The 1,153,433-nt window shown below is 43.7% G+C and overlaps 5 protein-coding genes and 1 long non-coding RNA gene across 19 annotated transcripts; 3 read left to right on the forward strand and 3 right to left on the reverse strand.

The window, feature by feature from the left end:
• The first annotated feature begins 780 nt into the window (after positions 1 to 780).
• On the forward strand, positions 781 to 129,097 carry LOC143809685 (uncharacterized). The gene is made up of 2 exons (XM_077292729.1): positions 781 to 906; positions 128,107 to 129,097. Exons 1-2 carry the CDS (start codon positions 831 to 833, stop codon positions 128,640 to 128,642), a joined length of 612 nt encoding a protein of 203 aa, XP_077148844.1. The 5' UTR covers positions 781 to 830; the 3' UTR covers positions 128,643 to 129,097.
• A 108,052-nt stretch (positions 129,098 to 237,149) lies between these two features.
• DNAJC24 (DnaJ heat shock protein family (Hsp40) member C24) lies at positions 237,150 to 329,469 on the forward strand. The gene is made up of 5 exons (XM_077288068.1): positions 237,150 to 237,298; positions 242,464 to 242,602; positions 281,562 to 281,697; positions 324,612 to 324,680; positions 327,484 to 329,469. Exons 2-5 carry the CDS (start codon positions 242,510 to 242,512, stop codon positions 327,618 to 327,620), a joined length of 435 nt encoding a protein of 144 aa, XP_077144183.1. The 5' UTR covers positions 237,150 to 237,298; positions 242,464 to 242,509; the 3' UTR covers positions 327,621 to 329,469.
• An 842-nt stretch (positions 329,470 to 330,311) lies between these two features.
• IMMP1L (inner mitochondrial membrane peptidase subunit 1) lies at positions 330,312 to 420,878 on the reverse strand. Of its 5 annotated transcripts, none has more exons than XM_077288064.1 (7): positions 420,750 to 420,820; positions 400,444 to 400,502; positions 362,765 to 362,904; positions 360,714 to 360,802; positions 357,673 to 357,799; positions 332,839 to 332,949; positions 330,312 to 330,477 (listed from the first exon to the last, which is right to left on the reverse strand). In XM_077288064.1, the coding sequence occupies exons 3-7, from the start codon at positions 362,867 to 362,869 to the stop codon at positions 330,412 to 330,414; spliced, it is 498 nt and encodes a 165-aa protein (XP_077144179.1). In that variant the 5' UTR covers positions 362,870 to 362,904; positions 400,444 to 400,502; positions 420,750 to 420,820; the 3' UTR covers positions 330,312 to 330,411. The 5 variants fall into 5 exon arrangements, with proteins under 5 accessions (XP_077144179.1, XP_077144180.1, XP_077144181.1 ...); XM_077288065.1 differs by lacking the exon at positions 420,750 to 420,820 and adding an exon at positions 420,647 to 420,700; XM_077288066.1 differs by lacking the exon at positions 420,750 to 420,820 and adding an exon at positions 394,563 to 394,676 and having other exon boundaries at positions 400,444 to 400,490.
• Positions 420,838 to 973,701, forward strand: ELP4 (elongator acetyltransferase complex subunit 4). Of its 2 annotated transcripts, none has more exons than XM_077288061.1 (10): positions 420,838 to 421,084; positions 444,661 to 444,696; positions 523,407 to 523,528; positions 565,977 to 566,102; positions 626,062 to 626,195; positions 646,341 to 646,434; positions 674,315 to 674,506; positions 733,341 to 733,449; positions 746,636 to 746,742; positions 973,460 to 973,701. In XM_077288061.1, exons 1-10 carry the CDS (start codon positions 420,919 to 420,921, stop codon positions 973,589 to 973,591), a joined length of 1,218 nt encoding a protein of 405 aa, XP_077144176.1. In that variant the 5' UTR covers positions 420,838 to 420,918; the 3' UTR covers positions 973,592 to 973,701. The 2 variants fall into 2 exon arrangements, with proteins under 2 accessions (XP_077144176.1, XP_077144177.1); XM_077288062.1 differs by having other exon boundaries at positions 674,318 to 674,506.
• On the reverse strand, positions 624,595 to 632,837 carry LOC143806973 (uncharacterized). Its single transcript, XR_013221603.1, has 3 exons — positions 632,767 to 632,837; positions 629,260 to 629,399; positions 624,595 to 625,212 (listed from the first exon to the last, which is right to left on the reverse strand). It is a non-coding gene; the product is annotated as an uncharacterized LOC143806973 (long non-coding RNA).
• Positions 973,702 to 1,016,735: 43,034 nt separating the features above from the next.
• Positions 1,016,736 to 1,049,319, reverse strand: PAX6 (paired box 6). 9 transcript variants are annotated; one of them, XM_077288071.1, is made up of 14 exons: positions 1,041,440 to 1,041,608; positions 1,041,126 to 1,041,290; positions 1,038,842 to 1,038,907; positions 1,038,094 to 1,038,154; positions 1,035,261 to 1,035,391; positions 1,034,766 to 1,034,807; positions 1,034,458 to 1,034,673; positions 1,033,891 to 1,034,056; positions 1,025,060 to 1,025,218; positions 1,024,684 to 1,024,766; positions 1,024,200 to 1,024,350; positions 1,021,843 to 1,021,958; positions 1,018,237 to 1,018,387; positions 1,016,736 to 1,017,918 (listed from the first exon to the last, which is right to left on the reverse strand). In XM_077288071.1, exons 4-14 carry the CDS (start codon positions 1,038,101 to 1,038,103, stop codon positions 1,017,833 to 1,017,835), a joined length of 1,311 nt encoding a protein of 436 aa, XP_077144186.1. In that variant the 5' UTR covers positions 1,038,104 to 1,038,154; positions 1,038,842 to 1,038,907; positions 1,041,126 to 1,041,290; positions 1,041,440 to 1,041,608; the 3' UTR covers positions 1,016,736 to 1,017,832. The 9 variants fall into 9 exon arrangements, with proteins under 9 accessions (XP_077144186.1, XP_077144191.1, XP_077144188.1 ...); XM_077288076.1 differs by lacking the exons at positions 1,018,237 to 1,018,387; positions 1,041,440 to 1,041,608 and adding an exon at positions 1,049,158 to 1,049,319; XM_077288073.1 differs by lacking the exon at positions 1,034,766 to 1,034,807 and having other exon boundaries at positions 1,041,440 to 1,041,604.
• Positions 1,049,320 to 1,153,433: the final 104,114 nt, after the last annotated feature.

Consider the following 1,153,433-nt stretch of genomic DNA (forward strand, 5'->3'; position numbering starts at 1 on the left):
ACACATTGTGCAGCCACAAATCATTTAAAAGTTGCATTAGCTTCTTGCAAAATTACTTAATTTTGCATATAAACTGAATGGCTGATCATAACACAGTCTAAGAAGTAGAAATACAGTATAAGGGTATGTTTCCATGCGCCAGAATGGCTGCGCTTTGGATGCAGTGGAAACCCCGCTCCGCCCAAAGCGCGGCCCCCTGTTGTACGCACAGTGATTCTGTATGTGTTCATTGAACACATGCGGAATCACCGCATCGTATTCATAGACCAGGTTATTTATCTTGCGGGGACAGAGCGTCTTCGCAAGTTAAATAGACATGCTGCTGTCGGTAAAGACGCACCGCATGTCCTGATACACAGGGCCGCCGGATGCAGCCCTGCACACATAGTGGAGACAGGATTTCATAAAATCCCCTCCACTATGCTGTAACATCTGCACCTGTATGCAGCGTCAAAACCGCAGCAAATCCTGATGTAATCCGGAACGTGGAAACATACCCTAAGGCATTAAAATCTCATGCTGTGCTCTATATAAAATAAGGTGCATGAACTTGAAATTAAAAGAAATCATAAACATAAAAATATTAAAAAAAATCTAAAAATATATAAAAGAAAATGACTATAGATGTGTATACAATCATGCACACTTTCATTTATAACCTGGGAAGCACTCATGCAATGCCCATTAGTGGGGAGTCGCTACAACATGGAAGTATTGGTACTGTAAGGGTTACACTTTTTCTTGCTGAAAAGTTAATCATACGAACATTTTTTTTCATACAGACTTTGAAACAGTGAATGAACAATTTCACAAATTAGGATTGATGAAGTATGTCAACCACTGGAAAAATTGCACCTCTTAGATTTAACATTTACCTAACTAAGCAGAAAAGAACATCTGCAAAAGGTATGTTCCTGATCTTTGCTGTTCTACATTTTGTCCTCACAATTTCTATAATTACACACTGATGTACTGTATGGGGAAAAGCATAAAGAACAGGAGGTAATTAGCATCTACTCTTCGTCTTGTTTTAATTAAGTGTACACGGAAGGACAGTTATCTTACTAATAGATAATTTTCTAATGCTGTAGAATGGTTCTTCCACATGGGACAGTATCTGAAAAAAATGTCTTAAGCTAATATTCTAAATATCAATTCATAATAGGGTATCCCTAAATCTACAAAATCCAGGTGGCCGTAAATCCACAAAAAGACCAGTAGCAAATTTGATGGCAGTTTGTAATGGTTCAGAATCTTGAGGAACAAAGATGAAAGTTCAAACATCTTCCAATATGAGATAAAAATGGAAAGCCATTAAAGACCCATTCCACCAAACAGAATGTGTGTTCTTGTGAAAGTACAATGTAGTACTATATGGCAGGTCCAAGTGGTACCATTAGACTTAAGAAGATCAATCCACGAAGGATTAAGTTCAAGTGGAATTTCCTTAAATTCACAGTTCCATACAAATTCGAACAGTCTATAATTTGATTCACAAGGATAGTTAAAAAAAAATTCACACACTGCTGAAGACTTAGGCCGGGTTCACATTATCGTTCCGGGGCTCTGCGGAGAGCTGCATACTTCCTTTATTAAGCCCCGTCTACTTTCTCATACTTCTGCATGCGTCCTGCATACCTATCTTTAACATTGGGTATGCAGAACATGCACCATAGCATGTGGAATTTCAGTTTCATCAGTGATACTTCATTCAGTTCTGCACTAACCAACAGCATTTTGGGGATAAGGAACATGCTACACCAGAAAAACTTTTTTTCAGCTTGTTTTTTGCTAAATATGAACAGTCAACCTTTGTTCTCAGAAGACATGGGGCTGGAGGAAATGGAAATAAAACTATTCTAATGCCAAGCTGTGTTGCTGGCTCTGGATTGATACTTAGATATTGAGTCAGGGCAAATCTCGAGGAAAGAATCAGTCAGGGAGGGCAAAGAGCACTCTCCATTTTCCACACATGGGCAAGTGTCAGACGCAGTAGGAATGACAATGAAACAGACGAAAAATATTTAGAATTGAGAGTCCTCAGTGGTTGATACCTTTTAATGATACCATGTAATGAAACAGACGATGATTCTGTGGTGGACAAAACCTAGGAACCAGATAGGAGTATGAGCAGTGAGGTTATCAGAGGAGGAGGTTATTTGCATCAACAATACACAGTGCACGTTCTGTTTGTAGAGGAGGGTCTCAAGGTCTGAAAGCTCGGTTTATGGTGATGTTGAATCATACAAGTGCAGCGCCCCAGAGTCCTGGTCATTGCAGTACTGTCGCTCCGCCACTAAGGGGAGTGATGGTACGTCTGATGGCACTAAAGGAGTTCACCTGACCAGGTATCACAGTCACACATTACACTTCACACTCTGGCCACCAGGGGGAGCAAAGGGTTCTATGTATTAGGCCACTCCTCACATTTTGGTAAAACTGGGGGTTGGATAGGAAGTTAGAGAGCTGGTTTTGCCCAGGTAACATCTAGTGAGAGGAGAGCGTTGCTTGGGAAGATCCAGGGGGGTCCCTGTCAGGGGTGGGATCCTGACAGAGGCCTAGCACAAGGACAGATCGTTACGGAGCCGCGCCTGCATTTCATTGCGGCGGCGGCATCTTAAGAAAGGACACGAAGCGAAGTATATTGTGGAGAAGTGAGAAACGAGATCACAGCACAAAGGCGATAGAACCAGTAGGAGTCGTGCCCCGAGATCGGCAACATCGTACTGAGGCGCGTAGCCGGTGGCCGGAACGCCGAGGAAGTATTGGGCTTTATGCATTACTTCAGACCAATGGCAGGGCAGTTAATTTTAGGTTGGCTGCCTCACCTTAATCACCTAACGAAGACAACGGAGGCAATTGTGGGAGAGGGTTGTCTCTAGGGTCCCTATAAAATAACTCCAGGCCTACCCCGTCATACGGGTGCGTCCTATCCATATCATCTGGGGGACAGAGAGAAAGAACAGAAACATACACGACAGTTGTGAGGACTATCCCGTGGTGCTCAGCAGGGAAGTACTAAAACACCCAGGCGCTAGTAGGTAGGCAACTGATTTCCACCTGCAAAGGGAACTCTGGATGTGCCTTCGGACCGGCCAGTCTCAGCCAGCCCTGTTAGCAGTGCTCTGGACTGCGGATGCTGAAGCCTTCAGTAAAGAGGTAAAGAGACTGCAACCTTGTGTCCTCGTCATTTACTGCGACCTACACCACCACCTACACCTTTTATTGGGCGCCCCTTAGCAGGGCCTCGGACCGGGTCTGGCCACCGTGACATCCCCAGCACCGAGAGATAGACCCGGTACCGAGTACCCCGCTGCCCTGCGTTTGGGGGCCGCTCCACATGCAAGCGTTTCATTTGTGGGGGTTCTTTTGCATATCACTACTAGATAATTCTTGGCATTATGTAGGCTCTACAAGAGAAAAATAATCCCTGGACATCGCTGTTCATATAGAGTAGCAACTGCATACTGTATCTACATCAGCATATGAACTGACATCACCAGCTTATTTGTCAAAGTCAAGCCATTCAACAATCAGACCATACATCAAGTTTTCCTTTTCCCCTTCTCATCACACTTGTCTTTTTCTAAGCAAAGTAGCACCCTCAAGTAGAACCTAGTTGATGTCATTACCACCACCACCATCATCATTGTCATCCAACGCTACTGCTTGTGTAAGTCTCCTCTTTTTCCATCACAATGTCAAACATTCATCCCTGATTGTCTCTTGAAGAAACAAGTGTACGTTCCCAGTCATCCACTGGTTTGTTGTCTGAACTGTTACCTGGTAAAGTTGCTAGTGGTGCAGTTTCTGCCTTACAGCCTTGTAGATTCTGTTGCATTTTAAGAAATGATGTATTCGCATAGCCTCACTGAAAGATATCCAACCAACACTATTTCTTGCAAAAAGGGTTCACCGATCTGTATTCTCGCGAGTAGGAAAGCTCCAAAGTGCACCGCACTGTAGATATTTGGGGTAACAACTATTGGCAGTGATAATACATGTGTTTCATGATTCACTGGGTGAATGTTTTTAGTAGAACAATGTTTTTAGCACCATAACTGGGACAGAGGGTGAGTCCTCCATGAGTGGCAGCTACATATTTTCCACTGCTAGCAACCGACAGCGGTTATCTGTTTACTCCTATACAAAGTGCATGCAAAGTTCTTGAGGGCATTATAAGAGACTAGATAGAGGCCCAATGCTATCGCATCGGGAGGTGGGTAATGTCACGATGGGGGCAGGCATGCTGCCCTGTTGTTGCCTAATGGCATCCTGTGATAATCTAATGACTTTTGCATCAGGGGACTCATGTGCTTTACGCCTACGCTTATATGCATTGTTTTTGTCCCAGCGATGCTGTTGCTCTTCAAGAGTCTCATTTGCCCTTTGTTGTCTTCGATGTTGTGCCTTTGCTGCTTTCCTTTCGTCGTCATTGGCGTAATTTTTATGAGGAGCCATGTTGGTGTTGATATTTGCTTTTTAAAAGGGTTTTCCCATGAACAAAAGTTAATTTTAAATATTGTCTGTGTCTGACCGTGTACCGAACATACCACAGCTCCTGGGCAGGGGAGGAAGCAAAGAAAATAGTGACATTACAGCAGGAGATCGCAGAGGATACATTTTGTGAGGTAAAATATTTTTTAAAAACAGTCAGTGAAATATTTTACCTCACAAAATGAATCCACTGTGATCCCCTGCTGTAATGTCAGTATTGTCTTATGCTTCCTCCCCTGCCCAAGAGATGTGGTATGCTCCGTACACGGTCAGACACACTCACCCCTGTGAGTAGTTCAAAAGGAGACAACTAGATTATTACAGGGGATGGAAGGCCCCTGTAAGGATTCCGGACTTTCCTGGTGTCTGTTCGCCCTAATCCAAGATGGAGTCTTGGATCTTGCCCTGTCATGGAACTTCCTGGCTGTCCCGATTATTTAAGTCCGGGTCTTGTGTTCACCTGTGCCTGAGTATTTTGTGCTGCTGGCTCCTGAGCATCTGCCTGTTTGCTGGTTAACTCCCTGCTTCTGCTGCTTACTACTCGGTGGTCTGCCTCACCTCATTCAGCTACCTCTTGCCTCTGGAACTGCTGTGACGGGCAGCACACCAGTGGAAGGATCTCCTTTGATTACAAAACTTTTCCCAGTGTTGTGCCTCTTTGCACAACCACACCAGGTGAGCAAGATCTACTATGCTTAGATAGCGCTCTCCCTCTTTCTCCCCTCGTCCTCTCTTTCCCAGGACGTCATTCACTCGACACACCATCTGAGAAATATTGGACTCCTACTAACAAGTACTGTGCACACGTGTGAGCAAGTTTTGCTGGACTTCATCATTTAAGAACTGTGTGCATTCGCACTAATAACCTTATTGGACCTCCTCGTTTAAGTGTCTTGTTTGCTCCACATCATTTCCTTGCTGGACTGATTCACATTAGCGGTCGCACCCCGCCACTCAGTTTGCTGTGATTTTCTATATAGAGCTGAGGACCTCGTTACTATTGCAGGAATATCTGTACTATGTTTTGTTCGCTATCCTGTTGGCTATTTTCTATATAGAGTTGAGGACCTCGTTACAATTGCATAAATATCTGTGTTAGTTCTGTTTACATTTCTGTTTTTGAGTAAATACATCTTTTGCTGCTACTTTGTTCTCAGACTGGCTTTATCCCATGCTATCAGATTCCGTAGTCCCCTGTAATTATTATATGGGTACTACGGAATCTGATAGCATCTCATCTCCCTCCGCCTTCTTCAGACTGTGCGACGTCACGGCCGTGGTATGCGATTAGGGATCAGCTGACGCCGCACAGTCTGAAGAAGGCGGAAGGAGATGAGTGAGAGGCGAAGATATGCACTACGCATGCCCTGGAATCCCAGCCCCGCAGTGTGAATAAATCAGAAGACACTGCGGGGCAGGATCCCGAGCAGCGCGGCCGCACAGGCGCAGTCAGCCTGACATCAAATGATGTCAGAAGACGGGCAGCACTAACTGCACATGCCCAAAAGATAACATAACAGCGCAGGCTCTGGGACAGATTCAAACAACGCTGAGGAGGCGGCGCCCGTCGCCAAGGGGGAATGAATGACGGCTGTGCTGCGTCTGATTGGGAAGGAAAGTCCCGCCTCCCTGGCGATTTCACGGTATGAGGGGGCACATTTTATAAGTGTTTATTTCAGCGTGTGCAAGGAGCATAACTAAAAGAGCCACCTTGTCCAAATGCAGCATTAGTGCTGCACAAGGTGGCTCCTTTAGTTACAAACGCCTGGGGGGGGTGACAGTTTCCCTTTAAATAATCAGGACAGACAGGAAGTTCCATGACAGGGCGAGATCCAAGACTCCATCTTGGATTAGGGCGAACAGACACCAGGAAAGTCCAGAATCCTTACAGCCCCTCATATGATGAAAGGTTTGATATCTTGGGCTTGTTTAGTTTAGAAAAAAAGACACCTCAGGGGGGAATCTCATTTACATGTATAAGTATATGTGTGTGGTCAGTACAGAGGGCTGGCACATGAGTTATTTCTCCCAAAGAACATACTAAGGACTAGTGGGCACTCATTATGGGTGGAAGAACGGCGATTCCAGCTGCTAAATAGGATAGGGTTCTTTAAAGTTAGAGCAGTCAGACTGTGGAATGCCGACCACAGGATATATTAAATGGCAGACACTATAACAGCTTTTATAAAAGGGCTGGATGATTTCCTTGATACACATAACATTGTGCATTATAGGTAAATTAGTGACAAAATGTACAATTGGTGGAGAAAGGTTGAACTTTGATAGACCAAGGTGTTTCTTTTTCAACCTTTGTAACTATGTAACTATACCTTCTCCAGATCCTAATTAACTGATATGACCCCATTTGTAACAGCCACAGGTCATATCGTTGATTCCACACATCAACCTCTTGCTTTTCACATGTGAAAAGTAAAGCTCTGCCAAGCAATATTGCAGCAATGAAATCTGGGAGAGAAGAGCATATGGCAGATGAGTTGCTGCTGTACATCAGGAGGCTACTCACTCACTGGCTGGCTTCCTTTGAACTGAAAGTCGGAATTGTTAGTGAGAATGACCGGGCTACATCCTGAAACATGGTCGTGCTAGCGAGCATGGCAAGCTGTATGCTGCAATGCTTGTGGGAGTACAGGTGTATTGATAGCATGGAATAAATACATAACTGCATGTTAGCCACGCGTTTAGACCCTTGCTATAAAAGCAAAATGGGGGATTTTTTCCAGCTTCTTAAAGGGAGTCCAAATTGGCTTACTACCAGGATAATCTGTGCAATGTGAAGCTTTCACCAAGCTAACACCTGCCACCCACACATCTGATCTGCTCACCCATGCTTGATCCATGCAGATTCAATGCTTCTTAACAGTGCCAGCGTTATGGCTACAGCAAGTAGCCGAGGCAGCAACAGCAATACCAACGGTATATTGGATACCATGGACCAAATGTTTTATCTTACATTGCGACAATATTATGCACTTCAGCAAACACACCATCTGAACAGCCTAAATCAGTTGTACCTAGACTATTTCCATTCTATGGAATATTATGTACAGCCCTCAGTGTAATATCATAAAGGGTGTAAAGCGTGGCTAGTGGTTTTGTCACACCCAATTGGACCATGCTATCCACCACAAGTGTGAAAAACTTGCAGACAGTGCAGCTGCTCCAGATCCTGGTGGTGGAGGGGGCCCTTGCAGGCAGGCAGGGCCGACATAACCACGCGGTGCACCCAGCAAGTGCCCACTCGCCGTCGGGGACACAGACACGCTCTGGGGTAAGTGAGTCGGGGGGTCTCGGTGCCACCGCTGGCACCAGACCCCTACCATGCTTTAAACTGTTTGAAATACTTACCTCTTCCTGTTCATCCACAGGTCCTGTCTCTTTCACATCTTGTGACTTAGTGACATCTCAGTGCAGAGGGCGCTATGATGTCACTACAGTGCGCCCTCTGTGCTGAGCACTGTGAGAAGTGCAGAGAGTCAAAAGTCACTGAGGAGATCAGACTTGCGTGGAAAGAGGGAGAGGTAAGCATTTGATTTTTTTATGTATGGAGCTCATTCTGCATGGAGCAATATATGGGGCCCATTCTGTATGGAGCATTATATGAGGCCCATTCTGTGTGGAGGAATATATGGGGCCCATTATATATTGAGCATTATATGGGGCCCATTCTGCATGGAGCATTATCTGGTGGTCATTTTGTATGGAGCAATATATGAGGCTATTATTCTGTATGGAGCATTATATGGGGCAAATTCTGTATGGAACATTGTATGGGGCCCATTCTGTATAGAGTATTATATGAGGCATTGGAGCCTGTTATGATCCTTAGCGGCTGAGGATCATGAATAGACCAGCAAGTGAATAAACTAAGGACAAGCTCTAGGGAGATGGTAACTGGACTGATCGCAAATCTGAACCTATGCAACACAACTAGAGGTAGCCGGTGAACGTGCCTAAAAATTTCCTAGACGTCTCGAGCCAGCCTGAGGAACTGGCTACCCCTAAAGAGAAAGAGAGACCTCGCTTGCCTCCAGAGAAATAATCCCCAAAGATATAGAAGCCCCCAACAAATATTAACGGTGAAGTAAGAAGAAGGCACATACGTAGGGATGAAATCAGATTCAGCAAAAGAGGCCCACTAGTACTAGAAAGCAGAAAATAGAGCAGGGGTCTATGCGATCAATAAAAAACCCTTACAAAATATCCATCCTGAGATTTCAAGAACCCACGCACCAACTAATGGTTTGTGGGGAGAAACTCAGTCCACTAGAGCATCCAGCAAACGAGGGAATCACATTTTAGCAAGCTGGACAAGACAACATGATAAACACTGCTGATCAAAAAAATGAGCAAACAAAACTTAGCTTGTCCTGGATGGACTGGGAGCAAGGTAGTCAGAAGGAATCTGAGCAGCACTGATTACATCGACAGCCGGCAACAAGTGGACGTAAAACAGAGCTATATAGGAACCTCCCAGAGGATAACGAACCAGCTGATAGCCAGAGACCAGCAGGATAACAAACAAAGCCACCAGGGGGAGCCCAAAGCAAAAGTCACACCATACCACCAGTGACCACAAGAGGGAGCCCGAAAACAGAGTTCACAACAGTACCCCCCCCTTAAGGAGGGGTCACCGAACCCTCATGAAAACCCCCAGGGCGATCAGAATGAGCCACATGGAGGGCACGAACCAAATCGGCCGCATGAACATCAGAGGCGACAACCCAAGAATTATCCTCCTGACCATAGCCCTTCCACTTGACCAAATACTGGAGCCTCCGTCTAGAAACACGAGAATCCAAGATCTTCTCCACCACGTATTCCAATTCTCCCTCAACCAGCACCGGGGCAGGAGGCTCAACCGGAGGAACCACAGGTACCACATACCTCCGCAACAACGAGCGATGGAACACATTATGAATAGCAAATGATGCCGGGAGGTCCAGACAGAATGACACAGGGCCAAGGACTTCCAGAATCTTATAAGGACCGATAAACCGAGGCTTGAACTTAGGAGAGGAGACCTTCATAGGAACGAAGCGAGAAGACAACCACACCAAGTCCCCAACGCGAAGTCGGGGATCCACACAGCGACGGCGGTTGGCAAAGAGCTGAGCCTTCTCTTGTGACAACTTCAAATTGTCCACCACATGATTCCAAATCTGATGCAACCTATCCACCACAACATCCACTCCAGGACAGTCAGAAGGCTCCACCTGACCTGAGGAAAAACGAGGATGAAACCCCGAATTACAAAAAAAGGAGAAACCAAAGTAGCAGAACTAGCCCGATTATTAAGGGCAAACTCGGCCAGCGGTAAAAAAGTAACCCAGTCGTCCTGGTCAGCAGAAACAAAACATCTTAAATAAGTCTCCAAGGTCTGATTAGTTCGCTCGGTTTGGCCATTTGTCTGAGGATGGAAGGCCGACGAAAAAGACAATTCAATGCCCAACTTAGCACAAAAGGTCCGCCAAAATGTAGACACAAACTGGGATCCTCTGTCAGAAACAATGTTCTCAGGAATCCCGTGCAAACGAACCACATTTTGAAAAAACAGTGGAACCAACTCGGAGGAGGAAGGCAACTTAGGCAAGGGCACCAAATGGACCATCTTAGAAAAACGATCACACACCACCCAGATGACAGACATTCTCTGAGAGACAGGGAGATCTGAAATAAAATCCATGGAAATGTGCGTCCAAGGCCTCTTCGGGACAGGCAAAGGTAACAGCAAACCACTGGCACGAGAACAGCAAGGCTTCGCCCGAGCACAAATTCCACAAGACTGCACAAAGGAACGCACATCCCGCGACAAGGAAGGCCACCGAAAAGACCTGGCCACCAAGTCTCTGGTACCAAATATTCCAGGATGGCCCGCCAACACCGAAGAATGAACCTCGGAGATGACTCTGTTGGTCCATCTATCCAGGACAAACAGTCTCTCCGGTGGACAGCGGTCAGGTCTATCCGCCTGAAACTCTTGCAGCATACGTCGCAAATCTGGGGAGATGGCAGACAAAATCACCCCTTCTCTAAGGATACCAGCCGGCTCTGAATCTCCAGGAGAGTCAGGCACAAAACTCCTAGAAAGAGCATCAGCCTTCACGTTCTTCGAACCCGGCAGGTACGAGACCATGAAATCAAAACGAGAGAAAAACAACGACCAACGAGCCTGTCTGGGATTCAGCCGCTTGGCCGACTCGAGATAAATCAAATTCTTGTGGTCGGTCAAGACCACCACACGATGTTTAGCTCCCTCGAGCCAATATCGCCACTCCTCAAATGCCCACTTCATAGCCAACAGCTCCCGATTACCGACATCATAATTCCGCTCGGCAGGCGAAAACTTTCTTGAAAAGAAAGCACATGGCTTCATCACAGAGCCATCGGGGCTTCTCTGCGACAAAACAGCCCCCGCTCCAATCTCGGAAGCATCAACCTCCACCTGGAAGGGAAGTGAGACATCTGGCTGACACAAGACCGGAGCCGAAGAAAACCGACGCTTCAGCTCCCGAAAGGCCTCCACAGCCGCAGAAGACCAATTAGTCACATCAGAACCCTTCTTGGTCAAATCCGTCAAAGGCTTAACAACGCCAGAAAAATTAGCTATGAAGCGACGGTAAAAATTAGCAAAACCCAAAAACTTCTGAAGGCTCTTAACAGATGTAGGCTGCGTCCAGTCATGAATAGCCTGAACCTTGACTGGGTCCATCTCAGTAGTAGAAGGAGAAAAAATGAAACCCAAAAAAGAAATCTTCTGGACTCCAAAAAGACATTTTGAGCCCTTCACAAATAAAGCATTGTCACGTAGGACCTGAAAGACCATCCTGACCTGCTTAACATGAGACTCCCAATCATCCGAAAAAAACAGAATATCATCCAGATACACAATCATAAACTTATCCAGATATTCACGGAAGATGTCATGCATAAAGGACTGAAAGACTGAAGGAGCATTAGAAAGTCCAAAAGGCATCACCAAGTACTCAAAATGGCCTTCAGGTGTATTAAATGCAGTTTTCCATTCATCACCCTGTTTTATACGCACAAGGTTATACGCACCACGAAGATCTATCTTGGTGAACCAACTAGACCCCCTAATGCGAGCAAACAAATCAGTTAACAATGGCAAAGGATACTGAAATTTGACCGTGATTTTATTCAAAAGGCGATAATCAATACAGGGTCTCAGGGAACCATCCGTTTTAGCCACAAAAAAGAATCCTGCACCAAGAGGGGATGAGGACGGACGAATATGTCCCTTCTCTAAAGACTCCTTTATATAACTCCGCATGGCAGCATGCTCCGGCACAGATAAATTGAAAAGTCGTCCCTTAGGAAACTTACTACCAGGAATCAAATTTATAGCACAATCACAGTCCCTATGAGGAGGTAGAGAATTGAGTTTGGGCTCCTCAAATACATCCTGGTAGTCTGACAAAAACGTAGGGACTTCAGAAGGAGTGGACGAAGCAATTGACACCACAGGAGCGTCACCATGAATTCCCTGACAACCCCAACTTGACACCGACATAGCTTTCCAATCCAGGACTGGATTATGAGTCTGCAACCATGGTAGACCCAACACGACGACATCATGCAAATTATGCAGTACAAGAAAGCGAATCACCTCCTGATGAACAGGAGTCATGCACATGGTCACTTGTGTCCAGTACTGAGGTCTATTCGTAGCCAATGGTGTAGAATCAATACCCCTTAGTGGAATAGGGAATTTTAAAGGCTCCAAATCAAAACCACAGCGCCTGGCAAATGACCAATCCATCAGACTCAGGGCGGCACCTGAATCTACAAAAGCATTAACCGGATAAGATGACAGGGAACAAATCAGGGTAACAGACAAAATGAACTTAGGCTGTAAAGTACCAATGGTGACAGATTTATCAACCTTTTTTTTTGCGCTTAGAGCATGCTGAGATAACATGAGCTGAGTCACCACAGTAAAAGCACAACCCATTTTGCCGTCTATAATTTTGCCGTTCACTTCTGGTCAGAATTCTGTCACATTGCATAGATTCAGGTGTCTGTTCAGAAGACACCACCAAATGGTGCACAGGTTTGCGCTCCCGCAAACGCCGATCAATCTGAATGGCCAGAGTCATTGACTCATTCAGACCTGCAGGCGTAGGGAACCCCACCATGACATTCTTAATGGCTTCAGAAAGACCTTCTCTGAAATTTGCAGCCAGGGCACACTCATTCCACTGAGTAAGCACCGACCATTTCCGAAATTTCTGGCAGTACACCTCTGCTTCATCTTGCCCCTGCGAGAGGGCCAATAACGTTTTTTCAGCCTGGTTCTCAAGATTAGGTTCCTCATAGAGCAATCCAAGGGCTAGAAAAAACGCATCTACACTAAGCAATGCAGGATCCCCTGGCGCCAATGCGAAGGCCCAATCTTGGGGGTCACCACGCAAAAAGGAAATGATAATCTTAACTTGCTGAACGGCATCACCAGAGGAACGAGTTTTCAAAGAAAGAAACAACTTACAATTGTTCATAAAATTCAGGAACCTAGATCTATCTCCAGAAAACAACTCCGGAATAGGTATTCTAGGCTCTGACATAGGACTGTGAACAACAAAATCCTGAATACTTTGAACCCTAGCAGCAAGATGATCCAGACTGGAAGCCAAGCTCTGGACATCCATGTCAGCAGCTGAACTCAGAGCCACACCAAGATTAAGAGGAGGAGAGAAGCTAGCCACAGCAGCTAGACACACGGCAACAACAACAAAAACAAAAAAAAATTCTCAAGGCTTCTTTTCTCCTGCTTCTGCCATGCAATTAACACTTTACTGGCCGGCTGTACTGTTATGATCCTTAGTGGCTGAGGATCACGAATAGACCAGCAAGTGAATAAACTAAGGACAAGCTCTAGGGAGATGGTAACTGGACTGATCGCAAATCTGAACCTATGCAACACAACTAGAGGTAGCCGGTGAACGTGCCTAAAAATTTCCTAGGTGTCTCGAGCCAGCCTGAGGGACTAGCTACCCCTAAAGAGAAAGAGAGACCTCGCTTGCCTCCAGAGAAATAATTCCCAAAGATATAGAAGCCCCCAACAAATATTAACGGTGAAGTAAGAAGAAGGCACATACGTAGGGATGAAATCAGATTCAGCAAAAGAGGCCCACTAGTACTAGAAAGCAGAAAATAGAGCAGGGGTCTATGCGATCAATAAAAAACCCTTACAAAATATCCATCCTGAGATTTCAAGAACCCACGCACCAACTAATGGTGTGTGGGGAGAAACTCAGTCCACTAGAGCATCCAGCAAACGAGGGAATCACATTTTAGCAAGCTGGACAAGACAACATGATAAACACTGCTAATCAAAAAAATGAGCAAACAAAACTTAGCTTGTCCTGGATGGACTGGGAGCAAGGTAGTCAGAAGGAATCTGAGTAGCACTGATTACATCGACAGCCGGCAACAAGTGGACATAAAACAGAGCTATATAGGAACCTCCCAGAGGATAACGAACCAGCTGATAGCCAGAGACCAGCAGGATAACAAACAAAGCCACCAGGGGGAGCCCAAAGCAAAAGTCACACCATACCACCAGTGACCACAAGAGGGAGCCCGAAAACAGAGTTCACAACAGGAGCCCATAATACTGTATGAACCATTATTTGGGGCCCACTATTCTTTCTGTAGCATGTGATGGGGCCCATTATTCTATATGGACCATTAAATGAGGCCCATTATTCTGTATGGAGCATTATATGGGGCCCATTATACTGAACGGAGCATTATATGGGGCCCATTATTCTGTACGGAGAATTATATTGGGTCAATTATTCTGTATGGAGCATTATATGGGGCTATTATTTTGTATGGAGCATTATATGAAGCCAATTATTCTGTATGAAGCATTATATGGGGCTCATTATTGTGTATGGAGCATTATATAAGGCCCATTATTCTGTATGGAAGATTATATGGGGCTCATTATACTGTATGGAGCAATATGTATGGGACACATTATACTGTATGGAGTACTATAGAAGAGGAAATTGACTTTTGTAAATGGCACACTGCTGAGGACAGATTCTACTGGTGAGGTACATTTATCAATATCACATTTACCGCTAATATTACAAGTACTAAAACCTGTGGACCCTCGATCACCTGAATCCCCTCAATTGTACAATGGTATTGTAGAATTTACAATAGATTTCCCTCTTATAATGTAAGAGGTGAGAGAAATCTTGGGCATTGTACTATACCTATATTTCTTTGCCATGTCTGTACACCATGAATTGTGGTATGTGTTAAAGGAGCCCACTGAGACAGTTTCACCTGGGGCCCACGAAAACCTGGAGCCGGCCCTGTGTGTCTGTCTGTGCATGTGTGTGTATGTATTTGTGGGTGTATGTAAGTCCATGTGTGTATGTGTTTATGTAAGTGTGTGTGAGTATGTGTTTATGAATGTGTGTGTATGTGTTTTTGCATGTGCGTCTGCGTGTATGTATGTGTGTTTATGCATATGTGTGTCTATGTGTTTATGCTTGTTTGTATGTGTGCGTCTGTGTGTATAAGTGTTTATAAATGTATGTGTGTATGTATGTGTAAATGTGTGTGTGTGTATATCTATGTGTATATGAGCGTATGCTGTATATGTGTGGATGTATTTGTGTGTGTGTGTGAATATATTGGTTTTTGCTTGATGTATGATATTGTAATTGTAAAGAATAGGAAAATCAACCAGGCTCTTTAAAGAGTTATTCACCAAATAATCAAGTTGTCTCCAATCAATAGGATCCAACCACTACATACAAAGCCATCCACAACCTGTCTCCTCCATACATCTGTGACCTCATCTACCGGTACTTTCCTGCATGCAACCTCCGATCCTCACAAGATCTCCTTCTCTACTCCGCTCTTATCTCCTCTTCCCACAATCACATACAAGATGTCAAGGGGGAACTGGGTAGACTAAGATTGGTTACCCGGGCCCCTGCGATATCCCTCAGGCTAGGGAAACTGTTGTGAAATTGGATTCTGGGCTCCCCCGGTGGCCACTTGTGGAATTGAACTTGTGTGCATCATCCCCTCTGTTCACCTGCTCCTATCAGGATGTGGGAGTCGCTATATAACCTTGCTCCTCTGTCAGTTTCTTGCCGGTCAACAATGTAATCAGAAGCCTTCTGTGCTTGTTCCTGCTACTAGACAACTCCCAGCTAAGTTGGACTTTTGTCCTTATGTGTTTTTGCATTTTGTTCCTGTTCACAGCTGCTGTTTCGTTACTGTGTCTGGAAAGCTCTTGTGATCGGAAATTGCCACTCTGGTGTTATGAGTTAATGCTAGAGTCTTAAAGGAATTTCTGGATGGTGTTTTGATAGGGTTTTCTGCTGACCATGAAAGTGTCCTTTCTGTCTTCCTGCTATCTAGAAAGCGGACCTCGATTTTGCTAAACCTATTTTCATACTACGTTTGTCATTTCATCTAAAATCACCGCCAATATATGTGGGGGCCTCTGTCTGCCTTTTGGGAAAATTTCTCTAGAGGTGAGCCAGGACTGTCTTTTCCTCTGCTAGGATTAGGTAGTTCTCCGGCTGGCGCTGGGCATCTAGGGTTAAAAAACGTAGGCATGCTACCCGGCCACTTCTAGTTGTGCGGCAGGTTTAGTTCATGGTCAGTATAGTTTCCATCTTCCAAGAGCTAGTTCTCATATATGCTGGGCTATGTTCTCTCGCCATTGAGAATCATGACAGTTTGACCGGACCAAAAAAGGGTTAAATTACTGGCTGAGAAAGGAGAGAAAAAAGAAGTCTGCTACAATTTTTTTTTTTTTTTCCTCTAGTTCTGAGTGTGCTCTTAATTGAATCACTTGCTAGTCTGCCTATACTGCAGCCTTCCTCTCTTTCTCTCCTTCTAATCCTTGAATGGCTCTGTGTTCACCTGTTTCAAATGGATCTTCAGAGTGTAGCTACAGGTTTGAATAATCTCGCCACAAAGGTACAAAATTTGCAAGATTTTGTTGTTCATGCACCTATGTCTGAGCCTAGAATTCCTTTGCCTGAATTCTTCTCGGGGAATAGATCTCACTTTCAAAATTTTAAAAATAATTGCAAATTGTTTTTGTCCCTGAAGTCTCGCTCTGCCGGAGACCCTGCACAGCAGGTCAGGATTGTAATTTCCTTGCTCCGGGGCGACCCTCAAGACTGGGCTTTTGCATTGGCACCAGGGGATCCTGCGTTGCTCAATGTGGATGCGTTTTTTCTGGCCTTGGGGTTGCTTTATGAGGAACCTCATTTAGAGCTTCAGGCGGAAAAGGCCTTGATGTCCTTGTCTCAGGGGCAAGATGAAGCTGAAATATACTGCCAAAAATTCCGCAAATGGTCTGTGCTTACTCAGTGGAATGAGTGCGCCCTGGCGGCGATTTTCAGAGAAGGTCTCTCTGATGCCATTAAGGATGTTATGGTGGGGTTCCCTGTGCCTGCGAGTCTGAATGAGTCCATGACGATGGCTATTCAGATCGATAGGCGTCTGCGGGAGCGCAAACCTGTGCACCATTTGGCGGTGTCTACTGAGAAAACGCCAGAAAATATGCAATGTGATAGAATTCTGTCCAGAAGCGAGCGGCAGAATTTTAGACGAAAAAATGGGTTGTGCTTCTATTGTGGTGATTCAACTCATGTTATATCAGCATGATTTAAGCGTACTAAGAAGCCTGACAAGTCTGTTTCAATTAGCACTTTACAGTCTAAGTTTATTCTATCTGTGACCCTGATTTGTTCTTTGTCATCTATTACCGCGGACGCCTATGTCGACTCTGGCGCTGCTTTGAGTCTTATGGATTGGTCCTTTGCCAAACGCTGTGGGTATGATTTGGAGCCACTGGAGGCTCCGATACCTCTGAAAGGGATTGACTCCACCCCATTGGCTAGTAATAAACCACAATACTGGACACAAGTGACTATGCGTGTTAATCCGGATCACCAGGAGGTTATTCGCTTTCTGGTGCTGTATAATCTACATGATGTTTTGGTGCTGGGATTGCCATGGCTGCAATCTCATAACCCAGTCCTCGACTGGAGAGCTATGTCTGTGTTAAGCTGGGGATGTAAAGGAACTCATGGGGACGTACCTTTGGTTTCCATTTCATCATCTATTCCCTCTGAGATTCCTGAATTCTTGTCTGACTTTCGTGACGTTTTTGAAGAACCCAAGGTTGGTTCACTACCTCCGCACCGGGAGTGCGATTGTGCCATAGACTTGATTCCGGGTAGTAAATACCCTAAGGGTCGTTTATTTAATCTGTCTGTGCCTGAACACGCTGCTATGCGAGAATATATAAAGGAGTCCTTGGAAAAGGGACATATTCGTCCTTCGTCATCTCCCTTAGGAGCCGGTTTTTTCTTTGTGTCTAAGAAAGACGGCTCTTTGAGGCCGTGTATTGATTATCGACTTTTGAATAAAATCACGGTTAAATATCAATATCCGTTACCACTGCTTACTGATTTGTTTGCTCGTATAAAGGGGGCCAAGTGGTTCTCTAAGATTGATCTCCGTGGGGCGTATAATTTGGTGCGAATCAAGCAGGGGGATGAGTGGAAAACCGCATTTAATACGCCCGAGGGCCATTTTGAGTATTTGGTGATGCCTTTTGGTCTTTCAAATGCCCCTTCAGTCTTCCAGTCCTTTATGCATGACATTTTCCACGATTATTTGGATAAATTTATGATTGTTTATCTGGATGATATTCTGATTTTTTCGGATGACTGGGACTCTCATGTCCAGCAGGTCAGGAGGGTTTTTCAGGTTTTGCGGTCTAATTCCTTGTGTGTGAAGGGTTCTAAGTGTGTTTTTGGGGTTCAAAAGATTTCTTTCTTGGGATACATTTTTTCCCCCTCTTCCATCGAGATGGATCCTGTCAAGGTTCAGGCTATTGGTGATTGGACGCAACCCTCTTCTCTTAAGAGTCTTCAGAAATTTTTGGGCTTTGCTAACTTTTATCGTCGATTTATTGCTGGTTTTTCTGATGTTGTAAAACCATTGACTGATTTGACTAAGAAGGGTGCTGATGTTGCTGATTGGTCCCCTGATGCTGTGGAGGCCTTTCGGGAGCTCAAGCGCCGCTTTTCTTCCGCCCCAGTGTTGCGTCAGCCTGATGTTGCTCTTCCTTTTCAGGTTGAGGTCGACGCTTCTGAAATCGGAGCTGGGGCGGTGTTGTCGCAGAGAAGTTCCGACTGCTCCGTGATGAGACCTTGTGCTTTTTTTTCCCGTAAATTTTCGCCCGCCGAGCGGAATTATGATATTGGGAATCGGGAGCTTTTGGCCATGAAGTGGGCTTTTGAGGAGTGGCGTCACTGGCTTGAGGGGGCCAGACATCAGGTGGTGGTATTGACTGACCACAAAAATTTAATTTACCTTGAGTCTGCCAGGCGCCTGAATCCTAGACAGGCGCGCTGGTCGTTGTTTTTCTCTCGGTTTAATTTTGTGGTGTCGTACCTACCGGGTTCTAAGAATGTTAAGGCGGATGCCCTTTCTAGGAGTTTTGAGCCTGACTCTCCTGGTAATTCTGAGCCCACAGGTATCCTTAAAGATGGAGTGATATTGTCTGCCGTTTCTCCAGACCTGCGGCGGGCCTTGCAGGAGTTTCAGGCGGATAGACCTGATCGTTGCCCACCTGGTAGACTGTTTGTTCCTGATGATTGGACCAGTAGAGTCATCTCTGAGGTTCATTCTTCTGCATTGGCAGGTCATCCTGGAATCTTTGGTACCAGGGATTTGGTGGCAAGGTCCTTCTGGTGGCCTTCCCTGTCACGAGATGTGCGAGGCTTTGTGCAGTCTTGTGACGTTTGTGCTCGGGCCAAGCCTTGTTGTTCTCGGGCTAGTGGATTGTTGTTGCCCTTGCCTATCCCGAAGAGGCCTTGGACGCACATCTCGATGGATTTTATTTCGGATCTGCCTGTTTCTCAGAAGATGTCTGTCATCTGGGTGGTGTGTGACCGTTTCTCTAAGATGGTCCATCTGGTTCCCTTGCCTAAGTTGCCTTCTTCTTCCGAGTTGGTTCCTCTGTTTTTTCAAAATGTTGTTCGTTTGCATGGTATTCCTGAGAATATCGTTTCTGACAGAGGGACCCAATTCGTGTCTAGATTTTGGCGGGCATTCTGTGCTAGGATGGGCATAGATTTGTCTTTTTCGTCTGCTTTCCATCCTCAGACTAATGGCCAGACCGAGCGGACTAATCAGACCTTGGAGACATATTTGAGGTGTTTTGTGTCTGCGGATCAGGATGATTGGGTTGCTTTTTTGCCTTTGGCGGAGTTCGCCCTCAATAATCGGGCCAGCTCTGCCACCTTGGTGTCCCCGTTTTTCTGTAATTTGGGGTTTCATCCTCGATTTTCCTCCGGTCAAGTGGAATCTTCGGATTGTCCTGGAGTGGATGCTGTGGTGGAGAGGTTGCATCAGATTTGGGGGCAGGTGGTGGACAATTTGAAGTTGTCCCAGGAGAAGACTCAGCTTTTTGCCAACCGCCGTCGTCGTGTTGGTCCTCGGCTTTGTGTTGGGGACTTGGTGTGGTTGTCTTCTCGTTTTGTCCCTATGAGGGTTTCTTCTCCTAAGTTTAAGCCTCGGTTCATCGGCCCGTACAAGATATTGGAGATTCTTAACCCTGTGTCCTTCCGTTTGGACCTCCCTGCATCCTTTTCGATTCATAATGTTTTTCATCGGTCATTGTTGCGCAGGTATGAGGTACCGGTTGTGCCTTCCGTTGAGCCTCCTGCTCCGGTGTTGGTTGAGGGTGAGTTGGAGTACGTTGTGGAAAAGATCTTAGACTCTCGTGTTTCCAGACGGAGACTCCAGTATCTGGTCAAATGGAAGGGATACGGTCAGGAGGATAATTCTTGGGTCACTGCCTCTGATGTTCATGCCTCCGATCTTGTCCGTGCCTTTCATAGGGCTCATCCTGATCGCCCTGGTGGTTCTGGTGAGGGTTCGGTGCCCCCTCCTTGAGGGGGGGGTACTGTTGTGAAATTGGATTCTGGGCTCCCCCGGTGGCCACTTGTGGAATTGAACTTGTGTGCATCATCCCCTCTGTTCACCTGCTCCTATCAGGATGTGGGATTCGCTATATAACCTTGCTCCTCTGTCAGTTTCTTGCCGGTCAACAATGTAATCAGAAGCCTTCTGTGCTTGTTCCTGCTACTAGACAACTCCCAGCTAAGTTGGACTTTTGTCCTTGTGCGTTTTTGCATTTTGTTCCTGTTCACAGCTGCTGTTTCGTTACTGTGTCTGGAAAGCTCTTGTGATCGGAAATTGCCACTCTGGTGTTATGAGTTAATGCTAGAGTCTTAAAGGAATTTCTGGATGGTGTTTTGATAGGGTTTTCTGCTGACCATGAAAGTGTCCTTTCTGTCTTCCTGCTATCTAGAAAGCGGACCTCGATTTTGCTAAACCTATTTTCATACTACGTTTGTCATTTCATCTAAAATCACCGCCAATATATGTGGGGGCCTCTGTCTGCCTTTTGGGAAAATTTCTCTAGAGGTGAGCCAGGACTGTCTTTTCCTCTGCTAGGATTAGGTAGTTCTCCGGCTGGCGTTGGGCATCTAGGGTTAAAAAACGTAGGCATGCTACCCGGCCACTTCTAGTTGTGCGGCAGGTTTAGTTCATGGTCAGTATAGTTTCCATCTTCCAAGAGCTAGTTCTCATATATGCTGGGCTATGTTCTCTCGCCATTGAGAATCATGACAGGAAACCCTGTCTGTCCCTTTCCCAGAAGTTACACTAAAGGTGTGCATGTCTGGGCCGCCAGGCCTGACCCTGACTCCTGTTTCAGCCCTAAGCTGAAACCACCACCCGCCACCCCGTGAAGAGACCACACACCAATCCCCACAGAAAGCACAGACAGGGAAAACTGAAAAACGCACCACGCCGCAGACACACAGGAATACACTATAATGTGCACAGGGCAAAAAAAATACAAATAGGATGGAGGAATATGACAAAGGATTATACACCACCAGATACGATATTCCAACAGCAAGACCACCACTCCAGACAAGAATCACTAGGCATAAAGCACAAGCTATAATTGGCGACGCCCAAAGTCCAGCGCGACTATTTAAAGGCCGTGGGTGTGACCCAGCCTCCAACCTGATTACCAGCTAGATTAACCCCGAGCAAGCTGGATAAAATCTAGCCAACGCCACTGAGGGTGTAGTGGACGTAAGTGGAATTAATGCTGTCTGTTGGACGCCCTAGTGTGAACAGCGTCCGACATGACACAAGATTTCTCTTGCGCATCACCCCTAGTCTGGATATCTCTACCACAACATATCAGACTCTCGCCTACCATCGAAACCTTCAAAAAGAACCTGAAGACCCACCTCTTCTGACAAGCCTACAACCTGCAGTAACCACCAATCGACCAAACCGCTGCATGACCAGCTCTACCCTCGCCTACTGTATCCTCACCCATCCCTTGTAGATTGTAAGCCCTCGCAGGCAGGGTCCTCTCTCCTCCTGTACCAGTCGTGACCCGTATTGTTTAAGATTATTGTACTTGTTTTAATTATGTATACCCCTCCTCACATGTAAAACGCCATGGAATAAATGGCGCTATAATAATAAATAATAATAATAATAACCACTGCCCCCCCATGCCTTTATTTGTAAAAGTGGCAATGATTACATAGTAATAAAAAAATATATAAAAATATATGTATACAAAAGTGCGCAAAAGCAGGAGTTTTTTAAATAAGACAATAATTATGATTATTCTCAGCAAAAAAAAAACAAATATTAAAATAAAATAATTTTTGTTTCAGCTGTAAAACAGAAAGTGCCAGAAAATATTTTATATATAAAAAAATAGGTGTAAGTTTGTGCAAAAGAGTCTAAAAAAATATAATGATACCAAAAATATAATGATGGTTTGGCTATTGATGCACATTAGCACTTTATCCTTGTTGCTGGTATCATTATATTTTTTAGACTTTTGCACAAACTTACACCTATTTTTTTATATATAAAATATTTTCTGGCACTTTCTGATATGCACAGCTGAAACAAAAATCCTTTTATTTTAATATTTGGGGGGGTTTGCTGAGAATAATCATAATTATTGTCTTATTTAAAAAAAACTCCTGCTTTTGCGCACTTTTGTATACATATATTTTTATATTTTTTTTTATTATTATGTAATCATTGCCACTTTTACAAATAAAAGCATATTTTAATTATTCTCGTGCTTACATACTATCTGGTGGTCCTGTGTTCCGTATTGCTTTGGTTTTGGTTTCCTCTTTACAGTGGCTCCCACTGTTGGTCTTCACAGCGCACCCTGAGTGTTAGTCTATTCTCTACAGTATTGGTATATGATATTTATTGTGATTTGCGCATATTCTGGGGTGTGCTGTGTTTCTAATTTTGTCCTGACTGGAGCAGAGTTGTGCATGTTTGGCCTCTGCTGTCTTAATTATGATCCCATGGCAAGATTTTCCTTATCATAATTGGCAGGCCAGGCAGGGAGTGAGGCCCAGACATATTTCTTGCACAGGGGCGCCAAGCTATTAGTGTCCACCCCTGACTGTAGTACTGCTGTTGCCGGGGCTACTATTTCTGGCCCTAAACTGCCACACATCTCCTTGACTGCCCCAGCGTGATTCCAAACTGTGCTGCTCCTGACGCCGCACAGCCATGCCAGCAACACATCTCCTGGCTTCGCACTGTGTGTTATAGTGCTAGACTGTACAGCCGAGGCTGGCCTTGAAGGCTCTAAACTGCCACGCATTCCTTTTTTGCTCCGCCCTAATTCTCTAACATGCAGCTTCTGATGTTGCCACTGCCATTGGCGAGCCACACCAGCAACACGTCTCCTGGTTGCCCACTGTTAGGGCTAGCGGAACGCACCTAAAGAATGTATATATTTTATTAGGATAGATGCGTTCGCAGCCCGGGGTCCACCGTGCAGGAGAACCTGCTGCTAGCAAATAGCGGAACTAAATGGTGGTGTTAGCTAACTCTGTTACTTCACAGAGCAGCCGTGAACTCAAAGCACTGCGCCCTGTTAGACACCACAGAGGCACAGGCTAACTGTCTAAACAAGAACAGTCAGTGGTCTTGCATGCACCCGAAACTCCTCGCCGGAGGTGCCAGCATTCTAGGGGCTTATTTCGGCCAGGTCCCTGAACACACAAGCATACAAACTCCTCGCCGGAGGTGCCAGCATTCTAGGGGCTTATTTCAGCTGGGTCCCTGAACACACTCATAAAAGACCACACTGGCGCAAAGTACATAAATGAAAGCAATACTAGCGCATGGCTGTGCGGCCATGCGAGCCTTAAATAGTTGCAGCACGTACAGGACCTACCAAGAAGGACCAGTGAGAGGCTGCCACAGAGCGTGACCACCTACAGGACCTTAGCTGCAGTGTCTGATCATGTGACCCTCGATCTCCACTGAGAGATCTTACTCTGGGCATGCTCAGAACGAGAAAAGCAGGACTTAGTCCCAGAAGCGTCTGCTCGCTGCTGCCCAGCACTGACTTCAATGGCAGAAGCAGGAAAAGCAGCAGCAACTCTCTGTACAGAGTCAGACTGAGCAAGACGCTGGGACCGACGTCTCCGCTGAGCAGACTCCACTGCGGCAGGAGAAGAATGGGAGACCGCAGCGGAGATGGCCCGAGATTCCCCCTGTGCAGAGATGGGAACTCGACCCCTAACACCCACTGTGTTTTATATTGCTAGCCTGAGCTACTGATTTTGTTAAACACTCTCTTTGGGGATACATTTCAGGGTACATAAACATGAAGCAACTCCCAAAATAGGGATCATTTTTGGAAAGGTTTGATGACAAATCAATGCTTCTTTCCTTTGAAAACAGTACGACTGTTTTGGCTCCTTAAAATAAGGGGATAATTTTTGGACACATTGATAAAAAGCTTTTGTAATTGTTTAATCATTTTGTGATTATTAAACCTGTTGCAGATGTCCAAGAAGGGTTAATTTTTATACTCTTAGTTGAGAAGCCGTTGCTTCTTTATGTTCAAAACAGTTTAGCGGTTTTGTTTCCTTAATTAAACAGATAAGTTTTAGATGTCTAGTGAAAAATCTATTGCTTCTTCATTTGGCAAAGCTTTTGATATTCCCTAACAAGGAATAACTTTGGCACCCCAATTTGTGAAAATTTTAAAGCTTCTGTCATTTGCACCTCCTGTGTATAAACATTAGCAAGGCAGGCATCTGCCCTGAAAACAATTTATTTTTAGGCCGTTCATACAAATTAAGTAGCCTACAAAGTCTGAAACTGCAATGTGTGGTTAAGCAGTCTGCTAGTTATCACTGTTTAACATTCGTATACACCTAGTCAGATAGGTTGAAGTTGCTTGGAAATAAAAAAAGGCTGTGTTTGCATTACAGAGCTCAAAACAGATTCAATACACTCCAAGAAGAACCAAGAATGCTATACATGTGTTTCCAGGGCAATTAGAGGCTTTTATGTTTCGCAATTTACAGCTAATTTATTCACTGCAGATCAAAAATTCTGTATATACAGGTCCTTCTCAAAAAATTAGCATATAGTGTTAAATTTCATTATTTACCATAATGTAATGATTACAATTAAACTTTCATATATTATAGATTCATTATCCACCAACTGAAATTTGTCAGGTCTTTTATTGTTTTAATACTGATGATTTTGGCATACAACTCCTGATAACCCTAAAAACCTGTCTCAATAAATTAGCATATCAAGAAAAGGTTCTCTAAATGACCTATTACCCTAATCTTCTGAATCAACTAATTAACTCTAAACACAAGCAAAAGATACCTGAGGCTTTTAAAAACTCCCTGCCTGGTTCATTACTCAAAACCCCCATCATGGGTAAGACTAGCGACCTGACAGATGTCAAGAAGGCCATCATTGACACCCTCAAGCAAGAGGGTAAGACCCAGAAAGAAATTTCTCAACAAATAGGCTGTTCCCAGAGTGCTGTATCAAGGCACCTCAATGGTAAGTCTGTTGGAAGGAAACAATGTGGCAGAAAACGCTGTACAACGAGAAGAGGTGACCGGAACCTGAGGAAGCAGTGGACTGAGTCTGGTGTGGAAACATCCAGAGCCACCGTGCACAGGCGTGTGCAGGAAATGGGCTACAGATGCCGCATTCCCCAGGTAAAGCCACTTTTGAACCATAAACAGCGGCAGAAGCGCCTGACCTGGGCTACAGAGAAGCAGCACTGGACTGTTGCTAAGTGGTCCCAAGTACTTTTTTCTGATGAAAGCAAATTTTGCATGTCATTCGGAAATCAAGGTGCCAGAGTCTGGAGGAAGACTGGGGAGAAGGAAATGCCAAAATGCCTGAAGTCCAGTGTCAAGTACCCACAGTCAGTGATGGTGTGGGGTGCCATGTCAGCTGCTGGTGTTGGTCCACTGTGTTTCATCAAGGGCAGGGTCAATGCAGCTAGCTATCAGGAGATTTTGGAGCACTTCATGCTTCCATCGGCTGAAATGCTTTATGGAGATGAAGATTTCATTTTTCAGCACGACCTGGCACCTGCTCACAGTGCCAAAACCACTGGTAAATGGTTTACTGACCATGGTATTACTGTGCTCAATTGGCCTGCCAACTCTCCTGACCTGAACCCCATAGAGAATCTGTGGGATATTGTGAAGAGAAAGTTGAGAGACGCAAGACCCAACACTCTGGATGAGCTTAAGGCCGCTATTGAAGCATCCTGGGCCTCCATAACATCTCAGCAGTGTCACAGGCTGATTGCCTCCATGCCACGACGCATTGAAGCAGTCATTTCTGCCAAAGGATTCCCGACCTAGTATTGAGTGCATAACTGAACATTATTATTTGATGGTTTTTTTGTTTGTTATTAAAAAACACTTTTATTTGATTGGTCGGGTGAAATATGCTAATTTATTGAGACAGGTTTTTTGGGTTATCAGGAGTTGTAGGCCAAAATCATCAGTATTAAAACAATAAAAGACCTGACAAATTTCAGTTGGTGGATAATGAATCTATAATATATGAAAGTTTAATTGTAATCATTACATTATGGTAAATAATGAAATTTAACACTATATGCAAATTTTTTGAGAAGGACCTGTATATATATATATATATATATATATATACATATATATATATATATATATATATATATATATATACACACATACAGTGGGGAAAGAAAGTATTTGGTCAGCCACCAATTGTGCAAGTTCCCCCACTTAAAAAGATGAGAGAGGCCTGTAATTGACATCATAGCTAGACCACAACTATGAGAGTAAAAATGAGAAGACAAATCCAGAAAATCACCTGGTCTGATTTGGCAAGATTTATTTTGCAATTTATGGTGGAAAATAAATATTTGTTCACCTAAAAACATGCAAGATTTCTGGCTCTCACAGACAAATAGCTTCTTCTTTAAGAGGCTCCTCTGTCCTCCTCTCATTACCTGTAGTAATGGCACCTGTTTGAACTTGTTATCAGTATAAAAAACACCTGTCCACAACCTCAAACAGTCACATTACAAACTCCACTATGGTGAAGACCAAAGAGCTGTCGAAGGACACCAAAAACAAAATTGTACCCCTGCACCAGGCTGGGAAGACTGAATATGCAATTGGCAAGCAGCTTGGTGTGATGAATTCAACTGTGGGAGCAATAATAAGAAAATGGAAGTCATACAAGAGCACTGATAATCTCCCTCGATCTGGGGCACCACGCAACATCTAACAATATGGGGTCAAAATGATCACAAGAACAGTGAGCAAAAATCCCAGAACCACATGGGGGACCTAGTAAATGACTTACATAGAGCTAGGACCACTGTAACAAAGGCTACCATCAGTAATACACTACGTCGCCAGGCACTCAGATCCTGCAGTGCCAGACGTGTCCCCCCTGTTTAAGCGAGTACATGTGTGGCCCCTTCTGAAGTTTGCTAGAGAGCATTTGGATTATCCAGAAGAGTATTGGGAGAATGTCATATGGTCTGATGAAACCAAAGTAGAACTGTTTGGTAGAAACAAAATTTGTCATGTTTGGAGAAGACATTGCTGAGTTGCATCCAAAGAACACCATACCTACTGTGTAGCATGGGGGTGGCAACATGAGCTTTGGGGCTGTTTCTCTGCAAATGAACCAGGACGACTGATCCGTGTACATGAAAGAATGAATGGGGCCATGTATCGTGAGATTTGGAGTGCAAACCTCCTTCCATCAGCAAGGGCATTGAAGATGAAACGTAGATGGGTCTTTCAGCATGATAATGATCCCAAGCACACTGCCAGGGCAATGAAGGAGTAGCTTTGTAAGAAGCATATGAAGGTCCTGGAGTGGCCCAGTTAGTCTCCAGATCTCAACCCCATAGAAAACCTTTGGAGGGAGTTGAAAGTCCATGTTGCCCAGCGACAGGCCGAAAACATCACTGCTCTAGAGGAGATCTGCATGGAGGAATGGGTCAACATACCACCAACAGCGTGTGCCAACCTTGTGAAGACTTACAGAAAATGTTTGACCTCTATCATTGCCAACAAAGGATATGTAACAAAATATTGAGATGAACTTTTGTTAATGACCAAATACTTATTTTCCACCATAATTTGCAAAATAAATCTTTTCAAATCAGACAAGGTGATTTTCTGGAATTGTTTTCTCATTTTGACTCTCATAGTTGTGGTCTACCTATGATGTCAATTACAGGCGTCTCTCATCTTTTTAAGTGGGAGAACTTGCACAATTGGTAGCTGACTAAATAGTAACATAGTAACATAGTATGTAAAGAATCTAATAACTGTAAGATACAATATTGTTACGTTCCAGGAAGACATCCAGGCCTCTCTTGAACCCCTCTACTGAGTTCGCCATCACCACCTCCTCAGGCAAGGAATTCCAGATTCTCACTGCCCTAACAGTAAAGAATCCTCTTCTATGTTGGTGGAAAACCCTTACACGTTTTCCCCCAGACCCAGCATTCTCATTTTGTGTACCAACCTCTTGTGTGGCACGGTATCAAACACTTTGGAAAAATCAAGATATACCAAGAACACTGTCTCACCTTGGTCCAGTCTATAGCTTACCTCTTCATAATAAAAATAATGGTTTGTCTATTACATTACTTAGTTCTCTTAGTACTCGTGGGTGTGTGCCATCCAGACCTGGAGATTTATCTATTTTAATCTTATTTAGCCGGTTTCGCACCTCTTCTTGGTTTAGATTGGTGACCCTTAATATAGAGTTTTCTATGTCTCTCGGCATTTCACCTAGCATTTTATTTTCCACCGTGAATACCGTGGAAAAGAAGGTGTTTAATATATTAGCTTTTTCCTCGTCATCTACAACCATTCTTTCCTCTCAATTTTTTAAGGGGCCTACACTTTTACTTTTGATTCTTTTACTATTGATATAGTTGAAAAACAGTTTGGGATTAGTTTTACTCTCTTTAGCAATGTGCTTCTCTGTTTCCTTTTTGGCAGCTTTAATTAGTTTTTTAGATAAAGTATTTTTCTCCCTGTAGTTTTTTAGAGCTTCAACGGTGCCATCCTGCTTTAGTAGCTTAAAAGCTTTATTTTTACTGTTAATTGCCCCTCTTACTTCTTTGTTTAGCCACATTGGGTTTTTCCTATTTCCTTGTCCTTTTATTCCCACAAGGTATAAACTGCTTACAGTGCCTATTTAGGATGTTCTTAAACATTTCCCATTTATTATCTGTATTCTTATTTCAGAGTACATTGTCCCAGTCAACCAGATTAAGGGCATCTCTAAGCTGGTCAAACTTTGCCTTCCTGAAGTTCAGTGTTTTTGTGACTCCCTGACAAGTCCCCCTAGCGAAAGACACGTGAAACTGTACAATATTGTGGTCGCTATTTCCTATATGCCCCATGACCTGCAGATTTGTTATTCTGTCAGGTCTATTAGATAGCATTAGATCTAAAACTGCTGCTCCCCTGGTTGGATTCTGCACCAATTGTGAAAGATAATTTTTCTTGGTTATTAGCAGAAACCTGTTGCCTTTATGGGTTTTGCAGGTCTCTATTTCCCAGTTAATATCGGGGAAGTTAAAGTCCCCCATAACAATGACCTCATTATGGGTTGCAGCTTCATCTATCTGCCTTAGTAGTAGACTTTCCATGATTTCTGTTATATTTGGGGGTTTGTAACAGACCCCAGTGAGAATTTTGTTACTATTTTTACCTACATGTATCTCGACCCATATGGACTCGACATCCTCATTCCCTTCTCCTATATCCTCCCTTAAAGTGAACTATAGACAAGACTTTGCATAAAGACAAACCCCCTCCTCCTCTCCGATTTTTACGATCCTTTCTAAACAGACTGTAACCCTGTAAGTTAACTACCCAGTCATAGCTTTCATCTAACCATGTCTCGGTTATTCCCACTATGTCAAAGTTACCTGTAGATATTTCTGCTTCTAGTTCTTCCATCTTGTTTGCCAGGCTTCTGGCGTTTGCGAGCATGCAGTTGAGAGGATTTTCTTACCTCCTTTCCAAGTATTTTGTCTTGGGTCTTCTTTGCCGCACCTCATATTCTTCATCAGTATATTTTCTGGCTTCATGTTCGTGTCTAATGTTTTTCTTCCCATCCCCTCTTCTTCTAGTTTAACGCCCTCCTGATGAGTGTAGCAAGTCTTCTGGCGAATATGTGTTTCCCAGGTTTGTTGAGGTGTAGTCCGTCTCCGGCGAGGAGTCCGTCGTACAGAGAAATACTCTTTTTACCCACTGTATGCATAAACATATGTATATATGTATATATACATACATACACATATATACATATTATATATATATATATATAGATATATATATATATATATATATATATATATATATATATTGTAGCGTGGCTAAAGGGTGTCTAATCGACAGGAGATATGTGTCGCATAGATGGCTTGCCGCTGTGATGTAACCATAGCTACCTATATGTCTGTCAGGACCTGTGGTGATGTCAGACCACATGGCTAATCATGTGATGGGTTACTGGGTGTGGTTAGCTCTATATAAGACAGGCTAATGTTTAACACAGTGGTATATGTGTGGAGGTGCTAGCCTCCAGTGTGTTAAGGCTCCAGCACTGAGCCTGAAGGAATGGACACTTGTTTTTCCCTTTTGCCTGAGTTAAAGGCTATTTGTTTTCCTGTTGATGCTAAACTGGTTTATGAAGCAATAAACCTTTGAACTTTTGTTGGAACCTGCCTCCTAAGCGTCAGCCGTCGCACCTGAGTGAGTGAAATCCCTACAATTGGTGGTAGATGTGCGGGCAGCGTTCCCAGCGGAGACGAAGAGTCTGTTATTGGATGTCCTGGGTCAAGTCTGTTGTAAGCCAGCAAGCTTTGCCGGGGAAAATGGAGGATCTGCTGAAACACGTGCTCCAGTCGCAGCAAGAGACCAACAGGCTGTTGATGCAGCAGATACAACAGAGCCAGCAGCAGATACAACAGAGCCAGCAGGAGCAACGGCAGCAGATTCAACAGAACCAGCAGGAGCAACGGCAGCAGATGCAGCTTCTGGCGACCGCCATCCAGGGCAAGACGAGCGTCCCAACCCCAGGTCTGGCTGATGACACCCACGTCCGGAAGACGGTAAGATGCGCATTGCAAAAAATGACTCCCGGGGATGATGTTGAGGCCTTCCTGACTGGTACTGGCGCCATATCTGACGGGAGAACCCCAGAAGGCGTACTATGATTTGACCTTGCAGGATGCCAAAGAGTATCACAAGTTGAAAGTCAAGATTCTCGCACGTTTGGGGGTGACACTGACTGTCAGGGCACAGCGAGTTCACAGCTGGGCCTATCACCGGGACAAACCGCCTCGCTCTCAAATGTTTGATCTGTTGCACCTGGTCCAGAAATGGCTGCAGCCAGAGTCATATACACCTGCACAGATGGTGGAACGAGTAATGATGGATCGGTTTGTGCATTCCCTCCCGAGGTCCATACAGACTTGGGTTGCCCAGGGTGATCCCCAGATTGCTGACGAACTGATCGGACTGGTCGAGAGATACCAAGGAATGGAAGGCTCCTTTGGGAGGCAGCCCATGCCATACTGGGGGTCCCAGAAAGCTGCTGAGTCCCAAAAAGGGGTGGCGCGTCCAAGGTCACAAAGGGCGGGGGAGGTGGTGCCCAAGGTCCCTACGGGTGATATTATTTGCTGGAAGTGCCACGGGCCAGGACATATAGCTGCCCGTTGTTCCCAGACCACTGAGCAGATGGACTGCAGCATGGGACGCCGTTGTTCATACTATGCGTATCCAGCCTGCAGTGTGAACTCTCCGCCCAACGAGGGACCTCAAGCGTGTCCCGTAAGGGTGAACGGTCGAGCAGCAATGGCGCTGTTAGACTCAGGGAGCTTAGTGACCCTGGTGAGGGCCACTTTCCCTCTCCACCTGCTCCCGGGAAAGAAGGTCGGCGTGCGGTGCATACAAGGTGATGCCAAGGACTACCCTTTGGCCAGGGTGGACATTGAAATGGCATGTGGCACTGAGTCCCACATAGTCGGCGTCGTGCAGGACTTGTTGCACCCTATAATTATTGGCCGGGATTTCTGTCTGTTTTGGGAATTGTGGGGAAAAGGTTCTGAGCTCCCTAGCAAGAGTAGGGAACCAGTGAACCCTGGAAGGGTGTCACCACACCCAGAGACAGACAGGTTTCCTTTTTGTGTGCTGGTTGGGGATGAGGAGGAAGTGTCCCCTGCATCTGACACTATGGAGTTAGAGGTAACCGTTGAAAATTTTGGGACTGCCCAACATAGGGACCCCACTCTGAGGGAAGCCTTTAATAATGTCACAGTTATTGACGGGGTGGTACAGGAGCCGGGGGCAGACACAAGGTTTCCCCATTTTCTGATGAGTGGGGAGTTGTTGTACTGGGTCACGAAAATAAGGGAGGAGTTGGTAGAGCAGTTGGTAGTGCCGGGTCCATATAGACGGAAGGTGTTGGACATGGCCCATTCACACATCTTGGGTGGACACCTAGGGGTGGAAAAAATGCAGGAACGTGTTGTGCAGAGATTCTATTGGCCTGGGTGTCACCGAGAAATAGTGAACTATTGCAGGTCCTGCCCTACATGTCAGCTAACTGCTCCCACTCCTCATTTCCGGAACCCCCTTGTGCCACTGCCCATTATTGAGGTACCGTTCGAGAGAATTGCCATGGACTTGGTTGGTCCCTTAGTTAAATCAGCCCGGGGCCATCAGTATATATTAGTCATCCTGGACTATGCCACACGCTATCCTGAGGCAATTCCCTTGAGAAATTCTTCCTCGAAGAGTATAGCCCGCGAGTTGGTCCATGTCTTTTCCCGGACAGGTCTGCCGAAGGAGATCCTGACTGACCAGGGGACACCTTTCATGAGCAAAGTGATGAGGGAGTTATGCAAAGCCCTGAAAATCTCCCAGTTGAGGACCTCGGTGTACCATCCCCAGTCAGATGGTCTTGTTGAGAGATTTAACAAGACACTGAAGAGCATGCTGAGAAAAGCTATAAAGAAAGATGGTAGAGACTGGGATTGCCTCTTACTCTATCTGATGTTTTCCATTCGTGAAGTTCCACAGGCCTCCACAGGGTTCTCACCGTTTGAGCTTCTATATGGCCGACATCCGCGAGGACTCCTGGGTGTAGCCAAGGAAGCCTGGGAAGCCGAAGCCACGCCCCACAGAAGCGTCATTGAGCTTGTGGCCCTGATGCAGCAGAGGATTGCAAAGGTGATGCCTATCGTGAAAGAACACCTCCTCCAGGCACAAGAAGCTCAGGCCAGAATCTACAACCGGTCTGCAAGAGTGAGGCAGTTCAATCCGGGAGACCGAGTTCTTGTGTTAGTTCCGACGGTGGAAAGCAAGTTCTTGGCCAAATGGCAAGGGCCATATGAGGTTGTCGAGAAACTTGGTGAAGTAAATTATAAAATTCACCAACCAGGAAGACGGAAACCATTCCAAGTGTACCATGTCAACCTCATCAAGCCGTGGCAAGATAGAGAGCCGACAGTAACTCCTTCGTTGTTAAGCAACCCAGAAGGTGAGGTTGGAGCGGTTACTATAGCGGAGACGCTATCGAAGACCCAGAAACAACAGTGCCGGGAGTTACTCCAGAAAAACAGGGACCTGTTTTCAGAGTTGCCAGGACACACGAAGGTCATAGCGCACGAGGTCCTAACAGAGCCACATGTCCGGGTGAACGTGAAGCCCTATCGTATTCCTGAGGCTCGTCGAGAAGTTATCTCCAAGGAAGTGGAGCGTATGTTGAAGCTTGGAGTCATTGAGGAATCCAAGAGCGGTTGGTCGAGCCCAATTGTCCTGGTCCCAAAACCTGATGGAGAGTGGAGGTTTTGCAACGACTATCGGAAGTTGAATGAGGTCTCCAAGTTTGACGCTTATCCCATGCCCCGCGTTGATGAGCTCATCGAAAGGCTTGGGCCCGCCAGGTACATAACCACCTTGGATTTGACGAAGGGGTATTGGCAGATCCCCATGGCACAGGAAGCCAAGGAGAAGACGGCGTTTTCTACACCAGATGGATGTTTCCAGTATGTCCGGATGCCGTTTGGCCTACAGGGAGCTCCGGCGACCTTCCAGAGGGCTATGGATAGAATCCTTGCACCCCATAAGGCATACGCTGCTGCGTACCTGGATGATATCGTCATCTTTAGCCCGGACTGGGAGAGTCATCTGGAAAAGGTCCAAGCAGTGTTTGATGCTATAAGAGAGGCCGGATTTACAATAAACCCGAGGAAGTGTGCCTTGGGTAAAGAAGAAGCTAAGTACCTTGGATACATAGTGGGTCGTGGAGAAATAAAACCCCAAATCAGTAAAGTGGAGGCAATTCAAACATGGCCAAAACCAGTTTCCAAGAAGCAAGTTAAAGCCTTCCTGGGAATCGTGGGATATTACAGGAGGTTCATCCCAAACTTCGCCACGATGGCTGCGCCTCTGACTGACCTGCTAAAAGGGACAAAATCAGTAATGGTTAAGTGGTCCGAAGAAACAGAGTCAGCCTTCCAAGAAATGAAAGAGGCTTTGTGTAAGCAACCCATTCTGATGGCCCCAAACTTCAAAAAAGAGTTTATGCTTCAGACAGATGCCTCAGATGTCGGGGTGGGAGCAATCCTTTCCCAAGAGCTACATGGGGAGGAGCATCCTGTCCTCTATCTGAGTAGGAAGTTGTCCTCGTCTGAAAAGAACTACTCAGTCGTTGAGAAGGAGTGCTTGGCCATAAAATGGGCGGTGGATACATTACGGTACTATCTGCTGGGACGTAAATTTAGATTGATATCCGACCATGCCCCACTTAGGTGGATGAGGGAAACGAAGGGTAGAAATGCTAGGGTCACCCGTTGGTTCTTAGCCCTGCAAGACTTCTGTTTCCATGTGGAACATAGGGCCGGAAAGCTGCACGGTAATGCTGATGCCCTGTCAAGAATCCCTTGTCTAGTGGGGGAAAGTGCCAAGCCCCACGGCTTTAGGCAGAGGGGGGAGGTATGTAGCGTGGCTAAAGGGTGTCTAATCGACGGGAGATATGTGTTGTATAGATGGCTTGCCGCTGTGATGTAACCATAGCTACCTATATGTCTGTCAGGACCTGTGGTGATGTCAGACCACATGGCTAATCATGTGATGGGTTACTGGGTGTGGTTAGCTCTATATAAGACAGGCTAATGTTTAACACAGTGGGATATGTGTGGAGGTGCTAGCCTCCAGTGTGTTAAGGCTCCAGCACTGAGCCTGAAGGAATGGACACTTGTTTTTTCCCTTTTGCCTGAGTTAAAGGCTATTTGTTTTCCTGTTGATGCTAAACTGGTTTATGAAGCAATAAACCTTTGAACTTTTGTTGGAACCTGCCTCCTAAGCGTCAGCCGTCGCACCTGAGTGAGTGAAATCCCTACAATATATATAGTATGTCATAGCCTTTAAGTGTTGGCACCCTTGAAATGGCTCCACAAAGTGAAGCATTTGTTCGTGAAATCACACGTTTTGTTATACACATGTTTATTTGTGTTTATTGGAACACAAAAAAGGCAAATTTGACATCATTTCATACAAATCCCCAAAAATGGTCCGGACAACATTGTTGGCACCCTCAATTTAATATTTGGTGCACACCCTTTGGAATAAGTAATTGCAATTAATCGTTTCCTATTACCATTAACAAGCTTCTTACACCTCTCAACTGGAATTTTGGACCACTTTTCTTTTGAAAACCGCTTCAGGTCTCTCATACTTGAAGGGTGCATTTTACCAACAGCAATTTTAAAATATCTGTACAGGTGTTCAATGGGATTTAGATCCGGACTCTTTGCTGTCATTGAACTCTCCAGCGCTTTGTTTTCGTCCATTTATGGGTGATTCTGGAAGTAAGTTTTGGGATCGTTGTCCTACTGGAAGAACCATGACTTAGGACAAAAACCCAGTTTTTGCACACTGGGCACTACATTGCAACACACAATCCTTTGATAGTCTTCAGATTTCATGATGCCTTGCACACAGTCAAGGCACTCAGTGCTAGAGGCAGCAAAGTAACCCCAAAACATCTCTGAAGCTCCAGCATATTTTACTGCAGGTACTGTGTTCTTTTCTTTGTAGACCTCAGTCCATTTTCAGTAAATAGTAGAATGATGTCCTTTACCGAAAAACTCTATCTTGGTCTCCTCTGTCCATTAGATGCTTTGCTTGAAGGATTTTGGCTTATTCACGTACATTTTGGCAAACTACAGTCTGAACTTTTTATGTCCGTGTCAGCAGTGGGATCCTCCTGGGTCTCCAGCCATTTCATTCAAATGTTGACAAATAGTTCACACTGACAGTGATGCACCCTGAGCCTGCAGGACATTTTGAATTTCTTTTGAGCTTTATTGGGGCTGCTATCCACCACTCATACTATCCAAGCTTTCAGAATTTTTTCTTTATCATCCACATCCAGGGAGATTAGCTACAGTGCCATGGGTTGTAAACTTCTTCATTATGTTGTGCACTGTGGACAAAAGAACATCAAGATCTCTGGAGATGGATTTGTAACCTTGATATTGTAGATATTTATCAACAATTTTGGTTCTCAAGTCCTAGAACAGTTCTCTTCTCTTTCTGTTCTCCATGTTTAGTGATACACACACACAGACACATAATGCTAAGATTGAGTCAACTTCTCCCCTTTTAATCTGATTTCAGGCATGATTTTCATATTGCTCAAACTTGTTACTTGCCACAGATCGATCTGAACAAGCATCACTTGCTTGAAATAAAGTTGTTTAACCACAATTTTGGAAGGGTGGCAACAATTTTGTGAGTCCCATTTTTCGGGTTTTGTGTGAAATGTTCAGTTTTCCTTTTTTTCCCCTTGGTTTTTGTTTTTGTGTTCTTCCAATACACACAAAGGAAATAAATGTGTATAATAAAACATGTTTGATTGCAATCAATTTCTGCAAGAGGTACTTCATTTTCTGGAACAATTTCAAGGGTGTCAAAACTTTCAGCCATGACTGTACATATCGTTTTTTTACTTCAATTAAGTTGTTCTGTTTATAAGAATCTCTTTTCTCCACTGACACACCGGTTATATTAGTATTCTCATTTTATATATCTGTATCAGAACGCTAAGTTCCTTATTCCTTTAGAAATAATATGCAACAAAGATCAGGTCTTCACAGGTGAATTAAATAAAAGGAAAATTTATTTGGACTAAAAGTTATAAGATATGTAAGAAATATACGTGTACAGGAGTGTGAAGATCTGAGGTTGTGGATTGTAATAATCAACTAGGTAGGTTAGCAATGCCTTAATTCCATAATTTTACAGCTATTCCAGGAAGATAGTCACAATGCAATGTCCCCAGTCCACAAGATTCCATCCTGGGGCAGATAGTTCCACTTCCCCATCCCGGGCGATACGTACTGTCTGCCAAGGTTTGGTTGGCCCACAGCTTTTGTATCTCCTGCCAGTATAGTCTGCAGTCACAGTCCATGTCTGTGATAATGTCTGTAAAGCGCTGCAGAATATGTTAGCGCTATATAAAAATAAAGATTATTATTATGCTACATATCACGACCGTAGCACATGTCTCCAGCTCCATCTGGCAACAACAGTCCTTAAGATAGTTCCTCACATCCAGTTGATAGATATCATTACCATAGCATATGTATCTCTCTCCAGCCGGCAACAACAGTCCTTAAAGGGAACCTGTCAACCCCCCAGGCATTTGTAACTAAAAGAGCCACCTTGTGCTACACTAATGCTGCATTCTGACAAGGTGGTTGTTTTAGTTCTGGTCCCCGGCGCCTGCACTGTAAGTTCGAAGGGCAGCGCAACTGCGCATGCCAGAAAAAGAAAATAACAGTGCAGGCGCCGGGGATGCTAATGAAGGAAGAGGAGGCAGTGCCCGGCGCGCAGAGGCCATGAGTGATGGCTGTGAGACGTCTGGATTAGGGGGGAAAGACCTGCCTCCCTGGCGATTTCATGGTATGAGGGTCAAATTTCAAAAGCGATTATTGCAGCAGTGCCAGGGACCCGAACTAAAAGAGCCACCTTGTCAGAATGCAGGATTAGTGTAGCACAAGGTGGTTCTTTTAGTTACAAACATCTGGGGGGTGACAGGTTCCGTTTAAAATAGTTCTTCACATCCAGGCAATAGATATCACGATCATAGAACATATATCAAGCTCTAGCCAGCTACAACATATAGTACAGTCCAAGCCAGGGTTCTCCAAACATCTTTGTGGGTTCAGTGATGGGCAGAGGAGCAGACCTGTATTCCATCAGATCGGGCCATGGTTCATTGGGCTGTCACTGAAGAGGGTCTCTTTGCAGAGGGAGCCAGAGACTTTTTTTTATCCTCAGCTCCCATTCAGGACATTTTTCCAGAGGATTGGAGGAATGTGGACTGAGGTGATCCTTCATTGTTCGATTGTTCAACTAATCTGCATATTTATCCTAAGTTGTGTAGGTCAGTAAACTGCAGTGGGTTGATGCAATACGCAATCAGCATGCATTTGTAACAAGGTTGCACAGGGTGGTAGTTGTGGGCAAGTCTATTGAGTCATAGTCAGTGAACACCCCGGCCCCTTGCACATGAAACTGTCCAAATCCCAGCCCTAGGGCATAGTTGGTTACCTCTGTCACACGGTTGCCTTCCATGTGGGAACGGAGTCCTCCGGATGTAGCACACGTTACACTTTGGTTCCAACAGTGGTAAAACTTTAATAACTATGGGAAGGAAAATGTAATAATTCCTGAGCTGTCCCTAGACAAAGATTTGGCTACATCAGCAACGGCTGCAGCAGCAGAAGCAGTAGCTCCCAATACATTCCTGGAAGCTAACAGTCTCTTAGCAGCACTTTCTCCCCTCCAGGGGTGTATTTTGCTCCCAGGAGGGAAGCACATCTTGCCACTGGCAATCCTGCCCGGGCTCTGCACTGCAGACAGGGACTTCCTGTCCCTTTGGAAGCTCCTGACCCAGCCCCCTTAATTAACCCCTTCTGTCCCTAATCTGCACATAGGCAACAGATAACATATTGAAAGACATAGAATTAAAAGGAACTTCAAACAGTAAACAGTATAGGAGTAAACATATCAAACACAGCTCACAAACAAAAGTAATACATCAATGCATAACCCATTGTCAAAGTACCGCATGGGGGACCACATACAGGCAAGGAGACAGGAAGCAACCGAGGGTCCCCACCACCTCCTTACACATTCATAAATTTACATGCAGCAAGAGTCAATATACAGTCTCATATGAAACAATGGCTTAATTAAGACCTCTCAGACATTATTAAGTGTAATGGAATGATTACTTTTACCTTTACCTTTATTTTATATATACATAATATCCAGACCCCATGTGTTAGGAGTCGAGTTTCCTCTGCTGCACAGGGGGAATCTCGATCCGTGTCTGCTGCGATCTACCCTTCACCATAGGCCGCAGTGGAGCCTGCTCAGCGGAGACGTCGGTCCCAGCGTCTCACTGAGTCTGATTCAGTGCAAAGGGTTATTGCTGCCTCTCCAGGCTCTGCTATTGTACCCTGCGCTGATCTACGGCGAACAGGCTTTTCTGGGACTAAGTCCTGCTTTGCACACACTGAGCATGCCCAGGGTAAGATCTCTCAGTGGAGATCAGGGGTCACATGTTCAGGTACTGCAGCCAAGTCTATTGGTCTTTCTAGGAAGGAATAGAAACATTGATTCCAGAGGCTGAACACTTTCCAGAGGAAATTAGTGCATTTAAACTGACGAGCAAGCAAGTCTCTAATAAATCACAGCAAGAAGTTCCACGTAACTGCTTTTGCGTGCGCTGGAAAAAGTCCCCATCCTTTAGAGCCATGGATTCCGCTGTACGTCCATTGTTCCAGTAATCCTTTGAACAAGGCCAGCTCCTCACAAGGACCCCTATGAATATGAGAGCGATCTGGCCTGTTGCAAAATGACGCAATATTTAAATCAAAACAATTATTTTTCAATGATAATTCTGGCACAGGAGACTTCCAGGAGCTTTGTTTCTGTGAGAATATCTTATCTATGGAACAGTGTCTCACGGAACATTCTAACAATCTTCTTTTTTTCCATATGGCAGCAAAAAGACCGTATATTAGAATATCTCCACTGTTGGTGTGCAAAATGCCATGGCCCCGTACTGGGATCCATACCATGCAGTCATGTGCATGAGAACAAAGTACGCCAAACAGTTAACAGACACTGCAAATACTTTTTTTTTTCTTTTCACACTTTTAACAAACTACCCAGTATATGCCAGTATGAGAACACGCTGTTCCAGACGTTCTCTTTATTAAACATATGCATTTTTCTGTATTTTTATTTATCGTTGTCCCTATGCTGCATTTTTTATTGTCCTCACAGCCTGCAGAATTGTCATTTCTACATGTTTACCAATCTGTCATTCCTTACTCCTCATTGTAGGTACATCACTGTGTGATATTGTCATGTCAACATTCGCATGGTCCACTGCGTTCTTATAATAACTGTTAGTTATTATGGAAAGTGTTACTGCGTGAAGCAATCACGTTTAATATTTTTACCTTTTTGCTGTGATTGCATGCTGCTCACTTTTAAATGAGTATTGTTTTTTTTAATCTAAATATGTAATATTCATTCCTTTGTAACAAAAATTAGAAAAAACATACTCTTTTGCTCCAGTTCATATTCATTCTTTTTGGTGATACTATAAATATAATATGTGATAGCATATAGATGACTAAATGTAGCTATTTCACTAGTAGTTGCCACATGTTGCAGTTCTTCTTTTGTCCCCCACCCCCTAAAAAAAAACAACTTAAAAATACTACTCGACAACACCTTGATGCAAGTTTAAGCCCTGTTTTAAGTGGCTTTATTCTGGTCCATTGCGCCAGACCCCTACCCCGAGAAACTTTCCAGAGAACTTTAAAAAGCAAGTAACTTTGCAATTCTCTTGGTATTAAAAATACCTCTGTTCTCAAGAACTAAGCGACTATTAAATCTATTGTTTAGCGTTTATTGCCAAGTTTAGGCTAGTTTCACATTTGCGTTTAAAAACGTAGCATTTGAAACGCAAATGCAGGTGTTGAAAAAACGCATGTAAACGCGTGCAAACGCTGCGTTTTTTAGACGCATGCGTTTTTCTCATGCGGTAAAAAAACGCGGCGTTTTGACGCGTTTACATGCGTTTTTTCCTGTGTTTGCGTTTTTGAAATGCATGCTGAGAAGTGTGTGACAGCTGCCAATCATCAAAATCATCTAGAAAACCCAACATAAATAGAAAAAGCTATATTTACTTCAGCGCGATATATCACAAAAGCCGGTAATTCAATTGCCGGCTTCTCATTTCTCCTGCCTAAACCTGACATGATATGACACATGGTTTACATACAGTAAACCATGTCATATCCCCCTTTTTTTTGCATAGTCCACACTACTAATGTTAGTAGTGTGTATGTGCAAAATTTCGGCGCTGTAGCTATTAAATTTAAGGGTTAAATCGCGGAAAAAAATGTCTCCGCCAGAGTGGTAAAGCCAGTGACTGAGGGCAGATATTAATAGCCTAGAGAGGGTCCATGGTTATTGGCCCCCCCTGGCTACAAACATCTGCCCCCAGCCACCCCATAAGTCTATGGGAAACCCGAGCATTTTTAACGTGATTCCACCCGGGGGTCCTTTTAAGATCTAAAAACATCTGAAAATGATGGAAACACTGCTCAAGTGGCATGGAAACATCATGGGGATCACCCTTGGAAGCATTTATGACTCCTAGGTCACAGCTGTAAGCATTGTTGTCAGAGTTTCATGCCATTTTTACAGGCACACCAAAAAACATAAAAAAACGAAAGCAAAATGGATTTTCCTGGGAAATATGTTAAGGAACGTCTTTTCCAGGGTAATGAATTACAATATTTAAAGCAATATAATTAACCCCAACCAAAAATGTACCTCCACCACTTGGGCTATGTTCACACGCAGCGTTTTTGATGCGTTTTTCAACTTTAGCATTGCTTTCAACCAATACAAATGCATTCACTGGGTAATGTCATTGTAACATTTAACAACCCTAGCTGGCCATGTGTTGTGTGACACAAAAGCAGACACATCTTGTTTCATTTATGAAGGAGGGACCCGTAAAGTCACAGAGCCTATTTTTCGAGGGGCATCAGATGGCATTAATGTTCTTAAAGGGCCATTAAACAGTGGGTCTCCTATGCTGTTATTACCTATGCAGTGAGTGGCTGGGCTGCCAAAAATTATGACGCACACCAATACCCCGTTCACGAGACATACAGGAGGGCCTTCTGAAAAAATCTTGCATTGAATGCAAGGCTTGCCCTGCCCCAAAGTTACATGCACCCCAATAACCATTTCTGCAGACGTACTTGAGGGCCTCATGTCAAAATTGTTCCCATTAGAAGAAAGTGTGTCTCCCATACTGTTTTCTTATACATTGAATGCAAGGCCTGACCTGCAACAATGTTACATGCACCACAATAACCATTTCAGCAGACGTACCTTACGGCCTCATGACAAAATTTTTCCCGTTAGAAGAAAGTGTGTCTCCCATACTGTTACATGCACTCCAATAACCCTTTAAAACCACATACTGTATGGCCACATGAAACAAAAGTTCACATTATTGTTTTTTTTTTATTACCATAAATTTTGTCCATGAAGTGAATGCAAGGCCTGGCCGTAATATGCATGCACCACAATCTCCCTTGGAAGAAATGTGGAGGGGGGTCTCATAAAAAAATTGTCACACTGAAAAGGAGGGTTTCACCTATACTTGGAATGCCCATACATCAAGTATATGGGCTAACAAACGTTTCCCCCTGGGGGGTACACCTTTTTTTTTAAATTATTTATGGGCATCATAAACACCCTTTCCAAAATTTTTATTTTTGGTAAGTATTTGTGAGCATCATAACAACACCCTTGCCCAAATATTCAGTGACTGTTGCATCACGGAATACCTTCACCCTCGTGTTCTAGTGGTGGTGCTTGAAGAGATGAGGAGGATGTCCTCATGTGTCTCTATTCCCAATTTAAAGGAGCGGGTCTCCTACATTTTGAATGCCCATACACTAAGTGTATGGGCTGACAAACATTTCCCCCTGGGGGGTACAAAATTTTTATTTTTGGTAAGTATTTACGGGCATCATAACAACACCTTTCCCAAAAATTCAGTGACTGTTGCATCACGGAATACCTTCACCTTCATGTTCTAGTGGTGGTGGATGATGAGATGTGGAGGAAGGCCTCATTAAAAAATAGGCCCCATTTAAAGGAGCGGGTCTCCAAGACTTGTAATGCCCGTATGGGCTGACAAACATTTTCCCCTTGGGGAGTAAATTTTTTTTTGGTTTCAAATTAGTAACGGGCATCATAAAAACACCCTTTCACAAAAATGGAGTGACTTTTGCATAAAGAAATACTTTCACCCTGGTGTTATAGTGGTTGTGGATGATGAGGATGAGGATAAGGAGGAGGATAACACCAAATAGACAAAATCTGGAAGCGTATACCCATGTGTGGTTGTGAAGAGGTGCATGAGAACGCACATCCCCAAAAAAGACAATGTATTTGAGGTTATGTTTCCCTGTTTTCTTCGGTGGTGTACAGAAGTCTTGCCCAATCCAGCCCTTGTTCATTTTTATAAGAGTCAGCGTGTCAGCATTTTCATTTGACAGGCGGATGCGCTTACTTGTTATAATTCCACCAGCGGCACTAAAGTCCCGCTCTGACACAACGCTAGCAGCAGGGCAGGCCAGGACCTCCAAGGCATAGAGAGGCAGTTCATGCCACGTGTCCAGCTTGGATACCCAATAATTAAAAGGCACAGAGGAATCACGGAGGATGTTTGTACAATCAGCATGGTACTCCCTCAGTATCATACCAAACATTGAACTTCTTGTGACAGCACCCCTTGCCTCTGTGCTGGCGCGATGGGAGGGTCTGCGTAAACTGTCCCAGAACTTTGCCATTGTTCCCCTGCCTGTGCTGGATTGTACTTCTGTCTCTCTCACCTGAACTCCTTGGTTGTACAACAAACTCTGACGTCTGCTGCCAGAGTTGTCAGATGGGAATTTTTTTAGTGATTCCGCTACAAGGGCCTTCTGGTACTGCACCATTTTAGTACATCTGTCTGCCTCTGGAAGAAGAGATAGAAAGATTTCCTTGTAGCATGGGTCTAGAAGTGTCACCAACCAGTAATGAGTGTCACCAAAAATTTTAATAATGTGAGGGTCACGGGAAACGCAGCACAACATAAAGTCAGCCATGCATGCCAGACTGCTAACAGGCAAGACTTCCATGTCCTCATCAACCAGATGACTGACCATGTTGTCCTCCTCCTCCTCATCCTCCTCAGTGTTCTCATTCCATCCACGCTGAACTGACGGTATGACAGCTGTACTTGTAGTACCGTCCTCCTCTTCCTCATTGTCTACCAAGCCAAGTTGGGACGACATGAGGCTGGGCTGTGTGTAATCACCCTGTATGGTTCCTTGCTCCATGTCCTAGTGCTTCGCCTGCAATGCTTCCTCTTTAATTGTGAGCAGAGAGGATTTCAGAATGCAGAGAAGCGGAATGATGAAGCTAAATATGGCGTCATCACCGTTCACCATCTTCGTGCAGTACTCAAAGTTTTAGAGGATGGTACATATGTCTAACATCCATGTCCAGTCCTGAAGCAAACACAAATTCTTTGGTATTATTATCTTCATTTAATTTGTCTTAAATAAAAAAACACAAAAGAGAATGAAGCAAAAAGCAAAACATTGATCATTTCACACAAAACTCCAAAAATGGGCCAGACAAAAGTATTGGCACCCTCAGCCTAATACTTGGTTGCACAACCTTTAGCCAAAATAACTGCGACCAACCGCTTCCGGTAACCATCAATGAGTTTCTTACAATGCTCTGCTGGAATTTTAGACCATTCTTCTTTGGCAAACTGCTCCAGGTCCCTGATATTTGAAGGGTGCCTTCTCCGAACTGCCATTTTTAGATCTCTCCACAGGTGTTCTATGGGATTCAAGTCTGGACTCATTGCTGGCCACCTTAGTCTCCAGTCTCCAGTGCTTTCTCTCAAACCATTTTCTAGTGCTTTTCGAAGTGTGTTTTGGGTCATTGTCCTGCTGGAAGACCCATGACCTCTGAGGGAGACCCAGCTTTCTCACACTGGGCCCTACATTATGCTGCAAAATTTGTTGGTAGTCTTCAGACTTCATATTGCCATGCACACGGTCAAGCAGTCCAGTGCCAGAGGCAGCAAAGCAACCCCAAAACATCAGGGAACCTCCGCCATGTTTGACTGTAGGGACCGTGTTCTTTTCTCTGAATGCCTCTTTTTTTCTCCTGTAAACTCTATGTTGATGTCTTTGCCCAAAAAGCTCTACTTTTGTCTCATCTGACCAGAAAACATTCTTCCAAAACGTGTTAGGCTTTTTCAAGTAAGTTTTGGCAAACTCCAGCCTGGCTTTTTTATGTCTCGGGGTAAGAAGTGGGGTCTTCCTGGGTCTCCTACCATACAGTCCCTTTTCATTCAGATGCCAACGGATAGTACGGGTTGACACTGTTGTACACTTGGACTGCAGGGCAGCTTGAACTTGTTTGAATGTTAGTCGAGGTTCTTTATCCAACATCCGCACAATCTTGCGCTGAAATCTCTTGTCAATTTTTATTTTCCATCCACATCTAGGGAGGTTAGCCACCGTGCCATGGGCTTTAAACTTCTTGATGACACTGCGCACGGTAGACACAGGAATATTCAGGTCTATGGAGATGGACTTGTAGCCTTGAGATTGCTCATGCTTCCTCACAATTTGGTTTCTCAAGTCCTCAGACAGTTCTTTGGTCTTCTTTCTTTTCTCCATGCTCAAGGTGGTACACACAAGGACACAGGACAGAGGTTGAGTCAACTTTAATCCATGTCAACTGGCTGCAAGTGTGCTTTAGTTATTGCCAACACCTGTTAGGTGCCACAGGTAAGTTACAGGTGCTGGTAATTACACAAATTAGAGAAGCATCACGTGATTTTTCGAACAGTGCCAATACTTTTGTCCACCCCCCTTTTTATGTTTGGTGTGGAATTATATCCAATTTGGCTTTAGGACAATTATTTTTGTGTTTTTTCATTTAAGACAAATTAAATGAAGATAATACCAAAGAATTTGTGTTTGCAATCATTTTCAGGAAAAAACTGAGTATTATCTGACAGAATTGCAGGGGTGTCAATACTTTTGGCCACAACTGTATGTGTTTAGTCTGAACTGAATATCAATGGCATTGTTGATGTTGGTAGTCAACAACTGCCCTCTTCTGCTCACAAATCCTTTCCAACATATGCAGTGTAGAGTTCCAATGCGTGTGGACATCACACACTAGTCGGTGAGCTGGAAGCTGCAAACGCTGCTGAAGCACGGTAAGGGCGGCTGAAGTTGTAACTGACTTTCTAAAATGGGCAGACAGGTGGCGTACTTTTACTAGCAGATCCAGCAGCTCCGGATAGCTTTTGAAAAAATGTTGAACGACGAGTTTAAGCACATGGGCCAGGCAAGGTACGTGTGTGAGCTCATCTTGCCTCAGAGCCGCCACCAGGTTCCGGCCATTGTCACACATGACCATGCCTGGCTGTAGGTTCAGCGGTGTCAGCCAAAAATCTGACTGCTCTTTCAACGCTGTCCACAACTCTTCAGCATTGTGCGGTTTGTCACCTAAGCAGATTAGCTTCAGCACAGCCTGTTGATGCTTGGCTGAGGCAGTGCTGCAGTGCTTCCAGCTTCTGAATGATGTGCTCATTTGAGAGATCGAGGCTGAAGAGGAGGAGGAGGAGGGGGTGCAGGAGCTGTAGACTGTGGGGGCAACCCTGATTGACATAGGGCCCGCAATCCTCGGCGTCAGGAGGATGTGTTCCATCCCACGGTCCAACTGGGTCCTGCCTTCCACTTTGTTAATCCAGTGTGCCATCAGTGAGATGTACCGTCCCTGCCCACAAGCACCTGTCTGTCATGGTTCTCAAAACACAGAGAACATAGTTGAGCATACAAAAAGGACTAGCTCTTGGAAGATGGGAACTCGAGCTGACCGTGAGCTAAACCTATCACAACAACTGAAAGTGGCCGGGTAGCGTGCCTACGTTTTATCCCTAGACGCCCAGCGCCAGCCGGAGAACTGACTGACCCTAGCAGAGGAAAATACAGACCTGGCTCACCTCTAGAGAAATTTACCCCAAAGGGCGGACAGTAGCCCCCACAAATATTGTCGGTGATTTTAGAGGAAATTGACATACGAAGTATGAAAATAGGTTTAGCAAAATTGAGGTCCGCTTACTAGATAGAAGGAAGACAGAAAAGGGGACTTCACGGCCAGCTGAAAACCCTATTCAAAATTCCATCCTGAAATTACTTTAGAACTCTAATATCAACTCATGACACCAGAGTGGCAATTTCAGTTCACAAGAGCTTTCCAGTCTCAGAAATATTCAAACACAGAGAACTGGAACAAAAATGCAAACAAACTTAGGACAAAAATCCAACTTAGCTGAAAGTAGTCTAGGAGCAGGAACATGCAACAGAAATGCTTCTGGTAACATTGTTGGCCGGCATAGAAATGACTGAGGAGCAAGGCTAAATAGAAACTCCCACATCCTGATGGAAACAGGTGAACAGAGGAGATGACAAACCCACGTTCAGTACCACCAGTGACCACCGGGGGAGCCCAGAAACCAAATTCACAACAGTACCCCCCCCTCAAGGAGGGGGCACCGAACCCTCACCAGAACCACCAGGGCGATCAGGATGAGCCCTATGAAAGGCACGGACCAAATCGGAGGCATGAACATCAGAGGCTGTCACCCAAGAATTATCCTCCTGACCGTAGCCCTTCCACTTGACCAAATACTGAAGTCTCCGTCTGGAAACACGGGAGTCCAAGATCTTCTCCACAACGTACTCCAACTCACCCTCAACCAACACCGGAGCAGGAGGCTCAACGGAAGGCACAACAGGTGCCTCATACCTGCGCAACAATGACCGATGGAAGACATTATGAATAGAAAAAGATGCAGGGAGGTCCAAACGAAAGGACACAGGGTTAAGAATCTCCAATATCTTGTACGGGCCGATGAACCGAGGCTTAAACTTAGGAGAAGAAACCTTCATAGGGACAAACCGAGAAGATAACCACACCAAATCCCCAACACAAAGACGAGGACCAACACGACGACGGCGGTTGGCAAAATGCTGAGTCTTCTCCTGGGACAACTTCAAATTGTCCACCACCTGCCCCCAAATCTGATGCAACCTCTCCACCACAGCATCCACTCCAGGACAATCCGAAGGCTCCACCTGACCAGAAGAGAAACGAGGATGAAACCCCGAATTACAGAAGAAAGGAGAAACCAAAGTGGCAGAACTAGCCCGATTATTGAGGGCAAACTCCGCCAAGGGCAAGAAGGCAACCCAATCATCCTGATCCGCAGAGACAAAACACCTCAAATAAGTCTCCAAGGTCTGATTAGTTCGCTCGGTCTGGCCATTAGTCTGAGGATGGAAAGCAGACGAAAAAGACAAATCAATGCCCATCCTAGCGCAGAACGCTCGCCAAAATCTAGACACGAACTGGGTCCCCCTGTCAGAAACGATATTCTCCGGAATACCATGCAAGCGAACCGCATTTTGAAACAACAGAGGAACCAACTCGGATGAGGAAGGCAACTTAGGCAAGGGAACCAAATGGACCATCTTAGAGAAACGGTCACACACCACCCAGATGACAGACATCTTCTGAGAAACAGGGAGATCAGAAATAAAATCCATCGAGATGTGAGTCCAAGGCCTCTTCGGAATAGGCAAGGGCAACAACAATCCACTAGCCCGAGAACAACAAGGCTTGGCCCGAGCACAAACATCACAAGACTGCACAAAACCTCGCACATCTCGTGACAGGGAAGGCCACCAGAAGGACCTAGCCACCAACTCCCTGGTACCAAAGATTCCAGGATGCCCTGCCAATGCAGAAGAATGGACCTCCGAGATGACTCTACTGGTCCAATCATCAGGAACAAACATTCTACCAGGCGGGCAACGATCAGGTCTATCCGCCTGAAACTCCTGCAAGGCCCGTCGCAGGTCTGGGGAAACAGCAGATAAAATCACTCCCTCCTTAAGGATACCCGTAGGTTCAGAATTACCAGGAGAATCAGGCTCAAAACTCCTAGAAAGGGCATCCGCCTTCACATTTTTAGAACCTGGTAGGTATGAAACCACAAAATTAAACCGAGAGAAAAATAACGACCAGCGCGCCTGTCTAGGATTCAGGCGCCTGGCAGACTCAAGATAAATCAAATTCTTGTGGTCGGTCGATACCACCACCTGATGTCTAGCCCCCTCAAGCCAATGACGCCATTCCTCAAAAGCCCACTTCATAGCTAAGAGTTCACGATTACCAATATCATAATTTCGCTCCGCGGGCGAAAATTTACGAGAAAAGAACGCGCAAGGTCTCATCACGGAGCAGTCGGAACTTTTCTGCGACAAAACCGCCCCAGCTCCAATTTCTGAAGCGTCGACCTCAATCTGAAAAGGAAGAGTAACATCAGGCTGACGCAATACAGGGGCGGAAGAAAAACGGCGCTTAAGCTCCCGAAAGGCCTCCACAGCAGCAGGGGACCAATCAGCAACATCAGCACCCTTCTTAGTCAAATCAGTCAGTGGTTTAGCAACATCAGAAAACCCAGTTATAAATCGACGGTAGAAATTAGCAAAGCCCAAGAATTTCTGAAGGCTCTTAAGAGAAGAGGGTTGCGTCCAATCACAAATAGCCTGAACCTTGACAGGATCCATCTCAATGGAAGAGGGGGAAAAAATATACCCCAAAAAAGAAATCTTTTGAACCCCAAAAATGCACTTAGAACCCTTTACACACAAGGAATTAGAGCGCAAAACCTGAAAAACCTTCCTGACCTGCTGGACATGAGAGTCCCAGTCATCCGAAAAAATCAAAATATCATCCAAATACACAATCATAAATTTATCCAAATATTCACGGAAAATGTCATGCATAAAGGACTGAAAGACTGAAGGGGCATTTGAAAGACCAAAAGGCATTACTAAGTACTCAAAATGACCCTCAGGCGTATTAAATGCGGTTTTCCACTCGTCCCCCTGCTTAATTCGCACTAAATTATACGCCCCACGAAGATCAATCTTAGAGAACCACTTGGCCCCCTTTATGCGAGCAAACAAATCAGTAAGCAATGGCAAAGGGTACTGATATTTAATCGTGATTTTATTCAAAAGCCGATAATCAATACACGGCCTCAAAGAGCCATCCTTTTTAGATACAAAGAAAAAGCCGGCTCCTAAAGGAGATGACGAAGGACGAATATGTCCCTTTTCCAGGGACTCCTTAATATATTCACGCATAGCAGCATGTTCAGGCACAGACAGATTAAATAAACGACCTTTTGGAAACTTACTGCCCGGAATCAGATCTATTGTACAATCGCAATCTCTGTGCGGAGGCAGTGAACCAAGTTTAGGTTCCTCAAAAACATCACGATAATCAGATAAGAATTCCGGAATCTCAGAGGGAACAGATGACGAAATGGCAACCAAAGGTACGTCCCCATGAGTCCCCTGACATCCCCAGCTTAATACAGACATTGCTTTCCAGTCGAGGACTGGGTTATGAGATTGCAGCCATGGCAATCCAAGCACCAAAACATCATGTAGATTATACAATACAAGAAAGCGAATAATCTCCTGGTGATCCGGATTAATACGCATAGTCACTTGTGTCCAGTATTGTGGTTTATTACTAGCCAATGGCGTGGAGTCAATACCCTTCAGAGGTATAGGAACTTCCAAAGGCTCTAAATCATAACCACAGCATTTGGCAAAGGACCAATCCATAAGACTCAAAGCGGCGCCAGAGTCGACATAAGCGTTCGCGGTAATTGACGATAAAGAGCAAATCAGGGTCACAGATAGAATAAACGTAGACTGTAAAGTGCTGATTGAAACAGACTTATCAACCTTCTTTGTACGTTTAGAGCATGCTGATATAACATGAGTTGCATCACCACAATAGAAGCATAACCCATTTTTTCGCCTAAAGTTCTGCCGTTCGCTTCTAGACAGAATTCTATCACATTGCATATTCTCTGGCGCCTTCTCAGTAGACACCGCCAAATGGTGCACAGGTTTGCGCTCCCGCAAACGCCGATCAATCTGAACAGCCATTGTCATGGACTCATTCAGACCTGCAGGCACAGGGAACCCCACCATAACATCCTTAATGGCATCAAAGATACCCTCTCTGAAAATCGCCGCCAGGGCGCACTCATTCCACTGAGTAAGCACAGACCACTTACGAAATTTTTGGCAGTATATTTCCGCCTCATCTGTACCCTGGGACAGGGCCATCAAGGCTTTTTCAGCCTGAGTCTCTAAATGGGGTTCCTCATAAAGCAACCCCAAAGCTAGAAAAAACGCATCCACATTGAGCAACGCAGGATCCCCTGGTGCCAAAGCAAATGCCCAATCCTGAGGGTCGCCCCGGAGTAAGGAAATTACAATCCTGACCTGCTGTGCAGGATCTCCAGCGGAGCGAGATCTCAGAGACAAAAACAATTTACAATTATGTTTGAAATTCTGAAAGCGAGATCTATCCCCGGAGAAAAATTCAGGTAAAGGGATTCTAGGTTCAGATATTGGAGCATGAATAACAAAATCCTGTAAACTTTGAACCTTATTAGCGAGATTACTCAAACCAGTAGCTAAACTCTGAGGATCCATTTTAATCAGGTGAGATCAGAGCCATTCAAGGATTAGAAGGAGAGAGAGAGACGAAGGCTGCAGTATAAGCAGAAAAGCAAACTCAGAGAAAAAAAAAAAAAAAAAATTCTCTGCAGACTTCTAATTCTCTCCTTTCTTCAGCCAATTATTTTAACCCTCGGCCGGCCAAACTGTCATGGTTCTCAACACACAGAGAACATAGTTGAGCATACAAAAAGGACTAGCTCTTGGAAGATGGGAACTCGAGCTGACCGTGAGCTAAACCTATCACAACAACTGAAAGTGGCCGGGTAGCGTGCCTACGTTTTATCCCTAGACGCCCAGCGCCAGCCGGAGAACTGACTGACCCTAGCAGAGGAAAATACAGACCTGGCTCACCTCTAGAGAAATTTACCCCAAAGGGCGGACAGTAGCCCCCACAAATATTGTCGGTGATTTTAGAGGAAATTGACATACGAAGTATGAAAATAGGTTTAGCAAAATTGAGGTCCGCTTACTAGATAGAAGGAAGACAGAAAAGGGGACTTCACGGCCAGCTGAAAACCCTATTCAAAATTCCATCCTGAAATTACTTTAGAACTCTAATATCAACTCATGACACCAGAGTGGCAATTTCAGTTCACAAGAGCTTTCCAGTCTCAGAAATATTCAAACACAGAGAACTGGAACAAAAATGCAAACAAACTTAGGACAAAAATCCAACTTAGCTGAAAGTAGTCTAGGAGCAGGAACATGCAACAGAAATGCTTCTGGTAACATTGTTGGCCGGCATAGAAATGACTGAGGAGCAAGGCTAAATAGAAACTCCCACATCCTGATGGAAACAGGTGAACAGAGGAGATGACAAACCCACGTTCAGTACCACCAGTGACCACCGGGGGAGCCCAGAAACCAAATTCACAACACCTGTCCACGTGTCCGTAGTTAGGTGGACTGTTATGGTTCTCAATGGCAAGAGAACATAGCCCAGCAAACATACGAACTAGCTCTTGGAAGGATGGAAACTAAACTGACCATGAACTAAACCTGCCGCACAACTAACAGTAGCCGGGTAGCGTAGCCTGCGTTTTATCCCTAGACGCCCAGCGCCGGCCGGAGGACTAACTAATCCTGGCAGAGGAAAATATAGTCCTTGCTCACCTCTAGAGAAATTTCCCCGAAAGGCAGACAGAGGCCCCCACAAATATTGGCGGTGATTTTAGATGAAATGACAAACGTAGTATGAAAATAGGTTTAGCAAAATTGAGGTCCGCTTACTAGATAGCAGGAAGACAGAAAGGGCACTTTCATGGTCAGCTGAAAACCCTATCAAAATACCATCCTGAAATTACTTTAAGACTCTAGTATTAACTCATAACATCAGAGTGGCAATTTCAGATCACAAGAGCTTTCCAGACACAGAAACGAAACTACAGCTGTGAACTGGAACAAAATGCAAAAACAAACAAGGACTAAGTCCAACTTAGCTGGGAGTTGTCTAGCAGCAGGAACATGCACAGAAAGGCTTCTGATTACAATGTTGACCGGCATGGAAGTGACAGAGGAGCAAGGCTAAATAGCGACTCCCACATCCTGATGGAAACAGGTGAACAGAGAGGATGATGCACACCAGTTCAATTCCACCAGTGGCCACCGGGGGAGCCCAAAATCCAATTTCACAACAGTACCCCCCCCTCAAGGAGGGGGCACCGAACCCTCACCAGAACCACCAGGGCGATCAGGATGAGCCCTATGAAAGGCACGGACCAAATCGGAGGCATGAACATCAGAGGCAGTCACCCAAGAATTATCCTCCTGACCGTATCCCTTCCATTTGACCAGATACTGGAGTTTCCGTCTCGAAACACGGGAGTCCAAGATTTTTTCCACAATGTACTCCAACTCGCCCTCAACCAACACCGGAGCAGGAGGCTCAACGGAAGGCACAACCGGTACCTCATACCTGTGCAATAATGACCGATGAAAAACATTATGAATAGAAAAAGATGCAGGGAGGTCCAAACGGAAGGACACAGGGTTAAGAATCTCCAATATCTTGTACGGGCCGATGAACCGAGGCTTAAACTTGGGAGAAGAAACCCTCATAGGGACAAAACGAGAAGACAACCACACCAAGTCCCCAACACAAAGCCGAGGACCAACCCGACGCCGGCGGTTGGCAAAAAGCTGAGTCTTCTCCTGGGACAACTTCAAATTGTCCACTACCTGCCCCCAAATCTGATGCAACCTCTCCACCACAGCATCCACTCCAGGACAATCCGAAGATTCCACCTGACCAGAAGAAAATCGAGGATGAAACCCCGAATTACAGAAAAAGGGAGACACCAAGGTGGCAGAACTGGCCCGATTATTGAGGGCAAACTCCGCTAAAGGCAAAAAAGCAACCCAATCATCCTGATCTGCAGACACAAAACACCTCAAATATGTCTCCAAGGTCTGATTCGTCCGCTCGGTCTGGCCATTAGTCTGAGGATGGAAAGCAGACGAGAAAGACAAATCTATGCCCATCCTAGCACAGAATGCTCGCCAAAATCTAGACACGAATTGGGTACCTCTGTCAGAAACGATATTCTCCGGAATACCATGCAAACGGACCACATTTTGAAAAAACAGAGGAACCAACTCGGAAGAAGAAGGCAACTTAGGCAGGGGAACCAAATGGACCATCTTAGAGAAACGATCACACACCACCCAGATGACAGACATCTTCTGAGAAACAGGAAGATCCGAAATAAAATCCATCGAGATGTGCGTCCAGGGCCTCTTCGGGATAGGCAAGGGCAACAACAATCCACTAGCCCGAGAACAACAAGGCTTGGCCCGAGCACAAACGTCACAAGACTGCACGAAGCCTCGCACATCTCGAGACAGGGAAGGCCACCAGAAGGACCTTGCCACCAAATCCCTGGTACCAAAGATTCCAGGATGACCTGCCAACGCAGAAGAATGAACCTCAGAAATGACTTTACTGGTCCAATCATCAGGAACAAACAGTCTACCAGGTGGGCAACGATCAGGTCTATCCGCCTGAAACTCCTGCAAGGCCCGCCGCAGGTCTGGAGAAACGGCAGACAATATCACTCCATCCTTAAGGATACCTGTAGGTTCAGAATTACCAGGGGAGTCAGGCTCAAAACTCCTAGAAAGGGCATCCGCCTTAACATTCTTAGAACCCGGCAGGTAGGACACCACAAAATTAAACCGAGAGAAAAACAACGACCAGCGCGCCTGTCTAGGATTCAGGCGTCTGGCGGACTCAAGATAAATTAGATTTTTGTGGTCAGTCAATACCACCACCTGATGTCTAGCCCCCTCAAGCCAATGACCGTGAGCTAAACCTATCACAACAACTGAAAGTGGCCGGGTAGCGTGCCTACGTTTTATCCCTAGACGCCCAGCGCCAGCCGGAGAACTGACTGACCCTAGCAGAGGAAAATACAGACCTGGCTCACCTCTAGAGAAATTTACCCCAAAGGGCGGACAGTAGCCCCCACAAATATTGTCGGTGATTTTAGAGGAAATTGACATACGAAGTATGAAAATAGGTTTAGCAAAATTGAGGTCCGCTTACTAGATAGAAGGAAGACAGAAAAGGGGACTTCACGGCCAGCTGAAAACCCTATTCAAAATTCCATCCTGAAATTACTTTAGAACTCTAATATCAACTCATGACACCAGAGTGGCAATTTCAGTTCACAAGAGCTTTCCAGTCTCAGAAATATTCAAACACAGAGAACTGGAACAAAAATGCAAACAAACTTAGGACAAAAATCCAACTTAGCTGAAAGTAGTCTAGGAGCAGGAACATGCAACAGAAATGCTTCTGGTAACATTGTTGGCCGGCATAGAAATGACTGAGGAGCAAGGCTAAATAGAAACTCCCACATCCTGATGGAAACAGGTGAACAGAGGAGATGACAAACCCACGTTCAGTACCACCAGTGACCACCGGGGGAGCCCAGAAACCAAATTCACAACACCTGTCCACGTGTCCGTAGTTAGGTGGACTGTTATGGTTCTCAATGGCAAGAGAACATAGCCCAGCAAACATACGAACTAGCTCTTGGAAGGATGGAAACTAAACTGACCATGAACTAAACCTGCCGCACAACTAACAGTAGCCGGGTAGCGTAGCCTGCGTTTTATCCCTAGACGCCCAGCGCCGGCCGGAGGACTAACTAATCCTGGCAGAGGAAAATATAGTCCTTGCTCACCTCTAGAGAAATTTCCCCGAAAGGCAGACAGAGGCCCCCACAAATATTGGCGGTGATTTTAGATGAAATGACAAACGTAGTATGAAAATAGGTTTAGCAAAATTGAGGTCCGCTTACTAGATAGCAGGAAGACAGAAAGGGCACTTTCATGGTCAGCTGAAAACCCTATCAAAATACCATCCTGAAATTACTTTAAGACTCTAGTATTAACTCATAACATCAGAGTGGCAATTTCAGATCACAAGAGCTTTCCAGACACAGAAACGAAACTACAGCTGTGAACTGGAACAAAATGCAAAAACAAACAAGGACTAAGTCCAACTTAGCTGGGAGTTGTCTAGCAGCAGGAACATGCACAGAAAGGCTTCTGATTACAATGTTGACCGGCATGGAAGTGACAGAGGAGCAAGGCTAAATAGCGACTCCCACATCCTGATGGAAACAGGTGAACAGAGAGGATGATGCACACCAGTTCAATTCCACCAGTGGCCACCGGGGGAGCCCAAAATCCAATTTCACAACAGTACCCCCCCCTCAAGGAGGGGGCACCGAACCCTCACCAGAACCACCAGGGCGATCAGGATGAGCCCTATGAAAGGCACGGACCAAATCGGAGGCATGAACATCAGAGGCAGTCACCCAAGAATTATCCTCCTGACCGTATCCCTTCCATTTGACCAGATACTGGAGTTTCCGTCTCGAAACACGGGAGTCCAAGATTTTTTCCACAATGTACTCCAACTCGCCCTCAACCAACACCGGAGCAGGAGGCTCAACGGAAGGCACAACCGGTACCTCATACCTGTGCAATAATGACCGATGAAAAACATTATGAATAGAAAAAGATGCAGGGAGGTCCAAACGGAAGGACACAGGGTTAAGAATCTCCAATATCTTGTACGGGCCGATGAACCGAGGCTTAAACTTGGGAGAAGAAACCCTCATAGGGACAAAACGAGAAGACAACCACACCAAGTCCCCAACACAAAGCCGAGGACCAACCCGACGCCGGCGGTTGGCAAAAAGCTGAGTCTTCTCCTGGGACAACTTCAAATTGTCCACTACCTGCCCCCAAATCTGATGCAACCTCTCCACCACAGCATCCACTCCAGGACAATCCGAAGATTCCACCTGACCAGAAGAAAATCGAGGATGAAACCCCGAATTACAGAAAAAGGGAGACACCAAGGTGGCAGAACTGGCCCGATTATTGAGGGCAAACTCCGCTAAAGGCAAAAAAGCAACCCAATCATCCTGATCTGCAGACACAAAACACCTCAAATATGTCTCCAAGGTCTGATTCGTCCGCTCGGTCTGGCCATTAGTCTGAGGATGGAAAGCAGACGAGAAAGACAAATCTATGCCCATCCTAGCACAGAATGCTCGCCAAAATCTAGACACGAATTGGGTACCTCTGTCAGAAACGATATTCTCCGGAATACCATGCAAACGGACCACATTTTGAAAAAACAGAGGAACCAACTCGGAAGAAGAAGGCAACTTAGGCAGGGGAACCAAATGGACCATCTTAGAGAAACGATCACACACCACCCAGATGACAGACATCTTCTGAGAAACAGGAAGATCCGAAATAAAATCCATCGAGATGTGCGTCCAGGGCCTCTTCGGGATAGGCAAGGGCAACAACAATCCACTAGCCCGAGAACAACAAGGCTTGGCCCGAGCACAAACGTCACAAGACTGCACGAAGCCTCGCACATCTCGAGACAGGGAAGGCCACCAGAAGGACCTTGCCACCAAATCCCTGGTACCAAAGATTCCAGGATGACCTGCCAACGCAGAAGAATGAACCTCAGAAATGACTTTACTGGTCCAATCATCAGGAACAAACAGTCTACCAGGTGGGCAACGATCAGGTCTATCCGCCTGAAACTCCTGCAAGGCCCGCCGCAGGTCTGGAGAAACGGCAGACAATATCACTCCATCCTTAAGGATACCTGTAGGTTCAGAATTACCAGGGGAGTCAGGCTCAAAACTCCTAGAAAGGGCATCCGCCTTAACATTCTTAGAACCCGGCAGGTAGGACACCACAAAATTAAACCGAGAGAAAAACAACGACCAGCGCGCCTGTCTAGGATTCAGGCGTCTGGCGGACTCAAGATAAATTAGATTTTTGTGGTCAGTCAATACCACCACCTGATGTCTAGCCCCCTCAAGCCAATGACGCCACTCCTCAAAAGCCCACTTCATGGCCAAAAGCTCCCGATTCCCAACATCATAATTCCGCTTGGCGGGCGAAAATTTACGTGAGAAAAAAGCACAAGGTCTCATCACGGAGCAATCGGAACTTCTCTGCGACAAAACCGCCCCAGCTCCGATTTCAGAAGCGTCGACCTCAACCTGAAAAGGAAGAGCAACATCAGGCTGACGCAACACAGGGGCGGAAGAAAAGCGGCGCTTAAGCTCCCGAAAGGCCTCCACAGCAGCAGGGGACCAATCAGCAACATCAGCACCCTTCTTAGTCAAATCAGTCAATGGTTTAACAACATCAGAAAAACCAGCAATAAATCGACGATAAAAGTTAGCAAAGCCCAAAAATTTCTGAAGACTCTTAAGAGAAGAGAGTTGCGTCCAATCACAAATAGCCTGAACCTTGACAGGATCCATCTCGATGGAAGAGGGGGAAAAAATATATCCCAAAAAGGAAATCTTTTGAACCCCAAAAACGCACTTAGAACCCTTCACACACAAGGAATTAGACCGCAAAACCTGAAAAACCCTCCTGACCTGCTGGACATGAGAGTCCCAGTCATCCGAAAAAATCAAAATATCATCCAGATACACAATCATAAATTTATCCAAATAATCACGGAAAATGTCATGCATAAAGGACTGAAAGACTGAAGGGGCATTTGAAAGACCAAAAGGCATCACCAAATACTCAAAGTGGCCCTCGGGCGTATTAAATGCGGTTTTCCACTCATCCCCCTGCTTAATTCGCACCAAATTATACGCCCCACGAAGATCTATCTTAGAGAACCACTTGGCCCCCTTTATGCGAGCAAACAAATCAGTCAGCAGTGGCAACGGATATTGATATTTAACCGTGATTTTATTCAAAAGCCGATAATCAATGCACGGCCTCAAAGAGCCATCTTTCTTAGCCACAAAGAAAAAACCGGCTCCTAAGGGAGATGACGAAGGACGAATATGTCCCTTTTCCAAGGACTCCTTTATATATTCTCGCATAGCAGCATGTTCAGGCACAGACAGATTAAATAAACGACCCTTAGGGTATTTACTACCCGGAATCAAATCTATGGCACAATCGCACTCCCGGTGCGGAGGTAATGAACCAAGCTTAGGTTCTTCAAAAACGTCACGATATTCAGTCAAGAATTCAGGAATCTCAGAGGGAATGGATGATGAAATGGAAACCACAGGTACGTCCCCATGCGTCCCCTTACATCCCCAGCTTAACACAGACATAGCTTTCCAGTCAAGGACTGGGTTATGAGATTGCAGCCATGGCAATCCAAGCACCAACACATCATGTAGGTTATACAGCACAAGAAAGCGAATAATCTCCTGGTGATCCGGATTAATCCGCATAGTTACTTGTGTCCAGTATTGTGGTTTATTGCTAGCAAATGGGGTGGAGTCAATCCCCTTCAGGGGTATAGGAGTTTCAAGAGGCTCCAAATCATACCCACAGCGTTTGGCAAAGGACCAATCCATAAGACTCAAAGCGGCGCCAGAGTCGACATAGGCATCCGCGGTAATAGATGATAAAGAACAAATCAGGGTCACAGATAGAATAAACTTAGACTGTAAAGTGCCAATTGAAACAGACTTATCAAGCTTCTTAGTACGCTTAGAGCATGCTGATATAACATGAGTTGAATCACCGCAATAGAAGCACAACCCATTTTTTCGTCTAAAATTCTGCCGTTCACTTCTGGACAGAATTCTATCACATTGCATATTCTCTGGCGTCTTCTCAGTAGACACCGCCAAATGGTGCACAGGTTTGCGCTCCCGCAGACGCCTATCGATCTGGATAGCCATTGTCATGGACTCATTCAGACCCGCAGGCACAGGGAACCCCACCATAACATCCTTAATGGCATCAGAGAGACCCTCTCTGAAATTCGCCGCCAGGGCGCACTCATTCCACTGAGTAAGCACAGCCCATTTACGGAATTTCTGGCAGTATATTTCAGCTTCGTCTTGCCCCTGAGATAGGGACATCAAGGCCTTTTCCGCCTGAAGTTCTAACTGAGGTTCCTCATAAAGCAACCCCAAGGCCAGAAAAAACGCATCCACATTGAGCAACGCAGGATCCCCTGGAGCCAATGCAAAAGCCCAATCCTGAGGGTCGCCCCGGAGCAAAGAAATCACAATCCTGACCTGCTGAGCAGGATCTCCAGCAGAGCGAGATTTCAGGGACAAAAACAACTTGCAATTATTTTTGAAATTTTGAAAGCAAGATCTATTCCCCGAGAAAAATTCAGGCAAAGGAATTCTAGGTTCAGATATAGGAACATGAACAACAAAATCTTGTAAGTTTTGAACTTTCGTGGTGAGATTATTCAAACCTGCAGCTAAACTCTGAATATCCATTTTAAACAGGTGAACACAGAGCCATTCCAGGATTAGAAGGAGAGAGAGAGAGAAAGGCTGCAATATAGGCAGACTTGCAAGAGATTCAATTACAAGCACACTCAGAACTGAGAAAAAAAAAAAAAAAATCTTTAGCAGACTTCTCTTTTCTCTCCTTTCTCTGTCAATTAATTTAACCCTTTTAGGCCGGTCAAACTGTTATGGTTCTCAATGGCAAGAGAACATAGCCCAGCAAACATACGAACTAGCTCTTGGAAGGATGGAAACTAAACTGACCATGAACTAAACCTGCCGCACAACTAACAGTAGCCGGGTAGCGTAGCCTGCGTTTTATCCCTAGACGCCCAGCGCCGGCCGGAGGACTAACTAATCCTGGCAGAGGAAAATATAGTCCTGGCTCACCTCTAGAGAAATTTCCCCGAAAGGCAGACAGAGGCCCCCACAAATATTGGCGGTGATTTTAGATGAAATGACAAACGTAGTATGAAAATAGGTTTAGCAAAATTGAGGTCCGCTTACTAGATAGCAGGAAGACAGAAAGGGCACTTTCATGGTCAGCTGAAAACCCTATCAAAATACCATCCTGAAATTACTTTAAGACTCTAGTATTAACTCATAACATCAGAGTGGCAATTTCAGATCACAAGAGCTTTCCAGACACAGAAACGAAACTACAGCTGTGAACTGGAACAAAATGCAAAAACAAACAAGGACTAAGTCCAACTTAGCTGGGAGTTGTCTAGCAGCAGGAACATGCACAGAAAGGCTTCTGATTACAATGTTGACCGGCATGGAAGTGACAGAGGAGCAAGGCTAAATAGCGACTCCCACATCCTGATGGAAACAGGTGAACAGAGAGGATGATGCACACCAGTTCAATTCCACCAGTGGCCACCGGGGGAGCCCAAAATCCAATTTCACAACAGTGGACTTTCCCAGTCACAGGATTGTTGAGGGCACGGGTAATGTTGTGGGACACATGCTGATGTAATGCCGGTACGGCACACCAGGAGAAATAGTGCGCGACTGGGAACCGAGTACCTTGGGACGGCTGCCACCATTAGGTTGTGGAAAGCTTCCATCTCAACAAGCCTAAAAGGCAACATTTTGAGCGCAAGCAGATGAGGAATGTGAGAATTTAGTACTGTGGCCTGTAGTGCTTTGGCTGCGTATTTCCGCTTGTGTTCCAATGAATGGGGTATAGACAACTGAAAGCTGCGCTGGGACAAGGACGTGGACGGGCTTGATGATGGTGCTAGTTGACTGTGGGCAACAGGTGCAGGGCACAAGGCATCTTCGCATGCACCGTGGACTGGGGATTGGCTTGTACGCAAAACAGTGGAAGATGAAGGTGTCACCTTCAGACAGTGTTCCTGGAGCCTGGAGTTCAGTCCACAAAGTTGGGTGCTTTGCTGCCATGTGCCTGATCATGCTGGTGGTGGTCAGGCTGGTAGTTTTGCTAGACCTGCTGAGGCGGGCATGGCAGGAGCTGCAAATGGCCTGTTTGGGGTTATCGTCAGAGTCTTTAGAAAATAACCAGACTCGGGAGGATCTAACAGTTGGAATGGCAACTTCCATCATGTTGGTGGTACGGGGAACAGATGTACGCCTTCTGTCTGCAGCCACCACACTGCTTCTTCCTGCCTGTTGGGGTGCTATGCCTCCTTTCCCATGTGTGCTGCTGTCCTTGCTCTGCATGTCCTCCTGCCAGTTTGGGTCTGTTACTATGTCATCCACCACCTCGTCTTCCACATCTGCACCCTGCTCATCCTCCTGATTTTCTGGCAATTGTGTCATCATCATCCACCTCTTGTGACACTTTCCCACCATCGCCTGTGACTGTGGCTGCTGAAATCTTTGTGATCTCATCTTGCCCCACTTCAAGTTGACCAGCCGAGTGTCTGGAATCTTTAAATGGAACAGTGAACAGCTCTTTGGAGTGTCCAAGTGTGGGATGAGTTGTCTCAGGGCACTCGGCATAGTGGGAGGAAGGAGGAGCAGGGTGAGGAATATGCGGTCCAGACTCACAGCTACTCAGCGGGTGATCAAGCGACGAAAGAAAGTTCCATACGATCTGCTACGACGTACGATTCTCAGCAGGATCCCTGATCGCTGCTGCGTGTCAGACACTGCGATATCGTAACGATATCGCTAGAACGTCACGAATCGTACCGTCGTAGCGATCAAAATGGTACTGTGTGACAGTACCCTTAAAAACTCCCTGCCTGGTTCATTACTCAAAACCCCCATCATGGGTAAGACTAGCGACCTGACAGATGTCAAGAAGGCCATCATTGACACCCTCAAGCAAGAGGGTAAGACCCAGAAAATATGAAATATGCTAATTTATTGAGACAGGTTTTTTGGGTTATCAGGAGTTGTAGGCCAAAATCATCAGTATTAAAACAATAAAAGACCTGACAAATTTCAGTTGGTGGATAATGAATCTATAATATATGAAAGTTTAATTGTAATCATTACATTATGGTAAATAATGAAATTTAACACTATATGCTAATTTTTTGAGAAGGACCTGTATAAAATATGCAGCAGGAGACAGTAATGGGGCCTTTTGATGTATGCAGTGAGATCTATATACTCAGATACAGTGCCTGCATGCCTTGCACTGATGTGGATATGTGCACATAGACTCCCCTGCCTACCTAGCACTGCAATCTATGTACCCCTGAATTAGCCCTAAAAAGGACTGTTGGTTTATCAGGATTTGTGGATTGAACAATAGTAGACCCACACTAACTAACAAAAGAACGAATCTGACCCTATCTCAGCAGCAGCTCTCCCTACACTAGCTGAGTCCGGAGCAGAATGCGCCGAGCAGGGTGGCATCAGGTCTCTTATAGACCTGATGACGCTATTCGGCCAGCCAATCACTGTAATACCACAACAAAGATGGCTGCGGTATTACAGTGCATGGCAGACAATCTCTGCATGTTAATTGGCGCTCTAATAAGCACCAAAATTTAAAGGCAGAGACCCGAGCTCCCGCTGAATAATCCCGGAAATGCTCGGTGGTCGCTGAGTACACCGAGTACCGTGACACTCGGGTGAGTAGTGGCGAGCATGCTCGCTTATCACTACTTCTAACCAAAAGCCTAAAAACCCCGGGTTCAATGCAGAAAAAAAATATAGGAAACTGTAGAGCAGGGGTTCCCCACCTTTCTTACCTTGAGAGCCACATTCTACTATGAAAGTTGGTCGAGAGCCACATTGCAGTACAGTAGTGTCAGTGTACAGGTAACACACTGAGTCACCAGTGACGTCTGTACGTGAAGTCCTACATCTTTGCTTTTCATCTTCATCCAGCACAGACAACCGTTACTTCTTCCAGCCAGGGCTTGTCTCTGTAGGAAATAACACAGTTATCTAGAGCTCGGCTTGCAGAACACATTACTTTCTTTTCCCCAAAATTCTAAACTACACCAGATGAAGAAAAAAAGGCCACAGTGTTGCTCTGCACAGTAACAGGACCGCCTCCCCCATTTAAAACACTATCCTCAAAAATAAAATAAATACCTCACTGCAGTAATAATATCCCCCATCCTGGCCCCCGTGTGTCTCATTCCTTGCTCCAGCCATATGTTCTCCCATCCTGCCTCCATGTGATATCCCATCCTGCCCCATCTGTCCCATGATCTTGCCCCACCTGTCCCCTATCTGCCCCATGATCCTGCCTCATGATCCTGCCCCATGATCCTGTCCCATCTGTCTCCATTATATCCATCCTGCCCCATGATCCTGCACCATGTGTCTCCATCCTGCCCCATCTGTCTCCATCCTGCCCCATCTGCCTCCATCCTGCCCCATGATCCTGCACCATCTGTCTCCATCCTGCCCCATATTACTGCACCATGTGTCTCCATCCTGCCCCATGATCCTGCCCCATCTGTCTCCATCCTGCCCCATGATCCTGCACCATCTGTCTCCATCCTGCCCCATGTTCCTGCACCATCTGTCTCCATCCTGCCCCATCTATCTTAATCCTGCACCATGTCTCCCTCCTGCCCCGTGTCTCCAATCCTGCCTCCTGTGTCCATTCTACCCGTTTCTCCCATCCTGCCGCCGTGTCTCCATTCTGCCCCTTGTCTCCATTCTGCCCCTTGTCTCCATTCTGTCCCCTTATCTCCATTCTGCCCCTTATCTCCATTCTGCCCCCTTGTCTCAATTCTGCCCCGTGTCTCCATTCTGCCCCTTGTTTCCATTCTGCCCCCTTGCCTCAATTCTGCCCCGTGTCTCCATTCTGCCCCTTTTCTCCATTCTGCCCTTCGTGTCTCCATTCTGCCCCGGTATCTCCATTCTGCCCCATGTCTACAATCCTGCCCCGTGTCTCCCATCCTGCCCTGTGTCTCCCATCCTGCCTTCGTGTCTCCATTCTCACCCATGTCTCCAATCCTGCCCCTTGTCTCCATTCTTCCCCGTGTCTCCATTCTAACCCCGTGTCTCCATCCTGCCTCTGTGTCTCCGTTCTGCCACTTGTCTCCATTCTGCCCCCGTGTCTCCCATGCTGCCCCTGTGTCTCCCATCCTGCCCCCTTGTCTCCATTCTGCCCCCTTGTCTCCCATCCTGCCCCTGTGTCTCTATTCTGCCCCGGGCAGGATGGAGACACATGGATGGAGATACATGGTCCATGTGTCTCCATCCTGCCAGTGAAACATATTGCTTTAAAAGAAATAAAAAAGCAGAAAACAACTTTCTTTGTACCTTGCTGCGCTCCTGCGGCGATGATAATCCCTCCAGACGTCTCAAGCGCGTACTTGCCGGAGAATGACAATAACGTCATACGCCGGTGAAGTGCGCTCTGATGTCAGCGGCCAGCCTCCGATTGGCTGGCGGCTTTAACTATTGCCGTGCGGGCCTGGGCCCACACTGCAATAGAGTAACTGAACCTGCATCTCAGACGCAGGTTCAGTTACTGCATGGAGCAGAAGCCTGCCGCTGGGGCTCAATCAGCAGAAGAGACGGGGCCCGATGTGGGCCTCCTCTGCTGATCAGGCCCCATACGCCAGTCAGGGCAGTAATGCCCTGATGGCAGCCCTGGTGGCGCGGGTCACTGTGCTCTATTGAAGCCGCAGTAATCAAAGTTTTGCGAGATTTGTGAAGTCTCGCAAGACTTTGTGCGGCTTCAATAGAGCACAGTAACTACTGCGCAAGAGTGAATGCAGTCAGTGATTGACACAGGAGGGGCAGCATATTACCATCGGCGGGGCGGGTATTACAGGCGGTGAGGCAGCTCCCTGGGGACTGAACACAGTCTTCTTTCCGGTGACCGTCGGCGAGCCACATTTCAGGAGCAGGCGAGCCAGATGTGGCTCGCGAGCTACAGGTTGGGGACCCCTGCTGTAAAGCATCATACTATACTGTATATACATAGGGGCAGTGGGGACATCATATTATATATAGGGGCTATGTAGTCATTTTACTACTGTATGTATAGGGAGTTCTGGGGTCCTCAATGTATAATAAAGGGCTTTGGGGATCATCATATTGTGTATTGGGGGCTGTAGGGCCATCATTCTGTATATACAGAGCTGTGTGGGCACTCAGAGGACATTATTTGATATAAATGGGGACATTATTACTTTTGATAGGGGCACTAAGGTTCCATTATTTTTTGGGTGGGCAATGTTAACTTTAAGTGGACACTCAAGGGTATTTGCTGCTGGAAGAGGGCAACTTGGGATGTTATATCCTTAAAAGGAGCATATAGGGCCTTTGCACAGTAGGGGCATTAATGCTTTCTATGGGACACTTTAATTTTTGGGTGGATGGAGGGTCTTTGTGAGTCGCCCACCAGGGCAGCGGGGTACTCGGTACTAAGTCCGGTCTTAAATCGGATGTCATGGTGGCTGCGACCCGGTCCGTGGCCCTGTGACTCAATTAAAGGGCAAGGTCTTTTAAGGGGAATTGTGAAATAAAGGGGTTCTCTGGGGTGATGGTATGGCGGCTGGATGGCGACGCTTCCCACAGGTGAAGCGGGGTCCCCAGGGCTCCTAAGGTGTATGGTGATGATGGTGTATGCCGGTGAATGAGTAAAGGACACAGCGTTGCAGTCTTTACCTGGTTTACTGAAGTTGTAACAGGCCTCAGTCCAGGGTACCAGCAACAGGTACATAAGGAGTCCAGGCAGCCTGGAAACAAGTGAAATCACCTTGTAAATTCAGGTTGGAAACCTTCAACTTTGCGCTCGCTATAAGTTCCTTGCTGCCTGAGGTGTCATAACAAGGTCCTGGTCCTTTTTCTGTCCTGGGATAGTGCCTGTACGATAGGCAGCTTGAGCCGTTGTTTCTGAGGTCTCTGCATGGTGACTCCAGGCTCCAGAATGCTGCTGTACCACAGGCTTAATACGGGCAGTATACGTATGGTTCTATGTAGTGATGAGCGAGTGTACTCGGTGCTCGGGTTTTCCCGAGCACGCTCAGGTGACCTCCGAGTATTTATGACTGCTCGGAGATTAAGTTTTCATCGCCTGAGCAGCATGATTGACAGCTATTAGCCAGCTTGATGACATGTGGGGATTACCTAGCAACCAGGCAACCCCCACATGTACTCAGCCTGGCTAATAGCTGTATATCATTCAGCTGCCATGATGAAAACTAAATCTCTGAACACTAACAAATACTCAGAAGTCACCCAAAAGTGCTCGGGAAAACCCGAGCAACAAGTACACTCGCTCATCACTAGTCTTATGCCCTCCGGTTCTGCTATGGGGCTTGCAGCTCCCCACAGCCTCGGGCTCCCGGTACCCGGTCTCCGTCCTCTGGCTCACAGGAGGCCCACTCGCAGCCTCCCTTAGCCCTAAATCTCTCCTCTGCTCCTTTCCTGTCTATACTCGACGTCTGCTCTCTCTGGACCAACTGTTTGACTCCTCCTCCAGACCAGGATGTTTATTCAGGGAAGCTGCCCTAAAACCGGGTTTTGAGCTCCCCTCCTGGTCTGGATTCAGAAGGTGTTGTGTGTGAGATTTACCTGCCAAAGAGATCCCTCTTGTTTCCAGGCCTAGCACTATCCTCCCCGAGAGGAAGGCAGCACTACTGTGGTACCCGAACTCCTGGGGTGCCACATTTGCATCGTGTGTTTTTGGATAGCAACAGTGGTATGAAGTAATTATATATGTATAGATGCTATTTTAAATGGCTATATGGGGGTCATATGGGGAGACATGCACTTTGGGGCTTGGGCCCCTGATCTTTTAGGACCCAAGCAACGTCCCTGCCGTACTGTGTATTTTACATGTCCATGTTTCTTAAGTTGTATATACTGTATGTTTGCAAGATGTGTGTATGTAATAGTGTATAGTCGTGTATGTGTAAAACATTTATAAATTTAAGGCACAATACTAAATCTGTAAGGGCTTGTTCACATACAGTACAGACCGAAAGTTTGGACACACCTTCTCATTTATAGATTTTTCTGTATTTTCATGACTATGAAAATTGTAGGTTATAATGGGTACATGTGGTATCTGTGAAAAAAACGGATCCGACACGTACCGGAAACAGGAAAATGGGAAGGAGGCCTTATGGTAACATAGGTAAGTCATGTTGCAAGAAGGGGTAATTTCACCTTTCTTTTCCTAAACATGGAAAGACAAATGGAATTCTCTAACATATACAATACAGACCAAAAGTTTGGACAAACCTTCTCATTTAAAGATTTTTCTGTATTTTCTTGACTATGAAAATTGTACATTCACACTGAAGGCATCAAAACTATGAATTAACACATGTGAAATTATATACTTAACAAAAAAGTGTGAAACAACTGAAATTATGTCTTATATTCTAGGTTCTTAAAAGTAGCCATCTTTTGCTTTGATGACTGCTTTGCACATTCTTGGCATTCTCTTGAAGAGCTTCAAGAGGTAGTCACCGGGAATAGTCTTCCAACAATCTTGAAGGAGTTCCCAGAGATGCTTAGCACTTGTTGGCCCTTTTGCCTTCACTCTGCGGTCCAGCTCACCCCAAACCATCTCGATTGGGTTCAGGTCTGGTGACTGTGGAGACCAGGTCATCTGGCGTAGCACCCCATCACTCTCCCTCTTGGTCAAATAGCCCTTACACAGCCTGGAGGTGAGTTTGGGGTCATTGTCCTGTTGAAAAATAAATGATGGTCCAACTAAACGCAAACCCGATGGAATAGCATACCGCTGCAAGATGCTGTGGTAGCCATGTTGGTTCAGTATGCCTTCAATTTTGAATAAATCCCCAACAGTGTCACCAGCAAAGCACCCCATCACACCTCCTCCAATTTTTCGGACTGACTGACCTTCATTTCTTAAAGTAATGATGGCCACTTGTTTTTCTTTACTTAGCTGCTTTTTTATTGCCATAATACAAATTCTAACAGTCTATTCAGTAGGACTATCAGCTGTGTATCCACCAGACTTCTGCACAACACAACTGATGGTCCCAACACCATTTATAGGGCAAGAAATCCCACTTATTAAACCTGACAGGGTGCACCTGTGAAGTGAAATCCATTCCCGGTGACTACCTCTTGAAGCTTATCAAGAGAATGCCAAGAGTGTGCAAAGCAGTCATCAAAGCAAAAGGTGGCTACTTTGAAGAACCGAGAATATAAGACATAATTTCAGTTGTCTCACACTTTTTTGTTAAGTATATAATTCCACATGTGTTAATTCATAGTTTTGATACCTTCAGTGTGAATGTGCAATTTTCATAGTCATGAAAATACAGAAAAATCTTTAAATGAGAAGGTGTGTCCAAACTTTTGGTCTGTACTGTATATGTTAGAGAATTCCATTTGTCTTTCCATGTTTAGAAAAAGAAAGATGAAATTACCCCTTCTTGCAACGTGACTTACCTATGTCACCATAAGGCCTCCTTCCCATTTCCCTGTTTCCGGTACATGTTGGATCCGTTTTTTTCACAGATAGCACATGTACCCATTATAACCAATGGGGCTGCTCACATGTCTGTCTATTTACAGGGACCGTGTACAGTATATACAGGAAAAACACGGATGACACGTTTTTAAAAACGCACACATGAATGGATGCTAAAAAATATAAACAGATGGTCAAAATGGACTCTGCCACATGTACGTGCTTTTAGAAGGATGTGTTAAAGGGGCCTTATTGTATGTAGCGGGTTCGTACTGAGCAGATGTTGGCTGTTATACATAGCCGTCATCTGCCTGTAACAGCAGTGATCAGAGCTCACCTCAGTTGCAGCTGTTTTAAAGCAGATATACGGGACCTTGTTAAAAAAAGGAAAAAAATATGCCTAAGCACTAACAGGCAGGTAATTGCTACCTAGCTGCCTGTTGTGTGGCTCAGAGGCTCCTGCCTGCAATTCATCGGCTCCTGTCACATCCACAGAGCAGCGACTTCTTTTCCTCTCTGCTCTATAGAAAGGATGGGATTGCCATTGTCATTCTGATTGGCAGCCAGCTCTTCACTGCCTAACTGGGGGTGCCGGCTGTCAATCAGCATGTCAGCAGTCCCTCACTTTCAACAGAGCAGAGAGGAAAAGACGCCGCCGCTGTGCTTGATGTAACGGATGCCACTGAATCTCAAGCAGGACCTCTCTGAGTTGGCGAAGAGAGCCGCTGGGCACAACAGGCAAGTAGGTAGCAACTACCTAACCTGTTAGTGCTTTAGGCATATTTTTTTCTTTTTTTTAACAGTCCCGGATATCCCCTTTAAATTTTGAAAAGCCCTTGTCAGTCTCTAACAGCAAAAAATCTAAAATCTATATTCCCATTCATTAAATACCCTTTATAAAAGCAAAGATAGTACGATAGCCGGTGCAGGTATTCATGCGCTTCCGTTAATCCCCCTATGACACAGTTGCGGGTTGCTGCCACGTTGGCAGTCTCATTAAGCCCAGCAGAAGGCTGGAGCTCCAAGGAAGATGTCACAATCAAAGTGCTGGGAAGTTATTACTGCACGTTAACTTTGTAGTGAGAGTTGACTGGAACAGCCCATAAACTGCCACTATGACAGTAAGCGAGTGCTGGCAGGGAGAATAAAATGTAATTTTCTCTCTGTAGCAAATATTTTTCCAGTAAGCCTACTAACCAGGCTTTAAACACTATTTGCCTGCAGATTGACCCTATATCTGCAGATAAATAGCATTTCTCAAGGTGAAAAGTTAACTTTAAAGAGGTGTCTAGAATATTTGTAGAATTTCACTGACTTAACATTGTGCAACGTACTATTAGGATTCATTTGTTTTTACTCTCTCTGCGCCCGACACATCACTGCTCCATATTGTCACATCTCAAATGTAGTTTTTATAGCATCAACACTTTCTCTTCTGCTTCTCTCATTCTTTCAGTTGGGTTTATCAGAAAAGAAAGCAGTTGGCATATGACTGTCTCTATGCAAACTGCATGCAGAGCAGTGATGTGATGAGCCCAGAGGGTATGTAAACACCCATAAACTTGGTTTTTCTCCCGTATGGTACCATATCTAAGCAGAAAGCTTGGTTCTGGCGCCATATCTATATGGTAATCTGGATCCTGGTACCATATTTATACAGTAACCTTGGTTCTGTTCCTGTATCTATATAGGAGGCTTGGTTCTGTTGCTGTATCTATATAGTAGACTTAGTAAGCTTGGCTCTGGTCCCTTATCTCTGTAGTAAGCTCGGAACTGCTTCCATGTCTCTGTACTAGGCTCAGTTCTGCTCCCATATCTCTGTAGTAAGCTTGGTTCTGCTCCCTTATCTATGAAGTAAGCTTGGTTCTGCCCCCACATCTCTGAAGTAAGCTCGATTCTGCTCCCATATCTCTGTAGTAAGCTCTGTTCTGCTCCCTTATCTATGTAGTAAGCTCAGTTCTGCTACCATAGCTCTGTAGATAACTTGGCCCTTATCTCTTATCTCTGTAGTAAGCTCTGTGCTGCTCCGTTATCTTTGTAGTAAGCTTGGTTCTGCTCCCATAAAGGTACCGTCACACTAAACGATATCGCTAGCGATCCGTGACGTTGCAGCGTCCTGGATAGCGATATCGTTGTGTTTGACACGCAGCAGCGATCAGGATCCTGCTGTGATATCGCTGGTCGTTGATTAAAGTTCAGAACTTTATTTGGTCATCAGATCGCCGTGTATCGTTGTGTTTGACAGCAAAAGCAATGATACCAGCGATGTTTTACAATGGTAACCAGGGTAAATATCGGGTTACTAAGTGCAGGGCCGCGCTTAGTAACCCGATATTTACCCTGGTTACCAGTGTAAAATGTAAAAAAACAAACAGTACATACTCACCTTCGCGTCCCCTACCGTCCGCTTCCTGCACTGACTGAGCGCCGGCCGTAAAGTGAAAGCACAGCACAGCGGTGACGTCACCGCTCTGCTGTTAGGGCCGGCACTCAGTCAGTGCAGGAAGCGGACGCCGGGGGACGCGAAGGTGAGTATGTACTGTTTGTTTTTTTACATTTTACACTGGTAACCAGGGTAAACATCGGGTTACTAAGCGCGGCCCTGCGCTTAGCAACCTGATGTTTACCCTGGTTACCCAGGGACCTCGGCATCGTTGGTCGCTGGAGAGCGGTCTGTGTGACAGCTCTCCAGCAACCAAACAGCGACGCTGCAGTGATCGGCATCGTTGTCTGTATCGCTGCAGCGTCGCTTAGTGTGACGGTACCTTAACTCTGTAGTAAGCTCAGTTCTGCTCCCATATCTCTTTAGTAAGCTCCTTTCTGTTTCCATATCTATGTAGTAATTTTGGTTCCGTTCTTGTGTCCATGTAGTCATCTTGTCTTGCTTCTGTTGAAGTACCACCAACCAGGTGACGAAAGATGTCATTTACAAAGTACTGAAAGACGGCGGGTGTATTCATCAACCCAAAAGGCATTACCAGATTCTCATAATGTCCCTCAGGTGTATTGAATGCTGTTTTTCACTCATTCCCTTCTTTAATGTGAATGAGATTATTTGCCCACTGAGATACAGTTTTGAAAACTATTTTGCTCCTACAATCTGATTAAAGAGGTCTGGGATAAGAGTGAGTGGATATGGATCCCAGACCGTGATCTGATTGAGTTTGCGGAAATCTTGGCATGGACATAACCCCCCATCTTTTTTCTTTACAAAAAAGAACCCCACAGCAATGGCGGATGAGGATTGTCTGATATGACCCTTTGTCAAACTTTCCTCGATGTAGTCCTTAATGACCTGCCTTTCTGGACCAGAGATATTATACAGTCTGCTCTTAGGGTACTGTCACACAGTGGCACTTTTGTCGCTACGACGGTACGATCCGTGACGTTCCAGCGATATCCATACGATATCGCTGTGTCTGACACGCAGCAGCGATCAGGGACCCTGCTGAGAATCGTACGTCGTAGCAGATCGTTTGGAACTTTCTTTCGTCGCTGGATCTCCCGCTGTCATCGTTGGATCGGTGTGTGTGACACCGATCCAACGATGCGTTCGCTTGTAACCAGGGTAAACATCGGGTTACTAAGCGCAGGGCTGCGCTTAGTAACCCGATGTTTACCCTGGTTACCATCGTAAAAGTAAAAAAAAACAAACAGTACATACTCACATTCCGGTGTCCGTCAGGTCCCTTGCAGTCTGCTTCCCGCTCTGACTGACTGCCGGACGGAAAGTGAAAGCAGATCACAGCGGTGACGTCACCGCTGTGATCTGCTTTCACTTTACGGCGGCACTCAGTCAGAGCGGGAAGCAGACGGCAAGGGACCTGACGGACACCGGAATGTGAGTATGTACTGTTTGTTTTTTTTTACTTTTACGATGGTAACCAGGGTAAACATCGGGTTACTAAGCGCGGCCCTGCGCTTAGTAACCCGATGTTTACCCTGGTTACCCGGGGCCTTCGGCATAGTTGGTCGCTGGAGAGCGGTCTGTGTGACAGCTCTCCAGCGACCACACAATGACTTTCCAATGATCACGGCCAGGTCGTATTGCTGGTCGTGATCGTTGGAAAGTTGCAGAGTGTGACAGTACCCTAAGGCAGCTTGGCACCAGGAACAAGATTAATGGCGCAGTCATAACACATCCCCAAAATCAGACAGGTATTTCGGCACAGACTGGGTATCCACCCTAGCAAGCCGGGTACCCAAGCAGTGTCCTTGACAATACTCACTCCACTTTACCACTTCCTGAGTCTGCCAATCTACTACAGGATTGTGCAGAGCGAGCCAAGGAAGTCCAAGAACCACAAGTGAGGGCAGACTCTCTAGCACATAACAGTCAATCTCCTCAGAGTGCATGGCCCCTACTTAAAGATGTAAACCTCGGACGACTTGAGTAAACTACCCCTGTCTCAAGGGGGCGGTGTTGATGGCGATTATGGGTATGGCTCTAGACAGTGTATGGGGATTGAGGCCTCGGACATGGTTTTACAACACCTGGCCTATGATTTCATTGGGGTCTCCTCTTCTCTCTACCCCTATATGCATTGTTCCTGGTAACTGTGGATCCACAGTGTAAATACACACTGTTGTGTTATTCTATTGCTCAGGCTCTCCTTAACTACTATGCTCCTATATAGTACCCCATATGAGCCTAACGCTACTGACCACAAGTGCCCTATACTGTATTGTATGCTACAAGAGCATTCCTTCAATATTTCCTGTACTTACACTGGGCACAAAAATATTTTTGTATATATTTAGTTTTTTTGTCCATATTATACTGTATATATTCTTGATGTATAAGTGGTACTCATGTTGTGTTTTCCTTTTTCCCCATCGACACTGTGAACAAGACCCAGGAAGGGTCTAAACGCTTTGTATATTCTGTTGCATTTCTCCCCGCACCCCAAGTGTGTCCATTTCAAGCCTATCAATAAGGGTGTGTGCACACGTTGCGGGTTCCATTGCGGATTTTTCCGAGCGGATTCTGCGTTTTACCTGTGGATTCACCACGGATTACAGTGCCTTGCGAAAGTATTCTGCTCCCTGGAACTTTTCAACTTTATCCCACATATCATGCTTCAAACATAAAAATACCAAATGTATATTTTGGTAAAGAATCAACAACAAGTGGAACATAATTGTGAAGTTGAACAAACTTTATTGCTTATTTTAAATTTTTGTGGAAGTTCAAAAAACTGAAAAGTGGGGCGAGAAGTATTATTCGTCCCCTTTACTTTCACTGCAGCAAACTCACTCCAGAAGTTCATTGTGGATCTCTGAATGATCCAATGTTGTCCTAAAAGCCTAATGATGATAAATATAATCCACTTGTGTGTAATCAAGTCTCCGTATAAATGCACCTGCTCTGTGATAGTCTCAGGGCTCATGAAGACCAAAGAACAAAACAGGCAGGTCCGTGATACTGTTGTGGAGAAGTTTAAAGTTGGATTTGGATACAAAATGATTTCCAAAACTTTAAACATCCCAAGGATCACTGTGCAAGCGATCATATTGAATTGAAAGAAGTATCATACCACTGCAAATCTACCAAGACCCGGCCGTCCCTCTAAACTTTCATCTCAAACAAGGAGAAGACTGATCAGAGATGCAGCCAACAGGCCCTTGATCACTCTGGATGAACTGCAGAGATTTACAGCGGAGGTGGGACAGTTTGTCCATAGGACAACAATCAGTCGTACACTGCACAAATCTGGCCTTTATGGAAGAGTGGCAAGAAGAAAGACATTTCTCAAAGATATCCATAAAAAGTGTTGTTTAAAGTTTGCAACAAGCCACCTGGCAGACACACCAAACATGTAAAAGAAGGTGCTCTGGTCATATGAAACCAAAATCAAACTTTTTGGCAACAATGCCAAACGATATGTTTGGCGTAAAGGCAACACAGCTCATCACCCTGAACACACCATCCCCACTGTCAAACGTGGTTGTGTCAGTATCATGGTTTGGGCCTGCTTTTCTTCAGCAGGGACAGGGAAGATGGTTAAAATTGATGGGAAGATGGATGGAGCCAAATACAGGACCATTCTTGAAGAAAACCTGTTGGAGTCTGCAAAAGACCTGAGACTGGGACGGAGATTTGTCTTCCAACAAGACAATAATCCCAAACAAAGTAAAATCTACAATGGAATAGTTCACAAATAAACGTATCCAGATGCTAGAATGGTCAAGTCAAAGTCCAGACCTCAATCCAATCGAGAATCTGTGGAAAGAGCTGAAAACTGCTGTTCACAAACGATCTCCATCAAACCTCACTGAGCTTGAGCTGTTTGCCAAGGAAGAATGGTCAAGAATTTCAGTCTCTCGATGTACAAAACTGATAGAGACATACCCCAAGTGACTTGCAGCTGTAATCGCAGCAAAAGGTGGTGCAACAAAGTATTAAGTTAAAGGGGCCGAATAATATTGCACGCCCCACTTTTCAGTTTTTAAATTTCCACAAAAATTTTAAATAACCAATAAATTTCGTTCAACTTCACAATTGTGTTACACTTGTTGTTGATTCTTCACCAAAAATTTACATTTGGTATCTTTATGTTTGAAGCATGATATGTGGGAAAAGGTTGAAAAGTTCCAGGGAGCCGAATACTTTCGCAAGGCACTGTACCTGCGGATTTTCTGCATTTTTATGTGGATTTCTCTTGCGTTTTTACACCACACCGTTTTTTACAGTAGGAGGTCAGACAAGCCAAATCAGCAACAGCCAGGAATGCAGTACCAGAGGAGAAGACAGAAGTAAGGTCTGAACTAAGCCAGAGGTCAGAAGCCAGTCGGGAGCGCGGTACCAAGAGGACGAGACGAAAACACAGCCAGAAACACACCAAAGATCAGAGCCAGAAGGACAATCCAAAAGAGGAACGCAAGATGGGAGGGCAGGTCAGAAATCAAGCCAGGTCATACACAACGGGGAACAGACACACAGGACGCACTAAGTCAGAGGTCAGGTATGGGGCAAATATGAACAAGGGCAGACGGGTTGCAAAGGAAACAATCGGGGTATGCTAGGTCAGCTGCTCTAGCCGAAGACATGAGCTATCACTGACATCAGCTGCCAGCAACAGAGCAGGGAAATAGCCACCCATACACCAGACAGAGGCAGGAAAGGTTAACCCGTGCATGACCAGGCCAGGAAAGAGATAGCCTGAAGTAAAAACTGACCTGGATCATGACAGTAACCTCCTCTCAACGGGGGGGGGGGGCATAGGACCCCCAGGTTTCCCTGGATATCTGGCATGAAAGGCCTGTACCAACCGGTCCGCATGGACTAATCGCGCTGGAACCCACGACCGGTCCTCAGTACCATAACCCCTCCAATGAACAAGATATTGCAGGGAGCTGTGGACCATCTGAGAGTCCACAATCCGTTCCACATCATACTCATCTTGGCCATCCATCGAGACTGGTGGCGGGGAAGATAAAGACCCCTCAAAGGAAGACCCCAACAGTTTCAAAAGGGCTTTATGGAATACGTTGGGGATCCATTGAGATGGTGGAAGACGCAAACGGAAAGCCACAGGATTGACCACTTCCATAATCTCATAAGGACCAATGAACATAGTCCTCATTTTAGCAGAAGGAACCTTAAGTCTAATATTCCTGGTAGATAACCAAACCTTATCCCCTACTCGGAATACAGGCCCCACAGACCATTTTTTCTCAGCAAAAAATTTACATTTGTACTGAGCCTCCCCAATGTTCTTCTGGACCTCCTTCCACACCTCCCCCATCCGCTGGATAGCCATATCTGCCCCAGGATACCCCGAATCTAATCGAGAAAATTCCCCAAAATGAAGGTGGAAACAATAATTGCAGAAAAACGGGGAGGTGCCTGTGGACTGATTAATGCAGCTATTAAAAGCAAATTCTGCCAAAGGTAAAGAAGAACACCAATCATCCTGCTGGGCAGCGGTCAGACATCGCAAAATTTGCTCCAGAGACTGATTGGTCTTCTCAGTTTGACCATTAGTCTCCAGATAATAAGGGGACGAAAACTCAAACAAATACCCAACCTCCTACAAAACGCTCTCCAAAACATGGAGACAAACTGTACCCCCCTATCTGAGACCACACTCGAAGGCACACCATGCAACTGTACCACATGTTCCACAAACAATCTGGATAGAGTTTGAGCATTGGACAAGGCTGTCAAAGGCACAAAATGCACCTGCTTACTAAATCTGTCCACAACCACCCAGATGACAGTATTACCAGTAGAAGTAGGAAGATCGGTGATAAAATCTATGGACAGATGAGTCCATGGTCTATCTGGAATGGGCAAAGGCACCAATTCCCCAGTCGGCCGGTTATGGGAGTTTTTGGCACGAGCACATACAGTACTTCACAGGCAGACACAAACTTCACAACATCCGAGGACAACAACGACCTCCAAAACAATCTAACAATGGCTTTACAGGTGGCTGAGATCCCAAGGTGTCCACTAAGGGCCGAGTCGTGGAACTCCCAGTGTAATAATTATAGGGGATTACTCAGGAGACTCTTTGCGTGGAACAAGACAACTACAGGACACAGTTTTATAAGTGGTAAAGTCTATATTATCACACGGTGATTCAAACAGGTGCAGAGAGAAACTCAAGTCCACAACACTTGGTGTAAATATTAAATGCAGCTTAGCAGTCTATAGGAAACTTCAGAGGAAAATGCAATCACGCAGAAAGTCTATGAAGCATAATTATTCTTGAGGATACTTGACACGAATAAGTCCTTGCTTAGTCCAAAACACAGATAGATATGCTTATAAGGCAGTTCAAATAATATCTTAGCCCAACCAGGGAGGCCTGGGTAATAGTCTCAGGTTCTTGCAGAACAGCAACAGCTAGTGCAGCGCCCCAGAGTCCTGGTCGTTGCAGTACTGACGCTCCGCCACTAAGGGGAGTGATGGTACGTCTGATGGCACTTAAGGAGTTCACCTGACCAGGTATCACAGTCACACACTACACTTCACACTCTGGCCACCAGGGGGAGCAAAGGGTTCTATGTATTAGGCCACTCCTCACACTCTGGTAAAACTGGGAGCTGGATAGGAAGTTAGAGAGAAGCTGACTGGGTTTTGCCCAGGCAACACCTAGTGAGAGAAGAGGTTGCTTGGGAAGATTCAGGGGGGTCCCTGTCAGGGGTGGGATCCTGACAGAGGCCTAGCAAAAGAACAGATCGTTACGGAGCCGCGCCTGCACTTCATTGCGGCGGCATCTTAAGAAAGGACACGAAGCGAGGTATATTGTGGAGAAGTGAGAAACGAGATCACAGCACAAAGGTGATAGAACCAGTAGGAGTCGTGCCCCGAGATCGGCAACATCCTACAGAGGCGCGTAGCCGGTGGCCGGAATGCCGAGGAAGTATTGGGCTCCACGCATTACTTCAAACCAACGGCAGGGCAGTTAATTTTAGGTTGGCTGCCTCACCTAAATCACCTAATGAAGACAATGGAGGCAATTGTGGGAGAGGGGCGTCTCTAGGGTCCCTATAAAATAAATCCAGGCCTACCCTGTCATACGGGTGCGTCCTATCCATATCATCTGGGGGACGGAGAGAAAAAACAAAAACATACACGACAGTTGTGAGGACTATCTCGTGGTGCTCAGCAGGGAAGTACTACAACACCCAGGCGCTAGTAGGTAGGCACTGATTTCCACCTGCAAAGGGAACTCTGGATGTGCCTTCGGACCGGCCGGTCTCAGCCAGCCCAGTTAACAGTGCTCTGGATTGCAGATGCCGAAGCCTTCAGTAAAGAGGTAAAGAGACTGCAACCCTGTGTCCTCGTTATTTACTGCGACCTACACCACCACCTTCACCTTTTATTGGGCGCCCCTTAGCAGGACCACGGACCGGGTCAGGCCACCGTGACATCCTCAGAACCGATGGACCCGGTACCGAGTACCACGCCGTCCTGCGTCTGGGGGCCGCTCCACTTACAGCAAATGCAGATGGAAGTAAACACGAGCAGCAGATGAAGGAGGATTACTGGAACTGGTGTATGCAGCAGGAACTCAGAGCAGAGTAGCAGGATAACCCCACAGGTTCACAGGAGCAGGTATATAGCCTGGGAGTAACCAGAGGTCAGGAGCTGGATGCAAGGCAGAATACTCTAGCACGGACTGAAGGCTGGGGTGGAGTTTTGTAGCAAGAAGACACAGTGCACATGAGACCAAAGATGCCATCTTGGAAAAGGGCAGTAATGCACAAAAGGTAATAAAAAATGTTCAGAGTCCTGACATTACTCCCTCCTTAGAAGCGGCCTCAGGACGATCCAGGACCTGGTTTCGCAGGGAATCTCTGATGAAAACGAGAAATCTTCTGTTGGGCATTGATGTTTTCCACAGGTTCCCAAGAGTCTTCCTCAGGGGGATATCCCTGCCATCTTATCAGATATTGGAGCCGATTCCTGCGAAATCTGGAATCAACAATTTCCTCCACCACAAATTGTTCTTGCCCATCAATCACCACAGGCTGTGGAGGTGGCACAACATGTCCCTGGAAGATGTTAGGAGATACAGGCTTTAGTAAAGATACATGAAAAACTGGGTGTACCTTCATAGTCCTAGGCAGCTTCAGCCGGCAGGCCACAGAGCTCACAATACCGTTGATCTTGAAAGGGCCAATGAATTTCTGTCCAAGTTTTTGTGAAGGAACATTTAACTTCAGATTCTTAGTTGCTAACCACACGGAATCTCCTGCCTTGAACATGGGTGCAGGTTTACGGAATCTATCAGCCGATCTCTTATAACGTTCTTGAGCTGTGGTGAGGGATTCCTTCAGAACCTCCAGATTTTGCCTCATTGCAGTCAGCCTTTCCTCCACTGCCGGAACCAGAGAATTAATTGGAGACCTAGGTAAGATACACGGATGATAACCCAGATTGGCAAAGAAAGGTGTAAATTTAGTGGAGGCGCTCTGAGAATTGTTATATGAAAATTCGGCTAACGGCAGCAACTCCAACCAATCATCCTGGAGATGGCTGACATAGCATCTTAGATATTATTCCAGCGTCTGGTTGGTACGCTCAGTCTGAACATTTGTCTGGAGATGGTAAGCGGAAGAGAGACAGACATTAATATTGAGTGCAGAGCAAAACCCCTTCCAGAATCTTGAAGTGAACTGCACTCCACGGTCAGAGATGATCTCATCCGGAACCCCATGCAACCGAAAGACATTCTGTATAACCAAGTTCACAGTATCTTTAGCTGAGGGGAGGCCGGTGCACAGAACAAAATGAGCAGCTTTAGTCAGGCGATCAACTGTTGTGAATTCTGCTCTGGGGCTCCCTCCGGTGGTTGTTGGTGGTAGTGCAGTTGTCTTGGGGTTGTAATCTGGGCAGGTGTTTCTGCTGAATGCAGCTCTATTAGGTATTTAGGTGTGCAGGCTCCATGAGTCAGTGCCAGTTGTCCATTGTACTTGGAGAGATTGCATCTCTCTCTGGCTCCTCATGCCTTGCTGCCAAATTCAGCTAAGATAAGTGTTTGTTTTTTGTCTCTGTGCACACATGCAGTGGGCTTGCAATTCAGTGCAATTTATTGTGTTTTTGTCCAGCTTAGACTTTGGATTTTTCAGTCATGCTGGATTCTCAGGAGATGCAGATATACTTTCTATGTCTTTAGTTACACGTGGAATATTTGTATTATCTGCTGTGGATATTTTTAGGATTTTAATACTGACCGCTTAGAATTCTGTCCTATCCTTTTCTATTTAGCTAGAAGTGCCTCTTTTGCTAAACCCTGTTTTTCTGCCTGCGTGTGTCTTTCCTCTTATACTCACAGTCAATATTTGTGGGGGGCTGCCTATCCTTTGGGGTTCTGCTCTGAGGCAAGATAGAATTCCCATTTCTATCTATAGGAGTATTTAGTTCTCTGGCTGTGTCGAGGTGTCTAGGACATGTTAGGCACATCCCACGGCTACTTCTAGTTGCGGTGTTAGTTTAGGGTTTGCGGTCAGTACAGGTACCACCTACTCCTGAGAAAGTCTTTCATGCGGCTCCAAGGTTTCCAGATCATAACAGTACAACTGGCCAACAATGAGTTAAATGCATCTCAGAAGAAGGGAAGAAAGAGCCATTTTTTTTTCTGTAGTCTGCTTTGGCTTTTCTTCCCTCTTTTCCTCTGGGTGACTGAGGAGTCTTGTGCTAGCATGGATGTTCAGGGATTAGTTTCTCGTGTAGACCAGCTTGCTGCTAGGGTACAGGGTATTTTTGATTATATTACTCAGACTCCGCTTTTAGAGCCTAGGATTCCTACTCCTGATTTGTTTTTTGGGGACAGATCCAAATTTTTGAGTTTTAAAAACAACTGTAAACAGTTTTTTGCTCTGAAGCCTCGTTCCTCTGGTGATCCCTTTCAGCAGGTTAAAATTGTCATATCCCTGCTGCCTGGCGATCCTCAGGATTGGGCATTTTCCCTGGAATCTGGGAATCCGGCCTTGCTTAATGTAGATGCCTTTTTCCAGGCTCTAGGATTATTATATGATGAGCCAAATTCTGTGGATCAAGCGGAGAAGACCTTGTTGGCCCTGTCTCCGGGTCAAGAAGCGGCAGAATTGTATTGTCAGAAATTTAGAAAATGGTCTGTGCTGACTAAATGGAATGAGGATGCTTTGGCGGCAATTTTCAGGAAGGGTCTTTCTGAATCTGTCAAAGATGTTATGGTGGGGTTTCCCACGCCTGTTGGTCTGAGTGATTCTATGTCTCTGGCCATTCAGATCGATCGGCGCTTGCGGGAGCGCAGAACTGTGCGCGCTGTGGCGTTGTCCTCAGAGCAGATGCCTGAGCCTGTGCAGTGTGATAGGATTCTGTCTAGAACGGAACAACAAGGATTCAGACGTCAGAATAGGTTGTGTTTTTGTTGTGGCGATGCTTCTCATGTCGTTTCAGTCTGCCCGAGGCGTACAAAGAGAATCGCTAGTTCAGTTACCATCGGAACTGTACAACCTAAATTTCTGTTATCTGTGACCTTGATCTGCTCATTGTCGTCATTTTCTGTCATGGCGTTTGTGGATTCAGGCGCCGCTTTGAACTTAATGGACTTTGAATTTGCCAGGCGTTGTGGTTTCCCCTTGCAGTCTTTGCAGAACCTTATTCCTTTAAGGGGCATTGATGCTACACCTTTGGCAAAAAATAAACCCCAGTTTTGGACACAGGTGACCATGTGCATGGCGCCAGCCCATCAGGAAGATTGTCGTTTTCTGGTGTTGCATAATTTGCATGATGCTATTGTGCTGGGTTTTCCATGGTTGCAGATACATAATCCTGTGTTGGATTGGAAGTCTATGTCTGTGACTAGTTGGGGTTGTCAGGGGGTTCATAATGACGTTCCTGTGATTTCAATCTCCTCTTCCTCCTCTTCTGAAGTTCCAGAGTTTTTGTCTGATTTTCAGGATGTATTCGATGAGCCCAAGTCCAGTTCCCTTCCACCGCATAGGGACTGTGATTGTGCTATTGACTTGATTCCAGGCTGTAAGTTTCCTAAGGGCCGACTTTTCAATCTGTCTGTGCCGGAACATACCGCCATGCGGAGTTATGTAAAGGAGTCTTTGGAGAAAGGGCATATTCGGCCATCTTCTTCACCGTTGGGAGCGGGATTTTTTTTTGTTGCTAAGAAGGATGGCTCCTTGACACCCTGTATTGATTATCGCCTCTTGAATAAGATCACTGTCAAGTTTCAATACCCTTTACCTTTGCTTTCCGATTTGTTTGCCAGGATTAAGGGGGCTAGTTGGTTTACTAAAATTGACCTTCGGGGGGGCATATAATCTTGTTCCTATTAAGCAGGGTGACGAATGGAAAACTGCGTTTAATACGCCCGAAGGCCATTTTGAATATCTTGTGATGCCATTCGGGCTCTCTAATGCTCCATCTGTTTTTCAGTCCTTCATGCATGATATCTTCCGGAATTATCTTGATAAATTCATGATTGTATATTTGGATGACATCTTAATTTTTTCCAATGATTGGGAGTCTCATGTGAAACAGGTCAGGATGGTATTTCAGATCCTTCGTGATAATGCTTTGTTTGTGAAGGGGTCTAAGTGTCTCTTTGGAGTGCAGAAGGTTTCTTTTTTGGGCTTCATTTTTTCCCCCTCATCTATAGAGATGGATCCGGTTAAGGTTCAGGCCATTCATGATTGGATTCAGCCCACATCCGTGAAGAGCCTTCAGAAATTTTTGGGCTTTGCTAATTTTTATCGCCGTTTCATTGCTAACTTCTCCAGTGTGGTTAAGCCCCTGACCGATTTGACGAAGAAGGGAGCTGATGTGACGAATTGGTCCTCTGAGGCTGTCTCTGCCTTTCAGGAGCTTAAACGCCGATTTACTTCTGCCCCAGTATTGCGTCAGCCAGATGTTTCTCTTCCGTTTCAGGTTGAGGTTGACGCTTCTGAGATTGGGGCAGGGGCCGTTTTGTCTCAGAGGAATTCTGATAGTTCCTTGATGAAACCGTGTGCCTTCTTTTCCCGTAAGTTTTCGCCTGCTGAACGCAATTATGATGTCGGCAATCGGGAGTTGTTGGCTATGAAGTGGGCATTTGAGGAATGGCGACATTGGCTTGAGGGAGCCAAGCACCGTATTGTGGTCTTGACCGATCATAAAAATCTGATTTACCTCGAATCTGCCAAACGGTTGAATCCTAGACAGGCTCGATGGTCCCTGTTTTTCTCCCGTTTTGATTTCGTGGTTTCGTATCTTCCGGGTTCTAAGAATATTAAGGCTGATGCCCTCTCTAGGAGTTTTTTGCCTGATTCTCCTGAGGTACTTGAGCCGGTCGGCATTCTGAAGGAAGGGGTGGTCCTTTCTACCATTTCCCCTGATTTGCGACGGGTTCTGCAGGAATTTCAGGCTGACAATCCTGACCGCTGTCCAGTAAGGAAACTGTTTGTTCCTGATAGATGGACTAGTAGAGTGATTTCTGAGGTTCATTGTTCTGTGTTGGCTGGCCATCCTGGTATTTTTGGTACCAGAGATTTGGTTGGTAGGTCCTTTTGGTGGCCTTCCTTGTCGCGTGATGTGCGTTCTTTTGTGCAGTCCTGTGGGACTTGTGCGCGGGCCAAGCCTTGTTGTTCCCGTGCTAGTGGGTTGCTTTTGCCTTTGCCGGTCCCTGAGAGGCCCTGGATGCATATTTCTATGGATTATATTTCAGATCTTCTGGTTTCCCAGAGGATGTCGGTTATCTGGGTGGTTTGTGACCGGTTTTCTAAGATGGTTCATTTGGTGCCTTTGCCTAAATTGCCTTCTTCTTCTGATTTGGTTCCGTTGTTTTTTCAGCATGTGGTTCGTTTGCATGGTATTCCGGAGAATATTGTGTCTGACAGAGGTTCCCAGTTTGTTTCTAGGTTTTGGCGGGCCTTTTGTGCTTGGCTGGGCATTGATTTGTCTTTTTCTTCCGCATTTCATCCTCAGACAAATGGCCAGACCAAGCGAACTAATCAGACTTTGGAAACTTATTTGAGATGCTTTGTGTCTGCAGATCAGGATGATTGGGTGGCTTTCTTGCCATTGGCCGAGTTTGCCCTTAAAGGGCCACTGTCACCCCCCTCCAGCCGTTATAAACTAAAAGAGCCACCTTGTGCAGCAGTAATGCTGCATTCTAACAAGGTGGCTCTTTTAGTTTTAGGTTCAAGTATACCCCCAAAAAAAGCGATTTGATACTTAGCCATAATTGGTGTCTCTAGCCACGTAGGCTGGTCCTCCCTCCCCAGCTTGGCCAGATCCTCTGCCGTCACTCACATCTTCTTGGTCTTTCTGCGCCGCCCCCTCAGCGCTGTTTACGTTTTTAAACCGGCGCCTGCGCTGTGTAGTACTGTCCTGCGCAGACGCAGTAAGCTCTGGCTGTCTGCCGTCCAAGCCAGGCTTTCACACTGCGCCTGCGTGGGCAGTGCGGCCCCCACCTTTGGAATCCCAGCCCCGCACTGTGCATAATGCATAACACAGTGCGGGGCTGGGACGGCAGACGGCCAGAGCTTACTGCGCCTGTGCAGAACAGTACTACACATCGCAGGCGCCGGTTTGAAAACATAAACAGCGCTGAGGGGGCGGCGCAGAAAGACCAAGAAGATGTGAGTGACGGCAAAGGATCTGGCCAAGCTGGGGAGGGAGGACCAGCCTACGTGGCTAGAGACACCAATTATGGCTAAGTATCAAATCGCTTTTTTAAACTTGAACCTAAAACTAAAAGAGCCACCTTGTTAGAATGCAGCATTACTGCTGCACAAGGTGGCTCTTTTAGTTTATAATGGCTGGAGGGGGGTGACAGTGGCCCTTTAATAATCAGGCTAGTTCTGCTACCTTGGTTTCGCCCTTCTTTTGTAATTTTGGTTTTCATCCTCGTTTTTCTTCGGGGCAAGTTGAACCTTCTGATTGTCCTGGTGTGGATTCTGTGGTTGACAGGTTGAAGCAGATTTGGGCTTATGTGGTGGACAATTTGGTGTTGTCTCAGGAGGAGGCTCAGCATTTTGCTAACCGTCGTCGGTGTGTTGGTTCCCGGCTTCGGGTTGGGGATTTGGTCTGGTTGTCTTCCCGTCATGTTCCTATGAAGGTTTCTTCCCCTAAGTTTAAGCCTCGGTTTATTGGTCCTTATAGGATTTCTGAGATTATCAATCCGGTGTCTTTTCGTTTGGCCCTTCCGGCCTCTTTTGCCATCCATAATGTTTTCCATAGATCTTTATTGTGGAAATATGAGGTGCCCGTTGTTCCCTCTGTTGATCCTCCTGCTCCTGTGTTGGTTGATGGGGAGTTGGAGTATGTGGTTGAGAAGATTTTGGATTCTCGCTTTTCGAGGCGGAGGCTTCAGTACCTTGTCAAATTGAAGGGTTATGGCCAGGAGGATGATTCTTGGGTTTTTGCCTCTGATGTCCATGCTGCTGATTTGGTCCGTGCCTTTCATCTGGCTCGTCCTGATCGGCCTGGGGGCTCTGGTGAGGGTTCGGTGACCCCTCTTCAAGGGGGGGGTACTGTTGTGAATTCTGCTCTTGGGCTCCCTCCGGTGGTTGTTGGTGGTAGTGCAGTTGTCTTGGGGTTGTAATCTGGGCAGGTGTTTCTGCTGATTGCAGCTCTATTAGGTATTTAGGTGTGCAGGCTCCATGAGTCAGTGCCAGTTGTCCATTGTACTTGGAGGGATTGCATCTCTCTCTGGCTCCTCATGCCTTGCTGCCAAATTCAGCTAAGATAAGTGTTTGTTTTTTGTCTCTGCACACATGCAGTGGGCTTGCAATTCAGTGCAATTTATTGTGTTTTTGTCCAGCTTAGACTTTGTTTGGATTTTTCAGTCATGCTGGATTCTCAGGAGATGCAGATATACTTTCTATGTCTTTAGTTAGACGTGGAATATTTGTATTATCTGCTGTGGATATTTTTAGGATTTTAATACTGACCGCTTAGAATTCTGTCCTATCCTTTTCTATTTAGCTAGAAGTGCCTCTTTTGCTAAATCCTGTTTTTCCGCCTGCGTGTGTCTTTCCTCTTATACTCACAGTCAATATTTGTGGGGGGCTGCCTATCCTTTGGGGTTCTGCTCTGAGGCAAGATAGAATTCCCATTTCTATCTATAGGGGTATTTAGTTCTCCGGCTGTGTCGAGGTGTCTAGGACATGTTAGGTACATCCCACGGCTACTTCTAGTTGCGGTGTTAGTTTAGGGTTTGCGGTCAGTACAGGTACCACCTACTCCTGAGAAAGTCTTTCATGCGGCTCCAAGGTTACCAGATCATAACAATCAACTACCACTATGATTGTATTCATGCCCCTTGATGTAGGCAGCTCCACAATAAAGTCCATTGATATAGACCCCCGTAGGTGCCACATGAGGAGTCTTGTAACGAGCACATACCTCATACCTCGCAAGAGAGAACATAGTTCTTGGTATCCTTCAGACAAGTTGGCCACCAGAAGAATCGGCTCAGGAAATCTTGTGTCTTCTGTACCCTCCTGTGACCAGCCAACTTGGAGTCATGTACCAACTTGAGGATCGGCAGACGGATGACCTCAGGGACGTAGATACGTCGATCTGTGAACCACATGTCACCCTTAAAGACAAGATTAATATCCACAGGTGGGTTGGCCAGAAATACATCACCGTCATAGGCCTCCCTGCACTCCTTCCACAAGTCCTGATTGTGGATAACTCCGATAAAATTGGCATCAGATAGAATGGTCTTGGGCCGGGGCTCCAGGTACGGAATCCGCAGCATGGATTCGGGATAAAGCATCAGCCTTCCCATTATGAGAACCTGGACGGTACGAGATAACAAAGTTAAATTGATTTAAAAATAAGTTCCAACGAGCCTGAGGAGGAGAAAGACATCTAGCGGATATAAGGAACTCTAAATTGCGATGGTCAGTTAGCACTATGATCTGTTGTGCAGCTCCTTGCAGATGATGCCTCCATTCTTTGAAAGCCACAATAATAGCCAGCAATTCCTTGTCTCCCACGTCATAATTCTTCTCTGCTGAGGTTAGTCTATGGGAAAAGAGAGCACAAGGATGTAGCAGACCCTTCTCTCCAGTTCTTTGGGAGAGAATAGCCCCCAAAGTATGATCAGAAGCGTCCACCTCCACAATTAAAGAAAGTGTTGGATCTGGGTGTATCAACAGCGGTGCTGATGTGAAACAGATCTTAAGCTGATCAAAAGCTTCTTGAGCCTGTGATGACCACTTAAAGGGCTTTTCCTTCTTCGTCAAGGGAGTAATGGGACGGACAATATCAGAAAAATTTCGAATGAAGCGTCTGTAGAAATTTGCAAAACCAATAAAACATTGGACCTCCTTAACGTTCTTGGGTACTGTTATCGCAGGTCTCGACCTACTTTCTGATGAGTCCACCGCAGAGATGACGTCACGGCACCGGAGAGATAAGACACAATACTCCAGGGCTGTATTTGAAATATCTCTAGTTTATTTAAGCTTACACACACTTTTTATGCATTCTTGTGTTGGAGGCGGATTCTCCATATATTGGCTAAGCGTCGGAGTGTATCACTCCCTTGACTCCCTACGGTTTCCCAACATATTTTACACAGTACATTATTCGTTATTTTACCAAGGACATTCCCTGCTACAATTAGTTCTTCTGAATCAACGATAACAGCACAATGAAGAATAGTGAATTATGTCTTACTTTTCTGACCTCTAATAACACTTATACAAAATGGAGGCAAAAGCAAGATAAAATGGATCCTGCTCTAACAGTACCGGCCAGTCAAGGATAGCCTGAATCTTACCAGATTCCATGTTCAGCCCCTGGGGAGAGATGATATAACCTAAGAACTGTATCTCAGAATGATGGAACTCGCATTTCTCCGTCTTAATATACAGATGGTTCTCTTTCAGATGTCTTAAAACAGTTTTGACATGTTCTTCATGTTCCTGTAGAGAGTCAGAAAAGATTAGTATATCGTCCAAATAGATCACTACAAACTGGTCCAACAAATCTCTGAAAATGTCATTACCAAGGTGTTGAAACGTTGCAGGAGTGTTACAAAGCCCGAAGGGCATCATAAGAGATTCAAATGCTTGCCATGCCGGCAAGCATTAGGTAGCATGGCCGAGCGGTCTAAGGCGCTGGATTAAGGCTCCAGTCTCTTCAGAGGTGTGGTTTCAAATCCCACTGCTGCCAGTATTATGAGGTTTAGCATTATGTAGCATGGCCGAGCGGTCTAATGCGCTGGATTAAGGATCCAGTCTCTTCAGAGGTGTGGGTTCAAATCCCACTGCTGCCAGTATTATTAGGTAGCATGGCCGAGCGGTCTAAGGCGCTGGATTAAGGCTCCAGTCTCTTCAGAGGTGTGGGTTCAAATCCTACTGCTGCCAGTATTATGAGACTGTCTTCCAATCATCCCCTGGATGAATACGCACCAAATTATAAGCCCCACGAAGATCCAGTTTAGAGAACACCTTAGCATGGCGGACTCTTTCCAGTAATTCGGGAATCAGAGGCAAAGGGTAACGGTTACCTTATTGAGTTCCCGATAGTCAACACAGGGTCTCAGGGTCCCATCCAGGGTCTTTACAAAAAAGATAGGTGCCCCTGCTGGTGAGGAAGAAGGACGTATGAAGCCTTTGGCCAGATTTTCATCAATATACTCCTTTAAGGCTTGAAGCTCAGGTGCCGCCAAAGGGTATACGTTACCAAAAGGAATAGCTGCCCCAGGAAGCAACTCAATGGGACAGTCATAATGCCTGTGTGGAGGAAGCTGATCTGCATTCTTCTTGTCACAGATGTCAGAGAACTCTTTATATGCTGGAGGTAAAGAAAATACCTGTACATGTGGTTCCGTAGCCGTGGACTCAGGGACAGCTTCTGTTAACGCTGAGTTGCTCCTTGTTGGAAAGATAATCTCCTTGGTCTCCCAGTTGATTATTGGGTTCTGAAAACGCAACCAAGGAATGCCTAAAATCACAGGAAAATGAGGAGAAGAAATTAGCAAGAAAGAAAGTTGCTCCTGATGATTAGGCTCCCACAAAATTTCAAGGGGTATGGTCTCCTGATCCACAGGCCCAGAGATTAAAGGTGACCCATCCACTGTTTCCATGGTAATTGGAGAGGCTCTTTGCTGAATTTCAGTACCATGTTCCTTGGCAAATGCGATATCCATGAAATTGCCACCTGCACCAGAGTCAATCATAGCTGCACTGGAAATCCACTGTCCTGAACACAGGATCTTAATAGGGAGAGAACAGTGGGAGTTCTTTCCCTTAAGCTCCTTGTGGGGTGAAGTCATAGAAAGTGAATGGAATACCGCGTTTAAAGGCAGGCTACATTCAGAGATGTCAGATTCATCATCACAGTTGTCATACTCCCCTACTGCTGCTAGCACCTTGTTAGGCCGTCTAGGACACTTAGGACAATTGATCAAGAAGTGGTCAGACTGGCCGCAGTAGAAACATAGACTTTCACGAAGGTGATGCTCCCGGCGCTCATTGATCTCGCGCCTCTGAACGGAATCAATTTGCATGGGCACCTCCTCCACCTCCCGAGATGTTTTACCTGCAGGCTCTTTGGAAGGAAGGGAAAACTTAGAAATACGGTTATATGCAGCAAACTTCTCCTGCCTACGCTCAGTAAGGCGAATGTCAATGCGCACACAATGCTGTATAAATGTCTCTAGCTCTTGTGGTGACTCAGAGCGAGCTAGTTCATCTTTTACAATACTAGACAGACCCCTTTTAAAAATAGGTAATTGTGCATAACTGTCCCAATTGGTATCTACCGCTAATCTCCTGAATTCAGTAGCATACTCAATAACAGAACGTTTTGCCTGGCGTAAAGACAATAAAGCAGATTCAGCTGTTGCACGGCGATTAGGATCATCATTAGTGTTGAGCGATACCTCCCGATATCGGAAAGTATCGGTATCGGAAAGTATCGGCCGATACCGGCAAAATATCGGATCTCGCCGATACCGATACCCGATACCAATGCAAGTCAATGCGACGAAAATATCGGAATTAAAATAAACCCTTTCTTTCCTTGTAGGTTCATTCTACATGAAGGAAAACAACTAAGAATAATGTAGGTTGTATTGGGGGAGGTGGCGGAGACATTAAAGGCATAGAGGTTTAGCCCAATCAAATAGAATAGCAGGAATTTAAAAAAAAATTTAAGACGTTCGGAGTTACAAAGATATTGACTATGTTAAGATTTTTTTTATTTTGCCAGATATTGATGTTTCACTACTTCCACGCCCTTCACCCTCTTTTTTACTTCTCCCACACTTTCTTCTTCATCATCATCAGCATCTTTGACATCAAGTTCTTCTTCACCTTATTCATCTTCTTCTTCATCTTCTACCTATAATTTTTTTTGTTACATTGTTCATATTCTTTTTATTTAACTATTATTCTTCTTCATATTCAACTTCTTCATCATATTCTTATTTGTGACAGGCATTCCCGTAGTTGTTATCTATAAAAGTTTGAAGATTACACCTTCCGTTCTGCCTGTCACAAAACAGTTAGATTTGTCCGCGTTCAGTTTGGCCTGCAGCATCAGGCTTTATCCAGGGGCACCACGAGGAGGAACGGACTCACCCCCATACACTGCTTAGTCTTCTTCTGCTTATAATTTAGATAATATCTTTTGCTCTGATATTTAGTGTTATGCTTAATGTTCTTCTGCTCTTTGTTCTGCAACCTCTTGTTCTTCTGCTTCTCGGTCTCCCATGTTGTCGTCGTCTCCAGGGTCGTCGTCTCTGGGGTCCTCGTCATCGGGGTGGTCTTGAGGGTCATCGTCTCCAGGGTCGTCATCATCTCAGTGGTTGTCGTCTCTGGTGTCGTCGTCATCTTAGGGGTGGTATTCCGGGTCATCGTCTTTAGGGTCTTGAACTTGGAAATGTAGCAGAAGGTACAAGAAGGCTGAGAAAATGCCGAGAAACAGCTGATGGAACTGGAACTCGGATGGCTAACCAAAGGTCCAAGAGCCAATGGAACTACCGAGGACCAGCTGATGTTACTGGAACCCGGTTACTAAGCAGGAGGTACCCGTGCCTGAAAGCACTACCAAGGACCACCTGACGTTGGTGGAGCTCGGATACCCAGAGGGAGGCACCTAAGCCAAAGGCTCTGCCCGGAACCAGCTGACGGTACTGGAACCAGGATGGGGAGCAGAAGGTACAAGAGCAAAAGACACTGCCGAGAACCAGCTGACGGTACTGGAACCCGGATGGGTAGCCGAAGGTCCAAGAGCCAATGGAACTACCGAGGACCAGCTGACGTTACTGGAACCCGGTTACTAAGCAGTAGGTACCCGTGCCTGAAAGCACTACCAAGGACCACCTGACATTGGTGGAACTTGGATACCCAGAGGGAGGCACCTAAGCCAAAGGCTCTGCCCGGAACCAGCTGATGGTACTGGAACCAGGATGGAGAGCAGAAGGTACAAGAGCAAAAGACACTGCCGAGAACCAGCTGATGGTACTGGAACCCAGATGGGTAGCCGAAGGTCCAAGAGCCAATGGAACTACCGAGGACCAGCTGACGTTACTGGAACCCGGTTACTAAGCAGGAGGTACCCGTGCCTGAAAGCACTACCAAGGACCACCTGATGTTGGTGGAACTCGGATACCCAGAGGGAGGCACCTAAGCCAAAGGCTCTGCCCGGAACCAGCTGACGGTACTGGAACCAGTATGGGGACCTATTCAAGTTGTCTTCTTACAGCCCCAACTAGTGGGGTTGGAGCAAAGGGTCAGCAGGGGGAGCAGAGTGTAGGCTGAAGCCTGCACTGGAGCCATTTGGAGGTCTGTTGTGTCTGCGTGGCATTTGCAGGACACGATGCCGGCTACACAGCAGGGGAACAGCTGGCGTTGCTGAACCCCACTGACACATTGGCGGGTGTTTTTCTCTGTGCAGCCAGCACTTCCGGGCACCAACTGGCGGTGTTAGAGCCCAGGGTCAGCAGGAGGAGAGGGAGCAGAGTGTAGGCCGAAGCCTGCACTGGCGGCAGCTTTGTGTCTGCGTGGCTTTTGCAGGACACGTTGCCAGCTACACAGCAGGGGAACAGCTGGCAGCTAAAGACCACTGCTAAAGACCGTTGCCAGCTACACAGCAGGGGAACAGCTGGCGGTGCTGAACCCCACTGACAGAGTGGCGGGTGTTTTGCTCTGTGCAGCCAGCACTTCCGGGCACCAACTGGCAGTGTTAGAGCCCAGGGTCAGCAGGAGGAGAGGTAGCAGAGTGTAGGCCGAAGCCTAATTGAACCAATTTTAAAGGTAATTTTTAACCACCCCCTCAGATTATTATTATTATTATTATTATTATTCATTTTTATAGCGCCATTTATTCCATGGCGCTTTACATGTGAAATACGGGGCAAATATAGACAAATACATTAAACATGAGCAAAAAAACAAGGCACACGGGTACATAAGGAGGGAGGAACCTGCCCGCGAGGGCTCACATTCTGCAGGGGATGGGTGATGATACACTAGGAGGGGCAGAGCTGGTTGTGCGGCGGTTCAGTAGGTTCAGGATCACTGCAGGCTGTAGGCTTGTTGGAAGAGGTGAGTCTTCAGGTTCTTTTTGAAAGTTTCTATGGTAGGCGAGAGTCTGATGTGCTGGGGTAGAGAGTTCCAGAGTATGGGTGAAGCACGGGAGAAGTCTTGGATGCGGTTGTGGGAAGAAGAGATGAGAGGGGAGTAGAGAAGGAGGTCTTGAGAGGATCGGAGGTTGCGTGTTGGTAGGTACCGGTTGATCATGTCACAGATGTATGGAGGAGATAGGTTGTGGATGGCTTTGTAGGTCATTGTGAGGGTTTTGAACTGGAGTCTCTGGGCAATAGGAAGCCAGTGAAGGGCTTGGCATAGGGGAGAGGCTGGGAAATAGCGGGGAGACAGGTAGATTAGTCGAGCAGCAGAGTGTAGGATGGATTGGAGTGGTGCCAGAGTGCTAGAGGGGAGTCCAGAGAGTAGGAGGTTGCAGTAGTCGAGGCGGGAGATGATAAGGGCATGCACTAGTGTTTTTGTGGTGTCACGGTCAAGGAATGCGCGGATCCGGGAAATGTTTTTGAGTTTGAGGCGGCAGGAGGAGGCAAGGGCTTGGATATGTGGCTTGAAAGAGAGGGCAGAGTCGAGGATCACCCCGAGGCACCAGGCGTGTGGGACTGGGGAAAGTGAGCAGCCGTTGATGTTACAAACTAGAAGAGCCACACCTTGGGCAGCAGTAATGCTGCCCAAGTCAAAGGTTGCTCTTTTAATTTTGTTCCTTGCACACGCTGAATGAAACACGTACCACATTTAGGCCCTTATACAGTCAAAACTGTCTTGGAGGAGGGAGTTCCCTTCTTAATGAGATGCAGCACAGCTGGCAAAAATACCACCTTGGTGCTTGGCGTGGCCTCCTGAGCATCGCATTTTGCTGTACAGGAGTCTGCGCTGTCGTGTTATCCCTTGGCCTTGCGCTGTTACCGCTGCCCGTCTTCTGACTTCATTTAATGTCGGCCGGTGCGGTTCGCGATGCCCATGAATCCCAGCCCCGCGGTGTCTTCTCATTTATTCACACTGCGGGGCAGGTATTCATGGCCTTGCGCAGTCAATATGTTCGCCTCTCACACTCGTGTCCTTACACCTGCTTCAGACTGTGCGGCATCAGCTGATCCCTTATCGCATGCCACGGCCATGAAGCCGTATAGTCTGAAGAAGGCGGAAGGAGATGAGTGACAACAGGCGAAGATATGAACTACTCATGCCCGTCAATCACACCCTCGCAGTCAAAATAAATAAGACATCGAGGGGCGTTGTGTCGGGCAGGGCAGCCGCAGAGGCGCAGCCAGCCAAACAATGATGGCAGAAGAAGGGCTGCGCTACCAAGGGGGTCGCTGCGTGTCATTACAAAGGAAAGTCACACCTCAGGGACGGTTTAATGGTCTCAGGGGACACATTTTAGACGTGTTGCGTTCGGCAAGTGCAAGGAGAGTAACTTAATGAGCCACCTTGTACAAATGCAGCATTACTGCTGTACAAGGTGGCTGTTATACATACAAACACCTGGGGGGGGACATGTTCCCTTCAATTTCAGTTCTTGTGTCTGCGTGGTGCTTGCAGGACACGATGCCGGCTACACAGCAGGGGAACAGCTGGCGTTACTGAACCCCACTGACACATTGGCTGGTGTTTTTCTCTGTGCAGCTAGCACTTCCGGGCGCCAACTAGCGGTGTTAGAGCCCAGGGTCAGCAGGAGGAGCAGATAGGAGGTATTGCAGCACACACAGCAGGGGAGCAGCTGACGTTACTGAACCCCAATAACAGAGGAGCGACTGTTGACTGTGCGGACAGCACTTCCAGGCACCAACTAGCGGTGTTAGAGCCCAGGGACAGCAGGAGGAGCAGATAGAGGTATTGCAGCACACACAGCAGGGGAGCAGCTGACGTTACTGAACCCCAATAACAGAGGAGCGACTGTTGACTGTGCGGACAGCACTTCCAGGCACCAACTAGCGGTGTTAGAGCCCAGGGACAGCAGGAGGATCAGATAGGAGGTATTGCAGCACACACAGCAGGGGAGCAGCTGACGTTACTGAACCCCAATAACAGAGGAGCGACTGTTGACTGTGCGGACAGCACTTCCAGGCACCAACTAGCAGTGTTGGAGCCCAGGGACAGCAGGAGGAGCAGATAGAGGTATTGCAGCACACACAGCAGGGGAGCAGCTGACGTTACTGAACCCCAATAACAGAGGAGCTACTGTTGACTGTGTGGACAGCACTTCCAGGCACCAACTAGCGGTGATGGAGCCCAGGGACAGCAGGAGGTGCAGAGGAACACCGTTTAGGCCGAAGCCTGGTTGGAGCAAGTCAAAAGGGAACCTTTAACCCCCACCCCAAAAGCCGTTTGTAGCTGAAAGAGCCAGCTTTTGCATCACAAAGGATGCCAAAGAAAAAGGTGGCTCTTTTCATTATGCTCCTTGCAAACACAGAACTAAACACTTAAAGTGTGTCCACTGATACCCTAAAACCATCCCGGAGGTGGGACTTTCCTTTGTAATGTGACCCAGCCCAGCCGTCATTCCTACCCCCTTGGTGCCATGCGCCGCCTCCTCAGTGTTGCTTGATTCCGTCCCGGAGCCTGTGCTGTTACATTATTTCTTGGCCAGGTGCAATTTGCGGTGCCCGTCTTCTGACATCATTTTGTGTCAGGCTGGCTGCGCCTGTGCGGCCGCGCTGGCCGAGATCCCGCCTCGCAGTGTCGTCTAATGTAATCCCACCGTGGGCCTGGGATCCATGGCCATGCGCAGTGCATATCCTCGCCTCTCACTCCCCTCCCTCCCGCTTCTTCAGACCGTGCGGTGTCACGGCCGTGGCATGCTATTAGGGATCAGCTGACGGCGCACAGTCTGAAGAAGGTGGAGGGAGATGAGTGAGAGGTGGAGGTGAAGATATGTACTGTGCATGCCCATGGATCCCAGGCCCGCAGTGTGATAAAATCAGAAGACACTGTGAGGCGGGATCTCGGCCAGCGCGGCCGCACAGGCGCAGCCAGCCTGACACCAAATGATGTCAGAAGACGGGCACGGCAAAGTGTGCCTGGCCAAGGGATAACATAACAGCGCTGGCTCCGGGACAGAATTAAACAACGCGGAGGAGGCGGCGCACGTCGCCAAGGGGGTAGGAATGACGGGTGTGCTGGGTCACATTACAAAGGAAAGTCCCACCTCTGGGATGGTTTTACGGTATCAGTGGACACACTTTAAAAGTGTTAAGTTCTGCGTGTGCAAGGAACTAAACAAAAATAGTTACCTTTTCCTTGTGCAGCATAACTGCTGCACAAGGTGGCTATTTCAGTAACAAACGCCTGGGGGGGGGACAGGTTCCCTTACATTTCAGTTGTTGTGTCAGCGTGGCGGTCGCAGGACACATTGCCGGCTACACAGCTGGGGATCAGCTGACGTTACTGACACCCAATAACACTGGGTCGTATGTTTTGACTGTGCAGACGGCACTTCTGAGCCTCAACTGGCAGTGTTGGAGCCCAGGAATTACAGTTCAGGTGGTAGAAAGATGAACACAACAGGAGACCTGGATACTGTAGACAGTCACCCAATTATTTAATCAGGAAGAGGAGTGGCAAATTCCTGCGAGATCCAGGCCTGGTTCATTTTCAGGAAAGTAAGCCGGTCAACGTTATCGGAGGATAGTCGCATGCGACGGTCAGTTAGTACACCACCTGCAGCACTAAAGACGCGTTCCGATAATACACTAGCCGCAGGGCAAGCCAGCACCTCCAATGCATACTGGCTTAGCTCTGGCCATGTATCCAGCTTAGAGACCCAAAACTTGAAAGGGGAAGAGCCGTCTGGGAGTACAGCAAGAGGGCAAGACATGTAGTCTGTCACCATCTGACGGAACCGTTGCTTCCTGCTGACTGGAGCCGTCTGTGATGGTGTAGACATTTGTGGCGGGCACACAAAACTGTGCCACAGTTGGGCCATACTGGTCTTGCCTTGGGCAGAGGCACTGCTTCTGCTCCCTCTTTGTGCAGAGCCTCCTCCACTGCCTGGACGCACTGAGCTGCTTTGTAAAGCACTAGCAGCACTTCTCTCAGTTGGACTGGAGAAGATGATGGAATTCACCAGTGTGTCTTGGTACTCCCGCATTTTACGCTCCCGGTTCAACGGTGTGATGAGGCTTTGTACGTTGTCCCGGTAGCGAGGATCGAGGAGGGTGAACACCCAATAATCAGACATGTTGAGAATGTGGGCGATGCGGCAGTCGTTTCTCAGGCACTGCAGCATGTAATCAATCATGTGCTGCAGACTGCCAACTGGCCAAGAAACGCTGTCCCCTGCTTGCGGCGTGATCTCTGCCCGCTCGTCATCACCCCACCCTCGCTGTACACACTGACTACTGGACAATTGTGTAACTCCCTCCTCTGGACGGATGTCTTCCTCTTCCACTGACTCCTCCTCATCCTCCTCACAAAGTGTCCCCTGCCTACGCGTTTGTGAGGAACCACGTGGCGCTGACTGTCCAGAAGATGATGGAAATGGTGACTCCTCATCCTCCACCTCTTCCACAACATCATCCCTTAGCGCTTGCAGTGATTTTTCAAGCAGGCAGATAAGGGGGACAGTCATGCTGACTAGTGCATCATCTGCACTCGCCATCCGCGTGGAATAATCGAAGGGAAGCAAAACCTGGCAGACGTCCTTCATAGTGGCCCACTCTGTGGTTGTGAAGTCTGAACGGCGCAGAGTGCGACTTCTTTGCGCCTGATGCAGCTGGTACTCCATTACTGCTTGCTGCTGCTCACAGAACCGCTCCAACATATGCAAAGTGGAATTCCACCTGGTAGGTAGGTCACATATGATGCGATGTTCCGGAAGGCGGAATCGGCGCTGCAGAGCCGCAATGCGCGATTTTGCCGTGCTGGAACGAGGCAAGTGAGCACACTCTAGGCGGACCTTGTGCAGCAGTGCATCAAGATCCGGATAGTCCCTCAAAAAACTCTGCACGACCAAGTTGAGCACATGTGCCAGACATGGGATGTGAGTGAGGTTGCCGAGGCCCAGAGCTGCCACCAGATTTCGGCCATTATCACACACTACCATGCCTGGCTGGAGATTCGCTGCCGCAAACCACACATCGCTCTCCTGCTTGATGGCATTCCAGAGCTCCTGCGCTGTGTGGCTTCGATTCCCCAAAGAAATTAATTTCAAGACGGCCTGTTGACGTTTGGCCACGGCTGTGCTCATGTCGGTCGTAACAGGTTAACGTTCACGGGTCCATGTGGAGGTGGACTGTGATGGCTCCTGCAGCGATGATTCTGAGGAACTTGTGTAAGAAGAGTAGTCAATGCATACAGACTGGATTCCTGCAATCCTTGGAGTGGGCAGGACACGTCCTGCGCCACTCGCACGATCTGTACCTGGCTCAACAACATTAACCCAATGGGCAGTGAGGGAAAGGTATCGCCCCTGTCCATGTTGACTGGTCCACGCATCGGTGGTGAGGTGGACCTTGCTACTGATGGCGTTCAGTAGCGCGTGTTTTATGTGTCCCTCCACATGCTTGTGCAGGGCAGGGACGGCTTGCCTGCTGAAATAAAAGCGGCTGGGCACATTGTACTGTGGGACTGCCAATGACATCAAGTAACGGAAGCTGTCAGTCTCCACCAGCCTGAATGACAGCATTTCCAGTGACAGAAGTTTGGCAATGCCTGCAGTCAGAGCCTGTGCTTGTGGGTGGTTTGCCGAGAAAGGCCGCCTTTTCTCCCATGCCTGTACTACCGATGGCTGTAGACTGGGCTGGGAGTGTGAGGATGACTGGGAACGTGGTGCTGCGGGTGGAATTACAGTGGGTCTCTGGACAACAGTGCCAGAGGTTCTTCCATGGCGATCCTGGGAGGAAGCCGAACCAGCTGTGTGTGAGCTGGAGGAAGAGGCAACACGAGCTGAAGAGGTGGTAGCTGCCGCTGTTGGTTGGCCTAGCTCTTCAGTGTGTTTCTGTAACTCCACCGCGTGCCTGGTCCGCACATGTTTCCACATGTTGGAGGTATTGAGGTTGCTGACATTTCGACCTCTTTTGACTTTGTGATGACACACCTTGTATTTGACATAGCAAATGTCATCTGCAACTGTTTCAAAAAAGGACCAGGCACTGCAAGTCTTGGGAGCGCCCTTTTTGGCTTTTGGAAGAGACACGCTCCTAACGGGTGCCAAAGTGGAGGCTACAGGATCCACAGTCTTCCCCCTCCATCTCCCTTTTTGGCCCATTCGGGGAATCTCTTCCTCAGCTGCTCCCACCACCTTCCTGTCCCTCACGCCACGATGGGTCAAGGACCTCATCATCTACACTACCCTCTGCCACCAACTGCTCCTCCTGGGTAGTCTCAGCAGCAGAGCACGCACCGGAAAGTGGCACCTGAGTGTCATCAGCAGATGCGTTCTGCGGTGTGGTGACCGGAGGCACTGGCCCACCCGCCTCTTCACACTCAGAGAGAAAAGCTGTTGGGCATCACTGCACACTGCCTCTTCTTCCATTTCTCCAATGCTGCTTGGCTGGCCCCCTGTTTCCAAGCCAAGAGATTCAGAGAACAGAAGTAGAGACGGCTCCTGTCCTGGGCTCTCTGTCTGCCTGGGCAATTTGGCAGGTGGCGAAGAGACAGATGGGTGCTCTCCAGTGCTCTGTGTCTGAGAGGATGTGGCACTTATTGAAGTCGATGCGTTAGCTGCCATCCATCCGACAACGGCTTCAATTTGGTCTTCACGCAGCAGTGGTGTACGGCGCTCTCCGACAAAGCTGCGCATGAAGGACTGTTCCCTGCTGAAACTGGGTGATGATGAGTCACCGGTGCCCGCAGCAGGCACAGAATCCCCACGTCCTCTCCCTGCTCCGCGCCCACGCCCTTGTGCCTTACTCCCTGCCTTCTTCATCTTGGTTGACTGATAAAGATAAGCAGAAAAGTACTAACGGCTTAGTATGCTTATTCCTGAACAGCTCCTAACTGGTATAAGAAACACTAATTTTCTAAAGTGTGGACTAGACTTTAATATGAGCTAATGTGGCCTACACAACTGTAAAGTGGTGTGTTTGGTGAACTTTATTATTTATTTATTTTTTGGGGGCTGAACTGACAACAGGGCGAGCTGCACTCACACGGAGACCATGCAGACAGCCGTAAACGGCGCTGCAAGGCCCCAAAAACCTCCTCTACGTTATCCTATGTAGTGTTTTTCCACAATTTAGCTGGATACGGGTGGAAAGCCACTAATAAGAATTATTTGAAAAAATGTGCAGCGGGCTGCACTATTTGCAAAAAAGGACAATGGAATGGATAGAACTGTATGAGTCAGTGAACCACTCTGAGCTGGATACAACCGGCTGTGGCTGCACACAGACTACAGGGCGAGCTGCACTCACACGGAGACCGTGCAGACAGCTGTAAACGGCGCTGCAAGGGCCCAAAAACTTCCTCTACGTTATCCTATGTAGTGTTTTTCCACAATTTAGCTGGATACGGGTGGAAAGCCACTAATAGGAATTATTTAGAAAAATATGCAGCGGGCTGCACTATTTGCAAAAAAGGACAATGGAATGGATAGAACTGTATGAGTCAGTGAACCACCCTGAGCTGGATACAACCGGCTGTGGCTGCACACAGACTACAGGGCGAGCTGCACTCACACGGAGACCGTGCAGACAGCCGTAAACGGCGCTGCAAGGCCCCAAAAACCTCCTCTACGTTATCCTATGTAGTGTTTTTCCACAATTTAGCTGGATACGGGTGGAAAGCCACTAATAGGAATTATTTGAAAAAATGTGCAGCGGGCTGCACTATTTGCAAAAAAGGACAATGGAATGGATAGAACTGTATGAGTCAGTGAACCACCCTGAGCTGGATACAACCGGCTGTGGCTGTACGCAGACTACAGGGCGAGCTGCACTCACACGGAGACCGTGCAGACAGCCGTAAACGGCGCTGCAAGGCCCAAAAAAACTACTCAAGGTTATCCTATGTAGTGTTTTTCCACAATTTTGCTGGAAACGGGTGGAAAGTCACTAATAGGAATTATTTGAAAAAAATGTGCAGCAGCCTGCACTACTTGCAAAAAAGGACAATGGAAAGAACAGTATGAGGCAGTGAACCACCCTGACCTGAATACAACCAGCTATGGCTGCACACGGACTAGAGAGTGGGCTGCACTCACACACACACACAGACCTTGCAGATCGCTGTGAAAACAGCGCTGCAAGGCAAAAGCAAGGTGAACACACAGCGGTTGCTAAATTAGCCTGGGAAAAGCACAAAGAAGCAAATCGCTATCTCAACTGGCCCTCAGTCAGAACACAGCGTCCTGTCACTAACTGAATTCACAGCAGAGTGAGCCAGAAAGGGCGGCAGCGTTTTTTATAGTGCATCATGACATCATTTCAGCAGCCAATCACAGCCTTGCCAGTAGTTACATGCCCACCATGCTGAACAGGATGTGCCCACACTTGGAATCATTCCTCATTGGCTGAATTCGTGCAGTTTGAATCCTGGGAACTTCCGATTCCGGTATCCGATATGCGGCAAGTATCAGATCTCGGTATCGGAATTCCGATACCGCAAATATCGGCCGATACCCGATACTTGCGGTATCGGAATGCTCAACACTAATCATCATACATTAATGCCATAGCTGCCAAGAAATCATCCAAGTTATTTAACCGTGGGTCACGAGACTCAATCTTCGGATTCGCCCAGGCGAGCGCTCGTGCGGTCAGCAGCATTATTACACACAATACTTTGGATCTATCATTAGGAAAACAGTCAGCATGCACATCAAAATCTAGCATACATTGATTCACAAAGCCATGAAATTTGTCACAATCACCATTAAATCTGAATGGGGGCAACTTAGGTGGGCTAGCTGGTGGCGGTTGCCCAGAGGGAAAAGTCGCTTGTGCAGCTATTTGCGTGCTTATGTCCTGAAAAGCCCGTCCATACTGGGACTCTATGCCAGCAAGCTTGTTTTCCTGGGCTGCCATACGGGTGCTTAAGTCCTGCAAAGTCTGTCCAAACACTTGTTGATTGTGTTGAAAGCTTCCAAGCTTCTTTTGCAGACCTTCCACATCTTTCTGCAGTGATCTAATTATGGAAAACACCTGCTCTAGTCTGCTTTCTGCAGTCCTTGTTCCAGCAGTCTCCTTTTTTTTATGCTATGCTAGAGTATCCTGTAATAATTATAGGGGATAACTCAGGAGAATCTTTGCGTGGAACAAGACAACTACAGGACACAGTTTTAGAAGTGGTAAAGTCTATATTATCACACGGTGATTCAAACAGGTGCAGAGAGAAACTCAAGTCCACAACACTTGGTGTAAATATTAAATGCAGCTTAGCAGTCTATAGGAAACTTCAGAGGAAAATGCAATCACGCAGAAAGTCTAATAAGCACAATTATTCTTGAGGGTACTTGACACAAATAAGTCCATGTTTAGTCCAAAACACAGATAGATATGCTTATAAGGCAGTTCAAATAATATCTTAGCTCAACCAGGGAGGCCTGGGTAATAGTCTCAGGTTCTTGCAGAACAGCAACAGCTTACATGTCCAGCAAATGCAGATGGAAGTAAACACGAGCAGCAGATGAAGGAGGTTTACTGGAACTGGTGTATGCAGCAGGAACTCAGAGCAGAGTAGCAGGATAACCCCACAGGTTCACAGGAGCAGGTATATAGCCAGGGAGTAACCAGAGGTCAGGAGCTGGATGCAAGGCAGAATACTCTAGCACAGACTGAAGGCTGGGGTGGAGTTTTATAGCAGGAAGACACAGTGCACATGAGACCAAAGACGCCATCTTGGAAAAGGGCAGTAATGCACAAAAGGTAATAAAAAATGTTCAGAGTCCTGACACCCAGAGCACTCTGAGATGAAACTGAACAGGCACAAAAAGCTTATTAATGGGCCTAGATGGAGGCGCCAGAGACTGAGCTTCATGAATCTCCTGCTCCAACCCAGTGGAAATGCCAACCACAACTACCCCATGTTGAAGAATGGAGGAAGGAGGTTCGGGAGGAGATATTGGGTCTAGACTACGAGATAAAGCATCCGCCTTAATATTTTTCGGCTGTAAGGTGATAGAGAATTGGAATCGTGAAAAAAAAAGTGACCATCTAGCCTGCATAGGGGTCAACCTCTTAGCAGACTCAATGTAGGCCAAATTTTTGTGGTCCATAATTATAGTGATTCGGTGAATCGCTCCCTCCAAAAAATGCCTCCTTTCTTCAAATGCCAATTTAATGGCCAGAAGCTCCCGGTTTCCCACATTATAATTTCTTTCTGCAGGTGAGAACTTCTTAGAAAAGAAAGCACAAGGTCTTAAATTGGTTAAAGTGGCGGGTCCCTGGGACAACACCGCCCCCACCTCCACCTCCGAGTCGTCCACCTCAACAATAAACGGTTCAGATGGATCTGGCTGAATCAACACAGGGGCGGACATAAAACTTTTTTTTAACAAAGAGAACGCCACAATGGCTGAGGCTTACCAATTCTTGATATCATCCACTTTCTTAATTAAATCCGTGAGAGGCTTGACCACCTGGGAGAACCCCGTTGTGAACTTCCAATAATAATTGGCAAACCCCAGGAAGCATTGCAGGCCTTTCAGATCTCTGGGTTAAACCCAATCAACAATGGCCTGAATCTTCCTAGGATCCATATGGAACCCCTCGGTGGACAGAATGAACCCCAGAAAGGATAGTTCCTGAGCAAACAATGAAAATATTTATAATTCAGCAAATAGGGAGTTCAGTTCTCCCGGAGCCTCTGGAGAACAGCACGGAGGTGACCCATGTGAGTCTTTTTATCTGGAGAATAGATTAAAATATCGTCCAGATAAACCACCAAAAAATACCCAATAAAGTCAGCAAAAACATGGTTAATGAAGTTCTGGAAAACTGCCGGGGCAATTGTCAGACCGAAAGTCATAACTAAATTCTCAAAAAGCCCCTCCGATGTGAGAAACGCAGTTTTCCACTCATCCACCTCCCGTATCTGGATAAGGTTATATGCCCCCCGGAGATCCAACTTGGAAAACCATTTGACCCCAGACAATTAGTTGTATGAATCAGGAATAAGTGGGAGAGGGTACGTATTTCTCACAGTTATCTTATTTAACTCTCGAAAATCGAGGCATGGGTGCAAACCACCATCCTTTTTCTTTATGAAAAAGAACCCCGCCATGGGAGAAACTGAAGGACGAATGAGTCCTTTACGAAGACTCTCGGAGATATATTCTTTTATGGCAACTTGCTCTGGACCAGAGAGTTTGTATAAACGGGCCTTGGGCAATTTAATATTGGTGACAAGATCAATACTACAAACAAAGGGGTGATGTGGTAAAACCTCAGCCTCTTTTTCAATGAAAACATCCTCGAAGTCCTTCAGGTACTCCGGAATAGCCTCCAGACTGACGGATGTCACAGATACAGAAAGAAAACAATTACAAAAACAATTTGGTCCCCATTTCACAATATCCCGGGACTCCCAATCAATAACCGGGTTGTGTAATTGCAACCAGAGAGACCCCAACACCACCCCTGCAGGAAGGTTGTCCAAATTAAAACATGAAGTGCGCTCCTGATGTGCAGCCCCCACCTTGAGAATAAATTCTTCAGGGACAAAATGGATACCATCCTTAGTGAGGGGTGTAGAATTAATGGCCACAACATTCATGGGTGTTTCCAACTTAACTGTCCCTAACTTGCAATTGGCCACCAATTTAGCGTCAATCAAGTTCACCGACGACCCACAGTCCACGAAAGCCGAAGTGAGTGTAAAACGGTTCCTAACACCAAGTTCCACTTTAAGCAGTACTGTAGAAAGTGAGGAAAAATGTACCTTAGAGTCTGGGTAACTTACTTGACAGTAACCCAGACTTGGACATTTCCCGATACCTTGGAGAGGCGAAGGACAAGAGGGACAGTCCTTTTTCCAATGTCCAGGGCACCACAGTAAAAGCAAAGCTTACCTTCCCATCGCCGTCTCATCTCCTTCTCCTTGAGAGTGGTGGCCCCCACCTCTATGCGTTCAGCTTTCGACACCAACTCTGGCTTGACCAGAAGCAACGGGGCCTCCCGCTGCATGACTCCTCTCTCCCGTAGTCTCCGATCCATATGGACAGCTTGCGTCATTGCCTCCTCCAGGGAACTGGGGGGTGGATGCAGGGCCAGAGCATCCTTTAGATCATCAGATAGTCCCCTCCGAAATTGACACCTGAGTGTGGAGTTGTTCCAGGACACGTCGAGGGACCATCGCCTAAATTCAGAGCAGTACCACTCAGCAGAGAGCTTTCCCCGAGAGACCCATGATAGTTCCTCCGCCAACCTAACCCGGTCAGGTTCATCATAAATGAGTCCTAGGGCATCAAAAAACCTATCCACAGACACTCTCTCCCCGGCGGTCGGGGGTAAGGAAAAGACCCAAGACTGCAGACCTTCCCTGAGTAAGGATATGATAATCCCACCCGCTGACTCTCATCCCCCGAAGATCGGGGTCTTAGGGAAAACAGCTTACAACCTTCCCTGAATGCACTGAACTTTTTCTTCTCCTCAGAGAGAGCCAGAGAGTTTAACAGAGGGTTCAGGGAAATGTAAAGAAAGGTCAAACATCACCATCCTTACTAACAGACACCGAGACAGCACCTCGGGCAGTCTTGACTGTCTCAACCAGCTCTCTCTGTACTTGCTGGTGAGACGTAACCAACGCCTTATGCTCTGCAGAAAAGCCCTGCATCATTTGTGTGAGACTAGCTACTTGATCCGTCAAAGTGTTGAGCGGATCCATACCCACAAAAAAAAATAGACCTCCACTAGGTTAAATATATGGTCAGTGATAATGTCATGCAATACGGGAACAACCACCAGGGGGAGCGCAAGGGAGGTAACAGGAGCTCACCTGAAGCGAAGATCTGAAGAGCTGGGCAAAACTCCGCTAGGGGCCAGTAGGAGGTCAGACAAGCCAAATCAGCAACAACTGGGAATGCAGTATCAGAGGAGAAGACAGAAGCAAGGTCTGAACTAATCCAGGGGTCAGAAGCCAGTCGGGAGCGTGGTACCAAGAGGACGAGACGAAAACACAGCCAGAAACACGCCAAAGATCAGAGCCAGAAGGACAATCCAAAACAGTAACGCAAGACGGAAGGGCAGGTCAGAAATCAAGCCAGGTCATACACAGCGTTGAGCAGACACACAGGACTCACTAAGTCAGAGGTCTGGTACGGGGCAAATACGAACAAGGGCAGACGGGTAGCAAAGGACACACTCAGGGTATGCTAGGTCAGCTGCTCTAGCTGAAGTCATGAACTATCACTGTCATCAGCTGCCAGCAACAGAGCAGGGAAATAGCCACCCATACACCAGAGAGTCAGGAAAGGTTAAACTGTGCATGACCAGGTCAGGAAAGAGATAGCCTAAAAAAAAACCTGACCTGGATCATGACACTCTGGTCTTGAAAGAGAAGTTGTTGATTCTCAGGAGTACGCCCCTGCTGCCTGCCCACTAGGTAAACTGTTTGTTCCTGTTAATCTTCATCTAAGAGTCCTTATTTATTGAACATCATGATTCGGTCTTGACTGGACATCCTAGTAATAAAGCCACCACAGATCTTCTTACTCTGCCTTTTTGGTGGCCAGTTGTTCATCAGGATTTCCGGAAGTATGTAGCCGCCTGCAGTGTCTGTGTGCATTCTAAGACCTCTCATACTCGTCCATCGGGGGCTCTCCAATCATTGGAGATTCCAAACAGACCTTTGACTCACTTGTCGGTCGAATTTATTACGGATCTACCTGTGTCGGTGGGGAATACTGTAATACTGGTGGTGGTAGATAAATTCAGTAAGATGTCTCATTTTACCGCTTTACCAAACACCAAGTCCTTGTCGTAAATTTTCGGCAGGGAAATTGCAAAATTACATGGGATCCCAACCAATATTGTTTCTGACCGGGTGTACAGTTTGTTTCCAAGTTTTGGAGGGCATTTTGTCCCCATTTAGGGATCCATCTGTCATTTTCTTCTGCATTTCACTTGCAGTATAATGGGCAGACTGAATGGGTTAACCAAAATCTAGAGACTTATCTTAGGTGTTTTGTGTTGGAGAATCAGGAGGATTGAGTTACTTTTTTAAATTTAGCCGAATTTGAAGTAAATAACACTATGTAACAAATTTTTATTTATTTTTTATTTCTGGGTACAAAGTGTGCTTTCCTAACCCGTTATGCCTAAAACAAATAGAAAATAGTTGTTGTTCCACAAAAACTTTGCTTCTGTGATCAGGACAATGAAATTTTGAAATTTGTCTGTTTTCGGGAAAATTCTCGATTCGTATTCAATACTGAGTAGTCTTCTACAATATTGTTGAACTGCTAGAATTGTGCAGAAGTTTCAACAATTTTCCAGAATTATCTAGAAGTTTCTAGAAACTTTTAGAACTTTCTAGAACGTTCTCGGACTGTTCAATAGTAGCCATGCAAGTATAAAAGCACAGGTGACTCGAACCAACATTACGGTTTATGTTATTGCTGAGTAAGAGAATAACGCATCTTAGTTAAAGAGCAATTATTTGTTTTAGATGGCATCAAGAGGTTATTTGCGCCCAGCAGATGCATTTTGCTACATATGTGGACAATTTATAAAGACAAGAGTGAGAAAGTATCCAAGAAAAAAGAAACTACTTGAAAAAATAATTCCTCAAATTGTATATTAATATTCAATAAATCTTTTATTTAAACACCAAAAAACAATACACAAAAAAAGAAGTTAAAAAACAAGAGGGGCAGGTCAATATATATAATTTCAGGTCAACAATAGAATTTCAATTGAGTGACTCCCTGACGAAGCAACGTGTGAAACGCGCGTTGGAGTGTGAGGCGGCGGGACTACCATACCAAACATGACCACTGGTTAGTATGCACTATGCACTTTTTGAAATTGTGTTTGTGGAGGAGTTTTTGAGGATAAACGCCATTTATGCAATTTTTAGTAACATAGCGTCATGTATTTTCCTCTTCCCCATTTATTGAATCTTACATTTTTCCAGTGATCAGTGTTTTGGAATTGAAATTCTATTGTTGAGACTTGTTGTACCAATATTATTGACCTGCCCCTCTTGTTTTTTAACTTCTTTTTTTGTGTATTGTTTTTTGGTGTTTAAATAAAAGATTTATTGAATTTTAATATACAATTTGAGGAATTATTTTTTCAAGTAGTTTCTTTTTTCTTGGATATTCATATGTATCTACTTGAAATTTGCTTACAAATATTTAGGGTATAGATTTTCTCCTAATTTGTTGGATTAAAGAGTGATAAAGTATTCTGTGAAAGCATGTCGTATGATGTGCGAGGCCTACAACGCATATTTCGGCATGCCTGTTGGGGATCAAGACAAGTCCTGGGCACCTTATTTCACATACGAAAATATTGCAAGAAAACTCTTGAAGGTAAGGTGAACAATTGCTGCTCGATTAGATGGCATTGCTTTATTTCGTAGAATTTCTTTCAAAGATTTTATTGAGTTTTTAATTAAACAGGATAATCAAAGGGTGGGAAGGGGAAGTAAGGAGGGGAAGGATAAGGAAGGCGAGCGAAAATAAAATAATAAAAACAATCAAACATTTTGTTGACAACATAAGTAGTGCAAGAAAACACTAAACATCAGGGTGCTTTAACCTAAGGTAGGTAATATGAGCAAATAGGTAACGTACATTTTGTTTATGTCATTGTATTAATGGAATGGAGCATTAACTTATCCAGAGGTTTAAGTGATTGGTGTGGGAAATATTTGATCCCATCTTGACCATTTTTTTGCAAATTTGGCAAATTGATTATTTGATATTGCAAATTGATACTCATGTGACCTGTGTTGAGAAATTCGTAATATTATATCATTTATTGATGGAATGTGTTGACTTTTTCAATGGTAAGCAATACTGTTTTTTACAACTAAACAAATATGAATTATGGTGAGTTTCAGTGTATGATCCAATTGATCAAGCCCTAATGACAGTAGGGCAGTTTGAGGCAGGAGAGTGAAAGGAGCGTTAATGAGTTTGCTAAATATGTCTTTGGAAATTTGTACCCAGAGGGAATTTACAGTTGGGCAGTTCCAGAAAACATGCAACATATCACCCTTTTGTCCACAACCTCTGCAGCAGAGGGAGGAGCCTATAGATCTCATGTGAGCTAGTCTGTTTGGGGTATAATACCAGCGTGATAAGACTTTAAAATGAGTCTCTTGGAGAGACATTGAGAGAGTAGATTGGCAAGAAATGGATATGGCCTCTTCCCAGTCTTCAATATTGTGAGTATCCTTTAGGTCTTGTTCCCATTTTATTATTGGTGGGCTTTTGGAGAAGTTATGGTCTAAATTGAAGCTGTTGTAAACAAATTTGTGGCTCCAGAATATGCGGTGTCTAGTGTTATTTAGTAATTTATTCGATGTTTCTGAGAGTTTTGGGTTTTTTTCAAGGAATAACCCAATATTCTTTTTAAGAATCAGGAATTCCATGAAGGAAGATGAATGAATATCAAATTTGTTCTTTAGTGTTTGGAAATCCACAAATTTTTTTTATTTTTGAATCTGACCAGAGTTTGGGAAGAGTCTCATTAATTACGGAATATACAAGTGATATGGGCATTTCTTTTATTACATCTGATTGGTTTGAGCCTTTTTTTAGTTGTGATAATTTATGCCACGCCTTGGCCACCGCCTGAGGGCTGACCCACACGTCCAGATAATTCCGGTACCGGAATAAATCGGTACCGGAGTTATCCGTGTCCGTGTGCCTGGGAACTCACGGAGGCCATACCTGCGGCACACGTGTGCCACCCGTATGGCGAGTGGGTACCACACAGAAAATATGAATGATAGTGTTTAAAATAAAGATCCATGTGTCCGCCGCCCCCCCACCCCCTGTGCGCCCCCCCCGCTGGTCAGAAAATACTCACCCGGATCCCCCGTCGGCAGTCGCTCCTTCCTGGTCTGGCCGCGGCTTACTGTATGCGGTCACGTGGGGCCGCTCATTTACACTCATGAATAGGCGGCTCCGCCCCTATTGGAGGTGGAGCCACATATTCATGAGTGTAATCGGCCGCATACAGTAGAGAAGCCGCGGCCAGACCAGGAAGGAGCGACTGCCGACGGGGGATCCGGGTGAGTATTTTCTGACCAGCGGGGGGGCGCACAGGGGGTGGGAGGGCGGCGGACACATGGATCTTTATTTTAAACACTATCATTCATATTTTCTCTGTAGCAAACGGTGCTACAGGGAAGATATGAATGGCGGCTTCAGCACCATGTGGGGGGGACAGCGCTTACTGTAGCGCTGTCTCCGGCACGCACACGGACCCCAGACGGAGAATGTCCGTGTGAGGTCCGTGTTTTACGCGGACCCATTGACTCTATTGGGTCCGTGTAAAACGTGCGCTCCCACGAACACTGACATGTCTCCGTGTTTGGCACACGGAGACACGGTCCGCACACGGTCCGCACAAAATCAATGACATCTGAACAGATGCATTGATTTTTATGGGTCTACGTGTGTCAGTGTCTCCGGTACCTGAGGAAACTGTCACCTCACGTACCGGAGCCACTGACGTGTGAAACCGGCCTGAAACAAAGGATGTGCAACAGAATCAGGAAGAGTGTCAAGTAAAGTTTTGTAAATGATTAGCTTAGGGTGGGAATTGTGGTTTATTGCCATCTCTAGATCAAACCATACTGGGGGGTCTGAATCCTTAAGCCAATGTATACTTTGTTTTATAAGTAGGGAGTAGTAGTTTGCTTTGAGATTGGGAATATTAATCCCTCCATTGAGTCTCTTTTTATAGAGGGTTTGTGTGGCCGTTCTTGGTTTCTTGGAGTTCCAAATGAAAGAGTTGATCTGGGCTTGTAGGTGGGTAATACGGATGTCAGGGATTGGCAAGGGAATACATCTGAGAATGTATAAAAGCTTTGGAATTATGAACATCCCCATTGAGAGGGTTTTACCCCACCACGATAAGGATTTATCTCTGTGTGCCATACATTCTTTATTTACTATCTCACATAGAAGTTTAAGATTGGATTTTATTGTCCCTTGCCAAGTCTTATTTATTAAAATTCCTAGATAGGGGAATTCTCTCTCACACCAATTAAATGACGTTGAGTTTTTGATGTCTCGAATTTGATCTTTATTTAGGTCTATTGGTAGGATGTTAGACTTGGTTTCATTAATTCTAAAATTTGAAAGTGAAGAAATTTTTTTTATGTCGAGAAGGGTTTCAGGGATTGAGTTTTCTGGGTTAGTTAAGGTTAAAATTATATCGTCGGCAAAAAGGGTTATCTTGTGATGGCGCGTCTTGGTAGTGATTCCTGTAATTTTACTGTTAGTTCTAATCAATTCAGCCAAGGGTTCTATAACAAGGTTGAACAAAATGGGTGACAGGGGGCAACCTTGTCTGGTGCCATTTTTGATACTGAAAGGGTCAGATATCTGATTATTACAGCAAACACTAGCCTTAGGCTCTGAGTATAGCGCCTGTTGTGAATTTGGATTCTGGGCTCCCCCGGTGGCTACTGGTGGAATTGAACTGGTGTTGTCATCTTCTCTGTTCACCTGTTCCCATCAAGATGTGGGAGTCGCTATATAACCTTGCTGCTCTGTTAGTTGCTTGCCGGTCAACAATGTTATCAGAAGCCTCTCTGTGCTTGTTCCTGCTCCTAGACAACTACTAGATAAGTTGGACTCTTGTCCATGTTTGTTTTTGCATTTTTGTTCCAGTTCACAGCTGAAGTTTCGTTACTGTGTCTGGAAGGCTCTTGTGAACAGGAATTGCCACTCTGGTGTTATGAGTTAATGCCAGAGTTTTAAAGTAATTTCTGGATGGTGTTTTGATAGGGTTTTCAGCTGACCATGAAAGTGTCCTTTCTGTCTTCTGCTATGTAGTAAGTGGACCTCAAATTTGCTAAACCTATTTTCATACTACGTTTGTTATTTCATCTTAATTCACCGCCAATACATGTGGGGGGCCTCTGTCTCCTTTCGGGGTATTTCTCTAGAGGTGAGCTAGGACTAATATTTTCCTCTGCTAGCATTATTTAGTCCTCCGGCTGGTGCTGGGCATCTAGAATCAACGTAGGCATGCTACCCGGCCACTGCTAGTTGTGTGTTAGGTTTAGTTCATGGTCAGCTTAGTTCCCATCTTCCAAGAGCTAGTTCCTATATATGCTTATGCTATGTTCTCTTGCCATTGAGAACATGACAGTTTGACCGGCCCACTAAAGGGTTAAAATCCTTGGCTGAGAAAGGAGAGAAATAAGAAGTCTGCTGAGAATTTTTTTTTTTTTTTTTTTTTTCTCCTTCTAATCTTTGAATGGCTCTGTGTCCACCTGTTTGTAATGGATCTTCAGAGTGTAACTGCAGGTTTGAATAATCTCGCCACGAAGGTACAAAATTTGCAAGACTTTGTTTGTCATGCACCTGTATCTGAGCCGAGAATTCCTTTGCCGGAATTTTTCTCGGGGAATAGATCTGGGTTTCAGAATTTTCGAAATAATTGCAAATTATTTTTGTCCCTGAAATTTCGCTCTGCCGGAGACCCTGCACAGCAGGTCAGGATTGTGATTTCCTTGCTCCGGGGCGAACCTCAAGACTGGGCTTTTTCATTGACACCAGGGGATCCTGCGTTGCTCAATGTGGATGCGTTTTTTCTGGCCTTGGGGTTGCTTTATGACGAACCTCATTTGGAGCTTCAGGCAGAAAAAACTTTGATGTCCCTATCTCAGGGGCAAGATGAAGCGGAAATTTACTGTCAAAGATTCCGTAAATGGTCTGTGCTTACTCAGTGGAATGAGTGCGCCCTGGCGGCGACTTTCAGAGAGGGTCTCTCTGATGCCATTAAGGATGTTATGGTGGGGTTCCCTGTGCCTGCGGGTCTGAATGAGTCCATGACAATGGCTATTCAGATCGATAGGCGTTTGCGGGAGCGCAAACCAGTGCACCATCTGGCGGTGTCCACTGAGAAGTCGCCAGAGAGTATGCAGTGTGATAGAATTCTGTCCCGAAGCGAGCGGCAGAATTTTAGACGGAAAAATGGGTTGTGTTTCTATTGTGGTGATTCTACTCATGTTATATCAGCATGCTCTAAGCGCACTAAAAAACTTGATAAATCTGTTTCCATTTGCACCTTACCGTCTAAGTTTATTCTATCTGTGACCCTGATTTGCTCTTTGTCATCTATTACCACGGACGCCTATGTCGACTCTGGCGCCGCTTTGAGTCTTATGGATTGGTCCTTTGCCAAACGCTGTGGGTATGATTTAGAGCCTTTGGAGACTCTTATTCCTCTGAAGGGGATTGACTCCACCCCATTGGCTAATAATAAACCACAATACTGGACACAAGTAACTATGCGTATTAATCCGAATCACCAGGAGATTATTCGCTTTCTGGTGCTGCATAATCTACATGATGATTTGGTGCTAGGATTGCCTTGGCTGCAATCTCACAACCCAGTCCTCGACTGGAAAGCTATGTCTGTGTTGAGCTGGGGATGTAAGGGGGCTCATGGGGATGTACCTGTGGTTTCCATTTCATCATCTATTCCCTCAGAAATTCCTGAGTTCCTGTCTGACTATCGTGACGTCTTTGAAGAATCCAAGCTTGGTTCATTACCTCCGCACCGAGAGTGCGATTGTGCCATAGATTTAATCCCGGGTAGTAAATACCCAAAGGGTCGTTTATTTAATCTGTCTGTGCCTGAACATGCTGCTATGCGAGAATATATAAAGGAGTCCTTGGAAAAGGGACATATTCGTCCATCATCATCTCCCTTAGGAGCCGGTTTTTTCTTTGTGTCAAAAAAAGACGGCTCTTTGAGACCATGTATCGATTATCGGCTTTTGAATAAAATCACTATAAAATATCAATACCCATTGCCGTTGCTGACTGATTTGTTTGCTCGCATAAAGGGGGCCAAGTGGTTCTCTAAGATTGACCTTCGTGGGGCGTATAATTTGGTGCGTATCAGGCAGGGGGATGAGTGGAAAACCGCATTTAATACGCCCGAGGGCCACTTTGAGTATTTAGTGATGCCTTTCGGTCTTTCAAATGCTCCGTCAGTTTTCCAGTCCTTTATGCATGATATTTTTCGCGATTATTTGGATAAATTTATGATTGTGTATCTGGATGATATTCTGATTTTTTCGGATGACTGGGACTCTCATGTCCAGCAAGTCAGGAGGGTTTTCCAGGTTTTGCGGTCTAATTCTTTGTGTGTGAAGGGTTCTAAGTGTGTTTTTGGGGTACAGAGGATTTCCTTTTTGGGATATATTTTTTCTCCCTCTTCCATTGAAATGGATCCTGTCAAGGTTCAAGCTATTTGTGATTGGACGCAGCCCTCTTCTCTTAAGAGTCTTCAGAAATTTTTGGGCTTTGCTAACTTTTATCGTCGATTTATTGCTGGTTTTTCGGATATTGCTAAGCCATTGACCGATTTGACTAAGAAGGGTGCTGATGTTGCTGATTGGTCCCCTGACGCTGTGGAGGCCTTTCGGGAGCTTAAGCGCCGTTTTTCCTCTGCCCCTGTGTTGCGTCAGCCTGATGTTGCTCTACCTTTTCAGGTTGAGGTCGACGCTTCTGAGATCGGAGCTGGGGCAGTGTTGTCGCAGAAAAGTTCTGACTGCTCCGTGATGAGGCCTTGTGCCTTCTTTTCCCGTAAATTTTCGCCCGCTGAGCGGAATTATGATGTTGGGAATCGGGAGCTTTTGGCCATGAAGTGGGCTTTTGAGGAGTGGCGCCATTGGCTTGAGGGGGCCAGACATCAGGTGGTGGTATTGACTGACCACAAAAACTTGATTTATCTTGAGACCGCCAGGCGCCTGAATCCTAGACAGGCGCGCTGGTCATTATTTTTCTCTCGGTTTAATTTTGTGGTGTCATACCTACCGGGTTCTAAGAATGTTAAGGCGGATGCCCTTTCTAGGAGTTTTGAGCCTGACTCGCCTGGTAACTCTGAGCCCACAGGTATCCTTAAGGATGGAGTGGTATTGTCAGCCGTTTCTCCAGACCTGCGGCGGGCCTTGCAGGAGTTTCAGGCGGATAGACCGGATCGTTGCCCACCTGATAAACTGTTTGTTCCTGATGATTGGACCAGTAGAGTCATCTCTGAGGTTCATTCTTCTGCGTTGGCAGGTCATCCTGGCATTTTTGGTACCAGGGATTTGGTGGCAAGGTCCTTCTGGTGGCCTTCCCTGTCACGAGATGTGCGAGGCTTTGTGCAGTCTTGTGACGTTTGTGCTCGGGCCAAGCCTTGTTGTTCTCGGGCTAGTGGATTATTGTTGCCCTTGCCTATTCCTAAGAGGCCTTGGACGCACATCTCGATGGATTTTATTTCAGATCTGCCTGTTTCTCAGAAGATGTCTGTCATCTGGGTGGTGTGTGACCGTTTCTCTAAGATGGTCCATTTGGTTCCTCTGCCCAAGTTGCCTTCTTCTTCCGAGTTGGTTCCTCTGTTTTTTCAAAATGTTGTTCGTTTGCATGGTATTCCTGAGAATATCATTTCTGACAGAGGGACCCAATTCGTGTCTAGATTTTGGCGGGCATTCTGTGCTAGGATGGGCATAGATTTATCTTTTTCGTCCGCTTTCCATCCTCAGACGAATGGCCAGACCGAGCGGACTAATCAGACCCTGGAGACATATCTGAGGTGTTTTGTGTCTGCTGACCAGGATGATTGGGTTGCTTTTTTGCCATTGGCGGAGTTCGCTCTCAATAATCGGGCCAGCTCTGCCACTTTGGTGTCCCCGTTTTTCTGTAATTCGGGGTTTCATCCTCGATTTTCCTCTGGTCAGGTGGAAACTTCGGATTGTCCTGGAGTGGATGCTGTGGTGGAGAGATTGCATCAGATCTGGGGGCAGGTGGTGGACAATTTGAGGTTGTCCCAGGAGAAGACTCAGCTTTTTGCCAACCGCCACCGTCGTGTTGGTCCTCGGCTTTGTGTTGGGGATTTGGTGTGGTTGTCTTCTCGTTTTGTCCCTATGAGGGTCTCTTCTCCTAAGTTTAAGCCTCGGTTCATCGGCCCGTATAAGATATTGGAGATTCTTAACCCTGTTTCCTTCCGTTTGGACCTCCCTGCATCCTTTTCTATTCATAACGTTTTTCATCGGTCATTATTGCGCAGGTATGAGGTACCGGTTGTGCCTTCCGTTGAGCCTCCTGCTCCGGTGTTGGTTGAGGGTGAGTTGGAGTACGTTGTGGAGAAAATCTTAGACTCTCGTGTTTCCAGACGGAGACTCCAGTATCTGGTCAAGTGGAAGGGATACGGCCAGGAGGATAATTCTTGGGTGAATGCATCTGATGTTCATGCCTCTGATCTGGTTCGTGCCTTTCATAGGGCCCATCCTGATCGCCCTGGTGGTTCTGGTGAGGGTTCGGTGCCCCCTCCTTGAGGGGGGGGTACTGTTGTGAATTTGGATTCTGGGCTCCCCCGGTGGCTACTGGTGGAATTGAACTGGTGTTGTCATCTTCTCTGTTCACCTGTTCCCATCAAGATGTGGGAGTCGCTATATAACCTTGCTGCTCTGTTAGTTGCTTGCCGGTCAACAATGTTATCAGAAGCCTCTCTGTGCTTGTTCCTGCTCCTAGACAACTACTAGATAAGTTGGACTCTTGTCCATGTTTGTTTTTGCATTTTTGTTCCAGTTCACAGCTGAAGTTTCGTTACTGTGTCTGGAAGGCTCTTGTGAACAGGAATTGCCACTCTGGTGTTATGAGTTAATGCCAGAGTTTTAAAGTAATTTCTGGATGGTGTTTTGATAGGGTTTTCAGCTGACCATGAAAGTGTCCTTTCTGTCTTCTGCTATGTATTAAGTGGACCTCAAATTTGCTAAACCTATTTTCATACTACGTTTGTTATTTCATCTTAATTCACCGCCAATACATGTGGGGGGCCTCTGTCTCCTTTCGGGGTATTTCTCTAGAGGTGAGCTAGGACTAATATTTTCCTCTGCTAGCATTATTTAGTCCTCCGGCTGGTGCTGGGCATCTAGAATCAACGTAGGCATGCTACCCGGCCACTGCTAGTTGTGTGTTAGGTTTAGTTCATGGTCAGCTTAGTTCCCATCTTCCAAGAGCTAGTTCCTATATATGCTTATGCTATGTTCTCTTGCCATTGAGAACATGACAAGCGCCATGATATGAGCCACCAGGGTATCATCGAAACCAAACTTTCCTAGAGTTGTTCTTAGAAAGTCCCAGTCAATTCTATCAAATGCCTTTTCGGCGTCTAATGATAGTAAAGCTAATGGGGTTTTGTTTTGATTTGCCCATTTCATGATATCGATGATCCTCCTGGTTGCATCGGCTGGCTGTCTTCCTTTTATGAAACCCATCTGGTCGTTTGTGATAAGCCTTGGTAGAATTAGGCTAATCCTATCTGCCAAGATTTTGGAATAAATTTTTATGTCAACATTTATGAGAGATATTGGTCTGAAGTTTTTCATGGCTTCTGGGTCACCTTTTGATTTAGGTATTACCGAGACTGAAGCCATCAACATCTCTGGGAGAAAAGAGCCTCCTTGGAAGATGTAGTTAAAAACTTCAGCTAGGTGTGGAGAGAGAATGTTCGAATAAGATTTGAAATATGCATTCGTGAACCCATCTGGGCCTGGGGATTTATGGAGATTAAGTTCTTTGATAACATTTTCTATTTCAGTTGGTGTAAATGGGGATTTAAGGGATGTGAGTTCGTCAGGTGTCAATGAGGGTAAATTGATTTGTGACAAAAAATTTTCGATTTTATCGATTTTTTCCTTTTTATTTATGGGGTCGTTCTGTTTGGGATTTAGGTTATAGAGTTTTGAATAATATTTAGCAAATTAATTCGCTATTTCTTGTGGATGTGAAGTTTTTCCCTTCCCATCCATCATGTTAATTCTGCTGATCCTGTTATTGATCCTCCTCTTTTTGATTTTGTTGGCCATAAATTTAGTTGGTCTGTTGTGAGATGTGTAAAATTTGTAGTTAGACATTTTTACGATAGCGTCGTAAGGTGAGAACAGTAGGTCTCTAAGCTCAGATCTCAATTTATCTAGTTCTGCTTGTGTATCATGAGGTGGCGAAGCGAGGTTAAGTAATTTGTTTTCTAATTTGCGGATTTTGTGTGATAATTCTTGGATTTTTTTTTGGATTCTTTTTTTTCTGTGGAGGCAATGCCCATCATCACTCCCCTGATTACCGCCTTATGTGCACACCAGTTATTGCAGGGATTTGTCATGGTTGACTTATTGTCATTAAAGTAGTTATTGATGGCTTTGTGGATTATTTGTTTGTTTACTGGGTTGTGTAAGATTTTTGCGCTACATCTCCATAGTTTGGCATTTAGTAAGGGGGGACCTATTATAATTTTTCCAATGACTGGGGCATGGTCAGAAATCGTTCTGTCGCCAATTGAAATTTCTTTACATTTAGTTAGGGAAAATATATCTGTTAAAATCAAATCGATTCGTGAGGCAGTATGGTGTACCCCTGAGAAGTGTGTGAATTCTCTAGTATTTGAGTTGAGGCATCTGAAGGTGTCAAATAGTTCATTTTTGTCCAACCATAAATTAAGGTTGTCCGTGTTAGGTCTAACTTTTGAAGAGGAGTCCAGTTTGTTATCTGGGGTGATATTAAAATCACCTATCAGAAACATATTCCCTCTTTTGACCTCATCTACCTTTTTCATTACGTTGTTCAAAAATGAAACTTGTCTTAGGTTTGGGGTGTATATATTAACCAATACAAAACAAAGAAACGGAGTATAAAAGTCCCAATACACATTTTTTAAAAAATATATATATAATTTTATTGATCTCATATAATAAATCTCAATACAAATAATCCATAATCAATACAATACATCTATAACAGAAAGTGAAAAGGAGGAAAACAAAAAGTAGTGGCGGAGCAGGTAGGAGACCTATCACATCACCTCACAGGTGCTGCTGTATGGGGATCATAATGTAAGAATGCTCTATGGCAGTTGCCCAAATCTCCATACATCAATTACTGAACAAAAGTGCGGTAGTGCAATTTAACATAGTTACCTAAGGTGCCGTAGTGCTACCCCGGTCAAACAGTTCAGATCATATGCAGCAGCTTACCCATTGAATCTGGATGTCCCACCGTGCTCCACACGCTACCCCCTGATGCACGTTTCGCGGTCGCTTTCTCAAAAGGGGTATATTAACCAATGTGCATTCCTGATCATTTATTTTGCAGGTGAAAATATGGTATCGACCTCTTTTGTCTTTATATTCTCCTAGGGCCTCAAATGGGGTAGAACTCCCCACTAATGTTATTACTCCTGCTTTCTTTTTCGTATTACATGCCTCGAATATATGTTGGAATTTATGATGGGTGAAGTATGGGTGATTCCCGTTAAGGAATTCTGATTCTTGAATGCATGCAATATTAGCTTTAGAGTCAATCAATTCTTTCCAAAGGGCATGTTGTTTTCTTGGGCTGTTTAAACCTCTGACATTGTAAGAAACTATTTTCAGCTCCATTATTTTATGTGAACGGCTGTCTTTTATCTCAGTAGCAATGAATGCTCAAGAAAGTTGAGTGTTATTAACAAATACAACTATAACAATAATCAACAATACAACCAATTTTTCTGCAAAGAAAGGGTTAGTAAACGTAAATATAATTGCTCAGGTAGATCAGAAGAGATACTACCACCTCTCAACGGGATACACCTGTGGAAGGAAAAAGAGAAAACATCCTACAAAGCGGATAATCGGGACCAATCCTCCCCTTTTAGTAATATTGATCATTTTGAGTACAGTTTGTCTCACTCTTTTGTGCTGGGAAGAGCTTCTTTTATTGATTGGATGAAGTCCATGCCTTCTCCAGGAGAGTGTATAGGGATGGTTCGTCCTCTGAAGAGCACCAGCAATTTCAAAGGAAAGCCCCATTTATATAGGATTTTTTTCTCTCGGAGGATAGAGGTGACCTTATTAAACTCTCTACGGCCTTCTAGTGTCTCTTTAGAGAGGTCTGGGAATACTTTCAATTCTTTGTGGGGTTCAGGAAAGGTTTTGTTTGTTCTCAAGTAGTTTAAAAATTTTTCCTTCGTTTGGTAGAAGTGAATTCTTAGAATTGTGTCTCATCCGGAGCAAGTCTGGGTGGTTGGGGGAGTCTATGTGCCCTGTCTATAATGAGGTCAGAGGGTGCAGGTCAGGGAGAGCCGATTTGGAGATACCTTGTATGTGGTCTGAGAGTTCTTCTTGAGTTATTGTTTCCTGTATCCCTCTGATTTTTATGTTATTGCGGCGTCCCCTGTCTTCGATGTCTGCCATTTTTACTCTAAGTTTATGGACTTCAGGTGAGATGTATTCGAGATCAATTGATGATTCAGCAGCACCTCTGTTATGATCCTTAGTGGCTGAGGATCACAGAACTGACGAGCTAAGTAACTGAACATAGAACGAGCTCTAGGGAGGTGGTAACTGGACTGACCGCAATCCTGATTCTAACCAAACACACTAAAGGTAGCCGGTGAACGTGCCTGAATTCCTAGACATCACGACGCAGCCTGAGAAACTAGCTACCCCTAGAGATAGAAAGTAAGACCTCACTTGCCTCAGAGAAATAACCCCAAAGATATAGAAAGCCCCCAACAAATAATAACGGTGAGGAAGGGGAAAATACAAACGAAGAAATGAAAACAGATTCAGCAAATGAGGCCCGCTAGTACTAGATAGCAGAAGACAGATAGGAAACTGTGCGGTCAGTAGAAAACCCTATATAAAATATCCACGCTGAGAATTCAAGAACCCCCACACCAACTAACGGTGTGAGGGGAGAAACTCAGCCCTCTAGAGCTACCAGCAAGCAAGGAAATCACATATTAGCAAGCTGGACAAAGACAGATAATAAACCAAGAAACATATTGAACACTGATGATCAAAAAATGAGCAAACAGAAACTTAGCTTCTCTTGGAGAGACTGATAACGAAGGTAGTCAGGAGAGATCAAAATAGCACTGAATACATCGACAGCAGGCAACAACTGAAAGTCCAGGTGAGCTAAATAGGAAACCAACCAGCATATAACGAGACAGCTGATCCCAGCCACAGACCTGCAGAATGACAAAAAGAGCCACCAGAGGGAGCCCAAAGATAGCACTCACACAGTACCACTTGTGACCACAAGAGGGAGCCCAAAAACAGAGTTCACAACACACCTCTTTCTAGTTTCTGAATCCTGTTTTCATGATTTGTCAGTTGTTTGTCAACCTTCTTGCAGAATTTCAGAAATTGTTGATGGGCGCTGTCAATTTTTTGGTTCTGCAGTTCAAATCTTTTATCCAATAATAAGCTTATTTTGTTGAGTGTATCATCTGAGTCACCGTGGTTCTGTGGGTTTGTAGGAGATTGTGAAGGAAAGTGAGTTTGGTTTTGCTCACAAATTTTTTCAGGACTCTCCGTTCTTGCTTTCTGCTTGGCTGGACTTGGATTTGGGCTAAAATCACTTGAGGAATCTTCTGATTCAAAAACATTCTTTAAGTCATCATATTTTTCTCCGGAAGCTCCTGGCATACTTCTTTTGGAGGAGAATGTTGAGTCCATCTTGTCCGTTGAGTGAAGATTTTCGGCAAATCTCACCTTCCTATTCAATTCCGGACAATGGTTTATGTCTCTTGGTGGAGATCTTGATTTGGTAGGACTAATAAGATTTACTTGGTCTTTATGTGGTTTGTAACTGCTATAGTGCTTGCTCTGCCTTAAGATACTGTGAGATTTAGGCAAGTTTTGGTGTAGAGCTCTTCCTTTTGATTTTGAATTGCTCATAATGGCTGAACTTTGATAGTAGTGTTGTCTCACTACGGTGACAAGATAGTCCTTGAGCTTTAATAGAGTAATATTATACTTGAGCAAACTTTGATTGCTGTAGTGTAAAGACTGTTGTCTCTTTGACAATTGGAATATTCAGGTCTTCTCAGGGAGGTGACACAGGAAGATGCAGATGGAAGGTTGCTTTATCAAGGCAATTATAATAGTGTTTTCTATTTTAAGACTGTAACCACACTATGTTCCTGAGTTAATTAGAGTGACATTTACTAATATGTGATGGAGTAGCTCTTTGTGTAGGGTCATCAATTGGGGAGAAACTTCTCTTTATGTTAAGAGAAGCTCCTGGTGTCTTCCTTGCAGCAACTGGTGTAGTTCTTCTGCTGCAGGTGCTGCTGTGTAGTAGTGAAGTGTGTGATAGGTGAAGCTTATTGACAAGACTTACAGAGAGTCAGTGATTTCTATGTTCCTGTAGCTGTAGTTAGCCTCCTAGAGCGGTGCTCTCTGAGATCAGAGCAGGAGCAGCTCATCAGATTAAGCTTATTCTTTTGGAGCGTCTATTTCTCGCTTCACATACAGCTTTTTAAGCTTAGAGGCATTGAAACAGTTAACTTGGTTTCAGATCTCTCCAAGCAGTCGCGCAGTGTGAGGTGGGCGTGGTTTATCGGTGAGTCATGTATGGGGGCCGTCGCGCCAATGTAAATAAGGCTAGAGTGGCGCTTGTGAGGGAGACTGGAGACCTCGGCGGTATGACTCTCAGGGCAGGAGTCAGACCTGTGGAGCGTCTGCTCCACACGCAGCTCCCAGATTCTTGAAGACACAAAAAAGTACAGTAAGGTCAAAAATACTCTGTTGTAAAAAAATCACAGTAATAAGCAAGTGCTAGTCAAAAGATGTAAAGAAAACAGGGTATTTAGTTGATACGTTTTTTTGCAAAAAAATGTATACTAAGCTGCTCCACCAAATCGCCAAGGTATACCCTTATAGAGCAGTCCTAACTAATGTATGCAATCCCTATCTGATGTATTTAAAACCTGATTATCTGTATAGTACCTGTATAAGCAGGGTTCAGAGAGAAAAAAATATACATGTGGACATGCAGGATGGAACAGCTTAAATGCAAATGACCCACAGAGGAGTGGTGGACTCCCCAGTCTTGTAGAAACAAGAGAACAATTATAGAACCAGAAACACATGGGCTACTTGCACACTGAACAAGTCTGTAGGAACCTGTTCACACCACCAGAAAACTTGAAGACACAAAAAAGCACAGTAAGGTCAAAAATACTCTGTTGTAAAAAAATCACAGTAATAAGCAAGTGCTAGTCAAAAGATGTAAAGAAAACAGGGTATTTAGTTGATACGTTTTTTTGCAAAAAAATGTATACTAAGCTGCTCCACCAAATCGCCAAGGTATACCCTTATAGAGCAGTCCTAACTAATGTATGCAATCCCTATCTGATGTATTTAAAACCTGATTATCTGTATAGTACCTGTATAAGCAGGGTTCAGAGAGAAAAAAATATACATGTGGACATGCAGGATGGAACAGCTTAAATGCAAATGACCCACAGAGGAGTGGTGGACTCCCCAGTCTTGTAGAAGCAAGAGAACAATTAGAGAACCAGAAACACATGGGCCACTTGCACACTGAACAAGTCTGTAGGAACCTGTTCACACCACCAGAAAACTTGAAGACACAAAAAAGCACAGTAAGGTCAAAAATACTCTGTTTGCTTATACAGGTACTATACAGATAATCAGGCTTTAAATACATCAGATAGGGATTGCATACATTAGTTAGGACTGCTCTATAAGGGTATACCTTGGCGATTTGGTGGAGCAGCTTAGTATACATTTTTTTGCAAAAAAACGTATCAACTAAATACCCTGTTTTCTTTACATCTTTTGACTAGCACTTGCTTATTACTGTGATTTTTTTACAACAGAGTATTTTTGACCTTACTGTGCTTTTTTGTGTCTTCAAGTTTTCTGGTGGTGTGAACAGGTTCCTACAGACTTGTTCAGTGTGCAAGTAGCCCATGTGTTTCTGGTTCTATAATTGTTCTCTTGTTTCTACAAGACTGGGGAGTCCACCACTCCTCTGTGGGTCATTTGCATTTAAGCTGTTCCATCCTGCATGTCCACATGTATATTTTTTTCTCTCTGAACCCTGCTTATACAGGTACTATACAGATAATCAGGTTTTAAATACATCAGATAGGGATTGCATACATTAGTTAGGACTGCTCTATAAGGGTATACCTTGGCGATTTGGTGGAGCAGCTTAGTATACATTTTTTTGCAAAAAAACGTATCAACTAAATACCCTGTTTTCTTTACATCTTTTGACTAGCACTTGCTTATTACTGTGATTTTTTTACAACAGAGTATTTTTGACCTTAAATACATCAGATAGGGATTGCATACATTAGTTAGGACTGCTCTATAAGGGTATACCTTGGCGATTTGGTGGAGCAGCTTAGTATACATTTTTTTGCAAAAAAACGTATCAACTAAATACCCTGTTTTCTTTACATCTTTTGACTAGCACTTGCTTATTACTGTGATTTTTTTTACAACAGAGTATTTTTGACCTTACTGTGCTTTTTTGTGTCTTCAAGTTTTCTGGTGGTGTGAACAGGTTCCTACAGACTTGTTCAGTGTGCAAGTAGCCCATGTGTTTCTGGTTCTATAATTGTTCTCTTGTTTCTACAAGACTGGGGAGTCCACCACTCCTCTGTGGGTCATTTGCATTTAAGCTGTTCCATCCTGCATGTCCACATGTATATTTTTTTCTCTCTGAACCCTGCTTATACAGGTACTATACAGATAATCAGGTTTTAAATACATCAGATAGGGATTGCATACATTAGTTAGGACTGCTCTATAAGGGTATACCTTGGCAATTTGGTGGAGCAGCTTAGTATACATTTTTTTGCAAAAAAACGTATCAACTAAATACCCTGTTTTCTTTACATCTTTTGACTAGCACTTGCTTATTACTGTGATTTTTTTACAACAGAGTATTTTTGACCTTACTGTGCTTTTTTGTGTCTTCAAGTTTTCTGGTGGTGTGAACAGGTTCCTACAGACTTGTTCAGTGTGCAAGTAGCCCATGTGTTTCTGGTTCTATAATTGTTCTCTTGTTTCTACAAGACTGGGGAGTCCACCACTCCTCTGTGGGTCATTTGCATTTAAGCTGTTCCATCCTGCATGTCCACATGTATATTTTTTTCTCTCTGAACCCTGCTTATACAGGTACTATACAGATAATCAGGTTTTAAATACATCAGATAGGGATTGCATACATTAGTTAGGACTGCTCTATAAGGGTATACCTTGGCGATTTGGTGGAGCAGCTTAGTATACATTTTTTTGCAAAAAAACGTATCAACTAAATACCCTGTTTTCTTTACATCTTTTGACTAGCACTTGCTTATTACTGTGATTTTTTTACAACAGAGTATTTTTGACCTTACTGTGCTTTTTTGTGTCTTCAAGTTTTCTGGTGGTGTGAACAGGTTCCTACAGACTTGTTCAGTGTGCAAGTAGCCCATGTGTTTCTGGTTCTATAATTGTTCTCTTGTTTCTACAAGACTGGGGAGTCCACCACTCCTCTGTGGGTCATTTGCATTTAAGCTGTTCCATCCTGCATGTCCACATGTATATTTTTTTCTCTCTGAACCCTGCTTATACAGGTACTATACAGATAATCAGGTTTTAAATACATCAGATAGGGATTGCATACATTAGTTAGGACTGCTCTATAAGGGTATACCTTGGCGATTTGGTGGAGCAGCTTAGTATACATTTTTTTGCAAACAAACGTATCAACTAAATACCCTGTTTTCTTTACATCTTTTGACTAGCACTTGCTTATTACTGTGATTTTTTTACAACAGAGTATTTTTGACCTTACTGTGCTTTTTTGTGTCTTCAAGTTTTCTGGTGGTGTGAACAGGTTCCTACAGACTTGTTCAGTGTGCAAGTAGCCCATGTGTTTCTGGTTCTATAATTGTTCTCTTGTTTCTACAAGACTGGGGAGTCCACCACTCCTCTGTGGGTCATTTGCATTTAAGCTGTTCCATCCTGCATGTCCACATGTATATTTTTTTCTCTCTGAACCCTGCTTATACAGGTACTATACAGATAATCAGGTTTTAAATACATCAGATAGGGATTGCATACATTAGTTAGGACTGCTCTATAAGGGTATACCTTGGCGATTTGGTGGAGCAGCTTAGTATACATTTTTTTGCAAAAAAACGTATCAACTAAATACCCTGTTTTCTTTACATCTTTTGACTAGCACTTGCTTATTACTGTGATTTTTTTACAACAGAGTATTTTTGACCTTACTGTGCTTTTTTGTGTCTTCAAGTTTTCTGGTGGTGTGAACAGGTTCCTACAGACTTGTTCAGTGTGCAAGTAGCCCATGTGTTTCTGGTTCTATAATTGTTCTCTTGTTTCTACAAGACTGGGGAGTCCACCACTCCTCTGTGGGTCATTTGCATTTAAGCTGTTCCATCCTGCATGTCCACATGTATATTTTTTTCTCTCTGAACCCTGCTTATACAGGTACTATACAGATAATCAGGTTTTAAATACATCAGATAGGGATTGCATACATTAGTTAGGACTGCTCTATAAGGGTATACCTTGGCGATTTGGTGGAGCAGCTTAGTATACATTTTTTTGCAAAAAAACGTATCAACTAAATACCCTGTTTTCTTTACATCTTTTGACTAGCACTTGCTTATTACTGTGATTTTTTTACAACAGAGTATTTTTGACCTTACTGTGCTTTTTTGTGTCTTCAAGTTTTCTGGTGGTGTGAACAGGTTCCTACAGACTTGTTCAGTGTGCAAGTAGCCCATGTGTTTCTAGCTCCCAGATTCTGCAGCAGCTGGCAGATCGCTTTGGCCGCAGACACCTCTGTACAGCAGCGAGGACTTTTGGGGGCGTGGTTAAGCGGTGAGTCAGACAGAGGGCTGTCTCGCAAGTGTCTAAGAGGTAACGCCCACTCTCCTGTGCCTGCAATTATTGTGCGTTCCCCGTACGGCACTCACTTTTATGTGTCCGAAGTCTCTGGAGGTGCAGCTCCCTGGAGGATCTTAGTAAGGGGGCATCTTCCTCTCACATCGTAGGTGGCCCCAGAATTCCACTCTGTAGTTGCCGGTGATTTGTCTCGGCCGGGAGCTTCACCCAGCGGCAGCGTAGTATATAGGGGCGTGGTTTCGCTTTGATTGTCACCTGGAAGTCCGGTCAGGCTGACTTCAGGGATTCTTGTCCCGGTTGTTGCGGCTCTTCAGTAGCCCCGGTTCTTGTCTCTTCGGGTCTCAGTTGATTGGATAGCTCTTTCTGCAGCAGCTGGTGATTTGCTTTAGCCGAAGGTGCCTCCTTGTAGGGTTGCAATGTGCAAAGGGGGCGTGGTTTCTCGGCGGCGGGGCTGGCTGCAGAAATTTATGTCCCGGCTTCTGTGGTTCACCCGCAGTTTAGGCCTCAGTTTAGTTCAAGCCTCAGTATGTCTCCAATGTTATCGATATCCCTCCAGAAAGGGATTATTTCAGATCCTGGGCCTTTCCCATGTAATATAGGGGCAGGATGGCTCGATTTGAGTCGTTTTGTAGGTAGGATTAGGATGTTAATCTCTAGAGCTCCAGAACCTACGTCTTCATGCTCCAAGGCATAGGCCTATTTTGTAGAATTTCAGTGATTTAGATCTAGTACAGTTTGAGTTGCAATTGACAAAATTTTCACATATGTCAATGCACTATTGTAAAATATGCATTAAGTAATGTGTACAATTTCCTGCTTTTAAATTTATATAATTAATTAAATCTGCTATGTTACAGGTTGGTACAGGGGAGAAAAGAGAGCCATGAAGTTTGCTATCCCGCGAATTTGGCGGCAACCGATCGACCACTCAAGCAACTGCTACTTCTGCATGGTGGATCCTGCCAAATGTCGCACAGGCAAGAATGTGCCTCAAATCATTTATCCAGACATTCCTTCTTCCATTGCCCCAGCACCACACTGCCCTGAGATGCCTGTTCCAACTCCCTCGAAGAGGGATCAGCCATCTTCAGGAAAAAGCTGCAAGTCAGACAGCGAGGAAGATATTGGAGATCAAGATTACGTTTTCACAGATGCGGTTGAGGAGAGAAGTCCATACTTTCCTAACCAGAAAGACGTCAACGATCTGATCAGAGACCTTGGTCTTACCAAGTCCAATGCTGAGTTTCTGACATCCAGGCTCAAGCAGTGGAACTTGTTGGATGAAAGCATGCAAGTCACAGATCAGAGAAAGCCTCACCAAACATTTTGCAACTTCTTCAGGAAGATGGGTTGTGCTTCTACAACAATGTGGCCGGTCTTTTTGAGGCTATAGGTATCACCTGTAACACGAGTGAATGGCGCCTATTCATAGACCCTTCATCACGGACATGCCGTGAGTTGGGATAGTCAAGGTGTCCGATTTCAAAAGCCAGGAAAGTCATAAACATAGGGAATAGACAAAGGCCTAGTTAGGTTACAGCCTAAGGTCAAAATACCAGGAAGATAGTGGATCAGAACAAAGGGTTTAAGCAGACGGATGGTCAGAACGAGGTCCAAGGTCAGATAATGAAAGATCAACAAGCAGAAAACAAGGCACTGAGTGACAAAAAACACTTAGCTGAATGTATATATCTCACTAAAGTATGACCTTATATGGGACAATTGGAATGCAAATGCAATTGTGAACTTTCTATTGATTATTTATAATTTTTCATGGTGCCTTATGCATAATTACTTATAGCATAATCCTCTACTAGTTTTCTTTGTGCAAGTGTGCCTTGAATTGTGATTCCCAGCTATACTCTGGTTTATCATTCTCTAATTTTCCTGCTTTGTTAGTGCTACTCTGAATTGATACAATTTTATGTGTTTGAATTAGTAAACTGGATATTTTTGTTTAAATATATCCTCTGACCTCTTCCTGTGTTTTACACTCAGTGAGGTTTTTTGTGTTATTTGATTACTTTAGAGTTTTCCCCCCAAAAAAAACGTTTTTGACATCTATTTTGGGAAATATTTGTGCTTAGCTGAATGTATGTTTGGCAGGGGTCTGGCACTAACTGTCCAGCTAAGCAGCAAAGCAATTACCTGGGACAATGAACACCTGGAGACAGCGAGCACCTCCCAATCTCAGATTGGACGGCCGAGCTGTCAATCAAAACACTGACTGCTCAGTACACCCCTGCACCATACTGGACACTAAGCCATTAGTAGCTGCATCTCAGACACACTGAGGGTGTAGAATCATGACAGTTCCCCAAAATAACATGTGTGGGGAGGCCGCCCATGAGCCCCACTTTGATCTCTCCCTGTTCAGTCTCCCAGTCCAATTGCTCACATGCTAGAGGGATGTCTGATCACTGACCCCCAGCCAAGAAGATTGTCACTTGGCGGCCAGGTAAATGGTGTTCATGAGGATGGTAAATACCAGTCCTGACTGGGTGATGTAACACCCAGTTTTGTGAAGTCCCTGGTCCTGGATATCACCTACCTTGACTGGCTGGATGTGGGGACAGAGGTTGGCTAAAATAGGGTGGTTAACCTGCCATAGGGTGATGACAGGATATATCACTTCCTCTGCTGCTGGTGTGAACAAGGTATATCACTTCCTCTGCTCTAGGTGTGTCCATGAGGTAGCATCCCTCAGACCCTGATGGTTCATTTCAGCATGACAGTACTCTGACAACACAGAGTGAGGGTACCATACTCTGGCAAGACTTTATTCGGTCACCAACAGTCAACATCATGTATTGCATTCCCAGCAGATATATACAAGCTGGTCAGTTGCACTGAGTGTCAACCTTCTGTTCACCAGGGATTTGAACCTCCGTGACTTCGGAGCATCCAGGTCAAACTACCCAAGCCAGTAGCACCCTGCTTTTGGTGTGCACTGAGAGGAGATAGCAGCAACCTTAGGAAGCTGACCAAGCACAGCAAGGTATGTGGCCAGGTGTTCCAACCTGGGTCTCCATACAAATTTGTAGGCTCAGTGTTGGGCAGGGGAGCAGTTCTGTAATCCACCAGCTGGAACCATGGTCCCTAAGCAGCAGTCCTGTACAATCAGACCAGTGACAGGAACAGGAACTCTTACATATCCTACAGCTCCGATTGCAGGGCATTGTGCCACACAGGATTGAGGGGAATTTAATTATGACTGTTTCCTCATTGTTCACTAGTTCAATTAGACTGCATAATTGTCCTCGAAATGATGCAGACTAGAACACCACCATTGGGCTGATGAAATCCGTAATAAGTAGACATTTCACACATTACCATGCAAAAAGGGGCACCAGACAGTCTCACATGAAACAATGGCACATGTTCCTTGACTTCCTGAACAAAGGAATAATATGTCTGGCATAACTAAGACTAGTTCATTACCGCACAAGTGGTCAGATTGACGTTGAGTCATCACAGGTTGTTCTACAAAGTATTAGTTTAAGAGTGTGTGTGTGTATATGTATGCAAGCACATTGTTTTATTTTTTTTATTTTTCCACCCAAAAAGAGTTCAGTTTGTTTTCCAATTGAATTGTACAGATTATTGGTGACATAAAAGGTGGAAAAAGTTCTGAAATGATTGTTCATAGTATGATATTTTTACAAAAACGTGGCATCTTAACAGGAATATACAGGTTTTGGCAAAATATAGCCATGCTTAAATGTTCTCTTTGTAAGAAAAGACTACTATCTTGCTCTCCTACCCGACAGACCAGACATATAAATAATATTGGAGACTGCTGTCAAATGCAGTACTTGCCAGAAATCCATGCCACTCCTTTAATGTTGCTATAGGCCTCTTGGAAGCCTCCCAAACCAAATTGTCTTCTTATATTTTCATCAATTTATGAGGGATGTCTAGTTCTAGGTAATGTCACTGTTGTGCCAAATGTAAAGGGAACCTGTCAGGTCCCCCATTCACTGTAACCAAGCAGCATTCACTTATTCATACCTCCCAACCATCCTGGATCCAGCGGGACTGTCCCGATTTTGACAGTCAGCCCCACAATCCCGGGTGGGACATTAGTTGTCCCGCACTGGTTGGGAGGTGTGTAATATCACCCGGTCAGCTCACTGAGTCCCTGCACCCGCAGAGCAGCACACCACATATTCGCTGCTCTGTGCGCAAAGGACCTGTGATGAAGTCACAGGATCGGAGGAGTCAGGGGTCACATGATTGGGAGGACCTCCATGTACAGGACTCTGCTGGTTGTCATGGCGCTGGACGAGGGTAAGCGTATGTGTGAGGTCAGGAGGTGTTTACAGTGTAGATGTAGCATAGCCGTGTGTGTACGAGATGTATGGATCGGAGCAGCATGTGAAAGGTGTATGGAGCGGAGTCGTGTGTGTAAGAGGTGTACGGAGCCATGTGTACAAGGTGTACAGAGCACAGCTGCGTGTGTACGAGGTGTACGGAGCGGAGCAGCGTGTGAAAGGTGTATGGAACAGAGCCGTGTGTACGAGGTGTACGGAGTGGAGCCACGTATGTACGAGGTGTACAGAGCAGAGCCACGTGTGTATGAGGTGTGCGGAGCAGAGCCATGTGTATACAAGATATATGGAGTGGAGCAGCGTGTGCAATGTGTAAGAGCGGAGCCGTGTGTGTACAAGGTGTATGGAGTGGTGCCGTGTGTGTACGAGACGTATGGAGAGGAGCCGTGTGTGTATGAGGTGTACAGAGCGGAGCCGTGTGTGTGCAAGGCATGCAGAGCGGAGCAGCATGTGCAATGTGTATGGAGCGGAGCAGTGTGTGTACGAGGTGTACGGAGTGGAGCCGTGTGTGTATGAGGTGTACGGAGCGGAGCCGCATGTGCAAGGTGTATGGAGCGCAGTCGTGTGTGTACGAGGTGTATGGAGCGGAGCCGTGTGTGTACGAGGTGTACGGAGTGGAGCTGTGTGTGTACGAGATGTATGGAGAGGAGCCGTGTGTGTATGAGGTGTACAGAGCGGAGCCATGTGTGTGCAAGGCATGCAGAGCGGAGCAGCATGTGCAATGTGTATGGAGCGGAGCCATGTGTGTACAAGGTGTACGGAGTGGAGCCGTGTGTGTATGAGGTGTACGGAGTGGAGCCGTGTGTATGAGGTGTATGGACCGGAGTCGTGTGTGTACGAGGTGTACAGAGCGGAGCCGCATGTGCAAGGTGTATGGAGCGCAGTCGTGTGTGTATGAGGTGTATGGAGCGGAGCCGTGTGTGTACGAGGTGTACGGAGTGGAGCCGTGTGTGTACGAGATGTATGGAGAGGAGCCCTGTGTGTATGAGGTGTACGGAGCGGAGCCATGTGTGTGCAAGGTATACGGAGCAGCGTGTGCAATGTGTATGGAGCGGAGCCATGTGTGTACGCGGTGTACAGAGTGGAGCCGTGTGTGTATGAGGTGTACGGAGCGGAGCCATGTGTATACAAGATATATGGAGTGGAGCAGCGTGTGCAATGTGTAAGAGCGGAGCCGTGTGTGTACGAGGTGTATGGTGTGGTGCCGTGTGTGTACGAGACGTATGGAGAGGAGCCGTGTGTGTATGAGGTGTACAGAGCGGAGCCGTGTGTGTGCAAGGCATGCAGAGCGGAGCAGCATGTGCAATGTGTATGGAGCGGAGCCGTGTGTGTACGAGGTGTACGGAGTGGAGCCGTGTGTGTATGAGGTGTACGGAGTGGAGCCGTGTGTATGAGGTGTATGGAGCGGAGTCGTGTGTGTACAAGGTGTACGGAGCGGAGCCGCATGTGCAAGGTGTATGGAGCGCAGTCGTGTGTGTATGAGGTGTATGGAGCAGAGCCGTGTGTGTACGAGGTGTACGGAGTGGAGCCGTGTGTGTACGAGATGTATGGAGAGGAGCCCTGTGTGTGCAAGGTATACGGAGCGGAGCAGCGTGTGCAATGTGTATGGAGCAGAGCCATGTGTGTACGCGGTGTACAGAGTGGAGCCGTGTGTGTATGAGGTGTACGGAGCGGAGCCGTGTGTGTACGAGGTGTACGGAGTGGAGCCGCATGTGCAAGGTGTATGGAGCGGAGTCGTGTGTGTACGAGGTGTATGGAGTGGAGTCGCATGTGTACGAGGTGTACGGAGCGGACGCTGGCTCTGTCGGATCGGAGCAGATATTGCTCCTCGCTCTGACACTGACTGGCACAGGAGACACGGAGAGGTCTTTATCAGTGGCGTATCACAGCTGCAGCGACGTGAGCAGTCAGTGGCGCAGCTGGATGACACCATTCAGCGCCGTGGGAGTGGAAGCTGCCGGCTGCTGTGAGGGTGCGCGGTGAAAGGTGTGTGTGTGTAGTGATGGAGAAGGCAATGATGGGGGAGGGGTAACCATGTGTGGCCATTATACTGTACCCATCATTGTGTGGGGCCATTATAGTGTATGGAGCATCATGTGGGGCTATTTTACTGTACCCAGAATTATGTGTGGCCATTATACTGTACCCAGCATCGTGTGGGGCCATTATACTGTACAAAGCATCATGTGGGGCCATTATACTGTATGGACCATCACGTGGGGCAAGTATACTGTACGCAGCATCATGTGGGGCCATTATACAGTATGGAGCATAATGTGGCCATTATACAGTATGGAGCATTATGTGTGGCCATTATACAGTATGGGGCACTGTGTGGCCATTATACAGTATGGAGCATCATGTGGAGCCATAATACAGTAAGGAGCATCATGTGTGGCCATTATACAGTATGAAGCATCATGTGTGGCCATTATACAGTACAAAGCATCATGTGGGGCTATTATACAGTATGGAGCATCATGTGGCCATTATACAGTATGGAGCATCATGTGTGGCCATTATACAGTATGGAGCATCATGTGTAGCCATTATACAGTATGGAGCATCATGTGGCCATTATACAGTATGGAGCATCATGTGTGGCCATTATACAGTATGGAGCACTGTGTGGCCATTATACAGTATGGAGCACTGTGTGGCCATTATACAGTATGGAGCGTCATGTGTGGCCATTATACAGTATGGAGCATCACATGGGGCCAGTACACTGTATGCAGCATCATTTGGGGCCATTATACAGTATGGAGCATCATGTGGGGCCATTATACAGTATGGAGCATTACGTGTGGCCATTATATAGTATGGAGCATCACGTGGGGCCAGTACACTGTACGCAGCATCATTTGGGGCCATTATACAGTATGGAGCATCATGTGGGGCCATTATACAGTATTGAGCATCATGTGTGGCCATTATACAGTATGGAGCAACATGTGTGGCCATTATACAGTATGGAACGTCATGTGTTGCCATTATACAGTATGGAGCGTCATGTGTGGCCATTATACAGTATGAAGCATCACATGGAGCCAGTACACTGTACGCAGCATCATTTGGGGCCATTATACAGTATGGAGCATCATGTGGGGCCATTATACAGTAAGGAGCATTATGTGTGGCCATTATACAGTATGGAGCATCATGTGTGGCCATTATACAGTATGGAGCATCATGTGGGGCCATTATACAGTATGGAGCATCATGTGTGGCCATTATACAGTATGGAGCACTGTGTGGCTATATTTTTTTTTGTTTATAATTATTGTTTATGAAACATTGTGATCAGAAGTGCTAAATGGGTGTGGTTGGGGCGTGACTAGTTGTGAAATGGGTGTGGTCAGAGGTGTGGCCTAAAATTTGCTAACTTTGTCCCTCTTTCCCTTCCTCGAAAGTTGGGAGGTATGCTTATTTATGAGTAAATTTCCTGCCTAACCATCTCTGCATAACATTTTTCTTTAAAAATGAGGTTTAAAAAAGCATTTATATTGTCCCCTACCCACAGTTTTGGGTAGGACTGGGACACAGGCAGTTATGAGTGGGATATAGGGACGGGTAAGACCCAGTTCAGACTAGGAATAGTTTCAGGAAGGACTGGGACACAGACAAATATAACACAAATACGGGAACAGATAGGACCCAGAAGCAGAACTGCAGGAGCAGAGAAGAAGCAGGGCCGTAGGTCCAGAGCAGAAGCAGGAAAACTGTAGACGGGGTCAAGCAGGAAGCCGCAGACACTGTCAAGCAGGAAGCCACAGATGCGGTCAAGCAGGAGGCCGCAAACGTGGTCAAGAATAGGAAACCGCAGATGCAGTCTAGCATAGGAAACCGCAGACGCCATCAAGCATATGACATTAACAAGTACAAGTACATACTGGACAGACAGGATTGAGTTCACACAAGATCGATACAAGGACAGGTATAGGCAGGACAGACAGGACCAGATTCACACAAGCTACTTACAAAGAAGTAGGAAGTGTACACAAGGATCACTAACATTGTACACGGGAACTGGCAAGATCAGAGACAGGACCTGGCAACTCAGTAGATGCAAACAGACTGAAAGAGAGTGTTGCTCAGGCATCTTCCCATTGGTGGAGCCTTAAGTACCAAGTGCCTATTAACAATAGGCTGGGGACACATTAGGTATGTGCACTCTGTTTCTTTTGGAATCAGCCCTAAGCATACAGCCAGGAAGTATGCACACAGCAAGAGGACACATGGTTTACAGCATACAGCAAGCAGAGGAAAGAACTCACTGCATGGCCAGGAATGGTGAGTAAGTCAGTGTATCTGCCTGGTGGAGGATGGGAAGCCATGCAGTGATGTCGGCAGAGATGTTACAGTATGCCCACTATAAAAGGAGAGTGGGCAATTAGTGGGATGAGTCATGGTCCATGCGGTCTCGGGACACCGGACGAGAGCACCCACTGACCCCCTCCTTCTACCTTTTCTCCACAGCTACTATGTAACATCCCCAATTATAAAAAGGTGTGAGGCAATGAGGGGGATCATATGCGAGGGTCGATATGTGTCCCCCAGGATGCGGATGGAGTCCTATTAAACCCGCTGGAGGGCCTTGTTTTAACAGCAGGATGCCTGTGAGTCACAAGACAAAATATAAGAAAGTATGGATTGGGTCCTTGTAGTCACTCAGTCAGATTTCTAAAAAAAACCCTTAAGGGATTTGTAGGTTTGGTAGTGGGGCAAATCCTTCTCTAAACTCTGGGTTTTGCAAATGCTCTATGGCCACAATTCCATTTAAATCTGTCAATTTTGTCTTGGTTGTGTCAGTTTGGAGTTTGCAAGCTGCAGAGCAGCAGGCTCTGTGCAGCCCAGGACTGTGTGGACCTAATACAGAGCCTTGAGCTTCAAGGTGACTGATGCACCCAAGATTCATGGCTGTGTCATTGTCCATGGCAACGTGTTGTGAACGCGGACTGTGTATGGAAACCTGTCTTAGATCCAGAGGATACCATGCCTGTATGTGAGTCTGCAAATAAAGACACTGTTTACATTGAACTTTATGTGGTCCCTGCCTGTCTGTCGCACAGCACCAAACCCGCTGCACTACATAAGGTGGTTGATTGGCTAGTAAGAACTCTGTAAGACGCTATTCAGCGCTGGCTGGGCCAAGGGGATCCCGACAACCTAGACTGGGTGGTTAGCATGATTGAGCAGTATGCATCCACTCAGGACTTTATATGGGACTCCGCTCCACTATGGTTATCACGTCAGACCCCAGCAGCCCAGGAGGCTAGGAAAGGTCCACAACCCTCTTCTGGGGCCAATCAGGACCAAACCCATACTGAGTGGGTACCCTGAAATGAGAGTGACAAGAGACCCATTTCCCCTAAACGGGCCCTAAGGTCCAGTCGTGCCACAGCTATTAGGTGTTGGCGATGCCAAGGACCAGGACATGTGTCTGCCAACTGCTCCCTGACAGCTGATCCCATGGACTGCGGGTATACTCGCCGTATGTTGATATATGCCCAGGCCTTTTTTACCATGGATTCGTTCGCCCAGTGGGTGAACCACATTTGTGCCATGTGCGTGTCAACGGACACCAGGCCAAGGCTCTCCTGGACTCAGAGAGCCTAGTGACACTTATACATGGGTCATTAATCTTGGGCTTAGAACCCACTGGAAAAAATGTGGGTGTTATATGTATACATGGTGAACTCCACGAGTATCCGACTGTAGAGGTTTAACTTGTTAGGCCATGCAGGGAAATTAAAACATGTGGTGGGGGTGGTGAATATGCTTCTGTATGAAGCTGTCCTGGGAAGGGATTTTCCCCTGTTCTGGTCTTTGTGGAAAAATAAAATTAACCCTCCCTGGGCAAATGTTTTTCCGGGCGCAGAGCCCGAGGATCCCAACACAGGGGCTCCTGACATAGGGGTCACCCCATAAGGAAAGAGTGTGAACCCTATAGGTTTCCCCTAAAGGTGGTGGCAGGAGAGGTCGAGGAAATCCCGACAATTCCTGAGCTGGAACTGACCCGAGGAACCTTTAAAACCGCCCAGCTACAGGATCCTACACAGACCAAGGCACAGGAAAGAGTAGTCGAGGTAAATGAGGTTGCTCAGCAACCGGATAACCATGAGTTACTCTACAGGGTTGATAAAATCCGGGACAAGGTGTTAGAACAACTGGTAGTGCCCAAATCCTACCGTTGGGCGGTGCTCAAAATGCCAGAATCCATTGGTACCTCTACCCATTATAGAGGTACCATTTGAGCAGATTGTGATGGATCTGGTAGGACCGATAGTAAAATCCGCCTAGGACCACCAACACATATTAGTGGTCGTAGCCTATGCCACCCGGTACCCGGAGGCCATTTCACTTCGGCACACCTCAGCGGGAGCTGTTTGCCATGTTCTGTCACCTTGGGCTAATTTAGGAGATCCTTACTGTCCAGTAGAGTTGAGCAACTTTTACTTTTTTCGGATCGAGTCAGGTTTCGCAAAACCCGACTTTGTCAAAAGTCGGGTTGGGTGAAAGCGGACGATTATTGCGAAAAGTCGGGGGCCGACTGAAACACGAAACCCAATGCAAGTCAATGGGGGAATCAAAGTCGGCAGTGAGTGGAGGACAGGAAAACACCTACAGTGCCCATTTTAATGCCAAAACATCAATTCTTATTACTGAAGCTTGTCTATCTTAATTTACTTTATAATAATAGTTAGGCATTGAAAACTGGGGGTCATTTGGCTAAAGTTGTGGGGGGGTAGGGCTGGCTCAAGATTTTTGTGGGCCCAGGAAACGCGGAATACGTCACGGCGGTGGAGCAGGGAGAGGAAAGTATTCCAACTTTGCAAGTGCTGTGATCCTGAGCAAGCAGGGGGGCCCACTCGTTGGCATTGGCACTGGCACAGGGTAGGCCATGCGGTAGTACGGCGGTGTGTTTGATGGCGGGTGGCACCTCCCACCGGCAGAGACACTTTTGCGTACTATGAGGGGCCCTGTGCTAGTGACGTCGCCAACGAGTATGCCCCCCACCTGATAAAGGAACCTGCACTTTCATCTGCACCTTCCTCTTTGTCCCCGTGTAAGGTGGTATAGTATGCAGGAAGGGGAACCTGACTTTCAGCAAGGTCAGATTCTGGCTGGGTAGAGTGCAAGGGGAATGTAGTGGTCTGGGTCAATGTACCAGCAGACTCATCTAGCAGTGGCTGGGCAATGGGCAGGATGAGGAGGAAAAACAGATATAGGCCCAAATAATAAAGTGGGCTAAATGCAGTTCAAATGTGGTAAAAGGACTAAACAGGCGGCATTGCTTTGTTCAGTGGAGGACAACTGTAATGAGTGGCAGACACTGTTAGTAGGCCCAAATAATAAAGTAGGCTAAATGCAGTTAAAAAAATTGGTAACAGGACTAAACAGCGGCATTGCCTTGTTCAGCGGAGGACAACTATAATGAGTGGCAGACATTTAGTAGGCCCAAATAATAAAGTAGCCTAAATGCAGTTCAAAATTGGTAACAGGACTAAACAGGCGGCATTGCTTTGTTCAGCGGAGGACAACTGTAATGAGTGGCAAACACAGTTAGTAGGCCCAAATAATAAAGTAGCCTTAATGCAGTTCAAAATTGGTAACATGACTAAACAGGCGGCATTGCTTTGTTCAGTGGAGGACAACTGTAATGATTGGCAGACACAGTTAGTAGGCCCAAATAATAAAGTAGGCTAAATGCAGTTCAAAATTGGTAACAGGACTAAACAGGCGGCATTGCTTTGTTCAGCGGAGGACAACTGTAATAAGTGGCAGACACAGTTAGTAGACCCAAATAATAAAGTAGGCTAAATGCAGTTAAAAATTGGTAACAGGACTAAACAGGCGGCATTGCCTTGTTCAGGGGAGGACAAATATAATGAGTGGCAGACACAGTTAGTAGGCCCAAATAATAACGTAGCCTAAATGCAGTTCAAAATTGGTAACAGGACTAAACAGGCGGCATTGCTTTGTTCAGCGGAGGACAACTGTAATGAGTGGCAAACACAGTTAGTAGGCTCAAATAATAAAGTAGCCTAAATGCAGTTCAAAATTGGTAACAGGACTAAACAGGCGGCATTGCTTTGTTCAGTGGAGGACAACTGTAATGATTGGCAGACACAGTTAGTAGGTCCAAATAATAAAGTAGGCTAAATGCAGTTCAAAATTGGTAACAGGACTAAACAGGCGGCATTGCTTTGTTCAGTGGAGGACAAATGTAATGAGTGGCAGACACAGTTAGTAGGCCCAAATAATAAAGTAGGCTAAAATGCAGTTCAAAATTGGAAACAGGACTAAACAGGCGGCATTGCTTTGTTCAGTGGAGGACAACTGTAATGAGTGGCAGACAGTTAGTAGGCCCAAATAATAAAGTAGGCTAAATGCAGTTCAAAATTGGTAACAGGACCGAACAGCTGGCATTGCTTTGTTCAGCGGAGGACAACTGTAATGAGTGGCAGACACAGTTAGTAGGCCCAAATAATAAAGTACGCTAAATGCAGTTCAAAATTGGCAACAGGACTAAACGGACAGCATTGCTTTGTTCAGCGGAGGACAACTGTAATGAGTGGCAGACACAGTTAGTAGGCCCAAATAATAAAGTAGCCTAAATGCAGTTCAAAATTGGTAACAGGACTAAACAGGCGGCATTGCTTTGTTCAGTGGAGGACAACTGTAATGAGTGGCAGACAGTTAGTAGGCCCAAATAATAAAGTAGGCTAAATGCAGTTCAAAATTGGTAACAGGACCAAACAGCTGGCATTGCTTTGTTCAGCGGAGGACAACTATAATGAGTGGCAGACACAGTTAGTAGGCCCAAATACTAAAGTAGGCTAAATGCAGTTCAAAATTGGCAACAGGACTAAACGGACAGCATTGCTTTGTTCAGCGGAGGACAACTGTAATGAGTTGCAAACACAGTTAGTAGGCCCAAATAAGTCTATGTTCACATTAGCGTTCGGCGCCGCAGCGTCGCCGCATGCGTCATGCGCCCCTATATTTAACATGGGGGCGCATGGACATGCGTTGTGCTGCGTTTTGCGACACATGTCCGCAAGCGTTGGGCGCAGAGAACGCAACAAGTTGCATTTTTTTTGCGTCCAACTTTCGGCCAAAAAGGACGCATGCGGCGCAAAATGCAGCGTTTTAGCGTGCGTTTTGTTGCTGTTTTCTTTGCGTTGTGCGTTGCGTCGCCGACGCTGCGGCGCACAACGCAAATGTGAACGTAGCCTAATAAAATAGCCTAAATGCAGTTCAAAATTGGTAACAGGACTAAACAGGCGGCATTGCTTTGTTCAGTGGAGGACAACTGTAATGAGTGGCAGACACAGTTAGTAGGCCCAAATAATAAAGTAGGCTAAATGCAGTTCAAAATTGGTAACAGGACCGAACAGCTGGCATTGCTTTGTTCAGCGGAGGACAACTGTAATGAATTGCAGACACAGTTAGTAGGCCCAAATAATAAAGTAGCCTAAATGCAGTTCAAAATTGGTAAAAGGACTAAACAGGCGGCATTGCTTTGTTCAGCGGAGGACAACTGTAATGAGTGGCAGACACAGTTAGTAGGTCCAAATAATAAAGTAGCCTAAATGCTGTTCAAAATTGGCAACAGGACTAAACAGACGGCATTGCTTTGTTCAGTGGAAAATAACTGTAATGAGTGGCAGACATAGTTAGTAGGCCCAAATAATAAAGTAGCCTAAATTCAGTTCAAAATTGGTCACAGGACTAAACAGGCGGCATTGCTTTGTTCAGCGGAGGACAACTGTAATGAGTGGCAGACACAGTTAGTAGGCCCAAATAATAAAGTAGGCTAAATGCAGTTCAAAATTGGTAACATGACTAAACAGGCGGCATTGCTTTGTTCAGCGGATGACAACTGTAATGAGTTGCAAACACAGTTAGTAGGCCCAAATAAGTCTATGTTCACATTAGCGTTCGGCGCCGCAGCGTCGCCGCATGCGTCATGCGCCCCTATATTTAACATGGGGGCGCATGGACATGCGTTGTGCTGCGTTTTGCGACGCATGTCCGCAAGTGTTGGGCGCAGAGAACGCAACAAGTTGCATTTTTTTTGCGTCCAACTTTCGGCCAAAAAGGACGCATGCGGCGCAAAATGCAGCGTTTTAGCGTGCGTTTTGTTGCTGTTTTCTTTGCGTTGTGCGTTGCGTCGCCGACGCTGCGGCGCACAACGCAAATGTGAACGTAGCCTAATAAAATAGCCTAAATGCAGTTCAAAATTGGTAACAGGACTAAACAGGCGGCATTGCTTTGTTCAGTGGAGGACAACTGTAATGAGTGGCAGACACAGTTAGTAGGCCCAAATAATAAAGTAGGCTAAATGCAGTTCAAAATTGGTAACAGGACCGAACAGCTGGCATTGCTTTGTTCAGCGGAGGACAACTGTAATGAATTGCAGACACAGTTAGTAGGCCCAAATAATAAAGTAGCCTAAATGCAGTTCAAAATTGGTAAAAGGACTAAACAGGCGGCATTGCTTTGTTCAGCGGAGGACAACTGTAATGAGTGGCAGACACAGTTAGTAGGCCCAAATAATAAAGTAGACTAAATGCAGTTCAAAATTGGTAACAGGACTAAACAGCCGGCATTGCTTTGTTCAGTGGAGGACAACTGTAATGAGTGGCAGACACAGTTAGTAGGCCCAAATAATAAAGTAGGCTAAATGCAGTTCAAAATTGATAACAGGACTAAACAGGCGGCATTGCTTTGTTCAGCGGAGGACAACTGTAAGGAGTGGCAGACACAGTTAGTAGGCCCAAATAATAAAGTAGCCTAAATGCAGTTCAAAATTGGCAACAGGACTAAACAGACGGCATTGCTTTGTTCAGCGGAGGACAACTGTAGTGAGTGGCAGACACAGTTAGTAGGCCCAAATAATAAAGTAGCCTAAATGCAGTTCAAAATTGGTAACAGGACTAAACAGGTGGCATTGCTTTGTTCAGCGGAGGACAACTGTAATGAGTGGCAGACACAGTTAGTAGGCCCAAATAATAAAGTAGGCTAAATGCAGTTCAAAATTGGTAACATGACTAAACAGGTGGCATTGCTTTGTTCAGTGGAGGACAACTGTAATGAGTGGCAGACACAGTTAGTAGGCCCAAATAATAAAGTAGGCTAAATGCAGTTCAAAATTGGTAACAGGACTAAACAGGTGGCATTGCTTTGCTCAGCGGAGGACAACTGTAATGAGTGGCAGACACAGTTAGTAGGCCCAAATAATAAAGTAGGCTAAATGCAGTTCAAAATTGGTAACAGGACTAAACAGGTGGCATTGCTTTGTTCAGCGGAGGACAACTGTAATGAGTGGCAGACACAGTTAGTAGGCCCAAATAATAAAGTAGGCTAAATGCAGTTCAAAATTGGTAACATGACTAAACAGGTGGCATTGCTTTGTTCAGTGGAGGACAACTGTAATGAGTGGCAGACACAGTTAGTAGGCCCAAATAATAAAGTAGGCTAAATGCAGTTCAAAATTGGTAACTGGACTAAACAGGTGGCATTGCTTTGCTCAGCGGAGGACAACTGTAATGTGTGGCAGACACAGTTAGTATGCCCAAATAATAAAGTAGGCTAAATGCAGTTCAAAATTGGTAACAGGACTAAACAGGTGGCATTGCTTTGTTCAGCGGAGGACAGCTGTAATGAGTGGCAGACACAGTTAGTAGGCCCAAATAATAAAGTAGCCTAAATGCAGTTTAAAATTGGTAACATGACTAAACAGGTGGCATTGCTTTGTTCAGTGGAGGACAACTGTAATGAGTGGAAGACACAGTTAGTAGGCCCAAATAATAAAGTAGGCTAACTGCAGTTCAAAATTGGTAACAGGACTAAACAGGAGGCATTGCTTTGTTCAGTGGAGGACAACTGTAATGAGTGGCAGACACAGTTAGTAGGCCCAAATAATAAAGTGGGCTAAATGTCTGCCAAAAAATTGTTCATAAATAAACAGGTGGCATAGCTAGGTACAGGGGTGGGCTCCTCTGCTGAGTAGCAGACAGTGGTAGTAGGCGCAAAGTATTAACTGGTCTAAATGGAGGCCAGGGCCCCTGTATACTTTAACTATCATCTATCATTTCAACAAATTTTTATTGGCAGTGCCATTGAAGGATTTAACAGCCCAGACTACACAGTGGTGGAGCAGGGAGAGGTAAGTATTGCATGTGGTAGAGCACTGTTCGAGCTGGGGGGGAACACTCTCTTGTGGGTGGCGGTACTGGCACAGGGCCTCTCATATTACGACGGTGTGTCTGACGTTGGTTGTGCACCACCACCGTCAGAGACACTTCATTGTACTATGAGGGACCCTGTGCCAGTGCCGTCGCCCAAGAGTGGGCACACCCACCTGTCCAGGCAAACGGCACTATAAAGGGTGCTTGCGCTAGGTGGTGACCACGGCCCTGTGGGGGTGTCAGCCCATTTAGGAAGGTATAAAAATGGCCTATGGTGGACATTCAGCAGCTGTAAATGGAGGAATTGAAGCAGTCATTAAGAGGAGGCCAAAAGCAAGACATTTTTCAGGCAAGCTACGTGTCAGCAGGGGAAGGTGGGGCAAAATAATTTGAAATCCATGATTGGTTCATTTTAATGAAGGTTAGATCATCAACATTTTGGGTAGCCAGATGTGTCCTTTATTCGGTCAGTATTGAACCAGCAGCACTGAAGACTCTTTCTGATAGCACACTAGCAGCAGGGCAAGCGAGCTCCTGTAATGCATATTCTGCTAATTCAGGCCAGGTGTCTATTTTAGATGCCCAGTAGTGTTGAGCGATACCGTCCGATACTTGAAAGTATCGGTATCGGAAAGTATCGGCCGATACCGGCAAAGTATCGGATCCAATCCGATACCGATACCCGATACCAATACAAGTCAATGGGACTCAAGTATCGGACGGTATTCCTGATGGTTCCCAGGGTCTGAAGGAGAGGAAACTCTCCTTCAGACCCTGGGATCCATATAAATGTGTAAAATAAAGAATTAAAATAAAAAATATTGCTATACTCACCTGTCCGACGCAGCCTGGACCTCAGCGAGGGAACCGGCAGCGTTGTTTGTTTAAAATTCGCGCTTTTACTTGGTTACGTGAAGTCCCGGCTTGTGATTGGTCAGGGCGGCCATGTTGCCGGGACGCGGACCAATCACAGCAAGCCGTGACGAAATTACGTCACGGCTTGCTGTGATTGGTCCGCGTCCCGGCAACATGGCCGCCATTAACCAATCACAAGCCGTGACGTCACGGGAGGCTGGACACGCGCGCTTTTTAAAATACGCGCATGTCCAGCCTCCCGTGACGTCACGGCTTGTGATTGGTTAATGGCGGCCATGTTGCCGGGACGCGGACCAATCACAGCAAGCCGTGACGTAATTTAGTCACGGCTTGCTGTGATTGGTCCGCGTCCCGGCAACATGGCGCCGTGACCAATCATAAGCCGGGACGTCACTGGAGGCTGGACACGCGCGCTTTTTAAAATACGCGCATGTCCAGCCTCCCGTGACGTCATGGCTTGTGATTGGTTAATGGCGGCCATGTTGCCGGGACGCGGACCAATCACAGCAAGCCGTGACGTAATTTTGTCACGGCTTGCTGTGATTGGTCCGCGTCCCGGCAACATGGCGCCGTGACCAATCATAAGCCGGGACGTCACTGGAGGCTGGACACGCGCGCTTTTTAAAATACGCGCATGTCCAGCCTCCCGTGACGTCACGGCTTGTGATTGGTTAATGGCGGCCATGTTGCCGGGACGCGGACCAATCTCAGCAAGCCGTGACGTAATTTCGTCACGGCTTGCTGTGATTGGTCCGCGTCCCGGCAACATGGCCGCCCTGACCAATCACAAGCCGGGACTTCACGTAACCAAGTAAAAGCGCGAAATTTAAACAAACAACGCTGCCGGTTCCCTCGCTGAGGTCCAGGCTGCGTCGGAGAGGTGAGTATAGCAATATTTTTTATTTTAATTCTCTCTTTTACACATTATTACATTAATGTTGTTGCGATACCCGATACCCGATACCACAAAAGTATCGGATCTCGGTATCGGAAATTCCGATACAGCAAATATCGGCCGATACCCGATACTTGCAGTATCGGAATGCTCAACACTAATGCCCAGTAATCAAAGGCGAATGACCTGTGAGGGAGAACATCGATAAGGGAGGAAAAGTAGTTCGTAACCATACTGGACAAATGCTGTCTCCTGTCACTTTGAATCGATGCAGCAGTGCCTGTCGTGTCAGCGGTCATTGCGAAATCACTCCACAAACTGGTCATAAAAACCCTCTGTCCAACGCCACTTCGGATTTGTGCACCTCTAACACCTCTGCCATGTTGCCCCCTACAGCTCGTGTGAGAACCATCACCGCCGCTGCGTGCTGGGAATGCCTGAATCAAATGGTCTACAACAGTTGCTTGTTTGGTAGCAAATATTTGCTCAAGGTTCTCATGTGGCATGATATTTTGTAATTTTCCTTTATATCGTGGATCCAGGAGGAAGGCCAACCAGTAATCATCATCGGTCATCATTTTCATAATGCGGGGGTCCCTTTTTAGGATATGCAGGGCATACTCAGCCATGTGGGCCAATGATCCAGGCGTCAATTCACTGCTTGTGCTGGGTTGAGGAGCACTTTCTTGCAAATCAACATCACTTGTGTCCCGCAAAAACCCAGTACCTGACCTTGCAACGCCACCAGTTTCTATTGCCCCCTGAGAAGCATCTTCCTCCCATAAATATTCATCCCCATCATCCTCTTCCTCTTCGTCCGTCACCTCGTCCAGGACAGTTCCCTGAGCAGACAATGGCTGACTGTCATCAAGGCTTCCCTCCTCCTCGGCTGCAGACGCCTGCTCCTTAATGTGCGTCAAACTTTGCATCAGCATACGCATTAGTGGGATGCTCATGCTTATGATGGCGTCGTCTGCACTTACCAGCCGTGTGCATTCCTCAAAACACTGAAGGACTTGTCAGAGGTCTTGTAGCTTCGACCACTGCACACCAGACAACTCAATGTCTGCCATCCAAGTGCCTGCCCGTGTATGTGTATCCTCCCACAAATAAATTACAGCACGCCTCTGTTCGCACAGCCTCTGAACCATGTGCAGTGTGGAGTTCCACCTTGTTGCAACGTCGATTATTAGGCGGTGCTGGGGAAGATTCAGAGATCGCTGATGGTTCAGCATACGGCTGGAGTGTACGGGTGACCAGCGGATGTGCGAGCAAAGTCTTCGCACCTTCAGGAGCAGGGCTGGTAACCCCGGATAATTTTTCATGAAGCACTGCACCACCAGGTTCAAGGTGTGAGCCAGGCAAGGTATGTGTTTCAGTTCCCAAAGGGCTATGGCAGCCATAAAATTCCATCCGTTATCACTGACTACTTTGCCTGCCTCAAGATGTACACTGCCCAGCCATGACTGAGTTTCTTGCTGCAAGTACTCGGCCAGTACTTCCGCGGTGTGTCTGTTGTCGCCCAAACACTTCATTTGTAACACAGCCTGCTGACGCTTACCACTAGCTGTTCGATTATGGGACACCTCATGTGCAACACTGGCAGCTGCGGATGGAGTGGTCGTGCGACTGCGCTCTGTGGACGAGCTTTCGCTTCTGGAGGAGGAGGAGGTGGAGGGGTGGCGAACGCCTACAGCCAACTGTTTCCTAGACGGTGGGCTAGGCAGAACTGTCCCACTATGGCTGTCCCATGTGGACCCTGCATCCACCACATTAACCCAGTGAGCCGTGATGGACACATAACGTCCCTGGCCATGCCTACTGGTCCATGCATCTGTTGTGAGGTGCACCTTTCCACTGACTGATTGCCTCAGTGCATGGACAATGCGGTCTTTGACATGCTGGTGGAGGGCTGGGATGGCTTTTCTCGCAAAGAAGTGCCGACTGGATAGGTCATAGCGTGGTACTGCGTAGGCCATCAAATCTTTGAAAGCTTCGCTTTCAACCAACCGGTAGGGCATCATCTCTAACGAGATTAGTATAGCAATGTGGGCGTTCAAACCCTGTGTACGCGGATGAGAGGATGAGTACGTTCTTTTCCTAACGAGAGTCTCTTGTAGGGTGAGCTGGACTGGAGAGCTGCATATGGTGGAACTAGCACTGGTGGTGGTGGACATGGCGGATTGAAAGAGGGTTGGTGATGGTATTCTTGATGTTGGCCTACATACAGTGTTGCCTACCAATAACCTTGTGATTCCCTGACTGTTTTGGCCTTGCGACGATACCTCCACATTTGCTGCTGGTGATGTCCTAAACGGTAGGCTTACAGTGAGGGAAGCAATGCAGCGTTGGTGACTACCTTCATTCTGAGCAGGTGCACCAACGGTACGTGACGTTTGGTAGTTAGGCCAGGCTTGCAAGTGCATGCTGGTTAAATGTCTATGCATGCACGTTGTATTTTGAAGATTCTTCCCTCTGCTAAAGGTCTTTGAGCATTTCTTACAGATAACTTTTGACTGATCATTTGGATCTTGGTTAAAAAATTGCCACACTGCACTCTTCCTACTATCGAATACCTTTTCAGGCATTGCACGCTGTGCTACTTTCACCGGATTGCCACACTGTCCTAAAACTGTTTTTGTTTTTGACACATGTTTTTGGCCTGATACGGGCCTGCCGGATGACAGCTGTTGCGATGTAGATGGCTGCTGCGGATCATCCTCCTCCGCTTCTGAGCTACTGGCAGTGGCACCCTCTTCCCCCAATGGCTGCCAATCTGGGTCAACAACTGGGTCATCTATCACCTCCTCTTCAATGTCATATTTACCTTCCTCTGTGTCACCGAGTAAGGTGCTATAGCGTTCGGGACGGGGCACCATAGTCTCATCAGGGTCAGATTCTGGCTCAGTACACTGCGAGGGCAATGTAGTGATCTGAGTCAATGGAACAGCATAATAATCTAGCTGTGGCTGTGCATCAGTGCACTCCATGTCCGATTCATCTTGTAATGGGCAGTTAACAATTTCCCTTTCTAACCCAGGCATGGTATGTGTAAAGAGCTCCATGGAGTAACCTGTAGTGTCGCCTGACGCATCCTTCACTTTTGGTTTGGGTGAAGGACACAAGGAAACGTCTTGTTCCTGACCGGGAGCATCCACTGACGACTCGCTGCTTTTATATTTGGAACTTTCTGAAGAGGAGGCAAAAGAGCTAGAGGCTGAGTCAGCAAGAAAAGCCAAAACTTTTTCCTGCTGCTCCGGCTTTAAAAGCTGTTTTCCTACTACCAAATAAGGGAGCCTTTGAGGCCTTGTGTAGCCTGACGATGACACTGGTTCAACACCTGCAGCCTTAGGTGCTATTATGCTTTTGCCAATACCACGAGATGCAACACCACCATCAGTACCAGCTGGCAACGACCGCCCATGGGCTCTTCCACCAGACTTCCTCATTTTTTGGAAAATCTAACCAAAATAACAACCGTTATATGGTACTGTAAAACAAGGTAGAAGGTGTATATAAACTTGTTGAGAATTTGAATCTCCCTTTTTTGTTGGGGAGACTGAACCAAAACTCAGGCCCAGTGTATAAAACAACACAATGTAAGTGGCAGAGAGTGGCTGGCTGATATACGACAAACTGACAGGACTATAGTATATCCTCTTTGTGAGCATTTGAATCTCCCTTTTTTAGGGGGGAGACTGAACCAAAACTCAGGCCCAGTGTATAAAACAACACAATGTAAGTGTCATGTCGGACGCTGTTCAGACCAGGTCGTTCGACAGACAGCGGTAATTCCGCTTTTGACCACTATTTGCTCATTGGCGTCGGCCAGATTTTATCTAGCTGTTCCGGGGTTAATTTACCTGATCCTTGGATTGGAAGCTGGGCCATGCCCATTGCCTTTAAATAGTTCTCCTGATCATTGGGCGTCGCCGATTATAGCTTCTGTCTTGTGCGTTGTTATCTCGGTCTGGAGTGGAGAGCTGGTTGTTGGAGATTCGTTGCTGGTGGTGTATTTTCCTTAGTCTTATTTACTCCTTCCTATATGTGTATTTATTTTGCCCTGCACATTTATAGTGTATTCCTGAGTGACTGCGGCGTGGTGCATATTTTCCTTTATCCTTGTCTGTGCTAACTGTGGGTATTGGTGTATTACCTCTTCACTGGGTGGTGGGCGGAGGTTTCAGCCTAGGGTTGAAAGAGGAGACAGGGTGAGGTTCGAGGCCTGGACATGCACACCATCAGTGTAAACTTCAGGTAGAGGGTCAGTCAGGATTTCCCTAGTCTGAGGGAAATTGCAGGGGCCCGGGTTATTAGCTCTCGCTCACCTAGTTCCCCCGTGACATTATAATCGGCCCAACAACAAAAAAGAAGGGAAAAAAAAAGGAGTTTCTTTTTTTTTTCTTTTGTCATGGATCCCATGACTTCCTTAACCCGCCAGTTGGAGGCGCTGTTCCTACAGGTCACTGAGTTGAGGGGGGCAGTTCAGCAACAGGGACTAGCAGTATCTAATGTGCAAGCTGGAGCGACAGGAAGAGTTGCTGCGCCTAAATTCCCTTTGCCTGAAAAATTTGCTGGGGAACGCAGTAAATTTGTTTCTTTTTGTGAAGCTTGCAAACTATATTTCCGTATGCGCCCGATCTCCTCGGGTAATTAGGCTCAGCGTGTGGGCCTGGTGTTGTCTTTGTTAAGTGGGGATCCCTAAGCATGGGCGTTTTCTTTGCCATCTGATTCTGCTGCATTTGACTCTGTGGAGAGTTTTTTTCCCTCTCTTGGAAAAATCTACGATGAACCTGACAGAATGGCTCTAGCAGAATCTAACATACGCACTATTCGCCAGGGGGAGCGAGTTGCAGAGGATTACTGTTCTGAATTTCGTCGCTTGGCGATCGATACACAATGGAATGATCCAGCATTGCGGAGTCAGTTTATTCATGGGGTTTCTAGAAGGGTTAAAAAAGCTCTTCTGATGTACGAGACTCCTGCTTCTCTAGATTCCGCTATGAGTCTGGTTGTCCGCATTGATCGCCGTTTGCGTCAGGGGGAGCATGAGACACCGCTTATGGGAGAGGGATTAGGTTCATGTGAGGTTGCTGCAGGTGAGCCCACGGAGCATTTGCAAATCGCAGGGGTGTCACATGTGATGCGTCGAGCCCCTGAGCTCAGGAAGCAGAGAGCCTGTTTTTACTGTGGTAAAACTGGTCATTTTATTAACATCTGTCCTCTGCTGTCTAAAAAAAATGCAATGACGGAAAACTTCTAAGCTCAGAGGGTGTGGAGGAGACCAATCTGAGCTTATGTATATCCTCCATGGCGGTTTCTCAATGCATGCTCCCTGCTAAGGTTTTTATCGCTGGCAGTGAGCTGCCAATTACTGTTTTTGTGGATAGTGGTTCAGCCACAAATCTCATTGATGAGGAGTTTGCGCGCACAGCAGGTTTTAGGATTGAAAAACTGTCTCATCCTATCCACGTGGTCACCATCAATGCTGCTCCTCTCTCTCAGGGGGAGATTATTGAATTTGTGGCTGAGGTGAAACTCCACATTGGGGTTCTACATTCCGAGCGGGTTACATGTAAGGTGCTCAGGAATCTTCCTGCTCAGGTGGTTTTGGGTTTTCCTTGGTTGTCCATGCACAACCCGGTATTTGACTGGAAAACTCAGGACATGATTCAGTGGAGCGAGTTCTGCCAGGAGAATTGCCTGGCCACATGTGTGGCTGCGGTGACTTCAAGCGTTCCGGAGTCACTTCTGGATTTTGTGGATGTGTTCTCTGAAAAGGGTTGTTCAGAGTTGCCGCCACATCATCCCTATGACTGTTCTATCAGGTTTAAACCAGGGGCCAAGTTGCCTAAGGCAAGGATGTTTAACATCTCCGGTCCAGAGAGACAAGCGTTAAAAGATTATATTGCTGAAAGCTTGAGCAAAGGGCACATCAGGATGTCATCCTCGCCGGTGGCAGCAGGGTTCTTCTTTGTGAAGAAGAAAGATGGCGGATTATGTCCGTGTTTGGATTTCAGGGAGTTGAACCAGATTACGGTTCGTGATCCATACTCGATGCCACTGATACCAGATTTGTTCAACCAGGTGGCGGGTGCTAAGTGGTTTACCATGCTTGACCTCAAGGGGGCGTACAACCTCATAAGAGTCCGTCAAGGTGATGAGTGGAAGACGGCTTTTAATACCCCTGAGGGTCATTTTGAAAATTTGGTGATGCCTTTTGGGTTACATTGTGTCTGCTTCTGGTTTTAAAATGGACGCCGCTAAGGTGCAAGCGGTGCTGCATTGGGAACGTCCTGATAACCTGAAAGCACTTCAGCAGTTCCTGGGGTTTTCTAACTACTATAGGAAATTTATCAAGGATTTTTCCATCATTGCTAAACCGCTAACTGACATGACTAAAAAGGGTACCAATTTCTCCTTTTGGCCTGAGGCTGCTGTGTGCGCATATGAATTTCTTAAGAACAGTTTTGTTTCAGCCCTCATTCTTGTGCAGCCAGACATATCAAAACCCTTTGTTGTGGAAGTCAATGCGTCTGAGGTTGGTGTGGGGGCGGTACTATCTCAAGGTTCGAGGCCTGGACATGCACACCATTAGTGTAAACTTCAGGTAGGGGGTCAGTCAGGATTTCCCTAGTCTGAGGGAAATTGCAGGGGCCCGGGTTATTAGCTCTCGCTCACCTAGTTCCCCCATGACAGTAAGTGGCAGAAAGTGGCTGGCTGATATACGACAAACTAACAGGACTGTAGTATATCCTCTTTGTGAGAATTTGAATCTTCCTTTTTTGGGGGGGAGACTGAACCAAAACTCAGGCCCAGTGTATAATACAACACAATGTAAGTGGCAGAAAGTGGCTGGCTGATATACGACAAACTAACAGGACTGTAGTATATCCACTTTGTGTGAATTTGAATCTCCCATTTTTTGGGGGGAGACTGAACCAAACTGAGGCCCAGTGTATAAAACAACACAATGTAAGTGACAGAAAGTGGCTGGCTGATATACGACAAACTAACATGACTGAAGTATATCCACTTTGTGAGGATTTGAATCTCACTTTTTTGTTGGGGAGACTGAACCAAAACTCAGGCCCAGTGTATAAAACAACACAATGTAAGTGGCAGAAAGTGGCTGGAAGATATATGAAAAAATACAAGGACTGTAGTACAATTTCAATCTCCCTACAATGATCTCAGGACAAGTATGGCAACAATAAAAAGGACTGCTGCACACAAAAGTGCACTGTGGACAAATAAACAAGATAACTGTGCAGAAAGGAGCAACAGGATTTTTGCTTTTAAAAAAGCAGTTGGTTTGCACAGCACCGTGCAAGCAGCAATGCAGCTATCAGGGAGCCTTATAAGGCAGCCTAATAAGCTACAGAGCTGATGCACAAAAATATAGCCTCCACTGTCCCTGCAAAAAAAGGTGGTGTTGGACAGTGGAAATCGCTACAGCACAAGCGGTTTGGGGGTTAATCTTCCCTTCCTAACTATATCCCTTCTTCTGATGAAGCTGCAGCAACCTCTCCCTATGCTAAGATCGGCAGAAGTAAGATGGCGGTCGGCGTGCACGCCCCTTTATACCCCCTGTGACGCCGCAGAAAGCAAGTCAATCACTGTCATGCCCTTCTCTAAGATGGTGGGGACCGAGACCTATGTCATCACGCTGCCCACACTCTGCGTCCTCCTTCATTGGCTGAAAAATGGCGGTGAAAGCGTCATATGAAACGCGACTTTGGCGCAGAGATCGCCGACCGCATGGCCGATCCCACACTAGGATCGGGTCGGGTTTCATGAAACCCGACTTTGCCGAAAGTCGGCGATTTTTTAATTTGCCCGATCCGTTTCGCTCAACCCTACTGTTCAGGGGACTCCTTTTACGTCCAAGGTGACGAAGGAACTGTGCAAGCTCCTCAAGATAAAGCAGTTGTTCACGTCGGTGTACCACCCCCAGACCAACGGATTAGTCGAGCGCTTTAACAAAACCCTCAACTCCATGTTGAAGAAGGCAGTTTCCAAGGATGGAAGGAATTGGGACATGTTTTTGCCCTACTTGATGTTAGGGTTTGCGGAACGCACCGAATATATTTATTGATGTGATTGGTGCGTTCGCAACCCGGGGTCCACCGTGCAGGAAATATCCTGCCGCTAAGTGAATGGCGGCTCAATATGGCGGTATAAACCAGCTCTGTTAGCTTCACAGAGCGGACGAGAAAGCAAAGCTCTGTGCCCTGTTAACTCTCACAGAGACACAGGCTAACTACCCAAAAGAGAGCAGTCAGTGGTCATGCATGCACACAACACTCCTTGCCGGAGGTGCCAGCATTCTAGGGGCTTATTTCAGCCGGGTCCCTGAATACTCTCATACACAATCTCCTCGCCGGAGGTGCCAGCATTCTAGGGGCTTATTTCAGCCGGGTCCCTGAACACATTCACGCATATGACCACAGTGGCGCAAAGCATGTAACTTTAGAAGATACTAGCGCATGGCCGTGCAGCCATGCGAGCCTTAAATAGCAGCAGCACGTACAGGACCTTCCAAAAGAGAACCAATGAGAAACTGCTACAGAGCCTGCGTACCTACAGGACCTTCCAAGAAAGACCAATAGATTTGGCTGCAGTACCTGAACATGTTACCCTTGATCTCCAGTGAGAGATCTTACCCTGGGCATGCTCAGTGTGTGCAAAGCAGGACTTAGTCCCAGAAAAGCCTGTTCGCCGTAGATCAATGCAGGGTACAATAGCAGAGCCTGGAGAGGCAGCAATAACCCTTTGCACTGAATCAGACTCAGTGAGACACTGGGACCGACGTCTCCGCTGAGCAGGCTCCACTGCGGCCGATGGAGAATGGGAGACCGCAGCAGACACGGATCGAGATTCCCCCTGTGCAGCAGAGAAAACTCGACTCCTAACATTACCCCCCCTCCTAGGGCCCCCCCCTCCTTGAGCCTCACTACCCTCAAAAGCTGCAATGAGCAGCGGAGCCCGAATGTGCTCCACAGGCTCCCAGGTTCTATCCTCTGGACCGTGACCCTTCCAATCCACCAGATAAAATTTCTTGCCACGTACCACCTTGCACCCCACGATAGCATTCACCTCAAACTCATCCGTGGATGAACCCGATGTCCCGGCAGATGACTCAGAAAACCGGGACAAAAGAACGGGCTTTAAGAGGGAAACGTGAAAGGTATCGGTGATACCAAGGCGTGGAGGGATAGCCAAACAGTAAACCACAGGGTTCACCTGTTCCAGAACCTTGAACGGGCCAATGTAGCGAGGCGCAAACTTAGTGGACTCAACTCGCAGCCTGATGTTACGGGCGGAGAGCCACACTAAGTCGCCAGGAGCAAAGGTCGGAGCGGGGCGCCCGTGTGTATCAGCCGAGACCCTCATTCTCTCCTTGGAGGCCCGGATGGCATCCTGTGTGTGGTCCCAGATGTCACGTGCCTCTGCCACCCTAGAATCGGTGGATGACACGGGCATGGGCACAGGGACACGCGGATGCTGGCCGTAATTAAGGAGAAAAGGAGTCTGACCAGTGGAATCGGCTACGGCGTTGTTCAAGGCAAATTCCGCCCAAGGTAGCAAAGATGCCCAGTCATCCTGCCTAGCAGAGACAAAATGACGTAAGTATGTCACCAGAGTCTGATTGGTTCTCTCTACCAACCCATTCGTCTCGGGATGATATGCAGAGGAGAGATTCAGCTCTATGCTGAGTAAACGGCAGAGCTCTCTCCAAAACCGAGACGCAAACTGGGGGCCCCGGTCGCTGACAACTTTATCAGGCATTCCATGCAAGCGGAAGATATGTTTAATGAACAACGCCGCCAAGGCCCGTGCCGAAGGTAACCGTGGTAGCGGCACCAAATGCACCATTTTCAAGAAATGATCGGTGATGACCCAAATGATGGTACAGCCGCGAGACTTGGGCAAACCCACCACAAAGTCCATCCTGACCATCTCCCAGGGCCTGTCTGCCACCGGCATGGGGTAAAGTAACCCAGCAGGCCGTTGTCGTGAAGACCGATTCTGGGCGCAGGAGACACACGCCCGAATATAGTCCCCGACGTCACGGGCCATATGCGGCCACCAGTATGTCCTCGCCAAAAGCTCAGATGTCCTCTTGGTTCCAAAATGTCCACCCACTCTGGACGAGTGAGCCCAAGAGAGAACCTCCGGTCGCAAATTCGCTGGTACGAAAGTCTTGCCCGGGGGCACGGACTCTAGCGAAACCGGGGCCACAGTTCTCAGGCTCTCAGAGGGGACAATAAGCCGAGGCTCCTCATCCTCCTCCTCAGATGACACTAAGGAGCGGGAGAGAGCGTCGGCATGAATGTTCTTCTCCCCAGAGAGAAAATGGAGAGTAAAATGGAACCGGGAGAAGAACAGGGACTATCTGGCCTGGCGAGAATTCAGCCGCTGGGCCGTCTGTATGTACACCAAGTTTTTGTGGTCGGTGAATACTTGGAAGGGAAAGCGAGCTCCCTCCAAGAGGTGTCTCCACTCAGAAAAAGCCAACTTCATTGCTAGCAACTCCCTGTCCCCGATGGAATAATTCCTCTCCGCTGGTGTGAAGGTCTTGGAGAAGAAGAAGCAAGGATGCTTCCGACCTTGAGCATCCTTTTGGAAAAGGACTGCTCCAGCACCAAAGGTTGAGGCATCCACCTCCATAATAAATGGTTTATCTACATCGGGGCGATGTAGAATAGGAGCGCTAGCGAAGTGTGACTTAATCGAAAGGAATGCCTTGGAGACATCCTCCGACCACAACTTGGGATTTGCTCCCTTCTTGGTGAGAGCAACCAAGGGAGCTACCAAAGTTGAAAAGTGTGGAATGAACTGGCGATAGTAATTGATGAACCCCATAAAGCGCTGCACCGCTTTAAGTGAATGGGGTTCCTGCCAGTCCATCACAGCCTGAAGTTTGGCAGGATCCATAGACAAACCCTGGACAGAGATGATATAACCAAGGAATGGCAAGGACTCCTGCTCAAACACACACTTCTCCAACTTGGCGTAGAGGGAGTTTGTGCGTAAGAGGTCGAAGACTTTGCGAACATCTCTCCGGTGGGAGTCAATATCTGGAGAGTAGATGAGAATATCATCCAGATAGACTACGACCTAGGTGGTGAGCATCTCCCGGAAGATGTCGTTCACAAAGTCTTGGAAAACGGCTGGGGCATGACAGAGCCCGAAGGGCATCACCAGATATTCATAGTGCCCATCCCTGGTGTTAAAAGCCGTCTTCCACTCGTCCCCCTCACGGATGCGAATCAGGTTATAAGCACCCCGCAGATCTAATTTAGAAAATACCCTTGCTCCCCGTAGCCTATCAAAGAGCTCTGATATCAGGGGTAGTGGGTACTTGCTTTTAACGGTGATGGCGTTAAGACCCCTGTAGTCAATGCATGGACGTAATTCTCCACTCTTCTTCTGCACGAAGAAGAACCTAGCCCCTGCAGGTGACACTGACTTCCTAATAAAACCCCTTGCCAGATTTTCTTGGATATACTGAGACATTGCCTCCGTCTCTGGGAGAGATAACGGATAAACTCGACCCTTGGGAGGCTCAGCACCAGGCAAGAGATCGATAGGACAGTCATAGGGGCGGTGAGGCGGAAGGGTCTCCGCAGCCCTTTTGGAGAACACGTCTGCATAAGGCCAATAGTGCTTGGGGAGAGAGGAAAGATCTGCGGGTACCTCTGTTGTAGCAACCTGAACGCACTCCCTCTGACATCTACCCTCACAGGATTTACTCCATCCCAAAATTTTCCCTGTGGACCACTCTATATGAGGAGAATGAAAACAAAGCCAGGGTATCCCCAACAGGACCTCATCAACTCCCTCAGGAAGGACCAAAAGATAAATAATCTCCTGATGTGATGGAGATACAGAAAGAGTGAAAGGGATGGTTTGGTGTGTAATCTGTGAAGGTAGTGTCGACCCATTTACCACTCGAATGGTTATTGGCTTGGCGAGCATCACCAGGGGTATTGCGTGTCGCTGAGCGAAAGCGGAAGACATAAAATTACCCTCCTCCCCAGAGTCCACGCAAAGCTCTACCATAAGAGTGGATGGGCCTATGGTAATTGTCCCCTTGAAGGACAATTTTGAGGTAAACGTCGCCGTGTCTAATGTACCTCCTCCAACTGCCACTAGATGCTGACATTTCCTCGACCGCTGCGGACACTTGGAGGCAAGATGTCCGGACTGCCGGCAAACAAGACAGACCTTAAGGGCACGAGCGGCCTGGGACTTAGACCCCGCTCGCTACTCCCCTATGGCCTCATGTGACTCGAGCGCCTGGACCGGAGATTCCAAAGGTCTGGCGAAGGTGGGAGCCAGCCGAAACCTCTGCTTACACTGGGCTCACTCCAACCCTCGCTCGTGAAAATGAAGGTCTATGCGAGTTGATATAGATATGAGCTCCTCCAGTGTAGCGGGAATCTCCCTAGTGGCCAAAGCGTAATTCACATGGTCAGCAAGCCCCCTCCAAAATACTGGGATGAGGGTTTTATCTGACCACTCCAACTCAGACGCTAAAGTCCGGAAGAGAATGGCAAATTGGCTGACCATGGTCGAACCCTGAGTCAATGCCAGCAGTTGGAGCGCCATATCATGGGTGACTTGAGGTCCTACGAAGACCTGCTTCAGAGTGCCCAGAAACCGAGGAACACTCTGCACCACATGATCGTTGCGCTCCCACAGAGGCGTAGCCCACTCCAAAGCTCTGTCCGATAGGAGAGAAATTACAAATCCAACCTTTGCCCGCTCTGTGGGAAAACGTGCAGCCAGGAGCTCGAGATGTATACCGCACTGGCTCACGAATCCCCTACAGGACTTACTGTCCCCAGAGAATTTTTCAGGCAACAGAAGGTGGGATAAGGTCGGAACAGAGGTGGCAGTGGGTAAAGCTGCTGCAGCCACGCTAGCAGCCTGAACAGCAATTGCGGTAACATCCACCGCCGAGGTTGCACGCTCGAGAGGCGCCAACCGGCTCTCCAGCAGCTGGATATACCCCTGCAATCGCTGTTCGTCCGCCATTACTTAGCCAGACCCTGGCGCTAGTATACTGTTAGGGTTTGTGGAATGCACCGAATATATTTATTGATGTGATTGGTGCGTTCGCAACCCGGGGTCCACCGTGCAGGAAATATCCTGCCGCTAAGTGAATGGCGGCTCAATATGGCGGTATAAACCAGCTCTGTTAGCTTCACAGAGCGGATGAGAAAGCAAAGCTCTGTGCCCTGTTAACTCTCACAGAGACACAGGCTAACTACCCAGAAGAGATCAGTCAGTGGTCAGGCATGCACACAACACTCCTCGCCGGAGGTGCCAGCATTCTAGGGGCTTATTTCAGCCGGGTCCCTGAACACATTCACGCATATGACCACAGTGGCGCAAAGCATGTAACTTTAGAAGATACTAGCGCATGGCCGTGCGGCCATGCGAGCCTTAAATAGCAGCAGCACGTACAGGACCTTCCAAAAGAGGACCAATGAGAAACTGCTACAGAGCCTGCGTACCTACAGGACCTTCCAAGAAAGACCAATAGATTTGGCTGCAGTACCTGAACATGTGACCCTTGATCTCCACTGAGAGATCTTACCCTGGGCATGCTCAGTGTGTGCAAAGCAGGACTTAGTCCCAGAAAAGCCTGTTCGCCGTAGATCAATGCAGGGTACAATAGCAGAGCCTGGAGAGGCAGCAATAACCCTTTGCACTGAATCAGACTCAGTGAGACACTGGGACCGACGTCTCCGCTGAGCAGGCTCCACTGCCGCCGATGGAGAATGGGAGACCGCTGCATACACGGATCGAGATTCCCCCTGTGCAGCAGAGGAAACTCGACTCCTAACACTTGATGTTTGCCATTTAGGAGGTACCACAGACTTCCACGGGGTACTCACCCTTTGAGCTACTGTATGGCAGGCATCTTAGGGGTCTGCTGGCTGTAGCTAAAGAGACATGGGAGCAGGAATCTATGCTACATAAAAGTATAATAGAGCACATGGCCAATATGCAGAACCAGATTGCAGCGGTCATGCCTATCGTAAAAGAGCATTTGGTGGATGCACAGGTGGCACAGAGCTGAGCAAATAACAAAAAGGCCACGGTATGCCCCTTTAAAGCAGGAGATCGGGTTTTAATCTTGGTACCCACCGCCGAAAGTAAGCTTATGGCCTAGTAGTGCAGTGCCCCAGAGTCCTGGTTGTTGCAGTACTGTCGCTCCGCCACTAAGGGGAGTGATGGTACTGATGGCACTTAAGGAGTTCACCTGACCAGGTATCACAGTCACACATTACACTTCACACTCTGGCCACCAGGGGGAGCAAAGGGTTCTATGATTAGGCCACTCCTCACAATCTGGTAAAACTGGGGGCTGGATAGGAAGTTAGAGAGAAGCTGACTGGGTTTTGCCCAGGCAACACCTAGTGAGAGAAGAGGTTGCTTGGGAAGATTCAGGGGGGTCCCTGTCAGGGGTGGGATCCTGACAGAGGCCTAGCGAAAAGGACAGGTCGTTACGGAGCCGCGCCTGCACTTCATTGCGGCGGTATCTTAAGAAAGGATAAGAAGCGAGGTTTATTGTGGAGAAGTGAGAAACGAGATCACAGCACAAAGGCGAAAGAACCAGTAGGAGTCGTGCCCCGCGATTGGCAACATCCTACTGAGGCGCGTAGCCGGTGGCCGGAACGCCGAGGAAGTATTGGGCTCCACGAATTACTTCAAACCAACGGCAGGGCAGTTAATTATAGGTTGGCTGCCTCACCTAAATCACCTAATGAAGACAACGGAGGCAATTGTGGGAGAGGGGCATCTCTAGGGTCCCTATAAAATAACTCCAGGCCTACCCCGTCATACAGTTGCGTCCTATCCATATCATCTGGGGGACAGAGAGAAAGAACAGAAACATACACGACAGTTGTGAGGACTATCCCGTGGTGCTCAGCAGGGAAGTACTACAACACCCAGGCGCTAGTAGGTAGGCAACTGATTTCCACCTGCAAAGGGAACTCTAGATGTGCCTTCGGACCGGCTGGTCTCAGCCAGCCCAGTTAACAGTGCTCTGGATTGCGGATGCCGAAGCCTTCAGTAAAGAGGTAAAGAGACTGCAACCCTGTGTCCTCATTATTTACTGCGACCTACACCACCACCTACACCTTTTATTGGGCGCCCCTTAGCAGGACCACAGACCGGGTCGAGCCACCGTGACATCCTCAGAACCGATAGACCCGGTACCGAGTACCCCACCGTCCTGCGTCTGGGGGCCGCTCCAGTAGCATGGGCCATATGAAGTTTGGGAAAAGGTTGGGGAGGTGAACTACAGAGTATACCATCCTGGGAAAAGGAAGCCTGAACAGTTGTACCACATAAATCTGTTAAATGTGTGGAAGGACCGGAAGTGTATGGTTACGGATGAGACTCCAGAAGTATCATCTGGGGTCCCTCCGATAGCGACCCGAACGTAGGCCGAGAGAGTGGTAAGGATAGACAATATTTTCTCAAAACTGCAGCATCGAAGTTCAGAAACTAGTAGAAGAGAACACGGATGTATTCTCGGAACTACCAAGCTGCACCTCTGTCATCCAGTATGACATTGTCACCTAGCCTCATGTAAAGGTGTGAATGAAGCCGTACCATGTGCCCGAGACCTGGTGACAGGCTATCGCAATAGAGGAGAGACAAATTCTCCAGCTAGGAGTAATTGAGGAGTCCCAGAGTGAGAGGGCTAGCCCCATTGTGCTAATCCCTAAGCCGGTGTCACGGGAAGACTAGGTGAGCGAGAGCTAATAACCCGGGCCCCTGTAATTTCCCTCAGACTAGGGAAATCCTGACTGACCCTCTACCTGGAGTTTACACTGATGGTGTGCATGTCCAGGCCTCGAACCTCACCCTGTCTCCTGTTTCAACCCTAGGCTGAAACCTCCGCCCACCACCCAGTGAAGAGGTAATACACCAATACCCACAGTTAGCACAGACAAGGATAAAGGAAAATATGCACCACGCCGCAGTCACTCAGGAATACACTATAAATGTGCAGGGCAAAATAAATACAAATATAGGAAGGAGTAAATAAGACTAAGGAAAATACACCACCAGCAACGAATCTCCAACAACCAGCTCTCCACTCCAGACCGAGATAACAACGCACAATACAGAAGCTATAATCGGTGACGCCCAATGATCAGGAGAACTATTTAAAGGCAATGGGCATGGCCCAGCTTCCAATCCGAGGATCAGGTAAATTAACCCCGGAACAGCTAGATAAAATCTAGCCGACGCCAATGAGCAAACATTGGTCAAAAGCGGAATTACTGCTGTCTGTCGAACGACCTGGTCTGAACAGCGTCCGACATGACAGTACCCCGCCTTCTACGAGGGACCCCAGGGCCCTCACGGCTTATAGGACTCGGCTTGTCTGGATGGCGATGATGAAAAAACCTGACCAGCCGATCCGCATGAATATCCGAGGCTGGTACCCAGGACCTCTCCTCAGGCCCATAACCACGCCAGTGTACCAAGTACTGTAAAGTGCGATGCACTACACGAGAGTCAACCACCTTGGAGACTTCAAACTCCAAATTACCATCCACCAAGACTGGAGGTGGCATAGGCGCCGCGTCCACAGAACCCACCACCTTCTTTAGAAGAGACCTGTGGAACACGTGTATCTTATACACCGTAGGGAGCTCCAATCGGTACGCTACTGGGTTAATGACGGCGGTGACTCTAAATGGACCAATAAACCGTGGACCCAATTTAAGGGACGGTATTTTGAGTCTTATGTTTTTTGTGGATAACCACACCCAGTCATCCACACTCAGGTCCGGACCTGGCACACGCCTACTGTCAGCCACACGTTTGTACCTAGCACCCACACTCAACAGGCGCTGTTTAACTCTCCTCCAGACTGATGACAATTGTGCTCCTAACTGATCCTCCTCTGGAACGCCAGAAGAGCCCCTCTGACTTAAGGTACAAAATTGAGGATGTAGCCCGTAAACACAAAAAAACGGAGACTCCCCAGACGACTCCTGGCGGTGATTATTGATGGCATACTCAGCCAAAGGAAGAAAGGTAGACCTCTCATCCTGGTTATCAGAGACAAAGCAGCGTAGGTACTGTTCCAAATTTTGGTTCATACGCTCAGTCTGACCATTTGAGTGAGGATGGAACGCCGAAGAATGAGACAACTTGATCCCCAGCCGTGAGCAAAATGCTTTCCAAAATTTTGCCACAAACTGAGACCCCCTATCAGACACGATGTCAGACGGAACCCCATGAAGTCTGACCACTTCTTGCACAAATACCTGAGCCAGAGTCTTAGCGTTAGGCAACGAAGGCAAAGACACAAAGTGCGACATTTTAGAAAACCGATCAACAATCACCAAGACGACCGTGTTCCCAGCTGATGAGGGCAAATCAGTGATGAAATCCATGGAGATTTCCGTCCATGGCTTACTAGGTACTTCAAGAGGAAGTAGTGTGCCAACAGGACGGGAGCGGGGCGTCTTAGCCCTAGCGCACGTGGTACAAGCTGACACGTATGAGACCACGTCCTGTCGGATCTTGGGCCACCAAAACCAACGTGACACCAACTCCAAGGTACCTCTAACCCCTGGGTGGCCAGCCAGGACAGCATCATGATGCTCCGCCAAAATCTTTAAGTGGAGATGAAGCGGTACAAAAGATTTGTTGATAGGAAGCTCAGATGGTACCTCCTCCTGAACCTCGGCAATCTCAGCCTCAACCTCGGTAGTGAGAGCCGAAACCACAACACCATTTTGGAGGATGGGTACTGGATCTTCCCGAGGTTCACCCCCCGGAAAACACCTGGACAGAGCATCCGCCGTAGTGTTTTTAGACCCCGGTCTGTAAGTGACAACAAAATTGAACCGCGTGAAAAACAATGCCCAGCGAGCCTGCCTGGGGGACAGACGCTTGGCTGACTCCAAATACAGCAGATTCTTATGATCGGTAATAACAGTAACCTGATGTACCGACCCCTCCAAGAAGTGTCGCCATTCCTCAAAGGCCAACTTGATTGCGAACAACTCCCTGTTGCCGATATCGTAGTTACGTTCGGCGGACGACAGTTTCTTGGAGAAATAGGCGCACAGACGCAAACCACTCAAAGATGAGCCTTGAGATAGTACCGCCCCCACACCAACCTCAGACGCATCGACTTCCACAACAAAGGGTTTTGATACGTCTGGCTGCACAAGAATGGGGGCTGAAACAAAACTGTTCTTAAGAAATTCAAATGCGCGCACAGCAGCCTCAGGCCAAACTGAGAAATTGGTACCCTTTTTAGTCATGTCAGTTAGCGGTTTAGCAATGATGGAAAAATCCTTGATAAATTTCCTATAGTAGTTAGAAAACCCAAGGAACCGCTGAAGTGCTTTCAGGTTATCAGGATGTTCCCAATGCAGCACCGCTTGCACCTTAGCGGCGTCCATTTTAAAACCAGAAGCAGACACAATATAACCCAAGAAAGGCAACTCTTGAACAGAAAATACACATTTCTCAAGTTTAGCATACAGCTTATTCTCTCTGAGAAGCTGTAACACCTGCCTGACATGATTTAAATGAGCATCACGGTCGCAAGAATATATGAGGATGTCATCTAGGTACACGATAACGAATTTCCCCAAAACATGCGAGAACACATCATTGATGAAATGTTGGAACACTGCAGGTGCGTTAGTCAACCCAAAAGGCATCACCAAATTTTCAAAATGACCCTCAGGGGTATTAAAAGCCGTCTTCCACTCATCACCTTGACGGACTCTTATGAGGTTGTACGCCCCCCTGAGGTCAAGCTTGGTAAGCCTCTTAGCACCTGCCACCTGATTGAACAAATCCGGTATCAGTGGCATAGGGTATGGATCACGAACCGTAATCTGGTTCAACTCCCTGAAATCCAGACACGGGCGTAATCCGCCATCTTTATTCTTCACGAAGAAGAACCCTGCAGCCACCGGCGAGGATGACGGCCTGATGTGCCCTTTGCTCAAGCTTTCAGCAATATAATCTTTTAACGCTTGTCTCTCCGGACCGGAGATGTTAAACATCCTTGCTTTCGGCAACTTGGCCCCTGGTTTAAACCTGATAGAACAGTCATAGGGACGATGTGGCGGCAACTCTGAACAACCCTTTTCAGAGAACACATCCACAAAATCCAGAAGTGACTCTGGAACGCGTGAAGTCACCGCAGCCACACATGTGGCCAGGCAATTCTCCTGGCAGAACTCGCTCCACTGAATTATGTCCTGAGTTTTCCAGTCAATTACTGGGTTGTGCATGGACAACCAAGGAAAACCCAAAACCACCTGAGCAGGAAGATTCCTGAGCACCTTACATGTAACCCGCTCGGAATGTAGAACCCCAATGTGGAGTTTCACCTCAGCCACAAATTCAGTAATCTCCCCCTGAGAGAGAAGAGCAGCATTGATGGTGACCACGCGGATAGGATGAGACAGTTTTTCAATCCTAAAACCTGCTGTGCGCGCAAACTCCTCATCAATGAGATTTGTGGCTGAACCACTATCCACAAAAACAGTAATTGGCAGCTCACTGCCAGCGATAAAAACCTTAGCAGGGAGCATGCATTGAGAAACCACCATGGAGGATATACATAAGCTCAGATTGGTCTCCTCCACACCCTCTGAGCTTAGAAGTTTTCCGCCGATGCGTTTTTCTTAGACAGCAGAGGACAGATGTTAATAAAATGACCAGTTTTACCACAGTAAAAACAGGCTCCCTGCTTCCTGAGCTCAGGGGCTCGACGCTTCACATGTGACACCCCTGCGATTTGCATAGGCTCCGTGGGCTCACCTGCAGCAACCTCACGTGAACCTAAACCCTCTCCCATACGCGGTATCTCATGCTCCCCCTGACGCAAACGGCGATCAATGCGGACAACCAGACTCATAGCGGAATCTAGAGAAACAGGAGTCTCGTACATCAGAAGGGCTTTTTTAACCCTTCCAGAAACCCCATGAATAAACTGACTCCGCAATGCTGGATCATTCCATTGTGTATCGATCGCCCAGTGACGAAATTCAGAACAGTAATCCTCTGCAACTCGCTCCCCCTGGCGAATAGTGCGTATCTGAGATTCTGCTAGAGCCATTCTGTCAGGTTCATCGTAGATGAAAAAAAACTCTCCACAGAGTCAAATGCAGCAGAATCAGATGGCAAAGAAAACGCCCATGCTTGGGGATCCCCGCTTAACAATGACAACACCAGGCCCACACGCTGAGCCTCATTACCCGAGGAGATCGGGCGCATATGGAAATATAGTTTGCAAGCTTCACGAAAAGAAACAAATTTACTGCGTTCCCCAGCAAATTTTTCAGGCAAAGGGAATTTAGGCTCAGCAACTCTTCCTATCGCTCCAGCTTGCACATTAGATACTGCTAGTCCCTGTTGCTGAACTGCCCCCCTCAACTCAGTGACCTGTAGGGACAGCGCCTCCAACTGGCGGGTTATGGAAGTCTTAGGATCCATGACAAAAGAAAAAAAAAAGAAACCCTTTTTTTTTTTCTTTTTTGTTGTTGGGCCGATTATAATGTCACGGGAAGACTAGGTGAGCGAGAGCTAATAACCCGGGCCCCTGTAATTTCCCTCAGACTAGGGAAATCCTGACTGACCCTCTACCTGGAGTTTACACTGATGGTGTGCATGTCCAGGCCTCGAACCTCACCCTGTCTCCTGTTTCAACCCTAGGCTGAAACCTCCGCCCACCACCCAGTGAAGAGGTAATACACCAATACCCACAGTTAGCACAGACAAGGATAAAGGAAAATATACACCACGCCGCAGTCACTCAGGAATACACTATAAATGTGCAGGGCAAAATAAATACAAATATAGGAAGGAGTAAATAAGACTAAGGAAAATACACCACCAGCAACGAATCTCCAACAACCAGCTCTCCACTCCAGACCGAGATAACAACGCACAAGACAGAAGCTATAATCGGCGACGCCCAATGATCAGGAGAACTATTTAAAGGCAATGGGCATGGCCCAGCTTCCAATCCGAGGATCAGGTAAATTAACCCCGAAACAGCTAGATAAAATCTAGCCGACGCCAATGAGCAAATAGTGGTCAAAAGCGGAATTACCGCTGTCTGTCGAACGACCTGGTCTGAACAGCGTCCGACATGACAACCGGACAGATCATTATGGCTCTGTAATGACTTCTGTAAATTGAAGGACCTTGAAGTTCGACCTTTATCCAATGCCCCTGTGGACAAGCTGATCGAGCAACTAGGGTAGGCCCAGTACTTTATCACACTCGATCTGACCAAGGGTTACTGGTAGGTACTTCTCATGGAGTCAGCAAAAGAGAAGACTGCCTTCGTAACACCGGAGGATCTGTACCACTATGTCGTCTTACACTTTGAACTACATGGGGCATCAGCTACGTTCCAGAGGCTGATAGACATAGTGCTAGAACCCTATCGGGAGTATGCGTCAGCGTACTTGGATGACATCATCATCTTTAGTACTGACTAGCATACTTGTCCCGAGTACAAGCAGTAGTGAATTAGCTCAGAGCCGCGGGCTTGACAGTGAATCCCAAGAAATGTGCGATAGGACTCGAGGAAGCCCAGTACTTAGGGTACTTATCACACCCTGAATAAATAAAATCGAGGCCATACAGAACTGGCCCCGACCTGTTACCACCAAACAGGTGAGAACATTTCATGGCATCATTGGACATTAACAGAGGTTTATACCTAATTTTCTCTGGGAGAACAACAACCCTAACTGATCTCCTAAAAGTAAAGAAGTCGGTCATAGTGCAGTGGAATCCTCAAGCGGAAGCATACCAGTCTATGAAGGTGGCGCTATGCGGACAGCCCATCCTCATCAGCCCCAACTACAAGAGAGACTTTGTCGTACAGATGGACGCTTCTACCGTCGGCCTAGGAGCGGTCCTGTCTCAGGAGGTGAAGGGGGAGGAACATCCAGTCACCTACCTGAGTAGGAAACTAACCCCGGCAAGAATGATAGCATAGTGTAGAAGGAGTGCCTGGCTATTAAGTGGGCCTTAGAGTCCCTATGCTATTATATGCTCGGTTGACCATTTCGCTTGGTGACGGATCATTCACCCTTTGTCTGGATGAGAAATGCCAAGGAGAGAAATGCTCAGGTCTCCCGATGGTTCCTATCTCTGCAAAATTTAAATTTCACCATGGAACATTGTGCAGGGAAGGTGCAAGGAAATGAGGATGCCCTGTCGCGGGCACCCTGTATGGTGACAAGTGTTCAACCCCACAAATTTGAACAGAGGGGGATATGTGAGGCAGTGAGGGGGATCATATGCTTGCGAGCATCGATATGTGTGCCCCAGGATGTGGACGGAGTCCTATTAAACCCTCTGGAGTGCCTTGTGTTCACAGCAGGATGCCTGTTAGTCACATGGCAAAATAAAAGAAAGTACGGATTGGGTCCAAGTAGTAACTCAGTCAGATTTTTAGGGCTTTAAGTTTTAGAGGGATTTGCAGGTTTGGTAGTGGGGCAAATCCCTCTCTACACTCCGGGTTTTGGAAGTGGCTCTTTGGCCACGATTCCATTTAAATCTGTCAGTTTAGCCTTGGGCGTGTCAGTTTCGAGTTTATCAGCTGCAAAGCATCAGGCTCTTTGGAACCGAGGTCTGTGTGGAGCTAACACAGAGCTGGGGGCTTCAAAGCTGCTGACACACCTAAGAGACACAGCTGTGTCATTGTCCACGGCAACGGGTTGTGAACACAGATTGTGTATATGGAAACCCGGTTGCGATCCGGAGGATACCACGCCTGTATGTGAGTCTGCAAATGAAGACATTGTTTACGTTGAACTTTCTGTGGTCCCTGCCTGTCTGCTGCACTGCACCAACCCCGCTGCACTACAGAGGGTGTTAACACTTATGCAACCACATTATTTTAGTTATTTTTATCTTTCCCCTCAAAATGATTTTAGTCTGTTTCTCAATGAAGTTGCACAGATTCTGGGTTACATTAAAAGGTGGAAAAAGTTCTAAAACAATTCTCATTGGTAAGATTTTTTACATGACATTATCTAGCATTTTAACAGGGTTGTGTAGATTTTTTTATCCACTGTATATATCTTTTAAAAGTAGGATACAGAGCTGAAAATAACAATTTGATACACTGCCAATTTTGTGAGTTTTCCCACCTACAATGGAGAGGCCTGTAATATTTATTGTAGGTACTGTTAGGCACTGGGATTCTCCCTCTGCATAGGATGGATCCCAAGCCTTATCTTCCTCTGCGGTTTCCCATCCAGTTCCAACAACAGTGGATGCTGCTCAGCAAAGACACCGGTCTCAGCATCTTGCTCAGACTTAGTCTGTGAGCATGGTTACCACTGCCTTGCCAGCTTCTGCTTTAGTAATGAATAATAGACTGCAGTGAGCGATCACTCCTGAATCTAAGTCCTGGTTTCGCTCTACTGAGCATGCTCGTGGGATAACTTCTCGTTGGTGCTCGCCCGTCACATGCTCAGGTCCTGGTCTTGCTCCGGATTGGCCAGTGAGCAAGGTCCTGTCAGATTGACAGAAACTATAAAAGGATCTTTGGCGCACCTGTCGGTGCGCTAAGATCATTTATGTTTGGTGTGTGTGAGGAACCTAACGGTAGTGTGGACTCTGCTGTATGTGCTCAGGGCAGGCTCAGTGCCTTTAAAATTCAGATTTCTCTGAAGAGGAGATTGTGTGGTTGAATTCAGGGCAGGAGCTAGTGCCTTTAGAATTCTGGCCTCTCCAGAGAGGTGTTCTGTGAGTGATTGGAGTCCAATATCGGTTCCCTTGCCCCAGTGGGGCTTGCGAACTCCTGTGGAGTTAACAGGGTGCGCGTTTACCACCATATTTCTCTATGGCTGTGTGCCGATAATCACAGTGCTAAAGTAAAGTTCCTTTTCCATTGCTGTGTGCAGTTGGCACAACCACGTGCTTCTCCACTGAGTGACGCCAACTCAGTGCAAGTCACTTTCGCTCACTGCTTGTATTCACCATTGTCTCCTAGCTGCAGTTTGCCATCTCTGCAAGGTGGACTCCGAGTGGCGAACGCACTTTATTTTCATATTTATTTAGTGCGTTCCGCCAACCTTAACAGGTACACTTCAACTGTAAGAGACAGAATCTAAAAATAAAAACAGGAAATCACATTGTATGATTTTTAAATAATTAAATAGCATTTTATTGCATGAAATAAGTATTTGATCACGTACCAAGCAACAAGAATTCTGGCTCTCACAGACCTGTTAGCTTTTAAGAAGGCCTCCTACTCTGCACTCATTACCTTTATTAATTGTTCCTGTTTGAACTCATTACCTGTATAAAGGACACCTGTCCACACAATCAATCAATCAATCACAATCTAACCTCTCCACCATGGCCAAAGCCATGTCTAAGGACACCAGGGACAAAATTGTAGACCAGCACAAGGCTGGGATGGGCTACAGGGCAATAGTCAAGCAGCTTGATGAGAAGGTAACAACTGTTGGAGCAATAAATAGAAAATGGGAGAAACACAAGATGACTGTCAATCTTCCTCAGTCTGGAGCTCCATGCAAGATCTTGCTTCGTGGGGTAAGGATGATTGTGAAAAAGATCCACAATCAGCCCAGAACTACATGGAAGGTCGTGGTCAATGACCTGAAGAGAGCTGGAACCACAGTCTCAAACATTACCATTAGTACCACACTACGCCGTCATGGATTAAAATTGTGCAGTGCACGCAAGTTTCCCTGCTCATGCCAGCACATGTCCAGGGTCCAGGCTCATTTGAAGTTTGTCAATGACCATCTGGATGATCCAGAGGAGGCATGGGAGAAGGTCATGTGGATGAGACAAAACTAGAACTTTTTGTTATCAATTTTACTTGCTGTGTTTGGAAGAAGAAGAAGGATGAGTTCAACCCCAAGAATTCTCTCCCAGCCGTGGAGCTTGGTGTGGAAAACATCATGCTTTGGGGGTGCTTTTCTGCAAAGGGGACAGGACGACTGCACCAATGGGAGGATGGATGGGGTCATGCATTGCGAGATTTTGGCCAGCAACCTCCTTCCTTCAGTAAGAGCATTGAAGATGGGTCGTGTCGGAGTCTTCCAGAATGACTGTGATCCGAAATAGCCAGAGCATCTAAGGAGCGGCTCAGTAAGAATCATTTCAAGGTCCTGGAGTGGCCTAGCCAGTCTCCAGATTTGAACCCAATAGAAAATATTTGGAGGGAGCTGAAACTCAGTGTTTCCCAGTGACAGTCCCGAAATCTGAAAGATCTGGAGAAGATCTGTATGGAGGAGTGGAGCAAAATCTCTACTGCAGTGTTTGCAAACTTGGTCAAGAACTACAGGAAATGTTTGACTTCTGTAATTGCAAACAAAAATGTCTGTACCAAATATTAAGTTCTGTTTTTCTATTGAATCAAATACTTATTTCATGCAAATTAATTATGTAACTATCATACAATGTGATTTTCTAGATTTTTTTTAAGATTATGTCTCTTACAGTTTAAGTGTACCAACAATAAAAATTACAGAACTCTCCATTCTTCGTAGGTGAGAAGCTTGCAAACTTGTCAGTGTATCAAATACTTATTTTCCCCACTGTATATACAATTGGCTAGTTATTTTCTTAGTGTCTTAAAAATGTGTTACCTTTCACTTCCCTACGATTCCCTGCAGTATGTTGGTTGATCAAATGCAGGTCAGACACATCCTGAAAAATGCTTGCTAAACACTTAGAAAACAGTAGATGTGTGTTAAATAAAACTCTATTATATTTTTAATGCTTGACAGCATGAGTGTGGGGGTCCATTTTCTCTCACGTTATTTTACAATCAGCGTCACGGCGTGTCTAATGTGCTCCAAGAAGCGATTAACAATAGCATCACATCCCAGGCATCATTTTACCTCCATTAATAAAATTAGCCTTTATATTCCCAATTACTTGTGTATTTATTCCAGTTTTAAATCTCAAAACACGTCAGAACGTCATTTTTTTTTTGTTTAACAGACAGACCGAAAAAATACAAATCCTCATACTACAGGGTAAAAACGCATTCTTGTAAAGTCTCAAATTAACATATCTGACTGCGTTTTACTCCTTTGCTCTTGTGTTCACCTGCATCACATTAGACAAGGTAATAATTTATGATAATCATATGAAAATATACAATTAATATTCATCACCTCTCATTTCTCATCACTTGAGATGATCAGCAATGCAGAGTGAAACCGCTGTCAGATTTCTAATTGCTTTGTAATGGGTCTGAAACAAGAAAATCATTAAAGACAAACAATCTGTCACTTGTCTGCTACTTTAACTATCTATCACTAAGAAAACTAATTAAAGAAATTGCTAATAAGATACAAAACGGCACTGGGAGGTTATTCTATTGCACACTTTTCAGGCATGTTCGCATTCGCCAGGCTGCTCCTAAAAAGAGCATTTCTGGAGCTTTTCATGAAGCATCTTGGGTGCAAAACTGGTGAAATGCTCATACATACACCTAGTATACGGGGGGAAGGAAACCTGTTAGCGACAGAATCATATTCAGACTTTACATCATATCCTACATTCCACAAACATAACATTTCAGTCGCTATTACTAGAGTTTAGTGAAATAAAATTAATCAGTCAATAAAAAAAAAAGTTTCTAAAGTTGTCACTAATTGTTAAATTCAGGCATCTACTTTATCATGGAAAATTAATACTAATTCAGAAATATTGTCACAGTATACAGTCATGGCCTAACGTTTTGAGAATAACACAGAGTTTAGTTTTCACAAAGCTCAAAATTTCTATGATTACTGAAGTACATCAGCATTTCATACAATTTTCACAACTTTTACTGACCAATGCATTAAACTTGTGTAAAGACTATGGACCCGACTCACCAAAGCATTTTTGCCTGAATTCTGGCATAAATTGCTTTGCAAAATCCTAAAATTTTGGTTCAACTCCAAGTTGCATTACAATTTTGCAACTTTTGATGTTTCCACGTTAGCTTTTACCATCTCCAAAATAGGCTGAGTTGGGGAGGGACATGAGCTTGACACCAGAACTGGTCTAATTTATAATGAGCTGTGGCATTCCCTATAGCAAAAATATTTTACACAGTCAGGGCCTGGAGTAAGATTTCTGACGTGGTGCATGCCACTCAGACACTCCAGATTCCTGAAGAAATCTGCAGCTCTTCATGAATCAAGAGCATCTAATGCCACCACACCAATCCATCAAAACCATTAAGAAAATGGCCAGTCTTGATTATATCTACAGTAGTGTTGAGCGATACCGTCCGATACTTGAAAGTATCGGTATCAGAAAGTATCGGCCGATACCGGCAAAGTATCGGATCTAATCCGATACCGATACCCGATACCAATACAAGTCAATGGGACTCAAGTATCGGACGGTATCCCTGATGGTTCCCAGGGTCTGAAGGAGAGGAAACTCTCCTTCAGGCCCTGGGATCCATATTAATGTGTAAAATAAAGAATTAAAATAAAAAATATTGCTATACTCACCTCTCCGATGCAGCCTGGACCTCACCGAGGGAACCGGCAGCGTTCTTTGCTTAAAATGCGCGCTTTTACTTCCTTCCGTGACGTCACGGCTTGTGATTGGTCGCGTGCCGCCCATGTGGCCGCGACGTGACCAATCACAGCAAGCCGTGACGTAATTTCAGGTCCTGATGCCTATTTCTGCATTGAGGACCTGAAATTACGTCACGGCTTGCTGTGATTGGTCGCGTCGCGGTCACATGGGCGGCACGCAACCAATCACAAGCCGTGACGTAATTTTAAAAATGCGCGCGTCTCCTGCCTCCCGTGACGTCACGGCTTGTGATTGGTCGCATCGCCCATGAAACCGCGACGCGACCAATCACAAGCCGCAACGTAATTTTAAATTCCTGAATGCCTAGAATTAGGCATTGAGGACCTGAAAATTACGTCACGGCTTGCTGTGATTGGTCGCGTCGCGGCCACATGGGCGGCACGCGACCAATCACAAGCCGTGACGTCACGGAAGGAAGTAAACGCGCGCATTTTAAGCAAAGAACGCTGTCGGTTCCCTCGGTGAGGTCCAGGCTGCGTCGGAGAGGTGAGTATAGCAATATTTTTTATTTTAATTCTTAATTTTACACACTAATGTTGTTTCGATACCGATACCCGATACCACAAAAGTATCGGATCTCGGTATCGGAATTCCGATACCCGCAAGTATCGGCCGATACCCGATACTTGCAGTATCGGAATGCTCAACACTAATCTACAGTGTTATATAAATATCAGCTTCTTTGTCAAATCCTGACTGATGACAACCCATTCTTGTCTAATCAGTGCTTGGCCTTTATCACAATTTTTGTGTTTTTGTTTGTCCACCTGCTTGTTCAACACTGACCACAGATTCCCAATAGGACTGAACTCTGGGGAGTTTCCTGGCAATGGATTCAAAATGTCATTATTTTGTTTTCCAAGTGATTTAGTTATCACTTTTGTCTTGCTACATGGTCTCTATCATGCTGGAAAAAACATTGGTCACCACAATATTGCTCCTGGATGGTTGAAGCAGTTGCTTTTGGAGGATTACATTGTTTATCCATGGCAGTGTTCTTAAAAAAAAAATGTGAGTGACTCCACTCTCTTGAATATAAAGCAAACCCACACATAAATTTTATTTACTGTTGGAATGACACAAGACTCATGGTAGCACTAACCTTTTATTTTCCAATCAGTCTTCTAGATGTCCTAAACCAGTGGTGGTGAATCTATGGCACGTGTGCCAGAGGGGGCACACAGAACCCTCCCGCATCAGTGGACTGGGACCACATGAAGGACTCCCAGACTATGAGAAATAAGATTTCCTGGTCTGATGAGATGAAGATAGACCTTTTTGGTGATAGTTCTAAGGGATATGTGTGGAGAAAACCAGGCACTGCTCATCATCTGCCCAATACAATCTCAACAGTGAAACATGGTGGTGGTAGCAATGTAGCATCATGCTATGGGGGTGTTTTTCAGCTGCAGGGACAGGACCACTGGTTGCCATTGAAGGAAACATACCAAGTGGCTGCAATGAAACAAAGAGTGAAACATTTAAAGGGGTATGAATACTTTCCGTACCCACTTTATTTATTTAAATATAATTAATTTTCATCAGAAAAAAAATTCAACTACTACATCATATAGTGTATTTTAAGGCTACATCACCACACCTAAATGGGTATTCCCAAAATCAAAATGTGCTTTTATAATAATGTCCACATATATTTATTAATTTTTGCCTATGTAACTGTTTAAAATCTGCCCCATTTTGCACATATCTTTCCCCTAAAGATAACTCTCCAGGCTCTATGCACCCTTCAGTTGCCATTAGAACTATCCTGTAGATCCAGCAGTCCAGACAGGCTTTTTTCAGCTGGCATCCTGTCATCATAGTTGTGCTGTGTTTGGAATAAACCATAAACTGTGAGGGATGATGTCACTGAAAGGTGCAAAACCTTCTACATTACTATGCAGAGTCCATAACAAAACACAGAGTTGGTGTCTGTGCGGGTACCGAAGAGCAATGTACTGCAAGATTGGCGGTATATACGGGGGACAGAAAAAAGAGAAATACTGCAAAAGGCCTGTAAATAGAGGATAGAAAGAAGAGCTATACTGCATGATGTGCTGTATATAGAGGGGACTGAAAGTAGAGAAATGCTACAAAATGGGCTGTATGTTTTATATGTTTTATGGCCAATGTGAACATGCGTTTATGTGCTGCATGTGTACCAACTCAAGTCAAGCTCAAATTTTGTGTTTTTTCTTTGTATTATTGCATTCAGTGCAAACCGGGATGTGGCCTCCCGCTCCTGATCTGGAAACTATATAAGGCTTCCCCAGACTGGTGTTCCCACTGGTTGGGCCCAGTCCTTTTGTCTGCCCTTATTCACACACTGAGGTCAACTCTGAAACATGCTAAGGTTTTTAATATTAGACAGTGTAGGACTGTCCCGATCAGAGTTACCTTGCCGTGGTGGGATGACTTTTATGCTATTTTTTATTAAAAACTCTGCGTTATTTAAATGCACTTTTTGCTTTTTACTTAGTTACAGCAGGGTTTTTGTTCATTTTTTCTCTTGTAGGTTTTATATGTTTTATGGCCAATGTGAACATGCGTTTATGTGCTGCATGTGTACCAACTCAAGTCAAGCTCAAATTTTGTGTTTTTTCCCTGTATTACTGCATTCTGTGCAAGCCGGGGTATGTCCTCCCTTTTCTGGCTATATAAGGCTTCCCAAGACTGGTGTTTGACTGGTTGGGCCCAGTCCTTTTGTCTGCCCTTATTCACACACTGAGGTCAACTCTGAAACATGCTAAGGTTTTTAATATTAGACAGTGTAGGACTGTCCCGATCAGAGTTACCTTGCCGTGGTGGGATGACTTTGATGCTATTTTTTATTAAAAACTCTGCGTTATTTAAATGCACTTTTTGCTTTTTACTTAGTTACAGCAGGGTTTTTGTTCATTTTTTCTCTTGTAGGTTTTATATGTTTTATGGCCAATGTGAACATGCGTTTATGTGCTGCATGTGTACCAACTCAAGTCAAGCTCAAATTTTGTGTTTTTTCCCTGTATTACTGCATTCTGTGCAAGCCGGGGTATGTCCTCCCTTTTCTGGCTATATAAGGCTTCCCAAGACTGGTGTTTGACTGGTTGGGCCCAGTCCTTTTGTCTGCCCTTATTCATACACTGAGAACAACATTGACACATGGTAAGGGTTTTGATATGCTGCCTCTTTTTGTAACACCACAATAACAGCAACACTTGACTCGGCTGCCCCCTCACGAATAGCACAACTCGTACAATCAACAGGCAGCCCTGGCTGACCAGCCTGATCAAAGAACTGAGAAGGGCTTCCAGGGTCGCTGAGCGGAGATGGAAGTGATACTGCTCTACCGAGCACTTTATCACATACAAGCAGTCCCTCGCCAGCTTCAAGTCCACACTCACTGCCGCAAAACAAACTTACTTCTCATCTCTCATATCCTCTGTCTCACAACCCTAAATAGCTTTTCAACACTTTCAATTCTCTACTTCGCCTCCCAGCACCTCCCCCTCTCCTCTCATTTCTGCTGAAGACTTTGCCTCTTTCTTTAAGCAGAAGATTTATATGATCAGAGAAAGCTTTGGCTTTGCCCCTCTTAGCTGCTCAACCCTGTTCCTCCAAAACCAACTTCTCCACCATGACAGAAGATTAGCTCTCCACTGTCCTGTCAAAATCACATCTCACCACTTTAATGCTTGACCCGCTCCCGTCCAACCTCATCCATAACCTCGCCACAGTCTTCATCTCAACCCTAACACACCTCTTCAACCTCTCACCCACAACTGGTGTCTTCCCCTCATCCTTCAAGCATGTCAAGATCACACCTATCCTCAAAAAGCCCTCCCTTGACCCATCCTCTGTGTTTAGCTATCGCCCAATATCTCTTCTCCTTTATGCCTCAAAACTACTGGAACAGCACGTCCATCATGAACTGTCCTCCTACCTCTCCTCCTTCTCCCTCTTTGACCAGTTAAAATTTGGCTTCTGACCGCATCACTCAACTGAAACTGCCTAACTAAAGTCACCAATGACCTACTAACCGCCAAGAGCAAGCGAAACTACTCTGTCCTCCTTCTCCTCGGCCTGTCCTCTGCCTTCGACACTGTTGACCATTCCTTCCTGCTACAGATTCTCTCATCTCTTGGCATCACAGACTTGGCCCTATCCTGGATCTAATCATATCTAACAGACCGAACATTCAGTGTCTCCCTCTCCCACACCAATTCCTCACTTCACCCCCTGTCTGTCGGTGTTCCCCAGGGCTCAGTCCTTGGGCCCCTGCTCTTCTCCATCTACACCTTCGGCCTGGGACAGTTCATAGAATCCCACGGTTTTCAGTATCATCTCAACGCCGATGACACGCAGATCTACCTATCTGGACCCGACCTCATCTCCTTGCTCACCAAAATCCCACAATGTCTGTCTGCTATTTCAGCTTTCTTTTCTGCTCGCTTTCTAAAACTGAACATGGACAAAACAGAATTCATCATCTTTCCCCCTTGTCACTCTACCCCTCCACCAAACCTATCCATCAATGTCAATGGCTGCTCACTTTCCCCAGTACCGCATGCTCAGTGCCTCGGGGTGATCCTCGACTCTGCCTTCTCTTTCAAGCCTCATATCCAAACCCTTGCCTCCTCCTGCCGACTCAAGCTCAAAAATATTTCCCGGATCCATGCATTCCTTGACCATGAAACCACAAAAATGCTAGTGCACGCCCTTATCATCACCAGCCTCGATTACTGCAACCTCCTACTCTTTGGCCTCCCCTCTAGCACTCTGGCACTACTCCAATCCATCCTACACTCTGCTGCCCAACTAATCCACCTGCCTCCCCATTATCCCCAGCCTCTCCTCTCTGCCAAGCCCTTCACTGGCTTCCTATTGCCCAGAAGCTCCAGTTCAAAACCCTAACTATGACATACAAAGCCATCCACAACCTGTCTCCTCCATAAATCTGTGGCATGGTCTCCCGGTACTTACCCACACTCAACCTTCGATCCTCTCAAGATCTCCTTCTCTACTCCCCTCTTATCTCTTCATCCCACAACCGCATACAAGACTTCTCCCGTGCTTCCCTCATACTCTAGAACTCTCTACCCCAACATATCAGGCTCTCGCCTACCACGGAAACCTTCAAAAAGAACCTGAAGATCCACCTCTTCTGACAAGCCTACAATCTGCAGTGATCCTTAGTCTGATGAACTGCCGCAGAACTAGCTCAATCCTCTCCTAGTGTATCCTCACCCATCCCCTGTAGACTGTGAGCCCTCACGGGCAGGGTCCTCTCTCGTTCTGTACTTGTGTGTGCCTTGTATTGCTCATGTTTATTGTGCTTGTCTATATTTGCCCCTTCTCACATGTAAAGCGCCATGGAATAAATGGCACTATATAAATGTATATTAATAATAATAATAATAATAATAATATTAGACTGTGTAGAACTGTCCCAATCAGAGTTACCATGTCGTGGTGGGATGGCTTTTATGCTATTTTTGATCAAAAACAGTATTAAGGTACCGTCACACTCAGCAACTTTGCAAAGAGAATGACAACAATCCGTGACGTTGCAGCGTCCTGGATAGCGATCTCGTTGTGTTTGACACGCAGCAGCGATCTGGATCCCGCTGTGCCATCGCTGGTCGGAGCTAGAAGTCCAGAACTTTATTTCGTCGCCAGGTCGGCGTGTATCGTCATGTTTGACATCAAAAGCAACGACGCTTACAATGGATGTAATGGAGCTAACAACCAGCGAGAACGAGAAGTGAGTCGCCGTTACGTCACTGGATCGCTCCTGCATCGTTCTGGAGTTGCTGTATTTGACGTCTCTACAGCGACCTAAACAGCGACGCTCCAGCGATCTAGTTTAGGTCGGCTCATTGTCTATATCGCCGCAGTGTCGCTGAGTGTGACGGTACCTTTACTAAGAACCTTGTGTTATTTAAATACACTTTTTTGCTTTTTACTTCGTTACAGCAGGGTTTTCTTCATTTTTTCTCTTGTAGGTTTTAAAATGGACTGTACATAGAGGGGACATAAATGAGAGCTGCAGTTAGATCAAGAAATATTTCAACAGTGACAGAATTTTTGTGATTTGGGATCTGCATGCAACTATTTTAGATTTAAATTTAAACAACTGAGATGCAATTGAAGTGGAGTCTAGCAGGTTTAATTAAAGGGTCAAACAAAAATATCCTATGAAATTGCAACAATTTTTCTACAAAGCTTCCTCATTTCAGGGACTAAAAAGTAATTGGACTAATTCATTTTTTCATAAATAAAATGTTAATTTTTAATATGCAAAAAGAAAAGGCTATAAGAAGCCACAGCCAGCTCACCAATCCAGGCAGGTGCACGGAACATCATCTTGGACTAAGATGGATATACATAACTAAGTAAGGAAGGCGTTCCAGCTCCATAAAATTCAAATGCTTTATTTCTCCATTAAAAATTGGTGTAGTACAAACAGTCCTTGCCTTAGCGCAAAAGTCCAAGTACAGAGTACATGCGACGCGTTTCGATCGTACCCGATCTTAGTCAATGCATTGACTAAGATCGGGTACGATCTAAACGCGTCGCATGTACTCTGTACTTGGACTTTTGCGCTAAGGCAAGGACTGTTTGTACTACACCAATTTTTAATGGAGAAATAAAGCATTTGAATTTTATGGAGCTGGAACGCCTTCCTTACTTCGTTAATTTTTAATACTTTGTAAAGAATCTCTTGTAGGCAATAACTGCTTGAAGTCTAAAAGCCATGGACGTCACGAAACAATGGGTTTCCTGGGTGATGTTTTGTCAGCAATTTAGCATCTTTAGTTATTGCTTCCTTGTGGGTATTTTTGCCTTAAGTTTTGTCTTAAACAAGTGAAATGCATGCGTATAGCCCATACCAGAAAGCAGCGGGGTCATCTGTGTTAGTAACCAGGATCACTGTAGTGCATGATTAGCTGTATACAATGGGTACGGAAAGTATTCATCCCTCTTTCAAATTTTCACTCTTTGTTTCATTGCAGCCACTTGGTAAATTCAAAAAAGTTAATTTTTTTCACCTTAATGTACACTCTGCACCCTATCTTGACTGAAAAAAAAACAAATGTAGAAATGTTTTGCAAATTTATTTAAAAAGAAGAACTGAAATATCACATGGTCATAAGTATTCGGACCCTTTGCTCAGTACTGAGTAGAAGCAGCCTTTTGAGCTAATACAGCCATGAGTCTTTTGGGAATGATGCAACAAGTTTTTCACACCTGGATTTGGGGATCCTCTGCCATTCTTCCTTGCAGATCCTCTCCAGTTCCTCCCGGTTGGATGGTGAATGTTGGTGGACAGTCATTTTAAGGTCTTTCCAGAGATGCCCTTGCTTGGCCAGTCAAGAATGGTCACAGAGTTGTTCTGAAGCCACTCCTTTTTTATTTTAGCTGTGTGCTTAGGGTCATTGTCTTATTAGAAGGTGAATCTTCGGCCAAGTCTAAGGTCCAGAGCACTCTGGAAGAGATTTTTATCAAGGATATCTCTTTACTTGGCCGCATTCATGTTTCCTTCAATGACAACCAGTCGTCCTGTCCCTGCAGCTGAAAAACACCCCATAGCATGATACTGCCACCACCATGTTTCACTCTTGGGATTGTATTGGGCAGGTGATGAGCAGTGCCTGGTTTTCTCCACACATACCACTTAGAATTATGACCAAAAAGGTCTATCTTCATCTCATCAGACCAGAGAATCTTATTTCTCATAGTCCTTCATGTGTTTTTTAGCAAACTCTATGTGGGATTTCATATGTTTCGCACTGAGGAGAGGCTTCCGTCTGGCCATACTGCCATAAAGGCCTGACTGCTGGAGGGCTGCAGTGATAGTTGACCTTGTAGAACTTTCTCCCATCTCCCTACTGCATCTCTGGAGCTCAGCCACAGTGATCTTGGGGTTCTTCTTTACCTCTCTCACCAAGGCTCTTCTCCCACGATTGCTCCGTTTGGCTAGATGGCCAGGTCTAAGAAGACTTCTTGTGGTCCCAAACTTCTTCCATTTAAGGGTTATGAAGGCCACTGTGCTCTTAGGAACCTTGAGTACTGCAGAAATTCTGTTGTAACCTTGGCCCAGATCTGTGCCTTGCCACAATTCTGTCTCTGAGCTCCTTGGCCAGTTCCTTTGACCTCATGATTCTCATTTGGTCTGACATGCACTGTGAGCTGTGAGGCCTTATATAGATAGGTATGTGCCTTTCCAAGTCAAGTCCTATCAGTTTAAATAAACAGAGCTGGACTCCAATGGAGTTTATCCATCTCAAGGAGGATCACAAGGAAATGGACAGCATGTGATGTAAATATGAGTGCATGAGCAAAGGGTCTGAATACTTATGATCATGTGATATTGCAATTTTTCTTTTTTATTAAATTTGCAAAAATTTATATATTTGGTTTTTTTTTGTCAAGATAGGGGGCAGACTGTAAATTATTGAGAAAAAAATGAACTTTTTTGAATTTACCAAATGACTGCAATGAAACAGTGAAAAATTTAAAGGGGTCTGTATACTTTGCATACCCACTGTATGTAAGGGACAGAACAAAAAGAGAAATACTGCTAAAAGGACTGTATATAGAGGACAGAAAGAAGAGATATACTGCAGGATGTGCTGTATATAGAGGGGAGAGAAAGAAGAGAAATTCTTCTAAATGGGCTGTTTATAGAGGGGACAGAAATGAGAGATATAGTTAGGTGCAGAAATCTTTGGAAAGTGAAAGAATCTACATATTTTGAGCTCTGCCTGCCACTATTTTGGATTTAAATTGAAAGAACTGAGATGCAATTGAAGTGTAGACTATCAAGTTTAATTAGAGTTGAACAAAAATATATCGTAGAACCTTTAGGAATTGCAACCAATTTTCAACAAAGCCCCCTCATTTCAGGGGCTGAAAGTACCTGGACAAATTAACTTTCTCATAAATGAAATGTTCATTTTTAATACTTTGTAGAGGATGCTTTTCTATAAATGACTGCGTGAAGTCTGGATGCCATGGACATCACCAAACAATGGGTTTCCTCCTTTACTGTCGCTGACTTTAGTTGTGAACCCTCTGCATTTGTTCTCATGAAGTCATATCTTTATGGTAGACTTAAACACTGAAACACCTACTTATTGGAGAGGATACTTCTCTTGGGTGGATGTTGAGAAGGGGTTTTTTCTTCCCCATGGAAAAGAGTCTGTGATCATTTACCACTGTAAATATAATACTGTGGATGTCCAGGCCTTTTTGAGTTCCCAAACTCAACAGTGCACTCTTTTTTTGGCACATTGAACCAAACTGTTGATTTGGCGACTCCTATAATTTCTTCTATCTCCCTGATAAATTTCTTCTTTTTTTTAGCCTAATGATGGTCTGTTTCACTTCCATTTAGAGCTCCTTTGACCGCATGTTGTGGGTTCACAGCAACAGCTTACAAATGCAAGTGGCACTCCTGAAATCAGCTGCAGAACTTTTACCTGCTTAATTGATGATGGATCAATGAGGGAAAAGTCCATGCAGCCCATTTAAGAGCTTCTGAGATAATTGTCTAATTACTTTTGGTCCCTTGAAAAAGAGGCAGCTACATATTAAAGAGCTGTAATTTGGAAAACCTTACTTCTATTAGGATGTAAAAACCTTAAAGTTAAAGCTTAGAGTCTGCACTTTAAGTCCAAATTGATTATATAACGGTTTCTCGAATATGTTTTGATAAACAGCTAAAATGCCCAAACTTGCGTCACTGTCCAAATATTTCTGGACCTAACTGTATATTACAGGATGAGCTGGGCTATAAACAGGAGGCTGGAATGAGAGATATACTACACTATGGGCCTCGGTGTACAGGGACTGAACTTAACTGAGCTGTGTTTGTTGCTTGTGGTAGAGGTTCAGTGATGTGAAACTACAAATGCAGCTCTATTGAAGTATACTGATGAGTATTACCTTCTGCTATTTGCATCAATAGAGCAGAATTTACATTTTCAAATTATTGATTTTTTAACCAGCTAATGATGTAATACTACATGGGCAGCTATACTGATGTAGATGGCAGAAGATAAAATTGGTCAGACAGGGTATAATACATGGGGTAGACAGTGATCAAAAGCAGAAAGTGAATTCTGAATGAGGAGAATTATGGCTAGTCACCAGCACACAGAAGAGGGGAGGGGTCTGCAGCACTGAGGAGAAGCAAGTGCTGCTGGGATATGCAGCTTTAGCAGATAATAATAGGACCACCAATTCAGCTATGTGAAATGAAATGCACAGATGGGCAGGTAGAGAGGAAGAAAGACAAAAAAGGTACAAGAAAAATACTTTATGGTGGGTTATGTTAGTCTGTATATTAACAACAAGTATGCATTTATTGTACTTTGAGGGGAAAAAAAGCAATTCTCGGAATAACCTTTTAACCTCCAGCAGGGTCCAGCTCGTGCTCAGTGAAGAAAGATGTTTTGGGACAGACTATATCTTTGCAATGTTCATGCCCTAAATGAAACTGAAGGCTGTGTGTTCATTTTAGCCCAGGACAGGAACTGACCAGCTTGAGGGAAAGCAGTTCCACCCCTGTGATGTCAACTACTGTTTCAGTACAACAGTCCAACATATTTTTTTCTTTTATTGTGTAGAGACAAATATGCCAAAAAAAAATATTTCCGTGAACCTGCCACCATCCTAGATGACAAGTTGGTGGCCTATATCTTAGGAGAGATGTCGATAATGCTACATTATTAGCCATAAAGCCTTAATCATGATATTTGTCTGATATCAGTGAATTCATTTCCATTGGTTTGAGATTGTTTTTGCTCAATGTCTTTAGATATGTACAGAAACTATCTATAGCTAGCTTTCATAGTATATACTGAAGTGATACAATTTAAAGAAAAGTTTTTAAAATATTGTTGTATAAACTTTCTTTTATTTTAAATGGTACCAATGCCAAAAGGCCAAAAAGAAGAAATCATTTCTGTTTCTCCTGTGGATGCCATTTTTTCCTCAATATGTGAGAATAAATACCATGTGATTTGCAGTCCTTTGTATGGCCACAACATCTCACCTATGTCCTGACACCTTATCTCCACATAACAACTTCATACCCTTTCTTGGTGGCAATTAAATGGTAACAAAGTCAATTAACAGTTCGATAGCAGGTCATAATTGCTGTCTAGTTGCTAATATGTATTTATATCTTTTGTTTTCCACCCGTATCTGCTATTCCTAGCCACAGAGATGCAGCTTTTCGTACGAGAAAGAAATGAACTGCCTGTACACATGATATTTTTCTATGATGTGCCGTTTGTTAATTAAATGACAGGGGAATGCAATACGTTTACTATTCTATTACCTCATTTTTGTTATAAAACAATGGTATAAATCTAGACCTAAATGCAAGGGTACAGTTGGTGGCTCTGGACAGAAGGGGTATAATACCTATGAAACGGACCCCAAATTTAACTTGTAGAGGTGCATCCCAATCAGAGGCCAGCAGAGGAAAATGCTGAATAAAGACACTATACAAAGGCTAAGGTCCATTTACATTAACCATACCTCCAAACTTTTGAAGATCAGAAAGAGGGACAGATTATCCAGCATGCGTAGCGTTCTGCTGCAAATTTTGCCAACACCCCAGGCCACACCCCAATGCACGCCCATTTACCATTTCTTTCTACCCTGACAGGAGGAGATGTCAGAGGAGTGCTGGCAGTGAGCGACATTCAGTGGATTCCCAAGACTGCAGGTCGCAGACCCAAATCCGGAACTGTCCGCTGTATCAATGACAGTTGAGACTGACTGGAGACACTGGTGGACACAGACAGAAAAGGACCCCTGTGCAAGAACAACATATGGGGTCTTTGCAGCCCAAGAGCTCTTAAAAATGCAAAATTGCATCTACTTTTGAGGTAGAAATGGGCCCCTTAACTCTTGGGCACCAGTGTGGCCACACAGGTTGCATCAATGATATATAAATAACAAAAAACTGACTGGCACTTCTAAATCAGAAAACTGGTGTGTACAGGTGCAAACTAAGAGCAGCCATCTCTAGATATAACAAATAATGTTGCACTTTGTAGTGATAAAGCATGAAAATATGAAATATGAATGGCATTACTGCTCTAGATAATAAGAAAAAATGGAGATACTGGCACAATTTGTCCATTTCATGAATGCCCAGCAGCCAACGACAAGGCGTTCTCCGGTTTGCTGTGGACCTAAGTGTCTAGTGTGAACACCTCTCTTAGGCTAAAGCCTTAATTTCTGGGTAGGTAGGATCCTGCTGCAATTAAAACTGCCACATGCTGGAGGGCAGAGCGCTCGGTCAGAGGGCTGATATACAAATGACAAAAGACTGGCACTTCCGAATGAGAAAACTGGCGTGTACAGGTGCGAACTAGGAGTAGCCATCTCTCTATTTTTTTTTTGCACCAATGATACGTCAGCCCCTGACTAGAAACGAGCAGATTCATTGACAGGACTTTGGTCAAGAGTCCAAGATAGTGGTACCTGGTGGCTGGACAGGAGGCTAAAAATCTCTTACATTCCGGCGTCCCCACAGCGACTTATGATGAGCCAGGGCTGGCATGACGTCATCTGTGCATCCTGCTCATCTCTAGTTGGGATATTTGAATAAAATCACATCCACTTTGCTCGGACAGTTAAACACAGTATAATTTCTGTGCAAAAAAAAAGCAGCAACACAAGCAACATTTATGCTACATGTGAACACAATCTAAATGTCTACACAAAGTGGATGTGATTCTATGAAATCTACGCCCTCTGTGATCTGACGACACTGCTGAACTCTATGGTTTTGATGCTTTTTCCTCTATAGGCTTCTTATAAAAAAAACCAAGGAAAAAAAACGCTGTCGCATTTTTAAGCGTAGAGTCAAAACTCTTCTGTAGTATTAAAAAAGCATTAAAAACGCGGATTCAAATCTGCACCAGAACAAATTAAATATGGGAGAACATGCACAAAAGCAACACAGCAAACACACAGTAATCAGAGAAGATTGTTACTGCGTTGTGTTGTGGTGACATCTGCAGAAAAATAGCAGTAGAAAAAAATGCAGCCTTTACGCTACATGTGAACACGGCCTCAGCATTAGATTTTTATTATTTTGTCTCTATTGGACCCATAAAAAGTATCAACCATGGCTTTTTTATGCCATTTACCGATCCCCGTATATAACTTAATCACTGATGTGTGGGGTCGTTACGATTACAGGGACACCAAACATGTATGTTATTTGCGGATTTGTGATGTTCATTATTTAAAAAAAAAAAAAAACGCATTAAAAATGACAATATTTTAAGTGTTTATCGTTAGTTTTTAGTAATTTTATAGGATAAAAAATATTTTTTTATTCACCCTCTAGGTAGAAATACACTGCTGTGTGCAATAAATCAATCTGTCTGTGGAGACAGAGCCTGCAATACAGATCAAGTACACAAAATTCTCCTCATTACATCACTAGAGACTGTGGCTCAGCAGCTTTAGCTCCTGCCTGTAATGTTGACGGTTTGGGGTTCAATTACAGGGGAGACTCACTTCAGAAGTTTTATAAGAACAAAAAAATATGACTTTTTCTTCACCTTAGTATCAAGGGACCATAGAAATTCATTGAACTATACAATATATCTCTATGTACATGCATAATCTGCTGCTAGGTTCACTGCCTGCAATACAGGTCAAGAATACCAAATTCTCCTATGTTTATCATTACGAGCTGGGGCTTGTAGATAAAGCTGCTGCCTACAAACATGATGATGCGAGTTCCAGTTCCGATCACAGGAGAAGACAGTGAATATTATAGTTTATTTTTTTAATTTATGCAATGAGCAGAGAAAAGCTGCTCTGCCCCTTGAGGAGGAGCTACGGAGCGATGAAGATGTCGGAGAGAGGTATTTAGAAGCTGGGACAACGCTCTGACATAGCGGGAATGATGCGCTGTCATGAATGATGATCTTTTGTGCAGTAAAAAGATAATTTACTCCAATAAACAAGTGTTTTGCTCATTTGTTGGGTGATTGGCAGCCTGTTTACACAGCGAAGCTAATGTGACTGAAGCTTTTCCCAGGAAAGCTCATTCAAGATAATCTTTCAATGTAAATGTAACTTAAGACTAATATTACCACCATAGTGATCTTCTAGTGACCACCATAGTGGTAATGCTTCTGCAGATCATAAAAGTAAGTGCAGACCTATCAAACACCATGACTCACAGGTGTCGTTCTCACTGATTGGCGTTGTTCACTTTTCCCTTCCTATCAGGACCAGTCTGCCATGACAAATTTTTCTAGCCCCGAGTTTGCACTACAGACATATTTGACTTCTCATATTTCCATCTTTCTACCTTCTAACCTATACAAACTCTTCATCTTGCTGTCACTCCCCATGCAGAGCCTGTTGCAGGCCCATTTTCCCCTAATATTGCATTTGCTTTATGGCTAAACACTGCTCCTCCCATCAATGTTTTTATCCTCTTAATATATTGCAGTCATCACATTATACAGCAGTGTGCACTTACAATTGCTCTTTTTGAATTTCTACCCAGCTAATTCTTTTCTTTACCCTGCTGTATGTAGAAACAGGCAATCTCTTTAATCTGAAAAATCATTCCCCTCTTCAACTCATGACTCATCTTCTCCCTCCTCCGCTGCCAGGGACTTTTGCAGAGACTCATGAGTCATGCAGGAAAAAGTGACCTCTTGTTTCTACACAGAGCTTAGAAGGATTCATCTAGTCAGTTTTTAATCATGTGATGTCATTATCCCTATGGAAAAGAGAAGAATTAGCTGGGTAGAAAGGCAAAGTGAGCAATTGTAAGTGCTTAGTGCTTTGTAAATATATTAAGAAAATAAAAATTTTGATGAGAGGCTGAAGAGGGCTTTCTTAAAAATTTGATTGTGAAATCTAGTTATGGCTTAGATAAAGTAATAATGCCTACTCAGTAATAGTGATATTTGTTTGCTTCTTAATGTCTCTCTTTGAAGTTTTTAATGCCGCTTCAAAAGTAACGATGTTCCTTAGAAAGTAAAAGCACCCACTGAAAGCTATAATGTTACTTAAAAATTAATAATCCTTCCTGATTGTACCTTTAAAATGTATAGTACCCCCAAGTGCCTGGTAGAAGGTAATAATATCCCTGAGTGCCCCTCTAAAAAAGTAATTATGCCCACTAAATGTCCCCTTAAAACATAATCATACCCCCTGAATATTTCTTTAACCCTTGATATCTGCAGTATACAGCTCTGGCAAAAATTAAGAGACCACTGCAAAATGTTGTTAGTCTGATTTTTCTCTTTATAGGTATATTTTTGAGTAAAATGTAAATTGTTCTTTTATTCTATAACTACTGACAACTTATCTCTGGATTTCCAAGCAATACATTTTGTATTTTTTTCTTACAAAGAAAAATGGTCAAAACAAAAAAAAAAAAAAACCCCAGTGCTTTCAGACCTCAAATAATGCAAAGAAAACAAGTCATTTAGAAACAACAATACTAATGTTTTAACTCAGGAAGAGTTCGGAAATCAATATTTTGTGGAATAACCATGATTTTTAATCACAGCTTTCATGTGTCTTGGCATGCTTTCCACCAGTCTTTCACACTGCTTCTGGTTCAAAAATATAAGCAGTTCTTCTTTGTTTGATGGCTTGTTACTATCTATCATCCTCTTGATTACATTCCAGAGGTTTTCAATGGGGTTCAGGTCTGGGGATTGGGCTGCCCCTGACAGGGTTTTGATGTGGTGGTCTCTTAATTTTTGCATGAGCTGTATGTATGGTGCTGCGGGAGCTGCATTCCCGCGAACCGCAGTACATATACTTCTTCTTGATCAAGTGTGGCTGTCAGCTCTATACGAGAGCTGACACCTGCAGTAATGCCCACGATCGGTGCTAGCACCAATCGCGGACGTTTAACCCCTCTGATCCAGCTGTCATTAGTGACAGCGACATTTAAGGATAGTGAGGGAGTGAACTTCCTGTCTGCTCCCATCAGCACAATGCAATGTGATCGCGTTGTGCTGATGGTCTCATTGATGACCCCAGGCCGCAAGATGGCCGCAAGGTCCTTCTGGGAAGGTGGCTTGTGAATACCTGCTAAGAGCAGGAGCTGAGATGCCCACCGCATGCCAAGACCGCCACCTCAAGACCCGACAGGCAAGCCACACAGTGCAACATCTCATCCACCACGCATTCGTCCCTTGGTGAGTTCACAGCCAGATTGACCGGTATATGTAACTATAGACGCCGTGCATGGTAACACATACGCCACACATTTACACCTCCCAGTGTGCAGGGTTTGCTATATGAGACACACTCTGGGCACAAAATAGTAAAGGACCAGCGCTCCATCCAGGTGTAGTAATCCAAGAACAAATTTAGTCAGCCATGTCAGAGCAACGTTTCGACTAAAAAGGTCTTTTTCATGCTTGAAAAAGACCTTTTTGGTCGAAACGTTGCTCTGACATGGCTGAATAAATTTGTTCTTGGATTACTACACCTGGATGGAGCGCTGGTCCTTTACTATTTTTTGATTACTTGGAGTATCCAGTAAGGTTCTCTGGATTTGGATCGGGCGCCCCAATAAGTGAGTGCTGTCAGTCTTTTTCTTTTCTCTTGGACACTCTGGGCACAAATCCGTGGACATAGTGGGTGGATTTTTCTCTTGTATGTCTTTTCATGGTTCTTATATCCTCAAGCGCGGCATCAGCTCCACTTGAAACCATTGTTTATACTATTTAACAGGTTTGGCATCTATCTGTCTCGATTCCAGCTGCTGAGGATATTTTTTCAGAGTGAGTGCTTGTGTGTTTTTTCCTCCAAATAAAAATTGTACTGATAAAAATGTCATCTTGTCCCACAAAAACAAGCCACCATACTGCTGTCAGTGGAAAAATAAATACGTTACAGCTCTCAGAATAAAGCGATGCAAAAATAATTATTTTTTTCTATTAGTTTTTATTGTGCAAAAGTGGCAAAACATAAAAAAAATATATAAATGGGGTATTGTTGCAATTGTATTGACCCAAAGTATAAAGCTGTCTTATCAATTTTACCACAGGAACGGCTTAAAAAAAAAAATTCCTGAATTGCTGGTTTTTGTTCATTCTGCCTCTCAAAAATCATAATAGAAAGCGATCAAAAAATGTTATGTGCCCAAAAATGGTAGCAATAAAAACGTCAACTTGTCCCACAAAAAAGAACCTGTCAGATAACTCTGTCTTCCACAATATAGAAAAATTATAGCTGTCTATATAGGGGGATGCAAAACTAGTTTTGAGTCAAAACTAGTTTTGCATCCCCCTATATAGACAGCTGTCGCACACTAAAAGATACTTTTTAATGTCAAAACTTTTGACATTAAAAAGTATCTTTTAGTGTGTGACAGCAGCCAAACATAAAAACTCGATATAAATCTGTTATCGCTGTAATCGCACCGATCCGAAGAACAAAGTTGTCTAATTACTTATACTGCACAAGAAACGGCATAAAAAATAAATAAAACTAATGCTTCACCTTCTTTTGATTTGTTCATTCTGCCTCCCAAAGATTGCAGTAAGGCTCGACTTACATTTCACGTGCACTCTGGGCGGAGTGCTTACACAAGTGTTTCTGTGTAAATCTCTGAAATATATGATTCAGACAGAATCCCCGGTGGAAGATCCCCTATAGTGAGGCAGATGGAGGCACTGTGGATGCCGTAGGACCTGTGATCCGGCAGTGATGTCTTTTTAGGCGTGCATAAAAGTGCCGTCGGCTGCAGTTTTGTGCACTTCTGAAAAGGACACCGCTGAACAGAGGCCAGATGGTGTCCAGAGCAACTCTGCTGCCTCATTATAATGTATAGATCCATTGGTGGTTTCATCTGTCACATCACTCAGAGATTTAGATGGAAATCCTAAAGTAAGTGCTCAGTGTAGAGCGCAGGATAAATGTGATCCTAAATGTTATGTAAAATGTTCCCAATAAAAGCTTCAACTCAATCCACAAAAAAAGCAAATCCCCACTCAGGTCCTTCATCTGTTAACGGAAATATACGGGCGTCCATATCACTGGTAGGTCACTACAACATACTGGTCACTACAATGACAATTTGCAATTTTCACTCATCAACATCCACTATTGCTTGCTTCTGGATAACTTCCATGAAGTCAAAATCATCAATGCACCTGTAGATAAATTCTCAGATAAGTATAATTTCCAAAATGGGGTCACTTGAGGGGGATTCTGCTTTTCTACTACTTAGATGGAATCTATTCTAGGAAAAACTGTGCTCCAGGAGGCAAATAGCGCTCCGTTCTTCCCGAGTCTCTCCGTAGGGCTTAGTAGTACTGTACAGCCACATATGGAGTATTGCCAAGTTCAGTAGAAATTGTGGGACAAATTATGGTGCCATTTTTACCCATTACCTTGTTTGAAAATGTAAAATCTGGGGCTAAAACTAAATTTAGGTGCTAAGCATGTAGTTATTTTTTCTTCACTGCCCAATGGTATAAAATTCTGTGACCCACCGGTGATGTCAATATGATCACTGGACCCCTAGATGAATTAATTGAGATGTCATGTTTGCAAAATGGGGTCACTTATGGGGGGTTCTGCTGGTCTGGCACCTCAGAGGCTCTACCAATGTGACATGGCACCTGCAAACTAATCCAGTTAAATCTGAACTTCAATATGACGTTGCTTCCCTTCTGAGCTTTGCACTGTGCCTCAAAAGTACTTTTCAGTATCTGTGTACTCGGGAAAAATTGCACAACTAATTTTGGGTTCATTTTCTCCTGTTACCCTTGTTAAAATGCTTAATTTGGGGCTAAAAAAAATGTTTGTAGGAAAAATGTGATTTTATTTTTTCATGGCTGAATCCCTTATGAGCCGTGCTGTGTGCCCAAGCAAAGCTTTTTCCCTACATATGGGGTATGGGGTATTATTGTGCTCAGGAGAAATTGCAAAACAAATTATGGGGTCCAATTTCTCCTATTACACTTGTGAAAGTAAAAATGGATCTAAAGGACATTTTTTGTGAAAAAAAGTTAAATGTTAATATTTTCCTGCCACATTCCATTAATTGCTGTGAAGCACCTGAAGGGTTAATAAACTTCTTGAATGTGGTTTTCAGCACCTTGAGGGGTGCAGTCTTTAGAATGGTGTCACTTTTGCTTGTTTTCTGTCATATAGACCCCTGAAAGTCACTTCAAATGTGATGTGGTCCTTTTAAAAATATTGTTTTGTAAATTGTTGTAGAAATGAGAAATCGCTGGTCAACTTTTAACCCTTATAACGTCCTAACGTTTCCAAAATTGTGCTGATGTAAAGTAGACATGTGGGAAATGTTATTTATGAACTATGTTGTGCGATATGAAATAAATAAACGCAAGTCAAATCAAAGAAATTTTGCCACTATCCTGGGGTACCATACGTAATGAGTAGAGTTGAGCGACTTTTACTTTTTTCAGATCGAGTCGGGTTTCTCAAAACCCGACTTTGTCAAAAGTCGGGTCGGGTGAAATCGGCCGATTATTGCGTAAAGTCGGGGGCCAGGACAGGAAAACACCTACAGTGCCCATTTTAATGCCAAAAACATAAATTCTTATTACTGAAGCTTGCCAATCTTAATTTACTTTATAATAATTGTTAGGCATTGAAAACTGGGGGTCATTTGGCTAAAGTTGTGGGGGGGTAGGGCTGGCTCAAGATTTTCGTGGGCCCAGGAAACACGGAATACGTCACGGCGGTGGAGCAGGGAGAGGTAAGCATTTCAACTTTGCAAGTGCTGTGATCCTGAGCAAGCAGGGGGCCCACTCATTGGCATTGGCACTGGCACAGGGCCCCTCATAGTACGGCGGTGTGTTTGACGGCAGGTGGCGGCTCCCACCGGAAGAGACACTTTTGTGTACTATGAGGGGCCCTGTGCCAGTGACGTCGCCAACGAGTATGCCCCCCCACCTGATGAAGGAACCTGCACCTTCCTCTTTGTCCCTGTGTAAGGTGGTACAGTATGCGGGAAGGGGAACCTGACTTTCAGCAGGGTCAGATTCTGGCTGTGTAGAGTGCAAGGGGAATGTAGTGGTCTGAGTCAATGTACCAGCAGACTCATCTAGCAGTGGCTGGGCAATGGGCAGGATGAGGAGGAAACACAGATATAGGCCCAAATAATAAAGCAGGCTAAATGCAGTTCAAAATTGGTAACAGGACAAAACAGGCTACATTGCTTTGTTCAGCGGAGGACAACTGTAAGGAGTGGCAGACACAGTTAGTAGGCCCAAATAATAAAGTGCGCTAAATGCCGTTCAAAATTGGTAACAGGACTAAACAGGCGGCATTGCTTTTGTTCAGTGGAGGACAACTGTAAGGAGTGGCAGACACAGTTAGTAGGCCCAATTAATAAAGTGCGCTAAATGCAGTTCAAAATTGGTAACAGGACTAAACAGGCGGCATTGCTTTTGTTCAGCGGAGGACAACTGTAAGGAGTGGCAGACACAGTTAGTAGGCCCAATTAATTAAGTAGGCTAAATGCAGTTCAAAATTGGTAACAGGACTAAACAAGCGGCATTGCTTTGTTCAGTGGAGGACAACTGTAATGAGTGGCAGACACAGTTAGTAGGCCCAAATAATTAGGCTAAATGCAGTTAAAAATTGGTAACAGGACTAAACTGGCGGCATTGCTTTCTTCAGCGGAGGACAACTGTAAAGAGTGGCAGACACAGTTAGTAGGCCCAAATAATAAAGTGAGCTAAATGCAGTTCAAAATTGGTAACAGGACTAAACAGGCGGCATTGCTTTGTTCAGTAGAGGACAACTGTAAGGAGTCGCAGACACAGTTAGTAGGCCCAATTAATTAAGTAGGCTAAATGCAGTTCGATATTGGTAACAGGACTAAACAGGCGGCATTGCCTTGTTCAGTGGAGGACAACTGTAATGAGTGGCTGACACAGTTAGTAGGCCCAAATAATTAAGTAGGCTAAATGCAGTTCAAAATTGGTAACAGGACTAAACTGGCGGCATTGCTTTGGTCAGTGGAGGACAACTGTAATGAGGAGCAGACACAGTAGGCCCAAATAATTAAGTAGGCTAAATGCAGTTCAAAATTGGTAACAGGACTAAACAGGCGGCATTGCTTTGTTCAGTGGAAGACAACTGTAATAAGTGGCTGACACAGTTAGTAGGCCCAAATAATTAAGTAGGCTAAATGCAGTTCAAAATTGGTAACAGGACTAAACTGGCTGCATTGCTTTGTTCAGTGGAGGACAACTGTAATGAGGGGCAGACACAGTTAGTAGGCCCAAATAATTAAGTAGGCTAAATGCAGTTCCAAATTGGTAACAGGACTAAGCAGGCGGCATTGCTTTGTTCAGCGGAGGACAACTGTAAGGAGTGGCAGACACAGTTAGTAGGCCCAAATAATTAAGTAGGCTAAATGCAGTTCAAAATTGGTAACAAGACTAAACAGGCAGCATTGCTTTGTTCAGTGGAGGACAACTGTAATGAGTGGCAGACACAGTTAGTAGGCCCAAATAATAAAGTAGGCTAAATGCAGTTCAAAATTGGTAACAGGACTAAACAGGCGGCATTGCTTTGTTCAGTGGAGGGCAACTGTAATGAGTGGCAGACACAGTTAGTAGGCCCAATTAATTAGGCTAAATGCAGTTAAAAATTGGTAACAGGACTAAACTGGCGGCATTGCTTTCTTCAGCGGAGGACAACTGTAAAGAGTGGCAGACACAGTTAGTAGGCCCAAATAATAAAGTGAGCTAAATGCAGTTCAAAATTGGTAACAGGACTAAACAGGCGGCATTGCTTTGTTCAGTAGAGGACAACTGTAAGGAGTCGCAGACACAGTTAGTAGGCCCAATTAATTAAGTAGGCTAAATGCAGTTCGATATTGGTAACAGGACTAAACAGGCGGCATTGCCTTGTTCAGTGGAGGACAACTGTAATGAGTGGCTGACACAGTTAGTAGGCCCAAATAATTAAGTAGGCTAAATGCAGTTCAAATGTGGTAACAGGACTAAACAGGCGGCATTGCTTTGTTCAGTGGAGGACAACTGTAATGAGCGGCAGACACAGTTAGCAGGCCCAAATAATAAAGTGGTCTAAATGCAGTTAAAAATTGGCAACAGGACTAAACAGGCGGCATTGCTTTGTTCAGTGGAGGACAACTGTAATGAGCGGCAGACACAGTTAGTAGGCCCAAATAATTAATTAGGCTAAATGCAGTAAAAAATTGGTAACAGGACTAAACTGGCGGCATTGCTTTGTTCAGTGGAGGACAACTGTAATGAGCGGCAGACACAGTTAGTAGGCCCAAATAATAAAGTGAGCTAAATGCAGTTCAAAATTGGTAACAGGACTAAACAGGCAGCATTGCTTTGTTCAGTGGAGGACAACTGTAATGAGCGGCAGACACAGTTAGTAGGCCCAAATAATAAAGTGGGCTAAATGTCTGCCAAAAAATTGTTCATAAATAAACAGGTGGCATAGCTAGGTACAGGGTTGGGCTCCTCTGCTGAGTACCAGACAGTGGTAGTAGGCGCAAAGTATTAACTGGTCTAAATGGAGGCCAGGGCCCCTGTATATTTTAACTATCATCTATCATTTCAACAAATTTGTATTGGCAGTGCCATTGAAGGATTTAACAGCACAGACTACACAGTGGTGGAGCAGGGAGAGGTAAGTATTGCAAGTGGTAGAGCACTGTTCGAGCTGGGGGGAACACTCTTTTGGGTGGCGGTACTGGCACAGGGCCCCTCATATTACGACGGTGTGTCTGACGTTGGTTGTGCACCACCACCATCAGAGACACTTCATTGTACTCTGAGGGACCCTGTGCCAGTGCCGTCGCCCAAGAGTGGGCACATCGAACTGTCCAGGCAAACGGCACTCGCATTGGGTGCTTGCGCCAGGTGGTGACCACGGCCCTGTGGGGAGAGTCAGCCCATTTAGGGAGGTATAAAAATGGCCTATGGTGGACATTCAGCAGCTGCAAATGGAGGAATTGGAGCAGTGAGTAAGAGGAGGCCAAAAGCAAGACATTTTTGTCAGGCAAGCTACGTGTCAGCAGGGGAAGGTGGGGCCAAATAATTTGAAATCCATGATTGGTTCATTTTAATGAAGGTTAGATCATCAACATTTCAGGTAGCCAGACGTGTCCTTTTTTCGGTCAGTATTGAACCAGCAGCACTGAAGACTCTTTCTGATAGCACACTAGCAGCAGGGAAAGCGAGCTCCTGTAATGCATATTCTGGCAATTCAGGCCAGGTGTCTATTTTAGATGCCCAGTAATCAAAGGGGAATGACCTGTGAGGGAGAACATCGATAAGGGAGGAAAAGTAGTCCGTAACCATACTGGAGAATTGCTGTCTCCCGTCACTTTGAATCGATGCAGCAGTACCTGTCGTGTCAGCGGTCTTTGCGAAATCACTCCACAACCTGGCCATAAAACCCCTCTGTCCAACGCCACTTTGGATTTGTGCACCTCTAACACCTCTGCCATGTTGCCCCCTATGGCTCGTGTGAGAACTATCACCGCCGCTGTCTGCTGGGAATGCCTGAACCAAACGGTCTACAAGAGTTGCTTTTTTGGTAGCCAATATTTGCTCAAGGTTCTCATGTGGCATGATATTTTGTAATTTTCCTATATATCGTGGATCCAGGAGACAGGCCAACCATTAATCGTCATCGGTCAACATTTTGATAATGCGTAGGTCCCTTTTTAGGATATGCAAGGCATACTCAGCCATGTGGGCCAATGTTCCAGGTGTCAATTCACTGCTTGTGCTGGGTTGAGGAGCACTTTCTTGCAAATCAACATCACTTGTGTCCCACAAAAACCCTGTACCTGACCTTGCAACGCCACCAGTTTCTATTGCCCCCTGAGAAGCATCCTCCTCCCATAAATATTCATCCCCATCATCCTCCTCCTCTTCGTTCGCCACCTCGTCCAGGACAGCTCCCTGAGCAGACAATGGCTGACTGTCATCAAGGCTTCCCTCCTCCTTAGCTGCAGACGCCTGCTCCTTAATGTGCGTCAAACTTTGCATCAGCAGACGCATTAGTGGGATGCTCATGCTTATGATGGCGTCGTCTGCACTTACCAGCCATGTGTATTCCTCAAAACACTGAAGGACTTGACAGAGGTCTTGTAGCTTCAACCACTGCACACCAGACAACTCCATGTCTGCCATCCGAGTGCCTGCCCGTGTATGTGTATCCTCCCACAAATAAATTACAGCACGCCTCTGTTCGCACAGCCTCTGAACCATGTGCAGTGTGGAGTTCCACCTTCGATTATTAGGCAGTGCTGGGGAAGATTCAGCAATCGCTGATGGTTCAGCATATGGCTGGAGTGTAAGGGTAACTGGCGGATGTGAGAGCAAAGTCTTCGCACCTTCAGGGCTGGTAACCCCGGATAATTTTTCAGGAAGCACTGCACCACCAGGTTCAAGGCGTGAGCCAGGCAAGGTATGTGTTTCAGTTCTGAAAGGGCTATGGCAGCCATAAAATTCCTTCCATTATCACTGACTACCTTGCCTGCCTCAAGATGTACACTGCCCAGCAATGACTGAGTTTCTTGCTGCAAGTACTCGGCCAGTACTTCCACGGTGTGTCTGTTGTCGCCCAAACACTTCATTTGTAACACAGCCTGCTGACGCTTACCACTAGCTGTTCCATAATGGGACACCTCGTGTGCAACACTGGCAGCTGAGGATGGAGTGGTCGTGCGACTGCGCTCTGTGGACGAGCTTTCGCTTCTGGAGGAGGAGGGGTGGCGAACGCCTACAGCCAACTGTTTCCAAGACCGTGGGTTAGGCAGAACTGTCCCACTATGGCTGTCCCCTGTGGACCCTGCATCCACCACATTAACCCAGTGCGCCGTGATGGCCATGCCTACTGGTCCATGCATCTGTTGTGAGGTGCACCTTTCCACTGACTGATTGCCTCAGTGCATGGACAATGAGGTCTTTGATATGCTGGTGGAGGGCTGGGATGGCTTTTCTCGCAAAGAAGTGCTGACTTGGTAGGTCATAGCGTGGTACTGCGTAGGCCATCAGATCTTTGAAAGCTTTGCTTTCAACCAACCGGTAGGGCCTCATCTCTCACGAGATTAGTATAGCAATGTGGGCATTCAAACCCTGTGTAAGCGGATGAGAGGATGAGTACTTTCTTTTTCTAACAAGAGTCTCTTGTAGGGTGAGCTGGACTGGAGAGCTGCATATGGTAGAACTAGCAGTGGCGGTGGTGGTGGACATGGCGGATTGAGAGGGTTGGTGATGGTATTCTTGATGTTGGCCTACATACAGTGTTTCCTACCAATAACCTTGTGATTCCCTGACTGCTTTGGCCTTGCGACGATACCTCCACATTTGCTGCTGGTGGTGTCCTAACCGGTGGGCTTACAGTGAGGGAAGCAATGAAGCGTTGCTGACTACCTTCATTCTGAGCAGGTGCACCAATGGTACGTGACGTTTGGTAGTTAGTCCAGGCTTGCAAGTGCATGCTGCTTAAATGTCTATACATGCACGTTGTATTTAAATTTTGAAGATTCTTCCCTCTGCTAAAGGTCTTTGAGCATTTCTTACAGATAACTTTTGACTGATCATTCGGACCTTGGTTAAAAAATTGCCACACTGCACTCTTCCTACTATCGAATACCTTTTCAGGCATTGCACGCTGTGCTACTTTCACCGGATGGCTACGCTGTCCTAAAACTGTTTTTGTTTTTGACACACGTACAGCTGTTGCGATGTAGATGGCTGCTGCGGATCACCGTCCTCCGCTTCTGAGCTACTGGCAGCGGCACCCTCTTCCCCCAATGGCTGCCAATCTGGGTCAACAACTGGGTCATCTATCACCTCCTCTTCAATGTCATGTGCACCTTCCTCTGTGTCACCACCACCACCATTAGTACCAGCTGGCAACGACCGCCCACGACCTCTTCCACCAGACTTCCTCATTTTTGGGAAAATCTAACCAAAATAACAACCGTTATATGGTACTGTAAAACAAGGTAGGTGTATATAAACTTGTTGAGAATTTAAATCTCCCTTTTTTGGGGGGGAGACTGCACCAAAACTCAGGCCCAGTGTATAACACAACACAATGTAAGTGGCAGAACGTGGCTGGCTGATATACGACAAACTAACAGAACTGACGTATATCCAGTTTGTGACAATTTGAATCTCCCTTTTTTGGGGGGAGACTGCACCAAAACTCAGGCCCAGTGTATAACACAACACAATGTAAGTGGCAGAATGTGGCTGGCTGATATATGACAAACTAACAGAACTGATGTATATCCACTTTGTGACAATTTGAATCTCCCTTTTTTTGGGGGGAGACTGCACTAAAACTCAGGCCCAGTGTATAACACAACACAATGTAAGTGGCAGAACGTGGCTGGCTGATATACGACAAACTAACAGAACTGACGTATATCCACTTTGTGAGAATCTGAATTTCCCTTTTTTGGGGGGAGACTGCACCAAAACTCAGGCCCAGTGTATAACACAACACAATGTAAGTGGCAGAACATGGCTGGCTGATATACGACAAACCAACAGAACTGACGTATATCCAGTTTGTGACAATTTGAATCTCCCTTTTTTGGGGGGAGACTGCACCAAAACTCAGGCCCAGTGTATAACACAACACAATGTAAGTGGCAGAACGTGGCTGGCTGATATACGACAAACTAACAGAACTGACGTATATCCACTTTGTGACAGTTTGAATCTCCCTTTTTTTGGGGGGGGGAGACTGCACCGCAACTCAGGCCCAGTGTATAAAACAACACAATGTAAGTGGCAGAAAGTGGCTGGAAGATATATGAAAAAATACAAGGACTGTAGTACAATTTCAATCTCCCTACAATGATCTCAGGACAAGTATGGCAGCAATACAAAGGACTGCTGCACACAAAAGTGTGGACAAATAAACAAGATAACTGTGCAGAAAGGAGCAACAGGTTTTTTGCTTTTAAAAAAGCAGTTGGTTTGCACAGCACCGTGCAAACAGCAATGCAGCTATCAGGGAGCTGGAGCTATAAGGCAGCCTAATAAGTGACAGAGCTGATGCACAAAAATAAACCCTCCACTGTCCCTGCAAAAAAAAGGTGGTGTTGGACAGTGGAAATCGCTACAGCACAAGCGGTTTGGGGGTTAATCTTCCCTCCCTAACTATATCTTCTTCTGATGAAGCTGCAGCAACCTCTCCCTATGCTAAGATCGGCAGAAGTAAGATGGCGGTCGGCGTGCACACCCCTTTATACCCCCTGTGATGCCACAGAAAGCAAGCCAATCACTGTCATGCCCTTCTCTAAGATGGTGGGGACCAAGACCTATGTCATCACGCTGCCCACACTCTGTGTCCTCCTTCATTGGCTGAAAAATGGTGCTGAACGCGTCATATGAAACGCGAATTTGGCGCGAAGATCGCCGACCTCATGGCCGATCCCACACTAGGATCGGGTCGGGTTTCATGAAACCCGACTTTGCCGAAAGTCAGCGATTTTTGAATTTGTCCGATCCGTTTCGCTCAACCCTAGTAATGAGAAAGCAATCTCAGAATCAGTAGGATCCATGGAAGTGTTCCAGATTTATTACCTCATAAAGGTACAGTGGTCAGAATTGCAAAAAATTGGCCTGGTCTGGAAGGTGAAAACAGGGTGAAAGGGTTAAAAAATAATGCCTCCTTTAAAAATAATGGTACTCAACACACAATAAAAATAACCATTTTTATGCCCCAGAAAAAAAAGTATACTCATCTGATACCATAACTAATGGTTCAAGAGTGTCTGATAAATTAAAAGTTGTCCCACCTGCTCTGATTGGCTGTTGAATGTGAAACAGCCAATCAGAGCAATTTGTAATATTTCACCTATGAAAACTGGTGAAATATTACAATCCAGCCATGGCCGATGCTGCAATATCATCGGCCATGGCTGGAAACCCTGATCTGCCCCCGCCACCGATCTCCTCCCCAGTCCTCTGTCCTGTGCTCCGCTCCCCTCCGTCCTCCTGTCCACTCCCCCGTCCTCCTGTCCGCTCCCCCGTGCTCCGATCCCACCCCTCGTGCTCCGATCCCCCTCTCATACTTACCGAGCCTCCCAGTGTCCGTCTGTCTTCTCCATGGGTGCCGCCATCTTCCAAAATGGCGGGCGCATGCACAGTGCGCTCGCCGAATTGGCAGGCGGATTCGTTCCAGGTACATTTTGATCACTGTGATAAAACTTATCACAGTGATCAAAATAAAAAAATAGTAAATGAACCCTCCCTTTATCACCCCCATAAGTAGGGACAATAATAAAATAAAGAAAATATATTTACTTTCATTTTTCCACTAGGGTTAGAAATTAGAACTAGGGTTAGGGTTAGGGCTAGCGTTAGGGTTAGGGCTAGGGTTAGAATTAGGGTTAGAAGTAGGCTATGTGCACATGGTGCAGATTTGGCTGCGGATCCGTGGCGGATTGGCTGCTGCGGATTCGTAGCAGTTTTCCATCAGGTTTACAGTACCATGTAAACCTATGGAAAACCAAATCCGCTGTGCTCATGGTGCGGAAAATACCGCGTGGAAACGTTGCATTGTATTTTCCGCAGCATGTCAATTCTTTGTGCGGATTCCGCAACGTTTTACACCTGTTCCTCAATAGGATTCCGCAAGTGAAATCCGCACAAAAAACACTGGAAATCCGCGGTAAATCCACAGGTAAAACGCAGTGCCTTTTACCTGCGGATTTTTCAAAAATGGTGCGGAAAAATCTCACACAAATCCGCAATGTGGGCACATAACCTTAGGGTTAGGGTTGGAATTAGAGTTAGGGTTAAAATTAGGGCTAGGGTTGGAAATAGGGTTAAGATTAGGCTTGTGGTTAGGGTTATGGTTAGGGGTGTGTTGGGGTTAGAGTTGTGGTTAGGGTTGGGCTTAGGGTTAGGGCTGGGATTAGGGTTAGTGTTGGGATTAGGGTTAGGGGTGTGTCGGGGTTAGGTGTTGTGAATTTGGTTTCTGGGCTCCCCCGGTGGTTTCTGGTGGTACTGCACTTATGTGCTTCATCTCCTCTGTTCACCTGTTTCCATCAGGATGTGGGAGTTGTCTATTTAGCCTTGCTCCTCAGTCATTTCTATGCCGGCCAACAATGTTACCAGAAGCCTTTCTGTTGCATGTTCCTGCTCCTAGACTACTATCAGCTAAGTTGGACTTTGAGTCCTAAGTTTGTTTTGCATTTTTGTTCCAGTTCTCTGTGTTTGAATTTTTCTGAGGCTGGAAGCTCTTGTGAGCTGAAATTGCCACTCTGGTGTCATGAGTTGATATTAGAGTCTTAAAGTAATTTCAGGATGGTGTTTTGAAAGGGTTTTTCAGCTGACTGTGTAGTTCCCTTTTCTGTCTTCCTACTATCTAGTAAGCGGACCTCAATTTGCTAAACCTATCTTCATACTTCGTATGTCAATTTCCTCTAAAATCACCGACATTATATGTGGGGGCTACTGTCTGCCTTTTGGGGAAAATTTCTCTAGAGGTAAGCCAGGTCTGTATTTTCCTCTGCTAGGGTCAGTCAGTTCTCCGGCTGGCGCTGGGCGTCTAGGGATAAAACGTAGGCACGCTACCCGGCCACTGTTAGTTGTGCGGTAGGTTTAGCTCACAGTCAGCTCGAGTTCCCATCTTCCAAGAGCTAGTCCTTTGTATGCTTTACTACGGTCTCTTGCCATTGAGAACCATGACAGTTTGGCCGGCCAAGAGTTAAAATAATTGGCAGAAGAAAGGAGAGAAAAGAAGTCTGCAGAGAATTTTTTTTTTTTTTTCCTGAGTTTGCTCATTAGTTGATTCACTAGCATCTCTGCTTACTGCAGCCTTCGTCTCTCTCTCCTTCTAATCCTTGAATGGTTCTGATTTCACCTGATTAATATGGATCCTCAGAGTTTAGCTACAGGTTTGGATAATCTCGCTGGGAAGGTTCAAAGTTTACAGGATTTTGTTATTCATGCTCCTATATCTGAACCTAGAATTCCTTTACCTGAATTTTTCTCCGGGGATAGATCTCGCTTCCAGAATTTCAAACATAATTGTAAATTATTTTTGTCTCTGAGATCTCGCTCCGCTGGAGATCCTGCACAGCAGGTCAGGATTGTAATTTCCTTGCTCCGGGGCGACCCTCAGGACTGGGCATTTGCTTTGACACCAGGGGATCCTGCGTTGCTCAATGTGGATGCGTTTTTCCTGGCTTTGGGGCTGCTTTATGAGGAACCTCATTTAGAGATTCAGGCTGAAAAAGCCTTAATGGCCCTGTCTCAAGGGCAAGATGAGGCTGAAATATACTGCCAAAAATTTCGTAAGTGGTCTGTGCTTACTCAGTGGAATGAGTGCGCTCTGGCGGCGAATTTCAGAGAGGGTCTCTCTGATGCCATTAAGGATGTTATGGTGGGGTTCCCTGTGCCTACAGGTCTGAATGAGTCCATGACAATGGCTATTCAGATTGATCGGCGTTTGCGGGAGCGCAAACCTGTGCACCATTTGGCGGTGTCTACTGAGAAGGCGCCAGAGATTATGCAATGTGATAGAATTCTGTCCAGAAGCGAACGACAGAATTTTAGGCGAAAAAATGGGTTATGCTTCTATTGTGGTGATTCAACTCATGTTATATCAGCATGCTCTAAACGTACTAAGAAGGTTGATAAGTCTGTTTCAATTGGCACTTTACAGTCTAAGTTTATTCTATCTGTGACCCTGATTTGCTCTTTATCGTCTATTACCGCGGACGCCTATGTCGACTCTGGCGCCGCTTTGAGTCTTATGGATTGGTCCTTTGCCAAACGCTGTGGGTTTGATTTAGAGCCTCTGGAAGTTTCTATACCTCTGAAGGGTATTGACTCCACGCCATTGGCTAGTAATAAACCACAATACTGGACACAAGTAACTATGCGTATTAATCCGGATCACCAGGAGATTATTCGCTTCCTTGTGTTGTATAATCTACATGATGTGTTGGTGCTTGGATTGCCATGGCTGCAATCTCATAACCCAGTCCTCGACTGGAAAGCAATGTCTGTGTTAAGCTGGGGATGTCAGGGGACTCATGGGGACGTACCTTTGGTTTCCATTTCGTCATCTATTCCCTCTGAGATTCCGGAATTTTTATCTGATTATCGTGACGTTTTTGAGGAGCCTAAAATTGGTTCACTACCTCTGCACAGAGAGTGCGATTGTACTATAGATCTGATTCCGGGCAGTAAGTTTCCAAAGGGTCGTTTATTTAATCTATCTGTGCCTGAACATGCTGCTATGCGGGAATATATTAAGGAGTCCTTGGAAAAGGGACATATTCGTCCTTCGTCATCTCCCTTAGGAGCCGGTTTTTTCTTTGTATCTAAAAAAGATGGCTCTTTGAGGCCGTGTATTGATTATCGGCTTTTGAATAAAATCACGGTTAAATATCAGTATCCTTTGCCACTGCTTACTGATTTGTTTGCTCGAATAAAGGGGGCCAAGTGGTTCTCTAAGATTGATCTTCGTGGGGCGTATAATTTAGTGCGAATTAAGCAGGGGGATGAGTGGAAAACCGCATTTAATACGCCTGAGGGCCATTTTGAGTATTTAGTAATGCCTTTTGGTCTTTCAAATGCCCCTTCAGTCTTTCAGTCCTTTATGCATGACATTTTCCGTGAATATTTGGATAAATTTTTGATTGTGTATCTGGATGATATTTTGATTTTTTCGGATGACTGGGACTCTCATGTCCAACAGGTCAGGAGGGTTTTTCAGGTTTTGCGCTCTAATTCCTTGTGTGTAAAGGGTTCTAAGTGCGTTTTTGGGGTTCAAAAGATTTCGTTTTTGGGGTACATTTTTTCCCCCTCTTCCATTGAGATGGACCCTGTCAAGGTTCAGGCTATTTGTGATTGGACGCAACCCTCTTCTCTTAAGAGCCTTCAGAAGTTTTTGGGCTTTGCTAATTTTTATCGTCGATTTATAACTGGTTTTTCTGATGTCGCTAAACCGTTGACTGATTTGACTAAGAAGGGTGCTGATGTTGCTGAATGGTGACCCTGCGGCTGTGGAGGCCTTTCGGGAGCTTAAGCGCCGCTTTTCTTCCGCCCCTGTATTGCGTCAGCCTGATGTTACTCTTCCTTTTCAGGTTGAGGTCGACGCTTCAGAAATCGGAGCTGGGGCGGTTTTGTCGCAGAAAAGTTCCGACTGCTCCGTGATGAGGCCTTGTGCATTCTTTTCTCGTAAGTTTTCGCCCGCTGAGCGAAATTATGATATTGGTAATCGGGAGCTCTTGGCTATGAAGTGGGCTTTTGAGGAGTGGCGTCATTGGCTTGAGGGGGCTAGACATCAGGTGGTGGTATTGACCGACCACAAGAATTTGATTTATCTTGAGTCCGCCAGGCGCCTGAATCCTAGACAGGCGCGCTGGTCGTTATTTTTCTCTCGGTTTAATTTTGTGGTTTCTTACCTACCGGGTTCTAAAAATGTGAAGGCGGATGCCCTTTCTAGGAGTTTTGAGCCTGATTCCCCTGGTAATTCTGAACCTACAGGTATCCTTAAGGATGGAGTGATATTATCTGCTGTTTCCCCAGATTTGCGACGGGTCTTGCAGGAGTTTCAGGCGGATAGACCTGATCGTTGCCCGCCTGGTAGATTGTTTGTTCCTGATGATTGGACCAGTAGAGTCATCTCGGAGGTCCATTCTTCTGCGTTAGCAGGTCATCCTGGAATCTTTGGTACCAGGGATTTGGTGGCTAGGTCCTTCTGGTGGCCTTCCCTGTCGCGAGATGTGCGAGGTTTTGTGCAGTCTTGTGATGTTTGTGCTCGGGCCAAGCCTTGTTGTTCTCGGGCTAGTGGATTGTTGTTATCCTTGCCTATTCCGAAGAGGCCTTGGACTCACATCTCCATGGATTTTATTTCTGATCTCCCTGTTTCTCAGAAGATGTCTGTCATCTGGGTGGTGTGTGACCGTTTTTCTAAGATGGTCCATTTGGTTCCCTTGCCTAAATTGCCTTCCTCATCCGAGCTGGTTCCTCTGTTTTTTCAAAATGTGGTGCGCTTGCATGGTATTCCGGAGAATATCGTTTCTGACAGGGGAACCCAATTCGTGTCTAGATTTTCGCGAGCGTTCTGTGCTAGGATGGGCATTGATTTGTCTTTTTCGTCTGCTTTCCACCCTCAGACTAATGGCCAGACCGAGCGAACTAATCAGACCTTGGAGACTTATTTGAGGTGTTTTGTGTCTGCGGATCAGGATGATTGGGTTGCCTTTTTGCCCTTGGCGGAGTTTGCCCTCAATAATCGGGCTAGTTCTGCCACCTTGGTTTCTCCTTTCTTCTGTAATTCGGGGTTTCATCCTCGTTTCTCTTCCGGTCAGGTGGAGTCTTCGGATTGTCCTGGAGTGGATGCTGTGGTGGAGAGGTTGCATCAGATTTGGGGGCATGTGGTGGACAATTTGAAGTTGTCCCAGGAGAAGACTCAGCATTTTGCCAACCGCCGTCGTCGTGTTGGTCCTCGTCTTTGTGTTGGGGACTTGGTGTGGTTATCTTCTCGTTTTGTCCCTATGAAGGTTTCTTCTCCTAAGTTTAAGCCTCGGTTCATCGGCCCGTACAAGATATTGGAGATTCTTAACCCTGTGTCCTTTCGTTTGGACCTCCCTGCATCTTTTTCTATTCATAATGTCTTCCATCGGTCATTGTTGCGCAGGTATGAGGTACCGGTTGTGCCTTCCGTTGAGCCTCCTGCTCCGGTGTTGGTTGAGGGTGAGTTGGAGTACGTTGTCGAGAAGATCTTGGACTCCCGTGTTTCCAGACGGAGACTTCAGTATCTGGTCAAGTGGAAGGGCTACGGTCAGGAGGATAACTCTTGGGTGACAGCCTCTGATGTTCATGCCTCCGATTTGGTCCGTGCCTTTCATAGGGCTCATCCTGATCGCCCTGGTGGTTCTGGTGAGGGTTCGGTGCCCCCTCCTTGAGGGGGGGGTACTGTTGTGAATTTGGTTTCTGGGCTCCCCCGGTGGTTTCTGGTGGTACTGCACTTATGTGCTTCATCTCCTCTGTTCACCTGTTTCCATCAGGATGTGGGAGTTGTCTATTTAGCCTTGCTCCTCAGTCATTTCTATGCCGGCCAACAATGTTACCAGAAGCCTTTCTGTTGCATGTTCCTGCTCCTAGACTACTATCAGCTAAGTTGGACTTTGAGTCCTAAGTTTGTTTTGCATTTTTGTTCCAGTTCTCTGTGTTTGAATTTTTCTGAGGCTGGAAGCTCTTGTGAGCTGAAATTGCCACTCTGGTGTCATGAGTTGATATTAGAGTCTTAAAGTAATTTCAGGATGGTGTTTTGAAAGGGTTTTTCAGCTGACTGTGTAGTTCCCTTTTCTGTCTTCCTACTATCTAGTAAGCGGACCTCAATTTGCTAAACCTATCTTCATACTTCGTATGTCAATTTCCTCTAAAATCACCGACATTATATGTGGGGGCTACTGTCTGCCTTTTGGGGAAAATTTCTCTAGAGGTAAGCCAGGTCTGTATTTTCCTCTGCTAGGGTCAGTCAGTTCTCCGGCTGGCGCTGGGCGTCTAGGGATAAAACGTAGGCACGCTACCCGGCCACTGTTAGTTGTGCGGTAGGTTTAGCTCACAGTCAGCTCGAGTTCCCATCTTCCAAGAGCTAGTCCTTTGTATGCTTTACTACGGTCTCTTGCCATTGAGAACCATGACAGTTAGGGTTGTGGTTAGGGGTGTGTTGGGGTTAGGGTTGTGATTAGGGTTATGGCTAAAAGTTGGGATTAGGGTTAGGGGTGTGTTGGGGTTAGTGTTGAAGTTAGAATTGAGGGGTTTCCACTGTTTAGGCACATCAGGGGTCTCCAAACGCAACATGGCACCACCATTGATTCCAGCCAATCTTGCATTCAAAAAGTCAAATGGTGCTCCCTCCCTTCTGAGCCTGGACGTGCATCCAAACAGTGGTTTACTCTCACATATAGGGTACCAGCATACTCAAGACAAACTGGGCAACAAATATTGGGGTCCAATTTCTCCTGTTACCTTTGCGAAAATAAAAAATTGCTTGCTAAAACATAATTTTTGAGGAAAGAAAAATTATTTTTTATTTTCACGGCTCTGCGTTATAAACTTCTGTGAAGCACTTGGGGGTTCAAAGTGTTCACCACACATCTAGATAAGTTCCTTGGGGGGTCTAGTTTCCAAAATGGGGTCACGTGTGGGGGGGCTCTACTGTTTAGGCACATCAGGGGCTCTGCAAATGCAACGTGACGCCGGCAGACCATTCCATCAAAGTCTGCATATCAAAACGTCACTACTTCCCTTCCGAGCCCCGACGTGTGCCCAAGCAGTGGTTTACCCCCACATATGGGGTATCAGCATGCTCAGGAAAAACTTGGCAACAAATATTGGGGTCCAATTCTCCTGTTACCCTTGTGAAAATAAAAAAATGCTTACTAAAGCATTATTTTTGAGGAAAGAAAAATTATTTTTTATGTTCACGGCTCTGCGTTATAAACTTCTGTGAAGCACTTGGGGGTTTAAAGTGGTCACCGCACATCTAGATTAGTTCCATGGGAGGTCTTGTTTCCAAAATGGGGTCACATGTGGGGGAACTCCAATGTTTAGGCACACAGGGCCTCTCCAAATGCGACATGGTGTCCGCTAACGATTGGAGCTAATTTTTCATTCAAAAAGTCAAATGGCGCTCCTTCCCTTCCGAGCCCTGCCGTGTGCCCAAACAGTGGTTTACCCCCACATTTGAGGTATCATTGAACTCAGGAGAAATTGCCCAATACATTTTAGGATCCATTTTATCCTGTTGCCCATGTGGAAATGAACAAATTGAGGCTAAAAGAAATTTTGTGTGAAAAAAAAAGTACTATTTCATTTTTATGGATCAATTTGTGAAGCACCTGGGGGTTCAAAGTGCTCACTATGCATCTAGATAAGTTCCTTGGGGGGTCTAGTTTCCAAAATGGGGTCACTTGTGGGGGAGCTCCAATGTTTAGGCACACAGGGGCTCTCCAAACATGACATGGTGTCCGCTAAAGAGTGGAGCCAATTTTTCATTGAAAAAGTCAAATGGCGCTCCTTCCCTTCCGAGCCCTGTCGTGCGCCCAAACAGTGGTTCCCCCCACATATGGGGTATTGGCGTACTCAGGACAAATTTTACAATAACTTTTGGTGTCCAGTTTCTCTTTTTACCCTTGGAAAAATAAAAAAATTGTTGCTAAAAGATCATTTTTGTGACTAAAAAGTTAAATGTTCATTTTTTCCTTCCATGTTGCTTCTGCTTCTGTGAAGCACCTGAAGGGTTAATAAACTTTTTGAATGTGGTTTTGAGCACCTTGAGGGGTGCAGTTTTTAGAATGGTGTCACTTTTGGGTATTTTCAGCCATATAGAGCCCTCAAACTGACTTCAAATGTGTGGTGGTCCCTAAAAAAAATGGTTTTGTTAATTTCGTTGTAAAAATGAGAAATCGCTGGTCAAATTTTAACCCTTATAACTTCCTAGCAAAAAAAATGTTGTTTCCAAAATTGTGCTGATGTAAAGTAGTCATGTGGGTAATGTTATTTATTAACTATTTTGTGTCACATAACTCTCTAGTTTAACAGAATAAAAATTCAAAATTTGAAAATTGCGAAATTTTCAAAATTTTCGCCAAATTTCTTTTTTTTCACAAATGAACGCAAAAATTATCGACCTAAATTTACCACTAACATGAAGCCCAATATGTCACGAAAAAACTTTCTCAGAACCGCTAGGATCCATTGAAGCGTTCCTTAGTTATTACCTCATAAAGGGACACTGATCAGAATTGCAAAAAACGGCCAGGTCATTAAGGTCAACATAGGCTGGGTCATGAAGGGGTTAAATACTTCCCTCACTGTACATAGCTCTGTAGGGTTTTAATGCTCTGGTTTTACACTTTTTGTTGACTGTATAGTAAAAATGCAGCATTGCATTGCTTCAATGGCATATCGTAAGCTGCTATTGATGGCAGTATAACATGACCCTAAGGTCATGTTCACAATTTACCTTATGGCAATAATCTGCACCAAAACCAACCTGTCTTGGGTTTACCGAGACAGAGGAGCCAGGAGACCGCAGCATCTGATTTCTCCTATTTCTTCACTGAATAGAAGCACTTAACCTTCATATTAAACGGTGCAGGTTTTGTTTAGCAGTGCAGCTGTTAACCTGCTCAGTTGAGAGCCCTTGGAAGCTTTCCTGCATTAAGGCTCTCAGCTGTTCATTGTTAGTCACTCCCCTCTCCTATATATTCTGTGCTCTGGCTAGCACTCATTGCCAGAGGATAGCTTCATGCTGCATGATTAAGAGATGGTGGTTTGTTGTTTGAGAAGGCCTTTTGTGGATTTATCTGAGACTGTTGCTAGCTTTTCTTTGTGTGTCAATTCCTTTCCTTCTCCTACATTGGTTTTATCTCATCCTCTAATCCCCGGTGTTCACCTCTGTTGTTTGTGTGAGTATATTTGTATGATTGGTATTTTCCTTTATTACCTTGTTAGTCTGGTTGGTGGATTACTATACGATACTACTCCCCTACTCCCTGAGTGGGGGGAAGATTACAGACTGAGGGTGGATTTAGGAGCTAAAGGCCCCGTCACACACAGCGACGCTGCAGCGATACAGACAACGATGATGATCGCTGCAGCGTCGCTATTTAGTCGCTGTGTGGTCGCTGGGGAGCTGTCACACAGACCGCTCTCCAGTGACCAACGATGCCGAGGTCCCCGGGTAACCAGGGTAAACATCGGGTTGCTAAGCGCAGGGCCGCGCTTAGTAACCCGATGTTTACATTTTACACTGGTAACCAGGGTAAAGTAACAAACACTACATACTCACCTTCGCGTCCCCCGGCGTCCGCTTCCTGCACTGACTGAGCGCCGGCCCTAACAGCAGAGCGGTGACGTCAGCGCTGTGCTGTACTTTCACTTTCCGTCCGGCAGTCAGTCAGTGCGGGAAGCGGACGGCAAGGGACCTGACGGACACCGGAATGTGAGTATGTACTGTTTTTTTTTTTTTTACATTTACGATGGTAACCAGGGTAAACATCGGGTTACTAAGCGTGGCCCTGCGCTTAGTAACCCGATGTTTACCCTGGTTACCAGTGAAGACATCGCTGAATCCGTGTCACACACACCGATTCAGCGATGTCAGCGGGACCTCAACGACCAAAAAAGGTCCAGGCCATTCCGACACGACCAGCGATCTCGCAGCAGGGGCCTGGTCGCTGGTACGTGTCAAACATAGCGAGATCGCTACTGAGGTCGCTGTTGCGTCACAAAACTTGTGACTCAGCAGCGATCTCGCTAGCGATCTCGCTATGTGAGACGGGGCCTTAAGGCAATGTACATGGCCCCAGCATCTTCACCATCCGAAGTAATCTAGGGAACAGGGAAAGCTAGGGCACCCCTAGTGGTACAGACAGGGAAGGAGCATATAGTCCCAGAATATCCTACAACAGAGCCATGACACAACCACAGAATAAAAGTTGTGGCAAACAGATACGGTTTGACAGACGTTGTGGCTGCAGATTTTCTTATTTTCAACACTGGATTACTGTATGTCCATTTAAGTAAACTAAAAAAAATATAAAACAAAATAAAATGTGGTACAAATACAAATTTGACAAATCTTATTCACATTCATATAACATCTGGACGCTGCAGTTTTTCCACATAACTGAAATTCTTTTGAATAAAGTAAAAAAAATCCAAAAGTATGAACACATGGCATTATCAGGAGGCAAGCGACTTCCATATCATTCGCTGAATCTTCAATTGTCTCTAAGTATTGACCTATGGTTTCCCTTTCACATCCTTAAAACAAATGTTCAGAGCAAAAGGTGACTTCAGCCTAATCACCAAAGAGACATTTTCATTAGATAGCTTAATTAAGTTAAATAGACTGAATTTCAACTACTTAACACATTTTAACCTACAAATTATCACCTTTTGCTCATTCAGATTATACATTGGAGTGTGAGGCAATTAATGGTCTGCAATGAATGTCCTTTTATCATGCCAGTTTAACGGGAACAGCCAGATCAGGAATTTTAACTGAAATAATTATATTACTTAAAAGAAAACATTGAGGTTATTCATCAGAAATGTCCCAGCTGCACCTTAAGTATCATTAGACACTAGACGGCTTGTCAAATGCTATAACCCAACATAACAAGGTTGGGGATTGAGAATTGGCAGAGTATTATTGATTTACCCAGAGAAAAAGACGGTATAAAGGGTTTGTAAAGGCAAAACTACACATATGATGGTAAAAATACTAAGTCAAGATTATCTGACTGCAATAAAATGGGGCAAATTTAATAAACTTCGAAAAAAAGGAAATACGGATTAAATTGCCAATAGAAGCTAATCATGTCACTGATCTATTTTTTTTTTTTTTAATTCTCTGATAAATATGAGTTGGCATACAATAGGGTTGCTATGAGCCATCTCATCCATTTTTTACATAGAAATTGACTATAACCTTAAGGGAAACCTCTCAGCTGTTTAAGGTCACCTGAACCTTGGTAGCATTAGGACAAAATAGTAAATCAAACCCCCCTTTATCAACCCCTTAGTTGGGTAAAAATAATAAAATAAAAAAATGTATTTTTTTCTATTCTTTGCAGTTAGGGTTAGGGTTGGGGCTAGGATTAGAGCTAGGGTTAGGGTTGGGGCTATGGTTAGAGCTAGGGTTAGGGTTGTGTTGGGGTTATGACTGTGGTGTTGGGGTTATGGTTGGGGTGGGGTTGTGGTTAGGGTTGGCATTAGGGTTAGGATTAGGGTCAGGGGTAGGGCTGTGTTAGGGCTGGAGTTAGAATTGGGGATTTCCACTGTTTAGGTACATCAGGGGGTCTCCAAACGCGACATTGCGCCTGCCATTGATACCAGCCCATTTTGAGTTCAAAAAGTCAAACGGTGCTCTCTCCCTTTTGAGCCCTGCCATGCACCCAAACAGTGGCTTTCCCCCACATACAAAGTACCAGTGTACTCTGGAGAAATTTCACAACATATTTTTCTCTAGATACACTTGTGAAAATAAAAAAAAATTGGGTCTAAAGTAAGTTTTTTGCGAAAAAGTAAAATGTTCATTTTTTCCTTCCACATTAGTTCTCATGAAGCACCTGGAAGGTAAATAAACTTCTTGAATGTACTTTTGAGCACCTTGATGGTGCAGTTTTCAAAATGGTGTCACTTTGGGGTATTTTCTGTCATATTGACCCCCCAAACTCACTTAAAATGTGAGGTGGTCCCTAAAAAACTGATTTTGTAAATTTTGTTGGCAAAATGAGAAATTGCTGGTCAACTTTTAATTCTTATAACGTCCTAACAAAAAAATTATGTTCCCAAAATTGTGCTGATGTAAAGCAGGCATATGGGAAATGTTATTTATTAACTATTTTATGTGATAGGACTCTGATTTACGAGCAAAAAAATTTAAAGTTTGAAAATTGCTAAATTTTCAATTTTTTTGCCAAATTTTTTTTTTTCATAAATAAACGAAAGTCACATAGAAGAAATTTAACCACTGTCATAAAGTACAATGTGTCACAAAAAACATTCTCAGAATCAGTGGGATCCGTTGAATCGTTCTAGAACTATAACCTCAAAAAGAAACAGTGGTCAGAATTGTACAAATTGGCTTGGTCATTAACCCCTTAATCCCATATGACGTACTATCCCGTCGAGGTGACCTGGGACTTAATTTCCAGTGACGGGATAGTACGTCATATGCGATCGGCCGTGCTTACGGGGGGAGCGTGGCCGATCGCGACCGGGTATGAGCTGACTATCCGCACTATGTGCCAGGAGCGGTCATGGACCGCCCCTGGCACATTAACCCCCGGCACACTGCGATCAAACATGATCGCAGTGTTCTGGCGGCAAAGGGAAGCATCGCGCAGGGATGTGATCGCGTTGCTCTGAGGGTCTCCTACCTTCTTCTCCCTGCAGGTCCCAGATCCAAAATGGCCGCGGGGCTGCATCTGGGTCCTGCAGGGAGGTGGCTTACCAGCGCCAGTGCTGTGCAAAGTGTCAAATCAGCGATCTGACCCTATAACATGATGCCCCCCCCCGGGGCAATGTTGAAAAGTAAGAAAAATAATATTCACATGTGTAAAAAATATATATATTGTTCCCATAAATACATTTCTTTATCTAAATAAAAAAAAACAATAAAAGTACACATATTTAGTATCGCCGCGTCCGTAACGACCCCACCTATAAAACTGTCCAGCTAGTTAACCCTTTCAGTGAACACCGCAAAAAAAAAAAAAAAACGAGGCAAAAAACAACGCTTTATTATCATACCGCCAAACAAAAAGTGGAATAACACGCGATCAAACAGACGGATATAAATAACCATGGTACCGCTGAAAACGTCATCTTGTCCCGCGAAAAAAGAGCTGCCACACAGTATCATTAGCAAAAAAATAAAAAAGTTATAGTCCTCAGAATAAAGCGATGCAAAAATAATTATTTTTTCTATAAAATAGTTTTATCGTATAAAAGCGCCAAAACATAAAAAAATGATATAAATGAGGTATCGCTGTAATCGTACTGACCCGAACAATAAAGCTGCTTTATCAATTTTACCAAACGTGGAATGGTATAAACGCCCCCCCAAAAAGAAATTCATGAATAGCTGGTTTTTGGTCATTCTGCCTCACAAACATCGGAATAAAAAGCGATCAAAAAATGTCACGTGCACGAAAATTTTACCAATAAAAACGTCAACTCATCCCGCAAAAAACAAGACCTAACATGATTCTGGATCAAAATATGGAAAAATTATAGCTCTCACAATGTGGAGACGCAAAAACTATTTTTTGCAATAAAAAGCGTCTTTTAGTCTGTGACGGCTGCCAATCATAAAAATCCGCTAAAAAAACGCTATAAAAGTAAATCAAACCCCCTTCATCACCCCCTTAGTTAGGGAAAAATAATAAAATAAAAAAAAAATATTTCCATTTTCCCATTAGGGTTAGGATTAGGGTTTCAGTTAGAATTGGGGGTTTCCACTGTTTAGGCACATCAGGGGCTCTCCAAACGCAACATGACGTCCGATCTCAATTCCAGCCAATTCTGCGTTGAAAAAGTAAAACAGTGCTCCTTCCCTTCCAAGCTCTCCCGTGCGCCCAAACAGGGGTTTACCCCAACATATAGGGTATCAGCGTACTCAGGACAAATTGGACAACTTTTGGGGTCCAATTTCTCTTGTTACCTTTGGGAAAATAAAAATTTTGGGGGGCTAGAAAAACATTTTTGTGGGAAAAAATGATAGATAAGTTCCTTGGGGGGTCTAGTTACTAACATGGGGTCACTTGTGGGGGGTTTCTACTGTTTAGGTACATTAGGGGCTCTGCAAACGCAATGTGACTCCTGCAGAACAATCCATCTAAGTCTGCATTCCAAATGGCACTCCTTCCATTCCAAGCTTTGCCATGCGCCCAAACGGTGGTTCCCCCCCACATATGGGGTATCAGCGTACTCAGGACAAATTGGAAAACAAGTTTTGGGGTCCAATTTCTCCTGTTACCCTTGGGAAAATACAAAACGGGGGGCGAAAAGATCATTTTTGTGAAAAAATATGATTTTTTATTTTTACGGCTCTGCATTATAAACTTCTGTGAAGCACTTGGTGGGTCAAAGTGCTCACCATACATCTAGGTAAGTTCCTTAGGAGGTCTATTTTCCAAAATGGTGTCACTTGTGGGGGGTTTCAATGATTAGGCGCATCAGTGGCTCTCCAAACCCAACATTGCGTCCCATCTCAATTCCTGTCAATTTTGCATTGAAAAGTCAAACGGCGCTCCTTCCCTTCCGAGCTCTGCCATGCGCCCAAACAGTGGTTTACCCCCACATATGGGGTATCAGCATACTCAGGACAAATTGCACAACAACTTTTGGGGTCCAATTTCTTCTCTTACCCTTGGGAAAATGAAAAATTGGGGGCGAAAAGATAATTTTTGTGAAAAAATATGATTTTTAATTTTTATAGCTCTGCATTATAAACTTCTGTGGAGCACTTGGTGGGTCAAAGTGCTCACCACACATCTAGATAAGTTCCTTAGCGGGTCTACTTTCCAAAATGGTGTCACCTGTGGGGGTTTCAATGTTTAGGCACATCAGGGGTTCTCCAAATGCAACATGGTGTCCCATCTCAATTCCAGTCAATTTTGCATTGAAAAGTCAAATAGCGCTCCTTCCCATCCGAGCTCTGCCATGCGCCCAAACAGTGGTTTACCCCCACACATATGGGGTATCGGAGTACTCAGGACAAATTGTACAATAACTTTTGGGGTCCATTTTCTCCTGTTACCCTTGGTAAAATAAATCAAATAGGAGCTGAAATAAATTTTGTGTGAAAAAAAAGTTAAATGTTCATTTTTATTTAGAATTGAGAGTCCTCAGTGGTTGATACCTTTTAATGGCTAACTGAAAAGATGGTAACAAATTCCAAGATTTCGAGACTACATACGTCTCTTCATCAGGCAAAGACTAAAACAAATTCTGAAGAATCACATATTTATGCACAACATAGTATAGAGAAAAAAAAAAAAAAAACCTTCAGGTGTGAAACACCTGAAGGGTTAATAGACTTCTTGAATGTGGTTTTGAGCACCTTGAGGGGTGCAGTTCTTAGAATGGTGTCACACTTGGTTATTTTCCCCTCAAAATGACTTCAAATGAGATGTGGTCCCTAAAAAAAATGGTGTTGTAAACATGAGAAATTGCTGGTCAAATTTTAATCCTTATAGCTCCCTAACAAAAAAAAATGTTGGTTCCAAAATTGTGCTGATGTAAAGTAGACATGTGAGAAATGTTATTTATTAAGTATTTTGTGTGAAATATCTCTGTGATTTAAGGGCATAAAAATTAAAAAGTTGGAAAATTGCAAAATTTTCGCCAAATTTCCATTTTTTCACAAATAAACGCAAGTCTTATCAAATAAATTTTACCACTATCATGAAGTACAATATATCACGAGAAAACAATGTCAGAATCATCAGGATCCGTTGAAGCATTCCAGAGTTATAACCTCATAAAGGGACAGTGGTCAGAATTGTAAAAATTGGCCCGGTCATTAACGTGAAAACCACCCTTGGTGCTTAAGGGGTTAAGGACAAAATTGTCTCTGTCACTAAAAAAGGGACTTTGTCATAACAAAATGACTGTTCAAACCAATACAGGTGCTCGGTGGATCGTGGTGAGCAATCATTTTTATACACATTGCCACATGCTTGGTTTCCATTTATCCCCATCCTTCTATGTCTCTATGAAGTGAAGCCGAAGCTGTTAATCAAAGAGAAGTGTGAGGATAGATAACAAGCAGGTGGGAAGGTGCATTTAATGATTAGCCTCGCCATAATGCACCGAGTTCTTGTACTTGGTTTGAAAAGTTATTCCATGCTGAAAGTTCCTTTAAATTGTTGAGGGATGGGCTTAAAGAGCTTGGCCACTTTCTCTTATTAGAACAGCTTTAGTGAGTGACTGACCAGCATTTCTGCATGGCGACTGGTGGAGGGTCATGTAACCAGACCTGACAATCAGCTGCATCCAATAGAAAAACAGTTTTCCCATGAAAGGTGCTTATCTATTGGAGGAGGCTGATAAACAGGTCTGGTCACATGACCCTCCACCAACAGTGCTGATCAGTAGTGTTGAGCATTCCGATACCGCAAGTATCAGGTATCGGACGATATTTGCGGTATCGGAATTCTGATACTGAGTTCCGATACTTTCAGTATATCGGATACCGGAATCGGAAGTTCCCATAATTCAAAGAGCCAGAATTCAGCCAATGAGGAATGATTAGAAGTGTGGGCACATCCTGTTCTGCATGGTAGGCATGTAAGTACTGGCATGGCTGTGATTGGCTGCTGAAATGATGTCATGATGCAGTATAAGTCGCCGCCGCCATTTTGGGTTCACTCTGCTGTGAATTCAGTTACGGACAGGCCACTGTGTTCTGACTGAGGGCCAGTTTAGAGATAACGATTTGCTTCACTGTGATTTACCCAGGCTAATTTAGCAACCGCTGTGTGAGAACCTTGTTTTTGCCTTGCAGCGCTGTTCACGGCTGTCTGCAAGGTGTCTGTGTGAGTGCAGCTCATTCTGTAGTCTGGTCTGCAGCCACCGCTGGTTGTAGTCAGCTCAGGGTGCGTCACTGCCTCATACCATTCCATTGTCCGTTTTTGTATTAGTGCAGCCTGCTGCACATTTTTTCAAATTTATCCTATTAGTGGCTTTCCATCCGTATCCTGCTAGATTGTGGAAAAACACTATATAGGATTAGAGGAGCTTTTTTTGGCCTTGCAGCGCCATTTACGGCTGTCTGCACGGTCTGTGTGAGTGCAGCTCACTCTGTAGTCTGTTCTGCCACCACAGCCGGTTGTAGTCAGCTCAGGGTGCGTCACTGCCTCATACCGTTCCATTGTCCGTTTCTCAATTAATGCAGGCTGCTGCACATTTTTTAAAATTTATCCTATTGGTGGCTTTCCATCCGTATCCTGCTAGATTGTGGAAAAACACTATATAGGATTACATAGAGGAGCTTTTTTTGGCCTTGCAGCGCCATTTACGGCTGTCTGCACGGTCTCTGTGTGAGTGCAGCTCACTCTGTAGTCTGTTCTGCGTAAAAAACAAAAAGTTTATAAAGTTCACCAAACACTCCACTTTACAGTTGTGTAGGCCACATTAGCTCATATTAAAGTCTAGTCCACACTTGATAAAATGAGTGTTCCTTATACCTGTTAGCAGCTGTTCAGGAATAAGCACACTAAGGCCTTAGTACTTTTCTGCCTATCTTTATCAGTCTACCAAGATGAAGAAGGCAGGGAGGAAGGCACGTGGGCGTGGAGGTGGAGCAGGGAGAGTACGTGGGGATTCTGTGCCTGCTGCGGGCACCGGTGACTCATCATTCCCCAGTTTTAGCAGGGAAGAGTCCTTCATGCGCAGCTTTGTAGGAGCACGCCGTGCCCCGCTGCTGCAGGACGAACAAATTGAAGCTGTTGTCGGATGGATGTCAGCTAACGCATCGACTTCAGAGCACTGAAGAGCACCCATCTGTCTCTTCACCACCTGCCAAATTGCCCAGGCAGAGAGCCCAGGACATGAGCCATCTCTACTTCTGTTCTCTGAATCTCTTGGCTTGGAAAGAGGGGGCCAGCAAAGCAGCATTGGAGAAATGGAAGAGGCTGTATGCAGTGATGCCCAACAGCTTTGTCTCTCTGACTCTGAAGAGACGGGTGGGCCAGTGCCTCCGGTTAGCACACCTCAGTACGCATCTGATGATGACACTCAGGTGCCACTTTCTGGTGCGTACTGTGCTGCCGAGACTACCCAGGAGAAGCAGTTGGTGGAAGAGGGTAGTGTAGATGATGAGGTCCTTGACCCATCATGGCGTGAGGTACAGGAAGGTGGTGGGAGCAGCTCTGAGGAAGATTCTCCGAACGGCCCAAAGAGGGAGAGGGAGGGGGAAGACTGCGGTGCCTGTAGCCTCCACTTCGGCACCCGTTAGGAGCATGCCTCTTCCAAAAGCCAAAACGGGCTTGCAGACTTGCAGTGCCTGGTCCTTTTTTGACACAATTGCAGATGACATTTGCTTAGTCAAATGCAAGGTGTGTCATCAGAAAGTCAAAAGAGGGAAAAGTGTCAGCAACCTCAATACCACAAATATGTGGAAACATGTGCAGACCAAGCACGTGGTGGAGTTACAAAGACACACTGAAGATCTAGGCCAACCTACTGCGCCACCTACCACCTCTTCAGCTCATGTTGTAGCCTCTTCCTCCAGCTCACACACAGCTGGTTCGGCTTCCTCACAGGATCGCCATGGAAGAACCTCTGGCACTGTTGTACAGAGACACAGTGTAATTCCACCCACAGCACCAAGTTCCCTGTCATCCTCACACTCCCAGGCCAGTCTACAGCCATCGGTAGCACAGGCATTGGAGAAAAGGCGCCCATACTCGGCAAACCACCCTCGAGCACAGGCTCTGAATGCTGGCATTACAAAACTACTGTCCCTTGAAATGCTCTGATTCAGGCTGGTGGAGATTGACACCTTCCATAACTTCATGGCATTGGCAGTCCCACAATATAAATGCCCAGCCACTTTTAATTCAGCAGGCAAGCCGTCCCTGCCCTGCAAAAGCATGTGGAGGGAAACATTAAACATGCACTACTAAACCCCGTCAGTAGCAAGCTCCCCCTGACCACCGATGCGTGGACCAGTAACCATGGACAGGGACAATATCTTTCCCTCACTGCCCATTGGGTAAATGTTGTGGAGCCGGGTACAGATCTTGAGAGTGGCGCTGTATGTGTTCTGTCAACTCCAAGGAATGCAGGAATCCAGTCTGTACACATTAACTCCTCCTCATACTCCAGTTCCTCTGAATCAGCACTGCAGACGCTGTCACAGTCTACCTCCACATGGACCCGTAAACGCTTACCTGTTACGACCGATATGAGCACAGCCATGGCCAAACGTCAACAGGCCATATTGAAATTAATTTCTTTGGGGAATCGAAGCCACACAGCGCAAGAGCTCTGGAATGCCATCAAGCAGGAGAGCGATGTGTGGTTTGTGCCAGCGAATCTCCAGCCAGGCATGGTAGTGTGTGACAATGGCCGAAATCTGGTGGCAGCTCTGGTGCTAGGTAACCTCACTCACATCCCATGTCTGGCACATGTGCTCAACTTGGTCGTGCAGAGTTTTTTGAGGGACTATCCGGATCTTGATGCACTGCTGCACAAGGTCCGCCTAGAGAGTGCTCACTTGCGGCGTTCCAGCATGGCAAGATCACGCATTGCAGCTCTGCAGCGCCGATTCCGCCTTCCGGAACATCGCATCATATGTGACCTACCCACCAGGTGGAATTCCACGTTACATATGTTGGAGCGGTTGTGTGAGCAGCAGCAAGCAGTAATGGAGTACCAGCTGCATCAGGCTCAAAGAAGTCGCACTGAGCGCCGTTCAGACTTCACAACCACTGAGTGGGCCACTATTAAGGACGTCTGCCAGGTTTTGCATGCCTTCGATGATTCCACGCGGATGGCGAGTGCAGATGATGCACTAGTCAGCATGACTGTCTCCCTTATCTGCCTGCTTGAAAGAAAACTGCAAGCGCTAAGGAATGATGTTGTGGAAGAGGTGGAGGATGAGTCACCAATTCCATCTGCTTCTGGACAGTCAGCGCAACGTGGTTCCTCACAAAGGCCTAGGCAGGGGACACTTTGTGAGGAGGATGAAGAGTCAATGGAGGAAGACATCGGTCCAGAGGAGGGAGTTACACAATTCTCCAGTAGTCAGTGCGTAGAGCGAGGGTGGGGTGATGCAGAGCAGGCAGAGATCACGCCTCAAGCAGAGGAAAGCGTTTCTTGGCCAGTTGGCTGTCTGCAGCACATGGTTGATTTCATGCTGCAGTGCCTGAGAGACGACCGCAGCATCACCCACATTCTCCACACGGCTGATTATTGGGTGTGCACCCTCCTAGATCCTCCCTACCGGGACAACTTACAAACCCTCATAACACCGTTGTATCGGGAATGTAAAATGCGGGAGTACCAACACACACTGGTGAATTCCATCATCTTGTCCAGTCCAACTGAGAGCAGTGCTGCTAGTGCTTTACAAAGCAGCTCAGTGCGTCGAGGCAGTGGAGGAAGCTCTGCACAAAGAGGGAGAAGAAACAGTGCCTCAGCACAAGGCAAGACCAGTATGGCCCAACTGTAGCACAGTTTTGTGTGCCCGCCACAAATGTCTACACCATCACAGACGGCTCCAGTCAGCAGGAGGCAACGTTTCCATCAGATGGTGACAGACTACGTCTTGCCCTCTCAGTGTACTCCCAGATGGCTCTTCCCCCTTCAAGTTTTGGGTCTCTAAGCTAGATACACGGCCAGAGCTTAGCCAGTATGCACTGGAGGTGCTGGCTTGCCCTGCTGCTAGTGTATTATCGGAACGCGTCTTTAGTGCCGCAGGTGGTGTAGTAACAGACCGTCGCATGCGACTACCCTCCGATATCGTTGACCGGCTTACTTTTCTGAAAATGAACAAAGCCTGGATCTCGCAGGAATTTGCCACTCCTCTTCCAGATGAAATAATTGGTTGGCAACAGTATCCAGGTCTCCTGTTGTGTTCATGTTTCTACCACCTGAACTGCAATCCCTGGGCTCCAACACCGCCAGTTGCTGCTGCGAAGTGCCGTCTGCACAGTCAACACATGACCCAGTGTTATTGGGTTTCAGTAAAGTCAGCTGATCCCCTGCTGTGTATCTGGCAATGTGTCCTGCTACCTCCACGCTGACACTACAACAGAAACTTAAGGGAACCTGTCCCCCCAGGCATTTGTTACTGAAAGAGCCACCTTGTGCAGCAGTAATGCTGCACAAGGAAAAGGTGGCTCTTTTAGTTATGCTCCTTGCACACGCTGAACTTAACACTTATAAAATGTGTCCCCTCATACCGTGAAACCGTCCCGGAGGTGGGACTTTCCTTCGTAATGAGACAACACAGCCGTCATTCCTACCCCCTTGGCGCCGCCTCGTCAGCGTTGTTTGAATCTGTCCCGGAGCCTGACCAAAAGATAACATAACAGCACAGACTCTGGTACACAAACAAGCAATGCTCAGGAGGCTGCACCCGACGCCAAGGGGGTATGAATGACAGCTGTGCTGCGTATCATTAAGAAGGAAAGTCCCGCCTCTGTGATGGTTTCACGTTATGAGGGGCCAAATTTTATAAGTGTTTCGTTCAGCGTGTGAAGGAGCATAATTAAAAGAGCCACCTTTTCCTTGTGCAGCATTACTGCTGCACAAGGTGGCTCTTCTAGTTGCTAATGCCTGGGGGGGGGGGGTTAAAGGTTCCCTTTTAACTTGCTCCAATTAGGCCTTAGCCTACACTCTGTTTGTCATGTAATCCCTGGGCTCCAACACCGCCAGTTGCTGCTCTGAAGTGTCTTTGGCATGGGTACTCCCTCCTGCCCAGCCTGGTTCCAGCACGCCAGCTGTTTCCGGGTAGTGTCAAGGTCACTTTGCCTCCAATACATTGTCCTGTCGTGTTGCGGTCGGGTTAGCTGACTCTATGGTGCCTGCAGTTTTGGTGCTTCCTATGTGGGCTGCAGGAACTGGCAATCAAGGCTGGTTCCGCAGTGCCAATAGGACAAACTCCCCCTGTAGGACTGTGGATTTTCGATAACTACGGCCGGCTCACGGTCTATCAACTTTTGTTTTTCCTGTGGACCTTCTGCTGCCTATATGAGTTCCAGCACCATTAGCTGGTTTTTAGGAAGACAATCTTGAATAGGTCCCCCTGGTTCCAGTTCCGTCAGCTGGTTCCGGGCAGAGCCTTTGGCTTAGCTGCCTCCTTCTGGGTATCCGAGTTCCACCAAAGTGGTGGTCCTTGGTAGTGCTTTCTGGCATGGGTACCTCCTGCTTAGTAACCGGGTTCCAGTAACGTCAGCTGGTCCTCGGTAGTTCCATTGGCTCTTGTACCTTCGGCTAGCCATGCGGGTTCCAGTACCGTCAGCTGGTTCTCGGCAGTGTCTTTTGCTCTTGTACCTTCTGCTCCCCATCCTGGTGCCAGTACCATCAGCTGGTTCCGGGCAGAGCCTTTCGCTTAGTTGCCTCTTTCTGGGTATCCGAGTTCCACCGTCAGGTGGTCCTTGGTAGTGCTTTCTGGCACGGGTACCTCCTGCTTAGTAACCGGGTTCCAGTACCGTCAGCTGGTCCTCGGTATTTCCATTGGCTCTTGGACCTTCGGGTAGCCATCCGGGTTTCAGTACTGTCAGCTGGTTCTCGGCATTTCCTCAGCCTTCTTGTACCTTCTGCTACATTTTTAAGTTCAAGACCATGAAGACGACAAGCCTGAAGACCACCCCTAAGATGACGAGGACCCCAGAGACGACGACCCTGAAGACCATCCCGAAGACGACGACGACCCCGGAGACGACGACCCTGAAGACCGAGAAGCAGAAGAACAAGAAGCTGCAGAACAAAGAGCAGAAGAACATTAAGCATAAGACTAAACATCAGAGCAAAAGATATCAAAATTATAAGCAGAAGACTAAGCAGTGTATGGGGGTGAGTCCGTTCCTCCTCGTGGTGCCCCTGGAAAAATCCTGCTGTTGCAGGCCAAACTGAACGCAGACAAATCCTGTTGTAACTCTTTTGTGACAGGCAGAACGGAAGTTATTATCTATAAAAGTTTGAAGATTACAACTACAGGTATGCCTGTCACAAATAAAAATATGATGAAGAAGTAGAATATGAAGAAGAATAATAGTTTAATAAAATGAATATGAAGAATGTAACAAAAAAGAATAATAGGAAGAAGGTGAAGATGAATAAGGCTACTTTCACATTAGCGTCATGCACTGCACTATGCGCTATGCGTCGTTCTGTAGAAAACTCTTTCTCCATAGACTTGAATTAGCGACGCAGTGCGACGCATTGCCACACGTCGCAACCGTCGCACGACATGTACATGTAACTTTTTTTGTGCGTCGATAGCGTCTTTTCCGACCGCGCATGCGCGGCAGGAACTCCGCCCCCCCGCACATCACAATGGGGCTTCGGATGCGATGTAAAACAGCATCCGCTGCCCCCGTTGTGCGGCGCTTCCACACTATGCGTCGCTGCGCTGCAACGTCGCATAGCGACGTGCAGTGCACGACGCTAGTGTGAAAGTAGCTTTAGGTGAAGACGAAGTAGATGTAAAAGATGCTGCTGCTGAGGATGATGAAGAAGAAAGAGTTGGAGAAGTAAAAAAGGTGAAGAGCCTGGAATTAGTGAAACATCAATATCTGACAAAATATAAAAAAGCTTAACAGTCAATATTAGGGTTGAGCGAAACGGGTCGTTCATTTTCATAAGTCGCCGACTTTTGGCAAAGTCGGCGTCTCATGAAACCCGACCCGATCCCTGTGTGGGGTCAGCCATGCGGTACGCGATCTTGGCGCCAAAGTCGCGTTTCGTATGACGCGATTAGCGCCATTTTTTCAGCCAATGAATGAGCGTGGGCAGAGTGATGACATAGGTGTTAGGGGAGTGAACGCCTATCGTCATGTTATCGCTTGTGCGCAGTAGCGATTTGGAATGTGGAAATCGAAATTTTCTGTTCTGGGACGAGGGAGAGGGAGAGGGAGAGGGAGAGGGAGAGGGAGGAGAGGGGAGAGAGGAGAGATAAAAAAAAAAAAAAAAATTATCTTCACTGGGTTTCGTGTTTCGGCCGAAACCTGACTTTTCACTGTGGTCGGCCGATTTCACTCGACTCGACTTTTAAGACAGTCGGGTTTCACAAAACCCGACTCGACCCTAAGAAACTAAAAGGTCGCTCAACCCTAGTCAATATCTTTGTAACTCCGAACGTCTTTAAAAAAAAAAATTAATTCCTGCTATTCCATTTGATTGGGCTAAACCTCTATGCCTTTAATGTCTCCTCCACCTCCCCCAATACATCCTACATTATTCTTAGTTGTTTTCCTTCATGTAGAGTGAACCTACAAGGAAAGAAAGGGTTTATTTTAATTCCGATATTTTGGTCCCATTGACTTGCATTGGTATCGGGTATCGGTATCGGCGATATCTGATATTTTTCGAATATTGGCCAATCCAATCCGATACCGATACTTTTGAATATCGGAAGGTATCGCTCAACACTACTGATCAGTGAATGAAGAAATCTGCACTAATAAGAGACAGTGGCCAACACCTTTAAGTTTAGAAAGATTATTGTATTGTTTGACAGCTATGTTATATCCAACAAGTTTGAGTATACAGCAGTCAAGAGCATACATAAAAATCATGGGGCCCCCACCCCTTTGTAAGGGCTGCATATCTCAAAACTTTGCAGCCCTTACAAACTAATTTTCCTCCTATTGAGACCCCATAAAGTATGATTCCAACAAAGTGCTCCCCAACACATTAGGAATTCACTGCGGAAATATCATACACAGCACCCTCAAGACATAGTTTGATGACCCTACATTATCACCAGGTAGCGAAGTATGATACCCCCACAGTGTGATGGCCCCAACACAGCCCTTCATACAGTTTAATAGTCCTTACACCCCTCCACACAGTATGATGTCCCCTAAACAACCTTATACACAATATGATGGCCCCAACGCAACCCTCCACATTGTATAATGGCCTGCATACAGCATAATGGACCCCACTATCCTTCCAAACAGCGTAATGGCCACGCGCATAGCCCTCCAAACAGTACAATGGCCCCCACATACACTGACAAGCAAAAAGGCAGCAATGGTTTGAACTTTTGACGTTCAGGCTCCATATCTCACATCCACTACTACTTCAAAAGTGAGGATACCATCATTTTAAAGACAATCACCTTGACTATCTCATACATAAATTTGACTTGCAACTATTTAGCATATGATTAGTTATGCAGATTCTTGTCATGTCACTGCATTGTTACTGTTTTGTTACTGGTAGTGAAAAAGTATTTTTCTCACTGTATTCTACAAATTACAACCTGTTCTCACATTCCGTAATAGCTCAGTGTGTTATTAGGTTGATTCCCAAAAGAAATTTGCCAAACTGTATCATGTGATTGCCATAACCATTGGAAGAATACGACATGAAGTCCATCTCTCCATTCAAAAGCCAAGAGGTGAACGTCCAGGCAAAATATTGGAGTCAACAAGTCGGCTCATCACAAGGTCCATCAGTTCTGGCGCAACAAACACAGCAGTGGAGTTGGCTCACATGCTTCATAATAGTGAGATCACAGATGTCTATGCAAGTACTATGCAATGCACATTACACAAGTATGGAATGGTGGCCCGAAAAAAGGTCAAAAGGTCTCAATTTCAATATCGTCATGAGAAACATTGGCTTGGGTTTGCAAAAAAAAAAAAAAAAAAAAAAAGAAGAAAAGTTGTTTCAAACTGAATTGGATCAATGAGATGAAAAGTCAATATACTAGGTTCTAAAGGGTGCAGGTGGGTCTGGAAGAGACAAGGGAAAAAGGTGCAAAAGATTGACATTGAAGGAACTGTCACGTTCGGTGGAGGAAGCCTGATGACATGGGGTTATTTCACAGCCAAACGCATTGGATGCTTGATGGGGATCTACGGTGGTTTCAATGCGGAGATATATTTGAGTATACTACAACACAAGGTACTTCATACACTCGAGTACTATGGGTGTGAAAAAGATGACAGTGTTCCAGAAGAACGACCAGAATCATACATCGAGACTGGCAAAGAAACGGTTCAATGACAATGAAGTAGAGGTGCTGGATTGGCCCCCACAGTCCTCAGACCTCAACCCAATCAAACACTTGTGGGCAGAGTTGAAGAAAAAAAAAACTTTATATTTCCCAAGTGAGTCGAGCACTATGCACCAACTTTGGGAACGTGTAGAATCATCTGCGATCCAATTTTGGTTGAAACATGCTTGAATCTGGTAGAAAGCATGCCCAGAAGGATTCATGCAGTGTTGAATGCCAAAGGTGGATTTACCTAATAATATAATAAATAAATAAAATAATAAAAATCTAAATTTAGATTTTTAGGAGCAAAACAGTAAAAAGTCAAATTTATATCTGAGAAAGTCAAGATGATTATCTATAAAATGATGGTAGTCTCACATTCGAAGCAGTAATGAGATATAGAGCCTGAAAGTCAAGAGGTTAAAACATTGAAACCCTTTTGCTCTTGTGTAGCCCTCCAAATAATAATAGTATCATTTCTCCCACATAGCCCTCCAAATAATAAAAGTAGTATAATGGCTCCCACATATTCCTGTAAACTGCATAATGGCCCCCACATAGCCCTCCAAATTGTATAATGGCCATCACAGTCCTATAAATAGTAAATATAAGAAAACTGACTGAACAGCAATATAGTCTGAACTGGTGCATAACCAGAAAAGTCATATAGCAAATAGATCAATGGCTGCACTCAAAATTTACTGTGCTAAGGCCTTAGCACAGTAAATTTTGAGTGCAGCCATTGATCTATTTGCTATATGACTTTTCTGGTTATGCACCAGTTCAGACTATATTGCTGTTCAGTCAGTTTTCTTATATTTACTATGTACTAATTTTTCTGACTTGAACGCCCCGCCCTTCACCATGCTGTGATTTTAATTACATCCAGACACAGTTGGTTCTGAGCTTCCTATAAAACCAGTCCTATAAATAGTATCTTGGCCCCATATAGCCCTGCAAACTGTGTCATCGCCTAATATAGCCCTGAAAAATGTGTCATGGCCCCCACACAGCCCAGCAAACTGTATCATGGCCCCATATAGCTCTCCAATCAGTATCATGGCCCCCACATAGCCCTGCAAACTATATCACGGCCCCAACATAGCCCTGCAAATTGTATCATGGTCCCAATATAGCCCTGTAAGCTGTATCATGTCCCCAATATAGCCCAGCAAAATGTATCATGGGCCCCACATAGCCCTGAAAACTGTATCATGGGCCCCATATAGCCCTACAAACTTTTTTAGGGCTCCCGCACAGCCCTGAAAACGTTATAATGCCCCAACACTAGCCCGCAAACTCATTTATGACCCCCCGGTCTCCAAACAGTAGAATGGCACCCATTGAATTACAAAAAAAATTCTCACCTCTCCTCATCTCCCCACCTCCGACTCCCAGGCCCCAAAGCGAAAAGTGGTCTGCCGCTATTAACGGTATGCCATTGACAGCAGTGAAACTGCCTTGATGTAAACCGAAGCAGTTTACCTCAAAAGCATGTGTCAGAATATACTACCCCTTAATCATAAACCACCCAGAACTAAAAACAAATATGTGATTTTATTAATATCTATTAAAACACACCCACAATTGCTTGAAGAGGAAGTCAAAGAGGATCATGTGAAGAACTAAATGAAGAATGATGAAATAACTAAAATAATGTGGATACATAAATAGGCACACCCTTAAACTAATACTTTGTTGAAGTATTGTTTGAAATGTATCCATTTGAAAACTAGCAACAAAGCATGATTTTTGCATCTATCATGTTTCACTATGGGTATGATGTTCTACTCGTGTTGCACATTATCGACAGCAATTCCTTCAGCTCCTGTAATGTTGCTGCAGTTCTTTTGGTAGCCTTTAGGCCAAATTTTCTTCTTGTCTTTTTATTAATCAATTTTTTTGAGACGTTCAGTATCAAGTAATGTCACTGCTGTGACAAATATAAGCCACATCTTGATGACGTCTTCACAGTGTTCCATGGAATATCAAAAAACCTTGGAATTTTTTGTACCCTTCTCTTGACGGATCCCTTTGCTGTTTTGTAAGCAGGTAACAGACAATGGATTTTGCATTAAAATGCAACTAAGAAAATGATGGAAAAATTGTACTAGACCAGGTAAACTTTATAAGGAGGAAAGCAGAATCACTGTAAATTATGGCAGCTGTGAACTGAATACTAATGGCCCATTTGTCAAGACGCTATTCACCAGAGGAGGCTTTTTTCGCCCCCAAAATGGATTCAGCCAGTGAGAAAGATTGCACATTCTCTCCTCATCTAGTGAGGAAGGACCTCCAGCAAGGCGCCCTAGGAATCTGGAAACTCCTGCAGCAATTGATCCTGTATGGATTTCACTCCATGAAAATTATCAGCCCGTCATACCAGATTTCTCCAGCAGCTCAAGATTCCAGTTTGACACCACTTGGCTCACTGAAGTTGACCTCTTCAAATTATTTTCAGCAAGGAAATAATAAATGTTATGATGGCCCAGACAAATTTGTATGCCCATCAATTTTTCACCCAAAATCCCACGTCATCATAAGCCAGATGAAATGCAGCAGAGGTGATGATATATTGGGGCATTGTGAGGCATATGGCCTGTAGAGCAGCGGAAGCACACTTATGCAGTGAAGAGGCAGTGACCCAACAGAGTTCTAAATTTATTATTATTATTCAAGTTTCTTTAATGCGTTTACTTCAAAGCATTAATGTCCAATTCACACAAGTATACACCATTAATGTCCAATTCACTGCACTACATAGTACCCGGTATCCTCCGGATTGCAGCCGGTAACCATACCCTCCAGTTTGCAGCCGATAAAAACGCTAGTCCACCTTCTTCGGGCACAGGACAGTCTACCTCTGGTTCGCCACCAGGCACAGGACAGTCCACCTCCGAGACCAGTTGCCGTGGGAGACTGCACTGCTGTGTATGCTGTGGGTGCCAGGCCCCTGAGCTGCCTTGGCTCCGCTTGTCTGTGCTGACTCACACTAATGGATCACTGCAGAGCCGACTGCTCTACCCTCTAGCACACACCAGACTGACACTCAACCTGACACACCCAAACCCTTTACTGCAGGGATTTTAACAGGGATCTATTGATGCTGCATAGGCAGCATCAATAGTAAAAAGTTGGTCACACAGGGTTAATAGCAGCATTAACGGAGTGCGTTACACCGTGGCATAACGTGGTCCGTTAACACTGCCATTAACCCTGTGTGAGCGCTGACTGGAGGAGAGTAAGGAACGGCCATTTTGCCACCGAACTGTGCCCGTCGCTGATTGGTCACGGCAAAACAGCCACGACCAATCAGCGACTTGGGATTTCCGTGACAGACAGAAGGACAGACAGACAGAAAGACGGAAGTGACCCTTAGACAATTATATAGTAGATGTACTCTGCACATCGTACACGTAACAATTAAAATTAGATTTTTTTAATTTCATGGCCCTACTTTATAAACTTCTGTGAAGCACTTGGGGGTTCAAAGTGCTCACCACACATCTAGATAAGTTTCCTGAAGGGTCTAGTTTCCAAAATGTGGTCACTTGTGGGGGGTTTCCACTGTTTAGGCACATCAGGGGCTCTCCAAACGCAACATGACGTCCGATCTCAATTAAAACCAATTTTGCGTTCAAAAAGTCAAACGTTGCTCCTTCCCTTCTGAGCTTTGCCATGTGCCCAAACAATGGTTTTGCCCCACATATGGGATATTGGCGTACTCCGGAGATATTGCACAACAACTTTTGTGGTCCTTTTCCTCATGTTACCCTTGTAAAAATAAAAAAATGGGGGCTAAAAGATCATTTTTGTGACTAAAAAGTTAAATATTCATTTTTTCCTTCCACGTTGCTTCATTTCCTGTAAAGCACGTGAAGGGTTAATAAACTTCTTGAATGTGGTTTTGCGCACCTTGAGGGGTGCAGTTTTTAGAATGGTGTCAATTTTGGATATTTTCTATCATATAGACCCCTCAAAGTGACTTCATATGTTAGGTGGTCCGTAAAAAATGGTTTTGTAAACTTTGTTGTAAAAATGAGAAATTGCTGGTCAACTTTTAACCCTCATAACGTCCTAACGTTTCCAAAATTGTGCTGATGTAAAGTAGAAACGTGGGAAATGTTATTTATTAACTATTTTGTGAGATATGACTCTCTGATTTAAGGGCATAGGAATTCAAAGTTAAAAAATTGCAAAATTTTCACCATTATTTTTTTTTTTTTTTCACAAATAAACAACAGTTATATTGAACAAATGTTACCACTATCACAAAGTACAATATGTCACGAGAAAACAGTCTCAGAATCACCGGGATCCAATGAAGCGTTCCAGAGTTATGACCTCATAAAGTGACAGTGGTCAGAATTGTAAAAATTGGCCTGGTCAGGAAGATGAAAACAGGCTTCAGCGGGAAGGGGTTAAAAGGAAAAAAGTACAATATTTGTTTTTGGCTAAATACAAAGGAAATGTGTTATCTTTAACTTTAGGCCTTTTAGAAATAATTTCATCTTGCCTAACTGTTCACAATAACAGTCATTTTGACCAGGGGTGCCCAAAGGTTTACATGCCACTGTAAATACTGCAATACTGTGGTATTACACTATATAGTGTAGTGTAAGGGACCAAACAATCTACTGGGGAGACTTTAGAAATAAATAGAACACCATTTCACAGTTTTAAAATAAAGAAATAAACATAATTGCTATTGCAATAACACCGTAACAGTCTGGTATATCAAAATATATAAGGGAATTTAAATATACTGTGACAGGATCACTGGCGGGAGATATGTATCACTGCACATACTGGCATCAGTGATGTGAAGCCAGGCTATTTTTCCTAAGGGTATGTGCACACGTTGCAGAATTGCCACGGAATTTCCGATGTGGAAAAAAACGCAGCATGTGCACCAAAAATGCAGAATGCATTAAAAATTATGGGATGCTTATGTAAGCTTTTTTTGGCGGAGACAAGGCTGAAAAAACGCTAAAAATCCTGAACGTGTGCACATAGCCTTGGTATTGAAAGTGTTAAAGTTGCATACATGGACTGGTTTTATGTGAGCACTCATAGAGCGGGTGGGAGGGTGCTCACCATATCTCCACCTGCAGAGCCAACACTGGCATGTGTTCTGACAGGACCTGGGATGATGTCACAGTCAGGTGATCATCACAAGGTCTGGCTTAACCCCTTAACGACCAGAGGTATTTTTTGTTTTTTATTTTGCATTTTATCTTTTGCTCTCCTTCCCAGAGCCAAAACGGTTTTATTTTTCTGTCAATATGACCATGTGTGGGCTTATTTTTTGCGGGACAAGTTGTACTTTTGAACGACACCATTTGTTTTACCATATCATGTACTGGAAAACGGAAAAAAATTCCGAGTGCAGTGAAATTGCAAAAGTAAGTGCAATTCCACAATTGTTTTGTTTTGCTTGTTTACCATGTTCATTACATGCTAAAACTGATTGGCCATTATGATTCTTCAGGTCATTACGAGTTCATAGACATCAAACATGTCTAGGTTTTTTTTTTTTTTATCTAAAGGTGAAAAAAAATTCCAAACTTTGTTAAATAAAAAAACAATTTGCGCTATTTCCCGATATCTGTAGTGTCTCCATTTTTTGTGATCTACGGTTGTTTGGGCTTATTTTTTGCGTGCCAGGCTGACGTTTTTATTGATAACATGATGGTGCAGATACGTTCTTTTGATCTCCCGTTATTGCATTTTATTGCAATGTTGCAGCGACAAAAAAAAAAACATAATTGTGGCATTTTTACTTTTTTCACGCTACGCCGTTTAGCGATCGGGTTAATCCTTTTTTTTTAATTGAGAGATCGGACGATTCTGAACACAGCGATACCAAACGTGTAGGTTTAATTTTTTTTTCTATTTTATTTTGAATGAGCCGAAAGGGGGGTGATTGGAAATTTGTTTTTTCTAAATATTTATGGGAGACTAGAAGCTGCAATAACCTGATCGGCTCTGCTACATACAGGCGATGATCAGTTCCCCTCTATGTAGCTGAATTACTCACTTGCTATGAGCGTCGAACCACTTGGTGGCATCCACAGCAAGCCGGCAGTGACAACCATAGAGGCCTCCAGGAGACTTCTGGTTGTCATGCCACCACATCGTTGACCCACAATATCATGACGGGTGTCACTGATGGGCGGATTTCCAGCACGATTGCCAGAAGCGCATGTTAAATGCTGCGGTGTTTGACAGCGGCATTTAACTGGTTAATAGCTGCGGGAGGATCGGGATTCCACCCGCGGCTGCTCCGGGCACATGTCAACTGTTAAAAACAACGGACATGTGCCAGCAGATGTGGGCTCACTTCTGAAGCCCACATCAAAGGGAGGGTGTCCGAAGTCGGCGTACTATTACGCTCGATGTCGGAAAGGAGTTAAATAGCTTGTCTAGAGACTCAGTGTTGTTGTGAATTGGGAGAGTAGGATCTCTTACGTGGCTCCAGGAGGAGCTGAAGGCACAGAGACCACTGCGGCAGACCACATACAGCCATAGAGAGCACTGGGCACACACGTACACAGCCACACAGAGCACTGGGCACACACGTACACAGCCACACAGAGCACTGGGCACACACGTACACAGCCACACAGAGCACTGGGCACACACGTACACAGCCACACAGAGCACTGGGCACACACGTACACAGCCACACAGAGCACTGGGCACACACGTACACGGCCACACAAAGCACTGGGCACACACGTACACGGCCACACAGAGCACTGGGCACACACGTACACGGCCACACAGAGCACTGGGCACACACGTACACGGCCACACAGAGAACTGGGCACACACGTACACAGCCACACAGAGCACTGGGCACACACGTACACAGCCACACAGAGCACTGGGCACACACGTACACAGCCACACAGAGCACTGGGCCCACACGTACACAGCCACACAGAGCACTGGGCACACACGTACACGGCCACACAGAGCACTGGGCACACACGTACACGGCCACACAAAGCACTGGGCACACACGTACACGGCCACACAGAGCACTGGGCACACACGTACACGGCCACACAGAGCACTGGGCACACACGTACACGGCCACACAGAGCACTGGGCACACACGTACACGGCCACACAGAGCACTGGGCACACACGTACACAGAGCACTGGGCACACACGTACACAGCCACACAGAGCACTGGGCACACACGTACACAGCCACACAGAGCACTGGGCACACACGTACACAGCCACACAGAGCACTGGGCACACACGTACACAGCCACACAGAGCACTGGGCACACACGTACACAGCCACACAGAGCACTGGGCACACACGTACACAGCCACACAGAGCACTGGGCACACACGTACACAGCCACACAGAGCACTGGGCACACACGTACACAGCCACACAGAGCACTGGGCACACACGTACACAGCCATACAGAGCACTGGGCACACACGTATACAGCCACACAGAGCACTGGGCACACACGTACACAGCCACACAGAGCACTGGGCACACACGTACACAGCCACACAGAGCACTGGGCACACACGTACACAGCCACACAGAGCACTGGGCACACACGTACACAGCCACACAGAGCACTGGGCACACACGTACACAGCCACACAGAGCACTGGGCACACACGTACACAGCCATACAGAGCACTGGGCACACACGTACACAGCCATACAGAGCACTGGGCACACACGTACACAGCCATACAGAGCACTGGGCACACACGTACACAGCCATACAGAGCACTGGGCACACACGTACACAGCCATACAGAGCACTGGGCACACACGTATACAGCCACACAGAGCACTGGGCACACACGTACACGGCCACACAGAGCACTGGGCACACACGTACACAGCCACACAGAGCACTGGGCACACACGTACACAGCCACACAGAGCACTGGGCACACACGTATACAGCCACACAGAGCACTGGGCACACACGTACACAGCCATACAGAGCACTGGGCACACACGTACACAGCCACACAGAGCACTGGGCACACACGTACACAGCCACACAGAGCACTGGGCACACACGTACACAGCCACACAGAGCACTGGGCACACACGTACACAGCCATACAGAGCACTGGGCACACACGTACACAGCCATACAGAGCACTGGGCACACACGTACACAGCCATACAGAGCACTGGGCACACACGTACACAGCCATACAGAGCACTGGGCACACACGTACACAGCCATACAGAGCACTGGGCACACACGTACACAGCCACACAGAGCACTGGGCACACACGTACACAGCCACACAGAGCACTGGGCACACACGTACACAGCCACACAGAGCACTGGGCACACACGTACACAGCCACACAGAGCACTGGGCACACACGTACACAGCCACACAGAGCACTGGGCACACACGTACACAGCCACACAGAGCACTGGGCACACACGTACACAGCCATACAGAGCACTGGGCACACACGTACACAGCCATACAGAGCACTGGGCACACACGTACACAGCCATACAGAGCACTGGGCACACACGTACACAGCCATACAGAGCACTGGGCACACACGTACCACACAGAGCACTGGGCACACACGTACACAGCCATACAGAGCACTGGGCACACACGTACACAGCCATACAGAGCACTGGGCACACACGTACACAGCCATACAGAGCACTGGGCACACACGTACACAGCCACACAGAGCACTGGGCACACACGTACACAGCCACACAGAGCACTGGGCACACACGTACACAGCCATACAGAGCACTGGGCACACACGTACACAGCCATACAGAGCACTGGGCACACACGTACACAGCCATACAGAGCACTGGGCACACACGTATACAGCCACACAGAGCACTGGGCACACACGTACACAGCCACACAGAGCACTGGGCACACACGTACACAGCCATACAGAGCACTGGGCACACACGTATACAGCCACACAGAGCACTGGGCACACACGTACACAGCCACACAGAGCACTGGGCACACACGTACACAGCCACACAGAGCACTGGGCACACACGTACACAGCCACACAGAGCACTGGGCACACACGTACACGGCCACACAAAGCACTGGGCACACACGTACACAGCCACACAGAGCACTGGGCACACACGTACACAGCCACACAGAGCACTGGGCACACACGTACACAGCCACACAGAGCACTGGGCACACACGTACACAGCCACACAGAGCACTGGGCACACACGTACACGGCCATACAGAGCACTGGGCACACACGTACACAGCCATACAGAGCACTGGGCACACACGTACACAGCCACACAGAGCACTGGGCACACACGTACACAGCCACACAGAGCACTGGGCACACACGTACACAGCCACACAGAGCACTGGGCACACACGTACACAGCCATACAGAGCACTGGGCACACACGTACACAGCCACACAGAGCACTGGGCACACACGTACACAGCCACACAGAGCACTGGGCACACACGTACACGGCCATACAGAGCACTGGGCACACACGTACACGGCCACACAGAGCACTGGGCACACACGTACACGGCCACACAAAGCACTGGGCACACACGTACATACATATCCACACACAGCACTTCCGAACACCTGCCTACACACACATCCCGGCCACGCAGACACACACGTCTCTCTCCGCTGACTGCTCACATCCGCAGTGCACAGTGACTACAGCTCAGCCTTCTCGCGCTCCTCACGTCACGTGGTCACCTCAGGAAAGGTCCTTTAAGCTTAACTGTAGATCACATGGTCATTGACGTCATCTCAGGTCCTCTCGCACAGTCAGCAGTGGCCGCTTCTCCCCGTCTTGCTCCGGTGAGTGATGCCCGCACTGTCCGCTATGGCGGAGCCTGGGCTCTAGTGTCGGTCGCGCTCACGTTTGGTGGATCCTTCCCACGTCTTGACCCTGACCGTACATTATCCGTGGGCGATATGACAAAACTAGTGCAAAGAAAAAACCGAGTTGTTCCCCTGGCAGCCGGTCAGGTTTCAACTCAAATTAAACCTTTAGAAATGAAGAGTGGAAGCTTCATCGGTTGCCATGGAGAACAGCCCCATACAGCTGGGAGCCTCAGGATGAAGTGACATGGGACGTCCGACAGGAAGACTCAGAGCATGTTTATCCATGGAGTGATTAACCATAAAAAATGTAGGCAAACTGAGCTCCCCCACAGGTCTAGTGCTCCCCTGCAGGTCCAGAGGTCCCCGTATGTCCAATGCCCCCCCCCAGGTCCAGAGCTCCCCGTATGTCCAATGCCCCCCCCCAGGTCCAGAGCTCCCCTGCAGGTCCAGAGCCCCCCCCCAGGTCCAGAGCTCCCCCGCAGGTCCTGAGCTCCCCCACTGGTCCTGAGCTCCCCTGCAGGTCCAGATCCCCCCACAGGTCCAGAGCTCCACGCAGGTTCAGTGCTCCCTGCAGGTCCAGTGCTCCCCACAGGTACTGTGTGGGTGTGATAGCCGTGCTTAACTGTTCAGTCCCAGCAAGAAGTGACATACGATGACGGTCTCTACAAGTCACCAGACCCCTGCAGCCAGTCACATGCTGCAGCGGTCTTGGTGATTTCCGAACAGGATAGATGCCTCCTTCAGGGCTGCCACACACCTCCGATGCAGCCGGTACTATTCTGCGGGGACTCTGGAAGGTGAGAATATCTCCGTTAATTATTTTTAATCAATCCATACTTTAAAATAGTTCCTAGGTCCCAGTGTCTATCCTGGCAGCTGCTCTTGTGCATGCCATGTGACCAATTCAATGAGTGTGAGGAAACCATCAGACCACATTCAGATGACGTCCAATTTCCATCGATTTCCAACCAGAGAGAATGAGAGCAATCAATGGCCACACTATGGTCACTCTCTGCTCACACTGTGGTAACTCTCTGCTCACACTGTGCTCACGCTCTGCTCACGCTCTGCTCACACTGTGCTCACGCTCTGCTCACACTGTGCTCACGCTCTGCTCACACTGTGCTCACGCTCTGCTCACGCTCTGCTGACACTGTGCTCCCTCTCTGCTGACACTGTGCTCACGCTCTGCTCACACTGTGCTCACTCTCTGCTCACACTGTGCTCACTCTCTGCTCACACTGTGCTCACTCTCTGCTCACACTGTGCTCACACTATGCTCTCTGCTCACACTGCTCAATGTGCTCACTCTCTGCTCACTCCCTGCTCACTCTCTGCGCACACTGTGCTCACTCTCTGCTCACAGTGTGCTCACTCTCTGCTCACATTGTCCTCACACTGCTCACTCTCTGCTCACACTGTGGTCACTCTCCGCTCACTGTGCTCTCTGCTCACAGTGTGCTCACTTTCTGTTACTCTGCTCACTTTCTGCTCACTTTCTGCTCACACTGTGCTCACTCTCTGCTCAGACTGCTCACTCTCTGCTCACACTGCTCACACTGTGCTCAATGTCTGTTCACACTGTGCTCACTCTCTGCTCACACTGTGCTCACTCTCTGCTCACGCTGTGCTCACACTGTGCTCACACTACGCTCTCTGCTCACACTGCTCACTGTGCTCACTCTCTGCTCACTCCCTGCTCACTCCCTGCTCACACTGTGCTCACTCTCTGCTAACACTGTGCTCACACTGTGCTCACACTACGCTCTCTGCTCACACTGCTCACTGTGCTCACTCTCTGCTCACTCCCTGCTCACTCCCTGCTCACACTGTGCTCACTCTCTGCTAACACTGTGCTCGCACTGCTCACTCTCTGCGCACACTGTGCTCACTCTCTGCGCACGCTGTGCTCACTCCCTGCTCACACTGTGCTCACTCTGCGCACACTGTGCTCACTCTGCTCACACTGTGCTCACACTACGCTCTCTGCTCACACTGCTCACTCCCTGCTCACTCTGTGCTCACTCTCTGCTAACACTGTGCTCGCACTGCTCACTCTCTGCGCACACTGTGCTCACTCTCTGCTCACAGTGTGCTCACTCTCTGCTCACATTGTCCTCACACTGCTCACTCTCTGCTCACACTGTGGTCACTCTCCGCTCACTGTGCTCTCTGCTCACAGTGTGCTCACTTTCTGTTACTCTGCTCACTTTCTGCTCACTTTCTGCTCACACTGTGCTCACTCTCTGCTCACACTGCTCACTCTCTGCTCACACTGCTCACACTGTGCTCAATATCTGTTCACACTGTGCTCACTCTCTGCTCACACTGTGCTCACTCTCTGCTCACGCTGTGCTCACACTACGCTCTCTGCTCACACTGCTCACTGTGCTCACTCTCTGCTCACTCCCTGCTCACACTGTGCTCACTCTCTGCGCACACTGTGCTCACTCTCTGCGCACACTGTGCTCACTCTCTGCGCACACTGTGCTCACTCTCTGCGCACACTGTGCTCACTCTCTGCGCACACTGTGCTCACTCTCTGCGCACACTGTGCTCACTCTCTGCGCACACTGTGCTCACTCTGCGCACACTGTGCTCACTCTGCTCACACTGTGCCCACACTGTGCTCACACTACGCTCTCTGCTCACACTGCTCACTGTGCTCACTCTGCTCACACTGCTCACTCCCTGCTCACTCTCTGCTAACACTGCTCGCACTGCTCACTCTCTGCGCACACTGTGCTCACTCTCTGCTCACAGTGTGCTCACTCTCTGCTCACATTGTCCTCACACTGCTCACTCTCTGCTCACACTGTGGTCACTCTCCGCTCACTGTGCTCTCTGCTCACAGTGTGCTCACTTTCTGTTACTCTGCTCACTTTCTGCTCACTCTCTGCTCACACTGTGCTCACTCTCTGCTCACACTGCTCACTCTCTGCTCACACTGCTCACACTGTGCTCAATGTCTGTTCACACTGTGCTCACTCTCTGCTCACACTGTGCTCACTCTCTGCTCACGCTGTGCTCACTCTCTGCTCACACTGTTCTCGCTCTCTGCTCACACTGTTATCCTAGATTCTGGGGTCTACTGTTCCAGAGATATTGGCATTTGTATTTTATGATAATTTTTAGGGTCTTTACGAGTGGGCGTGGCTCAGTGATAATCTGGGGGCATGTCTTCAGGCTGTTTAGCATAATTACACTGAGCCACGCCCCCTTGTAAAGGCCATACAAATGAGCACTAAATAAAAAGCCCCATTTTTCTGGGACCACATAGCAGATTTAAAAACCTCCAGAACACAACGTACTCCGCGTAGCAGCGGGAATAAAATAAGAGCAAAAGCTGCCCTCGTATGACCGGCTGGCAGTACAGGTCCTCACTAAGGCATTATTGCATCTTGTTTAACAAGCCCTTTAAGGCTGGGGCTACACCGTGGCTGCGGCCATTGAACACTATGCTGCTTCTACATCGCAGTGTGATGCAAGTCACAATCACTTTGATTTTTTGTGACTTGGTTGTGTCACGGTTGCGGCACCTTGTGGGTCGTGTTGTGTCCCCAATCACCTGAATTTTGATGTACCGTAATTCAGCACTAAGTCGCCTTGTAGCCCCAGCCGTAAGAGGACCTGTGGTCACTCCTGACAGGTTTAGTAGGTTCCTGTATATCTGGTGATTCTTCTCCCTACTTGGCATTGAGAGATACCTCTGTTATTTCTCCTAGAAATGTATAAATCAATGGACAACTGAGGTGGAATTAGCTGGAAGTGAGACCATGTACAATCGCTTGTCTGAGCGTTGTCTATAGTGTCACACTGTGCAGGGACACCGCCATCTCGCAGGGGGAAGGGTAACACCCAGTTGCCAGCCTGTTTCTAAATATTTGGTAAGGTTAAATGGCTATGACAGGAGGGTGACAAGTCCACTTTAAGGCTATGTGCACACGTCAGGATTTCTGGCAGAAATTTTCCTGACAAAAACCGGACATTTCTGCCAGAAATCCGCATGCGTTTTTACCGCGTTTTTACCGTGATTTTACAGCGTTTTTTGTGCGTTTTTTCCCAAATGCATAGAATAGCAGGAAAAACGCGAAAAAAACGCAAAATTAATGAACATGCTGCTTTTTTTTACCGCGATGCGTTTTTTTTCGCGGAAAAAACCGCACCATGTGCACAAAACATGCAGAATGCATTCTAAATGATAGGATGCATAATGTATGCGTTTTTAATGAGTTTTTATAGCGTTTTTATCGCGAAAAAAACGCGAAAAAACCTGAACGTGTGCACATACCCTAAGGAGGCTCCGGGGCTGCATCTGTGCATTGTTGGTGCTTAGTAATCTCTTCCGCCGTCTGTATGTCCTGCTAGACAAATAGATGATAGATGGCGACCCGCAATATCTGGACCTTTCTGTATGGGCCATGGTGCGGTGCCATTGATTGTCCACAGCCCTCTGGTCGGGCCCATACAGGACAGTCCAGAGTGTGGACACACCAGCTATACATGTAAAATATACATGACCGTGTCACAGAATGGCCCTCGTAACGCTGCGTCACCCCTATAGTGGGTATGCATAGCCGGCTGAAGATTCAGGGTATGTGCACACGTTCAGGATTTCTTGCAGAAATTTCCTGACAAAAACCGGACATTTCTGCCAGAAATCCGCATGCGTTTTTTCCCAATGCATTAAATAGCGGGAGAAACGTGAAAAATCCGCAAAATTAATGAACATGCTGCTTTTTTACCGCGATGCGTTTTTTTCGCGGAAAAAACACATCATGTTCACAAAAATTGCAGAATGCATTCTAAATGATAGGATGCATATGTATGCGTTTTTTATGCATTTTTATCGCGTTTTTATTGCGTTTTTATCGCGAAAAAACCTGAACATGTGCACATAGCCTCAATGGTAAAAATTAGTTAATTATTGGCGGTACCGGGAGCCCGACCTGCATCGATCACTGTGACAGCTCACGGTTTAAAGTGGGGTCTATGAATTGTAACTACATTAACAGTGTGCGAGCATGTGGCCACATCATGTGTATCCTGGGCACGCTCCCAGGTACATACATAGTCCCTACTGTTGGAGCAGGAACCCTGATATATCAACATCTCTATTTTCTGAACTATTCATACAGGTCCTGAGCAGTATGAGGGGTGCGATTAACCTTAACCTCGAAAAGCATGGCTGAGAAGGACTGGTACAATATCCTGGGGGCACATCCATCAGACAGCCAGGCAGAGCTGAAACAGAAGTATCAGAAGCTGGCGTTATTAGTGAGTATATATCACACTTGTATAGTGCCGCCATACTACAACCATGCCACAGACTAATGGAAGACTGATGAAAGGTGCACACTTCTAGAACATGGAAGTGCAGCTACCACAGATTCCTCACCCACCAGCCAGGCTTTTCTTTGTTATAGCGCAATATAGTGTTAGATCTCTGCCCTAGTACTTGGGGCATTGGGTAAGAAAGGACCTTCTGCCTCATCATCCTACGTGACGGCATGCTGGAGATCACCCTTCATAATAGGTAGAGGATACACAGGACAGCTTGTAAGCCCGTCTTTGTTATCAGTACGATGTCTGTCCAATGTCCTACTCCCCTCATACCCAAGAGCATTCTGCTCATCTGAGCGTTAGGCCTGTTTCACACGTCAGTGCCTCTGATACGTGTAGTGACAGTTTTCTCACGTAGCGGAGACACTGACACTCATAGACCTATTCAAATGAATGTGCCATTTGCACATGTCCGTTTTCACCCAGACCCACGGGCCGCAAAACGTGCCACCCACGTGCACACAGAGAACAGTGCACACTGTCTTCCTTGTGCACAGACGGTCGCCGGGGAAGAAGTGCTACTGTAAGCACTGTTCCCCTGCGTGTGGTGCTGAAGCTGGCTGTCATCCCTTCTCCCCTGCTTGCGAGTAGGGGAGAATGAATGAAAGAAAAACCTGACGTGGGGTCCCCCTATGTTTTTAAACCAACCCAGCAAAACTCACAGGTGTGGGCTGCTATTCTCAGGCTGGTAAGGGGCCATGGATATGGGCCCCCCCAGCCTAAAAACAGCAGCCCGCAGCTGCCCAGAAAAGGTGCATCTATTAAATGTGCCAATTCTGGAGCTTTGCCCGATTCTTCCCACTTGGCCTGTAGTGGTGTCAAGTGGGGTAATGAGGGGTTAATGTCACCTTCCTATTGTAAGGTGACATTAAGCCGGCTTAGTAATGGAGAGGTGAGGTGTCTATAAGACACCTATCCATAACTAATCCTATAGTTGTTAAAGGGTTAATAAAACACCACACAGTAAGAATAAAGTCTTTTAATGAAATCATACACCACACAGTTTTGCCATCTTTATTACTCTGCCATTCCAAGCGACGCTCTCAATCTCCTGTAAAAAAAGTCAAAATAATAAACCAACTGTATGTGAATACCTGTCCGGCATTCAGTCAGTCCCACGCCATAATCCATGTCTGGGGAATGTACAGTTTACAAAAGGAGCGGAGCTAATGCGACCGCCACCGGCTGTAATCTACTGGGGAATGAATGAGATGCTGCGGGCGCAGGCTCAGTAACTAGCGGTGACGTCACTGAGTCTGTGCTCGCTCACCGGCATGAACTCCTGTGAGTTCTCGCCGTGGGAGAATGCAAGTGATAAGGTCACTGTGACAGAGCTTGAACTGCCGTGACCTCATCACTTGCATTCTTCCACAGTCCTGAGGTCACAGGAGTTAATGCCGGCAGTGAGCACAGACTCAGTGACGTCACCGCTTGTTACTGAGCCTGTGCCCCCTGCTTCTCATTCATTCTCCCCTGCTCACCGGCCGAGCAAGAGAGAACAGATGACAGCCGGTTTCAGCACCAAACGCAGGGGAACAGCGCTTACAGTAGCGCTACTACCCCGGCGACCGTCCATGTGGTACTGATGCGGCACACGGTTACCACACGTGTGCCACATGTAGTATAAAGACAGACACATGGACACTGATATCTCCGGTACCGGAAAAATCAGGACGTGTGAAACTGGCCTTCAGGTGTTTTTAGTGGGGAGAGCAGAAATAATCAGTGCCAGGCCACTAGGGTGATGGCTTACCACCATTGAAAACAGAAGGATTGGGTGTCGAAATTTCCATTGCTAAAGCTTTTTCCATAGCACACATGTCCATTGAAACCAAGCACCTGGTGGTTTCGTGGCTGCTCGGGCTGAAGTAGCGGACTGCAATGTTGTCACAATTCATATGAGACTTTTTTGTGCATGTTGGATGAGTTTTGGATTTCTTTGATTCCTTATGTGACGTGTGCACAAGATGAAGGCAGAGATGTCGGGCAGCAGCTTCTTCCCTCCGTCCATGCGGAGTACTTGGATGTGGGGGCATATCACATGCCTTGTCTACAGGACCCTCACACCCAGGCAATGTCTTCCTAACAGTGATATTGTGGGTGATCTCCAGTGATGGTGATGAGCGTAGCTTCAGACATGGCAGCTCTCATTCCTGATCCTGTCCCTGCCTGACTTATCAGTAGATGGCTCAGATCCTTGTTGGAGACTTTGAGAAGGGAAGAAGATACACTGTCCGCTCGTCTTCCATTTGACATGTGTGGAGAATTGCTGAAGAATGGCCAGACTCCGGGATGTCTGATGTGCATATGCAAATTAGCGCCTCTGTTTAGTTTCCCACTGGCAATTAGATGAGAACCCAGCGGACGCCTGGTTCCTGTCAAATGTCTCCTCCAAATGGCGTTTGTTGTCAGGGCTGGCACATGTGTGCTTACCCGTCTCCTCAGCTGTGCCAGTCGGGGCATGGATAAAAGGAAAGAAGCTGCCATAGTCCGTGGCAACATCAAGTCGTCTTCAGTAGATGACAAGTTACCAAACGTTGCCAGACCAAATGCAGAAAGAAGATCAAGCACACCGATTTCCTGTAAAATGGCAAGGCTTTTATTGTGTAACTCTTTTAAATCTGATCAGTAACTAGATGAAACTATAGAAACCGCAACCATTAGATCTCTCAGGGCTTTGCCTGCTTGTGAACCGCCAAGACTAGCCATGGACTCCTAAAATACTGATTCTCATAAAGGATTATACAGCTTTTCACATTTATTTTGCAGTAAGTACACCAGCCTCATCACGTGTAAGAGATCTATTTAATATATTCTGAAAGCTGAAGAAGACCCTGGTCATACTCGCAGGATTATGGTGTATGGTGGCATAATGTATGGTATCCAGACCTTTCGAGCATTCTAGCCTGTACACACGTTGCAGATTTGTTGCATAGATTTGTAGCAAACCCTGAACGGTTTCCTGATGCCAGCAAAGTGAGAATCCTGAAGTCTCATGCATGTATTGCCTAATTTTGGCTTGCAGATTCATTGCTTCCAGCGTTTTTGCATCAGATTCCACTCATACTAACGTGTGGGGAAAAATCTGCACAGAAAGCATCAAAATCGCACCTATTTCATGTAGTATTTTTCCAGATGCAGAAATTTCTGCACCAAATACCTAACGTGCACATACCCTAACAGCTCAGCACTGCATGGATTTGGTTGTGTAACCAGTTCTACAGTCATTTCTCCTTCGCCTCATTGGGGGACACAGACCATGGGTGTATGCTGCTGCCAATAGGAGGCTAACACTAAGTGATGCAAAAAAAGTTAGCTCCTCCCCAGCAGTATACACCTTCCTGCTGGCTCTCAGCTAACCAGTTCATGCTTAGTGTCTTAGGAGGCACAGGTCTGGCTTCCAGACCTCACGTTTTTTCTTTTCTTTTTCACTATGGAAGACGAGACAGGGGCGACGGACCCTTTTCAAGGGGTCCAATCTCCCCAAACCAACAACAGGAGAGCACGTGGAGTGTCGCCTCCACGTATCCTCTCCCTCAACGTGGGAGAATATGCCGGACTCAGCCCTTACCACCCTAAGGTAACGAAACCCTAGGCTGTACAGGCACATATGGACAGTCCGTGCTTCTCCCAATGCATCACCAATGCTCAGACAACGGTGATGGAAGGAGGCGGACGGTCCCTCTCCTCATCCCCTGAAGGGAAGATGGAGCTAGGGTGCCTGCACCTTCCTTTATACAGCCCCCTCTAACCTTAATCTCTGGAGCCATGCGAGGTGGGGGGCTGGGAGGGCTCCTGCTGCCACGCAGTTTTCCCCTGCCGTTCAAGATGGGAAGCCTCGCTCCAGCCCCGTGCCCATGTTCTCGGGCGGGTGCTGGGAGTTCCTTGCTGCTGGCGGCGCCTGGCCGCAGGCCGAGATCCCATTCGGCCTCCCGCTTCCGGGTCCGCCCCCTCCATACTCGGGCGGGCCTCAGATAATTTAGTCCCCGGCTTCTGGCGCAGTTAGGCCGCAGGCGGAAGTCCCGCCCCTTTTAGCCGCGTCATCTTCTGGTGGCTCTGCCCCCTCATCCTCGGGCGGATGCCGGGGAAAAATTTAGCCCCAGCTTTGACCTTCGATAGGCCGCGAGTCGAAACTCCGCCATTTCCAGCGGGACCGTCCACCAATTGGACGCATCTATATATATAATTGTCTAAGGGTTTTTCCGTCTGTCTGTCTGTCCTGGAAATCCCGCGTCTGATTGGTCGAGGCCGCCAGGCCTCGACCAATCAGCGACGGGCACAGCATGGCGACGATGATGTCATAAAGGTTGCCTCGACCAATCAGCGACGGGCACAGTCTGCCGCGAATTCTGGAATCATCATTGTCCATATACTACGGGGACATGCATATTCTAGAATACCCGATGCGTTAGAATCGGGCCACAATCTAGTTTTTTATATGGGACATCACTGATGCTTCCTCCTGTGATGGGTTCCACAGGACAGCCGGAGACAAAGGACTGGAGTAAGTGCTACTCCCCCCAGCCTGGCAGCTGCAATATATATTCCTGCAGCTTATCCAAATTCTGATTATAACAGAAGAAGGTCCAACATGTCTAGAAGGACCAAATCTCATACGGTTTTCATATATGCCGCATGTGTGGCCTGTCGGTCCGCTTTTCCGCTTGCCCAGAGTAATCGTCTCTGTGAGGCCTGCGGTTCCCAGCGCACTCAGGAGCCCTCCCCTGCGACTCAGCCCAGTGTGTCAGGAGCCCGGAATGGGCTTTGTCTTTGTCGCAATCTATGGCGTCCATAACAAAGGCAATCGAGTTCCTTCAGACCCCATCTTGTTCCAGGGGCAGCAGTTCGCCTGTCCTGGAGAGGTCCTCCGACTCCCAGGAGCTTCCGGCCTGCAGGGGCCGCTCTCTCACTAAGCAGACGCGGGGGAAATGAACCTACACCGCGTCTCCCGGTCCGTCGGGTGCATCTGCATCCTTGAGTGCTGTCTCTCGTTCACCCTCACCAGCGGAGATTAGTGAACATGGTTCGGAAAACGATTCTGAAGGGTCCCTCAATTTAGAGGCGCCTGATTACTAGGAGTCAGTAGACAAGCCTCATTGAAGCCGTCAACCAAAACCTGGGGGTAGAGGACGTATCTACCTTGGCTTCCGGTCATAAGGTGTCTTTTAAGCAGCCCCATAGAGGTTTTTTTTGTTGTTTTTTTGTTCTCATCCTGAGTTTGAGGATTTAGTACAGCGTCTCTGGGAGTGGCCGGATAGGCGTTCTTGGGGCAGAGGGCTCTAAATTCAGATATCCTTTCGCCCAGGAGTTCCGTGGGAAGTGGGCGGAATCCCCTTCAGTAGACCCTCCCGTATCTCGTTTGACTTCTAAAGACGTTATTATCCATTCCTAATGGTTCTTCTATTAGGGATCCAACCGATTGACTTATAGAAGGCCTGGCCCATTCAGTATTTGAGGCTTCAGGCTCAACCCTCTCGCCTTCTTTTGCGGCGTCTTGGCTGGCCAAGGCCATATCCTGATCAGAGTCTTTGAGGAGAGCTCAACAGGATAAAGATCTGCCATCAGAGGTGACCGAGATTTCGAATCAGGTCGCCCTAGCAGGTAACTATCTGATTAATGCGTTCTTGGATGAAGTCTCTTACTGCTCTGCTCTATCAGAGCGGCCGCTTATTCGGCGAAGAATTGGATGAGCTCATTTCTGACACCACAGGAGGAGAAAGCAATTTTCTCCCACAGCAAAGGTTTAGGCAGCATTTCGTGCCAGTTTCAGGCACGTTTTAAGTCTTTTCGGGTGGACCACAGCGGCAAACCCCGCTGGCCCAGGTTGACCTAATCAAGACATAGATCGTCAGATCTCTTACAGAGCAACCCATTGGGAAAAACGCAGTTTCAACAGCCTAAATCAGGAGCATCTAAGTCCCACAGATTTTCGGCCAAATATCTGGAGGCAGGCTCAGGTCGACACCAACATATCCTTTTTTTCAGATATGCAAACACGTGGGGTATCCCCTCCACATATACCTCCCTACGACGTGAGAAGCCATGCCTGGTCTCATTCTTAGGGGCGACGGGTCCTTTTAAAGGGCACCGATCTCCCCACACCATCAATAGACGAGCACATGGAGTGTCTCCTCCATGTATACTTTTCTGCAGCCAGACCTAACACCGGAACCAGCCCTGTCCACCCGGAGACCTGAACTCTGTGGATGTACTATGGCACCCCTTTTTTGGCATCCAAGAGAGCGGAGGTTGCAAGAGATTTTTTTTTTTCCTGACATTCTGGATGCAGCCGGTCATTCTGTCACTTGGCAGATTAACCGGGGAAAATCTCCTGTGGCATACCTACCAGTATTCCTGCCCGAGGGGTTATCAATTAAAATGACTACTTACTATCAGATAGCAGATCTGACTAGTTCCGTCTTGCAGCCTCGGGTTTAGTGCTCTCGTTAACCACCCCTTGGGTTGCTAGAGCAATGGTCTCCTGGTCGAAGACCTTTACTACTTTGATTCACAACAGTAACCTTTTCCCGAAGACAGTACAGCTGGTCAATCAAATTTCTTGAGCAGGACACTAGCCGGTTCATGCCTCTCGGATGCGGCTAGTTGCGCGGCGCTGTCAGCAGCTAATACCATTACATCCAGAAGGGCATTATAGCTCAGAGAATGCAAGTGTACTCTGCATTCAAAAAGCCTCTGACATCACTCCCTAGGATCACATGTTTCCTATAGACCCAACCAGCAGTGGAAGAGTTTTCTGGGACGGTCTAGATCTAAGGGATCTTGGTTCCAAAAAGAGGGACTGAAAAGTAAGACTAATCTTGGACCTCAAACTTCTTCCTAGCTTGACAAGGTCCTCCTTCTTCAGATGGAGTTTCTCTGCTCAACTGTTTCTTCAACGGAAAAGGGGGCAGTTTCTGGCATCCACCGACATTCGGGATGCTTACTTTCACGTTCCTATTTTCCCCTCTTTAAAATAAAAAAAAATAAATTTGCTTTTCCGTTCGCAAACAGCATTTTCAAGTCACAACCTAGTCCTTCGGCCTTGCTACCGCACCCTGAGTGTTCGCAAGGGTCATGATGGCTGTCATGTTCCTCTTGCACCCTAGAGGCGCGGTCATCCTGCCCTGTCCGGTCGACTTTCTAGCCGCTCTTCCAGGACTACGCTGGGTCGTCTATATCAATTGCTATACCCTCTCACCTGGATTGGCATCTTCATCTAGACAAGTTTTTCCTAATTTCCAGCCCAGCAGATACCCTTTCTAAGGATGATCCTGGACACTTCCAGGGGGTTGGTAATTCTCCCTTGAGACAAGGCCGTGGCTCTTCAACTTAGAACTCTCTTACTTGACCTCTCATTCCCTCATTCCGTTCGATTGCTGAGAGGGTCATGAGGAAAAATGGTGACAGCAATGGAAGCTGTTTTCCTTCACTTTGCTCGTTTTCTGTAGGTCAAACAGGCTTTTAGAGGGAAGTCTCTGAGCTCCTTCCTCATCCTGGAGAGTTCCTTCCGGTTCAATGATTATTAGTAACTGCCGTTGACAGCCTTCTTCTCCCGATCGTTGTTCTGGGGATCCGAACGATACGGCTAGTCCTACAGCAGGTCCTCTGCTTTCTGGTGGGTCTCCCATCTGAATTCAATCTGATAATGCCACGGCTGTCCCATATGTCAATCTTCTAACAGGTACCCACGTTAAGGCATCATGGACGAGGTGCCTCACATTCTCTGATGGGCCGAAATATGTCATTCGGTGATCTCGGCAGTACACATCCCAGGAGTAGACCTCTGCACATCAGACTTCTTCAGCTGCCAGGGTCACACCTTAAGTGAGTGGGAACCTCTCTCGGAAGTCTTCTATCATATCTGCCTTCTCTGAGGCACTCCAGATGTAGCTGGGATGATGCCCAGAATGAATGCCAATGTACTCGAGTTCATAGTTCGGCCTCGAGATCCAAAAACCATTGCAGTGAATGCTCTGGTTCTTCCATGGTACCAGTTTCCGTAGCCCCCATTCCACTACCTCCGAGAGTCGTTTGGAAGCAGGAAGGGCCCCAGGAGTCCTGGGAGATCCGCACGGATCACGTTAGGTTTTTTGGTTTGCTGAGCTAGGACTTTTCCATCTTATTCCAACGAAACTGCGAGTAGGGTCTTTGTCAAAGGGAGTTTTCACAGGTGGTCCTTCTCTTTCGCATGCCATTAGATCTTTGGGTCCTTAATGCTCCTGGGAGTCTTACAGTAGACTCTTCTTGATCCGGACAGACTTTGCTATCAGGGAAGGTCTCCTCTTTTTTCTCTGCGATCTCGGCATCCTGACGAGTCTTCGGTGCTAGCCGCTCTGTTCTTCAGACTTTTTTTCTTATTACCGTCAAGGCAAGGTTGTACTCAGGTCATCCCCGTCCCTTGTTAACAGCCCACAAACAGGGGGATGGGTTCTCCATATTCTGGACGAAATAAGTGCTCTGAGTAGGTACGTATCGAGCTCGGCGTCCTTCTGAAGGATGGACACCTTATTTGGAAGGGTTTAGCCATTTCAGCGGTCATGTTAGCCTGGTGGATTCGTTACACCATCCAGGAGTCCTTCTGTGTTAGACATCAGCCTAACTCCACTCCACTCGGTCGATCAAGGTTTCTTGGGCTCTAGGCACCAGGCGTCAATAAAGCATGCCTGCAAGCTTGCGGGTTCGTCCAATCCGCGTGCAGCCATGAAGCACTATAATTCTCAGACTTCTACTGTTATGAGTCTGGGCAGGCGGACTCTGCAAACCGCTGTGGCGCTATTGTAAGTAGCAGTTACACAGGGCCTGATCTGATGTTGTCCCCACCCAGGGACTGCTTTGGGACGTCCCACGGTCTGTGTCCCTCAATGAGGTGAAGCAGAAATAGGGATTTTTGTGTACTCACCGTAAAATCCTTTTCTCCGAGCCATTCATTGGGGGACACAGCTCCCACCCTGTTATTAGCTTCTGCTTGTTTTATAATTTGACATGCTATACTCTCATATATAATTTGACATGCTATACTCTCATATGTTGTTGTTGATTTCCTACTGCTTTTGCACTGAACTGGTTAGCTGAGAGCGAGCAGGAAGGTGTATACTGCTGGGGAGGAGCTAATTTTTACTTAATGTCAGCCTCCTATTGGCAGCAGCATACACCCACGGTCTGTGTCCCCCAATGAATGGCTCGGAGAAAAGGATTTTACGGTGAGTACAAAAAAATCCCTATTTTTCCAAAGTGACCCAGGACACATATGACAACATGACAGCGCCAGGCCACATGTTGCTGATGGTACTGTGAGAAGCCTATATGTCCTAAATGTGCTACCATGGCTTGCAGCATCTCCGGACTTGTCTCCTATTAAGCACATCTAGAACATCATTGGTCAGCAATTACACAAGGATCTGCAGGCAGAGGATCTTGATGATTTGCCCAACCACAATCAGTGCTGCAGAACATTCCTCAGATAACCATTAATTACAATTAACACCTTCACAACCTATGAAGTGTCCCTGCCTTCCATGCGGGCATCGGCACTGAGCTCGTGTGCTGAAGCCCTGCTACTTCTACAGCGGCGATCGGAGTAACCCAGCTTCAAGTCTCCTAAGGGGACTATTGAAGCAAGTAAAAAGTAGAAATGAATGTTTTTAAAAAAGCTTCAAATCACCCCCCTTTTGCCTCATTCAAAATAAAAATAAAAAATACACATACCGTATATACTCAAGTATAAGCCGACCCGAGTATAAGCCGAGGCATATAATTTAAACGAAAAACTGGGAAAACTTATTGGCTCGGGTATAAACCTGGTATGCATTTTCCCCTCATCCACATCCTGGTATGTATGGCCCCCCCATCCACATCCTGGTGTGCATGGCCCCCTCATCCCCATCCTGGTGTGCATGGTTCCCCTCATCCCCATCCTGGTGTGCATGGTTCCCCTCATCCCCATCCTGGTGTGCATGGTCCCCCTCATCCGTATCCTGCTATGCATGGTCCCCCTCATCCCTATCCTGGTACACATGGCCCCCTCATCCCTATCCTGGTACACATGGCTCTCTCATCCCTATCCTGGTACACATGGCCGCCTCATCCCTATCCTGGTACACATGGCCCTCTCATCCCTATCCTGGTACACATGGCCCCCTCATCCCTGTCCTGGTAAGCATGGCCCCCACATCCCTATCCTGATACTCATGGCCCCCTCATTCCTATCCTGGTACACTTGGCCCCCTCATTCCTATCCTGGTACACATGGCCCCCTCATCCCTATCCTGGTATGCATGACCCCCACATCCCTATCCTGGTACACATGGCCCCCTCATCCCTTTCCTGGTACACATGGCCCCCTCATTCCTATCCTGGTACACATGGCCCCCTCATCCCTATCCTGGTACACATGGCCCCCTCATCCCTATCCTGGTACACATGGCCCCCTTATCCCCATCCTGGTACACATGGCCCCCTCATTCCTATCCTGGTATATATGGCCCCCTCATTCCTACTCTGGTATGTATGGCCCTCTCAGCCCTATCCTGGTCTGCATAGCTCCTGATCCCTATCCTGTTATACATTGCCGCAGCAGAAAAACGTAAAAAAATTAAACCATCCTACTTACCATCCCCGTGCTCTCTCGCAGCGTCTTGTTTTGATGCCAGCAGCTGCCGGGCGATCATGTGTGCCCGCTAATAAAGGTAATGAATATTCACTGCACTCCACGCCCATGAGAAGCCAGTGACTGTGACTACTGTGCCCTCTTTTAAAGAGAAAATAATATTCACTGCAAGTGCAGTGAATATTCATTTCTCTTTAGCAGCTGGCACAGGCTTTAGCCGCAGCAGCCAGCTTCTGCCTCCTGTGACCCTCTGCTCTGCCGATGCCTCTCCCTCTCTGTCTTCTGGGACCATCGATCGAGTTTAAGCCGAAGGGAGCTTTTTCTGCAAAAAAAAAAAAAAAGGGCTGAAAAACTCGGTTTATACTCGAGTATATACAGTATTTGGTATTGCTGTTTTCAGAAATGCCTGATCTATCAAATATAGAGATAATTAATCCGATCGGTAAACGGCGTAATGAGAAAAAAATCAAACGTCAGAATTACATTTTTGGTCGCTTCCCCAAAATGGTATCAATAAAAACGTCAGCTCGGCATGCAAAAAATAAGCCCTCACCCAACCCCAGATGCTGAAAAATGGAGACTCTACGGGTATCGGAAAGTGGCAATATTTTTTTTTTCCACAAACTTTGTATTTTTTCTTCTCCACATACATAAAAAAGACCCTAGACGTGTTTGGTGTCTATGAACTCGTAATGACCCGGAGAATCATAATGGCCGGTCAGTTTTAGCATTTAGAAAAAAAACAGTTGTGGAATTGCACTTTCTTTTACAATTTTACCACACTTAATTTTTTTTTTCCTTGCTTTCCAGTATGTTTTCCTAAATGGTAAAATCACTGATGTTGTTCAAAAGTACAACTCGTCTTGCAAAGAGCCATCAATCACATGGCCATATTGATCAAAAAATAAGAAAAGTTATGGCCGTGGGATGAAGGGGAGCAAAAAACAGAAATATGAAAAATCCCAAGGTCATCAAGGGGTTAATTGATAGCAGCCAAGGTGTCGGTGCAGGGATTTCTTGTTGCTCATATTCCATGCTAAGTAAATCCAGATGTTTCTAAAATGTCATCATTTGCATATCAGTAACGTGTATCCGTCCTGTGCTTTCCATATTGAGGAGCACACACGTGTATATATACTATCTTTGGCCCACTATGTGAGAGCTAATCACTAATATAACGCTCTGTAATATGTATTGTAGTACATCACATCAGCGGTAACACTGAGAGGCATCCTGCTGCACCAAATCACTGTACAAAAATGGCACTTGTGGTTTGAAAAAAAAAACAATAAAAAGTGATCACATTTTTTTTTTTTTTTCACCGCAGTGTGGTACTAATAAAAAAAAAAAAAAATCAGCTCTCCTCCCAAAAATCATGCTGTCACAAAGCACCATCGACCAAAAATGAGCCGAAAAAGAGGTGATTATTACATTTTTCTTTGTTTGATTTTTTCAGGTTGTTTTCCTCTAGTAAATTGACATTATGCCTGATCTATTCCCCACCTATATAGAAATAGACGTGAGGAACAATATGGAGCGTCACTATTTAGTCTTGGTGGACACGTGAATTAGGAGTAAATAGGCACATGGGTAGCAGTGGCAGCGAGCCAAGGCTCTATGGAAATGAGGTGCCTGGCTTGTTAGAAAGTGGATATGAATTTACATTATTCCAAGTGATGAATGCACAAACAATTGTTGCAGAGACAATAACTCCATGAAACTAATTCAAAGCCATTGTCTGACCCCATCACTATGAATTTTTCTTCGCCCATTTTAGATCTGCTTGAATTTTTGGGTCAGTGCAGATCGGTTTTGGAACGCGCCTGCAGCTGTTGTGTGTATGGAAATTACTGTTTACAGACACAAGACCTGCAAAATAGGGGGGAAAAAGTGCTTTTGTGTGTGCGATTTGTTTTGTTTTTTTCTTCTCTATCATTTTTTTTGCCTTTCTTTGCTTTTATATTAATATTCTTATTTTCCAAATGCATCAGAATAATTACACTGAAAATAATGCAGATGTTGAGGTCTGCGTTCCCATATAGTGTGCAGAGGGCTAAACTTGCTGCGAAGCTTTCTGCAGATCTGCAAATTCAACGTTTTGCAAGTTAATGTTTTCATAAGAGGAACCTGATCTTAATGTATTACTTATTTTACAGATTGATTTTTATCCTTACTGATTTTCTTTCTAAGTGATGGCTAATGAAACCATGATCTTTGGGGTTGTTGCCCCTTTGGCCTTATCAAGGTGGCGTCATCTCTGCTAAATTTTTAACTCCATAGTCTGTCCGATATAAGCAAAAAATGACCCAATCATTTGATCATCAGGTTCATAGTTACTATAAATGTTTTAGACCTGTCAGAACCAACAAGAGGGCATCTTAATTGAGGCAACTTGTAGCATCCTTAAAAGTGTACATGTCATTTTACCTAAAACTGTAGTGAAAGCTTGGTCTTTCTACCCCATCCCCCACAATGAAAGAAAACTACTTTTGGTGTATATGCCAGTCTAATATGTTCAAAGCACATCTAGGTTCTCATGCCTTTAATTTGTGATCCACTTTTTTAGTGAGTTGTTCCTGTTCATAAGCTTTCTGCCCTCACTTTGTGTCCTGGAACTTAATTTCTAGAGATGAGCGAGCTCTAAAATTCCTCATTCCTCAAACCGAGCAATTTCTAATGCCCAAGTTGAGTAGCAAGTATAATAAGAGTCAATGGGAAATCCCAGAATTTTTCCGGTAGACACTACAAAAAGGTCTGGGGACCAGTGAAAATGTTCGAATTGATGGAAAAAGTGCTGAATGGAAGGACAACAGCATGGGGAAGACCCCTGAAGCATGTCTGACTTCCAGATTGCTGCTGAGAATAATGGTGTCACACTTTTACTCCACTTTAAGGACTGACAATAAAATATTGAAAATCGAAAGAAATTGGAGTTTACAGTAAAAAAAAATGTAAAACTTTTTCCTGTGTAATTATTTGTTTTCAAAGCAAAATTTATAAAGGATTTTTAAAAATATATATAATTTAAATAAACCAAAATTTTTTTTTTTTTTATTAAAAAATTGGAAATTTCAGAGTAATTTATGAAGGAAGCAAGAAGTGCCAACAATTAGGGACTCGCATACACCCTGTATTAGGCTGCTTTCACACTAGTGTTGGTACAGGGCCGTCGCGCTGCGTCGGCCCGACGTACCGACGCATACTGTGAAAAAAATGCTTCCGCTGCCCCATTGCAAGGTCCGGGGAGGAGGGGGTGGAGTTTCGGTCGCGCATGCGCGGTCAGAAATGACGGACTTGACGCACAAAAAAAGTTACATGTAACGTTTTTTTGTGGCGGCGGTCCGCCAAAACACGACGCAACCGTCGCACGACGGTTGCGATGTGTGGCAATACGTCGCAATGCGTCACTAATGTTAGTCTATGGGGAAAAAACGCATCCTGCAGACAACTTTGCAGGATGCGTTTTTTCTCCTAAACGACGCATTGCGACGTGCAGCCAAAAACGCAAGTGTGAAAGTAGCCTTAGACATAAAGGAGGGCCTCATACACATTCTGTACGAATTGTCATGTAGAGGTACTCCTAAACTCATAAAGGCCATGCAATAAGTGTAAAGCCTTCCAAAAATTACAAGCAGGGTCATCCATACACCCATTAAGGCACTAACTGGAGTGCATCGTAAAAAATTAAGAAAGTGTAGTTGTGGTACTTTACACTGTTCAAAAGTCGAGTCTAATCCAGACTTTGTTATCAGAGTGAGCCTGTCAGCACTTTCTGTTGATAGGTGAAAGCACCTGTCTGTTATGACCTCCCCGGTGGCACTAAACACCCGCTCAGACAAGATGCTAGCTGCAGGGCATAGAGTGACAGCTCATTCCAGGTTTCCAGATTTGAGACCCAATAGCTGAAGGCAAGTAGGGAGTACGCTGGTTTCGATGGCCAGATATTGCTTGACCATCTTTAAAAGCATTTCCCCCCTTGTTAAAAATAACTGGTCATCAAGGCATGGATGCTGGCAGGGTGTCATGAAATAGGCCTTTGACAGTGTACCCCTGCCTCTGCTTTGTGTCTCCTTTGCATTCCTCGCATCTCCTCCTTGGTTGGCTGCTCTCCATCTCCTCGTCTTCCTCATCAGCCCATCCATATAGGAGAGATGGGACGAAGCATGTGTAGGTACTAACCTCTTTTGCGCTATTTGCCAGCTCCTGTTCCTCCTTGTCTTCTTCAGTCTCCACCTCCTCATTGGGTAACAATCTGCGATGAGCAGATTAGATGAGGTTGGGCTTGGAATTATCTCCCTGTCTCATGTCTTCCTCCTTTTCCACCTGGTTTGCATGTAAGATTCATGTTTAATTGTCAACAGTGACTGTTTAAGTAGGCACAGAAATGGGATTGTTGCTCTGATGATGGCATATTCGCCGCCCACAATCTTTGTGGAGTCCTTAAAGTCTTGTAGAGCTACACACGTGAGACATCCATGGCCACTCTTCAGTTGTTATGTGTGGAGGCTGACTAGAATAAGGATAGACGTGTTGGAGCTGGTATTCAACAACTGGCCTCTGCTGCTCACAAAGCTTTGCCAACATGTGCAGTGTGGAGTTTCAGCATGTGGACACGTCGCACACCTGTCTGTCAGCTGGCACTTGCATGTGTCGCCGCAGGACTGCCAGAGTGGCGGCAGTTGAAGCCAACTTGCAGAAATGGGCGTACCTTGACCAGAAGCTCTAGCAAATCTGGGAAGGTTTTCAGAAATTACCAAGTTGAGCACATGTGCCAAGCATGGTACATGTGTTAGTTTGCCAAGTTTCATAGCCGCCACCAGTTTACGTCCATTATGACACACGACCTACCTGGTCGGAGGTTCAGAAGCAAGAGTCTGTCTGGTCTGTTATTAATTTCAACAACTCTGCCTCAGTGTGCAGTTTGTCTCCTAGAAAAATTAGCTTCAGCAGAGCCTGTTGCCGCTTCACTGATACAATGCTGCAGAGCTTCCAGCTTCCTGCTGATGTGGACAATTTGCGCAAAGATAGCACAACGGACATGGAGGATGAGGAGCAGCAGGAGGGGGTGCAGGGACTGGTGTAGGAGATGGAGCAAGCCCTGATAGAAGTAGGGCCAGCAATGCTTGTCGTCGGTAGCACATGTGACGTGCCAGGGTGGGACTCTGCCCCGGCCTTCACAATATTCACCCAGGGTGCTGTCAGGGAAATGTAACATCCCTGGCCACAAGCGCGTGTCCACATGTCGGTCGTTAAGTGGATAATCCCACTAACTGCATTGGTAAGGGCATGGGTGACATTCCTGGACACGTGCTGGTACAAGACGGAGACGCCACAATGGGAGAGATTGTGGCAGCTGGGAACCGAGTAGCAAATATGTACACATGTAGCAGGACAATTCGTGTTTTTATTTCAAACCAGCGAAATTTCACACAAACCAAGTTCTAGAGTATACAGTTAGGTCCATATATATTTGGACAGAGACAACATTTTTCTAATTTTGGTTATAGACATTACCACAATGAATTTTAAACAAAACAATTCAGATGCAGTTGAAGTTCAGACTTTCAGCTTTCATTTGAGGGTATCCACATTAAAATTGGATGAAGGGTTTAGGAGTTTCAGCTCCTTAACATGTGCCACCCTGTTTTTAAAGGGACCAAAAGTAATTGGACAGTTTCAATAATTTTAAATAAAATGTTCATTTTTAGTACTTGGTTGAAAACCCTTTGTTGGCAATGGCTGCCTGAAGTCTTGAACTCATGGACATCACCAGACGCTGTGTTTCCTCCTTTTTGATACTCTGCCAGGCCTTCACTGCTGTGGTTTTCAGTTGCTGTTTGTTTGTGGGCCTTTCTGTCTGAAGTTTAGTCTTTATCAAGTGAAATGCATGCTCAATTTGGTTGAGATCAGGTGACTGACTTGGCCATTCAAGAATATTCCACTTCTTTGCTTTAATAAACTCCTGGGTTGCTTTGGCTTTATGTTTTGGGTCATTGTCCATCTGTAGTATGAAACGACGACCAATCAGTTTGGCTGCATCTGGCTGGATCTGAGCACACAGTATGGCTCTGAGTACCTCAGAATTCATTCGGCTGCTTCTGTCCTGTGTCACATCATCAATAAACACTAGTGACCCAGTGCCACTGGCAGCCATGCATGCCCAAGCCATCACACTGCCTCCGCCGTGTTTTACAGATGATGTGGTTTACTTTGAGTCATGAGCTGTACCACGCCTTCGCCATACTTTTCTCTTTCCATCATTCTGGTAGAGGTTGATGTTAGTTTCATCTGTCCAAAAAATGTTCTTCCAGAACTGTGCTGGCTTTTTTAGATGGTTTTTAGCAAAGTCCAGTATAGCCTTTTTATTCTTGATGCTTATGAGCGGCTTGCACCGTGCAGTGAACCCTCTGTAGTTACTTTCATGCAGTCTTCTCTTTATGGTAGATTTGGATATTGATATGCCGACCTCCTGGGGAGTGTTGGTCACTTGGTTGGCTGTTGTGAAGGGGTTTCTCTTCACCATGGAGATTATTCTGCGATCATCCACCACTGTTGTCTTCCGTGGGCGCCCAGGTCTTTTTGCATTGATGAGTTCACCAGCGCTTTCTTTCTTTCTCAGGATGTACCAAACTGTAGATTTTGCCACTCCTAATATTGTAGCAATTTCTCGGATGGATTTTTTCTGCTTTCGCAGCTTAAGGATGGCTTGTTTCACCTGCATGGAGAGCTCATTTGACCGCATGTTTACTTAACAGCAAAACCTTCCAAATGCAAGCACCACACCTCAAATCAACTCCAGGCCTTTTATCTGCTTAATTGAGAATTACATAATGAAGGGATTGCCCACACCTGTCCACACCTGCCTTGGAGTCAATTGTCCAAATACTTTTGGTCCCTTTAAAAATAGGGTGGCACAGGTTAAGGAGCTGAAACTCCTAAACCCTTCATCCAATTTTCATGTGGATACCCTCAAATGAAAGCTGAAAGTCTGAACTTCAACTGCATCTGAATTATTTTGTTTAAAAATCATTGTGGTAATGTCTATAACCAAAAGTAGAAAAATGTTGTCTTTGTCCAAATATATATGGACCTAACTGTATGTGCCCGTAGTCAATTTTTGAACAACAAAATTTGTACACCTGTAGGAGTCCAATATTTTCTTTTATTTTAAACCAACAAAATTTCACGCAAAGCAGATTCTACAGTATATATGACAATAGTCAATTTTTGGAACAAAAATATTTTGTGAACGGCACCAGGCCAAGCAGTTATTAAAAATATTAACCCACCGTAATTTTACACAAAGCACGTAAAACTGTATGGATGAATAATTAAATCCATGAACAATTTTTTTATTTTTATTTTTTTTATTTTTAGATACCACCGTAATGTAACACAAATCATTTATTACTCTATGGATGATAAATTCAATCCAGAAAAATTTGGAATGTAAATATTTTGAAAGTGTAGTTGATGTACTCCTACACTCAGAAATGCTTGGCACAGCCAGGAAAAAATTATACTACAGTAATCCTCTTTAGATGTCCGCTTCTTCTTATCCTTCCTCGGGAGGCTGGGAGGGACTGCTTCCACCTGCTTCCTGAAGCCCAATTTGCATGTGCTTGATCTGTAGGTGATCTGGCTTCAGATAGTGCAGGATCCCCTGACATGTAAAAACGGGTGACTGCTTCCTGTGTCCCCTGCACCATTGTCTGCCCCTGCATTGGAGGTGGGGAACCCCAAGGACAATCTGATCTCTTGGGGGTGGTAGCCCCATCTCAAGCCGCCTTTGGGAGCATCTCCCTGGCACGTTAATTTTGCAAGAAGGGTTCATCCTGTTCCCTTCTCGGATCACACCCACCACATACCAGTGATGTTGCCCATCCATTTGCCCATCCATTTTGATGAACATAGTTCCAGACATCAGGTCTTGCAGCCTTTGAGGCAAGTGTTCCATTTCTACTGGTTGAGCGAGATGTGATGACGAGTGCCATACTCTTCTATGGACCCCCATCTCTCCTGCCGGTCGTACTTAGCGATCTGCCCCCGGGATGACAACCTGTACCTTTGGCTAATGGGCCCACTAGCATTTCTCCTGCCCTGGACTTGGCTCGCCTCCTTGTCTCTTCTGACCAGTCTAGGTCCTGCAGTTCCTGGATCCTGGCTCTGCCATCCGCAGTGTGCAAGAACTACAGGGGTGAAGGCTGCAGCATGCGGATGCCTCCGCATGCGTCGTCTTGATGCTGCGCTGACCTGCATCAAATGCAACATGTTAGGATTTTGTTGCGGTCGGCGCAGCTTCAAAACGACGCATGCGGAGGCATCCGCATACATCCACAAGGCCTGCGTACCCACTGTTAAAGATAGGGTATGCAGGACGCATGCAGCCGTAGGCGGAGCTGAAGGAAGAGGTGCTGCAGTGGGAGGGCTTCATGGAGGAAGTCCGCAGCCCTGCCGAACGCTAGTGTGAAACTAGCCTTACACTGTATGGATGACTAACTGAATCCAGAAACATTTTTATGTACTCTTTTGTGGTGTTATATGCCACATAAATGTACCCCAGAGCAAGTAATACTCTATGGATGAGCTATTGAATACAGAAAAATGTTTCAAGGCTATTTTTGAGTGTTATATACTCAGAAATGTCCCACAGACCACAGTTCCAATAACAACTGTCACAGAGCTTTGCAATGGCGTCAGTGTACCAAGCTTGGCGACGTCTGTTCTTTATAACTCCTGATGATGTCACACTCAAAGCCAATCATAATAATGCCAGCCAATCACAGTAATGCCATTACCAAGATGGCTATGACATTACAGTGACGCGTAGGATTCAAGTTTGAAATCAAGCACCGCCAATGCTCACCTAGTAACGAGCACATCCGAGCATCTAGATACTCGAGTGATATCCTATTATCACTGAGAACGTGAGCTCATCCTTATTAATTTCCCTTTCTTCCCATTGCTCCTGCTATTGGCTTTTTAGCCCAATCTGACTGTTATGCTTGGCAGATATGAGTACAGGAGCAGAGAGACCAAAACCTACCCCACTTCTTGTAATTTATCTTTGCTGCTAGAGATGGCTCATACCTGACAGCAAGCTATGGACAGCAAGTTTGATCGAAGGAAGATACCTAGTAGCTGGATACATTGACAAGATTTTTTTTGGGGGGGATGGGTTAGTGAGAGGAGACTAAAATTTCAAACCAACAATTGATTGAACTTTAAATAATTCACCTGGAAAACCTTTTTTTTTTTTTTTTAAATAGAATCTAGTTTTATATGGGGTTAAACTACTAGGAAATCCCTGTGAGCCAGAATACATTGAGCTGCTCAGGTGGACTTGTTGTGTCTGATCCTGGTATGGATGGTGGGCTTGCTGTGTTCATTCCTGGTATGGATGGTGGAAATGTTGTGTCCATTCCTGGTATGGATGGTGGACCCTGGTGTGTCCATTCCTGGTATGGATGGTGGACCCTGGTGTTTCCATTCCTGGTATGGATGGTGGACCCTGGTGTGTCCATTCCCTGGTATGGATGGTGGACCCTGGTGTGTCCATTCCTGGTATGGATGGGGGAGACCCAGTGTGTCCGTTCCTGGTACAGTGCCTTGTGAAAGTATTCGGCCCACTGGAACTTTTCAACCTTTTCCCACATATCATGCTTCAAACGTAAAGATACCAAATGTAAATTTTTGGTGAAGAATCAACAAACTAAGTGGAACACAATTGTGAAGTTGAATTAAATTTATTGGTTAACCCCTTCCCGACCCATGACGCCACGTAGGCATCATGAAAGTCGGTGCCAATCCGACCTGTGACGCCTATGTAGCGTCATGGAATGATCGCGTCCCTGCAGATCGGGTGAAAGGGTTAACTCCAATTTCACCCGATCTGCAGGGACAGGGGGAGTGGTGCTTCAGCCCAGGGGGGGTGGCTTCACCCCCTCGTGGCTACGATCGCTCTGATTGGCTGTTGAAAGTGAAACAGCCAATCAGAGCGATTTGTAATATTTCACTATGAAAACTGGTGAAATATTACAATCCAGCCATGGCCGATGCTGTAATATCATCAGCCATGGCTGGAAAACCTAATCTGCCCCCCCTCCCACCACCACCGATCGCCTCCCCAGTCCTCCGTTCTGTGGTCCGCTCCCCTCCGTCCTCCTGTCCGCTCCCCAGTCCTCCTGTCCGCTCCCCCGTGCTCCGATCCCACCCCCGTGCTCCGATCACCCCCCCGTGCTCCGATTCCCCCCCCCCTCATACTTACCGAGCCTCCCGGTGTCCGTCCGTCTTCTCCACGGGCGCCGCCATCTTCCAAAATGGCGGGCGCATGCGCAGTGCGCCTGCCGAATCTGCCGGCCGGCAGATTCGTTCCAGCTACATTTTGATCACTGTGATAAAACCTATCACAGTGATCAAAATAAAAAAAATAGTAAATGAACTCCCCCCCCCTTTATCATCCCCATAGGTAGGAACAATAATAAAATAAAGAAAATATTTTTTTTTCCACTAGGGTTAGAACTAGGGTTAGGGGTAGGGTTAGGGGTAGGGGTAGGGTTAGAACTAGGGTTAGTGTTAGAATTAGGCTATGTGCACACGGTGTGGATTTGGCTGCGGATCCGCAGCGGATTGGCCGCTGCGGATTCGTAGCAGTGTTCCATCAGGTTTACAGTACCATGTAAACCTATGGAAAACCAAATCCGCTGTGCCCATGGTGCGAAAAATACAGCGCGGAAATGCTGCGTTGTATTTTCCGCAGCATGTCAATTCTTTGTGCGGATTTCGCAGCGTTTTACACCTGTTCCTCAATAGGAATCCGCAGGTGAAATCCGCATAAAAAACACTGGAAATCCGTGGTAAATCCGCAGGTAAAACGCAGTGCCTTTTACCTGCGGATTTTTCAAAAATGGTGCGGAAAAATCTCACACGAATCCGCAACGTGGGCACATAGCCTTAGGGTTGGAATTAGAGTTAGGGTTGGAATTAGGGCTAGGGTTGGAAATAGGGTTAAGAATAGGCTTGTGGTTAGGGTTATGGTTAGCGTTAGGGGTGTGTTGGGGTTAAAGTTGTGGTTAGGGTTGGGGTTAGGGTTAGGGTTGGGATTAGGGTTAGGGTTGTGGTTAGGGGTGTGTTGGGATTAGGGTTGTGATTAGGGTTATGGCTAGAGTTGGGATTAGGGTTAGGGGTGTGTTGGGGTTAGTGTTGGAGTTAGAATTGAGGGGTTTCCACTGTTTAGGCACATCAGGGGTCTCCAAACGCAACATGGCGCCACCATTGATTCCAGACAATCTTGCATTCAAAAAGTCAAATGGTGCTCCCTCCCTTCCGAGCCCCGACGTGCGCCCAAACAGTGGTTTACCCCCACATATGGGGTACCAGCATACTCAGGACAAACTGGGCAACAATTATTGGGGTCCAATTTCTCCTGTTACCCTTGCGAAAATGAAAAATTGCTTCCTAAAACATAATTTTAGAGGAATGAAAAATTATTTTTTATTTTCACAGCTCTGCGTTATAAACTTCTGTGAAGCACTTGGGGGTTCAAAGTGCTCACCACACATCTAGATAAGTTCCTTGGGGGGTCTAGTTCCAAAATGGGGTCACTTGTGGGGAGTTTCTACTGTTTAGGCACATCAGGGGCTCTGCAAACGCAACGTAACGCCCGCAGAGCATTCCATCAAAGTCTGCATTTCAAAACGTCACTACTTCCCTTCCGAACCCTGACGTGTGCCCAAACAGTGGTTTACCCCCACATATGGGGTATCGGCGTACTCAGGAGAAACTGGACAACAACTTTTGTGGTCCAGTTTCTCCAGTTACCCTTGGGAAAATAAAAAATTGTGGGCTAAAATATCATTTTTGAGAAAAGAAAAATTATTTTTTATTTTCATGGCTCTGCGTTATAAACTTCTGTGAAGCACTTGGGTGTTCAAAGTGCTCACCACACATCTAGATTAGTTCCTTGGGGGGTCTAGTTTCCAAAATGGGGTCACTTGTAGGGAAGCTCCAATGTTTAGGCACACAGGGGCTCTCCAAACGCGACATGGTGTCCGCTAACGATTGGAGCTAATTTTCCACTCAAAAAGTCAAATGGCGTGCCTTCCCTTCCGAGCCCTGCCGTGTGCCCAAACAGTGGTTTACCCTCACATATGAGGTATCGGCGTACTCAGGAGAAATTGCCCAACAAATGTTAGGATCCATTTTATCCTGTTGCCCATGTGAAAATGAAAAAATTGAGGCTAAAAGAAATTTTGTGTGGAAAAAAAAGTACTTTTTCATTTTTACGGATCAATTTGTGAAGCACCTGAGGGTTTAAAGTGCTCACTATGCTTCTAGATAAGTTCCTTGGGGGGTCTAGTTTCCAAAATGGGCTCACTTGTGGGGGAGCCCCAATGTTTAGGCACACAGGGGCTCTCCAAACGCGACATGGTGTCCGCTAAAGATTGGAGCCAATTTTTCATTCAAAAAGTCACTTTTGGGTATTTTCAGCCATATAGAACCCTCAAACTGACTTCAAATGTGAGGTGGTCCCTAAAAAAAATGGTTTTGTAAATTTTGTTGTAAAAATGAGAAATCACTGGTCAAATTTTAACCCTTATAACTTCCTAGCAAAAAAAAATTTTGTTTCCAAAATTGTGCTGATGTAAAGTAGACATGTGGGAAATGTTATTTATTAACTATTTTGTGTCACATAACTCTCTGGTTTAACAGAATAAAAATTCAAAATGTGAAAATTGCGAAATGTTCAAAATTTTCGCCAAATTTCCGTTTTTTTCACAAATAAACTCAGAAATTATCGACCTAAATTTACCACTAACATGAAGCCCAATATGTCACGAAAAAACAGTCTCAGAACCGCTAGGATCCGTTGAAGCGTTCCTGAGTTATTACCTCATGAAGGGACACTGGTCAGAATTGCAAAAAACGGCCAGGTCATTAAGGTCAAAATAGGCTGGGTCATGAAGGGGTTAATTTAAATTTTTGTGGAAATTCAAAAACTGAAAAGTGGGGCGGGCAATATTATTCAGCCCCTTTAAGTTAATACTTTGTTGCGCCACCTTTTGCTGTGATTACAGCTGCAAGTCGCTTTGGGTATGTCTCTATCAGTTTTGTACATCGAGAGACTGAAATTCTTGCCCATTCTTCCTTGGCAAACAGCTCGAGCTCAGTGAGGTGTGATGGAGATCGTTTGTGAACAGCAGTTTTCAGCTCTTTCCACAGATTCTCGATTGGATTGAGGTCTGGACTTTGACTTGGACATTCTAACACCTAGATATGTTTATTTGTGAACCATTCCATTGTAGGTTTTGCTTTGTTTGGGATCACTGTCTTGTTGGAAGACAAATCTCCATCCCAGTCTCAGGTCTTTTGCAGACTCCAACAGGTTTTCTTCAAGAATGGTCCTGTATTTGGCTCCATCCATCTTCCCATCAATTATAGCCATCTTCCCTGTCCCTGCTGAAGAAAAGCAGGCCCAAACCATGATGCTGCCACGACCTTGTTTGACAGTGGGGATGGTTTGTTCAGGGTGAAGTGTTGCCTTTACACCAAACATATCATTTGGCATTGTTGCCAAAAAGTTCAATTTTGGTTTCATCTGACCAGAGCACCTTCTTCCACATGTTTGGTGTGTCTCCCAGGTTGCTTGTTGCAAACTTGAAACAACACTTTTTATGGATATCTTTGAGAAATGGCTTTCTTCTTGCCACTCTTCCATAAAGGCCAGATTTGTGCAGTGTGCGACTGATTGTTGTCCTATGGACAGACTGTCCCACCTCAGCTGTAGATCTCTGCAGTTCATCCATGATCACATGGGCCTCTTGGCTGCATCTCTGATCAGTCTTCTCCTTGTTTGAGATGAAAGTTTAGAGAAACAGCTGGGTCTTGGTAGATTTGCAGTGGTGTGATACTCCTTCCATTTCAATATGATCACTTGCACAGTGCTCCTTGGGATGTTTAAAGTTTTGGAAATCATTTTGTATCCAAATCTGGCTTTAAACTTCTCCACAACAGTATGACGGACCTGCCTGTTGTGTTCCTTGGTCTTCATGATGCTCTCTGTGCTTCAAACAGAACCCTGAGGCTATCACAGAACAGGTGCATTTATACGGAGACTTGAATACACACAAGTGGATTATATTTATCATCATTAGGCATTTAGGACAACATTGGATCATTCAGAGATCCACAATGAACTTCTGGAGTGAGTTTGCTGCACTGAAAGTAAAGGGGCCGAATAATATTGCACGCCCCACTTTTCAGTTTTTGAATTTCCACAAAAATGTAAAATAACCAATACATTTCGTTCAACTTCACAATTGTGTTCCACTTGTTTATTCTTCACCAAAAATTTACATTTGGTATCTTTGTTTGAAGCACGATATGTGGGAAAAGGTTGAAAAGTTCCAGGGGGCCGAATACTTTCGCGAGGCACTGTAGGGATGGGAGACCCGGTGTGTCCATTCCTGGTATGGATGGCGGACCCGGTTTGTCTATTCCTGGTATGGATAGCGGACTCAGTTTGTCCATTCCTGGTATGGATGGCTGACTCGGTTTGTCCATTCCTGGTATGGATGGCTGACTCGGTTTGTCCATTCCTGGTATGGATGGCGGACCCGGTTTGTCCATTCCTGGTATGGATGGCGGACCCGGTGTGTCCATTCATGATATTGATGGTGGAATCAGAGTGTTCATTCCTGGTATCGATGGCGTTCTGTGTTAATGGTTAATGGCTGGCATGTAATGCCACGTTGCTGCTGCAGGGGAAATGTATGTACATATTACCGTATATACTCGAGTATAAGCTGACCCGAGTATAGGCCGAATGGAATGTGACTGTTTGTGGTTGTGGACAGGTGTCTTTTATACTGATAACAAGTTTAAACAGGTGCCATTACTACAGGAAATGAGTGGAGGACAGAGGAGCCTCTTAAAGAAGAAGTTACAGGTCTTTGAGAACCAGAAATTTAGCATGTTTTAGGTGACCAAATACGGTACTTCCATCACAATTACAGCAGACCACAGGGATTATAAAGGATGAGCCCGCAGTGCTCCACTCGGTCATTCAGTTTACATACAAAAAGGAGTTGGCATAATGGTGCAAAACCTATTAATGACTTTGTCCGGTGACTGTTAAATTAAGGTTTAAAGAAGTCAGTGAGGGTCTCCACCATCTCCAATGAAATAGTGGTGGCATGTCTACTGTCAGACGTGCTTGGATCTGCTTCCATAGCTGGCCTGCTTGGTACGATCCTGAGAAATGGATGTACAACATAGCAAAACGTTTCTTTTTCTTTTCCCTTGATGTACTGTAATTCTACATTTAAGAAAGAAACCAAAAATAAATTCCACTAAAAGGCTAAATGTTTTCTGTGAGAACAGCTTGTCTCGTAGCTGAACACAAGCCACTTTGTGAGGTAATGTGCTGTTCTCGAGGGCCACTCTCACAGCCTGCATTAGGTGGCAGCAGTGTGTTGTCCTTTACCAGCAGGCGCACAGTCTCTGCCATCCTCCGGAATATCCAACACCACGCACTCCAGAGACTGACATAAACACAAAACTCAGTGATTTCCTTTAGAAATATTTTTATTTTTTGTGGGATTTCTGGCATTAAATCTGGCATCTAATGAAGCCTAGTGTTTATCCAGACTGTGGTAGTGGCGGTCTGATTTAAGTTGACTTTCCACCGGCCCGAGGCTCAAATGCTAAATTCCCTCTTGTAAAAGGAGACTCCACTACAGAGTTTTTCAAGGAGGTGACAGTATACCGCTAATTGCAAATGTCGCTCACTGGGTTAATTTCCTTTACAATTACACAAATGATAATTAGAAAGCCACAACTATTCTGTTTTCTGCAAGAGGGAATGCAGTACAGTAATTTCTATATTGATTGTATTGTGTCTTGCAGGTTGGTGCCAGACATACTTGAGCTGACAGTGTGTTCTGTAAATTGGGTTGGGGCTGACAGGGCGGGAATAGGTGCAGAATGGAATACACGTAGTGTAGGATGTGACAGGTAATGGGGATAGTAAAGGATAACCTAGTTTTCTAAAAATATTGGTGCTTGTGGTTCTGTGAGTTTTCGACTTCCTATAATGATACCGCTGAGCCCCTCTTATGTCACTTTCTACCCTGCTGTAAACATGCCAGCAATTAGCCAACAAACAAGGTGATTGGATCGTTTATGCCGGCATTAAAATTGCTGTTCTCGGCAGCACATTTTCTTGTGTAAACAGATGTGCCGGCGATATGCACAAAATAATCGTATTAGCAATCCTCATCTGTGCATAGGTATCTGGTCTGCTTATCTAAATAAGCCATTAGATTACGCCATGATTGAAGGCTGCAGTCTGGTTGCCTAAACAGGCCCTTTAAATGACCTTTGACTCAACTGGCAGTTATGCCTAACTCTCTTTATTGTGCTTATTTCCACAGTAGGTAAATGGCAGTAAAGGCATATTTTCTTTGAGAACAAAGGGTTGGTCATGTTACAGGGAATCTGTCAGCAGGCTTTTACTATGTAATCTGAGAGCTGCATAATACAGGGTAAGAAACCCTGATTCCAGCGATGTACAGTTGTGCTCAAAAGTTTACATACCTCGGCAGAATTTTTGCTTTCTTGGCCTTTTTTTTCAGAGAATATGAATGATAACACCAAAACTTTTTCTCCACTCATGGTTAGTAGTTGGGTGAAGCAATTTATTGTCACACTACTGTGTTTTCTCTTGTTAAATATTAATGACAATCCAAAACATCCAAATGACGCTGATCAAAAGTTCACATACCCTGGTGATTTTGGCTTAATAACATGCACAGAAGTTGACAGAAATGGGTTTGAATGGCTACTAAAGGTAACATCCCCACCTGTGACCTGTTTTCTTGTAATCAGTGTGTGTGCATAAAAGCTGAGTGAGTTTCTGGGATCCTGACAGACTTTTGCATCTTTCATCCAGCCACTGATGTTTCTGGATTGTGAGTCATGGGGAAAGCAAAAGAATTCTCAATGGATCTATGGGAAAAGGTAGTTGAACTGTATAAAACAGGAAAAGGATACAAAAAAGATATCCAAGGAATTGATAATGCCAGTCAGCAGCATTCATACTGTGATTAACAAATGGAAAATCAGGGGCTCTGTAAAAACAAAGCCACAGTCAGGTAGACCAACAAAAATTTCATCCACAACTGCCAGGAAAATTATTTTGATGCAAAGAAAAAACCACAAATAACATCAGCTTTAATTCTGGACTCTCTGAAAACTAGCGGTGTGGCTGTTTCAAGATGCACAATAAGGAGGCACTTGAAGAAAAATGGGTTGCATGGCCGAGTCACCAGAAGAAAGCCATTACTGCACAAATGCCAATGAGACAGGCCTCAAAACCTCTGGAACAATTGAACTTTTTGGCCACAACCATAAACATTATATTTGGAGAAAGGTCAACAAGGCCTATGATGAAATGAACACCATTCCTACTGTAAAGCACGGAGGTGGATCGCTGATGTTTTGGGGATGTGTGAGCTACAAAGGCACAGGAAACTTGTTCAAAGTTGAAGGAAAGATGAATGCAGCATGTTATCAAATATTGAAGGCAAATTTGCACTCATCAGCCCAGAAGCTGTGCATGGGACGTACTTGGACGTTCCAACATGAGAACGATCCAAAACAAAAGGCCAAGTCGACCTGTCATTGGCTACAGCAGACACAAGTGAAGGTTCTGGAGTGACCATCTCAGTCTCCTGACCTCAATATCATTGAGCGACTCTGGGGAGATCTCAAGCACGCAGTTCATGCTAGACAGCCCAGGAATTTACAGGAACTGGAGGCTTTTCCCCAAGAAGAGTAGGCAGCTTTACCATCTGAGAAAATAAAGAACCTCATCCACAACTACCACAAAAGACTTCAAGCTGTCATTGATGTTCGAGGGAGAAATACACAGTATTAAGAAATGGGGTATGTAAACTTTTGATCAGTGTCATTTGGATGTTTTGGCTTGTCATTATGATTTAAAAAGAGGAACCACAGTTGTTTGACAATAAATGGCTTCACCCAACCACTAACCATGAATGGAGAAAAAATGTTGGTGTTATCATTCATATTCTCTGAAAAAAGGCCAAGAAAGCAAAAATTCTGCCGGGGTATGTAAACTTTTGAGCACAACTGTATCACATACTGTACTGCTTGGTACAGTTTTGATAGAATATCTGTTTTATGTGTTGCAGATGTAGCAGCACTCAGAATGCTGAGCTGTGTATAACTCCGCCCGCACCTGATCGACAGATTTCTGTGTACAGTGTCAGCAAGTTTACGCAGATTACCCTGACTGCTGTGCATGTGAGATGTAGTCTGGCAGTGATAATCTCCTCATGATAAAACACCGATTGTGCTGAAACTACAACACACAGCCTAATAAGTGACACATCACTGAAATCAGGCTCTTATGCTCTCTTTTATTTCTCCCCCTCCCTCTCTCCTGTGAGAAATTCATATTCGGCGTTTAGCACTGGACCGTAACTGTACGAACCCCCAAGTTTTAAGTTTGGGTTCTCTCATCTCTCTTAATTTTAGAATGGTTTCCACCTTTTAAAGTTGTCTATATTCTGTACAAGTCACGTGAAAAATAACCTGAAATCTTTTCAGATAGAATAAGAAAAAAATAAGAAATTAAAATAGTGAGGTAACGTACATGTGCACACCCTTAAACTAATACTTTATTGAAGGACTCTTTGGATTTATTACATAATTCAGACTTTCGTGTATTAGTCTTTCAGCATGGCGCATCTAGAAATGGCAATCTTTGACTGCTCTTACTTGCAGTGACAGCAAGTCAGATTATGAGAGCATCTCTTATGTACAGCACCCTCTTCAGGTCACAGATTTACAATTGGGTTGGCGCAGCCATTATTTTGTTGCATTGGAGGTATGCTTAGTGTCGTTGTTGTGCTGAACTCTGAAATTCCTCTTCAGCTTTTTACCAGAGGCCTGAAAGTTTTTTATGCAAAATTGAAACTGTTCAGAATTGTTTACCTTAACTAAAGCCCCATTTCCAGCTGCCGAAAAAACAGCCCCAAAGCATAATGCTGACTCCACCATGTTTCATTGTGAGTATGGTGTGCTTTTAGTGATGCATAGGGCTGGCTTTCCACCAGACATCAGACATTTTCGCACATGCTTTTGGCTGATTTGATATAAGTTGTGTCAAAATATAGTTGGGCTCGGATGTTTTGCCAAATTCAAGTCACTTCATGACCATCTTCACAGTATTTCATGGTATATCTAATGCTTTGAAGAAAAAAAATATTCAATAATTTCAGACTTTCAATAATGAAATCATGTGACCCAAGTTTTATTCTTTTTATTTCTCCCATCGAAATGATTTCAGTTTTTCTCAGTGGATTTTGTACTATATTTTAGGAGGGGAATGTTGCTCGGGCACCCCTCTGCGCTGTGCCCGCCGTGCAGCTCCTATGTGCTGGTTGTTGTCTGCTATAATAGATGGTTTGAAGGCATACCACAGTACACACAACGGGTGCGGACCACCACATGCTTCCAAAATGGTGAACGTACATCCTACCAGTTGTTTTTCCTCTGGTTGGCAACTGTCAGTCTCAATGTGCTTTCTTTACCTATGACATGGCTCCTTTGTCCTGTCTGCACCATATTATTACACCTCTTTTACATTTCTTACGTAAAAAGGAAAATTAATTAATTTGTTGCACATACTATTAAAAGGACAAAAAGAATTATTCCGGTTGGCGATGGAGACTGGTGTGGTCTCACGTAAACCACTGTTCTTGTGTTATATTGGTTGCATGAGTAAATTACGGTACATATCCATCACTGTGAGAGGGTCCTACTGTTTATAACGCATTGGAATATTCCTTTATTGCAGTTATTGTAACTTTAATTACATAGCAACAACATATTACATAAGAGCCGGAAGGGTTATTCTGAAGCACATATACAGTATATACTACAATTAGTCATACTCACAATATAGCCACACATTAAAGGCAACTTGATATATGATGGGATATTGAGGAAGCAGTGTTGTAAGGGCAGTGAATCTGTGATTGAGAAGTTGGACCCTAGTACAATAGAGAGAACACTTCTCATTTTTTATAGTAGTTTTAATTTTTTTTACTGTCTTGTCTTATTACAACAATTCCAAATTTTCATGTTAACTAGAAAGATCTATATTTTTTTTACATTTATATTTATTTTTTCTCTGTGACCATTACATAGTGAGCATTAAAATGTCTGGCCATCCATGTAATGCATTGACAAGCACAGATCACCCAATTAGGACCATTCTGGCACATGGAAAGGGGGATCTAGATGAGACACCTGTCCCTTTTATAAAGTCAATATGCCCAAATAGGTAGAAAAACACATATAAAGTGAATCTATTACCAGAATATGACCTATTGTTTAAATCAAATTTTTTTTTTTTGTGTGTGTTTCAAATACACTGACGAGCAAAAGGGTAACAATGTTTTGATCTTTTGACTTTCAGGCTCCATATCTCACCATCCATTACTGCTTTGAACTTGAGACTGCTATCATTTTATAAACAATCATCTTGGCAATCTTATACATAAATTTGACTTGCAACTATTTAGTATATGATTAGTTTTACAGATTCTTATCACGTCAATGAATTGTTACTGTTTTGCTTCTAAAAATCTCAATTTAAATTTTTATTATTTTGTTCGTATTTTTGAAATCCACCTTTGACTTCCTACACTGCCTGCATCCTTCTGGGCTGCTCTCGATCAGATTCAAGGATGTCTCGACCAAAATCTGATCCCAGATCTCTTGGACACGTTCCCAAAGTTTGTGCATTCTGGTCGACTCACTTAGGTATGTATACAGCATTTTTTTTTTCATCTTTACCCACACGTGTTCAATTTGGTTGAGGTCTGGGGACTGTGGGGGCCAATCCGGCATCTCTACGTCATTGTTGTTATTATCGTTGTTATTGAATTATTTCTTCACTAATGTTAACATATGCTTCTGGTCGTTGTTCCTGCTGGAACACTTTGTCGTCCTTTTCATACCCACAGTACTCCAGTTTACAAAGCAACTAGTCTTGTAGGATAATTACATATTACCTGGTCAAGTATCTAATGCCTTTGACTGTGAAACAACCCCATATCATCAGGCTTCCTCCACCGAACTTGACAGTTCCTTCAATTTTTCCCTTGTTTCTTCAAGACCCATTTGCACCCATCAGAGCCTAGTCTATTGACTTTCATCTCACCTCTCCCAATCTAATACTGTCCACTTTTCGCACTTGTTTGCAAACTGGAACCAATGCTTCTCATGATTATATTGAAGTTGAGGCTTCTTCACCTTTTTTTCGAGCCACCATTCCAGACTTGTGTAATGTGTGTCGCATGGTGCCATGCAGCGGCGTCTGTGATCTCACTATTTAAAAAAAAAAAAAAAAAAAACACAAAAATTGAGCTTGGTTTAAGTTGGTATACATGCAGCACATAAACGCATGTTCACTTTGGCCATAAAGCATAAAAAACCTACAAGAAGCAAAACAAGCATAAACCCTGCTGTAACTAAATAAGTAAAAAAAGCAAAAGTGCATCTAAATAACTCAGGGTTCTTAGTAATACTGTTTTTGATCAAAAATAGCATAAAAGCCATCCAATCGTCGACAAGGTGCCCTGATCGGGACGGTCCTACACTGTCTAATATTAAAAACCTTACCATGTGTCAGAGTTGACCGCAGTCTGTGAATAAGGGGAAACAAAAGGACACTGCCTTTCAGGCCTTATCTACAGCATTCTACGACTCTGTAGATAAGCCCCCAATCCGACCTGCAAGATAACAAAAATAAGTTTTATTATACTTACCCAGGGGGCAGTCTGGTCCGATGGGTGTCACAGATCTGGGTCCGGCACCTCCCATCTTCTTATTATCGCCACCCTCCTGTTTGCATCATGGCTCCCCAGCATCGCGCTCCTGCGCAGGCATATTTATCTGCCCTGTTGAGGGCTGAGGAATGTACTGCCGTGTGCAGGCGTCGGGAAAGGTCAGAGAGGTCCAGCGCCTGCATACTGCAGTACTTTACTCTGTCCTCAACAGGGAAGAGAAGTACATCTGTGCAGGAATGTGATGTCGGGGAGCCATGAAGCAAGCAGGAGGGTGGCAATCATAAGAAGATGGGAGGCACCGGACCTGGACCTGCGACGCCCATCGGACCCGACCGCCCCCTGAGTGAGTATAATAAAACTTATTTTTCTTGTCTTTCAGGTTGGATTCGGGCTTATCTGCAGCATTATGGTGGCCGTATCTTATATCAGCCAAACCTGGTGACAGGTGCGCTTTAAATGTAGTTTCCAGCTGAAGGGAGGGAGGCCACACCCCGGCTTGCACAGAATGCAAAAATACAAAGAAAAAACACAAAAATTGAGTTTGGGTCACCTTGTCGACGGTAGGATGGCTTTTATGCTATTTTTGATGAAAAAAAAACAGTATTAGGCTACTTTCACACATTAGGTTTTTTGTTTTAGGCACAATGCGGCAATTTTTGAAAAAAACGGATCCATTTTTTTCCCATAGAGTTGTATTAACGCCGGATTGTGCCTGATGGCCAGACGTTTCATCTGTTTTTTTCCGGATCCGTCCAAATAGTCGTTTCTGGCGGACAGAGAAAACGTCCACTGCAACGTTTTTTTGTCCGGCGTAAAAAATCGCACATTGATAGAATTGGCCAAAAACACATGAAACGGACGTGTGAAGCAATGAATACGGTGCCCGGATCCGGTTTTCAATGCAATTTCCATACAAATCATGCAGATTTTCTTTTTCGATGCAATTTCCATACAAATCATGCAGATTTTCTTTCTCTCTCTCTCTCTTTCTCTCTCTCTCTCATCAGTTTTTCACAATTTTGGTCGGATCCGTTTAAACATTAGCTGGATTTAGCCTGAAAACAAAAACCTGATGTGTGAAAGTAGCCTTGCTAAGAACCCTGTGTTATATACATGCACTTTTGCTTTTTACTTATTTAGTTACAGCACGGTTTATGCTTATTTTGCTTCTTGTAGGTTTTTTATGCTTTATGGCTAAAACGAACATGCGTTTATGTGCTGCATGACGGGCGCCGCCTCCTCTTGCTGCATTATCATGACAAGAATCTGTATAATTAATCATATGCTAAATAGTTGCAAGTCAAATTTAAGTATGAGATATCCAAGATGATTGTCTATAAAATGATGGTAGACTCACTTTCGAAGTAATGGTGGATGGTGAGATATGGAGCCTGAAAGTCAAAAGTTCAAAACATCGTTACAGTTCACACTGGTCACTGGGGCTTTTTTGCTTCCTGTCTTTGCCCCTGGATAAGTTTTCAACACTCCCATCATCAGAGACAGGAAGTAAGACAGGATCCACCAACCACAAGAGGCAATGTCTCAGCTCCTCTGCTTCCCCCTCCCTCTAGGCTATGTGCACAGGTTCCGGATTTTTTGAGGTTTTTTTGCGTTTTTTCGCTGTAAAACCACAATAAAACCGCGAAAAAAACCCTCACATTAAGCATCCTATTAATAGAATGTAATCCACATTTTGTATGCACATGCTGCGTTTTTCTCTGGAGCAGAAACACATTCCGGAAAAAAATGCAGCATGTTTATTAATTTGCGGAATCGCGGGGATTCTGCACACATAGGAATGCATTGATCCGCTTACTTTCCGCATGTGGCTATGCCCACCATGCGGGAAGTAAGCGGATCGTGTGTGGATGGTACCCAGGGTGGAGGAGAGGAGACTCTCCTCCTGGCCCTGGGAACCATATAATTGTTAAAAAAAAAAGAATTAAAATGAAAAATCGTGATATTCTCACCTTTCGATGGCGCCCGGAGTCCTCCCGCTTCTCAGCAGTGACGTCATCCCAGGTCCTTCGCACAAAGCATCCCTGGAAATGGAAGCCGCCGCGTGCACCACCACTGAGGATATCGGGGGCCGTCGGAAGGTGAGAATAACCATTTTTTTATTTTTTTAATCATTTTTAAGATTAGATCTTTTTACTATTGATGCTGCATAGGCTATGTTTGGCAAGTGTGACCAACCTGTCAATCAGTTTTCCAAGCGATGCTACAGATCGCTTGGAAAACGCTAGCATTCTGCAAGCTAATTACGCTTGCAAAACACTAGTGTTTAGCGCGAATACGCATGCCAATTCCGCATGCGATATACCCACGGCAGGAAATTTCCGCGGCAATTCTGCAACTTGTGCACTTAGCCTTACAGTGACCTTTACACACGCTCATTATAGTCTTCAATACATAAAATAGGGTCTGACCATTGTGGCTATGTACATGTCTTGTTTCCTGAAACAACAGGAAGTTGGAGTCTAAAAAAGCCCCAGTGACCAGCATAAAAATTGCAAGATTTCTAATTTATAGATTCTGCAATGGGAAGAAATGTAAAAAATAAAAATACATACATTTAATATAAAAACCAGATTTTAAAAAATAGGTTCTGATTATACACTCACCGGCCACTTTATTAGGTACACCATGCTAGTAACGGGTTGGACCCCCTTTTGCCTTCAGAACTGCCTCAATTCTTCGTGGCATAGATTCAACAAGGTGCTGGAAGCATTCCTCAGAGATTTTGGTCCATATTGACATGATGGCATCACACAGTTGCCGCAGATTTGTCGGCTGCACATCCCAAAGATGCTCCATACAAGGCAGGATGGATCCATGCTTTCATGTTGTTTACGCCAAATTCTGACCCTACCATCCGAATGTCGCAGCAGAAATCGAGACTCATCAGACCAAGCAACGTTTTTCCAATCTTCTACTGTCCAATTTCGATGAGCTTGTACAAATTGTAGCCTCAGTTTCCTGTTCTTAGCTGAAAGGAGTGGTACCCGGTGTGGTCTTCTGCTGCTGTAGCCCATCTGCCTCAAAGTTCGACGCACTGTGCGTTCAGAGATGCTCTTAGGCCTACCTTGGTTGTAACGGGTGGCGATTTGAGTCACTGTTGCCTTTCTATCAGCTCGAACCAGTCTGCCCATTCTCCTCTGACCTCTGGCATCAACAAGGCATTTCCGCCCACAGAACTGCCGCTCACTGGATTTTTTTTCTTTTTCGGACCATTCTCTGTAAACCCTAGAGATGGTTGTGCGTGAAAATCCCAGTAGATCAGCAGTTTCTGAAATACTCAGACCAGCCCTTCTGGCACCAACAACCATGCCACGTTCAAAGGCACTCAAATCACCTTTCTTCCCCATACTGATGCTCGGTTTGAACTGCAGGAGATTGTCTTGACCATGTCTACATGCCTAAATGCACTGAGTTGCCGCCATGTGATTGGCTGATTAGAAATTAAGTGTTAACAAGAAGTTAAACAGGTGTACCTAATAAAGTGGCCGGTGAGTGTATATGTCCTTTGTAACCATTTTTTGAAAGGACATGTTACCAAAGATGTAGCCCTTTCATCTGAGCAGGATATTCTGGAAAAGTGCTCAATGCGAGGTCAACGTGCAGTGCAGTTCTATACATAAATATGTGTGTTCATGATTTATGTACTTTTCTCTTTTTGTTTGGTCCCATGGAAGATGAGAAATCTGGTAGGGTGTCCTTATTTCATTTTGTGATTAGTAATCTTATACCATAATATAAGTAAGGGCTTTAATGTCCTTTGGTTCTGCTGAGGTGCTAATCTCCAAGTACAAGGCCAGGACAGTAGAGAGACATGAAGATCAATTAATAGACAAGAAACCTTGAAAGCGGTGACAGAACATGCTACCTAATTAGCAGCCGATGAACCATGTCGGCCACAAAGGAAAGCTGCGTAGCTCCAGGCTATCCGCTCCAACAAGGCCTCTTTACAGAGCAGTGGGATGTAAATCGCTCCATCAGAAGACTGAGTAATATGTGGAGGAACTGGAACAGGAGCCTGGAGAGCAACAAGTGCTTCTGATGGCAGAAAGTTGTAGGGGCCCATACAGTCCCTTTCCCTTTTTGTCCTTTAGTACTCATCATTTTTTTTGCCAAATTCTTTAAAATTACGCCTAATATGAATTTGGAGCGTCAAAAATGGCCTTTATTTTAGCCTTTTTTGCAACTCTTTACCGTAACAAAATGTGACATTACGCAAAATGACACAAAAAACGTGCAAAATATCTGTAGTACATAAAGTCAGAGCAGGGGAGGACGGGACTTCATGAAAAGTCGCAAATGATGATATCAAGAGAAAACAGCTGAAAACGCTAATCCTGTCCCACAATGGCAAACATAATAATTAAAAACACAGGCAAACACATTTTAAAGTACACTTTAAAAAAGTGCTAAGTAAAATAAGTATTAGACACAAGTGAAAGGCTAAAAACATGGAAAATTAGGCAAAAAACAGGCGCATATGCTGACGTAATAATGCCGCGATGAAGCGTTTAATCCATGGATCCTGATTCTGGTACATTTCTAATGGTTCTCTAGGAACACTTGGAGATTGCAATGCACTAATTAAAGGGGTGGTATAAAAAAAGCCAAGGCTGAATTGAAATAATACACCGTTTTGTTGACTTAGGTGTACAAAAGGTATTTACCCCCTTGGACTTTTATGTTGATGTTATAGGGAGTCTGTCACCCCCTGGGACCTGACCTATTAATATGGCCATACAGGAAATGTTACACTAGTCCTACCTGAATGCCTCATATTAGTGGTCTTGTTGTTGAGAAATGTTATATTCTTTCTGTATGCTAATGATTTCTTCCAGGCTCTGAGGCGTGTGGTGCCTGGAAGAAATCTCTGCCTCCTGTTCCATTCTGTTTCAGTTATGGGTCCGGAATCCCATGCCTGCGCCCTGCACCCCCTCAAATATCCATACCTCGTCCCCCTTCTCTGGGCGCTGCATTCAGTGATCTGCGAAGGCAGCAGCGACTTCTGCTCCAGTGACCCCCGGCGTGTGCTCTCCCCACTTTCTCCCTGCACAGTTATCATTATGTACACATGGTTCCTAGCGATGACTATGCACTGCTGCGCACGCCGGAGGTCACAGTGACCCGCCAGTGCCTTCGCAGTAGATGCCAGGATGCAGTGCCCATAGAAGGGAGGAAGAGGTACGTATTGTGGAGGGAGTGCAGGGCGCAGGCGCGGGATTCTGGTGACACAACTGATGTGCATGTTAGGAGGGAAGTATTACAATGAAGACAGGAGGCAGGGACTTCTACCAAGCGCTGCACACCCCAGAGCCTGGAAGAAATCATTAGCATACGGAAAGAATATAACAATAAGACCATTAATATGAGGCATACAGGTAGGACTAGTGTAACATCTCTATTACCTATATGCCATTATTAATAGGTCATACACGTTCCAGGGGGTGACAGATTCCCTTTAAAGAGCCTTTTTCTGTTGTAATAGCTTTAAAAAGCCTATTTAATTCCATCGTGGTTGATGTGGTTCTGTAATATACCAGGAAAAGTCCAAGGGGTGTATAGTTCCCTTATATTCTGTAGACACAAACACATACAGATAGTTCAGTTATAAATCTGAAGACCTTCGTGTAGATTTTTTTAAGCATAGAAATGCAGCTCAGAATGAAATAATACAAAAAGATGTTCCATGCATGCAGATGTCTTAGTGGCCAATAGATATTAAATCTTCTCCATTATCTAGGTAAGAATGGATGTTGAGAATAATACCAAAACTTCAGGGAGTTGTCTGGGTTTAAAGACAATTTGAAAACTTCCTATCATGATATTCTGCAGGGATAATAAGCACTTTTTTTATAGGTTCCTCCATAGATTACAGCTGATTACTTGGGGTGATCATCCTATCATTGTACCCTTCTTAAAAAACAGAGTGGGTGACCCCTTTCAGTACATAGGGCTCACTGGGTGACCCTATATGGCATGTGCATATAGTAGTGACATTCTAGATAACATTTTTCGTTACAATAAGTGGTTGCTATCATTTCTGAAATATTATAATGTATGTAGTAATGTGAATGTGAATTGTGCCCACCCTACACAGGCCTCTGGCCGGAGACCATGCCGGTAGAGGGAAGCTAGTTATGTTCTGTGGCCGGTATCCGCCTGTCCTGTGTTTACACATGTATTCGGCTGGCCCTGACCTGGGGCTTGGCTCGGATGATGAGGGGGCACTGTCAGCTCAGCAGTAGTATCAGCTGATTGCGGAGTTGGGGGTTGCACTGGGTAAGATGTAGGAGCCCCGAACCCCACTGGGCGGCATGGATGTGCAGTAAAAGTTTTGTACAGAGATAATATTTCTCTATCCCTTTTTTTCATTTCACATGGACAGCACCATCCAGATAAGCAACACCGGGATATTTCCGAACAAGACAAAGAGGGTGCACGAAAGTTCATTGAAATCAGTGAGGCATGGAAGATGCTGGGAAACGAGGAGACGAGGCGAGCCTATGACCTGCAGCGGCGTGGTGAGTTCCCGCAGACCGCTCCTCCTCTGGATCTTTTTTGGCTCGGCAGCAGGGAGATTACACCTCCTGTTTGTTAATAAGCTCGGCCCTTTCTATTTTCAGCCATTTGCTCTTTTCCTTATAAATAATAGACGGCAGTTGAGAGCCACAGTGCGGCTGCGTTTTTTTCTCTTATTGCTCTTGCTGTACACGACAGAGAATTGGGCTATTTTAGACCGGTATGTTTAAAATTACATAGTGGAGGGTATGTTTTCTGTGGGCCTAGGGGAAATTGCTAGCATTGAATGACTCATCTGTGCTTACTGCATCTCCGCAATCTCCACTGACAAGTTGGGTTCATAAGTTACGCCCCAAAGCAACAGCGCACCGTGCAACCTTAGGTTTCCACTGCTGTCATTTAAGCACAGTGTTTAGGACCTTGGATTTAACAAGCATTTAAAAAAAAAAAAAAAAAAAACCTATCTTGCCAACCGCCAGAAACAATATCAGAAGAGGCATCGACATGTGTGCAATGACAAGACCAATGTAATACTGGCACTAGGGGGCTGCTCGCTAGGTGGGCTATACTTGTTCTATAATATGCTATTCTAGCTATCTGTCCAGGCCCCTTTTTTGTGGGATTAATTTAAGTTCTAAATGTCAGTGTTATATTTGTTGGAAGAGTTACAAAACCTTTGTATGTATTATTTACATTTAAGTTCCCTTTTAATTACAATCAGATCAGTGGGGGTCCAGGACCTGGGACCCTTACCAATGAGCTTAGGTAACCGGAGTGCACAGCTCCAACCTGAGCATGCGCACAGAGCAGAGTGGAGGAAGGATGCCCTAGAAAGCATATGCTAGAAGGCTATGAAGCCTATACTTTATATTAAATCCGTACCCTGCTCTGTGTGTGCGCTAGGGAAGGATTGTGGGGGTTCAGGTCCTGAGACCCTTACCATATAGTTTAGGTAACTGGAGTGCACAGCTGCAACCTGAGCAAGCGCACAGAGCAGAGTGGAGGAAGGGTGTAGTAGGAAACATAAGGGTGTAGTAGGAAACATATCGTGGAAGGCTACGAAGCCTATACTTTCTATTACATCTGTATCCTGCCCTGTGTGTGTTTGCCAGGGCAGGATTGTGAGGGTCCAGCTCCTGGGACCCTTACCAATGAGCTTAGGTAACCGGAGTGCACAGCTGCAACATGAGCATGCGCACAGAGTGAAGGAAGGATGCAGTAGAAAACATGCTAGAAGGCTATGAAGCCTATACTTTCTATTATATCTGTATCCTGCTCTGTGTGTGTTTGCTGGAGCAGGATTGTGAGGGTCCACCTCCTGGGACCCTTACCAATGAGCTTAGGTAACCGGAGTGCACAGCTGCAACCTGAGCATGTGCGCAGAGTGGAGGAAGGATGCAGTAGAAAAAATATGCTAGAAGGCTACGAAGCCTATACTTTCTGTTACATCCGTATCCTGCTGTATGTGTGCGCTGGGGCAGGATCGTGGGGGTTCAGGTCCTGGGACCCTTACCAATGAGCTTAGGAGACTGGAGTGCACAGCTCCAACCTGAGCATGCGCACAGAGCAGAGTGGAGGAAGGGTGCAGTAGAAAACACATCCTGGAAGGCTATGAAGCCTATACTTTCTATTACATCCGTATCATGCTCTGTGTGTGTGCGCTGGGGCAGGATTGTGAGGGTCCAGGTACTGAGACCCTTACCATATAGATTAGGTAACCGCAGTGCACAACTCCAACCTGAGCATGCGCACAGAGCAGAGTGGAGGAAGGATGCCCTAGAAAGCATATGCTAGAAGGCTATGAAGCCTATACTTTCTATTACATCCATATCCCGCTCTTTGTGTGCGCTGGGGCAGGATTGTGGGGGTCCAGGTACTGAGACCCTTACCATATAGATTAGGTAACCGCAGTGCACAACTCCAACCTGAGCATGCGCACAGAGCAGAGTGGAGGAAGGATGCCCTAGAAAGCATATGCTTGAAGGCTATGAAGCCTATACTTTCTATTACATCCGTATCCCGCTCTGTGTGTGTTCTGGGGCAGGATTGTGGGGGTTCAGGTCTTGAGACCCTTACCATATAGGTTAGGTAATCAGAGTGCACAGCTCCAACCTGAGCATGCGCACAGAGTGGAGTAAGGGTGCAGTAGAAAACATATCCTGGAAGGCTACGAAGCCTATACTTTCTATTACATCCGTATCCCGCTCTGTGTGTGCGCTGGGGCAGGATTATGGGGGTTCAGGTCCGGACACCCTAACCATTTAGCTAAAGCACACCCCCAATATGAGGTTTTTTGTTTTTAGCCCTGGCAACATCTTTAAGTTTGCACTGATCTAGCTCACACACTTCCATAAATATTGTATACACACAGTACGAGGGGCACAGTATGAGGGGCACACAAAGCACTCGCCAGAAGCGGTCTCAGCCTTATTAACTCTCAGCAGTGCAAGATGTGGATGAATGGCTAATATGATGCACAGTCCGCTAGCACTGGACAAGGCGAAAAAGAACCAAACAGCAGACATCTACAACAACATGTCAGAAGATGAGGAGCTTTGTTTTTGGTTACACGTTGGCAATTCCGTAGAGATGAACATTTTCAGTAGCTTGCTGTGACTTTACTAAAGCATTGGTACTGGAAGAGTTAATTTAATATAAAAATTTCTATATAAATCAGCATCTCTCGCCTGCAAATTTTTTTTGCGCTTCTGAGAAAATAGCTTCTTAAAGCAGCGACAGGCTGTTGGGAGCAAGGAAGGGGGAAATGTAGGTCAGATCTGTCACACACAGGCTCCTGTTACATGATGTGATAGCCTGTCTTTCTGCTTCGGCCTGGGGGTAGGAGTCCCTCAGCCTTCCATTAGAGCCTTCAATAAATGTATGCCCACCCTTCTTGCTAATGGGAGGGGGACTCAATAATAGTGTATTGCCTATGGGGAAAACACTCAGTGGCACATTGCAGTAACACACTCTGGCTTCTCTTTCATGCATAGCCACCATCGGCCTGAAAGGAGAGAGCTGCCGCTGTAGATTGTTTGCAAGGTTCACTCCATCACATCTTCCTCTTCTGTTAGCATTTTATGGGGGTGGCTAGACATCGGAAAAACAAACTTGCTCCCAGCTCTATCAGCTTTCTTGGGCCAGATGCTATTTTTCTCTATTTTTTTGGCGTCTTGCATGTAAATTTGGTGGTAGTAGCCATCTTGTAAAATTCATGGCCTATACACTGTACAGGATCCCAGGATGAAGAGCACCTTTTTCCTGTTTGTGTTAGTTTATGGTATGTCTCTTGTCATTATTTAGCATGGTGTTTCTCATTTACATTGGCCATTTTTGTATTTAGGGGTCTCTGTCCCTTGTACCGCCATCTGACCCCCCTATCACAAACACGTGACCCTCTTTACTGAAGTCTCTGACCTGTGACTTTATTAGCTTTCCATTGAGAAAGCCACCTCCTCTTGTCTGGATAGAGTTGCCGAGCTGCCGCCACGCTGGGGTCGGGAACCTACAATGGAGGTTCCATTTTGGGTAGACAGCCTTTTTCAGAAAGTGATGATTACATATTTAGAACTTGTATGTTTAAAAGGGTAGGAAACCTAAAAATCAAGAGTGCCAATAAAAACACTTTTTTTTCCATTCTGTGAGAATGTATGCAAACTCCCTAAACAAATCGTCTTTCAGAAACCTGGATACAGAAGTCTGTCTACTCTCTATTTATTCTCTGCAGTTTTATTTTGTCTGATTTCCGAGAGATCAATGGGAAAAGCAATACATGGCAGCCGTCTTCTCCTAGCCAGAGACAGATCTGATCGTGAAGCCAATCTGTGGAAAGGAAGGAGAACTTTGTGATTTAACAGGAGTGGAAATACTAGAATATTCGTTGTTTTTTATGACCATTTTTTACGTTAAAACAAATAATCATCAGGTTAACTGGCTAGTTTTTCCCCTTATTTTATTAGCGCTGCTCCCCTGAATAATCTGTGTTTTGTTTTTTTTAATCCGCCGTACAGTTTCAGAGACATAGGCCTTTTTATTGAACTTTTATTATTATTATTATTTATTTTTATTATTATTATTTTATTATTATATTATTTTATTATTATTATTTATTATTATTATTTATGATTAACCTTTTATTGATCTTTATGGTCTTTACCAGTGGGTGTGGCTCACAGAGTAATTATGCAGAGCAGCCTACAGACACGTCCCTAAAAACGTGAGCCACGCCTCCTTAGAAAATACCTTAAAAATTTGCACTTAATAAAAGCCCATAGCTTGGGAACTGTATGACGGATTTTAAGAAAACAAAAACCGTAATGTTCAGAGGGACAGCAGGAATAAGGCTAGGTTCACATTGCGTTAATGGATTAACGCTAACGGACTGCGTTGCACGGCGAAAATGTCGCAATTAACGCCGTGCAACGGGTCCGTTAGCGCACCCATTGACAGCAATGTGATTTGTGCCTGTAGCGCATCGCTAGCGCATGCCATTTTCGGCATGCGCTAGTGATGTGCCGTTCTTTTGTGACGGAGGTCCAGTCATCGCTAGCGCATGCCATTTTCGGCACGCGCTAGTGATGTGCCGTTCTTTTGTGACGGAGGTCCGGTCCTCGCTAGCGCAGATCGGGGATCTGCGCTAGCGGGGACGGTGAACGCGGACCCTAGAAAAACATTGCGTTAGCGCAATCCGCTAGCGCTATGCGCTTAACGGATTGCCCTAACGCAATGTGAACCTAGCCTAAAATAGGAGCAAAAACTGGCCACTTTTGACTTGGGGACATGTCCCCTTTAACCCCTTCCCAACATGCACCATATGTATACTGTGTATCAAGACTCTGAACATTTTGATCACCTTTTGTGCATTACTGCCCTTTTCCAAGATGGCGTCTTTGGTCTCATGTGCACTGTGTCTTCCTGCTATAAAACTCCACCCCAGCCTTCAGTCTGTGCTAGAGTATTCTGCCTTGCATCCAGCTGCTCCTGTGAACCTGTGGGGTTATCCTGCTACTCTGCTCTGAGTTCCTGCTGCATACACCAGTTTCCAGTAATCCTCCTTCATCTGCTGCTCGTGTTTGTTTCCATCTGCATTTGCTGGACATGTAAGCTGTTGCTGCTCTGCGAGAACCTGAGACTATTACCCAGGCCTCCCTGGTTGTGCTAAGATATTATTTGAACTGCCTTATAAGCTTATCTATCTGTGTTTAGACTACCAAGGACTTATTCGTGTCAAGTATCCTCATGAATAATTGTGCTTCATAGACTTTCTGCTTGATTGCATTTTCCTCTGAAGTTTCCTATAGACTGTTAAGCTGCGTTTGATATTTGCACCAAGTGTTGTGGACTTGAGTTTCTCTCTGCACCTGTTTGAATCACCGTGTGATAATATAGACTTTACCACTTATAAAACTGTGTCCTGTAGTTGTCTTGTTCCATGCAAAGAGTCTCCTGAGTTATCCCTTATAATCATTACACTGTGTTGCCGGATCTGCATTCTTGCAAAGCTAAGTACATATACAGTGACCTTTTTTCGGTCACCACGATGCATTGTGCAGTGACTGAGTAAAGTTGGCTGCTGTGTCTGACAACAGGCCATCCCTGCACGTCGCCCCTGGGTGACTGTACACTCCCCCCTATTGGCGATTGCTGTGTTTGACTGATTAGTTCTGACCAGCCAATCACAGCGATGTCACAATCAAGTTGGGGAAAAAAAAATCAATATTTCATGCTGTGATCGGCGCTGTTTCAGACAGCACCAATCACAGCAGTCACAATGGATGGGGTGATCACGACGTCACCTTGTCTGATTAACCCCAAAGGTGTTAATCAAAAATAGCGATTCCCCTCTCTGCACTCCATCTTTCCCTCAGAGTTGGTGTGCAGGGTGGTTGTATATGCCCTGTGTTACATGAGTGAAAGAAATTAATTGGTGGCCAGTGCGATCTGTCTCATGTTGTGCTGTCTGTGCGCTGGCTGTTGTGTGACCAGTCTGTGATCCCAGCAGCAGCAGTTCCCCAATCCCTGTTCCAGTCCCAGCCCCACCCCTCATCTCCCACCCCCAATCTCCCCCACTCTCAGTTGTATTTTTGTGCACTTTTTGCTCCTTTTCCATGTGCATGGTGTCCTGCGCTGTGCATTCGTGGTCTGATTTGTATCGCTGCTGATCAGAGTCTGCTCCAAGGGACTTTTTTATTTTTAGATATACACTGTGTTCCAAATTATTATGCAAATAACATTTCCTCATATTTTCTCTAAATTACCTATCTGAATTGCAGTCATTGTTATTTTCCAGTCATCTACTATTCTAGTATAATTGCAATGTTTTGGAACAAACTGCCTATGAAAACAGAATCTTTAAAAAAAAAAATAAACACTCAAAATGCATGTTCCAAATTATTATGCACAGCAGAGTTTTCAACCTTTTTTATTTTATTTTGAACAAAAAAATGGTCAATTGTGAAGTTATAAGCATTATCAGCTTATTGAAAAAGGTAATCAAACAGTTTTCAAGTGAAAACTTTATTCTAGGTGATGTTACATTTGCACGTAGGACCCCTTGTTCGAAAGAAGCTTCTGAACTCTCTCGTCCATTGAATTTGTCAGTTTTTGGATGGTTTCTGCTTCAATTGTTTTGCATGTGGACAGAATACCCTCCCAGAGCTGTTGCTTAGATGTGAACTGCCTTCCCCCATCATAGATACTCCTTTTGATGATGCTTCAGAGGTTCTCAATGGGGTTGAGGTCAGGGGAAGATGGTGGCCACACCATAAGTTTGTCCTCTTTTATGCCCATAGCAGCCAGAGATGCAGATGTGTTTTTTTGCAGCATGAGACGGTGCATTATCATGCATGAAAATGATCTTGCTGCGGAAAGCATGGTTCTTCCTCTTAAACCATGGCAGGAAGTGTTGTTTTAGAAACTCCACGTAGATTATGGCGTTCATCTTTACCCCTTCATGGATCATAAAGGGGCCGACAATCTCTCTCCCCATGATTCCAGCCCAAATCATTACTCCACCTCCTCCTTGTTGGCGCCTTAGCCGTGTTTTCATGGGGTGTCCATCAACCAGCCATTTTCCACTCCATCCATCTGGACCATCGAGCGTTGCACGGCACTCATCTTGGAAGTCAGTCTTCATGTATCGTTTGGCCTATTGCAGCCTTTTCTGCTTGTGTGCAGTGGATAGAGGTGGTCAACAGGATGTCTTACGCACCTCTGAAGGACCTTGCATCTTGTTGTTCTGAGGACGTTGGAGGCACCAGGAGCTTCAAAAACTTGTCTGCTGCTATGACAAGGCATTTTTGCAGCTGCTCTTTTAACCTTACGCAATTGCCTGTTGGAAAGAGTCCTCAATTTTTCCTTATCAGCACGCACACGTGTGTGCTGGGAATCAGCTACATACTTCTTGATTGTGCGATGATAACGATGAAGTGTCTTGGCAATGTTGATTGTAGTCATGCTTTGACCTAAATACTCCACAATTTGTTGCTTCTCAGCAGCCGACACATCCTTTTTCTTTCCCATTTTGGCAAAAAATGTAGGCTGCTTAATAATGTGGAACAGCCTTCTTAAGTAGTCTTGCCTTTATTTGGACACACCTGCCAAACTAATTTGCACAGGTATCTGCAATTGTTTCAGTGATATAAAGAGCCCTGACACACATCACCATCAATGAGTTTAAATGACAAACAAAAAAATTCTAACATTATCACTCCTAAACTCTTTGTGCATAATAATTTGGAACACAGTGTAGTTTGAGTGGTGGACGTCGCAGTGTAAGTCACGTCCAATTTTCTTTTAGGAAAAAAAATAATAGCAGTTAGTACAGAGTAGCTTTATAGGTAGGGAGGTAGCGCATTGGAGTAGCGGACGTAGTGGAAGTGATGTCCGATTTTATTTTAGGAGAAAATAATAGTAGTTCTTACAAAGTAGCTTCATAGGTAGGTAGTAGCGTTTTTCTTTTGAAAAAGAAGCAAAAAAGAATTGTTGTTGCCGGGTAACTTCCTAGCTAGTGCATTAGGCTAGTGTATGTTGCAGTGTTAATGACGTCCGTTTCTCTTTTGCAAAAAAAAAAGAGTAGTTAGCGCCGGCAAATTTATAGCTAGTGCATTAAAGAGCGTCTGTCGCAATGTCACTGCCTCCGACACGGATTCAGGCAGTGAGCAAGATCCCACATTCCTCTATTCCTCCTCATCTAGTGAGGAGGGACCCCCGGAAAGGCGCCCTATGATCCAGGCAACCCCTACAGTAATCGGTCCCGTATGGACTCCACCTCCCGAAAATTCTCAGCCTGTTATTCCAGATTTCATGGGCAGCAGCTCAAGAATCCAATTTGATGTTACAGGCCTCACTGAAATTGACTTTTTCAAATTATTCTCAGCGATGAAATAATAAAGAAATAATGACATTCCGGGGCATTGTGCTGCATATGGGCAGAGTCAGAAAACCAGATCTCCAGCAATACTGGAGCACTGATATTCTCTACAGCAGAGGTGCCAAACTGCATTCCTCGAGGGCCACCAACAGGTCATGTTTTTAGGATTTCCTTGTATTGCACAGGTGATAATTTAATCACCTGCACAGAATGATTCCAGCACCTTGTGGAATGCTAAGGAAATCCTGAAAACATGACCTGTTGGCGGCCCTCGAGGAATGCAGTTTGACACCTCTGCTCTACAGCACATCGGTATACCGCATGGCCATGACAAGGACACGATTTGAAGCAATCCAAATTTTTTTTCATTATATGGATAATGCCCAGTATCCTCTCTCCGAGATGATCCTAACTTTGATTGTCTATATAAAATTCAGCCAGTAGTTGACCACTTCAGCAGAAAATTTCCTGAGGCGTACAACCCCCATAGGGACATCTGTATTGATGAATCTCTGGCTAACATTCCGACAATACCTGCCCAGTAAGAGAATCAGGTTCAGAATTAAACTGTACAAGAGTACCTGCGGGTACACCCACAGATTTGGGGTCTACGAAGGGGAGGACACCCTGACTGACCCCCCGTCCTGGGGATGAGTGGGCAAATTGTGTAGGAATTGCAGCACCCACTGGTGGATAAGGGTTTCCACCTGTACGTAGATAACTTTTACACCAGCATCCCACTCTTCAAGACCCTGTCAGAGGTACAGTTGCATGCGGCACTGTATGAAAAAATCAGAGAGGCCTCTTTAAGCCGCTAATTGGGCAACTGCTGAGAAAGGGCGACAGCAGAGCTCAATGCAGTGACAACATGCTGGTGGTCAAGTATAAGGACAAGTGGGTTGTCCTTATCCTGACCACCATACACCATGACAACAGCTCTCTTGTCACTGTCCTAGTTACCACAACAAAAGTCCCAAATTGGATTATAATAAGTATATGGGGGGTATAGATCTTTCAGATCAGGTTCTCAAACTATACAACTATACAGTGCCATACAAAAAGACACAATTTACTATTGTGAAACCTGCCCTGAGAAACCTGGCCTTTGCGTTAAGGATTGTGTTGTGAATTCTGCTCTTGGGTTCCCTCCGGTGGTTGTTGGTAGTAATGCAGTTGTCCCTGGGTTGCAATCCTGGGCAGGTGTCCCTGCTGATTGCAGCTCTGAATGGGATATTTAGGTGTGCAGGATTCATTAGCCCTTGCCAGTTGTCCATTGTTCTTGGAGGTTTTGCATCTCTGTCTGGTTCCTCCAGCCCTGCTGCCAAATCAGCAAAGATAAGTGTCTGGTTTTGTTTCTACAGCACACATGCTGTGTGCTTTACAATTCAGTACTATTCAATGTTTTTTCTTGTCCAGCTTAGACTGTGTTTGGATATTTCAGTCAAGTTGGATTCTCAGGAGATGCAGATATACATTCCATGTCTTTAGTTAGATGGTGGAATTTTTGTATTATCTGCTGTGGATATTTTTAGGGTTTTAATACTGACCGCTTAGTATTCTGTCCTATCCTTTCCTATTTAGCTAGCGTGACCTCTTTTGCTAAATCCTGATTTCTGCCTGCGTGTGTCTTTCCTCTAATACTCAGTCAATATTTGTGGGGGGCTGCCTATCCTTTGGGGTTCTGCTCTGAGGCAAGATAGAATTCCCATTTCCATCTATAGGGGTATTTAGTCCTCCGGCTGTGTCGAGGTGTCTAGGATGTGTTAGGTACACCCCACGGCTACTTCTAGTTGCGGTGACAGTTTAGGGTTTGCGGTCAGTACAGGTTCCACCTTCTCCTGAGAAAGTCTCATGCGGCTCCAAGGTCACCGGATCATAACAGTACAACTGGCCGACAATGAGTTAAATGCATCTCAGAAGAAGGGAAGAAAGAGCCATTTTTTTTCTGTAGCCTGCTTTGTCTTTTCTTCCCTCTTTTTCTCTGGGTGGCTGAGGAGTCTTGTGCTAGCATGGATGTTCAGGGATTAGCTTCTCGTGTAGACCAGCTTGCTGCTAGGGTACAGGGTATTTCTGATTATATTGTTCAGACTCCAGTTTTAGAGCCTAAGATTCCTACTCCTGATTTGTTTTTTGGGGACAGGTCCAAATTTTTGAGTTTTAAAAACAACTGTAAACTGTTTTTTGTTCTGAGACCTCGATCCTCTGGTGATTCCATTCAGCAGGTTAAAATTGTCATCTCCCTGCTGTGTGGTGATCCTCAGGATTGGGCATTTTCCCTGGAATCTGGGAATCCGGCCTTGCTTAGTGTAGACGCCTTTTTTCAGGCTTTAGGTTTATTATATGATGAACCAAATTCTGTGGATCAAGCGGAGAAGACCTTGTTGGTCCTGTCTCAGGGTCAAGAAGCGGCAGAATTGTATTGTCAGAAATTTAGAAAATGGTCTGTGTTGACTAAATGGAATGATGATGCTTTGGCGGCAATTTTTTAGAAAGGGTCTTTCTGAATCCGTTAAAGATGTTATGGTGGGGTTTCCCACGCCTTTCGGTCTGAGTGATTCTATGTCTCTGGCCATTCAGATTGATCGGCGTTTGCGGGAGCGCAGAACTGTGCGCGCTGTGGCGTTGTCCTCAGAGCAGATGCCTGAGTCAATGCAGTATGATAGGATTCTGTCTAGAACGGAACAACAGGGATTCAGACGTCAGAATAGGTTGTGTTTTTATTGTGGCGATGCTTCTCATGTCATTTCAGTCTGCCCTAGGCGTACAAAGAGGATCGCTAGTTCATTTACCATCAGTACTGTACAACCTAAATTTTTATTATCTGTGTCCTTGATCTGCTCATTATCATCATTTTCTGTCATGGCGTTTGTGGATTCAGGCGCCGCCTTGAACTTAATGGACTTTGAGTTTGCCAGGCGTTGTGGTTTTCCCTTGCAGTCTTTGCAGAACCCTATTCCTTTAAGGGGCATTGATGCTACACCTTTGGCTAAAAATAAGCCCCAGTTCTGGACACAGGTGACCATGTGCATGGCGCCAGCCCATCAGGAAGATTGTCGATTTCTGGTGTTGCATAATTTACATGATGCTATCGTGCTGGGTTTTCCGTGGTTGCAGGCACATAATCCTGTGTTGGATTGGAAGTCTATGTTTGTGACTAGTTGGGGATGTCAGGGGGTTCATAATGATGTTCCTTTGATGTCAATCTCCTCTTCTTCCACTTCTGAAATTCCAGAGTTTTTGTCTGATTTTCAGGATGTATTCGATGAGCCCAAGTCCAGTTCCCTTCCACCGCATAGGGACTGTGATTGTGCGATTGACTTGATTCCAGGCTGTAAGTTTCCTAAGGGCCGACTTTTCAACCTGTCTGTGCCTGAACATACCGCCATGCGGAGTTATGTTAAGGAGTCTTTGGAGAAAGGACATATTCGGCCATCTTCTTCACCGTTGGGAGCAGGATTTTTTTTTGTTGCTAAGAAGGATGGCTGCTTGAGACCCTGTATTGATTATCGCCTCTTGAATAAGATCACGGTCAAGTTTCAATACCCTTTACCTCTGCTTTCCGATTTGTTTGCTAGGATTAAGGGGGCTAGTTGGTTTACTAAGATTGACCTTCGGGGGGCATATAATCTTGTTCGTATTAAGCAGGATGATGAATGGAAAACTGCGTTTAATACGCCCGAAGGCCAGTTTGAATACCTTGTGATGCCATTCGGGCTCTCTAATGCTCCATCTGTTTTTCAGTCCTTCATGCACGATATCTTCCGGACTTATCTTGATAAATTCATGATTGTATATTTGGATGACATTTTAATTTTTTCCGATGATTGGGAGTCTCATGTGAAACAGGTCAGGATGGTATTTCAGATCCTTCGTGATAATGCTTTGTTTGTGAAGGGGTCTAAGTGTCTCTTTGGAGTGCAGAAGGTTTCTTTTTTGGGCTTTATTTTTTCTCCCTCATCTATAGAGATGGATCCGGTTAAGGTTCAGGCCATTCATGATTGGATTCAACCCACATCTGTGAAGAGCCTTCAGAAATTTTTGGGCTTTGCTAATTTTTATCGCCGTTTCATTGCTAACTTCTCCAGTGTGGTTAAACCCTTGACCGATCTGACGAAGAAAGGCGCTGATGTGACAAATTGGTCCTCTGCGGCTGTCTTTGCCTTTCAGGAGCTTAAACGCCGATTTACTTCTGCCCCGGTGTTGCGTCAACCAGATGTTTCTCTTCCGTTTCAGGTTGAGGTTGACGCTTCTGAGATTGGGGCAGGGGCCGTTTTGTCTCAGAGGGATCCTGTTGGTTCCTTGATGAAACCGTGTGCCTTCTTTTCCCGTAAGTTTTCGCCCGCTGAACGCAATTATGATGTCGGCAATCGGGAGTTGTTGGCTATGAAGTGGGCGTTTGAGGAGTGGCGACATTGGCTCGAGGGAGCTAAGCACCGTATTGTGGTCTTGACCGATCATAAAAATCTGATTTACCTCGAGTCTGCCAGGCGGCTGAATCCTAGACAGGCTCGATGGTCCTTGTTTTTTTCCCGTTTTGATTTTGTGGTCTCGTATCTTCCGGGTTCTAAGAATATTAAGGCTGATGCCCTCTCTAGGAGTTTTTTGCCTGATTCTCCTGAGGTCCTTGAACCGGTCGGCATTCTGAAAGAAGGGGTGGTCCTTTCTGCCATTTCCCCTGATTTACGACGGGTTCTTCAGGAATTTCAGGCTGACAAACCTGACCGCTGTCCAGTGGGGAAACTGTTTGTTCCTGATAGATGGACTAGTAGAGTGATTTCTGAGGTTCATTGTTCTGTGTTGGCTGGCCATCCTGGTATTTTTGGTACCAGAGATTTGGTTGGTAGGTCCTTTTGGTGGCCTTCTTTGTCACGTGATGTGCGTTCTTTTGTGCAGTCCTGTGGGACTTGTGCGCGGGCCAGGCCTTGTTGTTCCCGTGCTAGTGGGTTGCTTTTGCCTTGGCCGGTCCCTGAGAGGCCCTGGACGCATATTTCTATGGATTTTATTTCTGATCTTCCGGTTTCCCAGAAGATGTCGGTCATCTGGGTTGTTTGTGACCGGTTCTCTAGGATGGTCCATTTGGTGCCTTTGCCTAAATTGCCTTCCTCTTCTGATTTGGTTCCGTTGTTTTTTCAGCATGTGGTTCGTTTGCATGGTATTCCGGAGAATATTGTGTCCGACAGAGGGTCCCAGTTTGTTTCTCGGTTTTGGCGGGCCTTTTGTGCTAAGCTGGGCATTGATTTGTCTTTTTCTTCCGCATTTCATCCTCAGACAAATGGCCAGACCGAGCGAACTAGTCAGACTTTAAGGTACCTTCACACGAAACGACATCGCTAGCGATCCGTGACGTTGCAGCGTCCTCGCTAGCGATATCGTTTCGTTTGACACGCAGCAGCGATCAGGATCCTGCTGTGATGTCGCTGGTCGCTGAATAAAGTCCAGAACTTTATTTGGTCGTCCGATCGCTGTGTATCGTTGTGTTTGAAAGCAAAAGCAACGATACCAGCGATGTTTTACACTGGTAACCAGGGTAAACATCGGGTTACCAAGCGCAGGGCCGCGCTTAGTAACCCGATGTTTACCCTGGTTACCAGCGTAAAAGTAAAAAAAACAAACAGTACATGCTGACCTGCGCGTCCCCCAGCCTCTGCTTCCTGACACTTACTGAGCGCCGGCCCTAAACTGAAAGTGAAAGCACAGCGGTGACGTCACCGCTCTGCTGTTAGGGCCGGAGCTCAGTCAGTGTCAGGAAGCGGAGGCTGGGGGACGCGCAGGTGAGCATGTACTGTTTGTTTTTTTTACTTTTACGCTGGTAACCAGGGTAAACATCGGGTTACTAAGCGCGGCCCTGCGCTTAGCAACCCGATGTTTACCCTGGTTACCCGGGGGCCTCGGCATCGTTGGTCGCTGGAGAGCGGTCTGTGTGACAGCTCCCCAGCGATCAAACAGCGACGCTGCAGCGATCAGCATCGTTGTCGCTATCGCTGCAGCGTCGCTTCGTGTGAAGGTACCTTTAGAAACTTATCTGAGATGCTTTGTGTCTGCTGATCAGGATGATTGGGTGGCTTTCTTGCCATTGGCCGAGTTTGCCCTTAATAATCGGGCTAGTTCGGCTACCTTGGTTTCGCCCTTCTTTTGTAATTTTGGTTTTCATCCTCGTTTTTCTTCGGGGCAGGTTGAGCCTTCTGACTGTCCTGGTGTGGATTCTGTGGTTGACAGGTTGCAGCAGGTTTGGGCTCATGTGGTGGACAATTTGGTCTTGTCTCAGGAGGAGGCTCAACGTTTTGCTAACCGTCGTCGGTGTGTTGGTTCCCGGCTTCGGGTTGGGGATCTGGTCTGGTTGTCTTCCCGTCATGTTCCTATGAAGGTTTCTTCCCCTAAGTTTAAGCCTCACTTTATTGGTCCTTATAGGATTTCTGAGATTATTAATCCGGTATCTTTTCAATTGGCCCTTCCGGCTTCTTTTGCTATCCATAATGTCTTTCATAGATCTTTATTGTGGAAATATGTGGTGCCCGTTGTTCCCTCTGTTGATTCTCCGGCCCATGTGTTGGTTGATGGGGAGTTGGAGTATGTGGTTGAGAAGATTTTGGATTCTCGCTTTTCGAGGCGGAGGCTTCAGTACCTTGTTAAGTGGAAGGGTTATGGCCAGGAGGATAATTCTTGGGTTTTTGCCTCTGATGTCCATGCTGCTGATTTGGTCCGTGCCTTTCATCTGGCTCGTCCTGATCGGCCTGGGGGCTCTGGTGAGGGTTCGGTGACCCCTCTTCAAGGGGGGGAGCTGTTGTGAATTCTGCTCTTGGGTTCCCTCCGGTGGTTGTTGGTAGTAATGCAGTTGTCCCTGGGTTGCAATCCTGGGCAGGTGTCCCTGCTGATTGCAGCTCTGACTGGGATATTTAGGTGTGCAGGATTCATTAGCCCTTGCCAGTTGTCCATTGTTCTTGGAGGTTTTGCATCTCTGTCTGGTTCCACCAGCCCTGCTGCCAAATCAGCAAAGATAAGTGTCTGGTTTTGTTTCTACAGCACACATGCTGTGTGCTTTACAATTCAGTACTATTCAATGTTTTTTCTTGTCCAGATTAGACTGTATTTGGATATTTCAGTCAAGTTGGATTCTCAGGAGATGCAGATATACATTCCATGTCTTTAGTTAGATGGTGGAATTTTTGTATTATCTGCTGTGGATATTTTTAGGGTTTTAATACTGACCGCTTAGTATTCTGTCCTATCCTTTCCTATTTAGCTAGCGTGACCTCTTTTGCTAAATCCTGATTTCTGCCTGCGTGTGTCTTTGCTCTAATACTCACAGTCAATATTTGTGGGGGGCTGCCTATCCTTTGGGGTTCTGCTCTGAGGCAAGATAGAATTCCCATTTCCATCTATAGGGGTATTTAGTCCTCCGGCTGTGTCGAGGTGTCTAGGATGTGTTAGGTACACCCCACGGCTACTTCAAGTTGCGGTGACAGTTTATGGTTTGCGGTCAGTACAGGTTCCACCTACTCCTGAGAAAGTCTCATGCGGCTCCAAGGTCACCGGATCATAACAGGATTGCTTCAAAGCATACCACACGTCCACAAGTTAATACAATTTGGTTTTACCCTGTTGACACAACTTACTTTTATACTCTTATGTACTCCTCACAATTTACTTGTGCCATCACATTATAAATTAATACATCAGTAAAACCAAAAGCCTTATAATCATTACTATAAAACTATGCCTGCAGATACATTTATTAAAGTGTGTAGTTTCCAAAATGGGGCCACTTGTGGGGGATTTCCACTATTTAGGCACATCAGGGGCTCTGCAAACGCAGCATGGCGCACGCAGACCATTCCGTCAAACACTGCTCTCTAAACAGTAATTCCTTCCCTTCTGAGCCCTGCTGTGCACCCAAACAGTAGTTTTCCACCAAATACATACTGTGTACTCGGGAAATTGCAGTACAATTTTTGGGGTCCATTTTCTCCTGTTACCCTTGTGAAGAAAATGAAAATAATTGAAGCTAAAAGAACATTTTGTGGAAAAAAAATTAGAATTTTTTTATTTTCACGGTTCAACGTTATAAATTTATGTGAAGCATCTGGGGGTTCAAGGCACTCACCTCACATCTAGATAAATTCCTTGAAGGGTCTATTTTCCAAAATAGTATCACTTGTGGGGGGTTTACACTGTTTAGGCACATCAGGAGCTCTCCAAATGAAACATGGCATGGCCTCTGGATTCCCTCTGATTTTCCATTTAAAAAGTCAAACGGTGCTCTTTTCCTTCCGAGCTCTGCCATGTGCCTAAACAGTAGATTTCCCCCACATCTGGGGTATCTCGGTGCTCAGGAGAAATTGTACAACAAATTTTGTGGTCCATTTTCTCCTGCTACCTTTGTGAAAATAAAAAAAAAATGGTTCTAAGTATAATTTTTGTGGAAAAAAAGTTCAATGTTCATTTTTTCTTTCCACATTGCTTCAGTTCCTGTGACACACTTGAAGGGTAAAGAAACTTCTTGAATGTGGTTTTGACCACCTTGAGGGGTGTAGTGTTTTGAATGATGTCACTTTATCATATAGACTCCTCAAAATCCCTTCAAATGTGACGTGGTCCGTAAAAAAAAATGGTTTTGTAAATTTTGATGGAAAAATTAGAAATCACTGGTCAACGTTTAACCCTTTTTTATGTTTCAAAAATTGTGCTGACATCAAGTAGATGTGAGAAATGTTACTTATTAACCATTTTGTGTGACATAACTCTGGTTTAAGGGCATGAAAATGAAAAAAAATGAAAATTGTGAAATTTTCAAAATTTTCTCCAAATGTCCAATATTTTGACAGATAAACACAAGTCATAACATATGTTACCACTGTCATGAGGTACAATATGTCCTAAGAAAACAGTCTCAGAATCAGTGGGATCCGTTGAAGCGTTTCATAGTTATTACCTCATAAAGTGACACTGGCCAGAATAAAAAAAAAAATAGCCTGGTTAGGAAGGTGAAAACAGGCTTCGGAGAGAAGGGGTAAATTTGACTGAACTTATTTTTTAAAACTTCCCTGGGGGTGGCCATATGTGAGGCATAAGTCTAATGTCTTACCGTATATACTCGAGTATAAGCCGAGATTTTCAGCCCACTTTTTTGGGCTGAAATTGCCCCTCTTGGCTTATACTCGAGTCATACCCGGGGGTCGGCAGGGGAGGGGGAGCGGGGGCTGTCTAAAAATACTCACCTAGTCCAGGTGCGGTCCCTGCAGGTCCCTGTCTTCCCCGGCGCCGGCAGCAGCAGCTTCAGCGTCTTCCTGCACTGAGCGGTCACATGGTCCCGCTCATTACAGTAAATGAATATTCGGCTCCACCTCCCATAGGGGTGGAGCCGCATAGTCATTACTGTAATCAGTGGTACCATGTGACCGCTGAGTACAGGATGAAGCGCTGCGGCGTCGGGGAAGCGGGATCTACACAGCGGCAGGACCAGGTGAGTATACGGGGAGGGGAGCGCTGCGCTGCGCGATAGTCACCTGCTCCTCGTTCCGGGCGCCGATCTGTCTCCAGCACTGACGCTGAGGTCAGAGGGCGCGGTGACGTGGTCAGTGCGCGCCCTCTGCTGAACGTCAGTGCTGGAGACAGATCGGCGCCCGGAACGAGGAGCAGGTGACTATTGAAAGTGCGGGGGCCTGAGCGACGGAGAGGTGAGTATGTGATTTTTTTTTATCGCAGCAAATGGGGCAAGTGTCTGTATGGAGCATCTATGGGTCCATAACGTTCCTGCAGCAATATATGGGGCCATAACATTCCTGGAGCACTATATGGGGCCATAACATTCCTGCAGCACTATATGGGGCCATAACATTCCTGGAGCACTATATGGGGCCATAACATTCCTGCAGCACTATATGGGGCCATAACATTCCTGCAGCACTATATGGGGGCCATAACATTCCTGCAGCACTATATGGGACCATAACATTCCTGCAGCACTATATGGGGCCATAACATTCCTGCAGCACTATATGGGGCCATAACATTCCTGCAGCACTATATGGGGCCATAATGTTTCTGCAGCACTATATGGGGCCATAACGTTTTTGCAGCACTATATGGGGCCATAACGTTTCTGCAGCACTATATGGGGCCATAACGTTTCTGCAGCACTATATAGGGGCATAATGTTTGTGCAGCACTATATGGGGCAAGTGTCTGTATGGGGCCATAAATAACGTTTGTAGGGCACTATGGCATATGGGGCAAGTGTCTGTATGGAGCATCTTATAAGGCCATAACGTTTGTGCAGCACTATAAGGGGCAAATATCTTTATAGAGCATCTTATGGGGCCATAATCAGCATTTGTGCAGCATTATATTGGGCAAATGTGTCTATGGAGCATCTTATGGGGCCTTTATTAACCTTTATGCAGGATTATATGGGGCATATTTTAATATGGAACATCTTATGGGGCCATAATGAACAGTATGGAGCATTATATGGGGCTCCTGATTCAATATGGATATTCAAAGACACTTAACCTACTGATGTCTCAATTAATTTTACTTTTATTGGTATCTATTATTACTTTTGACATTTACCGGTAGCTGCTGCATTTTCCCCCCTAGGCTTATACTCGAGTCAATAAGTTTCCCCAGTTTTTTGTGGCAAAATTAGGGGGGTCGGCTTATACTCGAGTATATACGGTAATTTAAGTTTAATGGGATGCATTAAAAGAGGCATAGATGCTCATGAGGAGAACATAATTTTACCTCTATACAAGTCACTAGTGCGACCACACTTAGAATACTGTGCACAGTTCTGGTCTCCGGTGTATAAGAAAGACATAGCTGAACTGGAGCGGGTGCAGAGAAGAGCGACCAAGGTTATTAGAGGACTGGGAGGTCTGTAATACCAAAATAGATTATTACACTTGGGGCTATTTAGTTTGGAAAAACGAAGGCTAAGGGGTGATCTTATGTTAATGTATGAATATATGAGGGGACAGTACAAAGACCTTTCTGATGATCTTTTTAATCATAGACCTGAGACAGGGACAAGGTGGCATCCTCTACGTCTGGAGGAAAACAGGTTTACGCGGATTCTTTACTGTAAGAGCAGTGAGACTATGGAACTCTCTGCCGTATGATGTTGTAATGAGTGATTCATTACTTAAATTTAAGAGGGGACTGGATGGATACCTTTCTGGAAAAGTATAATGTTACAGGGTATATACACTAGATTCCTTGATAAGGTGTTGATCCAGGGAATTAGTCCGATTGCCGTATGTGGAGTCGGGAAGGAATTTTTTCCCCAATGTGGAGCTTACTCTTTGCCACATGGTTTTTTTTTTGCCTTCCTCTGGATCAACATGTTAGGGCATGTTAGGTTAGGCTATGGGTTGAACTAGATGGACTTAGTCTTTCGTCAACCTTAATAACTATGTTACTATGACTCTATAGACACAGCTGCAGCTTCATGGAATCAATTGTCAAAAAAAGTAATAGATTATATTTCCCAGAAAAGTACATATTTGGAGATAAAGGAGATTGCATCATGTGCAGAGCCATTTAGACTAGTCATATAGATGATGGTTAGATTTCAGTGTGAGGTATCAAAGGTAACCTCTAAGGTTGTGATGGAGGCAACACTGTTGTGTAAGCTTGGGGGTAGCTGCCATGTGCACAGTTCAGGTTTGTTAGAAGAGTGGAGCATACATTTTCTTAGGGCTGTCCCACACGTCCAGATAATTCCGGTACCGGAATAAATCGGTACCGGAGTTATCCGTGTCCGTGTGCCTGGGAACTCACGGAGGCCATACCTGCGGCACACGTGTGCCGCCCGTATGGCGAGTGGGTACCACACGGAGCGTGTGGTACCCACTCTGCATGGTGCTGAAGCTGCGATTCATATCCTCTCTGCAGTAACGTTTGCTGCAGAGAAAATATGAAGAATAGTGTTAAAAATAAAGATTTAGGTGTCCGCCGCCCCCCCACCCCCTGTGCGCCCCCCCGCTGGTCAGAAAATACTTACCCGGGTCCCCCGTCGGCTGTCGCTCCTTCTTGGTCTTGCCGCGGCTTCTCCTGCATGCGGTCACGTGGGCCCGATCATTTACAGTCATGAATATGTGGCTCCACCTCCCATAGGGGCGGAGCCGACTATTCATGATTGTAATTGATCGGCCCCACGTGACCGCATACAGTAGGAGGCGCGGCCAGACCAGGAAGGAGCGACAGCCGACGGGGGACCCGGATAAGTATTTTCTGACCAGCGGGGGGGCGCACAGGGGGTGGGAGGGCGGCGGACACCTAAATCTTTATTTTTAACACTATTCTTCATATTTTCTCTATAGCAAACGCTGCTACAGGGAACATATGAATACCGGCTTCAGCACCATGTGGGGGGGACAGCGCTTACTGTAGCGCTGTCTCCTGCACGCCACACGGACCCCAGACGGAGAATGTCCGTGTGAGGTGCGTGTTTTACGCGGACCCATTGACTCTATTGGGTCCGTGTAAAACGTGCGCTCCCACGAACACTGACATGTCTCCGTGTTTGGCACACGGAGACACGGTCCGCACACGGTCCGCAAAAAATCAATGACATCTGAACAGATGCATTGATTTTTATGGGTCTACGTGTGTCAGTGTCTCCGGTACGTGAGGAAACTGTCACCTCACGTACCGGAGCCACTGACGTGTGAAACCGGCCTTAGGCATTGGACATGCTTACCTGCTGATGTCGCTGTAGTTCCCATGAAAACTTCTTCCATCCTGCCATACATTGATGGAATGTAGCCATTTAGCTCAGAGAACATGGAGAGGAGAGCTGAAAACGCCATTTTATATTGATAATAATAAGATGGCTTTATCTGTATTAAAGGGGATATTTGGGACTTAAAAAAAAGTCATGTAGTTGCTTACAGAGGCAATTACCGATCATTGACTGCTTCTGTCAGAGATTCAGCTACTTTTTCAACAGAGCAGCAGTTTCTCTTCTTGTTGACAGGGTGGGACTACTGGTGTCCTTCTGATTGACAACCTGCTCTCCGCTGCCTAATTGGAGGAAGCTTGCTGTCAATCAGTATGACACCAGTAGTCCCGCCATGTCAACAAGAAGAGAAACTACTGCTCTGTTGACAGGGAGCAGCTGAATCTCTGGCAGGAGCGGTCAATGACCGGCGCCGGGTACAATAGACAGGTAGTTGTCTCTGTTAGCAGCTACATGCCTGTTCCTTTAAAGTTCTGGATGTCCCTTTTAATCTATATAATAAAACTGGCAAGTGACCTACAAAAGGTGGAAAGTATCAGTCTGTTGTGTGACCTCTAGTTGCCAGCGTAAAAACTACAATGCTTCAGTATTTTTATATGGATAGTTAAACATAGAAAATTGGAACAGCACTTTACCAACAGGTTGGTGGACGCCTCCCAGACAAAATATCCAAGACTTGCCTCAATCCAGACATAGGAAAAAATGCAGGCAGCACTCCATATAAAATAAATGATAAATAAATTTTATTTTTATGAGTCTTTGGCACTATGGTTGATTTGTCTTAGCCAAACTACTAATCACCGTAATGTTACTCAGCCTGGAAGAATCTCTGTGGATTTTAGACCTCTTGAACCTGTGGCTTGTAAACCTTGTGGATGAGCGGTCTCTGTTAGCGTTTGAGAAAATGAAGTCACATAATTGCTTCCTTATTACTGTATAAACCCAACAGACTTACCGGATTGTGTGGTTTACTCTTCCGTGTCTCTCTTGTGTAGAAAGAGTTTATAGGAAACCACAGTCAATAAAGCTCTCATCATTTTTATCATGTTTGAATAGATGTTAATAATGCCTGATTTGCTAGGACAAAGTCAAATGTGTATTTCCATATATATACATAGTACTGTGCCAAAGTTTTAGGCAGATGTGGAATTATACTGAAAAGTAAGAATGTTTTAAAAAATACAGGTGATAATTTATGTTTGTCAGTTAACAAAATGCAAAGTGAAAGAGAAATCTAAATCACATCTACAGGGTGGGCCATTTATATGGATATACCTGGGTGGGTCATGTATATGTATACACCTAAATAAAATGGGAATGGTTGATGATACCAACTTCCTGTTTGTGGCACATTAGTATATGGGAGGGGGAAACTTTTCAAGATGGGTGGTGACCATGGCGGCCATTTTGAAGTCGGCCATTTTTGAATGCAACTTTATAAATGGCCCACCCAGGTGTATCCATATAAATGACCCACCCTGTATATTTGGTGTGACCAGTGTTTACCATTTAAACTGACTTTAAAGGGAACCTGTCACCAGGTTTGTCTCAAAAAGTATAATGCAGCACCATAAGTATAAGTCAGCCCCCCATAGAGTGTAACACCTCCCCAATAGAGTATAACTCCTCCCTCATAGAGTATAATTGAGCCCCTATATAGTATAACTCGGCCCCGATAGACTAGAATACAGCCCCAATAAAGTATAACGCAGTCCCCATAGAGTATAACGCAACCCCTATATTGTATAATGCATCCCCGTATGAGTATAATGCATTCTCAAATAGTATAATGCACACCTCATAGAGTCAGAGAAAAGAGGGAGACACAAAAATGCAAATAGGGTCTTATCAAACGTTACACAGAGTTGCCCACCAAGAGAACTACTCACCTGGTGAGAGTGAAGGAAGGACATACAGTAGAAGGAAGGATCAGAATCTTGTCATGTGAACTTTCTGATGAGCCTGAACTTTGACACTGGGTGTCATCTGATCCATTGGGCGTCGCTTCCAAATGCTGACGTGCATTTAAACCCTGTATACCTATGACTCTTGTAAAGTATTTGTGGTATGTCCTGATGAAGGGGTCACCTGAATCCTGAAACACGTAGAATAAACCACGTTGAAACCTCTACAATTTTTGGAATTCTTCTTGCGGCAGCGTGGGGATGATCCTTTTTTCCTTCCTAAGTGTACACCTCATAGAGTGTAATACAGCCTCAAATAGTTTAGTGCCACCACCACAGAATATAACGCAGCCCCCAATAGCATAATGCAGACCCTGTAGAGTAAAATGAAGCCTCAAATAGTATAATGTACACCCCATATTCCCCATATTCCTCCTTTACTATGGCTGCAATGTACTCCCTGTTTTAAAAATAAATAAATACAATATTCACCTCTCCCACTTCCCCTACTGTTCCGGTCTTGGCAGCGCATCTACTCAGCCAGTCCACTGCTCGACATATGACAAAATGACGTAATTGCACCCGCAACATTGGAAGCAGAGGGGGAATGATGGGAGAGGTAGCGTCACCTGACTTGCTCTCCTTCATCATTGATTTCAACTGTATCAGCATCTATGATGCTGATAGAGTTGAATGTGCGATGGGGAGGATGGAGCCGGCGCTGGCAACGAGGCCCCCTGACTCACGGGACCCATAGCGGCCGTGTGGTGTGCCACCATTAGTGGCACGCCATTGGCTGGGGCCTCCTGGGGGAGTGCCTATAGCACCAAGATAAAACTCTGCCTACAGTCCCACCCCGGAGCACGGGCATCTCATTAACTGAAAACTTCTAGCATTGATTACACAAGAACTACAAGACAGATTTCTTCACCACAAATATCACTTTAATCGGTGTAGTGGCGCCTACTTGACATTGCCTGTAGTTTACTTTGCAAAATCCTGCTAACAGGTTCACTTTAAGGGTATGTGCAGACGATCCAGAACTAGCAGCGCTTTGGACGCAGTGCATGTTTGCCGGTTTCCAAAGCTCTGCCGTCTATTGCACACAGGTGAATCCGCTTGTGTGCACTGACCTGTGTAGACTCACTGCATTCAACACATTGTATGGGTGAAATTGATATGCTGCGGTCTGGAGAGATGTGCTGCATGTTCGTCTCTGTGGTTGAGCTGCGGTCGTCTTTGGATGCGTAGTGGACATGGGATTTCTTAAAATCCCATCCGCTATGCTGTAACATCTAGACGCTGCGGGTTTGACGCTGTGGAAGAACGTAGCGTCCAACCTGCAGCATTTCCTGATCATGTGCACATACCCTAAGATAACACAGAGGCTCTCAGCTGAGCCATGGGTTTCTTTGTATGGAGGAATTGGGAGAGAGAGCTGCTGGCCGAATGGTCATTTGCCCCACAGCTATCTGTTTATGGGGCTTTTAGTCTTCCATGTGAATGGTGGAATCCTATATGAAGTATGAGATGTGTGATGTCCTGGTGCACTCCAGCTATCCTGATCTTCTATAAAGGTTCCAGATACAAATTACAATAGTTAGTGGAGTCTTCTGAGCTTTTCTTCTTTATCCAGCAGTGGTATGAAGATAAGATGTCTTCATTGTTAAGTCTTCTTGGGGCAGTTTGTCGCTCTCCTGAGTAAACCTCTCACCAGTCTTCTGCTGCATTATGTTCATTAACACGGTGAGATCTGCAAAGCACAATAGCAGGTAAAGTGCCATAAGGAAATAAAGCTGATGAAATCATCGCTTACAAAAATACATCTGCCCTAAGATCTCTGAAATGTTATCATTCCAGACCGATGCACCCAGAGTAAAACATGGCAGTAATTATTTTATGAATATTTTCAGCATGGAGATCCTTCTCCTTCCTCCAGATATTGCCGTGCTGACTAGAATGTAAATTGTAGAAAAAAGAAGTTATCTGTGAGATATTTCCGTATCCTGGGGATTATATAGGAATCTGTCAGTGGTTAGGCTGTGCACATGGCGGCTGTATATATGATGTGCCTGCTGTCTTTCCCGGCAGATGGCATTATATAGACTCTATATTATAGACCCCATACAATGTACACATGCATGATGATGACTTTTTACCCTGAGATTATAAGGGGTTTTACCAAGTTTTTCCATTTATTGGGTCCCCCACCACTCTCAAGTGTCTAAATCGAGCAGGGGGTCACACAACCACCTCCTCTCATTCATAATGGGAGTCCCCTAGCCCAGCCGGGCACAGCGCTTGGCTCTCTACTGTGGAGATGGATCATTTCCAAGCTTGGTTCAGCTACTTAGCAGATATTTTGAAGTGTTTTTTTTCACAGAGTAGTTATGGATCAGCATAGCAGTCCAGCAGCCCATCCATATGTAATGGGAACTTATGTGAAAAAGCGCTATGAACCTGCAGATATGGGGTTAATATGTTAATAGATTTCAGAACCTGCACGGTACCAGCATGGAGACCCCCACTGCAGGGAGAAAATTAACGTTATTCCTCCCGGCAGTGTTCGGGTTTTAATAAAGGGGGTGGTGCAGGTTCAGTCACCCCTCTGTATAGAGAATGGCGGCTGTACCGCGTTACTGACCGCTCGCTCAGCCGGCTGACAATCAATGCCTGGGGTATGGTCACAGCCACCTCTCTATATACACTGAGCGGTGACTGAACCTGTGCCGCCGCCCTGGTGACTAAAATCCTAGCGCCGCTGGGGAGGAATAAAGTTAATTTCCTCCCGATAGTGGGGGGGCGGACAGGTTCAGAATGCTATTAGCCTGCAGATCCCCCCATATCTGCAGGTTAATAGCGTTGTTTCACGTGACAGGTTCCCTTTATACGGGGGATGCAGGACTTTACATTTTCTCTGGGTAGATCATCAGCGTATGATCAGCGTTTTCGCTCTACATATTGATGTGGGTCTGCAGTTTGGACGACCACAAATCCTACATTTGTAGACTATCCTAAGGATCAAGGGTTTGGCCACTTCATCTTATCAGATGTGTTTGGTGACCTGGCTTTGTGGTACGGTTCCACGCTCCTGTACTGGCCGCCATTTTGTTACCAGGATGTCTTTGCAGTCTATTTGGGGGCGAACCTGTAATACTGATATATTGCCTATGCCCCAGTGTGGGAGAGCAGCTGTTCTGCACATAGACACATGGTTTTGGTGCAGCAGAGTGATCCAATTGGAACAATGGGTGCAGTGATGGCAGGACAGTAACGGGAGTAGCAGCATTGTAATCCACAAAGGAGCGGTGTAGACTCCGCAGTGAGGAATTGGTGAAGTAGAGTGGAGATTCACAAGAGATTCAAAGGCAGAACTAGTCCAATGATATAGCAAAGTTGACTCCGCCATGCATCGGAGCTGAGATTGCCGCAAATTCAGTATTGCAAAGCTGACTAATTGATGTAGCAGAGTCAATGCAATGATGTAGCAGAGTCCAATTGTGCAGATCCGGTACACCAAATTATCAGAGTTGACCTAGCAATGTAATAACAGGGGGAGCAGAGCTGGATTTGCCACATAGTGCAATGACAGAGCAGAGAAGTCCACATTGTGGACATCAAGTACCTGATATCTAGGGCAGGGTCCTGCACCAAAGCCGGGTTGAAATGGTCACAGGAGCAGAAAAAAACTAAAATATTTCAGTCCTTCAGAGAGGAGAGAGAAGCTTACACCATGTTTGTGGATACGATGTAAGGATGATTTTACACATTTTCTATTAGAACCACTAGTTGTCACTCACATTTCCCAAACTTCCTGGTAGGTAATTTGACATTCTATAAATGTCCTCCCTCTTCAAGTACTTTCTTCATGTTGTACTATAGCTGCTCCCAGACACAGCCTTGCTATATTGCCATGTGCCCCATGGCGGAGATGAGAGGAAGATTTTGGCGATGAGCTATCGGGTTGTCTCTTCAGAGGAAGAGGACTAGAACTCTAGTGCCACCTGTAGGAAGTAGCAATCCTAACAGTCAATGTCAACCCTTTAACGAGCCTTGTCACATGACTCAGGATAAAAGCCAAACCAGAATCTCAATGTGACACTTTGTTTTGGGGTACTGCCCCTTGTCAGTGCAAAGTGTGCAGTACGGTTTGAGTCCGCTGGTAATTATGAGAACATTGCCCCAGCGTTGTGGAGTTTTGGCTAGCAGGAGGGCGGCGCTTCGGCTGCATTTGCTGCCCTTCCTTTAGGCTATCTGCAGACTGGAGCAAGGCCACACAGTATAGCCCTTTATATAGAAGAATTGCCCCTACTGCCCTGACTGCAGAAAGTCATCTCCATTCCTATTATTTCCGCCCTTTCCACCCCATGTCCCACAGGAAGATAACATTGGTTTCCCGCATGGTAATGACGTACTGCTGGCCAATCCACAGGTGAGAGGCGGCCTGTGCCATGTACCGGGGCATCAGAAGGATGTGTATTCTTCATTTCTAGAATCCTCTGGAGTCGTATAAACTCGATAGTTTTCGCATGTAGAACCATGGATAGATATTTCACCTCTCATTTGTGAAGTTAGTCAGCTGTTACAGTCTCCCAGCCGGTAAGATGGGGCTGAATCGCTCCATAGTTAATGCACTGTAGGTGTTTAGGGCCTATTAGGAACGCCTTTATTGATCCTGCCGGCTCACAGATTTGTGATAACCTTTAATTATATTAATCAGATCTGGGCTGGATACTGTGCTCCCCTGAGATCCAGAGTTTAGGCCTCGAGTCAGAAAATAAGATAGAAAATAGTGTCCCATTTCATGGAATGTCTGTTGCTAATTAATGACTAGCATGCCTGAAATGGTCTCTTAAAGTGTTAATTACATATTTTCTCCACTCCTTTAGGGCAGATAATTGAGGTGTTTCATTTGCCCATAGACATTATTCATAGTGAAGAGCCATATGTGACTTGTTACGGCCACTGCCGCCGTGGAGCATTGATGGCGAGTTAGGGTGTGTTCACATGTTAAGTATTTGCTGCAGAAATGTCTGCACCTAGTCGCTGCAGGTTACTGAAGCAGCAGAGTGAATTCCTGCAGACTCGAGCACATGTTGCTTGTTTTTCCTTGCAGATTGGAGCAGTTTCTCCTGAGTCCCGTTCTATCAGCTTTTGTGCAGAGTTTTTTCATCCAAATGAATAGAAAAAAGAACGCACCTAACCTGCAGGTATATGATACTGGCAATATACGCGGTGTTGGTGCCTGCCCCTACCCTTGTAGAGCATCTATAGGACACCCGAGTAGCCTGGCTGTGGTGGCATTGTGGTGCGCAGCACGTCATCTATTACTCTCTGCTGTCAGCCATTTCCGGCAAGGGCTAGGATGAATTCGGGACCGTGACCTTAGAAATACCTGTATGTGAAGAATATGTGCAGTCCTTTTTAATAATGTATATTTTTGTAAGATTAGTACTTCTGATTTAAGGCACCAAACTTTAGTGGGGCTTTCCAGGATTAATACCGTATTTCTTTTATAGGCATCCTCTGATTACAAAAATAAAATCTGCCAAATGTGTCTATAGTGTCACCAATCTGCCCTGCGCCCCAGGCTGTGCTCACAGGCTGCAGTGGACACGTCATGCCTACACAGCGTGACTGCTGCTGCCAATCACTGGGCCCAGTGGTAACATGGATGTAGACTTCAGAAAATATAGCCATGTTATTTAAAAAACAAAAATGCCTATAAAGGAAAAAAAACTTCTGGAAAACCTCTTTAACCCCCTCCTAATATATGACATGCCTGCTCTGTCTCCGCCAGGACCTCGGCTTAGCTGATAGCCCAGAACCTGAAGTAACAGCCAGGGCTAGTGCCAATACTGATCCACTCTAGGTGCAGAGCTCAATAGTGACTGTGGTGTTTAGATGGTTATAAGGGAAGGGTCTCCCTGTTTAACCACCTCATCCAAGCCCCTACATGAGCCACAATCGCAGACTTCCAATGGTTCTCATGGCAGCCATAAGCATGGTCTAACAGGCCTTTTGTCGGTGTAACATGGCCAGGATTAATACCCTGCAATGCATAGGTATTACAAGGTATTAGACAGGTGTATAATGTTGAGGGACTATGTCACCACAGGAACAGAGGCCAGACATTGTACAAAGTGACTGTCTGCCTCATTATAGTGAATGGTTCTGTCAAGGGTTCAGCTCCAATCAGGTTTTTTGCGGATCTAAGGCTACGTTCACATTAGCGTTAAGCTAATGTGCGTCGGGTTTGCGCCGGCGACGCAGCGGCGACGCATGCGTCATGCGCCCCTATACTTAACATGGGGGACGCATGCGTTTTTTTTTGTTGCGTTGTGCGACACATGCGTCTTTTTTGCCGCAAGCGTCGGACCAAGAAAACGCAACAAGTTGCATTTTTCTTGCGTCCGATTTTCGGCAAAAACCGACGCATGCGTCGCAAAACGCAGCCGTGCGTTTTGACGCGTTTTTGCGTGCGTTGTGCGTTGCGTCGCCGACGCAGCGGCGCACAACGCTAGTGTGAACGTAGCCTAAATAGTAATCCCAATGTAAGTGCTCAGCACATAGAACAGAATAAATGTCAACTTAGCCTTAAATGCAATCCAAAATGTGTTACCCCACAATGATACTAATAAAGCATCCATTTTATCCAATTACCCATGTGGGCTCTGCAAATGAGACATGTTGTCTGCGACTATTCCATCCAAATGTGATCTCCAAGAGACAGAAAGTGCTCCTTCGATTATGAGCACTGCCAACTCCGACTCCTCAATTTCCATGACACCGACTCCCAACTCCACAACTCCGACTCCCTCATACATGGCTCATGTTTAAGTGATAAATTTACTGTTGTAGAATGGTAACATCAGGCTTTTAATCTTTATTATGATACAATAATCAAGCCATTTAGATAGAACGTAAAATATATTTATTGGAATACAACTTTAGAACAAAAAAACTTTGCATATTTACAATGTATTATTCACTCTGCAGTAAGTGGAAAAAACAGTTTTCAACAAAAACGTACTGAATAGCATTTGTGCAGTTTATGAAGTTGTTCTGAGAAGTAGTATCACCTCCATCAGATCCTCCTTTATAGATGACTTCAAATCTGACCTAATTATTTTAAGGCTAGAGAACAACCTCTCTACACTAACTTGGGTTGGTGGCAAAGCAGTAACCACATGGGCAACATCTCTAACAATTTCAGGGTATAAAGGAATTGCCTCGTGCACAGTCAGTTTTGATGAACGATTGAACTCTTCTACTTCTTTGAGATAAAGTGAAAAATTTTGCTGAAATATGGCCAGTCTGTTTTCTATGGGAGTGGAATCTGTTTCCCTGCAGTAACGCTTTGCCTGCTCCATGTCATCCAAATACTTGTCGAAATCAAACTCCTCATCTGATGAGGATGAAGGAACGCCAACAGCAGCACTGGCCTTTTGCTCTTGGCCATCCTGTACCCCATCTCGGGGCCAGAGGTGGCAATTATAAAAAAGTATTGGCACAGCGAGAGGCTGCTTGGATTGTGCGCCTCAACACTCTGACCCCGAGTGGACTCAATGAATCATTGAGCTTTTCCTCATTTTTGGGATAAACTGTTGACTTTCTTATCCCCCTTCCATCTGCTATTCTTAACCCTTATCTTCTTTGACCCTTGTTCTCTATTTTAATTGAATCGATTACATTATTGTGTGAACTATGTACCTGTGTATCCTCCTGGCCCTCTATCCGAGTGGGTCCCCTGGTGGGATTGTTGTCCATTTTTATTGTGTTTTATTTATTATTCTCTTTCTTTTTAGTTCGTATAATATGCATTTGATGTCCCCTGACCCCTTTTGGACTCCTCATTGGACCACCTTCTGCTGCAGCTCTGAACTTCGTCTTTTGGCTATTTTTCGCCGAATATTATACATACAATGTATTTTTACTTATGGCAATTATGTGCCTAATTTGTATACTTTTTGGATAGAGAATCTTATTCATCTGGCATACATGTGTGTATATATATCCATTGTATGTTTCTTTTGTTTATAGGCTTTCAGACATATGTGATACAGCGCAGCTTTCCCTGTACCTTTCTTGTTGTTGTTATCATCAATCCGCCTCTAACATTGTATTATCTTGCTTATGCTAATTACCTGGTTGTATCTGGGGTATTCATGTCTACGGGCATATATTTACATATATGTACATCTGTCAGGGTTCTTCTCTGATATATTAAATGCATTTGGCGGCTCACAACCTGATATTTATCTTAGATTCACGCCTGGTACATTGGCCCGGGTGCGCATGCGCGGCCTTCGGTTGTCTTGGTTCCCGGTCCGTGCGGCGTCTATTTGCCTCGCGCAGGCGCGGTGGGACTTTCTCCCACCGCGTCTGCGCGATGCTTGAGGCCGTTCCGGACCTGGGGCTGAGGGCCACGACCGCGCATGCGCCGCAACTACGGCCATGACTGGCGGAATCCTTACACGTGATTTATCACGTGGTACAGACCCGGAACTATTTGAGGGGTCCTGCAAGGGTCTGGGATATTCCCCTTGAAAAAGCTGAAGCACCCGCGCTAGCGAAACGCACGTCGGGGGTCCTGTTGGACTGAATCCCACCCGGTACACGCCACCTCCGCATCTTGTCGGTAAGCACCTGTTTGTTTGCCAATATTTTTGGTGTGGGGGATGAATTTATGTCCCCCAGGGCTAACCTTATGTATATGGGCGGCTGCCTTCCTATTATTGGTAAATAAATTATATTTCCTAGGTGGTGGACTATACTGGTGGGGACTCACTCTATTCTTACCATCCGTTTTATATTGCTATTATACTTGTATGTATTAACTTTTGTATGATTAAGTAAAATTATTTGTAGTATTTGCTTTCTCCGTTTTACTCCTTTTTTCTATCATTCTTATGGAGTTTCTTTGTCCTTGGGACTTTGGGTTTTTCTGGCACGATTCAGTGTTTTAGATTTCCCAGATAAATATGTTGCCTAGTTCTGTTCTTCTTTGAGAAAAAGTGAAAAATTTTGCTGAAATATGGTCAGTCTGTTTTCTATGGGAGTGGAATCTGTTTCCCTGCAGTAACGCTTTGCCTGCTCCATGTCATCCAAATACTTGTCGAAATCAAACTCCTCATCTGATGAGGATGAAGGAACGCCAACAGCAGCACTGCCCTTTTGCTCTTGGCCATCCTGTAGCCCACTCATCCTAACTGCTACCTCAATCAAAGCTTCTTTTCCTTTAGTAAGCTGTTGATCATCCAGCTATATACGATAACTCTGGTCCACATTAACAGCTGCTAGAAGAATTTTATTTTCTAATAGCAGTGTCTCTCTCCATTTCATTGAAGCAGCAATGCCATCTGCAATTAAACCTCCTCTTTGGGACAGGCAAAACAACAAGTTCTTCCACTCCTTTATAAAAATGCCAGGAGTTAAAAATCCTCAGCTTGTAACATTTTAGTCACTGTAAATGGGTGATGAAGCAATGCCTTCAGTTCAGCCACCTGTGTCCATTAACCTTCTTCATGTAGGGTTACCTGAGGGTTGGCCATATCTACAAGGAAGGGTTTCAGCTCAAGCAATCACTCAATCATTAAACCAAGTGGCTTGATCCACAATTGCCCCTTTTCCAGCACGTCTCTTCAAGATGGAATCGATGTTAGCGGTTCTGGCAGCAATAGCCAATTTCCTCACTTTGCTGATCAAAGTTCCAGCATGTCCCTCTTGCAGACATTCTCTTATTTCCAGCTGCAGTGTGTGCACAACACAGGGCATATGATGAATCGGAAAGAGGTGTGAAGCAGCTCCAACAAGATCATCTAATTGTAAAGAATTATTTTGCTGTTCTTCTGTTGTAATATCTGTCTGTTCCTCCATTATGGGAACAGGACTGTGGCCTTCCATCGCCAACATACTGAATGTGAAATGTTCTTCTAGCTGCTGTTCACCTTCATTATTCTCATTCATCAGTTTAATTGTACTTACAATGTTTGCAGCATGATCAGTTACAATAGCAAGAACCTGTTCTTTTTTGAGTTCATAATCTTGCAGAACTTTTACCACTAAGGTCTGGAGAAACTGTCTGCTGTGATGAGCTTTAGTATCTTTTACTGCCAGTGTCTTGGTAACAATTTTTTTGTTGTCACAAACATATCGAATGTTGATAGCAAAATAGTTCACTCTTGAAATAAAAAGCGTCTCTTGAGAGTCTTTTTAAGATATTCCTTTTGGTTAAGGGCTTTTTTAATCACTAATTTTCGAATGCTTTCTCTTTCCAGAGAAACACCTAGTTTGCGATCCATTTCTCCATTAAGAGCTGTTAAAGCTGTTTGTGCAAATAATGATAATGGTACACAGTCCTTCATAACAAGCTCAATGAGCTGTCTTTTAAACACATCTGCTGTCATTGTTACAGTAACTTTGTCACTTACAAAATATCTTGTAACTTACGTTTGAGATGCCCTTTCCTCCTCCTTTGCCTGGCGGGAAGTGCTGGTCTCTGGATTCTTGGTGCTGCTGTGATCTTTTTCAGTCACATCTTTGTAAACTTCTGGGTGGCAGCATTGTAAATGTCTTTTTAGATTGGAAGCTCTTGAAGGAGCATTTTACCACTGCCTGAGTATGCACTGATTTTGGCATCACAGCATTTGTTTTCATCAGGGTCACTTATACACTGACACCCAAAATGTTTATTATCTTGAGTCACTGTGAAATGCTCAAATACAGCTGACTTCATAAGATGCTCCTTAGACATTTTGTAATTATGTAAGTTCGCTCTCAAAATAATTTTGTCCTGTAAAAAAATAAAGTATATTGTCATTCTTGCAAGAATAGGGAATCATGTACTGTATAATTTGGGATATAAATAAAACAATCTTTGCATAAATCAATAGGACAGATGAGAAGTATAAAGTTTGTAAAATGTGTTGTTAAATAGCTTTACTCTGAACTTTCAATGTCAAGGCTTGTCTCAGGGTACAGCTCACTAAATGCTTCACATCATATTTCTTCACAGTCACAACTAAAACATCAAGCAAACAGAGACAACATATACTGGACTATTGATTTATGCACAGTTTATTGAAAGTTTACATATGCTTTAGGAAGTACTTACTGTCATGATCTCCATGGCCAGAGAACTAGCATAAGCCTATATAGGAACAAGCTCTAGGAAGATGGTAACTGTACTGACCATGAACTAAACCTACCGCACAACTAGAAGTAGCCAGGTAGCATGTCCTACTTTTTATCCCTATATGCCCAGCGCCGGCCGGAGAACTAAATAATGCTAGCAGAGGGAAATATAAGACCTGACTCACCTCTAGAGAAATGCCCAAAAAGGAGACAGAGGCCCCCCACATATATTGGCGGTGATTTTAGATGAAATAACAAACGCAGCAGGAAAATAGTTTTAGCAAATTTGAGGTCCGCTTTCTAGATAGCAGAAGACAGAAAGCACACTTTCATGGTCAGTAGAAAACCCTAACAAAACACCATCCAGAAATTACTTTAGGACTCTGGCATTAACTCATAATACCAGAGTGGCAATTCCTGATCAACAAGAGCTTTCCAGACACAGTAACGAAACTGCAGCTGTGAACTGGAACCAAAAAACAAAAACAAACAAGGACGAAAGTCCAACTTATCTAGTAGATGTCTGGGAGCAGGAACAAGCACAGAGAGGCTTCTGATAACATTGTTGACCGGCAAGCAACTAACAGAGAAGCCAGGTTATATAGCGACACCCAGATCTGATGAGAACAGGTGAACAGGGAAGATGATGACACAAGTTCAATTCCACCAGTAGCCACCGGGGGAGCCCAGAATCCAAATTCACAACAGTACCCCCCCCTCAAGGAGGGGGCACCGAACCCTCACCAGAACCACCAGGGCGATCAGGATGGGCCCTATGAAAGGCACGAACCAGATCGGAGGCATGAACATCAGATGCAGTGACCCAAGAATTATCCTCCTGGCCGTATCCCTTCCACTTGACCAGATACTGGAGTCTCCGTCTGGAAACACGGGAGTCTAGGATTTTCTCCACAACGTACTCCAACTCACCCTCAACCAACACCGGAGCAGGAGGCTCAACGGAAGGCACAACCGGTGCCTCATACCTGCGCAACAACGACCGATGAAAAACGTTATGAATAGAAAAGGATGCAGGGAGGTCTAAACGGAAGGAAACAGGGTTAAGAATCTCCAATATTTTATACGGACCGATGAACCGAGGCTTAAACTTAGGAGATGAGACCCTCATAGGGACAAAACGAGAAGACAACCACACCAAATCTCCAACACAAAGCCGAGGACCAACACGACGGTGACGGTTGGCAAAAAGCTGAGTCTTCTCCTGGGACAACTTCAAATTGTCCATCACCTGCCCCCAGATATGATGCAATCTCTCCACCACCGCATCCACTCCAGGACAATCCGAGGATTCCACCTGACCGGAGGAAAATCGAGGATGGAACCCCGAATTACAGAAAAACGGGGACACCAAGGTGGCAGAGCTGGCCCGATTATTGAGGGCGAACTCCGCCAATGGCAAAAAAGCAACCCAATCATCCTGGTCAGCAGACACAAAACACCTCAGATATGTCTCCAGGGTCTGATTAGTCCGCTCGGTCTGGCCATTAGTCTGAGGGTGAAAAGCAGACGAAAAAGACAAATCTATGCCCATCCTAGCACAGAATGCCCGCCAAAATCTAGACACAAATTGGGTTCCTCTGTCAGAAACGATATTCTCAGGAATACCATGCAAACGAACAACATTTTGAAAAAACAGGGGAACCAACTCGGAAGAAGAAGGCAATTTGGGCAGGGGAACCAAATGGACCATCTTAGAAAAACGGTCACACACCACCCAGATGACAGACATCTTCTGGGAAACAGGCAGATCTGAAATAAAATCCATCGAGATGTGCGTCCAAGGCCTCTTAGGAATAGGCAAGGGCAACAATAATCCACTAGCCCGAGAACAACAAGGCTTGGCCCGAGCACAAACGTCACAAGACTGCACAAAGCCTCGCACATCTCGTGACAGGGAAGGCCACCAGAAGGATCTTGCCACCAAATCCCTGGTACCAAAAATTCCAGGATGACCTGCCAATGCAGAAGAATGCACCTCAGAGATGACTCTACTGGTCCAATCATCAGGAACAAACAGCCTATCAGGCGGACAACGATCCGGTCTATCCGCCTGAAACTCCTGCAAGGCCCGCCGCAGGTCTGGAGAAACGGCTGACAAAATAACTCCATCCTTAAGGATACCTGTGGGCTCAGAGTTGCCGGGTGAATCAGGCTCAAAACTCCTAGAAAGGGCATCCGCCTTAACATTCTTAGAACCCGGTAGGTATGACACCACAAAATTAAACCGAGAAAAAAATAATGACCAGCGCGCCTGTCTAGGATTCAGGCGCCTGGCGGTCTCAAGATAAATCAAATTTTTGTGGTCAGTCAATACCACCACCTGATGTCTGGCCCCCTCAAGCCAATGGCGCCACTCCTCAAACGCCCACTTCATGGCCAAAAGCTCCCGATTCCCAACATCATAATTCCGCTCAGCGGGCGAAAATTTACGGGAAAAGAAGGCACAAGGCCTCATCACGGAGCAGTCAGAACTTTTCTGCGACAACACTGCCCCAGCTCCGATCTCAGAAGCGTCGACCTCAACCTGAAAAGGAAGAGCCACATCAGGCTGACGCAACACAGGGGCAGAAGAAAAACGGCGCTTAAGCTCCTGAAAGGCCTCCACAGCATCAGGGGACCAATTAGCAACATCAGCACCCTGTCTAGTCAAATCGGTCAATGGCTTAACGACATCCGAAAAACCAGAAATAAATCGACGATAAAAGTTGGCAAAGCCCAAAAATTTCTGAAGACTTTTAAGAGAAGAGGGCTGCGTCCAATCACAAATAGCTTGAACCTTGACAGGATCCATCTCAATGGAAGAGGGAGAAAAAATATATCCCAAAAAGGAAATTCTCTGAACCCCAAATACGCACTTAGAACCCTTGACACACAGAGAATTAGACCGCAAAACCTGAAAAACCCTCTTAACTTGCTGGACATGAGAGTCCCAGTCATCCGAAAAAATCAGAATATCATCCAGATACACTATCATAAATTTATCCAAAAAATCGCGGAAAATATCATGCATAAAGGACTGGAAGACTGAAGGGGCATTATAGAAAGACCAAAAGGCATCACCAAATACTCAAAGTGGCCCTCGGGCGTATTAAATGCGGTTTTCCACTCATCCCCCTGCCTGATCCGCACCAAATTATACGCCCCACGGAGATCAATCTTAGAGAACCACTTGGCCCCCTTTATGCGAGCAAACAAATCAGTCAGCAACGGCAATGGGTATTGATATTTAACCGTGATTTTATTCAAAAGCCGATAATCAATACATGGTCTCAAAGAGCCGTCTTTTTTTGACACAAAGAAAAAACCGGCTCCTAAGGGAGATGACGATGGACGAATATGTCCCTTTTCCAAGGACTCCTTTATATATTCTCGCATAGCAGCATGTTCAGGCACAGACAGATTAAATAAACGACCCTTTGGGTATTTACTACCCGGAATTAAATCTATAGCACAATCGCACTCACGGTGCGGAGGTAGTGAACCCAGCTTGGGTTCTTCAAAGACGTCACGATAATCAGACAGGAACTCAGGGATTTCAGAGGGAATAGATGATGAAATGGAAACCAAAGGTACGTCCCCATGAGTCCCCCTACATCCCCAGCTCAACACAGACATAGCTCTCCAGTCAAGGACTGGGTTGTGAGACTGCAGCCATGGCAATCCTAGCACCAAATCATCATGTAGATTATACAGCACCAGAAAACGAATAGTCTCCTGGTGATCCGGATTAATACGCATAGTTACTTGTGTCCAGTATTGTGGTTTATTATTAGCCAATGGGGTGGAGTCAATCCCCTTCAGAGGAATAAGAGTCTCCAAAGGCTCTAAATCATACCCACAACGATTGGCAAAGGACCAATCCATAAGACTCAAAGCGGCGCCAGAGTCGATATAGGCGTCCGTGGTAATAGATGACAAAGAGCAAATCAGGGTCACAGACAAAATAAATTTAGACTGTAAAGTGCCAATGGAAACGGATTTATCAAGCTTTTTAGTACGCTTAGAGCATGCTGATATAACATGAGTAGAATCCCCACAATAGAAACACAACCCATTTTTCCGTCTAAAATTCTGCCGCTCGCTTCTGGACAGAATTCTATCACACTGCATGCTTTCTGGCGTCTTCTCAGTGGACACCGCCAGATGGTGCACTGGTTTGCGCTCCCGCAGACGCCTATCGATCTGAATGGCCATTGTCATGGACTCATTCAGACCCGCAGGCACAGGGAACCCCACCATAACATCCTTAATGGCATCAGAGAGACCCTCTCTGAAAGTAGCCGCCAAGGCACACTCATTCCACTGAGTAAGCACAGACCATTTACGGAATCTTTGGCAGTAAATTTCAGCTTCATCTTGCCCCTGCGATAGGGACATCAAAGTTTTTTCTGCCTGAAGTTCCAAATGAGGTTCCTCATAGAGCAACCCCAAGGCCAGAAAAAACGCATCCACATTGCGCAACGCAGGATCCCCTGGTGCCAATGAAAAAGCCCAGTCTTGAGGGTCGCCCCGGAGCAGAGAAATCACAATCCGAACCTGCTGTGCAGGGTCCCCGGCAGAACGAGATTTCAGGGACAAAAATAACTTGCAATTATTTCTAAAATTCTGAAAGCCAGATCTATTCCCTGAGAAGAATTCCGGCAAAGGAATTCTCGGCTCTGATACCGGAGCATGAACAACAAAATCTTGCAAACTTTGTACTTTCGTGGCGAGATTATTCAAACCTGCAGTTACACTCTGAAGATCCATTATAGACAGGTGCACACAGAGCCATTCAAAGATTAGAAGGAGAGAGAAAAAAAAAAAAGACTGCAGCATAGACAGACTGGCAAGTGATCCCATTAAGAGCACAAAAAAAAAAAAAAAAAAAAAAAACTCTCAGCAGACTTCTTATTTCTCTCCTTTCTCAGCCAAGGATTTTAACCCTTTAGTGGGCCGGTCAAACTGTCATGATCTCCATGGCCAGAGAACTAGCATAAGCCTATATAGGAACAAGCTCTAGGAAGATGGTAACTGTACTGACCATGAACTAAACCTACCGCACAACTAGAAGTAGCCAGGTAGCATGTCCTACTTTTTATCCCTATATGCCCAGCGCCGGCCGGAGAACTAAATAATGCTAGCAGAGGGAAATATAAGACCTGACTCACCTCTAGAGAAATGCCCAAAAAGGAGACAGAGGCCCCCCACATATATTGGCGGTGATTTTAGATGAAATAACAAACGCAGCAGGAAAATAGTTTTAGCAAATTTGAGGTCCGCTTTCTAGATAGCAGAAGACAGAAAGCACACTTTCATGGTCAGTAGAAAACCCTAACAAAACACCATCCAGAAATTACTTTAGGACTCTGGCATTAACTCATAATACCAGAGTGGCAATTCCTGATCAACAAGAGCTTTCCAGACACAGTAACGAAACTGCAGCTGTGAACTGGAACCAAAAAACAAAAACAAACAAGGACGAAAGTCCAACTTATCTAGTAGATGTCTGGGAGCAGGAACAAGCACAGAGAGGCTTCTGATAACATTGTTGACCGGCAAGCAACTAACAGAGAAGCCAGGTTATATAGCGACACCCAGATCTGATGAGAACAGGTGAACAGGGAAGATGATGACACAAGTTCAATTCCACCAGTAGCCACCGGGGGAGCCCAGAATCCAAATTCACAACAACTTACCTTCTTTAATCCTGCTTTCCTGTTCACTCCATAAATTCTGAGATGAATGTAGGCTTTCCTACATGATGAGCTTCACTACTTATCATGAACATGAACTGCAGCACAGATTCATCTCGGCTAAAAGTCTAGACCTTAGATCAGGAATAGGACAGACATTTATAGGACATTTCATAACTTTCCCAAATTCTTATGACAAAAATACTCCCCCCAAACTGCATTGAACTTCTGTGCCCAATTTATTACATATTTTAGGAGTTGGTCCATTTTATACCGACTCCAACTCCGACTCCACCAAAATGGGCTCCGACTCCACAGCCCTGCCTACACAGAAGCTGCAGTTTCTCACCAGATATGGGGCATTGGCGTGCGTAAATGAAATTGATCTGAAGTTGTAGAGTCCATTTTCTCCTATTACCTATTGTGAAAATGAAAAAATTAAGGCTAAAGCAACAGTTTAGTGGGGAAAAAAATGAAATTTTCCATTTCACATTGCATAATTCCTGTGAAGTACTTGAAGGGCTAACAATGTTCCCCAATGCAGTTCTGCATTCCTTGAGGGGTGCAGTTAAAAGAGAACCTGTCAAGTCCAGAAATTCTAACCAGCAGGTACAGGGTTATTCTGCAGGTAAATGTCACTTAGAGAAGCCGTCCTGCTAACTTTCTGCAGTAAATGTGTATATATGCATGTAATGTAGTGTGAGTGTATTCGTATACTCGCCTACCGCTGCTCTCTCCGGTGTCCAGTGCCGTTATTCTCTGCTTCTCACTGATGTCACCATAATTCTGACTAGCCGGCTCGTTCTATGGGTTATGCGTCAGCTGGAAGTCTCGTTTACAGTGAAAGTCTATGGGGCCTCGTTCTAACTCTCCATAGGCTTTCATTGTAAAAGACACTTTAGGGCGTAGTGTGATCCGGAGAGTCTGCAGAGTGGTGACGTCAATGACAAGCAGAGAAGAGCGGTGCTGGACACCGGACAGAACAGCAGGAGCTGAGAACCTTACACACGGCGCTACATCAATATACACACATTTATGCATAAAAAAGTTAGTGGGAGGGCTTCTTAAATCCTGTTCAAGGGATTGTCAGCACAGAATGACTGGTCAAACCAAGTACAGGCGTGCAGTACATCATTTCAATGCACCATCCCGCCTGCTTGGTTTCCATCTATCTCTGCCATTCTCTGGCTCTATGAAACCACAGCTGTAAATCAAAGAGGGGGGATTGAGAGACAACAAGAGGTGGGAAGAGGATTGGCCTCGCCATGATGTCCCTTGTCAACACAGAATGACTGTTCAAACCAAGGACAGGCGCTCGGTGCTTATATGTCCTCCTGCTTGTTTCTAGCACCTCCTTTCTCTGGCTGAGACTGAGGGAAGACAAGCAGATGGGACTTGGTTTGAACAGTCGTGCTGTGCCGATAGACTCCCTTTAACACAGGCGGAAAAAACTGACCTTTTGTTCTATGCTGGCCAAAACACTTTATTTGCTAAATGCAATAACCTAGTTATTTTGTATGAATGTCGAGCGATCAGCTATTATTATCTTTGCTTATATAGCGCCATAACATTCTGCAGCGCTTTATATACATCAGCATCATTGTTCCCATTGCAGCTCGCAATCTAAATTCCCTATCAGTATGTCTTTGGAGTGTGGGAGGAAACCCTGCAAACACGGGGAGAACATGCAAACTCCTTGCAGATGTTGTCCAAGGTGGGGTTTTTGCCCAGGACCCCAGCACTGCAGTGCTAACCACTGAGCCAGCTATGATATCCTAATGCAATCAACGCATATGGGCTACCGCAGTCTCTCATCGAAATTAGGTCCTAAAGAGTAACCATCATTTGAATACATATGCAAATTGTTAGGTATTTGATCCCATAAATTTAATTTATGCCTATATATTTCTCACTTCACCAACTTAGTGCTGATGCATCACACACAAATCGGATTACAAAAATATTTAAACACAGGTTGTAATGTAACAAAATAGGTAAGGCTGGTTTCACATTTGCGTTTTTTGCCGCTGCGTTTTAGCGCAAAAAAAGCATGCGTTTTTTTCCCTATATTTAACATTAAAAACGCATGCGTTTTTTTGTATGCATTTTGCCGCGTTTGACGATGCATGCGTCGTTTCTATGCTTGCGTTTTGTTGCAGAAATGCAACATGTAGTAATTTCTAGAGGCGTTTTTTTGCCGCAAAAAAACGTATTGCTGTCTATGTAAACGCATGTGTTTTTAAGCACATGCGTTTGGTTGCGTTTTTAAACGCATGCGTTTCCATAGAAAAAAACAAGAATACACACTGATAAGCCACCCCCCACCATCAAGGTGATAAAGGGATCCAAACCCTAACTCTACCCCTAACCCTAGGGATACTAACCCTACCCCTAGGGATCCTACCCCTAGGGATCCTAACCCTACCCCTAACCCCAACCCTAGCTATTTCTATTTATAGTGGGTTTTCTTGTTGATTTTGATGATTGGCAGCTGTCACACACTTCTCAGCATGCGTTTCAAAAACGCAAACGCAGGAAAAAACGCATGTAAACGCGGCAAAACGCTGCTTTTTTTTACTGCATGCGAAAACGCATGCGTCTAAAAAAACGTAGCGTTTGCACGCGTTTACATGCGTTTTTTTCACCACCTGCGTTTGCATTTTAAACGCTGCGTTTTTAAACGCAAATGTGAAACTAACCCAAAAGGCCAAGGGGGTGGGGGTGAATACTTTTGCAAGCCACTGTACCATCACCTATCTCAGTAATAGGAGTCAGTCTTTACTGAATACAGATTTTACATGAGAATTAAGAATTTTGATAATGACTGATCAATTCTGTTAAAGAAAGAAGCGGATTTCTCTGATAAGATACATTACAAAGGTATGTATTTTCATGTGTATTATTGATTTGTTAAATACAAATTAACACAACAATTACTTTTTAAGAGATCCTTCTGTTATAGGCTCTAAACGAAGAGTAGACTTTCTGGGACAGCTGCCGGGGGTCTCAGAGGTATTATTCTGTTTAGTGAAACAGCTTTTACCTGTCTAATTGTGTCCTTTTATACTAGATGGAGAAATGACCCACTCATTCCCTGTGGACAGTCAGATTCATTTGGAGGAAATGATATGGAATGAAGGTATGTAGGGTGGTATATCTATGTAGTATAGCTTTACCATGTACACCATAAAAGTAAGGCTGTGTTCACATCTGCATTGTTGTTTATATTTGAATGGAAACCACAGCCCAGTGCTGATGTCACCGCAATCACACTAAAGTGCTTGTCTGATCACAGTATATGTATTAGTGAGATCTGACACCCAGCACCCCACCAATCAGCTCTATAGCGTACCAGCAGCGGCTTTATGTAAATACACTGAACGCAGCGGCACATATCTGTTCAATGTGTAGTGGGCGCTGCCAGTCACTGCAGATCACCTCAAGAGAGGCTGCTACACATTCAACAGAGTTCTGTATTGATCCATTTGAAACTTAAAACAGCTGATTGGCGAGATACCGGCTGTCAGACCCCTCCAATGATCTGATATTGATGACCAATCCCAAGGACAGGCCATTAATATCTTGTGACCATGCAATGCATTTTTAATATCATGTTTTTTTAACGAGGATCTGTAACAAGTCCAAAAAAAGTTACCTTTACCAAAATCCCCATGCTCTCCTGTATCTGACGCATTTTCCGATTTTCTCTGGGGGTGTGTAGTCCTCTCCCCTCCTATGATGATGCACAATCACCGCTTATCAGCATCTCAAACTGGTCGGACAGCTGGGTCTTGCGAGATCTTACAGCGTGGTCTTGCAAGAACAGGAGGAAGACTTTACTGCGTGCACACAGCAGGCAAACCACAATGAGAGCATGGAGCTCGGGTGAAACCATGTTGTGCGACCAGTTTCAGATGCAGTCCAGCAGTGACTGGGCAGCATCACACCCGCTTTAGAAAAAAAAATCTTGGACCAGAAGTCAGAAATGATCTGCTATGGAGGGACGAAAACAGAAAATAGAGACAGATTCAGGAGAGCACTGGGACGTGGCAAGGTAACAAACTCCTTTTTATGGACATACGACAGGTCCTTTAAAGTTCAGCATCAACTTTTTTATATGCATTTACATACAGTGGGGCAAAAAAGTATTTAGTCAGTCAGCAATAGTGCAAGTTCCACCACTTAAAAAGATAAGAGGCGTCTGTAATTTACATCATAGGTAGACCTCAACTATGGGAGACAAACTGAGAAAAAAAAATCCAGAAAATCACATTGTCTGTTTTTTTTATCATTTTATTTGCATTTTATGGTGGAAAATAAGTATTTGGTCAGAAACAAACAATCAAGATTTCTGGCTCTCACAGACCTGTAACTTCTTCTATAAGAGTCTCCTCTTTCCTCCACTCATTACCTGTAGTAATGGCACCTGTTTAAACTTGTTATCAGTATAAAAAGACACCTGTGCACACCCTCAAACAGTCTGACTCCAAACTCCACTATGGTGAAGACCAAAGAGCTGTCAAAGGACACCAGAAACAAAATTGTAGCCCTGCACCAGGCTGGGAAGACTGAATCTGCAATAGCCAACCAGCTTGGAGTGAAGAAATCAACAGTGGGAGCAATAATTAGAAAATGGAAGACATACAAGACCACTGATAATCTCCCTCGATCTGGGGCTCCACGCAAAATCCCACCCCGTGGGGTCAGAATGATCACAAGAACGGTGAGCAAAAATCCCAGAACCACGCGGGGGGACCTAGTGAATGAACTGCAGAGAGCTGGGACCAATGTAACAAGGCCTACCATAAGTAACACACTACGCCACCATGGACTCAGATCCTGCAGTCCCAGACGTGTCCCACTGCTTAAGCCAGTACATGTCCGGGCCCCTCTGAAGTTTGCTAGAGAGCATTTGGATGATCCAGAGGAGTTTTGGGAGAATGTCCTATGGTCTGATGAAACCAAACTGGAACTGTTTGGTAGAAACACAACTTGTCGTGTTTGGAGGAAAAAGAATACTGAGTTGCATCCATCAAACACCATACCTACTGTAAAGCATGGTGGTGGAAACATCATGCTTTGGGGCTGTTTCTCTGCAAAGGGGCCAGGACGACTGATCCGGGTACATGAAAGAATGAATGGGGCCATGTATCGTGAGATTTTGAGTGCAAACCTCCTTCCATCAGCAAGGGCATTGAAGTTGAAACGTGGCTGGGTCTTTCAACATGACAATGATCCAAAGCACACCGCCAGGGCAACGAAGGAGTGGCTTCGTAAGAAGCATTTCAAGGTCCTGGAGTGGCCTAGCCAGTCTCCAGATCTCAACCCTATAGAAAACCTTTGGAGAGAGTTGAAAGTCTGTGTTGCCAAGCGAAAAGCCAAAAACATCACTGCTCTAGAGGAGATCTACATGGAGGAATGGGCCAAAATACCAACAACAGTGTGTGGCAACCTTGTGAAGACTTACAGAAAACGTTTGACCTCTGTCATTGCCAACAAAGGATTTATTACAAAGTATTGAGATGAAATTTTTTTTCTGACCAAATACTTATTTTCCACCATAAAATGCAAATAAAATGATAAAAAAATTACAGACGCCTCTCATCTTTTTAAGTGGTGGAACTTGCACTATTGCTGACTGACTAAATACTTTTTTGCCACACTGTACATAGTATATACCAAGCTCCTTCTAGTGGTGGCTAGACATCATCTAACCCTTGGTGCTCCGATTAGTACACAGTTATGCTAATAAAATGAGCATATTTATTCAAATGATCTTTCTTGTGCCACAATGTATCCGGGTAGTCCATTGTCGCTGATCTCTAAACTGCAAGTCTTCCCGGGCATGACTACTCCAGGCAGACCTGGACAGTTAGAGGGTCCTGTGACAATATGTCCTGGGAGGTCCACCACTTATAACACCGCTATTTCTTCTTTAACAGATGAAGAACATTTCTCCTTCTCCTGTCGATGTGGGGGACAATATATTGCAGCCGAGATTGACTTACAACAAACGTCTTTTATAAATTGTGACTCGTGTTCGCTGGTTATAGAAATCTTGCAAGGATCACAAACTTGAGAGAATCCTGGGATGGACGTCTGGGATCTTCAGAATATTTATAGACTATAATCCAATATACATGGAAAATCAGTGTCTTTTTACAAATTCCACTTTATCTTTGAAGTCTGACCTGCATTGTACATAATAACCACAAAGAAAACAAAATATTGGACATGTCCAAGGCAAAAAATCTTATTTATAAAGGGTTGGATCCCATCAAGGACAGTCTTCATCTCATACATGTGAAAAGAGTTTCCACAACACTGTTCACATTCAATGTAGGACGAGTAGATTTTGGCACCACTGTGGAAAAAAAAAAATAATTAGGATGCTGTATTCTGCAGAGGATTATACCAAGGAATGACCACAGGGTTCATCCCCATGTGGATCTGTTGCACATCTGAAGGCACAATCCAGCAGAAAACCAAGTCCTAGGAAATTCTAATTTTATCAGAACATAAATGAGATCCGATTGCTGTCAGGGAATGGAAAAGGTTCTCATCTATAGCTGAAATCTGTTCTGACCTAGTCCTGTAGCTACATGGCACTGCAGGTCCTCCCCAGATCACACAGGATGAAGGTTGGGACTGCTATTCTAGTCTGATCGCCTTTGTGTGCACAAAAGGAATATTGGATTTACTCAACTTTCTAATAGAAATGATTGTAGGGGTTTTCAGATAGGACTCTTGGCTGATCCAGGGGATTGAGGCTTCCTCAATCAGTCACGCACCTCACCTACCTTCATCTTTGGCTGTAGATTTATTTTCTCCTATGCTTTATATTGCTGCTTGGCACAAGCCGATATGAAGAAGTCAGTGCATAGACAGCAGATTACAATTTTCCCAGCTTCACATATTTATGTTTTGTGGTCTTTAAGTGACTATCAGCAGAGAAAGACTTTTCAAACTAAGTTTTGCGGCTCGGTGCTTCATGGCCGGCCAATCATTTATCACACCTTTTCACCTGCTTGATGTTCCTCCATATCCACCCTCCCCCGTATCTGATTGACCACTCTGGCTTAATAGACCCAGAGAAGGATGGAGATAGATGCAAAACAAGCAGATGGTAAGATGTAATTACGGAAGCCCTCCTCCTCCCATCAACGTTTTTATTCTCTCAATATATTGCAATCACCATATTATTCAGCACTGTGTACTTACAATTCCTCATTTTGCCTTTCTACCCAGATAATTCTCGTTTCCATTAGGGGTATGAGATCACGTGATTAAAAACTGAATAGCTAAATCGGTCTAATCTCTGTGTGGAAACAGGGGGACAATTTTCCTGCACGAGTCATCACTGCAAATGTCCATTGCATGAGGGAGGAGGCAGCAAGTGGGTCAGGAGTTTAAGAAGGGAATGCAGGGACAAGAATTCTACATAGAACAGAGGAAAGAGAAGAATTATCTGGGTAGAAAGGTAAAATGAGCAATTGTAAGTGCACAGTGCTGGGTAATATGATGATTGCAATATATTAATAGGATACAACTATGATGGAAGTGCTGCTTTAAAGGATTGGCCCCACCATGAAGCACTGAGAGTGTTATAGAACTCCTAATCTTATATTTGTCCTTTATAGCTTAACGTAATATAAGAATCTTCTATAAAGTCTATATTCATTATTTTTGCTGACATGTAAGATTTCTATGTGGTGATGTATTCTTCCAGAACGTTTTGTGTGGGATACTCAAGGCCAGGGTGTGATTCCTACTCCCAAGACATGTGGATGGTTATTAAAAACAATGTACTCATTAAAAATACAGTCAACCTGTGAGAAAAGGTTTCTCTTATCTTGTAGTAATGGAAATGTATGTAACTCGTATATCGACATCCTTCAATGTTGATTATAAAACTAGATGTAACCCCAGATGAGTCAGACACTCTGCCCTATCATTTCTAAGGTGATTTTTGAGCTGTCTCCTCATATATGAGAAATAAACCTGCATGTTGATTCGATCTCAGTCGTGGCCTGATAGTGCGCCTGTACTTGGTTTGAACACTAATTTTGTGCTGACAGAGACACTAAGGGAAGACTGTTCAAACCAAGTACAGGCGCTCCGTGCACCATGGGTGCACGCTCGGGTGACCTCCGAGTATTTATGACTGCTCGGAGATTTGGTTTTCATCGTGACAGCTGAATGATTTACAGCTACTACCCAGGCTGAGTACATGTGAGGTTGCCTGGTTGCTAGGGTATCCCCACATGTAATCAAGCTGTCTAGTAGCTGTGAATCATTCAGCTGCCGCGATAAAAACTAAATCTCCAAGCAGTCAAAAATACTCAGAGGACCCCCGAGCATGCTCGGGAAAACCCGAGCAATGAGTATACTCGCTCATCACTAGTGACAATCGCTAGTGAGGCTGTCTAGTTTGGGTCAGGAGATTAGAGGACAGTCCATGCATCGTGGTCCGTACTTGAACAGCAAAATATGGATGTGTGAAACTGGCCTTACGGCAAGAAAACTACAAGTAACTAAACCTTCAGGAGAAACAGAGGATTATTGGTACTGGAAACTAACCATTGAAAATAAAGCAAACCACCAACTGGAAGGTACTATATGAAAAAAGGCTCTAAAAACCATGAACCTCCATGTAACACTTGTAAACATACAGTACTGTATGCAGAAAACTTTGATTTGACATTTAACACTAAGAATGTCATGTTAAAGTTGGCTATGTCTATATGACGGTAATAAGGACACAAACAACTTAAAAGTACAGAAACTGTTTATTAGAAAATCATCCTATATCAATAAATTATATTCTGCTTTACAATGTAATTAAAAACAAAAAAGACAGCCATCCATAGTCAATCTTTCATTATACGTCCATTAGGATTATCCTGTAGAGGCCCAAAGGAGTTAAAAGGCCACAACTGCAAGACAAAAAAACAAACATGAGCCAAGATGTCATTTTATGCGATATTACCCCTGTACAGTTGTGCGTGTGGTGCTGCTGGGTCTGCAGATAGGCCTGTCCCTTTGGTGAGGGTCTGGAGCTCATGGACCATGGCCTGGAGTGTCCATGTGAGCTGCCAGCAGTGGATCTTGATGATTTGCCCAAGTACATTCATAACAGCAGAACGTTGCTCAGACAAACATTAATAACCTCAGTGATCGCAGCCAAGCTAAGTACACAATACTGAATTGATCGAGATGTTTTGAAAACTTTGTTCTCATATCTGTATCATTTATATATTTATCCATCCTGTGATTTCTATAATTTTAAAAAATTTCCTTCTTGGTGATTTAAGTGCAATGCTCAAGAGTGTATAATGAAGAGGTATAAAGTCACCATTTTTAATGACTTTAGAAAAGGAATGTGAGTGTGTGGCGCTGCTGGTGAAGAATGATCAGGATTCCCATGTATAAGGATTAGTGATGAGTGAATGTGCTCCGATAAGGCATCATCGCATAATTATATATATATATATATATATATATATATATATATATATTGAAAATATTGGAACAGCATCAAATTACTACCTTACAAGGCATGCAGAGCTCTTCCGACCAGCAATCCAATGGTCAAAAAGTAATAAACTCAAAAAAAAGGAAAAGCAGCACAAAATAATTGAAAAAAAGTGGACTTTAATGCCTGAACGGCGTGGCAACGTTTCGGATGTGTTATCCTTTGTCAAGCAATGAATACAAGGGTGAGACCACATTTTATATCCAACACATACATATCTCATTAGAAAATCATTAAATATAATAAAGTCAATAGTATTAAACAGTGTTATTGTGCATCATCAGTGTAACAGTGCAATTGTGCAAGTTACTCAGCCCATCAAACCACAGCTATTGACGGGTATTATGAATACCATACTGCGTGAAAGTAATTAAAAATAGCTTAATAGCCAATTGTTATTAAAAACAAATCAGGTGTCCTTACTAACGATATTATAATCCAAGTACACTTACATACACAGCTCAGTAATGGCAGCCATGATCACAGCGTTCCCACGTGCTTACTGCACATGTCCGTGACATCACAGTCAGGGACCCACAATGCTCTGCCCTGCAGCTGCTCAGAGCCTTCCGAGGACCATGGCGCCATGTTAGCTAGGGGCGGCTTTGCCCACACGGAGGACAGGACCACATAACTATTGCAATAGCAATATAAAAAATACAATAGTGATCCTAATAACTCCGAACTCTGCATTACTCATGAATTATTATACAGAATATGAAAAACATAAAAAATATATATATAAAAAAAAAATCATGTACAAAATTAAACTACTCCATACACGGTCCTATATATAAGAATAGTCTTCTCTACTCGGGAACATACTCGATGTGCCGCCGTATTTAAAGGGACCCAGACATAAGTCTGTAATACGTCAGCAAGGTCCAGGAAGCCCCCCTTATTAAAGTGGGGCATCCTGACCCTGAGTAGGGAAATGGAGACCTTTGGGGTGGGTACCCCCCGTGTTTCTCCAAACCCCTACAATATGACGCACATGACCCAATCTTTGGCTACATTTTCAACATCCCTAGAGAGACATAAAAGACCAAATGACCAAAGCAGGGGAGTTTCCTATGTTTATAAATTCAAGCTTTTATTCTCTGTAATTATATATCCAAAAGAATCAAAATATCAAGAGAGATGCAGAGATCAAGGAAAAAGGAAAGCAAAAAAATCCACATTATAGAGTAATCAGTATGGGTCCATCGTCCATTGTTCAAAGTCGTAGCCACAATATAGTATCTCGATATGTAAGATAGGACACCTGAATTGAGAATGTTGGACTTTTCCACCTGCAGCAGCTGAATCGTTTGAGCTCTCACAGCACCACAAGGAGAGCGCAGAAAGTGCTTAAAAATAATGTTACCTGGTTAATCCCCTATATGTGCTTTTGTTAATTTTTAGTTCATCAATATTTTTAAAGAAACACTCCAGGCAAATATCCACGAGGCTATGCCAGAGCAGTGTCTGAAGGTTTCCATCACTTGTAAAATTGGTGATGTACAGACCCTAGTCTGCTGAACTACAGCCAGCAAATTCACTGTGTAATGTCTAAAATATGGAAATCTACTCCCCCACCCTCAATGTTTCAGAGGTCTTCTTTGCTCCTGCGATTACATACTGTATATTTACATAGTTTCTGTGCCAATCACTGGTACACTGTGAGCCAGTGCTTGGGTGCTGTCGTCATGTGGATGTACAGCATGTCACTGACGCACTACACCGAGCCTGGTAGGGGCTACCTGGACAAAGCTGAACTTACCCTCAGACAAACTCTTCCCCGGATGAGGGCATAAGGGACAGGTCCATAGCTTCTAGAGTCCGTAGAGTTGTCTAGATTGTCTCCTTCTAACCACACGTGGCCTTTGGGTACCTGTGAAAACCGGGAAACCATTTGGAATATTGAAAACCATCTTAAAAGGACAGAATAACGACCATGGTCCCAATTCACAGGAAAATCATAACGGGTAAGGAAAATCTGTCACAATTTTATCCTATCTTGACACTGCATGTCAATGAATAGACAGAGTACCTGGGCTTTGTTACCACCCTGTGCCAAGGATCCAATTACGGTAAGTTTTGCCAATAAAATCAGATCTTTTGTGTTTGAACAATGTTAATAACTGACAGGAGGGCTTCATGCTACCGGAGCACAAAATGATGAGCTGTGTGGGAAAATATGGCGAAAACTGGACAGCTTAGATTCTGGGCTCTACTGAAACATTTTCTAGAGACTTTCATTACAGTTCCAGGTAGCACCAATATGGGGTGTCAGGGTAACCTCCATGAGGAAGTATTGGCGAACAACCACTGGATTCTCCAGCTACTAAGGAAGATGCGAGGGACACCAATATAACCATACTGCCTTCTACTGGCGGGAGACCACACCAGATATCTTCACAAAGCAGTTGTGATATTCACACATTTCATAGTGTTAAATGGCCTAGAGTAAGCATGGGCTAACTATAAAACATGTATTAATATCTTCTAAGCAAGAAAATGGGAGAACTACAATTATCTGAAAGCTGGATGGTTGGGTCATTAATTTAATAGACTTCAAAGAGGTCATTAGGATGCGGACTGAAATTCTGCTCTTCTGTCGCAGTAACAGCATGAAGAGGGCAGACACTCGTCAACATCCTGAGGCCACAACCAAGGCCAGACCTGTTAGTGGGCCCGTGATTAGCTAAATGGTAATTGATTGTGACACCAATTACACATAATCTCATCATTTTATCGGAGTGGGCTTGTCAAACTTCTAATTAAGATCACAGTTCAGTCTATGTGCACACGGGATCCACAACACATTGCCATCATGTCCATCAAGAAGTCTAAGGAAAGACTCTCTACATTTGCTAAATTAATGAGTGTTATCTGGGAAGGCCGTCCGGGATTTCTATAGGTTCAAAACAGTTAAACCTCCCATTTTGTGGTGCTCACAGTCTAACGAGTCCAAACTGTTCTTAAGGCAATCAATTATTAAGTGACTAGTAGAAAAATGTGAGCTAGTGTACCACCCATGGCGTGAGTGCAATGTATGGCAAGGTTTCCTCCGATGACACTCCACCAAGTCCCAGAGTCACTCTTGTCAATATTCTTATTTCTTGGTTGTTTAGAATTATGTTTGAATGCATATTGTATATAATTACATAGTTAAATTAATTAAATAAAAATAATAATTATTAGAGTATAGATACTAGGGTGTAGAAAAGTAGTTTAAAAATTAATTCAACAATTATTAACTGAAAAGAACCTTTAAAGGAAAACTGTCACCAGGTTTGGCCGATATAAGATACGGCCACCACCTTTCTGGGCTGACATGCAGAATTCTATAATGCTGTATATCTGCCCCCAACCAGACCTGTAAGAAGTGAAAAATAACTTATTATACTCACCTGTGGGGCAGTCTGGTCCGAGGGGTGTCACTCTTCTTGGTCGGCGCCTCCCATCTTCTTGCGATGCCGTCCTCCTTTTTGGTTCATGTAGATGATGCGTCGCTGCATCATCTGCACAGTCTCCCCGGCATCGCGCTCCTGCGCAGGCGTACTTCTCTGCCCTGTTTATGGAAGATCCAAGTACTGTAGTGCGCAGGCGCCGGGAAAGGTCAGAGAGGCCCAGCGCCTGTGCACTACTTTGCTCTGCTCTCAACAGGGCAAAGAAGCACGCCTGTGCAGGAGCGCGATGCCAGGGAGACTGTGCGGATGATGCAGTGACGCGACATCCACATGAACCAAGGAGGAGAAAATGGCATTGGAAGAACATGGGGGGCGCCGGACCAAGAAGAGCTGTGATGTAGAAATACTTGGCAGTCGTATAAGTGTGTTCAAGAACTTATTTATTGAGTGAAGAAATTCCAGAAAAAATTAGATATTTTTGTCAATACCTGGCCTTCATCAGTCATCTGGATAAACATGACTGCTTTCTCCCAGAAACAGCCCCACTCTTGGCCACAGGTTGTGTCTAGTATTGCAGCTTGGCTCCACAAACATAATTGTAGCTAAGGTACAAAACCAGGCATATCTTTGAACATGAGTGGAGTGGTTTGTGAGAGATGGCAAACATTTTATAAGTCATTCAATGTTAAATAAAAAATAAAATAAAAACCTTTGCAGAATTTATTAAAATAACTGAATAAGTGTCCCATGCATATAACTGACTATAGCCATTGTCATTTGGCAAACATTTTTACCACGCAGTATGTAAGAGTAATCTCTATACTCTCTAATGATCTATATGGATTCCCACAGCTCAGTGACCATTTACAGTAAACCTGATAATAGTCCCAATTTCCTCAAACTGAAGGACAAATTAAAGATTTCAAAGCCTCCTGTAACAATGCCTTTTCACCCCAGTTTGCAAAAACCATCAAGCATCCCATAAAATCTGTAATTTCCTGGTGTTTAATGAGAAAACCACAACATTGATCTAGAAGAATCACAAACTTAATATCCCCATTTGTAATAAACACCCTGCAGCCCTTTAGTAATGGCTAGGACAGGGGTGGGGAACCTCAGGCCCCAGGGCCATTTACGGCCCTCGATGACCTTTTATCAGACCCCCGGGCAGATTCTCAGGGACCGCATTCTTGGGCAAGGAGCTGTATTTTGATTGTCACAAGCTCATTATTTTCTTCTTGCTCTGTTAGCACACACACACAGTGTTCACTACTGAACACTGAAGGGCAGGCAATGAAAGATTACGTCCTGAAACCAGTGCCACAGTCAGGATGCACTTTGTGGGCGGAGTTTGTACGGCCCCCGAAGGATGGTATAAATATACAAATGGCCCTTCGCAGAAAAAAGATTCCCCACCCCTGAGCTAGGGGCTCATTCAGACATCTGTGCAAATCAATTTGAGATTGGAGCTGTTATGTTCAAGTCAGAAGTCGCGCAGCCATTCTGTGCATTGTGGTCCATGCTTGGATCGATTTACATGGACGTCTGATTGAGTCTTAACTTTGGAACTCATCCCTGATTTATTCCAGTTTCTGTTCCCAAATGTACATGTTCACGTGCACAGTTGGAAAAAAGACCTTGGGTGACAAATGTAGGATATCAAAAAGAATCCATCAGCAGAAAATTACCTATTATTTAAATCAGGTTTTGGTGTTTTTATTTTTATTTTTTAACAAATATTTTGCAATTTTTTTCCCATATCACTATATGTATTAAAAATAACAAATAGAAATCTTTAAATACTGGCCACTGGGGCTTTTTAAGATTTGTAATTTCCAGTTTCAGGAAACGACACATGTACATAGCCACAATGGTCAGATTCCAACCCTACCCTTTATACTGAAATATCTATTGCATCGTGTCAGTCAGGGCTAGGGGTGCGGTTACAGCCACATCTCTGTGTTCTCAGAGCGGTAACTGAAACCAAACTCTCCCAGGGAGAATAAAGTTAAGCAAAACCTGCAGGGAGAAAATTATGTGCATGTGCAGGGCAGGTTAATGCTATTAACCGGCAGATTTACCCCATATCTACAGGCGAATAGTATTTTTGCTGGTGCCAGATTCCCTTTAAACTTAGGACACCTCTTTACAGTTCTTAGGGTACCGTCACACATTGAAATTTCCATCGCTACGACGTTACGATTCGTGACGTTCTAGCGATATCGTTACGATATCGCTGTGTCTGACACGCTACAGCGATCAGACACCCTGCTGAGAATCGTACGTCGTAGCAGATCGTTTGGAACTTTCTTTCGTCGCTTGATCACCCGCTGACATCGCTGGATCGTTGTGTGTGACAGCGATCCAGCGATGTCTTCGCTTGTAACCAGGGTAAACATCGGGTAACTAAGCGCAGGGCCGCGCTTAGTAACCCGATGTTTACCCTGGTTACAAGCGTAAACGTAAAAAAACAAACCGTACATACTCACCCGTCGGTGTCCTTCAGGTCCCTTGCCGTCTGCTTCCTGCTCTGAGTGCCGGCTGGAAAGTGAGAGCAGAGCGCAGCGGTGCTGTGATCTGCTCTCACTGTACGGCTGCACTCAGAGCAGGAAGCAGACGGCAAGGGACCTGAAGGACACCGACGGGTGAGTATGTACTGTTTGTTTTTTTACGTTTACGCTGGTAACCAGGGTAAACATCGGGTTACTAAGCGCGGCCCTGCGCTTAGTTACCCGATGTTTACCCTGGTTACCCGGGGACTTCGGCATCGCTCCAGCGCCGTGATTGCAATGTGTGACCGCAGTCTACGACGCTGGAGCGATGATTATACGACGCTGCGACGTCACGAATCGTGCCGTCGCAGCGATGAAAATTTCAATGTGTGACGGTACCCTTAAACCTGTGATTGTCCAATTGCTTGTACTCAGTATTTCAGTATAGAGTATAAATCAGTCATGACAGGTAAGGGGGCATTCAGCAGACCCTCCCATAGCAATCCATTGTCACTTTGTGATTACAGTGGAGGATAAGCATTTGAGAAGTGGCCGCCCCTTGATCAAGTATTTACATTTCACTGTCAGTCAACCATGGCATTTAAGTGGTTAACAGCATAGGACGGAGATCAACTCCACTTGCTGCTGTTAAGTTCCCACGATGATTTTTTAACACTGTATTTTTGCTACCCAAAAAACACTGCGTTACAGTTCCAGCAAAGTTGATGGGATTTGCAGAAATCTCACGCCCACTGTGTTTTCTTTTACGCTGCGTATACTGACCTGCAGTGCGTTTTTGAAATTCGTTAAATGTCAAATTTCTTTTGCATGTATGGTGAGAAAAACACTAAATATGCATGTAAACTGCACCTGACAGGATAAATAAAGTTTCATCAAAGACAAATACCAACAAAAACAAAGCAGCTTTATTTAAATCAAGACATACCAAAAAGAGACAAAAACTACAGGGTCCAAAACAGGATCAAAACGAATGTAAAAAAACTCAACATCAAAACCTTGCCAAATCCTCATGATAGGACATAGGCTTAAGGTACCGTCACACTCAGCGACGCTGCAGTGATATAGACAACGAGCCGATCGCTGCAGCGTCGCTGTTTAGGTCGCTGTAGAGACGTCAAACACAGCAGCTCCAGAATGATGCAGGAGCGATCCAGTGACGTAGCGGTGACGCACTTATCGTTCTCACAGGTCGTTAGCTCCATGCAAAACATCCCTGGCATCGTTGCTTTTGCTGTCAAACAAGACGATACACGCCGACCTGACGACCAAATAAAGTTCTGGACTTCTAGCTCCGACCAGCGATATCACAGCGGGATCCAGATCGCTGCTGCGTGTCAAACACAACGAGATCGCTAACCAGGACGCTGCAACGTCACGGATCGTTGTCGTTCTCGTTGTAAAGTTGCTGAGTGTGAAGGTACCTTTAGAGACAGATACCAGCTGTGTATCACAGCCAGCATCTTAAAAATGCAAGCTCACTTCCGGATGCCACATCAAAGACGGGGACCCGACATATGATGTAATAGTACATCATATGATGGGGAAAGGTTAAAGGCCAGGGACTAGGAGTCTAAAATGGCCTCAGTGACCAGTATGAAAATTGCAAGATTAACAATTTTCTTTACTTAATAAAAATTGTGATCTGAATAAAAAAAGCCATTTTTTTTTTTTTAAATACATGCAACACTAAACCCAAACTTAAACAATAGATAATTTTCTGATGATAGAGATGAGCTGATTTGTGCTTAGAGTGTATTTTAGTCCAAAGTTTGATTCGGGTACCAAAACTCTACCGTTGTAACATGGTCGTGCGGGTTAGGGGGCTGCAAAACTCTCTCTTTCTCTTCCCTTTACATGACCATAACATCAGGCTTACTAAAGAATTATTGCATGTCTGGCATGTGGTGGTTCCATATATTTCACCTATTGTGATGTAGAATACATGTAGTGAAGTTCCAGTGTTACATCATTAAGTGTCAGTCTGATCCATTAACGGGATAACCCTATCCCCATAAAGCCTTCCACAAGGACAAGGGACAGCAAGGCTTAGAGGAAAATATTTCTTGGATTTCTCTTAAAATTTTTCCTGGCACATAGAAATGAGCAGTGTATAGTAATCTTGCATCCTCCTCTTCTCTTGGGACCACCTACAACAATTATTAAGAAGTATTGGTCACTTCCCGACCTCTATCATTCAGAAAACCCTAAACTGTGACACATAAAACATTAGTCACATGTGGAAGATGTAAGTGCCAGAGAAACATTGCCCATCTCCCACAATCTTTTGGCATCTTCTGGCATAAAACCTCAGAAGAACTTTAGTGGCTTCTGTCTTCACAACCTAAACCCCCTTGCCATGTGTAGCCAGTGACTTGGGGACATGGGCGGGGAATGGCACAGAAGTTAAAGAAGAATAAGGCTTATGAGAGAACTTAATCTCGGTGGCAGATAATACAAGAAAATCTTTTCTTCTCCACTATCCCTACCGGAGCCTATTTAAGTGCTTCCCACATTGGAGCAAGCATCAAATGTAATTGCCTCGTCGCCTGCGGGTGTTCATTTCACTAAAGCAGCTTTTGTGGCTAAACCACAGGTGTTACCTTTCTTGATTAAAATGAAATATGATGAAAGGCGACAGTAGCAAATGACATCTACAAGCTTGTAATGAATTGTATTTATTTGATTGGGATCCCAGCGGGTTATTTATACAGTCACATGACCGATCCATGGCCATTCTTCATTTCCAATGCACAAAGGATCAATGTACAAAGTTCGATATCTCTGTCCATCTCTCTGGGGGCACACTATTTAATTAGCTGGGCGTTTGCTAGAGAACACAGAGAATATTTAGTTATAACAGAAACTTTCTTAAGAAAGCGTTGTAAGTAGGGAAGAAAACCCAACAGAGAGACCTTTTATCAACATAGAATACAGGTTCTTAACTACATGTTTGGAGACCTTTAAGACTGTTTCCAAGGGTCAAAAATACAGCCGGTTTTCAGCTGCGGATATCGGCTGCATCTTACAATGCCGGTGAGTTTTGGGAAAACTCCTGCACAATCTGTGAAATACATCCACAGCATCAACTGACAGGAGCTGTGGGTTTGGGATCACCTGTACTGTGGCTTTCCAGCACTTTTTTCCACAGTGTCATCTGCAGCAGGTCCACAGAAAATCAGGTGAATGAGAAGGTGGTCTAAGGTACAGATAAGCAGAGGCTTTTCTGAAAGGAAGGTATGCGAGTGTCACAGTTCTAGCTGTTTGGATGGGATTTTATGAGATTGTGGTTTTGGTTGAGCACACATTACCAGATCAGGCCTTAATCCAGTAATGATGCCAAAAGCTGCTCCTGTAGAAGCAGTGACCACTGTTATTAGCACCTAGATGGTGGCCTGATTCTAACGCATCGGGTATTCTAGAATATGTATGCGTAGTGTATAGCACAGCCCACACACTACATTGCGCAGCCCACACACTACATTGCGCAGCCAACGCACTACATTGCGCAGCCAACGCAGTACATTGCGCAGCCCACGTAGTACATTGCGCAGCCCACGTAGTACATTGTGCAGCCTACGTAGTATATTGCACAGCCCACGCAGTATATTGCGCAGCCCACGTTGTATATTGCGCAGCCCACTTTGAATATTGCGCAGCCCACGTTGTATATTGCGCAGCCCACGTATATAGCAATGTGGGCATGATATCCCTGTTAAAAAAAATAAAAAAATAAATAAAATAAAAAATAGTTATATACTCACCTTCCGTTGGCGCCTGGATCCGGGAAGCGGTTACCGACGCCTGGGATCCACCGAAGCTCCGCCGAGCCGCTCGCCATCTTCCGTTCCCAGGATGCATTGCGAAATTACCCAGATGACTTAGCGGTCTCGCGAGCGCAAGCGGCTCGGCGGACTATGGAGTGTGAGTATAGCAGCTTTTTTGTTTTTTATTATTTTTAACATTACATTTTTTTTACTATTGATGCCGCATAGGCTGCATCAATAGTAAAAAATTGTGGACACACAGGGTTAATAGCAGCAGTTACGGAGTGCGTTACCCGCGGCATAACGTGGTCCGTTACCGCCGGCATTAACCCTGTATGAGCGGTGACCAGAGGGGAGTATGCGGGCGCCGGGCAGGGAGTAAGTAGCGGCCATTCTCTTCCGGACTGTGCGCGTCGCTGATTGGTCGTGGCAATGGTCGTGGGCGTTTTGCCACGACCAATCAGCGACTTGGATTCCATAACAGACAGAGGCCGCGATTAATGAATATCCGTGACAGACAGAAGGACAGACAGAAGTGACCCTTAGACAATTATATAGTAGATGGGAGTGGGCCGGCAAAACACAAGTGTAAGCTGGAGTGCCAATCAGACATCCAGAGATATCGGGCCAAAGGAGGGAAAGAGCATGCATTATTGATGGCCTGCACTGGATAGAGATTTATTACAGTGATTATACGTAGAATAAGGCAAATCCACTAACATTTAAAAAACCCCACAAAAATGGCCAGTCCATGTCCAAAATATTGGACAGCGGGAACAACCAACCACATGTTCAAAAAAAGAGCCCTAAAGTCTTTGTAGCATAGCGACTGGGATATGGACTCTAATGTCTGATTGTTTAACAGACCCTGGAACCAGAGCTGCCACAACTCTTCAGATGATTGGTGAGAAAACACTGTTGCTTTAGTTAAAATTCTTTAAAATATCAGAAAAATGTATTTAGAAAAATGCATGGTGCTTCAGTGAAACCTGGTGCTGGCAGTGTCCTTATGTGGGGCTGCATGAGAGTCGCTGGTGTCAGGGAGCTACATTTCATTGATGGTATCATGTATTCACAGAAGTACTGCTCTATAGTGAAAGAGAAGTTGCCGCCATCACTCTGCGCCCTCATACACAAGCACTTTTCCAACATGGCAATCATTGATACAAAACACATCTGTTGCATTTCCAAAGAAGGGTGAAAGAGTCAGTGGCAAAGTGTCTCCTGATCTGCACCCAACTGAACCCCTATGGGGAATTCTGGAGAGACAAGTTGTCGTCACTCTCCGTCCAGGCTCTAAAAAGAGCTCCTTCTTGTGGAATGTAAAAAGATGTCGCAATATGTCGCTGTCTTGTTCATTCCATGCATAGAAGACTTGGTGGTGTCCTTAAAGGTAAGGTACCGCGTTTGTAGATCATTAATAAATCACTGTAATGTAGCATAACATGCTGCTATAACCATACCTCCCAACTTTTGAAGATGGGAAAGAGGGACAAAGTTTGCGGCGCGCTTCGCGCGCCGCGGCAAATTTTAGGCCACGCCTCTGACCACACCCATTCATAATTAGTCACACCCATATCCACGTCCCAAGCACACCCATTTAGCACTGCTGATCACACTGTTTCATATACAATAGTTATAAACAAAAAAATATGGCCACACAGTGCTCCATACTGTATAATGACCACACATGATGCTCCATACTGTATAATGACCACACATGATGCCCCATACTGTATAATGGCCACACATGAGGCTCCATACTGTATAATGAACACACATGATGCTCCATACTGTATAATGACCGCACATGATGCTCCATACTGTATAATGGCCGCACATGATGCTCCATACTGTATAATGACCGCACATGATGCTCCATACTGTATAATGACCGCATGCATACTGTATAATGGCCGCACATGATGCTCCATACTGTATAATGAACGCACATGATGCTCCATACTGTATAATGACCGCACATGATGCTCCATATTGTATAATGACCGCACATGATGCTCCATACTGTATACTGGCTGCACATGATGCTCCATATTGTATAATGACCACACATGATGCTCCATACTGTATACTGGCTGCACATGATGCTCCATATTGTATAATGACCACACATGATGCTCCATACTGTATACTGGCTGCACATGATGCTCCATATTGTATAATGACCGCACATGATGCTCCATACTGTATAATGACTGCACATGATGCTCCATACTGTATAATGACCCCACATGATGCTCCATACTGTATTATGGCCACAGTTCTCCATACTGTATAATGACATACAGGCACGCAGCTCACACACATGCAGCATCACACACACAGTATCACACATACACACGCAGCATCACAAACGCAGCTCACAAACACATGCAGCTTTGACACAAATGCATCACACATGCAGCCATCACACACACACACAGCCATCACACACACACACGCAGCCATCACACACACACACGCAGCCACACACACACGCAGTCATCACACACACGCAGTCATCACACACACACGCAGTCATCACACACACGCAGTCATCACACACACGCAGCCATCACACACACACACGCAGCCATCACACACACACGCAGCCATCACACACACACACGCAGCCATCACACACACACACACACACACGCAGCCATCACACACACACACACGCAGCCATCACACACACACACACGCAGCCATCACACACATGCAGCCATCACACACACACGCAGCCATCACACACACACACACGCAGCCATCACACACATGCAGCCATCACACACACACACGCAGCCATCACACACACCCAGCCATCACACACACCCAGCCATCACACACACCCAGCCATCACACACACCCAGCCATCACACACACACACTCAGCCATCACGCACACACACCCATCACACACACACACCCATCACACACACACACCCATCACACACACACACCCATCACACACACACACCCATCACACACACACACCCATCACACACACACACCCATCACACACACACACCCATCACACACACACACCCAGCCATCACACACACCCAGCCATCACACACACCCAGCCATCACACACACTCAGCCATCACACACACACTCAGCCATCACGCACACACACTCAGCCATCACGCACACACACCCATCACACACACACACCCATCACACACACACACCCAGCCATCACACACACACACCCATCACACACACACACCCATCACACACACACACACACCCATCACACACACACACACCCATCACACACACACACACCCATCACACACACACACACACACATCACACACACACACACACACCCATCACACACACACACCCAGCCATCACACACACACACCCAGCCATCACACACACCAGATACCTCATACACACATGACACACACAAATGCAGCATCACACATCTCACACACACACACACATCACACACACACAATCTCCTCTGTGGTGCAGGGGCGGCTGATCTGTCCATGTGCACTGCAGCTCTTCAGTTTCTCCGGCTGCTCACAGCTCTGCACTGTCCCGGCACCTCCCCCGTCTCTCCTTCTCTGCCGGGATAGCAGCTAAGAGCAGGAGAAGCCAGAGCTCCGTGCACACACAGGAGGAAGTGAGTCGCTGACCTCTCATCTTGATCGCTGCTGGCTCTCTTCCTCAGCGTGGCAGCGCCGCACACACAGGGGGCGGGGGAGGGATCGGTCGGGAGGAGACCCAGCATGTATAAGAAAAAAAAAAACAGCCACAAACCTCAGCTACTCAGGTGCCGCCCCCTGCATTGTCCCTGCCCTAGGCACGGGACATTAGTGTCCCGCCCGGGATCCCGGGGCTGGCTGTCAAAATCAGGACAGTCCCGCGGGATCCGGGACGGTTGGGAGGTATGCTATAACCAAGTTTTAAATGCATGTGAAACAGGTTTCGTGTGTTATATGTGTTTAAAGAAGGAACTGGGGGCTGACATCTTGGTTTTGCAGCAGTAGCAGGGCACTAACAGTGTCATTTTACAGCACCCCATGGACATAGGAGATAATAGACCGGCGCTGACCCTATCTTTAACATTGGAGAGGTGTTAGCAGTGAGCTGGGCACGCCTCTGTGGGCTGCACAACTCACTGCTGTAGGTGTGACTAGCAGCCATTTTATTATAGCCCAGTGCTCTCTGCCCAGCTCCACTTACTCTCTATCACAGGAGCTCCATTCACTCCATTAAGCTGCATTCCCAGCCTGCAGAGAGGTGACATCTGACACCTCTCTCAGCCATACAATGTATCTCTCCCCTCCCTCCACAATGCCTGGCCATTCACTGCAGACCTGGAGCTCCTTCTTATCTTACTGAGGGATGAGTCACAGACAGCTCTGCACAGACAATGCTGCTCCATACACACCACAAACTATAAACTGCTGGTGATAGCAGATCACAGGGCAGTCACACACAAAATGGCTCTGCCCTGTGATGCTGCTCTTCATTCTGCCCCAGGGATGTTAGACCACCCAAAAGGGGAGGGAAATGCTGATGTCAGCAGTTACTGCCCAGATTTTCCAGCTAACAGTAAAGCTGGTAAGTCTTACTATAGCTGCTTGAGGTCTAGAACGGAAAATGCTCCCCCTAGTGGTCAATATATATATTTGTAAGAAAATATATAATATTTTTCATATAGAAATGTTTGCAAACAGTGCAAACATTGCATTAGTACATTTTATTTACTATTTTAAGCTTAATTTCACAAAAAAACAAACTACAAGAAAACTGGTGGCACCTTCCCTTTAAAAATCATGGAGGTCGTACAAAATACTAGATGTAGTAGGTTTTGATATGGGTGTATTCGTTTTTGCATCAACTAATTTGATTACAATTGAAGATTTATGTAATGAAATTTATATTAACCAGACTTTCATGTTAAGGGTTAAAAATATGTTCTATGAAAATCAGTCTTTTAAAAATGTTGGAAATTGTTCTTGAGTTCAGTGAGATATGGATTAAAATCTTACTTTTCAAAGGGGGTGTACTCATTTATGCTGACCACTGTACATCCAAGTTGTTTGGATCAGCTTGCTTTCTACATATGGACAGAAAAGGTCTATACGGATTGCGGTGTACTACACTCAGGGCTCAAGCAGAATGAAAATGCGTGTAATAGTCTTCTCAGTCTGTGGATTATTATTCAGAGTCAAGTGAGTGTAAATTGATTGATACATTGCTCTAATAGCATCTTAACAGTATTTTTTTCATTCGTCACAAAAAGAAATCAAGGTGGGCAGTATTAAACCCCTCCGTGCTAATTTGGCTGGTCTCCCTCTCTCGTTTTCAGTACCGCGATTTGCAACAAAGATTCACTCATCTCTATTTAGTGTCCCTTTAGGCTATGTGCACACTTTGCGGGGTCCTCTGCGGATTCTCCCACAGCGGATTTGATAAATCTGCAGGGCAAAACCGCTGCGGTTATCCCTGCAGATTTATCGCAGTTTGTTTTGCGGTTGCGGGTTTACTCCTATACTATTGATGCTGCGTATGCAGCATCAATAGTAATGTTAAAAATAATAAAAAATGGTTATATACTCACCCTCTGACGTCCCGATCTCCTCAGCGCTCCACGCGTCGGTCCGGTTCCAAAGATGCTGTGCGAGAAGGACCTTCGTGACGTCACGGCCATGTGACTATGATGTCATCTCAGGTCCTGCTCGCACAGCAACTGAGACCGGACGGCCGCATGCAGCGCTGAGGAGTGAGTATATCATTATTTTTTATTTTAATTCTTTTTTTTTTTTACACAAATATGGTTCCCAGGGCCTGGAGGAGAGTCTCCTCTCCTCCACCCCGGGTACCATCTGCACATTATCCGCTTACTTCCCGCATCGTGGGCACAGCCCCATGCGGGAAGTAAGCAGATCAATGCATTCCTATGGGTGCAGAATCGCAGCGATTCTGCACAAAGAAGTGACATGCTGCGGAATGTAAACCGCTGCGTTTCTGCGTGGTTTTTCCCGCAGCATGTGCACAGCGGATTGCGGTTTCCATAGGGTTTACATGTAACTGTAAACGCTATGGAAACTGCTGCGGACCCGCGGTAAAAACCGCAAAGTGTGCACATGGCCTTAAGGTAATAAAACAGATTATGGGACAGAGGAAAGGTGATTTAGACGTACACAATTGTTATAAAGAATAATTTTACAAACAAAACCAATTGTAAATGGCTAACACTAATGTGAATATGATATTATCAAAATGAATTGATGTCCACAGTGAATGGATCACAGCTCCGAGGTAATTCCATTTAGCAGTGCCTCACACCAGACAACGCATTTACACTATGCAGCTATTGATTGTCAGGGGCGCGTCACTGAGAAATGCAGACGTATCCCAGTTCTTTATCACACACAAATTGACAAAAAGTTCCCTATCTATGGCTCAGGGCTGTATTAGGGTCATTAATAAGTACTCATTCCTCCTAAGTGACAAGTTAGCTGCACTGTTCTCTGTAACCCTCTCAAAGCAGTGGGATTACAGACGCGGATACAATAGAAAGAGAATGAATTGGATATTAAAAATCTGAATTCCGTCTTATCTTCAGGTTTTTCTACAGCAGGTTTTAGCATTGATCGTTTACAGTTCTGATATTCTTGGTGAAGGAGGAAGTGCGTGAAACAGAAAAAATAACAGGTGTTGCTATGGTATAGTTAAAGAAAAAGGTATTTGCACATCAAAAGAATTCCATTATCATTATTTTTTAAGACCCTACAAAATGCTAGTTCCCCAATAAATATTTATTTATATGTAAACTAGATGGAGGCCGGATGCTATCGCATCGGGAGGGCAGTAATGTCACGATGGGGGCAGGCTTTGCAGCGTTGAGAATCCCCCCCCCCCATGTGCTCACCCACCTATCCACTCTCTCTTTCCCCATGTGCTGACTTCTCCCGTCTGTGCTCTCTTCTTTGACCTCTCTACCCCATGTGCTATCCCCCTTGTCTGCTGTTTCTCTCCTTCCTGTGCTATGTTCTCCCCTCAAAGACAATACTGACATTACAGGAGATCGCAGAGGATACATTTTGTGAGGTAAAATATTTAAATATTAAAAACAGTCAGTGTAATATTTTACCTCACAAAATGAATCCTCTGTGATCCCCTGCTGTGATGTCAGTATTGTCTTTTGCTTCCTCCCCTGCCCAGGAGATGTGGTATTCTCCATACACAGTCAGACACAATTTTTAAGTTCGTGGGAAAACCCCTTTAATGTGACTGGCTTCCTCTGCCTGTAGACACGTCACGCATCTGCCGCCGGGATCAGCCAAATGATTCAATGCGCCTGCGCGAATTACGCACAGGCGCAGTAAATCAGACCGCCGCCATCTTTGTGCAGACACATAACTGCAATCACATTAAAACTGCGCAAGCGCTCCTCCTGTGCAAAGATGGTGGCAGTCAGTGAATCATTCGGCTGATCCTGGCGGCGGCGTGTTCGTGATGGTGTTACCGCGCAAGAGGCTGCATACGGTGTATACAGTATATGTGCGTGTGTGGTGCGTACGGTGTGTGTGGGTGTGTGTGTGTGTGTGTGTGTGTGTGTGTGTGTGTGTGTGGTGCGACGGTGCAAGAGGCTGGTACCACCAGCAGTTTCCATATGGAGACACCCATCACTTGAGTGTCCCAATATGGAGGTCGATGACCTCCGCCACTTGGAATTCTGGGATCTGGACACATCTGGATGGAACAGGATGTGAAGACATTACAAGTATATATTAAGAAGATGGTATGGTTACCTGGGAATTTACTGCTGTTGTGGGTTTGACAAAATGTGACAGGCTGATGTATCCCACTGCTCCAACGCGCGTTTCGCCTCACTTGCTTCTTCTTGGGGGCTTTTATTGGGGTCATGACTATCTCGAGACCTTAGCAAACCTTTAGCTTATTGTGAAGGATGGATGTTTTATATATGCACTAGCGTTATACTACCTGCTACATTTGTAAAGATTTAGCCTTATTTATCTATACCATACACAGGTTTATGGTTTACCTTTAGAGGTATTCCTTGTTTTATATGTTTCTATCTAGGATTTTATATTTAAAGGGAATCTGTCACCTACTTTTTCGTATATAAGCTGTGGCCACCGCCATCAGGGGCTACAGCATTCTGTAATGCTGTAGATAAGCCCCTGATGTAACCTGAAAGATAAGAAAAACAAGTTAGATTATACTCACCCAGGGGCGGTCCCGGTTCGATGAGTGTCGCGGTCCGGCACCTCCCATCTTCATGCGATAACGTCCTCTTCTTTGCTTCCTGACGCGGCTCCGGCGCAGGTGTACTTTGTCTGCCCTGTTGAGGGCAGCATAAAGTACTGCAGTGCGCAGGTGCCGGGAAAGGTCAGAGAGGCCCGGCGCCTGCGCTCTGCAGTACTTTGCTCTGCCCTCAACAGGACAGACAAAGTAAGCCTGCGCAGGAGCCACAGCAGGAAGCAAAGAAGAGGACGTCATCGTATGAAGATGGGAGGCGCTGAACCCGGACCGCGGCTCCCATCGGACCGGACCGGAACCGCCCCTGGGTGAGTATAATCTAACTAGTTTTTCTTATCTTTCAGGATACATCGGGGGATTATCTACAGCATTAAACTGATGTACAATAACAAATTGTATTGTGGTACCGTGTTAGCCAGAAAAATCGATGTGAATACTTTTCTGCCCAATGATGACAGAAGTATTCTAGGAGTGATAGTCTAGGAGTCTAGGAGCTAACCAGGAAATAATATGTTTGCAAGCTTTCAGAGCACAGTGGCTCCTTCTAAAGGCAGGATTACAAATAGATTAATAAGAAAAGAGCACAACATTTAAAGAATATTACAGGAGGACATTTGTTAGGGGGTGGGAAGTGTGATGAGTCCATAGATAAGCCAAGGTAATCAAATTAGGCATTTTCTTACAAATGGAGAGGCAGTGGGAAAAATGTTCTTAGTTATCTGGAGTCCTTCTGGTGGAGATGTGAATTGTATCCATGTAGTGATTCATAAACTATGCAAAGACTACAAACTAGGATGAATCTACACAGACACACAATCAGGAATGAAATGGACACACCTGTGGGAAAACATTTCTCTGGACCTGGACACAGTATGACAGACTTTAAAGTCTTAATACTAAAAGGTAATTTTAAGGACCACAGGGAAAGAAAAATTTGGGAATACAAACTAATGAATATGTTTAATTTGTTGACACTAGGACTCAATTTAACACCTGGATTTATGAGTCACTACGTGGATACAATTCACACCTCCACCAGATGGACTCCAGATAACTAAGAACATTTTTCCCACTGCCTCTCCATTTGTAAGAAAATGCCTAATTTGATTACCTTGGCTTATCTATGGACTCATCACACTTCCCACCCCCTAACAAATGTCCTCCTGTAATATTCTTTAAATGTTGTGCTCTTTTCTTATTAATCTATTTGTAATCCTGCCTGAAGAAGGAGCCACTGTGCTCTGAAAGCTTGCAAACATATTATTTTCTGGTTAGCCAATAAAGGTATCACTTCTAGAATACTTCTGTCATCATTGGGCAGAAAAGTATTCACGTCTACAGCATTAAAGAATGCTGTAGCCCCTGCTGGCGGTGGCTCAGTTTATATACGAAATATGAGGTGACAGATTCCCTTTAATTCTTTTGAATTTTGTACTATCGCATAGATCTGGGGTAATATAGCATCACAGAATTTTGGTTTATTAGTATTACAGTGCCTCAGACCAGTGATCAGAGTAGGGACTAGGTACATAAAAAGAATGGATTAAAAAAAATGATAATAAAAACAATTAAACTGCAGTTTAATGTGCTGCTCCGGTCGTCTTCTACGAATTGTGACCTGTAGGATTGCTTCAGTGTTTATTAGGTGAACTAGAAGTCACTTCTCCTTGTAAGTCTATGAGAACCAGAACGAGGCCAGAACCAGGCTCCCATGGACGTACACTTAGCTTGTGACCGTTACCTCTGACTTCAAGTCAGTCAGACGCTGCGGGACCAGAGTGGCGTGGAGAACAGCTGAAGAGGGAGGCTAGTGAGGGAACTTACATTAGTGGCACCACTCCAGAGGTGAAGTGAAAAGAAAACTAGAGTGGTGCTTTAAGTTAGGGTTTCTATCTAAATCTCCACAAAAAAGTTTCAGTCAAAATAGCTGATGGAACCAATCACTATAATGAGGAAGATGGAGTCCCTTTAGACCAGTGTTTCCCAAACTCCAGTCCTCACGGACCCCACGGGTCATGTTTTCAGGATTTCCTTAGTATTGCTCAAGTAGTGGAAGTATCATCAAGGCATCAGGAATTCTCTCACCTGTGCAACACTATGGAAATCCTGAAAACATGATCCGTGGGGTCCGTGAGGACTGGAGTTTGGGAAACACTGCTTTAGACTCTGCTTAGTTTCTGTTCCATTCTTGTTTTGACATTTTTGGCATACACAAAAACGTTGGTGACCATGATTTTGCACACCTCTAAAAAGATGGATCCCATCGAAATAGAGGTCAGACTGAGTCTGTCATCCTCATGCATAGTTCTGAAAGGTTCTGTCTAAATTACGCTTTTTGCTGCATTTGACGGACACCCAATGCAAGTGCTCAGCGTAGAGAACAAGATAACTGTGAATTCAGCTTTAACCCCTTCCCGACCCATGACGCCTATGCGGCGTCATGGAATGATCGCATCCCTGCAGATCGGGTGAAAGGGTTAATTCCTATTTTACCCGATCTGCAGGGAGAGGGGGAGTTGTACTTCAGCCTAGGGGGGGTGGCTTTGCCCCCACGTGGCTACGATCGCTCTGATTGGCTGTTGAAAGTGCAACAGCCAATCAGAGCAATTTGCAATATTTCACCTATGAAAATGGTGAAATATTGCAATCCAGCCATGGCCGATGCTGCAATAGCATCTGCCATGGCTGGAAATCATGTACTGGCCCCCCCCACCGCCCCCGATCTCCTCCCCAGTCGTCCGTTCTGTCAGGTACACCCCTCCGTCCCCCTGTTCGCTCCCCCGTGCTCCTGTCCGCTCCCCCGTGCTCCTGTCCGCTCCCCCCGTCCTCCGATCCCCCCCCCCTGTGCTCCGATCCACCCCCCCACCACCCCCTCATACTTACCAATCCTCCCGGTTTCCGGCCGTCTCCTCGCTGGGCGCCGCCATCTTGGAAAATGGCGGGCGCATGCTCAGTACGCCCGCCGAATCTGCAGGCTGGCAGATTCGTTACAGGTACATTTTGATCGCTGTGGTAGGTTCTACCACAGCGATCAAAATAAAAAAATAATAAACCCCCCCCCCCTTTATCACCCCCATAGGTAGGGACAATAATAAAATAAAGAAAATATTTTTTTTTCTTTTACCACTAGGGTTAGGGTTAGAACTAGGGGTAGGGTTAGGGGTAGGGTTAGGGTTACGGGTAGGGTTAGGGTTATGGCATGTGCACACAGAGCGGATCGGCCGCGGATCCGCAGCGGATTGGCCGCGGATCCGCAGCAGATCGGCAGCGGATCCGCAGCGGATCGGCCGCGGATCCGCAGCGGATCGGCCGCGGATCCGCAGCGGATCGGCAGCGGATCCGCAGCGGATTGGCCGCGGATCTGCAGCGGATTGGCCGCGGATCCGCAGCGGATCGGCCGTGGATCTGCAGCAGATTGGCAGCGGATCGGCCGCGGATCCGCAGCGGATTGGCAGCGGATTGGCCGCGGATCCGCAGCGGATTGGCAGCGGATTGGCCGCGGATCCGCAGCGGATTGGCCGCTGCGAATTCGAAGCAGTTTTCCATCAGGTTTACAGTACCATGTACACCTAAGGAAAACCAAATCTGCTGTGCCCATGGTGCGGAAAATTCCGTGCAGAAACGCTGCATTGTATTTTCCGCAGCATGTCAATTCTTTGTGCGGATTCCGCAGCGGTTTACACCTGTTCCTCAATAGGAATCCGCAGGTGAAATCCGCACAAAAAAACACTGGAAATCTGCTGTAAATCCGCAGGCAAAACGCAGTGCCTTTTACCTGCAGATTTTTCAAAAATCGTGCGGAAAAATCTCACACGAATCCGCAACGTGGGCACATACCCTTAGGGTTAGGGTTGGAATTAGGGCTAGGGTTGGAAATAGGGTTAAGAATAGGCTTGTGGTTAGGGTTACGGATAGGGTTAGGGGTGTGTTGGGGTTACAGTTGTGGTTAGGGTTGGGATTAGGGTTACGGTTGGGATTAGGGTTAGGATTAGGGTTGGAATTAGGGTTACGGTTGTGTTGCGGTTAGGGTTGTGGTTAGGGGTGTGTTGGGGTTAGGGTTGTGATTAGGGTTATGGCTACAGTTGGGATTAGGATTAGGGGTGTGTTGGGGTTAGTGTTGAAGTTAGAATTGAGGGGTTTCCACTGTTTTAGGCACATCAGGGGTCTACAAACGCAACATGGCGCCACCATTGATTCCAGCCAATCTTGCGTTCAAAAAGTCAAATGGTGCTCCCGCCCTTCCAAGCCCCGACGTGCGCCCAAACAGTGGTTTACCCCCAAATTTGGGGTACCAGCGTACTCAGGACAAACTGGGCAACAACTGTTGGGGTCCAATTTCTCCTGTTACCCTTGCAAAAATAAAAAATTACTTGCTAAAACATAATTTTTGAGGAAAGAACAATTATTTTTTATTTTCACGGCTCTGCGTTATAAACTTCTGTGAAGCACTTGGGGGTTGAAAGTGCTCACCACACATCTAGATAAGTTCCTTCGGGGGTCTAGTTTCCAAAATGGGGTCACTTGTGGGGTGTTTCTACTGTTTAGGCACATCAGGGGCTCTGCAAATGCAATGTGACGCCCGCAGACCATTCCATCAAAGTCTGCATTTCAAATGTCACTACTTCCCTTCCGAGCCCTGACGTGTGCCCAAACAGTGGTTTACCCCCACATATGGGGTATCATCGTACTCAGGAGAAACTGGAAAACAACTTTTGGGGTCCAATTTCTCCTATTACCCTTGGAAAAATAAAAAATTGTGGGCTAAAAAATCATTTTTGAGAAAAGAAAAATTATTTTTTATTTTCATGGCTCTGCGTTATAAACTTCTGTGAAGCACCTGGGGGTTATAAGTGTTTACTATGCATCTAGATAAGTTCCTTGGGGGGTCTAGTTTCCAAAATGGGGTCACTTGTAGGGGAGCTCCAATGTTTAGGCACACAGGGGCTCTCCAAACGCGACATGGTGTCCGCTAATGATTGGAGCTAATTTTCCATTCAAAAAGCCAAATGGCGTGCCTTCCCTTCCGAGCCCTGCCGTGCGCCCAAACAGTGGTTTACCCCCACATATGGGGTATCATCGTACTCAGGACAAACTGGACAACAACATTTGGGGTCCAATTTCTCCTATTACCCTTGGGAAAATAAAAAATTCTGGGCTAAAAATCATTTTTGAGGAAAGAAAAATTATTTTTTTATTTTCACGGCTCTGCGTTATAAACTTCTGTGAAGCACCTGGGGGTTATAAGTGTTTACTATGCATCTAGATAAGTTCCTTGGGGGGTCTAGTTTCCAAAATGGGGTCACTTGTAGGGGAGCTCCAATGTTTAGGCACACAGGGGCTCTCCAAACGCGACATGGTGTCCGCTAACGATTGGAGCTAATTTTCCATTCAAAAAGTCAAATGGCACGCCTCCCCTTCCGAGCCTTGCCGTGCACCCAAACAGTGGTTTACCCCCACATATGAGGTATCGGCATACTCAGGAGAAATTGCCCAACAAATTTTAGGATCCATTTTATCCTGTTGCCCATGTGAAAATGAAAGAATTGAGGCTAAAAGAAATTTTGTGTGAAAAAAAAGTACTTTTTCATTTTTGCGGATCAATTTGTGAAGCACCTGGGGGTTTAAAGTGCTCACTATGCCTCTAGATGAGTTCCTTGGGGGGTCTACTTTCCAAAATGGGGTCACTTGTGGAGGAGCTCCAATGTTTAGGCACACAGGGGCTTTCCAAACGCGACATGGTGTCCGCTAACGATGGAGATAATTTTTCATTCAAAAAGTCAAATGGCGCTCCTTCCCTTCCGAGCCTTACCATGTGCCCAAACAGTGGTTTACCCCCACATGTGAGGTATTGGTGTACTCAGGAGAAATTGCCCAACAAAATTTAGGATCCATTTTATCCTGTTGCCCATGTGAAAATGAAAAAATTGAGGCTAAAATAATTTTTTCGTGAAAAAAAGTACTTTTTCATTTTTACGGATCAATTTGTGAAGCACCTGGGGGTTTAAAGTGCTCACTATGCTTCTAGATAAGTTCCTTGGGGGGTCTAGTTTCCAAAATGGGGTCACTTGTGGGGGAGCTCCAATGTTTAGGCACACGGGGGCTCTCCAAACGCGACATAGTTTCCGCTAAAGATTGGAGCCAATTTTTCATTGAAAAAGTCAAATGGCGCTCCTTCCCTTCCGAGCCCTGCCGTGCGCCCAAACAGTGGTTTACCCCCACATATGAGGTATCAGCGTACTCAGGACAAATTGGACAACAACGTCCGTGGTCCAGTTTCTCCTTTTACCCTTGGGAAAATAAAAAAAATTTTCGCTAAAATATCATTTTTGTGACTAAAAAGTTAAATGTTCATTTTTTACTTCCATGTTGCTTCTGCTGCTGTGAAACACCTGAAGGGTTAATAAACTTCTTGAATGTGGTTTTGAGCACCTTGAGGGGTGCAGTTTTTAGAATGGTGTCACTTTTGGGTATTTTCAGCCATATAGAACTCACAAACTGACTTCAAATGTGAGGTGATCCCTAAAAAAAATGGTTTTGTAAATTTTGTTGTAAAAATGAGAAATCACTGGTCAAATTTTAACCCTTATAACTTCCTAGCAAAAAAAAAATTTGTTTCCAAAATTGTGCTGATGTAAAGTAGACATGTGGGAAATGTTATTTATTAACTATTTTGTGTCACATAACTCTCTGGTTTAACAGAATAAAAATTCAAAATGTGAAAATTGCGAAATTTTCAAAATTTTTGCCAAATTTCCGTTTTTTTCACAAATAAACTCAGAAATTATCGACCTAAATTTACCACTATCATGAAGCCCAATATGTCACGAAAAAACAATCTCAGAATCGCTAGGATCCGTTGAAGCGTTCCTGAGCTATTACCTCATAAAGGGACACTGGTCAGAATTGCAAAAAACGGCAAGGTCATGAAGGGGTTAAGTACAATCAAAAATGTTATGTACCCCAAAATGCTACCAATAAAAGCTCCAACTTATCCAGCAAAAAACAATCCCCCTCTCAGGTCCGTCACCCGTCATTGGAAATACAAGGTTTTTAAACGTTACTGGTAACTAAAAAAACAACAACATACAGTAGCGGTCCTAGAAAACATCCAGCAAAATACACACTGTTAGGCCACGTTCACATGTTCAGCATTTGGTCAGTATCCTACATCAGTATTTGTTAGCCAAAACCAGGAGTAGGTGAAAAATGCATTAGCATCCACATAAATGGCTTTACCAAAATAGGAAGGGCCCACACAACAATTAAGGAGTTGGGCGTTTCCAGAAACAAAAGCATGGCCGAAAGTAAGGGTACTACACATGAGTGAGAGAGAGAGAGTGCGAGAGATGTTTTACAAGCTCCAAAGTTCGGGTCATCACTCATTTCTATGGGGTTTGGGTCAAGGTTCAAGTTTGGGTACAGTTCTCGTACCTGAATCTAACTTTGGCCTAAAGTTTGGTCGAGGACGATGAATCCGAACTCCCCCCCGTCCGCTTATACCTAGTGAGAACTACAATGGCATATTATGCAATCTTCCCTCTGTAACAGCCACTGCATGCTTATTTCTTGAAAATATCTGATAGGCCCAAAAAATTACTGCTTCCATAGTGGGATTCTAAGAGGGGATTTAATTTCTAAAATGGGTTCACTTATAGGAATTTATGATGTTATTGTACCTCAGTGATCTGCAAATGACAACCACAAACTATTCCAGGAAAATCTTTACTAGAAAAGCCAAACACCACTTCTTCATAGTAAAAACAGATCCAATACAAATATGTACACAGGCATTAATACCATAACCCCGAAAAAGTAAAATAAAAAATGCCAGACAACAAAGAAATAAAAATACAATGTTATTGCATTGTAGATAAAATCCCCTTAGCAATTAATGAAGGACTAAAGGTAGATAATGGAAGTACATTTGGGTGAGTAATGCTGTAAGGTTTTAAATGAAATGGCAAAGCTATTACCGGTGAGCATGGTGACTCTAATCCATTAGTAGAGGGCTACCTACCTGTGCTGGCTACACACATGTACACAGATAGATAAGAGACACCACTAATAGGCCACGTAACACGTAGTGATGCTCTAGGTACAGCCAATGTAAACAAAAGATGGCTGCCTTATAATAAGCTATAGGAAAAGCAAAGAAATATCAGTAAGTCAAATGTACAAAGTGGCCATAGTTAAAAGGATCGCATGTATACAGCCACCTGGGGGAAAACATACCTGATGTGCGTTTCGCTAAGGCGCCTCGTCTGGTGTCTTCCGCTTTTACTCAGTTTGTACTGGAACTTTTTTTTTTAAATACTGGATCCATTACAACTGGAGGACAACTTGGCACATGAATGGAGCCTGAGAATTTTCTGCATATCCCCCTTAAGTAAATGTTAAAGGATTATTCCCATCTCTGCTTTTCCTGGCTAAATGGGACCGGCCACAGTAGGAAAGGGCTGAGGCAAAGAGCGCTTCAGCCATTACTATGAGGCCATGTCCATAATTAACGAGTTAATGGGATAACGAGTTTTCTACATCTGAAATGTTATTTTTAAATCTGTTCAACTTCATATTCTTCATCTTGTTATGTCCATGATATAAATGTTCACCCTCATCTAATTCCATTTTGCAGCCATTCTTCCCATGTGCAGAACGCGGGGAGTACTTACATATGTGTGCCTCTTGATGAAGTCTGATGGGCTGCTAGTACAGACTTTGTCACCTTCCAATCCAATTACCCTTTTGCAGATGTTAATGCTTGGCTTGTTTGGACTCTTTGCAATTACAATGTCACCCCTGGAATCAGAAAACCGTTTTAGAAGCCCAAGGAAAGCAAACACAAAAGCATCACAACAATGTAAGCAAAACAGTAAAATATACAGTATATATACAAAAAAGAATGTTCCAAAGGGGCAAATCTCAACAATAATATTAGCAAGCTTATATGCATGAAGGGAAAAAACAAAAAAACATGGAAATATACTTTTAATAGAAGATCTGCACCTGGCATCCTGACTGAATGCCAAAGCTTGAGAAAGTCCTGCAATGCTCCAGTGAAGCAGCAAGCAAAGGAGACGGAGCCAAAGGTAGCTATGTCAGCTCATCTGGGACCGACTCCCCCATACTTCTAGCTGGGGACAGAAAGTGCCAGCTGCCTGTGACAGACGAAGATTAGGGAGGGGGGAGAAAAGGAACTGCTTCACGGACTCATGGGGTACAAATGGTGCAGAGGAGGGTCTGGATCCCATAGCAAGTGTACGGAATCTAAACAATAATTAAAGATCATGTTGCAGAAGACTTTTGGTCTACTTTTGACTTGTTTCCTACTACACTGCCTGACTGTGGGCTCCTCACGATTCAGAAGCATTTTCTAGGTAAGGATTGTACATTGTGAGGGTTTTCCAATTCATACGAGACCAAAAAATAGCACAACTTCAATCTCTCGAATTTGTGACACATTTTGTCATGTATATATAGTATTCAAACTAGAGATGGAAGAACCCGAACAAGTAAAGTTCGGTGTCCGTACCAAACACCTACTGTTCGGGCACGGACACCGAATACGGACTTCACCTGGAAGTCAATGTTAGGCTACGTTCACATTCGCGGCGGGTGCCGCAGCGGCGCCGCATGCGTCATGCGCCCCTATATTTAACATGGGGGCGCATGGACATGCGTCGCACTTGCGTTTTGCGCCGCATGCGTCGCTGCGGCGCCCGCGTCCGGGCGCAGAGGACGCAGCAAGTTGCATTTTTGCTGCGTCCAAAATCAATTAAAAAAAGGACGCATGCGGCGCAAAACGCAGCGTTGTGCATGCGTTTTGCTGCGTTTTTGTTTGCGTTGTGCGCTGCGGCGCCGACGCTGCGGCGCACAACGCAAATGTGAACGTAGCCTTACTGTTCGGGTGCCCGAACACCGGGTGTTTGTCACGCTGTCATGTGCAAGACAGGGCGCCAAACACCGCTTCTGATCAGCGGTGAAATCATTCCCGCCAGTCAGAGAGCCGCGGTTCCCGTGCTGTCAAAAGACAGATAGTTGTGATCGGAGGTATAAAGTTTACCTTCGGTCACTGGTGTCAGCTGATGGGACTACAGCTCCCATCATCTGACGCCTGCTGCCCCTAATAAAAGCGAGAGCATGAGTGGCTGATGGAAGTATTCATTAGCCAGATCCTGCGATGTAAATAAATAATAAAAGGCACATCTATTAGATGCACCAATTCTGGCGCTTTGCCCAGCTCTTCCCACTTGCCCTGTAGCGGTGGCAAGTGGGGTTCATATTTGTGGGGTTGATGTCACCTTTGTATTGTTAGGTGACATCAAGCTCACAGCTTAGTAATGGAGAAGAGTCTATCAGACACCTATCCATTACTAATCCTATAGTTGTATGGTAAATAAGTACATGGCCAGAATAAAGTTGTTTATTAGAAATAAAACAAAACGCAGTTTTACTTTTTAATTTAAAAACAACAAACACAGTTATACTCACCTAACGCCTAATTCCACCAAAGCCCTCGTCTTCTGTAATAAAACAAAAATTAAGAAAAAAACAATATCCCTCACCTATCCGTTGTTCTGTTCCATGCCGTAATCAATGTCTGGGGGATGACCAGTTTTCAACATGGACGGGTTGATTATAACTGTGTTTGTTATTTTTAAATAAAAAAAGTAAAATTGTGTTTTGTTTTATTTGTAATAAAGGACTTTATTCTTGCTGTGTCTTTATTTACCATATAACTATAGGATTAGTAGTGGATAGGTGTCTTATAGATGCTTGCTGCTTAGGTCACCGACCACTGGTTTAACAGTGGTGGCTGAAAAGGCACAGTGCTTACAAGCGCTCCCGACAGAGCTTGTAAGCACTTCTCTGAATCTGGCTGGGATCTATGGAGTGCACTCTTAGCTCACGATTCAGGCCAGCTGCCTCATAGGGCGTTATCAGAGAGCGCACAGTCTGGGCCAGTCACTAGTCTGAACTGTCAATAAAGAGTACCCCTCCATTTCTATGTGTCTACAAATCCTTGGAGGAATCGGACTGAACAAATATTGTCCACAAAGTGGTGATAAAGAATTAAAACCATGTGGAGATTGCACAGGCAGCATGTATCAGGCACCGGCTGTCGGATTTCAGCTATGTATGTTTCACGCTGCAGCATTTCAGAGACGAACATACTTTACAAGCTGTCGGGGACACTAGATCTCTGTGTGCTTGTATAGTGAAAGACCTGGCAGTCACTGGCAGTGGGTTAGGAGAAGCCACCAGGTCCTGACTCTCCCCTGCGACTCGGTCCCCAGAGGCTTTTAAAGTATACTTTCTCTGAAATGCCGCATTATACATGGCTGGCATCATACAGCCAGTGATTGATACATGCTGCCTGTCCATTATGCAGCATGTATCAGCTGTCGGTTCCCCTGTAAGGGTTATTACAGGCTACAGTGCAGTAGATCTACAACCAACTGGATGACTGTAAATGATAATGGAATATAGCATTCAGGAGAATGAGGGCAGCAACAAGTCAGGGTATAATAATCATCAGTCCTCCACATCTGGTGGTGGGTTAACAGGATAGTAGGAGCCAGCCCTCCACAGCTATGGATCATAACGCGCAAAGTCAATGACAACTAGAGGTGGCCACAATACAGAACTGCTGAGATAAAGCAAAAATAATATAAAGTGATAAGATTTCACAATTTGGCAAGAGCTTACTCACTTGTGAATTGAATAAAGGTGTCGACTCAAGTTGTCGCATACTAAAATGTCATAATTCTGTATGGTGGGTTCCATTGATGGCCCAGAACACTGCAAGAGAGAGGTTACATGTGACTATTATTATTATTCATTTATATAGCACCATTAATTCCATGGTGCTGTACATGAGAAAGGGGTTACATACAGGGTTATAGATATCGTTTACAGTAAACAGGTTTACAGTGACAGACTGGTACAGAGGGGAGAGGACCCTGTGCTTGCGGACTTACATTCTATGGGATAGTGGGGAAGAGACAGAAGGTAGGGGTGAGGCGGCGGCTCTGGCGGCGGCTCGGTTATTGTAGGCTGTAGGCTTTCCTGAAGAGATGGGTTTTCAGGTTCCGTCTGAAGGATCCGAGGGTGGTGGATAATCGGACGTGTTGAGGCATGGAATTCCAGAGGATGGGGGATATTCGGGAGAAATCTTGGAGGCGGTTGTGTGAGGAACGAATAAGTGTGGAGGGGAGTAGGTCTTGAAAGGATCGAAGATTACGTGAGGGAAGATATTGGGAGATTAGTTCAGAGATATAGGGAGGGGACAGGTTGTGGATGGCTTTGTAGATCAGTGTTAGCAGTTTGAACTGGATTCGTTGGGGGATTGGGAGCCAGTGGAGGGATTTGCAGAGGGGAGAAGCAGGGGAGTAGCGAGGAGAGAGGTGGATTAGCCGGGCAGCAGAATTGTGGACAGACTGGAGTGGTGCAAGAGAGTTAGCTGGGAGGCCACAGAGGAGGGTGTTGCAGTAATCGAGGCGGGTGTTGATGAGAGCATGCACAAGAGTTTTGGTAGATTGTGGGCTGAGGAAGGAACGGATTCTGGCAATATTTTTGAGTTGGAGGCGACAGGAGGTGGCAAGAGCTTGGATGTGAGGTTTGAAGGACATGGCAGAGTTGAGAGTTACCCCGAGGCAGCGGATTTCAGGAGCGGGAGAGAGCGTGATGCTGTTTACCATAATAGATAGATTGGGTAGGGGGGATACGTAAGGTGGGAGAAAGATGATGAATTTGGTTTTGTCTACATTGAGTTTAAGGAAGTGAGAGGTGAAGAAGGAGAATATGGCTGACAGACACTTCGGGATTCTGGACAGCAGGGAGGTGACATCTGGGCCAGAGAGGTAGATCTGAGTGTCGTCTGCATACAGGTGGTACTGGAAGCCATGGGACTTTATGAGTTGTCCTAGGCCAAGGGTATAGATGGAAAAAAGTAGGGGCCCTAGGACAGAGCCTTGAGGGACTCCAACAGAGAGAGGGCGGGATGAGGAGGCAGTGTGGGAGTGGGAAACGCTAAATGTGCGGTTGGATAGGTATGAGGCAATCGAGGACAGGGCGAGGTCTTTGATGCAAAGGAAGAAAGAATCTGTAGCAGTAGGCAGTGATCGACTGTCGACAGCAGAGGAGGACAGGTCAAGAAGGAGGGGGATGGAGAACTGTCTGTTAGCTTTGGCTGTGACTAAGTCATTAGTAATTTTTGTCAGGGCAGTTTCGGTGGAGTGGTGAGGGCGGAAGCCAGATTGGAGGTTGTCAAGGAGAGAGTTAGATGAGAGGTGGGAGGAAAGTTGACCATGGACATGCTGCTCAAGGCGCTTTGAAGCAAACGGGAGCAGTGATATGGGGCGATAGCTGGGCATAGCAGTTGGGTCAAGGTTAGTTTTTTTGAGGATGGGTGTGATGGTGGCATGTTTGAGGGCAGAGGGGAAAGTAACAGAAGAGAGCGATAGGTTGAAGAGATGGGTTAGGGCTGGAATAAGCGTGTTAGTGAGGTTGGGGAGCAGGTGGGAAGGGATGGGGTCAAGTGCACAGGTGGTAAGGTGTGATTTGGAAAAGAGGCGAGTAAGCTCTTCTTCGGTGATGTTGGAGAGGGAGGTTATTAGGGAAGGGCAGAGGTCTGGTATATGGAGTGGTTGGGGTGGTGGACAAGTAAAGGTTTGCCTTGACTATCACACCAATACAGTTGTCATACGCAAATCACTTAAATAAAAATTACTTTTCCATATTAAATAACCAAGTGAGACTTACAACCACTATTTCTCCAAGATACTCGAATGTGCAGTGAGCTATGCAGCCGTACTGAATGGCGTACCCCAGGAAACCCAGTGTCTTCCCGATCACCTTCCTGATCATACTAGATGTTCTTTATTATTTCGTTATCTGCTGACCTGTAAGACAAATACAATAAAATCATGTCTACTGGGATAAAAGAGGTTCATGCATTTGCTCCTGAATATTTTGTAAAGGTAGAAGCCTCAATTCAAGATTTCTCATTTTAATATGAATATCTTTATTCAGGGGTAAATCTGTTTAGGATTGATTCACTGACAGGGATTGCCCCACGCTCCATGAGTCCTACTAGGGCATACATACATCATATGCCTTCTGATTACTGTATTAAATCACCTACTGTATAAAGGGAATCTGTCAGAAAGATCAACTACCTCAAACCACATATAACGGCACGGGTGAGGCTGGTGCACGAAAGGGAAACAACCTTGGGAGGCAGAAGATTGGGAAGTGCTTTGCTGCACCAAGAGCATTTAACCTCTTTACCCCGAAGGAGGTTTGCACGTTGACGACCAGGCCAAAATTCTACAATTCTTGCCAGTGTCACTTTATGAGGTAGTAACTCTGGAACGCTTCAACGGATCCCACTGATTTTGAAATTATTTTTTCATAACATATTGTACTTCATGATAGTGGTAAAATTTCTTTGATATCACTTATGTTTATTTGTGAAAATTTAGCAATTTTCAAATATTTAATTTTTATGCCCTTAAATCAAGAGATATATCACACAAAATAGTTAATAAATAACATTTCCCACATGGCTACTTTATATCAGCACAATTTTTGAAACATAATTTTTTTGTTAAGAAGTTATAAGGGTTGACCAGCAATTTCACATTTTTTCAACAAAATATACAAAACTATTTTTCTTAGGGACCCCAGTACATTTGAAGTGGTCTACATGACAGAAAAAAAACAAAAGTGACATTATTCTAAAAACTGCACCCCTCAAGGTGCTCAAAACTGCATTCAAGAAGTTTATAAATCCTTCAGTTGCTTCTCAGGAATTTTTAGAATGTGGAAAGAAAAAATAAACATTTAACTTTTTTCACAAAAATTTAACTTTAGACCCCAATTTTTTTTTTTTTTTTTTTTTTTTAAACAAGGGTAATAGGAAAAATGGACCCAAAAATTTGTTGTGCAATGTCTCATGAGAATGCCGATACCTCATATGTGGGGGAAAACCACTGTTTGGGTGCATGGCAGAGCTCGGAATGGAAGGAGCGCCATATGTCTTTTTGAATGCAAAATTTGCTGGAATAATTAGCGGAAACCATGTCCCATTTGGAAAGCCCCTGATGTGCCTACACAGTGGAAACCCCCCAGAAATGACACCTTTTTGTAAACTAGACTCCTCAGGGAACTTATCTAAATGTGTAATGAGCACCTTGAACCCGCAGTTTATAACATTGAGCTGTGAAAAAAAAAAAAAAAATTCCCACAAAAATGTTTTTAGCCCAAAGTTTTGCATTTTCATAAGGGTAACAGCAGAGATTGCACCATACAATACTTCGGGTCAGTACAATTACAGCGATACCTCATTTATATAGTTTTTTTTATGTTTTGGCGCTTTTACAAAAAACTATTTTATAGAAAAAAATAATTATTTTTGCATCACTTTATTCTGAGAGATATAATTTTTTAATTTTTCCACTGATGGAGCTACATGACCGCTTGTTTTTTGCAGGACAAGATGACGTTTTCAGATATGCCATTTGTATTTATATTACGCTTTTGATTGCGTTTTATTCCACTTTTTATTCTGCAAAATGGTGAAAAATAATGGTCCCCCCCCCCTTTTTTTTTTCTTACAGTGTTCACTGAAGGGGTTAACTAATGGGACAGTTTTATGGGGGTGGGTCGTCACTGATGCGGCGATACCAAACATGCACTTTTTATATATAAATACCATAAACATTTACCAGTAAAATATATGTTTTTAAAATTATTTTCTGAATTGTTTAAAAAAAAAAAAAAAAAAAAAAAATTTTTTTTTTTTTAACTTTTTTATTTTGTCCCACTATGGAATTTTCACTTTCAGTAGTCTAATCGCTGTTATAATCCATGGCAATGCACGAGCATTGTTATGGATTATAACTGTCAGTGCTGCACTGACCGAAGCCTCTAATACTCGGCGCATGGTCTGAGTGGCTTGCCGTAGCCGGGTGACCCGGATGTTGTCATGATGACATCTGGTCACCGTGACAGCAATCAGGACTCTAGGATATCGTCGCGGGGTCTCCGATCCAAGGGCAGGGGGGCTTCCTTCCCTCTGCTTACTCGCTATATGTTGCTATCACAGCATTTACGGGGTTAAAGGAGAGCCGAGCTGATAATGACAGCTGACACCCAGCGGAGATGGTGTGCACGGGGTTACTGACAGATTCCCTTTAGATGGCCTGTCACCAGGTCAAAAATGGACTGTTTTCGTTGCTTACAGGGTAATAATTCAGAGGAACCTAAAGATACGCCTAAACAAAATCCTGTCAAGACCATGAAAATTATCACTGAATCAAAAAAGCCCATAAATCTGAAGCGTATGGCGGATACAAAAATAAATAATAAAAATTACAGAATGCTCATGTGTACAGCTGGAATAAAATATGAGCAAAAACATCATTTTTGGTATGGTGACCCTATTTAAAACAGGTTTTTGTAACTTTTTTTTTTGCCAATTCTCTATATTACTATCTTTATTAAAAAATTACTGTATATACAGTGCATACAAGTAGTATTCAACCCCCTGCAGATTTAGCAGGTTTACACATTTGGAATTAACTTGGCATTGTGACATTTGGACTGTAGATCAGCCTGGAAGTGTAAAATGCACTGCAGCAAAAAAGAATGTTATTTCTTTGTTTATTTTTTTTTTAAATTGGGAAAAGTATTTTCAGAGGGTCATTTATTATTCAACCCCTAACCCACCAGAATTCTGTTTGGTTCCCCTAAAGTATTAAGAAGTAGTTCAGGCACAAAGAACAATGAGCTTCACATGTTTGGATTAATTATCTCTTTTTCCAGCCTTTTCTGACTATTTAAGACCCTCCCCAAACTTGTGAACAGCACTCAAACATGGTCAACATGGGGAAGACAAATGAGCATTCCAAGGCCATCAGAGACAAGATCGTGGAGGGTCACAAGGCTGGCAAGGGGTACAAAACCCTTTCCAAGGAGTTGGGCCTACCTGTCTCCACTGTTGGGAGCATCATCCGGAAGTGGAAGGCTTATGGAACTACTGTTAACCTTCCACGGCCTGGACAGCCTTTGAAAGTTTACTCCCGTGCCGAGGCCAGGCTTGTCCGAAGAGTCAAGGCTAACCCAAGGACAAGGAAGGAGCTCCGGGAAGATCTCATGGCAGTGGGGACATTGGTTTCAGTCAATACCATAAGTAACGTACTCCACCGCAATGGTCTCCGTTCCAGACGAGCCCGTAAGGTACCTTTACTTTCAAAGCGTCATGTCAAGGCTCGTCTACAGTTTGCTCATGATCAATTGGAGGACTCTGAGACTGACTGGTTCAAGGTTCTCTGGTCTGATGAGACCAAGATCGAGATCTTTGGTGCCAACCACACACGTGACGTTTGGAGACTGGATGGCACTGCATACGACCCCAAGAATACCATCCCTACAGTCAAGCATGGTGGTGGCAGCATCATGCTGTGGGGCTGTTTCTCAGCCAAGGTGCCTGGCCATCTGGTCCGCATCCATGGGAAGATGGATAGCACGGCCTACCTGGAGATTTTGGCCAAGAACCTCCGCTCCTCCATCAAGGATCTTAAGATGGGTCGTCATTTCATCTTCCAACAAGACAACGACCCAAAGCACACAGCCAAGAAAACCAAGGCCTGGTTCAAGAGGCAAAAAATCAAGGTGTTGCAGTGACCTAGTCAGTCTCCTGACCTTAACCCAATTGAAAACTTGTGGAAGGAGCTCAAGATTAAAGTCCACATGAGACACCCAAAGAACCTAGATAACTTGGAGAAGATCTGCATGGAGGAGTGGGCCAAGATAACTCCAGAGACCTGTGCCGGCCTGATCAGGTCTTATAAAAGACGATTATTAGCTGTAATTGCAAACAAAGGTTATTCCACAAAATATTAAACCTAGGGGTTGAATAATAATTGACCCACACTTTTATGTTTAAAATTTATAAAAATTTAACTGAGCAACAAAACTTTTTGGTTTGTAAGATTTATGCATCTGTTAATAAATCCTGCTCTTGTTTGAAGTTTGAAGGCTCTAACTTATTTGCATCTTATTAAACCTGCTAAATCTGCAGGGGGTTGAATACTACTTGTAGGCACTCTGTGTATGTATGTATGTATGTATATATATAATTATATAGGTCCTTCTCAAAAAATTAGCATATAGTGTTAAATTTCATTATTTACCATAATGTAATGATTACAATTAAACTTTCATATATTATAGATTCATTATCCACCAACTGAAATTTGTCAGGTCTTTTATTGTTTTAATACTGATGATTTTGGCCTACAACTCCTGATAACCCAAAAAACCTGTCTCAATAAATTAGCATATTTCACCCGTCCAATCAAATAAAAGTGTTTTTTAATAACAAACAAAAAAACCATCAAATAATAATGTTCAGTTATGCACTCAATACTTGGTCGGGAATCCTTTGGCAGAAATGACTGCTTCAATGCGGCGTGGCATGGAGGCAATCAGCCTGTGACACTGCTGAGATGTTATGGAGGCCCAGGATGCTTCAATAGCGGCCTTAAGCTCATCCAGAGTGTTGGGTCTTGCGTCTCTCAACTTTCTCTTCACAATATCCCACAGATTCTCTATGGGGTTCAGGTCAGGAGAGTTGGCAGGCCAATTGAGCACAGTAATACCATGGTCAGTAAACCATTTACCAGTGGTTTTGGCACTGTGAGCAGGTGCCAGGTCGTGCTGAAAAATGAAATCTTCATCTCCATAAAGCATTTCAGCCGATGGAAGCATGAAGTGCTCCAAAATCTCCTGATAGCTAGCTGCATTGACCCTGCCCTTGATGAAACACAGTGGACCAACACCAGCAGCTGACATGGCACCCCACACCATCACTGACTGTGGGTACTTGACACTGGACTTCAGGCATTTTGGCATTTCCTTCTCCCCAGTCTTCCTCCAGACTCTGGCACCTTGATTTCCGAATGACATGCTAAATTTGCTTTCATCACAAAAAAGGACTTGGGACCACTTAGCAACAGTCCAGTGCTGCTTCTCTGTAGCCCAGGTCAGGCGCTTCTGCCGCTGTTTATGGTTCAAAAGTGGCTTTACCTGGGGAATGCGGCACCTGTAGCCCATTTCCTGCACACGCCTGTGCACGGTGGCTCTGGATGTTTCCACACCAGACTCAGTCCACTGCTTCCTCAGGTTCCCCAAGGTCTGGAATCGGTCCTTCTCCACAATCTTCCTCAGGGTCCGGTCACCTCTTCTCGTTGTACAGCGTTTTCTGCCACATTGTTTCCTTCCAACAGACTTACCATTGAGGTGCCTTGATACAGCACTCTGGGAACAGCCTATTTGTTGAGAAATTTCTTTCTGGGTCTTACCCTCTTGCTTGAGGGTGTCAATGATGGCCTTCTTGACATCTGTCAGGTCGCTAGTCTTACCCATGATGGGGGTTTTGAGTAGTGAACCAGGCAGGGAGTTTTTAAAAGCCTCAGGTATCTTTTGCATGTGTTTAGAGTTAATTAGTTGATTCAGAAGATTAGGGTAATAGGTCATTTAGAGAACCTTTTCTTGATATGCTAATTTATTGAGACAGGTTTTTTGGGTTATCAGGAGTTGTAGGCCAAAATCATCAGTATTAAAACAATAAAAGACCTGACAAATTTCAGTTGGTGGATAATGAATCTATAATATATGAAAGTTTAATTGTAATCATTACATTATGGTAAAGAATGAAATTTAACACTATATGCTAATTTTTTGAGAAGGACCTGTGTATATATATATATATATATATATATATATATATATATATATATATATATATATATATATATATATATATATATATATATACATACACACACACACACACACATTCGTACTTCATGGTCTTTAGTGAAGGCTTTTCAGCAGATTCATGATGATCATAGGCTGGAATTCAGTAAAAGACAACACCTCTGTGTACAGTAACAGAGAATCTGTTATTCATGAGGTCACAGCTCACCTACTCCGCCTCCCTACACAATAGCCATTGCTCAGGACAACGTATGCACTGATAATGCTTCTATACAAACACATAGGGCCTGAGGCAGGATATTGCTTTGGGAAAAAAACAACCACCAGGAAATATGAATCTAACATTAGGCCTAATGGTCTCTGTGAAAATTGCAAGGTTTTTTTTAAATAGGGATATGAAGAATATTAAAAAAACATTAAACATAAAAATTTGATTTAAACAATATGGCATTTTCTGACCACACATCCCTCCTAACATTCATAGATGTGTGGGGTGTCTGGAAGTTTGTGAACATGTATAAGTTTCATACATTTAGTAGTAATACTGATTTATGCACGAACTAGTAGGAATAGATCCTCCCTTCCATAACGACAGACATTCCATCAGCAGAGGTCATCGAACAATGGGTATGTCTATGGCCCCCGAACAGCAAATCACATGGCATTATTACCAAATCAATGAGAAATGACCGCTATATGCAGATCCCCCAGAAAATGGTAGCGTGGCCCCCAAATAATCACAATGTACAAATGGGCAGCTGTCAGAGGTTAGTCACCCAGATGAGCAATATAAGTAGAGCGGGATAATATTATAGAATATTAAGTCATATATTGTGACCTATGACTAAAACGGGAAGATAAAAAAACACATATATAATAAAAATGCAGCTAACTACACAGAAATATAACATACATACAGGTAACATTTTAGTTAACAGCAGAGGCAAATATAGAAAGAACATTTAGAAGAACAAACAATATAAAACTGTGTTAATATTTCACACAAAACAAAAATGGAAATATACCAGAAATCATTCCAATGGTCTAACTGGGAGACAATGAAGAACCAACAATGAAATGCCTTCTTTGGAAAAGAACTGATGTCATGGAAAATAGTGAAATGTGAAACGAGTCTTTTCGCAGTGTGTTACGTTCCTGCGCTCCTCGCCTTTGGCCCAGCCATATCCTCCTATGAAGACATTCACTGCCCTCTCCGTCACAGGACTTTTTTTTCTTATGTTTATAAAATTAATCACAGCCCGCGGGGTGGAAATCGCTTCAAGCCTCATGAATGACATCCAAGAGATGGGAACGGATTAGTTTGCAGTTACTGCCAGTTAAAGCGCCAGGTGGCTTTTTCCTGCACTGAAGGTGTTACTGATAATCCCATTACACTGGTACTAAATCTTGCAGACATCAAAATTATCAGCGACGTTCCTTTTCATCCCATCCTTTCCAAGTGACTGGAAGGAGCTTCACCTGAAAGAAGTCAAATCCACATGCAGCTGCTGTTTTCGCAGGCAGCCGATTCCCTGAGAATGCCAATCGCCTTCCAATTTCGCTGTGCTGGTGGGCTCACTATTCCCTGCTCAATAAAACAATCCTACAGCTACAAATCAAGTTTAATCCTACCAGGGACCTCATGTAGGTCTCCTCTTCCAAAAAGGCAGCAGGCTTTGACTGCCTATCTCTGACACTGTCAGGGGAATACCCTTCAAATCCCAGACCTACTTAGAAGAATAAGCCAAGGATCACAAAACATGACCTCTAAAACCTTGATAGAACTATATTCTGACCCGGAGGCATTCATTCTAGGTGGAGATTAGAACTTTGCATAATAAGATTACACAGCAAGTGAATGATATCAAGGGAATATCCATATGCAGTCTTTTGGGGGTTTTGTTTTCTCTCCTTCCCTTTTCGGAGGGCAGAGCACTCGTACAATATGCGATAGAGACACAACGGAGCCTGCTCTATTCTGCCTGAAATTAAATAGATTCACATAAATTAGTCCTTTGCTTTATAAAGCCTCGATTACGTCTCGCATTGACAGCCCTCTGAGAGTTGGGCTTGTGTTTGCCCGCTATTTACTCCGAGCAGTTGTCCAAATAAGACACAGAAAATGAAGTTGAGAAATATAGTGGATACAATACTGGAACACATTGTTCCTTGTAATCTGGGATTACAACTATTAACATAAGAAGATGGAGGAAGTTAATGCAAGGGTTCAAGTTTGGGCTGACAATAAAGGGGGAAAAGCTTTAAGTCTGCATACAAATGGCAAAAATTAATGATACACACAACAGAAATAGATTGCCATCCCTTAGAATGAGCCTGGGATGAAGATGATTGATTGTCTATATAGAAATCCAACTTGTCAGGAGTATGCCGATCCAGAAGAAAATGGTCTCCCGTGCGGCAACTAAGGCCATGTGACAGCAAGTCTCTGGAACGTTGCATGGAAAAACCACTTCTGCAACTACTCGCGTAACCGCAAACACTTACAGTGCTGATTTTGCTGTGCATATAAACAACTAAGTTGCAGATAAATGGCACATGGCCAGAGTGTTGTGTCCAATATGTGACCAGAAAGTCCAACACATCTGGAAATATTTGTGACCCTGTGTCGTCGTAGCAGCTCGCAACACGACATCACAGGAAATCATTACATCCAATACGGGAAGGTGTTGCTGCAATTTCAGTGTCTCCATGCAGCCAGAACCTTAAGGTTACAAAAATGGAGTCCATTCTATGAAACAAAAAAAAAAAAAATGGAAGGTTTCAATTCATTGGTGCTGACAAATTACAAAGGGTGTGTGACAAGTTTAGGAGTTATCCCCAATAAATACCATAGGCACAGTAATTTCCAAATTGTTTGGCACTTAACCCTTATGATCTCGAGCAGACCGGCAGAGATAACCAAGCACTGTATTCAGATCTTCCCTGCCTATTTAGGCTAAGTCTACACTTAAATAATAAATTGTTGCATCTCTAGATGCAATATACATAGATTGCCACCAATGGAGCCATGGGGCACAGGTGGAGGAGGGGTGTCCAACGTTTTTCTGGAAAATCTGATTTGATGCAAGTGTAAAGAGAGTCTTACTGTCCTAACTTTCCACATACCTTTCTAAGTTTGGAAGATGATTGAGAACTTTTTCAGGGGCAAAAACTATTCTTAAAATGGTACTCGCTTTGCTATCACGGCTCCCATAGACTTGAATGATGCCACAACGATAACATCTTATTGCTGCGACCTTCATTGGTCAGCTACAAATTGGTGGGGCAATCTGACTGCAAGTGTTCAATATTTTGACAGTGCCACCATCAGGGCTGTGGAGTCAGAGCCCATTTTGGTGGAGTCGGTGTCATGGAAATTGAGGAGTCAGAGGTTTGGCTTACCGACTCCACAGCCCTGGCCACCATAGGGGAAGTAGAGATTACACAGTTCTCCATGCTGTTCTCCTCTCTCACTAATAGCCACTTCTCTATTTACGCTGAACTCCATTACAGGATACCTTAAATGGGTTTTCCAAACCAGACAAGCCCTTTAAGTACTCAACACCAGAATTGTTAGAGAACACACACTTACATAGTTTGTAAAAAAAAAAGTTCAAACAAGATAAGGTTTGACCTCTAACATTTACCTACAAACTTAGTTCAGGAAAGCAAGCCGGGAAGGGAAATAGACTTATGTTGGGGCTGTGACCTATTTTAATGATGAGGTTCTCCACTAAATATCATCTTACCACCTCCCAAACAATGCTGATGATTGTAGAGAACCTGTGGTTTCAGGCTCAGCAACCTTAATTTACTTGTAAGAGACACCACAGACCTTCAAACAGGTACCAAAGCAAGTGAAGAAAGAAAGGCGTGCTTTTCATCTTCAACAGAACAAACATGAAGCCATGTCTGGTCCGTCTCTCTGTCCGCATCTCAATTCATGATTTTTTTTTTTGCTTGGAACTGAAGAAATTGTATTTAAAAATGCAGAAAAGGGGAAAGGAAAAACTATGACCAATAACTACAATCTGGTGCCAAGGGTTTATTAAACGGGAATGATCGCACATGTAAAAGAAGCTTCTGTTCATGGCGAACGGAACAATAATGCGCCCACTGTGTCACAACCGATCCAAGCAATGCCACATAAAGCTCATGGGATTGTATGGTATGTGGTGGTGTCCATGTGTTGGAAGAGACAGAACTCCATATGTCACATACCAAGATCATGGAGTGTAGGACATGGCCTGAACGGATCACAGGGTCCAGGCGTCACCCAAATCCTGATATATTATGAAGAACACAAATTATACTTATTTTCACAATATACCTTATTATTACATTACTGGCTCCCCTGAATGTTCATTGCACCAAGTAAAAGATCTGGTGAATGAAGTGTTTTGTGAGACTGTGTGGTCATATACAGCTCTGGCAAAATTTTCAGTTTGTCTGATTTTTCTCTTTATTTTCTCTTTATAGGTATATTTTTAAGTAAAATGTAAATTGTTCTTTTATTCTATAAATTACTGACATGTCTCCGAAGTTCCAAGCAATACATTTTGTACTTATTTTCTGAAAATGAGTAAAAATAACAAAATTGCATTGCTTGCAGACCTCAAGTAATGCAAAAAAAACCAACAAGTTCATTACAATATGTAACACAATTTTTGTTCCAGGCTTCCAAGTGTAATATTTCAACTGCTTATGTTTAAAATTTTTTAGAAAAACGACTACATTCAGCACAAAATTTGATTTTATGACCACAGGACAGAAAAAAATTGTATTTATTGTGTCAAAAAAAGGAAATTATTATATTTTCGTTCATGCGGTCTGACAAAAAACAACACTTAAATGGTAAATAGACAAAGACAATAAAAAATCACTCAACAAGGTTCAGAAATGATAATATAATAAAAACATCCCACAATGGACAAAAATACCTTTGATCTCTCACACATGCTCATAGTCATGTGTTTGTAACATTACACTTCAAGAGATCACATATCGCAATCAAGGACACTCCACCAACGCATTACATAAACTAAAGAAAAACACGGAGTATAAGTCCCATTTAGAAAAGTATAAATACACATTTTTTATTTATAGAAAAAACAACAAATACATTTGCTTAGTATCAATTAATCATTAGAGACATAATCTGAACAGCAAGGGAAACTAAGGAAAACACTGATACAATCTATATGATGGCAGCCCATATGAAACTCTGCTTATTTTCCATCATAAAGTGCTAAAAGTGCATATCAAGGCAAGAGAAACTACCCAGACCGGGTTACTATCGGTCAATCCACATAACTCCCACAGTGGGGTACCGAACACATTTCGGCATATACCGTACCCGACCTGGTTCAATAGCTCTTACCCATTACGCAGACACACAGGGATCACCACCGAAGCCCCAACGCACGTTTCGCGTCGGCTTCGTCAGGGGGCCCCCTGCCCGAAGCTTCACAATAGTTTGGCAAGGCTGCGGACGAAAGCCTTCTTCCTCCGTGAAGCGCCGCCCATTGCCGGGCCTCTTCCTTCAGCTCCGCCTACGTCTGCATGCATCCTGCGTACCCTATCTTTAACATTGGGTACATAGGCCATGCGGATGTTTGTGGATGCCTCCGCATGCGTCGTTTTGAAGCTGCGCCGACCGCAACAAAATGCAACATGTTGTGTTTGACGCAGGTCAGCGCAGCGTCAAGACGACGCATGGGGAGGCATCTGCAAACATTCACATGGCCTGCGTACCCAATGTTAAAGATAGGGTATGCAGGATGCATGCAGACGTAGGCGAAGCTGAAGAAAGAGGTGCAGCAGTGGGTGGGGCTTCACGGAGGAAGAAGGCTTTCGTCCGCAGTCCTGCCAAATGCTAGTGTGAAGCTAGCCTAATTCCACTGTAGATTTTGCTGATTATACATTTGTGCTTTGCAAAAAAAAAATAAACTGTGCAATGAAAACTCATAGGATCATAGATCCCTTGCAAAAAAGAAATGAGACAAAAAAGTTTTGTGGACTCACTTGCGAAAAAAACACGGATGTCAGACAGAATCAAAAACAGATATACAGAAGTGATTTTAGCGCAGCAGGAGAACCATATGGATGAAAAATTTACATTTCAGGACACAAAACTGACAATTTTATGTAGACTTGTCTGACCACAGTCTTAACCCCTAAATCTCACTTGTAATAACACATTCACAATTATTTTTTTATAAAGTTGTTTAAAATAAAATCCAAACTATTCAAAGTTTTAAAAGTGGAGAAAAAAAACATGCTTTGCACCCAAGACCATATTTTGAGATTCCACTCACATTTGCCGATAATAAAAAGTCATTAGAAAAGATCTAAGTATCAATTGTAGAAAGCAATGATATACAGTCATCGTTAATCCCTTCATTTTTTAAATCCATGAATAAAAATTCATCACTTCTAAATACGCCGAGCCCATCAAGCAGGAACAAAAGCATATGCACAAAAGAGGTTTTAATAAATTTCAAAGCCCACAAGAGCCAGGGTCTCATTAAAATTATAAATTACACAAACATGGAATGAAGATTTTTAACTGTGGTGCAGCTAAGCAGATTACCGCAAACCCCATGTTCCATCTGAGAACACACCATGGACTTCCCAGATGGGGGCTTGGAACGAGAAATTAACAGACCATCCCTACAAGCCAAAAGGAGAAAAAAAAACTCTGATCTTCCCACTCTGTGCAGCATCTGACAGCCAAATGTGTCGATTCTTCTGCGTGTGCGCCTTATCTTATAAAAGAGAAACAAGGCAAAGTGATAGGATCTCTGGTGCGAGCGCGGTTCTGCTCTGATCAAATGACACTTTGATTAATTAAGCCATTGCAGTTATGCACTTTAATCATTATTACTAATCACTTGTAAACTTCCGGTAACTGCCCGGGATGCGATTTGAAAACTATGAGGAGTTTTTGAAGTTTGAATTCTTAACATTTTTATACAGTATATAAAAAAAAACTTGTAGCTTTTATTTAAATAAAAAAACAAAGACGCCCCTCCATCTCTGATTACTGTCTTAGTTGCTGACACACAGTGCATCAAACACCTTAAAACAATTCTGCAAAATCATAAAAACAACGGGTGGGGGTCCAGTTTTGACACATTCTGCTTAATAAACCAAGAAGTGAATCACTATGAAATAATTGGCATGGACTTTATATTTTTAATGGTTGCCACACCAGGATAAGCTCTGTCTATAAGGCCTAGGCTTAGGGCCACCCTTTATTAACCAGGACAGAGACACGAACAAGCAGCAAGAACCTTGGAGGGACTTGGATTACGTACCTGTATGGCCACCATGCACCATTGCTTGACTATCCAACAAGTATTTCCCCAGGCACAAAAAACTGCATGGTGGGGGTGCTTACAAGTTTTAATGCTTATGAAAGGGAAAAAGTAAAGGAAACTATATAGGCACATCACAGGCGCACTACTCTAAAAATGTATCACGTGTGCAAGAAGCGTATGGTGAGGTCACTCTTTTTTAGTGTTCTTTATAGTAAATTCTATAGATGTTTTATTAATTGGCGGCTAAAAAAAAATCAAGACTTGCTCCAAAGTGGTCTACCTAGCTCTTAGACACCACCACGATAAGAGCGCCTGTGACTTCAGAGCTTCCAGGGCTGACTTCCCCAACCTGTGGTATGCACAGAGAGGAGGTAACTACAGGCTGACAGTCCACTGAATTACAAGGCCAGGTGACCAGAGGGTCACATCCTGGCTTCTCCGAACATCTCCATGAAGCAAGGTGACCGATGGGTTCCAAACCTGGATTTCCCAAATGTACCCATGGGCCTCAGGTGACTGGTGGTTCCAAATCCTGACTGCCCCAAATGTATCCATGTTTCAGTGATGGTCAATGGAGCAAACCTGTATACTTTCAGCCGAGGCCGTGGTACCCTAAGCTGGCATCCTGTAGAGTGTCAAATCTGTGTCCCTCGTGATTGAGCCATGATGATTGTCTTGGGCTGCTGTCTTGTAGATGAGTGTTCCTGGCTGTGGTTTTGTAAAGCATCTCTGGTTCTCTGTATGTATATTGGTACAGAGGCATATATCCCTTTTTTATAGTTCACAACTGTTCTTCAAGAGATACTTCACAAGTCAAGATGAAGGGATAATGAGATTAAGGCCGGGATCACACGTGCGAGAAACTCGCACGAGTCTTGCGTCTCAATACCCGACACAGCCGCCAGCACTCGGGAGTGTGGGGCTGCATGTATTTCTCTGCAGCTGAAAAATCCTGTCTGAGTGCCGGCGACTGTGCCGGGTATTGAGACGCGAGACTCCTGCGAGTTTCTCGCACGTGTGATCCCGGCCTCACTCACATTGTTTGACTATTTAATCAATGTGAATAGTTTTTACTCCTCTGTTTTACATGTCAACAAGCCGCAGGACCCACACAATGGTCATTCAACATATTAAGCAAACATCCATTGTTCAATGACCCTGCAGCACTGTCTTGCAAGGATAGCAGACAATAAGTCATAGGAGCTGATATGAAGCAATCATTAGCCATTCAAAAATATTTTTTAAAAATCAACGTTTAAGACTCATATGACAACAGTGTATGGTTCTTGACCAACTGAACAACAAAAGCATCAAAAGTCAACATATAGCTAACAGACAATGACTCCTGGATCACTGAATTTAGACATCTGGTTAATTAAGATAAAATGCTGTCATCACATATATTTTTTTACCCAAATTACGTAAATCACTCACTGCTCCTCCAGGTAGGCCTGCAGTGTTGGAGTCTGTGTCCATTTTGATTGAGACAAAATAAAATGGACCTACTGCGACTCCTAATATATATAATAAATTGAGTACAGTGCAGTATATACTGTAAATGTTTTCATAAGACTTTGGGAAAGTTATCAAATGTCCTATAAATGTCTGTTCTGTTCCGGATCTAAGGATCTCGGCTTTTAGTTGAGATGAATCTGTGCTGCACTTTATGTATGCTCAGTAGTGAGGCAGTGCTGTGGAGTCAAGAGTCTGGGAAATTGATGAGTCTTAGCCGGAGGTTTGGCTTACCGACTCCACCGCCCTGCCTCCAGGTAGACAAATAGTGAAGGGCATACAGTACAGACCAAAAGTTTGAACACACCTACTCATTTAAAGATTTTTCTGTATTTTCATGACAATGAAAATTATAAATTCACACTGAAGGCAACAAAACTATGAATTAACACATGTGGAATTATATGCTTAACAAAAAAGTGTGAAACAACTGAAATTATGTCTTATATTTTAGTCTGTTCAAACTAGCCACCTTTTGCTTTGATGACTGCCTGGCACACTCTTGGCATTATCTTGATGAGCTTCAAAAGGTAGTCACCGGGAATGGTTTTCACTTCACAGGTGTGCCCTGTCAGGTTTAATAAGTGGGATTTCTTGCCTTATCAATGGGGTTGTGACCATCAGTTGTGTTGTGCAGAAGTCTGGTGGATACACAGCTGATAGTCCTACTGAATAGCCTGTTAGAATTTTTATTATGGCAAGAAAAAAGCAGCTAAGTAAAGAAAAACGAATGGCCATCATTACTTTAAAAAACGAAGGTTAGTCAATCCGAAATATTGGGAAAACTTTGAAAGTGTCCCCAAGTGCAGTTGCAAAAACCATCAAGCGCTACAAAGAAACTGGCTCACATGAGGACTGCCCCGGGAAAGGAAGATCAAGAGTCACCTCTGCTTCTGAGGATAAGTTTATCCGAGTCACCAGCCTCAGAAATCGCAGGTTAACAGCAGCTCAGATTAGAGACCAGGTCAATGCCACACAGAGTTCTAGCAACAGACATCCCTACAACAACTGTTAAGAGGAGACTTTGTGCAGCAGGCCTTCAGGGTAAAATAGCTGCTAGGAAACCACTGCCAAGTACAGGCAACAAGCAGAAGAGACTTGTATGGGCTAAAGAACACAAGGAATGGACATTAGACCACTGGAAATCTGTGCTTTGGTCTGATGAGTCCAAATTTGAGGATCTTTGGTTCCAACCACCGTGTCTTTGTGCGACACAGAAAAGGTGAACGGATGGACTCTACATGCCTGGTTCCCACCGTAAAGCATGGAGGAGGAGGTGTGATAGTGTGGGGGTGCTTTGCTGGTGACACTGTTAGGGATTTATTCAAAATTGAAGGCATACTGAACCAGCATGGCTACTACAGCATCTTGCAGCGCCATGCTATTCCATCGGGTTTGCGTTTAGTTGGACCATCATTTATTTTTCAACAGGACAATGACCCCAAACACACCTTCATGCTGTGAAAGGGCTATATTTGACCAAGAAGAAGAGCGATGGGGTGCTACGCCAGATGACCTGGCCTCCAGTCACCAGACCTGAACCCAATCAAGATGGTTTGGGGTGAGCTGGAACCAGAGTGAAGGCAAAAGGGCCAACAAGTGCTAAGCATCTCTGGGAACTCCTTCAAGATTGTTGGAAGACCATTTCCGGTGACTACCTCTTGAAGCTCATCAAGAGAATGCCAAGAGTGTGCAAAGCAGTCATCAAAGCAAAAGGTGGATACTTTGAAGAACCTAGAATATATGACATATTTTCAGTTGTTTCACATTTTTTTAAGCATTTAATTCCACATGTGTTAATTCATAGTTTTGAAGCCTTCAGTGTGAATGTACAATTTTCATAGTCATGAAAATACAGAAAAATATTTAAATGAGAAGGTGTGTCCAAACTTTTGGTCTGTACTGTAGGTTAAATAAATTAACCTATTATGGACTGACATAGGTTGGAGTAGTGGTATTGCAATCAATAGGGGCAGCACCATCAGGTAGCGTAGTCAGTAATAGCCAGAGATCGGTACACAGAAACAGCAGTATAGTTGAATGATCAGCAGGTTGCATAGTCAGGAATAGTCAGGAGTCAGTACAGAGGAGCAGCAGTATAATCTTGGATGAAGCAGCAGGTGAAAGGAGAGATTGACTAAAGGCTGGGAGCTCAATAATCTCACATGGATGGAAGTGCAATGCCAGGTTTAAGTAGGGTGTTCAAGCAGGAGATTACAGGGTGGAGCTATTCAGAAACTCAGGGCTGAGGCAATCGGAAACAACAGTTACTAATATCTAGGTTCGCAAGGAACTGGCCATTAAGCTGAATAGTTCAGAGGGTAGAGCTGCCACCTGGTGCACAGGAGCTGCTGGATTCGAGTCCTGACAGAACCTCTGTCTTGCTACCTAGATTGGCTTCTTATACCGTTATTAAAAAAATGTTCCTTTTCATTTAAATGACAAATAAGTTTTGGAAAGTCCTACAGTACTCCACAAAAATAAGGTATTCAAGCCATAAAACACAGAATTTATGGGAAAAACATTAGATTGTATATTATCTCATAATGCTTTTAAGTTCTTAAATGAATGAGATGTTCAATAAGATGAAAATGTGATGTGTACCCCAGTCCATGTACATTTGCCAATCCATACCTTGCTGCAATTGAGGATTTTATTTACTCATGATCTACTATATAATTGTCTAAGGGGTACTTCCGTCTGTCTGTCCCGGATATTCATTGGTCGCGGCCTCTGTCTGTCATGGAATCCAAGTCGCTGATTGGTCTCCCCGCAGTCACCGCTCACACAGGGTTAATGCCAGCGGTAAAGGACCGTGTTATGCCGCGGGTAGCTCACTCCGTGACCGCCGCTATTAACCCTGTGTGACCAAGTTTTTACTATTGATGCTGCCTATGCAGTATCAATAGTAAAAACATCTAATGTTAAAAATAAAAAAATCATTATATACTCACCTTCCGCCGCCTTTCCCACTCCTCGCGACGCTCCGGTGACCACTCCATCCAAGCGGCAGGTTCCGGTGGCAAGGATGGTATGCGAGAAGGACATGCCATGACGTCAAGGTCATGTGACTGCGACGTCATCGCAGGTCCTGCGCTCATACCAACCCTGGGACCGGAAGCTGCCGCGTGCACCGCACACAGGCAACAGTTCTACAATGGGCCCTCGGGAAGGTGAGTATATGTTTATTTTTTATTTTTTAACCTGTGACATACGTGGCTGGGCAATATACTATGTAGCTGGGCAATATACTACGTGACTGGCCAATATACTACGTGGCTGGGCAATATACTACGTGGCTCTGTGCTGTATACTACGTCGCTGTGCAATATACTACGTGGCTCTGTGCTGTATACTACGTCACTGGGCAATATATGTCACTGGGCAATATACTACATGGCTGGGCAATATACTATGTCACTGGGCAATATACTACGTGGCTGGGCAATATACTACGTGGCTGGGCAATATACTACGTGGGCTGTGCAATATACTACGTGGGCTGTGCAATATACTACGTGGACATGCATATTCTAGAATACCCGATGCGTTAGAATCGGGCCACCATCTAGTATGAGTATAATAGTTTATGATATCAATAACCCATCTTTGTTGCATATTAAGCACTACCTGTGGAATGTAGACGATGTATCATTGTGTGAACAGTGTCAGATGAAGAATTCAGTGCTTTTGTTAATACACGGTGTTCCAAATTATTATGCAAATTGGATTTAGGTGTGATAAAGATTTAATTGTTTTGTTTTTCAAATAAACTCATGGATGCTATTGTGTCTCAGGGCTCAATGGATCACTGAAATCAATCTTAAACACATGGGATAATTAGTTTTCCAGGTGATTCTAATTAAAGGAAAACTACTTAAAAATGATGTTCCACATCATTAAGCAGGTCACAGTTTTCAAGTAACATGGGAAAGAAAAAGGATCTCTCTGCTGCTGAAAAAGCATCAAATAGTGCAATGCCTTGGTGAAGGGATGAAAACATTAGAAATTTCCCGAAAACTTAAGTGTGATCATTGTACTGTTAAGACATTTGTGGCTGTATCTGAGCACAGATGTTTGTGCTGATAAAGGCATAATGAGGAAGATTTCTGCCAGGCAAGTTCATCGGATTAAGAGAGCAGCTGCTAAAAAGCCATTACAAAGCAGCAAACAGATATTTGAAGCTGCTGGTGCCTCTGGAGTCCCTCGAACCTCAAGGTGTAGGCTCCTTCAAAGGCTTGCTGTGGTGCATAAACCTACTATTCGGCCACCCCTAAACAGTGTTCACAAGCAGAAATGGTTGCATTGGGCCCACAAATACATGAAGACTAATTTCCAAACATTCTTGTTTACTGATAAGCGTTGAGCAACCCCGGATGGTCCAGATAGATGGAGTAGTGGATGGTTGCTGGATGGCCACCATGTCCCAACAAGGCTGCAACAACAGCAAGGAGGTGGAGGAGTCATGTTTTGGGCCGGAATCATGGAGAAACAGCTGGTATGCCCCTTTAAGGTTCCTGAAGGTGTAAAAATGACCTCTGCAAAGTATATAGAGTTTCTGACTGACAACTTTCCTCCATGGCATAAAAAGCAGAAATGTGCCTTCAGGAGCAAAATCATCTTCATGCATGACAATGCACCATCTCATGCTGCAAAGAATACCTCTGAGTCATTGGCTGCTATGGGCATAAAAGGAAATAAGCTCATGGTGTGGCCACCATCTTCCCCTGACCTCAACCCTATAGAGAACCTTTTGGAGTATCATCAAGTAAAAGATCTATGAGGGTGGGAGGTAGTTCACATCAAAACAGCAGCTCTGGGAGGCTATTCTGACTTCATGCAAAGAAATACAAGCAGAAACTCTCCAAAAACTCAAAGTTCAATGGATGCAGGAATTGTGAAGGTGATATCAGAGAAGTGTCCTACGTTAACATGTAACTTGGCCTGTTAGGATGTTTTGGAGTTAAATAGCTTTTTGTTCAGTGAATGTGACCTCCTAATGCTGCAAATTCCACAAATGAGCATTTTCAGTTCTTTAAAACATATCAAATGTTTAGAAATTCTACTGTGCCTAATAATTTGGAACAGTGCATTTTAAGTTTTTATTCATTTTGGAGATTATACTGTTATCATTGGGAGGTTTCTTCAATAAAATTCGATGTATACTAACGGGTGATTACTTTTATTAGACTGACTGTCATTTGCACCAAGCATTTAGGAAAATCCGAGAAAAATGTAATTTGCATAATAATTTGGAACATAGTGTATTCTTAATATGCAACACATAAGGAATGTGAAATTTACTGCACATTTTGGTGATCTACAATTACAATGGGTGGGTGCTATGGGGGTACTTAACTACATAAAAGAGATCCATAAAGGTGATCCTTCTGAAACGTAATTTGCAGGTATTGAAACTGTACCAATATTAACTCCTTCCCGACCTTTAACGCATACGCTGCGTCATGAAAGTCGGGGCCAATCCGACCTGTGACACAGCGTATGCGTCATGGAATAATCGCGTCCCTGCAGATCGGGTGAAAGGGTTAACTCCAATTTCACCCGATCTGCAGGGACAAGGGGGAGTGGTGCTTCAGCCCAGGGGGCTGCGATCGCTCTGATTGGCTGTTGAAAGTGAAACTGCCAATCAGAGCGATTTGTAATATTTCACCTAAAAAACTGGTGAAATATTACAATCCAGCCATGGCCGATGCTGCAATATCATCGGCCATGGCTGGAAATACTGAGGTGACCCCCCCCCCACCCCACCGATCGCCCCCCCAAGCCACCGATCTGTCCCGTAGTCCCCTCCGTCCTGTGCTCCGCTCCCCCGTCCTCCTGTCCGCTCCCCCCGTGCTCCTATGTCACCACCCCGTGCTCCGACGCCCCCCCAGTGCCCCGATCTCTCCCCCCTTATACTTACCGAGGCTCCCGGTGTCGGTCCGTCTTCTCCATGGGTGCCGCCATCTTCCAAAATGGCGGGCGCATGCGCACTGCGGCCGCCGAATCTGCCGTTCGGCAGATTCGTTACAAGTACATTTTGATCGCTGTGGTAGGTTCTATCACAGCGATCAAAATAAAGGGGGGGGGGGGGGTTATTTATTATTTTTTTTATCACCCCCATAGGTAGGGACAATAATAAAATAAAGAAATTATTTTTTTTTCTTTTTCCACTAGGGTTAGGGTTTCAACTAGGGTTAGAACTAGGGATAGGGTTACGGGTAGGGTTAGGGGTATGGCATGTGCACACAGTGCGGATTTGGCTGCGGATCCGCAGCGGATTGGCCGCGGATCCGCAGCGGATTGGCCGCGGATCCGCAGCGGATTGGCCGCTGCAAATTCGTAGCAGTTTTCCATCAGGTTTACAGTACCATGTACACCTATGGAAAACCAAATCCGCTGTGCCCATGGTGCGGAAAATTCCGTGCAGAAACGCTGCGTTGTATTTTCCGCAGCATGTCAATTCTTTGTGCGGATTCCGCAGCGTTTTACACCTGTTCCTCAATAGGAATCCGCACAAAAAAACACTGGAAATCCGCTGTAAATCCGCAGGTAAAACGCAGTGCCTTTTACCTGCAGATTTTTCAAAAATCGTGCGGAAAAATCTCACACGAATCCGCAACGTGGGCACATAGCCTTAGGGTTGGAATTAGAGTTAGGGTTGGAATTAGGGCTAGGGTTGGAATTAGGGTTAGGGTTGGAATTAGGGTTAAGATTAGGCTTGTGGTTAGGGTTACGGATAGGGTTAGGGGTGTGTTGAGGTTACAGTTGTGGTTAGGGTTGGGATTAGGGTTAGGATTAGGGTTACGGGTGTGTTGGGGTTAGGGTTGTGGTTAGGGGTGTGTTGGGGTTAGGGTTGTGATTAGGGTTATGGCTACAGTTGGGATTAGGATTAGGGGTGTGTTGGGGTTAGTGTTGAAGTTAGAATTGAGGGGTTTCCACTGTTTAGGCACATCAGGGGTCTCCAAATGCAACATGGCGCCACCACTGATTCCAGCCAATCTTGCGTTCAAAAAGTCAAATGGTGCTCCCTCCCTTCCAAGCCCCGACGTGCGCCCAAACAGTGGTTTACCCCCACATTTGGGGTACCAGCGTACTCAGGACAAACTGGGCAACAACTGTTGGGGTCCAATTTCTCCTGTTACCCTTGCAAAAATAAAAAATTACTTGCTAAAACATAATTTTTGAGGAAAGAACAATTATTTTTTATTTTCACGGCTCTGCGTTATAAACTTCTGTGAAGCACTTGGGGGTTGAAAGTGCTCACCACACATCTAGATAAGTTCCTTCGGGGGTCTAGTTTCCAAAATGGGGTCACTTGTGGGGTGTTTCTACTGTTTAGGCACATCAGAGGCTCTGCAAATGCAACGTGATGCCCGCAGACCATTCCATCAAAGTCTGCATTTGAAATGTCACTACTTCCCTTCCGAGCCCTGACGTGCGCCCAAACAGTGGTTTACCCCCACATATGGGGTACCAGCACACTCACAACAAACATCGGGGCCCAATTTCTCCTGTTACCCTTGTGAAAATAAAAAATTGCTTGCTAAAACATCTTTTTGGAGGAAAGAAAAATGATTTTTTATTTTCACGGCTCTGCGTTGTAAACTTCTGTAAAGCACTTGGGGGTTGAACGTGCTCACCACACATCTAGATAAGTTCCTTGGGGGGTCTAGTTTCCAAAATGGGGTCACTTGTGGGGGGTTTCTACTGTTTAGGCATATCAGGGGCTCTGCAAACGTAACATGATGCCCGCAGACCATTCCATCAAAGTCTGCATTCCAAAACGTCACTACTTCCCTTCCGAGCCCCGGCATGTGCCCAAACAGTGGTTTACCCCCACATATGGGGTATCCGCGTACTCAGGAGAAACTGGACAACAACTTTTGGGGTCCAATTTCTCCTGTTACCCTTGCAAAAATAAAACATTCTGGGCTAAAAAAATATTTTTGAGGAAAGGAAACATTTATTATTTTTACGGCTCTGCGTTATAAACTTCTGTGAAGCACTTGGGGGTTCAAATTGCTCACCACACATCTAGATAAGTTCCCTTGGGGGTCTAGTTTCCAAAATGGAGTCACTTGTGGGGAGTTCCTACTGTTTAGGCACATCAGGGGCTCTGCAAACGCAACCTGATGCCCGCAGATCATTCCATCAAAGTCTGCATTTCAAAACGTCACTACTTCCCTTCCGAACCCCGACATGTGCCAAAACAGTGGTTTACCCCCACATATGGGGTATCAGCGTACTCAGAAGAAACTGGACAACAACATTTGGGGTCCAATGTCTCCTATTACCCTTGGGAAAATAAAAAATTGTGGGCTAAAAAAATCATTTTTGAGAAAAGAAAAATTATTTTTTATTTTCATGGCTCTGCGTTATAAACTTCTGTGAAGCACTTGGGGGTTCAAAGTGCTCACCACACATCTAGATTAGTTCCTTGGGAGGACTAGTTTCCAAAATGGTGTCACTTGTGCGGGAGCTCCAATGTTTAGGCACACAGGGGCTCTCCAAACGCGACATGGTGTCCGCTAATGATTGGAGCTAATTTTCCATTCAAAAAGCCAAATGGCGTGCCTTCCCTTCCGAGCCCTGCCGTGCGCCCAAACAGTGGTTTACCCCCACATATGGGGTATCATCGTACTCAGGACAAACTGGACAACAACATTTGGCGTCCAATTTCTCCTATTACCCTTGGGAAAATAAAAAATTCTGGGCTAAAAATCATTTTTGAGGAAAGAAAAAATATTTTTTATTTTCACGGCTCTGCGTTATAAACTTCTGTGAAGCACCTGGGGGTTATAAGTGCTCACTATGCATCTAGATAAGTTCCTTGGGGGGTCTAGTTTCCAAAATGGGGTCACTTGTAGGGGAGCTCCAATGTTTAGGCACACAGGGGCTCTCCAAACGCGACATGGTGTCCGCTAACGATTGGAGCTAATTTTCCATTCAAAAAGTCAAATGGCACGCCTCCCCTTCCGAGCCTTGCCGTGCACCCAAACAGTGGTTTACCCCCACATATGAGGTATCGGCGTACTCAGGAGAAATTGCCCAACAAATTTTAGGATCCATTTTATCCTGTTGCCCATGTGAAAATGAAAAAATTGAGGCTAAAAGAAATATTGTGTGAAAAAAAAGTACATTTTCATTTTTACGGATCAATTTGTGAAGCACCTGAGGGTTTAAAGTGCTCACTATGCTTCTAGATAAGTTCCTTGGGGGGTCTAGTTTCCAAAATGGGGTCACTTGTGGGGGAGCTCCAATGTTTAGGCACACGGGGGCTCTCCAAATGCGACATGGTGTCCGCTAAAGATTGGAGCCAATTTTTCATTGAAAAAGTCAAATGGCGTTCCTTCCCTTCCGAGCCCTGCCGTGCGCCCAAACAGTGGTTTACCCCCACATATGAGGTATCAGCGTACTCAGGACAAATTGGACAACAACGTTCGTGGTCCAGTTTCTCCTTTTACCCTTGGGAAAATAAAAACATTTTCGCTAAAAGATCATTTTTGTGACTAAAAAGTTAAATGTTCATTTTTTACTTCCATGTTGCTTCTGCTGCTGTGAAACACCTGAAGGGTTAATAAACTTCTTGAATGTGGTTTTGAGCACCTTGAGAGGTGCAGTTTTTAGAATGGTGTCACTTTTGGGTATTTTCAGCCATATAGAACCCTCAAACTGACTTCAAATGTGAGGTGGTCCCTAAAAAAAATGGTTTTGTAAATTTTGTTGTAAAAATGAGAAATCACTGGTCAAATTTTAACCCTTATAACTTCCTAGCAAAAAAAAAATTTGTTTCCAAAATTGTGCTGATGTAAAGTAGACATGTGGGAAATGTTATTTATTAACTATTTTGTGTCACATAACTCTCTGGTTTAACAGAATAAAAATTCAAAATGTGAAAATTGCGAAATGTTCAAAATTTTCGCCAAATTTCCGTTTTTTTCACAAATAAACTCAGAAATTATCGACCTAAATTTACCACTAACATGAAGCCCAATATGTCACGAAAAAACAATCTCAGAATCGCTAGGATCCGTTGAAGCGTTCCTGAGTTATTACCTCATAAAGGGACACTGGTCAGAATTGCAAAAAACGGCAAGGTCATTAAGGTCAAAATAGGCTGGGTCATGAAGGGGTTAACAAAGGGAGATGATCGGGGCAGAGTCCTCCTTCAAAGAGGGGCTATGAAAGGTATACAGACCAGAGATCAGGATCCAGACAAATTCATATATATCTACGGATGCTCGTTCCGAGTACAAGAGTAAGGGTATGTGTCCACGTTCAGGAAACGCTGCGTTTTTGACGCAGCGTTGAGCAGCATGCATAAAAAACGCAGCGTCCAGATGTTACAGCATAGTGGAGGGGATTTCATGAAATCCTGCCTCCACTATGCAGTAAAAGACGCATGCGGCACACCCGAGAAAACTCACATGCGGCGCGCCTTTTAAGAACGCAGCATGTCCTTACATTGCAGAAAAAACGCAGGTGACCTGCCAGTGACCTCAGGTGCAGATTTGGTCAGGATTTTACCTGCATAAAATCCTGACCAAATCCTGAAGCAATCCTGAACGTGGACACATACCCTAAGAGTCTTGTCCAGTCTGTGCATTGCGGTCCATGATCGGAAAAAAAATCCTCAGACATCTGCATGAACCCTTAATAGGGAATCTATGAGGCTGCCTCAGAGGAACAAAGCATTTAAAGGGGTTTCCCCATTAACAAAATACATTTTAATCAATATATATTTAAATAATAATAATACCCACAATTGCATGTGTTTAAATAAAATGTTGCTGTGCCGAGATAATCTTATACATGTGCTGCTGTTGTGTACTGTGTAATGGCTGTGTCTGACCATGCAAGAACATGGTCTGCTCATACCACAGCTACTGGGCAGGGGGAAGCAAAAGAGAATAAAGACATTACAGAATGTTGTAAGGCAAAACATTTCCCTGCCTGTTTTAAGCAATATATTACCTTAAAGAAAGAATAAGCTGTGTAATATCTGTACACTCATCTTTTGTGTCCCCTCCTGCCCAGGAGATGTGGTATGATCAGACCATGTTCCTGCACGGTCAGACGCAGCCATTACACAGTACAGGCACATGTATAAGATTATCTCAGCACAGGAACATTTTATTTTAACACATCCAATTGTGGAGCTTATTGTTATTCCAAGATCTATTGATTAAAATTAATTTTTGTTTGAGGGAAAACCTCTTTAACTTTTACCCCTTGGCTTTATTTATCAGTAGGAGTTCAAGGGTCTTCTATCAATATAAAATATATGACAAAGAAAAAGTTGTGTAAACAGGGCAGTTTTACTTGAATTGCTTGTCCACGGTCCACCCATATCTAATAAATGCAGGAGTACAAGCATGTCCAGAATGGGAGTCCTCACAATCCTCACCCGGCCTGGAGAGAAGCCCTCCAAGATAGCTGTTTCCATATCTCTCGTACACGTGGAGCTATGAGCACCCAATTACGTAGCTGATCCTCCAGATAGGACAGGGATCTGAGGACCCTAGTTGTGGAGATGAAGGTTCTAATTCTTCCTGTCATGTAGTTACCATTTCGCTACGTGTACTACCAATATATAAAATCTATTTATATTATTGGGTACAAAATAAAAACAAATCTCGGCCCTTATTCCTCTCCCCACCCCACAACCCAATGAAGGCCACCTTCGGTCACACAATTAAAATGGCTCATTCTCCCCTAGGAGGATTAGGAATACCAGAACTGCTGGTAGGAGATCTGAACTCTCATCCCACTCTGCTGAATAGAAAGGAAAATGAAGTCATCTTCTTCGCAATCATAATTCCAAGTTCACGCTGTTTGGAGCTTACTAGTGTCCCCAAGCCCAAATACTTTGCCTTTAGTAAGCATGAACACAGCAGGACACTAAGAAAAATCACGTGACTGTTAGCGCTACCTGGTCAGGTGACTCCACAGCTAATCTGCTTTGGGGACCATGAAACATTAACCCATTTAATGACAATGGTATGCATTGCAGTGCATGACAGATCCCTCTGCCTAAAAAGGGGTTAATTGGCACAAGCCAATGCCACCACATTCCAGAATTGATGAGGGAAGAGGCTTTCGCACAGTATAATGGCAGACGCCAGTAAGAAGATTAGGAAAGTGAATGTGATTGATGACAACGCAGTTTTCTAACTGTGTTTACAAAGGACACCCAGGATCCAAGAAAGAAAATGGACAACGTAAATGATAACAGAGATAATACTTGTTAAAGAAAACAGCCGGGAGATTTTATGGCAGACGAACTTTGACGCTAAATTAATCCCCATGTTAGCTAAACTGGAAAGGAAAAAACATACAGTCATGGCCGAAAGTGTTGGCACCCTTGATATTGTTCCAGAAAATTAAGTATCTCTTCCAGAAAATTATTGTAATTACACATTTTGTTATTCACAAGTTTATTTCCTTTGTGTGTAACACAAAAAACAAACAGAGAAAAAAAAGCCAATGGGACATAAATTCACACAAAACCCCCAAAATGGGCCAGGACAAAATTATTGGCACCCTTAACTTTAATATTTGGTTGCACACCCTTTGGAATAAATAACTGCAATTAATCGCTTCCTATAACCATCAACACGCTTCTTACACCTCTCAACTGGAATTTTGGATCACTCTTCTTTTGCAAACTGCTACAGGTCTCATATTTTAAGGGTGCCTTCTCTCAACAGAAATTTTAAGATCTCTCAACAGGTGTCAATGGGATTTAGATGCACTCATTGCTGGCCACTTTAGAACTCTCCAGCACATTGTTTCCATCCGTTTCATGATGCCTTGAACATAGTCAAGGCACCCAGTGCCAGAGGCAGCAAAACAACCTCAAAACATCTATGAACCTCCACCATATTTGACTGTAGGTACTGTGTTCTTTTCTTTGTAGGCCTCATTCCATTTTCGGTAAACAGTAGAATGATGTGCTTTACCAAAAGCTCTATTTTTGTCTCATCTGTAAATAAAACGCTTTCCCAGAAGGAATTTAGCTTACTCATGTACATTTTGGCTAACTGCAATCTAGCTTTTATATGTTACGGTGTCAGCAGTGGGACCCTCCTGGGTCTCCTGCCATAGAATTTCATTTAAGTCAAATGTCACTAAAGCGTCCTGAGCCTAAAAGACATTTTGAATTTCTTTGGAACTTGTTCGGGGCTGCTTATACATCATCTGGACTATCCTGGGTTGCAAGCTTTCATCAATTTTTCTGCGCCAACCATGTGGGTTGTGTAGTCGGTAAGCCCTCTGACTCTTTAATTACCCTGACTTTCGACTCCACAGCATGGGAGGAGGAGCTTCACTACTGAGCATGTACATAAAGTGCAGCACAGATTCAAATCAACTAAAAGCCTAGATCCTTACATCAGGAATAGAAAATACATTTATAGGACATTTCAGACCTTTACAGCACATCCTGCAATGTATTACTGTACCCAATTTATTATATATTTTAGGAGTCGGTCCATTTTATACTGACTCCACCAAAATTTATTATATATTTTAGGAGTCGGTCCATTTTATACTGACTCCACCAAAATTGACACAGACTCTACAGCACTGGCCAGGGGTTGTAAACTTCCAGATTATGTTGCGCACTGTGGACAAAGGAACATCAAGAACTCTGGAGATGGACTTGTAACCTTGAGATTGTTGCTATTTTTCAGCAATTTTGGTTCTCAAGTACTCAGACAGTTTTCTTCTCCTTTTTCTGTTCTCCATGTGGCGCACGCAGACACACAATGGAAAGCTTGAGTCAACTTCTCAACTTTTTATCTAGTTTCTGGTGTGATTTTCATATTGCCCACACCTGTTACTTACCACAGGTGAGCTTGAACGAGCATTACATGCACGAAACAAAGTTGTTTACCCACAAAAAAATTGGGGCTAAAATAAAATTTTTGTGGGAAAAATGTGATTTCTTTTATTTTCACTGCTCTACGTTATAAACTTCTGTGAAGCAGCTGAGGTTCAAGGTGCTCACCACACATCTAGATACATTCCTTGAGGGGTCTAGGTTCTAAAATGGTGTCACCCTGTGGGGGTTTTCCACTGTTTAGGCACATCAGGGGCTCTCCAAATGTGCCATGACACCAGCCGACCATTCCATCAAAGTCTGTGTTCCAAAACGTCACTCCTTTTTTGAGCGCTGCCGCGACCCTAAACAGTATTTTACCCCCACATATGGGGTATCTGCGTACTCAGGAGAAATTGCACAACAAATTGTAAGGTGCAATTTATCATGTTACCCTTGTGAAAATGCTAAATTTGGGGCTAGAAAACATTTATGTGGGGAAAATTTGATTTTTTTTATTTTCATGGCTCAATGTTATAAACTTTTGTGAAGCCTATGTTCAGCAAGTAGTGAAATCCAAACTGCTAGTAAGTAATATATCGTTCTGGATTAAAAAATCAATTCTTTATTTCAATTGGTAATAAAAACAATACCACGACAACATACAAATATCAATACAAATACATAAAGTGCAAGGTGCATAGAACAGACAGCGCTGAAAATGAATGTGGGGTATGCACTATCACGATGGGGTAAGAAATGAAAAAACAAAGCCGATTTCTGTGGTTCAAAAACCCTACTAGCCAATTTACTCAAAAGATTACTGGTGTTGGGTACATAGAGAGTTCCTCCGTGAAGCAAAATAAATATCTATATATAGATATGCACTTGTTCCTTACCCCAGGGATGAATTGTGTCACTCACATGTAATCCGGTGTACCGATATATTTCCCCTGTGATACCTCTGTGTTACTATATACTGCTTACAGCAGATATACGTATAATTTCTAGTTGTATTGTTATTTTGTACTATTTAAATAAATTTTGTATCTTATTTTAATTATGGTATTTGGAATATTTTTGCTCCGTTTTTTGGTGGTTCAAAAGATTACTGGTGTTGGGTACATAGAGAGTTCCTCCGTGAAGCAAAATATAAGGGGAATATCTATATAATTGTCTAAGGTCCACTTCCGTCTGTTTGTCTGTCACGGAAATCCTGCGTCAGTGACGGGCACAGTCCGGCCGCAAATTGGCCCCTCCCTACTCCCCTGCAGTCAGTGCACACATAGCGTTAAACGGATTGCCTTTCACCGCGGCATAACGCAGTGTAAGGCAGCCCGTTAACGCTGCCATTAACCCTCTCTGTGACCAACTTTTCACTATTGATGCTGCCTATGCAGCATCAATAGTAAAAACATATAATGTTAAAAATAATTAAAAAAAATAAAAAAATCATTATATACTGACCCTCCGGTGGCCCCTGGATCCAGCCCAGGCCTTTCCCACTCCTCGCGTGCCGCTCCGGTCCCCAGAATGCAATGTGGCAATAACCGGAGATGACGTAGCGGTCTCGCAAGACCACTACATCATCACGTGTTATACTACATGGCTGTGCAATATACTACGTGGCTGTGCAATATACTAGTGGGCTGTGCTACATACTACGTGGGCTGTGCTACATACTACGTGGGCTGTGCTACATACTACGTGGCTGTGTTATATGCTATGTGGGCTGTTATATACTACGTGGCTGTGCTATAAAGTCTGTGGGCTGCTATATACTACGTGGGCTGCGCTATATGCTACGTGTGCTGTGCAAAATACTACGTGGCTGTGCTATATACTACGTGGGCTGTGCAATAAACTATGTGACTGTTATATACTACGTGGCTGTGCAATATACTACGTGGCTGTGCAATATACTACGTGGCTGTGCAATATACTACGTGGGCTGTGCAATATACTACGTGGGCTGTGCAATATACTACGTGGCTGTGCAATATACTACGTGGCTGTGCAATATACTACGTGGCTGTGCAATATACTACGTGGCTGTGCTACATACTACGTGGGCTGTGCTACATACTACGTGGGCTGTGCAATATACTACGTGGCTGTGTTATATACTACGTGGCTGTGTTATATACTACGTGGCTGTGTTATATACTACGTGGCTGTGTTATATACTACGTGGCTGTGTTATATACTACGTGGCTGTGTTATATACTACGTGGCTGTGTTATATACTACGTGGCTGTGTTATATACTACGTGGTCTGTGTTATATGCTACGTGGGCTGTTATATACTACGCGGGCTGTTGTATACTATGTGGGCTGTTATATACAATCAGCGACAGGCGCACTCCGGCCGCGAATTGGCGCAGGATTTGAACCACGCTTCGCTAATTGGTCGCGCCCGGCCAGCCGAATCCTGTGTATTCATTGTATTATTCTAAAATCTTCATAAATAAACTACATACATATTCTAGAATACCCGATGCGTTAGAATCGGGCCACCATATCAGAGACACGTGGTGGATCCCATCAGACCCCGTCCCGATGTGTTTCGCTCTGCTCATCAGGGGATTAATATGGGGCCAGCCAGGGCCGCCATCAGGGCATTACAGCCGTTACTGCTGTATGGGGCCCGGTCAGCAGCAGTACACAGAGGGGCCCGCAGATCCGGGGCCCCACTGTTGTGCTTCTACTGATCGGGCCCCATTGTGCACTAAAATACTGTGCACTGCGGCGCACATGTCGGTGCTGGGGCCCGGGAGCCGTCTTGGAGCTGTGCACGGCCGTCTTACCTAGTCGGCTGCACAGCTCCTGCTCGGCTGTAGCTAGAATGTATGGGCTCCCTGCAGGTCCTGACTGCAGCCCATCCATTCTAGCCAGTAGTGTAGGGGGGGGCAGAGGGGGGCCATCGCCCCGGGCCCTGTCACATGAAGGGGCCCACGGGGAGCCAGGGCAGGGCCACTTCTGTGACGAGGCAGAACACTGCATAGGAGCAGAGCAGTATAACATCTGCTCCCGTCTGACAAGCTGCAGGCTGGCTACTAGCACACTGACGGCTGCAGAGTCTCCCCCCTGCAGTGAATGGTTTCGCCCGTCTGACCTGATGATGAAGCTTTTCCCCGGCTGCAGTTTTCTTCACTCTGTGCACGCTGGGATTGGCTCAGGCACGCTGGGTCCTAGTGCCCACCCTGCATTTCACTGACACTTCCTGGTCCTGCCTGCAGTGCAAACTTTATCAGTAAGTGCTGGGGATGGGACATTTTAGGTTTATTAAATTCAGGTATGTCACTATGAGACCCTTGGGGTATTGTGGGGGCTGAAAGTGGGTGAGGGGGACAGGGTACTGGGGGGTGAATGTGAGCCCATGGGGGTATTGTGGGGGAGGGGAGACAGGGCACTGGGGGGTGAATGTGAGACCATGGGGGTGTTGTGGGGGCTGAAGGTAGGTGAGGTGGGACAGGGCACTGAGGGGTGGATGTGAGACGATGGGGGTATTGTGGGGGAGGGGGACAGGTCACTGGGGGCTGAATATTATAATGTTATGATAGTATATGTACGGGGAGGCTGGAGATGGGGGGTAGGGGCCTTTGATACGTACCACCTGGGTATTTTATGAGTGTTAGTATAAGGAGCCCCCATACAGTAACCAAGACCTGCATCACATTTACAGCACCACTTCCAGGTGCTGAAAATCCTCGTCCCCTGCCCCCTGTCTGATACTCACCTTCTGGCGTCTTCATCTGTTTTAGGCTACGTTCACATGTGCGTTGTGCACCGCAGCGTCGGCGACGCAACGCACAACGCAAATGTGAACGAATGCACAACGCAGCGTTTTGTGACGCATGCGTCCATTTTTGCATGGTTTTTGGGCGCAGAAAAAACTGCAACTTGCTGCGTCCTCTGTGCCCTGACGCTTGTACCACAGCGACACACGCGTCAAAAAACGCAAGTGCAACGCATGTCCATGCGCCCCCATGTTAAATATAGGGGCGCATGACTCATGCGGGGACGCTGCGGCGCCGAACGCAAATGTGAACGTAGCCTTAGTCTCTGCTTGGCTCCATCTCCTGCAGTTTGTGACCTGTCCGAGGCTCCAATGTTTCATGGAGCAGCGCAGAGGTCACTAATCAGTGTGAGTCTATGGGAGCCTCGTTCTGGCCTCGTTCTCACTCTCAGGCTATGTGCACACGGTGCGGATTGGCCGCTGCGGATCTGCAGCAGTTTTCCATCTGGTTTACAGTACCATTTAAACCTATGGAAAACCAAATCCACAGTGCACATGGTGCGGAAACGCTGCATTGTATTTTCCATAGCATGTCAATTCTATTTGCAGATTCCGCAGCATTTTACACCTGCTCCTGTATAGGATTCCGCAGGTGGTAAAACGCAGGTGAAATCTGCACAAAAAACACAGGAAATCCGCAGTAAATCCGCAACAAAGTGCACATAGCCTCATAGTCTTACATTGAGCGCTTTTGACATAGCTTCTAACTTCTGGCCTGTCAGAAGCTGCGCTCACAAGTTTGAGCAGCGGCACTGCAGCAGTGCCCCAAAATACTGAATACGCCGGAGCATGAGTAAATGTCCATCATACTGTGTATAATACGGGAGCTGCGGGTCCATCATACTGTGTATACGGGAGCTGCGGGCCCATCATACTGTGTATAAGGGAGCTGCGGGCCCATCATACTGTGTATAAGGGAGCTGCGGGCCCATCATACTGTGTATAAGGGAGCTGCGGGCCCATCATACTGTGTATAAGGAAGCTGTGGGCCCATCATACTGTGTATAAGGAAGCTGTGGGCCCATCATACTGTGTGTAAGGGAGCTGCGGGCCCATTATACTGTGTATAAGGGAGCTGCGGGCCCATCATACTGTGTATAAGGGAGCTGCAGGCCCATCATACTGTGTATAAGGAAGCTGTGGGCCCATCATACTGTGTACAGGGGAACTGTGAGGGACATCATACTGTTTGACGGGAGCTGCCGGCCCATCATACTGGGTATAGGAAACTGTGAAGGCATATTGTGCATATGGGAGCTGTTGGCCTATTACACTGTATATAGGGGAGCTCTGGGGCATTACACTTTCTATAGTGGAGTTCTGTCAGCATTATACTGTGTATAGGGGAGCATTGGGCTCATTATCTATAGGGGAGCAGTGGGAACATCATACTGTGTAAATAGGGGAGAAGTGGGAACATCATACGGTGTAAATAGGGGAGAAGTGGGAACATCATACTGTGTAGAGGGGAGCAGTGAGAACATCATACAGAGTATCGGGGAGTTATAGAATCATCATACTGTGTATAGGGGAGCTGTGGGGGCCTTAGACTGTGTATAGGGAAGCTTTAAGCTCACCATACTGTGTATAATGGAGCAGTACATGAGGGAACTTAGGGGACATTATTAAATGTTAAGTGGGCACTTAAGCATCATTGTTATAGGGGCACTCGGAGTATTGTGACCATCAAAGTTGCATATGGTCACAATATGGCGGTAAAGTCAATGTTCATTTTTGTATATAGATTTATTTTCAATAACAGCGCGGACATATTCTGAGGTTCCCCTATATTCACAATAAGAGTGCGCAACCGTAGCTGTAATGAGGGTTAGCTGGTTAGGGGCCCACTCAGATGTTTGGCCCCCCCTAAGTTGAAACCCTAGCTACGCCTCTGATTTTAGCAGTCTCAGTAGTGAATGTGCTAGAATGTAGGGGCTCCTGTCAGGTCCTCTCAGCAGCCCATACATTCTAGCTGCTGCTTCACTGCTGGAAACACTAGACGCCCCGGAACTACTGAGGTAAGTATTAAAAAAACATTTTTATTTTTGTTTTTTTAAATGGGTGAGGTGGGTGAGAGTGAGACTGCGCATGATGAAATGATAGGGGGCTGCAGATGATGAAGTGTGGTTGAGGGGGCACTGCGCATGATGAAATGATAGGGGGCTGCAGATGAAGTGTGTTTAAGGGGGCACTGCACATGATGAAATGATAGGGGGCTGCAGATGATGAAGTGTGGTTGAGGGGGCACTGCACATGATGAAATGATAGGGGGCTGCAGATGATGAAGTGTGTTTGAGGGGGTACTGCACATGATGAAATGATAGGGGGCTGCAAATGATGAAGTGGGGGTGATGGGGACTGCAGATGATGAAGTGGGGGTGATGGAGACTGCAGATGATGAATTGTGTTTGAGGGGGTACTGCACATGATGAAATGATAGGGGGCTGCAAATGATAAAGTAAGGGGGACTGCAGATGAAGTGAAGGGGGATAGGGGACTAAATGATGAAGTAAGGTGGACTGCAAATGATGAAGTGGGGGTGATGGGGACTGTTCATCAAGTGAGTGTGAGGGACGGTGGACAGCAATTGAATTGTAGGTGGGGGTGGGGAGAGCCAATGGTATATTGAAGGTAGGGAGAGCAAATAATGAATTTTGAGGGTGGGGAAGAGCAGTTGATAATGAATAGAGGGTGGGAGAGAGAGAAGACATGACAATGAATTGAGGCAGAAGGGGCATGTAGCTATAATGAATCGGAGTTAGGGTTAGAGCGGGAGGTGCATAGTGGGATCGTTGAGGATAAAGTGACTGGAAATAAATTGGGAGAAAGAGTACAGGTGCTAATTAATTTATATATTAAATGGGGAAAGTGGCTATGTATAGCTAGAAGGGGCTCAGTGGCGTATTATAATTTATATTTGGAATGGTGGGTTGCATAATAACCAATTACAGTATATATTAATGGTGGGTGAATGTCTGTATTCAGATGCGTAGTGTAGAAGAAAGGAAAAAAAGTGGGGAATGTGCTCTGGAAGCGGTGCTCTAGATAACTGTTATTTTATGCAGAGACGAGTCCTGGCTGAAAGAAGTGATGGCGGTCTGCGCTGGATTAAAAAGAAACGCAAAGATGAAGGACTTCAGCTAGAGACATCACTGGTGAGTCAGTATGTTACCTGTACACTGACACCATACACTATATACTGTATACAGAGCTCCTGTGTATCATGTCACTTGTGATCCCTATATTACCTATACACTGACACCATACACTGTATACTGTATACAGAGCTCCTGTGTATCAGGTCACTAGTGATCCCTGTATTACCTATACACTGACACCATATACTGTATACAGAGCTCCTGTGTATAATGTCACTGGTGATCACTATATTATCTGTACACTAAACACTATATACAGAGCTCCTGTGTATAATGTCACTAGTGATCACTGTATTACATGTACACTGACACTATATATAGAGCTCCGGTGTATAATGTCACTGGTGATCACTGTATTACCTGTACACTGACACTATATATAGAGCTCCTGTGTATAATGGCATCAGTGACCACTGTATTACCTGTACACAGACACTGCATACTAAGTACAGATCTCCCATGTATAATAGCACATATGGTGATAGTATTTTTTTTTTATTAATCAGTATTGTAATATTCAGTCACAATGTGGTGGTAATATGTTGTCCGGCCATGGTGTGGCGGTATTTGTTCCTTGTATGTGCTATTATTTGGTCACTATGTGGTGGTAATATGTGGTCTGGTCATCGTGTGGTGGCATTTGTTCCTTGTACGTGCTATTATTCGGTCACCGTGTGGTGGTAATATGTGGTCTGGTCATGTTGTGTTGGTATTTGTTCCTTGTATGTAGTTGGTCACCATGTGGTGGTAATATGTGGTCTGTACATGCTGCTGTGGTATTTGTCCCTTGTATGCGATATTGTTCAGTCACTGTGGTGGTAATATGTGGTCTGCACATGGTGTGGTGTTATTTATTCCTTGTAGATAGTATTATAGGTCACTATGTGGTGATAATGTGGTGTCTGGTCACGGTGTTGTGTTATTTGTCCCTTGTATGTGGAATTATTGGTCATTTGAAAAATTGAAAAATAAATTAAAATATACCTAAATTGTATTGCATATTTTAACAAATGTTTAATAAGTTAGAGTAGAGTAGGGCCCGGCCAAAAGAGTCTACCTTGTCATCGTGGCAGATTAAAAAAACCTTTTGGCCTAAACAAAATCTGCTGGCTATGTGTGTGATCTGGTGATGGGAACTGTTAATGTGTGATCGGTGAGAAGTGTAGTTTTTCCAAGAGTCAGCGGTGGTGCTGTAGACAGTTCGAGGTTTGGAGGCGGGGCTGGGGTGGAGCCTGGGCGGAGTCTTAAGGGGGCCCCGAAAATGTTGCCAGTATGGGGCCCCAAAATTTCTAGTGGCAGCCCTGGGGCCAGCATCATAGTGCCGTTACCAAACCGCTATCGCCATATGTGGACAAATCAATCAGCCGTCCGGCATTTCACTGTTCAATGTTATAAACTTCTGTGAAGCACCTGGAGGTTCAAGGTGCTCACCACACATCTAGATAAGTTCCCTGAGGGGCCTAGTTTCCAAAATGGTGTCACTTGAGGGGTTTCCACTGTTTAGACACATCAGGGGCTCTCAAAACGTGACATGGTGTTCGCTAATTAGTCCAGCAAATTTTGCATTCAAAAAGTCAAATGACACTCCTTCCCATTCGAGCCCTACTGTGTGCAGAAACAGTAGTTTTCCCCAACATATGGGGTATCGGCAAGTAGTGATGAGCGAGTATACTTGTTGCTCGGGTGGTCTCCGAGTATTTGTGAGTGCTCGGAGATTTAGTTTTTGTCGATGCAGCGGCATGATTTACGGCTGCTAGGCAGCCTGAGTACATGTGGGGGTTGCCAGGTTGTTAGGGAACCCCCACATGTACTCAGGCTCTCTAGCACTCGCAAATCATGCAGCTGCGTCAACCAAAAATAAATCTTCGAGCAGTCAGAAATACTCGGAGACCACCCGAGCGTGCTCGGGAAAACCCGAACAGCGAGTATACTCGCTCATCACTACTTGCCGATACCCCATAAACAGGCTCAGGGGTGAACGGGTTAATTACATAAGAACAGCTGATAGTTGGGCATTTGGGACTTAGCAATTACTTTACCTTTTCTCTATGCTGCGCTCCTAAACACAGAACTTTAGCATAGACCGGACTTTTCCATCCTGCAATAAAAAAACAGTAATTAGACTTACTGGTAATTGTATTTCCAGGAATCCATCCTGACAGCACACTGGAGGACGTCCTTCTTATCCATGATGGGACAGGAAACACGAGAGGTTAAAAGGACCCTCCCCCTACCACCCTTCAGTGTTTTTCCAAAGTAACACATCTGGATGGATGCAAACACAAGTTTTATTACAACAAAATAATGAATCATACAAATGTTACATCACATAAGTATAAAGATCAGACAATAGGGAGGGAACTAACAGTGCTGTCAGGATGGATTCCTGGAAATACAATTACCAGTAAGTCTAATTACTGTTTTCCAGGTCACCACCTGACAGCACACTGGAGAAATACCAAAGGAGAATGGTATTTAGGGTGGGACCACTGCTTGAAGTACCTTTCTACCAAAGGCCAACTGAGGCGAAACTACATCTAGTTTATAGTGTTTAGAAAAGGTACTAAGATTAGACCATGATGCCGCTCTACAGATCTGGTCTGCCGTAGCCCCCCCTTTCTCCGCCCATGATGTGGCCATGGCCCTAGATGAGTGGGCTTTAAGATTAACCGGGGAATTTAGACCTTTAGCTTTGTAGGCTAAATCAATTGTAGACTTTATCCACCGTGCGATAGTCGCTTTAGACGCTTTTTTCCCTTTATTTGAACCCCTGAACTGAACGAACAAGTTATTGTCCTGTCTCCAGGGTCTAGATAGATCAAGGTATCTGAGTACTGACTCTCTTACATCAAGGTTATGAAAAAATCTTTCTTTTTGATTTTTAGGGAATTGGCAAAAAGATGGTAAAACAATCTCCTGATTCATATTAGTATCAGAAACGACTTTAGGGAGAAAGGCCGGATCAAGCCTTAGTACTATTTTATCATCAAAGATCTGTAAATACGGGTTCTGTACCGAAAGAGCCTGTAGTTCCCCCAATCTTTTTGCCGATGTGATCGCAACTAAAAACGCGGTTTTAAGAGAGAGTTTGTTAATGTCTATGTCTCCCGTTATATCCCAGGACTGATCACACAGAAAATTCAGGACCAGATTAAGATCCCACGGCGGGACTGGTTTCCTAATGAATGGCCTTAGCCTCTGGACTGCTCTAGAGAATCGACTAATCCAGGGGTGGGTAGATAACGAAAAATCAAAGAATACACTTAGGGCCGCTATCTGGACTCTTAATGTACTTGGTCTAAGGCCTTTTTGAAAACCTGACTGCAAGAAGTCAAGAATTTTTGGGATATCTGGATGGTCAGTATCAACTGTCATCTTCCCACAGAATCCACAGAATGTTTTCCATATTTTTGTGTAGATGGCAGATGTCACCGGCTTTCTGCTGGCTTGAAGGGTAGAAATGACGTCATCTGAAAGACCTTTTGCCCTCAAGACCTTCCGTTCAGGATCCAAGCTGCCAACTGAAGCGCTCCTGGGTTCTGGTGTAGTACTGGACCTTGTAGAAGAAGATCCTTTCTCTCTGGTAACAGGAGGGGTTCTTCCACTGATAATCTTCTTAACATTGGAAACCAACTTCGTTTCGGCCAGTGAGGAGCTATGAGGATGACTTTGGCCCCGTCCTCGCAGATTTTCCTGAGTATTCTTGGAATCAAGGCCAGAGGTGGAAACGCATACAGAAGACCGTCGTTCCAGGGTTGTGACAGGGCATCGATCGCGGCTGGGCTCTCCCAGGGATTTAGGGAGTAAAAGGTTTTGACCTTTGCGTTTTGCTTTGTAGCAAATAGATCCACAGTCGGCTTCCCCCAACGATGACAAAGATCCCTGAATACTTCGGCGTTTAGTTCCCACTCTGTAGGGGATACACTTTTCCTGCTCAGGAAATCCGCCAACCGGTTCTTGGATCCCTCCAGATGTACAGCCGAGATTGACCGCACCGACTTCTCTGCCCACTTGAAGATCTGTTCCGCCAGATCTTGTAATGCCAGATGTCTTGGGCCCCCCTGATGTCGAAGGAAGGCTACGGTCGTCGTATTGTCCGAGAAGATTTTTACATGCTTGTTCTTCAGCAAATGTTGTGCCGCCGTTAAGACCTTCCAAACCGCATGCAACTCTCTGTGGTTTGATGATTTCTTGCTGTCCTTCCTTTCCCAACGACCTTGGAAATATCTTCCCAGGACATGACCTCCCCAACCTTCCTGGCTTGCGTCTGTCGTGACTGACACACTCGGGGTTTGAAGCCATGGTACTCCCAGCCGGAGATTTTTGGAGAGAGTCCACCACACCAGAGACCTCTTGATCTGAAAAGAGAGATTCAGTCTTTGATTTAAAGAATTTTGCCTTCTGTTCCAGCTCCTCAGCACTCCCTGCTGAAGCTGCCGGGAATGAAACTGGCTCCATCTCACGCAAGGGATGCAGGCCGTCATTAATCCCAGGATTATCATCCCGTCTCTGATCGTATTTCGGCCTCGGGAGAAATGATGGACCTTTTTTACTATTCCCTTTAGCCTGTCTTCCGGAAGGTAGGACATCCTTGTTTCTGAGTCGAGCATGACTCCTAGGAATTTTATTCTGGATTTCGGTATTAAATCTGACTTCTTCCAATTTATGATCCAACCGAGCCTCTCTAGAGTGGAGATGAGGAACTGACAGTTGATTCTGAGCTGGTTTACTGACTCTGCTGCTACCAAAAAGTCGTCCAGATAAGGGATTACCATCAAATCCTGATTTCTCAGATATGCGACTACTTCTACCATAAGTTTCGTAAAAACCCTGGGAGCCGACGCCAGGCCGAAGGGGAGACAACGAAATTGAAAGTGATAGATCTTCCCCTCCATGTTTACCGCGAACCTCAGGAATTTTTGATGGTTTAAGTAAATGGGAACATGGTAATATGCACTCTTTAGGTCTAGAGTGCACATCACCATACCCCTTCCCAACAGAGGAATGGTAGACCGAATTGACTCCATTTTGAATCTTTTGTATACCACCCAGTTGTTTAGGTGCTTCAGATTTATTATCGTTCTCGACTCTCCCGATGGTTTTGTTATCGAGATGAGATTCGAGTAATGACCTCTGTACTCTTCTTGAGAGGGGACCGGAACAATTGCCGCCATTTTTAAGAGGTCCTGTATATCCGACCACATGGGGGATGACGATTTTAGATGTGTGCTGGACACTAGAAATCTTTCGGGTGGAAGGGAGGAAAATTCGATTTTGTACCCCTGGGACACCACCTGTAACACCCAAGGACTCGTTGTTATTTCCCTCCAACCTTCTAGGAATCCGGCTAGACGACCCCCTACTCTGATGGCGTCATTTTCTATGGTAGCTAGACCTCTGACCTGAGTAACTCGAGTCTTTGGTTTTGGGTCTACTGTCTCCCCCTTTCTGGTAGCTCCATCTACCTTGCTTCCCTTTACCCCTGTAATCCTGTTTCTGATTATAGCGGGGTCTCCGAAAGGGCTGGAATTTTTTAGGCTTTTCTTCGGGGAACCCCTTTTTTACATCTGAGGCTTTCTCTAAGATATCGTCGAGGACCGGTCCGAAGACCCTGCCCCCAGAGAAGGGTATGGAACATAATTTATTTTTGGAGATCACCCGACCAGCTTTTGAGCCAAATAGCTCTTCGGGCCGCATTAGAGAGAGATTGACCTCTAGCCGCAAATCTAACCGTTTCCGCGGATGCGTCTGCCAAAAAAGCGGTTGCCAATTTTAACAGAGGCAGATTTTTTAGGATAGTATCTCTAGGAGTTTTGGCTATTAATTGATCCTGAAGATCATTTAGCCACAGGTCCATGGAGCGAGCTACTGATGTTGCTGCGATATTAGCTCCGATAACCGCCGAAGAACTCTCCCAGGCCCGTTTCAAAAGTCCATCTGCCTTTCTGTCCATGGGCTCTTTTAAATTGGAAGAGTCCTCAAAGGGGATTGAGGTTCTTTTAGACACTTTAGCCAATGGAATGTCTATTTTAGGAATATCGACCCATTCCTTAACTTCCTCCGGGTCAAACGGCAGGCGGAGACGGAAATCTTTAGGGATAGTCAATCTCTTCTCCGCCTCTTCCCATTCCTCCAGAATCATGGCTCTGATATGGGAATTTACTGGAAACACCTTCGCAGTCTGTGAGCGCAGGCCACCAAACATTTCATCTTGAACCGAACAAGATGGTTGTGGATCCTCTATCTGCATAGTATGCCGCACAGCCTCCAACAGTTCTCCTGTGTCTGCTGCTGAGAATAAGTATTTTCTCCCTCTCTCTGGAGGGTCTCTGCTCTCCTCTTCCTCCTCTATATCCGATACAACAGATAACGAGTCTTCCGAGGAGTAATCAACCCTCTGCCTTTTGCTCGGTCTCTCAGAAGGTGAGGCTTGAGGTAGTACCAGACCTGATACAGAAGCCTGGACCTCCTCTCTTATCATGGCTCTTATCATGGCTCTCATATTTGACATAAGAGAAGCCTGCTCCTCTCCTATGATTTTGCAGGTGCATGCTTCACATAGGGGTTTCTGCCAGGTATCTTTCAGCTTGGCTGCACAAATAGGACATTTCCTGCTTTTGCCCAGCTTCTTTAACGATTTTTCTGGTAATGAGGCCGCCTATAGAAAAATAACAAACTCTAGCAAATGCACTGGTTTTTTTTTTTTTTTTTTTTTTTTTAGTATCCATAATACCGGCCCTGCTCTACTTACTGGCGCTGTGGACTCCTGCCCTTCTCTAGCTGCGTCCTCCATGATGCACCGGAGAACGCTTACTGCACATACCTTATATTTCTGTTCATCTGTTCATCTGTACCGCGCTCCTGCGCTCACTACCGCTTCCTGTTTCGGAGACGCCGCCCGCCCCCCTCAGCCGCAAACCGGAAGTGACGCGCGGCCGGAAAGAGAGGATGGTGTAGCGAGAATTTCCTTCCCCCATGCCGGCCGCATGGAGACGCCGACATCTGCAGAGGCTACCGGCAGGATCGCATACACCAGGGGGCGTGACGGAAGGATCGAGAGCCCCCGGCAGGGGGAAGCGATCCTCATACCAGGAGCAGCGCTACACTGGTAGGCAGAGGGACCCTCGGGCGGGTGTCAGCCAGCGGGTGCCTCATGGAGGGAAGGGTGAGGCAAAGCCCCCCCGATCCACATCCCCCCGCACAGAACGGTAGCTTCCTCTCGCCGTTCCTATCCATAATGGGACAGGAAAAACACTGAAGGGTGGTAGGGGGAGGGTCCTTTTAACCTCTCGTGTTTCCTGTCCCATCATGGATAAGAAGGACGTCCTCCAGTGTGCTGTCAGGTGGTGACCTGGAAATATGCTTGTTCTTTTAACATGGAAGTCATTGGCCACTGTACACATCTGTCATAGCCTCTATTTAATATATTTGTTAAATGGGGACCTTAAAACGTAGTGTGAACAAAGGTTATTAAAGTGATATTACTGTTATGATAGTGTAGCAACTCACTCAGGAAAATAGGTTGAAACACTAAAAACTGCAACTGACCCTGCTGGTTTCTGTAGAGGCTAAAGATCCTGACCCCGCAGTACCTAGTGGTTTCTGCATGATCAGATATAGCGCTAACCACAGACTAAACAATGTCAACTTGGACCTATGCTGTCTGAAAGGCTGTTGAGCTTCAATTTTGTCCTAATGAACCAAGGGGCAGAGCAGAGTGTAAATTACCTCCAGATGGGAAAGTGTGCTGAAATAGGAAGAGATCCCAGAGTGAGTAAAACAAACCACAAAATACAAAGTAAAGGATTAAGTAAGTAATGTTACAGAATGTCACCTACTTCCTAAAAAGAAACAGAAGATAGGTGCAGGGTAAGGCTACTTTCACACTAGCGTCGTGTACTGCACGTCGCTATGCGACGTTGCGGCGCACCGATACTAGCAGTGAAAGCGCCGCACAACGGGGGCAGCGGATGCTGTTTTTCAACGCATCCGCTGCCCCATTGTGAGGTGCAGGGAGGAGGGGGCGGTGTTCCGGCAGCGCATGCGCGGTCGGAAATGCTGCAGACGCACCAAAAAACGTTACATGCAACGTTTTTGGTGGCGATGGTCCGACGCAACACGACGTGTGGCAATGCGTCGCACTGCGTCGCTAATGCAAGTCAATGGAGAAAAAACGCATCCTGCAAGCACTTTTGCAGGATGCGTTTTTTCTACAAAACGACGCATAGCGACGTGCAGTGCACGACGCTAGTGTGAAAGTAGCCTAAAGAACATAAACAGCAGAGAGATAAACCCTACCTGGTCTTTTACTGACTGGCATTAACTACATCATTAGTATGGCTGGATATCCAAATGAGCCTATCACCTGCAGGAAATACCAGGGCACAGTAGATAAAGCCGCTCCCGAAAGATGCAGACAAAGGAGTAATTGAAAACAACTGTTACACTAAAAATACTGAAGTAAGGATAACAGAAACTAAACACCTGAAGAGAAGGTGTACCTGCTGTGGCTCGGTGGACAGAGAAGCCAATCACAAAGCACAGGCTCAAGGGTGCGACCCAAGACGCATTACAATTATATATATTTTAAGTTTTAGCACATTTACACAACAAAAAATGTTCCATTCATATTTATTAACTATTAAGTGGGTTTTTTTTGGAAAAAGACAACAGCAAACATCATTAGTTGATTATTTTTTATGCCATGGGGAATAGGGGACATTTATACTATAGATTAAAATACCATAAATGTATAAAATGTCCGGTCCAATTATACTGCTTTGGATTACACAACACTTCTAGCACCAAGGCATGGCGGGAAGGGCTGGTATCAATCAAGCTCTAAAACGATTACTTTTTTTTTAAATCTAAATGGGTAAAAAGCTAGAATTTGGAGGTTTCTTTAATCCTGGTCATTATAGCCGATCCCATGCTGGTTCCCGAAGAGATGTCTTGGGATTAGCTACTGTGCCCCACAATCATCCAGTGCTACGGTCAGGGGGACGCAACTCCGCTGCCTCAAATTATCAGGACGATTACGCAACTGACTAACAAGTGATGGATGTAGCAGCTTCCAATACTAGGCCGGTTTATTGGGGAACTCACAGTGAGCGTAAGGTATATACACCTACGATTCCAATGCATGGACTACATATATATTATATTGTATATATATTCCCGTGCAGTCACTGCCAAGTCCACAATAACAAAATGATCTTCTAGCAGCCCCCACCATTCGTTTATACAGGCCGATTGGACACGCGTTACAGGTAGCGTATGGCTTCAGTGGTGCGGTTTACAGAGCAAGAGGAACAGAGATATTACATTTTATGTATTTAATTGGGAAAAGTAAACAGTGTTTTAAAAATATAGGAAGATGATACAAAATGGGAACAAAATAATATGGTAAATACAATTACATGCAACAAAAGAGATAACAAAAGATTACTAAACCTGATGTCACGGAAATAGCTTAAAGCTTAACGGAGGGAGGTACTTCTTAGGAAGAGGGACATAACCCACCTTCCAGGACTGACAAAATACGAAAATCCAAATTCTGCTTTTTATTAGATCAAGGTTATGCCCACATACCTCCCCTTGGTGAGTTCATCTGGCGGCTGGTTGTGGGATGTGCTAGGTCTGTTAGAATTTTATGAAATCCCTAACTTTCAGAATATTGTCGCCCCTTTAGGTCCCAGGTGGTAGATATAGTCGTCATGTTTCCTATTGCGACTTTACCTTTCTATAGAGATAAAACATGGCATGGGTAGCATCATCCATTGGACCAATATTACAATGGAGGGGTTAAAATGGCCTAACGGTAATGTGAGTGAATGTGCTATATTCGTCCCTTCGCCACAATGCCAAAAATATATCTAACATTATTATCGGATCCATCAAAACCCCAATATTCACTGACCACTGGCTCCAAAAAGTCTGTTACCCGTGCTTTGAAGAGGAAGCTCTTGCCTTGGAAGTGTACTTCTCAGCCTCTGAATAAATAGATCCCATCCTTAGTGTCTAGGCTACCAGAGCAGATCAATGTTGTAATTATCTAGTCACTGCAGTAGGCCCCTACTTTAATAGAGGTTGAAGTGTCAGCTCTCTCACTTCCCCAGATATAATTATTTTCTCACATCCTCAGTTATAATTAATCTTATATGTTCAATGGGAGGGCGATCTGTAACCTCTCTGGAGATGTCTTTATGAATTTCAATTTTTCTAAATGACAACTACTATACCCTTGGCAATAAGGAGAATACAATTAGGTTTTAATAGTTTATCCAAATGTGGCAAGTCAACTAATCAAAAATTGGAAGTCAAAACAGCCGATTGCATTGGATTCAACATCTCTAAAAAAATGGGCACACTGTCTTTTTGAGGCGAGTTCACTCAGCAATTGACAGAACGATTAAAAAGACTCCAAAAAAGAAGCTTCAGGAAAAAACTGCCATCATTTTCTGAAAACATCTTTTGTTTGCATGACTCGGCAAGTAAAATATGTTGTGAGAACACCATACCTCCCAACCATCCCGGATCCAGCGGGACTGTCCCAATTTTGACAGTCAGCCCCGCGATCCCGGGCGGGACATTAGTTGTCCCGCAGTGGTTGGGAGGTGTGCGTGCAATATCAGCCGGTCAGCCTCATCGCTGCACCCGCAGAGCTGCCTGAGCACAGCACACAACATATTGGCTGCTCCCTGCTCACAGGAGAGGAGGACCTGTGATGAGGTCACAGGGGGGAGGAGACAGGGGGTCACATGATCGGGACCTCCGCGGATTGCAGGACGGCTGTGCTGGTTGCCAACTTGCGATGGTGCTGGATGAGGTAAGCTGCCTTGTGAGGGGTCAGGAAGTGTACAGTGTGGATGTAGCTGAGACGTGTGTACGAGGTGTATGGAGCGAAGCCGTGTGTGTACGAGGTGCGCGGAGCGAAGCCGTGTATGTACGAGGTGTACGGAGCGGAGCCGTGTGTGTACGAGGTGTACGGAGCGGAGCAGTGTGTGTGCGAGGTGTACGGAGCGGAGCAGTGTGTGTACGAGGTGTACAGAGTAGAGCCGTGTGTGTACGAGGTGTACAGAGCAGAGCCGTGTGTGTACGAGGTGTACAGAGCAGAGCCGTGTGTGTACGAGGTGTACAGAGCAGAGCCGTGTGTGTACGAGGTGTACGGAGCAGAGCCGCGTGTGTACGAGGTGTACGGAGCGGAGCCACGTGTGTACGAGGTGTACGGAGCGGAGCGCGTGTGTACGGAGCGGAGCCATGTGTGCAAAGTGTACGGAGCGCAGCCGCGTGTGTAGGAGTAGCTATGTGTGGCCATTATGTGGTACGAAGTATCATGTGCGGCCAATATACAGTATGGAGCATCATGTGGGGCCATTATACAGTATGGAGCATCATGTGGGGCCATTATACAGTATGGAGCATCATGTGGGGTCATTATACAGTATGGAGCATCATGTGGGGTCATTATACAGTATGGAGCATCATGTGCGGTCATTATACAGTATGGAACATCATGTGCAGCCATTATACAGTATGGAGCATCATGTGCAGTCATTATACAGTATGGAGCATCATGTGCGGTCATTATACAGTATGGAGCACTGTGTGGCCATTATACAGTATGGAGCATCATGTGCGGTCATTATACAGTATGGAGCATCATGTGTGGCCATTATACAGTATGGAGCATCATGTGGGGCCATTATACAGTATGGAGCATCATGTGGGGCCATTATACAGTATGGAGCATCATGTGGGGTCATTATACAGTATGGAGCATCATGTGGGGTCATTATACAGTATGGAGCATCATGTGCGGTCATTATACAGTATGGAACATCATGTGCAGCCATTATACAGTATGGAGCATCATGTGCAGTCATTATACAGTATGGAGCATCATGTGCGGTCATTATACAGTATGGAGCACTGTGTGGCCATTATACAGTATGGAGCATCATGTGCGGTCATTATACAGTATGGAGCATCATGTGTGGCCATTATACAGTATGGAGAATCATGTGCGGTCATTATACAGTATGGAGCATCATGTGTGGCCATATTTTTTTGTTCATAATTATTGTATATGAAACAGTGTGATCAGCAGTGCTAAATGGGTGTGGTTGGGACGTGGATATGGGTGTGACTAATTATGAATGGGTGTGGTCAGAGGTGTGGCCTAAAATTTGCAGCGGCAGGCGTCGCGCGCCGCTATCTTTGTCCCTCTTTCCCATCTTCAAAAGTTGGGAGGTATGGAACACACCCCTACAGGATAGTCATGATTGCTGTGAAATCACACAAAAACATCACAAATTTGCTACAATTTCACATTGACGACACTGAGCTGTAGTTTCACCATAATGTGTGAATATACCCCAAGCCCAAATACTGCTGCATCCGCTGCAGGCAAAATGTATTAGTCAACAGAAAGCCTGATCTCGCACACAACACTGAACGGACTGGTAGTACAATGAATGACCAGTGATCTGTACAAACTCAAGGAGCAGGACCCTCATTCTCATAATCCAAGGGGGTCACAGCAGTGGAACCCGCAGCAATCATATGTCTATTATACAGATTTATATTTTCCAAGAGCCATCAATCTGGTCATATAACGGAATTAGTCATTTTCTAATAATCATTATGGGTACATAGAGATATTGATTGGGGAATGAAAACATGGAGTGCAACCTTTTTGTGTTTTAGGGAGAGGTGAAGTGAGGTCAGAGAGATAGGAGGAGGATCAGGGGAGAGCGGTGTCCTTGAGGCCGAGAGAGCGGAGCATAGTGAAGAGGAGCTGGTAATCCACAGTGTGGAATGCTGCAGAGAGATGCAGGAGAATCAGCAGGGAGCAGTGACCATTAGATTTAGCTGTTAGTAGATCATTACAGACTTTAGTGAGGGCAGATTCAGTACAGCGTGAAGAGCAGAAAACAGATTGTAGAGGGTCAAGAAGAGAGTGTTCTGAGAGATAGCGGATGAGATGGGAGTGGACCAGGCGTTCCAGGAGTTTAGGGATGAAGGGAAGATTGGAGAAAGAACAGTCCTTGTCAAGGGATGTTTTTTTAAGTAAAGGATGTATATTGGCGTGTTTAACTGAGGAGAGAAAAACACCAGAAGAGAGGGAGAGATTAAATATTTTAGTGAGGTAGGTGGTGACAGCAGGGAAAAGGGGCTGGAGGAGATGTGAGAAAATAGGGTCACTGCTGCAGGTAGTAGGGCAAGAAGATGCAAGGAGCCTGATCACTTCTTCTTGGGTGCCAAATAACGGCCTTAGAGTTTTCCAGGTATAGCGACCACTCATTCCAGTCGTGCCACTTTGCATTAAAGGGAACCTGTCACCCCCAAAATCAAAGGTGAGCTAAGCCCACCAGCATCAGGGGCTTATGCTGCAATGCTATAGATAAGGCCCCGATGTATCCTGAAAGATGAAAAAATACCGGATTACTCACCGGTAATGCTCTTTTATAGAGCCCACGACAGCACCCACTAGAGAGAGGGGATCCGCCCCTAGGAACAGGAAACCTACAGAGATAAAAGGGGCGGCCCCCCCTCGCTCCTCAGTTGTTTTACAGAGAATAGGAGGAACCGCCGCCAGGTTTTAGTTAACAGGTCCAGACATATATACATATTTACAACCTTATACTGTATTAATCTATTATTTACACCTCCTTACCAAGGCACCACGTGCAACTAAATAAAGGAAAAGGGAGGGATGTGAATGGGTGCTGTCGTGGGCTCTATAAAAGAGCATTACCGGTGAGTAATCCGGTATTTTCTATTCGCCACGACAGCACCCACTAGAGAGATTTAGAGATTATAAATTGGGTGGGTTAACAGAGTCAAGAACCGAAACCCCAAAGGTTAGATCAGAAGCAGCAGAAAGGTCTAATCTATAGTGCCTATAGAAGGTATTCGGTGAAGACCAAGTTGCAGCCTTACATATAAGGTCTATTGGCACGTTCGCCCTTTCTGCCCAGGAGGTCGACACGGCTCTTGTGGAGTGGGCTCCCACATGCATTGGAGGATCTCTTCCTCTAGCTTTATACGCTAAGATTATGGCATCTCTGATCCAGCATGACAGCGTGCTTTTTGTGACTCTGGAACCTTTGGTTTTACCCTGAAAAGACACAAAGAGAGCCCTACTCTTCCTCCAGTCCCTAGTCCTTTCTAGATAGGTCAGAACGGACCTTTTTACATCTAAGGTATGAAGTCTTACTTCTTCTGGAGTCGAGTGGTCTTTATAAAAGGTAGGTAATAAGATCTCCTGGGATCTATGAAAACTAGTGGCTACCTTAGGGAGATAACAAGGGTCCGTTTTCAAAATTATTCTATCAGATGTCACAGATAGAAAAGGAGGATCAATTGATAAGGCATGTAGATCACTCACTCTTCTAGCAGATACCAATGCTACCAGTAATATCGTTTTCAACGAGATGTTTTTTAATGAGGCTGCATGAAGAGGCTCAAATGGGCTCTGCGTCAAGGCATCTAGGACAAAAGTTAGATCCCACTGAGGCACCTGTGGTATATCTATTGGTTTTGATCGCTCACATGCCGATATAAAACGAGATATCCATCTATCTCCTGCCACATCATAACTAAAGAGGGCTCCTAGAGCTGAAACCTGGACTCTCAGAGTATTTACAGAAAGCCCCAATTCAAGTCCTTTTTGCAAGAACTCCAATATTGAAAATATAGGCACCTCAGAAGAAAGTTGTGTTGTATGAAACTTAAGAAATTTTCTCCAGACCCTGAAATAGATTTGGGTAGTAGAAGGCTTCCTACTCTTCATGAGGGTATCTATAAGCCCACTAGAAAAGCCTCTTAAAGTTAATAACTGCCTCTCAAATTCCATACAGTCAAATTCATGCCCTTTACCCGAGGATGGAAAAATGGTCCCTGAGACAGTAGGTCCCTGGTCTGGGGCAGAATCCAAGGGTCTGTAGTTGACATTGCCCTGAGCCATGAAAACCATGGCCTTTTGGGCCAAAACGGGGCCACCAATAGAACTCTTGCCTCCTCCTCCCTTATTTTTCTTATTACTATGGGTAATAGATTCCATGGAGGGAATGCATAAGCCAGGTCGAATGTCCATGGCACCTGGAGGGCATCGAATATGTCCGGGTTGTCCAGTCTGCAAAGAGAAGCAAATGTTTTGACCTGATGGTTGGATCTTGTTGCGAATAGGTCTACTTGAGGCATGCCCCACCGGTTTGCTATCAATCTGAAAATTCTTCTGTTGAGCATCCATTCCCCTTGATGAAGGGTATGACGGCTGAGGAAATCTGCACAAAAGTTGTCTATGCCTCTGATGTGTACCGCTGACAAGGACAACAGATGATTTTCGGCTAACATCATGATTTCTGATGTGACTTCCATAAGATTGTCTGACCGTGTACCTCCCTGATGATTCAGATAGGCCACCGCAGAGGTGTTGTCGGAGAGGACCCTTGTGTGAGAGCCTCGTAGCTGGGGAAGAAAGTGGAGTAGGGAATAATATATGGCTTTTAATTCTTTAACATTAGAGGATTTAGCCGATTCTGATCTAGACCAAAGACCCTGAACCACCTGATCTCCAAAATGTGCCCCCCAGCCTTCAGGACTAGCATCTGTGGTCACTATAATATAATATGGGTGATGACCCATAGTACCCCTTTTGATAGATTTTCCCAATTTAACCACCATGTAAGGGAGTGCACTACTTCTGACGTTAGAAAAACTGTCTGATCCAAATGTCCTCTGCTTCTAATGTCCTCCTGTAATACAAATTTCTGGAGCTGCCTGGTATGAAATTGCGCCCATTTAACCGCAGGGATACATGATGTCAGTGAACCCAGCAACGACATGGCATTTCTCAGTGACATACTACGTTTTTTGATTGCTAAACCCACTTTGTCAACAATGGAAGCTTTCTTATCATCAGGCAACCAACATATTTGGTCAACTGAATCCAGAAGGAGTCCTAGAAATTTTTGACAAGTAACAGGTTGGAGTCTGGATTTTTCCCAGTTGACAATCCAGCCAAGCGTTTGTAAAGAAAACACCACTTCCTCCAACCGTTGCTGACACTGCAGGGCATTTTTTCCCACAATTAGGAGATCATCCAGATATGGTATGACCAGTGTGTCCTTTAATCGCAGAAAGGACATTACCTCCAATAACAATTTAGTGAAAACTCTTGGAGCCATAGATAGGCCAAAGGGCATTGCCCTATATTGTAGATGACGAACCTGACCGTCTATAAAAACGGCTACCCGAAGGAACTGCTGGTGTGACTGGTGTATAGGAAGATGGTAATAAGCATCTTTAAGATCCAGTACTACCATGTAACAGGGAACAAATTTTTTATGGCTGATCGAATGGATTCCATTTTAAATGGTCTGGGTTTTATGAAAGTGTTCAGCTTCCTTAAATTAAATATAGTTCTAAAGGATCCGTCAGGTTTAGTAATCAAAAACAAGGGGGAGTAGAACCCCTTCCCTGTTTGAGATGACGGAACCTCTATTAAGACCCGTTTGGCTAGAAGGGACTTAATTTCAATTTCCAGTGCTTCTTGCTGTAGTCTGGATTTTAGGGAGGTGAGCAGGAAGGAATCCGGAGGTTTTCGGATAAAGTCTAGGGTGAGGCCTGAAGTTATTAAATTTATGGCCCATGGATTTACAGTTATTTTCTTCCACTGATTAATACATCCCAGAAGTCTACCGCCCACTGGTGGAATAGGGTTCCCGGAATTTTTCGGCTGGCCTGAAGGGACGCTTGTTGAACAAATTGCCCTTCTGCCTGAATTCCTTGTTTCTCCATTGGTCTTTAAAGCCTCCCTTTCTGCCAAATGATGGCTTCCTGAATGCCCTTCTGTAAGAAGGAACAAAGGGATTAGGGAACCCTTTCTTTCTCTCACCCGCCTTAGTGAGTATCTCATCCAAAACGGTTCCAAAAAAGGTACTCACCCTGACAGGGTATGCCACACAATTTAGATCTAGATTGGGCATCCCCCTTCCAGTTTTTTAGCCATAATGCTCACCGAGCAGTATTGGACAGGCTAGCTGTCCTGGCCGCCAGGCGGAGAGAATCTACGGAGGCATCAGATATAAAGGCCGCAGCACCCTTAATCAAGGGAATGGACGCACGTAATTTCTCCCTAGAAACGCCACTTCTGATATTTTGGTCCAGCTGCTCTAACCAAACCAGCATAGACCTACTGGTACATGTGGCTGAGATTGCTGGCCTGAAAGCAGTGACACAGGCTTCCCACAATTTTTTAAGAAGTGCGTCTGATTTTCTATCCATAGGATCGGATAAAGAACCTGCATCCTCCACAGGTAAAGAAGAATGGCGAGATGTAGACGCTAGGGCCGCATCCACTTTCGGTATTTTAGCCCAGGAATTCAAATCCTCGTCATCAAAGGGGTAGCGTCTCTTACAGGATATTGGCACAAACCCCTTTTGTCCCTTACTCCATTCCTTCTTAACGAGGTCTTTTATGGCCTGGTTTACCGGAAATACATGGCCTTTTCGCTGAGATAGACCAAACATAACTTCCTGTGGCGTTTGGGGTTCTTTTGATTCCGACAACCCCATCGTACTCCTTACTGACTTAACCAAGTTGTTAACACCATCGGTAGGAAAACAGACAGTCCTGTTCATCTGATGAACCAGACGATTGAGAGACATCTGAGTCCACCTCACCACTCTCTGCTGATGTGTCAGCTTTAGGCGAGGACATTCTCCTACTTCTCCTTTCAATATTTACGGAGGGACCGCTTCCTAACGACTGAAGCTCTTCACGAATTATAAGCCATATCTCATTCATCTTAACGGACTCCTCCTGCCGCAAGGTGTTGTCTATACAGGCCTGACAGTTTTTTAAGATAAGAGTCAGGCAGGGGCTCAGTACATATAGCACACTGTTTGTGCTTGGTTTTCCCCGTCCTCTTTGCCTAAAAACATAAGCAGAGGAAAACAATATAAGCTTCCCTGAAGCTATATAAACACTCACCCAGAAGTATATCTGTATACCGGTTGCTGGGTTTGCTTGGCCTGGGGTGTGGAAAGGGACGACTTCCTTCCTGATTTGTCAGTGGAGTAACTCTTTTTTGAGTGTCCACTACTCCTATTTCTGGTTTCACCACCGGGTACTAGTGGGTCCTCTATAGGGCGCTCACAGACTTCCTCTTGGGACGACATGATAGCGCACTGTCTGCACTGCCAATATGCAATTTATAGTGCAGGGACCTTCCAAACCACACCCTTTCCTGCCGTTCCTCCCCTCTTTTTTTTTTTTTTTACCTGCTCAGATCCAGTGTAGCGTCAGGGGGACAAAAAACGCTTAGAAGAATCCAACATGGCGGTTTCCCCGGAAATAGAACGCCGACCTCAGAGGTTCAGGGGACTACATCCGGGATTCGGCTGTACCGCGCATGCGCCGGCATCTCTGCAGCCTGTCGGCAGTCTCCGAGAGCGCTACTCCCGCACCATGTCGTCGCCATACCTGAGGGACTGGGGGAAAGTCGACGACCGCTCCACATCATCCGGAGGGTATTGTTACCTGGCTCAGGTCCCGTCAGACCAGGTACACCGCTCCACCGGTCATCCCCTACAACGATGTCCCAGCAGGGAGACCGTTGTTAACTTCAGGCCTCTCAGCAGACCACAGCAGATGAGGGGGGAACCAGCAGGAACCCCCGACTCTGTCTACTCGCTCTGGAGCCCCTGTCGCTCAGCAGAGACGAACAGGCGGCATCCAGGCGAGTTTTTCCTCTTCTTAACAACTCCATAGAGTCTTCTCTGTGGGTTCCCCTTAGGAACAGGAAACCAACTGAGGAGCGAGGGGGGGCCGCCCCTTTTATCTCTCTGTAGGTTTCCTGTTCCTAGGGGCGGATCCCCTCTCTCTAGTGGGTGCTGTCGTGGCGAATAGAAAAAAGAGGTTAGATTATACTCACCCAGGGGCATTCCCACTGCGGTCCAGTCCGATGGGCGTCGCGGTCCGGGGCCTCCCATCTTCTTACAATGACGTCCTCTTCTTGGCTTCACGCTGCGGCTCCGGCACAGGCGTACTTTGTCTGCCTTGTTGAGGGCAGAGCAAAGTACTGCCGTGTGCAGGCGCCGGGAAAGGTCAGAGAGGGCAGACAAAGTACACCTGTGCCGGAGCCGCAGCGTAAATACAGGAAGAGGACGTCATCCTATGAAGATGGGAGGCCCCCGGACCAGACCGCGACGCACATCGGACAGGACCGCACCAGGGTGAGTATAATCTAACCCCTTTTTCTTATCTTTCAGGATACATCGGGGACTAAGGGTACTGTCTCACAGTGGCACTTTTGTCGCTACGACGGTACGATCCGTGACGTTCCAGCGATATCCATACGATATCGCTGTGTCTGACACGCAGCAGCGATCAAGGATCCTGCTGAGAATCGTACGTCGTAGCAGATCGTTTGGAACTTTCTTTCGTCGCTGGATCTCCCGCTGTCATCGTTGGATCGGTGTGTGTGACACCGATCCAACGATGCGTTCGCTTGTAACCAGGGTAAACATCGGGTTACTAAGCGCAGGGCCGCGCTTAGTAACCCGATGTTTACCCTGGTTACCATCGTAAAAGTAAAAAAAAACAAACAGTACATACTCACATTCCGGTGTCCGTCAGGTCCCTTGCCGTCTGCTTCCCGCTCTAACTGACTGCCGGAAAGTAAGAGCAGAGCACAGCGGTGACGTCACCGCTGTGATCTGCTTTCACTTTACGGCCGGGAGTCAGTCAGTCCGGGAAGCAGACGGCAAGGGACCTGACGGACACCGGAATGTGAGTATGTACTGTTTTTTTTTTTTTACTTTTACGATGGTAACCAGGGTAAACATCGGGTTACTAAGCGCGGCCCTGCGCTTAGTAACCCGATGTTTACCCTGGTTACCCGGGGCCTTCGGCATCGTTGGTCGCTGGAGAGCGGTCTGTGTGACATCTCTCCAGCGACCACACAACGACTTTCCAACGATCACGGCCAGGTCGTATCGCTGGTTGTGATCGTTGGAAAGTTGCAGAGTGTGACAGAACCCATATCTACAACATTCCAGAATGCTGTAGATAAGCCCCTGATGCTGGGGGGCTTAGCTCACCTTCGATTTTGGGGGTGACCGGTTCCCTTTAATTCCTGAAAAGTAACTAAAGGGTTAATAAACTACCTGACAGCAGTTTTGAATATGTTGAGGGGCGCTGTTTCAGAATGGTATCACTTGTTGGGGTTTTCCAATATACAGGTACCCCAATGTCACTTGAAAACTGAATAGGTTGCTTCAAATAAGTTTTGTAAATTTCCATCCACCCAATCACTACAGCTCCGTCCCCTGCACACGGTGTGCTCACACACCGCTCCGTCCCCTGCACACGGTGTGCTCACACACCGCTCCGTCCCCTGCACACGGTGTGCTCACACACCGCTCCGTCCCCTGCACACGGTGTGCTCACACACCGCTCCGTCCCCTGCACACGGTGTGCTCACACACCGCTCCGTCCCCTGCACACGGTGTGCTCACACACCGCTCCGTCCCCTGCACACGGTGTGCTCACACACCGCTCCGTCCCCTGCACACTGTGTGCTCACACACCGCTCCGTCCCCTGCACACTGTGTGCTCACACACCGCTCCGTCCCCTGCACACGGTGTGCTCACACACCGCTCCGTCCCCTGCACACGGTGTGCTCACACACCGCTCCGTCCCCTGCACACGGTGTGCTCACACACCGCTCCGTCCCCTGCACACGTTGTGCTCACACACCGCTCCGTCCCCTGCACACGTTGTGCTCACACACCGCTCCGTCCCCTGCACACGTTGTGCTCACACACCGCTCCTTCCCCTGCACACGTTGTGCTCACACACCGCTCCATCCCCTGCACACGTTGTGCTCACACACCGCTCCATCCCCTGCACACGTTGTGCTCACACACCGCTCCATCCCCTGCACACGGTGTGCTCACACACCGCTCCATCCCCTGCACACGTTGTGCTCACACACCGCTCCATCCCCTGCACACGTTGTGCTCACACACCGCTCCGTCCCCTGCACGTGTTGTGCTCACACACCGCTCCATCCCCTGCACACGTTGTGCTCACACACCGCTCCATCCCCTGCACACGTTGTGCTCACACACCGCTCCGTCCCCTGCACGTGTTGTGCTCACACACCGCTCCATCCCCTGCACGTGTTGTGCTCACACACCGCTCCGTCCCCTGCACGTGTTGTGCTCACACACTGCTCCATCCCCTGCACACGTTGTGCTCACACACCGCTCCATCCCCTGCACACGTTGTGCTCACACACCGCTCCGTCCCCTGCACGTGTTGTGCTCACACACCGCTCCATCCCCTGCACGTGTTGTGCTCACACACCGCTCCGTCCCCTGCACGTGTTGTGCTCACACACCGCTCCATCCCCTGCATCACGTTGTGCTCACACACCGCTCCATCCCCTGCACACGGTGTGCTCACACACCGCTCCATCCCCTGCACACGGTGTGCTCACACACCGCTCCATCCCCTGCACACGGTGTGCTCACACACCGCTCCATCCCCTGCACACGGTGTGCTCACACACCGCTCCGTCCCCTGCACGCGTTGTGCTCACACACCGCTCCATCCCCTGCACACGTTGTGCTCACACACCGCTCCATCCCCTGCACATGGTGTGCTCACACACCGCTCCATCCCCTGCACGCGTTGTGCTCACACACCGCTCCATCCCCTGCACACGTTGTGCTCACACACCGCTCCATCCCCTGCACACGTTGTGCTCACACACCGCTCCATCCCCTGCACGTGTTGTGCTCACACACCGCTCCATCCCCTGCACACGTTGTGCTCACACACCGCTCCGTCCCCTGCACACGTTGTGCTCACACACCGCTCCATCCCCTGCACGTGTTGTGCTCACACACCGCTCCATCCCCTGCACACGTTGTGCTCACACACCGCTCCATCCCCTGCACGTGTTGTGCTCACACACCGCTCCGTCCCCTGCACACGTTGTGCTCACACACCGCTCCATCCCCTGCACGTGTTGTACTCACACACCGCTCCATCCCCTGCACACGTTGTGCTCACACACCGCTCCATCCCCTGCACACGTTGTGCTCACACACCGCTCCATCCCCTGCACACGGTGTGCTCACACACCGCTCCATCCCCTGCATCACGTAGACACTGGACTTCGCGTTTACGGCTGCTTTAAAACAAGGCAATTGCATATTACGGGAGGCCATGACTGCGCACGGTGAGCCAGGCACGGTCACCACGGGCCCCAGGACGTGACTGCACGACCGCTTCCTAGGTGATAACATGGAGCCACTACTCACCGGCAAGTCCCAAGGATATATGGGAGGCCGTGTCAGCGATCTTGTCCTCGGCACAGCTCTAAGTAAGCAGGCTCCGGATTGGCTCGCTGCATAGACTCTTCCCAGCTCATTGGCTGCTGCGACGTAAAGCTTTCCCATGATGCAGCGCGTTGTTGACTAGTGAAACAAGATGGCTGCGCCCGTTCTCCGCGGCGTGAGTGCTGCAGCCGGGACTGAGACGAGCTTCAGGAGGAAGGTGCAGGGAAAGCTCCCGGCCATCAGGGGGACGCGGCCCTCCGTGCACAACGGACAGCTCCTCGTCTCCACTGGGGTCCCCGCCTTGGATCACGTTCTAGGTGTGTGGAGGATAGTAAGCGTCCTAGCAACTGACAGCAGCGACATGTCCGCACAGGGGCCACACACAGGACATTGTCACCACACACAGGACACTGTCACCACACACAGGACACTGTCACCACACACAGGACATTGTCACCACACACAGGACATTGTCACCACACACAGGACACTGTCACCACACACAGGACATTGTCACCACACACAGGACATTGTCACCACACACAGGACACTGTCACCACACACAGGACACTGTCACCACACACAGGACACTGTCACCACACACAGGACATTGTCACCACACACAGGACACTGTCACCACACACAGGACACTGTCACCACACACATGACACTGTCACCACACACAGGACATTGTCACCACACACAGGACACTGTCACCACACACAGGACACTGTCACCACACACAGGACATTGTCACCACACACAGGACATTGTCACCACACACAGGACATTGTCACCACACACAGGACACTGTCACCACACACATGACACTGTCACCACACACAGGACATTGTCACCACACACAGGACACTGTCACCACACACAGGACATTGTCACCACACACAGGACATTGTCACCACACACAGGACATTGTCACCACACACAGGACACTGTCACCACACACAGGACATTGTCACCACACACAGGACACTGTCACCACACACAGGACATTGTCACCACACACAGGACATTGTCACCACACACAGGACATTGTCACCACACACAGGACATTGTCACCACACACAGTACAGAGCTAGATAACACACAGGACATTCTCACCACCCACAGGACATTCTCACCACACACAGGACATTCTCACCACACACAGGACATTCTCACCACACACAGGACATTCTCACCACACACAGGACATTCTCACCACACACATTACAGGGCTAGAGAATACAGAGGACATTCTCACCATACAAAGTACAGAGCTAGAGAACACAAGACATTTTCACCACACAGGACAGAGCTAGAGAATACACCGGCCATTCTCACCACACACTGTACAGATCTAGAGAATACACAGAACATTCTCACCACACACAGTACAGAGCTAGAGAATACACAGGACAGAGATAGAGAATACAAAGGACATTGTCACCACACACAGTACAGAGCTAGAGAATATAGAGGACATTCTCACCACACACAGTACAGAGCTAGAGAATACACAGGACATTCTCACCACACACAATACATAGCTAGAGAATACACAGGACATTCTCACCACACACAATACAAAGGTAGAGAATACACAGGACATTCTCACCACACAGTACAGAGCTAGAGAACACACAGGGCATTCTCACCACACACAATACATACCTAGAGAATGCACAGGACATTCTCAGCACACATTACAGAGCTAGAGAACACACAGGGCATTCTCACCACGCACAATACATAGCTAGAGATTGCACAGGACATTCTCACCAGACACAATACATAGCTAGAAAACACACAGAACATTCTCACCACACACGGTGCAGAGCTAGAGAATACACAGGACATTCTCACCACACACGGTGCAGAGCTAGAGAATACACAGGACATTCTCACCACACACAATACAAAGCTAGAGAGTACACAGTACAGAGTTAGAGAACACACAGGACATTCTCACCACACACAATACAGAGCTGGAGAATACACAGGACATTCTCACCACACACAATACATAGCTAGAGAACACACAGAACATTCTCAACACACACGGTGCAGAGCTATAGAACACACTGGACAGAGCTAGAGAATACACAGGACGTTCTCACCACACAGTACAGAGCTAGAGAACACACAGGACATTCTCACCACACAGTACAGAGCTAGAGAGCACACAGAGCATTCTCACCACACACAATACATAGCTAGAGAACACACAGAACATTCTCAACACACACGGTGCAGAGCTAGAGAACACACTGGACAGAGCTAGAGAATACACAGGACGTTCTCACCACACACAGTACAGAGCTAGAGAACACACATGACATTCTCACCACACAGTACAGAGCTAGAGAACACACAGGGCATTCTCACCACACACAATACATAGCTACAGAATACACAGGACATTCTCACCACACAGCACAGAGCTAGAGAGCACACAGGGCATTCTCACCACACACAATACATAGCTAGAGAATAAACAGGACATTCTCACCACACACAGTACAGAGCTAGAGAACACACAGGACATTCTCACCACACACGGTGCAGAGCTAGAGAATACACAGGACATTCTCACCACACACAGTACAGAGCTAGAGAATACACAGGACATTCTCACCACACACAATACAAAGCTAGAGAATACACAGGACATTCTCACCACACAGTGCAGAGCTAGAGAACACACAGGGCATTCTCACCACACACAATACATAGCTAGAGAATGCACAGGACATTCTCAGCACACATTACAGAGCTAGAGAACACACAGGGCATTCTCACCACGCACAATACATAGCTAGAGATTGCACAGGACTTTCTCACCACACACAGTACAGAGATAGAGAATACACAGGGCATTCTCACCACACACAGCACAGAGCTAGAGAATACACAGGATATTCTCACCACACACAGCACAGAGCTAGAGAATACACAGGATATTCTCACCACACACAGCACAGAGCTAGAGAATACACAGGATATTCTCACCACACACAGCACAGAGCTAGAGAATACACAGGACATTCTCACCAGACACAATACATAGCTAGAGAATACACAGGACATTCTCACCACACAGGACTAAGCTAGGGAATGCACAGGACATTCTCACCACACACAGTACAGAGCTAGAGATTACACAGGACATTCTCACTACACACAATACAGAGCTGGAGAATATACAGGACATTCTCACCACACACAATACATAGCTAGAGAACACACAGAACATTCTCAACACACACGGTGCAGAGCTAGAGAACACACTGGACAGAGCTAGAGAATACACAGGACGTTCTCACCACACACGGTACAGAGCTAGAGAACACACATGACATTCTCACCACACAGTACAGAGCTAGAGAACACACAGGGCATTCTCACCACACACAATACATAGCTACAGAATACACAGGACATTCTCACCACACAGCACAGAGCTAGAGAGCACACAGGGCATTCTCACCACACACAATACATAGCTAGAGAATAAACAGGACATTCTCACCACACACAGTACAGAGCTAGAGAACACACAGGACATTCTCACCACACCCAATACAAAGCTAGAGAATACACAGTACAGAGCTAGAGAATACACAGGACATTCTCACCACACACAGTACAGAGCTAGAGAATACACAGAACATTCTCACCACACACAGTACAGAGCTAGAGAATACACAGGACATTCTCACCACACACAATACAAAGCTAGAGAATACACAGGGCATTCTCACCACACAGTACAGAGCTAGAGAACACACAGGGCATTCTCACCACACACAATACATAGCTAGAGAATACACAGGACATTCTCACCACACATTACAGAGCTAGAGAACACACAGGGCATTCTCACCACGCACAATACATAGCTAGAGATTGCACAGGACTTTCTCACCACACACAGTACAGAGCTAGAGAATACACATGATATTCTCACCACACACAGCACAGAGCTAGAGAATACACAGGATATTCTCACCACACACAGCACAGAGCTAGAGAATACACAGGACATTCTCACCACACACAGGACAGAGCTAGAGAATACACAGGACATTCTCACCACACACAGTACAGAGCTAGAGATTACACAGGACATTCTCACCACACACAATACAGAGCTGGAGAATACACAGGACATTCTCACCACACACAATACATAGCTAGAGAACACACAGAACATTCTCAACACACACGGTGCAGAGGTAGAGAACACACTGGACAGAGCTAGAGAATACACAGGACGTTCTCACCACACACAGTACAGAGCTAGAGAACACACATGACATTCTCACCACACAGTACAGAGCTAGAGAACACACAGGGCATTCTCACCACACACAATACATAGCTACAGAATACACAGGACATTCTCACCACACAGCACAGAGCGAGAGAGCACACAGGGCATTCTCACCACACACAATACATAGCTAGAGAACACACAGGACATTCTCACCACACACGGTGCAGAGCTAGAGAATACACAGGACATTCTCACCACACACAATACAAAGCTAGAGAATACACAGTACGGAGTTAGAGAACACACAGGACATTCTCTTAACACAGGGTGCAGAGCTAGAGAATACACAGGACATTCTCACCACACACAGTACAGAGCTATAGAATCCACAGGACATTCTCACCACACACAGTACACAGCTAGAGAATACACAGGACATTCTCACCACACTCGGTACAGAGCTAGAGAATACACAGGACATTCTCACCACACACAATACAAAGCTAGAGAATACACAGGGCATTCTCACCACTCAGTACAGAGCTAGAGAACACACAGGGCATTCTCACCACACACAATACATAGCTAGAGAATACACAGGACATTCTCACCACACATTACAGAGCTAGAGAACACACAGGGCATTCTCGCCACGCACAATACATAGCTAGAGATTGCACAGGACTTTCTCACCACACACAGTACAGAGCTATAGAATACACAGGACATTCTCACCACACACAGCACAGAGCTAGAGAATACACAGGATATTCTCACCACACACAGCACAGAGCTAGAGAATACACAGGACAGTCTCACCACACACAGGACAGAGCTAGAGAATACACAGGACATTCTCACCACACACAGTGCAGAGCTAGAGAACACACAGGACATTCTCACCACACACAATACAGAGCTAGAGAAGACACAGGACATTCTCACCACACACAATACATAGCTAGAGAATACACAGGACATTCTCACCACACAGGACAAAGCTAGGGAATGTACAGGACATTCTCACCACACACAGTACAGAGCTAGAGATTACACAGGACATTCTCACCACACACAATACATAGCTAGAGAACACACAGAACAATCTCAACACACACGGTGCAGAGCTAGAGAACACACAGTACAGAGCTAGAGAATACTCAGGACATTCTCATCACACACAATACATAGCTAGAGAATACACATGACATTCTCACCACACAGTACAGAGCTAGAGAACACACAGGACATTCTCACCACACACAATACATAGCTAGAGAATACACAGGACATTCTCCCCACACAGTACAGAGCTAGAGAGCACACAGGGCATTCTCACCACACACAATACATAGCTAGAGAATACACAGGACATTCTCACCACACACAGTATAGAGCTAGAGAACACACAGGACATTCTCACCACACACGGTGCAGAGCTAGAGAACACAGATTACAGAGCTAGAGAATACACAGGACATTCTCACCACGCACAGTACAGAGCTAGAGAATACACAGGACATTCTCACCACACACAATGCAAAGCTAGTGAATACACAGTACAGAGTTAGAGAACACACAGGACATTCTCACCACACACAGTACAGAGCTATAGAATCCACAGGACATTCTCACCACACACAGTACAGAGCTAGAGAATACACAGGACATTCTCACCACACACAGTACAGAGCTAGAGAATACACAGGACATTCTCACCACACACAATACAAAGCTAGAGAATACACAGGGCATTCTCACCACACACAGTACAGAGCTAGAGAATACACAGGACATTCTCACCACACACAGCACAGAGCTAGAGAATACACAGGATATTCTCACCACACACAGCACAGAGCTAGAGAATACACAGGATATTCTCACCACACACAGCACAGAGCTAGAGAATACACAGGACAGTCTCACCACACACAGGACATAGCTAGATAATACACAGGACATTCTCACCACACAGGACAAAGCTAGGGAATACACAGGACATTCTCACCACACACAGTACAGAGCTAGAGATTACAAAGGACATTCTCACCACACACAATACAGAGCTGGAGAATACACAGGACATTCTCACCACACACAATACATAGCTAGAGAACACACAGAACATTCTCAACACACACGGTGCAGAGCTAGAGAACACACTGGACAGAGCTAGAGAATACACAGGACAGAGCTAGAGAATACACATGACATTCTCACCACACAGTACAGAGCTAGAGAACACACATGGCATTCTCACCACACACAATACATAGCTAGAGAATAAACAGGACATTCTCACCACACACAGTGCAGAGCTAGAGAACACACAGGACATTCTCACCACACACGGTGCAGAGCTAGAGAATACACAGGACATTCTCACCACATACAATACAAAGCTAGAGAATACACAGTACAGAGTTAGAGAACACACAGGACATTCTCTTAACACACGGTGCAGAGCTAGAGAATACACAGGACATTCTCACCACACACAGTACAGAGCTAGAGAATACACAGGACATTCTCACCACACACAATACATAGCTAGAGAATACACAGGACATTCTCACCACACAGTACAGAGCTAGAGAACACACAGGGCATTCTCATCACACGCAGTACAGAGCTAGAGAATACACAGGACATTTTCACCACACACGGTGCAGAGCTAGAGAATACACAGGACATTCTCACCACACAATACAAAGCTAGAGAATACACAGTACAGAGCTAGAGAACACACAGGACATTCTCACCACACACGGTGCAGAGCTAGAGAATACACAGGACATTTTCACCACACACAATACAAAGCTAGAGAATACACAGTACAGAGTTAGAGAACACACAGGACATTCTCTTAACACACGGTGCAGAGCTAGAGAATACACAGGACATTCTCACCACACACAGTACAGAGCTATAGAATCCACAGGACATTCTCACCACACACAGTACAGAGCTAGAGAATACACAGGACATTCTCACATTCTCACCACACACAATACATAGCTAGAGAATACACAGGACATTCTCACCACACAGTACAGAGCTAGAGAACACACAGGACATTCTCACCACACACAATACATAGCTAGAGAATACACAGGACATTCTCATCACACACAGTACAGAGCTAGAGAATACACAGGGCATTCTCACCACCCAGGACAGAGCTAGAGAATAGAGAGGACATTCTCACCACACACAGTACAGAGCTAGTGAACACACAGGACATTCTCACCACACACAATACATAGCTAGAGAATACACAGGACCTTCTCACCACACACAGTACAGAGGTAGAGAATACACAGAACATTCTCACCACACACAATATATAGCTAGAGAATACACAGGACATTCTCACCACACACAATACATAGCTAGAGAATACACAGGACATTCTCACCACACACAATACATAGCTAGAGAATACACAGGACATTCTCACCACACACAATACAAAGCTAGAGAATACACAGTACAGAGTTAGAGAACACACAGGACATTCTCACCACACACAGTACAGAGCTAGAGAATCCACAGGACATTCTCACCACACACAGTACAGAGCTATAGAATCCACAGGACATTCTCACCACGCACAATACATAGCTAGAGAATACACAGGACATTCTCATCACACAGTACCGAGCTAGAGAACACACAGGGCATTCTCACCACACACAGTACAGAGCTAGGGAATACACAGGACCTTCTCACCACACACAGTACAGAGCTAGAGAATACACAGGGCATTCTCACCACACACAATACAGCTACAGAATACATAGGACATTCTCACCACACAGTACAGAGCTAGAGAACACACAGGACATTCTCACCACACACAATACATAGCTAGAGAATACACAGGACATTCTCATCACACACAGTACAGAGCTAGAGAATACACAGGACATTCTCACCACACAGTACAGAGCTAGAGAACACACATGGCATTCTCACCACAGAGGACAGAGCTAGAGAATACAGAGGACATTCTCACCACACACAGTACAGAGCTAGTGAACACAGAGGACATTCTCACCACACACAATACATAGCTAGAGAATACACAGGACCTTCTCACCACACACAGTACAGAGCTAGAGAATATTCAGGACATTCTCACCACACACAATACATAGCTAGAGAATACACAGGACATTCTCATCACACACAGTACAGAGCTGGAGAATACACAGGACATTCTCACCACACAGTACAGAGCTAGAGAACACACAGGGCATTCTCACCACAGAGGACAGAGCTAGAGAATACAGAGGACATTCTCACCACACACAGTACAGAGCTAGTGAACACAGAGGACATTCTCACCACACACAATACATAGCTAGAGAATACACAGGACCTTCTCACCACACACAGTACAGAGCTAGAGAATACACAGGACATTCTCACCACACACAATACATAGCTAGAGAATACACAGGACATTCTCACCACACACAGTACAGAGCTAGAGAACACACAGGACATTCTCACCACACACAATACATAGCTAGAGAATACACCGGACATTCTCACCACACACAGCACAGAGCTAGAGAACACACAGGACATTCTCACCACACGCAGGACAGAGCTAAAGAATACACAAGACATTCTCACCACACAGTATAGAGCTAGAGAACACACTGGACATTCTCACCACACACAGGACAGAGCTAGAGAATACACAGGACATTCTCACCACACACAGTACAGAGCTAGAGAACACACAGGACATTCTCACCACACACAATACATAGCTAGAGAATACACCGGACATTCTCACCACACACAGCACAGAGCTAGAGAACACACAGGACATTCTCACCACACGCAGGACAGAGCTAAAGAATACACAAGACATTCTCACCACACAGTATAGAGCTAGAGAACACACTGGACATTCTCACCACACACAGCACAGAGCTAGAGAACACACAGGACATTCTCACCACACACAATACATAGCTAGAGAATACACAGGACCTTCTCACCACACACAGTACAGAGCTAGAGAATACACAGGACATTCTCACCACACACAGGACAGAGCTAGAGAATACACAGGACATTCTCACCACACACAGTACAGAGCTAGAGAACACACAGGACATTCTCACCACACACAATACATAGCTAGAGAATACACCGGACATTCTCACCACACACAGCACAGAGCTAGAGAACACACAGGACATTCTCACCACACGCAGGACAGAGCTAAAGAATACACAAGACATTCTCACCACACAGTATAGAGCTAGAGAACACACTGGACATTCTCACCACACACAGGACAGAGCTAGAGAATACACAGGACATTCTCACCACACACAGTACAGAGCTAGAGAACACACAGGACATTCTCACCACACACAATACATAGCTAGAGAATACACCGGACATTCTCACCACACACAGCACAGAGCTAGAGAACACACAGGACATTCTCACCACACGCAGGACAGAGCTAAAGAATACACAAGACATTCTCACCACACAGTATAGAGCTAGAGAACACACTGGACATTCTCACCACACACAGCACAGAGCTAGAGAACACACAGGACATTCTCACCACACGCAGGACAGAGCTAAAGAATACACAAGACATTCTCACCACACAGCACAGAGCTAGAGAACACACAGGACATTCTCACCACACGCAGGACAGAGCTAAAGAATACACAAGACATTCTCACCACACAGTATAGAGCTAGAGAACACACTGGACATTCTCACCACACACAGGACAGAACTAGAGAATACACAGGACATTCTCACCACACACAGCACAGAGCTAGAGAATACACAGGACATTCTCACCACACACAGCACAGAGCTAGAGAACACACAGGACATTCTCACCACACACAGCACAGAGCTAGAGAATACACAGGACATTCTCACCACACACAGCACAGAGCTAGAGAATACACAGGACAGTCTCACCACACGCAGGACAGAGCTAAAGAATACACAAGACATTCTCACCACACGTAGTACAGAGCTCCACAATGGACACCAATTATTATATTCTCACCAAATACAGTTCTGGGGAAAAGTTTTAGACCAATGTGGAAACAATGCTGCAAAGTAACTATTAACACTTTTTTAAAAAAAAAAATTTTTAGCAATTAAAAAAATCCATAGTGAATTTATAAAAGAGAAATCTAAATCACATTTATGTTTTGTGACTGCCTTTTGCCATTAAAACAGCTTCAAAGCATTAATTGTTTAGGCTCTCGTACACACAGGGATTTTATAGGATTATAGTTAGATCAGAAACCAGTTAAACCAAATGGGTGGTAATGATCATGATTCTCTTATGTAGGTTGTACAGTAACAGCTGTGTTTGAGGCTTAAGACTGGATGAGACCCAACCAAATCTGCATGAAGGTGAGGTTGTGGAAGACAGTTTCTTGTGACAGGTTACATTTATCATGACAAGACTAAGGGCAGCAGCAAGTCTACGTCAGTAAGGTTTCTACCAGGCAAAGATTTCAGAGCTCATTGACTTTTCAATCTCTTTTGAAGAAGCATCAAGAAATGGGCATCGTTGAGTATCGAAGACGTAGTGGTCGGCCAAGAAATGTATTGCAGCAGTTGAAAGAGACATCATGTTTTCTTCCCTTCCATAATCGGAAGATGTTCAGCGGTGCCATTAGCTCAAAAATGGCAGCAACTAGTGGGACCAAACTACTCAAATTTACTGTTCGGAGATGTCTTCTCAGAAATGGGGATCATGGAAGAATTGCAGCCAGAAAACCAAACTTTCTACATGGAAACTGGATCACGCAACTAAACTGCATGAAAACATAAGGACTGGGGCATAAAAATGGCAGCCGGTTCTCTGGACTGATAGTTTCCAGGTGAAATATTTGGCTCTAAGAGAAGTCGGTTTGTTCCCAAAGTGCTGGAGAGCTGCAAAATGATGGGCGTCTGCAGGAACAGTGAAGTGTGGAGGGTCCAGTCAAGTTTGGGGCTGCATGTCAGCAAATGGAGTTGGGGATTTGTCAGGGTTAGTTCTGTAATTTAATGCTTAGAAATGCAGGCAGGCACTTATCCATCATGTAGTACCATCAGGGAGGCGTCTGATGGGCTCCACATTAATTCTCCTGTAGAACAACGACCCCCAAACATCCATCCGATATCATTAAGCTCTATCTGCAGCATAAAGAACAAGGAGTCCTGGATGTGATGATGCGGCCCCACAGAGGCTTATCCTCCACTTCGTGTCTGGGATTACATGAAGAGACAGAAGGATTTGCTCAAGCGACATCCACAGCAGATCTGTGGTCACTTCTCCAAAATGTTTGGAACAACCTCCTGCCGAGTTCCTTTAAAAACTGTGTGCAAGTACCTAGAAGAATCTGTGGTGTTGTAAAGGCCAAGGGCGGTGATATCAATTATTGATTTTATTTAGGTTTCTCTTTTTGTTCATTTACTTTGCATTGTAAAATTGATAAAAATAAGCTATTAGCATTTCTATTTTTGAAAGCGTCCTTCCTTTGCAGCATTTTTTCAGACCTGCCTGAAACTTTTGCATGCTCTTGAGTTTAGTTCTTTGTGCCCATATTCCTGTAGATCTGTAAAATATAGTACATATAACATACTTAACAGATCTAAAGCACATAGTATATACAGACAATACATGTATCTATAAAAGTACGCAACAATTGTTAGTGCGACCATTCTGTTTGCATAGAATATCATTCTTATATTTACACAGGATGATGTGCTGCTGACTGACGATTCTTAAAGGGGCTGTCCAGTTACATTATATTGCTAACTTAGATCAGCTGTTATTTGCTCACATGGCCTCTGGATGTACCGTAAATACTTTGAACAGAGCTGCAAAGCAAAACTCCATTCAATGCATAGCGTCCACAGCTGAGTACTGCACCCCTATATTGAATGTAGACGCCCTTTTCTGCTCCATTCAAGCACATCCATTGGTCGGCAAACAAAATTTGATTAGTGAGTGTGGCGTATGGTGAACCCTTATTGATCAGATATTAATACTTATCCTGTGGAAAGATCATTACTACAATGCTCCCAGATAATCCCTTTACGCCTGTCTTAAAATCATTGCACCCAACGAAATGAGCGTTGTGTGGTTGATTGCCGGCCTGTTTAGACGGGCTGGTAATGGGAAGTGAGCTTTTGGTAGACCTCCTTCACATGTCCGTATTTGAACACATACATGGAAAACCGGCACTGGTGCCCTCAGTGGTTTCATATCACATCACGTATTGATATGTGTGTAGTATATCCTGAGGAAGAAGTCATATATAGACTTTGAAACACGTTGAATAAAACCACCATTCCTTTTCAGCAGTACGTCCAGATTTCTATTTGTTCAGCAGCGCGGACAATATCCACAATTAAAGCTTCCCCTATAGTTTGCAATGTTAAACACAGCACACCTACGCCATCCGTGTTCTGTATGTGTCTTACACGGACCCATAGACTTGTAATTGCCCTTGTCATTCGTACTGTCAGAGCAAAACAGACAGCAACATAGGTTACAATGGGTACCTGTGATATCTGTGCAAAAAAAGAGATACCACACATCCTGGAAGCCCCGACATGTGAAGGAGGCCTTACTTAGTCATGGTCCTGATTATATCGGCCCGTCTTTCGGCCTTTATAGTGCCAGCATGCTGGGGCAGTCTGCAGCTTTTATACCCCGGTGGCTGTTGTACCGTATGACCCTCAATGACCCCTGTGTTATTAGAGCAGTAGAGCACGTACGGCCTCTTCATTGTCATTTCCATAGAAGTTCATAGAGGTAGTCACACGTACTACCCAACTATTTACACAGGGTGATTCAGGATTGCTGAGAGTACTTCTAATTTCTAGGGTCTAGGACGCTCTGTTTCTTTTATGATGACGACCATCTACCATAAGGGGACTCATGGGATAGCCATACTTCATGGGAATAATGGTATGCAAATTATTTGTCCTTTACAAGTAAAAAAAATACCTGTATTCCTCTCGCTGTAGGAAATTGCTGCCACTGTGAGTGTCCAACCCTTTAAAGGGAAGCCGTCTGTATGGGCATGTAGATTCTAGGAAGCTGAAGGCAATGATACCTTGATACCTGCGGTCCGATGCCTTATTCCACAAAAATAAAATAAGAACGAAAGAACTACAAAATTGATGTGCACGCTCAAGATAATTTAACAATTTATTCAACAAATATTTTATTGGCAAACAAGAAACATACATTTAAAACTTAGGTAGGTCCAATCACACTCAAAAATATGGTGTGCCAATTAATACCACAGTAATGGGAGGTATACACAGCCTCCCAATAGCTGGGGACACTGCTGCGGTGTATGCCTTATAATTGCGGATTGGAAAAAGCTCCCAAGATGTGCCCCATAACCTGTAAATACATCCAGAAACCAATTAGGCCAGAACCCTACTATTCAATGGAAACGGAACAGCAACATGACAAATACAAAATCAGTGGAAGATAATCTAGGTACAGGTGAGAATACCTGTAAGCTGCAAAATACTGAAGTTATCCTAATACAGGAAAGATATATATCTCTGTACCATGTTAGCCGGTAGATAGAAAAAATATTTAGAATTGAGAGTCCTCAGTGGTTGATACCTTTTAATGGCTAACTGAAAAGACGGTAAAACATTGCAAGCTTTTGAGACTACTCGGGTCCCTTCATCAGGCATAGACTAATACAATATCTGAAGAATCACATATGTATGCAACCTTTGACACACTTAGAGCTGGAATGAATGTATCACATGGATTTATGTCTTTTTACATCAATTAAGGAATTTGCACTTCAGATCTTATGGGGCATCATAACAAAATCAGACCCCAATCAGAGGACAACGAAACATTCACTCCTTATCTAGGAACTGTTCCAATATTTATGGACGCAACTGTTTATCCCCCTCTCCCATAATGACAGTTCTGTGCTGTGTTGTGCATACATATGTGATTCTTCAGATATTGTATTAGTCTATGCCTGATGAAGAGACCTGTGTAGTCTCGAAAGCTTGCAATTTGTTACCATCTTTTCAGTTAGCCATTAAAAGGTATCAACCTCCGAGGACTCTCAATTCTAAATATTTTTCAAGTCATCCTAGGGGCACAAAAAGGAGGAGAACAAGATTGGACCCAGGACTTGACTTCTTATGTCCCTAGGATGACCTGAGTATTTTCCAGCTTACAGGTATTCTCTGCTGTGCCTAGATTACCCACCACATAGGCTGACTTCTAATTCTATCAGCCTCGTACAGCACATTCAGGGGTTAGTATATAGTCAGCCATTATGTGTTCCCTATTGTGGGTGGCAATTGGCATATACATGTCCTTGCTTCAGCTTACACTACCCCTTTTTTAATTTAGTTTTGTGTTTGTTTTACTTGTTTTTAAATGTATGTTTCTTGTTTGCCATTAAAATATTTCTTGTATAACTTGTTATATTATCTTGAGCGTGAACATCATTTTTGTAGTTCTTTCGTTCTTATTTTATTGTTTTACTACTGGATGTAGCACAAAAAAAACCCCACAAAAATTGAGCTTAACTTAAGTTGGTACACATGCAGAAGTTAAACGCATGTTCACATTGGCCACAAAACATTAAAACCGACAAGAGGAAAAGTAAGCAAAAACCCTGATTTAACTAAGTAAAACAGAAAAAGTGCATTTAAATAACACAGAGTTTTTAGTAATACTGTTTTTTTGAACAAAAAAATAGCACAAAAGCCAACCCACCGTGTCAAGGTAACTCTGATCGGGACATTCCTACACTGTCTAATATTAAAACCTTGCCATGTGTCAATGTTGACCTCAGTGTGACTAAGGGCAGACAAAAAAGCCGGGCCCAACCAGAGAACACCAGACTGATCTGTCCCAATCAGAGTTACCTTGACGCGGTGGGATGGCTTTTGTGCTATTTTTTTAAATAAAAAAACAGTATTACTATAAACTCTGTGTTATTTAAATGCACTTTTGCTTTTTTACTTAGTTACATCAGGGTTTTTACTTACTTTTTCTCTTGTAGGTTTGGATGTAGCACCTACAGTTGAAACCAGAAGTTTACATACACTATATAAAAAGACACATGTATGTTTGTTTCAATATCTGACATGAAATCAGAATAAACCTTTCCTGTTTTAGGTCAATTAGGATTACCATAATTATTAATATTTGCCAAATGCCAGAATAATATGAGAGAGGGAATGTCTTAAACCATTTTTATTACTTACTTCAAAGTAAAATTTTTACATGCAGTAAGATTGCTGTGCCTTGAAACAATTCTGGACTGCCCATATGATGATGCCATGTGTTTTGAAAGCTTCTGATTTGGCAACATCTGAGTTAATTAAAGACACACATGTGGATGCATTTTAATGCACACCTGAAACACACTGCTTCTTTTGTGTAGCATCATGGAAAGTCTAAAGAAATCAGCCAAGATATCAGGAAGAGAATTGTGGACTTGCACAAGTCTGGCTCATCCATGGGTACAATTTCAAGATCCAAAAAAAGAAAAGAATGTCCAGCTTCACCGAATCCGTAAAAAAGAGTTTTCTTTATTCACAAACTTTTAAACATAGAGGATACAGACTTCAGCACGAACCATATGGGTAAGAATCTCAACGCGTTTCTGGAGACTAAGCTCCCTTAATTGATATGTTTAAGGGTATGTGCACACGCTGCGGATCCGCTGCGGATTTGACGCTGCGGGTCCGCTGCGGATTTGATGCTGCGGATCCACAGCAGTTTTCCCAAAGTTTACAGTACCATGTAAACCTATGGGGAAAAAAAAAACGCTGTGCACATGCTGCGGAAAATTCCGCACGGAAACGCAGCGGATTATTTTCCACAGCGGATTATTTTCCGCAGCATGTCACTTCTTTCTGTGGATTCCGCAGCGGTTTTCAACATGCACCAATAGGAAAGTGCAGTTGAAAAACCGCAGAGGAATCCACTGAAGAAACCGCGATAAAATCCGCAGTGAAAACCGCACTGGTTTTGCACTGCAGATTTTCCAAATCCGCTGCGGAAAAATCCGCAGCAGAATCCTCAACGTGTGCACATGGCCTAAAAGTGCTGAAGTCTGTATCCTCTATGTTTAAAAGTTTGTGAATAAAGAAAACTCTTTTTTACGGATTCGGTGAAGCTGGACATTCTTTTCTTTTTTTGGATTCTATACGCCTGGACACAGCGGGTCCGTGCTCCCGAAGATTGGTTTATGCATCACGGGTGAGCTGGTTTATATTCCTTCTTTCACAATTTCAAGATACCTGAAGGTGCCTCGTTCATCTGTACAAACAATTATCCGCAATTACAAACTAGATGGGAATGTCCAGCCATATCATACCTCCCAGGAAGGAGACGGGTTCTGTGTCCCAGAGATGAACGTACTTTGGTCCAACATGTGCATATCAACCAAAGGACAAAAGCAAAAGATCTTGTGAAGATGATGGCAGAAGCTGGTAAGATTGTGTCAACATCCACAGTGAAACGAGTACTGTATCAACATGTACTGAAAAGCCACTCTGCCAGGAAGAAGCCATTACTCCAAAAGAAACCTAAAAAAGCCAGATTAATGTTTGCAAATGCAGACAGGAACAAAGACCTTCATTTTTGGAGACATGTCCTGTGGTCTGATGAAAATAAAATTTAACTTTTTATGACATAATGATCATCATTAGGTTTAGAGGAAAAAGGGAGAAGCTTGGAAGCCTAAGAACATCATCCCAACTGTGAAACACAAGGGTGGCAGCATCATGTTGTGAGGTTGTTTTGCTGCAGGAGGGACTGGCCTGCTTCATAAAATAGATGGCATCATGAGAAAAGAAGATTATGTGGCAATACTGCAGCAACATCTCAAGACGTCAACCAGGAAGATAAAGCTTGGGCGGAAATAGGACTTCCAAAGGACAATGAGCTGAAGCATACTGCCAAAATGATAACAAAATGGCTTAAGGATAACAAAGTAAATGTTTTAGGCCATGTTCACACTTTGCGGGTGACCTCTGCGGGTTCTCCCGCAGCTGATTTGATAAATCTGCAGGGCAAGACCGCTGTGGTTATCCCTGCAGATTTATCGCGGTTTGTTCCGCTGCGGGTTTCTGCCTATACTATTGATGCTGCATATGCAGCAATATGCAGCATCAATAGTAATGTTAAAATAAAAAAAAAAAAGTTTATATACTCACCCTCTGACGTCCCGATCTCCTCGGCGCTGCACCCGGCGGTCCGGTTCCAAAGATGATGTGCAAGAAGGACCCTTCGCGACGTCACGGTCATGTGACCGCGACGTCACCGCAGGTCCTGTTCGCACAGCAACTCTGACCGGACGGCCGCGTGCAGTGCTGAGAGGTGAGTATAACATGATTTTTTATTTTAATTCTTTTTTTTACACACAAATATGGTTCCCAGGGCCTGGAGGAGAGTCTCCTCTCCTCCACCCCGGGTACCACCCGCACATTATCCGCTTACTTCCCGCAACGTGGGCACAGCCCCATGCGGGAAGTAAGCGGTTCAATGCATTTCTATGGGTGCAGAACCGCAGCGATTCTGCACAAAGAAGTGACATGCTGCGGGTTGTAAACCGCTGCGTTTCTGCGCGGTTTTTCCCGCAGCATGTGCACAGCGGTTTGCGGTTTCCATAGGGTTTACATGTAAATGTAAACACAATGGAAACTGCTGCGGACCCGCAGCATCAAAATCGTGGCGGTTCCGTGGTAAAAAACGCAAAGTGTGAACATGGCCTTAGAGTGCTCATCACAAAGCCCTGATCTCAATCCTATTAAAAATGTATGGGCAAAGCTGAAAAGGCAGGTGTGAGCAAGGCAACCTACAAACCTGGATCAGTTACACCAGTTTTGTCAGGAGGAATGGGCTCAAATTCTGACCAACTATTGTGAGAAGCTTGTAGAAGGATATCTTAAGGGCTTGTTCACACGTTCCTTTTTTTGCTGCGGATTTTCCAGCTGCGGATTTGGAAAAACCGCAGTGCAAAACCGCGGTGGTTTTCAGTGCGTTTTTTTGTGCGGTTTCAACTGCGGATTCCACTGCGGGTTTCCAGCTGCACTTCCCTATTGGTGCAGGTGGAAAACCGCTGCGGAATCCGCAGAAAGAATTGACATGCTACTTCTTTTTTTTCCGCAGAAAATCCGCGCTGATTTTCAAGCGGAAAAACGCAAAGTGGGCACAGTGGTTTTTGTTTTCCATAGGGTAACATTGTACTGTACCCTGCATGGAAAACGCCTGCGGATCCGCAGCTGCGGATCCGCAGCTGCAAATCCGCTGCGGATCCGCAGCAAAAACCGCAAAGTGTGAACATAGCCTAAATGTTTGACCCAAGTCATTCAGTTTAAGGCCAATGGTACCAAATACTAATTCAATGTATGTAAACTTTTGACTTTGCAGTAAGTAATAAAAATGCCTTAAAACATTCTCTCTCATTATTCTGGTATTTGTCAAATCTTAATAACTAGATGGAGGCCTGATGTTATCGCATTGGGAGTGCGGTAATGTCCCGATGGGGGCAGGCATGTGGCGCTGTTGTTGCCTAATGGCATCCTGTGATAATCTAATGACTTTTTCAGGGGACTCATGTGCTTGACGCCTACGCTTATATGCATTGTTTTTGTCCCAGCGATGCTGTTGCTCTTCAAGAGTCTCATTTGCCCTTTGTTGTCTCCGACGTTGTGCCTTTGCTGCTTCCTTTTCTTTGTCATTGGCGTACTTTTTATGAGGAGCCATGTTGGCGTTGATATTTGCTTTTTTTTAAAGAAGTTTTCCCACAAACAAATGTTCATTTTAAAAATTGTCTCCTGGGCAGGGAGGAAGCAAAAGACAATACTGACATTACAGCAGGAGATCACAGAGGATACATTTTGTGAGGTAAAAAAATATTTTTTAAAAAGTCAGTGAAATATTTTACCTCACAAAATGAATATGGTGGTCGGTGAACTTCCTCCGCTTGGAATTCTGGGAGAAGGTGACATCTAGACAGACCAGGAAATGAAAACATTACAAGGCAATTAAATAAATAGATTATGGTAATCCTAATTGACCTAAAACAGGAAAGGTTTATTCTGATATCATTTCAGATATTGAGAAAAACCTTGCATATGTGTCTTTTTATATAGTGTATGTAAACTTCTGGTTTCAGCTATATATATGTATTATACTACATTGTAGTGCATCCAGAGAAATGCACATTTTTCTTTTATGTAAATGAGCTGTTAAGAGTTCACCATGAAAAATAAGAAATATTTCTCGGTGAACTGCAGTGAATTCACCGCTGCACCGAGAGACTTTTTCTCACTGTGCTAACAGTGATCTCACCGAGGTCACTGTAGGTCAGGGGCTCAGCTCAGAACGCAGCCTCAGTGTCCTGCGGTAACCTTGATGACGTCACCGCTAGTCACCGACTAAGCTCACAGCAGCTCATTCAGCACTGATTCTCAGCCTAGATGGTTGCATCTTGGCACCGTCCAAGTCGAAAACTTTTTTCCCCCTACATGGATTACAGCATGGGACAAAATGATGGACAGGTGAGGGATATGGTTGTTTTTTATTTTTGCTTTTTACAGGAGACGTTGGCTTCAGTGGAATGGGTGTTTAATGAATATAACTGTGTTTGTTATTTTTAAATAAAAAAAGTAAAGGTGTTTTTTTTTATTTCAAATACAGAACTTTATTCTACTTTGTTTACAATACAACTATAGGATTAGTAATAGATAGTGTTCTTATAGATGCCTCTCCATTATTAAGCCGTGGGCTTGATGTCACCAGGCAATATAAAGGTGACATCAACTCCACAAATATGAACTCCACTTGCCACCGCCACAGGGTAAGTGGGAAGAGCCGGGCAAAGCGCCAGAATTGGTGCATCTAATAGATGCCTCTTTAGTAGGGAAGATGTGGCTGCTATTTTTAGGCTGTGAGGCGATATCCATGGCCCCTTACCAGCCTGAGAATACCGGCCCTCAGCTGTCTGCTTTAGCTTGGCTGGTTGTCAAAAATGAGGGAGACCACGTGCCATTTTTTTATTATTATTTATTTAATTAAGTGTAGGGACCCCTCTATTCTTGATAACCAGTCATGATAAGGCTAACAGTCCGCAGCTGTCATTTTTGCCAGGCTGGTTATCAAAAATATAGGGCATCCCATGACTTTTTTTAAAACTATTTAGAGCGTAGACGCCGCCTGATGAATACTCCCATCAGCTGCTCCTGTTCTCGCTGTTATTAGCGGCAGCAGGCGAATGCTGAGTAGTAGTGACCGGAGGTAAACTTTTTACCTCTGATTGCAGCTGTGGGCTCACGCTGTCATTTCACAGCATGGGAACTGCGGCTGTCTGACCGGCGGTAATGATTTTATGGCTGATCAGAGGCAGTGTTTGCCACGTTGTCATGTACATGGCAGTGTGGAATACACTAGATGTTTGGGTCACCCATTTAAGTGAATGGAGTTCAGGTACTGTTCTGGTACCCAAACCGGAACATTTTTTTTTTTAACTGTTTGGTGAAACCTGCTTGACCCAAACATCCATGGTTCTTCCCTTCCTCTAGTAATGGCCGCTCTCTTCTCTCATGATCTCGCTGCAGAGCTGTGTGTGATTACAATGAATACACCTAAAGCTTCCATCTTTCATTTCCATCAGTCATTGTGTGGTTAGGGGAATACAGCAGAGCTAACAGCTCTTTGAGAGGAGAGCTACGACTGCTTATGAGTTTGTAATGAGATGAAATCTTGCTGTACTCCCCTCCCCCACACTGGCTGCCTGTGAGGTGAAAGCTGAAGAAGTGATAGTTGTTTTGAGGCCCAGTTCTACATCAGAGCTGACAGTATTGTGAGAGGAGAGCTACAGCTGTAGAAGTGTTTGTAATGAGACAAAGATTCTGCTGAGTGTGAGTATAAAGCCGTGGTCACACTACTGCATAACACGCAAAAGTGCTATGTGATAAAACATCGTATAGCACTCAGCCCAGTTAGTCTATGGAGCAGCTCACATCTGCGATTACAGTAATTTCTCATGCCACTGCGGAATAAGAGAACAATGGCAGCATGCTCATATGCACCCATACAAGTCTATGGGTGCGTGTGAAACATCGGACTGCACTCGCATGTGCAGTCTGATATACGCCGAGACAGGTCATGGGGGAGATGGAGAAATTACTTTTTCCGTCTCCTCTGCATCTATGATGTGATTCTGTCACAGGAGAGGATCAGAGCACTGACACTCGGTTCACAGAGCTGGAGCTGAGGATCATTAAAGGGGACATGTCACCAGGTTAGGCCGATATGAGATATGGCCATCACCTTTCAGGGCTGATGTACAGGATTCTTTAATGCTGTATATCAGCCCCCAACCAGACCTGTAAGAGAAGAAAAATTACTTTTATTATACTCACCTGCAGGGCGGTCCGGTCCGATGGGTGTTGCTCTTCTTAGTCCGGCGCCTCCCATCTTCTTGCGATGCTGTCCCCCTTCTTGCTTCGTGTGGATGACGCGTCCCTGCATGATCGACACAGACTGCTCAGCATCGCGCTCCTGCTCAGGCGTACTTATCCGACCTGTTGAGGGCAGAGCAAAGTACTGCAGTGCGCAGGTGCCGGAAAAGGACATAGAGGCCCTGCGTCTGCGCACTGCTGAGTGTGTGGATGATACAGGGACGCGTCATCCACACGAACCAAGAAAGAGGACGGCATCGCAAGAAGATTGGAGGCATCGGACCAAGAAGAGCGACATCCCTCAGACCAGGCTGCCCCGCCCTGCAGGTGAGTATAATAAGTTATTTTTCAGTTCTTCCAGGTCTGGCTGGGGGCCGATATACAGCATTATAGAATGCTGTATATAAACCCTAAAAGGTGGTGGCCACATCTCAGATCGGCCTAACCTGGTGACAGGTACCCTTTACATCTGATGCTATATGCTAGTGTGACTCCAGCCTAATTGTCAGCGATTACATGTCTCACACTGATAACACTCCCTTTCATTTAAAACAATCACTGGAGCAGATTCTCAGGAGATCTATGTCCGGCCCTTAGCTCTTAACAGTTCATTTCCATATAAGAAAAACATGGATTTCTCTGGAATAAGCCATCAGATCACAGATCGCACGGTATCATGGTATTCAGCTTCCTATGATCTACAAGCCCATGTAGACAGTTTAGGAGGTTTAATGCTACTGTCAGATTTCCTTTGAAACTACTTTGCAATGTGGCCAAGGTGTTTGTTTAAAAAAAAAAAAAAAAAAACTTGTTAAGAGGAGGAAAAGATGCATGTTCTTTTCAATATAAATCCATATTAGATATTTACCTGGTTCTTGAGAAATGAAGTTTTCTGGTGTGGCTTTGATGCATTTTCCATGCTTTTTGCAGCCTTTTGACTTCACAAGGTCAGGTTTGGAGCGAATTTGTTGACAAGTCATTTCTTTTCTGCCGCGAGGCTTTCACACCTCGTCGCAAAGAGGCTCAGTATATGAACCCCAATGTGGATTACCTTTTGAAGTCAATGTGAATCATATTTGAAGCCTTTTTTTGTGTGGATTTTAGAGCAGATCTGCTTCAAAAGCCACTTAAACCTGTAAATGTCCACTACGGATACAAGCTAATGTAGGATCTTCTTCAAGAGAAAGGGACACCCAAGTTCAGAAAGCTGCTTCTTGGTTCTTGCCCCACGTCAGAGATGGGGGGGGGGGGGGGTATGGAGGAGCCTGTGGCTCCTGTGATTTGGATGGGAAAACACTGTGGCACAACACAAATGTCGCACCACATGGATGTAAGGACCCCGAGCCTTGCGTGCACCTCCAAGACTTTGCAGTCCCGGGTGTAGATTACTAACTGGTATCAGCATTCCAGACAATAAGCGGATCCCCTGGAAGGTGGACTTCTCTTTGGCCATTTGTGGTGAGATCCGAAGACCTGACTTCCGGCATCACAAGATATTGGCCTGTTCTATAGCATATAACCTAAGGAGGACTCCATTAGCAATCCAGAGCATGCCTATATATAGGGATGGGGACAAATAAGGTCAAGCACGAAATGTAAACCAAGATCATATAAAGAATTTGTGCAAATACAACCAGCTCATAAAGTTATTAAAACCAATAGTTTATTTCTCAAACAATCATACAAAGATAATAGACATGTAACAAATATATAAACCAGCTGAAATCAGTACGGCGGTGGACCAGACAGGTAATATGCACAAGGGTATAAGTGTACAGTAATAACAAAAATACCTCTATATTTAGACAATAAAGCATGGGACTGTAAAATAAAAATTTACATTTTAAAATCACAGTATGTCGGTAAGAGAGATAGCAGCAAGTGCAGTCAAACCAGCAAAACCGCGGAGTAGAAATAAATAAATGTCCCAGAATAAGCCAAGTAATCTAAAGTACTAAAGTGCATGTGCAGATAAAGAGGTAAAGATAGACACATTAATACTTACCCCAGCATACGTCTGTGCAGCTGTGTCCCCTACGCGCGTTTCAGCTCTTGCCTGCTTCCTGTTTTCTAGTATGAAGATACGTTTTTATTCAGCTGTCTTACATTGTTGTTTCTCCTTCTCTTCCACAGGTGGTGGTCTTGCTGTGGGAACACTACTCCTCATAGGTCAGTGCCCCTTTGGTTGCCATAAAACAGGGAGGACATGATGGTTTTATGGTGCTGCTAACCTTGATGTAGCACTGGCCTTGATTCTCTCATGTGAGCGATTCAGGACGATTATGCTAATGGTACTTGACTCAAATTGTCAGAGTTTCATCTTACTGTGATGCATTTCTCTTGCAGGACAGAATCGCAGCGCAGGTGCAGAGAAGATGGAGAAGTTAATTTCTCCATTATCCCTGCAAGTACATCAGAATGCACTTGGATGACATCCGAGTGCCACCTGATGTTTCAGTCACAGCCATAGACTTGTGTGGCTGCATGCAATCTGATTCTCGGATGCACATTTTGCATACTCCTATTGTTTTCTCATGCCAAATCGGTGTGAGAAAAAAAATTGGTGATCTGAGCTGCCCCATTGTATAACATTGGGCCGAGTGCTATCTGATAAAACATCAGATGGCACTCAGGTGTCTTATACGCTTGTGTCAGCGAGCCCTAATGGAAAGACTAGAAGCTTGATATGAGGGCATATGGACTTCATAGAGTTCGTACCCACTGAGCATTCTCCTCTGTGATCAGTAACGTTGAGGCACTCTGTACAAGCAGCTCTTTTCTGGCAATCTTGATTGGTTTTGCATCTGAATAAACATCATGTATGTGTTTCTGACTAAGTCTTTCCCTGGCAAAGCTGTCATCTTGCAATTTTGCTTATGACATGAAGTTATGATCTGAGTCAGTTGCTTCCCATGGGAAAGGACCACAGATGTTCCTGGGGATAGTTTGTGCCATGGCTGCATTTTATTTTTCCCCAAATTGTTCAAAACTTGAATGGGTAATCCAGTCTGAGGCATTTATTATCTATCAATGTAATGATCACACCTCTCAAAAAAAAAATAATGGGAACACTAAAATCCCACATCCTAGATATCACTGAATGAAATATTCCAGTTGTAAATCTTTATTCATTACATAGTGGAATGTGTTGAGAACAATAAAATATAAAAATGATCAATGTAAATCTAAATTAATATCTCATGGAGGTCTGGATTTGGAATGATACTCAATATCAAAGTGGAAAATCAAATTACAGGCTGATCCAACTTCAGTGGAAATTTCTCAAGACAAGGAAGTGATGCTCAGTAGTGTGTGTGGCCTCCACGTGCCTGTATGACCTCCATACAATGCCTGGGCATGATCATGATGAGGCAACGGATGTTTTCCTGAGCGAACGCCTCCCAGCCCTGGATTAAAGCATCAATTAACTACTGGACAATTTGTAGGGCAAAGTGGCATTAGTGGACAGAACAAGACATAATGTCCCACATGTGCTCGATTGGATTCAGGTCTGGGGAATAGGCAAGTCAGTCCATAGCATCAGTGCCTTCATCATGCAGGAACTGCTGACACATTTCAGCCACACAAGGCCTGGCATTGTCATGCATCAGATGGAACCCAGGGCCCAATGCACCTGTATATGGTTTCACAATGGGTCTGAGGATCTCATCCTGGTACTTAACAGCAGTCAGGCTACGTCTTGCAAGCACTTGGAGGGCTGTGCGGCCCTCCAAAGAAATGCGTCCCCACACCATTACTGACCCACTGTCAAACCGGTCATGTTGGAGGATGTTGCAGGCAGCATAACATTCTCCACGGAGTCTCCAGACTCTGTCATGTCTGTTACATGTGCTCAGTGTGAACCTGCTCTCTTACTTGAAGAGCACAGGGCGCCAACATCAAAAATGCCAATCGCCCTGCACGGTGTTGGTCTGTAAGCACAACGCCCATTTGTGGACGTCGGACCCTCATACTGCCATTATGAAGTCTGTTTCTGACAGTCTGAGCAGACACATGGATGTTTGTGGCCTGCTGGAGGTAATTTTGCAGGGCTCTAGCACTGCTCTTCCTGTTCCTCCTTGCACAAAGGAGGAGGTAGCTGTCCTGCTCCTAAGTTGTTGCCCTCCTACTGCCCCCTCCACATCTCCTGGTGTACTGCCCTGTCTCCTGGTGTCTGCTCCATGCTCTGGACACTGTGCTGAGAGACACAACTACCCTTCTTGCAGCAGCTTGTATTGATGTGCAGTCATGAATGAGAAGCACTACCTGAGCAACTTCTGTGGGTAGCAGACACCGCCTCATGCTACTGCACAGTACCTCTAGGAGTGAGAGCAATGGCAAAATGAAAAAGTGACCAAAACAACAGCCAAAAAGGATGAGAACAGTGAAATGGTCTGTGGTCACCCCCTGCACAACCTCTCCTGTATAGAGGTTGTCTTGCTAATTGCCTATCATTTTTACCTGTTGTCTGTTCCATTTGCACAACAGCAGGAGAAATTGATTCACAATCAGTGTTGCTTCATAACTGGACAGGTTGATTTCACAGAAGTGTGATTGACTTGGAGTTACATTGTGGTGTTTGTGTTCCCTTTATTTTTTTGAGCAGTGTATGTTGGGAGGGTGCCAGAGCACTAGACCCTCAGCGGTCACTGTCCTCTTCTGTTTTTGTGTCGTGGGCTTTGAATGGAGGGGCAGAGCATATGCTTGAGTCGCACTCCATTAAAACTCCACCAACCGGCGTTACTGCACGTTGGGGTATTGTGGAGAGCTGTGGTAATCCCTTCAAACAGATCCTCACCGATCTAACAGTTATCACTTATAAAGTGGATAAATAGTAAATGCTTCACACTGGAAGTGTCACTGGCCAAAATGAGATCTATAGTCTCATTTTCATGGGAATAATAAGGTTTATGCCAGTGTATTGGTCTTACAATACTTATGTTTTTCCATGAGTATGAAAAAAAATTACAAAAAAGTTACTTGTTGCGATGTACGACTGATCATTTCTAATCATTTACACCAAGTACGCGACTTACAGCCATACAGGAATATAAGATTGTAAATGTCTGCATCATTTGAGGACGAAATAAGATGGAGTATGGCCACGTATGAAACCTTAGCGGCGTGTTCTCAGGGGCAATTCCACGCTTCAGATATATCTAAACATTCCATAAATTGCCTATCCGTCCCAATAGAGCGTATAGAAAATGCTTAGCATATATTTGCATGAATAAGTTATTTATTTCTCCATCATTTACTAATGTTGCAGTCAATTTGCTCAACTCTCACTTGTAACATATTAATTTTTGTGTCTTTTCTGTGATCACCGTACAGTCTGTCCACGTGAAGCCATCACCAGCTTCGTTTAGTGACTTTTGCTTCCGAAACATTTAGCTCATAACACGTTTCCAAAATGAACTCTTAATTATCTAACCGTTGTCTTTATTATCGAAGACTAAAGGTACCTTCACACGAAACGACATTATAACGATATCGCTAGCAATCCGTGACGTTGCAGCGTCCTCGCTAGCGATATCGTTTCGTTTGACACGCAGCAGCGATCAGGATCCTGCTGTGATGTCGCTGGTCGCTGAATAAAGTCCAGAACTTTATTTGGTCGTCCGATCGCTGTGTATCGTTGTGTTTGAAAGCAAAAGCAACGATACCAGCGATATTTTACACTGGTAACCAGGGTAAACATCGGGTTACTAAGCGCAGGGCCGCGCTTAGTTACCCGATGTTTACCCTGGTTACTAGCGTAAAATGTAAAAAAAACAAACAGCACATACTCACATTGCGTCCCCTGCAGTCTGCTTCCTCCTCTGACTCAGCGCCGCAAAGTGAAAGTGAAAGCAGCACAGCGGTGACGTCACCGCTCTGCTCTCACTGTACGGCGCTCAGTCAGTCAGGAAGTGGACGCAGGGGGACGTGAATGTAAGTATGTGCTGTTTGTTTTTTTTAGATTTTACGCTGGTAACCAGGGTAAACATCGGGTTACTAAGCGCGGCCCTGCGCTTAGTTACCCGATGTTTACCCTGGTTGATCGCTGGAGAGCGGTCTGTGTGACAGCTCTCCAGCGACCAAACAGCGACGCTGCAGCGATCGACATAGTTGTCGCTATCGCTGCAGCGTCGCTTCGTGTGAAGGTACCTTAAGAAACTAGCCTTCTAAATGGCTCAGATCTTTAATCACATTTGTTTAGATGTTTTATGAGTGTTTTGGACCATGGTTCATTTACTTCAGCTTATGATCCATCTACAGATTCACAGCAAATCGTCTTCATCAACGTTTTTGATTTTAGATCTGGCTATTAGGGGTATGGAAGTGTCTCTTTGTATAGTCTGTTACAACTAAACTTAAAGAGAACGAGTCATGAGGGTTTAGGCCAGCAAACTGCTATGGTAGCCAATGTGGCAATGTCAAAAATAATTTTCCAAAATGATCCTTAAGGAGTCATGGAGCAGTTGTTGTGAGGTCGTGTTGGGTCTGTCACCTAGTCCCACAGGCTGAGATGTATGATTGCAGTGTCATTTCAGCAGCAGCATGTGCTGTACCTAGATGAGGCTGAGGGCATTACTCGGCAAGCACTAGATGCTACCTAAGCTGGCTTGTGATGATGACCCCAGCCTGAGGCTGCCCAGTGTGACCATGCACACCTCCCTACAGGTAATCACAATACACATCACACTCCAAACTTCTGTTTCTGCATTTTATATGAAAATATACAAGGGCATTGTTGGCAAGCTATTGCCATACTGGATAGCAGGTTGTATTTATCATCTCTATCTCATATTTTAATTCATCTCCAACTCATGGCCACATAGTTGTCAAAATATAGTGGGAGTTATAGTTTCATACCAGTTGGTCTCCACATGTAGCATATAATCTTTAATCTTTTAACCCGTTCAAGTCGCGACCCTTTTTCGTTTTTGCGTTTTCGTTTTTCACTTCCCTCCTTCCCAGAGCCATAACTTTTTTATTTTTCCGTCAATATGGCCATGCGAGGCTTATTTTTTGCGGAACGAGTTTTACTTTTGAACGACACCATTGGTTTTACCATGTCTTTTACTAGAAAACGGGAAAAAAATTCCAAGTGCGGTGGAATTGCAAAAAAAGTGCAATCCCACACTTGTTTTTTGTTTGGCTTTTTTGCTAGGTTCACTAAATGCTAAAACTAACCTGCCATTGTGATTCTCCAGGTTATTGCGAGTTCATAGACACCTAACATGTCTAGGTTATTTTTTATCCAAGTGGTGAAAAACAATTCAAAACTTTGCTTTAAAAAAAAAAAAGTGCCATTTTCCGATACCCGAAGCGTCCCCATTTTTCGTGATCTAGGGTCGGGTGAGGGCGTATTTTTTGCATGCCGAGCTGACGTTTTTAATGATACCATTTCGGTGCAGATACGTTCTTTTGATCGCCCGTTATTGCATTTTAATGCAATGTCGCGGCAACCAAAAAAACGTAATTCTGGCGTTTCAGATTTTTTTGTCGCTACACTGTTTAGCGATCAGGTTAATGCTTTTTTTTATTGATAGATTGGGCGATTCTGAAAGCAGCGATACCAAATACATGTAGGTTTGGTTTTTTTAGTTGTTTTATTTAGGATGGGGCGAAAGGGGGGTGACTTAAACTTTTATGTTTTTTATATTTTTTTCATATTTTTAAAAGCATTTTTTTTTTACTTGTGCCATGCTTCAATAGCCTCCATGGGAGACTAGAAGCTGGCATAGCCTCATCGGCTCTGCTACATGGCAGCGATCATCAGATCGCTGCTATGTAGCTGAAATGCAGGTGTGCTATGAGCGCCGACCACAGGGGGGCGCTCACAGCAGGCCGGCATCAGTAACCATAGAGGTCTCAAGGACCTCTATGGTTACCATCCTGATGCATCGCTGACCCCCGATCATGTGACAGGGGTTGGCGATGCGCTCATTTCCGGCCGCCCGGCCGGAAGCGGTAGTTAAATGCCGCTGTCTGCATTTGACAGCGGCATTTAACAGGTTAATAGCGGCGGGTGAATACCAATTTCACCCGCGGCTATTGCGCGCACATGTCAGCTGTACAAAACAGCTGACATGTCGCGACTTTGATGTGGGCTCACCGCCGGAGCCCACATCAAAGGGGGAGACTCGACATGCGCCGTACTATTACTGCGCATGTCGTGAAAGGGTTAATATTAATATATTATAGCTCACGCCAATTATTTGCTGCAAACATTACAGCACTAAAAAACGTACCTTTTCTAAGTGCATTATTTTGTTCCACCCATACAAATACTGTATTTTTCGGGCTAGTATACGAACCAGACGATAAGATGCACCTAGATTTTAGAGGAGGAAAATTAAAAAAAAAAAAAAAAAAGAAAACTGAAGGAAATAATGTGGTCATGATGCACTGTTATGGAAGGGGGGGGTCTGTTGCTGACACTGCTATAAGGATTATATCCCCATCCTGGTATATATATATGCTCCATCATGGTGTATATGACCCTCCCCATCCTGGTATACATGGTCCCCTCATCCCCATCCTGGTTTACATGGTCCCCTCATCCCCATCCATACATAGCCCATCATCCCGATCCTGGTATACATGACCCCCATCCCATCCTGGTGAACATGAGCCCCAACCTGGTATACATGACCCCCATCCCATCCTGGTGAACATGGCCCCCAATCCCCAACCTGGTATACCCGGCCCCCATCCCAGTGCATCTTATAGTCTGAAAAATACAGTAGGTGAAAAACCCTGATGTGCAGGTATGAATCTGCTTCAGATCTGCAAGGAAAAAATAAGCAATATGTGCATGAGATTTCTGAAGTGTAATTCACTTTCCTGAGACACATAGTAAGGTTTTAATACTGGAGGTTAGGACCATCCCCACTGGGTACACCTTGACGCTGGCGAAATGGCTTTTACACTTTTTTTTAATCAAAAACAGTATGTGTGTAATTGAAAAAAAAATAATATTTACTATTATAAATATATATATTTACAGGTATCTAGATGTGTGTATATATAGATACTGGTGTATAGTGAAGAGTTTGGACTATTAAAGGGACTCTGTCACCTGAATTTGGAGGGAACAATTTTCAGCCATAGAGGCGGGGTTTTCGGGTGTTTGATTCACCCTTTCCTTACCCGCTGGCTGCATGCTGGCTGCAATATTGGATTGAAGTTCATTCTCTGTCCTCCATAGTACACGCCTGCGTAAGGCAAGATTGCCTTGTGCAGGCATGTACTATGGAGGACAGAGAATGAACTTCAATCCAATATTGCAGCCAGCATGCAGCCAGCGGGTAAGGAAAGGGTGAATCAAACACCCGAAAACCCCGCCCCTATGGCTGAAAATTGTTCCCTCCAAATTCAGGTGACAGAGTCCCTTTAATGCCTTGTATATTAATGTTTTCTTTGACAAATGCGCATAGGTGTTAATCTTATCATGGTCTTCCGCCATTGTTTATATAGGTCTTGGCATTTTTTTGCCTTTCAAAGTGTTTTTAATCAATTTGTCTATTGTTGCATGTGTTTTTGTCATTTGTATTGAATAAAATTCTGACTGTTATAAGGTGATCCCATAGCCTTTGCTTACTTTTGTCCTGTTTGTTTCTTTGCTTGTTACATCCCTCTTGATACTGACTCAGCTTTGTTTGGCCTTCCCTGCTGCCGGCTTGCTCCTTTGGCCAGCAGATACCGTATTTTTCGGACTATAAGACACACCCAGGTTTTAGAGGTGGAAAATGGGGAAAAAATTATTTGAAGCAAAAAAGGTGGTAAAATATTTAATAACATAAACATACTATTATATGTGTTGTTATTATATAAAATAGTATGCTATTATGTTGGAAGCTGCGGGTAGAAGATGGTGCTGCGGGACCAGTGGGGTGGCTGTAAAGTACTATATGAAGACGCTGGAGGGTGAGTATAAGAATTGGGGCACAGGGCTTATATTTAACCCCTTCCCGACATGCGCCGTACTAGTACTGCGCTGCCGCCACTGCATTACTGACAGCCGCAGTACTAGTACGGCGCCCCGATCACCGCGGTCTCACGCTGAGCGCCGCGGTGATCGGGTGCGGGTGTCAGCTGTATATGACAGCTGACACCCCGCAGCAATGCCCACGATCGGCGCTGTCGCCGATCGCGGGCATTTAACCCCTCTGATGCCGCTGTCAATAGTGACAGCGGCATAGAGGGGGATCGCGCAGGGACGGGGGCTCCCTGCGCTCTCCCACCGGAGCAGCGCGATGAGATCGCGCTGCTCCGGTGACCTGGAAGGAGTCCCCGGATCCAAGATGGCCGCGGGACTCCTTCCGGGTCATAAGATGACCCTGCTTGCCGGCGTCTGCTGAGAATCCTCATAGCAGGCGCCGGCAAGCCTATGGAACGTGCCTGTCACATCGGTGATCAGACCGAGTGCTATGCACACGGTCTGATCACCGATCTGTGATGTCCCCTCCTGGGACAAAGTAAAAAAGTAAAAAAAAAATTTTTCCACATGTGTAAAAAAAAAAAAAAAAAAAAATCCTAAATAAAGAAAAAAAAAAAATATATATTCCCATAAATACATTTCTTTATCTAAATAAAAAAAACACCACACAATAAAAGTACACATATTTAGTATCGCCGCGTCCGTAACAACCCCACCTATAAAACTATATCACTAGTTAACCCCTTCAGTGAACACCGTAAAAAAAAAAAAAAAAAAACGAGGCAAAAAACAACGCTTTATTCTCATACCGCCAAACAAAAAGTGGAATAACACGCGATCAAAAAGACGGATATAAATAACCATGGTACCGCTGAAAACGTCATCTTGTCCCGCAAAAAAAAAGCCGCCATGCAGCATCATCAGCAGAAAAATAAAAAAGTTATAGCTCTCAGAATAAAGCGATGCAAAAACAATTATTTTTTATATAAAATAGTTTTTATTGTGTAAAAGCGCCAAAACATAAAAAAATTATATAAATGAGTTATCGCTGTAATCGTACTGACCCGAAGAATAAAACTGCTTTATCCTTTTTACCAAACGCGGAACGGTATAAACGCACCCCCTAAAAGAATTTCAGGAATTGCTGGTTTTTGTTCATTCCGCCTCCCAAAAATCGGAATAAAAAGCGATCAAAAAATGTCATGTACCCAAAAATGGTACCAGCAAAAACGTCAACTCGTCCTGCAAAAAACAAGATCTCACATGACTCTGTGGACCAAAATATGGAAAAATTATAGCTCTCAAAATGTGGTGATGCAAAAACTATTGTTTGCAATAAAAAGCGTCTTTTAGTGTGTGACGGCTGCCAACCATAAAAATCCGCCCAAAAAACGCTATATAAGTAAATCAAATCCCCCTTCATCACCCCCCTTAGTTAGGAAAAATAATGAAATTTAAAAAAATATATTTATTTCCATTTTCCCGTTAGGCTACTTTCACACTAGCGTCGGTACGGGGCAGTCGCGCTGCGTCGGCCCGACATACCGACGCATACTGTGCAAGCGCCGCACAACGGGGGCAGCGGATGCTGTTTTTCCACGCATCCGCTGCCCCATTGTGAGGTGCGGGGAGGTGGGGGCGGAGTTCCAGCCGCGCATGCGCGGTCGGAAATGGTGGACCGTCAGCACAAAAAAAGTTACATGTAACGTTTTTTGCTGCCGGCGGTCCGCCACAACACGACGCAACCGTCGCACGACGCTTGCGACGTGTGTCAATACGTCGCTAATGTTAGTCTATGGGGAAAAAACGCATCCTGCAGATGACTTTGCAGGATGCGTTTTTTCGCCAAAACGACGCATTGCGACGTATGCAAAAAAACGCTAGTGTGAAAGTAGCGCTAGGGTTAGGACTAGGGTTAGGGTTGGGGTTAGGGTTTCAGTTAGAATTGGGGAGTTTTCACTGTTTAGGCACATCAGGGGCTCTCCAAACGCGACATGGCGTCCGATCTCAACGCGTTTGTTTGCGTTAAAAACGCATGCGTTTTTATAGAAAAAAAACAGAACACACACTGAAAAGTCACCCACCACCATCAAGGTGATAAAGGGATCCAAACCCTAACCCTACCCCTAAACTGATCCCTAACCGTTTAATGAACATTTTCTGACAGTCATAGTGCCACGTATTTCAGTGCCAAGTATTTCAGTGCCAAGTATTTCAGTGCCACGTATTTCAGTGCCACGTATTTCAGTGCCACGTATTTCAGTGCCACGATATTTCAGTGCCACGTATTTAAGTGCCACGGTATTTCAGTGAAATACGTGGCACTGAAATATCGTGGCATTTACGTGAAATACGTGGCACTTAAATATCGTGGCATGTACATGAAATACGTGGCACTTATATACGTGGCACTTATATACGTGGCACTTATATACGTGGCACTTATATACGTGGCACTTATATACGTGGCACTTATATACGTGGCACTTATATACGTGGCACTTATATACGTGGCCACTGAAATATCGTGGCACTTATATACGTATATACGTATATAAACGTATTTCAGTGCCACGTATTTCAGTGCCACGTATTTCAGGTTAGGGGTAGGGGTAGGGTTAGGGGTAGGGTTAGGGTTTTTTGGTTTTTTCTTGTTTTCTTGTGTTTTTCTATAAAAACGCATGCGTCTAAAAAAACGCATGCGTTTTACCGCGATTACATGCATTTTTTCACACATGCGTTTTTAAAAAAAACGCAAGTGTGAAACCAGCCTTACCCTTGGGAAAATAAAAACATGGGGGCTAAAATATAATTTTCGTGGAAAAAAATATATTTTTTATTTTCGCGGCTCTGCGTTATAAACTGTAGTGAAGCACTTGGGGGTTCAAAGTTCTCACAACACATCTAGATAAGTTCCGTGGGGGGTCTAGTTTCCAATATGGGGTCACTTGTGGGGGGTTTCTACTGTTTAGGTACATCAGGGGCTCTGCAAATGCAACATGACACCTGCAGACCAATCCATCTAAGTCTGCATTTCAAACGGCGCTCCTTCCCTTCCGAGCTCTGCCGTGCGCCCAAACAGTGGTTTATCCCCATATATGAAGTATCAGCGTACTCAGGACAAATTGGACAACAACTTTTGTTGTCCAATTTCTCCTGTTACCCTTGGGAAAATAAAAATGTGGGGGCTAAAATATAATTTTCGTGAAAAAAAAAATATTTTTTATTTTCATGGCTCTGCGTGATAAACTGTAGTGAAACACTTGTTGGTTCAAAGTTCTCACAACACATCTAGATAAGTTCCGTGGGGGGTCTAGTTTCCAATATGGGGTCACTTGTGGGGGGTTTCTACTGTTTAGGTACATCAGGGGCTCTGCAAATGCAACATGACACCTGCAGACCAATCCATCTAAGTCTGCATTTCAAACGGCGCTCCTTCCCTTCCGAGCTCTGCCGTGCGCCCAAACAGTGGTTTATCCCCATATATGAAGTATCAGCGTACTCAGGACAAATTGGACAACAACTTTTGTTGTCCAATTTCTCCTGTTACCCTTGGGAAAATAAAAATGTGGGGGCTAAAATATAATTTTCGTGGAAAAAAAAATATTTTTTATTTTCATGGCTCTGCGTGATAAACTGTAGTGAAACACTTGTTGGTTCAAAGTTCTCACAACACATCTAGATAAGTTCCGTGGGGGGTCTAGTTTCCAATATGGGGTCACTTGTGGGGGGTTTCTACTGTTTAGGTACATCAGGGGCTCTGCAAATGCAACATGACACCTGCAGACCAATCCATCTAAGTCTGCATTTCAAACGGCGCTCCTTCCCTTCCGAGCTCTGCCGTGCGCCCAAACAGTGGTTCCCCCCAATGTATGGGGTATCAGCGTACTCAGGACAAATTGGACAATAACTTTTGTGGTCCAATTTCTCCTGTTACCCTTGGGGGAAAAAAAATTGCGGGCTAAAACATCATTTTGTGGAAAGAAAAAATGATTTTTTGATTTTCACAGCGCTACATTCTAAACTTTAGTGAAACAACTGGGGGTTAAAAGTGCTCACCACACATCTAAATAAGTTCCTTAGGGGGTCTTCTTTCCAAAATGGTGTCACTTGTGGGGGTTTCCACTGTTTAGGCACGTCAGGGGCTCCTCCAAACACGACATGGGTTCCGATCTCAATTCCAGCCAATTTTGCATTGAAAAGTCAAATGGCGCTCCTTCCCTTCCGAGCTCTGCCATGTGCCCAAACAGTGGTTTATCCCCATATATGAAGTATCAGCGTACTCAGGACAAATTGCACAACAACTTTTGGGGTCCAATTTATCCTGCTACCCTTGGGAAAATAAAAAATGTGGGGCAAAAATATCATTTTTTGTGAAAATTAATATTAATTTTTTTTACGGCTCCACATTATAAACTTCTGTGAAGCACTTGGAAGTTCAAAGTGCTCACCACACATCTAGATTAGTTCCTTAGAGGGTCTACTTTCCAAAATGGTGTCACTTGTGGGGGTTTCCACTGTTTAGGCACGTCAGGGGCTCTCCAAACACGACATGGGTTCCGATCTCAATTCCAGCCAATTTTGCATTGAAAAGTCAAATGGCGCTCCTTCCCTTCCGAGCTCTGCCATGCGCCCAAACAGTGGTTTATCCCCATATATGAAGTATCAGCGTACTCAGGACAAATTGCACAACAACTTTTGGGGTCCAATTTAACCTGCTACCCTTGGGAAAATAAAAAATTTGGGGCAAAAAGATCATTTTTTGTGAAAATTAATATTAATTTTTTTTACGGCTCCACATTATAAACTTCTGTGAAGCACTTGGAGGTTCAAAGTGCTCACCACACATCTAGATTAGTTCCTTAGAGGGTCTACTTTCCAAAATGGTGTCACTTGTGGGGGTTTCCACTGTTTAGGCACGTCAGGGGCTCTCCAAACACGACATGGGTTCTGATCTCAATTCCAGCCAATTTTGCATTGAAAAGTCAAATGGCGCTCCTTCCCTTCCGAGCTCTGCCATGCACCCAAACAGTGGTTTATCCCCATATATGAAGTATCAGCGTACTCAGGACAAATTGCACAACAACTTTTGGGGTCCAATTTATCCTGCTACCCTTGGGAAAATAAAAAATTTGGGGCAAAAAGATCATTTTTTGTGAAAATTAATATTAATTTTTTTTACGGCTCCACATTATAAACTTCTGTGAAGCACTTGGAGGTTCAAAGTGCTCACCACACATCTAGATTAGTTCCTTAGAGGGTCTACTTTCCAAAATGGTGTCACTTGTGGGGGTTTCCACTGTTTAGGCACGTCAGGGGCTCTCCAAACACGACATGGGTTCCGATCTCAATTCCAGCCAATTTTGCATTGAAAAGTCAAATGGCGCTCCTTCCCTTCCGAGCTCTGCCATGTGCCCAATCAATGGTTTACCCCAACATGTGGGGTATCGGCGTACTCAGGACAAATTGTACAACAACTTTTTTGGTCCAATTTCTCCTGTTACCCTTGGTAAAATAAAACAAATTGGATCTGAAGTAAAAATTTTGTGAAAAAAAAGTTAAATGTTCAATTTTTTTTAAACATTCCAAAAATTCCTGTGAAGCACCTGAAGGGTTAATAAACTTTTTGAATGTGGTTTAGAGTACCTTGAGGGGTGTAGTTTTTAGAATGGTGTCACTTTTGGACATTTTCTGTCATATAGACCCCTCAAAGTCACTTCAAGTGTGAGGTGGTCCGTAAAAAAAATGGTTTTGCAAATTTTGTTGCAAAAATGAGAAATCGCTGGTCAACTTTTAACCCTTATAACTCCCTAACAAAAAAAAATTATGTTTCCAAAATTGTGCTGATGTAAAGCAGACATGTGGGAAATGTTGTTTATTAACTATATTATGTGATATAACTCTCTAATTTAAGGGCATAAAACCGAAAAATTTGAAAATTGCTAAATTTTCATAATTTTCGACAAATTTCTGTTTTTTTCACAAATAAATGCAAGTCATATCGAAGAAGTTTTACCACTATCATAAAGTACAATATGTCACGAGAAAACAATCTCAGAATCACCAGGATCCGTTGAAGCGTTTCAGAGTTATGACCTCATAAAGTGACAGTGGTCAGAATTGTAAAAATTGGCCGTGTCACTTAGGTGAAAACAGGCTTTGGGGTGAAGGGGTTAAAGCACCACTCCAGCACTGAAAAATAACACTGGAGTGCTGCTTTGAGATCCCATTGGGAGAACTAGAACTCCCAGCATGTCCTGCAGATGCTATGGCATGCTGGGAGTTATAGTTCACCACAGAAGTGGCAGAGGGCTTTATTGTGTGTTGTAGTGACTAACCTTTTAATTGTGGCAGCCTGCCAGCTGTGGTGAGGTAAAATGCTGGAGCATCCCATCCCATGACACCACAGAGTTCTCCCTCTTGTTGCCTCTCCACAGCACAGGAGTAAGCTTGCAGATTGTAGTGTGGTGTCTGCAGGACCTGTGATGACATCAGGAGAGGGAGGGCTCTGTGATGCCATGTGATGCTCCAGCCCGCCCACTCCTGACATCACACAGGTCTTTGTGCTGGAGCACTCAGCATCCAGCACAGCCCCGGCAGGCAGGTATGCAGCGATCTTGTCCCCTCTAGCCCCTGCTGCTGCCACCTCCTCCACCAGACACATATCTCCCCAGCAGCTGCAGGAATCCAGCGCTGGGGAAACCATGTGTGTCCCTGTGAAGGAGTATTCATTTGCTGCTCCTGGCTCACTGCTCAGCTGACAGGTGGGCGGGGAAGCAGCTAATGAATATTCACTGCACTTTAATGATCGGGACCATGCGGTTTCCCCAGCTGATTCCTGAAGCCCTGCAGGGACATTTTTCTGCCTCCTGCCTCCCAGTGCAATCTCACTCGCTGCTGCCCCCTCCCCACGTTACATCCCTACCATAAGACGCACCCACACTTTCCTCCCAAATTTGGAGGAAAAAAAAGTGCGTCTTATGGTCAGAAAAATACGGTACTCCATGGATGTAACCCAGGGGCCCCATAGTGAACCATGATCCCTGTATAGGGGTTACAGGGTTGAGGCTGAGTTTCCTGTGGGATCTGCTAGACAGAGTAGCTGAACCAAGTCTTGTGGGCGGCCAGCCTCTGACGTCCCTGTGAAGCCGCAATACAGATAAGCCCGGCGTCTCATAGCATCAAGTGTAAAGCCTGTTGGTAAAGCGTCCTCTGTGTTATACGCCGTGCCCCGTAGCTGGGTGCCAGCTATAAATTGCATTACTGGAAGATTTCTGTCTTTTGAACATGAAAGCTCATCTTTGTTATTTGACACCTATTATCCTGGTTAATTTAACCACTTAATGGTAAATTCCGGAGCTTGAAACTGTTTATGATAATTGTCCCGGTTCTCCTGAGACGCTATCATACCGGAAGGTTAGGAAATGATTATTGAAAACAGTCAAACATATATTTACTTCTGCAAGCTTCTTATTTTCCTCTCGTAGGTCTCCAGCGCTATTTGGAGGCTTGTACTGTGAATTAATACTTCTAAACAAGGCTGTAATTGGTATTGTTATGGAAACTGCATAAACACATCTACAAAATGTCATATTTATAAAGGCCAAATAATCTTCTGGTTCATTAGCGTATGCATTAATGAGGGCACCTAGCTGCTTTAGGAATATGCAGAAAATCGTGATGTGCTTGGCCTGCGATTAACATCATGCTAGTAACTGCGGAAGCTGTGGCCCCCATTCTAAAAGCATGTCTGTGCTGCAAACTCCCACCTAACCTGTCTTCAGACACCCTAGAAGTGCCCTTCTGACCTGTGTTTCCTTCCTACATTAAAGGGACCGTGCACAGTAACCTACAGACAGTGTCAGGTCGGCGCCGTTATACTGATTACAATGATACCTGGTGATGAAATCCGTCTTGTGGTTGTTGTGTCATCTTTATTCTCAGTTTTGAGTTAATGATATGTCCATTCTCGGGGCGGCCTGTGGGGTCTTCATGTGGTGCTCTGATTACATATGTATCTGTGTGGGCCGATCCCTCACTGGCCTGCCCCCTATTTTACATACTGTATATCTTATTGTTTGGAGACAATTTATTTTTTCTTCCTCTAGCAAAATGGCGCCAGCAGTGGCACCTGCACAGTAGCATCTATCACGTTCCAAACTATGCTACTGTGCAGGTGCCATTTTGAGCTAGAATTTTTTTATTTCTAAAGAAATTACCATAATATGAGTAAATAAAATAAAAATATGGATATTATGGATCCGATCATGCTACAGCGCAGGCGTCGCTGCCTACATGTGAATGTGATTTTTTTTAATTATTCCAAACAATAAGATATACAGTATGTAAAATAGGGGGCAGGTCAGTGAGGGATAAGTGACCTATCAGAAGCCATACAGATGATTATGTAATCAGAGCACCACATGCAGACCCCCCACAGGCCGCCCCAGGGCACGCACATATCATTAACTGCAAACTGCAAATACAGATTAAACAACAACAACCACAAGACGGATTCCATCACCAGGGGTATCATTGTAATCAGTATAACGGCACCGACCTGACACTGTCTGTAGGTTACTGTGCACAATCCTGCTGACAGGGTCCCTTGTTAGGTCAAAATGACTGTTCAAACCAAACACAGGCGCTCTGTGCTCCCTCAGCTAAAGTGATCAGTGCACCTTCCCAAATATTTATTTTTCTTTTCCACTCTCCTGTAAACCCGGAGTTGTCAAAAAATGGATGTAAAATAAGTTGGTGGGAAAGTGCACTGAGCTGATTGGCTAAGGGTGCACCGAGCATCTGCTCTTGGTTTGTGCAGTCATTTTGTGCTGGCACCCTTCCTTTAATAGCCAGTTGCCTGACCTCTTCCTCCTCCAGTAGGTAATTACAGCACACTTTTTTTTGTAGCCGTGGAACAATAATTTTATCATAAATGTACAGTATAACTCCAAGAAGTATCGCTTCTCCTTGCGGAGAGTGACATGTTAAGCATGTCGAGATGTGGAGACTTAAACCTGCAATGCTCCTCTAGGAAATATGCAAATTGTCTATTCAGAGAGGAAGAGAGCTAGAACGCTAGTGCCACATATTGGAAGGTAGCAATCCTACAAATCAATGTTGACCCTTTAGCGAGCCTTGTCACATGACTTAGGATAAAAGCCAAACCAGAATCTCGAATTGCAGACACTGTGTTTCGGGGTGCTGCCCCTCGTCAGTGCAAAGTGTAGATCTGGTTTGGCTGAGTGAGAGGCGACATTGACTGTTAGGATTGCTACTTCCTATAGGTGGCACTAGAGTTCTAGTCCTCTTCCTCTCTGAAGAGACAATTTGCAGTATATCTCCTTGACTAATGTTCTAAACCTCATTTCCTTTTTATTGTAACTGTACTCCATTACATAATACAACCTCACAGTGCTCTTAGATCCTCATGTTCAGAACAGTTTATAGACCTTTTACTTCAGCAATTGGTGCTACAGCCATTTCCTTAATAATTTACTAACAAATTGTTAATCTTGTCAGGCTGACATATTCCACATACTGTGGCGCTGCACCCTGAGTATGTTCACTGCATCTCCAGAGCTGCCAGCTCCTATCACAGCTCTCACTGCCCTGTTAGTGCATTAATCAGTGCCCATGCTGCTGGAATCACAGGACTTTGTTCATAGACATTACATGTGCATCTGCCTTCTATGGTAGAACACACACAATAAGAATGATTGCATACTGTATAATGACCGCACATGATGCTCCATACTGTATAATGACCGCACATGATGCTCCATACTGTATAATGACCGCACATGATGCTTCATACTGTATAATGACTGCACATGATGCTCCATACTGTATAATGACCGCACATGATGCTCCATATTGTATAATGACCGCACATGATGCTCCATACTGTATAATGGCTGCACATGATGCTCCATACTGTATAATGGCCACACAGTGCTCCATACTGTATAATGACCGCACATGATGCTCCATACTGTATACTGGCTGCACATGATGCTTCATATTGTATAATGACTGCACATGATGCTCCATACTGTATACTGGCTGCACATGATGCTCCATATTGTATAATGACTGCACATGATGCTCCATACTGTATAATGGCTGCACATGATGCTCCATACTGTATACTGGCTGCACATGATGCTCCATACTGTATAATGGCCACACATGATGCTCCATACTGTATAATGACCGCACATGATGCTTCATACTGTATAATGACTGCACATGATGCTCCATACTGTATACTGGCTGCACATGATGCTCCATATTGTATAATGACTGCACATGATGCTCCATACTGTATAATGGCTGCACATGATGCTCCATACTGTATACTGGCTGCACATGATGCTCCATACTGTATACTGGCTGCACATGATGCTCCATACTGTATAATGACCACAGTTCTCCATACTGTATAATGACATACAGGCACGCAGCTCACACACACACACGCAGCTCACACACACGGCTCACACACACGGCTCACACACACACGCAGCACACACACAGCTCACACGCACGCAGCTCACACACATGCAGCATCACACACACACGCAGTATCACAAACGCAGCTCACAAACACATGCAGCTTTGACACAAATGCATCACACACGCAGCCATCACACACACACGTAGCCATCACACACACACAGCCATCACACACGCACACGCAGCCATCACACACACACGCAGCCATCACACACACGCAGCCATCACACACACGCAGCCATCACACACACACCTAGCCATCACACACACACAGCCATCACACACACCCAGCCATCACACACACACGCACAGCCAACACACACACACAGCCAACACACACGCAGCCATCACACACAGCCATCACATACACATCAGATACCTCATACACACATGACACACATGCAGCATCTCACACACACATGCAGCAACTCACACACACACATGCAGCATCACACACACACACACACACATGCAGCATCACACACACACACACTCTCTCCTCTGTGGTGCAGGGGCGGCTGATCTGTCCATGTGCCGCTCTTCAGTTTCTGCTGCTCACAGCTCTGCACTGTCCCGGCACCTCCCCCGTCTCTCCTTCTCTGCCGGGATACCAGATAAGAGCAGGAGACGCCGGAGCTTCGTGCACGCACAGGCCGGTATGCTGAGTCGCTGTCGCTGACCTTTCATCTTGATTGCTGGCTTGCTGCTGGCTCCCTCAGCGTGGCAGCGCCGCACAGGGGGTTGTCTTTCGGGAGGAGACCCAGCTTTTATTTAAAAAAAAAAAAAAAAAACAGCCACAAACCTAAGTTACTCAGGTGCCGCCCCCTGCATTGTCCCCGCCCTAGGCACGTAGTGCGGGACAACTAATGTCCCTCCCGGGATCCCAGGGCTGACTGTCAAAATCAGGACAGTCCCGCGGGATCCGGGACGGTTGGGAGGTATGTGATTGTAATATCTCACCCACTGTCACTCTCTTTTACTCTCGCTCTTGCACGCTCTCGCACTCTGTCCCACTCTCCCACACTCTCTCTCTCTCTTGCACTGTCTCTTGCACTCTCACTCTCTCACTATCTCGCTCTCACTCTCTCTCTCTTTCTCACTCTCTCTCTTTCTCACTCTCTCTCTTTCTCACTCTCTCTTTCTCACTCTCTCTCTTTCTCACTCTCTTTCTCTCACTCTCTCTTTCTCTCACTCTCTCTCTTTCTCTCACTCTCTCTCTTTCTCTCACTCTCTCTCTTTCTCTCACTCTCTCTTTCTCACTCTCTCTTTCTCACTCTCTCTTTCTCACTCTCTCACACTTTCTCACTCTTTCTCACTCTTTCTCACACTCTTTCTCACACTCTTTCTCACTCTCTTTCTCACTCTCTTTCTCACTCTTTCTCACTCTTTCTCACTCTCTTTCTCACTCTTTCGCTCTCTCTCTATCGCACTCTCTCTTTCACACTCTCTTTCGCACTCTCTCTTTCGCACTCTCTCTTTCGCACTCTCTCTTTCGCACTCTCTCTTTCGCACTCTCTCTTTCGCACTCTCTCTTTCGCACTCTCTCTTTCGCACTCTCTCTCGCTCTCACTCTATCTTTCTCTCTCTCTCTTTCTCTCTCACTCTTTCTCACTCTCTCACTCACTCACTCTCACTCTCTCACTCTCTTTCTCACTCTCGCGCACTCTCTCGCACTTTCTCTATCGCACTCTCACTTTCACTCTGTATCTCTCACTCTATATCTCACTCTCTCTCGCTATCTTTCTCACTCTCTCACTCTCTCTCACACTTTCTTACTCTATCTCTTTCTCACTCAGACTCTCTCAGACTCTCTACAAAAAAACAAAGAGACAGCGCCACAATGGATGGTGAAAAAATAGGAGCTTACATTTATTCTGCCTCCTGTAGCGACGTTTCGGTCAACAGACCTTTATCAAGCACAGTATACAGCGTTCTAACCACCATTATATACACATAACCCCACCCACTAATTAGCCTAGCACCAATAGGGTGTCAATACAAAGGTGAAAAAAAACATTATAACCTTAACACACATACAAAAATATTAAAGACAGTCCCATAGGGTCATTACCACAAAGGCCCTTCATAAACTAGGCAGTTAAATAGCTCTGATCGCTCTTATGAGTAAATCAAATCATTTTAGAGCTACTATCCCTTAAAATGTAAACAAAGCGATACCACCAATCAATAGACGGCATTATAGTCCCCATGGCGATAACCACCCCCACAGGTATGTCCTTTTAGTGCACAAACCAATCATGGTAATAGCTACACCCCAACCCACAGCACACACCAGTGTGAATGTCCACTCGCAATGTGCAGACCCTATCAATCAAACACTGATAGGCAAGATCGATGTAGCTGTGAATCATATGTTCCTCCATGTACGTAGTTGAATCAATCCTCTGGTGAACACACAGCTGGCCAAACTGCGCACGTTCAAGGCAACTCCGTCTTGCGCTTCTCTGGTGAAGGTATTGTGCATGTCATCCGAAGTCCGTCTCAGTCAGCGGTGTCTAAGTACCAAAAGGCACTCGCTGTGTATGTCCCAATCCAAAGGCTCCCTCTGGTCTACCAAACCGCGCACACTTCCCGGAGTTATACCAGCGAACCCATTTTATTCACATCACTTTTTCAGCGGTGCAGCTACAGGACCGAGAATGTGCTCAGGGTACATAAATTAAAAATATTATACATATGAAAAAGGGGAGAACCATATATGCTGTCATAAATGTGGATCAATTGTCAAAACACCCTACATATCCATATACAATTATACTACGTGTAATTTGTGTAATCAGTTCGTTCCACACAATAAATGTAAATACAACATCAGACCCAACTGGAGCATAACAGAGTAAATAATGAATGATCAATAGGTCGAAAAGAGTCTCAAAGAGACAGACTGACCACTTACCCGTCTCCCTTAAGGTACCGTCACACTCAGCGACGCTGCAGCGATATAGACAACGAGCCGATCGCTGCAGCGTCGCTGTTTAGGTCACTGGGGAGCTGTCACACAGACAGCTCTCTCCAGCGACCAACGATCAGGGGAACGACTTCGGCATCGTTGAAACTGTCTTCAACGATGCCGAAGTCCCCCTGCAGCACCCGGGTAACCAGGGTAAACATTGGGTTACTAAGTGCAGGGCCGCGCTTAGTAACCCGATATTTACCCTGGCTACCAATGTAAAAGTAAAAAAAAAAAACACTACATACTCACCTTCTGATGTCTGTCACGTCCCCCGGCATCCACGCTGCTGCTCAGAGCTCCCTTCACTGAATGTGTCAGGGCCGGCAGAGCACAGCGGTGACGTCACCGCTGTGCTCGGCTTTACGGCCGGCACTGACACATTCAGTGCAGGAAGCTCTGAGCAGCAGCGCTGACGCCGGGGGACGTGACAGACATCAGAAGGTGAGTATGTACTGTTTTTTTTTTTACTTTTACAATGGTAACCAGGGTAAATATTGGGTTACTAAGCGCGGCCCTGCGCTTAGTAACCCGATATTTACCCTGGTTACCATTGTAAAACATTGCTGGCATCGTTGTTTTTGCTGTCAAACACGACGATACACACCGACCTAACGACGAAATAAGGTGCTGGCCTTCTAGCTCCGACCAACGATATCACAGCGGGATCCAGATCGCTGCTGCGTGTCAAACACAACGATATCGCTATCCAGGACGCTGCAACGTCACAGATCGTTGTGGTTCTCGTTGGAAAGTTGTTCAGTGTGAAGGTACCTTTACTGTTATCTGCCCAGCCTCAAGCTGCTTAGCATTCACAATCCGACACGGGCATAAGCATACTACAAATTCGACGTTCCAGTTGGGTCTGCTGCAAACAACACTCCACGACAAAAGGCAATCATCACAGAATAAATACAGTAACATATTTTGTAGGTATATACATATATTAATGCTGTCATAAATGTGGATCAATTATCGAAACAACTTATATATCCATATACATCTATACTACGTATAATCTGTGTAATCATTATGTTCAGCACAATAAATGCATGCACATGCAAAAAATGCATATGCATGCAAAAAAACAAACATGTGCAACATCAGACACAACCGGAGCATAACAAAATAAATAATAAATATTATGAATAATCAATAGGTCAAAAGAAAAAAAGTCATAAAGAAACATAAACTAATCATATACCCGTCTCCCATACTGATACCTGCCCAGCCACAAGCTGCATAGCTTTTGTAATCCGACACGGGCATGAGCATTCTACAAGTTAGATGTTCCCGTTGGGTCTGCTGTAAACAACAAAACCACAAAAGACAATTAGTCACAGAATAGAAATAATAACAGATTTGTAGGTATATAGAAATAACATCAGCTAAGGGGCACTTCCCACCTAGGTTACAGAGGGCAAAAGAAATTCTCATATGGGACAAGGTAAGTATATAATAGAAAGTTAAAAACAATACACAGATGAAGAGCTACATTAGAATCATAGATTACTAGAGGAAACAATTCTGCTGATATTCAATATTCATCCCCACATAAAGGGTATCAAGTTCAAAAATCCATTTCAGTTCCTTCTTCAAAAGGGAGATACGATCACCCCAGTCCCCCCCCCCCCCCCCCCCCCCCCCGGCTCAAGGTCGGTACTTCATCTATTACTCTAAATCTCAACTGATTTATTGCATGACCCATATTTAGAAAATGTATAGGCACAGGGAGTTCAGTCAGTCCAGTCCTAATGGGAGTCTTATGTTTACTGAGTCTCACTTTAATCTCCATTGTGGTCTCTCCCACATAGAAGAGACCACAAGGGCAGCTCAGGACATAGTCTACGAAACTACTCGTGCACGTAAACCTCCTACGTATCTCATAATTCTTCCCCGTACGTGGATGACAGAAAGAGGAACCCTTAATCATGTTATTACAACAAGCACATCCCAAGCAAGGGAAATTACCCAAACTTGGGCGGCTAAAGGTAGTTTGCAAATCTTTTTTCATACTTTCTATATCCGATACTACCAATTGGTCTTTCAGATTCCTATTTCGTCTATAGGAGAACAATGGAGGCTGTTGAAATTCCACAATATCAGTATGACCCCTACCCAAGAGCGGCCAATGTCTACGTATAATATTAGAGACTTGTTTACTCATTCCATTATAAGTGGTAACAAACGGTATCCTTTTCTGGGATTGCACAGCCATCTTTGGGACCAAGAGTTCATCCCGACTTTTGTTCAAGGCACGTTCTCTAAATTTATCAATTTCAACCCTTGGGTATCCCCTACAAAGAAACTTTTTGCACATTTCATCAAGTCTCTTATCAATATGTGTCTCACACGAAACAATTCTTCTCACTCTTAATAGCTGACTCCATGGTAGGGATTCCACCATCCGGATGTTCACTAGAAAAGTGTATGATGTTATTTCTATCCGTACCCTTCACAAATAGATCCGTGTGCAACTTCCCCCCACTCTTATACACACATGTATCCAAAAACTGCATTCTTATTTGAGAACAGTCCATAGTGAACCCAAGTTCTGGGTAAATGTTCAGATATTGAAAAAACAATTCCAATTCATCCCTATCACCATCCCACACCAGGAAGATGTCATCGATGTAACGCCGCCAGCCCCTAACACGGCCCCAAAACCTAGAACTGTACACATGTTTGCCCTCCAGGACAGCCATATAGATGTTTGCGTACGTAGGGGCCACATTGGACCCCATGGCTGTCCCACGATGCTGCAGATAGTAACCGTCACCTTAAAGGAAAAAAATTCCTTTCCAGGACAAACTTCAACAGCGTCAGTGTGAACCGTGCACTGTCTGGGGCCATGTCGGAGCCGGCCAGCGTCACCTCGACACCAGACAACCCCCTGGTGTGTTCAATGGATGTGTATAGGGATGTTACGTCAAATGAAACCAACCATGTGGAGTCAGTCACCTGTAAATCCGTAAGAGACCCAATAAAGTCACTCGAGTGTCCCTTGTATAGGAAGGGGCCAAAATCGCAATTCTCCTCAGTACGCGATCCAAGAAAATTGAAACCTTATTACACAAAGACCCCCTGCCTGACACAATCGGTCGACCAGGGGGTCTACGAAGATCCTTGTGGATCTTCGGTAAAGTGTACAGTATTGGTACCACCGGATATTCAACCTTCAAATACTTAGCCAATTTGGAATCAATAAGACCCCCAAAGAGAGCCCCATCAATGATCTCTTCTAGCTCCCGCTTAAATCTCTGAGTGGGATTCATCTGTAATTTTTCATATACATTGGGGTCCGAAAGTTGTGAATAAATTTCACCGATGTATTGTGAAGTATCCATCACTACCAAAGCCCCGCCTTTGTCGGCTGGCTTGATGGTGATGGATTTATTAGATTTAAGGACCCCAATCTCCTTACGCTCAGCATAACTCAAATTGGGACGACCACAACCTCCCCTTTTCCGTCTCAATTTAGCCATGTCTCTCAGACTCTCTATCTCACTCTCTCGCACTCTCTCTCTCTCGCACTTTCTCTCTCGCACTCTCTCTCGCACTTTCACTCTGTATCTCTCACTCTATATCTCACTCTCTCACTATCTTTCTCACTCTCGCACTCTCTCTCACACTCTCTCTTTCTCACTCTCTCACACTTATCTCTCAGACTCTCTCAGACTCTTATCTAACTCTCTCTATCTCACTCTCTCTCTATCTCTCTCTATCTCTTTCTCACTCTCTCACTCTATCTCACTACATACAATACAGTGCTGACGTTTTTGTGGCCAGTTAGGTGGCATTACTTTGAGAAGCAGCTCACTTCACACATTAGAATGCCGCTCAGACTTTTCCGCACCTTTTATGCACATTATTTTTTTGCATAACTGTCAAATATTTTGGAGTCCTAACTCCTGTGTGTTCTCTTTTCTGGCTTTTTCTGATGCACCTTGTGAACCTCCTGTTTGGGTGTGATCTGCATAAATCTCTGAAGATATTGATACTAAGCCACTGCTACCAACATTCTCAGCAATGCCTAATCTAACCCATGAACTCTAAAAATAAATCTTTTTAGATAGTTCCTGAGTAATGCAGCGGATGGAAGAAGCTTTCTCCCTTAAACCAATAACCAACCTTTTCTTGTGTCTGCTATAACAAGTCTCAGTATTTTAATAATTTATATAATTTTTCATCATATGCAGCTGGTGAAATAAGTTATTGAACACATTATCAATTTTCTAAGTAAATATGTTTATGGAGGTGCTATTCACATGACATTCTCACCAGATGTCGCTAACAACCCATCCAATCCACACAGGCAAAGCAATCAGACCATAGATGTCCATGAATTATCTACTGTATAATTGTCTAAGGGTCACTTCTGTCTTTCTGTCTGTCTGTCACGGAAATCCCAGGCACAGTCCGGCAGCGAAATGGCTGCTCCCTACTCCCCTGCTGTCAGTGCCCCCTCCATACTCCCCCCCCCCCCCTCCCAGTCAGCGCCCGCTGCCCACATAGCGTTGTAGCAGTCCGTTAAACCGACTGTGTTACACCGCGGCATAACGCGGTGTAACGCACTCTGTTAACGCTGCTATTAACCCTATGTGACTAACTTTTTACTATTTTTACTATGCAGAATCAATAGTAAAAAGATCTAATATTAAAAAATAATTAAAAAAAATAAAAAATCGTGCTATTCTTACCTTACGGCGCCTTTCCTGTTCCTCGCGACGCTCCGGGCCATGCATTGCAGTCTCGCGAGATGATGACGTAGCGCTCTTGCGAGACTGCTATGTCATCATCTCGCGAGACCACAATGCATTCTTGGGACCGGAGCGTCACGAGGAGCATCACTAAACACCTCGCCTGGCGGGGACCGCCGGGGGTGAGTATATAACTATTTTTTATTTACATTTTTTTTTTTTAACGGGAATATGGTGCCCACACTGCTATATAGTACTTGGGATGTGTTATATACTGCGTGGCTGCTATATACTACGTCGGCAGTGTTATATACTACGTGGACAGTGTTAAATACTACGTGGGCTGTGCTATATATTACATGGGCAGTGTTATATTCTACGTGGGCTGTGCTATATACTGCGTGGGCTGTGCTATTTACTGCGTGGGCTGTGTTATATACTACTTGGGCTGTGTTATATACTACTTGGGCTGTGCTATATATTACATGGGCAGTGTTATATACTACGTGGGCAGTGTTATGTACTGCGTGGGCTGTGTTATATACTACTTGGGCTGTGTTATATACTACGTGGGCTGTGTTATATACTACGTGGGCAGTGTTACATACTACGTTGGCTGTGTTAAATACTACGTGAGCAGTGTTATACAGTACGTGGGCAGTGTTATACAGTATGTGGGCAGTGTTATATACTGCATGGGCTGTGTTATATACTACATGGGCTGTGTTATATATTACATTGGCTGTGCTATATATTACGTGGGCTGTGTTATGTACTACACGGCTATGCTATATACTACTTGGGCAGTGTTATATACTAAGTGGCTGCTATATACTAAGTGGCTGCTATATACTAAGTGGCTGCTATATACTAAGTGGCTGCTATATACTAAGTGGCTGCTATATACTAAGTGGCTGCTATATACTAAGTGGCTGCTATATACTAAGTGGCTGCTATATACTAAGTGGCTGCTATATACTAAGTGGCTGCTATATACTAAGTGGCTGCTATATACTAAGTGGCTGCTATATACTAAGTGGCTGCTATATACTAAGTGGCTGCTATATACTAAGTGGCTGCTATATACTAAGTGGCTGCGCTATATACTAAGTGGCTATGCTATATACTAAGTGGCTATGCTATATACTAAGTGGCTATGCTATATACTAAGTGGCTATGCTATATACTAAGTGGCTATGCTATATACTAAGTGGCTATGCTATATACTAAGTGGCTATGCTATATACTAAGTGGCTATGCTATATACTAAGTGGCTATGCTATATACTAAGTGGCTATGCTATATACTAAGTGGCTATGCTATATACTAAGTGGCTATGCTATATACTAAGTGGCTATGCTATATACTAAGTGGCTATGCTATATACTAAGTGGCTATGCTATATACTAAGTGGCTATGCTATATACTAAGTGGCTATGCTATATACTAAGTGGCTATGCTATATACTAAGTGGCTATGCTATATACTACGTGGCTGTGCTATATACTACGTGGCTGTGCTATATATTATGTGGGCTGTGTTATATACTACGTGGCTGCCATATACTACGTGGCTCCTATTTACTATGTGGCTGTGGTATATACTATGTGGCTGCTATATACATATACATATACATACATACATACATACATACATATTCTAGAATACCCGATGCGTGAGAATCGGGCCACCATCTAGTGTGTAATAGTAAGATATGACACAGGGAAAAAGTATTGAACATGCTTATTAAAATTTAATACTTTGTACAAAAGCCTTTATTGGTGATGAGCGCTTCAAGATGCTTCCTGTATGGAGAAACTAGTTGCATGCATTGCTCACGTGTGATTTTGGCCTATTCTTCCACACAAACACTCATCAAATCCTGAATGTTCCATGTGCTTCTTCTATGAACTTTGAGCTTTAGTTCCTTCCATAAATTTTCTATTGGATTCTGGTCAAGTGATTGGCTCATCCATTCTAGCAGCTTTTTTTTCTTTCTCTGAAACCAATGGACAGCTTCCTTGCCTATGTGTTTGGGATCATTGTCTTGCTGAAATGTCCTCCTTCATTTCATTCTCATCATCCTGGTAGGTGGCAGCAGATTTTCATCAAGAATGTCTCAGTACAGTTGTCAATTCATCCTTCCTTCAATCATATGAAGTTTGCCAGTGTCATATGCCTCACACTATGATGTCCTTACTCCCCCAACTTCATTCTTGGTATGGTGTTTCATCATGGTGTGAATTATGGCATCCATAGAGTAAAATATTGGTCCCATCTGACCACACTATGTTCTCATAGTGTTTCACAGACTTGTCTAAATGTTCTTGAGCAAACTTGAAACATGCTTTAACATGCTTTTTGTTCAGCGATGGAGTCTTGCATGGTGAGCGTGCATACAGGCCATGGAGGTTGAGTGCATTATTTATTTTCTTTTAAACAATTGTATCCGCTGGTTCCAGGTCTCTCTGAAGCTTTCCACAGGTGGTCATTGGCTCTTGGACAACTCTTCTGATAATTGTTTTCACTCTTCTGTTTGGAATATTGTGGGGAGCACCTGGTCATGGTGAAATGATGTTCTTTCCACATCGTAGTTTAAAAATTCCTCCATTGATGCCATTATTTTGCAACAATAAGGTTGCAAAAGTATTGAGGCAGCTCTCACATCATAACATGTTTCTTGTGTGGCACCTTGGTAATGAGACACCTTTTTACAGGCCATCAGTTGAACCAGCTGACATTATATTTTCACTAAGTGGCAGGATTGCTTTCTAATTTCTGATAAATTTCAGCTGGTGTCATGGCTTTTTGCATCTCTTTCTTCATGTGTTCAATACTTTTTCCCTGTGTCATTTCTCATTATTTCACACAACTTAATTTATGTCTATTTATGGTTTGATTTCTTTGCCTGTGTGGATTGGATGGGTTGTTACCAATATGTGGTGATAATTTCATGTCATTAGCACCTTTAGAAATATATTTACTTAGAAAATTGGTGACGTGTTCAATACTTATTTCATCCACTGTACTATGTTGACGTTTATGTATAGATGGTTTTTGTTTTTCATCTTTTTACTGGAATAGCTGGCTTTTGTAGACAACGAAACCTGAAGCAAGCTTTTATTTTGACCTAAGCTATTTTAATTAGTTGACACTATTTCCTATAAGTATGTAATTTAACCTGACGGTTCTGGGTTCCCTTAACATGCTAATATAATTGACTTTACCTTTCTAAACCTATACAAGGTGATAATCTCTACTGAGATACTAAACAGTGATTTGCCAAAAGTAATTATACTGAAGGTGAGTTGTCAAAATTCACCTTCCTGCTTAATGGCCCTGCGCCAAATTCAGTAACATATATGTTTGCCAAATTGTGTTGTCGTGTGCATAGTAAATGCAGCTGACACAGGTTAAATCCCCAAGCCTTGTGGCCATAGATGTGTGAAAGAACTCATTGTGGAATTCGAGGTACTTGACATGACTTAACCGCCTCAGAATATGGAGGACAGTGATACATCTTGTTCAGTGAGCAGCGAATCATAGGTGTCGACAGTCTTAAATAAAAAAAGTCATAGCCCTCTGATGAGGTTCCCAATGTGTCACAGTTGTGTTTGTGAAATGTGCCGTGCTTTTTTGTGGCACAGGATTGCTTTGCTATTAATTTTCAAAGCTGATTTCTCTCTCTTAGGGACAAGTTAACTGGGCTCCCAAATACACAAGTATGGGGAGAATTGAAAAGGAATCCCACTGAAACGCTTTGTTTTCTTGGGACCTCTTCAGAAAGATTACCATTTGTTTTTTTTTTCTTCCTCTATTCCCGATATCGTAAAGATCTATGCATAGGTGTTCAGTGATTGCATCGATATTGGCTGATCATTCCTCCCATCTGTCCAAAACTGTTTTTAGATAGAGGTGGATCCTATGTACCCTTTAAATATGTATGTCTAAGTTCAGGAGAGGTAAGTCTCCTTGTGTAAGTACCAATCTAAATAGGTCGCCTTGTTGCTGGCAGATGGGCTCACACAAAATGTGTGCTAAGTAACTCAAATTTACAATTATTTATTTATACATATTTGTGGTCATAGAGTCAGAATTCACATTTTCAACATTCACCTATACCTTAGCGCAGTCAGTGCTTTGTATGCCAGTGCCTTACCGCTATGGCACGGATTCCATAAATAGGGACAGTAAGGCCATGTTCACACGTTGCGGTTTTTACCGCAGAACCACAGCGATTTTGCCGCTGCAGTTTCCATTGTGTTTACATTTACATGTAAACCTATGTAAACCGCAAACCGCTGTGCACATGCTGCAGAAAAAAACGCGCAGAAACGCAGCGGTTTATATTCCGCAGCATGTCACTTCTTTCTGCGGAACTGCAGCGGTTCTGCATCCATAGACCTCCATTGTGAGGGTCAAACCCGCAGTAAAACCCGCAGATGAAAAAATATCTGTGGGTTTTCTGCAGTTTTGGGTGTAGAAACCGCTGCAGCAGGAAGTGCGGGGAAGCGGGATGAAGTGCGTGGGCGGAAGTGCGTGGGCGGAGTGTGACCGTCAGCATGGAGGCATGTATGTGAATGTGTGTGTGTATGTATGTGAAGTCTGTGTGTGTGCGTCTGTCTGTGTGTGTGTGTGTCCCCATGCGAAGATAGTGCCACCCAATTGTGCTAAGTCGCCGTATGGGACTACTACTCCCATCCGATATTAGGATGGGAGAGTTGTCCCTGTGTCCGGCGACTTAGCACAATTGTCAGTAAAACACAAAACACCTACACATACAATACACATATACAATACACGTAACATACACTCACCGGCCACTTTATTAGGTACACCTGTCCAACTTCTTGTTAACACTTAATTTCTAATCAGCCAATCACATGGCGGCAACTCAGTGCATTTAGGCATGTAGACATGGTCAAGACAATCTCCTGCAGTTCAAACTGAGCATCAGTATGGGGAAGAAAGGTGATTTGAGTGCCTTTGAACGTGGCATGGTTGTTGGTGCCAGAAGGGCTGGTCTGAGTATTTCAGAAACTGCTGATCTACTGGGATTTTCACGCACAACCATCTCTAGGGTTTACAGAGAATGGTCCGAAAAAGAAAAAAAATCCAGTGAGCGGCAGTTCTGTGGGCGGAAATGCCTTGTTGATGCCAGAGGTCAGAGGAGAATGGGCAGACTGGTTCGAGCTGATAGAAAGGCAACAGTGACTCCAATCGCCACCCGTTACAACCAAGGTAGGCCTAAGAGCATCTCTGAACGCACAGTGCGTCGAACTTTGAGGCAGATGGGCTACAGCAGCAGAAGACCACACCGGGTACCACTCCTTTCAGCTAAGAACAGGAAACTGAGGCTACAATTTGTACAAGCTCATCGAAATTGGACAGTAGAAGATTGGAAAAACGTTGCTTGGTCTGATGAGTCTCGATTTCTGCTGCGACATTCGGATGGTAGGGTCAGAATTTGGCGTAAACAACATGAAAGCATGGATCCATCCTGCCTTGTATGGAGCATCTTTGGGATGTGCAGCCGACAAATCTGCGGCAACTGTGTGATGCCATCATGTCAATATGGACCAAAATCTCTGAGGAATGTTTCCAGCACCTTGTTGAATCTATGCCACGAAGAATTGAGGCAGTTCTGAAGGCAAAAGGGGGTCCAACCCGTTACTAGCATGGTGTACCTAATAAAGTGGCCGGTGAGTGTACATGACAGACATTACATACACCATATAACATAGAGTATATACTCACCATACAGCACAGTGGTACACGAAGCCCTCGGTCCCCTAGGGAAAAAGTCCCCAAAAAATAAACCAAATCCATACTCCCTGTCCGCAGAATCCAATACCGAGTGTCCCACGCCGATCGCTTGCTCTCCGGCGATACACTGCCAGGAGCGAAGCTCCTAGCAGTGTATCGCGTCCTTTACCGGAGTTCAGCGGCTCCGGCGTCTCTATTTACGGCATTAGAGCTGCGTGTGAACTTTCCCACGCAGCACTGCCGTAAAGAGATAGTACCGGGGTCAATGAACGCCGGTAAACTCTCGCGCATGCGCAGTTACACACCGACAGGAGCCGGAGCTCCTGTCAGTGTGTTGCTGCAGCCGTGGAGAGCAGACACATCTCCGGATGTGTCTGTTCTCCATGGCAGATCGTCGTGGGCCCCTCGTTGGATTTCTGCGGACAGGGCCAGGGAGTATGAATTTGGTTTGTTTTTTTATTTCTTTTGCAGGTCGAGGGTCGTCAGATGGATTGAGCGTATCATAAAGGGTTTGTCAAAAAGTGGGTGTCTTTATTTCTTTAAAATATTTTTTTCTAGTTTCTGTGTATTTTTTAACCCTTTAATAGGATTAATAATGGATAGGCGTCTTATTGACGCCTCTCCATTATTAACCGGGCTTAATGCCACCTTACAATAGCAAGGTGACATTAACTCCTTATTACCCCATATCCCACCGCTACACATGAGTGGGAAGAGAGGGGCTAAGTGCCGGAATTGGCACATCTTTTAGATGCGCCTTTTCTGGGGCGGCTGCGGGCTTCTATTTGTAGCCGGGGGGGGGGCAAATATCCATGGCCCCTTTCCTAGGCTATGAATATAAGCCCACAGCTGTCTGCATAGCCTTTCTGGCCTAAAAATATAGGGGGACCCCAACACTTTTTTGGGGGGGCTCTCCCTATATTTGAGAGCCAGAAAGGCTACGCAGACAGCTGTGGGATTAATATTCATGGCCTGGGAACAGCCAGGGGTATTTTAACCCCTTCCCAGGCCAAAAATATTGGCCCACAGCTGTCTGCCTAGCCTTTCTGGCCTAAAAATATAGGGGGACCCTACGCAATTTTTTTTTTCGGGCCCCCCTGTAATTTAGAGCCATAAAGGCTACGCAGACATCTGTGGGCTAATATTCCTAGCCTGGGAACAGCCATGGGTATTTTAACCCCTTCCCAGGCCACAAATATTGGCCCACAGCTGTCTGCTTAACCTTTCTGGCCTAAAGATACAGGGGGACCCTATGTCATTTTTTTTTTTGGGTCCCCCTATATATTTATTTAACCTTTTAATAGGATTACCGTAATAATGGATAGGTGTCTTATTGACGCCTCTCCATTATTAACCAGGCTTAATGCCACCTTACAATAGCAAGGTGGCATTAACCCCTCATTACCCCATATCCCACCGCTACACGGGAGTGGGAAGAGAGGGGTTAAGTGCCGGAATTGGCGCATCTCATTTTGATGTTTTCACAGGGTTGGACAAGGAAATTACATCATGTGTTTTGTTTTGTTTTTTCCCACTGCAGTTCAAGCTTTATTTGTGTCAAAAACACAGACAATCTGCAGGGAAAAACACATCAAAAAACGCACTAAAAACCGCATCCAAAAACGCACCAAAAACCGCACCTGCGTTTTCTGCCAAGATCTGCGGTTTTTAGTGCAGAAAAATCCGCAGGAAAATCTGCAACGTGTGCACATAGCCTAACTGGCGTCCTCAGACTCCACATGCATTTAAAGTAATGAGTTGTGTATAGTGGTCCCTGCTCTGGAAGCTTTGTCAATATAGAAGAAAATGAGGAGATGAAGTGGGATGGGATGTGGCTATCCCCACCCATCAAATTCTTCCAAAGTGCCGGTGCTTCTTATTCCAGAACTGCTACTTCAGTCACATTTCTAGCTAGGCACCCAGATGTGAACGCCACTAATGAGATGTGCCAAATTCATTAAGCGGCATACTCATCATAATGAATACGGCACATACACTGTGTTCCAAATTATTATGCAAATAATATTTCCTCATATTTTCTCTAAATTACCTATCTGAATTGCAGTCATTGTTATTTTCCAGTCATCTACTATTCTAGTAGAATTGCAATGTTTTGGAACAAACTGCCTATGAAAACAGTATCTTTAAAAAAAAAAATAAACACTCAAAATGCATGTTCCAAATTATTTTGCACAGCAGAGTTTTCAACCTTTTTTTTTATTTTGAACCAAAAAATGGTCAATTGTGAAGTTATAAGCATTATGAGCTTATTACAAAATGAAATCAAACAGTTTTCAAGTGAAAACTTTATTTTAGGTGATGTTACATTTGCACATAGGACCCCTTGTTCGAAAGAAGCTTGTGAACTCTCTCGTCCATTGAACTTGTCAGTTTTTGGATGCTTTCTGCTTCAATTGTTTTGCATGTGGACAGAATACCCTCCCAGAGCTGTTGCTTAGATGTGAACTGCCTCCCGCCATCATAGACACTCCTTTTGATGATGCTCCAGAGGTTCTCAATGGGGTTGAGGTCAGGGGAAGATGGTGGCCACACCACAAGTTTGTCCTCTTTTATGACCATAGCAGCCAGAGATGCAGATGTGTTTTTTGCAGCATGAGACGGAGCATTATCATGCATGAAAGTGATCTTGCTGCGGAAAGCACGGTTCTTCCTCTTGAACCATGGCAGGAAGTGTTGTTTTAGAAACTCCACATAGATTATGGAGTTCATCTTTACCCCTTCAGGGATCATAAAGGGGCCAACAAGCTCTCTCCCCATGGTTCCAGCCCAAAACATTACTCCACCTCCTCCTTGTTGGCGCCTTAGCCGTGTTTTCATGGGGTGTCCATCAACCAGCCATCCTCCACTCCATCCATCTGGACCATCGAGCGTTGCACGGCACTCATCGGTGAACAAAACAGTTTGGAAGTCAGTCTTCTTGTATCGTTTGGCCCACTGGAGCCGTTTCTGCTTGTGTGCAGTGGATAGAGGTGGTCGACAGGATGGCTTACACACAGCTGCAAACCTCTGAAGGACCCTGCATCTTGTTGTTCTGGGGACGTTGGAGGCACCATAAGCTTCAAAAACTTGTCTGCTGCTATGACAAGACATTTTTGCAGCTGCTCTTTTAACCTTACGCAATTGCCTGTTGGAAAGAGTCCTCAATTTTTCCTTATCAGCACGCACACGTGTGTGCTGGGAATTAGCTACATACTTCTTGATTGAGCGATGATCACGATGAAGTGTCTTGGCAATGTTGATTGTAGTCATGCCTTGACCTAAATACTCCCCAATTTGTTGCTTCTCAGCAGCCGACACATCCTTTTTCTTTCCCATTTTGGCAAAAAATGTAGGCTGCTTAATAATGTGGAACAGCCTTCTTAAGTAGTCTTGCCTTTATTTGGACACACCTGCCAAACTAATTTGCACAGGTATCTGCAATTGCTTTCAGTGATATAAAGAGCCCTGACACACATCACCATGAATGAGTTTAAATGACAAACAAAAAAATTCTAACCTTATCACTCCTAAACTCTTTGTGCATAATAATTTGGAACACAGTGTTGTACTCTAGTGAACCCTTCACTAAGACTGGCGTGCACAATCCCAGTCTTATTGAATCGGACCCTATAGTATGAATAGCTTATCGAATCTTCCCCAGACCATCGGCATTGTACCGACACAACTAGAAGCCAAACCCACAAGGATCAGCTAATTGGCACAGTGATACCATTCATTCACCAGTCACAGAAGCTCCATATTCCTTTATTCGCACTCTGCAATCTTCCTCTTTCTTCCAAGCATGCTCAGGTGTTAGCCGAGTATCTTGAACAATATCAAATGATATGTTTGAGCACCCGTGGCTTTTAGACAGCCGCAACACATGTGGGGATTTTCTGTTTGTTTAGCAATCCCCGCATGTCTGTCTAACAGCCGCAAAACATGCAGCCGCAGGGACTCGAACATATCATTCCAGCACGACCGAGATACTCGGGTAACACGTTATCTGAGCACGTTCACTTATCACTAAAGATAGGCAAAGTGAAGAAATCCCTACATTGGGGTAGGGGTAGCCTCGTACATGTCTTTGGTTTTTGTGGTCAGTCACCACCCATATAACATTGTACTCACAGTTAAAAAAAAGTTCAGATTCAGGTACCAGGACAGTACCTGGAGCTGTAAACATAAGGATGAATGACCTCGGGGAGATCAAAACATCCAACACCGCGGAGACACCATCACGTGTTTCTCAACGCAGTGATCCAGAACACTGCCCCCATCCCTAAAGGGAAATATGCAAATGCATGTAGAAAAGCTGCGGAGACACCATCACGTGTTTCTCAACGCAAGCAATGAATAGCCAGGTCTTTCACCGGGAAGGAACAACCACGGGAAGGGCAGCATCCAATAAAGGAAAACCACCTATGCCAAAACATGGTATCCATCCACAAACAGCTGTTTTGGGGTATTTGCCCCTCATCAGTGTGGAGTAGGAAACTGGCTATTAGGAGCAGTGCCTAGTGAAAAGACTATGAACATAAGGATGAATGACCTCGGGGAGATCAAAACATCCAACACCGCGGAGACACCATCATGTGTTTCTCAACGCAGTGATCCAGAACACTGCCCCATCCCTAAAGGGAAATATGCAAATGCATGTAGAAAAGCCACGGAGACACCATCACATGTTTCTCAACGCAAGCAATGAATAGCCAGGTCTTTCACCTTTTCCTTTATTGGATGCTGCCCTTCCCGTGGTTGTTCCTTCCCGGTGAAAGACCTGGCTATTCATTGCTTGCATTAAGAGACATGGTGTCTCCGCGGCTTTTCTACATGCAGTACCTGGAGCTGAACCTGGACCCAATTCAGCTGAATGGGGAGCCCGAACATGAGCATGACAGCATGGCAAACACCGCTTCTGATCAGCAGTGAAATCATCCCTGCCGCTCAGAGAGCCATCAAAAGACCACGTGAGCTCTCAGCTGTGATTGGAGGTATAAAGTTTACCTCCGGTCACTGGTGTCAGCTGCTGGGACTACAGCTCCTATCATCTGATGCCTGCTGCCACTAATGGGAGTATTCATCAGCCGCTCCTGCGCTGTAAGTAAATAATAATTAAAAAAACGGCTTGGGTTCCCCCGTATTTTTGATAACCAGCCGGCAACACTCACAGCTGGGGGCTGCAACCCTACGCTGTCAGCTTCAGCAAGGCTAGTTATCAAGAATAGAGGGGTCCCCACGCCGTATTTTTTAATTATTTTAATAAATAATTAAAAAAATAGCGTGGGGTCCCCCTACATTTTTGGCAACCAGCTTTCCTAAAGCAGACAGTTGGGTGCTGGTATTCTCAGGCTGATAAGGGGCCTTGGATATTGGCCGCCTCAGCCTAAAAATAGCAGCCCACAGCTGCCCAGAAAAGGCACATCCATTAGATGCACAAATTCTGGCACTTTGCCCTGCTCTTCCCACTTGCCCTGTAGCGGTGGCAAGTGGGGTTAATATTTGTAAGGTTGATGTCACCTTTGTATTGTCTGGTGACATCAAACCCACAGATTAGTAATGGAGAAGCATCTATAAGACACCAATTCATTATTAATCCTATAGTTATATGGTAAATAAAGACAGCCAGAATAAAGTCCTTTATTTGGAATAAAACAAAACACAGTCTTTAACTTTTTTATTTAAAAATAACAAACACAGCGTCAGTGTTTTCAGTGCTTGCTGTGCTTCCATGCACATGACAGTGCGACAAACACCTGGTGTTCGGGCAGCCGAACCCAAACGGTAACACGGATTTCCTGGTGAAGTCCATGTTCGGTATTCATGCCCGAACCTTAGGTGTTCGGTACGGACGCCAAACTTTACTGATCAGGTTCGCCCATCTCTAGTCTTAACGTCGCCAATAATTTAATATCTGCTATATATTATATGTTTCTTCAAACATTATTTCTAACTTGGTAATGAAATGATAGCATGTTATTTTTTCCTTTCTTGGTGTGGGTCTTTAAATAATGGTGTAGATCTTGGGAGATGGTATTTGTCTGTTGTACCAGCCAGAGGTAAGATGCCTTTCTGATCACAGCCAGAGAAGAATTGGGGTAAAGAAAGAATAAAAAGCTCTGATTCAGAGTGGCATCTAAATATAGAGATCCATGGTCTTGCTTTGGATGCCAGGGGGCACTGACTGAACAGAACAAGCTTAAATGCCAGCGCTGCCACTGCAGGCAATGCTGGGTAGTAGGTGAATTTCTGAATCTAAAGCAAGAGTACAGGCAGCAAACTGAGGGACATAAATAATTTGGGACAGTTCATTTTTATATCATTTCAGATGCGAGCCTGGGAAACATATGTTGCCTGCCACAGCGCTCACAGCGGCCCGAGCTCCCGTCATCCACATCTAGGGAAATTCAGGTGGCCATGTTTATATTAGATGTAAAAAGCACAATTTACGTAAGGTGGACTCAATGCTTATACTGCATGTGTAGAAAATATAAATCTTTTTTTTTTAAATCTGTCATTAATGGGACCTTGTAGGACTGTTTTTACTATTAACCTGTGACAAAAATCAAGTTCTAGTGCTATAATTTTGCTTTTTAAAGGGGTTCTCTGATGTTCCTTCTTACTACCGCTCACCGGCCTCCTAGTTTCCACCTTGCTAAGGGCATGTGGGGTGGTTGAAGGGTGATAGGCTTTCAAAGATTGACTTTTTGGACTGACGGCATAGCTAAGCCACTGGTCTGGACTGTGCTGCATCATTGGAGATGTGCAGGGACTCTGTGGTTGGCTGGATTCGGCCCGATTCAGGGCAGTGATTGCACGCTGTATAGCAAAGAGCCTGCAAGCACACTTTGCGTAGAAGTCTGGACGCTGCTAAGGTGGACGGTAACCTTGGCAACTAGCTGTACACTGCAGAATTAAAAATCTCACCATTTTTGAGATCAGAGTTGCTTTTTAATTCAAAGAAAATTGCAGAGTTGCTGTTTTTATTACAGGCACTTTGCAGTGTTACCCATTTAATAAGATGAGACAACCCCTTTAACCAGAGGAAGTTCTCAATTGATTATCTTTGATGCTGGATTGGCATATAAGCCCATGAGTTTTCAGATAACACCTCAGTGGTAATAGGCTTATTCATTGCCGCAGGTTGGCGTGATAAAAGCATGAGCAAGCTGCATGAGAGGATCTCAGCCTAATTTTTCTGCTTCTATTCACATAAATTAATTTCACAGCCATAACAGTAAAACCACTGACTGGGGAAGTGAACAATATTATATCCCGATAATGGCTTCTGACAAGGGTAGGATGTTCTTGGGCAGCAAGGAAACTGGTTGAGGTGTTGAAAGCATGAGGAATGGGCTTGTATAATGATCATAACAACTTTAACCAAGGCCAAGTGACGATGGCTAGACGTTGGGTTAGAGCATCTCCGAAACAGCAGCTCATGTGGGGTATTCCCAGGTTTCATGGGTTTCTACTCGCCAAATATGGCCAAGGGAAGCATAATTAGTCAACCAATATTGGAGTCATGGTTGTCCAAGGCTTAAAGGAGTTGTCTACGTTCAGGAAAGTGGGCTCCAAAGTGTGTAAAATACCTAAAATATCAGACTCAGCTGGTACTTTCGCTCCTTGGGTCTAGAGTGGTTCCGGTCTAGGTGTTTTGGCTGCAGTGGTGACGTTGAATCAACAGCATCCGTCACTGCTCTAGCCTGTCAGTGAGCTCGGTGCTTGTGCCGCCAACCTCTGCATAGCAACTGAGCCCTGTGATTGGCTAAAGTGGTGAATCGCTGTTGACATGATGACACCGCTGCAGCCAAAACCCTGATATCGGAGCCGCGGCAGGAAGCCGCCACAGTGTACACTAAACAGGTGAAAGCAAACCACGAGGTGCAGCACAAACCCAAAGTGAGCCACAAAAAAATGTGCATAAGTAGTATTACATAGTAATTAATCTGTGGCATAGATATACTGAGACTGGGCAGTATAAAGTAAAACCCAGCAAAAAGCATAGAGTGTGACACGCCGAATAGCTGTCAAGCATATAAAGGTAAATCCCATCCATGAAATGGACTGCAAACCTGCCGTATGTTTCACGTATAGCTTATGGGCCCTCCATATTATCCTCTTGTTTTTATATATATTATTACAATAAAGTATTTTACATGATGTCAAAGTGTCGGAACATACCATAGTTTTCTGCATGTGTTTGAGTGCCTATCCAAAAAAATGTCCTGGTTCTCCCTTCTCCTACAAGTGTCAGCAGGGGGTTATTGGACAATTTATCATTTGTGGTCTTCTGCTTTGTCTAGCTGTCTTTACTGCTGAATGCTCTATCCTAAAAAATAAAAGTTTGAGGCTGTTATAGCCCCTCTTTTCCACAGCTTCATACTATTACCGGTAAGATTTTGTTTTGTTTTTTTGCTAAAGACATTTGGGATCCTCCTGACCAATCTCATTTTTCTTTTGAACTTTTGCAATCTGGATTAGATAAGTGCCTAAAAATCCAGTACCCTATTGCTACAAGTGCTTCTCACTAAATTAGAATATCATCAAAAAGTAAATTTATTTCAGTTCTTCAGTACAAAAGCGAAGCTCATATATTATATAGAGTAATTGCAAACAGAGTGATCTATTTCAAGTGTTTGTTTCTGTTAATGTTGATGATTATGGCTTACAGCCAATGAAAACCCAAAGATCATTATCTCAGTAAATTAGAATACTTTATTACACCAGCTTGAAAAATGATTTTAAAATCCAAAATGTTGGCCTACTGAAATATATGTTCAGTAAATGCACTCAGTTCTTGGTCGGGCTCCTTTTGCATCAATTACTGCATCAATGCGGCGTGGCATGGAGGCGATCAGCCTGTGGCACTGCTGAGGTGTTATGGAAGCCAAGGTAGGTTGCTTTGACAGCAGCCTTCAGCTCGTCTGCATTGTTGGGTCTGGTGTCTCATCTTCCTCTTGACAATACCCCATAGATTCTCTTAGGGGTTAAGGTCAGATGAGAGTGCTGGCTCACAGTCAGAATCTCCACCAGAGTGCCGCAGTCAGGGTCTGCACCAGAGTGCAGCAGTCAGGATCTGCACCAGAGTGCAGCAGAAACTGGTACGCAACCTTACACAACTTAGACTGCAGAACAGGAAAGTTACCCAGGCACCTTCCCAGTGAGGAGGAAGCAATATATACATAATGCCCCACATCCATTGGCTGGGGAGGAAGCAACAAGTGCACGCCCTGGTCCTTTAAGAGGGCGGGAGCGCGCATGCTCTAAAGACATGGCTGGGAGCCCGGCTGGAATCTCTGCTGGACGCATGTAGAGCATGGGGAAGGAAGGAACCGACCGCAGCACAGGTGAGTGACGTGACACACCGGAGACCCTGCCTGTTAGAGCAGGGATCCAGCGTGGTGCTAACATAGTGTTCTTGGGGTGATCAGCTATGTTGGTTTAGCACCAGATGTTGTGTTTACCTTTTTGGCCAAAAGGTTCAATTTTGGTCTCATCTGATCACAGCACCTTCCTCCATACATTTGGGGAGTCTCCCACATGTCTTTTTGCTATTGCAAAATGAGGCTGCAATTTCTGTGTGTAAGGAAAGGCTTTTTCTACCCACTCTTCCATAAAGGCCACCTGTGTGGAGTGTTGTGGTCATATGGACCGATACTCCAGTATTTGCTTGGAAACTCTTCAGCTCTTTCAGGGTTACCTTTGGTCTCTGTGCTGCCTCTCTAATTAAAGGGAACCTGTCACTAGAACTAACCCTGTTAATCTGCTGGTTAACAGTGTTATGATCCTTGTGTTATGTGTTCAGTCATGGGGGGCGGCGCCGGTTCAGTCACCACTCCGAGAATACAGAGTGACATCTGTAATTGTGCCCCCAGCCCTGACTGACACTTGCTCATTGCGGCTGGCTGTCAATCAGGGCCGGGGGCGCACTTACAGAGGCCATTCTGTATTCTCAGAGTGGTGACTGAACCAGCGCCATCCCCCATGACTGAACACGGAGTACTGGCGGGGAGAATAAACATCATAGTCTCCCTGCTGCATTCGGCTGCCATAATAATACTGTTAATCAGATTAAGCACATTTCTGAAAGTAACAGCATTCTCCCCGGTGACAAGCTAGCTTTAAAGCCCTCCTTGCCTGGGCTGAGAGTTTTGGTGGGCGTCCCTCTCGTGGAAGGTTTCTTGTGGTACTATATTCTTTCCATATGATGATCATGGATATGTTGGTGCTTCGGGAGATCATCAGAGAATGGGATTTTATTTAGAACCCAACCCTGACTTGTATTTCTGAACAACTTTATCCCTGACTTGTTTGGAGATCTCCTTGGCCTTCATGGTGCTGTTTGGTTAGTGGTGCCTCTTGCTTAATGGTATGTATATACTGACAGACATGTGACACTTGGTTGCACACAGGTGGACTTCCTTCACTAAGCATTTGACTTATGAAGGGAATTGCTTACACCAGAAGTTTTTAGGGGCTTCATAGAAAAAGGGGTGAATAAATATGGACATGCCAATATTTAGCTATTTGTTCCCATACACTGGGCCATATTTGCCACTAGGCACTTGAGGCCACGTGCCTAGGGCGGGATGATGCGGGGGGCGGCACCTGAGCAAGTTGTTTTTTTAAAATTTAAGTCCTGGATCACCTCCCTAACGACCGAACCCAGCCCCCCCCCCCCCCCCGTCCGCCTGCCTGCCTCCCACCCTCCTTGAAGACGTCATACTCGCCCTGCTCCAGCGATGCCTGATCTCAGCGCCTGCAGCTTGTCCTGAGTGAGTGGTCACGTGGTACCGCTCAGTAAGGTCATAAATAGGGGCATATTCATGACCTTAATGAGCGGTACCACATGACCGCTCACGCAAGAATAAGGTGCAGCGTTGGGAGTCGGGACAGGGACAGAGGGATGTTCGGCGCGGCCGTGCAGTGTGGGAAAGGTGAGTATGAGGGACGGGAGATGAAGAAGGACGGGGAGCCGAGCCATGCAAGATGGGAGCTAGAGTGGGGGGGTTGAGAGATGAGCCATGCATACAGGAGGGGGGATATGAGCCATGCATATGGGATGGGAGGGAGATGAGCCATGCATATGGGATGGGAGGGAGATGAGCCATGCATACAGACTGGGATGGGAGGGAGATGAGCCATGCATATGGGATGGGAGGGAGATGAGCCATGCATACAGGATGGGATGGGAGGGAGATGAGCCATGCATACAGGATGGGATGGGAGGGAGATGAGCCATGCATATGGGATGGGAGGGAGATGAGCCATGCATATGGGATGGGAGGGAGATGAGCCATGCATACAGAAGGGGGGAGATGAGCCATGCATATGGGATGGGAGGGAGATGAGCTATGCATACAGGAGGGGGGATATGAGCCATGCATATGGGGTGGGAGGAGATGAGCCATGCATACAGGAGGGGTGGATATGAGCCATGCATATGGGATGGGAGGGAGATGAGCCATGCATACAGGAGGGGGGTGGGCATATGAGCCATGCATATGGGATGGGATGGGAGGGAGATGAGCCATGCATACAGGAGGGAGGTGGGCATATGAGCCATGCATACAGGATGGCATGGGAGGGAGATGAGCCATGCATACAGGAGGGGGGATATGAGCCATGCATACAAGATGGGAGGGGGGCATTATACAGTATTGAACATCATGTGGGGTCATTATACAGTATGGAGCATCATGTGTGGCCATTATACAGTATGGAGCACCATGTGTGGCCATTATACAGTATTGAGCATCATGTGTGGCCATTATACAGTATTGAGCATCATGTGTGGTCATTATACAGTATTGATCATGTGTGGCCATTATACAGTATTGATCATCATGTGTAGCCATTATACAGTATGGAGCACTGTGTGGCCATTATACAGTATGGAGCATCATGTGGGGCCATTATACAGTATTGAGCATCATGTGTGGCCATTATGCAGTATGGAGCATTGTGTGGCCCTATTTTTTTGTTTATAATTATTGTTTATGAAACAGTGTGATCAGCAGTGCTAAATGGGTGTGGTTGGGACGTGGATATGGGTGTGACTAGTTGTGAAATGGGTGTGGTCAGAGGCATGGCCTAAAATTTGCTGTGGCGCACTACGCACACCGCAAACTTTATACCGCTTTCCCTTTTTCAAAAGTTGTGAGGTATGGTACCGCATTTGCCAGATCACGGCAAGTGCCACAAATCCCATAGGGAATGAATGAGGCCGAACGCAGTGTTGCTGTTAGTGATCCGTTGCGCGGCAGATGCAGAAAAACTGCCCGATCTGCTGCAAAAGGCTACTTTCACATCAGCGATTCTTGCCAAAGTCACTGCCGATAGTGTCATACTCACCAAAGGGGGAGTCAGCACTAAAAGTGCCTAGGGCAGCAGAAACTCTAAATACGGCCCTGCCCATACATTTAATTTATATCTATATTTTTCTCACTTCACCAACTTAGACTATTTAGTGCTGATAAATCACACACAAATCAGATTACAAACTATTAATATGGGCATACAGGTTATAGACTGCTGAGGAGAATGATGCTTGTGTGTCTCATATCAGATGCCTTATTGTTCATAAATCATCTTTACTCACTTTATATAAATGACCTATTCCGGGCTCTGGGAGGATGCTTCTTAGAAGATAACTCTGCCTCCAGAGCTTATTTCACATAAAGGAGGCGTTATCAGTGTGAGATAAGTAGTTATCACAGAACAGGAGAAATAAAATTTGTCTTCTTGCAAAAGCATTTTTACTTTTCTCTCAGCTCTGCTGTGTTGTAACAATACAGTATTACAACCCTGTCTGCCCATGAGCTGGAAGCTGAGAGGAACTTGCAGATGTGTCAGGTATAATCACACACATCTCTGCAGTGAGATCAGGAGAGCAGAGAGCGGCCATTACACATCCCACTGGTAACCATCACACATTCCACTGGTAACCATTGCACATCACACTGGTAACAGTGGTAACCATCACACATCACACTGGTAACCATTGCACATCACACTGGTAACAGTGGTAACCATTACACATCACACTGGTAACAGTGGTATCCATTACACATCACACTGATAACAGTGGTAACCATTACACATCACAGTGGTAACTCCCCTTCATGTAAAACAATCTCTGGAGGCAGAGTTATCTCCAGGCACCGTCCTAAGAGCCTGGAAGAGGTCACTTAAATAAAGTGATACGAGATGATTTCTCAACAAGGCATCTGATATGAAACCTACAAGTAACACTTTTTTTCAGCAGTGTATAACCTGTATACCCATATAATAGTTTAGAAAGGTCAAATGTGGTGACAGATTTCCTTTAAACACAGGTTGTAGTGTAACAGAATAGGTAAAAAGCCAAGGGAAAATAATGGAAACCTGTATATTGAGTGCATTAACACCCCATCTTTGAGAATTTGTAGAGCAAGTGGCAGAAATGGAAGGAGTTCTAGCAAATATTGTTACTATTTATGCGGATTTTGCACATGGCAGGTTTAGATTTTGGGCTGTCTGGCCAATTGGCTACTAAATACAGATTTGGATTATGCTCCGTGTAGAAAAACGGAATCCGTCTCTGGATTTCGTCATTTGTCGGACAGCGACGGATCTTGCGCCCATAGGCTTCCATTCTAGCCAACGACGGACGCTGCTGGATCCGACGCTGTCCGACTTGTCGACGCAGACCAAAAAAGTTACTTTGTCCGTCCTCTCCAGTCGACGGATAAACAAATTCCGATGGATCCAGCGCACGACTGATGAAATGTGAGGTCATCTGTCGTAATCCGTCGATAATACAAGTCTGTGAGAAAAAGATGGATCCAGCGGGCAAATTCGCTGGATCCGTTTTTTTTTTACCAAACGACAGATTTTGACTGAAACAAAAAGACTGAAGTGTGAAAGAGGCCTTAGTTATAAACTTACCAGCCGCCATCTTCAGGCGTTCCTGGCGCTGCTCTGGTCTCACACCATCTTGTGACTATATCCTTTGACTGTCCAGAAGTCGGAGATAAGTGTCACAAGCTTTCAATGCAAGTATGATTGCATTGTTCTCTCATATACTTACACTAGATGGTGGCCCGATTCTAACGCATCGGGTATTCTAGAATATGTATGTATGTGTATATACCATATTTTCCGGCGTATGAGACGACTTTTTAACCCCTGAAAATCTTCTTAAAAGTCGGGGGTCGTCTTATACGCCGGGAATCGCCTTGTACGCCGGGTGTATATGGTGGGTGGGGGGGAGTGGTCCTGATGACGGCGAGGGGGCGTCTCACAGGAAAGTGAGTATCCCCCATTACCTTATCGTAGCGCTGCAGAGCTGTGCTGGGAGCGGCGGCTGCTGTGCTGTGGGGCGGGGGCTCCTCTTCTGCAGTGTGGGGCCTCTGGTGCTGTGGGGCGGCGGCGGCGTATCTTCATGCAGTCGGGGCTCCTCCGGCATCTCCTTAAAGCCTGGAGGCCCCGCCGGCAACTCCATCGGTGCCTCCGGGAAAATGGCCGCTGCTCAGATTCAGATCTCGTGTCCCGAGATTTCGGGACGAGATCTGAATCTGAGCATGCGCAGCCCCCAGCGGCCATTTTCCCGGAGGCCACCGCATCGCACCTATTGAGCTGCCTCCGGGAAAATGGCCGCTGCTCAGATTCAGATCTCGTCTCCCGAGATCTCGGGACGAGATCTGAATCTGAGCAGCGGCCATTTTCCCGGAGGCCCCCGCATTACACCGATGGAGTTGCCGGCGGGGCCTCCAGGCTTTAAGGAGATGCCGGAGGAGCCCCGACTGCATAAAGATACGCCGCCACCCCACAGCACAGAGGCCCCACACTGCAGAAGAGGAGCCGCCGCACCACAGCACAGCAGCCGCCGCTCCCAGCACAGAGACCCCACGCTGCAGCGCTACGATAAGGTAATGGGGGATACTCACTTTCCTGTGAGACGCCCCCTCGTCGTCATCAGGATCACTCCCCCCCCAAAAAAAGGCACATATTCACCGGCCCTATAAGACGACATACGGGGTATAAGAAGACCCCCGACTTTTAAGAAGATTTTATATTTTAACTGGTAAAGTTGGGGGGTCGTCTTATACGCCCAGTCGTCTTATACGCCGGAAAATACGGTGTGTATATATATTTATATGTAGCAGCCACATAGCATATACAGAGGCCACGTAACACAGACGGCCACATAGTATATAGCACAGCCATGTAGTATATAGGAGCCACATAGTCTATAACACAGCCCACGTAGTATATAACACTGCCCACGTAGTATATAACACTGCGCACGTAGTATATAACACTGCCCACGTAGTATATAACACTGCCCACGTAGTATATAACACTGCCCATGTAATATATAGCATCCACACAGTATATAACACTGCCCACATAGTATATAACATTGCCACGTAGTATATTGCCCAGCCACGTAGTATATAACACAGCCCACATAGTATATAACATTGCACACGTAGTATATTGCCCAGCCACGTAGTATATAACAGCCCACGTAGTATATAACACTGCACACGTAGTATATAACACAGCCCACGTAATATATAGCATCCACACAGTATATAACACAGCCCATGTAGTATTTAACATTGCCCACATAGTATATAAAATTGCCCACATAGTATATAACACTGCCCACGCAGTATATAACACAGGCCACACAGTATATAACACTGCCCACGTAGTATACTGTATAACAACCTTGCAGTATAGCAGTATATAACACAGCCCAAGTACTATATAGCACTGGGGGCACCATATCCCTGTTAAAAAAAGAATGAAAATAAAAAATTGTTATATACTCACCCTCCGGCGTCCAGCGAAGCTGTCCCTATGCGTGTGATGCGTCCGCCAGCTTCCGTTCCCAGCGATGCATTGCAAAATTACCCAGATGGCTTAGCGGTCTCGCGAGACCGTTACGTCATCATCTCGCGAGACCGCAATGCATGGCCGGCCCGGAGGGCGAATTCGCGGCTGGACTGTGCCCGTCGCTGATTGGTCGCGGCCGACAGTCAGCAACGCTGGATTTCTGTGACAGACAGACAGAAAGACAGACAGAAAGACAGACAAACAGACGAAAGTGCCCCTTAGACGATTATATATATATATATATAGATTGTTGTGACTTTTGGCTCACCCAAGATATATTGGAGCTATCCAGCAGGTTACAACCTGCAGAAGATGACTGGAACGGCGCCAATAACAGATGAAGGCCATGTTCACACGATCAATATTTAGTCAGTATTTCACATCAATATTTCAATATAGCCAAAACCAGGAGTGGCTGATAATACAGAAGTGATGACGTGTTTCTATTATACTTTCCCTCTAATTGTGCGTCTCCAAATTTTAGCTAACAAATACTGAGGTAAAATTCTGACCAAATACTGAAAGTGTGAACATGGCCGAAGACAGCGGCTGGTATATATAGCACTCCAGCAGTAAAATAAAAATGTAAAAAAGGTATAGTGGTGCTCTAATATATTATTAAAAAATCGGTAAGAATAGTTATGCTCTATCTTCCTTAAACAAGTATGCACCCATCTGTACATGTATACAGCGGAATAAATAAGTATTGAACACGTCAGTAATTTTGTAAGTAAATATAAAAAGGTGCTATTGACATGAAATTCTCACCTGATGTCAGTAACAACCCATCCAATCCACACATGCTAAGAAATCAAACCATTAATGTCCATAAACTAAGTTATGTGTAATAATGAGAAATGACACAGGGAAAAAGATTGAACATGTGAAGAAAGAAGTGCAAAAAGTCATGGAAAGTCATGGCACCAGCTGAAATCCGTTATTAGTAAGCAATCCTGCTACTTAGTGACAAATAATATCAGCTGGTTCAACTGATGGCCTATAAAAGGTGTCTCATTACCAAGGTGCCACACAGGAAACATGATGTGTGTGAAAGATCATGGCCATGGGAGTCACACTGATCCACCCCGCTGTTATCTTTTGTTATGAACAACTCATTGCTGCCCCCTATCGTCTAGACAATTGCACGACTGGTCGACGATTAGCAGAGGAGGCCGCAGACTGTTTCCACTAATAGACTGGTTATTGGGAAACTAACAGGGGACATATGGTATATACACCTTCAATTCCAACGCATGCAATATTTATATACTCCCGGTGCGGTCAATGCTAACTCCATGATAACCCAATAACCGCTCCCTGCCACCACCAGTCATTTATACAGGCTGACAGCTAGCGTATGGCTTTAGGGTGCTGTTTACAGAACAAAAGGAACAGAACTATTACATTTTATATTTAACCCAGAACGATAGGCAGTGTTTATAAAAATATTCAAACAATTTTACTAAGGGGAAAAAACACAGTACTGCATATACAAGTACATAAAATAAACAGGATTAACAAATAAACTTAGTACGCGATCAGAGAGATGATTTGGCTTAGCGAAGGAGAACACTTCGATTCAAAACGTTCAGTGAAAAGATCATGCATACACTGTTGTGTATCTCTCTACATGAACACAGATCATAATTTGCCTTGACCTTTTATCAGCATCTAAGTTACACCCAGACACTCATCCTTTTACTGACCTCACGTGGGTCGGGATGTGGGATGTTCTCAGCCCTTCAGGATTTGATGAAATTCCCAACTGTCACTCTCATGCCCTGACTTTTGGGCGTGAGCTTGGGGGGGGTTGTGGCCCCACTGTGCCACAAACCAGACTACCCTGCAAGGGGCGTGACTATGACAGCTGCCTGGGATTAAACTGGAGCCTCTGATGGTGAGGTCAGGCTTGTGCAGTAGGCGGCTGCCAGGTGCTACTCCAGGGTGGTGTCTGGCTGTGGCTGCTGATCCCACTTGGATAACAGGAACACTAGGACAGGTGCGGGCATCAGGCAGGACTGGCAGAAGAGTACGGCTGAAACTCAAATGAGTAGGCTGGCACGGCTGAGACACGGGGCTGGCAGAGAACACAGGACTGGCAGGCACGGCAGAGAACACAGGGCTGGCAGGCACGGCAGAGAACACAGGGCTGGCAGGCACGACAGAGACACAGGGCTGGCAGGCACGACAGAGACACAGGGCTGGTTGGTGTGGTGTATGAAGGAACAGATAGGGACCTGTTCACACTGGAGGTGCAGGTAAGGAAACAAGCAGAAAGGAGAGAAGTATGAAGGAACAGGTTGGGACCTGTTCACACAGGAAGATAAGTGCAAGGCTGCAGATAGGAGCGGAAGAACAGCAAGAGATAGCGTAGCAACAAAAGCTAAGCAGAGCAGAACCACAAAAAATGCGGAGAGGAGCTGCAGCAAGAGGTTTCTGCAGAAGCTAAGCAGAGCGGAGCCACAAGGAAAGTGGTGAGGAGCTGCAGCAAGAGATTACTGCAGCAGCAGAATATAAGCAGAGTAGAAAGGAGCAGAACCGCAGGAGTGCGGAGCAGAGGTAAAGCCACAAAGGTACAGAGCAGGCAGGGCCACAAGAGTGCAGAGCATAAGCAGACTGAGAACACAAGGAAAGACACAACAGGGAAGGAAGCCACAGACAAGGAGACCGAGATAAGACTAAGTTCAAACAAGGAAATGGAACAAGACAAGAAACAATAACAAAGACACAGGGACCAGGATATTCTGCCTCCTGGAGGGCGGAAAACAAGATCAAGGCAAGACAAAGAGAAAAGTGTTGTGAAATTGGATTCTGGGCTCCCCCGGTGGCCACTGGTGGAATTGAACTTGTGTGCATCATCCTCTCTGTTCACCTGTTCCCATCAGGATGTGGGAGTCTCTATATTACCTTGCTCCTCTGTCAGTTTCATGCCGGTCAACAATGTAATCAGAAGCCTTTCTTTGCATGTTCCTGCTACTAGACAACTCCCAGCTAAGTTGGACTTTCGTCCTTGTTTGTTTTTGCATTTTGTTCCAGTTCACAGCTGCTGTTTCGTTACTGTGTCTGGAAAGCTCTTGTGATCTGAAATTGCCACTCTGGTGTTATGAGTTAATACTAGAGTCTTAAAGTAATTTCTGGATGGTGTTTTGATAGGGTTTTCAGCTGACCATGAAAGTGCCCTTTCTGTCTTCCTGCTATCTAGTAAGCGGACCTCGATTTTGCTAAACCTATTTTCATACTACGTTTGTCATTTCATCTAAAATCACCGCCAATATATGTGGGGGCCTCTGTCTGCCTTTTGGGGAAATTTCTCTAGAGGTGAGCCAGGACTGTATTTTCCTCTGCTAGGATTAGTTAGTCCTCCGGCTGGCGCTGGGCGTCTAGGGATAAAACGTAGGCACGCTACCCGGCCACTGTTAATTGTGCGGCAGGTTTAGTTCATGGTCAGTTTAGATTCCATCTTCCAAGAGCTAGTTCTTATATATGCTGGGCTATGTTCTCTCGCCATTGAGAAGCATGACAGAAAAGCCTCTAGAGAGGGAGTAACACAGAGCTAGGCCTGGCAAACTCAGAAGCTAAGCACAAACTGAGCTAACACATTGCACAGGCCCTGTCCACTGGGTGGAGCTGCACTACATACTGGAGGCCTCTTCGTAATTGGTCAGGAACAGATTAGACAGGTGCACCTGATTCCTATAAGAACCAGAGAGTTCAGGCACCGTCCCCCTATACACACAGTCAGGAAGCATGCAGAGAGCAGAGGCACAGAATATGGCGCTGGCAAAAAACAAACCACAAGATGACCGGGAGCAGTGGGTAAGATAGTGTGAGAGATGAGAGGCCATGCCATGATGCCAGCAGAGTTGTTATACCAACATTAATAATATTTTCACTCCAGACGATTGCAGAAGTTCAAGACCACTGCCATTTTTGCTTATTGTGATTTTACCTTTCCATAGATAGTCAACATGACATGGCTTGTGTCAGTGATCTGGCCACAATTTATTTGGGGCTTATAGATAGGTGTCACAGTTATGAAAAATTTTCAGAGTCCTAAAGACTGAAAATGTATGTCCCATCACTACTGGTTCTATACAAACCCCAATATCCATAACTTTCCATCAGAGACACAAAGTCTGGGGGAGTTCTTTGATCATAGCATCTCATCCTGGAGAGGGCACAATAGGTATCCTTCCTTAAGTGATTGTTCACTCCAGGGAGCCTTGGCTTCAATGGGAACTTGAATGGTTAACTATTCATATCTTAATTGGTTTCCTCACCCCTTGGTTTTTCCTATTCTCATTGAGCAATTCTACATCTAAAGGCCGAGTCACACATAACGATATTGTTAATGATATAGTTGCAACGTCACGCTTTTGGTGACGTAAGCAACAATCCCGCTAACGATCTCGTTATGTGTGACAGCGACCAACGATCAGGCCCCTGCTGGGAGATCGTTGGTCGATGGGAATGATCAGGACCTTTTTTTGGTCGCTGATCACCCGCTGTCATCGCTGGATCGGCGTGTGTGACGCCGATCCAGCGATGTGTTCACTTGTAACCAGGGTAAATATCGGGTTACTAAGTGCAGGGCCGCGCTTAGTAACCTGATATTTACCCTGGTTACCATTGTAAGAGTTAAAAAAAAAAAAAACAAAAACACTACATACTCACATTCTGATGTCTGTCACGTCCCCCGGCGTCCACAGGGTTGACTGTGTCAGCGCCGGCCGTAAAGCAGAGGACAGCGGTGACGTCACCGCTGTGCTCTGCTTTACTGCCGGCGCTGAGACATTCAGTGCAGGGAAGCTCTCGGCAGCAGCGCGTGCATTACCAGCGCTCCTGCCGAAAGCAGTTTTGGACGCCGGGGGACGTGACATACATCAGAATGTGAGTATGTAGTGTTTTTTTTTTTTTAACTTTTACAATGGTAACCAGGGTAAATATCGGGTTACTAAGCGCGGCCCTGCACTTAGTAACCCAATGTTTACCCTGGTTACCCGGGTGCTGCAGGGGGACTTTGGCATCGTTGAAGACAGTTTCAACAATGTCAAAGTCGTTCCCCTGATCGTTGGTCGCTGGAGAGAGCTGTCTGTGTGACAGCTCCCCAGCGACCACACAACGACTTACCAACGATCACGGCCAGGTCGTATCGCTGGTCGTGATCGTTGGTAAGTCGTTTAGTGTAACGGTACCTTAAGAGACTAAAGGTACCGTCACACTTAGCGACGCTGCAGCGATATAGACAACGAGCCGATCGCTGCAGCGTCGCTGTTTAGGTCGCTGTAGAGACGTCAAACACAGCAGCTCCAGAACGATGCAGGAGCGATCCAGTGACGTAACAGCGACTCACTTATCGTTCTCACAGGTTGTTAGCTCCATGTAAAACATTGCTGGCATCGTTGCTTTTGCTGTCAAACACGACGATACACGCCGACCTGACGACCAAATAAAGTTCTGGATTTCTAGCTCCGACCAGCGATATCACAGCGGGATCCAGATCGCTGCTGCGTGTCAAACACAACGAGATCGCTATCCAGGACGCTGCAACGTCACGGATCGTTGTCGTTCTCATTGTAAAGTTCCTCAGTGTGATGGTACCTTTAGAATGTAAGCTCTTTTTCCTACTGCAATTCTGTTTGAGAGAAGAAGAGGAGGGAGGGGTGAATGCCTCCTCACTAGTGTGACTTTATGGATTTTAATCTTTTATATGGCAACCATTAACTCGTCTCATGAGCTTTACAACCTTATTGTTATGAAACATACTGATTGCACTGGTTTCTAAACAACTGAAGGCCCCAGTGAGCACTTTTGAGATCATTGTCTGGAAGTGGAAAGAACATAATTTCACAATAAGGATACTTTCACACATCAGGCTTTTTGATTCAGGCACAATCCGGCAATTTTTACGGATCTGTTTTTTTTTTTACGCCAGATCCGTTTTTTTCCCATAGAGTTGTATTAACGCTGGATTGTACCTGATGGCCAGACATTTCATCTGCTTTTTTCCGGATCCATCCAAATAGTCGTTTCCGGCGGACGGAGAAAACGTCCACTGCAATGTTTTTTTTGTCTGGCGGAAAAAAAACGCACAGTGATGGAATCGGACAAAAACACATGAAACGGAGGTGTGAAACAATGATCCGGCGCCCGGATCCGGTTTTCAAAGCATTTTCCATGCAAATCAGGCATGGAAAAGTCAGTCAGTCTCTCTCTCATGCGCATTGAAGAACACCGGATCCAGCTAAAAAAACGGATCCGGCGCATCAGTTTTTCACAATTTACGTCGGATCTGTTTTTTAAAAAAATTAGCCGGATTTAGCCTGAAAACAAAAAACTGTTGTGTGAAACTAGCCTAAATCGGCCACGACCAGGTGCTCCCCACAAGATTTCAGACTGATAAGTGAAAAGAATTATCAGAAGAGTTGTCTAAGAGCCAAAGACCACCTATGGAAAGCTACAGAATGACTTGGAATCACCTGTAATCAGCGAGTTCAATAATTTCAAAGATAAGTAATGCACTCAACCTCCATGGCCTGTATGCACGCTCACCATGCAAGATTCTATTGATGAACAAAAGTCATGTTCAAGTGCGTTTAAAGTTTGCTCGACAACATTATATACAGACAAGCCTGTGAAATACTGGGAGATTATAGTTTGGTCAGATGAGACCAAAAGTTAACTTTTTGGATGTCCTAGTACACACCATGTTTGGAGGGCAAAATACACTTCATATAACACCAACAACACCATGCCAACAGTGAAGTTTGGAGGTGGGAACATCATGGGGTGTGGCAGTTTTTCAGCATACGACACTGGATAAATGGACAAATACACTGGGACATGCTTGATAAAAAATCTGCCACCTACCAGAATGAAGAAGATGAAATTAGAGTGGATATTTCAGCAAGACAATGTTCCCAAACACACAGCCAAGGAAACTCAATTGGTTTCAGAAAAAGAATATAAAGCTATTAGAATGGCCGAGCCAATCTTCTGACCTTAATCTAATAAAAAAAAAATATATGTATTGAGGGAATTAAAGCACCGAGTTCACAGAAGGAACCAATGGCACTTTCAGGATGTGAAGAGTGTTTGTGTGGATGAATGGGCCAAAATCACTCCTGTGCAGTGCATGCGACTTGTTTCTCCATACAGGAGGTGTCTTGAAGCTATCATCACTAACAAAGGCTTTTGTACGAAGTATTAATTAAACTGCAGTAACTGTGTTCAATACTTTTTAACTCTGGCATTTCTCATTCTTACACATAATTTATGGTTTGATTTATTTGCCTGTGTGGAATAGATAGTTTGTTACTGAGATCTGTTGAGAATTTCATGTTACTAGCAACTTTAGTAATATATTTACTTAGAAAACTGGTTACGTGTTCGATACTTATTTCACCTGCTGTATATCCTGTTAGGGTCCAACACTTACTGCTGTTGCATAGCCAGACACAGCCATTCTGAGAAGCTCTTTTAATGTAACAATATTCCAGTCTGTGTTTTCCCAGCAGTGTGGTTGCACTGACCTCTATTGCATCTATTGGGTTTATAAAGAACAGTTTTCTACCTTGTTGTCTGTCTCTCCTTTGCTGTAAATCTTCCAGGTCTTGTGTAGCGGCTGAGTTTGAATGGCAGCACGCTATTGAAGCCCACATACAATAGACAATATTGGCGAGGGCCTTCATGTCTGCACTTTAGATCTTTTTTAAACCACAAAAGTTTACTGACCTAGAAATGAATCAATAAAAAGCTATTTTCTTTGTGACAAATTGAAGAACTGAAAGATTCTTGCAGAGGCATTGACTTTAACAATCCAAGATACATTGTTTTTAAAGCTTCCTTTAGAGATATAATCCTCAGCGTGTTGAAGAGGATTCTGGGAGGTGTTCGGGTTGCACTTTGACAGCTCTTTTGCTGTATATCACTATATTACATCCCCAGAATAAAACATAATTGACATTACTGGACATCTAAAGTTTAGACTTTTCAGCTCTTTCTCTTCCCGATAGGGAAATTGCAGTGTAAGCCTTATCTCAGATACGTAGCCATTAAAAGTCCAATTTTACTGGAACCCGGTGAGGCTTCCTGCCACGACTGTTATATGGTCCTGTATCATGATTCCCATTCCCTGGGATTGTCCTATAATGTACCTATTATATGCCTCCATCACAAGTTAAATTTTGGTATTATTCTCCTCTGTAGTCTCACGCAAAGTAGATATGCCATACAGGGTTTGAAACCTAAGTTTTTAGACTTCAGTAGAAATCTGTAGGAAACCTGTTAAAAGGAAATAAATTACAAATATAAAACTTTATTGTATAGGGCTGGTTAAAACCCAGCGGTCATGGTACACATCGCTACCAATGACAAAGTTAGAGGAAGGTGGCAAGTCCTTAAGAGGGATTACCGGGAACTAGGAGAGAAGCTGAAGGCCAGGACCTCCAAGGTGGAGTTTTCAGAAATATTGCCAGGGCCACAAGTGTCACAAAAAAGACAGTGGGAGCTTAGGGAGACAAATAAGTGGCTTAGAAATTGGTGCAGGAATGAAGGGTTTGGGTTCCTGGAGAACTGAGCTTGACTTCTCTGTCGGCTACAGGCTATACAGTAGGGACGGGCTGCAACTCAATGGGGAGGGTGCAGCTATGTTTAAGGAAAAAAAATGGTAAGACAAATGGAGGAGCTTTCAATCTAGGATCTGGGCGGAAGGGTAGTTGTGCTAATAAGGGGATAGATAGAGTAGACAAAAGGAGTGGGACACTAGGGGTTAATAAGGAATTAGTGGGGCTGGGATATGCAATGAAAGCAGGGAGCTGAGTAGGACTAACAAATGTGCTAGTAATATTAAATGTCTACTGTCAAATGCAAGAAGTCTCAGAAACAAAATGAATGAACTGGATACTCTTATGACGGACACAGACGGCAGTGTGGTGGGCATTACTTAAACCTGGCTTGACGAAAGCCATGACTGGGTAACAAATGTAGAGAGTTACACAATATTTAGAAAGGACAGGTAAGTCAAAAAAGGTGGAGGAGTGTGCATTTATGTAAAATCCAACTTGAAACCTGTGCTCAATGAAGACATTGGGGAGTTACATCGATACAGAGTCACTATGGGTAAATGTACATGGGGATGGCAATAATGGAGAGCTGCTAATTGCCATTTGCTACAAGCCTCCTAGTATATCTGGACAGGTAGAAGATGAAATTAAAAACAAATTAAAAAAGCAGCATACATTAATAGGGATCTTATAATGGGAGATTTTAACTATCCAGATATTCAATGGGACAAAGAATCTTCTGGTTGTGCTAAAAGCTACAATTTCTAATCCCCAGTTCAGGACAATTAACTCTCTCAGCTGGTACATGAACCGATCAGGGGAGGTAATCTGCTGGATCTGGTTCTGTCAAATATACCTGATACAATTTCTGATCTACAGGTCATGGAGCATTTAGGATGCAGTAACCATAATGTGGTAAGTTTCAATATAATTTTCAATCAAACATTCAAAAGGGGAAATGACAAAACCTGGAACTTTAGGAAAGCTCATTTCATCAAATTAAGGGAAGAGCTTAATCATGTAGACTGGGACCATGTCAGGGTAACTGGGATACCGAACATAAATGGGCATTTTTAAGGAAATACTACTAGAATCCTGCAGAAAACTTACAAACTCTGGAAATAAAATGTCAAGGAATAAACAGAAACCATTATGTATAAATAAGACTAAAACAAAGGGCATTCGAAATCTTGAAAGTTGAGAATACTGAAAAAGCATTTCAGGAGTATAAAGATCTAAATAAGAAAAGTAAATTAAAATCAAGTTATCAAAGTTATCTACAGATAAATGAATTGCCAACAACATTAAAATAAATTCCTAATAATTTTTATAAATACGTAAATGCCAAAAAGATAAAAACAGGGATCATTCAATGAGGCAAAAATCTAAGTTCACCACCTGATGTAACTGGTTTAACACAAAAAGAAGTACACCTACGTTAGAGCAGTTTTAACATTAACAAATCCCCCGATACCAATGTATAAGAAAAGTCAGAAGGTAGATCCGGTAAGCCTAACATCAGTAGTGTGCAAAGTGTTTGAGGGCATTATAAGAGATGACCTGCAGAAACATATTGTAGATAATAATATAATAACTGATAGCCAGCATAGATTCATGAAAGATAGGTCTTGTCTAACTAACATGTTGGGTTTATATGAGGAGGTGAGTGCAAATCGTGATATTGGTAATACGGCTGATGTGATTTATCTGGACTTTTAAGGCATTTGATACTGTACCACATATCAGCCTTATACTGAAGCTTCATAAGTAGGGACTGTTCAAACTTTATGCTGCTGGGTAAGGAATTGGCTAGGTGACAGGAAACAAAGAGTTGTCACAAATGGTATGTTCTCTAAATGGGATATAGTCAGCAGTGGGGTACCGCAGGGACCTGTGCTAAGGACCGATTCTTTTATCCGCCCTATTAATGACATAATTAATGGGATTGAGAGTAAAGTGTCATTCTTTGCTGATGACACCAAACTATGTAAGATATTAAAATGTGATCTTGACAATATTGCAAAATGATCTGAATAAAATGACTGAATGGGCAAACACTTGGCAGATGAATTTTAATGTAGATAAATGTAAAATAATGCACCTAGGACAAAGTAATCCTATTGCTGCATATACAGTAAATGGGAGTATACTCGGGACTACAGAACAGGAGAAGGACTTGGGTATTCTGGTTACAAGTAAGCTAAGCAGTGGTACTGAATGTCAAGCAGCAGCTGCAAAAGTGAACAAGATTTTAGGATGTATAAAAAGAGATATAAAATCCTGCGATCCCAACGTATTATTACCCCTTTATAAATCACTTGTGAGGCCTCATCTAGAATATGAGATCCAGTTTTGGGCTCCACATTTTAAAAAGGATATTCAGAAGTTAGAATCAGTTCAACAATGGGCAACTAGATTCTTACAAGGGATGGATGCCTCTCATATGATGACAGGTTGGAAAAGTTGGGCTTGTTTAGCTTAGATAAAAGATGCCTCAGAGGAGATCTCATTTACATGTATAACTATATATTTGGCCAGTACAGAGGACTGGCACATGACTTATTTTTTCCAAAGACCCTACTAAGGACCAGGGGGCATTCATTACAGCTGGAAGAAAGGCGATTCTGGCAGCTAAATAGGAAAGGCTTTACAGTTAGAGCAGTCAGACTGGAATGCCGACCACAGGAGGTAGTAATGGCAGACACTAAAACAGCTTTTTAAAAAGCATAACATTGTGGGTTATAGTTATATTAGTGACAAAATGAACAATTGGTGGAGAAAGGTTGAACTTGATGAACCTAGGTCTTTTTTCAACCTATGAAACTATGTTGTACTGTAGAAAAAGACATGGACCACACATAAAAAAATCATACCTTGATCTAATGCTGCTAGGGAAAAATTTGCAAAACTGAACATGAGGTTCTAAGTTTAATATTCTGATCAGAATGTATGAAGCCAGGTGCCACGTCACCGCAAACATCTCATTGGGTTCCTAACTTATTATAGCCTTAAAGGTGCGACACTGTGCGCCAACCACCACCGTAGTGATCCTGAGGACGGTCGGCCTGGTGCCTTACAGCACCCACGCTGAAAAGCTGAGTTCTCATGACTCCAGGCCACACTGCCCCACAGGCACAAAACCACGGCAACAATGGCCAACACATACCAACACCAAGTGAAACGAGCAAAAAAAACCTCACCTTCCACATGTTCTCAGACTGTGGACTAAGAGCAAAAATAGGCAGAACCCCTCTTGCAGTCTCCTGCAAATTAAAAACGCCTTTGCTAACTGGGAGGGGAGTGCAGACGATACAATATGCTAAACTGTTGAAAAAAGACAAAACTTTACTGTAGTTTTTAGATTCTGATGCTTTTTTCAAATTTTCCCTACTTCAAAGCTCACTTTTTGTGCCGCAGACCTTCTCATACACTAATGAGAAGTTGTTAGTGGTTTTTGGGTGTCAGAATATCCAGTGTGCACACACACACCAGTGATGTCACTTGCAGGGGCTGTGCTATGCTGTTCTTTGCATGTCAGGTGTTCTGACAATGTGCCCTGTTGCCGGCTTGTTACTGTGGATCTGAGCCAACAACAGAGAGCGCGCTGTCATTATGCGCATCGTGCTAGGACTAGCCCAGCCCCTGAAATGAGCATCACTGATTGTGCCTTAATTTCAAGGCACGGCTGCGGCAGTGAGCGTAGCCTCTGCTCCCAGATGATGTCTTATTTGAGTACCCTGCATTCACTGGGTTCACTAGGATTCTAAAATGAAGCGTCATCAAAAAGGAAGTGGGAAAAAGAAAATTGGTTAGATAGTGTAATTAGGGAAAGATATGGAATTTTTAATTCAAGTATATTAGGAAATATTTAAGATAATTGATGGGGATTTAGAATGAAAATTACTTTGAACTTCGAACCACCCCTCTAAGGTCAAAAGTTACTTGGTGTTTTAATGGGATAAACAAAACTATCTATCTCCAATCTGGGGCTTTTTATTTAACCCCTTAGTGACAGAGCCAATGTTGTACTTAATGACCAAGGCAATTTTTACAATTCTGACCACTGTCCATTTATGAGGTGATAACTCTGGAACACTTCAACGGATTCTGATGATTCTGACATTGTTTTCTCGTGACATATTGTACTTCATGATAGAAAATGTAAAAAATTTCGCAATTTTCCATCTTTGAATTTTTATGCCCTTAAATCACAGAGATATGTCACACAAAATACTTAATAAGTAACATTTCCCACATGTCTACTTTATATCAGCACAATTTTGGAACCAATTTTTTTTTTTGTTAGGGAGTTAAGGGTTAAAAGTTGACCAGCAATTTCCCATTTTTACAACAACATTTTTTTTTAGGGACCACATCTCATTTGAAGCCATTTTGAGGGGTCTATATGATAGAAAATAACCAAGTGTGACACCATTCTAAAAACTGCACCCCTCAAGGTGCTCAAAACCACATTCAAGAAGTTTATTAACCCTTCAGGTGTTTCACAGGAAGTTTTGGAATGTTTAAATAAAAATGAACATTTAACTTTTTTTCACACAAAATTTAATTCAGCTCCAATTTGTTTTATTTTACCAAGGGTAACAGGAGAAAATGGATCCCAAAAGTTGTTGTACAATTTGTCCTGAGTACGCCGATACCCCATATGTGGGGTAAACCACTGTTTGGGCTCATGGCAGAGCTTGGAAATGAAGGAGCGCCGTTTGACTTTTCAATGCAAAATTGACAGGAATTGAGATGGGACGCCATGTTGCATTTGGAGAGTCACTGATGTGCCTAAACATTGAAACCCCCCAAAAGTGACACCATTTTGGAAAGTAGACCCCCTAAAGAACTTATCTAGATGTGTTGTGAGAGCTTTGAACCCCCAAGTGTTTCACTGCAGTTTATAACTCAGAGCCGTGAAAAAAAATATTTCTTTCCCACAAAAATTATTTTTTAGCCCCCAATTTTGTATTTTCCCAAGAGTAACAGGAGAAATTGGACCACAAAAGTTGTTGTCCAATTTGTCCTGAGTACGCTGATACCCCAAATGTGGGGGGGAACCACCGTTTGGGCGCATGGCAGAGCTCGTAAGGGAAGGAGCGCCATTTGGAATGCAGACTTAGATGGATTAGTCTGCAGGAGTCACGTTGCATTTGCAGAGCCCCTGATGTAACTAAACAGTAGAAACCCACCACAAGTGACCCCATATTGGAAATTAGAACCCCCAAGTAACTTATCTAGATGTGTTGTGAGAGCTTTGAACCCCCTTGTGTTTCAATACAGTTTATAACGCAGAGCCGTGAAAATAAAAAAAACATTTTTTTTCCACAAAAATGTTTTTTTTATTCCCTCAAATCTTTATTTTCTCAAGGGTAACAAGAGAAATTGGACCCCAAAACTTGTTGTACAATTTGTCCTAAGTACGCTGATACCCCATATTTTGGGGTAAAACCCTGTTTGGGCGCACGGGAGAGCTCGGAAGGGAAGGAGCACTGTTTTACTTTTTCAACGCAGAATTGGCTGGAATTGAGATGGGACGCCATGTCGCTTTTGGAGAGCCCCTGATGTGCCTAAACAGTGGAAGCCCCCAATTCTAACTGAAACCCTATCCCTAGCCCCAACCCTAGCCCCTAACCCTAGCCCCAACCCTAACCCTAGCCCTAAATATAACCCTACCCCTAGCTCTAACCCTAACCCTAGCCCTAACCCAAATGGGAAAATGGAAACAAATACATTTTTTTAATTTTGTTATTTTTCCCTAAGTAAGGGGGTGATGAAGGGGGGTTTGATTTACTATTTATAGCTTTTTTTTTAGCAGATTTTTATGATTGACAGCCGTCACAGACTAAAAGACGCTTTTTATTGCAAAAAATATTTTTTGCGTCTCCACATTTTGAGAGCTATGATTTTTCCATATTTTGGTCCACAGAGTTATGTGAGGTCTCGTTTTTGCGGGACAAGTTGACGTTTTTATTGGTAACATTTTCGGGCACGTAACATTTTTTGATCACTTTTTATTCTGATTTTTGTGAGGCAGAATGACCAAAAACCAGTTAGCCATGAATTTCTTTTGGGGGGGCATTTATACCGTTCCACGTTTAATAAAATTGATAAAGCGGTTTTATTCTTCGGGTCAGTACAATTACTGCGATATCTCATTTTTATCATTTTTTTAATGTTTTGGCGCTTTTATACGATAAATACTATTTTATAGAAAAAATAATTATTTTTGCATCACTTTATTCTGAGGACTATAACTTTTTTATTTTTTCGCTGATGATGCTGTATGGTGGCTCTTTTTTTTGCGGGACAAGATGACGTTTTCAGCGGTACCATGGTTATTCATATCCTTTATCTTTTTGATCGCGTGTTATTCCACTTTTTGTTCGGCGATATGATAAAAAAGTGTTGTGTTTTGCCTCATATTAATTTTTTTTTACTGTGTTCACTGAGGGGGTTAACTAGCTGGACAGTTTTATAGCTGGGGTCGTTACGGACGCGGCAATACTAAATATGTGTACTTTTATGTTTTTATTATTTAGATAAAGAAATGGATTTATGGGAAAAATATTTTTGTTTTTTCTTTATTTAGGATTTTTTTTTTTTTACTTTATAACATTGCCCTTGGGGGGGGGGGGGCATCATTTTATAGGGTCAGACTTTGCAGAGCACTGTGTCAGATCAGCGATCTGACATGCAGGGCTGCAGGCTTACCAGCGCTTGCTCTGAGCAGGCGCTGATAAGCCACCTCCCTGCAGGACCCGGATGTAGCCCTGCGGCCAATTTGGATCCGGGGCCTACAGGGAGGAGACGCTCGGTACAAGGTGAGCACATCGCCTTGTACTGAAGGTCTCAGGGAAGCCCGCATGGAGCCCCCTCCCTGCGCGATGCTTTCCTGTACGGCCGGAACGCTGCGATCATGTTTGATCGCAGTGTTATGGGGGATAATGTGCCAGGGGCGGTCCGTGACCGCTCCTGGCACATAGTGCCGGATGTCAGCTGACACCCGGCCGCGCTCCCCCCGTGAGCTCGGCCGATCGCATATGACGTACTATCCCATCACTGGGAATTAAGTCCCACGTCACCTCGACGGGATAGTATGTCATATGGGATTAAGGGGTTAAATCAGAGAGCGGTGTCACAGAAAATAGTTAAATAACATTTCCCACATGTCTACTTTACATCAGCACAATTTTGGAAACATATATTTTTATTACTAGGATGTTATAAGGGTTAAAAGTTGACTAGCGATTTCTCATTTTCCAACAAAATTTACAAAATGATTTGAAGTGAGTTTGGGGTCAATATGACAGAAAATACCCAAACATGACACCATTCTAAAAACTGCACCCCTCATGGTACGCAAAATCATATTCAAGAAGTTTATTAACCCTTCAGGTGCTTCACGAGAACTAAAGCAATGTGGAAAGAAAAAATGAACATTTTACTTTTTTCACAAAAAATTTACTTTGGAACCAAACTTTTTTTATTTTCACAAGGCTATCAGGAGAAAGCGAACCACAAAATTTGTTGTGCAATTTCTCCTGAGTACACTGATACTCCATATGTGGGGAAAGCCACTGTGTAGGCGCATGGCAGTGCTTAGAAGGGAGGAAGCACTGTTTGACTTTTTGAAAGCAAAATTGGCTGGAATCAATGGCGGATGCCATGTTGCGTTTGGAGACCCCCAGATGTACCTAGACAGTGGAACCCCCCAATTCTAACTCCAACCCTAACACAGCCCTAACCCCAACACACCCTTAACCCTAATCCCAACCATAACCCTAGCCACAACCCTAACCCCAACACAACCCCAACCCTAGCTCTAACCCCAACCCTAGCCCAATCCAAGCCCTAGCCCAAGCCTAACCTTAGCTCTAACCCCACCCATAACCCTAGCCCCAATCCAAACCCTAGCCCCATCCCTAACTCTAGCCAAATCCTATCCCTAGCTCTAATCCCAACCCTAGCCCCAACCCTAACTCTAGCTCCAATCCTAACTCTAGCTTTAACCCCAATCATAATCTTAGCCCCATTCCTAACCCTAGCCCCAATCGTAACCTTAGCTCCCCAAACCTAGCCCCAACTTCAACCCTAACTCTAACTCTTGCCCAACCCTAACCCTAGCTTCAACCCTAACCTGTTGTGGATTCTGTTTTTGGGCTCCCTCTGGTGGTTACAGCTGGTACTGGGTGACTTTGGTGGGTTGCGGTCTCTGGTTTCCACCTGTCCATCAGAGGCTGGGTGATTCCTATTTAACCTGGCTTTCCTGTCATTCCCTTGCCGGCTATCAATGTATCAGTGTGTCTCTGTTACCTTTGCTACCTGCTCCTAGGCCTTCAAGACAAGCTAAGTCTGGATTTCCCTGTTTCATGTTTGCTTTCATGTTTTTAGTCCAGCTTGCAGATATGTAATTCTCTGCTGCTGGTTGCTCTAGTGGGCTGAAATTACCACTCATGTACCATGAGTTGGCACATGAGTTCAAGTAATTTCAGGATGGTATTTTGAAGGGTTTTAAGCTGACCGCGCAGTTCACCTTTTGTATCCTCTGCTATCTAGCTTAAGCGGGCCTCATTTTGCTGAATCTGTTTTCATAACTACGTTTGTGCCTTCCTCTCATTTCACCGTCATTATATGTGGGGGGCTGCTATTTCTGTGGGAATATTTCTCTGGAGGCAAGATAGGTCTGTGATTCTTCTGATAGGGGTAGCTAGATCTCCGGCTGGCGCGAGACGTCTAGAGTCCCCCCAGGAACGTTCCCCGGCTGCTGTTAGTTGAGTGTTGAGGTTCAGGATCGCGGTCAGCTCAGGTTCCATCACCCTAGAGCTTGTCCTGTTTTTGCCCGTGTTATGTGTTTAATTCCGTGCCATTGGGAACATGACACTAACCCTAATGGAATTTTTTTTTTAAATACATTTTTTAGTATAATTATTTTTACCTTAATAAAGGGGTGTTTGATTTACTGTTTTGATCACTGTGATAGACCCTATCACAGTGATCAAAATGAACTATTAGGGACATCTATTGTTGCTGGGTGCTGGTTGGTAGATCTCGGCGGTCACACTGCACATGCGACCGCCATTTTCTTCTCGGAAGAAGACGCCAAGGGTCCTGGGGACAGAACTGTTGGGATCGGGGGATCCAAGACCCTAGAGACTTTCCAACGCTGGTGGGTGGTATAACCTTATTTCTCAGCGCTGAGTAATACATACCCTTAACTGCCGCCATTAAAAAAATATTGCCGTCGTTAAAGGGTTAATAATCAGCTATAAGTTTCTTGAACACATGGGAAATGAAGGCCGTCCAATACATAACAGTAGAATAGTCAGTGTGGGACTGCCCAAGCTTATTAAATGACAAGGGAAGATTGGTGAAATGTAGTCTTTAAGCCTGTATCCAATATCATTTTTATAGATGGCCAAGTTATATACTCTGCTCAAGTAAATAAAGGAAACGCCAAATACCACATCCTAGATATCACTGAATGAGAGATTCCAGTTGCAGATCATTATTCATTATATAGTGAAATGCGTTGATAACAAAAAACCTAAAAAGGATAAACTAAAATCAAAATTATTATACCATGGAGGTCTGGATGTGAATGATACTCAAAATCAAACTGGAAAATCACATTACAGGCTGATCCAACTTCAGTGGAAATGCTTAAAGACGAGGAAATTATGCTCAGTAGTGTGTGTGGCCTCCACTCTCTACAACACCTGGGCATGGTCCTGATGAGGCGGCAGATGTTCTGAGGGATCTCCTCCCAGACCTGGACTAAAGCATCAGTCAACTCCTGGGCAGTCTGTGGTGCAACGTGGCATTAGTGGATGGAACGAGACATGATGTCCCAGAGCGGGCAGGTCAATCCATAGCATCAATACCTTTGTCATGCAGAAACTGCTGACACACTTCAGCCACATGAGGCCTAACATTGTTATGCATCTAAAGTAACCCAGGGCCCAGTGCACATGCAGTTGGTCTCACAATGGCTCTAAAGATCTCATCCCTGTATCTAACGGCAGTCAGGGTACCTCTTCCTCTGGCTAGCACATGTATAGATGTGCGGTCCTCCAAATAAATACCTCTCCATACCATTACTGACCCACTGCCAAAGTGGTCATGCTGGAGTATGTTGCAGGCATCAGAACATTCTCCACAGTGTACCCAGACTCTGTCACATCTGCTCAGTGTGAACCTGCTCTCATCTGTGAAGAGCACAGGGTGCCAATGTCGATTCTGCCATTCTTGATGTTCTCTGGCAAATGCTAAATGCTAATGACCCTGCACAGTGTTGGACTGTAAGTCCAACACCCACTTGTGGACATTTGGCCCTCATAACACTGTCATGGAGTCTATTTTTGACAGTTTCAGCAGACACATGGATATTAGTGGCCTCCTTGAGGTCATTTTGAAGGGTTTTGGCACCGCTCCTCCTTTTCCTCCTTGCCCAAAAGAGGAGGTATCAGTCCTGCTGCTAGGTTGTTGCCCTCCTACGGCCCCCTCCACGTCTCCTGGTGTACTGGCCTGTTTCCTGGTATCTGCTCCTTGCTCTGAACACAGTGCTGACAGACACAGCTGCCCTTGCCACAGTTTGCATAGATGTGCCATTCTGGATGAGCTGCACTAGAGCAACTTTTGTGGGTTGTAGACACTGCCTCATAGTACTGCACAGTACATCTAGGGGTGAGAGCAATTACAAAATGCAAAAGTGACCAAAACAGCCAAAAAAAGATGAGAATAGAGAAATGGTCTGTGGTCATCACCTGTGGAACCACTCCTTCATAGGGGTTGTCTTCCTAATTACCTATCGTTTCTACCTGTTGTCTGTTTCATTTGAACAAGAGCAGGAGAAATTGATTCACAGTGTTGCTTCATAACTGGACAGGTTGATTTCACAGAAGTGTGATTGACTTGGAGTTACATTGTTTAAGAGGTCCCTTTATGTTTTTGAGCAGTGTATAATAGGTCAACCTTTTTTTTCTGTGTTCAATAAACTTCTAGTTTATGCAAAATCTGATGGGTTGACAATTTTGTTTTCTCTATGGATAAATGTATGTAATTTCCCTGAATCTCCGTTTCAAGATCATCTTCGGTTTACTGGCTTATAATCACCCTGCATAATCTTACTGTTTGTAAAATGTGGTAATGAAGATTTATAAAAAAGAAAGATTTGTTTATCTTTTGAAAAGAAAGTGTGAAGTGCAGTCTTCAAATGACACAAAACAAGGGTGTCATCTCTGTCCTAGGTTTATATCTATGGACAGCATCATCGCCGCTATGAAACCACAGTAGTATTTATTACAATGTGTTTGTGATCAAATCATATACAGAATGCAAACAACAGATAAGGACATAGTAAATCTGAAGTAATTGGAGGAAAAAAAACATTTAAAACTATTACAGGGTTTCTGTACTTGGAGCTATAGCAGCGTCATATGCTAAACAGCAGACCTGTATTTGTATCAGAACAGTAAAGGATTATTAATTTTTTGTGTGCAAAGTGCTGTAAACAAAACATAAATATACACATATGGTATTTTGTATTTGCTTCTGACTAGTTTTCTCCTAAATTAATTACTAGAGATGGGAGAACCCGAACAGTAAAGTTCGGCGTCTGTACTGAACACCTACTGTTCAGGCAAAGACGCCGAATATGGACTTCATCACGAAGTCCGTGTTACTGTTCGGGTTCTTCTGACCGAACTTCGGGTGTTTGTTGCGCTGTGTTGTGCATGGCAGTGGGGCAAACACTGCTTCTGATCGGTGGTGAAACTATCCCTGCCGGTCAGAGAGCCGCAGTTTCCACGCTGTCAAAAGACAGCGTGAGCGCTCAGCTGTGATTGGAGGTATAAAGTTTACCTCCGGTCACTGGTATCAGCTATTGGGACAACTGCTCCCATCATCCGACGCCTGCTGCCCCTAATAACAGTAGGGGCAGGAGCGTCGGATGAGAGTATCTGCCATGCCTGTACTGTAAATAAATAATTCAAGAAAAAAAAAACTGGCGTGGGTTCCCCTGTATTTTTGTTAACCAGCCAGGCAAAACTCAAAGCGCTGTCAGCTTCAGCAGGGCTAGTTATCAATAATAGAGGGGTCCCCGCGCTGTATTTTTAAAATCGTTTAAATAAATAATTTTAAAAAATTGCGTGGGGTCCCCCCATTTTTGACAGCCAGATTTGCTAAAGCAAACAGCTGGGTGCTGGTATTCTCAGGCTGGTAAGGGGCCATGGATATTGCCTCACTCAGCCTAAAAACAGCAGCCGCCAGCTGCCCAGAAAAGGCACATCTATTAGATGCACAAATTCTGGTGCTTTGCCCGGCTCTTCCCACTCACTTGCTCTGTAGTGGTGGCAAGTGGGGTTAATATTTATAGGGTTGATGTCACCTTTGTATTGTCAGGTGACCTCAATGGAGAGGATAAGATACCTATCCATTACTAATCCTATAGTTACATGGTAAATAAAGACACAGCCAGAAAAGTCCTTTATTAGAAATAAAACAAAACACAGTTTTCCTTTTTTATTTAAAAATAACAAACACAGTTACACTCACCAATCGCCTATTCCACTGAAGCCCTCATTCTCCTGTAATAAAACTAAAATAAAAAAAAAAAAAACAATATCCCTCACCTCTCCGTCGTTCTGTCCCACTCAGTAATCCATGTCTGGCAGAGGAAAATTTTTCGACCTGAATGGTGCCAAAATGCGATTGTACAGACTGTGAGAACCACTGGTGACTGAACTGTGAGCGCAGCCTCAGTGACCGGCGGTGACGTCATCCCGGTCACTGAGGCTGCGATCCCAGCTGAGCTAAACTGCCATGACCTCAGTGAAATTCCCGCTAGTACAGGATTTTTTTTTTAAATTATTTATTTACAGCGTAAGAGCTGGCTAAGGAATTCTCTCAGCAGCTCCTGCTCTCACTGCTATTAGCGGCAGCAGGCGTCTGATGATGGGAGCAGTTGTCCCCATCAACTGACACCAGTGACCGGAGGTAAACTTTACACCTCCGATCACAGCTGAGTGCTCCCGATGTCTTTTAACAGGTTGGGAACCGCGGCTCTCTGACTGGCGGGATGGTTTCACCGCCGATCAGAAGGGGTGTTTGCCGCACTGTCATGCACATGACAGCGCAGCAAACATTGGATGTTTGTGCTCCCTATTCAAGTCTGTGTTCGGGCCCAGGCCAGGGTCCGGGTACTGTTCTGGTACCCGAATCCGAACTCTTTGTAATTGTTCGGCTGAACGCGCTGGACCCGAATATCCAGGTGTCCTTCCATCTCTGTTAATTACACAGGTCTGCAAAAAAAAAAAAAAATTTCAAGAGCTGTTTTGGTTATTCCACGTAAATTAATTTATTACAAATGTTTCATGAAAATCATTTTTTAACTGCAATGAGCTCACTAACACACACTAAAATTGATTCTTCTTCCCTGTGAGACTTCTCTTGGTACATTTACGCTTGTGAGTAGCATCTGGAATGTCTCTATGAAGCGTCCAACAGTAGTCTGCCATCATTGTAATGCTCCATCTTCCCTGGTATCGTCTTTCCATCTCTTTAATGTCCTGGTGGAATCGTTCACCTTGCTCTTCACTCACAGCTCCCAAATTTTCAGGAAAGTTGTCAAGGTGGGAATGGAGGAAATGCACTTTCAAACTCATCAGGCAACCTAAAGCTTGAAATGCTTTCAGCATTCGTCCGACAATTTTTTTGTAGTCAGGGTCTTTGTTATTGCCTAAAAATTTCTCTACGACCTCTTTAAATGCAAATCACCCTTCTTTTTGAGGATGCGTCATGGTATTGATAAACTCTTGATCAGCTATAAGCCTTCTAATGTCTCGTCCGACGAACACACCTTCCTTCAATTTTCCTTCTGAGAGGCCTGGAAACTTGGTGACCAAGTATTTGAAGCATTCTCCATCTTTTGGAAGTGATTTTACGAATTGCTTCATCAATCCCAATTTTATGTTGAGAGGTGGTAGAAGAACTTTATGGGGAGGAACCAAAGTTTTTCGGAGGACATTTTTTTCACCAACTGTGAGCACCCTTGGCTGCCAATTCTTCTTGGTTCAGTGATTTTGTCGGTCTCGACTGTCCCATAGACACAGAAAACAAGGGTATTTGATATACCCAGCTTGTTGCCCGAGCAGCATGCACAAGACTTTCAAATCCCCGCACACTTGCCAACCGTGGTCTTCATATTTATGTTTACGAAGAACCAATTCCAAGTTCTCGTAGGTTTCCTTGAGGTGTACAGAATGACCTACAGGGATGGAAGCATAAAAACCGCCGTTGTGTAGTAAAACTGCTTTGAGACTTCTTTTGAAGAATCTATAAAAAGACGCCATTGCGCTGAATCATATTGGATTTTGAATTGACCCATCAAACCTTCGACATCGATGCAATAAACCAACTTATCTTCCTGGGCAACGTAAGGAACGAACTCGTTTTCACGATGTCTGAACCATGAAAAAGACACTCCTGGCAACAATAAATTATTGCTTTTGAGCCTTGATCCGAGTAGCTCAGCGGCATCTTTGGGAAGATTCAAGTCTCTTACCAAATCATTCATCTCCTCCTGGGAAAGCAATTTTGGTCTTGTATCATCTTCAAAGTCAGAATTTGATTCATCATCTGATTCAGGTATGACTCCACCTTTATCGGAGCTAGTTATCTCTTCCAAGGTAGCAGGGGCCTTGGGTACTGGTATATCTGTGCCATGGGGGATGAGACGGATTGCTGAGTGAATATTGGGGTATGAAATGGAATGCTTCCATTTTGAATTATACCCTTTCACATCGCATGAACAAAAGTAACAATCGTCACTATGGTTATTTTGCTCTCGCCATACCATAGGAATCCCATAACTGAAAGCTTTTTTCTTACCCTTGAACCGATTTCGGAGGTCCTCAACACACCGTTTGCACACTTTATGAGGCGCCCAAGCTTTATCTTGATCTCCAAGCTTTAGTCCGAAATAAGCGAAGTATACTTTTTTCGCAAAGTTTGTAATATTCAGCTGTTGCTTCAACACTGTATATTCACACAAATGTAACAGAAACTGTCGGTTGAATATGACGAGCTAACATGAACTGAGATGAAAAAGTGTGAACAGGCGAGAACCAAGATAAAACAATTGAATCAAGCCCGGGCATGTCAGAGCCTGCTCGTTCAGCTTGCAACATGTTGATGCTGGTTTCATTAGCTCACTCTGAAAGTTCTTTTCTTTGAAAGTTATATTTTTTTGCCATTGTATATCTTCAATGCATTGATGTGAAGTAATTAATAGCAATTTTGACTTTCAAAACCCTAAGGTAAAAGCAATACCAAAAATTGAGAAAAATATACTAAATTTGAAGAGAATTTTGCATTTTGTGGCAAATCCTGACATCCAGGATTTTTTTCAATATTTTTTTTCGTTTTCAGCACACCAAAATACATGGAAATTAGATGAAAATAATCAAACAGATTTTTAGTCGCAGACCTGTGTTACCTTTTCCAATTTTAACAGGAACCTGTCAAGTTAAAATCCCCTATGTTAATAAGTAAAAGCAGATCATCAGAGATGATAATTAGCATCCAGAGCATGTATCCCAGGTGGAGACATCAGTGACAGGGAGAATACAATGTTATGATCATGTTGCTTGTGAAGAAACCAGATTGTATCTTAATTTCCCAGACAACCATGTTTTGCAAAAACAAAAGAACTGGCTTTTTATCTGTATATTGGCTTGTGAATTTAAGTGTTTGTCTGGTGGGTCAAGAAGACAGACTTGCCCACTGATATACTATCTAACATACTGTGTAAAGGTACCTTCACACTCAGCAACTTTACAACGAGAACGACAACGATCCGTGACGTTGCAGCGTCCTGGTTAGCGATCTCGTTGTGTTTGACACGCAGCAGCGATCTGGATCCCGCTGTGATATCGCTGGTCGGAGCTAGAAGTCCAGAACTTTATTTGGTTGTCAGGTCGGCGTGTATCGTCGTGTTTGACAGCAAAAGCAACGATGCCAGCAATGTTTTACATGGAGCTAACGACCTGTGAGAACGATAAATGAGTCACCGTTACGTCACAGGATCGCTCCTGCATCGTTCTGGAGCTGCTGTGTTTGACATCTCTACAGCGACCTAAACAGCGACGCTGCAGCAATCGGCTCGTTGTCTATATCGCTTCAGCGTCGCTGAGTGTGACGGTACCTTTAAGGCTGAGTCACACATAACGATATTGTTAACGATATCGTTGCAACGTCACACTTTTGGTGACGTAGAAACGATCCCGCTAACGATCTCGTTATGTGTGACAGCGACCAACGATCAGGCCCCTGCTGGGAGATCGTTGGTCGTTGGGGAATGATCAGGACCATTTTTTTGTCGCTGATCACCCGCTGTCATCGCTGGATCGGCGTGTGTGACGCCGATCCAGCGATGTGTTCACTTGTAACCAGGGTAAATATCGGGTTACTAAGCGCAGGGCCGCGCTTAGTAACCCGATATTTACCCTGGTTACCATTGTAAAAGTAAAAAAAAAAAAAACAAACAGTACATACTCACATTCTGATGTCTGTCACGTCCCCCGGCGTCCACAGGGTTAAAACTGCTTTCGGCAAGAGCGCTGCTTAATGCACGCGCTCCGGCCGAGAGCTTCCCTGCACTGACTGTGTCAGCGCCGGCCGTAAAGCAGAGCACAGCGGTGACGTCAACGCTGTTAGTGCCGGCGCTGACACATTCAGTGCAGGGAAGCTCTCGGCAGCAGCGCGTGCATTAAGCAGCGCTCTTGCCGAAAGCAGTTTTAACCCTTGGACGCCGGCGGGGGACGTGACAGACATCAGAATGTGAGTATGTAGTGTTTTTTTTTTTTTTACTTTTACAATGGTAACCAGGGAAAATATCGGGTTACTGAGCGCGGCCCTGCACTTAGTACCCTGATGTTTACCCTGGTTACCCAGGTGCTGCAGGGGGACTTTGGCATCGTTGAAGACAGTTTCAACGATGCCGAAGTCGTTCCCCTGATTGTTGGTCGCCGGAGAGAGCTGTCTGTGTGACAGCTCCCCAGAGACCACACAACGACTTACCAATGATCACGGCCAGGTCGTATCGCTGGTCGTAATAGTTGGTAAGTCGTTTAGTGTAAAGGCCCCGTCTCACACAGCGACGCTGCAGCGATACAGACAACGATGCTGATCGCTGCAGCGTCGCTGTGTGGTCGCTGTGTGGTCGCTGGGGAGCTGTCACACAGACAGCTCTCTCCAGCGACCAACGATCAGGGGAACGACTTCGGCATCGTTGAAACTGTCTTCAACGATGCCGAAGTCCCCCTGCAGCACCCGGGTAACCAGGGTAAACATCGGGTTACTAAGCGCAGGGCCGCGCTTAGTAACCCGATGTTTACCCTGGTTACCAGCGTAAATGTAAAAAAAACCAAACAGTACATACTCACCATCTGTTGCCCGTCAGGTCCCTTGCCGTCTGCTTCCTGCTCTGACTGAGCCGCCGTACAGTGAGAGCTGAGAGCAGAGCGCAGCGGTGACGTCACTGCTGTGCTCTCACTTTACGGCGGCTCAGTCAGAGCAGGAAGCAGACGGCAAGGGACCTGACGGGCAACAGATGGTGAGTATGTACTGTTTGTTTTTTTTTACATTTACGCTGGTAACCAGGGTAAACATCGGGTTACTAAGCGCGACCCTGCGCTTAGTAACCCGATGTTTACCCTGGTTACCAGTGAAGACATCGCTGGATCGGTGTCACACACACCGATTCAGCGATGTCAGCGGGACCTCAACGACCAAAAAAAGGTCCAGGCCATTCTGACACGACCAGCGATCTCGCAGCAGGGGCCTGATCGCTGGTACATGTCACACATAGCGAGATCGCTACTGAGGTCGCTGTTGCGTCACAAAACTTGTGACTCAGCAGCGATCTCGCTAGCGATCTCGCTATGTGAGACGGGGCCTTAACTCCAGCTTTAGTCTGTAATAGTGACTGTACATTGAGTGGGTTAAGCTTTGTTTATTGATGTGTGCTTATATGCTAATAGTGCTACTTAATCCCATGACCATTGTTTACCTTATCTTGATCTTGGACTGAAGGGCCCTGGGTAATTCTAAAAATAGCTTACATGCCTTGGGTATAAAATGACTCAGGAGTTCACATCCTGAGAGTCTGAAGTAATACAGAGCTACCAGCCAGACATTCTGAAAACCTCCCAACAGACAAGAGAAAGGACTGCAGCCAATTCATCATGGCATCATCACGAGGGACACTGATCTAGTATTCTATAGGATACAACCTAGGGGTTTTCGGCTCCAGTTGGAAAGACACAGATCTGATCCAGTGACCATCTCTGAACCATGGATCTGTTTGGAAAAAGCCAGGGTTGGGACCCGCTGGTCGCCTGGTTCCATGGAGATGGTCAGATAAGCCAGGTGGTGACTCTCGTGTCAACTGGCTTTGGACCTTGTATGGACTCTATGGACAGTTCTTGGTCATCTCCCTATGCTTGTCGTTACCCCTTCTCTGTGCGTTCATCCACAGTTGGAGTAGCGACCCTGGGAGCTCTGACATCATGTCAACTGGCTTTGGATCTTGTATGGACTCTATGGACAGTTCTTAGTCATCTCCCTCTGCTTGTCGTTACCCCTTCTCTGTGCATTCATCCACAGATGGAGTAGCGACCCTGGGTGCTTTGACATCATGTAATACTGGAAATACATGGAGACGCAGTGATCTTTTATATGTGCCCATGTGACCCTGGGAGCTCTGACATCGTGTCATACTGGAAATGCGTAGAGACGGAGTGACCTTTTATATGTGCCCATGTAACCAAACAATTCCAGCCATGGAGGGATTGTTCTGTTTGCTATTGTGTGTTGTGGTTCAATAAAGTATTGCCACACTGTTTTACCTTAACCCTGTGTTGTCTGTGTAGTGTATTGCCCACGGGGAGATAGAGCGGGCGTTCAGTGGTATGAGCCGTGGTCTATGCAGTCTTGCTAAAGACAGCCGGGCCAGCGGACAAGAGCACCCACTGAACCCGTTTCTCCACATTGCTCCTTTCCAGTCATTGAGGCAAGGAGCTGCACTCACCAGACATGGCAGTCCACCAATGAGGCCCACTGGTCAGCTGATTGACGTCCTGCTCGTCCTGTGTATGTGCTGAGCGGGATGTCGGTCAACTGGAGTGTGAGCATGATTGGGAACAGCCGTATCTGCTCAGTGCTGCACACCTTCTGCCCCAATGACTGGAGAGGAGCAGACAGCATGATTATAAGGTTATGTTCCCACAATGAGTTTTTTCTTTGCACCAAAAACTCAGCATCTTCTGATACTTTCCCACGATTAGGAAACCCGCAGCAGCCACATGGTACAGCATAGTGGATGGGATTTCTAGGAATCCCTTGTCCACTATGTGTGTACAGGCGCTCATGGCTCACCCGCTGAGACTGACATGTGGTTCGACTTTCAAGACTGCAGCATGTCAAATTCTCTTGCAGCAATGCAGTGAACGCATGTGGATTTACCCAAGTTCAATAGAAGGCAGCATTTTGGATGCAGTGAACATACACCATGTCCAAAGCGCTGCTATTTCAGGATCGTGGGAGCATAGCCTTACAGGTCAAACAAAATTTATATAGAAATTTATAGAAATCTCATGCCTCTGGTGTTTTCTTTTATGCAGTGCTAACTGACCTGCGGTGCGTGGTTCAAATCTGAAACATGTCAACTTACCTTGCCGATACGCTGAGTTTTATGGCAGATTTTCCCCATAGAATTGGATTGGATACATAAAATCTGCATGAAAATATGTATATGAGTGTGTTTTCGCTGTGGAAATACACTAAAAATGCTTGTAATCCACACATCATTGTCTCAATAAAGTTTGTGAAAGCCAAGTGCCAGGAAATATCAAAAACAAAGTGGCTTTATTTAGCAGCAATATCAATAACAAAAAAGAAATAAAAAATGCGTTGTCAAAAACCTGATAAAAACACATGCAAAAACACAAATAACATAATATTTAATAGGCATAGAAATGCTTCAGAAAATCTGTAACATCAAAAACTCACTAAATACTCATTGTGGTAACATAGCCTGCATAGAAAACATTAAAGGGAACCTGTCACCCCCAAAATCGAAGGTGAGCTAAGCCCACCGGCATCAGGGGCTTCTCTACAGCATTCTGTAGTGCTGTAGATAAGCCCCCAATGTATCCTGAAAGATGAGAAAAAGAGGTTAGATTATACTCACCCAGGGGGCGGTCCCGGTACGATGGGTGTCGCGGTCCGGTTCCGGGCCTCCCATCTTCTTACGATGACGTCCTCTTCATGTAGTCACGCTGCGGCTTCGAAGTACTTTGTCTGCAGTGCGCAGGCACCGGGAAAGGTCAGAGAGGCCCGGCGCCTGCGCACTGCAGTACTTTGCTCTGCACTCAACAGGCAGGATCCGCAGCGAGAAGACAAGAAGAGGACGTCATCGTAAGAAGATGGGAGGCCCCGGACTAAACCGTGACACCTATCGGACCCGGACCGCAGCGGGACCGCCCCTGGGTGAGTATAATCTAACCTCTTTTTCTCATCTTTCAGGATACATCGGTGGCTTATCTACAGCATTACAGAATGCTGTAGATAAGCCCCTGATGCCGGTGGGCTTAGCTCAACTTCGATTTTGGAGGTGACAGGTTCCCTTTAAGATCCATAACACAGCTCCAGTGCTTCCATCAATCCATGAGGGCCATTGTCTTTCTTCTCAGCTGGATCTATTATCTACTGTTTGCGGTTGTGCATAGTTTGCCACCCCTGAAGAGAGATGTGGGCTTCAGGCGTGGACTTCCCATGGTTGTCAGCAGTGTCGGTGATTGCAGCCTCTGCCATATTGCCATTGTTGTAACTAGTTGTTTCCATTCATGTAATTGGGGCTGGACTACAGGTCCACATACTACACAAGGGCATTGTGTCTCCTCTTTAAGGGTTCAGATTAATTACTTGTTCACATTTTCACATAATTCTATGACCGTAGTGGATGTTAGAAGTCTTGGATTAAGAATGAAGTTATACTGTGACTGGTCTGAGAGCAATAGATGAGGAAATGTTCTATGCTCCACATAAAGTAGATGGGACTTTTGAAGTGGAAATAAATGTATGCAAATGTTTCATCTGTGAAATCTCTTGTTATTTAGGATTCAGTAGGTAACACCTCTGCTAAATGTATACTGTGTTTTGCACATATAATTGCTCTTGAAGAGTTGGCCGGCACTTTTTAATGTTGTTGGCAGGAGCTTTGCAAACAGATTGTCGCTGTAATTTTGTGTGCGCCATGGAAGGACGAGCCTTTGTCTCAGCGGTACATTGTGCATGTACTCATATACTTGATGCTCTCTCCTGTACTAGCAATGTATTACATTAGAACCATGTTCCTACATTGTTCCGCTATCCGTTAACCCGTATACTTTCATGAAAACTCATGCCCACTATGCGTTTAACCATCTCGCACACCAATATTGCAGTACATGGTAAAAATCATTCTCTCTTATGAAGCTCGAACAGAGGTTTGGCCTCATATGAAGATCAAGATGGCATCTTACATGACCACGTCAACCCATTAGTTGCCCTTGATGGGTTGACGTGGTCATGTTGATGCCATCTTGATCTTCTTATGAGGCCAAACCTCTGTGCTGTTTGGTGGGGCAATGTGCACAGGTAAAAGGGAATCTGTCAGCAGGTTTTTGCTACCTCATCTGAGCGCAATGTAATGAGAAGCTGAATCTGATGATATATCATTTAGTTTACTGAGAGCAGCCTTCTGACACAATCAGATCTTTTAGATTTAGCAATGCAGCAGAGCTAAGGAAGCTAACCCCACCCACACCACAGCAGCCCCGGCCCCCACCAGGTTCTGTATGTGCGTATGTGCAATGTCTGTAAACAGTGAGCTGCTTATCACAGGGGAAAGGGGTGTTTCCGCACTAGTGCGGCAATATTAATCTTTCAGTTATAAATAGTAAACAGCAGCATGTACTTTGACAAGTGACACATCGCTGAATTCTGTGTCTCAGCCTCTATCCCCTGCTGTCTTCAGATTACATAGCAAAAACCTGCTGACAGATTCCCTTTAAGCCCTAATGGTCTTAAAATGACAATGTTTGATTGCAATGTGTTACGAATAATTGATAAACAATACATTTTTGGATTATGTTTTCGTAGTAAAATAATACATATTTCTGTTTAAAAACAAACAAAAAAAAACAACAATAGAAATTGGCACTCACCAACTCACAGCAATCCTCTTTTCCTCCTTTTTTGGCACATAAAACAAATGCAGAGGGAAGTTCCCTTGTATAAAACAGTACATGGATTACAACCCATGTGTACATACAGGGTACAGCACACAGTTATCTTGGACAGGACTGGATACTTGTCATGGATTCTCCTCTTCAGTGCGAGCACGTCAGTATTAATCCGTCAGTGGTTTCCTACAATGTGTAATAGATGATATGTCACTTGTATCAATTACTAATTCCTTTTTCTGTTCACAGAGGAGGATACCTACAGTACTTACTCCAATCTTCTGCTGAAGTATTTCCTGGCGGAAGGAATTATCAGTGGTCATGAAGTCTTTGTTGCATCTGCCAGTGATATTCCATGCAAAATTATTCAGGTAATCGGTTGAACATACATTTAAGTAACGTATATTTTATACAATCATGGCTGAAAGTGTTGGCGCCTTTGAAATTGTTCCACAAAATGAAAAAATGAAATGGACAAAATTGTTGTCACCTTTCCAAAAATGTGGGTGAATAACTTTGTTTCAAGCATGTGATGGTCCTTCAAACTCACCTGTGGCAAGTAACAGATGTGGGCAATATGAAAATCGCACCTGAAACAAAAAGAAAAGGTGAGAAGTTGATTCAATATTTGCATTGAGTGTCTGTGTGTTCCATACTAATCATGGAGAATAGAAAGGGAAGAGAACTGTCTCAGGACTTGAAAACTAAAATTGTTGAAAGATATTATCAATCTCAAGGTTACAAGTCCATCTCCAGAGATCTTGATGTTCCTATGTCCACGGTACACAACATAATCAAGAAGTTTACAACCCGTGGCACAGTAGCCTATCTCCCTGGCCGTGGACGGCTGAGAGAAATTGATGAAAGGTTGCAAAGCAGGATAGTCCAGATGGTGGGTAAACAGCCCCTATCAAATTCCAAAGAAATTCAAGCTGTCCTGCAGGTTCCTGGGTGCATCAGTGTCAATGCAAACTATCAGTCAACATTTGAATGTAATGAAACGCTATGGCAGGAGACCCAGGAGGACCCCACTGCTGACACAGAGACCCCAAAAAGCTAGATTGCAGTTTGCCAAAATGTATGTGAGTATGCTAAAATCCATCTGGGAAAGCATCTTGTGCACAGATAAGACCAAGATAGAACTTTTTGGTAAAGCACATCATTCTACTGTTTACCGAAAAACAGACTGAGGCCTACAAAGAAAAGAAAGAACAAGGTACTTGGAGTAAAATATGGTGGAGGTTCAAAAATGTTTTTGGAGTTGCCTTGCTACCTTTGGCACTGGGTACCTTGACTGTGTAGAAGGCATCATGAAATCTCTGAAGATTACCAAAACATTTTGTGTTGCAATGCCTATGCAATTTGTAATGCCTAGTATCAAAAAGTTGGGTTTGCGTCCTAGTTGATGGGTCTTCAGCAGGACAATGACTGCAAACATACTTCAAGAAGCACCCAGAAATGGATGGAAACAAAACGCTGAAAAATTCTGGACCTGGAGCGGTTTACAAAAGAAGAGTGATCCAAAATTCTATATGAGAGGTGTAAGAAGCGTGTTGATAGTTATAGGAAGCCATTGAATGCAGTTATTTATTCCAAAGGGTGTGCAACCAAATATTAATTTGAGGGTGCCAACAATTTTGTCTGGACCATTTTGGGGGTTTTGTGTGAAATTACGTCCAGTTTTCCATTTTTCCGGGGGTTTTTGTGTGTTGTTCCAATACATACAAAGGAAATAAACTTGTGTATAACAAAACGTGTGATTTCAATAATTTTCTGGGAGAAATACCTTATTTTCTGGAACAATTTCAAAAGTGCCAACACGTTCGGCCATGATGGTATTTCTTGCAGAAAACATACTCACTCCCCTGTTACACTCCATTGAGGGGCTGACTTCAGTTACACCTTTTCTTCCAAGCTATATAATATAGATCAGCAAATCACTTCTAGGTCAATTGAATTTGCATCTCCTGAATCCAATCTTTTTTTTTTATTATACAAATTATGAAAAAAATCAGCCGCCATTTTGCTTATTTGTAGAAGTTTGAAAGAAGGGTGAAAGATAAATAAAAAGATGAAACTTTGCTACTCTCTAGTCCCACTGCCTCAGACCCCTTGTCCAGTCCTCCACAAAGCTCTCTCCTGTCTCTCCTATCCTCCAGCATGCATTGTCCTCTTCCACCATTTTCACTCTACACCTGAGCTTCCGGCACCAAGTAGATCAGTGACCTGTGCCTCCGGCAGCACACGTCACAATGCCAGATTCCTACTTTCACTGGAAGCCACAGTGTTTAATGGAGATGCTAGAAAAGTATGCTGCGCACCGCTGGAAAGAAGGGGCCGGAGGGAGCTTTACAAAGGATTGCAGCGGTGAGCAGTTTTAATTTGAGTATTTTTGTCCACATCCTACAATTATTGTGCTGTAGGTTCTGTGACGAGCCTGGAGCCACATAAGGTGCATTTTATTAGCATCAGATAACTTCAATGCGAATTTTGAGTGAACCGATGCGTTTCAGTTCCGGCAGATACGCTCATCACTGCTGCACACAGTTTTTGGAACCTCTGTATCTAAAATAAAAAATGAAGTAACTTAGCAGATAGTCCAGATTTGAAGTTTTCTTCAATAAACACAGAACAAATGGATTTACCTTATTATAGGGGCACATGCAAGGCAGTAAAAAAGAGCTGCATGACCTTGTTACATACAGGGTTAACTTTGTATGGTGAAACATAGTTCTGCATAGATAAGCTATTTGTAGTGCTGTATTACTTTATTTTTTTTTTTGTATAAAATCCTTCATTATTTTCTGCAGATCTGCTGCATCCCGTAGCCCACCCTATACTATGTATAGAGAGAAATGTTAGTCACCAGCAGATGAGCGGTGGACCCACAGCTCCTAATTATGGAGGACTCGGCTGTGCTCGCTCATAATGTAGAGGAATCCATGAATGCAATGATAACCAGCATTTTCATAAAACCATTACAAGAAAAAAATAAGTATTGCAGTGCTAGGGTCAGGTCACTTCTTGCTAGGGTCATCGTACTTCTCACCAGGGTCAGTGCAGTTCTTGCTAGGTTCAGTGTAGTTCTTGCTAGGGTCAGTGTAGTTCTCACTAGGGTCAGTGTTGTGAATTCCGTTCTCGAACTCCCTCCTGTGGTCATGAATGGTACTTCGGTGAGTTCTGTCCGTGGACTCCCTCTGGTGGCTGTGAGTGGAGATGCTGGTTCTGAGATTCCTTCTCCAGCTGCCCTCGTTTGGGGCTAGGCTGATTCTCTATTTAACTCCACTCAGATCGTTACTCCATGCCAGCTGTCAATGTTCTGGTACTGGTTCAGATCTCTCCTGGATCTTTCTGAGGACCTGTCTACTCCAGCACAAGCTAAGTTCCTGCTTGTTCATTTGTTACATATGGTTTTTCTTGCTAAGTTCTAGTCCAGCTTGCTATCATGAAACTACCTGGCTAGCTGGAAGCTCTGGGGGTGCAGAGTGGCACCACCGCATCGGGAGTCGATGCGGGGGTATTTTTTGCACACTCTGCGTGGTTTTTGTAGCTTTTTGTGTTGACCGCAAAGATCCCTTTTCTGTCCTCAATCTGTTTAGTTAGACTGGCCTCTCTTTGCTAAAACCTATTTCATCCTGTGTTTGTGATTTCCTCTTATCTCACAGTCAATACTTGTGGGGGGGCTGCTTTTACCTTTGGGGAAATTTCTCTGAGGCAAGTAAGGCTTCGTTTCCTTTCTTTAGGGGTAGTTAGCTCTTAGGCTGTGAAGAGGCGTCTAGGCAGAGTCAGGCACGCTCCACGGCTGTTTCTAGTTGTGTTGATAGGAGTAGGGTTTGCGGTCAGCAGAGTTCTCATTTCCCCAGAGCTCGTCCTGATTCCGTGTTTAACTATCAGGTCATTCCTGGTGCACCTAACCACCAGGTCCATAACAGTACAGCTGGCCCACAAAGTGTTAATGCATCTCAATAGAGGGAAAAGAGAAGTTCTGAGACCATTTTTTTTTTCTCTGCAGTGTGTTTTGCCTTTCTTTTCCCCTTAAACTCTGGGTGGTTCAGAACTTAGGTGTGGATATGGACATTCAAGGTTTGTCCTGTAGTGTAGATCAACTCGCTGCAAGGGTACAAAACATTCAAGATTATGTAGTTCAGAATCCTATGTTGGAGCCTAGAATTCCAATTCCTGATTTGTTTTCTGGGGATAGATCTAAATTTCAGAATTTCAAAAACAATTGTAAACTGTTTCTTGCTCTGAAACCCCGCTCTTCTGGTGACCCTATTCAGCAAGTAAGAATCATTATTTCTTTGTTGCGTGGCGACCCTCAAGACTGGGCATTCGCCCTGGCGCCAGGAGATCCTGCATTGCGTAATGTAGATGCATTTTTTCTGGCGCTGGGTTTGCTTTATGATGAACCGAATTCTGTGGATCAGGCAGAGAAAATTTTGCTGGCTTTGTGTAAGGGTCAGGATGAAGCGGAGGTATATTGCCAGAAGTTCAGAAAGTGGTCTGTGCTTACTCAGTGGAATGAGTGTGCCCTGGCAGCAATTTTCAGAAAGGGTCTTTCTGAAGCCCTTAAGGATGTTATGGTGGGGTTCCCCACGCCTGCTGGTCTGAATGAATCAATGTCCTTGGCCATACAGATCGATCGGCGCTTACGTGAGCGCAAAACTGTGCACCATTTGGCGGTATCCTCTGAGCAGAGGCCTGAGCCTATGCAATGTGATAGGACTTTGACCAGAGCTGAACGGCAAGAACATAGACGTCAGAATGGGCTGTGTTTTTACTGTGGTGACTCCACTCATGCTATCTCTGATTGTCCTAAGCGCACTAAGCGGTTCGCTAGGTCCGTCACCATTGGTACTGTACAGCCTAAATTTCTTCTGTCCGTTACTCTGATTTGCTCTTTGTCATCCTATTCTGTTATGACATTTGTGGATTCAGGCGCTGCCCTGAATTTGATGGACTTGGAGTTTGCCAGGCGCTGTGGTTTTTTCTTGGAGGCCTTGCAGCATCCCATTCCTTTGAGGGGAATTGATGCTACGCCTTTGGCCAAGAATAAGCCTCAGTACTGGACCCAGTTGACTATGTGCAAAGCTCCTGCGCATCAGGAGGATATTCGCTTTTTGGTGTTGCATAATCTGCATGATGTGGTCGTGTTGGGTTTGCCATGGCTGCAGGTCCATAATCCAGTATTGGATTGGAAATCAATGTCGGTGTCCAGTTGGGGGTGTCAAGGGGTACATGGGGATGTTTCATTATTGTCAATTTCTTCCTCCACTCCTTCTGAAGTCCCTGAGTTTTTGTCGGATTACCGGGATGTATTTGATGAGCCCAAGTCTAGTACCCTACCTCCTCATAGGGATTGTGATTGTGCTATTAATTTGATTCCTGGTAGCAAGTTCCCTAAGGGATGACTTTTCAATTTGTCTGTGCCAGAACACGCCGCTATGCGGAGTTATATAAAGGAGTCCTTGGAGAAAGGGCATATTCGCCCGTCGTCGTCACCATTGGGAGCAGGGTTCTTTTTTGTGGCCAAGAAGGGTGGTTTTCTGAGACCTTGTATAGATTACCGCCTTCTTAATAAAATCACGGTCAAATTTCAGTACCCTTTGCCTCTACTGTCTGATTTATTTGCTCGGATTAAGGGGGCTAGTTGGTTCACCAAGATAGACCTTCGAGGGGCGTATAATCTCGTGCGTATTAAACAGGGCGATGAATGGAAAACAGCATTTAATACGCCCGAGGGCCATTTTAAATACCTGGTGATGCCATTCGGCCTTTCTAATGCTCCCTCTGTGTTTCAGTCCTTTATGCATGACATCTTCCGAAAGTATCTGGATAGATTCATGATCGTATATTTGGATGATATTTTGGTCTTTTCGGATGATTGGGAGTCCCATGTGAAGCAGGTCAGAATGGTGTTCCAGGTCCTTCGTGCTAATTCCTTGTTTGTAAAGGGATCTAAGTGTCTCTTTGGAGTTCAGAAGGTTTCCTTTTTGGGCTTCATTTTTTCCCCTTCTACTATCGAGATGGATCCTGTTAAAGTCCAAGCTATTTATGATTGGACTCGGCCTACATCTGTGAAGAGCCTTCAGAAATTTATGGGCTTTGCCAATTTTTACCGTCGCTTCATCGCTAATTTTTCTAGTGTTGTTAAACCATTGACTGATTTGACCAAGAAGGATGCTGATGTGGTGAATTGGTCCTCTGCAGCCGTTGAGGCTTTTCAGGAGTTGAAACGTCGTTTCTCTTCGGCTCCTGTGTTGTGTCAGCCAGATGTTTCGCTCCCTTTTCAGGTCGAGGTTGATGCTTCTGAAATTGGAGCAGGGGCTGTTTTGTCTCTGAGAAGTTCTGATTGCTCTGTAATGAAGCCATGCGCTTTCTTTTCGAGAATGTTTTCGCCTGCTGAGCGTAATTATGATGTTGGCAATCGGGAGTTGTTGGCTATGAAGTGGGCATTCGAGGAGTGGCGACATTGGCTTGAAGGAGCCAAGCATCACATGGTGGTCTTGACAGATCACAAGAATCTGACTTATCTCGAGTCTGCCAAGCGGTTGAATCCTAGACAGGCTCGTTGGTCGCTGTTTTTCTCCCGTTTCAATTTTGTGGTTTCGTACCTTCCGGGTTCTAAGAATGTGAAGGCTGATGCCCTTTCAAGGAGTTTTGTGCCTGATTCTCCTGGGGTTCCTGAGCCGGCTGGTATTCTCAGAGAGGGGGTAGTTCTGTCTGCCATCTCCCCTGATTTGCGGCGGGTGCTGCAGGAGTTCCAGGCTGATAGACCTGACCGTTGTCCAGCGGAGAAACTGTTTGTCCCTGATAGATGGACTAATAGAGTTATCTCTGAGGTTCATTGTTCGGTGTTGGCTGGTCATCCTGGGATTTTTGGTACCAGAGATTTGGTGGCTAGGTTCTTTTGGTGGCCTTCCTTGTCGCGGGATGTGCGTTCTTTTGTGCAGTCTTGTGGGACTTGTGCTCGGGCTAAGCCCTGCTGTTCTCGTGCCAGTGGGTTACTTTTGCCCTTGCCGGTCCCGAAAAGGCCTTGGACGCATGTTTCCATGGATTTTATTTCAGATCTTCCTGTTTCTCAAAGGATGTCAGTCATCTGGGTGGTTTGCGATCGCTTCTCTAAAATGGTCCATTTGGTACCCTTGCCTAAATTGCCTTCTTCCTCTGATTTGGTTCCATTATTTTTCCAACATGTGGTTCGTTTGCATGGCATTCCGGAGAACATCGTGTCTGACAGAGGTTCCCAGTTTGTTTCAAGGTTTTGGCGGTCCTTTTGTGCTAAGATGGGCATTGATTTGTCTTTTTCTTCGGCTTTCCATCCTCAGACAAATGGCCAAACCGAACGAACCAATCAGACTTTGGAAACTTATCTGAGATGCTTTGTTTCTGCGGATCAGGATGATTGGGTGACCTTCTTGCCATTAGCTGAGTTCGCCCTTAATAATCGGGCCAGTTCGGCTACTTTGGTTTCGCCTTTTTTTTGTAATTTTGGTTTTCATCCTCGTTTTTCTTCAGGGCAGGTTGAGCCTTCGGACTGTCCTGTTGTGGATTCTGTGGTGGACAGGTTGCAACAAATTTGGACTCATGTGGTGGACAATTTGACCTTGTCCCTAGAGAAGGCTCAACGTTTCGCTAACCGCCGTCGCCGTGTTGGTCCCCGACTTCGTGTTGGGGATTTGGTTTGGTTATCATCTCGTTATGTTCCTATGAAGGTTTCTTCTCCTAAGTTTAAGCCTCGTTTCATTGGTCCTTATAAGATTTCTGAAATTCTTAATCCTGTATCATTTCGTTTGGCCCTTCCTGCTTCTTTTGCCATCCATAATGTGTTCCATAGGTCGTTGCTGCAGAGATATGTGGCGCCTATGGTTCCCTCCGTTGATCCTCCTGCTCCGGTGTTGGTCGAGGGGGAGTTGGAGTATGTGGTGGAGAAGATTTTGGATTCTCGTATTTCGAGACGAAAACTTCAGTACTTGGTCAAATGGAAGGGCTATGGTCAGGAGGATAATTCCTGGGTTGTTGCCTCTGATGTCCATGCTGCCGATTTAGTTTGTGCCTTTCATTTGGCTCGTCCTGATCGGCCTGGGGGCTCTGGTGAGGGTTCGGTGACCCCTCCTCAAGGGGGGGGGGGTACTGTTGTGAATTCCGTTCTCGAACTCCCTCCTGTGGTCATGAATGGTACTTCGGTGAGTTCTGTCCGTGGACTCCCTCTGGTGGCTGTGAGTGGAGATGCTGGTTCTGAGATTCCTTCTCCAGCTGCCCTCGTTTGGGGCTAGGCTGATTCTCTATTTAACTCCACTCAGATCGTTACTCCATGCCAGCTGTCAATGTTCTGGTACTGGTTCAGATCTCTCCTGGATCTTTCTGAGGACCTGTCTACTCCAGCACAAGCTAAGTTCCTGCTTGTTCATTTGTTACATATGGTTTTTCTTGCTAAGTTCTAGTCCAGCTTGCTATCATGAAACTACCTGGCTAGCTGGAAGCTCTGGGGGTGCAGAGTGGCACCGCCGCATCGTGAGTCGGTGCAGGGGTATTTTTTGCACACTCTGCGTGGTTTTTGTAGCTTTTTGTGTTGACCGCAAAGATCCCTTTTCTATCCTCAATCTGTTTAGTTAGACTGGCCTCTCTTTGCTAAAACCTATTTCATCCTGTGTTTGTGATTTCCTCTTATCTCACAGTCAATACTTGTGGGGGGGGGGGGCTGCTTTTACCTTTGGGGAAATTTCTCTGAGGCAAGTAAGGCTTTGTTTCCTTTCTTTAGGGGTAGTTAGCTCTTAGGCTGTGAAGAGGCGTCTAGGCAGAGTCAGGCACGCTCCACAGCTGTTTCTAGTTGTGTTGATAGGAGTAGGGTTTGCGGTCAGCAGAGTTCCCATTTCCCTAGAGCTCGTCCTGATTCCGTGTTTAACTATCAGGTCATTCCTGGTGCTCCTAACCACCAGGTCCAGGGGCGTAACTACCGCGGTCGCAGCGGTCGCCATTGCGACCGGGCCCCGCAGGTCAGGGGCCCCGGGCCGGCAGGTCTGAGCAGGGCCAGGCTGGCCATCGGGCACTTCTGGCAAATGCCAGAAGAGCCGATGCCAGTAGTGGGCCGCTGCACTGTTCCTCCCCCGGAACCCCCCCCAGTGCCGCCGCCGCCGCCGCATTTAACTATACCGGCGTCTATGACACCGGTATAGTTCAATGCAATGATGGGAGGAGAGAGCGTCACCTGACGCTTCCTCTCCCATCATTCCCCGCTCTGCCTCTGACAGTACACTGCGGGTGCGCGATGACGTCATATCATCGCGCACCTGCAGTGTCCTGGGCAGACTTCAGCCGCCAGGAGCAGTGCGGGCAAAAGGAAAGGTGAGGAGAGTTTTTTTTTTTTTTTTTCTTTTTAACCGGACTGTGGGGCCATTATCGGGGGGGGGGGGAATGAGATGTGGGCTGTGCTCTATATATCCCTGTGCGGGCTCTGCTGTATATACCCCTGTGGGGACTCTGCTGTATATATCCCTGTGCGGGCTCTGCTGTATATATCCCTGTGCGGGCTCTGCTGTATATACCACTGTGCGGGCTCTGCTGTATATACCACTGTGCGGGCTCTGCTGTATATACCACTGTGCGGGCTCTGCTGTATATAACACTGTGCGGGCTGTGCTCTATATACCACTGTGCGGGCTCTGCTGTATATAACACTGTGTGGGCTGTGCTGTATATACCACTGTGCGGGCTCTGCTGTATATAACACTGTGCGGGCTGTGCTGTATATACCACTGTGCGGGCTCTGCTGTATATAACACTGTGCGGGCTGTGCTCTATATACCACTGTGCGGGCTCTGCTGTATATAACACTGTGCGGGCTGTGCTGTATATACCACTGTGCGGGCTGTGCTCTATATACCACTGTGCAGGCTCTGCTGTATATAACACTGTGCGGGCTGTGCTCTATATACCACTGTGCGGGCTGTGCTCTATATACCACTGTGCGGGCTGTGCTCTATATACCACTGTGCGGGCTGTGCTCTATATACCACTGTGCGGGCTGTGCTCTATATACCACTGTGCGGTCTGTGCTGTATATACCACTGTGCGGGCTCTGCTGTATATACCACTGTGCGGGCTGTGCTGTATATACCACTGTGCGGGCTGTGCTGTATATACCACTGTGCGGGCTGTGCTGTATATACCACTGTGCGGGCTCTGCTGGATATACCACTGTGCGGGCTGTGCTCTATATATCCCTGTGCGGGCTCTGCTGTATATACCACTGTGCGGGCTGTGCTCTATATACCACTGTGCGGGCTGTGCTCTATATACCACTGCGGGCTGTGCTCTATATACCACTGTGCGGGCTGTGCTGTATATACCACTGTGCGGGCTCTGCTGTATATACCACTGTGCGGGCTGTGCTGGATATACCACTGTGAGGGCTGTGCTGTATATACCCCCTGTGCTGGCTGTGCTGTATATACCCCTGTGCGGGCTGTGCTGTATATACCCCTGTGCGGGCTGTGCTGTATATACCCCTGTGCGGGCTGTGCTGTATATACCACTGTGCGGGCTGTGCTGGATATACCACTGTGCGGTCTGTGCTGGATATACCACTGTGCGGTCTGTGCTGGATATACCACTGTGAGGGCTGTGCTGGATATACCACTGTGCGGTCTGTGCTGGATATACCACTGTGCGGTCTGTGCTGGATATACCACTGTGCGGTCTGTGCTGGATATACCACTGTGAGGGCTGTGCTCTATATACCCCCTGTGCTGGCTGTGCTGTATATAACCCTGTGCGGGCTGTGCTGTATATACCCCTGTGCGGGCTGTGCTGGATATACCACTGTGCGGTCTGTGCTGGATATACCACTGTGCGGTCTGTGCTGGATATACCACTGTGCGGTCTGTGCTGGATATACCACTGTGCGGTCTGTGCTGGATATACCACTGTGCGGTCTGTGCTGGATATACCACTGTGCGGTCTGTGCTGGATATACCACTGTGCGGGCTGTGCTGGATATACCACTGTGCGGGCTGTGCTGGATATACCACTGTGTGGGCTGTGCTGGCACCCAACACCATGTTGCAGTGCAGGAGATTCCTGCAACAGTCCGAGGCGTATCTAGGGGAAGCGGGGCGGGGGGAAGGTGGGGGGGTTGTGGGGGCGGGGGAAGGTGGGGGGGTAGGGGGGGTAGGGGGTGGGGTAGGGGGCGGGGGAAGGTGGGGGGGTAGGGGGGGTAGGGGGTGGGGTAGGGGGGGGTAGGGGGGGGCCCCATTTGGAAGTTCGCACCGGGGCCCATAACTTTGTAGTTACGCCACTGACCAGGTCCATAACAGGTCAGTTTAATTCTCGCTAGGGTCAGTGTACTTCTCACTAGGGTTGGTCAATGTAGTGATCACTAGGGTCAGTATAGAAAAATATTTAGAATTGAGAGTCCTCAGTGGTTGATACCTTTTAATGGCTAACTGAAAAGATAGGGTCAAAATAGGGTCAGTATAGTGAGCACCAGGGTCAGTGTAGTGATCACTAGTGTCAGTGTAGGTCTCACTAGGGTCGGTGTAGTTCGCTCTAGGGTCAGTGCAATGATTACTAGTATCAATAGTGATCACTAGTATCAGTATAGTGATCAATAGGGTCGGTGAAGGTCTCAATAGGGTCGGTGTAGTTCTCTCTAGGGTCGGTGTAGTTCTCACTAGGGTCATTGTACTTCTCACTAGGGTTGGTGTAGTTCTCACTAGGGTCGGTGTAGTTCACTAAGTTCAGTGTAGGTCTTACTAGGGTCGGTGTAGTGATCACTAGGGTTAGTGTAGTTCTCACTAGGTCAATGTAGTTCTTACTGGGGTCGGTGTAGTTCACTAAGGTCGGTGTAGTGATCACTAGGGTTAGTGTAGTTCTCACTAGGGTCGGTGTACTTCTCACTAGGGTCGGTGTAGTTCTCACTAGGGTCGGTGTAGTTCACTTGGTTCAGTGTAGGTCTTACTAGGGTTGGTGTAGTGATCACTAGGGTCGGTGTAGTTCACTAGGTTCAGTGTAGGTCTTACTAGGGTCAGTGTAGTGATCACTAGCGTCGGTGTAGTTCTCTCTAGGGTCAGTGTACTTCTCACTAGGGTCGGTGTAGTTAAGTAGGTTCAGTGTAGGTCTTACTAGGGTCAGTGTAGTGATCACTAGGGTCGGTGTAGTTCACTAGTTTCAGTGTAGGTTTTACTAGGGTCGGTGTAGTGATCACTAGGGTCAGTGTAGTTCTCTCTAGGGTTAGTGTAGTTTACTAGGGTCGGTGTAGTGATCACTAGGGTCGGTGTAGTTCACTAGGTTCAGTGTAGGTCTTACTAGGGTCGGTGTAGTGATCACTAGGGTTAGTGTAGTTCTCACCAGGGTCAGTGTAGTTCTTTACTAGGGTCAGTGTCGTTCTCACGAGGGCCACAAGAACCTGATGACTGAGCGCCATCGATGAAGACTAATTTCATATATATATATTTTATTTACCAACATTGAAGAAATACAAGAAATGGTTTCCAAACTGTACATACCTTAAACAATGGTCACTGACGTGTGACCTATACCGTACAGTAGCAGGACAATGTGCACTTGCTCTGGCCACTGTTGCATGCAGTTATTATTTCCTCCAGTCCACGCTGACAGTCTCCTTTCTGCTACATCAGGTCCAGCAGTCTTACGACGGCCCAGAGTTATAACTTAGTCGGTATTCTCTGGGCGTCCAGCTGTATAGCATTACATTGTCTCGCACACGTCACAGCAGCCTGCTACCAACACGGAGGAGCCAGTGACCAACACAATGGTGCCAGCAGTGTCTGTTACTCGCAGTGAAATGCTATAATTGTCCTGCTTTGATTTTATGATACGTAATTGGGAGGATCCTGAACCTATAAGCAAGACAAATATTGCTGATACTTAAAAGGGGAAAAGACATTCTTTCAGGCCGTAATTACCGAAAAAAAAATGTGTGTAGCGAAAAGAGACAAGTACAAGATAAAAAGCCCCATCAACAGCGTAGGGTATATTATATACCACCCGGCAATTTATCCATCATCCTTTGAAAACATATTCTTGCCTTTTGTACTCCCAGCTCTCTCAGAAAATCAGCTATGAAATGCAACAATGGAAGACCTCATAAGGAAGAAAAAAGAATGTCATTCCTAGTGTTTTCCTAGACTCTCAGATTTAGAGTACAGGCAGAATTCTTTGCTCCCGCTCTGAGGATCTGTCCTGGCTGTCACCGGCTGCGGGAGGAATCTACAGCCGCATTAGAACATGTGATCACCCAGAACACGGCCTGTCACTTTGTATATTTCTATCACTGTATTTGTTGCTTATGTTTATTTTATTTAGAAATCAAGTTTTTATTTTACTTTTATACGGAAAAACAGCAGCTTTAAAGGGCAGCAAGCAGAGATGTACTTGCTGCATCCCTCACCCTGTCTAGATTAGAACCGTGCCTTAGGTTCAGAAATCGTTGTGGTCCCCTAATGGCTCCGAAGTCGCACTGATACGTGTGATTGACGCAAAGTGCGAGCATGCTGGAGAGCCACAGGCGGGTCTCAGGCAGTCATCACTGCCCGGCAGAAGCCTTAGGTCGTGGTCACACTGCGTCTTTTAGATGCTGCGTACACTGAACCATGTTTTCTGATGTCATTTTGGACACCGTTTTACTTCAGTTCTTTTTGTTAATCCACTTTACAGCTTTCAAACCCTGAAGCAGCTAAGAAGAAGTTCTAAAATACATCCACATCAAGTGGTTTTGACTTTGCTTTGCATATGTCCATTCTTTCTGGTGGTTTTTTAGCTCTTTTTCTGGTGGGTTTCAAGCCTCATCCGCCTGAATAAGATGTGTGCACAGGACTTCATTTTGTCCTCGGAGCAGAAAAAGACTGAAGAACAAAAAATGTTGGTTGTCACAAAAATTCAAGTTTTTCCATAAAATTTTCATTGTGCAAAAGTACTAATACAGAAAAATAACAAGCTAAGCATATCTGGTGGCACCTCCTTTTCACCTACCCACAGAATGAAGTTATCATGTTTTTCAATATTTTTTGTATCCCTTTTTTCTTTAATGCTTGCATATGTGTGAACAATAAATAGGCCAATATTCACCCTGTCCAGGTCCCATGCTGCATCTCTGCCACTGGTCCAATCTATGTATATTACTGCTGCAGCCAATCATTCAGCTCGTGCCATGTATATTGTCAGAGCTATTGAGCTTAATGACTGGCTGCAGCAATTTGTTTGTATTTGTTATGTCATCTTGGCAGCCCTTTATGACCACCGCTTATGCCTTTTTACAACGGTCCCATCAGAGTGTTTATCGTCTTAATATATTGCAATCATCATATTATACAGCACTGTGTACTTATAATTGCTCATTTTTGCCTTTCTACACAGCTAATTATTCTCTTTTCCCTGCTGTATGTAGAAACAAGAAGTCTCTCATCCCTGCATTTATCATTCCTATCTTCAACTCGTGACCCGGCTGCTCCCTCCTCTCCTTGCCAAGGACTTTTGCAGTGACTCGTGACTCATACAGGGGAAATTGACCTCCTGTTTCTACATAGAGCTTAGAAGGATACAGATTTTGTAGTTTTTAATCTTGTGATATAGACATAATGGAAAAGGGAAGAATTATATGGGTAGAAAGGCAATATGAGCAATTGTTAGTACATAGTGCTGTTTAATATGATTACTGCAATATATTAAGAGGATAGACACTTTAATGGGAAAAGGAGGACTTCTTTAAGGGGACTTAATGTTCAGTGCTGCTTCTTTACAGCACTTAGGGTCAAAGGAGTAGCAGCAGGTGTCAGCCCTATGTTTATAGCTGGCACCCTGCTGCATCAGTTATGATCACTTTAGCACCAATCCCAGGTGTTTAACCCCCTAGATGCTGCTGTCCATTCCGGCAGATGCCTCTTTATAGTTAACAGAGTGAAAAGGTTTCCTCTTAAACCCTAGTGGGACCCCACATTGGTAACCCCAGGCCAAGTATTTGCTTCAAGGTATGGTGCTATAAGCTGGGTCTAGCAAGCTGTGGCAGTGTGACACTGACAGCTCTCATCTACTGCCATACAGAAGTATTCCAGTGTTTGAGACAAGTAATGGAAGTAAAAAAGATTTGAGTCCCATAGTAAAAGAAAAATTGAGAAGAAAAAAACAAAACTACAAAATGAAAACAAAAGAACATGTTCTGACACTATTGTGTAAATAAAGAAATAAAGAAATTGCGCATTATCACCATGTCCAGACGAAAAAAACAAAAACAAATACACAGGGCTCTTTAGCAGAAAAATAAAAAAGTTACAGCTTTCAGAATTTGGTGACACATAAACAAATATTTTGCAAAATACCAGTATTCTTTTTAGTGTGTAAAAGTTGCTAAAGTGAAAATAAAAACCTATCAATCTGTTATCGATGTAAACGTACCGGCCCATGGTACAAAACTATTTTTTCATGGTTATTGTACGAGTTGTGTATAAAAACCAGAGCAATTCCTGAATTGCTGGATTTTGTTCATGTTTTGTATGAAAAATCTGAATGGAAGTGATCATAAAATGTTATGTACCCCAAAATGGTACTAATGAAAACTTGAACTCATCCTGCAAAAAAATAAGCCTTCAGTTCTGTCAGCCGAAAGATCTAAAAGTTAGAGCTCTCAGTATATCGAGATGAAAAAAACTATTTTTGTTGAAAAAATAAATAATTCTTGGTGTGCAAAAGTAGCAAAGCATACACCTTATATAAATCTTGTATCCTTGTAATCGCGCTGACTCTGAGAATAAAGCTACTTGATCATTTATATCGCATGATGAACAGTGTAAAAAAAGAAAAATTCTGAATGCTGTTTTTGTTCATTCTCCCTCCCAAAAATCAGCAGGTTCCCAAAAATCAGTAGGTTGATAAAATATCCTTCAGAGTTTTATCAAGAAACATGAGACGATTTTTCCTCACTTGTAATTCATGTGCACTGCAGTCTGCTTTTTTACTCGGCTATTAATTATTTACAAGACCATTTACACTTTCATATTTTACAGAATTGTAATGTATCCATAAAAATCAAATGCCGTAATGTGGCTCCATTTACCATCCAATGTTTTTCAGCTCCCATAAACTTGAATGGATAAGTCTTATCTTCTGGAAGAAATTAGTGCATGCTGTGATTTTTTTTTTCATACCCAGTTTTGGTCATTAAATATCATTAGTCCAAGTGCTGTACTTTTTTTCACGGACAGCACTCGAGCTGAAAATATGGTCGTGTGAATGAGCCCTAAGGCTAAGTTAGGGTTAGGCTAGGTTGGTTACCTGTAACCTTCTGCGTAGCACCTGGGACTCAAAAACCAAATTGTGCTTGTTCCCTTCCAATCCTCGCTGTGTTCTCCATAAAAAACTGTGGGGGGGCATTTTCTCCTATTACACTTTGCAACAATTACACATTTGGGGCTAAATTCATATTTTAGTTGAAAAAAAAAATAATTTGTCATTCTATCATTCTACTATGGTGGTTTCGGTGGGAAGGGTTCTAATACATAGGCCCTTGAAAGTCATTTCATAACTAAATGTGCCATAAAAAAATAAGTCTGACTTCTCAAACCTTGTCTTCCCTGAAACGTTGCTGAGTTTCCAAGTAAAACCTACAGTACCTGTGTGCAGTCGCTCAACGAGGCTGTGATGCTGCATGGGGTCCGGGGAGCATAAATCTAAGGACAGCTTCCCTTTACCCATCTTGCAAATACCTTTACATCTAACTCACTTACTGCTCACAGCATTCAGTTTTCATTATTAATCTTATATCATTTATTTACATTAGCACACGGTGGTAATTCCTCGATTGAGAATTAGCATTTCCATGAAATATCACTTTAAATATACATTTTTCATCTGTCATCTTTTGCTTCCCGGATGCTAAAAGGGCATGTACTGCTTTAAGCGATTAATGTTTCTTTCTTTTTCAAGAAAGTGACATGAAAGTTTAGAATTTACACTAGGGCAAGACAGTGGTAAACACGTTCCTTGCTTCAGCCTCTGGGTACTGTCATTATTCTCGTACCGTTTAACCCTTTGCCAGTCTGCTGTGCCTCCATAATGTTGAGATTGTGTTTTTTTTATTGTAGAAAGGCAAATTCAAGAAGTAGGGCAGCATCGTATTGTATGATTTCCTTCTCTTTAGGACTCGGTGTGTCTTGGTTTCCTTTTCTTATCATGAAGTCCACTCCTGTTGTAAATAGCAGTGGACTCAGCGATCAGCTTATCATGTCTGACTCTTCTAACACCCAGATTTAGCAGCAGTTGGAAACTACCTCCAGACCCTGAGATCAGGGAATCAATTCCTGTATTCTGGGGCCGCTGGACAAGACAGACGGTGTTTGCCAGCAGGTGAGCGTTTGATACGCTCTCGTTGGGCGGCCATTGGGTACTGGTTTTGTCACTGGACCAGGTTCTTTAATATACATTCTTTATCACTTTATTATGCTTACCATTCAGCTTGCTTTCTAACCACAAATGACATGGATGGCGTGCTTCCTCAGATCAAAAGCAACATTTTGTCTGGTTCTTCATTCAGGCTCATGAAGGGAGCGCCCATCTGTGAGACACATGCATTCTTGTGAGGTCTATGAAAAGAAATAGTCATGAATAGGGGGGACACCCTTCTTTAAAGGTTTGTCTCACAAGGTCAACCTCTTTTTTTAATCTTACTTTGGTCTGGTCATTCTTCTCTGACCGACCGCTATTGGCTGTTGCCGTTAGGCGCCAACCATTTCAATGTCTCTATGTCTGTCGTGGACACTCCAGGTTACATAGTTATTAAGGTTGAAGGAAGACTTTAAGTCCATCTAGTTCAACCCATAGCCTAACCTAACATGCCCTAACATGTTGATCCAGGGGAAGGTTTACCACGCACCCTTACAGAGTGGATTTTTATTTTGGCTTATAGAAAGGGGTTCAGAAAGGATACACCTCTCCCTCTATGGCATCCATATTCCTAAATATTACATATGGACTGATCCTGCCATCACTGTAAACTGACCAAGAATGAGCCTTTGAGATGTTAGTGATACACTGTCTGCACAATTATCAGGCAATTTGGTTTTTTAGACTAATTTTATTATTAAGCAACTGCACTTCCCGTCGGTCAATGCAAAAGGTTAATAAACCCAACTCCTGAATATTTAAGAAAATAAGTGAGGGTTTGTCTTTCTTAGGAAAATATCTATGTGTGTATAATTATTGGGCAACTATGAGTGTGAAGAACTATTATGTCACAAAATGAAATTTGTACATTGTTCCATCTTAATTGTTTATTTCCATCTGTTATTCTGATATCTATACAAATTAATCCGATCTTGGAGCGCAGTGCACTGACTTAGGCCAATTTTGCAAATTGTGGTTCATACACTTGGACCTTGATTTTCTGGTGTGTGGACCTTGCCTAACAGTGAGCACTTTGCGGCTGCCCTGAATACGACCAGGCACTTCTTGAGCAGAGTAGGCTGATCTGTTTGTCACTGTCTGTAATTGTGATCGCTCTGGCAGTAAATGGTTATAAGCAATCAATTACTAATTGCCGTAGATAATTGACTTGTTTTATTATTTAAGTCCATCTCCCCTTGGCAGCATGGGTGACTACATAACACCTGTATGAGCTGAGCTGAACACATATGTCATAATCCACCGGGTGTGGCATAATCTCATTCTTGCACCACCCCTCTAAGATTTTAATTGCTGTTTTAGTAGATTCCATTGAAGGAAGCATCCCTGAGAGCTGCGTTCTCTAGCCTGTGTGATCTTATATCCCGAGCTACCAGCAAATGACTTCTGTACCCGTAAAGCACTCGCTAAGGCTCTGGCCTCTTACTGTGGTAATCCAGCATGTCGAGAGGGTCTTTTGGACTTTTTTTTTTCTTTGGTGATTTTCACTGCAGTATTCAATGCAACATAATGAACATTAAGCTGAAATGCGAAGTTATACAATATTTTTTTGTCCTACTCCTTTAGATATTTTATTGAAACATTTATTGGTGTTTTTTTTCCCTCCATTAAGGAATAACTTAAAATCAGACAAAAATAAAACATGGTTTTGATTGAAGTATTTGAAGGAACATTTCCTCTCACTTTTTCCTAAAATGATTATGTTCCATTTTCATAGTGGTTCAGTTTCCCTATTTGCAAACCCCGCTTTGGCCACTTTTAATACAAATGTTTCATCTCCTTGGACTGAATCACATCATTATATTCTGATCTGTTGTAAAAGCAGTGTTCAGCTTTGTACAGTAATGGAAATCTGTCAGCAGCGTTTCATACTCTGAACTATTTACATGTGCATGTAGCTCTTCCAAAGATAAAGCCAGCAATACCTTTATGTTCCCCACCCAGTGCCACCACCTCCTGCTCCACTGACAGCCTGTCTAGTGAGCCTTCAGGCAAAGGAGCCATCAGTCAAGCAATAGGCGGCGGCGCTGGGTGGGGATTAGAGCTGGAGTGACACAGGCTTCAGATCTACCATAGCTCTTTAGCCTTATTTGCATAGCCTCTTTATGTTCCCCACCCAGTGCCACCACCTCCTGCTCCACTGACAGCCTGTCTGCTGTGAGCCTTCAGGCAAAGGAGCCATCAGTCAAGCAATAGGCTGCGGCGCTGGGTGGGGATTAGAGCTGGAGTGACACATGCTTCAGATCTACCATAGCTCTTTAACCTTATTTGCATAGCCTCTTTATGTTCCCCACCCAATGCCGCCACCTCCTGCTTCACTGACAGCCTGTCTGCTGTGAGCCTTCAGGCAAAGGAGCCATGAGTCAAGCAGGAGGCAGTGGCGCTGGGTGGGGATTAGAGCTGGAGTGACACAGGCTTCAGATCTACCGTAGCTCTTTAGCCAATTTTGCATATTAGTTCAAACGTGGAGTTCTCTGGAATGGACTGTCCATGTAATGACTATGAAGAAAGGGGTCTTTCGCCCATCTTCATCACCCACTGATGAAGTGGATAGGACTAACAATGTGATATATGTATGTAAGTAAGCAAGATCCTATTATTGCTAAATGACCGTATTATGAAAGCAGTGCTCCTGAGTGACGGTGATGAGTCAGTGGTATGTTTCATACAGCTAAGTTAGCTGGAAGCAATGAGGTCCCCAATAACCTGGAGGCCTGGTATATGCACAAACGAGTGTGACGTGAGGAGGGTCGGTGAGGCTGGTACGTATCTTTTCAGCACATCAATACCACCAGGTCACCAGGACATTTCTCTTGCATTGACCACTTGTTTTGTGTGATTATTAAGTCATCTGGAACTTGATGCCTGCAGATAAACTTGGGATTCAGCAGAGTAAGACGGGGCTTCAGTCATCAGCCTCCGCAGACAAAAGGTGCCGGGTCGTTCCAACAAATGTTATTACCTAATAATTTGTATGTAGTTTAATTACAGATGTTACTAATAAAAAGTAAATGCTATGTGGGTGGTGTGGAACAAATAACATTTGTTTATTCACTCAAAGCAATTATGCAATTAAATTATTTAGTGTCTCCAGTTGGAGGATAGAAAACGTCTCTGCTTTCATATTTATGTAAAGGATTTGTCTGATTCCACAAAAGCCATTTTCATAAGTGTTTCACTGTTAGATTACAGAGGGACGCCTGCACCCTTTGTTATTACAGTTGGGTCCATTCCAGCATATTTTGCCTAACTCACTTGCATAACCTCTATTAGGGCTTTTGGGAGCTGATCCCTCGTTCAGGCTATTGGCCGAAGAAGAAAGGAAACAAGACTGGGTTCCTGCTATAGCATTTTCTAACCCTGTATTCCATAGTGGCCATCGGTGGGCGCTGCTCAAGCAATGATGATATTGGATGGTTGTTGATTCTGGGTTACATTGGAGAAAAGCTTGTGTAAGTAGGACAGCACTTTTTGGAGAGCCTGTCATCAGAATGCTCTTGCAGGTATTTAGACGAAATGGTAAGATGGCATGTAGTTAATGATTAAGGGCTCCTTCACTGCCTGGAGTACAGACCTTGAAAGGTTGGCCATCATAGTGCCTTCACTTTGTTGTGAGACTGGGTGAGTAATTCCACCAGCTCCACCACAGACTCCTTCAGAGAAAGGCTAGCTCTCTAGAACCCGGGTCCCTTTTGTATGTTACTTTGGGGATCCATAGGCTGCAGAGGATGCACCTGAAGCATGGTGCTACTCATAGAGCCATCCCTTCAGGTGTCGGATTGTCTTTGGTTGAATGTTTTTACTCTATTCATACTAACTACAAAATGACTTCTCCCCAGGGACAATAATGCATCTGAACGGATAGCAGGAGGTTCATATGACATTACTTGTTAACTCATTATCTACCAATGTCCTTTTTTTGGGACGCTTAATCTTTAGCTCCTAGGAACTAAGATTTTATAATTTTTATAATTAGGTCCAATTTTTTGTGTTGTGTTTGTAAAATGAATGTTTTCAAAATAGGAAATCATGTCATTGTCATTTTTAATTGAATATTGGGATTGAAAAATCTGTACTTGTAAAAATTTTAATTTGGCAAGTAATGAGTTAAGAACTGATGTCCTTGTGTCCTTACAACTGAATGTTCAGGTCACAACTGAAGTTAAGGAACTGAAAAGAACATCTGTGTATTGGAGGTGGATGATTAGGAATCAAGTTCTTGGGAATTGTCTTCTACATTTAATGGTGTGCTGGGTGTGAAATAGTTAACTCACTTTAGGTGAATCTGCAAATGACAAGGTTTAAGGAGCTGATGGCCCAGAGAGAGGTGAGGGCAACAGGTGTGCTCCTCATTACATTGGCATTGCACAGCTGGGAACAATGGCCGGCTGGGAGTTTGGAGGCTTAGCTGGGATCCCGGCTAATGATCTGGTCGCCACCATTGTGTAAGTGAGATAAACAGATATCTGCGTTCTCCGCCTCATGCGGTGGATTACCCACACCTGGGACACCAGGCCATTTAATCTGTTGGGATGTCTAATTGCATTAGAGAGAAGTGCAGGTTATACAGTATCAGTGCCATAGGGCATCTCCCAACTATGGAGGAAACACTGTTAGGTAAAGGTACCGTGACACTCAGCGACGCTGCAGTGATATAGACAACGATCCGATCGCTGCAGCGTCGCTGTTTAGGTTGCTGTAGAGACGTCAAACACAGCAGCTCCAAAACGACGCAGGAGCGATCCTGTGACGTAGCGGTGACGCACTTATCGTTCTCACAGGTCGTTAGCTCCATGTTTAACATCGCTGGCATCGTTGCTTTTGCTGTCAAACAAGACGATACACGCCGACCTGACGACCAAATAAAGTTCTGGACTTCTAGCTCCGACCAGCGATATCACAGCGGGATCCAGATCGCTGCTGCGTGTCAAACACAACGAGATCGCTAACCAGGACGCTGCAACGTCACGGATCGTTGTCGTTCTCGTTGTAAAGTTGCTGAGTGTGACGGTACCTTAACTGACTGACCGTAACCCTCCGCTGGGTTGGTTTAATGGGCTGAAAGAAACTAGAAAAAAAAAAAACACTAAAACAAGTTTTAATCATTGAATAATATTACAACCACACCCGTGATTCATCAAAGTGATATTGGCTTAAAAGTCTAATTTGATTATTAATGGACAAGATAATATCTCAAGACACCGAGACTAATTAACAGAAATAGGGTGAGTCTGGTTTTAAGGTGAAGGGCGCTAAAAATTCCCTTATATCTGTCCCTACCTAAAAGCGGGGATTTGGCACCCTAAAGGTATGATAATGGCACTCCTGCTCCATGAAGATTGTGCCGGAAGTACTGGAAAGTAATGCTAAGCACATGGCAAGCCTTAGATTAGCCTGTCGGGGACTCGGTGGTTGGCACCGTTGTCTCTCACAACCAGCGTCCCATCTACCTGCAGTTTAGTAATCTTGCAATTTTCACACTAGCCATGTTTTTTTTTTTGTTTTTTTTTTACTGTCCTTGTTCTTTCAGGAGGAATTTTCATTAGTCTCATTATCACCCCAGGCAGGATTACAAAGACAAATAACACACCTCTTTACACAGCGGATAACAAAGTATCCACGAATCACAACATGTGATGTCACAGCTGACCCCCTTCCTTCACAATCCCTTTTCCACATGCTCACTAGATGCCTCAATACAAGATGGGGTTGGACCATTGTGTCTAATGTATATGTGTTGTCCTGAAGTAACAGGAAGCAGGAGTCTAAAAGTCCAGTGAACAGTGTGACAATTGCATGATTTCTATTTTTTATACCATTTGATATGCTTTTAAAAAAATACAATTTAAAAAATAAATGCATGTAACATAAAAACCTGGTTTAAACAATAGGTAATTTTCTGATGATATCTTGTCTGATGATGTTTGCCCCTGCAGGGCTACCTAGGGAATCAGGTACAGGAGTAGCTAGAAGAGCTCTCCAGTGTGAGGCCCTCGGCCGCTCCTCAGACCCCAGTACATGGGACTTGGTATGCATTGGATTCTTAGTGCCTTAGTAAGCAGGCGCTGGGCTGCGCGAGTAAAGGTATGCCACTGAAACAGACTATGGCTCCTTGTCATTTAGCTCAGACTAATTGCATTGCAGAAAGCACTGAAAGGCAAGCACAATAATTATTAGATAAGGTTAGAATTAAAGCACATGCACAGAAAATAGACACGTACTCTTTGTTATTCACCGCACTAATACATGAAAAACACTTAATTACATTAATAAGGTGTTAACCATCACTTTTAATTTGCTGAACATTGTGTTATCTGTATTAGATGGCTACAGAAGAACATCCAAAAACAGACAGCCACACTTATTTAGTAAGAACAGAAGCTTGTTTGCTGCATTTTTGCACTTTCTATCACTGAAAATATGCTGCAAAAACGTGGAAAGAATTGACATGCACAGATTTAGAGAAGCACTCCTCTCCCATCAGCATTTATATCCTCTTAAGGGAATCTGTCACCCCATGTTTGTGATATGAGGTAAAAATATCCATCAGTTCAGCGTCAGTCCTGCAATACAGCAGTACTTTTGATAGCCCGTGACTACCCACCTTTGATGAATAAATACCTTTTTTATCTCTCCTGCGTTGTTTGTAACTCTCCTCGGTCCAGTCCCATGGGTGTGGCTTATTCTCCTTCTTTCCCTCTCCTGACTTGCTCTACGCATTTATTTCTCCTCATTCCCACGTTCACGTACAGTTGCCGCCTGTGTGCATTGAAATGGCCACTCGCGCGGATGCGTTTTTCCCCATAGACTTACATTAGCGACGCATTGCGACGTATGGCCAAACTTCGCTTGCGTCGTCCACTGGATGTGTCGGGTTTTGACGGCCCGTCGTATCGCAAAAACGTTCAAGGGAACGTTTTTTCGTACGTCGCATCCAGTGGATTTTTCTGCGCATGCGCGGCCGTCCCACCCGGAAATCTCGCCGGGACTTTACATTGGGCAGCGGACACGTTGAATCACTGCATCCGCTGCCCACGTCACTCAAAATTTGTCAAACTTCTGTCGATACGTCGCGCCGACGCCTGGCGACGGCCCCGTACCGATGAAAGTGTGAAAGAAGCCTTACGTCCGACAATATGTGGAAAAGGGTCAATTGTATAGACACATATATGAACGCCAGTATGTACACTAGTTTGCGGCTTATATATCCTAAATATATAATTATGTGTGTCAGATCAAATTATGTTTACCAAAATAAATAAGGGTAAGATGTGACTCATATCACTATTAAAAATGTCTACATAACCCTACACATGAGAAACAAATGTCTCTCATCTCTGGTGACTGTTTGCCAATGTATACAATAATACAAATAATGCTGTCATAACGTGCTACTACAAAAGCAAATCTGAAAGTTATGGAGGTTATAAGAGTGTGAAGGGAAACAATGATACCACAATAGGAACAAGTTGTCCCAAATACCTCAGAGTAGGTGATGACAAGCTATGTATAGAGGCAAACCATACTTACCCAGGCCTGTAAAGGGTAAAAAATAGGCCGCGTCCCAACACATGTTGCTATGCCAAATAGCTTCGACGACAACTTGTTCCTATTGCACACAAAAACCGTAAAACAGATAGAAATGTAATTATTAAAAGGCAAAAAGTAAGCTAATAGAAGCATTTCACAACATATATTTCAACACCAGAGATATTCCACACAGGTTTAACTAAATTAACCAAGTAATGTGAAGTAATCTTCTACTACTTATTTGAGAGCCTTTTGATAAACAACATTGTTAGTTTTTCCTTCAGGTGCAAAGACGAACAGATTTTTGGCTGTTCCAGCTCTTGAACAGGCCACATGAAGTTGACCATGAGAAAAGCATGGAGATTGTAAATAGATTCCAACTACTTTCAAGGACTGTCCCTGAGCCTTGTTAATTGACATTGCAAATGGCAGTCGAATTGGAAACTGGAGGCATTTAACCACTTTCTGACCTCGGACGGGATAGTACGTCCGAGGTCAGGTCCCCCGCTTTGATGCAGGGCTCCACGGTGAGCCCGCATCAAAGCCGGGACATGTCAGCTGTTTTGAACATCTGACATGTGCCCGCAATAGCGGCAGATGAAATCGCGATTCACCCGCCACTATTAACTAGTTAAATGCCGCTGTCAAACGCAGACAGCGGCATTTAACCGGCGCTTCCAGCCGCGCGGCTGGAACTGAGCGCATCGCCGACCCCCGTCACCTGATCGGAGGTCGGCGATGCTTCTGAATAGTAACCATAGAGGTCCTTAAGACCTCTATGGTTACTGATCCCCGGCAGCTGTGAGCGCCACCCTGTGGTCGGCGCTCACAGCACACCTGCATTTCTGCTACATGGCAGCGAACATCAGATCGCTGCTATGTACCAGAGCCGATCGTGTTGTGCCAGCTTCTAGCCTCCCATGGAGGCTACTGAAGCATGGCAAAAGTTAAAAAAAAAAACAAAAGTAAAAAAAAAGTGAAATAAATCAAAATAAATCAATAAAAAAAAATCAAACCTACACATATTTGGTATAGACGAGTTCAGAATCGCCCGATCTATCAATTAAAAAAAAGCATTAACCTGATCGCTAAACGGCGTAGCGAAAAAAAATTAGAAACGCCAGAATTACGTGTTTTTGGTCGCCGCGACATTGCATTAAAATGCAATAACGGGCGACCAAAAGAACGTATCTGCACCGAAATGGTATCATTAAAAACGCCAGCTCGGCACGCAAAAAATAAGCCCTCAACCAACCCCAGATCATGAAAAATGGAGACGCTACGAGTATCGGAAAATGGCACAATTTTTTTTTCTTTTTTTAGCAAAGTTTGGAATTTTTTTTCCACCACTTAGATAAAAAATAACCTAGTCATGTTAGGTGTCTATGAACTCGTAATGACCTGGAGAATCATAATGGCAGGTCAGTTTTTGCATTTAGTGAACCTAGCAAAAAAATCCAACCAAAAAATAAGTGTGGGACTGCACTTTTTTTGCAATTTCACCGCACTTGGTATTTTTTTCCCGTTTTCTAGTACACAACATGGTAAAACCAATGATGTCGTTCAAAAGAAAAACTTGTCCTGCAAAAAATAAGCCCTCACATGGCCAAATTGACGGAAAAATAAAAAAGTTATGGCTCTGGGAAGGAGGGGAGCGAAAAACAAACACGGAAAAACGGAAAATCCCAAGGTCATGAAGGGGTTAAATTCAAAAGGAAAATCAGATGGAATGAGTTGAACTTTTGGAATGAAAAGGTCCTCTCCTTTGGCACATCCTGTCAAAATGGTTGCTTCAATTACATGTGTAAACAGGTTTCCCGACCCATGACGCCTATGCGGCGTCATGGAATGATCGCATCCCTGCAGATCGGGTGAAAGGGTTAATTCCTATTTTACCCGATCTGCAGGGAGAGGGGGAGTTGTACTTCAGCCTAGGGGGGGTGGCTTTGCCCCCACGTGGCTACGATCGCTCTGATTGGCTGTTGAAAGTGCAACAGCCAATCAGAGCAATTTGCAATATTTCACCTATGAAAATGGTGAAATATTGCAATCCAGCCATGGCCGATGCTGCAATAGCATCTGCCATGGCTGGAAATCATGTACTGGCCCCCCCCACCGCCCCCGATCTCCTCCCCAGTCGTCCGTTATGTGGCCCGGTCCTCTCCGTCCTCCTGTTCGCTCCCCCGTCCTCCTGCCCGCTCCCCCGTGCTCCTGTCCGCTCCCCCCGTCCTCCGATCCCCCCCCCCCCTGTGCTCCGATCCACCCCACCACCACCCCCTCATACTTACCGATCCTCCCGAAGTCGGTCCGTCTTCTCCCTGGGCGCCGCCATCTTCCAAGATGGCGGGCGCATGCTCAGTACGCCCGCCGAATCTGCAGGCTGGCAGATTCGTTACAGGTACATTTTGATCGCTGTGGTAGGTTCTACCACAGCGATCAAAATAAAAAAATAATAAATAAACCCCCCCCCCTTTATCACCCCCATAGGTAGGGACAATAATAAAATAAAGAAAATATTTTTTTTTTCTTTTTCCACTAGGGTTAGGGTTAGAACTAGGGGTAGGGTTAGGGGTAGGGTTAGGGTTACGGGTAGGGTTAGGGTTAGGGGTAGGGTTATGGCATGTGCACACAGAGCGGATCGCCCGCGGATCCGCAGCGGATCGGCAGCGGATCCGCAGCGGATCGGCCGCGGATCGGCCGCGGATCCGCAGCAGATCGGCCGCGGATCCGCAGCGGATCGGCCGCGGATCCGCAGCGGATCCGCAGCGGATTGGCCGCGGATCTGCAGCGGATTGGCAGCGGATTGGCCGCGGATCCGCAGCGGATTGGCCGCTGCGAATTCGAAGCAGTTTTCCATCAGGTTTACAGTACCATGTACACCTAAGGAAAACCAAATCTGCTGTGCCCATGGTGCGGAAAATTCCGTGCAGAAACGCTGCATTGTATTTTCCGCAGCATGTCAATTCTATGTGCGGATTCCGCAGCGTTTTACACCTGTTCCTCAATAGGAATCCGCAGGTGAAATCCGCACAAAAAAACACTGGAAATCTGCTGTAAATCCGCAGGCAAAACGCAGTGCCTTTTACCTGCAGATTTTTCAAAAATCGTGCGGAAAAATCTCACACGAATCCGCAACGTGGGCACATACCCTTAGGGTTAGGGTTGGAATTAGGGCTAGGGTTGGAAATAGGGTTAAGAATAGGCTTGTGGTTAGGGTTACGGATAGGGTTAGGGGTGTGTTGGGGTTACAGTTGTGGTTAGGGTTGGGATTAGGGTTACTGTTGGGATTAGGGTTAGGATTAGGGTTGGAATTAGGGTTACGGTTGTGTTGCGGTTAGGGTTGTGGTTAGGGGTGTGTTGGGGTTAGGGTTGTGATTAGGGTTATGGCTACAGTTGGGATTAGGATTAGGGGTGTGTTGGGGTTAGTGTTGAAGTTAGAATTGAGGGGTTTCCACTGTTTAGGCACATCAGGGGTCTCCAAACGCAACATGGCGCCACCATTGATTCCAGCCAATCTTGCGTTCAAAAAGTCAAATGGTGCTCCCGCCCTTCCAAGCCCCGACGTGCGCCCAAACAGTGGTTTACCCCCACATTTGGGGTACCAGCGTACTCAGGACAAACTGGGCAACAACTGTTGGGGTCCAATTTCTCCTGTTACCCTTGCAAAAATAAAAAATTACTTGCTAAAACATAATTTTTGAGGAAAGAACAATTATTTTTTTATTTTCACGGCTCTGCGTTATAAACTTCTGTGAAGCACTTGGGGGTTGAAAGTGCTCACCACACATCTAGATAAGTTCCTTCGGGGGTCTAGTTTCCAAAATGGGGTCACTTGTGGGGTGTTTCTACTGTTTAGGCACATCAGGGGCTCTGCAAATGCAATGTGACGCCCGCAGACCATTCCATCAAAGTCTGCATTTCAAATGTCACTACTTCCCTTCCGAGCCCTGACGTGTGCCCAAACAGTGGTTTACCCCCACATATGGGGTATCAGCGTACTCACAACAAACTGGGCAACAAATATTGGGGTCCAAATTCTCCTGTTACCCTTGTGAAAATAAAAAATTGCTTGCTAAAACATCTTTTTTGAGGAAAGAAAAATGATTTTTTATTTTCACGGCTCTGCGTTGTAAACTTCTGTGAAGCACTTGGGGGTTGAACGTGCTCACCACACATCTAGATAAGTTCCTTGGGGGGTCTAGTTTCCAAAATGGGGTCACTTGTGGGGGGTTTCTACTGTTTAGGCATATCAGGGGCTCTGCAAACGTAACATGATGCCCGCAGACCATTCCATCAAAGTCTGCATTCCAAAACGTCACTACTTCCCTTCCGAGCCCCGGCATGTACCCAAACAGTGGTTTACCCCCACATATGGGGTATCAGTGTACTCAGGAGAAACTGGACAACAACTTTTGCGGTCCAATTTCTCCTGTTACTCTTGCAAAAATAAAAAATTCTGGGCTAAAAAAATATTTTTGAGGAAAGGAAACACATTTATTATTTTCACGGCTCTGCGTTATAAACTTCTGTGAAGCACTTGGGGGTTCAAAGTGCTCACCACACATCTAGATAAGTTCCCTTGGGGGTCTAGTTTCCAAAATGGAGTCACTTGTGGGGAGTTCCTACTGTTTAGGCACATCAGGGGCTCTGCAAACGCAACCTGATGCCCGCAGAGCATTCCATCAAAGTCTGCATTTCAAAACGTCACTACTTCCCTTCCGAACCCCGACGTGTGCCAAAACAGTGGTTTACCCCCACATATGGGGTATCATCGTACTCAGGAGAAACTGGAAAACAACTTTTGGGGTCCAATTTCTCCTATTACCCTTGGGAAAATAAAAAATTGTGGGCTAAAAAATCATTTTTGAGAAAAGAAAAATTATTTTTTATTTTCATGGCTCTGCGTTATAAACTTCTGTGAAGCACTTGGGGGTTCAAAGTGCTCACCACACATCTAGATAAGTTCCTTGGGGGGTCTAGTTTCCAAAATGGGGTCACTTGTAGGGGAGCTCCAATGTTTAGGCACACAGGGGCTCTCCAAACGCGACATGGTGTCCGCTAACGATTGGAGCTAATTTTCCATTCAAAAAGTCAAATGGCACGCCTCCCCTTCCGAGCCTTGCCGTGCACCCAAACAGTGGTTTACCCCCACATATGAGGTATCGGCATACTCAGGAGAAATTGCCCAACAAATTTTAGGATCCATTTTATCCTGTTGCCCATGTGAAAATGAAAAAATTGAGGCTAAAATAATTTTTTTGTGAAAAAAAAGTACTTTTTCATTTTTACGGATCAATTTGTGAAGCACCTGGGGGTTTAAAGTGCTCACTATGCTTCTAGATAAGTTCCTTGGGGGGTCTAGTTTCCAAAATGGGGTCACTTGTGGGGGAGCTCCAATGTTTAGGCACACGGGGGCTCTCCAAACGCGACATGGTGTCCGCTAAAGATTGGAGCCAATTTTTCATTGAAAAAGTCAAATGGCGCTCCTTCCCTTCCGAGCCCTGCCGTGCGCCCAAACAGTGGTTTACCCCCACATATGAGGTATCAGCGTACTCAGGACAAATTGGACAACAACGTCCGTGGTCCAGTTTCTCCTTTTACCCTTGGGAAAATAAAAAATTTTTCGCTAAAATATCATTTTTGTGACTAAAAAGTTAAATGTTCATTTTTTACTTCCATGTTGCTTCTGCTGCTGTGAAACACCTGAAGGGTTAATAAACTTCTTGAATGTGGTTTTGAGCACCTTGAGGGGTGCATTTTTTAGAATGGTGTCACTTTTGGGTATTTTCAGCCATATAGAACCCTCAAACTGACTTCAAATGTGAGGTGGTCCCTAAAAAAAATGGTTTTGTAAATTTTGTTGTAAAAATGAGAAATCACTGGTCAAATTTTAACCCTTATAACTTCCTAGCAAAAAAAAAAATTTGTTTCCAAAATTGTGCTGATGTAAAGTAGACATGTGGGAAATGTTATTTATTAACTATTTTGTGTCACATAACTCTCTGGTTTAACAGAATAAAAATAAAAAATGTGAAAATTGCGAAATTTTAGAAATTTTCGCCAAATTTCCGTTTTTTTCACAAATAAACTCAGAAATTATCGACCTAAATTTACCACTAACATGAAGCCCAATATGTCACGAAAAAACAATCTCAGAATCGCTAGGATCCGTTGAAGCGTTCCTGAGTTATTACCTCATAAAGGGACACTGGTCAGAATTGCAAAAAACTGCAAGGTCATGAAGGGGTTAATTAAGAGTCTTGTTCCATTACACAACTTTGGTGGATCCAAATTTCTCAATAGCAGAATAGGTGTTCCACGTTTTAGAAAGAGGTTGTGAGGAGGAAGTCCTTGTGGCTCCAAGGAATTGAGGAACTCAGTTGGATATGGCTCTTGTGGAAGCAGCTGCTGTTCTCATGTGTGTCAGCCTTGTTTCTCGGTCTTCACGTTTTTCATTGGCCCATAAAGCAGGTTTTCTTTTCGCATCAGCTTACATTTGTGCCATGGAATTCCTTTTCTTATGAGGCATTATTATGGTAATAAATAGTCTGTAAGTGGCAGTTTCTATATTCTCTCACATAGAGGTAATGTGACTGACATCAGCCTTTCCACCAACACACCCTAACTGACATGCTATTACCTCACACAAGCTTTGGTATACTGAGAATGTCCTTTGTTGCCTATATTAACCAATCAGAGCTCAGATTAATTAACTGTAGCAAAATAGAAGCTGAGCTGTGATTGGTTGCTATTGGCAGCTTGATAAATCCCCAGCCAACAGGAAGCCCTCCCCCCTGGCAGTATATATTAGCTCACACATACACATAATAGACAGGTCATGTGACTGACAGCTGCCGTATTTCCTATATGGTACATTTGTTGCTCTTGTAGTTTGTCTGCTTATTAATCAGATTATTATTTTTGAAGGATAATACCAGACTTGTGTGTGTTTTAGGGTGAGTTTCATGTGTCAAGTTGTGTGTGGCGACATGCGTGTAGCAACTTTTTGTGTGTGTGTCGAGTTGCATGTGACAGGTTAGTGTAGCAAGTTGTGTGCAGCAAGTTTTGTGAATGGCGAGTTTTGCGCATTGCGAGTTTTAAGTGTGGTGCGTTTTGAGTATGTGCAAGTTTTGTGCGAGGCAACTTTTGCATGTGTTGCAACTTTTGTGCATGTGTCAATTTTTCCACGTGGCGAGTTTTCCATGAGGTGAGTTTTGCTTGTGTAGCGAGATGTGCGTGAGCCTAGTTTTGCATGTGGCGAGTTTTGCATGTGGCGAGTTTTGCACGTGGTGAGTTTTACGTGAGCCTAGTTTTGTACGTGGTGAGTTTTGAGCGGCGACTTTTGTGTTTCGACTTTTATGTGGCGAGGTTGGTGTATGTGTGGTGAAATGTGTGCTGAGGGTGGTATATGTGTTCAAGCACGTGGTAGTGTGTGGCGCGTTTTGTGTGTGTGTTCATATCCCCGTGTGTGGTGAGTATCCCATGTCGGGGCCCCACCTTAGCAACTGTACGGTATATTCTCTTTGGTGTGATTGCTCTTGTTCTTTAAGTCCCCCTTGTTCACATCTGGCAGCTGTCAATTTGCCTCCAACACTTTTCCTTTCACTTTTCCCAATTATGTAGATAGGGGCACAATTGATTGATTAATTGGAATGCGTGGGGTTAAAATTTTGCCTCACAACATAGCCTATGATGCTCTCGGGGTCCAGATGTGTGACTGTGCAAAATTTTATGGCTGCAGATGCCAATCCCGGATACACACACACACACACACACACACACACACACACATTCAGCTTTATATATTAGATTATTGGAACCATCTCTTGGTGCGTTAAGATTTTTGGCAATTGTTTATTATAGGATTTGCTTAGACAGGCCTGACAAACTATTGTCTTGCTATTCTGTATGTATATGTATGCCCCATTGTGAGTCATTATGTTTCACGTGTATGTGAATTTTAGATATTTTTAATGTTTACACTGAATCTTCACCCAATAAAGCCTTTTTTACACCTCATTCAGTGGTGTGCACCGTTGTTTGCGCCTTTTTTTCCTTTCCTTGCTTCAGCCTTCATCTGGGCGCAATGGTAGCACCCTGTTTCTATGTAGCAATGTATACCGCACTGTGTACTTACAATTGCTCCTTTTGCCTTTCTGCCCAGCTAATTCTTCTCTCTCCCATTAGGTCTCTGACATCACCTGATTAATGACTGGCAAGCTAAATCCTTCTAAGCTCTATGTGGAAACAGGAGGTCAATTTTCCCTGCATGACTCATGAGTCACTGGAAAAGTCCCTGGCAGGGAAAAGAGGGAGCAGCTGGGTCTGGAGTTGAAGAGGGGGATGATAAATGCAGGGACAAGAGACTTTCTGTTTCTACATGGAGCAGAGAAAAGAGAAGAATTAGCTGGGTAGAAAGGCAAAATGAGCAATTGTAAGTACACAGTGCTGTATAATGTGACGATTGCAATATGTTAAGAAAAAAAAAACTTTAATGGGAGAATTGCTTCTTTAAAAAATGCTGCAGTTCTCAAATTCGAAGTGTGCAGGAAATTTCTGAAATCACATAGCTTTTGCTGGTGCCGTGAAATGCAGCTGCTTTTCTGCCTACCAAAAAGCTACCAAAACTCTTTATGTGAGCATAGCCTAACAATGATGCGAGATATTGTCATATGCTCATGTCTTTTAGTAGATATGACTGTGTGTCTACAAAGCCAGATCTGTTAATGTCCTGTATGGAGGTTTTCTCAAAGTAGTGTATGTGGGACAGCGAAGACCATGTACAGAATGAGCTGCAGCCATAGCAGCAGAGAGCCAATATATTTTCTTATTTTTATTTTTTTGTAACAGATTACTCAGTAATGTCAGATATGTCATGTTATAAGGTCGTTTAGGTAATTATAGCCTTGAGCCCACTTTTGTTGTAGTTGATCCTAAAGGTGTCAGAACACTGTGCTAATCATCCATGCCCTTATGGACCTTGTTTTTGTGCACTGCAATACAGTTGTGTTTTAAAGGAAGGAGACTTTTCCCAAATTGTTCTCACCGAGTTAGAATTGTACAGTTGTCCAAAATATCTTGGTTTGCTGAAGGATTGAGATTTCCCTTCACTGGAGCTAAGGGGCCCATGCCCCTCAAATACAGTTTACTTGGTTTTAATGATATTTTTACAACATGGATATAGTGCGAGTGTTGTCAGCTGTGAGATCATGGTTCTTCTACTGCCACCATAGTTGTGATACATTTAGCACATACAGTGGGGGAAATAAGTATTTGATCCCTTGCTGATTTTGTAAGTTTGTCCACTGACAAAGACATGAACAGTGTATAATTTTAAAGGTAGGTTAATTTTAACATTGAGAGATAGAATATCAAAATTAAAATCCAGAAAATCACATTGTATTTGCATTTAGCAGTAAGAAATAAGTATTTGATCCCCTACCAACCATAAAGAGTTTTAGCGTCTAACCAGTTAGACGCTCCTAATCAACTCATTACAGCTGAGACAGCTGTCTTACATAATCACCTTTATAAAAGACTCCTGTCCACAGACTCAATTAATCAGTCAGACTCTAACCTCTACAACATGGGCAAGACCAAAGAGCTTTATAAAGATGTCCGAGACATAGACCTGCACAAAGCTGGAATGGGCTACAAAACCATAAGTAAGATGCTGGGTGAGAAGGAGACAACTGTTGGTGCAATAGTAAGAAAATGGAAGGAATAACAAATGACTGTCAGTTGACATCGATCTGGTGCACCATGCAAAATTACACCTTTTGTGGTATCCTTGATCATGAAGAAGGTGAGAGATCAACCTAAAACTACATGGGGGGAACTTGATAATCTCAAGGCAGCTGGGACCACAGTCACCAAGAAAACCATTGGTAACACATCACGCCATAAAGGTTAAAAATCCTGCAGTGCCTGCAAGGTCCCCTGCTCAAGAAGGCACATGTGCAGGACCGTCTGAACCTTGCCAATGAACACCTGGATGATGATTTGTGAGTGATTGGGAGAAGGTGTTGTGTTTGCAGGAAGATAAATACTACCTATGACCCAAAGAACACCGTCCCCACTGTCAAGCATGGAGGTAGAAACATTATGTTTTGGGGGTGTTTCTCTACTAAGGGCACAGGACCACTTCACCTCATCAATGGGAGAATGGTTGGAGCCATGTACCGTAAAATCTTGAATGACAACCTCCTTCCCTCCGTCAGGACATTAAAAATGGGTCGTGGCTGAGTGTTCCAGCAAGACAATGACCCAAAGCATACAGCCAAGGCAAAAAAGGAGTTGCTCATAAAGAAGCACATTAAAGTCATGGAGTGGCCTAGCCAGTCTCCACACCTTAATCTCATAGAAAACTTATGGAGGGAGATGAAGCTCCAAGTTGCCAAGTGACAGCATCAAAATCTTAATGATTTAGAGATGATCTGCTAAGAGGAGTGGACCAAAATTCTCCTGACATGTGCGCAAACCTCATCATCAACTGCAAAAAAGTCTGACTGCTGTGCTTGCCAACAAGGGTTTTGCCACCAAGTATTAAGTTTTGGTTGCCAGAGGAATCAAATACATATTTCTCACTGAAAAAGGGAAATGTATATAATTTATACAGTGTGATTTTCTGGGTTTTATTTTTGATATTCTATCTCTCAATGTTACAATTAACCTACCCTTAAAATTATAGACTGTTCATGTCTTTGTAAGTGGGCAGTGATGTAGAAATACTTGGCACTCGTATAGGTGTGTTCTAGAATAGTGATGAGCGAATATATTCGTTACTCAAGATTTTTCGAGCATGCTCGGGGGTCCTCCGAGTATTTTTTAGTGCTCGGAGATTTCGTTTTTCTTGCCGCAGCTGAATGATTTACATCTGTTAGCCAGCATAAGTACATGTGGGGATTCCCTAGCAACCAGGCAACCCCCACATGTACTTATGCTGGCTATCAGATGTAAATCATTCAGCTGCAGCCAGAAAAACTAAATTTCCGAGCACTAAAAAATACTCGGAGGACCCCCTAGCATGCGCGTGGAATCTCGAGTAACGAGTATATTCGCTCATCACTATTCTAGAACTTATTTATTGAGTGAAGAAATTCCAGAAATAAATGAGACGATTCGGTCAATACCTGGCCTTCATCAGTCGTCTGGATAGAGGAGATCTGTGTGGCAGCGCGTTGTGTGTGAGTCTGCAGTGTCCACTGCTAAGACAGGAAGCACTCGTGCACCATCAGAATTCCAGAAGTGCCGTGTTTTGCTAATTATTTTGTCAGCGGGCAAACTTACAAAAACAGCAAGGGATCAAATACTTATTTCCCCCGCTGTAAGCATTTATATTATTTATGCTCTGCATTCTTTTACTGTTATTTTTGGATAGGGATCTACTATATTCCCCTTTCAGCCATTGGCTCTCATGTCCACATATCTCTGTTATCAGAGGCATAGCTAAGGGGTTCAGCCAGTGGTGGAACGGAACATCTCAGTGGACGCCTAACGAGGTAACCATGTGTACAACTATGGCGGCAGACCCTATTCATGGACATACAATGACTGACATAGACAGACCGACTTGACAACTTCTTCCAACCATGACTCATCTGCAGAGTTTAAAACAAAGGCACATTTGACTTCTCACGTTTGCAGCACCGTCCCCATCTATTCCCATCCTGCACAAACTCTTCATGTTGCCCCTTGTGCCCTCTAGATGGTAAAATTGCCCCCTAGAAAATACTAATGCCCTATGCAAGTACCCTAGAATTGTGTCCACATTTTGCCACTAAAAAGTAATAAGGCTCCTTGTTCACATTTGACAGTCACAATACCCCGAGTGCCCCCACATCAATAAAGCTTAAGTCCCCACTTAACATTTAATAATGTCCCCTGAGTCCCTCACGTACAGCTCCCCCATACACAGTATGATAGGCTCACATTTCCTCTTTACACAGTATAATGGGCCCACAGCTTCCCCCATATACATTATAATGGGCCCACAGCTTCCCTATACACATTATGATGAGCCCACAGCACCCCTATACATAGTATGATGGGCCCACAGCTCCCCTATACATAGTATGATGGGCCAACAGCTCCCCTACACACAGTTTGATTGGTCCACAGCTCCCCTACACACAGTATGATGGGCACACAGCTACCCTAAACATAGTATGATGGGCCCACCGCTCCCCTACACACAGTGTGATGGGCTCACAGCTACCCTATACATAGTATGATGGGGCCATAGCTCCCCGTACACACAGTGTGATAGGCTCACAGTTACCTTATACATAGTATGATGGGCCCACAGCTCCCCTACACACAGTGTGATGGGCTCACAGCTACCCTATGCATAGTATGATTGCCCCACAGCTTCCCTACACACAGTTTGATTGGTCCACAGCTCCCCTACACACAGTATGATGGGCACATAGCTACCCTAAACATAGTATGATGGGCCCACAGCTCCCCTACACACAGTTTGATTGGGCCACAGCTCCCCTACACACAGTATGATAGGCACATAGCTACCCTAAACATAGTATGATGGGCCCACAGCTCCCCTACACACAATGTGATGGGCTCACAGCTACCCTATACATAGTATGATGGGCCCACAGCTCCCCTACACACAGACACAGTGTGATGGGCTCACAGCTACCCTAAACATAGTATGATGGGCCCACAGCTCCCCTACACACAGACACAGTGTGATGGGCTCACAGCTACCCTATACATAGTATGATGGGCACACAGCTCCCCTACACACAGTATGATAAGCACATAGCTACCCTAAACATAGTATGATGGGCCCACAGCTCCCCTACACACAGTGGGATGGGCTCACAGCTACCCTATACATAGTATGATGGGCCCACAGCTCCCCTACACACAGTTTGATAGGCCCACAGCTCCCGTAAACAGAGTATGATGGGCCCACAGCTACCCTATACATAGTATGATGGGCCCACAGCTCCCCTATACACAGCCCCCCCATAAACAGTGTGAATTTTCTCAAAATAATGAACCTCACAGTAGTCCTCTCGCTGGATAATGTTCCCCACAGAAGCTCCCAAACTGTATGATGGCCCTCACATTAGCTCCACACTGTAATGACCCCTACAGTAGCTTTCACACTGTATGATTCCTCCCTCAATAATACCTAAACTGTATAATGGCCCCACATTTGTTCCTGCACTATATAATGCCCCCCCCCCACACTTTGTGATGGCCTTTTTAGTAGTCCCCACATTGTATGATGGCCCTTATACTGTATGATGGCCCCGACATTGACTCCCACGCTGCATAATGGCCCCCACATGAGATTTTATGCTGTGTAATGGCTCCCACACTTTCCCCCACAGTAGCACCTACAATGTATGAGCCCACCATACTGTATGATGCCCCACAGTCATGCCAAAAGTTTTAAGTAAAATAAAACATTCTATTCTTAAGCTTAGATCCTGACGAGTCCACCGGATGGACCAACGTGTTGATGCCATCATGCTGGTGCACACACAGGCCAGAGTTCAGACTTTGACGTTCTGTGCGTGCGCTAGCGCCTCAGCCACTGCATCATCCTACCATTCTATAGAACACAGGCTTAAAGTAATTGGTGGTCTATGGAGCTGAGAGGGGGGAATTCATGTCTCCCTGCTATATCGCTGAACTTAACTATATAAGCGTCCACACACCGATACGATTAAGCATAGCGCTAACTCCAGGTAGGCCCTCTGAGTGCGGGGCGTGTGGTGCCCGCACCCTCGGCCACCCCGGTGCCGGTGCTACTGGTTATGATTGATAGGGATGTGATCTCTCAGACACTGGCAGATGTTAGTACTGAGCCAGAAGTCTCTGACAGCAAATAATGCCACATCCTAGTTATACACCATCACTATTAATAGAGGGCAGACCAGAAACAGGCAATCATTTTTCTTGGGATAAATATTTTTTATGTTGCCATTTAGAGTAATATTTTGTTATATACATCATATATGTTTCCTGCAACATTCCTACTCATAGCAAAAAAAAAAAAAAAAAAAGTAATTGTATCTCGCTGAGATATAGTTAAATAAGATGTTTCGCTCTTTAAAATAATAGATTACCTTAACGACCTATTCATCAGCTGCATATTCCTAATGTGCGGGTAGCATTTTTATGATTGTTACTGCTTGGGTAATTTTTGAAAGCTTAAATACCATAAATTTCTAGTCATCTATGAAAATGGTTATATATTAATCAAAATAGGAGCCGCGGTTTAGCTTCACATTCAGGGAAGACATTAATAACTGCATAGTGTTATGCAAGTATTTAATTATAAAATACAAATACAAAGGAGTTACCCCGATCATTACCTGTCCTCTGTGACAACGAATCATCTCCAGAACTCAGTCCGGGTTATTTGTTGGGGTCATTGTAATCAGCTTTTCCATAGGTTTCTTCTAGATTATATGTAAAAGTAGCTGCAGCTAAAATTCACAGTCTTCTTTATTCCATTTATCAAGCTTGCTTATTCTGCAGTAAAGTTCTGGCGCCTCAGTGCAGACTGATACTTGTACAGGCAGAAGAGTAGAAGAGAGGGAGCAAAGCAGATGATGCTCTTCTATATAGTGTACAATATACTTTATATGCAATTTTGGGACTTGTAATGTCTGTTATTTAAAAAAAAAAACATTTAAATTAATTTCTTCTGCCTTTTGCTTACACACTTCAAAACTATTTTTCTTTTGCCTAACATAAACAAAGAGTTATCTGAGAGCAGCATGATGTAGGAGCAGAGATCCTGATTCCAGCCATGTATCACTGTTTTAATTTACCTGCTGCAGATCTAGCAGTTCTCTGAATGCTGAGCTCTTTATAACCCCGCCCACACCACTGACTGGCAGCTTTCTGTGTACACTGTGCATAGGCAGAAAGCTGCCAATCCATGGTGGGGGTGGGTTTATACACTGGTTATTAATATGAAGGATTACATGGAGCAGGTTTACTTATCCTCTAGTGATAGTGATAATCTCCTGCTGATAAAACACTGTTTTTTTACAAAAACTACAGCAAGCAGTCCAGTAAATGACACATCACTGGAATCGGGGTCTCTGCCTCTACATTATGCTACTCTCAAATTAGGTAATAGAAACCTGCTGACATGTTCCCTTTAATAGAAAATGTGCTGTCTGTCAAACTGCATTAAGGCTTTTCGGAGGTTTGTACAGATTTATTGAGCATGAAAGGGTCAGGGTCGCTTACCTTTATACATTTCATTTGCCTGTAATGAAGCTTAGGATATGACTGTATACCATCAGCTCAGTGTAGTATACCGCAAGCTACCAAGGTCCCTCAGCTGGTGATTGCAAGCTTCCAGATTTTAGGCTGTTCCCACCTTAGAAATGTATAAATGTCTGATAGTTGCATGTCTCTCCTCTGAAAACCACAGTTATCCCTAAAAGCAGGACCCCCCAGCATTGCCCTGCCTGCAGATATTGTGAATGGAGATTTGGCCACACACGCCTAATTCTATTTGTTCACGTCTGTAACAACCAAGCACACTTGCGCCAATGTTTTTGAAACTCCATATGTGACATAATGGTGGGGATACACCATTAAAGGAATTCCTCGCTGCTATATACGATAAGTTGAGCTTTTACTTGGGTCCTGTGCTGTGTTAGGCTACTTTCACACTTGCGTCGGTACGGGTCCGTCGCTATGCGTCGGGCCGACGTACCAACGCACGTTGTGAAATTTGTGCACGACGTGGGCAGCGGATGCAGTTTTTCAACGCATCCGCTGCCCATTCTGAAGTCCGGGGAGAAGGGGGCGAAGTTTCGGGCGCACATGCGTGGTAGAAAATGGCGGACGCGACGGACAAAAAACCGTTCACTTGAAAGTTTTTTCGTGCCGACGGTCCGCCAAAACACGACGGATCCGTTGCACGACGGAAGCGACGTGTGGCCATCCGTCGCGATAAGTCGCTAATACAAGTCTATGGGAAAAAAACGCATCCTGCGGGCACATTTGCAGGATCCGTTTTTTTCCCAAAACGACGGATTGCGACGGATTGCTAAAAACGCAAGTGTGAAAGTAGCCTAACAAAAAAATCTATACACCCCTCCGAGTCTGCACACCGCATTATGTTTTTCACACCTGTCTCTTGTTGACAATTTTATGCAGCTGCGTTATGTGCAGGCTCGGACTAGCCCACAGGGTAACAGGGGAATCCTCCGGTGGGCCCTGTGGAGATCTGGGCCCCCAACCCCACTATATGGGCATTATTTGGCATAATTCAATTGATTCACTCTATCCATAAAAAGCAGCATCTCATCATTGATTAACCAAACTACCCAGTTTATTATTATACAGAGTTATAGGTAAATTTGTGAACAAGGGTAGTGTAATATTTGTATGCAGGTGAAAAGTGGGCCCCTAAAGTCAATATTACTGGTGGGCCCTTACCACCCCAGTCCGACACTGGTTATGTGTCCGCTGCAGCCAGTGGCCACTGATGGGTTGCAGCTATTACATTATGTCCAAACAGGAAATAAGAAACTGGTTGAAATGGTCACTTGGTGCCCCCCACTGATGTTGATTAGTGATGAGCCAGTGTACTCATTGCTCGAGTTATACTGAGCACGCTCGGGTGGTCTCCGAGTATTTGTAGCTGCTTGGAGATTTATGGCTGCATGATTTATGGCTGCTAGCCAGCCTGAGTACATGTGGGGGTTGCCTGGTTGCTAGGGAATCCTCACATGTCTTCAATCTGTCTATCAGCTGTAAATCATGCATCTGAGGCAAGGAAAACTAAATCTCCGAGCAGCTACAAATACTCAGAGACCACCCGAGCGTGCTGGGGAAAACCCGAGCAACAAGTATACTCGCTCATCACTAATGTTGATCACAGGGGACTTGCGGTGGGACACATTATTCTTTCCTACAACACCCTCGGCCCATAAGGTTTAACTTGCATAGCAGTAAAGAATGCCTTTAGATCTGTCTACCTAGTGGACTAAAGGTACCTTCACATTAAGCGACGCTGCAGCGATAGCGACAACGATGCCGATCGCTGCAGCGTCGCTGTTTGATCGCTGGAGAGCTGTCACACAGACCGCTCTCCAGCGACCAACGATGCCAAGGCCCCCAGGTAACCAGGGTAAACATTGGGTTGCTAAGCGCAGGGCCACGCTTAGTAACCCGATGTTTACCCTGGTTACCAGCGTAAAATGTAAAAAAAACAAACACTACATACTTACATTCGCGTCCCTCGGCGTCCGCTTCCTGCACTGACTGAGCGCCGACCCTAGCAGCAGAGCGGTGACGTCACCGCTGTGCTGTACTTTCACTTTCACTTTACGGCGCTCAGTCAGTGTGGGAAGCGGACGCCGGGGGATGCGAAGGTGAGTATGTACTGTTTGGTTTTTTTTTTTACATTTTACACTGGTAACCAGGGTAAACATCGGGTTACTAAGCGCGGCCCTGCGCTTAGTAACCCGATGTTTACCCTGGTTACCAGTGTAAAACATCACTGGTATCGTTGCTTTTGGTGTCAAACACGACGATACACGCCGGTCTGACGACCAAATAAAGTTCTGAACTTTGTTCAACGACCAGCGATACCACAGCAGGATCCTGATCGCTGCTGCATGTCAAACTAAACGATATCGCTAGCCAGGACGCTGCAACGTCACGGATCGCTAGCGATATCGTTTAGTGTGAAGGTACCTTAAGACATCTGAATCAGGAAAATGGAACCAAGCCTTGTAAAGACAAATAATATAAATATTGTAGCTATTTAAAGAAAAAAAACGAAATACTTGTTAAGTGATGAGCTTCTACTGTAAGTAGTGGAACCGTTCACATACTAACCTGTGACATGCTGCTTTATTCTTTCAGGACCTTCCAGCCCCTCTTACAGATGAGATTCCAACACAAGATGATACAAAAAATGTTATTGAAGCTCCTGGATCAGAAGAGACAATGAAGATAGCATGGCGCTACCAGAACTTGCCAAAATTCGAGGTACTGTTTTACTTTTTACTTAAGGTGGGTTCAGATTGCGTTTTAGCAGTCCGTTAGACGGACTGTTTTACAACGCGGCATAACCCAGTGTAACGCAGTCTGTTAACTCTGCCATTGAGCTTTATTTCAGGCGCATCGCTAGTGCAGGCCCATAATGGGCATGCGCTAGCGATGTGCCGTCATTGAGTGACGGACCCTGGGACGTGGGCTGCAGCATTTCCAGGTCCGTCACCGCTAGCGCAGATAGAGCATCTGCTAGCTCTATCTGCGCTAGCGCGATGGCAAGTCGGCACTTGCATTAACGCAGCCCGTTTAATGCATGTGTAGAACAGGCTGCATTAACACAATGTGAACCTAGCCTTAGCATTTGTCTAGTTTAAAGAACTAGGGGAGAATTTAGGGAATAATGACTTAAGGTACCTTCACACTAAACGACTTTGCAACGATAACGATAGCGATCCGTGACGTTACAGCGTCCTGGATAGCGATATCGTTGTGTTTGACACGCAGCAGCGATCTGGATCCTGCTGTGATATCGCTAGTCGTTGCTGAAAGCCCAGAACTTTATTTGGTCGTCAGATCGGCGTGTATCGTCATGTTTGACAGAAAAAGCAACGATGCCAGCAATGTTTTACAATGGTAACCAGGGTAAACATCGGGTTACTAAGCGCAGGGCCGCGCTTAGTAACCCGATGTTTACCCTGGTTACCATTGTAAATGTAAAAAAAAAACAGTACATACTCACCTTCTGATGTCTGTCAGGTCCCTGGCCGTCTGCTTCCCGCACTGACTGTGAGCGCCGGAGCTCACAGTCAGTGCGGGAAGCAGACGGCCAGGGACCTGACAGACATCAGAAGGTGAGTATGTACTGTTTTTCTTTTTTTTTACTTTTACGCTGGTAACCACGGTAAACATCGGGTTAGTAAGCGCGGCCCTGCGCTTAGTAACCCGATGTTTACCCTGGTTACAAGCGAACGCATCGCTGGATCGCTGTCACACACAACGATCCAGCGATGACAGCGGGAGATCCAGCGACAAAAGAAAGTTCCAAACGATCTGCTACGACGTACGATTCTCAGCAGGGTTCCTAATCGTATGGATATCGCTGGAACGTCACGGATCGTACCGTCGTAGCGATCAAAGTGCCACTGTGTGACAGTACCCTTACTGTTTTCTTGTTAGACCTTAAGCTGCCCCCTCCCCAGGAGGCCTGGGGCAGAAATGCTATTGTATAAACACTTAAAGCAAACAGGGCTAACAAAAAGCAATTAACATACAAAACACTCATCAAAGGTAGATGGGTCTATAGGGAAGGGTAGGGATGTACAAGCCAAATGGGAATAGGACAATGAGAAATACATACACCCAAAAACAGCATTCAGCGGCAACAACAATCTCCAACTCAGCACATCGACTCCAAGGAGCTAGGAAGTAAAACTTTTACTGGCGAGGAAGAGAAGGTCTAGCCAGATTTTATAGAGAGAGGAAATGACCAGGTCAGGAACAACTGTGAGATGCAGCTTCAAGTTTGTAACCAGCAAAAAAAGGGTTGTTAACCTCTTCAGCACCAAAGGAAATGAAATCCATTTAATATGAAACACAAACACACAGGCTAAATGGAAGAGCTGTGATTCATACAGTGGGGAAAAAAAGTATTTAGTCAGCCACCAATTGTTGCAAGTTCTCCCACTTAAAAAAAAAAAATGAGAGAGGCCTGTAATTGACATCATAGGTAGACCACAACTATGCGAGTCAAAATGAGAAAACAAATCCAGAAAATCACCTTGCCTGATTTGGCAAGATTTATTTTGCAAATTATGGTGGAAAATAAGTATTTGGTCACCTAAAAACATGCAAGATTTCTGGCTCTCACAGACCTGTAACTTCTACTTTAAGAGAATCCTCTGTCCACCACTCCACCACTCATTGCCTGTAGTAATGGCACCTGTTTTAACTTATCAGTATAAAAGACACCTGTCCACAACCTCAAACAGTCACACTCCAAACTCCACTATGGTGAAGACCAAAGAGCTGTTGAAGGACATCAGAAACAAAATTGTAGCCCTGCACCAGGCTGGGAAGACTGAATCTGCAATAGGCAAGCAGCTTGGTGTGATGAACTCAACTGTGGGAGCAATAATGAGAAAATGGAAGACATACAAGACCACTGATAACCTCCCTCGATCTGGGAATGCACACAAGATCTCACCCTGTGGAGTCAAAATGGTCACAAGAACGGTGAGCAAAAATCCCAGAACGACACAGGGAGACCTCGTGAATGACCTGCATAGAGCTGAGACCACTGTAACACAAAGTCTACCATCAGTAACATGCTAAGCCACCAGAGACTCAGATCCTGCAGTGCCAGACGTGTCCCCCTGCTTAAGCCAGTACATGTCCAGGCCTGTCTGAAGCATTTGGATTATCCAGAAGAGTATTGGGAGAATGTCATATGGTCTGATGAAACCAAAGTAGAACTGTTGGGTAGAAACAAAACTCATTGAGTTTGGAGACGACAGAATGCTGAGTTGCATCCAAAGAATACCATACATACTGTGAAGCATGGGGGTGGCAACATCATGCTTTGGGGCTGTTTCTCTGCAAAGGGACCAGGACGACTGATCCGTGTATATGAAAGAATGAATGGGGCCATGTTTCGTGAGATTTTGAGTGAATCCCTCCTTCCATCAGCAAGGGCATTGAAGATGAAACGTGGATGGGTCTTTCAGCATGATAATGATCCCAAGCACACCGCCAGGGCAACAAAGGAGTGGCTTCGTAAGACGCATATTAAGGTTCTGGAGTGGCTTAGCCAGTCTCCAGTGTTATGGTTACCCCAATGACCATGGGAAAAAAATGCAAAACGGACTAGCTCTCGGGTGATGGAAACTAAGGTCGACCGTGACCTGAACCTGACCCAACACTTACAGTAGCCGGGGGATGTACCTACGATGCCCTAGACACCACGCGCCAGCCGGAGATCTAACTACCCCTATAAGAGGAATATACAGGCCTGCCTTACCTCCAGTGAGGAACCCCAAAAGATGATAGTAGGCCCCCACAGATATTGACGGTGAGTTCAGAGGAAATGACATACGTAGGATGAACAGCAGATTTAGCACAGTGAGGTCCGCTTACTAGATAGCAGAAGGACAGGAAAGAGTTACTTCACGGTCGACCTAAAAATCACTATTCAAAAACACCATCCAGAAATTACTTTAAACTCCAGTGACAACTCATGCCACTGGAGTAGTAATTTTCTGTCCACAAGAGCTTCCAGCACTGAAGAGTCACATTGCAGATAGCTGGACAAAAATAGCAAAACAAGAAACAAAATTCAACTTAGCTGAACTGGAACTTGAGGCAGGTGAATGCAACAGAATGCTACTAGCACATTGTTGGCCGGCATGTGACTAACAGCCAAGCAGCCTTAAATAGGAAACTCCCCAAGAGGGTGGCGACAGGTAAACAGAGATGGAGGAAGGCACATAAGAGACACTACCATAACAGACCACCGGGGGAGCCCACAAACCGAATTCACAACAGTACCCCCCCCTTAAGGAGGGGGCACCGAACCCTCACCAGAACCACCAGGGCGACCTGGATGAGCACTATGAAATGCACGAACCAAATCGGGAGCATGAACATCGGATGCTGTCACCCAAGAATTATCCTCCTGGCCATAACCTTTCCACTTAACCAGATACTGAAGTTTCTGTCTGGAAACACGGGAGTCCAAGATCTTTTCCACCACATACTCCAATTCACCCTCAACCAACACAGGAGCAGGTGGATCAGCAGAAGGAACAACCGGTACCTCATACCTCCGCAATAATGACCGATGGAAAACATTATGGATATTAAAAGATGCTGGGAGGTCCAAACGAAAGGACACAGGATTAAGAACCTCCAGAATCCTATAAGGGCCGATAAACCGAGGCTTAAACTTAGGAGACGAGACCTTCATAGGAACAAATCGAGAAGACAGCCACACCAGGTCCCCAACACAAAGACGAGGACCAATACGCCGATGACGATTAGTGAACTGTTGAGTCTTCTCCTGGGACAACTTCAGATTGTCCACAACCTGTCCCCAAATCTGATGCATCCTATCAACCACAGCATCCACTCCAGGACAATCCGAAGACTCCAATTGACCGGACGAAAACCGAGGGTGAAACCCTGAATTACAAAAAAATGGAGAAACCAAAGTGGCAGAACTAGCCCGATTGTTAAGGGCAAACTCTGCCAATGGCAAAAAGTCAAGCCAATCATCCTGATCAGCGGACACAAAACACCTCAAGTAAGTCTCCAAGGTCTGATTAGTACGCTCAGTCTGGCCATTAGTCTGAGGATGGAATGCAGACGAAAAAGACAAATCGATACCCATCCTGGCACAGAACGTCCGCCAAAATCTAGACACAAACTGAGTACCCCTGTCAGACACTATATTCTCAGGAATACCATGCAAACGCACCACATTCTGAAAAAATAGAGGAACCAACTCAGAGGAGGAGGGCAATTTGGGTAAAGGTACCAAATGAACCATCTTGGAAAAACGGTCACAAATCACCCAGATGACAGACATCCTACGAGAAACCGGAAGGTCAGAAATAAAGTCCATAGAGATGTGCGTCCAAGGCCTCTTAGGAATAGGCAAGGGCAACAACAACCCACTGGCCCTAGAACAGCAGGGCTTGGCCCGAGCACAAACATCACAAGACTGCACAAACATGCGCACATCTCGAGACAAAGAAGGCCACCAGAAGGACCTAGACACCAAATCCCTGGTGCCAAAAATTCCAGGATGACCTGTCAACGCGGAAGAATGAACCTCCGAGATAACTCTACTGGTCCAATCATCAGGGACAAACAGTCTACCAGGCGGACAGCGATCAGGCCTATCCACCTGAAACTCCTGCAAAGAACGCCGCAGGTCTGGGGAGACAGCTGACAATATCACCCCATCCTTCAGGATGCCGGTAGGTTCGGAATCACCAGGCGAGTCAGGCTCAAAACTCCTAGAGAGGGCATCCGCCCTCACATTCTTGGACCCAGGCAGATATGACACCACAAAGTTAAATCGGGAGAAAAACAACGACCAGCGCGCCTGTCTAGGATTCAGACGCCTGGCCGACTCAAGATAAATTAGATTCTTGTGGTCAGTGAGGACCACCACCTGGTGTCTAGCACCCTCAAGCCAATGACGCCACTCCTCAAACGCCCACTTCATGGCCAGAAGTTCCCGATTTCCCACATCATAATTTCGCTCAGCGGGCGAAAACTTTCGGGAGAAAAACGCACATGGTCTCATTACTGAGCAGTCAGGATCTTTCTGCGACAAAACTGCACCTGCTCCGATCTCCGAAGCATCCACCTCAACCTGGAACGGAAGTAACACATCAGGTTGGCGCAACACAGGAGCGGAAGAAAAGCGGCGCTTAAGCTCTTGAAAGGCCTCCACAGCCGCAGAGGACCAATTAGCAACATCAGCACCCTTTTTGGTCAAATCAGTCAAAGGTTTAGCAATGGCAGAAAAACCCGCTATAAATCGGCGATAGAAATTAGCAAAACCCAAGAACTTTTGCAGACTCTTCAAAGAAGTAGGTTGCATCCAATCACAAATAGCCTGGACCTTGACAGGGTCCATCTCCATAGATGAAGGGGAAAAAATATATCCCAAAAAGGAAATTCTCTGAACTCCAAAACTACACTTTGAGCCCTTTACAAAAAGAGAATTAGCTCGCAAAACCTGAAAAACTCTCCTGACCTGTTGAACGTGAGATTCCCAGTCCTCCGAAAAAACAAGAATATCATCCAAATACACAATCATAAACTTATCCAGATATTCACGGAAAATATCGTGCATAAAGGACTGAAAAACGGAAGGGGCATTTGCGAGACCGAAAGGCATTACCAAATACTCAAAATGGCCTTCAGGCGTATTAAATGCGGTCTTCCACTCATCCCCCTGCTTAATCCGCACCAAATTATACGCACCACGTAGATCGATCTTAGTGAACCACTTAGCCCCCTTTATACGAGCAAACAGATCAGTCAGTAAAGGTAACGGGTACTGGTATTTAACTGTAATCTTATTCAAAAGTCGATAGTCGATACAAGGTCTCAATGAACCATCCTTTTTACCTACAAAGAAAAATCCTGCCCCTAGTGGAGACAACGAGGGGCGAATATGACCCTTTTCCAAGGATTCTCTGATATACTCCCGCATAGCAGTATGTTCAGGTACAGACAAATTAAACAAGCGACCCTTAGGAAACTTACTACCGGGGATCAATTCAATAGCGCAGTCACACTCTCTGTGGGGAGGGAGAGAATCAACTTTAGGCTCTTGAAAGACATCATAAAAATCTGACAGAAATGCTGGGATCTCAGAGGGAGTAGATGAAGAAATAGGAACCAAAGGTGCATCCCCATGAATACCCCAACATCCCCAGCTCAACACAGACATAGATTTCCAGTCCAAGACGGGATTATGAATCTGTAACCATGGTAATCCAAGCACTAAGACATCATGTAGGTTATATAATACAAGGAAACGAATAATCTCCTGATGGTCTGGGGTAAGACGCATAGTCACTTGTGTCCAATATTGTGGTTTATTGCTAGCCAAAGGTGTAGAATCAATACCCTTCAGGGGAATAGAAACTTCCAACGGCTCCAAATCAAACCCACAACGCTTGGCAAAGGACCAATCCATGAGACTCAGAGCGGCGCCAGAATCCACATAAGCATTCACAGTCACAGATGATAAGGTACAAATCAATGTCACGGACAAAAGAAATTTTGACTGCAAGGTACCTGTAGAAAAAGATTTATCAACCTTTTTATCAACCTTATTTATACGTTTAGAGCATGCTGATATAACATGAGCTGGATCTCCACAGTAGAAGCACAATCCATTTTTGCGCCTGTAATTTTGACGTTCGCCTCTAGACAAAACACGATCGCATTGCATATGCTCCAATGCCTTTTCAGAGGTCACCGCCAAATGGTGCACAGGTCTTTGCTCAGAAGACACCGCCATATGGTGCACAGGTTTTTGCTCAGAAGATACCGCCATATGGTGCACAGATTCTTCCTCAGAAGACCCCGCCATATGGTGCACAGATTTGCGCTCCCGCAAACGCCGATCAATCTGGATAGCCAATTTCATGGCATCATTCAGACCTGTAGGCACAGGGAACCCCACCATGACATCCTTCACGGCATCAGAGAGACCTTCTCTGAAATTAGCTGCTAAAGCGCACTCATTCCATTTAGTAAGCACCGACCATTTACGGAATTTCTGGCAGTATATCTCAGCTTCATCTTGCCCTTGGGAAAGAGCTATCAAGGCTTTCTCAGCCAAAATCTCCAAATTAGGTTCTTCATAAAGCAACCCCAAAGCCTGAAAAAACGCATCTACATTTAACAACGCAGGATCCCCTGGCGATAATGCAAATGCCCAACTTTGTGGGTCGCCGCGCAGTAGAGAGATAACAATTTTAACTTGTTGAGTCTGATCACCAGCAGAGTGAGATCTCAGAGACAAAAACAATTTGCAATTTTCTCTGAAACTCAAAAACCGGGATCTGTCTCCGGTAAAGTATTCAGGCAGAGGAATCTTAGGTTCAGACATTGGAGCACGTATAACAAAATCTTGTAGGTTCTGTACTTTTGTCGCAAGGTTATTCAAACCCGCAACTAAACTCTGTGGATCCATGTTTCAGATGGGTGTAACCCAAGCATTCAGAGGTTAAGAGGAGAGGAGAAAAAAAAAAGGCTGAAGACTGCAGTTTAAGCAAGGAATACAAATGATCCAACTAAGGTGCACTTTCAAACACAGAAAAAAAAACCTTTTCTTCTCCTTCCTACTTTAGTGCATATTTTAACACATAGATTTTTTATATGGCCGGCCAAACTGTTATGGTTACCCCAATGACCATGGGAAAAAAATGCAAAACGGACTAGCTCTCGGGTGATGGAAACTAAGGTCGACCGTGACCTGAACCTGACCCAACACTTACAGTAGCCGGGGGATGTACCTACGATGCCCTAGACACCACGCGCCAGCCGGAGATCTAACTACCCCTATAAGAGGAACATACAGGCCTGCCTTACCTCCAGTGAGGAACCCCAAAAAATGATAGTAGGCCCCCACAGATATTGACGGTGAGTTCAGAGGAAATGACATACTACGTAGGATGAACAGCAGATTTAGCACAGTGAGGTCCGCTTACTAGATAGCAGAAGGACAGGAAAGTGTTACTTCACGGTCGACCTAAAAATCACTATTCAAAAACACCATCCAGAAATTACTTTAAACTCCAGTGACAACTCATGCCACTGGAGTAGTAATTTTCTGTCCACAAGAGCTTCCAGCACTGAAGAGTCACATTGCAGATAGCTGGACAAAAATAGCAAAACAAGAAACAAAATTCAACTTAGCTGAACTGGAACTTGAGGCAGGTGAATGCAACAGAATGCTACTAGCACATTGTTGGCCGGCATGTGACTAACAGCCAAGCAGCCTTAAATAGGAAACTCCCCAAGAGGGTGGCGACAGGTAAACAGAGATGGAGGAAGGCACATAAGAGACACTACCATAACAGACCACCGGGGGAGCCCACAAACCGAATTCACAACAGTACCCCCCCCTTAAGGAGGGGGCACCGAACCCTCACCAGAACCACCAGGGCGACCTGGATGAGCACTATGAAATGCACGAACCAAATCGGGAGCATGAACATCGGATGCTGTCACCCAAGAATTATCCTCCTGGCCATAACCTTTCCACTTAACCAGATACTGAAGTTTCTGTCTGGAAACACGGGAGTCCAAGATCTTTTCCACCACATACTCCAATTCACCCTCAACCAACACAGGAGCAGGTGGATCAGCAGAAGGAACAACCGGTACCTCATACCTCCGCAATAATGACCGATGGAAAACATTATGGATATTAAAAGATGCTGGGAGGTCCAAACGAAAGGACACAGGATTAAGAACCTCCAGAATCCTATAAGGGCCGATAAACCGAGGCTTAAACTTAGGAGACGAGACCTTCATAGGAACAAATCGAGAAGACAGCCACACCAGGTCCCCAACACAAAGACGAGGACCAATACGCCGATGACGATTAGTGAACTGTTGAGTCTTCTCCTGGGACAACTTCAGATTGTCCACAACCTGTCCCCAAATCTGATGCATCCTATCAACCACAGCATCCACTCCAGGACAATCCGAAGACTCCAATTGACCGGACGAAAACCGAGGGTGAAACCCTGAATTACAAAAAAATGGAGAAACCAAAGTGGCAGAACTAGCCCGATTGTTAAGGGCAAACTCTGCCAATGGCAAAAAGTCAAGCCAATCATCCTGATCAGCGGACACAAAACACCTCAAGTAAGTCTCCAAGGTCTGATTAGTACGCTCAGTCTGGCCATTAGTCTGAGGATGGAATGCAGACGAAAAAGACAAATCGATACCCATCCTGGCACAGAACGTCCGCCAAAATCTAGACACAAACTGAGTACCCCTGTCAGACACTATATTCTCAGGAATACCATGCAAACGCACCACATTCTGAAAAAATAGAGGAACCAACTCAGAGGAGGAGGGCAATTTGGGTAAAGGTACCAAATGAACCATCTTGGAAAAACGGTCACAAATCACCCAGATGACAGACATCCTACGAGAAACCGGAAGGTCAGAAATAAAGTCCATAGAGATGTGCGTCCAAGGCCTCTTAGGAATAGGCAAGGGCAACAACAACCCACTGGCCCTAGAACAGCAGGGCTTGGCCCGAGCACAAACATCACAAGACTGCACAAACATGCGCACATCTCGAGACAAAGAAGGCCACCAGAAGGACCTAGACACCAAATCCCTGGTGCCAAAAATTCCAGGATGACCTGTCAACGCGGAAGAATGAACCTCCGAGATAACTCTACTGGTCCAATCATCAGGGACAAACAGTCTACCAGGCGGACAGCGATCAGGCCTATCCACCTGAAACTCCTGCAAAGAACGCCGCAGGTCTGGGGAGACAGCTGACAATATCACCCCATCCTTCAGGATGCCGGTAGGTTCGGAATCACCAGGCGAGTCAGGCTCAAAACTCCTAGAGAGGGCATCCGCCCTCACATTCTTGGACCCAGGCAGATATGACACCACAAAGTTAAATCGGGAGAAAAACAACGACCAGCGCGCCTGTCTAGGATTCAGACGCCTGGCCGACTCAAGATAAATTAGATTCTTGTGGTCAGTGAGGACCACCACCTGGTGTCTAGCACCCTCAAGCCAATGACGCCACTCCTCAAACGCCCACTTCATGGCCAGAAGTTCCCGATTTCCCACATCATAATTTCGCTCAGCGGGCGAAAACTTTCGGGAGAAAAACGCACATGGTCTCATTACTGAGCAGTCAGGATCTTTCTGCGACAAAACTGCACCTGCTCCGATCTCCGAAGCATCCACCTCAACCTGGAACGGAAGTAACACATCAGGTTGGCGCAACACAGGAGCGGAAGAAAAGCGGCGCTTAAGCTCTTGAAAGGCCTCCACAGCCGCAGAGGACCAATTAGCAACATCAGCACCCTTTTTGGTCAAATCAGTCAAAGGTTTAGCAATGGCAGAAAAACCCGCTATAAATCGGCGATAGAAATTAGCAAAACCCAAGAACTTTTGCAGACTCTTCAAAGAAGTAGGTTGCATCCAATCACAAATAGCCTGGACCTTGACAGGGTCCATCTCCATAGATGAAGGGGAAAAAATATATCCCAAAAAGGAAATTCTCTGAACTCCAAAACTACACTTTGAGCCCTTTACAAAAAGAGAATTAGCTCGCAAAACCTGAAAAACTCTCCTGACCTGTTGAACGTGAGATTCCCAGTCCTCCGAAAAAACAAGAATATCATCCAAATACACAATCATAAACTTATCCAGATATTCACGGAAAATATCGTGCATAAAGGACTGAAAAACGGAAGGGGCATTTGCGAGACCGAAAGGCATTACCAAATACTCAAAATGGCCTTCAGGCGTATTAAATGCGGTCTTCCACTCATCCCCCTGCTTAATCCGCACCAAATTATACGCACCACGTAGATCGATCTTAGTGAACCACTTCGCCCCCTTTATGCGAGCAAAAAGATCAGTCAGTAAAGGTAACGGGTACTGGTATTTAACAGTAATCTTATTCAGAAGTCGATAGTCGATACAAGGTCTCAATGAACCATCCTTTTTACCTACAAAGAAAAATCCTGCCCCTAGTGGAGACAACGAGGGGCGAATATGACCCTTTTCCAAGGATTCTCTGATATACTCCCGCATAGCAGTATGTTCAGGTACAGACAAATTAAACAAGCGACCCTTAGGAAACTTACTACCGGGGATCAATTCAATAGCGCAGTCACACTCTCTGTGGGGAGGGAGAGAATCAACTTTAGGCTCTTGAAAGACATCATAAAAATCTGACAGAAATGCTGGGATCTCAGAGGGAGTAGATGAAGAAATAGGAACCAAAGGTGCATCCCCATGAATACCCCAACATCCCCAGCTCAACACAGACATAGATTTCCAGTCCAAGACGGGATTATGAATCTGTAACCATGGTAATCCAAGCACTAAGACATCATGTAGGTTATATAATACAAGGAAACGAATAATCTCCTGATGGTCTGGGGTAAGACGCATAGTCACTTGTGTCCAATATTGTGGTTTATTGCTAGCCAAAGGTGTAGAATCAATACCCTTCAGGGGAATAGAAACTTCCAACGGCTCCAAATCAAACCCACAACGCTTGGCAAAGGACCAATCCATGAGACTCAGAGCGGCGCCAGAATCCACATAAGCATTCACAGTCACAGATGATAAGGTACAAATCAATGTCACGGACAAAAGAAATTTTGACTGCAAGGTACCTGTAGAAAAAGATTTATCAACCTTTTTATCAACCTTATTTATACGTTTAGAGCATGCTGATATAACATGAGCTGGATCTCCACAGTAGAAGCACAATCCATTTTTGCGCCTGTAATTTTGACGTTCGCCTCTAGACAAAACACGATCGCATTGCATATGCTCCAATGCCTTTTCAGAGGTCACCGCCAAATGGTGCACAGGTCTTTGCTCAGAAGACACCGCCATATGGTGCACAGGTTTTTGCTCAGAAGATACCGCCATATGGTGCACAGATTCTTCCTCAGAAGACCCCGCCATATGGTGCACAGATTTGCGCTCCCGCAAACGCCGATCAATCTGGATAGCCAATTTCATGGCATCATTCAGACCTGTAGGCACAGGGAACCCCACCATGACATCCTTCACGGCATCAGAGAGACCTTCTCTGAAATTAGCTGCTAAAGCGCACTCATTCCATTTAGTAAGCACCGACCATTTACGGAATTTCTGGCAGTATATCTCAGCTTCATCTTGCCCTTGGGAAAGAGCTATCAAGGCTTTCTCAGCCAAAATCTCCAAATTAGGTTCTTCATAAAGCAACCCCAAAGCCTGAAAAAACGCATCTACATTTAACAACGCAGGATCCCCTGGCGATAATGCAAATGCCCAACTTTGTGGGTCGCCGCGCAGTAGAGAGATAACAATTTTAACTTGTTGAGTCTGATCACCAGCAGAGTGAGATCTCAGAGACAAAAACAATTTGCAATTTTCTCTGAAACTCAAAAACCGGGATCTGTCTCCGGTAAAGTATTCAGGCAGAGGAATCTTAGGTTCAGACATTGGAGCACGTATAACAAAATCTTGTAGGTTCTGTACTTTTGTCGCAAGGTTATTCAAACCCGCAACTAAACTCTGTGGATCCATGTTTCAGATGGGTGTAACCCAAGCATTCAGAGGTTAAGAGGAGAGGAGAAAAAAAAAAGGCTGAAGACTGCAGTTTAAGCAAGGAATACAAATGATCCAACTAAGGTGCACTTTCAAACACAGAAAAAAAAACCTTTTCTTCTCCTTCCTACTTTAGTGCATATTTTAACACATAGATTTTTTATATGGCCGGCCAAACTGTTATGGTTACCCCAATGACCATGGGAAAAAAATGCAAAACGGACTAGCTCTCGGGTGATGGAAACTAAGGTCGACCGTGACCTGAACCTGACCCAACACTTACAGTAGCCGGGGGATGTACCTACGATGCCCTAGACACCACGCGCCAGCCGGAGATCTAACTACCCCTATAAGAGGAACATACAGGCCTGCCTTACCTCCAGTGAGGAACCCCAAAAAATGATAGTAGGCCCCCACAGATATTGACGGTGAGTTCAGAGGAAATGACATACGTAGGATGAACAGCAGATTTAGCACAGTGAGGTCCGCTTACTAGATAGCAGAAGGACAGGAAAGTGTTACTTCACGGTCGACCTAAAAATCACTATTCAAAAACACCATCCAGAAATTACTTTAAACTCCAGTGACAACTCATGCCACTGGAGTAGTAATTTTCTGTCCACAAGAGCTTCCAGCACTGAAGAGTCACATTGCAGATAGCTGGACAAAAATAGCAAAACAAGAAACAAAATTCAACTTAGCTGAACTGGAACTTGAGGCAGGTGAATGCAACAGAATGCTACTAGCACATTGTTGGCCGGCATGTGACTAACAGCCAAGCAGCCTTAAATAGGAAACTCCCCAAGAGGGTGGCGACAGGTAAACAGAGATGGAGGAAGGCACATAAGAGACACTACCATAACAGACCACCGGGGGAGCCCACAAACCGAATTCACAACACTCCAGATCTCAACCCCATAGAAAACCTTTGGAGGGAGTTGAAAGTCCATGTTGCCCAGTGACAGGCCCAAAACATCACTGCTCTAGATGAGATCTGCATGGAGGAATGGGCCAACATACCACCAACAATGTGTGCCAGCCTTGTGAAGACTTACAGAATACGTTTGACCTCTGTCATTGCCAACAAATGATATTTAACAAAATATTGAGATGAACTTTTGTTAATGACCAAATACTTATTTCCCACCATAATTTGCAAAATAAGTCTTGCCAAATCAGTCAAGGTGATTTTCTGGATTTGTTTTCTCATTTTGACTCTCTCAGTTGTTATCTACCTACAGTGTCAATTACAGGCCTCTCTCATCTTTTTAAGTGGGGGAACTTGCACAATTGGTGGCTGACTAAATACTTTTTTCCCCCACTGTAATGTGTAGTGATTTTCTAACCCAAGACCTCCCAGGACGACGTGACCCACTTTTAGCAGTGCATGCATCTTTTAGATGTCTTTGCAAGCTTTGTGTTCCTCCACAATGCACCTCTAAATATCATAGCCAGAGCAGAGAGTGTCTTTAGCCTTGGAGGCATTTATCATATTCTCTTCAGTGGAATTGAGTTGCAATAGCAGATACGCCTAATAGATTAATATGCTAAAAAGAGAGAAAAATATCAGCTCACCTTCTCCATGGATACCACACAAGGAAACCTGCAGTGCCGCAGTTAGGAAACCATTTGTAGAAATAGAAAAACATCCAGCGTGTTAAAGGGAACCTGTCACCCCCAAAATGGCTGGTGAGGTAAGCTCACCGGCATCAGGGGCTTTTCTACAGCATTCTGTAATGCTGTAGATAAGCCCCCGATGTTACCTGAAAGATGAGAAAAAGAGGTTAGATTATACTCACCCAGGGGCGGTCCCGCTGCGGTCTGGTCAAATGGGTGTCTCCGGTCCGCTCCGGCGCCTCCCATCTTCATTCCATGATGTCCTCTTCGGGTCTTTACGCCGCGGCTCCGGCGCAGGCGTACTTTGTCTGCCCTGTTGAGGGCAGAGCAAAGTACTGCAGTGCGCAGGCGCCAAAAAAGGTCAGAGAGGCCCGACGCCTGCGCACTGCAGTACTTTGCTCTGCCCTGAACAGGGCAGACAAAGTACGCCTGTGCCGGAGCCGCGGCGTAAAGACCCGAAGAGGACGTCATGGAATGAAGATGGGAGGTGCCGGAGCGGACCGGAGACACCCATTTGACCAGACCGCACCGGGACCGCCCCTGGGTGAGTATAATCTAACGTCTTTTTCTCCTCTTTCAGGTAACATCGGCGGCTTATCTACAGCATTACAGAATGCTGTAGATAAGCCCCTGATGCCGGTGAGCTTACCTCACCACCACCAGCCATTTTGGGGGTGACGGGTTCCCTTTAAATAAAATTCAGAAGTCTTTTATTAGAAAATCAAAAAGTCGCACCAGTATACATGGGCAGAAAGTATGTGCACATCTCGCATACGCGTTTCGAAATTTAATCCTTATTCATTGCATACTATTTTAACACTGAATAGCTTTTTATGTCATATCCTGTGCAGTCATGTGGTATAGAACCACCAACCACAGGTCAAGATATATACAATGCATGGTACAAATTCATTATAGCTAAATTAATCTATTGAAAATCATAGCAACATTTAGATGCTCCATGTATTTTTACATTATGTGAAAAATGAAGGAAGCCGAAGCGAAACGCGTGTTGGGGCTAGTGGCGCGTCCTTTCTGCATCATATAATGGGTAAGACTCTGGGAGGTCTGGATGGGGTGTGCTCTTAGAAGCTCTTGTAACTCTGAATACTGATTGCTAATGGAGTCCCGATATATCTTCCTTCCCACATCACAATGCAGTGTCTCAGAGGTATACATATGCACTATCCACTTTTATACAAATGAGTTTATAAACATGGACATATTGCTCCGTTTTTTTCTCTTGGTATATTGTATATGTATTGGCGTGTCCTCTCGTTTAGATCCTGCATTACGCCTTCCCACAGTGTTTTTAGGCTTTTTGGGCAGGCGACAGTTATGGTCTCTGTTTTGGTAGTTATTAACCTCTATGCCATGCAGCATAAGCTAGCTCTGACAATGAGTGCTATCCAGAACTCAGTTTATATAGGAGATGAGAGTGACTTAACAGGGCACAGGTGAGAGCCTTAGCTCCAGGACCATCATCTGAGCAGATTAACCTGTGCACTGCCCAAATAAATTTACACCAGTTAATAAGAAGGTGAAGTGCTTGTTATCAGTGCAGGAGTAGGAGAAATCAGACGCTATGGTATTCTGGCTCCTCTCTGTCGCAGTAAACCCGTGACACATGTTTTGTAATTCTGCAAAAAAATTCCTTTAACCCCTTTCTGCCATTGGATGTACTATTCCGTCCATGTGGGGTGGGCCCTAATTCCCAAGGACGGAATAGTACGTCCAGCACGATCGGCCGCGCTCACGGGGGGAGCGCGGCCGATCGCGGCCTGGTGTCAGCTGCCTATCGCAGCTGACATCCGGCACTATGTGCCAGGAGCGGTCACAGACCGCCCCCGGCACATTAACCCCCGGCACACCGTGATCAAACATGATCGTGGCATGCCGGCGGTACAGGGAAGCATCGTGCAGGGAGGGGGCTCCCTGCGTGCTTTCCTGAGACCCCCGGAGCAACGCGATGTAATCGCGTTGCTGCGAGGGTCTCTTTCCTCCTATCCCTGCAGGCCCCGGATCCAAAATGGCCGCGGGGCTACATCCGGGTCCTGCAGGGATTACTTCCAGGTGCCGTGCAGGCGCTGGTAAGCCTGCACGGCTGTATGTCAGATCGGTGATCTGACAGAGTGCTGTGCACACTGTCAGATCACCGATCTGTGATGTCCCCCCCGAGACAAAATAAAAAAGTAAAAAAAAAATTTCCCACATGTGTAAAAAAAAAAAGAAAAAAAAAATCCTAAATAAAGAAAAAAAATATATTATTCCCATAAATACATTTCTATATCTAAATAAAAAAAAAAATCAAACAATAAAAGTACACATTTAGTATCGCCGTATCCGTAACGACCCCACCTATAAAACTATATCACTAGTTAACCCCGTCAGTGAACACCGTAAAAAAAACAAACAAAAAAAACGAGGCAAAAAACAACGCTTTATTCTCATACCGCCAAACAAAAAGTGGAATAACATGCAATCAAAAAGACGGATATAAATAACCATGGTACCGCTGCAAACGTCATTTTGTCCCGCAAAAAACGAGCTGCCATACAGCATCAAAATAAAATAAAATAAAAAAAAATAAAGTTATAGTCCTCAGAATAAAGCGATGCCAAAATAATTATTTTTTCTATAAAATAGTTTTTATCGTATAAAAGCGCCAAAACATAAAAAAAATGATATAAATCAGGTATCGCTGTAATCGTACTGACCCGAAGAATAACACTGCATTATCAATTTTACCAAACGCGGAACGGTATAAACGCCTCCCCCAAAAGAAATTCATGAATAGCTGGTTTTTGGTCATTCTGCCTCACAAAAATCGGAATAAAAAGCGATCAAAATATCTCCCGTGCCCGAGCATGTTACCAATAAAAACGTCAACTCGTCCCGCAAAAAACAAGACCTCACATGACTCTGTGGACTCAAATATGGAATAATTATAGCTCTCAAAATGTGGTAACGCAAAAAATATTTTTTGCAATAAAAAGCGTTTTTCAGTGTGTGACAGCTGCCAGTCATAAAAATCCGCTAAAAAACCCGCTATAAAAGTAAATCAAACCCCCCTTCATCACCCGCTTAATTAGGGAAAAATTCAAAAATTAAAAAAATGTATTTATTTCCATTTTCCCATTAGGGTTAGTGTTAGGGCTAGGGTTAGGGCTGGGGCTGGGGCTAGGGTTAGGGTTGGGGCTAGGATTAGGGCTAGGGTTGGGGCTAGGGTTAGGGCTAGGGTTAGGGTTGGGGCTAGGGTTAGGGTTGGTTCTAGGGTTGGGGCTAGGGCTAGGGTTAGGGCTAGGGTTAGGGTTGGGGCTAGGGTTGGGGCTAGGGTTAAGGCTACAGTTAGGGTTGGGGCTAAAGTTAGGGTTAGGGTTTGGATTACATTTACGGTTGGGAATAGGGTTGAGATTAGGGTCAGGGGTGTGTCTGGGTTAGAGGTGTGGTTAGGGTTACCGTTGGGATTAGGGTTAGGGGTGTGTTTGGATTAGGGTTTCAGTTATAATTGGGGGGTTTCCACCATTTAGGCACATCAGGGGCTCTCCAAACGCGACATGGCGTCCGATCTCAATTTCAGCCAATTCTGCGTTGAAAAAGTAAAACAGTGCTCCTTCCCTTCCGAGCTCTCCCGTGCGCCCAAACAGGGGTTTACCCCAACATATGGGGTATCAGCGTACTCGGAACACATTGGAGAACAACTTTTGGGGTCCAATTTCTCCTGTTACCCTTGGGAAAATACAAAACTGGGGGCTAAAAAATAATTTTTGTGGAAAAAAAAAATTTTTTATTTGCACGGCTCTGCGTTATAAACTGTAGTGAAACACTTGGGGGTTCAAAACTCTCACAACACATCTAGATGAGTTCCTTAGGGGGTCTACTTTCCAAAGTGGTGTCACTTGTGGGGTGTTTTTACTGTTTAGGTACATTAGGGGCTCTGCAAACGCAATGTGACGTCTGCAGACCATTCCATCTAAGTCTGCATTCCAAATGCAGGGTTAGGGGTGTGTTTTGATTAGGGTTTCAGTTATAATTGGGGGGTTTCCACTGTTTAGGCACATCAGGGGCTCTCCAAACGCGACATGGCGTCTGATCTCAATTTCAGCCAATTCTGCGTTGAAAAAGTAAAACAGTGCTCCATCCCTTCCGAGCCCTCCCATGCGCCCAAACAGTGGTTCCCCCCCCCACATATGGGTATCAGCGTACTCAGGACAAATTGGACAACAACTTTTGGGGTCCAATTTCTTCTGTTACCCTCGGGAAAATACAAAACTGGGGGCTAAAAAATATTTTTTGTGGGAAAAAATTTTGGTTTTTTTTTTATGGCTCTGCATTATAAACTTCTGTGAAGCACTTGGTGGGTCAAAGTGCTCACTACACCTCTAGATAAGTTCCTTAGGGGGTCTACTTTCCAAAATTGTGTCACTTGTGGGGGGGTTTTCAATGTTTAGGCACATCAGTGGCTCTCCAAATGCAACATGGCGTCCCATCTCAATTCCTGTCAATTTTGCAGTGAAAAGTCAAACGGCGCTCCTTCCCTTCCGAGCTCTCCCATGCGCCCAAACAGTGGTTTACCCCCACATATGGGGTATCAGCGTACTCAGGACAAATTGTACAATAACTTTTGGAGTCCAATTTCTTCTCTTACCCTTGGGAAACTAAAAAATTGGGGGTGAAAACATAATTTTTGTGAAAAAATATGATTTTTTTTTTTTACGGTTCTGCATTATAAACTTCTGTGAAGCACTTGGTGGGTCAAAGTGCTCACCACACCTCTAGATAAGTTCCTTAGGGGTCTACTTTCCAAAATGGTGTCACTTGTGGGGGGTTTCAATGTTTAGGCACATTAGTGGCTCTCCAAATGCAACAACAACTTTTGGGGTCCAATTTTTTCCTGTTACCCCTGTTAACAAATTGGAGCTGAAGTAAATTTTGTGTGAAAAAAAGTTAAATGTTCATTTTTATTTAAACATTCCAAAAATTCCTGTGAAACTCCTGAAGGGTTAATAAACTTCTTGAATGTGGTTTTGAGCACCTTGAGGGGTGCAGTTTTTAGAATGGTGTCATACTTGGGTATTTTCTATCATATAGACCCCTCAAAATGACTTCAAATGAGATGTGGTCCCTAAAAAAAAATGGTGTTGTAAAAATGAGAAATTGCTGGTCAACTTTTAACCCTTATAACTCCCTAACAAAAAAAAATTTGGTTCCAAAATTGTGCTGATGTAAAGTAGACATGTGGGAAATGTTACTCATTAAGTATTTTTTGTGACACATCTCTGTGATTTAAGGGCATAAAAATTCAAATTTGGAAAATTGCGAAATTTTCAAAATTTTCGCCAAATTTCCGTTTTTTTTCACAAATAAACGCAGGTAATATCAAAGAAATTTTACCACTGTCATGAAGTACAATATGTCACGAGAAAACAATGTCAGAATCACCGGGATCCGTTGAAGTGTTCCAGAGTTAAACCCTCATAAAGGGACAGTGGTCAGAATTGTAAAAATTGGCCCGGTCCATAACGTGCAAACCACCCTTGGGGGTGAAGGGGTTAATCATTTGACGATGAGCAGCATATACAGTAGAGAAAATAAGTACCATATTTTTCGGACTATAAGACACACCGGACTATAAGATGCACCCAGGTTTTAGAGGTGGAAAATAGGGGAAAAAAAATATTTGAACCAAAAAAAAAAAAATGTGGTAAAATTTAATAACATACTATATATATGTGCTGCTATTATATATAATAGTATGTTATGTTGGAAGCTGCGGGTAGAAGATGCCGCTTCGGCACCAGTGTGGTGTCTGTAAAGTACTATATGAAGACCCTGGAGGGTGAGTATAAGAATGGGGGCACAGGGCTTATATTTAAAGCACCACTCCAGCACTGAAAAATAACACTGGAGTGCTGCTTTAAGATCCCATTGGGAGAACTATAACTCCCCAGCATGTCCTGCAGATCCTATGGCATGCTCGGAGTTATAGTTCACCACAGGAGTGGCAGAGTGCTGTATTGTGTAATGTAAAGACTAACCTTTTAATTGTGCCAGCCAGCCACTGTGGTGAGGTAAAAGCTGGAGCATCCCATGACTGCACACACAGTCCTCCCTGCCTCTCCACAGCACAGGTCATAAGGGGAAGCCAGCAGATTCTAGTGGGGAGTCTGAAGGACCTGTGATGATATCAGAAGAGGGAGGGCTCTGTGCCGTCATGTGATGCTCCAGCCTGTCCACTTCATGACATCACACAGGTCCTTGTGCCTCAGCATCCAGCACAGCCCAGCAGGCAGAAGCTGTGCTGTCAGGTATGCAGCGATCTTGTCCCCTCTGGCCCCTGCTGCTGCCCCCTCCTCCAGTCCACACACAGATGTCCCCAGCTGCTGCAGGAATCCAGCACTGGGGAAACCATGTGTGTTTCAGTGAAGGAGTGTTCATGTGCTGCTCCTGACTCAGCTGACAGGTGGTCGGGGAAGCGGCTAATGAATATTCACTGCACTTTAATCATCGGGACCACATGGTTTCCCCAGTGCTTGATTCCAGGCAGCTGGGTCATTCAGCGATCCCACTCGCCGTTGCCCCCTCCCCACATGCTACATTCACGTGCTACACACCCACACTTTCCTCCCAAATTTGAAGGAAAAAAAGTGCGTCTTATGGTCAGAAAAATACGGACGGTATTTGATACACTGCCGATTTTGCAAGTTTTCCCCTTCAGAGAATGGAGAAGTCTGTTATTTCTATCTTAAACTCTTCACCCCCGGAGCTTTTTCCATTTTTTCGGTTTCGTTTTTCGCTCCCCTCCTTCCCAAAGCCATAACTTTTTTATTTTTCCGTCAATATGTACAAAACAGCTGACATGTTGCAGCTTTGAGGTGGGCTCACCGCCAGAGCCCACCTCAAAGTGGGGGATCTGCCAGCTGACGTACTATTCCGTCAGCTTGCAGAAAGGGGTTAAGTACACTTCAACTGTGAAAGACAGAATCTACAAATAAAAATCAGAAAATCACATTGTACGATTTTTCAATTTTTAAATTGCATTTTATTGCTTGAAATAAGTATTTAATCACCTACCCACTAGCAAGAATTTTGGCTCTCACAGACATATTAGTTTTTCTTTAAGAAGCCACCTACTCTGCACTTTTTACTAGTGATAGGTGAATGTGGCCTGATAATGTCTTATCTGAGCATGCTCGGGTGTTATCAGAGTAACTTGGGCGTCCTCATATATTGTGTTCGAGTTCCTGCAGCTGCATGATTTGCTGCTGTTAGACATCCTCAATACATGTTTGGATTCCCTAACAAACAGGCAATCCCCACATGTATTCAAGCTGTCTAACAGCCTCAAATCATGCAGCCACAGGGATCCAAACTTAATATATGAACACACACGAGTATGCTCAGATAAGATGTTATCCGAGCACGATCGCTCATCACTACTCATTACCTGTATTAATTGCTCCTGTTTGAACTTGTTGCTTGTATAAAATACACCTGTCCACACACACAATCAATCACACTCCATCTTCTCCATCATAGTCAAGAACAAATAGCCATCCAAGGATACCAGGATCAAAATTGTAGACCTGCACAATATTGGGATGGGCTACAGGACTATAGGCTAGCAGCTTGGTGAGAAGGCAACAACTGTTGGCACAATTATTAGAAAATGGAAGAACCACAAGATGACTGTCAATCTTCCTTGGTCTGGGGCTCCATGCAAGATTTCAGCAAGGCAATGACCCCAAACACACAGCCAAGGAAACTTTCAATTGGTTTCAGAGAAAGAAGATAAGCCAGTCATCCGACCTCAATCCAATAGAAAATGTATGGATGGAACTAAAGCTCAGAATTCAGAGACGGAGCCCAAGGAATGTGAAGAGTGTTTGTGTGGAAGAATGGGCTAAAATAACACCTGAGCAATGCATGTAACTACTTTCTTCATACAGGAGGCGTCTTCAAGCTATCATCAACAACAAATGCTTTTGTACAAAGTATTAAATAAAGCAACATAGACTTTTTTACCATTCTCCTGTCTTTCCCATAATTGTCGCTTGTATGGAACAGTGCAGGCTGGGTCAATAGGGTTTTGGTGCGAGGGCGCCTCTATTGCTCTCCTCCTTAAGCATCCAAAACACCAGATCTAATTATACAGAATACTGTTTCAACATAGGCCTGCAGTGTTCTTTGCAAGCAACAGTTGTGATAAATACCCGAGAAGGGTTGAAGCGGAATAAAGTCTATGTCACTCCCCTACCGGCACCATTACTATCTATTTGCCTGTTTGCGTATTTTCACTTGAAATAAAACTATGCAAATCTGGAATAAGAGTGTGCAGTGAATTTAGTACTCCTGTTACCATAGGCTCCACACCCTGTTCCACCGGCACCTAGCAATTTGGACCGAGTGCACACTAATCTTCTTTTCTCAACTAAGCATGAAGAACAGAAAGAGGAGAAGAGATCTGTCTGAGGACTTGAGAACCAAAATTGTAAAACAATATTAACAATCTCAAGGTTATAAGTCCATTTCCAGGGATCTTGTTGTTCCTCTGTTCACGGTGCACAACATAATCAAGAAGTTTACAACCCATGGCACTGCAGCTAATCTCCCTGGATGTGGCCGACAGAGATAAATTGATGAAAGGTTGCAACACATGATAGTCTGAATGGTGGATTAGCAGCCCCAATGAAGTTCCAAAGAAATTCAAGCTGTCCTGTATGTCCAGGATGCATCAGTGTCAGTGCAAACTATCCGGTGATATTTGAATAAACTGAAACGCTATGGCAGGAGACCCAAGAGGACCCCAGTGCTTACACAGAGACATACAAAAGCTAAACTGCAGTTTGCCAAAATGTATATAGGCAAGCCAAAATCCTTCTGGGACAGATAAGGCCAAGATAGAGCTTTTTGGTGAAGCACTACTGCTGTTTACCGAAAAAGGATTGAGGCCTACAAAGAAAAGAACACCCCACCTACCGTCAAATGTGGTGGAGGTTCAGCGATGTTTTGGATTTTATCTTACTGCCTCTAGCACTGGGTGCCTTGAGTATGTACAGTAATTAATAGTACTCCGTGGCACAACCATACAGGTGTGCAAGTAGGTTCCCAAACCCAAATATGTAACTTAGGCTGGCGTCACACTAGGCGTATGAAAATACGGTTTGTTTTTTTACGGCCGTAATACGCAGAAAGTGTCCCAAAACACTGTTCCGTATTCAATGCGATGATGCAATTTTTACGCAGAAATTTATCCGTGTGCCATCCGTATGGCATCCGTATGGCTTCCCTACGGCGTTTTTTTCACGCAGGCTTGCAAAATGGACATATCATGGATCCATCGGCTCAAATATTCTTAAAAACATATATAGTCTACATATATATATGTGTCAGTGACACACACACACACACACACACACACACACACACACATATATATACTGTATATATATATATATATATACAGTACAGACCAAAGGTTTGGACACACCTTCTCATTCAAAGATTTTTCTGTATTTTCATCACTATGACAATTGTACATTCACACTGAAGGCATCAAAACTATGAATTAACACATGTGGAATTATATACGTAACAAAAAAGTGTGAAACAACTGAAATTATGTCTTATATTCTAGGTTCTGCAAAGTAGCCACCTTTTGCTTTGATGACTGTGTTGCACATTCTTGGCATTCTCTTGATGAGCTTCAAGAGGTAGTCACCGGGAATGGTTTTCACTTCACAGGTGTGCCCTGTCAGGTTTAATAAGTGGGATTTCTTGCCTTATAAATGGGGTTGGGACCATCAGTTGTGTTGTGCAGAAGTCTGGTGGATACACAGCTGATAGTCCTACTGAATAGACTGTTAGAATTTGTATTATGGCAAGAAAAAAGCAGCTAAGTAAAGAAAAATGAGTGGCCATCATTACTTTAAGAAATGAAGGTCATTCAGTCTGAAAAATTGGGAAAACTTTGAAAGTGTCCCTAAGTGCAGTTGCAAAATCCATCAAGCGCTACAAAGAAACTGGCTCACATGAGGACCGCCCCAAGAAAGGAAGACCAAGAGTCACCCCTGCTTCTGAGGATAAGTTTATCTGAGTCACCAGCCTCAGAAATCGCAGGTTAGCAGCAGCTCACATTAGAGACCAGGTCAATGCCACACAGAGTTCTAGCAGCAGACACATCTCTACAACAACTGTTAAGAGGAGACTTTGTGCAGCAGGCCTTCATGGTAAAATAGCTGCTAGGAAACCACTGCTAAGGACAGGCAACAAGCAGAAGAGACTTGTTTGGGCTAAAGAACACAAGGAATGGACATTAGACCAGTGGAAATCTGTGCTTTGGTCTGATGAGTCCATATTTGAGATCTTTGGTTCCAACCACCGTGTCTTTGTGCGACGCAGAAAAGGTGAACGGATGGACTCTACATGCCTGGTTCCCACCGTGAAGCCTGGAGGAGGAGGTGTGATGGTGTGAGGGTGCTTGCTGGTGACACTGTTGGGGATTTATTCAAAATTGAAGGCATACTGAACCAGCATGGCTACCACAGCATCTTGGAGCGGCATGCTATTTTATCCGGTTTGCATTTAGTTGGACCATTATTTATTTTTCAACAGGACAATGACCCCAAACACACCTCCAGGCTGTGTAAGGGCTCAAGAATAAAAACGTATATACACTGGCGCTTATTCACCTGGAAGGATGAGGTAGGAAGCCACGGAAGCTGCAGGTGGTTATAACAGGTTCTGTGCAAAACTCTGTTAAAAATTAAACCAGTTGATTAATAATACTATTAACCACCGCGCTAAACCGAAACTGGAATATCAATGTACTTACTTTTGATATGGCTATTACTATGTTGTCTGGGGTCCCTTGTGAGTGAAGGGTTACACCTGGTTACAGTGGTTTGCTGAAAGGTAAAGTGTGCAGCAGAGTGATATATTATTTGATTTGGACCTTACAAAAAAAAAAAAAAAAGGTGTTGGTTACAAACACTTACTCTTTTTATGAGGCTGTATAGGTTGCACCTGTGGTGTTTCAATGTGGGGTTAATAGTTTCTCTTTCCACAGTGTAGTGAACCGATACTGGAAGGCAAAGTGTGTAAAACCTCGGTATATTGTTTATATTGTACACACAAAGTATCAAGGGTATTAGCTGGGTGCACTTACTCCTTATATAAGGTTGTACAGTTTACACTTGGGATGTTCTTATGTGAGGTTTTGGTATTTGTCTTTCCACAGTGTGGTAAACTGATGCTGGTGAGTAAACAAAGTAGAGAATAAAGTGATTTGCAAGCAATACACTAGAATAGTAGGAAGTTACTGGCCACAATAATTGCAGTGGTATAAATAGGAATTAGTTGGCACTCACCACATGTTTGCTTATGAAGGTACCCGCGGTGAGGTAGGCAAGGTAGTCCACTGGATACGGTGCCGATAAAGTAACCCGCTGAGCTGGGAGGGTTAGAGTCCGGTGCGCGTGCCAGAGGCCGCGGTTCCTGGACGAGAACGTACCGGCGAGTGGTGAGGAGGTACCAGCGCCTCGCGTGCCCCGGCCGGAAGCAACGCTGAGGATGTGGTGCCGAGATGGGGCAGAGCTAGTGTGACGTCACAGAAAGCAGGGACGGGTGCGCGAGAGAGACATATATATATATATATATATATATATATATATATATATATATATATATATATATATATATATATATATATAGCGTGTAGGTGTTTATTGAACCCACATCTTCATGCAACGTTTCGGCTCAACTGAGCCTTTCTCAAGCTTGAGAAAGGCTCAGTTGAGCCGAAACGTTGCATGAAGATGTGGGTTCAATAAACACCTACACACTGTCTCAAAAATCATGGAGTGCTGCCTGCTTTTGTGAAAAATATTGACAGGAAACAACCAAGGACAGGTTGTCTGGGCTCTGCACCCGAAGATAAGTAGTGAATTTGTGCTGTTCCAATTTTTTTCTTCATTATATATATAGCAGAAAAGCCGGTAATTCAATTGCCGGCTTTTGCTATCTCCTTCACAAACCCGACAGGATATGAGACATGGTTTACATACAGTGAACCATCTCATATCCCTTCTTTCATTACATATTCTTCTTTACTAATGTATCAAGTGTCTCTGTGTAAAATTTGGGGTCTCTAGCTATTAAATTAAAGGGTTAAATCCCGGAAAAAATTGGTGTGGGCTCCCGCACAATTTTCTCCGCCAGAGTGGGAAAGCCAGTAACGGAGTGCAGATATTAATAGACTAGAGAGGTACCATGGTTATAGGACCCCCCTGGCTAAAAACATCTGCCCCCAGCCACCCCAGAAAAGGCACATCTATAAGATGCTCCTATTCTGGCACTTAGCCTCTCTCTTCCCACTCCCGTGTAGCGGTGGGATATGGGGTAATGAAGGGTTAATGTCACCTTGCTATTGTAAGGTGACATTAAGCCAGGTTAATAATGGAGAGGCGTCAATTATGACTCCTATCCATTATTAATCCAATAGTACGAAATGGTTAATAAAAGACACAAACATTATTAAAATGTATTTTAATGAAATAAAAACATATGGTGTTTCAATATTTTATTATACTCTTAATCCACCTGAAGACCCTTGTCACCTGAAATAAAGTTAAACAAAACAAACAACAATATTCCATACCTTCCGTCGTTCAGTCTTGTCCCACGCTGTAAATCCATCTGAAGGGGTTAAATCATTTTACACCCAGGAGCTCTGCTAATGCAGCTGTGCTCCTGTATGCAAAACTTTGTGATTGAATGGAATGCAGGGGAATGTCCTGTAGTTACCTCGAGTCACGGTGATGTGCCCCTTGCTGGATGAACTCATATGAACTCGAGCCTGGGAACTTTTCAGAATATTTCCCACGCATCTTCCAGATGTGCCTTTTCTGTGGTGGCTGGGTGCAGATGTTTGTAGCCGGGGGGGGGGGGGGGGGTGTCCTATAACCATGGTCCCTGTCTAGGCTATTAATGTCTGCCCTCAGTCACTGGCTTTCCCACTCTGTCAGAGAAAATTGCGCGGGAGCCCACGCCATATTTTTTCCGGGATTTAACCCTTTAATTTAATAGCTAGAGACCCCAAATTTTACACAGAGACACTTGTTACATTAGTAAAGAGGAATATGTAATAAAAGAAGGGATATGAGATGGTTTACTGTATGTAAACCATGTCTCATATCCTGTCGGGTTTGTGAAGGAGATAGCAAAAGCCGGCAATTGAATTGCCGGCTTTTCTGCTATCTGGCGCTATATGAAATATAGATAGATAGATAGATAGATAGATAGATAGATAGATAGACAGATAGATAGATAGATATATATCTATAGATATATATATATATATAGATATATATAGATATATATAGATATATATCTATAGATATATATATATATATATATATATATATATATATATATATATATATATATATATATATATATATATACATACAGTATATATGTACATACACTGTGTTCCAAATTATTATGCAAATAATATTTCCTCATATTTTCTCTAAATTACCTATCTGAATTGCAGTCATTGTTATTTTCCAGTCATCTACTATTCTAGTATAATTGCAATGTTTTGGAACAAACTGCCTATGAAAACAGTATCTTTTTAATAAAATAAACACTCAAAATGCATGTTCCAAATTATTATGCACAGCAGAGTTTTCAACCTTTTTTGTTTTATTTTGAACAAAACAATGGTCAATTGTAAAGTTATAAGCATTATCAGCTTATTACAAACTGAAATCAAACAGTTTTCAAGTGAAAACGTTATTCTAGGTGATGTTACATTTGCACATAGGTTTGAAAGAAGCTTCTGAGCTCTCTCGTCCATTGAATTTGTCCGTTTTTGGATGCTTTCTGCTTCAATTGTTTTGCATGTGGACAGAATATCCTCCCAGAGCTGTTGCTTAGATGTGAACTGCCTCCCGCCATCAGACACTCCTTTTGATGATGCTCCAGAGGTTCTCAATAGGGTTAAGGTCAGGGGAAGATGGTGGTCACACCATAAGTTTGTCCTCTTTTATGCCCATAGCAGCCAGAGATGCAGATGTGTTTTTTGCAGCATGAGACGGTGCATTATCATGCATGAAAATGATCTTGCTGTGGAAAGCTCTGTTCTTCCTCTTGAACCATGGCAGGAAGTGTTGTTTTAGAAACTCCACATAGATTATGGAGTTCATCTTTACCCCTTCAGGGATCATAAAGGGGCCAACAATCTCTCTCCCCATGATTCCAGCCCAAAACATTACTCCACCTCCTCCTTGTTGGCGCCTTAGCCCTGTTTTCATTCGGTGTCCATCAACCAGCCATCCTCCACTCCATCCATCTGGACCATCGAGCGTTGCACGGCACTCATTGGTGAACAAAACAGTTTGGAAGTCAGTCTTCATATATCGTTTGGCCCACTGGAGCCGTTTCTGCTTGTGTGCAGTGGATAGAGGTGGTCGACAGGATGGCTTACGCACAGCTGCAAACCTCTGAAGGACCCTGCATCTTGTTGTTCTGGGGACGTTGGAGGCACCAGCAGCTTCAAAAACTTGTCTGCTGCTATGACAAGGCATTTTTGCAGCTGCTCTTTTAACCTTACCCAATTGCCTGTTGGAAAGAGTCCTCCATTTTTCCTTATCAGCACGCACACGTGTGTGCTGGGAATCAACTACATACTTCTTGATTGTGCGATGATCACGATGAAGTGTCTTGGCAATGTTGATTGTAGTCATGCCTTTACCTAAATACTCCACAATTTGTTGATTCTCAGCAGCCGACACATCCTTTTTCTTTCCCATTTTGGCAAAAAATGTAGGCTGCTTAATAATGTGGAACAGCCTTCTTAAGTAGTCTTGCCTTTATTTGGACACACCTGCCAAACTAATTTGCACAGGTATCTGCAATTGCTTTCAGTGATATAAAGAGCCCTGACACACATCACCATCAATGAGTTTAAATGACAAACAAAAAAATTCTAACCTTATCACTCATAAACTCTTTGTGCATAATAATTTGGAACACTGATATATACCTATTCTATGTCTACACATTTATTCTACCTATTTACCTATTCTAACCTGTCAGTGTGATTTTACTGTACACCGCGCTGAATTACCGGGTTTTCTATAGAACACCGCTGCGTATTTCTCGCAAGTCACACTGCTGGTCCGTGTGTAATCCGTAATTTTCTCGCCCCCATAGACTTTCATTGGCTGATTTTTTGTGCAATACGGTGACAAACACAGCATGCTGCGATTTTCAACGGCCGTACAAGACCGTATAATACAGATCCGTAAAATACGGCAGATAGGAGCTGGCCCATAGAGAATCATTGTACCGTATGCAATCCGTATTTGCTGCGCCTCTCATACGTCCGTAAAACACGCCAGTGTGAAGCCGGCCTTAATAAAACTTGGCACTCCGCTTGATGATATGAACTTTAATGCAGTCAAATGGATAGTACATATATTTCAGACATTTTGGTCATGTGGTGACCTTCATCAGTATACCGACTGCTCTGTAAAGTGGATTATGTATTAAACAGTAGGAGTAAGTCAGAGCTGACACCTGTGGTAACACCACTCTGTTATGAGAAAAGTTATTTAGGGATAAGTGCCCGCTGGAGTTAGTTGTCTTAAGGCCAAGGTCCCAATTGAAAATAGAAAACGGTGTGTGACGATATGGATCCGGTATCTACCGGGTATCCAGTATTATAGTATATCAGTGGTGTTCAGTGGATTGCACGTCCGGCTCCAATAGGGTGTCTGCCGCTTGTTAGAGCACTCCAACAAGCGGCAAACACCCTATTGGAGCCTTTCATGCACCCCACTGATATGCTATAACATTGGATACCTGGTGGACACTGGATCCATGTCCTCAGACACGGTGCATAATCCACTTTACAGGTCAGTCAGTATACTGATGAAAGTCACCATATGACCGAAGCGTATGAAATATATGTACTATCCATTTGACTGCATTAAAGTTCCTTGCATATCATCAAGCTGAGCGCCAAGTTTTATTAAGTTGATTATGTGCAAGGCATGAAATCTGAAGATTACCAAAGGATTTGGGGTTGAGATGGAGTGCCCAGTGTCAGAAGCTGGGTTTGCGTCCTAGATTATGGGTCTTCCAGAAGGACAATGACCCCAAACATAAATAGTGAAAAAAATTACTTTGTTAAACAATACAAAAAATACAGAGCACTAAGTAAAAACATAATAAAAAGTGTTGGATAATGGTGATGACAGAAAAACCGGAATCAGGGACACCATATACATAAACTTATTTGCACCCAGTAGCAGAGAAAAAGGGACACTCAGTGCATAAAATGCACATAGTAAGATGTGAATGCCTGTGCGGCATAACATCACAAATCTCATAATTTAAAATAGTAGCAGGATCCCAATACAAAGTACCTATTCATTGTTCAGAGAGGTGACTGTTTTCCTTCCCCGTAAATATCCCATTTATGTGAGGTTTAGAATTTCTCAAAGTTTAGGTCATGTAAGGAAGCGTCCAGGTCATTATTGTTTCACTAGATGGAGGCCAGATGCTATCGCATCTGTAGAGCTGTAATGCCACGATGGGGGCAGGCTTTGCAGCGTTGAGAATCTCCCCCCCATGTGCTCACCCACCTATCCACTCTTTCTTTCCCCATGTGCTGACTTCTCCCGTCTGTGTTCTCTTCTTTGACCTGTCTACACCATGTTCTATCCCCCCTGTCTGCTGTCTCTCTCCTTCCTGTGTTCTCCCTTCAAAGACAATAGTGACATTACAGCAGGAGATCGCAGAGGATTTCTTTTGTGAGGTAAAATATTGTTTAAAAACAGTCAGTGAAATATTTTACCTGACAAAAGAAATCCTCTGTGATCCCCTGCTGTAATGTCAGTATTGTCTTTTGCTTCCTCCCCTTCCCAGGAGATGTGGTATTCTCCATACACGGTCAGACACAGACAATTTTTAAAATGAACATTTGTTCGTGGGAAAACTCCTTCAATGTGACCAACTTCCTCTGCCTGTAGACACGTCACGCATCTGCCGCCGGTATATGCCGAATGATTCACTGCACCTGCGAGGAATTCACGCAGGTGCAGTAAATCAGACCACCGCCGTCTTTGTGCAGACAGATAAAGGCGGTTACATTAAAACTGCGCATGCGCTTCTCCTGTACAAAGGTGGCGGTGGTCAGTGAATCATGCGTCCAATCCCGGCGGCGGCGTGTTCGCGACAGTGTTCTGTTCTGTGTGTGGTACGTACAGCATATACAGTGTGTTTGTGTGTGTGTGGTGCGTACAGCGTATACAGTGTGTGTGTGTGGTGCGTACAGCATACACAGTGTGTGTGTCCCAATATGGAGGCCGGTGAACTTCCACTGCATGGGATCTGGACGGAACAGAATGTGAAGACATTACAAGGTAAGTATATATATATATATATATATATATATATATATATATATATATATATATATATATATATATATTTTTTTTAAAGGCCTTTACTGGAATCCAAGTGGCTGGGACTTTGATGCTACCATGAAGCAATACCCCACTTCCATCTTGCTGGTGCCTGAGTCAACGTAGAGGTATCTTCCCATTACTGATTAAACTATGGGCCCATCCATCTAGTCCGGCAAGGGTAACTCTCATCTCATCCGTCTATAAAACCTTTGGAAACTCTATAGATGTTTCTTGGCCCCATATTCACGATTCAACTTCTTTGTCTTGCTCAGTGGTGGTCTGGTTCATCCCTTCTTACCTTAGCCATGTCTCTGAGCACTGACCACCTTGAGCTTCTGGGCTCTCCAGGGATGTTAGAGTTCTGGAATATGACAGCCCTGGAGGATAATAGCTTCCTGGTTGCTTCAGGTTCGATTCTTCTCAAAACTCAGGCAGTTGACGTGCATTTTTTTTCTATAAAACATGTTTTGCGACCATGTCTACTATTTGTAACAAAACATTTGATGCTTCTATGATCATGCCCCATGCTTCTCTGATCATGCACTAATGCCTCAGCAATTTGAAAAGTGCTGCATCCATCTGTAGACTTTAAGTGATTTTTGACTTTTCAAAGTCAATTAAATCTCTTTTTTTTTCTCCCATTTTGTCTGAGGAAAAGAAACTGTGTGTCCATGCAAAAATCATAGAGACATGTCCGTTTTTTGACGACATTATAGATGAAAATGGGCCAATATAAGTCTATGGGTCTGTGATAAACTCGTACAGTGCATGGATAGCATGAGTGTACAGTCCGTTTGCTGTCTGTGATTAATATTGGAAAGGATTGGAGAAGCTGTCATCATATGACATTAATGGTGGTTGAGCGAGGAATACTACATGACTATAGACATCATCTGTCCACAAATTTGATGCAATATTACATTATGCACAATTACGCTACGTGTCAGCATATTCGTGCAGTTGCGTCATGTATTTCATTGATTATCTGTGATCCGTCAGGGTCTGTCCGTGATCACAATGTATAATGTAACTGTTTGAGAAGGTGTTCTGGCCATTGTTACATTAATGAACCTGAGATTGACACTTCGAGGTAAGGTGAGCCCCGAGCACTGAAGTTGGTAACAGGCCACTGGAATAGTTGAGTGATATCTCAGGTGAGGTGATACAAAGTTCATTTTCTAAATCTGTCAAGCTTCAGGTAACATTTGATTTTTTAGGAGGAGACATTCGGGAGGCTGCTGGTAACCTGAGACTAAGGTCAAGCTGCTTAGCATAGAGATTACAGTTTGTAGGAGTTTCTTGAAGAATAGTAGAGTAATTAAACAAGGAACCGTGGCGGTATACAGATGTCTTGGTAGGACACTTAAGACTTCTTTAATGAGAATGCTTAGTCATAGAGACCTTGAAGGTTCGCTAATGTGAATGTCTATCAGACGTCCTAGGGCCATTCTAACTTAAATGAGTTGTCTCATCTTTTTAAATGGTTAAATATTTCAAAGAGCAATTTATCTATTATTAAAAATCTTCTTTGTTCAACAGTTTGCTGCTCGTTGCCTTGGTTACCGGCCACCTTTGCAGTCTATGAGAGTGGACAGTTCCCTATGTAATGGGCACGTCTTTATAAGCGGTTTGCTTGGATCCGGTCAGCTTCAGTGCCCCTCCGATGCTGCAGACAAAACCGTCTCTGATCGTAGCATTAGACAACGAACAGGTCAAACCCATAGTACGACTGTGCCACTGGTCTGAATTGTCAATCTTGAGGATCACACCGCCCCCGGCAGTCAGAAACCCGAGAGGCAGAGGGTTAGGGCATTATTGAAGGTAGAACATTAGTACAATCTTTTAACCATACTTCTTGAACAATTAGAGGACCTGTCACCAGGCAACAAGTGGCTAGTTTTGCTCACATTTGTCACTACTTTACAAGAGGGTGGTGTTCACGGGGTAAAACCGCACACTCCAAGGAAAATCCTGTGAGCCATACCCTGCTGCAAAGACCATAAAAATTGTCATTAATTAAAAAGGCCAATATCTCTGTAATTAAAGGGTGATTTGAAAAAAAAACCCCAGCAAATTAATCAATGGAGCAGCAGGAATAAAGTAAAACAAAAATCTAAACACTTTTGACCAGGTGAAAGTCCGGAGTAATTTTTCTTACATTTATCTCATAATAGTTACCTGTTTTGGCATTTGTGGGATCCATAACTCTAATATTTTCTCCATCAAAACTGATCGTTGTATGAGACCATAAAAAACGTGCTGCACCCTACTATGAAAATAAACTTTAGGGGTATATGGGTATTTTAGTGCCTACTTGCTGTACTAATCCAAAGGCTCCTGAAAAAAAAAAAACAGTAACAGAGATGACAGTGTCAGTGTGTGTAATGCTTGCAACACACGTGTGGCAACTGTGTGCTGCATCAGTAGCACACGGATGGGCTCCAGGGAAGAAGCGCTACAATGAACGCTGTTCCCCGGCGTCGGGTGCTGAAGACGCTCTCATCATTCTCCCCTGCTCTGCCGGCAATCAGCGCGAGCAGAGGAGAATGATGAGAGTTGTATTCAAGAGATAACAATTTACCGCAAGCGACGGCTGATGGGACTATTACTACCATCAGCCTACACCTGCTGCTGCTAATAACCGTGACAGCAAGAGTGGCTGATGAGAGTATTCCTCACACGCCACCTGTGCTATAAATAAATAAATAAATGAAAAAACCTGGCATGGGGACCCCTCTATTTTCTATAACCAGCCAGGCAAAACTGACAGCTGGGGGCTGCAACCCTCAGCTTTCAGCTTCAGCAAGGCTAGTTATCGAGAATAGAGGGGTTCCCATGCTGTTTTTTAATTATTTAAATAAATCATAAAAAAACAATGTGGGGTCCCCCCCCCATTAATATGACAACCAGCCTTGCTAAAGCTGACAGCTGGGGGCTGGTATTCTCAAGCTTGTAAGAGGCCATGGATATTGACCCCCCCCCCAGCTTAAAAATAGCAGCCTGCAGCTGCCTAGAAAAGGCACATCTATTAGATGCACAAATTCTGGCGCTTTGCCCGGCTCTTCCCACTTGGTCTGTAGCGGTGGCAAGTGGGGTTCATATTTGTGGGGTTAATGTCACCTTTGTATTCTCAGGTGACATCAAGCCCACAACTTAGTAATCTAGAGGCATCAATAAGACACTTATCCATTACTAATCCTATAGTTATATGGTAAATAAAGACACAGCCAGAATCAAGTCTTTTATTAGAACTAAAACAAAACACTGTTTTCCATTTTTATTTAAAAATAATAAACACAGTTATAATCACATAACACCTAATTCCACCGAAGCCCTCGTCTTCTGTAATAAAACTAAAATAAAAAACAACAATATTCCTCGTTCTGACCCCCGCTGTAATCCAGTGCCAAGATGTGCCACAATTAAATGTGCAGCACTGTGCCTAGTATGCAGTAAAGGAGACCCAGTACTCATGGAAGTGCCGCCGTCATCAATATGAAAACCCGAGAAAATCCCTTTAAAATGTACTTTTTTTTATCCATGCCAAATTGCACAGACTGGGCACACACCTTTTAAAGTATTTGTCTGTGACTAAAGTATTGGTGACCTTTGTGTGGGCACCACTACTAGCGCTCAGTCCATAGTGTACACAGTTCACTTCAATAGGAGTTGTACTGCAGTACCAGAGAACGGCCATTATGCGGTGTTCGGGCTCCATACACTGCTCTTCCTGCGGACGCAGCGCCAGGTATTAGCTTAGTGGTTGGGGTGAAAAGTGTCTGACAGGTCATCAATATCTTAGTCCCTGACAGCTCTGCTGATCCATATTGAGAAGTTTTCTCACAATTAAAGAATTGATTCATTGTGCAAGAAAACCACATATAAAGAAAATTCACCAAGTTTCAAAGTGTCTACAGCACTCAAGATTAACAGCTTCAGTTTTGAGTCTGTGAAATCTTCTTATTTCCTCCTGTCAGTTCTGTGGCACTCGGCAGCCCCTGTCAGGACTGAGAGGGGAGACGCAGTCACCCAACATGAGTGTTGACGTTGGGAGTATCGGAAGCGATACATAGCTCTCCATTGAGAGCCTGAAAGCCTGACTGAGCACTACTTATTAAATCCCTCTAGTGAAAGTATTGAAGCACGCTGTTGACTTGCTTAACCAAGTGCGTAATAAGTAAAGTAAGCACTTGAGATTGTATCAGCCTCACTGTCACTAGAAGCTAATCGCTGGGAAGTCAGCCTGCAAGAAGCCGGCACAGTGGTCACTGCTTCCACAGCCGCCAGTGTGGTGTTATACATGTCCTTGGGCTAGGTAGGATGCTGCAGCCTGGCGACGTTCTCTGGTGGGCCCGTCTGCTCCTACCTACCTGTCCTGATCTTCACATCACACTGCATCGTTGGACAATTGCTTTTCCAGCTAACGATGTATCTAAGCTCCACTTCAGGATACCTGGCGTTCCACCAGAGCCTTTCACTTCCGGCTGTTTTTATTTAATTTTTTTCTGTCTGAACAAGTTTTTGATTTGGAGCTTCGAACCACAGATGAAGAAGATTGCCCTGAAGGGGGGGGATCCGGGCAGGGTTTGGCATGTTTGGGTATCTGCGGATTTGTGCAAACATGGGAAGAGTTTTTTATTACCCGCTGCTTACATGCCATCTAAAACAGCCGCGGGCACCTCACATCATCTCATTTTATTAAGGAGAAAGCCAGAGCACACCTGTCAGCAGGCACTGTCTTTGATTATTGATGGATTTTCTCAATGTTTTTATTTATTGTACTCACTTATATAGCACCAAAATATTCCGCAGCGCTTTACAGACATCATCATCTCTGTCCCCATTGAGGCTCATCTAAATTCCCTATCAGTGTGTATTTGGAGTGTGGCAGGAAGCAAGATTACATGGAGGAAAACCTCACAAACATACAAACTCCTCGCAGATGTTGTCCCTGGTGGGATTAGAACCCAGGACTACAAGGCTGCAGTGCTAACCACTGAGCCACCATGCTGCCCTGTAGAAACATCTGTTAAGTGGCTTGTTATTCTGTTGAAAAAGTGACAGTGTTCTTCTCTTCTAATTGTCCATGTATAGTGGTAGTTTTTGTTTTACTTAAATGCATGTATTTGGGGCTAGGAATGATTTTTACAGTTGGATTTCATTACAAATAGTGCACGGTTTTCCTTCTATAGCCTCTGTGTAAGGCCACAACCAGTATTTGGTCAGCATTTTATATCAGTATTTGTAAGCCAAAACCAGGAGTGGGTGATGAATCCAGAAGTGGTGCATATGTTTCTATTCTACTTCTCTGATTGTTCCACACTGAACGTGTCAACATGACCTCACACCGTCTGTGGCTGACTGCAGAATGTGGTACAAAAATGTTATTAAATGTATCTATGGAAAAATGTTTCTTTTTACCACTCCAGACTTAGTCTACTTTCACACTAGCGTCGGGCCCGGCCCGTCGCAGTGCGTCAGGCCGAGGTTCCCGACGCTAGCGTTCTCTGCGCCGCACAACGGGGGCAGTGGATGCATTTTTCCAGCGCATCCGCTGCCCCATTGTGAGGTGCGGGGAAGTGCGGGGAGATGGGGGCGGAGTTCCGGCCGTGCATGCGCGGTCGGAAAAAGATCATGTGCTCCAGAGAACTTCTTTCTTTTCATTCATGCCATGTATTGTCATGGTCATAACATTACCCCAGCAGGTCTGCATTTACTGATGGTCCAGATAGGACAACCCCATATACGACTGTCTTTGACAGCTCCATGTGATATTAGTGCAGTTTCACTTTCAAACATTATATTGGCCATCATAGCCCTCCCATTTGTTTTATTTTCATTTATTTTTAGTGAGTACACAGGTTATCCTTCATTACATTGTGCACAATCAGTTTTCATCTCAGTTAATTACTTCTGCAACAAAATATTGAAATATTGTATGCTTTACTAGTAATTTCTGTTATTGATTCTCGGTAACTGACAGGACACATGACGATGGTCTTACGTATCCCTTAGGCCATGTGCACACGTTCAGTATTTTTCGCGTTTTTTTCACGTTTTTTCGCTTTAAAAACGCGAAAAAAACGCTAACATATGCCTCCTATTATTTACAGTGTATTCTGCATTTTTTGTGCAAATGTTGCATTTTTTTCCGCGAAAAAATTGCATTGCGGAAAAAAAAGCAACATGTTCATTAAAAATGCGGAATTGCGGGGATTCCGCACACCTAGGAGTGCATTGATCTGCTTATTTCCCGCACGGGGCTGTGCACACCATGCGGGAAGTAAGCAGATTATATGCGGTTGGCACCCAGGGTGGAGGAGAGGAGACTCTCCTCCACGGACTGGGCACCATATAATTGGTCAAAAAAAAAGAATTAAAATAAAAAATAGTCATATACTCACCTTTGATGGCCCCCGGAGTGTTCCCGCCTCTCACCGCTGCATGCTACCGCTTCGGTTCCTATAGATGATGTGGTTCAGGACCTGCGATGATGTCGCTGTCTTGTGATTGGTCACGAGACCGGTCATGTGACCGCTCACGTGACCGCGACGTCATCGAAGGTCCTGAACCACACCATCTAGGAACGGACGCCGCTGAGGATATCGGCTGTCTGCAGAGGGTGAGTATAACCATTTTTTTTATTTTTTTATTATTTTTAAACATTCTATCTTTTACTATAGATGCTGCATAAGCTGCATCTATAGTAAAAAGTTGGTCACACTTGTCAAACACTATGTTTGACAAGTGTGACCAACCTGTCAGTCAGTTTTCCAAGCGATGCTACAGATCGCTTGGAAAACTGTAGCATTCTGCAAGCTAATTACACTTGCAAAATGCTAAAAAAGACGCGAAAAAAACGGGAAAAAAAACGCAAAAAAAATGCGGATTTCTTGCAGAAAATTTCCGGTTTTCTTCAGGAAATTTCTGCAAGAAATCCTGACGTGTGCACATACCCTTATATGTGACCTGGGCCAAACCATGGTCAGCCAGGCATCTAATATCTGCATACATAAAGACCATTGATTAAACCTTAGGCCAGAAAGTGTACAGTGCAACAAAGATAAAGTAATAACTATTTTTATGACAATTCAGGTTAAAAGCTCAACAATTAAAAGTGATAATGTGTCTCATGCCAAAACGGGTGCAGAATAACTCAAAGATAATGATAGATATTATACAAACCCGATGGCAACTCTGAGCTTAAACTGCCTCCATAAGTTTTCTATGGGATTAAGATGTGGAGACTGACTAGGCCACTCCATGACCTTAATGTGCTTCTTTTTGAGCCACTCCTTTGTTTCCTTGGCTGCATATTTTGGGTCATTGTCTTGCTGGAAGACCCAGGCATGACCCATTTTTAATGTCCTGGCGGAGGGAAGGAGGTTGTCACTCATGATTTTACAGTATATGGCTCCAACTATTCTCCCATTGATGCGGTGAAGTAGTCCTGTGCACTTAGCAGAGAAAACCCCCCAAAACATAATGTTTCCACCTCCATGCTTGACAGTGGGGACGGTGTTCTGTGGGTCATAGGCAGCATTTCTCTTCCTCCAAACATGGCAAGTTGATGCCAAAGAGCTCAATTTTTGTCTCATCTGACCACAGCACCTTCTCCCAATCACTCACAAAATCATCCAGGTGTTCATTGGCAAACTTCATACGGGCCTGCACATGTGCCACAGCACCTTCTCCCAATCACTCACAAAATCATCCAGGTGTTCATTGGCAAACTTCATACGGGCCTGCACATGTGCTTTCATGAGCAAGGGGACCTTGCGGGCACTGCAGGGTTTTAAACCTTTACGGCTTAATGTATTACCAATGGTTTTCTTGGTGCCTGTGGACCCAGCTGCCTTGAGATCATTGCCAAGTTTCCCCTGTATAGTTTTAGGCTGATCTCTCACCCCACAAGGTGAGATTTCGCATGGTGCCTCAGATCGATGTCGATTGACAGTCATTTTGTATTTCTTCCATTTTCTTATTATTGCACCAACAATTGTCTCCTTCTCACTCAGCATCTTACTTATGGTTTTGTAGCCCATTTCAGCTTTGTGCAGATCTATGATCTTGTCCCTGACATCCTTATAAAGCCCTTTGGCCTTGCCCATGCTATAGAGGTTAGAGTTTGACTGATTGAGTCTCTGGATAGGAGTCTTTTATAGGAGTGACTACGTAAGACAGACCCTTAAAATTATAGACTGTTCATGTCTTTGTCAGTGAGCAAACTTACAATATCAGCAAGGGATCAATTACTTATTTTCCCCACTGTGTGCATGTTTTTCTTAATATCTGACATGAAATCAGAATAAACCTTTCCTGTTTTAGGTCAATTAGGATTACCATAATTATTAATATTTGCCAAATGCCAGAATAATGAGAGAGAGAATGTTTTAAGGTTTTTTTTTTATTACTGCAAAGTCAAAAGTTTACTTGCACTAAGATTACTATGCCTTCAAAACAATTCTGGACTGCCCATATGATGATATCATGTGTTTAGAAGCTTCTGGCAACATGTGAGTTAATTTGAGTCAGACCTGTGGATGTATTTTTATGCACACCTGAAACACACTGCTTCTTTGTGTAGCATCATGGGAAAGTCTAAAGAAATCAGCCAAGATATCAGGAAGAGGATAGTGAACTTGCACAAGTCTGGCTCATCCTTGGGTACAATTTCATGATACCTAAAGGTGCCTTGTTCACCTGAACAAACAATTTTATGCAAGCACAAACAAGATGGGAATGTCCAGCAATCATACCGCTCAGGAAGGAGACGGGTTCTGTGTCCCAGAGATTAACGTACTTTGGTCCGACATGTGCATATCAACCCAAGGACAAAAGCAAAAGACCCTGTAAAGATGATAGCAGAAGCTTGTAAGATTGTGTCAATATCCACAGTGAAAAGAGTACTGTATCAACGTGGGCTGGAAGGCCACTCTACCAGGAAGAAGTCATTACTCCAAAAGAAATATATAAAAGCCAGATTAATGTTTGCAAATGCACACTGGAACAAAGACCTTAATTTTTGGAGACATGTCTTGTGGTCTAATGAAACAAAAATTGAACTTTTCGGGTATAATGACCATCGTTACTTTGGAGGAAAAAGGGAGAAGCTTGGAAGACTAAGCATCATCCCGACTGTGAAACACGGGGGTGGCAGCACCATGTTGTGGGATTGTTCTGCTGCAGGAGGGACTGGTGCACTTCACAACATTGATGGCATCATGAGAAAAGAAGATTATGTGGCAATACTCAAGCAACATCTGTAGACATCAGCCAGAAAAATAAAGCTTGAATGTATATGAGTCTTCCAAAGTGACAATGACCAGAAGAATACTGCCAAAATGGTAACAAAGTGGCTTAACCCCTTATCCCATATGACATACTATCCCGTCAAGGTGACCTGGGACTTAATTCCCAGTGACGGGATAGTACATCATATGCAATCGGCCGCGCTCACGTGGGGCGTGTGGCCGATCGCGGCCAGGTGTCAACTGACTATCGCAGCTGACATCCGTCACTATGTGCCAGGAGCGGTCACGGACTGCTCCTGGCACATTAACCTCCTGAACACTGTGATTAAACATGATCGCAGCGTTCCAGGGGCATAGGGAAGCATCGAGCAGGGAGAGGGCTCCCTGCGGGCTTCCCTGAGACCCTCGGTACAAGGTGATGTGCTCACCTTGTACCAAGCGTCTCCTCCCTGCAGGCCCCGGATCCAAAATGGCTGCGGGGCTACTTCCGGGTCCTGCAGGGAGGAGGCTTACAAGCGCCTGCTCAGAGCAGGCGCCTGGAGCAGTGCACGTCAGATCACTGATCTGACACAGTGCTCTGCAAAGTGTCAGATCAGCGATCTGTCAATATAGTGTGATGTCCCCCCCTGGGACAATGTCATAATGTAAAAATATATATATTTAGATGTGTAAAAAAAAAGAATTCCTAAATAAAGAAAAAAAAAATATTGTTCCCAGAAATACATTTCTTTATCTAAATAATAAAAAAAAGATAAAAGTACACAAATTTAGTATCGCCATAACGACCTGACCTATAAAACTGTCCCACTAGTTAACCCCTTCAGTGAACACCGTAAAAAAAAGAGGCAAAAAACAACACTTTATTATCATACCACGGAACAAAAAGTGAAATAACATGCGATAAAAAAGACGGATATCAATAACCATGGTACCGCTGAAAACGTCATCTTGTCCCGCAAAAAATGAGCTGCCATACAGCGTCATCAGCGAAAAGATAAGCTATAGTTCTCAGAATAAAGCGATACAATTTTTTTTTCTATAAAAGTTTTTATCGTATAAAAAAGCCAAAAACATAAAAAAATATATAAATGAGGTATCGCTGTAATCGTACTGACCCGAAGAATAAAACTGCTTTATCAATTTTACCAAACATGGAACAGTATAAATGCCCCCCCCCCCCCTCCCTCACCCCAAGAAATTCATGAATAGCTGGTTTTTGGTCATTCTGCCTCACAAAAATCAGAATAAAAAGCGATCAAAAAATGTCACGTGCCCGAAAATATTACCAATAAAAACGTCAACTCGTCCCTCAAAAAACAAGACCTCACATGACTCTGTGGACCACAATTTGGAAAAATTATAGCTCTCAAAATGTGGAGACGCAAAAACAATTTTTTGCAATAAAAAGTGTCTTTTAGTGTGTGACGGCTGCTAATCATAAAAATCTGCTAAAAACGGCTATAAAAGTAAATTAAACCCCCTTCATGACCCCCTTAGTTAGGGAAAAATAATAAAATTAAAAATATGTATTTATTTCAATTTTCCCATTAGGGCTAGGGTTAGGGCTAGGGTTAGGGCTAGGGTTGGGGCTAAGGTTGGGGCTAGGGTTAGGGTTAGGGCTACTGTTTGGGTTGTGGCTAGAGTTAGGGTTAGGGCTGGGGCTAAAGTTAGGGTCAGGGCTAAAGTTAGGGTTGGGGCTAAAGTTAGGGTTAAAGAAGTTGTCCACTACTATAACCTTTTTTTTTTTTTTTTTTTCATAAATCTTGCTATTATGGGCCACTGAAAACATCTACTGTGTTTATTTTAGCAATATTACCTTTTATCATGCTGTAGCAGCACATTTTAGTGCTGGATTCAGCTCTCATGGGGTTAATCGACAACTTCCTTTCTCCTGAGTCATTGTGCTCTAATACTACAAGTTCCATGATGCATTGCACTGCTACTAAGCCTGAACCTAGCACACCCTCTCCAAAACACACCCAACCCCTCCCTCCTCTCCCTCCTCTAGCTTCAAAAAGATTTGTGATGTCATTTCTGTCCGACCTCCTCTTTTACATTTGTCCAACCCACACTCCATTACACACAGATAGAGGGATAGATAGATAGATAGATAGATAGATAGATAGATAGATAGATAGATAGATAGATAGATAGAGGGAAAGATAGATAGATAGATAGATAGATAGATAGATAGATAGATAGATAGATAGATAGATAGATAGATAGATAGATACAGATATATATCTATCTATCTATTTCCATAGATATGTCCATATCCATGTTTCTAAACCCCTTCACCCCCTGGAGCTTTTTTTGTTTTCGTTTATCGCTCCCCTTCTATCCGGAGCCATAATTTTTCCGTCAGTATGGCCATGTGAGGGCTTATCTTTTGCAGAACAAGTTCTACTTTTGAACGCCATCATTGGTTTTACCTTGTCGTGTAGCAGAAAATGTTAAAAAAATTCAAAGTGCAATGAAATGGCAAAAAAAGTGCAATCCCACGCTTGTTTTTTGCTTGGCTTTTTGGCTAGGTTCACTAAATGCTAAGGCTGTGTGCACCCGTTGCGGATCTGATTGCAGATCTGCAGCGTTTTTTGCTGCACTGAATTGCATCAAATCCGCAGTGTAGTGCACAACCAATGTAAGTCTATGGGAGCCACAGACTTGTGCACAGACTTGTGCACATGCTGCGGAAAAAGCCGCACCGAAACCGCACCAAGAACTGCATCAAAACCGCACCATGCAGTTTTTGGTGCAGTTTTGATGCAGTTTTTGGTGCAGTTTTTATGCTTTTTTGGGTGCGGTTTATGCACGGTTTTAATGCCGTTTTTGGAAATAAGTAAATAAACGGAAAATGTGCATGATTTGAATGGAAACATGCATGAAAAAAACGGATTTCCAGGCCGGATTCATCATTTCACAGCTCAGTTTCATACTTTTTTTGCCGGATCCGTCGCTGTGCGTTTTTTCGCCGGACAGAAAAAACGTTCCTCTGTATGTGTTTTCCATCCGGCGGAAACAGCTTTTTTGACGGATCCGGCAAAAAACGGATGAAACTCTATGAGAAAAAGACGGATCCGTCGGAAAAAAATGGATCCGTTTTTCTCAAAACTCGCCGGATTGTGCCTCACGGCAAAAAGCTGATGTGTGAAAGCAGCCAAATATATGGATAGATACATTTATGTATCTATAGATATATCTATAGATAAATATATCTATAGATAGATATATCCATAGATATATAATAGAAAGGCCGATGTTTCTATAAGGCTACTTTCACACTTGCGTTTTTCGCAATCCGTCTTTTTGGGAAAAAACGGATCCTGCAAATGTGCTCGCAGGATGCGTTTTTTACCCATAGACGTGTATTAGTGAAGGATCGCGACGGATGGCCACACGTCGCGTCCATCGTGCAACGGATGCGTCGTGTTTTGGCGGACCGTTGGCACATCCGTCACGTCTGCCATTTTCTACCGCGCATGCGCGGCCAAAACTCCGCCCCCTCCTCCCCGGACTTCAGAATGGGCAGCGGATGCGTTGAAAAACTGCATCCGCTGCCCACGACGTGCACAAATTTCACAACGTGCGTCGGTACGTCGGCCCAACGCATAGCGATGTACCCGTGCCGACGCAAGTGTGAAACAGGGCTTAATGAGCGTTTAATTTAATAAAAAAACTGAAAAAAACGGCGTGGGCTCCCGCGCAATTTTCTGCGCCAGAGGGGGAAAGCCGACTGCCGAGGCCAATATTTGTAGCCTGCTATGAATATCAGCCCGCAGCTGTCTGCGTAGCCTTTACTGGCTATTAAAATAGAGGGACCACCCCAAAAAAATGACGTGGGGTCCCCCTATATTTTATAGCCAGAAAGGCTACGCAGACAGCTGCGGGCTGATATTAATAGCCTAGAGAGGGGCCATGGATATTGGTCCCCCCCCCCCCCGGCTACAAATACCAGTCCGCAGCCACCCCAGAAATGGCGCATCTGTAAGTCTACGTTCACATTAGCGTTCGGCGCCGCAGCGTCGCCGCATGCGTCATGCGCCCCTATATTTAACATGGGGCGCATGGACATGCATTGTGCTGCGTTTTGCGACGCATGGGTTTTTTTGGCCGCAAGCGTTGGGCGCAGAGGACGCAGCAAGTTGCATTTTTTTTGCGTCCAACTTTCGGCCAAAAAGGACGCATGCGTCGCAAAACGCAGCGTTTTAGCGTGCGTTTTGTTGCGTTTTTGTTTGCGTTGTGCGTTGCGTCTCCGACGCTGCGGCGCACAACGCAAATGTGAACGTAGCCTTAGATGCGCCAATTCCGGCACTGAGGCTGGTTTCACACTTGCGTTTTTGGACGCTGCGTTTTAGCGCTAAAAAACGCATGCGTTTTTTTCCTATACTTAACATTAAAAACGCATGCGTTTTTTCGCATGCGTTTTGACGCGTTTTCGGCAACGCATGCATTTTTGAACGCGCGCGTTTGTTTGCGTTAAAACGCATGCGTTTTTATAGAAAAAAAAACAGAAAAAACACTGAAAAACCACCCACCACCATCAGGGTGATAAAGGGATCCAAACCCTAACCCTACCCCTAACCTCACCCCTAACCGTTTAATGAACATTTTATGACATAGTGCCACGATATTTCAGTGCCACGTATGTAAGTGCAACGTATGTAAGTGCCACGTATGTAAGTGCCACGTGCCACGTATGTAAGTGCCACGTATATAAGTGCCACATATGTAAGTGTCACGTGCCACGTATTTAAGTGCCACGTATGTAAGTGCCACGTATGTAAGTGCCACGTATGTAAGTGCCACGTATATAAGTGCCACGTATGTAAGTGCCACGTGCCAAGTATTTAAGTGCCACGTATGTAAGTGCCACGTATGTAAGTGCCACGTATGTAAGTGCCACGTATGTAAGTGCCACGTATGTAAGTGCCACGTGACACGTATTTCAGTGCCACGGATTTAAGTGCCACGTATTTCAGTGCCACGTGCCATGTATTTCAGTGCCACCTATGTAAGTGCCACCTATGTAAGTGCCACGTATTTCAGTGCCACGTATTTCAGTGCCACGTGCCATGTATTTCAGTGCCACCTATGTAAGTGCCACGTATTTCAGTGTCACGTATTTAAGTGCCACGTATGTAAGTGCCACGTGCCACGTATTTCAGTGCCACGTATTTCAGTGCCACTTATTTCTGTCACGTTTAGGGTTAGGCCCTAACCCTACCCCTAGCTATTTCTATTTATAGTGGGTTTTCTTGTGGATTTTGATGATTGGCAGCTGTCACACACTTCTCAGCATGCGTTTTAAAAACGCAAACGCATGAAAAAACGCATGTAAACGCGGCAAAACGCTGCGTTTTTTCACACATGCGGTTTTTAAAAAAACGCATGCAGATAAAAACGCAAGTGTGAAACCAGCCTAAGCCCCTCTCTTCCCACTCCCGTGTAGCGGTGGGATATGGGGTAATAAGGGGTTAATGTCACCTTGCTATTGTAAGGTGACATTAAGCCGGGTTAATAACGGAGAGGCGTCAATAAGACGCCTATCCATTATTAATCCAATATTAATAAAGGGTTAATAAAACACACACACATTAGGAAAAAGTATTTTAATATTCTTCATTTCACCATACTTACCATACTTCAGCCCCTGCAAAAAACGTAACATAATAAACCGTATACTACCTGTCCGCCGTAGTCCAATTAATAAGGAGTGTCCCACGACGATCTCCCCTATAGAACAGTGACATTGGGTGATGTCACTGCTCTATAGGACCCTCAGTGACACACTGACAGGAGACAATGGCTCCTGCAGTGCATCACTGAGGTTACTATAGTTCACTGGTCTCACTTTATGGCAAAAAGCTGCGTGGGAACTTTCTCATACAGCATACCATAAAGTGAGACTAGGGACTATTTTCTCACAGGGGCGTAGGAATACATTGTGGGGAATACATTGTGGAAGGATACCTTCCTCCCCTCATTGTCTTCCTGGAGCCCCTGGAGAGTGGTTGCATCAGCAGATGCTCCTGTTCTCCACGGGAGATCGTCGTGGGACACTCATTTTAATTGGATTTCTGCGGATCAGGGAGTATATTGGTTGTTTATTATTTTAATATTTTTTATGACACTGGCTTCGGGGATCAAAGTGACAAGTGATGGTGAGTATGTAATCTATGTTATATGTACTGTATGTCTGTATGTATGTACTGTATGTGCATGTCGTCGCATGGCGCATGTCGTCGCATGCCGTCGCATGGCACATGTCGTCACATGGCGCATGCCGACGCGTGGCGCATGCCGTCGCGTGGCGCATGCCGTCGCGTGGCGCATGTCGTCGCATGGCGCATGTCGTCGCATGGCACATGTCGTCGCATGGCGCATGTCGTCGCATGCCGTTGCATGGTGCATGCAGTCGCATGGCGCATGCCGTCGCGTGGCGCATGTTGTCGCATGGTGCATGTCGTCGCATGTGGTCGCATGGCGCATGCTGTCGCATGGCACATGTCGTCGCATGGCGCATGTCGTCGCATGTGGTCGCATGGCGCATGCCGTCGCGTGGCACATGTCGTCGCATGGCGCATGTTGTCGCATGGTGCATGTCGTCGCATGTGGTCGCATGGCGCATGCTGTCGCATGGCACATGTCGTCACATGGCGCATGTCGTCGCATGTGGTCGCATGGCGCATGCCGTCGCGTGGCGCATGTCGTCGCGTGGCGCATGTCGTCGCATGGCGCATGTTCTGTATGTGTGTATGTACTGTATATGTGTGTTTTTTGTTTTTTGTTTTTTTTTACATTCAACACATTAGCCGGATGATGGGACTACTACTGTCCCATCATTGGCTAATGTGTCACTGACTGTCACTGTAGCAGGCAGAGCACGATGGGACTTGTAGTCCCATCGGACAATGCCTGCACACACACACACACACACACACACACACACCAAAGACCACCCCACCCCCCGCAGCCGACCCGGCACATACCGGCAGCAGAGCCCCGGCGCCGGCCCCCACCCCCACATGCCGGCGCAGAGCCCCGGCGCCGTACCCACATTCCGGCGCTGGCACGCAGAGCACCGGCCCCCACCCCCACATGCCGGCGCAGAGCCCCGGCGCCGTACCTACATACCGGCGCTGGCACGCAGAGCACCGGCGCCGGCACGTACATACAGACCTCAGCGCCCGCACCTTCATCATCACTGCCTAGCCCCGCCCGCCCCCAGCACAGCCCCGCAGGCAGCCCCCAGCCCCGCCCACAGCCCAGTCACTCTTGATGAGTGACTGCTGACTGTGCGGCTGGGACACACCTGCTGCTGACGTCACGTCGATTTCCAGAGCCTGGAAATTGACGTGACGTCGGCGGAAATAAGCGGCGGCTGCAGCCTGGGGGTCACGTGACCCGGACTCAGCCGCCGCTACAGCGCCGCTCACAGGCGAAAACGGCAACAAAAGGTATTTGCACAATTCATCAGGGGCCCCGGGGGGATACATTGGGGGGTTAATTGAAAGTAGTGGACAACCCCTTTAAGGCTACAGTTAGGGTTGGGGCTAAAGTTAGGATTGGGGCTAAAGTTAGGGTTAGGGTTTGGATTACATTTACGGTTGGGATTAGGGTTAGGGGTGTGGTTAGGGTTATGGTTGGGATTAGGGTTAGGGGTGTGTTGGAGTTAGGGGTGTGGTTAGGGTTGGGATTAGGGTTAGGGATGTGTTGGGGTTAGAGGTGTGGTTGGGGTTAGGGGTGTGGTTGTGATTTTGGGTTAGGGGTGTGTTTGGGTTAGAGTTTCAGTTACAATTGGGGGTTTCCACTGTTTAGGCACATCAGCGCTCTCCAAACGCGACATGGCGTCCGATCTCAATTCCAGCCAATTCTGCGTTGAAAAAGTAAAACAGTGCTCCTTCCCTTCCGAGCTCTCCCATGTGCCGAAACAAAGGTTTACCCCAGCATATGGGGCATCAGCGTACTTAGGACAAATTGGACAACAACTTTTAGGGTCCAATTTCTCTTGTTACCCTTGGGAAAATAAAAATTTGGGGGGCTAAAAAAAACATTTCTGTGGGAAAAAATATTTTTTTATTTTCACGGTTCGGTGCTATAAACTGTAGTGAAATACTTGGGGGTTTAAAGTTCTCACAACACATCTGGATAAGTTCCTTGGGGGGTCTAGTTTCCAATATGGGGTCACTTGTGGGGGGTTTGTACTGTTTGGGTACATCAGGGGCTCTGCAAATGCAACGTGATGCCTGCAGACCAATCCATCTAAGTCTGCATTCCAAATGGCGCTCCTTCCCTTTCTAGCTCTGCCATGCGCCCAAACGGTGGTTCCCCCCCACATATGGGGTATCAGTGTACTCGTGACAAATTGGGCAACAACTTTTGGGGTCCAATTTCTCCTGTTACTCTTGGGAAAATACAAAACTGGGGGCTAAAAAATAATTTTTGTGGAGAAAAAAAAATATTTTTTTATTTTCATAGCTCTGCATTATAAACTGTAGTGAAACACCTGGGGGTTCAAAGCTCTTACCACACATCTAGATAAATTCATTAGGTGGTCTACTTTCCAAAATGGTGTCACTTGTGGGGGGTTTCAATGTTTAGGCACATCAGTGGCTCTCCAAACACAACATGGTGTCCCATCTCAATTCTTGTCAATTTTGTATTGAAAAGTCAAACGGCGCTCCTTCTCTTCCGAGCTCTGCCATGCGCCCGAACAGTGGTTTACCCCCACATATGGGGTATCAGCGTACTCAGGACAAATTGCACAACATCTTTTGGGTTCCAATTTCTTTTCTTACCCTTGGGAAAATAAAAAATTGGGGGTGAAAATATCATTTTTGTGAAAAAATATGATTTTTTATTTTTACGGCTCTACATTATAAACTTCTGTGAAGCACTTGGTGGGTCAAAGTGCTCACCACACATCTATATAAGTTCCTTAGGGGTCTACTTTCCAAAATGGTGTCACTTGTGGGGGGTTTCAATGTTTAGGCAAATCAGGGGCTCTCCATACGCAACATGGCATCCCATCTCAATTCCAGTCAATTTTGCATTGAAAAGTCAAATGGTGCTCCCTCCCTTCCGAGCTCTGCCATGCGCCCAAACAGTGGTTTACCCCCACATATTGGGTATTGGGGTACTCAGGACAAATTGTACAACAACATTTGGGGTCTATTTTCTCCCGTTATCCTTGGTAAAATAAAACAAATTGGAGCTGAAGTAATTTTTTTTGTGAAAAAAAGTTAAATATTCTTTTTTTTTTTTAAACATTCCAAAAATTCCTGTGAAACACCTGAAGGGTTAATAAACTTCTTGAATGTGGTTTTGAGCACCTTGAGGAGTGCAGGTTATTTTCTATCATATAGACCCCTGAAAATGACTTCAAATGTGATGTGGTCCCTAAAAAAATATTGTTCTAAAAATGAGAAATTGCTGGTCAACTTTTAACCCTTATAACTCCCTAACTAAAACAAAAAAATTGGTTCCAAAATTGTGCTGATGTAAAGTAGACATAGGGGAAATGTTACTCATTAAGTATTTTGACATATCTCTGTGATTTAAGAGCATAAATATTCAAAGTTGGAAAATTGCGAAATTTTCAAAATTTTCACCAAATTTCAGTTTTTTTCACAAATATACTTTTACCGCTATCATGAAGCCCAATATGTCACGAGAAAACGTTCCAAAGTTATAACCTCATAAAGGGACAGTGGTCAGAATTGTAAAAATTGGCCTGGTCATTAACGTGCAAACCACCCTTGGGGTTAACGAAAATAAAGTCAATGTTCGGAGTGGCCATCACAAAGCCCTGATCTCAATCCTGTTGATAATGTATGGGCAAAGCTGGAAAGTCTGGTACGAGCAAGGCAACCTTTAAGCCTGGATTAGATACACCAGTTTTGTCAGGGTGAATGGGACCAAATTCTGACCAACTATTTTGAGAAGCTTGTGGAAGGATTTCCCAAAGTCCGTCCCAAGTGATTCAGGTTAACCACTTAACGACCGCCGATACGCCTTTTAACAACGGCAGTTAAGGGTACTTAAACCACAGCGCCATTAATTAACAGCACTGTGGAAAAAATGTATAGTGCCCCCCAGAGTCTGAATTTCTCTGGAGTCTCGTCTACCGGGGGTAGCTGAGGCCCCAGAGAACATGATTCGAGTCATTTGTTACAGACCCCGGTGTTGCAATCGTGATTAGGGTTAGCAGTGTTTTGGGGTTAGGTTTGTGGGTAGGGTTAGGGTCGTGATTAGGGTTAGCAGTGTTTTGGGGTTAGGTTTGTGGTTAGGGTTAGGGTTGAGATTAGAGTTAGGTGTGTTTTGGGGTTAGGGTTGGAGTTATAATTGGGAGGTTTCCACTGTTTAGGTACATCAGGGGGTGTCCAAGCACGACACGGATCCACCATTGATTCCAGCCAATTTTGTGTTCAAAAAGTCAAGCGGTGTTCCCGTGGCTATGGCTGTAAGATATGGCTATAATTGCTACAGCTGTAAGATATGGCTGCAATGGCTATGGCTGCAAGATATGGCTATAATGGCTATGGCTGTAAGATTTCGCTACAATGGCTATGGCTTTAAGTTATGGCTATAATGGCTATGGCTGTAATGGCTATGGCTGTAAGTTATGGCTATAATCGCTATGGCTGTAAGCTATGGCTATAACCGCCATGGCTGTAAGATATGGCTATAATGGCTACGGCTGGATGCTATGACTATGATGGATATGGCTGTAAGTTATGGCTATGATGGATATGGCTGTAAGATATGGCTATGATGGATATGGCTGTAAGTTATGGCTATGATGGATATGACTGTAAGTTATGGCTATGATGGATGTGGCTGTAAGTTATGTCTATAATGGCTATGGCTTAGAGATTTGGGTTTCCAGTGGGGAGCCTTATATAAGACCTCCATGTGCCCTTTTAGAGCATGACACATCCCCTATTTCAGAGAACTAGAAGCTTTAATATCTTTATATTGTCCCTGGATCTTGGGGTCTCTGACTACAAGAGGGGTGGAAATACTTTTTATGTCCAGCTGCTTTGGCCAGTAAGTAATTTATGCTTCTATGTACAGTGCAGGCCAAAAGTTTGGACACACCTTCTCATTTAAAGATTTTTCTGTATTTTCATGACTATGAAAATTGTATATTCACACTGAATGCATCAAAACTATGAATTAGCACATGTGGAATTATATACTTAACAAAAAAGTGTGAAACAACTGAAATTGTCTTATATTCTAGTTTCTTCAAAGTAGCCACCTTTTTCTTTGATGACTGCTTTGCACACTCTTGGCATTGTCTTGATGAGCTTCAAGAGGTAGTCACCGGGAATGGTCTTCCAACAATCTTGAAGGAGTTCCTAGAGATGCTTAGGACTTGTTGTCCCTTTTGCCTTCACTCTGCGGTCCAGCTCACCCCAAACCATCTCGATTGGGTTCAGGTCTGGTGACTGTGGTCAAATAGCCCTTACACAGCCTGGAGGTGTGGTTGGGGTCATTGTCCTGTTGAAAAATAAATGATGGTCCAACTAAATGCAAACCAGATGGAATAGCATGCCGCTGCAAGATGCTGTGGAAGCCATGCTGGTTCAGTATGCCTTCAATTTTGAATAAATCCCCAACAGTGTCACCAACAAAGCACCCCCACACCATCACACCTCCTCCTCCGTGCTTCACGGTGGGAACCAGGCATGTAGACTCCATCTGTTCACCTTTCGTGTGTCACACAAAGACACGGTGGTTGGAACCAAAGATCTCACATTTGGACTCATCAGACCAAAGCACAGATTTGTCCATTCCTTGTGTTCTTTAGCCCAAACAAGTCTCTTCTGCTTGTTGCCTGTCCTTAGCAGTGGTTTCCTAGCAGCTATTTTACCATGAAGACCTGCTGCACAAAGTCTCCTCTTAACGGTTGTTGTAGAGATGTGTCTGCTGCTAGATCTCTGTGTGGCATTGACCTGGACTCTAATCTGAGCCGCTGTTAACCTGCGATTTCTGAGGCTGGTGACTCGGAGGTGACTCTTGGTCTTCCTTTCCTGGGGCAGTCCTCATGTGAGCCAGTTTTTTGTAGCACTTGATGGTTTTTGCCACTGCACTTGGGGACACTTTCTAAGTTTGCTCAATTTTTCAGACTGACTAACCTTAATTTCTTAAAGTAATGATGGCCACTCATTTTTCTTTACTTAGCTGCTTTTTTCTTGCCATAATACAAATTCTAGCAGTCTATTCATTAGGACAATCAGCTGTGTATCCACCAGACTTCTGCACAATACAACTGATGGTCCCAACCCCATTTATAAGGCAAGAAATCCCACTTATTAAACCTGACAGGGCACACCTGTGAAGTGAAAACCATTCCCGGTGACTACCTCTTGAAGCTCATCAAGAGAATGCCAAGAGTGTGCAAAGCAGTCATCAAAGCAAAAGGTGGCTACTTTGAAGAATCTAGAATATAAGACATAATTTCAGTTGTTTCACACTTTTTTGTTACGTATATAATTCCACATGTGTTAATTCATAGTTTTGATGCCTTCAGTGTGAATGTACAATTTTCATAGTCATGAAAATATGGAAAAATCTTTAAATGAGAACGTGTATCCAAACTTTTGGTCTGTACTGTATATACTGGGGGAAGAAAGGTCCTATTTGGACATTAGTTACAAAAAACCTCTGAGTCACTTAAACCACCGATTATAAGGAAGATAACTAGAATCTACTAGCTTTACCAGGACATTATTGGTTTCAAGATCATGCCTTAAGGTACCGTCACATTTAGCGACACTGCAGCGATCTGGACAACGATGCCGATCGCTGCAGCGTCGCTGTGTGGTCGCTGGAGAGCTGTCACACAGACAGCTCTCCAGCGACCAACGATGCCGAAGTCCCCGGGTAACCAGGGTAAACATCGGGTTACTAATCGCAGGGCCCCGCTTAGTAACCCGATGTTTACCCTGGCTACCAGTGTAAATGTAAAAAAAAAAACCTACATACTCACATTCCGATGTCTGTCGCGTCCCCCGGCGTTCTGCTTCCCTGCACTGTAAGCGCCGGCCCTAAAGCAGAGCGGTGACGTCACCGCTGTGCTCTGCTTTACGGCCAGCCGGCGCTGACACAGTGCAGGGAAGCAGAACGCCGGGGGACGCGACAGACATCGGAATGTAAGTATGTAGTGTTTGTTTTTTTTACATTTACACTGGTAACCAGGGTAAATATCGGGTTACTAAGCGCGGCCCTGCACTTAGTAACCCGATGTTTACCCTGGTTACCAGTGAAGACATCGCTGAATCCGCGTCACACACGCCGATTCAGAGATGTCTGCGGGAGATCCAGCGACGAAATAAGGTGCTGGCCTTCTAGCTCCGACCAACAATGTCACAGCAGGATCCTGATCGCTGCTGCCTGTCAAACACAACTATATCGCTATCCAGGACGCTGCAACGTCACGGATCGCTTAAGATATCGTTGTTAAGTTGTTCAGTGTGAAGGTACCTTAAGTCTGTCTCCAATGCTTGTACTTAAAAGGTACATTTTGCAATCTCATATCAACAGGAAAGCCATTTCCCACTATGTTTCCAGACAGACTATCAGCAAGGGGTTTGCTCTAGACTTCTTTTCTGCCAAACTTTTACAAGTATGGCTTTGAATTGCATTCAGATATGATAAATCTTATCTGATGGCAGAAAAGGGCTTTAAGCAATAAAAGATAACCCCTGACTAAATCTGCATTGAAAGCCAGCAGCTGTATTATGAAAGGTATTTTGTGCCGCTGCCAATTTGATGCCTTTCTGCAGATTGGCTCGCAGGAATGTAGTGAGGGACAGAGCTGACCCGGGTAAGTCACACAGACTCCGTGGCTTTCTCTTTTGCACTATGATTCTGCTAAGACAGATTACTTGTGCTTATTTGAGTCAGGTAAGTCTTTGCAAGCTTCCCCGCCAGGCCTGGGAATTGAGTATATTGAGGAGCCATTCAGAGGCTTCTGACATAGACCAGTCTTTTATTGCATGGTGTTACATTCTGGCTAAATCCTTCTCCACCCAGTTTGTAAGCACTATGGTTTTTCTCTTCAATCAAAAGAGGTTATCACCTACCTTAATCCACGGAGCAGCATGAATTAAACTCCGCTATGTGCCCCAGGATTCCCAAAGAGGATCCACAAGTAGGAAAAAAAAATACTTGTTTCGACTTTTTTTTTTGAGTGTCTTTACTAACTTCTCTTGAGCTTTGCTGGAGGATTAACATCTAAAATAAGCAACCCCGGTGTTCTCATCAATGAAGACATCAGATGAAAGTTCACTTAGTCAGGGCCTATGTTTCTTCAACATAAAGAGGTGCCAGAGCTCCACAATAAAAAGATGAGCTCTGCTAGACTATGTAGTGAAAACATTCTGATCGCTAATCCGGATAAAAGATAGATTAGAGACCAGAAACAGACCCTTTTTAATTGGTTTTAGGTTTGTTAAGTACTGTTATAGCAACATTTTACATTGAAACTTGATGTGTTAATAAAAAACATAAAATAATATAAAATTAAAAGTACCGTAAATATCCAATGAAATTTAGCTATTTTATACTAATTATTATTGTTTTTCCAGCCTATTATGTTACCATTAATATTATTTTTTTTGCAACTCTTTACACCCACTAATCCGTAGTATTTAGCACGTATTTAGTGTGTTAGATTTAAAAAAAAAAAAAAAAATATATATATATATATATATATATATATATATATATATATATATATATATATATATATATATATATATATATATATATATATATATATAGTTAGGTCCATATATATTTGGACAGAGACAACATTTTTCTAATTTTGGTTATAGACATTACCACATTTAATTTTAAACATAACAATTCAGATGCAGTTGAAGTTCAGACTTTCAGCTTTCATTTGAGGGTATCCACATTAAAATTGGATGAAGGGTTTAGGAGTTTCAGCTCCTTAACATGTGCCACCCTGTTTTTAAAGGGACCAAAAGTAATTGGACAATTGACTCCAAGGCTATTTCATGGACAGGTGTGGGCAATCCCTTCGCCATGTCATTCTCAATTAAGCAGATAAAAGGCCTGGAGTTGGTTTGAGGTTTTGTGCTTGCATATGGAAGGTTTTGCTGTGAAGTAAACATGTGGTCAAAGGAGCTATCCATGCAGGTGAAACAAGCCATCCTTAAGCTGCGAAAACAGGAAAAAACCCATCCGAGAAATTGCTACAATATTAGGAGTGGCAAAATCTACAGTTTGTCCATCGTGAGAAAGAAAGAAAGCACTGGTGAACTCATCAATGTAAAAAAATCTGGGCGCCCACTGAAGACAACAGTGGTGGATGATCGCAGAATAATCTCCATGGTGAAGAGAAACCCCTTCACAACAGCCAACCAAGTGACCTACACTCTCCAGGAGGTAAGCGTATCAATATCCAAATCTACCATAAAGAGAAGACTGCATGAGAGTAACTACAGAGGATTCACTGCACGGTGCAAGCCACTCATAAGCATCAAGAAGAAAAAGTCTAGACTGCACTTTGCTAAAAAACATCTAAAAAAGCCAGCACAGTTCTGGAAGAACATTCTTTGGACAGATGAAACCAAGATCAACCTCTACCAGAATGATGGAAAGAGAGAAGTATGGCGAAGGTGTGGTACAGCTCATGATCCAAAGCATACCACATCATCTGTAAAACACGGCGGAGGCAGTGTGATGGCTTGGGCATGCATGGCTGCCAGTGGCACTGGGTCACTAGTGTTTATTGATGATGTGACACAGGACAGAAGCAGCCAAATGAATTCTGAGGTATTCAGAGCCATACTGTGTGCTCAGATCCAGCCAAATGCAGCCAAACTGGTTGGTTGTCGTTTCATACTACAGATGGACAATGACCCAAAACATAAAGCCAAAGCAACTCAGGAGTTTATTAAAGCAAAGAAGTGGAATATTCTTGAATGGCCAAGTCAGTCACCTGATCTCAACCCAATTGAGCATGCATTTCACTTGTTAAAGACTAAACTTCAGACAGAAAGGCCCACAAACAAACAGCAACTGAAAACCACTGCAGTGAAGGCCTGGCAGAGCATCAAAAAGGAGGAAACACAGCATCTGGTGATGTCCATGAGTTCAAGACTTCAGGCAGTCATTGCCAACAAAGGGTTTTCAACCAAGTACTAGAAATGAACATTTTATTTAAAATTATTGAATCTGTCCAATTACTTTTGGTCCCTTTAAAAGCAGGGTGGCACATTTTAAGGAGCAGAAACTCCTAAACCCTTCATCTAATTTTAAGGTGGATACCCTCAAATGAAAGCTGAAAGTCTGAACTTCGACTGCATCTGAATTGTTTTGTTTAAAATTCATTGTGGTAATGTCTATAACCAAAATTAGAAAAATGTTGTCTCTGTCCAAATATATATGGACCTAACTGTATATGTATATATATATATATATATATATATATATATATATATATATATATATATATATATATATATATATATATATATATATATATATATATATATATATATATATATATATATATATATAGTGGGCTTATTATTTCAGACAAGGAACTGTCAAAATATGTTAAAGTATCGCTGTCAGTTTATAAAACTTTATATATTAAATGTACTTCACAGTGTTACTGATTGGTGGTGGTCTGGGTTTCACTGATCTGTCAAAACACGGAAGTCCGCATCTCCAACATGAGACATCGAAGTCTGCATCTCCAACATGAGACATCGAAGTCCGCATCTCCGACGTGAGACATCCAAGTCCGCATCTCTGACATGACACATCCAAGTCCGCATCTCCGACATGACACATCCAAGTCCGCATCTCCGACATGACACATCCAAGTCCGCATCTCCGACATTAGACATCCAAGTCCGCATCTCCGACCTGAGATATCCAAGTCCGCATCTCCGACATGAGCTGCGCACAGTACAGTGTTGGGGATCAATAGTAAGTCCATGGCTCTGTTCCCCTCTGTATGAGAGTGAATGGTTGGACCCATAGATGTACTATTGAACCGTGCACCTCTCTGTGCGCAGACCTCATGCAGAGCGGTGTTGTGACTGAATAGAGGGGGACTCGGAACCCAGACTACCCCTCATCAACAACACTATTCAGAGCCTGTAATGTATAAAACTTTTATAAAATGACAATTACACTTTAAAGTCCTCTTTTTCATAAATTTGCGAATAATGTCCTAAGCAGAAGGCATCAAAAATGGAAAAAGTTGTTAAAAATTAGCAAATGACTTATTAGTTCACATTTAAAATTATTTTATTAAATGAGGAATATAACACTACTGCTCCCTTTATCTGCTCACACGCTGATACATCTGCACGGCAGTTAGCAATTAATCCCACTCTTCTAGCAGTTGTGATGCTGATAGTGCCCAATAGCTGTCCACCAACTATTTCCTTTTGAGCCTTGTGGACTCATGAATGCTTAGTTCACCTGGGCATGCATGTGTTTTGAATAGGGACAGTGGAGGAATCTGCTCTTAGACACTTCTAATAGCTGTGTCTCACCGGAGAACAAACACATCAGGAGTTGAAATCATGTCTGTTTCTTCTTGTCTCCAACATTATCTTTCAGAGAGGTTTGGTGGCTCCAATCACAGCTTATAATCAGACAGTCATGCTTTTACGTGTCCAGAAATCGGAGCAATCTTCTAACGGGGTTGCTCTGCAGATGAGTAAAACGTACTAAACTTTTTCTACAATGCAACCTCAGTGCTCTCTTCCAGAAAACATAACTTCAGACAACTCTCTGGCCATCGTAGGAAATCCGACCAGTTCATTTTAATGGTTTGCATCAGATTCTGGCATGTGGTCCTTGCTTGGAACTTAATTTCTAAGCTGGGCAGCCAGAGAATCTAAAAATCTAAAGAAGGAAAGTAATAAGTAGAGATAACACGTATGGGAAAAAGTATATGTGCAAATCTACATGTTGTTTCAATAGAACAGTATTTCCCAAAATCCAGTCATCTCGGACCCCAAGGCGAATATGGTTAGTATTGCACAGTATTAAGGCATCAGAAGCTGCCACAGGTTCTCACCTAAGCAATACTAAGGAGATCCTGAAAACATGATCTGTTGGAGGGTCGTAAGGCTGGAGTGTGGAAAGTACTATAATCGAGGAAGGGTTAACAATGGCTGTGTGACACACAACATCTGTGACACTGCTTATAGTATCTCTAGGGAAAATTATCTGACAGGTTAAACTCAATGGAAGAAGTTGTCGGGAAAGCAGCAGAGACCACTTGGTTTGAGGAGATTCAGCCTAGTATGGGTAAAAATCTTCTAAACTTATCACCCACATGCAGCTGGAGATGCCCCTCACATCCTCTTAAGATTGTTGCTGTGTCGTACCATGATCAACACAATCCACCTACTAATGTGCATAGCATGGTAGGCTGTAGGGTTCAACAAGTATAGACAAAACCTTAAATCACCTATGGCAACTAGTCAGATTTCATTTTCAGTTTTTATTAAAAGCTAAAAAAAAATGTGTGATCTAAATCTGTTGCTTTTGGAAATATTTATCTTTTTTGTTGCATCAGTTGTTACAGATGAAGACCAGGTATTTTATGAACAGTATTAAGTCACGGTCCGTAGTCATTGGTGGTAATTTCTTGCCATTAGTCACACGTTAATCTAATCAGTAATCTATTCTCCAGTCAATGAACATGGATAATGAATAATGCCTTTTCTATTTTCTTTATCTGTACAGTCTGTTCCTTTGTCGTCCTCAAGATTTGGGCATTATTACGATATGTCGAAAACGATGTCACAAGACATTCTGCAATCTGCCAAGACACACAGCTTCTACCTTCCCAATATAATACCTCTGGATGAAACATATGGGTAACGCATTTTTCATACACTTTCCATATATATATATATATATATATATATATATATATATATATATATATATATATATATATATATATATATATATATTTATAAATATGATAAAAAATATGCATCTCATTCAGCTCAGAATTAATCAGTTTGTTTTCAGTAATTTGAAAATGTGTTTTCTAATCCAGACAATTCATTTGATATACTGATGTGTCTTTGTACAGTGCTTTGACTTCCAGAAATACAGATACTTATTTTTTAAAATGTATATTTAAAAAAAGAAAAATCCTGCTTCTATAAGAATTAAGAGGCTAAGTAGCAGCCAGGCACTGTTAATAAAATGCCTCGGATTTAATTGTTTATCAGCAAGTGTGACAACCTCTATAATAAAAGTATAGGTTTTGGCAATTTGCTGTTCGAAAACTTTCAGACACGTGTTGACATAATGCCAAGGAGGAAAACCATCAGGATTGATCTCAGAGAAAGAAATGTTGTTGACCATCAATCTGGGAAGGGTTTCACGGCCATTTCCAAAGAATTTGGAGTACATTAGTCTTCATTTAGAAATATTATTCACAAGTAGAAAACATTCAAAATAGTTGACAATCTTTCTAGTAGTGAATGTCCCAGCAAATTCACCCCAAGGTCAGATCGGGCAATGCTCACAGAAATTCCCCAAAAACCCAAGGGTTTCAACTCAGACTCTAAAGGCCTCAGCTTGCATGTTAAATGTTCAAGTTCATGACTGTACAATTGGAAAACCAATGAACATGTTTGACTTGTTTTATATAGTTGCCAGAAGAAGGCCTTGTTTTATTAAAACACAAAATCATGGCTGCACAGCTAAAGTTTGCAAAGTTGAATCTAAACAAACTAACAAATCTTCTGGAACAATGTTTTTTGGACAGGCATGACCACAATGGAGATGTTTGGTTATATCGTCACGTGATCTACATTTGGTGAAAACCAAACACAGAATATCACCAGAAATACCTTATGCCAGCTATGAAGCACACTGGTGGAGAAGGGATGATTTGGCCTTGTTTCGGGCTTGTTTTGCAGAATCCAGTGTGAGTCCATCTATTCAAAAGCTAAAACTTGACCGAAACTGGGTTATGCAAAAGGAAAATGATCCCAAGACCACCAGCAAGCCTACATCAGCGCAAATGAAAAAGTAAAGAATCAAGGCATTAACACATCACAGTCCAGACCTCAACCCAATTGCAATGCTGTAGCAGGACCTTAACAGACCTGTCCGTAAAGCAATAGAAACAAAACCCAATGAACTTAGGCAACTTATAAAGAAGAGTGGGCCAGAATTCCCTGGTACGATGTGAGAGACTGTTAGTCATACAGGAAACTATCACTTCAAGTTATTGCTGCTAATGGGGTACACTTGATTTTTCATACGCTACTTCTGCATTCTGCACTAGTTTTTGTTAAACAGCCACAATGTAATTTGTCATGTATTGTTGTAAATCTGGGGTTGAGTTTATCAAATATTAAGACCAGATGTTTTTTTAAGTCCTGTTCTGGATAAACTGCAGCTATAATAACACAAAATGTTGTATTGTTGTAATAATATGCATGTAATACCCAGACCACATGCCACTTTTTTTTTAACTTGCTTAACATTTCTTTTGACAGGTCGCTGTTGTGGATGCCTTAGAGAGACATCCGTTCCCAATGCACTTCCATGTTAAGGATTCATTTTCCTGCACATAGAAGTCTGCTATGTTATTCAATATTGTCTTTATTAGCAGCATACTGATGTAGAGCCGTAGAAACCTTTTTAACGAGCGTCTGGAACTTTCCTAGTGTTCATCCTAAACATATGGCAAATACCTTATGTGTTCAGGGGTCTGATATATTAACGGGAATGTGACAACTGACTTATTGTGCCGATCCATCAGACAATGGTTCACGATTTCATCCATATGTCTTTAAAGTGAACCTGTCACCAGGTTTGGCCGATAAGACATACGGCCATCAACTTTCAGGGCTTGTCTGGTGCCTCCCATCTTCTTACGATCCCCGTCCTCCTGCTTGCTTTGTGTGGATGATGTGTCCCTTCTTCAACCACACAGTCCCATCGGCACAGCGCTCCTGTGTGGGCGTACTTTTCTGCCCTGTCGAGGGCAGAGCAAAGTACTGCAGTGCGCATGCGCTGGGGGCTCTTTGACCTTTCCTGGCACCTGCTCACTTCAGTACTTTGCTCAGCCCTCAACAGAGCGGAGAAGTGCACCTGCGCAGGAGCGTGATGGTGAGGAGATGAGTCATCCACATGAAGCAAGCAGGAGGATGGCATCCCAAGAAGAAGGGAGGCACCGGACCAAGAAGAGTGACGCCCATCAGACCAGACCACCCTGCAGGTGAGTATAATAAAAGTTATTTTTCTACTCTTGCAGGTCGGGTTGGGGGCTGATATACAGCATTAAGCATTATAGAGTGCTGTATATTAGTCCTGAAAGGTGATGGCCGTATCTCTTACCGGGAAAACCTGGTGACAGGTTCTCTTTAACTCTGAAACACAGTGATGTTCAGAGAAAAACATAGTTTAATAGCCTCCGGGGTCCGATCTGCGCTGGAGACTAGTTGGACAGGTGGGTCTCTAGCGGCTCCTGCCCACTTGCTTTTTTAGAGTGACCAGTCTCTCCCTGCGTATGTTTATAGGGCTAGACCTATGGCTCAAGGGCTGCATGGGAGGAGAAGCCACTGCGGCCCCCTGGTCAGACTAGCCTCCTGCGCAGATCGGTCCCTTGTGGCTATTGAACTGTTTTTCTCTGAGTGATAAAATGTCAAACATACATGTCTAGAATCGTGCAGCCACTTACTTATACATGATGCTCGTGGACTGGTCAGGTTCCCTTTTTATTAGGGGTAAATAGTAGATACTTGTACATAGGTTTGTAATACAGATACAAGTACCGTATGCATAAAAAGCCGACTAATATTGAAAAGCAGGAGAGCCTGCCTTTTGACGTATCTGTTTCTGGAGGTGTGGGGGCAATTTCATAAGCTTTCCTGCCAGCTAAAGCAAACAAGGTTAGTGCTAAGTATTTACCTTCTTCTTAACGCAAACAGCCTGGAAAGAGCTGTTAGGCAACACTACAGGCAATGTAGGACATGGACAAAGGTCGCAGCGATTCTGATCATCCTGTCTGTTAGACCTTTTCTGGTCTGCAAATAAAGCAATCTGTACACCTTTGGGAGATGGAGAAGGATTTTAAGGGTTTTATTTTTACAGTAAATAACATTAAGCCTGTTAACTGCACTTACAGATAAACCTTCCGTACATATCCCAGAAACCTCCTTATCACCTTCCCTTTCCTATGTTTTTTTGTTTTAAATATATTACTGGAAAAATACTAAGATAATCCTATTTTTTTGCCAGTGGAAAGATTGCTGTGTATTATGGTTTACTCCTTTTCATTTTGTCTTTGAGTGATAAAAGGACATAATAAATAATTGTGAATCAGAGTAACCATACCTCTTCCATTTTTTTTTTTTTTTTTTTTTTTTTTTTAATATTGTTAGTTTTAACTATGTGAATCAGGCAATTTGTTCAATGCATTAAAATGTCCATTAAAATGTGAGTAAAGCCCCATTTGCCGCTCCTATCCAGTCCTCCCTATTATTCCATATATATGGCACACAAACTTCGTTTTGCCTAATATTGTTCTCTTCAAGCAAATTTCTACCTCCAGACTCAGTTAGGCCGGTTTCACACGTCAGTGGCTCCGGTACGTGAGGTGACAGTTTCCTCACGTACCGGAGACACTGACACACGTAGACCCATAAAAATCAATGCATCTGTTCAGATTTCATTGATTTTTTGCGCACCGTGTCTCCGTGTGCCAAACACGGAGACATGTCAGTGTTCGTGGGAGCGCACGTTTTACACGGACCCAATAGAGTCAATGGGTCCGCGTAAAACACGGACCTCACACGGACATTCTCCGTCTGGGGTCCGTGTGGCGTGCCGGAGACAGCGCTACAGTAAGCGCTGTCCCCCCCACATGGTGCTGAAGCCGGTATTCATATCTTCCCTGTAGCAGCGTTTGCTATAGAGAAAATATGAAGAATAGTGTTAAAAATAAAGATCCATGTGTCCGCCGCCCCCCCCACCCCCTGTGCGCCCCCCCCGCTGGTCAGAAAATACTTACCCGCTCCCTCGCTCCTTCCTGGTCTGGCCGCGCCTCCTACTGTATGCGGTCACGTGGGGCCGATCATTTACAATCATGAATAGTCGGCTCCGCCCCTATGGGGGGTGGAGCCACATATTCATGACTGTAAATGATCGGCCCCACGTGACCGCATGCAGGAGAAGCCGCGGCCAGACCAGGAAGGAGCGACAGCCGACGGGGGACCCGGGTAAGTATTTTCTGACCAGCGGGGGGGGCGCACAGGGGGTGGGGGGGCGGCGGACACCTAAATCTTTATTTTTAACACTATTCTTCATATTTTCTCTGCAGCAAACGCTACTGCAGAGAGGATATGAATCGCAGCTTCAGCAGCTTCAGCACCATGCAGAGTGGGTACCACACGCTCCGTGTGGTACCCACTCGCCATACGGGCGGCACACGTGTGCCGCACGTATGGCCTCCGTGAGTTCCCAGGCACACGGACACGGATAACTCCGGTACCGATTTATTCCGGTACCGGAATTGTCTGGACGTGTGGGACAGCCCTTAGGTGTGAAAAAAGCAATCTGAATATAAGGCTATGTTCACATTGAGGTTTTTTTGAGGAGTTGAAAAAAACATCAGTTTTTGAGGTAGGAACCGCTTCAGAAAATAGGAAGGTTTTGGAGGAGTTTCTTTCTTCTCAAAGCAGTTTTGAAGAGTTTTTTCTTCCTGAAGTGCTCTCTGCATCCTTTTTTATTGGACACTTCCTAGTTTGGAGAGGTCTTTGTCATGATCCTCTTAAATTAACTATTCTTATGTCCTCTTCATGCGCTTCAGGTTTTTGAGGAAGACTTGGAGATGAACCAGTTACAACTTTTGCTGGCTGTGGGCTAATTAATAGTTGCTTTCTATATATAATCTTTTTTTTTTTTTTCAACAACTATTTTTTAGAATTACAGCTTACATTTGTTATTACTACCCTGCCATCCTATATTGCAGTATTAGGGTATGTGCACACATTGCAGATTTCCTGCGGATCTGCAGCGTTTTTTTTCTGCACAGAAACGCTGCATATCTGCAAGTGATTTACAGTACAATGTAAATCAATGGCAAAAATGCTGTGCTAATGGTGTGGAAAAATCTGCACGGAAAACGCAGCTTATTTAAAAAAGGACCATGTCAATTCTTGGTGCAGATCTGCAGTGTTTCTGCACCCATTGCATTATAGAAATCCGCAGGGGTAAAACCGCACAAAATCCTTAGGAAAACCGCACAAAATCCGCAAGAAAAACGCATCAAATCTGCACCTGCGTTTTCTGCCAAGAGATGCAGAATCCACACAGAAAATTCCAGAGGCAAATCTGCAACGTGTGCACATACCTTTACAGTAAGGGTACCGTCACACAGTGCAATTTTGATCGCTACGACGGCACGATTCGTGACGTTCCAGCGATGCATTTACGATATCGCTGTGTCTGACACGCTACTGCGATCCGGATCCCCGCTGAGAATCGTACGTCGTAGCAGATCGTTTGAAACTTTCTTTCGTCGTCTAGTGTCCAGCTGTGGCGGCATGATTGCATTGTGTGACACAGGTTGTATACGATGTGAGCACAGTAACCAACGGCTTCTACATCGCAAATACGTCATGAAATTATCGCTCCAGCGCTGTGTATTGCAACGTGTGACCGCAGTATACGACGCTGCAACGTCACGAATCGTGCCGTCGTAGCGATGAAAATGGCACTGTGTGACGGTACCCTAAGGTGCTATAATGTGATAAAACTGGTTACCATTATACAGTCTAAATACGGCACAGTGCAACCAGACCAGGCATCCAAGGAGTGAGCTGGCTCTCATAAAGTGATGATGACAAGGTGAGGGCCTCGGGGCTGCTGAAGCGCCATCCAGGAGCTGCCAAGTATCCACTAGAAACATGCGGCAAGACATTTATCAGTCTGATATATCCTTAATTTACTGCTACAGAAGGTGTGTCATTCTGGTGTAATTATGACGGTCTGCTGCAGCAATCAGTCCATACACTATATGGAGAAAGGTTTTGGGACATGCTGCGTAATCATTGAATGTAAGTTTTTCATTGGGTCCCATTGACATATGAGTATAAAATCCCGCACCTCGTCATGTAGTCTTCTTTGGCTAATGTTTTCTGAGAGAATAGATCGTTATAAAGAGCTCACTGAATTAAGGTACCTTCACACGAAGCGACGCTGCAGCGATAGCGACAACGATGCCGATCGCTGCAGCGTCGCTGTTTGATCGCTGGGGAGCTGTCACACAGACCGCTCTCCAGCGACCAACGATGCCGAGGTCCCCGGGTAACCAGGGTAAACATCGGGTTGCTAAGCGCAGGGCCGCGCTTAGTAACCCGATGTTTACCCTGGTTACCAGCGTAAAAGTAAAAATAACAAACAGTACATGCTCACCTGCGCGTCCCCCAGCGTTTGCTTCCTGACACTGACTGAGCTCCGGCCCTAACAGCAGAGCGGTGACGTCACCGCTGTGCTTTCACTTTCACTTTAGGGCCGGCGCTCAGTAAGTGTCAGGAAGCAGACGCTGGGGGACGCGCAGGTGAGTATGTACTGTTTGTTTTTTTTTACTTTTACGCTGGTAACCAGGGTAAACATCGGGTTACTAAGCGCGGCCCTGCGCTTAGTAACCCGATGTTTACCCTGGTTACCAGTGTAAAACATCGCTGGTATCGTTGCTTTTGCTTTCAAACACAACGATACACGGCGATCGGACGACCAAATAAAGTTCTGGACTTTATTCAGCGACCAGCGACATCACAGCAGGATCCTGATCGCTGCTGCGTGTCAAACTAAACGATATCGCTAGCGATCCGTGACGTTGCAGCGTCCTGGCTAGCGATATCGTTTAGTTTGACACGCAGCAGCGATCAGGATCCTGCTGTGATGTCGCTGGTCGCTGAATAAAGTCCAGAACTTTATTTGGTCGTCCGATCGCCGTGTATCGTTGTGTTTGAAAGCAAAAGCACGCTGCAACGTCACGGATCGCTAGCGATATCGTTACAAAGTCGTTTCGTGTGAAGGTACCTAGAGTGTGGTCTTGTAATAGGAAACCACCATTGTAACAAGCCCATTTGAGAAAGTCGTTCCTAAATATTCTTGTAAAATTACCTAATGGGATCACTTATTGCTGAGGAGCATAGTTCATAAAGTCATCTACCCTCCACGGACTCGAGAACTGCAGAGTCAAAACCTCCTCTGGGATTAACATCGGCAAACTGCGCCGGGAGCTCCATGGCATGGATTTCCATGTCCGAACAGCTGCATGCAAGCCTTGCATTGTCAAACACAATGTAATGGATCAGATGGAGTGGTGTAAAGAATGACGCTACTGGGGTTGAGAGCAGTGGAAATCGTTCTTCTCCACCTAGCAGTCTGATGAACAAGTCTGAGTTTAGTGAATGCCAGGAGAACGTAAAGTTTGTGACCTCATTGTGCCAGCTCTAGAGTTTTGGGCTAATTCTATGAGGATATTATTCTGAATTTAGACCAAGCCCTATAGTTCCAGTGAAGGGATATCTTAATAAATCAACATATCAAGAACTACTCTTTAGACGTTCCTGGTCACTCTGCGCTCTGGACTAAATCTAATTCAGTGGACTACCACAGACATCAGAACCGCAGAACTTTTCTTTCTAATAAATTGGTGAATGAGGGAATGTTTTGGGTAGTGTTTATCTCAATAAAGTATTTTTGTGTGCGTTTTTCTTTTTTTCTTACTGGTTTAGTAGTGGGGATGTCTCTGGGGACCACTCCATTACTAACTCCAGGGGTTGATGTCAGCTGTGTGATTACCCGGATCGGCAATTCTCCAGGGCAATCAGGAAGAGTCAGGCAAAGCCCCAAAATTGGTGCATCTAATGTGATGAGCCACTAATGAGGCACCTGTGGGCTGGAATTTTTAGGCTGGGAACCATGGACTTTCCCAGCCTGATAATATCAGCCCCCAGCTGTCTGTTTTACCTTTGCTGGTTATCAAAATTGGGGAGACCACCTTTTTTTTCATTTATTTAATCATAAAAAGTTGTCCCATAAACTCCACCGGGTGCAATTTTACAATATGTTGGGGGATGTGCAATTAAATGTCTGTCTGTTTATCTATATCTGTTATCTATCTCTCTCTATTATCTATCTCTATAGCAATCATTGCTGTCCAAAAACAAATGCCAAAAGGAAAATGCACATTGAAATTGCAGCAAAATGCGTGTTTTTGCAGCTTGTCCTGTTAAGAGATGAAGAAATGGTACAGAAATTTCTGCATCCAAATACTCAACATTTTCACATAGCTTAATAAGCCACAGGAGCCAGTGTGAAAATTGGAAGATTTATTTTTTTTATTTTGAATGTAAGTTGTGGTGTGTCCAACAAAAAACAACTGATAAAAATAGATATACAAATATATTTAACATGAAAACCTGATTTACACAATGGGTCACTTTTTGATGGAGCCAGTGAAATGCTGCTGGCAATCTATGACAGCGGCATTTACAATGCGCCGGGGGAGGCGTGTCATCCTATGCATCTATCGGCGCTCCCATGACGTGATCGCGGTGCGCTGAAGGGTTGCCATGACGGCCAGGGATGTGCCGGAAACCCCTCTGTCTGGTATAACCTATTCTTGTGAAAGCCAGCCTTGGCTTTTGTTGATAGGAGACTGTGGTTTTTGTGCTGTGTACCGCAATACTGTAACATTGCTGAACATAGCACAAGTGATTGGATGATTCCAGGTTCAAGTCTTCTAACGGGACAAACAAATATAGTGAAAAGTAAAAAAAAAAAAAAATGTATTTAAAAGTTCAAATCATCACCCTCTTCCACCAATAAAAATTAAGAAATAAAAAAAACTCACATATTTGGTTTGTTTGCATTCGTAAAAGTCTAATTATCAAAATATAAAATAATCCGATCGGTAAATGGTGTAACGAAAAAAAAAATCAAAATGCCAGAATTGAAGACTTTCAGCTACCACAACAATACGAAAGAGTGCAATAAGGGATCAGAACATGGTATCTACCCTAAAATGACATCAATAACATCATCAGCTTAGGGCACAATAAACTAGTCCTCACACAACTCCATATCCTGAAAATTTACTACGTTACGGCTGTCAGAAAATGGCATCACAAGCACATTTTTTATTATATATATATATATATATATATATATATATATATATATATATATATATATATATATATACACATACATTTCTGAATTATTTTCCACCACTTAAAACAAAAACTATGCATTTTTGTGATCTGCGTAATCTTACTGACATGGAGAGTCATATTTGCAGGTAATTTTTACAGTAACAAGATCGCTGCAAATATAAGAATCCAAAAAACAATTGTGGAATTGCCCCTTTTTTTTGCTATTTCAGTAATCATTGAAGAGATTTAGCATCATTGCCACACCTTTTCTTGCACAGGAGCTCGTTATATAATTACATTTTTGAATAGAGCCTTATGTCTACTACAAGTAAATAATTGCTCCTTAGTGTAAAATCCTACAGTGGCCTCTTTAACAAGGTGTATTGGGAATAACTTGACCACTCAACTCTGTAGCCTCCATTATCTTCAAGTGACACTTCTAACCTGTTTCCCCTTGTTTAGAAAAAACAGACAATGTGACAAAAGCAAAATTAACCTGAATGACCTGGGCTTGCTGTTTAGGTAGCATGACAATAGATAGATTCATTAGCAATCATGGGAGCAAATGACCGCCTGGGGAGTGACAAGGCAGGCGTCCTCTCACTTGTGCATATGTCTGAGGACTACTCTGCCTGCTAATACTGCGGAGAAACAAGGTGACTTGATCTTTAGCCAGGTTTCGTCTAAAGGATCCAAATGTGGATAAAGACAGTGGCTTGGCCTGGATGTCGGTATATGACGGCCACTTCAAGGTTGGAGGGAGACTAGATGTGGACAGAGTGGAGTTCAAAAGAAGGGAGGATGAGGGAGGGTTTAGGTGAGATTGGGTTGAAGGTGCAGTTGGTAGAAAGGAGAAGACCAATTCCTCCACCATGTCTGTTACCAAGGCAATTAGTGTGGATGAAGTGGAGGCCACCATACCACAGTGCAGTAGGGGAGGCAGTGTCGGAGGATGTCAGCCATATTTCTTTGAGGCCCAGGAAGGAAAAATTGCGAGAGGTAAAGATGTTGTGAATCACATGGAGCTTATTGCAGACAGAGTGGGCATTCCAGAGTGCTCCAGAGAGCGGGAGCAGAGGGGTGATGCACAGGTTTTACATAGTAGAGATTGCGGTAGTTCATATTAGGTAGGGAGCGATAGGAGGGGAAATTAATGGGAAGTATCAGCTGTGGGGGTCCAGGATTGGGAGATGGGAGAAGGAGAGAGGCCGGCCTGTTTTATGTTTTAGTAAGAGAGATCTGAGATTGAGTAGTAGGTTGGCTGAAGAGGTCAGTTGGGGAGGTAAGAGGGAAGAACAGATAATTATTTTATGTGTATCTGGACCTCCTTACTCTCTGACAGATGAAGAAGAATTGGACATGTTGAACGACAACTCTCTCACCTCTGGTTCTGAGGAGGAATAGGCCTCTGGAGAGATATCTGCCAGCGTGTTATTCCCTTATTGAAATTGCATGCATGATTGACTGAACCAAGCAGCTGGCTGATAGCTATTGAAAGTGTAAGGGGACCCTGAATTTATCTACCGGACTCTGTATTACATGGGCAACAGAGTGGCCCAGTGGGCAACACGGTGGCTCAGTGGATAGAACTGCAGCCTTGCAGCGCTGGAGTCCTGGGTTCAAATCCCATCAAGGACAACATCTGCAAGGAGTTTGTATGATAAAGACATACTGATAGGGAATTTCGATTGTGAGCCTCATCGGGGACAGCGATGATAATGTGTGCAAACTGTAAAGCGCTGTGGAATATGTTAGCACTATATACCAATAAAGATGATTATTATTATTATTACAGTGATATGATATAAAATTATACAGGAACCAAATTTTATGTTAGTAAAACTTGCCTTTATTCCCAAAAATTGGCAACCGTTGAAACTTTTTTGAAGTATTCTTTAATTGCTGGAAAAAGACTTACAGTAAATTGCCTACCTATCAGTTTTTTTCCAGTATTGGCAAATTGTCAATCTTCTTTGGTACATCGATATGGATGAGATGGACCAAACTGACAGATGCCCAGTACCAGTTGTACATTCCTTATTGGAATGCGGTGACAGAAAAATAAAGCAATGACCTTTTCAGAATTACCTTTTCAGTTGACCATTGGGCCTGATTCTAATTCTGGCTTAAAACACCTTGAAACATTGCAAAATTTTTGTGCAACTTGATGCTACTCAAAAATGTTGCAATTTTTTTCCTATTTTAGGTCAGTCGGAACTGGATTCACCAAACTGGACAGAACTGTGGACGGACAGGGTGTGACAAAGCCCGCCCACAAATTTGTCAAGTTTTCCGCCACTTTATCAACTGCTTGCTGAATCTCTTTTCCATTCTACTACAGTACCTGGAAGGACTTTTGGCTACAGCATTTCTAATAAAAGACATGTTGTCTTGGTTGTTGTGCACAACAACATCAGGTTAGCAGATACTGATAAGTTATCTATGTTATATTTTGGGTGATTCCCAATATGCGTCTGTGTTATCTCTTTTGTCTTTTATCCATCTCCATCAAAGAGGACTCATCATGACGTCTGGTCACTGATACCCACCACCTTAGCAGAAGAGGTTATCAGCTGTGGTCATATACAATCTACACGGTTAAACCTTCGATCCTGCAATTTAGACAGCCTTGCAATAAACATATGAAGTACCTACTGTGACCTACCTTGAAAGTAATTGTGTACTGAAGGATGCACAATAGCTGCATATTGGTTCAGGTGAAGCCTGAAAGGGCTGTGTATGCAAGACACTTGCAGATAACTTAAGGGTAGAAATAGGCCACAATGAGGACCTATAATAAGTTGCTGATAAGAGCCAACAATCCACCAATCTGCATCTGTTTTTCAGTGTAATTAATCTACACGATACATCCCTCTCTGCTGTCTGCAAATACTCTTACCTCCCCCTAAGTGAAGCCCATAAACATGGTCGTATGTACTTATACTTTCTCTACTTCTCCAGTTTCCAGATACATTTGGTTGAAGCAGCTTAGGCAACAGTTCCTAATGGAGTCCACCTCCTGATAATAACCCTATTTGTCATATCTTTGATAAACTAACCTTTCACGAATGCTTGGAAACTGTATCAATAAGGAAGTTGAAGTCTTGCGTGTCGCCTGGTTACTCTCTTGCCAACTTATGTGTTATCAGTTACTAGAATGCTCGGCTAAAGAATAAAAGTTAATTAGCTTAAAAACCATTGTTAAATAGGAGATGTTTAGTTGTAAAGTGGACTACTAAATGGGACAAAACACACTGGAGCTGATATGCATTTTCTCGTGTTTCCAAAGCATCTGGAAATTTTGGAAGAGTCTTTCGGCTTTTAGTAATCACGCAGTTTTGCAGAATTGGTTAGCTCGCTTTCTGTTCTCCTTTGGGAAGAGAAGACTTTGGGCTGTGTTTATTAAAAGGTTACCTGTATTTAGTTTTCTATTTTATTTTATACTTTTGTATTGTATTTTTAACATACTTACATATACAGTGTGTCCGTAAAGTCATGGTGCACTTTTGACCAGTCACAAGATCTATTTATAGTTTAAATTTTGGCGCCCTTTTTCTGGCCCAATCATATCAGACCTGTTCATGAGGAGAGATAACAAGAACCATTCAAGCAACACAAACTCATTTAAGCTGTTGCTGAGCCCCCAGTCAGATTAACCCCTGATAAACTGAACTCTAATTAATACACTGTCAGGTCTGTGACATCATGCAACCACAAGCTTATGCCAGCTGTGTGGTTTTCCATGGCAATCGAGATGTGGATGGTACAGAGGAAAGTTCAGTGTGTTCTGTGTCTCACTAAATTTGAATCCGTGACCAAAGTGCAACGTGAATATCGGCGCTTTTATATCGAAGCACCACCACATAGGAATTATGTTACTCAGAGGGATATGCAATTGAAGGAAACCTGTAGTTTGGTGGAGAAACCTGTTCTGGTAGGCCATCAGTCAGTGACGAGTCTGCAGAGGCTATACGGGATAGCTACCTAAGGAGCCCTAGAAAATCTGTGCGTACGTGTGCTTGACAATTACACCTAAGCACGACTACAGTTCATAAGGTGTTAAAGAAACATCTCTGTTTTACGGGGTACAGATTGCGGCTGTGGCACACTATCAAACCGGCGGATAGACCCAAACGATGCTCGTTTGCTACAGATATGCTTCATGAGATTGACAATGATGCAAGATTTTTGCAGAAGATTGTGTTTAGCGTTGAGGCGACCTTCCATATCAATGGACATGTTCATCGCCATAACATCCAAATATGGGCTTCTGAACATCCTCATGCTTATGTTGAGTACGGACATAACACCCCTAAAGTGAACGTGTGGTGTGGCCTGATGCATGATAAGGTGATAGGCCCATTTTTTTTCGCGGAGCGGTCTGTGACGGCAAACACGTATCTTGACATGTTGGAATTGTATGCAGTGCCACAATTTCCAGAAAGTGTCATCTTTAAACAGGTCGGCGCTCCTCCACCCTATGCCATCATTGTTTGTGAGTTTCTGGATAGAACATTCCCCTGGCGGTGGATAGGCAGGGGTTCTGTTAAGCCATGGCCACCACGATCCCCGGATCTGATTCCCTTAGACTTTTACTTTTGGGGTTATGTGAATCAACATGTGTACATTGAACGTATCAGTGACATTAATCATTTAAAACAGAGAATCACACACGTTATTCACTCTGTTACACCAGACATCCTTACCCGTGTGTGGCAAGAACTTCACTATCTTTTGGATGTGTGTAGGGCAACAAATGGAGCCCACATCGAAATGCACTGAATAGGTATGAAACTACGAGAGTTTTTATTTTATTTGGAGCAGATTTCACATTTCTATAGTTTTTTGTTGCTTTCCAGTGACTGGTCAAAAGTGCACCATTACTTTACGGACACAATGTATTTAAAAAAGTCTGGGGTCCATCATCCTTTCTCCACCAGTTCTACATTCTATACCTCTACGTTATTTATAACCCATAATGACATTTGTTATGAGAAAAGCATCCAGCCATTTTTTAAATGCTGTTATAGTGTCTGCCCTTACTATAGTGTCTGCCCTTACTATAATGTCTGCTGTTAATATAGTATGTGCCCTTATTATAGTGTCTGCCGTTACTATAGTGTTTGCTGTTACTATAGTATGTGCCCTTACTAAAGTGTCTGTCCTTACCATAGTGTCTGTCGTTAATATAATGTCTGCTGTTACCATAGTATGTGCCCTTACCATAGTGTATGCCGTTACCATAGTGTCTGACCTTACTATAATGTCTGCCCTTACTCTAATGTCTGCTGTTACCATAGTATTTGCCCTTAGTATAGTGTCTGCCATTACCATAATGACTGCCCTTACTATAGTGTCTGCCGTTACCATAGTGACTGCAGTTACCATAGTGTCTGCCCTTACTATAGTGTCTGCCGTTACCATAGTTAGTTTCCGAAATAGCTTTTTTTTTCCCACACTATATTTAAAAAAAGTTTGTCTCAACAGGATCTGACCATTTTTGTAAATACTTTTTCCCCACTGTATGTACAACTCTCATACTGAAATATATTACAGCTGTCTCACATCAGAATACTTCCGCAATACGGTGTGTAAAGTTGCCGTAGCATTGTACGCAGTGAAGAAGCAGTGACCCACAAATTCAAACACAAAAGTCTCTTTTATTGTGTTTCTTCACAGCATTAAAGTCCAATTCACATAAATGCATATAACTTAAGTGGATATTAACAGTGACCAGTTAACACCGGTTCAAAGCAACACATATCACATGGCTTTAGATTTGCGGTCCCTAAACAGGCCAGACTTCCCTTGTCCAGTTTTCCTGGGCGACCGCACGCCATCTCACAGTCTCTATATGTCTCCATACACACAGCCTCATATGTTGCAGACACTGCACATGCCAGCCCTCCTCTGACTAGTTCTCGTGGGTGTCCTGCATCGCTGTATCACAGTCTCTTTACTCACACAGTCATACACAGTTCAGGATATCCTCCGGATAGCAGCCGGGCACCATATCCACCTGTTTGCAATCGTTGCACATGCTAGTCCTCTTTCGGGCACAGGATATCCACCTCCGGGCACAGGACTGTCCACATCCGACTCCTACGGGCACAGGACATCCACCTCCGGGCACAGGACTGTCCACATCCGAGACCAGTACCATGGACGACTTGCATCTCTGTGTACGCTGCGGGTGCCGGGCTATTCAGCTGCCCTGGGTGCTGGCTCTGCTGGCCTCCATGCACTCTGCAGACCAGCACATACCAGACTGACACTGACGTGCACCTCGCACACCTGGCCTGACCTGGCCAGACACCTGACACGGCATGACACCTGACCCACCCATACCCCTTACTGCAGGGTTTTTAAACACGCACAAACCTGTGGCCTTCAGCCACTTGGAAAACCCGGACCGGAAATCATTGACTCTCATGCACACCTATGGACTTCATCCGTCTGCATGCACATTCTGGGGAGAACAAACAGCGCCCCCTAGCTGTATCAGAGGCCACAGCCTCACAGGTGCTATATGCGGCACCATGTGGCAGCACATGACACTTTGGGAAAAAAATAAGGGTATTGCTAACTTATTTTTACTTAATAGTTTAATACATGATGCTTTGTATGTTTTGCAAAAATTCATATGGGATTGTTATACAAATTAATATTAATTGACTTAAATTAGATTTTTTTAAATTGTAATATTTTAAAAGACAATGATAACGCTCCAATATGTAAATAATGCTGTTATATACTGTACTTGGTATGGTGCCCCTGATGTGTTTTTGATTCCCTTCCTTATGTGTCCAGTGGTGGTCACACATGCTCAGGAGCTCCATACGCGAGCAGCAGAGTTATTCTTACTATTATACTTGGAATAATTGCTATAGAAGCAGCTTCTGTTTGCGAGTACTGGGCACATATGGTTGAATTAATGAAAATGAGTTTTAAAAATAAGTAAATGGGTGCTCCATAAAAAGTCTGTAACGGCAATATGGGTCCTAAACACAGCACCGAATCACCCCAGTTGGACACTTGTTATACTTTGTATGATCTTATAAAGTCATTTATTTTTTAGTATTATCTGACAACCCCTTATAAAATTAAAAGCATAATTTTTGAAAAGTGTTCCCTTTAATCTAGTGATCTGATGAGGGTTTTGAAGTGTGCACTATCTCTTATGGAGCGTTCATGTACTCCGCTCCTTCATCTTCTGTAGTGTACCACTTATCAGATACTAACAAGGGTACAAAAGGTGGCACCAGGGACCCGCTGTCTGACGGCCCGAGGCCTCTACAGGACACATTGTACGTGTGATTCTGTATTGGAGCCGTTCATAGAGTACGCTGTGTTAGAATGTGTATCCTCTAGTTGTATGTATTGGTTGTGGTTTTAGCTCCACATTATGGAGCCTACTAACAATGAGAACGATGTGTATAGATATTACAGCAAGTTCATTTATCATTCAAGTCTCCTCTCAGCGGTGGCAAACTGTGGACTCAGAGGTATAATGATCAGGTGTACTTGGGGTAGCAGCTCATTAACTATGTGTTAATTATCTGTGATTACTATTTAAATGCAATGGCGGTTTCATTACATGCTCCATTGTGAGACTGGTTTGATCTAATTAAGTCATCCCAGTTTCCAACGCCTTCACCTATAACCCTTTCTTTTCTGCTGCCCCCAAAGCACAAGCCTCCGCTCCCTCCGCAGGGACATCTCTATTGAATTGATAAACAAGTCTGCTTCTCATTTGCAAACATCCTAGTATTGGCTATTGATGACTTTAACCTTCACATCCAAAAGTTATACCTTATTAACGCCAATGGAGAAACAAAACCAGATCAATTAATATATATTTTTTTTTCCAGAAACTCATTATCTGTGTTGTCTATTTTCTTTTTTCTTACAGAAATGGCTTAAACTGGGGAGGGGGGGGGGGGGGGGGGGGAGATTTTGATACATTTTGTACCTAATATGGTAACATATTTTCTGCATTCTGCTGATGGCATCATGGAGAGAAGATATGGCAGCTATGACTGAGACTAAAGTCTCTAGGTCTGTCGTATCTCACAAAGGAGATCCTTTCTTGTCTGATCACTTGTGCCCCCTTCATATTAGCAACGGGCAGGGGTCTTAGCTTTTGAACTTCCTCTGATCAAAACTTCTGACATAATTCCAATACTTTAACACTTGTTTTGTCCGGCCAATGGAATTATTTTCCAGTGGTTACCACTGTTGCTTTACAAGGGTTCAAATCTCACCACGTAAAACATCTACAAGTAGTTTATGATCTCCCTGTGTTTGTGTGGGTTTACTACGGTTTCCCCCAACACTCCAAAAACATACTCATAGGGGATTTATATTGTGATCCTCAATGGGGACAGTGATGATAATGTTTGTAAAGCGCTGTGGAATATAATATGCAGTCGGAAAAATAAGTATTTGATACACTGCCGATTTTGCAAGTTTTCCCACCTTCAAAGAATGGAAAAATTTGTAATTTTTATCATAGGTACACTTTAACTGCAAGAGACAGAATCTAAAAATAAAACAAAAAAATCACATTGTATGATTCTTACATAATTAAATGTCATTTTATTGCATGAAATAAGTATTTAATCATCTGCCAACTAGCAAGAAGTCTGTCTCTCACAGACCTGTTAGTTTGTCTTTAAGAAGTCCTCCTACTCTGCACTCATTGCCATTATTATTTGAACCTGTTTGAGCTCGTTACCTGTATAAAAGACACCTGTCCACACTTTCCATCTTTCACACTCCAACCACCATGGCCAAGACCAAAGAGCTATCTAAGGACACCAGTGACACAATTGCAGATCTGCACAAGGCTGGGATGAGCTGCAAAGTAATAGCAGCTTGGTGAGAAGGCAACAACTGTTTATTAGAAAATGGAAGAAACACAAGATGACTGCCATTCTTCCCCGGTGTGGAGTTCAATGCAAGATTTCACATCGTGAGGTGATGGTAATTCTGAGAAAAGTCAGGAATCAGCCCAGAACTACATGGAAGGACCTGGTCATTGACCTGAAGAGAGCTGGAACCACAGTCTCAAACATTACTGTTAGTAACACACTAGGATGAGTACAACCCCAAGAACACCATCCCACCCATGAAGCATTGTGGGGGAAACAACATACATTGGGGTGCTTTTCTGCAAAGGAGATAGGAGGACTGCGCCTTATTGAATACAGGATCGATAGGGTCATGTGTCGCGAGATTTTAGCCAACAGCTTCCCTCAGTAAGAGCAAAGAAGGTGGGTCGTGACTGAGTCTTCCAGCATGAAAATTACCCAAAACACACAGCCAGGGCAACTAAGAAGTGGCTCCATAAGAAGCATTTCAAGGTCCTGGAGTGGCCTCTCCAGTCTTGAACCCAATAGAACATATTTGGAGGGAGCTGAAACTCAATGTTGCCCAGTGACAGCCCCGAAACCCGAACGATCTGGATAAGATGTATGGAGGAGTGGTCCAAAATCCCTGCTGCAGTGTGTGCAAGCTTGGTCAAGAACTACAGGACCCCTGTAATTGCAAACAAAGGTTTATGTCCCAAATGTTCTGTTTTTCTATTGTATCAAACACTTATTTAATGCAATAAAATGAAAATTCAATGTAAAAATCATACAGTGTGATTTTCTGGAATTTTTTTCTGGAAGATTATGTCTCTCTCAGTTGAGGTGTACCTAGTATAAAAGTTTCAGTTAACTTGCAAAATCGGCATTGTATCAAATGCTTTTTCCCCTGTCTTTAAGTATGGAAAATAAATAGCTGATGCATTAATGCAGTGTTCCCCAAAGGATGTCCTCCAGAGCCACCAACAGATCATGTTTTCAGGATTTCCTTAGTACTGTGGTGGTCCATCCTATCATCTGTGCATTACTAAAGAAGCCCTGACAACATGGTCTGTCGGTGGCTCTTGAAGACAGGCTTTGGGGAACACTGTATAGGTACCTTCACACTAAACGACTTTGCAACGATAACGATAGCGATCCGTGACGTTGCAGCGTCCTGGATAGCGATATTGTTGTGTTTGACACGCAGCAGCGATCTGGATCCTGCTGTGATATCGCTGGTCGTTGCTGAAAGTCAAGAACTTTATTTGGTCGTCAGATCGGCGTGTATCGTCGTGTTTGACAGCAAAAGCAACGATGCCAGCGATGTTTTACAATGGTAACCAGGGTAAATATCGGGTTACTAAGCGCAGGGACGTCACCGCTGTGCTCTGCTTTTACTTCACGGCCGGCCGGAGCTCACAGTCAGTGCGGGAAGCAGACGGCCAGGGACCTGACGGACATCAGAAGGTGAGTATGTACTGTTTTTTTTTTTACATTTACAATGGTAACCAGGGTAAATATCGGGTTACTAAGCGCGGCCCTGCGCTTAGTAACCCGATGTTTACCCTGGTTACCCGGGGACTTCGGCATCGTTGGTCGCTGGAGAGCTGTCTGTGTGACAGCTCTCCAGCGACCACACAGCGACGCTGCAGCGATCGGCATCGTTGTCGATATCGCTGCAGCGTCGCTTAATGTGACAGTACCTTATTTCAGCATTGAGTCAACAAGCGCTCCACGCAGTAGCCCTCGGTGGCAGCCAGATTGGTGCACTTTAGTCTGATGGCTGTACTCGAAGTAACCTAAAGCAATGGTGCTCTGTTTTGTACCCCCACCAACTTCCAAACCTAGGTTTTCCCAGAAGGATTAACATGTTTAACTAAAATCGCTTTATTTAGCATACTTGTTCTCTTAAGATTGCATGTGCTGTAAATGGTCATCTTCAGAACACAATGTCTTATTTTCACTACAGTTTTTCAAGTGAGATGTCATGTGACTACACACAGCTTCTCCAGTCGTTACAGAGCGTGGTTCACCAAGGAAGCTTTGACGGATCCAACCCCCAGGTATCAATCCTCTTTACTATCTGCCATATTCACATAACTAATTGTATTGTGGCCATTCTCAGCGGACAGTCTCAAAAAATACGGAGCAGTGAGTGAGCAGTGACCAGGCACTGATATTGTAATCAGGGGATAAAGGCCAAGTAGTGGCCATGTTAATGTGTAACATCTTCTGTGTGGACATGACATGACAACATGACAGCGTGGGCTGAATATATCTGGGTGCTACCTAAAGACCCTCAGGAGCTAAACAGATATATTAACCCCTTCCCGACCTGTGACACAGCGTATGCGTCATTAAAGTCGGTGCCAATCCCACCTGTGACGTATATGCTGTGTCACAGAATGATCACATCCCTGCAGGTCGGGTGAAAGGGTTAAATCCAATTTCACCCGACCTACAGGGACAGGGGGAGTGGTACTTCAGCCCAGTGCCGTGGCTACGATCGCTCTGATTGGCTGTTCAAAGTGAAACAGCCAATCAGAGCAATTTGTAATATTTCACCTATGAAAATTGGTGAAATATTACAATCCAGCCATGGTTGATGCTGCAATATCATCGGCCATGGCTGGAAACCCTGATCTGCCACCGCCACCGATCTCCCCAGTCCTCCGTCCTGTCCCGTACTGTCCTCCGCTCCCCTCCGTCCTCCTGTCCGCTTCCCCTGTGCTCCGATCCACCCCCCATGCTCCGATCCCACCCCCTCATACTTACCGAGCCTCCCGGTGTCGTCCGTCTTGTCCATGGGAGCCACCATCTTCCACGTACATTTTGATAAAACCTATCACAGTGATCAAAATAAAAAAAATAGTAAATGAAACTCCCCCTCCCCCTTTATCACCCCCATAGGTAGAGACAATAATAAAATAAAGAAAATGTATTTACTTTTATTTTTCCACTATGGTTAGGGCTAGGGTTGGAGTTAGAGTTAGGGTTAGAATTAGGCTATGTGCACACGGTGCAGATTTGGCTGCGGATTCGTAGCAGTTTTCCATCAGGTTTACAGTGCCATGTAAACCTATGGAAAACCAAATCCGCTTTGCCCATGGTGCAGAAAATACCGCGCGGAAACGCTGCGTTGTATTTTCCGCGGCATGTCAATTCTTTGTGCGGATTCCGCAGTGTTTTACACCTGTTCCTCAATAGGAATCCGCAGGTGAAATCCGCACAAAAAACACTGGAAATCCGCGGTAAATCCACAGGTAAAACGCAGTGCCTTTTACCTACAGATTTTTCAAAAATGGTGCGGAAAAATCTCACACGAATCCGCAACATGGGCACATAGCCTTAGGGTTAGGGTTGGAATTAGGGCTAGGGTTGGAAATAGGGTTAAGATTAGGCTTGTGGTTAGGGTTATGGTTAGGGTTAGGGGTGTGTTGGGGTTGTGGTTAGGGTTGGGATTAGGGTTAGAGTTGGGATTAGGGTTAGGATTAGGGTTGGGATTAGGGTTAGGGGTGTGTTGGGGTAAGGGTTGTGGTTAGGGTTGTGATTATGGTTATGGCTAGAGTTGGGATTAGGGTTAGGGGTGTGTTGGGATTAGTGTTGGAGTTAGAATTGAGGGGTTTCCACTGTTTAGGCACATCAGGGGTCTCCAAACGCAACATGGCGCAACCATCGATTCCAGCCAATCTTGCGTTCAAAAAGTCAAATGGTGCTCCCTCCCTTCCGAGCCCTGACGTGCGCCCAAACAGTGGTTTACCCCCACATATGGGGTACCAGCATACTCAGGAAAAACTGTGCGACAACTATTGGGGTCCAAATTCTCCTGTTACCCTTGCGAAAATAAAAAATTGCTTGCTAAAACATAATTTTTGAGGAAAGAAAAATTATGTTTTATTTTCACGGCTCTGCTGTGAAGCACTTGGGGGTTCAAAGTGCTCACCACATATCTAGATAAGTTCCTTGGGGGGTCTAGTTTCCAAAATGGGGTCATTTGTGAGGGGTTTCTACTGTTTAGGCACATCAGGGGCTCTGCAAACGCAACGTGACGCCCGCAGACCATTCCATCAAAGTCTGCATTTCAAAACGTCACTACTTCCCTTCCGAGCCCCGACGTGTGCCCAAACAGTGGTTCTCCCCCACATATGGGGCATCGGCGTACTCAGGAAAAACTGGACAATAACTTTTGCGGTCCAATGTCTCCTCTTACTCTTGTGAAAATTAAAAATTTCGGCTAAAAAATAATTTTTGAGGAAAGAAAAATGATTTTTTTTATTTTCACGGCTCTGCGTTGTAAACTTCTGTGAAGCACTTGGGGGTTTAAAGTGGTCACCGCACATCTAGTTTAGTTCCATGGGAGGTCTAGTTTCAAAAATGGGGTCACTTGTGGGGGAGCTCCAATGTTTAAGCACACAGGGGCTCTCCAAACGCGACATGCTGTCCGCTAATGATTGGAGCTAATTTTTCATTCAAAAACTCAAATGGCGCACCTTCCCTTCCGTGCCCTGCCGTGTGCCCAAACAGTGGTTTACCCTCACATGTGAGGTATCAGTGTACTCAGGAGAAATTGCCCAATAAATTTTATAATTCATTTTATCCTGTTGCCCATGTGTAACTGAACAAATTGAGGCTAAAAGAAAATTTTTGTGAAAAAAAAGTACTTTTTCATTTTTACCGATCAATTTGTGAAGCACCTGGGGGTTCAAAGTGCTCACTATGCATCTAGATAAGCTCCTTGGGGGGTCTAGTTTCCAAAATGGGGTCACTTGTGGGGGAGCTCCAATGTTTAGGCACACAGGGGCTCTCCAAACGCGACATGGTGTCCGCTAAAGATTGGAGCCAATTTTTCTTCGAAAAAGTCAAATGGCGCTCCTTCCCTTCCGAGCCCTGTCGTGCGCCCAAACAGTGGTTTCCCTCCCACATATGGGGTATCGGCGTACTTAGGACAAATTGTACAATAACTTTTGGTGTCCAGTTTCTCTTTTTACCCTTGGGAAAATAAAAAAAATTGTTAAAATATCATTTTTGTGACTAAAAAGTTAAATGTTCATTTTTTCCTTCCATGTTGCTTCTGCTGCTGTGAAGCACCTGAAGGTTTAATAAACTTCTTGTGGTTGTGGTTTTGAGCACCTTGAGGGTTGCAGTTTTTAGAATGGTGTCACTTTTGGGTATTTTCAGCCATTTAGACCCCTCAAACTGACTACAAATGTGAGGTGGTCCCTAAAAAAAGTGTTTTGTAAATTTCGTTGTAAAAATGAGAAATCGCTGGTCAAATTTTAACCCTTATAACTTCCTAGCAAAAAAAAAAAAAAATTTCCAAAATTGTGCTGATGTAAAGTAGACATGTGGGTAATGTTATTTATTAACTATTTTGTGTCACATAACTCTCTCGTTTAACAGAATAAAAATTAATAATTTGAAAATTGTGAAATTTTCCAAATTTTAGCCAAATTTCCTTTTTTTCACAAATAATCACAAAAATTATCGACCTAAATTTACCACTAACATGAAGCCCAATATGTAACGAAAAAACAAGCTCAGAACCGCTAGGATCCGTTGAAGCTTTCCTGAGTTATTACCTCATAATGGGACACTGGTCAGAATTGCAAAAAACGGCCAGGTCATTAAAGGGACTCTGTCACCTGAATTTGGAGGGAACAATTTTCAGCCATAGGGGCGGGGTTTTCGGGTGTTTGATTCACCCTTTCCTTACCCGCTGGCTGCATGCTGGCTGCAATATTGGAGTGAAGTTCATTCTCTGTCCTCCATAGTACACGCCTGCGTAAGGCAAGATTGCCTTGTGCAGGCATGTACTACGGAGGACAGAGAATGAACTTCAATCCAATATTGCAGCCAGCATGCAGCCAGCAGGTAAGGAAAGGGTGAATCAAACACCCGAAAACCCCGCCCATATGGCTGAAAATTGTTCCCTCCAAATTCAGGTGACAGAGGCCCTTTAAGGTCAAAATAGGTTGGGTCATGAAGGGGTTAAGGTTCTAGATTATTTTTAACTCTTACAGATTGTAAATTAAGGCCGGCCTCACACTCAGCGTATGTAAATACGGTCCGTTTTTTACAGCCGTAATACGCAGAAAAGTCCCCAAAATAGTGATCCGTATGTCATCCGTAGGCAGGGTGTGTCAGCGTATTTTGCGCATGGCATCCTCCGTATGTAATCCGTATGGCATCTGTACTGCAATATTTTCTCGCAGGCTTGCAAAACCGACATCTAATGGATTTATGGGCTCAAATGTTCGTTAAAACATATATATGCAATATATATATATATATATATATATATATATATATATATATATATATATATATATATATATATATATATATATATATATATATATATGTGTCATTGAGACACATATATATATATATATATATATATATATATTCTGTATTTATGTTTAATTCAGCGCGATATATGTGAAAAGCCGGTAATTCAATTGCCGGCTTTTCATTTCTCCTTCCCAAACCCGACAGGATGCGAGACATGGTTTACATACAGTAAACCATCTCATATCCCCTTTTTTTTTGCATATTCCACACTACTAATGTTAGTAGTGTGTATGTGCAAAATTTGGGCGCTGTAGCTGCTAAAATAAAGGGTTAAATGGCGGAAAAAATTGGCGTGGGCTCCCGCACAATTTTCTCCGCCAGAGTGGTAAAGCCAGTGACTGAGGGCATATATTAATAGCCTAGAGAGGGTCCATGGTTATTGCCCCCCCCCCCGGCTACAAACATCTGCCCCCAGCCACCCCAGAAAAGGCACATCTGGAAGATGCGCCTATTCTGGCACTTGGCCACTCTCTTCCCACTCCCGTGTAGTGGTGGGATATGGGGTAATGAAGGGTTAATGTCACCTTGCTATTGTAAGGTGACATTAAGCCAGATTAATAATGGAGAGGCGTCAATTATGACACCTATCCATTATTAATCCAATTGTATGAAAGGGTTAAAAAAACACACACACATTATTAAAAAGTATTTTAATGAAATAAACACACAGGTTTTTTAAATATTTTATTGCTCTCTCAATCCACCTGAAGACCCTCGCTCTGAAAAATAATAAACCAACAATATACATACCTTCAGATGATCTGTCACGTCCCACGAAGTAAATCCATCTGAAGGGGTTAAATCATTTTACAGCCAGGAGCTGCGCTAATGCACTCGCTCGTGCCTGTAAACCCCGGGTACTGAAAGGAAAGCAGGATGATCTGTACTTACCTTGAGTTGCGGTGATGCACCCTCTGCTGGATGTCCTCATATGAACTCGAGCGTGGGAACTTTTCCAAGGCTCCAGTTCATGAGGACATCCAGCAGAGGGCGCATCACCGCAACTCAAGGTAACTACATATCATCCTGCTTTCCTAACTTTTTAACTACTAACATTAGTAGTGTGGAATATGCAAAAAAAAAAAAAAGGGATATGAGATGGTTTACTGTATGTAAACCATGTCTCATATCCTGTCGGGTTTGGGAAGGAGAAATGAAAAGCCGGCAATTGAATTACCGGCTTTTCACTAACACCGCTGCGTATTTCTCGCAGGTCACACTGCTGGTCCGTGTGGAATCCGTATTTTTCTCACCCCCATAGACTTTCATTGCCCATTTTTTTGCGCAATACGGTGACAAACGCAGCATGCTGCGATTTTCTATGGCCGTACAAGACCGTATATTATGGATGCGTAATATACGGCAGATAGGAGCTGGGCCATAGAGAATCATTGGGCCGTGTGTAATGCGTATTTTACGGACGTAGTTTATGCGCTCATACGTCCGTAAAACTCGCTAGTGTGAGGCCGGCCTTATTGCCATCAGTTGCGATGCTCATTTTGTACTATGGAGACCAAGACTAGTCATAAAATGATAATGCTAAGGAACCTTAACACATGACCAATATTTTCATTTTCCCTTTACACATTTGCGAGGGCTTTGAACTTCCTTCAGTGAAAAATTTCAGTTTTAACGGACTTTTTGTATCTATGCGCAACATGTAGTTATTGGTGTGGGTCTTCTGATCACAGTTATGAATATTGGTGTAAAAAAGTGGCATTCAAAATCTAGGAAGTTTTCCTAAATTAATATCTACATGTATGATATGATAATATGATTTATGCCAGGTTGCCATTACTAGTAGTACGGATGTATTGTCATCTTGGGCCTCATGCGCCCAACGTCTGGAGGCACATGAACTGCAATAAATGCCTGCAACCTGGTATTTTAGCTCTTGTGGTTTCTTCGTATTGCAGTATTATGATTATGGAAATTAGAGACATAAGCGTTTCACTCGCCCTCCGCTGCTCTTCTCTCACTCTTTTTGCTTTAATTTTAACCAGACTTCCCTCATGATGTCCTTGCCTACTGCCGCTGCCTTACTGATGAGTTCTCTGGTGCTGCCACAACTATGCATGTGTACCGTATTCCAACCAACCACATACAGGACCACTGCTTGCAAAAGCTCTTCCTTCTTAGCTAATCATCTGTCATCCCAGGCTTACTAAGGACTCTTCCAAATCATTGTGTCTTTGAGGATTAGAGTTTCTTATTTCCGTCTACTGCCTGCCTTGACTTTCTGCCCATCGACTGGTTGAAGTGATTTTGGCCTGCAATAACCTCAGTCTGTCTGGCTATTTTTCATGGTTCTTTCCCTGCTACTTCAAACTGGTATCCACCAACTGTCATATGATGTTAAATGAGGACTACTCTGAGGCCAACGACCTGGAGATCCCTTGTATAGAGATTAAGAAGAGAAAACCTGGGAATCCCTTAAATTTTCCTCCTCAGCAACCCAACAGGTTCTAATCTTTCTTGGTATAGTAGTCCTCATGTCAATATAAAGGTTCAGCAAGGGCTCGTGGAAGAGTATGGACAGCATAATTAGCATCCATATTGCAGGATTGAATCAGGCTTTAGTGAGGCATGTGAATTTTTGTTGTTGAGGTGGATCAGTTCTAGGACGTTTGTGTCTGAATTCTTTATGGTACCCCAGGCTGCCTGCTTTTGGCAATCGCTTCTGTATATCGCCCCAAACCATGTGAACGTCACTCAAAGCTTAATAAAAGTGGAAGCTTTGTCATTTTCTTCTTAGCTTATTTTTTAAAATAAATGATCACTTATTTATTGTGTTGTTATTCAGCCAAGTGTGTACGTTGTGTATCTACTACAAGACCAAGCATGGTTTGGTCACTGCTAGCTCAGGGTACCTATGGACTGACCTGTTGGTTACTCAACCATAATATCTAAGTATTTTGCCTCTTAATTTGATTTTTTGGTGCCTTTGCTTTTCCTCATGTTTTCTTCTTTGAGTTGTTTTTATTTTATTTTTCAGTTTTTTTCCTCTCAAGCAGTGTGGAATATCTGAGCTCATTTAGCTTGCTGCTCAGATTTCAGTCTGCAGAGACTCGTGGGCAATGCATGCTTTGCCTTTGGTGGCAGTGCCCCTCTGGAGAAGTAAATTGGTCCCTGACAGGAACCTCTCCCCACTTGCTGCTGTAACTATGGTAACAGACATGTCATAACACTTCCCACAGTACATCGTGCAGAATTTTGCCTTTTCTGTCGGATGACAGGTCATCTTAAATTCAGGACAAGTTGCTAGATGTACAGTGTAAGGGAAAACAAGACAATAGCTGCCCCCATCATTAGGTAGACGCTGTGGTGACTTGCAGACGTCCGTTCTTTGGATGGTGATATGTGCAGCATTTTTACTTCTTTTTAGCATCTACAAATAAACATAACATCTTATACACGGGATTACCTGTAATGCAGATACAGTGCAGTCAGCAGTGACTAATCTGAATGATGCACAAGGCTTTCTTCACACTTTTTGGGAGTGTTTTTTGGCTCTAAAAACTCCATGCTTATAGCATTTTATCAGTATGTTTTGAATAAATTTTTGAGACATATTGGTAGTATATAATTGTTCAGGAAAGTGTTAATGAAGGGTGTGCAGTAGAGCACACGTCACTTCATGAATTCGATGCATCTTCTTAGTGGTGTGCACCTCTTTGCGCGTCTCCAGAATTGCTACTCCAGTGGTGGACTACAGTAACATTTCTCGTGTAAAAAATGCCACCGCTATTGATGAATTTGGCAGGCAGGCATTGCCATGCCCCGTCCTGGTCCGGCTCCTCGCCTTCACTGCCCATTTTAGTGTAGCTGCCCAAAACTGGCATGAATTTTCAAAGTGTTTACGCTTTAATGAAACGGGCCCATGTGTTCTAGAACCACTGAAAAAAATGTCTACTCCCATTCACCACTCTGTGGTCCATCTAATCGTGGCGCAACTCCCCACAGTATTGCCAGATGATTATTGAAGAAGGTCCAAGGCGTCCAAAGACATACTGATAAGGAATCTAGATTGTGAGCCCCATCGGGGACAGCGATGATGATGTGTGCAAACTGCAAAGCACTGCGGAATATGTTGGTGCAGCGCCCCAGAGTCCTGGTCGTTGCAGTAATGTCGCTCTGCCGCTAAGGGGAGTGATGTTACGTCTGACTGCACTAAAGGAGTTCACCTGATCAGGTAACACTCACACTACACTTCACACTCCGGCCACCAGGGGGAGTGGTTCTATCTAGTAGGCCACTGCTCACACTCTGGTAAAACTGGGGGTTGGACAGGAAGACAGAGAGAAGTAGCTGGGAAGAGCTAGTGAGAGGACCTGTCAGGAATGGGATCCTGGCAGACTCCTAAGAATAGCACAAACCAGTGAGCAACGGGGATACAGCAAAGAAGTGATAGAACCAGAAGGAGTCGTGCTGTAAGATCGAGGCAACATCCTTCTGAGGGGCAACAGTCGGTGGCCGGAACGCCGAGCAAGTAAGAGACTACAAGCATTACTTCAAACCACAGCAGGACAGCCAATTATAGGTTGGCTGTCTCACTAAAACACCTAAGCAGACAACGGAGGCAGCTGTGGGAGAGGGGCGACTCTAGAGTCCCGGAAGAACTCCAGGCCTACCCCGTCATACGGGTGCGTCCTGCCATATCATCTGGGGGACGGAGAGAACGAGCATCAGAGACAGACAGAAGCAGTTGTGAGGACTATCCCGGGGTGCTCAGCAGGGAAGGACTACAACACACAGGCGCTAGAAGGTAGACGCTGATTCCCACCTGTGAAGGGGACTCCTGATGTGCCTTCGGACCGGCCGGTCTCAGACAGCCCGGTTAACAGTGCCCTGGTTTGGACACCTGAAGCCTTCAGTAAAGAGGTAAAGAGACTGCAACCTGGTGTCCTCGTTATTTACTGCACCGCACCACCGCCATCATCCACACCTTTTATTGGGCGCCCCTCAGCAGGGTCACGGACCGGGTCTAGCCACCGTGACAACCCCAGAGCAGAGACCCAGAGGCCCGGTACCGGGTACCCCTCGGCCCTGCGGCAGTGGGGGCGCTACAAACTTGGCGTCACGAACAGGATCTACTTAAGCCTGAAGAATCAGGTCATGTGTGCCTTGGAACTGTGATTTACTGTGCTTGGAACTACTGTGACTTATTGCAAGGACTGTGTATTGTCATTTACCGCCAAAATTCGCCATTGCCGCGCACGGAAGGAGGAGCCTTAGCTTCGTGGGCGGAACCGGCCAAAAGAAGCGCGGAACGGAAAAGCGCGGTAAGGCGCCAATCCCGGAAGAGGAACTCCGACCTCCAGCAGGTTAGTGGGAGGAAGGGACAGCCATATCCGAGTCGGGAGGAGAGGAGGTGGCGGCCGCAGCCGTGGACGCAGGGGCACCTCCGGTCCCCGCAGCGGGCGAAGCCGCGGCCCTAATACCACCACTGGCAGCCCCGGAGCCCGTTGCCCCCATCAGCCAGTCGGACACTGCCGCTACCGCAAAGGCTATAATGCCCTTCTCTATGCCATACCTGCCCGGGGCGGCCTGGCTCCCACGATACTCCGGGGATTCACATACATTCACTGACTTTAAAGAAGGGATCTGCAGCCTGCTCGAGTTCTATCCCCTGACAGAGCCTCAGAAGGTTCATCTGATAACAAACCAACTCTTTGGGGCGGCTCTGAGAGAAATGAAATCCTGGCCCGCCGCGGATAAGGGAACTGCACAGCAGGTTTTTGCAAAGCTTAAAGCCACCTTTGATACCCGCACTGCTACCGAAATTAAACTGACTTTCTATGGGTGCAAGCAGAGGCCGCAGGATAGCTTACGGGATTATGCCCTTAATCTTCAGGAGGCGATGCGGGCCATTAAGCAGAGTGACCCTGACAGCATGCAGGATGAGGATAAACTCCTGAAGGAGCGGTTCATTGAGGGGCTCCTGTGCAGCCACCAAAGGGGTCAACTGCACTTCCTGGCCATGCAAAATCCAGACTTGACTTTTGCGCAATTCAAGGATAAAGCTATCCAGGCATGGCAGGAGCGACAGCCTAGCCGTACAGCACCTCCTAGGCATCCCGCTCTCACATACCACCAGGAGGTGGCGTTGGATGCTCCAGTCGCCGCCGAGGCCGATGCCCAGAGCCTAGAAGACGACTCCCCTGCAGGACTCCACCTTCAGATGCAGGAGCTGACCAAGAGCGTTGCTGCCCTGGCCCGGACGGTGCGGTCCCTACAGGAGGCCCCCAAGGAGAAGATCCAGCTGGCCACCAGACCGGAGGATGTTCCTTGGATGCGACAGAGGAGGACCCCGCCGACCAGAGGCCGGTCCAACGATCGCTTCCATGAGGATGGACGACCCATCTGCCGCCGCTGTCATCAGGTGGGCCACCTTGCAAGGTACTGTCCTTTAAACGAGCAACCCCTGGGGCAAAGGGCCAACCCTCAGGAATAGGACGGTCAGGCCCACAGCATTGGAGAGCCAAATACATTGGAGGGCGACCAGTTCTTCCTGTAGTGGATGACGGCATCCCCCTGAATGCTTTGCTGGACACCGGTTTTCAGGTGACGACTATGCCTTATGTACTCTATAAACGGTATTGGGAGGACACCGATATTACTCGTGGCCCCGATGACGATTTCACCATAATAGCCAGTAATGGTCAGCCATTGCCACAAGTGGGGTATAAAGAGGCCACTATCAAAGTGGGGCGGGTGGAATTGAAAGCTCAGGGGATTGTGATTGTTGATATTGACCGCCGAGAATGTAATCCCATGATGACTATCGGTACCAATGTTATAGAAAATTGTCTTGCAGAAGTTATTGTTTTGTTGCAACAGGTAGCCGAAACCGCTGGCCACAGCGAACAACGTGCCCTGCAAAAATAAATCAGAGCTCTGATGCAGAGACAGCAGGTAGAGCTGACTGGTGGTGAGATTGGCCGTGTCACTGTGAGTGATTCAAACCCCATTGTGATACCCCCCAAGGAGTGAAATGTTAATATGGTGTCGGGCAGCCATAGGCCTCAGGGGAAAGGACTACCAGGCCTTGGTAGAACCTGTGTATTCAGACAATAGGCCTACTATTCTGACAGCCCGGGGGGTGGTCGACGTGTGCCAGGGGAGGGTGCCTGTACGTGTCCTCAATTGTGGGGAGGAAGAGGTTCATCTCACCAAGTATGCCACGCTCGCCAAACTGTTCACTGTCAACAATAGTGTGATAAGGACACCTGAACCCTTGGTCCCGTCAAACGTGGCGGAGGACAACGGTTCTGCAGGGCACACGAAAGATTGGTGTCGGGAATTGCATGTGGGCACTGACTCTACCCCATCCCATCAAAAACAAGGGGCTTACAGGGTGGTTCACGAGTACGAGCGGGTATTTAGCAAACACCCCTTAGATTTTGGACAGGTGAAAGGGATCCAACACCATATCCCCACGGGAGATCACCGGCCCATAAAAGAGAGATACCGTCCTGTACCCCCAGCTCATTACCAGTGTGCCAAGGACATGTTGCGAGAAATGAAGGAGGCTGGGGTGGTGAGAGACAGTTGTAGCCCCTGGGCAGCTCCATTAGTCCTGGTTAAAAAGAAGGATGGTATAATGAGGATGTGTGTTGATTATAGACAGTTGAATCGCATTACACATAAGGACGCATACCCACTGCCCAGGATAGAGGAGTCTCTGGCTGCCTTAAAATCTGCTAACTACTTCTCTACCTTAGATCTCACCAGTGGGTACTGGCAGGTTCCCGTGGCGGAGGCGGACAAAGAGAAGACGGCCTTCACGACACCGATGGGTCTCTGCGAATTCAACTACATGCCCTTTGGATTGTGCAATGCCCCGGGGACGTTCCAGAGGATGATGGAGTGCTGTCTGGGACACAAGAACTTTGAGACCGTACTGCTGTATTTGGATGATGTCATTGTCTTCTCTAAAGGTACCTTCACACGAAACGACTCTACAACGAGAACGACAACGATCTGATCGCTGCAGCGTCGCTGTTTACATCGCTGTAGAGATGTCAAACACAGCAGCTCCAGAACGACGCAGGAGCGATCCTGTGACGTAGCGGTGACGCACTTATCGTTCTCACAGGTCGTTAGCTCCATGTTTAACATTGCTGGCATCGTTGCTTTTGCTGTCAAACACGACGATACACGCCGATCTGACGACCAAATAAAGTTCTGGACTTCTAGCTCCGACCAGCGATATCACAGCAGGATCCAGATCGCTGCTGCGTGTCAAACACAACGATATCGCTATCCAGGACGCTGCAACGTCACGGATCGTTGTCGTTCTCGTTGTAAAGTCGTTTCGTGTGAAGGTACCTTAAGACCTACGAAGACCATCTGAAGCACCTGGCTGAGGTGTTCGAAGCCCTGTCCAACTTTGGCTTAAAGGTGAAACCGTCCAAATGTCATCTGCTGAAACCCAAAGTGCAGTACCTGGGCCATGTGGTGAGTGCTGAAGGAGTGGCCCCAGACCCCGACAAGGTCACGATGATCCAAGACTGGCCGAAGCCCAGCAACCTCCACGAAGTCCGGCAGTTCCTCGGACTGGTAGGCTACTACCGAAGGTTCATCAAGGACTTCACCAAGAAAGCCGCACCCTTGCAAGACCTGTTGGTGGGCCAATCAAAGAAGGCCAAGGGGAAGAACGCCCCATTTGACTGGAACGAGGGGCTGGAAGGGTCCTTCACGTGTTTGAAGTCGGCACTGACGGGAGAAGAGGTACTGGCCTATCCTGAATACGACCAACCGTTTGTGCTGTACACGGATGCCAGCAATGTGGGATTGGGGGCCGTGCTGTCCCAGGTCCAGAAAGGCAAGGAGAGGGTGATCGCTTACGCCAGCAGGAAGCTTCGTCCCACAGAAAGGAACCCTGACAACTATAGTTCCTTTAAACTGGAGTTCCTTGCCATCGTCTGGGCAGTGACAGAGAGGTTCAAACACTACCTGGCCTCTGCGAAATTCACCATCTTCACAGATAACAATCCGCTAACGCATCTGGATACAGCCAAGCTCGGGGCCTTGGAGCAGCGGTGGATGGCCCGGCTGTCCAACTACAACTTCACCATCAAGTACCGGGCAGGACACAAGAATGTGAATGCCGATGCCCTGTCTCGGATGCCCAATTTGCCAGAAGCAGAGGAAGACCCGGAGGCACTTGAAGAGGTGGAGCTGCCCGCATTCCATCGCCCTAAAGCCACTCAGAATTCCCATCATGTGAGGAACAGGCATAAGAACCAACCGGGTGCTATGCTGAACCCCCTGCCCCATCACGGGTGGGCGGAAACCCAGGATGGTGACCCCGCGGTCCGTCGGGTGAAAGAGCTCTTGACGCAGGCAGGGTTACGTCCCGGCCCAGATGACCCACAGGAAACCCAACAGCTGTGGAAGGGGAGAAGCAAACTGTTTATCCATGATGGCAAGCTGTGCAGGAGAAGCATCGACCCACGTACTCATGAATTGGTGTGGCAGATAGTGGTGCCAAGGCGAGATGCGCCCATGGTTCTGGGAGCCTACCACGATGGAGCCGGACACTTCGGATGGAGGAAGCTAGAGAGGCTGCTCCGAGGGAGGTTCTATTGGATTGGCATGAAGAGAGCCATTGAGAAGTGGTGTCGGGAGTGCGGTCCATGTAGCCTACGCCGGAAGGACCGTGACAGCCAACGGGCTCCCCTGTGGCCTATCATCACCAAACGGCCGCTCGAACTGGTCGCGCTGGATCATGTGAAGCTGACACCTAGCCGGTCAGGCTATATCTACGCTCTTACCATCGTAGATCACTACTCCAGATTTTTGGTGGTTGTACCTGTCAAGGATCTAACGGCCAGGACTGCCGCCAAGGCCTTCCAGCAGTACTTTTGTAGGCCCCATGGCTACCCGGAGAAGGTACTGACCGATCAAGGACCAGCCTTCGAAGCAGAAGTGTTCCAAGAGTTCTGCCAACTGTACGGGTGTAAGAAGATCAGAACTACACCGTACCATCCTCAAACCAATGAGATGTGTGAAAAGATGAACCAAGTGGTGATTGACTTATTGAAAACCTTGCCCGTAGAGGAACGGAACCTGTGGCCGACAAAGTTGCCTGACTTGGTGGATATATACAATCACATCCCAGTAAATTCTACCAACTGCACTCCAGCGTACCTGATGCGAGGAAGGTCTAGCCAGTTACCCGTTGATCTGGACATGGGGGTCCTAGTCCCCGAAGATACCTCACTGGATGCAGATTGGGATGTAGAAAGACAGCAAAGGTACCGCAAGGTACAGGAGTGCATAGAGAGGAGTCTCGCCCAGACTAGGCAAAAACAGGAAAGGGACTACAACCAGCACGTGCCTGCGATTCCCCTGTCACCTGGTGAGCAAGTACTCAAACGAAAGAGGAGATTACACAAGCTCGATGACCAATGAGAAGCGGAACCGTATACCATCCTGCCATCTGATTTCGACAACACGAAGGTCTGTCTCATCAGCAAGGACGGAGGGGAGACCTCAACGGCGATATCCAGGGATCACCTTAAGGTCTGCCCTGATAAGTTGAGAGAGAGGGAAACGGCTCCAGGAATCTCCCCACCTGAAGAAAAGGAGAAGATGATCCACACTGTCCTCGGTGACTTTCTCCAGTCCTGGACTCAGATAAATCAGGCCATCGTGGTACCTGTTCTAATGTTCCAAAAGCCGGATCCACCAGAAACCATGGTGGTACCAGATCATCCGGCCCCGCAGCCTCAGCCAGCTAAGCAGATCCGATCTGAAGATGCCATGCCAACCGTTGAACCGGCAAGTCCTCCCTCTGCTATCGGCGAATCTGTCGTACCCACTGTTGGTAGCAGCAGCCCTGAGAGCTCTAGCCTGCCAGTGCTACCCAGACTCACTAGAAGTGTAGCTAGAAGGCAGTGCACTACACCAGCAGTAGCAAGCATAGTGGGCCCTGTTAGGCCAGTATCAACACCTGCGCTGCGAAGGTCTACACGCAGCACTCAGAATCAAACTCCCCTCCACTACGAAACGTGGAGGTATTAATGAGGGCTGCTATTTAGTTGAAAATGTTTGTGTGCATATTTTCTGTTACAGGTTTTAAAAATGGACAACGGAGTAATGGACAGTGAATTGCTCCAAAAACTTCTAAAAGGGGACCCCTTTGTTTACTCGGGGTCCCCGCTGTTTTAACCACTGAACTGAGAGTCATAAACTGTGCATGACCTAACTTTCGCAACGTTCAAGAAGTCCTCACCTCCCATAAGGGGAAACACTGTTATGTTTAATTGTTTATAATATTTCAAATTGTTGTGCGTTTCCTGTTAACATGTATAGTTGTTCTTGTTTTCCCAGTCCAGGAGTACTGGATTTAACCGGGGGGGAGTGCAGCGCCCAAGAGTCCTGGTCGTTGCAGTAATGTCGCTCTGCCGCTAAGGGGAGTGATGTTACGTCTGACTGCACTAAAGGAGTTCACCTGATCAGGTAACACTCACACTACACTTCACACTCCGGCCACCAGGGGGAGTGGTTCTATCTAGTAGGCCACTCCTCACACTCTGGTAAAACTGGGGGTTGGACAGGAAGACAGAGAGAAGTAGCTGGGAAGAGCTAGTGAGAGGACCTGTCAGGGATGGGATCCTGGCAGACTCCTAAGAATAGCACAAACCAGTGAGCAACGGGGATACAGCAAAGAAGTGATAGAACCAGAAGGAGTCGTGCTGTAAGATCGAGGCAACATCCTTCTGAGGGGCAACAGTCGGTGGCCGGAACGCCGAGCAAGTAAGAGACTACAAGCATTACTTCAAACCACGGCAGGACAGCCAATTATAGGTTGGCTGTCTCACTAAAACACCTAAGCAGACAACGGAGGCAGCTGTGGGAGAGGGGCGACTCTAGAGTCCCGGAAGAACTCCAGGCCTACCCCGTCATACGGGTGCGTCCTGCCATATCATCTGGGGGACGGAGAGAACGAGCATCAGAGACAGACAGAAGCAGTTGTGAGGACTATCCCGGGGTGCTCAGCGGGGAAGGACTACAACACACAGGCGCTAGAAGGTAGACGCTGATTCCCACCTGTGAAGGGGACTCCTGATGTGCCTTCGGACCGGCCGGTCTCAGACAGCCCGGTTAACAGTGCCCTGGTTTGGACACCTGAAGCCTTCAGTAAAGAGGTAAAGAGACTGCAACCTGGTGTCCTCGTTATTTACTGCACCGCACCACCACCATCATCCACACCTTTTATTGGGCGCCCCTCAGCAGGGTCACGGACCGGGTCTAGCCACCGTGACAACCCCAGAGCAGAGACTCAGAGGCCCGGTATCGGGTACCCCTCGGCCCTGCGGCAGTGGGGGCGCTACATTGGCGCTATATAAAAATAAAGATTATTATTATTCGTATTGCCAGACATTCTCCTCCAAGGTTTCTCTTTATTGGTTACTCCATACAAAAGATAAAAAGTGCAGACAACGTTTCAGCCAAATATAGTAAGAGACATGGAGAACATTTTTTACACCTCTTACTATATTTGACTTTAAAAAGGCCCTATGTGGCTGAAACGTTGTCTGCACTTTTATATGCACATTTCTTTCTATATTTGGCTTCAAAAAGGCCCCATGTGGCTGAAACATTGCTTATACTTTTTTACTTTTTTATTTTTAGTATGGAGGAGACCATCTAGAGACGGGAACTTTCTTTAGTTTAGGGGTGTGGAGGGAGTTATTTAACACATGCTGATTGTAGTGCCCCTTGGTAGACTATGGGCTGACCTGGCATTGCAGCTCATCCACATGCAAGTCAATGGTGCTGATCTGCCATATTACACACAGTGCACGGACAACAATAATGTCATTTTGTGAATGAATTAGCCATGTTTTTTTAACGACATACAACTTTTTACAGGACATATACTTGCAGACGCCTTTCTAGATGATTCTGAATTTGGTGACACAGCCCGCTCCGCGGAGTGTTGTGGAGATTGGGCATTCTGCTGTTAGTGTGGTGATGAGCCCCAGCATCACTTCTGGGGGGAGTGCAGTGGGGACGCCATGCTGGATTGTAGGTTATAACTGTGGATGAGACCAGCAGCTTTTTCTTTGCCCGTGGAAACTTATTTTGTGCATTACAGATCTTTGCCTTGTTTTATGGTGTTGCAGAAGAATGTATTATGCCATGGCTCCCACCTTCTCTGATACTTTCTAGGAATACTTGGTTTTGTTAGGGCAGGACTTATGTCTCAGGACCTAGTCTTCACATAAATACATGAGGATATTCTAGGACTGTGTGTTGCTCTTGGCTGCAGCCGTCTGCGCACTCATCATGTGCCCAGTGTGGTTCCTGCCTCCTGACTGCCTGCTCTCAGAATAGTGCCAGGCTCACACAGGGCTCTCTCCTGGCACCTCGGCTTGTCTGCTCTTCTCTGGCTTCTCCTTCTCTCCCAGGGCATGCTTTTCCATCTGCAGCCTTTTTTTTTCTTAATTTATTTATTTCATTTTTTTTTACCACAGCAGGGACATGTGAGTCCTACTTCAATGTACCACTCGGCATTTCTTTCTCATTTTTAAAAGGTCCTTTAATGAGCCTCAGGTGCATGCTGTGACTCCTGAGAGTCCCTCGCTTTGCCATTTCCCTCTCGTGGACTTGTCATTTGCTTTCTGCTGTTTGCCTTTTTAGTTGTATTTTGCTCTTTATTCATTTTTATGCACTGGATTTTTTTTCATTGGGCTATACATTATAATAATAGTAAATTATAATTTCATTTATATAGCACCAACAGATTCCGCAGCACTTTACATTTTAGAGGGGACTTGTACAGACAGTAGACATTACAGCATAACAATAAACACAGATCAACACAGATACCTAGAGGAGTGAGGGCCCTGCTCGCAAGCTTACAAACTATGAGGAAAAGGGGACATTATATTTTTTTTCAGTATTGCACAAATCAAATGTTGTCTTTTGTGCAACATATTCATTAAAAAAAAAAAAAAAAACAAACAAGAAAGTCTTTACCAACTTGGCCTTAACATTTTTTGGGGGAAAGTTTATAAGGGGGGTGGTGTGAAGTTAATTTCGACATGAGACCTTTGCAGCCTTAACTTAAGGCCACATTTTAAAATATATTGTAAGTTCATCCAGAAGCCAGCTAGGTAATTCATTTCCAACATTGTTGCTGTCATTTAAAGGTATTGTATCATCAGCGACAACCCCTTTAATATGGAAGCACTCATCTCCTTAGATTACTGGAAAACAATAGGTTTTGCCTGTGGGATCAGCTAGAGGGTGAGCAGTGTTACATAGAGGCTATTCAGATCAGTGACTGTCCGTGTAATACATGCTTGTTAGCAGTTTTTGGACTTGCTCATGGCACACTTCTTGGACGTCCATGTGCCCTAAAAACTCATGTAGACAGCAACGATTTGCTTCAGGGCCGGCGTCAGCACCTGGCGCACCTGGGCAAGTGCCGTGGCCCTGAGCAGGCAGGGGGCCCCACTCGCCGTCCGGGACACTGGCACGCTATAGTGCACCCCCCGCCTGCTCCGGGCCCCGGCACTTGCGATACTTACCTCTCCCGATTCCAGCGCTGCAGCGTCTTCCATCCTCTGACTGTGACGTTCAGGTCAGAGGGCGCGATGACGTCACCAGTGCGCGCCCTCTGCCTGAGCAGTCGTAGCACAGAGAGCAGGTAGGCGCCGACGGTGAGGAGTCCAGAGCAGAGCAGCGTCAAGCAACGAGAGGTGAGTATTTCATTTTCTTAAATATTTGGAGCAATATATGGGGACCATCAGAAGGGGCCCATATATGGAGCATAATATGGGATTAATTCTATATGGAGCATCTTATGGGGCCAATAATATATGGAGCATCTTATGGGGCCAATTCTATAGGGAGTATTATATGGGGCCAATTTAATATGGAGCATCTTATGTGGCCAATTCAATATGGAGCAGTTTATGGGGCCAATAATATTATATATTATGGGACTAATTCTATATGGAGCATCTTATGGGACTAATTCTATATGGAGCATTTTATATGGCCAATTATATATGGAGCATTATATGGGGCCCATTATACATGGAGCATCTTATGGGGCCAATTATTTTTGGAGCATTATATGGGCCCATTCTGTATGGAGCATCATATAGGGCCCATTCTGTGTGGAGCAATATATGGGACTCAGTATACTGTATGGGGTCAATCATATACTGTATGGAGCATTATATGAGGCCCATTATATATGGAGCAATAGATGGGGCCCATCATATACTGTATGGAGAATTATATGTGGCTCACTATACTGTATGGAGTATTATATGGGGTCAATTCCGTATGGAGCAATATATGCGGCTAATTCTGTATTGAGCACTCTGTGGTGCCCATTGTACTGTATGGAGCATTATATGGGGCTTATTATTCTGTTTGGAGCAATATATGGGGCTCATTATTCTGTATAGAGGACTATGCGGTGCCAATTTTACTGTATGGAGCACTATATGGGGCCATTATACTGTATGGGGCAATATATGGGGCTCACTATTCTGTTTGGAGCAATATATGGGGCTCATTATTCTGTATAGAGGACTATGTGGTGCCAGTTATACTGTATGGAGCACTATATGGGGCCATTATACTGTATGGGGCAATATATGGGGCTCATTATTCTGTTTGGAGCTATATATGGGGCTCATTATTCATTTGGAGCAATATATGGGGCTCATTATTCTGTATAGAGGACTATACTGTCCGGTTTCTGAGCTAATGTAGAAAGTACAATAGATATCACTCATGTAATGTAAGAAGTAAGTGAAATCTTTGGCATTGTACTATACCTTTATTTATCTGCCGTATCGGTGCATTATGAATTGTGGTATATGTTAAAGGGGCTGACTGGGACTCTTTCGCCCAGGGCCCATGAAAACCTGGAGCCGGCCCTGATTTGCTTCCTGGCTATTAAACTGACTCCATTAGTTGTCCATCTGACTCCTAAATTCTATGGTAATTTGTGCACCCCTGTTAGTACAAGCCACTGGATATTACATTCCAAAAAGCCACCCATAAATATAACATTGATCATACACATTACATATCTGTAGACTGGTCAAAGTCAAGGTAGCAATGAAATTTTGCAGTGTCTGTTTTTGCTCCCTCCCCTGGGAGACTTGCATTGAATAGTGAGCATTGCATCATCATTCTGATTGCCAGCAACAGCATAAGTACAATTGGCAGAGGGGTCCGAACAAAAATCCCCCAAGTCTGCCTACAGATGCTGCCTGCATAAGCACACCCAAGGCTAGGTGCACACTTTGCCTAGCTTTTCCCAATGTTTTTTATAACAGTGCCATAAGTGACCATTCACCATACACCATAGGCCATAAGTGTTCTTTTCAACTTCCGTCTGACTTGTATTCATAGCTTTTGCTTTTTTGTATAGGAAAGCTCAGCAGACTGCACTTTCCTATACAGAGGACCACTGCCCAGGAATGTATAGCATGCGGTATGTTTTTCTCCAGTGGGTCCCTTATGTAGAGAGATGCCTCGGCATCCATCCTGACTGTGGCCAACATCAGGTGCACACTTTCTGAATGTATGCACCTGACACTGGGAACAGACGCAGTGTGGACCAAGTCTATAAATGACATGGAGTAGGGAAGCTAAAGTACAAATCTGTACGCCTCGCCCAAAAGGCCTCAAATACCAGTACAGTTATGGCCGACTGACAGAGTGGAGCCTAAACTAGAACATTTTCTGCAGCCTCTAAAGGGGGCTGTTTCTGAAATGTGATTGACACCCTTTATCTTCTGCTGTTGAGTCAAAAGCTAGATTGGTGCCATGAGATGGACAAGAATGGGGAAAACAACTTAGCTTTCGTCATACCATGGCTTTGACAGGTTTTAGCTGCAGTAAGATGTTTAGTAAAAATAAATCCATAGATGAGGACCTCCTCAAGAAGCTCATCAGTAATTGTAACGTGATGCTAGAACTACATTCCCGAGGCTGCACCTGGCTGATCTGATGTTCTCCACCACCCGTTCCTTCCTAGTTCTCCAGGTTGTGTTCCACATCTCCTTGCTATCATCTTCCCCAGTGTTTTGTCCATTACAACGTAATTATCATTTTTCTTCTACTTTTTTTTCTAGTTGCTTTTGCTCATCTATCGAAAATATAATACTAGTTCACAAACCAGTACCCACCAAGATCTTAAAATCAGTTGATACTTTATCATCATAATCATTTATCATAATAAAGTATTTCCGGATTTTACGATTTTGGTGTGCACAGATGTGAATTTCATGGTATCCACTATCCAAGATGCCACGTCCTTTCTGTCTTTACTTTTCTATCACTAGTTCCTTTACATCCATGGATCAATATTTGATTTATTTAGTGTGTAGAACCAGTAGTTGGTACAATGCACAATGTTCACCCTTTCTCCCATGAGATGCATTTCTACAGGCTACTATCATGGCAGGTAATGGTTGAGAGAACTGGTGGACATTGACAGAAGAGGCCCCTGTGCAAGAACAATATATGGACCCTTTGCAGTCCAATTACTCATCATAATGCACAGTTCCACCAGCTTTGGAGGTGGAAGTGGTCTCCTTGCCTCCATGAGGCCCTGTACAGCTACACAGTTTGCACCAATGATGTGTTTGCAACTGGTTGTGAGGGTTAGAGGTAAGTGCAATGGTTCCTAAATGCTCCATCCTGTGATCTATATGCGTGGCCTGTCAGACCTGTATGTTAGAGCAGGACAATCACTGTGGTGTACATTTCATGTGTGGCCACAGTGAATGTCATTTTGCTCCATTCATGCACATTACAAACATCACAATAATACAGTCATAGTCCCAATTTAGCCAAGTTTAGGTGAAGGTCACATGGAGCAAATTATGTGGACCCTTGTAAGAAAAACATGACTAAGATCTATATTAATGCAAAAGTGAATACTTTATTATCATGGAGTGCATTAAAACAGGTCTGGATACACATGATGAGAGCATTATACTGCCTCTGTACAAATCTTTGGTTAGACTGCACATGGAGTGCTGTGTACAGTTTTAGGCACTGGTGCTCAGGAAGGATATAATGGAACTAGAGCGAGTACAAAGAAGGGCAACAAAATTAATAAAGGAAATGGGGAACTACAATACCCATAGAGATTAATAAAATTAGGATTATTTAGTCTAGAAAAAAGACGACTGAGGGGCGATCTAATAACCATGTATAAGCATAGAAGGGGACAATACAAATATCTCGCTGAGGATCTGTTTATACCAAGGAAGGTGACTGTCACAAGGGGGCATTCTCTGCATCTGGAGGAGAGAAGGTTTTTTCACCAACATAGAAGAGGAAAGAATCCCCTGTTAGGGCAGTGAGAATCTGGAATTCCTTGCCTGAGGAGGTGGTGATGGCGAACTCAGTCGAGGGGTTCAAGAGAGGCCTGGATGTCTTCCTGGAGCAGAACAATATTGTATCTTACAGTTATTAGGTTCTTTAGAAGGAAGAAGATCTGGAGATTTATTCTGACACAATATAGGCTGAACTGGATGGATAATTGTCTTTTTTTCGGACTTGCTAACTATGTTACTGATACTCTACATAAACACAAGTAACAGGTAGTCACTGACAACAGAACACCGCCCTAACAAAGAATAAAAAAAATATATACACAGCAAATTCAAGTGCAAGGTAACAAACAAAGTGGAGGTGAGATCAGATGCCCGGCCTGCCCGATGTGCATTTCACACAGCGTGCTTCATCAGGGGTAAGGAGTTGTTCTGAATTGGTTTACTGTTAATGGCATACCATTGACCGGACACATCCATGAGTGTAGATAACTGGATTACAAAAATGTAGACATGGTCATGTGATTGCTAGTGAAGTATGGGGGCAATTTCTATATATTTGTGCCCTTCAAAAGTTAACGGGATGAGAGGAACTTTTATTGCGGAACAAAAAGTTTATTCGTGGACATCCCCATAATGGCCAAATGTGATTTGTTGATAAGGATTTGTTGGGATCAGTGTTAAAACAGATCTCTTCTACCAGTAATGGCCGAGATGAGAAAGGAAACTGTGATCATGGTAATCTTTTTTTTTTTGTTCTTTTTTCCCCTCTTACTGGATGCTGTAGTCTGTTTTTTTCAGGGGTGAGGGGATAGGAGATTTTTCTGGTATTGGGTATGGATCACCTTTGATGGGTATAAAAATGATGCCATGTTTAATAATCAGGACTTAAATTGACAGCAGTTCTATTGAGCGTGAAAGCTTATCACATCAACAGTATTGGTGCATGATCCCCATACTTTAGCCGACGGTAAGGAGAGGAATGTACAAGCTGAGCGATGCCTGGAGATGACCTTCTGCTTAGACAAAAAGGTGAAAAGTTTGAGCTTATTACATACATGAGTCTGAGCTGACAGGTGTGTGACTACCCTTGTCTGCAATGTGATGTGAAGGACAGAAGCTGATCAGTATCGCACTTCTCACTGTGGCTGCTGGTATCACATAGCCAAGAAATGTGTTAGATGCCCTGCAGTAATAGGGGTGAGGATGCTGCCTCCCAATCACCCAGAGGTGACAATTTCAGCTAATCTATTGCCCCAAGCAAGAATATATTAAGGTCTTGTGTACACCTTGTGTTCTGACTATTAGGGAGCGCTGCATACTTCTCTGGGTGATAAGGAGATGAGCATGCAACAAGTCAGAATGCTAAGTCACAACTCACTTCTCCAACTTCCCTTCTAATTAAGCGTGAGAAATATTTCCGAGGGCGAGTGCAGGGGTGAAAGGGCCAGATATGTTAGTAGAATGATAGAAATTAGATCATTTCAATTCACTGTTTTGCTTAAGGAAGTTTGACCTATGAATACATGAGATGTCTAACTTGTGACTATAATACAAGACACAAGTTTTGTTGTTTATCAATTAAAGACTAAACATCTCATTGTCCATGAAATGGTAATGAACTTAGTTCAACCAATGTAGATGCAGCTATAAAAAGCTACTACCTGACCCCAGTGTGTGTGTGGATAAAATGCAGAAAGTAGACGGAGACATTGGGGACCGTGTATTGTAAATGGTAACGATCACTGTAAGGTGCAGCCACACATTTCAGCGCTGTGTGAGCAACGTGAAATTATTATATCACCAGCAGTCTTGTTAAAGGGAACCTGTCACCCCCAAAATGGAAGTTGAGCTAAGCCCACCACCATCAGGGGCTTATCTACAGCATTCTGGAATGCTGGAAAGGTCAGAGAGACCCGGCGCCTGCGCACTGCAGTACTTTGCTCTGCCCTCAACAGGACAGACAAAGTACGCCTGCATCGGAGCCGCAGCGTGAAGACCAGAAGAGGACGTCATCCTACGAAGATAGGAGGCCCCGGATAGCGACGCCCATCGGACCAGACCGCAGAGGGAACGACCCTGGGTGAGTATAATTTAACCTCTTTTTCTCATCTTTCAGGATACATCAGGGGCTTAGCTCAACTTCCATTTTGGAGGTGACAGGTTCCCTTTAATGGCATTCTTTGGGAATTTTAGAGAGGAATAGTTTTTGCTGTTTTTTTTCTTATTTCCGCAACTCCCGTGAGTATTTTTTATATCCACCATACGGTTCCAGAGATATGGGCCTGTTTATTTAGTGCTGATTTTTCTGGTCTTGACAAGGGGGCGTGTCTCATAGAGTAATAATGCAGAGCAGCCTAAAGACACGCCTCAGAGGATCCGCAAGCCACGCCCACTCACAAAGACCATAGTTAGCCCTGAATAAAAAGGCCCATATCTCTGGTGCTGTATGGCATGTTTTTACAAAAAACTAAAAACAGAATACTCTGGGGAGGAACAGATATAAAATAACCAGCCATTTTTGACCTGGTGACTTAAGATCCATGGTTATTAGGCTCTTTCCAGCCTAAAAATACAGGCTGCCCCAGAAGTGGTGCTTCACTTTCATTTTTTCCCAATTGCTGTGGCCAGCGGAGTAGTGAAATGTGAATTTGATGTCAGCTGTAAATTGTCAAAAATCACAGCTGGCATCAAGGCAAGTGTTGGTAATGGAGAGGTGTCTATCAGACACCCCATTACTAACCCAGTTATAAAAAAAACACACACACAAAAATACTTTACTTAAACAAATAGTCCCCGACACTTTCCATGGTTCTCCAATTTATTTTAAAAACAAAATCCGACTCAGGTCTGACGTAGTCCACAAATGGGAACCTGAAAAACGTAAAAAGAGAGGAATCAAAACAAGACTCTGTCATTCATTAACCATTTTATTATAAAGAAAAGTTCCCACACAGGTCTGACATAGTCCAGCGCGCCCCGCGATGTTCCCCGAATCCAGCTCATGCTGTGCTCAGCGAGACCCGCAACTGTGAACAGCAGTAACGTTACTGACATCATTGCTCTTCACAGTCACTGGGTACTGATGTCGCCACTTATCAGTCTCGCCGTCTAACACTGCTCAGCGAGACCCAGCAACTGTGAACAGCAGTAACATTACTGACATCATTGCTCTTCACAGTCACTGGGTACTGATGTCGCCACTTATCAGTCTCGCCGTCTAACACTGCTCAGCGAGACCCAGCAACTGTGAACAGCAGTAACATTACTGACATCATTGCTCTTCACAGTCACTGGGTACTGATGTCGCCACTTATCAGTCTCGCCGTCTAACACTGCTCAGCGAGACCCAGCAACTGTGAACAGCAGTAACGTTACTGACATCATTGCTCTTCACAGTCGCTGGGTACTGATGTCGCCACTTATCAGTCTCGCCGTCTAACACTGCTCAGCGAGACCCAGCAACTGTGAACAGCAGTAACGTTACTGACATCATTGCTCTTCACAGTCACTGGGTACTGATGTCGCCACTTATCAGTCTCGCCGTCTAACACTGCTCAGCGAGACCCAGCAACTGTGAATAGCAGTAACGTTACTGACATCATTGCTCTTCACAGTCACCAAGTACTGATGTCGCCACTTATCAGTCTCGCCGTCTAACACTGCTCAGCGAGACCCAGCAACTGTGAATAGCAGTAACGTTACTGACATCATTGCTCTTCACAGTCGCTGGGTACTGATGTCGCCACTTATCAGTCTCGTCGGCTCACACTGCTCAGCGAGACCCAGCAACTGTGAACAGCAGTAACGTTACTGACATCATTGCTCTTCACAGTCGCTGGGTACTGATGTCGCCACTTATCAGTCTCGCCGTCTAACACTGCTCAGCGAGACCCAGCAACTGTGAACAGCAGTAACGTTACTGACATCATTGCTCTTCACAGTCGCTGGGTACTGATGTCACCACTTATCAGTCTCGCCGTCTAACACTGCTCAGCGAGACCCAGCAACTGTGAACAGCAGTAACATTACTGACATCATTGCTCTTCACAGTCACCAGGTACTGATGTCGCCGCTTATCGGTCTCGCCGGCTCACACTGCTCAGCGAGACCCGGCAACTGTGAACAGCAGTAATGTTATTGACATCATTGCTCTTCACAGTCACCGGGTACTGATGTCTCCGCTTATCAGTCTCGCCGGCTCACACTGCTTAGCGAGACCCGGCGACTGTGAACAGCAGTAATGTTACTTGGATAGTCTGAGTACAACATGAGCTGGATTTGGGGAACATCGTGGGAAACGCTGGACTACGGCGGACCTGCGTGGGAACTTTTTTTTTTTTATAATAGGTGAGTGAGGGACAATGTCTTATTTTTATTTCTGTTTTTCAGGTTTTCATTTGGACTATGTTGTATTCTCTGGACTACGTCAGGCCTGCGTGGGATTTTTTTACTTTAAAATAAATTAGTGAACCAGGGAATATGTGGGGGAGAGTTTATTTAAATACATTTTCCTGAGTGTTTTTCTATTATTAGTGGGTTAGTAATGGTGGTGTCTGATAGGCACCTCTCCGTTACTAACACCAGGGCTTGATGCGCACTGTGTTTTTTAACAATTCACAGCTGACATCAAAATTAGGCCCCGTTACCCTGATTGCCACCACACAAGGGCAGTCAGGAAGAGCTAAATCGAACTGCATCTAATGTGATGTGCCACTTCTGGAGCTGGTATTTTTAGGCTGGGAAGGGTCCAATATCCATGGACATTCCCAGCTTCATAACATCAGCCCGCAGCTGTCTGCTTTACCTTTGCTTGTTATCAAAAATGGGGAGCCTACACAATTGTATTTAATTTATTTATTAGGTTAATCCATGTACAGTAAGCTACAGACGCAAGGCACTTATTTTCTATGGATCTCTATGTTTGCATAAATTTAACACCTGATCATCTGTACTTAATATTCTGCTTTCTATTCTGGTAGATGCCACATGGATGGTGCACATAGATGGCACACACTTACACAGGAATGGCACACAGATATGCAACACTGATGACACTAGTACTGGATTTTCTAGTACCGGTAATATCTAGTGGTGTGAAGGTGGCCTTATATACTATTTGGAGAATGGGATCAAAATCTCATATCAGTAACCTAAAATGTCCAGTTTGTAACCGATCCCTCATCTGAATCCTGTTGTGTTAATAAATTGTAGTAAAAATTATGATTTGTGGCTGATAAACTGTTTATTTCTTTACCAGCAGAAAGGACAAAAGAATATCCTGCGAATTGGAGTCCAGTCTCTGGCATCGGTGCTGTGGGGAGATGATATCTGCAGTCAGGAGCGTCCTCACAATCCCCACAGCCTGACCCGTTTTTTGTACGCCCTCCGAGGCCTCTTACGGTCATCGCTGTCAGTGTGTGTGATTACAGTGCCCACACATCTTATCCAGGTGAGACCACAAGCTATCTTAGTGCAAAGCACCTAAAATACAGCCTTGGTTTTTACACTATATGTTTTTTATTTCTAGAATGGTTTCCTTAAAAACACATAGGCCCCAATTCATCATTTGTGGTTTCTTTTTTTATCTTGTGATATTAGTTGCCATTTTTTTTTGTGATAAATTCAACAAAATTGTGCACTCAGTTCGTGAATTTGGCTCAAAGTCAAAAATGGGTTTTCTTCCAGTCTTGAATTGTTTTTTACCAAAAATTCACACACAAAAGTCACAAAAGTTAGGCCAAATTTTTGGTATATTCAAAAATACACCGGGGGGGCTGAATTGAAATTGCAACAAATTATGTAGATTTTTAAAAAGTCTCATTTGATAAGGTGAAAACATCTGAAATTGCTAGATAGAAGCAACTGGGCTATAAAGTTTACACCTTAAGTGTCACTGATTCTGCTCATTGCTCCTTTACAGGAGTTGTCTCAGGACTAATTTTACATTACTTTATATTGTATTACTGTATATTTGCTTTTATCTATGTATTCACTATCACGTGGCTCTTGCTCCCCAGAGGTGAGTCTATTCACATGTTGTACATTCCCTTAATCTTACTTTCCCCCCAATGTACTTCATGTCATAAAAACAACAAGAATAGGATTGCTGAAGGTTATTTTAAAAAAATCCTGAAATTTAGAAATACAGTGGTGTGAAAAGAAGGCAGTCCCAGGCATCTCCTTTTAGCAATTCTCTTAGTTCCTTGAGGAGCTTACACATGAGATTTGGGGTTTTGAGTATTGTCCCTTTAGCGTTATCTAAACGGTGTGTGTAGGTCTGCATGCGCCATCACGTGTCTGACATACTAAGATGTTGTATTCCGTTTGATGGGATGGAAATCGGGTTTATTTGTCTCTGATTTGAGATGTATAATATTGTGAGAGAGGCTGAAAGTGCTTCTCTTTCCATCCTCTCCTGTGCAGTGGGAGGAGAGCTTTAGCCCTGACCTGGATAGCCCTTCTGTCTGAGAGTGCTTTTCTGAGCTCGGGCTGTCAGTGTTGATGGAGTGTGTGCTAACAGTGATATCCGTGTCCGCACCAGTCTCTGGATGTCTGATACATCGAAGCGCTGCTTTATCGTCTTATTCTGCAAAGCTTGGCTCTATTAATTGTGAATATAAATCACTGTTGTTGTTGTTCTTACCATTGCATGCGCAATTTCTTTTTTAAACTTCTTTACTAAAGCACCACTCCAGCTTTTTTTTTTTTATTGCAGTGCTGGAGTGGTGCCACTAATCTAAGTTCACTGCCCCTAGTCTGGTACTTATCAGGCGTCATCTTCTTCTGTTATCGGCACCGTTTCGGTCGGTCTCCAGTAACTTGTGACCTGCCGGATCGCTCCAGTGTCTGCTGGGCGATGTAGAAGTCACCACTCAGTGTAAGTCTATGAGATCCAGAACAAGGCTACAACGAGGCTCTGACAGACTTACACTGAGAGCTTGTGACCCTTACCTCTGACGTCCGGTCAGTCAGAAGCTGCAGTGACAAGATGGTGGATCGTGACTAAAGCGGTGCCAGGAAGAGCTGAAGACAGCAGCTGGTGAGTATATTACTTGGAGTAGGAAATTTAGATAAGTAGCACCACTCCTGCGCTGAAATAAAATGAAAAACACTGGAGTGGTGCTTTGTTGTTGAAATAGTGAATCTTTCCTCATATCTCGAGAATACAAAATCTGCACAGAGCTCGTAAGAGACATGGAAGACTAGGCTAATGGTCTGAGGGGAGGAGGACAGACGGAATCAGCTTTAGTGGTTAGATTATCCACTAATAAATTACCCTCATGGTATCAATACAATATAGCTGTGAGGCTCCTATCTAAATAAAGATAAAATATAACCTTTATTGTAACCATTAAAATTGGATCTGGACCATCCACATTAGTGACACAAATAACCAAAACATAAAGTGTGCATGCTTAACAGTTCTCAATATAAAAAAAATAATGGTTTGGTCTCACCAAATCTCGTTGTCCCATATCGAATCCGTCATGAACAGGAGCAAAATATGTACCTATTTGTATTTGATAATGGGGGGAAGGAGGATGTCTATTCTTCCCTGTCGTGCCCCTGTGTTGCTGACAAGGACAGTCCCCAGGTATATGCTACTACAGGGTACCCACCACCACTCAGAAAGATGTATGTATTCCCTACGTGTTTCTTCCCCAATGAGGGGGATTCATCAGGGGAATCTAATAATAAATATCCAAAAGTGGGAGTTCAATAGACAACTTTTCAATATGAAAACTATAGAAGCGGGAGACCTGCAGTGGCAGTTATCTCCCTATCTAGGCGTGACCGTTTGCATCACTGGCCCTATTGTAAATATGGCATATGACTATAGAGGTACATAAAAAAATGTTGCACGTGAAGTAAAATAAAACACGGGTGCACTCACATGACTGTGTTTCCTATCTGTACAGTAATGCGAAAAACTAAATACACCCTCTGATTTTTATGGTATTACGTGACCGGATATAATAGAAAAACATTTAACATTTAATCTTTAGAAGGTCTTAAAGGTTTTTTTCAGGACTTTTATTATTTTTTGTTATGGGCTTATTAACTAACAGGCAGGTTGTCATGTTATACCTGCCTGATCTGCCCAGCGCTGATCTCTGCTGGTTCAGAGCTGTCACAGACTACTCTTGCCAGGTATTCTCCTGCTCTTGCTGAGGTCATGTTGACAGAGCACGACCTTCTCTTCCACTCTGTCAATGGGGGTGTTTTTGACAATGTCATTCGGATTGTCAGCCTGGTCCCTGCTACCTAGCTGTAGGGAGCCAGTTGTCTATCATCAAAATGTCTGCTGTGACGCCCTTTTGACAGCACAGACTTGAAGGGAAGGTACTGCTCTGTTGAGAAGAGATGAAGTGATGCAGGGGAATTGCCTTAGTCCAGCATAGATCATCCCTGTGCAGCCTGTTTTCAGCTTTGTAACCAAGATAATTTTTACAATTCTGACCACTGTCACTTTATGAGGTAATAACTCTGGAACGCTTCAACAGATCCCACTGATTCTGACATTGCTTTCTCATGATATACTGTACTTCATGATAGTGGTAAAATTTGTTTGATATGACTTAAGTTTATTTGTGACAATATCGGAAATTTGGCGAAAATTTTGAATATTTTGCAATTTTCAAACTTTTAATTTTATTATCTTAAGTCAGAGAGTCGTGTCACACACAAAGTAGTTAATAAAAAAACATTTCCCACATGTCTACTTTACATCAGCACAATTTTTTGCAACATCATTTTTTGTTAGGAAGTGTTAAAAGTTGACCAGCGATTTCTCAATTTCCCAACAAAATTTGCAAAATACTTTTTTTTTTTTTTCCTTAGGTACCACATCACATTTGAAATGACATTGAGGGGTCTATATGATAGAAACTACCCCAAAGTGACACCATTCTAAAAACTGCACCCCTCAAGATGCTCAAATCCACATTCATGAAGTTTATTAACCCTTTGGGTGCTTCACAGGAATTAATGTAATGTGGAAGGAAAAATTTTACATTTAACTTTTTTTGCAAAAATGTTTCTTTAGCGTCAACATTTTTTATTTACACTAGGGTAATAGGAAAAAATAGACCCCCAAAATTTATGGTGCAATTTCTCCTGAGCATGCCTTTGCTCCATAAGTGGGAGAAAACCGCTGTTTGTGCACATGGCAAAGCTTGGAAGGGAAGTAGCGCCATTTGATTTCTTGAATGAAAAATTTACTTGGATATTTAGCGGACAATATCTGCCTAACTAGTAGAATCTGCTCACAAGTGACACCATCTAGACCAGGGGTGTCAAACTGCATTCCTCGAGGGCCTCAAACCATGCGTGTTTTCAAGATTTCCTTCTCATTGCACAAGGTGCTGGAATCATTCTGTGCAGGTGATTAAATGATCACCTGTGCAATACAAGGAAATCCTGAAAACATGACCTGTTTGCAGCCCTTGAGGAATGCAGTTTGACACCCCTGATCTAGACCCCTTAGGGAACTTATCTAGATGTGTATTGAGCACCTTGAATCACCAGGTGTTTCACTGAAGTTTATAAAGTTGAGCCATAAAAATAAAAAAAAACAGTAAGTATGAATTGACTTTTTGGAACACAGATTTTGATGGAATGTTCTTCGGGTGTCATGTCCCGTTCAGAGAGCCCCTGATGTGCCTAAACAGTGGAAACTAGAGCCCTCAAGGAGTTTATCTGGATGTGTGGTGACCACCTGTAACCTCCCCAGTGCTTCACAGAAGTTTATAACGTTGAGCCATAAAAATAAAAAAAAAATCACCTTTTCCTTACAAAAATGGTATATAGTATAAGGTATATAGTGGGATGTCAGTATACTTAATTCTTCTCAATATTAAGTGATACCATTAATATAACATAATAATTATAATTACCGTAATATGTTAATATTAACTTTGAACAGAATTAATCTCAGCCTATTGGTTCGGCCTCCACATCAGTCACGGTCTCTCATGTGGCCCCTCAGGAACATTAATTGTCCACTCCTGTTTTGGGATTGGTCACTGTTGTGTTAGGACATGATTTTGCTGCACTTATTAGTATGAGGCTACGTTTTCATGATGAGTTTTTTGTGCTGCATATTTTTGAAAAAATGCAAATAACCTATTTTACTTAATGGGTGCAGAAAATCTGCAACATCAAAAACTCACCAAAAGCCCATACAGGTGGCCACCTTCTGCTATTGTTAGTACAGCCTTCCACACACACTCTTCCAGGATTTCAGGAGTAGGAGAACCTGCTCTAAAACACCTTTAACATACTTATTAATGAGGTTATCCATTTTGTTATTATTTTTGCAATGATTTTCGCAGAAAAACCGGAGTAACCCTTTGCGGATCTCCTGCCACTCCTGTTCTGACGTGTCTAGGTCCCCTGCCAGTCTCTACTTACCACTGTGGTGATGACAATCCAACACAGGGGCATGTGATCAGCTGCAGCCAATCACTGGCTGAGGTTATTTCCTGAGTTATCAGGAAGTAGAGAAAAGTGAGGACCCGGAATGGAGGTGGTGGAGGACCTCTTTTTTATGTCATTCAGTTCTTGTTTCATAATGGACCAACCTATCAGGTATGTTTTCATGTTGTGTTTCATTATTTTACATTGTGGGAATATGTGTGATGCTAGTCTATCATCGATCATTGATATTCCTTTGTTATTTAGCGAAGTCATATTGGAATGATACGACATAGTTTAGGTGTCACTCCCAATCACTTCTCTAATGGAGTGGATTTCTACACTCTACATGGAGAAAAAGCCGGTGGTAAATTTTTAACAACCTTCGGAAGCTCAGTGCTAGTGAGCAAAATGCCATTAAGAAGCCGGAGAAGCGATGGGCTCTGTATCCCCTGCATTACTGTGTTCCCAGAGCCCTGCTGTGTGCTTGTTCTGCTTTCCTAGAAGCCTGTTAAAGAACCTCTGAGAGCATGTGTAGAGCCCTGGATGTTAATAGATAATTGGGGAAGATGGCAGGATGGGAGAACAGGCGAACATGTGGTCTCGGGCTCCAGCGCTCCACTCCACAGACCTTTATGCTGGAATAACAGCAGATGCTCACTTTGTTTAACCCCTTGGTTCCTAGAAGGGGCCAAAATCACGTTGCTTTGCACATCTTGCTTGTCCCTTGTTTTGCCTACGGGCTTAGACAACCTACTTTCAGGATCGGGCTGCTAAATATACAGTGCACACGTACACAGCTGCTGTCTCCAGCCACATGCACATATATATACGAGAATGTATTATATGGGTACGTTTTCTGCAGTTTATAGAAATGCATCTTCTGAATAAAAACACAAATGTATGTGCTGTAAATATGAAAGCAGGAAATTCCTGCGGGGAGAAGTCTGTGCCCATACATAGAATTTAGGAGAATCTTTCACATTTGCAAGTATGAAATATAAATATGTGAAGGCCAGATCCTAGTTTGTCCCTGTGTCTAGGTATTAGATAGGGATAAATAGAACATTTAGTGAATTAATGCTGCCGTTCACTCGGAGTGATAAAGCTCTGTAGATTTGGTGCTTATGAACCCTGAACCAGTTGAAGATACACGCTCAGAATTGGGGCGCGTGCACACAACAGCTTTTTAGAAGCAGGCCATAACACTGAATTTTTACAGAGTAAGATCCTTCAGTAAAACACTAGCATCTTTTTTCCTGAAGCGTCTTTTTTATGTTTTTTTCATAATTTCTTTAGAGCTTTTTTCAATACTTTTTGCTGTTGATGGTTTTTTTTGTGTTTTCTTACTGTTTAGGAGTAGTGATGAGTGAACGTGTTTGGATAACGTGTTATCTGAGTATCTTGGACATGCTCGGATAATATGTTTTAGTCCCTGCGGCTGCTTGTTTTCGCCTGTCTAACAACCGCAGGGTCTGAAGCCGATTACTCGATACCGCCCAAGATACTTGGATAGCACGCGAGCACGTTTGCACATCACTATTTAGGAGGTGTCTTTTTTACTGCCGATTTCTGGTCATCTCCATTGATTAATGAAAAAACTGTTAGAAGTTTTTGTAGTAAAAACAATGCCAAATTGCAAAAAAAAAGACGCTCGGTCATCTTCTTCTTGGTATCTTTTTAGCCTTCCATTAACTTGAATTGTAAAGTGCGGATTTAGAAACATGAAGCTATTAAAAGACTCTCAAGATTGAAGATATGAAGAGCAAGTCTTTTTTACATAGAAATGTATATGTTCATTATATGTTCATTGTTTTGAGCAAATTTAGACTCACCTGAAAAAATTGTTGCGTGCACATTCCTTTGGGTGGACAGTACTTGTAACCGTAAAAAAGCAAAAGTCACCCAGTTTGGCTATCATTATAGCGCCCAAAGGTGTTGACCTCCTGAGTTTCCCGGGCTGTTTAATGGCAACTGGTAAATGTATTGCTGCATAAATCTAAAATTGAATTAAAAAATTGGACTCCGCATTTCAACACCCCACGATTGGTAGGTGTGTGAGTGGTGGTGTTATCAGTATTCTGCACATGTCCTCTCCTTTTATCATGGGGGCTTGTTGCATCCTGCAGTGCATTAGCACTGATATAACATCGGACATCACACCGATGTGTAAATGTAACTTTAGGGTGTATTCATTGTAGAATTCAAATATTTTACAAAAAGGTATTTTGCCATCATTTATAGATAGCAGCTCACTGCCATTATTTGCATTTGCCTATTGGGCTATATACACTGGGGGATGTCCGCTTTTTTCAACTATCCTTATGCACTCTAATCTTTCTGTATGAAATTGTTTGCACTATGTATTTAATACTTTTGTAGATGAAATAAACGTTATTACTTTTTTACCTATTTACTCCTGTGTTCTCCTTTTCCTAAAATATTTTACAAAAGCCTAGTTGACATTCATTACTTTTCGAGGAAAGGCAATATGGACATCAATATCGGAAAGAGGGTCTCTCCGGGTAGAGTAGTACTGGTGTGCTCTACCAAGGAATAGCAGATCCTGTCGTTAGATGATTGTTTAACTATTTGAAATTGAGGGTTAAGAATGAATTGATTAACAAAGGTAGAATGTGATGGCCATAGCTACCCACATTACCAATGAACAGCTTGGATTTTTGGAGAATAGCTCCCATAGTGAAGATCCACTCACTTTATCTCTTTATATTTTGTCTTTTATTTCTATGACACAATAAGAGTCTAAGAGCATGCTCAACAGCCTGTCACTTCTGAGTGGCAGCAGCCGGCTGAGAAGTCAGACTTGACATTAAACTTCTAATAACCTATAGCCTTTGCCAGCACTGATATGTTGTAAAATCCAGCTGGAATGAGTGCTTGTGAACAGTGTGAAATACACTTTTGAAGGTGTTGTAACACAGAGGTCATGTTTTGTTCTCTGGGCAATATTTTTCATTATAGCCATGTTAGATTTTTAGATTTTGATTACTAGTCATTACTTTTATGTTATTAACCATTTATGCAACCCATTTCCAATTGGGAATTATCTAGTTGAGATTGTATGTGAAACTGCAAGCTCCAGTATACTGTTCACACCTTTTGGCTATCATGACTTCTAGTTAGGCCGCTGGTTAAGTGAGTTTTCAAGAAACTTAGGTGAAAGACTATTATGCATGAAAATCTTGAATATCAAAAGATTCCTTCACTAGTTATATCACAGTACTCTTGTTACATATTCCCCTGCCCTGCTAGACACTAGTCCAAGTTTTCAGGATGAACATTGGAGCAATTTATAATACGCAGATGTGAGCGAACCATAGGGCTACGTGTAGTGTTGAGCGAGCGGATAAGGTGTTATCTGAGTATCTTGCAGTGCTCTGCTAATATGCTCGAGTCCCTGCGGAGGCACGTTATGCGGCGGTAGACAGACGCAACACATACAAGGATTGCCGAGCAAGCAGGCAATCTTTCGAGCATATTAGCAGAGCACTACAAGATACTCGCTCAACACTAGCTACGTTCCCACAATGAGAATTTGGTGAGGATGTTGATGCAGATTTTTGCAGCATTTCTACACCTTTAGGTTACTTGTGTTTTTTAATTGCATTTATGACTGCTGTTTTTAGATGTATTTTTATTGCGTTTTTGATGCTGTTTTAGTCTTTTTTAGTGTGTCATGTTTTAAATCATGCTGCTTTCTTTTTGATACTTCCTGGTATTTCACAAAAATGTATCCATACAGTCATGTGCTAATTACAGGCATTTTTAGTGCATTTTCCCAGCCACTTTGCTGGAACTGTTAGATGCTGCGTTTTATTACTCAGTGAAAATACTCAGCATCAAAAACTCATTGTGCGAACTTAACCGAAAAGAAAGCAAAGCAACTGTACAATGTGGACCCCAACAAAGTTCACCCCAGACCTCAGCATCTGATACCTGTTTGGGTGCCGCTGGGGACATACAGGATAGCTTCTGTGTTTGATGGTTTTGACTTAGGCTTTTAATTGCTTAGTAATACTCAAATAGATGTTGACATACTGTGATTCCTACAAATCAAGTCTAATGCATATCCTAAAAGTAATAAAGATAAAATTAAGTGCTTGCTATCATTTAGAGGCCATAGCATTATGAATTACTGCCCATCATACTGATAACAGTATAACTGCTGCAGACTACAGATCAGTCTCTACCAGTTAATTTAGCTGAAACAGCGGAGCAGAGGGAAATTTAACCCCTTTCTGACACACGCCATATATTTACGTCGCTGTGGAAGCTGCGTTCCCACAAACTGCCGTATATATTCAGCTTGATGATCACGCTGGCTCACGCTGAGCGCCGCTGTGATCAAATGCACGTGTCAGCATCATATGAGCATTCACTGAAAATATATCAAATTATCCCTCAATTCAAGCATTCACTGACAAAAGGATAAAACCACACTTTATTAAAGGGAACCTGTCACCCCCAAAATCGAAGGTGAGCTAAGCCCACCAGCATCAGGGGCATATCTACAGCATTCTGTAATGCTGTAGATAAGCCCCCGATGTATCCTGATAGATGAGAAAAAGAGGTTGATTATACTTACCCAGGGGTGGTCTGGTTCTGGTCCGATGGGCTTCGCGGTCTGGTCTGGGGCCTACCATCTTCTTACGATGACATCCTCCTCTTGTCTTCACGCTCTGGCGCAGGCGTACTTTGTCTGCCCTGTTGAGGGCAGAGCAAAGTACTGCAGTGCGCAGGCGCCGGGCCTCTCTGACCTTTCCCGGCACCTGCGCACTGCAGTACTTTGCTCTGCTCTCAACAGGGCAGACAATGTATGCCTGCGCCGGAGCCACAGCATGAATACAAGAAGAGGACGTCATCGTAAGAAGATGGGAGGCCCCGGACCAGACCGTGACGCCCATCGGAACCGGACCGAGACAGCCCCTGGGTGAGTATAATCTAACCTCTTTTTCTCATCTTTCAGGATACATCGGGGGCTTATCTACAGCATTACAGAATGCTGTAGATAAGCTCCTGATGCTGATGGGCTTAGCTCACCTTCGATTTTGGAGGTTCCCTTTAACTCAAATTCTAAAACTATACCTACCGTTCACCCCTTGAGGGTTAGTCAGGAGGTGACTGGTAGAGAAAACATATACCCTTCATCTTAATATATAGGGTGAAGTGACATGTACACACTCAGTCTTCTTGCCTATCATCTCAACGTGTTTCTTGTCCTCACCAAAGGTGACTCATCAGGAAACTTCATATTCTCCTATATTTAAACGAGATTAAACAAAAACCCCTAAAACAATGTAGCATGTTATCCTAAACAATCAGAAATATATCCCTATGTAGGCACAAGCCAGACTTCAGACAGAATGCTTGATGAGCTTATAAGCCACTCCAAGGTTGGTCAGTCCAGAATAAGGCTAGTTTCACATTTGCGGATGGAGGGCTGCGTACGTCCTCCATGAAGCTCCGCCCACCGCCGCACTTCCTTCGGTCAGCTCCGCTTACGTCGGCATGCGGCGTGCGTACCCTATCTTTACCATTAGGTACGCAGGCCATGCCGTTGTATGTGGATGCCTCCACATGCGTCGTTTTGATGGTGCGGCGACTTCACAAAATTGCAACTCATTGCGTTCGGCGCGGGTCGCCGCACTGTCAAAACGACGCATGAACAGAGGTCAGACAGAGTCCAAAGTAACTTTGCTGCCTTATAGTGAATTGATCCCTCAGGGGTTTCATCTGAATCACATCACTTGGAGATTTAGATGGAAACCCCAATGTAAGTGCTCGGCGTAAAGCATCGGATAAATGTGATCCCAAATGATATGTAAAATGTTTCCAACAAAACTTCAGATCCACAAAAAAAGCATGTCCCCACTCAGATTTGTCATCTTTTAGTGGAAATATAGGAGTCTTCTACGTTACTGCTAGTACAAAGGCTCTGGAAAAGCGCTATAGCTCCTCGCACCCCAAATGAAATTCAGCAAATTCTGTTCTCCCAAATCCAAATACCCCTTCCCTTCTGAGCCTCAAAGTGTGCCTAAACCACGTTTAGTGTTCACATGTTTGGAATTTCTGTAGTTTCTGCAAAAGCATGAGCTGAGCACCACAACGTACTAGGCACCACAACGTACTGGTGGCTACAATGAAATGGTCACTACAATGCGAGTTTGCAATTTTCACTCGGCAACATCCACTGCTGCTTGTTTCTGGAAAATACTGATGGAGTCAAAACCGTCACTACGGCTGTAGATAATTTCCCAAAAGTGTATAATGTCCAAAATGTAGTCACTTGAGGTGCGATTCTGCTCTTCTTGCACTTAGGCGCTCTGTATACGGAGACGGCAAACTATTCTCGGAAAATCTGCGGTCCCGGAGGCAAATAGTGCTCTGTCGTCTTACCGCGTGTACTGTACATTTTTACCCATTTCACAGTGTGAAAATGTAAAATCTGAGGATGAAACAAACTTTTGGTCGTAAAAATGTGATTATTTTTTCTCCACTGCTCAATGATATAAAATCCTGTGACACACCTGTGGTGTCAATGTGATCACTGCTCCTGTAAATGAATTATTTGAGAGGTGTAGTTTGTAAAATGGAGGTCACTTAAGGGGGTTCGGGTCCTGCTCCTCTGGAACCTCAGGGACTCAACCAATGTGACATGGCACCCTCAATCTAGTCCAGCGAAATCTCCAATACGGCGCTTTTTCCCTACTGAGCTTTGCACTGTGCCTCAAAAGTAGTTTTCAACCTCATATGGGGTATCTGTGTACCCAGGAGAAATTGCACTACAAATTTCAGGGTCTATTTTCTCCTTCTAACATTGTGAAAATGGAAAAAAAATGGGGCTAAAGCAACATTTTTGTGGGCAAAATATTTTTTTTTTCATTTTCACAGATAATAATAATTATATTTCTATATATAGCGCCAACATATTCCACAGCACTTTACATTTTAGAGGGGACTTGTACATACAATAAAAGACATTACAGCATAACAATGAACACATAGAGCAAAACAGATGCCAAGAGGAGTGAGGGCCCTGCTCGCAAGCTTACAATCTTTGAAGAAAAAGGGGAGACACGAGAGGTAGATGGTAACAATTGCTTTCGTTGTTCGGACCAGCCAAAGTGTAAGAATCGGGTGTTCATGTAATGCTGCATGAACCGGTTAACAGCCTATGTATGTAACAGTACAGACACAGAGGGCTATAAATGCATAAAGCATGTGAAAACATGATGGAAGGAACCTAGTTATGGTAAATATTTTGAATGGGCAACCCAGGGATAGTTAGGTTAATGCGTTGAGGCGGTAGGCCAGTTTCAACAAATGCGTTTTTAGGACACGCTTAAAACTGTGGGGATTAATCGTATTAACCTAGGTAGTGCATTCCAAAGAATTGGCGCAACATGTGAAAAGTCTTGAAGACGGGAGTTGGAGGTTCTGATTATAATGTTAACCTCAGGTCATTAGCAGAATGGAGGGTAAGGGTAGGGTGGTAGGCTGAAACGAGGGAGGAGATGTAGGGTGGAGCTGATCCGTGAAGTGCTTTTTGGGTGAGGGTAATAAGTTTGTACTGGATTCTGGAGTGGATGGGTAACCAGTGTAATGGGTAACCAGTGTAATGACAGTGTAGTGACTGGTAGAGCATCGGTATAACGATTGGTGAGGAATATGATCCTGCCTGCAGCATTCAAGACATATTGGAGAGGGGAGAGTTTGGTAAGAGGGAGACCGATTAGTAGAGAGTTACAATAGTCCAGATGAGAATGAATAAGAGAAACAGTAAGAGTTTTTGCAAAGTCGAAAGTAAGAAAAGGTCTAATTCTAGAAATGTTTTTGAGGTGTAGATAACAAGAGCGAGCCAGTTTTCGGATGTGGCGGTGAATGAAAGCTTAGAATCAAGTATGAACCAAATACGCGAGCATGTTGCTGGGGAGTAACGGTGGAACTGCACATGGAAATGGCAATGTCGGGCATAGGTAGGTTAGTAGAGGGAGGAAACACAAGGAGTTCAGTTTTTGACAGGTTCAGTTTCAGCCAAAGGGAGGACATGATGTTAGAGACAGCGGTAAGACAATCACTGGTGTTTTCTAAAAACACATAGAGATAGTAATGGAAACCAAATATGCTGATTGTTTGAGCTATAGGGACAGTATACAAAGGGAAGAGGAGGGGGCATAGAAGATCCAAGAAAATTAGCACGGAGTAGTGGCCATTAGATTTAGCTGTTAGTAGATCACTAGAGACTTTAGTAAGGGCAGTTTCAGTAGAGTATAAAGAGCGGAAACCGGATTGTAGAGGGTCGAGAAGAGAGTTATCTGAGAGATAGCGGATAAGATGGGAGTGGACCAGGCGTTCCAGTAGTTTAGAGATGAAGGGAAGATTAGAGACAGGTCTAAAGTTAGCGGCACAGTTTTGGTCAAGGGATGGCTTTTTAAGTAATGGATGTATGATGGCATGTTTAAATGAGGAGGGAAAGATACCGGAAGAGAGAGAGAGGTTGAATATTTTTGTTAGGTGAGTGGTGACAGCAGGGGAAAGGGACTGGAGGAGATGTGACGGAATGGGGTCACTGGTGCAAGTGGTAGGACGAGGAGATGCAAGGAGCCTGATTACTTCTTCTGTTACTGGTTCAAAATCAGAGAGTGAGCTAGATGAAGTGGGGGGGAGGGAGGACAATGCATGGTATGAGGGGATTGGGAGAAAATTTCCTGTTGGATATGGTAATTTTTTTCTTTTAAATAATTGGCCAGATCGTCAGCACGGAGATCCGTGGTTGGGGCCTGCACTCTTGCGTTGAGTAGGGAATGAAAAAAGAGACGTTTTGGGTTATTAGATAGTGAGGTGGTGAGGGTGTTGAAATAGGTTTGTTTGGAGAGATGAAGGGCAGTGTTGTATGTTTTAACCCCTTCACCCCAAAGGGTGGTTTGCACGTTAATGACCAGGCCAATTTTTACAATTCTGACCACTGTCCCTTTATGAGGTTATAACTCTGGAACGCTTCAACGGATCTTGGCGATTCTGACATTGTTTTCTCGTGACATATTGTACTTCATGATAGTGGTAAAATTTCATCGATATAACTTGCGTTTATTTGTTAAAAAAACTGATATTTGGTGAAAATTTTGAAAATTTCGCAATTTTCCAACTTTGAATTTTTATGCCCTTAAATCACAGACATATGTCACACAAAATACTTAATAAGTAACATTTCCCACATGTCTACTTTACATCAGCACAATTTTGGAACCAAATTTTTTTTTTGTTATTGAGTTATGAGGGTTAAAAATTGACCAGCAATTTCTCATTTTTACAACACCATTTTTTTTTCAGGGACCACATCTCATTTAAAGTCATTTTGAGGGGTCTATATGACAGAAAATACCCAAGTGTGACACTATTCTAAAAACTGCACCCCTCAAGGTGCTCAAAACCACATTCAAGAAATGTATTAACCCTTCAGGTGTTTCACAGGAATTTTTGGAATGTTTGAAAAAAAGTTAAATGTTCATTTTTATTTACACAAAATGTATTTCAGCTCCAATTTGTTTTATTTTACCAAGGCTAACAGGAGAAAATGGACCACAAAAGTTGTTGTACAATTTGTCCTGAGTACGCTGATACCCCATATGTGGGGGTAAACCACTGTTTGGGCGCATGGCAGAGCTCGGAAGGAAAGGAGCGCCATTTGACTTTTCAATGCAAAATTGACTGGAATTGACATGGGACGCCATGTTGCGTTTGGAGAGCCCCTGATGTGCCTAAACATAGAAACCCCCCACAACTGACACCATTTTGGAAAGTAGACCCCCTAAGGAACTTATCTAGATGTGTGGTGAGCACTTTGACCCAACAAGTGCTTCACAGAAGTTTATAATGCAGAGCCGTGAAAATAAAAAATCATATTTTTTCACAAAAATGATTTTTTCACCCCCAATTTTTTTATTTTTTCAAGGGTAAGAGAAGAAATTAGACCACAAAAGTTGTTGTGCAATTTGTCCTGAGTACAACGATACCCCATATGTGGGTGTAAACCATTGTTTGGGCGCAGGGCAGAGCTCGGAAGGGAAGGAGCGCCATTTGACTTTTCAGTGCAAAATTGACTGGAATTGAGATGGGACGCCATGTTGCATTTGGAGAGCCCCTGATGTGCCTAAACATTGAAACCCCCCACAAGTGACACCATTTTGGAAAGTAGACCCCTTAAGGAACTTATCTAGATGTGTGTTGAGCACTTTGACCCAACAAGTGCTTCACAGAAGTTTATAATGCAGAGCCGTAAAAATAAAAAAATCATATTTTTTCACAAAAATTATCTTTTCGCCCCCATTTTTTTATTTTCCCAAGAGTAAGAAAAGAAAATAGACCACAAAAGTTGTTGTGCAATTTGTCCTGAGTACGACGATACCCCATATGTGGGGGTAAACCACTGTTTGGGCGCATAGCAGAGCTCGGAAGGGAAGGAGCGCTATTTTACTTTTCAATGCAAAATTGACTGGAATTAAGATGGGACGCCATGTTGCGTTTGGAGAGCCCCTGATGTGCCTAAACATTAAAACCCCCCACAAGTGACACCATTTTGGAAAGTAGACCCCCTAAGGAACTTATCTAGATGTGTTTTGAGAGCTTTGAACCCCCAAGTGTTTCACTACAGTTTATAACGCAGAGCCGTGAAAATAAAAATTCCTCTTTTTTTTTCACAGAAATGATTTTTTTAGCCCCCAGCTTTGTATTTTTACAAGGGTAACATAATAAATTGGACCCCAAAAGTTGTTGTCCAATTTGTCCTGAGTACGCTGATACCCCATATGTGGGGGGAAGCACTGTTTGGGTGCATGACAGAGCTCGGAAGGGAAGGAGCGCCATTTGGAATGCAGACTTAAATGGATTGGTCTGCAGGCGTCACGTTGCATTTGCAGAGCCCCTGATGTACCCAAACAGTAGAAACCCCCCACAAGTGACCCCAAATTGGAAACTAGACCTCCCAAGGAACTTATCTAGATGTGTTGTGAGAACTTTGAACCCCCAAGTGTTTCACTACAGTTTATAACGCAGAGCCGTGAAAATAAAAAATCATTTTTCCCACAAAACTTATTTTTTAGCCCCCAGTTTTGTATTTTCCCAAGGGTAACAGGAGAAATTGGACCCCAAAAGATGTTGTCCAATTTGTCCTGAGTACGCCGATACCCCATATGTTGGGGTAAACCCCTGTTTGGGTACACGGGAGAGCTCTGAAGGGAAGGAGCACTGTTTTACTTTTTCAACGCAGAATTGTCTGGAATTGAGATCGGATGCCATGTCCCGTTTGGAGAGCCCCTGATGTGCCTAAACAGTGGAAACCCCCCAATTATAACTGAAACCCTAATCCAAACACACCCTTTACCCTAATCCCAACAGTAACCCTAACCACACACCTAACCCTGACACACCCCTAACCCTAATTCCAACCCTATTCCCAACCGTAAATGTAATCCAAACCCTAACCCTAACTTTAGCCCCATCCCTAACTGTAGCCTTAACCCTAGCCCTAACCCTAGCCCTAACCCTAGCAATAACCCTAACCCTAACCCTAGCAATAACCCTAGCAATAACCCTAGCCCTAACCCTAGCAATAACCCTAGCAATTTCCCTAACCCTAGCCCTAACCCTAGCAATAACCCTAACCCTAGCAATAACCCTAGCCCTAACCCTAACCCTAGCCGTAACCCTAGCCCTAACCCTAGACCTAACCCTAACCCTAATGGAAAAATGGAAATAAATACATTTTTTTTATTTTATTATTTTTCCCTAACTAAGGGGGTGATGAAGGGGGGTTTGATCTACTTTTATAGCGGGTTATTTAGCGGATTTTTATGATTGGCAGCCGTCACACACTGAAAGACGCTTTTTATTGCAAAAAATATTTTTTGCGTTACCACATTTTGAAAGCTATAATTTTTCCATATTTGAGTCCACAGAGTCATGTGAGGTCTTGTTTTTTGCGGGACGAGTTGACGTTTTTATTGGTAACATTTTCGGGCACATGACATTTTTTGATCGCTTTTTATTCCGATTTTTGTGAGGCAGAATGATCAAAAACCAGCTATTCATGAATTTCTTTTGGGGGGGGCGTTTATACTGTTCCGCATTTGGTAAAATTGATAAAGCAGTTTTATTCTTCGTGTCAGTACGATTACAGCGATACCTCACTTATATCATTTTTTTATGTTTTGGCGCTTTTATACGATAAAAGCTATTTTATAGAAAAAATAATTATTTTGGTATCGCTTTATTCTCAGGACTATAACTTTTTTATTTTTTTGCTGATGATGCTGTATGGCGGCTCGTTTTTTGCGGGACAAGATGATGTTTTCAGAGGTACCATGGTTATTTATATCTGTCTTTTTGATCGCGTGTTATTCCACTTTTTGTTCGGCGGTATTGTAATAAAGCGTTGTTTTTTGCCTCGTTTTTTTTTTTCTCACGGTGTTTACTGAAGGGGTTAACTAGTAGGACAGTTTTATAGGTTGGGTCGTTACGGACGTCGCTATACTAAATATGTGTACTTTTATTGTTTTTTGTTTTTTTTTATTTAGATAAAGAAATGTATTTATGGGAATAATATTTTTTTTTCTTTATTTAGGAATTTATTTTTTATTTAGGGCATGTTAGGGCATGTTAGGTTAGGCTATGGGTTGAACTAGATGGACTTAAAGTCTTCCTTCAACCTCAATAACTATGCTTGTATACTATGCTTGTATTTATTTTTTCACATGTGGAATTTTTTTTTTTTTTTACTTTGTCCCAGGTTGGGACATTACAGATCGGTGATCTGACAGTGTGCACAGCACTCTGTCAGATCTTCGATCTGCTGTGCAGGGCTGCAGGCTTACCAGCGCCTGCTCTGAGCAGGCACTTGGTAAGCCACCTCCCTCCCTGCAGGACCCGGATGCCGCGGCCATCTTGGATCCGGGACCTGCGGCGAGGAGGGAGGTAGGAGACCCTTGGAGCAACGCGATCACATCGCGTTGCTGCGGGGGTCTCAGGGAAGCCCGCAGGGAGCCCCCTCCCTGCGCGATGCTTCCCTATACCGCCGGTACACCGCGATCATGTTTGATCGCGGTGTGCCGGGGGTTAATGTGCCGGGGGCGGTCCGTGACCGCTCCTGGCACATAGTGCTGGATGTCAGCTGCGATATGCAGCTGACACCCGGCCGCGATCGGCCGCGCTCCCCCCGTGAGCGCGGCCGATCGCGTATGACGTACTATCCCGTCGGTGGTCATACAGGCCCACCCCACCTCGACGGGATAGTACGTCAGATGTCAGAAAGGGGTTAAGCATAAACTTATAATGGATGAAATCTTTGGGTAGATTGGATTTTCTCCACAGACGTTTGGCGCACCTGGGGCACCACTGTTGGAAACATGTTTGCAGTGTGTGCCACGGTTGTCGCCATCAGATCTACATTGCCAAATTCTGTGAAGCAACTGTGGGTTCAAGGTGCTCACCACACATCTAGATAAATTCCTTGAGAGGTCTAGTTTCTAAAATGGGCTCACTTGTGTTTTTTTTCACTGTATAGGTACATCAGGGGCTCTCCAAAAGTGACATGACAGCCGCAGAACATTCCATCAAAATCTACGTTAAACATAACTCCTTCCTTTCTGAGCCCTGCCTTAGTTTTCCTCCACATATTGGGTATCTGCGTACTGAGCAGAAATTGCACAACAAATTGTATGGTGCATTTTCTCCTTTTACCCTTGTGAAAATAAAAAATGGGGCTAAAAGTTCATGTTTGTGGGAAAAATAAGTTTTCTTTTCACATCTCAACATTATAACTTTAAGTGAATTACCTTGGGGTTCAAGGCGCTTACCAAACATCTAGATAAGTTCCTTCTAAACCCACCTTAACAAGGCAGATACTGTTGCTGTTTTGTTAGTAAATGAGACAGGTGAGATCTGCAGCAAAACGGAAGGGAAAGGCTTTCTTTAGTCGTAATATTTGACTTCCTCTATATTTAGTGTGTGATTGTCCAGTCATGCATTGTTTCATATGGACATTGTTCATATTATTTTGATATGACAATCTGCCCTCTTACTTGAGTTAGAAAACAAACATATCCGTGTGAAGTGTCACTTGATACGCTACTGATGAATCTGACAAACGGATCTTACGCCTGATCACTTTAGAGACCATATGTGTACTTGTTCGAATCCCTTTTCCTTGACATACATATGTCTAAGGCCGGTTTCACATTAGCGTTTGCAGCAGCTGTGGAGGGCTGCGGACTTCCTCCGTGAAGCCCCGCCCTCGGCCACTAGCTCTGCCTATTTCTGCATGCAGCCGGCATGCGGCCTGTGTACCTATCTTTAACATTAGGTACGCAGGTCGTGCCGCAGTATGCGGATGCTTCCGCATGCGTCGTTTTGACGATGCAGCGACCAGCGTAAGACGCAGCTTGTAGCAATTTTTTTTTCCGCATCGTCAAAACGATGCATGCGGAAGCATCCGCATACTGCGGCACGACCTGCGTACCTAATGTTAAAGATAGGTACACAGGCCGCATGCAGAAATAGGCGGAGCTAGTGGCGGAGGTGCGGCCGAGGGCGGGGCTTCACGGAGGAAGTCCGCAGCTGCTACAAACGCTAGTGTGAAAGTAGTCTAACACAGTTTTTATTTAGGGGACGGCAAGGCATATTTTTTGTTTTTTCATTTCTTGATATGTTCAGTTAATTGTTTTACAATTCTTGATGTTCTTTTATTTTTAACATAAGTGGAATGATTTTATATTCAATGTGTGTGTTTTATAATTTAATGAACTCTGACATTATCTTGGGCTTGTTTGGAGGCTTTTTTTTCTCTCTCAAAGTAATGCCTCGTATAAATAGGATCATTTACCACAAGGATGTACTAGGTTTTTGTCCTGATGAAGAAGTCATGCATTGACCTTGAAACTCGTTGAGTTTTAAACCTTTAAAATAAAGTTTTCAAGGATATAATTTGTTTGTCAGATTTATCAGCAGCGCGTCCAGCGATATTTCACCCGGATATGTTTGTTTTCTAGTCCTATGGACTTGTGTCCTGCAGCAGCTGATACATACAATTTTTACATGTTGCTTAGGTGCAACATTACCAGGTGAGTAGATCCATTTCTGTTTTGTTTGCCTGTTTTACAGTTAAAACCCTATTTTGCGCTCCTTTATTTCCCAGTTTTCCACAGTTCTCTTACTGTAGTGAATCCATTTGTCGATTGTGGTCTTCCTGTGAAATACTCAGAGGGTTGTATACACAAGCACTCCTTGTGCATCATGTGTAATACCAAGGGTATTAGTCAGCAGAACATACCCAGGGAAATTAATGCAGTAATGAAAACTCCAGATGAATCAACCACGCCACAATGTGCCTTTGGGGAGACTAATGAGGTTCAGTTTAATGTGTTGTTTTCATTATTCCATTTGAAATGTTTAAATATTCATTTCTTAAAATATTAATGGCTGGTGCCTCAGAAAGCACTAAAGTGAATACACACTCAAGTACTTTCTAGTGTGAGAAAACGTATTTCCTGATCCAATTTTATAGGTTATTTTTTAATTGACTGGATAAAATGTTCATTGTAGATATTGCTGTAGCTTTTAGTGCAGGACAGATTGGAGAAGGTAGATAGATAGTCATTATCTATATCTATATATCTGCATCTATCTATCTCTGTATCTATCTATTAGCTATCTATCTACATCTATCTATCTCTGTATTTATCAATTTATCTATTATCTATCATCTATCTATTATCTATCTAATCTACCTATTACCTACCTATCTATCTATCTACAGTCATGGCCAAAAGTTTTGAGAATGACACCAAAATTATATTTTCACATGATCTGCTGCCCTCTGGTTTTTATTAGTGTTTGTCTGATGTTTATATCACATACAGAAATATAATTGCAATCATATTATGAGTACCAATAGGTTATATTGACAGTTAGAATGAGTTAATGCAGCAAGTCAATATTTGCAGTGTTGACCTTTCTTCTTCAAGACCTCTGCAATTCTCCCTGGCATGCTCTCAATCAACTTCTGGACCAAATCCTGACTGATAGCAGTCCATTCTTGCATAATCAATGCTTGCATTTTGCCAGAATTTGTTGGTTTTTGTTTGTCCACCCGTCTCTTGATGATTGACCACAAGTTCTCAATGGGATTAAGATCTGGGGAGTTTCCAGGCCATGGACCCAAAATCTCTATGTTTTGTTCCATGAGCCATTTAGTTATCACCTTTGCTTTATGGCAAGGTGCTCCATCATGCTGGAAAAGGCATTGTTGGGCGCCAAAATGCTCTTGGACGGTTGGGAGAAGTTGCTCTTGGAGGACATTCTGGTACCATTCTTTATTCATGGCTGTGTTTTTAGGCAAGACTGTGAGTGAGCCGATTCCCTTGGCTGAGAAGCAACCCCACACATGAATGGTTTCAGGATGCTTTACAGTTGGCATGAGACAAGACTGGTGGTAGCGCTCACCTCTTCTTCTCCGAATAAGCTGTTTTCCAGATGTCCCTAACAATCGAAAAGGGGATTCATCAGAGAAAATGACTTTGCCCCAGTCCTCAGCAGTCCACTCCCTGTACCTTTTGCAGAATATCAGTCGGTCCCTGATGTTTTTTCAGGAGAGAAGTGGCTTCTTTGCTGCCCTCCTTGAAACCAGGCCTTGCTCAAAGTGTCTCCGCCTCACAGTGCGTGCAGAAGCACTCACACCAGCCTGCTGCCATTCCTGAGCAAGCTCGGCACTGCTGGGAGTCCGATCCCGCAGCTGAAACAGTTTTAAGATACGGTCCTGGCGCTTGCTGGTCTTTCTTGGGCGCCCTGGAGCCTTTTTGACAACAATGGAAGCTCTCTCCTTGAAGTTCTTGATGATGCGATAGATTGTTGACTGAGGTGCAATCTTTGTAGCTGCGATACTCTTCCCTGTTAGGCCATTTTTGTGCAGTGCAATGATGGCTGCACGTGTTTCTTTAGAGATAACCATGGTTAACTGAAGAGAAACAATGATACCAAGCACCAGCCTCCTTTTAAAGTGTCCAGTGATGTCATTCTTACTTAATCATGACTGATTGATCGCCAGCCCTGTCCTCATCAACACCCACACCTGTGTTAATGGATCAATCACTAAAATGATGTTAGCTGCTCCTTTTAAGGCAGGACTGCAATGATGTTGAAATGTGTTTTGGGGGTTAAAGTTCATTTTCTGGGCAAATTTTGACTTTGCAAGTACAGTAATTGCTGTTAAGCTGATCACTCTGACATTCAGGAGTATATGCAAATTGCCATTAGAAAAAATGAAGCAGTAGACTTTGGAAAAATTTATATTTCTCATTCTCAAAATTTTTGTCCATGACTGTATTATCCATCTATCTATCTATCTATCTATCTATCTATCTATCTATCTATCTATCTATCTATCTATCTACCTACCTATCTATTATCTATCATTTATCTATTATCTATCTATTTATTGTGGTGCAGTAAAGGTGTAGTGCTGGACGGAAGATATATTTCTCCCAGCAGGATAAGATTTGGCCTGGTTTTTCCCTAAGGTTGATGACCTGCAATAATGTCACGATCACGTGATCAGCCCATGTAATAGGTACCTGTGGGTGTGGTTATAGTCTAGGTAATGGAGTTTTTTGGGTTATGTCATTAGGAGAGGAGTCCTCAAACACCAAATAAACAAAGTGGAGGCAATTCAGAACTGGCCCCGTCCCCTCACAGCAATGCAGGTAAAAGCCTTGTTGGGCTTTGTGGGATTTTACAGGGGATTTATTCCCAACTTTGCAACGTTGTCCGCCCCTTTAACAGACTGCTTGAATGGGAGGAAGTCTGTGATGGTCCACTGGAATGATCAGATAGAAGAGGCCCTTGTAAAGTTAAAATCAGTACTGTGCGGTACATCGGTTCTGATCACACCCGATTTCAAAAGAGAGTTCATCATGCAGACCGATGCCTCTGAAATAGGTACCATGTTGTCTGAAGAGATTAACGGGGAAGAGCATTCCGTTAGTTTCCTGAGACGGAAGCTTACCCCAGCTGAAACCAGGTACAGTATTGTGGAGAGAGAGTGCCTGGCCATTTAGATGGCACTTGAGTCTCTTCGCTATTATTTGCTGGGGAGAACATTTCGCTTGGTGACAGATCATTCCCCTCTTTCATGGAGTCAAGCTAAGGAGAGGAATGTGCAAATCACCAGTTGGTTTCTGTCCCTGAAAAATTTAATATATTCAGTAGAACATTGGGCAGGCAGGCTACAGGGGAATGCAGATGCCCTGTCCAGAGTCCACTGTATGTCATGTGTACCCCATAGGGTTGAACAAAAGGGGGAGGTATGTGGTGCAGTAAAAGGTGTTGTGCTGGACGGAAGATATATTTCTCCCAGCAGGATAAGATTTGGCCTGGTTTTTCCCTAGGGTTGAGGACCTGCAGTGATGTCACGATCATGTGATCAGCCCATGTGATAAGTACCTCACCTGTGGGTGTGGTTATAGTCTATCTAATGGAGTTTTTTTTGTTTGGCACATGTTCTGCGTGAGGAGCTAGGCTGGAGTGAGCCTAATTTTTTTTTTTTTTGTCGGCTTACATATGCTGCAAAGGTTAGCAACAAGACTCATAGCAACCCTGGGAATGGCACCTGGCGGACGCCGCTGACCTGGCAGCCGCTTAGTTACGCCCGTCCTGTTCAAGGGTGAGTCTGAGACCAGTGGTTCTCCAAGCTGGAGTATGTTTGTGTTTTTTTTTTCTCTTTCTGCCACTGACTGTTCAAATTGTTAATAAACCACTGAAGTTTGGACTGAAAGCCTGTGTGTTGTCTCTTCACTGTGGCCCTGCCACTGCCTACCATAGCAAATCCCTGCACTATCTATTATCTATCTATCATCTATCTGTTTTTATTGACCTATTTATATCTCACAACTATCCCATCTATCTACTGTTTTTGTCTAAGCATTCCAGTCTACTACTTTCTTTGCCTCCTTCCTATTTATCTATATCTGTGTTCTTCCTTTCTTTTTCTTCCATTATGTGTATATATATATATATATATATATATATATATATATATATATATATATATATATATATATATATACAGTACAGACCAAAAATTTGGACACACCTTCTCATTTAAAGATTTTTCAGTATTTTCATGACTATGAAAATTGTACATTCACACTGAAGGCATCAAAACTATGAATTAACACGTGTGGAATTAGATACTTAACAGAAAAGTGTGAAACAACTGAAATTATGTCTTATATTCTAGGTTCTTCAAAGTAGCCACCTTTTGTTTTGATGACTGCTTTGCACACTCTTGGCATTCTCTTGATGAGCTTCAAGAGGTGGTCACTGAGAATGGTTTTCAATTCACAGGTGTGCCCTGTCAGGTTTAATAAGTGGGATTTCATGCCTTATAAATGGGGTTGGGACCATCAGCTGTGTTGTGCAGAAGTTTGGTGGATACACAGCTGATAGTCCTACTGAATAGACTATTTGAATTTGTATTATGGCAAGAAAAAAGCAGCTAAGTAAAGAAAAATGAGTGGCCATCATTACTTTAAGAAATGAAGGTCAGTCAGTCCGAAAAATTGGGAAAACTGTGAAAGTGTCCCCAACTGCAGTGGCAAAAACGATCAAGCGCTACAAAGAAACTGGCTCACATGAGGACCGCCCCAGGAAAGGAAGACCAAGAGTCACCTCTGCTTCTGGGAATAAGTTTATCCGAGTCACCAGCCTCAGAAATCGCAGGTTAACAGCAGCTCAGATTAGAGACCAGGTCAATGATACACAGAGTTCTAGCAGCAGACACATCTCTACATCAACTGTTAAGAGGAGACTTTGTGTTAGGGGTCGAGTTCCTGCCTCTGCACAGGGGGAATCTCGGGCCATCTCCGCTGCGGTCTCCCATTCTTCTCCTGCCGCAGTGGAGCCTGCTCAGCCTAGACGTCGGTCCCAGTGTCTCGCTCAGTCTGACTCTGTACAAAGAGTTACTGCTGCGTTTCCTGCTTTTGCCATTGAAGTCAGTGCTGGGCAGCGGCGAGCAGACGCTTCTGGGACTAAGTCCTGCTTTTCTCATTCTGAGCATGCCCAGAGTAAGATCTCTCAGTGGAGATCGAGGGTCACATGATCAGACACTGCAGCTAAGGCCATTGGTCCTTCAGGAAGGTCCTGTAGGTGCTCACGCTCTGTGGCAGTCTCTCATTGGTCCTTCTAGGAAGCTCCTGTACGTGCTGCAACTATTTAAGGCTCGCATGGCCGCATGGTATTCTCCTTTGTTATGTGCTTTGCGCCAGTGTGGTCACGTGAGAGTGTGTTCAGGGACCCGGCTGAAATAAGCCCCTAGAATGCTGGCACCTCCGGCGAGGAGTTTGTGTTTGTGTGTATTCAGGGACCTGGCTGAAATAAGCCCCTAGAATGCTGGCACCTCCGGCGAGGAGTTTTGTGTGCATGCGTGACCACTGACTGCTCTCTGTTTGGGCAGTTAGCCTGTGCCTCTGTGAAGTCTAACAGGGCACAGTGCTTTGCTTTCACGGCTACTCGGTGAGTTAACTGAGTTAGTCCATACCGCCATATAATGCCGCCGTTTGCTAGCAGCAGGTACTCCTGCACGGTGGACCCCGGGCTGCGAACGCACCAATATGAATAAAAACATCTCTATTTACTCAATGCGTTCCGCTAGCCCTAACACTTTGTGCAGCAGGCCTTCATGGTAAAATAGCTGCTAGGAAACCACTGCTAAGGACAGGCAACAAACAGAAGAGACTTGTTTGGGCTAAAGAACACAAGGAATGGACATTAGACCAGTGGAAATCTGTGCTTTGTTCTTATGAGTCCAAATTTGAGATACTTGGTTCGCACCTCTTTGTGCAACGCAAGAAAAGGTGAATGGATGGACTCTACATGCCTGATTCCCACCATAAAGCATGGAGGAGGAGGTGTGTTGGTGCTTTGCTGTTGACACTGTTGGGGATTTATTAAAAATTGAAGGCATACTGAACCAGCATGGCTACCACAGCATCTTGCAGCGGCATGCTATTCCATCCGGTTTGCGTTTAGTTGGACCATCATTTATTTTTCAACAGGACAGTGACCCCAAACACACCCCCAGGCTGTGTAAGGGCTATTTGACCAAGAAGGAGAGTGATGGGGTGCTATGCCAGATGACCTGGCCTCCACAGTCACCAGACCTGAACCCAATCGAGATGGTTTGGGGTGAGCTGGACCGCAGAGTGAAGGCAAAAGGACTAACAAGTGCTAAGCATCTCTGGGAACTCCTTCAAGATTGTTGGAAGACCATTCCTGGTGACTACCTCTTGAAGCTCATCAAGAGAATGCCAAGAGTGTGCAAAGCAGTCATCAAAGCAAAAGATGGCTACTTTTAAGAACCTAGAATATAAGACATAATTTCAGTTGTTTCACCCTTTTTTTTAGGTATATAATTCCACATGTGTTAATTCATAGTTTTGATGCCTTCAGTGTGAATATACAATTTTCATAGTTATGAAAATACAGAAAAATCTTTAAATGAGGTGTGTCCAAACTTTTGGTCTGTACTGTATATATATATATATATATATATTAACTTTATGTCCTTTAATAATTTATTTCAGATAGAGTAATTTTCTCTTTTTATCACTGTATACTACCATCTGCTTTACCAGAAACCATCTAAGGGAGCAGCATTTTTCCTGTGGGAAAATTAACACCTTGCTGCTCCAGAAATGATTTATTTTAGGACAGTGGTTTTAACAACTGAATAGGCCTCAGCATTGTTGTATAGTATATGTAGTTACCAACAATTGTATTATCAGTGAGCCTTTAGTTATTAGTTATACTTTTATATGTTTTCTTACATACTGCCTTCTTGAAAATTTGTGTTTAATAATTGTATTTCAATATAGGATTTTTCCTACGTTTGTTCTTCTATATATATATTTTTTTCCTTTTTATGATTTTAATGTGTAACAAAATAGTGTATACACATGTGTCTGCTGATAATAAAACACATATTGTACAGTAGACAGACCTGCATAAATTATTATTTCTTTAAGAGCATGAGGAATAAAATTGTGGTTCCTTGCCCCAACACAGTATGCAGACAGAGTCATCTGTTCAGACATATGGATTGTTTGGCTACTGGACTGTATTCACTGCATTAATGCCCAATGTCCAGGAGTGGACACAACTGTTCAGTAAACTGATGAGTAGAGACCATGTCTGGAAGCTGGATAATGAAGATGGCATTTTGGAATAAGGGTGTTTGTTTTTTTCTTGCAAACAAATATATCCTTCTCAATATTTTTTTTTTAAATGTATTTTAATATAAAGCATACTGGTATATAAAATCTGAAAGAATGCTCATGCATAATAATTATATGTTAAAAACTCTGAAAAGATACAAATTATTATTATTTTTTTAATTATTTAATTATTTATTTATTTTCGCATTACAGACTATTACATTTCAGGTATAGAACATATCTTTTTAAATTCCTATTTACATAGTGTTCGTTGTGAAAGCTTTTAAGGTGTGATTTAGAGGTTTTCCTAAAGTGGTATGTAGAAGGCAGTCGCAGTTACATCAGGAGCATTACAGCAGGGCAGGTACTGTATTTACCAAGTTATTGCATTAAATGAAAATAAAAATAGATTAGCCCTGTAACTTCTGGCGGCCGTAGACCAGTGATGGGGAAATGAAGCTCTTAGCCACGAGAAATAACACTTAGGATTAATATTTCATTTCCTTGACAAATCGTACGTTACAGCTGAAAGCTTCCTAAGAGTTGTTAGTGCCACAATTGACCTACAAGTTTAATAGCTCACTTGGAGAAGCAAGTGCAAGTTCAGCATAGAAGAGTCCCTCTAGGAAGTCCTCCGAGATTAGGATCAGCAAAGCAAATGGTAGAGCAGGGTTCCTGGGATGGGGCCTTCTGGAAGGCTGGGAGCTTGTGTGGGTCTTCAGCCAGAATTCTGATGAAAACAGTGGGGAAAGCGAGACTGCCCCCGTGTTCTGGCTGATCCTGGGCATCAGCCAATATTACACAACAGCTCTTCTGAATTATGCACTCCAAAGAGAACAATGGTCCTCATCTCTGTGCTGTACACAAACCTTTTCATCATTGCTCTTCACTTGGTCAAATGCCTGCCACATTTCCTAGATATCTATCAGTTTCTTTCTTTTTTTTCTGTAACACTTTGATGATTTTTTTTTTTTACACAGTATTAACACTGACCATTTTTATCACTGTGTTTCCCCTCCGGAAAGAGGTTGATGGGGGAAATAACACACCAAACTGCTTTAATTGCGCATTATAAAATGTAAACAATTCAGTATTATTTCTGCAATGTTCTACTTTATTAGTGTTTATTACACTCTTTTCCTTGGTCCTGGCAAGGTTGACTAGTGATTTTCCCCCTCCGATATTTAGCATTATTATACCTTGCCTTTATGACTGTCTCTAAATATTTTTTTTTTGCTATTAATGTCCATACGTTTATTGTGTGAATTGCATACTTGTTTGCATATGAATAAATATTATTTTGCTAATAAGCTTTTCCTGTGATTTTCTGCAGGACGCCAAAATGTTAGGATTTAAATGTTATTTGCAAAATAACAAGTTATCTTCTGCCCATAGGATAGGAAATAAATTGATCACTGTGGCTTGACTGTTGGGACCCCCAGCGTTCTGGAGATTGGTACTCTGGGATGGGGCGTTGCAGCCCTGTCTTCATGTACATGCACGACCTCTGCTCCATTCATTGGCAGTGGCATTTTTCGGAGAACATGAGTACAGTACTGGTCCCATAGACAATAGAGGGAAGGCCAAGCATATGCATCTCTGCTCCAATCAAGATGGACGTACCAGAGTCCTGATCTTGTGATCTCTGGGAGTCCCATTGATCGTAACTTCAATATCTATCCTCTATGGATAGTCAGTAACTCACATTTGGAATAACTCTTTAACCTTATGTACTGTATATGCAGGGGTCTTCTGGCTTTATATTAGATCAAGAAGCCTGACTACTATAAAGATATTATGAAAATAATCCACACGGGGTACTATATTTTAGTATATTTCAGTGAATGTATTGTTTCCGCTTGTGGCTACATTTAATTTGACTCCCTGTAAAATTCATTATAAAGTTCTATAAATGTGATCCGGGTGCTGGATCCTTGTGCCCGGGTAGTGTCGTGCTCCATTCATTAACCATGTGCTGCTGCAGAAAGCCGAGTACAGCGCTCAACTACCGTCAGCCGTTCCATAGACAATCATGTACGGGTTTTGTGCAGGTCAGGGCTAACACTTAGTGGAAGGGTCACAGTAACAGGAGTCCACTATTTTGTTATTTATAACTAGTTCTCACTGCATGGTTATCTGAAATGTACTCGCTAAATCCCTTTGTGCTCTTTCTACCCTATAAGGTGGAACAAGGTACAGAATGATGGCCCGCCATCATAAAGCTCTGCACCGCCAGGATTATCTATGCACTGTTCTTATTGTAGGGGATCTATCTATGGATTGTAACGCACTAGAGGAGTTGTAGGGCAGCATGGCCGTGACAGACGGAAACAGTCCATTTAGCACTCCGGAGGCTGTGTCTCCTTTACTGAAGCTTTTCTTGGCTCTTTATGGGTCTGTAATGAGGCGGCCGCCCTCAGCTGAGCTGCCTAAGCCTCAGTACTACCTGTTCTGGAGTGGGAATGATCACTCATCACTCCAATAAAACCGGCCCGGACCTACCATGAAGGCTCCTCACCTTAGCTGCTGCTCCACCAGTACTACCTGGCTTTTAGTATCTCCCAGCTTACCTTTCTGAGAGAGATGCACGCCCCATCCAGTATCCTCCCTGTTGATCGCCTACCGGTATTTATAGTCTGGTCTTTAATTTACTTTTTTCATTGTACTCGCAAGACAGATGATAAAAATCAAAGTATAGTCAATGATAAGCAAATCCACCACGAGATTTTCTCTTGCTTGACTCGAGTTCCAAGCACAGTAAATGAATGAAGCAGCAGAGTCTGTGTTGAACAGCGATACTGTAGACATGAAAGAAATTAATTTGGTGGTAAGAAAAGCACTTTAAATTACAAATCATAACTTGGTGGGTATAGACATAGCTTTAATTGTATATAGGTTTATATGTACAACATCTGGAGATAGATCTGGGTTCAGAAGCTCCAACGTACAATCCAGCAGCTGCTGCAGCCATAGTGTAGTATTACATTGCGACTATGTCTAAGTGAGGGTTGCAGTGTTCTGGGCCTACTGCTCTGATTAATAGAAACCTGTCCTAAGCAGCAGATTAACCTCTATGATGTCCATATTTCCCTACTAGGGCTTATCTGATTAGCCTCTTTAATGCAGTATTGATTTCTTTAAAAATAAAAGTCCAGTTTTTTCTTAGGCTGTTTGGCATAGCAACAGCTTTTGTAAAGGACATCCTTTCCTTATTTGAAAAGGTCTACTACAACCATTTTGGCCTTACACGAGGCATAAAAATCTCTATTCCAACCCAGATTTCAGAGGTGATGGGTGTAATATGTTCCAAGCATAAATTTGTATTCTGTATTTTATGAAGTAATGCCAAGTGTAACAACTGTACCAACAATAATAGCTTCATATGCCCTATAGACATGGTTGTCAGTTTGCCAAAGAGATCATCTAGTGGACTCCAAAGATTGCCATTATAGGTACATTATTTGGTAAGTGCAAAAAAATCTTCCCAGTTACATTTTTGGGGAATTTTTCTTTACATTCTTAGATTTTAAAGAAATCCAGCATTCCTCTTGCCAGGAGAAGGTAGCAGCAGCACCCCCGTTCCCTCACGAAGGTCTAGTATTTTACCCCAAAATAATGGTGTAGGTGATTTCCAGACTCTAAGGCATCGATTCAACAAAATAGACGAGAAATTTTTCTTACAACACTTTATAAATTTTGCTGCTTTTGCCGTTGCTACACCTATTTTATTCTGCTATGTCAACAGGCATATAGCTGAGGCAGGTGTGGTAGATCAGGGCGTGACGATGCACGCTCATCATTCATCACTAACGGTGGTGTACCTTATTCCACCAATCTTACTCAAGTGGCTAACTCGAGCATGGTGGCGCACACAACTTTGAAGACATGCCTGATTCATTAAGAGGCGTATGACTCTTAATGAATCAAGCGCCTCTGACTCCAACACACCCCTTCATCAAGACTGGTGTCAACAGTGCCATTCTTGATAAATTAGGGCCTAAATGTGGTTTGGTCCAAACAGGTGCAGTGTTATTGCTTTCATAAAACTCCAATGAATTCAAAACCAAAAACTGCCTTTTCTGGGCACAAAGGTGTCTTATATGCACTATATAGACACTTATATGTCAATGCGGGATCACCGGAACAGATTATAGTCCTGTCTCCTGGAGCAGACTTCATACACAGAAGAGGCTCGATCCCACCAGTCTCAGGATCCCCTTCAGCCTAAGCTCCAGCAGCTCCCAGTGCCAAACAGAAGTGTTCCTCTCTATGCATAGTTCACACTGAGCTGGCAGCAGCTTCCACACACAGCTCCTACACACAGACTGCTCAGTTTTCCTAGCTGATCCGTGCAGAGAGAGACTAGACCAGCTACAGCTCACATTTTTGGTTGGTCACTTACCGGCTTCAACACACTCCACTGTGCTCAACATCCAGCAGACTGACACCCTAGATAACCGATTTCCTGTTCTTAGTCAAAGCTAGCCAGGTGTGTCTAACTAAGACCTGCAGTGCTAGCATTTAACCCAGACCCACATGACTTTGCCACGATATCTATTTGTCACGTTGTGAGTTTATATTGATACTGTGGCAACAAGTCTGTGGTATTTTCATATATTCGAGTTCTCCAAACTTCTTGGTTGGTGGGCAGTGTGAAGGCCTACAAAGAAACTGAAAAACGTCTCAATTGTAACTAATTACATTTTTTTTTTTGGAGGGGGGGTTGTTGGGAGGGGTACAAAAGAGTAACATGTTAGCAAGCACAATGGGGCACCAGATTTCTAAATATGCAGATATCTGTAGACAGACATGAGGTGGTGATTGTGAATGATTTACCATATATATTTTATGTAATTTACTCCGCATGACTTGATAAACATAATTGGGATGATGTCCTCACCAGCAGAGGGAGCAGTGATCGTGTCTGTCGTGTCTCTGTCACTTTCCCACCTGCATGAACTCTTTTTCCCATCCAGTCTCCCATCTGGCCCCCGGATTGCCAGCTTGCATTTGATGACAAGCTATAATTTTGCACTCAATATAGGATTAGTCTAAGCTGATTTTAAACTTTAGTATCTTTTAACCTGCCACTTTATTGTAGACATCAGCTGGATGCTCAGTTTGATATTTGGGTACTAGCAATTATTTGTGCTGGAGGCAAACTTGCTTCCAAAATCATTAAACTGAAACAACTAATTTATTTGGGGAACTTTTTGCTTCTGTAATGGCTTCTTTCAGCTAATTTATACCCATTCTCACTCTGTTGTATATCATGTACTTCTGTTTTATGTGCCTTACTATTGTTTGCAGTATTATTGCTATTAGTGTAGCTTATATACAGTACAGACCAAAAGTTTGGACACACCTCATTTAAAGATTTTTCTGTATTTTCATGACTATGAAAACTGTACATTCACACTGAAGGCATCAAAACTATGAATTAACACATGTGGAATTGTTTACTTAACAAAAAAGTGTGAAACAACTGAAATTATGTCTTATATTCTAGGTTCTTCAAAGTAGCCACCTTTTGCTTTGATGACTGCTTTGCACACTCTTGGCATTCTCTTGATGAGCTTCAAGAGGTAGTCACCGGGAATGGTTTTCACTTCCCAGGTGTGCCCTGTCAGGTTTAATAAGTGGGATTTATTGCCTTATAAATGGTGTTGGGACCATTAATTGTGTTGTGCAGAAGTCTGGTGGATACACAGCTGATTGTCCTACTGAATAGACTGCTAGAATTTGTATTATGGCAAGAAAAAAGCAGCTAAGTAAAAAAAAATGAGTGGCCATCATTACTTTAAGAAATGAAGGTCAGTCAGTCCGAAAAATTGGCCAAACTTTGAAAATGTCCCCAAGTGTAGTGGCAAAAACCATCAATTGCTACAAAGAAACTGACTCATATGAGGACCGCCCCAGGAAAAGAAGACCAAGAGTCACCTCTGCTTCTGAGGATAAGTTTATGTGAGTCACCAGCCTCAGAAATTGCAGCTAAACAGCAGCTCAGATTAGAGACCAGGTCAATGTCATACAGAGTTCTAGAAGCAGACACATCTCTTGAGACTTTGTGCAGCAGGCCTTCATGGTAAAATAGCTGCTAGGAAACCACTGCTAAGGACAGGCAACAAGCAGAAGAGACTTGTTTGGGCTAAAGAACACAAGGAATGGTCATTAGACCAGTGGAAATATGTGCTTTGGTCTGATGAGTCCAAATTTCAGATCTTTGGTTCCAACCACCGTGTCTTTGTGCGATGCAGAAAAGATGAACGCATGGACTCTACATGCCTGGTTCCCACCGTGAAGCATGGAGGAGGAGGTGTGATGGTGTGGGGATGCTTTGCTGGTGACAGTCTTGGGGATTTGTTCAAAATTGAAGGCATACTGAACCAGCATGGCTTACCACAGCATCTTGCAGCAGCATGCTATTCCATCCGATTTGCATTTAATTGGACCATCATTTATTTTTCAACAGGACAATGACCCCAAACACACCTCCAGGCTGTGTAAGGGCTATTTGACCAAGAAGGAGATGACCTGGCCTCCACAGTCATCAGACTTAACCCAATCGAGATGGTTTGGGGTGAGCTGGACCGCAGAGTGAAGTAAAAAGGGCCAACAAGTGCTAAGCATCTTTGGGAACTCCTTCAAGATTGTTGGAAGACCATTCCCCGTGACTACCTCTTGAAGCTCATCAAGAGAATGCCAAAAGTGTGCAAAATAGTCATCAAAGCAAAAGGTGGCTACTTTGAAGAACCTAGAATATAAGACAGAATTTCAGTTGTTTCACATTTTTTTGTTAAGTATATAATTCCACATTTGTTAATTCATAGTTTTGATGCCTTCAGTATGAATGTACAATTTTCATAGTCATGAGAATACAGAAAAATCTTTAAATGAGAAGGTGTGTCCAAACTTTTGGTCTGTTCAGCCTGTGGTGTAGAAGTGTGGGGTCCATATTTCCCAAATAATCCATGATTGTTAGATATTCCTGTATTATTTTATTATGTTAGAGCTTAGAAGCAGGAGAGGACAGAGGAGAAAGCTTTGTTAGGGCCCAACCTGAGATTGAACAGGGGTAGACAGTGACTGCAGAGCAGATGACAGGCCGGCAGCTCCAGCCTCCACAGACCGTATTCACACCAAATCTGAACACCCAGGAAACTCCTCAAATGGAGGGAGAAAAATATTCTTAACATCCAGTTCATGTATTGTACAAACCAGGACTACGAAGGGGAGATATTGTGAAAACCTCGGTTACAGGAAGCAGAACCCATCACAGGGACTCAGCAATACCGGACTGTCATCACATGTAGTGGAAATAAAGACAGTGACGTCCATGACGTGGTAGAAGGCGGCACAAGAATGGCAATGGATGACACAACTGGCTATGTGACCTGTGAATATGATCAGCGCTGACGGCTACTGGACTCTCCAAAGATTGTGAAAATGAAGACGTAGAAGTGACTTTTCTGCACCTACTGGTCCAGCGCCGTCCTTTGTGTATCCAAGAAAATCAGACATTGTAAAAGTGAACAAAAAACAGATATAACTCAGGTGGAGCCGAGCGCCATGACAGCCGCACATACTCTGACACAGAAGGAAACGGCCATTGCTAGTTAGCCCTTATGGGCAAGATGACATTTCATCCTCCAGAAGGGACACATTGATGATAACAGGCCAGTGTAAAAACCTACTATTAATTGTTTGATTAGTTCATATTTTATAGTACGAGGATTTAACTACTGTACTATTCTTCTTAAACACTTCAGAAATGACATGTTTAGTGATATAGTAGAAAAAAAATTGTTCCATGTATAAATAGGTGGTAAAAATATTGGTTCTTTTAATCTTGTTTTTAACCCCTTCCCGACCCATGACGCCTATGCGGCGTCATGGAATGATCGCATCCCTGCAGATCGGGTGAAAGGGTTAATTCCTATTTTACCCGATCTGCAGGGAGAGGGGGAGTTGTACTTCAGCCTAGGGGGGGTGGCTTTGCCCCCACGTGGCTACGATCGCTCTGATTGGCTGTTGAAAGTGCAATTGAGGAAAGAACAATTATTTTTTATTTTCACGGCTCTGCGTTATAAACTTCTGTGAAGCACTTGGGGGTTGAAAGTGCTCACCACACATCTAGATAAGTTCCTTCGGGGGTCTAGTTTCCAAAATGGGGTCACTTGTGGGGTGTTTCTACTGTTTAGGCACATCAGGGGCTCTGCAAATGCAATGTGACGCCCGCAGACCATTCCATCAAAGTCTGCATTTCAAATGTCACTACTTCCCTTCCGAGCCCTGACGTGTGCCCAAACAGTGGTTTACCCCCACATATGGGGTATCAGCGTACTAACAACAAACTGGGCAACAAATATTGGGGTCCAAATTCTCCTGTTACCCTTGTGAAAATAAAAAATTGCTTGCTAAAACATCTTTTTTGAGGAAAGAAAAATGATTTTTTATTTTCACGGCTCTGCGTTGTAAACTTCTGTGAAGCACTTGGGGGTTCAACGTGCTCACCACACATCTAGATAAGTTCCTTGGGGGGTCTAGTTTCCAAAATGGGGTCACTTGTGGGGGGTTTCTACTGTTTAGGCATATCAGGGGCTCTGCAAACGTAACATGATGCCCGCAGACCATTCCATCAAAGTCTGCATTCCAAAACGTCACTACTTCCCTTCCGAGCCCCGGCATGTACCCAAACAGTGGTTTACCCCCACATATGGGGTATCAGCGTACTCAGGAGAAACTGGACAACAACTTTTGGGGTCCAATTTCTCCTGTTACTCTTGCAAAAATAAAAAATTCTGGGCTAAAAAAATATTTTTGAGGAAAGGAAACACATTTATTATTTTCACGGCTCTGCGTTATAAACTTCTGTGAAGCACTTGGGGGTTCAAAGTGCTCACCACACATCTAGATAAGTTCCCTTGGGGGTCTAGTTTCCAAAATGGTGTCACTTGTGGGGAGTTCCTACTGTTTAGGCACATCAGGGGCTCTGCAAACGCAACCTGATGCCCGCAGAGCATTCCATCAAAGTCTGCATTTCAAAACGTCACTACTTCCCTTCCGAATCCCGACGTGTGCCAAAACAGTGGTTTACCCCCACATATGGGGTATCATCGTACTCAGGAGAAACTTGGGAAAATAAAAAATTGTGGGCTAAAAAATCATTTTTGAGAAAAGAAAAATTATTTTTTATTTTCATGGCTCTGCGTTATAAACTTCTGTGAAGCACTTGGGGGTTCAAAGTGCTCACCACACATCTAGATTAGTTCCTTGGGAGGTCTAGTTTCCAAAATGGGGTCACTTGTGCGGGAGCTCCAATGTTTAGGCACACAGGGGCTCTCCAAACGCGACATGGTGTCCGCTAATGATTGGAGCTAATTTTCCATTCAAAAAGCCAAATGGCGTGCCTTCCCTTCCGAGCCCTGCCGTGCGCCCAAACAGTGGTTTACCCCCACATATGGGGTATCATCGTACTCAGGACAAACTGGACAACAACATTTGGGATCCAATTTCTCCTATTACCCTTGGGAAAATAAAAAATTCTGGGCTAAAAATCATTTTTGAGGAAAGAAAAATTATTTTTTTATTTTCACGGCTCTGCGTTATAAACTTCTGTGAAGCACCTGGGGGTTATAAGTGCTCACTATGCATCTAGATAAGTTCCTTGGGGGGTCTAGTTTCCAAAATGGGGTCACTTGTAGGGGAGCTCCAATGTTTAGGCACACAGGGGCTCTCCAAACGCGACATGGTGTCCGCTAACGGTTGGAGCTAATTCTCCATTCAAAAAGTCAAATGGCACGCCTCCCCTTCCGAGCCTTGCCGTGCACCCAAACAGTTGTTTACCCCCACATATGAGGTATCGGCATACTCAGGAGAAATTGCCCAACAAATTTTAGGATCCATTTTATCCTGTTGCCCATGTGAAAATGAAAGAATTGAGGCTAAAAGAAATTTTGTGTGAAAAAAAAGTACTTTTTCATTTTTGCGGATCAATTTGTGAAGCACCTGGGGGTTTAAAGTGCTCACTATGCCTCTCGATGAGTTCCTTGGGGGGTCTAGTTTCCAAAATGGGGTCACTTGTGGAGGAGCTCCAATGTTTAGGCACACAGGGGCTTTCCAAACGCGACATGGTGTCCGCTAACGATGGAGATAATTTTTCATTCAAAAAGTCAAATGGCGCTCCTTCCCTTCCGAGCCTTACCATGTGCCCAAACAGTGGTTTACCCCCACATGTGAGGTATTGGTGTACTCAGGAGAAATTGCCCAACAAAATTTAGGATCCATTTTATCCTGTTGCCCATGTGAAAATGAAAAAATTGAGGCTAAAATAATTTTTTTGTGAAAAAAAAGTACTTTTTCATTTTTACGGATCAATTTGTGAAGCACCTGGGGGTTTAAAGTGCTCACTATGCTTCTAGATAAGTTCCTTGGGGGGTCTAGTTTCCAAAATGGGGTCACTTGTGGGGGAGCTCCAATGTTTAGGCACACGGGGGCTCTCCAAACGCGACATGGTGTCCGCTAAAGATTGGAGCCAATTTTTCATTGAAAAAGTCAAATGGCGCTCCTTCCCTTCCGAGCCCTGCCGTGCGCCCAAACAGTGGTTTACCCCCACATATGAGGTATCAGCGTACTCAGGACAAATTGGACAACAACGTCCGTGGTCCAGTTTCTCCTTTTACCCTTGGGAAAATAAAAAAAAATTCGCTAAAATATCATTTTTGTGACTAAAAAGTTAAATGTTCATCTTTTACTTCCATGTTGCTTCTGCTGCTGTGAAACACCTGAAGGGTTAATAAACTTCTTGAATGTGGTTTTGAGCACCTTGAGGGGTGCAGTTTTTAGAATGGTGTCACTTTTGGGTATTTTCAGCCATATAGAACCCTCAAACTGACTTCAAATGTGAGGTGGTCCCTAAAAAAAATGGTTTTGTAAATTTTGTTGTAAAAATGAGAAATCACTGGTCAAATTTTAACCCTTATAACTTCCTAGCAAAAAAAAATTTGTTTCCAAAATTGTGCTGATGTAAAGTAGACATGTGGGAAATGTTATTTATTAACTATTTTGTGTCACATAACTCTCTGGTTTAACAGAATAAAAATTCAAAATGTGAAAATTGCGAAATTTTCAAAATTTTTGCCAAATTTCCGTTTTTTTCACAAATAAACTCAGAAATTATCGACCTAAATTTACCACTAACATGAAGCCCAATATGTCACGAAAAAACAATCTCAGAATCGCTAGGATCCGTTGAAGCGTTCCTGAGTTATTACCTCATAAAGGGACACTGGTCAGAATTGCAAAAAACGGCAAGGTCATGAAGGGGTTAACATATAATTAGGATCAGACTGTATTTAGAAAACCACACTTGAGGATATGATCACGTTTTTTCTTTTGGCTTGTTCAATGAATTCAGGTTGAAAATGCTGAGCAAGTTGTGTTATGATGATTAAGATGTATTTATTCTGGCACTTCAGTATTTGTTTTTTGTGTTTCTTTATTGCTACTTATTTATGTTGAATGCAATAAGTTGTAATTTGAAAAGAAAAAGGGAAGAAACTCACACAAACATAAAATCAGATGATTCAAGGCTTAAAAAAAAATACAAATTTGATAGGTCCCAAGTTGAATCCCTGTACAAATATAAACAAGGACACAAGTAACACACATGCATGTTTTCACAATTTTAAAACATACGTTTTTTTCAGAATTGCGCATCAAAATGTTTAATTTGATTTCACCAAAACAAAATATAAAGAAACATAGTCTTGTGACATATCAAATGAAAGCCGGTACCGTTCTGAGAAAAATGATGCCTCTCCCACCTCTATATCTTAATTCTAGCCCGAGATATGATAAAAAATGTAAAGCCATACCAGGCCAAAATCTGCGCTTTTTTAAAACTTTAAAAATCTGTAAAAAATTAACTGATGAAGAAAAAAATTCTAAACTTTTAATTTGTAATTAACTAAAGTTGTACTTCATAAAACAAAAAAAATAAAAAAAATCTAAAGACGTCAGGTAAAAAAAATATTCATATTTGGATCACTTGATATGGAATGACCCTATTGTCAAATACAGTTAAGAGAAAGCAGAAGAAACCGTTGCAGGGGAAATGTAAATGCTCACAGAGGAAACACTGGGAGGCGCTAATGTGCACGTGAAGGAACCTTAATTCACCAGACTAGGAATATGAATTGGCACATGGACTGTTATTATTTTATTAACTGAAGAGCAAAGCATTTCTTTCTCGGCTTGAGGTCTTCTTCATGACTTTTAAAAACATCCTTCTCTTGGAGCTCCACAGTTACCCCCCTGTTTTGCGCACTCTCTCATTGTTGCTCCACTGGAAGGTGTTCAGCTACCGGGATTTGGCAGCAGCAGCATAGCAAAACCCCTTTGTAGAATCCTGACGTAATTTTTGGTGTTGTGCCGCCAGCACAACTACCTGAGGTGGTAAGTAAACTGTACTTCTAAGAGATGTTTATTTTTTTTCTTCTGCAAATACGGTCATGAAAACAGTCAATCATTGTGATGTTGATGAAGCTGAACCCACTGGATGGGCATGATTGACTACTTGGTCTTCACTGAAGCATGTGATGGTGATACTGATGAGCGAGTATACTCGGTCCTCGGGTTTCTCCGCGAATGCTCGGGTGGTCTCCAAGTATTTGTGACTGCTCGGAGATTTAGTTTTCGTCACCTCAGCTGCATGATTTGTGACTGCTAGACAGCCTGAATACTTATGGGGGTTGCCTGTTTGTTAGGGAATTCCCACATGTATTAAGCCTGTCTATCAGTTGTAAATCCTGCAGCTAAGACGACGAAAACTAAATCTCCGAGCACTCACAAATACTTGGAGACCACCCGAGCGTGCTCTGGGGAAACCCGAGGACCGAGTTTACTCGCTCATCACTACTCAGTAACCTACACTCAGTATCAGGCCGGCGCCGTTATACTAATTGATATGATACCTGGTGATGAAATCTGTCTTGTGATTGTTGTTTAACCCCTTCACCGCCGGAGCCCACCTTAAAGCAGGGGATCTGCCAGCTGACGTACTATTCCGTCAGCTGGCAGAAAGGGGTTAATCTTAATTTCAGTTTCAGTTAATGATAAGCCTGTGGTCCAGGGCAGCCTGTGGGGGTCTTCATGTGGTGCTCTGATTAGGTATTCATAATGCAGACTGCTGACAGGTCACTGATCCCTCACTGGCCGCCCCCTAGTCTACACAATGAATACCTGATAAAAAAGACAAAGACCCTTCTGCAGGCAGGCTCCAGCCGTGGCGCCTGCGCTGCAGCATAATCGCATGTTTAGTGTCCTAGTAGTAACTGTTCTTGATGTTATTGAGCAAGTACAAAAAATAAATAAATTTGAAATGGCGCCCGCCGTGCCTGCGTAGTAGCAGCTAGCGGTGTGTATAGACTGAGATCCCATAGCTACTATTGCACAGGTGGCGTCATCTTGCTGGAGAAGAAAAAAAAAGTCCTCCTCGAAGATGGCGCCGCCTGCGCAGTAGCAGCTTTCGGCGATCACAAGAAATGCAGTTGCCTGTACTATTATTTTACAGCAAACAACAGAAAACAAATACTATCTTATAATACTGTAACACTTTTTTTAGGCAGGTTCAGACTCATTAGCTAATGTATGCACGCCCACTCAACATGCCTGACATTGATGGCACTAATAACATCTGGGTGGCAGATCACGTTGAGAGAAAGGAATGTTATAAAAGTGAAACCAAGGAACTAGCTGATCATTGGCATATCTCCATGTCTAATTAAGTGGAGTTTGTTTTTTAAACATTTTTTTTGTCTTTTTTAACCCCTATCTGACTTTAGACTTAATAATCTGTCCATGTGACTTGGGTCTATCTGACCAGGGATGGATTATTAAGTCTACGCGATCTCCTGCGCACACAGGTGGTGTGCGGGTGATGAACACCAGGTGTCAGCTGATTCTGACAGCTGACACCCAGCACTAAGTGCCAGGAGCAGTCACAGACCACTCCCGATACTTTAAGCCCTGTAATACTGAGATTGAACACGAGGCAGCCCCTCTGCCTTTGGTTCGGAGACCCCGCAGCGTGACGTGGGGTCCCGATAGTTGCCATGGTGACCGGATGTCATCATGACGACATCCCATTCACCAGAGCTAGGAAACAGGTTGATCATGCGCAGTGCATGATCACCAAATTTCTCTGTCACTGCAAGTCTGTCAGTTTCTACAGTAAGGGGATGCTGCTGCATCACCATGCTAAAGAAAACACACGAAAAAACAGGCAAAGGTGCTTACCTGTCTAGGCCTTAAATGAAATGCACTGTCATGGTGCAGCGGGCCTAAGTAAAGATGGTGACTACACAGGTGCGGTAATACCCATGAGACAGCCAGCCTGCAGTTAGGGATTGGCTGTTTGGCACACCAGTGCAAACAGATAATCTGCAGCAGTGTTCACACAGAGAATGCAAAGCATCTGAATCGTAGCCTAGTAATAATGCCCTATGACTAGTGTTGAGCATTCCGATACCGCAAGTATCGGGTATCGGCCGATACTTGCGGTATCGGAATTCCGATACCGAGTTCCGATACTTTTGTGATATCGGGAATCGGTATTGGAACCATATTCATGTGTAAAATAAAGAATTAAAATAAAAAATATGGATATACTCACCTCTCCGGCGGCCCCTGGATCTTACCGCTGTAACCGGCAGCCTCCGTTCCTAAGAATGAGCGCGTGAAGGGCCTTCGATGACGTCACGGCTTCTGATTGGTCGCGTGAGCGCTCATGTGACCGCTCACACGGCCAATCACAAGCCGCGACCTCATCGCAGGTCCTTCACGCGCTCATTCTTAGGAACGGAGGCTCCCGGTTACGACGGTAAGGTCCAGGGGCCGCCGGAGAGGTGAGTGTATGGATATATATATATGGATATACTCACCTCTCTGGCGGCCCCTGGACCTTACCGCCGTAATCGGGATCCTCCGTTCCTAAGAATGAGCGCGTGAAGGACCTACGATGACGTCGCGGCTTGTGATTGGTCGCGTGAGCGGTCACATGAGCGCTCACGCGACCAATTAGAAGCCGCGACGTCATCGAAGGCCCTTCACGCGCTCATTCTTAGGAACGGAGGCTCCCGGCTACATCGGTAAAGTCCAGGGGCCGCCGGAGAGGTGAGTATATCCATATTTTTTTATTTTAATTCTTTATTTTACACATGAATATGGATCCCAGGGCCTGAAGGAGAGTTTCCTCTCCTTCAGACCCTGGGAACCATTCCGATACTTTGCGTCCCATTGAAATGCATTGGTATCGGTATCGGTGAGATCCGATATTTTGCCGGTATCGGCCGATACCGATACCAATGCATATCGGAAGGTATCGCTCAACACTACCTATGACAGGCTGCCAGTGCTAACTGTAATGCATCCAGATGCTTTGCATTCTCTGTGTGAACACTGCTGCATGCAGATTATCAGTTTGCACCGGTGTGCCAAACGGCCAATCCCTGACTGCAGGCTGGCTGTCTCATTTGGTATTACCGCACCTGTGTGGTTGCCATCTGTACTTGGGCCTGCAGCACCATGATGGTGCATTTGATTCAAGGCCTAGACAGGTAAGCACGTTTGCCTGTTTTTTTTGTGTGTTTTCTAGAAGAGTGGAGGTTTTTTCTTCTTTTTCCTCCTTTTGTAGTTTTTGCATCACCATGCTGTAGAAGCAATCAGCCTGCAAAAAATGATTGTCCCATAGTGGAACAAAGTAAAAAGTTTTAAAAAAAAGTAAAAACATTTCTTTTTAAATAATTGTAAAAATATGTAAAAAATCAAAAATAATAATGAAAAAAATCAAGATATTGTATCCATAAATACATATTTGAATGAAAAAATATGAACAATAAAAGTACACCTATTTTTGGTATCGCCGCATCCGCAAAGACCTGACCTATAAAACTGGCCCACTAGTTAACCCCTTTAGTGAACACCATAAAATAAAAAATAAGGCAGAAAACAATGCTTTGTCATCATACCGCCGAACAAAAAGTGGAATAAACTGCGATCAAAGACGGATATAAATAACATGGTACCTCTGAAAACGTCATCTTGTCCCGCAAAAAATAAGCTGCCATACAGGTTCATCAGCGCAAAAATAAAAGTTATAGCTCTCACAATAAAAGGAAGCAAAAATAATTATTTTGTCTATAAAATATTTTTTTAACTGTGTAAGAGTGACAAAACATATAAAAAGATATATAAATGAGGTATCGCTGTAATCGTACTGACCCAAAGAATAAAACTTCCATATCAATTTTACCACACATGGAACAGCATAAACACCCCACCAAAAAAAAACTTCCTGAATCACTGGTTTTTTTTCATTCTACCTCCCAAAAATTGGAATAGAAAGTGATCAAAAAATGAAATGTGCCTGAAAATGGTACCAATAAAGATGTCAGCTTGTCCCACAAAAAACAAGCCATAACATGACTGTCGGACGAAATATCGAAAAATTATAGCTCTCAAAATGTGGCGATGCAAAAACTATTTTTTGCAATTAAAAGCGTCTTTTAGTGTGTGATAGCAGCTAAACATAAAATCCTGATATAAATCTGGTATCGCTGTAATCGCATTAACCCAAAGAATAAAGTCGCCTAATGACTTATACCACATGAGCAACAGTGTAAAAAATAAATAGAACCAATTTTTCACCTACTGTTAATTTTTTCATTTTTCCTCCCAAAGATCGCAGTAAGGCTTGGCACACATTTATCCTGCGCTCTGCGTTGAGCACTTACACCGGGGTTTCTGTGTAAATCTATGAGATATGTGATTCAGACAGAAGATTCCCTATAATGAGGCAGATGGAGGCACTGTGGACGCAGTCTGTCCTGTGATCCAGAGGTGTTCGTCTTTTTTGCATAAAAGCGCTGTCGACCACAGTTTTGTGCACTTCTGAAAAGAAGGACACAGCAAAACAGAGGCCAGACAGAGTCCAGAGTAACTCTGCTGCCTCTTTATAGTGAATGGATCCCTCAAGGGTTTCATCTGAATTACGTCACTCAGAGATTTAGATGGAAACCCCAAAGTAAGTGTTCAGCATGCAGCGCCATATAAATATGATCCCAAATGTTACGTAAAATGTTCCCAATAAAAGATTCAACTCAATGCACAAAAAAAGCAGCAAGCCTTCACTCAGGTCTGTCATCTACTAACAGAAGTATAGGGGGCTTCCACGTTACTGGTAGCACAAAGGCTCTGGAGAAGAAAAATGGCTTCTCACCCGCCAAAAGAAATTCAGATTTTTTGCTCTAAAATCCAAATGCCCCCCTCCCTTCTGAGCCCCACAGTGTACATAAACCACTTATTGCATCCACGTTTAGCATTTCTGAAGCGATGAGAGCCCGCCTATGTTATGCCCAGCCTCCAGAAGCACAGGCTGGGCATAACGTACTGGTGACTGCAACATACTGGTCATTACAACAGCAGTTTGCAATTTTCACTTGGCAACATTCATTTCTGTTTGTTTCTGGAAAACTTCCATGGAGTCAAAATCGGCACTACACCTGTAGATAAATTCCCCAAGGGGTATTATTTAAACAATGGAGTCTCTTGACGGGGAATTTTGCTCTTCTAGCAATTAGGGGCTCTGTATATGGAGTCCGCAAATACTTCTAGGATGACTTGATCGATGAGTCAAATAGCGCTCCGTTCCTCCCGACGCTCTCCGTATTGCTAAGTAGTACTGTACAGCCACATATGGGGTATTGCTACGTAGAAATTATAGGACAAATTTTAGTGCCATTTTTACCCACTTCTTGTGTGAAAATGTGAAATCTGGGGCCAAAACAAATATTGATGGTAAAAATATATTTTCTTCACTGCTCAATGGTATAAAATTTTGTGACACACCTATGGTGTCAATATGATCACTGCACCCCTAGCTGAATTCATTGCTGATTGTAGTTTGTAAAATGGAGTCACTTATGGGGGATTCTGCTGTTCTGGCACCTTATGGGCTGTCCCAATGGGTCATGGTACCTAGCGATCATAACAGTAAAATCTGGAGCTCCTTGCTTTCTTAGCTTTGCACTGTGCCTGAAAAATATTTATCAATTACATGTAGGGTATTGGCGAACTCAGCAAAAAATGGATCTCAGTTTGTCGTAAAAAAATGTCTTATTAGCCGTTAGAAAAATTAAATACTTGGGGCTAAAACAACATTTGTGTGAGGAAAGTGTGATTTTCTTATTTTCACAGTTCAACGTTATAAACTTCTGTGAAGCACCTGGGGGTTCAAGGTGCTTACCATGCATCTAAATACATTCCTTGAAGGGTCTGTTTTCCAAAATGGGGTCACTTGTTGGGGCTTCAACTGTTTAGGGACATCGGTAGCTCTACAAATGGGACATGATAGCAAGAAGATAAAACACATGCAGCTACTAGAATATAGCATGATCAATAAGGATATTAGAAAGTATATGCATAAAGATATATTCCATAGCTAGAGTGTTGGGACAATAAGGACCCACTGAAAATCAATATGAAAGCCATCACAGAATAAATTCAGTGAAATAAGTCCAAATCAGAATATAAATATATATTGCAAAGGATGAATTTATTAATAATAAAGGTCAACTGACAAACAACACGGCTAAAAAGTGACAGACAATGCCGCATATGTAGATATTCAAGAAATACAAGTGTACAGATTCATTTTTAAAAAAAATAGTTCTAACAGCATGTGCACAAGTATTGACGTCAAATAAAATACCCAGTGATATAATGAGGGGATTCACGCTGTCTCCCGCCCTCCCCAACGCGCATTTCAGAAGTTTCCTTCCTTCCTGAGGGGGCGTGCCAAGATGAGCAACAGTGGTTATTTATAGCTCACCCATCCGGAACCACGTATCGGCCAGCAGATGGATAGCGTTCCCCCCACACACCAGCGCCAACCCCAACCGCCGACGCAGGCTCACATGGGGCCCCATGTGACCAACGCGTCAGACAGTGGGCGGCGCCAGAGGGTAAAGCAGGAAGAAGCTGAGCAGCACACTCCGGTAACCATCTTAATTATGGGCAAAAAGCCAGGACTGTGTAATAGCTGTGCATATGCAAGTATAAACATGCATAACAATACCATATGTGCCTTGAATCGATATAGATATACCCAACTATGGCAAACTGTTTAGTACATCCTAGGCATCATATGTGGAGCCATATATTACATGTACCCAAAATACAAAGGACCTATGTTCAGGGTAATTCATACACAATACATCTGTCATGCCGGACGCTGTTCATACTAGGGCGTTCGACAGACAGCGGTAATTCCGCTTTTGTCCACTATGCGCTCAGTGGCGTCGGCTAGATTTTGTCTAGCTGGTCCGGGGTTAATTTAGCTGGTGCTTGGATTGGAAGCTGGGTCACGCTCACTGCCTTTAAATTGTTCTTCTGAACATTGGGTGTCGCCGATTATAGCTTCTGTCTTGTGCTTGGTTATCTCGGTCTGGAGTGGTGGTCTAGGAAAAGGAGTATCATATCTGGTGGTGTATATTTCCCTTTGTCATATTTTCCTCCTTCCTATATTTGTATTTGTTTTGCCCTGTGCACTTATTGTGTATTCCTGAGTGACTGCGGCGTGGTGTATATTTTCCGTTATCCTTGTCTGTGCTAACTGTGGGTATTGGTTAGTGGTCTCTTCAGTGGGTGGTGGGTGGAGGTTTCAGCCTAGGGTTGAAACAGGAGACAGGGTGAGGATGGAGGCCCAGACATGCACACCATCAGTGTAAACTCTGGGAGAGGGTCAGTCAGGGTTTCCCAGAGTTGAGGGAAATCGCAGGGGCCTGGGTTATTAGCTCTTGCCTACCTAGGCTTCCCGTGACAACATCAAACTCAAATAACATTTATTAATAACAGATTTATAAATATTACACAATTTTACCCAAAAGTAGATGCATATATAAGAATAAATTCCACACAACTTCAATAATATTACACCAAATAGTAAGGTACAGTAATATAGCATGATTATATAACATATGCACAACTCTTATCCACATATATAGGCCACACGGCCGAATAACAAAATAAGAGATGAAACATAATATTCTGTAAATATTGGTGAACTTCTTCCCACAGCACTCATCACAGCCATGTGGTAATCATCAAATATCACTGAAATATAAATATACAAAAATTAAAACACAGAATAAAAGAATTATGCGGAAAAGCCGCACCTATTGATACACATCAGCCGGAGGACTCCGGAAAGTAGGCAAACGACAAACACTCATTAAGTCCAAAGGGCTGAACCGCATTCAAAGACCAAATCCATCTTGTCTCGAGCCTAGCCAGACGTTTAGATAAACCACCACTTCTAATATTAATCTTCAAAGCATCAATACCACGTACCCTTAAGAGGGTACTATCGCACTCATGAAAATTCTTGAAATGCTGTAGTATTGTTTTCAGGGTGGAAGCGACCGTGTGGCTGATTGCCGCCTGAATCCCCAAAACGTGCTTCCTAGTGTGCACCTTAAGTTGGCGTGTTGTTAACCCAACATAAATAAGATCACACGGGCACGTAGCATAATAAATCACGTACCTTGTAGTGCATGTGATACGTTGTCGGATCTTAAAAGACCTTGTGCCATCAAAGTTGACAAAACTGTCGCACTGATCGATATTAGGGCAGGCCTACGCATCAGCCACATGGAACACAACCACCCCTAATTCTAAAGTTATCCATAAATGTGGGTATTTTCTGTTCAGCATAATGGCTGGAGACAAGATGGTCCCTTAAATTTTTAGCACGTCTAAACGACATGAAGGGTTTTGATGGAATAAATTTACTAATAATTGGATCGACCCTAAGGATAGGCCATGCCCTCTGTAGGATGGAGCGAACCCTATTGGACTGAGAGCTGAATGTAGTATCAAACCTCACTGTTAGATCAGCCCTAGATCTACGTTTAGACGATGATAGGCGGTCTTAACCATCCAACGGCTATACCCATGTGATAAAACGCTGTCTAAGCTCCTCTGCCCTGAACTCGAAATCACTATTAGAGGAACAAATCCGGCAGAGGTGGAGAAATTGTCCTACCAGTACAGATCGAATCATATGTCTTGGATGACCAGACGAGGCATATAGTAAGGTGTTAGTGGCTGTCTCCTTTTTAAATATATCCGTTTGCAAAAATCCAAACGAATCTTGTCTAATAGTGATATCCAAGTAATCCAAAGATTCACCACTATATACAAAGGTTAAATGTATATTGAGGTCATTGCTATTCAGGGTGCAAATCAGTTGTTCAAGGTCGATGGGAGTGCCCTGCCAGATGAAGAAGATATCGTCAATGTACCGTGTCCAAAAGGGTACACGGTCCATCAACCCCTGTTCATCAGACAGGAAGAAGGTCCCTCTCCCACAGCCCCAGGAAGAGACCAGCATATGGGGGTGCAAAAGCCGCCCCCATCACGGTCCCTGGAGCTGTAGGTAGAAGGACCCCTTAAACACAAAAAAGTTGTGTGTGAGGGTGAACTCCAATAGCTCCAGCAGAAGGTCCCTCATACCGGTAGATAGGGAAGAGGTACCCAAAAAGAACCGTGCAGCTGAAATTCCATCTCTATGTTTAATGTTAGTATAGAGGGATTCAACAACTGCCGAAACCAGAAGAGTATCAGCCTCCAAACATAACCCATCGACCCTGAGCAACAAATCTCCCATATCCCTAAGAAAGGAAGGGAGGCCCAAGACAAGAGGTTGGAGATGGTAATCAATCCACTTATTAATATGTTCAAGGAAGTTCCCTCTGCCAGAAATAATTGGTCTGCCAGGTGGTGAGGAAATATTTTTGTGAATCATGGAAAGGAGATACAAGGTTGAGATAGTTGGCTCAGTGACCACCAATGCCGATTCCAATTCTTTGGTGATAATGCCGTCCTGGAGGGCCCGTTTCACGATGTTATCCAATTGAGAACAGTATGCCAAAAGAGGATTGTATGTAAGCTTCCTGTAACAAATTGTTTTATTAAATTGACGGAAAGCCTCTCTCTCGTACATATTGGTGGGCCACAGGACAACATTACCACCTTTATCAGCTGGTATTAACTACTATGTAGGCCCTGCAAGTATCTCAACCTGTGTCTCTCTTCCTGTGTAAGATTATCATTAACAACAAATTTTGGAATCTTATACAAATCTTCCATCACCACCTGGACAAACAACTCAATATTGGCACAGGTAGATAACGGAGGAAACCTACTGGAATGTGGGCGAATAGAAGGAGGAACCTTACCTCCCTCGCTTATATGTTCACTTGCCAATTCCTCAAGAACTCTCAGGGCCTCCTGTTCCTCTTCTGTTGGAAAAAGAGAATTGAGATTGTTAGTATTAAAATATCTTTTGAATAGCAATGACCTCGCAAAAATATGTAAGTCCTTAATAGTGGTGAATAAATCAAACTTAGAAGTGGGTACAAAAGACAAACCCCTCCCGAGAAGACTCAAATCAGTCTGAGTCAGGGAGTAGTGACTAAAATGAATCACCTTGTTGTCTCTAGAGAATGATTTTCTCTTATATGGATGGTAGAAATGGTCACAAAGCCTCGTAACTTCCATAGATGCAACCGTTGTTCCAGACACTGAAGATAGATCAGAACGCTCACTCAAAGATGAAATGGAAATATTCGAACCACTCTTGTGTAAATTCATATTATTCCTTTTCCTCCAGAGATATACCCTTTTGTACTGATAGTCCTTTAGGTTCCTGGTATATTTAGACATTTGTGTATTTTGGATTTTCTTAACCATCCCATCCATCGATTTCTCAAGTTCTGTTTCAAATTGCTGGATTTTTTCAGAAGGACAACCAGAGCGAAGCTCCACCTGTGCTGTATCAATTAGACCATCTAACTAATTGATATTGGTGGTATTAAAATCGATCAAGAGCTGGATTAGAGTAGTTGAACAAATATTACAGGGCTCTTCCCATTTATCAATAAACACTGAGTTATCAACTGGGAAAGATGGGATCACTCGAACCCTCGGCCCCCTAGGGATCATCCCATTAGATTTATACTTTTCTAGGAACAATCGGTTCCACCATAATCTCGATCGCTTGTCAAGAAGAGACTTAACAGCAGATAATTATCGTCCCAACTGGAGTACACCGGCTGAAGCGCACCAGCCATAGCACTGCCAAAGAAGTTATCCATTTGGTTGAGCCATGCCTTTTCCCTGGCTCGAAAGTCCAAAAAACCTGTGCATAACACATAAAGTATTAGATAGCAAGAAGATAAACACATGCAGCTACTAGAATATAGCATGATCAATAAGGATATTAGAAAGTATATGCATAAAGATATAGTCCATAGCTAGAGTGTTGGGACAATAAGGACCCACTGAAAATCAATATGAAAGCAACCACAGAATAAATTCAGTGAAATAAGTCCAAATCAGAATATAAATATACACTCACCGGCCACTTTATTAGGTACACCATGCTAGTAACGGGTTGGACCCCCTTTTGCCTTCAGAACTGCCTCAATTCTTCGTGGCATAGATTCAACAAGGTGCTGGAAGCATTCCTCAGAGATTTTGGTCCATATTGACATGATGGCATCACACAGTTGCCGCAGATTTGTCGGCTGCACATCCCAAAGATGCTCCATACAAGGCAGGATGGATCCATGCATGCATGTTGTTTACGCCAAATTCTGACCCTACCATCCGAATGTCGCAGCAGAAATCGAGACTCATCAGACCAAGCAACGTTTTTCCAATCTTCTACTGTCCAATTTCGATGAGCTTGTACAAATTGTAGCCTCAGTTTCCTGTTTTTAGCTGAAAGGAGTGGTACCCGGTGTGGTCTTCTGCTGCTGTAGCCCATCTGCCTCAAAGTTCGACGCACTGTGCGTTCAGAGATGCTCTTAGGCCTACCTTGGTTGTAACGGGTGGCGATTTGAGTCACTGTTGCCTTTCTATCAGCTCGAACCAGTCTGCCCATTCTCCCCTGACCTCTGGCATCAACAAGGCATTTCCGCCCACAGAACTGCCGCTCACTGGATTTTTTTTCTTTTTCGGACCATTCTCTGTAAATCCTAGAGATGGTTGTGCGTGAAAATCCCAGTAGATCAGCAGTTTCTGAAATACTCAGACCAGCCCTTCTGGCACCAACAACCATGCCACGTTCAAAGGCACTCAAATCACCTTTCTTCCCCATACTGATGCTCGGTTTGAACTGCAGGAGATTGTCTTGACCATGTCTACATGCCTAAATGCACTGAGTTGCCGCCATGTGATTGGCTGATTAGAAATTAAGTGTTAACAAGAAGTTGGACAGGTGTACCTAATAAAGTGGCCGGTGAGTGTATATTGCAAAGGATGAATTTATTAATAATAAAGGTCAACTGAAAAAACAACTAAATAGTGACAAAAGAGGCGGTAAAAAACAGCATGAACATCCCCAGATATTCAAGGAATACAAGTGTACAGATGTGATGATGTGACGTGATGTGTGCTAATGATTCCAGGAAATTTTACATTCAAAAGTCAAATGACGCTCCTTCCCTTCTGAGCCCTGCCAGGTGCCCAAACAGTGTTTTCTCCCTAATATGGGATATCGACATGCCCAGGAAAAAAATTATGTGGTGCAATTTCTCCTGTTACCCTTATGAAAATGCAATATTTTATGCTGAAAACATATATATATTTTTTTTTTAATGGCTCACCGTTATAAACTTCTGTGAAGCACCCGAGGGTTCAATGTGCTCACCACACATCTAGAACAGTTTCCTGAGGGGTCTAGTTTCCAAAATTGTGTCACTTGTGGGGGATTTTCACTGTTTAGGCACATCAGGGGCTCTCCAAACGTGATATGCAGGGCGTCTGACAATTGTTCCAGCAAGTTTTGCATTCAAAAAGTCAAATAGTGCTTTTTCCCTTCCAAGCTCTGCCATACACCCAAACAGTGGGTTTTCCCCTCATATGGGGTCTTGGCATGCTCAGGAGAAATTAAGCAACACGTTTTGGCGTCCATTTTTTCCTGTTACCAGTGTCAAAATATGAAAAATTGGATCTGAAGTCAATTGTTTTAAAAAAAAATTCTGTGAATCACTTGAAGGGTTAATAAACTTCCTGAATGTGGTTTTGAGCACCTTGACGGGTGCATTTTTTAGAATGGTGTCACTTTTGGGTATGCTCTTTCATGTAGACCTCTCAAACTCACTTCAAAGGTGATGTGGTCAATAAAAAAAATGGTTTTGTAAATTTTTTTGGAAAAATTAAAAATTGCTGGTCAACTTTTAACCCTTATAACTGCCTAACAAAAATTTTTTGGGGTTGTGCTATTGTAAAGTAGACATGTGGGAAATTTTATTTACTATTTTGTGTGACATCTCTCTCTGATTTAAGGACAAGAAAATTCAAAGTTTGAAAATTGAGAAATTTTTGCCAAATTTCCGTTTTTTTTCACAAATAAACGCAAGTCATACCGAAGAAATTTTACCACTATCATGAAGTACAGTATGTCACGAGAAAACAATCTCAGAATCACCAGGATCCGTTGAAGTGTTCCAGAGTTATTACTTTATAAAGTGACTGGTCAGAATTGCAAAAATTGTCCCGGTGATTAACGTGCAAACCAACGCTCAGGGGTAAAGGAATTAAAGGAATAATAAATTCATAATTTCATATATACAAAAAAATATATATATATAGTATTCAAGTCACTGGATCTCACCGCTGGCTGAGGTCACAAGAAAAAGCCTTACCATGGACATAGGATGAAGCTGGCTGTAGACATAGGAGATCTTCTAGATGTGGGATGTAGCCGTCTTTAGTCATAGGAATACAGCAATGCTAGTTCTCACCATGCTACCTATCCAGTACACAAAAGTAATCCCAGTTTCCACAGTCCAGTTTTATTTCCCTTGTTTGTTAATGTTGCCGTGACTTTGAAGGTGGATGACCTATATATGGAATGAGGATTATGAACTAGAGAAGGAGGATGGAAAAAAATTAGCATAGGACTTAGATTTGTCATGTTCACATGAAATTCCTTCATGTTGCACACCTTTTGTGTTTTTCTATGCACAAAAGATGGGATCATAGAACCATGGAATAAAGTGTGTGACCTCGAATTTCTATTAGTTCTATATGATCTTTTTCAGTTTAGTGAGACTTTAACCTGGTAAAATGTAGTTAATATGGTGCTATTTTGTTGCATCTATAGTGGTAGTGACATTGTTGCTCAGTTTCAGAGTTGATTCTAAAGTTCCTCTGAATGGTTTTTTTTCTTATCCAAGTGTCTGGAATACAACAAAGAAGTCCTGCAGGGGATTAAAATAAAAGTTTTGAAAACAAGCCACTCAAATTAGATGAAACTTTGTCTATAACATACAGATCTGTGCGCACTTAGGCCCGATTCATCAAGACAGGTGATTTTTCTCATCAGTCTTGATGAAAGGACATGTAGGAGTCGGATGCTCATCATTCATTAAGAGGTGCACGTGTTTCCATAAATCTGGAGCGTCTAACCCAGTGGTCCCCAACCTTTCTGACCTTGCGAGCCACATTCAGCTTAGAGAGAGGGTCGCAAGCCACATTCAGCACTGAGAGAGGGTCGCGAGCCACATCCAGCTCCCACCCCCTTCAAAGTAGTGTCAACCAAAGCCCCCATTACAGATATAATGATATCCAAAGCTTTTCCACAGAAATCACTCCAGAGAAGTACACTGAGATCCAGGGGTTTCCACAATACCTCCATTCAGTATTCTCCCAACACACTGTCACATCCAGCTTTGAGCACCTCCTCTAACAGGCAGTACAAACCTCCAGTGTACCTAAAACATCTCTAAACCCCTAAGTAAATGTGCATCCAGATCTGCAATTCTGTGCAGGGCTACTCACAAAATTCACCATTTTGAGATGTGCTTTTCATACCTGTTTGCTAGACCTGGACCTAATGCATCAAGCTGGCAGACAGTCGCGAGCCACAATTCATGGGGCCGCGAGCCACATGTGGCTCCTGAGCTACAGGTTGGGGAGCCCTGGTCTAACCAGTACTTAAAGGGAAGGTGCCACCAGTTTTCTTGTAGTTTGTTTTTTTGTGAAATTAAGCTTAAAATAGTAAATAAAATGTATTAATGCAATGTTTACACTGTTTGCAAACATTTCTATATGAAAAATATTATATATTTTCTTACAAATATATATATTTACCACTAGGGGGAGCATTTTCCGTTCTAGACCTCAAGCAGCTATAGTAAGACTTACCAGCTTTACTGTTAGCTGGAAAATCTGGGCAGTAACTGCTGACATCAGCATTTCCCTCCCCTTTTGGGTGGTCTAACATCCCTGGGGCAGAATGAAGAGCAGCATCACAGGGCAGCGCCATTTTGTGTGTGACTGCCCTGTGATCTGCTATCACCAGCAGTTTATAGTTTATGTGGTGTGTATGGAGCAGCATTGTCTGTGCAGAGCTGTCTGTGACTCATCCCTCAGTAAGATAAGAAGGAGCTCCAGGTCTGCAGTGAATGGCCAGGCATTGTGGAGGGAGGGGAGAGATACATTGTATGGCTGAGAGAGGTGTCAGATGTCACCTCTCTGCAGGCTGGGAATGCAGCTTAATGGAGTGAATGGAGCTCCTGTGATGGAGAGTAAGTGGAGCTGGGCAGAGAGCACTGGGCTATAATAAAATGGCTGCTAGTCACACCTACAGCAGTGAGTTGTGCAGCCCACAGAGGCGTGCCCAGCTCACTGCTAACACCTCTCCAATGTTATAGATAGGGTCCTCGCCGGTCTATTATCTCCTATGTCCATGGGGTGCTGTAAAATGACACTGTTAGGCCCTGCTACTGCTGCAAAACCAAGATGTCAGCCCCCAGTTCCTTCTTTAAACACATATAACACACAAAATCTGTTTCACATGCATTTAAAACTTGGTTATAGCAGCATGTTATGCTACATTACAGTGATTTATTAATGATCTACAAACGCGGTACCTTACCTTTAAAAGATGTCACCATTTGGCAAGACTTGATCTTCCTTCCAGACGTTGCTAATACTGGTGGGACAATCAGGAGGTAGTTATTGTCTTTTGTAGGAGAAATAGGAAGTGCAGAGTAAAGATTTTAAAAAATGCTGGAAAATTTCATTGTGCATTAATTTGCATTTCATGTTCTCAGAATTGTCTAATATCTTTTACCACGTGCATTTATAAACCATTTTTGTTAGATAAATTAAATGCTGTTATGATAACCTCGGGCTATCTGATCTTCAGTGGTCATATTATATGGGGAGCAAGCTTTAGGGAAGAAGCTGTTCATTGACAGTAACCTTCCAGGAGATTACACCATGTTCCAAATTATTATGCAGATGACATTTTTCACGGATTTTCCTAAATGGTCGGTGCAAATGACACAGTCTAATAAGTCATCACCCGTTACATGTTACATGGCCCTACATTGATATCATCTTCACAATTCTTGCATCCATTGAACTTGTGAGTTTTTGGAGAGTTTCTGCTTGTATTTCTTTGCATAAAGTCAGAATAGCCTCCCAGAGCTGCTTTTTTGATGTCAACTGCCTCCCACCATCATAGATCTCCAAAGGTTCTCTATAGGGTTGAGGTCAGGGGAAGATGGTGGCCACACCATGAGTTTATCTCCTTTTATCCCCATAGCAGCCAATGACTCAGAGGTATTCTTTGCAGCATGAGATGGTGCATTGTCATGCATAAAGATGATTTTGGTCCTGAAGGCACGTTTTTGCTTTTTACACCATAGAAGAAAGATGTCAGTAAGAAACTCTATATGCGGTACTTTGCAGAGGTCATTTTCTCACCTTTAGGAATCTTAAAGGGCCCTACTAGCTGTTTCCCCATGATTCCGGCCCAAAACATGACTCCTCCACCTCCTTGCTGACGTCGCAGCCTTGTTGGGACAGGGTGGCCATCCACCAACCATCCACTACTCCATTCATCTGGACCATCCAGGGTTGCTCGACACTCATCAGTCAACAAGACTGTTTGAAAATTAGTCTTCATGTATTTCTGGGCCCAATGCAACAGTTTCTGCTTGTGAACACTGTTTAGGGGTGGCTGAATAGTAGGTTTATGCACCACAGCAAGCCTTTGAAGGATCCTACACCTTGAGGTTTGATGGACTCCAGAGGCACCAGCAGCTTCAAATATCTGTTTGCTGCTTTGTAATGGTATTTTAGCAGCTGCTCTCTTAATCCGATGAACTTGCCTGGCAGAAACCTTCCTCATTCTGCCTTTATCAGCACGAACACGTCTGTGCTCAGATTCAGCCACAAATCTCTTAACAGTACGATGATCACGCTTAAGTTTTCGGGAAATATCTAATGTTTTCATCCCTTGACCAAGGCATTGCACTATTTGATGCTTTTCGGCAGCAGAGAGATCCTTTTTCTTTCCCATGTTACTTGAAAACTGTGGCCTGCTTAATAAAGTAGAACATCATTTTTAAGTAGTTTTCCTTTAATTGAAATCACCTAGAAAACGAATTATCACATGTGTTTAAGATTGATTTCAGTGATCCATTGAGCCCTGAGACACAATACCATCCACGAGTTTACTTGAGAAACAAAACAATTAAATCTTTATGACACTTAAATCCAATTTGCATAATAATTTGGAACACAGTGTATATTTGAAGCGGGTGGTACAAGGAAAAAAAGTCCTAACAACATGACAGTATGAAGTTGGGGCTAAACTGTGACTTTGTCTACAACACAGGTCAAGTGACCAAAGATCTCTGCATACCGCTGCTTCAATGCAGCATAGGGACCTGCAAGGGGAACAAGCAGGTCTTGATTATGATACCTTACAGGTCGCAATGGGATCCCATTCACTTTTCAATGTGCTAAGCAAGCTTTGGCTTTGTGACCAGTCTCATGCAAAATCTTACCCTTGCCTAAATGACTGGGGTCAGTACCATCTGTTCTCTGTAGCTTGGCTGTAGTTGCAAGTACATTTCTTACAGTTCGACTCCACAACTTCTTATCAACAGCTTGAAAAAGTCAAACCAAAATATATTACAAAAGAATGAGAAATAGTAAAATGTACAAGTCTCCATGCGTGCCTGCCTGATTCCTGTTATTTTATGTTTTAATTGAGTTACACAAATTCTGTGCCATATTGTATATTAGCCAGGCAAAAGCGATGACACGATTCTGCATAGACCTTCTTAAGCCATCCAGGCTATGTACTCCAATAAGATCCAATCCAGCAATCCTTCAAATCATGTGAAATATTAAAAGTCCTTGTAACATTCCGGCTGCTCTTACTCTACAGCCGCACGTTAACTAATGATAGCAAAGACAAGTGTTTTCTTATTTCTAAATTAAACGGATGGTCTTAAAAGCAATTTTTATGTGCAATTAATAAAAATGTATAAATTATTAATTTGGGAGAGGCACATGAATAATGGATTGCGAGCTGTAAGCACACATCAGGGACTGGGAAGCTATTTTAGCAGTAAGTGCCTGTCTGCATTGCCTGCGCTCGCACACTGGCTAAGCTGCATGTTCCAGTTCTTTAGATCTGCAGAGTGCTGGGTAATTTGTCCACACCAGGAACATGGCAATGGTTTCTGAGTAATGGATCTGCAAGAGTTTGTTAAAATACCTGATGTGTCATTTGTTCCGGAGTAAAAGTGGTTATAGCATTCACAGGTCTCCTATACTGACATAACCCATGGACATGAGCAGCATTTTTACTTTATGTACATTATAGTCATTATTATATTGTAATGTTTTTATATTTAGATTTTTGTATTTCAGTATTTTTTTTTGCTGACCCATGTGAGAGCATCATGATGTAGGGGCAGAAACACTGATTCCAGCGTAGCGATATCTCTTACTGGGGAGCTTGCTCTATTTTCTATGAAATCCCTGTTTTCTCTGCTGCATATCTGAATGCTGAGCTCAGCATATCCCCGCCCACAGAACACATTAACAGCTTTCTGGGTGCGCTCTGCATAGACAGAAAATTACCCATCAATGGGGGTGGGGTTTTATGGAGTATGGAGCAATTTACTAGTCCTCTAATGATAATCTCCTGCTAATAACAGTGATTTTATGAAACTACAGCAAGCAGCCCAGTAAGTTAAATATTGCTGGAATCAGGGTCTTTGTCTATACATCATCAGATTTCATATACATTTCCATTTGGTGCCATATTATATTTTTCCCACAGTATTTTCCGGTATCTATCTGCTGTAGAGCACATAATGAATATGTTGCCATATATGAGTTATTTTTAAACAATTGGATTAACAATATTTTTGTTGTTAAAGTGACGTAAAATGCATGACATATTTCAAGCCAATATAGACCATGTTTTGTTTTCTTCCAGCAATGTACCAGTGTTCTATGGTAGAGTATAAGGTTCTGTGTTCTTCATGTTGTGGCCTCCGCTCACACACGAGGCTGCAGAGTGTTAGCTGTTTTATAGTCTACATGTATTTCTGGCTTTTTTCTGCTCATTGATAAGTCACAGATTTATTACACACACAATAATTACATTCTTAGCACTGTGTACTTTCTTTGCTTGTTTTACAGAATAAAGCAATTATTGCACGAGTGAGAAACTTGTCGGATGCGGTAGTTGGCCTTGAATCATTTATCGGCTCAGAGAGGGAATCCAATCCATTATACAAAGACTATCATGGTGAGTTCAATTGTTTGGGGTTGTGGAACGACTGAGGAGCTACTATAGATAACAGGAATATCACCTTCATGGCCCTTATTTACTTTTTATGTTTAAAGGTACCGTCACACTCAGCGACGCTGCAGCGATATAGACAACGAGCCGATCGCTGCAGCGTCGCTGTTTAGGTCGCTGGGCAGCTGTCACACAGACCGCTCTCTCCAGCGACCAACGATCAGGGGAACGACTTCGGCATCGTTGAAACTGTCTTCAACGATGCCGAAGTCCCCCTGCAGCACCCGGGTAACCAGGGTAAACATTGGGTTACTAAGTGCAGGGCCACGCTTAGTAACCCGATATTTACCCTGGTTACCATTGTAAAAGTAAAAACCACTACATACTCACCTTCTGATGTCTGTCACGTCCCCCGCCGGTGGCTTCCCTGCACTGAATGTGTCAGCGCCGGCTGGACGTAAAGCAGAGCACAGCGGTGACGTCACCGCTGCTGCTGGCGCTCACACAGTCAGTGCAGGGAAGCCGCCGGCGGGGGACGTGACAGACATCAGAAGGTGAGTATGTAGTGTGTTTTTTTTTTACTTTTACAATGGTAACCAGGGTAAATATCGGGTTACTAAGCTCGGCCCTGCGCTTAGTAACCCGATATTTACCCTGGTTACAAGTGAACACATCGCTGGATCGGCGTCACACACACCGGTCCAGCGATGACAGCGGGCGATCAGCGACGAAATAAAGTTCTGGACTTCTAGCTCCGACCAACGATATCACAGCAGGATCCAGATCGCTGCTGCGTGTCAAACACAACGAGATCGCTATCCAGGACGCTGCAACGTCACGGATCGTTGTCGTTCTCGCTGCAAAAGTCGCTTAGTGTGAAGGTACCTTAAGGCAACATAGAAATATAGCTCAGCCTCTGAATCCCAATCATTGCGTAAATGATCCTTATCCAATGTATGAAAAAGAGGACATACCCTACTAGTAATAAAGGCATTGAGAACTGGAGATCTTCATTTGCTTAGTTCGGAACTTGCTGTTTATTAAAGCAAAGCACATGGTCGTAATATAATTTAGTCCCAGTGATTGTCCATTACAAATGTGCACCTGATTGAATCTTCAGATCTTCGCTTGGCACCACCAATTAAAAGGTGCTCTGTAGCCAAGACCGCAACTTGGCCGTAAATGTAAAGTCTGTCCCTTTATCCTCAAGGATAAAAAGCAAAGAGAATGTGGCATTGAGAAAAAATGTTTTTGTAAACTGGAGGATCAAACCTCAAATAATCTGTAAAGATTATGGTAGATTACAAGAACTCTAATGAGCGATTGAAGAGAAGATTGGCTTTTGGTCAACGCTGTTGTCCACTTTGTCTGCTGAAGTAGTAATCACTCCAGAAGAAACCACAATCCTAATGGATGACACCTAGGAAAACATATAAAGTCCAGAACACGCAGCCACCAAGAGGGAAGATTCTAGCCAAGAACAGCTAAATGGCATATTATATGAGAATGACTTCGCTTTTGGTCTCTTTGCCAGGAGGAGCTGAAAGTGCGGCCCTTTTCTAATACAATGTCCACTAGCAATCCTTGAGTGGATGCTCCATTTCTGTGGGATCACTTTGGGGACTTCTCATGCATTGGGATCGTTCTCTCCATGCTGGAGTGAATTCTTCTTTACTGTAATAATGGTGACCAACGTACTGGAAGTGAGAGCAATGCAATGGGAAAATACCCAGGACAGCATTCAAGCCATACCGAGTCTTGTTACAATTTGTCCTGGGAAAAATAATGACTATTATAATAAAAAAAGATACCTACTTGGGACTACTTCTCTACAGTCAGCTCATAATTAGTGTTGACCATAAATATGAATTTACAGTTATCCAAGTTCTTATTTGGCTGACTGCTATACCACATCACCCCCCAATAAAAAGAGGTATTGAATTCCAACATGATTGATGCTTCTTTCTTCCAACATCTGCCAGTAAGGACTGTGGGAGGCACTATACGCCTAAAGCACCACTCCAGGGTTTTTATTTTTTTATTTCAGTGCTGTATTGGTGCTGCTAATCTAAATTCTCTGACCCTAGTAATATATAACCAGTCGCCGTCTTCAGCTGTTCCCAGTGCCGCTCTGGTCCCACACTGCTGTCTTGTGACCGCAACCGGATTCTGGATCTCATAGACTTACATTGAGTTGTGATTTTTAAATCGCCCAGCAGACACCAGAGTGATCCGGCAGGTCCCCACCGGCAGAAGACGACCAGAGCGGCACCAGGAGCAGAAGAAGATGGTGCCTGGAAAGTATGAGACTAGGGGCAGGGAACTTAGATTAGTGACACCACTCCAGGGCTGCAATGTAATACAAACACTGGAGTGGTGCCTTAGATAGTAGAAACTAGCATGTCCATCTCACTGTGATGTAGGTGTCGGTATGAATACCGGTTATTCAGTAGAAAGTCTGATTTAAGGAGTTTAAAGTTATGCATGAAAGATGATAGAAGAAAAGCGACAGTGTTGTCAAACTCCCTTTCCAGCAGGTTCTGTCCGCAGATTATGCCTTTATTCTCTCCATGTGATTAGCAGACATTTCTGTTAGGGAGTCCTACTCCATTTATGTCTAGGATACATCCCCGTCATCTTCTGGCCTCCATGTTCTGCTGACAATACCTCCTCTGTGAGAAGTCCCAATTGCAGGCTATTACAAATGAAGAAGATCCATCTCTCCGAGTGTTGGGCAGCATATTGTAAAGTGGCTCCATCGGGAAGCTACATCCGGGCATGCATCACTGTTAAATAGTGGCTGGAATAATTGGGGGGGGATATTTCTTACTATCATCAGAGGGTCCATTCATCAGATATATTGTCACTCGTGCCTACAAGATTTCAGACCTTAGTAATTGATTTCTTTTATAATAATCTAATAGGTTTCTAGACTAAATCTTCCCCATTTCCTGTTTGGTAATCTGTAAAAATATTCTCCATCCCCCTTTGTAAAGTGCATTAAAGAACCAAAGAGGAACACGGACTTTCCTTGCATATTGTCAAGTCAGATTAGCGAGGCACATCTCAAGCAGCCGAACATCTCAATAGGCAGGCTTTGGGGAATAGGCAGGCAGAGAGGGCTGGCAGTCATCTGACCAACCACTCGAACTTGTCATGAAATCAATAGTTTTAAACTGGGAAGCTCTGTAGTCAGAGATTGGGGAGAGCATTTACTCTAGCTGCTCGCACTCAATTATTTATACATTTACTAAAAGAAAAATTACAGTGAAGTTCAAGCTGAAGAGGGCAAGAGACAGTGGGCGATGAGGTGCTGTTTCTTGGATCTATGTGCTTTTCACTGGCCGCACTGATCAAGAATGAGAATGACTTCAGCGGACCACGGATGTAATGATTAATGATCCATACAAAGCAGAATCCTCTGACTCCTTATAATGTCCGTACGCCACAGTGCCAGTTATCACAGTATGGGTTCTATTCTATATACACTATGTTCCAAATTATTATGCAAATTACATTTTTCTCAGATTTTCCTAAAAGGTCGGGGCAAATGACAGTTAGTCTAATAAGTCATCACCCGTTAGATTATACATTGAATTTTATTGAGAAACCTCCCAATGATAACAGTATAATCTCCAAAATGAATAAAAACTCAAAATGCACTGTTCCAAATTATTATGCACAGTAGAATTTCTAAACATTTGATATGTTTTAAAGAACTGAAAATGCTCAATTGTGGAATTTGCAGCATTATGAGGTCACATTCACTGAACAAAAAAGCTATTTAACTCCAAAACATCCTAACAGGCCAAGTTACATGTTAACATAGGAACCTTCTGTGATATCACCTTCACAATTCTTGGATCCATTAAACTTGTGAATTTTTGGAGAGTTTCTGCTTGTATTTCTTTGCATGAAGTCAGAATTGCCTCCCAGAGCTGCTGTTTTGGTGTGAACTGCCTCCCACCCTCATAGATATTTTGCTTGATGATACTCCAAAGGTTCTCTATAGGGTTGAGGTCAGGGGAAGATGGTGGCCACACCATGAGTTTATTTCCTTTTATGCCCATAGCAGCCAATGACTCAGAGGTTTTCTTTGCAGCTTCAGATGGTGCGTTGTCATGCATGAAGAAGATTTTGCTCCTGAAGGCATGTTTCTCCTTTTTATACCATGGAAGAAAGTTGTCAGTCAGAAACTTTATGTACTTTGCAGAGGTCAATTTCACACCTTTAGGAACCTTAAAGGGCCCTACCAGCTGTTTCCCCATGATTCCGGCCCAAAATATGACTCCTCCACTCCTTGCTGACATCGCAGCCTTGTTGGGACATGGTGGCCATCCACTACTCCATCCATCTGGACCATCCACAGTTGCTCGACACTCATCAGTAAACAAGACTGTTGGAAAATTAGTCTTCATGTATGTCTGGGCCAACTACAACCGTTTCTGCTTGTGAAAACTGTTTAGCGGTGGCCGAATAGTAGGTTTATGCACCACAGCAAGCCTTTGAAGGATCCTACACCTTGAAGTTCGAGGGACTCCAGAGGCACCAGCAGCTTCAAATATCTGTTTGCTGGTTTGTAATGGCTTTTTAACAGCTGCTCTCTTAATCCGATTAACTTGACAGGCAAAAACCTTCCTCATTCTGCCTTTATCAGCACGAACACGTCTGTGCTCAGATTCAGCCACAAATCTCTTCACAGTATGATGATAACGCTTAAGTTTTCGGGAAATATCTATTGTTTTCATCCCTTGACCAAGGCATTGCACTATTTGATGCTTTTCAGGAAGAGAGAGATCCTTTTTATTTCCGATATTGCTTGAAACCTGTGACCTGCTTAATAATGTGGAACATCATTTTTAAGTAGTTTTTTTTTTTAATTAGAATCACCTGGAAAACTAATTATCACATGTGTTTCAGATTGATTTCAGTGATCCATTGAGCCCTGAGACACAATACCATCCACGAGTTTATTTGAAAAACAAAACAATTAAATCTTTATGACACTGAAATCCAATTTGCATAATAATTTGGAACACAGTGTATATATAACATTCATTCTTTTTTTGGGATGATCTCTTTGTGTTTTTATTTTTGGGTGAATGTTTTAGTAGCTGGTAGTACACACAGATTGGGTTAACATTTACTGTTTTTTTTTACTCGCTTTTTATCTTTGCTGTATAGACTTGGTCAGGGTCAGCAGAGTCATCATTATCATTGGGGGGAGAATTGATAGCTTTAAGGTATATGCAGTTTACATCTTTTTCCTGTGGGTTTTTCAAGAAGAAAACGCTTGAGGAAAACCAGTCTTTTTTGTTTCCTGAAATTATTTTTGTAGCATCTTTTGATCATTTCCAGAGTACTTCTTTGACCACTGGGGGTTTGTAACAATTTTCCAGCATTTTTGTTGCATCTTTTTTACTTGTATTTTCCAGTCATTTTTTAAATTCCATTCAACAATAAAGAAACCACTTGCATTTTTTGAAGCAAAGACTCTGGCAAAACGCTCTTCCCACTGCCTTCTGTTATAAAGTGTAGTGCGTCTTCAGAGAGGAAAACGCCTGAACAATGCTCCTTTATTTTTTGTATCCGCTTTGTGTCTTTGGAAACCTGAAGTGGTAAAAAACACTCAAAAGTCTGACTGTATGAAGAGCAAAATGTTTCTACATAGAAATATATGTTCTTGCCTTTGAGCTTTTAATTAGCGTTTTTTTTAGGCAGGTTTCGGATTGGAAACCACCTGAAAAATTTGTTGTCTACTTCACCTTATTTTACTAGCAACACTATACAAACGGACTATACCCTGAATGCAGCTTCCCGGCCTCTCCGTGGTGTTGGGGGAGGTTTGGGCACCATTCCTTTCTGGAGAATGTATTAGTCTATGAGCATCTTTCTGACCATAACTCACACTCAGGGATGTTTTTAAGCATAAAAAAATGTGCTATGTTGCGCAAAGCAAATTTCAAGTAATAAAATGTTACTAGTGAAATTAAAGTCAAACACATGAGACGTTCTTGTTAAGCAGGTCACATGCATTTCCTGGCAGGTGAAGGAGAGTTAAATAAGATCAATACATCATTTCACCAGTTCAGATTTGTTAGAAATGAATCCAAAATATGTGTGTGCCTTGATTCACCATGTATGTATTTATGGGAAGGTCCTATTAGATATTTATTTAAGGCTTATTTTACACATCTATGTATCAAGTGCGGGCTGCAATGTATGGACTGGCCACCGGTTTCCTAACCTGAACTCTGTCATAGTCATATATGAGGCTGTTGAGTAACATGAGTCGGATAGCACTCGACCCAAAGTTTTTTGTTTTTTTTTTCTCATACCGATTTGGCATGAGAAAAGAATTGCAGCCTTCTGTGAGTGGCACCACAAATCAGATCGCACGCACCCTTTCACCTGATGCGTGTGAAATATCAGACTGCACTCAGATGTCATCCGAGTGCAGTGCGATGTACGCACACAGAGGCAATGGAGAAGATGGAGAAATTAAGTTCTAGGAGTAGTGTAAGGAGTTGAGAGCTGGATATGCAAGGCTTGTCCTAAAGATGATCTGTCACCAAGACGAAGTGGACATTTTTTTCTCTTCTCTTATCCCCACTGCTCCCCTGAGTATTCCATTCTTTGCTTGTTTTTTCATCCATATGGATTCTGCCATACGGTCCCAGACATACTGTATGGCCCTTTTTTTATTAGTGCTAATTTTTACTGTCTATGGTTCACGAGATTCTCTCTGGGCATGTTTTCAGGCTGTACAACTTGGATACACTTGAAGCAACGACCCCTAGGTGAAGACCACAAAAATTATCGCTAAATAAAGAGATCTATATCTCTGGAACCATATGGCGGATTTATATAAAAAAAGGACTACTAAGTGATGCAATGGGAATAAAATAAGCAAAAAAACATCTATAGCATCCCCAGAAGTAGGGGAAACAACTGACTGGAGTGACACATGCTAGGACACTGCTGGCAGACACCTGGGATCCTATGATCGCTAGGTCCCACAGATGCACCGGCAGTGCCGCTGTTCTGTAGAGTGATCACTGAGCTCCGGTAACTAAGGCGGCAGGATCTGGCTCTGGTGGCTGCAGTTTAGCCATGTAAATGCCACTGCCAATCTCTGACCTAAGCATGCATTTACATGATATCATTGACAGTGCCCTCCCACACCGGCTCCCATTATCCTGCCGGGAGGAGATCGCGGGGAGTCAATGAGTTACCATCACCCCAGGCAGCTTACTGAAGAATCCTATACCTGACGTCTAGAAGCACAATATCACTGTATGTTGTGGTTATACTGCAGAACATTGCTGTATACAGTATAAGTGATCGAATGTTCCCAAGTCCCCATAGGGGCTGTAGAATATAGGAAAAATAGAATTATTTCAAAGTTTAAATTGTCATCCTTTTCCCCCTTCACAAATAAAGAAGTTGAAACATTTTTAAAATAAACATACTTGGTGTCTTCACATTCAAAAAAGTCTGGTCTATTAAAATAAAAAAAAAATATTCAAACTGCACTTTAAATGGGGCAAAGAAAATACAAATACCAAAATTGCAGTTTTTCCAATCATCAGCATCAGAATGGTTTTGTATAAAAATGTCAGCTCGGCACACAGTTAACAAGTCCTCACAGAGTTCAATGTATGGAAAAATAAAAATGTTCCTAGTCTCAGACAACAGCAACACGGGCAATTTATTTTTTTTTCACAGGTTTCTGAAATTTAATAACCAATAAAATGTAAAGATAAAAACCTTTTAACCTGGGTCATTTTTACCCCAGAATGAGTGTCGTAAAAAATAAAACCCAGAAAAGATTTCTAGAACTAGAATTTGTTTTTTCACCATTTCACCCTATTTGGAATCCTTACCGTTTCTCGTTAAAATAAATGGTGTCATTAAAAACTAGAACTCATCCTGTAAAAAAAATAGCCATCATCCGACTATGTCGATGGGAACATATGAAAGATATGGCTCTTGGAACGAGAGGAGTGAAAAATGAGCGCATAAGCGAAAATGTCCGGGTTCTTAAGGAGTTAAATGTACTTCCAATTATTAGCATGATTTTTATTTATTGTACTGTGAGATCCATTTCTTCTGATCTGTAATAAGCTCGCGCTGTCTTCTAATGTTCTCACCATTTACTGCTTCCAGTGTAAAATGAATTAATACTGTTCCTCCTGTGACAGACATGTGGCCGCGCTCCAGAATGTTTGTATTTGTTATTTCAGTGGTCTACAGAGATTTCTTTCCCCAAACAAAATACAATATGTCTACCAGAGACTCCTTTATATTATGTGTTGTGGAAGCTGCAGAAAGCTGACTGGTTGCCAACTTCTAGATCTGGCATTCTCAGTCCACTTGATGTGCAAAAAATAATGCATATTCCTGATGAATGGCAACAGGATAAAGATGGGGATCGGGAGATAATGTATTCACTGGTATTTCCGTCCCATATGTCCAATGTAGATGTCTACTTGTAGAACTATATATTTTATTGCACGTATGGCTCACAGTACAATACATTGTTCCTACTATCAGCCATATTTACAGTTGAATTTCCCTTTGCTGTTATCTGTCTCCCTCCCTAGTACCAGCTTTGGGTAGTAAGCTTAAAGAGAAAACATCTTATTATTAGTTTTTATAAATTAATAATACACATGAAAATAAGAAAGGGTATTACATTTTTTGACAGAAATCTGCTTTTTTCTCCTCCAGGACTGATCATTCTCAAAATTCTCAATTCACCAATAAAATCTGTATTAAGTTTATATAGATATTATATTATTATTATATTGAGATTGACAAATCATACCTTGAGGAGACAGAAGCAGATTTCTCAGTTTCTTATTTTCATATTATTATTATTATTATTATTATTATTATTATTATTAATGGCCTTCAGCTTGATCTCGAACTATGGTGACTTGATGAATGAATGCTCTGTAGGAAGATTGATCTTGTACAAGTCTAGATAGGTCCACCAGGGTCTTCTCCACCATTATTTTGATTGTATCAAGCCACCGGGTTGATCATCTGCCTCTTTGCCATATTCCTTCTATTCTTCCGACCATGTTGTCCTTCTTCAGTGATTGCACTCTTCGTATAATATGTCCAAAGTAGGCAAGTCTTTGCTTAGTGATCCTTGCTTTGGGTGACATGTTTGGCTTTATTTGTTCCAAAATTAATTTGTTTGTTCTTCTACCATCCATGATATTGATGGCATTTTTCTTCAGCAGCACATTTTGACGGTGTTGATCCTTCTTCTGTCTTGTTTCTTTATCGTTCCGGCTTCTCATCCCTATATTTTCATGTGCACTGTTGATATGTGAAATAAAAATGAAACAGAAAGTTGCTCTATAAAGATATTTTAAGACACATGTAATGTTGTTAATCAACTTAATCATTGGTGAAAAAATCAGTGTTTTATTCTGTATCCAAATTATATTGCAACCACTTTGTGGGCAGTGCCTGTGTGTCAGTGAGCCTTCCACCTTTCTGATCATTCGCAGCACCTGCGCCCAGCATCGTCCTTCTGCTTTAATGGGAGGTCTTGTCCCATTAGGAGTTGCGCTAGTGCAGTGCATTTAACAACTGTGGAAATACAACTGCCTAATCCTTCTCCCTCCTGACATCCATCATTAGGGAAGAATTGGGAGCTCCTCATATACATCAGATAGTAAGTTGGGTTAAGCCATCATTTATGTAGTGTGTATTGCCAACTTTAGGTACTGTTCACATTTGCTTTGGTGCCTCTATCACAAACAGTGGCATATTAAATAGGTAGAAGGGCACTGCACATGACCCTGTATTTGCCATTAAAACAACAGGATGAACATGATGACTCTCCACCGGACACAATAGGATAGATTGAGCCCAACAATTACTGGTGGTACCTCTGTTACAGTGGACGGGACAGTGCTTTGTGACTTATTATTAGGTTGTAGGCTTGTCGGAAGAGGTGGTTTTTCAGGTTCCTTTTGAAGGTTTCCATGGTGGGCGAAAGTCTGATGTGTTGGGGTAGAGAGTTCCAGAGTATGGGTGAAGCACGGGAGAAGTCTTGGATGCGATTGTGGGAAGAAAAGATAAGACGGGAGTAGAGAAGGAGATCTTGAGAGGGTCAACATAAGATCGATCTTCCAATATAAGTTGAAGTCATGAGCCATATGTGAACAGAGCTTTAGTGTAAATGTAGATTTGGAGATAAGTGCCAAAATTGTTGTAAAATGTCTTCTGTCCTGTTCTGGTATTCTGCAACAGCTATTAGAAGTCGGAGGAGATTCTGTTGCAAAATAAATTGTAACGGTTCCTTTATATTTTTCATGATTCTCGTTGTAGATGACCTAACTGTAAAGTGGAAAGTTTTGGCACCTTTGCCCTGACCTTGTGACCAAGAGGAAAGATCCTTACGATAGTATTAAATAGCGCATTTCTGGCAGGTCCTACTGTAGGGGCATTGTGGCGGTCTCAGGTAGGCCTCATAGTGTTGCAGTTTCTGAGAAGAGGGGGCTTTGCCTGGGTCTCTGTGGAGTAAGCGCTGTGGTTGTGTCTATAATGGCCACCTCATCTTCCGCACATCACTATGTTGGTGTCATTTAGTCAGATCTTGTTTTATTTCTAAAAGTAATTTTGCATCAGTGGAGGCCTGTGCTGTGAGAAATACTTTATTTTCTCCCTTACTGAGAATATTATAAATCTCTAGCAGGCTTAATGCCTTCAGGACGCTCGTCGTATACTGTATATACGGCGCATGTATGAAGTGGGTGTCAGGAGCGGGATCCCACAACGAGCCTGCCCTATACCTGACAGGTAATGGCTGTGTATTACAGGACCTGCCGCTAACAATCTGCCCGCCATTGTTAACCTATTCAATGCCGCTGTTAATCTCTGACAGCGGCACTTGACACGCACCAGCATGCATGTTTGTCATTTTCCCCACCCATCGGCGCACCCATGACGTTATCGCAGGTCGCCAATGGGTTGCCATGACAGCTGGGGGTCAACTTATGAACCCCGTTCCTGTCATTACTGAGCTGCCTGTGGCCAGACTTCTAAGAAGACTGTGATGTTTGTTATATGCAGTGATGCTGTACACTGTATGTAAGCACAAGCAAAATCAGTGGAAAGTAAAAAGAAAAATAGAAAAAAACTTTTTCCCCATTAAAAATATATTCTGTATATTCTGTATCGCCACATTCGGAAAAGTCTGATCTATCAAAATATAAAAACAATTAACCTCGTTGATAAACACCATAAATGAAAAAAATTCAAGGACGCCAAAATTACATTTTTTTGGTTGCTGCAGTTCTACAAAAAATGGCTGTAACATGCCATCAAAACGTCACATCTATCTCAAAATGGTACTTAGGAAAACATTGTCTCGCCCTGCACAAAATAAGCAATCACATAGCTCCATCGGCCAAAAAATAAAATTGTTTTGGGTCTTGGAAAATGGTGACATAACCCCCCAAATTTTTTTTTCAAAGCTTCAGATTTTTTTTTCCACTAAAATAATTAAAAAACTTGACAAGTTGGGTATCATCGCAATTTCAAGGTAATTTTTTACCGCAACATGTACACTGTGAAAATAAGTCCCAAAAAACAATGTTGCAGATTTTTTTTTTTAACAATCTCACCGCACGTTGAATTTTTTTCCCATTTTCCAGTACATTATGGGGTAAAATGAATGGTTTCTTTTAAAAGTACAACTTGTTCCACAAGAAAACATTGATTCCCAGCTTAGGGTCTATTCATGCTTATTCTAGTTATTTATTTTTCAGTTGTTCAAATTAAGTAAAACTATTAAATAACTAGAATCAATATAAACGTACTTATTTGCCTCTCTAATTTCTTCTCTCATTACTCTATTTTATTAATTGCTATTCTGAATGGTCATTTTCTGATTAAAAAAAAAGTTTTCAAAAGGGTTAACTTGTGTCCATCGTGAATGTGGAAAGAAATGAATGGCAAACGGCTGTGATTCAGGGCGGTGCTCACAGTTTGCATAAATTACTGCCATTATTGTGGGTACAAGTCCCGGAGTCCCATGGTAACCTTGGTGAGAATCCGCTTCCCTTCTAGACTTCTAGCTGCAGATCAGATTTTCCTAAATCTGGTAGAAAACAAACTGTGAACCGTATAGGTGTTCTCTCCACAGTGAGAGGAACCTCGGCAGCTCCACCATGAGCAGCTCCAGTATCACCGGATGATGTCTGTTCTGCGTGACCTGAATGGCCACATTTGTAGCTTCTTCCCCCTGGTGTCTCCTTCCAGTTTTCTTTTCTTCATCCCTCCTATGTACAATTTACATCTTCACCACTGATCAGTTCTTTTTTTTTTATTCTCCAAACAAAACGGCAATGATTTGCTGTGGCCATTTTGTAGTTATCTGCCGTGGAAAATTACCCCTGGGTTGTTTAAGAAATTATTTTCGGCAGCACAAAAAAAGCCATCCAGCGTCCTTGTCAGAAGGGATCAGCATAAATTTTCACTGACAGAGTGCCAGCCTGGCAGTCTACCTATGGCATTCGGAACCCTGAATGGAACATGAAACACACACTTTCTCACATGCAAAGAAAAATATCAAGAAAATTCCGTCCGGGAGAGATGGAGAAGGGTTACAGCCTTCTCTCCAACCATTTACCTTCTAAAAATAACTGTTTGTCACACCCGAAAAAGCTGAGGAGCAAGGTGTAAAATGAAATGGCCTTCATTAGAGCTTCACTGGTTATCAGTAACCCAGAGAGCCATGTTGTGCTGGCTGCTTACTGGTGCAGTTAATAAAATAAGGATCACTCCACAGAGCCGTGGGCAGCTTGGAAGGCGATAGCCGTATTTGCTTACTGTAAATACAAGCAGAAAATCGCACACAAATCTGCCGCAGCTTTGACAAGTCCTAAGATCCCTCTTTACATCTGTACATCTGTACCAAAGTGCAATTAGTGTGCCTTGCACAAGGATTCCTCCATCTTATTCTGCTTCATTACTTGAGCATAATCACCCAGCTTGCTTGAGTGGTCTCAGTAGCAAGCTTCACTTTAAATAGAGAAAGCAAGTGAATGTGTTCAAATATACCAAGATTGCCTTTTAAGACTCTAATTTATTCATTCGAAGACAGGAGGTTTTTTTTTCCTTTTCTCTAATTTTGTCCCCGATTCTTTTTTTTTTCTCTCTTAAGGTTTATGTCTTGTTCACAAGATTCCTCGACTTAACAGTTTGATTTCTGATGTGTCAGACACCAAGGACCTGGCATTTAAATTGAAAAGAAGGATGTTCAGTATTGAGGTAAGAATCCCAGTTTAGTTGTTTTTTTATTTCATTTATTCATTTTCAAATCTCCCAAACATAACATTGAAGGAAAGCGCCGGGTATACTGTTATGTAATGCAGATCTGCAGGTTGGTCCGCTCCAGCGCACAGACTCCTTATTATGCACAATGTCTTATCTGTTTGTCATAGCCAGGCTCGGCAAATAGAATACCTCAAATTAGAGAAAACACAAGAAAGTCTTAAGACATGCAGGGAAACTAGGCCAGAGACTTAATTCAATAAAACGAAATGTCTGTTGATTAATTATTTGCTCTAATTTGGTGAGATGGGACAAACTGGGGAGCCGTATATATTTACATTGTTGGCAATTATCTCTTGATGTGTGCAGACAAGAAGGGGAAATAATATCTCAGCCTTTTAATGGTTTTGTGTTACGTCTTCATTTTATTTTTTGTTTGAAAAAATAATTTTCTCCATTTATCACACATAAAAGTCCTCCAAAAAATCCAAATGATTTCTAAGGTACGATCTCTTCCTTTTGAAGTCTTTAGGTAGCTTATTCCTTAAATAAATCCATGATGTGACCCCCGCCCCATCCCACAGCCCAGTGTGTCCCTAATCCCCTTTGAAATGAAAAGGTTTTACGTAAGCCACTTGTCCTTAACTGCCTTAAACCATAAAAAAGAGAATTGTCACCATTAAATTAGCATATTTTAGACCACCACCAAATGATTGGCAATGAAGACTGGCATGGCTTTGGTCTCTGGGACTTCACCCTTAGCTGACTACTTTGGCCCTTTCTTGACCCTACTCCATCTTTGGTTGGCCACTTCCAAGGGACAACTTAAGAGCCGTCTTTCACTTTCTTATTCTTTACTCTTGTAAGCAGGTTTGTGCTATAAATAAGCCAAGAAAGTGCTAGCTATTGACAAATTAAGATGCCCTCCTCCTAAGTAATGCTTACTGGTGTGCTTAATTATCTGATCTGATGGGGAGTAGTTAATGGTTAATCAGGCAGACTGTCCACCAGGAAGGCCATCTCTGTATAGGTGCTACAGGGTCCCGTGTACCGAGACACTTCTTTAGTAGCTACTTAAATCAATTGAAACAAAGGCTGACAAGTTCTTTGTGACTACAGTGTCCTCAGAAGCAGAGAGGAAAGGGGGTGATTTTTTGGTAATATTTTGATTTTCCACTTGAATTTGTAAATGTTTTGATAACATTTACATAGCTGGATTCAATAAAGGATGAAATGGAGACCTCGGGTTTTGTAGTGCATGTACACAAGGAGAGCAAGGTAATAGCCAACAAATCTTAGAGGTTTGATTGTGATTAATGCATATCTAGTGAAATGCAATTATCTAGGGTAGAAAAATCATTGCAAGAGAGGTGGCTGTAAAGTATAGAAGTTTCATAGCACAGATGGATAGATGGGGAGGGATGGATAGATAGAGGGGATGGATGGATGGATAGATAGAGGGATGGATAGAGGGGATGATGGATAGAGAGATGGATGGATAGATGGAGGGATGGATGGATGGATGGGGTGGATGGATAGAGGGATAGATGGGTGGATGGGAGATGGATGGATAGATAGAGAATTGCATGGATGGATAGAGGGAATGGATGGAGAGGATGGATAGATGGATGGATGGTGGGTGGATCGATAGAGGGGATGGATAGATAGATAAAGGGATGGATGGATCGATAGAGGGGATGGATGGATAGATAGAGGGATGTATAGAGGGATGGATGGATAGCGGGATGGATGGATAGAGGGGGTGGATGGATAGCAGGATGGATAGAGGGGATGATGGATAGCAGGATGGATGGAGGGGATGATGGATAGCAGGATGGATGGAGGGGATGATGGATAGCAGGATGGATGGAGGGGATGGATGGATAGAGGGGATGGATGGATAGCGGGATGGATAGAGGGGATGGATGGATAGCGGGATGGATAGAGGGATGGATGGATAGATAGTAACAGCGACATATTCCACGTTCTGACCTGTTGTCAGAAGAGATGAATGAATAAATTGAAAGGACAGGTATACAGAACTGTTGGACCTCGTGCCTGATAGGGTGAAGAGAGAAGTAATCTGGCCATGTATATTAGTTGGCCCAATTGCTGGGTTTAGAGAAAGTTCTGACCTATTTAATGTGTATGTGGTTAGCCCATACACTAATGATAATGCCTATCGTTTTCTCTGGATCTTGGGTCAGGGATGATCCAAAAATCTATGTTAAAAAAATTGATTTTTGGTGCAATTTTTTATGTTTTTTTTTGTCTATGATGCATTTTTGAGCTTTTACTACAACTGGATACTTTTTCAGCACAGAAAATGCACCAAGAATTGGCATGTTGCTTTTTTTTTTACATATTTGAAAAAAATATGAATAAGCAGAAAAAATGCACTCAATGTACAAATTAGGCACATTTCCCATTGAAATGATTGGGAAGCTTATGACCTATGGACTTGAAGCAGATTTTAGTGTGAATTCTGCTACCATATGAAGAAACTCCATGTAACACGATCATAGGATCCGGTAACACCATTTCTGAACTACATTGAAACCTTCCTTTGAGGTACACATCCTGGAATCCTCCTAAATCTACCTTGGAAGGTTCTTACAAAGTGTATAGACTGTGTTCACACCACTTTATTTCCATACATAATGAATACGTAGATTGTATTGTTCTCACTTCATCTTGGTAGAAATCCTATCTAACATATGGTCAGTCTTTTTTTAAGTCTCCTTGATGATTACATGGTAAAGTAATTGTATAACGCAAGATAAAAGAATAAGTAAGCACAGTGTTATCATAGTCTAGAGCTGCTGCTGACACTTTTAAGATCATATCAAATGGCAATTCTTCACAATTCCCACAAATGGCTGAAAAACACTATCTGTGTGTGACAAGCCTTTGGAATATATGATCAGCTGCCTTATTGTCTTGATGAATTTAGTAGATGGAGTCCACCTTAAGGAGAAGATGTCACCAATTTTTCATCTTGAGCTGCACACATGATGTAAGAATTGCTGCTATTTTACGTTTCGCCTGTCCGTTGCGGAGATACTAGCTAGCAGAGTACTTGGCACCTAATGAGTTAAATGGGTGTCATCAGATACTGCTCACTCGGTGTGGACTTCTTCTCCCTGTATGAGTTGCTCTATGATGATGCCCACTTGGACTTAACAAAGGTTAACTCATTAGGTGCCAAATACTTTGATTGCTAATATCTCTGCATCGAAGAGGCAACATTTTAAAAAATATACCTTATACGGTATATATTCTGCCCTGAAGCACTATAAACATCATGTATTTAGTTCCAACATGAACAATTTGGTGAAACGTCCTCTTTAAATTTCACCTTTGCATAACAATATTAACAAAAAAATAGTGTACAGGATTTAAGAGGAAAAGATTAAAAAGTTATGGTAATATTCATATAGAATAGTGCCGGCCACATAAAACAGAGTGCATATTGCTCCTTGTCCAGCAAGTATTACTGGTCGACAGCAAGCACTAAAATGTAGCATAAAGCCGATACCTGCCCCAATGTGGACAGTTCCCTTCTTTGTGGGATCCGCAGAACCTGGCACTATAAAGGCTAGCTTCTAACTAGATCCGCTGGGTTCTCCCTATTGGTCCTCGAGACCTTAGATCAGATGTCCAAATGATGACCTGACTATCAAACTATTGCTTTCCCTGATCTGGAGTACACACAAGGACGAAAACTGTCAGCGTAAGGGTGCGTTCACACATGGTGTCCATCATTTATTATTTTGCTCACTTCTATAGTGCTATCATGTTCTGCAGCACTGTGCAGACATTGTAGTCACACCGATATGTGACTGCATCGGCCGACACACATGTGCCAAACCTATTTCAATCTATTAAAAAAAAAAATCTCCAAATTATCCAGAGCTATTAATGGAAGTTTGTATTCCATAATTGAAATGAATTGTGCCTAAGACGAATTCCCATAGGAAGCTATTATGTATCATTTATTTGATAAAACTGAGATCACTTTTTTGCCAGTGCTGTACATCATCTCATTTAGAATATTTGGATTCACAAGATCTCCGAGATTCTGTAGAAAAATAAAAGCCAAAGGAAAACATTCTTGAGGGGGAGGATAACAGCGAGAGTTTTATAAAAAAGAAAAAAGCACGTTTACATCCTACAGAAGATTTTAATTGCTGCCTCATCTTGTCTTTTTCAATGGGTTACTGTCACCATAGTCACCTCGTCAGTGCCGTGCCACAGGAATGTCTCTGCTGGGCTTCATAAAGGAAGTCCCATTGAAAAATGTTGGCTTTGATAGTGATGTTGTTTCAAGTTCCTTTTTGTCTGTTGTTTAAAGTCCATTTTATTTTTCATTTAGAATTTAATGTTTCATATGAAAAGTTTTCATAATTATTATAAAGGCTCTGTATGTCAGAAACTGGCTGAAGATATTAGATTTCTGCAGCCAGATCCCAATCTGATGTTTACAGTGATGCCAGTCGATGTTTCCATTGCATGGTTGCACTTTTATCTGTCCAGTTCCTTGCCTACTCCCACTTTGGCCAATCCAAATAGCAGTGATTGTTGTGACTTCCTGGTTGTGACCGTTGTACCCTTCACATGTATTGCGCTGCAAAGTTTGATGGCACGACAGTTGTCTCAGACAATATTGTTTTGTAGCCCCAGCCTAATTTGGCCATGTTCCGAAGTGGAAACACGCCATGCATGAAAGATACTTTACTATGATCAAAATGTTATTTTTTAATGAAAAAAAAAGGATTTCAGAGTTCACATTTATCTAGCTTACAATTTTTTGGTTCATTGATGTTAAACGTTGCTACAAGGTTCTGCAGGTTGAGGAAAGGAGATAGAGTGGCACTCACCACTGATATGTAAAATTTGGGCTCTTTATTGTGGTTGCCACATGAAGAGTGAAGACACGAGGCAGTGATTGAGCAACAGCTGTTTCTCAGGAACTACAGTTTTTCCAGCTGAGAGCCAGAAGAATCCTAGTTTATGCGAAACAGCAGTTTCTCAATCACTCCCTCATGTCTCCTCATGTAATGACCACACTAAAGTGCTGATATTTTATAAACCAGTGGTGAATGTCGCCTTTTCTCCTTTATTTTAACCTCCATAACCTTGTTTCAGTGTTGTTTCTCTACGAGCTCAGCAGTGCTAGACCTGGTTGCATATAATACATTTTTGCCATTTTGCGCTTCTGGACTAATTTGCAGTACCGGTGTGGTAGCAGTGCCAACCTTTCTGTCTCCGTTACTAGCAACTAAGAATACATTTTATGCCTCCTTGACAAAATTTTTGACACACATCAAATTTCTCATCTTAGACATGGTGATGGTACCACCATGACCGGAATGTCAATAGCTGACATAAATTTATGGTTAATCCTGTATATATGTCAACAATTATCAGACAACCTCTTCAAGTGAGACTGTATGAGTGCATCATTAATATTTAATTTCAAGGGGAAGATAAGGAATACATGTATAATGACTTTGTGCACACATTGTGGCTCCATAGAGAATAAAACCTTTAAAAAAAAGTCATATTGAAGTTCAGCTGTCTAATCCTATTCATTCCCCCTTTTGGAATCTTAATTACAAGGAGATAAAAACCATCGTTTGACTAAATTATTGTCTTGAATCTTGTAGCAAAAGGTATAATCCGCAATTGGGCCAATTAGTAAAGCCCATAGTTAGCACGGCTAAGGCAGGCAGCGTGATTAGATGTGACACCAGTCTAGTTCCCACTGTAGTTATGCCAGGTATGGTGGTCAGACTTCAAAGGGCTTGAGGCATCAGCAGGGCAAGGTTTGTTGGCCAGCTTAGGTCCGGTCCTTAATCTCCTTGCTAAAACCACAGCAGCCCTCGCACAAAACAAGCTTACACGACACAATCATGCGGTATTAAAGTTTGGGTTGAGTCATGCCAATTTGCCTTTGATTTTCTGATGATTGACTAAAAGATGACTACATGACCAGACACATGCTAAAACTTCCCTGATTAGGTAACTTCTCCAAGTATGTCAGATATGTTAGAGTTTTCCAAGCTAAATGATATGATAAACAGGACTCTGCTGCTGAAACTTTGCTGTAACAGCTCCTTCACCTGCTTAGAACTCAGAAATGGAGCAAATGTTAAAAAGGGAATTTTACCTTAGTATTTTAAAACTCTTATACGTCAAGTTCTACAAGTTGGTGGTTTGATCTCTTCTATAAAATATACTCAACTGATACGTCGGCTAAACAAGTAGGATTGTCACAGTGCAGTGGACGGTGTCTATCACTCTTAAGATTCCCGACCTCACCAAAGTTTGGCTTGTTGTTTCAGTTTATGACGAGTTAGACGTATCTGTTCGAGAAGAAGAAAACAATCCCACTGGATCACCTGACATGATAGGTTGTATAAAATGACTAAATAGTTATACAAGAACTTCTTCTGCTACCACAATGGGACCAAAGAACAAGACAGATTTTTCCCTTTTCTAAGGCTTGACTTTTGGGTTATGTTCACACTTGGCAAACTTGATAATTTGTCATATGCTATCATACCATACCAGCCAAGAAAGAGAGATCTCAGCAAATCTCATCTGCGTATTGCCAAAATTGTATGAGTAGAATATCTACAGTGTGTCAGTCATTGGTGTGGAATTCTACCACATATTTCACTCTTTGCTTTTACTGACAGTCCGCAACAATATGCACAGTAGAATCTGCCGGGGAACTTATTCCAAGGTGCATTACTCCTTCTTTGGTGGATACAGGCCCCGTTATTCACTGTAACGTTAGCGACATATTCTCCTTCAAAAGTTGAAATCTGTTTACAAATTGTTGAAGTGGGATCGTTACAGTGATCATAAAAAGTCCTCACACCCTGTTAAAATGCCAGGTTTTTGTAATGTAATAATTTCAAAACTTAAAACTGAAATCTTTTCTGGTGGAAAAAGAAAAATATAGAACTAAAATAATATGGTTTCATAAATATACACACCCTTGTAACAATACTTTGCTAGTGTATGCTTTGAATTAATTACAGCAGTCAGTCTTTTTGGGAAGGAGTCTATCAGCACGGCACATCTAGAGTTGGCAATTTTTGTCCACTCTCCCTTGTAATGCTCCAAATCAGGTCTAGGCTGTGGCTGGGCCATTCCAAAACCTTCTGGCGAAGCCATTCTTTTGTTGATTTGGAGGTATGCTTAAGGTGAAATTCCTCTTCATCGTCTGCTTTTTAGCAGAGGCCTGAAGGTTTTGATACAAAACTGACTGTCTTATTTTTGGAACTACTCATAGTTCCCTTGTTTTTGACTAAAGCCCCAGTTCCAGCGCCAAAGCATAATGCTGCCTCTACCATGCCTAGTTGTGAATATGTTGTTCGTTTGGTGATGCGCAGTGTGGGCTTTGCTCCAAACATATATTTTGGAATTATGGCCAAAAGTTCAATCTTGGTCTTATCAGACCATAACACATTTTATCACATGCTTTTGGCAGACTTGATGTAGGTATTAGTTAGACATAGTCAGGCTTTGATAATTTTCTTTGTAAGAAAAGACTTCTATCTTACCACCCTTCCCCACAAGCCAGACATGTGAAGAATATGGGAGATTGTTGTGTGTCACATGCCTTACTCAACAAATACTTGCCAAAAATTCCTGCAGCTTCTTTAATGTTGTTTTAGGCCTCTTGGCAGCCCCCCAGACTAATTATTATTCTTGTGTTTTCATAAATTTAAGAAGGACGTCCAGCTCACTGCAGTGCCAAACTCAAACTATTTTTTGATGACCGTCTTCACAGTATACCTAATACCTAGGACATCTATCTAATACCATAAGACATTTTTTTCACTGTTCTCCTGATTAATATCTATCAACAATGAAATCCTTTTGCTATGTTGTAAGCTGTTTATTGCTTTTCATGTATGATGCAGCTAAAAATGTCATGAAATTCCTACTAGAACAGCTAAACTTTGTAAGTGCTTTGTCATAATAGCTGTAAATGATGGCAGCTGTGCACTGTGATGCAGTGACCCATGCTGCAGCTTGGAGGCACTGTATGGGCTCCTCAGGATACGCATGGAGGCATAACTGGGTTTGTGAAACAGTATCCGGCATGATTATAAATGGCCAGTATGTGTCGCAGAGGGAGATACTCTGCGCTGTAAGCCGATAATGTTGTTCTGGGACCTGTAGTCCCACAAGTATTGTTGTGTAGATTTAAAGGGAGGCTTACAGGGTTAGTCGGAGAGCTGGGTAGGTCTGACTGACTAACCACACACACCTCCCACCTGTGCGAGTGGTTACAGATATATAATGTGACTGAGGACTGGTCACTTTAAGCAAATGTTAAATTCTTACACTGCAGAGATATATAAGAAAAAAGATGGCGGGTGCTGTCATTGCAGGCACTCCTCTACAAGGGTGAGGAATACTTTCCATATCTATGAACACTCTCCATGGCTCAGTAGCTGTTATAAGATCAGCTATAGCCATGGTCAAGACTGGATCTCATGGACTGGAATGCCATGAAGAATATATTACAAAGTGTAGTGGTTGTTCTTTGTTTTTCCATGTTAGTCATTTCAACCTCAGCCTTGCAAGTTTCCTTCAATAAGTATGCTAGAAAATACCTAATATTTTAGTCAAGTTACATTGCATGTTTGTGTTGGGTATATTTATTGCCAGTAAGTAATGTTTTAATATATACATTTTTTCTGATTTGTACTCATATGATGCTGTAGTGACAGGGATATGTCTGATTGATAGAGGAAGCCTCAGGCGGCTCTTCTGTTTTTTTTTCCAAATGAGCTGATACCGCTATCTTGTTGACTTTCCCTTGGGCCAAGCATGCTTGTTTATTTTCCCTTTTTTTTGTTATGAACTTTCCTAGAGTTTGAGCCGCATGTTAGATCCCATAATTGGATGTTGTGTAATTTGTGGCTATTAATTCTTATTCTGATGAAAGCATCTAACAGTTTATTTTTAACATATGTTACAGGTGTAGGGGAATGTTACCCAGTTTCGGACTGGACCAAGGGAACCCAGTGGACGTAGTGTATATGGACTTTTCAAAAGCTTTTGATACAGTGTCACACAAAAGGTTGTTACATAAAATGAGAATAATGGGGATAGGGGAAAATATGTATAAGTGGGTGAAGAGCTGGCTCAGGGATAGGAAACAAAGGGTGGTTATTAATGGAGCACACTCGGACTGGGTCGCAGTTAGCAGTGGGGTACCACAGGGGTCAGTATTGGGCCCTCTTCTTTTTAACATATTTATTAATGATCTTGTAGGGGGCATACAGAGCAGAATTTCAATATTTGCAGATGACACTAAACTCTGCAGGGTAATCAATACAGAGGAGGACAATTTTATATTACAGGATGATCGATGTAAACTAGAAGCTTGGGCTGATAAATGGCAAATGAGCTTTAATGGAGATAAATGTAAGGTCATGCACTTGGGTAGAAGTAATAAGATGTATAACTATGTGCTTAATTCTAAAACTCTGGGTAAAACGGTCAATGAAAAGGACCTGGGTGTATGGGTGGATGACAAACTCATATTCAGTGGCCAGTGTCAGGCAGCTGCTACAAAGGCAAATAAAATAATGGGATGTATTAAAAGAGGCATAGATGCTCATGAGGAGAACATAATTTTACCTCTATACAAGTCACTAGTTCGACCACACTTAGAATACTGTGCACAGTTCTGGTCTCCGGTGTATAAGAAAGACATAGCTGAACTGGAGCGGGTGCAGAGAAGAGCGACCAAGGTTATTAGAAAACTGGGGGTCTGCAATACCAAGATAGGTTATTACACTTGGGGCTATTTAGTTTGGAAAAAACGAAGACTAAGGGGTGATCATATTTTAATGTATAAATATATGAGGGGACAGTACAAAGACCTTTCTGATGATCTTTTTAATCATAGACCTGAGACAGTGACAAGGGGGCATCCTCTACGTCTGGAGGAAAGAAGGTTTAAGCATAATAACAGACGCGGATTCTTTACTGTAAGAGCAGTGAGACTATGGAACTCTCTGCCGTATGATGTTGTAATGAGTGATTCATTACTTAAATTTAAAAGGGGACTGGATGCCTTTCTTGAAAAGTATAATGTTACAGGGTATATACACTAGATTCCTTGATAGGGTGTTGATCCAAGGAACTAGTCTGACTGCCGTATGTGGAGTCGGGAAGGAATTTTTTTCCCCAATGTGGAGCTTACTCTTTGCCACGTGGTTTTTTTTTTGCCTTCCTCTGGATCAACATGTTAGGGCAAGTTAGGTTAGGCTATGGGTTGAACTAGATGGACTTAAAGCCTTCCTTCAACCTTAATAACTATGTTACTATGTATTAGTTAATTGTATTTACCTTTCTGTTTACCTTCAGATTAGCATATGTTGATATCTGTAGGATTGGTAAGGGACTGGTATAATGAAGTAATAATTCAGTATTTTTGTTAATATTTTTTAATATTAACCCCTTCATAACCAGAGATAATTTTGTTTTAATTTTTTTGCTCCCCTTCTTCCCATGGCCATAATTTTTTATTTTTTTTGGTCAATATGACCATGTGTGGGCTTGTGTTTTGCAGGATGAGTTGTACTTTGGAACGACACCATTGGTTTTAACATATCGTGTACTGGAAAACGGGAAACAAATTCCAAGAGCGGAGAAATTGCAAAAAAAAGTGCAATCCCGCACTTGTTTTTTTTTTTTTTTCTTTTACTGTGTTCACTAAATCTAAAACTGACCTGCCATTATTATTCTCCTGGTGATTACGAGTTCATAGACACCAAACATGTCTAGTTTTTTTTTTTTTTTTATCTAAGTGGTGAAAAAAATATCCAAACTTTGTTAAAAAAAAAAGAAGAAGAATTGCGCCATTTTCCGAGACCCGTAGTGTCTCCATTATTCATGATCTCAGGTTGGATGAGGCCTTACTTTTTGCATACTGAGCTGACGTTTTATTGATACCATTTTGGTGCAGAGACGATCTTTTGATTGCCCGTTATTGCATTTTAATGCAATGTAGCGGCGACAAAAAAAGCGTAGTTCTGGCGTTTTGACTTTTCTCGCTACGCCATTTAACCATCAAGTTAATCATTTTTTTAATTGATCGGGCGATTCTGAACACAGCGATCCCAAATATGTGCATGTTTGATTTTTTTTTTATGTTTTATGTTGAATGGGGATAAAGGGGGGTGATTTAAACTTTTATATATTTTTTAATGTTTTTTATATTTTTAAAAACATTTTTTTTTTTACTTTTTACATGCTTCAATAGTCTCCATGGGAGACTACAAGCTGCCATAACCCGATCGGCTCTGCTACATACAGGCGATAATCAGATCGCCTGTATGTAGCAGAATTACTCACTTGTTATTAGCACCGACCATCGGTCGTTGCTCATAGCAATCTGGCAGCGACAACCACAGAAGTCTGCAGGAGACCTATGGTTGTCATGCCAACCCATCGGTGACCCACGATCACGTGATGGGGATAACCGATGGGTGGATTTCCGGTGTGCTTGCCGGAAGTGCGTGTTAAATGCCGCTATCAGAGTTTGACATTCTATTGTCTTCACTTATTTCTGGGCCACCATCTGATGTCTTTATGCTTTATATCTTATTTGGCCATAGACCTGCCTGCAAGTCAGTGACAACTTTGGATAAGGCCCTAGGTCATAAAGTAACCCAATTGCTACATTTTATCAATTCAGAGCTCTGTTCACACTGGCACTGGGTATTCATTGCTGTTGAATTGCAAGTATAACAAAGATGTGCTCTGTCAGTGATATCTGACCGTATTGGCATTCAGACCTTTTTGGTTCCATTTAAATAAAACAGATTGCTCCTTTGAAAAGGGCCTGTTTACTCCTCGGCTATGGGAACAATTGTATGTTTGCTGTTTTATTTTCCATTTGATTGAAGTGATCCTGAATGGCATGGTGTTGACAGTGCGCCAGAGATCTATTCTTGATTCCTATGGTCTTCTTCTTCCAAAATGATTGGCGTTGCTAGCAGGGCTGTGGAGTCGGTAAGACAAACCTTTGACCATCAATTTCTCTGACTCCTAGTCCGACACCATGACCCCGACTCCACAGCACTGGTCACTACTGAGCATGTACATAAAGTGCAGCACAGATTAATCTCAACTAAAAGCCAAGATCCTTAGATCAGGAACAGAACAGACATTTATAGGACATCTCATAACTTTCCCAAGTGCTTATGAAAACATTTACAGCACATCCTCCATTGTACTACTGTACCAATTTATTATATATTTTAGGAGTCAGAGTTGATTTACTTTAAACCGACTCAGACTCCACCAAAATGGACGCCGATTCCATGACTCCAACTCCACAGCCCTGGTGGCCAGTTGAAGACCGTCAACAAGCAGCTTACCTCCCTGACCGTATGAGCTGACTTGTGTTGGCTTCCATGCATGCACAGTCTAAGATATTCATGTTACGGTATTGTGCTACAGCCGTCTATCTCCATGCACTTGCATCTTATGCCAGGGAGAAAGGAGAACTTAAACATCATTTTGTAAAGTGCCTAGGATCGAAACAGGAGATGCCGATGTGAACCCTATTTTGAATTCCGGAGACAACTGTAGTAGTCATATCCATGTGTTTGCATGTGATTTCTTTTTATTTAAACAAAATATTTCTAACTTTTGATTTCCCATTGCTCTATAAAATGTCAAATTATATTTTTAGGACTGCATTGCCCTTTTACTATAGAGCAGCAACAAGCCATAAATTAAGCATGGGTCACTTCTTCCTAGTGTAGGTATGGGTATAATCTTTCAAAAAAATACAAAACATTTCTATTTTCTCAGAGACTGGCAAAGAATGGTTAGAAAAAGAAAAAAAAATAAAGCAAACTGCTGGAATTTTAATCTTCTCTTGGACTGTTTCTGCTTTGTCTGCATCATCCTGCTGTCTAAAAATAACATTCCCATAGCCCTGGTGTCACAGTTGTTCTAGTATGTCCCTTAATTCTATTGAAGAAAAAAAGGTACGGTAATTCATTTTTTTTATTTTTTTTTATTAATGCTGCCTTTCTAGTAACTGGCATTAAGACGTTTGTGTTTCTGTTGTGAGAAGTGTATGTTATAGAAATATATCCATTTAATTTCAATATCTGTATGTCAATGTGATCAATAGGTGTTTTTCTATACTTCTGTTATTACTCCAAGAATAAGGGCCTGCTCATTCCAAAGACCCATAACATAAAAAAGTAGGTCAACTTGGCCTAAAAAAAAATCATGGGGTGTTGGGGTGATGTACTAGCTAAATAGACTTCTTTCTTCTTGACTTGAGAAACACTGCTACTCAAAAGCAGCATGTTATCGATTGACCTTGGTTGGAGTAGTGGTATTGCAACCACTAGGCGCAGCACTGGCAGGTAGCGTAGTCAGGAATAGCCAGAGGTCGGTACACAGGAGCAGCTGTATATTAGAATCATTAGCAGATTGCATAGTCAAGAACAGCCAGTTGTCGGTACACAGGAGCAGCAGTATAGTTGAAAGATCAGCAGGTTGCGTAGTCAGGAATAGCCAGGGGTCGGTACACGGTAGCAGCAGTATAATCTTGGATGAAGCAGCAGGTAAAAGGAGAGCTTGACTAAAGGCTGGGAGCTCAATAATCTTGCAAGTAAGAAAGTGCAATGCCAGGTTTAAGTAAGGTGTTCAATCAGAAGATCACAGGGTGGAGACAATCAGAAACACCACAGGTACTAGTATCTGGGTTAGCAAGGCACTTTTCTGCTAGCTGAAAATCTCAGACGGAGCTGCCACCCCACCTGGTGCACAAGAGCTGCTGGGTTCGAGTCCTGACACAGGATATGAGTCTTATAATTGAAATTAGTATTTTTGTTTATTTGTGATTCCTCGGCCTCTAAGATATGTTCTTTTTTGCCAATAGTGATTGATGTAAAGATACAGCTAAAAAGCCCTGATAAGAAAACCACTGCTTAGAGGGAACCTGTGATCAGTTTTATGCTATCTGGACTATGAAAAGTTGTCCTTAGGACTTTGTGTCTAAGCTAGATAGTCTTAGGCGCTTCCTGTTAGCTTTTTCCCACCCAACTTCACTTGGCTGACAGATTTCTCCCTGTGTACTTAGAAAAAGATCTATAATTCAAAGCATTTTGATCAAGAAAGAGAAGGAAAAAGTATTATCAGCTTGCCTATCCACGAGTGCACAGGTTCCCTAATCCAAGGAAAGAGAAAGAAAGGGGTGGATCCAACACTTCAAATAAAATCCCAAGTTTTATTTACATCGATTAAAACATTATTCCAGGGAAAAATCCACATTGTACAATGTATGTATACAACGTCCGAGGAGAAAGTCCCAAGAGAATTTTAATGTCCTGGTTGACGCGTTTCTAAGTGATACTTCTTATTCACAACCTGAATTCAACTTATGAATAGGTGTCACTGTCACTTTGAAACGTGTGGTCTTGTTATTCTAGGCGTTTATATCCCTCTCTAACCTTACATGTGGCATGCACCTATGCACTTTATATCCATATTGCTTGACCCTGTTCTTTACTATATTATTATTTGCTTCAGGATCTATATCATTGTCCTTTTTGCTTACAGTTTTATATTTTTGATATTATAGGTGCTATACATTTTGTCACATGGTGCTGTGAATATAGGCCTACTATATGTTAGACAGGTTTGGTTTTATAAGCTTGTACTTTTTTTCAGCTTGATACACTAACTTATTCATGTTCTCAATCGTGTCATACCCACCATCTTAGTTTGTACAGAGACATATCTGGTGCCATGCATATCTTAGAACGGTTCTTTGTGGAGGAGCATCATTTCCTTATGGTGGGTGTGACATGTAAATTAACAATGTCTTGGTTTTTAAATGTTTTTAATATTGTCCTTTGTTCACATGCGTGATCGTAAGACAAAGTATTGTTTTTTACTTTTGGTGTTCCCTATTTTTCAGCATGTATCTCTTTCTTTGGCCGGTGTCACACTTGCGAGTGCAATGCAAGAAACTCGCACAAGTCTCTCGCATCAATACCCGGCACTGCTGCCAGCGGTTCGGACCAGAGCGTTCGGCTGCATAGCAATACATGCAGCCACATGTTTCTGTCCTGAGTGTCGGCGGCAGTGCCGGGCATTGATGCAAGAGACTTGTGTGAATTTCTTGCATTGCACTCGCAAGTGTGACCCCGGCCTTATAACATGCTGTAGGTGATCCCATCTTCATCATTTATGGTTTTGTTTTTTTCTTTTTGGTTGTGCCCTTCACTTTTGTATTCAGGTTCCTTATAAAGAGCACCAGTTACGGGTATGTGTCCACGTTCAGGATTGCATCAGGATTTGGTCAGGATTTTCCATCAGTATTTGTAAGCCAAAACCAGGAGTGGAACAAATAGAGGAAAAGTATAATAGAAACATATGCACCACTTCTGCATTTATCACCCACTCCTGGTTTTGGCTTACAAATACTGACGTAAAATCCTGACCAAATCCTGATGCAATCCTGAACGTGGACACATACCCTACCAAGACTCAAGTGTCCTGTTTTTCCTCTTATTTTACTTATATTGGATCTTGAGTAATCTGTTTGTTTTTGTGTTTCGAATCCGCCATATGGTCCCATAGATGTGAGCCTTTTTATTTCCTGCTAATTTTATGGTCTTTACCATATGGTTGTTGGTCACAGGATCATTTTGTAAAGCAGCCTAAAGACATGCCCTGGAGAATCCTGTGAGCAGTGCCCCTTTGTAAAGACCATTAAAACTTGCACAAAATGAAAAGGCCCACATCTCTGCAACTGTATGGCAGATGCAGGGCAGCATCAAGAGTAAAATGAGAGCAAAACCTGGCAAATTTTTACGTGGTGACAGGTAATCTTTAAAAAGACTGAGCAGATGCTAGCTTTTTTTCCCCAAAAAAGTGTCCCAATGGCATTAAAACAAAAAAAAAAAAAATTTGCTGATCACCCATCTCTTGTTGTAACACTTCTCTGGTCTGGTCTCTACTACTAGGTTCCTCAGCCAATCATCAGCCACAGCAGTGACCCGCCTCAGCCACTGATTGGCCGAGTGGTTCATTTGTGTCAGTAGAGACCAGGAAGGACAAACCAGTTGGGACTTGAGAAGCGTCAGAGCAGGTGTAATGGGGATCAGTGAGGTGCGCACCACTTCTGTTCTGGCATCACATATAAATGTTGGAAATTACTTCTCAATGTTACTGTATACAATCACATTGTATGGTGCCTATTTACGCTAGAAAAATAAGTTATTGTGTAGGTTTTGTTTACACTTGTACAGAGGTCTTGAGTAAAGGGTTCCACAGGGGTTTCCATCAATCTGTGCAGAATAGAGCCGCATGCAGCAGGGTTCTCGCCATCAAAAAGTCAATGCATTTATTTATGTGTTATTTTTGCTTCATTTCCTCCATTATTAACAGATAAAAAGAAAATCTATGGCACAATAAAGTATTTATTGGTCACGAAATTGCATGTGATCATTAAAAAAGGTCAATTGTTAAATATCCAAAGACAACAACTGTTTTGCTCCATCTCAGACTTTTCTAAAATTGTCTGCTACGGTAATATGTAATGAAATAGATAGGCTGTAGTGTTTTGCTTCATATAGTTCTGTAGATTTCCTTTTTGCAGAAAATAAAGGCATAAAATTTATCAACACAAGATCGGATTGAAGTCCCAGAGAGTCCTACAGGTGGCCGGGCATTGGTACTGTAATAGTCCCCTATAGTACAGCCCAAGACAAGCACATTTAGAATTACCGTAATTTGAAGATAATCACATTCTAGTAAATGTGCTGCAACAAATCTCATGCCTTTTAACCCCTTCACTCTCCAAGACTGTTTGCACCTTCATTACAAGGCCAAATTTTACAATCTGACCAGTGTCTGAATGGCACTGCTGCAGCTATCGGCGATCACGATCATGGATTTTTTTTTTAAGGATTTCAGGATAACCTCAAACAAATGAATTATATACACATTACATATACAATCAGGCTGCCATGCAGGCGCCACCGCCTGCAGAAGGGGATTTTTTCCCCTCAAAATATATATATATAAACTAGGGGGCAGGTCAGTGAGGGATCAGTGACCTGTCAGCAGTCTGTAGTATGAATACCTAAGCAGAGCACCACATGAAGACCCCACAGGCCGGGCACGGGTCTATCATTAACTCAAAACTGAAAATAAAGATTAAATAACAACCACAAGATGGATTTCATCACCAGGTATCATTGTAATCAGTATAACGGCGCCGGCCTGACACTGTCTGTAGGTTACTGTGCACAATCCTACTGACAGTTTCCCTTTAAAAAGAAAAAGAAAAAGGGTCGGATGCAGTAAATCAGATCAAACAAAGAAGAAAATAAATAATTGTGTCAGACTCTCATAGGCCCATTAAGTCTGTTCGTAAATAAAGTGCAAATGCATACTTAGGCTGTGTGCCTACGTTGCTTTTTTATGCTTTTCTGCTGCGTTTTTTGCCGCAGCGGAAACACTTAAAAACGCTTAAAAGCCGCATTCCCATGCAATCCTATGGGATTCCGCAGTTGCTCTGCCCATGCTGCGGATTTTCCCCCTGCGGAATCACATAGTGGTAAAATCCGCAGCATGTTCATTATTCCTGCGGAGTCACCGTGATTCCGCTGCCATAGGATTGCATTGAAATGCTCACTTTATGCATGTGGCTATGCCAGGGTCTGGATGAGAGGAGACTCTCCTCCTGGAACTGGGTACCATATTCATGTAAAAAAAAAAAATATACGGATATACTTACCTTCTGATGGCCCCCAGAGACTTCCCAGCTCTCAGCGGTGCACGTGGCGCCTTCCGTTCCCAGGGATGCATTGCGCTAATCACCTGAGATGACGTCGCGGTCACGCGACCATGACATCTCAAAGGTCCTTCGCGCAAAGCATCCCTGGGAACGGAACGTAGCGGGAGCATCGGTGAGATCATCGGGGGACGTCGGGAGGTGAGAATAACCATATTTTTTATTTTTTTTAATTATGTTTAACATTCTATTTTTTACTTCATAGGCAGCATCAATAGTAAAAAGTTGGTCACACTTGTCAAGCACTATGCTTGACAAGTGTGACCAAACTGTCAATCACTTTTCCATGCGATGCTTCAAATCGCTTGGAAAACGCAAGCATTCTGCAAGCTAAAAGCACTTGGGTCACAAAATTTTAAACCTTTGAGGAGTAAAGAAAAAATAATTACATTTTTACCACCAACATTTTGTTGTAGCCACAGATTTTACATTTTCACACTGGAAAATGGATAAAAATTGCACCAAAATTTGTCCCACAATTTCTGCTGAATGTAGAAATACCTTACATGTGTACTGGTAAGCCACACAGCGAGACTCTGGAGGGACATAGTGTCATTTGCCTCCTGCAGCTCCAATTTTCCTACAATAGTTTCCGGTCTCCATATACACTCGTGGTCAAAATTGTTGGTACCACTCGTTTAATCACGGAAAAACCCACAATGGTCACAGAAATAACTTGAATCTGACAAAAGTAATAATAAATAAAGATCTATGAAAATGAATAAATGAAAGTCAGACATTGTTTTTCAACCATGCTTCCACAGAATTTATAAAAAAAATAAAACTCATGAAATAGGCCTGGACAGAAATGATGGTACCCCTGAAAATAATGTGACAATAGAGACATTTTAAATCAAGATGTTTCCAGGAACTAGCACCACAGGTGTCTACAATCTTAGATTCAGTGAGTGGGCCTGTATATAGGGCTACAGATACTCACTGTGCTGTTTGGTGACATGGTGTGTATCACACTCAACATAGACTCGAGGAAGCGAAGGAAAGAGTTGCCTTCAGAGATTAGAAAGAATATTTTAGACAAACATGTTAAAGGTAAAAGTTATAAGACCATCTCAAAGTAGCTTGATGTTCCTGTGACTACAGTGCACATATTATTCAGAAATTTAAGATCCATGGGACTGTAGCCAACCTCCCTGGACGTGGCCGCAGGAGGAAAATTGAGGACAAATCAAAGAGACGAATAATAGGAATGGTAACAAAAGAGCCCAGAAAATCTTCTAAACAGATTAAAGGTGAACTTCAAGCTCAAGGAACATCAGTGTCAGATCGCAGCATCCGTCGTTGTATGAGCCAAAGTAGACTTCATAGGAGATGACCAGGGTGGACACCATTGTTGAATAAAAAAACATAAAAAAGCCAGACTGAAATTTGCCAAACTACATGTTGACAAGCCACAAACCACCTGGGAGAATGTCCTACGGACAGATGAGACAGAAATTAAACTTTTTCGCAAGGTACATCAGCTCTACGTTCACAGACTGAAAAATTAAGCATATCAAGAAAATAACACTGTCCCTACTGTGAAACATGGAGGAGGCTCTTTTATGTTCTGAGGCTGCTTTGCTGCATCTGGCACAGGGTGTCTAGAATCTGTGCAGGGTACAATGAAATCTCAAGACTATCAAGGGATTCTAGAGACAAATGTGCTGCCCAGTGTCAGAAAGCTTTGTATCAGTCTCAGGTCATGGGTCTTGCAACAGGATAATGACCCAAAACACACAGCTAAAAACATCCAAGAATTGCTAAGAGGAAAGTATTGGACTATTCTGAAGTGGCCTTCTATGAGCCCTGACCTAAATCATATTGAGCATCTTTGGAAAGAGCTGAAACATGCCATCTGGAAAAGGCAACCTTCAAATACGAGACAACTGGAGCAGTGTGCTCTTGAGGAGTGGGCCAGAATACCTGTCGAGAGGTGCAGAAGTCTCTTTGACAGTTACAGGAATCGTTTGATTGCAGTGATTGCCTCAAAAGATTATGCAACAAAATATTAAGTTAAGGGTACCATCATTTCTGTCCAGGCCTATTTCATAAGTTTTATTTTTTTTTTTAAGTTCTGTGGAAGCATGGTTGAAACGCAATGTCTGACTTTCATTTGTTCATTTTCGTAGATCTTTCATTTATTATTAATTTGTCAGGTTCAAGTTATTTCTGTGACCATTGTGGGTTTCCTTGTCATTAAACGAGGGGTACCAACAAATTTGACCAAGTGTATACAGAGACCCTAAGTGCTAAAAGAGCAGAACCCCCCCCTCAAGTGACCCCATTTTGGAAATTGTACCCCTTTGGGAATTTATCTACAGGTGTAGTGACGATTTCGACTCCATGCGTGTTTTCCAGAAACAAGCAGCAGTAGATGTTGCTGAATGAAAATTGCAAACTGCCGTTGTAGTGACCAGTACGTTGTAGTGATCAGTATGTTATGCCCATGCCCAGCTCATGCTTCTAGAGACAAGCACCTGTAAATTAGGTGGGCTTTCATCGCTACAGAAATGCCAAACATGTGGAAACTAAATGTGGTTTAGACACAAATGTGGGGCTCACAAGGGAGGGGGCATTTTAGTTTGGGAGTGCAGAATTTCCTGAATTTCTTTTGGGTGGGGTGAAGAGCCATTTTGCTTTTCCAGAGCCTTTGTGCTACCGGTAACCTGGAAGCTCCTTATATTTCCATTGACAGATGACGGACCTGAGTGGAGACTTTTTTGTGGATTGGGTTGAAGCTTTTATTTGGAACATTTTACATAACGTTTGGGATCACATTTATCGTGTGCTCTACGCTGAGCACTTTGTGGTTTCCATCTAAATCTCCAAGTGATGTGATTAAGATGAAATGCCCAAAGGATCCATTCACTATAATGAGGCAGCAAAGTTACTTTGGACTTTTTCTGGCCTCTGTTTTGCGGTGTCCTTCTTTTCAGAGGTGCACAAAACTTTGGCAGACTTTGCTTTTATACACACCTAAAAAGATGTACTCTACTGGATCTGAGACCAGACGGCATCCACAGTGTGTCCATCTGCCTCATTATAGCGAATCTTCCGCTGGAGGTTCCATCTGAATCACTTATTTCAGAGATTTACACAGAATCTCTGATGTTAGCGCTCTGTGCAAAGCGCAGGATAAATGTGAGCTGAGCTTACTGCGATATTTAGGAGGCAGAATGAACAAATCAATGGCAGGTGAAGAATTGGTTATTAGGCACCTTTATTCTTTGGGTCCGTGCGATTACAGCATTACCAGATTTATAGACAGTTTTTTATGTTTGGCTGCTGTCACACACTAAAAGACGCTTTTTTTTTGCAAAAACTAGTTTTTTTGCATCACCATATTTTGAGAGCTATAATTTTTCCAGATTTCGGACAACCGATTCATGTGAGATCTTGATTTTGCGGGCAAATCGACTTTTTTATTGTACCATTTTCGGACACATGCCATTTTTTGATCGCTTTCTATTCCAATTTTTGGGAGGCAGAATGAACAAAAAAACAGCAATTCAGGACATTTTTTATGCCATTTCATGTGTGGTAAAATTGATAAGACAGCTTTATTCTTTGGGTCAGTACGATTACAGCGATACCACATTTTTATGTTTTTTTATGTTTTGGCGCGTTCACACAATGAAAACAATTTTAAAGAAAAAATAATTATGTATGCATCACTTTATTCTGAGAGCTATAACTTGTTTATTTTTTGGCTGATGGAGCTTGTTTTTTGCAGGACAAGATGACATTTTCAGCTATACCATTTTTATTTACCGTATATACTCGAGTATAAGCCGATCTGAGTATAAGCCGATTCCTAATTTTGCCACAAAAAACTGGGAAAACTTATTGACTCAAGGGTGGGAAATGCAACAGCTACTGATAAATTTCAAAGATAAAAATAGATGCCAACAAAAGTAAAATTAATTGAGACATCAGCAGGTTAAGTGTTTTTGAATATCCATATTGAATCAGGAGCCTTATATAATGCTCCATAAGGTTCATGATGGACCCCATAAGATGCTCCATACAAAATATGCCCCATATAATGCTGCATAAAAGGTTAGTGATAGCCCCATAAGATGCTCCATAGAATATTATGCCCCATATAATGCTGCACAAAGGTTGATGGCCCCATAAGTTGCTTAATAGAATAATATGCCCCATATACTGCTCCATAAAGGTTGATGTCCCCATTAAATACTCCATAGAATATTATGCCCCGTATGCTGCTGCGATTGAAAAAAAAAATGACATACTCCCCTCTCGTCCTGAGCAGGCTGGGACACCGGCGCGCTATGGGGGTCAGGTGTTGGATTCGCCACTGGTTCAGGGCAGCAGCACATGCGATATTCACCCGTTCCCATTCCACCGCCACACACCACTGTGTCTTCCACGTCTCTGCAGTGACTGTTCAGGCAGAGGGCGCACACTAACCACGTCATTGCATCCTCTGACCTGAACGTCACAGCCAGAGGACGCGAAGACAGCCCGGCGGTGGAACGGGGACAGGTGAATATTGCATGGTTCACCCTCCCCCATCATACTCACCCCATCCGGGTGCGGTCTCTCTGCAAGTCCCTGCTTCTCCGATGGTCTCCGGCACGCACTGGCAGCTTGTTCCTGTGTTCAGCGGGCATGTGGTACCGCTCATTAAAGTAATGAATATGCGCCACGCCTATGGGAGTGGAGTTGCGTCCATATTCATTACTTTAATGAGCGGTACCATGTGACCGCTGAACATAGGGAGAGCTGCGGGCACAGGAGACCATCGGAGAAGCAGTTAAGTGCAGAGACCGCGCCGGGAGCAGCAGCCGCCACTCTTGCCACTCCCCCTCCCCCCGCTGACCCCCTGGGACAATGACTCGCGTATAAGCCGAGAAGGGCATTTTCAGCCTAAAAAAATGGGCTGAAAATCTCAGCTTATACTCGAGTATATACATAGTTACATAGTTACATAGTTATTAAGGTTGAAGGAAGACTGTAAGTCCATCTAGTTCAACCCATAGCCTAACCTAACATGCCCTAACATGTTGATCCAGAGGAAGGCAAAAAAAAAACATGTGGCAAGGAGTAAGCTCCACCATGGGGAAAAAAATTCCTTCCCGACTCCACATACGGCAATCAGACTAGTTCCCTGGATCAACGCCTTATCAAGGAATCTAGTGTATATACCCTGTAACATTATACTTTTCCAGAAAGGCATCCAGTCCCCTCTTAAATTTAAGTAATGACTCACTCATTACAACATCATACGGCAGAGAGTTCCATAGTCTCACTGCTCTTACAGTAAAGAATCCACGTCTGTTATTATGCTTAAACCTTTTTTCCTCCAGACGTAGAGGATGCCCCCTTGTCCCTGTCACCGGTCTATGATTAAAAAGATCAGCAGAAAGGTCTTTGTACTGTCCCCTCATATATTTATACATTAAAATAAGATCACCCCTTAGTCTTCGTTTTTCCAAACTAAATAGCCCCAAGTGTAATAACCTATCTTGGTATTGCAGACCCCCCAGTCCTCTAATAACCTTGGTCGCTCTTCGGTATATATATATATATGGTACATTCATATTTTTTATCATGTTTTATTCCAGTTTTTGTTTGGCTGTATGATGATAAAGCATTGGGTTTATTTTGGCTGTTTTCACTGAAGGAGTTAACTAGTAGGACAGTTTCATAGGTCGTGTCATTTCGGACACAGCGATGCCAAATATGTGTACTTTTTTTTTTTTTTTTCATAAAAATATTTATTTGTTGGTACAATATATGTATATATTTATTATTTTGTATCTATACATCCAAGTTCGGTAAGTACCAGGTGACCTTGTCTTATGGATACGTCTAAGGTCGAGAAAGAAAGACATGCTCATTGTAAAAAAAAAAAACGGAATTGGTAGCCGTATCCACTTATTTCACTTCACGTTCCATCCGTTTATCGCTGGAACCGTCGCTGTGCGATTTTTTTGCCGGACAGAAAAAACGTTCCTCTGAACGTTTTCTCCGTCCGCTGAAAAAAATCATTTTTGATGGATACGGCAAAAAACAGATGAGACATGTGACCATCAGGCGCAATCCGGCACTAATACAACTCTATGAGAAAAAAAACGGATGGTTTTTTTTTCAAAATTCACCTTATTGTGCCTGAAGGCAAAAACCTGATGTGTGAAAGTAGCCTTAGCATTCAGTTAGAGCTGCAGCAGATAAATCAGGGATTTTATTAAAATGGCAGCAAGCAGCCCAGTAAATTACACTTCTGAAATCATGGTCTCTGCCCTTACATCATGCTGCTCTCTGATGGGGTAGCAAAAACTTAGTGACAGATTAATTTTAAATCTAATTTGGAAGACAACTTGAATATGTTATTAAAACAGCTGTAAATTGATGCCACAATAGTACTTACTAGCTGATAAACCAGTTTATAGTTAAACTGAATCTCTGTTTTGACAAGTGTTGCTGATGCATGTTCCAACGCACTTCACAATATGTGGCACTCAATTAAATAGAGGATATTGTTGAATTTGTATCTATCTAATGATTTATTAATACCCAGAATGGTAACTAAAACAAGATGGCATTCACTGTGTCTAGACAAAATAACATTTCTGCACCAATATAGAAGCAGAATCTGTTCTGTTAGCGCAGTGAGACTATAGGACTATCAGAAGAAATTGTCTTGGTGAAATTATTGAAATGTTTTCTGGACTCCTTTCTTTAACGTAGTAAACATATAATGCGTTCTTCACAAGTCCGTTTTTTATGTCCGTATGCAGTCTGTTTTTTAAGGACCACGAATACGGACATTCCAGACCCATTGTCTTCCATGGTGGTGCGTACATGTCAGGTTTTTCACAAGGACCTTGAGTCTGTGTGAAAAATCCATAGACATGTCAGGTTTTTTTGCGTAACACAGACAAAATTTGTGCCGTAGAAATGCACACTGTTGACACACAGATGACATCTGTGTGTCATCAGTTTGACACATACCGGCATCTGGGAAGAAGCGATACTGTTTGCGCTGTTTCCAGGTGCCGGCCAGCTGCTGAAAGTAGCTCTCATCGTTGTCTCCTGGTCGTGCTGATCTCAATAGTAGACAATGATGAGAGTTGTACTCAGCAGCAGCTGTGTAACTCCTGTGTAAAATAAAGAGTTAAATAAAAAAAAAACGCCTGGGCTCCCATGCAATTTTCATAACCAGTAAAGGGAAAGGCCACAGCTGGGGGCTCATTTTAATAACCTGGGACAAGTGACAATACCCCATAAGGTGCTTAGGCTATTAATAACAGCTCACAACTGTTTGCTTAGCCTTTACTGGTGAATTTATGTGGACCGCAGAAAAAAATGGCGTAGGGTCCCCCTATAAATTCAAACCAGCAAAGGTAAACAGACAGCTATGACTTGATATTCATAGCCTGGGAAGGGTCAGAGATATTGCCCCCCAGGCTACCAACATCAGCCCTCAGACACCCCAAAAATGGCACATCTATTAGATGCCCAAATCTGGTGTTTATCCTTGCTCTTGCCACTTGCTGGGTGGTGGCAAGTGGGCTTATAGGGTTGGGGTTGATGTCAGTCTTGTATTGCCAGCTGATATCAAGCCCAAGGGTTAGTAATGAAGAGACGTGTAAAAGACGCCCCCATTACTAATCCCATAGTCATAGTGTAAATAAAAAACACCCATAATAAAGTCCTTTTTTTAAATAAAAATCCTCACCCAGTTTTACAAATGCATTTAAAAAAGAAAAACAAGGTTACACTTAACTTACGCCCATTCTATTGAAGCCCTTGTCCCCAGTAAAAAGAAATCCCAGAAAATAGTAATCAACAATAATACTCACCTTCGCCCATTGTATTGAAGCCCTTGTCTCTAGCAAATAAAAAATAAAAACCAACCATATCCCTCTCCTGACCGAAGTGATGATTAGCAATACTGTCCCATGCCGTAATCCATGTATGCGATATGTGGTTTACTACCTGAACAGTGGCATGATGTGAAGACATCGTCAAGGTTACCACAGATCACTGATACTGCGTTCCCACACTCACTTCACTATGAGCAGGGATGATGAACTGCGGTGACCTCAATTAGATCACCGCAACAGTGCTCGAAATTATTTCATTGAGATCAGCACAGTTTATTGTCATGGCTCACAGTGAAATGTGGGAACACAGCTTCAATGACCAGCGGTTACCTCTATGATGTCACCACTCATCACTGATGCTGCGCTCGCAGCCACTCATTGTGTCCTGCTTTTCAGCGTGTGCGGTCACATCATGGCACCATTCTTATTGAAAAGCAGACATCGCAGAGATTGATTACATCATGGGACAGTATTATTTATCTGCACTTTGGATAGATGAGGGATATGGGTTGTTTATTTTTACAGGAGACATATGCATCGGTGAATTAGGCATAAGGTGAGTTTCTGTTATTTTTTCTGTCTTTTACAGGGGACAAGTGACGCGCCCACCAGGGCCGTGGGGTACTCTGAACCTGTCGGACAGTTCTTTGGGGAAGTCACAGGGTCCTGGCTATGCCGTAAAATGGGGAATATGTATATAGGATTTAACGTGACGCCACCTGTGGTGTTTGGCAACGGATGGCCGACGCTGCTAAAGAAGACCGCTGGGGCTGATGGTGACACAGCTGGGATGGTTTTGCTCCTCACAGGTGGAGTGCGGCCCCAGAGCTACTGGTCCCGTTTATGTCAGGCTTCGTGTACCTTGTGGTGCAAGACTCAGGGAGCAAGAGATCATTGAATGACACAAGGGCTGTAGTTTTTTTTCCCCTTTACTTGACGGTTGATTGTACAGACTGGGGTGCTGGGAACAGATCGTAATGGAGAGCCGGGCAGCCTGGAAGCAATTTTTGGATACACCTGGCCAGATAGGTATGGAGGCCTTCCTTCTGTGTCGTCCTCCCCTTTTCCTTGCTGCCTAACAGCACAGCCTCCTGTTGCTCATTACTGTCTCTCTCTGTTTTAAAAACTAACCGTTGCCTGCATGGCAGGCAGCTCGAACCTATCACAGGTGCCGCTCCTTTGTGTCGGCTCCAGGCTCTGGTATGCTGTTGTGCCGCCGTCTGTTTAGCTTTTGCTGGTTTGAATTCTTTGGAGGACCCTATCTCTGTTTTTTTCTGCGGTCCCGCATAAATTCACCAGTAAAAGCTAAACAGCTGTGAGCTCTTATTAATAGCCAGGGAACCTTTTGGGTTATTGCCCCTTGTCTAAGATTATTAACATCAGCCCCCCGCCTTGGACATTCCCTCTGCTGATTATGAAAATTGTGCAGGAGCCCACGCCGTTTTGTTTTGTTTTAATTATTCAACCCAGGAATTACACAGTTGCTGCTGAATACAACTGATTTCAGCGCTACCAGAAGACAATGATGAGAGTTTCCTTCAGCAGCCGGTGCAAGGGATCAGTGCGAACTGTACTGGTTTTGCCAGGCACAGATACATGACACACGGACGGCACATAGACAAGACACGGATGTCACATGGACCACGGATCTCACCAGTACTGTCTTTTCTTGTACAGGAATCACCAGGACATGTGAAGGAGGCCTAAGTCATATTCAGGAATTGCGTTGTTTATCCAGAGATTTATTCTGATTGCCATATTTCTGTGAATTTTCTCCCTATAGCTTTTTAGATGTATTTTTACTGCATAAAAAACATTGGTTATGGCAGAGAACTGCAGTAGAAGAAACACTCGTTTTATGTGTATTTTTGCTGCATTGTTTAAGTGGATTTTGATCTCTTTGGGAAAAATATGCAGTAATAACATTTAAAGAATTGACATGCTGCCTCTAAAAAAAATGCTACAGGTCAAAAAACGCAAGGAGATAAAATGCACTGTGAGAACGAGATTTTAAAATTCTCTGTAGTTTTACTGTTACTGTATAACTGTGTCTTTCCCACAAAAAAATGATTAAAAAAACACATCGTAAGCGCTAAGGTGAGGAAAATTGGTTTCTGTCCTACATATGTTTTTGCATTTCTCTAGCTAAACCTTGTAGATCCATAGGTTCAGCAAGGTTTATTATGTATTTTTCTAAGAGAGAAAGACTTGAATTCAACATCTAGCTGCAGGATATGATTGGGATATTATTATTTGCTAGGCCAGCACCAGCCATGCGATAAAGTGAGAATTTCCCCTAAAGAGCTCTGTTCTATCAAAGAGGCTTAACGGGTTGTCCACCTTGTCTTTATTTTACTAAATGTCTTGTGGGCGTGGTTTTGTGGCACCTACTAATATATAGAGTAAGTACTACAGGTTTTCTTGCTGGACTCATTAGTACAGCATTCATCTGACGGCACAGCTCTCATGTCCATAAAAATGGCTTCCGGTGGAGGAGCATGTGACCAGACCAGCTTTCCCATGTGAGGTGTTTTTCTACTGGATGAGACTGATGGACAGGACTGGTGACATATTCCTCCATCAGCAGCCACTGTATGGACAAGAGGAGAAGCTGCAAGGGTACGTGCCCATGATCAGGAGCTGCTGTGGGTTTGACACCATGCATTTATGCAGCGTCCAACGCGTAGCGGTGACATTTTCCAGCATAGTGGATGGGAAATCTAGAAATCCCATGTCCACTATGCGTCCATAGTCATGTAACAAAAAAAGAGAAAAGAGAGCACGAAACCGACCATAAAGTCCAAAAGCAAACAATTTGTTACATAAGTCTGGTAAAAACAAATTCAGGTAAAAAATAATAAATGCAAAAGCATCAAAGAGCATCAGAGCAACCAGTCTACGTCACCGGAAGCGCCACGGACACGTAGATGATCAGGTGATCCGGCCACTTGCCGCGCATCATGCCCTCCCCTATCTCGTCTTACACCTCCGTTGCCAGGGACGCTTTTCCCGTCTGCTCATTAGCGCCGCAAGTGGCCGGATCACCTGATCATCTACGTGTCTGCGGTGCTTCCAGTGACTAAGACTGGTTGCTCTGACGCTCTTTGATACTTTTGCGATACGGAATGTGTAATCACGCCCCCGTATTCTGCTATTGGAACATTTACACACACCCTCCTTTCCTATTGACCCACTTCTGTATATACACTCTCCACAATCCTAATGGTGTCACCCCCTGACGAAGGGAGCGTGCCAAAACATGTATTGGGGTGGACGCCATCCAGGAGCCAGAGATCTGCATTATTATTGTGAGTGATTTCCCATCTTGGATTTATTATTTACACTTTCACATGATCTTCTGCTCTTTCTACTGCACATTTTACTCATTTTACATTTAGCCCATGGATTTATGTGAGTATATATGTTAATTTTATCCTATTTTTATACCACATACACTTTTTGTGTTATTTTTTCACCCAGCTTTATTTGCATTATCATATCCCTGTGTGTATCCCCTTCTGTATAATTGTATACGCTATTCATTGCAGTTTGTCTGGTTATTTTCCCCTGAATTTATGATTTTTTACCTGAATTTGTTTTTACCAGACTTATGTAATAAATTGATTGCTTTTAGACTTTATGGTCGGTTTCATGCTCTCTTTTTCTCTTTTTATGTTTCGTATTTTCCGACAGTCCACGCATTATCACTCGGGTCCGGCTTCTTGGTAGAAGGGATTTTTACTTTCCTATGACTTTGCATTGTAAAATTACGAAGTATCACCTATACCCTTACTACCACGAAGCAGTCCTTTGTTGTCGTTATTGTTGATGTCCATAGTCATGTGTGGATCACCCGCAGAGACTGACATGCTGTGCGACTTTCAGGACCACAGCATGTCTACTTCTCTTTCGGAGACAGAAATTTCACCAATAGAAATGTATTGGATACAGTAAATCTGCCCGATTCAGTGATCACATATGGATTTACCTGCATTCAATAGAAAGCAGCGTTTTGGATGCAGCGAACATAGACTGCGTCCAAAGTGCTGCTAGCTCCAGATTGTGGGCACATAGCCTTATACATATACAGCTCTGGCAAAAATTAAGTGACCACCGCATCAAAACTCTGTCATGGGCAGCCCAATCTCCAGACCTGAACCCCTTTGAAAACCTCTGGAATGTAATCAAGAGGATGATGGATAGTCGCAAGCCATCAAACAAAGAACAACTCCTTACATTTTTGCACCAGAAGCAGTGTGAAAGACTGGTGGAAAGCATGCCAAGACGCATGAAAGCTGTGATTAAAAATCATGGTTATTCCACAAAATATTGATTTCTGAACTCTTCCTGAGTTAAAACATTAGTACTGTTGTTTCTAAATGATTATGAACTTGTTTTCTTTGCATTGTTTGAGGTCTGAAAGCACTGTTTTTTTGTTTTTTTTAATTTTGACCATTTTAAAATAATAATAATAATAATAATAATAATAATAATAATTAATTTTATTTCTATAGCGCCGACATATTCCGCAGCACTTTACATTTTACGGGTAACTTGTACAGACAATAGACATTACAGCATAACAATAAACACATAGATCAAAACAGATGCCAAGAGGAGTGAGGGCCCTGCTCGCAAGTTTACAATCTATGAGGAAAAGGGAAGACACGAAAGGTGGATGGTAACAATTGCTTTCGTTGTTCGGACCAGCCATAATGTAAGAATTGGGTGTTCATGTAATGCTACATGAACCAGTTCTCAGTCTAAGTATGTAGCAGTACAGACACAGAGGGCTATAAATGCATAAAGCATATGAGAACATGATGCGAGGAACCTGGTTATGGTAAAAAATTTTAATGGGCAACACAGGGATAGTTAGGTTAATGCGTTAAGGCGGTAGGCCAGTCTGAACAAATATGTTTTTAGATCACCCTTAAAACTGTGAGGATTGGGGATTAATCATATTAACCTGGGTAGTGCATTCCAAAGAATTGGCGCAGCACATGAAAAGTCTTGGAGACGGGAGTGGGAGGTTCTGATTATTGAGGATGCTAACCGCAGGTCATTAACAGAATGGAGGGCACGGGTAGGGTGGTAGATTGAGATGAGGGAGGAGATGTTGGGTGGTGCTGAGCCATGGAGTTCTTTGTGGGTGAGAATAATAAAGATTGGAGAGGGGAGAGTTTGGTAAGAGGGAGTCAGATTAGTATAGAGTTACAATAGTCCAGACGAGAATGAATAAGTGAAACAGTGAGAGTTTTTGCAGAGTCTAAAGTAAGAAAGGGTCGAATTCTATAAATGTTATTTTGACCATTTCTCCTTTTCAGAAAAAAAAAATACAAAATTTATTGCTTGGAAATTCAGAGACATGTAGTCAGAAGTTTATAGAATAAAAGAACAATTTACATTTTACTCAAAAATATACCTATAAAGAGAAATCTCAGATCAACTGAACATTTTGCAGTGGTCTCTTAATTTTTTCCAGAGCTGTATATTGATAAGTGCCACCAAATTGTGACCCCAACAGATTTGCTGTGACCAGGCCCCCCGGCCTTCAGCTTCAGGGGAGGTGTCGTACCAAAGGGTTGTGTCACAGCTATTGTTTACTATTAATCCCCATAATTTGCTTTGTTTTGCTATCTAGTAATATATACATCAAAAGTAATTCTGAGAATCTAGTTTCACAATATAAAATATTTGTTACTCTGAGATTATGTTGCTCCTTAGACTGGAATTTCAGACCCCCTAACTTTCCCATCCCTAACAAGTGGCCCTCGTAAATCCACAGTGACATGTCATCCCACTAGCCTTCATCATTCATGTATCTGGTCGTGTCCGGCATATTGTTCGCTATCATTTCATAATACACAGATTATTCCCTGGACAGGAATTAAGAAATAAACCTGCCAGGGAGAGGTATTGTTGTCAGAGATGCTTCCGCTTCGTGTTTTGTAAGAAATTTCATGGTCTCTTTTGTAAAGAGCGGATGATTTTATACATGTTCCCTAGATAAACTTTCCCATTGTCAGTAATGAGGATGGATAATACTGAGTGACAAGTGTATTAGGATTGACAGAGGAAGAGCTGTTAGATTTGTCAGAGCATATCACTGCAGGCGGTAACACTTAAGGACGTTCATTTTTTGTGAAGTTTTACGAAGCCGAGACATTTTTTTTTTTTTTTACTTTTTTATATTTTTTCTTAGCGTTTTGTTTATTTTTTCTAATTTTTAATTAAATGGGTTTTGAATTAATCCTTATCTGACGGAAGGTATGTAGGAAATTCATATATGATTATGGAGAGAAAAGTTCTGTAAAGTTTGGGTTCCCCTTGCATTTTTTTTGCAGTCACTTTACAGATTTGCTTTAATAATAATCTATAATTTTAGTTCTTCTCAGAAAGTGATCCGGCATTTTTTGGTTAAAACTTTGAATATTTGTTTGCATCTTCTTAAAAGTTGCATTGCAGCAACATTCTCTTGCTTTGGAGACTGCCCCAGCAATGTAACTATTAAGAAGATGCAAATAATCATTCAAAGTTTTAACCAAAAAATGCCGGATCACTCTTCCTTATATCTGTACCGCCTTGGACTGGCTAATTTCCATACACAGAGTCATTTACAGCAGAGTCTTGGCACAACTTTATGCGCGGTAAGCACTTTCATCTATTACAGCTCTACTTTATACATTATTATACATTATTATGGGCTTAAGTTCATTTTATAATTGTTGTACCTATTTCCGACTAAATCCTTATCTATCATATCCTTATGCTGCACAATTATTGTAAAGAGGTGTTCCTAGGAACAGTCTTAGCAGACTATCAATGAGCAGAACATGTGTGTCCTGTGAAATGATCTTTTCATTTGCCTAAAGATCATCGTTCTTGGCAGTGCTTTGTCCTGTGTAAACCGTACTTGCTTTGCCGAGAACAATGAATCTAAAGGAAAAGAACCAAAAAGTGAACTCCATAATGTAGAGGTTTTAGGTAAAAGTAGTGACTTTGAGAGTAAAGGTACCGTCACACTAAGCGACTTTGCAGCGAGAACGACAACGATCCGATCGCTGCAGCGTCGCTGTTTAGGTCGCTGTAGAGATGTCAAACACAGCATCTCCAGAACGATGCAGGAGCGATCCTGTGACGTAACGGTGACGCACTTATCGTTCTCACAGGTCGTTAGCTCCATGTTTAACATTGCTGGCATCGTTGCTTTTGCTGTCAAACACGACGATACACGCCGACCTGACGACCAAATAAAGTTCTGAACTTTAATCAACGACCAGCGATATCACAGCGGGATCCAGATCGCTGCTGCGTGTCAAACACAACGATATCGCTATCCAGGACGCTGCAACGTCACGGATCGTTGTCGTTCTCGCTGCAAAGTCGCTTAGTGTGACGGTACCTTAAGCGCAACTGCTCACCTTAGTGTGTATTAGGGATGAGCGAACCCAAGCTGGAAATTTTCCGGATTCATTTCCCAACACACATTTCTTACTGTACATCCGTTTTCTTGTTCGGGGTCGCCCGTCTAATAAAGCTTGTTGAAAGGTTAGAGCGCAGCCATTCAACAAGCATGTGGGCATATCCAGAGCCATCACAGCGATGCCAAGTATTGTCATGGCTGTGATTGGCCGACGCAGTACACAACGCGGCCTGTATAAAGGGCGGATAAAAAGTGCTGCCACCATTATGCTCTCATTAGTGTAGGGATAAGATGCAACTGGAGTGAGGGACAGATTCTGACTGCACACTCTGAAAAAAAACTCTATGTTGTCTGTAACCTATATCTGTGGGAGTACTCTGCTAGTACTGTGATAAAAGCCGCTGTGTGTACTCTGCACACCTTCCACCTACTACTGTCCTTTAAGCCACTGTATGTACTCTGAAAACCCATTTGTGAGAGTACTGTGCTAAAAGCTGTTGTATGTACACTGCACCCCCCTGCTTGTGGGAGTACTGTCCTTTAAACTGCTGTGTGTACTCTGCACCCCCCCACCTGTGGGAGTCCTATCCTTTAAGCCGCTGTATGTACTCTGCAAACCTGTCTCTGAGCGTACTGTGTTAAAAGCTGCTTTGAGTACTCTGCACCCTGGGAGTACTGTATTTTAAGCAGCTGTATGTTCTCTGCACCCCCTTGCCTGTGGGAGTACTGTCCTTTAAGCTGATGTGTGTGCTCTGCACCCCTCGCCTGTGAGAATATTGTTCTTATAAGCCCCTGTGTGTTTTCTAGTAGGCTGAGAAATGAATAACTGGCATCAGCCATCTCACTGCCATTAGTAGGCCAAAAAATAATTTTTCAGGACTGTCGTGTGTTTTCTAGTAGCTTTGCAAAGAAATATATTGCATCAAGCTTGTCCTTGCTGTTTCTACACCCAAAACATATTTTTTTTCTGGACTGTTGTTTGTTTTTAAGTGGTCTGGAAAATAAATAATTGGCATCAGACATCTTGTTGCCATTTCTAAGCCCAAAAATAAATTTTCTGGACTGCTGTGTGTTTTTTAATAGTCAGGGAAATAAATAATTGCCATCAGCAATCTAATTACCTTTTCTAGGTCGAAGAAATAATTTTTCAGGATCACTGTGCGTTTTCTAGTAGTTTAGCAAATAAATATATTGCATCAACCTTTTAGTTGCCATTTGAAACCTAATAAATAGATTTCAGTACTGCTGTGTATTTTCTAGTTATGTTGGAAATAAATAACTGGCATCAGCCATCTTGTTACCATTTGTAGGCCAAACAAATAATTTTACTGTCCTGCTATGTTCATACGAGTATTTTGAGTAAAAAATAATTGTACTCTGCAGCGTTTTTTTGCGAGTAGTGTGTGCAAAACAAAAAAAAATTCTAATCTGCAGCCATCTCTTTCCAATTGTGGTCTGAAAAATTATTTTATTTTACTACTGTGTGTATACGAGTAGTATACCTAAAAAGTTACTTTACTCTGCAGCCGTCTTTGTGAGTAGTGTGTCTGAAAGAATTCCTACTCTACTGATGTTTCTGTATGAGTTGTAGCTGTGTAAAATAATAACTGTGCCTTTAAGCCTCTGCAACCCTTGCCTCTGGGAGTACTGAACCAAAAAGCCTATATGTCTACTGAGCCCAAAAGCCTCTGGGAGTACTGTGCCTAAAAGCCTTTCAGTGTACTCTGCAGCTGTGTCTTTGCGAGTTGTGTGCCTAAAAAATAGTTATTCTTTGCAGCCATATCTTTGGGCGTACTGTGCTTAAATACACATTTTTGTACTCTACAGCCATGTCTGTTTGAATACTGTGCTCTGCACGTGTCTCTGTGGGAGGAACTCTAAAAAAAAATCTTTGTGGGGGTACTCTGCAAAACACCCAAATTTTTTTTATTTATATTTTTGTTTGGGTAGGCCACCAAAACATTGTGAATGGAAAATAGAGCAAATAAACTGCTGTGCAGTCTAACAATGGCTGGGTATGGCTGGCGGCTGGTATACTTCTATATTGTATGTAATGTTAATGAATGTGAGCTTGCCCACATTGGCTGTGGACTGGAGTATGCACCTGTCTGTGATCGCACCTCCTGCTATGCTAAACACGCATTTTGACAGTACAGTTTCCGCAAAAGGGTCCAGCACTTGCAAAGCGTAAAGGGCAACCTCAGGCCATGTGTGCAATTTGGAGACCCAGAAGTTAAATGGGCCAGGCCCCATCGATCAGTATGTGGACACATGTGGACCATATACGTACCATATCAGATTGTGATGCTGGATGTTGTGACTTGCAGAGTAAGGCTTTACACCTTTCCTGCAGTGGTGCTGATGCCCCAGCTGCATTGGCGACTTCCTCCTCTGCCTTGTGCTTCCGCTGAGCCCTTGCTGTCAGGTGATGATGCCTTCAGTAATGCGTCACATTTTCCTATCACGCTGTAGTGATAGAAGTAAGCATGGCACGTTGTGCTTGTACTAGGGTTGTAGCAGGGTGGCCACACTGTAATCAGCACTTGGTACAATCTGGGCAACTCTGCGGCCATTGCGCAGGCACAGCAGCATGTATTGCCTCATGTGTGCAAGGTTGCCCAGAGGCAATGACAAGCTGTTCTCAATGAGGAGGTGTATCGTGTGGGTCTTTGGTATCGTCTTTATCCCACCAGCCACACTCCAGTGAAGCCCTTGAGCTGCGTTGAGTGTCGTGAACACAGTTGTTCCTCATTCTACTTCTCCTCCAAAACTGCCCCCCGGCTGGACATTTGTGTACCTGGCTGCTGTTGATACTGGAACCTATTCTCCTAGATGTGATAATGGTGTGAATGGTCCCTGTTCCCCCTATTCTTCCTCTTGTGCCACTACTTCATCCATCATCGCTTGAAGCTTTATTTTCTAGGAGGCATAGAAGTGGGATAGTATCACTGATGGTGGCATCATCAGTGCTGGCCATGTTCATAGAGTACTTGAAGCAGCGCAACTGCACACACGTCCTGCATGAAGGTCAACTCATTGGTTGTGAAGTGATGTTTTTCCGCAAAGCGACTCACCCGTGCGTGATGCAGCTCAAACTGAGCAGGAAGACAGAATAGAAGTTCCAGCGCAGACAGGCAAGCAGCATAAGGGTGAGAACCCCGAAAGCGCTCACGGACAGCCTGCAGTTTCAGCAGCAGCTCTGAAATATTGGTGTAATTTTTAAGGAAGCTCTACAGCACAAAATTCAGCACCTGCACTAAGCTAGGGATGTGCATGAAACCAGCTAGGCCCAGAGCTGCTGCATGATTTTGCCCATTATCGCACACCACCAGGCTGAGCTTGAAGTTTAGCGGCACCTTCCACGCATATGTCTGTTCTTTGATCTCAATCCACAGCTCCTGCGCAGTGTGGGATTTTCCGAGAAATAGATGAGTTTCAAAACAGACTGCTGTAGTTTACCCCAGCTATGCTGAACTTGGTGGTGTAGGTGTTACACTGACGTTGTCACAGATGTGTCAGAGGCTGCAGACCGTTGCACTGCATTGGTCTGCAGAAGGTCTCAGCAGTTTACTTTGCAGACTTCTGCCTGGTCCTTCTGACGCTAGGACCCAGTGGCCCCCTCCCCTTTCTCTAATGGTCACACCTGAATCTGGGTGTTTATCACTCCCAACTTGCTGTTGGGAGTTGCAGGTGATATTTCCATTTGCATTTCCTTGTTGAGGCTTGGAGCTGTAGCAGGCGGCTATCGTCCTCTTTGGAGTTTGGAGGACGTTGGTGTTTCTCTCTAAGCCTACTCAAGCCAAGTGTTCCTTTTTTTTGTTTCTCTATCTCAGTTGTCTTTAGAGGTAGTTATGATTGTCTAGTGTTCATCCTGTCCTTCCTGATGCAGGGCTTATTGCCAGGGTCAGGCAGGGATTAGGTATCCTTCTCGGCGATAGGTGTGGAACCTATTTCGGGACGATAGGGCAGACAGGGTGACTCTAGGGGTCTCCACTCCCCCTTCCCTAGTGTTTGGTTCCCTTTCCCTTATCCATTCATGTTGCACTTAGCCTTTCCTTCACGTTGCATGACAGGCATTGAATGAAGGGGAGTTAGAGGAGGAGGCAACATGGACAGAGAAATATACCAAAAACATCCAGCAATCCTCTGCGGTGGTAGGACATGCACCGCTTTCTGCCACATGCCCAGCCGCTACAACATTTAGTCAGTGGGCAGTTGGAAAGATATAATGTCTCTGCCCATGCTACTGGTCCATGTATCTGTGGTTATGTGGATATTGCCGCTGATGGCGTTGCACATTGAACATCTGATTTTGTATGCAACATGTTCGTGCAGAGCAGGGATTGCCCACCGGCAAAGTAGTGGTGGCTGGGAACCACGTACTGTAGTTCCCGTGATCCCAACATATTGTTAGCCCTTTAGAATCACTTGTAAGGCAACATGTAGACTATGAGATCCAGTATTTGAAAGATGTACACCTGAAGATACTCGATGATCAGGGCTGGCTCCAGGTCTTCGTGGGCCCCGGGCGAATGTCTCCGTGGGCCCCTTTAACACATACCATGATACGGCAGAGAAATAAACACTCACCGGCCACTTTATTAGGTACACCATGCTAGTAACTGGTTGGACCCCCTTTTGCCTTCAGAACTGCCTCAATTCTTCGTGGCATAGATTCAACAAGGTGCTGGAAGCATTCCTCAGAGATTTTGGTCCATATTGACATGATGGCATCACACAGTTGCCACAGATTTGTCGGCTGCACATCCCAAAGATGCTCCATACAAGGCAAGATGGATCCATGCTTTCATGTTGTTTACGCCAAATTCTGACCCTACCATCCGAATGTCGCAGCAGAAATCGAGACTCATCAGACCAAGCAACGTTTTTCCAATCTTCTACTGTCCAATTTCGATGAGCTTGTAAAAATTGTAGCCTCAGTTTCCTGTTCTTAGCTGAAAGGAGTGGTACCCGGTGTGGTCTTCTGCTGCTGTAGCCCATCTGCCTCAAAGTTCGACGCACTGTGCGTTCAGAGATGCTCTTAGGCCTACCTTGGTTGTAACGGGTGGCGATTTGAGTCACTGTTGCCTTTCTATCAGCTCGAACCAGTCTGCCCATTCTCCTCTGACCTCTGGCATCAACAAGGCATTTCCGCCCACAGAACTGCCGCTCACTGAATTTTTTTTCTTTTTCGGACCATTCTCTGTAAACCCTAGAGATGGTTGTGCGTGAAAATCCCAGTAGATCAGCAGTTTCTGAAATACTCAGACCAGCCCTTCTGGCACCAACAACCATGCCACGTTCAAAGGCACTCAAATCACCTTTCTTCCCCATACTGATGCTCGGTTTGAACTGCAGGAGATTGTCTTGACCATGTCTACATGCCTAAATGCACTGAGTTGCCGCCATGTGATTGGCTGATTAGAAATTAAGTGTTAACAAGAAGTTGGACAGGTGTACCTAATAAAGTGGCCAGTGAGTGTAGGTATAGTACAATGCCAAAGATTTCACTTACTTCTTACATTACATGAGTGATATCTATTGTAAATTCTACAATAGCTCAGAAACCAGACAGTATAGTCCTCCATGCAGTATTATGAGCATCACATAGTGCTCCATACAGAATAATGGGCCCCATTTAATGATCCATACAGAATAATGAGCCCCATATAATTCTCCATACAGAACGAGTCCCATATATTTCTCTATACATAATGAGCCCCATATATTGCTCCATACTGTATATAATGGGCCCTGCATAGTTCTCCATATATAATTGACCCCATAAATTGCTCCAGTATATAATGGGCCCCATATATTGCTCCATACAAAATGGGCCATATATAAAAGTTCCATACAGAATGGGCTCCATATAATGCTCAAGTATATTATGGGACCCATATAATGCTCCATATATAATGCTCCTTTATATGATGGGCCCCATATAATTCTCTATACAGAATGGGCCCCATATATTGTCCCAAGCATAAAAAAATGAAATACTAGCCTCTCCTTGCAGGCTGCTGCTTTGTTCCGGACTTCTCAGCAGAGAACGCACTCTAGTGACGTAAGTGTGCCCTTTGACCTGAAATGTCACAGAGTCGGAAGACGCTGCAGCGGAGGAAAGGGGAGAGTTAAGTATCACAAGTAGTGAGGCCTTGAGCAGGCGGCAGAGCCCACTCGCGGGCGCTGGCACTGGGCCCCCATAGCCTCACATCCTCTCTTTGCGGGAAGCCAGGTTGCTCTGGAGGGAAAGGAAGAGGCCAAGACTGCAGCACAAGAGGAGGCCCAGAACTTTCCTGGTTTTTCAGGTGTGCACTCCACTGCAGCTCATGCTTTGCATTCAAATGCCTCATCATGCAGGTGATGGTGAGGTGAAGAACATTTATGCCTCGCTTCAGTCTTTGATGATACTGCATGCAAACCATCCGTGTCTTGTCAGGAACCTCCTTTGAGCTGGCTTTGGTGTGTTCAGTTCATCAGCACTTCTCCCCTCTGCAAATCCCTTCATTGTCTCACAAATCCACAATGTATCCACTTCAAGCTACTAACACTGTCCTACAAGGCCATCCATAATCTGTCTCCCTCAAATATATCTGCCTTCTCCGCCTCTTCCTCCTGTGGCACCACCTGATCCATCATCACCTGATGAGTTTTTTTCAAGAAAGCATAGAAGTCGTATAGTAACGCTGATGATGGCGTCATCAACTCTTGTCATGTTCTAGGAGTACTCGTTGCAGCGCTACACGGCACACACATCCCACATAGAGGCCTGCTTGGACAGAGAAAAGGATAGAGGTTGGCAATGGTGCGCAGTAGCAGCCAACCTAATGGCTTGGGGTCGGCCTCAGCGCCTTTGGATCCTGCTCCCTCGTTTGCTGTGTAGCTAGGGCAGTGTGACCACCACCTCTTCCTCGTAACTGCCCAGATCAGTCGCATGACCTTGACTCCATGTGGGGTCTAGGACCTCATCATTTCCCATCACAACATCACACCACTCCAGCCTTCTAATCCACTTCTGTCTTCTCTACTCTGCTTTTCCCCTCTGCAAATCCCTTCATTGTCTCCCAATTCCACATCATATTTGTTAGGAATACCTGCAGTTCATGCAATCATCCTCCGGTTTTCAGACTGCTCCACCTGTGTGTACACACTGGGGGTGGAACTAGCACACATTTGGGTGGTGCGACTACATATGGTGGGGCCTTGTGCGTGGAAGTGGTGAGTGATGTGGGGACAAGGAACGTCGTGCTTCCCACTGGTTTCACGGATGAGAGATATGGGATGTTGTGTCTCCTGGATGCCAGGCAACGTAGGACACTAAATAGAACAAAACAAAGTCCAGTTCACCATAATCGACATCCTGAGGAACACGGAGCACGGAACCGCTGTATCAGGGCTTGTAGTAATCAGAAGAAATGGAGAATCCAGCTCAACGAGGCAGTGAAAAAACTTTTCTTTTCAATGGAGGATAAAAACATCAGCGTAAACAGTAAATAAAATGTGATATCAACGCGTTTCTGGTGACCAAGCACCCTTAATCATGATATCCAACATATTACTAGCGAAACACTTTTATGCTAAGATCCAGTGAACAGACCAGTATGATTATTAATTAGCATGATTGCTGATCAAAGTGAAAACGTGAGGTGAACACAGCTTAAAAACAAATACTTTGGCTAAGTGGAAATACAATGTGATCGGTATTATACCACAATATTTAACAATTCTTGAATCCAAAATCATATTGAAGAATTATAGCAGCAAAATCGTCTCAAATACCATATATACTCGAGTATAAGCCGAGATTTTCAGCCCATTTTTTTGGGCTGAAAGTCCCTCTCTCAGCTTATACTCGAGTCATTCCCAGTGGTCGGCAGGGGAGGGGAGTCTAATAATACTCACCTGCTCCCGGCGCGGTCCCTGCAGGTCCCTGGTTCTCCCCGCGCCGCAGCTTCTTCCTGTATTGAGCGGTCACATGGTACCGTTCATTACAGTAATGAATATGGACCCGACTCCACTCCCATAGGGCTCAGTACAGGAAGAAGCTGCGGCGCCGGTGAACCAGGGACCGTGCCAGGAGCAGGTGAGTATAATGGGGAGGGGAAGCCCTGCACAATATTCACTTCTCCTCGTTCCGGGCGCCGCTCCGTCTTCAACGCCTTCTGCAGTGACGCTCAGGTCAGAGGGCGTGGTGACGTGGTTAGTGCGCGCCCTCTGCCTGAACGTCAGTGCAGAAGACGCTGAAGATGAAGCGGCGCCTGGAACGAGGAGAGGTGAATATTGAAAGTGCCGGGGGCCTGAGTGACGAGGGGAGTATGTGATTTTTTTTATCACAGCAACAGCATATGGGGCAAATATCTGTATGGAGCATCTTATGGGGCCATTATCAATGTTTGTGCAGCACTGTATGGGGCAAATATATTTATGGAGCATCTTATGGGGCCATTATCAACGTTTGTGCAGCACTATAAGGGAGCAAATGTGTCTGTATGGAGCATCTTATGGGGCCATAATCAACATTTGTGCAGCATTATAAGGGGTAAATGTCTGTATGGAGCATCTTATGGGGCCATAATCAACATTTGTGCAGCACTGTATGGGGCAACTATCTTTATGGAGCATCTTAAGGGGCCATAACGTTTGTGCAGCACTATATTGGGTAAATATCTCTATGGAACATCTTGTGGGGCCATAATCAACATTTGTGCAGCATTATATTGGGCAAATGTCTCAATGGAACATCTTATGGGGCCATAATCAACAGTTGTGCAGCATTATATGGGGCAAATGTGTCTATGGAGCATCTTATGGGGCCATTATTAACCTTTATGCAGGATTATATGGGGCATATTTTAATATGGAGCATCTTATGGAGCCCATCATGAACTGTATGGAGCATTATATGGGGCTCCTGATTCAATATGGATATTCAAAAACACTTAACCTACTGATGTCTCAATTAATTTTACTTTTATTGGTATCTATTTTTACTTTTGAAATTTACCAGTAGCTGCTGCATTTCCCACCCTAGGCTTATACTTGAGTCATTAAGTTTTCCCGTTTTTTTTGTGGCAAAATTAGGGGGATCGGCTTATGCTCGGGTCGGCTTATACTCGAGTATATACGGTAAATGAGATTTCACTCAATATAGTTAATTTATGGACACAGAAAATCCAGTATTGATAGTAACATAATTGATATAAAAACAAAAACTGTTCAGTCAATTTTACATAGAGAGAAAAATTCCTTGCCCATGTCTCATCATGCCATACAGTGCGTATAATGGCATTAAGTGAAAACAAAGATGACAGAATAAGAAAAATATGTCTACAACAAGTTGCGTTCCCGTGTGGTCGGCGGGCGCGTCAAAACGACGCATCTGCATGCATCCGCATGTCTTGCATACCCAATGTTAAAGATAGGTAGGTAGGACGCATGCAGAAGTAGGCAGACCTAAATGGGAGAAGTGGAGAAGTGGGCGAAGCTTCAGGGAGGAAGTACGCAGCCGTCCGCAAAGCCTGGTGCACAAGTGTGAACGTAGCCTAACACCAGAGCTGCCTCAACCCCCAAACCTACTGTCTCCTTCCCCATTATCCTGTAGAGTATAAGGCAGCAAGGTCAGGGTCCTCTCCCCTCTGTACCTGTCTATCACTGTTAGTTTCTTCATTGTAATTTCTATTTGTGTTTGAATTTAACCTTTTCTCATGTACAGCACCATAGTATCAATGGTGCTCTAAAAAAAATTAATAATAATCCACACAGAGGCGTAGTTAGGGTTTTGGCTCAGGGGGGGGGGGGGGCGAAGCTTCTGAGTGGGCCACTAACCAGGAAACCTTGATTACAACTCGGTGACGCACCCTAATAGTGGAGGAGAGCCTCAGCGGATGACAGCACTGTTACTGAAGACAATCTCTATATAAACACCAATATGGATATTACCACCATATGGTCAGTGGTAAATATCAGCCCTACAGAACATATAAGAGATCAGTGCACAGTTACAGATAATGTCTTACCGCTGACGTTCTTTATGATGGAATCGTTCACTTTTCAAGTCTTTTCCATCTGGCCCAGACCGACATGATGACTTCTTCCAGCCAGGACTCGGCTGCAGAGAATACAACAAAGACACATTTCAGTTCTCATATTCCAGCCCCATCAACATCTATACCCAACCTGTACAAACTCCTCATCCTGCTGATACCCAATGCTGAGCCGCTGCTGCCATATGTGACCCTATTACTGCACCTGCTGTGTGGTTCTCTATGCCTTCTAAATTCTAAAGCAACCCTCTATAACATAGTAATGCCAGGTGCAAGTGCCCTAGAAAACAGTGCCCACATTTTGCCCCCTAGAAATATTGCCCTGTGTGCCCCTTTAATAGTCACAGCAACCTGAGTTCCCCTATAACAATAAGTGCCAGTTCCTTTGACCTCATGATTTTCATTTGGTCTGACATGCACTGTGAGCTGTGAGGTCTTATATAGAGAGGTGTGTGCCTTTCCAAATCAAGTCCTATCAGTTTAATTAAACACAGCTGGACTCCAATGAAGGAGTAGAACAATCTCAAGGAGGATCACAAGGTAATGGACAGCATGTGAATTAACCCCTTCCCGACCCGTGACACAGCGTATGCATCATAAAAGACGGAGCCTATCCGACTTGTGAAGCTCATGCTGTGTCACAGAATGATCACGTTCCTGCAGGTTGGGTGAAAGGGTTAACTGAAATTTCAGCTGACCTGCAGGAAAAGGGGCTTGTACTTAAGCCCAAGGGGCGTGACTTTGCCCCCCCTTGGCTACAATAGCTCTGATTGGCCGTTGAAAGTGAAACAGTCAAGCAGAGCAATCGTAATATTTCACCAATGATGCCGCCACCATCAGTCTTTCCTCCCCTCCGTCATGTCCTCCGCTGCCCTCCTCTCCCCTCCTTCCTGTCCTCAGCTCCCCCCGCGCTTCGATCTCAACCCCTGTACCTCCCGAGTCCCGGTTTCCCTCCTGCTGCCGGCGGTCTTCTCCGATAGGCGCCGCCATCTTCCAAAATGGTTGGCGCATGTGCAGTGTGTCCGCCGAATCGGCCGGCAGATTTGTTCATTCATTCGAAGTACATTTTGATCACTGTGATAGACCCTATCACAGTAAACAAAATAAAAAAATTGTAAATAACCTCCCCCCCCCTTTATCACCCCATAGGTAGGGAAAATAATGGAATAAAGAAAATATATTCATTTTTATTTTTCCACTAGGGTTAGGGTTAGAATTAAGGTTAGGGTTGGAATTAGGGTTGGGGTTAGAATTAGGCTATGTGCGGATTTGGCTGCAGATCCGCAGCGGTTTGGCCGCTGCGGATTGGCAGCAGTTTTCCATCAGGTTTACAATATTATATAAATCTATGGAAAACAAAATCCGCTGTGCCCATGGTGCGGAAAATACCGTGCAAAACGCTGCATTGTATTTTCCGCAGCGTGTCAATTCTTTGTGCGGATTCCGCAGCGTTTTAAACCTCCTCAATAGAAATCCGCAGGTGTAAACCGCAGGTGTAAACCACAGGTGAAGTCCGCACAAAAAACACAGGAAATCCACAGGTAAAACGCAGTGCGTTTTACCTGCTGATTTTTCAAAAACGAGGCAGAAAAATCTGCACACGAATCCGCAATGTGGGCACATAACCTTAGGGTTAAGTTGGAATTAGAGTTAGGGTTGTGATTAGGGTTAGAGTTGGAATTAGGGTTAAGGGTGTGTTGGAGTTAGGGTTATGGTTGGGATTAGGGTTAGGGGTGTGTTGGCGTTAGGGTTGTGATTAGGGTAGGAATTAGGGTTAGGGGTTATTGGGGTTAGTGTTGGAGTTAGATTTGAGGGGTTTCCACTGTTTAGGCACATCAGGGGGTCTCCAAACGTGACATGGCTCCACCATTGCTTCCAGCCAATCTTGCGTTGCGTTCAAAAAGTCAAATTGTGCTCCCTCCCTTCTGAGCCCCGACGTGCGCAAAAACAATGGTTTACCCAAACATATGGGGCATAAGCGTTCTCAGGAAAAATTGCACAACAATTTGGGGGTCTAATTTCTCCTGTTACCCTTGGGAAAACAAAAAATTGAGGGCTAAAAAGTAATTTTTTGAGGAAAAAAAAAGATTTTTTTATTTTCACGGCTCTGCTTTATAAATTTCTGTGAAGCACTTGGGGGTTCAAAGTGGTCACCACACATCTAGATTAGTTCCTTGGGGGGTCTAGTTTCCAAAATGGGGTCACTTGTGAGGGGTTTCTAATATTTAGGCACATCAGGGGATCTCCAAACGTAACATGACGCCCTCAGACCTTTCCATCAAAGACTGCATTTCAAAACATCACTACTTCCCTTCCGAGCCTCGACGTGTGCCCAAACAGTGGTTCCCCCCACATATGGGGAATCAGCGTACTCAGGACAAACTGGACAACAACTCTTGGGGTCCAATTTCTCCTGTTACCCTTGTGAAAATAAAAAATTGAGGGCTAAAAAATAATTTTTGAGGAAAGAAAAATTATTTTTTATTTTCACGGCTCTGCGTTATAAACTTCTGTGAAGCACTTGTGGGTTCAAAGTGCTCACCACACATCTAAATTAGTTCCTTGGGAGGTCTAGTTTCCAAAACGGGATCACTTGTGGGGGAGCTCCAATGTTTAGGCACACAGGGGCTCTCCAAACACGACGTGGTGTCCACTAACGATTGGAGCTAATTTTACATTCAAAGAGTCAAATGGCGCTCCTTCCCTTCCGAGCCCTGCTGTGCCCCCAAGCAGTGGTTTGTTACCACATATGAGGTATCTGTGTACACAGGAGAATTGCCCAAGAAATTTTAGGATCCATTTTATCCTGTTGCCCATGTGAAAATGAAAAAATTGAGGCTAAAAGAATTTTTTTGTGAAAAAAAAGTACTTTTTCATTTTTACGGATCAATTTGTGAAGCACCTGGGTATTCAAAGTGCTGACTATGCATCTAAATAAGTTCATTGGGGGGTCTAGTTTCCAAAATGGAGTCACTTGTGGAGGAGCTCCAATGTTTAGGCACATAGGGCCTCTCCAAATGCGATATGGTGTCCGCTAAAGATTGGAGCCAATTTTTCATTCAAAAAGTCAAATGGTGCTCCTTCCCTTCCGAGCCCTGCCGTGCGCCCAAACAATGGTTTACCCCCACATATGAGGTATCAGCGTACTCAGGACAAATTGGACAACAACTTTTGGGGTCCACTTTCTCCTTTTACCCTTGGGAAAATAAAAAAAATTGTTGCTAAAAGATCATTTTTGTGACTAAAAAGTTAAATGTTAATTTTTTCCTTCCATGTTGCTTCTGCTGCTGTGAAATACCTGAAGGGTTAATAAACTTCTTGAATGTGGTTTTGAGCACCTTAAGGGGTGCAGTTTTTAGAATGGTGTCACTTTTGGGTATTTTCAGCCATATAGACCCCTCAAACTGACTTCAAATGTGAGGTGGTCCCTAAAAAAAAAATGGTTTTGTAAATTTTGATGTAACATTGAGAAATCGCTGGTCAAATTTTAACCCTTATAACTTCCTAGCAAAAAAAAATTGTGTTTCCAAAATAGTGCTGATGTAAAGTAGACATGTGGGAAATGTTATTTATTAACTATTTTATGTGACATAACTCTGGTTTAGCAGAATAAAAACAAAAAATTTGAAAATGGCGAAATTTTCGCCAGATTTCCAATTTTGTCACAAATAAATGCAAAAATTATTGACCTAAATTTACCACTAACATGAACATGAAGCCCAATATGTCACGAAAAAACAGTCTCAGAATCGCTAGGATCCCTTGAAGCGTTCCTGAGTTATTACCTCATAAAGGGACTCTGGTCAGAATTGCAAAAAATGGCAAGGTCATTAAGGCCAAAATAGGCTGGGTCATGAAGTGGTTAAATATGAGTGTCTGAGCAAAGGGTCTGAATACTTATGACCATGTGATATTTCAGTTTTTCTTTTTTAATACATTTGCAAAAAATACTACATTTCTGTTTTCTTCAGTCAAAATGGGGTGCAGAGTGTACATTAATGAGAAAAAAAATGAACTTTTTTGAATTTACCAAATGGCTGCAATGAAACAAAGAGTGAAAAATGTAAAGGGGTCTGAATACCTTCCGAGTTTGGCACCAGATATACTGTACAATGTTATGCCTCTGAGGCGCTTGGAGTGTGTAATGGAGGGGATCAAGTACGGGCCCCTCCTTTATGATGTCCATAATAGCGCATGTGGGCAATGGTTGTATTAATAGGAAAAAGTAGGAAATTTCTTGTAATTTTTTATGGAAGAGACTGTGCAAGTTTCCCTTCCTGTAATCCTGGCTGTGTGGAGTAATAATGTGGGCATGTCCACACTTGAAGCCACACTTCCAAGCCAGAGCCAAGTTCCCAAAGCATATGTCACACCTAATCATAAGTCGGCATTCAGCTGGCGGAAGCCATTTGTGTCCTCATGGCCACCGTCAGCCCGGTAAACTTTGATTTACATTGTTTTCAAATAAATGATGCAAAAAAATAAATAAAATACAATTGTCAGGGTATCTATTTCTTGAGGCTGCGTGGTGTGTACTTAGTTGCATATCTATTAATGTCATATTACACTGTAACATTATATTAGTGGTTTGTGGTTTTACATCAATGGCCTCCTGTGTGTCTATGTAAACAGTCAGTGTTAACCTCATCCGATGCTTCAGGAGAAACAAATTGTAATTGCTGAATATGTGATTTTGGTACATATCCCCTGGGGTGGTCCGCATGGTGACAGCGCTCACCTTTCCTATAGCTTTCTCAGCTATGAACGTGAAAAACAGATGCATCATATTTAGGAGTGAAAATGTTTTTATCGATGTTTTCTGATGTAAGTAAATTATCACTTATACACGGGATAATTGACAGCAGAGTCCCAATATGAGAGGCCTAATAATCACCAGAGCGGGGGAAGCTTGTGTCACTGCTTCTGCCCGGCCAACAAGACTGCGGCCAACAAGTCCACTGGTCACACATGTGCCCTGACACGCTATTCATAGTCTGAGGCTCTGTAAAAGCTATCCTTGCACGCCTTTCCCCGGTCTGGTTTCCTTGACAGACTTAAAAAGAGCTGTGGGGCATGTGCGTGAGCAGTCACTCCATTTTACTCCTGACTGCATTCCTGTGGGCCGCAGATAGCAGGGTAGGTTCTAACGTGTTTAGACCAGAATACACCTTTAACCCCTTCATGAAGTTCGCCGTACATGTACGGCACAAGTAGGAATCTGTTGTATAAAGCGTGCTTACTGGGTGAACACGCCCCATACCCGGCAGGTAATAGCGGTGTATTACAGCCAGGACCTGCCACTAACAATCACTGGTGGAGAATTGTTCTGCCTTCATTTCTTATCCTACTGAATAATGTTGACAATTTCTGACATCCGTCATGGGTGCGTGTCATTCTCTCTGCACATCGGTGCGCACTTCTGACGTGATTGTGGGTCGCTGATGGGTTGTCCTACTGATAACCCCTATGCCTGTCATTACTGATGTCCTTTAAAACTCCAACTGTGACCAGGCTTCAAAGGAGACCATGATTTCTGCTATGTGGAGCGATGCTGTTTCATCACTGTATAGAGCACAAGAGGTCGCATAATCCCAGCTTTACTGTGAAAAGTGAAAAAAAACCTTACCGTATATACTCGAGTATAAGCCGACCTGAGTATAAGCCGAGACCCCTAATTTTGCCACAAAAAACTGGGAAAACTTAATGACTTGAGTATAAGCCTAGGGTGGAAAATGCAGCAGCTACCGGTAAATGTCAAAAATAAAAATAGATACCAATAAAAGTAAAATTAATTGAGACATCAGTAGGTTAAGTGTTTTTGAATATCCATATTGAATCAGGAGTCTCATATAATGTTCCATACAGTTCATGATGGGCCCCATATAATGCTCCATACAAAATACGCCCCATATAATGCTCCATACAGTTTATGATGGGCCCCATAAGATGCTCCATATTAAAATATGCCCCATATAATGCTGCACAAATGTTGATTATGACCTGATAAGATGCTCCATAGAGACATTTGCCCCATACAATGCTGCAAAAATGCTGATTATGGCCCCATAAGATGCTCCATAGACACATGTGCCCCATATAATGCTGCACAAATGCTGATTATGGCCCCATAAGATGCTCCATAGAGATATTTGCCCCATATAATGCTGCACAAATGCTGATTATGGCCCCATAAGATGCTCCATAGACACATTTGCCCCATATAATGCTGCACAAATGCTGATTATGGCCCCATAAGATGCTCCATACAGACATTTGCCCCATATAATGCTGCACAAATGCTGATTATGGCCCCATATAATGCTGCACAAATGCTGATTATGGCCCCATAAGATGCTCCATAGACACTTTTGCCCCATACAGTGCTGCACAAACGTTGATTATGGCCCCATAAGATGCTCCATAGAGATATTTGCCCCATATAATGCTGCACATGGCCCCATAAGATGCTCCATAGAGATATTTGCCCCATATAACGCTGCACATGGCCCCATAAGATGCTCCATAGAGATATTTGCCCCATATAATGTTGCACATGGCCCCATAAGATGCTCCATGGAGATATTTGCCCCATATAATGCTGCACATGGCCCCATAAGATGCTCCATAGAGATATTTGCCCCATATAACGCTGCACATGGCCCCATAAGATGCTCCATAGAGATATTTGCCCCATATAATGTTGCACATGGCCCCATAAGATGTTCCATAGAGATATTTGCCCCATATAATGCTGCACATGGCCCCATAAGATTCTCCATAGAGATATTTGCCCCATATGCTGTTGCTGCGATTTAAAATAAAAATCACATACTCACCCCTTGTCGCTCAGGCCCCAGGCACTTGGTATATTCACCTGTCCTCCGTTCCACCGCCGAGCACCGCTGTGTCTTCCTCATCCTCCGCACTGACGCTCAGGCAGAGGGAGCGCACTAATCGCATCATCGCACCCTCTGACCTGAGCGTCACTGCAGAAGACGCAGAAGACACAGCGGCACCGACGGTGGAACGAGGACCAGGTGAATATAGCGCTCTGCCCCGCCATACTCACCTGCTCCCGGCGCGATCTCTGGACGTCCCTGGTTCTCCGGGCGCTGACAGCTTCCTCCTGTATTGAGCGGTCACATGGTACCGCTCATTACAGTAATGAATATGCGGCTCCACTCATACTCTGATCACACTCTAATCACACTCTGATCAGGGTTTCATCATAGTGTGATCTAATTTTCTCGGATGACAAAAGGACGGAAAAAAAAGTCTCCATCTTCTCCCTTCTGTCAGTCCGTGAAAATCAGTTGTCATCTGCTGCAGTTCAATTTTTTCCACAGACTAATTGACTTTCATGGCTGAGTGTGATCTGAATATTGGTTGCAAATCGTGAATACTGTGATTTTGATTGTTTTTTCTTCGGCGTGTGCATGGCCCCATAGCATAACATTGGTCCAAATGTGATCCAGTGTTTTCTCACATTGTCCTCTGGCCAAAAAATACAGTCATGTAGGTGCTTAATGTGAAACTGTCTTTTCAGGACAACTTGCAGCAGAAAGTCCTCATCTGCCTTCAGCTCAGTAGCTCATCCCTCCTCCTCCCGTCATCTGGTCAATGGTTTGTCCTGATTAAGAAGTCTTGCTCCAAAACGCGTAGACTAGTAACACCGCATTTCATTCATTCTGGTCTCCATCTCCTTTCTGGACCATTGGCAGCGTGGATTTGTACCCACTTATTTCCAGCCTCAAATGTTTCTCCATATTGTGGTCTGCCGCACCCTACTTCCTAAGCTGATATAGGGGTTGTGACTCTCGCAGCCCCTATCATGAGCATAAAATGGCTTTTTATCTCCCCTTTTCCCCACTCAGATTAGACCCTATTGTGCTTCTTGTCTCTCCAGTTTTTAATTTCTTCAGATATTACAGATTATCAGATGCACACACTGAAGTAAAGGTTACGCCATAAACAGTAGTATCAACCTCAGTAAAGGTACCTTCACACGAAGCGACGCTGCAGCGATAGCGACAACGATGTCGATCGCTGCAGCGTCGCTGTTTGGTCGCTGGAGAGCTGTCACACAGACCGCTCTCCAGCGATCAACTATGCCGAGGTCCCCTGGTAACCAGGGTAAACATCGGGTAACTAAGCGCAGGGCCGCGCTTAGTAACCCGATGTTTACCCTGGTTACCAGCGTAAAATCTAAAAAAAACAAACAGCACATACTTACATTCACGTCCCCCTGCGTCCACTTCCTGACTGACTGAGCGCCGGCCCTAACAGCAGAGCGGTGACGTCACCGCTGTGCTGCTTTCACTTTCACTTTGCGGCGCTGAGTCAGAGGAGGAAGCAGACTGCAGGGGACGCAATGTGAGTATGTACTGTTTGTTTTTTTTACATTTTACGCTAGTAACCAGGGTAAACATCGGGTAACTAAGCGCGGCCCTGCGCTTAGTAACCCGATGTTTACCCTGGTTACCAGTGTAAAACATCGCTGGTATCGTTGCTTTTGCTTTCAAACACAACGATACACAGCGATCGGACGACCAAATAAAGTTCTGGACTTTATTCAGCGACCAGCGACATCACAGCAGGATCCTGATCGCTGCTGCGTGTCAAACGAAACGATATCGCTAGCGAGGACGCTGCAACGTCACGGATTGCTAGCGATATCGTTATAATGTCGTTTCGTGTGAAGGTACCTTTAGGCACATAGACATATTCCAGAAGGGTCCCAACAAGACAACCCTATTGATTGGGTTTTCCTACTTAAATAAGTGACAGGATATTACTACAACTGCCCTGACCCTACTGAGCCATAGAAGAAAGAGTCTACATTTACCAACAAGCCTTCTTCACTCCCTTTATTCTCACGATCGTGTTTAAGGTACCGTCACATTAAGCGACGCTGCAGCGATAGCGACAGCGATGCCGATCGCTGCAGCGTCGCTGTTTGGTCGCTGGAGAGCTGTCACACAGACCGCTCTCCAGCGACCAACGATGCCGAGGTCCCCGGGTAACCAGGATAAGCATCGGGTTGCTAAGCGCAGGGCCGCGCTTAGTAACCCGATGTTTACCCTGGTTACCAGCGTAAAAGTTAAAAAAACAAACAGCACATACTCACCAGCGCGTCCCCCAGCCTCTGCTTCCTGACACTGACTGAGCTCCGGCCCTAACAGCACAGCGGTGACGTCACCGCTGTGCTTTCACTTTCAGTTTAGGGCCGGCGCTCAGTCAGTGTCAGGAAGCAGAGGCTGGGGGACGCGCTGGTGAGTATGTGCTGTTTGTTTTTTTAACTTTTACGCTGGTAACCAGGGTAAACATCGGGTTACTAAGCGCGGCCCTGCGCTTAGTAACCCGATGTTTACCCTGGTTACCAGTGTAAAATATCGCTGGTATCCTTGCTTTTGCTGTCAAACACGGCGATACAGAGAGAGAGAGAGAGAGAGAGAGAGAGAGAGAGAGAGAGAGAGAAAAAAAAAAAAATTATAATTTCTTTGACATACATTGGGTTTCGTGTTCCGGGTCCGGAATCCGACTTTACAGTATAATCGGCCGATTCCATACGATCCGACATCCGAGAAGGTCGGGTTTCACAAAACCCACCTCGATCCTAAAAAGCTAAGGTCGCTCAACCCTAGTTAACACTAGATTAAAGCGTTTTGCAAAGCTGATGGATTGCCTTCAGTGTATATTTCAGCATGGTGAAATATATACCATGAAACAGGTAACTCAATAAATAGTGAAATATCACATTATGCATTTCCTTTATTATTTATTCCCTATTGTCTCACTTTGAGGTCTTTTTCTCTGCTACTTTATATTTTAAATGCATACTTGGACAATCTGGTGTTCTGCAGCATGGGACTACATATCCCAGCATGCCGATGAAACTCTGGCATGGAATATGCTGAAACATTAGTACCCGTAGTACAACAGCTGGAAAGCTGCAGGCTCTCTTCCTCACGCTAGTTAGTGTAACATCTACCATTGGTAGGTGCACGCTATTTGTTATTATGTGATAATAATAATAGATCTTTATTTTAGTAAAATATTAGCAAAACACAATCCATAAATGTCTGCACATTGGGAGGCTGGAGTCCCAATCTGTGGATGATTGAGCCTTCTGGTAACATACCCCAATAACAAGACCACAGCTTCTATATTAAGAGCCAATCATACATATAGGAGGTTACATAACGAGTGCATAGCTATGTGTAAGAATATCATATGTAAAGAATATATATCTATACAATACAGTTCTGACACCAAATAGGAAAAGTCGTGGAATTCTGAAAATAACAGGATCCATACACATTAATGATATGCAAATGATGAAAAATGGAACAACATTTTCAAACCATCTCCATTTATTCAGAATCAAGCAGGGCTGTGGAGTCAGTAAACCAAATTTCCATCTCCGACTCCTCAATTGTCCCAACTCTATATCCCTGCCTCACTACTGAGGATGTACATAACATATACATAAAGTGCAGCACAGATTCATCTCAACTAAAAGCCCAGATCCTTAGATCAGGAATAGAACAGACATCTATAGGACATTTCATTCTTTCTCAAATTTTTATGAAAATATTTACAGCACATCCTGCATTGGGCAACTGTACCCAATGTATTATATATTTTAGGAGTTGGAAACGGCCCATTTTATACCAACACTAACTCAGACTCCACCAAAATGCACACTGACCACGACCCCGACACTACAGCCCTGGTACGAAGTATGAGCATAACACGCAGTAATACACGCCCCACTTACAACCTTGACACGGTATAAGTGAGCTTATTAATTGTTGTCTGAGGAATGTTCTGCTACTCTGAATGCATATGTGCACACAAATCATCAAGATCCACTGCTGGCAGGTACCTTACCAATTGACAACCAATGGTGTCCCAGATGTGCTCAATGGGAGTCAAGTATGGAGACGCTGCAGGACATTATGGCACATTTAGGTCACACAGGCTGCTCTCAGTAGCACGAACAACATGTTTCATTTCCCCTCATGAATGCCTTTTCATGGTGTTACCCACGTGTTCTCTTGACCAATCTCTGGCTATGATCACATCTAAGAAAATAGCAGGATTCATCGCAAAAGAGGATAGACTTCCATTCCACCCCCCATTTCCATCTTGCTCTGCATCATGATAGCCTTCGAGAGCTGTTGTGTGAAGTCAATTGGACACATGTAGCTGGACATGTGGATTGTGAAATATTGTGCAAACACCTTCTTATGTTTTGTGGATACACTGTTTGATGCCTTAAACTTAGTATATGACGTCTAATTTAAGTTGCAGTACAGAATGGATCACTAGCCATAATTCTTCAAATTAAACGAAACAATGTGTAAAACAAGATGTCTTAACTATGGAATGTCACACTGATCCTACTTCCAGGATTATGGTGTTTGGCGCATTATCTACTGTAGCAAGACCCCATAGGGGGTCATTCAGCAGTACCGGAGTCAAATGCCAGGAGGGTACTTCAGAAGGGAAAATCCGAAAAGTAGTCACAAAAAAATCCAGGGTCATCAGCAAGATCAGAATCAGACACAGCAAGCAAACACACCTACCTGAATCAAATCTACAACTGACACAGACTACTAGCTGCTAGCCAGCTAAATACCTTGCAAATAGTTAGGGATGGGAGACACCTGAGGAAATGCCCGCAAATTAAACCAGATTGAGCAGCAAGGCTGTCAATCAAACTGTTGACAACCCAGCACACCCCAGGATAAGATTGGATAACTGGACTGTCACTCACAAACCTGACAGTCCAGCACACTCCAGATCCTATAGGGCGGCTGAGCTGTCACTCACAGCGTTCCTTGGCCACAGGCAATGAAGAAATCGTGACAACAGCTTTCTGCCACTCCATTCAGACACACCACCTAAGTGCCCCATTGTGGTAACCAGTGGCAGTTTTATCCTCTGGATATATGATAATGTAACCAGAATGCCCATTTTAAACTACTTTTATCCAATCAGAAAAAGTTGTATTAATAACTTTTTTGCTAACTCTATCTCATACATGTTTGTCTTAGGCCGATGAGTCTTAATTTCTACATAAAACTCCTATCTCGCACCATGAAAAAAATGAATGTATGTCATATCAACAGGCACTTATCCAGCTGTTCCAGAGATATTTTCCATATTTTTATGAGTTCTGTAGTCCCTTGTTTTACACACAGTGGGGATTCAGTTTACACAGTGATTTTTCAATTTGCCCAAGGCTTACTCCTTTTCTTTTCAAAGTTTATTACCTGCTTGTTTTCAGTATCCCTTGTGTATATTGACAGCTTTGGTTTCTCCCCATCTTTAAAGATGCATTGTTCTGTTATATATATGGGATTCCCTGTACCTAGACTTGAGACAACTACCTGTTACCCAATCAGCCCAATCATTCTCACATTTGAGATTTCATTAAATAAAAATAAGAAATTCTCCTTTGGTGGGCTGATTGCTTATCAATTAATAATAACGATCATTTGTATTTGAACTAATTGAAGAGGGATAGTAGAATAACTTTCCGTAATTGGAAGGTTGGGGGAGGTTGGTGTGGTGAGATTCCTGGGTGCTTGATGCCGTCAAGCACAACCAAACTAAATATTTGTCAATAGTAGAAAAAGCCTCACTGCAATTTAATATAACCCATACATTAGATATTGGCTGAACCTGGTGAGTATGCCTGGACGGACTCACCGTTACACTAACCACCCTGTTTGGTTAATGGGGGGTGGATGAAGCTATATGGAATAACTGTTTATTGGTGAATGGAGTTAAAGCCTACAAGAGTTTTCAATTTCCCCGTTACCAAGCTAAAAATCTCATGCTCTTTTTAATATTAACCTTGCAAATTGTCTCTTCAGAGAGGGAGAGGACTCAAACTCTAGTGCCACCTATTGGAAGTACCAATCCTAACAGTCAATGTTAACCCTTTAACGAGCCTTGTCACATGACTTAGGATAAAAGCCAAACCAGAATCTCAATTTGCAGACACTGTGTTTCGGGGTGCTGCCCCTTGTCAGTGCAAAGTGGAGATCTGGTTTGGCTGAGTGAGAGGCATCTGACCGGGATCCAAGAAGTATGGTTTCTCCTTGCGGAGAATGACATGTTAAGCATGTCGAGATGAGGAAACTTAAAGCCGCAATGCTCCTCTGGGAAATATGCAAATTGTCTCTTCAGAGAGGAAGAGGACTAGAACTCTAGTGCCACCTATTTGAAGTAGCATTCCTAACAGTCAATGTCGACCCTTTAACGAGACTTGTCACATGACTTAGGATAAAAGCCAAACCAGAATCTCAATTTGCTTTAAGTTTCCTCACCTCGACATTCTAAACATGTCACTCTCCGCAAGGAGAAACGATACTTCTTGGATCCCGATATTAACCTTCAAATTTTGGCTCCACATTGAGGTACGCAGAATTATGCAGAACCCACTGATCCCCAGTGTCTTTGCACTATATATATTTTAACTGTTGAGCACTCGGTACCATTCCATCCGCCCGCTGCATTTTGGATCAGATGAGAAAGAGCTTGGCACAGCTTAGCTTGCCCTCGTCTCCCTTTTCCATGGATCTGTGTGAGACCAGCTCTCTAAAGTCCTCTTTGTCCTGGGCATATAAGCTGGTAATACTGTTATCAGAGCAGTGACGCAGTGTAAGAGGTGCTGAAATCGCAGCGGGATGGTAGCTGACGGACCCTGCATGTTCTATATGCACATTAATTTACCATACCCATAAATATTTTACCTTCTGTGACGCCTCTCCTGTAAAAGTTTTGCAGCCTTTTCTTACCACCACTGGAGAATAAAGCAGGCTACCAAGCATCTGCAGCACATGTCGGGCCTTGTGTTCTACATTGTAGATCATCACAGGAAATGGGATATTTAGCAAAGTATATTTTAGATATTTTCATATGACAGCAGCAGAAAGACAGAATGCTAGAGCTGAGAGATGCTCAGGGCCAGTGTTATTGCATAAGAGAGAAAATGATCTCAGGCTTTTATCTCAAAATAACTGAATTGAGCCCATCGGCAGACCTGGAGAGAAGAGCCTCGTAATACAATAAAATCTAGGACATGAGACATGGCAGATTGGGAAAACAGAAGTACAATTCTTTGTGTAAGTCACTGTCTCCTGCTCTACGGAGACAGGCAAACATAAAGCTGTAGTTAAGCTCTCTGCCACATACAGACTCCTACTGATTGTTGTTATTTATATAGACTGTAGTTTGGTGTCTGCTTATGAGCACCTACAACAATATGAAGTCAGCTCTAAGGCTGTGTGCACACGCAGCAGATTTTTTGCATTTTTTTCGCATTTTTTCACGGAAAAAACGCATACATTAAGCATCCTACTTAATAGAATGCAATCCGCATTTTTTTTGCACATGCTGCGTTGTTTTCCTGAGCGGAATCGCATTCCTGAAAAAAAACGCAGCAAGTTTATTAAAAAATTTGCGGAATCGCGGGGATTCCGCACACCTAGGAATGCATTGATCTGCTTACTTCCCACATGGGGCTATGCCCACCATGCGGGAAGTAAGCAGATCATGTGCGGTTGGTACAAAGGGGGGAGGAGAGGAGACTCTCCTCCACGGAGTGGGCACCATATAATTGTTAAAAAAAAAAAGAATTAAAATAAAAAATAGTGATATACTCACCTTCTGATGGCCCCGGAGTCTTCCCATGGATGCTTTGTGTTCAGGACCTGCGATGACGTCCCGGTCACGTGACCGCGACGACATCGCAGGTCCTGAACACAAAGCATCTGTAGGAACGGAAGTGGCCGCGTGCACCGCTGAGATCGGGGGCCATCAGAGGGTGAGTATAACCATTTTTTAAATTTTTTTTATTTTTAAAATTATATCTTTTTACTATTGATGCTGCATACCGTAAGCAGCATCAATAGTAAAAAGTTGGTCACACTTGTCAAACACTATGTTTGACAAGTGTGACCAACCTATCAATCAGTTTTCCAAGCGATGCCACAGATCGCTTGGAAAATGCTAGCATTCTGCAAGCTAATTATGCTTGCAAAACGCTAGGAATATGCATGCCAATTCCGCATGCGATATACCCACGGCAGGAGTTGCAGAATTGCCGTGGAAATATCCGTGGCAATTCTGCAACGTGTGCACTTAGCCTAAAAGCTCTAGCAGAAGACTACATTTATGTTTCTAGAATCAGCACCTATGCTTTTTATTGGTTGTTTCTTGAACGCAATGTTGATTTCTGAAAGCTTAATTAAGATTGTTGCTTGACTGTAAAGGGTTACTGCCATCCTGTAGTGATAGGCTATAAGTTGTTGATTGTTAGGGGTGCCACAGTGATCCTGAGGCGGAGCTATGAAGGGCTGGGGGCGCACTGCATTGATTGTCAGTGGGACAGCCAAAAATACTTGAGCGCTGTATGAGACTATCTCCAGCAGTTCCATAGAAAATGAATGGAGGGTTGACAGACATTCACCATGGGATCAGTGCAGGTCCTGAGGATAAACGATAGCTTGCACGGATGGGAACAACCATTTAATGTGCATATACCATTTAGGAATGGACTCCATAAAACCCTGGAGGTGTCCTCTAGTTTCTGGCACCATGCTTACAGCAGATCCTTTCTGTATTGCTTGTTGCGGCCTCTAAGGAATAGACTTGTTTTTCAGGCAGGTCCCTCAGCTACTTGATTGGATTAATGTCTGGGGAATTATGAGGTCCAGTCAACACCTTTACATTTTTGTCATATTCCTCAAAATAATCCTGCACATTTTTTGTTGTTTTAGGGCGAACTACTCTGCTTACAAAACCCACTCTCACTAGGGAATGACACTGTGATGAAGGGGTGTACTTAGTATGTACAATGTTGTAGCAAATGGTTTGTCAAAAAATAACATCTTCGTGAAAGCCAGGACCCATGATTTGTCTGCAGACAATTGCCCAGAGCATCACATGGTTTCCATTAGCTTACCTCCTTCCCCTAGTGCATCTCAGTGTTGAACATGTACCCTGCCATCAACATGATATTAATCAAATATGTTTCATCAGACCATCATCCTCGTCCACTTCTACATTCCAATTCTGATGTTCTAATGCCCATTATAGATGCTTCTAGAGTTAGAGGGGTCAGTACCTTGACTGGTCTGCGACGCAGAAAGATTGCTCATTTTTTGTGCTTCCAACCAAAGTCAAGAACTGAGTTTCCACTTGCTGTTTGATATATCCAACTTCTTGACAAATGCCAATGTCACAGAATAATTGGTGGAGGAGCTTATGTGACACCCCCACTGGATATTGATGCCAGCAGACTGGCAATGGAGCATCGCTGGTCTTGGAGGGAAGGACTAGTTTCAAGTGCGCAAACTAGTTTGTTCCGGCTAATATGCGCTCCATCATGGAACGCTAGCTGCCGTCACTTCTGGTCATGTGACGCGCTCCATGGAGACGCGTCCCCTCTCCGAGAGATGATGGCGGCACTACCATGCACGGTAATTTAATTCCGCCAGCGTCACCTGATTATAATCACCACGCACAATTTGATTCGTCTTCCTCTATATAAAATGCAATACGATGGTCTTCCTCCCTCGTCAAAGCTTAGGCGAAACGCACGTCGGGTCGTACGGGCTTACCATTGGGGTATGTATGATTTCGGCAGCATAATACTATAACACCTCTTTACAAGCGCAATGATGTTTTATACACTGGCACGGTTTGTGTAATAGTGGTTAGGCCACTGTATATTTGGAATCCCTTATTATTACTATTACACTTTTTCTATTTATTCCTTTATGGGAATTTATTATCCTTGCACAGCATTCACTTTATTCTCAAGTTATTTTTTAAATAGAGAAGTGTATGATGTAAGTAGGTTGTGCACAGTGGCTGAGATATATATATATATATATATATATATATATATATATATATACAGTTATATGAAAAAGTTTGGGCACCCCTATTAATCTTAAGCTTAATGTTTTATAAAAATGTTTTTTTTTTTGCAACAGCTATTTCAGTTTCATATATCTAATAACTGTAATAATAACTCAGTAATGTTTCTGCCTTGAAATGAGGTTTATTGTACTAACAGAAAATGTGCAATCTGCATGCAAACAAAATTTGACAGGTGCATAAGTATGGGCACCCTTATCATTTTCTTGTTTTAAATACTCCTACCTACTTTTTACTGACTTACTAAAGCACTTTTTTTTGTTTTGTAACCTCATTGAGCTTTGAACTTCATAGCCATGTGTATGCAATCATGAGAAAAGCTACTTAAAGTGGCCACTTGCAAGTTGTTCTCCTGTTTGAATCTCCTCTAAAGAGTGGCATCATGGGTTCCTCAAAACAACTGTCAAATGATTTGAAAACAAAGATTATTCAACATAGTTGTTCAGGGGAAGGATACAAAAAGCTGACTAAGAGATTTAACCTGTCAATTTCCACTGTGAGGAACATAGTAAGGAAATGGAAGAACACAGGTACAGTTCTTGTTAAGGCCAGAAGTGGCAGGCCAAGAAAAACATCAGAAAGGCAGAGAAGAAGAATGGTGAGATCAGTCAAGGACAATCCTCAGACCACCTTCAGAGAGCTGCAGCATCAACTTGCTGCAGATGGTGTCACTGTGCATCGGTCAACTATACAACGCACTTTGCACAAGGAGAAGGTGTATGGGAGAGTGATGCGAAAGAAGCCGTTTCTGCAAGCACGCCACAAACAGAGTCGGCTGAGGTATGCAAAAGCACATTTGGAGAAGCCAATTTCTTTTTGGAAGAAGGTCCTGTGGACTGATGAAACCAAGATTGAGTTGTTTGGTCATACAAAAAGGCATTATGCATGGCGGCAAAAAAACACAGCATTCCAAGAAAAACACTTGCTACCCACAGTAAAATTTGGTGGAGGTTCCATCATGCTTTGGGGCTGTGTGGCCAATGCCGGCACCGGGAATCTTGTTAAAGTTGAGGGACGCATGGATTCCTCTCAGTATCAGCAGATTCTTGACAATAATGTTCATGAATCAGTGACAAAGTTGAAGTTACGCAGGGGATGGATCTTTCAGCAAGACAATGATCCAAAACACCGCTCCAAATCTACTCAGGCATTCATGCAGAGGAACAATTACACTGTTCTGGAATGGCCATCCCAGTCCCCAGACCTGAATATCATTGAATATCTGTGGGATCATTTGAAGAGGGCTGTCCATGCTCGGCGACCATCAAACTTAACTGAACTGGAATTGTTTTGTAAAGAGGAATGGTCAATAATACCTTCATCCAGGATCCAGGGCATCTATCGGGCCATAACTGTATGGAGCATTATATGGGGCCATAACTGTATGGAGCATCATATGGGGCATCTTTGGGGCCATAACTGCATGGAACATTATATGGGGCATCTATGGGGCCATAACTGCATGGAGCATAATATGGGGCATCTATGGGGCCATAACTGCATGGAGCATTATATGGGGCCATAACTGCATGGAGCATTATATGGGGCATCTATGGGGCCATAACTGCATGGAGCATTATATGGGGCATCTATGGGGCCATAAAGAACTGCATGGAGCATTATATGGGGCATCTATGGGGCCATAACTGTATGGAGCCATGGAGCATTATATGGGGCCATAACTGTATGGAGCATCATATGGGGCATCTTTCGGGCCATAACTGCATGGAGCATTCTATGGGGCCATAACTGCATGGAGCATTATATGGGGCATCTATGGGGCCATAACTGCATGGAGCATTATATGGGGCATCTATGGGGCCATAACTGCATGGAGCATTATATGGGGCATCTATGGGGCCATAAAGAACTGCATGGAGCATTATATGGGGCATCTATGGGGCCATAACTGCATGGAGCATTATATGGGGCATCTATGGGGCCATAACTGCATGGAGCATTATATGGGGCATCTATGGGGCCATAAAGAACTGCATGGAGCATTATATGGGGCATCTATGGGGCCATAACTGTATGGAGCATTATATGGGGCATCTATGGGGCCATAACTGCATGGAGCATTATATGGGGCATCTATGGGGCCATAAAGAACTGCATGGAGCATTATATGGGGCATCTATGGGGCCATAACTGTATGGAGCCATGGAGCATTATATGGGGCCATAACTGTATGGAGCATCATATGGGGCATCTTTCGGGCCATAACTGCATGGAGCATTCTATGGGGCCATAACTGCATGGAGCATTATATGGGGCATCTATGGGGCCATAACTGCATGGAGCATTATATGGGGCCATAACTGCATGGAGCATTATATGGGGCATCTATGGGGCCATAACTGTATGGAGCATTATATGGGGCATCTATGGGGCCATAACTGCATGGAGCATTATATGGGGCATCTATGGGGCCATAAAGAACTGCATGGAGCATCTATGGGGCCATAATGAACTGCATGGAGCATTATATGGGGCATCTTATGGGGCCAGAAAGAACTGCATGGAGCATTATATGGGGCATCTTATGGGGCCAGAAAGAACTGCATGGAGCATTATATGGGGCATATTTGTATATGGAGTATCTTATGGGGCCATAATGAACTGTATGGAGCATTATATGGGGCTCCTGATTTAATATGGATATTCAAAAACAATTAACCTACTGATGTCTCAATTAATTTTACTTTTATTGGTATCTATTTTTATTTTTGACATTTACCGGCAGCTGCTGCATTTTCCACCCTAGGCTTATACTCGAGTCATTAAGTTTTCCCAGTTTTTTGTGGCAAAATTAGGGGGGTCGGCTTATACTCGGGTCGCTTATACTCGAGTATATACGGTATTTTTAGATTATCTCTCATCTATGCGCAGTACGAGAATATATATTAGTAATGATTTACAAAGTTAATATACATCTTTGTGTACAGCTGTATCGATATTTGAACCAACTAATTAATAATATTTGGACAGTATGGTAAATAATATATAATTATTATTTGTTGTTTTTTTAGTATTTCATTGATTATTTACTGTACTTTACTGGTCTAAATTTGTATTTTGATATATGCATTGATTGTTCATGCTCCTATATGGTATCTCGCACATTTTTGCCACCTGGTGGCTTTTCCCTTTTGTATTTTATTAGTGTTGTGATTATTTTTGTAATAATAAATTATATATTGTCTTGAACACATTGGTTGTGTATCATATTTGTAGGTGTTTAGTGTTTGATGGATACACGCCTGTGTTAGTATTTGTTCGCTTTGTAGATTAACCATTTTAATGAGTAATATGTAGATATTTAAATTAAGTAAAAAATTATTCCAATTTCATATATATTTTGATCATTTTATGCCCTGTTATTCTTCGTGCATGACCACCTCTCTACTTTATGGGGATTTGTCCATAGAGCGTCCTCTCTAACAGTGTATTCTCTGAAGCGGCAGCCCCCAATATCTGCAATCTAATATATAAAGCTGAATGTGTGTGTGTATGTGTGTGTGTATGTCCGGGATTGGCATCTGCACCGTCGCAGCTACAGCTACAAAATTTTGCACAGTCACACGTCTGGACCCCGAGAGTGTCATAGGCTATGTTGTGAGGCGAAATTTTAACCCCGCGCGTTCCAATTCACGAAACAATTTTGCCCCTATCTACATAATGGGGAAAAAGTGAAAGGAAAAGTGTTGGAGGCAAATTGCCAGCTGCCAGATGTGAACAAGGGGGACTTAAAGAGGGAGAGCGATGGCGCCAAAGAGTATATACCATACAGTTGCTAAGGAGGGGCCCCCACATGGGATACTCACCACACACGGGGATATGAACACACACACACAATGTGCCACACACTACCACGTGCTTGAACACATATACCACCCTCAGCACACATTTCACCACACATACACCAGCCTCGCCACATAAAAGTCGAAACACAAAAGTCGCCGCTCAAAACTCGCCACATGCAAAACTCGCCACATGCAAAACTCGCCACACGTGCAAAACTCACCTCATGGAAAACTCGCCACACAAGCAAAACTCACCTCATGGAAAACTCGCCACACGCAAAACTTGCACACGCGGAAAAATTGCCACATGCACAAAAGTTGCAACACATGCAAAAGTTGCCTCACACAAAACTTGCACATACTCAAAACGCACCACACATAAAACTTGCCACTCGCAAAACTCGCCAATGCGCAAAACTCGCCAATGCGCAAAACTCTCCAATGCGCAAAACTTGCTGCACACAACTTGCTACACTAACCTGTCACATGCAACTCGACACACAAAAAGTTGCTACACGCATGTCGCCACATAAAAAACTCATCTCACAAAAGTCGCTACATGCATGTCGCCACATGCAACTCAACACACACAACTTGACACATGAAACTCGCCCTAAAACACACACAAGTCTGGTATTATCCTTCAAAAATAAAAATCTGATTAATAAGCAGACAAACTACAAGAGCAACAAATGTACCATATAGGAAATACGGCAGCTGTCAGTCACATGACCTGTCTATTATGCGTATGTGTGAGCTAATATATACTGCCAGGGGGGAGGGCTTCCTGTTGGTTGGGGATTTCTTAGGCTGCCAATTTAGCTTACAAATACTGAGGTAAAAATACTGAGCAAATAACGTGTGAACGAGATCTAATACAGGAGGAGATGACACACAGATATATACTATATACAGGAGGAGATTACACACAGGTATATACTATATACAAGGGAGATGACACACACATATATACTATATACAGGGGAGATGACACACAGGTATATACAGGAGGAGATGACATACAGGTATATACTATATACAGGAGGAGATGACATACAGGTATATACTATATACAGGAGGAGATGACACACATATATGCTATATACAGGGGAGATGACACACAGGTATATACTATATACAGGAGGAGATGACACACTGGTATATACTATATACAGGAAAGATGACACACAGGTATATACTATATACAGGAGGAGATGACACACTGGTATATACTATATACAGGGGAGATGGCATACAGGTACATACTATATACAGGAGAGATGACACACAGGTATATACTATATACAGGGGAGATGACACACAGGTATATACTATATACAGGGGAGATGACACACGTATATACTATATACAGGAGGAGATGACACACAGGTATATGCTATATGCAGGAGGAGAAGACACACAGGTATATACTATATACAGGAGGAGATGACATACAGGTATATACTATATACAGGAGGAGATGACATAAAGGTACATACTATATACAGGGGATATGACACACAGATATATACTATATACAGGAGGAGATGATACACAGATATATACTATATACAGGAGGAGATGACACACAGGTATATACTATATACAGGAGGAGATGACATACAGGTACATACTATGTACAGGAGGAGATGACACACAGGTATATACTATATACAGGAGCATATGACACACAGGTATATACTATATACAGGAGGAGATGACTTACAGGTATATACTATATACAGGAGGAGATGACATACAGGTATATACTATATAAAAGAGGAGATGACACATAGGTATATAGAGGAGGAGATGACATACAGCAGGTATATACTATATACAGGGTAGATGACATACAAGTATATACTATATACAGGGTAGATGACATACAGGTATATACTATATACAGGAGATGACATACAGGTATATACTATATATAGGAGGAGATGACACACAGGTATATAGTATATACAGAAGAGATGACACAGGTATATACTATATACAGGAGGAGATGACACATAGGTATATACAATATACAGGAGGAGATGACATACAGCAGGTATATACTATTTACAGGGGAGATGAGATACAGGTATATACTATATACAGGAGATTACATACAGGTGTATACTATATATAAGGGAGATGACAAACATGTATATACTGAGGGGAAAATGAGAGGTGTGAGGTGAAAATGAGGGGTGTGAGTGCAAAATGAGAGGAGTGAGGGAAATAGTGGAGTGATCGGAAAATGACAGATGTGAGGTCGAAATGACAAGTGTTAGGGGGGAATAAGAGGAGTGAGGGGGAAAATAAGAGGAGTGAGGGGGAAAATGAGAGGTGTAAGGGAGAAAATGAGAGATGTGAGGGGGAAAATGAGAGGCGTGATGGGAAAATAAGAGAAGTGAGGTGCTATAACTAACCACAGATATTTACTATGCCCAGGCAACGCCGGGCTCTTCAGCTAGTTGAAGATAAAGTGTTAATATACTCTATATTACTAAGTTACGTAATACTACAGAAGTCTTGTAATAGTCATTTCTACAACCTACACCTTTGGCTTACATTCTTTTACAAGAAAGAGTCTGATTGCATACCAAATTCACTAGACCTCAATGTAAGAAGGGTCACGTATATGTAATGTTTTAATATTTTTGAAGTTATAACCCATAATTTAACCCGACAAGTAAAGAATGGATTTGAACTGGGGTCATCTACATCAGTGCGGCTGGTGAATTGTGCGTGTGCCGCCCTGGACACATATACAGCAGTAAGTTCTATCAGGTTCCAACACTCATTATCTTTGGAACCTTTACCAGCCATTGTATCATGCAAGGTGCCGGCTAGTCTATTCGTTTCTTACTAGACCTTACGAACAGAGGGAAAATTACATGACACGACTTGTCTTTGTCAATCACAAATTCTTTTAAAATTACTCTTAAGTTGTTTTCTGCACTTAAGAGATATTGTAATCATCTCATTCCATCAACATTGGTATAAAACTATTGACTTTGACCTTCTTATTTGTAATGAAATAATTTGGGTTGATTCAGAATTACACTGTGGATTCTTGTACTATGTTGCGCAGAGGCTTATACGGCCCATAGTTCACACTATGTCATTCAGCATCAGTCAGGGCTTAAGGCCCCGTCTCACATAGCGATTTACCAACGATCACGACCAGCGATACGACCTGGCCGTGATCGTTGGTAAGTCGTTGTGTGGTCGCTGGGGAGCTGTCACACAGACCGCTCTCTCCAGCGACCAACGATCAGGGGAACGACTTCGGCATCGTTGAAACTGTCTTCAACGATGCCGAAGTCCCCCTGCAGCACCCGGGTAACCAGGGTAAACATCGGGTTACTAAGCGCAGGGCCGCGCTTAGTAACCCGATGTTTACCCTGGTTACCAAAAAAACCAAACAGTACATACTCACCATCTGATGTCCGTCAGGTTCCTTGCCGTCTGCTTCCTGCTCTGACTGAGCCGCCGTACAGTGAGAGCAGAGCGCAGCGGTGACGTCACTGCTGTGCTCTGCTCTCACTGTACGGCGGCACTCAGTCAGAGCAGGAAGCGGACGGCAAGGGACCTGACGGACATCAGATGGTGAGTATGTACTGTTTGTTTTTTTTTACATTTACGCTGGTAACCAGGGTAAACATCGGGTTACTAAGCGCGGCCCTGCGCTTAGTAACCCGATGTTTACCCTGGTTACCAGTGAAGACATCGCTGGATCGGTGTCACACACACCGATTCAGCGATGTCAGCGGGACCTCAACGACCAAAAAAAGGTCCAGGCCATTCCGACACGACCAGCGATCTCGCAGCAGGGGCCTGGTCGCTGGTACGTGTCACACATAGCGAGATCGCTACTGAGGTCGCTGTTGCGTCACAAAACTTGTGACTCAGCAGCGATCTCGCTAGCGATCTCGCTATGTGTGACGGGGCCTTTACATAGTACCTGTTATCACCTCTCTTGCATGTGCTGTGCAGAATCCTCAACAACCAGCAGCCCGTAAATTTGCACCACATCCTTAAGTATTAACTCATTCAGTAGTAGTTGATACAAGTGATAATCTCTTCTGCTCCTGGAGCCATCCGGGGCTGGAAGTTCTGTATGATGGCAAGTAGTCCCATAGCTGCTGTAACGTGTAAGGAATTTTTAGGGTACCGTCACACAGTGCAATTTTGATCGCTACAACGGCACGATCCGTGACGTCGCAGCGATCGTATGATTATCGCTCCAGCGTCGTAGACTGCGGTCACACGTTGCAATCACGGCGCTGGAGCGATGCCGAAGTCCCCGGGTAACCAGGGTAAACATCGGGTAACTAAGCGCAGGGCCGCGCTTAGTAACCCGATGTTTACCGTGGTTACCAGCGTAAAAGTTAAAAAAAAAAAACCGTACATGCTCACCATCTGATGTCCGTCCGGTCCCTTGCCGTCCGCTTCCTGCTCTGACAGATCCGGCCGTACAGTGAGAGCAGAGTGCAGCAGTGACGTCACCGCTGTGATCTGCTCTCACTTTCCGGCCGGCAGACAGTCAGAGCGGGAAGCGGACGGCAAGGGACCGGACGGACATCAGATGGTGAGCATGTACGGTTTGTTTTTTTTTACTTTTACGCTGGTAACCACGGTAAACATCGGGTTACTAAGCGCGGCCCTGCGCTTAGTTACCCGATGTTTACCCTGGTTACCAGCGAACGCATCGCTGGATCGCTGTCACACACAACGATCCAGCGATGTCAGCGGGTGATCAAGCGACGAAAGAAAGTTCCAAACGATCTGCTACGACGTACGATTCTCAGCAGGATCCCTGATCGCTGCTGCGTGTCAGACACTGCGATATCGTAACGATATCGCTAGAACGTCACAAATCGTACCGTTGTAGCGATCAAAATTGCACTGTGTGACGGTACCCTTAGACAAAGGCATTGTTGCCTGATTAACATACCTGGCTCCCAAAGTGTTTTGTCTTGGTGCCTAATATGAACCTACCTGAGTCATTATGACCCTGTACTCAAACATCAATACCATTGTCCACTCTCCTTTGATATCCGGTTTACACAGGCAGAGCACGCTTATGATGCACACTGAGTGATGCTTAATAGATCATTGAGGTCACATAGGCTGCCATTGTTCTCGGTAGCACAAGTCCTGTTTACACAGGACAATGCACCGCCAAGAACAATCATATTTTGTGCAAATCTAAAGATGATTTCAGTCTATTAATGAGCATTTTGCTCATCCATTAGACTGCAAGATTGTTCGGAAACGAGCGTTCTTACAAATACTTGTTCACAATTATCTTGCAGTGTTAATGCCCTTTGAGTTACATTAACGTATTTGTGTTTTTCTTCCCTGATGTCTGTGGTTACAGGACAGTAACGTAACTTTACACACATTAACTACAGAGTTTTGGTATGGCCTTCCACCTAGTCACATTGCAAACTAAACATTCCAAAACAGCCTGTATGGAAGGTAAAGCAAGGAAATGACTCTTGACGGGAATGCATGTCTTTCCTGGTGGTGTATCTACAATCACAGCCCGCCTTTATTAGCATATAGACATTGAGATCAGCGCTTTTGGGAAGTGCCTGTTTCTTCATTCCAAAAATCTGTGTAGTCCCCATATCAACCCTAAACAAAAAAAATATCCAGCTACCAGCTTTTCAGAGTAATCATAGACAATGGCACAATTATCGTATATACTCGAGTATAAGCTGAGATTTTCAGCCCATTTTTTTAGGCTGAAAGTGCCCCTCTCGGCTTATACTCCAGTCATTGTCCCCGGGGGTCAGCAAGTTAGGAGGAGTGGCAGCTGTCACATCATACTCACCCCCTCCTGATGCGGACTCTGCGCGTCTCTGTTTCTCAGATGGTTTCTGATGCCGGCTGCTCTTCCTGTGTTCAGCGGTCACGTGGTACTGCTCATTAAAGTAATGAATATGGATGCCTCTCCACTCCCATAGGCATGGACCATCTGAGAAGCAGAGACTGTGCCATGATAGGGTGAGTATGACGGGGAAGCGTGAGCCATGCGATATTCACCTGTCTCCGTTCCACTGCCGGGCTCTGTCTTCTGTGTCCTCTGGCTATGACGTTCAGGTTAGAGGGCATGATGACGTGGTTAGTGCGCGGCCGCTGCCTGAACAGTCACTGCAAAGGCCCGGAAGACACAGCGGAGGTGGAACGGGGACAGGTGAATTTCGCAAGTGCTGGGGGTCTGAGCCAGTAGCAACTCCGGCACCTGGCCCCCATAGCGCGCTGGTGTCCCCGCCTGCTCAGGACACCGGCACCTCTCCCTAGCGATGAGAGGTGAGTACGGTATGTCATTTTTTTTTTAATTGCAGCAGCATAAAGGCATATTATTCTATGGAGCATCTTATGGGGCCATCAACCTTTATGCAGCATTATATGGGGCATATTCTATGGAGCATCTTATGGGGCCATCAACCTTTATGAACCATTATATGGGGCATATTTTTCTATGGAGCATCTTATGGGGCCATCATTAACCTTTTATGCAGCATTACATGGGGCATATTTTTAATGTGGACCATCTTTTGAGGCCATCATTAACCTTTTATGCAGCATTATATGGGGCATATTTTTAATATGGAGCATCTTATAGGGCCCATCATGAACTTTGTGAAGCATTATATGGCGCTCCTGATTCAATATGGATATTCAAAAACATTTAACCTACTGATATCTCAATTAATTTTACTTTTATTGGTATCTATTTTTATTTTTGAAATTTACCGGTAGCTGCTGCATTTCCCACCTTAGGCTTATACTCGTAAATAAGTTTTCCCAGTTTTTTGTGGAAAAATTAGGGGTCTCGGCTTAGACTCGGGTTGGCTTATACTTGAGTATATACGGTATATTGCATGTTCTGATGTTTTTTTCTTTTTCGAGCCTTTAAAGAAAGAACCGAAAAGGAAATTACATTATTATATTCTGTTTCAAAAAGCCAAAACTCGATACTGATACAAATAGAATCTTCTCTATCTCCATGGAAGAAATTGTCATACATTTTGGATCCTTAAAAGAAAGAACAAATAATAAAAAGACTTTTAGGTTCAGTTTCTGGAAGCCGAAACCCAATGTCGATGTGAATACGATTCTTCTCCGCCTCTATGGAGGAAATTCTTGTACGACATTGGTGTTTCATACAATATATTTGTCTTCCTATAAGATTATTTCTTTGCCCCATAAAGGACCTAATTTTGCCCTAGTCATCGGGGTTCGCTGTGTTTCATCATTTTATATAGGAAATTGAATAATAAATAATCCACATAATTCTTTATTCTCCATTATATTCTGGTGTAATGATATACAAAAGAAATAAAAGAATGGCACATGGAGATGTGGTACACAATTTTCATAAAAATAAATAAAGTTAAGGCAGTACAGCTAAGATTACAGAATAAATAGCTTTGCTCATTAGATTTTTTGATGCCGGTGGCAAATATCCATATCCTCTCATGGTTCCGCACTCTTTAAGCACAAAGTAAGTGCAGCCCTTAAAAGTATCTCCTGCTGTCTAATTGCAACTTTGGTATTACTGGTGGCTTCAGCTGTGTACAGTCTCTATCTGTAATTTAGGTGTCACTTTACTTAATATCGAGGTAAGAAGGCAGCGTGACATGCTAAATCAGAGCAATACAAGCTGACACTGTGTCCAGCTGCAACGTATGTATTTATTTCAAGGTATAAAGTCTATAGATGATAGGAATTACAGTATTTGTAAGTCTGTGATCATCTCAGTCCAGTAGATTTCCAACATATAATCCTGAGCAGAGCTGTTTATACGGCAAAGTTTGCTCCTGCTGCTGGTCTGCAGTCTCTCTTGTAATCATCTGCTACTTGTCTGTGACCTTCTTCTAGGATATATAAATGCTGGGAGCTTTTATGTTGTTATTCATATATGTGATTTTTTTTCTGCTGTTTCTTTATATCACATGCTGCCTGCTGTATGCATTGAGTTTTCTAGGCTGGGGTCATGTTCTCTGGAAAATGCAGTCCTTTTTGAGTCATTAATTGTTGTTATAATACTCTGGACTATTCTGCAATCTTCTGTGCTAACATATCTCGCCTTCACTGCTTTTCAGTGTCTACACACAGATGTTTTGTGTTTTTCCATTTTACAACATTAGATTTGCACAGTATTATGTGACCTCATTTAACCCCTGTGTGGAGTAACTTTCTCAGGTAGCATTCACACAGGCAAAAGCGGTTTGATTCAAACAGGCGCAGTTTTATTCCTTTCATCTAACTCCGAAGAATTTAAAACCAAAAACGGCGTCTTCTGGGCACAGAGGTATAACGGCAAATAAACTGCTCATTCAGCAGGCACCTACATGTCCGTGCGGGCTCACCTGGACAGATTATAGTCCTGTCTCCGGGAGCAGACATCATACACAGAAGAGGCTCGATCCCACCAGTCTCAGGATTCCCTTCAGCCTAAGCTCCAGCAGCTCCCAGTGCCAAACAGAAGTGTTCGTCTCCATGTTCACACTGAACTGGCTGCAGCTTCCACACATTACTCTGCAGCTCCAACACACAGACTGCTCAGATTTCCTAGCTGATCCGTGCAGTCTCCATGCAGAGAGCGACTCTGGCTTGTGTCTCTCCCATCTGCAGCTCACATTATGGCCGGTCACTCACTCAACTCTGCTCCATCCAGCAGACTGACACCCTAGTGAACACAGTCCCTGGTTCTTAGTCAGTGCTAGCCATGTGCATCTAATTAAGACTTTCAGTGCTTGGATTTAACCCAGTCCCACCTGACTTTGCTGCACCCTTTAAAGGGAACCTGACACCAGAAATAATGCTGCTGACAGATATTGGGTTAATCTACAGGTTAACCGTGTTATTATGCTGCCCTGCGCCTGCACATGTTACCCTAATGCAAACAGAGAGGAAATTAACTTTATTCTCCCCGGCAGCATTAGTCATGCAGTCCCCAGCCGCAATGCAGAGCCAGTGGCAGTCAGGTCCGTGGTCACGATTACAGTCGCTGATCAGCGTGGTTACAGAACCAGCACCGCACCGCCCCACATCACTAAAACCAAATGCTACCGGGGAGAATAAAGTTCATTTTCTTCACGCTGCATGTGGCTGCGTGCATGTGTCATGCAGCATAATAACACAACCCCATATCTGCAGATTAGTAGCATTATTTTTGGGGACAGGTTCCCTTTGATGACCACCATTATGTGGAAATGCAGCGGAAGTCAGATGTACACTATAGCTAACACCCTGCTGCATCGGCCACAATCGGTTGGCACTGATTATAACCATTTAACCCCTTAGATGCTCCTGTCAATAGCAGCAGCGGCACCTAGATGGTTAACAGAGGGAGAAGTTTCCCTGTTTAACCCCATTGGATTGATTGTGTGTTCCCCCAGTGGTTTCCATGACAGTGACAGGACAAGTAATGGCTTAATATTTCATAGGAGAGGACAGTGTGGAGGCCATGTACCATAAGAGGGACAGTGTGTGATAATTAACCGCTTATATAAAATACTAGCTGTACTACCCGGCTTCGCCCGGGTTAATGACTGCTGTTAGCAAAATAGAATGTGTTAACAAAAATTTATTCTGCACACAAAAACCACAAAACAAATAGATAGAAATGTAATTATTAAAAGGCAAAAACTAAGCAAATAGAAGCATTTCACAACATATATTAGCTTTGTTATACTGAGAATGTCTTTGTTGCCTATATTAACCAATCAGAGCTCAGGTTAATTAACTGTAGCAAAATAGAAGCTGAGCTGTGATTGGTTGCTATTGGCAGCCTGATAAATCCCCAGCCAACAGGAAGCCCTCCCCCCTGGCAGTATATATTAGCTCACACATACACATAATAGACAGGTCATGTGACTGACAGCTGCCGTATTTCCTATATGGTACATTTGTTGCTCTTGTAGTTTGCTTATTAATCAGATTTTTATTTTTGAAGGACAATACCAGACTTGTGTGTGTTTTAGGGCGAGTTTTATGTGTCAAGTTGTGTGTGTTGAGTTGCGTGTGGCGACATGCATGTAGCGACTTTTGTGAGATGAGTTTTGTGTGGCGACATGCGTGTAGCAACATTTTGTGTGTTGAGTTGCATGTGACAGGTTAGTGTAGCAAGTTGTGTGCAGCAAGATTTGTGCATGGCGAGTTTTGCGCGTGGCGAGTTTTATGTGTGGTGCATTTTGAGTATGTGCAAGTTTTGTGTGAGGCAACTTTTGCATGTGGTGCAACTTTTGTACATGTGGCAATTTTTCTGTGTGTGCAAGTTTTGCATGAGGTGAGTTTTCCATGAGGTGAGTTTTGCACGTGTGGCGAGTTTTGCGTGAGCCTAGTTTTGCATATGGCGAGTTTTGCATGTAGCGAGTTTTGAGTGGTGACTTTTGTGTTTCGACTTTTATGTGGCGAGGTTGGTGTGTGTGTGTGGTGAAATGTGTGCTGAGGGTGGTATATGTGTTCAAGCACGTGGTAGTGTGTGGCGCATTTTGTGTTTGTGTTCATATCCCCATGTGTGGTGAGTATCCCATGTCGGGGCCCCACCTTAGCAACTGTACGGTATATACTCTTTGTCGCCATCGCTCTCATTCTTTAAGTCCTCATTGTTCACATCTGGCAGCTGTCAATTTTCCTCCAACACTTTTCCCTTCACTTTTTCCCCATTATGTAGATAGGAGCAAAATTGTTTGGTGAATTGGAACGCGCGGGGTTAAAATTTCACCTCACAACATAGCCTATGACGCTCTCGGGGTCCAGACGTGTGACTGTGCAAAATTTTGTGGCTGTAGCTGCGACGGTACAGATGCCAATCCCGGACATACACACATACATACATACACACATTCAGCTTTATATATTAGATATACCTGTATGTAATCTCCTGTATATAGTATATACCTGTGTGTCATCTCACCTATATATAGTATATATCTGTGTGTCATCTCCTGTATATAGTATATACCTGTATGTCATCTCCTCCTATACATAGCATATACCTGTGTCATCTCCTCCTGTATATACTATATACCTGTAGGTAATCTGCTCCTGTATATAGTATATACCTGTGTGTCATCTCCTCCTGTATATAGTATATACCTGTATGTCATCTCCTCCTGTATGTAGTATGTACCTGTATGTCATCTCCTCCTCTATATAGTATATACCTGTGTGTCATCTCTCCTGTATATAGTATATATCTGTGTGTCATCTCCTCCTGTATATAGTATATACCTGTGTGTCATCTCCCCTGTAAATAGTATATACCTGTGTGTCATCTCCTGTATATAGTATATAGCTGTATGCCATCTCCTCCTGTATTAGCCCTCGTTCACACGTTATTTGGTCAGTATTTTTACCTCAGTATTTGTAAGCTAAAATGGCAGCCTGATAAATCCCCAGCCAACAGTAAGCCCACCCCCTGGCAGTATATATTAGCTCACACATACACATAATAGACTGGTCATGTGACTGACAGCTGCCGGATTCCTATATGGTACATTTGTTGCTCTTGTAGTTTGTCTGCTTATTAATCAGATTTTTATTTTTGAAGGATACCAGACTTGTGTGTGTTTTAGGGCGAGTTTCGTGTGTCAAGTTGTGTGTGTTGAGTTGCGTGTGGCGACATGCATGTAGGGACTTTTGTGAGATGAGTTTTGTGTGGCGACATGCGTGTAGCAACTTTTTGTGTGTCGAGTTGCATGTGACAGGTTAGTGTAGCAAGTTGTGTGCAGCAAGTTTTGCGCATGGCGAGTTTTGCGCGTGGCGAGTTTTATGTGTGGTGCCTTTTGAGTATGTGCAAGTTTTGTGTGAGGCAACTTTTGCATGTGTTGCAACTTTTGTGCATGTGGCAATTTTTCTGCGTGTGGCAATTTTTCTGCGTGTGCAAGTTTTGCGTGTGGCGAGTTTTGCACGTGTGGCGAGTTTTGCATGTGGAGAGTTTTGCGCGTGGCGAGTTTTGAGCGGCGACTTTTGTGTTTCTACTTTTATGTGGCGAGGTTGGTGTATGTGTGGTGAAATGTGCACTGAGGGTGGTATATGTGTTCGAGCACGTGGTAGTGTGTGGCGCATTTTGTGTGTGTGTTCATATCCCCGTGGTGGTGTGATTATCCCATGTTGGGGCCCCACCTTAGCAACTGTACAGTATATACTCTTTGGTGCCATCGCTGTCATTCTTTAAGTCCCCCTTGTTCACATCTGGCAGCTGTTAATTTGCCTCCAACACTTTTCCTTTCATTTTTTCCCCATTATGTAGATAGGGGCAAAATTGTTTGGTGACTTGGAAAGCGCGGGGTTAAAATTTCACCTCACAATATAGCTTTGACGCTCTCAGGGTCCAGACGTGTGACTGTGCAAAATTTTGTGCCTGTAGCTGCGACGCCTCCAACACTTTTCCTTTCACTTTTTCCCCATTATGTAGATAGGGGCAAAATTGTTTGGTGAATTGGAAAGTGCGGGGTTAAAATTTCACCTCACAACATAGCCTATGACGCTCTCGGGGTCCAGACGTGTGACTGTGCAAAATTTTGTGGCTGTAGCTGCTACGGTTCAGATGCCAATCCCGGACATACATACATACATACATACATACACACACACACACATTCAGCTTTATATATTAGATGTGGTGTGGTACATGCACACTGTTGGGAACGTGAGTGTAATCTGGGATGTAGGGTAAAGGAGGGAAATTTGCCAGTCCTGGTAACCCACCCCCTTTAAAAATGTTTTTTTTTCCTCTGTCAAATATCATCTAGAAAATAACTAATTATAGTCTCTAATATTTTCAGTCTATTTTAATATTTTTCTTGTAATGACTAAACCTTGTTATCACATGATCAGATTGGGTTTCAGCCATCAGTGGTGCTCATGTGTGACTCTCCAGATATTCCCACTCTATAATTACACGCTATGTTAAGGCATGATATGTTAATCAGTGGCACATTTTAATAATACTTTTCCCTAAATGATATTGTCAGCCTTCATATACCTGCCTTGTAAATAATTTATGTATTGCCTTTGAAGGGCTATATCTCCCAGGAAGGCCTGAACACATAATTGTTATACCCCCCATAGGATTTCTAAAGTTTACAACCCCCCAACAGAATGCACCATCCACTGAGACAATTATTGCTTCTTCTAATACGTGGCACTGAATGGCTTCCTTTCACCACTGCATTGTTCACCTGTCAATCAGACACAATGTACAACTATCTATACGATGCCACAAAGATGGTATTATGACTTTAATGTCACTCTGGTAATTTTACTGTATCTTTGATTGACATTTCAACAATGCATATGGTTCCAACATGCATTTATTATTAACTTAAATTGTACAGATCTCATAATTAATTCTTTAATTTAATCACTATGTTTGTGCTAATACCATAAAAAAGCAACTTTCAGAGCATGGTGCTGAATCGACTACACTTGGCAGCACTGTGACGCTAAGCTGGAAATATTTGTATAGTGATTGCTGTTCTGACATCTTTTATTTAAGAAGTAGATACCGTACATTATTTTTCTAAAGGTTCTCCATTAACCTTCCATTCTGGAAGATATAGCAATTAGTATGTGGCCTGATTAGCTTCATCAGATGGTAATCGCTCCTGTGTGCTGGTGTGGACCTTCTGTGGTGGCTCCTTGTATAGTGAACATACAGAATATTTCGGCGTTTAGGTTTTTGCCAATTTAAATGACTAATTGCTGCCTTTCATGTTGGATTATCTCTCAGGTTGTGTTCAATGTTCAAGTCCTTTCTTTACGTGGGTTTCCTTCAAGTTCTCCGGTTTCACACTCCAAATCCATACTGATAGGGAATCTAAATTGTGAGCCCTAATGGGGACAGTGATGATAATGTCTGTAAAGCGCTGCGGAATATGATGGTTGCTATATAAATATGCATAATCAATAATTTAATTTGCTTGTAAGTTATTTCAATAAAATGGTTCTCCAGAAACCAGTTTGTAAGCTTTGTGCAGCGCTTTGGAACTCCACACTATGTGCCGCAAATCCACCTGACTACTGCAATCTGCCCTCAGCAGTGTTGTGCCCCCTCTTAGCATGACCGCTGAGGCTATTGATTGGTTGCAGCAGTCATGTGGATGCTTGGCATATTACCACTGCAGACAAACTAACAAAGACCCTTGGGGACCACTGGACTGGTGGCGGATTTATCACAGTGCCTCCTGGTAGCTTAACTTATTTAAATCCCAAATAACCTCATTAAGATAGGTGCCAGCAAGCCAAGCTCGGGAAGACTTCCCTCCATCCTTTCCTGGGCTCAATATTTGATTACTTGTCACTTATGCATTTCTGTACAGTCCGTTCTATTAAAGTTTGGCGCAAAGTTCTACAACTTCCTTGAAAGCAGTTTATTGGCGAAACTCGTAACTAGCATTGCACCACTTTATCATCCTAATTTCTTCCAGCTCACTTACCAAGTGACTAAAGGTTTATCACCAGACTATCGGGAATGTGCCGGCTATTTCTAAGCACACATGGCGTCGTTTGTAATAGTGAGCTTCATCGGTGCATTTAAGTGGAATTCATAATATAGTCATTATGCTTTTTATATCAGCTCATTCTTTAAGGAAATTGCGAGAAAAAATAATGAGGCCATGTTACATAGCTACTTAATTTTTTTATCAGTAGTGTTACTGATGTCTATTTTATGCAAAGCGGTTGGTATCTCATATTGGACACATTACTGTCAAGAAAATATGACTTGCCTTAATTATCAGTAATGAAGCAGGGATAAGCTGCTCACTTAGATATCCTATATCTAATGACCTTTCCGCTAGAGGTTGTGAAGAAAGGTATCAGTTTCACAAATGATGCCTCATTTAGCTGGTGGCATTTGTGTAGACGGATGTTGTAAGGATGAGTTCTAAAGTGAAATGTAAATTACATTGGTGTTTATAAAGTGATTTAGTGCTCGCCTTCCACTACATCATTGTTTTGTGTTTTTCCTCTGTATTATTATTAAATGACTTGAAACCCTTCACTTTGTCACACTAGCCCATTATATCAATGGTTACTTTAGCCTTGTGTTACAAACCACTGTTTATTTTTTTGCAATAATTACGAGTTGAACAAACACACAAGAAAACACAAGACAAGCTCAGAGGCGTCATTATTTGTGGCTTCAAACATGGCTCCCCGCAGCTGTGTAAGAAGACAAGTTGTAGGATTGTCTGTCTTGGGAAGTTCCTTCATGCTGTCTTCATTTTGTACATCATTTATTTGATGGGTTGATGATGTTATATGCTAAAAAATGACTTTTTTAGTAAACCTTAAAGGGTTTGTTCTCTTAATACTCTATTTTACTTTTAGAATCTGTCAAGCAAGTCACAAAAGTGAGTTAAACAGTTAACAAAATTGAGGAGCTTTAAAGCTCAACTCCCTCTGTGCACATGGAGGTCAGAAACTGCTGAACATGAGCTTGCTTTAGCATGTTAACTGCATATTTTGCTAAATTTGTTTCATGGGTTGATGATCTTACACCCTAAGTGACTAATGTTAAACAAAAAAAAATTAACTAAAAAAGGTGATAAAAGTGTTGCTGAGTGCAACAGAAAGGCAGGTAATATCTTCAAAAGAGTTTCTTCAAAAATGATGTGCAACACCTTTCACAATTGACCAGAACTAGGAGCTAAACGGAGTAGCAAGAAACCACCAAAAAATAGATAAACAAATCATTTTTATTAGGAAATCACATATAAAATCAGCCTAGACGAAGTACATATAAACATAGTAAGAAAACATATGGAGGAGACATGAAGGTAAGCAAGGAGAAGACTAGGGTCAGTGTAGGACCTGGGGAAGCGAAGTAGGAAAGATCACAATGAGGGTGCATTCAACTAGCACCAAGTAAGAGACACTGTAGATAATTATAGGATATACCTATGTACCAATAACATAAAATGCAATAAGAAAAAGCACCCGATTACCCATGATAGGTTCAGTCCACTATAACGTTCCTTTGCAGCCCCTGACGCGCATTTCACATGCTTGCTTTATCAAAGGGTAGTGGATGTTTCTACACGTAGCCCACAATTTTTTAATTACGTTCTTATAAAGATTTTTCTTGCCTTTCTGCAGAACTTTTATCATGCCCTTTTTTTAGTTAGCATTTTTTCTTATACATGGTGGTTCCTGGCTTGGACCATCACTTGGGGAAGCTGCAAATGATTCCTGCCATCTTTGAATTTGAAACATGGTGATGCCTGGTATCTGCACATCCCTCCAAGGTGAGCTTAATACCCTATGCCCTTTTGTCAGCCCTCACCTTCTCCAATTTATTAAGGAAATCTGCACTGCACAGCGCTCTGCTTTTTCATTTCATTATAGGTTAGTTGCCTAAATTACTATTTTATACTTTGAAAACTGATGTTCTACTAATAACCTATTATACTTTAATACTCAATTAAGTCATAAAAGTAAGGTAAAGGAGTTTTCCAGGCTTATGATATTGATGTAATTAAATAAATAAGGCAGCACTCTGTAGCGCCAAAACTTGCAAACATGAAATATGCTAATTGAATTGCATTACTACACTAGAAATATGAAACATTGTGAAAGTTTAGCGCATAAATTGGCCAATTTGTGTACCTGGTAGCCATGATAAGGCATTTCTCGGGTAGGGTCCTGCCTTGATAAAAAATGTCTGTAGCTAAGAGGCGGAGTGCTCAGTCAGAAGGCTAATGAATACAAATTTAAAAAAACTCCAAAAAAAATTAGTATTCATTAGCCTTCTGACTGAGCACTCCACTTCTTAGCTACAGGCGTTTTTAATCAAGGCAGGACTGTACCCCTCCACAGAGATATAGATTTTAGTCTAGGACAGGATTCACAGGTTCCCATACAGATGAAAACTGTATTCTAAGCAAAGATTGGCATTGTTAGGTCCTGGTAAACGAGAAATGCTTTATTGTGGCTACCTGGTACACATGAACTGGCCAATTTATGCGCTAAACTTTCTCAATTTTTCATATTTCTAGTGCAATAATGCAATTCAATTTTCATATTTCATGTTTGCAAGTTTTGGCGCTACAGAGTGCTGCCCTATTTGTTTGATTGTATATGAGTTGGTGACTCTAGGTTAGCACCTGTTCACACCTAGTCTATGTTTGGATGTGACGGTCAGTTTTTTTTTAAATGTATGATATTGATGTAGTGATGAACGAGTACACTCGTTACTTGAGATTTCCCGAGCATGCTCGGGTGGTCTCCGAGTATTTTGGTGTGCTCGGATATTTAGTTAGTGTTGCCATAGCTACATGATTTGTGGCCGCTAGACAGCTTGAATACATGTGGGGATTCCCTAACAAACAGGCAACCAAGCTGTCTAGCAGCCGCAAATCATGCAGCTGCGTCAACATAAACGAAATCTCCCAGCATGCCGAAATACTCGGAGACCACCCAAGCATGCTCGGGAAATTTCAAGTAACGAGTATACTCGGTCATCACTATATACCGTATATACTCGAGTATAATCCGAGATTTTCAGCCCACTTTTTTGGGCTGAAAGTAACCCTCTCGGCTTATACTCGAGTCATACCCACAGGTCGGCAGGGGAGGGGGAGCAGAGCTGTTTACTAATACTCACCTGCTCCCGGCGCGGTCCCTGCACGTCTGTTCCCTGGCGCCGGCAGCTTCTTCCTGTAGTGAGTGGTCACATGGTACTGCTCATTACAGTAATGAATATGGACCCCACTCCACTCCCATAGGGGTGGAGCCGCATATTCATTACTGTAATGAGCGGTACCATGTGACCGCTCACTACAGGAAGAAGCTGCCGGCGCCGGGGAACAGATGTCCAGGGACCACGCCAGGAGCAGATGAGTATAACTCAGTGCGCTATATTCACCTGCTCCCCGTTCCACCGTCGGCGCCGCTGCGCCTTCCGTGACCTCTGCAGTGACGCTCCGGTCAGGGCGCGGTGACGCGATTAGTGCACGCCGCCCTCTTCCTGAACGTTAGTGCAGAGGATGCGGAAGACACAGTGGCGCCAACGGTGGAACATGGGACAGGTGAATATAGCAAGTGTCGGGGGCCTGAGCGACGAGAGGTGAGTATGTGATTTTTTTTTTTTTTTTATCGCAGCAACAGCATATGGGGCAAATATCTCTATGGAGCATCTTATGGGGCCATGTGGAGCATTATACTTGGCAAATGTGTCTATGGAGCATCTTATGGGGTCATAATCAACATTTGTGCAGCATTATATGGGGCATATTTTAATATGGAGCATCTTATGGGGCCCATCATAAACTTTATGGAGCATTATATGGGGCCTATTTTAATATGGAGCATCTTATGGGGCCCATCATGAACTATATGGAGCATTATTTGGGGCTCCTGATTCAATAAGGATATTCAAAAACACTTAACCTACTGATGTCTCAATTAATTTTACTTTTATTGGTATCTATTTTTATTTTTGACATTTACCGGTAGCTGCTGCATTTTCCACCCTAGGCTTATACTTGAGTCAATACGTTTTCCTAGTTTTTTGTTGCAAAATTATGGGGGTCAGCTTAAACTCGGGTCGGCTTATACTCGAGTATATACGGTATGTAAATTCTAAATTGCTCATTTTGCTTTAAACTATAGGTACAAAACCTATGTAGGAGCACGAATCAGCGTGCCCTGCCATGTAGATCAGGAGACATCTCTCACACTGGTAATGCGTCCTTTCATTTAAGATAAGCGCTGGAGGCAGATTCTCATGCAGATCTGTGTCTGGCCCATCAATACTAACAGCTCATTTCATACGACAAAAACATGGGTTTCTCTGGAATAAAACATTGGATCACAGATTCCCCTTCTTATGACCTACATGCCCTTATAGACTGCTTAGGAGGGTTGATCTCACTGACAGATACCCTTGATAATTCACCATCACAAAAAGAAGACCAAAAAAAGATTTAAGATTCCTGCAAACTTGGTTTTCTGACTTCATCAATTTCAGTTAGTCCAGCAATCTTTCCATTCTTTTTTGTAATACTAATTTGTAAAGCTTTTATAGAATACTAAAACTTATTTGATATTTTGGCTAAACACTAATGTCACTTGAAAAATCAAGTGCTTTGTTTGAATGGGCAAAATCCAACAGCAATGTAATAAGTATAAGAATTTAGGATACACCGCACACTCTGTAGATAATTATATGCAATATATGATTTTTATTCACATAACATCATTAAGGGAGCAGAAATGGTGTAGTATATACAGTAAGCCAGAGGTCCCCAACCGCCGGTCCGCGGACCAGGACCGGGCCGTTGGGGTTTTGCAGCCGGTCCGCGGCGCCGCTGACAGCGGCTAAACACGCCGGTTGTGCGGCTTGTCACACTCCAGCGCCGCAGCGTTCGTCACACTCCAGCGCCGCAGCGTTCGTCATTCCCCCTTTGGTGGGCGGCCGCGGAGTTCGGGCGGAAGTCTCCTCCCCCTCATCCGCCACTCCCTCCTCCCATCTCCCGCTGTACGAGCAGGGCGGGCAGCTTCCACAGCCTGCCATGTATTTCCGGAGTCACCATGGGTGCCTGTGCGTGTGTGCGGGAACAGCGGGCTGGGCCCCTCTGAATGAAGGTATTACCGGCGGCTGTACAGGGTCCATGTGTGGGGAGCTGGGGTATAAGATGTAGCAGTGCTGAATATTTTTTTGGTGATATGATTTCATGAAGTGGCCATGAAACTTAATAAATAACAAACTCAGCTCTGCTACATCAGTAAAAAACCAATTGATTAATCATTAATCAATTGGTTTTTTACTGATGTAGCAGAGCTGAGTTTGCTATTTACTGTTTGTTACTCATGTGCTCTCAAGAGAAGTTATCGGTCCACACTGCACTGATAAAAGTACCACAAAGCTTTAGCATGAGGCCAGATGTAGCAGAGAGGAATGTGTCACTTGTAGATTTCATACACAGAGTGATTCATTTGTCGGGTTTATGAAACACTGAACACAGATGTAGCAGAGCTGATGGTGTCACAGCAGAGTACATTCATTAATGATTAATGAATGTACTCTGCTGTGACACCATCAGCTCTGCTACATCTGTGTTCAGTGTTTCATAAACCCGACAAATGAATCACTCTGTGTATGAAATCTACAAGTGACACATTCCTCTCTGCTACATCTGGCCTCATGCTAAAGCTTTGTGGTACTTTTATCAGTGCAGTGTGGACCGATAACTTCTCTTGAGAGCACATGATCAATGACTAACACAGGTCTGCTACATCCGCACCGCCGTGCCGGAGGAAATGTTATGGAATGATCAGGAAACTGTCAAGGAGCGAAAGAAAAAGAACAAATCCAGCCCTGCTACATCTGAGTTACAATATTATTAGTGAACCATCACACAGCAGAGGGTTCGTCATAATGTATCAGTGCAGGATAGTTATAATATAAGCTCCATCCCTCCATAACCCCACCCCCATATGACAAAAGCCCCGCCCCTGCCCCACCCCCACCGGGCCATGGAAAACTGGTCTTGCTTAAAGCCGGTCCCTGGTGCAAAAAAGGTTGGGGACCTCTGCAGTAAGCGACCGAACTTTGACGTTTCCACTCTCCCGAGTCTTACTCATATAGTCGCTGTAAAAATGGTATACTGTGTGGATTTGCATAGATCCCCGCTCTGCCAAATCTACAAACGTAGACTAGTAGTAAGATCTCTGAATGGATCCGACATTGAGCATACATACCTCCACTGTATTCATCTTCATTGGTGGCACCACAGAAAGTTGAGCGCTCCTCTCCATTGACTTCTAGAGCGGGAGTGTGTACTCTTAAATTTCACTCTATTCAAACCGACTCAAAGCCCCATTCCCAAGATCTTTGAGTTGCCAGTGGTTGGGCAAGCCGCAATGAAGACGTTAGTCCCAATCTTATCGATTGGAAGTAACTCCAAATCTTGGCACTTGGCCTAAATTTGGTGGAAGATGGCTGCACTCAGCCTATGCTTTCTGTCATCTTTTACTCTCAAAAATGGCATCAGTGATGCTGTTCTCCCCCTGTGCCAAAAGGCTTTAGCCAATGCTTTTTTTACACCAGTGTTTTTTGTATAAATTGAATTTCTCTTCTGTTGCGCTGAAGAAATGTAATAACTTTTTACCGTCTCTTTCGCTTTTCTCTTTAATTTGAAACCTACGGTATGTAAATTCTAAATTGCTCATTTTGCTTTAAACTATAGGTACAAAACCTATGTAGGAGCACGAATCTGCATGCCCTGGCTGTGCCTTCTCCTGTTCTTCAGCAGTTTGATAAATATCATACTTGCCCAAGATGGCAGCTGCAAGATAGAATACATTATTTTGAGATAGCACGTTTATTTTATTCTGACAAGCAAAATTACAGCAGACAAAACTTGAGTCCTACAGCACACAATAATTAATGAAATTGCAATGGCTATCTTTTCTTAAAACTGTCACTTCTGCAAGTACATTGTGTTACATAGACAATGAAGGGATTGGTTATTTAGTGAAAAAAGCCAAGAAAACAATAAACTTACTGTATTTGAAAACTGATCTTCAATTACTTTAAAAAAATAACTTGCATAATTTAATAGCAATTTAGGGATTTTTTTAGGGGGTTTTTCTGTCATGCAGTTGTGTAAGTTTTCTTGACCGTACTGCTAGTTGTTTGATGTCCGTTCGAGCAATGGATTTTCCACATAAAGCAAATATAGAATATAAAATGTATACAAGCAAATAGTTCAGAGGTCATTTTTTTCTAAATTATGCAGAAATTGCAATTAATATTAATTCATACATCTTGATTTTCCACTATGTTTTGAGCCTTATATAGGGCTTGTTTATGATTTTCAAAATTATTGGTAAAACAATTGGAACTAAATAAGAGCATTCTTCATTATATATGGTGTGTCGTAGCAGCTGGCTTATACTTGGGGACAGCTCTTCAATATATTTTAATGGTGTTTATATGAGACAGTGGATGAGACTTTAATGGAAGTAATACAGTGATCTGAACGAACATGTTTTTTTAAAGCAAACCTGTCACTTTGAAAATGCAGTCCATCTACAGGCACTCTTGTTATAGAGCAGGAGGAGCGGAGAAGAGTGATATATAGTTTTGTGGGAAAGATTCAGTACAATCTGTGATTTAAACCTCTGCTCTTTCTGGGATTTTCTGTCCAGTGGGCGGTCCTAGCAGTGACTGACAGCTATCTCTGTCTGCCCACTTATACAAGGAAAGTTGTCAGTCACTGACAGGACCACCCACTGGACTGAAAAGCTTAAAGTTTAAATGTTTAATTCTCAGGTGATACTGAAGCTTTTCCCACTTATCTATATGTCAATCTACTCCCACTGATCTATAACATGCTGCCTGCAGGTTGGACTGCATTCTCATGGTGACAGGTTTCCTTTAAAGGGAACCGGTCATCCCCAAAATTGATGATGAGGTAAGCTCACCGTCATCAGGGGCTTATCTACAGCATTCTGTAATGCTGTAGATAAGCCCCGATGTTACCTGAAAGAGGAGAAAAAGAGGTTAGATTATACTCACCCAGGGACGCTCCGGTCCGATGGGTGTCACAGTCCGCTCCGGCGCCTCCTATCTTCATTCCATGACGTCCTCTTCTGGTCTTCACGCTCTGGCGCAGGCGTACTTTGTCTGCCCTGTTGAGGGCTGAGCAAAGTACTGCAGTGTGCAGGCGCCGGGCCTCTCTGTCCTTTCCGGCGCCTGCGCACTGCAGTACTTTGCAAAGACAAAGTACGCCGGAGCCGCGACGTGAAGACCAGAAGAGGACTTCATGGAATGAAGATGGGAGGCGCTGTACCGGACCTGAGACGCCCATCGGAGCGGGACCGCCCCTGGGTGAGTATAATATAACCTCTTTTTCTCATCTTTCAGGTAACATCGGGGGCTTATCTACAGCATTATAGAATGCTGTAGATAAGCCCTGATGCCGGTGAGCTTACTTCACCATCGATTTTGGGGGTGACAGGTTCCCTTTAATGTGTAGCAGCCATCTCCTTTAATGTCTGGTCACTCCAACTCCATGCTCCCTTTTCTATGATATTTACACACCCTAATAGAGAATATGGGTAGGCTTTTCCTCTAAAGATATTTCACCTGAGGACCTGACAGGTGTTGGCCATTACTAGGACAACCCCTTCTTTATCTGAATATATGCGCCCATGAAAATAAAAACACTTTTACTCATCTCCCATGCTTACACCATTCCAGCAATGTCAGCACTCACGTTCCCGGGGCTCACGTGCACTTTTTAGGACATGTGAGTCCTACACCCAGTTAGCACTGGCGTCACTTTCCCCGCCTTCAGACGTATTAGGAATCAAGAGGGTGTGAGATGATTTATAAGGGGATGCAAAGTTAAGTTTTTTTCCCTTAACAAGGCAAATGGAGTTGATTCATGACACAACAACTACTAGGACAACCCCTTCTCAATCTGAATGTTTGCCCTGGTGAAAATAAAAACACTCGCACTCGAGTTCCCGGGACTCACATGGAGTTGGTATGACATGCAAGTCCTGCGCACTATCACAGACTGCTCCTTCAGACGTATTTGTAATCAAGAGGAAGCGAGCCACCAGTCGCAGCTGTTGATTCGAGTTTGAGTCGAGTTTGAGCTGTTGATTTTATTATTACACTTTTTTTTACATAGTGCCTTCATATTCCACAGCACTTCACATACATTATCATCACTGTCCCCATTGGGGCTCACAATCTACATTTCCTCTCTTTGGATGTGTGGGAAACCGCAGAACCTGGAGGAAATAAATGCAAACATGAGAAAACATGCAAACTCCTTGCAAATATTGTTCTTGGTGGGGTTTGAACCCAGGAAACCGGAGCTGCAAAGCAACAGAGCTAACCACTGAACTCCCATTCTGTAAAAGGGAATCCATCAGTAGGATCAACCCTCCTAAGCCATCTTATGGGCATGTAGGTCATAGGGAGATGAATAAAGTGATACCTTGATATCTGTGATCCAATGTCTTACTCCAAAGAAATCTGCGTTTTTCCCATATAATATATGTGACCTATTTTAGACTCTGGGAGGATGCTTCCTAGAAGATAACTCTGACTCCAGGGATTATTTTACATGAAGGGGAGTTATCAGTGAGACAAGTAACTAATACAGAACAGCAGAAATTAAATTTGTCTTCTTGCAAACACATTTTTACTTCTCTCTGAGCTCTGCTGTATTGTAACAATATTATACCCTGTCTGCCCACGAGCTGGAAGTTGAAGCTGAGAGGAACCTGGAGATGTGTCAGGTATAATCACACACAGCTCTGCCGTGAGATTAGGAGAGCAGAGAGCGGCCATCACACATCTCACTGGTTACAATTACACATCAAAATGGTAACACTTGTCACCAATACACATCACACTAGTAACCATTACACATCACGCTGATAACGATTACACTTCACACTGAAAGCACTAGTAACCAATACACATCACGCTGGTAACAATTACACATCACATTTGTAACCATTATACAGGGTGGGCCATTTATATGGATACACCTAAATAAAATGGGAATGGTTGGTAATATCAACTTCCTGTTTGTGGTACATTAGTATATGGGAGGGGGAAAACTTTTCAAGATGGGTGGTAACCATGACGGCCCTGACACCCATAATGTGGTGGTGCACCATCTTGGGTGTCAGGTCCAAGCCTTCCTACATGAACAGTTTCCTGGAAAGTGGATTGGTCATCGTGGGCCAGTTGAATGGCCTCCAAGATCTCCCGATCTGCCCCCCTTAGACTTTTATCTTTGGGGTCATCTGAAGGCAATTGTTATGCTGTGAAGATACAAGATGTGCAGCATCTAGCATGTGCTAGAATTTCTTCTGCAGTGGTGCTATCAGTGTGTCAAGAGTGGGAGAAGAAGGTTGCATTGACATCCAACACAATGGGCAGCACTTTGAACACATTTTATAAGTGGTCATAAACTTGTAAATAACTCCGGAAAGAATAAAGTTACATTACAACCAAGCACACCATTGTTTTTCTTGTGAAATTCTCAATAAGTTTGATGTGTCACATGACCCTCTTCCCATTGAAAAAAAATAAAGTTGGATCCAAAGTGGCCGACTTCAAAATGGATGGCATGGTCACCAGCCATCTTGAAAATGTTTCCCCCTCCCATGTACTAATGTGCCACAAACAGGAAGTTGATATCACCAACCATTCCCAATTTTTTTTAGGTGTATCCATATAAATGGCCCACCCTGTACATCACACTGGTAACTCCCCTTCATGTAAAATAAGCTCTGGAAGCAGAGTTATCTCCAGTCACCATCCTCCTCAGAGCCTGGAGGATGTCATTTCTATAAGTGAATAAAGATGATTTCTCAGCAACAAGGCAGCTGGTATGAGACACAGGGAGGACAGTTTTCAGCAGTCTATAGCCTGTATGCCCATATTAATAGTTTAGATGGGTCAAATGCGGTGACGGATTAGCTTTAAGAAGGCTACGTATATTTCCCACGATTATCAAAATAAATATCCCTCCTTTTGTGGTCTCCACTGATAAATAGAACTATCTAATGCATTACCATGTTGACCAAGGTCTGTGAATTGTTTCAGTTGCTCATGTTGTTTGTGATATATAAGTGCTGGTTTTCTTGTTGATTTATACAAAAAAGAGGAAAATTAAAAGTAATAATTATAAAAGGAAGATAATTGTGTAATATTTATGTTGCTTGAGATTTGTAAAGGAGGTTTGCAATCTCTGGCACATCCTTTTACTAATATACGGGTTACTAATTGATGTGTTTGTGAATTTTTAAAGAGGTTGTTCCCCTTCAGATAATGTTCAGCCCCGAATGCAATTTGTAATACAATAGCAACCTGCACTATACTCTCCTTCCCAGGTCCACTGGTAAGTCTCCACCGCTGCTCCCTGTGTCTGTGATTGACTGCAGCACTGACCTCACATCACCCAATCAGCGAACTCAGCAGCTCTGCCAGTGTAAACCCCTTGCTTCAGAGCCCCAGAGATCACTGATTGACTTCCATACTGTCGACATTACGTTAGAGCCTCAGCCATTACCGGATACCCGGAGCTAGATTTGCGGGTGGATCTAGGGAAAGTGAGTATAGCACCGTTTATTAACAAACTGCAGACAGGGCCATACATTATCTGAAAGAGAACAACACCTTCAAAGAAGAACAACTCCTTCTTTGGTGGGCCAGCTCATCCATGTGGTTGTCCATTATTGGGAATCCTATGACCAAACAATGAGAACACCGGTTGGACAGGGGACATGAAGCCATACTTGGTAATCAGCTGGCTAGTCCCTCTGACTGTCTTTAAAGACTTGGTGGTAATGGACTAATCCACAACCGTCATAGTTTATTATTTTTTGTAACCTCTAGGCCAACATAGTATGGAACATCATATGTTTGTAAAGCTCTTGTCTAGTTCAACGGTTTAAACATGGGTGATATATTAATATATGTGATGATTAAGATTAGTGATGCGCGAGTGTACTTGTTGCTCGGGTCTTCCCGAGCACGCTCGGGTGACCGAGTATTTGTTAGTGCTCGGAGATTTAGTTTTCATCGCGGCAGCTGAATGATTTACAGCTAGTAGCCAGGCTGAGTACATGTGGGGATTCCCTAGCAACCAGGCAATCCCCATATGTACTCAGCCTTGCTAGTAGCCTTAACCCCTTAGTGACAGAATTTGGTACTTATTGACCGAGACAATTTTTACAATTCTGACCACTGTCAGTTTATGAGGTTATAACTCTGGAACGCTTTAACAGATCCCGCTGATTCTGAGACTGTTTTTTGTGACATATTGTACTTCATGTTAGTGGTAACATTTCTTCAATATTACTTGCGATTATTTATGGAAAAAAATGGAAATATGGCGAAAATTTTTAAAATTTTGCAATTTTCAAACTTTGTATTTTTATGCCCTTAAATCACAGAGATATGTCACAAAAAATAGTTAATAAATAACATTTCCCACATGTCTACTTTACATCAGCACAATTTTGGAAACACAATTTTTTTTATTAGGGAGTTATAAGGGTTAAAAGTTGACCAGCAATTTCTCATTTTTACAACACCATTTTTTTAAGGACCACATCACATTTGAAGTCATTTTGAGGGGTCTATATGATAGAAAAGTGTGACACCATTTTAAAAACTGCACCCCTCAAGGTGCTCAAAACCACATTAAAGAAGCTTATTAACCCTTTACGTGCTTCACAGGAACTGAAACAATGTGGAAGGAAAAAATGAACATTTTACTTTTTTTTGCAAACATTTTACTTCAGAACCATTTTTTTTTATTTTCACAAGTGTAAAAACAGAAATTTAACCATAAATTTTGTTGTGCAATTTCTCCTGAATACGGCGATACCCCATATGTGGGGGTAAACCACTGTTTGGGCACACCGCAGAGCTTGGATGAGAAAGAGCGCCGTTTGACTTTTTCAATGCAGAATTGGCTGGAATTGAGATCGGATGCCATGTGACGTGTAGAGAGCCCCTGATGTGCCTAAACAGTGGAAACGCTCTACAAGTGACACCATTTTGGAAACTAGACCCCTTAAGGAACTTATCTAGATGTGTGGTGAGCACTTTGAGCCCCCAAGTGCTTCACAGAAGTTTATAACGTAGAGCCGTGAAAATAAAAAATCGCATTTGTTTACACAAAAATGATCTTTTCGCCCACAAATTCTTATTTTCACAAGGGTAACAGGAGAAATCAGACCACAAAAGTTGTTGTGCAATTTCTCCTGAGTACGTCGATACCCCATATGTGGGGGTAAAGCACTGCTTGGGCGCACCACAGAGCTAGGAAGAGAAGGTGTGCCGTTTTACTTTTTCAATGTAGAATTGGCTGGAATTGAGATCGGGCACCATGTCGCATTTGGAGAGCCCCTGATGTGCCTAAACAGTAGAAACCCCCCACAAGTGACCCCATTTTGGAAACTAGACCCCTTAAGGAACTTATCTAGATGTGTGGTGAGCACTATGAACCCCCAACTGCTCCACAGAAGTTTATAATGTAGAGCCGTGAAAATAAAAAATCGCATTTGTTTACACAAAAATGATTTTTCACCCCCAAATTTTTACTTTCACAAGGGTAACAGGAGAAATTGGACCCCGAAATTTATTGTGCAATTTATGCTGAGTAGGCTGATACCCCATATGTGGGGGTAAACCACTGTTTGGGTGCACCGCAGAGCTCAGAAGGGAGGGAGCACCATTTGACTTTTTGAGCACAAAACTGGCTGTCGTGTTTGGAGACCCCCTGATGTACCCAAACAGTGGAAACCCCCCAATTCTAACTCCAACCTTAACCCCAATACACCCCTAACCCTAATCCCAACCCTATCCTTAACGCTAATCCCAAACCTAACCCTAATCCCAAATGTAACCCTAATCCCAACTCTAACCCTAACTTGAGCTGCAACCCTAGCCCTAACTTTAGCCCCAACCCTAACCCTAAATTTAGCCCCAACCCTAACCCTAAATTCAACCCCAACCCTAACCCTAAATTTAGCCCCAACCCTAAATTTAGCCCCAACCTTAACCCTAACCCTAAATTTAGCCCCAACCCTAACCCTAAATTTAGCCCCAACCCTACCCCTAAATTTAGCCCCTAACCCTAAATTTAGCCCCATCCCTAACCCTAAATTTAGCCCCAACTCCTCTAGCTGCTGGTCGGCAGATCATGGCGGGCACACTGTGCATGCGCCCGCCATTTTCTTACAGGATGAAGAAGCCGGTGGGCAGGAGGGGACGCAGGAGGAGCCAGGGACACCGGTAAGTATAACAGGGTCCCCGAATCCCCCTATTTCTCTGTCCTCTGATGTACCGGCGACCACAACCCGGGGGTCGGTAAAACCCCCCCGAATCATGTTCTCTGGGGTCTGAGCTACCCCCGGTAACCAAGACCCCAGAGAAAATCCGACTCTGGGGGGGCGCTATTCACTTTTTAATTAACGGCACTGTGGTTTAAGTACCCTTAACTGCCGCCGTTAAAAGGCATATTGGCGGTCGTTAAGGGGCTAAATCATCCAGCTGCCGCGATGAAAACTAAATCTTCGAGCAGTGATAAACACTAGGAGGTCACCCGAGCATTCTCGGGGAAAACCCGACCCCGACCAATGAGTACTCTCGCTCATCACTAGTTAAGATCCATTAAAGCCAAATCTACGTCCAGCTTTACCCTGAGTGTGCAACCACTTGCCATGTCATAGACAGTATAGATACTCCACCACTACCCAAAAGAACAAGAGTTAAGCCTTACTTACTAATAACAGCTTTACCACAGGTAAGCTATGAAGTTGTACTGCATGCTGGCTGCTTAATTTCTGGTTGAAGAAGCACAGCAGTTTTTTTAGTTCATTATCTTTGAAAAAAACAGTAACAAGATAATACAGCTGCCTCTGATTAAGATGTAAATTCTTTCTAATTAGAATGTAAATTCTTACATTTAAATGAAGACATCAGTTGTCAGGATGCCATATGATATCTTATTTCACCTTGCCTGAATGGAGCGCTCAATGCCCGTCTATGGCACTAAAACATTTTTGTGGAGCCTTTGTTGTGTGATTCTTGTAATATTCCCCCTTCATGTTGCCTTTTCACTTGTCTTTTGTTTGTTTTTCCCCTTGCATCTGATATTGTTGTGCCTTGGGATTCCGCAGAAGTTTGGAATGAAAATTGAGTTCAGTCGGTGCCAGTATCCTCTTCTGCCTCAATTACTTCTGCTGAATTTTTTCTCAATGTAAATCAAAGGGGCTGCATAAAGTAGCGCGTGTATTCGAAATAATTAATTTTCCATAAAGTGATGGATCAAGTCCAATCAACCTTCCTGAAATCCGAATAATAGAAAAGAGAATTAGAAATTAATTAACATTTCCTGTCATTAATAGTTTGGTTTTTTTTTTATTCTGCAGCAGCATATATTTAATAAGCTTTAGAAAATGGTTTCCTTACTTGCTTTTTCTTTTATTACTATTATTATGGAATTATAAAAGAAACCCTTGACCACAATTATACAGTGGTAAAATATGCTAATGTTAGTTTTGGAAAAAATATTCAAGCACAGGTTTAATTATGCTTTTATCTGTAAAAGTAGTTGTGCATTCAAGTTTAGTGTAAGGACTAAAATGGCAGAAAAAAAGAATTACCGTACAAATCATTAACTTATCGTTTACTAATGTTGGAAACTTTGTATATTGGCCTGTTTGTTTTCCCAGAAAAGGAACTACTGTCCGATATATTGTTACTAGAATTACAGCTCTGCTCCATTAACCTAATACCAGGCATAACCTGCAGACAGGAGTTTGTGCAGTTTCAAGAAAAAAATTAACTTTTCCAAGAAAACTTCCTAACCTGCAAGCTTTAGTTCTGGGTATTGAAGACAAGGTTTACTCCAATCAGGCATTTAATTAAAGCCACTAACAAGTGAAATGAATTGCATTTTGTTAAAGAGGCCTTGGCAAAATAAAGACTCTGCTTGTGAAGTTGAATGCAGAAAAAAAATTGCTAAGTTGGTCAGAGCATCCCAGAAATGGTAGTTCTCATGAGGTATTCCTGGTATACAGTGATTGGTACCTACCAAAAGTTGTCTAAGGGATGACAGCCAGTTCATTGACATAGGGTCATAGGTGCCTAGGGGTCATGGAGGCACATTGAGAATGAAGGCGAACCCATCTGGTCTGATGCCAGCACATATTGCTGAAAAACCTAATGCTGCCTTTGACAAGAAAGATTCAGACGTCATGAAGCGATGTAAGTAGGTACCCTTGCCTGATAGATCGCAATTTCTGTTACATCATGTGGACGGGTGTGTGCATATGTGTTCCTTATCTGGGGAAGAAAGGGCAGTGTTGATGTGTTCTGTAATATTCTGCTTGGCTTGACATCTACTCCCCTTTTATGTGCAATCGCAGAGAGACCCAGCAAGACTGGCACCAAACCAGCAAACCACAGACGCACTTAGGCATGCTGCCCCAGGTAAGCGAGCTTTAAAGGGCCGGGATACTCTTCACCCAGCTCCCAGTAAATGGGAGGGGGACTTTAGCTGACCCCTCCCAATGCACGCTGTCACAGGGCAGCTGTCACGCACAGTGTAGAAAATACTAAATGCAACACAAAGGGATGAGGTGAAGGGAGCCCAACACTAGGGAAGGGAGAAGTTGGGACCCCTAGGCAGATCTAAAGTCACCCTGTCTGCCTTAAACCTTCCTCTATATAGGTTCTGCACCTATCGCTAAGCAGGAACCTAATCCCTGCTTGACCCTGGGAAAAAGTCCTGCTTAGGTAAGGTCAGGGTGCCACTAGTCAATCCCCACTACAGCTAAAGATAGCCAAACATGGGGAACACTTATCTTGAGTAGACTCATAGAGATAACTCAGACGTCCTCCAGCAGCACCAAAGAGGAAGATAGCCGACTGCTATAGCTTCAAGCCTCAACAGGGGAAAATGGAAATATCACTGGCGATTCCCAGAAGCAGACAGGAAGTCTATAAACACCCAGTCCAGGTGTCTCAATTAGATCCGGGAGGAGGTTGCTACTGGGTCCAAGAGTCAGAAGGACTTTGAAGGTGTTGACAAAGCCAACCGCAGAGACCTTCTGCAGCCAGATGCTATGCGACTGTCTGCAGCCTCTGACACCCGTGACAGCAGCTGGCATCTGGTGAAGCAGCTAGAGTCTAGTGGAGAATAGGTAGATTCCTCTGCGAGAATCCCTGAGAGTGTAGCATGAAAAGAAAGGCAAACAAACCCTAAGACCAACCCTGATAGAGAGCCACCAATACTGCTAGCACTACTCACCACCACAACACATAGGAACTGCAATAAACAGCAAAAACCTGGGCTTGGAGCAGGGTTAAATAGCCACCTGATGCTGAAGGAAATTATAAGGTCTTGAATACCTCCCAATCATCTCCAGATAACCACTCCTTGCTAACTTGTGCAGCAAACTGGACACAAACCCACCACTGCCTAGTACCAGACACAGCAGCTTCCTGCATTACCTGGCAACCAGGGAAAACAGCATCCCAAGTTGTCACTGCAGTGAAATCCATGGGAGATACAACACCCCCACACATCCTTAAGATTGGGACGTTTTCCCTGCTCTCGTGGTGGCTCCATCTCCCGGGTCAGGACAATGGCGGTGCTTTTGATTGGAGTAGTGTTCCTCCGAGCTCGATCCATTCCCAGGTGGGAGCACATATCCACAATTCTCAACATCCTTTTCATGGCTAGGTACACTCTTTTATGTCAGTGGCCTTTTTCGGTAGCATAATGTGCCTGGCCAAGAATATATGGTGTTAATTTGCCCCATAAATTAAACAGATCTCAATCTGATTCAGCATTTGTGGAGTGTATTGGGAAAAAGTTTAGTCTTCTGAGGTCATTTTTTGCACCTTACAGGGCTTGCTAGGATTTTTTTGCTGTCAGATATCAGAGAAAACCTTCAGAGGTCTTATGGAGTCAGACTTGTTTTGAAGGCACAGAGGGGACTGGGCCCTACAAGATATTAACCAGATGGTATTATTGATCTGACTAAATCTTGTATGTTAAATGGAGAAGCTGCAGGATGGAACTAGGTACTGTGTCATTGATACTAGATATTCTTCTTGCTTTTTCTTAAAGTGAACCTGTCAGTGTCAGGTCCTTGCCGTTATACTGATTAAAATGATACCTAGGTTGATCAAATCTGTCTTATGGTTGTTCTTTAATCTTCATTGTAGTTTTCAGTTAAAGAGATTCTCGTACTTTGAGCGGCCTGTGGGTTGGGCAGTAGGCTGGGCTTTATATGGTGCTCTGGATACATATGCATCTGTATGGCTTATGACAGGTCACTGATCCCTCACTGACCTGTGCCCTATTTTACATACTGCATATACTATTGTGGGGTTACAAAAAAAATGTACTTTCGCCAAAATAGCACCTGCTCTGTAGTATGATATATGCCAATGTGCATTTATGCTTTGTGTATATACATGCATGCTATATGCCTATAGTATTGTGGGGTAAACAAAAAAAAAATATCTTCATCAAAATGTCACCGGCGGCAGTGCCATTGGCGATAGGTGCTACTGCTCAGGCGCTGGTGCCGTTTTGATGAAAAAAAAATATATATATATATATATATATATATATATATATATATATATATGTTTTTTTACCCCACAATAGTGTAGGCATGAAGTCCTATAGGCATGTATCATGCTACAGTGCAGGAGCTGCCGCAGGCAACATTTTGCTGAAGTTCGTTTTTTTTTATAACCCCAACATAGTATATGCTATATGTAAATAGGGGGCAGGTCAGTGAGGGATCAGTGACCTGTCAGCAGTCTGCATTATGAATATATAATCAGAGCACCACATGAAGACTCCACAGGCCGCCCCAGAGCACGAGCATATCATTAACTCAAAACTGAAAATAAAGATTAAACAACAGCCACAAGACAGATTTCATCACCAGGTATCATTGTAATCAGTATAACGGCGCCGACCTAACACTGTCGGTAGGTTACTGTGCACAATCCGACTGACAGGTTCCCTTTAAATTTAAGGTGGTATTGCTATGAATGATTAACATCAGCTAGCCACAGGATAGGCAATGTAAATGTCATAGGTTAAGGACTACACACTGGGAACACCATCAGTTGGTATAAGAATGGACCCTTATATTTAATCCGATGGACGGCCATTGTGGGAGAACTCGAATTGGCTAGTTTACATCATGCCAAGGAAATAGGTCAAGTTATAGAGTTTGTTGCATGCGCTAAAGATCAAAACACGAGTTTCCAGTAGTTAGGCTTGAAATGATTAGATTAGTCGGACACAATAGTTTTCTGCATTCTCCATGTTTGAGACAGAGCACGGACTGGTGCGATTAGAACAGGACTTGCCTCTCGCTAATCACCCTTCCCATGTAGGCAACAGAGATAATGACACCATGTGAGACCCAGGGCAGGCACTCTATTTAACACCTCTTCTTGGCAAACTACAGGTTCCCTAAGGACATTTCTTGATTAAAACAAGAGGAGAACATTTCACATACCTTGAATAACGGGTTGGATAATCTTCAGAAAGGCAAGACTGTATGCCTTGGGGCCTTCTGAATTAAAAGAACATTGGTTTAGATTGACTTTGTAATAAGGGCTTAGTTGAAAATGTGTTAGCCTGTGTTCTGTAAGCTTCTATGTAAGTGTTAGAGTGATGTAAGTATACTTCATGGATTTAGAAGAATTTGGAAGTCACATGGGTGTTACCAAAGAAGATGAACTAGAGTTTAAAAACTATGAAATTGCATTGAACCATAGCCCAGGCTGAATGACTGTGTACTTTGTCCTTATGTCTTTACCTTATTAATTTTGATATCACATTTCAACATTTGTCAATACTAGGTATCATATGAGCCATAAGGATTCTTTATTTGGCAGCAAGTATTATCTACAGTTTGGTCTGGGTGCGCTGTTCACATTGACATTATGTACTAAAACACAATGTTCCCTACTCCAGTCCTCATGAGCCACCAACAGATCATGTTTTTAGGGTTTCCTTGCACAGATGATAAAATTGTCACCTGGGCAATACTAAGGAAATCCTGAAACAGAATCTGTTGATGGCTCTTGAGGACTGGAGTTGGCAAACAATGTATATCAGAAAGGATTGTTCCTTGGATGTGGGGAAATTGATTTCTTTGAAATGATCTATTGATAGTGGTTATGAGAAAACAGAGAAGGAATGCAACAGAAACAAGCCAGAGCAGAAGATACAAGTACTAAGGACTAGTTCTGAGCAAACTTGCTTGGATATCGTGTTGTCCAAGTATCTCGGGCATGCTCGAGTAATCGAATCCCCGTGGCTGCATGATTCACGACTGTTAGACACCACACATTCGGGGATTGCCTAATAAACAGGATAACACGCTCGGATAACACGATATCCGATCACGGTCACCTATCACTCCTAAGGACCTGTTCACATCAGGATTATGTTTACATTTAGCATGTACATTTATGAAGCTCCCTGAGCCCCACATGCTGTGGTTATCTCTGTCATCTACAATGGATAATTATACTAAAAGATGTACAAGAGTGCTCTATTAGTCAGACAGAGACCAAAAGAGCACATAGAGAATAAGGGGGTGGTTGGAGCTTACCACCCTTGTAAGATTAGAGTCCATGAGAGGCAAAACCGGTGGGTGCCATGTCTTCAGCTGGTGCAGCAGAGCAGCAATAGAAGAAAGAGGGAGAGTGGCACTTCCAGTGGCTCAGTAAACCACAGATTTTATTTAGCAAGCCATAAAAAAGTACTAGCCATACAAATTACATAGCTATAGTGTGATTAAGGGCATCCTGGACACCAGAAATGAGTCAGGTTTTTTTAACCCTGTTTGTCTTTTTTATGGCTTGCTAAATAAATTCCTTGTTTTATTGAGCCACGGAAAGTGCCGCTGTCCCTCTTTTTTCTTCAAAAGAGTACATGCTCAGTGTTCAGTGTCCGCAATGCTCTTTCTATGCATTTAGTACTGTGATGCAAAATTTACCAAGTCCAAAAATTAAAAACGTATGAAGAATTACTGTTTCAGGAGGGGTGATAGACGCTGTAGGTAGGTGATTCCAGGGTCATCCTCCTGTGACGTCCCATTTGAGACTACCCTCAAACAAAATATCACAAGAAATAAAGTAAAAAAAAGTTATAAGGATTAGCTGGATAGAGAGAATGCTAAGGAATTTTATAATAAAGCAAATTACAGAAGTGGTTAGGGCTTTAAGATAAATATTTATAAAACAAACACAGAGCAGAGAGCGGAAAAAAGCGGCACTCCCCAGAATCAGCGCAGTGAAGTTCTTTAATGTGTCATATTGTTAAAATACAACAGCAGGTTGTAGGCGATGAGGGTGCGGGGAGGGTGAGCTGGACGACGGCTGTTTCGCGCGATTAGCGCTTCCACGGGTCATGTCTTTGGATTTTTGAAAGCTGAGCACCACTCTGCAGTTATAATTTATACCGCATGCTGCGGGTCTGAAAAGGGTTGCCTACATCCGCTCCGTTATAGCATTGTGCGTCCTGGTGCCATTCACTCAATTTTTTGCTGAAAATATTTATAAAAGGCTTCATAAATATCAGACAATCCCTTTAATGCATAAGGTTTAGACCTCATTGGGGGAATATTTGACAAAGATCTTACAAAGGGTTCAAACATCATACTTTTTAGAAGTTGCTGATGGAGTAACTTGAAATAATTTTTACGAACCTCTTGTAGGTTGTGACATTTTTATAATTTTTGTACATGAGTGACTCATGTGGTTTAGTTTTTTACACAAGGAAAGAATGTCCTCATGGTCTCCAGTTGGTGTGCATAAGTACACCTTAAAAAAGATAAATTAAGTAGCGTAAATTATTCTATTCCTTAATAGGTCCTACGAAAAAGGATAATGCTTTTAAAATAGGAGCCTGTGGGTGACAGATGCTACTGTATAATGTCTAGCATAGGTATCCAATAAACATCATGGGCTTGTCAATTGCTTTTCATGACATGTTCTTTAAACAAATACCCTTATAGCTTTTGAGTATGAATGCTATATCAAGTCATCCATCACTCTTGGCCATCCATTTAACTGTCATGAAAAAGACATGTTATATCTGTTAAACCAGATACCAAAATCTTAATTTGGTGAACATAGGACCAAAACAAAACCAGTATATATTGGGTGTGATTTTAATTAAAAAAAAAAGGGTTGTTTTTTTTTCTTTTTGGTTTTTTTTGGTGAACCTAGGACCAATTGAAGATAGGCGGCTTCCAACTTGCATTGTATATGTTGAGAATAAACGAGTATGTTGGAATCTTATATGACGACAGTAAACAAGAATATTGGAACCCTATATGATGGGAATAAACAGGAATGTTGGGATCTTATATGACGAGAGTAAAAGAGAATGTTGGAATCCTATATAACGAGAGTTAACGAGTATGTTGGATTCTTGTATGACGAGAGTAAATGAGAATGTTGGAATCTTGTGTGTCTGGAATAAACAAGAATGTTGGAATCTTATATGATGAGAGTAAACGCGAATGTTTGAATCTTATATGACTAGAGTTAGCGAGTATGTTGGAATCTTACATGACGAGAGTTAATGAGTATGTTGGAATCTTATATCATGAGAGTTAACAAGTATGTTGGAATATATGACTAGAGTTAACGAGAATGTTGGAATCTTATATGACGAGAGTTATCGAGTATGCTGGAATCTTATATGATGAGCGTTAACGAGTATGTTGGAATATTATATGACGAGAGTTAATGAGTATGTTGGAATCTTATATGACGAGAGTTATCAAGTATGTTAGATACTTGTATGATGAGAGTAAACCAGAATGTTGGAATCTTATGTGTTGAGAATAAACAAGAATATTGGAATCTTATATGACAAGAGTAAACGAGTATGTTGGAATCTTATATGTCCAGAATAAACAAGAATGTTGGAATCTTATATGACCAGAGTAAACAAGAATGTTGGAATCTTATATGACCAGAGTAAACTAGTATGCTGGAATCTTGTATGTCGAGAATAAACAAGAATGTTATAATCACATATGATGAGAGTAAACGAGTATGTTGGAATCTTATATGACGAGAGTAAACTAATATGTTGGAATCTTGTTTCACGAGAGTAAACGAGAATGTTGGATTCTTGTATGACAAGAGTAAATGGGAAAGTTTGTATCTTATATGTCGAGAATAAACAAGAATGTTGGAATCTTATATGACGAGAGTAAATGAGTATGTTGGATTCTTGTATGACGAGAGTAAACGAGAATGTTGGAATCTTATATGAGGAGAGTAAATGAGAATATTGGAATCTTATATGACAAGAGTAAACCAGAATGTTGGAATCTTATACGTTGAGAATAAACAAGTATGTTGGAATCTTATATGACAGGAGTAAATGAGAATGTAGGAATCATATACGACGAGAGTAACCGAGAATGTTTGAAGTTGTTCTGGAATTGAGGAAATTACAAAAAGTAAATTTGAATGGTTTGAGTGCTTGAGGTATGTGGACGTCACTTCATTAACATTATCATCACTCTGTGTTTTTTAAATGAACTCTCATACAGATTGCCTTCAACTCATTTGAGCCAGAAGCTGTGGTAAATTTTGGCATGTGTATAATGCGATTTGAAACTTGACATGGAAGTAAAGCAAGACGCCTTGTGGTGTACATGCAATGAGATTGTGTAAAGGTGTCAATGTCAAGTGCTTGGAAATCCTTGAAGATTAATTGAAGCATGCTTGGACAAGCTAAGAGGAGGCAGCTTTTTTCCTCTGTTTTCAATGTTGTTATCCTCCTACTTCACCGGATGCTCATCTATGTGAAGTGTTCTGAGAGGTTTGTCTGCTGTTCACCAATTTAGCTCAAGTGATGATCTTTGCACTCTCCAACTTGTTCTTTACTCACTTTCAGCTCATTTATGAGGACAAATCACAAAGAACCATGTGAAGTGGATGCTTGCTCCGCGCTCCTGCATTCTGCTTGATTGGCTTCTACTTCTACTACATACGACCATATTTTGTTTTTCCCCACTGCCTGCCAGAAAAGCATGTGTGTTTGCGTTCACAGAAAATTAATTGTTTGTGAAATATGTGCTAGAATATTCCTGTCTGTGTTGATAATCATCTGTAATGCTTCAACATTGTTTTTATTGATTTTTAGCATATTGTGTTGGTGACAGAATGCTTAATTTATTCAACATAAAAAATAATAATTGAGATGCTGAAGACTGTCTAAATTGGAAACGGCGTAGATTTAATGAATGACAATGAGGCATATGGAACCCAAATGGCAAAGTCTAAAGGTACCTTCACACGAAGCGACGCTGCAGCGATAGCGACAACGATGCCGATCGCTGCAGCATCGCTGTTTGATCGCTGGAGAGCTGTCACACAGACCGCTCTCCAGCGACCAACGATGCCGAGGTCCCCGGGTAACCAGGGTAAACATCGGGTTGCTAAGCGCAGGGCCGCGCTTAGTAACCCGATGTTTACCCTGGTTACCAGCGTAAAAGTGAAAAAAACAAACAGTACATACTCACCTGCGCATCCCCCAGCGTCTGCTTCCTGACACTGACTGAGCTCCGGCCCTAACAGCACAGCGGTGACATCACCGCTGTGCTTTCACTTTCACTTTAGGGCCGGCGCTCAGTCAGTGTCAGGAAGCAGAAGCTGGGGGACGCGCAGGTGAGCATGTACTGTTTGTTTTTTTCACTTTTACGCTGGTAACCAGGGTAAACATCGGGTTACTAAGCGCGGCCCTGCGCTTGGTAACCCGATGTTTACCCTGGTTACCAGTGTAAAACATTGCTGGTATCGTTGCTTTTCCTTTCAAACACAACGATACACAGCGATCGGACGACCAAATAAAGTTCTGGACTTTATTCAGCGACCAGCGACATCACAGCAGGATCCTGATCGCTGCTGCGTGTCAAACTAAACGATATCGCTAGCGAGGACGCTGCAACGTCACGGATCGCTAGCGATGTCGTTTCGTGTGAAGGTACCTTTAAAGATCTCATTTAGGATCGCAGCTATCTCTTGCTAGGTGAGCAATCAAGGAGAGATAGATAGTTTTGTTTCTGTTTTCTTCATCTTAGTCTCCTCTTGGAATAAAGAAAGATTGTTAAGTAATCTATTAGAGTGAATCCAGCATATATTAGCACATGGGTAAGTTTGTACCTGCTCTTTTAGATGCGTGTAATTTTACAAATGGCGGTCACAGTTTGGGTCAGAAGTGACCTGCAGCTTCTGGATTTCTTGCGCAGCTTTTGACTACCAAATTCTGTGGCCATCAAGTGTCTAAGCTTTAAAGATCAATTTTGCTTAATTTCCGTGCCAATATTTTACTCTAGATATGGGCACAAGAAAAGTTATCTACATTTGTGCGGTTGTTGATCGGTAGCTCACATATTACTTTCTGGTATTGGATTACACAACAGTAGAATGTTATATTATGGGGGCTGCACCTGGTGTATTTAGTTGGATATTTTAGTAATAGTAATTTCTATATAATACTACTTTGTGATTATTTTATAGTCATAGCCATATCCCAAGAAGAATGGTGAGTACAGTGGCACGTGGAGTTGCAGGCAGATGGTAATGGTATATTAGCACTACAGTCTTTGACTATATTTCTTTATTGTAAGTGTAGACTAGCTGACTATGTGCAAGGCAGTCTCACTTTATAGATACCAGCTGCCGTCATATAAAGACTGTCTGATGTGTGCGTTATAAGGTTGGTCTCAGCACTTTCAATGGTTTTGTGAGGTGGCTGTGTTAGTAATAGTTTGGAGCTGTGTGTTCTAGTACCTTCATAGTGGTTGGTCATTTACAAAGTTCAGCTTGTTTCCTTCTATTCACATGAAGCTGATTGCCTAATTGTATCTAGTGCTATGGACATAAAATGTTCTCCCAATTAGATCTAATGTCCATTCTCAATTTATCCTATATGATTCTATTGTTTAGTCATTGAGAAGTGACTGCAGTTGTTTTTTATACTTTTGCCTCTGCTAAAAAGCTGAATAAAACCATTGATCACGGTGGCTTAGTTGTTAGCACTCTTGCTTGCCGCTGTGGACAACATCTGCAAGGAGTTTGTATGTTCTCCCCGTGTTTGCGTGGGTTTCCTCCGGATATTCTGGTTTCCTCCCACATTCCAAAGACAGAATGATAGGGAAATGAGATTGTGAACCCCAATGGGGACAATGATGTTTGTAAAGTACTGTGGAATATGATGATTCTGTGTAAGCAAACATAATAAATAAAACACTCACAATATTAGCCAAGAGATGATTTGGCGATCATTTTGGAATATTAGTGACCACCTTGACTTTTGTAGTGCCATAACAAATGGGGCTATCAACTTGATCCCATGTGACACCTCTCCATACGTTATATTTAAGATTGTCTTATCCAAGACAACCTCTGTCAAAATGCTGCTGCCAAGACAATCAGTTAATCTTCCAAGGTGTTTTTTCCACAGTATACAGCCGATTTTGGCAGAGGAAGTAGATGAAATGTAGTAAGAAGAGTCAGTTTAGAAGAATGGCTGTCCAAATAGCACCAGACAGCTCATGTTCACCAGAATGGGAGCATCTCATACCTAGAGACACTCCTTTTTGGTTCAAAGATGATGTCCAGAGCTTTGGCCCCCTTTGTAATGTCCATATGCAGTAAATGGGCATATACAGTTGTGCTCAAAAGTTTACATACCCCAGCAGAAGTTTTGTTTTCTTAGTCATTTTTCAGAGAATATGAATGATAACACCAAAACTTTTTCTCCACTCATGGTTAGTGGTTGGGTGAAGCGCATTTATTGTCAATCTACTGTATTTTCTCTTTTTAAATCATACTGACAACCCCAAACATCCAAATGACCCTGATCAAAAGTTTACATACCCCATTTCTTAATACCATGTATTGCCCCTTCTAACATCAATGACAGCTTGAATTCTTTTGTGGTAGTTGTGGATGAGGTTATTTTCTCAGATGGTAAAGCTGCCCACTCTTCTTGGCAAAAAGCCTCCAGTTCCTGTAAATTCCTGGGCTGTCTAGCATGAACTGCGTGCTTGAGATCTTCCCAGACTGGCTCAATGATATTGAGGTCAGGAGACTGAGATGGCCACTCGAGAACCTTCATTTTATTCTGCTGTAGCCAATGACAGGTCGACTTGGCTTTGTATTTTGGATCATTGTCATATTGGAACATCCAAGTATGTCCCATGCTCAGCTTCCAGGCTGATGAGTGCAAATTTGCCTCCAGTATTTGCTGATAACATGTTGACTTCATCTTTCCTTCAACTTTGACCAAGTTCCCTGTGTCTTTATAGCTCACACATCCCCAAAACATCAGCGATTCACCTCCGTGCTTTACAGGAGGAATGGTGTTCCTTTCATCATAGGCCTTGTTGACCTTTCTCCAAATGTAACGTTTATGGTTGTGGCCAAAAAGTTCATGTTTGGTCTTATCACTTCAAATTACCTTGTTCCAGACCTTGTTGTCTCTGTACTGTTTTGCGTATTGTAGGTGAGATACTTTGTGGCATTTGCGCAGTAATGGCTTTTCTTCTGGTGACTTGACTGTGCAGCCCATTTTTCTTCAAGTGCCTCCTTATTGTGCATCTTGAAACAGCCACACCGCTAGTTTTCAAAGAGTCCTCTATTTCAGCTGATGTTATTTGTGGGTTTTTATTTCCATCCCGAACAATTTACCTGGTAGTTATGGACGGCATTTTTGTTGGTCTACCTTACCGTGGTTTTGTTTTTACAGAGCCCCTGATTTTCCATTTGTTGATCACAGTTTGAACGTTGCTGACTGGCATTAGCAATTCCTTGGATATCTTTTGTATCCCTTTCCTGTTTTATACCGTTCAACTACCTGTTCCCTTAGATATGTGGACAATTCTTTTGCTTTCCCCATGACTCACAATCCAGAAATGTCAGTGGCTGGATGAAAGATGCAAGAGTCTGTCTGGATCCCAGAAACACACTCAGCTTTTATGCACACACTGATTACAAGCAAACAGGTCACAAGTTAGGATGTTATTTTAAGTAGCCATTCAAACCCATTTGTGTCAACTTCTGTGCATGTTCTCAGGCCAAAATCACCAGGGTATGTGAACCTTTGATCAGGGTCATTTGGATATTTTGGGTTGTCACTATGATTTAAAAAGAGAAAACACAGTAGTTTGACAACAAATGGCTTCACCCAACCACTAACAATGAGTGGAGAAAAAGTTTTGGTGTTATCATTCATATTCTCTGGAAAAAAAAAGGTCAAGGAAGCAAAGATTCTGCTGGGGTATGTAAACTTTTGAGCACAACTGCAGATGGGGTAGTCTCCATGAGAAAAAACCTTTTAGCCATCGATTATTCATGACTTAAGTCATTGCAGTAGCCTCTACACTTCTTCCCTCTATCTACTACTTTGTTAATAAAGCTTGATATTCTACTGACGATATCCTCGGAATGATTGGTATTTGGAACATAATACTATTGGCGTCATTAGTTTAGGATTAAATTAAGTAAAGTCCGTGTCAGAAGCAGGATTTGAGGATTCAATGTGAAACTGTCTGTTTTCTTGAGATATTCGCTGTATCTGAACTAGTTTTATTTATTGCTAGATGGAGCTGTCAGCCGGTATGGTCTTCATAGTACAGTCATGCATATTCATAGTTAATAACATGTTATGTGACATACTGTCACAATCTGAGTCTGAGGGGTCTTTTCAAGAGGAATTCCTGGTAGGTGGGCACTTTCATGTGTAGATGGAAGGGTTTTGAAAATGGCTTTATTTTTAGCATGAATTTATGTACATACCAATACATGCCCCCCTATAGTTCTATTCCCTTTAATTGCAACAATTATATATCCCATTGTGTCAACCCCCACCACTCCACACCTCTTTGGATGTGATTCTGGGGATCAGACAAAATTCCTGTTGTTCTTGATGATACGACCCCATTTTTGTGCTGAAATGAATCATTTTCTTTTGCATGGGAAATTCTCGCTGGGTGAAAGATCACTGACATTTATGCAAATATGTTAAGTGGGGAACAAAAAAGAACATTCAAATTTATACTGTATATAAGATCTACTTGGCAAAGTTCACTCCCCAAAAGCTGAGCTGTGCATACTTTCATGGGTTCTTGTAATGACTGGTACTTAAGACTAGAGTTGAGCGAATATGTTCGGAATTGGTCGCCGAATCTGAATATGCCATATTTGTGCCATATTTTTACCCTATCCATGCTGAATTTATGATTGACGATCAATTCTGAACATATTCGGTCAGTTCTACTCCCATTGATTCCATTGACGTTCGGCGAATATTGAAAATACCACATTTGCCACTGATCATAATCGGAACCGACTTTAGAAAAATGTGCTCAACTCTACTTAAGACCAGTCACAATGCCGGACCCTAGGCGTAGTCCCAAAGTGATCCCTCAGGAATACAGTTTGTGACATAGAATGTGGACTTGGAGCTCGTGTAGATGTCCAGGGTCTCTGACCACTGGTGATCAGCCAGTGAAGCCACTTGTATGGATACCTTTCTTCTGTGTGATGTGAAGGGGTTCTGAGCAGTGGACTCCCATCTATGGCTTCCTGATTTATTTTTACTTCCATTGTCACTTAAGTTTCATAGTTCTTATGTCTTGTTTGCATTGCAGTTAGAAATGTTTGGGCACCATTCCGTTCCATCTCTGCTCTGTATTTATGTAGCACTGCCGGAATTTTTGACTTCAGAATGTTTACAGTTTAGCAAACTCGTCTTTGTTTCTTTATAAGATTCAGCTTTCAGTAACTAGAACTCAGAGTTCCTTACACGACAAAGAACTGCTAGCTGGCATATGTCCTGTGTCTTGGAGGAGTCATTTGCAGAATGCTAAGTCGAGAAGTAGAAGCAATAGGGAGCACATCAGGTTGGCAGTGCGCTCGGTCTAGCCCTAGATGTCTTATTTTTTGTAAACCTCTCTTTAGCTTGGTTGTAGCTCTCGCTGGGGCTCCCAGGGAAATTTCGTAGAGCGGCAGCTAAATTCCATAGGAATGCACAACTTTTCATGTGACTGTCTCGTGATATAATATGTTGTGAAAAAAGACATAGGAAGAAAAAAACAGTACTCAAGTCATTTAGACCTGCAAATGGATTAGCTGCTAATGTATTTCAACAGTCAGTGTGTAGTCTCCAGCCAAAATACTATAGTTGTTCCACTGGGATATGAGTCCTGTCAGTGTATACCAGGGATGGATCACTAACATAACCTCATCTTTTTATATTCACTATTTTCTGTAATACATGTTTAACCATAGAGCAGTACTCTAACATAGATAGTGTAGCAGAACAACTAGCATTACATGTGTGTTCTGGTGACAAGAAATTATCACCTGTCTATATAGAAGGACAAGGAACCCTGCTCTAGTGATCGGAGGGGGTCTGGGCACTCTGACCCCACTTCTCTATAGGATGGGTGAATACCCCTTTAAATTTGGACATTGATTTCATTACTGTAGATAGACTTTTTATCTACTATTAGATGCTCTTCTGCTTACAAGCTGTAGACAGGCAGTAATCAATACACAGAGTTGTTCCAGATAAAAGGAGATGATTGTCTTCATGCCCACGCATTTAAGCATAGGATAAGTGACATTGTGATGTAGACATAGTATTGACATTGTTGAACTGCTGAAAAGCGACAACCAAAAAGGTTGGTCATTTCACACAAAAATTGGATAAGGGATTACATTGGAACGGAAGGAAGGATTACAAAAAAGAGAAGGTATTGATGTATTCTGAATTACCGTGACCTATCATAGATGTGTTTTGGTTTATGTTACAAAAACCTGCTGACAGGTCTCCATTAGGCTACGTTCACATTAGCGTTGCGTCAGGCGCAGCCGCGGCGACGCATGCGTCATGTGCCCCTATATTTAACATGGGGGGCGCATGGACATGCGTTGCACTTGCGTTTTGTGACGCATGCGTCACTGTGGTGCAAGCGTCAGGGCGCAGAGGACGCTGCATGATGCAGTTTTTTCTGCGCCAAAAACCATGCAAAAGTGGACGCAGGCGTCACAAAACGCTGCGTTGTGCATGCGTTTACATTTGCGTTGTGTGTTGCGTCGCCGACGCTGCACCGCACAACGCAAATGTGAACGTAGCCTATGATTACATGTTAGAAAACAAGTCATCTGAACGCCACATGTTTGGGTTGAACTAGATGGACTTAAAGTCTTCCTTCAACCTGAATAACTATGTTACATTTATATTATGTATATAGGAACCTCCTGACAAACAGGAAAAGAAGGATTGGGCATGGTGAATTTCAACACCCAATACATTTCTCAAAGGGAATCTGTCACCAGGTTTTTCGCATCACCAGCATGATATAAAGACAGAGGCCCTGATTCTATTGACATGTCACTTACTTGGCTACTTCCTGTACTTTTGATAAAGTAACAGTTTTCTTAGCTGGAGATTAGCAGTAGAGGACTAGTAAACCTGCTGCCAGGTAGTCCTCCATATTCATGAGATCTGTATAACCCCGCCCACACCACTGATTGGCCACTTTTGTGCATAGACAGAAAGCTGCCAATCAGTGATGTGGGTGTGGTGATACACAGCACAGAATTCAGAGAACTGCTAGATCTACAGCAGATAAAACAGGGATCTTATCAAAACTGCAGCAAACAGCCCAGTGAGTGACACATCGCTGGAATCGGGGTCTTTGCCCCTACATTGTGCTGCTGTTAGAAGGAGCAAAGACCTGCTAACAGGTTCCCTTTATGACTCATTTCACTCAAGTGTATAAAAATACTTTGATTCTCTTTCAGAAAACCTCATGATTCCCCAACCATATGGCATCTTCTTTTATATATCAAAAGTTATGAACAGTTGTAAAAACATGTCAGTTAAACAAGTGCAATATATCCGTAAAAATCAATTGCCTTCTGATCTGTATGAGATCTGATGTTTTCACACAACCATAGACGTGACTAGGCCAATGCCATACATACCGTATTTTTCGGACTATAAGACACACCGGACTATAAGATGCACCCAGGTTTTAGAGGTGGAAGATAGGGAACAAAATATTTGAAGCAAAAAAGGTGGTAAAATATTTAATAACATAAACATACTATTATATGTGTTGTTATTATATATAATAGTATGCTATTATGTTGGAAGCTGCGGGACCAGTGGGGTGGCTGTAAAGTACTATATGAAGACGCTGGAGGGTGAGTATAAGAATGGGGGCACAGGGCTTATATTTAAAGCACCACTCCAGCACTGAAAAATAACACTGGAGTGCTGCTTTGAGATCCCATTTGGAGAACTATAACTCCCAGCATGTCCTGCAGATCCTATGGCATGCTGGGAGTTATAGTTCACCACTGAAGTGGCAGAGTGCTTTATTGTGTGTTGTAGTGACTAACCTTTTAATTGTGGCAGCCAGCCAGCTGTGGTGAGGTAAAATGCTGGAGCATCCCATCCCATGACACCACAGAGCACTCCCTCTTGTTGCCTCTCCACAGCACAGGAGTAAGCTTGCAGATTGTAGTGTGGTGTCTGCAGGACCTGTGATGAGGTCAAGAAGAGGCAGGGCTCTGTGCTGCCATGTGATGCTCCAGCCCGCCCTCTTCATAACATCACACAGGTCCTTGTGCTGGAGCACTCAGCATCCAGCACAGCCCCGGCAGGTATGCAACGATCTTGTGTCTCCCCTGGCCCTGCTGGTGCCTCCTCCTCCACCAGACACACAGATCTCCCACAGCTGCAGGAATCCAGCGCTGGGGAAACCATGTGTGTCCCTGTGAAGGAGTATTCATTTGCTGCTCCCTGCTCACTGCTCAGCTGACAGGTGGGCGGGGAAGCAGCTAATGAATATTCACTGCACTTTAATGATTGGGACCATGTGGTTTCCCCAGCGCTGAATCCTGAAGCTGGCAGGGACATTTTTCTGCCTCTTGCCTTCCAGTGCAATCTCACTCGCTGCCGCCCCTTCCCACGTTACATCCCTACCATAAGACGCACCCACACTTTCCTCCCAAATTTGGAGGAAAAAAAGTGCGTCTTATGGTCAGAAAAATACGGTAATACAGAAGAGAATAGTGCGTGCTGCATTGTTTTTTTTTCATGTGGACATTCAGTGAAAAAACATTCGTCTGAACAGCCCTATTGAATAACATTGGTCCGAGTGCGGTCAGTTGTTTTTTTTTTATCGGACTCAGATAAACTTATATTTTTAGTAAGTTGAAACAGTGGGGAAAAAATGCAATTCCACCATGTTATTTTTTTGTTTTGTCTTTCTGGTAACTTCATTCTGTAACTATCATAAATTCAGACTTCAGTCTTAGAAAGGTATTCACATTAGACACGTTAGGACCCATCAGTTTTGAGACCACCTTGATGTTGGTTTCTGGGCAGGCATGAATTGGCCAAATTATGTGCTAAGCGTCTCGTTTTTTCCTAGTATTCAGAAGCCGTATTGCTATTCATATATCATATATTTTGCACTGACATGCTTTAGCATTTCAGAGTGCAGCTTTTTTTGTTTAATTGTGTCTGTTCTAATTTATGGGACTGCTATATGTATAAGATGCTGCCAGGCATTCTTTCCATAGTGTATCGCCTAGGGAGAATCAACAAATGGGTGTTTAAATTAAAACTGTTGGACCGCTATCCTTCCAATATAATTCATCAGTGGCGAGTGGTGGGCCTACATACACAGTAGAAGGTTGGCCTGTCCCAATGAAGCCTAAAAAAAACCCAGATTTTAAGTCTCACTTGTAATATACAAATATGACATATGAAATATAAAAATATGGCATACAGTATGTCATATGCAAATATGACAAGTGTAGTCCGGCAGGGTGTTGACTCCCTAAAGTCCTACCCTTGATCCTGTAATCACACCCAAGGTGGGCATGATTTACACATTGACCTCATCATCGGGCAGCTGCGAATGCACATGCTCCCAACATTCTCTCTTGGAATAAGACAAAGGTTCTCAAAAAGCAGGATAAAAAAAGAAAGAAAAGACTGCCATGCCACGTTGTTACAGCCTCACAGACAGGATTTTTTTTCAATGACATAGATAACTACATTACTGCATAAGACAACCAACTGCAACAGAAATAAGTTTAACCCTGTCCTTAAACCTTTCTACAGCAAAATGTAATAGATAGCAAAAATATTGTTTCCTTTAGTCCTCTATTTCTAGGCTCAGGATTTATTTATACTGCACATTTATTGAAAATGAGCATCTCCAGCCATGCTCGGACCCAATAATCATGAAATGTAAGCAGGCTGCTGATCCATGATGATTGAGAAAAACACTTTTGTCGATTGAAATGATGGCTCAGTGGTTAGCACTGTTGCTTTGCAGTGCTGCGGTCCTGGGTCCATATTCCTAAGGACAACATCTGCAAGTGTTTGTATGTTCTCCATGTGTTTCTCCTCTGGGTTTTCCGGTTTCCTCCCACACTCCAAATACATACTGATAGGGAATTTAGATTGTGAGCCCAAATGAGAACAATGATGGTGATGTATAAAAAGTTCTGTGGAATAGAATGGCGCTATATAAGCAAAGTATAATAAATAATATGTAGAATAAATAATCTTTTAGCTTACTTATCCCTTAACGAACGCCAATACACATAAAAATGACGGCCGCTAAGGGGCCTTATTCCCGGGAATAAGTGTGTAACTGAGTCGGAAAATCTCTGGAGTTTTAGCTGCCAAGGATAGCTGAGACCCTGGAGAACATGATCAAGGCTGGTTTTTACTGTCAGCGATCATGTCGTTGCCGTTATTTAACGAATAATGGCGATCACGTAAAAAAAGAAAAAGTGAGATCCGGTGTAGAAATAATTTTTCTCTTGTGATGAAACGTGAAGGAGCCACACCTCACCACCCTGCCTGACGTCAATATTATGTCAGCGTCATCACGTGGTAATGTCTCCCCACTTGTACCAACGTGACGTTCCGCACCCCTAGGGACATGTAAGGTCAGCTTGGCACTGTTTTACACGCACAACCCCCATGTCCACATGGACTCAAGGAGGCACGGGGAGTGAGAGAAGGTGGCCCACGCAGTCACTGATGTGGAACCACACTCGCCTACAACCTATTAATCCGATACAACTGCCACCAGTTCCTCGTTCGATATACGCCTTGTGCGTTAACAGGGCTGTGTCGGGTCTGGAACCAGACCCCCGTAGCATGTGATATTAGGCCGAGAAACAGACTTTTGGATTCATGGATTGAGATAAAAGAGCAGACCAAGGGTAAGTTATATATTTAATCGCCTTAAGGGCACACTAGACAATATATGCACTATATACACAATGGTTATACATATATAATGGTCAGATATGCATATACAGTTAAGTCCATATATAATTGGACAGAGACAACATTTTTCTAATTTTGGTTATAGACATTACCACAATGAATTTTAAACAAAACAATTCAGATGCAGTTGAAGTTCAGACTTTCAGCTTTCATTTGAGGATATCCACATTAAAATTGGATGAAGGTTTTAGGAGTTTCAGCTCCTTCACATGTGCCACCCTGTTTTTAAAGGGACCAAAAGTAATTAAATAATTGACTTCAAGGCTATTTCATGGACAGGTGTGGGCACCCCTTCGTTATGTCATTCTCAATTAAACAGATAAAATGCCTGGAGTTGATTTGAGGTGTGGTGCTTGCATTTGGAAGGTTTTGCTGTTAAGTAAACATGCGGTCAAAGGAGCTCTCCATGCAGGTGAAACAAGCCATCCTTAAGCTGCGAAAACAGAAAAAAAACATCCGAGATATTGCTACAATATTAGGAGTGGCAAAATCTACAGTTTGGTACATCCTGAGAAAGAAAGTAAGCACTGGTGAACTCATCAATGCAAAAAGACCTGGGCGCCCACCGAAGACAACAGTGGTGGATGATCGCAGAATAATCTCCATGGTGAAGAGAAACCCTTTCACAACAGCCAACCAAGTGAACAGCACTCTCCAGGAGGTCGGCGTATCAATATCCAAATCTATCATAAAGAGAAGACTGCATGAAAGTAAATACAGAGGGTTCACTGCACGGTGCAAGCCACTCATAAGTGTCAAGAATAAAAAGGCTAGACTGGACTTTGCTAAAAAAAAACATCTAAAAAGCCAGCACAGTTCTGGAAGAACATTCTTTGGACAAGTGAAACAAGATCTACCTCTGATGGAAAGAGAAAAGTATGGCAAAGGCGTGGTCCAGCTCATGATCCAAAGCATACCACATCATCTGTAAAACACGGCGGAGGCAGTGTGATGGCTTGGGCATGCATGGCTGCCAGTGGCACTGGGTCACTAGTGTTTATTGATGATGTGACACAGGACAGAAGCAGCTGAATGAATTCTGAGGTATTCAGAGCCGCCATACTGTGTGCTCAGATCCAGCCAAATGCAGCCAAACTGATTGGTCGTCGTTTCATACTACAGATGGACAATGACCCAAAACATAAAGCCAAAGCAACCCAGGAGTTTATTAACCCCTTAGTGACGGAACCAAATTTTTGAAATCTGACCAGTGTCACTTTATGTGGTAATAACTCTGGAACGCTTCAACAAATCCCAGTGAATTTGATTTTTTTTTTTCGTGACACCTTATACTTTATGATAATGATAAATTTAGGTCGATATGTTTTGTGTGTAGTTATAAAAAATATCAGAAATTTGAGAAAAATGAAAAAAAATTAGCAATTTTCAAACTTTGAATGATTATCCCTTTAATCCAGATAGTCATACCACAGCAAAACATTAATAAATAACATTTCCCTCATGTCTGCTTTACATCAGCACCATTTATAAAATGTTCTTTTATTTTGTTAGCATTTTAGGAGATTTAAAAATGTAGCAGTAATTTTTCATTTTTTTCAAGGAAATGTACAATTTTTTTTTTTTTAGGGACTTAGCCATGTTTGAAGTGACTTTAGGGGTCCCATATATTTGGAAACCCCCAAAAGTGATACCATTTTAAAAACAGCACCCCCTGACATATTGAAAACTGTTGTCAGGTAATTTATTAACCCTTCAGGTGATTTTCAGGAATTAATGCAAAGTGACATGACAGAAATGAAAATGTGCATTTTTACCACCTAAATGCCTCTAACTTCTGAACAGGTTACAACAGCCGGCAGACTCTTAGGCCGCTATTTGGTCATGAATTGCCAATCGCGAACATCAGGACCACAAAATCATGATCTGAGGGCACCAATTGGGATTAGGAGGAAGCCCCCACAGTCTGTTAACCATTTATAATGATGTAGTCACTATTGAAAGCAGCATCTAAGGGGTTGAACAGATTTGGACGGTGCCAACACTGATCGTGGCTGATGCAGCAAGTTGTCAGCAATACAGCCGTTGTACAGCCGACAGCTGCTGGATTGTCACCTGTATGGGGAGGCTATTCTCTTATATCTCAGGTCAGTTAAAAGACGTATTGGCGGTCATTAAGGGGTTAAAGCAAAGAAGTGGAATATTCTTGAATGACTAAGTCAGTCACCTGATCTCAACCCAATTGAGCATGCATTTCACTTGTTAAAGACTAACCTTCAGACAGAAAGGCCTACAAACAAACAGCAACTGAAAACCACCGCAGTGAAGGCCTGGCAGAGCATCAAAAAGGAGGAAACACAGCGTCTGGTGATGTCCATAAGTTCAAGACTTCAGGCAGTCATTACCAACAAAGGGTTTTCAACCAAGTACTAGAAATTAACATTTTATTTAAAATTATTTAATCTGTCCAATTACTTTTGGTCCCTTTAAAAACAGGGTGGCAGATGTTAAGGAGCTGAAACTCCTAAACCGTTCATCCAATTTTAATGTGGATACCCTCAAATGAAAGCTGAAAGTCTGAACTTCAACTGCATCTGAACTGTTTTGTTTGTTTAAAATTAATTGTGGTAATGTTTATAACCAAAATTAGAAAAATGTTGCCTCTGTCCAAATATATATGGGCTTAACTGTACTTTATGTGTGACTTCTCACAGGATGCACAATTAATAGATAAACATATGCATAGCTTAATTTGGAGGTGCCAAGGTAGGTTCCAAAACGTTAATAGTATGCAAGAAACCTGACACTCAACTTATATGTAAGCGGTTTATTGTTCAAGTAACAAAACATTTCGGTCTCACAATACGACCTTCATCAGTTACGTTTTGTAGATGGTGATACAGAAAGTGTGCCGGAATCGGCAAGCAATGAGATGCTTCCTTAGTGTGGAGGAAGGGATATGGCGTCGATTATTAAAAGAAAGTTTTTATAAATTAATGAGAAATTGCTTCTAAATGTTTAACCCCTCTAACATCCTAACAAAATAAAATGATGTTTGAAAAATGATGTAGATGTAAAATAAACATGGGAAATGTTATTTGAAAAGATAGTTTGAAATTTGCGATTGTTTTTTTCCTTCGAAATTTTCACCAAAATTGTGATATTTTCATAAATAAATGCAAAAAATATCTGCCTAAATTTATCACTTAACTGAAGTGCAATGTATCGCAAAAAACAGTCTCAGAATCAGTGGGATCCGTTGAAACATTCCAGAGTTATTACCACTTAGGCCGGGGTCACACTTGCGAGTGCAATGCGAGAAACTCACGTGAGTCTCTCGCCTCAATACCTGACACTGCCACTGGCGGTTCGGACCAGAGTGTTCAGCTGCATAGAAATACATGCAGCCACACACTCCGTTCCCGCGTGCCGGCGGCAGTGCCGGTTATTGAGGCGAGAGACTCGCTCGAGTTTCTCGCATTGCACTCGCAAGTGTGACCCCGGCCTTAAAGTGACAGTGGTCAGATTTCTAAAATTTCCTCTCTACCCTTATTGAGTGTTTTTGTATGTAAGTTGTTTGTCTTATGTGTATATACACTAACATATTTCCCAGACCTCCTGGGGTAGGGAGAGGGGACAGCTTAGGACTTTATCAGGAGCATAGTAAGGTCGGAGACTCGGGTCTCTCTACCTTTAAGAGTACCCCCTGAACAGGGATAGTTAGGGTCCCAGTTCCAGGGACAGTGTGAGGCCCCCCTTCCTTACCGAAGACCGTTATAGCGTGACACCCGGTCATTAGGGCCAAAATTAGCTCAGTCACTAAAATTAGTTACTAATGAGTTAAAGAAATTATTGTTTTTAGTAGCACATTTCCCCTGTAAAGAAGATGAAGATCATATTTTCAAGTTTATAGTATTTTTGAAAACAAATAAATATAGTGTTTTATGCTTTTGGATATTGCTTGGTTTAAATGAAAAAAATAAAATTAAAAGGAACCTGTCAGAAGTTTTGGCCGATATAAGATACGGCCACTGCCTTTCAGGGCTTACAGTGGATACGGAAAGTATTCAGACCCATTTAAATTTTTCACTTTTTGTTTCATTGCAGCCATTTGTTAAATCCAAAAAAGTTCATTTTTTTTCTCATTGATGTACACTCTGCATCCCATTTTGACTGGAAAGAAACAGAAATGTAGACTTGTTTGCATACTTATTAAAAAAGAAAAATTGAAATATCACATGATCATAAGTATTCAGACCGTTTCCTCTGACACTCATATTTAAGTCACAAGAGGTCCATTTCCTTGTGATCCTCCTTTAGATGGTTCTACTCCTTCGTTGGAGTCCTGCTATGTTTAATTAAACTGCTAGGATTTGATTTGGAAAGGCACACACATGTCTATATAAGACCTCACAGCTCACAGTGCATGTCGGACCACATGAGAATCATGAGGTCAAAGGAGCTGGCCAAGGAGCTCAGAGACAGAATTGTGGCAAGGCACAAATCTGGCCAAGGTTACGAAAGAATTTCTGCAGTACTCAAGGTTCCTAAGAACACAGTGGCCTCCATAATCCTTAAAGGGAACCTGTCACCTGAATTTGGCGGGACCGGTTTTGGGTCATATGGGCGGCGTTTTCGGGTGTTTGATTCACCCTTTCCTTACCCGCTGGCTGCATGCTGGCCGCAATATTGGATTGAAGTTCATTCTCTGTCCTCCGGAGTACACGCCTGCGCAAGGCAAGGCAATAAAGAAGAACCCCAAGATCACTGTGGCTGAGCTCTAGAGATGCAGTAGGGAGATGGGAGAAAGTTCCACAAAGTCAACTATCACTACATCCCTCCACCAATCAGGCCTTTATGGCAGAGTGGCCTGATGGAAGCCTCTCCTCAGAGCAAGACATATGAAATCCCGCATAGAGTTTGCTAAAGAAACACATGAAGGACTCCCAGACTATGATAAATAGGATTATCTGGTCTGATGAGACGAAGATAGACCTTTTTGGTGATAATTCTAAGTGGTATGTGTGGAGAAAACCAGGCACTGTGTTATGACCCCAATGGCGAGGGTCTCAGAGATATCAGCAAGTCTGCGAAGTACAAAAATCCAGCTCATAGGGCAGTGGTAACTGGATTGACCATATATCTACTCCTAACGCCAACACTAGAAGTAGCCGGGGAACATGCCTACGTTGGTCGCTAGATGTCTCGCGCCAGCCGGAGGACTAACTACCCCTAGAAGAGGAAAACAAAGACCTCTCTTGCCTCCAGAGAATAGACCCCAAAAGTAGGATACAAGCCCCCCACAAATAATAACGGTGAGGTAAGAGGAAATGACAAACACAGAGATGAACTAGGTTTAGCAAAGAGAGGCCCACTTACTAATAGCAGAATGTAGTAAGATAACTTATATGGTCAACGAAAACCCTAACAAAAAATCCACACTGGAGATTCAAGAACCCCCGAACCGTCTAACGGCCCGGGGGGAGAACTCCAGCCTCCCTAGAGCTTCCAGCAAGGATAGGATACAGATTATGTACAAGCTGGACAAAAATGCAAACAAAAACAAATAGCAAAAAGCAAGAAAGCAGACTTAGCTTAATCAAGCAGGAACCAGGATCAGTAGACAAGAGCACTACAGATTAGCTCTGATATCAACGTTGCCAGGCATAGAACTAAAGGTCCAGGGAGCTTATATAGCAACACCCCTGACCTAACGACCCAGGTGAGCATACAAGGGATGATAGACATACCCAGAGTAAAATCACTAGTAGCCACTAGAGGGAGCCAAAAGGTAAATTCACAACAGCACTGCTCATCACCTGCTCAATACCATCCCAACAGTGAAACGTGGTGGCAGCATCATGCTATGATGGTGTTTTTCATAGTAAGGCCGAAAATAAACATTTGTCCATCCAGTTCGGCCATATTCTGTCCGCATAAATCCTCAGATCTATGTTTGTCACGGGAGTACTGGGTAGACTAAGGCTGGTTACCTGGGCCCCTGCGATATCCCTCAGGCTAGGGAAACCCTGTCTGTCCCTTTCCCAGAAGTTTCACTAAAGGTGTGCATGTCTGGGCCGCCAGGCCTGACCCTGTCTCCTGTTTCAGCCCTAAGCTGAAACCACCACCCGCCACCCAGTGAAGAGACCACACACCAATCCCCACAGAAAGCACAGACAGGGAAAACTGAAAAAACGCACCACGCCGCAGACACACAGGAATACACTATAATGTGCACAGGGCAAAACAAATACAAATATAGGAAGGAGGAATATGACAAAGGATAATACACAACCAGATATGATATTCCTACAACAAGACCTCCACTCCAGACCGGAATCACTAGGCACAAAGCACAAGCTATAATCGGCGACGCCCAAAGTCCAGTATGACTATTTAAAGGCCGTGGGCGTGACCCAGCCTCCAACCAAATTACCAGCTAGATTAACCCCGAGCAAGCTGGATAAAATCTAGCCGACGCCACTGAGCGTGTAGTGGACGTATGTGGAATTACCGCTGTCTGTCGGACGCCGTGTGAACAGCGTCCGACATGACAATGTCCTTCTAAGGAACCTAATAACTGTAAGATACAATATTGTTACACTCCAGAAAGACATCCAGGCCTCTCTTAAACCCCACGACTGAGCTCACCATCACCACCTCCTCAGGCAAGGAATTCCAAATTCTCACTGCCCTAACAGTAAATAATCCTCTTCTATGTCGGTGGAAAAACCTTCTCTTTCCCAGACGCAGAGAATGTGACAGTCACCTTCCTTGGTATAAACAGATCCTCGTAGACATATTTGTATTATCCCCTTATATACTTATACATGGGTATTAGATCGCCCCTCAGTTGCCTTTTTTCTAGACTAATCCTAATTTTGCTAATCTCTCTGAGTATTGTAGTTCCCCCATCCCCTTTATTAATTTCGTTGCCCTCCTTTATACTCGTTCTAGTTCTATTATATACTTCCTGAGCACCGGTGCCCAAAACTGTACACAGTATTCCATGTGCGGTCTAACTAGGAATTTGTACAGAGGCAGTATAATGCTCTTGTGTGTCTCCAGACCTCTTTTTTATTCAGTCGCCATGACAGCAAAACGAGAGAGGGGATCCGCCCTTCAGGGACAGGAAACCTCAGACATAAAAGAGCGGAACCTCACTCCCCCGCCAGTTGGTTTCCTGTCCCTGACAGGGGAACCTCTTCAGGCAGACCCTAAGAAGAGGGTTGAAGATTATAGAAGATATCCCACTTCTGACAGACCGACGCAGGTAGCGGGGGTCCCCTACCTCGGCCTGGTCAGATTGTGGAAGCACCACACGGCAGGGGTACTGTCTGTGTCGGTGACAGCAGTGAGAAGCGGCCTCTGGTGGCGTAGGCTGACTTCTATTGTGGACCGCGCATACCTGGTAAGTATACAGGGCTGTGCTTTGTGGGGTCTTGTCTGCTGGGGCCTCCGGGGGTCTGTGCCCTGCCTAGGCGGGCACGCTGATTGCTCCGGGCGGTGCTGGCGTCTCCCTGTGCGTGTCGGCCGGCATTGCCGTGGTCGCGACCGGAAGTGACGTTTCCGGATGTTGCGGCTGGCGACGCGGTCTGATGACGCAGCGGGGCATGCGCAGTAGCGCCGTCCCGGTCAATGGCGGCGCCCTGTTGTCCGGGTCGTGCTGGATCTCGGCAGGGGGTGGGGGCACGACCCTGGGGAGCGCGCCCTATCAGCGCCTGGTACTGATCGCACCACCTGGAGATCCTGCTGTCCCCCATCCGGGGGTGGTACCATGGGGGTATATTTAAGGAAGCTCATGTCGGCTGTGAGGTGCTCCTGATCCTTTCTCGTGATGGATTCGCCAGAAGGAGCTTCGCAGCTGCTCAGACAGCAGCAACAACAGCAGGAGTTGGAAGAGCCTCAAGTCAGCTCCCAGCGGCGATCTAGTGGCAGTAGTCGTGCTGGTGGAGCTAAAGCGGCTCAGAAATCAACCAAGTCCTCAGGCCGTAAGGAACCTCCGGCTAAGAAGGACCCCCCGATCGCGGTACCATTCGCTGCAGGGATGGGTAAGTGAGCTACGTGAAAGTACGCTTTCTGATTGCTGTCCCTCCTTGTATTCCCTCTCTCCTTATTAGGGGAGAAAATGTGCTTCCAAGTCCAAGCATAGGGAGTGTGCCATGTGTACGGAGCCACTTCCAGATGGGCATAAAAAGAAGCTGTGCAGATCCTGCATACAGCGTGTAATTGAGGAGGAGGCCCCTGACCTTACGTCTACTCTTAGGGACATGGTTAAACAGGAGGTCAGAGATTCCATGAGGTCCAGGTCTCACAAGACAGTTTCCAAAAAAAGAAAGGAAATTTCATCCCCAGCCTCAGATGTGGATTCAGAGTCAGGTGATGTGAGCTCGGATTCTCTTCCATCATCTTCATCTTCAGAGGACATAGAATCTAGCCGAGCCTGTCTGTCACTAGATAGGATTAATCACCTAGTGAAGGCCGTCAACAACACTATGGGGATTGAAGAGGCCCAGTCAGAATGTTCCATCCAGGACATAATGTTCAAGGGCATAGATCGTAAATCCCGAAGGGTTTTTCCTGTGGTAGATAAAATCAAGTCACTGATTACAAAAGAATGGAAGAAACCCGAAAGGAAGGGGTCACTTCCACCAGCATTCAAAAGGAGGTATCCTTTCGAGGAAGAGGCTTCATCCTCTTGGGACAAGGTCCCGAAATTGGATGCAGCAGTGGCCAAAGCGTGCAGGAAGACTTCTCTCCCATTTGAGGATTTAACCTAAAGGACCCGCTTGATAGGAAAGCTGATGTGTTCCTTAAAGGGGCTTGGGAGACATCTGCGGGATCCCTGAGGCCAGCAATTGCGGCCACTTGCACAGCCCGGTCATTGATGGTGTGGCTAGGCCACCTGGAAGACCAACTCAAGGAAAAAGTTCCTAGGAATGAAATCCTATCCTCTATGTCCATAATTCAAGATGCAGCAGCCTTCCTTTCAGATGCGTCAGCGGATTCTGTTAGGCTGGCGGCAAGGTCCTCGGCCTTATCCAACGCAGCCCGTAGAGCACTTTGGATAAAATGTTGGCCAGGAGACTTACAGGCCAGATCAAAGCTATGTGGCATCCCCTATAAAGGGGTTCATTTGTTTGGACCGGTGCTAGATGAGCTGCTTGAGAAGGCAGGTGACAGTAAAAAGCGGTTCCCTCTTTTGAGAAAACCCTTTTATAGGCGAGATTACAATAGAGGATGGTCTTATCGCCGAAGATCTGACAGAGATCCAAATTGAGAATCGACCAGATATAACAGCAACAGAAGAAGAGGTAGAGGATATATGTTTAACTCCCCTCGGGACTCTAAAAAACCTCAATAACTGGCGGTCCAGGTGGGCGGTAGGCTTTTAGCCTTCTACCCAGCCTGGTTGAAGACCACCAATAGTCCGTGTATTCTCAGTATCATTAAAGAGGGTTTAAAATTCCAGTTCCATCATATCCCTCAGGACAAATTTAAATTAACTCCCATCCGTTCTTCTCCTGCAGAACAATTGGCACTGGAGTCAGAGGTCCAGGATCTCCAACAAAAGAGGGTTCTGATTTGAGTACCCACGGAAGAACGAGGTAAGGGGTTTTATTCCCCTTTATTCCTGATAAAAAAGCCTGATGGGTCATATCGTACCATCATCAATCTAAAAGGCCTGAATGAATTCTTGCTGATCCCATCCTTTAAAATGGAATCTGTGAAAACGGCAATAAAGCTTCTTTTTCACAATTGCTTCATGGTTGTCTTAGATCTGAAAGATGCCTATTACCATGTCCCAATACATGTAAATCATCAGCGTTTTCTCAGGGTGGCGGTTTCTCTTGCCGGCACAGTAGAGCACTTTCAATATCAGGCACTCCCTTTTGGTGTTGCAGTTGCACCCCGGGTTTTCACTAAGATCATGGTAGAGGTTATGGCACACCTTCACGAACAAAACATACTAATAATTCCCTACCTAGATGATTTATTGATTGTGGGACGTTCAGAGTCACACTGTAAAGACCAGTTGGAAAAGGTGATAGCAGCATTACATAACTTAGGATGGGTTATTAATCTCAAGAAGTCGCGCCTTCAGCCCTTAACATCACAGGAGTTTTTAGGTCTTATTATAGATTCGGGTCAGCAGGAATGTCGCCTGCCGGACTCAAAAGTGGACAGTATTCATCGGCTGGTTACCAGAGCGATTAGTAATCCCGTAGTCTCCTTAGGAGGAGCGATGTCACTTTTGGGTTCCCTTACTTCTTGTTTTCCGGCGGTGCTCTGGGCACAGTTTCACTCCAGGTCTCTGCAGTGGGATGTTCTACATAATTTCCGTCGGCTGGGCGCTAATCTCGATAACAAATTTTCACTATCTGTTGAGACCACTAATTCACTAATTTGGTGGACGCACATTCCGAATCTTCGTAGAGGGGTACCCTGGACAAATCGGATAACGCAAGTAATAACAACTGATGCTAGCCCCATGGGTTGGGGGGCACACTTGGAGGATAATTGCATCCAGGGTCTGTGGTCCCAGTCTGAACGAAACACATCCTCCAATCTAAAGGAATTGTTGGCGGTAGAACGCGCTTTAAATGGGTTCCTTATACCCCTGCAGGGTAGACATGTCAGACTATTCTCCGACAACCAGGTGACCGTTGCCTATATTAACCATCAAGGAGGTACGCGGTCTAGGTCGTTATTGGACGTTGCGAATCGTATTTTTCAGATGGCCGAGAATCACCTACTTTCCCTTACGGCTCTTCATATAAAGGGAAAACTAAATACCATGGCCGATTATTTAAGCCGCAACGAACTCAAACAAGGGGACTGGTCTCTAAAACCGGCTGTCTTCAATCAGATCATGCATTTGTGGGGATGTCCAGAAATAGATATCTTTGCCAGTCGAGGAAACAGAAAACTACATCAATTCTGTTCCCTAAATCCAAGGGACAACCCGTATGCAGTCGACGCTCTCCTAATCTCCTGGAACTTCAGTCTCGCCTATGCCTTTCCCCCTCTAAACCTAATTCCTATAGTTCTGAGGAAAATACGGGAAGACAGGGCCCGAGTGATACTAATAGCCCCGTTCTGGCCCAGAAGATCGTGGTTCCCATGGCTGAGAAACATGTCCATTTCCCAGCCATGGATCCTCCCAGAAATACCAGACCTCCTCTCCCAGGGCCCAATCCTGCATCCACGAGTAGCCAACTTACACCTAACAGCGTGGAATTTGAGAGGTCACTACTATAGGGGAAAGGATTTTCTCAAAATCTTATAGATACACTTCTTAAGAGTAGAAAAACCTCTACGACAAACATTTATGTCAGGGTTTGGAGAAAGTTCCTATCGAGTTCAGGGGCACAGGTTGATCAAAAACCTTGTATCACTCAAGTTTTAGAATTTTTACGAAGAGGACTGGAGATGGGCTTAGCCACCAGCACCCTCAGAGTTCTGGTGTCAGCTCTGGGGGTGCTATATAATTCTAACTTAGCCAGTAATCACTGGATATCTAGGTTCTGCAAGGCGGTTACCAGATCCAGGCCGGTTATTAAACAGAAAATAGTTCCATGGGACCTAAATCTTGTGCTCTCAGCTCTAACACAAGCCCCGTTCGAGCCTATTGATACTGTCCCAATCAAAATCCTGTCGGTCAAAACGGCCCTCTTAGTTGCCCTCATGTCCGCAAGAAGGGTTAGTGATCTGCAAGCATTGTCTAGACAACCTCCATATATGCAGTTTAAGGAAGATAGAGTTGTTATGAAACCTGACCCCCTTTATCTTACAAAAGTTGCTTCAAAATTTCATAGATCCCAAGAGGTGGTCCTACCTTCGTTCTGTTCTAATCCCTCTAATGATAAGGAACATAGATTTCATTGTTTGGATGTACGAAGGTGTCTTCTCAAATACATTTCAGTAACAGACACCTGGAAAAAAGATAGCTCCTTATTTATATCCTACCAAGGAGTTAGGAAGGGGCTTAGGGTATCAAAAACTACACTAGCCAGATGGATTAGGGAGGCGATATCTCTCGCTTATACCGCAGGTGGCGTGGAAATTCCAGAAGATATAAAGGCTCACTCCACTCGTGCGGTAGCCACATCCTGGGCTCAGAGAGCAGAGGTGTCGATTGAAGACATTTGTAAGGCGGCCACATGGTCTTCTCCATCTACCTTTCTTAAGCACTATAGATTAGATCTAGGTGGCTCCTCCGACCTCATGTTTGGGAGAAGGGTGCTGGAGGCAGTGGTCCCTCCCTAGTCACTTTTCACTTCTCTGAAAGTCTCTCGTTGTGCTGTCATGGCGACTGAATAAATACGTACGCTACTTACCTGGTAGCAGTGTTTTTTCAGGAGCCATGACAGCACACTTATATTCCCTACCCTCTTTGCTTATTGGGATCGACACTTCCTTTAGTAAATTCCTAAGTTTATTCACTGGGTGAATTGTACCATGTTTTAAAATTGTTTATGTGCTACTAACCTAGAAGGTCCTTTCGTACTCTGTAAACCAACTGGCGGGGGAGTGAGGTGCCGCCCTTTTATGTCTGAGGTTTCCTGTCCCTGAAGGGCGGATCCCCTCATTGTGCTGTCATGGCTCCTGAAAAAACACTGCTACCAGGTAAGTAGCGTACGTATATTGCACTCCATAATCCTGCTTGCCTTGGCAGCTACTGCCTGTCACTGGCTGCTCCAGGTAAGTTTATCATTAACTAGTATCCCCAAGTCCTTCTCTATGTCAGATTTACATAGTGGTTTCCCGTTCAGTGTGTATTGGTGATATTGATTCCTTCCCATGTGTATAACCTTACATGTATCATTGTTAAACCACATCTGCCACCTCTCGGCCCACATTTCCAACTTAACCAGATCCATCTGTAGCAGACTACTATCTTCTCTTGTATTGTTTGCTTTACATAGTTTTGTATCATCTGCAAATATCGATATTTTACTGTGTAAACCTTCTACCAGATCGTTAATCAATATATTTAAAGAGAATAGGTTCCAACACTGACCCCTGTGGTACCCCACTGGTCACAGCGACCCAGTTAGTGAATATACCATTTATAACCACCCTCTGCTTTCTATCACTAAGCCAGTTAATTACCCATTTACACACATTTTCCCCCAGACCTAGCATTCTCATTTTGTGTACCAACCTCTTGTGTGGCTCGGTATCAAACGCTTTGGAAAAATCAAGATATACCACGTCCAATGACTCACCGTGGTCCAGCCTATAGCTTACCTCTTCATAAAAACTAATTAGATTGTTTTGACAGGAGCGATTCCTCATAAACCCATGCTGATATGGAGTTAAACCTTTGTTCTCTTTGAGATAATCCAGAATAACATCCCTCAGAAACCCTTCAAATATTTTACCAACAATATAGGTTAGACTTACTTTTCAGCTGCAGGTACAGGAGCATCTCTGGAGAGACCTGAAAATGGCTGTCCACCAATATTCACCATCCAACCTGACGGAACTGGAGAGGATCTGCAAGGAAGAATGGCAGAGGATCCCCAAATCCAGGTGTGAAAAACTTGTTTCATCATTCCCAAGAAGTCGCATGGCTGTACTAGCTCAAAAGGGTGTTTCTACTCAATACTGAGCAAAGGCTCTGTATACTTATGATCATGTGATATTTCAGTTTTTCTTTTTTAATAAATTTACAAAAATTACTACATTTCTGTTTTTTTCAGTCAAGATGGGGTGCAGAGTGTACATTAATGAGAAAAAAACATGAACTTTTTGAAATTTACCAAATGGCTGCAATGAAATAAAGAGTGAAAAATCTAAAGGGGTATGAATACTTTCTGTACGCACCATATATGAAGCATTCTATAATGCTGTAGATAAGCCCCCAGTCCGACCTGAAAGGTAAGAAAAATAAGTATTACTATACTCACCCGGGGGGGGGGGGCAGTCTGGTCCGATGGGTGTTGCAGGTCTGGGTCCGGCGCCTCTCATCTTCTTATGATCCGCCGTCCTCCTGCTTGCGTCATGGCTCCCCGGTATCGCGCTCCTGCGCAGCCGTACTTATCTGCCCTGTTGATGGAAGACCAAAGTACTGCAGTGTGCAGGCATCGGGAAAGGTCAGAGAGGCACTGCTCACTGCAGTACTTTACTCTGTCTTCAACAGCGCAGATAAATACATCTGCGCAGCCGCGCGATGCCGGTGAGCGATGAAGCAACAGGGAGGCGGCATAGCAAGAAGATGAGAGGTGCCGGATCCGGACAGGTGACACCCATCAGACTGGACCGCCCGTCTAGATGAGTATAATAAAACGTATTTTTGTTCTCTTGCAGGTCGGATTGGGGGCTTATCTACAGCATTATAGAATGCTGTAGATAAGGCCTGAAAGGTAGTGGCCATATCTTATATTGGCCAAACCTGGTGACAAGTTGTTAGGGTTGGTGGATTGTGCAAAATAAATTAAATAAAGAAGTGCAATCGTCCATGTAAAACTGCAGCTAATGTGATCAATGGCGGCACACACAGCGAGCGATTGCTAGCTCGCACTGAGTTACACGTCACTCAGTGAAAAGCACATGAAGCTATGTCACGCGGACACAGAAACAGAAAAGATGCTCTACTATAGAGCTGTGTCTCTCGCACACAGTAACGGAAAAGATGCTCTGCTATAGAGCTGTGTTAGTCGCACACAGTAATGGAATAGGAATGATGCTAGAAACGATCCCTGTTAACCTCACAGGAGATCGAAACCCGCACACGGGGTAGATAGAAAACAGTGGTCACATAGCCAGCAAAAACACTCAGCCAATTCCTCTCCGGAGGTGCCGGACCCGGAGCACATGCTGACATAGACCACACTGTCGCATACACACATGTAGAATGTTGATACTAGCGTAGCGGTGTGCGCCTCTCAGAGCATTTTATACGTAAAGCTCAAGCCCAGGTGAACAGGACCTTGCCCGTGGACCAATCTGGAGCTGCCATATCACCAGAGCAGCTGGCGACCGACCACCAATGAGATGTTGCCACATCACAAGCATGCTCAGGATGATTTCTGGACATGGTCTCGTCGCTGCCTACCACTGGCTACCATAGCCTTGGCTGAAGAGCCAGCAGTAACCAGACGAAATAGCACGAGCCTGAGCAAGACGCTGGGACTGACGTCTATGCTCAACAGCACCCGCAGGGACCAAGCCTGGATTGGAGACCGCAGATGCAGGCAAGGCTTGGGATCTACCCCTTGCAGCAGGAGAATCCCGGCACCTAACACAGGTTCCCTTTAACCTGTTCAAGACTGGAATATTCACACTATTCATGAACAGGCACAATTTATTTATTTTTTCTTATATATGGGTTTTAAGGGCTCTACATTTTTTTTAATAGGACATGCGCTTCCAAAAACAATGACAGCCTTTGTGCACAGAATTATTACTGTTCATTCCATGCACATAGAAGATGCGATCAACCTCTCCTAACAGGCAATAGTCAACCACAGATTGGCAAATATGTAGCAGATTGTTCAGCACAAACAGATTTTAGAGATCCCTGAGAACACTTTAGGAGTCAAATCCACATTGGACACTTTGTTTTCCATTTTAAAAGTATAGATTTATGATATTCATATTTGTCGAAGCATGAAAGTCTATGAAATAGAAGAAACAATGTGTTAGGGTTGGTGGATTACACAAAATAAAATATAAATTAAAGTGCAATCGCAACCCGGGGTCCACCGTTTAAGATGTAACCTGCTGCTAGTGTGAACAATGGCGGAACCAAGCAGCGAGCGATATCTAAGACACACTGAGTTAACGCCACACAGTTTGTTAGGAACACTGAGTACCAAGCCCAGTTACTTCACCGAGAGGTACTACATAGAACTCCAAGTGCTAAACCCTGTTAACGACACAGGGACGTAAGCACATGGATTGGACTTGCTCTGCAACTTAACTGTGTCAATCACACACATGAATGAAGCAGATGCTAAGCCAATAGATAGAACTCTTATGACGCCACGTCGCGGACATACTCAGTAAGGTGATCCCTGAACTCTCCGGAGCGCAAGGCAGCACCTGCATAACACTGGTTACTATAGACTTGGCTGGAGAGCCAGCAGTAACCAAGTGTACACCATGGGCCTGAGCAAGATGCTGGGACCAACGTCTGTGCTGAGCAGCACCGCAGCGGCTGGACGACCAGAATGGGAGACCGCAGAAGCAGGCAATGCTTGATATTTATCCCGCGCATTGGGAAAATCCCGACGCCTAACACAATAAGAGCTTAAAAAGGTTTGAATTCAGATATCTTTGCTTATGGTAAAGGATCGTACTTTCAACGTTATCTTTGACATGTGAAAACTGGTCCACTTATAATTCTGCAATGATGTTTTAGTGCATCATGCAGTTTCAGGAAGCTGGACGCCAGCGGTAACTGTGCTCCCAGAACAGAAGGCAGAGATGGTTTATTATCATTTCTTCCTTTTTGATCACTGTATATCTAGAGCTGAACAGCCCTTTCCTCCTTGACAACCAGGGGGAAAAGCAGGAGCTGCTCTCAGCAGACCCAGATCAGCTCTGCAGTGCACACAGGAGACTGAATTTCCTCTTTAACTACGACTAGTATGCCAGCCTCCGTTACAGGGGAAATTAGCGACATTTGAACTAAAATGGGAAGTAATAAATAATATAACCTTAAAATAAAGTTCCTGCTAGTCCTAATCACTAAGCTGCAACCTTTTATCATAAAATGTGTCCAGTACATAAAGATATTGCCATGGAAAGGGGAACACAATTTGAAATGGATTTTGGAGGTCCTCCGCGATCTTGAAAAATAAAATAAAATTTGATAACAAACCAAAACTAGATGGGTATTTCCTGAAGGAACTACAGATAGTGCTTTGGAATGGTGCCCGGGCTGCCCCTGCAAGACTTTCACACTTGGGTGCCCCTCAGGCGCTGGTTTGGTAGTTGTAGCCCCTCAGGGTTGAGGCCACTCTGGGTCCGATTTGGTGGGCCGGGTCACTCTGGGTCCGATTTGGTGGGCCGGGTCACTCTGGGTCCGATTTGGTGGCCCGGGTCACTCTGGGTCCGATTTGGTGGGCCGGGTCACTCTGGGTCCGATTTGGTGGGCCGGGTCACTCTGGGTCCGATTTGGTGGGCCGGGTCACTCTGGGTCCGATTTGGTGGGCCGGGTCACTCTGGGTCCGATTTGGTGGCCCGGGTCACTCTGGGTCCGATTTGGTGGGCCGGGTCACTCTGGGTCCGATTTGGTGGGCCGGGTCACTCTGGGTCCGATTTGGTGGGCCGGGTCACTCTGGGTCCGATTTGGTGGGCCGGGTCACTCTGGGTCCGATTTGGTGGGCCGGGTCACTCTGACTGACAGCAGGATAAGGGAATGGCTGATAACAGAGAATAGACTGACAGCAGGACAAGGGAATGGCTGATAACAGAGAGAATAGACTGACAGCAGGACAGGGGAATTGCTGATAACAGAGAGAAATAGACTGACAGCAGGACGGGGAATGGCTGATAACAGAGAGAATAGACTGACAGCAGGACAGGGGAATGGCTGATAACAGAGAGAAATAGACTGACAGCAGTACGCGGAATGGCTGATAACAGAGAGAAATAGACTGACAGCAGGACGGGGAATGGCTGATAACAGAGAATAGACTGACAGCAGGACAGGGGAATGGCTGATAACAGAGAGAATAGACTGACAGCAGGACGGGGAATGGCTGATAACAGAGAGAAATAGACTGACAGCAGGACGGGGAATGGCTGATAACAGAGAGAATAGACTGACAGCAGGACAGGGGAATGGCTGATAACAGAGAGAAATAGACTGACAGCAGTACGCGGAATGGCTGATAACAGAGAGAAATAGACTGACAGCAGGACGGGGAATGGCTGATAACAGAGAATAGACTGACAGCAGGACAGGGGAATGGCTGATAACAGAGAGAATAGACTGACAGCAGGACGGGGAATGGCTGATAACAGAGAGAATAGACTGACAGCAGGACAGGGGAATGGCTGATAACAGAGAGAAATAGACTGACAGCAGTACGGGGAATGGCTGATAACAGAGAGAAATAGACTGACAGCAGGACGCGGAATGGCTGATAACAGAGAGAATAGACTGACAGCAGGACAGGGGAATGGCTGATAACAGAGAGAATAGACTGACAGCAGGACGGGGAATGGCTGATAACAGAGAGAATAGACTGACAGCAGGACAGGGGAATGGCTGATAACAGAGAGAAATAGACTGACAGCAGTACGGGGAATGGCTGATAACAGAGAGAAAAAGATGGGTATTTCCTGAAGGAACTACAGATAGTGCTTTGGAATGGTGCCCGGGTTGCCCCAGCAAGACTTTCACACTTGGGTGCCCCTCAGGCGCTGGTTTGGTAGTTGTAGCCACTCTGGGTCCGATATGGTGGGCGCTGTATACTGCGCGGCTCTGCGCTGTATACTGCGCGGCTCTGCGCTGTATACTGCGGGGCTCTGCGCTGTATGCTGCGGGGCTCTGCGCTGTATGCTGCGGGGCTCTGCGCTGTATGCTGCGGGGCTCTGCGCTGTATGCTGCGCGGCTCTGCGCTGTATGCTGCGCGGCTCCGCGCTGTATGCTGCGCGGCTCCGCGCTGTATGCTGCGCGGCTCCGCGCTGTATGCTGCGCGGCTCCGCGCTGTATGCTGCGGGGCTCCGCGCTGTATGCTGCGCGGCTCCGCGCTGTATACTGCGCGGCTCCGCGCTGTATAATGCGGGGCTCTGCACTGTATGCTGCGGGGCTCTGCGCTATATGCTGCGCGGCTCTGCGCTGTATGCTGCGGGGCTCTGCGCTTTATACTGTAATAATAATAAGACTACAGATAGTCCTTTTGAATTGTGCTGTGCTGTCACTTTAAGAGCTGATATTATCTGACAAAACGGTGACCTGGTGGAGTTGGTTGGCGTTGGCATAGTAACTGTGTCTGACTGCGCATATCAATGAGCTAATCAGCCAGGTGGCATTTGGCAGTTAAGTTATTTTTAGAAATTGCCTCAGAAACCAGCCCTTTTTAAACGTATGGGAAAATTTCCCTATTGAAATGCATTGAAACAATGCTTTCCAATGAGGGGGAAACAATTTTCAAATGCAAATTGCGCCAAAACTACAAATCCGATCGACATGAAAATAACTTAGCACACCTCTCGTGGACGCTGGCTTCGAAATGACACCTCACTGGAGTCTGTGCGTTCAGCGGTTCAGGCCGCATTAACTGCGAAAAAAAGCCTAATAATAATAAGAAGAAGAAGAAGAAGAAGAAGAAGAAGTTTACCACGGTGGAATAACAGTATAGTGCTTTGTTCCAAAGCACTATAAAAAGGGCAAAAATTATTTGGAAACTCTGACAAGAAACAAATGTGCCTGTTCATGAATGGGGGAAATGGTCCAGCCTTGAACTGGTGAATCTTACTCATTTTTCTTTGGTTATGTCAAGCAGTGTCCCAAAACAGAAAACACCACTTAGACATGGAAAAGTAGAGTTCATGTTTACTATAAAGATTTAAAACTTATTGATTATTAATTCTGTCACATATGTTTAGGCCTCGAGGATCTGTGCTGTTAAGCAGCGATGCCGAGCAGCGGATTTACACTCCTATCTTCACATGCGGACATCATCTTCACAGCATGTTAGCGTGTCCTGGGGGCTTATTCTGCATTTAATGTTGTTTTAGGTGGGACTTTGCTAACAAAAACACGTCAACACAAATTAAGCCACTAATATGCACAAAGAATCAATTTGTGTTACATTAGTGGAGAAAGCCTTCTCTGTCAGATGCCCTACAATAATGTATTATTATTACTAGTTTCTCTCTTTTACACTGTTTATGCTGCTAAAAAAAATGGTTGATTTGTTGGATATACTGAAATCTTCAAAGCCCCCAAAGACAACACACAACACTGGACCCTGCTTTAATTCCGTACATAACTTCCATACTGCAGTTCGTAATCGTTATGCGTAATATTATTAGTTTTCAATATTTCATATATTTGAATACACATCAGGTGTTGAGTATTTTTAGGGAAATCTTTATATTCTATATATTTTCCTACCTAACAACAAGTGAAATTCACTTTTTCTTTAAGCGCATTTCATTACGATAACTTCTCCACTGCTAAGAAGACATGAATAGGCTGCAAAATGTAATAAGGCTTTGAAGTTATCTAATGAAAAACCCTGCCTAAGTGCCTCCATTGTAGAGGCTGCCCTTTGTCAACATTCTCATTGTCCCCAGTATTCATGGCTTGTTCTTTGGAAAGAAACCTTTTTAATGACTGCCTTTGTTTTATTCTACACAGAATATACATAGCGGTCTTTTGTGCTGGCCTTAATACATGATCACTATGTGTACTCTTGGTTTAATTTAAGTTGAAGTTTTGTTTTTATTTAGTGCTTTTTGACACTTTAACTTGTTGTTTGTCAGTTACTTTGATGTTTACATAGATCTGTACCATGATTACTGTTGTTCTAGTTAATTTTAGGCATACGCTAAGTTTTTTTCTGTCCATCCTTAGACGATTCATATTACACAGAAACTTAGAGGTTTCAATATTTTGCTATCAAGATAATTGATTTTTTTTGCCATTCTATGAAAGAAATTTCTTAAGGGTTTTCAATTTCGGGGGGATTCAAATTTCATTTCTTGTTCTACAGTTCGGAAATATCCCTATCAGTAATGGAAAAGTGAAATGTAGGGCAACTATAGAGGGTGCAGAAGTAATTGTCTCACATTGGCATTAGTGTCGAAGGCCAAAGGCCCAAAGATATGATTATGATCATCTGTAGAAAAGGTGGTGTATCCCAGTCAGAAGAGTTTTTTTAGGCAGCAAGACCAGAAATGGGAGTAGTAGAGTGTTGTGACCCGTGGTAAAGCTTCATGGAGTGTGTCATAATATTAATAATATTACCCCCTGACGAAGGAATTTAGTTCTGAAACGCGCGTCGGGCGTGTGTGTGTACGCTGGGCGGCACGGTACCTCAGGTAATATTGACTATATATTTGTTGTTTCCTGAGAATCCTTTATACTCAGCACTTAGCACTTTGTGTTCTCTAGCACTGTGCAGGGCTGGATTAAAAACCCTGCTATTTAATAACAACTTCTCTTTTTTTCATTGGCACTTTAGCAATTTTTGCACATATTGCACTATAATTTGGAGTTTTTTATTACATTTTTATTTGAATTGTATTCTGTTTCACTAATTTCTCAGGAAATAGGGGAGAATATATATCTGGCACATATATATATATATGTGATTTGTTCACTGTGCATGTGGGTACCCGTATATTTATTGTGATATGCCGTCCATGCTGCACACTTTTTTATAGGATATACTGCATGTTTCGTATTTTTTTCTGTATTTTAAGATTAAATATTTTTATATTTTGTATCACTGCTAGATATTAAACTAATAAAAGAATATAATTGATCCAATTGGTCTCATTGGTGCATCCGTTGCTTTGGTGATTGGTTTTGGTTCTTGGTTTAAGTGGTTTCCACTTCTTGCTTTCTTCAAAAGACACCCTGGTGAATAAATGTCATCATATTTATGATTATTTACATATAGCTTGTTTGAGATTGGGTTGTTCTTTTGTAAGTTTCATCTAACAGAAATGGGAGTAGTAGAGTGTTGTGACCCGTGGTAAAGCTTTATGGTGTGATTGTGTCATAATTGTTTGGCAATCAACACTTGGCTTCAGTACTCACGTGACATACGGTAGCTGACAGACATAGACGTCTGCATTCCAAAAAGTATTGGAAATAATAATTTTAGCTTTATGAAAGTTGAAGAAAATTGGTAAAATACCAAAACGATAATCATGAACATTTTGTGTATTTGTTACAGGAGTGTTGTATTTCTCTTCTTTGGGAAAAATTATTTTTGTTCCTAAATGAATAGATTTTTTTAGTCTCTTGCATAATTAATTACACTAATTATTTTTTTCATGCACCAAACAGGAGATGTTGTTATTTCTCAAGCTTTCTTTTTCTAGCACCCAAGCACAGCCAGGGAGCATCTTTCTAGTAAAATGAATTGCAGGACATATGACACTAGAGAGGAACTAATGCTTTAGCTGCAAACATTGGATTCCCCCCTGAGCTCTGAATCTGTGATGCCTGTCTGCAAAATAAGTCTCTTAGGCCCCATATTTTTGACCTGCTAAACAAAGCAAAGTGAAGCCAGAAGTGTAAGTGATGTTCATTGTGACTTTGCTGTGCCCCCATCACTGTACCATCATGGGGGGTGGGTTATCCATTGTAGGCAGTAGATGTGATTAGGGAAGCTAACAGCAGCTAATGCTTGCTTACAACCCTGTCCTGTCTGTTCCCTGCTTCATGCTGAGGGCTTGTTGTGTAAAGGTATAGGCAGAGCACCCAGTGCATCATTATCAACAATTAGCCCCACAAAGTACGAGCCCTGTTCACTATTGTCTAAACAGATAAGGACATTCATGTGCGTGTTTATGTAGATACAACTTTTTGTATTCATTGTTTGCTTCTTTAGTTGCTACCTATGGGGGTCTCAATTTTTTTCATTAACAGTTTTTTAACATGATGAGTAGTACACCATTTATTTTGGCTTTTCTAAATGTTGAAGTTTTGTGGACTTTTGAAGCGCAAGAGATACAATAATTCCACCACGATCAGACAAATCCCTCTATATCTTATAATAAATGGAAAATAAATTGGAAGAGCAATTTTAGTATTTTGATAGGGTAGGAAGGTGTGAGGAAGGTGTGTGACCGAAACGCGCATTGGGGTGGGCGCGCGGACCCGGGGGAAGGTAACACCTGCTTGCTACTAAGAGGTAAGATTCACTCCAAATGTCTCTTGGTTTATAGGGTATGTAGCCTGATTGCCATTATATGCAGGGCTTTGAGGTAATTATACCTATGCACTATGCTCTTTTTTCTCTGCTAAAGGCTGGCATCGCTACCCTTATGTGATTACATGTACTTGATATTTGGCTGTGGTAAACCGTTGCATTGTCATGGTATACTGTTTCCTTGCATATATACGGGTGTTTTCCTTCCCTGGCTCCGTGCGCCTGTGGCAGATCACGCATCGGTGAGGTGTCTGTGTACACCATGTGGTATTCCACTTCATTTGTTCTATTTTTGTCTATAAATCTTGTTCTTATGATTAATAAAGATTGATAAATATTTTGTTATATGGACTTTGAGGTCGTCTTTTTTGGGTCCTTGTGGCCCATTTCTTATTCTATGATCAGAGGTTGAGCAGAGTGTGGTATGAGTGTCATCCGATTTTCTTATACATGGAGAATTATTAAAAAAAAAATGTCTCCACCTTTTCCAGTCTGACAGTCTGGGAAAATCGGGCCATACTCGAAAGTAATCCGAGTACAGTGCAATTGTTTCACGGATTCATTGACTTGAATTTCCAATTTTGTTCTGAACCTCAGATCAAAATTGAACTTGTCTGCGATATTTTTTGTAGACTGCTTGGTCCGTCCGAGGCAAAAATCAGACATGTGAATGACCCCATAGACTATCATAGGTAGGAGTGCTATCTGTGAAAATTAAAGATATTCCTCTTGTACTCAAAAATCAGACGTTTGAATGAGGCCTAAGGGTATGTGCACATGTTGCGGATTTCTTGCAGAAATTTCCTGAAGAAAACCGGAAATTTTCTGCAAGAAATCCGCATATTTTTTTTTGCGTTTTTTTTCCGTTTTTTTCGCGGTTTTTTAGCATTCTGCAAGCGTAATTAGCTTGCAGAATGCTAAAGTTTTCCAAGCGATCTGTAGCATCGCTTGGAAAACTGACTGACAAGTTGGTCACACTTGTCAAACATAGCGTTTGACAAGTGTGACCAACTTTTTACTATAGATGCTGCTTATGCAGCATCTATAGTAAAAGATAGAATGTTTAAAAATAATAAAAAAAATAAAAAAAATGCTTATACTCACCCAGACATCTCCTCACCGGCGTCCGTTCCTCTTCCTATAGCTGGTCTGTGCGCACGGGACCTTCCGTGACGTCACGGTCACGTGAGCGGTCACATGACCGCTCACGACCAATCACAGGACAGTGACGTCATCGGCAGGTCTTTCACCGCACACCAGCTACAGGAACCGAAGCGACAGCGTGCAGTGGAGGCGGGAAGACATCGAGGGTGAGTATAGGACTGTTTTTTATTTTAATTCTTATTTTTTGACCACTTATATGGTGCCCAGTGCATGGAGGAGAGTCTCCTCTCCTCCACCCTGGGTACCAACCGCACATAATCTGCTTACTTCCCGCATCGTGGGCACAGCCCCGTGCGGGAAGTAAGCAGATCAATGGACCCCTAGGTGTGCGGAATCCCCTGCAATTCCGCATTTTAATGAACATGTTGCTTTTTTTTCCGCGATGCGATTTTTTCGCGGAAAAAAAGGCTACATTTGCACAAAAAATGCGGAATACACTTAAAATAATAGGGGGCATATGTAAGCGTTTTTTTCGCGTTTTTATCACGTTTTTATAGCGAAAAAACGCGAAAAAAACGCGAAAAATACTTAACGTGTGCACATGGCCTGAGAAGGATTTTTTTTAACATTAAGATAACTCTGCCTGTTCTTGAATTTTATCCCACTGTATTCCTAATGGCAAAATTGTAATGACATCTTTAATTCCCCTTCAAGAATCATCATAATCTAAAAGGTTATTTTTAACTTCCAGATTACATTGTATTTTCTCAATGCCATCAGTCTGGCTTTTAGAAGAATGCACGTTTTGATGTTTCATTAAATTTGATAAAAACTTTAAGGCCCCAATTCATCAAACAAATTTAGGAATTCTGATGTAAGACTGTTTGAAATGTCACCAAATTTTGACAGAACTTCATGGTTGTGCAAAAATTCAGCAACTTTTGGTAGTTTTACTCAACTCTCGGTTAACTCTAACAACTTTGTTAAAATGAATTTGATGCATCTTACTCCATCGCATCCTTCACGTCCCTAAATGAATTAGGTGCATTCTACCCAGCGCACATGTTTTGCATGCCAGTCTTGATTAAATGATTTAATTTCGTTTCCACTGGTCTGGAAATTATAAAATAGTTTTATATTCAATCTTGATTCTGAGTCACCAGAAATCGCATTTAATCTTAAGAACATTTCTAAGGGTACCGTCTCACAGTGGCACTTTTGTCGCTACGATGGTACGATCCGTGACGTTCCAGCGATATCCATACGATATCGCTGTGTCTGACACGCAGCAGCAATCAGGGACCCTGCTGAGAATCGTACGTCGTAGCAAATCGTTTGGAACTTTCGTCGCTGGATTTCCCGCTGTCATCGTTGGATCGGTGTGTGTGACACCGATCCAACGATGCGTTCGCTTGTAACCAGGGTAAACATCGGGTTACTAAGCGCAGGGCCGCGCTTAGTAACCCGATGTTTACCCTGGTTACCGTCGTAAATGTAAAGAAAACCAAACAGTACATACTCACATTCCGGTGTCCGTCAGGTCCCTTGCCGTCTGCTTCCCGCACTGACTCACTCTCGGCCGTAAAGTGAAAGCACAGCACAGCGGTGACGTCACCGCTGTGATCGGCTTTCACTTTACGGCCGGGAGTCAGTCAGTGCGGGAAGCAGACGGCAAGGGACCTGACGGACACCGGAATGTGAGTATGTACTGTTTGGTTTTTTTTACATTTACGACGGTAACCAGGGTAAACATCGGGTTACTAAGCGCGGCCCTGCGCTTAGTAACCCGATGTTTACCCTGGTTACCCGGGGACCTCGGCATCGTTGGTCGCTGGAGAGCTGTCTGTGTGACAGCTCCCCAGCGACCACACAACGACTTACCAACGATCACGGCCAGGTCGTATCGCTGGTCGTGATCGTTGGTAAATCGTTTTGTGAGACGGTACCCTAAAGTAAAACTTTGACTTTAAAGCTCAATCATAGAGTTTGCAAGAGTTCAAGCCCAACCAAGGACAACGTATGCACAGTGCTTGTATGTTCTCTTCATTTTTGTTTTGATTTAGAATAGGTTCTTTGCTTTCCTCCCATACTCCCCAAAATCATTGAGAGGTTACTAGGTCTCCAATGATAACTTACCATGGATTAATGTGAATATAACCCATAAAATGTAATTTTTTGCTCTTGAATAATGGCATCGCTCATTTAAGGTATCATTAGACAGCAGTAGCATTTATGGCCCTGAGTTTGTTAGGTTTTTTTTTTCACATTATATTCTGTTTATGATGAATTCACATGGTACTACTATAAGGAGTTTTGTCCTAAAAATGAAGGCACTAAGAGAAGTGCAGCCACAACACACTTGTCTGTGATGAAACGTGACTATAATGTAATTTATATAAATCCTAAATCAATTTAGTCATGAACAATACCCATGTCTTCATTCATACTCCTTAGTTTTTATTTTTCATGAAAAGTTTATATGCTATTAATTCTTGAATAGTGGAAGTCCAACATCAAGACCCTCATACTTGTGTCCAAGCGGTCAAAAACGCAAAATATATTTAGATTTAGATGATTGTGGTTTCGTCCTGATGTAGAGGTTTGGAAACCTTGAAATATGTTGACAAATAAACCAAAATTCATGCTTCACCTCCTTGTGTGATCGCATTTTTGGAACCTTAAGCAGCGCAGATCCAAACTACCGTATTCCTCAATCATTGCAAAATCTATTTATGGCAGATCAATAGTAAATCTTAGTTGTAAGACAGTGTACAAGAAGCAGTTCTGTAAATATCATCATCATTGTGCATATAAAGCACTGTCACCGCTGCGCTCTGCTTTTACTTTACGGCCGGCACTCACAGTCAGTGCGGGAAGCTGACGGCGAGGGACGTGACACCGGAATGTGAGTATGTACTGTTTGGTTTTTTACATTTACGATGGTAACCAGGGTAAACATCGGGTTACTAAGCGCGGCCCTGCGCTTAGTAACCCGATGTTTACCCTGGTTACCCGGGGACTTCGGCATCGTTGGTCGCTGGAGAGCTGTCTGTGTGACAGCTCTCCAGCGACCACACAACGACTTACCAACGATCACGGCCAGGTCGTATCGCTGGTCGTGATCGTTGGTAAATCGTTTAGTGTAACGGTACCCTTAGGCCACGTTCACACGTTCAGTATTTGTTCAGTATTTTACATCAGTATTTGTAAGCCAAAACCTGGCACGAAACAGTCAGAGGAAAAGTATAATAGAAACATGTCACCACTTCTGTATTTATTACCCACTCCCGGTCTTGTCTTACAAATGCTCATATAAAATACTGACCAAATACTGGACGTGTGATACAATATGAATTGCTGCCTATTGAGCATGTTGCTAGTAGGTTGCAACTGTGCATTTAAAGGGAATCTGTCAGGAGGTTTTTGTAATTTAATCTGAAGACAGCAGGAGATAGAGGCTGAAACACAGAATTCAGAGATGTCACTTGTCAAAGTACATGCTGCTGTTTACTAACTGTTATGGATTTGTCACTAAGAGATTAACATTGCTGGACTAGCCTGGCAACGCCCCCTCCTGTGATAAGCAGCTCACTGTCTATGGACTTTGTACATGGAGAGCCTGGTGTAGGCGGGGTTAGCTTTCTCAGCTCTGCTTCATTCGGAATCTATAAAAACTATACAAAGCGCAATAGGGTCTTATCTGAGTAATAAACGTTGAGGATTACTGTAATCTGCTCACCTGCAAGGGTTGTGTGTTACACACTATTGTAGCATAGTTGTCAGCCACTGCAGCATCCACAGAAAAGTTTGCAATATAGGAAGAGCGAGGACAAGTGGACTTCAAGTTCGCTGCTGATTTAAGAACAGATCTGAAGACTAAATAATTTAAAGTCTAAACTGCATGCATGTTATCTTTCCACTTTCACTTGTGGTTGTCCTGAGAGAGGAGTTGGATTTGACTCTAAAACGCTTTGACAGTAAATCACCTTAAATTATTTTGTCTTCGGATTCGTTCTTAAATCAGCAGCGCATGTGAAGTCCCCTAGTCCTGGCTCTTCCCCGTTCTAAATCTAAAAGCTCTGATTGTGTCAGAACGGCTGCACCCAGTAATATAAGTGATACATTGTTAGATTCAGCTTCTCTTTTCCTACATCAGGCTGCTCTCAGATGAGGTAGCAAAAACCTGCTGACATATTCCCTTTCATTTGTTTATGAGAATGTGAAGTCTCATTGAAATTTGTGGGAAGAAGAGCGTGAAAACAGCTGCTAACTGTGTTTCTGAAATAGACAAACTAATATGTGCAACAATTACAAAAAATTGTGGGAATCATTACTTTAATCCATTGAAAATAGAAGAAAATCTCTCAATTTCTAAAATACTGAGACAAAAGTGTTGCAAAGTTATAGATTTTTATTTAAAAGTGTTTGAAAAGATGGAGTGTGTCTTCCATACATTTGCTGCTGTCACGCTTGTTGATCGTGGACCCACTGCACCACGGACCAATGAGAGCCTTGAAGGGTGTGACTAAGCTACCAAATGAGTGTTCACTAGAGCCCTTGATGGTGGGGTTAGACTTGACTGCAGGTGGACACCGGGTGCTACTCTAGGACATATCCCGGTATTGCAGCAGCTGACCCCAAGGGTCAGGACAGCAGAAGCGGACTCAGAGTCCAACGAAGGACCAGATACAGATGGTACTGACGTAGATGTTTGTTCAGATGGGACAGACTCTAGAACCAGGACTGGCAGCTTGGGTTTCAAGCATAGATACCGCCGGCGCAGTTTCAGGTTTAGGTACTGCTGGAGCGGTTTCAGAATTGTCTCAGATGGATGCTGGAAAGCAAAACTGGTACTAGTACAGGAACCTGATAACAAGCTAGCATCTTGCAGACTGACTAACTTCAATTGTTGCTCAGGCACCTCCCAACAGGTGGAGGTGCCTTAAGTGTTAAGTGCCTCCCAGATGTTGGCTGGAGACAAATTAAGAGTGTGCGCTCTGTCAATTTAAGAGTCAGGAAGCATGCACATGAGCCCTAAGCACTCCGCCACTCTGTGGCATGCGCAGACCCTGGGATACAGAAAAGGAAGCAGGAGACGCAGCAGAGTGACCTTGGCAGTAATTAAGTTGGCGTCCCTTCCAGGTGGGAGGAGCAGAGGCATGCAGGGATGCCGGTGTTACAGCTGCCTATTACTTCATTTTAGCCACTTCCCTTGGTTATAGACATTTTAAAAACTTAAAAAAAATTCTAAAACATAATATATTTTGGGCACATTATGTTCACCATTATTTAGACACAATAGAATTTTTGCATGTTTTGCTTAGAAGTTCTCCCCCTTTTCTATATTGATATATCTTAGTTTCTCAGGCAAAAAGCAACAAAAACGGCGCTGTCTGAACAAAGCTAAGGCTACTCCAATCCTGGAGCCAGGTGTCATTCAACAGTCATTAGGATGTCAGCCACACATAGTAAAACCGGGTGCTCTTCAAAAGAAAAAACAGACGATTCCACTGGTATATGTAAGAGAAAAAAGGCACTCACCGGTCTAAAATTCCCAACTTTATTTCATCTTCATAAAAACTTCATGGCCGGGGGAGTGAGGAAAGGAGCTCTTGTGAGCAGGAGCAAATGACGGCCGTTTCGCGCTGTGCTTGCGCTTCTACGGGTCAGCATATCCAGCAGATATTGTTTCTTTATCTTCTTTGTAGGCAGCTGACCTCCATTTTGTTGAAGAACATACGCTGACATCGCCAACTGCACTAAACATCATTTATATTCCAAAACTCACTTTCTCCCTATTTGTATTACTATTATTATTTAATACACATTCATGGTGACACAGAAAGCATGAAACAGTCTGGGAACTTGCTCAATAAGTAGGATTTTTTAATGATAGTAATTTTTCTCTCTGTGTTTTGTGCTTGACTGGTTATGAATGCAGAGATTGTATTTTCCCAGAGCTGATATAGTTGTCATGTTTACATCAAATTTTAATTATCGGCCTTTTTGACACAAAGGATAGAAAAGAATCCATACTTTACGCTAAATGATAAGAGATAGGAATGCTGGTGTAATTGATAGTTTTAAGTATTTTGGGATATTGAAGCTTTGACTTTTGCAGGTGTTGAATTAATGAAATAACAACCCCCCAAAATTTGTTTGCTTTAGTGACTAATATAATTGCTTGATTTCACTTGTTCGTCTCAAGAAAGTTTTCAACAAGTTTGCAAGTTTTTTACATTGATAAATCTTTGTCAAATGATTGTCTTGAAACTTTTTATACTATTCAAGTTGATACTAAAGGAACTCGAGAAATAGCTAACACTTGTGTTCTGCCCATCGTCAGGCCCGTGAGGGCTCTGTATGGAACAATTTACATATTTGTTTCCCATGTAGCATTACCAGTAATACTCCATACTCAGATGGGCTTCTTAAGAAGGGCCCGCTGTTGTGAATTTGGATTCTGGGCTCCCCCGGTGGCTACTGGTGGAATTGAACTTGTGACATCATCTTCCCTGTTCACCTGTTCTGATTAGATCTGGGTGTCGCTATATAACCTGGCTTCTCTGTTAGATGCTTGCCGGTCAACAATGTTATCAGAAGCCTCTCTGTGCTTGTTCCTGCTCCCAGACATCTACTAGATAAGTTGGACATTCGTCCATGTTTTGTTTTTGTATTTTGGTTCCAGTTCACAGCTGCAGTTTCGTTACTGTGTCTGGAAAGCTCTTGTTGATCAGGAATTGCCACTCTGGTATTATGAGTTAATGCCAGAGTCCTAAAGTAATTTCTGGATGTGTTTTGTTAGGGTTTTCTACTGACCATGAAAGTATGCTTTCTGTCTTCTGCTATCTAGAAAGCGGACCTCAAATTTGCTAAAACTATTTTCCTGCTGCGTTTGTTGTTTCATCTCATATCACCGCCAATATATGTGGGGGGCTTCTGTCTCCTTTTTTTTTGGGCATTTCTCTAGAGGTGAGTCAGGTCTTATATTTCCCTCTGCTAGCATTATTTAGTTCTCCGGCCGGCGCTGGGCATATAGGGATAAAAAGTAGGACATGCTACCTGGCTACTTCTAGATGATGCGGTAGGTTTAGTTCATGGTCAGTATAGTTACATCTTCCAAGAGCTTGTTCCTATAGAGGCTTATGCTAGTTCTCTGGCCATGGAGATCATGACAGTTTGACCGGCAAGCATCTAACAGAGAAGCCAGGTTATATAGCGACACCCAGATCTAATCAGAACAGGTGAACAGGGAAGATGATGTCACAAGTTCAATTCCACCAGTAGCCACCGGGGGAGCCCAGAATCCAAATTCACAACAGTAGTTTGACCGGCCCACTAAAGGGTTAAAATCCTTGGCTGAGAAAGGAGAGAAATAAGAAGTCTGCTGAGAGTTTTTTTTTTTTTTTTTTTTTCTCTGTGCTCTTAATTGGATCACTTGCCAGTCTGTCTATGCTGCAGTCTTTCTTTTTTTTCTCTCTCCTTATAATCTTTGAATGGCTTTGTGTTCACCTGTTAATAATGGATCTTCAGAGTGTAACTGCAGGTTTGAATAATCTCACCACGAAAGTACAAAATTTGCAAGATTTTATTATTCATGCTCCGGTATCTGAGCCGAGAATTCCTTTGCCGGAATTCTTCTCAGGGAATAGATCTAGCTTTCAGAATTTTAGAAATAATTGTAAGCTATTTTTGTCCCTGAAATCTCGTTCTGCTGGAGACCCTGCACAGCAGGTTGGGATTGTGATTTCCTTGCTCCGCGGCGACCCTCAAGACTGGGCTTTTGCATTGGCACCAGGGGATCCTGCGTTGCGCAATGTGGATGCGTTTTTTTTGGCCTTGGGCTTGCTGTATGAGGAACCTCATTTGGAACTTCAGGCAGAAAAAACTTTGATGTCCCTATCGCAGGGGCAAGATGAAGCTGAAATTTACTGCCAAAGATTCCGTAAATGGTCTGTGCTTACTCAGTGGAATGAGTGTGCCTTGGCGGCTACTTTCAGAGAGGGTCTCTCTGATGCCATTAAGGATGTTATGGTGGGGTTCCCTGTGCCTGCGGGTCTGAATGAGTCCATGACAATGGCCATTCAGATCGATAGGCGTCTGCGGGAGCGCAAACCAGTGCACCATCTGGCGGTGTCCACTGAGAAGACGCCAGAAAGCATGCAGTGTGATAGAATTCTGTCCAGAAGCGAGCGGCAGAATTTTAGACGGAAAAATGGGTTGTGTTTCTATTGTGGGGATTCTACTCATGTTATATCAGCATGCTCTAAACGTACTAAAAAGCTTGATAAATCTGTTTCCATTGGCACTTTACAGTCTAAATTTATTTTGTCTGTGACCCTGATTTGCTCTTTGTCATCTATTACTACTGACGCCTATATCGACTCTGGCGCCGCTTTGAGTCTTATGGATTGGTCCTTTGCCAATCGTTGTGGGTATGATTTAGAGCCTTTGGAAACTCTTATTCCTCTGAAGGGGATTGACTCCACCCCATTGGCTAATAATAAACCACAATACTGGACACAAGTGACTATGTGTATTAATCCGGATCACCAGGAGACTATTCATTTTCTAGTGCTGTATAATCTACATGAGGATTTGGTGCTGGGATTGCCATGGCTGCAGTCTCACAACCCAGTCCTTGACTGGAGAGCTATGTCTGTGTTGAGCTGGGGATGTAAGGGGACTCATGGGGACGTACCTTTGGTGTCCATTTCATCATCTATCCCCTCTGAAATCCCTGAGTTCCTGTCTGACTATCGTGACGTCTTTGAAGAACCCAAGCTGGGTTCACTACCTCCGCACCGTGAGTGCGATTGTGCTATAGATTTAATTCCGGGTAGTAAATACCCAAAGGGTCGTTTATTTAATCTGTCTGTGCCTGAACATACTGCTATGCGAGAATATATAAAGGAGTCCTTGGAAAAGGGACATATTCGTCCATCGTCATCTCCCTTAGGAGCCGGTTTTTTCTTTGTGTCAAAAAAAGACGGCTCTTTGAGACCATGTATCGATTATCGGCTTTTGAATAAAATCACTGTAAAATATCAATACCCATTGCCGTTGCTGACTGATTTGTTTGCTCGCATAAAGGGGGCCAAGTGGTTCTCTAAGATTGATCTCCGTGGGCCACTTTGAGTATTTGGTGATGCCTTTTGGTCTTTCTAATGCCCCTTCAGTCTTCCAGTCCTTTATGCATGATATTTTCCGCGATTTTTTGGATAAATTTATGATAGTGTATCTGGATGATATTCTGATTTTTTCGGATGACTGGGACTCTCATGTCCGGCAAGTTAAGAGGGTTTTTCAGGTTTTGCGGTCTAATTCTCTGTGTGTCAAGGGTTCTAAGTGCGTTTTTGGGGTTCAGAGAATTTCCTTTTTGGGATATATTTTTTCTCCCTCTTCCATTGAGATGGATCCTGTCAAGGTTCAAGCTATTTGTGATTGGACGCAGCCCTCTTCTCTTAAAAGTCTTCAGAAATTTTTGGGCTTTGCCAACTTTTATCGTCGATTTATTTCTGGTTTTTCGGATGTCGTTAAGCCATTGACCGATTTGACTAGACAGGGTGCTGATGTTGCTAATTGGTCCCCTGATGCTGTGGAGGCCTTTCAGGAGCTTAAGCGCTGTTTTTCTTCTGCCCCTGTGTTGCGTCAGCCTGATGTGACTCTTCCTTTTCAGGTTGAGGTCGACGCTTCTGAGATCGGAGCTGGGGCAGTGTTGTCGCAGAAAAGTTCTGACTGCGCCGTGATGAGGCCTTGTGCCTTCTTTTCCCGTAAATTTTCGCCCGCTGAGCGGAATTATGATGTTGGGAATCGGGAGCTTTTGGCCATGAAGTGGGCGTTTGAGGAGTGGCGCCATTGGCTCGAGGGGGCCAGACATCAGGTGGTGGTATTGACTGACCACAAAAATTTGATTTATCTTGAGACCGCCAGGCGCCTGAATCCTAGACAGGCGCGCTGGTCATTATTTTTTTCTCGGTTTAATTTTGTGGTATCATACCTACCAGGTTCTAAGAATGTTAAGGCGGATGCCCTTTCTAGGAGTTTTGAGCCTGATTCACCTGGCAACTCTGACCCCACAGGTATTCTTAAGGAGGGAGTTATCTTGTCAGCCGTTTCTCCAGACCTGCGGCGGGCCTTGCAGGAGTTTCAGGCGGATAGACCGGATCGTTGTCCGCCTGATAGGCTGTTTGTTCCTGATGATTGGACCAGTAAAGTCATCTCTGAGGTGCATTCTTCTGCGTTGGCAGGTCATCCTGGAATTTTTGGTACCAGGGATTTGGTGGCAAGATCCTTCTGGTGGCCTTCCCTGTCACGAGATGTGCGAGGCTTTGTGCAGTCTTGTGACGTTTGTGCTCGGGCCAAGCCTTGTTGTTCTCGGGCTAGTGGATTATTGTTGCCCTTGCCTATTCCTAAGAGGCCTTGGACACACATCTCGATGGATTTTATTTCAGATCTGCCTGTTTCTCAGAAGATGTCTGTCATCTGGGTGGTGTGTGACCGTTTTTCTAAGATGGTTCATTTGGTTCCCCTGCCCAAATTGCCTTCTTCTTCCGAGTTGGTGCCCCTGTTTTTTCAAAATGTTGTTCGTTTGCATGGTATTCCTGAGAATATCGTTTCTGACAGAGGAACCCAATTTGTGTCTAGATTTTGGCGGGCATTTTGTGCTAGGATGGGCATAGATTTGTCTTTTTCGTCTGCTTTTCACCCTCAGACTAATGGCCAGACCGAGCGGACTAATCAGACCCTGGAGACATATCTGAGGTGTTTTGTGTCTGCTGACCAGGATGATTGGGTTGCTTTTTTGCCATTGGCGGAGTTCGCCCTCAATAATCGGGCCAGCTCTGCCACCTTGGTTTCCCCGTTTTTCTGTAATTCGGGGTTCCATCCTCGATTTTCCTCCGGTCAGATGGAATCCTCGGATTGTCCTGGAGTGGATGCGGTGGTGGAGAGATTGCATCATATCTGGGGGCAGGTGATGGACAATTTAAAGTTGTCCCAGGAGAAGACTCAGCTTTTTGCCAACCGTCACCGTCGTGTTGGTCCTCGGCTTTGTGTTGGAGATTTGGTGTGGTTGTCTTCTCGTTTTGTCCCTATGAGGGTCTCATCTCCTAAGTTTAAGCCTCGGTTCATCGGTCCGTATAAAATATTGGAGATTCTTAACCCTGTTTCCTTCCGTTTGGACCTCCCTGCATCCTTTTCTATTCATAACGTTTTTCATCGGTCGTTATTGCGCAGGTATGAGGCACCGGTTGTGCCTTCCGTTGAGCCTCCTGCTCCGGTGTTGGTTGAGGGTGAGTTGGAGTACGTTGTGGAAAAAATCCTAGACTCCCGTGTTTCCAGACGGAGACTCCAGTATCTGGTCAAGTGGAAGGGATATGGCCAGGAGGATAATTCTTGGGTCACTGCATCTGATGTTCATGCCTCTGATCTGGTTCGTGCCTTTCATAGGGCCCATCCTGATCGCCCTGGTGGTTCTGGTGAGGGTTCGGTGCCCCCTCCTTGAGGGGGGGGTACTGTTGTGAATTTGGATTCTGGGCTCCCCCGGTGGCTACTGGTGGAATTGAACTTGTGACATCATCTTCCCTGTTCACCTGTTCTGATTAGATCTGGGTGTCGCTATATAACCTGGCTTCTCTGTTAGATGCTTGCCGGTCAACAATGTTATCAGAAGCCTCTCTGTGCTTGTTCCTGCTCCCAGACATCTACTAGATAAGTTGGACATTCGTCCATGTTTTGTTTTTGTATTTTGGTTCCAGTTCACAGCTGCAGTTTCGTTACTGTGTCTGGAAAGCTCTTGTTGATCAGGAATTGCCACTCTGGTATTATGAGTTAATGCCAGAGTCCTAAAGTAATTTCTGGATGTGTTTTGTTAGGGTTTTCTACTGACCATGAAAGTATGCTTTCTGTCTTCTGCTATCTAGAAAGCGGACCTCAAATTTGCTAAAACTATTTTCCTGCTGCGTTTGTTGTTTCATCTCATATCACCGCCAATATATGTGGGGGGCTTCTGTCTCCTTTTTTTTGGGCATTTCTCTAGAGGTGAGTCAGGTCTTATATTTCCCTCTGCTAGCATTATTTAGTTCTCCGGCCGGCGCTGGGCATATAGGGATAAAAAGTAGGACATGCTACCTGGCTACTTCTAGATGATGCGGTAGGTTTAGTTCATGGTCAGTATAGTTACATCTTCCAAGAGCTTGTTCCTATAGAGGCTTATGCTAGTTCTCTGGCCATGGAGATCATGACAGCCCGCCCCAAGAAGCTGCCCCAAGGTCATCTCATTGAAACCCTTGCAGTATACTGAAAACAGTAAACACCCCTAAACATATGACTATAGTTAAAGGGGTATTCCCATCTTCAAGATACTTTCCCAATATGTGGTAGGTGTAGAATAATAATAATAGCAAATACCTCTAATTAGAAATGTAGTATAGTTCTTCTAATTCGCTATGTCACTTACCCCATATGCAGGGCATTGCAGTATCTTAGATATCCACTTAGATAGCCATGATGACCACAACTAACAACTATCTGTCACCATATGAGTGGTTATAACCATTATGCTACTGCAACGCCTGCACATGGGGTAGGCAACATAGTGAATCAGAAGAACTATACTACATTTCTAATTAGACGTATTTGCTAATATTGTTATACCTACAACATATTGGGATAGGATTTTGAAAATGTCTGCCATGGCTGTTCTCCCTGATCCCCCCTGTTGAGCATTACAAATAAGATTCCATACTCAGTATGTCTTCTTAAAGAGAGCCAGTCTACATGCAAATTTAAATACGCCCAAAAAAGAAGTAATGTTCCTTTCTTTCTAGTCCTTGCACTAGGCATAGCACAGGATGTACTAAGGGTGTAAAGTAAAGCTGTTTTCGTATACTGTTCAACTTATAAATGTTGGTCTTCACGTTTACTTTCATCATGCTAATTGAAAATGACCCTTAAAATCTCTCACAGTCTAGACTTTTTTTGATTTCCAAAATGCAAATTTAGACAATTTTGTGCCAACTGTCAGTATCTTTTCATAAAACAAATAAGAATGACATATGCCAATCGCAGACGTCTGTGAAGAAGTTGACCCCTGTTAAGAAAACATAAACGCAATACTTGGAAGGTCATACGTGCTCGACAACAATTGTGTAAGAGGATGAAAAAAAAATTCCAAAAACTTGTAATAAAGACAATAATTGTCCTAGTTCAGATTTTACTTAGTAGAGTCCTGTGATCTGAATCTAGATCAAATTTTAGAAACCTTATGGCCTCCCAATGCCAGACCCATCGCCATAGGTGGATTTGGCCAACAGTCCTTCCAGTGTGAATATTGACCCTTTACTTTCAAACCCTTATAGATGATATTGAGGGTGATAAGAAATCAGTATGTCCAATGGTTGCCAATCCTTTTGTTCTCCAAGAAATAAGCCGCCATCAGAGATGTCTGGCAGCATCTCTCTAGTAGAGAACACTAAAGCGCTCAGCTGACTTCTGTGTATGGGACAGTCGGGTGACATAACTGCCAGACGAACGATGGTACCTAAAGTGTATGGGGGCTTTAATATGTTTATAATGTAAATTTGAAGAGCCCATTATAAGTTCACCAACAAAACACCTAAATAGAAATATATACAGTGCCTACAAGTAGTATTCAACCCCTTGCAGATTTAGCAGGTTTAATAAGATGCAAATAAGTTAGAGCCTTCAAACTTCAAACAAGAGCAGGATTTATTAACAGATGCATAAATCTTACAAACCAAAAAGTTTTGTTGCTCAGTTAAATTTTTATAAATTTTAAACATAAAAGTGTGGGTCAATTATTATTCAACCCCTAGGTTTAATATTTTGTGGAATAACCTTTGTTTGCAATTACAGCTAATAATCGTCTTTTCTAAGACCTGATCAGGCCGGCACAGGTCTCTGGAGTTATCTTGGCCCACTCCTCCATGCAGATCTTCTCCAAGTTATCTAGGTTCTTTGGGTGTCTCATGTGGACTTTAATCTTGAGCTCCTTCCACAAGTTTTCAATTGGGTTAAGGTCAGGAGACTGACTAGGCCACTGCAACACCTTGATTTTTTGCCTCTTGAACCAGGCCTTGGTTTTCTTGGCTGTGTGCTTTGGGTCGTTTGTTATGACCCCAATGGCGAGGGTCTCAGAGGAACGTGGAAGTCTGCAGAATACAAAATCCAGCTCATAGGGCAGTGGTAACTGGGTTGACCATATATCTACTCCTAACGCCAACACTAGAAGTAGCCGGGGATCATTCCTACGTTGATTCTAGATGACACGCGCCAGCCGGAGAATCTAGCTACCCCTAGTAGAGGAAAACAAAGACCTTTCTTGCCTCCAGAGAAGGGGACCCCAAAGCTGGATAGAAGCCCCCCACAAATAATGACGGTGAGGTAAGAGGAAATGACAAACACAGAAATGAATCAGGTTTAGCACAGAGAGGCCCGCTTACTGATAGCAGAATAAAGAAAGGTAACTTATATGGTCAACAAAAACCCTATCAATATCCACACTGGAAATTCAAGAACCCCCGAACCGTCTAACGGTCCGGGGGGAGAACACCAGCCCCCTAGAGCTTCCAGCAAAGGTCAGGATATAGATTAGGAACAAGCTGGACAAAAATACAAAACCAAAACAAATAGCAAAAAGCAAAAGGCAGACTTAGCTGATATAACTGGAACCAGGATCAGTAGACAAGAGCACAGCAGACTAGCTCTGATAACTACGTTGCCAGGCATAGAACTGAAGGTCCAGGGAGCTTATATAGCAACACCCCTAACTAACGACCCAGGTGCGGATAAAAGGAATGACAGAAAAACCAGAGTCAAAAAACTAGTAACCACTAGAGGGAGCAAAAAGCAAATTCACAACAGTACCCCCCCCTTAGTGAGGGGTCACCGAACCCTCACCACGACCACCAGGGCGATCAGGATGAGCGGCATGAAAGGCACGAACTAAATCGGCCGCATGAACATCAGAGGCGACCACCCAGGAATTATCCTCCTGACCATAGCCCTTCCACTTGACCAGGTACTGAAGCCTCCGCCTGGAGAGGCGAGAATCCAAGATCTTCTCCACCACGTACTCCAACTCGCCCTCAACCAACACCGGAGCAGGAGGCTCAGCAGAAGGAACTACAGGCACAATGTACCGCCGCAACAAGGACCTATGAAATACATTGTGAATAGCAAACGACACAGGAAGATCCAGACGAAAAGATACAGGATTAAGGATTTCCAATATCTTGTAAGGCCCAATAAAACGAGGTTTAAATTTGGGAGAGGAGACCTTCATAGGAACAAAGCGGGAAGAAAGCCATACCAAATCCCCAACGCGTAGTCGGGGACCCACACCGCGGCGGCGGTTGGCAAAGCGCTGAGCCTTCTCCTGTGACAACTTCAAGTTGTCCACCACATGATTCCAGATCTGCTGCAACCTATCCACCACAGAATCCACCCCAGGACAGTCAGAAGGCTCCACATGACCCGAAGAAAAGCGAGGATGGAAACCAGAGTTGCAGAAAAAAGGCGAAACCAAGGTGGCGGAACTAGCCCGATTATTAAGGGCAAACTCAGCCAACGGCAAGAATGTCACCCAATCGTCCTGATCAGCAGAGACAAAACACCTCAAATAAGCCTCCAAAGTCTGATTGGTTCGCTCCGTCTGTCCATTAGTCTGAGGATGGAAAGCAGACGAAAACGACAAATCAATGCCCATCCTACTACAAAAGGATCGCCAGAACCTGGAAACGAACTGGGATCCTCTGTCTGACACAATATTCTCAGGGATGCCGTGCAAACGAACCACGTTCTGGAAAAACACAGGAACTAGATCGGAAGAGGAAGGCAGCTTAGGCAAGGGAACCAAATGGACCATCTTGGAGAAGCGATCACATATCACCCAGATAACGGACATGCCCCGAGATAGCGGAAGATCAGAAATGAAATCCATGGAGATATGTGTCCAAGGTCTCTTCGGGACAGGCAAGGGCAAGAGCAAACCGCTGGCACGAGAACAGCAAGGCTTAGCTCGAGCACAAGTCCCACAGGACTGCACAAATGACCGCACATCCCTTGACAAGGAAGGCCACCAAAAGGACCTGGCCACCAGATCTCTGGTGCCAAAAATTCCCGGGTGACCTGCCAACACCGAGGAATGAACCTCGGAAATGACTCTGCTGGTCCACTTATCCGGGACAAACAGCCTGTCAGGTGGACAAGACTCAGGCCTATCAGCCTGAAATCTCTGCAACACACGTCGCAGATCCGGAGAAATAGCTGACAAGATAACTCCATCTTTAAGAATACCAACAGGATCAGCGACTCCAGGAGCATCAGGCACAAAGCTCCTAGAAAGAGCATCGGCCTTCACATTCTTTGAACCTGGTAAATACGAGACAACAAAATCAAAGCGGGAGAAAAACAATGACCAGCGGGCCTGTCTCGGATTAAGGCGTTTAGCAGACTCGAGATACATCAGATTTTTGTGATCAGTCAAGACCACCACACGATGCTTAGCACCCTCGAGCCAATGACACCACTCCTCAAATGCCCATTTCATGGCCAACAACTCCCGATTGCCCACATCATAATTTCGCTCGGCAGGCGAAAACTTCCTAGAGAAAAAGGCACAAGGTTTCATAACAGAGCAACCAGGGCCTCTCTGCGACAAAACGGCCCCTGCCCCAATCTCCGAAGCATCCACCTCAACCTGAAAGGGAAGTGAGACGTCAGGCTGGCACAAAACAGGCGCCGAAGTAAACCGGCGTTTCAACTCCTGGAAAGCCTCCACGGCAGCAGGAGCCCAGTTAGCTACATCGGAGCCCTTCTTGGTCATATCCGTCAAAGGTTTCACAATGCTAGAAAAATTAGCAATAAAACGACGGTAGAAGTTAGCGAAGCCCAAGAACTTCTGAAGACTCTTAACTGACGAGGGCTGAGTCCAATCAAGAATAGCTCGGACCTTGACTGGGTCCATCTCCACAGCAGAAGGGGAAAAAATGAACCCCAAAAAGGGAACCTTCTGTACACCAAAGAGACACTTTGAGCCCTTGACAAACAAAGAATTTTCACGCAAAATTTTAAAGACCAACCTGACCTGCTCCACATGCGAATCCCAATTATCAGAAAAAACCAAAATATCATCCAGATAAACAATCAAAAATTTATCCAGATACTTCCGGAAAATGTCATGCATAAAGGACTGAAAAACTGAAGGCGCATTGGAGAGCCCAAAAGGCATCACCAAGTACTCAAAATGACCTTCGGGCGTATTGAATGCGGTTTTCCATTCATCACCTTGCTTAATGCGCACAAGGTTGTACGCACCACGAAGGTCTATCTTGGTGAACCACTTGGCACCCTTAATCCGGGCAAACAAGTCAGACAACAGTGGTAAAGGATACTGAAATTTGACAGTGATCTTATTCAAAAGCCGATAATCAATGCAAGGTCTCAAAGATCCGTCCTTTTTTGCCACAAAAAAGAATCCCGCACCAAGAGGGGAAGAAGACGGACGAATATGTCCTTTCTCCAGAGACTCCTTGATATATGAACGCATAGCGGTATGTTCAGGTACCGACAGATTAAACAGTCTTCCCTTAGGAAACTTACTGCCTGGGATCAAATCTATAGCACAGTCACAGTCCCTATGAGGAGGCAGTGCACTGGACTCAGACTCACTGAAGACATCCTGATAATCAGACAAATACTCCGGAACTTCCGAAGGCGTAGAAGAAGCAATAGACACAGGCAGGGAATCCCCATGAATACCACGACAGCCCCAACTTGAGACTGACATAGCCTTCCAGTCCAGGACTGGATTATGGGTCTGTAACCATGGCAGCCCTAAAACAACCAAATCATGCATTTTATGTAAAACCAGGAAACGTATCACCTCGCGGTGTTCAGGAGTCATGCACATGGTAACCTGTGTCCAATACTGCGGTTTATTTGCTGCCAATGGTGTAGCATCAATACCCCTAAGAGGAATAGGATTTTCTAATGGTTCAAGAGTAAAACCACAGCGCTTAGCAAATGAGAGATCCATGAGACTCAGGGCAGCACCTGAATCTACAAACGCCATGACAGGATAAGATGACAGTGAGCAAATCAAAGTTACAGACAGAATAAATTTAGGTTGCAAATTACCAACGGTGACAGGACTAACAACCTTAGCTATACGTTTAGAGCATGCTGAGATAACATGTGTAGAATCACCACAGTAGTAGCACAAGCCATTCCGGCGTCTATGAATTTTCCGCTCATTTCTAGTCAGGATTCTATCACATTGCATTAAATCAGGTGTCTGTTCAGACAACACCATGAGGGAATTTGCGGTTTTTCTATCACATTGCACCGAATTAGGTGTCTGTTCAGACAACACCATGAGGGAATTTGCGGTTTTGCGCTCCCGCAACCGCCGGTCAATTTGAATAGCCAGTGCCATAGTATCATTCAGACCTGTGGGAATGGGAAAACCCACCATAACATTCTTAATGGCTTCAGAAAGGCCATTTCTAAAATTAGCGGCCAGTGCACACTCGTTCCAATGTGTCAGCACGGACCATTTCCGAAATTTTTGGCAATACACTTCAGCCTCGTCCTGCCCCTGAGACATAGCCAGCAAGGCCTTTTCTGCCTGAATCTCAAGATTGGGTTCCTCATAAAGTAAACCGAGCGCCAGCAAAAACGCATCAAGATCAGCCAATGCCGGATCTCCTGGCGCCAGTGAAAAAGCCCAATCCTGAGGGTCGCCCCGTAAGAACGAAATAACAATTTTTACTTGCTGAGCAGAATCTCCAGATGAACAGGGTCTCAGGGACAAAAACAATTTACAATTATTCACGAAATTCCTAAACTTAAACCTGTCTCCGGAAAACAGTTCAGGAATCGGTATTTTAGGTTCTGACCTAGGATTTCTGATAACATAGTCTTGTATGCCCTGCACACGAGTAGCCAGCTGGTCCACACTTGTAATCAAGGTCTGGACATTCATGTCTGCAGCAAGCATAGCCACTCTGAGGTAAAGGGGAAGAAGAAAAAAAAAAAAAAAAAAACTCAGAATCTTCTTTCTTATAATCCCTCTTCTACAATGCATTAAACATTTAATACTGGCCTGGCAAACTGTTATGACCCCAATGGCGAGGGTCTCAGAGGAACGTGGAAGTCTGCAGAATACAAAATCCAGCTCATAGGGCAGTGGTAACTGGGTTGACCATATATCTACTCCTAACGCCAACACTAGAAGTAGCCGGGGATCATTCCTACGTTGATTCTAGATGACACGCGCCAGCCGGAGAATCTAGCTACCCCTAGTAGAGGAAAACAAAGACCTTTCTTGCCTCCAGAGAAGGGGACCCCAAAGCTGGATAGAAGCCCCCCACAAATAATGACGGTGAGGTAAGAGGAAATGACAAACACAGAAATGAATCAGGTTTAGCACAGAGAGGCCCGCTTACTGATAGCAGAATAAAGAAAGGTAACTTATATGGTCAACAAAAACCCTATCAATATCCACACTGGAAATTCAAGAACCCCCGAACCGTCTAACGGTCCGGGGGGAGAACACCAGCCCCCTAGAGCTTCCAGCAAAGGTCAGGATATAGATTAGGAACAAGCTGGACAAAAATACAAAACCAAAACAAATAGCAAAAAGCAAAAGGCAGACTTAGCTGATATAACTGGAACCAGGATCAGTAGACAAGAGCACAGCAGACTAGCTCTGATAACTACGTTGCCAGGCATAGAACTGAAGGTCCAGGGAGCTTATATAGCAACACCCCTAACTAACGACCCAGGTGCGGATTAAAGGAATGACAGAAAAACCAGAGTCAAAAAACTAGTAACCACTAGAGGGAGCAAAAAGCAAATTCACAACAGTCGTTGTCTTGTTGGAAGATGAAATGACGACCCATCTTAAGATCCTTGATGGAGGAGCGGAGGTTCTTGGCCAAAATCTCCAGGTAGGCCGTGCTATCCATCTTCCCATGGATGCGGACCAGATGGCCAGGCCCCTTGGCTGAGAAACAGCCCCACAGCATGATGCTGCCACCACCATGCTTGACTGTAGGGATGGTATTCTTGGGGTCGTATGCAGTGCCATTCAGTCTCCAAACGTCACGTGTGTGGTTGGCACCAAAGATCTCGATCTTGGTCTCATCAGACCAGAGAACCTTGAGCCAGTCAGTCTCAGAGTCCTCCAAGTGATCATGAGCAAACTGTAGACGAGCCTTGACATGACGCCTTGAAAGTAAAGGTACCTTACGGGCTCGTCTGGAACGGAGACCATTGCGGTGGAGTACGTTACTTATGGTATTGACTGAAACCAATGTCCCCACTGCCATGAGATCTTACCGGAGCTCCTTCCTTGTTGTCCTTGGGTTAGCCTTGACTCTTCGGACAAGCCTGGCCTCGGCACGGGAGGAAACTTTCAAAGGCTGTCCAGGCCGTGGAAGGCTAACAGTAGTTCCATAAGCCTTCCACTTCCGGATGATGCTCCCAACAGTGGAGACAGGTAGGCCCAACTCCTTGGAAAGGGTTTTGTACCCCTTGCCAGCCTTGTGACCCTCCACGATCTTGTCTCTGATGGCCTTGGAATGCTCCTTTGTCTTTCCCATGTTGACCATGTTTGAGTGCTGTTCACAAGTTTGGGGAGGGTCTTAAATAGTCAGAAAAGGCTGGAAAAAGAGATAATTAATCCAAACATGTGAAGCTCATTGTTCTTTGTGCCTGAACTACTTCTTAATACTTTAGGGGAACCAAACAGAATTCTGGGGGGTTGAGGGGTTGAATAATAAATGACCCTCTGAAAAAACTTTTCACAATTTAAAAAAAAAATAAACAAAGAAATAACATTCTTTTTTGCTGCAGTGCATTTCACACTTCCAGGCTGATCTACAGTCCAAATGTCACAATGCCAAGTTAATTCCAAATGTGTAAACCTGCTAAATCTGCAGGGGGTTGAATACTACTTGTAGGCACTGTATATATTTGTAAGACATTAATAGTACATTTTAGGTAAGCATGTAAAATGTTTTCATTCCCTTTAATTGGAAAGTCTGGTTAAATACCATGATTCATAGCAATTAGCTCAGAAGCCACATTTGGCTGGTAACCCGGCCAATGGTGTGGCTTGCCTTAACTCTAAGTTATGTTCATTTTTGTTTTTAACAGTATTGCATACTATCCAAACTGACAAATTTAGGTTGTAGAATACATGTGACAATATTTTAAATTAAATATTTATTTTAACATAATTTTATGTTTCTCCACATCTAATATATTAAAGTGTTGCGCCGATACCTAAAAAGTCATTTTTAAATATCTATTTTTTTAATCCAATTAAAAAAGTGTTTTGCACTGTAGTGCCAGTGCTATGGAAAAAATAAATGTGTGGAATAGCTGGATGGAGAGAAGTATAGAGTATTTTGTAATAAAGCAAATTACAAAAGTACTTGGGGTATAAAATAGATATTTATGAAAAAAAACTTAGGTCGTGGATCACCCCCGTGGATCACCCCTAATTGAATATGTCTTCCAAACTCAGTTGAATTTGAATGTGACCCAGAGACAAACAAATCTGTTGGGATCTCTGCCCTATGATGTTTCATTTACAGTTATGGTTGATATGGTAGTCAGAGCATGCATTCAATTTTGTTTTCTATGCCACAAATTAGAGGGTTTTTTTTATCATAAAAGGAGTATGTGAAATAAGCAGCAAAAAAAAGCCAACCGAGGATAGGTACTCACTAGTGATGAGCGAACATGTTCGGGTAAGGTGTTGTCCCAACACGCTTGTGTGCTAGCGGAGTATATTCAGCGTGCTCTAATATTATGTTTGAGTTGCCGCAGCTGCATGTTTCGTAGCTGTTTGACAGCTACAACTCATGCAGGGATTGCCTGTTTGTCAGCCTCGAGACATGCAGACGCAGGGAGTCAAACATAATATTCCAGCATGCTGAAGACACTCTATTAGCACACAAACGTGCTGGGATAACTTCTTATCTGAGCACGTTATCCAAGAAGGATCGTTTCTCCTTGCGGAGATCAACATGCTAAGCATTCCGAGATGAGGAGACTTAAACTGCAATGCTCCTCTGGGTAATATGCTAATTATGCAAATTGTCTTTTCAGAGAGGAAGAGAGCTAGAACTCTAGTGACACCTATTGGAAGGTAGCAATCCTACAAGTCAATGTTGACCCTTAACGAGCCTTGTCACATGACTTAGAATAATAGCCAAACCAGAATCCCAATTTTTATCCTAAGTCATGTGACAAGGCTCGTTAAAGGGTCAACATTAAGTTGTAGGATTGCTACTTCCTATAGGTGGCACTAGAGTTCTAGCTCTCTTCCTCTCTGAAGAGGCAATTTGCATTATTATCTGAGCACAGTCACTTATCACTAATACTCACCCTTTCTGTCCCAAACCGTCTCTTCTATCTAGTGTGGATGCTCTGGTGGCCTGCAGATGGTATTCATTGTTGCAGACAGCGATGATTCACTTGTGATACCTTTATGTGACCGCTGCAGCTAATCACTAGCCACAGAGATCACATGCTGTAATACAGTAATCTTTTGTTTTTTGTTTGTTAATACTCAAACAATCCCTTGAACATGTATATTAAAAGGTGCTTTAAAAAAAATGTTTAAAAATCCCCCACCCAATGGGAAAATTATGGCATTGTGCGCAAACACAAAGGGTTAAAGCTTCACTGCATCTGAAGTCATTTTATGGTATTTTATGCTCACTGACACTATTACTGTTTTCAACAGTTCAGATGACTGGAGTAGGTGCGCGAGCACTTGAAACACCAGCAAATATTGAATCTAAGCAAAATAGAAGGTATTGAATTTTTCATCCCTTTAAAGTGCCAAGTATTGGACGTTTACACAACCTTATTAAAGTGAGTGTTTAGAACCGATACTTGTGCATTACTTCAAAGAGATCTCAACAGGGAAGAAGAGATGTTAGCTTTTCACCCCAACCCCCTCCAAATCCTCTTCCATCCTTCAAAATTACTGTTGACTAACAAGTTGTGCCTCTCTTCTCTGAGTGCCTGGGTGCAAAACAAGTACTTGAGAGGAGAGGGACATTTATGTTGGAGCCTGTGATCCTTACTCAACCAGAAAGAGACTGCATGTGGAGGGAGCCCTCTTGCAGCATTCCACGTTTTTAATGAGCTGCCTTGCAAAGGGTACCGGCTTCCCCCTTTTTTTTAAGCTTTAACTGAAAAAAAGGATTTGTCCTCATTAAGAAGGGAATGCTGTCGAATGATAGTTAAAGGTGTTTCTCTACAACTCCGTAATCACTTTTGAACTTTTTCAAGACCATATTTAAGTATTGCCAAGTACACCGGGGTTTACCAGTGGTAAAGTTGGTAAATGCGATTTTTTTTTTTTTTATTTGTTTTTTTTTTTTATTTCCCTGAATTCGCATTAAAAGTAAAGGGAAAAGTTGGGTGTGAATGAATTAAAAGTTCCCTGAAGTCATTCCTTTTGTGCTCTCTCGGCTTGTCAAACAATGGCCAAGTTGAGTATATCATGTCATGTCACACTTAGGTAGAATTCAAGCATCTCGGTGCGTGATACAATATTGCGATAATGTCTATTTTATACCTAGGTGGACAAACACAATTAAAGGCTGGTCACTTATTGTTCTCACACTGTTTGAGATGGTCTAAGAGTACATTGCTTGTGCCAAAGCCGTCTGTGTCCACTCGAGAAGACAAGCTTTTCAGAGTCTGTGCAGTCCGGTATAATCTAATGGTTCACTTACACCTCCCTTACTTAACAGTGTCATGGAAAGTAAGGATCCAGCCATTCATAATTTACATGTCATTTGCTGCTTCATATTGTGTGAAATTTAATTACACAGCTTAAATCGTAGCCAGTCCTCGTTTGTCTCGGAGAGTGCTCACAATAAGGCATTGATCTGAGTCCAGCATTCACTCGTAGTCTGTCTTTTATCAAATCACCTTCTGGTGCGGCCATCAAGACTGGCCAGTTGTTCTTTTCACTCCATTGTAAGGAAAATGAGAGAATTTGACCCCCATTTTCATTTAAAAATCCAGGGCATCATATAAAGGCTGCAGCTTGAAAAGATTTTATTCAGCGTGCTATCACAATAGAATATACAGATAAATTTTCTGAAGGTGATTACCGAGCCTGCCCGGGTCTCTCTCGCCCTGTAATAGTTTTTATACAACGTCTATTGAATCCCGAGAAAAATAAAATACTGAAACTCCCCACAGGTGTCGATTTTATTATTTTTTCAACAAACACTTCTGGTAGAGGGGAACCCCTGATCTACAGCTACAAATTACTAATCATGTGCATTATTCAACGTTTTAGTCTATTTCTGAAACTTTCCCTTTAAATCAAAAGGGCCGCTTTTTGGTAATTGCTGGCTGCTAAGCCTCCTGATGAGAGACTCATATAAGAATAATCCTTCTGACGACTCTTACTGGCTTCCATCCCACTCTTTGGCAAAACACTGAGACTGAATTAAGAGGATGAAGAGGATAATTATTAGATTCAGGAACAGTTTCCCAGCAAAATCTGTTTTTATTCACCACCATGAAAAACTGTTTATGGTTTTGGAAATACTGTGTTATGGTAATAGGAAAGAACCAACTTGTGACCTCATTTTACAATTTTAATGCTAGCTCAAAGGATGACAAATGACTACCAGCAAAGGAACTGTAAAGTTGCTTACTTTTTCGGAAGTTGCTTTTCCTTAGTGTTGCTCATAAAGTATCTTTTGTAGCTGCGTTGGAAGGATCCGATTTATCTTGAAATATTTTGATTCCCATGATTTAGAACACTTTCTTTTAGGATTTCCATCAAAATATATTAAAGCTTAGCTTTTTATGGAATTATGGAATTTCCTGGGCCACGTAGCTACATTTTCCCACTCCGTAGGGCGGCATTTAAACCACTGACAGTTTATCCATAAACATCTGATAAGTTGGGCTTCCATTTCCCATACTTTTTTTTAATTTGGAGAATGGGATTCCATTGCTTATTTGACAAGTCAAGATGGAAACACAAGCGCAGGGATGTCCGTTGTAATATATGAGACTTCTGTAAACCGCCAAGCAGTGCACATCCCTTATACACTCTCCTTCTTTTCTGCACAAATATATCTTCAGCAAAGAGTACTGAATATCCCAAAGATGGCTGGGGCTAGCAAAGAATGGCATCAATGGACGCACCCCTGGAATGTTTCAACATGTCCCAGTAATTTTTAGACTTTTTTTGTGACACATTATATTTTATTACAATGGTAAATTTAGGTTGCTATGTTTTGTTTATGTATGCAAATATCAGAAATTTGACAGAATATTCCAAAAAGTAGCAATTGTCAAACTTTCAATGGTCATCCCTTTAATCCAGGTAGTCAAAACACACAAAATAGTTAATAAATACCATTTCCCTCATGTCTTCTTTACATCAGCACTATCTGCCAAATTCTGTTTTCTTTTGTTAGGATATTAGAAGCTTTAAAATTGTACCAGTAATTTTTCATGTTTAACCCCTTTACCCCCAAGGGTGGTTTGCACGTTAGTGACCAGGCCAATTTTTACAATTCTGACCAGTGTCAGTTTATGATGTATCCCACTGATTCAGAGAATGTTTTTTTCGGGACATATTGTACTTCGTGAGTGGTAAAATTTCTTCAATATGACTCTCATTTATTTGTGAAAATGCGGTAATTTGCTAAAAATTTGGTAAGTTATGCAATTTTCAAACTTTTAATTCTTATACACTTAAATCAGAGAGAGATGTCACACAAAGTAATTGATAAATGACATACCCCACATTTCTTGTTTATATCAGGACAATTTTTGAAGCACATTTTTTTTCTGTTAGGAAGTTGTAAGGGTGAAAAGTTTAATACCGATTTCTCATTTTTCCAGCAATATTTACAAAACCGTTTTTTAGGGACCACATTACATTTGAAGTGACTTTGAGGGGTCTATACGACAGAAAATACTCAGTGACACCATTCTAAAAACTGTACCCCTCAAGGTACTCAAAAACACATTCAAGAAGTTTATTAACCCTTCAGGTGCTTCCCAGCAATTTTTGGAATATGTAAAAACATTTTTTATTTTTTTTCACAAAAATTTTATTTTAGACCCCAATTTTTTTATTAGCAGGAATAAATGGACCCCAAAATTTGTTCTGCAATTTCTCCTGAGCACATCGATACCCCATATGTGTGGGGGAAACCACTGTTTTGGCGCATGACAGAGCATGTCTTGTTTAGAGAGCCACTGATGTGCCTACACAGTGAAAATCCCCCACATGTGACATCATTTTGGAAACTAAACCACTCAAAGAATGTAATTAGATGTGTGGTGAGCACCTTGAACCCCCAGGTGCTTCACAGATGTTTATAACGTTGAGCCATGAAATAAATTAAAAAAAAATCACATTTTCCCCACATAAATGATATTTTAGCTCCATTTTTTTATTTTTACAAAGGTAATAGCAGAAATTGCACCAAACGGTTTGCTGCGCAATTTTTCCTGATTACGCCAATACTACTTTTGAGGCACGGTGCAAAGCTCAGAAGGGAAGAGGCACCATATTGGAGTTCAGATTTTGCTGGAATGGCTTGAGGGTGCCATGTCACATTGGCAGAGTCTCTGAGATGCCAGAACAACAGAAACCCCCCATTTGTGAATAGCATAGTTACTCTGGACTCAGTCAGGTCTCTGTTCAGCGGTGTCCTTTTCAGAAGTGCACAAAACTGTGACCGACTGCACTTTTATCCACAACTAAAAAGACAGAAACCACCGGATCACAGGTCAAACAGTGTCCACAGTGCCTCCATCTGCCTGAATATAGGGAATCTTCCACCAGGTGTTTCGTCTGAATCATGTATTTCAGAGTTTTACATGGAAACCCCGGTGTAAGCACTTAGCTCAGAGCGCAGGATAAATGTGTGCTGAGCCTTTCTGTGATCTTTGGCAGGCAGAATGAACAAATCAACAGCAGATGAAGATTTGGTTTTATTTATTTTTTTTACACGGTTCCTTGTGCGATATAAGTGATTAGACGCCTATATTCTTCGAGTCGGTGCAAATACAGAGACACCAGATTTGTATTGGGTTTTTATGTTTGGCCGCTGTCACACACTAAAAGATGCTTTTTTTGCCAAAACTAGTTTTTGCATCGCCATATTTTGTGATCTCTAATTTTTCCATATTTCAGCCAACAGAGTCATGTGAGGGCTTGTTTTGAACATTTTTATTGGTACCATTTTCAGGCACAATACATCTTTTGATTGCTTTCTATTCCAATTTTTGGGAGGCAGAATGAACAAAACCAGCAATTCAGCAATTGTTTTTTTGCTTTTATGTAATTCCGTGTGTGGTAAAATTGAAAAGGCAGCTATATTCTTTGGCTGAGTACATTTACAGTGATACCACATTTATATTGTTTTTTTATGTTTTGCCGCTTTTACACAATAAAAACTATTTTACAAGAAAAATTATTTTTGCATGGCTTTATTCTGAGAGCTATAACTTTTTAATTTTTCAGCTGATGTAGCTGTATGTCGGATTGTCTTTTGCGGGACAAGATGACATTTTCAACGGTACCATGTGTAGTTATATTTGTCTTTTTGATCACATTTATTTCCACTTTTTGTTTGGCTATGTGATGATAAAGCATTATTTTTTGGCTTGTTTTAAAAAATTTTACAGTGTTAACTAAAGGGGTTAACTAGTGGGACAGTTTTATAGGTTAGGTCGGGTCGTTCCAGACGTTGCGATACTAAATATGTGTACTTTTTTTTTTCATAAAAATATTTTTTTATGGGTACTATATATATAATGTTTTTTAAGATATATTTTTACTATTATTTTCTTTTTTTCATTTTTACTTCGTCCCAGTATGTGTTACGTGTCGTGATCCCGCCTCTGCACAGGGGGAATCTCGAACCATCTCCGCTGCGGTCTCCCATTTCTCTCCAGCCGCAGTGGAGCCTGCTCAGCGGAGATGTCGGTCCCAGCATCTGGCTCAGGCTGATACTGCACGACTGGTTACTGCTGCCCTTCCAGCTTCTGCCATTGTAGCCAGTACTGGGCAGCGGCGAGCAGACGTGTTTGGGACTAAGTCCTGCTCTTCCCTTTCTGAGCATGCCCAGGGTAAGATCTCTCGTTGGACATCAAGGGTCACATGCTTAGATACTGCAGCAAACCCAATGGTCCTTTAGGAAGGTCCTGAAGGTGTTCTTCTTCTGTGGCTGACTCCCATTGGTCCTTCTGGGAAGTTCCTGTTCTTGCTGCAGCTATAAAAGGTTTGCATGGCCGCATGGCCATGCGCTAGTGTACATTTGGAATCGTGTGTGTGTTGATGAGTGCAAGTCGTTCTTTAAAATCCCCTCTCTTGTGCATGACTGTTCGTAAACGGTGAATTCTTGCTGTCTAGCGCCCGACTAAACTGTCAACATAAAGACACATGATACAGCATCTATTGCTGTAACCGCCAGTGCGGCGTCGTGCGCTTATAGAGCGCTTTCCTATCCCAAGTCTGGGTGGTTAGTGGCGTCCGCCAAAGCGGCACAGCACGCACTCTTGTGCTTTAAGTTATATTTCCTGTTACTTTGACACCCCAATTGCGGTGTCGAGCGCAAGTGGTCTGAACGTACTCTAATCTGTGTCTTGGGATAGAGTCCTGAGACTCCTTGCTTGCGCTCTTGGTGTGGTACCGCGGCCCTGTGACGCAACAGGGTTTGCTTCCTTCACACAGGGTGAAGTTAACCCGTGTGGGTATACACATTGTACCGCCATATAGTCCGTCATCACGGTGGACCCCGGGCTGCGAACGCACCTTATACCATCTCTCTTATAATTTGGTGCGTTCCGCTAGCCCTAATAGTATGGAACTTTCATTTTTTGCAGGCTGATCGCTTGTATAGCAAAGGGAAGCAGCGGCATCCCTATGCTATACAAGCTGTCAGCACTGCATTGACAGACAAAGTTGATCTGAGCATGATGAATCAACTTTCTTATATCTGTTGACCCAGATAAGCGACATTGGGTCACCATGGCAACGATTGAGACCCCGCGATAATGTCGTGTGGTCTCCGATCCATGGGCAGAGGGTCTTTCTTTCCTCTCCCTGCTTCCGAAATGCATTTAGCATTTAGGAGGTTAAAGTGCCGGAAGCGGTGTGGGACCACTCCTGGCACTGAGCTCCGGGTGTCATCTGGCAGAATTAGCTGACACTCAGCAGTGAAAATCTCCTGCACGTATCCATACATCCAAGGTCAGTAGGTAAAAGGCGACCTAGACGTATGGATATGTTTAAGGTCAGAAAGGAGTTAAAGGAAATTTTCACTTTTTTAGGGACCTATTCAGTTTTAAAGTGACATTGGGGTCCTACGTATTGGAAAACCCCCAAAAATGATACTATTTGAAACCAGCACCTAAACTGTCATGAATCCCCAATGGCTAGGGATAGCACAGGACAAGCAAAGTATAACAAATATCGGACGAGCTCTAGGGTGATGGAACCTGGGCTGACCGCTGCCCTACGCCTGACAAACGCAACTAGAGATAGCCAGGGAGCGTTCCTACGTTGGTTCTAGACGCCACGCACCAGCCTAAGAGCTAACTAGTACTGCAGAGAAAACAAGACCTCACTTGCCTCCAGAGGAATTAACCCCAAAGGTATAGTTGCCCCCCCACATGTATTGACGGTGAAATGAGAGGAAGGCACACACATAGAGATGATGTATATAGCTTTAGCAAATAGAGGCCCGCTGAAAACTAGAAAGCAGAATGATACAAAAGGGGACTGAGCGGTCAGCAAAAAACCCTAATCAAAAAAACCATCCTGAGATTACAAGAACCCATGTGCCAACTCATGGCACATGGGGAGAACCTCAGTCCACTAGAGCAACCAGCTAGCATAGAGACATTCTAAGCAAGCTGGACCAAAAACCAAACAACTGAAAATCAGCACTTAGCTTATCCTGAAAGATCTGGGAGCAGGTAGGCAGGAACCAAACAGAGCACATCTGAACACATTGATAGCCGGCAAGGGAAATGACAGAAAGGCCAGGTAAAATAGGAAACACCCAGCCTCTGATGGACAGGTGGAAACCAAAGGCCGCAACCCACCAAAGTCACCCAGTACCAGCAGTAACCACCAGAGGGAGCCCACCAACAGAATCCACAACAGTACCCCCCCCTTGAGGAGGGGTCACCGAACCCTCACGAGAACCCCCAGGGCGATCAGGGTGAGCTCTATGGAAGGCGCGGACCAAATCAGTCGCGTGAACATCGGAGGCGACCACCCAGGAATTATCCTCCTGACCATAACCCTTCCACTTAACCAAATACTGGAGTTTGCGTCTGGAAACACGAGAATCTAAGATCTTTTCAACAACATACTCCAATTCTCCCTCCACCAGCACCGGAGCAGGAGGCTCGACCGAAGGAAAAACGGGCACCTCATACCTCCGCAACAACGACCGATGGAACACATTATGAATAGCAAACGATGCTGGGAGATCCAAACGAAAAGATACAGGGTTAAGAATCTCCGAGATCCTATAAGGACCGATGAACCGAGGCTTGAACTTAGGAGAAGAAACCTTCATAGGGACAAAACGAGAAGACAACCACACCAAGTCCCCAACAAGAAGTCGGGGACCCACGCGGCGACGGCGATTAGCAAACTGCTGAGTCTTCTCCTGAGATAACTTCAAATTGTCCACCACCTGATTCCAAATCTGATGTAGCCTGTCCACCACCACGTCCACTCCAGGACAATCCGAAGATTCCCCCTGACCAGAGGAAAAACGAGGATGAAACCCCGAATTACAAAAAAAAGGAGAGACCGACGTGGCAGAACTAGCCCGATTATTAAGAGCAAATTCGGCCAGTGGCAAAAAAACAACCCAGTCATCCTGATCAGCAGAAACAAAACACCTCAAATAAGTTTCCAAGGTCTGATTAGTTCGCTCCGTCTGGCCATTCGTCTGAGGATGGAATGCAGACGAGAAAGACAAATCAATGCCCATCTTGGCACAAAACGTCCGCCAAAATCTAGACACAAACTGGGATCCCCTGTCAGAAACGATATTCTCCGGAATCCCATGCAAACGAACCACGTTCTGAAAAAACAAAGGAACCAACTCAGAGGAGGAGGGTAACTTAGGCAAGGGCACCAAATGAACCATCTTAGAAAAGCGGTCACACACAACCCAGATAACGGACATTTTCTGTGAAACCGGGAGATCAGAAATAAAATCCATGGAAATGTGCGTCCAAGGCCTCTTCGGGATGGGCAAAGATAACAACAACCCACTAGCCCGTGAACAGCAAGGCTTAGCTCGAGCACACACTTCACAAGACTGCACAAAGGTACGCACATCCCTAGACAAGGAAGGCCACCAAAAAGACCTGGCCACCAAATCTCTTGTACCAAATATTCCAGGATGACCAGCCAACACAGAAGAATGGACCTCGGAGATGACTCTACTGGTCCAATCATCCGGAACAAACAGTCTTTCTGGTGGACATCGATCCGGTTTATCCACCTGAAACTCCTGCAATGCGCGTCGCAAATCTGGGGATACGGCGGACAATATTACCCCATCCCTAAGGATACCAGCAGGCCCAGTGTCTCCAGGAGAATCAGGCACAAAACTCCTGGAAAGAGCATCTGCCTTCACATTCTTTGAACCTGGCAGGTATGAAACCACGAAATTGAAACGAGAAAAAAATAATGACCAACGAGCCTGTCTAGGATTCAAACGCCTGGCAGACTCAAGGTAAATGAGATTCTTGTGATCAGTCAAGACCACCACGCGATGTTTAGCACCCTCAAGCCAATGATGCCACTCCTCAAATGCCCACTTCATGGCCAAAAGCTCCCGATTACCCACATCATAATTGCGCTCGGCGGGCGAGAATTTTCTAGAGAAGAAAGCACATGGCTTCGTCACCGAGCCATTAGAACTTCTCTGTGACAAAACCGCCCCCGCTCCAATCTCGGAAGCATCAACCTCCACCTGAAAAGGAAGTGAAACATCTGGTTGACACAACACAGGAGCAGAAGAAAACTGGCGCTTAAGTTCCCGAAAGGCCTCCACGGCCGCAGGAGACCAATCAGCAACATCAGCACCCTTTTTAGTCAAATCAGTCAAAGGTTTAACAATACTGGAAAAATTAGCAATGAACCGACGATAAAAATTAGCAAACCCCAAGAACTTCTGAAGGCTCTTAACAGATGTAGGTTGTGTCCAGTCACAAATAGCCTGAACCTTAACGGGATCCATCTCAATAGTAGAAGGAGAAAAAATGTACCCCAAAAAAGAAATCTTCTGGACTCCGAAGAGACACTTTGAGCCCTTCACAAACAGAGAATTGGCCCACAAAACCTGAAACACCTTCCTGACCTGTAGAACATGAGACTCCCAGTCATCAGAAAACACCAAAATATCATCCAAATACACAATCATAAACTTATCCAGATATTCACGGAAAATATTGTGCATAAAGGACTGAAAGACTGACGGAGCATTGGAGAGTCCAAAAGGCATTACCAAATACTCAAAATGGCCCTCAGGCGTATTAAATGCGGTTTTCCACTCATCACCCTGTTTTATCCGCACCAGATTATACGCACCACGAAGATCTATTTTAGTGAACCACCTAGCCCCCTTAATGCGAGCAAACAAATCAGTAAATAATGGCAATGGATACTGGTATTTGACTGTAATCTTATTCAGAAGGCGATAATCTATACAAGGCCTCAGGGAACCATCTTTTTTGCCACGAAAAAAAAACCTGCTCCCAGAGGGGACGAAGATGGACGAATATGTCCCTTTTCCAAGGACTCCTTAATATAATTCCGCATAGCAGTATGCTCTGGCAGTGACAGATTAAATAAACGACCCTTAGGGAACTTACTGCCAGGAATCAATTCTATAGCACAGTCACACTCTCTATGAGGAGGGAGCGAATTGAGCTTAGGCTCCTCAAAAACATCCTTATAATCTGACAAAAACGCAGGGATCTCCGAAGGAGTCGATGAAGCGATAGAAATCGGAGGTGCATCATCATGAACCCCCTGACATCCCCAGCTTAGCACAGACATTGTTTTCCAGTCCAGGACAGGATTATGAGTTTGTAACCATGGCAGACCAAGCACTAGTACATCATGTAAATTATACAGTACAAGGAAGCGAATCACCTCCTGATGAACGGGAGTCATGCGCATGGTCACTTGTGTCCAATACTGCGGTTTATTCATAGCCAATGGTGTAGAATCAATTCCCTTCAGAGGAATAGGAACCTCCAGAGGCTCTAGACTAAAACCGCAGCGTTTAGCAAATGACCAATCCATAAGACTCAGGGCAACGCCTGAATCCACATAGGCATCGACGGAAATGGAAGACAGTGAAAAAATCAGAGTCACAGACAAAATGAACTTAGACTGCAGAGTATCAATGGCAAAAGATTTATCAACCCTTTTTGTGCATTTAGAGCATGCTGATATAACATGAGCTGAATCACAACAATAAAAACACAAACCATTTTTCCGCCTATAATTTTGCCGTTCACTTCTGGACTGAATTCTATCACATTGCATAGTCTCAGGTGCCTGTTCAGAAGACACCGCCAACTGGTGCACGGGTTTGCGCTCCCGTAAACGCCGATCAATCTGAATGGCCATAGCCATAGACTCATTCAGACCTGTAGGCGCAGGGAACCCCACCATAACATCCTTAATGGCCTCAGAAAGACCATTTCTGAAGTTTGCAGCCAGGGCGCACTCATTCCACTGAGTAAGCACCGACCATTTCCGAAATTTCTGACAATATATTTCCGCTTCATCATGCCCCTGAGAGAGGGCTAATAAAGCCTTTTCAGCCTGAATCTCTAGGTTAGGTTCCTCATAGAGCAATCCCAATGCCAGAAAAAACGCATCCACACTGAGCAACGCAGGATCCCCTGGTGCCAATGCAAATGCCCAATTCTGAGGGTCGCCCCGTAGGAACGATATAACAATCTTGACCTGTTGAGCAGGGTCTCCAGAGGAGCGAGATTTCAAAGAGAGAAACAATTTACAATTGTTCCTGAAATTCAGGAAGGTAGATCTATCTCCAGAAAAAAACTCTGGAATAGGAATTCTAGGTTCAGACATGGGAGTGTGAACAACGAAATCCTGTATGTTATGAACCTTTGCCGCGAGATTACTCAGGCTGGAAGCCAAACTCTGGACATCCATGATAAACAGCTAAGATCAGAGCCATTCAAGGGTTAAGAGGAGGTAAGAAGCAGCTAGACAGCAATTAAGGGCTAGGCAGCAAAACTCTGAAGGAAAAAAAAAAATTTTCCTTGAACACTTCTTTTCCTCCTGCTTCAGCCCAAACAATTAACACTTTGTGGGCCGGCTATACTGTCATGAATCCCCAATGGCTAGGGATAGCACAGGACAAGCAAAGTATAACAAATATCGGACGAGCTCTAGGGTGATGGAACCTGGGCTGACCGCTGCCCTACGCCTGACAAACGCAACTAGAGATAGCCAGGGAGCATTCCTACGTTGGTTCTAGACGCCACGCACCAGCCTAAGAGCTAACTAGTACTGCAGAGAAAACAAGACCTCACTTGCCTCCAGAGGAATTAACCCCAAAGGTATAGTTGCCCCCCACATGTATTGACGGTGAAATGAGAGGAAGGCACACACATAGAGATGATGTATATAGCTTTAGCAAATAGAGGCCCGCTGAAAACTAGAAAGCAGAATGATACAAAAGGGGACTGAGCGGTCAGCAAAAAACCCTAATCAAAAAAACCATCCTGAGATTACAAGAACCCATGTGCCAACTCATGGCACATGGGGAGAACCTCAGTCCACTAGAGCAACCAGCTAGCATAGAGACATTCTAAGCAAGCTGGACCAAAAACCAAACAACTGAAAATCAGCACTTAGCTTATCCTGAAAGATCTGGGAGCAGGTAGGCAGGAACCAAACAGAGCACATCTGAACACATTGATAGCCGGCAAGGGAAATGACAGAAAGGCCAGGTAAAATAGGAAACACCCAGCCTCTGATGGACAGGTGGAAACCAAAGGCCGCAACCCACCAAAGTCACCCAGTACCAGCAGTAACCACCAGAGAGAGCCCACCAACAGAATCCACAACACTAAACACCCATTGAGTGATGATATTCACTTATATTTCCAGTTTGTTTTAAGTTGTATTGGTGGTCACTAAGGGGTTAAACCTGACCTTTCACACACAACCTGTAGAACATCATGCTTTTGCTGGCCCTTTTCCCCGGCCACAAGTTAAAACTGATTCTGTTGCACATATATATTTAAAGGGAACCTGTCACCCCCAAAATCGCTGGTGAGGTAAGCTCACCGGCATCAGGGGCTTATCTACAGCATTCTGTAATGCTGTAGATACGCCGCCGATGTTACCTGAAAAAGGAGAAAAAGACGTTAGATTATACTCACCCAGGGGCGGTCCCGCTGCGGTCCGGTCGGATGGGTGTCTCCGGTCCGCTCCGGCGCCTCCCATCTTCATTCCATGACGTCCTCTTCGGGTCTTTACGCTGCGGCTCCGGCGCAGGCGTACTTTGTCTGCCCTGTTGAGGGCAGAGCAAAGTACTGCAGTGCGCAGGCGCCAGAAAGGTCAGAGAGGCCCGGCGCCTGCGCACTGCAGTACTTTGCTCTGCCCTCAACAGGGAGCCGGAGCCGCGGCGTAAAGACCCGAAGAGGACGTCATGGAATGAAGATGGGAGGCGCCGGTGCGGACCGGAGACACCCATCCGACCGGACCGCAGCGGGACCGCCCCTGGGTGAGTATAATCTAACGTCTTTTTCTCCTCTTTCAGGTAACATCGGCGGCTTATCTACAGCATTACAGAATGCTGTAGATAAGCCCCTGATGCCGGTGAGCTTACCTCACCAGCCATTTTGGGGGTGACAGGTTTCCTTTAATATGTCTGAAAACTGTACAAATTTCCATTCTTTGTAACTTATCAGCCACTCCTTTTGAGTTGGCGGTTCCACTTCAAAAGCGTTCTGCCAGCACTGAAGTACCGCTCCCTCACTCTCCAGAATGTATTGCTAATGCCATTTTCCAGTTGCTAGGCTTCGAGGAACCAAAAGTTTGACAGAAGAGCAGAAGCAAAGAGAAAAATACGCACCATTATTTCCTGTAATGTGTCTTGGTGTCTGCTGTTACAGGTACATTTTAGTTGACAGTGAGCTGCAAGTTATACAGAAATCGGACACCTTTTGGTCAGGAGTTTGGACTGATTTTTCAGGTTAGAACAACCTAATTTTTTAATAAAGTGATTTACAGAAAAAACAACTTCTTTATAAAGTGGATCTGTCACCAGTTTTCACAATACAAACTGCATACATTATTAAATAGAACTATTAAACCTAAAGTGTTTTGAAGATCCTTGTCTGAACTCACAGATTCTGAAACATTTTAAAGACATCCATTGACTTCAGGAAGGATTGGGGAATTTTTTAGTTAGGAACAAAATTGGGATCAAATCTGCGTGTAGAGGTTAGAGTTGAACCAGGGCTTGAAGCTGGAGGAGTCTCGTATAGATCCTTCTACCCCACATGAGTAGACCAGAGCTACAAATGATGCAGAATTGGTGGGTGGCACTCTTACAAAATTTGGATTAAGCCTAAAGCCAGCCATATACATCAGATGGCTTTCTGCAGTGTAATACTTTGGCCGTATTTTTGTCTGACAGCCATCTCGACTGTCTTTTCCATACCTATGAGCGCTCGCTTAGCCGAATGCTCCTATACTTCTGTATTAAGAATTTGGTGACAGATATCTTTGCAGGTGGCTTTTTCTGGGACAACAAAGCAATCTGCAGTCCAAAATCAGACATGCCAAATCATCATCTCTCCCGGTCGTCCGTTGACTGGCACCCCTCTTACAAATAAGTGTGTCAACTGAACCAGTCGATATCAGTGGGCTCAGCCAACATTAGTCTAACGTGTGTAGGAGCCTTAAGAGCTTTAAGATACAGTTGTGCTCAAAAGTTTACATACCTCAGCAGAATTTTTGCTTTCTTGGCCTTTTTTCAGAGAATATGAATGATAACAACAAAATTTTCTCCACTCATGGTTAGTGGTTGGGTGAAGCCATTTATTGTCAAACTACTGTGTTTTCTCTATTTAAATCATAATGACAGCCCAAAACATCCAAATGACCCTGATCAAAAGTTCACATGCCCCATTTCTTAATACCGTGTATTGCCCCCTCTAACATCAATGACAGCTTGAAGTTTTTTGTGGTAGATGTGGATGAGGTTCTTTATTTTTTCAGATGGTAAAGCTGCCCTCTCTTCTTGGCAAAAAGCCTCCAGTTCCTGTAAATTCCTGGGCTGTCTAGCATGAACTGCGCGCTTGAGATCTTCCCAGAGTGGCTCAGTGATATTGAGGTCAGGAGACTGAGATGGCCACTCCAGAACCTTCAGTTTGTTCTGCTGTAGACAATGACAGGTCAACTTGTCCTTGTGTTTTAGATCATTGTCATGTTGGAACGTCCAAGTACATCCCATATGCAGCTTCCAGGCTGATGATTGCAAATACTCTTTCAGTATTTGATGATAACGTGCTGCATTCATCTTTCCTTCAACTTTGACCTTGTTTCCTGTGCCTTTATAGCTCACACATCCCCAAAACATCAGCGATCCACCTCCGTGCTTTACAGTAGGAATGGCGCTCCTTTCATCATAGGCCTTGTTGACCTCTCTCCAAATGTAACATTTATGGTTGTGGCCAAAAAGTTCAAGTTTGGTCTCATCACTCCAAATTGCCTTGTTCCAGAAGTTTTTAGGCTTGTCTCTGTGCTGTTTTGTGTATTGTAGGCGAGATACTTTGTGGCTTTTGCATAGTTATGGCTTTCTTCTGGCGACTCGACCATGCAACCCATTTTTCTTCAAGTGCCTCCTTATTGTGCATCTTGAAACAGCCACACTGCTAGTTTTCAGAGAGTCCTGTATTTCAGCTGATTTTAGTTGTGGGTTTTTCTTTGCATCACGAACAATTTTCCTGGCAATTGTGGATGAAATTTTTGTTGGTTAACGTGACCGTGGTTTTATTTTTACAGAGCCCCTGATTTCCCATTTGTTAATCACAGTTATGACTGGCATTATCAATTCCTTTGATCTCTTTTTGTATCCCTTTCCTGTTTAATACAGTTGAAGTATCTTTTCCCATAGATCCATTGACAATTCTTTTGCTTCCTCATGACTCACAATCCAGAAATGTCAGTGGCTGGATGAAAGATGGAAGAGTCTGTCTGGATCCCAGAAACTTACTCAGCTTTTATGCACACACACTGATTACAAACAAATAGGTCACAAGTGAAGATGTTATCTTTAGTACCTATTCAAACCCATTTGTGTCAACTTCTGTGCATGTTATTAGGCCAAAATCACCAGGGTATGTGAACTATTGATCAGGGTCATTTGGATGTTTTGGGCTGTCATTATGATTTAAAAAGAGAAAACACAGTAGTTTGATAATAAATGGCTTCACCCAACCACTGACCATGAATGGAGAAAAAATGTTGGTGTTATCATTCATATTATCTGAAAAAAGGCCAAGAAAGCAAAAATTCTGCCGAGGTATGTAAACTTTTGAGCACAACTGTATGTCTGAATGAGTCCCTAGTGGTATCATTGTTGTAGAATGTTTCATGTACTGATCTTCTGTCTTCTGAGTGATGTTAAAAGACAGAGGAAGACATTTTGCCACTCTTGGCAATGGGTTATCTAGTGTGATGTATTTTTTATCACCTAGATTTGTTTTATAAGAGGTGGAAATGAATTTGAAATCACTCACTACATAATCATGTGTCTTAAAGACACTCATCTCTGATAACAATGTTGCATAGTTACACTCTTTTGTTATTCTCCCTAGACACAATTTGACACTGTCTAACCAGGGATGTTTCAGCACCACGGGGTTTGTATGGGTATTCTGATTGCTTTTTTGAATGTCTAATTGTTTTGCTAGCATTACCTTGACTATCTTCAGTGCTAGGCCACTTCTGGATAGCATCCGAGGGCTCACTACTTGCCTTACAGAGCATTAGGTTGGTTATTTACAAGTTTTCATCATAACCTTCTGTTCTGTAGTGCTGATGTATGCACATAATATGTAAAATGTAATATAATGTATGGTGCCCCCCATGGATCAGTTTTGTGCTTGCTATTATTCAACATATTTAGCAATTATATAGACTCGGGTGTTGTGTTTTTCCCGTTTTTATGATAACACCAAGCTTATAGGGTATAGTGCAATCTGTGGGAGATGTACAGAAATTATGAACTGAGTGTTTGGGCATCTACTTTTCAGATTGGATTCAGTGTAGATAAATATAAAGTTTTGCATCTGGGCACTAATAATAAGTGGGCACCACATGTTCTAGGGGAAGTAAAACTAGGAGAGTCACTTGTAGAGAAGGATCTGGCAATACTCATAGATTACAGGCTGAATAACAGCAGGCAATGTCAATCCGTGGCTTCTAAGTCCAGAAGGATATTGTTATATGTTAAAAGAGGCCAGGGCTCGCTGGACAGGGACATGATACTACTATGTACAAATCCTTAGTGTGGCTTTATCTTGGGTATATGAACCCTGCAGCCAATCATTGACAAGCCATTGGACTGCAGTGCCCTTCCATTACTACTATCTTCACTCCATTGAACAAATGTTGGACAAGCAGAAGAAGTGAGAGCACATCAGCTCAATAGTGACTGCTGATTGGCTGCTTAGCTCATGTGGCATGAACAGTGCCATGTGAACCTGTCGCTGATGGTGTCTGATTGGTGCCGATGTGGGAGGGGAATACAAGTTTTTTTTATTTTACAAAGAGACTACTTAATTTCAAAAGATGTCGTGCACTACCATATATTGCTTTGGTGGCCTTCATGTTTGGTCTTCTGTTGATGATACTGGAGTTACTATATTTCAGTTTCTTGCACCTCCTGTTTGCCTCGGTTGGATTAATAACTACGGTATATATGTAACTTTTCACAAATAAAATAGTAATGTCCAGTTGTCATTTTATTCATAAGTCATGGAAAAATAGCACAGAAACAGAAGGCAGAGTTATAAAGGAAACCTATAAAAGTCAAAACCGCTATTTAAAAAAAAAATGCTCGATAGCCATTCCTGAAATCAAGACAGTTAATTTTATACATTCAAGTAACTTATCACAACATAGATGGGCAGCTTAAAGGGTAAATTTACCATGCATAAACTGATTTACGGTACATATTGACATATACTCCTCCACATTGAAATTGCAACACCAGGAAGGAAAAGTCGTGGCATTATAGAAATAACAGGATGGATAGACATGATAATTATGTACAAATGATGAAAAAATGGAAACATTGTCAATGCATCCTAATTTATTTAGTATTGAATAAGAGCTCCACATGCAGAATCTCCCCCCCCCCGCCCCTTTCACGTTGTGCCATGCTGACGGCTTGGTATGTGATGTCCAGTGTCATTGGCAGTACAGAATGGATCACTCCTAGAACCAGTGATGTAGTCATTTCTTCAAAGAGCCCCTTGGGCCGTTATCAACAAGATAACACCAGGCTGCATGTTGCTTTTGCTACTGTGAGCAGCATGCATGGCCTAAATGGCCTGTAGCATCTCCATACTTGTCTCTCTTCAAGGTAATCTGTGACATCATTGGTGAGCAATTGCAACGGGAGCTGCCATCAGTGGATCTTGATGATTTTTTTTGCCCAGGTGCATGCAGTGTTTTGTTTCCTATTTTTTAAGAATCTGGATATCATTAACATGTCTTCCGAACTTGTGATACTTTTCCATTTTTTGTTTTGCAGTTTCACTGTTCAGGAGTGTAGATATAATAAGGTCAATAAAGCAGAAGTATTCTTTACTCTGGCTAAAGAACTCGGGTAGGAAGTTTTATAGTAACCATGTAAAAGTAAAAACTCATGAGGAATAGTTTTATGACCTACCTGAACATAACTAGAGTGAAGAACTCAACAGATTGGCAATAACTATTCCTTTAAGGTCATCACTTGTACACTGCGGGGTTGTTTTTGTATGGTGTATTTCACTGCAGTGTCCTTTGTTCTGGCTATATGACTATGACTGCTGATATATGTCTGGGCAGCCTGGGGATCTTGGTTCAGTGTATGCACTGTTAGAGTAAAACATATGGTTCACCTGCTGTCTTGCACCTTGTGGCTATTTAGCGCATTTCGCTGGAAACTGTGCAGGTACAAAAGCTCAGATCTCTTCAGCTTGGATTCATCTTTCTTTTACCTATACTCCGGAGTCTACCAACAATCTGAAGTTTTTCTTCTGTAGATTTACAGTATATGAAAGGACTATGAATACAATCCTTCCCTCAAAATTAACATAAACTTTGGGGTTTTAAATATTCTTTCTAGAATGCTTTTCACACATTTTAATATGCCACCTTCTCTAGAAATAGCGTTTGGTTGCCATTGAATAAGTCCCTACCATCAGAGTAAATGTATTCTACACACAAAGGCTTTTTCCTAAACTTTGAGATTTACGTTCAAAAATATTCTTCATGAAACATTTTTTATTTTTCGGAAAGTGAACCCACAATGGGTGAAAACGAAGAGTTTTCCACTACTGCGACAACCCCTTCTCATTTTAAATGTTTGCCCCCTTAAAATAAAAACACTTATACTCCCCTCCCATGCTGGCAGGGTTCCAGTTTCGGCATTCGTGTTCTCGGGGCTCTCATGAGGTCGTTACGTCACGCAAGCTCTGCTCCCAATCAGAGCTGGCATCACTGTCCCCGCCATCACATGTTAAAGTATTCAAGTAATAAAAGTGATCAATAAAGTAATCATTTAGTGAATCCTGCATTGAGCAGGGGGTTGGACCAGATGACCCAGGAGGTCCCTTTCAACTCTGTCATTCTATGATTATAGGAGGAAGTGAGTGGCAAGCCGCAGCTCTTACTTCCTGATACTTAACTATATAGCTAATGGTGGTGACACCAGTGCTATTTGGGCCCAGGGCTCATGTGATGTAACAATCTCACATAAGACCCAGGAACGAGAGTGCCGACGACACCGTGGGAACAGCACTCGTACAGGAGGTGAGTGTAAGTGTTTTTATGTTAAAGGGGCAAACATTCAGAATGAGAAAGGGTTGTCCTATTAGTGGACAATCCCATTAACATGAGTCCGTTACATCTAGCATTCCTATTTAGAATTAATTGAGCATGCTCAACCTCTGCCCCTTTTAGGTAGTGCTCTCAGAGCTCTTTTCTTGTTGTGGTCCCAATGGTGAACCTACAGTGATCAGGAAGTTGTCCCTTATACCATTGGTAGGGGATGACTTCTAATCTTGGTACAAACCGTTAAAGGGCCTCACAGTTCCAGTTTTTTTAAAACATTTTATAAAGTATTTCACTAGTATTTCTTTCATCCATCTTCTTTTGTAATAATGGGTGGATTCAAGAATAAACCAAATACCCTATGTTTTCAGTGCTGAGCCCTGGGATTCAATATATGATACAGGGGATTATTTTTTATTCTGTCCTTTGTTGCCTCTTTTGACTGGAACATTAAAGTTATATATGAATGATAAAACTAAACAGGAATTAATGTTGCACTAACTCTTTGTCAGACTGCAGGATTTTCGGCTAGTTCCTGAAACAAAAAGTCCTGAAGATATCTGGTAGAGGAGTCAAACTGGCTTTACACATAATTTTAGAAACTGTCAGAAGTTGGCAGATAAATTGTGAATCTGATCATTTGTGCAGATAATCCCACTAGTAAGTTGCTAACTGACAGATCAATGCATTTAAAAAAAAATGCAAAACAGTGTAACTTGCTTGCACATCTACTTCAGCCAAAATATTCCAACATGACAGAACATGTTTTTTGAACATACAGTTGACTGTCATGATGTGTTATGTTTGTATACAGTACAGACCAAAAGTTTGGACACACCTCATTTAAAGATTTTTCTGTATTTTCATAAGTATGAAAATTGTACATTCACACTGAAGGCATCAAAACTATGAATTAACACATGTGGAATTATATACTTAACAAAAAAGTGTGAAACAACTGAAAATATGTCTTATATTCTAGGTTCTTCAAAGTAGCCACCTTTGATGACTGCTTTGCACACTCTTGGCATTCTCTTGATGAGCTTCAAGAGGTAGTCACCGGGAATGGTTTTCAATTCACAGGTGTGCCCTGTCAGGTTTAATAAGTGGGATTTCTTGCATTATAAATGGGGTTGGGACCATCAGTTGTGTTGTGCAGAAGTCTGGTGGATACACAGCTGATAGTCCTACTGAATAGTGTTGTGGATTCTGTTGGTGGGCTCCCTCTGGTGGTTACTGCTGGTACTGGGTGACTCTGGTGGGTTGCGGCCTTTGGTTTCCACCTGTCCATCAGAGGCTGGGTGTTTCCTATTTTACCTGGCCTTTCTGTCATTTCCCTTGCCGGCTATCAATGTGTTCAGATGTGCTCTGTTTGGTTCCTGCCTACCTGCTCCCAGATCTTTCAGGATAAGCTAAGTGCTGATTTTCAGTTGTTTGGTTTTTGGTCCAGCTTGCTTAGAATGTCTCTATGCTAGCTGGTTGCTCTAGTGGACTGAGGTTCTCCCCATGTGCCATGAGTTGGCACATGGGTTCTTGTAATCTCAGGATGGTTTTTTTGATTAGGGTTTTTTGCTGACCGCTCAGTCCCCTTTTGTATCATTCTGCTTTCTAGTTTTCAGCGGGCCTCTATTTGCTATAGCTATATACATCATCTCTATGTGTGTGCCTTCCTCTCATTTCACCGTCAATACATGTGGGGGGCAACTATACCTTTGGGGTTAATTCCTCTGGAGGCAAGTGAGGTCTTGTTTTCTCTGCAGTACTAGTTAGCTCTTAGGCTGGTGCGTGGCGTCTAGAACCAACGTAGGAACGCTCCCTGGCTATCTCTAGTTGCGTTTGTCAGGCGTAGGGCAGCGGTCAGCCCAGGTTCCATCACCCTAGAGCTCGTCCGATATTTGTTATACTTTGCTTGTCCTGTGCTATCCCTAGCCATTGGGGATTCATGACAGTATAGCCGGCCCACAAAGTGTTAATTGTTTGGGCTGAAGCAGGAGGAACAGAAGTGTTCAAGGAAAATTTTTATTTTTTTTTTCCTTCAGAGTTTTGCTGCCTAGCCCTTAATTGCTGTCTAGCTGCTTCTTACCTCCTCTTAACCCTTGAATGGCTCTGATCTTAGCTGTTTATCATGGATGTCCAGAGTTTGGCTTCCAGCCTGAGTAATCTCGCGGCAAAGGTTCAAAACATACAGGATTTCGTTGTTCACACTCCCATGTCTGAATCTAGAATTCCTATTCCAGAGTTTTTTTCTGGAGATAGATCTACCTTCCTGAATTTCAGGAACAATTGTAAATTGTTTCTCTCTTTGAAATCTCGCTCCTCTGGAGACCCTGCTCAACAGGTCAAGATTGTTATATCGTTCCTACGGGGCGACCCTCAGAATTGGGCATTTGCATTGGCACCAGGGGATCCTGCGTTGCTCAGTGTGGATGCGTTTTTTCTGGCATTGGGATTGCTCTATGAGGAACCTAACCTAGAGATTCAGGCTGAAAAGGCTTTATTAGCCCTCTCTCAGGGGCATGATGAAGCGGAAATATATTGTCAGAAATTTCGGAAATGGTCGGTGCTTACTCAGTGGAATGAGTGCGCCCTGGCTGCAAACTTCAGAAATGGTCTTTCTGAGGCCATTAAGGATGTTATGGTGGGGTTCCCTAAGCCTACAGGTCTGAATGAGTCTATGGCTATGGCCATTCAGATTGATCGGCGTTTACGGGAGCGCAAACCCGTGCACCAGTTGGCGGTGTCTTCTGAACAGGCACCTGAGACTATGCAATGTGATAGAATTCAGTCCAGAAGTGAACGGCAAAATTATAGGCGGAAAAATGGTTTGTGTTTTTATTGTGGTGATTCAGCTCATGTTATATCAGCATGCTCTAAACGCACAAAAAGGGTTGATAAATCTTTTGCCATTGATACTCTGCAGTCTAAGTTCATTTTGTCTGTGACTCTGATTTTTTCACTGTCTTCCATTTCCGTCGATGCCTATGTGGATTCAGGCGCTGCCCTGAGTCTTATGGATTGGTCATTTGCTAAACGCTGCGGTTTTAGTCTAGAGCCTCTGGAAATTCCTATTCCTCTGAAGGGAATTGATTCTACACCATTGGCTATGAATAAACCGCAGTATTGGACACAAGTGACCATGCGCATGACTCCCGTTCATCAGGAGGTGATTCGCTTCCTTGTACTGTATAATTTACATGATGTACTAGTGCTTGGTCTGCCATGGTTACAAACTCATAATCCTGTCCTGGACTGGAAAACAATGTCTGTGCTAAGCTGGGGATGTCAGGGGGTTCATGATGATGCACCTCCGATTTCTATCGCTTCATCGACTCCTTCGGAGATCCCTGCGTTTTTGTCAGATTATAAGGATGTTTTTGAGGAGCCTAAGCTCAATTCGCTCCCTCCTCATAGAGAGTGTGACTGTGCTATAGAATTGATTCCTGGCAGTAAGTTCCCTAAGGGTCGTTTATTTAATCTGTCACTGCCAGAGCATACTGCTATGCGGAATTATATTAAGGAGTCCTTGGAAAAGGGACATATTCGTCCATCTTCGTCCCCTCTGGGAGCAGGTTTTTTTTTCGTGGCAAAAAAGATGGTTCCCTGAGGCCTTGTATAGATTATCGCCTTCTGAATAAGATTACAGTCAAATACCAGTATCCATTGCCATTATTTACTGATTTGTTTGCTCGCATTAAGGGGGCTAGGTGGTTCACTAAAATAGATCTTCGTGGTGCGTATAATCTGGTGCGGATAAAACAGGGTGATGAGTGGAAAACCGCATTTAATACGCCTGAGGGCCATTTTGAGTATTTGGTAATGCCTTTTGGACTCTCCAATGCTCCGTCAGTCTTTCAGTCCTTTATGCACAATATTTTCCGTGAATATCTGGATAAGTTTATGATTGTGTATTTGGATGATATTTTGGTGTTTTCTGATGACTGGGAGTCTCATGTTCTACAGGTCAGGAAGGTGTTTCAGGTTTTGCGGGCCAATTCTCTGTTTGTGAAGGGCTCAAAGTGTCTCTTCGGAGTCCAGAAGATTTCTTTTTTGGGGTACATTTTTTCTCCTTCTACTATTGAGATGGATCCCGTTAAGGTTCAGGCTATTTGTGACTGGACACAACCTACATCTGTTAAGAGCCTTCAGAAGTTCTTGGGGTTTGCTAATTTTTATCGTCGGTTCATTGCTAATTTTTCCAGTATTGTTAAACCTTTGACTGATTTGACTAAAAAGGGTGCTGATGTTGCTGATTGGTCTCCTGCGGCCGTGGAGGCCTTTCGGGAACTTAAGCGCCGGTTTTCTTCTGCTCCTGTGTTGTGTCAACCAGATGTTTCACTTCCTTTTCAGGTGGAGGTTGATGCTTCCGAGATTGGAGCGGGGGCGGTTTTGTCACAGAGAAGTTCTAATGGCTCGGTGACGAAGCCATGTGCTTTCTTCTCTAGAAAATTCTCGCCCGCCGAGCGCAATTATGATGTGGGTAATCGGGAGCTTTTGGCCATGAAGTGGGCATTTGAGGAGTGGCGTCATTGGCTTGAGGGTGCTAAACATCGCGTGGTGGTCTTGACTGATCACAAGAATCTCATTTACCTTGAGTCTGCCAGGCGTTTGAATCCTAGACAGGCTCGTTGGTCATTATTTTTTTCTCGTTTCAATTTCGTGGTTTCATACCTGCCAGGTTCAAAGAATGTGAAGGCAGATGCTCTTTCCAGGAGTTTTGTGCCTGATTCTCCTGGAGACACTGGGCCTGCTGGTATCCTTAGGGATGGGGTAATATTGTCCGCCGTATCCCCAGACTTGCGACGCGCATTGCAGGAGTTTCAGGTGGATAAACCGGATCGATGTCCACCAGAAAGACTGTTTGTTCCGGATGATTGGACCAGTAGAGTCATCTCCGAGGTTCATTCTTCTGTGTTGGCTGGTCATCCTGGAATATTTGGTACAAGAGATTTGGTGGCCAGGTCTTTTTGGTGGCCTTCCTTGTCTAGGGATGTGCGTACCTTTGTGCAGTCTTGTGAAGTGTGTGCTCGAGCTAAGCCTTGCTGTTCACGGGCTAGTGGGTTGTTGTTATCTTTGCCCATCCCGAAGAGGCCTTGGACGCACATTTCCATGGATTTTATTTCTGATCTCCCGGTTTCACAGAAAATGTCCGTTATCTGGGTTGTGTGTGACCGCTTTTCTAAGATGGTTCATTTGGTGCCCTTGCCTAAGTTACCCTCCTCCTCTGAGTTGGTTCCTTTGTTTTTTCAGAACGTGGTTCGTTTGCATGGGATTCCGGAGAATATCGTTTCTGACAGGGGATCCCAGTTTGTGTCTAGATTTTGGCGGACGTTTTGTGCCAAGATGGGCATTGATTTGTCTTTCTCGTCTGCATTCCATCCTCAGACGAATGGCCAGACAGAGCGAACTAATCAGACCTTGGAAACTTATTTGAGGTGTTTTGTTTCTGCTGATCAGGATGACTGGGTTGCTTTTTTGCCACTGGCCGAATTTGCTCTTAATAATCGGGCTAGTTCTGCCACGTTGGTCTCTCCTTTTTTTTGTAATTCGGGGTTTCATCCTCGTTTTTCCTCTGGTCAGGGGGAATCTTCGGATTGTCCTGGAGTGGACGTGGTGGTGGACAGGCTACATCAGATTTGGAATCAGGTGGTGGACAATTTGAAGTTATCTCAGGAGAAGACTCAGCAGTTTGCTAATCGCCGTCGCCGCGTGGGTCCCCGACTTCTTGTTGGGGACTTGGTGTGGTTGTCTTCTCGTTTTGTCCCTATGAAGGTCTCTTCTCCTAAGTTCAAGCCTCGGTTCATCGGTCCTTATAGGATCTCGGAGATTCTTAACCCTGTATCTTTTCGTTTGGATCTCCCAGCATCGTTTGCTATTCATAATGTGTTCCATCGGTCATTGTTGCGGAGGTATGAGGTGCCCGTTGTTCCTTCGGTCGAGCCTCCTGCTCCGGTGCTGGTGGAGGGAGAATTGGAGTATGTTGTTGAAAAGATCTTGGATTCTCGTGTTTCCAGACGCAAACTCCAGTATTTGGTTAAGTGGAAGGGTTATGGTCAGGAGGATAATTCCTGGGTGGTCGCCTCCGATGTTCACGCGACTGATTTGGTCCGCGCCTTCCATAGAGCTCACCCTGATCGCCCTGGGGGTTCTCGTGAGGGTTGGGGGGGGTACTGTTGTGGATTCTGTTGGTGGGCTCCCTCTGGTGGTTACTGCTGGTACTGGGTGACTTTGGTGGGTTGCGGCCTTTGGTTTCCACCTGTCCATCAGAGGCTGGGTGTTTCCTATTTTACCTGGCCTTTCTGTCATTTCCCTTGCCGGCTATCAATGTGTTCAGATGTGCTCTGTTTGGTTCCTGCCTACCTGCTCCCAGATCTTTCAGGATAAGCTAAGTGCTGATTTTCAGTTGTTTGGTTTTTTGGTCCAGCTTGCTTAGAATGTCTCTATGCTAGCTGGTTGCTCTAGTGGACTGAGGTTCTCCCCATGTGTCATGAGTTGGCACATGGGTTCTTGTAATCTCAGGATGTTTTTTTTGATTAGGGTTTTTTGCTGACCGCTCAGTCCCCTTTTGTATCATTCTGCTTTCTAGTTTTCAGCGGGCCTCTATTTGCTATAGCTATATACATCATCTCTATGTGTGTGCCTTCCTCTCATTTCACCGTCAATACATGTGGGGGGCAACTATACCTTTGGGGTTAATTCCTCTGGAGGCAAGTGAGGTCTTGTTTTCTCTGCAGTACTAGTTAGCTCTTAGGCTGGTGCGTGGCGTCTAGAACCAACGTAGGAACGCTCCCTGGCTATCTCTAGTTGCGTTTGTCAGGCGTAGGGCAGCGGTCAGCCCAGGTTCCATCACCCTAGAGCTCGTCCGATATTTGTTATACTTTGCTTGTCCTGTGCTATCCCTAGCCATTGGGGATTCATGACAGAATAGACTGTTCGAATTTGTATTATGGCAAGAAAAAAGCAGCTAAGTAAAGAAAAATGAGTGGCCATCATTACTTTAAAATATGAAGGTCAGTCAGTCCGAAAAATTGGGCAAACTTTGAAAGTGTCCCTAAGTGCAGTGGCAAAAACCATCAAGCGCTACAAAGAAACTGGCTCACATGAGGACTGCCCCAGGAAAGGATGACCAAGAGTCACCTCTGCTTCTGAGGATAAGTTTATCCGAGTCACCAGCCTCAGAAATCACAGGTTAACAGCAGCTCAGATTAGAGACCAGGTCAATTCCACACAGAGTTCTAGCAGCAGACACATCTCTACAACAACTGTTAAGAGGAGTCTTTGTGTAGCAGGCTTTCATAGTAAAATAGCTGCTAGGAAACCACTGCTAAGGACAGGCAACAAGCAGAAGAGACTTGTTTGGGCTAAAGAACACATGAAATGGACATTAGACCAGTGGAAATCTGTGCTTTGGTCTGATGAGTCCAAATTTGAGATCTTTGGTTCCAACCACCGTGTCTTTGTGCGACGCAGAAAAGGTGAACGGATAGACTCTACATGCCTGGTTCCCACCATGAAGCATGGAGGAGGAGGTGTGATGGTGTGGGGATGCTTTGCTGGTGACACTGTTGGGGATTTATTCAAAATTGAAGGCATACTGAACCAGCATGGCTACCACAGCATCTTGCAGCGGCATGCTATTCCATCCAGTTTGCGTTTAGTTGGACCATCATTTATTTTTCAACAGGACAGTGACCCCAAACACACCCCAGGCTGTGTAAGGGCTATTTGACCAAGAAGGAGAGTGATGGGGTGCTACGCCAGATGACCTGGCCTCCAGAGTCACCAGACCTGAACCCAATCGAGGTGGTTTGGGGTGAGCTGGACCGCAGAGTAAAGGCAAAAGGGCCAACAAGTGCTAAGCATCTCTGGGAACTCCTTCAAGATTGTAGGAAGACCATTCCCGGTGACTACCTCTTGAAGCTCATCAAGAGAATGCCAAGAGTGTGCCAAGCAGTCATCAAAGCAAAAGGTGGCTACTTTGAAGAATCTAGAATATAAGACATAATTTCAGTTGTTTAACACTTTTCTGTTAAGTATATAATTCCACATGTGTTAATTCATAGTTTTGATGCCTTCAGTGTGAATGTACAATTTTCATAGTCATGAAAAATCTTTAAATGAGAAGGTGTGTCCAAACTTTTGGTCTGTACTGTATAATTCCAAAGTATACAAACACTTTTTTAATCTTAATCCATATACAGTGGGGGAAATAAGTATTTGATCACGTGCTGATTTTGTAAGTTTGACCACTGACGGAGACCTGAACAGTCAATAATTGTAAGGGTAGGTTCATTTTAACATTGAGAGATAGAATATCAAAAATAAAATCCAGAAAATCACATTGTATAAATTATATCAATTTATTTGCATTTTGCAGTGAGTAACAAGTATTTGGTCCCCTACCAACCATTAAGCGTTCTGGCTCCTACTGTTATGACCTGGTGGTTAAGAGGCCACACTGATATGACCTGGTGGCTAAAACGCAACATGGGACGAGCTCTGAGGAGGTGGTATCTCTACTGACCGCAGTTCCTAATCCTAACAACAACACTAGTAATAGCTGTGGGATGTTCCTGACTCTCCCTAGACACCTCGTCACAGCCTAAGAGCTAACTACCCCTAAAGTAGGAAATAGAAAGCTATCTTGCCTCAGAGAAAACCCCCAAAGGAAAGACAGCCCCCCACAAATATTGACTGTGAGTGGAGAGGGAAATGACGTACACAGAAATGAAAACAGATTTCAGCAAAGGAGGCCAATACTAAACTTGATAGACAGAGAGAAAAGGATACTGTGCGGTCAGTATTAAAAAACTACAAAATCCACGCAGAGTTTACAAAAATGAACTCCACACCGACTCACGGTGTGGAGGGGCAAATCTGCTTCCCCAGAGCTTCCAGCTAGCCTGAATATGACATAGTGACAAGCTGGACAAAAAGAGACATATTTGCAGAGCAATAGAGTCCAAACAAATGGACAAACAAGAACTAGCAAAAACTTATCTTTTGCTGACAAGGACAGGCCATATGAGAAATCCAAGGAGAGAACCAAATCCAACCAAGAACATTAACAGCTGGCATGAACTAAAGCCCAGAGCAGGTTTAAATAACAAACCCAGGCAAGGCGATCAGTGGAGGCAGCTGCTACAGCTACCTAAAGGAGCAGCAGTTCCACTCGAAACCACCAGAGGGAGCCCAAGGGCAGAACTCGCAAAGATACCATTAGCAACCACAGGAGGGAGCTCCAGAACGGTATTCACAACAGTACCCCCCCCCTTGAGGAGGGGTCACCGAATCCTCACCAGAGCTCCCAGGCCGATCAGGACGAGCCAAATGGAAAGCACGAACCAAATCGGCAGCATGAACATCGGAGGCAACAACCCAAGAATTATCCTCCTGGCCATAACCCTTCCACTTGACCAGATATTGGAGCTTCCGCCTCGAAAAACGAGAATCCAAAATCTTCTCCACCACATATTCCAATTCCCCCTCAACCAACACCGGAGCAGGAGGATCAACGGAGGGAACCATAGGTACCACATATCTCCGCAACAAGGATCTATGGAACACATTATGAATGGAAAAAGAAGCTGGAAGGGCCAAACGAAAAGACACCGGATTGATAATTTCAGAAATCTTATAAGGCCCAATAAAGCGAGGCTTGAACTTAGGGGAAGAAACCTTCATAGGAACATGACGAGAAGACAACCAGACCAAATCCCCAACACGAAGCCGGGGACCAACACACCGACGACGGTTAGCAAAACGTTGAGCCTTTTCCTGAGACAACGTCAAATTGTCCACCACATGAGTCCAAATTTGCTGCAACCTGTCCACCACAGAATCCACACCAGGACAGTCAGAAGGCTCAAGCTGCCCCGAAGAAAAACGAGGATGAAAACCAAAGTTACAAAAAAAAGGCGAAACCAAGGTCGCCGAACTAGCCCGATTATTAAGGTCAAACTCGGCCAACGGCAAAAAGGTCACCCAATCATCCTGATCAGCAGACACGAAGCATCTCAAATAGGTTTACAAGGTCTGATTGGTTCGCTCCGTTTGGCCATTTGTCTGAGGATGGAATGCTGAAGAAAAAGACAAATCAATGCCCATTCTAGCACAAAAGGACCGCCAAAACCTAGAAACGAACTGGGAACCTCTGTCAGACACAATATTCTCCGGAATACCATGTAAATGAACCACATGCTGAAAAAATAATGGAACCAAATCAGAGGAGGAAGGCAACTTAGGCAACGGTACCAAATGGACCATCTTAGAAAAACAGTCACAAACCACCCAGATGACAGACATCTTCTGAGAAACAGGAAGATCAGAAATAAAATCCATGGAAATATGCGTCCAGGGCCTCTCAGGAATAGGCAAAGGCAAAAGCAACCCACTGGCACGGGAACAGCAAGGCTTAGCCCGAGCACAGGTCCCACAGGACTGCACAAAAGAACGCACATCCCGCGACAAGGAAGGCCACCAAAAGGACCTAGCCACCAAATCTCTGGTACCGAAAATCCCAGGGTGATCAGCCAACACCGAACAATGAACCTCAGAAATTACCATGCTAGTCCATCTATCAGGAACAAACAGTCTCCCCACTGGACAGCGGTCAGGTTTATCAGCCTGAAACTCCTGAAGTACCCGCCGCAAATCAGGGGAGATGGTAGAAAGAATCACCCCCTCCTTGAGGATCCCAGCCGGCTCAAAAATTCGCGGAGAGTCAGGCAAAAAACTCCTAGAAAGGGCATCAGCCTTCACATTCTTAGATCCTGGAATATACGAGACCACAAAATCAAAACGGGAGAAAAACAGAGACCACCGAGCTTGTCTAGGATTCAACCGCTTAGCAGACTCGATGTAAATCAGATTCTTATGATCAGTCAAGACCACCACGCGATGCTTGGCTCCCTCAAGCCAATGTCGCCACTCCTCAAATGCCCACTTCATAGCCAACAACTCCCGATTGCCGACATCATAATTACGCTCAGCAGGCGAAAACTTTCTGGAGAAGAAAGCACATGGTTTCATCAACGAGCCATCAGAATTTCTCTGAGACATAACGGCCCCTGCCCCAATCTCAGAAGCATCAACCTCAACCTGAAAAGGGAGCGAAACATCTAGCTGACGCAACACAGGGGCAGAAGTAAAATGACGTTTAAGCTCCTGAAAGGCCTCAACAGCCGCAGAGGACCAATTCATCACATCAGCGCCTTTCTTCGTCAAATCGGTCAGAGGCTTCACCACACTAGAAAAATTAGCAATAAAGCGGCGATAAAAATTAGCAAAGCCCAAAAATTTCTGAAGGCTCTTTACAGATGTGGGTTGAGTCCAATCATGAATGGCCTTGACTTTAACAGGGTCCATTTCAATAGCCGAGGGAGAAAAAATGAAACCCAAAAACGAAACCTTCTGAACTCCAAAGAGGCACTTAGAGCCCTTCACAAACAACGCATTAGCACGAAGGACCTGAAACACCATCCTAACCTGCTTCACATGAGACTCCCAATCATCGGAAAAAAACAAAATATCATCCAAATACACAATCATGAATTTATCCAGATAATTCCGGAAGATATCATGCATAAAGGACTGAAATACCGATGGAGCATTAGAGAGCCCAAATGGCATCACAAGATATTCAAAATGGCCTTCGGGCGTATTAAGTGCTGTTTTCCATTCATCACCTTGTTTAATACGCACGAGATTATACGCCCCTCGAAGGTCGATTTTAGTAAACCAACTGGCACCCTTTATCCGAGCAAACAAATCAGAAAGTAAAGGCAAAGGGTACTGGAATTTGACCGTGATCTTATTGAGAAGGCGATAATCTATACAGGGTCTCAAGGAGCCATCCTTCTTGGCAACAAAGAAGAATCCAGCCCCCAACGGTGACGAAGACGGGCAAATATGCCCCTTCTCCAAGGACTCCTTTACATAACTCCGCATAGCGGCATGCTCTGGCACAGACAGATTGAAAAGTCAGCCCTTAGGGAACTTACAGCCAGGAATCAAATTAATGGCACAATCACAGTCCCTATGAAGAGGCAGGGAACTGGACTTGGGCTCATCAAATATATCCTGGAAATCCGACAAAAACTCAGGAACTTCAGAAGAAGGGGGCAAGGAAATTGACATCAAAGGAATATCACTATGTATTCCCTAACAACCCCAACCAGTTACAGACATAGATCTCCAATCCAGCACTGGATTATGTACCTGTAACCATGGAAAACCCAGCACAACAACATTATGCAAATTATGCAACACCAAAAAGCGAATATTTTCCTGATGTGCTGGAGCCATGTACATGGTTAACTGTGTCCAGTACTGAGGTTTATTTTTGGCCAATGGCGTGGCATCAATCCCCCTTAAGGGAATAGGGCTCTGCAAAGGCTCCAAGGAAAAACCACAGCGCTTGGCAAATTCTAAGTCCATTAAGTTCAGGGCAGCGCCAGAATCCACAAATGCCATAACAGAAAAGGACGACAATGAGCAAATCAGGGTAACAGACAAGAGAAATTTAGGCTGTACAGTACTAATGGTAACAGACCTAGGGACCCTCTTAGTACGCTTAGGGCAATCAGAAATAGCATGAGCAGAATCACCACAGTAAAAACACAGGCCATTCTGACGTCTGAATTTCTGCCTTTCTGCTCTAGTCAAAATCCTATCACATTGCATAGGCTCAGGACTCTGCTCAGAGGACACTGCCATATGGTGCACCACCTTGCGCTCGCGCAGATGCCGATCGATCTGAATGGCCAAAGACATTGACTCATTCAGACCAGCAGGCGTGGGAAACCCCACCATAACATCTTTAAGGGCTTCAGAAAGACCCTTTCTGAAAATCGCTGCCAGGGCATACTCATTCCATTTTGTGAGCACAGACCACTTTCTAAATTTCTGGCAGTATACTTCTGCTGCTTCCTGACCCTGACACAGAGCCAGCAAAGTCTTTTCTGCCTGATCCACAGAATTAGGCTCGTCATACAGCAATCCGAGCGCTTGAAAAAATACGTCAATATTGAGCAATGCAGGATTTCCTGGCTCAAGGGAGAATGCCCAGTCCTGCGGGTCGCCACGCAGCAAAGAAATAACAATCTTCACCTGCTGAATGGGGTCACCAGAGGAACGGGGTCTCAGAGCAAAAAACAATCTGCAATTATTTTTGAAGTTCAAAAATTTAGATCTATCCCCAGAAAACAAATCAGGAATAGGAATTCTAGGCTCTAATACCGGAGTCTGGACAACATAATCTTGGATACTCTGTACCCTTGCAGCGAGTTGATCCACACGCAAGGACAGACCCTGAACCTCCATATCAGCACCAAAATCCTGAACCACCCAGAGATTAAGGGAAAAAAAAGACAAAACAAGCTACAAAGGAAAAAAAAATGACTCAGAACTTTCTTTTCCCTTTTTTGAGATGCATTTAACACATTGCGGGCCAGCTGTACTGTTATGACCTGGTGGTTAAGAGGCCACACTGATATGACCTGGTGGCTAAAACGCAACATGGGACGAGCTCTGAGGAGGTGGTATCTCTACTGACCGCAGTTCCTAATCCTAACAACAACACTAGTAATAGCCGTGGGATGTTCCTGACTCTCCCTAGACACCTCGTCACAGCCTAAGAGCTAACTACCCCTAAAGTAGGAAATAGAAAGCTATCTTGCCTCAGAGAAAACCCCCAAAGGAAAGACAGCCCCCCACAAATATTGACTGTGAGTGGAGAGGGAAATGACGTACACAGAAATGAAATCAGATTTCAGCAAAGGAGGCCAATACTAAACTTGATAGACAGAGAGAAAAGGATACTGTGCGGTCAGTATTAAAAAACTACAAAATCCACGCAGAGTTTACAAAAATGAACTCCACACCGACTCACGGTGTGGAGGGGCAAATCTGCTTCCCCAGAGCTTCCAGCTAGCCTGAATATGACATAGTGACAAGCTGGACAAAAAGAGACATATTTGCAGAGCAATAGAGTCCAAACAAATGGACAAACAAGAACTAGCAAAAACTTATCTTTTGCTGACAAGGACAGGCCATATGAGAAATCCAAGGAGAGAACCAAATCCAACCAAGAACATTAACAGCTGGCATGAACTAAAGCCCAGAGCAGGTTTAAATAACAAACCCAGGCAAGGCGATCAGTGGAGGCAGCTGCTACAGCTACCTAAAGGAGCAGCAGTTCCACTCGAAACCACCAGAGGGAGCCCAAGGGCAGAACTCGCAAAGATACCATTAGCAACCACAGGAGGGAGCTCCAGAACGGTATTCACAACACCTACAGACCAGTTAGACGCTCCTAATCATCTCGTTACCTGCATTAAAGACAACTGTCAACTAGTCACCTTTATAAAAGTCTCCTGTCCACAGACTTAATTAGTCAGACTCTAACCTCTACAACATGGGGAAGACCAAAGAGCTTTATAAGGATGTCAGGGACAAGAGCATAGACCTGCACAAAGCTGGAATGTGCTACAAAACCATAAGTAAGACGCTGGGTGAGAAGGAGGCAACTGTTGGTGCAGTAGTAAGAAAATGGAAGAAATACAAAATGACTGTCAATTGACATCTGTCTGGGGCACCATGCAAAATCTCACCCATAGGGTATCCTTGATTATGAGGAAGGTGAGAGATGAGCCTAAAACAACACGGGGGGAAACTTGTTAATGATCTCACGGCAGCAGGCATCACAGTCACCAAGAAAACCATTGGTAACACATTATGCTGTAAAGGTTTAAAGTCCTGCAGTGCCGGCAAGGTCCCCTGCTCAAGAAGGCACATATGCAGGCCCATGTGACGTTTGCCAATGAACACCTGGATGATTCACTGAGTCATTGGGAGAAGGTGCTGTAGTCAGATGAGACAAAAATTGAGGTCTTTGGCATTAACTCACCGTGTTTGGAGGAAGATAAATGCTGCTTATGACCCAAATAACACCATCCCCACTGTTACACATGGAGGTGGAAACATGTTTTGGGGGTGTTTCTCTGCTAAGGGCACAGGACTACTTCACCGCATCAATGGGAGAATGGATGGAGCCATGTACTGTAAAATCCTGAGTGACAACCTCCTTCCCTCCGCCAGGATATTAAAAATGTGTCGTGGCTGGGTCTTCCAGCAAGACAATGACCCAAAACATACAGACAAGGCAACAAAGAAGTGGTTGAAGAAGAAGCACATTAAGGTCATGGAGTGGCCTAGCCAGTCTCCAGACCTTAATCCCATAGAAAACTTATGGAGGAAGGTGAAGCTCTGAGTTGCCAAGCGACAACCTCAAAATCTTAATGATTTAGAGATGATCTGCAAAGAGGAGTGGAACAAAATTCCTCCTGACATGTGCGCAAACCTCATCATCAACTACAAAAAGCACCTGACTGCTGCGCTTGCCTACAAGGGTTTTGCCACCAAGTATTAAATCTTGTTTGCCAGAGGGATCAAATACTTATTTCTCACTGCAAAATGCAAATACATTTATATAATTTATACATGTGATTTTATTTTTGATATTCTATCTCTCAATGTTAAAATGAACCTACCCTTAAAATTAACCCCTTCTCGACCTGTGACGCCACGTAGGCATCATGAAAGTCGGTGCCAATCCAAACTGTGACACCTATGTGGTGTCATGGAGGGATCGCGTCCCTGCAGATCGGGTGAAAGGGTTAACTCTAATTTCACCCGATCTGCAGGGAAAGGGGGAGTGGTACTTCAGCCCAGGGGGGGTGGCTTCACCCCCCCATGGCTACAATCGCTCTGATTGGCTGTTGAAAGTGAAACAGCCAATCAGCGATTTGTAATATTTCACCTATGAAAAGTGGTGAAATATTACAGTCCAGCCATTGCCGATGCTGCAATATCATCGGCCATGGCTGGAAACCCTGATCTGCCCACCGCCACCGATCTCCCCAGTCCTCCATCCTGTGTTCCGCTTCCCTCCGTCCGCCTGTCCGCTCCCCCATCCTCCTGTCCTCCCCCCGTGCTCCGATCCCCCCCTCATACTTACCGAGCCTCCCGGTGTCCGTCCGTCTTCTCCAAGGGCGCCGCCATCTTCCAAAATGGCGGGCGCATGCGCAGTGCGCCCGCCGAATCTGCCGGTAGGCAGATTCATTCCAGGCGCATTTTGATCACTGTGATAAATCCTATCGCAGTGATCAAAATAAAAAAAAATTGTAAATAACCCCCCTTTATCACCCCCATAGGTAGGGACAATAATAAAATAAAGAAATTATATTTACTTTTATTTTTCCACTAGGGTTAGGGTTAGAACTAGGGTTAGGGCTAGGGTTAGAATTAGGGTTAGGGTTAGAATCAGGCTATGTGCACATGGTGCTGATCCGCAGCGGATTGGCCGCTGGGGATTCATAGCAGTTTTGCATCAGGTTTACAATACCATGTAAACCTATGGAAAACCAAATCCGCTGTGCCCATGGGGCGGAAAATACAGCGCGGAAACATTGCGTTGTATTTTCCGCAGCATGTCAATTCTTTGTGCGGATTCCGCAGCGTTTTACACCTGTTCCTCAATAGGAATCCGCAGGTGAAATCCGAACGAAAAACTATGGAAATCCGCTTGTAAAATGCAGTGCCTTTTACCTGCGGATTTTTCAAAAATGGTGCGGAAAAATCTCACACGAATCCGCAATGTGGGCACATAGAGTTAGGGTTGGAATTAGGGCTAGGGATGGATAGGGTTAAGATTAGGCTTGTGGTTAGGGTTAGGGGTGTGTTGGAGTTAGGGTTAGGGTTGGGATTAGGGTTAGGATTAGAGTTAGTGTTAGGGGTGTGTTGGGGTTAGGCTACTTTCACACTAGTCCGTCGGTACGGGCCGTCGCAAACAGTCGGCCCGATGTACCGACGGACAGTATGTTAAGTAGCACAACGGGAGCAGCAGATGCAGTTTTTCAACACATCCGCTGCCCCATTGTACTGTCCGGGGAGGAGGGGGTGGAGTTCCGGCCGCGCATGCGCGGTCGGAAATGGCGGACACGACGCACAAAAAAACGTTACATGTAACTTTTTTTGTGCCGACGGTCCTCCAAAACACGACGGATGCGACGTGTGCCCATACGTCGCAATGCGTCGCTAATGTAGGTCTATGGGTAAAAAAACGCATCCTGCAGACAACTTTGCAGGATGCGTTTTTTCTCCTAAACGATGCATTGCGACGTATTCCAAACGACGCTAGTGTGAAAGTAGCCTTAGGGTTGTGGTTAGGGGTGTGTTGGGGTTAGAGTTATGATTAGCGTTATGGCTACAGTTAGGATTAAGGTTAGGGGTGTGTTGGGGTTAGTGTTGGAGTTAGAATTGAGGGGTTTCCACTGTTTAGGCACATCAGGGGTCCCCGAACGCAACATGGCGCCACCATTGATTCCAGCCAATCTTGCGTTCAAAAAGTCAAATGGTGCTCCCTCCCTTCCGAGCCCCGATGTGCGCCCAAACAGTGGTTTACCCCCACATATGGGGTACCAGCATACTCAAGATAAACTGGGCAACAACTATTGGGGTCCAATTTCTCCTGTTACCCTTGTGAAAATAAAAAATTGCTTGCTAAAACATAATTTTTGAGGAAAGAAAAATGATTTTTTATTTTCATGGCTCTGCGTTGTAAACCTCTGTGAAGCACTTTGGGGTTCAAAGTGCTCACTACACATCTAGATAAGTTCCTTGGGGGGGTCTAGTTTCCAAAATGATGTCACTTGTGGGGGTTTCTACTGTTTAGGCACATCAGGGGCTCTGCAAGCGCAACGTGACGCCCGCAAACATTCCATCAAAGTCTGCATTTCAAAACGTCACTACTTCCCTTCCGAGCCCCGACGTGTGCCCAAACAGTGGTTCCCCCCCACATATGGGGTATCAGCGTACTCAGGACAAACTGGACAACAACTTTTGGGGTCCAATTTCTCCTGTTACTCTTGTGAAATAAAAAAATTGCGGGCTAAAAAATAAAATTATTTTTTTATTTTTACGGCTCTGCGTTATAAACTTCTGTGAAGCACTTGGGGGTTTAAAGTCACCGGACATCTAGATTAGTTCCATGGGAGGGCTAGTTTCCAAAATGGGGTCACATGTGGGGGAGCTCCAATGTTTATGCACACAGGGGCTCTCCAAACGCGACATGGTGTCCACTAACGATTGGAGCTAATTTTTCATTCAAAAAGTCAAATGGCGCTCCTTCCCTTCCGAGCCCTGCTGTGTGCCCAAACAGTGGTTTACCCCCACATGTTAGGTATCAGTGTGCTCAGGAGAAATTGCCCAATAAATTTTGGGATCCATTTTATCCTGCTGCCCATGTGGAAACAAATTGAGGCTAAAAGAAATTTTTTGTGAAATAAAAAGTACTTTTTCGTTTTTACAGATCAATTTGTGAAGCACCTGGGGGTTCAAAGTGCTCACTATGCATCTAGATATGTTCCTTGGGGTGTCTAGTTTCTAAAATGGTGTCACTTGTGGGGGAACTCCAATCTTTAGGTACACAGGGGCTCTCCAAACACGACATGGTGTCCGCTAACGATTGGAGCTAATTTTTCATTCAAAAGTCAAATGGCGCTCCTTCCCTTCCGAGCCTTGCCGTGTGCACAAACAGTGGTTTGTGACCACATATGAGGTATCGGTGTACTTAGGAGAAATTGCCCAACACATTTTACGATCCATTTTATCCTGTTGCACATGTGAAAATGAAAAAATTGAGGCTAAAAGAAATTTTTTGTGGAAAAAAAGAACTTTTAAATTTTTACGGATCAATTTGTGAAGCATCTGGGGGTTCAAAGTGCTCACTATGCATCTAGATAAGCTCCTTGGGGGGTCTAGTTTCCAAAATGGGGTCACTTGTGGGGGAGCTCCAATGTTTAGGCACACAGGGGCTCTCCAAACGCAACATGGTGTCCGCTAAAGATTGGAGCCAAATTTCATTGAAAAAGTCAAATGGCGCTCCTTCCCTTCCGCGCCCTGTCGTGCGCCCAAACAGTGGTTCCCCCCCACATATGGGGTATTGACGTACTCTTGACAAATTGTACAATAACTTTTGGGGTCCAGTTTCTCTTTTTACCCTTGGGAAAATAAAAAAATTGTTGCTAAAACATCATTTTTGTGACTAAAAAGTTAAATGTTCATTTTTTTTCCTTCCATGTTGCTTCTGCTGCTGTGAAGCACCTAAAGGGTTAATAAACTTCTTGAATGTGGTTTTGAGCACCTTGAGGGGTGCAGTTTTTAGAATGGTGTCACTTTTGGGTATTTTCAGCCATATAGACCCCTCAAACTGACTTCAAATGTGAGGTGGTCCCTAAAGAAAATGGTTTTGTAAATTTCGTTGTAAAAATGAGAAATTGCTGGTCAAATTTTAACCCTTATAACTTCCTAGCAAAAACAAATTTTGTTTCCAAAATTGTGCTGATGTAAAGTAGACATGTTGGTAATGTTATTTATAAACTATTTTGTGTCACATAACTCTCTCGTTTAACAGAATAAAAATTCAAAATGTGAAAATTGCAAAATTTTCAAAATTTTAGCCAAATTTCCATTTTTTTCACAAATAAACGCAAAAATTATTGACCTAAATTTACCACTAACATGAAGCCCAATATGTCACGAAAAAACAGTCTCAGATCCGCTAGAATCCGTTGAAGCGTTCCTGAGTTATTAACTCATAAAAGGACACTGGTCAGAATTGCATAAAATGGCCAGGTCATTAAGGTCAAAATAGGCTGGGTCATGAAGGGGTTAAAGACTGTTCATGCCTTCGTCACAGGGCAAACTTACAAAATCAGGAAGGGATCAAATACATATTTCCTCCACTGTACATTTGGATAAAATTCATTTTGCAAAAGAGTTTCATTAGCTTTTATGCCTCACTGTACCAGACTGGTTGCAGAACGAATTAACAGTGGATCAGTCAGTGAACTTGATATGATAGCAGAGTCTGTACTAATTTTCATTGTTGTTCTGAACTGCTTTACGCTGAATTAGGACAACACCAAACTAAATTGGCTAAGAGGAGCTCAGGATCATAAAGATAACAGTTACAAACTGCCATCAAAACGAGCTCACTGACAGGTTCACTTTTCATTTATTCTGCAGTTTGCTTTTTAAAATGAAGCACATATGCTGCAAAACCAAATGGTTTAAAGGGAACCTGTCACCTGAATTTGGCGGGACCAGTTTTGGGTCATATGGGCGGGGTTTTCGGGTGTTTGTTTCACCCTTTCCTTACCCGCTGGCTGCATGCTGGCCGCAATATTGGATTGAAGTTCATTCCCTGTCCTCCGGAGTACACGCCTGCACAAGGCAATATTGCCTTGTGCAGGTGTGTACTATGGAGGACACAGCATGAACTTCAATCCAATATTTCGGCCAGCATGGAGCCAGCTGGTAAGGAAAGTGTGAATCAAACACCCGAAAACCCCGCCCATATGACCCAAAAACGGGTGGGGTTTTCCGGTGTTTGTTTCACCCTTTCCTTACCCGCTGGCTGCATGCTGGCCGCAATATTGGATTGAAGTTCATTCCCTGTCCTCCGGAGTACACGCCTGCGCAAGGCAATATTGCCTTGTGCAGGTGTGTACTACGGAGGACACAGCATGAACTTCAATCCAATATTTCGGCCAGCATGGAGCCCCGCCCGTATGACCCAAAACTGGTCCCGCCAAATTCAGGTGACAGGTTCCCTTTAACATTTTTATCAACACCCGATGATTTTTTCCCAAAAGGTGTCCATATCTTTTAAAGCAATTGTCAGCCAACTTTAACCCCGACACCCTCGAGCCTGTTTTTACCTTCATGACCAGTCCAAATATTACAATTCTGAACACTGTCACTTTGTGGTGATAACTCTGGAACGCTTCAATGTATCCCACTGATTCTGAGCTTGTTTTCTCATGACATCTTGTAATTTCATGATAGTGGTAAAATTTGTTCGATGTGACTTGCGTTTATTGTGAAGATATCGAAAATGTTGAAAATGTCACAATTTTCAAACTTTTATTTTTTATACCCTTAAACCAGAGCTATATATATCACACCAAATAGTTAATAACATCCCCCTCATGTCTACTTTACATCAGTACAATTTTTTAAACCTATTTTTTTGGTTAAGAAGTTATATTTCTAATTTTTCCAACTAAATTTACAAAACCATTTTTAAAGGCATCACATCACATTTGAAGTGACTTTGAGGGGCCAATATGACAGGAGATTTAAAAATTGACACCATTATAAAAACTGCACTCCTCAAAGTCCTCAAAATCGCATTCAATAAGTTTATTAACCCTTCAGTTGCTTCACAGGAATTAAAGCAATGTAAAAGGAAATAATGTTACTTATTTTTCACAAAATTTTTTACTTTCGCCCAAAATTTTTCATTTTCACAAGGGTAGCAGAAGAAAATGGACCACAAAATTTGTTGTGCGATTTCTCTCGAGTACGCTGATACCTATTATGTGGAGGAAAACTACTGTATGGGCGTACGGCAGGGCTCGGAAGGGAAGTACCACCGTTTGACTTTTTGAACTCAAAAGTGGCTTCAATCAAGACTGGATGCCATGTCGCGTTTGGAGAGCTCCCGATGTGCCTAAACAATGGAACCTCCCCCCCACAAGTGGCACCATTTTGAAAACTAGACTCCTCAAGGAGTGTACCTAGATGTGTTGTGAGGACTTTGAACCCCCAGGTTCTTCACAGAAGTTTATAATGTAGAGCTATGAAAATAAAACCTCACATTTTATTGCACAGAAATGTTCTTTTATCTTGAAATTTTTGTTTTCACAAGGGAAACAGGAGAAAATTTGATGTGCAATTCCTCCTAAGTACGCCGATACCCCATATGTGGTCAACAACTACTTTTGAGACAGTGCACAGCTCAGAAGAGAAGAAGCGCCATCTTGGAGATCAGTTTTTCCTGGAATGGTTTGAGGGTGCCATGTTACATTGGCAGAGCCCCTGAGGTGACCGAATAGCAGAAACCCACCATAAGTGACTTAATTTTATGTAACAAATGAAAGCGGAGGCACAGGTGTTGCAGTGCACATTTGTTTATTTGAATTTTGGGGAACCACGGGACCACGAACCGAGATAACTGCAGGGGGCGTAACTATTCGAGCCCCAGACACCCGTAGTAAAACAGGGTCGGAATGGAATGCCCAGGGGATTCAGGTGCTACCTACAGACAGAGCCTGGTCATGTGGAAGCTGGCCCACCGGTGCAGATATTCAAGCAGGGATAACAGATAGAGTAGTAGTAGTCTGATTACGGGAAGCGTAAGCAAGAGACAGAGCTGGCTCAGGCAATACTGTCATGGTCCGGGTTGACAGAACGGCTGGACCGGGTAGCAGTAGTAGAGACAGTGCAGGTATCATTCTAGTTTCCAAGTAAGGAGTCACCAGTAGTCTGAGGAGACAAACAGTATTAGACGTATACAAGGAGGACTCATGCAAGGCACAGCAGGGCTCAGAGCAAACGGAAGACTAAACCGGAAATTAGCAACAGGAATCACTTGTTGCTCCGGCGCCCTCCCAATGGCAGAGGGGCCAGAAATAACACACAGCATAACATAATTGGTTAATAGCATATTTTTAAAAATGCACGCAGTCTCTGTAAGAGACCGGGGAAGTGTTGGCCGCGCGCCAGGAAGTAGGAGGAAGGCCAAAGACCTTGGCAGGGCACCAGGGAGCAGAGAGCGGGAGCCCCGACGGGGGCCCCACGGAGGTACGGGAGCAGGCACGGGCATATCATTTTACAAGTTACACCCCTAATGAATTCGAATGAAATCTAGGGATGCAATGATCATGTTGACCCCACATGTGCCTCACAGGACTTTATACCATTGGACTGTGAAAAAAAATAAATGTTGTTTTAGCCCCAAGTTTTTAATTTTCCCAGGGGCTAATGGGACAAAATGGACCTCAGTTTGTTGTGCAGTTTCTCCTGAGTGCGCCAATACCCTACATATAATTGGGAACTGCATTTTAGGCACAGTGCACAGCTTAGAAGAGAAGTAGTGCCATATTATAGTGCAGATTTTACTGTTATGGTTTGTGGGTGCATTGACCCACTGGGAGAGCCCCTGGGGTGCTGGAACAGCAGAACTGCCCACCAGTGACCCCATTTTACAAACTCCATCTCTCAATGAATTCTTTTAAGGGTGCAGTAATAATTTTACCACAATTGAGCAGTGAAGAAAAAATAATTACATTTTACCACATTTAGTTTTAGTTTTAGAAATATCCAGTGTATGGATGTACAGTACTGTTTAGCCAAATGGCAAGACTCTGGAGTGACTGAGCAATATTTGCCTCCTGCAGCACAGTTAGTCCTAAAATAGTTTGCTCAAGTGCTAGAAAACCATAATACCCCCTCATGTAACCACATTTTGGAAGTGATATTCCTTTTGGAATTTATCTACAGGTGTAGGGGTGATTTAACTCCATCGATGTTTTCCAGAAACAAGAAGCACTGGATGTTGCTGAGTGAAAATTGCAAATCTGCTATTGTATTGACAAGTATGTTGTAGTGACAAATACGCTATGCCCTTCTCGTGCTACTGGACGCGCGCACCTGTAAATTAGGCGGGTTTTCATTGCTACAGAAATCCCAAACATGTGGACGCTAAACGTGGTTTAGGTACACCGTGAGGCTTAGAAGCGAGGGGGCATTTGGATTTGGGATTGCTTAACCCCTACACGACCTTGCCCTTTTACGTTCTTGCGTTCTCGTTTTTCGCTCCCCTCCTTCCCAGAGCCATAACTTTTTTATTTTTCCATCAATATGGCTATGTGAGGGCTTGTTTTTTGCGGGCGGGACAAGTTGCACTTTTCAACAACATCATTAGTTTTAGCATGTTGTGTACTAGAAAATGGGAAAAAAATTCCAAGTGCGGTGAAATTGCCAAAAAAAGTTAAATCCCACACAAGTGCTATCCCATGCGTGTTTTTTGTTTGGCTTTTTTGCTAGGTTCACTAAATGCTAAAACTGACCTGCCATTTTGATTCTCCAGGTCATTACGAGTTCATAGACACCAAACAAGTCTAGGTTATGTTTTATCTGTGGTAAAAAAAAATTCCAAACTTTGCTAAAAAAAAAAAAAAGAAAAAAGAAACTGCGCAATTTTCCAATACCCGTAGCGTCTCCATTTTTCGTGATCTGGGGTCAGGTGAGGGCTTATGTTTTGCGTGCCATGCTGGCGTTTTTAATGATATCGTTTTGGTGTAGATACGTTCTTTTGATCGCCCGTTATTACATTTTAATGCAATGTCATGGCTACCAAAAAAACTTAATTTTGGCGTTTCTAATTCTTTTGTTGCTACGTCGTTTAGCGATCAGGTTAATCCTTTGTTTTTATTGATAGATCGGGTGATTCTGAATTCGGCGATACCAAATATGTGTATGTTTGATTTTTGTTTAATTGTTTTATTTTGATTGGGGCGAAAGGGGGGTGATTTGAACTTTTATATTTTTACAATTTTTTTCATGTTTTTTAAAACATTTTTTTTTTAACTTTTCCAATGATTCAATAGCCTCCATGGGAGTCTAGAAGCTGGCACAACTGGATCGGGTCAGCTACATAGCAGCGATCATCAGATCGCTGCTATGTAGTTGAATTGCAGGCTTGCTATGAATTCCGAGCACCGGGTGGCGCTCACAGCAGGCCGGCATCAGTAACCGTAGAGGTCTCAAGGACCTCTATGGTTACCATCCTGACGCATCGCTGACCCCCAATCATGTGACGGGGTCGGCGATGCGATCATTTCCGGCTGCGCAGACGGAAGCTCCGGTTAAATGCCGCTGTCAGCGTTTGACAGCAGCATTTAACTGGTTAATAGCGGCGGGTGAATCGCGATTTCACCCGCCCCTATTGCGGGCACATGTCAGCTGTTCAAAGCATGGGACCCGACCTCCGCAGTAATAATACGGCGGAGGTCGGGAAGGGGTTAAATTGCTACATTTCTTTTGGGGGGCGAGGAGCCATACTGCTTTTCCAGAGCCTTTGTGCTACTAGTAACATGGAAGCCCCCTATATTACCAATAACAGATGACGGGCTTGAGTGGGACTTACTTTTTTGTGGATTGAGTTGAAGCTTTTATTGGGAACATTTTACATAACATTTGGAATCACATTTATCCTGCGCTCTACGGTGAGCACTTGTATTGTGGTTTCCAGCTAAATCTGCAAATTACGTAATTCAGATTACACGCGTGACGAGTCCATTCACTTTATTGAGGCAGCAAAGTTACTCTGGACTCTGTTTTGGCTCTGTTAGCAGTGTCCTTCTTTTCAGAAGTGCACAAAACTGGGGCAGACAGTGCTTTTATACATACCGTATTTTCCGGCGTATAAGACGACCCGCCAACTTTTCCAGTTAAAATATAAAATCTTCTTAAAAGTCGGGGGTCTTCTTATACGCCGTATGTCGTCTTATAGGGCCGGTGACTAATGTGCCTTTTGGGTGGGAGTGGTCCTGATGACGGCGAGGGGGCGTCTCACAGGAAAGTGTGAGTGGACTATCCCCCATTACCTCATCGTAGCGTTGAAGCGTGGGGTCTCTGCTGGGAGCGGCGGCGGCGGCTCCTCTTTGTGCCGCGTGGGTGCTGTGGGGCGGCGGCTCCTCTTCTGCAGTGTGGGGCCTCTGTGCTGTGGGGCGGCGGTGGCGGCGTATCTTCATGCAGTCAGTCGGGGCTCCTCCGGCATCTTCTTAAAGCCCGGAGGCCCCGCCGGCAGCTGTATTGCTGCGATGCGGTGGCCTCCGGGAAAATCGCCGCTAGGGGGCGGCGCATACTCAGATTCAGATCTTGTCCCGAGATCTCGGGAGACGAGATCTGAATTTTAGCAGCGGCCATTTTCCCGGAGGCAGCTCCATTGCTGCGATGCGGTGGCCTCCGGGAAAATGGCCGCTGGGGGCGGCACATGCTCAGATTCAGATATCGTCCCGAGCATCGCAGCAATGCAGCTGCCGGCGGGGCCTCCGGGCTTTAAGGAGATGCCGGAGGAGCCCCGACTGACTGCATGAAGATACGCCGCCGCCCCACAGCACAGAGGCCCCACACTGCAGAAGAGGAGCCGCCGCCCCACAGCACAGCACCCACGCGGCACAAAGAGGAGCAGCAGCCGCCGCTCCCAGCACAGAGACCCCACGCTGCAGCGCTACGATGAGGTAATGGGGGATACTCCACGCACTTTCCTTTGAGACGCCCCCTCGTCGTCATCAGGACCACTCCCCCCCCCCTACCCACCATATACACCCGGCATACAAGACGATACCCGGCTTATAAGACGACCCCCGACTTTTAAGAAGATTTTCAGGGGTTAAAAAGTCATCTTATATGCCGGAAAATACGGTACCTAAAAAGACGGGCACCTCCGGATCACAGGCCAGATAGCATCCACAGTACCTCTATCTGCCTCATTATAAGGAATCTCCCTATAGCATTGCGTTGCTTTATAACGGTCAGTGCTGAACTGACACAAGCCCCTTAGGCGTAGCTTAGTGAGCCGGATGTCATCATGACGACATCCGGTCACCATGGCAACGATCCTACTTTCGCGATGACGTCACGGGGCACCCATTGGAGGGGAGAGAGGGAGCCCCTTTCCCTATCCCTGCCTTCTAAATGCTGCAATCAATATTGATCACAGCATTTAGGTTGTTAAAGGGAACCTGTCACCGCCCCAGGCGTTTTTAACTAAAAGAGCCACCTTGTGCAGCACTAATGCTGCATTCTGTCAAGGTGGCTCTTTTAGTTCGGGTCCCTGCAAACGCTGAAATAATCACTTTTATAATGTGCCCTTCATACCTGAATTTGTCAGGGGGGCACGTCTTTTCCCCCCTGACACAAACGCCTCCCAGCCATCACTCAGGGCCTCCGGGCGCCGGCTCCATTTCCTTCCTGAACGTTCCCGGCGCCTGTGCTATAAGTTTCAAGGGCAGCGCAAACTGCTCATGCCCGAGAAAATTACTTACAGCGCAGATGCCAGGGACGGCAGGGAGGCCCTGAGTGACGGATTAAAGAAGAAATTGCTGAGATTTGGTAGAGAGTAAAAAGGGAACAATAGGGAATTTTTATTTAAAGTATGGTATATTAGAAAAGCTATTAGATTATTACATTAAATAGATAGACATTTAGGATTAAATCAGTGTACGTTTCAGACCACACTTTTACGTTTGGGGACCTACATTGAAAATAGTGAAACAGCTTAAAATGTTTGTTAAAAGTACATTGCTAAAATTTCTAACAGGTACCTACTGTAAAATACTTCTCATCCCTGTATTTCCTGGCAGTGACAGTTCAAGGTACTCAACACACATCTAGATAAGTTTCCTGAGGGGTCTAGTTTCCAAAATGGTGTCACATGTGGTAGTTTTCCACTGTTTAGGCACATCGGTGGCTTTCCAAACGCGAAATGGTGTCCCGCTAATTTTTCCAGAAAATTTTGCATGAAAACTACAGTTTTTCCCACAAAAAAAGTCAGTACTCACACATTCCGGTGAATGGGAAAATAAAAAAGTTATGGGTCTTGAAATGTGGCGAACACCTTTTAAAGTGATTTTTTTCATTTTGCTTGATGTGCGAGAGAAGTAAAGCATAAAAAAACGAAATAAATTGAATTGAGTATGGCTATTATCATATCTGCCTCCAGGATAAAAAAATATCCATCATTGTTGTTTCTTTTGTATATTCCATCTCCAAGAAAGTATACTAAAAAGTTCACCAGAAAATTATATTAGTGAAAACTACATCATGTCTTGCAAAAATAAGCTCTCTCACAGCACCATTGATGGAATATTAGCTCTCATGATACAGAGACAAGAAGAAAAGATTTTTTTAATTGTAATTATTGTATTAAAACAAGAATAAAATGATAAAATGTGGTATCTCCTGTTATGACCTGGTGGTTTAGGAGCAACATGGGACGTGCTCTGGAGGAGGTGGTACCTGTACTGACCGCAATTCCTGAGCTTAACACACACACTAGAAGTAGCCGTGGGATGTTCCTGTCACTCCCTAGACACCTCGTCACAGCCGGAGGATTGACTAACCCTAAAGATAGAAACAGGAAAGCTATCTTGCCTCAGAGAAAATCCCCAAAGGTTAGACAGCCACCCACAAATATTGACTGTGAGTGGAGAGGGAAATGACATACGCAGAATGAAACCAGGATGTAGCAATGGAGGCCAATCTCGCTAGATAGATAGAACAGGACAGAATACTGTGCGGTCAGTATTAAAAACTAGAAAAATCCACCACAGAGTTTACAAAAATCTCCACACCTGATTAAAGGTGTGGAGGGAAAATCTGCTTCCCAGAGCTTCCAGCTTAACTGAAATAATCCATACTGACAAGCTGGACTAGAAAAAACATAGAAAGTGCAGAACGATTAAGTCCACAAAAAGTGGACTGCAAAAGAACAAGGCTAGGACTTATCTTTGCTGAACTGGTCAGAATATCAGGGAAATCCAAGCAGAGATGTGAATCCAACCAGGAACCATTGACAACTGGCACAGGCTGAAAGATAGAACCAGGTTAAATAGCCGAGCCAGAAAGACAATCAGTGGAAGCAGCTGCTGACTACTAATTCCAAGGAGCAGCAGTACCACTTAAAACCACCGGAGGGAGCCCAAGAGCAGAACTCACAAAAGTGCCACTTACAACCACCGGAGGGAGCCCAAGAACGTAATTCACAACAGTACCCCCCCTGAGGAGGGGACACCGAACCCACACCAGAGCCTCCCGGCCGATCAGGGCGAGCCAAGTGAAAAGCACGAACCAAATCGGCGGCGTGAACATCGGAGGCAACAACCCAAGAATTATCCTCCTTTCCATAACCCTTCCACTTGACAAGATACTGAAGCCTCCGCCTCGAAAAACGAGAATCCAAAATTTTCTCAACCACATATTCCAACTCCCCCTCAACCAACACCGGGGCAGGAGGATCAACCGAGGGAACAACGGGCACCACATATCACCGCAACAAAGATCTATGGAAAACATTATGGATGGCAAAAGAGGCTGGAAGGGCCAAACGAAAAGACACCGGATTGATAGTCTCAGAAATCTTATAAGGACCAATAAACCGAGGCTTGAACTTAGGGGAAGAAACCTTCATAGGAACATGACGAGAAGATAACCAGACTAAATCCCCCACCCGAAGCCGGGGACCAACACACCGACGGCGGTTAGCAAAACGTTGAGCCTTTTCCTGAGACAACGTCAAATTGTCCACCACATGAGTCCAAATCTGCTGCAACCTGTCCACCACAGAATCCACACCAGGACAATCAGAAGGCTCAACCTGCCCCGAAGAAAAACGAGGATGAAAACCAAAATTACAAAAGAAAGGCGAAACCAAAGTAGCCGAACTAGCCCGATTATTAAGGGCAAACTCGGCCAACGGCAAGAAAGCCACCCAATCATCCTGATCAGCAGACACAAAGCATCTCAAATAGGTTTCCAAGGTCTGATTAGTTCGCTCAGTTTGGCCATTTGTCTGAGGATGAAACGCTGAAGAAAAAGACAAATCAATGCCCATCCTAGCACAAAAGGCCCGCCAAAACCTAGAAACAAACTGGGAACCTCTGTCAGACACAATATTCTCCGGAATGCCATGCAAACGAACCACATGCTGAAGAAACAATGGAACCAAATCAGAGGAGGAAGGCAATTTAGCCAAAGGTACCAAATGGACCATTTTAGAGAACCGGTCACAAACCACCCAGATAACAGACATCTTCTGGGAAACCGGAAGATCCGAAATAAAATCCATGGAAATGTGCGTCCAGGGCCTCTCAGGGACCGGCAAAGGCAAAAGCAACCCACTAGCGCGGGAACAGCAAGGCTTGGCCCGGGCACAAGTCCCACAGGACTGCACAAAAGAACGCACATCCCGCGACAAGGAAGGCCACCAAAAGGACCTAGCAACCAAATCTCTGGTACCAAAAATCCCAAGATGACCAGCCAACACTGAACAATGAACCTCAGAAATTACCTTACTAGTCCATCTATCAGGAACAAACAGCTTCCCCACTGGACAGCGGTCAGGTTTATCAGCCTGAAATTCTTGAAGTACCCGCCGTAAATCAGGGGAGATGGCAGAAAGAATCACCCCTTCTTTAAGAATGCCAACCGGCTCAAGAACTCCAGGAGATTCAGGCAAAAAACTCCTAGAGAGGGCATCAGCCTTAACATTCTTAGATCCCGGAAGATACGAGACCACAAAATCAAAATGGGAGAAAAACAGGGACCATCGAGCCTGTCTAGGGTTCAGCCGCTTGGCCGACTCGAGGTAAATCAGATTCTTATGATCGGTCAAGACCACAACGCGGTGCTTGGCTCCCTCAAGCCAATGTCGCCACTCCTCAAATGCCCACTTCATAGCCAACAACTCCCGATTGCCAACGTCAGAATTGCGCTCCGCAGGCGAAAACTTTCTGGAAAAAAAAGCGCACGGTTTCATCAAAGAACCATCAGAATTCCTCTGAGACAAAACGGCCCCTGCCCCAATCTCAGAAGCGTCAACCTCAACCTGAAAAGGAAGAGAAACATCCGGCTGACGCAACACAGGGGCAGAAGTAAATCGGCGTTTAAGCTCCTGAAAGGCCTCTACAGCCGCAGAGGACCAATTCGTCACATCAGCACCTTTCTTCATCAAATCGGTCAGGGGTTTAACCACACTGGAAAAGTTGGCAATGAAACGGCGATAAAAATTAGCAAAGCCCAAAAATTTCTGAAGGCTCTTCACCGTTGTGGGTTGAATCCAGTCATGAATGGCTTGGACCTTAACAGGATCCATTTCTATAGACCGAGGGAGAAAAAATAAAACCCAAAAAAGAGACCTTCTGAACTCCAAATAGGCACTTAGACCCCTTCACAAATAAAGCATTATCACGAAGGATTTGGAATACCATCCTGACCTGCTTCACATGAGACTCCCAATCATCGGAAAAAATAAAAATATCATCCAAATACACAATCATGAATTTATCAAGATAATTGCGGAAAATATCATGCATGAAGGACTGAAATACAGAAGGAGCATTAGAAAGCCCGAAAGGCATCACAAGATATTCAAAATGGCCTTCGGGCGTATTAAATGCAGTTTTCCATTCGTCACCCTGTTTAATACGAACAAGATTATATGCCCCTCGAAGGTCAATCTTAGTAAACCAACTAGCCCCCTTAATCCTAGCAAACAAATCAGAAAGCAAAGGTAAAGGGTATTGGAATTTGACCGTGATCTTATTCAAGAGGCGATAATCAATACAGGGTCTCAAGGAGCCATCCTTCTTGGCAACAAAAAAGAATCCCGCTCCCAATGGTGACGAAGACGGCCGAATATGCCCCTTCTCCAAAGACTCCTTGACATAACTCCGCATGGCGGCATGCTCTGGCACAGACAAATTGAAAAGTCGGCCCTTAGGGAACTTACAGCCAGGAATCAAGTTAATAGCACAATCACAGTCCCTATGTGGAGGAAGGGAACTGGACTTGGGCTCATCAAATACATCCTGGAAATCCGACAAAAACTCAGGGACTTCAGAAGAGGGAGAAGAGGAAATTGATATTAAAGGAACGTTACTATGTACCCCTTGACAACCCCAACTAGTCACAGACATAGATTTCCAATCCAGCACCGGATTATGTTCCTGTAACCATGGAAAACCCAGTACAACAACATCATGCAAGTTATGCAACACCAGAAAACGGCAATCTTCCTGATGTGCTGGAGCCATGCACATGGTGAGCTGAGTCCAATACTGAGGTTTATTCTTGGCCAACGGTGTAGCATCAATGCCCCTCAAAGGAATAGGACTCTGCAAAGGCTGCAAGGAAAAACCACAGCGCCTGGCGAATTCCAAGTCCATCAAGTTCAGGGCAGCGCCTGAATCCACAAATGCCATGACAGAAAAGGACGATAATGAACAAATCAGGGTCACAGATAAGAGAAATTTAGGCTGTACAGTACTGATGGTAACTGACCTAGCTACCCTCTTAGTACGCTTAGGGCAATCAGAAATAACATGAGCAGAATCACCACAGTAAAAACACAGCCTATTCTGACGTCTGAATCCCTGCCGTTCTGCTCTAGTCAAAATCCTATCACATTGCATAGGCTCAGGACTCCGCTCAGAGGACACTGCCATATGGTGCACAACTTTGCGCTCGCGCAGGCGCTGATCAATCTGAATGGCTAGAGACATAGATTCGCTCAAACCAGCAGGCGTGGGGAACCCCACCATAACATCTTTAAGGGCTTCAGAAAGACCCTTTCTGAAAATTGCTGCCAGAGCATCCTCATTCCATTTAGTGAGCGCAGACCATTTTCTAAATTTCTGGCAGTATAATTCTGCCGCTTCCTGACCCTGACATAGGGCCAACAAGATTTTTTCTGCATGATCCACGGAATTAGGTTCGTCATACAATAATCCGAGCGCTAGAAAAAATGCGTCTACATTAAGCAATGCCGGATCCCCTGATTCAAGGGAGAATGCCCAGTCCTGAGGGTCACCACGCAGCAGAGAGATGACAATTTTAACCTGCTGAATGGGATCACCAGAGGAACGGGGTTTCAAAGCAAAAAACAATTTGCAGTTATTTTTAAAGTTCAAAAACTTGGATCTATCCCCAAAAAACACATCAGGAGTAGGAATTTTAGGCTCTAAAGCCGGAGTCTGGACAACATAATCTTGGATACTCTGTACTCTTGCAGCAAGTTGATCCACACGAGAAAACAAACCCTGAATATCCATGCCAGCGCCAAAATCCTGAACCACCCAGAGATTAAGAGGAAAAAAAAGACCAAACAGACTGCAGAAAAAAAAATGGCTCAGAATTTTTTTTTCCTTCTTTTGAGATGCATTTAATTCATTTTTGGCCAGTTGTACTGTTATGACCTGGTGGTTTAGGAGCAACATGGGACGTGCTCTGGAGGAGGTGGTACCTGTACTGACCGCAATTCCTGAGCTTAACACACACACTAGAAGTAGCCGTGGGATGTTCCTGTCACTCCCTAGACACCTCGTCACAGCCGGAGGATTAACTAACCCTAAAGATAGAAACAGGAAAGCTATCTTGCCTCAGAGAAAATCCCCAAAGGTTAGACAGCCCCCCACAAATATTGACTGTGAGTGGAGAGGGAAATGACATACGCAGAATGAAACCAGGATGTAGCAAAGGAGGCCAATCTCGCTAGATAGATAGAACAGGACAGAATACTGTGCGATCAGTATTAAAAACAACTGGCACAGGCTGAAAGATAGAACCAGGTGAAATAGCCGAGCCAGAAAGACAATCAGTGGAAGCAGCTGCTGACTACTAATTCCAAGGAGCAGCAGTACCACTTAAAACAACCGGAGGGAGCCCAAGAGCAGAACTCACAAAAGTGCCACTTACAACCACCGGAGGGAGCCCAAGAGCGGAATTCACAACAATATCCATAATAGTTGTGACCCACAGAATAAAGTTAACGCCTTATTTGTGCAGCATGTGATTAGAAAATGTAAAACGTGAGAAAGTGGCAACAGAACTGCTATTTTCTTTCTATTTTTCCTCACAAAGAATAAAAGTTAGGAATACCACTTAGTCGACTTCTGGCAAGCACAATTCTGAAATGATTAAGTCCTCATTCAGCTCCACCACCGAAGTAAATAAAAATTCTGTGGCTCCTGGAAGTTGACCATGAAAAAATAGAATAAATAATAATGGCTTTGTCCTACAGACCCAAAATGGGCAAGTCCTTGAGGGTTATATCATGTCCGTGTAGTAGGTTTACAAGTTGAGCAGGACAGAAATCAAGTAGCTGTGGGCAGGACTACTTTGGAGACAATGGCCCAGGTTCAACATTTTTCTGGCATAAAACATTTTGAAAAGTCAAAACAATTTTGTGGAGTGCAAGGTTGACTTTTGAAATCTTCACGGTAGGTTCAATCAGCTTTTGCAAAATAGGCAGAGTTAGGACGAGGCATGGCAGCACCCAGGTCTAATTCACAATGAGTTGAGACATACCTTACACCAAACGTGGGGTAAAGCTAATGCCAATTTTAAGATGCACCTGAATCATGAGGTGATGAATCCAGTGCTTCTGACTCCATCATGCCCCCTCATTAAGATCTTTGTAAATAATGCAGGTCTTGATTAATCAGTGTACAGCTCTGCGGCCCCACCCAGATGACTTACACAAAGCAGATTGCAGCAGAAACATAACATTTATTTTATACCTTTTACTCTGCTTGTTACCTACAACACGGAGATCCTTTAGAAGGTGTAGGGGTTGTACTCGGGTGCGACGGGAGGAAAACAGGAGGCTTGTTCCTTTAAAAGTTCATGTGGGTTTATTGCTTCATAAACACAGAAGCAAAAACAGAAAGTAAATGGCGTTTAGATCAGGCAAAACTAAGTACAAATGTTCATAGCAGGGCTCTGTTCCACCAGGTCTGTGGGCATATAGGCTGGGGTAATGACCAGTACCCAGGCTCGGTCTGGAGCCACACACAGGAGGCCTTCTCCCTCCCAAACACAGACGATGTGCCAAACAACAGTCTCCAGTATATAAGCTGTAACCTCACCCAGAGGTGAGGTATGTGGGTAGCCAGACCAGCCCATCTCTCATAGCTACCCACAACCCAGACCCAGGTGCAACAAACGAACCTCTTAGTGCTTTCATGCACTGGAGAAAATACTCCGGGTTACATCACAGAGACAAGCCATCTCTGTGACACATACCTCCCATCGACTTTGCGACCATTAGCCACACTACAAAGGTAATCCAGTGCCACACTGCCATTACTTAGTGATATGGAGGAATTCATTCTAGTAAACTTGTGACATGTGCACTATTAAAGAGGCTATCCGGAACTTTAAAAAAAAGTGCCTAATCACTAACAGGCAGGTAGTAGCTATTTACCTACCTGTTGTGCCTGGTGCCATTTTTTGCCAGCACAGAGCGGTCATAGACCGCTCCTGCCGGTGATTCCGCTATCTCTACTGACGTTACGTCGAAAGAACAGCAGCTTATTTTCTGCTGTTCTCTGTTGTCAAGGTGGGACTGCTGACATAATTTTGATTGACAACCCGATCCCTGCTGCCTATCTGTGGGAGGCGGCTGTCAATCATTAATGATTTTAACAAATTAGTGATCTATAGTTCCACTGATGAAAATGGCTCAAAGTCATCTACTATCTTAAAGCTTTATTGTTAGGTCCTTCGCCAATAGCTCTTTTAGCTATATGATGTATCCTCATTAACCTCTCTGTGTGCTGTTCATAATTCCCCATTGAGAATATTAGTTTATTGAAATGATTTCTGTGATTTTTTTCCTGCACCCTTCTTTCCCTCTCTTTGCTTTCTTTTTTGTATTCTCCCTGTAATTTTCCTGCTTCGGTCTCAGCTGTCATAGCTGAGCAAGGCATTTTTAAGCCCCGGGCAAGCCACACATTTGCTCCATTTTTCCATTTTTTCATTCCTGCACAAAATGCATTTTCTGCTGCACTGAACATGAACTAAGTGAAAATATGAGAGGTATAGTACAGTAAACCTTTCAGTGCCCTAATTTATTTGGGTTACATGCTAAGAATTAGGACTTAGACATTTTACATTATGCTTTAATAATATAATTACACACTCATCCTTCAAGTTTTATTAGAAATTATATTCAGTTTATTTTATTTATATGTATTTTTACTTTATATTTTAGATGCAGATTGAAGATGTCACCTACTTTGTAATGACATGACATCAAGTGAAAATTGCATACATTATTTTATAACAGGACGAGTATATTCTTCCTGTCCTCAAAAGACACAGACTGTTAGCTTAGCTTATACCATGACTCGTTTTATGTATATTGTTTTTCTACTTGGTTATGGTTTTTTATGAGTTAAAAGTTGACATTTAAAATCTCTTCCCAACATTGGACATATCCATATGTCATAGTCGGCTGTTACATACTATCCTATTACATATGGATACGTCATGGCGATTTTGCCCCCACATAGGCTATGTGCGTGATCGCTACCTGGTGTCAGCTGATGCTGACACCCGGCACTCAGTGCAGGAGCTGTGCCCGCACCACTCCCAGAACTTTAACCTCCTTAATACTGCGATAAATATCGATCACAGCATTTAGGACGTAAGCAGAGGAAGGAAGTCCCCTCTGCTCTCCGATCGGCGCTGCCGCAACATCATCATGAGGAGCCAATCATTGTCGTGGTGTCCCATCGGCACTGGGTCACCAGAGTTAGCAAACTTCCTAAATCATGCTCAGAGCATGATCTAGCAAGTTTGTCTGTCAGTTCAGCTCTGACAGCTTGACTAGCATAGAAAAGCTCCTGCTCTAAAGTACGTGATTCAGACAGAACCCTTGGCTGAAGATTCCCTATGAGGCAGATGGAGTCACTGCAGATGCAGTCTGACCTATGATCCTAATGTCTATCTGTTTAGGTGTGGATAAAAACACGGTTGACCACAGTTTTGTGCACTTTTTGAAGTAAAGGACATTGCTGAACAGAGATAACTCTGCTGCCTCATTATAGTGAATGGATCCTTTGTCGGTTTCATCTGAATCACGTCACTCGGAGATTTAGATGGTAACCCCAAAGTAAGTGCTCAGCATAGAGCACTTAGGGGCTCTGTATATGGAGTCTGGAAAGTATTCTAAGAAAATCTGTGCTCCAGGAGGCAAATAGCGCACCATGCCTCTTGAATTTCGCCGTATGGCTAAGCAGTACTGTACAGCCATATATAGGGTCATTCAGCAGAAATTGCGTCCAAATTTTGGTGCCATTTTTATCCATTCCACGGTGTGAAAACGTAAAATATGGGTCTAAAACAACATTTTGGTGATAAGAATGTAATTATTTTCTTCTTCACTTCCCAATGGTTTACAATTCTGTGACCCACCTGTGGTGTCAGTGATCACTGCACCCTGAGATGAATTCATTGAGAGTTGTTTGTAAAATGTTTTTTTTATGGTGGGGTCTGCTGTTCTGCCACCTTAGGGGCTCTGCCAATGTGACATTGCACCCTCAAACCAGTCCAGCAAGAGCTAAACTCTAATATTGTGCTTCTTCCCTTCTGAGCTTTGCACTGTTCCTTAAAAATAGTTTTCTATCACATATGGGGTATTCTGGAGAAATTGAACAACATATTTGGCATCCATTTTCTCCTGTTACCCCTGTGAAAATAAATGTATGGATAAAGTAACATTTTTGTGGGAAAATTTTTATTTTTTTTATTTTCACGGCTTTAAGTTATTAACTTCTGTGAAGCCCCTGGTGATTCAGGATGCTCACCACACATCTAGATACATTCCTTGAGGGGTCTAGTTTCTAAAATGGGGTCACTTGTGGAGGGTTTCCACTGTTTAGGCACATCAGGCGCTCTCTAAACGCAACATGACACCTGCAGACCATTCCATCAAAATTCGTTTTTCGCTCCCCTCCTTCCCAGAGCCATAATTTTTTTATTTTTCCATCAATTTGGCCATGTGAGGGCTTATTTTTTGCAGGACGAGATGTACTTTTGAACGATCCCATTGGTTTTACCATGCCGTGTAACAGAAAACGGGAAAAAAATTCCAAGTGTGATGAAATTGCAAAAAAAGTGCAATCTCACACTTGTTTTTTGTTTGGCTTTTTTGCTAGGTTCACCAAATGCTAAAACTAACCTGCCATTATGATTTTCCAGGTCATTATGAGTTCATAGACACCTAACATGTCTAGGTTATTTTTTAGCTAAGTGGTGAAAAAAAATTCCAAAGTTTGCTAAAAAAAACAACAAAAAAAATTGCGCGATTTTCCGATACCCGTAGTGTCTCCAATTTAGGTGATCTGGGGTCAGGTGAGGACTTATTTTTTGCGTGCCGAGCTGGCATTTTTAATGATACCACGTTTGTGCAGATACGTTCTTTTGATCGCCCGTTATTGCATTTTAATGCAATGTCGCGGTGACCAAAAAAACGTAATTTTGGCGTTTTGATTTTTTTTCTCGCTACGCCATTTAGCGGTCAGGTTAATCCTTTGTTTTTATTGATAGATCGGGCGATTCTGAACGCAGCGATACCAAATATGTGTATGTTTGATTTTTTTTTTTTTAATTGTTTTATTTTGATTGGGGCGAAAGGGGGGTGATTTGAACTTTTATATATTTTTTTTTTTTAATATATTTTTAAACACTTTTTTTTAAAAAATTTTGGCATGCTTCAATAGCCTCCATAGGAGGCTAGAAGCATGCATAACTCGATCGCCTCTGCTACATAGAGGTGAAGTATAGATCACCTCTATGTACAGAAATGCAGGGTTGCTTTGAACGCGGACCACAGGGTGGCGCTCAAAGCAATCGGCCATCAACAACCATAGAGGTCTCAAGGAGACCTCTGGTTGTTATGGCAATGCACCGCTGACCCCCGATCATGTGACGGGGGTCAGCGGTGCGAGCACTTCCAGCCGCACAGCCGGGAGCGCTAGTTAAATGCCGCTGTCAGCGCTTGACTGCGGCATTTAACTAGTTAATGGGCGCGGGCGGATCGCGATTCCGCTCGCGCTCATTGCACGCGCATGTCAGCTGTACAAAACAGCTGACATGTTGCGGCTTTGAGGTGGGCTCACCGCCGGAGCCCACCTCAAAGCAGGGGATCTGCCAGCTGACGTACTATTCCGTCATATGGCAGAAAGGGGTTAAAAATAAAATTTTTGCAGCACCTGGGGGTTCAAGGTTCTTAACATACATCTAAATAAGTTCCCTGAGGGGTCTAGTTTCCAAATGTTGTCACATGTGGGAGTTTCCACTGTTTAGGCACATCAGCGTGACACGGAGTCTGCTAATTATTCCTGCACATGTTGCATTCAAAAAGTCAAATGGCTCGCCTTCCCGCCATGCGCCCAAACAGTGGTTTTTATGGGGTATCGGTAGAAATTGCACAACAGATTTTTGAGGTCCATTTTTTTCAATTACCTTTGATAAATAATAATAAATAAATAAAAAAATTCGGTCTAAAGTAACATTTTTGTGAAAAAAAAGGTCATTTGTTCTTTCCACATTCTAAAAATTCCTGTGAAGCACCTTATGGGTTGATAAACTTGAATGTCGTTTTGAGCACCTCGAGGGGTGCAGTTTTTAGAACAGTGTCACTTTTGGGTGTTTTCAAAGTCGCTTCAAATGTGGTGTCTCTAAAAAAAATTGTTTTGTAAATTGTGTTGAAAAATGAGAAATCGTTGGTAAACTTTGAACCCTTATGACTTCCTAACAAAAAAATTTAGGTTTCAAAAATTGTGGTGATGTAAGGTAGATATGTGGGGCATGTTATTTATCTATTTTGTGTGACATATGTCTCTGATTTAAGGCCATAAAAATTTAAATTTGAAAATTGCTAGATTTTCTCCAAATTTCCTTTTTTTTTCACAAATAAATGCAACTTTGCTTTAATTTTGGTGGAGCACCTGAAGAGTTAACAAACGTTCTGAACTCTGTTTTCAAAACCTTGTGGTGAAAATGGATCTTGTTTGGAGGTTTCTGGCAGAGGCCCCTTAAATCCAGTTTAAAAGTCTAGTAGTCTCTAAAAATACAAGTTTTGTAAATTAAATTTAATTGGAAAAAAAAAGAAAATTTGCTTTAGCTTTTAAAGAGGTATTATCATGCTATTAAATTGATTTAGTTAGCATGATAATAAGCATGTATTCAATTGACTTTATTTTTCCTATATGCTGTCACTTTCGTGCAATGAGAGTTTTATCATACATAGTGTACAGTTTGTTTTAGTGATGACCGACCACCAGAGCCTGAAGAGTAAGCAAGTAGTATCTACAGTTCAGGCTGAAGAGTTAACTCATGAGATCCTAGTAACTTCTCTCCTTTGAAAGGTTATGCAGTTGAGTGTTGCTGAACACACACAATAAGAATAGCCCTTTAAGTCTTGTAACATTGTCACAAAATAGAAGGACATTTCAAAATTGATGCTGACATACAGTAGTTATTTAGCAATTATTTTGTGTGGACTGATTGTTTGAAGGGCATAAAAATTAAAAGTTAAAAAATTGTGCATTTTCTAAATTTTCAGCTAATTTCTGTTATGTTCATAAATAAACGCCCTCTATATTTACCACAAACATAAAGTACAGTTTGTCTCAAAAAAGCTTTTCAAAGTTATTGCCACATAAAGTGGCATATGTCAGATTTGAAAAATGTGGCCTGGTCAGGAAAGTGAAAACTGGCTTTGGCGGAAAGGCGTTAAAAGAAAGGCCTTTGCACTGATTTCTTGTGACATTGTTTACAAAGTGACATTTTTGTAGAGAGAATCCTCAATGCTTTAAGGAAGTACTATGATTTCTTGCACTCTTCAGTGTGTATTTGGCTCATTTCCTTAATGTGGACCAATGGGGGTTTATGATCATAAAACATTTTAATGTAGTCTTCTGGCATGTCCAAATGACACTTCAGGAGATCACTTTTATCAAGGCTTCACCTTTTATTGGGTAGGCATTGAAACATTTTATTAGAAACAGTCCTCCTTCAATAATTCTTCTGGTGGCAGCTCCTCTAAACCCTTTAATATCAGCCATGGTGGTCTCCACCTTGGACTGGATCTTGGAAGCTTTACATTTTTCCCATAACATCTTTTATATGTAGTAATTTTAAAAAATGGCTGTTCACACAATGTATGCACTCACTCACCAGATCCACCTCAGAGAGGGATACGAATCAGCGTAGAGACCCCACTCCCTCATGATGGACATATCCCCTGACAGGGCAATAGACAGAATTTGTTGTGGCAAGACAACAATTTTAACACGTGCTGATGTTTAGTTCTAGCTAACATTTCTCTTTGTGTCTGATGTTTTGTTTACCGTCTCGTTTTCTATTGAAGATCGGATACCCTGTTATTCTAAAATATAAATGTATAGTGCTGTCCATCTCCAGCATCCGGACAGTGTAACGACACTCGGGCAGTTTGCTTTTGCATGCGTCTCCATGGCAACTGTCCATTTCTCGGCATTTTTCCTACTGATTACCCATCATCGCAAATTTAAACTTGCAGTCACATCACAGGACTATATATTGTTCAGTAAACTGTCCCCAAAACAAAGACGGTAATCTAACATCAGATGGATCTTTGAGGTAAAAAAGGATTAAGAGTTGGCACATATACAGCCATAGTAAAATAGAATTTACAGTATATTCAGCTAAAATAACATCAACAATATCAAAAAGTGGACAAAAAAGGTGTTACTGAATATTCAGACAAAGCTGAAAAGAGATAAAAACAAACTCTTCGTCACCTTGCTAGTTCCCTTCATATATTGTGCTGGATTAATACCAATACAGATTGCATCGATAAGTCAGCACCTATAGATTTACAGGGGTTTCTGACACCTAGTGCAGTTTGATTAAAAAAAAATGTGATGGACCTTGAACTTGTATTCACTAAATGGCTTAAACTCTTATGCACGGACCCGGTGTTGCATGTACTTGACAGGGATGCCTGCTGTATTATACTAGCTATTGAATCCATGGTGAGCATTTTGATTGGTACATTTTTAATTTCATTAAAGTATTAGCTGAAAACAAAAAAAATATTGTGCAACCATTTTTTTTTGGTATGCACTATATTTTCTTATGAAAAATAAAAATAAAAGCAAAATCCAGTCCTGTTGAGCCAGACTTCAATTTTTCTACTTTCCTTGATGTGAGGCCCAGGGCGAGGCCGGTGGATGAGCCTAGAGCAACTGGGTGAGCTGGAATCAAGTTTCTATAATTTTAAACTCTGTTGTCTTTCTTTAAGTTGCCTTGTTGTTCAGTAGTGAAAACTTTGACCTTGACTTGCTGGAAGGATTTTGTCCTTAAAAAGGCCACATAAAGTTGACTATGGCTGAAGGCTGGAGATGGCAAATATATGCCAACTGAATCCAGTGTTTGCCCTTGACTTTTGTTGATAGTCATAGCATAAGCAAGTCTTAAGGGAAACTGTTTTTGTTTTAAAGTAAAAGGAAGATAAGGGTCGCTTGATGCCAGAATTTATTTTTAATTATATTTTTTTCATTACTCTTGAAGTAATCTCCCTTTTTTCAGTAGACTTATGGGCGGTGTTTGCATAGCGCTCTGTTCACGGTGTATTACAATTAAAATTGCGCCGGAGTGTGGGCGTGCGCAGTGCTATGTTAATTTTGTAATGCGATATTTACTGTAAAGTGATACCCCGCTGTGCGGCACCATTTTTTTTTAAAGTCACTGTGTCTGTGAATTTGCATATACAGTGTCTAGAATAAAATGGCGACGGCGATCGTTTTATGCGCACGTGCTGCCTGCAGCAACATTTTATTATTAAAATGTACTACAATGACAACATAGAAGTGCGTACGCATCGGCCATAGGGACATTGGTGATGGCCGGCGTGTGCGCTCTGCTATGTTGATGTTTTAGTTCATTACTTCAATAAAATGGTGCCAGAATCAGCGTGTGCATATACCAAGATATCCGGTGCCATTTTGTTGAAGACACTGTGTCTGCAAATTCACGTACACAGTTTGTTCAATAAAATGGCGCCATAGTGTAGTATGTGCATGCTCTGACTGCGGCACCACACTGTGCTGGCGCCGCCCATCAAAAGAATGCATCCAGCGTTATATATAAGATTTCAAAGGAGCCACTGCTGGCCATTATCCTATCTGCTTTGAAGATCAGTGGATGTCTTGAAGGCCGTCTACATGACATAATCAGTCTTTACATGGATGACACCCTCCTATATCTGCAGTGGGCGGATGTTACCTTGTTGACGGCCATGAGAACAGTAGATGAGTATAGACTTTTTTTCTGTGGTAAAATTAACTGGGATCATTTCTGTGTTCTTCTCTGAATCTGGACTTGTATCTTATTTGCATGCTCTTTTGCTGGCAGAGAACTGCTACATGACCAAACGAGATGCAAGTGGGAGGCGGACGTCGAGTCGATGAGCAATGAGCTTTCAAAGCTCATTTTGGAAACCCCTAAATTAGTTTCTTCTAACTGCACTGAAACAGCCACACAATTGTATATTCTTAACTGTATATATGACACCACATCCAGATTGTACAGGGTACAGTTCTAGTTCCGAAATGAGGGCACAAACTGTCATAAGGGCTCTGATGGTTAATACTCGGCTCTGATGGTTAAGTTCTTACACAAGCACATGGAAATCCCCATCACTGATGACTAGAGATGAACGCACCCAAACGTTAAAGTTTTGGGGCCGTGCACAAACCCCAATCACGGACTTCTACCGGAACTCATTGTTACTGTTTGGGTTTGGTAGCACACATATGGAGAGACATGAACAGTGTTTCCGGTGTCATCATAATTTATAGGGTGTTACCAAAGTAATACTATACCTGCCTATGGTACATCACTTATGGGCAGAGTAAAAGGCAGTACTCTGTATGTTGACATCATTTACAGCCCAATACAGATAAGATGGCCTCAGAATAGGCGTTCGCTGTAGTATGAGGTCTACAATTTAGTGTTTGTCAGCTAGTTGTAATGAATTATAGTATACGATTAGTCTTCTAGTGCTACATCTCTAGTTCAGATGTGCAACCCCAATTCCAAAAAAGTTGGGACACTTCAAAATGAACAGAAAACCAAACTACAATGATTTGGAAATCTCTTAAAGCCATATTTTATTCACATTAAAGCATAGAACTCAGATCAGAAGTTGAACATTGAACATATTTCCATTCATTTGAAAATGTATCTCCTTTAGAAATTGATGGCAGCAACGTCTAAAAAATAATTGGTCCCAGGTCATATCTATCGTTGTGTAACATCCCCTCTTATTTTTACAACAGTCTATAAACGCCTGGGAAATTAGACCAATTGCTGGAGTTTGGGGAAGGGATTGTTGTCCTATTGTGGTCCGATGTCAGGTTCTCGTTGCTCCACTATCCCGAGTCTTCTTTGCGGGTTTTTTAGTTTCATAATGCGCCATATGTTTTTCATTTTTTTTATGGTGGGTGGAAACATCTGGACTGCATGAGGCCAGTTCATCACCTGAACTCTTTTGTAGAGCCATGCTGTTGTGATGGATGCACTATGGGTTTAGTATCATCTTGTTGAACTATGCAATGCCTTCCTTGAAAAATACTTTGTCTGGATGGGAACATATGTTGTTCTAAAACCTCTATCGAAGGACACACTCACACTGGCATAGATTCTCAAATGCAGGAGAATTGGGCCAATTATGCTAATTGCGTTCGACTCAAACTCTGTCAGAGTTTAAGCCAAGTGTCATCTAAGTGTGATCTGATTTTCTCACATGAGAGAATTGCAGCACAGGTGCGGAGAAGATGGGGAACTTAATTTCTCCATTATCTCTGTGCAGACATCCGAGTGCAGTCGTATGTTTCACAAGCACTCATAGACTTGTATGGGTGTGTAATCCGATATCGCTGAATCAGCATGAGAAAATAATCTCATATCTGCACTGCCATATAGTATAACATTGGGCAGAGTGTTATCCGAAAACATCAGATAGCACTTGGCCGTGTTATACCGACAGTGTGAGCAAGCTATAATGCTCAGTATTCATGGCACCTTTTAAGATGTGTAATAAGCGGGCCATGCCACAGGCGCTAATACAACCCCATCAGAGCTACAAGCTTATGAACTGTGCGCTGATAACAAGCTGGATGGTCACAGCTTATGAACTATGCGCTGATACCAAGCTGGATGGTCACAGCTTATGAACTGTGAGCTGATAACAAGCTGGATGGTCACAGCTTATGAACTGTGTGCTGATGATAACAAGCTGGATGGTCACAGCATCCCTGATTTTCAAAGAGAATGTCAGATTTTGATTCATCTGACCACAGAACAGTTTTCCATTTTCCTTCAGTCCATTTTTCATGGCAGTGATCTAAGGCAAAATTCTAAGTGGCGCACTCCCTTGGGTAAAAAGCAACCCCACCCATAAATGGTCTCAGGATGCTTTACTAATGGCATGACACAGGGCTCATGACACATTGTAGCATTCATCATTCTCCCAGATGTCCCAAACAATCTGAATATCCATTCAAAGAAAATGTGTCATGCTTTTCATCGCACTGATATTTTTTCCAGGGGGAGTGGAGGGGTGAATTTAAACTTGTGTTTAACAAAATGTGTAATTGCAATAATTTTCTGGGAGAAATACTTAATTTTCTCAAACAATTTCAAGGGTGCCAACACTTTTGGCAATGACTGTATACTACATTTATGTGTGTTACTGTGTGACCAACATTTTAAAAGCCATCATTCCAGGGCAAGCCTCATACTGAATTCAAAATACAGTATATACCCCTATTTGTGACGCTGGTAATATGAACCATGTAATATTGACTTCACCATTATGAAATAGTGACTGAATTTCATTCTAAAATATTTTTTCTATATTGTAAAGGTTTCTGGCATAGAATTATAAAAGTCCCTCATTTTGGATCCCCAGTGAGCAGAGAGTAGCTACGAAGAGCGTCTCTTGCTCTAGAGAAATCAACATGTCCATGCATCACACAGAAAAACCCACTGGGCAGCATGTAATCTTCCATTTCCTCTATAGTGGTGCTACAAGGAATGGAGCGCTTGCTGACAAATTTCCCTGAAGACTACATCTGCTTGCATGAGCTTTCAGTAGTGGGACACTCTGTTACATTTTCAGGGCACCATTCTAATACAAAGGATTTTTAAAAGCAGACAAATTCCTTTAATCCTTCAGTAAATATTAGGATTTGCAGTTTTCTTTTAGATAGTCTTCAAGGTCAGACATGTCACCTGTGGAGCCCAACATCCTGAAAAAGAATGATAGTGCTTGTGTATTTAAATGCATGTAGAAACTGATAATGATTGTCATGACCAGGGCCAGATTAATGTTTGAGAGGCCCTGGGTCAAAATTAGATGAATGCCCCTATTAGGATTTGAACACCGCCCCACCCTTATCACAGCTACATATAGGAGAGGTGGTTGTGATGCACATGGGCCTCCTGATTAACGTTTATGGGGTTTTTGGATACGGTTGAGACAGCAGCTCCCTTGAAAAAATAAAGACACAACTTTGGCCAGCTCTACACCACTTTTTGAGTGGATTAAATAATCCATTGAGCAGTAATGTGGAGGGATAGAAATCTCTTAGGTTCCCATGGTGGTGATGGCCCATGAGTCAAGCCTTCCTCCGTATCAACATACAGAACACATACTGTTCTTGCTTCAGTAACCATGAAACCCCTGATAACCCTGGGTGACTTCCTACAATTAGGTCCTATGGCCCTCGACTGATGAGATTGAATCTCCTCTATATGAAGATGTAGAGCAGAGGGATTAGAGGCCTATGTTGATACAACCATACACAGAAGGGGGCATGTCGCGCATTCCCCAAAGTTGGGATGTAGATGACCATATACAGAGTGTAACAAGATATAAATGCATATGTCAAGAGTTTCCTTGAAAATCTAATCCTTGTAGGTCGTGATTTATCATAAGAGGAGTTCATATTGTATATGTGTCCACTTTTTTTTTTAAGTCACCATTGAAATATGCGTCTCCACTCCACGTGTGAATTGTATTTCAAATAAATGGTTTGGAAGAGATTTATAGATACTTATGTAGCATGTAAAACTAAATGACTACATGAATGACTAACAAGGTAGGCCGTGTGCGTCTTCAAATAAACATTTAATAATGGTTGTGTTCTGTTATTTTCATTCCCATTCTCTCCGCAGAGACTGCATTTGCCTCCAGACTTGTCAGACACAGTGAGTCGTTCAAGCAAACAGGATCTGGCAGGGTCGACCAAACTGCTGAGCTCAGGATGTGGCTCTGCCGCCGCGGGCAAGAAGCACCTGGACTTCTAGTGATTTTTGCTAAGCAGATATGTTCCAAATGGGGCACCATCATCATCAACATATAAAACCATATTATTAATGGAATATTATTATTAAAATAGTGTTGGTCTAACTGGCTGCGTCTGTTTTTTTTTGTACATGAATATAAAATGTTGTTTTATATTTTTATTGTAAGTTTAATATTATTTAATATTTTTAGGAGAGCATAATATACTATTTTATTAAACTATATGTACATTATTAGTTAGTATTTTAGTGCATGAATATCCTGAATTATTTATTGATGAGCTCTCTAAATTATGGACCATGAATCTCATGTCCCATTTAATGCACGTATTATTTCATTCTTTCGTGGTGTTTAGTTGATTTTTTTTTCGCGGACCACTATTTCCTGATGAAAAATGGTAATGTATGCGAATCAGAACAGATTGCACAGAAATCAACCATCACTTTTTGATCTAAACATTTATATAACAAGGAGTCACATATGTTTATTTATCATAAAAAAGTCTATCAGTTTATTTTCCCCCAAAAGCGTATTTAATGTGTTTTTCTTTCTTCTCTGTTAAAACCATAGTTTTAAATAATTTACAACAACACTGAGAGATTACATCAACAGATTAAATTCTAGATTGAAATTCAAACTGACAGATACATTAATGCTGGTAACTCTGAAATGTTCACTCAAGCTTAATGAATAAATAGTGTAAATGCAGGGCGAAAACACACACATACAAAACGTTCTTTGCAGTAATAGTGTGCCGAATATCTTGCCTGCAAACACCTGACAATTAAGATAATTGGGATGGAGAATGTATGACTTTCCATAATTTGATTTCTAATTTATTTTTATTTTTATGTTGTTTTGGCCATTTTTTCTTTTATGAAGATGTTTTACTGTGTCGTTATAGTAGCATCATACATCGAGACCCATGTTGGTAAAATTCTGGCTACTTATTGGCTTTTACCAGGGTCCGGACTGGCCATAGGGCAGTTCTGGCAAATGCCAGAAGGGCCGATGGCAGTAGTGGGCCGCTCGAGTGTGCCGCTGTCGGCACACTCCCCACGCTGTCGCGGCACACTCCCGGCCCCGCATTCAACTATACCGGCGTCATAGACGCCGGTACAGTTGAATGCAATGATGGAGGAGAGAGCGTCTGCTGACGCCCCCTCTCCCATCATTCCCCGCTCTGCCTGCCGCTGACACTGCGGGTGCGCGATGACGTCATATCATCGTGCACCTGCTGTGTGACAGGGCGGGCAGACTGCGACTGCTGAGAGTGAGACCAGAGCCAGAGCAGCGCGGGACACGAGGAGAGAGGTGAGTAGAGTGTTTATTTTTTTTTTATCAATGAGTGATGACTGGATTGTGGAGCTATTGGGGGGGGCTGCCTGCCTGCATTACTTTCTATGGGGGCTGCCTGCCTGCATTACTTTCTATGGGGGCTGCCTGCCTGCATTACTTTCTATGGGGGCTGCCTGCCTGCATTACATTCTATGGGGGCTGCCTGCCTGCATTACATTCTATGGGGGCTGCCTGCCTGCATTACTTTCTATGGGGGCTGCCTGCCTGCATTACTTTCTATGGGGGCTGCCTGCCTGCATTACATTCTATGGGGGCTGCCTGCCTGCATTACTTTCTATGGGGGCTGCCTGCCTGCATTACTTTCTATGGGGGCTGCCTGCCTGCATTACATTCTATGGGGGCTGCCTGCCTGCATTACATTCTATGGGGGCTGCCTGCCTGCATTACAATCTATGGGGGCTGCCTGCCTGCATTGCATTCTATGGGGGCTGCGTGCCTGCATTGCATTCTATGGGGGGCTGCCTGCCTGCATTACATTCTATGGGGGCTGCCTGCCTGCATTACATTCTATGGGGGCTGCCTGCCTGCATTACATTCTATGGGGGCTGTCTGCCTGCATTACATTCTATGGGGGCTGCCTGCCTGCATTACATTCTATGGGGGCTGCCTGCCTGCATTACATTCTATGGGGGCTGCCTGCCTGCATTACATTCTATGGGGGCTGTGCTGCATTATATTGTATGGTGTCTGCCTGCATTACATTCTATGGGGCTGGCTGCATTCCATTCCATGGGCCTGTGCTGCATTATATTCTATGGGGCTGGCTGCATTCCATTACATGGGCCTGTGCTGCATTATATTCTATGGGGCTGGCTGCATTCCATTCCATGGGCCTGTGCTGCATTATATTCTATGGGGCTGGCTGCATTCCATTCTATGGGCCTGTGCTGCATTATATTCTATATATTCTATGGGGCTGTGCTGCATTACATTCTATGGGGCTGTGCTGCATTACATTCTATGGGGGCTGTGCTGTATTACATTCTATGGGGCTGGCTGCATTACATTCTATGGGGGCTGTGCTGTATTACATTCTATGGGGGCTGTGCTGTATTACATTCTATGGGGGCTGTGCTGTATTACATTCTATGGGGGCTGTGCTGTATTACATTCTATGGGGGCTGTGCTGTATTATAGTCTATGGGGGCTGTGCTGTATTATAGTCTATGGGGGCTGTGCTGTATTACATTGTATGGGGACTGAGCTGTAATGCTGGATACAGCTGTAATTATATGTTATATAGTCGTGTTACACTCCCCTCACTTCTTGTAGCCTACAAGTGTACAAAGATATTATACAGTCACCATGCGACAAGTGGGCCTGTGTGACTTCAAATGCCAGGGCTGAATTTTAGTCCCAGTCCGGCCCTGCCAGGGTTGGACATAACCTATTAATGTAACTGATATATCCTAAGTTTGCAACATCAATAGTAAAATGTATAAAAGAAAAACACAAAACTTGAGCAAATAAGCCACCAACAAACGTGCCTGAGCTTATCACCCTCCCCATGAAAAACACTTGAGTGCTTGTCTAAGTCAAGACACAAGTTCACGTGCATGGAGAAGTCAGGAGAGATCAAAGGAGTAGGGGCACCTCAAGTATGACTGCATAGCTAATGCTACTGTACAGATAATAGAATTTACAGCAACTTCCACCGTACTGTATATTGTGGGGAAGAGTGATCACTGTTCAGCAGACTTGTTGGGTCATTACCATTGCTGATGTATATGCATCACTTGGCTGGAAACATACATGGAGTTTTTCATGTTGTTTTTTCAAACCTAAATCAAATGTAGATTCAGCAGGAAGGAAGAGGGTAAGGCTTTTCTTTATATTTCTAATTTCTTTTGATTGAACACAAGGTCATTATTTCAGATCACTTGTGCTAGTCAAATGTGTTATTAACATCAGGGGCAATCTGCAAATCACAAAATGCCAGTACAAATTTGTGCAAATCACAAAATGCCTACATTTTTTGCCAAAATGGGAAAGACAAAGGATGTGTCGGCTGCTGAGAAGCAACAAATTGTGGAGTATTTAGGTCAAAGCATGACTACAATCAACATTGCCAAGACACTTCATCGTTATCATCGCACAATCAAGAAGTATGTAGCTGATTCCCAGCACACACGTGTGCGTGCTGATAAGGAAAAATTGAGGACTCTTTCCAACAGGCAATTGCGTAAGGTTAAAAGAGCAGCTGCAAAAATGCCTTGTCATAGCAGCAGACAAGTTTTTGAAGCTGCTGGTGCCTCCAACGTCCCCAGAACAACAAGATGCAGGGTCCTTCAGAGGTTTGCAGCTGTGCGTAAGCCATCCTGTTGACCACCTCTATCCACTGCACACAAGCAGAAACGGCTCCAGTGGGCCAAACGATACATGAAGACTGACTTCCAAACTGTTTTGTTCACCGATGAGTGTCGTGCAACGCTCGATGGTCCAGATGGATGGAGTGGAGGATGGCTGGTTGATGGACACCCCATGAAAACACGGCTAAGGCGCCAACAAGGAGGAGGTGGAGTAATGTTTTGGGCTGGAATCATGGGGAGAGAGCTTGTCGGCCCCTTTATGATCCCTGAAGGGGTAAAGATGAACTCCATAATCTATGTGGAGTTTCTAAAACAACACTTCCTGCCATGGTTCAAGAGGAAGAACCGTGCTTTCCGCAGCAAGATCATTTTCATGCATGATAATGCACCGTCTCATGCTGCAAAAAACACATCTGCATCTCTGGCTGCTATATAAAAGAGGACAAACTTATGGTGTGGCCACCATCTTCCCCTGACCTCAACCCCATTGAGAACCTCTGGAGCATCATCAAAAGAAGTGTCTATGATGGCAGGAGGCTGCTCACATCTAAGCAACAGCTCTGGGAGGGGATTCTGTCCACATGCAAAACAATTGAAGCAGAAACCATCCAAAAACTGACAAATTCAATGGATGAGAGAGTTCAGAAACTTCTTTCGAACAAGGGGTCCTACGTGCAAATGTAACATCACCTAGAATAAAGTTTTCACTTGAAAACTGTTTGATTTCATTTTGTAATAAGCTGATAATGCTTATAACTTCACAATTGACCATTTTTTTGTTCAAAATAAAATAAAAAAGGTTGAAAACTCTGCTGTGCATAATAATTTGGAACATGCATTTTGAGTGTTTATTTTTTTTAAAAGATACTGTTTTCATAGGCAGTTTGTTCCAAAACATTGCAATTATACTAGAATAGTAGATGACTGGAAAATAGCAATGACTGCAATTCAGAGAGGTAATTTAGAGAAAATATGAGGAAATATTATTTGCATAATAATTTGGAACACAGTGTAGTCCTAGTTTGTGCAGACTTATATATTTATAATTATTCATTGTACCACATCATGGTTATCTAGGATCCGTTGTCAACATGTTTTAAGAAGTTAATCTAAAAGCTCTGAAGACTTTCTCTGTAAAAATGGTTTGCAAATGCAGACTTGGGTTTTAATAGTCATGAATTTTGATGACTGTCAATCACTGGGGAAACTTCACTGTAGCATAAACACATACTGTATACAGCTTTTATTCTGAATTAGAATAATTGAATCAATGACAGTGATTTGCTGAGATGTCAAATCTATCCATCATAACCTGTCACTACCAGTTTATTTTTTTGTGATTAAAATCAAAAAGACTACTATTTTGTCATCAGCTATTTCATTAGTTACAGCAGGCTTTTTTTCTCCTTTGCTTTTCAAAATTAGCTTTTACAAATAGGCTTTTTTCATACACATTGAAGTTTTAAGTCAAAACTGGCACAGTCAAATATATTCAATGACATGCCATTAGCTTCTGAGAGTTTGAAAACCAATTACAAAAGCTATTATTCACCTTATGAAAGGAGTGTAAGATTGTGAGATTTTTCTGTTCTCTACCTATCATTTATGTATTCTTACACATACAGAGCTCTCCAGCTCCTCGCACATGGACAAGCTTATTCTATGTCTATTTTACAAATAATCCGTAAGTGGTGCAATGTAACGACTGTTCTGTGGCCCTCACTCTGCAGCTTGATACTCTGATTACTGACCTGTAAGGCAGATACAGGTGAGAAGTTCAGTTGCCTTCTGATGTACGGCACATGCTTGTTGATTAGGTTCTATCCACATTGTGCTTATGGTATACATTGACACACATGTCTGATGCCATACAGTTGTATGTGTTGCTATAGAGCACCATGGTAAAGGAGGAGGGTATGGACACGTATTTTTGTTTTCCTTCGCTTATTTTCAGAACCATGTGAATAGCTTTAGTGACATCATTAGTGAAGAGTACAGTCATAGCTAAAAGGATATATCTATATCTAAAGAGAAATTATTTTTTTCAATATGATCTGTAATGAATATTAGATCACTTTAGAATTGACCCTGAGATGTCACTAGAGAAAGGACCCTAGTCAGTTTATCGTCCCTACAAGCACAGCTATGGTTGGGATGTATTGTATACAGCAGGTCATGCACCCCACAGCTGCATTACAACTCTATAAGAGGTACATGCTCAACTAAATAAGCGTGCTAGACTGTTTCTGTACCATCCATGGAGTTGTATAAAGTGTTAGTGCACAGGTTGTTCGCTGTTTTATAACATTTTTCCCCACTAAGAACGTGGTGATAGTGGATGAGCACTGTGGTCCATCATTGTAACAATTTTTGTGCGGTTCCCACAGATACATTACATGCATTACACATCACTTTTAAGGTATAATCAAACTTCTGTGAAATCAAACTGTCCACTTAAGAAGCAACACTGGCCATTTTGCATGCTGTTGTGCAAATGGAATAGACAACAGATGGAAATTATTGGCAATTATCAAGACACACTCATTAAAGGAGTGGTCCTGCAGGTGGGGACCACAGACCACATCTCAGTACCAATGCTTTCTGGCTGATGTTTTGGTCACTTTTGAAAGTTGGTTGTGCTTTCACACTCGTGGTAGCATGAGACGGACTCTGCAACCCACACAAGTGGCTCAGGTAGTGCATCTCATCCAGGATGGCACATCAATTTGAGCTGTGGCAAGAAGGTGTGCTGTGTCTGTCAGCAGAGTGTCCAGAGACTGGAGGTGCTACCAGGAGATGTGGAGGGGGCCGTAGGAGGGCAACAACCCAGCAGCAGGACCGCTACCTCAGCCTTTCTGCAAGGAGGAACAGGAGGAGCACTGCCAGAGCCCTGCAAAATGACCTCCAGCAGGACACAAATGTGCATGTGTCTGCACAAACGGTAAGAAACCGACTCCATGAGGATGGTCTGAGTTCCCGACGTCCACAGATGGGGGTTGTGCTCACAGCCCAAAACAGTGCAGGAGGCTTGGTATTTGCCACAAGACACCAGGATTGGGAAATTCGCCACTGGCTCCCTGTGCTCTTCACAGACGAAAGCAGGTTCACACTGAGCACATGTGACAGACGCGACAGAGTCTGGAGTCGCCATGGAGAGCAATCTGCTGCCTTCAACATCCTTCAGCATGACCGGTTTGGCAGTGGGTCAGTAATAGTGTGGGGTGGCATTTCTTTTGAGGGCCACACAGCCCTCCATGTGCTCGCCAGAGGTAGCCTGACTACTATTAGGTACCTATCCGCAGACCACTTGTGACACCATATGCTGGTGCGGTTGGCCCTGGGTTCCTCCTAATGCAGGACAATGCCAGACCTCATGTGGCTGCAGTGTGTCAGTATTTCCTGCAAGATGAAGGCCTTAGCGCAATTCAATGAGTCCCTGTATGTTACCACAATGGCACTTCAGCAATACATACACACAAAAAAAAGACTTACTATTAAGTAGTCAGAAAGAAGCGAACCATATTATTAAAATAATCAATATTTATTAAAGATCACTTAAAAATAACTAGCAAAAAACATAATCATAGAGACATTCAACAGGAGGGGCTCCAGACAGTACGGCAAAATGCTTAATCAAAGATGGTAAGTATACGGCTCCGCTAAAACATTGGATAATTACCCCATACTATAGTATATATTTTAATCCATTCCATGGGGATAATATATTAAGAGCAATTCCACCTATATAGGATTAGCCTAGAGCTGAAAAAAGACCACGCTAGCATATGTCAATCCAGACCAGCCTACTACTATCAACAACATAGATGAAGGCAAATATCGCTGTATGTCTAAATGACTCATCACCATCTATGAGCCTAGAAAACCATAGACTGCAGTGGAATTGGCACACCGTGACTATTCAATTGCACATAACCACCATCATATTACCTGTCAGGATGACAGAATGACAAAGTCAGTGTGGATGCCAAAAAACTGCCACAGAGACCCTCTTCACCCCAACGTACGTTTCGCCCTGGCTTCTTCAGGGGGCGTGTCTGGGGAAGGAGGGTGGGCCCTATTTATGTGACTACAATCCAATTAGAACAAGGTGTATATACATCAAAGATGATGCCGCCGTGCTGACCTGAATAGACGGCGCATGCGCAGTGCTCCATGCCCCGAGATGTTAAATCACTTCTGGAGTAGCGCTCACTGGAGCGCACGCTGACCACGTGTGCTCCATTTGAGTGCCATCGGAAGTGCCAGGGTCAGAACACAGTGCATGCACACAACCGGGACACAGGCATATATTGAAAGAAAATTAAAGATTAATACCCATAAACTCCTATTGCTTGTATGACCTAAGAGCGCTCTGAATAGCCCGGAACCGCTATATGTATGACTAGAATTCATTGCTTGTACAAACTTGAAGCGCCCTGAATAACCCGGGACCACTATGTATGTGACTAAGGTTTAGTATGTTAATATATACAAGTGAGTGCTAATGTTTTATGCACAAAAAATAAACTGATAACCATAACACCTAATAAGGGCTTTCATATTCACCCAAGTAAGGTGTAATGTGTAATAATACAGTGTGAATCCATAACAATTGAATATATTATAAACATGGCTTACACTATAAAGTGACATTGTGCATAAAGTGCTAGTGTATTAGGTGAAAAAAACAACCCTAATGACTACCAGGTACAAAAATTAAAAATAACCTGGAATAAGAAAGTATGACAATAAGTGAGCCTATACAAATAATATTATAAATATTAATTTCTCTATAAAATGACATTGTATATAAAGTGCCAGTGTTTAAAGTGAAAAAACACCCCAGATCATTACCTATTACATCATAGGACATTAGGTGATCAGTGCATGCTCATACTACCTCCAAAATTATACACCCCCACCAACTGCTTATTACAGACACAATATTCTATTAGTACAATACATATCAATGTACTCCAGGATGGAAAAGTGTCACAGGCTTATTCAAAGTTCCATTCGTTCAGAAGCACCAATGAAGATGAAAGCACATATTCGGGATTTCTTCCATTCTGAAATGTTCCGAAGCCCTCAACTTAGAGCCAATATGTGAAAGAACTGATGGAAAGGTCCCATATCCCGTCAGGCACAGCGGCACTCATCATCTCCATCCCCTGCATCACCAATAAGTTGACTCATAACTAAAAAATAAATATATATTAAAATCTACATAAAATTACCACATAAGGAGTAAAAATAGAAATGAACCTAAAACACAATAAACCCAACCTATTACCTCCCCTTTAAAAAGATGCCAAGAGCTCATGAAGGTATATATTACAGGAACGCTGCAAAACCCAGGCTTTCGTTAAGTCCTTGGGGACTCAGTCCCCAGACGGTATATCCATTTACTTTCGATTTGAGAAAGAATGCGGCTCAGATCACCACCCCGTATCCCCAAATCGACTTGATCTATTCCCTTAATGACCAGACCTCTAGCTAAGCATCCATGGTGTTGCTTAAAATGCCTAGGTGAGGTTTTCAATTGGGCATCATCTTCCGCCGTTTTGGCCTTTTCAATGTCCCTGACATGTTCGCGTGTCCTCACTCTTAATTCTCGGGTGGTTAATCCAATATATATCTTGCCACAAGGACACTGCGCATGATATATCACACCTTTGGACATACAAGAAATGTTCTTTAAGATGTTATAAACACGGGAACCGTCAAAGTTGGTAAAGGCCCTAGATTTAACATGATTCAGGCAGGCCTTGCACATTCCGCAGGGGAAAAAACCATTTGTGACACTGCTCCTATTAGCAGCCCTAGAGGGCCAGTTCGTAATGACTTTTTACCAGAATATCTCTAAGGTTTGGAGCTCTTTTTGCCACAAATGACGGTTTAGAAGGTAGAATACTCCGTAAGGTGGGATCTACCATCAGGACTCCCCAATGTTTGTTCACAATTTCCTTCAGTGCCCACCACTGATTGTTATAATTAGATATAAAGCGTACCTGATTATTATTCTCCTTTTTGGAAGCCTCAGACTTTGTGTTATACAACAATTGATTCCGTGTTGTTTTGGCTGCTAGAAGGTAACCTCTTTTAATTGATCTTTTACTGTAGCCCCTTTCTAAGAACGGTTGGAAACCCTACTTGAGCACCTTACTCTGGACTGTCTTGAGTGCCATATAGCAATCTAGACTGATTGTTCATGTTCATAGATGCATCAAAAGTTAGTTTCAAGGCCATTTTTTTGCATATTGGTAATAATTTCACATTAATACCTTTTGCACATGCTGCTGATATAAAAGACATGGAAAAATATTAAATTGCTGTTATAAAAAAAACCAGAATTAAAAATATATCTTTAATATCTGTGGAGATTTGAAGGCGATTGCTTTATTGATGGGCTTGCATATTTGGTACACTAAATTCTGCTGTTTATGTGAATGGGATAGCAGATATAGGAATTCTCACTATATTTGAAAACAATGGTCTAAACGTGATTTTCTTGTTCCAATGTGTCAAATGTACCTTTAGAGAATCCTTAAAAAGTATATTTACCAGCACTGCATATACTGTAGAGCCAGCGTCTCTGCACCCCCTTCCCCGGCAGAGATGCCGACGCTCTCACCGCCGTGGCCCTGCACCTCCCTCTCCTCCTACTGTCCCTGCCATGGCTCTGTGCATCTGCACTCCACCTCTCCCAGTAGAGACACCAATATACTCATAGCTGCAGTCCCACGCCCCACCTTCATTCTGCAGCTGCATGGGGTCGGCGCACTGCTCGCACAGATCCCTGGTCACTGTGCTCAGGGCATGCGTGCAGTCCTGGCATCTTAAAGGGGCAGCGCGCCATCACTTATTATTTGAGGCACCTCCATTAGGTGGGAGATTCCTGTGCAACATTGTAAGTTTGTTTCATAACACTTGTTAATTCTCAGGTGCCAGTGCTCGTATTCCTGTGTACCAGCTTGTTTATAAGTCGTGCCCACCAGCCTGCCTATCAGTAGTGCCCGCTAGCCTACCTATCAGCCACGCCCAGCTGCATATCTGCCGTGCCTGCCTGTCTGTTTGCCGTGTCCGCCTGCCTGTCAATTAGCCATGTCTGCCTGTGCTTGCCAAGTCTACCATCCCTGGATGTTCCTGCCTCCCGTCCCTTGGGGGTCAACTGTCATCTGCCTGAGGTGAGTCCTGGAGTAGCACCTGGTCCCTTCTCCCTCGTTTCTCCTCAGATTGTGATATCGTCAGCCGCCGTGTATCCGAAGTCAGACTTGATGCCCCTCCAGGCTATTCTCGGATCACGACACAATGCTCCCACCACCGAGTCCATGGCATATTCAGTTAGGATCAATGAAACAATTTGTAAAAGCACTTGATAAAAATTCTGTATTTATGCATTTTGAAATCTAAATTTCCAAGTGATGCAAAACTGAAAGAATGCATTTTTGTAGGGCCACAAATAAGATCGGTAATGGACGATGAACAATTTCATGAACTGTTAAATCCATTGCAAATTCAGCATACAAGATGCATTTAAATACAGTTAATTTTGTCTTTGTGAAATATTTTTTTTGTCTGTTTCCATTATTAACCTAGGAAACTATTTGATCTTGTACATTTTTGAATGTAGATGTATGAAAATGAATTACACATATAGTTCGCAAACGGACGTCACACAGATGTTAATAAAAAGGCAAATGGATAAAACTTGGATTATTTGTCATATGCTCATCTGCGTCGGGCCTTATGCTGTGAATAGAAACATCATTACTACACAACGATGCCATCTTAAAGGATTGGGAGTTTACCCTTTTATCTCACAGAAGTACATTCATTCATTCATGGTACCCACTTCCATTAATTGGGTGTTTGGATCTGATATTTTCCATATTAGTATCCAAAAGTATATACAACATATTTTTATTAAACTACTGTGTTTTTGATTCCTGACTAAATGTAATTTTTTTTTATTTATATCACATATTTGGGATGTAAGCTTAAATTGTAAACAGTATTGGTTGATTTAAAGGATTAATTATGCCACGCCTTTTTAGAAATGTTCAACTTGTGTTATTTTCTGTTTGAACTCCACCAAAATGTAGGACTATATTTTACCTGTGATGGTGAGGATCTTCAAATGAGAAAAATGTAAGTGTACCATTTACAATGGAATAAGGCTCTTACTGAGAAAAACATCATACAAAGTGAATCGTAATAAATGTCACTTCTCGGTTTCTTAATAATACATAAAACTTGGCATTTGATGGTAAATCCTGCAGAGTTAATCATATGGGTCACAAATATATGCTTCTTAACTTATTTATCCTTATTTCACAATCCCACACAGAAAATTATTAGTCTTTACTAGCTTTGCTCTCTATATTTTAAAGGTTTCTAGCAGAGCGGAAACCATTCATTGAGAAAAAAAAAGGTGATTTTTTATTTTTTAAAAGCATTTTTTTTAACTTCCATCTTGTGTATATATTTTGACTAATAAGTAGACAATTGAACTCTTCTGTTATCAGTTCCCAGTAACAGAATTGTGTTTTGTGGAAAAGTTTTGGAAAGGTTGTCATCAGTGATGAGCGAACGTGCTTGGATAAGGTGTTCTCCAAGCATGCTCGTGTGCTAACCGAGTGAATTTGTCATGCCTGAATAATGTGTTTGAGTGCCCGGACCTGCATGTTTCGCTGCTGTTTGACAGCCGCAACACATGCAGAGCTTGTCTAAAAAGCAGACAACCCCTGAATGCAGCTACTGTGATTTGAACATATCTGGACCGTACCTGTCAGAACTCGAACCCAGATGCTCTTGTGCACCAGGCGGCAGCTCTTCCCTCAGAGCTATTCAGCTCGCTGGACAGTTCCTTGCTAACACAGATACTAGTACCTTATTGATCCTGATTGGCTCAACCCTGAGTTCCAGATTGGCTCAACCCTGTGATCTCCTGATTGAATATCCTACTTAAACCTGGAATTGCACTTCCTTCCTTTTGAGTTGAGATCCTCTCAGCCTTTAGTCAAGCTTCTTTCCACCTGCTGCTTATCCTCAAAATCTTGCTACTGTGTACCGACCTCTGGCTATTCCTGACTATGCAACCTGCTGATCCTTTAACTATGCTGCTGCTCCTGTGTACTGACTTCTGGCTATTTGTGACTACGCAACCTGAATATCCTCCCAACTATACAGCTGTTCCTGTGTACCGACTTCTGGCTATTCCTGACTATGCTACCTGCCAGTGCTGCCCCTAGTGGTTGCAATACCAATACTCCAACTCAGGTCAGTCCATAACAGAATAATCTCACGCAAAATGGAGTCTGTTGCAGACAGCCTGAGGCAACAAGTTGCTGAACTTCACAATTTTGGGACCACATACCAAGAAAAAACATTTAAGTTGCAAACACAGGTGTTGGGTCAGCAAAAGGAAATTCTTGAGTTACAGCGGCAACTTCTGGATTTTCATAACTCAGGCCCAGAATCAAACGCCCGCATGCTGCTGTCCGCAAAGTTCAGTGGGGATCGTTATCATTACTGTGGATATCTTAATCAGTGTTGGATGCAACATTCTTCATTTACCAGAGACAGGAAAAAGGTTTTTTTCATCATTAATCTCCTGACTGATGAGGCTCTTGCATGGGCCTCACCTTATGTGGAAAAGAATTCTGATCTCCTGAATGACTGAGTTTCCTTCACCACAGCTATGAATAAATTGATTGTTGGTCCGTTCCATTTGACTGTTAGTCTCCGGATGATATGCGGACGAAAAAGACAGCGCAATACCCAATTTTTTGCAAAACGCCCTCCAAAACCTGGCCACAAACTGCACTCCACGATCAGACACCACACTCAAGGACACACCATGCAAATGAACCACATGTACAAACAAGCTAGATAGGGTTTCTGCAGAAAGTAAAGTCACCAAGGGTATAAAGCGTGCTTGTTTAGAAAACCTGTCCACCACTACCCATATGACAGTATTACCCTTAGAAGAGGGAAGATTGGTGATAAAATCCATGGACAAATGTGTCCATAGTCTATCAGGAACTGGCAAAAGCACCAATTCCCCGGCTGATTATGAGAGCTCTTAGCGCGGCACAAACTTCACATGCAGACAGAAACTTCTTCACATCAGATGAAAGTGAAGACCACCAGAACACCGTCATGACGGCCCCATGAGTAGCTGGGATCCCAGGATGTCCACCCAATGTCAAGTCATGAAACTCCTGAAAACCCTGAGATGAAATTGAATTGGGACAAACAGTTTATCAACTGGTTTAGTTGGGGGGCATGAGATCGGGCCTCCCGATTCTCCCGTTCCAAACCAGACGACACATTAGCCACCACCATCATAGGTTGAAGGATCAAGGTTTGGGAGGAGAAACCGGATCCAGGCTCTGGGCAAGGTTATCGGCCCTTACATTTTTGGATAGAGGACTAAAATTGATCGAAAACTGGAACCAGGAGAAAAACTGAGACCATCTAGCCTGCCTAGGGGTCAACCTCTTAGCCGATTCAATGTACGCCAGGTTTTTGTGATCAGTAACCACCGTAGTGGGATGAGCCGCCTCTCCAAAAAATGCCACCATTCCTCAAAAGCCAACTTGACCGCAAGAAGTTCCCAATTGCCCACGTCATAATTTCTCTCTGTTGGGGAGAACTTCTTGGAGAAGGTGTATTGTCTCAGATTGGTCAATGTGGCGGGCCCCTGGGACAGCACTGCACCCACTTCTGAGGCATCAACCTCTACTATAAAGGGCTCAGATGGATCTGGCTGTACCAGAACCGGGGCAGTCATGAAACATTTTTTTAACAAGAAAAATGCTGCTACCGCTGAGGCAGGCCAGTTCTTAATGTCAGCCCCCTTCTGTGTCAAATCGGTGAGGGGCTTGACTACCTGTGAGAACCCCTTAATAAACCTTTGGTAGTAATTGGCAAATCCCAAAAAGCATTGCAGACCTTTCAGGTCATGAGGCTGAACCCAATCTACAATGGCCTGAACCTTCTTGGGATCCATGCAAAACCCCTCCCCAGGGACAATAACCCCGAGAAATGAGCATTTTTCCAGCTTAGCAAAAAGCAGGTTCTCCCTGAGTCTCAGGAGAACTGCCCAAAGATGGCCAACATGGGCCTGCTTATCGAATGAATATGATAACCACAAACCATCCAATAAAATCAGAGAACACAAAATTGATGATGATGAGACACAATTGCCAGAAAGTCAGGAGGAAGACCAGGGTGCGAAAGTGGAAGATGTGGTGCTGGATGATATAGTAACTGACCCAACCTGGCAGGAGGACATGCAGAGTGAGGACAGCAGCTAACAGGGAGAGGGAGGCGTAGCACCCCAATAGGCAGGAAGAAGCAGTGTGGTGGCCACAGACAGAACTGGCAACCATTCCTCATAACGCGAAGACGATGGATGTTGCCAGTACAACTGTTAGGTCTTCCCGAGTCTGGTTGTTTTTAAAAAAACTGCTGATAACCCCAAAAAGGCCATTTGCACCACTTGCCATGCCAGCATCAGCAGGGGTAGCAAAACTACCAGCCTGACCACCACCAACATGATCAGGCACATGGCAGCAAAGCACCCAATTTTGTGGGGCGAACCCCAGGGTCCAGGAAGAGTGTCTGCGGGTGACATCACTGCTTCTTCCGCTGTTGTGCATGCAAGCCAATCCCTTGTCCATGGTGCATGCGAAGATGCCTCCTGCCCTGCACATTTCATTGCACACACTCAGCTAGCACCATCATCAAGCACATCTACATCCTTGTCCCAACACAGCGTTCAGTTGTACATACCCCAGTCCTTGGAATGCAAGCGCAAATATGCAGCCAACGCCACACAGGCCATGCTATGAAATTCACACATTTGTCAACTGCTTGCGCTCGAAATGTTGCCTTTTAGGCTCAAGGAGATGGAAGCTTTCCACAGCCTGATGGCAGTGGCCATCCCTCGTACTCGGTACCTCGCCTCCACTATATCTCCTGGTGTGCCATCCCCGCATAATGCAAGCATGTGTCTGACACCATTAGCCATGCCCTCAACAATGCAGTTACTGGGAAGGTCCACCTAACCACAGACACATGGACAAGTGCTTGTGGTCAGGGATGGTACATCTCTCTGACAGCACACTGGGTTAGCATAGTGGAAGCCGGGACCCAGTCGGACCTTGGGATGGAACACATCCTCCTGACGCTGAGGATTGTGGGCCCTAAGCTAATCAGGGTTGCCCCCACAGTCCACAGTTCCTTCACCTCATCCTCCTCTTAAGCCTCCATCTCTGAAATGACCAAATCAGTCACAAGCTGGAAGCACTGCCTCAGCCAAGCAGCAACAGGCTGTGCTGAAGCTAATATGCTTAGGTGACAAACCGCACAATGCTGAAAAGTTTTGGACATCTCTGAAAGAGCAGGCAGATCTGTGGCTGACACCGCTAAACCTACAGCCAGGCATGGTCATGTGTGACAATGGCCAGAACCTGGTGGTGGCTCTGAGGCAAGCTCACACACGGACCATGCCTGGCCCATGTGTTTAACCTCGTGGTTCAGTGGTTTCTCAAAACCTACCCTGAGCTGCCGAATCTGCTTGTCAAAGTACGCCACATGTGTGTCCATTTTAGAAAGTCAGCTACAGCTTCAGCTGCCCTTGCCGTGCTTCAGCAGTGTTTGCAGCTTCTGACTCACCGACTAGTGTGTGATGTTCCCATGCGGTGGAACTCTACACTGCAGATGTTGGGAAGGATTTGTGAGCAGAAGAGGGCAGTTGTTGACTACCAGCATCAACAAGGATATCGGTTTTCAGTTCAGACTCCATACATAAGACCACAGGAGTGGACATGGATGTCAGACATATGTACCATCTTCCAAACCTTTGAGAACTCCACCAAGATGGTGAGCGGCAATGACACCATAATTAGCATCACCATCCAACTTCCCTTTCTTATGAAACTCTCTGCTCACAATCAAAGAGAATGCATTGCAGGTGGAGCACGATAAGATGGAGCAAGGTACCATTCAGGGTGATTACACACAGTCCAGCCTCAGCTCATCCCAACGTGAATTGGGTGGCAAAGAGGAGGAGGAGGAGGAAGAACAGGAGCTAGTTTCATGCACTGTAGATTGTACTACCAACAAGAAAAAAACACCACTGTGTGATATGCACAACCTCTGTAAATATAAAAATAAGTAACTTTATTGACACACATAAACAATTAAAACATAATTAAAACATATGAGTCTCCCCCATATCCTGTAGATTCAAACAATAACAAGGATACAAAATATGCAACAATCAAAATGTATATGTCTCCTGTAAATAGAACACAGCCCTACAATGAATAAAACAACCAAATGATGGAGTCCGGAAATGAATAACCATGACTGCAGAAACCTTAATCCTGCTTACCCTGTGTAGGTGTAGCATAGGCTAAACAAGCAGGAATCTCAGGGAAATAGTCAACCTTCAAATCGATGAGAAAATGGCTCAATCAATCCGTGGTTCAAACACCATTAAATCACAGCCACAATACAATAAATAGAGAGCTAAATTGCAAATGCTATAATCATGCCTAAGGCTAAGCACCCTGCAAGGGGCAAAATAAAAGTCAACAGGTCAAGCAAACAGCAACATGGTCCAGGTCAGGGGACATCAAGAGGGGGAGAAATAAGCAAGCCCCATGCATATCGCCCTGTCAGGGAACGGCTTAGTCAGGGGAAGTGACGCACTCAGGTCAAAATCAGTTTAAGTACCTGTATAATTGGTTGTCAGTGAGCACCGGTGTGTGACGAAGCCCCAGTTCAGAACCGGAAGTAGCATCATTCGATCAAGTGTGGGCAGACATACTGTACTCTACGGTACTACCTGTACATCTGTCATACCGTTTGTTCAGCCGAGGATGAGGAGGAGGATAGCATGATCAGTTGTCCTCTGGTGAGGACACGGAAGTCTTGCCTGGTAGCAGTCTGGCACGCATGGCTGAGTTTATGTTATGCTGCCTTGACCGTGACCGTCGCGTTCTCAAAATTTTGGGTGACAGTCATTACTGGTTGGTAACACTTTTAGACCCACGGTACAAGGAGAACTTTCTATCACTTATTCCCTAGATGGACAGGTCTACTAAAATGATGCAGTACCAGAAGGCCCTGGTTGTGGAATTATTAAAAAAAATTCCTATCTGAAAATGCTGGCGGCAGAGGTCACAGATCAATGGACAACCGAAGAGTACAGGCGAGAGAGACACAACTCCATTCCAGCAGAGGCAGGGGAACACTGTCAAAGTTCTGGGAGACTTTTCTCAGACCCTCCCATCGCACAAGCCTCTGTGATTCCTCTGTGCCATATAATTGAGTCTCAAAGCTGGATATGTGGCATGAACTGGCTCTCTATGCCTTGGAGGTCCTGACCCGCCCTGCCACTAGCATTTTGTCAGAGCGCGTTTTTAGTGCCGCTGGTGGAATTATAACTGAAAATGCTGACAGGCTGACTCTTATGAAAATGAACAAGGGCAGGATTGGGCCAGACTTCTCAACACCACCAAATGATAGCAACATAACATAAACTCAAATCCAGTGTCTTTTTTTGGGAGGTCTATTCCCATGCACATTTTCCCACCCACACCTGGGTATACGCTTCCTGATTTTGGCTATTTGCTGTTGTCCTCCTCCTCCTCATCATCAATTTTTTGAAAGGGTGTTTATGATGCCCATAATAAAACATTTTATACAGTATTCAGTGCATAGGCAAATAGTATGATAGTACCAACTTCCTAATAATGGAAACATTGCTATCAGGAGGCCCTCATGTATGTCTGTTCAAACTGTTATTGGGGTGTGTCCACATTTGGGGAAGGTGTTGCATTCACTGCATAGGCAAACAGTATGGGAGTACCAATTTCCTAATAATGGGAACATTGCTTTCAGGGGGCCATCCTGTACAGTCTGTTCAAAGGGTTATTGGGATGCATCCACATTTGGGGCAGGTGTTGCATTCACTGCATATGTAACACCCCAGGTAACCGGTTGCTACAGTGGTATTGCCTTCCTCACGGGCAGGGTGATGCCATGATTGGAAGCGAGGAAGGATCCCTTTAACAGGTAACCAGTACATGCAACACTGCTCTGAATCCAGGCCAAAAGGGGGGAGCTCGAGACCCGGAGTTTCCCTATATATTCTGGCTGGAGGAGGAGTTAGTTGGTCAGTCTGTCAGAGGAGAGAGGAGTCAGACAGAGAGTTTGAGAGAGGAAAGCTGGGGCCGTGCAGACAAGTGGTTCTGCAGCTCCTGGAAGAAGGAAAGAGAAACAGCAGTCTGTAGGAGACTGATAGGGGAGGAGAAGCACAGGAGAAGTAAAGAGCTGGAGGGGAGCTGCGACTGAGCTTCCTCCACACTGAAGCACAGAATACCGGAGGCTGGAATTACGAGGTTGTGGGGTAACTGTAAGCCCCACTGCAGAAACCGGAGGGCAGGAGATTGCAGGTCACCTGCCCACCATTAACACCCGAAGGCACAGCAGCACATAGAGCCTGGAGTCATACTTAGAGACACCTGTAAAAAGGCTCGAGTTGCCTGCCATGCAGGTGGTGTCCTACTAAAGGGGACAGAAAGAAAGTTAGGACCTTGTGTGAGGCCTAAGGCAGCAAGGGACTACAACACAATGCAGAGAGGAAGGCTTCCAACCTGGCTAGGGGGATTCCCGAATCGCTTCCAAGCTGGCCGGACCTCACCATCACTCGTGATCCGTACCCTGGACTGTGGCTGAATATTATAGTAAAAGGTAAAGAGACTGCAACTGTGTGTCCTCTGATTTTTTCCGGCACCACATCATCTTTGCTTATTACATCGGGAGCCCTGGGGACCCAGCTTCACCTGTGGGAAGCCATACCATCCCTGCTGCCATAACATCATCCCCAGTGGACCCCTTTAAGCAGCGTCTGTCATCCCTGTCCGAATACCACAGGTGGCTTCACGAACACTCTTTATTCAAATAACCCCTTCCCTTTAACTTGGATGCCCAGGGCCACAGACCGGGTCGCTGCCACTGTGACCACCCCTTTAACGACCACCAGACCCGGTTCCGAGTATCCCAAGGCCCTAGCAGGCGCTCCACATAGATAAACAATACGTGAGTATCAACTTCCTAATAATGGGAACATTGCTTTCAGGAGGCCCTCCTGTATGTCTCTTCAAAGGGGTATTGTGGTGCATCCAAATTTTGTGCAGCCCTGACACTCACTGCATACAAGCTAACAGTATAGGGGACCCACTGTTTAATAATGGGAACAACAAAGCATAGCCTGATGACGCCTCTTTAAGAATAGTGAGGGATAGCTGCTGGCCCTTTAAGAATAGTAAAGGCCACCTAGGCCACCTTTTGGCCCTATAAAAATAGGCTTTGGGTCTTTGAGTCCCTCCTTCATAATTGAAACAGGTTGTGTCTGATGATGTGTCACAAACATGACCCGAAAAGGTTGTAAAATATTAAAATTACATTACCCATTGAATGCATTTGTCTTGGTTGAAAGCAATGCTAAAGTTGAAAAACGCATCAAAAACGCTAGGTGTGAACATGGCCCAAGGTGTGGAGGAGCATTTTTGGTTATTTATTTTGCCTTATATACAGGTCATTACCCTGGAAAGGATGTTCCTTAGCATATTTCCTAGGAAAATCCATTTTGGTTTCATTTTTGTATGCTTTATTGTGAGTCAGTACAAGTGGCGTAAGACTCTGACAACATTCAGAGTCAGAAAGTCTTCCAGGGGTCTTCCCCATGATGTTCCCATGTCATTTGAGCACTGTTCTCATCGGTTTCCGCAGTTTATAGACCTTCTAAAGTACCCGGGGGGCAGCAAAAATGCTCAAGTTTCCCATAGACTTACATTGGGCTTGTTGCTCGCTTCGAGCACCCGAGCATTTCAATATGCTCAACCCGAGCAACGAGTACCCGAGCATTTTAGTGCTCGCCCTTGACTATGGCCTCTACCCCAAGAAATCTAAAAGACATCCAGCGCTTTATAGGATTTGCAGATGTCTACAGGAGATTCATTAAAAACTTTTCAAAATTAATTTTACCAATTATTTCATTCATAAAGAAAACCAAAGTGTTTTCCTGGTCTCCAGAGGCACAAGTGACTTTTGACAAACTAAAGACTGTGTTTACTTCCGCACTATTACTAGTCCATCCAAATCTTGAGATGCCATTTGTTATTGAAGTAGATGCCTCAGACTCTGTGGTGGGAGCTGTTTTGTCACAGCGAGTTGGAGAGAAGATGCAGCTTCATCCATGTGCATTCCTTTCTCATACCATATCATCTGCAGAAAAGAACTATAACTTTGGAAATCAAGAACTTTTAGCTATTAATGTTGCCTTCTCCAAATGGAGACATCTTTTGTAAGGGGCCAATTATCCGGTGACTGTCCTTACTAACCACAAAAATTTAGAATTCATTAGTAGTGTTGAGCATTCCGATACCGCAAGTATCGGGTATCGGCCGATACTTGCGGTATCGGAATTCCGATACCGAGTTCCGATACTTTTGTGATATCGGAAATCGGAATCGGATCCATATTCATGTAAAAAATAAACCGGCAGCCTCCGTTCCTAAGACTGAGCGCGTGAAGTACCTTCGATGACGTCGCGGCTTGTGATTGGTCGCGTGCCGTTCATGTGACCGCTCACGCGACCAAGCACAGGCCGCGACGTCATCGCAGGTCCTAAACTGAGGAGTTTAGGGCCTGCGATGACGTCGCGGCCTGTGATTGGTCGCGTGAGCGGTCACATGAGCGGCACACGACCAATCACAAGCCGCGACGTCATTGAAGGTCTTAAACTGCTCATTCTTAGGAACGGAGGCTGCCGGTTACAATCGGTAAGGTCCAGGGGCCCCCGGACGGGTGAGTATATCCATATTTTTTTTATTTTAATTCTTTATTTTTTACATGAATATGGATCCCAAGGCCTGAAGGAGAGTTTCCTCTCCTTCAGACCCTGGGAACCATCCAGGATAGCTTCCGATACTTGAGTCCCATTGACTTGTATTGGTATCGGGTATCGGTATCGGCGATATCCGATATTTTTCGGGTATCGGCCGATAGTATCCGATACCGATACTTTCAAGTATCGGAAGGTATCGCTCAACACTATTCATCAGCGTTTCTGATGCATGCATCCGCATGCGTCTTGATTTCATATCTTTTACATTGTGGACACAGGTTCATGTGTTTGCATGCGTTCACCTGTGTTTGATTAAGCATGCGTCTTTTTGCGGTGTGCAGCAGGGAGCGGCTAAAGCATCATGTTCCAATTTTTGAGGCTGCAAATTTATGTCAAATATGCGCAGTTTAAAAAAACGCATTACTGCCTATGGGAATGCATGCATACGCATGTATTTATGTATGCATGCGTTCACTGTGCTTGCGTACTTTGGACTGCGCATGTCAAGGAACTGATTTACACGCTCTTTGAGACACGCCCTCCTGGAAATATCCAATGCATACAAACACATGCAAACGCAGGTTTTTTTTTGCTGTCATGAGTAGGCTGATATGGATAAAAAACGCTGCGTAAACATGCGTTGGCATGCGTTTTTGTTTGCGGTTGTGGACAAGACACTGCAGACTCAACCGCAAATGTGAAACTAGCCTAAGAGATTGTCTGCAAGACAAGCACATTGGGCCTTGTTTTTCTGCAGGTTTAAGTTTATAATTTCTTATCAGCCTGGGTCAAGAAACTGCAAGGCTGATGCTCTTCCAGGATATTTACCAAACCTCAGTAGAGGTCTATTACTGACTGTACCATTCTACTCCCCAAAATGTTTTTGGGAATACGTGACACTAAAGAATTTTTAACAAAAATTAAAGACATTTTCCTAAAAACTTACTAAAGATGTTGATCTTTCTTTTAAAGGGACTCTGTCACCTGAATTTAGCGGGCCCTGTGTCCGGTCCGATGGGCGGTGTGGCCCATGCGCCACCGCACTATGTCCCGGAAGTATTTCACTGTGTTCCGGGACATAGTGCGGCGGCACATGCGTACTAATGCTTTTCGGCTTTGCCCGCAGTTGGGCAAAGCATACTGTGCGTGCGCAAGTTAAAATTGCATTGCGCACGTGTGTACTACGGAGGAAACCAACTGCAATTCAAGAAACTATTGTGGCCAGAGGGAAAGGAAGGGGTGAATGAAACAAGAGAAAACACCGCCCATCGGACCGGACACAGGGCCCGCCAATTTCAGGTGACAGAGTACCTTTAAGGAGCGGTTTTGGATGCAGAACCACAAAATATATGTCCCCAAATGTGCTTGACTTGAAGTCCTAAAACTTGTCCATGATTCTAAACTTGTAAGACACCCTGGAGTCATGAAAACACAACAATTACTGCTTCATTCTTTTTGGTGGCCTAATTGTAGGAAATATGTGAGATAATATGTTTCCTCCTGTTTAACATGTGCATGGAAAAAGACATCATGATTGTGGAGAAACGGGGTCAGTGGGTGCTCTCGTCCGCTGGCCCAGCTGTCTTTAGCAAGACTGCATGGACCACGGCTCATACCACTGAACGCCCACTCTATCTCCCAGTGGGCAATACACTACACAGACAACACAGGGTTAAGGTAAAACAGTGTGGCAATACTTTATTGAACCACAGCACACAATAGCAAACAGAACACTCCCACCAATTACCCCAAGATGGTGCACATTACAGGGCCTCACCCTTCCACTGACTTGTCGAGATAATAGTAGATGTTATGTCAGAGCTCCCATGGTCTCTACTCCATCTGTGGATGAACGCACATAGAATGGGTAATGACAAGTATAGGGAGATGACCAAGAACTGTCCATAGGTCCAAAGCCAGTTGACACGAGAGTCACCACCTGGCTTATCTGACCATCTCCATGGAACCAGGCGACCAGCGGGTCCCAACCCTTGCTTTCTCCAAACAGATCCATGGTTCAGAGATGGTCACTGGATCAGATCTGTGTCCTTCAAAACCGGTGCCGAAAACCCCTAGGTTGTTTCCTATAGAATCATAGATCAGCGTCCCTCGTGATGGTGCCATGATGAATTGGCTGCAGTCCTTTCTCTTGTCTGTCGGGTGGTTTGCAGAATGTCTGGTTGATAGCTCTGTGTTACTTCAGTCTCTCAGGATGTGATCTCTGAGTCTTTTTATACCCAAGGCATGTAAGCTATTTTTAGAATTACCCAGGGCCCTTCAGTCCAACATCAAGATAAGGTAAACAATGATGATGGGATTAAGTAGCACTATTAGCATTATAAGCACACATCAATAAACAAAGCTTAACACACTCAATATACAGTCACTACTACAGACTTACACAGTATGTTAGATAGTATATCAGTTGGCAAGTCTGTCTTCTTGACCCACCAGACATAAACACTTAAATTCACAAGCCAATATACAGATAAAAAGCTAGTTCTTTTGGTTTTATATAAACATGGTTGTCTGGGAAATTAAGATACAATCTGGTTTCTTCACATTCCTCCCCCATCTTAATTAACCAGACATGATAGGCTTCCGATCATCCAGTTTCCTTAAAGCATATTCCATATGCTCCTTACGAAAATAAACTCCATACGTAATTGAAGAGTAACAACTGGTGTAACGGGGTCTACCATGCTGGAGTACCTCTTTCAGCACCACCACGTTTCTCAGGAGGCCTACTCTGCCCTGGCTGGAGTCTGAATGAAGGACGCTGGCTGGAACTCCTTGGTTACATGGACGCATATAAAAGATCACTGCTTCTCCACGTATTTCCAGTGCGACAACACTCCACTCACAGGACACAGAATATAAGAACGCTGGCTGGAACTCCTTGGTTACATGGACGCATATAAAAAAAATGACTGCTTCTCCACATATTTCGTAGCTCCTGCATTAAATTCTATTCAATCTGTTGAAGCTGGAACATCTCCAGTAGTTTCCATTTCTTGTTGAGGTCATATAGCCACTCTGGTCCTCCTCCCAAGGCCGATTTGGTGGGGTTGGATGTAGTGGCATCCGAAACCTGCTGTGTATGCCTCATCAATGGTCTGCTGGGTCTGTCTGTATACCTCCCTGGTTGTGAAGCCCTGGACGGTATCTACGAACACCAGTCCCCTGCAGCTCCCCGATTCCGCCGGGCTGAGTAGTGTCCCACTGCTGCCACCAATTGTGGAGAAACGGGGTCAGTGGGTGCTCTTGTCCGCTGGCCCGGCTGTCTTTAGCAAGACTGCATGGACAACGGCTTATACCACTGAACGCCCACTCTATCTCCCAGTGGGCAATACACTACACAGACTACGCAGGGTTAAGGTAAAACAGTGTGGCAATACTTTATTGAACCACAGCACACAATAGCAAACAGAACACTCCCACCAATTACCCCAAGATGGTGCACATTACAGGGCCTCACCCTTCCGCTGACTCGTCGAGATAATGGTAGCTGTTATGTCAGCGCTCCCAGGGTCGCTACTCCATGTGTGGATGAACGCACAGAGAAGGGGTAAAGACAAGCATAGGGAGATGACTAAGAACTGTCCATAGAGTCCATACAAGGACCAAAGCCAGTTGACACGAGAGTCACCACCTGGCTTATCTGACCACCTCCATGGAACCAGGCGACCAGCGGGTCCCAACCCTGGCTTTCTCCAAACAGATCCATGGTTCAGAGATGGTCACTGGATCAGATCTGTGTCCTTCCAAACCGGTGCCAAAAACCCCTAGGTTGTTTCCTATAGAATCATAGATCAGTGTCCCTCGTGATGATGCCATGATGAATTGGCTGCAGTCCTTTCTCTTGTCTGTTGGGTGGTTTGCAGAATGTCTGGCTGATAGCTCTGTGTTACTTCAGTCTCTCAAGATGTGATCTCTGAGTCTTTTTATACCCAAGGCATGTAAGCTATTTTTAGAATTACCCAGGGCCCTTCAGTCCAACATCAAGATAAGGTAAACAATGGTGATGGGATTAAGTAGCGCTATTAGCATATAAGCACACATCAATAAACAAAGCTTAACACACTCAATGTACAGTCACTACTACAGACTTACACAGTATGTTAGATAGTATATCAGTTGGCAAGTCTGTCTTCTTGACCCACCAGACATAAACACTAAGGGTATGTGCACACGTCCGGATTTCTTGCAGAAATTTCCTGAAGAAAACCGGAAATTTTCTGCAAGAAATCCGCATTTTTTTTTTTGAGTTTTTTTTCCGTTTTTTTCACGTTTTTTTAAGCATTCTGCAAGCGTAATTAGCTTGCAGAATGCTAAAGTTTTCCAAGCGATCTGTAGCATCGCTTGGAAAACTGACTGACAGGTTGGTCACACTTGTCAAACATAGCGTTTGACAAGTGTGACCAACTTTTTACTATAGATACTGCTTTTGCAGCATCTATAGTAAAAGATAGAATGTTTAAAAATAATAAAAAAAATAAAAAAAATGCTTATACTCACCCGCAGACAGCTGATCTCCTCACCGGCGTCCGTTCCGTATAGATGGTGTGTGCGTGCAGGACCTTCCATGACGTCGCGGTCACGTGAGCGGTCACATGACCGGTCTCGACCAATCACAAGACCTTGACGTCATCGGCAGGTCCTTCACCGCACACCAGCTACAGGAACCGAAGCGACAGCGTGCAGTGGAGAGGCGGGAAGACATCGAAGGTGAGTATAGGACTATTTTTTATATTAATTCTTTTTTTTTTGACCAATTATATGGTGCCCAGTCCGTGGAGGAGAGTCTCCTCTCCTCCACCCTGGGTACCAACCGCACATAATCTGCTTACTTCCCGCATGGTGTGCACAGCCCCGTGCGGGAAGTAAGCAGATCAATGGACTCCTAGGTGTGCGGAATCCCCTGCAATTCCGCATTTTAATGAACATGTTGCTTTTTTTTCCGCAATGCGATTTTTTCGCGGAAAAAAAGGCTACATTTGCACAAAAAATGCGGAATACACTGAAAATAATGGGAGGCATATGTAAGCGTTTTTTTCGCGTTTTTATCACATTTTTATAGCGAAAAAACGCAAAAAAAACGCGAAAAATACTGAACGTGTGCACATGGCCTTAAATTCACAAGCCAATATACAGATAAAAAGCCAGTTCTTTTGGTTTTACAAAAACATGGTTGTCTGGGAAATTAAGATACAATCTGGTTTCTTCACAATGATCTTCATCTCTAGGACTCCTTCAAGAGCTTCCAGTTCCATTCAGACATTTTGGATCAATCTCAATGGATTTTGTCATGGACCTACCTCCCTCAAAATAAATGACTGTTATGCTTGTTGTGGTGGATCGACTCACAAAGATGACCTATTTTATTCCAATTAAAGGGATTCCTATAGCTGAACAAACTGGAGAATTTATGGTCAATGAGATATTTAGGCTGCATGAAATTCCTGACAATGTGATTTCTGATAGAGGTGTTCAGTTTACATCAAGATTTTGGAAAAACTTCTTTACATTTTTAGGAGTTACTATCAATTTGTCTACTGCCTTCTACCCACAATCCAATGTCCAGACTAAAGAACAAACCAAACTCTCAAACAACATATACGCTGTTTTTTATTTCTTACCTGCAGGATGCCTGGATGTACTTTTTACCAACAGCAGGATTTTCCTATAATAACTCCAAACACAGTTCTACATCCTAAAGTCCATTCTTTGCTAACTATGGCTTGCATCCGTTACACTAGGCAACAAAATTTCAAACGTTGTCTGGTTCAGAAATCAAACTAGCGATTTCTTAATGATTTTGATATGCTGAATTCAAATATGACAAGGAAAACTGTTATCCGTCTCTAATTTCCATGAAGTCGAAGAGTTTGCGTTTTACGGTTACGTAAATTAATAAATAATTATAACATGTAGTTATTAGTTCTACAAATATAAAACTGCACATGTATTGTCAAACAAATTTTATTAGATATATTCAGAGGAAACTCAAGTATATTTAAATCCACTATATAATTAATTCACATGTCTAAGCACTTTGAACAATTTTAATTTTAACTATTAATATACGTTATTGCACAGCACAGTGCAAAATATGTCCTTTGTCACTGCAAACTCGGCTCCTTTTTACTTGTCTCTTGTATTCAAGCATTGGATTATCTCTGGTGATTGTCCAACAGTAGTCTGCAAGCATCGAAGGGTTCCAATTACCCTGATATCTTTTTTCCATAGTCGCAATTTCCTGGTGAAATCGCTCACCATGCTTGTCACTCACTGCTCCGTAGTTTGGTGCAACGAAGTCTAGATGCTAATGCGAGAGATGAATCTTTAGTGATATGTTGCAGCCAAGATTATGACGCCTGAAGAAGATTTTCCACCAGCTCTTTATAGTTGTCTGACTTGGTGTTTCCAAGGAAATTTGTTACCACTAACTGGAATGCAGCCTTTTGCTTGCCACACAGTAAACGGTGAAACTCCTCATCTTGCAGAAGCACACGAATCTGAGGACCAATGAAGACTCCTGCCTTTATCTTTGCTTCACTCAACCTTGGAAATTTACAAATGAGATACTTGAATGCTTCTGCATTTTTGTCCATTGCCTTTACAAAGTTCTTCATGAGACCCAACTTGATATGCCATGGAGGTAACAGAATTTTCTGTGGTTTGACAAGTGCTGGATTATAGTCCACTTCTTTTTCTTAGAAATTCCTTTCTCAATTGGAGGCACCATGCAGAAGTAACAATTGGTAGTTTGGTCAGTTGGCTGTTGTGAATTCTGTTTGTGGGCTCCCCCGGTGGTGTTTTATGGTAGTGCCACTTATTTGCCTTCTTCTATCCTTGATCACCTGTTGACACCCATTAGGGGAGTTTCCTATTTAAGGCTGCTTGGCTGCTGGTCCGATGCCGGCCAACAATGTATCAGTAGCATTCTGTTGCATTCTCCTGCCTCAAGATCCTGTTCAGCTAAGTTGAATTTTGTTTCTAGTTAATGCTATTTTTGTCCAGCTATTTTCAATGTGACTCTCTGTAGCTGGAAGCTCTCGTGGACTGAAATTGCCACTCCAGTGGCATGAGTTGTCACTGGAGTTTTAAAGTAATTTCAGGATGGTGTTTTTGAGTAGTGTTTTGAAGTTGACCGTGAAGTGACTCTTTCCTGTACTTCTGCTATCTAGTAAGCGGACCTCACTGTGCTAAATCTGCTGTTCATCCTACGTATGTCTTTTCCTCTTGACTCACCGTCAATATCTGTGGGGGGCTGCTATCTCCTTTTGGGGGTCATCTCTGGAGGTAAGGCAGGCCTGTATATTCCTCTGATAGGGGTAGTTAGATCTCCGGCTGGCGCGTGGTGTCTAGAGCATCGTAGGAAACACTCCCCGGCTACTTCCAGTGTTGTGTCAGGTTCAGGTCACGGTCACTTTAGTTCCCATCACCCGAGAGCTAGTCTGTTGTTATTTTGATTTCCCTGCCATTGGGAAAATCATAACAGTTTGGCCGGCCAACATGTGTTAAAACTATGCACTAAAGCAGGAAAGGATATGAAAAGGTTTTTTTTTTTTCCTTCTGTGTTTGGAAAGTGCACCTTAGTGCTTATTTGTACTCCTTGCTTAAACTGCAGTCTTCAGCCTTTTTTTTTTTCCTCTCCTCTTAATCTCTGAATGGCTTTGGTTACACCTGTTTGAATCATGGATCCACAGAGTTTGGTTGCAGGTCTGAATAACCTGGCTACAAAGGTCCAGAACTTACAAGATTTTGTTATACGTGCTCCAATGTCTGAACCTAAGATCCCTATGCCTGAATTTTTTACCGGAGACAGATCCCGTTTTTTGAATTTCAGAGAGAATTGTAAATTGTTTTTGTCTCTGAAATCTCACTCTGCTGGTGATCCTGCGCAACAGGTTAAAATTGTTATTTCTCTATTGCGGGGTGACCCACAAAGTTGGGCATTTGCATTGTCGCCAGGGGATCCTGCGTTATTAAATGTAGATGCGTTTTTTCTGGCTTTGGGGTTGCTTTATGAAGAACCTAATTTAGAGATTTTGGCTGAGAAAGCCTTGATAGCTCTTTCCCAAGGGCAAGATGAAGCTGAGATATACTGCCAAAAATTTCGTAAATGGTCGGTGCTTACTAAATGGAATGAGTGCGCTCTAGCAGCTAATTTCAGAGAAGGTCTCTCTGATGCCGTGAAGGATGTCATGGTGGGGTTCCCTGTGCCTACAGGTCTGAATGATGCCATGAAATTGGCTATCCAGATTGATCGGCGTTTACGGGAGCGCAAATCTGTGCACCATATGGCGGTATCTTCTGAGCAAAAATCTGTGCACCATATGGCGGTATCTTTTGAGCAAAAACCTGTGCACCATATGGCGGTATTTTCTGAGCAAAAACCTGTGCACCATATGGCGGTATCTTCTGAGCAAAAACCTGTGCATCATTTGGCGGTGACCTCTGAAAAGGCACCAGAGCATATGCAATGCGATAGTGTATTGTCTAGAGGCGAACGACAGAATTACAGGCGCAAAAATGGGTTGTGCTTCTATTGTGGAGATCCAGCTCATGTTATATCAGCATGCTCTAAACGCATAAAGAAGGTTGATAAAAAGGTTGATAAATCTTTTTCTATGGGTACCTTGCAGTCTAAATTCTTTTGTCCGTGACATTGATTTGTACTTTATCATCTGTTACTGTGGATGCTTATGTGGATTCTGGCGCCGCTCTGAGTCTCATGGATTGGTCCTTTGCCAAGCGTTGTGGGTTTGATTTAGAGCCTCTGGAGGTTTCTATTCCCTTAAAGGGTATTGATTCTACACCTTTGGCTAGCAATAAACCACAATATTGGACACAAGTGACTATGCATCTTTCCCCAGACCATCAGGAGATTATTCGTTTCCTTGTGTTATATAATCTACATGACGTATTAGTACTTGGATTACCATGGTTACAAATTCATAATCCAGTCTTGGACTGGAGATCTATGTCTGTGCTGAGCTGGGGATGTCGGGGGATTCATGGGGATGCACCTTTGGTTCCCATTTCTTCATCTACTCCCTCTGAGATCCCAGCATTTCTGTCAGATTTTTATGATGTCTTTCAGGAGCCTAAAACTGATTCTCTCCCCCCTCACAGAGAGTGTGACTGCGCTATTGAGTTGATTCCCGGTAGTAAATTTCCTAAGGGTCGCTTGTTTAATTTGTCTGTACCTGAACATACTGCTATGCGGGAGTATATCAGAGAATCTTTGGAAAATGGTCATATTCGCCCCTCTTTGTCTCCACTGGGGGCAGGGTTTTTCTTTGTGGGTAAAAAGGATGGTTCATTGAGACCTTGTATCGACTATCGACTTCTGAATAAGATTACAGTTAAATACCAGTACCCGTTACCTTTACTGACTGATCTTTTTGCTCGCATAAAGGGGGCGAAGTGGTTCACTAAGATCGATCTACGTGGTGCGTATAATTTGGTGCGGATTAAGCAGGGTGATGAGTGGAAGACCGCATTTAATACGCCTGAAGGCCATTTTGAGTATTTGGTAATGCCTTTCGGTCTCGCGAATGCCCCTTCCGTTTTTCAGTCCTTTATGCACGATATTTTCCGTGAATATCTGGATAAATTTATGATTGTGTATTTGGATGATATTTTGATTTTTTCGGAGGACTGGGAATCTCATGTTCAACAGGTCAGGAGAGTTTTTCAGGTTTTACGAGCTAATTCTCTATTTGTGAAGGGCTCAAAGTGTATTTTTGGGGTTCAGAGAATTTCCTTTTTGGGATATATTTTTTCCCCTTCATCTATGGAGATGGACCCTGTTAAGGTTCAGGCTATTTGTGATTGGATACAACCTACTTCTCTAAAGAGTCTTCAGAAATTCTTGGGATTTGCTAATTTCTATCGCCGATTCATAGCGGGTTTTTCTGCCATTGCTAAACCTTTGACTGATTTGACCAAGAAGGGTGCTGATGTTGTTAATTGGTCCTCTGCGGCTGTGGAGGCCTTTCGGGAGCTTAAGCGCCGCTTTTCTTCTGCTCCTGTGTTGCGCCAGCCTGATGTTTCGCTCCCGTTCCAGGTTGAAGTAGATGCTTCCGAGATCGGAGCAGGTGCAGTTTTGTCGCAGAAAGGTCCTGACTGCTCAGTGATGAGACCATGTGCGTTTTTCTCTCGAAAGTTTTCGCCCGCTGAGCGAAATTATGATGTTGGAAATCGGGAGCTCTTGGCCATGAAGTGGGCATTTGAGGAGTGGCGTCATTGGCTTGAGGGTGCTAGACACCAGGTGGTGGTCTTGACTGACCACAAAAATCTAATTTATCTTGAGTCAGCCAGGCGTCTGAATCCTAGACAGGCGCGCTGGTCGTTGTTTTTCTCTCGATTTAACTTTGTGGTTTCATATCTGCCTGGGTCTAAGAATGTGAGGGCGGATGCCCTCTCTAGGAGTTTTGAGCCTGACTCGCCTGGTGATTCCGAACCTACTGGCATCCTGAAGGATGGGGTGATATTGTCAGCTGTCTCCCCAGACCTGCGGCGCTCTTTGCAGGAGTTTCAGGTGGATAGGCCTGATCGCTGTCCGCCTGGTAGACTGTTTGTCCCTGATGACTGGACCAGTAGAGTTATTTCGGAGGTTCACTCTTCCGCGTTGGCAGGTCATCCTGGAATTTTTGGCACCAGGGATCTGGTGTCTAGGTCCTTCTGGTGGCCTTCCTTGTCTCGAGATGTACGTATTTTTGTGCAGTCTTGTGATGTTTGTGCTCGGGCTAAGCCCTGCTGTTCCCGGGCCAGCGGGTTGTTGTTGCCCTTGCCTATTCCTAAGAGGCCTTGGACGCACATCTCTATGGACTTTATTTCTGACCTTCCTGTTTCTCGTAGGATGTCCGTCATCTGGGTGGTGTGTGACCGTTTTTCCAAGATGGTTCACTTGGTACCTTTGCCCAAATTGCCCTCCTCCTCTGAGCTGGTCCCTCTATTTTTTCAGAATGTTGTGCGTTTGCATGGTATTCCTGAGAATATAGTGTCTGACAGGGGTACTCAGTTTGTGTCTAGATTTTGGCGGGTGTTCTGTGCCAGGATGGGCATCGACTTGTCTTTTTTGTCTGCATTCCATCCTCAGACTAATGGCCAGACTGAGCGTACTAATCAGACCTTGGAGACTTACTTGAGGTGTTTTGTGTCCGCTGATCAGGACGATTGGCTTGATTTTTTGCCATTGGCAGAGTTTGCCCTTAACAATCGGGCCAGTTCTGCCACTTTGGTTTCTCCATTTTTTTGTAATTCAGGGTTTCACCCTCGCTTTTCGTCCGGTCAATTGGAGTCTTCGGATTGTCCTGGAGTAGATGCTGTGGTTGATAGAATGCATCAGATTTGGGGACAGGTTGTGGACAATCTGAAGTTGTCCCAGGAGAAGACTCAACAGTTCACTAATCGTCATCGGCGTGTCGGTCCTCGTCTTTGTGTTGGGGACCAGGTTTGGTTGTCTTCTCGATTTGTTCCTATGAAGGTCTCGTCTCCTAAGTTTAAGCCTCGGTTTATCGGCCCTTATAGGATTCTGGAGGTTCTCAATCCTGTGTCCTTTCGTTTGGACCTCCCAGCATCTTTTACTATTCATAATGTTTTTCATCGGTCATTGTTGCGGAGGTATGAGGTGCCGGTTGTTCCGTCTGCTGATCCTCCTGCTCCTGTGCTGGTTGAGGGTGAGTTGGAGTATGTGGTGGAAAAGATCTTGGACTCCCGTGTTTCCAGACGGAAACTTCAGTATCTGGTTAAGTGGAAAGGCTATGGTCAGGAGGATAATTCTTGGGTGACAGCATCTGATGTTCATGCTCCTGATTTGGTTCGTGCATTTCATAGTGCTCATCCAGATCGCCCTGGTGGTTCTGGTGAGGGTTCGGTGCCCCCTCCTTAAGGGGGGGGTACTGTTGTGAATTCTGTTTGTGGGCTCCCCCGGTGGTGTTTTATGGTAGTGCCACTTATTTGCCTTCTTCTATCCTTGATCACCTGTTGACACCCATTAGGGGAGTTTCCTATTTAAGGCTGCTTGGCTGCTGGTCCGATGCCGGCCAACAATGTATCAGTAGCATTCTGTTGCATTCTCCTGCCTCAAGATCCTGTTCAGCTAAGTTGAATTTTGTTTCTAGTTAATGCTATTTTTGTCCAGCTATTTTCAATGTGACTCTCTGTAGCTGGAAGCTCTCGTGGACTGAAATTGCCACTCCAGTGGCATGAGTTGTCACTGGAGTTTTAAAGTAATTTCAGGATGGTGTTTTTGAGTAGTGTTTTGAAGTTGACCGTGAAGTGACTCTTTCCTGTACTTCTGCTATCTAGTAAGCGGACCTCACTGTGCTAAATCTGCTGTTCATCCTACGTATGTCTTTTCCTCTTGACTCACCGTCAATATCTGTGGGGGGCTGCTATCTCCTTTTGGGGGTCATCTCTGGAGGTAAGGCAGGCCTGTATATTCCTCTGATAGGGGTAGTTAGATCTCCGGCTGGCGCGTGGTGTCTAGGGCATCGTAGGAAACACTCCCCGGCTACTTCCAGTGTTGTGTCAGGTTCAGGTCACGGTCACTTTAGTTCCCATCACCCGAGAGCTAGTCCGTTGTTATTTTGATTTCCCTGCCATTGGGAAAATCATAACAGTTGGCTCTCTCCATACCATTGACACTGCAAAAGGCATTGATTGTCTTTTCCCATTCAACCACTGTGTGAGGTGTGATGAACATCGATTACAGCATGTATGTGGAGCCCAACTCCTGTCCTGATCTCCTATTTTGCAGCCAAAATACAGATTGTAGGCTTTCTTAACCATATGAGTCAAGTTTTGCTTTTGTGACTCAAAAGTCACCTCACCACAGATATAGCAGAAATTTTCTGCAAGTCCGAGGCATCACTGAAGAGCTGAACTATGATATCAGTTGACCTCTGAAATTGCTGTGTGACTGATAGAGGGAGAACATGTGCCTTTTATAGAGTTGTATGATGCAAGTTTAATTAGGATTGCATCATCTTTCTTTCTTTGGCATCATTGGTCATTTAAAGATGATGAAATACTGATGACTCAATTCATTAGTCCTTTGGAGATGATGCAATATTGATGAAGCAATCCATTGGTCAGTTGGATGGTGCAAAACTGATGACTCAAGGCTGATGATGTGTTGCCTAGTGTTGTATCAAAGGCTGTGGGAAATATCGATGCGCCCCTGTATCGTAAAAACTAGAGCCAATTTCAAAATGTAAGCATCATTTTCATTTTCAGCAACCCAAAATTAGTTGAGTTGAACTGTTTTCATGTCTGAACCAATTTTGCCATTAACTAGTGTTATTTATTCCTAATCTTCCATTGAATACTTTGGTTCCTGCTGTTACTGATAGACTTATGAAGCTGCAGAAAGCTCAGGAAGAACTAATTGAGATATTACAAAAGGCCCAAGAAGATTACAAAGAAACAGCAGATAAACATTGCAAAGCCCCTCCTACCTTTCAGGTTGGTGATAATGTTTGGCTATCTACAAAAAATCTGAAAACGAACGTATGGTCTTCTAAATTGGGTTAAAAATTCATGGGACCTTTTCAAATTTCTGCACAAATTAACCTAGTTGCTTTCTGTTTAAAACTCCCTAACAGCCTGAAAGTATACCCTGTTGTGTTCCATGTATCCTTTCTCAAACCATTCATCAAGGACCCGTTTCTAGAAAGAACTCACCCACCTCCTCCTCCAGAAAGAGCCCATGGTGAAGAAGAGTACATTGTGGATTAAATTCTGGACTCTAGAAAATTTAGAGTAAGATTACAATATTTGGTGCAATGGAAGGGTTACGTACCAGAAGATAATTCATGGGAGTCAGAGGGCAACATTCATGCACACAGGCTTACAAAAGCTTTTCATCATAGACATCCAGAGAAGCCAGTGCCTGAGATATCCAGAGGCCTTCTTGGAAGGAGTACTGTCAGGACTCAAACCCAACAGCGCTTGCAACTTTTCCCTCTGAGCTATACAGCTCACTGGACATTCCCATGCTAAACCACATACTAGTACCTGTATTGTTCCTGGTTGGCTCAACTGTGTGAACCCCTGATTGAACACCCTACATAAACCTGGCATTGTACTTCCTTCCTTGCGAGATAATAGAGCTTCCAGCCTTTATTCAAGCTTCTTTCCGCTTGCTGCTTATTCTCAACATTATACTGTTGCTCCTGTGTCCTGACTTCTGGCTATTTCTGACTACGCAACCTGCTTATCCTCCCAACTATACAGATGTTGCTGTGTACTGACTTCTGGCTATTCTTGAGTATGCTACCTGCTGGTGCTGCCCCTAGTGGTTGCAATACCACTACTCCAACTCAGGTCAGTACATAACCAATACCAATCAATGATGGCCTATCCTAAAGATATAACATTAATGTTAAAGTCCTTGAGAAAACATTTGAGGTTCACTTTAATTTGCAAAAATACTGATGCTCAGAATTTTCACTGTAGTTTCATTATCCTTTCCCCAGAGTAAACGTCTAGGTCTGTATGATGCCATGAGTGCAATTCTGTTGATCGGTGCAAGAATGATCAGTTAGATCATTGGATCTATGCTTACAAACCCTCTTAATATGAGGTAAAGTCTTTTTTTTTTAAGAATTTTGCATATGACTAATATAGATCTTTAATGAGTAGTCTGATCTCTGTAACCCCTGCCAATAGCTAGAATGAAGTGGCAGTAGTGCTTGGATTGGGCAATGCTCGCTATTTCAAATATCAAGTGATCAGCTCATTACAGTGCATAGCCAACCACGTGGCATTGTGAAAACAGAGACAAAGTGAAATTGTAGTTAGCTGGCATCACTACTTTATTCTAATTGTGTTTTCTCAGACATTCTTTAAAGCTGTTTATATGCAGTAGCTATTTTTTTTTTACAGTAGATACATTAAGGGTACTGTCACACTCTGCAACTTTCCAACGATCACGACCAGCGATACGACCTGGCCGTGATCGTTGAAAAGTCGTTCTGTGGTCGCTGGAGAGCTGTCACACAGACAGCTCTCTCCAGCGACCAACGATGCCGAAGTCCCCGGGTATGTACTGTTTTTTTTTTTTACTTTTACGATGGTAACCAGGGTAAACATCGGGTTACTAAGCGCGGCCCTGCGCTTAGTAACCCGATGTTTACCCTGGTTACAAGCGAACGCATCGTTGGATCGGTGTCACACACAACGATCCAGCGATGACAGCGGGAGATCCAGCGACGAAAGAAAGTTCCAAACGATCTGCTACGACGTACGATTCTCAGCAGGGTCCCTGATCGCTGCTGCGTGTTAGACACAGCGATATCGTATGGATATCTCTGGAACGTCACGGATCGTACCGTCGTAGCGACAAAAGTGCCACTGTGAAACAGTACCCTAACTCTCAGTTGAGATATCCTGATAATCTAATCATATTGGTTGTTGGAAGATTCTTTGATTTTTTTTACTGATCTTTTTGTAGAGACAGAATATATTTCCACCATATCATAGTGGGCAAAAGTTTTATCTTTGTAAAGGAAATTGAATGGTAAGTGGGTCCACTTGTAGATCTAGTTGACTCAATCTTGGACATAAAAAATTATTTACTTTACCTTGATTAATTGATTGATCTTTTGAGCACTAAACACATACATTCATTGGAAAAACTGATTATACCCTCTTTGAATTCTATAGCTTATGTATCAGGACCTAAGAAAAATAAAAATCTGGTCCTTGGAGGGTCTTAACATTACATAAGTACAACCTCAGATAAAAGAAAAATATTTAAAACATTTTTTAACAACTAAGCTAAAATGCAGAAGCAGTGTGTGAAGAATAGGTACTCCCTCGCTGCTTCTATTAGCAAGTGTGACTACTTTTATAAAAGCAGAAGTTTTGGCTCTTTGCTGGTCTGGGGTATTCTTCTCCATCAATCTGGAATCTCCATCAATTTGGAGTCTATGATCCTACAGTGAGAAATATTATTCACAAGTAGAAAAGATTCAAGACACCAATCTTCTCAAAAGTGGATATCCAAGCAAATTCACATCAAGTTCAGAACATGAAATGCAACTGCAAATAATTCAAGAGCCACAGCTCAGACTCTGAAGGCCTCAGCATGTTAAATATTCGAGTTTATGACAGTTCATGACAAACAGAAAAACTGAATATGTATTACTTGTTATAAAGAGTTTTCAGTACAAAACCTTTTCCAACTAGTTTGCAAAGTTGCATCTGTACAAACTATAAGACTTCTACAATAATATCCTTTGGCCAGACGTGACCAAAGTAGAGATTTCTGGCCATAGTGCCCTGCACCATGTTTGACAAAAGACACCTCATATCAATTTTTAAGTATGATGTGGAGGTGTGATGATAAGGGCTTTTTGTAGCCACAGGACCTGGGCAATTTGAAGTCATTGAGATGACAATGAAATCCTCTGTATGCCAAAGTATTCTAAAATCATATGTGAGGGCATGATTCCTAAGGCTTAGCTGATATTGGTTCACGCAACAAAATTATGATCCCTAGCACAGCACAAATCTACTTCAGAATGGCTAAAAAAGAAGAGAATCAAGGTGTTTAAATGGCCCAATTAAAGTTCAGATTTCAGTCTGATTAAAATGCTTAGGCAGCATCTTAAGAAATAATAAATAAATGCCCACAAACGACAATGATGTAAAAAAGAGTGAGACAGAATTCTTCCAGAATGAGGTGCGAGACTAAAAGTGATACAGAAAAAATGACTTCAAGTTATTTCTAATTGTGGTTTTATAAACTGTTGATTTATGGGATGTACTTAATTTTTCTCTCACTGCTACTGCATTTTGCCTTATTTTTTGTTAAATAATGACAACATATAATTTATCATGTGATATTATTCATCTGAGTTTGTGCTTACCTACATTTAACCCCTTAATGACCGCCAATACGTCTTTAAACTGACCTGAGATATAAGAGACTAGCATCCCCATACAGGAGACAATACAGCAGCTGCCGGCTGTACACTATAGCTGACAACTTGCTGTATCAGCCGCGATCAGTGTTTCCACCGTCCAAATCTGTTTAACCCCTTAGATGCTGTCATGTTACTTTGCATTAATTCCTGAAAATCACCTGAAGGGTTAATAAACTACCTGACTGCATTTTTCAAATATCAAATGTCACGGGGTGCTGTTTTTAAAATGGTATAACTTTTGGGGGTTTCCCAATGTATAGGACCCCTAAAGTCACTTCAAACATGGATAGGTCCATAAAAAAATACATTTTGTAAATTTCCTTGAAAAAAATGAAAAATTACTGCTACATTTGTAAACCTCCTAAAATGCTAACAAAATAAAAGAACATTCTACAAATGGTGCCGATTTAAAGCAGACTTAAGGGAAATGTTATTTATTAATGTTTTGCTGTGGTATGACTATTTGGATTTAAGGGATAATCATTCAAAGTTTGAAAATTGCTAGATTTTTAACATTTTTCTCAAATTTCTGATATTTTTATAAATAAATAAAAAACATATTGACCTAAATTTACCATTATCATAAAGTATAATGTGTTATGAAAAAACAATCTAAAAAATCACTGAGATTTGTTGAAGTGTTCCAAAGTTATTACCACATAAAATAACACTGGTCAGATTTCAAAAATTTGGCTCCGTCACTAAAGGGTTAAGACCTTTTTGGGACCAAACTTTTTTGTTCTGATACATAAAAGCAATAGGATTAAAAGAGGGTCTACTTAGTTTTTCTCGTAAGTATATTTTAGTGAGTACACCCAGTGCCGGAGGCGATGATACAACTTCCAAAACATTTTTAAACCTCCACCATGTTTAACTGTAGGTACTGAATTATTTTTTTTTTGTAGGCCTCATTCTATTTTTGGTAAACAGTAAAATTATGTGCCTTGGCCTCATCTATCCACAAGATGATTTCCCATAAAGATTTTGGCAACCTGAAGTCTAGCTTTGTGTCTCTGTGTCTCTGTGTCAGCACTGGCATCCTTTTTGGTCTCCTGCCATAGTGTTTCATTTCATTCAAATGTTGAAAGATAGTTCACGCTGACACGGATGCACTTCGAGCCTGCAGGACAGCTGGAATTTCTTTGGGGCTACTTATCCACCATCCAGACTATCCCGTTTTGCAATCTTTCATCAACTTTTCTCTGCTGTACGTGTCCAAAGAGATTATATACAGTGCCACTGGGTTGAAAGTTTCTTGATTATGTTGCCCACCATGGACCAAGGAACATCAGGATCTCTGGAGATGGACTTGTAACCTTGCGATTGTTGATATTTTTCCACAATTTTGGTTCTCAGGTCCTCAGACAGTTCTCTTTCTGTTCTCCATGCTTATTGTGAGAAGGGAAGATTGGTGTCCACTTGTTGTTAGGACTGGCGGAACGCACCGAGTAAAAGGTGAGATGTAATTAGGTGTGTTCGCAGTCCGGGGTCCACCGTGCAGGTGAGAACCTACTGCTAGCAAATAGCAGCACTATATGGCGGTGGAAGTGAACCCTGTTAAGTCACAGGGCCGCAGTACCGCACAAAAGAGCGCAAGCAAGGAGTCACCGAACTCAGTCCCAAGACTCGGGATTTGAGTCAGTCTAGACTACTTGCACTTAACACTGGGTGTAAGAGATAAATAGAAATAATAATTTTGAGCACAAGAGTGCAAACTGTGTCGTACTGGCGGACACCACTAACCACCCAGACTTGGGCTAAGGAAGCGCTCTAATGGCACGTGGCGCCGTACTGGCGGTCAAAGTAATAGACGCTGTTTCGTGTGTTATAACGCTGAGAGTTCAGTTGGGCGCTAGATAGCAGCCATACACTATACACGAACAGTCATACAATAGGGAAGGGATATTTAAGAACGACATGCACTCATCAACACACACACGTATACAAATGTACACTAGCACATGGCCGTGCGGTCATGCGAACCTTTTATAGCTGCAGCATGTACAAGACCTTCCCAAAAGGAACAATGGGAGGCTGCCACAGAAGTTGAGCACCTTCAGGACCTTCCTGGAGGACCAATGGGATCTGCTGCAGTATCTGAGCATGTGACCCTCGATCTCCAATGGGAGATCTTGCCCTGGGCATGCTCAGAAGAGAAAAAGCAGGACTTAGTCCCAAAAGCGTCTGCTTGCCGCTGCCCAGCGCTGGCTTCAATGGCAGAAGCTGGAAAAGCAGCAGTAACACTTTGCACAGAGTGATACTGAGCAAGATGCTGGGACTGATGTCTCTGCTGAGCAGGCTCCACTGCGTCTGGAGAAGAATGGGAGACCGCAGCGGAGATGGCCCAAGATTCCCCCTGTGCAGAGTCGGCAACTCAACCCCTAACACTCGGTCCATGTTGTTTGTGTTCAATTTGGAAAGGTGCCAACAATTTTGTCTTGCCTATTTTTGAGGTTTTGTGTGAAATTATGTCCAATTTGTCTTTTTTCTCTTTTTTCCATGGTGTTCCAATACACACAAAGGAAGTAAACATATGTATAATAAAACGTGTAATTGAAATAATTTTTGGGGAGAAATATTTCATTTTTTGGAACAATTTCAAAGGTGTCAAAACTTTTGGCCCTTACTGTATGTACGGTATATGCATGTCTGTAAGTTGCATAATCTATTACATTATTAATCTGTTGTACATATGCCCTAGAATATACATGCCATGTTTCTAGGAGGTAGTCAGTCTGTAGCAGCATTCGAGTGGCAGAGGACTAGTATCTTCAGATATAGTCCCTGGCCAAGTTTTTAAACTATATCTTCTCTGAAACACTCATTGTGCAGCAAGGAGCTGATTCATGTTGCCCAAAGTTTAGGCAGACCTGATCGATGGTATAAGATCTCAATCCGATCATTTTACATGCAGTAATCAGCTTAATGTGTGGAGAAGAACCGTCGTTACTATGATTATTCACCCCCATACACTTTGCATTATTGTGACCATCACATCCTTCTTTACATGACGGGAGGAAAAACTAGCGTGTTCTCAATAAATAATATAAAGTTGTTCATGAAAATGGCGAGACGGATTATAAAACGGGGAAAAAAAAACTTCTGCTTGGTTATATATTTCCAAAGGGTCTTCAATAAAACAATCTGTTATCTATATTTTCATCTATTTTGCAGGTACAGGGCACTTGCATATTCCTACAGAAATAGCATGGCTGGAGGTAATTTTTACAGGTCAATAATTTGTTTTACCAGAGGATGAATAAGCAGCCATTTGGAATCTGGCCCCACTCTGCCAGGACAATGGACTTCAGTAAGTGAATTTAGGATATGAAAGGCTCATGACTATTTTTTTAAAACCCAATCTACCGTTTGTAGCTTTTTTCATATGTCTATATTTTAGTCTCCAACCAATCTTCTTTCTTCCATTTCCTGCACTCTCAAAAGAAAAATTAACTTTCCCCTATACCACTGTCTTGGCTTAAAAAAAGTTGCAAATGATGATGCACACTGTACTTACATCATGATTTGTGACTTTTTTTTTTTTTTTTACATTTTTCTATTGCTTGAGGCACTTTTCTATAAAGTAGAGGAAAGAAGTAGCTCATGCATGATCAGACAGGTTTACAATAGTGTACACCAGAAATGGGTGTAAATTATAGTTAAATCTACATATCTGACATTTATTTCTGATGCTGGCACAATAATAATCTTTATTTATATAGCGCCAACATATTCCGCAGCACTTTACAATTGCATAAATGCATCAAATTTATTAAGAGGCATATCTTGCTGCAGGCTTTTTATTAAATCTGGAGTAAATAAATGCCGGTCTTAATAAATTCCACCATTAGTTTATTTTTCCCTTTTCAGCCATACACAGATGTGCTGCATTTCAATTTTAAATGGAGGTACGGCCTCTTTGTTGTGAGAACTCATAGTAGATGCTGCAGATGTTACTATTTTTTAGTGACACTTTACTATTTTAGTGCTGTCAAGTACAGGGAGACTCTGGGCAGCCATCTATTTATCTTCACTATAAAGGCAGGTTTTTTTATTTTCATCAACATTTTAATCAACAGATCTTGGAATAATAATAATTTCCACAATTGGATGTGTTTAAAAAGTGCTCCTGTGCTGAGATAATCTTATACATATGCCCTGCTGTGTGCTGTGTAATGTCTGACCGTACAGGGACATGGTCTGATCATTCCACATCTCCTGGGCAGGGGGGAAGCAAAAGAGAATATACAGACAGGACAGTACGGGATCACAGCTGATTATTTCTTTGAGATAAAACATTGCTTAAAAAGAGGCAGTGAAATGTTTTGCCCTGCACAAAGAATCAGCTGTGATCCGCTACTGTAATTTCTGTAACCTCTTTTGCTTCTTTTTCACTGAGACCCAGACCATAGACTTAAGTACTATACAATTGAGTTGCCATACCTTAGTCAAAGAACATGTAACTCACCTTATTGTCTCATAACATAACTCAGTCTAACAAGGACCTAGTTACTTTAAATTGTGCATATGCTCAGCACACGTTACATTAAAATGAAAAAGTTCATCAATCGGAGTTGGACATTTGTACAGCACAATCTTTCAGTTGCCCTAATTTATTTAAAAATAAATTACAATTAAAACAAAACGGACTTGACGTCCAATACCGGTAACAAAAATTTTCAACACCACGCTAAAGGTTCAAATGAAAAAAATATATAACAAAGGAAATACAAAGGCTTTGGTATGGTTTTTTTTACAATCAACAATGGTTAATTTTGATATGTACTTGTGAACAACTTGAAAACACTTAAGTTGAAAACTCTTGCAAGCACTTTTAATCGGTATAAGGAATGATCTATATGCACAAGAATGATTGGACTGTGAACATTTTATACAATCTATCTAGGAACAATTAAACGACCTGCTGACCAAGAAAAAAAATATGATGCATGAAAAAGTGTATAAAACATCTATACAGTATCCTTGAAAAATATAAATGAAATTAACTTTATTATAGAAATCATTCTGGGAGATTTCTAGGGAAGACAAAAAAAGAACATTTTGACACAAAACAAATTGGATTATATCAAAGACATAATCTACCTTTCATCTACCAAACGTCTCTCTTCATTTTTCCTTTTTTGTTTTCGGGATTAAACATCAACCTTTGGGGATTATCAATGAGTGGAGGGATTCTAAGGAGGAGGTCTCTTTAAATAGATTTTTTTTTTACGGCAACTGGCCCGAGGAATGGCGACAAAAATGTGGAGTGTTCCTGGACAAACCGTGGGGGTTGATATATCTCGATAAATCTCGTGGCTTGATCATGGCTTCCATTTAAAAGAAAAAAAAAAAAAAAAACAATTCAAAAACAATTATAACTATTGGAGAGCAGATCTTTCCACCCAACCAGTGTTGTTCTGTTCGTCATTAATTAACAAAGTCAGTTTACAAAGAGTACATCAAATGGATAAAAGTTTGGATATCAAAATGAAGATTTGATCCAAATGATATAATGCTCTGAATGTGCAAATGTCCGTTTGTGCAGTCTTTCCCAATATTATCAGTACACAGTTTCTGTGCCGATAAGTCTTTTTTATTATAATCCAAGAAAGTTTTCCTTTTTGTTTTTATAAAATACTGCTGAACATCCAACTGTTCTCCATAAAGTCATTGGTTAAATTAACACGGTTTTTACTGTAGTCTTGGCCAGTACTGAGACATGTCAGGTTCACTGCCGGGTACTTGTACTGGGACTGACACTCCAGGGGAAATGAGACCTAAGAAAAATACAAAAGGTACAAGTTATAATTTCACATTATTTGGGGTTTTTGGTATATCACAATACACAACTCATGCACTTTGTGGTTTTAGGACATTCATAGGTACTGTCATTAGGATGCAGGGCTTGATTTTGAGCATGCATTGTGTACAGAATGTGATTTACTTTTTTAATTTTTTATAATTATTTTCCACATATCGATGAACAGTAGAGCTGCACAGGTGCAGTCGCTGCTTGGTGTATGAATGTGTGGCTATCTTAGTCAAGAGTGGCTGTGTATGAGGAGTGAGAGGGTGGAAAATAATGGAATGCCTACCTGTAGAAGTTGTACCAGAGGTGCCCATTGATTGGCTGTTCATGTGTGTCTGCATGTGGGGAGGTGTGTATGTATCATAGCTCCGCCCATTTACAGATGGACTTGTGGGCAGCATGCATGAGTAGGAGGAGGTCTGGCTGGGTACAGGGGGCTGGAAGAAGAAAGAAAAGCAATATTACTGCTCAGTGCCATCTGTGATGTAGAAACACAATCACTGCACCCCCTGTATCCAACATCTGCCCAGTGCAAAAATTAAAGTGTGTCTGTATGTATGTGCCTACAAAGATCACTGCATCTGTAAATAGACTTAATTTCCAACTTGGGTTGCATATTTAAAGAAATTTGAGTTTATCAATAGTTGGCACATATATTGCAATCATGTAGGGGCATGCACCTCATGTTTAGGAGATTTAACTGCAACAAAGGACAGGTAACAAATGGCTGATAGTGCAGAGCCCAGCATCAATGTTGGTACCAATAAGTACTATAAGGGCTATTGATGAAATGATACAAGTGTAAAAATTAAATTGCTCAGAGAAAGAAGAGACCCATGTATTGTCAGTATATTTTAATAGCCAAACTTTACTTTAAATGTGTTGTCCACTACTGAGCACCCCCAGCTTACTCAATACATGATCCTAATAAAAACAATGTATAGTCTCCTCCTGCAGTGGCATAGTCCCAGCGATGTGAATGCCGCTGTTCCCAGAAGAGTGAGCAGACTTGTGTCACATGCCAATTGCAGCAAATGAGCCACGGCTCTTTGGCTGCAACTCGGCAATATTTCGTCAGAGCCAACATCCACTCTGATGAGATAATAAAGACCGAAGCCAGTGTGGGACACAACAAGTCTTGTCACTTTCCGTAAACAGCGGCATTGACAACACTGGATCCTGAATGGATTAACCTGGAGATGTCTAGTAGAGGACAACCCCTTTAGGTAATTCAAGTTGACTTGTAAGGCAGCTATTTATTTTCCTTATTGAATGGGTCTAAAAGTGGTGATTCAAGATTACAAAAAATAGTCTGCTTTTTTTCTTGAAAAAACACCAGCAATGTGTTTGTGCTGTGTCTGGTGCTGCCACTCATGTACCTTGAAGTGAATAGGACTGACGGGTGTACTAGACACAATACATTGATAGACTAGATATGATGCTGTTTTTGGAAGAAGTAGGGCAGACCATTTTTAAAAAAAATTAATCTTGGACAACTCTTAATTTTTAAAAGCAATATTATGGGTGAAGACAGCTGACGAATGGTTTATTCAAATTCTAATAAGTATGACCAAGGCACATGGCTAAAGATAATATGTGATAGGCCTAACAAAAAACATGCAGATTATTTCTGGGGATTTAATGTGTTTTCAAATGTTCCAGAGTTTGTGCTCTTTTAATCCAACCCAAAATGAAAAGTTAAAATTCCAATTACTCCATGAGTCCATAAAAAGTCACAGTAATGCTCCAGCAACCAGGCTGTCATACACGAAAAAATGAATGGTGGGTAAAAATTTCAACTAATATTGTGGTGCAGTTCTTTAGTTCTGTGTTTAAGTCATTACATTAAAAGTAATTTAATTTATATTCTTACTAAGGTCCAGTTATAGGTTACACAGGGCAGGTACAGGTTGTCATGAAACTAATTGGAAGGGTATATAATATGTAACTTAACCCTTTCGCGACATGCGCCGTACATGTACTGCGCATGTCGGGTCCCCTGCTTTGATGTGCGCTCCGGCGGTGAGCGCACATCAAAGTCGCGACATGTCAGCTGTTTTGTACAGCTGACATGTGCGCGCAATAGCGGCGGGTGAAATCGCGATTCACCCGCCGCTATTAACCTGTTAAATGCCGCTGTCAAATGCAGACAGCGGCATTTAACTACCGCATCCGGCCGGGCAACAGGAAATGACATCATCGCCGACCCCCGTCACACGATCGGGGGTCGGCGATGCATCAGGAAGGTAACCATAGAGGTCCTTGAGACCTCTATGGTTACTGATTGCCGGTAGCTGTAAGCGCCCCCCTGTGGTCGGCGTTCACAGCACACCTGCATTTCTGCTGCATAGCAGCGATCTGATGATCGCTGTTATGTAGCAGAGCCGATCGGGCTGTGCCTGCTTCTAGCCTCCCTTGGAGGCTATTGAAGCATGGCAAAAGTGAAAAAAAAAAGTTTTTAAAAATGTGAAAAAAATATTAAAAACATAAAAGTGTAAATCACCCCCCTTTCGCCCCATCCTAAATAAAACAATAAAAAAACAAACAAACCTACACATATTTGGTATCGCGGCGTTCAGAATCGCCCGATCTATCAACTAAAAAAAAGCATTAACCTGATCGCTAAACAGCGTAGCGAGAAAAAAATCAGAAACTCCAGAATTACATTTTTTTGGTCGCCGCGACATTGCGTTAAAATGCAATAACGGGCGATCAAAAGAACGCATCTGCGCCAAAATTGTATCATTAAAAACATCAGCTCGGCACGCAAAAAATAAGCCCTCACCTGACCCCAGATCACGAAAATTGGAGACGCTACGGGTATCGGAAAATGGCACTTTTTTTTTTTTTTTAAAGCAAAGTTTGGAATTTTTTTTCACCACTTGGATAAAAAATAACCTAGACATATTAGGTGTCTATGAACTCCTAATGACCTAGAGAATCATAATGGCAGGATAGTTTTAGCATTTAGTGAACTTAGCAAAAAAGCCAAACAAAAAACAAGTGTGGGATTGCACTTTTTTTGCAATTTCACCGCACTTGGAATTTTTTTCCCGTTTTCTAGTACACGACATGGTAAAACCAATGATGTCGTTCAAAAGTACAACTCGTCCCGCAAAAAATAAGCCCTCACATGGCCAAATTGAAGGAAAAATAAAAAAGTTATGGCTCTGGGAAGGAGGGGAGCGAAAAACGAAAACAAAAAACGAAAAAGGGCCGCGGCATGAAGGGGTTAAAAGTTGATAATCCATCTTTATAAGCCTTGAACTAGATGTCTATCTCTAAAAGTAATTAGTGGTTTTATATGAGAATCTGCAAAATGTTGTCATCAGCTGGGAAAGTGTACAGAGAAGAAACAATGGGAAATCGAATTGCACTATGGCCCATTTCAGAACCCTTTAACCCCCCAACCTCTTATTATATTACTAAACTAACCATTACGGACCATCATCCAATTCTATAGTTATTTCGTTAGAAATATGTGATGTTCATGTACTTCAGCCTAAATATGGACCTTGAAATTGGACTATTAACGTAATTGGGGTAAAAATAGGGTAAATTCCAGATTTAATATTTTGATAATTAGAAAAGATAATGAGAAATCTGATATAAATTCAAGTTCATAAAGGAATATTTTTGTAAACAATGGGTTCTAAACAAGTGTAACATTCCTTATACTATAGTAAATGGATATGTTGAATATATTAGCAACGTTTTCTAATTATACATTGTTTGCCCAGAAAATGTGGCTCGTTATAATCTCGATAATTCTGTTCTTTGAATTTCAATAATGTCTCACTTGCGGAGGCTTACTGAGTTTTGCTTAATGCATGTGTATATTACAACTGTATATTGGCATTTGAGTTTTTGCGACGCTCATGAACATACTCACTTGCATAGGAAGGTTGTTTGCCATGGTGAAGCTAGGCATAGGTGGCAACGCGCTGTACGTGTTAGTAAGAGCTGTATCTGTTCTTCCCAGCATAGAGCCTGATGTGAATGATGACACTGCGAGGGGAGAGAGAGAGTGACTTTATTATAATACATTATCACTTTTAGCAAGGATTTCGTTCTTCCTGCCATGATAATACATTTTTTGTAACTGTACAGTCTAATGTAGATGCTTATAAAATATAAACTATGTAATTACTGACAAGAAATCTAATTCGAGATGGACAAATCTATTCAATGTGAATTTAATTTGTGTCAAATGTTCAGCAATTCACTGAGACTAGTAATTTGGGATACAGTTTACGAGAATTGGCTAATTTGACCGCCTCCATTTTACACATTGCAAAAGGTCCTATCAACCAGAAAAGGCTTACAAGAACAAGGGGTGGCTGGACTTCCCCATAATACTTTAGAGCTATCACATCACAGCCAATCGAAAAATGAACTATCACATACTGTATGAAAGTAGAAGCAGGGAATGTAGCAGCCATTTTATGGTGAATCTTGTTTGTGAAGGATGTCACATCTCACAGCCATTATGATAGGGAAAGAAAGCCATAAAACACTGAACAAACTGTACATATAGTGTGTATTACAGCACAGCAGTGGAGAACAGAGGAGAACAGTTACCATCCATTTATCTATATAGTTATATATGTGGAGGTCACTTTGACATTGATAAAGCTGTACTTGCTTTAAAGCACTTGAATGAGTTGGATACAGTCCTAGTAGACCTCAGAGTGTTATGTACATATTTCAGAAAAATAGAAGTATTTGTGATTTGCCACAAATCGGTTCACTGCAATTTGAGTTTTTTTGGGAAAAAAAATCAGCAAACCTGGCAAATTTGAAATTCAAAACACTCATCACTGCAAATTATATTTCCCCTAATGCATACATTCGACATAGAGATGGTAATGCATGCCAAATATTGGAGATAGAGGGTAGAAGAGTTAGTTTTGCTTCCACTCTCATTAGTGATATTACCATTATTTTTTCTCCAGGAGTCTTTTGGTCTTTACATCCCTGATTTTACTCAACCTTGTTTTATCATTTAACAGTTATTTTAATTCTTAAATGTTAATGGCAAAATTAGCTTTTAGGGTATGTGCACACGTTGCCGATTTTGCTGCGGATCTGCGTTTCTGCAGCTGCGGGTCCGCAGCAGTTTCCCATGAGTTTACAGTGCAATGTAAACCTATGGGAAACCGAAAAAGCTGTGCACATGCTGCGGAAAAAAACACGCTGGAACGCAGCGGTTTACAATCCGCAGCATGTCATTTCTTTGTGCGGAATCGTGGCGATTCTGCACACATAGGAATGCATTGATCCGCTTACTTCCCGCATGGGGCTATGCCCACCATGTGGGAAGTAAGCGGATCATGTGCGGATGGTACCCGGGGTGGAGGAGAGGAGACTCTCCTCCAGGCCCTAGGAACCATATTTGTGTAAAAAAAAAGAATTAAAATACAAAATAATGATATACTCACCTCTCAGCGCTGCACGCGGCCGTCTGGTCGCAGGGTTGCTATGCGAGCAGGACCTGCGATGACGTCGCGGTCACATGACCGTTACGTCACAAAGGTCCTTCTCGCATAGCATCTTTGGAACCGGACCGCCGCGTGCAGCACCGAGGAGATCTGGACGTCGGAGGGTGAGTACAACCATTTTTTTATTATTTTTAACATTACTAAACAAGTGCAGGAGTAAACCCGCAGCAGAAACAGCAAGACAAACCGCGATAAATCTGCAGGGATAACCACAGCGGTTTTGCCCTGCAGATTTATCAAATCCGCTGCGGGAGAACCCGCAGAGGACCCTTACTACGTGTGCACATAGCCTTACTCCAGATGACAGTGTTGAGGGTTTTTTAGGAGTTTTTGGAGCAGAAACTAGGTTTAAACTCTCCAGTATTACTCCAAAACTCTAAACTCATCAAAAACATTTTATTTGCACTCAGTCTCCACCACTCCAAATAATCGGTAAAACGATTCAGTGTGCACACCCCTTATTCTCATGTCAAGCATGCAACTTACTAAAACAGCCCTTAGAATAGATTTTGACAATGAAAATGTCTTGGTAGTTTAAAAAACCATAGTTTTTCCAGTTGTCCAAACTGAAGAGGCCTTTTGAGGTTTCAAATTTCTGAACTTTAAAGAACTCTACAATGTTCCCCATGATTAATTGAGGGAATTTAATTGAAGTTTAAATCTGGAGGAAAAGTTTGACTAAATTTGGGCCTCATTGGTAAATTGACATTGAGAAGACACTTTACATTTTTCCAGTCTATTTACTGACCTGGAGTAGTTGGTTGTGGGATCGGCTGGTAAACACTTGTGCTGAAACTACTACTGATAGGAATGTGACTCGGCGTATTACTGGCTTGTCGTCTCTGGTTTCGTAACTTTTCTTCTCTTCTCCATTTTGCTCGCCGATTTGAAAACCATACCTGTTGGTAAAAAGAGACCTACTGAGTGATCGGTTGATGATCTTATAGTAAAAATAAGTCCATTTTGTAGGCACAGGTTGCATAATAAATGGGATATTTGAAAGTACTTAACCCTTGTGGAACCTTTTAAAAGATCCAACTATTTATTGAATATGGAAGACATTTCTGTTGGTTACGTACGTCCTCTCATTCTATTTAATGTGTGGGATCTATAAATAAAACTATACATTGCGAGTCCCTCACTTATCTACATGACTGTTGTGCTTGCACATAAATGTGGTGCATTTTACACTGGAGGTCAAACATCTTATTTAATTACATAGTAACAGTTACCTGTATCCTAGCTTCTGGCAAATCTATTTTGGCAGCTAATCTTTCTCTGGCAAACACATCAGGATAATGGGTTCGTTCAAATTCTGCAAGCATACAAAGGAGCAGGTTAGTTAAGAGAAATGTACAGGTTTCATTATCAAAGCTGTTAAACATCTCCAATTAGAGGATGCGCTCTTATGGCCCCTGTTCTACAGTTTTTTGTCTTTGCCACCAAGAGAGGAGTGTCTATATACATGGCAGTCAGATCCCACAGTGTATTTTATTACATATACCCAGTCATTTAAAGAAAAATAGATAATATTTTAAAATAAATATTCCTCCATGAATGATATATTTGCAGCCGCTACATATTTCACTTCCATAAAATGACATATACCTTTTTCTAGAGCCTCTATTTGTTCCTGGGTGAATGAAGTTCTGTTCCTTTGAAGTTTCCGTTTCAATTGAAGCCTCATTTGTGCTTCATCTGAGTCTTCACCATTAGAACTGATGGAGTTGGTGTTTTCCGCACCTCCTTCTTGCTGTGGGCATCCATCTAGGACAGAGCGGGCAAATTAATCTCAAGAAACCTTTTCCAACATTCACTCTATTACATAACCATTTCAGTGAGTTCTGTCTAAAAAATATATATCTTTTCCTTCCAATTTTTATTTTTACTTACTATGGAGATTATAAAAAATTGCCAAAAGATTGTAAACCAGTAGCAATCAGTACTTCAAAGCTAAGTCTAATGTCTTGAAATATTTAATGTTTCAGAAAAAGTGGAGAAAGCGACTTAAATTAGCAAAGCCAAATTTTTTAATAATTATTGCAAAACTCTTTGCGGCAGGTAACAAGCATTTCACCCTGTTAATACTTCTCTAAAATGTTCTATAATCAGCAATTTTAATCAATTAAATGCTGATAGGTTTGCTGAAAATGTGATTAAGAACTCAAACAGAGCTTGTAATCTCTAAAAAGAAATATTTATCTACTTTTTCTTTTTCGATAGATTTGAATTCCACACAGCCAATTTCATGTTTAAAGGTTCTGAATTTAGAAGTGCGTGCATTGTTCTACAATTTTATTCAACCATTGTACGAGTGTGCAATTCCCTGACACCTATTACATGAACAGTTGTAATTATATCATCAGTAAGAACAGCCTATAATTGCAGAAAATTGAATTTTATATTTAGATAAAGGGACTGTCCATTCTTTGTAATATGGTGCAGAAGAAAAGTGGGATTTCTTCAAAAATTACTGTATAATTTTTTTTTTACAAGTTAATGTAACGACTGCAGTACCATACTGTAACTTTATATTTATGGAGAGGACAGTCACATGACTTAATGGCAGTACATTAAAAAAATTAAATTCTCATATCACAACTCTTATGTAAAATGAAAAAAATATTTAATATATGATTGGGGAAAAAAATAAGATTATTCCAGCCTTACAAATCAATAAATAGTTCTTTCTAGAACAAATTTTAGACTATTAATATTTAATAATAGTAATAATTTTTAAAATTTATTTTTGTTGTGCCTCCTATGTAAATCTTTTTTTTTATCTAAGTATGCAGCAATAAGGTGGTTAGTGTGTTCGTATGTGTGTTTTCTAATTTAAGGGAAGAAAAAAGAAAAGACAAAAAATATTGACCCTTATTCTTTGAAAGAATTTGCACCTTTTGTAATTAAATATTGTGGGAATTAACATCACAGGAATATTCTAGCACAATAGTGTTGCCTTCAAAGGGTTAAGAGAATTGTGACAGAATCTGGTGGGTTTCTTTCAAACACTTTGAAATGTTTTAAAACCCCAACATTCCCTTCCATTTAGATGTAGGGATTCATCTACAGTGAGGACCATATGGACGTTTGTAGACCTATTGAGATGACCACCAACACATGAATAGAATTGGAGCTGCTTTTCAACAGTGCACAATGGCAGCAGAGTAAGAGAAACTATTAAACACTCGGGCTAGAGGGATTGGCAAACTTCCGTGGGTAGAATTTTGAGGACACAATCGAGGCGAAGAACAAAAGGATTCTCTTCAATCTCGCAGTGATCTACATTGTATCACAAGGGGTCCAGTCAACAGACTGTTAGGCAAGTATGTTAACCTTTAGGCGCAGCTATCATTAATCACTGTCCTCCAGCCTGGCCTCCTCAAAGCTATATAGGATTTTTTGAAACTTTCTATAGGAAGAAAAAAATACCTAAATGTGTCAATGGGATAACTACATACACTCCAACTATTTACTCAGCAGCGAGAGGAAAAAAAGGCGGAAAAGTACTCCGTTAACATTAGATAAGCTTCAACTGGCATATTAACCCACAAGTGTCCATCTATGTCTCCCTCCTAAATGTTCTGCCACTAACGCCTGAAGTGTGACTGTAGATAGGAAAACAACTTTCCCCGCAGAGCCGCAGCTTGGGGCCATACTAATGAAGTCTGTAAGGCCAGAAACACTTGGTACCCCATAAATGATGTGCGATTATTGGTTATCTTTTTCCTTTATTTTAGAACTGTTTGTTGCAAACTGTGTGTTCAGAACCAACGTACAAAAAAGTGAATATAAAACATGGATTCCATGTAAAATTTGATGTAAAAAAATAGGTATGAAATTTCCTCCTAAGGCTGCAAGTTTTGCTTTTGCTGTAAATCACAGTTCCAATAGTGATGGATATTCCATTTCCTCCTGGATGTCCAGCAATTTGACCGGGCTGAAACATAGTGTCAGGTGAAATGCGATATTTTACACTAGGGTCTACCAGAGGACGTAAGTGTTCTCATGTCTGAGGACATGTAGGAGAACTTCGTAATTTTATTTCTCCAATTCCAGTGAAGAACACTGCAGTCTGACTCACATGGATGCTACCAGAGAACAATAGAATGTATTTGACTTTTTTCTTTAAATGAGGAGACGTTAGGCTTTAGGTCTAGCGTTCATTTTTCATAAGCAATGAACAGAACAATGATATAGTGGGTGATATCAGAGGAAACTGGAGCTCCTTGCCCCTTGCCGGTGTTAGTTCATGCCTCCACAATGAGATGTCGCAGGATATGATGGCTCACGACTGTTGCCCGTCCTCCGCATCTCCCCCCATCATCCCAGTGGAGAAGAGTAATATAACCCAACTGATAGAAGTAAGGGTTATGGTTTGCCTTGGCCTGGCCTCCTCTGGGCTCTATGTATATTCTAACAGTCACATACAGATATAGCAGAGCTCAGCTTGTCATCCAGCTTATACTTCTCTGTGCGCTACGTTTGTTTGGTGGGGTTAAAAGGAATTGTCCAGGTTATTAAAAACATCTCTGATAATAAAGAATATACTGCAATAAAAAAATAGCCACGTGTTATATTCTCTGCCTCTCACGTGCCAATGCGTCACTGGTCCTCACCAGTTTTTGGCACACTCGTACATGCAGGAATCACTGATGAGACCAGTGGCACGTGGATATGTGACACAGACTGGCAAGGACCACTGGAGTTCCAGGGGGTCCGACAGGTAAGTATTAATTATTTTCTACTCAAGCATATAATATTTGTTTCCATCTTTGACAACATTGGTTTTACGCCCCTAACCCTCACAACCAAAAATATACCCCAGGTACGAAGAGGGAGGGCTCAGACGACTTGACCTGGAAGTCTTACAGAACACATTCAGCACTGCTACATCTGTACACCGGGCTGTCCTATACTGCAGGGATGTGGGGTTACAACATTCAACCTCCTGCTTTCCCTGTAGAAGGCACAGTCCAGAACATGCCACCATACAGCTGGCTTCATCATTGCATTTTCACCATTTTTTGGTGTGAATATCTCTCCGTTTGTGATATTTTGATTTGCGACAAATTTCTCAAATGATTTGTGCCATTTTTAATTCATCTTTTGTTAATTTTATGTTCATTTTGTTTTGTTTTCTGTTTTTTTTTATATCAATGTGGCTTTTCCAGAGGTTTGATTGTGTAATTCATCAAATGAGACTTTTCAAAAAGTCACAAAATTCAGCACAAATGTATTCCAGCCCTCCTCTGGAGCTATTATATGTACACCTGATATTTTGGTGCAATTTTCCAACATTTTGAGCTAAAAAGTGACAACATGGGTCAGAGCCAAAAAAAGCATTTTGTTATTTCATGCACAATTCATGAGCCACATTCACCATTTGAAGAATTTAGCACAAAATAAATGAACACAAGTTAAAAAAGAAAAATGACGTAAAGAAAACCTACAAATGATAAATGGGGCCATAGTGCTTAGTGCTTTTGCGCACTAGTCATTTATACAGGTGTGAGTGACGGTACTGGCCTCCTTCACACTTAAATCTGCAGATTGACTTCTGGATATACTAGTGACAGGTTTTTGATGCATTTTTTTTTACCTAATTGTCATTTTGTCTATGCAGCATTTTTTCAGTAGGGGTCCATTAAAAACTTTGAACCGTCTGGATTCTACATCCTGTATGCATCACAGTACATAGCAAACTGCAAATTGAGTAAACAGTCGGTGAGCTGATATGACGGCAGGCTCTGCGGCTCTTGTCTCTCTTTTAGTGAACTCTTTTGTAGGTTGCTTTATCTCTAAGTAAAAATAATCAATGTTCAAATTTGGTCAAAAATCAGCTTAGAGTAGAGAAAATTACAGGTTTTGTGAACAGACAAGCTCACTGACAGATGTGACTTTCAACGCATTCTGCATCTGAATATGTACAGTGATACTTAGAAGCTGCCGAAGCTATATGGTCCAACATTTGTAATTAAATCCTAGGCTAAGAATTCTTTATAGAACAGAACACAGGTTCATTCTGTATGTATTGTGTTACGTTGCACATGTACAACAGTGTCAGTATAGTCCTACAGTCATAGTAATCACATATTAACGCCTGGCTTCCTGCTGTCTCAGGACGTGCTGTAGTATCGGGATATAAATATTTTGTCGTGGTACTTCAGCCAAACAAGCCCATTTAGTTGTACATAGATGTGACATACGTGTGATTTGCTTTTCCTAAATGCATCCAGGTGGGAATTCTTAAAGTCATACACCTTTTTTTTTGCCCAAAATAATGTGAAAATAACAATTTATTTGTTGCATGAGAATCAAAACTGTGTAAGTGTAATCACTAGCTGTAATCATTAGTTTTGTCAAAGGAGTCACCAATAGCGCTTCCTGCGACATGTTGTGCAGCCGCTGCCTTATCGGGTGCTCACGCGTCAGTCCCCTCCAGCGCTCCGGCATATAGAGTTACATATACGTGACACTCAATTAAGATATCTGGTTTAAGGTCTGTATAGAAAGGAGTTGGGGAGTGAATGGACTGCTCAGGATAATCCATGGAAAGACTGTAGTGACTGCGCGCCACTATTATCCCGCAGCCGGAGCAGCTGACGCGCCTGCCTGTGTGAGTGTGTCATGTATGGGATTTACTCCCAGGAAGAAGACACAGGAGAGAAAGACTCTGGGAAATTAGACTCATTCCTGAGTTTCTTAGTGTCTTAATCAGTGAGGCGGAAACCCAGTAACATCAGACAGTAACTCAGCAGCTTCCAAGGAGCACACAACATGGCGCCTCAGTGCGCTGGGGAAAATGGCTGAATCCTAAATAGAAGCTTTATAGTCTTATCTGAGGGGGTAAAGTTACAAAAGTGTCTGAGTTGTCAGTAAAGAGCTGCGTAATTCTCTCCCTGGACTGAGCGGACCCTTTCATGTCTATTATGGAGATCTCTGTGCGCAGGGTGTTGGGAATATTGGGAACATATTTATGCCCTGTGAGGCCCCAGCTTGCCTTATGCTTCCTCAGTAATGGCCTCTTAGGGAGCGGTAATGTCCTTGAGCAAGAAAAGTACATCAGCCAAAGAGTAAGGAGGAGAAGAAGAGAGTACTGGGACACCTGCATATTCTAAGGGGTTTAGTGTAGATGTTTCCTTCTGAAAGAGACAGTTTTCAATTACATGATAAATGTAGTCTGTCTATGTATCTATCTATTATCTTTCTATTATCTATCTATCATCTATCTATGTATTATCTATCTATTATCTATCTATCATCTATCAATCTCTCTATTATCTATCTATTATCTTTCTAATATCTTTCTATTATCTATGTATTATCTATCTATCTATTGTCTTTCTATTGTCTATCTAGCTATCTATCATCTATCTATCTGCCTATCTATCTATCCCATTCAACCATCTCTCCAATCTCATATGTTCTATGTATCTATCAATTACATATCTATATCTATTTATCCATCTATCTATAGCATATCTATATATCACATATTTATCTATCATGTACCTATTTATTTATCTATCACACATCTATATATCACATATTTATCACATTTCTATCACATATTTATCTATCAGCTATCTATCTATTCATCTATTCTATCTATCTATCTATCTATCTATCTATCTATCTATCTATCTATCTATCTATCTATCTATCTACCAAAAAATAAAAAATGAAGGCAGCACTCCAAATTCCTTGCAGTGAAAAAAGTGGTAGACTTTATTCAGACCTACATGTCTGGGCAACGTTTTGGCTCACAATGAGCCTTCCTCAATACTTTTTTATTTTTTGCCTAAATTTGGGCAAGTATTGGATTTTTTTGCCTGGGAGTCCTGGCACCCACTAGTGTTCATTATGCTGTGCCAATTTTTTTTATCTATCTATCTATCTATCTATCTATCTATCTATCTATCTATCTATCTATCTATCTATCTATCTAGATAAAAAAGAACACAGCAGCACATGTACATGAATCTAGGCCATGTGAAAACACAGACAAATATTCAATATGAATTATACTTCTCAAAAATATTTTTTTCACAAATTTTTTCAAAAAATTTTCTTTCATAAAACTTACAGTAATAGATGAAATGAAGATTCTTAGCGCATAAATTGGCCAATGCATGTGTGCCCAATGCAGTTTGCAGCTTTGCACGTGTTGACATTAGGAGTGCTGGTTGGCTTTTTTTTTTCTCTATCTATCTATCTATCTATCTATCTATCTATCTATCTATCTATCTATCTACAGTATCTATAACATTTCTATATATCTACCAATATATCTAGAAAGGCATAATGAGATGCAGCACCAGCTAACTGATGTGTGGGTGCAAAGCTTCCCAGTCAAATCCCAATCCAATAGACATGTATAAAAAAGGGATTAGAAGCACTTTAATTCCAAAAAAAGATGGTGTTTATTAGTCCAACATGTCAATGTTTCCATTCATGTGTGAATCTTACTTGCCTTGGCTTGAGAAACGTTCACACATGAACCGAAACATTGCCATGTTGGACTAATAAACACCATCATTTTTTTGGAATTAGAGCGCTGCTAGTCCCTTTTTATACATGTCTATCTACCTACCTATCACATATTTATCTATCATATATCTATCACATTATCTATTTATCACGTCTGTCTATGTATCCCATATCTATTAATTCATCTATTTTTCATCTATCATATCTATCTACTTGTCTACCATATCTACGACATATGTAGATATATTATCATAATGTAAATGCTATATATATAAGCATGCATCTATATCGTGTTGTAAATATATTTATACATATAATATCCCAGCATACATTCTATGCATTGTGTATTTAGTTACTTTTCTATTTAACTCACAGCAATATCTTATACAGAAAGCTATCTCTATAAATTCAGTACATACTCTCTATTACTTGCATACACATTTTGCGGTTTTCCATTATAATCATTGTTCTTAATAAACTTTTAGAAATAATTGTGTTGTACTCACAATAAAACAATATTCCTTTCCAGCCATGAACTAAAAAGCATTTTTTTAAATCCCATTTTTTTAGCACAATGAAATGTGTTAACAGCCAAAGGCTAATAATGACGAATAGTAACAGTCTTTCGTGCCAAATGACAAACTCTGCTCTGCTTCATCTGTAATCATATTTGCATCATATTTGGACACTCATTGAGCCAAATATTTTGGAAAACTATATTAATAAGTGACCATCTTAGGACCTCCGCTGACCTCCTAACGTGAGATGTAGGGACCTGGCAGCCCCATTCATGGCGGTGTGAAGGAATATTAGGTGACACATAATATCAGGCTCAGCAGTGCTGGGACTAATCAGGATACTCGGGGAACCCCACTTTCCCATCTTAGCCCCCTTCTTCTTATATTGTTTTTCTAATTGGCAAGCGGAGACGTATCGTGTCCAAGGGTCTCCTGTGAAACATTTCTACAGCTGCCCCTAAAACTAGACGCTTTATTCATGTCTCCTTAATGAGAAACAAAACGATCTCTAATGAGCAATTACATCGGCACAGAATTCTTCTTCCCATAACTAATTCTTGTGTGTGACAGAAACATCTATTGTGGCAGATACTGGGCATATTCCTTGTATGGGGTCTGGAATAATGCGCCACGACAATACTGCGCCACATCTACTACCTTGGAGATATCGGCTAAGGATTATTACCTCCCAACCAATTAAGGTCCATGTGAGCCTTGAAAATAAATCCATTTATCCCCAATCCCATGCTCGTAATCCTCAGATAAAATCGGCGTTCAGCCACAAAACCGCTGCCTTATACATACAGATGTCGCGGAGGTAATCTGGCCATTCTCGTCATAAGAGCGTTAAGGTCAAACAATATGGTTTCCCCGGCATTGCTATGTGTGTTGTACCACATAACCCTCTCAGCTCTGCTACATCTGACAAACTCCTCGCCAATGTATATACATCCCAGCATTACACACTTATCATATGATGCCAGTGTAATAGTAAATCAATAACCTCGTACCAAGATGGCTTGAACGTATAGATTTTAAGTGCTACAATATTGCACCAATGACTCCAAAACACCACAATCAAAATTCAGCTCACGCAAATCCTTGCCAATATTTTATGTTCAAATTCTTGTATTTGCAAATGATTACAATACATCATTAACTCTTCATATAACATAGTCCTCCATACACCCTCGCGAGGGTAGCGCAGATCCATTATGAGCCACCATCTTAATCACTTATGTATATTTTCCAAAATGAGCCCAGTAGCGCTGCAGCGTTTCCAGTCCACATGTATAATCATTCTACGCAGATGAGACCTTGCTAGCCCTTAGCCTAATTATAATTCCGCTACAATATTTAGCATTAGCGCATTCTCAGAGTCTCGTGTCCACATCCCGAGTCCAATATTGAACGTGCATAAATATTTACCTTGTGTAGGCTGGCCTGGCACTGATGTACCCGGATACCAACCAGGCCGGGTCCCCCAAGTCCCTGTTTGTCCGTTCAGCATCCTCAGCTTGTCATACATGCCATCTGCACCCATCTGTTGCTTCTCGCTAGCCAGGTTGCGCAATACTCTGTTTATTGATGATACCTGCAGGATGAATAGTGATGGGGATAAGGTTATGAGCTCTTGTCCTGGATGTGACAATTATCTCACTGTGTACTATATGTACAGTCCACGATCTCCGTGCCGTAGGGGTCTGAATGGATGGTGCCCTCCATCGAGGCTGATTGTCAGTATATTATGGCCAATGCATTTCATCAGGGATGATGAATGGGATTTAGCTTACAATTATTGTGACATTTTTCCTTTTTTTGATTATTCCATACCTCTTCAATAAGAAGAGACGACTTAACACGAGATGTTCTGCCATTATTTATGATGCTCAGAACAGAGCTCTCCTTTCAGTGTAAGTGATGCAGTTTTGTGGGTACATCCCCACAACCCTATCAAACATGTTGAGTGCGTCTCCATTGAGAACAGTAACTTACACTGGGGATGTTATCGTTAGTGCAGACGCCTTCAGACAGTAACCTGTCTCGGATCTCCCAGGCAAAGATGGAGGGGCACTCTCTTTTATATTGGGCTATTTTGCTGACCACCTCCGGAGTGGCCACCCTAGGCTTGCTTCCCCCGATGGCTCTTGGTCTGATGGATCCAGTCTCGTAATATCTCCCTAATATCTTACTCACACAACCGTTTGACACCTGTACGGAGAAACAAACAACAAATCACATTATTAATAATTTCAAGACAATAGTACAATTTTATAGAAGGCATTAAACAATGACAAGCTTACGTTTTGACTATCCAGCACTGGCACTTTTGCATCTGCATGGCTCTATAATACAAAAATATACCTTCAATGGTATGAGAACTTATGTCTGTTTCTTTTTTTTATTTTCTTATTTTTTTTTTTTTTTTTTTTTAGAATTACATTTATGGCCCTAGAAACTCAACGTCTAAATATTAGAAAACATTTTAAAATATTATTAATTTCCTATTTAAATCTGCCTAATCCTCCAATATATGTAGGAATAACTTGGGTTTAATCAGAGCCAAAGCATAAGAATATAATTAGATCTAGGGTGCAGCATATTAAATGGCGTCAAGCCAATGTATTAATATTATTATTATTATTTAAAAAATTTTTAAAAATTGGGATAATTTTTGATAAGCAGATGTATTAATAAGCTGGAGAAATATTTATATATCGATAGAGGAGGGAATAGAATGGTAACAGATGGGCATCAATATGTAATCAGAGCAGTTGGGAAGCAAGAAGCATTTTCACCTGCAAGATTCTTGAAATATCACAAGGTCTTGCTCCACTGTGTGCCAACTCCACTATCTTCTGCCTGGTAGAATCTGGCAAGGGTCTACCGTTCACAAACACTCCACCGAGCTGATTCACTCCACTGTGACCTGAGAATAAAACATAGTAACAACTACTATATTACTCTGTGACACCACCAAAATATCATGCACCCCTAAGCCACAGTGGGGGGTGCACCCTGCAGACAGTTATAGTTAACCTAGATATATTCAATAAAAGCCAAATATTTGAAGATCCATATCTAATAAATATTTAAAAACGCCAATCATTTGCAACAGTCTATCTCTACAAATCCCCAAACCTTCTTTTCTATTCCACCAAAAAACAAGTAGCTTCTAGCTAATTACATCAAGCAGAAAAACAATTAAATCCAACCTCACCATCAAATAACATCATCATTCGCACAAAAACGACAAAAGGTTCCAATGGCAGTGACCACTTTAACTAATGCAAAGAAATGGCACAAGAAGTGGCGGAGTTCAGACCCTACTCTACAGAGAAGGTCTTATAAATACCCTGAGAGTCCTCTTCAGACATGGGCTGGAGCTCCCCTTCCTTTGTGCTCAGATATTATAGTAGTTTACTTCATTAGAAAAAAAAAAAAATCCTCAAACCTGAAGTCTCAGAGCTGAGACAGTTTCCCTGGAGAAGAAGGAAGCAAGGAGATGTGTGTGCTCCTCAGCTTGCAGACTACTGATAATAAATGGACTTGCAGGAGGCTCTGGCTTCTTAGCAAATAAATAAGCACCAAATATAGAAGAAGGGGGAAAGTATGATGAGTCTTTGTGACATTTGTCTTTAAAATAAAGCTAGCTGCACGTCAAGTTTGAGCTTAATTTCTGGAAATAGGCGGAAGTCGCCCCAGATCATGCATGGAAGGCTAATTGAAAAGATCATTTGAAGTACTTGTGGCAGACATGTCACTTTATGACAGTGCTCTGCTTTTGAAAATTGCATCGTCAGGACAAATGGTACTATGATAAAAACGACCCTTTCTATCCGGATTTGGAGATCACTCAGGCTGGAGATAAGGCTAACACTAGTTACTTTAAGGGAAAGACACATTTTATTTCAAGGTAGAGGGAGGGTGGGGGATCTGGATGAACACCACAAATGAGGGAGCCTGGATTACTACTGACATCCACTTTATTCTATTACTGTAATTTTCTATAAGGTTTGGTTGACACCTTAAAAATTCACCCCAAGCTATGGTCTTAAAAATCCAGACCTCCTCAAGGTTTGCCAATATATGACATCCAAAACCCACCAAAAGATTCCCACTTGCATATCACATATAGTGTAATGTTTCAAACCTCTACACCTCAATTTGGCCAATAGCAACCAGCTCCAGGATGGTCCTACAAATTGATAAACCTTAGAATATAGAGTTTGGGGCTTATAATAAATACTAATAAATAGATACTTTATAATGCAATGAAAAAATTTATTTGGGGCACCTAGCATTTCACAGGATCTTGGCTTTCATACGTGTCCATATAGACTTGTCTACAAGACAACTCCTCTTCTTATTGGGATTTGCAGGGACCAGTGTTCAGCTTTCATCCCCTACAGGAATGTCATTTGCAAAGACCATTTATCAACTTAAAAATTGACACTGACAATGGTGAAATACTAAAATTTCACTTAAAAGGTTAAAGCCTTAATCAAGATGTGATTTCCCAAGGGAAGGTTGTAGAGCTGCCTCCGTGGCAATCATTAGCCACTCCTAGGCAGCTAATAAGAAAGCATATGGTGTTGATTTGGACTCCCTGAATTTTATACACCCAGGAATTGTTGTCACATAAAGCTACAAAGATATTAATAGTGACCTTTACACAGAAAAAAGAGGCTTAGTCAATGCAGGACACCTCCGAGCAGATCACAAGGCACCGCGTAACGGCATCTTTCACAAATGCGACACATCCCTCTAACAATGCTACCTTATAGGATGCACAGATTGGCACGAAGTTCACTAACCATTTACCAACCAAACATCTTTAAATGCAGTGGACACAGCAATATATACATTATTAAATAAAGAAGACATAAAAAATAAACTACACCAATCACACAAACACATAAATGTGTATATATATATATATATATATATATATATATATATATATATATATATATATATATATTATGATAGCTGCAAAAAGATGTTTATTTCAGGATAGCAAAAAATGCTTTTTCTTGGAAACCAATCTTTTAGAACCAATCAGAAATTTCTGAACTAGTCTCAAAGTATTATCTATAGTTTAACAAGTCCACTCATGTAAAGAGAGACAAAGATCGATATATGGACATAAATCACCTTAAAATATTTTTAAACACAGACAAGATTTCTCCCAAATATTTTGAGACGACTTAATATTAAAAAATAACTACTTGCTACTGAACTAAACAAATTATATTTTCCAGCCAATTTCCAAAGACAAAGCTGAATCCACTTTATGAACATTGGCCCCAAGTGACAACAATTTATTCTGAAGCCCAAAATAGTAGAGACCACAATACTAATAGTTTAGTCAGATGGGCAAAAGACTAAAACATTCAGAAGCAAATATAACCCAAACTAAATCATCAGCCATAAAAACTCTTCCTGCAAAGCTCCTCTACTACCAGCTGCCATTGTAAATAACTGGGACAATTTAGCCCAAGTCTCTTAACAAGCGCTCAGTAAAATATTAGAGGGGTCATAAAATAAATCACCCACTTTAATTGATTGATGCCCCTCAGATAAAACAATAGACTAATAGCATTTATTCCTTAGTGATTCATTACTTACTGTTCTGCATGGTGGTGGTGATGATCTGCAGTAAATTCCCACGTGGTGACTCCAAGGGATTCTATTAATAAATAAACACATTTCCTATTAATTAAAAACCAGCTTTTATATGTCCATCAATGAGCAGAAGATTTAATGCTGTTGCACCATTTCTTTTTAAATATATTGTGGCTTAAAATATTTTATAAAAAATGTATTGTAATTTCTAAAAAGGTGCTACAATAGATTAATAAAGAGTGTAAATAAATAAGTATATTCAATTCTGTGTATAAAAATATAATCATGTGTATAAAAATTATCTGGATCATTATTGATAATTACATTATTAAGATTTTATTCAGAAATATTTGTAATTTTAACCTTAAGCATCTAGGGTATGTATGTTCTGTATGTGTGTGTGTATATATATATGTTTGAATGTGTGTGTGTATATATATATATATTTATATATCCATTTATGTGTGTGTATAGATATATATGTATATATGTATATACACATATCACATATATATATTTACGTATATATACACATACATATATTAAACTGCAACATATCTTAACTTGCACATAGCATTCTGACATTGTATTATATATATATATATATATATATATATATATATAATTAGATGTAAAGTATGTGTAAATGTTACTGTGGCGCTAACTAAATATATATATATATATATATATATATATATATATATAAATTATAACAAAAAATGATCATTTTTTTTCATTTTCGGCATCTTACCTGATATTTGCTTTTCCTCTCCCAAATGTAGTACACACTTCAGCATCTGCTCCTAGTATCCTTCCTCTAAGGCAAAAAAAAAGAGGTGAATTAGATTGAGAAAAAATACATTAAAAACATCAGTGCAATTGTGTTACATACTTTTCCACAATTATCTTGAAAGCTTGAATCACCGTAAAGTTTTTATTTTATTTTCCCAAATTTGTTTTTCTGTTATCTCTAATTAGAAAAAAACACTGCAAAAATAATGTGTGTTTTTTTTTTAAAAGATTTCAATATTTTAGGGGAAAAATAATTATAGGGCAAAGTATTACCATAGAAACCAGAGTGTTGCCTGCTAATTAGATAAGGAGTGAGCGCTAACAGCTGGGCGAGCGCTGATCGTCAGTTTTCAAATTTTCAGCTTCTTTTTCTGCAAGTAACTTTTAAGTTTTAGCAGTTTAGATCTTTCCGTCGCTGACTGTACAATGACACACGTTGTCGATCTGGCTTTAAAAAGTAAAACCAGGAGGGGGTGAGGCTACTTAACAAAGCCTACAATGATTTTCATTCTGCACCATCTACCCAAAACCAAAGTCGATGAATGCAAAGCAAAGGCAACAGCCCAGTTCTAGAATAAAACTTACAGCAAATCTCCCCTTTTTTCCTCAGTTAACTCTTCCTGTTTTGTGTTAGGACCACGATGTTGTAGCAGATATTTAGCAATAAAATAGGAAAATAGCATTTATTTCTGTGAATATTTTTGGAAGGTAATTGTGTTACTGGTGCGGGTTGTTAGGGGTTTGATAAAGGCACACAACAGCTCTGTGGGGAGCTCAATTGGCAATAGACAATCACAAAAGACAAGGCACTGGATGGTTTCAGTAATAAGGAATAAAAAGGGGATGATGGTCGCATAAAATGAAATAAAAATAAGCGTTTGCCTGTCTCTTCCAAATTGCTGCTGTGCTTCTTTTATATGCAAAATGAATATTAATGTCCCCAACTAATATTTGGAAACTTGGCACCAGTAAATGTGACCCAAGTAAGATTTCTCACCACTGGCAGATAATTGGTGACTATTTCCAGTGATTGATATTAATAATGCAGCAGTGTAACCAGTTTCCTTCATATTCCGGGCCGGTGGCTGAGGACACTGATTTGTAAACACTTGTTTTCTGGGTAACCGAGCATATCCCTTGTAAGACTCCTGCACAGAACACCACTAATCTCGCCTATAACAACATGCTTAATCCAGGCTGCGGACAGTTTGCAGAGTCAATTTATTATGTAAATCGAGTAAAAGCCTAACCTTCCTAAAATGCCACAAAATCATCATTTCAGCTATCATGTTAATTGTAAAACCAATTTGTGCAAATAGCAACAGGCATGGCCTTGTTCTAGCACACGCACTGACACAATGTGCTGCAGTACTAAAGAAATGCACCTTGTATTATGTTGTATTATTTACAATATGGTTACTACAAAGGAGCAAATTAATTTTTAATAATAATAAATTGTGTAACGCGGAAATGATATTTTAATAATTCTAATGATAAATTTACCACAATGTAACAAGTGACAAGATTTACTAACAGTGATACGATGTAACAAATCCGCTTCCACAAACTTCACAATGATTTCTACAAACTCATAAACAAATCCGCCTGTTCCCCCCACACCAGAGTGTGTCTGTACACGGTGTAAGGGGGTGATAATTTCCACATCACCTGCTTATGAGGAGTACTAATCCCACTATATTTACATAGCACAAAGCCACAAACTTTCCACAATCCCACCATAAATGTACAGCCTAATGGATGGTCAGTGCCCTGCCATTGCACACATTACAAGTGGGCTACATTGCTAAGTAAAGGCAGCACAAGACCTTTCTGAATTTGGTGAAAATTAAGGATATTGTTGGTTTCAATTCAGAGCGGCATATTACTTTATACCATGGTCATTTCATATATTTACAAATATGTATGAGATATGTTAGATGGATGTCCACACGTGGTACTTCCAAAATCTCCAAGGGGAAAAAAGTAAATCTATATATTGGCCATTTACAATGATGGCTGTTTAGGGTATTCCCATAGCGCCTTGTAAATTGTATTATTACCTATATCCAAAATCTTACATATAAGATAAATCATACATAAAGCTATACAACATAGAATCCCGAGCATCGCTGCCCTCTCTATAGCAAAGTTGGACACTTGAGTGTGCCAGAAGAAGTAAAACTGTGCAGGCAAGACGTGGCGTGTGCACAGTCCGGAGCCTCGCAGCGGGCACGGCAGCTCACCTGGAAGAGGCATCCTATGTTTGCAGGCTCCTCTTGGTAACTGGGGTGTTGCTTAATAAAGAGTTGCTGATTTATTTTGTAGTGCCCAGGAAGGATGAAGCAGCTCCCCTTCCTCTCCTTCTCTGTCTCCCAGGGATGAGCCTCCTTGTTGTTGTTGGTCAGATTCTGAGGAGGAGATAGAGATTGACAATAAGAAGAACTGTCAGGGAGGCAGGGAGAGTGTGAGAGCAGTGCACAGGCACCGTGCACACCTATACTGATTGGTGATGCTTCATGTGTATTAATGTATGTGTGCTTGCTCCTAGTTGCCTCACCTCCACTGTTCTTCACTGGCCCATTAGTAAAGGCTGACCCCTGTCATCATGTCCCAGTAAAACACTTCCTCCTCCTGCTTCTCCTCCACCACCAGAGCGGGAAATGAGGCAGTGCTTGGGCTTTGCTTTCAAACCCACTAATCACTCTAGACATGCAAATGCACTGACTACTCCACACACAAAATATTGCTTTATGCAAAGCACCGGGGCTAGCCCTGCACATGCCTATTGGCTGCTCCCCCAGTGCATGCCTCCATTGGCTCCTTTCTTTCAATATGAATACACTTTTTTTTTTCACGGCACAGATTTTTTGTTGTGTACTGATTTCTCTCCCTATAGCTGCGTGTGCGCGCGTATGTGTGTGTGTATATGTGTGTGTATGTGTGTGTGCATGTGTGTGTATGTGTGTCTGTGTGCAAGTGTGTATGTATGTGTGTGTGTATGTATGTGTGTGTATATATGTGTGTGTGCATGTGTGGGTATGTTGTGTGTTTGTATGTGTGTGTGTGCATGTGCGCACCTGTGTATATGTATGTATGTGTGTGTATGTGTGCGTGCGTGCATGTGTGCGTGCATGTGTGCACATGTGTATATGCATGTGTGTGTATGTATGTGTGTTTGTATGTGTGTGTGCATGTGCGCACCTGTGTTTATGTATGTATGTGTGTGTATGTATGTGTATGTATGTGTGTGCATGTATGTGTGTTTGTTTGTGTGTATGTATGTGTGTATGTATGTATGTGTGTGTTTGTATGTGTGTTTGTATGTGTGTGTGTATGTTTGTGTATGTTGTGTGTGTGCATGTGCGCACGTGTGTATATGTATGTGTGTGTATTTGTATGTGTGTGCATGTGTGCACCTGTGTATGTGTGTGTGTGTGTCACAATTTGTGAAGCAGTAATTCAAGATTTCATGATTGGACCGCACTCAAATCATTTCTTCAGGATTAAATCAGATGGCTCTTCAGTGCAACTTTTGAAGATGGATACCCCCCATTTATTTTTTGCTTCCTTTTTTTTAATGACTCCTCTGATGCACTAGAAGGTATCACTACCTGACAAGTCGTGTTCCTATCTGAATGAAGCCGCTGTGAATGTGCACTGCTCACAATAGGAGTGAAATAATTTTCCTTGTAAGCTGCGTTTTGTTGTAAAAGGGCCATTTTAAGTGTGAATGTGGGACATTTGCATTTTGGAGAAAAAAAGCCTCAGTAGACAATAGGGATAAGCAAAATATCATTCACATGTTAAGAGCATAAATATTTGGGAGACAGGAGCATTGTAAGCTGGGAATTGCCCCCAGCCATGTAAGAACGCCAGTCTTTTCCTTTTTTTTTTTTGTTTTAAAGAAGACCCTGTCCCAAGACTTTAGGAGCAAATTCTCCACTCACTAAGTGTATTGACTGAGTCGCCTTAAGTGTCCTTGGCAAACAATTACAAACTTCTTCCACGTGTCATTGTTGACTAAAGTATTTTTTTTTCTTTAATCTAAGACGTCATCAAAATTAAGAGTCACTTTGACCTTTATGCGAGATAATTGTGCAATCTTCTTCAGAGTGGAATGAATTCTATTTTCCCGCAGGTAAAGAAGAAGCATTATATATATGTGCGTGATATGTGCTGAAATAGTATAAACAGAGGAAGCCGAGCTCCACTGCTGCCTGACAATGTGGTGTCTTAAGTAATGGCTGCATTACAAATTCAGCTCTGCTGTTCCTGTAGATATCGTGTTCTGTATGCTGTGCTTGTGCTAAAGTTGCCAGTGCTGATACTGTTATACGTATAGAAAGGGCATGACACACACAGTTATGTACACATACCCATATATGTATATATATTGATAGATATAGATTTATATATATATTTTTTTCACTAAATATATATACAAAATGAGGGCAACACTTAAGGGGTCCAAGTGAAAAAAAAGTGGAGTTTTATTCACTCCCTTATATAAAATGATTCAGCTCCCAAACTGACATGTCAAGCACCGTGACATGTTAGCAATATATATGTGTATATGTATACATATATGCGTGCGTGTGTATATATATATGTGTGTGTGTGTGTATATATATATATATGTGTGAATTTATATATATATATATACATATATATATATATATACATGTGTGTGTGTGTATATAAATATATATGTGTGTGTGTGTGTGTATATATATGTGTGTGAATTTATATATATATATGTGTGTGGGTATAAATATATATAAATATATGTGTGTGTATATGTGTGTGTATATATGTGTGAATTTATATATATGTATATATATATATATATATATATATATATATACATGTGTGTGTATATATATTTATGTGTGTGTGTGAATTTATATATATATGTATGTGTATATATGTGTGTGTGTGTAGATATATATATATATATATATATATATATATATACACACATACATATATGGCTGTATATATTTTAACACAAGTTTGCAATTTTTCTGTTGGACAATAGCGCCTTGATTTGTGGCTTTGGGAGGTGACAGCCATCATGTCCTAATAAGTTAACGCTTTTTAGTATTTTGACCACACACCAGAAAGTACATTTGTAGAGTGGTACACTATTAATACACACCTCAGTACACTCCAAAGCAACCCCTGGGTGCAAGTTTTAACGTTACACTTAAAGTACCAGCTTGATCTCTGGTTGCCTTAATTGTTAATTTCACAAGTTTCAAGCATGGAGAAAAAAAGAGACTGAAATAAAGTTAACAATAAAACAAGCCTCGGTGGGGAGAGGGACGGAGAATGCAAGGAGAAGTGGAGAAAATGAAGTATTAGATGTGTACACTTGACTTTTCTTGACATGTGAAAGTGTTAAAAGTCACATCTCATCAATAAAGTATGTGGACAGTGAATGAGAGGGCTGACAAGCATTGCATTCTTACATAGACTACAATAGGGAGACAAACGACTCTGCCAGAGAGTTTGCATGTTAGTGAATGGGAGCAGGATAATGAGCTGCCTGCCTGTCACTCTCTGTCCTCTCTCGGCCTACACACGGCTTCGGTGCCCAGCGGTGCCCCCTCACAGCGGCTCAAGCAGTGCCCCTCATTGTAGTTCCCTGTAAGCTAATACCTGGAGACCTTGTCCCAACCCTCACCGTCTGGGGTGCCAGGGAAACTTATGCCGACATATAGAGCAGATCCAAGTGCAGAAGCCTGAAGAGTTTATGCTATTTTACATTGTGCCAAATGTGGGGCTTTGTGATAGCAGAGTGAGGGCATCTCATCAAATCTATCTTCTGTTTTCTCTTTCTTTCTTTATTCATTCTCTTTCATATTTCCTTTTTCGTTCTTTCTTTCCTATTGAAAGAATGATCTGCACATATTTGTGAAATTGCTAAATCCTTTGCCCCTTGTGATTTGATCTTTTTTTCAGAAGACCTTATAATTAGCACATTGCAATGGTTAGGAGAATGGGGAATTGGGTTACAGTGAACTGGTCACACCCTCCACCGCTGCTTATAACTTACTTAAGAAAATAGAATTCACAAGGAAAAGGCTGCGGCCTTTATTTCCAGAAAAGAAAAAAAAACTTTGGGGTTATTATTGGTTTTCAAGACTGCTAAGAAAATAGGGAACAGAATGGAAACATTTTGAGAAAATTATTAATTTTGTAAGGTTCTTTTTACATATTTTAGTACGTATCCCTAAATATGTGTAGGCTGGATGCTATTTCATAAAGAATCCAATCCTGTCGCCATCCCTCCTCCCTAATTAGAGATGTTTATTAGAAATTATGTTTATCCAGCTGTCATGCAGCAAAAAAAATGCGGCATAATTACCTCTCGCAGATCGGCTTTTCATATGCATATCAGTGCAATGCATTAATATGCTGTAAAATATTGCAGAATTGAAGCCAGTGCACTCACTTGTAATCCAAGTGTGTATAAGAGCTGAAACCCCATGTCCACCCGTCCCCCAGCCTTTGCCGTCCCCTAGTCATTGCCATATCCCAGCCTTTGCCGTGTAACCTCATTTCATGTTGTCTCCGGTGAAAATTGTTGTTATCAATAAAAGAGCAACCTTCGCATTGGGTTACCCGTCCTAGTTATTGTATCACCAAACTGCACTTGCATATTCCAGATGTCACGGAGGACTAAGTGGTTAATAAATTGACCTCTAATTGAAAATATATCATGGAGAAGATACGTAGTGTGCAGTCACTACATCCAAACTGAAGCCGGGAGATCCAGCCACTATGAACACCAGCACTGAGCTGCTCACAGCCTCCATTTACACAGAGATTAAAGTGTTACAAGACTTTATTAATCAATAGTTTATCCTATCAGCATATTATGGTTTGCATCAGAATTCACAACTATATTACCCAGTGGATGAATTAGAAATTGTAAAAAAAAAGTACTTTTAAAATTAAGGGAAATTTTCATTGTCTTAAAGTTAAAACTTAAATTGTCTAATTGTGAACATTTAGGTAAAATATAAATGATTGTTTTCGTAAATGTCCCTTTTAGTTCTATTCTCTTGTTCTGTATTTTCTCTTAAATTATAAATGTATACTAAATATGTTCAATAATGCCTTATCAATTTCATATCGTTCCTGGTCTAGCCACATGTTGCCCAAGGTCAGATTATTTCAGTAGGCTCATGCTTAATGAATTTTACTTAGATTGCAAAGACTCAAGTTGTCTTGTTCTTTGAAAGAGAACAACATTTTTTACATTTTTTTCTTAATTTAAAAACTGATTTCCCTTCTTGTCAACATGGCAAGGGTTAATAGAAGCAGCTCTAATGACAGGATTGCTTTGTATGCTCAGTGTAAGTGAAGTGTACGAACCGTATATTGGTAACCTTTGCTTGTTCTCTATATTGATGCACATGCATGGTTCCAACTCAAAGAGGAAGTCTATGAAAATGAAGATTTTTTTTAATTCCTAGTTGCCCAGTGTATGCATTTGTCGGCCAGTCTCATTGTCCCTTTTGTTTCACATTTTTCTATCAAATAACGAAACTATTTGTCCATCCCTCTGTCTGACCGTTTTCAATTAGCAACTGTTGGGATTAGCACCAACTAATGCCTTCTCTTAAATCATGCTCCTATTTCTGCCTGGGGCAAAGAGGGGTTTTTGTACCCTTCGAAAAGGAAGAAAAAAAGTTTTAGTTTTGGTTTAAAAAAAAGTATAAGGGGAGGGTTTTACTTGAATGCAGATGACGTCATTTTAATGGATACTTGGGGGTGTGTGTGTCAATGACACTTACCAAAGGTGAGTGCTCCAGGCTCCTATCTGTATGATTTCATTTACACCAAAGAGTTTTTTTTAATACTCTAGAGCTATTTACACTTGCCAGGTTGTCACAGACAACTATCTAAAGGTGTCACCAAATATACATTTTACTGAACATGCTAAGGTCAACAAAAAAGTTTTTTCCCTAATAAAATAACATACAAAGACATAAATTATCCCAACACATACTATTGTCTTTATGAAACTTTTATAGAAAACAATTTTATGGCATATTGAACGCTTTGTGTGTTTCCATAAAAGTAATAAGAAATATTTAAAAACGAAATTCTAAAAATCCATTGGGAATGCACGCTTTAATCTGAACTATGTTTCTGATTAATTTATGAATATTACTTATGCATGGTTGTCATTATTATTGATTTTACATATGAATAGAATTTTAGATGTAAAAGCAAATGCAAATACAATGCCTGTTATTCTTCTTATTTAATGATAATAAATATGAGTCTGAAAATTATTTTTATTGTTTTGTTGCCATTTCAATTTCTATTATTGTTTCAATATGTATGTATATCTATAAATATCTGTGTATCTATATGTATTAATGTATTAATTTATATATACATATATATTTTTCTTTTTATATAGATAGATATAAATTGTATTATTATATACAGTTCTGTGTTGGCTATTCTTGTTTGCCTTACAATGTGTCTAATATTTAGTTTTTACAAGTTATATATGTAAATGTGTTCACCATTATAATTGTAAGAAACGTTTGTAAACCTTTGCATATGAATACAACGCAGTGTCTTTATAATATATTAGTAGTGCACTAGTTTTGCGTTTCTGCGCCTGCTATATTTGGGCCAGTGCTATGTGTGTCTCGTTGCATTAATATCTGCTCTGCAAGTCACCTTTTTTAATACCCAGAAAAATGCTTAAAGTCCCCTTGTCCAGATCACTTTGAACCTAGAGATAAACACCATTCCTGACGTGTTAGACTGAAATGCATTTGCCTCTAGGAGAACCAATGACTATTTGTGTATATGGGGCGGTGTTGAAGTTCTTTAGTGTTAGGGACACTGAGTTAAGTGTAAATTCATCATTTTAAAGAAATACACACAAGCCTCTTACATGGCAGAGGAGTACAACCAAGCTGACACTGTCTAAAGTATTTCAAAAGGTAATTATATTTTTCACTTTCTAGAAATCATATATTAATTCAAAACTTTTTTAGACTTATTAAATTTAGTTTTTAGTTCTATGCTTTCCCTTTTTTTTTTTATAAAATTTTCACAGTAATTTTTCTGTATTCAGTTTTTTTTAAGTATTAAGGATTTAAGTATTAATTTGATTTCTGCAAAAGGGCCATCCCAAGCTGTTCCAAACACTTGTAACGTTTAATCTGCGTTAACCATCAAGGCTTTAAACAGCTCAATGATGACTTTATTAATTTTTATTAGGGAGTGCAAATCCCAGTCTGTAGCTCAACTCGGATCTTCAGGAGCAAATATAGCAATAAAGTATTTTTTTTTTTATTTTTCAATGCTATTTTTCACTTTATTTGTTATTCTGAGATTTGTTTATAAATTGCGGCATATAAAAATGTAGACTATTTTGAATGTTCTTTAAAAAAAAATGGAAAAATAAAAAATTTCACTAAAAAGTCGACTTATAAAAGATTACACTTTACTTTTTTTCAAATGTAATAATGTAATATATTTAAATATTTATTACATTTTTATAATATTCTTATAATTTGAAAAAGTATATACATATATATATATTTATATATATATATATATGTACCTATATAATATGTGTATAGAAAATGTATATCTATTACTTCTTTCTTTCATACTACATAAATTTCAGAAAAGTGTAAACCAAAAAGGTAAAGATTGCAGCATAGAAAAGGTTTCCAATCTATTTGTAATTTTTCTGTTAAAGTGCCAGTGTTTTCATTCTGATACCAGCATGTCAGGCCATGATAGTTCTTTTCTCTCTTTAAATTCGATTTTCTTCAGTAAGTTTTTCATCAGCCGAGGAGGGTGTGACCGGCGCACTGTAACTCAACTCCCTATTCCCCTAGCCGCTGAAAATCACTAATTATAAGGTCTTCCGAAAAAAAAGATCAAATCACAAGGGGTAAAGGTAAAGGATTGTCAATTCTCACAACTATTTGCAGCACATTCTTCCATTACACAAGAAAAGAATGAACACTTCCAGCTATTCAGCCAAACACATCTGAGAACTGTACGTCTATTATAGTCCATGGCATTCGGAGGATTTTACCTTTGGATTTTTATTCTCTAGTTTTGATAAATTTCTAAAATCTTAATGTTGTAAATTCTCTGCAGGAAAACTCAGCTTATAACATGAATGATAAGGCTATAGGATATCTCGGCAAACAGGCAGAACAAATACAGCAGATAGCCTGGGATTAGCACCATTTACACAAGTATTAAGAAAAAAATTACCTGTTGCAGCCTGCAAGGAGCAATTCACACGATCTGTGATGATAATTCTGGCACTTGTGCTTTTTCGTGATAGTTAAGAAGTGGCAGATTGGATCTTCAGTTTTTACATGAGAATCTGCCACTCAGATTAAATGTCAATGACAGGAAAAAGCCCGGGTGTGCGACTACACTCTAACTTTCCCTTAATATCAATGCCAGCTGAGCCCTGATTGGCTGAGACAGGCCGGTGACATCACAGGGGAGAGTAGTGCTCTCCATACTACCCTATTAATAAGGAGAGAGGGGACACACAGGCCTGGCTAATCTGGATTATTATTATTATTAATATTATTATTAATCATTAATACAAATGAGTGTAATAGATGAAATGTGATCTATAGATGTGTGTATATATATAATGCATTAATGAGTATATGAAATAGTTAATCATGAATTTAAAATTAGGAGCAAGAAAACAAATATAAATAATAGATATTTTAACAATAAAGGTGTAGATCTTAATTTAATATTGTTAAATGCTATTAATGTTTTAATTTTTTTTTACATACACTTTACATATCTATCTGTTATCTACCTATTATCTATCTATCTATCTATCTATCTATCTATCTATCTATCTATCTATTATCTGTCTATAATCTAGCTATCTATGATCTATATTCTATCTATCTATCTATCTATCTATCAATATATCTATCTATCTATCTATTATCTATTTATCTGATATTTATCTATTATCTCTCTATCTATCATCTATCTATCTATTATCTATCTATTTATTACCTATTATATATCTATTATCTATCGATTATCTATCTATCTATATCTATCTATCTATCTATCTATCTATTATCTATCAATTATTTATCTATCTATCTATTATCTATCTACGGTATCTATTATCTATCTATTTATTATCTATTTTCTATCTATTATGTATTTATTATTTATCTATCTATTATATATCTATCTATTATCTATCTGTCTATTATCTAGCTATTATCTATGTATTATCTAGTTATTATCTATTGTTTATCTATTATCTATCTATCTATCTATCTATCTATCTATTTTCTATCTATCTATCTATCTATCTATCTATCTATCTATCTATCTATCTATCATCTATCATCTATCTATCCATTCTATCTTTAATTGATCTGTCTATTATCTAGCTATTAACTATCGTCTATCTATTACCTATATATGCACAAAGTATGGAGGGTAATTCACCTGATCTGTGTATATTTACCCCCTTGAACCTCCTTCTTTTTGTAAATTTGTTGGTGCTATATAAAATAATGTTTCGTTATAGAAATATTTACACCACAATGTAGTTTTATTCATTGTACAATATATTCGTTATGCACATAATAAAATATAAGTTTTGTCATCAGTCAGAAATCTTGATTATGTCTGTTCATCACTGAATGAAATGCATACTGTTCTTTTAGTAGAATGCTTCTCATAATAAAGTATTTACTACAGAGCATTCACATACACATATAGAATGAAGGTATTCATGTGTATATATTTACTGGTCACTATTGTCGTTTTAGCACATATTATCCAATGTGCACTTGTAAAATTAGTGAGTAAATAAAATGTAGCAGAGCCAAGCTTTGACATTTCATATCCCATTGCAGTGTTATCTGTGGTATTACATGGGACTGCAGGTAAATTACCTCATTATACTGATTGAAAATAGTGGTTGTGCTGTACATTAGAGTTACTGGCAAAATCATTCTTGCAATCTCTGTACATGAGTGTATTATACGTACATGCACACACATGTTGCGGTGGTATTGGCAGCAAGTGTTCACATCTGCAGCTATTTGTGTCAAGTCAGCTAATTACTCTCTAAACATACATGACCCCAGAGTGACAGACACTTACCTGTAGCCTATATTATCTGCCGCTGGCCTGTCACCCTTCTGCCACCCATCCACTGACAGATATGATAATATATGTTTGTTTCCGTTGATTTGTAAATAAAGGGAGAGAAAAGAGAGATAATAAATTAATAAAATCCCTAGAGTGCGAGAAATCCTCTAATTCATCCCATCATCTGATAAACAATTGTAATAGTATTGCTTGCCCTTAAAAATGTTTTCTTTACAATTCATTATCTATCTATCTATCTATCTATCTATCTATCTATCTATCTATCTATCTATCTATCTATCTATTATCTATCTATCTATCTCTCTATCCCATATCTATCTATCTATCTATCTATCATCTGTCTATCTATCTATATATCTATCTATCTATCTATTTATCATCTATCTATCTATCTATCTATCCCATATCTATCTATCTATCATCTATCATCTATCATCTATCTATCGTCTATCTATTATCTATCTATCTATTATCTATCTATCTATCTATCTATCTATCTATCTATCTATCTATCATCTCTATTTATCTATCTATTATCTATCTATCATTTATCTATTATCTATCTATCATCTATCTATCTATCTTTCTATTATCTATATATCATCTATCTATCTATCTATCTATCTATCTATCTATCTATCTATCTATCTATCTATCTAGTATCTATCATTTATCTATTATCTATCTATCTATTATCTATCTATCTATCTATTATCTATCTATCATCTCTATCTATCTATCTATTATCTATCTATCATTTATCTATTATCTATCTATTATCTATCTATCTATTATCTATATATCATCTATCTATCTATCTATCTATCTATCTATCTATCTATCTATCTATCTATTATCTATCATTTATCTATTATCTAGCTATCTATTATCTATCATCTATCTATAATCTATTATCTATCTATCTTGCTATCTGTTATCTATCTATCTTTCTGTCTATAATCTATCTATCTATCTATCTATCTATCTATCTATCTATCTATCTATTATTTATCTATCATCTATCTATTATGTATCTATTGTATCTATCTATCTATCTATCTATTATCTATCATATCTCTGTGTATCTATCTATTATCTATCTATTATCTATCATCTGTCTATCCATATATCTATCTTTCTATCTATATATCTATCTATCTATCTATCTATCTATCTATCTATCTATCTATTATCTATCATTTATCTATTATCTAGCTATCTATTATCTATCATCTATCTATAATCTATTATCTATCTATCTTGCTATCTGTTATCTATCTATCTTTCTGTCTATAATCTATCTATCTATCTATCTATCTATCTATCTATCTATCATCTATCTATTATGTATCTATTGTATCTATCTATCTATCTATCTATCTATCTATCTATTATCTATCATATCTCTGTGTATCTATCTATTATCTATCTATTATCTATCATCTGTCTATCCATATATCTATCTTTCTATCTATATATCTATCATCTATCTATCTATCTATCTATCTATCTATCTATCTATCTATCATCTATTTATCTATTATCTATCATCTATTATCTACTGTATCTATTATCTATCGTATATCTATGTATCTATCTATTATCTATCTATCTATTATCTATCTATCTACCTATCATCTATCTATTTATCTATCTATAGATCTATCTGTCCATCTATCTATTTTCTATCTATCTATTTATCTATCTATCTATCTATCTATCTATCTATCTATCTATCTATCTACCTGTCTATCCGTCTATCCTGTCTATCCTGTCTATCCGTGTGTTGACCTGTGTTCTCTGCCCACTGTTTGCTCACATTACATAGTAGAGGTACAACACTTTTCCAGCAGGTTTCTCAGGAAACTGGTGGCTAATATTTCACTGGCTTAAAAGTGGTAGCCTGGGAAAGAGCTGTCACAAAGGTGTTTTACTGATTATTTGGAGTTGTTGCCATTAAGGGACTCGGAATCCCTGCAACCCAGCAGGGTTCTTGAAGGAAGCATTGGAAACACCATGGCTCCCGCCTGCTTATCTGTCTGTCAATAATAGGAGATGGATCCTGAGCCTGGACCAGGTGCTCTTACCACCCCCTATCCAAACTGCACTGCTCTCCAGAAATCAATGAGGCATAAAGAGAAGTCTGCCTGGCCTGACTACATGGAGTGCACATACTGCCAGGCACACACTGAGCGTGCACACAGAAAGACACAGTGTACACTCTTGTCAGACAGACATACTATGTGAACACTGTCTAGAACAGCAGCATCTATGCCCCTACACACACACATACACTGCCTCCCTGTACATAGATACATAAACCTATGAGATCTATAACTTTGTATATAAACTTACTACCATTACTGAAAAATCAGAAGCCACCAGAAATTGGACTATCTGGACTACTGACAAGTCACACAACTATCTCTTCTTGTATGAGCGGCCATGGCAGTTTTAGCAGCACTTCCCTTACCCTGCAGAAAAGGTTTGCTGCCTCTGTGTTCTACATTTTTTAAATTGGGCAAAGCAGCTTGTGGCAGCCCCGACACTTAGCTCCAGGTAAAATGCCCCGTCACATCACATGCCCGGCACATCACATGCCCGGCACATCACATGCCCCTCCACGTCACATGCCCTGCCACATCACATGCCCCGCCATGTCACATACCCATCACATCACAGGCCCTGGCACATGCCCCATCACATCACATGCCCCGCCATGTCACATACCCATCACATGCCCCATCACATCATATGCCCTGCTACTTCACATGCCCCACCACGTCACATGCCCCGCCATGTCACATTCCCCACCACGTCACATACCCTGCCACATCACATGCCTCGCCTCATCACATACCCATCACATGACATGCCCCGCCATGTCACCTGCCTCGCCACATCACATGCCCCGCCACGTCACATGCTCCACCACATCACATGCCCTGCCACGTCACATGCCCCGCTACGTCACATGCCCCGCCAGGCCACATGCACAGCCACATCACATGCCCCACCACATCACATGCCTCACTACGTCACATGCCCTGCCATGCTATATGCTCCACTACATCACATGCCCCGCCAAGTCACAGGCCTGGCCACATCACATGCTCCACCATGTCACATACCCATCACATCACATGCCCTGTCACATCATATGCCCTGCCACGTCACATGCCCCACCACACCGCATGCCCCACCACGTCACATGCCCCACCACGTCACATTCCCCACCACGTCACATACTCCACCACATCACATGCCTTGCCACATCACATACCCATCACATCACATACCCCATCACATGCCTCGCCACATTACATGCCCCGCCACGTCACACGCCACACCACATCACATGCCCCGCTACATTACATGCACCACCACGCCACATGGCCGACCGACCACATCACATGCCCTGCCACGTCACATTCCCCACTACATCACATGCCCCAACAGGCCACATGCACTTCCACATCACATGCCCCACCACATGACATGCCCCGCTACATCACATGCCCTGCTACGCCATATGCCCCACCACATAATGCTCGGCTACATCACATGCCACACCACATCACATGCCCCACCAAGCCACAGGCTAGGCCACATCACATTCTCCGCCATGCCACATGTCGGGCCACATCACATGCCCCGCCACCTCACATGCCCCGCCACACCACATGTCTCGCTGCATCACATGTGCACACCTGGTTCATGACCTGAATTTAAGTGAATAGTGATAAACAAAAGTCAACAAATGCTGTGCTACCACGTATTACTACTCTAACACACTACTCATAGGGGAAACAGGCAGTTAGTTGCTTGGCCTAACTTATTATTATTAATGTGTGATGTCTAAGGTTTACGCATACACATCCAGATATATAGTACACAGATCCAGAAATGTAATACACACATTCAGAAATGTAATACACATCTAGAAATGTAATACACACATCCAGAAATGTAATACACATCCAGAAATGTAATACACACATCCAGAAATGTAATACACATTCAGAAATATAATACCCACATGCAGGAGAAGGTAATAAGCCGAAACGTACATAGGGGCAGGCATTGGCACCCACCAGATGTAATCTTTGTACTACTAATTATACACGTTTGCTTTTGATTATTTTATGTCTGTGGATATAATAATCTTGTACCAAGTATCTTGATCTATTTGCTTAATGTATAATCATGTGCATTATATTTGTGTGTTTAGTTTTATGTAGTGCCTCTGTACAATATATGGTTGGTCTCCTTTGCCATTTTTCTGGTTCCCCTTTTTTAATGCCTTGCTTGTTTTTTTCTTTTTTCCTATTGTTAATAAAATTTAGTATTTTTTATGATCAGTTCTTGTGTACTTTTTTTTCTTATCTGATTCCATGTTTCTGTACTGAACCTTAACCATGACCAATTCTTGTTGAATAAATAATTCTAGGCTTTTGCTAGGTTAACAAATATATTCTTTGGATTTATTTTGTTGATTAGATGCCTTTATTTTGATTCAACACCCTTTTTATTCATACATCTAGAAATGTAATACACACATGCAGAAATATAATACACATCTAGATATATAATACACACATCCAGAAATATAATACACACATTCAGAAATGTAATACACAAATCCAGAAATGTACCGTAATACAAATCCAGAAATGTAATACACATCCAGAAATGTAATACACATCCAGAAATGTAACACACATCCAGATATGTAATACACACATCTAGATATATAATACACACATCCAGAAATGTAATACACATCCAGATATATAATAACATAGTAACATAGTTAGTAAGGCCGAAAAAAGACATTTGTCCATCCAGTTCAGCCTATATTCCTATATTCCATCATAATAAATCCCCTGATCTACATCCTTCTACAGAACCTAATAATTGTATGATACAATATTGTTCTGCTCCAGGAAGACATCCAGGCCTCTCTTGAACCCCTCGACTGAGTTCGCCATCACCACCTCCTCAGGCAAGCAATTCCAGATTCTCACTGCCCTAACAGTAAAGAATCCTCTTCTATGTTGGTGGAAAAACCTTCTCTCCTCCAGACGCAAAGAATGCCCCCTTGTGCCCGTCACCTTCCTTGGTATAAACAGATCCTCAGCGAGATATTTGTATTGTCCCCTTATATACTTATACATGGTTATTAGATCGCCCCTCAGTCGTCTTTTTTCTAGACTAAATAATCCTAATTTCGCTAATCTATCTGGGTATTGTAGTTCTCCCATCCCCTTTATTAACTTTGTTGCCCTCCTTTGTACTCTCTCTAGTTCCATTATATCCTTCCTGAGCACCGGTGCCCAAAACTGGACACAGTACTCCATGTGCGGTCTAACTAGGGATTTGTACAGAGGCAGTATAATGCTCTCATCATGTGTATCCAGACCTCTTTTAATGCACCCCATGATCCTGTTTGCCTTGGCAGCTGCTGCTTGGCACTGGCTGCTCCAGGTAAGTATATCATTAACTAGGATCCCCAAGTCCTTCTCCCTGTCAGATTTACTCAGTGGTTTCCCGTTCAGTGTGTAATGGTGATATTGATTCCTTCTTCCCATGTGTATAACCTTACATTTATCATTGTTAAACCTCATCTGCCACCTAATACACATCCAGAAATGTAATACACATCCAGATATATAATGCACACATCCAGAAAGGTAATTCACAAATCATGAAATATAATACACATCCTAAAATATAATACACAGATTCAGAGATATAATACACATCCAGAAATATAATACACTTCCAGAAATGTAATACATATCCAGAAACATAATACACACATCCAGAAATGTAATACACATCCAGAAATGTAATACACACATTCAGAAATGTAATTTGCACATCCAGAAATGTAATACACACATCCAGAAATGTAATACACACATCCAGAAATGTGATACACATCCAGAAATATAATACACATCCAGAACTGTAATACACTCACCAGAAATTTTACACACTTCCATAAATGTAATACACACACAGAAATTTTTATACACATCCAGAAATATTATACACACATCCAGACATAATACACACATCCAGAAATGTAATACACACATTCAGAAATATAACACACATCCAGAAATATAATACATTTCCAGAAATGTATTGCTCATCTAGAAAGGTAATACACACATCCAGAAACATAATACACACGTCCACAAATGTAATACACATCGAGATATATAATACACATCCAGATTTATAATACACACATCAAGCAAGATAATACACACATCTTGAAATATAATACGCACATCTAGAAATAGAATACACATCCTAAAATATAATACACACATCCAGAAATGTAATACACACATCCAGAGATGCAATAGACATCCAGAAATATAATACACTTCCAGAAATGTAATACTCATCTAGAAAGGTAATACACATATTCAGAAATGTAATACACATCAAGAAAGATAAAACACACTGTTATGATCTGGTGGCCTAAGAGCAGCATGAGACGTACTCTGGAGAAGGTGGTACCTGTACTGACCGCAGACCCTGAACTTAACACCGCAACTAGAAGTAGCCGTGGAATGTACCTAGCGCTCCCTAGACATCTCGACACAGCCGGAGGACTAATTACCCCTAGAGATAGAAAAGGGAAAACTATCTTGCCTCAGAGAAAATCCCCAAAGGATACGAAAGCCCCCCACAAACATTGACTGTGAGAGGAGAGGGAAAAAACATACACAGACTGAAATCAGAATTTAGCAAAGGAGGCCACTTCTAGCTAAATAGAAAGGATAGGACAGAGTACTATGCAGTCAGTATTAAAACACTAGAAAATATCCACCACAGAAAATACAAAATGTCCACAGCTAACTAAAGATATGGAGGGTATATCTGCATCTCCAGAGATACCAGCTTGGCTAAACAAATCCTTATACAGACCAAGCTGGACAAGACAAAAACATGGAAAAGAACTGAACAATAAGGCCACAGCATGTGGACAGCAAAAAATCAAGGCCAGAACTTATCTTTGTTGAAATGAACTGCAAAGCAGGAGAGACCAGGCAGAGATGTGAATCCTCCAGGAACAATGGACAACTGGCACTGACTAAAGGGTGAAGCAAGACTAAATAGCCCAGTCAGAATTGCAAAAAGTGAACACACCTGACAAATGCTGCGATTCAGAGACAGCAGCGCTACCACTTACAACCACCGGAGGGAGCCCAAGAGCAGAATTCACAACAGTACCCCCCCCTTGAGGAGGGGTCACCGAACCCTCACCAGAGCCCCCAGGCCGATCCGGATGAGCCAAATGAAAGGCACGAACCAAATCATCAGCATGAACATCGGAGGCAACAACCCAAGAATTATCCTCCTGGCCATAACCCTTCCATTTGACAAGATACTGAAGTTTCCGCCTCGAAAAACGAGAATCCAAAATCTTCTCAACCATATACTCCAACTCCCCATCAATCAACACCGGGGCAGGAGGATCAACACAGGGAACAATGAGCACCACATATTTCCGCAACAAAGATCTATGAAAAACATTATGGATGGAAAAAGAGGCTGGAAGGGCCAAACGAAAAGACACTGGATTGATAATCTCAGAAATCCTATAAGGGCCAATAAACCGAGGCTTAAACTTAGGGGAAGAAACCTTCATAGGGACATGACGGGAAGACAACCAGACCAAATCCCCAACCCGAAGCCGGGAACCAACACACCGACGACGGTTAGCAAAACGCTGAGCCCCCTCCTGAGACAACACCAAATTGTCAACAACATGAGCCCAAATTTGCTGCAACCTGTCAACCACAGAGTCCACCCCAGGACAATCAGAAGGCTCAACCTGCCTCGAAGAAAAATGAGGATGAAAACCAGAGTTACAAAAGAAGGGTGAAACCAAGGTAGCAGAACTAGCCCGATTATTAAGGGCAAACTCGGCCAATGGCAAGAAAGCCACCCAGTCATCCTGATCAGCATCCTGAGCATCTCAAATAAGTTTCCAAAGTCTGATTAGTTTGCTCGGTTTGGCCATTTGTCTGAAGATGAAATGCGGAAGAAAAAGACAAATCAATGCCCAGCCTAGCACAAAAGGCCCGCCAAAACCTAGAAACAAACTGGGAACCTCTATCGGACACAATATTCTCCGGAATGCCATGCAAACGAACCACATGCTGAAAAAACAACGGAACCAAATCAGAAGAGGAAGGCAACTTAGGCAAAGGTACCAAATGATCCATCTTAGAAAACCGGTCACAAACCACCCAGATAACTGACATCCTCTGGGAAACCGGAAGATCCGAAATAAAATCCATAGAAATATGCATCCAAGGCCTCTCAGGGACCGGCAAAGGCAAAAGCAACCCACTAGCGCGGGAACAGCAAGGCTTGGCCCGCTCACAAGTCCCACAGGACTGCACAAAAGAACGCACATCCCGTGACAAAGAAGGCCACCAAAAGGACCTACCAACCAAATCTCTGGTACCAAAAATCCCAGGATGACCAGCTAACACAGAACAATGAACCTCCGAAATCACTTTACTAGTCCATCTGTCAGGAACAAACAATTTCCCCACTGGACAGCGGTCTGGTTTATCAGCCTGAAATTCCTGAAGAACCCGTCGTAAATCAGGGGAGATGGCAGAAAGAATCACCCCTTCCTTCAGAATACCGACCGGCTCAAGGACCCCAGGAGAATCAGGCAAAAAGCTCCTAGAGAGGGCATCAGCCTTAACATTCTTAGAACCCGGAAGATACGAGACCACAAAATCAAAACGGGAGAAAAACAGGGACCATCAGGCCTGTCTAGGATTCAGCCGTTTGGCAGACTCGAGATAAATCAGATTCTTATGATCGGTCAAGACCACAATACGGTGCTTGGCCCCCTCAAGCCAATGTCGCCACTCCTCAAATGCCCACTTCATAGCCAACAACTCACGATTGCCGACATCATAATTGCGTTCCGCAGGTGAAAACTTTCGAGAAAAGAAGGCACACGGTTTCATCAAGGAACCATCAGAATTCCTCTGAGACAAAACGGCCCCTGCCCCAATCTCAGAAGCGTCAACCTCAACCTGAAAAGGAAGAGAAACATCCGGCTGACGCAACACAGGGGCAGAAGTAAATCGGCGTTTAAGCTCCTGAAAGGCAGAAACAGCAGCAGAGGACCAATTCGTCACATCAGCGCCTTTCTTCGTCAAATTGGTCAGGGGTTTAACCACACTGGAGAAGTTGGCAATGAAACGGCGATAAAAATTAGCAAAGCCCAAAAATTTCTGAAGGCTCTTCACTAGTGTTGAGCATTCCGATACCGCAAGTATCGGGTATCGGCCGATATTTGCTGTATCGGAATTCCGATACCGAGGTCCGATACTTTTGTGGTATCGGGTATCGGTATCGAAACAACATTAATGTAAAAATGTGTAAAAGAGAGAATTAAAATAAAAAATATTGCTATACTCACCTCTCCGACGCAGCCTGCACCTTACCGAGGGAAGCGGCAGCGTTCTTTGTTTAAAATTCGTGCTTTTCTTTCCTTACGTGAAGTCCCGGCTTTGTGATTGGTTGCGTCGCAGTCACATGGGCGACGCAACCAATCACAGCAAGCCGTGACGTAATTTCAGGTCCTTAAGGATTTTAAAATTACGTCCCGGCTTTGTGATTGGTTGCGTCGCAGTCACATGGGCGACGCAACCAATCACAAGCCGTGACGTCACGGGAGGCTGGACATGCGCGCATTTTAAAATGCGCGCTTGTCCAGCCTCCCGTGACGTCCCGGCTTGTGATTGGTTGCGTCGCGATCAACCAATCACAAGCCGGGAGGCTGGACACGCGCGCATTTTAAAATGTGCGCTTGTCCAGCCTCCCGTGACGTCCCGGCTTGTGATTGGTTGCGTCGCGATCAACCAATCACAAGCCGGGAGGCTGGACACGCGCGCATTTTAAAATGTGCGCCTGTCCAGCCTCCCGTGACGTCCCGGCTTGTGATTGGTTGCGTCGCGATCAACCAATCACAAGCCGGGAGGCTGGACAAGCGCGCATTTTAAAATGCGCGCGTGTCCAGCCTCCCGGCTTGTGATTGGTTGACCGCGAAGCAACCAATCACAAGCCGGGACGTCACGGGAGGTTGGACAAGCGCGCATTTTAAAATGCGCGCGTGTCCAGCCTCCCGGCTTGTGATTGGTTGACCGCGACGCAACCAATCACAAAGCCGGGACGTAATTTTAAAATCCTGAAGGACCTGAAATTACGTCACGGCTTGCTGTGATTGGTTGCGTCGCCCATGTGACTGCGACGCAACCAATCACAACGCCGGAACGTAATTTTAAAATCCTGAAGGACCTGAAATTACGTCACGGCTTGCTGTGATTGGTTGCGTCCCGGCCACATGGGCGGCACGCGACCAATCACAAGCCGGGACTTCACGTAAAGGAAAGAAAAGCGCGAATTTTAAACAAAGAACGCTGCCGCTTCCCTCGGTAAGGTGCAGGCTGCGTCGGAGAGGTGAGTATAGCAATATTTTTTATTTTAATTCTTTATTTTACACATTAATATGGATCTCAGGGCCTGAAGGAGAGTTTCCTCTCCTTCAGACCCTGGGAACCATCAGGGATACCGTCCGATACATGAGTCCCATTGACTTGTATTGGTATCGGGTATCGGTATCGGATTGGATCCGATACTTTGCCGGTATCGGCCGATACTTTCCGATACCGATACTTTCAAGTATCGGACGGTATCGCTCAACACTACTCTTCACGGATGTGGGCTGGATCCAATCATGAATGGCCTGAACCTTAACCGGATCCATTTCTATAGATGAGGGAGAAAAAATGAAGCCCAAAAAAGAAATCTTCTGTACTCCAAAGAGGCACTTAGACCCCTTCACAAACAAGGCATTATCACGAAGGATCTGAAATACCATCCTGACTTGTTTCACATGAGACTCCCAATCATCTGAAAAAATAAAAATATCATCCAAATATACAATCACGAATTTATCAAGATTACTCCGAAATATATCATGCATGAAGGACTGAAACACAGATGGAGCATTAGAGAGTCCGAATGGCATCACAAGGTATTCAAAATGGCCTTCGGGCGTATTAATCGCAGTTTTCCATTCGTCACCCTGCTTAATACGAACAAGATTATATGCCCCTCGAAGGTCAATCTTAGTAAACCAACTAGCCCCCTTAATCCTAGCAAACAGATCAGAAAGCAAAGGCAAAGGGTATTGGAATTTGACCGTGATCTTATTCAAGAGGCGATAATCAATACAGGGTCTCAAGGAGCCATCTTTTTTGGCAACAAAAAAAAAACCTGCTCCCAATGGTGAAGAAGATGGCCGAATATGCCCCTTCTCCAAGGACTCCTTAACATAGCTCCGCATGGCGGTATGTTCTGGCACAGACAGGTTGAAAAGTCGGCCCTTAGGGAACTTACAGCCTGGAATCAAGTCAATAGCACAATCACAATCCCTATGCGGTGGAAGGGAACTGGACTTGGGCTCATTGAATACATCCTGGAAATCTGACAAAACTCAGGAATTTCAGAAGAGGGGGAGGAGGCAATTGACATCAAAGGAACTTCACCATGAACCCCCTGACAACCCCAACTAGTCACAGACATAGATTTCCAATCTAATACCGGATTATGCACCTGTAACCATGGGAAACCCAGCACAATAGCATCATGCAAATTATGCAACACCAGAAAACGACAATCTTCCTGATGGGCTGGCGCCATGCACATGGTCAGCTGTGTCCAAAACTGAGGTTTATTTTTAGCCAACGATGTAGCATCAATGCCCCTCAAAGGAATAGGACTCTGCAAAGGCTGCAAGGGGAAACCACAACGTCTGGCAAATTCTAAGTCCATTAAGTTTAGAGCAGCGCCTGAATCCACAAATGCCATGACAGAAAATGACGATAAAGAGCAGATCAGGGTCACAGATAACAGAAATGTAGGTTGTACAGTACTGATGGTAACAGAACTAGCGATTCTCTTGGTACGCTTAGGGCAATCAGAAATAACATGAGCAGAATCGCCGCAGTAAAAACACAACCTATTCTGACGTCTGAATCCTTGTCGTTCAGCTCTAGACACAATCCTATCACACTGCATAGGCTCAGGACTCCGCTCGGAAGACAATGCCATAGTGTGCACAACTCTGCGCTCGCGCAAGCGCCGATCAATCTGAATGGCCAGAGACATAGAATCACTCAGACCAGCAGGCGTGGGGAACCCCACCATAACATCTTTAACGGATTCAGAAAGACCCTTTCTGAAGATTGCCGCCAAGGCATCCTCATTCCATTTAGTCAGTACAGACCATTTTCTAAACTTCTGGCAATATGATTCTGCCGCTTCTTGACCCTGAGACAGGGCCAACAAGGTCTTCTCAGCATGATCCACTGAATTAGGTTCGTCATACAATAACCCAAGCACCTGAAAAAAGGTGTCTACATTAAGCAACGCCGGATTCCCAGGTTCCAGGGCAAATGCCGTATCCTGGGGGTCACCACGCAGCAGAGATATAACAATTTTAACCTGCTGGATGGGATCACCAGAGGAACGGGGTTTCAGAGCAAAAAACAGTTTACAGTTATTTTTAAAGATCAGAAATTTGGACATATCCCCAAAAAACAAATCAGGAGTTGGAATTCTAGACTCTAAAACCGGAGTCTGAACGATATAATCGGAAATACCCTGTACTCTAGCAGCAAGTTGATCTACACGAGAAGCCAATCCCTGAACATCCATACCAGCTCCGAACTCCTGAGCCACCCAGAGGTAAAGAGGGAAGAAAAAAAAAAAACACAACAGACTACAGAAAAATAAAATGGCTCAGCACTTTCCTTCCCTTCTTCTGAGATGCAGTTAACTCATTGTTGGCCAGTTGTACTGTTATGATCTGGTGGCCTAAGAGCAGCATGAGACGTACTCTGGAGAAGGTGGTACCTGTACTGACCGCAGACCCTGAACTTAACACCGCAACTAGAAGTAGCCGTGGAATGTACCTAGTGCTCCCTAGACATCTCGACACAGCCGGAGGACTAATTACCCCTAGAGATAGAAAAGGGAAAACTATCTTGCCTCAGAGAAAATCCCCAAAGGATAGACAGCCCCCCACAAATATTGACTGTGAGAGGAGAGGGAAAAAACATACACAGACTGAAATCAGAATTTAGCAAAGGAGGCCACTTCTAGCTAAATAGAAAGGATAGGACAGAGTACTATGCGGTCAGTATTAAAACACTAGAAAATATCCACCACAGAAAATACAAAATCTCCACAGCTAACTAAAGATATGGAGGGTATATCTGCATCTCCAGAGATACCAGCTTGGCTAAACAAATCCTTATACAGACCAAGCTGGACAAGACAAAAACATGGAAAAGAACTGAACAATAAGGCCACAGCATGTGGACAGCAAAAAATCAAGGCCAGAACTTATCTTTGTTGAAATGAACTGCAAAGCAGGAGAGACCAGGCAGAGATGTGAATCCTCCAGGAACAATGGACAACTGGCACTGACTAAAGGGTGAAGCAAGACTAAATAGCCCAGTCAGAATTGCAAAAAGTGAACACACCTGACAAATGCTGCGATTCAGAGACAGCAGCGCTACCACTTACAACCACCGGAGGGAGCCCAAGAGCAGAATTCACAACAACACACATCCAGAAATGTAATACACACATCCAGAGATACAATACACATCCAGAAATATAATACAATTCCAGATTTGCTGAATTAACATACGTTGTCTCTTACAGGGGTTGAAGTTTGGGTTGTAGGAGATTCCTACGTATACTGGGCCGAAGAGAGGGCCAAACTGCGGCCAGGAGGAACAAATCTTTACCTCCCGGGCATAAAAGTTAACTGGAGGGGTATCAGAGGCCTCCAGTGGAAACAGGTGTTCTAGGAGATGGTTGGCATAGCAAGGATGGCGGAACACCCGGTGATAATGGCGTTACACGCGGGTGGCAATGACCTTGGAAAACAAAAGGTGGCCGAATTGTACAAATGGGTGACAACTGATATGGATCGGTTCAGCTGTCTTTTCAGGAACATAATACTGGTGTGGTCGGATATAACACCACGGGCCGTATGGCAAGGAGCAAGAGATAAAAAAGCCATAGAGCGGACAAGGGGTAAATTCAATGCTCAGATTGGAAAATGTGTGAGAGGAAGAGGCGGTATCGTGATTCGTCACCACCCGCTACAAGGGGATAACATGCCACAATTAAGACCGGATGGAGTTCACCTAACGGACATTGGCCTCAATATTTTTTTGTTGGGTTTACAGGATGGGGTTGAACAGGCCCTAACATTAATGGGTGGGGTCAGAGTCCCACGTAGGTAATACACGGGATCCTCCGTGGCGGAAGAAGCGGAGGAGGGCAAAGGTCGTAACGGCTCATTGGGCCAATTCCCCTGTCGATCACGGACAGGAGCTCAGCGCGATCCACCCGTTACGATATGTAATTGCCTTTCTCTGCTTATTTAATTAATAAACTGTGACCGACCTGTTCAACCCACCTAGGACTGTGTGTATTTCATTACGGGATTGATGGGAGGGGGGAAGGCACTGGTTACGACACCCAGGTCTCCACAGTCTGGCAGGCGCGGTACTGAGTAAGGTTCTGACTGGGGAGCACACAGAGAAAGCATCAGTAAAATGATGTCAGTGCCAGTTCCCCCTGGCATCACTCCCCCCTTAGTGATGCACTAATTAGGAGACCCCCGGCCAGCCAGTGGTCACTAGAGGGGAGGGGTCCTACGGCCACTCCTACAGGGGTTAAATCCAGGTGTCCGGCCGGGAACTTCCTCCTTTCCTCCCGGCGGACACCTGGAAGCTTTTGTCCCACCCTCCCTCCTTTTTAAAGGCTAATGACGATACTAACCCGCGGGATAATGTAAATTTGTAAATTCGATTGCAATATACAAAAAAAAAAAAAGAAATATATATACGTATGTGGATGTAACTAACCTTAGTAATCTTTATTAAGTCACAGCGGAAGAAACGGAGGGCAAAGGTCGTAACCGCTCGTTGGGCCAATTCCCCTGTCGATCACTGACAGGAGCTCGGCGCGAGCCGCCCATTACGATATGTAATTGCCTTTCTCTGCTTATTTAATTAATAAACTGTGACCGACCTGTTCCACCCACCTAGGACTGTGTGTGTTTCATTTTGGGATTGATGGGAGGGGGAAGGCACTGGTTACGACACCCAGGTCTCCACAGTCATGTAATACACATCCAGATTTATAATACACACATCAAGCAAGATAATACACACATCCTGAAATATAATACGCACATCCAGAAATATAATACACATCCAGATATATAATACTCATCCTAAAATATAATACACACATCCAGGAATGTAATACACACATCCAGAGATACAATACACATCCAGAAATATAATACACTTCCAGAAATGCAATACACATTTAGAAAGGTAATACACATCCAGAAACATAATGCACACATCCCGAAATGTACTACACAGCTACAAATGTAATACACATGTCCAGATATATAATACACATCTAGAAATGTAATACACATCCACATATATAATACACATCCAGAAATGTAATACATACATCCAGATATATAATACACACATCCAGATACACATCCAGAAATATAATACACATCCAGAAATGTAATACACATCCAGAAAAAGAATACACTTCCAGAAATATAATACACACATCCAGAAATGTGTTACACATCCAGAAATATAATACACATCCAGAACTGTAATACACATCCAGAACTGTAATACATACATCCAAAATTGTAATACACACATCTAGAAATATAATATACTTCCAGAAATGTAATCCACACAGAAATATAATACACACATCCAGAAATGTAATACACACCCAGAAATGTAATACACACATCCAGAAATATAATACAAATCCAGAAAAGTAATATGCACATCCAGATATATAACACACACATCCAGAAATGTAATGCACACATGGAGAAAAGTAATACACATCCAAATATATAATACACACATCATAAAATATAATACCCACATCTAGAAATGTAATACACACATCCAGAAATATAATACACTTCCAGAAATGTACTACACATCCACAAATGTAGTACACACATCCAGATATAAAATACACATCTAGAAATGTAACTCACATCCACATATATAATACATACATCCAGAAATGTAATACTCATCCAGATATATAATACACACATCCAGAAATATAATGCACATCAAGAAGGGTAATACACACATCCAGAAATGTAATACAAATCTCTAAAAATAATACACACATCCAGAAATATAATACACATCCAGAACTGTAATACACATCCAGAAATGTGATACACATCCAGAAATATAATACACATCCAGAACTGTAAGACACACATACAGAAATATAACACACTTCCATAAATGTAATACACATCTAGAAATGTAATACACATTCACTTATATAATACATACATCCAGAAATGTAACACACATCCAGAAATATAATACACACATCCAGATATATATTACACATCTAGAAATGTAACACACATATCCAGATATATAATACATACATCCAGAAATGTAATATACATATCCAGAAAGGTAATGCACACATCTAGAAATATAAAACACATATAGAAATATAATACAGATCCAAAAATGTAATACACATCCAGAAATATAATACACATCCAGAAATGTAATACACATCCAGAAATATAATACGCATCCAGAAAAGTGATATACAAGTAAAAAAATGTAATACACATCCAGAAATGTAATACACAACGAGTTGTGTAATAACATAAAGCAACAACTAAAATGCAGAAACAATATTGACTTATTCAAGATCTCTCTTCCTCCTTCTCTATCCATCTATATAATACACACATCCAGAAATATAATACACATCCAGAAATGTACTACACATCCACAAATGTAGTACACACATCCAGATATAAAATACACATCTAGAAATGTAACTCACATCCACATATATAATACATACATCCAGAAATGTAATACTCATCCATAAATGTAATACACACATTCAGAAATGTAATACACATCCAGATATATAATACACACATCCAGAAATATAATATACATCCAGAAATATAATGCACATCAAGAAGGGTAATACACACATCCAGAAATGTAATACAAATCTCTAAAAATAATACACACATCCAGAAATATAATACACATCCAGAACTGTAATACACATCCAGAAATGTGATACACATCCAGAAATATAATACACATCCAGAACTGTAAGACACACATACAGAAATATAACACACTTCCATAAATGTAATACACATCTAGAAATGTAATACACATTCACTTATATAATACATACATCCAGAAATGTAACACACGTCCAGAAATATAATACACACATCCAGATATATATTAAACATCTAGAAATGTAATACACATATCCAGATATATAATACATACATCCAGAAATGTAATATACATATCCAGAAAGGTAATGCACACATCTAGAAATATAAAACACATACAGAAATATAATACAGATCCAAAAATGTAATACACATCTAGAAATATAATACACATCCCGAAATATAATACACATCCAGAAATGTAATACACATCCAGAAATATAATACGCATCCAGAAAAGTGATATACAAGTAAAAAAATGTAATACACATCCAGAAAATGCAATACACAACGAGTTGTGTAATAACATAAAGCAACAAACAATATTAACTTATTCAAGATCTCTCTTCCTCCTTCTCTCTCCATCTATATAATACACACATCCAGAAATATAATACACATCCAGAAATGTAATACACATCCAGAAATGTAATACACACATCCAGAAATGTAATACATATCCAGAAATATAATACACATCCAGAAATGTAATACACATCCAGGTATATAATTCACAACCAGAAATGTAATACACACATCCATAAATGTAATACACATCCAGAAATGTAATACATACATCCAGAAATGTAATACACATCCAGAAATATAATACACACATTCAGAAATGTAATACACACATCCAGATATATAATTCACATCCAGAAATGCAATACACATCCAGAAATGTAATACACATCCAGATATAAAATACACATCCAGAAATGTAATACCCACATCCAGAAATGAGATACACATCAAAAATATAATACACATCCAGAACTGTAATACATATCCAGAAATGTGATAGACATCCAGAAATAGAATAAACATCCAGAACTGTAATACACACATCTAGAAATATAACATACTTCCATAAATGTAATACACACACCGAAATATAATACACATCTAGAAATGTAATACACATGCAGAAATATAATACAAAACAAGCTGTGTAATAACATAAAGCAACAACTAAAATGCAGAAACAATATTAACTTATTTACGTTCTTAACCTCTCCCCATCCTTCTGTCTTTCTAATTCTTTTTCACTCTCCTTCCCTCTTTCCCATCTCGCTTCATCTGATGCTTTTTCTCTCATATTTTCTTTTCTGTGCTCTCTTGCTGCCTCCTTCTCTCTATCCATCTATGTAATACACACATCCAGAAATGTAATACTCATCCATAGATGTGATACACACATTCCGAAATGTAATACACATTCTGAAATATAATGCACACATCCAAAAATGTAATACGCATCCAGAAATATAATACACATCCAGAAATGTAACACACATCCAGAAATGTAATACACACATCCAGATATATAATTCACATCCAGAAAAGTAATACACACATCCATATATATTATTCACATTCAGAAATGTAATACACACATCCAGAAATATAATACACATCCAGAAATGTAATACACATTCAGAAATGTAATACACACATCCAGATATGTAATTCACATCCAGAAATGTAATACACACATCCAGAAATATAATATACATCCAGAAATGTAATACACATCCAGAAATGTAATACACACATCCAGAAATGTAATACACAGATCCAGAAATGTAATACACACATCCAGATATATAATTCACATCCAGAAATGTAATACACACATCCAAATATATGTCACATCTAGAAATGTAATACACACATCCAGAAATATAATACACATCCATAAATGTAATACACATCCAGAAATGTAATACACACATCCAGAAATGTAATACACATCCAGAAATATAATACACATCCACAAATGTAATACACATCCAGAAATGTAATACACACATCCATAAATGTGATACACAGATCCAGAAATGTAATACACACATCCAGATATATAATTCACATCCAGAAATGTAATACACACATCCAAATATATAATTCACATCCAGAAATGTAATACACACATCCAAATATATAATTCACATCCAGAAATGTAATACACACATCCAGAAGTATAATACACATCCATAAATGTAATACACATCCGTAAATGTAATACACATCCAGAAATGTAATACACACATCCAGAAATGTAATACACACATCCAGATGTATAATTCACATCCAGAAATGTAACACTCATCCAGAAATATAATGCACACATCCAGAAATATAATAACATCCAGAACTGTAATACACATCCAGAAATGTAATACACATCCATAAATATAACACACTTCCAGAAATGTAATACACACACAGACATATAATACACATCCAGAAATGTAATACACACATCCAGAAATGTAATACAAATCCAGATATACAATACATCTCCAGAAATGTAATGCACGTCTAGAAATGTAATATACATCCACATACATACTACATACATCCAGAAATGTAATACACACTTCCAGACATATAATACACACATCCAGATATATAATACACACATCCAGAAATGTAATGCACACAAACAGAAATGCATTACACATCCAGATATATGATACACATCTAGAAATGTAATACACACATACAGATATATAATACATACATCCAGAAATGTAATACAGACATCTAGAAATATAATACACATCCAAATATATAATACACATCCAGAAATGTAATACATATCCAGATATATAATACACATCCAGAAATGTAATACTCATCCATAGATGCAATACACACATTCAGAAATAAAATACACATCTAGAAATGTAATACACAAATGTAAAAATGTAATAGACATACAGAAATGTAATGCACAACAAGCTGTGTAATAACATAAAGCAACAACTAAAATGCAGAAATAATATTAACTTATTCAAGATCTCAGCCTCTCCCCATCCTTCTATCTCTTTTTATCTTTCTGATTCTTTTTCACTCTCCTTCCCTCTTTCTCTCCCATCTCGCTTCATCTGACTCTTTTTCTCTCATATTTTTTTTGACCTCTCTCTCTTCCTCCTTCTCTCTCTCCATCTATATAATACACACATCCAGAAATGTAGTACACACATCCAGATATATCTTACACATTGAGAAATGTAATATTCATCCATAGATGTGATACACATCCAGAAATGTAATACACACATCCAGAAATGTAATACACATCCAGAAATGTAATACACACATCCAGAAATATAATTCACATCCAGAAATGTAATACACACATCCAGAAATGTAATACACATCCAGAAATGTAATACACACATCCAGAAATGTAATACACATCCAGAAATATAATACACATCCATAAATGTAATACACATCCAGAAATGTAATACACACATCCAGAAATGTAATACACATCCAGAAATGTATTACACACATCCAGATATATAATACACATCCAGAAATGTAATACACACATCCAGAAATGTAATACACATCCAGAAATGTAATACACACATCCAGAAATGTAATACACATCCAGAAATATAATACACATCCATAAATGTAATACACATCCAGAAATGTAATACACTCAGAAATATAATACACATTCAGAAATGTAATACACACATCCAGATATATAATTCACATCCAGAAATGTAATACACACATCCAGAAATATAATACACACATCCAAATATATAATTCACATCCAGAAATGTAATACACACATCCATAAATGTAATACACATCCATAAATATAATACACATCCATAAATGTAATACACATCCAGAAATGTAATACACACATCCAGAAATGTAATACACATCCTGAAATATAATACACATTCAGAAATGTAATACACACATCCAGATATATAATTCACATCCAGAAATGTAATACACACATCCAGAAATATAATACACATCCAGAAATGTAATGCACACATCCAGAAATGTAATACACATCCAGATATATAATTCACACCCAGAAATGTAAGGCCATGTGCACAAGTTGCGGATTTGATTGCAGATCCGCAGCGTTTTTTGCTGCACGGAATTGCATCAGATCCGCAGTGTAGCGCACAACCAATGTAAGTCTGTGGGAACCGCAGACTTGATGTGCACATGCTGCGGAAAAAGCCGCACCGAAACGCAGCTTTATTTTCCACAGCATGTCACTTCTTTTGTGTGGAACTGCAGCGTTTCTGCACCCATAGACTTGCATTGAGTCGGGCACATCCGCAGCAAAGCTGCTGTTCGGGAGGAGGGAAGTGTGTGGGCAGAGTGTGGGCGGTGACTGTGCACGTGTATGTGTGTGCGGGCGGGGTCTGCAAGCTGTTCGGGTGTGTGTGGGGCTGTCCGAGTGTGTGCGGGGCTGTCCGGGTGTGTGCGGGGCTGTCCGGGTGTGTGCAGGGCTGTCCGGGTGTGTGCGGGGATGTCAGGGTGTGTCTTTGGTGTGTGTGTGTGTGTGTGTGTGTGTGTGCAGGCATCGTCCGATGGGACTACAAGTCCCATCGGACTATGCCTGCTACAGTGACAGTGACTGACACATTAGCCAATGATGGGAGAGTAGTAGTCCCATCATCCGGCTAATATGTTGAATGTAAAAAAAACACATATACACATGTACAGTACATAGAACATACATCACACAGTACATACACCATGCAACACACAACGTACACCATGCAACATACAACATACACCATGCAACATACACCATGCAACATACAACATACACTATGCAACATACAACATACATCATGCAACATACACCATGCAACATACAACATACATCATGCAACATACAACATACAACATACATCATGCAACATACAACATACAACATACACCATGCAACACACAACATACACCATGCAACCTACAGTACAACATACACCATGAAACATGCAACATACAACATACACCATGCAACATACAACATACACCATGCAACGTACAACATACACCATGCAACCTACAACATACACCATGCAACATACAACATACACCATGCAACATACAACATACACCATGCAACATACAACATACACCATGCAACATACAACATACACCATGCAACATACACCATGCAAAATACAACATACAACATGCAACATACAACATACAACATGCAACATACACCATGCAACATGCAACATACATCATACAACATACACCATGCAACATACAACATGCAACATACACCATGCAACATACAACATACACCATGCAACATACAACATACACCATGCAACATACAACATACACCATGCAACATACACCATGCAAAATACAACATACAACATGCAACATACAACATACAACATGCAACATACACCATGCAACATACAACATACATCATACAACATACACCATGCAACATACAACATGCAACATACACCATGCAACATACAACATACACCATGCAACATACAACATACACCATGCAACATACAACATACACCATGCAACATACAGCATACACCATGAAATATACAACATGCAACATGCAACATACAACACGCATGATGCAACACACAACATACACCATGCAACATACAACATGCAACATACAACATACACCATGCAATATACAACATACATCATGCAACATACAACATACACCATGCAACATACAACATACACCATTAAACATACAACATACACCATACAACATACACCATGCAACATACAGTACATACAACATATAGTACATACATACAGTACATACATACAACATACATATAGACATACAGCACATATACACAACACATTCAGTACATGCAACATAGAGTAAATACTCACCTTCACCTTGATCCCTGAAGCAATTGTCACCTGTAAAAAATATTAAAATAAAAAATAAACAATATACTCCCTGATCCACAGATATCCAATTATCCCACCATGATCTCCCATGCAGAGCAGCCACATCAGCTGATGCGACTGCTCTCCAGGGGCTCCAGGAATTCAATGACGGATAGTATCCTTCCACAATGTATTCCTCCGCCTCTGTGAGAAATAGTCCCTATTCTCACTTGTGGCACTGCTGTGTGGGAAAATTCCCACGCAGCTTTGGCATAAAGTGAGACCAATGAACTAAGGTAACCTCAGTGATGCACTGCAGGGGCCATTGTCTCCTGTCAGTTCATCACTGGAGGCCTATAGAGCAGTGACATCACCCAATGTCACTTTATAGGGGAGATCATCGTGGGACACTCGTTATTAATTGGACTACAGCGGAAAGTGAGTACACGGTTGGTTTATTATTTTTAGTTTTTTGCAGGCGCTCGAGGATGGTAAGTATAGTGAAATTAAGAATATTAAAATACTTTTTTCTGGCTGTGTCTTTATTTTTTTAACTCTTTCACTACTATAGGATTAATAAAGGATAGGCGTCTTATTGACACCTCTCCATTATTAACCGGGCTTAATGTCACCTTACATTAGCAAGGTGACATTACCCCCTTATTACCCAATATCCCACCGCTACAGAGGAGTGGGAAGAGAGGGGCTAAGTGCCGAAATTGGCACAACTTACAGATGCGCCATTTCTGGGGCGGCTGGGGGCTAGTATTTGTAGCTGGGGTGGAATATCCATGGCTCCTTCCTAGGCTATGAATATCAGCCCACAGCTGTCTGCGTAGCCTTTCTGGCTATAAAATGTAGGGGGACCCCACGTCATTTTTTTGGGGGGATCCCCCTATTTTAATAGCCAGTAAAGGCTACGCAGACAGCTGAGGACTGACATTCATAGCCTGGGAAGGGGCCATGGGTATTACCCCCTTCCCAGGCTACAAATATTGGCCCCCGGCCGTCGGCTTTCCCCCTCTGGCACAGAAAATTGCGAGGGAGCCCACGCCATTTTTTTCCCATTTTTTTTAATTAAACGTTTATTAATAAACATCGGCCTTGCTATTTTATATCTATGGATAATCTATCTATAGATATATTTATAGATAGATATATCTATAGATACAAAGATATATATATCCATATATCTATAGGGTATGTGTCCACTGGCCGGATTGCCCAAAGCACCGCCCCCTTCTGTACACGCGGTAAATCCGGATGTGTTCATTGCACATTGCTCACATCCTGAATCTCCGCACCTCATATATAGGACCCTGTGATTTACCTTGCAGCGACGGAGCATCGCCACAGTTAAACAGACATTCTAAAAAGATGCGCCGCATGTCCGTAAATGCAGGGCCGCAGGGTGCGCTTTCGCACGCATAGTGGAGATGGGATTTCATAAAATCCCCTCCACTATGCTTTAACATCTGGACGCTGCGGGTTCAACGCTGCTGTTATACACAGCATCCAATCCGCAGCTAATCCGACCCGTGGACACATACCCTACACTATCCATACATCTATCCTTAGATATATCTATTCATAGATATATCTATCCAGATATATCTATAGATAGATATATGAATAGATAAATGTATGCATCTATAGATCTATCTATATGTAGATCTATCTACCTCATTCCTTCTATCTATCTATAGATCTATCTATATGTCTATCTGTCTATCTGTGTGTGTAATGGAGTGTGCTTTGGACAAATGTAAAAGAGGAGCTTGGACAGTAATTGCAGCGCCCCAGAGTCCTGGTCGTTGCAGTACTGTGGCTCCGCCGCTAAGGGGGGCTATGGTACGTCTGATGGCACTGAAGGAGTTCATCTGACCAGGTATCACAGACACCAATACATTTCACAGTCTGGCCTCCAGGGGGAGCTAAGGGTACTATTTATTAGGCCACTCCTCACAGTCTGGTAAAACTGGGGGTTAGGCAGGAAGTTAGTGAGAAAGCTGACTGGGTTGGAACCAGGCAACACCTTGTGGCAGAGGGTGTTGTAGGGGAAGATTCGGTAGGGTCCCTGTCAGGGGTGGGATCCTGACAGAGGCCTGGCAAACGGAGAGAAAGCTATGGGACCGCGCCTGCACTTCATAGCGGCGGTGCCCTAAGAAAGGATAAGAAGCGAGATTTATTGTGCTGAGTGAGAAACGAGATCAACGCAACAGGGAGAAATACCTGTAGGAGTCGTGCTGTTAGACCGAGGCAACATCCTACTGAGGCGTAAATAACCGGTGGCCGGAACACCGAGGAAGTACAGAGTTCTAAGCATTACTTCAAACCAACGGCAGGGCAGAGAGCTATAGGCTGGCTGTCTCACCTACATCACCTACGCAGACATAGGGGGCAACCTTTGGAGAGGGGCGACTCTAGGGTCCCGGAAGAGCTCCGAGCCTTCCCATCATACGGGTGCGTCCTACCATAAGATCTGGGGGGCGAGAAGAAGAAGAACATCAGAATCGAGTTGTGAGGGAACACGAGAAACAGACACAACAGTTGTGGGGTACTATCCCGTAAGCACAGCAGGGGAGGACCACAACACACAAGCGCTAGAAGGAAGGCACAGATTTCCACCTGCAACGGGAACTCTGGAGGTGCCATCGGACCGGCCGGACTTGCGCAGCCCGGTTAACCGTATTCCGGACTGAGGACCCAGAAGCCTTCAGTAAAGAGGTAAAGAGACTGCAACCTTGTGTCCTCGTTATTAACTGCGACCGGCACTACACCGCACCACTACCACCCACCACATCTGTTGCTGTGCGCCCCTCAGCGGGGTCACGGACCGGGTCTAGCCACCGTGACAACCCCAGAGCAGAGACTCAGAGGCCCGGTACCGGGTGCCCCTCGGCCCTGCGGCAGTGGGGGCGCTACATAATGACATCACAAATCTTTTTTTTTTGTTGTTCAATAATACATCTTTTTTTAGCTAAAAAACGAATACAAAAACGCATTAAAAACGCACAAAAACCGCACCAAAAACCGCAGGAAAAAAACATAAAAAAACACATAAAAACCACGCAAAAACACATAAAAACGCATCAAAAACGCAACTGCGTTTTCTTCCAGGAGATGTAGATTTTGTGCAGAAAATTCTGCACCCAAATCTGCATTGTGTGCACACAGCCTAATACACATCCAGAAATATAATACACACATCCAGAAATGTACTGTAATACACAGAGTACTATATGAACCCACAGAGTATTATATGAACACACGGTGTATTTTATGAACCCTCGGTGTATTATATGAACCAACAATGTATTATATGAACCCACAGAGTGTTATATGAACCCACAAAGTATTATATGAAACCACAGAGTATTATATGAACCCACCGTGTATTATATGAACCCACAGATTATTATATGAACCCATAGAGTATTATATGAACCCATAGAGTATTATATGAAACCACAGAGTATTATTTGAACCCACAGTGTAGTATATGAACCTACAGAGTATTTTATGAACCCACCGTGTATTATATGAACCCACAGAGTATTATATGAACCCACAATATATTATATGAACCCACAGAGTATTATATGAAGCCACGGTGTACTATGTGAACTCACAGTCTTATATCAACACACTGTCTCATTCGATACCGCACTCAAAAATAGTTGCAATACAAGGTGTTGTGCCAAGTGGCAAACTCCGCTCTGCTGCATCTCTAAATAGATATCTGCATTGTCTTGTAGGTTCATTTGTCAATCTTGCAGATAGTGGCAACACATGCATGAAGATGAAGACATAAGAATGATTGCATTGCCAAAGTCTACACAGGCTTATCTGTCCAGGAGAAACTGTCAGCTAGACCCAGTTGTATGTGTTAGAAATGTATAATGCATCTTTCAGTTAGTTTGCAATGTGAAGTTTTGAAGGATGCCCTAAGCCCATGTGTTCCCAAAGACTGAGCAATTCTCAGCACACACACTGTAATAATGAGCTTTAATTCTCTATCCAAGCAGAATCTGAGCAATAATAATAAGCGCATCAAGACAATTTGTTTACTGTGGCATTACACAGACTGCAGAACCCAGGAGAAGCCTCAGCTCTGCTGCACTCACAGCATCCTGCAGCCCAGCCAGCTCCGCCACCAATCATTCTGCCATGGATGTGATGCCCATCAAGTCACACAACGGTAAGTGTCTGTCAGGGTGCCCTGTGGGATCACCTGTGCCCATTATGGCACCCGAGAGCCAATCCTCATATGCCTCATACAAGGTGAGGAAGAGAAAAGGGTCTGATAACTTATCACTTGTCTAAACTTCAGTCAGTGTATTAGGTAAAATATTTTCAGAGAAAACACAGATTTCTTTTTTTTTATTTAGTACTAAACAGATGAATTATTATAATATAGTATTTATTAGAATGTATAATATGTACAATATATATTACTATTAAAGACATCTAAAAAATATGTTTCTATGTGTGTGATAACATTTCTGAAAGTATAGAAATTTAAATATATGTATACACACACACACCTATGTATCTGTACTGCTCCAATATATACACAGTCCTATGTATCTGTCCTACTCCAATATATACACACACCTATGTATCTGTACTGCTCCAATATATACACAGTCCTATGTATCTGTCCTACTCCAATATATACACACACCTATGTATCTTTCCTACTCCAATATATACACACACCTATGTATCTGTCCTACTCCAATAAATACACACACCTATGTCTCTGTCATACTTCAATATATACACACACCTATGTATCTGTCCTACTCCAATATATACACACCTATGTATCTGTCCTACTCCAATATATACACACCTATGTATCTGTCCAACTCCAATATATACACACATATGTATCTGTCCTACTCCAATATATACACACACATATGTATCTGTCATACTCTAATATATACACACACCTATGTATCTGTCATACTCCAATATATACACACACCTATGTATCTGTCATACTCCAATATACACACACACCTATGTATCTGTCATACTCCAATATATACACACACCTATGTATCTGTCATACTCCAATATATACACACACCTATGTATCTGTCATACTCCAATATATACACACCTATGTATCTGTCCTACTCCAATATATACACACACCGATGTATCTGTCCTACTCCAATATATACACACACCTATGTATCTGTCCTATTCCAATATATACACATCTATGTATCTCTCCTACTCCAATATATACACACACCTATGTATCTGTCATACTCCAATATATACACACACCTATGTATCTGTCCTACTCCAATATATACACACATCTATGTATCTCTCCTGCTCCAATATAGATTCAAGATTCAAAGAAGCTTTATTGGCAGGACCAAATGCACATCAGTTTTGCCAAAGCAAGTGTATAAAGGCAATAGGGATAGGGACTGTGGGGATGTTGGGTAGGAGCTGTAGGGGAGGTGGATGGGGGCAGATCCATTGTGGGGGCTATAGTCCATGGCATAGGGAAGGTGGATGGGGGCAGATCCAGGGTGGGGCTATAGTCCATGGCATAGGGGAGGTGCATGGGGGCAGATCCATTGTGGGGGCTATAGTCCATGGCATCATAGTTCTCTTTCCCGCAGTCTATGACATTAGCTCACATACCGCGCTGCTATCTCCACTGCTCTCTCTTCTTCTCCCAGCAGGATATATGTCTTCTCTTCCTCCTTCATGGTGATGAAGTCCGGGAAGAGATGTGAGAGTCTCCTGAAGTGAGTGTCCCTCACTGCTGAGTATTTGGAGCAGTGTAGCAGGAAGTGGGTTTCGTCCTTTATGGCCTCCTGATCACAGTGTTGGCACAGTCTTTTCTCCCTGGGCTTGTAGTTCTGCCTGTGTCGGCCACATTCGATGACCAGACTGTGGGCACTGAGTCTATATCGGCTCAGGATCTTGCGATCTCTGGGGTCCGGAAGTTTCTCCAGATATGGGGCCAGTCTGTATTCTCTCTGTAGACTCCGGTACGTGTTCAGTTTCTGTGAGTTGTTGATATCATTCTTCCAGTCACTGACATACTTCTCCTGGCCTTCGTCTGCCATCTTCCTGATTCCGGCTTTTGTCAGGTTGTTATGATTGGTGTTCTGGACCGGTTGGGTTAGGCTGGGCTGTTCCGAGGGTTCTGGTTTTTCTGTTTCACCTACATGTATCAGGGCTTTATGGTGATGGGAGCTTGGATTGCTCCTATGCAGGTGAGCCCGGAATGACAGCGCCCTCTTTAGAACTGTTAGGTGCAGAGGGAATCTGCCCAGCTCGGCCCGACAAGCACTGTTGGAGGTGCTCCGATGGACCTGGAGAAGGTGCTTGCAGAATTCCAGGTGGAATATTTCAGTTGGACTGGAATCCCAACTTGACCAGTCTGGGTAGGTGTGAGGACCCCAGACTTCGCTGCCATACAGGAGGATTGGGGCGATGATGGAGTCGAAGATTTTTAGCCAGACCCTCACTGGTGGCTTCAGATGGTAGAGTTTCCTTTGGATGGCATAGAAGGTTTTGCAGGCCTTGTCTTTCAGGGTCTCTATGGCTTGTTTGAAGCTCCCTGACCGGTGAATCTCTAGGCCCAGGTAGGTATATTTGTCCGTTCCTGTGAGGTCGCAGTTGTTGAGGACAAATGTTGGGTGCTGGTCTGATCTTCTCTTTCTCCTCTGGAACACCATGGTGTTGGTTTTCTTTAGGTTGACCGGTAGAGCCCAGGTGGTGCTGAATTTCTCTAGGATTTTCAGGTTGTCCTGGAGGCCTTTCTCGGTTGGTGACAGCAGCAGCAGGTCATCTGCATACAGCAGGAATTTCACCTGCGTGTCGTGGAGGGTGAGACCTGGTGCTGAGGAGGATTCCAGGGCGGTAGCCAGCTCGTTGATGTAAATGTTGAAGAGTGTTGGACTTAGGCTGCAGCCTTGTCTGACCCCACGGCTCTGCTGGAAATAAGCCGTTCTTCTGCCGTTCACACTCACGCTGCAGCGGTTCTCAGTGTAGGAGCTTTTGATGACATCGTAGGTCTTTCCTCCTATTCCGCTCTCCAGCAGTTTCAGGAATAAGCCCGGTGCCACACTGAATCAAAAGCCTTTTTAAAGTCCACAAAGCAGGCGTATATCTTCCCATTCTTTGTATTGTAGACGTGTCTCTGAATGAGGCTGTGCAGAGTGTAGATGTGGTCAGTGGTTCGGTGGTTCGGCATGAACCCTGCTTGGCTCTTGCTGAGGACGTTGTGCTCGGTGAGGAAGGTGAGGATCCTCTTGTTCAGGATACTGTTGAACAGTTTTCCCAGGTTGCTGCTGACACATATGCCTCTGTAGTTGGCTGGGTCATACCTGTCCCCACTCTTGTGCATGGGTGTGATGAGGCCTTGGTTCCATTTACAAGGGAAGTAGCCGGCACTCAGCACAATATTGAAGAGTTTGACCATTACAGCCTGTATTTCTGGTGGGCTGTACTTCAGCATTTCTGGTAGGATTCTGTCCAGGCCACCGGCTTTTCTACATCTTATGGAGGAGAGTCTCTCGGCTACTTCCTGTAGTGTTATAGGTGTATCCACCGGGTTTTGGAAGTTTTTGATTTTTTCCTCCATTGCTTTTAGTTTCGCCATTATGTTTTCCTGTTCTTGGCTTAGTTCTTCCTTTGGAATGTCTTTATAGAGGTCTCTGAAGTATTGGAGACAGAGGTTGCCATTTTGGATATGGGTGTGGTTTTTCTTGTCTTTGGTGCCCATGTGGTTCCATAGTTCCCAGAAGGAGTTGTCTTGGAGGGCTTCTTGGAGTTGGTTAAGCTTGGTAGAGATGTAACTCTGCTTCTTCCTCCTGAGGATGGTTTTGTACTGCCTTTGTATGGAATCATATACACACACCTATGTATCTGTCCAACTCCAATATATACACACACCTATGTATCTGTCATACTCCAATATATACACACAGCTATGTATCTGTCATACTCCAATATATACACACACCTATGTATCTGTCCTACTCCAATATATACACACACCTATGTATCTGTCCAACTCCAATATATACACACACCTATGTATCTGTCCAACTCCAATATATACACACACCTATGTATCTGTCCTACTCCAATATATACACACATCTATGTATCTGTCCTACTCCTATATATACACACACCTATGTATCTGTCCTACTCCAATGTATACACACACCTATGTATCTGTCCTACTCCAATATATACACACACCTATGTATCTGTCGTACTCCAATATATACACACACCTATGTATCTCTCCTGATCCAAAATATACATACACCTATGTATCTCTCCTGCTCCAATAAATACACACATATGTATCTCTCCTGCTCCAATAGATACACACACCTATGTATCTGTCCGACACCAATATATGCACACATCTATGTATCTGTCATACTCCAATATATACACACATCTATGTATCTGTCCTACTCCAATATATACACACCTATGTATCTGTCATACTCCAATATATACACACACCTATGTATCTGTCCAACTCCAATATATACACACACCTATGTATCTGTCCTACTACAATATATACACACACCTATGTATCTGTCCTACTCCAATATATACACACCTATGTATCTGTCCTACTCCAATATATACACACACCTATGTATCTGTCCAACTCCAATATATACACACACCTATGTATCTGTCATACTCCAATATATACACACACCTATGTATCTGTCATACTCCAATATATACACACACCTATGTATCTGTGCTACTCCAATATATACACACCTATGTATCTGTCCAACTCCAATATATACACACCTATGTATCTGTCCTACTCCAATATATACACACATCTATGTATCTCTCCTGCTCCAATATATACACACACCTATGTATCTGTCATACTCCAATATATACACACACCTATGTATCTGTCCAACTCCAATATATAAACACACCTACTGTATGTATCTGTCATACTCCAATATATACACACACACCTATGTATCTGTCCTACTCCAATATATACACACACCTATGTATCTGTCCTACTCCAATATATACACACACCTATGTATCTGTCCAACTCCAATATATACACACACCTATGTATCTGTCCTACTCCAATATATACACACATCTATGTATCTCTCCTGCTCCAATAAATACACACATCTATGTATCTGTCCTACTCCAATATATACACACACCTATGTATCTGTCATACTCCAATATATACACACCTATGTATCTGTCATACTCCAATATATACACACACCTATGTATCTGTCCTACTCCAATATATACACACCTATGTATCTGTCCAACTCCAATATATACACACATCTATGTACCTGTCCTACTCCAATATATACACACATCTATGTATCTCTCCTGCTCCAATATATACACACACCTATGTATCTGTCATACTCCAATATATACACACACCTATGTATCTGTCCAACTCCAATATATACACACATCTATGTATCTCTCCTGCTCCAATATATAAACACACCTATGTATCTGTCATTCTCCAATATATACACACATCTATGTATCTGTCCAACTCCAATATATACACACACCTATGTATCTGTCATACTCCAATATATACACACACCTATATGTCTGTCATACTCCAATATATACACACACCTATGTATCTGTCCAACTCCAATATATACACACACCTATGTATCTGTCCTACTCCAATATATACACACACCTATGTATCTGTCCTACTCCAATATATACACACACCTATGTATCTGTCCTACTTCAATATATACACACACCTATGTATCTGTCCTACTCCAATATATACTGTAAGAATCATGTCGGTCTGGTAGTCGGGGGCAGGTATATCTCACCCAGGTATTTGTCCTATGTGAATTAGGCCGCTCAGTATCTTCAGGATAATGATGGGTTAATGAGTGCGGGAATAAAGGATGACCAGCTGAGGGTTTCCGGAGTCAGCCTGGGGCACACAGATTGCCTGTCTGTGTGAGACAAACGTGAGTGAGAGCTGTGCTCAAGGACTGTGTGTTGTTAGCTGGGAGGGAGAAGCCCCCCCAGTTGTTGAGATAGCAACGTATCTGTTAGTTAGTGCCGGACAGGCTAGGATTTATTTTTATGCTTTGTTTTTTCTATGTTACTTTCACGTTAATAAACCTGACCTGAAGTCAGCTTGCTAAGAAATCTGCTGTCGCCTCAGAATTCAATGCACAAACCACGTGACCTTTGACCCCAGCAAAGGCGATCCCGGAGTGTTTTGTCACATTGTGGTGGAGAACGCGGGCAATTACGTGGCACAGGCGTCAGTATGGAAGACGTGGTGAAAGCCCTAGTACAGTCCACTGCCGTACAGCAGCAGGCCACTGCCGCACAGCATGAAGCTAATCGCTTGATGGCCGCACAGCTGAAGGAGTTAATGGACATGACGGTTGCAGACCGCCAGCTTCTCCAACAGGTGGCGCAGCGCCTGGTGAGCATGCCTGAGGCAGACCCGGAAGCAGAGTCCAGAAGGATCCATGTGAGTCGATACTGGCAAAAGTTGACTGCAGAAGATGACGTCGAGGCATACCTGACAACGTTTGAGCGGACGGCATTGAGGGAGAAGTGGCCGATTTGATTGCTCCGTTTCTCTCGGGCGAGTGTTGTGATCCGCTTTTTGGGCTCCCCTAGTGGTGGCTGGTGGTACTGGAGACTTGTGTGTTCTTTTCTGCCTCAGCTCACCTGCTTCCATCAGTTTTGGGAGTTCCCTATTTAGCCTTGCTCTCCAGTCACTTCCTTGCCGGTCATCATTGTAACCTGAGTCTTTCAGTTGCATGTTCCTGCTACCAGTCTGCTGATCAGCTAAGTGGACTCTTGTCCTTTTTGTTTTGTATTTTTTGTCCAGTTTACAGTTTGTCATTTCCTGTTACTGGAAGCTCTTGTGGACTGAAATTGCCACTCCTGTGTCATGAGTTGACACAGGAGTCTTAAAGTAATTTCAGGATGGGTTTTTGAAAGGGTTTTTCAGCTGACCGTGAAGTCCTCTTTTGTATCCTTCCTCTATCTAGTAAGTGGACCTCGCTTTGCTAAATCTACCTTCATACTGTGTATGTCTTTTCCTCTGAACTCACCGTTAATATATGTGGGGGCTACTATCATCTTTGGGGAATTTCACTAGAGGTAAGCCAGGTCTGTTCCTTTCCATCACCCGAGGGCTAGTCTGTTATTTTGTGTTTCTGATGTTCCCATGCCATTGGGGAATCATGACAGTATGACCGGCCACTGTTAAAGTAATTGGCAGAAGAAAGGAGAGTAAAAGAAGTCTGTAGATTTTTTTTTCCTCTCATGTTTGCTACTTAGTTGGCTCAGTTGTATTTCTGCTCTATTTACAGCCTTGCCTTTCTCTCCTTCTAATCCTTGAATGGCTCTGATCTCTCCGGTTTAAGGATGGACTCTCAGAGTTTGGCTGCAGGTTTAAATAATCTTGCTACGAAGGTTCAGAATTTACAAGATTATGTTATACGTACTCCTATTTCTGAACCTAAGATTCCTACACCAGAGGTATTTTCCGGAGATAGATCTCGGTTTCTGAATTTCAAATGTAATTGTAAATTATTCCTTTCTCTCAGACCTCACTCCTCTGGAGATCCTGTTCAGCAGGTTAAGATTGTGATTTCTTTGCTGCGAGGTGACCCTCAAAATTGGGCATTTTCATTGACACCAGTTGATCCTGCGTTGCTCAATGTGGATGCGTTTTTTCTGGCTTTAGGGTTGCTGTATGAGGAACCTAATTTGGAGATTCAAGCTGAAAAAGCTTTAATAGCCCTGTCTCAAGGGCAAGATGAAGCTGAGATATACTGCCAAAAATTTCGTAAATGGTCTGTGCTTACTCAGTGGAATGAGTGTGCCCTAGCGGCAATTTTCAGAGAAGGCCTTTCTGATGCCGTTAAGGATGTCATGGTGGGGTTTCCTACGCCCACAGGTCTGAATGAGTCCATCACAATGGCAATTCAGATTGATCGGCGTTTTCGGGAGCGCAAACCCGTGCACCATTTGGCGGTATCTTCTGAAGGGACGCCAGAGAAAATGCAATGTGACAGAATTCTGTCAAGAAGCGAGCGGCAGAATTATAGGCGCAAAAATGGCTTGTGCTTCTACTGTGGTGATTCCGCGCATGTTATATCAGCATGCTCTAAACGTACTAGGAAGGTTGACAAGTCTGTTTCTATTGGCACTTTACAGTCTAAATTTCTTCTGTCTGTAACTCTGATTTGTTCATTATCAGTTATTACCGTGGATGCCTATGTGGACTCTGGCGCCGCTCTGAGTCTCATGGATTGGTCCTTCGCCAGGCGCTGTGGGTTTGATTTGGAGCCTCTGGAAGTTCCTATACCTCTGAAGGGTATTGATTCTACACCTCTGGCTTGTAATAGACCACAGTTCTGGACGCAAGTGACTATGCGTATGACTCCAGACCATCAGGAGATGATTCGCTTCCTCGTGTTGCATAATTTACATGATGTGTTAGTGCTTGGATTACCATGGTTGCAATCTCATAACCCAGTACTGGACTGGAAAACTATGTCTGTGTTAAGCTGGGGATGTCGGGGGGCTCATGGGGACATACCTTTGGTTTCTATCTCGTCATCTATTCCCTCTGAGGTTCCGGCATTTTTGTCGGATTTTGGGGATATTTTTGAAGAGCCTAAAATTGGTTCTCTCCCTCCCCACAGAGAGTGTGATTGCGCCATAGATCTGATTCCAGGCAGTAAATTTCCAAAGGGTCGTTTGTTTAACCTATCTGTACCTGAGCATGCTGCCATGCGAGAGTATGTTAAGGAGTCCCTGGAAAAGGGACATATTCGTCCTTCTTCATCACCTTTAGGAGCTGGGTTTTTCTTTGTCTCTAAAAAGGATGGCTCGCTGAGGCCTTGTATTGATTATCGACTCCTGAATAAAATTACTGTCAAATATCAGTATCCGTTGCCGCTGCTTACTGATTTGTTTGCTCGCATAAGGGGGGCTAAGTGGTTCTCCAAGATTGATCTCCGTGGGGCGTATAATTTGGTGCGAATTAAGCAAGGGGATGAGTGGAAAACCGCATTTAATACGCCTGAGGGCCACTTTGAGTATTTAGTAATGCCTTTCGGCCTTTCTAATGCACCTTCAGTTTTTCAGTCCTTTATGCATGATATTTTCCGTGAATATCTGGATAAATTTATGATTGTGTATTTGGACGATATTTTGATTTTTTCTGAGGACTGGGAGTCTCATGTTCAGCAGGTCAGGAGGGTTTTTCAGGTCTTGCGGGAGAATTCTCTGTGTGTAAAGGGTTCTAAGTGTGTTTTTGGGGTTCAAAAGATTTCCTTTTTGGGGTACATTTTTTCCCCTTCTTCTGTTGAGATGGACCCTGTCAAGGTTCGGGCTATTTGTGACTGGACGCAGCCTACTTCTCTAAAGGGTCTTCAGAAGTTCTTGGGCTTTGCTAATTTTTATCGTCGATTTATAACTGGTTTTTCTGGTGTTGCTAAGCCTCTTACGGATTTGACTAAGAAGGGTGCTGATGTTGCCAATTGGTCCTCTGCCGCTGTGGAGGCCTTTCAGGAACTTAAGCGCCGCTTTTCGTCTGCCCCTGTGTTGCGCCAGCCTGATGTCTGTCTCCCCTTTCAGGTTGAGGTCGATGCTTCCGAGATCGGAGCGGGGGCGGTTTTGTCGCAGAAAAGTTCCGATTGCTCAGTGATGAGACCTTGTGCGTTCTTTTCTCGAAAATTTTCTGCCGCCGAAAGAAATTATGATGTCGGTAATCGGGAGCTTTTGGCCATGAAGTGGGCATTTGAGGAGTGGCGTCATTGGCTTGAGGGTGCTAGACATCAGGTGGTGGTTTTGACTGATCACAAGAATCTGATTTATCTTGAGTCTGCCAGGCGCCTGAATCCTAGACAGGCGCGCTGGTCGTTGTTTTTCTCTCGGTTTAATTTTGTGGTCTCATATCTACCAGGTTCTAAGAATGTGAAGGCAGATGCCCTTTCTAGGAGTTTTGAGCATGATTCCCCTGGTGATTCGGAACCTACAGGTATCCTTAAGGATGGGGTGATATTATCCGCTATTTCCCCAGATCTGCGACGTGCTTTGCAAGAGTTTCAGGCGGATAGACCTGATCGCTGTCCACCTGGTAGACTGTTTGTTCCTGATGATTGGACCAGTAGAGTCATCTCGGAGGTTCATTCTTCTACGCTGGCGGGTCATCCTGGAATTTTTGGTACCAGGGATTTGGTGGCTAGATCCTTCTGGTGGCCATCTCTGTCTCGAGATGTGCGTGTTTTTGTGCAGTCTTGTGATGTGTGTGCTCGGGCCAAGCCTTGTTGTTCTAGGGCTAGCGGGTTGTTGTTGCCCTTGCCTATTCCGAAGAGGCCTTGGACGCACATCTCGATGGACTTTATTTCTGATCTTCCTGTCTCTCAGAGGATGTCTGTTATCTGGGTGGTGTGTGACCGTTTTTCTAAGATGGTTCATTTGGTGCCATTGCCGAAGTTGCCTTCCTCGTCTGAGTTGGTTCCTTTGTTTTTTCAAAATGTGGTTCGCTTGCATGGTATTCCTGAAAATATCGTTTCTGATAGGGGTACCCAGTTCGTTTCTAGATTTTGGCGGGCATTCTGTGCCAGGTTGGGCATTGATTTGTCTTTTTCGTCTGCCTTCCATCCTCAGACTAATGGCCAGACGGAGCGAACTAATCAGACTTTGGAGACGTATTTGAGGTGTTTTGTGTCTGCGGATCAGGATGATTGGGTTGCCTTTTTGCCGTTGGCGGAGTTTGCTCTTAATAATCGGGCTAGTTCGGCCACTTTGGTTTCCCCTTTTTTTTGCAATTCGGGGTTTCATCCCCGTTTTTCTTCTGGTCAGGCGGAGTCTTCGGATTGTCCTGGAGTAGATGCTGTGGTGGATCGGTTGTATCGGATTTGGGAACAAGTGGTGGACAATTTGAATTTGTCCCAGGAGAGGACTCAGCGGTTTGCTAACCGCCAGCGTCGGGTTGGTCCTTGCCTTCGTGTTGGGGACTTGGTGTGGTTGTCTTCCCGTTTTGTCCCAATGAGGGTTTCTTCTCCTAAATTTAAGCCTCGGTTCATCGGTCCCTATAGGATTTTGGAGATTATTAACCCTGTTTCCTTTCGTTTGGACCTCCCGGCATCTTTCGCTATCCATAATGTGTTCCATCGGTCGTTGTTGCGGAGATACGAGGTGCCGGTGGTTCCTTCTGCTGAGCCTCCTGCTCCTGTGCTGGTTGAGGGTGAATTGGAGTACGTTATAGAGAAGATCTTGGACTCCCGTATTTCCAGGCGGAGACTCCAGTATCTGGTTAAATGGAAGGGCTATGGTCAGGAAGATAATTCTTGGGTAACTGCCTCTGATGTTCATGCCTCGGATTTGGTTCGTGCCTTTCATAGGGCTCATCCAGGTCGCCCTGGCGGTTCTTGTGAGGGTTCGGTGCCCCCTCCTTAAGGGGGGGGTACTGTTGTGATCCGCTTTTTGGGCTCCCCTAGTGGTGGCTGGTGGTACTGGAGACTTGTGTGTTCTTTTCTGCCTCAGCTCACCTGCTTCCATCAGTTTTGGGAGTTCCCTATTTAGCCTTGCTCTCCAGTCACTTCCTTGCCGGTCATCATTGTAACCTGAGTCTTTCAGTTGCATGTTCCTGCTACCAGTCTGCTGATCAGCTAAGTGGACTCTTGTCCTTTTTGTTTTGTATTTTTTGTCCAGTTTACAGTTTGTCATTTCCTGTTACTGGAAGCTCTTGTGGACTGAAATTGCCACTCCTGTGTCATGAGTTGACACAGGAGTCTTAAAGTAATTTCAGGATGGGTTTTTGAAAGGGTTTTTCAGCTGACCGTGAAGTCCTCTTTTGTATCCTTCCTCTATCTAGTAAGTGGACCTCGCTTTGCTAAATCTACCTTCATACTGTGTATGTCTTTTCCTCTGAACTCACCATTAATATATGTGGGGGCTACTATCATCTTTGGGGAATTTCACTAGAGGTAAGCCAGGTCTGTTCCTTCCTCTTCCAGGCGTAGTTAGTTCTCCGGCTGGCGCATGGCATCTAGGCAGCCGTAGGAATGCTTCCTGGCTACTGTTAGTTGTGTGGTAGATTTAGGTCACGGTCAGCTTGAGTTTCCATCACCCGAGGGCTAGTCTGTTATTTTGTGTTTCTGATGTTCCCATGCCATTGGGGAATCATGACAGGCGAGGCCCAAAAAGCTTACCATGACTTGGACCCGGAAGTCGCTCAGGACTTTGAGAAGCTGAAAGTTGAGATCCTGGCCCGGCTGGGTGTAACGACGGCTGTCCGTGCACAGAGGGTACACCAGTGGACATACCAGCAAGATAAACCGGCGCTGTCTCAGATGTTCGACCTGATCTGCTTGACAAAGAAATGGCTGCAACCCGAGGTACTGACAACACCAGAAATAATCCAGCGGATTGTCTTGGACAAGTACCTGAGAGTACTACCCCCAGCGCTGAAAAGGTGGGTAAGCCAAGGAAATCCCATGACAGTGGATCAACTTGTGGAGCTGGTCGAGCGTTATTCCGTGGCAGAAGGACTTCCCGACGAAACCACTGGCACCCGGTCCGTGCCTCCTCCTCGTGGAACCGGTAAGACTGTTCCAGCGGCTACGGGTGAAGGAAAATTGCCAAAAACTGTGGGGGAGGAACACGGGACTGCTCGTACTCCGAGACCGAGAGTGTTGGACGGTGGTCTCAGTAGGGAGCCTGTTAGGTGTTTCCGCTGCCGTGAGAAGGGCCATATTTCTGCAAACTGTCCTGTTACCACTGAACCCATGCAGTGCGATGTTACAGACTCTAAGAAACGCATGTCTTTGGTTACTCGGCTAGTAAATGTGAATGCGGGTCAAAATGATATAGCGAAACACCTGTGTGAATTATCTGTGGATGGGAAAAATGTTGTGGCATTACTAGACTCTGGAAGTGTGGTGACTCTGGTGAAAGCTAGTCTGGTGACACTTCCATCTGGTTCGTCTGACAAATTTTCTGTAACATGTGTGCATGGTGACACCTGCTCGTACCTAACAGCGGTCATATCGATTTCCACTCCCTATGGGTCAGTGCAACACAAAGTGGGACTCGTTCCCGCATTGTTACAGGATGTAATCCTGGGCAGGGATTTTCCCCATTTCTGGCAGTTGTGGGAGAATCAGTTGCTCCTTCATGGTAGCTGTGAGTCTTTTCCTATGCCATCTGGAGGTCCCGAACTCCTAGAGGAGGTCCCACAGGAAGACGTTGCTGGGGAGGTTATTGAAACTAACCTTCAGTTCCCCTTCTCAGTTCTGGCGGGGGAAACTGAGGAAACTGAGGAAACTCAGTGAGAGGCGGAGGCAGACAGCCATCCAGCACCCTGCCTGCCAGATTTGGGAGTCCAGTTGGATGACTTCCACAGCGAGCAAATGAAAGATCCTACCCTGACTTCGGCTAGGAAAAATGTAAAAATGATAGATGGGGTACCCGTAGAACCTGACACTAGGCTAGCGTACCCGTACATGGTTCTTGAAAATGATTTGCTCTACCAGGTAGAGAAAAAGGGAGAAGACACTGTGCAACAGTTAGTGGTACCCAAACCTTATCGGCGGAAGGTACTGGACCTGGCCCACGGACATATAATGGGGGGACATCTGGGGGTACAGAAAACCACAGAAAGGATATCGCATTGTTTTGTGTGGCCCGGAATAAGAGCGGTTCAACAAAACCTTAAAACAGATGCTCCGGAAGGCGATAGACAAAGATGGGAAGAACTGGGATTACTTGCTACCCTATTTGCTGTTTGCCATTAGGGAAGTTCCCCAGTCTTCCACAGGGTTTTCGCCTTTCGAACTGTTGTACGCCCGCCGTCCCCGGGGACTGTTGGACATCGCAAAAGAAACCTGGGAAGGTCAAGTCACTCCCTTTAAAACGGTGATCGACCATGTAACACAAATGCAGGACCGTATTGCCGCAGTCATGCCCGTTGTTAGGGACCATATGTTACAGGCCCAGGGAGCCCAGAGGCAAAGTTATGATAGAGGTGCTAAGGTCCGTACGTTTGCATCCGGGGATAGGGTGTTGGTCCTAATCCCTACAGTGGATAGTAAATTTCTGGCGAAATGGCAGGGCCCCTTTGAGGTCAAGGAAAGAGTTGGTGAAGTGAACTATAAAGTGTACCAGCCCGGTAAGAGAAAACCAGAACAGATTTATCATGTGAATCTGATAAAACCCTGGAAAGACCGCTCTGCCCTAACGGCGGAGCTGCCTCGTCCGGTTTGCGCACCTACCGTACCGGAGGTGCAGATTGCCGAGACTCTCTCGGAACAACAAAAATCTGAGGTTAAGCAGTTTTTGTTACAGAACCGACAGTTTTTCTCGGAAAAACCTGGCCGGACTAAGCTGGTGAAACATGAGATTGTTACAGAGCCTGGTGTCACAGTTCATGTGAAGCCATACTGGATTCCGGAAGCACGCCGTGAAGCCGTCTCCCGGGAGGTGGTGGCAATGTTGGACTTAGGAGTCATTGAGGAGTCACACAGCGCCTGGTCCAGTCCAATCGTGTTGATACCTAAGCCGGATGGCTCCATTTGGTTTTGTAATGACTTTAGGAAACTGAATGCGGCTTCTAAATTTGATGCGTACCCTATGCCTCGGGTCGATGAGTTAATCGACCGGCTGGGTAAAGCCCGATACATTACGACCCTGGATCTAACAAAGGGGTACTGGCAGATCCCCCTGGCCGAGGCGGCCAGGGAGAAGACGGCATTTGCTACACTATACTGCTTCCAGTATGTCTACATGCCGTTTGGACTTCACGGAGCTCCAGCAACGTTCCAGAGGTTGATGGATCGAGTCTTGAGGCCCCACAGGCAGTACGCTTCGGCCTACCTGGATGACATCGTAATTTACAGCTTGGACTGGGAAACTCACCTCCGGAAGGTACAGGCGGTGATTGATGACCTACGAGACGCAGGCCTAACGGCAAACCCCAAGAAATGCCACATCGGGCTTGAAGAAGCCCGATACTTGGGTTACGTGATTGGCAGAGGAGTGGTTAAACCACAGATCGACAAAATACAGGCAATTCAGGGCTGGCCGCAACCAGTGAACAAGAAACAAGTACAAGCTTTCCTGGGGATCGCCGGCTATTATCGCCGGTTCATACCCAATTTTGCAACCATGGCTAGCCCCTTGACGGATCTTACCAAAGGGAAGGGTTCCGTCATGGTAAAATGGACCTCAGCGGCTGGAGAGGCCTTCCACAGCCTGAAACGAGCTTTGTGCTCTCAGCCCGTACTAGTGACTCCTGATTTCAGCAGCGAGTTTGTGGTCCAAACTGATGCCTCTGATACTGGGGTCGGAGCTGTACTTTCCCAGGTGAGGGACGGAGTCGAACACTCGGTCCTTTACCTCAGCCGGAAACTGAATGTACATGAGCAGAGGTATGCCGTGGTTGAAAAAGAGTGCCTAGCCATTAAATGGGCTCTTGACTCCCTCAAGTATTACCTGGCAGGTAGGAAGTTTAAGCTGGTCACGGACCATGCCCCTCTCAAGTGGATGCACCTCCACAAAGACCGTAATAGTCGGGTAACCCGGTGGTTCCTTGCCCTGCAGGCTTACTCTTTCACGGTGGAGCACCGCCCCGGGGTGCAGATGGGGAACGCTGATGCCCTGTCCCGAGTGCACTGTTTCAAGAGTGTTCTTGCTCGACCTGAGTGGTCTGAGCAGGGGGGGAGGATATGTAAGAATCATGTCGGTCTGGTAGTCGGGGGCAGGTATATCTCACCCAGGTATTTGTCCTATGTGAATTAGGCCGCTCAGTATCTTCAGGATAATGATGGGTTAATGAGTGCGGGAATAAAGGATGACCAGCTGAGGGTTTCCGGAGTCAGCCTGGGGCACACAGATTGCCTGTCTGCGTGAGACAAACGTGAGTGAGAGCTGTGCTCAAGGACTGTGTGTTGTTAGCTGGGAGGGAGAAGCCCCCCCAGTTGTTGAGATAGCAACGTATCTGTTAGTTAGTGCCGGACAGGCTAGGATTTATTTTTATGCTTTGTTTTTTCTATGTTACTTTCACGTTAATAAACCTGACCTGAAGTCAGCTTGCTAAGAAACCTGCTGTCGCCTCAGAATTCAATGCACAAACCACGTGACCTTTGACCCCAGCAAAGGCGATCCCGGAGTGTTTTGTCACAATACACACACCTATGTATCTCTCCTGATCCAAAATATACACACACCTATGTATCTCTCCTGCTCCAATAGATACGCACACCTATGTATCTGTCCTACTCCAATATATGCACACATCTATGTATCTGTCCTACTCCAATATATACACACATCTATGTATCTGTCCTACTCCAATATATACACACACCTATGTATCTGTCCAACTCCAATATATACACACACCTATGTATCTGTCCTACTCCAATATATACACACCTATGTATCTGTCATACTCCAATATATACACACACCTATGTATCTGTCCTACTCCAATATATACACACACCTATGTATCTGTCCTACTCCAATATATACACACCAATGTATCTGTCCTGCTCCAATATACACACACCTATGTATCTCTCCTACTCCAATATATACACACACCTATATATCTCTCCTACTCCAATATATATACACACACCTATACTGTATATCTATCCTACTCCAATATATACACACACCTATGTATCTGTCCTTCTCCAATATATACACACACCTATGTATCTGTCCTACTCCAATAAATACACACACCTATGTATCTGTCCAACTCCAATATATACACACACCTATGTATCTGTCCTGCTCCAATATATACTCACACCTATGTATCTATCCTACTCCAATATATACACACACCTATGTATCTGTCCTTCTCCAATATATACACACCTATGTATCTGTCCTACTCCAATATATACACACATCTATGTATCTGTCCTACTCCAATATATACACACACCTATGTATCTGTCCTACTCTAATATATACACACACCTATGTATCTGTCCAACTCCAATATATACACACACCTATGTATCTGTCATACTCCAATATATACACACACCTATGTATCTGTCCTGCTCCAATATATACTCACACCTATGTATCTATCCTACTCCAATATATACACACATCTATGTATCTCTCGTACTCCAATGTATACACACCTATGTATCTTTCCTTCTCCAATATATACACACCTATATATCTCTCCTACTCCAATATATACACACACCTATGTATCTGTCCTACTCCAATATATACACACACCTATGTATCTGTCCTACTCCATTATATACACACACCTATGTTTCTGTCCTACTCCAATATATCAACACCTATGTATCTCTCCTACTCTAATGTATACACACACCTATGTATTTGTCCTACTCCTATATATACACACACCTATGTATCTCTCCTACTCCAATATACAGTGCCTTGCATAAGTATTCGACCCCCTGGAACTTTTCAACCTTTTCCGACATCATGCTTCAATCATAAAGATACCAAATTTAAATTTTAGGTGAAAAGTTTGTGTGTAATCAAGTCTCCGCATAAATGCACCTGCTCTGTGATAGACTCAGGGTTCTGTTTGAAGCACAGAGAGCATCATGAAGACCAAGGAACACAACAGGCAGGTCTGTGATACTGTTGTGGAGAAGCTTAAAGCCGGATTTGGATGCAAAATGATTTCCAAAACTTTAAACATCCCAAGGAGCACTGTGCAAGCGATCATATTGAAATGGAAGGAGTATCACACCACTGCAAATCTACCAAGACCCGGCCATCCCTCTAAACTTTCATCTCAAACAAGGAGAAGACTGATCAGAGATGCAGCCAAGAGGCCAATGATCACTCTGGATGAACTGCAGAGATCTACAGCTGAAGTGGGATAGTCTGTCCATAGGACAACAAAAAGTCGTACACTGCATAAATCTGGCCTTTATGGAAGAGTGGCAAGAAGAAAGCCATTTCTCAATGATATCCATAAAAAGTGTCGTTTAACCCCTTCATGACCTTGGGATTTTCAGTTTTTCCGTGTTCGCTTTTTGCTCCCCTCCTTCCCAGAGCCATAACTTTTTTATTTTTCCATCAATATGGCCATATGAGGGCTTATTTTTTGCGAGACGAGTTGTACTTTTGAACACCATTATTGATTTTACCATGACATGTACTAGAAAATGAGAAAAAAATTCCAAGTGCGGTGAAATTACAAAAAAAGTGCTATCCCATGCGGGTTTTTTGTTTGGCTTTTTTGCTAGGTTCACTAATTGCTAAAAATGACCTGCTATTATGATTCTCCAGGTCATTACGAGTTCATAGACACCAAACATGTCTAGGTTATTTTTTTATCTAAGTGGTGAAAAAAAATTCCAAACTTTGCTAAAAAAAAACCAATTGCGCCATTTTTCGATACCCGTAGCATCTCCATTCGTGATCTGGGGTCGGGTGAGGGCATATTTTTTGTGTGCCGAGCTGACATTTTTTTTTAGTGATACCAATTTGGTGCAGATACGTTCTTTTTATTGCCTGTTATTGCATTTTAATGCAATGCCGTGGCGACCAAAAAAATGTAATTTTGGCGTTTCAAATTTTTTTATTGCTACGCCAATTAGCGATCAAGCTAATCCCTTTGTTTTATTGATAGATCGGGCGATTCTGAATGCGTCGATACCAAATATGTGTATGTTTGATTTTATTTTTATTGTTTTATTTTGAATGGGGCGAAAGGGGGGTGATTTAAACTTTTACATTTTTTTTATTTCATATTTTTTTAAACATTTTTTTTTACTTTTGCCATGCTTCAATAGCCTCCATGGGAGGCTAGAAGCTGGCATAGCCTGATCGGCTCTGCTACATTGCAGTGATCATCAGATTGCTCCTATGTAGCTTAATTAACAGGCTTGCTATGAGCGCTGACCACAGGGTGGCGCTCACAGTAAGCCAGCATCAGTAACCATAGAGGTTTCAAGGAGACCTCTGGTTACTATGCCGACGCATCGCTGATCCCCGATCATGTGACGGGGGTCGGCGATGAGCGCATTTCCGGCCGTGCCGCCGGACACGGTAGTTAAATGCCGCTGTCAGCATTTGACAGCGGCATTTAACTAGTTAATAGCGGCGGGTGAATCGCGATTCCACTCGCTGCTATTGCGCGCATATGTCAGCAGTTCAAAACAGCTGACACGTATTGGCTTTGATGTGGGCTCACCGCCGGAGCCCGCATCAAAGCAGGGGATCTGACCTCGGACATACTATCCTGTCCGAGGTCAGAAAGGGGTTAAAATTTGCAACAAGCCACCTTGGAGACCCACCAAACATGTGGAAGAAGGTGCTCTGGTCAGATGAAACCAAAATCAAACTTTTTGGCAACAATGCCAAACGATATGTTTGGCGAAAAGGCAACACAGCTCATCACCCTGAACACATCATCCCCACTGTCAAACATGGTGGTGGCAGCATCATAGTTTGGGCCTGCTTTTCTTCAGCAGGGACAGGGAAGATGGTTAAAATTGATGGGAAGATGGATGGAGCCAAATACAGGACCATTCTTGAAGAAAACCTGTTGGAGTCTGCAAAAGACCTGAGACTGGGACGGAGATTTGTCTTCCAACAAGACAATGATCCCAAACATAAAGCAAAAACTGATAGAGACATACCCCAAGCGACTTGCAGCTGTAATCGCAGCAAAAGGTGGCGCAACAAAATATTAAGTTAAATGGGCCGAATAATATTGCACGCCCCACTTTTCAGTTTTTGAATTTCCACAAAAAATAAAAATAAGCAATGCATTTCGTTCAACCCCACAATTGTGTTCCACTTCTTGTTGATTCTTCACCAAAAATTTACATTTGGTATCTTTATGTTTGAAGCATGATATGTGGGAAAAGGTTGAAAGGTTCCAGGGGGACGAATACTTTCGCAAGGCACTGTATACACACACATATGTATCTTTCCTTCTCCAATGTATACACACCTATGTATCTATCCTACTCCATTATATACACACACCTATGTATCTATCCTACTCCATTATATACACACACCTATGTATCTGTCCAACTCCAATATATACACACACCTATGTATCTGTCCTTCTCCAATATATATACACACCTATGTATCTGTCCTACTCCAATATATACACACCTATGTATCTATCCTACTCCAATATATACACACACCTATGTATCTGTCCTACTCCAATATATACACACCTATGTATCTATCCTACTCCAATATATACACACACCTATGTATCTGTCATACTCCAATATATACACAAACCTATGTATCTGTCATACTCCAATATATACACAAACCTATGTATCTGTCCTACTCCAATATATACACACACCTATGTATCTATCCTACTCCAATATATACACAAACCTATGTATCTCTCCTGCTCCAATATATACACACATCTATGTATCTGTCTTACTCCAATATATACACACCTATGTATCTGTCATACTCCAATATATACACAAACCTATGTATCTGTCATACTCCAATATATACACACACCTATGTATCTGTCCTACTCCAATATATACACACACCTATGTATCTGTCCTACTCCAATATATACACACACCTATGTATCTGTCCTACTCCAATATATACACACACACCTATGTATCTGTCGTTCTCCAATAAATATACACCTATGTATCTGTCCTACTCCAATATATTCACACACCTATGTATCTGTCCTACTCCAATATATACACACACCTATGTATCTGTCCTACTCCAATATATACACACACCTATGTATCTGTCGTTCTCCAATATATACATACACCTATGTATCTGTCCTGCTCCAATATATACACACCTATGTATCTGTCCTACTCCAATATATACACACCTATGTATCTGTCCTACTCCAATATATACACACACCTATGTATCTGTCATACTCCAATATATACACACACCTATATGTCTGTCATACTCCAATATATACACACACCTATGTATCTGTCGTTCTCCAATATATACATACACCTATGTATCTGTCCTACTCCAATATATACACACCTATGTATCTCTCCTACTCCAATATATACACACACCTATGTATCTGTCCTACTCCAATATATACACATCTATGTACCTCTCCTACTCCAATATATACACACACCTATGTATCTGTCCTACTCCAATATATACACATCTATGTATCTCTCCTACTCCAATATATATACACACCTATGTATCTGTCCTACTCCAATATATACACACCTATGTATCTATCCTACTCCAATATATACACACACCTATGTATCTGTCATACTCCAATATATACACACACCTATGTATCTGTCCTACTCCAATATATACACACACCTATGTATCTGTCCTACTCCAATATATACACACACCTATGTATCTGTCATACTCCAATATATACACACACCTATGTATCTGTCCTACTCCAATATATGCACACATCTATGTATCTCTCCTGCTCCAATATATACACACACCTATGTATCTGTCCTACTCCAATATATACACACACCTATGTATCTGTCATACTCCAATATATACACACACCTATGTATCTGTCCTACTCCAATATATACACATCTATGTATCTCTCCTGCTCCAATATATACACACATCTATGTATCTGTCCTGCTCCAATATATACACACACCTATGTATCTGTCCTACTCCAATATATACACAAACCTATGTATCTGTCCTACTCCAATATATACACACACCTATGTATCTGTCCTACTCCAATATATACACACACCTATGTATCTGTCCTACTCCAATATATACACACCTATGTATCTATCCTACTCCAATATATACACACACCTATGTATCTGTCATACTCCAATGTATACACACACCTATGTATCTGTCCTACTCCAATATATACACACACCTATGTATCTGTCCTACTCCAATATATACACACCTATGTATCTATCCTACTCCAATATATACACACACCTATGTATCTGTCATACTTCAATATATACACAAACCTATGTATCTGTCATACTCCAATATATACACAAACCTATGTATCTGTCCTACTCCAATATATACACACACCTATGTATCTGTCCTATTCCAATATATACACACACCTATGTATCTGTCCTGCTCCAATATATACACACACCTATGTATCTGTCCTATTCCAATATATACACACCTATGTATCTATCCTACTCCAATATATACACACACCTATGTATCTGTCCTATTCCAATATATACACACACCTATGTATCTGTCATACTCCAATATATACACACACCTATGTATGTGTCCTATTCCAATATATACACACACCTATGTATCTGTCCTACTCCAATATATACACACACCTATGTATCTGTCCTATTCCAATATATACACACATCTATGTATCTGTCTTACTCCAATATATACACACACCTATGTATCTGTCATACTCCAATATATATTTTCTATAATATACTTACTATTCTTTATTTTTTTTTTGTCACCAATATATTCTGCAAATCTTTCCATTATACATAGAAGTAATAATAATTGTGCCAATAATTACAGGACTTATAAAGAGAATCTAGAGAGAGAGGATAATTTTCCACATTTTTTAAAATCCAAAAACTACAACTGAAAATAATAAAATGCTTCCTTGTATTTTCTGCAAAGAAGAGCTCCCATTAGAGAGATTTTATTATTAATAGTAATAACAAGCTTGTCCAATAGCTGATTTACTGATTTTATTTGTGCCTCCTCCTGGCTGCAGACCGAGACATTAGCTGGATTCCCTGGGGGTGATTGGAGGCAATGAGCACGGAGTAGACAGTCACGTCGTTGATGTTACGAATTCACTTTTGCTCAACTTGACAAGGCAGAGTTCGATCTACAATTGTATTTGAAAGCCCATGGAGCGGAAAGTCTCCCCCCTCATCATCATCATCATCATCATCACCCACCAACCCCCCTTCCTTTCCCTACAGCAACATAACAAGATATTACATTTAGGTCCAAACCTGCATCTCCGTAATAGAAATTAGCAAACCTCGGTATGCTTCCAATGAGATATGTAAACCCCCGACCATCCATGTGATCTCACTGACTTTAAATCTTGAATATTAGACAGGAGATCTAACAAGGGGATTTGCACTGATGCCCTGACCCTTATAATTGGATTAAATATAGACTGAATCCTGCAAAACATAGCAAGACTGACACCTGCCAAGTGGACTCCCCTATGATTGATAGTGATGATTCGTGTTGGACACAATAATGAAATAAATTGTATGGATAAAACAAGCGCATTTGTCATCCCTGGGCCATCAAAAGGAAGTTAATGTAAGACTCAAGCTGTTCTATGACAACATGCAAGAGATGGGACCTTACCAGGGGGCTACAGGCATGGAGGAGACAAATTACAACTTGCCACCTCTGTATCCTATTCTATTAACATATAGATTGCTGTTACATAGAAGATTAGGGAGACCTGGGATTTGCATTTGGGGGTTTCTGCTTCGACTTTGGCCTTTGGACACTAGTAAAAAGCCCTACATACCATGTTCAGGGTGACATGTGGAGCGGATGTTGGCCTCGGCTAAGGGCAAATGGAAAAGAACCACGTGAATCTCTTCTGGATCCTGTCCATCTATTGCGGTTATTGTACGTGGTTCGTTGTTTATCACAGCATTGTCTTATTTTATTCTGTATTTCTATGATATTGTTTCTTTTTGACGCTAATCTCTCTATTAATTCCATCCCTTTTCCAACCAAGATCTGACAATATTGTTATTTGATCCATCATCATATACACAATTGTTCTAATTGCTCCTCCAGGTCCACATGTTTTCCTTCTCATGTTATCATCCTCATTTTTATATTCTTACATTGTATATTGTATGTGTATCATTGTGTTATATTGGTACATTGTATATTATATGTATCACTGTGTTATATCAGTGCATTGTATATTGTACAGTATGTGTATCATTGTGTTATATCGGTACATTGTATATTGTATGTATCGCTGTGTAATATCAGTACATTGTAGATTGTATGTATCGCTGTGTTATATCAGTACATTGTATATTATATGTATCGCTGTGTTATATCAGTACATTGTATATTATATGTATCACTGTGTTATATCAGTACATTGTATATTGTATGTGTATCACTGTGTTATATCGGTACATTGTATATTACATGTATCGCTGTGTTATATCAGTACATTGTATATTATATGTATCGCTGTGTTATATCAGTACATTGTATATCGTATGTGTATCTTTGTGTTATATTGGTACATTGCATATTATATGCATCGCTGTGATATATCGGTACATTGCATATTGTATGTGTATCACTGTGTTATATCAGCACATTGTATATTATATGTATCACTGTGTTATATCAGTACATTGTATATTGTATGTGAGTCATTGTGTTATATCGGTACATTGTATATTATATGTATCGCTGTGTTATATCTGTACATTGTATATTATATGTATCACTGTGTTATATCAGTATATTGTATGTGAGTCATTGTGTTATATCGGTACATTGTATATTATATGTATCGCTGTGTTGTATCAGTACATTGTATATTATATGTATCATTGTGTTATATTGGTACATTTTATATTTTATGTATCACTGTGTTATATCAGTACATTGTATATTGTATGTGTATCATTGTGTTATATCAGTACACTGTATATTTTATGTGTATCACTGTGTTATATCAGTACATTGTATATTATATGAGTATCACTGTGTTATATTGGTACATTGCATATTATATGTATCGCTGTGTAATATCAGTACATTGTATATTATATGTATCGCTGTGTTATATCAGTACATTGTATATTATATGTATCACTGTGTTATATCAGTACATTGTATATTATATGTATCACTGTGTTATATCAGTACATTGTATATTGTATGTGTATCTTTGTGTTATATTGGTACATTGCATATTATATGTATCGCTGTGTAATATCAGTACATTGTATATTATATGTATCGCTGTGTTATATCAGTACATTGTATATTATATGTATCACTGTGTTATATCAGTACATTGTATATTGTATGTGTATCTTTGTGTTATATTGGTACATTGCATATTATATGTATCGCTGTGTTATATCGGTACATTGCATATTGTATGTGTATCACTGTGCTATATCAGTACATTGCATATTATATGTATCGCTGTTATATCAGTACATTGTATATTATATGGATCGCTGTGTAATATCAGTACATTGTATATTATATGTATCGCTGTGTTATATTGGTACATTGTATATTGTATGTGTATCATTGTGTTATATCAGTACGTTGTATATTTTATGTGTATCACTGTGTTATATCAGTACATTGTATATTATATGAGTATCACTGTGTTATATCGGTACATTGTACCTTGGTACATTGTACATTGTACATTGGTACATCGGTATCATTGTGTTATATTGGTACATTGTATATTGTATGTGTATCATTGTGTTACATCAGTAAGTTGTATATTTTATGTGTATCACTGTGTTATATCAGTACATTGTATATTATATGAGTATCACTGTGTTATATTGGTACATTGCATATTATATGTATCGCTGTGTAATATCAGTACATTGTATATTATATGTATCGCTGTGTTATATCAGTACATTGTATATTATATGTATCACTGTGTTATATCAGTACATTGTATATTGTATGTGTATCTTTGTGTTATATTGGTACATTGCATATTATATGTATCGCTGTGTAATATCAGTACATTGTATATTATATGTATCACTGTGTTATATCAGTACATTGTATATTGTATGTGTATCTTTGTGTTATATTGGTACATTGCATATTATATGTATCGCTGTGTTATATCGGTACATTGCATATTGTATGTGTATCACTGTGCTATATCAGTACATTGCATATTATATGTATCGCTGTTATATCAGTACATTGTATATTATATGTATCACTGTGTTATATCAGTACATTGTATATTGTATGTGAGTCATTGTGTTATATCGGTACATTATATATTATATGTATCACTGTGTTATATCAGTACATTGTATATTGTATGTGAGTCATTGTGTTATATCGGTACATTATATATTATATGTATCACTGTGTTATATCTGTACATTGTATATTATATGTATCACTGTGTTACATCAGTATATTGTATGTGAGTCATTGTGTTGTATCGGTACATTGTATATTATATGTATCGCTGTGTTGTATCAGTATATTGTATATTATATGTATCATTGTGTTATATATTGGTACATTGTATATTGTATGTATCACTGTGTTACATCAGTATATTGTATGTGAGTCATTGTGTTATATTGGTACATTGCATATTATATGTATCGCTGTGTTATGTCAGTACATTGTATAGACTGTGGAGACCTGGGTGTCGTAACCAGTGCCTTCCCCACTCCCATCAATCCCGTAATGAAACACACACAGTCCTAGGTGGGTTGAACAGGTCGGTCACAGTTTATTAATTAAATAAGCAGAGAAAGGCAATTACATATCGTAAAGAGCGGCTCGCGCCGAGCTCCTGTCCGTGATCGACAGGGGAATTGGCCCAACGAGCGGTTACGACCTTTGCCCTCCTCCGCTTCTTCCGCCACGGAGGATCCCGTGTATTACCTACGCGGGACTCCGACCCCACCCATCAATGTTAGGGCCTGTTCAACCCCATCCTGTAAACCTGACAAAAAAATATCGAGGCCAATATCCGTTAGGTGAACTCCGTCCGGTCTTAATTGTGGCGTGTTATCCCCTTGTAGCGGGTGGTGGCGAATCACGATACTGCCTCTTCCTCTCACATATTTTCCAATCCAAGCATTGAATTTACCCCTTGTCCGCTCTATGGCTTTTTTATCTCTTGCTCCTCACCATACGGCCCGTGGTGTTATATCCGACCACACCAGTATTATGTGCCTGAAAAGACAGCTGAACTGATCCACATCAGTTGTCACCCATTTGTACAATTCGGCCACCTTTTGTTTGCCAAGGTCATTGCCATTATCACCGGGTGTTCCGCCATCCTTGCTATGCCAACCATCTCCTTGAACACCTGTTTCCCCTGGAGGCCTCTGATACCCCTCCAGTTAACTTTTATGCCGGGAGGTAAAGATGTGTTCCTCCTGGCTGCAGTTTGGCCCTCTCTTCAGCCCAGTATACGTAGGAATCTCCTACCACCCAAACTTCAACCCCTGTAAGAGGCAACATATGTTAATTAAGCAAGTCGGGTCTTATGTGTCTGGTGAAGCATGCGGACTTCCGACCCATTCTCTGCACCTCGGCCTCTGACACTCCTGCCTTAGCTGCCTCTGTGGCCGCCCCTATCCGGAACGAATGTGATCCATACTCCTTTGGATTTGCGCCGGGTTTTTCCAAGCATAGCTTGAACATTGCCTGGAATTGGTACTTGGTCAGAGGGGACCTGTCTGTATGAGTGAAGAAAAATCTACTTGCGTGTCTTATTACGGCATATCTTTTAACAATTTTTAGCGGGCAAACTGGGCCCTCTGTAACCAGGACCCATGTGCCCCTACCGGTGGGATCGCATTTGGATTTTCTAACCCTGATGCGCAGGGCGTCGCTGCATATAACTATGTCCTCATTAATTAGGCCTCCTTCTGACGCGTTTTTTGACCGCGGTAGCAATTCACTAATGCGCAGTGCTCCAAAAAAGGCGGTCGCAAAAGCTGCCGATATGAGGGCCGCCTCATATTGTGATGAGCAGACTGACGTGGATATCGAAATCAGGTCATGCAATAGTTTCAGAGAAATGGGGCGGCGACATTCTTGGCTCGGCTGCAGCCTTTTCCAACCTTTAATGGCTTGTTTTAGGCAGAAGGACTTAGTTACGTCTACCCAACCCAATAATTGAAAGAAAAATGCTAGGCCCGATAATTTCCTTTGTGCGGAGGTGCCCGACGCCCCGCCTTCGCTCAACCGTAGTAGAAAATCGGTTGTCACCGCGCTTCGTGCATTTATCCACTGGCCTACCCTGAGTTAATGAGCACCACTCCTCCCAAGCCTTACCATACACCTGCCAGGTAGCTGGCGAAACGGAGGCCCGGATTAAGGGCATCAATGATTGGCCACTGTGTCCCACAGGGACCGTGGACACTGAATACCCCGGGGTTGCGCGTTGGGCTGCTGGATTCTGAAAGCCTGCCAATTGGAAAATAACAGTGGGTTAATGATATTATCATCTACTTCCGCCACCACGGTGGCTCTACACCAAATATTGTTCTGAAGGCATATCAGCGCAAGCCGGCGCAAGAGAGCGAGTATGGGCAAGGATGAAGAAGACATGTGATTTAGACTCCTCGCTGTTTTCGCATTTTTAGTTCGGAAACAAATGTTCATGTTTCTCAATTGATCGGCCCATATCTCCAATGCTGCTACTACCGCAAACAATTCCCCTAGGGCCGGGTCTTGCCCCCACTTTGTTGTCGTCCATTGCTCTGGCCAATCAGATCTGCACCATTGGTTTTTATAAATTGCTGCAAAACCCTCTTTTTTGTTCCACCCTATTGTCAGCCCTAATTCCTTGCTTGTGATCTCTCTAGCCATGACGCACGTGTGACCGTTGTACAATTGTAGGAACATCTGCCATACTAGCAGGTCTGCTTTTAGCGAACAAGTGAGCCTAATTCTATGGCCGGGCTGCGAAGCACCTTTTGTTGCCAAAGAAAGTCTCCGCGAGAATGCTCTGCCGACCGGCATTACGTGGCAGGCAAACGTCAGTAGGCCCAATAATGCCTGCATTTGCTGGAGGGTTCCCTTGTTAACTTCGCGAAAGCCTATCAACATTTGCTGGGTTTTTATTATTTTATCCTTTGGTAAGCGGAAGACCATCGAATTGGTATCTATTTCGATGCCCAAGAAAGGCAATACATTACATGGTCCCTCCGTTTTCTCCGGTGACAATGGCATGCCGAATTTGTGTGAGATAGCTTTGAATTTCTCTAGTAGATCGGAGCAGAGTTTAGAATTTCTGGGGCCGACGAACAGGAAATCGTCTAGGTAGTGAATTAGGGATTTGCTGCCCGTCTCGTACCGAACTACCCAATCTAGGAAGGTGCTGAATAGTTCCAAATAGTGACATGAGAGGGAACATCCCATCGGAAGGCACATATCGAAGTAATAGAGCTGGTCCACTTTGCAGCCCAGAAGGTGGAAACATTCGGGGTGAACGGGTAGTAAACGGAATGCCGATTCTATGTCGGATTTAGCTAGCAGGGCGCCGGGTCCGGCTGCCCGGACTAATTCTACCGCCTTATCGAAAGATGTGTATGAGACAGAAGCTTCATCTGGGGAAATTGCGTCGTTAACCGATTCGCCCTTTGGGTGAGATAAATGATGGATTAGGCGGTATTTACCGGGTTCCCTTTTTGGAATAATGCCTAACGGTGATATTTTGATGTTTTTGAAGGGAAGCAACTGAAAGGGGCCTGCTATTCTACCCAACTCTACCTCCTTTTCAAATTTTGTCTAAGTATTTCGGGGAATTCGCGAGCCGATTTTAGATTATCGGATAAGGTTGGCGTTCTTGTTAGGGAATAAAAAACCCGTCGGAGAATCCCACTTGCAGCTGCTGGGCCGCTTTCTTATTGGGGTAGAACTTTAGCCAGGGGTCCATCGCGGTTACGCTCACTGGGGTTCTGCCTTGTAGGGGCTTTGTATGGCTGACGAGTGCAGCTTGACACTGCGTGCCCCCCCCCTGCAAGTGGAGCAATCATGTCTGAATTTGCATAACGCGTGGAAACGGCAGTTTCCCTCATTGAGTAACCAGCAGGCCCCAGGTTTTCGCATGACCACTGAGTTCTGACCTGTGGCCGCGGAGTAATTAGTGGTCGTGCCAGAAAAGGGGGGCTGCTTTTGGGACAGCATCAGTCGCAACCATACGTCTGTTGCTTTAACCCCCCAGCCTAGATCGGGCTGTAGGGCCAGACGCCTGCGGAACTCCTCATCGTACCGCCGCCAGGCTGAACCGCCATGCAACTTGTATGAACTATATATCATGTCCTGATATATAAACAATTCAGAGCAGCGTTCCGGATGTTTCTGGCCCATAATACAGCCCAATACTGCAAAGGCCTGGAGCCAATTATTCATGGTTAATGCAATTTTTGATCTCCCCCTATCGAAACCCCTATCGTTAGCTTTATCCACCGTTTGTTGATCCGCTGATAACAGCGACCATATGTCAATGTATTCGTTGCTCCAGATTTTCTGTCTAGTTTCCTGATCTATATGGGCGCCTAGCAGGCTGATCCCGCAGAAGAAGGCGTCTTTGTGTAGATTAGCGGACTGTGGTGTTGTATTGTTACCCACTTTTCCGCTCGAATGTGATAGTTGTAGGATTAACTCCTTTACCACTGAGGTTAGCTCCATTTCTTTTAAGTTAACCCCGTAGCGTAACATTTCGTAGCTACCCTTGGCACACTCACCACTGTGTGACTCTGGACGAGTGTACTCCGATCCTGGAGGAACCCCCGCCGATGTTGACGGGGTGATGTCACAGGACAGGGAAACTCTGGCTCCTGCTACAGCGAGGGACTGGCCGATGTGCTGGCCGATGCACTGAGTATTGTGCGTTGGAGCCCGATTACAACCACGTAGTGGCGGATTAATGGCTCTGTCTTCGGCGACTGCATGGCAGTTGTGGCTGGAAGCCGTGGGGGATTGTTCTCCCCAGCTGAATGCCCTAGAGGGTGCCCGTTGTTTAGTGGATATGACACGTACACGATAACGCCTATCCGGGCTCAGCGATACTTCGGACCCCTCGGATGTTGCTGATGACAGCCATCCTGAGGCCCGTGATCTGCGGCGGCTCCTATGGGAGCTGCGTCTACATCTGTGATGGGAGGGGCGTTTAGAGGGGTAGCGCGAACGGCGATGGGAGCTATCCGAGGAGGATTGGGAGGACGTTTGGTGTCTACGCCTTCGGCCGCCATTACTAAGTGGTGTAATGGGGGGGATTCTAACATTATTACGAGGGGGATTATTGGCGGTATTCGGTCCCGCAGTGCTACCTAGAAGGGGGGGGGGGCGTAAGGGGGTAACTGTATTCAATCCCTTCGCTGGGATTTGGCGGGGCAGCGAGTAATGGGTAATTTTTATTAGGAATTTGGGCTGTGGGGGGAGGTGTAAACGTGTCCGTGTTTGGTGCCATTACTGATATTTCGCAGTGATTCACACTGTGCAGCTGTTGAGCGCCTTGCTCGGTCCTATTGGACCGAACAATGCGCTCTTCAGCTGTCCTGTAACCTCTACGGCCTGACCCCTGATACCCCCGTGCAGGCATCAGTGCTGCGTCTGCCCGGGGGTAGGCTGGAGGACAGGCCAGGTGGGAAATCGGTGCGCTGATCGGTCGGGTCTGACCGATCAGCGCACTCTGGGGACCATGTGGCGTTAATGCCAGTCTCCAGATTACCCCCTGCGGGCAGCATATATGTGTCCTCAGGGAAGGTAATGGAGGACTGGCCAGCGCTGGCCTCCGCACTGAAATACGGTGACCGGAAGTGGCTGGGCAGGGACCGGAAGTGGCTGGGCGGAGCCTTCCCAGAGCTCCGAGCGGTGCCCGAAGAAGCCGGAAGCCACCTGCAGCTGAGAGGCGGCGAGGCCGCCCCCTCCCCGACCTGGATCCGCTCTGGGGCACGGGGTAGGCGGGCGGACCGCCTTTCCCCCTGTACCGAACGCGGCTTCACTGGAGCGGCCGGGGAATGGGGCGATGCCTCTAGCCGCCTGGCGCAGCCCGCTGACACACCGCCTGCCACCGGAGCAGCAGGCGGGGAAAGTAGCGGTGCTGCTCGGGGCCTGGTGTTACCTGATGCCGCTTCCAAAGGGGGACCGCCAACGTTTTTTTGGTGGGTGCGGCGCCCAGCCCTATCCCGCCGCCTTCGGGAGGTCGCCTGCACGCCCGCAGCTGGGGGGACCTCGACCAGCTGCGATGTAGAGAGGGGCTCTGGCGTGGGAATTTGGGCAGCTCTTACCTCCGGACTGCAGGTACGCAGCGCAGAGCGATCCGCAGCAGGCGTGCCGGTCAACGGCGAGGAGAGGGACCCGGGGGCGCGGGGGTGAGGGACCTAGCCGGACCAGGTGAGGGGATTGGGGGTTAGGAGAGGGGACAGGGAGGTGAGTCCTGACGCCGGTAAAAATGGCCTGAAGCCAGTGCTCACCTCTCTGTTCCGCTCCTTTCAGCAGGGCCTCGACCAGGGGATCCGACATCACTGCAGGGATGCAGACAAAAGCTTCCTGGTGTCCGCCGGGAGGAAAAGAGGAAGTTCCCGGCCGGACACCTGGATTTAACCTAACCCCTGTAGGAGTGGCCGTAGGACCCCTCCCCTCTAGTGACCACTGGCCGGCTGGGGGTCTTCTAATTAGTGCATCACTAAGGGGGAGTGATGCCAGGGGGAAACTGGCACTGACAACCTTTTCAAGCTGCTCTCTATGTGTGCTCCCCAGTCAGAGACGCGCACCTTATTCAGTACCGCGTCTGCCATTATATGTATCGCTGTGTTATATCAGTACATTGTATATTATATGTATCGCTGTGTTATATCAGTACATTGTATATTATATGTATCACTGTGTTATACCAGTACATTGTATATTGTATGTGTATCATTGTGTTATATTGGTACATTGCATATTATATGTATCACTGTGTTATATCAGTACATTGTATATTATAGGTATCGCTGTGTTATATCAGTACATTGTATATTGTATGTGTATCATTGTGTTATATTGGTACATTGCATATTATATGTATCACTGTGTTATATCAGTACATTGTATATTGTATGTGTTTCGTTGTTATTGTTCAGTGTTATATTGATACATTGTAGCTTCCTGGATGACATTTTTATACAAAATAGAGAAGTGTTATCTGAAATATTGTAATTTAATAATTAATTTATCTGCAAAGTATTATATTGTAGGAACATGATTCTTGTGAATGTCTCATACTGTGTACATGTAGCTTCAGTATTTAGGAGAAAAAAAAAATTTCTAGATTTGACTCTATCCTATCAGAAATCTATCATTGTATCTATATTATATCTGCTATGTATCTGCAAACAAAAAAAAAAGCAGTGCACAGTGTGCATCAAAATATATGCAAACATTGAATATATGACATTTTACATGACATTAATGCCAAATAGATACTACTTATAAAATTGAGGTACTTAGTACACAAATTGGCCAATTCCTGTGTGCCCACCAGCCATGACAAGGTGACTTTTTTTGATGGGACCCTTACCTTTTTTTTATTTGACATACCTCTATCATTCCTAATGCCTATAAATGTTAACGGCAGGTAGAGCCAACACTAATTAAAAACAGCCTTAGATTAGCGATGAGCGAGCACTAAAATGCTTGGGTGCTCGTTGCTCAGGTTGAGGAAATTTGAATGCTCGGGTGCTTGACCCAAGCAACGAGCCCAATGTAAGTAGCCTTTTTGAACTTTAACATTGCTTTCAACCAAGACAAATGCATTCACTCGGAAATGTCATTTTAACATTTTACAACCTTATCTGGCCATGTGGTGTGTGACACATCATCAGACACATCCTGTTTCATTTATGAAGGAGGGACTCTGAAAATCACAAAGCCTATTTTTAGGCCATGTTCACACGTTGCGGATTTTACCCGGGATCCGCAGCGTTTTTGACACTGTGGATCTGCAGCAGTTTCCCATGCGGTTACAGTACCATGTAAACCTACGGAAATCCCAATCCGCTGTGCACATGCTGTGGAAAAAAACGTGCGGAAACGCAGCGTTGTTTTTTCCGCAGCATGTCAATTCTTTGTGTGGATCTGCAGCGTTTCTGCACCCATTGACTTGCATTGAGTTGGGCACATCCACAGCAAAACCGCAGATGTAAAAGAGATCTGCGGTTTAGCTGCAGGGGAAACGCTGCAGATCGGGAGGAGGGAAGTGTGTGGGCGGAGTGAGAGCAGAGACTGTGCATTTATGTGTGTGCGGGCGGGGTCTGCGGGCTGTCCGTGGGTCTATGGGGGTCTGATTGGGCGTCTGCGGGGCTGTCGGGGGTCTGTCGGGGGTGTGTGTGGGGCTGTTGGGGGTCTGTGTGGGGCAGTCGGGGGTCTGTGCGGGGCTGCCAGGACTGTCAGGGGTCTATGCGGGGCTGTCGGGGGTCTGCTGTGGCTGTTGGGTGTCTGCCGGGGCTGCTGGGTGTCTGTGCGGAGCTGTCGGGGGTCTGTCGGGGGTCTGTCGGGGGTCTGTGCGGGGCTGTCGGGGGTCTGCTTGGGCTGTCAGGGGTCTGTGCGGGCTGTCAACATACAACATACAGTACATACAACATACAGTACATACAACATATGACATACAGAACATACTACATACAACAGTACATACAACATACAGTACATACAACATATGACATGCAGAACATACTACATACAGCAGTACATACAACATATGACATACAGAACATACTACATACAACATACAGTACATGCAACATATAACATACAGTATATACAACATATAACATACAAAATACAGTACATACAACATACAAATACAGTACACACAATATACAACATATAACATACAGTCCTGGAGTCCTGGGTTCAAATCCCACCAAGGACAACATCTGCGAAGAGTTTGTATGTTCTCTCTGTGTTTGCGTGGGTTTCCTCCGGGCACTCCGGTTTCCTCCCACATTCCAAAGACATACTGATAGGGAATTTAAATTGTGAGCCCCATTGGGGACAGCGATGATAATGTCTGTAAAGCATTGCGGAATATGTTAGCGCTATATAAAAATAAAGATTATTATTATATAACATATAACATACAACATACAGTAAATACAACATATGACATACAGAACATACAACAGTACATACAACATACTGTACATGCAACAGAACATACAACATATAACATACAGCATATACAATATACAACAGTACATTAAACATATGACATACAGTACATACAACATTCAACAGTACATACAACATACAACAGTATGTACAACATATGACATACAGTACATACAACATACAACAGAGCATACAACATGCAACATAATATATAGTACATACAACATACAACAGTGCATACAACATATGACATACAGCACATACAACAGAACATGCGACATACAATATACGGTACATACAGTATAAACAACACATACATATAGACATACAGTACATACACAACACATACAGTACATACAACACAGAGTACATACTCACCAACACCTTGATCCCCGAAAGCCATTGCTCACCTGTAAAAAATATTAAAATAATAAACAAACAATATACTCCCTGATCTGCAGACATCCAATTAATATGAGTGTCCCACCACGATCTCCCGTGGAGAGCAGCCACATCAGCTGATGCGACCGCTCGCCAGAGGCTCCAGGAATACAATGACGGAAGGTATCCTTCCACACTGTATCCCTCCGCCTGTGTGAGAAATAGTTCCTACTCTCACTTGTGGCACTGCTGTTTGGGAAAATTCCCATGCTGCTTTGCCATAAAGTGAGACCAATGAACTCAGGTAACCTCTTCAGTGATGCACTGCAGGAGCCATTGTCTCCTGTCAGTATGTCACTGGAGGCCCTATAGAGCAGTGACATCACCCGATGTCACTGTTCTATAGGGGAGGTCGTCGTGGGACACTCGTTATTAATTTTTTGTAGGTGATCGAGTATGTTAAGTATGGTAAAATTAAGAATATTAAAATACTTTTTTCTGGCTGTGTCTTTTTTTTAACTCTTTCACTACTATAGGATTAGTAATGGATAGGCGTCATATTGACGCCTCTCCATTACTAACCGGGCTTAATGTCAGCTTACATTAGCAAGGTGACATTAACCCCTTATTACCCCATATCCCACCGCTACAGGGGAGTGGGAAGAGAGGGGCTAAGTGCCGGAATTGGCACATCTCACAGATGCGCCATTTCTGGGGCGGCTGGGGGCTGGTATGTGTAGCCGGGGGGTAGGGGGGGGGGGCAAATATCCATGGCCCCTCTCTAGGCTATGAATATCAGCCCGCAGCTGTCTACGTAGCCTTTCTGGCTATAAAATATAGGGGTACCCGGCGTCATTTTTTTTGGGGTCCCCCTATTTTAATAGACAGTAAAGGCTACGCAGACAGCTGCGGGCTGATATTCATAGCTTGGGAAGGGGCAATGGGTATTACCCCCTTCCCAGGCTGCAAAAATTGCCCCCCAGCTGTCGGCTTTCCCCCTCTGGCGCAGAAAATTTTTTTTTCCACGCCATTTTTTTCAGTTTTTTTTTTTTTAAATTAAGCATGTTCATTAATCAACATCGGCCTTGCTATTATATATCTATGGATATATATATGGATATATCTATCTATAGATATATTTATAGATAGATAGATATATCTATAGATACATAGATATATCTATCCATATATCTCTCTGGCTACTTTCACACATCAGGATTTTGCCATCATGCACAATCCGGCGAGTTTTGAAAAAAACTGATCCGTTTTTTTTTTGCTGGATCCATTTTTTTCTCATAGAGTTGCATTAGCGCCGGATTGCGCCTGATGGCCACACGTTTCATCCGTTTTTTGCCGGATCCTTCAGAAAAGCTGTTTCCAGTGGATGGGGAAAACGTACAGAGGAACGTTTTTTCTGTCTGGTGAAAAAACGCCCAGCGACTGGTCCGGCGAAAAATGTTTGAAACTGAGATGTGAAATGAGGAATCCGGCCTATATATATCTATAGATCTATCTATATGTAGATCTATCTATATATCTATCGATTAGATAGAAGGAATGAGATAGATAGATAGATGATAGATATAATAGATAGATAGAAGGAATGAGATAGATAGATGATAGATAGAATATATAGATAGATCTATCTACATTTATCTATCTATTCTATCTATCATCTATCTATCTCATTTCTTCTATCTATTCTATCTATCATCTATCTATCTCATTCCTTCTATCTATCCCATTCCTTCTATCTATCTATCTATCTATCTATCTATCTATCTATCTATCTATCTATCTATCTATCTATCTATCTATCGATAGAAGGAATGAGAAAGATAGCTAGATAGATGATAGATATAATAGATAGATAGATAGAAGGAATGGGAGATAGATAGATAGATGATAGATAGATAGATGGAATGAGCTAGATAGATAGATGACAGATAGATCTATTGATAGATAATATCTATCGATCTATGTATAGATCTATCTATCTATAGATCTATCTGTCATCCATCTATCTGTCTATCTATCTCATTCCTTCTATCTATCTATCTATCTATCTATCTATCTATCTATCTATCTATCTATCTATCTATCTAGAGCGCCCCCACTGCCGCAGGGCCGAGGGGCACCCGGTACCGGGCCTCTACGTCTCGGTTCTGGGGTTGTCACGGTGGCTGGGCCCGGTCCGTGACCCTGCTGAGGGGCGTCCAGTGAAAGTTGAGAATGTGATGAGGTTGTGGTGCGGTGCAGGTCACAGTAAATAACGAGGACACCAGGTTGCAGTCTCTTTACCTCTTTACTGAAGGCTTCAGGATCCTCAGTCCGGAATACGGTTAACCGGGCTGCGTGAGTCCGGCCGGTCCGATGGCACCTCCAGAGTTCCCTTTGCAGGTGGAAATCTGTGCCTACCTTCTAGCGCTTGTGTGTTGTGGTCCTCCCCTGCTGTGCTTACGGGATAGTCCCCACAACTGTTGTGTCTGTTTCTGAAGTTCCCTCACAACTCGATTTTGATGTTCTTCTTCGTCCCCCCAGATGATATGGCTAGGACTGCACCCGTATGACGGGTAGGCTTGGAGCTCTTCCAGGACCCTAGTGTCGCCCCTCTCCAGATGTTGCCCCCTATGTCTTCTTAGGTGATTTGAGTGAGACAGCCCACCTATAACTGACTGTCCTGCTGTAGGTTTTAAGTAAGGCCTGGAGCTCAATACTTCCTCGGCGTTTCCGGCCACCGGCTACGCGCCTCAGTAGGATGTTGCCTTGTCTTACAGCACGACTCCTACTGGTGTTTCTCCTTGTTGCGTTGATCTCGTTTCTCACTCAGCACAATAAACCTCGCTTCTTGTCCTTTCTTGGGGTACCGCCGCGATGAAGTGCAGGCGCGGTCCCGTAACGTTCTTTCCTGTTCGCTAGACCTCTGTCAGGATCCCACCCCTGACAGGGACCCCCCTGAATCTTCCCCTGCAACACCCTCTGCCACAGGATGTTGCCTGGTTCCAACCCAGTCAGCTTCTCACTAACTTCCTATCTAACCCCCAGTTTTACCAGATTGTGAGGAGTGGCCTAATACATAGCACCCTTAGCTCCCCCTGGAGGCCAGACTGTGAAGTGTATTGGTGTCTGTGATACCTGGTCAGGTGAACTCCTTCAGTGCCATCAGACGTACCATAGCCCCCCTTAGCGGCGGAGCATCAGTACTGCAACGACCAGGACTCTGGGGCGCTGCACTCCCCCCCGGTTAAACCCAGTACTCCTGGACTGGGAAGAAAACAACAATACATGTCAGCAAAAAGACATACAATTTTGAAATGCAATAACAAGTAAAATTGAACAGAGCTTCCCTTTATGGGAGGTGAGGACACGTTACAAACCACGTTACAAACATGGTTAAATATTTTAAATAACATACTATAAATAACTTCTCTTACCCAACCGGGTATTCTACTTAGTGCAATTTCTGAACAATAATTTAACATTGCCTTTAAGAACGTACACACTGAATCCACTAAAGACCTTCTTATAAAACACTATAAGGCTAATCAACTTTTCTCCATTTCCCACCTTTACATCTGCAGGACCGCCTGTCTATCTTCCCCAGGCCTACTGCCTCTCGTTCTGTTGCAGGACCGCCCCTTTCCGCCCGGGCCTACTGCCTTTCTGCTACTATACACAGTATAGAACTTATCAACCTTCTCACAGTTCAAGATCACTGAGCCATCTCTGTATGGCTCCTAGGAGGACTCACCGACTAACCCCGTACGGGTTGTAGCAGCAGAGAAACACATAGAAAGACGAACAGTTAACTATTTACAATCTTCGGTTCTCCGAGGTTTAGTTGGACGGCTTCCAGGGCTGCACCTGGCACTTAACCCTTCTTGGTCTGGGAAAAGTGAGGTCCAGGGTTACACCCAGTGCTGGACACACACCGTTAATCCGTCTTTCATGTACGGTTAAATCATGCGCAGCGATGGAGGTCTGCGCAGCTTGAGTATGGGCATTTGCTGCAGCAGAGGTAGCGGCTTGTTATGACCTGGTGGTTAAGGAGCAACATGGGATGAGCTTTGAGGAGGTGGTATCTGTACTGACCACAGTTCCTAATCCTAACACCAACACTAGAAGTAGCCGTGGGATGTTCCTGTCACTTCCTAGACACCTCGTCACAGCCTGAGAACTAACTACCCCTAAAGATGGAAACAGAAAGCTATCTTGCCTCAGAGAAAAACCCCAAAGGAAAGATAGACCCCCACAAATATTACATAGTTACATAGTTATTAAGGTTGAAGGAAGACTGTAAGTCCATCTAGTTCAACCCATAGCCTAACCTAACATGCCCTAACATGTTGATCCAGAGGAAGGCAAAAAAAAACCATGTGGCAAAGAGTAACTCCACCATGGGGAAAAAAATTCCTTCCCGACTCCACATACGGCAATCAGACTAGTTCCCTGGATCAACGCCTTATCAAGGAATCTAGTGTATATACCCTGTAACATTATACTTTTCCAGAAAGGTATCCAGTCCCCTCTTAAATTTAATTAATGAATCACTCATTACAACATCATATGGCAGAGAGTTCCATAGTCTCACTGCTCTTACAGTAAAGAATCCACGTCTGTTATTATGCTTAAACCTTCTTTCCTCCAGACGTAGAGGATGCCCCCTTGTCCCTGTCTCAGGTCTATGATTAAAAAGATCATCAGAAAGGTCTTTGTACTGTCCCCTCATATATTTATACATTAACATAAGATCACCCCTTAGTCTTCGTTTTTCCAAACTAAATAGCCCCAAGTGTAATAACCTATCTTGGTATTGCAGACCCCCCAGTCCTCTAATAACCTTGGTCGCTCTTCTCTGCACCCGCTCCAGTTCAGCTATGTCTTTCTTATACACCGGAGACCAGAACTGTGCACAGTATTCTAAGTGTGGTCGAACTAGTGACTTGTATAGAGGTAAAATTATGTTCTCCTCATGAGCATCTATGCCTCTTTTAATACATCCCATTATTTTATTTGCCTTTGTAGCAGCTGCCTGACACTGGCCACTGAATGTGAGTTTGTCATCCACCCATATACCCAGGTCTTTTTCATTGACGGTTTTGCCCAGAGTTTTAGAATTAAGCACATAGTTATACATCTTATTACTTCTACCCAAGTGCATGACCTTACATTTATCCCCATTAAAGCTCATTTGCCATTTATCAGCCCAAGCTTCTAGTTTACATAAATCATCCTGTAATATATTGACTGTGAGTGGAGAGGGAAATGACATACACAGAATGAAAACAAGATTTAGCAAAGGAGGCCAATTCTAACTAAATAGACAGGATAGAAAAGGATACTGTGCGGTCAGTATTAAAAGCTAAAAATCCACACAGAGTTTACAAAAAATCTCCACACCGACTCACGGTGTGGAGGGGCAAATCTGCTTCCCCAGAGCTTCCAGCTAAGCTGAATATATCATACTGACAAGCTGGACAAGAAAAAACACAACATGAGCTGAACGATTAAGTCCACAGCAAGTGGACAACCAAAAGAAAAGCAATGACTTATCTTTGCTGAAATGGACAGGCTATCAGAGAAATCCAAGGAGAGATGTCGTGGTTCTCAATGGCAAGAGACCGTAGTAAAGCATACAAAAGGACTAGCTCTTGGAAGATGGGAACTCGAGCTGACTATGAGCTAAACCTACCGCACAACTAACAGTGGCCGGGTAGCGTGCCTACGTTTTATCCCTAGACGCCCAGCGCCAGCCGGAGAACTGACTGACCCTAGCAGAGGAAAATACAGACCTGGCTTACCTCTAGAGAAATTTTCCCCAAAAGGCAGACAGTAGCCCCCACATATAATGTCGGTGATTTTAGAGGAAATTGACATACGAAGTATGAAGATAGGTTTAGCAAATTGAGGTCCGCTTACTAGATAGTAGGAAGACAGAAAAGGGAACTACACAGTCAGCTGAAAACCCTTTCAAAACACCATCCTGAAATTACTTTAAGACTCTAATATCAACTCATGACACCAGAGTGGCAATTTCAGCTCACAAGAGCTTCCAGCCTCAGAAATATTCAAACACAGAGAACTGGAACAAAAATGCAAAACAAACTTAGGACTACAAGTCCAACTTAGCTGATAGTAGTCTAGGAGCAGGAACATGCAACAGAAAGGCTTCTGGTAACATTGTTGGCCGGCATAGAAATGACTGAGGAGCAAGGCTAAATAGACAACTCCCAAATCCTGATGGAAACAGTTGAACAGAGGTGATGAAGCACACAAGTTCAGTACCACCAGTGACCACCGGGGGAGCCCAGAAACCAAATTCACAACAGTACCCCCCCCCTCAAGGAGGGGGCACCGAACCCTCACCAGAACCACCAGGGCGATCAGGATGAGCCCTATGAAAGGCACGGACCAAATCGGAGGCATGAACATCAGAGGCTGTCACCCAAGAATTATCCTCCTGACCGTAGCCCTTCCACTTGACCAGATACTGAAGTCTCCGTCTGGAAACACGGGAGTCCAAGATCTTCTCGACAACGTACTCCAACTCACCCTCAACCAACACCGGAGCAGGAGGCTCAACGGAAGGCACAACCGGTACCTCATACCTGCGCAACAATGACCGATGGAAGACATTATGAATAGAAAAAGATGCAGGGAGGTCCAAACGAAAGGACACAGGGTTAAGAATCTCCAATATCTTGTACGGGCCGATGAACCGAGGCTTAAACTTAGGAGAAGAAACCTTCATAGGGACAAAACGAGAAGACAACCACACCAAGTCCCCAACACAAAGACGAGGACCAACACGACGACGGCGGTTGGCAAAATGCTGAGTCTTCTCCTGGGACAACTTCAAATTGTCCGCCACATGCCCCCAAATCTGATGCAACCTCTCCACCACAGCATCCACTCCAGGACAATCCGAAGACTCCACCTGACCGGAAGAGAAACGAGGATGAAACCCCGAATTACAGAAGAAAGGAGAAACCAAGGTGGCAGAACTAGCCCGATTATTGAGGGCAAACTCCGCCAAGGGCAAAAAGGCAACCCAATCATCCTGATCCGCAGACACAAAACACCTCAAATAAGTCTCCAAGGTCTGATTAGTTCGCTCGGTCTGGCCATTAGTCTGAGGATGGAAAGCAGACGAAAAAGACAAATCAATGCCCATCCTAGCACAGAACGCTCGCCAAAATCTAGACACGAATTGGGTTCCCCTGTCAGACACGATATTCTCCGGAATACCATGCAAGCGAACCACATTTTGAAAAAACAGAGGAACCAGCTCGGATGAGGAAGGCAATTTAGGCAAGGGAACCAAATGGACCATCTTAGAGAAACGGTCACACACCACCCAGATGACAGACATCTTCTGAGAAACAGGGAGATCAGAAATAAAATCCATGGAGATGTGAGTCCAAGGCCTCTTCGGAATAGGCAAAGATAACAACAATCCACTAGCCCGAGAACAACAAGGCTTGGCCCGAGCACAAACATCACAAGACTGCACAAAACCTCGCACATCTCGCGACAGGGAAGGCCACCAGAAGGACCTAGCCACCAAATCCCTGGTACCAAAGATTCCAGGATGACCAGCTAACGCAGAAGAATGGACCTCCGAGATGACTCTACTGGTCCAATCATCAGGAACAAACATTCTACCAGGCGGGCAACGATCAGGTCTATCCGCCTGAAACTCCTGCAAGACCCGTCGCAAGTCTGGGGAAACAGCAGATAATATCACTCCATCCTTAAGGATACCTGTAGGTTCAGAATTACCAGGGGAATCAGGCTCAAAACTCCTAGAAAGGGCATCCGCCTTCACATTTTTAGAACCCGGTAGGTAAGAAACCACAAAATTAAACCGAGAGAAAAATAACGACCAGCGCGCCTGTCTAGGATTCAGGCGCCTGGCAGACTCAAGATAAATCAAATTCTTGTGGTCGGTCAATACCACCACCTGATGTCTAGCCCCCTCAAGCCAATGACGCCACTCCTCAAAAGCCCACTTCATAGCCAAGAGCTCCCGATTACCAATATCATAATTTCGCTCAGCGGGCGAAAATTTACGAGAAAAGAACGCGCAAGGTCTCATCACGGAGCAGTCGGAATTTTTCTGCGACAAAACCGCCCCAGCTCCGATTTCTGAAGCGTCGACCTCAACCTGAAAAGGAAGAGTAACATCAGGCTGACGCAATACAGGGGCGGAAGAAAAGCGGCGCTTAAGCTCCCGAAAGGCCTCCACAGCAGCAGGGGACCAATCAGCAACATCAGCACCCTTCTTAGTCAAATCAGTCAACGGTTTAGCAACATCAGAAAAACCAGTTATAAATCGACGATAAAAATTAGCAAAGCCCAAAAACTTCTGAAGGCTCTTAAGAGAAGAGGGTTGCGTCCAATCACAAATAGCCTGAACCTTGACAGGGTCCATCTCAATGGAAGAGGGGGAAAAAATGTACCCCAAAAATGAAATCTTTTGAACCCCAAAAACGCACTTAGAACCCTTTACACACAAGGAATTAGAGCGCAAAACCTGAAAAACCCTCCTGACCTGTTGGACATGAGAGTCCCAGTCGTCCGAAAAAATCAAAATATCATCCAGATACACAATCATAAATTTATCCAAATACTCACGGAAAATGTCATGCATAAAAGACTGAAAGACTGAAGGGGCATTTGAAAGACCAAAAGGCATTACTAAATACTCAAAATGGCCCTCAGGCGTATTAAATGCGGTTTTCCACTCATCCCCCTGCTTAATTCGCACTAAATTATACGCCCCACGAAGATCAATCTTAGAGAACCACTTGGCCCCCTTTATTCGAGCAAACAAATCAGTAAGCAGTGGCAAAGGATACTGATATTTAACCGTGATTTTATTCAAAAGCCGATAATCAATACACGGCCTCAAAGAGCCATCTTTTTTAGATACAAAGAAAAAACCGGCTCCTAAGGGAGATGACGAAGGACGAATATGTCCCTTTTCCAAGGACTCCTTAATATATTCCCGCATAGCAGCATGTTCAGGCACAGATAGATTAAATAAACGACCCTTTGGAAACTTACTGCCCGGAATCAGATCTATTGTACAATCGCAATCTCTGTGCGGAGGTAGTGAACCAAGTTTAGGCTCCTCAAAAACGTCACGATAATCAGATAAAAATTCCGGAATCTCAGAGGGAATAGATGACGAAATGGAAACCAAAGGTACGTCCCCATGAGTCCCCTGACATCCCCAGCTTAACACAGACATTGCTTTCCAGTCGAGGACTGGGTTATGAGATTGCAGCCATGGCAATCCAAGCACCAACACATCATGTAGATTATACAACACAAGGAAGCGAATAATCTCCTGGTGATCCGGATTAATACGCATAGTTACTTGTGTCCAGTATTGTGGTTTATTACTAGCCAATGGCGTGGAGTCAATACCCTTCAGAGGTATAGGAACTTCCAGAGGCTCTAAATTAAACCCACAGCGTTTGGCAAAGGACCAATCCATAAGACTCAAAGCGGCGCCAGAGTCGACATAGGCGTCCGCGGTAATAGACGATAAAGAGCAAATCAGGGTCACAGACAGAATAAACTTGGACTGTAAAGTACCAATTGAAACAGGGTTATCAACCTTCTTAGTACGTTTAGAGCATGCTGATATAACATGAGTTGAATCGCCACAATAGAAGCATAACCCATTTTTTCGCCTAAAATTCTGTCGTTCGCTTCAGGACAGAATTCTATCACATTGCATAATCTCTGGCGCCTTCTCAGTAGACACCGCCAAATGGTGCACAGGTTTGCGCTCCCGCAAACGCCGATCAATCTGAATAGCCATTGTCATGGACTCATTCAGACCTGCAGGCACAGGGAACCCCACCATAACATCTTTAATGGCATCAGAGAGACCCTCTCTGAAATTCGCCGCCAGGGCGCACTCATTCCACTGAGTAAGCACAGACCACTTACGAAATTTTTGGCAGTATATTTCAGCCTCATCTTGCCCTTGAGACAGGGCCATCAAGGCTTTTTCAGCCTGAATCTCTAAATGAGGTTCCTCATAAAGCAACCCCAAAGCCAGGAAAAACGCATCCACATTGAGCAACGCAGGATCCCCTGGTGCCAAAGCAAATGCCCAATCCTGAGGGTCGCCCCGGAGCAAGGAAATTACAATCCTGACCTGCTGTGCAGGATCTCCAGCGGAGCGAGATCTCAGAGACAAAAATAATTTACAATTATGTTTGAAATTCTGGAAGCGAGATCTATCCCCGGAGAAAAATTCAGGCAAAGGTACTCTAGGTTCAGATATAGGAGCATGAATTACAAAATCCTGTAAACTTTGAACCTTCATAGCGAGATTATTCAAACCTGTAGCTAAACTCTGAGGATCCATTTTCATCAGGTGAAATCAGAACCATTCAAGGATTAGAAGGAGAGAGAGACGAAGGCTGCAGTAAGCAGAGATGCTAGTGAATCAACTAATGAGCAAACTCAGGAAAAAAAAAAAAAAAAATTCTCTGCAGACTTCTTTTCTCTCCTTTCTTCTGCCAATTATTTTAACCCTTGGCCGGCCAAACTGTCGTGGTTCTCAATGGCAAGAGACCGTAGTAAAGCATACAAAAGGACTAGCTCTTGGAAGATGGGAACTCGAGCTGACTGTGAGCTAAACCTACCGCACAACTAACAGTGGCCGGGTAGCGTGCCTACGTTTTATCCCTAGACGCCCAGCGCCAGCCGGAGAACTGACTGACCCTAGCAGAGGAAAATACAGACCTGGCTTACCTCTAGAGAAATTTTCCCCAAAAGGCAGACAGTAGCCCCCACATATAATGTCGGTGATTTTAGAGGAAATTGACATACGAAGTATGAAGATAGGTTTAGCAAATTGAGGTCCGCTTACTAGATAGTAGGAAGACAGAAAAGGGAACTACACAGTCAGCTGAAAACCCTTTCAAAACACCATCCTGAAATTACTTTAAGACTCTAATATCAACTCATGACACCAGAGTGGCAATTTCAGCTCACAAGAGCTTCTAGCCTCAGAAATATTCAAACACAGAGAACTGGAACAAAAATGCAAAACAAACTTAGGACTACAAGTCCAACTTAGCTGATAGTAGTCTAGGAGCAGGAACATGCAACAGAAAGGCTTCTGGTAACATTGTTGGCCGGCATAGAAATGACTGAGGAGCAAGGCTAAATAGACAACTCCCAAATCCTGATGGAAACAGGTGAACAGAGGTGATGAAGTACACAAGTTCAGTACCACCAGTGACCACCGGGGGAGCCCAGAAACCAAATTCACAACAGAGAGATCTGAATCCAACCAAGAAACATTGACAGCTGGCACTGGCTGAAGACTAGAGCCAGGCTAAATAGCAGAGCCAGGAGAGACAATCAGTGGAAGCAGCTGCTAATGCTAAACCCAAGGAGCAGCAGTTCCACTCAAAACCACCGGAGGGAGCCCGAGGGCAGACCTCTCAAAAGTGCCATTTACAACCACCAGAGGGAGCCCAAGAACGGAATTCACAACAGTACCCCCCCTTGAGGAGGGGTCACCGAACCCTCACCAGTAGGGTTGAGCGACTTTCATTTTTTTAAGATCGAGTCGGGTTTTGCGAAACCCGACTTTGTCCAAAGTCGAGTCGAGTGCAGTCGGCCGATTATCGCTAAAAGTCGGGGATCGACCGAAACACGAAACCCAATGCAAGTCAATGGGGAAGCATAGTCGGCAGTGAGTGGAGGCCAGGAAAACACCTACAGTGCCCATTTTAATGCCAAAAACATCCATTCTTGTTTCTGAAGCTTGTGAATCTTAATTAACTTTATAATAATAGTTGGGCATTGGAAATTGGGGGTCATTTGGCAAAAGTTGTGGGGGGTAGGGCTGGTTCAAGGTTTTAGTGGGCCCAGGAAACGTGGACTACGTCACGGCGGTGGAGCAGTGAGAGGTAAGTATTTCAACTTTGCAAGTGCTGTGATCCTGAGCAAGCAGGGAGGCCCACTCGTTCGCATTGGCACTGGCACAGGGCCCCTCAAAGTACAGCGGTGTGTTTGCACGGCGGGGGCGCCTCCCACCAGCAGCGACACTTTTGCAAACTCTGAGGGGCCCTGTGCCAGTGACGTCGCCAACGAGTATGCCCCCCCACCTGATGAAGGAACCTGCACTTTCATCTGCACCTTCCTCTTTGTCCCTGTGTAAGGTGGTATAACATGCGGGAAGGGGAACCTTACTTTCAGCAGGGTCAGATTCTGGCTGTGTAGAGTGCAAGGGGAATGTAGTGGTCTAGGTCAATGTACCAGCAGACTCATCTAGCAGTGGCTGGGCAATGGGCAGGATGAGGAGGAAACACAGATATAGGGCCAAAGAATAAAGTAGGCTAAATGCAGTTCAAAATTGGTAACAGGACTAAACAGGCGGCATTGCTTTGTTCAGTGGAGTAGCAAACCCAGGAGCAGCAGACACTGTTTTAAGGGCCCAACCACACTAGTAGGCCAAATGCAGTTTAATATCTGCTACTATAGGCCAAAAGCCTAAAGACTGAAGCTCAGCTTTATACAGTCGAGGACAACACCAGGGAGCGGCAGACACCGTTAGTAGGCCCTAACCACCAATTTTTTAAAAAACAGCACTTAATGAGAGCCAGAAGGTTGAAGCTCAGATTTAGACAGTTGAGGACAACACCAGGGAGCGGCAGACACCGTTAGTAGGCCCTAACCACCATTTTTTTTTTAAAAAGCACTTAATGAGAGCCAGAAGGTTGAAGCTCAGATTTAGACAGTTGAGGACAACACCAGGGAGCAGCAGACACCGTTAGTAGGCCCTAACCACCAATTTTTTAAAAAACAGCACTTAATGAGAGCCAGAAGGTTGAAGCTCAGATTTAGACAGTTGAGGACAACACCAGGGAGCGGCAGACACCGTTAGTAGGTCCTAATCACCAATTTTTTAAAAAACAGCACTTAATGAGAGCCAGAAGGTTGAAGCTCAGATTTCTACAGTCGAGGACAACACCAGGGAGCGGCAGACACCGTTAGTACCTTTGTACTCACAGATTGCCAGAGTGCATGGACAATGGTGGTGGTGCTGGTGGAGGGCTGGGATGGCTTTTCTTGCAAAAGAAGTGTCGACTGGGTAGCTTGTAGCGTGGGACAGCGTAGTCCATCATGGCTTTTTTAATATTACATAAAATAAAGAAATAGGCTCTATGCACTTTAAAATAGGTTCCAGGGGTACACGGGCAGCATTGGTGTGGTCAGCGGAGGAGGAGGATTGCAAGGAGGGACCGCAGACAGGCTTACTAGGCCTAAAATAACTAAAAATAGGCTCAAGGCAGTTTTAAATCGGTTACATGGATACACAGGCAGCATTGTGGTCAGCGGAGGAGGATTGCAAGGAGGGACCGCAGACAGGCTTACTAGGCCTAAAATAACTAAAAATAGGCTCAATGCAGTTTTAAATAGGTTACATGGATACACAGGCAGCATTGTGGTCAGTGGAGGAGGATTGCAAGGAGGGACCGCAGACAGGCTTACTAGGCCTAAAATAACTAAAAATAGGCTCAAGGCACTTAGAGTTATCTCGCAGGGGTACACAGGCAGCATTGGTGTGGTCAGCGGAGGACGATTGCAAGGTGTGTCTGACACAGTTAGTACTCACAAAAAATAAATAGATGTTAATGTCTCGCAAAACAACAACAACAAAAAATAAAAAGTGTGGCATACTTAGGTACAGGGGTGGGCTCATCTGCTGAGTTTCTGACATAGTAATTTGGCAGTAAGTATTTACTGGTGCCAATATAGGACACTGACCCAGACTACTTTAACTAGCATCATAGATGTCAACAAATTGGTATTGTCAGTGCCAGGCATTGAATGATGTCAGCGCATAGACTAAACATTGGTGGAGCTGTGAGGGATAATTTTGCACGTCGTAGAGCACAGTTTGAGCTGGGGGGGTGAACTCTCTTGTGGCCGGCGGTACCATCCCAGGGCCCCTCATGTTACAACGGTGTGTCTGACGTTGGGTGCGCGCCACCACCACCAGAGACACTATATTGTACTATGCCATCGACCAAAAGCGGGCACACCCACCTCTTCAGACAAACGGCACTCTAACGGGTGCTTGCGCCAAGTGGCGAGACCACGGCCCCGTGGGGGGAGTTTTCCCATTGAGGGAGGTGTAAACATGTCGTATGCTGGACAAACAGCTGCTGCAAATTAAGAGATTGGAACACTCAGGAAGACCAGTCCACAAGCAAGACCTTTTTATAGGAAAGCTAGGTGTCAGCCGGGAAAGGTGGGGCAAAATAATTTGAAATCCAGGAGTGGTTCATTTTAATGAAGGTTAGATCATCCACATTTTGGGTAGCCAGACGAGTCCCTTTTTTGGTTAATATTGAACCAGCAGCACTGAATACTCTTTCTGATAGCACACTAGCTGCTGGGCAAGCAAGCTCCTGCAATGCATATTCTGCCAATTCAGGCCAGGTGTCTAATTTGGATGCCCAGTAATCAAATGGGAATGACGGTTGAGGGAGAACATCGATAAGGGATGAAAAATAGTTAGTAACCATACTGGACAAATGTTGTCTCCTGTCACTTTGAATAGATGCTGCAGTACCTGTCCTGTCTGCGGTCATTGCGAAATCACTCCACAACCTGGTCAGAAAACCCCTCTGTCCAACGCCACTTCTGATTTGTGATTCTAACACCTCTGCCCTGTAGCCCCCTGCAGCTCGTGTGAGAACCATCACCGGCGCTGTGTGCTGGGAATGCCTGAATCAAACGGTCTACAAGAGTAGCTTGTTTGGTTGCTAATATTTGTTCAAGGTTCTCATGTGGCATAATATTTTGCAATTTGCCTTTATAGCGAGGGTCAAGGATGCAGGCCAACCAGTAATCGTCATCGCTCATCATTTTAATAATGCGTGGGTCCCTTTTGAGGATACGTAAGGCATAATCCGCCATGTGGGCCAAAGTTCCAGTTGTCAAATCTGCGGTTGTGCTGGTTTGAGGGGCAGTTGCAGGCAAATCTACGTCACTTGTCTCCCTTAAAAAAACAGAACCCGGCCTTGCAAGGCCACTAATTTCTGTTGGCCCAGGAGAAGCTTCCTCATTAAAAAAGTACTCATCCCCATCATCCTCCTCGTCCTCCTCCTCCTCTTCGCCCGCTACCGCATCCTCTACACGGCCCTGACCAGACAATGGCTGACTGTCATCAAGGCTTTCCTCTTCCTCGGCTGCAGACGCCTGCTCCTTTATGTGCGTCAAACTTTGCATCAGCAGATGCATTAGGGGGATGCTCATGCTTATTATGGCGTTGTCTGCACTAACTAGCCGTGTGCATTCCTCAAAACACTGAAGGACTTGACACAGGTCTTGTAGCTTCGACCACTGCACACCTGACAACTCCATGTCTGCCATCCAACTGCCTGCCCGTGTATGTGTATCCTCCCACAAAAACATAACAGCACGCCTCTGTTCGCACAGTCTCTGAAGCATGTGCAGTGTGCAGTTCCACCTTGTTGCAACGTCGATAACACTGGTCAACAGCATTTTTGGTGCCAAAGATATTTAATCGAATTTAGGGTATTTTTGGGGTGCTGATTCTGAATATGTCATCAGTTTTGCCAGATTGGCTCAAGTTTTTGAGATTTTTGGTATCTTATTTATAGCACTTGTTGGTAAATGTGACGCATCATCTCATTAATTTCTTTGGATTAGTACTTGAACTGAGCAGTTCTCAATATAGTTTTGTGTTAATTAGTGTTCTAAAAGTTTGTTCATAGCTTGATTTTTGCACTAACTTTATGTTGTTGTCTGTTTTCCAGTGAAAAGCATGAACTCATCAAGAAGAAGTTGTCTTAACGATCCAGACTCATTCTGTTACATTTGTGGTGAATACACACTGCCAAAACATAGAAGAAACATAACAGACTTCGTAAAAAAAGTGTATTTTGCCTATTTTGGGGTTATGCTTGGGGACCAAGACAAGTTTTGGGCACCACACATAGTGTACAAAGCATGTATCGAATTATTACGAAAATGGAGCAAAGGACAAAGAAAAAGCTTCAAATTTGGTGTTCCAATGGTGTGGAGAGAGCCAAAAAATCATCATGATGACTGTTATTTATGGTAAACACAGGTACAGGCACATCTTCACAATGAGGGACAGGCCTTCTTGCAGATTCCATGTTACTCCCATTTTCGTTTCTTATGCTTATTGAATCCTTGCACTTGCACTGCACAGAAATAACAGTCATCATGATGATTTTTTGGCTCTCTCCACACCATTGGAACACCAAATTTGAAGCTTTTTCTTTGTCCTTTGCTCCATTTTTGTAATAATTCGATACATGCTTTGCACACTATGTGTGGTGCCCAAAACTTGTCTTGGTCCCCAAGCATAACCCCAAAATAGGCAAAATACACTTTTTTTTACGAAGTCTGTTATGTTTCTTCTATGTTTTGGCAGTGTGTATTCACCACAAATGTAACAGAATGAGTCTGGATCGTTAAGACAACTTCTTCTTGATGAGTTCATGCTTTTCACTGGAAAACAGACAACAACATAAAGTTAGTGCAAAAATCAAGCTATGAACAAACTTTTAGAACACTAATTAACACAAAACTATATTGAGAACTGCTCAGTTCAAGTACTAATCCAAAGAAATTAATGAGATGATGCGTCGCATTTACCAACAAGTGCTATAAATAAGATACCAAAAATGTCAAAAACTTGAGCCAATCTGGCAAAACTGATAGCATATTCAGAATCAGCACCCCAAAAATACCCCAAATTCATTAAAATATTTTGGACACCAGAAAAAAAAAATTTTTTTGTTGACCTGTGTAATTAGGCGATGCTGGGGAAGGTTCAAAGACCGCTGATAGTTCTGCATACGGCTGGAGTGTACGGGCGAACGGCGGATATGCGAGCAAAGTCTGCGCACTTTGAGGAGCAGGTCGGGTAACCCCGGATAACTTTTCAGGAAGCACTGCACCACCAGGTTTAAGGTGTGAGCCAGGCAAGGAATGTGTTTCAGTTGGGAAAGGGCTATGGCAGCCATGAAATTCCTTCCGTTATCACTCACTACCTTGCCTGCCTCAAGATGTACAGTGCCCAGCCATGACTGAGTTTCTTTCTGCAAGAACTCTGACAGAACTTCCGCGGTGTGTCTGTTGTCGCCCAAACACTTCATTGCCAATACAGCCTGCTGACGCTTGCCACTAGCTGTCCCATAATGGCACACCTGGTGTGCAACAGTGGCAGCTGCGGATGGAGTGGATGTGCGACTGCGGTCTGTGGACAAGCTCTCGCTTCTGCAGGAGGACGAGGAAGAGGAGGAGGGTGGGCGAACGCCTACAGCCAACTCTTTCCTTGACCGTGGGCTAGGCAGAACTGTCCCAATATTGCTGTCCCCTGTGGACCCTGCATCTACCACATTCACCCAGTGTGCCGTGATGGACACGTAACGTCCATGGCCATGCCTACTGGTCCATGCATCTGTTGTCAGGTGCACCTTTGTAGTCACAGACTGCCTGAGTGCATGGACGATGCGGTCTTTAACATGCTGTTGGAGGGCTGGGATGGCTTTTCTAGAAAAGAAGTGTCGACTGGGTAGCTCGTAGCGTGGTACAGCGTAGTCCATCAGCGCTTTGAAAGCTTCACTTTAAACTAACCGGTAGGGCATCATCTCTAATGAGATTAGTCTAGCAATGTGGGTGTTCAAACCCTGTGTACGCGGATGCGAGGATGAGTACTTCCTTTTCCTAACAAGAGTCTCATGTAGGGTGAGCTGGACTGGAGAGCTGGAGATCGTGGAACCAGCGGTGGTGCCGGTGGACATGGCAGACTGAGAGAGGGTTGGAGATGGTATTCTTGCCGGTGCCCTACATGCAGTGTTTCCTACTATGAACCTGGTGATTCCCTGACTGCTTTGGCCTGGAGACAAAAGCTGCACAGATACTGCAGGTGTTGCGGGAAATGGTGGGGTTACAGTGAGGGAAGGGATGTAGCGTTGCTGACTAGCTTCATTGGCCGAGGGTGCTGCAACCTTTAGGCACGTTTGGTACTTAGTCTAGGCTTGCAAATGCATGGTGGATAAATGTCTATGCATGCAACTTGTATTTAGACTTTTAAGATTCTTTCTGACCTCTGCTTAAGGTAGTTGAACATTTTTGACAGATGACTTTGCGCTGATCATTTGGATGTTGTTTAAAAAAATGCCAGACTGCACTCTTTCTACTATCGGATACCTTTTCAGGCATTGCAGACTGAGCTTCTTTAACCGGATGGCCACGCTGTCCTCCAACTGGTTTTGGTTTTGCCAAGCATTTTTGGCCAGATATGAGCCCGGCAGATGGAACCTGTTGTGATGTTGATGCCTGCTGTGGCTCCTCCTCCTCCGCTTCAGAACTACTGCCGCCTGCACCCTGTTCCCCCAATGGCTGCCAATCGGGGTCAACAACTGGGTCATCTATGACCTCCTCTTCTATGTCGTGTGCAACTTCGTCTGTGTCACCGTGTAAGCCGGTGGTATAGCGTTCGTGACGGGGCACCATAGTCTCCGCTGGGTTTGATTCTGCCTCAGTACACTGCGAGGGCAATGTTCTGGTCTGAGTCAAAGGAACAGCATAGTAATCTGGCTGTGGCTGTGCATCTGTGCACTCCATGTCCGATTCAACTTCTAATGGGCATGGCCTTTTAACTGTTTCACTGTCTAACCCAGGAACGGTATGTGTAAAGAGCTCCATGGAGTAACCTGTTGTGTCGACTGACGCATCCTTCACTGTTGTTCTGGGTGAAGGACACAAGGAAGCGACTTGTTCCTGACCGGGAGCATCCACTGAGGATGCACTGCTCTGACATTTGGCACTTTCCGAGGAGGAGGTGAAAGAGCTAGAGGCAGAGTCAGCAATGAAAGCCAATACTTGTTCCTCCTGCTCCGGCTTCAAAAGTGGTTTTCCTACTTCCAGAAAAGGGAGCGTTCGAGGCCTTGTGTAGCCAGATGACGAACCTGGCTCAACAACTCGTGACTTAGGTGCTGTACTGCTTTTACCACGACCACCTGATGCTCCACCACCACTACCATCATTACCAGCTGACAATGACCGCCCACGGCCACGACCTCTTCTGGTAGACTTCCTCATTGTTTTCAAAACGTAACCAAAGTAACGGTATTTGTTACTGTAAAACAACTTATAAGGTGAACTCAAACTTCTGTAGGATTTATATATACCTTTATAGGTGCCTGACACTGAAAGGAAAATCAGGCCCAATGTTACACACTAGGTTTTCTGTGCCCCATTAATTTGAGACAGATGGCACACACAGGACCGGCACTCAAGCAGAAATGCCAATCTTAATCTCCCACAATTTTTTTTTTTTTCAGGGAGAATTAAAAAAAAAAAAAAATTAACAGTATGACACACTAGGTTTTCTGTGCCCAAATAATTTGAGACAGATGGCACACACAGGACCGGCACTCAAGCAGAAATGCCAATCTTAATCTCCCACTATTTATTTTTTTACAGGGAGAATTAAAAAAAAAAAAAAAATGGTCCAGTATTACACACTGGTTTTTGGTGGCACACAATGAGAGACAGATGCCACACACAGCAATGGCACAGAGGCAGACTTGCCAATCTTTATCTCCCACTATTTATTTATTTTTTTACAGGGAGAATTTACCCCCCCCAAAAAAGGCCCAGTATTACACACTGGTTTTCGGTGGCACACAATGAGAGACAGATGCCACACACAGCACTGGCACAGAGGCAGACTTGCCAATCTTTATCTCCCACTATTTATTTATTTTTTTACAGGGAGAATTTACCCCCCCCCAAAAAAAAGGCCCAGTATTACACACTGGTTTTCGGTGGCACACAATGAGAGACAGATGCCACACACAGCAATGGCACAGAGGCAGACTTGCCAATCTTTATCTCCCACTATTTATTTATTTTTTTACAGGGAGAATTTACCCCCCCAAAAAAAGGCCCAGTATTACACACTGGTTTTCGGTGGCACACAATGAGAGACAGATGCCACACACAGCAATGGCACAGAGGCAGACTTGCCAATCTTTATCTCCCACTATTATTATTTTTTTTTACAGAGAGAATTTACCCCTCCCCAAAAAAAATGGCCCAGTATTACCCACTGGTTTTCGGTGGCACACAATGAGAGACAGATGCCACACACAGCACTGGCACAGAGGCAGACTTGCCAATCTTTATCTCCCACTATTTATTTATTTTTTTACAGGGAGAATTTAAAAAAAAAAAAAAAAATGGCCCAGTATTACACACTGGTTTTCGGTGGCACACAATGAGAGACAGATGCCACACACAGCAATGGCACAGAGGCAGACTTGCCAGTCTTTATCTCCCACTATTTATTTATTATTTTACAGGGAGAATTAAAAAAAAAAAAAATGGCCCAGTATTACACACACTGGTTTTCGGTGGCACACAATGAGAGACAGATGCCACACACAGCAATGGCACAGAGGCAGACTTGCCAATCTTTATCTCCCACTATTTATTTTTTTTTTTTTCAGGAACAATAAAAAAAAAAAAAAAAAAAAGGACCAGTATTACACACTGGTTTTCAGTGGCACACAATGAGAGACAGATGCCACACACAGCACTGGCACAGAGGCAGACTTGCCAATCTTTATCTCCCTGCAGTAATCTCAGAAAAGTATGGCAGGCAGCTATAAAAAGGACTGCTGCACACAAAAGTGTGGACAAACAAACAAGATAGCTGTGCAGAAAGGAAGGAACAACAGGATTTGTGCTTTGAAAAAAGCAGTTGGTTTGCACAGCGTCGTACACACACAGCAACGCAGCTATCAGGGAGCCTTCTAGGGCAGCCCAATGAGCTACAGCGCTGAGGAAAAAAAATGTAGCTTCCACTGTCCCTGCAAACAAAAGGTGGTGTTGGACAGTGGAAATCGCTACAGCACAAGCGGTTTGGGGGTGAATGTACCCTGCCTAACACTATCCCTGCTTCTGACGAAGCGGCACCTCTCCCTACGCTCAGATCAGCAGCAGTAAGATGGCAGTCGGCGGGAACACCCCTTTATAGCCCCTGTGACGCGGCAGAAAGCAAGCCAATCACTGCAATGCCCTTCTCTAAGATGGTGGGGACTGAGATCTATGTCATCACGCTGCCCACACTGCGTCCACCTTCATTGGCTGAGAAATGGCGCTTTTAGCGTCATTGAAACGCGACTTTGGCGCGAAAGTCGCGTACCGCATGGCCAACCCCACACAGGGATCGGGTCGGGTTTCATGAGACGCCGACTTTGCCAAAAGTCGGCGACTTATGAAAATGAACAATCCGTTTCGCTCAACCCTACTCATCAGAGCCCCCAGGCCGATCAGGACGAGCCAAGTGAAAAGCACGAACCAAATCGGCAGCATGGACATCGGAGGCAACAACCCAAGAATTATCCTCCTGGCCGTAACCCTTCCACTTGACCAGATACTGAAGCTTCCGCCTCGAAAAACGAGAATCCAATATCTTCTCCACCACATATTCCAACTCCCCCTCAACCAACACCGGAGCAGGAGGATCAACAGAGGGAACCACGGGCACCACATATCTCCGTAACAAAGATCTATGGAAAACATTATGGATGGAAAAAGAAGCTGGAAGGGCCAAACGAAAAGATACCGGATTGATAATTTCAGAAATCTTATAAGGACCAATAAAGCGAGGCTTGAACTTAGGGGAAGAAACCTTCATAGGAACATGACGAGAAGATAACCAGACTAAATCCCCAACACGAAGCCGGGGACCAACACACCAACGACGGTTAGCAAAACGTTGAGCCTTTTCCTGAGACAACGTCAAATTGTCCACCACATGAGTCCAAATCTGCTGTAACCTGTCCAACACAGTATCCACACCAGGACAGTCAGAAGGCTCAACCTGCCCTGAAGAAAAACGAGGATGAAAACCAAAATTACAAAAAAAAGGCGAAACCAAGGTAGCCGAACTAGCCCGATTATTAAGGGCAAACTCGGCCAACGGCAAGAAGGTCACCCAATCATCCTGATCAGCAGACACACAGCATCTCAAATAGGTTTCCAAGGTCTGATTGGTTCGCTCAGTTTGGCCATTTGTCTGAGGATGAAATGCTGAAGAAAAAGACAAATCAATGCCCATTCTAGCACAAAAGGACCGCCAAAACCTAGAAACAAACTGGGAACCTCTGTCAGACACAATATTCTCCGGAATGCCATGCAAACGAACCACATGCTGAAAAAACAATGGAACCAAATCAGAGGAGGAAGGCAACTTAGGCAAAGGTACCAAATGGACCATCTTAGAAAACCGGTCACAAACCACCCAGATAACAGACATCTTCTGGGAAACAGGAAGATCCGAAATAAAATCCATGGAAATATGCGTCCAGGGCCTCTCAGGGACCGGCAAAGGCAAAAGCAACCCACTAGCACGGGAACAGCAAGGCTTGGCCCGGGCACAAGTCCCACAGGACTGCACAAAAGAATGCACATCCCGCGACAAGGAAGGCCACCAAAAGGACCTAGCAACCAAATCTCTGGTACCAAAAATCCCAGGATGAGCAGCCAACACCGAACAATGAACCTCAGAAAGTACCTTACTAGTCCATCTATCAGGAACAAACAGTGCTGGACCTTCTTTCCTGCTCCGGACCAAACAAGGCTGCCGACAGGCATCTGGCGAGGCTCCCGATGAAGATCTTCTTCCACCCGGCCTCAGTGCTCAGCTGCGTCCGCAGGAGTTGGTCGCTGAGCTCTTCCACGCCAGCCAGCAGGAGATCAGCATCAGCAGTGGAGGCCTGGTTGCTGTCCCCCTCCGGGTAGCTGGGGGAGTCCTCTGCTCCTACCCCACGCTCCGGCTCCGGGTGGCTGGCCATGGCGTCCTCTATGTCGCTGACTTCTCCTTCCTGGTCCTTTTCCCGCTCTCTCCTTCGTGGGCGGTTTCACTTTCGTTGTCTCCGCCCCCCATTGAGGATCAGTAGGCGGATCTCGGCTGCTGACGGACACGTCCTCAGGATGCAAAAATGTTTAGACTGGGCGACCATTGTCTTTCGCGCTCTTCAGCTGGTCCACGCCTACTCCACGCCCCTCTTCTTCTCCTGCACTCTCCTCAGCGCTGTAATGGCGGCGGTTTTTGGCGGCAAGTGGCAATGCACAGTCTTTGCAATAAGTCACAGTCCAAACACAATAAATCACAGTTCCAAGGCACACATGACCTGATTCTTCAGGCTTAAGTAGATCCTGTTCGTGACGCCAAGTTGGAGCGCCCCCACTGCCGCAGGGCCGAGGGGCACCCGGTACCGGGCCTCTACGTCTCGGTTCTGGGGTTGTCACGGTGGCTGGGCCCGGTCCGTGACCCTGCTGAGGGGCGTCCAGTGAAAGTTGAGAATGTGATGAGGTTGTGGTGCGGTGCAGGTCGCAGTAAATAATGAGGACACCAGGTTGCAGTCTCTTTACCTCTTTACTGAAGGCTTCAGGATCCTCAGTCCGGAATACGGTTAACCGGGCTGCGTGAGTCCGGCCGGTCCGATGGCACCTCCAGAGTTCCCTTTGCAGGTGGAAATCTGTGCCTACCTTCTAGCGCTTGTGTGTTGTGGTCCTCCCCTGCTGTGCTTACGGGATAGTCTCCACAACTGTTGTGTCTGTTTCTGAAGTTCCCTCACAACTCGATTTTGATGTTCTTCTTCGTCCCCCCAGATGATATGGCTAGGACTGCACCCGTATGACGGGTAGGCTCGGAGCTCTTCCAGGACCCTAGTGTCGCCCCTCTCCAGATGTTGCCCCCTATGTCTTCTTAGGTGATTTGAGTGAGACAGCCCGCCTATAACTGACTGTCCTGCCGTAGGTTTGAAGTAAGGCCTGGAGCTCAATACTTCCTCGGCGTTTCCGGCCACCGGCTACGCGCCTCAGTAGGATGTTGCCTCGTCTTACAGCACGACTCCTACTGGTGTTTCTCCTTGTTGCGTTGATCTCATTTCTCACTCAGCACAATAAACCTCGCTTCTTGTCCTTTCTTGGGGTACCGCCGCGATGAAGTGCAGGCGCGGTCCCGTAACGTTCTTTCCTGTTCACTAGGCCTCTGTCAGGATCACACCCCTGACAGGGACCCCCCTGAATCTTCCCCTGCAACACCCTCTGCCACAGGATTTTGCCTGGTTCCAACCCAGTCAGCTTCTCAGTAACTTCCTATCTAACCCCCCAGTTTTACCAGATTGTGAGGAGTGGCCTAATACATAGCACCCTTAGCTCCCCCTGGAGGCCAGACTGTGAAGTGTATTGGAGTCTGTGATACCTGGTCAGGTGAACTCCTTCAGTGCCATCAGACGTACCATAGCCCCCCTTAGCGGCGGAGCATCAGTACTGCAACGACCAGGACTCTGGGGCGCTGCATATCTATTATCTATCATCTATCTGTCTGTCTATCATATTCCTTCTATCTATAGATCTATCTTTCTATCTATAATTCTATCTATCTATATATTATCTATCTATATTTATATCTATCTATCTATCTATCTATCTATCTGTCTGTCTGTCTGTCTGTCTGTCTGTCTATCTATCTGTGTGTGTAATGGAGTGTAGGTTGGACAAATGTAAAACATGAGGTTGGACAAGAAATTACATCACAAAGTTTTTTTTTTGTTCAATAATACATCTTTATTTAGCTTTCAAAAACACATACAAAAACGCATCAAAAACGCACAAAAAAACCATCAAAACCGAGCAGAAAAAGCATAAAAAATGCACTTGCGTTTTCTGCCAAGAGATGCAGATTCAGTGCAAAAAAATCCTCAGGCAAATCTGCAAGGTGTGCACATACCCTTATAGGTCCATCAGGTGGCCTTTACTATTCTTAAAGGGCCAGCAGTCGGCCCTCATTATTCTTAGAGAGCCATCAGCCAGTTATGCTTTGTTGTTCCCATCATTAATCAGTGGGTCTCCTATACTGTAATTGTGTATGCAGTGAGTGGCAGGGCTGCCCAAAATTAGGATGCACCCCAATACCCTTTTGAAGAGACGTACAGAAGGGCCTCCTGAAAACAATGTTCCCATTATTAGGAAGTGTGTCTCCCATACTGTTTGCTATGCAGTGAATGCAAGGGCTGCCAAAAATTTGGACCTACTCCAATGCCCCTTGGAAGAGACGTAGAGGAGGGCCTCATAAAAAAATGTTCCCATTATTAGGAAGTGGGTTTCCCATAGTGTTTGCCTTTGCAGTGAAGTAACAGCTGGCAAAACTTTGGAGGAACACCAATGCCCCTTGGACCAGATGTAGAGTTCAGAGGGCCTCCTGAAAACAATGTTCCCATTATTAGGAAGTGCGTCTCCCATAGTATTTTCCTATACAGTGAAAGCAAGGGCTGCCAAAAATTTGGAGGCACTCCAATGCCCCTTTGAAGAGATGTAGAGGAGGGCCTCATGAAAAAAATGTTCCCATTATTAGGAAGTGGGTCTCCCATAGTGTTTGCCTATGCAGTGAATGCAAGGGCTGCCAAAAATTTGGAGGCACTCCAATGCCCCTTTGAAGAGATGTGGAAGAGGGTCTCATAAAAAATGTTCCCATTAGAAAGGAGTGGGTCTCCTAGACTTTTAATGCCCATGCAGTAAGTGTATGGGCTGACAAACATTTACCCCTGGGGCTATACATGAACATACTGTATACCAATTTTTTTTATGGGCATCATAAACACCCTTTAAAAAAATTATGTGGGTGTTACATCACAGACCACGGACACCCTGGTGATATGGTGGTGGAGGATGAGGATGAGGAGAAGGAGGAGGGCAACAGCAAATAGCCAAAATCAGGAAGCTGCTATCATTCGATGGTGTTGAGAAGTTTGGTCCAATCCAGCCCTTGTTCATTTTTATAAGAGTCATTCTGTCAGCATTTTCAATTGGCATAATTCCACCAGTGGCAATAAAAACTCGCTCTGACAAAACTATAGCGGCAGCACAGGCTAGGACCTCCAAGGCATAGAAAGCCAGTTCATACCATGTGTCCAGCTTGGATACCCAAAAAATTATAAGGCACGGAGGAGTCACAGAGGACGCAGGTATGGTCAGCAAGGTACTCCCTCAGCATCTTCCCTGTTATGACCTGGTGATTAAGAGGCCACACTGATATAACCTGGTGGCTAAAACGCAACATGGAACGAGCTCTGAGAAGGTGGTAACTCTACTGACCGCAGTCCCTAATCCTAACAACAACACTAGTAATAGCCGTGGGATGTTCCTGACTCTCCCTAGACACCTCTTCACAGCCTAAGAACTAACTACCCCTAAAGAAGGAAATAGAAAGCTATCTTGCCTCAGAGAAAACCCCAAAAGGAAAGACAGCCCCCCACAAATATTGACTGTGAGTGGAGAGGGAAATGACGTACACAGAAATGAAATCAGATTTCAGCAAAGGAGGCCAATACTAAACTTGATAGACAGAGAGAAAAGGATACTGTGCGGTCAGTATTAAAACTACAAAATCCACGCAGAGTTTACAAAAATGAACTCCACACTGACTCATGGTGTGGAGGGGCAAATCTGCTTTCCCAGAGCTTCCAGCTAGCCTGAATATGACATAGTGACAAGCTGGACAAAAAGAGACATATTTGCAGAGCAATAGAGTCCAAGCAAATGGACAAACAAGAACTAGCAAAAACTTATCTTTTGCTGACTAGGACAGGCCATATGAGAAATCCAAGGAGAGAACCAAATCAAACCAAGAACATTGACAGCTGGCATGAACTAAAGCCCAGAGCAGGTTTAAATAACAAACCCAGGCAAGGCGATTAGTGAAGGCAGCTGCTACAGCTACCTAAAGGAGCAGCAGTTCCACTCGAAACCACCAGAGGGAGCCCAAGGGCAGAACTCACAAAAATACCATTAGCAACCACAGGAGGGAGCTCCAGAACGGAATTCACAACAGTACCCCCCCTTGAGGAGGGGTCACCGAACCCTCACCAGAGCTCCCAGGCCGATCAGGACGAGCCAAATGGAAAGCACGAACCAAATCGGCAGCATGAACATCGGAGGCAACAACCCAAGAATTATCCTCCTGGCCATAACCCTTCCATTTGACCAGATACTGAAGCTTCCGCCTCGAAAAACGAGAATCCAAAATCTTCTTCACCACATATTCCAATTCCCCCTCAACCAACACCGGAGCAGGAGGATCAACGGAGGGAACCATAGGTACCACATATCTCCGCAACAAGGATCTATGGAACACATTATGAATGGAAAAAGAAGCTGGAAGGGCCAAACGAAAAGACACCGGATTGATAATTTCAGAAATCTTATAAGGCCCAATAAAGCGAGGCTTGAACTTAGGGGAAGAAACCTTCATAGGAACATGACGAGAAGACAACCAGACCAAATCCCCAACATGAAGCCGGGGACCAACACACCGACGACGGTTAGCAAAACGTTGATCCTTTTCCTGAGACAACGTCAAATTGTCCACCACATGAGTCCAAATTTGCTGCAACCTGTCCACCACAGAATCCACACCAGGACAATCAGAAGGCTCAAGCTGCCCCGAAAAAAAACGAGGATGAAAACCAAAGTTACAAAAGAAAGGCGAAACCAAGGTAGCCGAACTAGCCCGATTATTAAGGGCAAACTCGGCCAACGGCAAAAAGGTCACCCAATCATCCTGATCAGCAGACACGAAGCATCTCAAATAGGTTTCCAAGGTCTGATTGGTTCGCTCCGTTTGGCCATTTGTCTGAGGATGGAATGCTGAAGAAAAAGACAAATCAATGCCCATTCTAGCACAAAAGGACCGCCAAAACCTAGAAACGAACTGGGAACCTCTGTCAGACACAATATTCTCCGGAATGCCATGCAAACGAACCACATGCTGAAAAAATAATGGAACCAAATCAGAGGAGGAAGGCAACTTAGGCAACGGTACCAAATGAACCATCTTAGAAAACCGGTCACAAACTACCCAGATGACAGACATCTGAAACAGGAAGATCAGAAATAAAATCCATGGAAATATGTGTCCAGGGCCTCTCAGGAATAGGCAAAGGCAAAAGCAACCCACTGGCACGGGAACAGCAAGGCTTAGCCCGAGCACAGGTCCCACAGGACTGCACAAACGAACGCACATCCCGCGACAAGGAAGGCCACCAAAAGGACCTAGCCACCAAATCTCTGGTACCGAAAATCCCAGGGTGACCAGCCAACACCGAACAATGAACCTCAGAAATTACCCTGCTAGTCCATCTATCAGGAACAAACAGTTTCCCCACTGGACAGCGGTCAGGTTTATCAGCCTGAAACTCCTGAAGTACCCGCCGCAAATCAGGGGAGATGGCAGAAAGAATCACCCCCTCCTTGAGGATCCCAGCCGGCTCAAGAACTCAGGCAAAGAACTCCTAGAAAGGGCATCAGCCTTCACATTTTTAGATCCCGGAATATACGAGACCACAAAATCAAAACGTGAGAAAAACAGAGACCACCGAGCTTGTCTAGGATTCAACCGCTTAGCAGACTCGAGGTAAATCAGATTCTTATGATCAGTCAAGACCACCACGCGATGCTTGGCTCCCTCAAGCCAATGTCGCCACTCCTCAAATGCCCACTTCATAGCCAACAACTCCCGATTGCCGACATCATAATTACGCTCAGCAGGCGAAAACTTTCTGGAGAAGAAAGCACATGGTTTCATCAACGAGCCATCAGAATTTCTCTGAGACAAAACGGCCCCTGCCCCAATCTCAGAAGCATCAACCTCAACCTGAAAAGGGAGAGAAACATCTGGCTGACGCAACACAGGGGCAGAAGTAAAACGACGTTTAAGCTCCTGAAAGGCCTCAACAGCCGCAGAGGACCAATTCATCACATCAGCACCCTTCCTCGTCAAATCGGTCAGAGGCTTCACCACACTAGAAAAATTAGCAATAAAGCGGCGATAAAAATTGGCAAAGCCCAAAAATTTCTGAAGGCTCTTTACAGATGTAGGTTGAGTCCAATCATGAATGGCCTGGACTTTAACAGGGTCCATTTCAATAGCCGAGGGAGAAAAAATGAAACCCAAAAAAGAAACCTTCTGAACTCCAAAGAGGCACTTAGACCCCTTCACAAACAACGCATTAGCACGAAGGACCTGAAATACCATCCTAACCTGCTTCACATGAGACTCCCAATCATCGGAGAAAACCAAAATATCATCCAAATACACAATCATGAATTTATCCAGATAATTCCGGAAAATATCATGCATAAAGGACTGAAATACCGATGGAGCATTAGAGAGCCCGAATGGCATCACAAGATATTAAAAAAAATGGCCTTCAGGCGTATTAAATGCTGTTTTCCATTCATCACCTTGTTTAATACGCACAAGATTATACGCCCCTCGAAGGTCGATTTTAGTAAACCAACTGGCACCCTTAATCCGAACAAACAAATCAGAAAGTAAAGGTAAAGGGTACTGGAATTTGACAGTGATCTTATTGAGAAGGCGATAATCTATACAGGGTCTCAAGGAGCCATCCTTCTTGGCAACAAAAAAAATGCCCCTTCTCCAAGGACTCCTTTACATAACTCCGCATAGCGGCATGCTCTAGCACAGACAGATTGAAAAGTCGGCCCTTAGGGAACTTACAGCCTGGAATCAAATTAATGGCACAATCGCAGTCCCTATGAGGAGGCAGGGGACTGGACTTGGGCTCATCAAATATATCCTGGAAATCCGACAAAAACTCAGGAACTTCAGAAGAAGGGGACGAGGAAATGGACATCAAAGGAATATCACTATGTATCCCCTGACAACCCCAACCAGTTACAGACATAGATCTCCAATCCAGCACTGGATTATGTACCTGTAACCATGGAAAACCCAGCACAACAACATCATGCAAATTATGTAACACCAAAAAGCGAATATTTTCCTGATGTGCTGGAGCCATGTACATGGTTAACTGTGTCCAGTACTGAGGTTTATTCTTGGCCAATGGCGTAGCATCAATCTACCTTAAGGGAATAGGGCTCTGCAAAGGCTCCAAGGAAAAACCACAGCGCTTGGCAAATTCTAAGTCCATTAAGTTCAGGGCAGCGCCAGAATCCACAAATGCCATAACAGAAAAGGACGACAATGAGCAAATCAGGGTAACAGACAAGAGAAATTTAGGCTGTACAGTACTAATGATAACAGACCCAGGGACCCTCTTAGTACGCTTAGGGCAATCAGAAATAGCATGAGCAGAATCACCACAGTAAAAACACAGGCCATTCTGACGTCTGAATTTCTGCCTTTCTGCTCTAGTCAAAATCCTATCACATTGCATAGGCTCAGGACTCTGCTCAGAGGACACTGCCATATGGTGCACCACCTTGCGCTCGCGCAAGCGCCGATCAATCTGAATGGCCAAAGACATTGACTCATTCAGACCAGCAGGCGTAGGAAACCCCACCATAACATCTTTAAGGGCTTCAGAAAGACCCTTTCTGAAAATCGCCGCCAGGGCATACTCATTCCATTTTGTGAGCACAGACCACTTTCTAAATTTCTGGCAGTATACTTCTGCTGCTTCCTGACCCTGACACAGAGCCAGCAATTTTTTTTCTGCCTGATCCACAGAATTAGGCTCGTCATACAGCAATCCGAGCGCTTGAAAAAATGCGTCAATATTGAGCAATGCAGGATTTCCTGGCTCAAGGGAGAATGCCCAGTCCTGCGGGTCGCCACGCAGCAAAGAAATAACAATCTTCACCTGCTGAATAAGGTCACCAGAGGAACGGGGTCTCAGAGCAAAAAACAATCTGCAATTATTTTTAAAGTTCAAAAATTTAGATCTATCCCCAGAAAATAAATCAGGAATAGGAATTCTAGGCTCTAATACCGGAGTCTGGACAACATAATCTTGGATACTCTGTACTCTTGCAGCGAGTTGATCCACGCGCAAGGACAGACCCTGAACCTCCATATCAGCACCAAAATCCTGAACCACCCAGAGATTAAGGGGAAAAAAAAGACAAAACAAGCTACAAAGGAAAAAAAAAAGACTCAGAACTTTCTTTTCCCTGTTTTGAGATGCATTTAACACATTGTGGGCCAGCTGTACTGTTATGACCTGGTGGTTAAGAGGCCACACTGATATGACCTGGTGGCTAAAACGCAACATGGAACAAGCTCTGAGAAGGTGGTAACTCTACTGACTGCAGTCCCTAATCCTAACAACAACACTAGTAATAGCCGTGGGATGTTCCTGACTCTCCCTAGACACCTCTTCACAGCCTAAGAACTAACTACCCCTAAAGAAGGAAATAGAAAGCTATCTTGCCTCAGAGAAAACCCCAAAAGGAAAGACAGCCTCCCACAAATATTGACTGTGAGTGGAGAGGGAAATGACGTACACAGAAATGAAATCAGATTTCAGCAAAGGAGGCCAATACTAAACTTGATAGACAGAGAGAAAAGGATACTGTGCGGTCAGTATTAAAACTACAAAATCCACGCAGAGTTTACAAAAATGAACTCCACACTGACTCACGGTGTGGAGGGGCAAATCTGCTTTCCCAGAGCTTCCAGCTAGCCTGAATATGACATAGTGACAAGCTGGACAAAAAGAGACATATTTGCAGAGCAATAGAGTCCAAGCAAATGGACAAACAAGAACTAGCAAAAACTTATCTTTTGCTGACTAGGACAGGCCATATGAGAAATCCAAGGAGAGAACCAAATCAAACCAAGAACATTGACAGCTGGCATGAACTAAAGCCCAGAGCAGGTTTAAATAACAAACCCAGGCAAGGCGATTAGTGAAGGCAGCTGCTACAGCTACCTAAAGGAGCAGCAGTTCCACTCGAAACCACCAGAGGGAGCCCAAGGGCAGAACTCACAAAAATACCATTAGCAACCACAGGAGGGAGCTCCAGAACGGAATTCACAACACTTCCCCGCGCCTCAGGGCCTGTGCGATGGGAGCGCCTGGGAAAACGCTCCCAGAACTTTGACAGTGTTCCCCTGCCTCTGCTGGATTGGAGTTGTGTCTCTCTCGCCTGTATTCCTTGGTTGTCCAAAGAACTGTGACCTCGACCTCCTGCGTTTTCAGATAGGAATTTTTTTAATAATTTCGCAACAAGGGCATTCTGGTACTGCCCCATTTTAGTAGACTTGTCTGCCTTGGGAATAAGAGATAGAATGTTCTCCTTGTAGCATGGGTCTAGAAGTGTCACCAACCAGTAACAATTGTCACCTAAAATTTTGAGAACGTGATGGTCATTTGAAAGGCAGCATAACATAATCTCAGCCATGCGTACCAGACTGCTAACAGGCAAAAATTCCATTTCCTCACCAAGAGGATGGCTGACCATGCTCTCCTCCTCCTTCTCCTCTTCCCTGTCCTCAGGCCATCCATGCTGAACAGACAGTATGACATTTGTGCAGGTAGTACCGTCTATAGTGCATGAAACTAGTTCCTGTTCTTCTCCTCTTCCTCTTCCTAATTGTCACCCAATCCACATTGGAATGAGATTTGGCTGGGATGTGTGTAATCACCCTGAATGGTTCCTTGCTCCATTTCATCGTGCTCTGCCAGAAATGCATCCTCTTTGATTGTGAGCAGAGAGCATTTCAGAACACAGAGAAGAGGGATGGTGATGCTACTTATGGCATCATCGCCGCTCACCATCTTGGTGAAGTCCTCAAAGTTTTGGAGGATGGTACATATGTCTGATATCCATGTTCACTCCTGAGGTCTTATGTGTGGAGTCTGAGAGTCTGAACTGAATACCGATGGCCTTGTTGATGCTGGTAGTCAACAACTGCCCTCTTCTGTTCACAAATCCTAACCAACATCTGCAGTGTAGAGTTCCAATGCGTGGGAACATCACACACTAGTGGGTGAGCCGGAAGCTGCAAACACTGCTGAAGCATGGCAAGGGTAGCGGAGGCTGTAGCTGACTTTCTAAAATGGACACACAGGCAGCGTACTTTGACAAGCAGATTCGGCGGCTCAGGGTAGGTTTTGAGAAACCGCTGAACTACGAGGTTAAGCACATGGGCCTGGCATGGTACGTGTGTGAGCTCGCCTCACCTCAGAGCCATCACCAGGTTCTGGCCATTGTCACACACGACCATGCCTGGCTGTAGGTTTAGCGGTGTCAGCCACAGATATGCCTGCTCTTTCAGAGATGTCCAAAACTTTTCAGCATTGTGCAGTTTGTCACCTAAGCATATTAGCTTCAGCACAGCCTGTTGCTGCTTGGCTGAGGCAGTGCTTCAAGCTTGTGACTGATGTGGTCATTTCAGAGATGGAGGCATAAGAGGAGGAGGAGGTTGAGGTGCAGGAGCTGTAGATTGTGGGGGCAACCCTGATTGACCTAGGACCTGCAATTCTTGGCATCGGGAGGATGTGTTCCATCTCAAGGTCCAACTGGGTCCTGGCTTCCACTATGTTAACCCAGTGTGCCATCAGTGAGATGTACCGTCCCTGCCCACAAGCACTTGTCCATGTCCGTGGTTAGGTGGACTTTCCCAGTAACTGCATTATTGAGGGCTCTTCTCCCACGATTGCTCAGTTTAGCTGGACGGCCAGTTCTAGGAAGACTTCTGGTGGTCCCAAACTTCTTCCATTTAAGGATTATGGAGGCCATTGTGCTCTTAGGAACCTTGAGTATTGCAGAAATTCTTTTGTAACCTTGGCCAGATCTGTGCCTTGCCACAATTCTGTCTCTGAGCTCCTTAGTCAGTTCCTTTGATCTCATGATTCTCATTTGGTCTGACATGCACTGTGAGCTGTGAGGTTTTATATAGACAGGTGTGCGCCTTTCCAAATCAAGTTCTATCAGTTTAATGAAACACAGCTGGCCTCCAATGAAGGAGTAGAACCATCTTAAGGAGGATCACAAGGAAATGGACAGCATGTGACTTATATGAGTGTCTGAGCAAAGGGTCTGAATACTTATGACCATGTGATATTTCAGTTACTCTTTTTTAATACATTTCCCATTTCTGATTTTTTTTCAGTCAAGATGGGGTGCAGAGTGTACATTAACCCCTCTGTGACCTTTGACGTACTATCCCGTCGAGGTGACCTGGGCCTATCTGACCCTTGACGGGATAGTACGTCATAGCCGATCGGCCGCACTCACGGGGGGAGCGCGGCCGATCGCGGCCGGGTGTCAGCTGACTATCGCAGCTGACATCCGGCACTATGTGCCAGGAGCGGTCACGGACCGCCCCCGGCACATTAACCCCCGGCACACCGCGATCAAACATGATCGCGATGTGCCGGCGATGCAGGGAAGCATCGCGCAGGGAGAGGGCTCCCTGCGGGCTTCCCTGAGCCCCCCGCAGCAACGCGATGTGATCGCGTTGGTGCGAGGGTCTTACCTCCCTCCCTGCCTGCTCCAGACCCGGATCCAAGATGGCCGCGGATCCGGGTCCTGCAGGGAGGGAGGTGGCTTCACAGAAGCCTGCTCAGAGCAGGCACTGTGAAGCAGCCTGCACTTCTCTCAGATCGGTGATCTGTCAGAGTGCTATGCAAACTGGCAGATCACCGATCTGTATTGTCCCCCCCTGGGGCAAAGTAAAAAAGTAAAAAAAAATTTTTCCAAATGTGTAAAAAAAAATAAAAAAAAATATTCCAAAATAATGAAAAAAAAAAATATATATTATTCCCATAAATACATTTCTTTACCTAAATAAAAAAAAACAAACAATAAAAGTACACATATTTAGTATCGCCGCGTCCGTAACGACCCGACCTATAAAACTGGCCACTAGTTAACCCCTTCAGTAAACACCGTAAGGAAAAAAAAAAAAAAACGAGGCAAAAAACAACGCTTTATTATCATACCGCCGAACAAAAAGTGGAATAACACGCGATCAAAAAGAAAGATATAAATATCCATGGTACCGCTGAAAGCGTCATCTTGTCCCGCAAATAACAAGCCACCATACAGCATCATCAGCAGAAAAATAAAAAAGTTATAGTCCTGAGAATAAAGCGATGCAAAAATAATTATTTTTTCCATAAAATAGTTTTTATCGTATAAAAGCGCCAAAACATAAAAAAAATAATATAAATGAGATATCGCTGTAATCGTACTGACCCGAAGAATAAAACTGCTTTATCAATTTTACCAAACGCGGAACGGTATAAACGCCTCCCCCAAAAGAAATTCATGAATAGCTGGTTTTTGGTCATTCTGCCTCACAAAAATCGGAATAAAAAGCGATCAAAAAATGTGACGTGCCCAAAAATGTTACCAATTAAAACGTCAACTCGTCCCGCAAAAAACAAGACCTCACATGACTCTGTGGACCAAAATATGGAAAATTTATAGCTCTCAAAATGTGGTAACGCAAAAAATATTTTTTGCAATAAAAAGCGTCTTTCAGTGTGTGACGGCTGCCAACCATAAAAATCCGCTAAAAAACTCGCTATAAAAGTAAATCAAACCCCCCTTCATCACCCCCTTAGTTAGGGAAAAATAAAAAAAATGTATTTATTTCCATTTTCCCATTAGGGCTAGGGTTAGGGCTAGGGTTGGGGCTAGGGTTAAGGCTACAGTTAGGGTTGGGGCTAAAGTTAGGGTTAGGGTTGGGGCTAAAGTTACGGTTAGGGTTTAGATTACATTTACGGTTGGGAATAGGGTTGGGATTAGGGTTAGGGGTGTGTCAGGGTTAGAGGTGTGGTTAGGGTTACTGTTGGGATTAGGGTTAGGGGTGTGTTTGGATTAGGGTTTCAGTTATAATTGGGGGGTTTCCACTGTTTCGGCACATCAGGGGCTCTCCAAACGCGACATGGCGTCCGATCTCAATTCCAGCCAATTCTGCGTTGAAAAAGTAAAACAGTGCTCCTTCCCTTCCGAGCTCTCCCGTGTGCCCAAACAGGGGTTTACCCCAACATATGGGGTATCAGCGTACTCAGGACAAATAGAACAACAACCTTTGGGGTCCAATTTCTCCTGTTACCCCTAGGAAAATACAAAACTGGGGGCTAAAAAATAATTTTTGTGGGAAAAAAAAGGATTTTTTATTTTCACGGCTCTGCGTTATAAACTGTAGTGAAACACTTGGGGGTTCAAAGTTCTTACAACACATCTAGATAAGTTCCTTGGGGGGTCTAGTTTCCAAAATGGGGTCACTTGTGCGGGGCTTCTACTGTTTAGGTACATTAGGGGCTCTGCAAACGCAATGTGACGCCTGCAGACCATTCCATCTAAGTCTGCATTCCAAATGGCGCTCCTTCACTTCCGAGCCCTTCCATGCGTCCAAACGGTGGTTTCCCCCCACATATGGGGTATCAGCGCACTCAGGACAAATTGGACAACAACTTTTGGGGTCCAATTTCTCCTGTTACCCTCGGGAAAATACAAAACTGGGGGCTGAAAAATAATTTTTGTGGGAAAAAATTTTTGTTTTATTTTTACGGCTCTGCATTATAAACTTCTGTGAAGCCCTTGGTGGGTCAAAGCGCTCACCACACATCTAGATAAGTTCCTTAGGGGGTCTACTTTCCAACATGGTGTCACTTGTGGGGGGTTTCTACTGTTTAAGTACATTAGGGGCTCTGCAAACGCAATGTGACGCCTGCAGACCATTCCATCTAAGTCTGCATTCCAAATGGCGCTCCTTCACTTCCGAGCCCTTCCATGTGTCCAAACGGTGGTTTCCCCCCACATATGGGGTATCAGCGCACTCAGGACAACTTGGACAACAGATTTTGGGGTCCAATTTCTCCTGCTACCCTCGGGAAAATACAAAACTGGGGGCTAAAAAAATAATTTTTGTGGGAAAAAATTTTTGTTTTATTTTTACGGCTCTGCATTATTAACTTCTGTGAAGCCCTTGGTGGGTCAAAGCGCTCAAAACACATCTAGATAAGTTCCTTAGGGGGTCTACTTTCCAAAATGGTGTCACTTGTGGGGGGTTTCAATGTTTAGGCACATCAGTGGCTCTCCAAACGCAACATGGCGTCCCATCTCAATTCCTGTCAATTTTGCATTGAAAAGTCAAACGGTGCTACTTCCCTTCCGAGCTCTCCCATGCGCCCAAACAGTGGTTTATCGCCACATATGGGGTATCAGCGTACTCAGGACAAATTGTACAACAACTGTTGGGGTCCAATTTCTTCTCTTACCCTTGGGAAAATAAAAAATTGGGGGCGAAAAATAATTTTTGTGAAAAAATATGATTTTTTATTTTTACGGTTCTGCATTATAAACTTCTGTGAAGTACTTGGTGGGTCAAAGTGCTCACCACACCTCTAGATAAGTTCCTTAGGGGGTCTACTTTCCAAAATGGTGTCACTTGTGGGGGGTTTCAATGTTTAGGCACATCAGGGGCTCCCCAAACGCAACATGGCGTCCCATCTCAATTCCAGTCAATTTTGCATTGAAAAGTCAAACGGTGCTACTTCCCTTCCGAGCTCTCCCATGCGCCCAAACAGTGGTTTATCGCCACATGTGGGGTATCAGCGTACTCAGGACAAATTGTACAACAACTTTTGGGGTCCAATTTCTTCTCTTACCCTTGGGAAAATAAAAAATTGGGGGCAAAAAATAATTTTTGTGAAAAATATGATTTTTTATTTTTACGGTTCTGCATTATAAACTTCTGTGAAGTACTTGGTGGGTCAAAGTGCTCACCACACCTCTAGATAAGTTCCTTAGGGGGTTTACTTTCCAAAATGGTATCACTTGTGGGGGGTTTCAATGTTTAGGCACATCAGGGGCTCCCCAAACGCAACATGGCGTCCCATCTCAATTCCAGTCAATTTTGCATTGAAAAGTCAAATGGCGCTCCTTCGCTTCCGAGCTCTGTCATGCGCCCAAACAGTGGTTTACCCCCACATATGGGGTATCGGCGTACTCAGGACAAATTGTACAACAACTTTTGGGGTCCATTTTCTCCTGTTACCCTTGGTAAAATAAAACAAATTGGAGCTGAAGTAAATTTTTTGTGAAAAAAAGTTAAATGTTCATTTTTATTTAAACATTCCAAAAATTCCTGTGAAGCACCAGAAGGGTTAATAAACTTCTTGAATATGGTTTTGAGCACCTTGAGGGGTGCAGTTTTTAGAATGGTGTCACACATAGGTATTTTCTATCATATAGACCCCTCAAAATGACTTCAAATGAGATGTGGTCCCTAAAAAAAATGGTGTTGTAAAAATGAGAAATTGCTGGTCAACTTTTAACCCTTATAACTCCCTAACAAAAAAAAATTTTGGTTCCAAAATTGTGCTGATGTAAAGTAGACATGTGGGAAATGTTACCTGTTAAGTATTTTGCATGACATATCTCTGTGATTTAAGGGCATAAAAATTCAAAGTTGGAAAATTGCAAAATTTTCAAAATTTTTGCCAAATTTCCATTTTTTCTGCAAATAAACGCAGGTAATATCAAAGAAATTTTACCACTATCATGAAGTACAATATGTCACGAGAAAACAATGTCAGAATCACCGGGATCCGTTGAAGCGTTCCAGAGTTATAACCTCATAAAGGGACAGTGGTCAGAATTGTAAAAATTGGCCCGGTCATTAACGTGCAAACCACCCTTGGGGGTGAAGGGGTTAATGTGTAAAAAATAGCTTTTTTGAATTTACCAAATTGTTGCAATGAAACAAAGAGTGAAAAATTTAAAGGGGTGTGAATACTTTCCGTACCCACTGTATCTATCTATCTATCTATCTATCTATCTATCTATCTATCTATTTATTTATCTATGTATCTATTGTCTATCTATCTATCTATCTATCTATCTATCTAGCATTTATCTATCTATTATCTATCTACAGTTGAAACCAGAAGTTTACATACACTTTATAAAAAGACTCATATGTAAGGTTTTTCCCAATATCTGACATGAAATCAGAATAAACCTTTCCCATTTAAGGTCAATTAGGATTACCATAATTATTAATATTTGCCAAATGCCAGAATAATGAGAGAGAGAGAGAATGCCATTTTTATTACTGCAAAGTCAAAAGTTTACATACATTTAATTAGTATTTGATACCATTGCCCTTAAACTGAAAGACTTGGGTCAAACTTTTGGGATATCCTTCCACAACAAGCTTCTCACAACAGTTGGTTGGAATTTGGGTCCATTCCTCCTGACAAGACTGGTGTAACTAATCCAGGTTTTTAGGTTGCCTTGCTCGCACCTGCCTTTTCAGCTTTACCCGTACATTTTCAATAGGACTGAGATCAGGGCTTTGTGATGACTACTCCAAAGCATTTGCTTTGTTATCCTTAAGCCACTTTGTTACCATTTTGGCAGTTTGCTTTGGGTCATTGTCCATTTGAAAACCAGCTTCCTCTCAAGCTTTAACTTCCTGGCTGATGGGTTGAGATGTTGCCTCAGTATTGCCAAATAATCTTCTTGTCTCATGATGCCATCTATTTTGTGAAGTGCACCAGTCCCTCCTGCAACAAAACAACCTCACAACATGACGCTGCCACCCCTCGTGTTTCACACTTGGGAATGGTGTTCTTAGGCTTGCAAGTTTCTCCCTTGTTCCTCCAAATGTAACGATGATCATTATGCACAGAAAGTTCAATTCTGGTTTAATCAAATCACAGGACATGTCTCCAAAAATTAAGGTTTTTGTTTCTTCGTGTATTTGCAAACATTAATCTGGCTTTTTTATGTTTGTTTTGGAGTAATGGCTTCTACCTGGCAGAGTGGCCTTCCAGTGCATGTTAATTCAGCTCTCGTTTCACTGTGGACATTAACACAATCTTACCACCATTCACCATCATATTCACATGGTCTTTTGCTTTTGTCCTTTGGTTGATATGAACATTTTGTTCCAAAGCACAGAACCCATCTCCTTCCTGAGTGGTATGATGGATGG

This window comes from Ranitomeya variabilis, chromosome 2 (genome assembly GCF_051348905.1).
Source record: "Ranitomeya variabilis isolate aRanVar5 chromosome 2, aRanVar5.hap1, whole genome shotgun sequence".
Lineage (NCBI taxonomy): Eukaryota > Metazoa > Chordata > Amphibia > Anura > Dendrobatidae > Ranitomeya > Ranitomeya variabilis.

Bases quoted from the DNA above. Each gene is read 5' to 3' on its own strand.
- ELP4 (XM_077288061.1), top strand. From the start codon at position 420,919: ATGGCTGCGCCCGTTCTCCGCGGCGTGAGTGCTGCAGCCGGGACTGAG. The intron at 444,697-523,406 runs GTCAGTGCCCCT...TTCTGTTCACAG, and splicing joins GGGAACACTACTCCTCATAG to AGGAGGATACCTACAGTACT. The intron at 523,529-565,976 runs GTAATCGGTTGA...TTATTCTTTCAG, and splicing joins TTCCATGCAAAATTATTCAG to GACCTTCCAGCCCCTCTTAC.
- LOC143809685 (XM_077292729.1), top strand. From the start codon at position 831: ATGTCAACCACTGGAAAAATTGCACCTCTTAGATTTAACATTTACCTA. The intron at 907-128,106 runs GTATGTTCCTGA...GCTATGTTACAG, and splicing joins GAAAAGAACATCTGCAAAAG to GTTGGTACAGGGGAGAAAAG.
- PAX6 (XM_077288070.1), bottom strand. From the start codon at position 1,035,839: ATGTCTGAAGAGGACTCTCAGG. The intron at 1,025,219-1,033,890 runs GTAAATATTTAT...GCTCTGTCCTAG, and splicing joins GCCAGGCCAGCCTACACAAG to ATGGATGCCCACAGCAAGAA. The intron at 1,017,919-1,018,236 runs GTAGGCATTCCA...TATTTTTCTTAG, and splicing joins CTCTGGTACAACTTCTACAG to GTCTCATTTCCCCTGGAGTG.
- DNAJC24 (XM_077288068.1), top strand. From the start codon at position 242,510: ATGGCTGAGAAGGACTGGTACAATATCCTGGGGGCACATCCATCAGAC. The intron at 242,603-281,561 runs GTGAGTATATAT...TCACATGGACAG, and splicing joins ATCAGAAGCTGGCGTTATTA to CACCATCCAGATAAGCAACA. The intron at 281,698-324,611 runs GTGAGTTCCCGC...CTTTTATACTAG, and splicing joins CTATGACCTGCAGCGGCGTG to ATGGAGAAATGACCCACTCA.
- IMMP1L (XM_077288063.1), bottom strand. From the start codon at position 362,869: ATGATCAGGAAGGTGATCGGGAAGACACTGGGTTTCCTGGGGTACGCC. The intron at 360,803-362,764 runs GTAAGTCTCACT...TCTCTCTTGCAG, and splicing joins ATCTTGGAGAAATAGTGGTT to TGTTCTGGGCCATCAATGGA. The intron at 330,478-332,838 runs GTAAGTTCAGCT...TTTGTCTTGCAG, and splicing joins GGGGAAGAGTTTGTCTGAGG to TTGTGGCCTTTTAACTCCTT.